Source organism: Cavia porcellus, unplaced genomic scaffold (assembly GCF_034190915.1).
Source record: "Cavia porcellus strain 051 isolate PalLab524CR breed Dunkin Hartley unplaced genomic scaffold, mCavPor4.1 scaffold_38, whole genome shotgun sequence".
Taxonomy (NCBI): domain Eukaryota; kingdom Metazoa; phylum Chordata; class Mammalia; order Rodentia; family Caviidae; genus Cavia; species Cavia porcellus.
The window spans coordinates 1,427,207-2,580,639 of NW_026947521.1; the positions used below are offsets into that span (position 1 = coordinate 1,427,207).

General features: G+C 44.6%; 3 protein-coding genes, 2 long non-coding RNA genes and 1 other non-coding gene across 13 annotated transcripts; 1 reads left to right on the plus strand and 5 right to left on the minus strand.

Moving 5' to 3' along the window:
- Nucleotides 1–2,709: 2,709 nt before the first annotated feature.
- On the minus strand, nt 2,710–37,496 carry Anxa2 (annexin A2). Its single transcript, XM_063243438.1, has 13 exons — nt 37,395–37,496; nt 27,944–28,002; nt 25,156–25,255; nt 16,094–16,188; nt 13,551–13,664; nt 10,423–10,513; nt 9,399–9,478; nt 8,118–8,177; nt 6,466–6,559; nt 5,666–5,761; nt 5,204–5,262; nt 3,973–4,095; nt 2,710–3,025 (listed from the first exon to the last, which is right to left on the minus strand). Exons 2-13 carry the CDS (start codon nt 27,989–27,991, stop codon nt 2,966–2,968), a joined length of 1,020 nt encoding a protein of 339 aa, XP_063099508.1. The 5' UTR covers nt 27,992–28,002; nt 37,395–37,496; the 3' UTR covers nt 2,710–2,965.
- Nucleotides 37,497–57,995: 20,499 nt separating this feature from the next.
- Nucleotides 57,996–95,335, minus strand: Ice2 (interactor of little elongation complex ELL subunit 2). Of its 3 annotated transcripts, none has more exons than XM_063243435.1 (16): nt 95,259–95,335; nt 94,204–94,334; nt 92,317–92,421; nt 85,362–85,623; nt 84,151–84,270; nt 82,000–82,137; nt 81,324–81,440; nt 81,000–81,159; nt 79,365–79,546; nt 76,178–77,171; nt 75,395–75,570; nt 70,568–70,697; nt 66,641–66,725; nt 65,526–65,576; nt 62,170–62,428; nt 57,996–58,601 (listed from the first exon to the last, which is right to left on the minus strand). In XM_063243435.1, exons 2-16 carry the CDS (start codon nt 94,242–94,244, stop codon nt 58,473–58,475), a joined length of 2,949 nt encoding a protein of 982 aa, XP_063099505.1. In that variant the 5' UTR covers nt 94,245–94,334; nt 95,259–95,335; the 3' UTR covers nt 57,996–58,472. The 3 variants fall into 3 exon arrangements, with proteins under 3 accessions (XP_063099505.1, XP_063099506.1, XP_063099507.1); XM_063243436.1 differs by having other exon boundaries at nt 95,191–95,305; XM_063243437.1 differs by lacking the exon at nt 95,259–95,335 and having other exon boundaries at nt 85,362–85,463; nt 94,204–94,254.
- A 34,731-nt stretch (nt 95,336–130,066) lies between these two features.
- On the minus strand, nt 130,067–778,386 carry Rora (RAR related orphan receptor A). Of its 6 annotated transcripts, none has more exons than XM_063243381.1 (11): nt 778,027–778,386; nt 296,542–296,571; nt 167,255–167,340; nt 154,987–155,128; nt 151,449–151,844; nt 145,595–145,716; nt 143,983–144,115; nt 143,290–143,397; nt 141,980–142,090; nt 140,962–141,074; nt 130,067–139,355 (listed from the first exon to the last, which is right to left on the minus strand). In XM_063243381.1, exons 1-11 carry the CDS (start codon nt 778,190–778,192, stop codon nt 139,191–139,193), a joined length of 1,572 nt encoding a protein of 523 aa, XP_063099451.1. In that variant the 5' UTR covers nt 778,193–778,386; the 3' UTR covers nt 130,067–139,190. The 6 variants fall into 6 exon arrangements, with proteins under 6 accessions (XP_063099451.1, XP_063099456.1, XP_063099452.1 ...); XM_063243386.1 differs by having other exon boundaries at nt 154,987–155,117; nt 778,027–778,172; XM_063243382.1 differs by lacking the exon at nt 778,027–778,386 and adding an exon at nt 295,143–295,224 and having other exon boundaries at nt 154,987–155,117; nt 296,542–296,566.
- On the plus strand, nt 450,746–454,345 carry LOC134474756 (uncharacterized). The gene is made up of 3 exons (XR_010045606.1): nt 450,746–450,903; nt 452,821–452,966; nt 453,607–454,345. It is a non-coding gene; the product is annotated as an uncharacterized LOC134474756 (long non-coding RNA).
- LOC111755116 (uncharacterized) lies at nt 739,785–777,990 on the minus strand. The gene is made up of 2 exons (XR_002789702.2): nt 770,245–777,990; nt 739,785–770,140 (listed from the first exon to the last, which is right to left on the minus strand). It is a non-coding gene; the product is annotated as an uncharacterized LOC111755116 (long non-coding RNA).
- Nucleotides 778,387–949,087: 170,701 nt separating the features above from the next.
- Trnak-uuu (transfer RNA lysine (anticodon UUU)) lies at nt 949,088–949,160 on the minus strand. Its single transcript has one exon. It is a non-coding gene; the product is annotated as a tRNA-Lys (tRNA).
- Between the last annotated feature and the right edge of the window lie 204,273 nt (nt 949,161–1,153,433).

Here is a 1,153,433-nt window from a genome sequence, read left to right on the forward strand (position 1 = left end):
TGATGGAAAAAGGAGGTCAAATAAACTGATGTGGGGAAGAAGCCAAAGCCATTCGTCAAAATGCAAGCAGAGGCCTAGAGATTGGAGTCATTTAAAGACTAAAAATTGATTTAAAAGATTTCTGTCCTCAAATCATTTTTCTTGCTAAATGCAGCTACTTTGTGAGCCTGGTTTTCTCTGCTTTAGCTATCTTTACTAATAATTTATACCATGGGAACTTCACATACTGGGGAAGATTTATATATAGGCATGTGGCCATAGCCCAGTAAAACAGGCAAGCCGCCACCATAGGGAAAAGCCTAACCCATCTCATACATGCTGGGGGTTACAACAGGAACAAGTCCACTGTGTATGGTTGCTTAGGTTGACCACTGCATGACTTTGGGGAAGACAGTACACACACACGGGCTATGATGTGAGGAATACAGGAAAGAAATCATGCTCTTGGTCATGGTACCATAGTGCGGTAGGTTTCCATAGCCATATCGTGCATCCATGGCCTTTTATTCTTTTTTCCCTTCAAAAAATAAAATCAACCTTTTTTGTGGTTATCATCACATGACATGTGAAAGCCTGCCTGGTGCCTTTTCTCATGCCTTCATAAAGTGGATTCCACATCTCCCAAAGGTCCTCTCTGCCCTAAGAAAGCTTGGGACAGAAGTGAGACAGGATGCACTGCCTGACCTCCTGCTCCTGCTCCTCCTCCTCCTTCAGCTGCCAGCACAACCTGGAGCTCTCTGATGGCCCATGGATTTGCTCACCTGAAGCACTGCCCCTGGCAGTGGTCGGCCAGCCCCAACAGTTTCCAGTTAGTAGGTAATTTGGGATTAAAGAGAAAGGTCCTCTTCCTTCCTCTGCAGTTCTGAACCCCACCTCAAGCCAGCAGAAGAGGCGTTTCTGGATTTGGGCATTCGTTCTAATCTGCCTTGAAGGTCACATTTGATCAAACACCCTCTTTGCATAACCTGCTCTAGAAAGATATCTCAGCGGCTTGAGAGGAGCTTCACAGCCCTCTGGGACCTGAGCCTCACTCAGTCCAAGTTCATCTAAAGTTTGCCCAAGAAGAGGTCACAACAGCAGACTGGTCAGCTGTTAGTGGAGTTGGCATGGCCAACCCTTTGCAGCTGCTGTAGCTGTTTTAACTGAACTTGAGTCCGAAGCGGGACAAGTGTCCTTTGGGTTTCCAGATGGGCCCCCACCATGCCCTCACACACTGATTTCCACTCCCAGGTGTCTCTGTGGTCTGCGGGGTTTGCACTCCACCAGCCAGATGTCTGGACTCAACCACCAACACAAAGTTCCTGAGCAGAAGGGTGGGTAGTGCAGGGCTGCAGGGGCCCCTGCTCAGTGGCCCTCGGCCTTGGCCATGCTCTCCCTGGGGAAAGCCTCAAGGGGCCAGGGTATCAGTCCATGCACAGCACCTTCCCATCTGTAAGCACGCATGCATGCTGGGCAGTCTGGTACCAGCATGTAGCAGAAATCAGGGAAACCAGGGAGAGGGGGTGCAGCACAGTCTTGGAAGCATAGAGTTGGAGACTCATGTCAGAAGCGTGGACATGCCCCTAGCCGTGGACCTAGCCTAGCAGCATCTGCAAGAGAGCTTCCTGCCCGCTTTCAGATGTCACCTTCCTGTTGTCATTGCTCCCAACCCACCCATCAGAAGGCATTGACTTCCCCTCCACACTGCCCCAGGAAAGCCACAGCCCAGGCTGGGGTTTAACTCGGTGGCACAAGCACTTGCCTGGTGAGCACGAGGTCACAAGTTCGATCCCCAGTACTAACAAAGAAAGCCACAGCCCGGTGGCTAGTCCTGAAGCAGGGGCAGGAACTGACTCCAGCTTCTAGTGTCTGTGATGCCTGCTGAACAGAACTCACCTCCCCACCCCTCGTTCTCCTTGCTTCCACCCGATTTCCATGCAGGCAGATGAGCAGGGCAGTCAGTCTGGGGCTCAAGGTCCTCCCGTCCTTTGGGAGGATGTGTAGGACTGCCCTGAGATCCCATTAAACAGAAACATTCTCCACCTGGCCTGGGAGTACAGCTCAGAAGCATGGCACCTGCCTGGCAAGCTCAAGGTTCCGAGTTCAATACTCGGTTCCAAACAAAAAAAAAAAAAATAGAAGAAACATTCTCCACCTACACAGGCAAATATACCCACTGCAAACACAGAGGACACTGAGCACCAGAAACGTGAGTGGTGGCCGGGTGTGGCCCATGCCTGTAAGGCCAGTGCTCTGGGAGGCTGAGGCAAGGAGGATCGAAAGCTTACGCTTTAGCTGGGCAACTTAACAAGATCCTGTCTCAACCACTAAAGCGTCCAGGGTTCCGAAGCTCTGGGTCCAGTACCCAGTACTTGGGGGTAGGGAGGAGGAAAGGAAGGAAAATGGGAGGAAAGAAAGAAAGGGGAGACAGGGTAGTGTGACTGAAGAACCACTCTTTTTTTTTTTTTTTGGTCTTTTTCGTTTTTTATCGGTACCAGGGATCGAACTCACGACTGTCTGCTTGCAAGGCAGGCACTTATGCCGCTGAGCTAAATCCCCAGCCCCTGAAGAAACACTGTTAACCTGGTGGAGGTTAAATGCATTGATCCCTGGACAGCTGCACCCAGAGACTGAGCTCTGTGCCCCTAGGGAAAGGGCTGCCAGCTGAACAACACAACCTCGAGCACATCTTATGCTTTCTCAGTTAAACAGAAAGTGAGGCCAGAGCAGTTGTTGTTTCTAAAGTAAAAATAGTTTATTCACGACACAGTACACAGGGGTAAAGTGTTTCACATCACAGACTTCACTTCCGACTCCTCGGAATGTTTGCTTCTTTGGCTTAAAGGAGAGGGGACAGGAAGCCGGGCACCCTAGGCGACCAGAGTAAGGGGACAGCGCTGTGGCGTCTTCTTGGGGATGGCCAGGGGTCTGTTAATTGCAAGCGGATTCTCCAGGGCGTTAATGGGGGACACGGGGAGCCCACAGCTCAGTCGTCTCCACCGCACAGGTACAGCAGCGCTTTCTGGTAGTCGCCCTTGGTGTCTTGCTGCAAGTGGCCCAAGGGGAAGACAGCATTGTATTAGGAGAAGGCCCAGCACCTCAGGTGCCTCCAGGCAGCCTCAGACACTGGGGTGGGTGGGTGGGGAGTCCCCCAGGCTGAGAGGGCAGGCTCTGTGGATCCCTGGGGGAGTGGGTGGCAAAGGTGCTAGGAGACCCCAGTCCCCGTACTGCTGTGAGGTCTTGCGGACACTCCGCTTTCCCATGACTCCGAAGGTCACATGGAAGAAAGATGGTCCATAACATGCACCCAACTAAACCCCAGGCCTCTGAAGCCACCTCTAAGTTTACCCTTGGTGACTAGAGACAGGTCCCTGGGAATGTCGAAGTCTCTTAGGGGACCAACAAGGCCTGTCTGAAGCACACTCTGCAGCCAGGCCTCCTATGCCATTCTCTCTTTCACTAAAACACAAAGGGCAGCCCATGCCTGTAATCCCAGCACTTGCCAGGCTAAGGCAGTAAGACTGTGGAGTTTGAGACCAGCCTGGGCTATAAAGTGAGTTCAAAGCCAGCCTGAACTGCACAATGAGACCCTGCCTCAAAAAGACAAAAAAAAAGCACAAGGACTACACAGATTAAAGAGATGGGAGTTGTGAATAAACACTGTCAGGCCTTTCTGAGAAGCTTTCAAGAAACAGAAGAAAAAGAGAGTATAAATTTAACAGGTTATCAACGTCTCTTCCAGAGGTCACCAATTCTAAGACAGTGAGAGGTGTGGGGAGCAACAGACGCTGGCCTGATAGCAGAGAGCGCAGGACCAGTCCCAACCAGGCTTTTGAAATTAATCCTTAGGGTCTGACGACCAGCACCTCATCCCAGGGGGTCAGAAAGCAGGAAGTCACCAGTCTGCTCTGGCTGACCATGCACCCACCCTGGGGCCCCAGGCAGGTGACCTTTAGATGGCCAGGCAGGGGCAGCCGGCTCCACGGGCCTCACCTGGATGTAGTAGTACAGGGACTTGCCATACTTCTTCTTGAACTCAGACCTGATTTTCAGCATGTCCACTTCACAGCGGGACACCATGATTCTGATCAGCACCTTATCACGCGTGCCCTTGCCCTGGAAGCCAAGTTGATGGGCCAGATTAAAGTCCTACCCATGCTATTGGTAAGAAAGCCCCTAGGAGTACACTCCCTGGCACAGGGGTGGCTCTCAAATGGGATTGAAATGATTCCCTTGAAAGAGGGAAGCATTCCAAAGGCACTGAGGTCAGCTCAGCACAAAGCCTGCTTTGCACTCCACAGATGCACAATGAGATCCTACACCAGGCCCTGCTTTAAGGTCTCAGTTTCTATTCACGGTGAGTGCTCCCAGTTCTGGGGACTTAGGAAGCACCAGCACAAGGCTCTCCGGGGCTCCACGCTGGCAGGACAGAACAGGCAGTGAGGATCCCAGAGTCTACATTTGTGGCAAGAAGCCCCAGGGGAGATGGCAGAGGCAGTGTGAGCACAGGGTGCTGCAGGGAACAGCAGCAAGGCCTGCAGGCCAGGACACGCAGGGACATTCAGGGCGTGGAAGACGGGGTGGGGTTCACCTAGGGAGAGGCGCAGGGCTGGCTCTGCAGCCGGGCAGATGCAAGCTCAGGCAGGCTAAGGCTCTGTGAGTGCCATCCATAAAGAATACCCTGACGGGGCTGGGGCTCAGCGGCATAAGCGCCTGCCTTGCAAGCAGGCAGTAGTGAGTTCGATCCCCTGGTACCGATTTAAAAAAAAAAGAATACCCTGAGAGGCCGCGGCATCTGGGCAACTTAGTGGCTAAGCAAGCCCCTGTTTAGAATTAAAAGCAGAGAAGGGCTGGGGATGGAGCCCAGGGGAAAGGCTCTGGGCTCACTCCCTAGAATTCCTCCTCAGAAAGTAAGAATCCCTGCCGGGTGCAAGGGCAGTGAGGTACACACCAGCCTCGGCAGGGCAGGCGTCCCCGGCCCTGCACTGAGCAACGCTGGCGGCATCAGGACCTCCGGCCCTCGCACTTCGCCCTCTACACCCAAAAGCATGTCCACACAGGTCAGAGGACAAGCCTGTGCCCTCCTCCTCCTCCTCCTCCTCCTTCTCCTCCTCCTCCTCTGTCACAAGGCTGCAGACTCAGATGCCAGATTCCCTGCACAAACCGCGTAACCAGGACACTTGTGAGTCAGGACACAAAACAAGGCGGTGGGGACAGGGCGCACCTTCATGGAGTCGTACAGGCGGTCAGCGAAGTACAGGGGCTTGTTCTGGATGCACTGCACTGTGGAGGGAAGAAAACACATCAGGGTCTAGTGCCATCTCCCCAATGCCAGGGACCGATGACGTCTGGGTACCCACAGACTGGATCTGAGGGAGCCCTGGGCATCTCTGAAATACTAGGACACTGTGGTTCCAACCAGGGGGCTCTGAGGGTTGCAGACAGCCAGGAACACCCGTGCTCTGCCCCCGAGGGCCCTCTCAGTCACCCCTGGACGCCCTCTGCTCCTCTTAAGCCTTTACTCAGCGTCACGTCCCTAAATTTACAGTTATGGTTACATGTCACACAGAGAAGCCGCACCACTGAGAAGGCTTCAAGCAAGAGGGCGACTACTGTCCCTCCTGCTTCTGTGTACTGTTCCCTGAAAGCCGAGGTCCATGAGGGTGCAGTGGCCAGACATGCTCACCCAGGTTCAGGAAAGCATTTTCCAGGTCTCCTTTGACCTCCTTCTTGATACTCTCCAACATGTCGTATGGGCTGTAGCTCTTGTATCTCTCAAACACTATGAAGAGGAGCAGGTAATTAGATCAGAGCCGCCAGTCAAAGCTGCAGGGATTCCCCCGTATGGTCCTGTCCCGTGATAAAAATAGATGAAGATGACTGATGACCCTGAAGGCATCACAGAGGTGAGAGGTTGCCAGGGAGACCACAGCAGGCCTCGCACCAGTCAGTCCTGGAGCCGCTGCATCGTGAACCTGTCCCAAGTGGCACCGCTTGGGCAACAGAGTATAACTGTACGTCTCCCTTGAGGGGACCCCATTCCGCCTGGATGCCGTCAGTGACAATGGAGGGCAGGGGGGGCGGACACCAGCCAAATCCTTTACTTGGACAAATATGAGGTACAGTGACCCTCAAAGATGAAGGGAAGTAGCGGGGTGTGATGGCGCAGGCCCACAATCCAGTAATCTGGGGGACGGAGGCAGGAGGATCACAAATTTGAGCCCAGTTTGGGGAACCTAACAACTCAGCAAGATGCTGTCTCAAAAATATAAAATAAGGGCGGGAGGAAGGAGAGAAAAGGAAGGGGAGGATGAGCAGGAGAAGTAAACCATGGCACTCAACGTGGAAAATATTTCGGGGAGAGGAGGGTGGGAACCAATGTCAGGGGAGAGTGAGCCGTGCCCGGCAGACCCAAGCCCCAGAGCAGACGCTGCAGGGCCACCTGAGCAGCCCCGGGTCCTGGGGCCTCCCCTGCACAGTACCTACCTTTCTGCAGGTGGCATACGCTCCGCTCGGTCATGATGCTGATCCACTTGGGAACGTCCGTTCCTTTCCTCTTCACCCCGGCATCGTAGAGATCCTGCGTGCACAGCCAACAGAGCAAGATCATGAGAACAGTCACATCCTGAGCCCACTCGCCACGCGTGCCAAGGGACAAGTGAGCGAGGACGACTGCACTGCAACACCCACTGAGTCACAAGCGCCATCCCAGAGGCATGAACAGACTGTGTGAGACTGGGGGCCCATCCGCCCCACCGGGGCCGTGCAAATCTCCTTCCCTGAGCGTGCCCAGTTGTCAGCAGGCAAAAGCACATCTGAGTGTGCTCAGCACCCCTAAGCGTGTGGCCATCTGCCACAGACAGACCAGGCTCCTGGGGAACTCAGGAAGGGACAGGGCAGGAAACACAGCCACCCGATCTCATCGCCAGCTTCTGGAAAACTTAGGAGCGGTCACACACACACACACACACACGCGCGCGCACATAAACGTGTGTATGGTGAGAGACACTACCCCAACCTCAGACAGGCTCTCAGGGCCCTGCCCTGGGGAACAAGTCGCAGACTCGGTGCCTCAGGGGCTCGCGCTCTGCTTGCCCCGAGGCAGCCTCTCCTGAACTCCTGGCTGACTTTTCTCTTTTCCTGTCCACCCCGCTCTTTGCCACACTGCTTCCTGGTGTCTCCTTCCAAATAAACTACTTGCTCCAAAAAAAGGAAAAACAACAACAACAAAAACCTAGGAGTAGTAAGTGATGCTAAGCAGGGCGAGAAGGTCAAAAGGAAGGAAGAAATCACAGCAACCTCGGCTAGGTGGGAGGGGCAAACCCCATTTTTTATACTGCATTTTCAACTCTTCTCTACCTCCTGCTGAAAGTGCCGTGTGGAATGCGCTGAGCTTTAGAACTAAACTGAATGTAAAGCAATTTGTTTTCCTGCAGCTGCTATGACCTGCTTTGAGATAACTGCTGGGCCCCCTGGACTGGACCTGAGTCCTGAGCAGACTAAATGAGCTTCGCCTCGTGTTCTTGGGGACCTTCCCTTGCACAGGTGGCACCTCAGCACCTCCTGCTGATAAGAATGGACAGGGGGGTGATTGGGATGACAGCATGTGGCTCCTGACTAGGCCACCAGGGTTCATGCCATTCCCACCCCAGACAGCTGGCTGCCGTACGGTGAGGACACTCAGGTGACTAAAGACAGACGCCAAGGTGCCCTGCCAACAGTTCCGTGGGTCCCCACAGCCCAGCAATCAAACCATCAGGGGACTAAGCCCTGGCCAATGACCTCCCAGCAACGCTGGGCCAAGCCACCTGGCCATGCCACACTGTCCAACTCCTGATTCAAGAAGTGGACAAATGTTAACCGTCTGTTGTTGGTAGTGGTGGCAGTATTTCTAGTACCAGTGGCAAAACCCAAAGGTGCTCAACGTACTGAGGTACATGTTGTTCCCAGCTGTTTCTTACATTTTCTTCTGAGACAGGGTCTTGCTGGCCTCAAAACTTGCAATCCTCCTGCCTCAGCCTCCTGAGTGATCCACCAAGTTTAGGGGTAACTTGTTACAGAGACACAGATGACTATACAAGCTCATGTACAGAGTCTGACCAGAAATAGAAACTCACTCTAAGAAGCTTGGCACTTACCCGGGCATCTTGATCAATGAGCTCATAATCAATGACAGAGGCGTCCTCTGCTCGTCTACCCTACAGGAAATGAGAAACGAAGCCCATCAGATCTGTCTCTGGGCGTCTTTTTAAAAAGGCAGCTCTTCTCTCCCCAACGCACAGAATCCACTACTTCCTTTCCTAAACAAACACCCACTCATAAATTTTCTTTTTCACTTTGAGTCTAGACAAGACAGGAAATGGTACCACCCTGCTGCTGCTCCTTGGTACTCCGGCCCCACCTGGCAGTGCCCCAATGAGTGGGGACCTGTGATTCTCTCCTGAGAGGAGAAACAAGCAGAATGGATGGTAAACAAGACTAACAAGGCAGAAGCGCCTCTCCTGCAGGGAGCAGAGTCTGCAGGAGGAGCAAGGGCCTGGGCAGGTGCTGGCTCAGGATTCCAGGCATAGCACAGGTGAGGCAGGGCAGGCTCACAGGACCTGGCTGCCCGGGGAGACTGGGGACAGCCTCGGCTGGAGTCTGGGTTGGATGCAGGGCAGTAAATGGTGAAAGCCTTGAGATGGTGGAACACAGGAGGCAGCAGCAGAGGACAGAGGAGTGAAGCACAGTGGAGACACACATGACTAGGAGGCAGAACACAAATCAGGCCTTTGACAGGGCGAGCTGCCCTCTCCCTCTCTTGAGTGTAGCCGGAACTGAGACTCTCAGGGGAGGCTCCCTTCATCGCTACAAACGTGCCCACATCAGCTGCGCCTCCCCAGGGCCCATGGCAGACAAAGGATGACATGGCCAATGCTCTCATTAGGAAGAGAGGTGAGAGACAAGCGCTCGCTCACTCCTGGTGGATCCTGCACAGCCCCACATAGAGGCACAGCGACCTTCCCCCTTCTGCACACTAACGACTGCCACACGAATCCAGGCCAGAGCTTGAGGGCACCTTGCTCCTGCCTGAACCTTAAGTCCCGTTGTCCACGCGCAGTTTCTCGGGATGAGAAATCCTATCGTGCAAAAAATGACAACTTGCAGCGATGGTGCAAACCCTGTCAGGAAGGCAGCGGGACCTTGGATGCAGGCAGAGTGGGGTTAGCTAATTCGCCCCCCAGTATAAAATGAGGGGTGTGGACTTGCCTGGGAGGAAAGAAAGGCAAGAAAGAAAGTGGGGGCTGGGGGTTTAGCTCAGCGGCATAAGTGCCTGCCTTGAAAGCAGGCAGTCATGAGTTCGATCCCCGGTACCGATTAAAAGGAAAAAGACAAAAAAAAAAAAAAGAAAGAAAGAAAGAAAGTGAGAAAGAACCAACCTTGGCAAGGGCCACCATCAGCTTGCGGAAGTCGCCGGATGTGTCAGAAATGATGTCCTTCTCGAGATCCGTCTTATACACTAGAAAACAGTGTGTATGTGAGGCTCCCAGCCTGTACAGTCGCAGCCACCCACCCACCCAGGACCAAAACGTGAGAATGGCTGGGTCGCCTTGCAAGCGTCCAAGCTTCTGAACCCCAAACTGAAGGTCAGCTCTCTAGGATGACCTGAGCCCCATGAAGGTCAGTGCTAGAGACATTGCTATCAGGGACAGATGGGTGTAAATCAAATCAGGCTCCCTCTAGTCTGAAACTGCTGGTTCCCATCCTCCTTGATTATGAGTAATCATCTTTAACGTCCACAAAGTTGCTTTGTACAATTACTAGTGTTATTCACAGATCAAGAAAATGCACCAACAGCAAGAGCCAGCACAAATGAAACACGATTTTTTTTTTTTTGTCTTTTTCCTTTTTATCACTACCGGGGATCAAACTCACGACTGCCTGCTTGCAAGGCAGGCACTTATGCCGCTGAGCTAAATCCCCAGCCCCTGAAACAAGATTTTTGAATGAATGTGTATTTCATTATTCAAAATAGTATCTACCCCGCAACGCAGTAGCAATGTAAGATGCATTTTATATTCCACCTATTGCTTCCCATACGGCTTGGCCTCTTGCAATAATTTTTCAATTATCCATAGTCTAGAATTAGGAACTTCTTATACAGAAACCAGACAGCTCCTGGTATATGGAATCCATACAAACACTGAACTCTCTACTCCCATTAGATCCTTTTCTGAAATACATTTCGTTTCCTTTCCTTTCCCTCTGATTATCCCTTTGCAGACATTCTAGTGCAACGTAACACTGAAGTCACAGGCAGGAAGGAGATGGAGGACAGGGACCAGAACCATGGCCCACTTACCCCACCCGATCAAGATGGTGTCCATCCAGGACACTGACCCCGCCACCATGACAGAATCAGACCCTGGGCTGGGAGAAGGGCTCACAGCTAGGGCTACTCACTTTCCTTGTAGACTCTGTTGATTTCCTGCAGCTCCTGGTTGGTTCTGGAGCAGATGATCTCAATGAGAGAATCCTCGTCCGTCCCCAGCCCCTGCAAACCAGGAAACAGAGACATCAGCACTCTTCCACCCCACTGGTCTCCAGCACTAACTTCCACCCACCAGGACAACTAGCAACCTGGGCTGGGTCTGTCAGAGCTCTCCTGCCCTCCGTCCTCCTGAGCATCTGGGGTATTTTTCTAGTCTTTAAAAAATCCTTCATCAGAGCATAAGATGATAAATGCAGCAATGTTTCAGTTTAACTGTGTTTTTCTGTTTTGTAAGCCTGGGGGATTGAACCCGGAGTCTTGTGTATGCTCAACAAAGCTGTGGTTTTAATTATGTATCTATTTTTAAAGGGCAAAGGGGAAGAGACATCAACAGAACACACCAAAATTCGAAGTGGTTGTTTACTGGTGGTAGGCTTATCAAATAACTTCCTCTTACGATTTTTATTTTTTCATTTCTATAATAGGCACCCCTTATTTCAACAGCTAGGAAATGATTTTCCTTAACAAACGACTCTTCTCACTAATCTAAAATAAGGGAATACAAAATATTTTATGTTGTCACAGGCAGCCAGCAAGAGAAGATTAGGGTAAGTCTTCTTACCAGAGAAAGGTACAGTTACGATAAAATTTTTAGCTCATCTTCTTTGAAATGTAAAATTGGGTTAGTGTTAAAAATTTCATTCTTGTACTCCTATTTTTGCCTGATTATTATGCACTCTTCAGGCACTTTAGGCAAGCAAAAGGAAATAATGACATGCCAAATAAACCTAGACACCAACACTTTATTAAGGAATAAGAATTCATTGAGTGATGTATTCAAATTTAATATATACACTTTTGAGCATGCCAGATAGCTTGAAAGGACTCAATGAAACATGTATTTCAAAGCTGGCTTCATGATCAAAGTCAAGATTTAATAATCAGTATTCCCTAATACTTGTCTTTCCGAATATGGAAATATCACTTTGAACTAAGTAGAATTACAACTGTTTAAAATGTAAATCAATTATAAGGTATTAATACAATAAGAAACTTATCCACATGAAAAGTATGTCAGCTATTAATTAAATTTATTAGAGTTTATATGAGCCTGAAAAAGTGGCTTCTATAAGCTAAGCTAAGCCTCAGGTTAATAAGCTAATTTTGAATTTTATTCTCAATCTAATCTTTGAGCCAAAGACTCTTCTTCCAGGATTTTTATCATGATTTGTAGAGGTTCCAGCAAAGCCAAGAATTCCCCTTTTGTTAGCAAAAAGTTCACAGAGCATTTTATAAAATGATACTGAGCATCTCTGAGTGTTTTCAGTGAGAGGTGCTCAAGGGTGACAGAAATACGGTGTAAAAGTTAACAGAGGCATTGGAAGGGACACTGTTCGACACAGGCCTGGTGGCAGAAGCTCTGTCTCCTGCTGTTCCTGCTACACCAATGTTAACACAGGAGAATCCTAATCCTGTGTCCGTCAACATGTGAAGGTGACCTTGGCCATGTCCAAAACAGCCCAAGCTTTCCACAGATTTCTCACAGTCACAACGAGGCCACTTCTCCAGTGACATACGGCAGACACTGCCCCTGGTATCGCCAGAGGTCAAAACGGGTTTTAAAAAGCACAGTTTGGTGACTGTCTCTTCTAGCCTGATGGAAGGGCTTCCAGAAGGGCACTCGACTGTGACAGCTAATGCAAGAGCTGGCACCAGAGCCAAGACAGAGCAGGGAGAGTATCCCATTAGAGAGGAGGGCAGGGACCAAAAGGCATCACCCCCCCTCCCCGCCCTGAGTCTGAACCTACATCAGCCACCAGACCCAGGAGCACGTACAAGGAGAACTACATAGAATCACAACCAAATGGACTCTTGATGAGAACATGGTCAACTGATCTGAGTGCTGATGGTCACAAGAAGCCAGAGGAACTGCCTGGGAGCAGGTCCTGAGCCGGATCATTAAACAGTGTTGACAGGCCAGCATTCTCAGTGACCACTGCAACAGCACAGCCTGCTGGGGTGGAGGTGGGGGGCTCAGAGCAAGGCTGCATACGAACAAACTGAGCAGAGCTCGGAGAAGCTGCAGAGCTGAAGGAAGAGACTCAGCAGCACAGCCTCCAGCAGCCCTGAGCCTTTGGGTTGGGGCTCTGGGACGCCCATGTGTGAAGCTGCTCTCTAGGGAAAGGATGATAACTAACTGTGATATCAGCTCAGGTGACAGGCTTACAGCCTGGTCGGCTCATAATTCAGAAACAGTGGTCTCACAGAAAATACTGAGACTCAGAGTAAAAAAAAAAAAAAAAAAATCAAGAGAAGCTGCTTCCCTCCTCCTATAGAGGCTATGTCCAGTTGGGCCGGCAGAGGGCAGCATCTGATTACTCAAAGCACTGCAGGGGCACACTGTAAAAGGTCCCCAATCTTTGCTGGAACCTACAGTCACCTATTTACATTTATGCAGCTATTATATTTAAATAACAGTTGGTACTTTCAGGCATGCATAAAATTCAGGATGCTTTCAGCTTAGACTTTTTACTAATTTACCCTATGATTTCAGTCAAAATAATTGCGGGAGAAAAATACAAATGTATGTGTTTCAAGTCTTCCAACTAAACACTGATACCACCCAGCATCTGAAATCACCCTCCGGTGCCCTATGCTGTTCCCCTGGCCCCGCTTGAAACCATAATGGAACCTGGCAGGGAGAAGGCAGAGGGGGAAAAACACCCATGGGACCCTGAGCAGAAATTGCAATCTCGGCTTCACAAAAGCTCTGAGTTTTTCTTTTTCCTTAATATCACAACATCTCTATCTTAAGGAGGAAGTGTAATCAAGGAAGTAGTTTTCCCAAATGGTATTCCAATCGCCCAGGTGGCAGCTGGTAACTGGTTTCGTGAAATTTTTGCAGTCTTTAAAAAAAGTAATTGAAATATTTTTGGTACAAATCCTGAAACTCATAGCTTTGGTTCCTTCAAAAAAGAAAAAAGAAAAAATACCAAATGAGAATTCAAGAGAACTGAAATCGGCTAATTACACTGGGAAAGCTATAATTTACAAATATTAATGGCAGGTTTGACAGCAGTAACACTGCACACGTGCTCACCTTCATGGAGGCTTTCAGCTCGGAGGCGTCATACTGAGCAGGTGTCTTCAAGAGGCCCAAAATCACTGTCTCCAGGTGGCCAGATAAGGCTGACTTCAGCGCTGGGGCGAGTTCCTTTGAGAAAACAAGCAATCACATGGAAAGCGTGGTAAGTGACCAATACCGACTCCCCCGCTGGAGTGTGAAACAGAAGCCGGCCGCTCGGGGTGCAAAGGAAGCTTGTGAGCTCTGGGCCACCCTGAGCTCTCGGGTACAAATCCTGTGTTCCCAGCATCAGACCCGGATGTCAGAAACCTAACGATCACCTCTGCACTAATAGCATCCACTGAAATCCACTCAATGCTACCCACTGCTCCAAATCTCAGAGCAGCCTCCAAGGCTAGCAGCTTTCTGTGGCAATTGCTTAACCAAATACCGAGTCCACCTGGTCACGCCAAGTCAGGGCAGGGTCGGTGAAGATGATAGGGACCCTAGGGCCCTGTGTCACCCTGGGTACACACGCTGAAAGCAGAGCTCTGAGCAGCACCCATGCAGGTGCACAGACAGCCCAAAGTGGGTGTGGCTGCTGAAGGTGTGTGTGGTCCTGGATTAAACTTTGCAGGGGGAGGGGGCCCGAGGCTGGGAGGTAGCAAGCACTCCCACTGGAATTCTTCTCTCTTTTTCTCCTCCTGTACTATGGCATCTGCGAAGTTAGCCTAAAAGTGCCTGCAAACTTAAGAGGTGATCAATAGCTTAAGAGACCGTCTTTCCGGATTGCTCATAGATTTCAAGACTATCAGAAATGACGAGGCCCTGCAAACCACCTGGAGCACTGCTTTGGCCACCAACCTTCTCCTGCTTCCCAAGGTCCTAAGCACACGCTATGCTTAGGAGCAAAGATCCCAAGAGTAACACCAGCTTCCCACAGTGGAACTGAGGCCAGGTGATGCCAAGCTCAGCCTACTTGGACACTGCCCACCACCTGTTCTTTGCTCAAACCTCCTGTTTCCTCTATGCAGGATTCCTCACAAATGTTCAACTTCCTGTTTCTTACAATACCCAGCACAGGGTTTTGCACTTAACAAAACCTCCAGAAAGGCTTGACACATACAACACAACCATTTGCTACACAGGGGACCCTGCATCTGGCATCTGCTTGAACATAGAAGAAACTGAGTCAGCCTTGCTCCTACTCCTCTCTCTTACTAGCTATGGCCAGGTCTCCAGGCTCACCCTCGGGCAGCCTTGGTCCTTGTCAACCACTCACTGAAGCCCAAAGACTTTGTTTCTAAAATTTCCTGCAGAAATGACTGCACACAGTTTATGCACCTTTCTATGACAGACGACTCTCCCAGCTCAAGGCAGAGGAGTCATCAAGAACCGGCAAGAGAGTGAGCTGTTCCTGGGCACAGCACAGCCTGCACGGTGGATGAACCCCACCGGTATTCTGGTTGCATGTTCCCTCTGCCAGGTTTTCAGACAGCTTTGTTTTCCATCTATCACATTTGAAAGCAAAGTCCTGGCAGCTTCTCCACTTGTGTGTACCCAGAGTTCCAGGACCACAGTCAGAGCTGAGCAACAGCTGTGGCAATGCTGCCCCCATAAGAGTCTGGCTCCAGGAGCTCACAGGTTCCTTGGGAAGCTGGGGAAAAGGCTCACTGCAAAAGGCGAGCCCTAGTCCAGCAGAAGAGTTCCAGTGCACGTGAAAGCAGCCAGCTGATTTTTCTATTTATGTCCTTCCCAACTGGTTAAGCGGATGGAGGAGGGAGCGATCTCAAAGTCTCATCTGCAACTTCCAGGACAGAAAGTCTCTCCCGAACCCACGCAGCTCACCTTACTAAGTGAAAGCCCTTAGTCAAATGGGAGCCATGGGAAGCCACTGCCACTATGCTGTCCAAGAATAAATCAGAAGCTTTTAATAGCAAAAAGTTAAAAATACAGCAGCACATCCTTAAAAATAAAATGCCCAACACTGCGACAAAGTCGAGTCTGAACAAGGGCTGCCTGCTCTTTATCTGTCGGTATACAAGCGAAGTGAAATGCTCACAAAGACCCTTTCCACAGGGGGCGGGTGGCTCGGCAAAGATAGCCCGGCAGGCCACGTCCACGGCCAACCCAGCCTGCTTCTGACAAACCTCTTAAGACTTCAAGTGCATTTTTCAAAGAATGAGCGTGTTGCGATCAAAACTTAGTGGAGACGACAGTCAAAAGCCCAAATTAGAAACAGCTTATCAAGAGGCAGCAGGAGTCATGAGGGTGAAATGAATTGCCACATGCAGGGTAGAGTATCCACTCAGTCCCCAGCACCCGTCCCGGGTTGTCCTGTTATTCTTTATTCTGTCTCAGCTTTGGATTCCAGCCACTGCCCTCTCTGTTTATGCAGGGTGGGAAGAACAGGGTGTTGGAATAAAGCGTGTTGTCCTCATGCAGTGCAGCTGAGGAGGACTCAGGAGGCAAACCCTGATACCCAAAGGGTGCCAGAAGGTGCTTGGTGGTGAGCACCGTGTGTTACGACCAAAGGAAGCGGCATCGGAGGAGATCACCACCCCTACAGTGGCCCGTACCTTTTTGGTCCTCCGGTGGTAGGCGAAGGCAATGTCCTGTCTCTGCGGATTGCTGCGGTTGGTCAGAATGTTGACAATGGTGACCTCGTCCACCCCTGCGGAAACACAAGTCAAGAGTGGTCACCTGGCTGCATCCGCTCGGACTCTGGGCTGGTAGAGGAGGTTTTTGCCAGAATTTTACAAACTGTAACGCGTACACTGGTTTCCAAAGGAAAACACTGAGGTGCTGAGATTTGTTCTGTTTTGCTGGCGGGCGGGCGGACAGCCACCGCGGAGGAACACCCACCCTTTGTTATTCTTCCTGAGCCTCTCCAATCTCAAGCCCAACCAGACCTTTTAAATGTTTTTATTTTAAAAACTATTTGACTCATAAATTAGTTTCTGAGATCAACAGGAGGAGGTGCATTTGCAGGGCTTTGCAGTCACACTGAGCAACACAGATTTAAGAGGATTTTAAACCAAGGTCCTCAAATTGCCATTTAACTGGGGATTTAACAGACAGTAACTGCAAAAATGAATTAATGGAGACAATTATTTATATTTACTGCAGGATTATGGATCTATAAAGCAGTTAGGTGTAATTTCTATAATTATAGAAACTGTTGTGACAAATGGGTCAGGTTTAATGTGGCAGTTGTATCTTAATAGCATAATTGATTAATAGAATCATACTTATTAAAGAGTAAATTGTTTTGTAAGGAACATAAACGTTCCACTGCTTTCAGTCTTCAATAGGCAATTTTAATAATCAATTTTATAACTTTATTAAAAAGAGTAAGTGTTTTAATCTAAATTAAATCTAAATTGGGAGTTTTGAAGTGTCACCAAAATATTTTAGTAGCTATTTTAATTGGAACATGTGTATTTACAAAGATAAGCAATGCCTTGTGGTATCTGGAAGTTTCCAATTTTATATCAGAATTGCTCCAAACGCACCATTGAACTGAAGAAAGCACAACTTTAGGGATTTAGAATGTGAAAGGTCGCTCTCTTTTGTTTAATAAAAGGAAAAGTCTCTGGCATAACTTGGCTGGTGACGCTGGGGTGGCAGAGCAGAATGTCTCAGCCCCCAAGGTCACCCGCCAGCTGCAAGTGGCTCGGCCAAAGGGGAGCCAGGGGCATCTCAGAAACAGAGAAGCCAGAAGGGCAATGCTGGGAGGCAAAGACAAGTAGTGGGCTGGCAGGAGATACCCTGACCTCTCGAGTGGGGCAGAAGGATCAAAATCACGAGGGCACAAAAATCAATAACGTTCTGAACACAAAAATCAGTAACGTTGTGCCAAACGTGCAGAGGCCACTGAAAAATATACACACTGTACAGGAAAAGAAAAACTGATTTTTTCAATAGTTGGCATTGCATCCCCATAGCGGGGACCCTGGAGGATGCTGTGTATCACAGAAAACCACTGCACTGCAGGTCCTTAGAGAAGACACTGGAAATGCACCTGCAGCCACTTCAACAACCAGAGTCACCAAAGCAGCAGTTCACTGTACTAATAACGTCTGGAAGCTCACGGTTACTGCCATGAGCACCTGTTGTAATCGTAGAGGACAAAGGTAACATGTATGACTCTCATGAGGTCTCAGTAAGAAAGAAAGAAAGAAAGAAAGAAAGAAAGAAAGAAAGAAAGAGCGAGCCAAGCATGGTGGTGCACACCTGTCATCCTAGTTAGTATTCCTGAGGCTGAGGCAAAAGGATCACTGTGAGTTTGAGGCCAGCTTGGAGTACATGGCAAGACTCTATCTCAAAACACACAATCAAAGAAAAAAAATCTATGGCTCCAAGTTTATATCAGGAAAACCACCAACTTCTTTACATATTTTTGCTTTATGACCCAATATGATCCAATACTGAAAAAGCTGACAAGCCACATCAAAATACAATTCAAACCTCAACTAACATTTCTAAAATCAACTTAGGGGAGGCTGATCTGAGCACACATTAACAACACCAACCCATGAAAAAAAAATGCTCTCTTTGAGACAAATGCAAAGTGTATATTTGGGTCAGAATGTAGTCCTTGGCCAACTGGCCCTGAAATTCCCTGGAGCATTGTTTAAAAAAATGCAGCCCAGGGCAGCTTCAGTGACAAAGGCCTATGATCCCAGCACTCTGGGAAGCAGAGGCAGGAGGCTCGCATGTTGTTGCACATCTCTACAGTCCCGGGCTCACCTGAACTCTCTGGACAACTCCCTAGGGCCGAGGACCCCGGAAGCAGCTGTCTGTGACCCCCTGGTCACTCCTCACACCAGCAGCACAGCTGGACAAGTAGGGCAAGGAAAGGAACGGCCAGGGACCTGCCCACGTTAAAGACTTTTTATGTCACTTCTGCCTGCGGCTTCTGCAAGGTGCAGGGCTGACAGTGGCTTCAGAGAAAGACACACTTTCCTTAGTCTGAGTAAGGCAGGGAAGAACTGAGCCCTCCAATCCAGCTACTCTGCTCTCTGTCACTGGGTCGGCTCCGGCCACCCTCCCTGGAGCAGAGCTAGAATCTGATCCAGTAACGAAAAGTCCCATGAAGACCCTTCCGATAGAACCAGGAAGGGGAAACACCCTGGAGCCCACACCCAGCCCAGCTGCAGGGTCAGGCAGGACCTCGGCCCCGAGTGTGGCAGTCAGGGACACAGCTGTGTCTCCTTCCATGGGGGCTTCCTGGCTTCTGAAAAGGTGTCAGAAAAGGTGTGCCGGGCTGCAGAACCCAGGACTAAAGAGGCTGCATAGGTTGTGTGCAGGTTTAAAGAAGGAACCTGCCTCTCCTGTCCCTTTCTGTCCCTCTCCTCCCAGACGGGCACTCCGGGTGAGCAAAGGCCTGCCTGGGGAAAACAATGTCCCCATTCAGGGTCCCGTGGAGGGTAGGCAAGTGCACAGTAAATTCCACCACCAGGGCTGACTTCTCCGAGTTTACGAAGACCACAAGTCATGGTTTTCCAAGACTGGCAAGGAGGAGCCAAAACACAAATGGACACCTGAAGTACAAAGCCGTCTACCAGCGTCCACTCTGCAGGGAAGACAGCTCATCCAATCAGCTGGCTACAATTATATATCTATATCTAAATCTATATTTGTATCTATATATTTTTCTCCCCACTCGGAATTGAACTCGGGACCTTGCACTTGCCAGGCAGATGCTTATGCCTCTGAGCTACATCCCCACCCTGCAACAGTATTTCTGACACTCCAGCCAGGGGGACTTAAAGATCACTACTGCTTTAAACGCCAGGCAACTCATGGCAACAGCTCCCACTAAGCAGGAGCCGTGGGTCTCTTTCACTGTCCACTGCATTTTCAAGCATCGAGAAGACCTGAAATCTAAAGTGAGCACTCCTGCAGCCTCCAGGGTCCCTGCAGGTGGACAGCCTGGTCGACACACAGCTGGGCACTCGGTGGGAACCGTGCGTCTTCACTGCCTGTGGCAGGGAACCAGCAGCTCGGGAATCGAGTGTGACGCTCAGTTGCCCAGACCCACACGCCCTGGTCTGCGTGAGCGGGTTTCCTGTGCATTGGATGCAGGGCTCCGGAGGGTCCGGCTGGAGAGGCCCAGATGAACGGCACAGGAAAACTGCCAGTTCCTCCGAAAGTCTGGCTCCAGAAATCAAATTGATTTCGCTCCCATTTGGTTCTGATTTCACCTGAGCAGCACCCCTCAGAAAGGACTGAAGGCCTCATCTATTCAGTAACCCCAAGGATACTTGAATAATCCAAGCCCCTATCTGCCTTCCACACAAAAGCATGACTGTGAAAAGCTTTAAAGGACCAGCGAGAAAACACACAGCAGAAGACTAAAATCAAACCAGACTGTAAACAAACAAAGGGACTCGTGAAAAATGCATGCAACAGCCTGGGCCCATAATCCCAGCACTCAAGAGGCTGAGACAGGAGCCTGGACTACACAGGGAAGGGAGATCCTGCACCATTTGAGCCCTGCTGCTCCATCCACCCCGTGAGATGGGAAAGAAAAGTTCTGAACAGATCCAAGACAAACCAGTTCCCCTAAGCCCTACCCATAACTCGATACTTGGCACTGTTGACACTAGATAAGAATCTGGTTTCGCCCAGGTCCTTTGCTAAAACTGAAACAGTGCTTGGATTTCCTCCAGGAAAAGTTAACACTTTCTTTGAGAAAGGAAAGCCGGGGAGGGGGCGGTGGTGACAGCTCTGCCCAGGAGGGGAAAGGCTCAGGGAATGCCTTCTGGTGCATGCCGTGGCCACCTGGTGGGGTTCAGCACCTGCACAGCCACACAAGCCCACCCCAGACAAGCACACCCCAGGCTGTGCGCACAGAGAACAGGCGCGGTGACGCAGAAGGGCCTCAGAAGAGAACCAGGTCTAACGAGAACAGAGAATAGCCTGGGTCTGGCCAGGGGGCCCTATGACACCTCTGGGCCAGGAAGAAGGGCTGGGCAGCACCCATCTCCAGCCTTGCTGGCAGGCAGGCCCTCCACCCCGGCAGGCTCTTCCAGATTTAGCTCCTTGCATCCCAATCTTAGGAGCGAGCGGAGCCCTCTCCTGCCTTCTAGCCCTCATGAGAACTCACGCTACACTCCGTGCCCTGGCTGAGCGCACAGGTGAAGAGGAAGTACCTGTCTTCTCCAGGTGTGGCGACACAGGCCTGCAAGCCCACCTCCTCTGGAGGCTGAGGCAGGAGGATCACAAATTCAAGGCTATCCCGGGCAAAACGATCTAAAGGGCTGAGGATGCGGCTCCGTGCTGCCCCACCCCCAGTTCAGTTCCCAGTGCAGGGAGAAACAGAACTGACCTGGCTCACTTGCCAGTGGGACGGACGTTAGTGTCTGGGCCGTGCTGCAAATCTTAAGCGGCTCCATTTTAAAAGCAACAGAAAGCAGTGCTAACACAGGCTGCAGCTTTCCTGCCATAGCTGTGTCTGCTTTCCCATGGCTCCCAGAACACAAAAACTGCTACAATCCGACCCGCTGCTGACAGCCTCCCCTTGCAGAGACCAAGGCTCTTCCTGTTTATTGCACTTTCCCTAACTCTGGGGTTGTGCTGCCACTAATTACAACCTATTTTCTGGAGTCTAGATTTGTCCTTTTCTAATTTAGCTGACTTTCCTCCCCAGTTATTTGGGCCCATATGGTAAACCAGCACAGCTGTGTTGTACACGCCACAGTATATATTTAACCCAAGGCCAATCTAGACCAAGAGACTCCTGCAGATTAAATCGCAGAATCCTCTTGTTAATTAGGCAATATTATTACTTTTGCATGGGCTAACTTGGTTGCTAACCAGACATGAATTAACCTAAGTTGTTACATGTACTACCTCAAGCCAGAGCTCGTGCACGGTGGCAGTGTGAGGCCCAGGTGACGCTCCAGACACACCCACACAGGCAAGGGACAAGACCACTCCAAGAGAGATCCAAACGGCAGTGGTGACAACAGATCCAAGCTCCAAGGGACTCTCCCCCTTCGGAGATGTCATCCAGGTCCTGGAAGGAGCCTTTACTGCCTGCTGCAAATGCTGTGCCCCCCCTGTGGGCCCTTGACTGCTAATTACATTTAAAATTGCACCTTCTCCAAGTCTTGCAGGCCTTAGAAAAGGTTAATGATAGCAGGGTGGAATGGCACACAGCCTGTGATCCCAGCACTCCGGAGGCTGAGGCAGGAGGATCACTGTGAGTTTGAGACCATCCTGGGCTACAAAGTGAGCCCAAGGCCAGCCTGAGCTGCATAGTGAGACTGTGTCTCAAAAAGACAGAAAAGAAAAGAAATAAAGTCCTTGCCCTTAAGGAGAGACAAATCCGGAAGCAGACAGTGACAATGTGGTGTGACAGAAGCTGCCCAGGATGGAGGGAACAAGAAGTGAGGGAAGGGCTGAGGGCCTTGCCCAGGGTCACACCTGAGTAGGGCCAGGTGCGGGGCACGAGGACAGGAACAGAGCTGGGGCCTGGTGAGAAAGACAGCCTGGAGGTGCGGCTCAGAGACTCGCCATGACCTTCATGGGCCCGCAGCACCCAGGGACTTCTCCCAGCCTGGGTGGCAGCAGGGGCAGCAGGACCTCTACCCGAGGCTGGTGTTCAACCACCCCAACCAGCTCTTTAGGCACAGACAGGGAGAGCAGACACCAGAGGGAGGGTCCAGCACTCGCAGGTGACACACGCAGTGCTCCTTTGGAGCAGGGGAGCTGCTGGGACACGGCGGACTGCTCTTTGGCCTGTGCCTCTATCAGCTTCGCATTTCCCCTTTGTTTCCCCAGAAGCCAAGCAAAGAGCAGCAGCTCGGGACCGGGGCAGGGTCTGGTGCAAAGCACCTTGGTGACGGCCGAGTCACCAGTGGTGTCGTCATCTGAAACAGCATGTGCCGAGGAGAAAGGTCAAAGTGGCAGGACCTTTCCCACCTGGGAGTTCCTTCTGTTTTTACCTTCATTATGCAGGCGAAATGGGCCGCTCTAAGAAACTCGGAAAATACAGAACACAGCAAAAGCATCAAGAAAAGCCAAAGTCAATTCTGCATAATTTTTCATTGTTTTTGTCTTTTTGAGACAGAGCCTGGCTCTGCAGTTCAGGGTGGCCTTGGGCTCATTTTGTAGCTCAGGCTGGTCCCAAACTTGTACACATAATTCTATATATTTGTTACTAACGCCCTTTCCTTTTTTTTCTCTTGAAACATGGTCTCTCGTCTGACACTGTAATTCCGCCAGCTTCGAACTTGTGCCTCAGCCTCCCAAGTGCTGGGATTACAGGCATGCGCCACCACACCCAGCTCCTAAAACAATTTTCATGTCCATGTGACATTCTTTAGACACTCTGAAGTGATTTCATCACCCTTAACTGAAGGCTATATCCAGGTTTCCACTGTCCCAGACAGGCTGACATTAACATGGATCAGGATCCTCAGCTCTTACGGATATGACATTCTTTCTTTCCAAGCATTTCCTGCAAGGATTAAATTTTTTTTTAACACAATACAGAATTAATCTAAGGGATTCATCGACCTAACTGGAGAATACAGCTGCTCTCTGAAACCACCAAAAATAAGCAACTACAAAGTGCTCCTAAGTGAAACACACCGGACACTAAGTATGCAAAAAGAACAAGAGTGGAGAGACCCAAAATCCTGGGTGACAAATGTGCAGCTATCAGATGACCACAGGGTCACAGCTGGGCAAGAGTTTTCATGCTTGGAAATAGTTTCAAGGCTCAGAAAACAGTTCTGGTCCTGACAGCTGGGCGACACATGTTCCCAGAGCCTGGCAGCACTGAGTTCCAATCTCAGCAGGATCCAGGGCCGCAGACACAGGCAGGCAGACAGACCTGAGCTGAGTCGCCCACCGGGTGAGCAGGTGGAACATTCCAGCAGCAGTGGATCTGAGGTTCTCCCAGGCCGAGGGCCCCTCATGTGCTCGTGGAGAATCACAAAGTGTCAGCTGCTTCTGACCAAACTGGAGCCCAGGAATCCCCACCTAATGTGCTTGCTCAGAATTACAGTACTTCTCTACTCCCTCAGAAAGGGCCTGGAGATATTTTTATTAACAGGAGAGCTTGGGTTGTGACCACAGGTCATTTGCGCAACCTTTACATTCCAGTGGTCTAAGAGTTCTCACGCAGGGATGAAAATACCCTTTGTCTCAGCCCATAAAAGGCACCAAGTCTGTCTCTGTCTAATGAGTCACCTGCTGAACTCTGGGACCATTCACCACGCAGACTTTGATACCACAAGCACCCAGGCACACCTACTGGCACAGAGGGTTTCAGGAGAGTTTTAGGCCAGTAGACTGCATGTATGTATGTTCCTATGTCTATAATTTTTTTGTTTTATGTCACTTGGAATTGTCACAAAGTTTCCCAGGCTATGCTCAAACTTTCAATCCCCCTGCTTCAGCCTCCCAGATGCTGGGAAGACAGGCGTGCGCTTCCAAGCTGGCGTCTGCCTGTTTTTATGGTAACGTATTCTGAGCACTGTCTGCACCAAGTGCTTCCTATTTCTTGACAACCTGGAACATTCTACAGGTGAGGAAATGGAGTCTCACAGAGCCCAGGATTTTCTTGGAGCTGGATCATTACAGAGAGGCAGAGCCAGCTAGGGTTGCTTCTCTGACATCTCCTGCTCTGATTTGATTTTCACAAGCACTCACTTTAAAAAAAAAAAAAAAAACACCAAAAGCCAAGCCTGGCGGTATATGCCTACAATCCTAGCACTCAGGAGGCTGAGACAGGAGGATCTACAGTTTGAGGCTAATCTGAGCAATCTAGCAAGACTCTGTCTCCAAATAAAAATATAATAAGCTGAGAATATGGCTTAGTGGTAGAGCAATCTGGGTTCCATCCATAATATGAGACAAATAAAGCAAAATCACCAAAAAAAAGATTTCTTAAAGGTCTGACAAAAATCCTCACAACTTATCCCCTCTGGTGGAAAGCAGAGCCACACCGGGTGGCCCACAATGTCCCCTATAAGGCTGCTTAGGGGCAGGTGCTACAAACCCTCACACTCCGTTACAACCACAGGAGATCGGGGATCTTCCTTCTCTCCTACCTGTCTCACAGCGGAAGGGAAGGCTCTGTCCAAAGGAAGAAACTGGAACTCTAAGAAAGGCCAGGATGCCCGGGGTTCAGGGTGTAGCCCAACCTCTAAGATGTTTCACTACCACCAGCCAAAGGGGCCACTACACTGCACATCTGTGAGACACGAGGACCCTGCCGAGTTTGGTTGGGTTTGGTTTTGGTTTGGTTCAGACTGGCCTTGAACACACTTTATAGCCCAAACTGGTCTCAAACTCTAAATGATCCTCCTGCCTCAGTCTCCTGAGTGCTGGGATTACAGCCACCCAAACAATTCAATCAAATGCTTTACTTGTTTTGAAAAGGACGGTGGCTCTTAGATGGCCTGGCTGCCTCCCACACATCATCCTGGAACTCAAAGGAAGCTTGAGGTCAGCCAGCCCTTCCAACCCGGGCACAGGGAGGGACCACGGATTACAAGGGAAGGGATCGCCTGTGCCGCCTCTCCTATGGCCACATGTGCCTCCAATGACCCACACAGGGGCGCTGCTGGCAGAGAGAGGACCCGAGTCCCCGCGGAGCCCGCCGCATGCTGTCACCCACCTTTGGTCTTGATGGCCGTCTCGATGTTCAGGGCATCTCGCTCGGCGTCGAAGTTGGTATAGGCTTTGACGGACCCATAGGCACTGGGGGGTGTGGAGTGCTAAAGGGGGGACACAGACAGGGTCAGAGATAGCTGGGACACCCCACCGCGCACTTCCGGTCTCCAGCAGCCCCCGAGCCATTCCTGCCCAGGTACCGAGCTTAAGGACTAAACCCTGCCCGGCCACACTTCACACAGGACACACACTACCCCATCCCACCGGCAACTATTCCGAGGCCTCCCAGCTGACATTTCTACTTGCAGTCTTCACTGTCAGTGAGAGCACAAAGAAGTGGGGAACCTGAGACCAGCCTTTGCTCAGGAAGGCTGTGACCACTGAACTGATCTAACCACAATGCAGAGTACTCTGAAAGGCGGAAGTGCCTGAAGCACAGGGATATTTTGCCAAGGGGACGGTCCTAGGCCTGAGTTCTCACATCTTTACATAGCAAATGGAAATCCCAGCTACTTGGAGGCTGAGGCAGGAGGAGCTGTAGTTCGAGAGCAGCCTGAGAAATTCAACAAGATTGTGTGTGTGTGTGTGTGTGTGTGAGAGAGAGAGAAAGAGAGAGAGAGAGAGAGAGAGAGAGATATGAGAAGGGAGAGAGATCTACCAGATAAGCACAGAAAGAACCTTCCCTGGTCTCCAGCTCTGGCCACACAGTGGCGCCAAGGTGGTCTGGGGAAGACACCAACACCCACTCTGGTCAGCCAAGCTCCTGCTTCTGTCTCCTCCGCTCTTCTTCTGCCTTGAGCACTAGCATACCTCACCCCTCTGCCTAGTGCTTGGTCCTCACGGCCTATCAGGCATCCTCTTCCTTCCATGAGGCTTCCACGGCCCTTCCTAGGTGGACAGACAAGAGCTCCGCCTGCCCGCCCGTTCAGTGAGGTCGGCTTCCCTATCAGTTCTCCTTTCCAGGGATTCAGGCTGCCTCAGTCCCCAGGCCCCAAGGGAAGGCAGGCACTGGCTTTGGTTGGCCAAGGGCAGCAAAGCTGTCCACGGTGGGGCCCCGCACTGCAGTGACCCCACCTACTCTCAGACCTCACCCTCACGCCCCATCCAGCCCAGCACCTGCGATACCCACTTTATTATTATTTGCTGTTGCTGATTTGAGATAGGGTCTCACTGTGTAGTCCAGACTGACCTTGAACTGCCTGCAGAGCCCGTGCTGAGCCTGACTGACCATGTGATCCTCTTGCCTCAGCCTCCTGAGTACTGGGATTATAGGTGGACAGCTCATCATCAGCACTTTATAGCAATGAGGTTACATGGTGCACACCTAATCTCTCAAGCATCTCCCAGGGCCTGGCAGAAATGTGCCCTCGGGGTGGCGCACACATTTCCAGACATACCGGCCAATCGGTAGCCTGGGTGACACCATCTTGACATGCAAGAGGGTGAGCAAAGCACATTTCATCTAATTTCACACCTTAAACTTTCGGGAGAATAACTTCACAGGAATGCGACGGACATCCAGGGAACTGCACAGACAAAGTGCTGTTTTGAAGCAGCTATTATGGTAGCTACAAAATGGGGTGGAAATCCAAGGAAAAGCGTCCCCCATTTTTTTAACAGCACCATCCGTTACCAATTCACGAAGGCTGGCAGTCTGGCCTGCAGCCTTACACATGCAGGCCTTTATGAGGCCACAGATCACTGTACTCCAGAACGACAGTAATCGGGTGAAAGTTTTATGTTTCTTTAAAGTATTTCTAGAAACAGATTTAAATGGACAATTGGAGCTTTTTCCTATAAAATACATTTGTTGAAAAATTACTGGGGGCAAAAGTGATCTTTGCTGCCCTTACCATGGTGGGGGGTAGGAGTTCCGTTTCTAAACATGGAGAAATGTGTCACACTGGAGTGGAGACACTCTCAGAGGGACTTGATAGCTCTCCTGTAACCTGATACTAAAAACAATCTAAAGACCAAATCCATTAGAGAAACACATTGCCTAACACTGGCAAGTATCCAGGCCTTCATAGGAGCTGACATCACTGCCAGACAGAGGGCATGAGTTTCCAGAAGACTCCAAAAAGCAAAACTAAAGCTGGGCATGGTGGCTCATTCGTGTAATCCCTGCACTCAGGAGGCTGAGGCAGGAGGATCATTGTGAGTTTGAGACCAGCCTAGGCTACAGAGTGAGCTCAAGGCCAGCCTGAACTACACAGCGAGACTCTGTCTCAAGACACACACAAAGAGACAGGAAAAAAAAAACCAAGATGTTCCAGATTCACATATTTCGTGCAAAAGACAAATTTAATTCTGGTTCCCTGACAGCCAAACCAACGTATGATAAATTACAGTAATTTCATTAAACAAAGAAACATCTTGGCTTTTTGAGAGAACAGCTTTCCCAGGTGCTAAGTATAAGTATAGGTCCTTGTCTGGAAAAACATCCTAGACACTGTGTAAAAGATTCAGAATCATTTTTTGATACAGCTGAGGCAAGTGCTAAACAAACAAAATCATATATCATCCTAACAATGATTCCCTGCACAGGATGTAATCCGAGTCATCCCGCCGTCTCTACCTATGTCCAGTGTTAACGTGAGGCCGAGGTTTTCAAGGCTGTAGCGTGGTTTTCAAGTTGAAGTCAAGGGACAGCTACAGTAACGGGGCAGAGGGAAAAACCAGTAAGGACGAAAGGCCAGGTCCATTTCCCTCTGCTGTGCAAGGAAAGAGCACGACTAGGCAGAGAGGGCCAATACGCAGAAATCACCTGAAGGGAAAATGTTTGTACTTACATCACCCTCCAGGCTGAGCTTGCACAGGATTTCGTGAACGGTGGACATTCTGACTAAAGCTGGAAGAAAAAAGCACAACAGAACGTCTTTATAAAGAGGCTTCCTTTCCCCCAAAGCTGAGATTTATTCTACTAATGTCCACTTTATGAAATGAGAGCAGCTTTTTTGGAGCAGATTCTCATGTCCCAGTAACAGACCGGGAGCAGAAGAGCCAGCCACGATCTCCCTTAGGTTGGGGTGGGCTACTGAGCTAGCCGGTCCTCCCCTGGGCAGGCCGATGTGCGAGGGCCAGAAGCACAGAGCTGAGTCTTCTGCCTGTCAAACATGTCACGACCCTGCATGTGACACCCACAAAATTCAACATCTGGAGAAGGGCAGAGAACCACAGCTGTGATCTGCAGTCAGCAGCATTTTCCTATGGCCTGTCCCTAAGCCGACCCCTGTGGCATTAGGTCCACCATCATTTCCTTAGTCCAGGGTGCTAGGAAGACGCAGAACTGGGTACAGGAAAGACGACGGCCCTCATTCTCACAGTGACTCATCCCAGAGGACGGGACGTCTGGTCTGATAAACTGCCTTTCTGGCCGGCAGCCACTTACTTTTTGCAGCCGCCACCCTGCAATGTTGAGCTGGCTCTAAGTGCCTTTCCACTGAGACAGGATGGGCCACTCTGCATCAGCACCCCGAAGCTAAGCCAACAGGACAGAGCAGTAGCCTGAGAGCCCTGCTGAGGTTTCTTTTCACTTTACATTCTCTGATCAAGGAAACGGCAGTATGGAAATTCAGCTTCCTAGTCTCTGGCCAGATTGTCTGCTTAGTCTAAACACGTTCATAGATAGTACTGATTTGTACGGAGTATCTGACATAGACATTTGCCAATTTTTTTGGCGAGGACAGGGTCTTGCCATGCAGTTCAGGCTGGCCCTAAACTCACCGCAATCCTCCTGCCTCGGCCTCCTGAGTGCTGGGGTTACAGGCCAGAGCCACCACGCCCAACGAGTCATTTGGCAGTTTATAAGATAATTTTATACTAAGCAGATTGCGGGCCCTGTGCAGGCTGGGACACGAGGGGATACAATGAGAAGATTCATCCTGGGTTTGGTTATACATGGATTTCTGCATGATTTTCATCCCGCGCTCCCTCCTCCCTTCTCGATGTTCACAGCTGTTTTGCTTTTTGGTTTTTGCTCTCTGCAGTATTAGGAACTGAGCCCAGGGCCTCCTTCATACTAGGCAAGCACTCTGGTGGTGTGCTGCATCTCCAAGCCTCTATAAATTTCCCTTTGAATCACCCAGGCCAGCCACAAGCTGGAGATCCTCGCAGACTGCCAGGATCACAGGTAGGAGCCACCACGCTGGGTTCACGGCAGTATTTTAAACCAGGCACAGAGGAAGCTGATCAGTGCAGTTCCAACTGGCCCAGTCCCACAGCTCCTGGGCGGTCCTCTGCGGCCAGAGTGTCCTGCCCGGGACTTACCACGCTGGGCAGTAAAAGTGTTGCTCTAGAAATAAGCTACGGACCACCTGGAACATGAAATACTATTCAGTGCTAAAAAGGAATGCACTATCAAGTCATGGGAAAAAAAATAAAACAACATAGTGGGCCTTTAAGTGAAAAGGCGATCGGGAAAGGCTATGGATCGATCCCAATGGGGTAACATTTCAGAAAAAGCAAAACTGTGGAGACAGTAACAAGCCAGTGGTTGCCAAGGTTCAGGGAGAGGGAGGGATGAGAAGATGGAGCACAGAGGCTATTGTAAGTGATGTAAATATATAATAAATAGTATCTCAGGCAGCGGAACCATCCCACGTGGCACTGTAAGGATAGACACATGTCACCAGACCTTTGTCACAATCCATGGAACGCACAGCACCAAGAGTGAGCCTTAATAAATCTACGGGCTCTGGACAATGGCGGCAGTGGAGTGCAGATCCACGGACTCTAACCCACATCCTTTGGCTTCCTAGGTGTCTATCGCCTGTCGGAAAAAGGCTGTGATTCGGGAACTTACTGCTGGGCTTTGCTACCAACCTATTACCCCTAACAAACACAGTCTACTCTTTAAAATGTCCTGCCCTTTAACTCAATTGTCCACTGCACTAATCGCTGGCCCCATGTGGCCAGCGGGCATCTGACATGTGGCCAGGCCAAACCAGGATGTGCTCTAAGCTCAGAGGACTGGATCTTGAAAATGGGGGCTGGAATATCTTTCACTAATGAGTTTGATAGTGATTACATATTATAACTAGGACATGTGGGGTAGGTTATAATAAATACTTTATTAAAGCTAATTTCACCTATTTGTTTTAAATTTTTTTTTTAATGTTTGCAATTGCATCTGCAGCTCACATCCCATTTCCACTGAGCAGTGCCGGTCTGCAGGGTCTCAGAGAGCCACGGTTCAATCTCATCTAAAAGGCTGCACAGCAATCAGTCGGTCCAAGCCCAAGTTTGAGATTTCTTGGCAAGACAGGGAGGTCTCCGAGATAAGGCAAGAAATCTCTGATTTCAACGTGGGCCCAGCACTATGTAGTGGTCACACCGGCAGCCTTCCCCTGAGCATCACCAACTCGGACAGGGCTGCAGCCATCTGCTTACAGGGCTGACAGAAATGCCCCAAACAGAATGGAACAAAAAAGGGCAAGCCAGGCATGATGGCGGATGCCTGTAATCCCAGCACCTCGGAGGCTGAGGCAGGAGAATCACGGAGTTCGAGACCAGGCTGGACTACACAGTGAGCTGAAGACCAGCCTGAACTGTATGGCGAGACTCTGCCTCAAAAAGACAAACAAACAAACAAACAAAAACAGGATGGCCACAGCCAGAGCTCCCTGTCCCCGTAGATCAAACTGCCTTTGAAGATGAGCGTGCAAACCCAGCCTCCTGCCCTTCGACTCAACCAAGGAGACTGGACCCAATGGTTCCTTGCCGCTCCCTGAAACGTTACCGCTCCTCCTATAGCAAACCGATCACTTCCCCCCATACCACCTGACTCTTCGGTACCTCCTTTTTATGGCAAGCTGATGCATCCCTGGAGTCTGTACCCCTGTGGCATCTGCTCCAGCAGGATGGCGACAAGATGGTCCCGTTCCACATAGCTCTCTCCTGCTTTTCAGTGCCATGTGTGGCTTTCTTCCACAGTCGGGGTGGGACCTAGGGACCTGGTCCTATCCTACCACACAGCCACATTCCAGCCCCAGGGGCACAAGGGCCCTCAGCATGACAAGGGCTCAAACTGCAAGCTCCCAGGTAGGGAGGAGTCCAGGGAGCAAGGGGTGTCTTCTACCTCAGACTCGCACTAAATCTCCCTCCCGACACACGTGAAGCTAAGGGCATCTCTGCAAGACAGGTCAGAGGTGGTGAACCCATGGCTGCAGCAGGCTCTCCGACCGATCACCCCAGGGGTCGCTCCAGCATCGGAGCACTCAGGTTTTACTGCAGGGATGGCACTTAGCAATAAATCAGTGGGTTTGGGCTGCAGTTTGGGTGCTCAGTTTCTAAAAGGCTCCCTGTCAGTGCTCCAGGTGCTGAATGAACGTTAGAAACCCTTGCGCTGCTGTTGTGTACCAGGAGCCTCTGTATCACCTATAATCATTCTGCATAGAAAGCAAAACAATGTGCTGATAACCACAGTCACTGTGGCCACTGAGCAATACCCAGGGAGCTTGCTAATACTCCCTGCACACACCTGGACCCAGAGAAACACTGGCAATTTCCTGAGATGCGATGGGAACATGTGTTCACGTTGGAAATACAACAGGGCTGTGGTTTTTCCCTTCACCAGTCCTCCCTGGGAAGGCAAAGGCGTCGTGAGCAGCACTGATGAGCTGTGAGGAGAAACAGCCAGCTCTGCTGATCCCCCAGCTTGTTAAAACCTGAGCCTAACGCAGCACCTTGACTAATGGGAACGTGTCTTGACAGTGGTATTGCAGGTTACACATACTGGGGATTTTTAAGTAGTCAATCTACAAACCCGTAAATATGCATGAGCTGGATCTGTCTGTCCTACATTTAGATCTACAAGAGACACCTACAGAACCATGAAACACAAGCTCTGCCCGTCCAGGAGACACCCAACAGGCCAGTCCAGGGTCCCAGGCAAATGAGAAGTGGAGCTGGAGCAGAACCCCAAGCCCTCAAGGCTGGGCCAGCGCCTTGTAGACCCCCACTCCTGCAGCCCTTTTTTCCTGAAGATTAAGACCCAGACAGAGCACAGGGTCAGAGGGTTAACAGTGTGACCGGCACAGGGCTCAGTGAGTCCCTGATGCCGAGGCTGGGACCCTGACTCACCAGGGAGCCCTGGTGGAGGGGGAGACAGGAGAGGGGAAGGCTGGTCGGGGTCGGGGAGCGAGAGGTCAGCTGGGAAAAGGAACCAGGTCCAGTGTGGGAGCCTAGGACGAAGTGTCTGAACTGTGGGAAGTTAAGCAAGCCTGATTGCAGCCACCCTGAAGCACCAGTGGTGAGGTGGCTGCAGCTGTTGACACCTGGGTCTCCACAGTGCGAGCTCTGGAGCCCGATTCCCCCTGAAGCCACCCTCTGCCTGCTGTTCTAAAGATGAAACATGACATCTACCCGGGCTCTCAGGGCCAGCTGCGCTATACCAGCTCCTCACCACAGGGTCAACTTCGTGCCTTCAAAACACAACAGCCCCTCCTACGCTGTTCCGGCTGAGTTCTCCATAGAACATGGAAGCAGCGGTGTGCCCCACCCAGTCCTCACCCAATGCCTGCCCTGTCTGGACTTGCAAAGGAGAAGGAGCTATCAGGTAAGCGGATCTGCAGGTGAGCGCCTCAGCTTGCTTCCCAGGAGAGCTGGAAAGCAGCCCAGGACCAGAGCAAGCCGGTCTGTTTAGGAAAATAAAAGAGGGAGACCCGGGAGAGCGCGTACCCACTTCCAACTGCTCCGAAATAACTTGCTGCAGGGTGGGGAGCGTCCACCCTAACTAACAAGGGAACGGTCTCCTCCCTGGCTTCCTGAGAAGAGACTGCTAAACACCTGACATGCAGAGTGCTACAGAGCCTGCAGTGAAACCTGCTGGGGTCTTTGGAAAGCAACTCACAGGCACCCAAATAGGACTAATTAACTTGGGGCTGTGCTTTACAAAGTGAAAAAAAACTATAGATTTTACTGCTTTACTCCAAAAAGACAGTTACAACAGAAAAGGTGCAAATGCTACAGTTTGAGCTTCTCTCCCCGAAAAAGGAAAGCAAAACAAGTCTGAAGGGAACAGCAACAGAAAAAAACAGCAAACCTGAAAAAAGTCAACAATGAAAACAAGTTTCATTGAACTGAACCATGAGGCAGCTCCAGAAGGCCTAACTGTTAATTCTTGGTCTGTCCGTCTGTCACACACACACACACTCACACACTCACTCACTCACTCTGCAACAGGGCGGGTCTGCTGAGGGGCCAGAATGAAACCCTGTGGTTGACGAGACCCACCCAGCCGCCCACCAGCAGCCAAAACTGGAGTGTTGTGGAGTTGCCACAACACTGACCCCTAACAACCACGATGAATCAGCCTGGAGGGGATGACACAAAGGAGGATTTCAAAGCCAACACCAGGTGGAGGGAAGCTGGGGCTGGAGTGCCGGGGTTCCCCTCTGGAGCCCTGACTGTCCCGCCCTGGGCAGCAGTCTGCCTGGGAATCCCAAGCCAAGAATAATGTGTGAATGGGGGGAGGAGAGTTCCCACTGTCCTCCACCCCGACCCCTAAATCATCTTTATGGAACAGAACCTCCTTGAAAGCATGAATTCTTCTCCCTGGTTTTATGGTCCTGATTAAGTCCTGAGTCACGGGGCCAAGTCAGCTCCCCAGAATCCCTGGAATTCGGCCCAATGGCCTTGATCAGATGGAGCAGGGCCCAGTGGCGCTCGCTCCAGCTTGTCTGGGTGCTGCCTCATCTCAGTCAATGTTTGTTCGCTGCCCACACCCCTGCTGCAGCCCCTGGCTCTGTCCAGAGCCACTCCCTGCCCATCTCCTGAGATGGGGCCGGAGTGGGCAGGCGCCGTGAAGTCTCGTGGCCAGAAGCTCTCAAGGTTGGGAAACGCAGGCCTGGAGCTCTGCACTTCAGCGGCAGTGTCTGACAGCCCCTATGCCTGTGCTTTCAACGGGTTCAGGGCCCACAGAGAGAAGTCCATCTCCAGGTGCAAGGTCTTACACCCCCTGGGTTTACCTGGGTTCCCTTAGACACCTGCAGGCAGCCTGCATGGAAATCGCACTGTTAACTGCTCAGCCCCACCCTGCCAAGTCACCAAGTTCCTCCCACCAACAGCACTCTGCCTCTATCTGCTGGCATCAAATGTGGTTTTAGGGTCAATCATAGCTAATGCTACCAATCTTCTCCACCCTCCATGGTCTGGGCCCTGCCACTCTATGTCAGTAAAGCATCAAGGTTGAGTGTCCAAAGGCCACAGTGTCCACCCACTGGGCCTCAGCCTCACTAGCTCCTGCCTCCCCCTCAGCAGCCTGGGCACAGTGCCAGGCTGCACCCTGGAATGGTCTTTCCGTTTTAGAAGGCTTAATTTTTTTCTTCTTCTTTTGCAACACTCTCCCCTTCCCCCATTTCCTCCCTCCTTCAGATTCACTATTTCAAAACCAAGCATGGTTTCCAGCCTCTGCCCATCTCTGGCAGCTCAGGCATGGTGTCCTTCCACCAGGATGAAAGGCAGCCCCAGCACAGGCCGGCTTTCACACTGTCTGGGGGCTTGGGTCCTGGCTCTGCCAGAAGCTAAGGCAGGAACAGGAGTATCATTAATGCCTCCCGCGGGCAGCGGGGAGGTCGGATGTGCAACCAGCCCTGGGACCTGATTCCCTTCGAGCTAAGAGTGCCAGTCTGGGTGTGGTAAGGAGACAAAGTGCAAGGACACCGTACTCTGGGTTGGGCCACTCCCTGGGTCCCCAGTGCCCACCCGCCAGCCCCTGTGGTTAGGACATAGTCCGCTCGGGTGTTCCAAGCTTACTCCCCAGCACGCCTCAACTGGGATGCCTTGGGTGCACCCTCAAAGGAGATTTGGGGGTCGTCCTACCACGAACTCCAAGAATCACAAGCAGCCACCTCCCAGCTCCTAAAGGATAACCTGTCAGGGGCACCGTTCCTGGCCAGGGGAGAAGAAAAACTACCCCCCCAGTGAATGGGCGGAAATAATTTTTTAAAGGCCTGGAATTTCCTTCCCTGTGGCCTCCAACTAGAACAGGGTGTGGCACCAGGGAGGAGCAGGATTCCCAAGTGCAAAAAAAAAAAAAAAAAAAAAAAAGGTGCATCCCCTTCCTGCTCAATGCTCACACTCAAGCCAGAAAGGCGAAGGAGGTCCCCTGGATCTAAACAAAGCTCCCCAGGGATGAGCGGAACATGACACTCAGGACACCAAGGGCAGAAACAAACAATTTGTAAAAATATATAAAGTTTTAAATCCAATCTGTAAACATATAATTGACTTATTCTGCGTGTTTCTGTCCTCAGTAGATTTAAAGTCTGAATAACAGGGGTTGTGAATGACTATGTGTGTGTGTTAGTGGGGCGGGGGTGGTTGTCTGTCTGTTCACTGCTGTAAGACGGTAGGTGCTTACTGGGTATTTCATTGGCCCACTGAGTGTCTAAAACTGTCCACTAAACCAGGCGTGGTGGCACATGCCTGTAGTCCCAGCACTCAGGAGGGCTGAGGCAGAAGGATCTTTGAGTTCGTGACCAGCCTGGGCTAAAAGTGAACTCAAGGCCAGCCTGAACTGCATAGTGAGACCCTGTCTCGAAAAGACAAACTAAACAAGTAAATAAAGGGAATGCCTTTGTGACACACCCACCCTCCCTTAATTGAAAAAGGCTTCCTCAGGCCTTCAGCCAGCTGCCTAGGCAGACTGAAGAACAAAGGCCTCGCCCTTCCTAATGCCACAGTGCTAGCCAGTTTTGAGGCCCACTGTCTTCAAAATCAATAGCAATTACAGATGAGTATCTACCTGCCAGGAAAACCACTTACATCAGAAATTAGCCAGGAAACTAACGGCTTCGGCCATGGCTGCAGGCCTAATGTCAGTCAATAGGGTACTCCAGAGCTCAGAGACACAGGGTGTCTCCGCTGAGTCTGTACCCAAGCCAGCTAGGTGGGTGACTTTTCTAGCATCCCTCACAGGCGGGTGAAGGGCACACCCTCCCCGTGCAGATGCAAAACATGCTTTTGGATAAATCCTGGAGATTGTAGACAGCACTTCAGAGAGAAGAAACCGCGAAGCAGGAAGCCTTCACACAACGGCCACAGGTTCCGCTCAGGGGCGCCTCAGCTACATCTCCCTGCTACATACCCTATTCCCGTGTCATTGCCCCTCCTTCTCTTGGTCTCACACTGCCCAAACAGATCTCGTAGGTGAATGAGGTTTCAACTCTGATCATTTTTTATAAAACGCAGCTCCGTGCTGCAGAGTATTTTGGAGCCACCAGCCCTTCCTGCTTTACTGCTGATCCAGTCCCCTCCATTGAGGCTGGGTGTGGTCTCTGCACTGCACCGAGCCCAGGGGGCAATTCTGGGTGGTGGCCACGATGTGTCAAAAGAGGGGGCCAGCCAGGGGGAGGCGCAAAAAAGAGTGCAGCTCAAAGTCACGATTTCCAATTGAAAATAATTTAATAGGAACCAGCTTCCAAGCTGACAACTAGCCAAGTGCTTCAGTGATTTCTTCTTCCCACCCACACTGTGTCTCCCACCTCTTCCTAGAAACCCCCTCTCCTCCCACCCCAGGAATTCAGGCCCCACTCTGAGACAATGCAGTTCAGTAAGTGTGTTTGGGGCTCTCAGGAAACCTAATCACCCCCTCAACACTGCTTCCGTGGAAGAGCTCATTTTGCACTGCGAACCCCCAGTCGTGGGCCCCAGATTCTGACCAGGCCTCAGACAGTCGGAGCTGCGCCCGCGTGGCCGCTGCCTTTGGGCACGCTCGGCGCCCCCAGGGCTCCAACCCGGGAACCTCAGCGCAAAAAGGAAGCCTAGGCGCTCGCGCTGGGCACAGGACGCATTTCGCAGCTTTGAATGAACGTGGGGTTGCCAATCTTCCTTGATCGCCGTCTCCGGATGGCGGGCATGGGAAACCACCCTCGCTGATAAGGAACCTCGGGGGCCCGGGCCACACCCTCCTCTGCACCCCGAGTTCCTGACCCCCCCCCCGGGCGCGCCCCCTCCCCTGGGCTGCAGGGGAGTCCCGGAGAGCTGGAGACTCCAGGTGGGGTGATAACCCGAGGTGAGCACAGAGGAACTCGACGCCCCCCGGGACGACTCAGCCCCACAATCCGGACGGACGCGGGAGGCCAACGCCCAGCACCGCAGCTCCGGCCACACCCCGCGCCCTGCAGCGCCGCCCCCGGCCCAGGCGGCTGGCCTCAACCGGCGCCCGGCCAGTACCTCGGGGGCCAGTACCTCTGGGGCGCAGGATCCTGGCCTCCGCCCGACCCCTCCCGCCCCGCTCACCTGGGCCGCACCGACCACCGCGCTGCTAGCGTCCCCAGGCCAAGCGCAGCGGCCGCCCCGGGTGGGGCTTTTATCCGCGCGCGCCCCGCCCGCCCAGCCGCGCCCCGCCCAGCCCGACCGCGTGAGTCACCGCCCCGGCCCGCGGGCACCGCGCCCTGCCGCGCCCCGCCCGCCTCCCGCGCTCCGCCTGGCCGGACCGCTTTCCCCTCCGAGTGCCACGTCGGTTCCCAGCCTGGCTTCGCCTGGCTGAGTGCGCCGGCCGAACTGCTATACGTTCCGGCTTGGTTCACTTTAAAAAACAATTTTTAAAAAAGGCTTTTAGGCGTCGCCGTCGTGGAAGAAAGAATTTTTCCAAGAAACCTCAGTGTGGGGTCCCTGAGCCGGGGCTGCCGGCCTGGCCCCCATCCCTCCGCACCCCCACCGCACGAATTTAGTTGCAGCTGGAGCTGCGCAAGGCGGCGACGCAGGGAGGCCCCGAGCCAGGCCACAGAGAGAAGAGGAGTTGAGAGCCAGGGCCCATGCGCCCTCCTTCCCAGACCCTTGCGCTCCGCGTCCCTGCGCCCTGGGCCCCCACGACCCCCGCCTCGGCTCAGCACCCGGTTTCCAGTGGGACTTTGCTTCCCGGCCCTCCTTGGGGACCGCCTGGGTTCCCCTCATCCGCCCACCCAGCGCCTGGCTGGTTTCACTGTCCCTGGCTAAGTCGCACTGCGGCTGGTGCGTGTGGCCTGCGGGGAACGCCGCGTCCGACTGCAGTCAGCACCCGCACCTCCTCGCCAGGAGGGCCGGAGGCCTTCAAGTGGGTCCTTCAAGCCCGGCCTGCCTGCCTGCCGCAACCCAGCGCCCCTTCCCCCATCGGGTTTTCCTTTCCATGTGCGCATGGATTCCCTCCGGGAGCAGACAGCAAGGCCCACAGCAGAGACGCTGTACACACTGCCCCTTAGAGAGTGCGCCCCGAATCTGCCAGGGCTGTGGGCCCGTCACTTAGCGCAACCCGGGGAGTTCTGTGTAACAGAGGGCCTCGTTTGGAAACGTCTCTGAGGGACGTGCACAGCCTTCCAACTTGAGTGCAGACGGGAGAATGGGGTACCGTCTGCTGCGGGTGACGTTTGGGGACAGAGGAGCAGCTCAGGCCACAGTGCCCCAGCCGGCCGCGTTCCACAGCTTCGTGCTCCTCGTGCTGCGGGCAGCCCTGGGCCACAGAGAAGTTTAAATTACAGTGATGTGGAGGACGGCTGAGCCACCAAGTATCCCAAAGAATTTGCTTGCTTATTGTAAGCGTGGGGTAAATCTAGGCGCACATAGAGCCGTGCGTTAGCCAGGCCGTGCCGCCTGCTACATCTGTGCTGTGCAAGCTGTGCCTGAAGGCCTGGCTGTGCGTGTTCACGCTTCACTTGCTGGACCTCGGTGTCCCTAACAGCGGCTAGGTGGCCGTGAGGAGACTCTTCAGGCGCAATGCAATGGTAGAGTTATCCCTAGAATGAGAAAACTGAACTATCTGCAGATAAGAGAATAGGAGAGCAGGCTGGGGGGCCTTAGAGATGATGTCGCTCTATTTTTGAGTTCGACCTATGAAGAAACTGGAGTGCGAATAACGCGGGAATCAAATCACAGACGGGAAGTCCTTTTTCAGTTCCTTGGAATCTCGTCCTCCAACACTGAGTGGTTCCAACACGCACCACCATCCATGTGCTCCTGGTTCTGGGTTTGGGCAGCACCTGGGGGGGCAGTGTGGCTCTGCACCCACAGTGCTGTGCTGGGAGGACGTGGGGCATCGGTCAGAGGATCCAAGGGGCTTGCTTGGGTCCTCCTCGCCCTTGGTCTCTCACGCCGCCCATCTTCCTGTGTCTGCGCCAAGGCCATAATGATGGTCACTTCCGGGACCAGAAGCTGAATTAGCACGGTGCTTAGCAGAATCAGGGCGGGCTGGATGTGCTGACCCTTGCGTTAGGCCACTGCTCTGCTCAAAGTCTGGCTTTGCCCTCTGTCCTGGGGCTGAGTCCTTTTCCCTGAGCACAGCTCCCCTATGTGTAGCGGAGTGCCTCTCACAGTTTTTAAGTTTCATGCCAGGAGAAAGGCAAAGGTCTAAAAACTTCTGCCTATATCCAGCTGTTTCTGTGTTCGAACTGACTTTACTACGAGGATCTTAAAAATGAGGTAATTTTAAAATAAATCTTGCTGAGTTTTATTCTTTGGTCCAAAATTAACATCTAATCCAGTTTTTGCAAAAATTACAACAAAAGCAGGCCAGGGATTTAGCCCAGCAGCATAAGCATCTGCCCAGCAAGTGCGAGGTCATGAGTTTGATCCCCGATACAAAGAAAAAAATTACAACAAAAGCAAAAAACCGGTTGTACAGAGGTTTAGCTCCAAGCTTCCCGTCAGGATTCCTTCTGAAACTTACCTCTTTCTCTTCTGCACATGTCATACTGCAGTGGGGCAACGCACTTAGAGACGTGTGTACATTTCCTCCTTTCTTATTCATCCACGTGCAGTAATAATGGCCCCAATCCTTGGGTGGCGACGTGCAGGTACAGAGCACGTCTTCACCCTCCTCCTGGTCCCCCCACAGCTCCCTGCTCCTTGCAGCCCTTTCCCCTTCCCGTCTGCAAACAGTTTCCATTTCTCCCTTTTGTTCTTTGTTTCATTCCTTTTCCTTTCCCTCTGCTTCCTCTTCCCTCCATCTCTTGTTCCTTCTTTCATGTGGGAAAAGGTCTCCCTGCTTTCTGTTATCTGTCATTTATTCTGCTCTTTAGTTATATGTTGGGTTTCTCATATAAGATGAACTACGTGATATTTACACTTCGGTGTCTGATTTTTTCAGTGAACATTATGGGCACAAGGTGCATTTACCCCCACCTGTCTTCTTTGTGACAGTGTTGTACTCCATTGTTTATAAAGACCACATTTCATCCATTCACCTGCTGATAAGTGTACTGGCCTTTCCCAGGATTTAGCTGTTATGTACCATGTCGCTGTAAACAGGGGTGTGGCCCTATTCCTGTAATATCATCACTTTAACCCCTTTGTGAAGATACCGAGAGGAGAACAGCTAAGTTGAATGTAATTTCTGTTTTTAGTTTTTTGAGGAATTATCATATCGATCTCCATAGTGAATATACTAGTTTACATTCCTACCAACAAGAAATTTTGTCTTTTGGGGACAAAGTCTCACTATGTAGCTCAGGCTGGCTTAGAACTTGTGACCTTCCGGCTTCCGCCTCCTAAATGCTGATGTTACAGACATGTACCACTATGTTTAGTGCACTTAACGTTCTTAGAAGCCCTGAGATGGTCTCCAAGCATCCCAACAAATCTTTCTGGACATTTTTTAAGTTTTCACAACCACACTCATGGTTAGATCATCGTCCCAAAGCAATGTCTTACTCTGAAAATCCTTCACTTGCTGGAGTTCTGATTGAGAACCAAACAGATCTCTCTTGTGTCCTTTCTTCATGTACATTTATCATATACACCTCGAAGAAGCCCAGGGGTGAATCTCCTTGGCCAGATGGGCAGGTTCCGTAGGCAGACGCTCTCCTGGCTCTCCCAGGCGCTCTACAGAGCTACTGTGGTAGTGCCCAGCGTGCTCCTCCCCAGGATGCAGCTTCGCTCCAGCTTCCCACAGCCATCCCCTCACTGCCCATCCAATATCCAACCATAGCACCCCCTGGTTACCAGCTGCCAGTAGAGTTACGCCACCAACTGCTTTAGGTCTTCCTTACAGTGACGATCCATGTGCATGTGCCAGTTTATCTCATGCTTCCATTAGGAAACAAATTGCTTGCAAATCACAGAAGCTTAAAAAAGACACCATACATTTGTTCACAAATATGCAGAAGGTGCAGTTTCCCAGGCTGGGTTATTTCTGGTCTATGTAGCCCTGGAAGAGGTAGGGGGGTCCCTTACAACAGGTAAGATGGTGGGAAGCAGAAGCTGTCTGGACAGAAGTGGGACAGTGACACTTCCTCTGCACGCGCTTGTGAAAGCAGTCACGTCGCCTAGATTCCAAGGAAGGGGTTGTCAGCAGTCAGCTTTTTCAGGCAACCTGCCACAGTCCTTAAATGGGTAGTAACAGAGCCGAGACCAGGGTATATTTTTTCTGCCTTTCAATCCATTGCTTTTAAAATTATGCCTTGTCAAATACCACCACTGCTTCAGTGAGATGCACACTGACCCCAAGCCCTCTGCATTGCAGGGTTCAGACACTCAGTGTTCCAGTTTAGATCTAAAATGTCCCCCAGAGACTCAGGCGCTGACTGGGAACTGGACCTGGAGGCTCTCTAGCTGATTTCTGTCCTAGGGGTCTGGTCAAAAGAGCTCTGTCGCTGGGGCGTGGCCTGAAAGCTTTATTGCCCTTCCTGGCTCCTCCCTTGATCTCTGCTTCCTGTGCCTCATGCTGTGTACAGGTCTCCTCCACCAGACCGCTTTGCCAGTCAGTCCTGCCTTACAGCCAGCAAACTATGGAGCAAAAACTTATAAACCATGAGCCAAAATAAACATCTCCTTTAAACTGTAGGTGTCTGGTACTGTGTCTAAGTGATGAGAAAGTAACTAAGATACATTTTGGTACCAAAGAAGTGGTTATGGGTTAAGAACTGGTGGTCAGTTTAACACCAGCTGGATTACATCAGCATGGCACTGAGCGAAGATGCTCCACCTGAGGAAAGTTGCCAGCATAAACAGGTGGAGAAGGAGAAGGAAGGTGTTGAGGCATTAATGCATTGTTCCATTGAGACCTTGTGGGTTCTCCTACGAGTTGCTGTTTGAGCCATTGATTCTCCTGGAGAAGCTCTGGTCCTCACATCAAGCATTGCTTCCTGGCTCTTGAGGGGAAAACATGCACCACTTGATCTCCAGGATGAATTCATCACATTGGCTTCCTGGCATGTACTCAACTGTGCTTATTGTCAGAGGAGCTTGGGCCCTCTGAGTCACTGAGGATGGCTGTGGTGCCTTTCAGGACAACCCTGGTCTTTGTTGTGAGTGTGACTTCTCAGCTCCAGCGTAGAACCCTCATCCCACCAGCACAGCTCCTTCACCCCACTGGCATAGACTTTCTGGCTTCCACCGCTGACCTTTGGGCCTTTCCGGCACCGATCTGTAAAAGAGACTGGTGTGAGTCCTTCTTGTGGGCTCTGGACCTCCAGTTGGACTTGCAGGAGGCAATGTCATGAGCTCTGGGTTTTTATCTGGAGGGTTGTATCTAAGAAATTAGAAGACATTTCTCTAGAACCAAAGGCTGTGGGATTTCAGATTGAAAAAGTGATGGTAAGGCCAGGGGTTTAGCTCAGCGGCGTTAAGTGCCTGCTTGGCAAACGTGAGGTCATGAGTTGGATCTCTGGCACCAAAAAACAAAACAACAACAACAAAAAAATGCACCTGCAGCAGTCATGGCATATTGGGTTCTCACAGGGATTCAGCCCCAAAACTGCAGAGACCAAGCAGCTCAGACCGAAGGAGCACAGGTCAAAAAACAGCGTTGCACTCAGGACTCAGACCTCAGTTTGTAAACACAGATCCCAGTAAAAGGAGCCAAGTCTCCCTGGAGAGGTATTTGTTGGCAGGGGTGGAGCAGAGAAAATACAGTGAGCCTCTGTGCTACCTGTTTGCCCCAAAATAAGACCTACAGGAGTATAATCAGCCCGAAAAACTCAAACTCAAAACCACTGGCCCAAACAGCCTGTCCTCGCCCCAGCCAAGCCTTCCAGAGCAGCCACGGAGCGGGACAGTAGCGAGGCAGGGGACGAGAGGGTGGGCTGACCAGGGCTGGTATTTCTCATTTCCAGTTTTCAAGGCTGATTATTGCTGGCTAGTTCTTACTTTGGGGGATCCATGGGTAAATGACTCAGGGTCACAAACCAAACCAGACGTAAAAAACAATCTGAAGAGACTGGGAAAAACCCAGAGAGATTGTGAACATCCAATCAAACACTGACAGGAACGGATTATATCGAAGGGAAGACTCTAAACTGATAGTCTAATGATGAACACTAAGGTTGGATGGCGAAAGTTCTCATTTACAGATCAACGGCAACTTATGAAAGTGTCAGGAAGGCTGTATGGCCTTTTAAAATCTCAGTTCTCTCATCTGCAGGACTAAAGATTAGAAAACATATAAAGAATGTACAGCTCACACATGTAATCTCAGCACTGATGGAGGCTGAGACAGGAGGAGTCCAAGTTTGAGCCCAGCCAGGGCAATGTAGCAAGCTCCTGTCTCCAAAAGTGAAAAGGGCTGGGGATGTAGTAACCTGGATGTAGTACTAACCCTAGGTTGATCCCCAGTACCCCCCCCCCCCCGCACACACACACACAATGGTTGGTGCCGCAAAGCAGCGGCTGCTTCATTGGTCCTGCAGAACGCACTGCAGAAGGGCAGTACATCTTTGCTGGATTCAGGGGTCCTGACCCAAACTGTGCGGAGAACTCTCAGTGTGAAGCCCATTTATTTTTATTTTTTTGTCTTTTTGAAACAAGGTGTCACTATGCAGTTCAGGCTGGCTTTCAGGTCACTTCATAGCCCAGGGTGGTCTTGAATTCACAAAGATCTTCCTAACTCCAGGTGTGAGCCACCACGCCCGGCTTGAGAAGCCACTTCTATCCAGTGCTGAGACATTTTCAGGGGACCGCCTGCAGAGGTTACACCCTTCTCAACCAGAACAGACACTCGGGCCCTGCATCTGTGCTCTGTGGCACCAGAGACACCTTCCTGAGACACAGTCCCAGCTACAGTGCCCTTCTCTTCCCAGCCTGGTCTGGCTGCCCGGTCACACCTGGCTCCTGGCTCCACACCTGCTCAGACTGCAGATCCGTCCCTGCCATCCGTGGCCCCTTCACGCATTCTTTGAGCCTCAGGTACTGTTTCATCCCACAGTGAAGGTTTTCTCTGGACCCCACAGGCGTTCTCTCCTACCTCTGTCCCCCAACGCACCTGCCTCGCCACGGATGGGCTTTATTTTCTCACTAGGCCAGAGCTCCCAGGGACAAGTACTTGGTTGTGTCCTGTGTGTGCTGCCCGGTCTGACCCTGTGGGACCATCACATTCATCTTCAGTCGCGTGACCCTGCCTTCATCCGGACTTACACTGCCGGGCCGAGGTTAAAGGGCTGACAGTATCCAGAGGATGTTCAATAGAGAGGGGAACAGTCAAGATGAAGCTTTAAAAAAACTCTTTCTACACTCAATAAAACATTTATGAAAGTATTGTCCTCTTTTCAGTAGACTGTGGCTAAGAGATACACTGCATTACAAAACCAGTGTTTTTCAGTTTATAATACACGCCTAACAAACACTTACCTGTATTTTGTGCAAAATTATGCAGAAAACACTGAAGAAACAACAGAAGCTGATAGTCTGACACTGTGACTGCCCTACATCCCCCCGCTCTCTTTTCTAGTTTTATTTTCTTTTCTTGAGACAGGGCCTTGTGGTGTAGTTGAGGCTAGCCTCAAACTCACTATGTGGTCTAGGCTGGCCTCCTGCGTCAGCCTCTGCAGTGCTGGCATTACAGGTATGTGGCACCACATCCAACCCTTCCATGTTTACTTTTAAGACAAGTCTTTCTAAATTGCCCAGGCTGACTTCAAACTTGTGATCCTCCTGCCTCAGCCTCCCGAGTGCTGGGACTGTATGTGTACACTACTCTGCCCAGCTGTTCTTAAATCTTTTAAATGGTATTTTAAATTTTTATGTAAGGAAATGCATCAGTAAGAAAGAAATTTATAAATATAGGAAAAACTATATCCTCTATTGACAAAAAAAAACTAGAATTAGAGATTTGTAAAATCTGAATTGATCTGCTTTTAATCATAATTTATGATTATATAACATAGGCTGGGCATACATCTACTGTGCATGAAAAGAAAAAGTTTGCTAAGCAAATTAATATAATCAATAAGATAACTTGTGGTACAAAGTTTATGGAAAGGGCAATTTCCTTACCCATGTAACCTCTGCAGTGTTTACATAACTTTTTATCTCATGATACCTTGATGGCTTTTTTTTTTTAAAATGTCTTTTTGAGACAGGGTCTTGCTATGCAGTTCGAGCTGGCCTTGAGCTCACTTTGTAGCCCAGGCTGGGCTCACAGTGATCACAGCTCACAGCGATCTTCCTGCCTCAGCTTCCCAAGTGCTGGGATGACAGGTGTGTACCACCATGCCCGGCATCCTGCCTGTGTCTTTGACAGTCTTCAGCCTCACACCATGAACCCCAACTCTGCTCCAGCCCAGTAAGGAGCTCCTCATGCTCCATGCTGAAGACCTGACTCTGTTGGGGTGGTCTCGTCCTCAGGTGCTCTGCTAATTGTCACAGAACTCAAGAGCCTGGCTCTGTCTTAGTGCCCTGCAAATCATGTGGACTTTAACAAATCACTGAAACTCTATGGCTCTGTTTCTCATTTGGAAAACAGAAGATTCTGACTGGAAAATAATCAAGTTGTCTTTTAGCTCCAAAATGAGATCCCTGATATGAAAGAGTAAAGGATTTAAGCATGGTGATTACGCCCATACATGTGGACACTGCGAAACAGAAATAAGTTTTATCTATTCTAATATTTCTAAGTGAAAATACTTTGAATAACCCAGATCACTTCTCAGGTAGATCAATAGATCTTAGCAAACACACTTGGATGTCTCCTTTCTCTGCATTCTTTTGTCTAAATTAGGAAGGATATTGCTTGTGTATTTGAATACATTTGACCGACCACATCCTTGGGGTCCACATCCACAGAGTTAACCAACTATGGATTGAAAACATTTGAAAATAAAATGTGTCTGCAGTGAATACACAAGGCATTTTTCCCTTGCACTATTCCTTAAACAATACAGTACAAAAACTATTTCTATAGCATTTACATTGCATTAGATGTCATAAGGAACCTAGAAATAATTTAAAATATGTGAGGCACACAAAGATATATGCAAATGCTATGCCATTTTACAGAAGGGGCAAGGAGACCAATACACACAGGATACAGAATTTATAGTATTATTTTATGATGGTCACCCAAGGAGTCAAATACAAAGAGAGTGCAGGAAATCTGTCTACAACACTAAAGACCTACGGAATCCAGCTGAGGGCCTAGATCCCATGGTAATGAGTCCTGCTGAAAACCTAGAGCCCATGACAGTGTCTCATGCAAGTCTGCTTCATAGATCTGCACTGGGGAGGCCCAAAGGTCAGTGGTGGACAGAAGAATGTCTGTGCCAGAGGGGTGAAGGATCTGTGCCAGTACGTTGAGGGTTCTGTACTGGAGCCAGGAAGCAACGCTCAAGATAAGGACCAGGCTCCCCCCAAAATACCACAGCCATCCTCAGCAACAACAAGGTCCCGAGCTCCTCCAATGGTAACAGCCAAGTTCCTATCAGGGAAGCCAGCATGACAAGCTTCTCTGGGAGAACCAACAGCTGCAGGAGAACCAAGGGCTCCAAACAACAGCAACGCTACTCTTCCTCTCCAGGTCTCCTTTGTATGCTGGCATCCATCCTCCAGTGGGCCATCCATGCTCAGCACCACGCTGATTTACTGCTGCTGGTGTTAAGTTGCCCACCAGCTACCAATCCACCTCAGGGCTCCAATTCTCCTCCCACTCTGCGGGAAGAGAATGCTGCATTTCCCAACTGTGAGGCAACAGCTGACTTCAGGATGCCGCGGAGCAGGCAGGCAGGCAGTAGCAGACCAGCAAGCAGCACAGGCGGGGCTGGCCCCTTGGAGTGGACAGGTGTATGGATGCTACAGCATCCTGGCCACTTCCTCAGACCGCAGAGCCCATGGAGAATAGGAGGAGGAGGGTGACAGAGGAGGAGGACACGGGGCAGGGGTTCTAGAAGGCAGACCTGTGGGGTGGATGGCCGCCTGTGCTCCCAGGGAGCTTACCCGCTCTGTCCTCCTCTCTCACTGTGTATGCAGGATACAGCGATGGTGTTTATTGTGGGGCAGTCGTTACACACACATAGCACATCTCCATCCTTTTTTGCCCTGCTTACACCGTTTTCCCCTGCTCCTTCAACTCCTGTTGCCCTTCTCATTTGCAAAAATTCATTTTCTTTTCTTCGTCTTCTTTTTTGGGACAGGATCTCACCACGCAGGCTGGCCTTGAACTCACAGTGACCCTCCTGTCTCAGCCTCCCAAGTGCAGGGATTACAGGCATGCACCACTACACCTGACTTTTCATTTTTTTCTTCAATTCTTTCTCTTTATTTTTTGGTACCGGTGACCAAACTCGAGATCTCATGCTTGCCAGGCAGGCGCTTATGCTGCTGAGCTAAATCCCCTGCCCCATTTTCCTACAAACGACTCGAGTTAATCTTTCCTTACGGCAGAGTGGTACTCCACTGTGTATACACACCAAGTAGTCTTTACCCGTTCTCTGGTGATGGGTTTCTAGGCCACTCCCAAGACTTAGCTATTATGAATTGTGCTGCTATAAACTCTTTTGGGAAGACACCTAGAAAGGGGATAGCTGGGCCAAATGAAATTTCCATTTTTAGCATATCTTTTGAGGACTCTCCGTGCTTTCTGGGTGGCTATCCCAGCTTACAGTCCCATCAACAGTGTAGAAGGGTTCCCACCCCCGAGTTCCCCCAGCATTCGCTGTTGTTTGATTTCTTGCCGACAGCCATTCTTTCAAGAGTAGAATGGTATTTCCATGCTGCTTGAATTCTTGTTGCTCCAGTGGCCAGTGTCAGTCTCAGCCTCTTGGCATCTGCAAATCAGATGTTACAGCCCAGACTATGTGTAATTTCCTATCTCTAGAGTGGGAAAGTCTTGCTAAAATAGTGCCTCACATTTTGTAAGACTTGGTTAAAACATGCACTGAAAGATCCCTAATCCAACTTAATTACTCAGCCAACAGAATTCTAGTTGGAACCCTGAACACTCGGTGTCTGGTTCCCTGGGGCCCTGGCGAGGCCATCAGGACTGCGCCCCCCACAATCCACAAGAAGCTCAGGGGCAGTGTGGCGTGCTCTACTCTCCCGAGCTGTGGCTTTGTTCTTTTCTCTTTCTAAAACAAAAGGCTGATTTTCTCCAAATCCTGGGGCTCCACGCCCTAATTTGGAGAGGAATTAGATGATTTCACTGGTCTTTCCCGTCTTTGGTTTCTATGATTCATCAACTATAGCAACGAGGGTGGGGTAAAAGACAACAACTCTGATATTCAGGTTGTGTGCCAGTGAAAAGGAAGGAACTAAAAAACTGTGAGGCTTGTAAGAGGATTACAGGTGGCCAGGGGACTGGTGTGTAGCCTGGTGCTGGAGCACTTGTTTAATGTGTGTGAGGCTCTAGGTTTCATTCCCAGCACTGCAAAAAGCAACAAAGAGAGAGAGAGAAAAAAAGCAAACTCACAATACTACTCTCAGAAATATTCCTAGGATATTTGCTAAAAGGATTATCAGTATCTGATGTCCCTTACTTTTCCTCTTGTCATTTGCAATGACATGAAATTGATTTTTTTTTAAGACAGTCTTGCTATACATAGCCCGGGCTGGGCTCAAACTTGTGAGTGTCCTGACTCAGCCTCTTGGGATTACAGGCACTTGCTATCCAACTCAGCAAAATTCCTTGTTTATTAAATGTTTTATAAATGTTTTTGGGAAGAAAAAATGTTTATTCTGGTACACATGGAAACCTGGTTGATTTTGGTCACCCAAGTCCCTGACTGAGAACGCACCTAGGATCCACATGGCTGTAAACAAGAAACTCCCAAGCCAAACCATCCGATTTCATAAACATTAAATGCTAGGCACCAGGGTCAGACTGCACAACGGATACACAATAAGAAACAAAACAAATAAGCAATCAGAAAAGAAACAGTAACTGCCTCGTAAGGTCTCATGTAAGTCCTGTAATTAGAATTTGACAAAAGTATCCCAAATGAAATGGAAGTGCTACAGGAGCAGAAGAGGAGAGTGACTAACGCTGCCAGGGGTAGTTAACCATTACAGAGGAAGGCAGGCAGGAAGCTGCTCTCTCTCTCTCTCTGCCAGTGAGTGCAATTACCCAGAATTTTCTGCAGTCACCACGCAGCCCCGAAACAGGAAGTGTAACGTACACCCAAGCAGTTGGCATGGGCAGGAAGCGGCAGTGTAGAGAGGTGTGACTGTTTATTTTTAAACATTACCATTCAGAACACAATCTAGGAAAGGGAACTGGTCACTAGGGATATGATTAATGCCACCATTGTGAGAATAGTTTTGGAATGCCTTTAAGTATTTCCCTCAAAGCCAACGACAAATCCTGGTCACTGTGCAGGAGTTCTGAGCCTAATGGTCACACCAAGCTGAAGCTGGTGACTAAGAGGGGAAAGGTTGGTGGAAGGTCACTGGCCACGTGTGGTTTACAGATCAGGGAGCCACCACCAAGCCCGCATCTGATAACGTCACTCTGTGAACTCAGCAGGATATAATTTCTAATTTTAAGTAAGTTTGATCATTCCAACAGCAGGTGTATGAGCCCAGCCGAGCTTTTAGAGATCCAGAGTTAGTAAATATTCTAATTCATGTAATACTCATTAAAAGTACTTCATTTAAGGGGAAGGATAAAAATGTTTCAAAATATAGTAGGCTAGCCTGGCGTGGTGGCCCATGCCTGTAATCCCAGCACTCAGGAGGCTGAGGCAGGAGGATTGCCATGAGTTTGAGACCAGCCTGGGCTACAAAGTGAGTTCAAAGTCAGCCTGAATTGCACAGAGAGACACTGTCTCAAAAAACCAAAATATAATGGGCTGAAACAGAATCTTCAACAATGACTAATGAACCTATATACCAACAAAAAGGTCTCCAGACCAATGCTCCCATGATCACGGGACAGCCAAGGCCATTGTAGTTTCCCATGAACTGAAAGGTTCTTGCCCAGGTATAAATTACTGTAAGGTTATGGTGGTGGTGTAACCTGGCAGAAGGCCAAAGCGGGAACGCCTACCACTTCCTGCTTCTTCCTCAGCCCTAACTGCAACTCCCTCTCCTGTTTGGGCACGAAGAAAACTCCAATCAGCTCCACGCACATCATCAATGCCCGCCCTAAGCACCACCCCCACTCAGAGGCTATATATATAGCCCATACCCACATTGGGCCAGAGAAAGTCAGGCCGCCAGCGGTCATGGACTGTTCTCCACGTCCTTGGAATAAAAGCTGTCTTTACTTTATATTCTCTCTCTTATATCACGCCAAAAACTCAGAAGGACTGCAACCTCGCACAGGTGTGGATTAGCGCAGGGTGGGGTGGTAAGCAGCTCACTGGTAGAGCACCTGCACAGTATGCAGAAGGTGCTCGGTTCAGTCTCCAGTAGGAAAGTCAACCAACCAATCAAACAGTGTAGATCGCCTGTAGTTCCAGGCTAAGGGGAGGTTGAACCAGGGTCACTGGAGCTCAAGAGTTTGAGGTCAGCCTGGACAACCCAGTGAGACTAAAAGTACAAATAGGGGGAAGAAGTTATCCCCGCCCCTCCTCGATATTAGCTCTAACTGGTCAGGCCCCATTTTTCCTCTCAAGGCTGCTGCGTGCACTTTGGCCATCTGAGGATTAACTTAAAATACACAGAGCAGCAGTGGGTGTCCTGGCCTGCAGGGGTTTTAGTGTGGGCAGCTGGGCTCAGCTGCTGGACTCACCTTGTTTTTCTTTCCTGCACATCAGAATACACATTTTAAAGAGGTAGGAGGCTTGCAAGTTTGAGGTCAGCCCAGGCAACTTAATGAGACTCTGTCTCAGAATAAAAAACAAAAAGAGCTGGGGGTATAGTTCAGAAGTAGAGCACCCAGATCCCTCCCCAGTGCTGCAGGGTGGAGTCACCCATGATTTGTGATTTGTGAGCAAGTTTCTGCTTCTCAGGAGGTAACTGATCTTGGGCAGTTGGAAAGCAAGCTCTCCAAAGACACTCTTTGGAAGAAATCCCCAGATTCCCTCCAGCCCTGGGCGTGGAGGGAGGACTCAGGCGGGGGCCTCAGCACCTGTTACTCACCTGGTCCACCTTGGCCTCGGGCTCGCCTGTCCCATAAGCAATGGGGCAGGCCTGTCTGGCCCAGAAGGCATAGGGCTAAGCCTCTGGCCAGGAAAAACTGATCCTGCACCCTTCAATTTAAACTAAAAGCCTCTCTGACCTCTGGCCTGAAGACCTGCTGGTTTCCATTGCGTCCCTCGCCTCTCTCATTAAAGCTGCATCCCTAGAGGCCACCTCGTTCCCTGGCCAGCCTCTGGCTGGCTACTCTCCCTCCTGTCCCCTTTGCTCCAGCCACCAGGCCTGCGCCTCGCCTCGAACTGTTCCAATGAGCCATGTTCACATCACCCCAAGTCATCAGCTGGCTCCCCTCAGCCTGAAATCCCCTTCACCTTGGACCTGAGGATGCTTCACATTAACGGTGACTACTGGCCCTTACTTACTGGGGAGCTGCTAGGAAGGGGGGACTCTCTGGGTTTAGCAAATGGCAGGGCAGTCTGCTCCAGGGCCCTGCATCCTTCCTCCCCTCCCAGCCTCCAGCAGACTCCCCAGCCGCTGGGGACCTAGTCTCCCACGGGGCTCCTCATACCTTGCAGCTGAGTTTCAGCTCCTGGGAGTTGGAAGCCTGGGCTGACAGCAAGCTCAGCACTCCGTGTATGCAAAATGACACTGTGGCCTCGGGCACCTGCTAAGTCCCCCAGGCCTGCTCCTCAGGAACATGGGAGTTTCCGGCACTAGACAGTGGCAATCAAAAGAGCCAACCTGCATTAGGACCCAACCAACCTCTTCATTAGGGTCCAGCAGGCACCCAGGCCGGAGGCCCACAGTGCATGTCCTGTGGTTTCACAGTTCCCCTCCCCTTCTACACTGAAAGGAACTCGCTGTGTAATTCTGGGACTGTGGCTAGCACTGCAGTGCCCAGGAGTGATGATTCCAGTCCAACTAGCTGGACAGCATTCCTGCCAAACATGCTCCATTACTTATGTTTCACGGAGCTAACAGTGCCACTTGCCTATCGCTGGGGCCCAAGACTGGTAAAAATAAGGCATAAAGTCCACGAGACCCACAGGGATGTAAGATACATTGCATTCCTCAGTTATATAAAAACGGTAATATTTTCATTTGATGAAACAAATAGATCTTACTCATTTAATCTAGATCCAGTTCTCAATTAAAAACCTCTTGATTCCTTATTATTGAAGATGTTTTCTGATCAGGGAATATCATGTCAGTGCTTCCTAAGGTCTCACACCTTCCCACCCCACCATTTATGTATTTATTTATTTATTTGTCTTTTTCGTTTTTATTGGTACCAGGGATCGAACTCACAACTGCCTGCTTGCAAGGCAGGCGCTTATGCCGCTGAGCTAAATCTCCAGCCCCTATGTATTTATTTTTTAAATTGACACTTTAAAATTTTACATATTTAAGCTGGCATGGTGGCACATGCCTGTAATCCCAGCATTAGGAGGCGGAGGCAGGAAGGTCACCATGACTTTGAGATCACCCCTGGTTACATAGTTCAAAGTCAGCCTGGGCTACATGGTGAAACCCTGTCTCACAAAATCAATTAACACTTTGCATATTTATCAACACAGTATTTCAATACACATATATGTTGTGCAATGTGCAAATCAGAGTGAATATAACATCTGTACCCTTAAACATTTTTTGGGGGGTGGGAAAACTCAAAATCCTTTCTTTTTCTGAAATACACAGCACATTATCACTGTCTGTCTAAACCCTGCCATACCTGAGCACCCCAGACCTCCTTCCTTCTGACCCTGCTGAGCACCTGTTTGCCAATCGTCTCTTACCCTCTGTGGGCACCTTCAGGATGCTGTAGTCAGTGCAGCTGGCTCTGGACTTGTTGCACTCTTTATTTACCTGTACTCCCCCTACCAGGTTAGGCCAAAACCCTGACAGTGAGTGGCAGGAGTTTCAGCTGGCCGGAGGCCTGCTGAGACGCCAGTGGGCAGAGCAGGGATGCCTGTGTGCTTGGCCCTGGAGAACCGGACCTGCAGAGGCCAGGCTGGAAGAGCTGAGTCAGAGCGAGTAGGAGTCTTTCCCAGCACGTCGGCAATGGGAGATAGGAACGCTGCCAGGCTGATGTGTCCTTACCAGAAGAGGCAGAGACCACATATTCAGGTCCTGACAAGTTCTAGCACCAGCTAAACTGTTTTCATACAGTGGGACAGAAACACACAATGACTGCTGAAATGTATACAAATTTATTTGTTTATTTTGGTACCAAGGATTGAAGTCATGACTGTGCGCATGCAAGGCAGGTGCTCATGCCACTGAGCTAAATCTCTGGCCCCAGAAATGTATACAAATTTATTATAGCCCGAGACACACTGCTTACCATGCCCCTTGATCTGAACATGAGTCGAGTGGTTCCTGCCACTTTCTGAAGCAGTTCTGGAGGTCCTGTCCTGGCTGCTTCCACGGCCTGAACTGACCCTAACATTTACCTTTCATGGCCGCTTTGATATTCAGCATAATTTTAAAAGCAATGGACTGAAAGGCAGAAAAAATACATCACGGTCGTAGAGCTATTTCAGGGACCACGGCAGGCTCTGCACAGATGCTGACAGCCCCTCCCTCCTGTTTGAGCTCGTGCTTGTTTCTGAGGGCAGAGGGGAGGACTGGGAACCTGTGGCTCAGTGCTCCTTACTCACCGCCTTTTAGCAACTGCTCACCCACACCAAAAGAAAGGCTGGCCAGGGGAACCCACCACTGGGCTCTATGGTGCACTCCGCCGTCTGTCGGAGGAACCCAGGTTTGGGCCTCCCTCGGAGCTTGGGGTTTGTTTGGTGGGTCAGACCCTGACTGACCTACACCTTCCACGTATCCACTCTTCTATTCCTCGAGAAGCAGCCTGGATGCTACTGTGGGAACACTCTCAGAGAGGATGGATGACCGAAACGCATCTTTGGGTTATTTCACGTCTCAGTGAGCAGCCCAACAAAGACCCTGCTCACATACTCTAAACAGGCTTTATGACAAAGCACCGCCTACCCATAGTGCACAGCAATCCTACGGAACTGCAGATGGAGCATGTCGGTAGAGAAAAGTGAAAATTAACTGTTCTCTCCCTACTCTCCACTCTAAACCCACTCTCGTGTGTTTAAAAATGTTTGTGGTGCGCACACCAGGGTCCAGGCAGAAGTGCGAATGAAACTTTCTCTGCAGTTGAAAGACATCTCAGTCCCCAGCTTTGCTGACCGGTTGGCCATGGAGAATTGGTTTCCAACCCGCATTCTATTCTTCCCCTCACATCGGTAAGTCTGCAGGTGTACGAGGCGCTGTGATGAAACCTGTTTAACTGAACTTCTACGGGTTTTCCTGGCAGCTCAATTTATGGCCCTCTTCGTATCCCACTCACTGCTGTGGTGCCGTGATCTCACCCTCCCTCTGCTGTGATTTCAATCTTTCCACACTGACCAGTGACTCCTAACTCTGCACTGGTAAGGCTTCTCGTTTGAGATCAGGACTCAAATTAACTATCCATGACACACACAGCTATTTCCACCTCTGATCTAAGGTGCTGGTAGTCATCTGGGAAAGAAGCCTCCTTTTCTTTCTACTACAAACCTAATTCTTCTATATCCCCAAAATATCGCTGGCCAGAGTGGTGGTTTAAAGATGCATTCATACATTCTTTTCATTCTTCAAGAGGGGGAGGCAGGAGGACTGCTGTGTGTCTGAGGCCAGTCTGGACTACACAGAGACCCTGTCTTACAAAAACATGATTGTGAACTTCAGTGTTTTGTTTTGTTTTGTTTGGTACCAGAGATCGAACTCACAACCTTGGGCTTCAAAGTTCTTGAGCCTCTGAGCTAAATCTCTGACTTTTTTTGTCTTTTTCCTTTTTATCAGTACCAGGGATCGAACTCACGACTGTCTGCTTGCAAGGCAGGCGCTTATGCCGCTGAGCTAAATCCCCAGCCCCAACCTCTTTTTTTTTTTTTGAGACAGGGTCTCACTGTGTAATTCAGGCTGCCTTTGAGTTCACTATGAGCCCAGGCTGGCCTCAAATATGCAGCAATTCTCCTGCCTCAGCCTTCCAAGTGCTGGGATTATGTGTGTCACCATGTATGGCCAGTAACTTGTCTGTTATAAGCAGAATATGGCAGAAGGGATGGTGTCTGACTTCCAGGTCTAGGCCGTAAGACAACAAGGTTTCCTCCTGACACGATCTCTCTCTCAAGGCCAGCTGCCAGGCTGTGGTCACCCAAGCAGACCAGTGGGGAGCCCCTTGTGCTGTGGATGGACAGCTACACCAGGCCAGGAAACCCTCCCGGAATTGGACGCTCCAATCCCACCAGATACTCATGGGACTGCAGCCCCTGCTCAGGGCTGACTGTAGTGAGAGGCCTTGGGTAGAGGCAACCAGACTCCTGGCTTGTAAAAGCTGTGAGGTAGCCAGTATTTACTGGGTTAATCAGCTAAAGTTTGGAGTAACTTAGTGCTCATCACACTGGTTAGGCAAGCTATCTAGCATTCAATCCGAAGCACAAGAAGTGATGAAAAGAAACCATCAGTGAGTGAACTTACTTTGCAATAATCACTCGTTTTCTCAAAGAGTAACTAACACCATCACTACACCGCGTCCCATGTGAGAAGTCCCGAGGCTGAGGTGACCTCCTACCATGGGCACAAGGGAGCTATCACTGCTCCCTAGGGATCCCATCAGCTACTCTTGCTGCTCTACTCAGGCTTCACCATCTTTTAACTTCTGTGACGCAGCATTCCAACTTTGCTTCCTTCCCACAATGTTCGCAGCTCCAATGTGTGCTCTAGAGCAAGCAGAGCTTTTTCAACACGTTTGATCCTATTACTCGTTTATTAAACTACACCACTGGCTTCCGCACTGCACAGACAAAATTCAGACGTTTTGGAAAGGGCTGCCTCTGTCCTCAGCTTCCTCTTCCACCTCCCATGTTCACAGCCTCGAATCTGACGGCTTTTCACCTTTCCTGTATGCATTCTGCATGGAAATCCTTATCTTTTCCTTATAACTGCCACTCGGTTTCCCCCTACTGCTGAGGACTGAGGTGCCATGCCTCTGAGGTACGTTCGCAGCCCTTTTTATTCAGAGACAAGATGTCACTACATAGTACAGGCTCTCATTGAACATATATGATGGCCTTCCTGCCTCAGCCTTCTAAGTAGCCGGGAGCTCAGGCCTGCGCCACTGGTCCCAGTTTGACTTGACTGTCTTGTATCACTGACACCAACTGCACAGATGAGTGTAGCATCTTCCAGTAGAATGTCAGCTTGCGAGGAGGGAAAAGTCTCTTCTCCACTGTGCTGTATTTATTTACACATACATACAGGGTATAGCTATAGAACAAGTACTCGACAGGCATGAGATTAGGTGCGTGTTACCTGACAGCGAGAGACACATCTGTCCTTCATTCAAGAAAGAAGTAAATAAGCAAGCATGGCAAAGCCTGAAAACAGAATGCTATGAGAAGGTGGAAGCCAGGACCTAGGGCAGGCTGCAAAGCACACGCTGTGCTCGGACATCTCATTTCCTGAATCAGACTGTTTTCCCAGATCTTTATGTAAATTACTTTCACTGCAGAGGTGTCCGTGCCAGGCTCAGCTCATCCTGATGCCTGTTTTTTTTTTTTTTAAATTAAATCTTTGCTAATACTCTCAATGTCATGTGCTTATAAATTCTGTGTGCTAAAAATCAAGGAAAAGAATACAATTAAATATATGTTGTAAACAGAGGTTTTCTAATAGAGACACAGCCTTATATGTTTTTAGGGTTTAAATGTATAACAGAGAATTTTAAAATGTCTTAGAAGATCATATATGTTGATATGTTAACATTAATGCTGATAAAAGAAAGTCAGCTGAAACAAACGAACAAACAGTATCTCTCTCTGGCTTTCAGACATCTGAAGCAGTGATTGTCCAGCTTGAATTCCAACACCTCTCTTGGCTTGTTGCCAAATGATTCTCCCCTAAAACATTCCTGGGTTATGTTACACATAAAATTTTTCAACTGTTACTTATGATATCAGAGAAGACTTTCAGGTCTAATTTTTTTTTTTTTTTTGACTTGAGACAGGGTCTTTCTATGTAGCCCAGGTTGACCTCGAATTCATGGCAGTCCTCCTGTCTCAGCCTGCAGAGGTGCTAGGATTACAGGTGTACACATCCACATCCAGTGTTGGGCCTTCTTACATTAATACAGAACCCATAATAAACTCCCAAAACAACACAAACACTGCCTTGGATTACAAAATTTGTAGTTCACACCTGACACACATATTTCTAATAGTTTCAGTGTACATGAAAAAACAGGGTCACCAGAATTGGTCTTTCTCCTAAAGGTCCAAATTAGCTACACTAACAGTAGCAGATCCCACTCCTTCTACATGTGATCTTGAAAAATCTGATTAGAAAGCTGAGGAAAAACACAGCTTATCATTGACCCTACACTCACTCATGTGTCAGCTGGAAAAGTAAAGAATCACCTTCCCCCAGTGCCTGGCTCTGTCCTCCGGTGAGTTTGCTGGCCAAACCTGTTAGACTGGTAACATTTTCCCCCTGGCAACTGAAGGTTGAAATTACTAATTTGTGACTTTTCAGAGGAAGTAAGTATTTTGTCTTTACTTTTGATGTCTGCATCATAATTTCAACAAGTTTTCAAGGTGTTACCTTTATTAATGTGCAACAATCATCACTTTAAAGTAGTATAAAAAACTCAGTGGGTCAGAGGCAAGGCTTACAACACTCATTTCCCGCAATGGCAACATTTAATCTTTAACTCAAATCACTGACACAGTACATTGTGATAAATACTCCTTTAAAAAAAACATGATTTTCCTGCTTACAATTTTTCGGGAAAGGTCTACTATAAAAATATTTCTCTTCTTTATTTCCCTGCCATGATAAAGTGAAACCAGACGGAGACTTTCCCAGACTTCAGGGAGCAGAGCACACCCCCCCCCCCCAGGACAAGCATTCCTTCTCCAGGCTTTTTTCTGGGACTCTTAAGGGCACCAAAAAGAAAAATGCTCCTCTTGCCAACTGCTCTCTTGGGCACACTTCCCTGAAACCTTTCAAAATTACACTGTTCCAACGGGTTTCTGTGAGACTTCATTTTCCATGTCACAGCCCTTAAGTTCTTTTTCTTTTATTTGAAGCCACTCCTTCATTTTCAACTTGCTGAGCAGGCAAACAGCTGCTTCTGGTTTCCACAGAAACCGGATTCCTGTGGGCCCGGGCAGGCATTTTGGGGCCAGCGACCTGAGGGCAGAGAGCACAAGAGCAGAGAAGTCACAGCCGCACTCCTCACCTAACCTGGCCACCCTGGGGAGGAGCCGCTGTGACCGCATGGACACTCCAAAGCTTTACTCTGACACAATTTCAAAATACTATAAATTTTCAGGGAAGGAGACAGAGCAGTGTAGAGAAGGGAACAGGAGAGGTACATCTCTGTGAGATTCAAAGAGGCTGAAATGCTAAGTTTGAAAGCAAGGGAAAGCCAGGCCTCTACAGTGGGGCATTTGCAATGATTCTGCTGCTGAGAGCCGAGAAAAAAGAAGAGAGCAGAAATATGAGGTCAGGGAACAAATATAAGCAGGCCAGGGAGTACAGAAGAGAAAGAAATCATATGCACACAAAAGGAGGGCAGCAGATCAGAGAGAAAAGGGAAGCAACAGGAAACCTTCAGCCATGACCGGAGACAAACCGAGGCTGAAGGGACAGGTGAGAGGAGCAACGCAGGGACGGGTGGAGGGTTACAGAGCTCCAAGGGGAGAGGGCAGTGCCGGCACCAGGGCGGAGACAGGGGACTGGGGTGCTCCCTGCGCAGCACACAGGGAGCTCAGAGGGGATGTGAGGGGACCTGGAGCTGCTGCCCCTACACAGGCAGCAGGCCTGACCAAGGCTCTGAGCCCAAACCACCTGCACTGCCTGCCCTTGTCCACTCTCTCTTCCTCGGCTGCCCCGCAACGTCTCTCCACCACAGGAGGTCTGGTTATGTAGTCCAGACTGGCCTTGCACTGTTATGCAGGCCTTGAACTCGCCATGATCCTCCTGCCTCAGCCTACAGCACAGGGATTACAACCATGCGCCACCGTGCCTGGCTAAGAAGGACACACTTGAGTGGAGATTTGAGTCTGACCCCTGTCTGAGGAGCATCTGTAACACTCAGATGGCATAAGCGCTGTGACTTTTAGGTATCTACACTACTTTCACTCTCCACTCAGCTGGCATTTCCTGTAAGTGCAGACTGACCACGGTCATCCCATCTGCTCTATCTCTGAGGAAAGCAAGCACTGTGAAGGTTTCCACTGCGAGGCCATGCATGTCGTAAACATCTATTACAAAGGTTGCAAATAAAGACGGGTGAGAGCAGACGTGCTTCAGAAAGGCTGGGAGCAGAAGGCAGGGATGGCGTTGGAGTGGTGAGACTTGGGCACCACTGCTCGGTGCAGGGGGAGCAGAAGTGGCCTGCGGGTCCCTTATGGGGCAGCGCCCTGAGCCACTGCACACAGAAGGGATCACAGGGACCAGATGCACTTGCTACACACATCTCTGTGCCTATGAAGTGTGCAGAGATTTCCGCTCTGCGCTGGTCTTCCTCACTTCCTCGCCCCACTCCCGCATGCTCGGCGCTAAGGCTAGCATCCCTCTTGGAGCTTAGGAGCTTGGCTGCAGGAGATTCGCTTCTGTGGCCTGCTGAGCAGAAGGTGGGAAGGAAGGCCACCCTGCTAAGACTAAGGAGGGCCAAATTGTGAGGATGTAAGTAGATCATCACCAAAACTTCCCACTGGCTTTCAAAAGCACATCAAACCAAGCGATAGTGATTTAAGGGTCTGCTAGAACTAATGCTGGCTGTACCACAACCTGGCCCTGCACAAACTCACTCGAGATTTGGCCCTGGACATTCTGCATCTCAGAAAACACAAATCAACAAGAACCCAATGATATACACATAATGAACTATTAAAACCTGTATTTATGAGGCCAGAGCCTGAACATAAATTTCTCCTTTCCCAAATAAAGCAGAATTAATCTATATCAATAAGGAAAGTGTATTACTCGTGTCTTTTTAAAAAACATCTTATACAAATGTATTTCCCTTTCCAATTAAAGTTGTTTAGGGCCAAAGTATTAAACTGTTCGTTTTCACTAAAAAGGATAAGCCACTCCCACATAGAATTACATGTTTCAGTAGAGAGACTATAATCAGTGTTTCTAAATTAAAAGAAAATCATTCTCCTAGAAAGAATATAGATCTCTCAAGAATAGTTCTTTCATTATTTTTAAATTACTTAAAATCTTTTCTTAGGAAGTTACTAAAATCACTATTTGCATGTTGATGAAACGGTCTAAAATGCAAACCATTAACTTCCTTTATTCTTACATTTGTCTCAACTGTTTAACCAGAGCTTCACCCTCTTGGCCAGAGTGACCCAGGAATGTGCGAGCAGCTCTATGGTGGAAGCCCTAGGCGAAATCCCTGCTGCCAAAAATAAATCCATATAAATACAGACAGACAAATGAGTGGTTCCTGGTACCAAAAACAAACAAACAAATGATAGACCCCTCCCCAGAGTACCATTAGGGTGACTAGAGTGGAGAACTGAAAACATGAAGAATTTCATTCACTGAGTTCTGAGACTCCCAGCATTTCTATTTCACACAAGGCCCTCAGGACAGCTACGGATTAATGCAGAATAAAACGGAAAAAGAAGAACAGAACACCCGAAGAGGACACACACAAGGTGCCCCGAGCACCCCCACGGAGAAGGCTGTAGAACCCAGTCAGGAGTTTGGACTCAAGGATTTTCTGACAGTGGGGGAGAAAAACCCTGACCATTTGGATTTCCTTTGTAGACAGCAAGAGTTTTCCTACAACTAAACTCAGAATGGAATTTCTTACATAATACAGAGACTGCTGACACGGTGGAGAGTATCTTTAGCCATGGCTTTACAAGTATGGCTTTTTTTTGAGACAGGGTCTCGCTATGTACCTCCGGTTGTCCTTGAACTATGGAGCCCAAGGTGGCCTCAAACTTGCAGCAATCCTGCCTCTGTGCCACAAAGTTTAAGATAAAGAAATGTGATCCAGTTGGCATTTCTGGGAAAGTTTATAAATAACATTACTTCTAATTCAATAAATATTGGGTTCGGTAATACTTATCAAAATACAATATAGTCCCTAATTCTTTTTATTTTTTGTCTTTTTCCTTTTTTATTGGTACCAGGGATCGAACTCACGACTGCCTGCTTGCAAGGCAGGGGCTTATGCCGCGGAGCTAAATCCCCAGCCCCAGTCCCTAATTCTTTAACTGTTTTTAATGTTTTGATTTTTGGTGCCAAGTATCAAAGCCATGGCCTCATGCATGCTAGGTAAGCACTCTACCTGTGAGCTACTGTATTTTTAATAAGGTCTCCCATTTACTAAAAACTAATTCTTGGCTTTAAATGTTCTAGCATCTACTAAGCTCTTTTTAACTGCATCATAATTACATATATCATATGCATTCTTTTAGAAATTAGTTCAAATATTTAGTAACATTTAAAAGAATATATGTAAATAAAAATGACTCATTTAACTATGTGGATGTATTACCCATATACCCATGGGGCAGCTAACAGAATCTTCTTTGACTGGTTCATGGACCTTACAAAAATACAAAGTTCCACTGACAAAAACATGGACTCAAAAGAACACACGGCTTTATCTACCTTTCCTGTGCACACAAGTTTATGAAAGATGCACATGGCAGATGAGGACATCAGTGTTAAATACCGTCAGTGAAACAATGAACAACAGAACATTTAGGTTTTTAGAAGCTCTTACCTTTTGTGATGATGTAGGGCTCACTGGTTTTGGGGGGAAAGTGCAAGGCACCCGTCCGTGATGGACGTGATACGGCAGCAGGAGGCTGGGGTCCAGGGGCACCCAGGGGACTGAGAGAGTGGTAGGCACGCCAGGAAGGTCGCAGTGTGTTTTGTGCAGGTTGTATGCTGTCCTTGTGACTTTTCCATCTGAGGCCTTGTAGATCAGGAGGGAAGAATCCTCTGCTGCGTGAGACAACAGGTAGGACCCCTCCTGCAGGCTAAGCACACGGGGGACCGGGACTCAGCTCGATGGCTTACTGCGCCACTTTCTACCCCGCTCTCCTTACCACTGGCTACCGGCAAATCTAAACCAGCTGTGGAATGGAATGCCACCTCTAAAACACTTTTATGAACGATACAAATAAATATTTAAGATCTAGGAAGCTTTAAAAACAATCTAAACATATGCTGTTTTTCTATACTAGTCTATCAATTTGTAATCATACAATAGAAAAACAAATACTGTGCCTAATGCTCTATCCATAAAGAGCAGATACTTACATGCCTGTAACATTTTTATTAGGCAAACAGATACAAAAGTGAATGTGACATATTTACTACATCAAGTGTTTTGTTTTTATTTTTGTTTTTTAAAGACAGGGTCTCCCTTTGTAGTCACGCTGGCCTGGAATTCATGGCGATCTTGCCTCAGCCTTTCAAATGCTGCAATTACAGGCATGCAACCACCATGCCTGGCCTACACTGAGTATTTTAACATAAAGTGGAATAAACAGTCAGGGAAACAATCACAATACAATCTGAGCTATTATGAGGATAAATAACAGTAACAACAGCTGCTAACATTTACTGCATGTTTACCATGAGCTAACCACCGTAATACCACTTCAATCCATTTTTGCATTAAGCCTATTTATAAAAACTTTCCAGGCACAGTGTTAATTACTGACTCCATATTGGAGGAAAATAAGCAAGTCAGAGGTTCTTAGTAATTTGTCCAAGACTCTGAGTATAGCTGGGCTTGGACATAAACCCAGGCAGTCAAACTCTACAAACTATCCCCTTAATCATGAGAGTCCACTGACAGAATAATTAGTTATGTCATATATCCAATCAACAATTTTCTTCCTCCTTAGAAAGCTTTAAGGATTCAATGTAGCACCATCAAGAGCTAAAGGGATATGATTAATATACTGTGCTTCCTTGGGATTACATACTTCTCCGGATCAAAGGGGCAAAGGAGAACAGTTCTTCCCGCATTATTAAAAGATTAATCATATTTTAGTTATATAGATCTGCCTACAAACCTAGGAAATTACATTTTCATTAATTTTTTAAAGCCAAAAAGTAATAGATATTGACAAAAGAGGTCCACAGAATTATTACTTTCTGGGTAATTTTTCTAATTATTTTCATATAAGAAAATAAATAATGCTTGACTTGGTAGTAGGAATAAATAATCTTTCAGAGTGAGCTTTTATCAAAGAAATGCATATATCTTACCTATCTTTACTAAAGTGAAGAAAAGCTGTGTTTACAGGTTATTTGTTTGTGGAGTCAGGTCTCACTATGCAGCCCAGGCTGGCCTTGAACTCAAAGTGATCCTCCTGCCTTGGCCTCCTGAGTGCTAGGATTACAGGTGTGTGTCACCAGCACTGGCTGGTGTTGAACTCCTAGTCTGAAGGAACCTTCCCACCTTGGCCTCCTGAGTAGCTGGCACTATGGGCATGGGATGCTGTGCCCAGCTCCCGGAGCACAGGTTTAATGGATGAAAACTGAGACACTTTGCAAAGTATCTTACAAGTACCACGTAAGTGTAAAGCACAAGAATGAACTGTAAGAAGTAGAATAATGGCCTCCTAATCTAACAGTATTTACGTAAGTCTCTAAGCTTGAGACCTGTATATATGCTGTCTCACATGTACAGGAGAATGGAGGTAGCAAATGGATTTAGGTTGTTGCCAGAGGACTTTAGAGTGGTCAGATTTTCCTGGATTATCTAGGTTGGCTGAGGAAATCACAAGATCGCTTCACTGCAGAAGAAGGAGGCAGAAGTGACTCATGGAGGTCCAGTGGTTTGATGAGAGAAGTGAACTTGCCTTTGTAATTTCTGAGGTGGAGAGCTGCAAACAAGGGAAGCAGGTGGCCTCTAGAAGCTACAAACGGCTAGGACACAGATGCCACCTGCAGCCTAGGGAAGCAGGCAGCAGGCTCATGCCCTGACTTTAATCCATTAGGACCTTGAGAGCTCAAGAGCTACAGAACTGCAAGTACCAAATCCATGCTGCCTTCCAACACTCACCTGGTGGTACTTCACATGACGGACAGAATACATAAAGTAAGAATGCTGCTGAATCTCACAGCTGAAAGGTGCTTAGGGAATGACTGCACCTGGCACTGTCATCTTGTTTATAAATAAAGAAAATGATGGCTAGTTACATAAGGCTAAGTAGAGACTCAGAACACAAACTTCGCAGATGTTAGGTGCAGACTTTGGAACTGTTTTCCACTTTGACTTTCTATAAGGGACTAAGGTAAGTTACGCAAAGCTCCTAACAATCTGGTAGATGATGAGGTGGAGAGTGCATGTTCTAAAATGTGTCCTGAACAATAACCGTGGGCTACTAGCTCTATACTGCTTTTTTATTCCAAAAACCCCACTCTAACTGTGGTACCGCATCCTGATCAGATTGAAGCTCACTCACCATGGGCACACACTGAGTGTCACCCATGGGTCTCCAGGTGCTAAGAATACACTACTTTAACAGCTCTGTCACTGTGAGTGGGTTAAGGGTTCTGAGGCACAATGTTAACCTTGGAGTACCTGCGTATGGGCTAATGGAATCACAAAGGTCTTACTCAGAAGCAGGGTGACAAAAACACAATAGGGGAGGTGATGTGATGTGGGTACAGCAATTTGAGGGACGCACTGTGAAGACAAAGGAAAAAGCTCCAAGCCCAGGAATCCACCGGGCCACCAGAAACAGAGAAGGCAGGAATTGATACTGTTCTGAGCGCCTCCAGAGGGAACCAGTCCTGATGATTCCTTGATTTCAGCCCAGTGGATTTTTGATCACCAAAACCATGGTGTAACTTGTATTGGTGTAAGCCACTAAGTGATCTGTCAACCAGCAACAGGAAACCAACGCAATAATTTTCTAGGAAAATATACTTCCAAGTTCATTAAAACCACATACTACTATACTATCTTTTTACTTAGATTTTTTACAATTTTACTTTGACAAAGTAATTCTTGCTTTTCCAGTTTTTCCTACCAACATATATTTTGTAAGTTTCTAAGAATGTTCATCTAAGAAAATAAGACATATCAATGCAAAACGTCCAAAAAATACTTACCTACTTAATTTTTTCAGAGTGTGTTGGAGGATGTGAAGTAAACTTGAAATCCTATGAAACAGAAGAAATTTAATGCAATATTAAACTAAAAAAGTTACTGTAACAATTATAGGATCTCAGCCGAAGAAATAACCTCATTAACCAATGGAAACTGCTGCAGAGTGGCAGATGGGCTAACACAAGGGACACGCTTCAAATGTGTGGGGGACAGACTAAAGGGCAATGAAATATTCTAGATGGCTCTTTAGTTCCTCTTCTAGACCTACACTTACTTCCTTTATTATCTGTCAATTTAAAATTAATTTTCATGGAGAGAGACAGAGGCAGGCACTGAGCAGAGGATGAAGAGCTTTTCTACTCACATATGTAAAAAAGGAACCGGCACAGAGAAGCAATTCTTAGAAAAAGAAGTGAACATATTAAGTACGAGCAGAGAGTAAGCCTGAGTCTGGAACTGTTAAACAACTGTTTCAAAACTGGAAATAACACAGCTACTATAAGCTCAGATGATCTCTCACTCTCTGCAGTAAGTGAAGCATTAACTCCCAGGGCTGTTCTGGCACCAGTGCAGCTGTCTGCTCTGGGCCAAGCCATTACAGTCTCGGATTCCTCATATATAAAGTGAAGGAATGTCAGACCAGCATTTCACAAGGAGTTGCGAGGCACAAGTGAGATAATATTCATAAATCACCTTTCCTTTGAGCACACAACAGTTCTGAGTGCAATAAATTCCGTTAGTTCTGATGTACAAGAATGCTGGACAGAACTGTCCACTCAGTACATCCCATCGTGAGCTGAAATCCACGCCTGCCCTGGCCTTGCCTGCTCTCACCAGGGCAGAATGCATGCGCCCAATGCGCTGAAGGCGGGAGCTACTCCAGCTTCAGTCTCCCCTGTGCTAAGCAGAAAGACTGTGACAGTAGTACTATATTCAGTTTGGAAATGGGGGAAATGAGTATGGATGGATTCCAAGCTGGGTCAGAGAAGTCTCGATAGAAGAGATGATCAAAAGCGTTAAAAGCAAATTATTTTAACTTAATATTTAGATATAAAGGAAAATTAGTGAGTACATTAACAAGTTTTTTCAATTCCTACCACAAAGCAAACTTTCTTACTTGGGTACTGGAAGCTTCTCTTTTAATTCTTCAGAGGTAATTTCTTCTAGCAGAAAAAGCTTTGAAGTAAATGCATCAATATGTCCTAAAATAAAATATCATGCTTTTAAAAAAGGCAGTCATAGTATTTAAAAAACAAAACTCCATCAAGCTATTTAGTCTCCTTAAAAGTGTTTTTCATAAATAACTGTAAAGGAATTTTATATTCCAAAAGGAGACATATTATTACCTCTTTGGAGCAAAGTAATATCTTAAAATAACAAACCATAAAAGAAATATGGAGTTATTCTAAAATGTTTTCTGAATGTAGAGAAGCTGACACATGTCCACACATACAACATAATGTCTAACACTCCAATTTAAGAATTGCAGCTATTTAGTATTAGCGTTTCCAATTTTAGAAATGTTGCATTTTTATGGGGTTATTTTAAGATTTACTTTTATTTTTATTTTATTGTGGTGCTGGGGATTAAACTCAGGACCTTGCTTGTGCTAGGCAAGTGCTCTGTCACTGAGCCACATACTCAGATTCATGCAATTTTTTTTAAGGAAATACATATTTATTATTAAAACAAGTTGCTAAAACAACAAATTTATAGACTAGATATGCTCAATACCTAAGACATACGTAGTTTTTAAAATAAAAATTAGATTATAAATATGGCTTCTTATTTTTAATTAAAGTACACAGTAAGATTCCCATGTTTAAAATCTTATTTTTGTATAAGCACGATGAGAATATAGAATTTCAGAGAAAACAAAGCAGCACGTTGTCAAAACGACCATTCTGTTTTAAAAAGTAATGTGCACATTTGAAATGAAACAGGCTGGGACACTGTGTGCAGACACACTGTGGAGTGACAAGGACACAGCCCTGAGTCCAGCACCGGTCCAGAGTCAGCCCACAGCACACTCTGCGCTCTGGTCCAAATCCCGGAGGTGGAACAAACCACTTACCAGGCCGGAATGGCATTGTTTGGGGACTTTTTTTTTTCTTAAATCTTTCTGTGGTGTTGGGGATCAAACTCAGGGCCTTGTGTATGCAAGGCAAGAATCCTACCACTGAGCCCCAGCCCCAGCCTCAGCTCATGGATTCATTTTTAAACTCCTAATATGTGGCTGACAAAACAAATTACCTAGCAAGCTGGTATCAATCATCCTGAGGGCCGATGAAAATGTGCATAATACCTCATTTTCACATCCAACCCATTTTAATTTCCTTTGCTTTATGCTCAGTGAATTTAATTAGAAACATTTTTACCAGATGCCTTCTTTTAAGACAACAAACCCATTTGTTCCCACACCCACTCAGTATTTCTTATGCCAAGTTTTAATTTCACCTCTGAGTTGCTAACACTCTTCATACGTTTCTAATAACAAAGATGTAGTTTAATGGCTTAACAACTACAGAAAGGTATTAAGTACAGTACATTGTTAGATGCTTATTAATAAGCCTTGAGGAGACTATCAGCCCTCACCTTTTAAAAGAAATTCAACAAGAAGTTTGTTATAGCACCCAGCACACACAGTCTGTGGAAAAGATAACAATTTGGAGAACACCTTATTAAGTGCCATGAGGGCCTTCCCTTGTCAAGGAGACCGCGACCTGTGCTTCTCCAGGGGAGGTGCACCTGAGACTCTCCTCAGCCTGTGGGTGGCTGAGACGCTCCGGGGATACTTCGGCTTTCTGACCACCGCCTTGAGTCGCTGGCGGTCTCTGATATTATAGCGTGCTACAGAAGTACTTGTGTCAGAGTTGGGAGTACACCATATAGCACAAAGAGAGCCTTTAATATGTACGCATTCATAAGTACATACACACACCCTGCTTTATGAAGTGCACAAACACAATTACGTGGCTGAGACCATGCCAGCGTGTTCCATAATCAGCAGGAAAACTCACTTTCCCTCAGTTATAAATTTACAGGGAAATGAAACAATAATAAGATATTTATTTAGTATACCATGGTGTACTCAACCTTTTGGCTTGCTTGAATGAAAAATAACCGTCTTGGGCCACACATAAAATATAACCAAAGCATTCTTTTCTTTTTCTCCCTCCCTTTGTTTGCCAGGGTCTCACTATGTAGCCCAGGCTGACCTTGAACTTGTGATCCTCCTGGCTCCGCCTCCCAAGAGCTAGAACTATAGATACGTGCCACCACATCCACTTACGTTTTAACATTTTACCTGATTATTTTATGAAATAGCACACGTCCAAGTTTAACAATGAGGATGTTTATAGATGGGATTAGTAACAGTGAAATGCTACGAGCAGTCATCACTGCACTGTACCGGCCATGTCACGTGAGCGCAGGGACAGCGCATACGCACTGACCCCCCCAGCTACCATGCGGCTCCCGCACAGCAACCTGCTGTCACCTGTGCACGTGACAAACACCATCAGAAGGCTGTTACTAGTTATGCAAGGGCACATGTAACTGTGGGCGGGACACGCTGGTGTCATTGGCGCATAAGAGACATAGAAAGTGAAAAGTGAAATGAAACCCTACCGGGAGGAGGTAGACAGCGCTTTCTGCTTTCCTACACAGCTCCTCGTAGGAAAGAGGTGCGTTTCTCCACCTCCCTGAATCGCTGTGCTCTTTCCTAACCCGGGATCAGCCCCAGTGGGACATCCTGTGCCCTGTCAGGAACTCTCTCCAGGGTTCCGCTAATGGAAAATGTTACGCTGGTGCCACTTCTTCATCTTCTAGGTCACAACTGCTTTTTCCCTCATTTATGTTATAAGGGAGGCTTTGCCAAGTTCCTCTGGCAGCAAATCTAGTCTCAGGCATGGAGGGTTCACCAACATTCTGTCAGGTATATTTTCTCTAACTCGACGCATGTTTGGTTCAGAGTTGATTTACAACGGTATTACTTTTTGTTTTATGGCTTTATTTTGTTGGCCGATTCCCTCTTTTGACTGTCTCTGTTATAAAATACCACATGGGTTTGTGGATCACGCTGTACGTCTGTAATTGAGGTCGTGATCAGTGGACTGAAGAGCCTGCAGAGAAAGCTCTCGATCCATTTTCTCCCTGCCTCTTTTTTTGGTCTTTCTGAAACAAATTTCACTATGCAGTTTAGGCTGCCCTTGCACTCACTTTGCAGTCCAGGCTGGCCTCAAACTCTCAGCGGCTCCCCTGCCTCAACCTAAGTGCTGGAATTATAGGCATGTGCCACCCTATCTGGCCTTACTCATCATTAATGTTCAGTCAAAACTGAAATTTGTGCTTATAAAACTGCAAAGTGAGCACTGCCTGTATGTGGTGACTACATGGAATTAATACAGAGATTAGGAATGAAGGATAGAGCACAAGTTGTGATGAGACTACTGTGGAAATTTTCTAAAAGGAATAAATTGAATGTTACAGGGCAAGTGGATAAAAATGTACTGTTATCAAGGCAAAGAGGGGAACCTGTTTAAAGCACAGCAAAGGAAATAAACAAAAACCGAGTGTGTTTCTTTTCCCTGAAAGAGAGACTATGAACTATAAAAGTGCTACTCAAAACACGGTCCCTGGAAGAGGGGATCAGCACCGCGAGGACTATGGTATGAGATGTGCACAGGCGGCAGGGCAGGAAGGCAAAGCCTCCATCCTAAGCCAGGTCTATCGGAACGGAGTTTGGGATGTGCACCCGCATAAGCCCTGCAGTGATTTTCTCACTATCATATTAAAAACAAAACAACACAGGCCTCAGGTGCTCTTAAAGTAGTGTTTAAAATGTATTCCTACCTAAAGAGTAAGAAACATCTAATTATCACTAACTCTTCTTTGCCATTTAATTCTTAAGTAGGAAGTGGTTTAACAGAAACAACACAAGCAAAACTGAAAAAAGTACACAATGAAAGTGTTTACAATTGAATTTAAATGTACGTATTTACAAGGGAATTAAAAAGGAGGACAAGACTCCTGTTACACTTACCAACATAAAATGAGCAGTTAGAATGCAATAAACTTTCAGTCCATAAGCGACAAAGTTCACTGTCAGTCAAAGCTTCAACTCCGTAACAAGCCTGATACTCCACTTTCGGCAGTACGTAAACCGGAAATTGCTGCGATGCAAGATTAGACTTTTTCAAAGCTCTGTTCATTTACCATTAACAGAAAACACATTTGCCTACATAGCTTTGCAGCTTTCAAGTAATCTTACTTCATCCTTTCATACAGAGCAGGTTTCAGACAGAATTACACTTAAACCTGATGGATACAAGAACCCTGGGTGGGCCACGCAGGTGAGAAGTAGAGAAATAAAGGAGATCCCTTGGCATTATCCCTCCCAAACAAACCCACACACCTTTCTACGTGTGTGTACACTTTATCAACAAACTCGACCGACACCGCGTCCTGGGAACATAGAAGACTGTCCAAATGTTCAAAGCTAGAACCTGGGAAGCAAAGCTTATATTAGGATAATTTTATAATAAAAATCACCTCACTGTAAATGGGAGCTAAAGAACTGAAGGACTGGAGTGTTAAGAAATTGGTTTCTAGGATATTTACTGTAGAACTGGAACAAAATTGATGAATCAATCTCTTTTCTGGATCATGAATGAATAATGAGTTAGATCTCATTTTTAACTTAAAATGTATACTGTTTCTGAAAAGTAAACAGTAAAAAAATAAGTACTTTGGGGGATTTTCTTTGATAACACTATAAAACAATCCTATCGCCAGGTTTAATTTCTATATGGATTCTACTGCCACCTCCAGGAAGTCATGGGAAATGAAGCCTTGAATATTTTATTTTGAGGGGTTTGTCTTATTGAGACAGGGTCTCACTATGCAGTTCAGGCTGGCCTTGAGCTCACTTTGTAGCCCCAGCTGGTCTCAAACTTGCAATGATTCTCCTGCTTCAGCCTCCCAAGTGCTGGGATTACAAGTGTGCACCACCACACCTAACTAGCCCTGAATATTTTCTTTTCTCAGTACTATAACATTGAAGTGAAAATTTAGTTTTTTCTTTAGTACTTTTTCTTTAGTACTGGGGAATTTAGGGCCCTCACACTAAGTTAAATCCCCAGCCCTTTAAAAAACAATTTTTTTGGAAGATTCACTAATTCACTAAGTGGCCCGAGCTGGGCTGGAACTTGTATCCTCCTGCCTCAGCCTCCTTGGAGTGCGGCTGTTACACAGGTATGCACCATCACAACCAGATAAGGTTTTTATACCATAAAAATTAAATTCAGTATTTCATTTTCTCTCTGATAGCTCCTAGTCTATTCTCTTCTGGTAAGATTTTGAATTTGTCTTCCAATTTTTCACATAAGCTCCTTAAAACTTTACATACATTCCTAAATAGGTATTTTACAGTGATCAATCCCATTAACAGTACCTCTCTTCTTCCTAACATTTAGCACCTTCCACACCCTTTTTTCTGACCCATGGTGCCAATACAAATGTTAAATGGCTGCATCTGAATTTCAGAACACAGCACTCAGAATGGTAGTTAACTGTGACAGACAGTAATGATACGGGTAACCCAAAATCATGCTGTCTAGGTTTCATAATTGCACATAAATTCCCTCATTTCAGTAAATGCCAGCTTGTCCCACTGAACCTCTTCATTTCACCCATCACTGGGCCTGGCTGCTGCCTTCATTCTCCTCTTAGATGCGGTTCTTAGCAAGCAGAGATCTGATGAGGGTGGGGCGTGAGGGAGGGAGTGAAACTCCCTATGACAGCACAGAACTGAAGCGGCAAGGGACAGCGAAGGGCAGATGGCCTTCAACATCCAAGTTACAGACTTCTACCATTTATTTATCTCTTTAGAGAAGGGTTTCATTATGCAGTTCAGGTTAGTCTTGAACTTATAACATAGCCCAGACTGGCCTGAACTCATAGGGATCCTCCTGCTTCAGCCTCCTGAGTAGTAGGACTACAGGTGTGTGCCACTAAACCCGGCTAACAAATGTCACTTTAGTCAAGTGAATGACAATGTCCTTATCAAATTATCTTGTTCAAAATAAAATCAGTATCCAAATCAAAATGGATCAAAGATCTAAATATTAAAACAGAATCACAATCTGTTAGAACATAAAACAGGTAACATTTCTGAACAAGTCCAAGGTACAGGCAAGCACTTTCTGATCAGAAGCCCAACAGCACAAAAAACAGTACCAAGAACAATACACAAGGTCCTATCAAATTAAAAAGCTCCCGCACAGCGAAGGAAGCAATGGCAGAGTGAAGAGACAACCTACAGAATGAGGAGCTAAGATGCCAGAGAATAGGTAGATACAATAAAGAACTCAGAAAAAATTACCTCCCCAATAAAGGACCCAACTGAGAAACAGCCAATGAAATGCAGAAACACTTCTCAGAAGAACAAAGGGCCAATGAGCTGAAAAATGTTCAACGCCTCCATCAGAGACATGCAATGAAAACAGCATGAAGATGCCATTGTTGGAAAAAATGGCTATCATCAAGAAATCAAATAATAACAAATGGTAGTAAAGCCGGGGACAAAAGGAACCCTTCTACATTGTTGGTAGGAATGTAAACTAGTACAATTACTACAGTAATCAGTGTGCAGATTCCTCACAAAATGAAATCTACAAATCCCGTTTGAGCCAGACATCTCCTTTCTAGGTATCCTCCTGGGAGAGCTAAAGACATGATCCCACAGTGGCACACACACCCTCATTTATAGCAGCGCTACCTGTAATCGCTGAATCTTGGACACTTCTGTATGTCCATCAACAGACAGCTGGACGGATAAAGAAAATGTGGTATGTATGTACAGCAGAGTTCTGCTCTGTCCTAAGATAAATGAGTTATTTACAGAAAAATGGATGTATCTTGAAACCAGAGTGTTAAGTGAAGTAAGTCAGACACACAAAAACCCAAACGTAAATCAGTATCCAAAATTTACCTAAGCTATTCTTTCTTAAGAGACACTGGCCATAAACAATTTCTACGCACCACAGTCAGGATGGCGAACCTTTTAGAGCCTGTAATGATACGAACAGCCCTCTGCAGCACATGTGCCATGGGATCCCCATCACTGGACCACAGGCTAAAAGAAAAATACAAAGTGGCATGGGTTCATGTGCTAAGAAATAAAGCAATGAGGCCACTGGACACGGTGGTACACATCTGTAATCTTAGCACTCAGGAAGCTGAGGCAAGGGGAATTGCCTGGCCTACACAGTGAGTTCAAGCCCAGCCTGAGCTGCATAGAGAGACTCCAGAAAAGAAGGAAGGAAGGAAAAAAGAAACAAAGAAAGGAAGCAAGGAGGTTAACTCCAATAAATGAAACAGTAAGAGTTATAGAAATAAAACCTTAAAAACACAACCTATACTATTGATACTGCATGTACTCAAAGTACTCACACCTAAGGTGATTAAGTTTATCATAGTGAGATACAGGTGAGGCAGGAAACAGTGACAAAGTATAATCTAATACAGAGAACAGCAGCACTGATCTAGCAGGAGACTAATGCCACTTGCCTAGCATGCATGAGGGCCCTGGGTTGATCTCTAGTTCTGCCCAAATAAATACAAGTGCTCCTCCATACATTTAATTCAAAACCATTTGGTTTTTAGAATTTCAAGTTTGAATTATAATGAAAAATGAATTCTGAGAACTAGGATTTTAATAATTAGTTTTAGTCAATGTTTCTTCTACTTAATAAAGGATAAAACTATTATAACCAAAAAACTCTACCAATATAAAACTCCATTTTCATCAGTTTTAAAGAAATTAGGACTACACCATTTAAATAAAAATTTCCCCTTTCTGTTAAAAAAACAAAGCAAAACTGCCCCAAGCCCCTGGAGTCCTGTGCCCACAGCACACAACCTGGACGTGGATGGTGAGGCCTGGCGTCTCCCCGCACAGTCAGGCTGTGCTGCTGTGATGAGCAGTGTGCGCAGGGCGGCCTTCTTTGCCCTGCTTGCAGTTACTCTTCACCAGGCCACAGCAGTCAGGGGGCACCCTACAGGGATCAGGGCGCGGCTGGCTCTGCTGTTGATGCACCTAATCCCCATTCCAACACATTACAAGGTGCTCGTGATGACTCTTTCAGGGCAGAGGTTTTAGACATATACCACAATTTTTTTTTTTTAAAGTGCACTATACCACTGTATACAACAAAAAATGCACTTAAGGAAAAAGTAAAGACAAAATCACTACCACTGAAGTTCTACTTTGTAAGAATTCAGTAGTGATACACAAAAATGTAAGCTCTGAAAGGGAACTTTAAATATAAACTATGACATGGAAAACTGCTGAAAGAAGCAATGACTCAAACTATACACATTTCTGTTAATCTGAGGAAAATGTTTATATCAAACTCCAAATGAAACACAGTTTAAAGATCTGATCTCTGACAATCCTGTATACACTTCAATGTCTACAAAAGGTCATCTTTCAAAACTCATACTTCTGAAACAATCCAAGAGCAGCCAGCCCCGGAGAGTGAGCAAAGGCCTCACAGGTCTGTCTGTAAATGAGTCTCGATGGAAAGACGAACTGGCACACTAAACGGAAGCTGTGCCCCGTCTGGGTCACCTACCACAGGGCCATTTTCATAAAGTGTGTACGGTGGCCGAGAAAATGTTAACAGCATATGAGACACACACAATTAAATGGCTTTTCTTACTGAAATTCATCTCAGTATTTTACAAAAATATTTAACTTGGAAATAGGAGTGACGTAACAATTTAAAATTAAACTCCATAATAATGGAAAGTGACACATTTCTTGATTACCCACTTATGCATCTTAACTCCCTGAGGAACGACTTACTCTTCGGATTTTCTTCCGTTTTTTAGATCGCGGTCTTGTCTCTATCCTCTGGACACTGCAACGTACGAGCAACAGTATGTCTTGCAGGCTGAACAACTTATAAACAAAATTTCCTTCTTTAGGAGCCAGATATTCTGATGTATCTTCAACATAGTCCTGAAGTTCATATGGCAATCCTTTAAAAATAATCCCATTTTTACTTTAAAATGCATTAGCCTTTTCTATAATACAGGATAAAACAACCTTTTTTAAAACTTCTATCAATAGTAACTTTCTACTCCTTCTAGCTACTTTTTAATGCTTGTGTTACCACCACTCCTCTTTACTTGTGCAGAGACTGCAGTGAGGAGGTTCTCTTCCTGCTAGAGATTCCCTTCACGAACTCTAGGCAAAGCATAAATTAGTGACACAGCACATCGTGTGAGCAGAGAAAGGTGTTTAAAAAGAGATTATATTCCCAATCTAGGTAGGTGTGAGAAGTACAAAAGGCAGTGCAGTGTGCAGTAGAAGTGCATTCTGGAGGAATCAGTGTTTATCATTATATTGATGCATTTCCTCTTCATCAGCTTGGCAAACTCATGACCCAGCTCACAGCTCAACAGCCCCTATACCCGCTGCACAGACACAGGACTTCTAGAGAGGATATTCTGGAAGCCGAAACACTGATCACTGATCACTAGAAAATGAAACATTAACGACTAGATGATTATAAAATAGGTTACAAGGAAGAACGAGCAAGAAAAAGCTAAAAAGAAACAGATAAAACAGTGGAAAAATACTCACGTCCTTTTGGCTTCTGAAAGGCGGAAGGCCAGCCAGATCTTGGCCAACTACTGGTATGTAAAGGAGCACAGGATTGCTCAGAAACGGGGGGCTGTTTAGGATTTTCTGAATTCCTTAGGAGTACTTCAGGTTCCTTTCTGGAAACTGGCTTTAAGAGCTCTGTCTGCATTTGTAAAATTTGTCCAACTGGGTCAAATTTTGTATATACTCGTTTGATTGGTTTTTTTAAAACACACTCTTCAGAACTGTGAGTAGCACTAGTCTGGTTTCCCACAGAACCCTTTTCTGAGGAAGAATTCGGACTTGCTGGTTTAGAACTCACATGAGAGCCTGAAACAGCTGCTTTTCCGTCACTGCTGTTTTTATACTCCGTATCAATGATTAAACAGTCCTCGTCAGTATCACTACTGCAAGGAATTCCTTTCTCCATTCCAGCTGTGTCTGCGGAACCGGGCTTTTCCTTTGAGTCGTCCCTGTCCTCTAGGACATTTAGCCTTTCGCCATCGGCACACTCCACATCTGCAGCCAGGTCACTGTCATCAGCACTTTCAACCTCCTTGGAACTTCCCACCTGTAAGATTTCAGGTGTGTTCAGGTCACTCTCTAGCATCGTAGCCTTGCTGGGCGTGGCCACCTGTTCACCATGTGGTCCAGGTCCCTGACTGTCTTTCTTTTCACGCTCTTCAGGGCCACTTTCCATACTGATGACCAGCTGCTTCTCCTTTTGCAGCTGTTCCATCAGAATCCGAGACAAACTTCTGGAATTAGCAGAGGTGCCTGTGACAGCTGGTGCCACGGGGGCATTAGCTGCTCTGGAGGCTGGGAGTGCATCTGTCACAATGGGTGCTGGGCAAGTACTTGCTGTACCAGGTGACCTGGGTGGTTCTGTAGAGGTTACCCCAAAAGTTTCAAGTTCCGTGACATCATCATCAAAATCTAGATCCAAATTTTCCAGAGTCTCGATTTTTCGGTACTCATTAACTTCACTGGATGTCTTGGAAGAAACACATTGTTAAATTGGCAGCCAAAATTTAAGGTCCTAGTGTAATGACAAGATGATAACAAACTACTAGCACTCACTCAACCTCACCTTCTTATTGAAATGTTGGTGAAAATACAAAATTTCCAAGTTGTTACAGCACAAAGAATAGTAAACTGCAAGCCACTGTACCCCGAGGAATTTACACTAACAAGGACAGTACTACCAAAGAGGAATGGAGGGCTGCACAGGCCAGCAGCAGGTTTTCATGCACACCCACTCAGCAGATTCTTGCAGAGACACTGGCGCTCACTGACCAGGACAGAAGAAGCTCTGCCGCTGCTGGGAAGCTGCTTTCTACTGCGGCTAGCGGAAGTCTCCAGGCGGCAGTGAGCTCCTCTCTTTATCTACTCGGGAAACAAGTCTTAGCCATGTCAGAGAGGGCAGATGACAACGGGCCACCCTGTACTGCGTACGGAAACAAAACTTCGCTGTCTCTTTCCAGACACAGTTTGGTCATGGAAAAAGTACTCATGACTTTCCTTTATTTAGGAATATGAGGCATGGTTGAAAACTATGGTGAATGTTTTAATTAAAAATTTGTCACAGCGAAAGCATTAATCCTCCCACCAAATATTCCCCTGCTTCAAACACACATTACTCTTTGTTCTTGCAGTTCTGGAAGTCCCCCTTGGTCAGTGTCTTTAGCTGTGCTGTCCTGGCTGCCTCAACGTCCTCAATCAATTCTGAATGTCTCCCTTTCCTGGTCACTGTGACTCTGGGGAGGGGCTGCATCTGGAGAGGAAGGTGGATGCGGACACCCTTGCACCCTTCTGTGCCGGTCACCCTTCTTTTGGTCACGCCTTGTAAAGACACTCATGAAAGGGACCTCCAGAATTGCTCTGAAAAGTGGCAAGAACAACAGATAAATGTGCCTGAAGCCAGGGGTGGGAGGAGATTGGGAGGGTTGAGAGAGAGATTAACAACTGTGTCTTTTACCATAATAAATTTTAACTTAATGTGCATGCGCGCGCGCGCACACACACACACACACACACACACACACACACACACACACGGTATATTTGGACCATCCCTTGTATTATCTATTTTGTCTGATTTGTAACTTCTGGAAGTCAAAAAAGGACTTGGTTATGAGATTTTAAATTTATGTGAATGAGTCTTTCACATATAAAATTTTATGTAATTTCCATTACAGAAAAGCAAGGTTTTATTTTTATTGGGCAGATAGATAGTGCATCTTTATTGGGTATGGGTAATGTTCTGGTGCCTTTTCATACACAATGTACTGATCAACTAAGGAAACACAGATCATCCATCATCTCGGACAGTTACCAGGTCTGTCTGTGGTGGAACTACTGAAATTCTTCTCTTCTGGTTTTCTGAATTATGAAATATAGTATTAACTATAACCCCATGCTGTGTAACAGAGTAATACTAGAACTTCTTTCTATCTGGCCCACTTTGTACCTGCTAACCCATCTCTCCCAGCCCTCCCTGGCCTCTGTTCACCAGCATTGTTTTCTACTCCTAGGAGCCCAGCACTTTTAGGTTTCACACAGAAGTAAATACATGCAGTATTCATCTTTCTAGGTCTGGCTTGTTTTACTTAACATATGATCTTTGGGCTCATCTTGGTTACTGTGAATGACAGGAGTGCCTCCTCTCCGGAGGCTGAGGAGTACCCCAACGAGCCTGTGCACAGGGTTTCTAAATGTGTACCCACATGAGGATGTCCACATCTGAGTCTGGCTCTTGCCTTTCTGAATGGCACAGACATGAGAATGCCAGTAACTCTCTGACACAGTTTTCATTTCTCCTGAATACAGACCCAGAAATGGGACTGGATGGGGTGGCAGCTCTATTTCTAATTTTCTTGAGGAGCTTACATCTTCTTTTCTGGAGTGGCTGTACCAATTTACATTTCCAGCAGCACAGCCTTGCCATTCTCTGCATCCTGACCCTTTTTATCTTTTTTGATCACATCCATTCTGACTAAGGAGAAATACTATGTGATACACAAACACATAAAAATTGAACATATTAACAGTGTACCAGGTAATGTTTCAGTACATGGACAAGTTGAAGACTAGTTTTAAACTACTAAGTTTAGAGATTTGCAATAAAATTTTACATTTCAAAAGTTAAAAGTGTTTTCCTCTAAAGAAAAAGAAAAAAATTACATACGTCCATTTCAGATATGTACTCTTCAGGTCTGTCCATAAACACTGCAGAGACTGGCACAGATGTGTTTTTGGACATCATACATTTTAATGGAATTTCATAGAAAATTTGATTTCTCTGTCTCATTGTCATTTTCTTCTGAGGAAGCGGGGAATTAATATAAATTACTTTAATTGGTTTGGAACCTTAAAATAGAAACAGAAAACAGGGGTGATTAGGATCCACCTGTTTTATTTCTTAGAAAACATGTATATGTGATAGAAGGGTCATGATGGAAAGAGACACAAGGCCAGGGAAAAGGAACACCCGCCTCATGGCTTTGGTACTCTCTGACTGGAAGATTTTAAAGTGCCTTAAAAACCTTTCAAAGTCAATTCTGCAGCAATGTTATATCTGAAAAAGTTCTAGATTTAATGTTAAATTTTACCTTCTAGTAAGGACAAGAGAACTAAACTGATAACCAAACTGTTTTCTAACAAGGTTCACTATTTATTTTCTAGGGTTTTTTCTTTTTTCTTTCTTTTTTTGGTACTGGGGATCGAACTCATAACCACACACTTGAAAGGCAGGCACTTATGCTGTTGAGCTAAATCTCCGGCCCAACAGGTTCTTGCTTTGAAGTGCAGGCTGGCCCAAAGTTGAAGTAATCCTCCTGCCTCAGCCTCCTGAGTGCTGGGATTATAGGCATGCACCATCACACCTGATTTCTGGCTTTCCTTGCTGAGTCTTACATCATTCTTACTCAGTTTGTAGGAAGTGATATTTTTGCCATAGAAAATGCAGTACCTCTAACTCTTACCTCTTTAAATTTCAGTAAACTTGTTTATTGTATTTATGTTTGTTATACTTAAGAATACTAATTCTGAAAGACAGATCAGAATGTATTTTAACTCTGATTTCCAACAACAGACGAGTAAGTCCTGGACCTCAACCATTTGAGGTTGTCTAATGAACTGCAGCATGCTTATTTCGGAGAAAGACAGAAGCAGCACCTCAGCACTTCTCATACTTCGGGCCTCAGTCATAACTACCTCTCTCTCACCTCCTCGCTGGACTGAAGGTACTACAGACCTAACACTTCATTTAGCAGTGGCTATTCTGTAGCAGCTACGTATCTGGAAATTTTGAGGTTTTTGGTTTTGTTTTGTTTTGTGTGTTTTTTGAGTCAGGGTCTTGCTATGTAGCTTAGGCTGGCCTTGAGCTCACCATGTAGCCCAAGTTAGCCTTGAACTCATGGAGATCCTCCTACCTCAGCCTCCCAAGTGTCAGGATTACGGGAGTGAGCCACCATGCCTGGCTCAAATTCTGAGTTTAAAGGTTAAATCTGCTTTCTAAGACTGAGACTTTGTATTTGACAAATACATCTATATTTAGATACCTGATGTAGTTCCAATGTTTTTTCCCCCTTTTTTGGGTACTGGGGATTGAACCTAGAGCTTTCACATTACACTCACTGCCCTCCTCAACAATCCTTTATTTTTTTGAGACCAACTGTGTTGTTAAATTGGCGAGGTAAAGGCTCAAACTTGTGAACCTCCTGCCTCAGCTTCCAGTAGTGCTGGGATTGTAAGCGTGTGCCACCACACCCAGCTCCCACATTCTTTCTAAGAGCATTATTTGATACAGTAAGTCACAAACCTGCAACAGGTATAATTTGAACACAAACTGGAATTTCCCACTGCTCCTTGTAGTCGGGTCCGTGATTATTTAATAAGGTAAACAGTGACTGGCTTGTCAGAGCTATCTGAGGGTGGTATCTTGAAACAAGCTTCTCTGCATTTGGATCTCTACTAATATCCTGAAAAACAATGGGTAACTTGTAACTTTATTATAGCCACTGAAAATTTGATAACATAATGAAAAAAAGGGAGAAAGGGAACTTTAGGTGACTTTAGAACCCTCTGGTTATATTTTTGTGAGGTACAGATCATTTAGAAAGCCTCAAACCACCATGCTACTTACATAGTGCATAGCTTCAGCTATTTGCTCTGGACTTTCCAGGGGAGACATAATACTTTTTGAGAGCTTCACTACTGCAGGCATTGAGGGGAATACTGTTTTCACAAATTTTACACTGCCCTAAACAAACAAAAAATGATTGTTAGACACTCAAGTGTAATTTATTATTCTACTAAATATAAATGTCAAGTTTAGAACCTTCCTTTAGCCAAGATGCTCATTCTTGGCTTTGCTTGTCCTCGCTAATTTTTGTTTGTTTTGTTTTTTAAAGGTCTAAGAGAAGGGTTTCATGGAAATTACCATGCCCCCTTAAATTCCATCTTCTCTTTTTAGGAAGCATAAAACTCAGGTGGGAATAGTAGAACCCCTAAAACATTCTCTTCATCATGTCATTTATGTTTGCTAATACACCTTTTTTACACAAAGAAGGCTTCCTGCTTCTATTCGGAAGCATTACAGAAAATGGGAAGATAATCAAGGAATACAGGCAGCAGTCTTATTTTTAAAAGGTCAAATATTAATATCCATAAAATGAAAGGACCGGGACACAGATTTGGGCTACGTAATTCAAAGTCATCTCATTATTGCTCAAAAATTTAAACATAAAATAATATCTATATGAAATACAGATGACATTTTAGACCAACAAAAGCTTATACTTTCACATAATAAAGCTTACCAGTGCAAGAAGGGTTTTCTCTAACTTTAATCCTGTCTCTATTCTGAATGGGAAGAACCCCATTAAGCTGTTGACTTCATGGAGAGTATAAAATTCTGGATACTTTTTTACTTGTTCAATGCAAGCTCTCAAAATTTGCTAGAAAATAAAAATTAAGGAAAATCATATTTGTACTGTATTTTACTAACAATGCATCAAAATATTTTAGTTACATATGGGACTGTGTAATTATTGATTGCAAAGTTAACTGTTGTATTATTCAAGCTTCTAACAGTTCAGGCATACTGAATATCCTTTACTTGATATAATCTTTTATTTTTCATAACAAATTTTTAACCTAATTTCCTAAAATACTGATACTTAATAATACACTAAAATTAGCACTTATTAAAATTTAAAATTAAATAGTGAAGACATATCACATTTGGTTTGCTATTTAAGAAGCTGTCAAAGAAATAAAGCCACATGAAAATTTCAACATAGTGCATTGCAATAAAAGCAATTATATAATTAGCAATAAATAAGTTTAATACTCTAAAATGATTTCTAAGCACAATGAATTAATAGTTATTTTATAAGTTATTCTAATCTACAATCTAAAAAATAAATGAGAATTTAAAACTAATTCAAATGATGAAGTACTTAGTATTCTCTTGTCTCCAGCTTTCCAAATATTAATGACTTACCAGGAAATGTAATCAGGAAGGAAGGAACACCCACAGCTACCCCAAAAGAATATACATCACTTGTAATAATATGTAAATAACTCAGAGAAGCATGGCACTGGCGAAGGAATGTTTGTAATTAAACACGCCTATAAACTATCTTCTGAGATACACAGTTTTCTTCTGTCATTATTATCCTGACCTCTTACAACCCTGACTTTTTGGATTACAAGTTTTCAGCAATAAGCACATTTATCTTTTTGTTCTGAGTTCCATATCCCTCTTTCCCTTTTTCTAATGTCTGCCCCCTGCTATCTTTAGTATTTTCTCCTTCCATTCACACTGTTCGTACTAATCCTGGTAGTCATATTTCAAAACCTTAGTCAACTAAAAACCTGTATTTGCAGGTTTTATTTGTAAGACTGCCTAAATTCCCCCCACTTACCTTCCCCTTGTATGAAAGTCATTACAAGAATCTGAACACACAAGTAAAAGCAATACAAAGGAACCCTGTAACGCCAAGACCACTCTGGTTAGGTATTTCACTAGGACACGGTTCTTGGTGAAACTGCTGATGCTGTGGTGTCTTTAACAGAATTTCTCTTAACACTGTATTGCAAGAGTCAAAAGACCACCACACAGTTTTACCCTTGTGCACATCATATGCAGTACAGCAGCAGTGCCTTCAGCTGTGGTTTCCACTTTCCACAATTTCAGTTACCTGCTGTCAATCAAGGTCTAAAAAATACTGAAAGGGAAATTCCAGAAAAAAGCAGCTCAGAAGTTTTAAATTACATCATTTTGAGAGTGTGACCGAAATCTCATGCCCCATCCTGTGTGGAATAGGATCATCCTCTGTCCAGTACCCGACCCAGCAGCCATCTCAGTTACCAGACTTACCACCACAGTATCGCAGTACTGATGCTCAAGCACAAGCGACACAGTTAGCAGTAGCCTAGGAAGGCACTGCACACAAGATGGTCGCAGGTCATCTTACACCATCATAGGACCAGCAGGGGAGGACGGTGGAGAAAGACTGTGGGAGGGACCCCACAGTCACATAACTCTGTTATCACTGTTCTCTGTCTCTGATTATTTTAAACTCTTACTGTGCCTAACTTACAAATGAAACATAATCACACGTGTGTATGTACAGGAAAAGCAGAGTGTACACAGGGCTCCTTATTACACCCCTTCCCAGGCATCCACTGAGGGGCTCAGAACACACCCTCTCTGGAAGAAAGCAGATAGCGCCAGGTAGGAGAATCATTAAAAATACAAACCACACGTGAGACTACACTGAAGTACATGATTTTCAGCCATTGGTATTTGTTTCAGTGTAAGAAGAATAAAGGGCCCTTGCGTAACCCGTGCTCCGGACTGAAAACAGGGACAGCTCCCTGGACTCTGACAGGATTGCCACACATTTTAGGAGGCGCCACTGTCTAACACTTGGCAGTTTTCAAAAATGTAATTTTTTTTTTACCTCTGTGAGAAGACGAGCATCATAAGACAGCATATCATAATCCTGTGCACAAGTCTTTGCAGAATTTTGCAAAAACTTCAGGAACTCATTAACTTCTTCATTTACATGTTTTCTCATATCCTGATTTTTAAAAAAAGTAGACATGACTTGAAATACAATATGTCATTAGAAAATGATCATTTCTCAATTAATGCCCTAATAGTTTGAACTTAATAATTAAAGCAACAAATTCAAAGCAAAAAACACAAAGACAGAACAAAGACTATCATAATAATGACGTAAGAATAAACACGTTATTAAAAACTCCAAGACTAGGATGGTAGCTTAGCAGCATAGCATGAGCCTAGCATGTATGAGGCCCTGGGTTCAATCCCCAGCACAGAAGTCAAAAAGAAAAAAAAACTTTAAAAATTCTTCAAAATAGAAAAACAGATGACTAGTACCAAAATAGACACATAGGAATTAACAAACATTTTATTTAAAAACAAAACAAAACAAGCAAACAATATGAGTAGGTAAGATACAGAAGAAATGAAAGTAGCTTATAGATATGGGAAACGCTTATTTTAATTAGTAATTACCACAAATTAAGGTAAAATAAGAAATCTCTATTTTTCTCATGTTCAATTAGAGACAAAAAAGGTACTGTCTGATATTAGAGAAAATAGTTTTAAAGAAAACTTTCATACAACTGCGATACAAATAAAGAAGTTTAAACTTTTTATAGAAAAATTTGCCCACATGGAACTACAGATCAAAGCTTTAAAAATATGCCATCTTTGATCTGGAAATTTTATTTTTAAGAATTTACCTTAAGGAAACAATAACAGATCTGAAGATTTTGCTAAAAAAAGCTTCAGCATTGCATCATTTATATAGTTGAATATTAATTACAGTCATAATTAAGCACACATTTAATAGTCTCAATAAGTTATATACAGTTCTACTGTGGGGCTGGGGATAGAGTTCAGTGGTACAGGCGCCTGCCAGACAAATACGAGGTTATGAGTTCAATCCCCAGGAACCAAAAAATAAATAAATAAAATATAGTTCTATTGTCAGTACTTGAGATGAACTGGGGAGAGACGTGCTAGCAATGAAATGTTACTTTTCCATTTCTGTAAATATGCTGCTAAGGTAATGAGACAAAATTTAAACTCTTTCCGGATTTTTAGTTATTTTTTACTGAAGCTGAAGAACAGAATACATACCAAGTACTGTAGGTATTCATTTTTATTTATTGCAACATTTTTGGAGTTTGCAGGAATCTTTCCATATTTAACCAACAAGTCCACATAACTCCTCTGCTCTCTCTGTGAGAAACGAGAGAAACGAGGATAAGGTACTCTTGGCTTTGGAAGAAGAATCATTCCAACTCTGGCTTTAACATTTTCCTTTGCTTGAGCTGCTGAACTAACTGCCGGCTCATTTTCTACAGAACTTGCTGAGGCATTCAAATTTTCCCCTACATGGCTGGAAAGAAAAAAAACAATTTACAAATACGCGCTTTTCACATGAGAGATTACTATCCTGGCACTTCATGATGCTCAATCACAAGGGAGAATACAGCATGATTAACTGAGTAAATTCCGGATTATTACCTCCCTCTGCCACCTGCATCTTGATGTATACCATTTAGTGTAGATTACGCATTCTGCAGGGAAGAACCACACTGCACGCCTACCTCTGACTACCTGACAGAGAGCAGGAGACACCCATGCTATACCACTTACTCAAACCGGAAGTTTCCCTCTTTACTGCAGAAGGAAAAATCACAGTTTCCAACTACATTCATGTTTACATTTTATTACAATGGTGTCTGTTTTTGAATGCCTAAATTCTTTAGGAAGGGGTATCAGACGCTATAGTGAACAAAAGCTAAAAAGAGCAGGAAAAGAAGAGTTGCAAACTTGAAGTTAATGAATTCACAGATGCCAGATTTCCTGGCCTCTGTTTATTTTGAGAATTAGGAAGAAAATTTCAATTGTGTGCCATATTTTATGGAAGCAGTAGTTGTTTTAGAAAAGCTGTACAACTTTCTTAGTTGTATGCAGGCTAAGCCCATGGGAATGTCCCTATGCTTTTCATGGATACAAAAGAAAAATCCTGGTGTATTTATCGTGAAACACTGCAGGAAAAGTAGTGGATAGAGAACTTGTTTCCAGACTTGTTTATGAAATTCCACCTTCAATTTTCAAAAATCACCTTACCACCATCTTCATGAAGGCATTTGACCATCTCTCTTTATTCTTGCTAGTCAGTTACTGTTTTCTACATTTTCAGTAAGATAATTGGAAATTGTACCAAAAGCTGTATTTCCTTGTACTTCCTCTACAACTGTAATCACAGTAACTATGATTTGGCTTCAAATTAAGCAACACAAACTCAGAGAAGGGAAACTAATGAGAATGACAGATACCTGCTGATTCATTCTTTATTCCTCCATTCCACTCATTAAAATACTTACTGATATGTCCACGTGGCAGCCTATGCTAAATCCTGGAGATACAACAAACATTAAGCAGAGTAACTCTCTCCCAGGATCTTAAGACAAAGTGGGTCAGACAAATAAATAAACGAGAGAGGAGAGTAAGTATGGCTATCGGTACAGTGTGATTACTATGAGCTTAGGTTTCCAAACAATGTACCACAGATGCCTGAAAAGACACCTGGAGACATCATGATTGGGAATTAAGAAGAAAGAGAAGGGAGGAGAAATACACAGAGCAGGGACTCTTAATCACCAGGGCCTTTCTCCTTTCTTTAGGGCATTGTGGAACCTACAGTCACATCTGGATTGTTACAAATGAGCAAAGAGGGTTAAGAGTATCAGGAATAAGAAATCTGGGGTGCCTATGTGCTACAGTGTCCTGCACAACTGTTAAAATAGTTCTGGCCTGTTCCGTATTCTAATCCTACAGAATTCTGTTCACCTTTATATGGTCTACGATTCTTTTATGCCATAATTTTATCCTTCTGCTCTAAATACAACCTTGGGATCTCAACTACACTTAGCACTCTCCCACTGGACCAGGCCGTTCCTCCCATTACTATAACTGCTGTGCATCATCCAGTGTAATAGCACTTAACTATTTCTATACTAAATACTCACTATAAATCATTCCTGGGGCCGAGGACTTAGCTCAATGGCTCAAGTGCTTTCTTGGTAAGTGTGAGGTCGTTAAATTCAATCCTCGGTACCAAAAAAAAAAAATCATTCCTCTTATTTCATATAGTTATGATACATTATTTTAAAAAATTAAGTCTGAGATAATTATTTGCTACTAATTTAATTTCCTTTTATTTTTTTGGTATCAGGGATCGAACTCACAACCTCAAACTTGCTAGGCAGGTACTTGTGCCACTGAGGTACATCCCTGGCCCTAAGAAGTGTCTTATTTCTTACAATTTTATTTTTTATAACAAGTGTGAGGGTTCTGACCAGGTCAGGTTGAAAATTACAAATTTAGATCTATGTCTAGACAAAGGGTGAGTTCAGCCTGATCCAAAATAAGCACTGAGTTGTTTCCTATCAACTGTATCCAACTAGGACAAGTATGGTAAAAATTCTAGAACTTAAAAACAGTATGAGAAAAACAGCCCCCCCCCCCGCCACCCAATACAGCAAAATACTCAAGCCAACTCTCTTACAGCTGAACTATGAATTACAAAATTAATCAAAAGATCTCTGCTTAGTTAATGGGAAAAGAATTGTGAAAATTAAAATTAGGATGCTCTGCCTGGCTCTGAAAATAATACAGGTGAAAAGACGTATTTTGCTACTAGGGTTTCTCCAACGACTATATAAAAATAAGCACATTTCAGGTTAACAAAATGAATATTAACTGCTGATCTTGGAAGAAATGTATTACAGCAAATTGATTTCTCACTAGAAAATGTCTTGAGAGCTATGCAAACCTAACGATATTGTGTCCGCAACTCTTAACAATACTGCTTCACAGCTGTCTCCCTGAATATGAGAACATGTCTCTCCTAGTGGCACAAACTGGCAAATTTAATTAAGCTGCTGCAGCAACAAGATGCTGACTCAGATATGCCAGAGCAGGAATGTCAAGAAACTCCAGCAGCTTAAATTGGCTCCGTTCTGCGGGAACGAGACGGCAGCGCATCAAGATTATTTCCAAGAGCACTGCTGTCAGAATCTTCATCAGCGCACACATCAGAAGCACTGACAGGGTTCTCCGTCCATGTTTACAGCGTTATACTTCATCTCAGTTGATGGTTTAAAGTTTCCTCCCTGTGTTTTGTCAACTACCCATTCTCCTTTATTTTACTGAGAGATTCTATGGAAAAAGGCAGAACCCCAAACTGTTAGTTTCCTATGCTTTAGTGTCTGATGCTTGGACAGCTTCTTTAAAAGTAGCCACTTGGAAATGAGACTTCTGGCCTCCATGTTGAATGTGCCTATGTTTCCTGAGTTTGATTTACTTTTCCACAGTGCTTGGGTTACAAATTCAGTTTCTTTCTACTTGAAGCTACTTTTCCCATTGCTTACTTAAAACTTCAGTATCTGCAGCCAAAATCTTTAATTTTAAATAAGGGAAATTGGCTATTTTTTCTTTTGTTTTTGGTACCAGGAGTCAAACTCAGGACCTCGTGCTTGCCAGGCAGGCATTGTGCCACTGGGCCACATCCACGGCCCTAGAGTGGTTATTTCTCTGAGTGCCTCATGGAGTACTTCAGTTGTTTCTTATGTAACCTTTCCAAATGTTTTATAATCAACAATTCATTTTTGATGCTTCACAGGCAAGACAAACCACATTGATCTATTTATTAGGTTAGTCATATATAAAAATACAATTTCAGCGGTCTTTTTATAAATGTGTATGGAATAGAGTAAAAGGAAAGCTTTTTATGTTGAAATTAAGAGTGAAGTCCTTTTGGCAGGACATGGTGGCACAGGCCTGTAACTGCAGCACTCAGAAAGCTGAGGCCAGTGGATCATACTAAGTTCGAGGCCAGCCTGAACTACATAGTGAGACCCTACCTCAAAAAAAAAAAGACTTTTGTGACAGGCTAAGGATTAAACAAAAGCTTGCTACTGTTAAAAGCAGTGTGGTTAAAGGTACTCATATTTTCCAACACATCAAAGAATATATAAAATGAAACATTAAAGTTAATAAAAATGTTATACTCTTCCTGGTAGTTCCACCAAGAAAAGTTATGAATTAGTTGTAATCTGAAAATCCACTCCTTACTATAACAATACTTAATAAAACGGTTAGGAAGAAAAGTCTAGAAGCAAGTATCAATTCCTTGTGCCTTTGGTTTTTTCTATATAAAAGGTAAATTATGCAAGTGAATTATTTTATGCAGTATAGAAAGCTAAGGAAAAAACAAGCAGATTCTAAGGGGAGAAGAAAGATTTTAGGAGTCTTGCACACCTAACTGCCAGCCAAATGTCCTCCATTCCCCACCTACCGTTGTGCTGTGTTTTGTTTTTTGTAGTACTGGGGACTGAATGGAAGGCTTCTGCACTGAACTTCGTCCTGAGCCCTATTTATGTATTTATTTCCTTTTGAGACAGGGTTGTGGTCTCAAACTTGCAGCTCTCCAGCTCAGTCAGCCAGAGTGACAGAGTCGTGGGTGTGCAGCACACACACTTTTTCCTCCGCCTTGCACAAGCAAGGCTACCGCCACATCTAAATTATGCCAAACAAAACTGACCCGACAACCATTAACATTTTTAAGAAGTGCAAAGATGAACAAAATCCATATTAAAATGTTTTAGTTTGAAGTGTAAGTGAAATAAAAGTTCAAAAGTGCTAAGAAGACTTTTTACACTTGCCATTTATGCCACTGAGCTGTATCCCCGGGCAAATGGACTTTTAATAAAAGGTAAAGACGTAGGGTCCCCAAATGCCAGGATACTACAATTTGATAGGTGTTCTTTGAATCTGAATAGTTATTCTTTAAATAGTACGTTTTATGAAATTATCTCTAAGAAATGATACAAATTGAAACACAGAATTATTTTTTAAATCCACAGATGTACATCTGTAAAGGATCCATCAACTTCCTAAAGCTGACAGTAGTGATGCAATTAAAATATGCTTGACTCGTGAATCTTTGTAATACCAATCTGGCAATTCTTATCAATAAAAAAACATGCACATACCTTCCACTTACAAAAATTCACCATATTTATACAAATGTGTGTATTAAAAAGCTACTATAAGAGTACAGGAATGGAAGTGAGCTAAATGAATATCAATAGGGCACTTAAAAATTACACATATACATCAACGGAATGTGAAGCAGCCACTGAACAGAATGAGGTCAACCTATATGTACTAATTTAAGAATATTACCATGATACATCAGGAGGGAGGCAAGTACAGTACAGGCTACCATACACAGTATGCTCCCTTTGTGCTATAAAAGAAGGGGCGGATTAATGTATATGTGCAGGACAACACACAGGCACCCATTATAAGCTAAATGAACTTGGCGGAAACATCCTCAATCTCTGGGGCTCACATTTAAAATGCTGGGTCAAGACTGTAAAATAAGTATTTCTTAAATATTCAAGGGAATCTGACTGATGTTCGGCCATTAGGAGAAGCCTGAAGGTAAAGATGGCAAAAGATCTGGGACCCAACATACGTAGTAAGCAGAATACTAGGAAGAAAACCAGGACAGTGAGATGGCCAGCGCCCACTGAAGGTGGACAGCAGCAAGAATGGAACTGGATTAGAGCAGATGTTCACTTAAAAGCCAGTGCAGGGAGCTCTGCAGTGAACTGTGGGGAGTGGTTGAAGCTGCAAATTGATGACACTTGGGGTGACAGAGCCCCTGAGGCAAGACACAGGAACAAGTGGCTCTGGTTCAGAGAACTGCCAAACCCCTAGACAATCCAGGCAATGGGCTGCCAGGCAAAGTGACGCCAACCTGCCAAACACATAAATAAAGGCCCGCTGGAGTTGAGCTGGTCCTTTGCTCCCATCTGGAGAGTGCGTTCCACCAGACCTTAGATTTCCTCTCTCATCTTTATCTTTCCACCATCTCCCCGTCCTTCCCTCAGAAACTTTGAGAGCTGCCAGGATATGCAGTGAATGAAGCTTTTTACTCTGTTTTTTTTTTTTTTTAAGTCCCATTCTCTCAATCTGCTTCTTGATTGAGAAGTTAAATCCACTTACACTTAAGGTAATTACTGATAGAGAAGGATTCACTATTTTGTTAAATGTTTCCTGTATGTCTTACAGCTTTTTATGCTCATTTCCTCTCAGTAAGCACACAGAAGTCTTTAAAGAATGAGGAAAGATGGAAGTCAGTGTCTAGAGTGGCATGCGGACCTCAGGGATTATTTAAAACAGGAAAACCTGAACACCTTCTACTACTGATCAAGATGACTGAAAAAGGGGGAGAACAAACATACAGGAACAAGAGGTGGTAATTGGCAAAGAGAAAACTGAGAAGGCAGGAAAAGCTGAGGAGATGGGCTTCCTGCATGGTAAAAGAAACAAGGAGGACTGTAAATGCTGAACTCCCCTAGGAGAGCTCCCGAACTCTGCATCTGCTGGGTTCCGGATGAATTCACAGTGGAGTGGAAAGTCCATCGAAAACAAAGAGCTGCTGTGACAAGCAGGTGAGCAGGAAGACACGAAAATTACTACTGAATAGTCATTTTCATACCGGAGAGGAAAAAAGCTTTGGTAATCTAGTAGTATCTATGAAAACACAAAGGACATAGACTGTATGACTACACAATTCAACTTCCAAGAATTTATCTTTAAATTGAAAAAAAAAAAACTCTCACTATTTATTTACAGAGAGAGGAATACAAACATTTTTCAATATAGAACTACATAATGAATTTTTAAAAATCTATATAATGAAATAATATATACCTACTGAGACGAGTAGAAAAAGCATTATCTATAGGGGGCATGGACAGACACAAAATACTGATTTTAATGAAAGATCAAACTTTAAAACAGGTTTATATTATTCTACTCTTTACAGAATGATCCCATTTTATGTGTGTATTAGGTTTTGCTCATGGGTGGAGAAAGATAAAGTGTTAACAGTAGTTTTCTTCTATTTTTAAAATTTCTATCATTTGAATGTACAATATAGATATAAAACTCTATCAGAGAAATAATTGCATATGAAAATACATAGCTACACGAATAAGCATATTACCTGTTAGATAAAATACACAGTTCTTTTAAACTTGGAGCCATGGAGTGTTCTTTATAGTTTTCTCGACAGAAAAATGTTTTCAAGCCGTTTTTGGGGGAGACATCCCTGTGAAAGAAGATAATTTACTTGCACCTGACAACTCAAAATCTCACACTAGACAATGGTACAGCTGTAAATTACAAACACATGCCCTCTCCCCTCTTCCCAGACAATCACTTCTTAATATATTTAATTTCATATACCATTTCTGTGACCTGGATGTTTTATTTCTTGGGCAGCTTTAAGCTCAGGCCAGTAACGAAAGCTTCCAGCTCCTATAATCACCCTAGCTTTTCTTGCAGTACCCAATTAGATAAATGTCAACAGAGATTCGTGAGATAAAAGAACCACTAAGAGTCTTCCAGAGGCAGGGCTCACCTCTGGCTGTAGGCTATGACATTAGGATCTTTGGTAACAAGAATCTGTTTCTTAATTTATTTTTCTTTCAAGCACTACTGTACCAGACCAAGAAACTGAATACCCTACTTATCTTTAATTAGGCATATGAGACAAATGGGGTGCCTTTGCTAAAATCACCTCTAAAGTGATACATGAGTTTTCATAAGACCATAATTAATCGAGACGAACATGTTCCAGCCAATGCTCCCCATGTAAGTACCCCCAAAACACTGACTGAATGAATTACAAAACTGAACACACTTGAGAATCATTCATCTAGGAAGGACCACAGTTAGAATTCTGCGAGAAACCATAGTTTCCAGGGTTATAGTCACAAGCAAAGATTCTAAGCCACATTTGGTTTCACGACACCAGGGGTACATATGTAAGAAAAGTATGCTCAACACTTGAACACAGAACTTCACAGTCCTGGCAAGGAGCACAAATGTGCCTCTTAACACCTACAAGGGAACACTCTAATCCAATACAACTTCTAGCTGACACAGTGCTCGAACGGGACATTTTTTTGTATATTCAACTAGTAAAGCTCTTATAGGTGTTTTCTCTGATTAAGGTACTAATGGTAAAATTATAATTTCCTATTTTCTATGGACCTCTGTGACCCTGGAGACTGACCCTAAGGCCTCCAGCTAGAAATGCATTATCACTGAACTACATCCTGTGCTTTTGAGATACAACTTCACCAAGTTGGTCAGGCTGACCTTGAACCCGTGGTTCCCCTGCCTCAGTCTCTGGAAAAGCTGGCATTACATGCAAGTAACGTCAAGCCCAGCTTAAACTTTCTTATTACTCTGTTATGGGCCTACATTAAATTCTAAGATGTCCACATAGCATTGTAAAACAAAATCATGGGCCTCAGGCATTATCAACCCCTTTGGGAATGAGAGGTTTTTTGCAATAAACAGGTTATTCCTGAACATACTGATTTAATGATCTTTGAGTCAGGTACCATTTTTAAAAAAATCTTTGTGACCTCTGTGTGACTTCTGTATGGCTGGCTCTGTAAATGCATGTTAAAATGATCTAACACAGAAATATGTGTCATATTAATATGCTTACAAAACCACATTACTTAACTAGTTTCTCCATCTGAGAAGTTCTCATGCACTTCTAAAATACAGAATACATTCCATACGGTTATATTATCACTTGAAATAGACTGAAATATAACAAAAGAAGTGTGCCTAATTTTAAAGATCTCTTTTACTACTTTATGAAAATGGGCAAAGTTGAAAATCCCAGCATTTCCCCCCAGATGAGACCAATGACATACTCACGACAGAATCGTAAATTAGAAGCATTCAGGGTAAATTCCAAGATCGTGAACTTTATGTTCTGTTTCTTCCAAATCTCTCTGGGCTAAAAGCTACCTTCTCCTCAACCTCCAGCCCAGGCGCAGTCCTCCTCAGTGGAAGAGACAGGACTTACCAGTTCAACTTTGGCTCACTCATGGATACATAGGAGCTCATCTTCCTGTATTTCCGCTTCAGGACACCATACAATTGTTGAAGCAGCAAAGCCTTCAAGACAGGCAAGCTCTTTCCAGCATCTACACTCAACTGAGAAAAAACAAAAGATCGCAATCAAAAGCAAGGGACTGGCTTAGACAGGTACTAACTTAGGTGACAATCTCTGCTTAACATCAACTGTCTGAGACACCTAGAATGGAATACTGTTGACAAATGAACATTCCCAAGGTTTTTGTAGCTGAACAACAAGTCCTTTTCCATTTAACCTAGGCCAGAAGCCCTGGTCTTAGGACAGTCCCTGGGGAATAGTGTTGCTTCCTCAGGGACACAGAACGGTGTCCTCACTGCTGTCATATTAGGTACTGTACTCGATGGCCAGGTGTTTGTCTTAGCTCCCCCCTGCTCCCTTCCTGCCAAAATTAATCTTGTTTCCCAATCATACACTGTTATAGGGCACATTCCGCAGACCATGCGTGGCAAACGTTCTTTGACTATGAAGAACCTTAGACCTTTCTAAGAAAACCAGTCACATCGCTGAGGCTCAGGTCCAGGCAACGTGACAGTTCGCAGGATCACTTAGAAGGACCATCAGGACTAACAAGCGGGCGGGATTTGGGGATCTGTCACTCTGGGCGGGTTGACCTAGTGGTTGGTGAGGGCAGTAACAAGATTTGGGAGCCTTGGCCCCTCTTGTGCCTGGCCCGATCCCAGTGAGTCCACTTCGACCCCGCGTAGGGCGGAGGAATGCGAATCCGGGAAGGGACGAGGCCATGTCGGGAAAGCACACCCACGGACTAGTGAGACTGCAGCAGCGCAGGCCGCAGGGCCGCCATGTTCCTCCGCCAGCTCCCCGAGTCCCCGAGCCCCCGAGCCCCGCGCCGCCGGCTCGCCAGCTTGCACGCAGGGCCTAGATCTCCCGCCGCTACATGCCTGCCCTTTTGCCCACCTTGCGCTCGGCGGCGGGGCGGCTCGGCCGCAACACCCACGCCTCACGCGCTACGCCCCAAACCTCACCCTCGCGCAGCCAGCCCGGGAAGGCCGTATTTAAAGGACGTGGACGCGCCGACTCGGCCTGCGTGATGACATCAGCGGGACGCCAGGGGGCGGGGCGTACGTTTGCCGGCGTCCTGGGGGCGCGCCGCACGCCCTGTAGGTGCTTGTGCCAGGCAGCGAGCCGGGATTCGCGTGGAAGGCCAGGAAGGCCCGGCCGTGGGGTGCCTGTCGGGTGGGCCCGGTTGTGGTACACGGGAGACTGGACGTGCGATTGACAGACTTGGAGGGTGATTTCCTAACCCCGTTTCCGCACCTTAGGCGGCGGTGATGGAGTGCGTGTTGCCAGGGTTTTGGAAACGCTCAGCACAGAATCTGACTCCCAGCAGCGCCTTACCCGGCTCCCTGTCCCATTTTATTTTATTTTTTTTTCCATTTTGTTTTTATTTTATTTTTCCAGCCCGATTTTAGATGTCACTTCCCCTAGGGTCCCTTGCCGCTCCTGTGGAACTAAGACCAGTGTTTCCAGAGGTCCCTCCCCCAAATAGGGATTGAACTCAAGGCCTTCGCCTTGAACCTCTTTTTAATTTTTATTTTGGGATGGGATCTTGCCAAGTTATTAAGTTGCCAAAGTTGGGCTCGAACTTGGAATCCTCCTGCCTTTCAGAGTGCAGAGATTACAGGCATGTGCCGCCCTGCCCAGCTTTTCCAGAGCTTTTGAACTCTGGGTCCTTTAAGACATATACATTGGATGAAACAAAGTAGAAATCTATAAACTACTTAAAGCTTACATGCTCCAGGAGAGTTTAATCTGGCCACATAATGAATGGGATGTGCACATGTGCCGGGAGGGGGAGTGATTAGGAGACAGTTCTTACCGATTCTTGGCCGTCAAGGGGTGAAAACCCTGACTTTGCAGAGTTAGTTTTTTTTAAATTAAATCAGTGGTTTTTTTTTTTTTTTATTTAAGGAGAAAAAGAAAAAACAAAACAAAAAGGATACAAGTTATACAGAATTTCAGAAAAAATAAACAGTAGGAAATCACTAGTTAATACATTACAGATTGTTATCTTAGAAATAGTTGTTCAAATTCCAAAATTAAAGCATATAAAGTGGACTTTCAAACAGTGAGACTGGAAACAGTTTTGTTCAATAATCCAACAAAACTCAGTAATATGGTTATCTTATACTCTTAAATATTTATGCAGTTATATTCTTTAGAGCACTTTCTTTTCCTTTCTTTTGTACAATGACAATTACACATTTTGAGTTTTATTACTCCCACAGTTCAGTTCTTACTACTTTTTTTTTTGAAGAGAGTAAAACCAAATGTGACATAACAGAACAGAGTCAGTCAAATCAAAAGGATGGACATAATAGATAATGTAAAAACAAAATACAAGGTGATCAACAATGGTTACCATACTGCTTCTTGCTATCCTAAAAAGAATTGCCTGTATCATCAGTTATAATAAAATTGAACAAAACAGTAAAGAATAAAACCAAAACATTGGAGACATTACAGAACTTTAAAAGAAGATAATAGTCAAACGGAATGGGCGTCATAATGAATCTTATTGTCTTCACAGTTTTTTTTTTTTTTGGGGGTCTTTTTCATTTTTATCGGTACCAGGGATCAAACTCACGAGTGCCGCTTGCAAGGCAGGTGCTTATGCTGCTGAGCTAAATCCCCAGCCCCTGCCTTCACAGTTGTTGCCTATACTTTCGAACTTGGTACTATCAAGCAAAGCAGAATAGCGGAAAATCAGTCAAAGCAAGATGGTGAGATCAGTGATTTTTATAGCTGTACTATAGTAATGTAAAAATAAATATGCTGGGTACTACAGTCCCTTTTTATCTGTTACCCATAGTCTGGATTCAGTTATCCATGGTCAACTGGGATCTAAAAATATTAAATATTCTACAAATATTAAACATTTAAAAATTTATGTCTTAAATAACCTCTACTACAATATGTGGTTATGATTATCTTTTCTGTTTTGTTTTGTTTTTAATTTCTTACTCTGCCTAATTGTAAGTTAAATTATCAGAGGTAAGTATTTAAGAAAACAATACCACGATAGACGGCTTGGTACTATTTCTGAGGCCCATTGTAAATAAGCTTCTATACTGAGAATGTATTTTTGAGTAATTTATGCCCATGGCATTTCTTCACAGTGGGTCAATAGTTTATAAAAAATGAATTTTCAGTTTTACCATAGAAATCTCGTGAGTCTCCCATTGTATACAATATGCATGTACAACTGCTGTAATGCAGAGTGGCTGGATCACAAGTTTTTGTGCCATTTCAGTGTTTTCCTTAAGGAACTGCATTTAATAGGATGATGCCTGTTCTGCCAAGTCAGCACCTTTCTTTGTAATCAAAGACAAGCTCAAGTTTTATGTTTCCAGGTTTTCCTTCAATCAATGTGCATGTATGATTTTTATAGACTGTTAATACACAAATGATTCGGTTATCAGTCTGTTTAACAAATTTCACACCAGAAGGATTTTCAGAGTTTATGATTTTGCCACATATTTGCTTGGACAGGTAAAAATTTTTGATTTGACCATACTATGCTGAAAAAATACTTTTTTGTAAAAGTTCTTGTGCTAGGGGCATACTGGAGTAATGACCGCATCTCCTCATATGTGTGGTGTATTCATCACTATCACCACTCCTATTCAATATAGTTCTAGAAATATTAGCCAGAGCAAATAAGCTATTCATTAATTTCAAAACAATAGCATAAGAACGTCCATGCATTGAAGGGGCTGCACTTTTTCTGTTTTTTTTTTTTTAAATACACATAGACTTTACATATTTACTGGAAAAAAAATAAAATTCCTAACAAAAGAATAGGAGAGCATAAGTACCTGCTTGGCAAGTATAAGGACTTAAGTTCAATTCCCAACACCAAAATAATAATAATAATAATAATAATAATAATAATACAATGAGGAATAAAAATAGTACATTGTGTGTTATTTTTAAAGTAGTTACTCAGAGTACAAAATATGAATGTAAAAAATTTTCCAAATGATATTAGCACAAATCTTTTCAATGAACTCAGAGAAGCTAGGAGTGTAACATTTATATTTTCTTTTGCCTTTTCTTCCTTTTCCCTTTTCCCCATCCTAATTTCTTTTTCACTTTGAACAATTTCTTCCCATTTCACAATATCTATTATACATTTTGGACCTTATTTACTCTTTCATATTCTCACCAGGGAGACAATATGATGTTTACACAGGTGAGTCTGGTTTATTTCATTTATGAGTATAGTTTCTAGTTGTATCCATTTACCTATAAAAGTCCCAAATTCATCCTTATTTATGACTGGGTAGTATTCTGTTCTATTAAAAAAGCTGTATCTTTTTTATCCATTCCTTGGTTGATGGGAATTTGAGTTGTTTCCAAGATTTAGTTATCACAAATTGTGCTTTTATAAACATAGATGCACATATATCTCTGTGGCATGATGTTTTTAATTTTTCTGGGAAGATACCCAGAAAAGAACAGCTGGGTTGAATGGGGCTTTTAATCCTAGTTATTTGTGGAATATCCATACTGGTTTCCAGAGTGGTTGCACTCTCCCCAACAGTGGAGAAAGGTTCCTGTTTCCCCATAGCCCCTCCAAGTACTTGTTATTGGTTGATTTCTTTTCTTTTTTTGTCTTTTTCTTTTTTATCGGTATCCACGATCGAACTCACAGTTGCCTGCTTGCAAGGCAGGCACTTAGGCCACTGAGCTAATCAACCTATTGGTTGATTTCTTGATGGTATTCCATTCTTTATGGAATGAGATGGAGTTTCAGAGTCGTTTTAATTTGCATCTCTCAAATTAGCAATGATGTTGAACATTTTTTCATTTATTTATTTTCCATTTGTATTTCTTCATCTGAGAAGTGCATATTCATCTCAGATGCCCATTTTTGGGTTGCATCTTTAAATTAGGGGGACTGATTTTTTTCAATTCTTTATGTGTTCTTTGGCTATAACTTTCCCCACTCTGTGGGTTGTCTTTTCACTGTTGGTCATTTCTTTTGATGTGCAAAAATGTTTTAATGAGATCTCATTGGTTGATTCTTTGAAATATTTTCCATGCAGTCTGGGTTTCATTTATGAACTCTCTGCCTATACCTATGTCTTTCAAGATTTCTACATATTAACACTTCCTGTAGATACAGTGTTTCTGTTTTATTTCAGATTTTTTGTTTTTGATACTAGGAAATTGAACTCAGGACCTGTGCTTGTCAGGTAGGCTCTGCGCCACTGAGTTATATCCCCGGCTCTAGTGTTTCTGTTTTAATATTTAAATTTTTGATTTTTGATTTTAGTTTTGTGCACAGTAATAGACATGGATCTAGTTTTAGTCTTCAGCATGTGGAAAGCTCGTTTTCCAGCAGCATTTATTAAAGAAGCTATCTTTCTTCCAGTGAACATATTTGGCTCCTTTGTCAAAGATAAGGTGCCTGAAAAGTCTTTGTAGTTGTGTCTGCATCTTCTAATCTGTTCACGGGTCCTCAGATCTGCTTTTTTGCCAGTACCATGCTGATTTTTATCACAGTAGCTTTGCCGAATAATTTCAAGTCAGGGATTGTGATGTCTCCTGCCTTGCCTTTGTTGTCCAGAACTGCTATTACTATTCTAGGTCTCTTCAGTTTCCAGATAAATTTTATGAATGTTTTCTGTAGTTCTGTTGGGTATGCTAATGGTATTTTGATCAGAATTGCATTAACTCTGTATTAACAATTTTGGGAATAGGGCCATTTTCACTATGTTTATTCTTCAGTAAGCAGGGGATATCTTTCTATTTTCTGATATCCTCTTCAATCTCTGTTTCCAGAGAACTCTAATTTTCAATATATAGATCTTTTACTTTCTTCGTTAGATTGATTCCTAAGTATTTCATTTTTTTGGATGCTATTGTGAAGGGTGTGGTTTCCCTACTTTTTTTCTTGATGAATTTGTTGTTTGTGCACAGGAAGGCTATTGATTTTTCACTGTTGCCTTTGTATCCAGCTATATTAACTTTTATTAGATTGAGGTAAAGACCATCTATTCCAATTTTCTGTAGGGTTAATCATGAATGAGTGCTGGACTTTGTCAAATGCTTTTTGTGTATCTATTGAGATGATCATGTGGTTTTTGTCTTTGGCTCTGTTAATGTGATGAATTGCATTTATTGATTTGCATATTTTAAACTATTCTTGCATCCCTGGAACGAATACCACTTGGTCATGGAGTATAATCTTGTTGATGATTTGCTGTATTCTGTTTGCAAGTGTTTTATTGAGGATTTTTGCATCTTTGTTCATTAGGGTGATTGGCCTGTAGTTTTCTTTTTTGGTTGGGTCCCTTCCTGGTTTTGGTAGGGTAATATTTGCTTCCAGGAATGATTTTGAAAGTATTGCTTCCTTTCAAGTTCATTAAAGAGTTTCAACATTAGTGGCATTAGTTCTTCTCTAAATTTTTTGTACAGTTGAACAGTGAATCCATCAAGACTTGGGCTTTTCTTCATTGGTAAGTTTTTAATTACATTTTCAATTTCGATGACTGCTATCAAGTTATTTAGGATTTTTATATCCTCTTGATTTGGTTTTGGCAATTCATATATGTCAAGGAATCTGTCCATTAATTCTGTGTTTTGCATCTTATATTAGAGTACAGGCTCTTGAATTTTTACTGATAATCTTCTAGATTTCTTCTGTTATGGTTTCTCCCTTTTCATTCCTAATTGCTTGAATTTGAGTCTTTTCTCTTTTTGATGAAGTTGGTTAAGTGTTTATCAATTTTATTTAATCTTTCCAAGAACCAACTCTTTGATTCATTGATTCTTTATATCATATTCTTAGTCTCAGTTGCATTAATTTCTGCTGTTATCTACCCTCACATGAGCTTTGGATTTGATTTGTTCTTCTTCTGGCAGTTTGATGGTCAATGTTAGGTTGTTTATTCGAGCTTGTTCTGTTTTTCTGATGTGAGAATTCATTGCTATACATTCACCTTGTAGGACTGCTTTCATTGTGTCCTGTAAGTTCCGGTGTGTTGTATGGGCGTCATCATTCAATTGTAGATGCTGCTTAATTTTGTCTTTGATTGCCTCTGTGATCCACCGGTTGCCCCACCCGCCCACTTCTGTTCTGCATGTCTGTGTGACAAAGCACAGTGCTGGCTCCCCTAATGCACCAATCGCTGGTGTGTGTGTCACTACCCCTGCCCTGGTGGGTCTCCGAGGATTTTTCTGCATCCATGTAAATCATGGATGTAACCGTTAGGCAAACATAATTTAGATAATTTTATCCTTTATTTGGGCTGCTTTCTTTTCAGCTATCAGTGAAAACGCAGACAGCCTGACCATAAAATCGTACTTTTGTCTATCACTGTGCTTTTTCCATTTTACTGCATTCTTGAATAGACTAATAATTATTTAGTATGTAATAAGTACCTATATTTATTGAAGATCATGGGACAGTGGCAGTGATATGGGGAAAATATAACTCCCAACCTGCTAGATGTCTGAAATGCTGAATTTATAATCTCTAAAATCAAGGAATGAATTCTTGGAACGACTGGGGGTTAGAATAGGAAGAATTTATTGAGAGAAAGAAAGCTTCTGTCTAAAAGGGACAGACAGGAGCCTGGCTGCCCACCAACCATGCTTCTGCAGAATGTTTATGGAGCAAAGCCACGTGGAGAAGTGGGACAGAAGTGTAGCCAATCAATAAGATTAGGAGTCTACTAATAATTTCTTTTATAATTCTTTTTGAGACAGGGTCTTACTATGCAGTTCAGGTTGACCTTGGACTCACTGGTAGCCCAGGCTGGCCTTGAACTTGAGTGCTGGGATTATAGACATTCACCACCATGCTTGGCTCTTTTATCTTTTCTTTCTTTTTTCTTTGAGACAGGGTTTCACTCTAGTCCAGGCTGGTCTTGAACTCACTATGTAGCCCAGGTTGGCTTTGAAATTATAACAGTCCTCCTGCCTTAGACTCCCAAGTGCTGATATTACAGGCTTATGCCAAAATGCCCAGTGTGATTTTTCTAAATTTATTCAAGGGAACCTCAGTTCTGCATATGGTACTGTCAGAGAAATGTAAGCAATTCATAATCGCCAAAAACCAAACCAAACCAAACCAGTCACATGGCATGGCATTCTTTATGGCATTGCCATATGCGTTATTCTCCAACCAATACAATCTAATATCTGGTAATGGTTCTACCCCTATGATTAATAAGTTACCTATAGAAATTTCCTTCTCAGTAATTAGTAACAGATTTCCCGCATTGCAGTTTTTTATTTTTGCTCTAAATTCACATTGTATGGCAATGTGTTTCTTCAACTATAATTTCAAGTACATTATCAGATGTGAATAATATATACAAATAAAAAGGATTCCTGAAGTTAATATTTTCCTTTATTTTATTATTTATTAGTACATGTTTGCAGTATACAGTGATCGTTCCTCATAAGGGAGTTGTACATGTACACAACACACCTTCTTTTTGTTTTTGGCCTTTTCCCTTCCCTCCAACTTTTCTTTCCCTGCCAAATCATACAAGCTCTATTTGTGTTTTTTCCTTCAATTATTTTTCTTTAAATCTCTTTTTCGTCTTTTCTTCTCCCATCTTTTGTTCCCCTTCCCTTTCAAAAAAGTTTTTCTACTTCCTAATACCTACCCTCCATTTTGCTCCTTATTTATAATAAAGTTTCTAATACAAAAGCAATGCCAATATGTAAATTCATGTGTCTGATTTATTTCACTTAAGATTATGGTCTTCAGGTGCATTCATTTACCTAAAAATGATTCAAGTTTATCTTCTTTATGGCAGAGTAGTACTCCATTGTATATAAATACCATGTTTTCTTTGTCCATTCATCTGTTGATGGCTATATGGGCTGTTCCCAAGATTTAGCGATTATATGTCATGCTGATATAAACATGGGCATGCATGTGTTATGGTTTGTATTTAGATTTTCCCCAAAGCCTCAAGCACTCATAGGTGGGGCTTTTTCAGAGTGACTGGATCTATGTTGTGTGACACTGGAATTGACTCATGGAGCAGTGTTAGGCTCACCGACACTAGGACTGAGGGTCTGAGTACTACCTGCCTTAAGAAGCTGGCTCAGATATAAGGGATAGAAAGAGCTGTGGTCATCTCTTATTGTTTTGTTGGCTTTCTGCCCACCACAAACTGTTTCTCCTCTGCAATGCCTGTCTGCCACCCCACCCTGCCTTGGAGCCAGCTGAGTATGAACTGAAACCTTTATAACTGTGAGTTAAATAAACCTCCCCCCTTTTAACTTTGAGTGTTGGGTATTTTTTCTCAGCAAGGTGAAAAGTAACCAAGATAGCGTGTGTCACTGTGGTAAAATGACTAACTCTTCTGGGGAGATGCCTGGAAGGGGATTAGCTGGGTCAAATGGAGTTTCTGATTTTAGTTTTTCCAGGAGACTCCATATGGGTTTCCATAGTGGTTGTACCAATTACACTCCACCTACAATGGAGGAGGGTTCTCCACAGCCCTGCCAGCATCTGTGATTGGTTGATTTCTTGATGATGGTGATTCTTTCTGGAGTGAGATGGAACCTCAGCATTTTAATTTGTATTTCTAGAATGGCCAGCTATGTTGAGCCTTTTTTCATGTATTTATTGGTCATTTGTGCATTATCTGAGAAGTATTTATTTCAGATACTCCTTTTTGGATCGAGTCTTTTTTTCTTTTTTCTTTTTGTCTTTTTGAGACAGAGTTCTACTATGCAGTTCAGACTGGCCTTCAGCTCACTTTGTAGCTCAGGCTGGTCTTGAACTTACAATGATCCTCCTGCCTCAGCCTCCTGAATGCTGGGATTGTCACCACAGGTATGTGTCACCCCACCCAATTTGGATTCAGTCTTTAAATCTGAGGTGTCTAATTTTTTTTGAGTTCTTTTGGTTCTTTTGGTATTGGGAATTGAACTCAGGATCTTGCACTTGGCAGGCAGGTGCTATGCCGCTGAGCTATGTCCCTAGCTTTTGAGTTCTTTATATATGCTAGATATTAGTCCTCTGAGGAGTAGCTGGCAAATTTTTTTCCCATTCTTTGGATCTTCACTCTTTTAGTGAAGAGGCAGAGTTTCCTTTGCTGCACAGAAGTGTTTTAATCCCATGCAATACCAGTTGTTGATCCTGGGTAGTAAGTAGTTCTTGTGCAACCAAGCTTTCATTCATAAAGTTTTTGCCTACCTCTATGTCTTCAGGAGTTGTACCTATTCTTTCAACAAATTAAACAGAAACCCATTTTAATGTTTAGATCTTTGATCCAGTCTGAGTGCATGGTGAGAGAGATGAGTCAGTTCAACCTTAAGTCTGTGGACAGCCCGATTTCTCATGCCATTTGTACGTTTCACAGTTCACATTTTACAGCTGTCTGCTCCTGTGCTGGACGTTTCCTACAGTGGTCGCCTGTCCTCCTTCCTCTTTTCTTCTGCATTCGTATTCACATCCCCACTGTGTTCACGGACTGCAGTGGGCACCAGTTACATTCTTCTCTCATGCGTCTTCATTTGAAGAGCAATAGATAGGTTGCAACCATTCCCTCTGACGAGAGAGAATCAGAGATTCATCTGATCAGTCATCTGTTTTCTGTGTTTGACCCTCAAATGTGAAAAAAAATTTATGAAATTGAAACACTCTTAAAATTGAAAAATCAGTAGGTTACTGTGTGTGTGTGTGTGTATGTGTGTGTGTGTGTGTGTGTATATATATATATAATAAATGAAAATAACCACCAAGGAAAAGCAAAGGAATAATAAAAATTTAAGGGTGAATGTAAAGTAACCTTGTCATGAAATAATAGTGACTATTTTTAGGGTCTCCTGTTAACAAAAGAGCCCACACAGACTAGCTACAGGACGTTAGGTGATCAGGTTAAAATAACCACATGGAAATGAGATGCATGTGTGACCACTCCATCATGAACAGGTTAAGTCCTCCAACCTATGCCATTGTTCTAATGCCTGAACACTAACATAACACCCACTAAAATATGTTAAATATGTGTATCCACCGTCCGCTTTGCCTCAGAAAGCCAAAGCAGCATGTCGGAATGAGCGTGGGAGTTTTGGAACTGAGCAGACAAGTGTATCAGCTTGTATCTCAGTTTTTCTACCTGCGGGCAGTGAGATCCTAGGCATACTGTAGGTTCTCACTGAGTCTCAGCTTCCTCATCTGTGTAATGGGTACAGCAACCCTCCCCTACAGGATTGCCATGAAGATTAGAATGTTTTAAAAAACTGCTATTTGTCTTAAGAATTTATTTTGGATTACTGGCTTCATAATATCCCTCTCTGAATTTCTTTCACTACAAATTTAAGGATTAGGGGGCAGTTCCCCATGTCTCCTCTGATCTAAAGATCTAAAGAAAATAGAGTTGGGCTTAATGTAGATTATTGTTAGTATTAATGTATAGCGACAGTTATATGAATACTGATGAATCCTTTTTCATGTAAAATACATGTATATAATATCCTTATCAATGACATTTAATCAACTGACTACATCACAATAAAAGCACCTTGAAAAGAGTAAGCATGCGGTGTGGAGTAGTTAATGTATACTTTTTACTCAAAAATGAATGAAACATTGGTGGTAGCGTGGTGAACCCAGGATGAGGATATAAAGAAGAGATGGTTCATATACAACCATATAGAAAGCGCTGGGCTGGTTATGTAGCCCTCTGGTACAAATGCCTGCCTGGCAAGCACGAGGTCATGAGTTCGATCCCCAGTACCAAAAATATAAAGGAAGTGCTATGGGGCTACAACAGGGCAGAAACTCCTTCTTGGGAAGATGTGATGGTTTGTGTCTAGATGTCCCCCTAAATCCTCCTGTGGTCACAGGGTTTTATTGGAGGTGGGGAAACTAGAGTTGACTGATTCACAGTGCAGTGCTGGGATTAAGGTAGGTGACTGCTGCATTGCCCCGCCCCCATCCCAGTAGACTGGATGTAACGTGAGGGGCAGAAGGAGGCTCGTCTTGCTTTCCTGTTTCTCTTGTCTTCCCCCACACTGTTGCCCAGTCTGCCAGACCACTTGCCCTTGGAGTGAGCCAATTAGGCACTGAGACCTCTCCAAACCGTGAGATAAACACATCTTTCCCCTTTTGTTATGGATTAAAACTTAACAGCCTCTGAATTAAATCAGCATGGTGCTGAGCATCGATGGCCCACCTGAGGAAAGCTGCCAGCAAAAAAGGAGTCTTGGCGAGGACGAGCATGGCATTGTGGGTTCTCTTTCGAGGTGGTGTTTGGAGCTGCTGGAGCTGCTGGAGCTGCTGGAGCTGCTGGTTCTCCTGGAGGAGCTTGTCATGCTGACTTCCCCAATATGAATTCGGCATTATCATTAGAGGAGCTCAGGACCTTGTCACTGAGAGTGGCTGTGGCTCACTTTGGGGGACCTCCAGGCCTTTCTTTGAAGATTGCTTCCTGGCTCCGGAGGGGAAGATGTGTGCTGTTCTGTCTCCAGGAGAAGCTTGCCACCCTGGCTTCCTGACATGTACTTGGCTGTTCTCATCGTTGGAGGAGCTCGGGACCTCATTGTCACTGGAGATGGCTGTGGTGCTTTTCAGGGCAGCCCTGGTCCTTATTTGACCATTCCTTCATGGCTCCAGTGTACAACCCTCAACCTCTGGGCATAGATCCTTCACCCCAGTAGCACAGACTGCTAGCTTCCACTGCTGACCTTTGGGCCTTCCCAGCAAAATCCGTGAAACAGACTTGCATGAGTCATTGTTGTGGGCTCTAGGCCTCCAGCTGGACATGTGGGAGGCACTGTCACGGGCTCTAGGACTTCAGCTGGACTCATGCAGGCCATTGCTGTGGGATCCAGAGCCTCAGCTGGGTTTTCTAGATCTTTAGTGTTGTGGACAGATTTCCTTTCTCATATTTACCTCTGGGTGACCATTGGAAAATATTATAAATTCTGTGTATGTAAATATTCTCCTCATAACTCCTGACTACAAGAAAAACTGGTACCAAGGGAATGGGGTTGTTGTCATTATGCTCCTGGCCATGGGGCTTAAGAGCCTTGGGGATTAATTTGGAAAGTTTTTGAGAGACTGGCCAAAATGACAGCCCCTGTATGCTGTCAACTATATTGGAGACTCTGGTCGGAACCTGGAAAATAGTCCTGATGGAAATGCTGTCGGTGAAGGTGAAGCTTAGAAGGCTTCTAATGAGAAGAACTGCATCAACTGCCTGAGTCCAGGTAGTATATTGTGTTTTGGCTGAAAATTGGTCTACATTTTGCTTGAGTTTAGAGATATTACTTGTGTGGCAGAAAAATTTCAGTGCCGTCTACTGTTGGGATGGTAGCGCAGTTACTTCTGAGAGCTTTTGACCAGATCTATGTTGGAAATTTAGAGCAAAGAGCCAATAGAGTAATTTAAAACATTTGGCAGGAAAGAAGGCTCCAGTGGAACTGTGGATTGCAAAGATGAAACGGAGGAGAACATAGTGGTTTAGAAGAACAGGAAAATGGAAAAATGAGCTGAAGTCTTTCACCTGAAAGGAGGAGTGAGTGTATTTGAATTGCAGGAGATTTTTTGGTCACCCATTGGATATTTTGCTTTTAGTACAGAAATGGGTGTATATATGTAACTGTTGTATTAATGTAAATCTGAATAGACCAAGATGTGTTAACTTCAACAAATCTGCCACTAGAGACTGTGGTTTAAGGAAATGTGTATGGTTATCAAGTTGACCAGGGGTGGATTGTTGTGGGTTAAAACTGGTGGTCAACTTAACAGCAGCTGAATTAAATCAGCATTGTGCTAAGCGTGGATGGCCCACTGAGGAAAGCTGCCAGCATAAAAGGAAACCTGGAGAGGAAGAGTGGGGTGTTGTGGGTTCTCCTAAGTATTATTGATATTTGGAGCTGTTGGTTCTCCCGGAGGAGCTTGTTATGCTGGCTTCCTCGATATGAACTCAGCCATTATCATCAGAGGAGCTCAGGGACCTTGTCACTGAGAGTGGCTGTGGTTCACTTTGGGGGAGCTCTGGACCTTACTTTTGAGCGTTGCATCCAGGCTCCCGAAGGAAAGATGTGTGCTGTTCAATCTCCTGGAGAAGTTTGTTATGCTGGCTTCCTGACATGTACTTGGCTGTTCTCATTGTCAGAGGAGCTCAGGACCTCGTTGTCACTGAGAATGGCTGCTGTACTCTTTGGGGAGCTCTAGTCCTTACCTTGAGCATTGGTTCTTGGCTCTAGTACAGATCCCTGAGCCTACCTGCACTTTGGGGCCTTCCTAGTGCAGATCCGTGAAGCCGACTTGCATGAGTCATTGCCGTGGCCTCCAGTTGGACTCGGGGAAGATATTGTGGGCTCTAGGCCTTCAACTGGACGCATGCAAGACATTGCTGTGGGGTTCAGGCCCCCTGCTGGATTCTCTAGGTCTTTAGTGTGGTGGACAGATTTCCTGCACTTTCTCATATTTAACCTTGGGTGACCATCACAAAATATTATCAATACTGTGTCCTGTACATAATTGTTCTCCTTGCAACCCCTGACTATGACACCTTTGAACTTTGGCTGTTGAGTATTTTGACTCAGCAGAGAGAAAAATAACTAAGACATATATGTACTGTGATGATCTAATGATTTTTATCCTTCATTTTGTGTATGTGATGTAATGTATACATTGATTTGCACTTTTTATGGTTCATTTGCTCTATGGTACTAAGGGCTGCCTGACCTTGGGGCCCTTCTATTGACTTATGGCCTCCGGCCTTTTTTAAAAAATTATTTTGAGACTGGAGTCACTAAATTTTCTACTCTGGACTTGAACTTGGAATCCTCCTGCCTCATCCTCTTACAGTGCTTGGATTATAGGCCTATGCCACCATGCCCAGCTTTATTTGCATCGCTTGAACCATCTTTTCATACCTGGAATGCAGCCAACTTGATCATAGCGAATAATAATTTTGATTTGGTGAAGAATTCATTTTGCTAGTACTTTGTGGAGTTTTGCACTTGTCTTCAGCAGGGATACTGCTCTGTAGTTCTTGTAGAATAGTTTGAGAAACATTAGTTTAGTTTTTCTTTAAAAGTTTGGCGGAACTCAGCAGTGAAACACCTGGTCTTGGGTTTTTCTCTCTTAGGAGAGTTTTTATTACTGATTCAATTCAAGCCTATTATTTGTTACTGGTCCTTAAAGGTTTTTTTTTAATCTTTTTGTTTTAATTTTGGTAGGTCATGGGTATCCAGAAATTTGTCCATTTTTCTTAGTTTTCAATTTATTAGCATATAGTTTTTCTTTTTTTGGTCTTTTTCCTTTTTATCGGTACCAGGAATCGAACTCAGGACTGCCTACTTGCAAGGCAGGCACTTATGCTGCTGAGCTAAATCCCCAGCCCCTAGCATATACTTTTTCATGGTAATCCATTTTAGTGACTTCTTTTTCATCTCTAATCTTATTGAGTCTTTCTTTTTTCTAGTCTAGCTAAATGTTTGTGTAGTATATCTTTTCAAGATTCATCTTGTGGGTTTTAGACTCTCACTTATTTCTACTTTGATCTTTCTTCTGTTAGTTTTGGGTTTGCTTTGCTTTTGCTCTTTATGTCTCTCAGAGACATCATCAGGTAATTTTAAGTCTATTTTTTTAATGGAGGCCGTCACTGGGATAAATATCCCCCATGTGCTGCCATTGCTGCGTCCACAAGTTTTCACTATGCTTCCATTTTTGTTCCGAGGAAAATTTTAAACATCGCTTTGGACTTCCTCAGGGGCCCACTGTTTGCTCAGATTTCAACATACATGAAGGTATGGACAGCTATTTCAAAGAAAATGAGAAACATTATGACAGCCATTGCTGACTTCCCTATTGTCTGGTCTTGAAGACCTAAAACACCTTCATCATCCTGTTCAGATCAGCTTTATACTATGCTGTTTGGTACAAATTCATTGTATGTGAAGACATGGACAACTATTTGGAAAAAAACAAGAGACGATATGATAGACAGTGAAGATCTCTGGTTGTCTTGCTTTGAAATCTGTGTCTCTTACATTGTTATCTTATGATCTGTTTTGTTATGTTTAATTTTACCCTCTTTAAAAATAAAAAATTAACATACTTCTTTTTTAATTTAAATATTTTTTACTCAGGCTCCTTGTGACAGTACAGTTTCTGAAGTGTTGACTTCTGGTTTCATTACATTGTGATCAGAAAGAATATGGAACATGATTTCAGGTTTTTGAACTTAAGACTTGTTCTGTAGCCTAATACATGGTCTAGTCTAGAGAAATTTCCTGTGTCAATAAAAAGAATGTGTATTTGCTGGCTGCTGGGTAGAATACACTCTAGCTGTTGGGTAGAATGTTCTGTAATTTTTTGTTTTTTGAGACAGGGTCTTACTGTGTAGTTTGGGCTGGCCTTGAACTCATTGTGTAGTTCAAAGTGGTCTTGAACTCACAGTGATTCTCCTGCCTCGGCTTGCAGAGTGCTGGGATTATTGTCACATCCAACAAGTCCACTTGATCTGTACTATATTTAGCTTTGATATTTATTTATTGATTTTGCTGGGGATATGGCTGACCTACTGATGGTGATAATGGAATATTGAAACTCCCTAAATTATTGTATCTATTAAATCTCCTTTCAGTCTCACAATATTCACTGATAAAATTTGATGATCTGACATTAGATGTATAAAGATTGCTAGTAATCATATGTGATCAACACTGGCAAATGTCAGCATAAAAAAGTTACAGTAAGAGACACTGCCCTCAAAATACTTCCCTTTGCTTCTAACACTTCTAGTCCATCATTTTTGTCACCTTCTGAAGCAGTGATGAAATCCTCCCATAAAATAATTATCATTATTTTATGATAAAAACATTATGATAGCTCTGTTTTTGAGATATTCAGTTACGGTGTCACTGATTTGCATCGGCTGGGCTTGAAGGTGTGGTCCTCCTGCCTCGGTCTCTCAGAGCACTAGGGTTGCAGGTGTGTGGTGGGAACTGACCCTTGACCATTCCATAGGGACCTTCGTTGGCTCTTAATGTCTTTATTCTCAATGATCTTTTCTTAACATGTGTTTTGTCGGATGTCAGTATAGCATAGCTAGTCCCGTTCACTTTCAGATTCCATTTTCTTGGATTTCACTTTCCATCCCTTCACGTCTCAGACTGTGTGTCTTGTTTTTAACCCTTTCACCAGTCTGTATCTTTTATTTGGAGAATGAAGGCCATCTACACATTACCCAGGGCTGGGGATTTAGCTCAGTGGCATAAGTGCCTGCCTGGCAAGCTCAAGGTCATGAGTTCAATCCCCAGCACAAAAACAAAAAAACTGGGACCACATCATTTCTGAAGGGTAGTGACTTACCCATCATTGTGTTGATTTTCTTGCAGTTGTTTTGAATATTCTTGCTTTGTTCTCACTTATCTTTATGCTTTGATGGTTTATAGTATTGCTAGTATTTGACTTTTTTCCATTTCTCTTTTGTGTATATATTATTCTAGTATGATTTTCACTTTCACATGCTTTCATGATATCGTTCTTTCAATTTTGCATATAGGAGTGCTTCAAGCATCTTTTGTAACACTAATATGGTGGTCATGAATTCTCTCAGCTTTAACTTTAGGGTTCTTTGTTTCTCTTTTGGTTGTAATCTTGTTTGACTTTTATTTTCTTAAAGGGCTTCTCTCCTTGCCCTCTGAGCCTGTAGGGTTTTGCTTCTAGTCTAAACGGATCGTCCTTCGATGTGACTTGGTGCTTTTTTTCTTTTTTTTTCTTTTTTTTATTTTTTTATTTAAGAGGAAAAAGAGAAAAACACAAAACAAACCAAAGCGGCGTAAGGGTACACGCAATACAGAACTACAAAACAAAACAAAACAAAACAAAACAAAACAAAAAACCATAACAGTAAGAAATTACCTGCTAGTAGATTACACACTATTTTCTTGAAAATAGTTCCTCAAATCACAGTATCAAAGAACACAAGGTGGACATTCAAACAGGGAGACTGCAAACAGCTGTGTTCAATGTTCCAAAAACATTGATAAAGTCAGCTATTTAACACCCCCAAACACACTTGCTGTTATACCGTTAGAGCTCTTTTTCTTTTTTTTTTTTCCCTCTCTTTTTTACAACAAAATTTACACATCTTGGATTTTATTACTCCTTAGTGCTTATTACTTTCTTTGGGGGGGGGGAAGAATACAGTCAAATATGGCATAACAAAGCTGTCAGTCAATACCAAGGATAGACGTAGCACATGGTGTAGAACAGAGTACAAGTTTATCAACAATGGTTATCAACGTTGTCCCTTGTTTCCTTAAAAAGAATTGTCTATCTTATTAGATATTATAAAGTTGGACAAAACAGTAGAGAACAAGACCAATAAAACTTAGGCATTGTAAACTTTACAGGACTTCCAAAGAAGACAATAGTCAAACCAGAATGGGTATCTTAGTGAATCTTATTGTCTTCAAAGTAGTTGCCTATGTCTTCAAACTTGATACTATCATATAGAATGGAACAGAGTCTAATCAGTCAAAACAAGATCGTGGGAGTACTACAGGACTTCAAAACAAGTTAATAGGAAATCGAAAAGAGTTACTATTTATATATCCTAATTTTTTTGAATTTTTTCTTTAATTAAGACAAACATAAGAAATGACTAAATATTTTTTTTTGAAACAATAAGGGGGAGATTGAGATAAAACAGGACATAACAATATAACAATAGAGGTCACAGCATGACTGTTTCAATAACCTAGTACTTCACCACCTTATAACCTGACTTAATAGTAGTTACCATAGTGTCTTTTTCCTTGAAATATTTGGGTAAAACTTCATATACTCTAGCTTCAAATATTTTCATATCAAGAAGCCCAGAATAAAGCCTTTCTAATTAATGAGTGAAAACTTTATAAGGCTTCAAGGCCACCTAATGGGGAATCATGATTACCACATATTTTTATATATTTGAATCATTACTTACATTAGGGAAACTATTCGGTATTCACACATGCGAGATTGATTTATTTCACTTATGAGTATGGTCTCAAGCTGCGCCCATTTATTGATAAATATCTCAATGTGATCCTTCTTTATAGCTGAATAATACTCCATTGTATAGAAATACCACAACTTTTTTATCCATTCCTCAGTTGATGGGCACTTGGGTTGTTTCCAAGATCTGGCGATTACAAATTGTGCTGCTATAAACATAGGTGCACATAAATCACTGTGGTATGATGCTTTCAGTTCTTCTGGGAATATGCCTAGAAGTGGAATAGCTGGAATAAATGGGATTTCCAGTCCCAACTTTTTGAGAAATCTCCAGACAGTTCTCCACAAAGGCTGTACCAGTCTACACTCCCACCAGCAGTGCAGGAGAGTTCCTTTTTCCGCACAGCCTCTCCAGCATTTGTTGTCGGTTTTCTTGATCCTGGCCATTCTTTCAGGAGTGAGATGGTATCTCAGTGTGGTTTTAATTTGCATTTCTCTAATGACCAATGATGATGAGCATTTTTTCATGTGTTTATTTGCCATTTGCATTTCTTCATCTGAGAATTGCATATTCATCTCAGATGCCCATTTTTGGATTGGATCTTTGAATTTCGGAGGTCTGAGTTTCTTTAATTCTTTGTATGTTTTAGACAAGAGGCCCTTGTCTGAGAGAGAGTTCACTAAAATCTTTTCCCAGTTTGTGGGTTTTCTTTTCACTATGCTGGAGATTTCTTTTGACATGCAGAAACTTTTTAATAAGAAGTGGTCCCAGTTATTGATTCTGGGAAGTATTTCCTGTGCGGTTTGAGTCCTGTTCATGAATTCTTTACCTACTCCTATGTCTCCAAGGTTTCTACCTATTTTGTCTTCCAATAGATTTAGTGTTTCTGTTTTAATATTCAGATCTTTGACCCATTTAGATTTTAATTTAGTACATGGTGATAGACATGGGTCTAGCTTTAGTTTTCGGCAAATGGAGAGCCAGTTTTTCCAGCACCATTTATTAAAGAGACTGTCGTTCTTCCAGTGAACCTGCTTGGCTCCTTTATCAAAAATAAGGTGGTTGAGTGTGTTCGTAGTTGTGGTTGTATCTTCTAATCTATTCCACTGATCTTCAGCTCTGTTTTGATTCCAATACCATGTTGATTTTACTACTGTTGCTTTGTAGTATAACTTCAAGTCAGGGATTGTGATGCCTCCTGCTTTGTCTTTGCTGCTTAGAATTGCCTTTGCGATTCTAGGTCTCTTCTGGTTCCAGATGAAATTTAGGAGTGATTTCTCTAGATCTATAAGGTATGTTGATGGTATTTCTATTGGGATTGCATTGAATCTGTATAACAGTTTTGGGAGAATGGCCATTTTCACAATGTTTGTTCTTCCTATCCATGAGCAAGGGATGTCTTTCCATTTTCTGAGATCATCTTCAATTTCCTTTTTCAGTGTATTATAATTTTCACTGTATAAGTCTTTCACTTCTTTCGTAAGAGTAATTCCTAAATATTTCATTTTTTTGCTTGCTAATGTGAATAGTCCAGTTTCTCTTATTTCCCTCTCTGTAATTTTGTTGTTCGTGTATAGGAATGCTATTGATTTCTGAGTATTGATTTTGTATCCAGCCACATTACTGAATTTATTTATTGTATCTAAGAGTATTTCAATGGAGTTTAGGGGGTCTTCTATGTAGAGTATCATGTCATCTGCAAACAATGATAATTTAACTTCTTCTTTTCCTATCTTTACCCCTTTTATTTCTCTTTCTTGCCTAATTGCTCTGGCTAGTACTTCCAGTACTATATTAAATAGGAGTGGTGATAAAGGACATCCTTGTCTTGTACCCGACTTTAAAGTAAAGGCTTTCAATTTTTGGCCATTTAGTATGATGCTGGCTGTTGGTTTGTCATAAATGGCCTTTATTATATTGAGGTAAAGACCATTTATTCCAATTTTCTGTAGAGTTCTTATCATGAATAAGTGTTGGACCTTATCGAAGGCTTTTTCTGCATCTATAGAGATGATCATGTGATTCTTATTTTTGGCTTTATTGATATGGTGGATTACATTTATTGATTTGCGTATGTTGAACCATCCTTGCATTCCTGGGATGAATCCCACCTGGTCATGGTGTATAATCTTCTTGATGATTTGCTGGATCCTATTTGCCAATATTTTATTGAGGATTTTTGCATCTGTGTTCATTAGGGAGATCGGTCTATAGTTCTCTTTTATAGTTGGGTCTTTCTCAGGTTTTGGTACTAGAGTAATATTTGCTTCCAGGAATGACTTAGGAAGGATTGCTTCCCTTTCAATTTCATTGAATAGTTTGAGGAGTGTCGGCATTAGGTCTTCTTTATATTTCTTGTAGAATTCTGCAGTGAATCCATCTGGGCCTGGGCTCTTCTTGGTGGGCAAGGACCCAATTACATTCTCAATTTCATTAGCAGAGATTGGGTTATTCAACAGTTTTATATCCTCTTGATCTAGCTTTGGTACTTCATATGCTTCTAAGAATCTGTCTATTTCTTCTGTGTTATCAAACTTTTGAGAGTAGAGGTTTTCGAAATAGGTGTTGATGATCTTCTGTATTTCTATTGGGTCTGTAGTGATTTCTCCTTTTTCATTTCTTATTGCATGAATTTGAGCTTTTTCTTTCCTTTTTTAAATAAGGTTGGCTAGGGGCTTATCGATTTTATTTATTCTTTCAAAGAACCAACTCTTTGATTCGTTGATTCTTTGGATTGTTTTCTTAGTCTCTATTGCATTGATTTCTGCTCTGATTTTTATAATTTCCTCTCTTCTTTTGGCTTTGGGCTTGACTTGCTCTTCTTTTTCTAGCTGTTTGAGGTGTAGCATCAAGTTATTTATTTGTATTCGTTCTGTTTTCCTGATGTGGGAACTCAGTGCAATAAATTTTCCTCTCAGAATGGCTTTCATTGCATCCCACAGATTCCGGTAAGTTGTATCTGCATTTTCATTTTCTTTTAGGTATTGTTTAATTTCTTCTTTAATTTCTTCTGTGACCCACTGATTACTCAAGAGTGTGTTATTTAGTTTCCATGTGTTTGCGGAATTTTTGCAGTATCCTTTGTCATTAATTTCTAATTTCAGAGCGCTATGATCCGATAATATGCAAGGGATGATTTCAACTCTTTTGCATTTGCTTAAATATGTTCTGTGAGCTAATATATGGTCTATTTTAGAAAATGATCCATGTACTGCTGAGAAGAATGTGTATTCTGATGTTGTTGGGTGGAACATTCTGTATATGTCTATCAAACCCATTTGTTCACAGGTGTGATTCAGTTCTGTTATTTCTTTGCTCATTTTCTGTCTGGTTGATCTGTCCCTTGGTGTCAGTGGTGTATTAAGGTCTCCTGTTACAACTGTGTTACTGATAATTTGAGTTTTCATTTCTGTTAATAATTGTTTTATATAACTGGGTGCTCTGGAGTTTGGTGCGTATATATTTAAGATAGTTATCTCTTCCTCTTGGAGTTTTCCCCTTACGAGTATGTAGTGACCTTCTTTGTCCTTTATGGTCATTGTTGGTTTAAAGTTCACGTTGTCTGCAAACAGAATGGCTACTCCTGCCTTTTTTTGGATTCCTGCTGCATGAAGAATTGTTTTCCATCCTTTGACTTTCAGTCTGTGAGTATCTTTCTGGGTTAGATGGGTTTCCTGTAAACAGCATATGGTTGGATTTTGTTTCTTGATCCATTCTGCTAGTCTGTTTCTTTTGACTGGTGCATTGAGACCATTTACATTAATGGTTATTACTGTTAAATGCTGGTTAATTGTAGGAATGTTATCTCTCTGCTGTTGCATCTTTATCTTTCGGTTCTGTTTAATTATTTGCTTTGCTTAGTGGTTTTTTCCTTTGTGTATCTAAACTGTCTTTCAATATTTTTTGCAGGGTTGGTTTGGTGTTCATGAAGTTCTTCAGCTGTTCTTTGTCATGGAAGTATCGTATTGCACCATCTATTTTGAATGATAGTTTTGCAGGATATATCAGTCTTGGTTGGAAATCATTTTGCTTTAGGATCTGGAATACTTCACTCCATGCTCTTCTTGACTTTATCGTTTGTGCTGAGAAGTCTGCTGTGATTCTGATAGGTTTTCCTTTATAAGTGATTTGTCTTTTCTCTCTGACAGCTTTTAATAATCTATTCTTGTGTTGGATTTCTGGGATGGTGACTATTATATGTCTGGGTGTAGTTTTATTTTGGTTATGACTGTTTGGAGTTCTATATGCTTCACTGATCCTGATGTCAGTTTCTGATCTCATGCTCGGGAAATTTTCAGCTATTACTTCTCTAAATATCCTCCTGACATCCTTCATGTTGTCTCCCTCTCTTTCATTAATCCCTATCATTCTTATGTTATTCTTCTTTGCATCGTCTTGCAGTTGTTGAATTGTTGTTTCCTGGTTCCTTGTTATTTCCAAAAGATCTTTCCTTTCCTGTTCACTAGCTGCAATCCTGTCTTCAAGGTCTGAAATTCTATCTTCACTTTCATTAAGGCGGTTTTTACAACTTTCAGTGGAGTTTTTTATTTCCTGTATATCTCTGTGCATCTGCATTATGTATTCTGTTTGTTTCTTATATTGCTTGTCTAGGGATTCTATCTTTTTGTTTAGTTCCTCCAATTTTTTATCTGTGTTTTCTTTAGATATATTTAGAATCTCTTTCATTTCTTTTATCATTTCTTCTTTTATCTGGGAGATTATTTCGAGTTTGAATTTCTTTAAAGCTTCCTGGAGTTGCTTGTCAATTTCAGTGGCTATTGTGTCCGATATATGAGGTGAATGGGATATATTTTCTTCTATATACATCGCTCCTAGGGTTTCTTGAGATGGGCTGGAGGTTTGAGGTTGTAATTTGGTCTTTCGTTTTGTCATTTTCCTATATTTCTGTGTTTCAAGTGTATTTGAATACAAGTTTCTGTATTTGAAAGCTTCCTCAGGATCTGTTGAAAATCCCCTTCTATGTTTGGAGCTACTGGGACTCTGGCGCCGCGCTACTCCAAGCCATTAGGCCTACAGAACCAGTGGCCCTCCTCTGCCTGCTCAGAACTCCGCAGTTCCAGACAAGCTGGGCCTCAGGGACACTGTGCGCCCACCTGCCCCTTGGAAGCTCCACAGTTCTTCAATCGCAGCCTGGTTAGGGTACTCACCACAGGCCGTAGTGCTTCAGGAACCTGTGGACCCTCCCTGGTTGCAGAGATATCCACAGTCCTCCAGACACGCAGAGAGGCCGGTGAGGGCACCCCAGATCTGCCCAGCTCCTCCTCTGCAGACCTATGGCCAGGCGCGGCAGCTAAACAGGCTGGGCTAGGCTGGTAGTGTGGGCCAGCCCACCTATCGGGAGCTCAGCAGGTCTCCAAATGAAGCCGGGAATGGGGAGGCTGATGTGGAAGCCTCAAACCCACCTCTCTCCTTCACTGCACCTGGAAGCCTGAGGGAACTCCAGCAGACTGGGCGCAGAAATCCAGAGTCCTCCAGACACGCAGAGAGGCCAGTGAGGGCACCCCAGATCTGCCCAGCTCCTCTTCTGCAGACCTATGGCCAGGCGCGGCAGCTAAACAGGCTGGGCTAGGCTGGTAGTGTGGGCCAGCCCACCTATGGGGAGCTCAGCAGGTCTCCAAATGAAGCCGGGAATGGGGAGGCTGATGTGGAAGCCTCAAACCCACCTCTCTCCTTCACTGCACCTGGAAGCCTGAGGGAACTCCAGCAGTCTGGGCGCAGAAATCCAGAGTCCTCCAGACACGCAGAGAGGCCAGTGAGGGCACCCCAGATCTGCCCAGGTGCTTTTTTTCTAAAAATTTAAGTATTCCTTGCTTGTGCTGTACTTCTGAGAGCTTGACTATAATTTGCTGTGGGGAGTTAGTCCCGCTCATGGGGTTCTTAAAGCCTCCTGTACCCAAATGTGCATATTTTTCTCAAGATTAGGGAAGGTTACTGCTATTACAGGAATATCTTAGTTCATGAATCCTTCTATTTGTGAACAATTAGGAGTGCAAGCGTTTGGCAAAATTTTGCTGCTGTTTGCTAACTCCGTAATGGGTAACAAACACAATCACAGACATCTTCCTGTTACAACTGCAAACACATCTTCCTCCAAATCGAAGACAAATTGAATTCATTGACTGAGGTACTCCTGCGTTTTGCTCAATAGGTTTTCTGAGCCCTGAACATTTATTTCTGTCCCCTTAACCTCAGATATGCTAGTGATGTCGATGTTTGCTCTTTTAGTGGCGTCCCAAAGATCTTTTCTTTTTATTTGAACTTTAATACTTTTTAAAAAAGCATCTGGCCAGAGTTCTTGAGTGTTTCCTCCTCCTTTGTTTTCCGTGTGAACATGATATTTTGAAAGATCCGTCATCCTGCTCTGATAATCTTTCTTCTGTTTCATCTGGTCCTTTGCTGAGGCTTTCGACTGAATTTTTTATTTGACTTTTTGAGCTCTTCATTTCTTAAGTTTCTGTGTAGTTCTTTTCCCAGGATCTCTCTTAGCTGAATTTCTCTTAATAGTCTGCATTGCTTTCCTAATTTAATTTCATTGCTTTTGTGTGTTCTCTTGGACCTCATTAGGCTTTTTTTTTTCATTTTTGTCTTTTTCGTTTTTTTTTTCGTTTTCGGTACCAGGGATCGAACTCAGGACTGTTTGCTTGCAAGGCCGGCGCTTATGCCGCTGAGCTAAATCCCCAGCTCCTCATTAGGCTTTTTTTTTTTTTTAAATTTTATTTAAGGAGAAAAAGAAAAAAAAAACAGAAAAAGGGTACAAGTAATACAAAATTTAAAAAATAAACAGTAAGAAATCACTAGTTAATAGGTTACATATTCTTATCTTAGAAATAGTTGTTCAAGTTACAAAATTAAAGCATATAAAGTGGACTTTCAAACAGTTCTGCTCAATGATCCAACAAAACTCAGTAATATGGTTATCAATCTTATACACTTAAACCTATATGCAGTTATAACCTTTAGAGCACTTTCTTTTCTTTTGTACAATGACAATTACACATTTTGGGTTTTATTACTCCCACAGTTCTTAATACTTTTTTTGAAGAGAGTAAAACCAAATGTGACATATCAGAACAGAGTCAGTCAAATCAAAAGGATGAACATAATAGATAATGTAAAAACAAAATACAAGGTGATCAACAATGGTTACCATACTGCCTCTTGCTATCTTAAGAAGAACTGCCTATATCATCAGTTATAATAAAATTGAACGAAACAGTAAAGAATAAAACCAAAACATTGGAGACATTACAGGACTTTAAAAGAAATAATAGTCAACCAGAATGGGCGTCATAATGAATCTTATTGTCTTCACAGTTGTTGCCTATACTTTCGAACTTGGTACTATCAAGCAAAGCAGAATAGGGAAAAATCAGTCAAAACAAGATGGTGAGGGCAATACAGGGTTTCAAATCAAGTTAATAGGAAATCAAAGTAGGTTACTATAATGTATCCTGCTATTTTTTATTTATTTTTCCCTTAATTAAAAAGATAAAAATAAAAAAGTAAATAATTAATTAGGCTTTTAAACATCATTCTTTCGAATCCATTGTCACCTCTTTTACCCATTTCCATACCTGTGGATTCTGTGACTAAAAGACTGTGACCTTTCAAGGCGTCCTATGACCTTGTGTTTTCACATTCCTTGTGTTGCTCCCTTGCACTTTGTGTGTCTGGGTGTCCGTATCTTCATGAGCTCACCGGCTGAGTGGCTTTCTTCTGTGGCCCGCGTTGCTCTATGGGCTCCTTGTTGTATGCCGCAGAGTTAATTCCCAGCTGGGCCTCCGCACTCAGTCTCCCTTAGCTGCTTGGCTGTGAGTGGTGGGTCCAGTGCAGTCCACTCTGTACTGCAGTTGGAGAGACACACGCACTGCCTTTGTGGGTTATGCAAGAGCGGGTTGATACCATCAGTTCCCACAGGTGTGGTACAGACAGCATGTGGGGTACATAGTGTCTTCTATAATGGGGGGGTTACTGCCTCTTTTGGGGAATGCGGTCTCATCAGGCACTGTTGATGTTGGCTCTGTCACATGGATGGGTCAGGCACTGGCCGCGTGAGTGAGCAGGGGCCTCAGCACTTGTCCTCAGAGAGACAGGGACGGATTGCTCTCCCCATCTTGTTCTGTCTGATTTTACTATATTCTATTTTGTTTGATAGTATCAAGTTTGAGGGTATAGGCAACTACTTTGAAGGCAATAAGATTTACTATGATGCCCATTATGGTTTGACTATTATCTTCTTTTGAAGTCCTGTAAGGTCTCCAATGTAGGTTTTATTGGTCTTGTTTTGTACTGTTTTGTTCAGTTCTATTATACGTGATGATATAGGCAACTCTTTTTAAGATAGCAAGAGGCATAATGGTAACCAGTGTTGATCACCTGGTATTCTGTTTTTGCATCATGTACTATGCCCATCCTTCTGTTCTAACCGACTCTGTTTTGTTTAGTCACATTTGGTTTTATTCCCTTCAAAAAAAAAAAAAAGTAATAAGAACTGTGGGAGTAAAAAAATCCAAAAAGTGTAATTGTTATTGTAAAAAAGAGAGGAAAGGAAGGTGGACTAAGGGATATAACTGCATGTATGTTTGAGTGTGTAGGATGGAAAACCATATTACTGAGCTTTTGTTGGATCATTGAACGGAACTGTCTGCAATCTCACTGTATGAATGTCCACTTTATATGCTTTAATTTTAAAATTTGGACAACTGTTTCTAAGATGACAATATGTAACCTACTGACTAGTGATTTCTTACTGTATTTTTTTTCCTTGAAATTCTGTATTACTTGTACCCTTTTACTGCTTTGTTTTTTTATTTCCTTTCTTTTTTCTCTTTAAAAAAATAGAATTAAAAAAAAAAGAGAGACAGGGACAGGCCAGGTGCTTCCTGTGGAGGGACAGGCAGGAGTCTCCGCTCCCCTCCCACCAAGGCCTCGTATCCCAACTTGTTGGCAGTGGGTGATGAGACGAGGTGCAGGGCAGACTGCAATGGGACCATGCAGTACCACGGCAGCAGGAGTTGTCGCGTTCCTCTTTGTTGCCAGTGTGGATGTTCCTGCCTAGGTGCGGAACCTTGGACCTCCCGCCTGGGCATGCATGGGGTAGTGGTCAGTGCCTGGCCGCCTGGCTTTTGAGCTGTGGTTCCCACTGGGGTTGGAGCAGGTCCTTCTGGACTGGCCAGATGGCTCTGGGTGGAAGTCTTTGGGGAGGAAGTGGACTACAGTGGCGCAGTGTACACACTCTAGGACCTAACCCTAAGGCTCAGCTAGAGCTCTGGCATCGCCCTGGCACATTTTTGTGGCACAAAGTAGTGGAACCAGAGCTCCTTCTCCACCTTAGTGACAGGTGCCCAGCGTGTGGGCAGGGGCGGCTGTGGCAGGCACTGCATGGTTGTTTGCCTCTGGTCACAGTGCCATCACAATCCCTGAGCTGCCTCGTCTCTGGCCTCAGAGGGCAGGTTCAGATTATAAGGTGACAGTGTATTTTGAATCCCTTCAGTGGCGACACCATTGCTCTAGGAAGTGGCACTCTCATTGCAGTGGTGCCAGGCAGGCCAGGCAGCTGCCTCTGCACCCAGAGGATGGAACACCTGTGAGTCCCAGACATAGAAGCCCGAGGGGTCTCTCTGCAGACAGCAGGTCCTTTCTCAGTGGGGCTTCTGGCCTCAGTGGCTTGGGAATTTGCAGGGGCTGATGGGAATGCCTTTTCCAAAGCGCAGACCTCAAGTGCTGATCTAGTTAATGCAGACCTGGGAGGGCTGTGGCACTTCTCAGGAGCTAGGATTCTTGGTGTCCAGGTGACTGCAGTCACTGGGACTCTCACTTTCACCCCTGCAAAGGAGAGACCGGCTCTGGCAGGGTTGGGGGGAGCTATAGGAGTCAGTAAGTTTGGGTTAAAAGAAAACATGACAACAGTAGAAATGAGACAAGAAAAATCCTGATTTTGAAATTGTACTTTTGGGAAAAACTGAAGATTCAAAACACCAGTTATGCAAGGCTTTTTCCTTTTCAGGAAACTCATTAAGGCCCCTGGGCTGTACTGGGCTCTGGGCCCACACTCCCCACCCCATCCTCCAGTAGCTGGCAGCACAGCTTGGCTCCACCTGTGTGAACGATTCCAGTCTAAAGCAGTTCACCAGGTGGGCACACGATGGACCCAGAAATACGCGTCCCCCTGGCCCGTCCTGAGGATGCTTGCGTTCCGCGCTCCCCCTCCCTGCCCCCCAGCCACTGACCATGAGGTGCTTCTGTCTGGAGGGCTCAGCTCAGTTCCCTCTGTGCACCTGCTTTAAACATCTCCCCTCTGAACCCCGTCAATCCTCTCCTGACGCATCTGGAAGTCAGAGGATCTGGACCTTACCCAGGGTTGGGGTGAGCTGAGGCTGCCCATTTGCACATTGGGGCGCTGCCTCGACCCTGCACTGCGACAGGAGGCTCTGTGTCTCTTCCTGTCCGTCAACTGAGGCATCTGGATTTACAAGGTTCCCATTTTCTTCATTTGGTATCCAGTATCCCCAGGGCCCTCAGTGTGCAGCTCTGCCCCTGCTGCCTTGCCCTTTCGTGGGGAGCACTAGGTGCCTCCACTCAGCCAGCTTGCCCCTGCCTGCCCTGGGGGTTGGAGGACGAGTAGGAATTTATCTGGTGGAGAAGTGGGGTTTTTTGCAGTGTGAAAAAGCACAGCGGTGTGAAATACTGCACTGCATGTTCTGGGGAAGGGGAAAGTAGTGCATTGCTGCGGGGAGGGGGCCAGAAGGCCGTGGGACTGCGAGGCGGGGCAGAGATGGGTCCCCCCCATTCTGGAGATGCCCAGGCTCCCTTCTTTGTGTGACAGATTCACTCAGATGTAATCTACATACTGTCATCCGGCCATTGTTAACAGTGCCATTAGTGACTTTCAGTGACAGTTTTTCAACCATCATCGCTACCCAGTTTTGGAACAATTCCATTACCCAAAAAGTTTTTTGTGCCCAGGAGCATGCCAGCCATTTCCACACTTGGCAAACTTGAATTTATAGATTTGCCATTTCTGAGCATGTCATGTAAGTGAAATAATGCATTGTGTAGTCTTTAACATCTGGATTCTTAGCATAATTTTTAAAAGAGTCGCCCATGTTACATATTAGTAGTTTGTGTGTTATTATTATTGGTGCCAGGAATCAAACTCGGGACCTTGCACTTGCAGGCAGGTTCTTGTGCCACTGCCTCAGTGCACTAGTTTGTATTATTAGTTCATTCTTTTCTGTGACTGCAAAGTAGCTCACACACACACACACACACACCTTAGTTTACCTCTTTAGCATTTGGTGGTATAGATGGTTTCCGAGGGTTGGGGATGTAGCTCAGAGGTATAAGCACCTGTCTGGCAAGCACAAGGTCCTGAGTTCTATTTTTGGTTTCCACTTTGGGCTGTTAGGAATGATGCTGTTGTATGCCCTGAGAAGCAATCTTTGTGTGAGCTTCATGGTTTTCTTTTTCTTGAGCAGATACTTAGGAGAGGAACTATTAAATATCATGGCAGATTTTCAGTTTATCTTTTTTAAGAAATTGATATGGAAGATTGGTGTGGTGGTACATTCCTGTAACTGTAGCACTCAGAAAGCTGAAGCAGGAGAATTGCTGAAAGGTCGAGGCCAGCCTGGGCTGCACAGTGAGTTCAAGGCCAGCCTGAACTACATAGTGAAATCCTGTCTCAAAAATCAAAAAACAAAAAGATTGCCATGTTGTTTCCCAAAATTATTGTATCATTTTTTCCCATGAGGATTTTTAAGAGAAGAAAGATTCAGTTTTGTATTTCTCCTAAACTAAGAAACAGACAAACCAAATAAACCCAGATGTTAAATGGGAAGCCAGTTTAATACTGAAAAAATGTACATGTCTGCACTTGATTTGAGGCTGTAAATTGTTTCACTGGACAAAAATTTTTTAAAAAACCTGAAAACCACAAGCATTGGCTGTAGGAAACTATCACAATTATTACTAGGTGTGCTTTTCTTCTCAGTAAGGCAGAAATGCACAGAATCATTCTTTCCCTTGTATTAGTACTTGGTCACTTTCCTGGCCCTCAGCTAATGAGCTTCCTCTGCTTGATTCAATGTAAACTTGGCCTTGGACAGAGTATAGCCTGGAAACTGCCTTGTTCAGTGAGTCCCTTCGTGTATTCAGTAGCCCATTGGTACTTTGAGAATGAGGATCCAGAAACAGCCCCTTTGCAGATTTCAATCTGGTAAATGATTTAGAAATTTGTGGAAATAGTGTTTTGTCAATGTTGTCAAAGAGGCTTTTTTCAGTGATAAGTGATCCTACAAGAGAGGCATGGGTCAGCATAGAGTGGCTGCAGCGTTCAGATGTTTCTAATCAGAAAATATCCTCTAAAATATATTTTGCATTATATATTACATGGTTGCTGGAAGGAAAAGAAAAGACCCAGACATCACTTCCTTCATCTGATTGCCGATCTTTTGCATGGTGTACCTGACTGTCCCACAGAAGTAGCAGAGGTAATTCTGCTAAATCAAATTTAAAAATCATTTATATTTTTTGAGAAAGTCTCTCACTACGCAATCCAGGTTAGTTTTGAACTCACTATGTATCCCAGGCTAGCCTCAGACCTGCAGCGATCCCCCTGTCTCAGCCTCAGGAGTGCTGGGATTAGAGGTGTATTCCATTACCCCTGGCCTGCATTGTTGTTATTGTTATTATTATTTTGTTTTTTTTGAGACAGGGTTTTTCACTATGCAGCTCAGGCTGGTCTTGAGCTCACTTTGTAGCCCATGCTAGACTTAAACTCACAGCAATCCTCCTGTCTCAGCCTCCTGAGTGCTGGGATTACAGGTGTATGCCACCATGTCTGACTAGATTTGTTTTTAGAGTAGGCTGTGTGTTTTACCACAGGGTAGGGAGACAGTTATAGACCTTCATAGATTGTTAGGAGACTATTACCAGAGTTAATTTGAAGTGAGACTAATATTCAAATTAATTTTGAATTCTAAACATAGCACAATTAAAAGTGATTTCTCCCTCACAAAGGAAGTCATCTTGGAATAAAAATACAGCCTGTGGCCTGGCAAGTGCGAGGTTGTTAGTTCAATCCCTGGTACCAAAGGAAAAAAAAAATACAACTTGAGAAGTCCACCAAATGGCTAAAGAACAAATGAATTTTGAGAGACAATGTATTTTATTAGAATCAGTATTTCCCTTATCAAGGAGAAGAAAGTCCAGAATCAAATTAAATGCAGTAAGAGTGGTTTAACTCTTTCCAGCATTAGAGGTAAATGACACTAGAAGAGAGCAGGCTTTTTCAGCGGGGTATGGTGGTGCACACCTGTACTTGTCAGGAAGGCCGAGGCAGGAGGGTTGAGCCCAGGCTGGGCAGCTTAGTGAATCAGAAGGATCCTGTCCCCGAAATAAAAAGGGGTAGGGGTGCAACTCAGTGCAGGGGTCCTGGGGTCAATCCCCAGTTTGGCCTCTCTCTCACCTTAAAGGAAAAGGTAGGATTTTTCTTGAGCTCACACCTGGTGATACCGTGAATGAAAGTCTCTCCTGTTCATCGCCTAGCCTGAAGCTTCTGCCACTCCCGGATCTAGGCTGCCAGGTAAGGCAGGCAGGGAACAGCAGCAGTAGAAGCCATGAGGGTGATTCTTCTGTGACCCAGGACTGTTCTTTTGACAGAATGCCTCCCCCCAACTTCTAAAGGGCACATAGTAACTGTGCATAGTTGGGGTTCCGTGTGGCACAAGGTATGGGTGTGCTTGCGTCATGATGGAATCAGGGCAACTAGGATTTCTGTCATCTGAAATATGGATCATTTTGTTTTGGAAACATTCATCACCTTCCTTTATAGCCATTTTGAAAGGCATTTTATTGTTGCTGTTAACTGTCTGCCCCCTCCCAGAGTATGTGGTGGAAACTTGGAACAGCTCTTCTGGCTGCATCCTGCTCCTTCTCCTCCTGCCATTCTCCTCCCTTGGCCCTGGTGACAGCGCTGTGCCCTCTGCTTGCAGGACATAGACATCTGTAGGTTTCACACACATGTGGGCACATGTGTATGTCTTCCTATGCCTGGCTTATCGCCTGTCACGTGAGTTTCCTCCAGCATCACACACATTGGAGCCAATGCCAGAGAAATTTCCTCCCTGCCGAGTTTCGCAGAACTTAAGCAAGGAAACATCTTTTTCTTCCTTCTTTGATGGCTTAGCGACTCTCTTGGACCGCGGCTTTGTGCACTGTGGGGTCCAGCTTCTGGTGCCGAGGTGTGGAGCCAGCTGGGTCCCTCACATCGTGGTCTGTTGTGCAAAGCCGAGGCCCCAGCATCTGACTATTTCGTCCCAGTGCACAGCAGATGTTCACTTTTGAGAGGCAGGGCCAATCTTTCCTCCTGAGAGACGTGTAGCTGTGACTGCAACAGCTGAGACATTCTCTTGGTCAGTTCTCCAGGCTTGTCTGCAGTTACTATTTTTTTCTCCCAGAGCTGATGCGTACACTTGCTCTGACATTTGTTCGTTGAGTTCATTGTAAAAATTCTAAGCCTGAGTTCGTTGTAAAAATTCTAAGAAGACCCTTTTACCACCAAGGGCCCTCCTGGACACCCAGGAAGGTAGTCCACGTTGTAGAAAAGCATTGCCATGTTCAGCAGGAGTTTTGGTGTGGATACGGTAAAGGCAGAGAGGTAATAGATTTCACATTCAGAACTCTATTTTCATTAACTGTTTCCTCAGGCACTTTGATACAGTAACTAGTTATATTATGCAGAATTTGATGCTCTATAAAGACTCCATGTGCATGATCTTAGCCTATTCTCTAAGCTGACTGCAGATACAAGATGTGAGCAGAATATTTGATTAACGAGCTGGGTGTGGTGGCTCATGCCTGTAATCCCAGCACTCAGGAGGCTGAGGCAGGAGGATCGTTGCAAGTTTGAGACCAGCCTGAGCTACAAAGTGAGGGCAAGGCCAGCCTGAACTGCATAGTGAGACCCCATCTCAAAAAGACAAAAAAAAAAAAAAATTTTTTTTTTGATTAACAAATTGCAATGAAAAATGCATTGCTATGAGCCCCCCTCATATTACCCCTCTTTGCTTTGGACACTGTTACCCCACTGTCCTTTGCACTCTCTGGAGAAGTTCTGGAGCCCTCTTTCACAAATGTCTTTTGTTGTGCAGATGTGGCTGCCTCAATGTCCTGAACAGATTCTGAGTTTTTACCTTTCACTATCACTTTGACTTTGGGAAGTTGCACAGCGCAGATCCGGTGGCTGAAGTGGATCCAAACTCATCGTAGTATTTTTGCAAGTCTTTCTGTTGAATGGCACTCAGCAGCATTTACAGTATTTTTTTTTTCTTTTAATCGGTACTGGGGATCGAACTCACGACCCCCTGCTTGCAAGGCAGGTTCTTATGCCACTGAGCTAAATCCCCAGCCCCTATTTTTTTTTTTTTATTACACCTCAAAAAGACACAAAAGAGAACTTCAGAACTGCTTCAGAAAGTGGCAAAAATGGTGGGACACGATTCCTAGGAGCACTAATGGCAATTTTACTGTAATTAAAAATTTAAACACTGTGGATTTTGGGTGCTCACTGCAAGGGCAGGATTGCAGGTTGTTTGGTACATGTGGGAAGTGCTGGGATCACTTCAAATATTCATTGGCTGTCTCCTGGTTGTAAGAGATCCTTAGGCACTGTCGTGTGTGTGTGTGTGTGTGTGTGTGTGTGTGTGTGTGTGTGTGTGTAGGAAAATGCCAACTCAGTTGCTTTTATTCTGACTTCAGAGTATTTTATGATTCCAATGTCCTTGACATTACTTTAAGAATAATTCATGACAGGGCTATTGCACTGTTAAGATGGTGTGATACTTGGCTTATGTTACATGTGTGGGTCACCTCTAAGAATTAATTTCCAGAACAGGGCAGGGCAGGCAGTGACAGTGCAGTTCAAGTCACATTTTAAAGGTCTTTGACATCATTTCTGCCATTCTAGTGCAAGCATTTCTAAGATAAGAATCAGGCAATGCGGCATGCAGTCAGGAGCAAGAAGGTCCTGCTAGTTGGCCATGACGCCTTTCTCCTGTGGGATAGAACTGGCCTCAGAATCCTCAGCTTTAGGACTGGGGATTTAGCTCAGTGGCGTAGGTGCCTGCCTTGCAAGTGTGCAATCATGAGTTTGATCCCTGGTACTGAAAAAGAAAAAAAAAAAAAGAATCCTCAGCTTTGCATTTCTAACAGCAACCACCAGTCACACTGGTAGATACTTTTTGTGTTCCTTTCTCACGCCAAATGGGTAGCTTGACCCTTATAGTACTCATTGCTCTCGGTCTTAAAATTAAAAATGAAACCAAGAGCTGGAGATGGGACTATGTAGTAGTGTACTTGCCTTGTGTGCTCAGGCCCTGGTTCCATCTCCAGCACTGGGGAAAAAAGAATATATTTTTAAAAAATGATTATATCGTAAGGGCTGGGATGTAGCTCAGTGGCAGGGAGCTAGCATAGCATACACAGGGCCTTGGGCTCAATCTGGGGTACTACCCGGCTCAGAGAAAGAAAAAAAAAAAAAAAAAAAAAAAAGCTCAGTGCTTCTCAGACTTTTAATGTGTAAAAGGGTCTGCTGTATCTTATAAAAATGGAAATTCTGATTTACTAAATATGTGGCTCCACATTTCTAGCTCCACTGAGGGTGATGCCCATGCTACAGGTTTGTGGGCCACACTTGCTCAAGGTGTACTGCTACACCATCCACTAGAAAAACTACCAAGATACAGCTAGAAAATTATGTAGTGTCACACAACCACCAAAGAAAATGAACAAAAACCAGGCAAATATTCCATTAGAAGCTGAAATTTTATTATAGGATAACAGTACATAAAGCACATCTAAAATTGATGTGTTCAATGCACTTTTAATAAAGGTAATGTAATATTAAAGGTACAGTTTCTAAGTACAATATAACAACATTCATATTAGAATGAAAATCGGAGTATTTAAAAGACAACATTAAATCTCTCTTTTTTACAGTTTGTATTTACAAAATGAATCAAAATATTTTTTTTTAAATTCAGGACTCAATAAAATAAAACAGGAGGAAAGAAGCAGACTATAGTAAAGAGTGAACTGAAAAGAAAACCCAATGTAAGTGAAAAAGTTGGGTGATTGTTTAATAAAGACCATTAGCAAAGTTTTAGTTCAATACTAATTTTTAGGATTCTTGTAAATGGCTTGCATTTTTAGTGTGGCAGAAAAGGAGTTTTTACATACTGTACACAAAACAGACAGCATTTATTTATAGGTACAGTATTACTGTTTCCAAACTTGCACGTGTATTTACAGAAGGCTGAGTTTGTCACTCACAGAGTTTTGTGAAATTTGTGTGCTCAGTCCTCAAGACCTACACACAATTAGAATCAGCATTTCATGTGATCTTTTAAATGTGGTTTTTATTCTTGGTTGTAGAAGAAAATGTTAACCCTAAGGCGTGGCATACTTTTATCAATTTGCCAAAGTAACCCAGGAAAGAAAGTTATAATTGGGGCCAGTTATAATTTAATAATTATCAGATGCTGACATGTGCTGGCAATTGGGCAGGCACAGAGATATACTCTCCACCCTGGGGCCTTGAGGGTGCTCAATGGTGCTTTAAAATCTCTTTCCAAGAGAGATGGTTCAAGAATGACATGATCTGTGTTCAGCGATTTTTTTCCCTAAACCACAGCCATTTCATTCCAAAGGGTTAACTATTAGCAGGAGCTTCCATTAACCACATAATTGCATTTATAATTAAGGTAACAGGAACTCTTCCATCAGAATGGAAAATGTCTTGAATGGGGGGTGGAATATGCAGTGCATGGGAGCCACTAATCGTGGCTTGAGAATTTATCACTTTCAGTTACAAAAAGTGCAGTTAACAGAAACATTTGCTCTATGTTTATAAACTGCTCAAAAATCTTTGCTAAAGATCTTACAAATTCAGTAATATTACAGAACAATTCTAATCAATATTTAATAAGGCGAACTACAACCTTAGTTAGATATTTGATAAGACTGATTTTTAACAATGCCAATAGATTTGGGGAGAATAAGTGAGAAGAGTTTAATTAAGCTCATTATTAAAGGACTTTAAAAGTGAAGGTGTTTCCGTCAGTTCACAGAACTGGTTGAGGTAATGTTAGACTTAGACTATCCCTTGCCCAGTTTGCCTTATGGCCCATGTTCTGCCAATGGATGTCCCCATCCTTCTCACGTTGCGTGAGTGGCAAGGCTACTCTGCTACCAAGCCACCAGGAAGGTTTTATATAATTGCTTATTATCTCAAATAGGAGTTAAGTACACAAATCTGTCTGGTGCCCAGTGATACAACTCAGTAAGAGAAAAATGTGTTACTCCACTGAATGAGAATCTTTCTTTGGGATCTTGAAGGTCTAGCCAATAATTATTTTAGCTCAGGAGACACTGTGGAAAGCCAAATGGTAGCAAACACAAAAGTCAATGCAAATTTTCATCTGTTCATATTTATAAACGCCCTATAGATGTCAAATATCCACACTAAGGAAGTAATTTTATCCTAATTAAATACACTCTAGAATAATTTATATAATGACAGTATGTATTTAAAGAGAAAAGCATGTCCCAATCCTAGCACTCTGATACAGGTGCTAGCTGGGCACAGGTAGATAATATATATATATATATATATATATATATATATATGTATATATATACAAATATATAGTTATACTCAGTGAAATTAACAAGACCCAAAGGTGGTATTGTCTAGGAATAAAAGGGATAATTTTTTTTTTTGTTCACAAAAGTAACTTATCTAGCACCACACATCAGAAAAACACAAAAATAGCACACTCTAGTTCTAAACAGCTATGTCTAAAATAGATTATATAGTAAAACCGGTATTATACAGCATATTGTGGATTTGATAAACAGATAAATATTTGCACTGAGTAGGCTGTTTATAATATAACGTTTTCTTATCTATACAGAATGAAAGCCAAAAAGTTAACTGTATAGAGATGTGCAGAACAACATTAAATATTATGACAACGGCAGGGATAAGATAAATTTGAAAGAAGAGGAAGAGAGAAAATGTTTACAGGCCATTACAAGTTCTTAAGTTAGTAGTAAATAAGGAATCAGTTGCTCAAGTTGAAGAAAGCAGTAAACAAGAGATTGCATTTACATGCAGATGTCTAAAATTTGTATTTTTTTAAGTCTATGCACAAAAGTCATTTGTTTTATTGCTTGACATTCAGTTATGGCTAGATTATTTAACCTATTTTTTTTTTTTTTTTGTACTTTGGAAACAAGAATATTGTTAAAGGTGCCATAAAAATGGACAATATTGAAAACGGTTTGCAAATAAACCACCTAACACTGCAGTTCTTTATACATATTAAAAGCCTTGTCTGGGGTTTGTCGTATGTTAAATATATTTAAACTGGGAAAATATGTTGTAGCTTGAAGCCTCCCATTGGCCCAAACATCCAATACAAAAACACATCTCCACAAAAGGAGCAACGGACAACACAGGAACATTTACAGAAGCAGCCAGCTAATGTCCTAATGTTTAAGCATTTACCACTGTCAGAGATGAGATTTCAAACCACGGTGGATAAGAAGAGAATTTTGGATTCAGGAAGATGTATACAGTACATATAGGTTTTCTTGTGAAGTCATATTCACTATATTGCTCAAGTGATTGCATATGTAAATGCAATCTGTTCAGTGATAATCAAGTTCCTGGAAATAGGATTCCTCTCCTTTAGAGTAACAATGAGTGAGAAAGGAATCGGGCATAAACACGGGAGAGAACGTCGTTCCTCTTGGAGAACAACATGATGGCATGTGTATCTCTAACTGCAAACGATCACTCCTTATCTCCCAGAGGGGTCAGAGACAAAAGTGCGGGACTGCTCACATGGCAAAACATACAAAATGTAAACAGCGACACGGATTCTCTACGAATCTATTTTAAAACATTCAAATTCACTTTCTCCACACAAGACTCCACATTATGTTGCATCACTGAAAAAAGGTGGTTTCTATTTGGATTGAATATTCTGTCACTCTTTCATAATGAAATGAATGACCGAATGTATTTATTGCTCTAAGTTCTGAGGGTGTGGTTGAACATGGAGGTGCCCACTCTCTCTCACTTGGCTCCAGGGTGTGAAGCCAGGTTTCTGGACTCTTTTCAAAATTATTTCAAGAGCCTGACAAAACCGATCACACCTACACACGCAAACAAGGAAACAGACCTGGAAAGGAAACCAATTACTTTTGGAGACACTGCCAGTCAACCTTCTCATCTCTTAAAAATCCACAGCAGTGGGAAAGCCTCTTTCATCAGCTCTGGTGGAGCCTTTTAATATGCTGATGTTCAAGGGACAATATAAAGACCTGGATTCTACACACTGTTAGCAACGGGTCAAGGTTTATTGTTGCAATTGCATTTCTGGGCACATATTTTGAGCTGTAATATAAAGTCACTTTCATGGGGTTCTACAGCAAAGTTTTATTAGCAGTGGCAGTCATGTTGTATTATATAAAAATACCAACCACGTGTGTGCGTGTGTGTGTGTGTGTGTGTGTGAGAGAGAGAGAAAGAGAGAGAGAGAGAGAGAGAGAGAGAGAGAGAGAGAGAGAGACTGAGACTATAAATGGAGGGAAACAATGAGAGAGTGGGAGGGAGATTTCTGCCATTTTTCATAATCTTTAACAAAACAAGCGAAAGTATCTTTGTCATGTAAGAGGCATGGAAAGGCTTCCCAAATTATGCTTCTCAACAATAAGAAGAACATAGGTTAAGATAGTGACTGTAGTATATTCCAGGGCTGGGTGATCAGAACCAACAATCAGACTGAGCTCCTCTGACTTTATGGAAAGTAATACATGGGAATATGTAAGCCACGGTTATTTCAGAAATGTAGATTTGTGACCCTAACAGCTGGATCAAGCAGCTGTCACACAAGTGGAGTCTGATTTGTCTTTAGACAGTGGCTCTCAAGCCAGGTATCTATAACCTACAAATGTGTCAGTAAGAACTATTAGATAAAGGGATTGTTGGTTTACTTCTAGAGGAGAACATGGTGAAAACAACAGTTAATTGCTGGCATTTAAGAAACAAAATATGTTGCATCTTTGTCCATTTCATGGCAGTGATAGGCAAGTCTTATCACTGGTTTTAAATATTTGATGTTTTAATATTTTACAGTATTTTAATTATCAGGGAAATGCGAAATGGGATCTATAAGGGCTGTACTTTGATGCTCTCTATTGGTGTATTTGTATTTTGAACACATTGCAACTTTGCACTACTCCGCAAGTTATTCAGTGTTCTTAAACACACAAAGGGAGGAGCATGTAAGTTCTGAACTTAAAATAAGACGAAAGCAGAGTTTACACACACACACACATGCACACACACGCACACGCAATTCTATACAGTTCATTTGTGCCTTGGAGGGGTAACATTACCGTTATTAATAATGATAAAAAACACAATTTGTCCCAGTAGTACTGGCCACCCTGTTTTAAGAGTTTCAGAAGATCCCTGAGCACATTTTTTCTGACTCTTAACCCCAACTCCAAAAAAAGATCGGGCTTCTATCCTTGCTAGCAAGATGGATTGTCATTCACAGTAAGTCTTATAAGGTGCTTATTTACCCTTTTTTTTTTCCACCAATCAGCACAAAGGACTGTCAGAAAATAACTTTTATTATTATTATTATTGTTATTATTATCTTAAAATAATAGCACTGGAAGGACACATGACTTAAACAATGTTTGCAACAGTGGCTTTAGGATTATTATCTGGCTGCCCCTGGACAATACAAGTAATTCGATCGACATTCCTTAGCCAAAAATAAAAGGAAAAAAAAACACCAAAACCAAAACAACAACAACAACAACAAAACGAAAACACTGTACAAATATGTATTTTTCCCTGAGGGTTCAAGGTACACCCGCAAGTGCTCTATGTACATATTGCACTGGAGAGGAATGAAGACGTGTGCAAAAAGAGCAACAGAAGCTGACACACCGCTCAGACCTTCGCACTGAGGACTCGCACGCGCTCTGCATTTGGAATGTCGGAACACAAACAGCCATTCCTTCGTCTCAGACAAAAAACACAAACCCTACTATGGCACATTCAATGAAATAAAAAGTCTCCCAAAGACAAAGATAGACAAGTTCCATCAAGAAAATAATACAAAGTTTGTTTGTTTGTATTTCTTTTTTTAGAAAATTACATTACTTTCTTTCTTTGTTTCACATTACAAAATCTTTTTTTTTTCTTTACACAAATCACATTTTATTGCAGGAATATTTCAAGTGCCATCAAATATTTATAGAAGGGTTAAAAAAATAGAAGTCTCTCTAAAGTGGTCCAGACAAGGCTTTGTATAGAATAAATCTTTTTTTCTTTCCATCTTCTAGTTTTGATTTAAGTATTTTGAATACATTTTCTTTCCCATTGACACTTAGTAGCCTAGAAGCGGTCTGACACATGCACATCACACACAAACACACACACGCACATCTTACACGCGTATACGCAGGCACGCCCGCATGCGCCTTCCTCGCCTGACCCTCCGCCCACTGCCCTGTGCTCACAGAGACCTGGGCGTCCACACCGTAAAGAACAACCAAACTTAGAAACAGTGTCGTATGTCATGTTTTCCTTATTTCAGGAAGGGTGGATTAGGATGCTGAAGACTTTTTTTTTTAAAAAAACAACTCATTCCTTTAACACAAATTAGGATGCTGTTTTTAAAAATCCATAACTAACATGGTTTGCAGACTGTCCAAAAAGCACTTTCATCTGCACTTTTGATTTCACTGTGACCGTGGCCAGTTTTTTTCACCACACGGAGACACCACTGTACAGTGGTACAGAGCTTCATACCAAGCCTTATCTTCTTTTTAAAAATTACATAAAAATGTTAGAGGAGTCAACTGAACCATGACGTGGTTCCAATCTTTAAAAGACTGTTGGACATTTAAGTTTAGGAGACTCTGATTATATGAACTATTCAGAATAACCATTCTGGTATCACCTAGTGTTTTGTGTCATCACACAGGTGGGTTTTTTTTTTTTATATATAAAGGAAGAAAATAAAAATGCAAAGGTTTTCACATCCTTTTCTAGACTCAGGATTTCTCTCAACTGTATTTGTTTAGCTTCAGATCCAAACTTAGGTCCACATAATAGTTGTTCTCTCGGGTTCTCCGAGCACATCTGTCTCTATTCTTCTGTTCCCACACTCAGGGGACTTCACTCTGAAAGTTCACCTGCTTTTCTTGCAGAAACACCTAGAAGCAGCATCATTGTTACTGTCTTGGTTCACTATAAGAGCAGTGTTACCATGTCGTCACCACGAATGAGATCAGAGGATCATTTTCGTTGTGTTTTGCATCACGCCCATGCAAAATCCTTTCTGGGAAAGGGGATTTCATTCTACGTTCAACATTACTTTCTCTCTCACCCTTGGAGAAGTTCAATTAACTCTTACTCACAAATGGACACTGGAATTAGTTTAGTTGCTCTTTAGCTAGCACCTGAGGCTGGTCATATTCAGAAAGCTTTGGTTAAAAAGAAGTTATTTATACTTTAATAAAATCACCCCCAAATTTAGTGAGTCTGAGTGACAAAAACCAAAATACCCCCTCCCTCCAGAGACCCCCCACCATTTCCCCTCAAGAAAAAGAGAAGATACAATGGACAAATAAATAACTGAACTAAGCTTGGTACTCTTTTTCAGAGCATAAATACTATGAATCTTTAAAGGAACTATGCTTACTTAAATAAAAGCTTGATTTAACCCTTCTTGCCCAAATATAAATACTATATGCTGACAATTAACGTCTCTATATAAACACATAAAATTTTATATGCCTTAAGAAATTTAAGTAAATATCTTCTATTTATGGTTAAACCCTTAAAATATCTTTTGAAAAAAAATGTGGATGTCATTTAGGCTTCATACGCACTTCTGTGTAAATAATTCCTTCTCCAAGTGCCTCAGGAAACAAGTCAGGAGGTTAGCGGGGTGCAAAGCAGATAAAGTGCTCTGAGAAACCAGGCCGAGGGGTCCAGCTTGGCCCCACAGGCCACTGTTCCTGCAGAAGATTCTAGAGCAGCCCTAGTGGCAGAGGCAGCCTCTGAATGTACAGGCTTCTTGGAAACGTCCACCTTCACAGCGTGGATGGTGTCTCTTCCTTAACATGGTCTTGGATATCAGAACATGTATCTGAACCCCATTCTGGGTGTGACTACCATCTTCTACATGCCCACGTCCCCAAAAGGTCACTTGTTTTCAAAACGTACACCCTTGTACATCAATCAGAGTGTGCCTTTGCTGTTCCCCACTGGGGCTGCTTAAAGAGCAGGAAATGAAACAAAAGTAACTCAGTCCTTCTCACCTGAACACAAAGCCAAGTAATCTTCTACACATGTAATAAAATAAATTACAATCCACAGTTTTCTAGTGAAGATAAATACAAGAGTAAAGGTTTGCAGCTAGCATCGACTTCACTTTAAAGGCCTAGTATATTTAATATTAAATAAGAGAAACTGGTTCAACATTACATACCTCCCTCGCCATCCTAGCCATCATCTACCAAATTTGGAGAGCAACATTCTAGAAGAGCGGCACATGGGGACTTGTCTAGAGTCGGATCACTCTGAGATAAAAGCTTAGGATTCCTAGATTATACCAAGAATATGAACACTCAGAGAGCGTGTCCTGTCCTCACGGGGGAGTGTGTGCTTGCTCCAGATAACATCTTTGGGTCCTACTTATCATAAAAGCTAGAGTCCAATAAATACTCTGGTTACTAACTTATTTCCAAGTTCAGACTGAATCCATGTGACTACTGAGTTGTGTAAATTGAGCCTCCCCTTCCTCCCTTCCCCTCCCCCTTCCCCTGCTGCCAAAGGTGGCATTTTTTAAAAAGCTGCTTTTTAAATTCAAAAAATGTGCATGAGGGTTTAAATACACCGCACCGATCATTCAGCTTTGTATGAAGCATAAACACATCTATCAAACGTCTCAAAAAAAGCAAAACGTAATTCAGGGAGAGTTCTATTTTGAATTTCAAATTCACATGTGGAGGATGAAAAAAATCCAACGTGTTGATTTCTAGATATGACCAGCCAGTCTTTTCCAAGTAGCTTTGTAAACAGCAGCACGAAAACCTCCCGACGTACCTTCCGAGCCTTCTCAGTTAAACTTGTATTTCTGGTGCACATGCGACACGACAGTGGACACGCTAGCATTTAATTTAAAGAAAAAGGTGCAAAATGAAAAGTGCCTTAACAATTCAACAGGAAAAGCTACACCAGTAACTACAGTTTATATTAATTAAAACAATAGATAAACAATATCTCTTTTAGTTATATATAGTCTTCATGCCCATTTACCCTGTAATATATTATAATGCTATTGTTGCTAGTGCTACGGACCCTTTTGGTGCCATCCTGCTGACTGGCAATCATCGGTGAGAAAGTAAGAGACCTCCTTCATGGAACAGAGCAAGCCGAGCATGGGGAACACCGATCGCCGCTGGGCTCTCTGGTGGAAGTGACAGACTGGTGACTCCAGGAAGGTCTGTGGGGCAGTGAGCTACAAGAAAAGGAAATCCTCCGACTTTAGTACCCTCCTTGTAAACAGGTCAGCGCTCAAGAAGTTGAGACAGAAAAAGGGTCCATATCTGTAGGCATAATGGAAATCATATGCATGAGAAAAACAAGTTCAACTTTTATTTGTTTCATGGTTTCCCCTCCTTTGCCTGACCCCGATCACCAAAAGATGTGCAGTGTGTTGGCGCTCCAGGGCTGTGCAGGGCCATAGAAAGTGTCTTGGTTAATTTTTGTTTTGTTTTCTTTTTTCATGTTTGTACTTCAGACATTCTAGAAGTGCTCAGGTGATACCTTTACCCATCGATTTGCATTGCTGGCTCAAACTCCGAAGTGAACAACTCCTTGTATAACGGAGGAAAATGAAGTCGCACAATGTCTGGGTATATTGCTTTAAACGCCATTAGCTTTTCTGTGTGTCGTCCGCATAAGGCTCTTAACGTAGACACCTTGCATATTAACTGTAAGTGAGAAAGGACACGAAGTCAGGAGGGGCTGGGCACGCGAAGGGAAAGTCCTTACAGCACGGTTTACAGTGGCTGAAGTACATTGGAAGCCACCTAGCCTTGCAGAAAGAGGACTGGTAACATTAAATGATGTCCGGTCCCGTCACGGAACGCCAGGAATACAGTGAGTGCTAGCTGGAAGGTTAGTAACTTTACCTAATGGCGAGGGAAGCAGAAGTTGGTTGGCAGCGGTGGAGTCCTAGATGAAAGCCCAAGGCTCTCACCTCCTCCTATTCCATGGTGACCCCGAATCCTGCCCTCTCCCTCTGGGGAAGCATTTTGCTGGCGGAGATGGGGGTTCCCAAAGTCCCGGCTGGTGGGGGGACTGTATTGCATCTGAGGCAGGACTGGCTCCAGTCAACCCTCGGGGCAGCCGTGCCTTCTAGCTGAGGATCTTCTCTTCTAACAAAGCCATTCTGGGTCTGAGAAATGACGGAAGCCCCTGCATGGACCGACCGTTTACTGGTTAGGGTAACTGCTCCTAAGCAGCGTACACAGAATGCTTCTGCCTAGTTATAGAGCCCTCACTAGATTTTTTTTAACCAGATCCTCTTAAGTGCTCTCTAAAATAATTTTACAGGGGTCTTGCTTTTCAGCAAGAAGACAGGTGAAGTTCTGGAAGGGTCCTCCCTTCCCATTTCCCGTCCCTGTACTACTCATTCAGTTCATTGGTGCAAAATCAAAAAAGAGCAGCTGACCACTGGTTCCCCCATTCTGACCCAACAGGAGAAAAGGAAACGGGAACACAAATACTCAAGACTAAAACCAAATATGCTGAGGACTAACACTGAACCATGTTAGCATATTTAAAACTGGCATCCTAGCTGTACTGCAAAAGGTGACTACCACAAATAAAACCTCATGCCTTCAACACAGGATAGCAATAAGAAAACACAAAAGTTATTTATAGCAGACTCATCAGTTCAATGGAAAGAGAATCACTATCTGAATATATGAGCTGGGGGCAGTGGTACACGCCTGTAATCCCAGCACTCTGGAGGCTAAAGCAGGAGGATTGCTGTTGAGTTCAAGGCCAGCCTGAACCATATAGTGAACCCTTTCCTCAAAAAATGCCAAACAAACAAACAAAAAAGCTATCCTGGTTGGTTTAGTCCTTTAAAAGGTCTCTAAATTCAGAGACTCTTTTATCCAGTGTACAACAATGCAGATTTTTTTTTTTTGGTCTTTTTCTTTATCGTGTACTGGGTATTGAACTCACAACCACACATTTGCAAGGCAGGTGCTTATGCTGCTGAGCTAAATCCCTAACCCCAACAATGAAGAGATTTAACTCTGCTTTTTGTGCAACACTGGAATAGGAAGAGAATTTCCTGAATGTATGAATGCTTTTAAAAAAAACCCCTTTACCCACAATTGCCCTGTTCATGCGGGGCACGATGTGAGCAAAAGGTGAAGAACAGAAGTCAACCTCAGTAACGGGTTTTGGTCTAACAGAATGTTTCAGAATGGAGAGGCCCGTCTTCGCGTGGCACACAGCCCTGAAAGGGCAGCTGGTGGCTTGGTCATGCGGGCCATGCCAGCAGCAGCCCCGCGCTCTCACCTTTGTTAGTATTCCGTCTTCTCGGTGGTTCTTCTGTAGGACATGCTGAAGAGCTAGCTGGATTTTCTGTTGCAGTTTTTCAATTTTTACCTTTTCCTGCAGCCATGAGCGATCTGAACATAAAAAATTACACTCTTTAGTATCACGAGTCTCACTGCTTGAACACGTGTGGGACACCCTATGCCTCTTGACTCCTAGGTACAGATTATTATGCTGCAGTGCACATTTAGAGACTCACAGGCCAGTTGCCCTGGTCTTCCAAATTTCTGAAAAATTTCAGAATTCGTCTGGAGCGGAAAAGGATTTATGGCAGTTGGAAAACAGTGTTAAGCCTGCCACTTTTACTAATACTGGAAAGAAGTCAGGATCTGCCCTTTCCAAAGGATGGACGTTTGAATTTAAGGCATTTCTCACAGAAAAGCAAATGAAACCACCATACCCCCACCAGCCTTTCCAATAACTGTATTTCTAGATGAAATACTTATATCAATCCTGCCAGCCTTTTTGGAAATATGAGAACAGCCTTATGATCCTGAGTAGCTAAAATTGTCAGCAGGAATCCAAATAACTTAAGGGTGGTTAATTTAGAATAAAGTCCCTTTGTGTGCAAAAAACATCAAATAGGAGACAGTAAATTTGCAGAAGTGATTATCAGCAGTGCTGATGGAAAACCTGGGGACTTAAGAAAAGAGAAAAGGCAGGAATTCTTTAAAAAAAGACATGTTCTCTTGGAGGCTGTGTTAAGGAGGACCATTTCTCCTGGTTTCTGGAGGTGAATTGTAGACTGGGTTTTACTGAGTTGTTATGTCTTAAGATTTTATCTGAAAGGCATGAGGTCTTTTTGAAAGAGTTTATGTGAGTGGGTGGGGTGTTCTCTGAAAAACTTTAGATTTTGCATAAAATGGCAACTGCTTTTGAGAGCCCCTCAAATATTCTAAACAGGTAAGTTATGTACCTTGCAAAAATATTTCACCTGCAGAAATTTTAGACCATTGACCTTGTTTTTCAGTTCTCTTACCTGCTGACATCAGTACAAACGCAGAAAATAATGCAATTTCATCTTCAGTCAGGTGCATAGAACATAGGCTCTTTCCAAATTCAAACACAAAGCTAATAAAGTCTTCACAACCTGCGGACAATTAAAGATAGTTAAGGATTTTGGTTACTAACACAGAAGAAGGTGAAGAGAGACCTGGGCACTGAGGATCAGAGGGGATGGCAATTCTGCTACAGGAGAACAGTTTGAAATTATAAAAATTGGTGATGACCTCTGTTGCCACCAGAACCAGTGGCCACTATCACCGGTTATACCCCCGCCACCCTCTCTCCCAGGCTCAATGCCTGCCGTGTGGTTCCCCCAGGCATGCACTGTTCCCGACGTTTCTTTGGATAGGAATCCTCCTATTTCGAAACAGCCCTTGTAGAGAGGCACAGTGTTCCTATTAGCACCCCTACTTTATGGAGGAAACGGAGACCTGGCAGAGATGAGTAATGCATCTGAGGTCACACAGGTAGAAGGTACATCCTGAGGCTCCAGCCAGGCTGCCCCACTATGGAGCCGTCTATGGGCGACAGTCTAACTGAAACGTTAAATTCACTCATTTTTGTTTTACCTTAAAGTACTAAAAATGACACATCGTGGTGGGAAAACTATTATGGCTGTTTACCGAAGTTTGGAAAACATGAAAGCTCAAAGTGTCCTAAAATAGCAATCCAGTCCCTGAAAGACTGGTTAAGTGGGGTGGCCTCTTCGCCCGTGGGTGTGCTGCAGAGGAGGGGCCCCCCTACAGTTATCCATACACAATTTCTGTCGGGCAGCTCTAAAAAATATCACTCAGCACAATTTGCATATCTCATCACTGTTCTCCATGACTATACTCCACTTTACTTAAATTCCGGGAATTCAAAGTAATTTATAAATGCCGTGCCGTGCTTTCACCCAGCTCTGCTTTATTTCCTTTGCATTAAATGTTGTTTGAGGGGTCGGGCATGGCAGGCTATGTGGTTCGCTTGCTCTTATGTACCCCATCACATCCCCTAAGTTACCGAGTATTATATTTCCTTCACACGGTTTCTTAAAATCTGGGAGGGGAAATGGAAGGACACAGACTATAAACTGCTTCAGTTACCAATGGGATAGAAAAGAAAACTCTGGATCTCTGTATGGAATACAGACAAAGAGCACTGGAGACAGTCAACTGTTCCATGAAGTAGTTTCATTCTCCAAACAACCAGTTTTCGTTTTATCCAGGCACAGCCCTCCCCCAGCCCACATCCTTCCCCAAGCCCTGACTGGAAATCAAGGAAGGTGGCGTGCGACGTCCTTACCTAAGGACTTGAAGACCTCGGGGCTGGCATACTTCCCGTCAAAGTACACGGTGTTGTTCTGCGAGTCGAAGGCACGGCACATCCTGATGAACACCACCTCTAGGGAACCTGAGCACACACAGAATGGCGTGGGTCATTCGCTCTAGGGGAGGCCTTCAGCGCAGAGCAGCCCAGGGGCCCCGGGATGCAGTACCTCTCCTGCAGTAAAGCAAAGACCCTCGCGCTAAAGCTAAGCCCTGTCTGACGAAAACAAGGATTGAGCTGCAAAGCTACAAATTATGTCCTGGATACCGCTAATCTTGCAAAGTGGAGCCTGAATTTCGAGGGAAGTATTTAATCATGTTTATCGAAAAAAAATCACACTGGAATGACTGAGTTCTGCAAGCCTCTTGCTAACAACTCAGAATTAGGAGCAGGAGGATAGAAAAAAGTACAGGTGGCAGTAACATTTGGGAATGTAGGTGTCCTTTAACTTAATCCTTTTACTGGGAGGAGAAGCAGTGCAGAGGGAATGTTTCCTGAACATGGCTTCAGAAACCTTTCAAAAGCACTGGGTTTCTGCTAAGGAAAACCTGAGCTATCATCACTGAAGGGAGAAACTGCTCTCGACACCTTCCTTACCAAGCACTTCTTTAACAAGCAGGCAAAAGCATGTTAGGACGACTCATCAGAATCCCCTTGCAAAGTGCATACCTGCTTTGAGAAGCACAATTTGATCGTTTTGACACAATTCCATAAATCCATCAATGCGTTTGGCAAACTCCACCACGTACTGTATAGCTTCTGTAATTTTGATGGCACACAGCTGCCACATCACCTCCCGCTGCTGTTAAACGGGGAAAGAGCAACATGCAGGTCACCCAGGGTCCTGGGAACAATTCATTGCACTGCCCCTGCTCTTTAAAGTCCTTTCTTTGAAAAGAGACGCACAAAGCCCAGCGGACTGAAAACTAAACAGTTGCCTTGTTATTTGTGTTGCTATGAGCCCCGCTTCCTTGTTCTGTCAGCTGCCTGCTGTCCCCCTCTTACCTTGTGGCTGGCAGAAGAGGCTAAGAACCCCTCTTAGAGCAGAAAAGCTGAGGAGTCCAGAGAGCAACGCAGCCACTGCTTTAGCCCCGGGCCACAGTGTAGCCACGTAGGGTTGTCTTGCAAACCATGATTTTTTTGCCTTGGGACATTTAATACCACTTCATGCCCTTTTAAATAAAGGGCAGTCAATACAATTTATTGTGTGTCTCCTGTGAGCTGGATGCCGTATGACACCCTTGTCTCACAGCATCTTTGTAGGAACGCTTAGCTATCATCCTGAAATGACATGGAAGTCCATGGGTATTTCACAGCTAGGAGCTGGAGGAGCCAGATTCAAATCCCAGCATCTCTGACTTACTTCTTGCTTGCTGCCTCTCTGCAGCTTGGCCACTTGGAGACAGGGGTCAGAGGCAAGGATGACACTTGGCCACCCCTCGGCCTGGGCTCTTGGTTTCCCTTCCTACACTCACTGACCAGCTAGGGAGTGACCCGGATCTGCTGCATTCAGGCTGGCTGTCTCCCCAGCCTGCTGGCATCTGAGAAACCAGGACCTGCAGCCAGGAGCCGGCATCTGGTCCTGACGCTTTCACTCCCCAGCCTCGGGCCAGGCCACACTTGTTCCCCCATATGTAACGGGAGAGAGAAGCTGAACCTCGATAATCTCTACCATCCTTTCCAAGCCTATGTTGCTGAGATTACTGGAAAAATGCATGGCATTTTCTTTTTACCAAAGGCTTGGGTTGGGTAGCCCTGAGTTTCCCATGTCCAGTTATCCCCTCCTGCTGGTGGTTCAGTGGTCAGGGCACTGCACGGGAGCGGCAGAGTCATAATGCCAGGTTCAGGTCAGGGTTATGATCATAGCTTCTGAACCGGGATTTGGCGTGTGTTACAAACGCCTTCGTTTAAACCCCTGGACACATGAAGCTGAGAATATTTTATGTCCAGTCCAGATCCTATGAGGGCAAATTCTTTTTCTTTTATGTTTCTGGAAGCTACTGGATCTATTCCCTGGTGACAAATTGAGGGGGCTATGTTTGTACTTATGACACCACAGAATTCCTTATCGTGGAAATTTCAGATGCTGGCATCTCATTGAGATGGTCAAGCCCCAGGCACACACGCTCAGCTCTGGAAGGAAGGGAGGCTTTAAATCGGAGATCTGGTGTCTGGTACGAGCCACTCACGTTCTGGTCACCCGGTGCTCTGGGATGGGTCTCCTGCCCCAGCACCCTCCCCAGTGCAGCCCGAGGCCTGAGCCGGCTGCGTTGGCTCCTACCTTGTTCTGATAGTTCTCAATCTCTTCCTGCAGAAAGGTCTGCCACGTGATCTGCTGGAGCTCTTCTCTCAAGTACTGGCAGGTTTCCAGATGCGATTTGGATATATTCTGTGCGAGGTGTTCTACGGGGGGGAAACAGGAGGAGATGGCAGACATGAGAAGCCACATTCTTCCCTGGGAGTGCAGTGGTTCCCCTGCTTAACATTTGCTTTAGGAAAGCAATAAGCAGAACACAGTGGCTGCACCAGTCCTGATGAGCTTATGCTTTAGACAGCTGTTTGCATCTGTTCTGTATCAGGGAAGGGAGGACGGAGGACAGGGGCCTTGCAAAGCCATCAGCCACACAGAGGCTCCGTGACTTCAGAGGCCACGCTGCCCTTGACCTCATTCTGTGTCTCCCTAATATCCGGGGATGAATAAATTCTGAGCTAGATATGAAGGCGAATGATTGACATCTTTGTGACATTTTTATGCTAGCCCGAAAAAGTCAGGAAAGCTTGGAGATATTATGAGGACAACTTGCATTTCTTTTGTCTCACCTGCAAACAGCAGGTAGACACTGGGAGGAACCGGGCATATTTCTAGGTGTAGGGGAGTTGGGGACCGACTCAGATCTGGACTGTCAAGGACTGTATCAGTGCTGTGATGCATGAGCTGCGATCTGAGGTGTGTTATTTAACTTCTCCTGGCCTGGGTTTCTCCATTTGTAAAATGAAGAAAATAGGACTCATTCCATAAGGCTGCTGTGGAAACGCAAGGAGGCTGACACACCATGGATTGTGAGCATACTTGAGTACGTGAAGCATCATGACATTAAAGATGATGCCGGACACATTTTCTCTGGGAATTCATAATCTGGCCAGGTGTAGACACACTGAAAACAAAGGTGTAAGGCACGGGCCAATGAAGTATGGAGATTTAAAAAAGTAATCGGTACTGTTAGGTGAGGGGGAGATCAGTGCTGACTTAGCGGAGCAGGAAGGGGCTTCTTGGTGTATGAGGACGTTTGCACTGGACCCTGGAGGATGGGCAGGCCTGGCGGGGGGGTGGGTGGTGTGGGAGGGGACCAGCTCCATGCGGGGCATGGTGGACGGAAACAAACAGGGTGATTCTGGGACAGCCGTGGATAAGCAGTGTTGTGGGTGGGTGGGAGAACAGAGAGGCTGGGCAGGGGGCCCAGTGAGAGGCAGGTTGGTAACCACGGTTACGGAAGGAGAGAGTGATGAGAGGAGGTGATGCTGTTAGGGAGGCTGAGGCAGGGATCAAAAGTTTGAGGCCATCGCGGGCTGTATAACGAAATCCCGTCTCTAAGTTTAATTTTTGTTTAAAGGGCTGGGGATGTAGCTTAGTGCTGTGTGAGCTCAACTTCCTGCACCCATGTACAGATGTGCTGAAAAGAACTGATGCAGATCCGCACTTCGGAAACCGTATCAAACACTGAGGGCACCTCGGGCACTGGATGGACACCAGGCAGCGCTGCTGAGGGCAGACATGGCGAGGCTTGCAAGGGTCTGTCTGTAAATTTGCTGCCACTTTCCTCAAACAGAAGGAGGCTTGTTTGTGTGAAAACAGAGCAGGTTTACCTAAGTGGCGTCTGAAACTAGGCTCTCCTTGGAGACACAGAAACATAATCAATCCTAATGGCCCTACTTGGCAACACAGAGATGCTAAAACAGCACGGGTAGATGGCAGAAAAAACAAAACATCAACAAAGGCACAACACTGTGGAGCAAAGAAAAAGAGAAATCTAAAGAGGAGGCAGCCAGTAAATTCTGAATCTTAGAATCAGTGATGCATATGAAGGGTCAAGACAAGGAAACAGGAGTCAGAAACCAGAAAATTAGTGCATATATAAGACACTGAACTAGCTCTGGGACCAAGTGCTCGCTACATAAGACAGTGTATGGAAATGTAAACTCTTTTTATTAATTTTTTTTTTTTGTCTTTTTGAGGCAGGGTTTTACTATGCAGTTCAGGTTGGCCTCGAACTCAATTTGTAGCCCAGCTTGGCTGTGAACTAGAGATGATCCTCCTGCCTCAGCCTTCCGAGTGGAGGGATCACCGGCATGCACCACCACGTTGGGCTCTTGTAAATTTATTTTTATTTACTTTTTGTACCAGGGATTGAACTCACGACCATGCGCTTGCAAGGCAGGCACTTATGCTGCTGAGCTAAATCCCTAGCCCATAAATTTGTTTTTTAAGGAAAAAGTGTGGCCAACTATTCACAGGCAAGAGGGCGCTGTGATTCTTCGGGGTCTGCTGCTTTTCCAGCCAGTGCAGTCAGTATCTTGGTTCACTTAATCTTAAAAAATGTTACCGAGGCTTGGGGGCATAACTCTTTGGTAGAGAGCATGCGTGGCAGGTGCAAAGCCCAAGATTCGATCCCCAAAACTAGGGGCAAAGAAACAGCTGCAACTTGTCTCTACCAAATAACCACTCTGCTTTTGCAGAGGCCAGTAGGCAGCGTGACAACGGGACACGCAATGCCCAAGCTGCACCAGTAGAGGGCAGTGGCTGCGTTCGCACCAACTGCCTTCCAGTCCAATTCCAAGTAGAGTAGATTTCAGACATTGTACAACTTTTAAACATCAGGCAAATCCTGGCTTCTGAGGTCACTGATTTCACAGTGAGAAGGAGCTCTGTTTTACATGTATTGCAAATACATGAAAACATATAGACCGTATTTCCCCTGCCTCGCTTAAGCCTCCGGACTGCAGGGCTATGGTCCTATGACTGCCTCTACTTCATTTCTAGGGAGGCCGAGCCACATGGGCTTCCGTGGCAGGCAGCAGTGCTAGGAGCTGAACACGGCCTGGCTTCCGTGTGGGCACGTGACCTTCTACAGGGTGACACAGCTCAGAGCAAGGGCAGCATCAGCACCAGGAAAGCTCACATCTCATGCTTTGCCCAGCGTATCGGCGTTAATCAGCCATTACTTGATTATCACTTTATTTTTTTGGTACCAGGGATTGAACTCATGACCTCACGCTTGCCAGGCAGGCACTTAGGCCACTATGCTAAATCCCAGGCCCATGATTAGTACTTCAAAAACAAAGAACCATAGGCTGGGGATTTAGCTCAGCCTCTGCCTAGGGAGTGCAACCCAGTAGTTCAATCCCTGGTACTAAAAAAAGAAAAAAAGAAAGAACTGTCTTGTTTATCTGGAATATACAATTCAGGCTGTAAGTGCACTTCCCAGGTATCACTGCTACCTGAGGATAGAGACGTGTTCCACTCAAGGGGAAAGGCTGTGAGTACTGCTATGGAGAGACAGAACTGGACTTCAGCTACGTGAGTTTACACTTTCCTACTGTACAGCTGATTTCATTGCCTGATGGCAAAGTTTTGTCTGCAAGAAGCTGAGAATCTTAAGGCTGCAGGGCTTAAACTGTATGGAAGTAGTGAGGAATTTTAGGTCACCCTGGGGTTAGGTCACCTTAGGCTACTTTAATTCACTGTGGAAAAGGCTCCAACGCTTTGGAAAAATTCCCAATTTAAACGAGCACAAAGCACGAGGGCCCAGGGCTGCCTGGCACTGGAGATGCCACCGCGGGAGAGGATGCTGTTTGGGGGCCAGGGGTCTGGGGGCTGGGCAAAGCATGGCACTCAGCCAGCACTGCCCCATCCGGCATTTGTGTGGTTTTAGCCAAAGTGCCAAGTTCAAAGGCAGCACGTTGGCTCAGCCCTATGGATTTATCTTGGGACTGAACATCTGACCAGCAAACAGGCTGGACCCGCAAGTATTTATGGGACAGTGGAAGCCAACTGAAGCCAGTCAGGGCATTTTTCATGGGCTCATGTCACCTTCCCCTCAATATCCTTATTCATTTGTGAAAATTTTACTTTGATTACAGGTCTGCTTAAGGCTCAGTCAACCAAGATCTCATGACACAAATGGACGGTTTTGTTCTAGTTCAAGAAAAAAAATGAAGCCTATCCCTGCTCAGCTTGGCTTCCAGTTCAGAGGTTTCTCTGTTAATCAAAAGCACAGCAACACACTTTAATGCTGTTCAGTGGTTAAAGCCTGGGCTCGAAATTTCTGCGCTGGGGGATTTAAATTTAGCCCCATAAAGAGATGCTTGTGTAGCAACTGTAAAGAACATTCAATTTGTTCTATTTGGAGAAAGATTTTTACTGGAATATAAATTTTCACTTAAAAGGTGTTTTATGAGGTCCGGAGCTGGAGAAGCCGTGTAAAGAACACAGCCATTATCCTGCGAACCAAGGGTTTCTGTGCCCCAGTCAGAACCCGCTGGCTCTCTCCATCTGAGGTCTTCATTCTCCCCTCGTGTTAACTTAGTCAGCTCCACTCCCTCTAATTGAAATATCCCCAAGGATTATAACCTTGGGTGAGGAGTCGCCAGGAAGAGCACATCAAACTCTCGCACTGCAGAGGTTCTCCTAATAATAGTGCTATATTTAAAAATCAATTAAATACAGCAGAGCATGTTCACGTATCTTCCCTGAAGTGGGAAGCTTCCCACTGTCTGGTGTTATCGATATTTCTAGGTCACAGATCCCCAGCAGCATCAGGTCCCATCAATAAAGACAGGACAGAAATTACAGGCTTTTTTTGGTTGGTATAGTGATCCTTATAGGAAACCTGTCAATTTTGTCATCAATATTCATCCTCAAAGCAGCATTTTGGCGAGCAAAGAAGACAGATACCCCTTAGTATTTACCATACACATCAAGGTTAAAAGAATATGAGGGGGTTGGGCAAATGACAGAAATGGGATTAGTGGGGTGACCAGCAGGAGGCACCACCCCAACTGGGACCATTTGGTGGCTGACATCTGCAAAGGCTGGGCTGGTGTAATCACACACACACACACACACACACACACACACACACACACCCCAGCTGAAACTCTGAGCTACACACACACACACACACACACACACACCCCAGCTGAAACTCTGAGCTTCACACACACACACACACACCCCAGCTGAAACTCTGAGTTTCACACACACACACACACACACACACACACACACACACACCCCAGCTGAACCTCTGAGCTTCCCAGTCCAGGTATAGGGAGAGGATGATGCAGGAAAGACCGGCTAAAGGTACAGAGTTACAGTCAATGGCAGAAAGTTCTGGTGTCCATTTGTGCGGTGCAGTGACTGTGCTAGCAGTACTGTATGGAGCATGTAAAAACCACTAGACAGGAGGCGTTTGAGTAGCTCTCTCTGCAAAGACGTGAACAATGTGTGCAGCAGTGGTGTGCCAACTGTGCTTGTGTGTACACATCTCGAAACAACACAATGTTCTATATAGGCAATTATGCGTCATGGAAAAAAGTTTGAATTTTAGCAATCAGTTCCAAAATTTAAAAATTCTGCACTAGGCAAAAAACAAAAATCAAAACCAAACCCATGCACCTGCCCAGTTCAGTCTGGGGGCTGTGACCTCACGTACAAAGCGATCCCTGGAGTAAGTAAAGGAAGTGAAGTAGGTGGTTAATGAGGCCGTGAGTATGTACTGCTCCCTGCAGAGCTTAAAGGCTGAATTCCTTTATCCTGTCTCAGCTGTGGTGATGAGAGGGATATGAATTTTCTGGCCACACTATGGGAAACAGTGGGCCTTCGAGAGCCAAGGAGGTGAGCCCCCAGCACTCTGGGAGGCTGAGGCAGGGAGATCAAGTGTGAGCCTAGTCTGGGCAACTTGGTGAGGCTCTGTCTCAAAATTAAAAAGAGTCGGGGATGCAGCTCAGTGCAAAGGCCTGGGTTCAAATCCTCAGTACTGCCCCAAAATTTAAAAACAGAAGAGGTCAGCTGGAATGCAGAGCGGCCCGGGCGATCAGGGTGTGCTGCACTGCTCGGCACGCGCGCACCCCCTTACCGAGCTCTGCCATGGACACGGTCGGGGAGGTCTCTCCGTTGGTGAAGGAACAGTAGGGGAAGAAGCCGGATGCTGGTGTGTAGTCACAGATGGGCTCAGGTTTGATCCCATTGATGTCCAGCCCCGACTGGTCTGGGGAGGGCTGGATGTCCAGGTAGAAGCTGCTGACCGCCGAGTCGGCCTTGCTGCCCTCGGGGGTGTGCCCGTCCATGTAGGTGCTCAGGTCCTCGTGCAGCTCCGTTAGCCCGTTGGCCGAAATGCTGTAGGTGGGCGTCAGTGGCTCGGCCTCCCCCGGCTGCTGCTGGTGGTCTCGCTGCTGCTGCTGCAGCCGGTGCTTCTGCACCTCTGCGTACAAGCTGTCTCTCTGCTTCTTCGACATCCGCCCGAACTTCACGGCTGGAAGAGAAAAGCCAAGGTGCTCACGCTCTCCTGGTCCTCTCCCACCAGCGGGAGGGCCTTCTCAGGTGGGCTTGGTCAAAAGCCTCATGGCCACAGTCAGGACCATTGCCCCTACTAAGAGCCTCACAGCCCCGCCTGGGCCACCACACCCCTCCCTGGTAGCTCAATCCCCCACCTCCACTCCCATCCCGGGCAAAGCTATGTCAGGAACAGAATGGGGACCCCGGTACCCCTGTGGCAGTCCCCTGCAATTTGCTGTTTTCGTGCTCTCAGCTGCTCCTGGGTGCACAGGGAGGGGACCCTGAGAAGTAACTTAAGGGGGACATTCCTTCTGGACTGTGCAGCTGGGCCAGACCCCCTGTCCTAGCTCAGCACGGTCTGGGGTGCAGACTCCTTGGGTACACTGAGGTAGAAGTGGTCTGGTCCCCCCTTCTGTTGGATTTTCTGTTCTGCATATTCCCATGAGGTCCTTGCTCATCAGACAGCTGCAGCTGGGCTTGTGCGGCCCAGACAGACTGGGTGAGGCTGTGTGACTCCCTGGACACAGTCTCTGCCTGTGCCTGCCCTGAGAAGTGCTCTCTTACAGTCGAGGTCCCTGGAAGCCCTCAGGAAATCCTCGGACCTATCTCTAAGCGATGGTTCTGCTGTCCTAATCTTCGAAGGCAGTGCTGTACATGATCCCTGCATCGGGGTGGATCTGTGTCCCCAGTTTTAAAGTGGAGCCATGGCCAGAGCAACTTTCCAGATCCTCCAGAATCTCCGATAATTTCTCCTGAAACAGTGGGGTGGGGTTTTGATTTCCTGCTCTGATTCTCCCACTCATGTACATCTCAGCTGGACTCACGAGGCCTCCACTGCAGGCTGTGGGTCTCCTAGTCATGGTTAAAGTTGGTCCTGATCACCAGCATGAACTCACCCTTCTCACCCTTGTCCTAGCTACCGAGCCTGGGCAGGAGAGATGGAGAAGGTGTCCAAGGCCACTGTTAGCTGGGCTGAGGAGTTCTCCCCGTCTCCTGCCAAAAGGAATGCGCTGTCCTTTTGTGCAGGGAAAACAAAGGAACAGAGAAGACTAATGGGCTGTCACTGTCTACCATTCTGGGAACAACGGTTAGATGGCATTGCTTCAGCAGCCCACGTGGACTCTGAATTTCAGGACTATGACTCTGTGAGCCTCCAAATTCTTTCCAAACCCACAAGTGATTTGCCCCCTCCTTTCTTTTCCCTCTCCTTCCTTCCTTCCTTCCTTCTTTCCTTCCTTCCCTTCTTTCTCTCTCTCTCTTTTCTGTAGTATGAGTATTGAACCCAAGGCTATTGCATACTGGGCAAGTACTGGGTTCAAATCCTCAGTACTGCCCCAAAATACACCTAGAGCTGTATAGCCCTAGACTTCTTGCTTTTTTTTCTTTAAATGGAAATCTCTTTATTATCCCAAAAAAACCTCAGACTGGTTTGATACCGAGAGGAAATCCTCCACCCACTTTCTTTGTACAGGAATTTTCCTATGTACCTAGATTAAGAAAAGGAAACGTAACTCTTTTTAGGAAAGCCTCAAAAAAGAGCATCAGATAAAGTAATTAGGACCAGAGAACTGCCTCAGATCTAGGCGGGGTGTCGAACTGTAAAAACAAGCAACGAAAATTCCAAGGAAGCAGGGAAAGAACCTGGTGAGGAGAGAACAGGAGCCGGGGACCCTGGGCTTGAAGGGGAGTTATGTCACAACACCACAGTACCGAGAATTGTTAAACCGCACTCCTCAAGTGAGCTGAAGCCAGCAACAATTCTGCCATTTAATGCTGTTTAAAAACCAGGGCGTGAATCTAACGACGACTTCAGCATTAACCTCCTAAAATGCTAGAACTTGATTTTATAAACCCATATCCCACCTAGCCCTAACCCTTTAAAAAATTAAAAATTTTTTGACACAGGATCCTGCTAAGTTATCCCGCTAGGTCTCCATCTTTTCATCCTCCTGCCTCAGCCTCTTGAGTAGCTGGGATTGTAAGTGAGCATGACCACCCCTGGCTGGTCTTAGTTCTTATTGTATGTAAAAACTCCAGAAAGTATCCTGAGGGGACTTTTGTTTTTTGAAAAGAAGGAAACCTAAGGAGATTTATACCCAGAGGTCAAATTTACTTTGCTGTAACTCTGCAGCTGTATTTGAACTTCTAACATCAACAACAAAAGTAATCTTATCATCCAGAAAATGAAATAAAAGGACCAGCTCCTGGGAAAAGGCACACACAACTTGTGACTTTAACTTCCAGGCTCAGAAGAGAGCTAGTGACTTTAACCCATAAAGAATACACCTAAGTTTGTCACTTTGGTGTCATCAGATGAACTGCGCAATTGTGTGTCTCAGGAATTTCAGAGAATGCATGCTAAGTTCTGTGATTTGAGTCTCTTACAGTGGTACCCAGGGTGGCTGTGAGGAAGTCAGCCTGTCCCCTGGTGGGTCCGTAGAGCCCAGGAACATCTGGTTATGGGCAGGCAGGCTGTCCACACAGGCCAGTTTCTTTCAAAGGCCTCTCTTAAAGATAGTAGCTGATATGTTTTAAAAATTCTTAAGACAGACTAGCTGTACATCCCGTGCAGTTTCCCTGTTTAATAGCGTCTTGGAATCTGGTAGTATTGATTATTCAGTGTATTTCAAATAGTTTTCCAGAAGGATCTGAAAATGTCTGTCACTGAACGGTAGACAGTTAGGGTCTCTAGTCCTTAAACTACAGTCTGCTAGTGAAATGAAATATTTTCACACATTCTGTGCACATGAATATGACTTTGGCCTGGGATTCAAAAGACCCAGTTAGCACCAAAGCTATTTCATCCGTCTGGCTGATAAACTGACTAGTGGAAGGCAGGTGACGGCTGGTGGGAAGTGCAGGTGTCTGGGCCCTCAGATGACTTTAACCTTCTGGCAGTTCATCCACCTGACCTATCAGTCAGAAGTGTCACAAGCTGGGGTCTCCTGGGTGTCAGCTCCCCTGTTCTGTAGCTCCCCACCAGCCACTCTGCTGCCTCTAGTGGTTTTGGGGGGACGGCAGCTCTGTGGATTCTGCAAAGCTGTGAGTTGCTGGGGGGACGGGGCCTCTCCTGGGCTAGCGGATGGGGTCTCTGCTGCGGGAGGTGTGGAGCTGCTCACCATCTCGGGACATCCCCACAGCGAGACACTTCTGCAGCCGACAGTGCTGGCAGCGGTTCCGACTGGTCCGATCAATCAGACAGTTCTTCTGGCGAGGACAGGAGTAGGTGGCGTTGCTTTGCTGACTTCTCCTGAAAAAGCCCTGTGATTCAGTTATAAAATATAGAACAGGTTAGTGTCGGTTTCACGGGCGTGACGCTGAAGGCAGTACGCTGGGCGCTGAGCGCCATTAATATTTAATGGAGAATTAAACTGGTAGCGGCAGCATCCAGGAGACCATTAATGAAATTAAAGTCACTGCTTTTTCCTCGGATAGAACTGATCCCCAGGGCCCCATCCTCCATCCCGTAAGCTGCAAAACTTTTACTTCAAAACAGGCGCTTGGGTCCAAGGCACGAGATTGACTCCTGTTTTTGGCTCTAAGGACCAAAAGTCCTGAGATTGATGGAATGATGGACAGGGGTGAGTCTTTAAGTTTTATTTAAACCAAAATATTTTAGTCTGATAAACACAAATATTCCTCTGGAACATCCAGAGTTGGGGAACACACAACCGTGCAGCAATCCTGGTGCCCTCGGGGGGCTACTGTGGGTCAGCCAGAGTCCGGGTCAGTTTGGGAACCCAGCGCTCGGGATCATGGCCTTCAAGATTAACAGAGCCACGCCGACGGTCCTTAAGTTTCTTTCGCACATGAAGCAATGCTAAGGAAGTGAGAGGGTGTAACCCAGGTTCGCAAGGAACCAGGCGTGGACCGTAAGGAACCAGGTGTGGACCGCATGAACTCTACTTTTGTTGAATAATTCTCAGCACCAAGTATTTTCAGCGCACTGATTTTCGGCATCCATTCTTTTGTAAAGCTGCAAGTTTTCCTTTTGGATATGATTCACTGGCAACCCACAGGCTTTACTATGTACTGCTTTCCCTATCATTCACTTGGAAAGTGTGTCCTTGTTTTGCACAGATTTCTTCTTTCTATGAGGCAAACCCACAAAGGGAACAGAAAGGATTTAGCACCATTGAAGCTGCAATGGTGAAGGTAGATGGCCCCAGCCGGGGGACGTGAGCGTGCAGGGGAGCATCTCGGTCCAGGGAGCCCATAATGTGTTAGGACATCCCCCTCCAAGGGGACTCTCTACAGGCCAACTTAGCAGCTGTGTCAGAATGGCTAAGTGCCTGCCTGGCAAGTATGAGGCCGTGAGTTTGATCCCTGGTACCAAAAAGAGTTGTTAGAGATATGCCCACCACCAGTAATTACCTTCTAAGGTATGCGCTTAAAATGAATATTAAAACATTACGCAGATCAGCCTACAAGGATATTCTTCACAGCATTACCCATAATATGAAAAAATTTAGAAGTATCCTCAATGTCCACCATGAGCAAGCCACGAGTCCCACAGTAAACCCCTACCGTGGAATTCAGCCCTGCTAACCAGTGGTTTTTCAGAACTGCATTACTGCTGAAGAGAGGCAATAAAAATATACTGGTGCATTTTTTAAAAGCAGCTAAAGAGCTAAGCAGTGTAGTACTTTTTAAAAAGGTACCCATATAATTTAACTCCCAAGAAACTCTGGAAAGCTGTGCCCCAAAGTGAGATGCATTATTGGTTTGGTGGGTGGGTGATCAACAAATTTTCTGTCTTCTGATTTTTCCCCTCACTATTCTAGTGGAAGGTACAGGAGATGCCTGGGAAGAGCAACCCGGTACCTCTGGCTGCTTGCGTGGGTGACGAGGAGGCCTTCATGGGCCAGGGCGGTAGCTGCCAGGTGGTGACCTCAGTCCCCAGGTCTTCGAGTTTGGGACCCCGGGGCTGGATCCTGACCTGCTGCTCTTCTCCACTCCGCTAGGCTGCTTGTGATTGAAATGTGGGTCAGGCTGGGGCTCCGGGATCTCAGGCTCCCTATTCACACTTTAAATCCATCCTCCATGGAGTCCAGCCTCCTCCACGAAGCAATCTCCTCCTTGTGGGCCGTGTGTGTGTGTGTGTGTGTGTGTGTGACTGTCCCCTGTGAACAGAAGTGAGTCTCAGAGCTGAAGAATGTACAGTGGTACGAGGATGCTGCTCCTTGGAAAGAGATCCCTGAGGTCACCTGGCCAGGTGTTCGCTGCCGTCTGGGATGCATGCTCCCTTGGGGTGGCAGGTGTTCATCTTTTGCTCTGTATGATGCCACCACGCACACTTCCCTGTGGTCACTGCAGGTGTCAGGGCCTGCTGGTTCTGTCAGCAGGTACTCAATTTTGTTGGCTTCTCAGTTCAGCCCGTTCCAGTTTGTTCAGTGGTCTAAGGTAGCACTGAGAGGCCCGCCCAGGGGTCTCTTTTCAAGAGAACCAGCACAGGGGCCGCCTAGCTGTCTCCTGACGTCACCCAGGCAGACCCACTGGCTATGGCTGCCATCTGTCTTCCTAGCTGCTTCCCACCCTTCACATCTCTTCTCAGGATCCCCTTCAGCTCCTTCATTTCTTTCAAAAGCCTGAAATCCAGAACTAGGCAAGCTCCGGGGTGTTAACAGGAGGGCCATGAACAGAGCCATGCCATAGCGCCTAGTTCCCACCTTTAATTCAACCTCACACCAACCATTAGTGAAGCTCCGGGCTGCTGGCACAGAAGTCTTCACGTGACCACCAGTCCACTCTGTTTATGCAGAAGCTCGGAGAGCACGTCAGGATGGGGATCGGAGTGAGCGCTTGTATTAATTGCATCTATTCACTCTGGGTTGTTTGTCTTTTTTTAACAGTACAGAGGGTTGAACCAAGGACCTCTGCACTGAGCTCCAGCTCTTTTTGTTTTGTTTGTTTTGAGACAGGGCCTTGCTAAGTTGCTTAGGCTGAGCTTCAACTTGAGACCCTTCTGTCTCAGCCTCCCACAGTTCTGGGATGGTAGGTATGCACCACTGCACACGATGACTTTATGCTGTATTTTTGATGTTCTCATATCAGGGTCTCACTGACTCTGAGGTATGGCCCTTCCCAGAGCTGGCTGATCCCTTTAGGGAGCAAACAGTGCCCCAGCAGACCTCCCCGAGGTGAGCCCAAGCCCAGACCTCAACACCCAGCTGCCTCCTCAGCTGGAGGGCGCTGTGCTTCCAGGGACCGTTCTCCATCACGGGCAGGTGACAGGCCAGAGCTGCACCCCAGCCCCCTGTAATGACGCCAGCCAGTCTGCTGCCCGGCTGCACACACGCACACTTCCTTCCTGGGGGCATGGCCACAGGCTCAGCCCAGGGTTTCCTGTCACCACTCTGCTCTGGATCACCTGGTATTCCCGTGTGGCTGGCCTGGGGGCTGCGTCTGGGTGTCTACGAGTGTCACATGGGGGTCTCCATATCCAGGCAGCACAGAATCTCACATTAGTGGGCACAGACAGCAGCTGCCCTTCCTGAGCCTCCAGGAGGCAGGCCCGGGGGTGGACGCGTGCAGTTTCCTCCCAGCTTCACAGCTCGCCTCTCTGTGGCAGCCCCTGGGCCAGGCCAGAAGAAACTGGAGAAGATGAGCCTTCAGATCCCAGGCTTAGAAAGCCTTTATGCTGGGATCCTCATTACTCTTCTTTGTTGTGTATCTTCTTTGTCGTGTAGTTCTACCATGCAAGGGAATAGACCCTGGATCCATGGGGTGCTGCCAGGCGTCCACTCACCTCGGTCTCAGTCCCAGGACTTGGGCACCAGCAGGGCTCTGTCACCATGGCCAGCTGGCCCACCGCACTGTCCCTGCAGGGCCTGCCCATGGAGAAGGCTGAGGGGACTGTTTGCCTGTGCTGAGCCACCTCCTTGTAAGAGGACATTTACATATGAGTCTCAGTCTGCAGGCGCACACAGACACACCTTGCTTTTCCAGCCTGGTCCACTGCTCGGTGTGCCTGGCACAGGAGCTGGAGCAGAGGCTCCTCCCGGGCGCAGAGACTAGGGTTGGGCAGGGAACTGTCGGGGGGCTCGGTGGGGCTGTCAGGCTGCAGCTGTGACAACAGAGACGGGGACAGGCAGGAAGATGACAAGTGTGCTGCTTTCTTCCCGTAAAATTTCTAATTGGTACATGTTTGCAATACACAAGGAACGTGTCCATCGCAGGTGTTGGTACCTGCACCTCCCATCTCAGTCCTTTTCACTTCCCCTCTCCCGCCACTCCTAGTTCCTCCCATCTGCAAAGCTTCCTGTTTCCTATCGTGGACTATTCTGCTCTATAAATAATTTACATTCTCATCTAAGGGTACCATGTGCCTTTACTCTTCTGAGTTTGATATATTTGGCTTAGTTTTAGGGTCTCAAGATGGATGCATTTCTTGCAGATGACTCAGACTTCTTTACGGCTGAGTGCTACTCCCCTGTGTATGTGTGTGTGTGTGTGTGCGTGCACGCTACATTTTCTGTCTCCATCTGTCCGCTGATTGACACACAGGCGACTTCTTTTTTAAGCCTTTTTAGCCCGCCTTGAGGGTGACTCGTGTGAAAGAGAAGAGACAGGCAGGCGTAGTCTGCCGGGCAAAGCACAGGCGCTGTGAGGCAGCTAGGACAGCTCCAAGGTCTGCAGGGTCACACCAATGTCTGAAAGATGAGCGGCTGAGTCTCTTGGTTTTTGTAAAAGCATGCTTCTTTTTTTTTTCCTTTTTATCAGTACCAGGGATCGAACTCACGACTGCTTGCTTGCAAGGCAGGTGCTTATGCCACTGAGCCAAATCCCCAACCCCTAAAAGCATGCTTCTTATGGTTATCAAAGTACATGGCAGGGCAGAAGGGTGCAGTTAAAGTATGGTCGGCCTGGACAGAGCCCGAGGCAGAACTTAGTGCGACAGTGGCACACTACTGCCACCTGGTGGCCGTACATGAGCACATACATGTTCCACAAAGGACCTTAGAACAAGGCGGTCACAGGAAAGTGGTACTGTCAGACCTAGAGGTCCTGAACGGGAGCGCATTGGGATCACCAGGAAGCTTTGGATTTATCACCTCTGGAGATACAGTTCAGGCTTACATATTAGTTTGAATGCCATACATTTTATGGGTCAAAAAAGAAAAATAAATTCTGGTGATTCTGTATGGTGAGTATTTTAACAAAACTCTCTTGAAGGTTGTACCTTAAGAATCAGAGATCATGGACCAGAGATATATAAAGGCTTGCCTGGCAAGCGCAAGGTCCTGGCTCAATTTCTGGTACCAAAAAAAAAAAAAAAAAAAAAAAAAAGAAAGAAAGAAAGAAAGAAAATTCTAGCTCCCTGATTATGCAGACCATGAAAGTGGAGCTTGGAATGTTGAAGGACTTGTTAAAGTCCACACAGCTGGCATCAGAACCAGGGCTCAAATGCCAATGCCTTGGTGTTAAGTCCTGGTCCCTTTCACTCAAGTACTTAACAAAACTGGTATCTGAGACTGAACTTCTGGCCACGCAGCCTCCATATCTCAGCTTTCTGCCTCAATTTCCACATCTACGAGGCTTTTCCTAACATCTCTCACTGTATTTCCTCTTACCTTTGAAGAGCCTTTCATTAGGTTTTATATCTGTCCTCACCCTCCAGGAAAAGTCTCTTCCTTAGTGCCTGGACACAGCAGCGGGGCTGGGCATTGTGCACAAGCACCTGGAGCCCAGCTCCCCAAAAGCGGGCCGAGGCCAGGGAACTCAGGAGACGGTGCAGAGCAGGCGCCAAAGCTGGCTGCTGGATTCAGCTTAGCGAATCCAGTTCTTTGATCTTACTAACCATAACTCTTACTGTTTTACCAATATTTATATTCTTGTGGTCATCTATGCCAGTTCTGTAGGAACGGTGGAAGTCCCTGGTGACGGTACCACTCATCACCTCTACTGTGGGACCAATGGGCGGCATGCGGGGTGGCATGCAGTAGCCAGGTGGTAGGGGGACCCACACCAGAGAGATCGGCAAGTGCCACAGGCCAGGGCTCAGTGTATTGCTTCGCTAAAAAGCCTGAAAAGAAGGACAGAATGGAGGTGAAGCGTGAAGGTACGGCAGGCCCAGAGCCAACACACGGTGAACAGGAGAGCTGAGGAAACGGCTCCAGTGTTTAAAAACTGTTAGCCAATTAGCAGAGCCATGCACACCAGTGCTGAGGAGGAGGCAAAGTTCCCACTGGCGACCACAGGTGTGGGTGTCAGAGCTGAGCACAAAGCAGCGTGAACACTTCTGCAGACTCACTGGTCTCAGCAGCATTTATGGCGAGGAACAGCGCACAGTTATAGTATTTAGGAATTGTCCAAATCAGTCAGTGAGACACACACCCAACGTACAGACTCCACTTTCTGGAGAACCTGTTGACAGCAGGGGACTGGACCGAGCTGGCCCTCACCGGGTCCCCCATCACCAGCTGCTTCTCTGAAAGGGTCCTTCTGACCCCTACAGGTACTCCCCCAGCACATGGTTTGGTTGGGGGCCTCACCTGTTCCCTTCTACCCACACAAGCTCCTGAGCCTTGAGCTGAGTGTTTGTCTTCCCCCATGACAGGACACATCTTCCCCCACCTCCCGTCCTGGTATCCCTCAGTGTCCCCTGCCTCCCCTCTACCCTATGGGCTACTCAAGGCAGAAAGGCCCATCTCCTGTCCACTCATCCCTGACCGAGACCCACTCTGGTAGCTTCCCCTCACCCTCCTTCTGCCAGGCCCATCTAGGTCACCACCTTACTGGACTTTTTCTGGAGTTTCCACATCTGACATCTCCTGAACTGCAACCCAATCGCCTGCCCTGTTTCCATGCTCACTCTTTCCAGGTGAGGAGTCACTAAAAATCTTTTCTTGAAATGTACAAGTCACAGTTCTGCTCAGCAATTCTCAGTGGTTCCCTACCGATGACTTCCTGTTGGCTCTCTGTCACCCACTGGTAAACCAAGCCTGAACAACTGCGTTCCAAGTTCCCTCACGAACTCTCCACCGCTCGGAAACTCTCCTTCCCGAATTCGATGGAGAAATTCATTGTCTCCCAGATCTGCTCTGAGCTGGCTGCTCTGTGTGTAACCCTAGAGCCATGAACTGAGCCCCCCACAGCCCTCACCTTGCTGCCTGTCCATCTGTCTCCCTCATGGACTGCCGTGCTTGCTTCCAAGGACTTAAAGCCAAAATACTTGTGGAATGAATACCTAGAGGGGGAAGCATGTGTAGGACACGTTGCAGACCTTATTTGTGATTTGTCACACCGTATCATTGGCAAAGCTGGTATTTTTACATCTGTTTACAAACGGGAAAGAGTGCAGAGAGGCGAAGCTGTGTGTCCAGGTCACACAGCAGGTATGCCAAGGAGCTGGGATCTGATCCCCGAGTCTTGATGCTTCTCATTCCAGAGGCCAAAGACTTTTTTCATACACTGATCAAAAGCATCAAGATAGACATGTGGGGAGGCTGGACCATGCAAACCCAAGACAGATGGCAAAAAAAGGTCGTATTTTAGTTCTGCATGCAAAAGTTCTGTATTTCAGGGGAAGGAGATGGCATTTCAAAGGGTCATAAGTATCAAGTTTCTGTCCAGGGAAACGCTTGCTAATCTTCCTGAAAGGCTTTGAAATGTACCGGGATTACCAACAGTTTGGCCCTGGGTGGGACTGCAGGTACAACTTCGAAGGTGCGTGGAGGGGTCCCCCCCAGCTGGGGCTCCTCCTCATGAAGCAAAGGCTGAAATGCTGATCCGATGTTTGGTCTTTTGACAATTTTCACTTAATGAATTGATTCCTACAGCTCATTAACATACCCACTTCCACTTCTGTATACACATATGTCTTAATTAGCTGCTCATTGGCTGTTTAATTACAAGAAAACAGCTGACAGCTGCCTTGCTGAATTCTAATGGCAGACGCATTGGAACGGCTACACATTTGCTTTTGACAACCAAGATTTATTCATAATGCTGTGATTTACTGTGAGTGCTCGTATGCCTGCCTAACTATTGTATTTTCCAAGGCAGCTACAGATTGGAAATTTGGGGGCTTGTTAAAGTGGGTATGTGTCTACCTTCATTTTGTGCAAAGAGCAGAGAATCTTGTATGAAACGGGCTGCCCAGTGTCCCAGTTTCATTTGTCTTGAGGATGCACAGAAGTACGAGGGTGAGGGAGGAGACAGCGTTGGACGAGTTGTACGCAGAAGGTCAGCTAATCTGGATAGAGCTGGACAGACGGTCATTCAGTTTTACTGAGGGTACAGAAAGGCATGCCTACCTCGATTAAGATGGGGAGGCCATAAAATTAAAATGAGGGGACACGAGAATAATCATCCCGAGAAGCAGTGAGGGAAATTCCTTACTTAGAAGACAACAGGCAGCCTTGTTTGCAAGTTAGCTGGAGCTGTGCCACACTCTCACATGAGGTCTGCAGGAAGTCCCGAAATTCAGACCTCCCAGAGGGCACTCTTGCTGGTGGGTGACACTCCTCCGTCTATGACTGTTTGCACAGACAATCCCTGATAAACGCTGACCTCGCGTGTCGGGTGTGGGGAGAACTGGATGTCTGTTTGGCCCGGGCTTTGCTGTACTTGGATTCGATCTGAGCAAACACCTGGAGAAACACGTACAGGTTCCCATTGTGACCTCAAGACCCTCTCTCACTGTCACTGCGTGGGGCCAGCTTCAATATCCAGCATGAACATATCAGTGCTGAAAAGCGGGCATAATGCATCCAGGGAGTCGTTTTCATAGTTTAAGTAAAGATATTAGAACACGTCAGGAAGTTTCTCTTTAACCTAATACAAAAAAGCTCGAGACGTTGCTTTCTTAATTTCTTTGCATGGGGAAAAAAAGGACCAATTATACACACAGGCGTCTGTGAAAAGGCCCTCTATTGTTGTGAGAAGCGAATGTTAATACAAGGAAGCCATTCACATGCTCTTTACTACCTGGAGAGGCAGCTTTTCACAGGAGCTCCTGTTTTGTGTTTTAGATGTATTAATTGATGACTAAATCCTTTGACAAGCGAATGCTGCTTTTTTTTTTTTTTTTTTTTTTGGCTTAACTGAGGCCAAAGGGCCTTAAATGTAATCAGAAACCAATTCACCAGCCCAAATGCTGCATTGTAGGTTATCATGAAAAAGTCTGAAGCGGGGTAGGTAAAAAAGCACGTGTGTCACTACACTGTGCGGGCAGGAACTGAGGCTGAGTGACAGGTCATACGTCTTCCCAAAAGGACACCTTCACTAATGACCAGGGTTTGTTAAAAACTTTCTATTTCTGTCCGCTTTGAAGGCTGACCCCTCTTTTCCTCCAGTGGCCCCCACCTCCCTCCAGAGCTGGGGGTGCATGCAGTCCCAAGCTCCTGATGCTTTCTGACCAAAACCCTTCCAGGCCTGCATTCTGATCATGCTCTTTTAAATCTCACCAGCCTGATCCCAGACTTTGCCAAAAGAAGTAGTAAAATCCATTTTGAATAAAAGCATTGCGTACTGCAGCCGTCAAACTTGAGGGAAGGCGAACTTTTCTATGCTTGTCTGTCACTGTGCCCACAGAGTGGCCCTCTGCTCCAGTCACACTGGGTTCCACACGTTTCTCAAGTACGATAAATGCCACCAAGACTGCCTGCAGCCGGGCCTCTGCCTCCCCTCTCTCCTGGGCAGGCCCTTCTTTCTGCAGCCCTGGACAGCAGCCGTGTGGACGCGCCCTAGCCATCCTCTTGCCTCAGTCCACGATCTACTCGAGATTGCACCGACTAAGGTCCAGGGCGGCTGGGGAGGTGCTCAAATTGGCCAAAGGCAGAGCAGGGATTCCAACCCAGGCAGTGTGGTGGCAGGGTTAGGGGACAGCACAGCACAAGGTGGTCACTGTCCTGGTAGCAACGGGGACCAGGAGAGCGGCGCATACAGAGGAAAAATGGCCGAAGTGCCTTCACTGCCCCACGCAGTGCTTCCCTGGGCAAATGTGTGGGAAACACACATTTCAGCGACCAAGTAGGCTTCTAGTTTCTTATGCATTCAGGTTGTTGATTTCAAAATGAAATTGAAAATATTCATAAAATGATTTCTTCAGGAAATCACAGTCACTTTTGCTCCCCCCCTCATTAGGTGTCTGTGTGATGTATCTAATTAGACATTTCCTCATGTCTCATTACACTACCACAGACATGGTTATTTATAATGATAATTCATCATGATACTAACAACTTCACCTGGTAGGAACGAGATAAATAACATGCGTGCAGAAGTCTCCTGACTTCACTACAAGTAGGAATAAAAAATGCGAGCTACGGCAGAGTGAAGCTCTAACACGGAACAGATACTCCATGCACTGCAAAGAAACAAATCCCGTTGAGCCCCACACTGGGCGCGGTCCCAATCTGTTGATGAAATCATTTATTTATCGCTCAGTGAGTTGTGCTGTTTAAAGTCAGTCAAGCGGAGGAACAGAAGCATAGATAACTGAAAACCTCCTGGGCATGGAGCCCGACAGGGCCAGGACCTGGAGGGGAATCTAGAAAAAAGGTAACTGTGGAATAGTCACTGCCCTTTGTTTCCTTATTATTTTTATTTGTTCTTGCAAGTAAACATGGAGGCAGAAAATGCATACTTTTTACACATGTAAGCACAGTGATACTCAAGTCAGCTTTTATCGACTAACATGTTATTAACCACTTTTTCATACAGAGTCACACAACCGTGGACTCAATTCCCAGATCTAACAGCTGCCACACCGACCACACCCCAAGGAACAGATAAGTAGGGGTGCGGCCTGCGCTGCTGTGTAGGAGCCCTCATGAGAAAAGCCTGTTACAGTGGGAATTTGGGTGAAGGACAGCCTCATGGACTCAAAAATCAATGGGCGACAGCTGCCAAAGGCAGTCACCTCTCAATCCTTACTTAGCTGTGAGGGAGGGAAGACTGAGCAAAAAAAAGGGGGTGACATTTATCCTTGGAAATCCAGAACCAGAGGCACTGAGGGGGATCATAGAGGTGCATAGTTCAAAGTTCCCCCTCCCTAAGGGCAGGTAATTTTTAAAAAAGGGATTAGGTATGTGCGGTGGTGTGCACAAATCCCAGGCTTCAGGGAGAAGGTGTGAGCGTGGAGCATGGGTTACATGTGTACACATTACCAACGTGTACCCGAATGTGTATCTTCGGGGGTAACAGCGAGATGAAGAATAAAAAAATAAAAATTAAATGATGAGCAGTGTGGCTGTGTTAAAGATTGCGTTAGGTTAATTTCCCCAAAGTCTCAGTAATTATTTGTATCTGTAGGTGATTTTGTATTTTATGACATTGTAATTTCTAGTTTCACTAAAGGGAAGCAACCCAAATTTGTGAATTTTATGTTATTTTGCCTCAATCGCAAAAAGCCTGAGGGCTAATTCAGGCCTGATTGTAGCAACTGGCTGTCTCTGAGGCCTCCTGCGTGTTTAAATAGCTTCTCTCCTATTTATTTTGTGCTTTTTAATCCTGTAAATTGTCTCAAGGTCCTTCCAATATAAGCAGGAGGATTTAAATCTTAATGACAGAGGCAATGCGGGTTGTGGAAGGGGTAGTCCTGAATTCTTAGGATAAACATCTTTATCTTCCCGCCCCACATTATTTCTCATTCTATTCTTGGAACAGCCTTAGAGGGTAGGAAAACTGGTGTCATACCCACTTTACAGATGGAGAAACTGGGGCACTAACCAGAAGGTTAAGACCTGCCCGGAACAGTGTGGGCAAGCAGTCACGCCAGCATTTGAACTCAGCTCTTCCAGGAAGCCTTTCCATAACTGGCCGGATATGTTAACATGCGTGGCAAACAGACACAACCAAATTCTGAGTAAACTTACTGGAACTACCTTTTTATGAACTTCGTAGCAGGGGCAGTAGAGAAGTCTAGATTTTACAAACGATAACCAGATACTTATCACTTCCATCAGTTCTGGGGCTGGAAGTGGCAAACATAAAGCACAGCTCAGATGCTTTTCTGTAGTCTCCAGCTCCTCTCAGAGAAGGAATAAAAGCACATAGCTTCTTTCACCACTCAGCAGTGCCCCCGGCACCACTGGGCTGTGCGTTTGTTCACGGAGTGACTGTCCCAAGCGTCGCCTGGACAGATGTCATTTCAGCCCATCAGCTCTTGTACTGAGTAAATTTGATACGATTGTTGTTTTTATACTTCCTATTATATTATACAAATTAACAAGAAAATACACAATTTTGGGTCATCCTGCACTGAAGTAATTGGGACTGGTAAGTAGTTCATTGTCACTTAACACCTACTACTTACGCCATCCTGTCCTTTCTCCCGCTTAAAACTCCTAAGGAATTGAAATTTAAAACGTATCAGTAAAAAATAGAAACTAGAGCTACATTGTAACATGAATGGAAACAACAACAATTGAAAAGGCTTACCTTGCAGCCTTCACACGTAATGACACCATAATGGATTCCTGATGATTTGTCTCCACAGATCTTGCATGGAATAATTTCAATTTGAGCTGCAACAGAAGCACGCAACCAGTTAATTACATTTTCTTTTAAACACCTTATAAAAGCGTTCCCTGATCAGCATTTGTATAGTGAGAACTAATAACCTGCTAAACATTATACCGCATTAACTATTCATTGCTGAACTGTGAGGGTCCCCCTAGAGCCCTGGACTGAATTATGGCTGCTCCTTATATAATAGCTTTTGGGTTATTAAAATGGGTCATTTGAGAAGGTGTTTAAGAACCCACAAGAAGACTGGAATCAGCATTTCAAAGCCTTCCAGAACTGGAGAGTTCGCAGTTTGGGGCTCAGAGCAAAGCAGATACTAAAATGTTTCCTCCGACTTCATTTTCCATCATTATTTTTAAAAGGTCATAAATCTGTCTTGGCTGAAGCTTGTAGCTGGGAGAGAAAAATACACTCCTGAAAGTCAGGTCTCCTTAGGAAAATGATCCGATTCAAAACACGGATGAGTTACATGTGATGGTAAGTTAAAGACTTCTTTACTTGTCTGTTAGAAACAAAATTAAGGTAGTTGTCATATATTGAAAAGTACTTCATTTGTATACAATCAAAATCTTTCTGCCGTAAGTTAATATCTTATTTGCACTTAAGAGAGATGAATCATGACAAGGAGGAAATGCTGCTGCTTAGTTTTCGGTGTCTGAAATTGATTTCCTGGTACATTGTGCATGTCTGTTCAGCTGGTTAACAATGCTGGAAGGTGTATCAAAATATTAACGTATATTACACCAATATTCTCAAATGCAGCAACGCACATCTCTAAGTAAACACGTTACATCTTGAGTTAAGGGTATAATAAAGCATTTCAACACTGATTTGAGGAACAGGATGATCAGGCAAAGGAAAATGTTTGGAGCACCTATAATACAGAATTTCCATGAGAGATAAAGGTCAGTAGACCTGAGGCGTGCAGGCGGGCTGGCCTCGGTCACCGTTTACCTGGAAGGTTCCATCCCGCCTTCTTTCCTTTCCACACTGTCCTCCAGGACATCACATGAGATTATTGGCTAAGCTACGCACACAACGTAACTGCAAGTGCCCACGGTGATTTATTTCCTTTTTCTACTGTTCCCGCCTGACTCTGTCATGACGCGAAGCAATGTTACATACACACCCCCACTCTTCCAAGGTAATCTCACATCCTGAGAGAATTTCCGCAGATGGTGTGCTTTGGATTTGATGGTGGTCAATACTGAGAGCACACCGGGTGGACCCTCATTAGAAACCACAGGTCCTGATAACTCCCTCCCATGGGGACCGGGACAAGTGCTCGATGACTCCTTGGGAGGACAACTATCCCAGATTCTCTTCCATCAATTATTTTTAGTGGGGCCAACGCGGTTTCTTTGCTTGTTCAGCAACTGGTTCTTTGCAGCAAATGTGCAAAATCTCGCATCCCATGGATTCTGCACCATCCAGAGCTCTCTAATGCACACCCCAATAATGGCACTAATAGGTATACTCTGGGTTATGCAACTTAGGATATTTAAGGTTGCACTTAGCAAAAACTGTCATAGGCAAGCCTGCCTCCCCATGTTAATGTCTTGCTTCGTTAGGGACTAGGAAACTAGTGTGCCATGTTTAATGGCCGCTCTAACATTTTTAACGCAGTCCAGGGAAAGATTTGAGCCACAGAGGGCCTGCAGAGCTTGGGAGGGAGAGTTTAGGCCCAGCAGGCTCCAGACTCACAGAAGCCAAGCAGCAGCTAGGAATCCTGCAGGGCGAGGTCAGCTGAGCAGTGCGGCCTGGATGCCCCTCCCCAAGTCAGTCTGTAATGACAACCAGCTTCCTCCTCCTCCCTGGCCTACAGGGAGCAGGATAATCAGGCATCTCAAAGTACTTGGTTCACCTAAGACCAACCCGGACCTGCCTCTGCCAGTTTCCAGTGCAAGCTGTGGACGCGGGAACTAGAGCTGAGCAAACCTCCTGAGGACCTTGTTCTCGGCAGGGAGAACACCCTCCTCTCCAACTTGGGCTTTTCATGAATTAGCTTCTTTCCGTCTTACCAGTGGGAACACTGAGCACATCTGGTCAGTCCTTTAGAAAAATACGAAGGCCCTGGAAAGGCCACATGGGGAGCAAGGAGGGAAAGCATGTCTGGATCATGCTGAAAATGACACGCTGCTGATTGCCCTGCTGGCTCCTAGTGGACTGGGAATTGTAAGTGGAACCAAAATGCCTGCTAATGGTTGTGGTGTCCTCCAAGTGGCAGGCAGACCCTCTGTGCCAGCACTGCGTCTCTGGCACGGCTCGTGGCCTGGTGAGATGCCGTACGGACCGGCAGTTGGATGCCCTGGCTGCAGGTCTGAGTCAGGCTTCTCTCTGTATCTTAGCATTTGGTCTTGCTTATGTCACTAAGGCCTGTCAGATCTTGAGGGTGCCAAGCTGGGAATTCACCAGGTGGACGGAACCACAGAGCTGAGGCTGGAGCTCGAGTTTGTGTTTAGCCCTGGTGGGTAACGCTGGCTCCAGAATCAGAGTAAGCTTCCCTAGGCAGGGCACGGGAAGGGACGGGAAGGTTTCTCCTGAGGCACGTTCAGGTGTACTGCTGTGTCAGACGAAACTGCCCTCCTGGCTCACCCCTCCACGGCTCCCTTGTTCACGAGTACGTGTTCTTCAGGAAGTGGCTGAAACCCACCTGCTCTACAAGCAAGCCCTCTGAGGGGGTCTCACCACTCACCCCTCCTGCCACTGCTAAACATTTGCAGATGAGAGTGGATTCATCGGGGTCTCTCCAGTAAACCCACAACGCCCAGCAGCCTTTCCCACCCTGCTCTTCCTCAATGTACAGACTCAAAGAGCGACAAATATGCAAGCCCCATGCCTTGTATATATTTTTCTTTTTTGACAAGGTCTCACTGTGCAATTCAGGCTGGCCTTGAACTCACTTCGATCCTCCTGCCTCAGCCTCTGCTGGGATCACAGACATGTGCCACCATGCCCAGCTGTTTTTCAAAAGGAAGGCATTTTAATCCCATAAATTTGAGTTTTCAGGCCCCAGGGAAAGGAGCCCTTTCCTTACCTTCCATCTCTCCAGCTTTTTATCTTCTACTGGGCAGTATTGTCTTTTGTCTCTTTTTCTGAAAGAGGGTCTCCCTGTGTAGGCTGGCCTTGAGTTCACTATGTCAGCCCATCTGGACTCTTGGCAGTCCTCCTGCCTCAGCCTCCTGAGTACTGAGATTAAAGGCATGTGCGATCACGCCTGTCTCAAAATATTTTCAACATAAATTATGAGTCCCTCCCATATAAATGCTACACATGAACTCAGCCAGCCTTTGAACGGATCTGTCTACAGCCTCACTACTGCCAGCCTCCCCAAGTACACTAATTGAGCACACGAGAAATGTGGATCCCAGCAAAGAGGGTGACTGGGTAGCGGAGTATCTGAAGCAAGATGAACCCAAATCATGACGACCTGGCTTCACAACGAACATGAGCGCCCTGAAACATGCCAGCTTTTCAGTTTTGTTACCTCCGCGACTTGGCTCTCTCAGGCACTCTCAGTAACTCAGGCAGAGTTTGTACTCCTGCAGAGGCAAAACTCTGGAGCTGGTGACCAGGGAACCCTAGAATGCAAGCCTGCTCGTTAACCAGGGTGATTGCTGAGACTGTGTGTGCTAACACAAAAAACTTGCTGTTTAATTCTAACTACAACCAAGAACATGGGCACTGCTAGTCTTAAAGACCCCATGCATTCCTCAGGGAGGTCTGGAGAGGTAGACTGGTCCACACAGCAGTGGCCATTTGTTATCCCAGATCATTAAGAAATGAAGTTGCTTAGAGAGGCAGGCTTCACTTCATTCTGGGGGTCAGGAGTGTCTTGGGAACATAATGGATCGATAATCACTCATAATATCTAGTGCATGTTTATGTTAGGGATTATCTCCAAAAACCATAAGCAGCAGACCAATGGTTACTGTTCCCTCCTCCTCAATTCCTTACTGCTGCATTTGTTTTATCTGTGTAAAAACTGCAGACCAGAGAAGCTTAACAAATTGTCAAATTTGAATAGCTAAGAAGTGGCAAGGCTGGGATTTGGGCACACTTTGTATTTTTGTTCAAAAGTTAAGGGTTTGTTGTTCTTTTGAGACAGGATCTTGCTATGTAGTACAGGCTGGCCTTGAATTCACAGTGATCCTCCTGCCTCAGCCTCCCCAGTGCTGGGCTGGATTACAGGGATGCTCACCATGCCCAGCATGTTATTTGCTTTTTAATCTCCCACCCTCCTGCACTGCCAGGTTAAACTGTTCCCATAACAAACATGATATTGCGCTTGGTACATAATCATTATTGGGGATTAGAAGACCCCATCTAAATCATTTGTTCAAACTCCACTATGTGGGAGCTGAGAGGACCTTTTCCCGAGTTTTAGCTGCCTCGTTTAAAACTGAAAATAACTGAAACTATTTTGGCTCTTTTCTTTCATTTTGCAACATTCTGGGCAGAACGTTTGACCTTCAGGTGACTGATGCCAAAGTGTAGCCACTCTTAAGGCTGGGCAAATAAATCTCTTACCCTCCCTGAGCCCCAGTTTCATCTCGGAAGATCCAGAGATCCATGTCCTAAGCGACACAGCCTGGGAGGAGCCTGGGCACACATGCACGTCACACAGTGCACAGTGAGAAACTGGTTGGTATTATCGTGGCTGATGAGGGAGCCTGCTTTATGGCCTAATGAAATTCTTCTCCAGACTTAAAGCTCTTTCCGAACCAGGGATAGAGAAAAGCTGCTTATCCTCCAAATACTGTGACAGGCGGGTCCCTTCCTGCCAGCACGCCCTCTGTCAGAGTCCTGGTACTCAAGTGACCACCACGGCACGCAGTGTCCTGCAGTGGTGGGGTGTGTGTGTGGCACTGAAATGTCTCATGGGCAGTAGTGCAATGACACCCTGCACGGTCCGATGTCACACCAGGAGCATCTCTCTAGTTCTGCTCACTAGTAACTTTGTAGATGTGGATGGGGGGGTCACTCCTGGTACGGCGGGACGTGGCCCTGATGTCCACCTTGAGACATAAGCAAGTCATCCATTTGTGGATCTTGCAGAAGCAGAAAAGAACTATGTCCTGAATTTTTTTAAAAAAAGTCCTTTTACTCTTGCTGGTGGATTTTTGCTGGCAGGTTGAGAATGAAGAGGACTTTGCACTTGCTGTGGTACAAAGGTCTGTAATGTTTGGAAAAAAATTTTCTTACAACAAGCATGTATTACTTTTGCAAGCAGGAAAACCAATAAAGATTAAAAAGGAAAACCCTAAGGCATTTGATTTTATTTTCAGTAAAATGGCTTGAGTCCTTCATGGATTAGTCACTTCATTTTATCCGTCTATGACTGCCCTGGTATTAAAGGCTTCTGCGGCGGCCTGGCCGGCTGAGGGGGTAGAGGGTCCATCTCATTTCCTGGAGCAACTTTGGGAGCTCCTGGCTTTTTCAGTTCTGTGGCCCCCAAAGGTGGCCATGTAGGCAGAGCCTGTGCAAGCAAGGGCACCCAGCCACGAGGGCAAAAGTAGGCGCTGAATCAACCTGGCTGCACAGACTGCTAAGGACCAGCCCTGACAGGAGAGCTGGCAGGGGGGCTTATTCTCATGCACTGTCCAGCTGGGCTCCGTTTGTTTTCAAACTGCCCTGCTGTAGGTGGTGACCTCAGTGTATACTGGTGGTGGAGGTCGGGGGGCGGGGGGACAGCTTTGCCTGCTCTGGGTCACCTCTGCCCATGTCCACTGTGGGAGGGCAGCCCGTTGTCATCCCGGGTGGTGGCTCAGGACATGGTGACTGTGTCCCCAGGCCCTGCAGGCTCAGTGGCCCAGCTGTACGAAGTGAACTAATCATCAGCTTGTTTTGCGGTTTCTTCTACTAAATTTATACGACGGATGACACTGGTTCCTCCCCCAGTAGTCTTTTCTTCTCTTGATTTTGAATTCTTTCATGACAGTATTTAATCTTTGTTCCACATCACTGAAACAATTAGACCCCTAATTAGAGAAGTCCTACCACTTCCGTTAGCAGTCTGGTCGTCATTTCTGGAACAAAAACAATGCCTGGTATCTGCAGAGTTTTATACAATTTTGAATGTTTTTGACCTCATCATTATTATTATTTTTGCTGGTACTGGGGATTGAACCCAGGCCTCACTGTCTACCACTGAGCTATCGTCCTGTCCTGTCCAAAAGTTTTCGAAAGAAAACTTTTGAAATAGGTTTTCACTGTTTCCTAGGCCGGCCTTTGGACTTGCAATCCTCCTGCCTCAGCCTCCACAAGTAGCTGTGATGACAGGTGTGCACCACCATGCCTGGTTCATTAGGCTGTTCTGATTTTCAGTTGCAATATCCCTGAAGGAGGCAGATGGGCCTTTGTATTGCTGTTCTACAGAGGGTTACATGGCTTCGTCTCCACATCTAGATTTCCCAGGGGTTGAGTGTAGACACAGCCACTGCAGAGATAGACTTGGTGTCTCTTTCCTTTTCTAGATTACTGGATGCCTCTAGATTTATGTTACCAGTGCTCAGGGGAAAGGACGCCAGAGGGAGGGAGTGGAGGAGTCATCTAGAGAAGGGATAGGTCCCTGCCAAGTCTCCCTCTGATGCCTGGCTCCGCGGGTGGCCCCAGGCGAGCCACTTACACCTCCACTCCCTCCACCTATAAAGTGGGAATAACTCTCACCTCCCAGGCAAGTGCCGGTCAATGTACGCTTTTTCAAGCTCTTTGAAGATGAAAACCCTGCCCAAGCAGAAGCTTTAGGAGCCTGGTGTGTATCACTATTGGCAAGAACCTGGACACTGACCCCTCACTGCCCACAGCAGGCTCTGCCACGAAGAGGAAAGAAAACACACATCATACTGGCATTCTCATTCTCAGGCTAGAGGCTGTATTCAAAAATCATTTTCAAAACGCCTCTCTGGGGCTAGGGGTATAGCTTAGTGGTGCTGCACCTGCCTGGCAAGCCTGGGGTCGTGGATTCGATCCCTGATATAAAAAAAAAACAAACCCCACAATGCCTTCCTGAGAACTGACGAGTACACAGCTGTGTGTATCTTAGTATGACCATAATTACATGCAGAAGTCACCTTCCTGTGACAGCTGTCACACATAATCGCTGAACTGAACTATCTGACCAGGAATGGAAAGTCTTGCTGTGGCATCAGGGAAATGGCACGATTTCTACTTGTTACACACAGTAAACACGCATGCTGCCCACTGACTTCTTGAGCCTCAGTATTAAGGTGATATGTGACTGGAGGGACTCGGTTAAACTGTACCCTTTACACTGTAGTCTTGAACCTGTGTCCCCGCTCCCCACTGAGTTCTGCACTTTACCTATTGTTAAGCCACCTATTGTTAAATTTTAACTTGATGGTTATTTCCTCTGAAAGTAGCTTTAGAAAATCAGTTTTCAAAAAATATTTGTAGCCAGGCATGGTGGTACAGGCACTCAGGAGGCGGAGGCAGGAGGATGGCTATGAGTTTAAGGCCAGCCTTGGCTACATAGAGAGACCTTGTCTGAAACAAAACAAAACAAAACAAAACAAGGAATTGTAAATACCTGCCAAACACAGACACACACACACTCTCTCTCTCTCTCTCTCACACACACTCTTATCTACCTACCTACCTTGAACAACTAATTCCAGACATTTGTACACTAAAATCGGGCAAAGTCAAAGGTGTGGAACTTGGACTATTTTCTATATATATATAACAGTCAGATACTTAAGAGTTAAAACATGAGGCCAGAATGTCCCAAATGAATTCAGGGAAGCCGAGCTGTGCATGTGGGAAACCTCTGAAGAGTAAGGAAGCCAGGCACATCTTCTCATGCCGCTTTCTGCGAACACACAGGTAGCTCTGACAGGGGAATGGGGTGTTAATCCTCTGTAATATGTTTCCATCCCTGCAAGATTAAGCTTTCCTGAGGGACCGACTCGCATGCCCTGATGCACATGGAGCTTTGCTAAGAGCCAAATCCCAGTGGGTGCGTTTGTCCCTGGACAGGGAAATTCTGTCCAATCAGAGGGGAAGCAGATTTTTCATGTAGAGGAACAGTGGATGTCTTTGATTTTTAGAACCAGTTCTCACTAGAATTGTCCAGCCTCACAGAATGCACAAAAATGCCTAAATGTAAAGCAACTGACTCCTGACCTTTGGGGGTAACTTACACAGTGACCAAACAAAACTGCAGCAAGAGCTCTTGATTGGGGGTGGGGGGAGGAGCGTTCTAATAGTTGCATGACTCACTTTCATTCTCAGCCAATAGGGATGGGGGTGCCGACATCAGCCATACAAGTTCCTTTCTCTTTCTGCTTCTCCAAATCGAATCTCTCTCTTACCAGTGACCCAACCAGTAAGAACCTGTGGGGTTCCTGAGAAGTCCACAGCCAAGACAAAGGTCCCTGCCATCAGGCCAGTTCTTCTCAGGTGGAATAAAGAAAGTCCCTTTGCATCTCAGGACTAACTAGCTCTTGAAGGTGTTCTAGGACCTTGGCATCAACGTAAAACCCTTTTCTTGAATCTTGCAGTGTGCAATTCATCATTTCAAAGCAGCAGGAAAAAAGAACTCATTTTGTTTACTGGTGGCGTACACTCAAGGTAAATTCCTAATGACTTCTTTTCCAACAACAGGTGTCCTTTATTTAATTCTGGATAACACTAGACGCAGAATGTCATCTGATTTACAGAACCACATCTAATCTTTTCTAGCGATCAACCTCACTCTAGAGAGCGATTCCTTTTTCCCCCCTGAGCAAGAACAAATAGACCACATTTAGGTCAAGTCTCCCTTTCCTGGGGGTTCAGAACAAGGGGGTCAGGTCGCTGCTCTCATCATTCAAAGTCTGTTTTTCACACAACAGAAAATACCTTTAAAAGCAAACCAGTTCTGGAGATCTTATCTAGTTTCTGCTTAACCAAAAACATTAGAAATACTGCCATTTCATAACACAGCCTTCCACAATCACCCCAAAAGAATTCTCACACTTAAGCCCAAGAGATAACCACTCCATTTTATGGTGTTTACATTCACACCTGCCTATGCATACCACAAACTATGCCCGTTTTACAACCTTGGTATTTCAATTCTAAAGCTCTTATTTTTTTTCATAATGGACACATATAATGCTATAAAAATGAACAGACCTGGTGAGTGGATTCCAAGACCAAATAAAAAAAACAAGACAACAAAACAAAAACAAACAAAAAGCCCCACCCTTATGACAAAGAAAGGGGTCTTTATTACAAACAGGGTATTTGTTTAAGTCTATTTGTCCTATATGAATGGGGGCCGTGTATGCTTGGCATAGAGGGGTTATAATTCACTGAATAAAGAATTCAAAACGTTGTTTTCTGCAGAGTCCTTTTTTAAAAGGCCAAAGTCTGCTGCCTAAAAAGTAAATGATTGATTGTTAATTCCGATTGCACAATTTCCATGACCTCCTAGCTATACTACCATGAAAACCTGCCCGATGATGTAAGATGCTCAGAAGTGGGTCAAAGTCACAAGAATCCAGGTTAGGTCACGGGAGTTTACCAGGCAAAGACACTCACTGTTTCTTCCCAGTAGCTTGGGTGGTTTTTAGAAGACCAGTTACTACTTTAATGAACAGACCATCGTGTCATTTAAGAAACATTCCCCTTCCAAATAAATTTTGGATTCATGGTGAAAAACTTTCCAGTTTAAGCTTTGGAAATGCATCTCTATCCCTGTGGAAGGAGCCTTATGAGACAACACATCCATCCCCCTGCGTGGTCACAGTGAGTCACGAAACCAGAAGTGCCCTGGTGCCCAGCTCAGTTTGGCCGGTGAAGAGGACACCCGGCCTGGCTCTGCAGTCCACCTCTGGGCTGCTTTCCAATTCACGAAGGGCTCCCGAGGCTTCTTTGGGCCTTAAACAAGAGATCAGAGAAGAGTGTGGTTCTGATTAAAAAGCACAAGAGAGCTATTGAGGCTTGTGAGACCCCAAAGTTGTCACACTAGTCATTTAAAATCTTGAAAGACTAGTAACCTCCTCTTAGATGGCAAATTCTACTCATTCCTCCGTTCTCAATTTCCAGCCTGTAAAAGCCAAACCATACATCTGGCAAGTTCAGAGCCTTAGATACATTATAGATATATTTCGGTCTGCAGCTCAATGATTTTTTTTTTGGTCTTTTTGAGACAGGGTTTTGCTATGCAGACCAGGCTGGCCTTGAAACCGCTCTGTAGCAATCCTCTTGCCTAGCCCTCCCATGCTGGGATTACAGGCCTGTACCACCACACCCAGCACAATGATCTTTTTCTACATTTTCTTTTACAAGGCACGTCTAAGACAATTCGTCCAGCCAGCCACAGAACGAGGAGACAAATGACACGGGTTTTTGTGATTCCTCCTCTTACTGCATGCTCTGTAAACCTGCTGGCTAAAGAAGCATTTCCACTCTTAATTATACTCCATGAGCTCAGGCAGAGCTGAGGCGGCAATATTTCCTGCTGGCTGATGCGCAGTTGTTCCTAAATTCATCCCCAGAAAGAGCTAGCTACTCTTTAGTAAGAAAGGAAAGGAAAGGCAGTGGAACCTTCCTTCGGAGATATGAAGTAGTTCTGAGAGAGTAAGGCTCTAGACCAAGGGAACAAACTGTCAGATTTATTGTAAGGCATGACATCTGAACATCCTTTCACATGGCATAATATCTAATAAATGTCCTCTCTTGCCCTACAAAAGGAAATATATATCCTGGGCATTCATCTTGAAGCTACTGACTTTTGTGTAAGTCACGCACAGACCAAAGCCAAGAACAGCCATGTAGAAAGCAAAATGAGAACACACAGCACTGCCTTTGCACCCACAGTCCAGCTGACACACGGTGACCATCCTCACACAGCCCTCAGCTAGCCCGGGTTGGTCCATGTGTGACTCTGAGCTGGAAATCAGCAGTGAATAAGTGAATCCTAACTTGCCGAGAAAGCGGACCACCGACACTCACATTTGAAAGCCTCAGAAAAGCGAGCTTCTTCAAATACACCTCACGAGCGGTGACAGCGTATTTTAGGTCAGATGGAAACGTACAGTGACCACGAGCAGCTGCCGCAGACACATGTCCTTCTCATCCCAGCTGCAGCTGGGAACAGCAGGTCCTTTTTAAAGCCAGTCACTGCTCCCACCTAGGTCATGCCACATGCACACAGTAATATAGGCACACCACGCATGCACAATTTCGTACATGCTGTGCTTGGGTGTACCCCGTGCTCACACACAACACATATGTGCCACACACACACACACACACAGGTCCAGCCGGCTGCAAGGCCCACTACCACGTGCCAAGAAGAAGCACGACCAGGTACCAACCAGGAAAAAAGAGGTGCACAATACTTGGGCACACTGCATATTGTTGTTCTAAACTCACTGCACACAAATTAGAGATGAAAGCAAAAACTATTTTTATTTGAAAAGGAAAAGAAGGGAGAGAGCACAGTACAAGTGAGTTGGTGAAACGTAGAGATTTGCTTTGCAAATTTAGGGAGCAAAGGGGTGGGTCCCTACGTTTCTCTGGACATGCTGTGTGAACTCAGCGGTGTCCTCCATGCCTGTGGCATCAACAGACGTCAGCTAGGATTACCACCGTCACCTAGCTCTTAAGGGTGGTAGCATTTTGCTGGAGTTAAGGGAACTCTCAGAAAAACTGCCAGAAGAGGGTTGGAGTCCTGATAGTGCTTTTGGGTAAGGATGGTGTTTACTGGCTAGCCCTAACGGGTACCCTAAACAGGTACAGGCACGATGGAAAGGAACCAGCGCTTTTCTCCAGGGGATGTCTGCAGCAGGGCTGGTATCTAGGAGAGGAGGCGGTGGGAAGAAAGGTCTCCCACACTCGATCCCTGGGTCAGGCTGGGGAAGACAGAGCTGCAGGGTTAGTCTACTGGGGAGGGGGGCAGGAGGTGAAAGGATGAGGTGTCTCCCTGGCAATCAGCCTGTCCATTTTTACTGCAAGCCAGGGGAGCAGGGGCCCTGACCTGTTCTCTTCTAGAGTTAGAGAGCAGGTGAGTGTCCACTGGAGCAGGAGGGCCACACAGCTGTTGTCTCTCCGCTGGCCTGATCTTAAAAACAGTATTTTCCACATCAAAGCCCTTTACATTTTTTTTTGTTGTTGTTGGTATTGGAATTGAACTCAGGACCTTGCACCTGCCAGGCAGGTGCCTGTGCCACTGCTGAGCTACCTCCCCAGCCCTCAAAGCCCTTTTCATACTCAGAGCCACACAGAAAAACACAAGGTGGAACCAGGCTAACAGGGTGGCAGCAGAAAAACACTGTTCTCGTTTCAGCAATTACATGTGCTGGCCCACAGCTTTGTTTTTATTATTTATTTCTCTCTCTTTGAAGGCACTTTTGCTTGACCTCTATAGATCTGGCAGCTGGAGTGTTAGGACCCCAAAAGGCACTGTTATGATGACCACAGCGGTCTCCGGTGTTAATAGCAAGGCCCATGTGCAAGGCCCAGGGGGACACAGAAATGACTTTGCAGGTGGGACCTGGCAGCTTCACCACAGTGTATCCTACAGACAAGGCCTTCTTCCCCATGAGATACTGGGGCGCCCTGACCTGCAGGTAGACCAGGCTGACTGCGCCCTGACACACCAATGATGGCTTTGGAGTTGTTCAGGGACTGGATGCATCACAGACAGCAATACCAAGACTCGGGGTCCAGAAAGAATTAAGGCATACAAAAAAATCATTTGAATACTGACAATACCCTTCCACATTCAAATTCTGATTGGGACAGGACTTATCTTGAGGTCTAGAAGCTTCGATTGCGTGTTTTCAAAATTGGTCACGCCTGAAACACACTCGCCAATCATCAGAGGCAGAGCAGCCCTACAAGGAGTTAACTTGCTCTTATGCAATCCTCTGTCCATGGCCACGGCCACCAAAATAAACAATGGTGTCTCTGCTGAAGCCAATGATCTGTTCCTGGAATCACCCTTTGGAGCTGTCAGACTGGAGGGGCTGTGCACTTTGCCACAAGGTTTACCACTATGGAGAGGGGCAGCAGCGCTGCCAGCAGAGGCCCTTCAGCCTGTGGCACACACAGCTCCGGAGAGAATCAGGGTAGCAGTGAGTGGCGGGGGGCGCTTCTCTGTGCTGCTCCTTTGAGGGACACTGAGCGAAGGAAGTACTTTTTCAGTGCCTGATGAGATAGCACGACCCTCTAAGAGTGACTCTATTACTTCCCTTTCTTTCCTCATTCTTGACTTTTGGCCATTGCTAATTAAGATCAAAGAATGTTTTTTTTGGGCACAGTTTCAAACATGCTTCGAGAAGCTACCCCGGAGTTCAAAGTACCAAGCAAAAACCAAAAAACAAACAAACAAATGTCCCTCGTAAGGCCTGGTGACAGGAGTGACCTTCCAGGGTTGTGGCATGTGTAAACACTGTGGCACTGTTTCTGTGAGAAACCGAAAGCCTAAATAAGGACCAAAGCAGCAAGAAAGTGTTCAAAGGGAGACAGGAACACAGGAGGGAGAGGAGGCAGGGAAGAAGGGAAAAACCGGAAACGAAGCTTTTGTAAATCAGGGGGCGAAGAAGGGCTGGCTGAAGGAGGGGGACAGAGCCGTGTGATTTTTAGACTGTATCTCCCAAGGGCTTCTTTCAAGGGGCTTCAAGGAAGACAGTAAAATACGGAAATCTAACCTCCCAAGCAGCAATGGTTTACCTTTGGCCGAAGCCATGTGAGGGCCTCACAGGACACTGGTGCGCTTGGTCCCAGCTGGTACTGCACTTGCCTGCTCTCCTGCGTGCCATCTCCACGCCTGGCGACACTGCCAGGGCCTGCTCTTCACTCAACCATGACCAAAAGACAGGAAGCAAGAAAGGACCACACAGAAGAAAACGGAAAACTCCAAGGGCCAACTAACAAACGTCCTAAACTAATGAGACAGTTTAATATTCGACGAACTTAATTTCACCTCCATTGCTGTTTGAAGTCACGTGTGACCCCGGGTGTGATGGTGCACACCTGTAATCTCAGTACTCAGGAGACTGAGGCAGGAGGATCACTGTGAGTTTAAGGCCAGGCTGGGCTACGTAGTCAACTCAAGTCCCTGGATTACAAGTGAGACCCTGTCTCAAAAAACCAAAACGTCATCTGTTGCCTGTTTATTAAGAGGGCAGTTGCCAAACCAGGGGAAATTAGTAAAAATGCGTTAGCAGCGGGCACCAGGCAGCAGGGCGTCTTCAACTGGGAGGCTAGCAGTCCCCTCTCTCCAGCGTGGTCACTGTTCCCTGTCCACAGAAAGCCAAGCAACCCCCAGGAGAAGGGCGGGGAGCCAGAAGAAAGTAAGCAGCAGTTCTAAGGAGCATCTCATCAGCTCTAAAGCATGAAACTACAAAAGCTCGGTTCTGTGTCCCCAGACACATCTACCAGGAGACAGAAAAAACAGTGATTGTTCCAAAGGCGTTCACCTAGGCACATCAGCGTCACAACTAAAACTCACACTGGGCTCCCGGCCGTGCGCCTTCCAGGAGACTCCATTCTGTGGCCACAGAATGGGTTTGCCAAGGCCGGAAGCAGGGCCTCCTGCGCAGGTGCAGTTAAAGCACTATGGTGCCCCATGACCAAACAAGGCCACCTCTTAGTGATTTCTGAACTGGCAGCTGAAGTCAGATTTCTCCAGTGATTACTGTCAGCTCCATCGCGGCCGTGAAGGTCACCCTCACCAGCCCTCTGGGGCAGGAGTTTCCCTTTTATTCTCCCTCCCTGCAGTTTCCCACATGCTCTGCTTGACAAGACAGTTTTGCAGGCTGGGGAGCAGTGACTCTGAGACACTCCAAAATGTGTGCAACCCAGGGACTGCCACACAGATAGCTGACACATGTTACATGTATGGCCGAGTTACTTCTTGGCTGTCCTGGTCAACGTCACCTGCACTCAGAGTCTTCTGTTTTATTTTACGTTATTTTTTTTGAGTCAGGGTTTCACTGTGCAGTTCAGGCTGGCCTCGAGCTGAAGTTTGTAGCCCGGGCTGGTCTCAAACTTACAACAGTCCTCCTGCCTCAGCCTCCTGAGTGCCAAGATTACAGTGTGCACAGCCACTAGCGGCTCATATCTTCTTCCAATAAGCTTGCTGGCACCAGCCTCACAAAATCAGGTCTGCTTGTTACGAAGCTCATGTTGTCCCCACTACAGAGGACTCTGCACTCCTGTCTCTGCTGACGGTGCCAATGAGATGAAAATGACACGTGTGCTACTTTATACCCTTCTATCCCTCGACTTTTTTTTTTTTTTTTTTAAATGGAAGGGCTTAGACTGGTCTCTTTACATTTTTTGGCCACCTTAACTGCTGCTTGGTTTCAAGGATCCAACTCGCTTTTCCAGGAGAAGCAAGCCCACTACAGGCAGGATTACACATTGCCGCCTGGTGGGGAGGGTGCTACTGTCATGGGTGTTTGCCCTCTCCAGCTGACTGCTCTGCAAGGGCCACGTTCACACGGAACCACACCTCCTAGAACATTTGTTAAAATAAAATCAGCCTCGTTACCTAATAATGTAAATGGCTTTGGGGAGCAGGGACTCCTGAGACTCACCTCCAACAAGGGGAGATCTGGTGGAAATTCTGATTTGACTCCCCATCCCTGCCAATGAAAATACACTTTCTGATGTCAGGCGCCGAAACAAACTTAAGTTGTTTGCTACACCCATCTCCGCACAAATTAGAAAATTACATGACGAGGAGGAGTTTCTGCAGCCTGCAGCTGGGACACAGGTTATTACTGGAAGTAGCCGTCGGCATGGTTTCTGGTTTCGCAGTAAAAGAAGACGACTTGAAAGGGCTCAGTGGTTTTGATGTTCTTCTGAAATGAAAACCTCCGTGGGTGCGTGGCAATGGGCTGTCATTAATGTCGGCCATGCGAGAACACTGTCGCCACGAGCGTGGCTGGCACTTCCCTGCAGCGACCCCGGCGTTCCACATTGGCACTGTTTAGTACTTTTCCAAGGGAGAACCTCTGGGTAGTCTGGTGTGGGGAATCAGACACACACACACACATACACACACCCTGAGTGATGAGGGGCCTGAGTTTGGTAAAATCAGCCAATAGTCTGCATGGAAGGATGTGTTCCTTTTCTGGAAACACTGCAAATTAATGAGGACAACATGTTAGAAGGCCAGAAATATAAACACTATCCAAAAAAGGTACATGGTGCTGTTTCAAAGTAATATTGTATACTCAGGAGGCTGAGGCAGGAGGATCATTGTGAGTTCAAGACCCGTCTGGGCTACAAAGAGAACACAAGGCCAACCTGAACTGCACAGTATGTCTCAGAGAAGAAACAAAAAACTGGATCCAAAAACACTGAGTAGTTTTACATGTCTCCTACTGATTTCTTGATATCCACAGTTTAAAAAGATCATAAAGTAAGAGACACTCCCACTGTCGATACAGTTATAATGGAGCATCTTTCATGTTCTGGGCCCATTTCCTGACTATACCATAAACAAACAACAAGTCATGAGGGACGCAGCCTGTTGGGCTGGGTGGAATTAGTGGAACAATTTAACGTTAAAAACAACCACAACAAAACTGCCATCTACTCTCTTGCTCTATGCAGTCAAGTTTGGACCAAAAAGAAAACACAGCTATTTTCTGAGGTAGGAAGTCGGCATTAGGAAGTGGTATTTGCTACCGTAGCACCAGGGTGTATTTTTTGTTGTTATTTTCCTCCTCCTTTTCATTGCCCGTGAATTAATTAAGAAACAAACATGGCATCAGGGAATAGATGCAATATTAAAGTGGGATTTGCTATACTTTTTCCAACACCAAGAGAGCAGGTACCGGAGTATATGAGAAAATATTTTGCAGCTTTCCAGCAGACCACAGGCATTTGCCACGCCTCCATCTGTTCGGCCTCCAGCTCCTCCTCCAGCTGTTTTTCCCCCAGTACTGGGGATTGAACTTTTGTCTCCAGTCTCTTTACATGCTGAGAGACGATTTCACGAAATGACTAAGTTTCCCAGACTGGCCTCAAACTTTGATCTTCCTGCCTCAGCCTTCCTGAGTGCTACAGGACAGGGGTGTGCCAATCCCGCCTCACTGAGTATGCCAGTCTTCACACCACTGTCTCATGGCAATGGTTTTCAAACACTAAGGTGACTTCTCATAGAAAGATCTCCCAGGGGTAGGTGGGCGGTGGCATGTGTGTATATCCTTTTTATTTCACTTATTTTCTGCACTGTTATTATAAACTTGAAGGGTATCATCAGGTCCCACCTTCTCTCATCTTTGCAATCTATAGTAATAAAATCTATCTTTTTCTGTTCGTACAGGCAGCTTTCAATCCTACTTCATTAGTGTCTGATTTTCTTCTGGCCATCAACTGAACTGCAAGGCAGTGTAGCTAGCTCCTTTTATTAAACCAAATATAAAATGATGCTTCAACATAAGTGGCCCAAAAGACAACTGTTTATATCTCAGCTGCTCTGTTAAGAGGGGAATGCACAAGACTCGGGGTTTAGGTGGAAATTTTAATGTTTTAAACTGTGTTTAACACTCATCTCAAAATACATTTCAGGCTGTAGAATTCATAAACTGTGCTTCAATAGTTCTCTTTGTCAGAGCTCACCAAAAATACGTGTTCAAAAAATGTCTGCTGTCACATCTAGAAAACACCAATGGATGTGTTAATCAGTTTGCAATCCTCCCTGTTTGGACACTAAAGAGATTACAGTTATTGTCAGCAGGCTATACAGACCGGCTTTCACTGGGAAAGAACCAGCCTTTTTGATTTTATTTTTCTCAAGGATATTCAAAAAAGATGTAAAGGGAGATATATTTTTATCATGTAAATGTAAACTCTTGAAGAGGATGAAGACGCAAGTGAAATCATGTCATCTTAATGCTTGGATAATATGAATCACCTTGAATGACTGAATTCACACCTTTAAATTACACCAAATACAACCAGACAAAACTCAGTTTTCAGTTGTGTGAAATCATGACCACACTCAAAAAGCAAGCGGTCTGCAGGAGCACGCTGGTTCTGCTGCTCCTTCTGCCAATGTAGTTTGTGCGGAGGACACGAGGTGGGGATGGCTCGCTCTTTGTCACACTGAACGAGAACCTTTACGAGAACACCAGAAGGTTGTGGATTTCGTCTCTCTTTTCATCTTTCATTGCTCTCCAAGGGCATTTCACAGGATTCCATCGGTGAAATCAACCAAGTCGTAATAGCCGTATAGGGAATACACGACACGTTGGCACATTGGCATGGGACATGTGCACGCACATTTAGGTTCAGCCTTTAGAAATTTCTGGTAAGAGTGATTCAGTGTCCCTGCCACCTGTCTCTATCATCTCTTGTCTTTTAAGCAAAAGGAGATGTATACTTGCCAGATGGCTTTACTACTCTGACCCCAATAAGGAGTGAAATACAGATAAGGGGACCCAGACCCCAGGCACGAGGGGAGGGAGTGATCTGGTCCCAGCTGAATCTTGCATCGTGGTCGGCAGATAGGGCTGTTTTAGTTAAAACCTGCTGTTTCTGTGCAAGAGATTAGGGCTGGGGTGCAGCACTGTGGTAAGAGCACTTGCCTAGGAAGTGCACGGCCATGGCTCGATCCGTAGCACCAATTGTCCCCAGGAGGGAAAGGGAGAGGATGGTAAGTAGTTTCTGCTGCTGCCTGTGACAGCACCTCCCTGGGTCAGGAACCAGGCAGAGGCACTTGCCTGGCACTGACAGCTTCTGTGTTGCTCAGTGGGTGCTGGAGAGACTGGAAGGGGCAGCAGAGGGACAGGAGAGAGAGGGAAGTCAACAGGATAAAGATTCAGCACGCATGTGTATGGGTTCCCATTATCCATCCCAACTAAATACTAACAAAAAGGGGTGGAAGAAAGGGCTGAACCAGACTTTTCAAATCATTGCCTTTCAGACCTAGGAAGACCTCTGAGATGACCCTGTCACACTCCTTGCTGCTCAGCTGTGGCACTTGAGGCTCAGACAGGTACAGGGACCATCCCGAGGTTACCATGCCAGAGTGACACTGGGTGATACCACTGTCCACAGCTGTCCTCTCTCCAGTCATCTTCCCACTGAGGTTCACCCTAGCCTCCCCATTTCCCATGCTGAGAACCAGAAGCCATTCATGAAGTCCACAAAGCAGCATGGACACGGGTGGGCCTGCCAAGACAGCCTCTGAAGCCTGGGCCACCACAGGGAGCCTGACCTTGGGGTCAAGGAACCAAGGTCATTTGAGGCTCGGGGAGGTGGTGGCGTTAGGGACAGGCAGTAAACTTTGGCCCTGGGGGCAGAATGCTAGACAGCTGGGAGTGGAAGGAGTTTTCAGGGAGAGGAAGTTCCTGAACACTGCAGGTTGGGGGTGCTGCCAAAGAGGAAGGCCACAATGAAATCAAAGTGATCACACTGACCCCACCCCCATCAGGGCCACCATGCTCTGCAGGCATATCAAGAGATTCGGAGTCTCATCTTGCCTTTTAAACTCTCACTTGTATTTGTCTGGGCATTCACAGAAAATAAAATACTAGGCAGGTACCCCTGGCCCTCTGCCCCATCAGCCCCGTCATCAGCTGTGGAGACCAGATTCATCTGTCACAGCATTTGGCACTGGTTGGAGCACGATGTGTTTAGAATGAGGGCTGCATTCCCCCCTCACCCTGTACCTCTGTACCCCTGTGCCCAGCCCAGTGCCTGACACACAGCAGCTGCTCTGAAGAAAGGCAGGGATTCGGGAACCTTCCACTTGCTTGCTCTGTTCTCTGTTCCTGCTCTCCAAGGGCGGCCCTGGCATTTCCTCCTAGCAGGGGCAAGAACCAAAACAGGTGAGTGTTCCTAACATGCCATAAAATAAAGCCCCGAACCACTGGGGTGAGGTGCTCTCAGGAACCAATTAGGACCTATGACACCAAAGATGCTCAGGGATTTCATGGGATTAAGAGAAAAGGCCAGAGACCACAGGAAGGAAAGATTCACATGGTGAGAGAGAGGCTGTAATTAGTCTTGCAACACCCACAGCCAGGCTGCTGAGTGGTCCACATATGGATTGCTATGCATGCCAAATTCTCGAGAAGTAGCCTTAACCCAGACCTGGGCCCCAGTGCAAAAGCTGCCACTGCTCAGCTCTGCACCCCTGGAACCCTGCACTGCCCCGTCTGTTTCACAGAGATAAGAGCAATGGCTTCAGGAGGCTCTGAGGCCCAGATGGAAGGAGGTGTGTGCAAGTGGGCACGGGGACCAGGAGCTCAGGGACCGGCTGACAGTGGTGGTCACTATTACTATTGTTATGTGAGCCCCTGACATTTTGATCTGATCTCAGATAATCAAATCTGATCTCAATGATCAAAGTTAATCTCCATCTGCTTTTCTGAACCAGGAATTACTGCGTTATCCTCAGATTACCGTAGGGTCACGTCAGGTGGATTTCCAGGGTGCGCTGGGGGGTGGGCAGACTGGGCTGAGCCTGGCACACCCCGCGGTGTCTGCAGAGGCAGGGGCTCCACGGTTCTGGTGTCAGACGTGGTGAGCTGCTGCAGTACCGCCGGAACTAACAGCTACTCAATGTTACGAAACACAGCAATGGAAACAGTGGCTAAGAGTTGTGTGGGCTCGGTTCTAATTCTAGCTCTGCAACCGCCCAGCGAGGGGGTCAGGACGTGGCACTCCTCAGATGCGCCACTCTGGCATAAGGATTATTTTGAGCTGATGGTGACAGAGAAACAGCAGATGCGGAAAGCTCTCTGCGCTCGCTCCTCCATCTGCCCTGAGGCAGGGCACACATCTCCCTTTGTAAAGGCCTGGGAGGAGGAGGCAGCTCATCCCTGGAGGTGGGCACGACTAACGCCAGCAGAGGCACAGCTGCAATGCCCACTACTTCTCCAGTGTCCTTGTCTTCCCACAGTCACTGCCCTGACACCAAGCCCCAAGACCATTTCCCTTAATCTTGTGCTTCTCTATGAGTTTATCATTCTTTGTTAAAATGATACCTAAGCCTCCAGGTCTCAGGTTCTTTGGGGATGCTCATCTCATTTCTCCAAAGACCTCCCATACACACGTGGAATAAAGCCTTTCCTCCTGCCATCCAGGACCCCAAACTCTGAGCACAAAGAGGGAGAGGAAAAAGCTGGTGTTTTGTGCTGTCTTTCACTGACACTACGTAACTGATTTTGAGTCAGGCATTTCTACTCTGCAAAGTCACTTCTTAAAACCCTGTGATTTGCCAGTACTGACTGTACGAAATATATAAAGAAACATATGTAGGACAAGGCCCTGGGTACAGACAGATTATTTGAAAGAAAAATAAAAGCACACAGCTATTGTACATAAGGGTAAATAGTTAAGCATTTTCTGTCTTCATTCAAAAGGCCCTTCTTTCTATCAATGAGAAATATATCTGAATAAAATTGTAATAGTTTTGGCACTTGAAAAATAAAGAGCCAATGTTTAGTACTCTCCAAGAAAGAGAAGGCCGCTGTGAATGTGGTAGCTTTGTCGTAACCAAGGCACCACTTAAAAATAGCTGGAGTTAATTACTGGGCTAAAGACCCATTGAAAGACTTATTTAGATACCAAAGCCCCCCCCCACACACACACACAGTCATGGGAAATAGGGTTTAACATGGCTTTGGAGTGCAGAAAGCAAGAACAGCAGCCGAAACAAAACACACAGTATCTCGGGACACTCGCTGGTTTGGTGAGAAAGATTCAGGATGCAAGCATCTCAGGGGAGTTCTCAGATGGGGAAAGAGAAGCCACTAGGCTTCACAGAAAGATGAGAAGGTGACACAGAGGGTCACCTGCTTGGAAAAGAGCCTCTGTTCAGCCCTGTCCCAAAGAGGGCAGAGCCCCTCACCCGCTCTCATCTCCTGCCTCTCCACTGTCACAGCGCATTTCTGCTGTGCCATCGCACAAAATGAAAACTTCCACGGAGAAGAAAAGCCTCCGTGGCTATTTTAGAGCTGCGTTATCTCCCTCAGCCTCCTGTGTCTCAGCCCTCTGTGTCCTGCGTCGACACCGGTGGAGGCCAGCGAGGAGGTGATAATCTCCGCCGTGTCCTACTTGCCAGCAAAAGTGACACCACTGCAGTTCTGAGCTCCTTGCCATACCAGGATGGTCTTTGCGCGTCAGGATCCTGGGCGCACCAGGTGGCAGCCGGGAGCAGTTTCAAGCCCACTGATTAAACGCATCTGTCTTCCCCTTACTCACCACCATGGATGAGCAAGGTTGTGAATGAGCCGAGGTTGTGCCCCTCAGAAGCTCCAGAGCCCCTGAGATCTCAAGGTGGGGCAGTGGGAGGGGGGCAAGGCCCCCTTGACGTACATTGGTTTCAAGGCGCAAATACAAATTTTAGTATAAATTGCTGCTCACAATAACGCCTTTAAACCAGCAATTATTTATACTGTACTACTCAAGGAACCCTATAATTATTCTGTAAGCGCATGCCAGCGTCTACCCTGTTTGGTAACCGCCAGCACAGCCTTGGAGAGAATCGGTGGCTGTGTTCAGATCCTGTGCCGTGCCAGGCTGGTGCCAGACTGGTGCCAGGCTGCTGCTTAGAGCCAGGGCCCACCGCGCGGTGCTGTGATGCTAAGGCAGGCCGGGCCCGAGGGGCACAGGGAAGTGGGTGCACGGTCCTGGGTGGGGGGAGAAGGTGGGCAGCGGCTGGAAGGATGCTCCCATTACATGGAATGTTTCTTCTTTTCTAAGAAATGGTGTCATCTGTTGAGCAAAATAACTTTAAGAAAACTTTTTTTAAAAAACGCTGTCGGTGGGAGTTATTTGAAGAATCATCTCTTTCTCCATTATTCTCTCTCCCTCCTGCCCAGAAGAAATTTTTTCCACTTCCGGACTCTACTCCTGATATCTGCAAGCGCGTAGGGGTGGTTTACACATCTCAGAACATCCGTCCATGTGGGTCACCTGACCTTGCTGACCTATTTTCCACCATTTCTTCCTGCTCTGCATGGACAAGTAGGGGAGTCCCTCTACCTTTCAACAAAGCGTTGGCAGCAGTGTGATTTCTCATTCTCTGTAAACACAAAAGGTTTGGGGATGTCTGGCACTTCAAGAGACTGGGGAGAACAAAAACAAAAACAAACAAAACAAAAAACCCGGGCTCATCCTGGGTGTCCGTCTATCCTTGGTATTTCATTTCCTTTCCCCTTGTAAACCCACTGAAATAGGGACAAGCAGCTCTGTGCTCCACATGCTACCCCAAGTGGAACACACACTTGGGGTACTCTTGTATCTACCCCTGGAACTGATGGTGCCTTGGATAGTTTGATAAATACTCATAGGGAGGAAGCCCCCTTTTCACCCTCCCTCCATTTCTAGAGGACCACGGCAATTATCTGAAAATCAGTTCAGTATCACTTACCCTAAGGATTTTAGGGACGTGCCTTCCCCATGCTAAGGGCCCAAGTCTTTTCTAGGTTCTCATGGGCCCTCTGCAGGGAAGATGTCACCACTGACTGCTCCCCACTATGTAAGAAAGCATGATGCAAGAGTATTCCGGGGGGCCACGATCCAAAGCCAGCATATCTTTGTTTGCAAGGGATGTGAGTGCCCTTCTGTAACCCACTGGGCACAAGTGAGGTCCCCCAGGCCGGGGGTTCAAGCTTCTCCTCTCTCTCCATCGTTTCAGGGAGGCCCATCTTTGATTCAAACTTTACATAGTCTTAAAAGCCTTGGAAGATGAAGAAACACTGCAAACTAAAACCTGACATTGTTCCTCACCTCTCTCATGCATCCAGGGTGTCCTTCCTCATCTTGCTGTCATTTTCCCTCCAGGGACATTGGTCTGTCCACCCCAATTCAATGACAAATGACAAGGAGCAGATCTGCAGGGCATGTATTTGTGCTCAGTGTATCCCCAAATTCTTGAACCCACCGAATACCACCAAAGAAAGCCAACTCCCCCTGTCTGATTTAATCCACAATCTCTGAATACGTCTTTTGCTCTAAATAACTCCTCCTATGTACTGCTCACTAGTGGAGTGATTTCCTCCTCCCTCTTCTATTCTTTCTACTTAGTACTCAGTGACTCTGTGAACTTCAAGCTGCTGTGGGGGATTTTGCATTATTTAGTCATACCTAAAGCTGACCCACTTCCTTAAATTAAGATCTAAGATGCACACAAGTCTTATGGTTATGTGGGGAACAGAGGGTAAGGGCTTAGGCATCACGAGAAGATGTGTTAGATAATGCATGTAGTTTGGCTTTCATTGGGAAGCAGCAGTAAAAAGCGAAGGCTAAGTTACAGAACTTTGTACGGTTATGTAACGAGCTATAACTTTTCTTGCTGGAGTTTATCCGGAGTCAACTGCTACTGACTCTGGGATGGGAGCCTAAGCACAGGGAATGCAATACTTGGCTGGTTAGGAACCTATTTCTTTGGGCTCAAGAGAAACATCCCACAAATGGGAAACGAATAGAAGTTAGTAACTCTCACAAAGACTACAACCAGGTACAGCTCCCTAACTTCACACAGCTTTGTGAGTATCACATACAGCAGCTGCCGAGCAATTACAGCTTTAGCAAGAAATCTGAATTTTCAAGAAGGTGGAATATTATCCTAGGAAGCACATGAAAATAAAGGAGGTTGTTACCACCAAGAGTTTCATGAAATACACCTAAAATTATGACATCTTTCTCAGAGTATTCTAAACATAATTTACTCTTTTGGGATAAAGAACTCAACATTAAGCATTATTAAACTTTCATTTGAAGACTTATGAGAAACCTACCCCCACCCTGAGTTTAAAACTCTAAGTGTTGTAACACACTCAAGGCCTTTGAAGACTTACCTGGTATTTGTCCCCACACTAAAATGGCCCTACTTTGTTGTTCTTTATACAATCTTCCCCGTTTGAGAGATGTCTGGTTTGCTAAGTAGCCAGAGATTAGACCTTCCTAGGCCCTCCCTGAACTTGAAATGAATGTTTCTGTCTTAGGGTGAGCCACATTCTTGGAACTCAACCGGATTGCTCAGCTCGGCAGAGGCCTGATGTAAAACCAGTGATGACCAGGACGCTACGGTGTAAGGGCCGTCCTGAGCTAGGTTCGTGTGCTGTACTGCATGAACTTCAGGGCTCTGCGCTGGCTTCCTAAGTTCTCAGATGGCTCCTGAGGGAAGAGGCTAAGCGGACTGAGCCATCACAGGTCTTCTGGAGCAAGGAGACCAAAAAAAAAAAGTAACCAGAAGACCACGTCCTTCAAATTACCAGAGAAAGTGTGACACCAGGTGGGCAGTCACCTCGGCTATTTCAGTGAGGGAGTGATACTTATCCTAGGTTTCTCTATGTCTACTCAGGGCCTCTAAATAGGTAAGAGGTTAAAAGTGGCAACCTGAGTTACTGTTGATTAAGCAAGGCAGATTTCATGCTCTAAGAAAAGAAAAATTCCAAAGCCAAACATGCTTAATTCATAAATTTGGCCACTGTTTTTTTTTTTTTTTTTTTTTTGGTGTGTGTGTTTTACCTTTTTCTCTTTTCTCCACTACACATGGTCAAGACATATCACTACGGTTGCCTTTTCTTAAGGACGGAACCTAAACCATAGCAAGAAGCCTGCGGAAGGTGGGAAGTTGTGATTTCAGGTCACTTTTGGACCGTCGCAGCCGGGCTCTGTCACCCGTAGCTGGCAAAGTAAGAAGTTTACAGCGCAACGCCTTGCTGTGTTCCGGACAAGGCTGTACTACGTTCAAATCTCTCTGGAGAATGTGACTCACTTCCTAAGGAGATGTAGGCTGGAAGTAATCACCCAGCCACAAGATGCAGTTCAGACCCATGCTAAATAAAACGTGTCTCTTAAAACGACACCACTGAGTTACAAGAGTACATTTCTAAATTTTTCTTTCCTTTTTGGTCTTAGGAGTGCTTTCTGAAATAGTCAAATCCACAGGATCTCTCCACGGCAGTGTGTCCGGCTGGCACCCCTGCCCCTCCTTCCTGAACGCAGGAAGCATGCTGCAGGTGCATTCTGGTTCTGCCTGTGTTGAACACCTGTATTCAAGTGGCCCTTTTTTTCTCAGGTGGCCACGTGGGCAACCTGTCCACCTTCCCTTTGCTGCAGCTGCTAGTGACATTTAACAGTAACTCTAGGCTGAATTTTTTCCCTATTTAAAAGTTACATAGGCTTACTGAACCAAATTTAGAGAAAAAACACAAAAGCATGAAGAAAAGAAATAACATTATTGCCGGGCATGGTGGCACACACCTGTAATCCTAGCACTTGGGAGGCTGAGGCAGGAAGATCGTTACAAGTTCAAGACCAGCCTGAGCTACAAAGTGTGCTCAAGGCCAGCCTGAACTGCATAGTGAGACCCTGTCACAAAAAGACAAAAAAAGAAAGAAAGAAAGAAATAACATTATCGTCACACCTAGAGATAATGAAAGCTTTAAAAACGTATATACCTACAGATGCATGCATGTATACTCCCAACACACACGGATGGTTACTCGGGGAAACGCGACCATTTCTCTAAATGGGAAAGAAATTTTGTCACTTTAATGTTGGAAAATGCAAATTAATATTCAATCATTGGGGCATAATTAAATTTTGATTGTTCACAGTAATTAAAAAAAAAGTTTAAAAACGCTTTTTAACTTTCAACCTAAGGAAAAGCTTCACGGTCGTAAACCCAGAAATCCGAGGCAGACACGGACCACGCTTTTAACCACAAGATGGCCCCCAAGGCTTTCTGGACTCCCTTCCAAAATGGAATGGACTCTGAGTTGCCAAACACTGGTCCATTTTTGAAACCAGGGGCCATTCATACAGAAGGAAAGTAAATGTCCACCCACAACTCTATTCGTTATTGGAAATTCCCCCCAAGTGAACCCAGAGCTAGTGCACGTACCAAAGCAAAACCAAAACAGGATGAGTGTTTCAATATTCAGACAAAAATCCTCATTCCTGAAACAAACCACAAATATTTGCTCAGCACCCACTGAGTGCAAGATTCGGACACCACCAATACCAGCTGTGCCAGGCAGCTGTCGTGCCTTCTCGGCCTCTCTGCCAGCAAGACGCCGGCAGCCTCCCACGTGGAGCTCCACTTCCTGCCTCCTGGCTCCGGGGCGCTCTGCTTTAGGGGTGGGGAATACGCCCCAGACTTCTGAATTAGAAGGGGTCTGGCTTCCCTTCAGCACAAAACTGAGCTCAGGAGTCTAACCAGAGACATTCCATGCAGACATCTCCGGCCGAGGGCCGGGAACACCGGGCGTTCCAGTCCTGCTGCCCATGTGAACAGATCCTGGGGGAATTTCTTTGAACCTCGGGTTCTTTGCTTGGAGCATGGTGCGCTCATCACTCCCTTACCTCCTGGGAGTCTAACAGGGAGAAGGCGCAGAGCTTGGGGGGCGAGAGGAGGACTCTCGGGGAGTCTTATCTCTCACCTCTTCCTGTGCTCTGCTAGGAGGACGGGGAAGAGGCTCCCTGAAGTTCAGCCTGTGGCTCTTCCTGTGTGGCTACATCACAGGCACTGCTTATCGCAGGACAGCTGCCCTACTTTGGTGTGGTTACTCTTCGTGGTCTCTGGGAAGTTTGTTCCAATACGGTGGGGTGCACGCCCAGCTAGCGATGGCCTACATCTGTGTGTTTTCAAGCAGTGCTTTCTGGCAAACGTGGGACTCAGTGTTGTGTGAAATGCCCCCTTCGACTGCAGGGGCCCAGGGTTGGCTTTGACCTTTTGCCTCTCATGGGTGGCCTTCTGTATGCCTCCTGACTTGAACACGATTGTCACTTCCTGTTAAGGCTCTGAATGTTATAGCCAGGCAATCAATCTATCATCTGAGACAAATGTATCCGATAACTAGTACACAGCACAGCTCTGCTGACGAGGTCAAAAGGCTTTGCAGGTTAGACACCTCAGTCTGCATCGCACTTCACACTGCTTTGTGATCATGTGTGCAACCTTGAACTTTCCGATCCTCTGTTCCCTTCCCACAATAGCTCCTACTTAGAGAGTTATTGAGAGGTAAATGTGATCACATATGTCAATTATTTAGTCCGCTGGTGCCTGGCACATAGAAAGGTTGCAATGCTTATGCGGCACCAGTGTTTGTGGTTACTGAACTCACCTTACTACGCTGCTCTTCACATTGGGGATACTGAGTGAGACCCTCCTTTGGGGCTGTTTCGACTGGCAGTGTTCACAGTTTGCAAAGAGGCACTCCCATGGTCTCATTTAGTTACTTCATTTACGAGAGAGCTGGCTAGTGGGGTTGGGGACAGCTGAAAACCATCAAACACTGTCTTAGACAGAGTATGTTTGTCTCTCGGCTTCTGCTCACAAGGGCCAGGGACCAGGGAAGCACGCAGCTCACGACAACAATGCCTCCTTGAACTTTCAGCAATCATACAGTCCGAATACCTGGGTCGTGGGAGACCAGAGGGGATCTTGGATTGAAAGTATTTTCTCAATGAAAAATAGCAAGTATTTGAAAATTATAGGAGACAATGTCGAATAGTTAAGGGATTCAACACCCTGATAACATCTGAGTGAAAGCCCTGTAACCAGTGCAAAAATAGCTCCATTATATTACATGTTTCTGCTTCACTCTCTAGGGCTTCAAGTTCAATGCCAGGGTGGGCCATGACTTCTGGTGAGCTTGCTCGCTCTACCATCTCGGCAAGGAGACCTCAGCCTCCGCATCTGCACATCAGAGCTCGAAGGACACCATTTTCATTTCACCGGGGCTGGCTGCAAGGGACAGTGAAGCTCAACCAGGTGACAGAATTAGATTTAGATAAAACTGGAACAGGCCCAGGAATCTTTCTTGGATGCTAACAGCCGCACCTGAGACACTTAACTTTTATTTTTTTAAATTTAAAACAAAATGATCAAAAGGCATACTCTTTGCAGCTACCAGTTTAAGCACTGCTGTTCCGCGCTGGTTTCAGATGGCATGAAAGGTGGCAAAAGTCGTTCCACAAATGTGCACGGTGTGCGCAGGATACAGAGTCTATTTTTATGCATCCAGGAGCAGAGGCGTTTGGAACATCTTTTTGCCCAATGAGATAAATTGCATTGTCCAATACTGTCCCATCTACAGTTCATTTATATTCAGCCTTTGAGCCTCAACCAATGTTATTCAACAGCCAGCTCGGTCTCATTTATAATGGATCTTCTCCAATTGGATCTGTTTCATGTTAATATTAGTGATGAAAGTCGTTTTTAATCGAACAGACAGTGGCCAGCAGTAACTCCTAAAACCCAGGAGCTGTCACTCAATTATTACCCACATCACCTACACAGATTGAGGAAGACCGGTAGGCTCAGGCTGTCTCAGACCTACACAGGTATTACCTGCTTTTTTCTGTCTCTTTTTAAATTAGATAATTATGATGTGACCTGAGGTAGACAGTCAGGACATCACCTCAAACAGCTACTGAGACACTTGAAGAAAATGAACTGACGTTGGATTCAGGCCAGGTACTCCACAGGTCCTAAGCATTGCTTACTTCCTGGCTAAAAAGCAGAAGTGAACTCTGATACCAGTCTCTTGCCCACCTACCCCCTTGATGTTGGTAAACTGTTAAGTAAGCATTTGGGTAACAAGATGCAAAGTTATAACCGAGGTCTATAATTAACGCATACACGCACACGCTAAAAATAGGGTACCAAGGAAAGTCTTCCCATTAGGTGGTGTGATCAAGAACTAATTGGTTAATGTCTATACAGCTCAACTATATATAAACAAACTGTATGATTACTGTAATTAGGGAGATCACAGTTCAAAATCCACTTGGAGTTCAAAGAATAGTAATTTATACATCTAAGTATAGACGCAAGTATTTTACTATGTAAAAATACTTATTTTAATGCTATTCCAAATGTTTAGCATCACTCACTGGTCAGGTGTTACTCTTTTCTCCTTGTTTTGTTTTTTGCTGTAATAGAGATTGAATCCAGGGCCTTTGTATTGAGCTATATCTTAGTATTTTAAAAAATTTTTATTTTGAGACAGGTCTCACTAAATCACTAAGGTTGCCTAGGCTGGGCTTGAACCTCTGACCCTCCTGCCTCAGCCTCCTAGAGTGCTGAGATTACAGGCATGCACCACCACTACTTTTTTCTTTAATAAAAAATCCTGAGCGATGCAAGAATTCATAATCTCTTTACTGCCTTCATGAGATTAATGTTATTTTTAAAAAATTGTTTTTGAAAGACCGGTCATAGGAAGGGAAGAAGGAGGTTTAGGTGTTACATTTGGAAAGTAGAACTGGTGGATGGTCAAGTGGAATGGGGCTGATATTTACTGAGAGCTGAGGGGATATGCAAAAGAGTTGCTGTAAGATCATAATCACATAGCACACACACCAGACTTTCTGGAGGGAGTTCAGGATGTTGACTGCTCATTTGCTTTGGGTCCTGATGAATGAATATCCCAGTTTTCCAGGCAGCAGAGGCTGGGAAGAGAGTAAGGGAAAGCCTGGCATGAACACGCCAGCTGTGTCCAAAGGGCTTTCCCTGCATCCCAAAAGAGATGAGCAAAAGCAGGAGGCTAGGATGGTGGCACCTGATCCTGTGGGCTGTGAATAGCCCACTGAGGAGTGTGGTCTGGTTTTCTAAGTCACTGAAAGTTTTCAGAGCAGGTCAGGTCTGGCCTTGGTCTCCCTGGGCCGTGCAAGGCAGCTGCCGCCATGTGGGAGGTACAGATCTGGGGATATCTCACACCAGAGCCTCGGTGGGCAGGGTCCAGGTGTCTGAGTTGAGGGTTTCACCTGCTCTGTTCAGTGTTTAACCACATCTCAGCATCGAGATGGCCCAGCCACAACTGCCCGCCAGGCTCCATGACTCTTACGAATTTAAAGACGTTTCTTTCTAATGACACCAAGGCAACTTCACAGTAAAGTTCAGATTTCCAGATTCTCATAAAAAATGAAACCAAAGACTTAGCTGCGATACAACAGTTATTGCTAATGGTGACAGCCGAGCAGAGACAAGGGTGGTGGCTCCCTCTCCAAGGGCATGTGCTGCCCAGGGACCAAGAGCTGCCTAGGTCTGCCACACTCTCTTCACCTGCCTAGGACACCAGGTATTTAGGTCGGTACCTTCTCTTCTCTTTTCCTATTTTTACTTTTTTGAAACAGGGCTTCACTTTGCAGTTCAGGCTGGCCTTGAACTCACTATGTAGCCCACGCTTCTCTTGAACTCACAGTGATCCTCCTGCCTCAGCTTCCCAGGTGCTGGCATGGGCCACCACACCGGCATGGTGCCTTCTCTTTTTGAGTTGTCCACTGGGACTAGCAGGAGCAACTCTGCCACTGCACGTAGGATGTTTCTTGCTTCTTTTGTACCAGTGCATCTGTCTGTCTGTCTATCTTTGGGCTGGATCTTGCAGAGGAGAGGAGGGCTGCGGCTAACTCCCAGGAGGCAGGTGGCCAGGGAGACCTGGGAACATGTCACCCGGTCCTGGGCCGCTCCCTGGGCACCTTGGCAGCCTTCAACGTAGTCACTCACTCAAGGGTTCCCTTCACTTCTCCTGTGGATGGGCCTCAGCCCCGATCCAAGGGTCACGGTTACAGTAACAACCCGCCCGCCGGTGGGGTTTCGCAAGTTCTCCTCGTATAAGTAAAAAAGGTGAGCTTTGAGAGGAGCAGGTGGCTGCTGAGGGGCAAAGTAATGAACTAGGTAAAAGCTGACTGAGTAGTTTTGGCATATTTCATACGGATTTCGGTTTGGCTGGTTTTGTACCAAGCCAAAAAAAAGAAAAAGAAAAAACCAAAACTGGAGATTATGCCATTTCCTGGAGTGTAACACAGACAGGCTGATGATCTAATTTACGAGAGGCCTTTCTGTGGTTATTGTCTTTTCACACCTTTTTCTCCTGGCATCCAGACGCTAATCATTTCTCTGTGGTAAGAGGTATTACATATAGGAAACTGGCTGAATTCATCAACGAAAGTGGCTTGTTCATTTTGTTCCCTTTCTCAAAAGAAACCAGAGAAAGGCTCCATTGTTAGCGGGTTCCAGTTCTCTGAATGATGCTCAGAGAACCGGTAGCAGATGATCAATATGGTAATGAAAACAGTGGGTTTTCGTCCTCACAATCGTTTGGGGATGGGTGGTAGTTAAAAGTGAAAACGAGGTAATGGCAAAGAAAAATGACAATCGGTCTCATCACTCCACAGTCCCCCAAACGGGATCGCCTAACTGTCAGGGCAGCTCAAGGGAGGAACCGGCTTGCAGGGTGACAGAGGGAAGCAGACAAGGAAGGTTTTGAGTAAAGTTAAACCTCCTGGTGACAAAGACCCTACAGAGAGCAGGGTCAGGCGGCTGAAGCTTCCTTTTATTCGTAAATCAATGGACGCTATTCAAGCCAATATGGTTTGATTGAGCAGATATTAACTATAGCCAGAGTGATGGAAATACGTCAGCAAGAGGAGAGCAAGATAAAGGAAAGAAACCCACACTGGCTAAAAAACAGAGCGGAGAACACAGAGTGACATTTAAAGACCAGATTAAAAGGATAGGAAAAACTAGAGAAAAGTAAGATGATGTGACACAACGTCCTCAGGCAGAAGGGACGCAGGGGGACAGAGCCAGCAATCCCCCTTGGACTCAGTGGAGAAAAGAGAGCAGATAATTCATCCCGTAACACTTGATAAATACTTGTTGAACAATCCAGTGTACCTGAAAAGGCCCTGTCTTTCTGCATATGAAGATGCACTGAGATTTCCCACAGTACCCTCCGGACAAATGTGTGTCCTGTGGAGATGTTTCAAGCCACAGGCTGTTTTAATGATGATTCCGAAACAGCTGTTCTTCGAGAGAAACTGCCACCAGCCTCGTCTAGGACTCCTGACACTGCGCCCTTGCAGATTCAATTAGAAATGCTCCACACAGCCGTTGGGGCACAGGACTGAGAGATAGGAGACCAGAGCTCTGACATTGGCTCTGCTGCTAAGCAGGTGACACCGGGCAGCTACCTGACCGTCTCTGTTTGTGTACTAACAGGGGTGGCTTCCCTGGGTGCCTGCCAGGACTCCCCTCTTCCTGAGCCCTGGGCAGGAAGTGCTTCCACGGCTGCTCCATGCTGCCCTGTGCGGCCCAGCCCTGGATGGATGGCAGGCAGAAGTTCTGTGTGTGTCTGTCTGTCTGTCACTTCTAAAAATGTTTACCCACCGGTATTAGCTGACCATGGCTATTTCCTGTTCTTGGTGTTTTCTTCCCTGGGCAGAGCGACAGGGAGAGTGTTTCGCTGACTCCCGTAGGGAGGCCACAGCGAACAGGGACACATTTCCTCTGTTCTTGGGGTCACGGTTGCCACCTGCGCTCACCATGCTGGGAGGTACATGCAGGTCATCTTTTCTGTTACTTTTAGCTGGGTCCCCTCTCCCATGAATATGAAAATAACTGTGCAGACCAAAGTTTCTGATACAAATCCACAGCCTCATTCCTAAAGAATTAAACGGGCCGAATATAGTACTTCTAGCACTTCTTGGTAAAGAAAATATGTCAAGTTTGTGCGGTATTCTGAGACGAATATGACCTATCAAAAATGACAGACGGATGAGGAAACCTGGACTCTGGTCCCCAGCCTCCATACAGCCTGACTGTAAGCAGACCAGACCAATTGAGTTCTGTGGTCTCCCACAGTCCTCATACTGTGTAAAATGCCCCTAGTGAGGGGACGTTACTGTGGAGTATGCCACTTCCTGGATGAAAACTGTTCCCAAGTAGGAAGATACCGAAATTCACTTGCCTGAGCATTATATCAAAACATAAATTGAACTCACAACAAGTGGAACCTCATTTAAAGTTTAAAAAGTAGCAATCCATACCAAAGGACAGGATGGGAGGGAAACTTACATAACTATTTAACTTCGGCCAGCACCAAGCCCTTCAGAGCCCAGGGGTGGAGAAGTTCACAGATCTCAGCACAATGTGCTTCTGTGCTTCAGAACCCATAGGGCTCTGCACTAGATGCCAGGGACCACCTCATCCAGGCCACAGTACCACAAGACCACGGTGGTTTGGGGATGTTTAAAATGACATAGCAACGTAGCAAGGTTGAGTAGCCTTGAATGCAGACAGTGGCTCAGTAAGTGTATGTGGGTTCATTTGCTAAACAAGATGCTGCCCTGCATGACCAGCAAAGGACAAAGATGAGAGAGGTGCTCAGACATTTAAAAATCTTGAGAACCCACCATCAAACATCATGACACCGCCTATGTTCTGCTCAACACCCGGACCTTGGGCCTCTGTAACCCTGAGACATCCAGGGAGCATAGGTGAGCGCTCCCTTTGCTGAAGTGCTGGGAACCAGAGGGGCTTCAGCCTTCTTTTTCTCCTTTCCTTCTTCCCTCTTCCCCTCCCCTCCACCCTTACCCTCTCTTTTCCTTTTGGATTTTGCAATATTTGCACAAACTTAAGAATCCTTAATCTGAAACTCTAAAATCTTCCCCAAACTCAGAATGTCCTACCCTCCTCAAAGGTTTCTGACCTCACAGCCATTGGAGAGCTCCGATTTTTCAGATTAGGACCCACAACCTGTGTGAACCCAAGGGGCTTATAAGCTCAGAGGTGTCCCACACGGCTGCACTGTCCTGCTTTTGTGGGTACCAGCAGAGGCCACACACAAAAGAGTAGAAATAAGACCTGGGATAAAACTATACCTTCAAAACCCTTACTGACAAGCCTTTTTTTTTTTTTAATCTCATTTTACCCCTGGTGTAACCCAAGGAATTCGGGGCACCATCATCCTTGGGAGGAGATGACTCAAAACATCCGGCTCCTGGATGAAGGTGCCCAGTCTTCCGCGTTTACCTCAAATACCCGAGAGGCAGCTGGCAACAAGACTTCATGATTTGGGCATAAAAGTCTTGACTAGTGTGTATTAAATTACCAAGTATATCTTTAAATAAACGTGTGCCACACCAGCTCCGATCCAAACACCAACCTTCAACGCGATAATTACCCCGCCAAGACAGGAGCACAGCCCACAGCGCATTTTCACTTTAACGAGCCTGAGTAAGTGCGGGAGTGTGGGCTGAGCTTTTTTGCTCGATAGTCAATACTTGAAAGCTGGCTCCAACCTTTAATTTAAGCATTCGCTTGTAGCCCCAACAGGGCGACAGGGGTTTGCCTATCAAAGACACACTACTCTTTTCTTTCATGGCCCTCCCGTAAGCAAGCTATTGAACCGCAGAGCGAGCGAGAAAATGTTTTCCCTCCTCCTGGCAGCGCAAAGCCAAAACATCACCATCTCCTTCATCTGTGCAACATCATAATGAAGTCCCTACGTCAATTGTAACGAGCTAACCACCGGGGCCCATTGAAGGAGTCTGTGCCAGCTGCCTGGTCTTTATCACCCCACAGTGCACACACAGCCACACCACGGTGCCGACACCCATCAGGCCAGAGCAGAGTCCTCAGCTCCATGCACAAGGGTCACAGGGGTCTTTTATTTCCCCTGAAATGATTAAGGGAAAGGAAGATGCTGAGAACATCTGGTTGTCCCTAATGATTCCATGTGCCTTAAAAAGGATCTGGCACCCCCCCCCCCCGTGTGTGTGCAGGTGAGCACCTTTCATGGGCTGCACCCTGCCTACCCGCTCTGAAGGCCTTGTTCCCATCAGCTCCTGGAAGTTGCACAGGACTTTTGGCTGTCCCCAAACCGGCCTTGCTCATCCATTGGCTGGCTTGTGAGAATGCCCACAGCCTGACCCTCTGTTGGGTATTGCTGGCTTCAAAGCTCACTAAGCCTTCCCCTCTTCCTCAAAGCTGTCCCAAGCATGGGTCTCATGAGGGCCCCTCCTGTCATGGGCACTGTTATCCAAGCCAGGATCTGCCTTCCATCATGTTTTATGTCTACTCGGGCCCTCCCTGGTCTGGCACCCAGGAGATGCTTACATGTATTTCTGTCTCAGCTGAACTGTTCAGAAAGGGCACCCAGCTGACACCAGCAAGCTGGCTTGATCTCAGAATCAGGAGCGATGTATTTTGTGACACTCTCCTGGTGCCACGGCCATTCGGACAGAACAGCAGAGGGAGGAGGAAGCCCAACCCAGGAGGCAGACTGACTCAGCCTCCAACCGTGCTGGCCCTATGATCCCGGAGAAGTGGCTCTGCCTCTCTGAGTCTCGGCTTACACTTCTGTAAAAAACGGGATGAAAGGCTCCAGTGGGTAGTAAACGTGGTAATCATTTCTCAGTGCTTGGCACCACGAAAGGAAGCGCTTTATGAACGACAGGTTCGGAACGCGTAATAATGGTTACAACAGTGGGGCCTGGACGGGGCGTAATCAGGAGCCTCTTATGTTTCACAATAAGGGACAGCCGAGTTCCCCACCCATCAGCCCCATCTGACCAGACCACATGGCAGCGCACAGGCTTGGTGACACCTGCCATGGCCCCCTAAAGCCCAAGGCGTGGCCATGGGTGTTAGGCTGGAAGAAGCCATGACTCTAACTTGAAACTCGTGCGTGTGTTGTGCACCTTTCACCGGGGTGCAAGGGGGTGACGACACTGCCTGGCTTTCCTGCACGCGAGATGTGGTGGTAAGCACCTTCTGCACGTCCTTCCTCCTGTCCGAGGTCGCTAGGAGGTGGAGATCTTTATTTTTTGCCCAGATCAGTCAGCTGGCATGCACTGTTTCTGGGAGCAAAACAGTCAGTTTGGAAAATTTTTCAAGCTCATCCTTGCTCTTACACTGACACAAACTTTCTTAAGATTTGTTAAATCCGTGTATCTCATGTCACTTGAGGGCACTGCCCAGCATGAGAGGCAAGAGCAAAGCAATAGCTCTGTCACCATCACTGTTCCCTTTCTCCTCACCTCAGAGCTCATCCCCCAGCCAGCAGGGACAAGAAGACAAACTCGAGAGTGGGTGATGGGGCCTCCTGATAGAGGAGTACCTGTGCACACACATGTGGGATGCACAAATGCCTGCCCCTGCAGGAAGGTAGGGACTCACTTTTACCCCATAAAGTGATAGAATCTAAAACAGTTGAAACCAAGCAAAATGTCTGTCGCATGCTAGTGTGAAAAGTTCTGAGTCTATTCTCTATACAGGGAATATCTTACTTAGAAAAACCCCCTACTAGAATGCTCCCCTCTTTGAGTAGCATCATATCCAAAGCACAATACACCTACAGAACCAGACACAAGCTATGATCATAAACCAGATGGATTCTTTGCTTGCTTGCTTGTTTCTGAGACAGGGTCTTGCTATGCAGTCCAGGCTGGCCTCGAACTCACGCTGTACCCCAGGTTGGCCTCGAACTCATGGCAATCTTCCTGTCTCAGCCTCTGGAGTACTGGGATTACAGGCGTGCATCACGAAGCCTGGCTAAGCCACATGAATGCTCACAGTGACCCCAGCATCACCGAGAGGAAAAGGCCTTTCTATGCTGGGATCAAAACCACTGAATAATGCAGAACAATGTATTCCAGTAGTTATTATGCTTCAGTGAGCAAAATGCTAGAAACTTAACAAAATGCTTAAGAAGTTAAAAAAAATTCTTTTTAACTTCAAAGGGGGATTAATTAACTTGCACTTTGCTTTTCCAAATTGGGAAGTTGGGAGTTTGGTGATTTCAGCGCTAAGCGCCTGGCAGTGCAGCCTCTGCTCACGCAGTACATGCACCTCAGCCTCTAGCCCTAACCGGCTGAACTGAACCATGCAAGAGCAGACAGTGGGCTCCAGGGCGCCTCCTGAGTTAGCACTGGGAGAGAGCAGGACCCTGGAGATGCAGGTCGTACCAGCCTGCACTGGCTCCCACCAACAGCTTTGTGCCAGGAAAGCAAGCAAACCCCCGGGCCTGCCCAGTTCGTGTTTAACAGTGACAAAGGTGAGGGTCCTGCTACAGAGGGCAGTGTAAGTGTCCACCTGTCAGGTGTCTACAAAGTGATTATCAAATTGAGAGCAAATGTTTGGACACTGCTTCCTGACTGCATGCTATTTTCTCCCAAGAGATTTCAGGGAAAGTTGGGCTTTCGTGCATTTAATCAGTGTAATGGAACAGATGCTGCCAAGCACAACTGGAGAGACTGAGGGCCTTATTGCCGCATGCCAGCTTCCAATAGACTCCTGGGAAGATTTCCCTGGTGGCGAAGGTTGCAGGGACCACGCGGGAAGCTTCCCATCCCTTGTCTTATGCTGGGGTCTGCCAAGGATTCCTAGCACCACACACAATAAACAGTAAAATCAGTCCCCCAAAGGGTCAGTTACTGGCCACGTCTCACAGCCACTAGGACTTGGGGGTACTCAGTGGCACCACTGTACAAACTTCCTGTCCTCTCTACAAGTCCAAATTAAGAAGAAAAATAGCACTAACTTAGTGTTTGCTAGCATAGGTTGTAGATGACCATAGATAAATTGTAAAGACCCCATCAACCACAACTTTCTGCCAGATCTCTGCTGCATGGTAGGGAGAACAAAACAAACCGAAACCAGATCATCAGCAATGGTGCCAGTGAAGATGAAAACACTGCAAAGAAAATGAAGACTGGAATATCTGTTCCTGAATTCACGTTTGAAAATGTTTTTTTTTTTTTTAAAGTGCTTTATTTAATAAAGAACTTATGGCTAATCTGATATATCTGCCTAAATTTAAAAGCCTTCTGCTGCAAACCTGTGCTCTGTCACAGAATCTTCTAGCTGTGTCTCCTGCACTACTCTGCAGCAAAAACCCTCAAAGCTTTGGGTTCTCTGTATCTTTTCCTGGTTTCAATAGATCCAAGGGAGCACTTCTGTTTATGTGAGGTCTGTATCAACAATTACCACATGAAAAGTTACAACAACTAAAAACACTTACTTGCAATTGATTTTAAAAATAACAGCAATGAGCCATCACATAACAAAATGTGAAAATAGGTATATTTAGCAAACCAAAAAAAAAGTGCCATTGTTTACATTTTTGTAAATATTTTATAACTAGCTTAACAGTCTCAGGCCTCTTTTGACATTCAATCTGCTGTGGGTTTTTTGTTGTTGTTGTTGGGTTTTTTTGCTAACATATGTGAACAAGATCCGGCCACATTCAGATATGCAGCTGGAAAAGGGAAGAGTATTTTAATAGTCTTTCCAGAAAACTTTAGAGAGTCTTTGCTACTATACTTGCACTTAACAAGTGGTAGTTTCTTAAAGCTACTTAGAATACAAAACCTAAAACTTTACCAGTGACTATTTGAAAGGTACACTCAGATACATTGGTGTATTTTGTACTTTGAATCTTTTACTCATGATTATTTTTGTAATGGCCTGCCTTGGTCACGTGGAAACTATTGCTTCATAGAGTTTTGTGGCTTCTCCAGATGTTGACATGTTTTGGTATCAGACGCGATTCCATCAAGGAATCCTGCTGATTAATATCACCACCCACATCATCTGCAAAGTTTGAAAGTATTGAGAAGCTGTCAAGCTCATGGGGTTGGTTGGATACAAGCCTTCCCCAATTCTAATTCTTGCCTGAAAGATTGAATTTATTGGCAATAAATACTGTCAGCTGTTTCCCTTCAAATGACAGGCTCACTTCCTTGTCTGTGGGAAAACTGACATGCATCCGAGCTGAGCAGTACAGCCCTTCTGTTAAGGAAAGCGGCATTCCATTTGGAAGCAGCTTTCCGATCAGCTCTCCAAGCCCAGGAGTGGCACAAAGGCTCTTCCTGAGACAGCAGCGATCCCTGCCTCAGAAAAGCCAGGGCTTGGTGCACAGCACTTCCCTTTCTGTCATCCAGGATGCTCAGAGGGCTCGTACTCAAAGGTCAGAGTTTAATAAACTCAATTTTTTTCCTTGCATCATCAAGGATATTCTTAAATGAAACTGGCACTGGCTGTCCTCCTGCCTCACTCCAGGGAGTAGTGAAAGGTGCCGCAGCTTCTGGCCCGGGCTCAGTCCCTGGCTGGTGCCTGCCAAGGGGCTGACTGCCTTACCTGCCAGTGCTTCCCATCATCAGGGGTAACGTCAGCACTCGAAAAAGGGCAAACGATGGCTGAGGGTCGTTAAGCATGTGGTCTGTGGCCAGGCCACCCTGAACACACCCAGTGCTATCTGTTATGCATGTAGTTTTTATCTCTTGGAACCCCTAAGAGGGATGGGGGTGGCCCCCTGGGTCCCTGGATCCCACTTGGAGGACCACTATGGTGAACAATATTAACTATCAAATCCACTGTCTAATCTGCTCAACGCTTTTGTCCTTGTGAGCTTCGAGCAAAGAAGATTTAAAAGGTTTATTTCTGTCTCTACTCTCCTGTCCTCTGTGCTTTCAAAACAAAACAAAATCCATTGTGGTAGTTCCACATAAACTGTGTGCACAGAACAAAGACATTTTAGTACGCTTGACTTCATCAGCATTTTCTTCCTAACAAAGAAAACTTCTCTAACATGCTGTTGCGTAGACGGTCAAACTACCATAGGTTATGGGAAAAAAGACACACACAGCCTCTCTCCCTGACCCTCTTCCTCCCGGTCCAACTAAGCCTCACAGTTCCCGTACCTTTCACTTTGGGGGTATCCTGGATGAGCTCTTGATGGTGTCCTGAGAAATAATTGGGTGTCCTAATTCAGCCACATGCAAATTAATGCTCCCTAAGGAGGCCTTATTATAATTTCCAACCCTTGATGTCTACAGAATCCCCTATAGTTCTTTAACTTCTTGCTTGCTAACTTGTTTACCTATGTACTACTTCTGTCAGCTCAGTATAGCATCAATTAGTAACACAGTTGTGTTTATTAAGTCTCCCTAGAGCTTGAGAAAGCTGTTTTGTATTTATTAATGACTGTACAGGGTACTACTATTTTTCAATAGTGCTTAAAAACAAGTAAATAACTGAAGATAAAGTATAAAAGAACCTCAGATTTCAAAGGCAAGCACAGAAAAACAATACCTACATTATTTCAGCCATTCATAATGCTTGCCTGGTTAATTTTATTTTCAACTTGGTCTAAGGATGGGGGTCAACTCTAGACTTTTCTTGTTGTACTTTTGGCATTTTGGAGTACCCGTGGTTTGAGTTAGAGAGCTGAGGCATAGGTCTAGTGATTAATTAAGAGCCGGTTTAACAGGTCTAAATTTCATTATCACATACCTGTTAAGTAATGTCTACCTGATTCAGCAGAAATCCACCCAGCAAGGTTAACTTGAAAAAGAACTTTTTTTAAAAGCAAGAATGGGGGAAAAATAAAGGCATGATGCCAAAGACTGTGGCCCCGGTTTATGTTGTCAAGCATAATTCCCAGCCAGCAACCCGAAACACCCTCAATTTGTACTCTCTCATTGTGTGAACAAGTGCTTGTTCCGTAGGAGGTGAAGTTAGGGCTGCCCACGCGAATACAGAACTCCCTGCTGACGGAAGCCAGAGAGACCGGCCTCTCCCGTGTTTAATCTTTCCTAACCAAATGTACAGTGATGGGCGGCAATTATGGGCGCTCATTTGCCCTCCTTTTATACTCCCGATCATTTGTGAAATGAAGACGCTCATCTGCAGAAATCACTTTGCATTCATGAAAAGAGCTCTGGGAGCTCCCCCCTGAGGATCTGGCTAAGAGGCAGAAACATACCTCAGTGCACTTCCTTTGTCTTTGCTTCCCCCTTTGATGTGCAAGCCACTGGTGGAGTAAGCTGTACAGCTTTGATGTTGAACTTGGAGACTTTATTGTTACCAGCCTGCCTACAAGGAGGGCTGTCAGTCACTGGTTACATCTGAACAACCCTGCTCCTTTACTGCACAGCTTTTACAAGCATCAATCCTTAAATACATGTTTTCACATTCCGGCTGATTACCACACTATCTTGGTGGGGGAGGGCTGTGCTCAGATACAAAGACAGCGCCCACATCTTCTGTAAACACCCTGCAGCATCATTAGCTGGCTGGTAACCAACCTTCTTCCACGGGAGAAGCCTGGTGCAAAACATTTCTAGCAAATGAAAACATTCTGAAAACACTCAAGCCATCTTCACAGTCAAAATGAGTAGCTGAGCCAGTATTTCTCCCAAGCAGCCATTGAAATTACACAGCAACTTCCAAGCCACTTCAAAAGGGATTCAGAACCAGGGGGCTTAGAAAAGCTGCCAAAACTTTGAAACATCTTAACTCATCTTAAACAACTTTGTTTCTCTGCAGTGGTGGAAACAAAAAGGCTTCTGTTACATGATTTTGCTGGCCACAGAGACATTGCTTTTGAAATAGATTTCTACCAAACCAATTGTTTTGTTAAACACCCAAACAGTATCATTTTTAAAAGTCGCTTACTGGTAGGGATGCAAACTTAGAGGAAGATGGTTGGTTGGTTTTTTTTTTTTTTTTTTTTTTTTTTTTGTAATGTTACCTCTATAGTCCTGTTGCTGTGTGTACACTGTGTACAATTTCTTAAATATACACAGGAAAATTGGCAGTAAGCTAATCCTTAAATATTTCTGGTGCAAAAGATAGGGCTCCAGTTTCATTTGCCAGCTTCCATCAGATTTTCTTTTTGAATTCTTTTTTTTACTTCTGGAATTGTTGAATATCATCAAACTCCCCTGGGAAATTCCACACAAAAAGGAAATAAACTTAAGGTGCTTACATCACACCACTCTGGCTTATAATGTACTGTTATCTTTCTGTATAAATGTTTCAGTGAAACTCTAGTTGTTAGAGATACCCAGTCTCAAGTGAGGAAGTAAACTGTTGTTTTTCATGCTATAGTCTAATAGTTAATTTTCCTTTGATGCACTAGCAATGTAAGAGATACATTGTTTCTGCTTGCTATAAACTGCACACACTATACTCCAAAACATTTAAAACTTTTTTTAATTTTAAAATTTCTTAGACATTGAACCCAAGGCCTTGTCACTGAGCTACCTCTACCGCCCTTTGATTACTTTTTATTTTTGGGTGTTAAGCTGTTAAATCTCCCAGGCGAGGCCCAAACTTGCACTGATGCTGGTCCAGCTTCCCAGAGTGCTGAGATTATTCTTGGGTTTTTGACCTTTAATATGTGGTCAGGAATTGAAATTACTGTGGTGTGCAATGGTTATGGCTTTTGCAGGGTTTCCATTTTTAAGTCCCACACCCTTGGTTTTAACTCAACCATCAAAACTGGGAAAAGCTTTGGGCTAAGAATTTGATAAAGTATGACTTCAATTTACCAGAACTAAGCCTGGGCATATTTATTAATATTAATGAAAACTTTTGATTTTAAGTTTAACTAGAATAAGATAATTTCTTTCTAAATTCTCACTTCCAAAATGAACTGACTGGCTAAGCAAAGCACCTATAACGCCAGGGGCTGAGACGAGGAATGAAGAGCCAGGTGGTCTCTGTTTGCTTCTCACACATCCCACACCAGAAACCAGGCCATCTTTCTGCTCTACTAGAAACAGTTTCACCAAACAGTAGAGCTGGGAAAGGTTTTGATGGCCGCCAAATCTACCCCTGTAGTGAGCAACGGGGTAACACAACTGCATGGCAGATCTGGGATGAGAACTCATGTCTTCCTGCTCTCACACACGATAAAGGGGTTTTCCACTACTCGACACCGGCTCGTTATGCGAAAGACCAGGTGACTCATGCACAAAATAAAGGCATTTAGATCTCTGAGGTCCCTCTTCCTTAGTTAGCATCTGTGCAGCTTAAAGAATTACCAACACTTGAACTCTGCCTTGGACCCCTGAAATCAGAGTCTCAACTAGCAGAGAGAGCTCTGGATTTCTAAAAATCTCTTGGCAACGTAATACGGACAGGATAAGGTACTAAGACCAGGTGACTTCTCAGCTGTTGCAGGATGATTACCAGTGTTCAGGAAAATGTTGTATTTCAAAGAAAGTTAACTTAGGCATAAAGAAGGAAAAAATCCTATCATTCGCAGGAAAACTGATGATCTGGAGACCATTGTGTTAAGCAAAAGGAACGAGTTTCAGAAAGTTAAGTATCATGTTTTCTTTTACATAAGCAACGTAAACATAAAAACAAAGGAAAAATGACAGGCTGCAGAAGGCAGACCTGCAGGAATGGAGAAGAGGATCAGGGAGAGGAGAAAAAAAGGAGAGGAGAGGCAAGTAAGGAGGAAGATAATCACAGTGTTTCATGCATGTACCCAGATACCAAAACGAGGCTCACTGTTCTGTATTACTAATATGTACCAAAAAAGAAACCTCCTTTGATTCCATTATCTGATGGTCATCTGTGAGGCCATAAGCATTTCTAAGCCTTCCCACTGTCTGCCTGTTGGCCTTGCTGTTGACACTATCCATCTGATTCATTTCTGTTCAAATATGATCTACCTCCCCACCACAGTGTACATGCACAGAGACTGCAGACTAATTTGGCCGTGGCCAGTCTTGTTCTCACTGTGGCAATCCTGGGACTGGGCACCAGCGCCTTCCAGTTTGGGAAGTGCAGGCTGTACCCTTCTAGGGGACCCAGAGAGGTTCTGCTCTTCACGAACTCTTAGCAGCCGAGAGAGACCAAGCTGCAGGAAGGAAGGGGCAGCATCCCCCATGAGACCTCCCCACCTCCAGAGGCCACGCACAGGCAGACACATGCTAGGCGTACATGCCAAGAAAGGTCATCTTGTCTGAAGGAAGTGCTGTGAGCTTTCAGGCCCCCAAAATCTTTACTGTGTTGCTAAGAAAAGCATCATGGAAAAGACGTCACTGTTCCCACTGGAGTCGGCCTGGGCTGCTATAGTAGCATCTGTAGCCTCCCCATGCTCAGTGGTCACAATATGGGAGACACCCACCGGGGTTCACAGTGGCCCTAGAATGCACGGTGTCTATACTGCAGGCAGAGACAGGATTTCCGGACAAGGCTTTCTGCTGTGAGGGAACACCGGGAGCAAGCAGGGTTACCTCTGTCTCCGCCTGAGGATCATCCCTGCTTGGGCTGCTTAAGGGAAGAGATTGGGGGAAACAGTGTGCCACCTCCTCCCAATGGCATAGGACCAGAAAAATACTACAAATGTAAATGATCTCTAAATAACAGTAGAAGCTGCTCATGCTGAGGCATTTCAGTAGACCAAAAGGAAGCAGGTATTTACCCTTATATCATTTCTGAGCCTTCCTTCTTAGTATGAGGAGTCTAAACTAAAGCAGTAGTTCACAGTCCCATCTGATCCTCCCTATCATGAGGTCGTTGTAAATGCGGGTCCCCTTGGTCTTGTTCCAGGCCATGGGAAGCAGGATGTGTGTGACTCAGAGGCTTCCTAGTTGACTCTGAAGATCTATGATCTCTGGGGATGGCTGAAGGACCAGAGATGTCCAGTGCCCAAGACAGGTTTCAGAACCTCAAGGACCACTAGCATCGGGAACACCTGGGCTGCTGCATAAATCTACATCTTCCAGGGCTTTGCCCTCTACCCAAAAGCAGACTCCAAGCTGCCTTTTTAACAGACTCTGGGGATTACAGTGGGAACATGGTTTTGGAAGCACTGTTAAGATTTTTAGAGTGAACCCACAGCTTTCTTGAAAGCGAACCGTGTACACCCATGAGTGAACATTTCAGTGGGTTGCTTTGCATGCTACAAAAGCACCTGTGTTTTAAACAACCCATGGCTCACAAGAACTGCAAACCTGTAAGCCCAAAGGTGGCAGCGTAGCCTTCCCTGGTGCAGGGAGGCTGCTGAGCATTTTAAAATGCTGATGCATGGCTGGAGACACCTGCTTGGGTGGGTGGTGTCTCAGCTCTATTAGGAAAGCATAAAGGTGGTACCAGAATTACCAAGCACCAGGCAGGGCACTTTACTATTGCCAAGACCAATGTGTTTATGCATACCCAAGACCTGAAAAGAAATAAACAAAACAAGGCGGGGGTGGGGGTGTGGAGGGGGGAGAGAGGACTCCAATAGCAGAAACATGAAAACAACGTTCGGTGAAAAAGAGAACACTAATGTGGTTCGGGGTCGGATTTCTGGGTGGTGCAGTCTGAGAAACAGCTCGCTTCGATAACTGATCTGAACCTGACCACAAGTATTCACTTGTCAACCACTGCCGTCCCTCTGTATACCAGGATTTCCTGGACTCTTTACCTTTATTTTTCACAAAAAGATTCGATTTCTTCTTTCTGGCATCAACAAGGAAGCACTGCTGTCCTTTTAAATGCTGTGACTGTGGTGGTCCTACCTTACACTAGGAGCCATCCTGAGTCATGCCAAATTCTTACACTTTTGTGCAGCATCAAAGACAAATGACATTTAAGGAAATAGATCAATACTTATTCATCTGATTCCTACACAGAAATCAGATGGTTTGAAGATTGCTTCACATTTGATAGAGCATTGAAATCTATATTCAGAGTTTGCTTTCTGTGTATCTTAAAATTTATACAAATGGACTTACTTCGGCTTCTACGGCCTTTTAAATCACAAACTCTATTCTTCTCAAAATACCTTTGCATTATGTCCTGCTTTATTTTGTAGGCAAATTATGTTAAGTGAACCAAATGATCTTCGTGTTAGAAAATCAAGGGGTAAACATTTTTTGCATGGCTGAAATTCTTTTTACTGCCAGAAAGAGCCCCATAAGTTTACTTATGTTTGCTACCAAAAAAATTTCTAGATTTAAAAAGGAAAATGCCAAATTTACTGACCAACATGACCTCTTTTTAAAAAAGATTCAAGTGTAGGGGAACAGAGTAGAGGTTGGAACTTTAAAAAAAAATACAAGGACTAATACAAAGGACATAAGAGTGTTTCAATTCACAAATGGAATCTCACAATCAGTAAGGAGACAGAATTTTATACATCAACTTTAACCTACCTTAAAAAAAATCCTTCCCAAGCAAACTTAAAAAATTCCTTATCTCCCCACAGTGACATTTTTAATAACTATGTAAAACAATGAATTACACTTTTGAATCTGATGAAAAATGCCCCTTAGCAACTGAGAAAATAATTTCAACCTTTGACCTCCACTAGCCTGATGGGAAATTCATGGGCACCATCATGGCGTTTAGTTTTCCAGGAGCAAGCAACCACTAGAGGGCAGTCTTATCTCAGAGCTGATCGTGGTTTGCAGAAAAAACATTTCATAAATACTTCCGGTGTTCCTTTAATTATTTCTTTGCAATATTGTTTATTATCCCAGATATTTATTAAGCAACACCAGATGAACTAAAAGCATTCCTAAACAGATTAAAGCTCCACTGGTCACAGATGACAACTGGTGCCACAGGGACTAGCCATGACACAGCTTCACTTACGTACAATTAAAATGTTTAAAACAAAAGGTTTTTGCTGTTGCTTTTCAGTCACTTCTTTTTCTCTAGTTTCGGGGAGCTAGGCCCTAATCCATCACATCACAATGGGAACATGAGTTCTACTTTTAGCATCACAATTTTGAAGAGGATCTAGAGAAACTGAAATGGTGGAGAGAAGAAATTGACCAAGATCACAGGAGGTCTGCACCAGGAACTCTGAGTAACACAGACAGGAATGAGATAGCAGGGATCAGGGGTTAAGAGAGGTGGCTCTGTGTGTGCGTGCGTGCGTTGTGTGTGAGATACTACTGGTCTTCAAATAACTGACAGATACTCACTTGCAAGATGGGTTAAAAGTGTTCTGCATCTCTGCCCGTGAATAAAAACCAAGGGGTTAAAAGAAGGAAGGAGAGATTTATGCCTGATATGTCGATTTTGTAATCAAAAAGCCATCTCTAATGATAAGGAGTTCTTCATTTCCAGATTTGTTCAAGTATAACCAGTTAGGATACAAGAATGTCCGGGATGCCAATGGGACATCAGTCTGAGTGACTCTTAAGGTTCCTTGTGCCCCTGAGACTCTTAAATAAGGCTTGTTTCAGAGAAACACCACCCCAATGCTGCTGTCAGACTGTAAGCACCTATACTGAGAGAGAAACGAGGGTTTGCGGATTTATTGAAGAACCTTATACTTAAGGTAATTCTCTAAAAGACAACATATTTGTCAAGAGTACATCGATAATAACGACCCTTAGCTGTCAGAAACGCAAACATGATAGCGTCCATGAGCCAAAGCGTCATGAGGTTTCCTCTCCAGGAGGGTCTGCACTATGAATGCTCCCGCTGCTTGAACACTACAGGGATACAGGGACAAGTCCATCGTAATGGTGATTGGTAACACGGGTTAGCTGCAGTTTGGGGTACCCTGTATTCCTTAGGAAACCAACACATTTCACTCAGACCCTCTCAGAACAAGCAGACCTAATGAAAATCATAGATGAAGAGAGCTAATGATAAGCAAATAAGAATAAACCCATTTGTACCAAATTGATTTTATTAAATAGTAATTTAAAGATATTAGGCTCAGCAAAGCATTACATAATTGAATCTATTTTTTCCCATATAAATGCCAGAGTTATAATTTCCACTAACAAGAGACAAAGTTACATCCAGGACATTTTCGCAGCCTCCTCTGGGGGAGGCAGGCAGCTAGTGGACATGAAGGTTCTGGTCCTCAATTCCCCTAGCATCAGCACAAACCACCCTGTGACAGGCTCACTTTGCTCAACTTGAAAAAGACATGAGATTATCAGCGCCTTTCTAGGGAGGGCTCAAGGAGATAAGCATGCGTGTAAACCAGAAAGCACAAACTAAATACAGATTACTATCATCCTTGCATTTACTTGTGAAATGCCTTGCAAACTTCAGAGGCAAGAAAATCAAAAGCCAGAAAGATGCAATCACTGTCAGACCTTGGGAAGAAACTTGACATCACTTCTAACCAGGCGAACAAAGAGTTTAAAGTTATCATTCTATCTCCTTTTAATATGACGAGTGCTAAAAGACTTCACTTAAAAAAGAAAGGCCGTAAACACAAGATTTCAAGCTCTTCTCTCAAATTGCCCACTGGATAGTGTGTACCATTACTTGGACCTCATCTCTGGGCCTAGCACTCAGGAAAACAACATGCTCTATCATGTCACATCTAATACCAACCGATACAAAGAGCTCTTCTATAAAATTGCTCTATCCATGAGCCAAATGACCCGGGCAGAAATGAGGGATCTTCAGTGGAATGACTAGCCAGGCGACAGAGACATCTTTAATCCTTCCTCAGAGGGTCAGTGTGGGAACTCGAAGATAATACCCAATGTCAAGCATACCCAACTTGCCACTGGTACGTGTACCCCCACCCCAATGTTTTTTTAAAGCAGAGAAATTAATATAGATGTTCACTCCATATACCTCATTACATTCTTTTAATTACTACTTATTAAATATACACATTAAGGTAGCCTTGGTTTCTTACTAATAAACACTGCCCATAAACACCAGGCATGCAGAATGTGTTTCTATTACAAAGGATTCCTAGATTTGTCCCACACAGGAGTTTCTGTCACTACTAAAACAACGCAAGATGTCTATTTATCAGCTTTCTTCCCCATAGATGTCCTTTGCTGATATTCTTTCCTTAGGTACCCCAGAGCAAATTATGAAGTGGTCGGGCACTACTACAGATGTTCTCTAATGATCTATTTGCTGATCTCACCCGTTTTTATTGGGATTCACCAGCTGGGAGGGAAAGATGGCAGAAAGAGGAGTCAAGAGAACTATCAAATATATTTACAAGACTACCTACTTGGTATTTTTAAAATCAAGATTTACATCATGTTTTATGTATTTGTTTTTAAAAGAACAACCTCCACTTTGATTCAGAGATTTTGTACCTGTGTAGCATTAAAGGAATGAGCACAGGATTCTCAGTTCAGACAGACAGCAGTGTGGTTTACCCAAGTGTGCTCCTGCAGAGCATTTCAGTGTCGTGACCTACACGCAGAAAATCAAAAGGCCAGTGTGAAAACCATACTTCTAAAAAATCTTGTGTTACAAAGCAAGTTCATTGTGCACAAGCACACTCAGACCTTTGGGTCTTGAAAAGAACTGACTCCTTCCCAGCCCAACACTCACTTGCCTCGGCAATAGGAGCCATTTGGGTTTTCTCATTTTCAAGATTCTGCCACCACCCTTTCTCAGCTCTACCCATCACATGGCCCTCATGGGGACAAACACAATCCCCGCTAAGGGATACCTGGAAAAACTACTTTATAAAAGGGTGCTTGAGAGGAGACGAGGGGCTGAATCCAAACTGCACATGGAAAAAGAAAAGCCAAGTTCTTCAAAATCATAAAATTGGGTGTATCATGGTTGCACATAAAAACTCATCACCAAATGGAATATTCCCAAATATGGGGACACATGTCAGGCTTTAGCCTGGCTACACTGTCAAATTCCATTTCTACAAACATAGGCAGAGCCCCCCCATCTCCCAGCAAACAGAGGCATCCTCTACAGAATAAGCGAAGGGGCCCTGCACTTCCTTGCAGGGCTCAGCAGCAGCGACATGTGGCCCAGGCACTTTTTATGATGGGCAGAACAAGTCTCCCCTGATTAGAAATGTTATCACTGCCTCTTTCCATGTGCTCAAGAAGCAGTCCAAGAGGTAGCAGAATTTTATCGTTAATTGAAACAAAAAACTGAAGAACGAGACTACAGTTGCTCAAATGAAGATTTATTTCTTCTAGGCATGAAACCACTTTAAGTCCCAAACTTACTAGACAACAAAGGCAGAGGGAGGATTTTCTCCTTTGGAGAGTTCAGAAGGTCTGATTTACTGATGTTTAAAAAACGAAAACCATAGGCCAACAGAGAATGCTTCTCTTCACATTCTCTCTCCTTCATATACCGAAAACCTGTACTCTAAAGAGTGTTTCTGTTTTGCACAAAAAAATCTAATTATACAGACTCACTCATACATAGAACCAATTTAATAGTAAAGCTGAGAGGCAATAGGGGATAGTCAATACAATTCTGGGACAAGGTTTTTTCTCTTAAACCTGATATGGAGACCTTTATCGCAAACCCGATTTCCCCCACAAACTGTTTTCATCTGTTAAAATTCTGCACTCAGGCAAGATAATCCCCTCACAACGCAGGATGTCAGGATACTGCCAGTGACATATTCCAATTGTCTAGATTCATTCTTATGCCCTTCAGCTGAGCTCAGAGAAAAACTGCATTACCAGAACTTCTGAGTTACTTTTCTCAAAACTCAACACCATGGATCTGTTCTTACGTGGCAGCCAGAGGTCTCCCCAAGACAAACTGTGGGTGACAGCTTTTGGGGAGGGGGAGATGTGTGAGACCTGTGACGCTATTGGTCAGGGATCCTAAGTCCTGGAACTTCAATTTGCAATAAATACTACAAAAGCCAAAAGCTGGATAACCAGGAAACATCCAAGTTATATTATTAAGACACAGCAGCTTCCTCGCTGTCTCTCTTCCTGAAGGGGGAAGCCGATCTGAACCGCCCCAGACGCTCACTCTCCCCAAGACCAACACAGATGACACCGAAGACAACATGGAAAAGGACTCGCACTGACACCTCCCCAGGGAGCAAAATCTGTCTTCATAATTTAGGGGGGGGGGAGGAAGAAAATGTCTTCGCGAAAACTATTTTAAGTCATTTTACACTTACAGGCTTAATAAAACAAGAATAGCATGAAAGTTTTCAGGGGGAGGAAGGCAGATTTCCTTTACGTAAGTCAGTAAGAAATTACGTCTTTTTTTTCTTTTCTTCCCACATGATTTTACGTGCTTCGGAGCAGGTACCGCGGGGAGGCTGCCTCTCTTCCACTCAAAGCTGCACGTCCTAAAATCATTAAATCGCGTTTGCCATAAGCTACAGGGAGGAAAAGGGAAATTAGCTGTGGCCACAGCGGGAGAAAAATTTCGTCTCAAGCAGCTCATCTAGAGTCCAGTACGTCTCAGCCTGTTAATAATTAATAAAAGAGATGCCATCCAATCCACAGTGAAGAGAGGCAAACGCGATGATCCGAAAGTAAACCCGGACCAGACCACGACCTAGCGGCCTTCATCCCGGATTGCGACAAAACTCCAACCTAGCAAACGTTTAACGCGCGCCGGGGTCCGCGGCAGCCGCGCGCAGGTGGGGCCCGATCCCCGGCGGCCGGGCCGGGGCTGCGCGGGCGGTTTTTCCCCTTCGCCGGCGCCCGAGCCGCCCAGGCGCTGCGGGCCGAGTTCCTCCAGGGCGGTGCGCGGTGGCGTCAGGCGCGGCTCGGCTCCTCCGGGCGGCCCGGGCGACTTCCTGCACCCCTCCGAACTTTGCTTTCCCATCGGAAACTTCCCGGGCGGCCCCGGCGCCGCCCGCTCACCTGGCAGCGCCCGCGGCGATCGCGCCCCGGTTCCCGGGCGTCCGCGGCGAGGTCGGGGCGGCTGCCCACGACTGCGCACCGCCGAGGAGGCCGGGCTGGCGTGAACTGCGCGTCCCCGGGAGGCGCCAGGCCCGGGCCGAGCTGGGCCCGGGAGACGCCGCTCCGCGCAGGCCGGCACCGGCACCCGCACCGCGGAGCCCTCCCGCCGGCCGTGCGCAAACTTTCTCGGGGAGCCCGCGGGGGTCCGCGCCCCGGGCGTGCAGCGGCGGAGCTGGGGTACGGCGTGCGCCCCTGGCCGCGGAAGGCGCAGCCCGGCGTCGGGTGCGGCGTCCCCTCCACTCCGCACGCCCCCCGGCCCGGCCCGGCCCGGTCCGGTTCGGTCCGGTCCGGTTCGGCCCCAGCCCCAGCCCCGGCGGACGCACGCTCACCTTTCATCGCTGCGATCACAAAATACATCATTCAAGCCGCGGTGCGGAGAGCGCAGGAGAGCGGATGGTCCGACCCGGAGCCCCTCGGCCGCCGCCGCGCCCCAGCCGCCGCCGCCGCAGCTGCCCGCGCGCCGAGAGCCATCCCGAGCCATAAGAGGCTCCATGTGACCGGCTGACATCACGGCCGCCGCTCTGTTTACACCGCGCCCCTCGCTTCCTCCGGGCGGGCGGGCCGGCGGGCGGGGGCGGAGGCTGAGGCAGGCGCGTCCCGCTCCGCCCCGCCTCCTGCGCAGGTGACCGCGCGCCGCGGGAGGGGGTCGGGCCCACCCGCGCCTCCGGGTCCCCGGCAGCCGCCCGGTCGCCCCCCGGCTCCGCGGACCCGGCCGCGCGCCTCCCCGCAGCCACCCAGCCCACGCGCCCCCGCGGGCCCGGGCCGCGGTGACTGTGCCAGCTCGCGGGCGGACGGGGCTCGGTGGCAGACGGGAGCGCGCAGTCACCGTATTTCCCTGGACGCCTGGGTCTGTGGCAGGGGCTGGAGAAGGGAACCCTGGGCCTGAGAGGGGGAAGCTCCTGGGGAGACCCTGCCCTGGCCCGGGACTCCACCCTCGAGGTCCAGGGGAGCCCCGGCTGGCCGAACTCTAAGGTCCTTATCCATTCCCATCCCGCGTCCAGGACCACGCGGAGCTGCAGAGGTGGGTACCGAGTGGAGGTTACCTAAGGGAGCCCCAACTGCCAGCCGATTAGAGCCACTAGAGTCTGGGACCCTCACAGCAGCGTTCTTCACAGAGAAGCTATCTACAAGTGGAAAAGACTGTGTTTTTCATACCCTGGAGACATTGCACTGTAGACAAAAAAAAAAAAAAAAAGTCTCCAAAGGTCAATTTTATGAATTTTAACTTGTAACCAAGCCTTAATAGTCTGCAAACTTTGAAGCGTGATTCTTTTTACTGGCCTTATGGGGAACGTAAATCATTACATGGTTATGGTACAGATGGAATCTCTTTAGAGTGATTTTCAGATGCACTTACCCAGAGTCTGCGTTACTTAAAATTTTGGCAAGTGGTTTTATAGTATAGAGCATAACAGGAAAATAAATAAATAACGGTTCAAAAGCTAAGTTGGCTACCGACCGCTGCTCTTTGGTGACATTTTAATAGTTCTTTCCTGTTGTTCTATGTTTCCATTTACAATTTTTTTTTCTTTTTGTTTTTATCGGTACCAGGGATCAAACTCACGACTGCCTGCTTACAAGGCAGGCGCTTATGCTGCTGAGCTAAATCCCCAGCCCTCTATTTACAATTTAAAATATGAAGTGGCTAATCATTGTTACATTCATGATGAAATACGAATTCTAGCATTTCTTTTCCCATACAACTGAGTGGCCCTTGCACCTATGTTGGGTGGTAATTTAAAACATATGTAGACAATCAGCACGGCAGAAAACAAAGATTCATCCACTCGCTGCCCTCCCACCCCCCTTTCGAGGCAAAATGAAACTTTCCAAGCATTTGCAAAGTTCTCTGATTTATAAGGTAAGAAAAGTTCATTGTCTTTTGGTCAAGCTGTGGCTATATATTATATATATATATATATACATATATATTTCCGATACATTCATCCTAATATCTTTTTTTTTAGAAATTTCCCCAAGCAAAACCACAAAAAAGAAAAAAAAAAAAAAAGGAATTAGAAACGTGAAGGCAAGACCTACCCATGTTAACTCAGCTGCCCAGCCATAGCGAAGTGGACAAAATTTTCAAATGAATCAGTCACACCTCCTGTAATGTTTACAGTTGTGAAATTAAATCACACCACGGTCCCATGATGCAAGGAGGGCTCCTAGTGAGGCCACGCCCCTCGTTACAGGTGTAGATTTGGTTCTGATTTCCCTTGTGCTAACAACTATAAGGAGGAAGGACAACACGCCCCATCCTGTTGGTCGGTCCTGGTACGATGTTCTCTCCCTTGGGTAAAGGATGAAAACGTCAGAGACTGCATGTTACAGTTAGATTCTTTCCATCCTCAATGCAGCGGAAGCTTAATACTTCCAAGCACACACAACGTGACTTTAAAACAGTATCCTGCTTTCAAAAATAATGCTTGGAACATAACCAAATCCATCAGCTCCAGCCTGCCTGTCAGCCATCTGACTCCAAGGTAAATAATCTTACATCACCTGCAGTTGGTATTTGTTTGCAGACCATTCGAATGAAATCGGTCATAGGGAAAGACATGTATGGGGACATATGGCCCTGCAATTACAACTCAGAATCAATCTTCCTATAGAAATGTCCCCAATAGAAATCTAATCTCATAATGCTTATTTGAAATATTTATACATGTATTCAACAAAGACATTTCCAGGATAACACAATACTGACCTTGCCCTTTAGAACATATTTCATTCCCCTCCTACAACTAACCTGCAGCAGAATTTTAGATATGAAGCCCTAACTTTCCTGTGGCGCTAGATGCTATTGGTAATACATGCCTCTATTACACCTCTTCAGCGTCTAACCCAGGGCATATTACTGCTCTTTTTATTAATGTGAAGCTCTCACAAAACTTTGCAAGTAAAAATGAGAGGCTGTGCTTCTAAAAACCACTTGAAATACCAATTTTCTATGGAACAGTAAGTCTCCAGCCAACCAAGTCAGCCAGGAATGAAAAGATCCACCTCTCCCCTCAGTAATACCAAACTGGAGTCGTAAATTATATATTTCAATGCAGATGTTTTAAGCCACCATATATTACAATACAACATCGCAGAAATGGGGTACAATATTGAAATACAGTCAGTCTGTAGGGATAACTGCATGGGTTTCAGGGAACAGATCATTCTGGAGTGCCTACTGTGGGGGGAAATAGAGGGAAAACCCACATGTTTTCCTTTGTACCAAGCATTCTGAAAAGAAAAGATATTGCTTACACAAAGATAATTAAACAGGACAAAAATTCTTTATTAAGAACGATGCATGTTATATAACAATCCCAACTCAAGTGTTTCTTTCAAGTAATCTCTGAAAAAGAAAAGCCCAGAGCACACTTCTAAACATCTTGGGGTCCCCCAGGGGTGGCTGCTGTGGTCCCACCTGGTGGCCCCTTATGCTGATTTCACGCTGGACCTGCCATTTTGTCAGAAGTAGAAAGATAGGGCCAGGGATTAGCTCAGCAGCATAAGCGCCAGCCTGGCAACAGCATGGTTGTGAGTTCGATCCTTGGTACAAAAAAAAAAGAAAGATATTTCTATTTTAGATTGCTCTAGAACCCCGCTAAGAAAAGCCTGGCGCCCACTGGCAGATGTCAAGACTGAAAGATTTTCCACACGTGGATGCCCTGTTCAGAGGTTAATAATGACCTTTTATAAGAGTACAGTTGGGTTGTCAGGGACACGGGGTCTGATCTTGGAGTCTGCCACCCTGAATCATATGTAACGATGCTGCTGGGGAGAATGGCAAGACAGGGAACTGACATACTTATCCCATGTGTAAGTGGCTCGTAGGACAGAGATGATTTCAAAGTTTGCTGATGCTTGTGACAAGACATTCTGGTTCCCTTTGCCATGGCCCTGTTTCTTTCTGTCTGTCTGTCTCTCTCTCGGGTGTGTGGCATCTTGCTAAGTGAATTAATTTCTAACTGAACAAGAAAGGGATTGGTGAAAGGTTAATGTGGTCATAGGCAGCTTTCTCTCACCGAGTGCTTAGCCACCCCTGTGTGTGATCTTTATGAGTTTGGACCACTCAAACTGAAAGACAGCCAGGGACCAGGCTTCTGACGGCTCCAGCAGGGTAAGACCCGATGAGTTCATTCTAAACAAGACCTCTGAGAAAGCTAAGAGAAGGCGCAAACCTCCTACACAGATCACAGGAGCTGGTGTCTTGTAAAGAATATTTATGAATGGAGTAATTCTGGTAAGACACAGAAATCAAAGGCAAGAGGGAGACCCTTATTTATGAGCATTAACGGGGAGAGGATGAGCCTATGGATATGGTCTATCTTATTTATGATTCTGAAACAAATACAGAGTTAAATGCACAGAGCCCATGAAACAGTGAAAATAAAGCGTATTTTGGTGGCAAGATACATATCCAATTTTACACATGCGTGTGCATGTTCACACACGTATTTCTCATAACCAACCACATTTACCGAGTACCTATTATATGTATCCCGCTGGAGAATCGGGCCAGAATAAGGCAGCAGCCGTGGACTGGAGGACCCTGCTAGTCAACTGACCTTTGCTCAGAAACTCTACACAGGTCGGCTCCCAGATCGAGCCATGCTCCTGAAGGAACATGGTGTCTGGCCGCCTGGTTTAAACACATCACCATAGCACTCTGCCCCCCTAGTTGACAGACAGCTGCAAATCATTAGCATAGCTATTAGTGTAATTGAATAGTGGCGATAAAAGATTTGGCGGGATGGAGCCAGTGGTGCAGGGATTCTGGGATTTCTGGAACCTAGTGTTACATACACTGACGAGGATGAGGAAATTCAGAGGACTGGCACATGTGTTGTAACCATTACAATGAGGAAAAGGGTAAAGTTCGCCAGGTGTTACAGAGGCAGCAACCTCTGCAGAATAGGTGGGCAGCAGGTGCCAGGCTGCACAAACACCTGCCATGAGAACCCGCAAACAGACGCAGGCCTGGGGCAGGAGGGGCCTTCATCCCTTCACACTGCAGGGGTGTCCTCCCCCCATGCCTAGGGCTGACAGAACAGGCCTCTCGATCGGTTTTTAATGAAGGGATTACAGGAAATACAAATGTAATCAGAGCCTGGCATCCTGGGCTCTGGTTTCACACTCGTCACCATTCGCTTTCTGTGTCACCATGGCCGAGTCCTTTTACCTCTCAGGACATCAGGCTTGTGGAATAAGGGAGTGAGAACAGCCCCTTGGGGGGCTTCTCAGGTCAGGTGTCTCAGGGCCACACCCAGGATCACATGCAATCGGCTTGGCTTTCTCTCTGCTGTGCTAGGTCTACTCACTTCTCCAGGAGCCACCTCTGCACCTCTGTGTCACTAAACTCCACAGCACCAGAGACAAAGCTGCGAGTAAAACCAGCTCTCACATCATTCAGTAACTGAGCGACCTCAGGCAAATCTCTCTCGTCACAGGTATAGGAAGAGTGGAGTCCTGCAGGGCCAATAGGAGGGTTAGATGAAACACTGTTTTAAAAGGACAGGTGGTTCCCTCTTTGAGGGATTCTAAATGGGGCTCTGGGCTCCAGCCCCGACTGGGAGATGCCCAGAGTCCCCGTCTGCCATCCAATCTCAAACCTTCATCAAGGATGTGCTGAAATCACTTTCAGATGCTAGTCTGCTAAACTTCCTCCATTTTTGGAACCCTGTGTGTATAAAGTAAGTAGTATTTATTAAGCACCTAAGTTCTGGGGATGAAAGATGAATAAAAATTAAATTATGCATAGGCTTAAGAGGCCTTGTGGTCTGCAGCCTTTGTATTCTCTCTACCTGTAAGACGGGAAGCTCCCATCCAATGAGCAATGTGGAAGCAGCTTCTATGCCCAGCTCACCATTCTGGGACGTGAGGAGGGGACAGAAAGCATGGAGGTGGCAGTCTGTCCTGCAAGGGGCCTGCAATAATGTAGTAGGAGCACAGAGCACATGTAAGAGGCAGAAAAGGCATTTCGAACCTAAGGAGCACTTGCAATGAAGCCTTACATGCAGACAGATGAGAGGAACAAGCACAAAATGTAGCTATTTCTGCTGTCTTCCCTTGAGTGCCTAGAACAGGGTACTTTGAACCAGATATATTCACAGACTGAATTTTAGGAGAAAAAAAAATCTGAGGGCAGCAAAGGGAATTGTGCCTTAGAAAATAAATCTTTTTTTTTTTTTGCAGCTTGCCTATTTCAGAGTCTTATTGTAAGAATTAATAGTTGGTTTGATGGTCATAAAGTTAAATTACACTTAATAAAACACATAGAGCAAAAGAGTTCCACATCATGGCACACTGAGGAAGAATAAAACTGGAAATGGGCATTATTTCATCAGCGTGAAAAGCTTAAGCAGAACATTTGGGGATGAACCAGATAAACCAAATGTTGTTTGATTCTGTATCTCATCCATTGCTGTTCTGAAAATTATCTGAGACAGTTCTAGTAATATACACAGTTTCTATATAGACCGTATATATATTTTTAAAGAATGATCTCAAACATATACTTCCAAATAATGGAGAAAAGATAAGCAGTCAGAGATGGTTCTCCTGAATTGTGTGTGTGTGTGTGTGTGTGTGTGTGTGTGTGTGTGTGTGTGATGCCCGATCAAGACAGCAGAGTAATGCAGGCTTCACTGGGAAACCCAAGTCTCCCAGCCAGGAGCATTCCAGGAGCAAAGGCTGACATTATTTTGCTTTCACAGAGAAAATATGTTCCTGTTCAGTCAAGCAAAGTAATCAATTATTCTACATTATGAAATACTCATTTTATAACTATTGACATTTCAGACAGTTGTGCTGCCTGCCAATAGTGGTTTTGCTGCTCACATTTAAGCTCCAGCTTATAGGATGGGATTCATCTGGGCTGACAGCGTCTGATCAGAAGTCTGTTCTCTGCTCCCAGGAGCCCTCTGTTATTTATATCCAGCCCTGCGTGTTGGCAGTGTATTGTACGCACTAAAACAAGAACAGACTTGACTATATATTTTCATTTTAATAAAAAATGCTAAAATCTTCTAAGTATGTTAGGCTTACATTTGAAAAATAATTATCACTCTTCTCTCAGATGTAACATTATTGTTGTGTTTCATAAGATAGATTAAATCAGGCACTCCATTCAGAAGTTCCAAAATTCATGCTAGATTTTCAGTAGCCAGTTTAGCTGTACGTTGCAAAAGATAATGTTGTGAAATCCAAAAGGACTTCCAATACTTATGAAGCGCGGTGGTGTTGCTGCTTCACATTCTCCCACCGTCTCTTGGGGCTTCCTCTGTGGCAGACTGACTTTCTGCTCTTGTAAGGTTCCATTCAGTTAACAGCATCCTGTGCTTTTACCGCTCTCATTTTACAGATGAGGAAATGAAGTTACGGAGAAATTCAGTGACTTGTCTAAGTGCACAAGAGCAGGTAACTGTGGAATTGTTTTTAAAAAAAAAAAGCCCGCGAAGCAAACAAACAAACAAATCCCAAATAAACTGGGTGTAGAGTAGATACTCCTGTTACGCTACATCTCTAATATTAGTTAATATTTCCTTGAATGCACCACCAGTAGGCATTTCGAAAAAAAGCATTCTGACTTCATGAATCAAAAATTGCCAGTCGAATAACACCTAGGCATGGGTACAAGAATTTTTTTTATCAGTGGCTCCTACAATAAAACAGGGTTAGCATGTGTCATTATGAATTATTGCACAATTTGGTAAATTATTTAATTACTGCTAATGAAGAAACATACTGTACATGGTTGTAATTATCCTCTTTGAAAACAATGTTGCCATGTGGACATTTAAGAAACAGTTGCTACACATTAAATTAACTCTTGAGGGGAGGTTTTTCCCTGGAGATTTTAGGGGTAGGGTAACTGATATGGAATGTTGATAGGATTGTAAGAAAGCTAGAAAATACAAAAGCCAGTATCTGCAGTTCTAAAAGATTCCAAACCAAAGAACAAATCTGTCAAAAGTGTAAAACAGCAAACTTGGGAGTTCATACTATTATTCTACAGAAAAAACACAAGATAAAGATCTCTACTATTTTCACATTTGAAAATTGTATCGCCTCCGCCCTTTATAGAAAGTTTCTGTAATATATGTCATGTAAGGTGTCATCTCATTTGCTTTAATCGCCTAACAAATGGCTTTGATAGCATAATAATCTTAAACAGACCCATTTAATTTTCAATGCACATTGAACTATTAGCTACATTTATGCAGAGACTAGAGAGAAGCATAATCTCGTGCTCTGTATGAAAGCACAGGACATGCATATCCTAAAGATGTTTTGACAACACATCTTTTGTAAAATATAAAGTAATTTTCTAAATGTCATGATACAAGGGAGAAGGAGGGACATGTTTGTGTACACAGGGTGTGCATGACTGTGGAACTGCTGACATGGTTGTTGACTTTCTTATGGAAGCTTAAGCACAATAGTCTCAGAAAGCCCAGCTTCCATTATTCTGAAGTTAGGCACGAGTATGGTAAAATCAGCTACCTTAAACTGAGATGTAATGGTAGTTTGAGCGCAAAATCCCTGCTCCCTGAAATAGAAGAGAGTTCCGGTGGCAAAGCCATCATAAGCAAGGAGTAAAAAAATGCAGAGATAAAGGCGCTCAAAAAAATCCAAGGACACAGGCCGCTCACCCATCTATGCTTGACATCTGCCTATCATTAAGTAATCACACACAAGCAAGAGGAGTGATGCTATCACAGCTTCTCTGTTGTCTTGTTTTCTCTATCATCCCAAGATCAAACTGGCATTTAACTGGATAAATCAAATCAAACAAAATTTTGTCCTCTTAGGAATAATGCATGCATTAGAATTATAGTTTGCAGGTTTTAGAACTTGTCAAAAAAAAAAAAAAAACCCAAAACAAAAACCAAAGCAATAAGAAACTATTGCCTGTCACCACATATGACTTGGGCATCACAAAACAGGAAGAAAGAAAACATGCTTTGTATGTTCAGAGCTAACACTTCTCCCTGTGTCCAGTCATGGAAATTACTGCATGGGGTTTATTCTGCACTACCAGTAATTTATCAACTAGCATTACAATAAAAACACATTGTTGCCCTCTGTTTTAATGTATTTTTTGCTGTTACTGTGGCAAACTAAAAGATACCATTCAAAATTTTTTATTAAAACATAATTCACATACAATAAAATTCACCCTTTTAAGTAAAAACAAGTCTGAATTTTGCGCAATCAACACACCTGTCCCCAATTTTTTCCTCTGTGCTCCTCTGTTGTATACTTTTCCCTTTATCCCAAACTCTGACAGATCGAGATTTCGTTTCTAGTTCTATAGTTTTACCTTCAAAATGTTGCATTTCAATGCAATAGGAATTACAGCTGCATTCTCCCACGTAGCACAATGCCTTTGACATGCACCCCAAATTGACACATCCTAGATTGATCAGCAATCTGTTCCTTTTCATTGCTCAATGATAGTCTATTTTTTTGCTCGGCTTGGTTACTCATCCCCGGGTTGAAGGATAGTTGAGTTGTTTCCATTTTCTTGGAGACTGCAAATGAAGTTTCTAGACATTCATCTACAGGTTTTTGTGTGACTCTGGTTTTATTCTCTGCGAGTCAGTCCTTAGCAATGGGCCGCTAGGTCACAAGGACAGATGTATGTATTTCACTAGAACGCAAGGCGAAGGCTTTCCAGAGCGGCCAGGGAACTTTGCATTCCTGCCAGCGACGCATCTGCGTCCCTGCTATTCCACCCCCACCAGGCCTTGACTCTGTCCCAGAGTTACCTGTCCCATTGTCAGCTCTGGCGACCTCTTTGCTACGGTGAAGTTGAACACCCTAAGGAGGTACACAGTCAACCAGCAAACACAGAATTGCTGCTCCTGGTGGAGTCACTGATCGGCACATACCCCTGTTTGATGCGCTTCTGTTTAGAGACGCCTTGTTTAACGTGTTTTGTTGACTGACTGACATGGATCTGATGGGCAATGGCCCGATTCAGGGATAGACCTGGCCTGCATTTACTCCACAACGCAGGAATGCAACACAGCTCTTCAGCAAAGCTAATGCTTGGGAGTCGTTTTAAACAGAAAAGAAATGCACAAAATGCACAAGAGTCACACTAAGCAAAGGATGGAAAGGCCACTTGTTAAAGTAGAAGGGAAAATAAAACAGCGCCACCTAGGGCTGCACCGCGGTGCTCTGCGCATGCGCTCACCAGCCACGCCGGTGCCCGGCCGATTTGAAGGGACCAATCCGCGTTAGAGTATGCAAATTTATACAAGCCGACTTCTCTTATAATGAGGATGGACGATGCCCATTTATTTTTGCCATCCTCTGATCTCAGATTAAATGTCACTGCCTTCAGGAGGTCTTGGCCAGGGCCGAAGCCTCTGTTAAGATAAGGTCTGTGTGCTGCTGGCGTTCTATTCTTTCCTTTCCTAAATCTGATTCTTCACTCTGATTTTTGTAATCATTTGTTATCTCCTCTCTCTTCTCTACTAAACTCTAGACTCTAAGGTCAGGAAACACGCTGTCTGTCTCACACTGCTAAGGCATACCAGAGTACCAGTGCGCAGGGAAGTTGGAAGGATATGTACCAAATAAGTGAATCTTCCCCAAACAGGATAAAATCATGGAAAGAGTGTTGGAAATGGAGTTGGAAAATCTGGGTTCCTATTTTAGTTCTAACGTTTCTTGGCCATGTGGGACTGGTGACAAGTCACTTACAGCCATAGGATTCAGTTTCTTCACCTAGAAAGCTGAAAAAAAAAAAAAAAAAACCCAAAACAAAAAACATCTAACTTTAAAGATATTTTTAGGACCTTAAAATTTGACAATAAAGGGGCTGGGGATTTAGGTCAGCGGCTCAAGCGCTTGCCTGGTAAGCATGAGGTCATGCGTTTCATCCCCAGTACCAAAAAAAAAAAGGGCAATAAATATGGAAACCATCAGTATCTGGCACATTGTTCATATCTAATTTATCACTGCCTTATGATGGTTTATAATTATCCAAGCAACACAGATCAGCAGTGTGAATAGTGGATTACTTCAGCCATGCAGATTAATACCAACTCTGCATGCATGATCCTATGTACTAAGAAAGTTTTTCACTTGAGAAGTGAGCATTTTCTGACTCTGTCAATCTAGCCACAGCCCTCAGAAACAGACTATGTTATCATAAGAACTGATCAATTCCATTTCAAAAATAATTGCTGAACATTTAAAAGTGATTCTTCAAGATTTTGTCTCTTTCGAACACTCCTAAAAAACAAATTTAATTGATAAGCATATCATGATTGAGCCTGAAATACTTTCTCATAAAACTTACTGTGTTCCTCAAGGAAACAAAAGCCAATTGTATTCTTCAAGGCAATAAAAACGAACAGTTTCCATAAAATTATCTAATCTCCCTGTGTGTAACTAAGGCTAACGAAATAATCTAAATGCTAAAATACAGTTGAAAGAAGCTACAAAAACAAGGCAATGGTTACTTCACTCCCAATTTATACAAGTGATTATCTTGCAAAAGTCTGATGATCAGATATGCTTAAGTGACACTATTTAAGATTGCTGGTTTTTCATAGATGCAAAGTGTGGTGAGTCACTAACAAAGCAGGCTAATAACAGGGAGGGAGTGATGTTAAGTGTTTGTATTTGGTTACAAAGCAGATCAGTAATACTATAGAATCAATAATGATTATCCTGCATGAAGCTTTCATTGTTTCTTAACTTCCATTCACAGTAAGATTTCCGGAGATGACATGTTTTAATAAAGAAAGTTCTCACAGGGAACCTCCCAACAGGTCTGAATGAAACGTACAGTTTCAAACATCATTTGCCAACAGGCGTGCTCTGACTATATACCACCGAGGCACAATGCTTCTGGTTCTTTCCAGGCGATTTTAAATGATTTTGGACAAGGGTTACTGAACAACTTGTCAGTGAGCAGGAAAATATTATGACACCACTTCTCCAGAGTTCTTCCCGGAACATGAAATATTTGGGATCTTTCTAATAGAAACAAGGCTGATTCGAAAACTAACATGTTATGCTTCACTTTAAAGCTTTCAGTTTTAACTGAGAGAATGCTTCTAACATATGGCAGCGAGGCTCTGACTCATAGCAAGCTTCAAATTCTGGCCAAGTGTCTGTTTCCTGATATTGTGTCTTAGCTGCCTGTACATCCCTGGTGGGACCCAGTAGGCATTAAATAAATGCTATTGTTGGAATGAATGAATGAATGAAAGGGTTCCTAATTATGAGTTACAAATTCTTCCATCAACAAAATAATCCCATAGGAGAGCTGCTATGTACTTGGAATTCATATCTATGAAGCACTCTATTTTCAGCTCTTTACAAATTTTCTTTTGTTATTTATGCTCAACTTGGTCTCTCTTGATTTCTTTTTAAAACCGAAGTGTGAAAAAAACATAGAAGCATCTTCCAGAACATGAAAGGCAAGTATAGTTCTTAGAAAGTTTTATTTGTATGTAGCTGGTGTGCAATAACTTTTAAAATCTTAGTTACTCCTCAGATATTTTCCTGTGGCAGACTTTGGGTGAGGCACTGAGGGAGATGTTTGAAAAAGGAAGTTAAAAGAACAGCCCTACTCTTGTTTATGGGCCAATAAGTGTCATTAAGATTAAAAGAAGGCCATCCACAGGTAAAGCAAGTGGTAACCAAAAGTAAGATGAAATCCAAATTGCTGTCAGAAGAAGTATATAATTGCTATATAACTGTTTATATTTAGAGATCTCTTACTTGAAAGTCTTCTGAAGTAGAACATGGAAGAAAACAAAAATAAACCAAAGAAGAACAAAAGCAGAGACACAAAGATCCACAGCAATACAAAGATCAACAAAGATAAGAGCAAATTCTTAGAACTACAGTTCATCATATGTGCTTGAGAGACATCCTTCTGGCATGTGCTCCCTGACTACTTTTTTTTGTATATGAGACATATTCTCATAACCTTGATAGCTGGAGGTCCGGGATACAGAAAACATTAGAAAAGAAAAAAAAAAAAAAAAAAAAAAAAAAAAAAAGCACAGCTGAAAGGAGAAGAGAATTCTCCCTCTAGGAACAAAGAGAAGCAATAAATTTAAAAGAAAGACACAAAAAGAGGCAAAGTTAAACATATGAACCGAAGGAGTACGACAATGTGAACTTTTTAACGTAGGGGCAAACAGCCAACCACGCCAAGACAGCCTTAGAGGCCGCCCTGAATTACAGCATTCTGCACACGCCATGGCAATTAATGTTTATAATGGCTTGGAATCCTTAAGAATGGATTAACCTATGGACAACAAGATATATACGAGCCTTCAAACTCACCGCCCCCCAGCCAAATACAGTAATTTAGGCACTTCCAAATTGCCAAAATATTTATAGGGATATCTCCTGTTTTGCTAATGACTGCAAATTCAGCATTTGCAAACCAATCTCAAACAATAACCCTAATTTCCGAAGGCCCTACAGTCAGGCACTGAGCTAGTGTAGTTTCGGTAAGCAATGCTTTGAAGCCTATTGCAAAAATAAAAAGCTTTCCCTCATAGGATACTTGTGTACAGACAGGTATTTCATTCAATTCTAATGTTAGCCAACAATGATAAAGTAACAATGGTTCAAACATGCTTCCCTCTCTTCTATTTAAAGCCAGCCTGCTTTTTGTAAATGTTTACTTGAGTTATGAGCATTGGGGATAAGGTTTAAATTTATGTCATTCTATTAAGATCTTTGTTGTAGTCACTGCTTTCGTAACAATGTTTAACCCACTAGAATTCTACAGAGGGACAGATGAGCAGTTAGAGTGAGTCCGAAGGGAGAAAGGTGAACGAGATAAACATAAGCACAGAATGGTTTTTTCTGTGCTGTGCAGCTGAAGTGAAAGATTTGGAAGGATGCTCTCTCTCTTTCTCTCTCTCGACAATAGTGATGCCTTCTTCATGGCTGCAACAACCAAGCTGCTCACCTGTTTCCAGGGCAGCTGCAACACACGTAGGAGAGCTGATCAGTGTGTTGGAGCCTTGGGAACCGCTACCTTCCCACCTGTCATGTGATGTGACCGCCAGGAGCTGGGAAAGGCATTGCCGAGGACGCCCTGGACCAGGAGTGTGGGCACTCTGGGCTCTCTGCCGTCTCCCTCTGCATACTGCTCATGCTCCAGAAGGTAACTGCATTGTAGCTATGCCATCTTGTGATTCTGTTACTATCATTATGTCATTGTTCATGAGGACGTAGTTAAAGGCAATGATCTGGTAGCACCGCCGAGGAAGGAAGAGGCAGGCAGGGTGCTCACTCTGCTCACATGCGGGCATCTGTGCCTGTGACACTGCAGCCTTGGGTTCAGCCAGGTTGAGGTCACTGATTCAGGGTCTAGGATTCGAACCCAAGTCTCTGCCTCTCAGTGCAGTGCGCACCGCTTGTGGCCATCCATGAGGTATTGCAAACCGGATTTCCTGTTCCTTAAGAATTTACATGTGTAGGAACTTGGGTTGGCCAGCAGAAGGGAAGAATGCCACAGGACGACTTCTGAAAGTGAGAGGTGAGGCTGTCTTCTATTTCTTTAGAAGACATTTTGTCACTAATTAGATCTTCCTTTCCATTCATATGGTTTTACACGATCGCTTCATTCTCGCCACAAGAGATGACTTACAGGATTCTTCAGCAACACACCACTGATAAATCACCAATTATGTTTTAATTAGTCAGGCCTCCTTGCAGTGCACAGAAATCAGGGCTTCCTATGTACAGCTTCAATCATGCCTGGCAGTGTGAGGATCGCTTTCCAGCCTCCAGACCTTGCAGAGTGACCGATACATACGGCATGTTTTACAGGAGAGCCCTGGGGTCCACTGTGACACTGGCCTCAGACAAGGAAGAGTATATTCTGAAACTATGTCTCTTTTTTTGGTGGCTTTGCTTTTTCATTAATTTATTTAAACATTCACAGTGCCTTCCAATATACGTTTTTATTCACTCAGATGAAAGAAGGCTTCTAAGATGAAGTCTAAAATCGATCTCTTTCCATATTTAAGGGACATTCATTTGGCCTTTCTGGGCCTCGGGCCTTTGCTTTTTGTATCTTCTGCTTGCTACGAAATATTGAATTAGTTTACAAAAGAATCATAATAGGTTCTCTTGCCTTTGAAAAGACTACCTGGCAGTAGAGCTTTTAAAATATAACACCTGAAATATTTAAGCAAAGCAGCAAAGAAAAAGGAGGAGTACAGAGGATTAAGATGTGATATGTGCATGTGTTAACTCCCTACTATGAATATATCCATTCTATATCACAAATATGTGCCCATAAAAGAATCCAAAAGAGAACCCGCCAAATTTATGGCAGGGAGGCAGAGGGAACAAAAACGTGGGAGCGCTCAGTGTGAAGTCTCAGGGGGAGACAGAGGAAGTCCAGGGAATAAAGTGCCCCAGGTGTGCCTGCCCGGCATTGTGGGCCTTTGGTCACACCTGGGAAGGGGAGCACATAGGTCTCGGTGGAAGGTCTCTAAGATGGAAGTGAGCTGACCTGCTATGCATCACTTGCAGTGGTCAGTGACAAAGCCATCTATAAACATACCAGCCGCGCCAGAAGCTGCTGTGTCTCAACCCACAGCAAGAAGACCCAAAAGAGGCTGATAAAAATGAAAGGATGTTACACTAATCCTTATCCCAGCGCCAAAGTGGCTGCCCGAGAGCGGTCTCCGCAGTGGCCGACAGAAGGCACAGATCACAAATTGTGGGCTGCCCACGGGGGCAGCCAGGGAGGGCATGGCCCGTCTTCAGAGGCTTGGCGGCCGGACTCCCTCCAATGAATAGATAACACCGTGGAAAGCAGACTGTGGGGATGAAAGCAGGAGCCAGCGAAAACAGAAGAACGGAGGGAGAGCATCAAGGGGTGAAAAATAACAAAAGTCCAGGGCTGATGTGATCAGCACCCAAACGCTAAAATTGCAGCTCCACAGAGCTGTTTGAAGCTGCTCGAGAGATGTAACACAATCTGGCATGAACAGACATCACCATCAAACAGAACAGAAGGGCCACCAAGAGGCCTGAAGGAAGGGCAGCCAGAGGGAATGGAGCCCCACAAAGAGCTCGCTTGGCAGCATCCTTTTGAACATCTCAATCATTCTGAAGTACCGTGCGAAACACACACACACACGCACACGCACGTGCACACACACACGCACACACACACTCGGGTTGCGGTCTGTGGAACATTTTGATGGGAGATGTTTGTCAAAGGTCTTAAATAACGCAAGGCAATGGCAAATCATCGGATCTTCCGCTCTGAGGACCAGGAGCGAAGAACAGACGCGGGCTGATCAAAGCCGCCTCTCATCTTTCTAGCACATCTGCAATGTCCATCTCACCAGGGGTGACCTTCTGCGTGAACTTGGAGAGAGCTGTGCTCTTTGGTTTTGTCTGGGTTGCAGTTAAATTCAGCGGGAAGCAGGCCATGGCAGGAACCACAGCACAAAGGAAATCACGATAAGGAGGTGGAAAATGTGGGACTGAGTGATAATAAGTGAGATGAAATAAATGACTGGGGGTTTTGTAAGAGACCAGCGGAATAAAAAATATGATGGGCTATCAGTTTTAAGGTTCATTTCCTATCATGGTTACTAAGTAGCAATGATGGAAACACACACAATTAAGCAACAGCACCCAGGGAGAAAGAGGGAGGAAGGGAGGGAGGGAAGGAGGGAGAGGGAAATAAAAAATGAGGAATCAGAGAGACTCTTTGGAACTATGTTCAATCCAGGGCTACCAGTCAAATCAAAACTGTGAATTTCATTCGAGTACAATGAAGACAAATTGCATAGTGGGGATAAAACAGATTTTTTAAAAGATTCACTTTTTGAAGCAAGTAACTATTGATAGGAATGGGAATGTTTCGGTTCATATAAGGTGGAAAAATCAGAAGACAAGCCAAAGTTTGTAGTACAGAAAGCGAAGAAGGCATGCCACCTAACGTTTACAGCCCAGTAACCTGAACCGAATTTCAGACAAAAGGGAAGAAGGAAAGATTTCTAAGGAGAAACAAGCAGGGGGAATTTGCATTCAGAGATAAATAAAAATTCTCTTCCCACACAATTATCTTCACCCTGCTGGGCTCGGTATTATTACATAGACAGTGGGGAATGGAAAATTCCGTTCCCTTGAACGGGCCCAATTTCTCAGATCTCCAAAGATCTCCAAGAAAGTCCACATGGCAGGGGTGACAGGAACTTTGTTTGGATTTCTTCTGTCCCTCAGTGTTGGTCAGTCATTCTCCGTCCCACCACGTTCCCGCTCTGAATCAGCGGCAGGACACGCGTGGGAGGAAAAGGTTTCCATGAGCCTTGCTTTTAACTCTGCTCAAGTCTTCTGGGCCTGGCTGCTGCTGGATTCCTGTCAATATAAAAATACACTGTTTGCATAATTCCATTCTGCGTTTTCTTTTACTTTGTGCTAGTAGCAAACAAAATCACCATCTGTCTCCACCTCCAAAGGAATCTTAAGAAAAAAAAGAAGAAGAAGAAGAGGAAGAAAAAGAAGAAGGATGGAGTCTTGTTTGCACGCATGGCCCGAGAGCCCAGAGCACCCAGTAGGTCTGCACTCAGCACCATCCAGCAGGTTGGGCGGGCTCCCCTGGAGCGCCAAGGAGAGGCAGAACTGCCTTGGGAACCGGCGCGCAGACCCGCCTTTCTGGCACAGCCACCCTCACTCTTTCATCACTGCACTCAAAGATATTACTGATGTTGGTCCTCTGGTTTTACTGCTTTTTTCCTCTCACTGGACTAACCGAGTCTACTCCGCTCGCTAGCTGCCACTTCAGAATCCCGTCACGCAGCGGAAGGCCAAAGGACATTTTCCCCTAAGTCCTTTTAACTTCCTGGCATTCCGTTTTTCAACCCTACATTAAAGGTGCTAATGTTTCATCCTACTCATACCAGCCAATGGGTGGCCTCAAGTTAGACAAGGCAGGGTTTCTGTCGGCTCTTTCCCTGTTGGGCACGGGGAGAAGGAACCCAGAAAAGTGTTCCCTCCAACCCCTTCTCTCCTTTTCCCTTGGATGTTATCACTGAAGGTCTGAGATCATTTATTAAGAAACACACGCCGGAGACTAACACACACCAGATGTCCTTGGACACCAGACACCTTGGACCACTGCTGGTCAGCAACTCTGATTCCTCCCAAGTTCTCAAAATGCTGGTTTTCTTTTCCTTCCCTCTGCTCTCACCCAGTTCCCAGCCATCCTCCAATTCATTAAAGCTGGTGTACTGATTCTGTTTCTTTGCCAGGACGAGACCTGCCAACTTGAAAAACAAAAAGGAACCTCCCTTAATTCTGGAATGTTCCTCTAAGCTTTAACTAACCCGGGGCAGAAATTGGTGGAAGTCAGCCCAGTCGAAGCCTGAATTTAGAGTCGTAATTTTTACCTCTTCTGGCAGACAGTCCCCTAGCATGTCCCCGAACTGTCATCCTTGGGGTATTTCTGGGCCCAATATGAGCCAAACCAGCAGACTGATGTGCTCGGAGCTTTGTAGAATAACCCAGAAGGTGAGAGGGCAGACCATCTGTATTTATAAGAACCTCTCTCCCCTCCCCCAACAACCCCATCCCTAGTGGTAAAGTATTTTCTGCAAACACAAAATTAATTTATACATTAAGGGCTTTGGAGCTACTAATTTCAACGAAGTTAAACTACAGAGCAGAGTAATCCCCTACGCTGTCCCTCGTGACTCCATTTGTGATTCTTCTGAAGGATTTAATGGGCAGATTTTATTTCTGTTCAGGGTGACCTCCCCGAACATCATAGGAAATGCCTCCCCCTGCCCCCGAAAAACCAAAATAACTGCAATTTTGTAGCCATTTCCTAGGGAAGAGAACTCAGTGGTATTTCACTTATCTTTAGACCACCATTCAGAAATTACTTCTTAAAATCCTGTTTTAAAACTGTAAGTTAAGGTGATCGTATTTTTCCAAAGTCAGTACAACAAAAGTGTTGCACAAGTCATTTCAATTCAATTAAGAGAAACAGGTCAGATGCTAAAATACTAGTAAATTCAATTATAAGTAATAGGTCTCCTGCTAACGTGTATCACTACAAGCACCGCTCTCATGCTACTTGAATAAATTCGCATTTGCTTCATATCTCTGTGTAAGGAGATCATAATATCATCTTGATTTCCTTTGCTTGCATTTCCTCTGGCGGCCTTAGAAGCGACATGGAAGCTAGGCCTTATTGACTTTCTGGGAACGGTGGCAAATGGAAACAAACTTTGGAGTCAGACTCAGTATTAAATCTTATCTTTTCCTTTGCCAGGTAGGCAAAAGTTTAGCCCTTCTGCACCTTGGTTTCCCTATCTGTAAATGAGGATTTCGATAGAACATCTCTGTAAACTGCCCAGGACAGTGCTGGGCACACAGTGTTGAATGAACATCTCAGCCTGATCTCTCTGAAAAATCCTACAAGTTATAACTATGTGAGAGAGCAGAGTAGTCATAAAATCTCCAGTTTGGTGTCTGGTTCTCATACTAGAATTAGGGTTGCAGGGGCAGGTGGAAAAGTGATAGTAAGGAGAAAGACCTTTTCCTTTCCTCTTACCGTTTAGGGAAGGAGCCCCTCGGAATCTGCAGAGGTCACTCCTGGGAAGATACTGGGGGCGGTAAGGTGCTACCCACCCTGGGACCTTTTACTTTCTTTTAGACAAACAAGTCATATGAATAAATGACCACACTGCATCTGTACATTAACTGCAAAAACATGAAAGTGACACGTGACAATGACGGGAAAGGAAAACTGGAAATATTGTTGGTAGGTTAGTGCTTTTTTTCTTCCTTCAAAATAATTTCCTTTATTATCACCATGAGGTTTAGATGCAGGTGAAAAAGAGGAAATTCTGGGATTGGAGATTGTGGTTAAAGTGGATGGAGCTGCTTGGCTCAGAAGGTAAATACCCCAGCAACAGACGGTAAATAGAGTTTGGGTTCATGAGCTCCTTTTCTCCCAGTGGCACTGAGGGAACGCAGCGTCAAATGGGGAGGAGAAAGGCAGGAGAGCTGCAGGGAGTGAGCATCTGCTGACCGAAGTGGACGTGGAGTAGGTGGACGGCAGCCAGGTGGGGGAGTAGATAATGGGATAAACGGGAAGTGGAGAGTTTCAGAAGGAAGATGAGCGAGCTATAAAAATGCTACTTCTTAGAAGTCTGCTTGAGCAGGGAAGAGCAATAAGGGGTGAGGGTTTTTTGGGGGGCTGCCTTTTTAAAGAGGAATCCACAGAATTCAGTAATGGGAAGGCCCTAAGAAAAGCACTCAAGAGTTTGGGAGACAGGCTGCCAGCCATCTGGCTTATAAACACACAGCTTCTGAGCTGGGGGTGTTGCTCAGTGGTAAAATGCTTTGCCTAGCAAGCATGAGGCCTGGGTTCGATCCCTAATATGGGAGCAAAAAAAAAAAATAATAAGGCGTTACCATTGCTGGTTCTGCAACCTTCATGCATGTGTGTGTGTGTGTGTGTATGTGTGTGTGTGTGTGTGCATGCATGTGTGTGCACACTGGGGGCAGCACCCTGGCACAGCAGAATCAGGTCTTCCGGACTTAACAAAGTGAGGTTCTGGCACTCCTTTGCTGTTTGTGCTGCACAGGTTCAGCCCATGGGCTGAACCTCTGGAACTCAGATTTCTCAATGAAAGACACAGGGTATTCGATATTCACTGCTATCACAAAGTTTAAGCAAAATTATACACACATACATATAAACTGCCAAGGGCAGATAATGTGCCTCTTCTTCCTACAAGGAGAGGGATGATAAGAACTTCCATTCCAAGATAATAAGAAAATCATTACAGCTCCAGGTTGTGACACCAGCCAGGCTTACAGCTCAAGAGGGTCGAGAACAGACCACCACCTCACCCCGACCATTGCCTCTGAGAATAGGGCCGGGGATTAGCTGCTGCTGCCCTCCACCTTAAGTCCTAAAGCACTCTCGAGGGACTCCTTGGGCTGAGCCGAGGGCTCAGATTCCCGTGTTTTGAATCTGTGATACCCTGTGCTTGCCATGCTTGGGGACAGAGGATTCAGCTAGAGGAGCACGGGGTGGCATCTGCCCTCTACAGAGTCCCCAAGACTGAACTGCTAAGTCCTGACTTGTTCTGAGTCTAGCTCATCTGGGAAGCTGGTAATAGGAAAGAATAACTATCTCAAACCTCACCTTGCAACATGTGTCAAGTGCGCAGGAGGGGAGGAGATCCTCCCCAGTCACTGGGGATGGGGCTCGGGGAGCTTATCGGGAGCTCCCAAGGCAGGTAACTCTGTTCTTGGCTGCAGTAGCAGCCAGGCAGGAAAAGGCTAATCATGGGATTTGAGTTTGCCCAGTACAACCTCCACTATGCAATCTCTGGTGGGCGGAGAAAGAATTCGAGCACAAGATAGCCAAGGTCCAGAGAAGCTGCTCCCTGCCAGCCCAGCTCGTAAGGAAACTGTTTATGTTTTCTGTCTGCCAAAAAATCCTCTGTACATTGCTTGAAACCTGTTTGTCCTGAACTCCTAACAATCAACACATGGCAACCAGTTCTCCAGCTCACAAATCCTCCTGCTAATGAGCAAGAGATGACTGATGGAGCCCTGCTGGCCAGCTCAGAGTTTGTGGACAGAGACTGCTCTCTCACTGTCCGCCTTCCACTCGCTGTCCACTGTGTGTGCCTGCTCTCACACAGTGGGCAGCCCTGACCACCACCCTCATGGGCCATGTGTCATTGGTGTTTAGTTCCCCCACCACGGGGCCCTGGCTCTGGGGGAAGCCAGTATACTTCTGGACAGCCCTTACAAAACTCATGGGAAGAAGATTAGAAAATGCATAAACTTTTACAAGTGTACGTTTGCCCCTGCACCCAAGCCATTCTATACTCTATTTAAGGTAAGCACGTACACATGTGTGCGTGCAGAGGGACCTGTCTGGGTGTCAACTAGAGCAAGACACATTTGAGAACCTGTGAATGGATGGTGTTAGACAATTCCATGAAAGTGTAGAGCAAATCCTGGGAGGGTGTGCGTTTCCCTAGCGTGGCTCTGTGACAAGCCCTGGGGCGGGTGTGTAATGCTAGTGCCCACAGTGCCCCGCCTGTGCCAGATGGATGGTGGCAGTGGTCGCTTGTTGAAGGACGAGCAATCTGTACTTCTGACTGCTGTTCGACTGGTATCTCTGAAAACCTCATAGAGAATATCCTTTCTTAGTGGCCTTGTAAAGCTTCGGAAAGGAAACGCGCGTCTGGAAGAGAAGTGAACATGCACCTGAGGGAGGGGAAGTCGTGAGGAATCCCAAGGGAGACAATGTTTAGGACGTTCTGACCCCAAATATGTGCTCCTCAAATAGGTCAGAACTGCATGGTGGGAATAGAATTCTTAGGTCAGAATAAATCCATTCCCCCCAATACTCTCACAATAAAAAGGATCCCAGCTCTGTCCACTGGCCAGGCCACATCCACGTTCAGCCCGACTGAGAGGCTCACAGAGTCACTGCAGGGACGTAACAAAAAGTCCCTTTGTCCTCAGACAGTGACAAGCACCTCTCTGAGTAACTCGAGGAGGTCTCAGGGAAAATAAAGAAGACGTGATGGACCTACTTTTACTGGGACGGACAGACTGCATTAGAAAACAGGACCAATGAACATTTCCATAATTTCTCAGTTCTCCCACCACCTGCCAAGAGCAGTTGTAAACTACTCAGAGGTAAAACACAGGCAGGCAATCTGACCATGCAGGAAGATTTCCACAACATACGAATTCTCCCCAGAACAAAACGGCCCATGACAACACGGGAGCCTCACTCCTTGATCTCCCTTCTCTCCTGGCATAACTTCCCACAGGCAGGGGTTATACATGTTTTGCTAGTGAGCACTGTTGGGACAGAATGTCACAGTCCCAGTGTGATCCTCGCAGAGCCCATGCAGTGCCTGCACACAGTGGGTGCTATTTTTATTGCTTAGATTTGCTGAATGAAGAAATACGTTATGCAGGGCAGGGAACCCAGTGAGTGCCATGTACTTGTCCAATAATGGAAGCAATAAAGGAGACCTGGTGCCAGCAAAAGCCGAGGCCTCTACTTTTGCCTTGGGAATTTGAGCCAAGGATGAGCTCTGTGCTGAGTGCGTAGGGGCGGCAAGGTCTGAGGGAGGAACGAAGCCAGAGGTGGAATTGTAACAGTGAATATCCATCCGTAGACTCCTGCAGAATGAACGCCTGCACAACAGCTTCCGGGCCTGTTGCGGTTTCCCAGCACGGAGGATGGGAGGATGACGACCTGTACCAATGAGCAAGGATGCACGCCCACATGCACGCCCATGCGAGCACAGGAAATCCTAAAACCCTGATGTTCTTTACAACCCAGTCTTCACTACAAGTCTAACGATGCATATATTTGCCTGAGGATGCATAGGAAGCCCCAGTCCCCAGTCCTTGACAGTAGTCGCTACACCTAAGTTTTGGTAGGTCCATGTCAGAGGTGGGGCCCAGCTGTGCTGGGGACTAGGATGCCCCTCTGTACACGGCAGGCAGCTGGGGGCGAGTCATCCTCAAATAGCTTGTTTGCTTGAGAGAAAGATGGCTATGCCCAACTCTGGTTTTGTAAAGCCACTGAGCTATAAAGAAGAGGAGGGGGCTTGTACCCAGGGCAGTTTTTGTTTATCAAAGAGGGAAAGGAGTAGGATAGGCTACAGATAAACTGTAAACGCACATTCCTTGCAGTGCTACGATGTATCTTTCTTCTGGTGGTCACTGGCCTTACCTTGGCCGGTCCTGCCCTCTGATGATCGCGTTGGTGAGGAAGAAGCAGTTGGAGACTCCAAGAATCTGGCAGGGTCATTGCCCTCAAGAACAGTGGCAGAGCAATGCGTGGGTACCGGCATTCAAGTTTCTATCAACTTTGACCAAGGCCAAGACATGGTCTCTGCTACATTCCTCTCGCTGCTGGTCCCGACCTCCCCACACAGCTCCCTGTAAACACCTGTAGTACACAGTGACACAGGTCCTTACACACACACACACACACACACACACACACACGCATGTGCACGCACACAACCATGAGGCCATACTGGCACACTGCAGTGCTTAGTAAATACATCAATATTGACTGGATTAAAGTACTTGCAAGCAGGACACTTATTTGAAGCTGTATTTGACCCTTCCCAACTTTAATTCACTATAAAAATATGTTGATACACCTGTAATCCCAGCACTCAGGAGGCTGAGGCTCAAAGGCAGCTTCAGCTACACAGTGAGTTCAAGATTAGCCTAAACTGCAAAGCAAGAACTTGTCTCAAAAAAAAACCCCACAAAAAATAAAAACCAAACACCCCCAAAACAAAAAAATAAACAAAATATGTCAACATAACTTTTGTCAGGTACTTATTTTCTAAGAACTCCATGAGAACTGGAATACCTAAGTAATACGTCCTCTCTGCTTGGGGGATAAAAAGAAAAATGATTTATTTCCTCATTTCAAGCCAGGAGAAAATAATTTTAGCTTTTCAGTATAGCCTTTTACCTTTTAAGGTTTACTTTCTCATTCCCCTAGTCACTTGGCAAATGTCATTTCCCAATGTTTTTGTGTGGTGAGAAGGGACAGTCTCTTTGGGATTTCTCCTGTCTTGTCATTTCTCCGGCTCTTGCTAATCTGCTGAGTTGGAGGCTTGTGGGCTTTTCCCTCAGTCTGTCTCAACACCTCCTGTTGACACACGCCTGGAGGTGCTCCTTAGAAAGGGCGTGGTCTTCTAAAACAAGCCAGGCGTTCTCTGCTCCAAGAAGCAGTGGAGCGTTCTCCCCCAGCAGCTGCACCAAAGGTTAAAAACGTGTTCCTGGCAAAGGCAGTCCTACTAATGCATCCTACACAGGCCACCCCTTCTTGTGGTTCCCTAAACTCTAATTGCAATCGTGTTGGACTTAAGCTGATTACCGTAATGTTTCGTAATGAAAAAGTACACTCCAGAACTCAACACTCCGTCCTGGAAGCTTTGATTTAAAGCATGATTAGGGTAATAAAACAACCTTAAAACTGACACATGCTCTTCAATAGACGATCTTGCTTTGAAGCCTGACTCTTCCAACCACTGCAGCTTGCATTTAGCTTTATGCAGTGTCAGTCTGGGCCATCATAGCTTCGCTTGATCAGCTGTGGAGTGAAATATCTCGGAACTGTAAATACGGCTATCCATGGTGACAGATATTAGAACACATTGATTATTTTGGCTGGGGGAGTTTAATCGTAATCAGGCAGGGCTGATTTTTTTATTTGCTCATTTTTATGTATTTATTCACTTTCGGCATGAGAACAAGAGGCGAGTGAAAATCTCGCTAGTTACCCTGGATCAGTAAACACATCAGCTTTCTATCTTCCTGGCTATCACAGCACCAAGGTAGATGTGCATGCCCGCTGGAGGTCTACAGACGTCACCCCCACCCCACTTTTCGGTATAATTTCTTTATCATAGTGAATCATAACAGATTACAGCATCAGGATGATCTGTCTTGGCCTCTTCGCTGGTACAGAAGTTGGCAGAACCACCAAACTGCCCCCGCTGGTAGAGCCTCTGATTTGAAGGTCTACAGCTACAGGCACTGTGCAGATGTCGGACCGAAGTCTCATAGGCATTTAGGGGCTCCAGGTTCAGGGAGCCATGGTCCCGGAAGCTGATCCTTCCTGCGTGCTTCTCATGGCTGATCTGACTTCTAAGGCCTCTGCCTCCCTTCGCAGAGGCCTTGCCTAACCACTCCTGTTCATAAAACTCTCCCCATTCTCTGACCTCCTAAAGGTCCCAGCCTTCCACATAGTCCAGATCCTTCATGAACCATTCCCCAACGCTACTCTTTTTAGGGTACACCATCTACCTTGGACTTCTCTGACGTCCCTGGGACGCTGGGACACAGGAAGTTTCAATGCACATTCATCGATCCAAGTAAGACCATCGATGAGACAACCATCAGAGGGAGAAGCAAGTGAAAAGTGGCACACAAAATAATATCAGTGAAAATAACGTAGAAAATGCAAAAGAGATGAAGTCCCCGCCAACAGAGCCAGGGAGCATCTCGTCCTGCTATGTGACTTAGATTTCCTGCGCTACAGTTCGTTCCTCTAAAAAACTGAAACAGGTTCAGAAGCGGCTTCACGGGCTGTCAGGACGATTGGAGTCCGCGGGTAAAGCAGCTCGCACAGTGCCAGGCATGCAGCGGATGCTACACAAGCATTTCTGCAGGGAAACAAGTTAAACAGCACCGCAGTGCCCACAGCATGGCTGCCCAGGAAAGGGAGAAGCCAGCGGCTGCAGCTCTGTGTTGTGGCCCTGAGACCCGCCGGGTGCGCGTGGAGCCGCTGCTGGGACGCAGGGGCTGGCAGGTGGCAGCGCTGCAGGGGAGGACAAAGGGACACAGCGCGCTGGGCGCTGCATCTCCAAGGCGCTGGGAGTTCCAGGTCCTGCCCGAGCCCGGTGAGGCTGTGGCTGCGACAAGCGCGTGGCTTTCCGGTGGCCGGGACCCTGGCGCCAGGCCTTGGCGGCCGCGAGGACACGGCACAGCTCCGCCCCGCCAGGGCGCACGGAAAGTTAACTGCCGCTAACGTGGCAGGAACGGCGCGGAGCCGGGGGGCTGCCGGGGCTGGGGTGCGGGCCGGCTGGGGAGCGTCTCATCTGTGCACGTCCCCAGCACAGCACCGACTCCTGCAGCTGTTGCAGTTTGGGGGAGAGATGGCAGAAAAAAGTTAGAGGGCGCAGTGGGGACCAGAGCAGGAAGGGTCCCAGCCTGAGACGTTCCTGAAAGGAACGCACCCTTTCACCCCCGCTGCCTGTCTTTGAGCTTTCCTCCCTCCAGGGGATTTTTAAAAAGTCCTCTTCATCAAGTGCAATTCACCAGCGGCTTGCGGCTGTCTCTCTCCTACACCCCTTGTCTCTGGGCTACCCACGCAGGCCCCACCGGGCTGAAGAAGCAGCGGCAGGGTGGGGACCCAGCCAAGGCTCAGCCGCAGGGGCGGGCGGAGCTGCAGGAGGAGCAGGAGGAGCAGGAGGAGCAGGGGAGCCAGGCCGGCAGGGGGGTCTTGCTAGAGCCCCTGCTTTGAAGAATGGCTCAGGCGGAGAGGTCAGCAGGTGAGCGAATGGCCTAATTAGGCTGAGGTGTACATTTACTGTCCCTGTCCCACACCTACTTTTTCAAGGGAGGCTTTAAAAATACAGAAGAGCCCGTGGGCTGGAGAACAGAACTGTACCAAGGCCACCTTTTCCTGCCTAGGACCACTGTCCTCCGGTAAAGGGGAGAAAGACAGTGTTCTTAGGAGATCCACGCCAGAAGAGGGGAGGGATTGGTGCCTTTCTTGCGGTATCCGTGGCATGTGTGTGCGTGTACATGTGTGAGAGGTCTATATAATAGCTATAGTGGACCGTATGTATGTATGTACATCTGGGCATACGTGTGTGTGTGTGTGTGTGTGTGTGTGTACATAAATACGGAGAGATGAGGGCGGTAAAGGACGAAGAACACAGTGTTAGCCACTGGGGATGTGGATGAAGGCAGTATGACAGTGATTCACCAGAAGTTATCAATTCTACGGACTCAAAACTTTACTACCAAAAATACTGCAAAAATTTTAAGAAATACAAAATTGTTAAAGTACAAAAATGACTACACCAGTTTTAAAAATACCAGGGTGCTAATGTAGTTTTTAAAAAATAGTGACCCTGAAAAGTATCTGCAAAAACGCTCATTTTATTATCTGGATGGAAGGATGCAGCCAGCCAGGGAGGTGCTGGGAACTTGAAGGGCGTGACATCTTCTGAGGGCCACCCCCCAGACCTAAGGTTTGCTGGCCGAGAAGGTGAGGAGAACAAGAAAGCCCACCCTGGCTGGTCTGTAAGAATCTAGAGGAAGGGGTTCTATCCTGGAATGGGCAGGCAGCTCTGCAAGGATCTGGGATCTGTCAGACAATTCTGTTGCATTTGCTTATGGTGCATTTTTTAACCTTTATGTATTTATTTATGCTGTACTGGGAAGTGAACTCAGGGCCTTTGCACTGAGCTACATCCCTGGCACCCACTCCTTGTTCCTCTTAATATTTTTTGGGACAGGGTCTTGCTAAATTGCTGTTACCAAGATTGAGCTTGAATCTGAGATTCTCCTCAAATTCAATTTGGGATTGCCAGAGTGCTGGGATCACAGGTATGGGTCCCCATGCCTAAATCCTGTGGTAAATTTTAAAAGTCAGAAAGCAAAATCTTAAAACAACAGCAGCTAATATTTACCAAGTACTTACTATAATGTAGACGTTTTGCTAACTATTTAAGAAAGCCTGTCAGGTGGGCACTCTTAATCTGCCCATTTCACAGGTAAAGCAACTAAGCCCAGTCGGTCAACAGAAGAGTCTGCACACACAGTCAGGGTATGGGCTCTTGCCCACAAAATTATGTAGCTTTTGGTTGTGGTTATGACTCTAGGGGGCTGAGAACAAAGAATTTCAAAGGACAGAGTAGGGAGGAAAGCAGTAAGATTGGCTGGAGTCACAGGATGGCAGTAACGTTTACTTTCATTTTGATGTCCAGTGTCATTTTACAATAAATTTTTTAAAAAATCCAATCTACTGGTTTGCTCTTGCCCTAGGAATTACACTCTGAGCTATGTGAAACATGGAATCTTTGTCACAAAATAAATCAAGGTGGGGCTGGGGATTTAGCTCAGCGGCATAAGTGCCTGCCTTTCAAGCAGGCAGTCGTGAATTCAATCCCGGTACGGATAAAAAGGAAAAAGACAAAAACAAAACAAAACAAAATAAATCACGGTTTCTCTGCATCTTGGTTTCATATCTGAACGTGAGATGATGTTTGCTAACATTTCCCCGCTGAAACCCTTGCTCTCCAGCTAGAACTCTGTGTTTATACGTTAGGATATGGAGGATGTGGAGGCCTGGGGTGGGGACAGGAAGGGTGGGGAGGGGTAGGATGAGGTGAGAATAAAAAACCTTCTATAAGGATAGTCTCCCACTGGGGGAATGAAATGTGAGGCCCAAGGTCAGGCTTTCTATTTATTCACTAGGTATAAGTTCCCCACTGGAAGGCAACCCCAGAGCTGAATTAGGTGCTAAGTTTTCCTCTTTCCTCCTTCCTTGTTATTTTCCTGGACCACTCTCCCTTCCTCCTTTCCTTTTGACCTTCCTGTTCTTTCTGGGCCATTGGAAACAATGTTGTGTTATACTTACACATCTTCTGGAATAGAAAAGCCCCAGACCAGAGAGAATCAAGGAATGCAAAGGTCAGAGAAGACTCTTCTGGGCTCTGCTGTTTATACACAGAAACAATGTTTCACTGGAAATGCAATCACAAAAGCTAGCACTTTAGGAGTAACCCAAGTGGCATGCTAGGAGGGGAGAGAGTCTCCTTGGTCACCTGCCTATCTGAATGCAAAGCAGAGGTTTCATTTTTTCTGTGTATTATCTGTAAAGTTCAAAGATATTTTTGACTGAGCCGAAGGAGCTAAGGTCGAATGCTGTCCAGTGCTTTGAGATCTGTCAAAGATGTCCTGTAAATACTGAGCATTACTGTGTACAGCGGCCCTTTCACTGAGGGCTTTGGAAAAATTAACCAAGAAATGGGCACGGGCATACTGACAGATGCAATCATCTCTGGAAAGACTAAAGGACCCTCTACTTGTAGGGCTTCCTAACAACCCTTGCCAAAGAACTGCTTTCTTCCTTTTGCAAAATAAAACCACCAAAGGCTTAAGCCTATTGCAATATGGAAAAGACATAATTAAACCCTTTAAAATCCAGCTCAAGTAAAAAGTGTATGCACATACCTATGAGAAGACAGAGAGGAAGAAGTGGATTTTGCAGTGTCTAATATCATTAAAAACCTACTTGCCAATTATCCCATGTATTCCACATCAAGGAATTTAATGCATACATCTGTTTACACATATGCAAAATGGGAGACGTCACAGGCTATTCACAACTGCTCTGTTTGGATTTGCAAGCCTGGATACTTCTGCTATTTCCAGGAATATCACATAGTGGTTAAAAAGAAAAAGGCAGTTCAAAATCAGCTGCTAGGGGATGATCTTTAAAGATTCAGTGATCAATGAAAGAAATCAAGAGATGCAGCAGTGTGTACTAACACACATGCATATTTGAATATATATGCCCGAATTCTTCATGCTCGTATATTTGTGGAATGGCTTTCTCCAGAAGGAAGGCTGCGTAAGACATTGCTGACTGTGGCTAAGGCATTGGACCAAGCCTTTTTATATCCTTGTTTATCTTTGGAAGATCATATCATGGATTTATGCACCCTATTCAAAAAAGTAAATAATGCTAATGTGTGCAAAGCCACTTATTAAACAACAAAGAGAAAAGAAGTACCTTGTAAAGGCGTCTGGAGATAAAAGGTAGATTCAGTGTGTCTTCTGTTTCCATGTTCCCCCTTCCTGAACATGCATTCAGTTGGCATGTTTCTGCAAGAGGCATCAGGGAAATGCCAGACATGCCCTGCCCCTGCACCACTCGGCTCCGGTTGCCGGCCTCCTGCTCCCTGATTCGCCACAGCTCCTTCTAGACAGGTCAGCCCGCTGGACTTTGAGTCAATCTTCCCCAAAGCAGGAAATCCTGAGCCCCACCACACACTATCAGTCATGTGTGAACATCCGGGACCTTCCACAGCCTAACGGCAGAGAAAATCAGGGTTACTGGACTGAAGGGATTAGGGGCCCACCGTCCTCTGCCTAACATATTTGCTGCAACTCTGACTAGGGATAATTTTGGAATTTGTTTTTTCTTTTCTTGTTTGCAAAGACCAGAGTCACCAGGTTTGGGGAAAGTTATTGTAAAATATGTATATGCAGAGCAATGTACATAGCAGAGTTCTTATGATAATTTAGTAAGAAGTAATCTCAAAAATAACATGTTTAGAACACTTTGGTGCTTAGGATTCTGGGAGGATTCTCTTATTTCAGCCCCATTACACATCTGCCAGGCCGCCATGATTAGGACCCCCATTTTATAGGGTCCTTAGGTTTGTAAAGGGGTGATGGTGGTGGCAGAGGGGGTCCATGACAGGACCTGGAGCATTTGGTCTGTATTTTGGTCTGCCTATTCATGACCTACTGGGCTCACTCACTTTGGTTCCACAAAGAGCCTTGTGACCCTCTGCCAGTGTGAGGTCTCCTCTGAACCTCTCCAGATCTCCTATTCGAATTCCCATGAGGGAGCTGGACTGAGCCTCCTTCAGTCAGTGTCACCTCCAGACCTATGAGCATGCCAGGGTCCCATCTCATTGTATTCTTGTGTGGCCGCAGGCTAATCTAATCACCCTCAGGAGTTAGGTCCTTTCCTCTGCTCATCTAGTATTTTTCGAGAACTGATTTTAAACCAGGCCGGGGTCACAGCAATCAACAGATCACCACACTCACTCGCAGTGTGCCGCCTTCTCACCCTTTCACCTGCAGCTGTGGGTGTGGCAGACACTCTGGCCTGTCGAGATCAGGGACAGTGACCCATGACCAATCATCTCTGAGCTAGTGCCTCAGCCCCTAAAGTTATTGCCCCTGTGTGTCCCTGAATCCTGGCCCTTTCCTGGTCATCCAGCCACTTCCAGAAAAATGGGCGATGGACCAGGTAGCATGGTGCTCCCAGAGCATGATGGGAGAATGTGGTGTCTGTTCAGAGGAGTCCAGGGTTGGCTGCTGTGGCAATGAAATCCTAGCCAGAAACACAGCCAGTCCTCTCTGTCTGCTGGCTCCACACCTGTGGATTCAATTAACTGCCAATTGAAAATATTTGAAAACAAATTGCATCCGTAAAGAACACATACAGACTTGTCTCTTGTCATGGTCCTCAAGCTGTACTGGCATTTTATTAAACATGATGGTAATTAGATGAAATAATAGGTATCTCAAGCAATCTGAAGATGGATTCAGTACACAGGAGAACATGCATAGGCTACACACAAACACTGCACGTTATACATAAGCAACTGGCTTTGAATTCTGGGATCCTGCGGGGAAGGGGACAGTCCTGGAGTCACCCCACTACGGGAACTGTAGTAAGGTTAGCAACTGTTCCACCATCATTGTTCAGTTTGACCCCAAAATGGGCTCCTCTGTTTCTCTTTCTCTTTTTCTCACTGAATGCTAAACTCCCTGGGAGGATTCTGAGCCATATCAAATGCCCTTTCCTAAGCTGAAATGTACATTTTCTAAGCTAGCCTTGCATAATTTTGCAAACTCCTATCAATCCTCCAAAACCCAGCTCCTGGCATCACCTTCTCAATGAATCCTTCTCTAGGTCAAGTATGTTCTTTTGACTACTTGTGTACCTATTCTCATTGTGGTCTTTACCATACTGTATTGCTAGAGCTTAGAAATGTGTTTTCTCTGTTGGAGTATAAACTTATACAAGACTGAGAACATGTCTTTAGAATTCATAGGCTTATTTTTAGTTTAAAAGAAGTATTTTAGGACAAGTTCATAACTCAGTGCCGTTTCCCCGTCCTAAGATGCTCCCTGGTTCCTGCTAGGTTTAGCTAGCATGGCTCCTTAGCCTCCTTTGGGCTATGACAGGTTCTCAGACTAGTTTTGATGATCTTGACCATGGTGAGGCACACTGGTCAGCTGTTGTAGGATGTTCCTTAGTCTTGGTTGTCTGGTGTTTTCCTCATGGTTAGCCCAGAGTTTGTTATTTCTGAACAGTGACACTGAGCTAAACCCCTAGCATAAGCCCCTAGCCGACACGAGGCACACGATTCCTGAGTACTGCACTGAACAGGGTACAGGTATTTCTTCAGCAGTTTCTGTGTAAAGGGAGGCCTGACTGATGCCCTCACGAGGTGAAGTATGAAACTTGAGCCCTGTAAAGCTCTTCCACACTGCTGAATAACAGAAGACAGAGGGCTACCAAGTGCCGTCCAGGGCACCAGCAAATGACCAGCAGCCGCTTAGCAGATGGATTCATCATGGTGAGCAGGTGAAGTTAGCAGCGTCTACCTGAAAGAAGGTTCTGGGAAGTGGGGAGGACGGCGAGGTGCTTTTCAGTTCTCTAGCACGCTGACCTCTCCCCTAACTCAGGGGCATGTGTGGAGGTCAAAGCCTGGAAGCCTTTGGCCACCCCCAGGGTCTCACATATGGCTTTTTCTCAGTTGTGAGGTCTCCGGCTGAAGGTCCCCACGGCCGACTTCCACTGTTTCAAAGAGGTTCCACCAGCCACTTTTACAGCACCTGTCTGTTTTTACTTCCTAGTTTCCTGCAACACTGGGAACAACTGCTTCTGCCCCTCTTTTCTTGTTTGTCTCTCTCACTGGTGTCTAACTCCCGGAGGCCAAGTACCACATTTAATTCGCCACGGTAGAGCGCTCAGTGCTGCTCAGGATGATTTTGTGGAACCAATGAATGAACTGCTGTTGGATGGGGTGGATAAAGCATAAGACAGTGACAAAAGATGCAATCAGCTGCTGTAAGAGACACCATAGTGGTGCAAGAGGCAACTGGGTAGGCAGATGGGATGTCGCCAGGTCACCGGACTGATTGCAGTGGTGTTAGGTCATCCCAGATGGGATGGCATAACTTGGGCAAAGGCCAGTGATGTACTAGGTGTAGGCTTCAGAGTAAATTTCCATCTTGGGATGCCCTACAAGAGTTCCTGGGACAAAAAGAGGGTTAGAAGAATGGAGGATAATAGAGGGGCGGGGTCATAAGCGTGACCTGGAAATTAAGGTGAGGATGTATCCCATGAATAACAATGACCCAGACCCTTGAAGACAAATGGCGCTTTACTGAGTCCTCCTGAATAACAAACAAAATGAAAGACTAAGATCTTGCTATGGTGTTTGGTGCTAGGAAAGGAGAATCAGAACTCAACACACAGACCACCACCCTAGTAAGCCACAGAGCTCCGAATGGCAAAGGACCCCTGCAAGGTCTCTGGTGTGACATACTACACTTTCTCCACTGTTACAAAGGGCACAGCCAGGGGATACGCCACCTACCTGGGAGAGCACACCATGGCTCCAGGTCAAAGGTGGCCAGAATGTGGAAGGGTTTCTTCCAGTTTGGGCCGGAAGTAGCCTGGTGGAACAAGGCCTGGGAAGAATAGTGCAAAAATCTCCAGTCTAGAGTGATTTAATAACTACAACCACCACCACAACTCAAGTAGCAGATCTAAACTTCGAATATTCACATAGTTACGATGCTGAACACTGAGTATTTTTTATCCAACCTAGGGAACAGCTTTCAAAGAGGGTAACAACAACCACCAGCCGGCTCCTGGGGGACACTGCTCAGCCAAGCCTCTGCTCCTGCTGACCCCTGTAGGCACAAAGCCTGTGCTGCTGGACCCCCAGAAGGGGAAGGGCTGAGTCCTGCCCACCAGATTTAACCCCGGAACCCTTGATCCCCTCTCAACCTCCTAGGAGCTAAACGGAGGCCCTGCCCAGGTGATACGCTCCCATCCCCTCACCGGCAAAGGGAGCAGCTCGTGCCCAGAAGGAAGCATGGCCTGCCACAAGGAAGCATCACCCTATGGAGAACACTTGGGCTTGGATGACATTGTGAGGGACTGGTTACCAGAATAGCTGTGAGGTCATATTTTGATTTTCATTCCCATTTATTGGAACATCTACCACCCCCCACGCCAATGTCACTTTTGCAGGAACCTCAAGGTGCTCAGGGGAAACAATGACAACAAAATAACCACTCACATCTCTTACATTTTAATGAACCTTGTTCCAGATAGCTACTCCTATCCCCCATCTCCAGCTCGTTCTTAGGACCTTATTTCCCTAATAGAAAACAGGCGTCCACTGTGCAGATGGGAAGAAGTTTTCCTACAAACATTACCAGAGAGGTCACTCATGCTCTTTGGCAGTTTTACGATGACTTCTGTTTTAGCTCAGGTAGAGAACTGTACATGCGCCAGAAAGGATGGTGAAAAGCTGGCGGCGCTTTGAACTTTGTGTTAGTTTTAACATCAGGGGTAAAAACAAAGCAAAGAGTAAGTACGCTGGCCTCGGGCCGAGTGTGGCCAAGGGCAGCCCGGCACAGGATCCTGGCTCTCTTCCCCACTCCCACCCACGGACGCTCTGCACCTGAGGTTCAGCGTAGGTGGAAGCAAATTTCTGGGCAGTACCCGAAGGGCGGCTCAGAGGTAGGCACTGGTGAATGGCAGGGCCTGCTTGTAAACACTGGTTCTCAGCTTGCAGACACGGTAAGCCCCACTGGCAGCTGAAGTTCATTCCTTGCTCACTTCTGTATCACTGAAGGTTGTTACATATTTCTAAGAACCTAGCGATCTAAACACTGCACATTTAGATGAGAAAAGTAGACCACACATAGATGACCCGAGGATTCTTTCCCGAATAGCCAAGAACGTGCAGAGGCTCCTTTAACTCCTAGTTCACTACCTGTGTATTTTCCAAAAGGCCAAAGAGCCTTGAGTATAAAATTTAAAATATTCCCAGGTAAATTTAAATTTCAAATGTGCAACAGAGACTTCTTAATATGAGCATGTTGTGACTATTGCCCAGTACAAACTTCTATTCACTGTTAACTGAGCCTGAATCCATTCGCCAGCTAGTTGATTATTCAGATTATTATTTTTGCCTTGCTTCATTCTTTTTTGACCTTTCAGAGGCTTAATTTTAGGAGCCCTATTAGAGGCTGGAGAGAAATATAACTCAAGAACATGGGTGTCCTACTTATCACTAGCTGAGGTACAAGTTTTGGTTGGGGGAAAATGTAATACTTCGGGCTACAAATGGCGATTATCTCCACTCTCTCCCTGCTATACAGACAATATTAGCTAGATGCTGATGTTTTCCAGCTTTTGGATTTTGCAGAACAATAAAATATAAAGAAGAAAAGAAAAAAACATCCCAAATTGTAAGATGAATATTCTCTTGCCAAATTTAAATTTGGCTAAAAGAAAATGTAGCTATTGTCTTTAATGACCATTAATTCATAAAAGGAAGTACCATTTCAATACCCCAAATTAGGGAAGGACCAGTCTTAGGACAAAGAATAATATTGCTGCTAGCAAGCAGCTCCCCTCCCTGGTAAGCAGAGGCAGGGTGGCCCACTGCAGCTCTTCCAGGGGGAGAACTAGCAGTGTCTCCTGAGATCCACGCCATGTTGGAACTTAGGACTCTGGGAAGCCAAGCCAGCACCTCCCCTCCCTGGTAAGTGGAGGCAGGGTGGCAGACTGGAGCCCTTCCAGGGAGAGAACTAGCAGTGTCTCCTGAGATCCACGCCATGTTGGAACTGAGGACGCTGTGAAAACAAATGACCATCCTGCCTCCCTGCTTAGCAATAGTGAACCTACTGCTACATAGCCTAGAGTCAAATATCCCACTTCCCCTATCCTCCCCCCCCCCCCGCCCATTAGCAAATGGGAACCAGAAATCTGAGCATCTCCTGGGAGGTTGACCATAGCAAATAAGGGGGACTTCCTTCCACCATTTCTTTGACAAATATTTTTATTACTGTTTTGCTCTTTTCTGATTAATAGTACTGCTCTATTCAATATTCTGTTTTGATAAGTTCTATATTTCATTTCATTTCATTTTGATATACATGACTGAAAGAACAACTATTATAAAGATAACAAAATATATTGTGATACCTATTACTGTTATCCCGGTAACCTGCTGTGAAGTTCTGTACCAATTTCACTGTACGATAGTAGTTGGCTTTATTCTGACTTGTTCAGTTGTATACTTTCAAAATAAAAAAAAAGAGTAATATTGCTTAAATGAAGTAGGTAGTTTACAATGTGTGGCCCTCATGTTTTGGGAAAGCTTCACTCAAATTTGGTGCTGGCTCTGCAAGCTGAGGATCCCAGACTGAACCTGTGAAATGACCCAGGCGCGGGCCAGTCAGAGAAACGCATGGAGGGCCTTTCAGTAAAGAAAAGACACCAGGAACAGCCGCTAGTTCGATTAATACTTCGTTTAAGAATTTTATTTTTGAGATGCATGCTGTCTGGGTGGAAGCATACCATGATGCACTGGAAACCAGCAAGGATTCCCTGAACCCTTTTCTAAATATCTTTGCAAATCCAGGCTCATCGCTGGATTCTTTGTCTCTTGCTCTCTAACATGAATGCTTCAGAAACTGCAGAACATGACACTGAAAAATAGTCCTTTTCCTGAGTGAGTTCAGAGGTCTTTGAAGGCACAGGTAATGAAGCCTCCGGGGAGCCAGCAGGATGTGCGACCCCGGTGGAGAGGACCTGGGTAGCTGACCACAGGAGGTATGGTAGGGAGCAGTGCTTTGGGAGCAAGACCCCAAGTTCAGGTTTTCTATTACTCTGTCCATCTTACATGAAGGGAAACCATGACAGGAGGATGAAGGCTTCCCTGAAGTTGCCGAGTAACGTGAGAAAGCACGACTAAAATCAGTTGTCCAACCCAAGTTTACTGGGTGGTTTCTTCTGGCCTCCTCAAGACTGAGAAGCATATATAAAGCCATTTTTATCAGGGAAATACTTCCGTAGATAGGTCCGAAATTCAATTTCATGTGATATGGAATGATACAAAGTATTATTTACCAATGATTCCTAAATATTCTTTCTTTCTCCCCATGGCTGTAAAGCTGGAAACCAAGTACCCTTTTTCAAGGGCTCTTTGAAGCAAAGAACTTACTATTCAGTGCGTGTGTACTACTGAAGGTATATGTTTATACACGTCTTCAAAATGCGAAAAATGGTCCCTAACTTTCACAAAAATCTCTGGATTACAGCATGGGGAGTAGAGCCAATTCTATAATGTTTGCTATCCTGATGGAATTGTAAAAATAATTGTAATAGTTTCTCACTCTTAGAATAGGATGCAAACATATCCATGCCCATTAAACAGTCACTTCCCCTTGGATTTTATGTCACCTAAGGTAAGTCCTCTACGTGACTCAACTGCCATGACCCGAGAAATTCGGCCCCACTTGGTCGCTTCAGATATCCGCCTTCTAAGAGAAGCAAAGCTACCATTGGAAAAAAGAAAACTTCAAAAGCCCCAGCTCTTCTGCAGTCCCGCAGCCCAGTACTTCCCTTCCCTCCAGGCCCAGGGAGTAACTGGCTTTACTTTCACCTCTGCTTTGTTGTTTGCCTTACTAATTCTGATATTTCTGATACAGTTATTTCTTCTTCTTCTTCTTTTTTCTTTTTCTTTTTCTTTTTCTTTTTCTCTTTCTTCTTCTTCTTCTTCTTCTTCTTCTTCTTCTTCTTCTTCTTCTTCTTCTTCTTCCTCATCTTCCTCTTCCTCTTCCTCCTCCTCCTCCTCCTCTTCTTGTAGGTTCAACAGAGGAGGGGCCTTTGGCTTTGATTCTAGAATATTTCACAGAAAGTCGTTTCTTGTTCCAGGTACTTGATAAACATCTCCCTAACTAATTTTCTTGCTGTTCTAGGTGATTAACATTTTGGTTAGCTAATTCTGAGCCCTTCAGATTCTGTTTACCTCCCACACAACGAATCAGCAAATGAAACCCACAGAGCCCAGCTGGCCCTCCGAGTCCCTTTAATGGGTTCTGTCACCCTGGCCTCACTGCTGCTACCGTGACTCTGCACATCTCCCGCTGCCTCGGGGCAGGAACGCATTGCAAATGCGGGTGGCCCTCAAATGCAGCCGAAGGACAGCTGTCAGGCTATGCTTAGCCCACCAATTTCTCTTCCTAACCACCAAATCTAAGGATTGTGTGCTATTTTTGCTTAGTTTTAGTGGAAAAAACATTAAACCTTAGGATGATGGTAAGCATATTGCTGAATTATATGTTGTAGTCTGACTAGAATAAGACTTTTATTTATTTGTTTATTGGAGGGGAGAAGGGAGAAAGAGGAGGAGTAAGGAATCCAAACAAAATCAGGTTTATAAAGCTATAAAGCTTTATATAGCTATAAAGCTATACTTTCCTAGTTCCTGAGTTGTAGGTATAAAAAAAAAGCAATTCTTAATAATTAAATTGTGGGCCAGTATAGGGCCGTTATAATTTTTAATAAGGTATTTCTTGCCAGAAATTTTCAAGATCCATATGCTTAGATTTTAATTTCATTTGCTTCTATTGAGTGAAAATATGTTTCCAGCCATCAGAAAGAAACGAGATTTAAGAAGGCATACTTTATTATTATTATTTTTTTACTTTTTTTTTTATTGTTACCGGGGATCAAACTCACAACCACCTGCTTGCAAGGCAGATGCTTATGACACTGAGCTAAATCCCTAGCCCTTTTTTTTCTCATTATTTATTTACTTATTTATTTTAGAAGGCACACTTTAAAAGGCTTCCCAAAGCATTCAAGTGTTCTGAGACCAAAAGTTTCTTCTACCCAAGAATGCTTCACAGCAGTGCGGAAATACCCCAGCGAGGTAGAAAGAGAAACATACTCCAAATCATTAGGATAGGTGAATGGGACAAAATACACTGTGCATTTTGTTTTCAACCAAAAACAAAAAGCAAACAAAAACACTGCCCTCTGGTCTTAGTCAAGAAACACTCAGCCTGCTCCTGAGTGGTCCTCGGCCAGGCTGCCCATGCCAGGGTGGCCTAGGAGCCTTGGACTCCTCTCTGGTAGTGGCAGTGCAGCAGTAATGCAGTCTGAACCAGAGGTGCCGCCTTCACTTCTCTGTCTGCTCATCTCTCCATGAAGCCCTGGAGGAAGTCCTCTCTGTGCGAATCTACAGAGTTCTGCCTTTTAGAAGAGTGCGGAGGAGGGTAGAGAAGCAGACCCTGTCAGTTGTGGTCAGGGATTGCAAGGACCAGGCTCCCCACAAAATACCACAGCCATCCTTAGGCACAATGAGGTCCTGAGCTCCTCAAACAATGAGAACAACTGAGTTCTTATCAGGCTGCTGGCATGACAAGCTTCTTCTGGAGATTAAACAGCACACATCGACCTCCAGAGCCAGGAAGTGATGCTCAGCATAAGGACCAGAGCTCCCCAAAAATGAACCACAGTCATTCTCAGTGACAGCAAGGTCCCGAGCTCCTTAGATCATGAAAAGAGCCAAGTTCGTATCAGGAAAGAAGCTCAGCAACCTCCTCCAGGAGAACCAATGGCAACAGGAGAACCGATACCGCCAGGAGAACCTCCAGCACTAAACTCTGGCTCTCTGATTCTCCTTTGTGTCTTGGCAGTGATCCTCAGGGGGGCCATCCACGCAGCACCACGCTGATTCAGTTCAGCTGGTGTTAAAACTGACCGCTGGTTACCAACCCACCAACTTGTCCGAGCAAGGACCCCGCTGACCGCCCCTTTCACCCACCTCCGACCAGGGTCCTCCTCTCCAGGCTGGGAAGGGTGGGGGGAGCCTTCCTATCTTAGCACTCCTGGCCAGGTGATGCTCACATTCTCGTCTTCCTGGTGGTGGGATGTGGAGAAAGAAGAGACAAGGGGAAACCACACCTCAAGGAGGGAGGAGGAGGGACAAGAAGAAAGCCTCTCCTGAGAGCCAGTGGCCAGGCTGGGTTAGGGGCATCTCATTGCCTCACTGAAAGTAGAACCCAGGCAAAGGGTGCCGGAGGAAAAAGGTGACGAGCCTTTCAGATGCTAGTTTAATTTTTCTTTTTAAAGGATTCTGAAAAAAAAAAATAATACTTGTTCACAGTTGAAAACTTGGAATTTAGCAAGAGGTAAAAAGAAATGAGCAAAATATTACCAAATCTCAGTATCACAGCCGAATGCAACTCTAGTTAGCATCTTTGGAGAGTTCATTACAGTACTCTTTCCTATATTTTCATATAGCAGGACATTCCCTACACAGAATTTCACATACTATATTTTTGTTCAGTCAGAAGTACTATCTTGTGTTTATTAATCCTTCAAATATTTTAAGAGCACTATAATTTCCCTTCATGTGACTATATAATTTTTCTTCATATGGCTATATTACAGTTTTTCTAATAGTGGACAATCACTATGTTTATAATTTAAACAACTAGAAACAATACTTCCATAAACATGATTTTTTTGCACACACATCTTGGCATTTCAAATTGTTTCCTTAGAATAATCCACTGGAAATAGAACTACTAGATCAAAAACTATCATCGTTTTTCAGGATTTTATTACCAGGAAAGTTGTATCATTTTATGTTAACATGGTCTATGAATGCTTTTCTGCAGTTCTGACTATGTCAATTCATGCCATGTAAAACTCACTGATATTTCATTAGATCCCTGGTATTTAACTTGAATTCACTAGTAAGGCTGAATGTTACTCAAGGACTAATCATTTGCATTTTCTCTTCAATGAATTGTCAGTGCATGGCCTATATATATTAAGGTTATTAATTTTGTGTGTGCCTTTACTACTTACAGATCTACATCTTCTTAGCAGTTTTCTTTTTGGTCCTGTGATTATTTATTTATGGCACTGAGGACTGAACCCAGGGCCTTCACACTGAGGTACACCCCAGTAACCCCCCACCCTTTTAAAACTTTTATTTGGAGACACAATCTTATTAAGTCATTAAGTTGCCTGGATTGGGCTTGAATTTGTGATCTTCCTGCTTCAGCCTCCCCGAGTGCTGGGATTTCAGGCATGGTACTACCATGCTGGACTCTCTGATTTTCTTTCCCAGTGTTGGTCAGTGAAACCAAGATTCTGTATGCTAGATAAGCCCTCTATCGATGATCTAAACCCAGCCCCATCCTCTGGTTTATATAAGATTTATTCCATGTAGAAAGTTTATATTTCATTATATCCCAATATACCGACTTTTTTAAAATTGTGGTTTCTTCCATTGCTTTAAAGTGTAGTATAGGAAATTTATACCCATCTAGATAAGTATGCAGAAAGATAGTCTTATAGTTAATTAATTTTCCAAAAATAGTATACCTTTAGTCCATAAAACTTAATTTGTTATGTGGTACAGAAAAACTTAGGGTTCTCCGATAAGCTAAAAGTTTCCTGGTACCTTTCACAGACTATTACCCGCCTCAGCATGTGTATTCTGTTTCTGCACGTGAGCAATTCTTTTTACATATGCAAAAATTTGCTTGGCACTTTCTTTCAAAATGGTAGTGATCTCTTTGCTGACCCTTTGAGTTTCTCCAACCTTAATCTTTCCCCCTTTTTTCCCTAGAATCCTTTTTTTAAAAAGCTATTCTTATACTGGTTTCTTTCAACTTAAAAAAGTGCTCAAGATGACATTCCAGAAAGCTGTCTAAATTTACTGGAGAAAGAACCTTTCCTTTAAAAGTTTTAGGTCTCAAGTGAAAATGATAAAGGGTTAGCTCTTGTGTCCATGAAGGGTGGGGCTCCTGCTAGGCCACAGGACATCAGAAAGGGCTTTCTTGGTTTCTTGGTATTTGTAGGAACGGTAATAGAAAGAAGAAGAATTAGGTATCATTCGGTTCATCTTAAGAAAAGATTTCCAGAGAGGAGATTGAGACGTTTAATGTTAAAGGATCCTCACTGCTTGGGCTTCAAGGGCACTGGCAAAAGTATCAACCCATGTATCTGTATTAAACAGAAACTGTCACAAAATAGAAAAGGACAGAAAGCCTGAATTTCAGTGGTCTTGTTAGAGACCTACAAAGTGCAGCCGAATAATCTTGTTTTGTTTTTAAGGGTTGTTATCAGTAAAAATTTTGGGACCATGAGATTACAGACAACTTTTTCCCTCTCATTTTTAATTGCATTTTCATTTCTTTTCTTAAATTCCATAAATTTTTCTCTTAATAGTATCTGTTAATTAACTTGTAGAATACGATATTTGAAGCTTTACTGGCAAGAAGTGGGATGTTACAACCAAAAGTGGGTTTTCAGTTTCTCCATCTCTTAAATAGACACGGCAACCAAAAAACTCCTCAAATTAGAAGTGATTTTGTAGAAATGAGACACGACATTTTTAAATCAAGTGCTTTTCCATTCAGTAAGATTTAACCAAAAATGGGGGGAAAAAGGGGTGGGGGAGCCTGCCTCTTAAAATTGCTATTTCTGAAACTGACAGTCGTTCCTTCACCATGGCTTTTTCTCCCCACCCCCTGCACGTGAAAAAGGAGATTTTTAACTAGGTACACGCCGGAAGTAATAATGATCTGTCCCGCTAAATTCCCCTTTGGTGATACAGCCAGCACTATTTTACCATCAGGAGCCCGCTCATCCATCTCTGGTTAATGGTCTCTACCTTGTGAAAGGTTCTTGCCCTGGTATAAATGACTGTAGGGTTGTGGCGCTGGTCTAACGTGGCAGAAGGCCAAAGCAGAACCCCTACCACTTCCTGCTTATTCCCCAGCTTTAATTACAACTCCCCTTCCTGTTTGCGTGCGAAGAAAACTCCAATCAGCTCCTCACACGTCATCTAGGCCCGCCCTAAGCGCCCCGCCCCCGTCAGAGGTTATATATAGAGCCCATACCCCACCAGAGCGAGCAGAGGTCGCTGAACCCTCTGTGGTGATGGACTCCTCTCCACGTCCTTGGAATAAAGGCTATTTTTTACTTTATAGTCTCTCCTTTATCGTGCGGGAAACTCTTTCACCTTGCTTCTTCTAGCTCTTCCTTAATTATCTAGCTTTTCCCATGGAGGAGGTAATTCTCTCCTGCCGACCAGTGGTACTGTGGGCCACAGTCACGGGCCATGTACTCTGCCTGCTTCAGTCTGGCTCAAGAAACGCTAAACTGTGTCTTCACCTCAAATTAAGCAGAGGGGATGGGCAGCCTTCGGGGCGGTGATTTTGTCACCCTAAGCACTTGGGAACCTGCTGCCACTTTCCCGTCCCTTCCCTCAGTGAGCAAGTTTATCTTTGCTGCGGAAATCCTCTCTGCAGACGTTGGTATCCTCTTGCACACTGCACTGCAAAGACATAAAGCCCAACTACCGTGCATGTCAATGAAATGCATAAACAAGTAACAGTCCAGTTTCGCCCTTAAATCTTTCACGCCTGTTTTCTTTTCTTAGAATAATACTTAGAATGCATCGAAGCACCCACAGCACTGGCGTCTCTTCACGTGGGGGTCCCTACAGTCTGGGAACAGGTCCCCAGCGGGTGCCCTGGAATTTGGGTGAATCTCCTCCTACTCAGGGGCTGTCAAGTCCAATGTACCTTCCCAGAGATTGTCTAGGAGATTTCTGAACACTGGAACTGTAAAAAAGATTGAGCTGGACAGATCCTTCCCACCACTTTTTCTGCTAAATATAGAGAAGTTGTCATGGGTTGCACACCAGCAGGGCAGGAGGGAGCCGGGCACCGGGCCTCCTCCAAGTGCACCGGGTCCAGCGGGCCCAGCTGATGTTGTCAGGACGGGGAAGGGGATAGGAGGACAACGGAGGAGTTCGGGTTTGGGTTTGGGTTAAAGAGGCCGACACAGTGGCATTTGCTTAAGAGCAAATCAGTAACTTGGAGGAAAAGGCAGATGGAGGGGACGGGGCCTCAGCAGTCCGTGCTCAGGGCTCCTCCTTTTCAGGCCCAGCTCAAGGAGACCACGTGAAGCTGCAAAAGTGACTCTAAGGCCTGAACAGGAGAGTCAGTTACATAACTTCGCTGAGCCCGCAGACCCCAAAACGTGAGGCGCAGGCAGAGTGCCACCAGCATCACACCAGCATCAGGGTCCCAATTGGGGTGAAGGCATGTGGTGCCCTTAAGTGCCCAGCATTTGGTGACCCCTTTCCCTTCACTGCTGTTGGGCTGGATGTCTAAGCCCCTGGACTCCTGGTGATTCCAGATCCACCCACACCAGACAGCGTTTCCCACTTCACAATACCACCACACCAACCCCTGCCCGTGATACCTCCTGGCTACCGTCCTTTTACGGTCACCTCCATGCCGGCAAATCATCATGCCGCCTTCCCCTTGTCCCCAAAAGCTCCCCTAATGCCTTTTTACTGAGTGCCCCATGAAGCCCTAACTCTCTGCCATAGCTGTCTGAGTTGCATCTGCTCTGGGCCCTGCCCATCTCTTCCCTCTCACTTAGCTGCTGTTGCTGTATCTTACTAATATGCTTCCCTAGGTATCCTGGCTGCCTTTCACTCCCAGAATGTAACCACTTTCTTTCAACCTCAGGGCCTTTGCATAGCACTTGGCACCACACATGAAATTAATTTCAGTACTGCTTGTTTACTTTCTGTTCCCCCTTGGGAATGTAACTCCTAGGAAAAAAGCTTTTTATGTTTCCATCCCAGAGTAAGCTAGGAAAAACCCTGGGTGCACAGTTGGCACTTGGGAGTTATTTAGTGAATACATTCTGAATAAATGGGTAAAATGGGGCAATAATATCTTCCTACAAGTTGGTGATATATTTAAAAATCTGACATTTCCATGTTTAAAATTCTGTGAGTTCCTTTTTTAGACTGTGATTCCTTGAGGAGTATTACCGAATCCCAGAATAATTTTAAAGAAATACAGTTGGAAATTTTTCAAATGCTTAGCATGTGGTAATCTGGATTAAATATACCAAGTCAAAATAATTCAAGTGTCAGCTCTAACAAAAAGATAAGATGACTTGAATTTTTGTAGGTATCCTTATATTTATTTTTTGGTTTTTCTATTAGGTTTTCCAAGACAGGGTCAAACTATGTGACCCAGGCCAGCCTGGAACTCACAGGGATCCTCCTGCCTCAGTTTCCCCAGTGCTGGAATGACAAGTGTGTGCCACCACACCCGACTTGGGGTAAGACCCTGCATACGCGGCAGGGAGACCCCTTCTCGGGCTGGAACTCCCCAGGGAAGGAACTCTGCAAAGCTCTTTCTGGGGAGGGGGGGCCTGGCACGCAGCTCATTGACAAATATGTGCTTCCTTTTTGAGCAGATCCCAACTGAATCTACCGGCAGGAAATGTCCTATATTTATTAACTCATGAAAAGACAGATTCTGGGCCAGTGAGAGGGACAGAACCAAAACCAATCAGGACCAGCTACGGAAGGGCAGCTTTTGGCTCTGTGAATGGCACTGGGCAGGGACTCCCAGAGCCTGGTGCTGTACCTAAGTCAAGTGATTCTTGGAAACAGAACGGGCAGATGCCATCTTGGGTGCTCCGAGTTTGGGCAGGAAATGCACAGGCTGGTAAGGTCCTTTCCCACAAGGATCCCTCTGACTGCAGGTGGGCGCCCTGAGACTCCTAGGAGGTCAGCTGTCACTAAGATCGCTTTGCACATTCTGGCCTGGCCAGCAGAGCCTCATATTTTGTGACCGGCATCATGCAGTGTGTTTTCTAATATGGAAGTGTGGAATACGATCAATCTGCTAAGGTCTCATGGCCACAAAACTCTGATTTCAAAAGTTAACCTAGGGCTGGGTGTGGTGGTGCACGCCTGTCATCCCAGCATTCGGGAGGCTGAGGCAGGAGGATCGCTGTGTGTTCCATGTCAGCCTGGGCTTGCTACACAGTGAGTTTAAGACCAGCCTGGACTACTCAGTGAGAGCCCATCTAAAACACCTCCCCACAAAAATGTTATGCTATAATTTCAAACTCGTGGCTTTGTATTCTGACCTACGGCAAGTAACTAGCGCTTCCCTACTGAAGGTTTCTAATCTGAAAGGTGACACAGGCCACTCAAGGAAGGCCAGGTGTAGGGACAGAAGATGCAGCTGCAGGGTTTGCAGGTGTCTCCTCAGTCCTTTTCGTCTTTAGCCTGCAGCTGTGCTACCTCCTGCCTCTCCTTTCTAGGAGCCTGGCTGGAGACCGTGGGCCGAGTCGGACCCTCCTCAGCCTGACCCTCTCTCTTCCCCTTGCCTCCTCTGCTTCTCATTAGAATTCCTCAGAGCCTCTGCATGCTTTGCAGGAAAATGAGCCCATTTTATTTTTGGAACCCAGAGACGGAGCCTTGAGGGGGTTATTGTGTTGCTTTTAGCAGCTAAACAAAAAGGTGTGAAATCATTTGCTGGCTGCTCTCGAATGAGAAATAAATAAATAAAAATACAGAAGGAAGGTTCAGGACAGTGTGTGGCTGGGACTTAGCCCTGTGACAGGGACTTCTGGGAGACTTATTAGTAACCCAAGCAGCTCCTGGAACGTCTGCAGTTTGTCACCTTCCCCGGAAGTTACTAGAATAGTGCAGAAGCTGCTAGGATTTATTTTTAATGATTCCTTTTGCAATACTATTTCCATGTTACCTTAAAAAAAATCTTGGAAAAGGGACAAGGACTAGTTTGAGAAAATTCTTTAAAGCTGTTAGGCACACCCAGGCATGGTGGTACATGCTTGGAATCTTAGCACCCTGGAAGGCTGAGGCAGGAGGGTCCACAAGTTGCAGCCCAGCGTGGGCAATTTGACAACTTCATGAGATCTTGTCTCAAACTTCAAAACAAAACAAAACAAAAAAAGGGAGGGGCTGGAGAGAAAACTCCATGCAGAGAACCTGACTTTAGCCTTCATTCTGAAAACAAAAATACCACAGTCCTTAGCAGCACCCCATGCAGGGAGCAGGACAGAGAACTGGATGGCTTCTGTGGACAGGTGTGAGTCGTGAACTGAGGCCTCCCAGGACTAAAGGAAGTTCTGAGCAAGGTGGCCTCTTGCAAAACTAGAGGTTTTTACCTCCCTCTGGTGACATTCTTTGGAGGCCACCTCCTGTTTGCGGGACAGAGGGCCACAGATGCATCTTGGAAGAACATATTTTGAAATGTTTATTAGCAGGGAATTTTGCTCCCAGCTGGCATCCTTGATGTGCCTGTGGGGTTTTTTTTTTTTTTCAATTAACAGGATTTTATTTAAACTGCCCAAGAACATCCTTATTTGCCAGGTTTCATGATTGTTTATGTTTCAGCCAATCTACCTGAGTCCTTTTAAAAAGTAATGAGCACTGTAGTTGGGTCCATGCCACCCGCTCCTGGTGTCTTCCTCCTTTTGAAGAGGGAAGCGGGTCTGGCAGCAGGTATGTGACCTGCTGTCCCGGCCCTGGTATCGGCTTAATCGCTCAGCAGCCTGGCTCCGTCAGCACTTAGCAGCCTGGCTTCAGGGTTCAGGGGGGCTGCCTTATTACACAGACTGAGTCTCTTTCTATTCAGCTCTCAAGGCCCAAAGTGTGGAATACTGAGATAGCGGGATGGGCCAGACCCTCTCCACGCTGTAGTTCCTGGAATTGAGCAATCAGCCCCAGACCATGATCTCGACCTCCCTGAGGGCCTGGGGTTATGCTTCCTGCCAGGAGGTGGCAAATCACAGACTGGCAAAGGGCGACGAAATCCAGCAAAACAGCAGGTTTCTTCGTGGGAAGGGACTGCCTGCTGGGGAGGATCCTATGCCACGCAGCAACTCTGAGGACACGGTGGTAGGAGGCAAGAGATGAGGGAGCCAGGCACTTTCAGGGTGAGAGAGGAGAAAGGAGAGGAGTGGGAGAAAAAATAGGAACCACAGGGTGGGCAGGAGTGGACGGAGAAGTGAGCTGGGAAGGGACCCAGGATGAAGACAGACGCACACAGGCCGGAGTGGCTGTGGAGGGTTCAGTCACTGGAGCGAGGCCCTGTGCCTTTCTCCCACCTGGGACGGGGCTCCAGGAATAAATTCAGGGCTGACTTCGAAAGTACACATTCATAGGTGCATCACCAGCTGCCCGGGACCCCAAAACCACCCGGAGAGGAGAGCAGTTCAGCGCCACCAGGGACCCTGCGAAGGCAGCTTTGGCACCTGCCCTCATGCTCCCAGATCTGGGTTCTTCTTGAGCTTTCAGGTGGCCTGAGGAAGTGCACAAAGGGACATCTCGTAGGACCGAGGGCACGGACTTCAAACTAAGGTGTGGAGCTTGGTTCATGGTTTCACACTGTAGGCTTCAGACAGTGTCATAGGGCCAGAGGCTGGAGCCTGAAGGGGTCACCTGTGGGACCTCTGTGACGGCTGGCCCAGGACTCCTTTGCTTTCTAGCTCCGGAGCTTCCACCCGCCTTTTCTGATTCTATTCCAACATCACCCTCTCCATCCTTGGCTTTCCCTGCCCACCCTAGGGTAACGTTCCTCTTCTGCACATCTCATGGGGGTGGACATCTCTATTACAGCCCCCTCAGACTTGGTCACATAGTTTTGATCCAACAAGGGAGACTTCATAGTGCCACCTCTGAATTCCCACGGCCCAGCAAAACATCTGTCACTTTAGCCACATAACACCTGGGCATGTGGGCCACAGAGGGAAACTTAAGAGTGGATGCCCTGCCTCAGAAAGGGTGACTGCCCCAGAACAGAGGTCTCCAAAATAGTGGCCCCCAAAACGGTGGCCCCCTCATGACTGCCCCGCCAATCAGGGTGTGACTTATTGCCATGTGCTTTGCCCTTGGTCCCTGCTTTGAATAAGAACTCATTGTCCCCCCTGCAGTAAAAGCAATGGAGAAGTTGTTTGTTTATTTACTTCCTGTGCCAAGACTCAGGCTGATGAGGCTGGTTGCACCAGGGGCGTGGGCCTCAGGAACTCGAGAGCTGTACCCGGCCTGGCCTGTCTGGCCCGTATGCTTGGGCAAGTCACATAGCTCCCCGGGACTCTTTCCTCACCTGGGGGTAATGACTGGCTTCCCAGGGTGGCTGCAGAGCTTAATTAAGGACTGAGAAGGAGGCAGAAAACACCAAGCGCTTTGAGCACTCCCAGATTTTCCTCTGCATTGATCTTTGAGCACAGGAAGCTGTCTGTCCTCCTAGGACGTGCTGAGGCCCTGGAAGAGTCCTCAGATGAGAAATGGAGACCCGTCCCCCACTTGCCGGTCTCTTCCTAACATGAGTCCCTTGGTGTTTACTGGGAGTGACCCTGGAGCTGTTCCTTTCATTCCAGAATGTTCTGCAGCCCTCCTTGCTAACTTTCTACGCGTGGTTTGCTAACTCTAGGCTTAGTGTTCTTGACTGTGAGGCTTTTATTTTTGTGGTTCCTTGAGGCTCCAGCTCACCGCAATGGCTTAAGCTTTGCTTTCACATCCTGTGCTTGAAACCTTATGAGCTTGTGAGGGAAGCTTAGGGTGGTGCCCCAACCCTCCTGGCTTCACGGCCCCCCTTTTCCTGGAGTGATCAGAAGCCCTTGGCAGATCTAGGCAGCACCTCCTTTGCTAGCTGTCCGCTGAGCAAATTGAGAAGATCTGCCTTTTCCCTCCTGAAGCAAGAGGGGAAGGTGGGAGAGAGGAGAACCAACCCAGACAGAGGACCAACCCTGCTGCTTACTGTCCAGGTAAGCTTTTTAATCCCAGAGGCCAACGCCGTACTGGGGACAGTCAAGGACAGGAAGTGTTCAGAAAGAGGACAGAGTGGGAGCAGGAGGCCACACACAGTGCTCGCCCTGGAGACCGGAAGACACACAGAGCATGGCCACCGTTTGCGCAAAGCCTGCCGAGTACCCTCCAGGGGCCGTGACTGAGCGGTCACCCTCTGCCCACCACCTCCAGCCTTGCAGTGCACAGACTCTCGCCCAAGGGATCAGGTGGAAGAGGAGGAGGGGAGAGGCGTCGAGGCGCTATTCTAGTTGCTGGGTCAGATGGCTACAGAGAGCACCATGGTTTTATGTGGGAGGACAGGACCCAGGCTAAAGGGCAGGACGCAAGCAGCTGTAGATGGAGGAGGAGGAGGCAGCAGCAAACGCACTTTGGACGGCATTCCAGGGTCACCTCTGGGTGTGAGGGGCCTGCAGGTGCCTTCCTGACATGGCCTGCGGATGGGACACATAACTCAAAACCTGACAGGTGACACGCCACGTTTGGCATTAATAGAGTATGATGTGGATTGTGGTTACATCCTCCTTGGATGTACTGTTAGTTCATTTATCTGAAATGTTGGGACTGGAAGTGTTTTGGGTTTCACAATTTCTTTAAATTTTGGAATACCTGCTTATACATAATGAGATATTTTGAGGGGTTAAGCTTAAACCAAACACAAAATTCATTTTTTTTTTCATCTATACCTTATGCACATACACTGGAGGTCATCTTATGCACTATTTTTAGTGTGCACACATTCTTTACTTCGACCAGTTGCAGGAAGATGGGTTTGGAATATTCCACAGTCAGCCTCTTATTGGAGCTCAAAATGCAACTCAGATTTTTGGATGAGAGACACCCCATCTGCATCATTTCTATCTTCATTTAAAACTCACATTAGGAAAATGCAAGGACAATTTTGCAACTTTTTCCTGGGATGCTCACAGATCATTTTCTTAGGAGTTGGTGGCTAAGAAAAGGTTAACAGATTTTCCCCTCCCTAAACCAAAGCATTATCGCTGGTCTCCGGCACGCCTAGGGTAAAATCTTCTGTAGAAGCTCAACTATAAAAGAAATGCTACATGCAAACAACACAGAGGTAAACATGGTGTTCTGGGAGATGCGGACATACTGACATATGTCAGTCATGATGTCTGATCTTTGGAAAACAGGCTTTCTGCACAGAGAAAGCCACATGACCGCAGCTGGGGAAGGCTGTGTATTTCTAGTGGGGCTTTCCTCGGAAGCAAAACCCACGATGGAAATAACCTTTCCTTCTCAGGTACCTTCTGCCTTTCAGGCAGCAGAGGAAAGACACTCTCAGCGATTCCTGGAGTATTTTATATCGAATAGATGGTGGAGGGAAAAACAGAGCGAGGTAATTCCAACATGCACTGCCCTGCTCAGCCACTCAGCAGGTACAAGGGTGCAAATGAGTGATAGCAACCCACTCCGAGGTCAACTCGCATCACAGCTGCACTTGGCCACGAGGCACTGGTAATCTCAGAAGCAGATCCAGCTGCCAAGTTCAGGCTGCCGTGACTCTGAACGGAGTAGAACATTCCCACTCCCAGCCAGCACCCATACCCCCCGAGGCTGCTCGGCCAGAGGCCCATCTCAGTACCTCTGTGACTCACACACACTGGCTACAACCGTGGAGCAGGTGAAGGACTTAAGTGTCACTGAGTTGGTTTCCAGTTGCTTCCAGGAAAAGAAACACCCATGCATGGCATATAAGATTGTTCCTGCTGGCACCAAGCAGTCTCCCCTATGTTCGCCAGCCCGGCAGAGGCAAGGCAGCCAGTGTGAGCTTAGCCTTAAGTGTCATCTGGCACGCTCGGAGGGACTCTGGGACCATCAGAAACCAAGGGAGATTAGAGCTCCAGAGACGGAACACAGAATAAAACACTCGACCTGTGCGTGAAGACTCTGCCAAGCACCTCGGCCCTGCCCCGCCCCCTTCTGCGTCTCCCAACTTCAGAACATTCTGTTTCAGGAGCTGTCAGTCAGCCACAGTGTTCTGCTTTTATGACACTGATACACATCTATAAGAAAGGAGGCCAAAAGGAAGGACTCACTTCCTTTGCTACCTTCTCTAAAAGATCACATCGCTCCAACCTCCCCACCCCACCCTCCTTCCTGGTCCCTGGGCATTTTCTCCCTGTGTTTTATTTATTTTTTATTTTGGAGGGGGAGGGGAGGCCATTGTTTAGGGATCAAGCACATCCATGGAAACTGAGTAAACACAGCGTGCGCCATGAGTATTCAACTAATAAATCACGCTCATTACCTTCCAGCCCCTCCGAAAGGAACCGAGTGGCCGGCTCACCTCAGTGAGGCCTCTCCTGTCTTTGCAGCTGAAGGCTCCAATGTGATTTTGTCAATTTTGCATAGTCACTTACGCTGACATTTCCTCCTTTCTCCGTGCGATCAACTCTCTGGTGTAAAAATAAATCTAGAATCTTTCTGCTTGCACATTTCAGGGTAGGCGCCCCGAGTGTCACACACCAGGGGGTGGGCACGAGTCCTTTCATCTTTTGGGTCCCAAGAGTTAGCGGAACTTTATCTCGATGATGAAATGGCCTTCAGAAGTGGGTATCACTGGGTTCAGGATGTGAAGATCATTACTGAGAAAATGTATTTTCCTTTTAGACAGAGAAACCAACAGCCGTGCACTCGGAGGCCAGAAAGAAAAAAAAAGAGTTGAGCTACCACAAAACAAACAAATATTCAGCTTCGTTGCAGGAAGCGGAGAGGATCAAACAAGCCTTTCTCTATTGAAACTGCTGGAGAACACTTGTGTTTTCCACAGCCTCAGTTCCTATTTACGCTGCTGGCTTCGGCTTTTATGGACTGACCTCAGGAAGGCATTCCAACTTCAGGTTCCTCAGAGTGGCCTCAGAAAAGGAGGCCTGAAAATCCTTTCTGGGGCCCAGCGAGGGGAAAATACTCGCATTTGAATTTCTTTCCAAAAGCTCTCTTGGTTCAAACTGCTGCTTTGCCCTTGAGGCCAGGCTATCTCAGCAACTGGGGAGAGGAATTCCACAGAGGGAGGTTAGAGTTTTCTCAGGGTACGAGTGGCCCCCTGAGCTCAAAAGCAGGAGAAAGTGAGGGTTTGTGGAGCCCTGGGAAGGTCTGCTCATGGAAGGAGTTTGGATTTGATGCAAGGCTAAATTTTCTTTTTTTTTTTTAGATAGGGTCTCACTACCCAGTTTAGGCCGGCCTCGAACTCACAACCATCCTCCTGCCTCAGCCTCCTGAGTGCTGGATTTTCAAGCCAATTATCTTCCAGGCTGAAGAAGGAAGCATGCCAACAATATTCTAGTTTTTATTTTTTAACAATGTTTTGGTTGAAATTGTTCTTCCCATTTGATGGGGTAGAAAACCAAAGCTTTACTGATTAGGTAACAAGCCCCAAATTACAGTGCAAAAGAAATACACAGAAAAGCTAAGGTTCAGACCTACGTCTTTTGGCCTCGGGGCCTGGGTTCTTCCCAGCAGGGCACACCATCTCCTGACTACAGGGGAATAACCCAGAGGAAGACAACTCCGGGGTCCTAGAGGTCTGCGGAGTAGGGTAGAGGTGAGAAACATGATTCTGGTTGTTACTGCATAGCCACCTTTTTGTGGGGATCTGTAGATGCCTTCTCTTGAGAATCCATGGGGACATGTGAGCCAAGCCCAGCATACGATGCGAGCTTACCTCAAAGACACAAGTGACAGAAAGCTGCCCTCTCCAGGTGCATCCAGTCTCAAAATCTCACCTAACCTGTCCTGAAATCCATGCGCCCGCCCGAGAGGGTGGCCCATTTTCCAGCCTGCACCGTCCTTCCCCGAGCAGAGCGCTCCAGTCTATCCCTGTTCAGCTCTCTCGGTACGTACTTGGCATGCTCTGGAGTTTGGAAAAAGAAGTTTCCTCCCTGTGATGAACTTCCCTTTATAGAAAGTCTGCAAATCTTTACGCTTTCTCTGCCATGACGTAATAGGGTTGGGTTACCCAAAATATGCACCTATTTTCTACGGTACGAACTCCATCTGCGCGCTGCCCTTCCTCAACACCAACACCTGCGTGGATGCCAGCAGATTCCAAGATGAGGGACTTTGGAATTGTTCTTGAGAATGGTAGCAGCTCTTTGCACCCTCCACCTAGCTGAATCTCCGGTACACCACGTCCACAAAGTCAACCCTCCTTTGCAGAGTTTTGAACAGCCACTTTAGTCACCTAAATCTGAGAGAGATAAATTTACAATCCACTTTAGGTTTATGCGGGGAACCATAAATATCAGGCTTGAGCCCCGAGGGCTAGAATTTCATGGGCCATTAAGCATGTCACCAGGTGGAGAGCTGTCAATAGCTGGATGTGAGTGACATGAAGATAGCCGCTGTCAGCCAGGCTTAAGACAGCTTGCCCCTGATCAGAAAGGGTGTCCTTTCTACTGTTATCATGCCTCCGGCAAGTTCTCCCCTCGCCCCTGCAAATCTTATAGCTTGTCCCCTGCTCTAGATGGCAGGTTTCCGGCAGGCAGGCTGGATGGAAGCCCTCACACCGCCACCTCGCAGCTATGAAATAACGCGTGTGTTACTATATCCACGTTGGCCCCAGTTTTCCCAACTGTAAAATTATTAAAGATAACGAACAGGCAAAGCATGGTGTAACAGGAACCAGGGAATAGAGTGTGTAGGAAGCTAGATTTCCTGCCTAGCAGACAAGCTTTCCAAAAGCCAGGATGTCTCAAGAAATGGAATGAGCTGCCTTAGGGTAAACGGAGAGCTGGGTATGGTGGTACATACTTGTCATCCTAGCACTCTGGGAGGCTGAGGCAGGAGGATGGCCTATTGAGTATGGAGTATGGCCTATGAGCAGGAGGATGGAGTATGAATCCAATTCAGTGAGACCCTGTTTCAAAACTATAAATAAATAAATAGGACAGAGGACATGGCTCAGTTTGAAGGTGTTGGGTTAAATCCCTAGTATCACCAACCAACCAGCCCTCTATACACCCGAAAAGGAGACAGACAGAAGTAAAAGCCCTCTCCCACAGGTTTTGTTCATGAACTAGACATAGGGTGCTGGCTCCAAGGAATAAATGGAATCTCAGACAGGCCAAGGCGAAGTACCCCCCCCCCCAAATTTTGAAACTCCCTAAGGCATTGATTTGCATATGTAGCCTCCCAGAAAAGCCAAGACAAATCTGATCAAAATCTGCTAAGGGAAAGAGCAAGGAGACATTATATTCTCCCATTTTCATTTTCCTTCTGAAAACAAATCCACGCCATGATTTTTCCACCTCCTCTTAATTTGTTGGGAGAGACTCATGTTTCCATTGAGTGCACAAACACATCCAGCTACTCTGAAACACTTAACATTTAACACGAACCACATGACCATAACTTTTAATTACTTTTCAGCACACAAATAGGTCTATTTTTAGCAAAATCACAATGCTCTGTGCTGCCTCCTGTTCTCTTCCCCTGCATCGTTTCCTCGTGGCACAGGCAAGGTGGTACCATCCCACCCCACCCCTCTGTCGCCCGAGACCCTGGCACCCGCCAATAAAGCCATGTCAGACTTCCAGCTCTCGCTGGTTTCCAACTGCTGGTCCTCCTCATCAGAGGTCAGCCCCGAAGAAGCCTGATCTGAACCACACTGGCTTTTTTAAAAATTGGAGATGCTGCCCTCTGGGCCTTCATTTCTACAGGTTATGAATTGTTTTGAAAGAGAATTTTTTTAGCTTGTTAGGGGAAATGACCTATGAACCATCTGACGGATCTCAAGTGATTGGGCAAAACCCGAACCCTTGCTCTGATGCCTGAGTCTGATTGGCAGTCGGCTCCCAGGTAGAAGCCACAGACTGTGTGCATGGATGCAAGCATGCCCACATGCCTGTGGGTATTTGCACACACTCTGGCCACAAAACACATCAGCGACTTACAAAGCAGTGGCTGCTGTTGGCACAAAGGAAACCTCAAGGGCAGCTTTCAGTAGAAGGGGGGGGGCTGGAAAGATGCAGAGGGGAGGGTAGAGGTGAGGTCACCCCTTCACCCTCCCGCAGAGCCCCTGTCCCTTGGAACTGTACTGCAAGCAGCCAGACTGGAAGAAGCAAAGACTTGCCCCATCCTGATCTTATTTATTTGCCCAGGCGCTGTTATCTCTGTTCCCAGAGGGGGCATGGAAGATGAGCCACCCCCTGTCGAGGTGGTACAGGCTGAGGTGGGGCTCAGGGTCGTCCTTCACAACTCCCTGGACTCTGCGAGGCAGTATCCCCTGCCCACCCCCATCCCCAGTTCAGCCTTGGTCTGCTTCCGCCTCTCCAGCCTTGTTTTAGCCATTTTGTGTCCTTTTTTGTTTTGGTCTCTGCTATTGTATTTCCAATTCTTTGCGGTCACGTTCCTTCCCTGCCAAGTTGGTTCCCTTATTTATGTAGTGTTATAATTTATGTCGCAGATCCCTTCCGGTATCCTTTTTTCACTTTTGAATTTTTAAAACTGCCAAGAGCTTTAGGGACAGTCAAAATCCCAGCAGGAGCAGGAGCTCTCCCCGGGGCTCCCACCCTTAGCAGCTGAACTTCAGATAAGGACTCGGCCTCTCGTGCTTTCCAGTGCAAGCTGCCTCTTCGGGTGGCTGGGATTTACAATGTCTATCATTTTAATCCCAGGCACTGTGGAATAAGAACTTGTTGACCGAAGTTTCTCACAGGCGAAGGACAGAGAAGTCTTTTTTTTTTTTTTTTTTTTGCCCCTTTGCAAATAAAGATTCCAATCTTGTCCTCTCGAAGCAGGGCTAATACAAGTGTTTGGATTTATACCCTAAAACATTTGACGGTAGAGCTACTTTCTGCTTTGTGGATAGCATTTTACAAGAGGAAGATTTATTTTTAGCCTGGACACAGTGTGGAGACATTTTCTCCATATTTGATTTTACAAATTTATTGCCGCCAAAACGGTATGAACTAGAATAAAACATCAAAAGCAACAAGCAGGCAAAAAAGCAAACAAGCAAACTGACAAAAGCCTAGCTCCCGTCTCCTCCAGCCTGCACAGGAGCCTAGTTCTGTGAAGTTTGAGATGACAATGGGCTGTGCCCCTACCCCTGAAGCGGGCCACAGCCTCATTTCTGGAGAATCTATCACTTTAGGCGAAAGGGATTTGGTTTATGTGATTAAGGATTCTGATGTGAGAAGATGATTGTGGATTATATTGAGGGGGACTCAATGTAATCACAGGGTCCTTACAAGAGAAAGAGAGACACAACGACAGGCCCAAGGAAACAGATTGGAGACCTGTGCGTCTGGCTTTGATGATGAAGTGAGGGCCTGGGCAGCTGCTAGGGCTGGCAAGCATGTGACAAGTATGTGACAGGATGAATGGCATTCAGAGCCAACACAAGGAGGTGACCCGAACCCCCAAAGCTTTAACCTGGTAGCTCAGTGTGGTTCTCCCTTTATCTTTTCTAGCTGCCGATTTGGATCCTACCGCTGCCAACGTGCAGGGGGAGACCTTCGGCTTCATTCCCAGCTATTGTCCCTGTCCACCTGTCACATGTCCCTGGCACGTACGTCGGTCCTGCTGTCCACGGCAACACACCTCACCCTTCTGGGCCTCGCTACTTGCTCAACTGTTTGCATGGTGTCCGAGTCTTTCCCTTCAGGGAAAGATGGAGGAAGCCATTCTCGCTGATTGGAAAATAGTTCCCTTAAGGTGCTTACCCCTTAATGGCTTTATCAGTGATTTATGGTAACTTCTCATTTGGAATTCTCTTAGATGTTCTAGAGAGGGAGAATCAATGCCTTCTCCCAAACTCGAGAAATGCAGATGATCCATTTTTGAGACACTGGAACAGGGGAAAGCTAATGAGAAAGACGGAAGTCGTTTCAGTTCTCCTAGGTCAAGCCCCAAGAGATACTTAGAAACCAGAAAGGGAGAGAACTTGGGGGTCAGTCTTTGCTGCTCGGATGAAGAAAACAGGCCACATGGGAGCGTTCTGGACTCCTGCAGCCAGGAAGCAGCCAGCTCGGACTCAGCTCAGCTCGGGCCTGTTCAGTACCCAGTCCTACATGTGAAACCATCCGAGGATGGTTCAAAAGTTTGGGGCAGGCAAAACTCAATCAACATTCATCTCGCCCCAGGGGTTTATAGTCCAACATACGAATACACAGAATTCTAAGCCAGGCAAAAGACATGCTTTCCAGAAGAGATACAGACTGAAAGGGAGTCTTCAACTCGTTTATCCCAGAGACCGTTCCCCCCTCATTTTTCTTAATAATAGTAAAAAACTTGTGAAGTGGTAAGCTGATGAGCTTCCACTTTTCTGCAAGATTCCTCGAAACCAAGTACTTGGAAGAACTTAGTTAAAGATTGCACAACACACAGCATTTGAGTATCCAATTTGAAAATATAAACACCACAGCTGACCACACAACACAAGCTGGACAGGCCCTGCTGGGCAGGTGTCTCCCTGTCTGCCCACGCAGGCCAAACCAAATGAGCCATGGAGTCCAAAAGAAAGGAAAAGGAAACGCTAAATCCATTGACCACCACCCCAGGAGGCCAAGAGACAGTCTGCTCCCATGGCTAGTGGCTGGCTTTAAAAAAAAAAATGAAAATACCACACTCAAGCTGGAAAGGAGGAAAAGCCTTGGTCTGGGGCACAACTACAGAGCAGTAGCACAGAGGATGGCTGCCCCATGGAGACTGTGCGCTAGTTGGAAGGAGGAGGAGGACAGACCACCGGGATGCAGGAGAAATATGGCGCATGGGTGTGCAGCTCCAGTGGCCTGCAGGGTCTGCAGTGTGAGCACCTAGCACCATGAGTTAGAAGTCACAGATCTCCAGGACTTCCAGGCTGGGGACTGGCTCCTGGACACACCAGAACGACCATGCATTTCCTCCTCCTCCTCCTCCTCCCTGCCGTCTCCTCCCCTGCCTCTCAGTTTGGACACCAGCTCCTCGCTGGGCTGGTCTTCAGCCTCAGATCTTCGCCCTGAGAAACCAGCCCTCTCCATGCCACTAAGGAAGCCACCAGCAGCTCTGCACAGTGGGGAAAGCTATATCTGCCTGGGCTGCACCAGGGGAAGCAGATGCTTTGGGTCTCGGATGCAGACGAGAAAGCCAGTTCTTGGGAAGCTGAGCCACTGTGGGTGGGTGGGAAGGTGGGGGCTTCACAGACGGAAACAAGGCCCTTCCCAGGCTCCGGCTGCCCCAAGAGGATTATTCGCGTGGGTTGTCAGTAGATGTGCCTTTGAAGGTATAATTTAAGAAAAAAGAAATAAAGTCTGGATTTGGTGGTGCCTGCCTGTAATCTCATCATGACTCGGGAGGCTGAGGTAGGAGGACTGCCATGAGTTCAAGTTCAGCCTGAAGTCCTGAGTGAGAGTTTGCTTCAAAACCCCAACCAACCAACCAGAGAACGGTTACAACAGTGAGTGTTTCAATCCTCAGGATAAAGTAGACCCCAATAAGAACAAAGAGCTGTATCTCTGTCTGTGTCCAGGGGCGCTCCCACCCTCACTCTGCTGCTTTCCCTGCTCTGAAATGTACCCTGCCATCTCGTCATCCACCCACAGTGGCTCCTGGAGCCTGTGAGGCGGCCTGTGGCTTCTGCCTACAGCCTTAGTAGGGTGGCTCTGTGCACTGAACTCTTCTACCTCTGACTCCTCCGAAGAGAGAAAGGAAGAAAATACAGGTGGACAGATGGACATGGGAGATCCTGTCTATCCCTATACGTTAGGAAAGCATTAAGGTCAGGGTGGGGGATCCCCAGTGGGTGGATGAAACCCGTATTTCCAGGGCATCCAACAGATCAGAGGAGACTGAATTCTGAATAGAGAGAGAAGACTCAGCTCTGGAGCCGCCCTGTGCGCTGCCCACACCCACAGGGCCGATGCCTTCTGTGGGCACAGCCTTTCTGTTCATCCTGTTTGTACAACTCTGCTTTTAGGAATCAGGAAGATGCACTTTGTGAATTCTTGCAAAAATAATTTTGTTTTCTAGTTGTAAACATTGTTTTGTAAATGCCAGCCTGACCCTCTGCTGGATGGCAGAGGTCAGCTGTCACAGACTTTGGGGGAGCTGTGACAGGAGGGCCTGGTGGTCCTCATGCAGCTTCTGGGTCATGGCCCCTCCTTTCTGTCCCTCTGTCCTTTGAGCACATTGACACAGTGCTGTTCCCTGCCCGAAAGTCCACACAAGTCAGAGCAGGAAGCAGGGGCCGCCAGCCTGCTGCAGGGCAGCAGCAGGGACAGAATTAACGACAATCACTTCTGGGACTTATCATGCAACTTGGAAATAGTGTTCAAGAAAAGAAAAGATAATTTGGGGCCACGCGACCCGGAATGAACATCTGACATGCAGTCACTGGTCTGGATTTAGAAAACTGCCAGGTTCCCGGGAGGGTAGGTTGTTAATGAGGATTTGAAAGGATGAGATTAAGGTGGCCTGCCAGACGGGAGAGGGTCCTGGTTTACAGAAGGGCTCGGGGCTGGCTTGCACAGCAGTGGCAAGGCGAGAGGGACCCATGGAGTGGAACCCGTGGCACGGCCCTCCCCCAGAGCTCTGTTCCCGGCCAGGCCCTCCGGTCTGGGCTGTCAGAATGATGTGAACATCGGAAAGATTTGATAACAGGTTCACACTCACGCTTTTCTTTGCTCCTGGAAACGGGATGGAGAGCAAACCTCTTACTTGTGTGCTGACAGTCAACGCATGACTCACACAGCAGCACACGGGTTGTGGTCGCAGGGGTTCCAGAGGTCATGGGCAGCCTCCTGCCTTTGACAGGCTTATCCTCAGCCTTGTCACCTCTTCCTCCCTTGGTGCATACTAATTAACCAGAGTGACTGAACCTCAAGTGTAAAACATAATCATCTTCTAATTCACAGGAGCCCCTTGGCCACGGCCCCTCCTTTCTGGAGGAGGTTAGGGAAAAGTAAACTTTAAAAAAATTCTTCAAGATCGTATGACTTCTCCCTGTTCTGACCTCTCCCGCCCCAGCTACATGGCATTGTGCTGCCACCAGCTCCTCCCCAGCATCCCATCCCTCTGTAGCCGCTTACCAGATAGCTTGGCCTTCCCTTCATGACTACCTCGGCCTTTACCTCCTGGGACTTTTCAAAACACAACTATCACGTCATGATGGCTGACAGTATTAAAAAAGAATTGCTTACCATTATGTAATATGCCATTCTTTATCTCAATTTCATTAATCATAAAGATATATACAATAAAAATATATATCATTAAAATATATTTATTTATCTATTTTTTCCTTTCATTTTTGGCTTCGATCAGCATCTACACAAGGTAAGAGGTGAAACTGATCTCACCCAATCCACAAACCCTTGGTGTTTTAAATATTTTCTTTCAGATGCTAATATTCCTTAGACAGAAGGATTTTGGAACACAGATAGTATTGCAGATAAGGCTGGCTTCCGTACCACTAAATATTTCATTATTTGAAATGTCTGATTCTATGAATCAGATAGACAGGGAGGGAAAAGCTCAAAACTGGAAAAATATCAAGCACCTCTCACAGTTTTTCTAAAAGGGCACATGATGTGGGTGAAGCGTTCCACGGTGATTTGGTGAAACGTTACCGCATTCCCAGGGAAAATACAGCTGATTGGTTCAAGCGCCTTTATTTCCCCTGGATAAGAGTTGACTTTTCTAGACCATCGAGCACCCAACAGTAAGCGTAGATTTTTAGTTATAGCTTTACCTGCACTTTGAGAGAGAGAGAGAGAGAGAGAGAGAGAGAGAGAGAGAGAGAGAGAGACATACACACACACCAGCTGAATGCGGTAAGAACAAAGGCTCTAACACCATCTAGGACTCAGACTTTTGGGGCGAGGAAGATGAACAGTTTCTCAGCTCCAGGCCTCTTCCAGCAACTGCTGTGACTCATCCGAGAAATCCTGTTTTATAACACCAGTCTGTGTTTTGTAACATGCACCGAAAGAAAAAATAAATAAATAAAGGCAGGGCATTTAGAAACCGAGGCAAAGCGTCACATCTGGGCGCTGCTGTCAAGGTGCCGACGTGGCGGAGGATCCGCCACTGGACCCAGAGAGAGGCGGCAGGACCCCGGCCCTGTCCTTGTCTTGGTGACCCAGGAGGGGCTTCCAACCTGATGATACAGGCCCACGGCAGGAGTGTGCACCAATTCGACTTTCTTAAGACAGAAGCATTTTCAGACTTGTGTTTTCCTGGACAGCTGCCCAGTGGCTGTGATCCATAAGGGCGTGTAATTGACAGTAATGTGAATCACTGACTGAAATTCTGGCACCAAAAAGAGTGGGGGGGAGGTCATTTTTTTTTCCAGGAAAAATAATTAAGGAGCCGATTCATCCTGTCCATTGCAAATAGCTATACTTTGCATTTCAGCTCATTAGCTACCTTTATATGTAAAAAAAGGAAAGAAAAGAAAAGTTCTTTTCCTTTGCATGTCAAGATTGAGGGTGCACAAGGCCTGCGATTGGATAGGTTGGGTCAGACAATCCGTGAAGTGATAAATAGAGGTAGGTTACTCGATACAGCATACGCCAGGCTGCTGGCCCCAGACTGAGATGCGGGTGACTCCTTTACCCATGATTTTGCCCCTTGTATCTGCTATCTGCCCAGGACTTTGTAATTATTATGGTAATACCTAGGGCAGACTGATCAAGCTGCCATTGAATTTCTTTCCCAGGGACTCAAACACAGAGTGGCCAAAGAATGGCTGGGTATTTTCCCAGGTAGAATTTGCTGGGACCACAGATGCTTTTACTCCAGGTAGAGGCTTTCTCCAACCTATTAATTCTTTTTGAAAGAGAAAGAATCATCTGCATTAACTTCACCATCAACCTGAAAGGGCCCCCTCTTTTCTAAGGCAAAGGCACAGAAACTGAACGCTGGAAAGCCACGGAAAATCTAACTCCACACAGATAAGCCCTGATCCCATCTGAACCGCAGAGGTTCCGATGTTTGTCTGCGGCTTCAGCACCACGAAACAGGAAGCCCTTGTCCAGACCTGCAAGGTGTCTGGGTCCCTGAGGGCATTTGGGCATTTTGAATTGTGAAAACCCCAGAAATACCTGAAAAATAAACAAATAAACTTAGCACTTTACAATGCTGGGGTTGTTGTGGAGGGAGGAGACATATCTTGAATCAGGAGGCAAAAGGAAACGTTTACCTCTTTGCCTCAGTAGACAAAACTCTAAGAAGAAAGTTCGAATTAATGTTACATCAGGACCTCCCATGCTTAGAAGTACAATGGAATGGAATTTTACTGAATCAGAGCAGTGTCAGGATTCGGAGGAAGGAAACTCCAGTCTGTTATGGGCTTCATCAAGAACTGTAACTGAGAAGCTTTTCCTTATATGACAATATTTGGGGATGGGACCATTAGCTCCTGGTGCCTCCCATCCTTGACAGCCACCATTAATCTCCCACTTACTTCTGGCTTTATTTACAAGCGGAAGAAAAAAAGATTAACTATGCATACAAATAGACCTTGCAAAAATATTTTGGATACTGTACCTCAATTCTGAGACATTAGCAGACTGTCAAAATCTAAAGGGTAACAAGTAATATGTATAACTAGCGCATGCTTCCCAGGCATTCTTGTTGCTGCTATGTAAATACATTTTGCATGAGCCCAAATGGTCGGAAATGTGTTATTTATTTCCGTAATTGAGAAAAATGTGTTAGCATTCTAGAATGACCATGTGTGGAAACATAAAACAGTCAATGGACTTGTACACACATATGATTAATAACGCACATGTCGAGGACCAGAAATTCTACCGAAGGACTTTATTCAATAGGGGAAAAGCATTTTTCTTTCTCCAGCTTTTGTGACTCTGGTATACAGTAATGCTGCAGCCAAGGATACACTCATATATTTTTTTATTAGCTCAAATCCTAGCTAAGCAATAAAATATGTGGCATTTTAAATAAAGAAAACATGTTTTTCACAAAAGTTCATTTTATGTTTATTTTTCCCCTGAAGTAAACACTGCAGTGAGTTATGTGGGTGCTACCCATCCAACGCTCAGGCACTGTGTCCCCCCAACTCCCAGCCCAGGGCCACAGCTGGCTACTCCAGCTCCCGGGGGAGTTGTTCCCTGAGCTTTGCCCTTAGCTAAAGGAAGCTGTCCTGCCAGAAGTTTTGTTCCTCCCTCAGTGCAGCTGCCAGCCTGGCTGGGGTGGAGTAAAAGACCCATTCCCCTTGCACTGCAAGGCCACGCCTTCTTCTGATCTCCCGCAGGGGCTACAAAAGCCTGTGGAAGCCCATGACAATGACACTAGATCCATGGGCCAGCCGGACTTCCCCTGCTTGCCTTGGTGAGGGTGCTGTATGCAAACCTCAGAACCTGCGAGCCCATTCTCTGAGGAAGTCCATCTCAGATACATACATTAATTTCAAGATAGGTTACTGGCCTGACCAGTTGAGAATAATGAATAATGAATAATGAATAATAATTTTGATGAGAATAATAAATCTTTGCTGTGTTTGGAATAAGGTCGACCTGGCTTAGCTTTGATGTTAAGGGAGTTGGTTCTAGATACTTTCCCACCTGGCACTGCAAGGTGAGCTCCCCTGACGGTGATTACACAATAGAAGAAGCTTTAGGATGAGGTTCTGGCCACACTCAGAAGGCCTGGAGGTGGCTCTGCTGTGTCCCCAGCCCTCTGCAGTTCCTCCTTCTAAGACAGATTCCGGGACAGAGTACAGGAGGACTTCTTGGTGCTGATAAAGTAATGAGCTCCAGAGAATCTGATGGAATGGGACCCAACTTAGTTATTTTGTTCACTGGAAATCTAACCTAAGAGAAACATCAATGGAATCTCAGGTGAAGTAATTTAGGGCAATAAAAGCATATTCTTCTAAATGCTACTGTCCCCGAGTGGCTCCCATAATGAAAATGAGAACATCCTCCCGTCTTTCAAATCACCCCAATTATCCGCAGGATTAGGTAACTTCCTCGAATCAGGCCATGGAAAGTTCTTTGATTTAGAGCTATCAGACAGAACTCTTTGGCGGCGGCGGGGGGGGGGGGCAGGATGGAGCATGGAGGAGGGAGACAGGGGCATGGATGTGCCGGGGACCATGCGATGGCTTTTCCTTTTCAACCTTGCAAGCCGCAGACTGGGCTCCTTCGAGACAGTTTCTATCTGCTTGCACATTGCTGTAGGAAACTGCAGCTCAAAGTGAAGATGGTTTCTCCACTGTGCATTAGAGGTTCCCACCAGAGAAAGGGACGAAGGGATGGAACGCATTACAGGGATGGTGTCTCCACCAAAAAGTGAACCCCGGAAGGCCTAGAGACCGTCTTCCTGTTCACTTCCATCCCAAACCTAGAGAGCACCCTCCTAATAGATGTGTAATGAGATAAGAATTATTGTGAAGCCTTGAAAACTAGCATTTCAATTTTACATCAAGAGCTGGACTTGACACGGGCAGGTGAAAAACATTTGTTCTCCTGTTACAAGAATTTCAAAGTGCTTTTTGACCTTGTTAGAAAAGAAAAATCAGTGTTAACATAGAATTGGTTAGGTCATTGCCTAAGGAGGCATAAAAGGCCACCAGGAAATAAATTAAAATTAAAATAGATTCTTTTATTGGGTCACATCTCATCCTCTCATTTACAAGCAAGGTTTCCACTCAAGGAATTGACACTGTAGGGGATAATTTTGCTTCTCTTGTTTTGACTCAAGAAAATGTTACAAATGGAAGTGGGGAAGATGCTGTATAAGAAAAAAGAATTCCAAGGAAAAGTACAAGAAGCCAGTTTTGTGGGGTCACTTAGGATGAGGACAGTAGTTTTGAAGTCACTGGGCCCTGGTCAGTTAAGGAAGTATACTTACAAGCCAGGCCAGACAAACAGAAAGGTCCTGTGTTCTGACCTTGAACAAATAAAATGTTATTTCTTTCTAGAATTTGTCACAAAGTTCAGTAACTCATCGGGGTGATTAGCACAGCTACTTCGGAAGCTGCTTAAGGTTTTAAGATGAGGTTTTCCTCCACACGCTGGTGAAACAGAGGCTCTTTCCCCGAGACAGAGTGCTCTATCCTCTGTCCTGGGAGAGGTCAGCCCTCCTCTTCTCTAGGAGGGAGCTGTCCGCTCGCACTGACGTGGACGCGGAGGCCAACTGAGAATGGACCTTCAGCTGTTACTCTGCAGACCCAAGCCTCTGCCTCCTAGCAAGCTTGAGCTGCTAACGAAAACAAGCGGCATTTAAGAGACTGCTCAGAAAATGAACAGGCGCTGCATTTTTCGAAAGATTTTTAAAGTATTTTTAAAACTTCGGATGAGATTCTAACTTACCTCTGGAAAAGCACTGAAGGTAACTTTAAAGCAAAGACCCTAAAACTGAGATGGAAGACAGAAGTAGCTCCTCAAATATCAACATGCCCTTTGAGTTGTGCTATCGGTGCCTAGCAGAATTCACATCTCACTATTTCAAATAATAAGTAATCATTTTTATAGCAGTTAACCACGAAAAGATTATTATTATTATCTTCTAAACGTAAGTGTCCAAACGAATGTCTGGCCATAAAATTATGTATGTGCATGTGTGTGTGTGTGTGTGTGTGTGTGTGTGCACCTAAAATCTACAGATGTTAATTGAGCACATAGTAGATAACACTCATTCTACTGGTCCCCAGGGACATAAAAATAGTTAAGAGATAGAGTGGGACAAAACTACATAAACAATAGGTATTTCATAAAATGTTTTTGTACTGCGGACTTAACCCTGTGCCGGGAGGGACAGAGGAGCTGTGGCAGTGAATTTAAGGTGGACTGGAGAGGGGCAGAAGCTGATGAAAGATGTCTCAAGAAAAACGAGGCAGAGGGGCTGTGGGGTGGAGTCTTCTGGGAACCATTACCAAGACAGCACCCTCAGTGTAGATGGTAGGAAGAGAGCAGAGGGGTGCAGACATGCTGGCCAGGCTCTCAGGGCCACATGGGGAGGTGGACACTGCTCAGGCAATGGAAGCCCACCCAGTGTGAGACAGGAGACCCTCTGAGCATGGATTCTTTCCTTTCCCTTTTGTCTATATTGCTTGAGAGGGGGTGGTGGGAACTGCTGGATTAAGGGCTTTACCTGGGGACAGAATCTAGAAAATGTAGGTGCTTTGCAAAAGTACACTTAGCTGTATACCCTGGAGGCCAGTAACACGGGTAACACGGTGTAGCGGGATTCACAGAGACATAGCATGGTGCCCGTGCCAAAGCCAGTGAGCACATCTAGACCTGACGCGGTCGTTCACAGCAAGTTCCAGCTCTGCCTGAGCGCATGAAGATTCCAGGCGCAACCAAACATGACACGCCTCCCCCCTAGAAGATTCACAGTGGTGCCTCCAATGTTTGTGCCCTGCTGAATTTACCCTGCAAAGCAAAAGCAGTGCCAAGCCACATCGCCGGCGTCTGCAGATTTACTGCCTGACAAGCCTTCAAGTGAGAAAAACATTTCAAGCTGTATCTGTCACTAACAGCTTTATACGGCTCGTTGTTTGAGAACGTGTGGCCACAGGACCCCGAGCGGGAGACAGACATCTCCACTGTTGGGGAGCCTTGTGACAATGGCTTTGTTACTCTTTATGTTAAACATACCCTCAGTTAAACCCTTGTAAGTCAAAAGGCTGAGCTGATGATATGGACAACAGAAACCTGGTCTTTCCTCCTGAAGCCCTCTCCATACTGAGAAGACTGAATTTATATGGTGTGTTGAGAGCCAGGAGTGTCACATCAATTTTTTATTATTCAATTGCTCTTTGTGACAGCACCCTTTGGCAGGAAAATGGGTGGTTTACAGATAGAAGGAATCCAGGACCAAAGCGACGACATAATTGGCAATCGTGGTTTTGATGGAGTCGGGGCTGTGCTGGCAGCCGTGTTGCCGGCCGAGGCTCTCCAGGGAAGCCTGAGTGTGTCATCTCCTCTGCAGACTCACACGTCCCCGTCCAAGGAGATCAATTCGATTCCTGAGCCCGAACGACAAGCTCAACTACCAATCATGCCTTGCACAGCGTTTCAAGAGACATAATCAACTGGAGAGGGACTCGTGTCAGCTAGACTTTGTCTCCTTAAAAATCAAGAGTCACCGTGGTAAGAGAGAAATTTTTTTTTTTAACAAGGAGGAAAAACCCTAGACAGTTGTCTCAGATTCTTCACCACTGGCTTCAAGGACAACCAGGAAAAGAGCTGCTATTTGTGGCAACTTCATTATAAAATCATTTTTAATAAGCAATTTTAACAAAGAGAGGGAACACTCTTGTGGAGGACCCTCCAGGGACCCACAGGCTGCCCAGTTAAGTTATTAGCAAGTTTCACACGAGGGACCAAACAGCTATTTCGCTGGCCTCAGGGGACAGAGTTTAGTTTTCACCTGTTCTCTAGAGGCACCCGTGTTATCCTGTCTACTAACAGCACAGACTGGTAACAATCAATTATCCCAGAGCCTCAACTTGGCGAAGGAAAGTGAATTTTCAGTTGTGTCGACCAAAAGACACAGTGTTGGAGAGACAGATAAATGAACTCACTGTACTTTATGATACTGGAGACTTTTCAGAATGTGCAGCTGATGAGAATACTTCATCTGGACCTTCGTGTTCCTGAAGGGAAACAATAGGAACCCAGTCCCTGGAAATCAAGAAAGGCCCACCAAGCAGGAGGGGGTGCTGTGGCCCCCTCCTGCCCTTATCTTTGGGGTGAAAATGTAACCATCAGTGCAATACTGTCTACTCCATGGCTCTTAGTAGTGAGTAAGATTTAGAACATGGGGTTCAAATCTTTCTAAAGCTATTTGTAGCTGAGTTCAAAGGGCTGGAGAGGCAGGTTCCCAGCGTATCACAGAGGCCTCCAGCCAATTAGCAGTGGAATGAAAGCCAGCAAGGAGAACCATTAGCCACAAAATTCAAAGTGCGTATGTATTTTTCAAGACTAGCTGCTCATTCCAGGCCTCTGATTTTAATGAAATGGCAAGAACTGGCCTTACAATTAGATCTGAAAACCCGAGGAGACAGAGAAAAAGGGGGACACTTTTTCTTTTCTGCCAGCACAGCCTTCCTCCTTTGGACTAAACCATTCCTGCTCAGTAAGCATTCTTCCTACAGTCGATCACAGGAAGAGCCAGAACAGAACCCCTGTGCAAGGAGAAGAATTTCATCAGGGTTCAGACAAGGGGATGGAAGCAGGAGACACCTGATTGTTACGATGCTGAGTGACTACAGCACGAAAACATTGTTTACAGGTTACTGCACCGGCCACACATATTCTACTGCTCCCTATTGGTTCTGAAAGCGCCCAAACCTGCTGTCTCTTCTGATGAGTCCTCTTTCCTTGGAAGTGCTCTACTCTAACCGAACCAGTTCACACCCTCATTCCCTGAGCCTTCCCCTGATCTGCTGCTCACACCCAACCCTTGGGACCCTTTCGGGTCAAAGGCAGACAGACACGGCCCACGTGCCCTTTAACCACATCAGTGTACCAGAAGTCAGCCCTACATGTCCTGCAGTATTTTCATTACTAAAGTTCCTCAAACAGATCTGTCCTTCACCTTCATACCTTCCCTCCTCACATTGCCCTCTTCTGGGACTCTGCTTCCTCTGTTTTTATTCCTTTGCACACAGACCTAAACCCAACGCAAACCCAACTCTGCACGGAAGTCAGCTTCAGGAGCCTCCAAACTTAGTTGTTTAATTCTCTATATATCACTGACAAGAAGTACACATCTTTGGGCAGTTTTCTGGCTTTTAGGGTTTTCCTTTTATTTTGGTTTAGGTTTGGAGGACACTACATTGTCCTAAACATACCATTTCTATGGGGTGCTGAACGTTACACATAAGTAATTAGGTTGTTTGATAAAAGAATGATGCATAAATTTAATATAAATATCATGATGGCAATTAAAAGCATTGGGTCAGTAGAAAACAAACTCATGACATAAGAAAAATACATGACCACTGGTGTCGGGGACACAGGTCTCCTAGAAGCACCGATGGCAGTTGAGACAGTTGTTTTTATCAAGGTCATGTTGTAGCAACAGCAACATTACAAGGAAACCAGTTCTCTGCTGAACAGTAGAGTGCTGAAAAGTAATGATCATTTTAAAGAGAGGTTGTAGAGTTGCCACCTCTTCCAGGTCAATTTTTCATGTTGTGAGAACAACATTATCCTTTCCTATCATCAGCTGTTCTTCAACTGATTTGGTGAGATAATCGTGAGGAAGGGGCCCTCAGTCAACTGTTGGAACACCTCTGCTGCATTTGGCTTTTCCCCAATCTTCGGAAGGGCAGAAGCACTCTAATGAACAGAGCTCTTCGGGTTAGAAGCAGCTTGCTCTGAGGGCTGAGTCACATTCGAGCCAGTTGCGGGATGTGGGTCTCAGTTTCCACTTATAATTTGGTACCTCTGATGTTGGTACTGGAGATACAGGGACTCTTTCTTGCGTGCACATGAAGACCAATTAATTCCCCCCCACCCAATTAACTCTTTTTTGAGTTCTGGTTCTGCCCATGGACAGCTAGGTGGGTTAACAAATTTTTTCCTTTCTTTAAATTATTAATTCTATTCCTCAGATAAGTTTTCTTCTCTGACATATGGGGCGAGTAGTACCCAAAGCTCATGAGAAAATTAAACAAGACAGTGATGTTAAGCAGTGAACACAAGGCCTGGAATAACCCGAATTTCTTGGAGGCAGCTCTGGCGCTGCTTGGGTAGCTGTGGAGAGTTCACACATTGCTATGGTCTCTGAACTAGAAGTTCTGTCAGCTTCTGGGATGGCCAGACAGTCCTCACTTTAAAGTACAACCTGATCACGTCTAAGAGTTTGTTCACCACGAAATAAATCTATCACTGCACAAGCCCCAGGTTGGCCAGTGGGGAGGAAGAATTTCAGAGCAAATCCCTAGCTCAGCACACCCCTTTGAACCTACATTCTGAAATGGAACACAAATACTTTTTACCCAAAGTCGGTTCATGAATCTGGAGTACACTGATGGAGCACATTTGAACAAACTGGATGTTCAGATGGAAACATTTAGCTAAATATTCAGCGTTCTCTCGGAGTTGAGAGATCCTCACCATGAACTTGGTTTCTGACTATGAAAATCTTCTACCTTGGGAGGACTGAAAGGGCCAAATGCTGTTGGTTTATTTTGAATGTGATGAGACAGAGAAATCCCGTTAAGCTGAGGAGGGCTGGGCTCTAGCTGCAAGGGCTGACTCTACAAGGCAATCATTTCCAGACGCTTTCAGAGGGGTTTTTACTTCCTCAGACTGGCTGAGAATCGGTGGAGAGAGATAGGAGGGCTGGTTTGCAGGACCAGGTCTAATTCTTTACCTTTTCCTTCATAGCTATAGCGTGCTCAGCCCCCAAGCAGGGGGATGGTCTCCCTCATTCCTTCTCCACTACCCTGCTCCCAGCTTCTCATGCTTCCCAGCAGGAGCCCAATCTTCTGGAACTGGAATGCTTGACATAAGTGTTCAGTGAGCCCCTGCTCCTCCTGGCTCCCTGCTGGTGCCTTTCCTAGCCTAGTCTGTGACGTTCCTGGGAGTAAACAGCCTATCAGGACATAGCAGGTCTTAGTAGACGGCTATTCGTGTAGTAGGATATCCTGCTGGATAAACTTAGCAGTGAATCTTCCAGTCAGTTGGTGAGCACCAATTTTCTGTTTTCCCCATGATGTGCCGATGAGCACTAGGGCTATGGATGAAGGCCTACCACAAAATCCTGCATGGCTTCTTCTCAGATCTGTCCTAATGAAACGCCCTGCCAGCCACTGAAACTCTAACTGCCACGAGTCACACTGTGAGTCACAAAAGTCGTCATGGCAACCTACAACCGCATCCCCAAAGCACCTTCTGGTAGCTTCGGCAAAAGGGTGCCTGAGTTTTCTAGGTCTGGGGAAATTATGTGGGGGAACTTCAAGTTGGGGACTGCTAAGGATCTACAATAAAAAAAGAATAGCCTCTTAGTGAATCTTACTGCCTTCAAAGTAGTTGCCTATACCCTCGGACCTGATACTATCCCACAGAATGGAACAGAGTCTAATCAGTCAAAACAAGATCATGGGAGCATTACAGGACTTCAAAACAAGTTAATAGGAAATCGAAAAGAGTTACTAAGATGCCCATTCTGGTTTGACTATTGTCTCCTTTGGAAGTCCTGTAATGTTTACAATGTCTAAGTTTTATTGGTCTTGTTCTCTACTGTTTTGTCCAACTTTATAATATCTAATGAGATAGACAAATCTTTTTAAGGAAACAAGAGACAACGTTGATAACTATTGTTAATAACCGTATACTCTGTTCTACATCATGTGCTAAGTCTATCCTTGGTTTTCACTGACAGCTTTGTTCTGCCATATTTGACTTTATTCTCCCCCCCACCAAAAAGTAATAAGAACTAAGGAGTAATAAAATCTAAAATGTGTAAATTTTGTTGTAAAAAGAGAGGAAGGGGAAAAAAGAGCTCTAACGGATATAACAGCAAGTGTGTATAGGGATGTTGAATAGCTGACTATATTAATGTTTTTGGATCATTGAACACAGCTGTTTGTAGTCTCTCTGTTTGAATGTCTACTTTGTATTCTTTGATACTGTGATTTGAGCAACTATTTCCAAGATGATAATATGTAATCTATTAACAGGTGATTTCTTACTGTTATGCTTTTTTTTGTAGTTCTGTATTATATGTAACCTTACACTGCTTTGTTTTGTTTTGTGTTTTTCTCTTTTTCCTCTTAAATAAAAAAAAAAAAAAGAATAGCCTCAAGGAAACGGAAAGAAAGAGAAAAAAAAATAAGGTTATTCTGGTTTTTGGTTCTCCTGAGTAAATGGCAACAGTTGTGACAAGTCGTTGGACTCATTTTGTGGTATCAACAAATGCCTAAGGAGAGGAGGTTGAGGCCTCCAAACTAATTTTCTCTAAGTCAAATTCAAAGCCAGGCTTCAGGGGTGAAAAGTGAGTACATTAACCTATTCCACTTCAAATGATTGCAATAAACACTTGCATGGATGCGAGAGATTACTTTTGAAAGAAATATTCAGATTTGTGCTAACATAGTTCCCTGATGGAGAACTCAAGTCTCTTTATAAATAATACAGTGCTTTACTTTTTTATTTTAGGTGTTACTCTGCTGCAAGCAAACATCTGAAGATGTACTGAGTTATTTTTTAATAGCTACTTACGTTAAACTTCGAATACTTTGGAAGGTTAAGAAGCATATTTTATTTTGGTATTTTTGGGGGGAAGAAATTGACGAATTGACTTGAGGTTAAACTGATATATTTTCTCAACTGCTTGCCACTGAGATATCCACACTTTTCAAACATTTATAGGTTCCTGTACATGAATGAAAGAGGCAGAGAGGGAGAGACTGGAGGGATGAAGGACAGAAATAAGACATGGACAGGAGGGAGTGGCAGTGATCTGGTGGCTCTGGGGACAATATAAGGACCTCCAGGTAAATTCTGATCTGCTTTGACGTTTTTAACTGCATGATGCTACAGTTCACAGAAGATGGAAACAGATGGAATGGTCTACTACATTTTTTACCTCTATATTTGTTCTCCTGTAATAGTTAGCAAATCCAAAACCATCTGAGTAGAATTAGATTAAGAACTCAGAAGTGAATGACCAGTTGTCCTTGGCAAATAATAAAAGCCCAAACAGCAGTGGATCCTAAGAAAAAGACATTCTCTACACGGTACTATTTCATCAGGAAAGCAACCAGAGCAAACTTGGGAAACGCCAAAGCAAAAGCAGTCTCTCAAGTGTCCAGCCAAATCTATGTGCTAGATAATCACCATGAAAATTAAATTGAAATTCTGTACCACAGTATAAAATTGATCTAATATGCCCCTACCCCACAAGTAAAAACACTGTTTCTTTTTTATGTTCACAAGCCAAAAGCCAAAAGCAACATTTCCTATCAACAACTGAAAAACACCACAAACAGATGGATTCCTTCACCAGTTTGGGAGGGGTGACATTGTACCAAGAAGTCCAATGTCCTGCTTTTCCCAAAGCCAACTACAGCTGAGACAAACACCGAAGGTACCTTTTACACAGACTTTATGTTCAGAGAGTCCCTGGAGCCTAGCAATCAGATGTCTTCCCATGAGAATTTATAGCTCAGCTAACTTAAAACATTCTTTTAAAAGAGTAATACCTGTATTTTCCAGATAGCAGGGTGGCCTAAAATATTATCAAGTGTCACAACTCCTTAGGCGCATTTTATAGTTCTTGCACCCCTGACTGCTGTACCTGCGAGCTGGCACCCTGGTCTGATAATCTCTTCTGCAACTGTACATGTTAATTTGTAAGTGGAACGATCTCTTCGTGAGGGCAGTTAGAAAACTCAGACTGAAATTGCTAATGTAGGGTGACTTCAGCGGGCCTTGATTAGGTAGTCAAGGCTTGACCAAAGTTTCCAGAAGCCTGGCTAAAAATGGAAACCTTGAGACAGTATAAAAATGAATTCATACACTTCACTGATAGTGAAACTTCTTGAAGAACAGATGTCAAGATGATTTAAGAGGAGCTGGAGTTTAATATCTTAAAAAAAAACTTAGAGGCAAGTTAGGACAGTTCAGTTTTCAAGAAAAATCCGACAGATGCTAAAGAAGAAGTCATTTGGGTGACTCATATTAGAGAAAGAACTGGTTGATTTTCTTCCTCCTCACAAGTTGTGGGCCCTGTACAGTAGTTGTTAGATCAGAGCTATGATGGGCTGTCTGCCGACTTGGGTGACAAAGACAATATCTATGTTCAGTGGTATGGAGGACTTTCACGGTCCTGGAACTTGGACAAATCAATTTCTCCTCGACACACATGAAGTTTGATGCCAGCTATCTCAGGCAGGTGATATTCTTTGCAACTTAACACTGAGCCATTTAATCATTACCCTCTTCCCCCAAATTGAAAGTATAAACATCCATGGAAAAAACCAATGTGATTTTTGACCACTTTCTGTCAATTATATATAGGGCTATAAGCCTATTGACATTAAGTTCTTACTTAATGCCTAAAAATTTTCCTACCGATCTTTAATATTAGAAAGACACTGAGAACCCATTCACTCTGCATATGTCTTGATTTTGTTTTAATGCAGGTACAGCTGCTGAGATTCTCAAAGCCCTAGCTGGAAGGCCCACCTAGTGAAATCGCCTGCTCTTGAAACATCACTTTCTCCTTGCTAGCCACCACTGTCACGCTGTTTCCTCTTCCGTGAATTAAACTCAACCAAAGGTTATTTCTACAATTGGCCAAGAAAATGATTTTCAGAGCTGACAACTCCTTGAACATCTTTATAGACTGTCTGTCCCTATCCTAGCTAACCTCTATGGCCTCTGCCTTTCGTTGTCTTATTAGTTGGGTATATTCTTCAGGTCCACTGGAGTTGTAGTGGTAGTTTTCCCACTTATCTAAGAGCCAAGCCATAATGTGAATAGTCAGCAGCTTGCCCTATAGTGGTAGGTGGCCCGGAGTCCATACCCCAAAGCACCATACACAGCAGGCACAATCATCAGCCCCTGTTTGGGAAAGACCCAGGACTGAGCTAGCAGAAAGACTGAATTACTTACCACCTCTAGAGTGGGTCCCTCCAGGCCAGGGACGAGCTCATGGGCAAGGCTGTGCAAGGGAGCGCTCTGTACCATGCCTGCCCTGCGGATATACAGAGGACTTCAGTCTCCTGCGCTGTCAATCTCTCAGTCATCATGAGCTCAATTATGCACCGACAACAGCAAGAACAACGAGAACAACAACAAAACAACCCCCAAAACGCTAAGGGTCACAGACTACCCTGACGGAGGGCCAGCTGACTGGAACTGTGCAGCGAGAGATGGAGGTACTGTCCCGAACTTGTGTCCAGTAGAGGCCGGACTTCCTTGCGTTCCTCAAGGCAGCTTCTCAGTAAATTTTATTTTATTTTTTAAATAATTTTGTTTTCTACAAATACAGAAAGACAGACAGACAAACCCAAGAGCAGATTTCAAGAATCAACCGAGGCACAAGCTAAACTACTTGGATGTAACACAGCTTTTTTTTTTTTCACCCACAATGATTCACATGAAATAAAAAGTGTAAATAAAAAATGTAATTAAGAAAACTTTGGGGACATATATACTCATTGTTCCTAATACTGGGCTAAAGTGAGCTCTGCTGCTTGCTTTGGGATGATGTCCAGATACATCTCGTAGGTATATCTGTGTACGAAAACAGTCATCAAATTCTAAAGACACATTAATGCAAAGCCAATATGACACACTGTCAAGTACAGTGAAAGTTGACTCCCTGCATCAGTGATACATTATTTCATCCTGGGGTTCAAGGCAGAGGCAAATGTGATTTCTCAGACTGCAAACCATAACCGCTCACATGAGTTTGTAAGTTTATGGTGTAGTTGAGATAAGGCAAGTGATGAAAGCAATTTAGCTTGAAAAGTGGGATGAACACAGAGCAGAAACCCAGTACACCTGTCCACCTGGATCTACCCGTTCTATCTCCTGGGGCCCTCGGAAACCATGTCCCGGTCCTGCCACAGCACCTATGTATAGTCCCAGTCAGCATCTCTGCTCTACAGACATCCTAACAAAACAGCCTCATCTGTGAACGAGTATCAAGCACAAGGAGACCAGAGTTAAAAGCAAATCAGGGTGATGTTTCCTGGAAACAAACCAACTGTCCCGAGAAGGACCTAGAGGAGAAGGGTGCTCATCAAGTAGTTGATCCTCCTGGCCAGACGACATGGAATGCTAGCATTCTTCAGAGTACGTCTAACCTCTCCGCAACACACACTCAGTACAAACAGGTGATACGGGCCACTTCCAACACGTACAGGTTGAAAATAAGACCTCTGTTGACCACGGATCAAAGCTGAAACATTAGTTTATGCTTGAAGGGTCACAGCAGCCAGACATATGCGAATTCCAACTCTTCAGAAAACTTTGGACAAAATAAAAAAGAAGGAGCATTACTTACATGTATGCGTCTTCTTCGTTACCGAAATACCTGCAAGGAAGAAAGAACGCAAAGGTAAGAGAGAGTCCTGCATGCGCTTCTTTGAATGCATACATTTCATTCAGAGCGTGCTTGGGAATCTATCATGTTCAGATGGGGAGAAGTGGTGAGATTAGTGGCAGGGACCCTAGATGGACTCCAAGGCACGCGTGACTGGGAGTGACAGGCTACAAGCATCACCCACTGGTCCGAGAGGTTCTGTGGTAAACGAGAAATAGCAGACGGTAATGCAACACAGTGAAACAGGCTGAGAGAAGCCTCACATTCTTTATTGTAAATAGGGGAGACAATCAGGTTTATGGGCAGAGTGGGGAAGATCGGAGGCACAAAAGAGCGATGCCAATCTCAGACGAGAGTCAGTTGAGCATCGGAGCAATTAATTTGGTGTGGCCATTGAGTCTGCATTAGCTTTTTAATGAAAAAGACCCTTCCTGCTCATGTGAAGCATAACTTCTAACGGCGAGGGGAAAATACAGCCACCGGATGTACCTGAGCATCTGTATGCGTCCAGGCCAGCAGGGGCATGATGGGACGCCTTTGTAAATGGCACCAAAATGCATGAGACAGAGGAGGATTCATGAATCAGTACGCTTGATGTTTCCTGGCTGACTGACGGATGACAGGTGACAAGAGCCGCTCAGAGGGAGCTGGCACCTGAGGCCAGCAGAGACAGCAGGCAGGCATGCTCCAGCACAAACCCTACAACCTTCAGTTCAGAAATGCCACATGGGCAACTCATTTTATGCTCCATTCTTCTTGGGAGATGTTTCCCCAGACAAAACAGGCCCGAAGTAATCCAACTGTTGAAAACATTTAGCCTTGTGACTATGAACTGCGGCAAACCTTGAAAAAAAAAGCTACTTTTTTCCTTTTGAGTTATTAAGAGAACTATTTAACCCTCAGTTTGAAAAGCAAAAGTTGTTGAAACGTGTGGCACCACGCTCAGACCTATTACTGAACTATGGAACATGCTGTCCAAGGAAGAAATCTGTTATGAAAATCCATGGTAGACATTAAGGAAAAAAGATTAGTTCCAAAGTTGTGGTTCGAGACCAAAATCACACACTTGTTCCCCCCACAATTTTCCAAAGGCCTTATTTAGGGAAGCTGAAATTACATAGCCCAATTCAAATCCTTCCCCCCCTTTTACTGAGGAAAAGTATATTGTTTTTCATTATGTTTGAGTTGGCTTTGCAAAATGAAGTTAGAAGTTTCTGCAACGACTTTTGAAGGTGCTGTCCCACAGCAACTAGGAATATTTTTGAAGGAACCTTCAGCATGGAAAAGCTATTTCCCCCCAATAGCAACAGTGAGTAAAATTTAAAATCGGAATACAATTTGCAACTCTAGCTCCTGACACCAATCCCAATAAATTGATACATTAGTGCTCTTTCAGCATTGTGAGAACTCAGGGTGTACTTTTCTTAGGAAATGGTGCTTTCTATAAAATCACTTTGGAGAGAAAGTGCTTAGACTATCACTCTTGATTATTCAAAACCTCCACACAATTGGATTTAACACAGCCCCAAACAGATCCATCTATATTCGCTGAGTGTGGAACTATTTTCTCCTGACATTCAGGGGCCTTATGAAAATACCACTGCTTTGACTTTTCTACTTAAATTTATTATACAGCGTGATGCAGTGTTCTCATCAAATATTTTCATGACGATTACACTGATAATAGATTTTGAAACTCTTTCCAATAAAACTGCCTGATGGTGGAGGTCACACTAGCACGCAGGGAGCTAAAACTTTTCATATCTAGCTTCGGAAGAAGGTCTGGCCCGCAATAGTGCAGACTCTCAGTCTATCAAAGGTCAGTATAAGCAACTCGAGGTTATGCTTCTATCTGGGTTTCCTGATTTTGCAGACAGTTCACAGAATTGCACAATTTATTCTGAAATTCAGATACTAATTTGTTGTTTATCTTAAATTCAGATTGTACTGCACATCTGGTATTTTATGTGACAGCCCTAACTTACACAAACGGGATGTGAATTATATTTGTTCTATACAATGAAGGCACACAGATCAATTAATATACGTTTGTAAGTAACGCTTAAGCACATATCTCTGTGATAAAAGCAGTATTTAAAAAACACACTAACTCCTAGTTATGAAGCTATAACTCTGTATTATATTTATTTTTACATAGTAATCATTTGGAAGACAGAATTTTATTTTCCCAGAAAAAAGTGAGCAAAGAAAAACAATGCACACAAAAGATAAATTTAATGGAACACTCAGAAAATTTTCTAGAACTCCCCTTTTTTTCCTTGACAAACAACCTTGATCACACTCATGGTTGGAATTTGTGCCCTCTCTTTCTCCACCGAAGCTCTAGTACTTCCTAGTAAACAACCCTATAGAAGTACAGATACTGATACACATATACATAGACGCACACAGACACACACACACACACGTACACATACTATGCATACACACACAAGCAGAAAACATACTTTTCACTTCTCAGATACTGAGAAACCATGCTTGGGGAAGTTTAATTAACGTAATAAACATTTCCTCTGTAAAGTTAATTTCGGATTGCAAAAATGCCCATGGTAAATCTTTAAAACCCTGGCATTGACAGTACTTACCTCTCAAAAAAGTAAATATCCAAGAAAGGATTTACTTCCATGAGCAAACCTCTCAAGAGCCAACTCTGTAAATAATTTAAACCTAGGTGATCCTGTCCCTGACCTCATCTGGGCTTAAGTTAAAGATGTACTAAAACAGATACTGACACACACAGGCACCACAGCCTCTCTAACTAGAAGACATATTGAGTTGAGTTGAGAATATTCTAGAAAATTCTAGAAGAAAGAGAACATCCCACTAGGACTCCTGAATTACCTACTCTTATACCTCAGTGCCTTCCCTCACAGCCGGCTGTGTGCCCTCCTTGCCACCAGGAGCTATTTTTTGCCTTCACATAGGCTATAAGCCCTCCCTTTTCTCTTTCTCATTTTTCTAGAGGTTCCAAGATTTCCTGTCTTTCTCACCAAGAATAGTGCTTAGCCTCAAGAAGATCACAGAAGTTATCCTTTCTCACATTTTCACGCTAAGTGGAAGGGGAAGACATTCAGAGAAAAATCTTCTCTAAACTTACTGCCTCCACCAGCAGCAGCAGCTGCGAATGGAGATTTCTTGGGAGAATTAAGCTTCCTAAAGACAAATCATCATAAGTAGTATGGAGGGAAATAGTCCTAATTATACACAGGAGCATAAACTGATAGATCTCTTATGGGAACTTGATTTGGAGCCTGCTCACTTTCCTATCTCTGAGGGACCTTGGGCCAGTTACCTAGCTTCTCTGGGCCTGAACTTCTTGGTTGTTAAAATTATATATAATAACCCTAAAACTCACAAGGAAAGTTAAAGTGAAATATGAGCGTTACAAACCAGAAACTGCAATAAAAATGTGAGTTATTCCCTTTGGACAGGGGTGAATGGTGTGTCCAGCATGATTTTGAGAAACTCCACTACTGCATGCTACGAAACACCATCCCGTCACCTTATACAAAATTCCTGGGCTTTACACCAACACAGAGCCCATGACAGTGTTTTTTATACCAAGCACCCTCCTAGAAAATGTCCTTGTCTATGTGATAGAAGAGAGCATGGGGCCAAGAGCCATGTTGCCCAAGTAAGCGTGCTCTATGCCAAACTATCAGCGCTATGTGGATTCTGCACTCGGGAGGCAAGGAAAGACACTGCTCCCGTGGTCCAAGGACAATGACCACCGCCACCGGAAGGACTCGAACCAAGTCTGACCACTGCGAAGGTGTTGACTCACTTTTCTGAATGGCTGAGAAGAACACCAAGCTCTTTGCTCAGAGAGTTGTGAAAGAGGTGAGGGTGTCGTAAATGCTGTCTGCAGAGAAAGAGCCTCTGTCACACTGATGCGAGGGACAGAAGAAAACCAAGTTTCCAGACACAGTCTCACCCCGAGCCCAGCATGCACTCAGTGGATGTCTTGGGCAAATCATTTAGCTTCTCTGGCCCTCGGTTTCCTCATCTGTAGAGCAGAGTCACTGAATCGTGTAATTTCATTTCTCTTCTGGTTCACCCATTGATGGCTCCTGACCTGGGTGTAAGCATCAGAGTGACACTTCTTTCTGAGTTGACAGCCTGCACAAAGCCCAACGGAGCTCCCGATCAAAGGTGCCCCCTGAAATTTTTTTCTGGCCTCTAAAAACCAACGGGAAAAGAAGGCAGTACTCATGATAGGTTAACTAAGAGATGGATTTCTTGGGTGAATGTTTTAAAATTGTCTAGACTGGAGAAAAATGGTAGCTTTTGATGGAGCTGCCAGGCTCCTTGCTGTTCTCCCAGATACAGATACAGATACAGATACAGATACAGATACAGATACAGATCACACACACACACACACACACATGCACACACGTACATACACGTACACACACGTACACACATTCATGAGGCATTTCCAGGCCATGGTTTAGAGTGACAATGGTTTTAAACTGCCAATTAAACTCCCTAAAAATCAGGCAGAGAAAGCCCCACAAACTCTACCTGGAGCAAAGTAGGGCTTCTAATACAGCAAGACTGCCTGATTCATTTTAGCCAACCAGGCTTCAAAGGAAAGCCAAGGAAATGTCATGAAAATACCACAAATTTGTCACTGTCATGCTTATCAGCAGGGAAAAGTTCCAGAGTTACAGCTATCCAGAGCAGAGCACTTTAGGAATGTAATCTGATACTTCTAATCAGTGCCAAATCTGGGGCCAATTAACTTCCTTGATGGGCTTCTTATTGTCTCTTGGCTTCTAGGCAAGTGTCTGGATATCAAGTTAATTTTAACTTTTTGTTCCTTTTTGTATAAGATGGCATCTTTCTTCCTCCCCAGATGTGGCAATTACTAAGCTAGCATCTCCGGAGACCGTGTTTCCTAGACAAGTCCTCAGCTATAAACACGTTCCTTGGCCACCTTGCCAGAATTCAGCCTGTGTCATTTCTTGTGGTTTTGTAATGAGATAACGAATGTTGAGCACAGATAGCATAATAGGCATGGATAAATTCTATGATCATCACAGAGCAAACTAACAAATGTAAACAGAGAACACCTATAAAAGGGGGCGAAGTTGTTCTCTTTTCCCCAAAATATGCCAATATTCTCCCATTACAGGTAAGTGTGGCAGGAGGGTAGGAAGAGATAGAGAGATGCTGAGTCGATTAACTTTATCTTTTAATGTCCTAACTTAGGACATTATACTCACCCTGTACATTGACGTTGTTTAGTTCCTAGCAAAGGAGGGTTTTCCAAATCTGAAGATCTTCCTAAAACTTATTCTCCCTCCCCACAAGATGCCCAAACCCTGTAACATGCCTGTTACTGAAGTGCTGAGATCTTAGGAAAATACCTTAACCTCTCTGACTGCCTTATCCATAGAGCAGGGAGAGGGATGGGGTGGAGGGGGCTCAGTAGTACAGCACTTGCCCAGAGTGCTCAAGGCCCTGGGCTCCATTCCCAGCACCAGGTCAAAAGAGGAAGGGAGAGCAGGAAAGGACCAGTACCTAGGTTACGCTAAGATTTAAGATGGTTTACAAGGGCAAAGTCACAATGCTTCTTTCTCACTGAAATGGTCTCTAACTGCATACACTTGTGAATACTTTGCACCAGAAAGCAGAAAGGTGTGCTTTTGGCAAAGAGGAGCTGTTATAAAGCGGAGAGGGACTGTCATAAAGCAGGCAGAAGATGAAGGGGGTGGGTTGGTGCTTGAGAGCTTTGGTAAGGATTTTTAGAATGAAACCTGGAACATTTAACCTCCTCCCTGCTGTATTATCAACAGGCCTGGGGCAGAGGCCACTTTGCCTCTGGGGAGCTAAAAGTCAAAAGAATAATTTATATGTAGCTGCTAAACAAATACTAGCTAAACAACAAGGCCCAGCGTTGTGTGCATTTGTGTGAGTGTGAATGGTGAATAACTTTCACAAAGCAAATGCCGGCATTTTGCGTCAGCCCCATGCAGCCTTCTCCTCCTTCCCAAGGCATCCTACAAGCTCACCCACCCCGTTCATGCAGAATCAAGAACATCCACGCAGGAGTCGGATCTGGAGCACCGCCCCAGCTGCCCGGCCAAACAGAACGCTGTTACAAAACATCGTCCTTGTCCGGGACAAAAGGACCATTAATGATAATCAGTGCATATTACTGAAAGTGCTCCAAGTAATCTCTGGACTTTGTTTCAAAAATTCTTAATGGACACTAATGCTTAGAGTTCACTCAAAAGAGAAATAAATTATGTGCCAGGGTTCAGGGACCAAGGACGACATGCAAGAGCCATCGAGGCATTAGCAATATGACGACAATCAAACATTTCATAATTGCATAAGGACCTTTAAAAATCATTTAGAAATACTAATTAGGAGTATTAATAACACTTTAATGCAAGGTCTCTTTTATGTTACAGTTGAGCCTAGGTGAGCTGTTTCCATAACGATATTTCAAGTCTTTTGCCAACTAAGGTGCTTTTTTACACTATGAGGAAAAAAAATTCCTTTTTAATTAAAAAAAATAGTGATGGGGCTGAATGAGAAGAAAAAAATCTTTCTTGTTTCTTGAATTAAAGATTTTGTGTGATTGCCCTTTATCTCAAGGGCATATTTTGTGACATCTGTACCCAGAAATACCTTTTAGTTTTAGACAAGGAGACCAGGGGCATGTCTTCTTTTAAGATATACCTTTATCTTTAAGAAAACAGCTCCAAGGACAAAGCCTCGTTCCAGATTCACCAGAACAGGCAGCACAGAGAGCCCACTCATCTATCTGAGAAAGAAATCTTGAGGCGAAACTTATTTGGAAAACATCCATCCTTACCCTCTGAGATTATTATTCAATACATTACAAGAAGTCCACACCTAAGGAGGATAATTTCTCCTGCTGCCACCAAATGCCCGATTAACACAAATGCACAGTAAGCACAGGAAGAATCCTAATTCTTGCAAAAGGATTTCCTTTTATGGAGTCCAGGTATCAAAAATGGAGTGACCCATTCGCTACTCCCTGGTTGGTTTAAATTTGACCTCGGGGTTTGGAGCAGAAGTATGAACTGATAATTATCAGTCCACACAGTGCACTCTTCTGGAATTAGGTAGTCACATCGTCTAAGTGAATAAATCAAATCAAGTAAAACTCTGCAGCTTTAACCATGCTTTCAAAGCAAAGGCTGTCCTGTAGGGCCTCTGAAATCTGTTTATGTTTGGCACCATCAGAGACAGGTGCTGACTTGCAGGATCTATAGGTGACTCACTTGAAGGCTAGAAACACAGGGCTGCAGTTGCATTTCCCAAAGTCAAAGCTACCAGAACTGGTTGGATAAGCACAACCCGAAGCTTCCGGAGTCACCGGGCTGCAAGCAAGTTGGACACTGGACATTTTGCATGTGTTACACTTCTGTACAGGCACCCTACCCATACCTTCTCTCCAGCTCACACCTTGGTCCACTGACTTTGGGCAGGGAAAGGCGGAAGAAATGTTTACTGACTGGCAGCCAAGGCGGTCTGGTTTGCTATTGATGGCAAGGCATGGACACACCAAGTCAGGGGAAGCAGGAAAGCATTCCATGGTTTACTCACCTCCACGACTGCCTGCAGAAGAGCAGGGACCCGCCAATGCAGAAATAATGGGAATTGGTCCTCCCTTTGGAGGAAACGGGCTCTGCTGTCAAAACTGGTGAAATCCAGTGGGATGGAAAAAATTAAGAAGCAGAAACGTGACTTCAACTATTCCAGAATATATTAGGCACCAAGAGTATGTAAAGAATTTTTAAAAAAATTGACATTATTACCATTTTGAACAAAAAAGATAGAAAAATTGAAGAGTACATCAGTCAACAGATCTCAGTTGCCACTGTTTATAATCTTTTCTCTGATCTCAGCATCTTAGGCAATGTGTCTGGATTGGCCATTGCTGGGCAGTTAGCAAGAAAAGGATAGTCATCAAGCAGGTATCTTGCATTATCAGAGTTTACCAAGAACTTGGTCAGTGTTCCATTCAGTACATCAACTGTTTTTCCTTAGGGGATTTGTAATCAGCAAACTCTGAATTGTAATTCCTAGCTCACTTAGCAGACATCTGTGTTTTTGGGACAGATACAACTTCACTGAGCTTCAGGTTTCTCATCCCTACAAGGAGAGGAAAATAATTTCCTCTCTCTTTCTAAGAAAACACCACTGGAAATGTAGCTGTAGGAATTAATCACTGATATACAGAAAGGTCCTTATCATAACATTGGTTATTTCAAGAAAACACCTGGGGAATCACATAAATCCCAGGTTGGCTTAGGTAAACCATGGTATGTCTATGAAATGAAACACTTTACTATCAGTAAAAGAATGAAAAATGCATCTCTGAGAAGCGCTATACCGCGATGAACAAAAAAAAAATTCCAAAAGCCCCCAAGTACAGCATACTACAATTCTGTCAAAAAATAACAGTTGGGGGAAAAAGTACATGAATTAAATTAATGAGAGTGGCTCTCTCTAGGTGGAAGAATTACAGATAATTTTCCATTTCTTTTACTGTATTTTCTAAAATGTCTATAATAAAACTATATAATGATAATTCAAATAATAAAGAAAATACTGAAATATCTACTTCATGGGGTGACTGAGGATAGAATGAAATAATGAATGGTAATATTGACTTGATACTGGTTTTTATTATGACAAAAAAATCTCTTTGTAACCCTGAGGAGACCTGATTGCCTACCAATTCTGCAAGTGCTAACTGCAGAATACTTTCGAGGGACCTGCACAGGGAGTGTGAAGTGAAGTGTGATGGCCGGACTGGCTACTTTCAGGCAGGTCTACAGTGATGTGAATCTGATTGATGGGGATTGTCCAGGTATTGGGGAAGGTCTGGACACCAGTCTTATGGCGTGCAGTGTTTCATGGAATGTTCTAGAATACAGAGAGAGACAGTCAGGGATGAGGATGACTTCTGGCTCCTGGGAAAACAAACATTCATTTGCTACCAAATGGAAGTTTGCTTGTGCCACAGATTATAGGCAGATAAGGTGGCATCACCACATGCCAGCAAGAAACTTACTGGGGACCATGGCAACCATGCAGCTTCGGGACTGTCAAAGATCATTTAAGCAAGGCAAGACAGAGCACTTCTGCCATCTGCCCCAGAAATCCCAGGACCGAGCGCCATGTCATAGATGCCTGGTGTCCTATAGCACCACAGGGTGACTAAAGTTTACAGTGACCTGCCTGTCATTTTCTGAAGAACTAGAAAAGAGTAAGCCAAAGGCTTCAAACCCAAAGCAATGATAAGGACCTGGAAATGCTAACTCCCCCTTTGTATCCATCCTGCTTGCACTGGACTAGCCCAGGACAGGGGCTTCCTTGGAAGCATCTGTGGACTCCATCACCTCAGAACAGACAGGGAAATTCTCCTCCCACAAGTCAATGCGGCCTCGGCTATAGGAGTTTTTACAAAGAACTCTCATTTATAGCTTAGAATCACCATGCTGGATCTGGAAAGGAGCTGAGGGATTGTTCCTCTCCCTGAAAAGAGTGGGGACTTGTGGGGGTTCAGGATCTGGTTCCAAGTCAGCCAGGAAACAGGGGCAGAGCAGACAGGCCAAGGCTATGTAGGCTCTGAGGCCTAGGTGTGTCCAACCTCTATTACCACACTGGGCAGATGGAGCCAGGGACAACCATGTTAGCATCATTCAAAAGCTTGTGGGAGCCAGACAGCCTGTGCCATTTATAGAGCAGGTCCCCTGCTCCAACTCCTTCCCAGGTCCTGAGTTCCGACTGCCACCCAGCTGGCCGGGTTCCCTCCCACCTCCCTCCTCCATGCCAGCCTTCTGTCTTCTCTAGCACTCCCAGTTACCCTGGCTTCCGCTGCCCTCTGCTCCTAATTCCCCCTGGCTGGACTCTCCTGTAGGTCTTCCCTGGCCTCCCTCACAGTCATTCAAATCTCTGCTCAACGGTCACCTCCCGCTCCCGCGAGGTCGCCCAGTTCTCTCATCCGGAATTGTGCTTTCTGCTGTTCTCGTAGCGGCTTTGCTTTCACAGGACCTCTCCTGACATGCTGCTGCAGGGGTGTGGCACGCCTCTGCAGTAACGCTAACTCGTCAGCAGGGACTCACAGTCCTTGGCTTTACTGCTGTACTTGTGATTCTTAGAATAGTGCTTGGCACAAGTAGCTACAAAACAAAAATAGTTGGCAGCTTAAAGTAAGTTATTGAATGAGTGAATAAATGAATGAATGGAGATGGTCTCCCCACACCATGCAGCTGGTCTTCTGATCGTGACCCCAGAACCTCTGTAAACTTACAAGGTGCGTAGGTGCTAGGAAAAGTGCTGGCCACAGTGGACGTGGAAGGACAGGTGTGCACAAGAGAAGAGGAACTAGAAGGTTCCACACAAAGAGAGAGAGGGAGAGACACACACTAACCCCAGGACCCAACGCAGAGGCCAGGCAATCAATATGAAAGTTAAAACCGCACTGTTCAGTGCTTCAGATGACATTGATTTGGTCGTTACCAGAGTCAGACACAGGGCATGTGTGCTTCATCTGTTAGAAAGCTCTTCATGATCTTGTTAATGGATTCCCTAACACAGAAGCTGTAAAGGTTATAACCCAACTTGTAAAGCTAATCTCATATTGGCTCTGGGATAATAAAGGACCTGCAGAAACATTTCCATTTCACTGTGGGCCATTGCAAGGTGCAGGACACAGTAATGTGGCAGTCAGGCCAGTGCAGAAGAGTGCTCCTCTCCCACTTCCGGGGCCTTGAGCTCACTTTGTAGCCCTGGTTGGTCTCAGACTCACAATGATCCTCCTGCCTCAGCCTCCTGAGTGCTGGGATTACAGGCATGTACCACCACGCTGGGCTCTGGATCATCCTTAATTACAATAATACAACAGCATTTCCTGACACTGTCTTCTTGACTGACACACCAGGGGCAGGACAGAAAGGGAAAATGATTTCTGCAACACACAAGGTTTACCAAACAAGACAATGAGAAAGCTTTTTTCGGGTCCTTGAGAAGGAAGCAAGGGAGGACACACATTCCTATCAAGCAGGATGCATCCTAAGAGGGGCAGTGAAATGATACAATATTAGGATTGGCTTTAAAATGTTTCACCCCAATCCAGGGGGTAAATGAAACAGGGATGGCAAATCCTTGCTAAATGTTGCATCTGGATGTCGATAGGAGCCAGTTCATCCTGCTGGTGCTCCTCCTTGTATGTATTTAAAATTTTCATAGTAAAAAAAGTTAAGCCAGAAGAGCCTGGGTGGATTAGAATTTCTGTCATCTTTACATAAGATGTGAGAGGGATTCTGCCTCTGCCTACAAAGGCAGGGCAATGGTATTTCCTCTGCAGCCAAGGGTGACACCGGAGATGTCAGTGCTTTGGGAAGCACATACAGGTACGTCATGTAAACATAATCATGTGACTCATGAAAAGAAATATTAAGCTCCCACTTAAGTCTATTTCTGATCACCATTTTGTTAACTACGATACATTTTAAGACTGCGACTTCATTTGCTGGTAGGAGTATCCTGGAATTTGTTTTGTCCCAGAGAAGAAAGTATGAAACCGCCTAGGGATGTAGTTCTGGAAATGTGTCCCTGTCCTGAAGTCATGGGTACCTCCCCCTGCAAACACCTTGATTTCCTAGCTTCTACTTCAAAAGTGACTGCTATGTGATGTAAATATTCCATATAACCCTCACCACTGCTATGAAAGGAGATAACTTATTCTCTTCCTCGCTGTTTACACAAATGAAATCTGTGCCTCAGTTTCCAAGGTAACAGAGCCAAGAAAACAAATCACTCCCCGGATGTCAGTGGTGCTAAAGTCCCATGGCTTTGTGCTCAGACCCCAGGCGCCTTTCGCCTGGCTCAGCGTCCTCCTGATTCTTTAGGTGTCCCCTCAGCAGCCACCACACTTCGTGTGACTTGCAGAAGGGTGTCTACATAGGGCTATTCAAAACGCAGGCAGATGAAGCTAGGACACTTTGAGGATTCCACTTGCAGCTAATGAAGCCAGAAGTAATGAAGGAGAGTGGAATGATGTCTAGAGCATCAATTCCAGAGCAGATTGGCCTCAGACAGCATGGATGGCTCCGAGCCCACTCCACGACCACCATGCCCCCGATGAGCCTCGGAGGTGAAGGATTCTCCCATCGCTTGAACACTGACAGAAGTCTTACTATTATTATTACATGTTATACAGAAGCCATCATTTTATATGGTTTACCAGTGACAGTCAAGCAGTGCCACAAGTGGCAGCGTCACCTTTTCTGCAAGTACTGCCTTTGCTTCCTGCTTCCTGGGGACACTCAAGGTACACAGTCTCCTGCGAGCTCGAGCTCCCTTGTGGGACAATTCATTTGACTTGCACCCCCACCACAGCCCAGGAGCCGAGTACAAGCCATGCACTGGCCTTGGGGACTCGGCCTCCTGGTTTGCACCCTGGTCATTTGATCCATCCACAGGAGCACTACTTTCTCCCCCACCTACGCTGATTTATGGAACAAAGGACATTCCAGAAGCATTAAGGTGACTTTGCTAAATCCCCTCAACCTGCCGGCTTGGATTATCTAGTGGCTTCCTAATTGCACAAGCTAAGGAACAAGAGGAAGCTGCTTTCTCTTTCGCCTTTTAGTTTAATGCCCTTCCTTCCTCTCTCTCTCCCCACCTCCCCGCACCCAGACCCAGCCACACACACCTCTGATGGCCTAAGCAGTTCCTGTTCCCCATCCTTTTAATTAGGCGGGTGCTTTTGTGGCACCATGCTGAATTCTGGCTTCGTACAATCCTCACTTTACAGTGCTGCTACTTGTTGCCTTTGGTCCATTCTCCCATGAAACACTCAGAGTACTTGTAGTTATTAATGTATCAGTATGTTCCTGCTGCCTTGAACTACCTGTGGTATATCCACGAGTGGCCCCTCAGGGGCTTGTACCACCCGACGGGACCATCCTGTGTCACCCGATGGGACAGGCACGCGTGTAGCACGGGTGGGTCAGAGCTGCCAATAACAATACCAGTAACAACCCTGCCATGAACACGTTAAACCCTTGTTCCAAAATGACTAACCACATTATTTCCGCAACAGGAGAGAACACAGAGGTGAAGCCACAGCAAAGGTAAAGCCCTGCTCTTCCTAAAATGGGTATAGCCTTAGAGTTTTACTCTCACGGGACTCAGTCCTGGTTGTTTTGTTTGTTTGTTTTTGTTTTTTTGAGACAGGGTCTCGCTGTGCAGTTCAGGCTGACCTTGAGCTCACTTTTTTGCCCAGGCTGCTCTCAAACTTGCAACGATCCTCTTGCCTCAGCCTTCCGAGTGCTGGGGCTACAGGCATGCACCACCACACCTGGCTAGTCCTGGTTTTTCTGATCAAGTTTGAAATCAATGTTAGGAGTACAAAATGGGGCTCTTTATACTGATAAAATACAATTTACAAACATTATGTATTTCCAGAGGCAGAGAATCAATGCAGGAGAGCTGGCTCCTGGGCCTCTGAAGGATTTGTACTTCAAGCAAAACTGGGGGCAACCTTGGGTGCCTGGGCTCTGAGATAAGCTGTGTGTCCTGCCCTTGGTTGGGAGTGGCTGCTACCATAAGCAGGGGAGTGACTGCTCAGCTCTAGCAAACTGAAAGCCATGTCAAATACAGGGATTGCTTTTTGTACAAATTTGAGTAATTTTGCAATACGTATCTTACCTTTGTGTATGACTTCCCTTATAGCCAGTAGGAAACACACACATAAAAATAGTTCTATATACCCAAACATATTGTTAGGAAATCCACAAGGCTTGGAAAGACACCCTGCACCCCAAGCAGCTATAGGGATGTGGTGTCCCCCACCTGGACCTTCCAGGGTGAGTCAAATATCTAACTATGCTTTTTCTAGGGTCCTGCAAGTTAAAAGTGGGCCCAGCACCATCTCCCCAGCAGTCCTTACTGCTTCAGCCTACAGAGCTGTCTGCATCTCTCTGCTCCCCACTGCGGGAGACCTCAGCCCCACACCCCCACTGCAGTGACCGTGCCTGCTCACACATGCGTGAAATCAGGCCCATGGCTTGGTAGATTCTGGGGGTTATTGTGATGCTGAGGAGACACACATTGCTAATTTTTGTACATTTTCCTCAAATTTCATAAGTTATTTTTGTTATTTCAAAAATCCAGTGCTTTATAATAAATTTATAGGGCGCCTGCGGGAATTTCCGTTCCTGTTCAGTAGTAGCTCCCTCAGAGTTTCTTGGGCACGGAAACAAAGAGTGATACCTCTGGCATCAGCAAGCCTCCCACTTGCAAAACTGTGGCAGAGAAGCATTACATGGCCCTTTAGGGACAGCGCACAGGGTGCGGGGGAGGATAGTCACCTGCAAGGTGAGGACGGCCACAGTCACTGAAGTACGGTCACCTGGGGAAGCTGGAAAGCAGTCATGAAGTTATTATGCAGCTCATTGGAGAAACTGGTGCCGAGTACGACTTCCAGGGAGCCTGACTGGCTTCATACACCAAATGTGGCCCTTTCCTGTCTGTCCAGGGCCAGCAGCAGCCACAGCCAGTGTTAAGAAGGGGGACGACCATGGGACAAGCCCCCCTGCTGCCCCTTGTGTGGACAAAGATTTAAAAATAATAAAAAGCCAAACTGAAAGCTGCTTGCTTTTGATTAATGTCAGCCATGTCAGTGACAAAATATTCCTTCCTGCAGGGCTAACTACGTCATCCAGCCCTCCATCACATGTACCACTGGGGAAAGATTTCTGGACCATTCTTAAGAAGGGGAACATCTTTTTAAGTTTAGAAAATTACAAAAAACAAAAACCACTTATTTTTTCAGTAGAGAATTAAGAATTCATATTTAGCCCTACCATGTATGGATAATCATGTCCTTCATGTCAGTTTTATACTTTTGGTTATTAAAAGCAACCACTACCCTAAATTGTTTTGTGGCAGCTGTGAGTTTTAAAGAGCATAGCCTTGAAAGTTTAACTTTTAAAAACAGTTGTTCATACATCATCCAGTTTTCCTGCAGACTGGATTTATCACTTTTTAATTCCTGGAGTAGTATATCCCCTCGTTCATTGTGAAAAGTAAATCGTGATTAATTTAGTTGGCTCAAGATGTTTTAAAATTTACATTCCTTTGTTTATTTCTAAAATCCTTGTGTGGGTTTTCTGATGTCTGCATTACCTGTTTCATTCACGGCCTCGTAAGAATTTTGCTCATTTTTGTGTTATGGCTTTCATCCTATGCTTACTAAATGATAAGAATTCTGAGTCATCATACGTTGCTTTGTCTCTTCGTATTTTTTTCCTATTTAATTTTGTTTTTAACATATGCAAATTTAAAATATCTAAGAGGCATAGGGTTCAATCAGGTAGTCTTTTACTTACGATAATGCCTTTGGCTATTCCAAAAACCTATTCGCTTGTATCTTAAAAATACTTTTATGTGTTCATTTTCTATATTTAACTTAAAAACTCACATGGAGTTTCTCTAGATATACTTGTATCTTTTGGAGGGTTAGCTGTAAATAAGTTATTTCACTCTGTTTCTTAAGATATTGAGCTGAAACAATACACCAACTCTCTGAGGTCTTCCTTTGCCCTCCTTCTAAGAGGGAGAAGCTGCTGTGTCTCGTGTCAGACCAAACCCCAGGAATATCAAAAAGGCTCACAGCCCAAGTCCTGCCCCTCACTGTCACTGTGTTTTTTAGAAAAGGAGGCCAAACCTTGACATTTACAGCACTCACTTCCTAAGCTGATTTTCACCAACGAACCTGGCCCAGTGTCCTGACTTCCCTGAGAGATGGAAACGGTGGCTAGGGAAGGGCAGTTCTGTGGCAGCAACAATGAACACTTCGTGCAGCGTCACCGGCAGGACAGAAGGTTTCACTTCTATCGCTGATAAATTTAGTATTTGCCCATAAGGCAAATGACGAGTGAATATTTTCATATCTACCAAGAGTTCTCAAAATAAGCCTGATTCTTTGTTTGTTTGTTTTGTTTCATTTTGTTCAAGGCTCTCTGTGCTTTTTACTCCTTTGCTTAGGTCAGAATGATACTGAGAGAAGTGAGGGGGCTTTGATCACAGGTCTCTAATGGGGCACCCCCGCGTTGTCTGTCCCCTCTCCCATCTGCCTTTTGTCCGAGAGGAAAGTGGGGCGGCTGCGAGACAGGAAGTGCCCCGAGGGGGGCCCATCCTGCCCAGATATGCCAAGTGTGCTCATCAGGAGAAGAAAAGGAAGTACGTATTTTCTGAAAACACAGCACAGCTCAACAACACAACACAAGAGCTTAAAAAAAAAACAGCACGGGAAGAATTGCTGAGCACTGGTTATCACATGAGATTCAAATATCAATCGATCAATCGATTCAAATTCAATAAATTGTTCCTTATCCCTTTTGCTGGGATGGCTGTCATCTGGAAGGCCATGGAGAGTGCACCTGCAGCTTAAGGTGTGAGAGGTGAGGGGAAGTCCCTGCAGGAGCACAACGGCCACACTGCGGTTTCTGTCTGACCATTCAATCCCCAACCTCTGCAATCTCCAGCACAGAGCAGGCACAGCCATGCTGGGGGGCTCCTCTATTTTGCTCTCAGAGATCCCTTCCCTCTTCCACAGTGTGGGGACCATGCTGAATTCACAATCATCTCTACTTTGTGAGTGGCCAGCAGTGGCCCAGTCAGTACACCAAGGAGAAAAGTCAGGAATCTCCTCCCTGGTGTCTTTCATCAGCTGTAAATGCCTTGCGGGGACAAGGCTGGAGTCGAGCATCCAGGAAGTTCCATAATGAAGAAAGCCACCTGGTTTCCTCGCCTTCTCAGCTCCCCAAACCTTCCACATCCTTCAAGACCACTGAGCTTCTGGGTCTCCGGCTCCTCCTCCCAGGAATCCTCTCCCCGGCTAATTTTTCCTTCACTGGACTCATTCCCATGCTGGCGGGGTGTCCATGGCGTCTGCTCAGAAAGCTGGCCATGGCCTGCTCTGCAGCCTGCTACAGTAAAGGTCATCCATGAAGGGATAGGCGAGGATCTGTCTTGTCCTGTCCTGTCCACTAGTCCAAGTGCCCCCAGCACAGGAAGGGGGCAGCTTTCCAACATCACCCAAAGGTAGTTTGCGCCCCCATTTCAACCATTCCTGTAGCTGTCATGTTGTGTCACTGTCCTCACTGTCCCCCAACTCTGGACATATCATCTCTTTCCCTTCCCTTCCCAGAGGGTTTATACCATTGTCCCTGCCAAAGATGTTACAGGGACAGTGTCTTTCACCTTTGGATCTTACGTCTCTATCCATCATAATCCCTGGAACGCAGGAGCTCCGTGGAAAACAGAGCTGGAATATTTGCTGAATGAATCAAAAGCACCTCATCTTCCTAAAAGCGCTACTGCTGAGCTTTTTCCATTCGGTCTGACGAGTGGAATGGGCCAAAGCCACACTGGACACCAGCGGACTGGAGAAGTCAGTGCAAAGTTTTCTGCAACAAGTGAGTGAGCATCTCATGGGCGAACTTCTAATCGGAGACTCAGTGTCTTAAATACTGCACACCGATGTCCTTCCTCTACCTCCCTGGTAACCATGGAGACACACACACTCACGGACTCTTGTCTGCGACCTACTCTTGCACAGCTGGCTGGGCCTGCCTGCCCTGGGTGGCATGAGCTCCAAGTGTGCCCTGTCCTGGTCTCGTCCTTGCATAGCTGGACAGCTTTTCAGTAGATAAGGATGGTGCTGCTTCCCTCTGCACCATGAAGGTGCTCAGGACGACCTCCGCTGTCTACGGGGAAGACAGATGAGGCAGCAGGACAGGGCTGCAGGGGGATCTGCAGGGCCACTTCATCAGTCTCCGCTCTCCAAAGTCACCAGATACAAGGAGACAAAGCTGCTCACGCTGCTGCAAGTCCCTGTCCCTCCTGGGAACACTCAACTGACCAAGAGCCACATTGAAAGGTGTCACCCAGGCTGATGGAGGACAAGGACAAGGGCAGTGTGAGAGTGAGGGATCGGAATGAGGAACTTCGCACTCACAGCCTTAGTCTCTGCTTCTAGGGAACAGGAAAGTCAAGGGTCCCTTCTTACAGGGCTGTGATTGGGACTTGGGGGGTGCAAACCAGTATGAGATGGGTGATGTGGGCAATCTGAAAGTTGCATCACCGTGACCATAGCTTTAGGGTCCCCTACCTTGGAACACTGCATAAATATTAACTAAAATAATGCATTGGACAGATGGATGTCATACAATAGAGCCTTAAAAAAATTAGTCCCTTAAGATTATGGAAAAGAGTTTTTTCTATGATGTTGAGTTTAAAATTCACTCTGGAAGGCTAATCCTAATCCAGTCTGCTTGGAGCAGGCCCTCTCCTTCCCTGGCCACCTTGTTTGGAGAGAGTCTCTCACCATCTTCATTCAAAATATCTGTGGCAGCCCTGCCGAATATTCCAACGCGTCCTCTCGACCTCTATCCGTAAACAGCCTTTCTCACAATGAGATGTTCCAAGTTTAGGAGCCTTGCTATTTTCAACAAAGAATTAATTGCAAAGTAATTAAGTTTAGGGCAAGGGAATAGAAGAGCCCTGTCTATCATAAAGGGACAGAATGGAGAGTGGCATAATGATGCTTCAGATTAACACATGCACACACACGCACACACAGAGTCTCTTTTCTAAAGCGCACAAATAAACCTTCCATCACTTATACTGACAAGATAAATCTAAGCTGCTTAAAGAAGCACTTAATTTTGTTCACATTAAGTCCCAGGGTTAAGGGCTTTGGCCTCTGCGTCCACACCAGCGAAGTTAAGTTTCAACCGTGGAAAGTTCTCAGAGGCCCTGTGTCAACTGACAAATCCAGCAGTGAGACGCCTTCTGGAGGCCTCGGGTGTCCTTCCCACTCAGCTACACTTCCCTTCTGGGGCACCGGGCTCCGGAGAGGCCCCCTGTACCCAGCCCGCTCCTGAGAAGCATGACAAGTTGCCATGGGTCAGCAGCAGACATGGGTGGGGGTGCTCGGCTTAGATGTGGACCGTCATAGGCAGGTTTTTCCACTGGAGCTCGGACATTTAATCTGCTTAATGGCGATTAGATCAGGGACAGAGGAGGAACCAGCTTGGAGGACAGGAGCGGAGCAGGAGGTGGAGAAACCTAGGTGGTGACTGTAGATACCTCCCCGCCACAGCCTTGCATTCAGATCAATGCCACTCACTGCCAAGCACCGCATATTTGTACCTGGAATCATATGCCTGGGAGTTGAGGGGAAAAAAGGTGTGCACTTAAAGGAAAAAGAAAAAAATTAAGACATTCTAGAGGGAAACATACTAAAATTTTAACTGATAAAATTTAAATTATATTGTTTATGTCTTTTTCAATTTAAAAAAAAAATGAGTGTCGTTTTACTTTTGGGGTGGGCGGAGTAAAACAAAGTTGGTTTTGGTTATTTGTTGAAGAAACTCTGATTCTAATGAAACGTGATTTTAAAAAAGTCTCTCCTGCCCCGAAGGAATTTCACCTTGGAATCTAGACAACAGGCTTCCAGCGGAAGAAGTTGACCAGGAGTTTAAAGGACGGAAGTAGAAGAGGAAGGGTGTCTTCAGAGCTGTTGCAGTCTGGCTTCTTACTCATGTCTGTGGTGCTTTCTGCTGGTTTCGGGTTGGAGGTGAGCTATGGGAGGGGGCCTGTCGGAGCACTTGGAGCTGCTGGCCACACCCAGCCTAAGAGCACACACGACCCACAACCCAGGTTGTCACTGGGCCAGGCCAGCAGGGTGGCTCCCTCCAGGGTGGGGACAAGGAGGTGGGGACACAAACATTAAAGACAATTGATCCCCAGGGCTCTCCTGGCCAAAGTTTTGCTGGCTGTCTTGTTCCTTCCACCTACTGTCCACAGAGGCTGGCTGGTTTTGCTCAATCCCTCAGAAGGGAGTATACCGAGTCTCACAAAATACGAGACAGGAATACAAGGTAGCCAAGAAGGCCCCACTGACAGCAAAGAGGAAATGTCACGGAAGTTGCAGGGCCCAGGGGGATGGAGAGGTCACAGACCCTGTTCCAGATGCCGACACGACACCCAGCCTTGCCACCTCTCCCCTCCCACCACATCGCCTGCCGCATTTACCTTCTGGGGCTGCATGGCACTAGTTTCAGGTCCTCACGGGGGCACCCTGGTTCACAACATCTGCATAGTGAAACAGCCTGAGTGTGACACCATGCCCTCCCCGACACCATGACTTCTAAATCACCGACACTTGCTCTGAGTTCTCCAAAAGTCACTCAACAACTAGCTTTGAGATCACAAGGGTTTTTTTTTTAATTTTTTTTTTTTTATTGTTGTATCTGTTCTTGCTTTGTGTTTGGTTCCACTTTTCTACTGGCCAGATTTTCATCTTTGTTATGGCATTTTTGTGTGAGGAAGAAGGAAGGAAGGAAGGAACGGAACAGAACACAACAGAACAAAACAGAAGAGTGAACAATTCCCTACCTACAAAGTGAAGAGACCTGGGCAGGCTATACTTTCTTGTGTCGAATTATGCAAAATGAGGCCCTACCTGTAATCCCTACATTTGGGAGGCTGAAGCAGGAGTATTGACGAGAGTTTGGGGTCAGTCTGGGCTCCATCACAAGTTCAAGGGCAGCCTGGACTGTACAGAAAGACCTTGTCTCAGAAAGAAACAACAAAAAATATTCCAAAATGTGGGTTAGGTTGACTGGTTTTATCTGAACGCTGAGCATATATTAAATTCCAGAGGAGGAATTTTGACACGACGTGGAAAATACTGGTTTGAGTTTTCCCCGAGACTTCTGTGGAGACTGGAGTTTGGATTTAAAATTTTCCACTCACAGCTTACATTATAAATTTGTGAAATATCACCACAAGTATGTTTGTAATGATGACCCTGTGATTTCTGAACAGTTGCTTAACTACAGTGTGATTTAATCAAAGGATTCGGCAGTTGCTGGGGCAAAAGACCATAAAACGAACAAAGCTAGAAATGCAGAGTTGCCTTCAGTGTGTAATTATTCTAAGGGAGTCAAGGGCGTCTTATAAAATCAGACAGAAGATGATAGTGATAGCTATTTTCATTGGTGACTAAACCCTCGAATACAAGCTTCTGGAGTCATGCTTAGAATTAGAAATCTGCCTTGCTCCCTTTAACTAGCTAACCAGACACCTCCCTTTCAAAATTACTTACAAAATTTTTTTTAAAAGAGTGTATAACTCTGTTGTATAGACTGCAAGAATGAGGAAAACTGGGAGATAATTTCTCTAATGGGAAACATAATCCATTTGCTTAATGGTCCTACAAGGAGCTAATAAGTATCATCGCTCTTAGAAATAATAATACTTTGCTTTTATGTAGAATCTTTCTCCAAGGAGTGCAAAGTATATTGCAGATCGATCTAATTAATCCTTCTGGGCTCCCCAGGTGGGAGGGAGGTGTCAGGTAGTATAAAAGCTTCCGAGTGCCACGCACCTGTCTCGGGCGAGAGACAAGAGCTATATAAAGTGTAATGAAAAGGGAACACGCCTAGTTATTTAGGTCTGCGTGACCTCAAAGCACTGAATCAACTCATTCAAAAGAAGGATCAAGCCAGTTTGCTACTGGCTGCCACAGGAGCAGAAGGACAGAAACCTTTTCACTGAGTGCCTTGCTTTCTCCCCCATTGGGCGCCTGAGTGTGGTCTTTAAGGAGACGCCAGCAAAAGCACCCTCCGTTCCTGACTCCCAGCCTGGTGGGCTCCTTAGCCCCAATGGCTCAGATAATTTAAATTTTCCACGCATGCTGGGCACCGCACCTTCCAAGTGCATATCAGTCGTGAGGGTATCGTTTTGCCCAAGTTTGGTCGCTTGAGTTTGTTTGGTGCAGGTTTCTCTGGGTGCTATTTTGTTTTTGGGGGACAGACAGTGGTAAGCAAGAAGCAGGGGGCTTGAAGAGCTGGTTTGAGTAGCTGCTGTCTACTAGAGCAATAGGAGACCCAGCAAGTCTGTTGTATCAAAGAGGGATCAAACTGGACAGAATTCAACCTCTTTCCCCACATTTTAAACATTCCCTGGGTGGAACTCAGCTTCTCAAAGTCACAAACTCTCCTCGGGGACAGAAACTGATACCGTTGGTCTCAATCAGTATGATGAAGGGGAAGAGGGTGGAACCCTAAAGTGTGAGTGAACCTCCAAATCAGAGCAGAACTTCATGTTCTTTTAGGGCAATGCTTGCTGGGCATTAGGACTCTGCTAAAATCATTTCCCAGAGAGGAAAAACCCCAAGAGAAAATTCAATCAAATTAATAAACTAGCTGCCTCTGAAGGGAATTGCATTTTTTTTTTTTTGGAGACACTGAGGTAATAAATAGTTTCTGATTCTTATTTACCTAGCCAAGGAAAAATGACCGCTTTTTTTTTTTTTTTTACTGGGGATTGAACTCATGACCTTGCACTTGCCAGTCAGGCGCTTACACCACTGAGTTAAATCCCCAGCTGGGATCACATTTTTTTTTTTTTTAAGACACGAATAATGGATGTATGTAGCATGTCTAGTGTTGGACACATACCACTCTGGAATTTATTATTCCATACTGGAACTTATTAGGTCGATCGATGGCTCCATGTGGGGCTGGAGTCTTTGCCACTAGAAAGGTGAACACCTAACACGAAGCCTTTGGAACTGGCTTGTCACAAAGGACACATCACTCATCCAGCCCCTTGTGGTGACTCTGGTCTGCTCGGGGCTCTAGCTGGCTCTTATATGAGCAAAATCCATTAACTGGAAGCACTCATGGCCTTCTCTTCTGGAAGGTACCTTGCCTTACCAGGTTAGTATTATGACTTGTGGGAAGGTGGCGTGGTCACATCTGTCACCTGATGTGGGGTTTGAGAATATAAGCAGATGTTTGCCAAATGCTTTTGTTTGTGCGCTGAACTTTTTGGGAACAGAAGTGCTCAGGAAGCAAGGTGCTACTGTGCTCAGCTGGTCCCTAAGGCCACCTCTCCTTCACTGCCAAATAACCCCCCTTGGAATATCTTCCCTTCCCCACGCCCTCCCTGCTCACAACTCTTCTCTCCTTCCGGGAACGTACTTTCCCCCCAAAAGATCTAGCCAAAGAATAATCAGCCTGGAAAATGAGAGATCAAAATGCCAGCCCCACTCAGCAGACCCTCGCCTTACCCATTTACAGAGCAGCCACCAAGCCAGAGAGCAGTGACTACAGGGAAGGCGAGGGCGGGCTGACTGGGGCTGGGGTGTCTCATCTCTCGTGTTCAAGTCATTATTTTCCAGCTAGGCCTTTGTTCTGGGGAAAACAAGGCATTTGTCTTTAGTTCTCAGCTCATCCCCTGCCACTCCCTGACCTGAGTCTCACCCCGCTGCTCCAAGGCCAGCCTCTCTGCTTCTTTAATGCTGGGGACCCACAATGAACACTTTCAGATCGGCTCCCCAACCCTGGTCATCTCCACAGCCCCTTGGCATTTAAACTTACCACGCACATGATGGCTTTGTGCTCATCGTATGCTTGAGGACCTCTGTGCAGATCTGCACCCAGCTCGCTCCTCCTGAACAAACTCTTAACTCCACAGACTGAGCTGCACCACTCTGCCTTCTGGAGGGTCAGGGGCTTCTCTCCAGGTCCTCCAGCACTCTGGCCAATAGCAGCCCTCTGAATTGTTTGTGCTGACTATCTAGCTGGTCTTTCCCTAGATATCTTCCTTCTTCTGTCTCAAATGAATATCACCAACTTCCCATCCATGTGAGAGTCGACTGTGGCTTAGCAGTGAGGCTTCTTTGTCACTTCATGCCTGTGCGAGCCCCCAGGTGGGTGGGAGAGACACTTAGGGAGAGCTGCTGTTGTATTAAGGGCTGTGAAGGAATTTTCCATAATATTTGCACAAAAATTCTTTCACTTCACTCCCCAGACTCTCCATAGAATTCTGACATCTTCCCCTGCCCTGTAGGCCCTCCCAGTTCCCTGTGCTTTCATGCTCCCTGATCCCAGGCCACCATGGCAAAAGTGTGGCTAACTCTGTTTGGTATTCAAGTGAGAATTATTTATATCTCAGAGCTCAGGCTTGTGTGTGCAGTAGAATTCTCACAAGGGGATGAATCAGGAGATCCATGTGTTACCAAGGTGAGCGGGGGTCAGGCTGCAACACACAGCAACAACGTGGGAAGGCGCCACGCTCCACGCAGCGCTTCACTCTGACCTGAGACAACATGGGCTCGCCAGGACAAGATGAGATGCGCACAGACTGTCCCGGGAAAGCTCCTGAGAGCTCAGAGCCATGGGGAGAATCATGGAGGCCTTCAAGATCCCACTGGGTTCCAGTATGCTCCTTCTGGCTGCCCCACCTCGAATCCTGTATCAGAAAGGCCAGTCGGGGCCTTTGTACAAAGGCCACTGTACAACATGTCCTGATACTTCCTCAGGGAGCTTGATCAGCTCCAGCTAAACTCGTGTCTGGTCTGACTGCATTTAAGGTTCTTTTCCTTTCAGCAGAAGAAACTGATAGTGACTATCGTTCACTGAGCTTTGACTGTGTTTCCAGTGTTTTACATATAGATCTAACTTCATTCTGGGATGCCGAGCTACGGTCAGTATCACCTGCATTTTGTTAAGAAACTCAAAGGGGGAAAATCTCATTGCTATTAAGACTGGGGAGTGAAACCCGTCTCCTTCGATCTGAAGTCTTGCTGAGTGTTCAGAAAGACTGTAGATAAAGAATCTGCCGGGGGATGTGGCCCAGGAGATGCCCAGTCCCCACCAGGGCAGGGAGAGAGAGCTGGGACCTGATGAGCAGGGCTGACCTGAGCATGTGCTCCCTCTCAGCTCCCAGGCCCCACACAAGCCCGCTCCCTGCAGAGCAGCAGGAAGATAGGGTGAATTTTTCAGAGGGCTCCTGGGGGCCTTGCAGAGGCAAAGCTCTGCCTACTGCACCAGGCCCAGCCCCAGAAGAAGGAGACAGGGCTGGGGCCACACACAGGAAAGACCGGGAGCCCCTTCATAGGCAGAGGCCCCGGGCCGACACTCCCGGCCCCATCATGTGGAGGGGAGCTGTTGTGCTGCCAGGAGACTGCAATTCCAATTCCGGGGCGCCCTCTACTCTGCTTTTCTTGGACTTCTTCAGTTGGGCTCCTCCCTGCAGCCCAATGTGGACAAGTCTATTCCAAAGCAGGATCTCCCCCTCTGACGGGCATAAAGGCGGGCATAGCTCTTTCCTCTGCACGGCCCCAACATGGCTTAGGTGTCCTCAGAGCCCCACGTGTCTCCTCCCACCTGCAATTAGCCTCGGATGCCCATCCCCCTGCCCTGCAAACCTTGGCACGTCTGGGACCATAACCCTTTCTTCCTTAACCACCACTTCTTTTTGCCCAAATAGCTGCCAGCATAGAGCAGGTAATCAATACATGTGTGCTAAATAAATGAATATATAATGAATACATGTCGAGAAGTTGCCTACGGGATTCAAAAAAGATGATTTCAGGTGGCAGTTAATTAAAGGCCAATAGTGATAAGGGGTGATAGGGGATGTGTCCACACATCAGGTACCAGAAGTGCCTCTCTGTGGAGAGCTGTCACAGGGAGATGGAGCCAGGGGAGGGCCACCTGTTTTCATGGAAGCACCCTAGCGATGGCTAATTAACTCTGCCCCACCCACCCCTTGCTCTGTCCCTTTGTGTTCTTCTTACTCTGCCTCTGCTCCCTGGGATGACTTCCTTTGGGGAAGACGCTCCCACCACTCCTCACCCTTCCAACTTTCTCCAAAGCCTGCAGTAACTCCCCTTAGCCTCTCTGACTTACTAGAAAGACCCAAAATTTCAACACCTTTATTGAAACAAATATAATAAAACAGCACGTTTCTTAGTCTTCCCACATTTCCTCTCAAGATACTATAACTTATAAGAGTAGTGGTTTCAATTCCTTTTCTGCAAAAGGACATCCCAACTCTCTTATGATGTACAGTTCTAATATACTGATTTTTTAAAAAAAGAATTGTATTCAGAAATATCAGCAACAGTCTATTTTTCTTCTCTGAATATCACAAGTGATGTTTGTTCTCTTTGAGTGGCTCAGATTTTCAGAAGGAACTCTAACCCTAAGGAGGACACACTGAAAACATGGGCGCCTTGCTGCAGGGATGCAGACCTAGAGTGTGTCACCTGGTGTCACACAGTTCAGTGTGATCTGAAGGTAGCACTGCCTTCTCTGGGCAGGACGCGTGCTCTTTGCTCTGCACAGTCCACAATCACCCTACTGCCCACAGGAGGGGAAGTCCTGTGTAAGTGGTCACGGGCGGTCAGGGTCATGTGATGGCTTATACCCATTATAATCTTTTTTTGTTTTCCTGGTGTCCTGGGGATTGAACTCAAGAAGTGTCGAGTTATATCCCATGCCTTTTAAACCATTTACTTTGAGATGTGTTCTCCCCAAGTTGGCTTCAAACTGTGTTCCTCCTGTTTCAGGTTCCCAGGTAGCTGGGATTCTGGGTGTGTACCATTGGTTAGCTCTTTTTAAAAGGCACCCGACCAGCTTAAGGTACCTAGCCTGAGAGCTGCTGTTTTGTACATTAAAGATCTACTGCTAATGGATGAGTTCCAAATTACACTTTGGCAATTCCTGCAGAGGTCTGAGGCCTTTCCTTCCAAAGGCCACAAGGACCTGCTCGGTTCCCATAGACTTCCACAGAGCCTTTCAGGACTGCAGGCCTCAGAGCTCAGGAGCCCAGCAGCCAGCAAATGGCTGGCAATCAACAGGGGTGAGAATTCCCATTTCCCTGATTTAGGAAGACTCTCTCCTCTGTGTGAGGACTTGGGTTAAATAGAACGAAAACAACAGTTTAGGTTACATTCGCCAGCAAGGCAAACATATTGTCCACTTCCTCCAGTTTTCTTCAGACCATGGCCAAGATTTTCCTGGTAATAAAAGATCACACCAAATTGTTCTAAATGATGGGGGAAGATGACAGTTATTAACGTCATCTTCTTCCGGAAGAAAACGAATGTGATAAAACCAGCAATCAACTGAAGCCAGAGAGGCTGAGAACTTGCACCTATGAGGTTCGTCCATCCTTCCTTGGGCTGGGTGGAGGAGGAAACGGCTTCTCAGCTCCTCCTGCCCTCCTCCACCCGTGAAGGACCCCACTGCACCCTGTATCTGTCTGACGGAAAGGCAGAGGGGAGATTTAATTCTGCAATTCAGATTCCGTGTTCCTGCTGTCAGCATCCCCAGGGCTCAGAGCGCACTGTGTGGATAGCTGAAGGGTTTTGTGAAACTGACTCTGAACAGTGGTGACAAAGAGGAAGCGATCCCAAAGTGAAGGACCAGTTGAAAGTCCTCTCCCCACACGTTCTAATCCCACACATTCCTCCCTAGTGAAGTCAGGGTGGGCCCTGAGGAATAGTCCCCTCAGAGCAGCTGATACGGCCCTCTCTACGCTCAGCATTCAAACTCCAGGCTGTCCCAAGTAGCTGTGACCACAAAGCAACATTAACACAGCCTCTGCCTCTCCTCCTCCCAAAGAGAGAGGGCATTTTCTTTTTTTATAGAGAGTACTTAACTTCTAAGACTCACACCATAAAGCAGAGCTTGCAATGTAGCGTAATAGTGAGCAGCTGCACGCTGCTGTTCCCTAGCCTTTTGGGCTGAGATTTCACAGAGCCGCAACAGGGAAGGTCTACAGCCACCCCAAAGGGGACAGGTACTTTCTGTGGGTAAAAGTAAGCCTTGCAGAAATCCAAGAGCAATTGAATCAGTGCTTCCTTAATTCCTTTGTAAATAATGATTTTTTTCTTTCTCATATGGAAAGCTTGAGTTTCTGAGGCATCCTAGGATGTCACCCTAGGGCTTCTACTTTTCTGGTCTGATAATATTTGGATGTGCTGTGTGACCGCCTAGAAAAACAGACCATCTAGGGAGACCATCACTGTAGTTGAAATGTGGTCTTGTTATTGTGTACAGTGAATGATGGGATCCTTAAACTGAAAGGCCAGCAGAGGCTACTGAGTGCAGGAGACAGGACTGAACATTTTTAATGAATTAGAGGGAAGGGAAGAATTGGAACTCAGTCCAAGCTACCTCTGGGATCTGGGTTGATCTGCTATATGGTTAGGAAATATCAGATCTTACAAGACTTTCTGACCCTACTTCTTCCTACAAGAGAAAAACAGCTTTAACAACTGTACAGAAATCCCATGCCTCTCTGGGAGGCAGGCTGCTGGCCATGCCCCCCAGCCTCAAATCGTTTGCACAGGGAAACCTACAGGAAGAGGAACCCAGCACACAAGGCTATGATCAGTAGGTAAAGGATCTGGAGGTGGAAGTCTGATAACGCTAAATACTGAGAATCTCCCTTCAGTGAAGAGTGTGGTGCAGCCAGCCACACAGCCTCTCCCCGCTCTTCTAACTTCTTATAAGGAACAAGTAGGTGGGAACAGAACGGCCCACAGTAACTCAGAGGTTACCTCCGAAGACCCTTGCAGGAGTCTCCTGGTCACTGCAAAGACTTTCTCTGGGACTAGCATGCGCAGAAGCAGCCTGGGCAAATAACTATAAAAACCACAATTTCATTCTTTCTTAAAATCTGCTTTCACGTAAGTTGTGCCAATTGTGCTGTGCACTGAAAAACAAAACCTAAATTGGATTTTTGGAAAAGAAATATCATGAACACGCAATTGGGATCCTTTAGCCTTCCAAGGGGTACCCAGTGGTGGTTTCCAATAAAGTCATAGGCTAGTTTTGTTCTAATCGTGGCCGTAATTACACACACGTACATAAAAACTCATTCATGGCTTTGCCGTCAAAATCCATCTAAAGTGCTTGAGGAAGGAAAGATCCATTTCCTAGTTCAAGCCACCAATCACGAAATTCACAGTTGCAGGAAATTGTGTCATTTTTTTAAAAATTCTGATTCTTCCTCTCAAGCAAATGTAGAGAATTTCCTTTACTCAGAAAGGATTTTACACCATCCTAGAACTACTCAGTCAGCATCTTTAATTATCATTCCCCAGCCTCTAGGTCACTGCTTCTCAAAGTTTAAAGTACAGATGAATTGCCGAGAGAGCTCATTAAAAATGCTAATTTTGATTCAGTAGGTCTGGGTGGGCCCTGAAATTCTGTACTGCTTTACAAGTTCCCAGGAGGTGGCAGAACTTCCAGTCCACACTGAACTTGGAATAGTAAGATTACAGACCAAACCCACCTCACATTATCCTTAATAGGGCCAGAAGTGGGCCAGGGAGCACAAAGGAGGGGACAGCAAGGCTCTAGGAGGTGAAGGGTCCTCTGTGAACCTTCCCTGGCTCCTGCTCTTATCCTTCTGAGCCAGTTTCCTTCCAGTCTTTTCTGTGTGCACCTTCAGCCGCCAACCTAAAGGGGGCAGCCTGTAGCACTGGGACAGTATACGAGCGTGGGTTCAAATTTCAGTAACCCCACTTCTAACCCAGGTGCTTCTCATCAGTGAGTCACGCTGGTAAGATGGAGCCAAGACACCCCAGCATGAGCTTGTTGCTGGGGTGAGAGAATACACAGCACCCAGCACTGTGCTTGACACACAATAGTTCAGTAAACATCTGTCTTCCCTCCTCCTTCTAGAATCTTGCCCTAAATCAGTGTTGCATGCGTGACAGACAGCAGGAGGACTGGACAAAGCTATGGGGTCTGCAATCCCTAAAACACACCAGTAAAAATCTACCTGTGACCTTGGAGGGTGGAAGGCAAGGTACAAGTTTCCTCTCTTGGAGGTAAGTTGCAAAACCCTTGTGTTGGCTGGGTGTGGTGGCACATGCCTCTAACCCCAGGATTCTAGGAAGCTGAGGCAGGAGGACTGCAAGTATGAACCCAGCTTGGGCAACTTAATGAGTCTGTCTCAAAGAAAACAAAGGGTGGAGGACACAGTGGGGTGTGGAGGCCCTGGGCTCAGTCCTCAGTGACACACACACACACACACACACAAACACAGACACAGAGTACATATGTATGTGTCACCTTTACGCTGCTTCATTGTCCTCTGTTATTATTTGTAGGTTGATATCTTTGGGCCTCTTGAAATAACACATTTTTACTGAGTTGCTGCTATATGCCAGACACAGCCTCTAAAATGCAGATAAATCCTTCCTATATGGTCAGGTTCTAGCTTAGCTGGGTTCTAGGTAAGTGAGGACATTCTGGATGATTAATCAAAATGCCACACTTTTTATTCTAACATTTGATGTTCTCTACACGGGGCCTTCATACTAGCAAAAATACCCCAATGTGATAGGACTGGAATAAGAAAGTTGAGTTTGGTATCTTAGTAAAATAAACGATAGTGTGGGTATCACTAGGTGGCTCCTATTTTTCTGCCTCCCCACTGGTCACAGATGGAAGGGACTTTCTCAGTTGTTTGCGTCTCCTCTCATCCCTGATGGAATGTTAAGGGAGTCCTCCTTGCAGAATTTGAGGTGGATGTAACGGCAGAGAAGTAGAGATGGTTACCTCAAACAAGGTGACTGCCCACTTTTAAAAACTAGTCTGAAAATAAACAAACAAACAACAAAAACTAGTTCAGCAACTTAAAGAAAAAGAAGTTAAATCTACAAATCAAATAAGTCAAATTATTTAGAAGAGGGGTTTGTGGTTCAATAGGTGTCCTTGGTTGAATCAGATTTGAAAACTAGTGATCATTTGCTAAGTTTGATTTTTTTCGATCAAAACTGCTGCCATGTTGCATTAAATAGACATTAAAAAGATAACAACTCGAGCCATAGTGGAGCAGTGAGAACTTAATACACAGAGCTCGGGTAGCAGGAATTTCTCTCTCCATCTACAACCTGACCTTCTTCTAACCCAAAGCACAGAACTTGGCAGAAGGCAGATGAGGAAGTCATTAATATGTGGAAAAGGGATCTCTCAAAGGCACAGTAAGATCATGTGCTTTCCACTGATGAAAACGAAAGAGAATTGTACAAATATTTGCCACAAGAAAAATAACACGCTCTGTTTTGGATCTGAGCACACCACAATACATTCAGGATACTGTTGTACTGAAGGAAAGCACAGATTCCAGATCCATTCTCAAACGGAAGAGGAGAGGTGCCCAAGGTCAGCCACTGACCTTCATGAGAACACAGTTGGCTGTGTATCTGCTTGCTTCTGTGTATGTGTGTGTGTGTGTGTGTGTGTGTGTGTGTGCGTGCGCACGTGTGGGACATTTTCAAGTGATGATTAACAACAGGGATTAGGCTGCACGATGATTCTATGAAACAGTTTTTCTTCTTTATTTTGGTCTTTCTTCAATCAAATAAACTGTAATTGTGAAAGCTGGCTCGGGTTTATACAGTACACAGAAATTATTAACTTTAAGTTGGCTCATGGCATTTTGGTTATAAAAAAGTATTTTTTAAAAATATGCATATTGAAGCATTCAGTACAGAGGTCACAGGATGACTGAGATTCTCATGGAAACAGTAGAGCAAAATTTAAAAAAACACTGTGTGTGTGTGTGTTTGGAGAAAGAATAGATGCACAACCCATGTAACCTGGCTGGCTGCTAATGCTGAGTGATGATGTGTCCACTAAAGGATCGCATTTGCTGTCAGCTCAGGAGTATTTTAAAAGTTAAAAAAAAAAAAACCTAACCCCAGATTAACATTTTTCTTAAAAATGCCCTCCAATAGTTTCTCCAACAATACAGACTTTCACAGTGGAGGGAATAGGTGCAAAAACCCCGAGCAATAATTAATGGCCAATCTGATGTGCATTCCATTAAGTGCAAGTAGCTGTCACAAACATCTTAATTTAAAGAGTTGGGGTTTAGGGAATCGTGGCCCTGCGAAAAGCTGCGTCCTGCTGCTGCTCACAGAACTGGTACATATCAGACCCTTAAATTTTTAAACATGGCTTTCATGTTTTTGAGAGCTGAAAAGCCTTTGAAAAGTCAGCTTGTTAGGAAATTCACCTTGCGGACTCCTACTTCAAGGATTGGGTGAGGCGCCTGGGTGCTGGCAAAACTGGAGGTGGGGGATGCGAGGGGTCCGCAGGTGAAAGAAGCACGTTGTATGCCTCAAAAACAGCATGGGGCCCGCTCTGAATGCACAGGCAGAGCTATACTACAGCAGGACCTTTCAGAGCTGCAAAACACACCCTCGCACTAGAGAGGCCTTTAGATGCTACAACCCCCATCTATTGTTCCTTTTCTAGTCTCTAACCCACCCCAACAAAAAGTGGCAACGTCTTGAAGAAGGATGAAGTGGGGGACTCAAATCCAGTCATCCCCTCTGCTCCATGTGACTATGAGCACCAGGCCAGTGACTCTGCCTTAGGCACTTCTATGACTTGCAGAGAACGTCGCACACCCGGCAAGATCCCTGGCATCCTTTCAGTGTGGTGCACCTGTGTGCACGGGCTGTGATCCTTATGAGAGCTAGCCTGACACCCTTCACTGCTACCTATCATCCCTGTATTCCTCTCTCTGGGGCTAGGTACTGCACAGGACTCCTATCTGGTTGCAAAGCTCAGGGTGAAGGGAAAGAGGAAAAAGAAAACCAACATCATGCAGGTTAACAATGTCAAAATCCAGACTCTCTAGCACAAAATAGCACCTTTTATCAACAGTGAATTTGACAGTCCCCATTAGCGGTGCTCTGTTCCACTTACCGTGTTTGCCTAAAAAAGTGAGTGTCTGGGCACTCTACGTACTGCTGGCTCTTCCACAAGCATGAGGACACCTACGTGCATGCTGAGCTTGACAAGAAACAAAGCTTGCTGCCAGCACGCAACAAGGTCTCCCGTTCATTTCTTGAATCCACCCTGGCAATATTATTATCTGGTCCAGGAATGAACAGCTCTTTACTCATAGCACCTGATTTGAATGTTTATTTTCAAAACAATATTCTCTGTTGCCCGTAAGAATGACTAATAACCAGTGGCTGTAATTTCCCAGAGATGGTGGGTCTGATCTCTACACCTTCCTTGGGCCCCACTTAGCTGTATTTCATCTGGGGGCTCACTAGGGTTTTCAAACATGGTTTAACCAAAAGCCCCAGCCTGCTCCTGTTTCAGCTGGCAGAACTTGGTGGTACTCTTCAACTTCCTACCTCTGCTCCTGCACCCAAAAGTCTCCCTGCCCACTCTCTTCCCTGCAGTACAGACCATCAGACAGACAGACAGACAGACAGGCAGGCAGGCAGGCAGGCAGAGGAGCCTGAAAGTTCAGTTCCCAACTGCAATCGACGTAACCACCTTTCCTGGGGGTAGTGCAGTCTTCATTCTGAAGGTCACGGTATGAGTCAGGGCAGAGCAGAAATGGGCCACAGGTTCTTGGGCTTGTGTTTGGAAGAGAATTCGGTCTAGCTGAGGTGGGGGCGGATGGCCTCGCTAAGCTCGATGAATAGCTGCCGGGAGGACAGGCCAAATGGACAAAGATTTTTGAATGATCAGAACACGGTGTTGGTATTTTATATACCATCCTCATGAGCGAGACCAGTCTGCTAGTACAAGTTCTGAGTCAGAAACAGACGAAAGGAAAGAGAAACCACAAATAGCCAGGCACGTCAAGGGTGAACCTTGACACTGTAGCGATGCTCTTGTATGTGAATTCTTATGCGCATCATTTGGGGATACATTTGAGAATCTTAAGGAAAATTCCTGGGAAGAAAGACGGGAGTATCCTCAAAGAAAACTTGGTACAGAACCATTTCCAAGTAGCACTACACAAGCTGTTCCTCTAGTGTCAAAAATAATGCTAGACTCTTGTTTATACTCTAGATACCCAAGGTCATTTCAAATGACCAGACACAGGAAACCATTACACATGAAGCCTTTCTACAACAGGTAAATCAAGGATCAGATGGTGTTTTTTTAAAAAATTAAAACACAAGTAAAACACTTTGCAACTTGAATACAAATTGATTCTGCCAAGGGCCATCTCTGATGAGAAGTGCCCGTCCAGCCAATAGCACCTTTGGAGACCACGCCTCACAGGCTGCTGCTCCACTGCAAAGGTTCAGCAGAGAGCAGAGTGGCGAACCTTTAGAGCTTTCAGTGCCAATGAGTGGCCTGCTGCAGCACACGTGCCAAAGGTTCGCCACCACTGCCCTATAAGGCGTACAACTGGCTCCTCTGAAATGCAACGATGTTTTCGATGAAGGATGCCTATGTTCATTAGCAAATCATGTTGTCATGGGTTTCTCTCAACAAATCTAAATGATCACAATTAATGACATCATGCCAACCTAAAGACTAACATAAGTTCACATTATCACTGTTCGCTGTTGACCTTTCCTCCCACCCTCCACTCCCTTTCCTTGCTATGTATAGTACTATTTATTTTCTGAAGTTCTGAATGTCAAGAAAATGTCTGTTATCCATACATGGTTTATCATTCACATCAGTGAATAAAATTAGCTATATGATCTGGGGTTCTAGTATTAAAAAAAAGGACTGGAAACAAAATCATCGGAAGAACCCAGCCATGGAATGTGCAGCTAAAATCAAACACCCAGTGAACGATTCCTCACCAGATTTTTATGCACTGCCCTGCTTGTTAGTGAGGAGGGCTTTCCTGCAGCTCCCACCCGCTTCTGGCTCTGTTAACCCCTCAGGGACCTGGGTCACACACACGCAACTGCCTGATATCCCCAGCGGAATTCTGCTGTTGTGAAGACTCAGAACCTTCTGCTCCTGTCACCTCCTCACCTCCTGGACGCTAGACCCTGCCCACCCCAGATTTCATCTCCATATGCTCCTCCCGTTTCAGCTGCTGCCCTGGACTCGTTTCCTTATTCGCCTGGACCTGTGCTTCCTGGCGGCTCCTTCAAGCAAGGCTGGACTCTGGTCACTCCTGGCCAGTCTCTGGCCCGTCCTGCGGTCATCTAGAAAGAATGCCAGAATAGAAGGCCACACCCTCGGTACGTGCGGAAGAATGTTTCCAATGGCAGACATGACAGTCCTCCTTGCCACTTCGCCTCTTTCCCTCTCTGTGTCTCCCAAGCAATGAGGAACCAAAGGGATTCTGCAGAGGAGCGTGCTGCACAGGGGCAAGCTACCCACCGAGCTGCACTTCTCTACAGATCTCTGCAGAGGCAAGAAAATCAGCTTTCAAGAAGTCCCAGGCTCTCCAGATTCTTGTCTCTCGGCTGCTGAGGTCTTCAAGGGCATGCAGACAGTTGAACTTCACTTTGTATTGGTAATACTGTAATAATCTATTGAAGTTTTCTTAGGACACAAAATTTCTTCCCCAAGGAAAGAAGCCAAGGAAGATAATGCAGACAGGATTCTATAAAAAGTCCAGTGACTTCACCCAAATACACGACTGAATATGTGAAGTATCTTTTTAGCAACAGTGATACCTTTGGTTTAAATAAGCATAGAAGTTGAAAAGTTATTGAAAAGAGAAGTAAAAACACTTGCTGAGATGGCTGAATGAACAGATGTGACCCAATCAAACCGTTCCCACTCCCCCTCCCTCCATTTTCTTTGAAAATTTATGGGAAACTCCATTTCTTTGAAAATTTTGAGGTCAGGAAATGGGGAGAGGGAAAGCAAGGGAAAAGAAAAGCCAGACCAGTTGAGCACTTTTTAAGTGAAATGACTTGCAAAATAATTTCCCTAAATAAAATAATTGATAGGTCATCTCAAATAATTTTCACTAGAAGTTTCTCGCCCAAACAACTTGGAGAGGAGTTCACAAGAGTTTAGCAGAACCTGACTTGAGGTTTGGGGATTTAGCTCAGCGCCATAAACACCTGCTTGGTATGAGTCTGATCCAGGCAGGATGATCCCAACAGTACGTGCCCACCTTGCAGGTGTACGTTTTCTTGGCCCCTCGAATACCATGCCAAGAAGGACAGGTATTTAGGGAGAGTGTTCTCTAGGCAAGGTGCAGCTCTGGGGGCTTGAGCTGTAAGAGGCCCAGACAAGTGCTTAATCTGGAAGGAGGACGAGAAAAGGGAAAAGGTTTTCAGTATGTTCAAGTGTGCAGGGCACCTCTGCCAGCCAGAGCCTGGATGGTCTGTCTAACTCTGGAACCTTGGACTGTGTCAAAGACAGTTTTGACGTAAAGGTGTCTGTCTGCCTCTGTGGCCTGGCAGATGTGTCACGTCTAACAACACGCCGTTTGTGTGTGCGTACACTTCCTTCCTGCCCCGGCTGTATTTTATTATTTCCACCCTTGTTTGCTATCCACCGTGGTTTATTCACTGCATTTTTATCTTGGGTCCTCTACCTATTATGATAAGCCATGTCAAATCCTCTGGGTAAGTAAACAGGTGTAAATCCTGAAAGAATAAATACCCTACTAGACAGAGAAGAAAGACGGCAGTCTGTATTACACAGAGAACTTCCACTGAGGGCTCATCTGTCAGGCACCATCCCAGACACTTTCCTAGCAAGGCTTATTTATTCTTTACAATAATCTGTTGAGAATGCCCCAGTCATTCCCCCTTGCACGGATGAGTAAAACGAAGCACTGAGCCTTATCACCAACCCTGTTAGGAAGAGATAGGGCTAGAATTTTAATCTCCCTATATTCCACCAGTGAATGGGGTTTTGTGGTTTATGCAGGTGCTCAAGCTCTGTGGGTCTCCTGGTCAGACTGGACACTTGGCTTCCTGTTCTGCCTCGAGAGCCTTCCGCTACTGCCATGCTGGACTCTTCTCACTGTGCTGCGCAGTCTTGGTCTCCTTCCACAGCCCAGGCCGACCTTCTCTCAACCCCACGATCACCCCATACATAGATCAGCAGGAGTACTGAGGCCTGGTCTTGCACCACTGAAAAAGGAGATTGGGAAGGGCAGGCCAAGCTCTACCCACTGTCAAGCTGTTAGTGCCTGGGAGGACATGTGAGCCATGGGGTGGCCTGGCTGAATGAGCATGGCTTCCCATGAGCACAGTGCCTGGAACCCTCCAGGTTCCCTCCCAGAGAGAGGCACATCCAGTTCTGCTCCCTGCTGTCAGCGCTGGCGGCCCCTTCATGATCACTCCGCCTGTGTTGGGACAGTTCTACCTGTCTAGGTGATGTTTCTAAGACCATGCAACCCTTACTCCATGAGTTGTAAAGCATGTGCAAGTGTCAGTAAGCTGAGGGGGGAAAAGCATATTATTTCCAAGGCAGAAATGTCTTCCGGATTAGTGATGATAAAATTGACTTGACTTTAGTCTAACCTCCCTGCTTGGAAGTCCCACACTCTAAACTGGAATGGGTACTTTTTATTGTCTTGTGAGTTCTTTAGTACCCCTTTCCCCATTAATCTTCGAACAACTCACTAGCACCGATGCCTTCACGCTCTCTTCTGCTTGGAGGAGACCTTTCTTATGATTTGTTTCCTATGTTCTTATCACCCAGGCTATTTGCTTGCCAATTAATCAAGTGTGAGTGAAATATTTGTGCCAAGTGATTTTACTCTTACATTGGTAAGTCACGTTTCTGATTGTTTTCTATGAAAGTTTCTTGACTCTCTCATCTGTGGGGAGTCTACTCACTCAAGGCTTGGTGTTAGGGTGATTTGGAGAAGGCCATAGAAATCCTCAAATGTTATATCCTTGAAATAAACCCATTATAAGTGTCCCAAACCAGGTCACTCATACGTGACATGGAGCAAGGAATGGAGAGCAGCCTCCAGGCAAAACTGTACAAGTCCAGGTCACAACGCCTGGTGACAAGGAGGCTCTGGGATAGACTCAAGGCTCACCTGGCTCCACTCTTATCCACGTCCCTCTCTACTGCTTCCCAGTGTCTCCTTCCCACCTCCCACCCTGCCAGGGCCAGCAGGGAGGGGTAGGGGTGAACAGGGAGCTGAGCTGGGCAGTCTAACAAGCGAATGGGAGCAGGACCCGTCGGGGCAAATGGAAATGCCTACATTCCTGGTTGTATCAGGACTGCACAACTGAGGAAAGTACACAGCTCTGAGTGGGCTCACCACAGGCCAGTGCTGGGCACTACTGCGTGCAGGGCAGTCTGCCAGAGCAGAAGGCAGCCAGGTCCTATCCCCCAGCCTCCGAAGCAGGAGTGCCAGCTGAGGGTTTCCAGGAGGGTCCCCTTTTCCTTTCACTGCTGCTGGGGTGTTGGCTTGCAGCCGCCAGCCCAGGCTGCCCCTCTGCCTTGTTCCGCACAGCCCAGCCTGCAACCACACCCCTGCGTGCTGGTCCCCGGGGTCTGCAGACGTGCTGCTGTGTCTGGGGTCTGGCGGGTGTGTGGGGAGGCGAAGGCAGACGTCAGGCAAGCAGGGGGTTAATAGCTCATAAAATAAAACCCTCTAACACAAAAATGTTATTTTAATTGTATTACATTGAGGAGCCCTGAGGGTCGTGGGGTAGATAATCAAAAAGGGACAAGGAGGAAATTAAAAAAGGGAAGAAGGCAATCAAAAAGGCCATTTAGGAGAGCCCCTTAATCCTCCATAGAAAGAACACTAATTATACTACAGAATCTCCTTATAATTAACCCTGATATAAAGTGTTTTTTGAGCAGTAATAACTTTCACATTCACAATCATTTTGATCGCCAACTCCTGTGCACGTCTCGCAAACATCAGCTCTCACAGGTTGGCTGGACCCTTTTCCCAGCGAGCCTCCAGTTTACACGGCTGTTCACAACCAGAAGGTGACTCTTTCTGCCCTCGGCTAACTCCACTGCCTGGATGAACTCAGTCCTCGCTTTCTTTCTTTTTGGTAAAAACAGCCTGAAATGCAACCATCCTTGCATCTCCTTTCTCTTCTTTGTAATAGCTTCCCTGTGCACGGTGTTAGGCTTTAATACACCTTGGAATATGTCAGGGCTGCAAAACCCACTGAATCCCCAACACAGCCACCTTAGCAAACAGAGCCCTGCTTGGTGAATACACTCCCAGGCCACCAGGCGCACATTGCTGCAATAGTTCTTAGCATTTCCAGACACAAGCAAGGATTCAGACAGACTGCTCAAATCCCATCCAAAATAAGAGCCGTGCATTCCTCTCACTGACACAGCTGATCCCTCCCGAACCCAAGCTCTGAATGCCAACTAGTAAACTTCAGGCGCAAAACAAACCAGAGAGAAAAGGCAGCTCTGGTTCTGGATTTCAGGTGTCTGGGCCTCGCTGGGAACAAAGACACAATGGCAAAGCAAGTGGGACCCATGTGAGAAGAGGCGAGGGCCCGGGACGGGTTGTTTGTGACTTTTCAATGGCTCAAGAGTGAAAAGAATCTGTCCCTGTCCTTACATGAACCGGCCGAAGCACTCATCCCACCCAGTAAGAGAAGGAGCAGGCTGTCCGGTCCCACGAGATCCCCGGGGAGATAGTCTCTATGGGCGCCTGCCTGCCAAGTGAAACCCTAGGAGGGGCACGGGGTGCTTCTGACATTCACAGTGCCTGGAAGGTATCCGTCCCTCCGGACGGCTCCGGGCCTGGCTCCACCTTCTCCCCACAGACACACAGCCGACCGTGGTGAAAGGTCTCTGCTCACAATGGGCCACATCCCCACTGCGCTCCGAGACAGGGTAGGGGGAAACTGAGGTTAACGAAATGCTGTGCCCAGTATTTTTCCTCTGTGTCCAAAGAACAAACGCCAGAGCAATCTTTGTCTATTTTCTCTGCATGCTACTGGAACTAAAACCTCTTTTCTCCTTCCCATCCGGGTGATTATTTTTTTTTATGGAGAACTTAACAAGATAAGATGCTTCCTTTCTCACGTTTTAAAACCAGAATCATACTGAGAAACAAATATTTGCCCACCATTCCACTGTATCCATTAAGGATCTGCAATGCACCCACCCACCGTGGAGCCAGGCTACGCAGAGCAGACACTGTATTGTCTTTGCTTGGTAAGGGGGAGGCCGGGCCTACTGATGATCTATGTGGTCTCATTAACATAGACCAACACAGGATATGAGTTCATTTCCACTTTAATAATACAATATCCACACTAAATAAATCACCGTCTCCTTAAACAGCTACAGACACACGATTCATTCCGATTTGGACAAGCAGATTAAAAATAAAGAACAGCTTAGATGTCTACCAATCACACTTTACACATAAGATACAAGTACAATACACAATATTCCTTGTTTAACGACCTATCTGGTTAATGACTGGTCTGACCTAACCGAGATGCACTGTATGGATTTAGGAACTGTAATTTGGACTCAGTGAGTTTACAACACGTGAACGGAAGGGACAGTGCAGTCTCATGGTGACTTCTTCTCTACTCTAGTTCTGTAATGTTTGCTGAGTGTGCTGTGCAGTACAGTTCTGTAGTTCTATGTTCTGTTGCACATTATAGTACCGTATGGAGGAGTTATGCCATTAAAGTCATCAAATTGGGGTTTCCTTTGACCATTTCTTTGTTCTGAATATTGCAGTGCACACCCTGTACACAATCCTCATTTCATGACCAATTCAATTCATGACCTAGTCGCAGGAATGAAACTGGTTCATTAACTGAGTATTTGTCCACTAAAGAGAATTTTAAAAATCTATTTTAAGTCTGCCAAACCCACTCATTAATGTACCAGTGTGTGCTGAGTACCAGTCATTCCTTATTGCCTAAAAATGAGGCAGACAAAGATGCCGCCCTTAGGAAACTTAGAGTCTAGCAGGGGAACAACTCACACACCATTAAACTACATGCCAGTGTGAAAGTACTATGAGAGGTTCAGGCTAAGAAAATCTTTAAAAATTCATGAAGTTATTACATAAATGGAAGGTCTTATTCATCTCATTTGAATTACCCCCCTTGAACAGGTAACTAGTACTTTGTTGGGATAGTCACAACTTCCTTTAGTGGGAGTTTTACTCTAGGTTTAATTGCTGTTAGCAGGACAGGAACAGGAAGCCAGCAGGAAGGGGGAGGCTCACACTGGCTCTATCCCTCCTTTCTGGTGTCCCTTGCAGTGAGCTATGGGCTCCCACATTGGGGTCCTGTCCTGTCCTCTTTACAGTTCTTATTTTTATTGTGTGCCGTTAAAATTCCATCACTAGCAAGCCCCCATAAGTACACAGTTTTAATCTGTTGATCGCCTTCCTTAGCCCAGCATTCTCACTATATTTTAACTAATGGGGTCTTCTGGGAATGAGGCCTTAACCAAAAGAAACTTTGGAGTCAGGAGTCCTGGGTTCAGGTCTCAGAATGGTCACTCACTATAGTGACCTGGAAAAACCCATTACAGGCCCAAGTCTCCAAGTCCTTCACTGTTAAATCTCAACAGTGGCATCACCCAGCCCTGTGAGTACAGGGACACAATACAAAGCTCTGTACTGTGACACAAACACATCCTCATACAACTACCACTAGGAATCTTGGTAGGCACAGAGGATCTTTTGCTGAGATCCTGGTTTTTAATTCCCCTGGGTAGGGCAGGTTTGTCCTGACCAGGAAGGGTGTCAGCAAATGGCATCTATCTATCCATCTTGGGTTGTAATCATTTATACATGTATCTGTTCATCTATTCCTATACCTGTGTATTAAACCTAAAATGCATGACGAAATCCAAGTTACACTTCATGTCATCAGTATATTCTGATGGGACAGTACATTCTGTTGAACATCTTACCGCTCTGCTTTAAGGCTAATGGCTCACAATAGATTTAGTTTTAACACACAACAGGGCTAGATTCCCTCTTTCCTGGCTCCATTTCTAGAAATGTCGCCACTAGCCCTACTTAACCACAGTGGTCCATGCTGTGCCCTATTCCTCTTTATGTTTATCTCTTGCTGTACTAGAACACATAAAACCACAAAGAGTAGTTCATGTTTAGGAAGCAGTGTTAAAAGGTAGTCCTTGATACCATTATAAATAGCCAGCATTTCTGCCTGAGGTTCTCAGTATCTTATGTTCCTTCTGCTGACTGTGGAACAGGGTCTGATGGGGAAGAAGGTAGAAAGTTTTCCTTCCTCTGTAAGGGTGGTAACTTTCCTCTGGCATTCTAGGAAGGCAACTAGAAACAATGCAGATGCCCATCAGCAGGTGAAAACACAGAGGTCATCCAGGATCTCAGTAAATGCTATGTATTCTTTTTACATCGCTAACTGAATTTTGCCGATTGTTAACATTTTATGGTCTGAATTGTTTTATAGTCTTCTGATTAATTTAAACTACTCTGTCTTTAAATCACAAAAGTGATACATCCTACCTTAAAACACACAGTAGTATACAGAATAAAAATTAGAAGGCATCTTTCACATTCCATTTCACATTTCTCTTTCTTACAAGGTGAAACTTTTTAATGTACATAATTTCTTTGAGGCTAGTTTACATACATTAAATATATACTCAGATGTGTGTGTGCATGCTCATGTATTTTTGGTACATTACTCCATGATTTATTTAACAGTATGTTACGGATTAACCTCTAGGTTAACATAGCTATACAATATTTGATGACTTTCTAATTGGGGTATGGCATTACACAGAACAGACAAAGATTCAGGACAGTCTGAATTTTAATGTTTCAACAAAATGTCAGTGAGTTCCTTTTGTGTAGAATGCTTCCTTTTATGGAGAGACCACCACTGTCTTCACTTGTTGATAACACCCTGGTGGGTGCTGAGGGCAAGCCAGGGAAGATGGACCCAGCCTAGTAGTTCTGACTCAAGAAGCACAGGATTCTGATGTGGTTTATGGAACAAGCATTGATCAGGGAGGGCGAGTGCACTCACAGGAGCAGATGGAAAGGAGAAGGGTCACACTCATAATTTCCCAACAGTGCAGCTCATCCATTGGGTGTAAATACGGCCAACCCCAAGTGTGTTCCCTAACATGTGCATTTCAGGATTATGAGACTATTTAGTTTGTCAGGTGCTTTCTGAGAACATCGTTTAAGTAGGAAAGGATTCTGAAACGGACTCAAGACAGAGACAGGCTACAAGATGAAATCAGAAAAAAACAGAACCAGTGAGGATTCCAAACTCATTGAGAATCAATCCATCACTTGCCTAGAGATGGGCTAGCTACTCAGAGCAAAAGTTAGCTTCGGGCAAAGAAAAGCAGGTTTTTAATAAAAAAGTAGATGGCAAGGACAGCAAGCACATTGAGGTGGCACCGATAATCACTGTGGGACTCCTTCCCACAGAGCTGGGAGCTGCCGGCCTCTTCTATACTCAGTACTCCAGGCAGCCACTACCACGGACTACAGTTGGTGCTCAGCGTGAAATCCAGCCTGTCATTCTGTCACCAGAGTCACTGTCTTTACTACTGCCAAGCACCACTTTGCATTTCACAAGGAGATGTGAGTTGCACAAGCTTAAAGTTGCTGTCTGGGTTCTTTTTCAGCCAAGTATCTGCAGATCGGGGAAAGGGGGCAGTACCTCTCCAAGCTGATATACCAGGATCTGTCTCTACCAGATGAGAAGCTCTGGATAAAAAAAGGCTTTGCTCCCTGGAGAGTCCAAGATAAGCACTCAACTTAGAGTGATACCAAAGCTGAAGAGAACCAGAATCAATGATAAATGGAATAGAATGCACCTGTCACAAATGTCTAGTACAGAGTTCAAGAATCTACTAAAGATGCTCTCTTAAAACATCTTGCTTGGATAGTCTAGGATTTGCATCTATCTTCTCAGTCACAGATTGTTAAGGGGACCTATTACTTAAAAACACAATATAATGGAAAACCCAGGACGCATCAACGAAAACAGATTGTGGGTAACAGAAGGAAGGCTGCGTGCCCAAATGTTGGGTTGTGTATGAGGGGAAGCTGGGTGCGAGGGCATCAGTACCTTCCAGATACCCAAAAGGCAGCCAAGTCAGGCACTCTCATCCAGCTCAGGGCAATCCAGCCTTCCCTGGGGCAATCAGGCAGCCTCCCAGGTCCCACCAAAGAATTTGCTTACATGCTTCCAGAGGCTTACATGTAGTCTGAGTGTGGAAGCTGTCCTCATTGGAAAAATTAAGGAAATCAGAAAAAGAAAAGGCCGTCTCCCAACTCCACCAGCTTAGTTAAAGTGTGTGACAGGCAGGCTGAGCTACACCTCCCAGCCTGTCTGAGACATGATACTCTCTAGAGTTCTAGCTCTTCCCGGCACATACACACCTGTGCATTTTCACACTCGTGTTCCCCCATCTGTACATACACACACTCAAGCATGTGGGCAGTCACACATGCTCACACCTCATACACTCACATACTCATATACACACTGCCTATGCACTAGGATTTACACATACATGTGCACTCCTGCATACACACACCGCTCTATTAGTCCAACAAAGGAGGCTTGACTATATTTCCCCTCTCCCATCATACTATCTCAGTCTCAGCAACAACAACAAAAAACTGCCTTCTTTTGATAGAAATCTCCTTCCTTGAAAGGGACAGGCTCCTAACCCCAGGCCCAGGGGGCTGTGGAGGGAACAAGTGTGCCCATTCTGCCATGGGCCCCTTTGTCGCTGTGACAGCATTAGCTTGTCCCTCTGGAGGAATTCTGCCTGCGAACTTTTATAAGTAGGAGACTCAATTACGCTTCTTATGAGCTCCCTAAATTTGGAAATGGAGCTAAATCAGGAAATGCATTAGTCAAAGTCCTCCTCAACCTCCTCCCCCGGTCATTTCTCAACACCTCTCCCCCCTCCAGCTTTCTAGGGTTGATTTCTCTCAGTACAACCACCAACTTAGCAACCAGAAATGGGGTGCTGTATTACAAGAGAGAAAGATAACAAGCAAGGAAGCACATGCCCAGCTTAGACATGGTGTGGGTGGTCATTGCAGGGCCATGGACAATAAGGGTTCCCCGATGGCCAGTGTACTTTATGCTGCAGAGCCATCAGCACTGTTGTGTGATTCTAAGGAAAGAACACATTTTGATATAGGAGGTCTTTGGACTTTAACCAAAATACAGATACTAATGTTGCCAATATTTGGGAATTAGAGTGGCTAGTCCCCAAAAATGAGCACTAAGGAAGAAAAGGGACCATGATCTGAAGGTTAAACTCTGTGGCCACGCCCATGGGGTGATGGCCAAGGCATGGACATCACCACGCAGATCTGCCTGGACAGCAGAATTGGACCGGAACCTGCCTAAATTTACAAAAAGTGGTAAGAAGGCTAGGAAACCAAGTCTGGCCACTGAAGCAGAGAGGAAGAGCGTTATTACAGTAGGTATAATTCAGGCCCCCCACCCCCAGGATATTTTTGAGTGTGACGACATTGACCCGCCTCACTTATGGGAACTCAGTTGTCTGTGCAGAGGTGAGAGAAGGTGTGTGTGCATGTGCATGTGTGTGTGTGCTGGGGGTTGAGAAGGAATTGAAGGAAAGAAGAGAGGACACGGGATGGGTGGGGAAGAAGGAGCATGAGATGGTAATGGAACTGCTTAGTAACCCCACTGACCTCTCGGTCCACTTCAGTGCCTGAGCCTCTCAGGCTCACGTGATTTCTGGCATATAACCACTGCTTTTACCCACCCAACATGACCCCAAAGCCATGTTCTCCAAGAGTGGTCCTTGGAGCCATGTGCTCCAAGAGTTGGTCCCTCAGCAGCACCAACATCACCCAGTGAGGTGTAAGAAAAGCAAGATTGAGCTTCTTGTGGTGACACACAGCTGCAATCCCAGGCTCTGGGAAGCTGAGGCAGGAGGATCACAAGTTTGAGCCTAACCTGGTCCCCTGAGTGATTTAGTGAGACCTTGTCTCAAAATAAAAGAATAAAAAAGAATTGGGGATATTGTTCAGTGTGAAGGACCTGAGTTCAATCCCTAAGAAAAAGAAAAGAAGTCAGACTTGGGTCTGGTCCAGTTCTACTGAATCAGAGACTTAAGGCGTGGCCCAGAAACTGTGCTTGAACAAGCTCACTTTGTGATTCTGATGCATGATAACGCTTGAGAACCACTGCCCTAAACATGGGGTAACAACTTCCTGGGGAACTTCCCTGAAAAAACAGCTGGAGAAGTAAACACAGGAATATTCTGGTTTTACACATCAGTTTTGGCATCTTGAGGGATTAGTCTGTCTTTACCTCCGAACATCGAACATCGCAAAGACAAGCTTTTGAGTGTGAGAGGCTCTGCCTGTGTGACAGTCACCAAGGTAATGGCCCATTGCTGGCCTCCTGGGACCCCTGATCTCTCCAGACACTGTGTATGTCTTCTTTCATTTTCAGATACTTGGAGAAAAGTAAGATTCTCTGAAATGGGAGAGAGACAAAGAGAGAGAGGGAGCCACACATCTTAGCAACATGCTTAGTAACAAGTCCAGTACACTCTCCCCAAAGGCCACACAGCATGGGCTGGGATGTCGCTGTAGCCACGAAGCCTCTTTGAGGTAACAGATGAGGCCAGAAACTCCTGTGACACATCTGGCAGTGGTTAACTAACCTGTGTTCCTGCGTCTCTAATACATCAGTCTGGTGTTTGCTTCTACCCTCCTTTTCTTGTTTCACTTTCTCTGCTGTGTACACTCAGGTTTGACTTACAGACGACTGTGAGCAGCACAGCTGGGTATAAAAGAGAGTTATTTAACAGTGTTATTTAAGGTGTGCCCCTTAGCCATGCAATTTACAAAAGCAAATCTCAGAGGTACAAAGCATCAGAGAGCAACACAACAGTCACTGACATCTCTTCAGAGGCAAGAAGGAAGCTGAGTCACTGAGCCTGCGATTGAAGAGAAGGCAAATATATCACAGAACAAAGACCAAGCCTCCGCCTGGGTCACAGGACATCTGCCTCAGAAATGTTCCCCAACGCAGAAAGGTTTGTTGCTTCTGATAAAAGACATCTGTGACAAGGCATACGGAACAAAGCATCGTCTGACCCCTAACTAAACATAGCTTGCTTTATAAAAGGTTGATTTTATGTAATATTGCCAAACACTATTTCTGTAGCACTTTTAAGAAGAGAAAAGCCAGCAAGTGTCATTATAGCTGTGGCAGGCATCATTCTACTCTGTACTTGGGAAAGCATGTGACCCCCACACCGTCTCTTTTTATTTTGCTACCTGTAAAGCACTGAAACAAATGCTACTTAATTAAATTAAAACCAGATGCACTACTGAGAGCCTGCCACTCTGGAACTGTGCTAGGTAGGCATCCTAAGGAGAGAAAGAAAACAAAAACAAAACCGAAAATCAAACAGGTACTACTTTCACCTCCTGAAGCGACAAGACAGAAGTTCTTTGGTGCTAAAATGTGTGTATTCAGAGAAGCCCATGGGAACTGGAATGTGGCAGGATAAAACCTTCGCGGAAGAAAGGGCTTTGCTCAGGGTGAAATTTCATAAGGTAGTCTGGCAGGAAACACAATCACGCAGTTCATTGGATTGGAGACTCAGTGCTTTCGAAAATAAATGCAATCTCTTGCTTCCATATAGGATAATATATTGGGAACGGCAGAGTGTAACCCCAGGAAGACCAAGTCTGCTCTAGAGAGAGACCCAGTGATGTGATCATCCAGGCACCAGTTAACCCTCCACCTCCAGTTCTCAACACATAGATTCAGTGCATGCGTGGGCATCATGACAGGGCGCTGCCACCACAGCCCTGGTGTTCCCTATTCTGACTACACTACTGTCCTTTTCCTCTTACGAACCACCTGAGGATCGAGCAGATTCCATCAGAGGCAAGGACCGGGCCCAGGGAGGTACTATATGGTTGTGAGGGCGGGGATTATAAAAAGAGATGACAACTCACTGCTGGCTAAGCACAGGGCCTAGATTTAGCCTTCTGGTTTTCCCTGGTCCCCAAATATCCTGAAATAGCACTTTTGGGTTGGGCTATGAGTGTTCAGAGTAGCCATCTGGCTAGTACAGGACCGGAGGCAGAGGTGAGAGCAGACTGGCATGAGAGAAGTTATTACAGAAATAAGGTCCCTCTGTCTCCCCCTCCTGCTAGCCATGATCAAAGGAGCTACAGTATTCAGTGATAACAGAGAAAGTATTCCTGCCCACGGAAAGGCTTTGCCTAGGCCAAAGTCTGTGACTTCTGGCTATAGTTTCTCAGTTCATGCACTCTGATTTGATGTTCTTGGATTTCAGTGAATTCTGATCTGATATTCACTTTCTTTCCCTTTTGAGAGATGATTGCATGGGAGGTATGGTGATTTCCAGAGACTGAGAATCTGTGTTTGGGGCGTTATGATTTGAGGGCCTGCTTTACCTTCTCCCACTAGAGCACCAGGGCCCCGGGTTGGTCACTTTGGTATCCTCCACCTCATCCAGCACCGGCACTGGCAAGGAGAGGCGTTCAACACATATGCCTGAGGATTTGAGTTCTTTGCGCTATCCCACTATGGTGGCTCAGAAGACAGTGTCTGGCACAGCCTAAAGAAGTACTGCTTCTTCCTGTTGTTCCCTTTCTTGGACCCCACCTGGGCCACTGTTCCCCAAGGGTACTTTCCAAACTGAACCCTGGCAGTGCCTGTATTCCTGAACAGCCTGCTACAATCACTGGTCAAGGGGATGCCGTTTTCACTGGAGGGAGCAGGACACCCTCACATCTATGATCCTCTCACTGCTGCATGCCTTTGTATCCCACTGCATCCCACCCTTCTGCAAAAGCAATGGTGGTCATTTCCAGGAGAGGAGGATCTAGGTGTCAGGCAGCCATTTCTGGGTTCACAGTCTGTTATGTCACCCAATAATCCCAAGACGGAGGTTCTTTAAACCAGTGAAAGGCTAATGTGTAGCCTACGTGCTTTCAGAGGGCAGCCCCTGGCCAGAAGCATGTGGACCTCAGCCCTGGCAAGGTAGAAATGCAAATTCTTGGGTCCCCTCCCAGGTCTACTGAATCAGGCATTCTGGGGATGGGCTCAGGGACCTGCTCAGAACAAGCTCTCTAGGACATCTAAAGCTCACTGATATAACAAGGCACTGTGAGGGTCAACTAAACATCTCAGATACTGATTCAGAACCACCAGCAGGTTTGACTTAGTTTCTAGTTTTTGACTGCTTATCAGGAGAAGCTATTGCCTTGCATTCTGCAGTTTTGCAAGCTTTCAACTGGAGGGGACAAGGTATGATCTTCCCAAGCTGCTGGGCTTCCAGAGGCTGGGCCTATTTGCCTTCCAAAAAACCATAGGCCAGCTCCTAAGCAATGGAGAACAGCTCCCTTCTGTGAGGACTCGTGCAGATGGAGGTGACAGCCCTTCCCTTTCACGGATTCTGAGTAATTAATAGGATAACGGTTACCAGTGCAAGTTAAGTGCATATTATTTCTGCTGGATTGGGTCATAAATAAGTAACACCACTTTGGAGACTGAATGGAGAGATGGTGGAAGAGGAAGACCTACTGGGAGGGCAGAGCGGGAGTGCGGGCTTCGTTGTCAGCTGTGCCCTCTCTCTTTTCAGTGAAGCCAGTAGCTCCTTGAGGGAGAGGCCAAGGCCACAGCGGGCTCCGCTTAGCACGTCAGCTCTTCAGAACACCGACAGAGACCTTAGAGACTGCGCTGCTCTCACAGAAACCAAAAGCAGAAGCAGCTCTTCACCGGGATGCAGGATGCGGATCCGAGGGCAGCAGGACTGTCTGCCAAAACCGTCACTCAGTCCGGCAGAGGCTGCATTGCTTCTGAGCTACCTGGGCTAATTTCTGCCCCAACCACACAATTCCAGCCCTGCTCCAAAGATCCACGGAGAGGCCCCTCGCCTGTTCCAAATAAATTTGGGGACCGGGGGCTGTCTCATACATTTTGTTGGCCTTGACACTTTTGTCTTTACAGTCCTTTCTCCCACTTACAAGCATACAACAACAACAACAAAATTTTATCGTTGCATTGGTACAGAATAAATAGAACCCAGAAAAGATTTCATTATCATATATTCATTACTAGCATACTCACTCTTCTGATTTGAAAATAAAATAGTTTAATGGGGGCCCCAAAGTACTCCCAGCCTGTAGCAGTTTCTAAGGATGCAGTAACAAAACACCACAGTCAGGGATGCTCTGATGATCATCAGACTCGGACACCGTAAGTCTAAGACCCAGTTGTCGGCTGTGCTTCCTCCAAAGGTGCTGGGGGAGGGTCGGTCCCAGGCCTCTGTCCCTGTTTCCCAAGTTTTTGTCTCGGGGCAGCATGACTTTAATCTTCCCTTCCTTCATGTCTCCCTTTTTGATAGGAACACGAGTCTCGGTGGATGAGGGGCCCAGCCTACTCTCGGATGACCTCGTTTTAATGTAACAACGAGTGCAGAACAGCCTTATTTCCAAACAGAGTCATTCTGATGTGCTGGGGATTAAGATGTCTACGTGTGCATTTTGGGGAGGCTGGCACAGGTCACCCCACACCCGGACCTTGGGACCTGTGTTTAGTGGATGGGTCATGGCTGCAAAGCCTGGTCCAAGTTTCCGGAGGGGAACTGAAAGTCTAGAGTCTTTGGTTGCATCAAAAACGAGATCAAAGCCCAGGAGGAGTGGGGAGAAGGAGGAATTCATCTCTCATTTCCTTTTTTCCTTCTTCCCCTTCCCCTTTCCTTCTTTAGTGAAGAGAACACTTTGGGAGTTATACGCACACGAAGGGAGATTCTGCATGGACTAATCTGGACCAAATGATTGCCTCCCGATATCCTGCTTCCCAGGATCCCTGCATGAGTTTCCACCCCGCCCAGGGTCCCTTCCGCCCTGGCCTGAGCAATAGAAGAACTGGAGCATGCCTTTCTCTTTGTTGAGCCTGCCTACCGAAATCAAAGGAGGGAATGGGTTCTCCCTCTTTCTTTACATTTGATTTTCACGGAGACCACCTCCTCCTCATGCTCTTTTCTTCATAAGTTTTCTTGCCCTGAAAGCAATATTCAACTTGTGCCTGGCTCCTCACCGATGACTGAAAACGGAGAGACGCATGCATTTGCCCTAGATGCCAGCATTTCTTCCTCTTTATTGGGAAAAAGACAGAGAGAGCGTGCACACGAGCGCATGAGGGACACTGGAATGGACACCTGAGATGACCACGTCCCCTCAATTTTTTTAAGTCACTGTCAGTCCATTGCGACTCAGGGCTCTGGATTCTTTCTCAGTCCATGGTTCCGTGGTTTCACTTCCGATGGATTCTATACACCTAAACAATGTGTGGGAAACCCTCCCTTGTCCCCATTCAGAAGAAAAATCTGCTCCCTCAAAAACAGCCACCATGGCAGCACAGCTGGGACTGAGGCCGTCAACTGTATCAGTCCTTTTATGCTACAGAGCTCCAGCTTGTTTGCTGGCATCCGCGGGGGCTGGTGCAAAACTCACAGGCCTGGATGTGAACTGGAGCCTGCGACATCGTTAAAGCCTCCAGTGACAATGCCAGACAGCCTGTCTCTGCGAAATGACTCTTTGGGCTGGCAGGATGAGGAAGAGTGATCACTGGAGCAATCGCCTGAACCTCAAGCTTCGTGTTTGTTGGAGGAGTAGCAGGAGCCACCCAAGAAAGGTTCTCCCAGCATGTGACAGTAAAATCATGGCAGGGGGCCTTGGGGCCCTAAGTCTCTTAGGTTTCTGTTATCTTACAAAACAGGCGACAAAAGCTGACATTGCAGTGCACATGCAGGACCGAAGGATGTATTTCTTTTAACTATTCTCCTCTTATGGGAGTCTCCATAATTCAGCTCAGGCGGGTTGGTACTAGCTGGGAGGAGCTAGCAGGATGCTAGGTAGGATTCTGCCTCCAACAAGGGGAGAGCTGATTTACCTACTCCCAGGCTCCTCAGAAGCCTTAGCTACCAGCTGTGGTATTTGAGGCTTGGCATTCAATTTACCTACATTTCCTGCATGGCTTTTAACAACTGCAAAATAGAGATCCTAGGCAGTCGGCTTGGCCAGGAGAGATGGTGTGGTTTAGAATGAACGGATGCTCCATTCTCTGGGTCAGTCTATGAGGGACATCTTGACAGAGCTCCCAATCCTTTCCAAATGCCTCTGCTGTCGAGTCAGATATAACATGGACCTGTAGCCTGTAATACAGGAAAGAAAGTGCAGCAAACCAAAGGCTTGGATTTAAACCCAAATGAAGGCTGTACAGTGCATGCGGGGCCATGGCAGGGTACACAGAGATCACCTACTGGGCACAGATGTCCTACAGCCTTCCTGGGCACAGAACGGCACAGCTCGAAGGACACCAAGGAGCCAGCTTCTGCCCCCAGGCTCATCTGTGCAGTCTCCCTGGCCTTTTCTTCACGATCCACACAAGACCCAGCAACCTTCCTTTCCCCTTCTCTCTTCCCCACTCCCGGCTTGGCCACAGCTGACCCTGGACTGCACAAACTGCCTGGGGAGTTCTCAGGCTCCTCCTCACTCAGCTTCCTTGGAGAGGCACCTGCCAAACAAAAGGTTCCCTCACAGCATTTACACAACTTCTGGAACCCATCCTCTTCCAGGAAGCCATTCTACAGTAAACAGAGAGAAGCAAAGGATTCGCAGGGCCCCAACTGTGAGTCACTGTCTCCACGTTTCTTTCTGTGTCTTCCCTGCCATCCATGCTGAATGCTGGTCCTCTTTTCAGAATTGACAATAAGTTTAATTTTCTACTGCTTATAAAAATGATGCATGCTTACAGCAAACAGTCAGAGGGGTGACCACAGAAACCTACCGAGAAATATGTATAGAAACATACGGAAGCAACAGAAGCCCCAGAAACCAGAGATGATACACTTGTTTTGTGGGGGAGCGAATGTTTTAAAAATGTATTTCCTAATTGCAAGAGCTGTATGCACACACAGCATACAATTTCTTTATCTATTCATCACGGACAGGCACTTAGATCGAGTTCCATGGTGAACGATGCTGTGGTGGGCACAGGCGTGCAGATACACAAAACCACCCACACAGCATTCTTCTCTCTCCACTGGTACTGCCCCTGAATGCAGGTAAAAACTAAACCTAGGCTAATTTCCATAGCAAAGCATAAGGAGCTATTCATTATTGGTCCTGTTGACATCCTACCAAGGAAGGGTTATTTTAAAACTCAGGTGGAGACTCTTAATTTTGATCACAAGGAAACAGGACAGAAGCAGTATTTTTACTTGCTGTGGAAGATGAGTGGAGTTCATTATAGACATGAATGAGTTCAATAACAGCAGGAAGAATCCCTTTAGTGGGAAGGCTGAGGCAAGAGGATTGCAAGTTCATGACCAGCCTAAACCACATACCGAGACCTTGTGTCAAAAACAAACCACCACCACCAAAAAAGTGAGAGTGACAAGAGAAACAAGTAAGAAACGAGTAACACAATGGCATCTGCCAGTGCTTCTGCCCATTTCCAGATGGTTCCAGTCCAGTTCTGAGCCTGGGGTTAGTCTGAGCTCTGTCAGGCACCTCTCCCACACTGCCTGCCTCAAGGTGGGCGGCCACCATCGCTAGTCTTGTCATGTGTGACCAGGAATGGAGGACAATGAAAGAAACCAGGGCTGTCTGAAGGCCTTATATCTGAGAAACAGACTCACAGGAGAGGAAAATCTGGAAGGTAAGCGACAGGTAAGATAAAGGTAAGAATCAGAGGACACGAGGTTGGAGAAGAGTTGGGGAAAATTCTTTTTTTGAAGAAGAGATGTGACTAATGGCACTGTCATATGTGATGGGTAGGGCTTCAAAAAGACGGTTGGATAACATTTTTCAGAAAATGTGCTGTGTGCTGGAGGTAGGTCTCTTCCTTCAGTAGTTTCTGAAGGAGAACAATAAAGGTTCAAATTGCTGGTAAATTCTTTCTGGAAATCAAGTGTCCTGCTGGAGACAAAGGCTGCTCTATTTCAGAATCACATGGAAACACCTTTGGTGCTTGCTGTGGCTTTGTTTCCAAGATCAGGGACCCAAATCCATGAGGCTGACCCACACGGGCATCCTGTCACAGTTAGGGAAGCGCTGAAAGGGAACCCTGGAGTTGGGTTCCCCTTCCTATGAGCTGTTCCATCCAGACAGGTCACTTAATGTCCCTGTGCTGAGTGTCCTCAAGTCAACCAGGACAACAGTAGTGACATCTTTCTGCACCATGGACTGTGGCAGAAGGGAGAGCCCACAGGAAAATGAGTGCTGGGTGAACCAGGCAGACCACCACCCAGCTGGGCTCTTCTGCAGCAGGGCCGGTCAGTGAGCCACATCCCTGCTGGGAACACGGGGGCTGGGATGCCTCCAAGATGCTTGTGCCCAGGGATGAGGGCAGCTCTTCTCTCCGGCTTCCTGGTATGTTCGTGGAGCTGGGAGCCAGACAGGAATCAGTTCAGTCCTCAGAAACCAACAGGGAACTGGACAACTTCCCTGCTCCCTGCTTCCCTCAGGGCCTCTGCTGCTGACTAAATGGAAATGCTGGAGGGCGTGATGGGCCCAGGCCAGGCCCAGCCACCGCGCCCTGAGCTGATGGTGACCTCATCCGCTGGCATCCGTCTCAATGGACAGCTCTTCTGAAAGGCCATCTTGTGACTGTCTTGGAGCACTTCATTCATGCTGGCTCAAATCTTTCCGACTTTTGGTCAAAATTAACCCTCCTCAGCCCAAAGCCCAACCCCCCTCAGCCAGACAGAGCCTGGAGGAGGAGTCACGGGGGACCTAAGGCTTTTCTGGCTGCATACTTGCTTCCAAGGGAGCTCTCTCTGCTTTCCAAGATTCCACCAGCACCTCCATCCACTGTAGAGGCTGGCGCTGGGGCCAGAAGAGACCCACAGAGATCTCTGCCAACGGCTTCCTGTCCCTCCGGGGTCTGCACTGCCTGTGGAAAGGAAGTTAGGTACATGTCGACCTGCTGCTTCAAACTGGATCCCTTCTGTGTGTTTCCAGTAGCTGAGACAGAAAAGCCTGGGTGCTCTCTCTGGTTGGACACACTGATTTTCCTAAGAGGCAGCCCAGAGGCTGGTCAACAAGGAACCAGCTTGCTTTCTTTGGCTTCAGCGTGGCCAGTTCCGCCCTCATCCCGAGCCCTGGTCCCAGCAGAAAGCAGGGATCCAAAGCAGCACCAGGCTGCTGGATTAGGACGCAGGCAACTCTTTCCACTTTCCTGGCCGCCTCCGTGCATCTGTCTTGTCGGCTGGTGTCTAAACCTCTTGAGCAATTCCAGCTGCTGCACCCTGCCCGAAGACACGGCGACATTTGGTTTCTGTTAAAGCACAACAGACCAGTGTGTTCACCTGCTTCATTTTTTCCCTCTTGCACCGGGAGGGGACAGAGGCAGCCAACCCTGTTGCTGCTGACCTGGAGATTTCCTATTCTGTTTCAGTGACTTCATGGCTTGGCCTGGTCTCTGCAGGGTCTTCCAAAGCCACTTGATTTCCTGTGTATTTCCAGCACTCAGCCAAAAAGAATGTACAGTATGAAAAAAATGTCTACTACCCTCAATTGTGGACCCTCTGGGAAAAAAAATATCTGGAGTGCTTTTAAATAAAAGAAATAATTACAACCTGCTGAGTGCCTTACGGAATCTATGAAACTCGACCTTTTCCAAAATATCATAGTATTTCCTGTGGGTTCTGCAGCCTGAGCCTTGATGGATTTAGAAGTATGCGTCCAAAACAGTTTCTCGGCTCCATTTTGTTAATCCAAAAGTAAGATCTGAAAAGCACAAATGCAGCCTCTTGGAAGCCCCAAAAGGCTACAGATTGAAAAGGGTGAGAGAATGAGAGAGCAAGAGAGCGAGAGAGTGAGAGAGAGAGGGAGAGAGAGAGAGAGAGAGAGAGAGAGAGAGAGAGAGAGAGAGAGAACTTTTTGATCTAAAACTACCCATGATCCATGATCCAGACTCCTGCCAGCCCATCCAGGGAACACCCTGAAATTGCTGAAGGAGAAATTCAAGGAGACAGAAGCTTCTCCTGAGTTTTTAGCACACAGAAGGGTCCCAGGTCTGGGCTCACTGTGCACAACCGGGTCTTGCTCAGACCTCGTGGGGACAGAAAAGAGGAAATGGTGTGGTACAGGGAGCTGAATTCTTCAACCTGCATCGAGCATCTCAAGTAGTCACAAAAATACCTTGCCCATGTTGGTTTTGGAAAAATAAGATTAGTATTTCCAGTGCATGCTTTAGGTTTTCCATGTTAGTGAAACCCAAAGAGCCGAGGACTTGCTTTGCAGGGTGTGTAAGGTGAATTCCACATCGAGCTATTCTGAATAAAATACCGAGCCCGGACTCAGGGGTTGCTCTAGCGAGGATCAGCTTTGGCTGCTTCTGCACACTGGTTACCTTTAGTTGGCACAGGCCCCACCTTCTGTCTTTGGCCCTCTCTGTCTTCAGTGGCAGGTCCCTCCATTGTAGCATCCCAGGCTGGGGATAGTTTCCCACTCACATTAAAATTTACCCATCAACCCTCAGTGTCTGTTATGGAGAGAAGTGCTGGACAGGGCCCAGCTCCTACACAACAGCACTGGTTTAGTCCTCAAGGGAGGGTAAAAAAAAAAGGTGCTGTGTATGGTTACATATACCTGTAATCCTAGCATTCTGATTGGCTCAAGCAGGAGGATCCCTACCAGAACGTTAGCCACTTACTTTAGCAAACAAAACAAAACAACCAAAAAAAAAAAAAAAAAAAAGATCTTTACCAAATTAGTGAGATTCTGTCCCAAAATAAAAGAAGGGCTGAGGATTAAGTCAATCCAAAGGCCTTGAGTTTGATCCTTAGTATTGAAAAAAGAAATAAGGAAAGAAAGAACCTGTCCTGAAAAAAAGTTCAGAATCTTTGGAATCAAAGCGAGCTAGCAAAGGAAATATTTTTAATTAGAAGGCGAGCGTGTTTTATCCTTCTTATTTACCAGCCTCACAGGAGTAGCAGAAGGTTCCGCAGGGGTGGAAGCATAAGGAAGAGCTAGCTTTGCTCTCTAGTGTAGGATTCCAGTGAGCAGAGATACAGGGGTAGGTTTATAAAAACTGCCTTCTCTGATTTAATCTTGACCCATTAGGTGAAGAAATATTTTTTTTTTTTTTTTTTTTTTTTTTTTTTTTAAAAGCTGTGCTGGGGACCAAACCCAGGGATGTGCTGCACTAAAGAGCTACATTCCCAGCCCCTAAAACTATTTTTAAACAGAAAGAAAATTGCAAACATGTCTTGATCAGCTGCCAGGGATGCTTTATAAATGTCCTATGGCTTGCAGCCCCTCCCTCATCTTAGGACTTGAAGGCATTTGGGCTGCACGAGTGACTGTGAATGAGAAAGGTGACCTGTTTGCAGGCAGTGTGCATGGTCCCTGGGGGACATGAGTGAGACACAAGAAAGGCTCAGAGCTGTACACACAAGCCAGCTCCACTGAGCTCCTGGCTGAACTGTCCAGGCCTCACCGAGAAGCCACAAATCAAGCAGGTAGAATGTTTGTTGTTTCTGCGCCTCTCCTTTAGGGAACTAATTCTGAGTACAGCAACTCAGGAAGGAAAGGGAAAAAAAAGAACGTGCCTTTGTTTCTAGAACTTGGCCTTTTGTTTTATAATTAATATAGATTCCCACCCAATGCATGAATGTTTAAAGCATCATTCATATTGCATTGCACACTTTTTAAAGTTTAAAGTGTTGCAAATAGCCAAGAGTCTGGGCTTCGTTACCAGCAAACTTGCTCACCCCATGGTCTTAATCTCTGGAAAACAGCAGTATAAATTAACCACTGGTCAACTTTGTATTTACTGCACATTCTTCACTGTTATAAAATCAGATCAAAAGAGTGGGTTTTACATCAAACCCTGGCTTAAGCATGCATAGGCTCGTCTTGGTCTGAAATGTGTATGCACACATCCTGAGGATATGTTTTATACACAAATAGATGGGGAGGGGGGGAAGTGGACTGAATTCAGTTAATAGTATAAATAGCAGAAGAGGTTGAACAATCTTATTTGGAAAATCCAAAATCTAAAATGATTGGAAATCTAAAACTTTTTGACTTGCGGACATGGCAGCGAAGAAGTTCTGGATTCTGGAGCATTTTGAACTTCAGATTAGGGATGTTCAACTGGTAAAGTCTATGAAACCATTCTAAAATCAGCAAACTTCCAAATGGAAACCACTTTTGGCCTCAAGCATTTCGAATAATGGTCACTGAGCCCATTGAAATAGGTGGAAATGTAAACTAGCATCTTCAGACAGGGGAATGGGTCCAAAGATTGAAAAAGCCATCCATCTTTGAAAGCCACATATAAATTGAGAGGTTTCTCTTCCTGATAGACAGCTTTCATGGCTTCTATGACAACTCACGGGTAGCTTGTCTGGCCCCGAATTGAGAGAGCTTCCTGGTCAACCTGTCCTGAGCTTCATTTCTGTAACTGGGCTGCTGAATTTAGGCTAAGTCTGCTGTTGGTTTGGTAATCATGTTCCTGTGAGGTTCTGTAGGAGACAATTTGGTCAAGTCCTCTTGAATACAGAACAACTGCTTCAGTGTTAGTTAAATTGAATCTTGCTTTTATGCACTGATATGTACAGAGCTGGCTAGGGTATTTCCTTCACACTTCCATTAGATATAAGCAATGTCAATAAGGCTAACTAAGGTACTGACATGCATCCTTGAGGCCAGTCTGATAGTTTCCCGTTTCCTTGCGTAGTGCTCTCTGTAAAGGATTTAGTACAGTGGGATGGCAGAGCCACTCAGGTCCAGGAATGTCAGCTGGGCACAAGCCTCAAAGTAAGAGGCCATAATTTCCCAGGACATAAAATTTTACATATCAGAATCTGAAGGAACAGCCTCGTTAAACCATACAAATGCTACCCTAACTGAGTTATGCGGATTGATCCTTCTGCGTATCATTCTCCCTGCATACCGCAAAGATGTTTTTGTCCCCACCTGGTCCGCCAGCTCAAGTAGCTCACCTAGTTCCCACCATCTTCCCTGTCATTCATCCTTGAGCCTCTTCTTTCTTTACAGCATTATAAATGCCAGGAGAGGCCTTGGATCAAGGCCTTTGTCCACACATCCTCACAGGGATTAGATTTAGGACCCTTTGGGTTGCCCACAACTTTGAATAGGTCTTGGTGTGTAGTTGCTGTGGGTTGCACTGGAGGTGACAGATTGGAATAAACTTTCTGGAATTCCAATAACATTTCTATGGGGTTACAAATATAACTTTCCAGATTGTGAGGAGGACAGGAAAAGGGATTATAATATATAATATTTGGATTACAATAAGGTAACATCTTGGTTCCCTTTTCAGGATTCCCAGGTTTCAGTTTGGTTCCTTTCCACCTCCAATCTCACCTCCATAATTTGGAGGCTGTAACAATTTCTGAATGTTAAAGGGTCTTGGCTCACACAGGCAAAAGTTCAGGCGCATGAGTGAAAGCATTTGAATTCTAGAATATTCTAAGGAAAGGAAGTTCCAATATTTCCTATTACGTAAAAGTGTCCCAGTGACTGTTAAGAACATTCCTATATGACTTTAATCAAGGTAACCATATTCCATATAATAGATACTAACTTTAGCGAACATAAAAATCACCCAGTATCCTCCACCAGGAATACACATTTCCAGTATCTTCTACCAGGAATCCTGATTTAGAAGCCGTGGGTTGCAGTATGGGATTCTGGGACTTTCTCTCCCCACAGGATTCTCTCTCAAGGGCAATTGTGAGAACTGTTGCTTGACGTTTTCACTGAACAACATCCATACATGAAGTACAAATTTTCCTAGAGATTGTTATTATTATGAAAATATTCTTCATCTTTAAAAAAGTCTGGCCTATCTCTTATAGTCTTTTTTGCACCATTAATTCTTCAAGCAAATTATTTATATAAAACATAGATGTAAAAATTAACATAGCCTGATCCTGACTGAATTGCTACAAACTGCTCTAAGGAGGGATGAAACGCAGATTAATGAGATTTCTGCAAATGCTTGTTTTTCTCCAACTAATACTCGATGGTAGTGAGTTGTGTAGTCAAATATTGAATTTTTAAAGCTCTGTTTGGAGATACAAGGCTATTTTTGTCACAGCTAAGACACAGAACACAGTTGATGATCAATTTCTTTCCTGAACTATATTTTGCAGGATAAAGTGGGTCTGGACCAGAATTTCCCAGACAGATGTGTGAGTGTCTGTTAGCGTTTGGACAGTATTTCCTTTCATCAAGGGATATTACAAAGAGAACATGTTCTATCATTTCAGGCACTGAAAGATCTAAATCTAAGTAAAGACAATGATAATGACCAGGATTAATCAAGCCCTTTCCACATGCCAAATTTTTATGTTGGTTATTTCAAATTGTCTTCACAATATGCCTTAAAGTTGGTACAATTTTCACCTCTGCTTACAGATAAAGAAAGCGAGGTTCTACAAGGTTACGTAACTTTTCCAGTATCAGAGAACCAGAATGTTGTACAGGCAAATCTCCTTCAAAGCCGGGGAGACCCAGGCTGTACCTGCACCAGTGAAAAGACTCACTCTTCTCCATGTTGTCATTGGTACCTCCCCATAGTTTCCTTGCTTTGGGGTTAAACTAGCTAGTTAAGAATTCATGCTTAAAAAAAAAAAAAGAATTCATGCTTTGAAGAGTTCATGTGGAATGAAGTAATGGACTGACAATAATGGTACACATTCTGTAGAAAAAGGAAAACAATTTGTAATTTTTGCATCACTGTATATGTGTGCTCACCACCGAACTCGGCCTTGCCACAATCTGACAACCAAACCTCAGTAAACACCTGTCCAGGGACAGGAGCAGCTCAGGCATCCATCCATCCATCCACTCTCTACAAATACCATCTTTGAGCAGAGCAGGCATCAGGCTGAGACTCAAGTCAAAGAGAAAGAGGGAGAGAAGAGCACAGAGAGCAATCAATTTTCCTCCTGTGATCATCACGGAGGAAGCACTTTCAGAAGTGAACTTTCATGTTTTACTTTAACATTTTTGTGTCTCACTCACTCAGGAAAGGAGAGTAGCATCGATGCCTACAGTAAGGGAGACATGGCTGGCACCCCCCGTCACATAGGCCATGCCCTGAGCATCTGTGTAGCTCGATCAGGCCAGCTAGGCCCACCCATAAAGCCTCAAGGGTGCAGGGCAGGGAAAGACTGGAGCCTCCTGGCCCTAGGTCGGGTACACTGCTCATCAGTGAGGTAAAGGCACCATTCTGTCCCAACGTGAGGATTTGGCTTAGGATAGGCATCTAAGGCAGGTGGTGGTCTGCTCAGAGAAGAAAAGGTGGCAAGGGCTGGACTTCAAGAGGATTTCCACGATGATGGCCTGGTAAGAGGTGCAATGAGAAGGCCTCCTCTGACCCTTGGCCGAGTCCTTTGCCTGCCTTTTGGAGTGGGCTCCCCAACCTGCCCAGGTCGCCAACTGTGTTGCCTCCTTCCACAATGGCTTTAATTCTATTGTCGTGTATTGGTTACTTATGGCTTGTAACACTAGGAGCAGTCAGCAACTGTGGCATAGGAGAAGAAAGAGTACGACAAGCAGCAAATATGTCATCATCAGCATTTAACTAAGTTTTGCTGTTATGACAACAAATAATGAAGACCAGAATGCGAATGATAACTAAGGTTTAATAGACAAGCACTGTAGCACCTGTTTATTTTATGCAAACTTACCCAACCCGTCCCATATTCTGATCAGCATTCGCTCCCCCACTTGACAGATGAGGATGTGGAGGTGCACAGACCAATGGGCCAAGGTCACTAGGCAGGGTGTGGTGGCGCTAGGATCCAGACTCCAGCTTCAGACCCTGCGTCCACGACCCTCACAGGCCAGCTCTCTCTTGTGGGATGCTGCTTCCCACATGGTCACAGCAGCAGCGGGGGACCTGAGTGTGCTGACCCCTCTTACAGACGCGGAAACTGAGGCTCTGAAAGGCTAGCTCAGCAGCTTAGGGGAAGGAGCACAGCTGAGATGCAAAAGCTGGACTCTGAGCTCCCCCAAGGCCATGCTGCAAAGGGACAGCGTGCGAGGTGCCCTGAGGTTTCTCTGACTTGCTTAAAAATAAAAGATAAGAGGAGGTGAGAAGAAGCAACAGGCATTTCAAGAAGAGCAAGGGAAGGAGTGGGGGAAGACCCCAGAAAGAATAGCAGGTCAGAGACAAATGGTGAGGACAGCACCCACACCAGCTCAGGCACGCACAGAAACCCCTGGAGGCTGGGGTGCCTCCAAGCCCCCTCCTGTCCTCCCGGAGACAGAGTGGGCTACACTGCCTGTTCTGTCCTTTCCCCTGCATTATGTGCCTGACACATACAGTAAGCAAAACGCAGGGACGGATGCGTGGCAGGAAAGTGTGGCGAAGGTTGTTTTCCGTCTCCCCATAATAGCGTTTCATTTGGTATCTAAACAAACAATCTATTTTAGTGGCTCCCCTTTGATATCTTGAATGTTCCCTTCTGTTATTTCTGGCAGTTCCCAATCCTGTGATGTGATTAGAGAGGATGATTACACTTACATAACAGCATCAAATTAATTTGCCGCTGAGAACAGCGGCGGGCAATCACAGGAGTTCGCGGGTTGCCCCGCCCCCACCGGACTCCAGTTTATTTAAGGGACATCAAGGGATTAGAGCGAAGTCGGTCAGTGGAGCACTGCTGGGGAAACGACCAAAACATCCAGTCTGACCTTGTAAACCAAAGAGGAGCACAGCAAATAATGAAAAGCACCGGTCCCAGACCCGGTGCAGGGACCAAGGGTGAATCAGCCTTCCAAACACACTTCCGGCGGCTGGAGAAAGACCCAGACTGGCCCTTTCCCTGAAGATCTGATCCGTTTTCCAGAGCTGGGTCGGGCCAGCCAAGAGTGCTGCAAACCAGAGCTTGCTGAGATATTTGGTGCATAATTTTTTTTTTTCTTTTTTCCTTTCTCCTTTAACTTCTTTTGCAAACTCAAACATTTAGAAGTTGATTTAATTTTTTAAAAATTTTATTCTAGGGGTCCTCAATGAAAACAAAATAAAGGCAAATATTGCTCCCAGTTTTCTAAAAGATATGACAATCACTCTGAAAAATGTCACCTGTGATCCTTACAACTAAAGGCTAGAGGAAATAAACAGAGGGGGTGCAGGATGCACAGAAGGGGGGTGTGTGGAGTTCCACTCACAGAGCTGAGTCTGACAGTACCCTTGGACAATCACTGAGACTTGCAGACTTGGTCTTCCTCCCTGGAAGGTAGATGTCACTGTGACTCATCTCTAGAAACAAGTGCTACTATTCCCAACCTCTGTGTTTCTGTCGCAGATCCATCCAACAAATCCCGAGCCTCGATTCTATCTCAGAGCTGTGTCGGACCATAGCTGAAGGGGTCCTGGCCCTGTGAGTTCATATCCCGCCAAGGGTCAGAAATAAAATCCATCACCTTACAAGCACAAGACCTACAACTGTACTATTGACAAGAAAAGCAGGTCCTGGTCCCGTTAAGTAACGCCAGGCTCCATCACACTCACAAATGACAAGATTAGTACTCAGACCCAGATTTTTTCAATAGAAAGCCACACAAAGAATATATATATATATATATATATAAAGTGGAAATGTAAGAAATTATTTTAGAGTATGTTCACAGGAACTGTTTATGTGTTTGCTAAAACATACATCACAAATGCACTTTTTTTGTGGACTGGGGACTGAACAAGGGCTTCCCTAGGCTACATCCTCAACCTTCTTGATTCTCCTGCCTCTGCCTCCCAGCGTGCCAGGCACACAGGTGTGCATCACCACGTCTGTCTGGAAATACACCATTTATACGGCCTTGTTACAGCAAGTGTAGTTCTTGTTTCTTTTCTTTTTTTTTTTTTTTTTGTACCGGAGATCGAACTCATGACCTCGTGCTCGCCAGGCAGGCTCTTGTGCTGCAGGCTGAGCTAATCCTCTGGCTTAGTTCTTGATTCTTTTAAAAGAAAATCTACTCCCATTGTCTCATTTGGCCCATGTAGCAGCACTGCAATACACACAGGGCGGGTATTAACATTCCCACCAGGGAGATCAGGGCCCAGTGCTGAGCCTCCTGGTACTGGTATGCAGATCTGCAGTACTGCTCAGTGCCCTTCCCAAGCTAGCTTCCCACCCCTGTCCTCCTCTTCCCTAGTTCTCACAAGAAAGGGTGGGTGGATGTCTGTAACTTGGGCTTTAGCAGATTTCTGGATGATGCCTATATTGGGGTTTTTTTTTTCATTCCAATGACAATCTATGTCTGCATAGGAAGTCATACTCAAAATACAGCCTTGCGTGGAGGAACACGGAGAATTCAGTGTGTATTCCCACCCTTAGCTCTGGTAGAAACCTGCTCTTAATAACAGTGGATCAGGTTTCCAATGTAGATTATTTCAACCCATTATTTCTGATGTGTAAGCTAAGAATCCACTGTCATTACAATCAGCAGACACATGCTGATTCCAACGTGAGCTTGGGACCCATCAAATCACCTAACTTTGTCCCTCCTGTGCTGCTCCAGGGACTCAGCTCACTATAGTCCTTCTCCCTGAAACTCTTGGTTCCTGTCTTCCACAGCCCTCCCTCACTCTTCAAAGCCAAGCCAACCTCTTCATCCTTGAGGGTCCATTTCTCTCAACAGCTCTGCCCACATGGATGTTTCTACCTGGAGCTTCTGCAGCCCATAGGAGGTCAGAGGTTTGCTGCCCAGGCACCTAGCGGGTTCCTGCCCTTGTCTTTTCTACACAGATAAGGAGGCAAAACCCAGAAATCTCAGATGACTTTTGGATGGTGCCATAGCTGGACTCTTATTTTCCTGGTTCTTGAAAGTGATACGCTTCTGCTAAGTCTCTCCCCCCACACCCGGCCAATGGCTGTGTATAGACAGATATTACCCATGGTCTACAAAGGACTCATCTTGTTATTTGCTGCCATAAACTCAGGGAGCATCCTGAAAGTGAGAGTGGTCTTTTCTCTCTCTGAATCCATAGCACGGTTCAAAGCCCAATAGGTAGACAGTGTTATTCCAGAAGTAGTTCTGCTATTCCAGAAATAGTTTGGAGACAGATGAAGGCCCTTTGTGTAAACTTTACCTTTTATCTGTAAGGCTGGCTGGTAACTAATCCTTTGCGGGTTCCCTCCCTGGTTCCTGTAGTCGTTTTTCTTTTCAACACTTGCACGACACCTCTGCAGAGGACCCGACCTCCTACTAGCCCACTCTTGTTCAGATATTTATTCATGGATCCAGCGAAGTATCTACGAGGTGTCCTTTCTGAATTGGGCATTGTCCCGCCCTCCTGCTTTTTTGTCATTTTTTTTTTGGTACTGGGAATTGAACTCAGCACTTGCCAGGCAGGTGCTGTGCCACTGAGCTATGTCCTCAACTCTGTATATCCTTTCTGGGTTCACAGACATTAAAAATTCTTTGCCTCTATCCAACAAAAGTCTTGCTGTTTGAATGTCCACTTTGTATGCTTTACTTTTGTAACTTGAACAACTATTTCTAAGAGGACAATTTGAATTTATCAACTAGTGATTTCTTACTGTTTATTTTTTTGAAATTATGTATTACTTCTACCCTTTTTCTGTTTTGATTTTTTTCTTTAAATAAAATTTAAAAATTTCTCGGCCTCATTTAACTCTTGTTCCTCTAAGTCTCTACCTTCTCCAAAAAGCAGAACCCAGTGTGCCACAAAAAGACCTCTAATAATGCCACACATTTTAGTTTCTACTTAAATAACTGAATCCACCTAACACTACATGAAAGACCTGCGTTTGAGGTCAGGGTCTGTGTCCAGGGCTCCTGGGCTCACTCTCCACGGCTGGGTGAGGAGCTGAATGGTGGGTTACCATGGTTACTGGACCCTCATGCAATTCAAAATGTTCATTTCTCGCTGTTTCATTAGTGATGTTGTCTAATCGTTTTTTTCTACCCATAATGGTTTTTTGGTAAAGGCAAATAGTAGGGTAACTCTGAAATTAAAAAAGATTTTTTTGGAAATGGTTATGGAGAGGACACATAGCAGTATTTCCACAGATATAGATTTGTCTTTGAATGTCCATAAAGGGCTGGCTCCAGGGCCCCATCCCTGTGGATTTGAAAATCCATGGAAACACAAATCCTCATGTAAGCAAATCATCTGGAGATTACGGTACTTACATTGCCTACTATGTGGAGACGCTCTGTATAGAGCACTTACGCTGCATTGCTTAGGGAACGGGGGAAGAAACAAAAGTGTACCTGTGTCCAGTATGAATGCTTTTTTTCCTGGAATATTTTTAATCCATGGTTGGTAGAGTCTGTGGGTGCAGAAACCCTGGGTATGGAAAGCCAACTGTACTTCAAAATTTTTGTTCACTGTATTTCAGAATTATGCCTCTCTCTCATATAACTCATTGAGAACTCTCTAAATTTCAAAAGTCAATGCTAATAAAAGAAAATGTGATGCTATTTATATCTAGTTTGGGCTTTTAATAATTTGCACACAGAAATGTTTATAAATAGTGGCCAGAAATCTTCTCTTTCACTTCACTGTTTAGAAGTAAAAGAAACAGAGCAAAAATAAACCTGGTTAAAAAACCAAAATGAGAAATTTCCTACTAATAGTTCTGAAAGGACATTTTTGTCTGTTTTTGCCTATTTTTGATACTAGAATACACAGTTAAATTTCAACCCACATTTTAGTATTTATTTGCTTTCCAAATTAAGCCTATTAGATGTCATTTTAGTGTATGTTTTATAAATTGTCATTTCTTACATAATTAAAGTAAATTAAATCATGTGCATCGTTTGTGAGATGGAACTCATTCCGAATTTATTATCAGAACCCATGAATATTAGTAAGTATTGCAATTATTTTTTAATAAAACTTTTAATATATACTTAACTAAAATGACATACACTTAAATTTATTAAATCACTTCATTTTGCATGGAATGAACAGATGATTAAAAAAATTTCCAAATAATACACATGACTAGTTCACGCACTGAAATATGGTTAGGAAACACTGTTTTATAATTTTTTGATCTCCCCCTGCCTTTACCGTACCACCTCAGTTCCTTTTCTTGTTCCAAGACAAACGTGTTTCTCAACACTATTAATCACGCGTTCTCTCTCCTGCACAGTCCCTTCAAATTTCCCTTTTTCCCAAATCTGTAGACTTTATGAGGTCTCCCTATATTGCACAGCCAGTCAGTCGATTCCAAGCAGCATCACAACATCTGTTCCTCAACCCTGTCTTCCCTTCAAGCTGACATTCTACACAAATTCTGGGAAGAGTATTTTCAGCCATTCCTTTTTCTCAGGTCCTTTGTACAGGCTGTTTCTTCTGCCTGGAATGCTCTTCTCTCAATTCTTTGCATAGCTGGCTGAGTGTTGTCAGTCAGGTCTTGGCTTCTCCGAGAACTGACCAGCGAAGCTAAAGGGTCCATCTAATCTCCTTCCACTTCATTTTCCTCTTCTGAGTGTCTGAATTATCTGACTTGTTTTCGATGTTTCCAAAGACAGATCATTGCCTGCTTCTCAGATGTTACTTCACATTACAAGATGGTGTCCGGCATATTGAAAACACTCATGATGAACAGATGATGATGTATATGATATGATGTATATATCATATGATGATGTATATGATATGATGTATATGTCATATGATGATGTACATGATATAATGTATATGATGTATGGTGAAATGATGAAATGGATTGAATAAATGAACAGAGGAGTAAGTGATGAAAATTTCAACCTCATTTCCGGTTTCCTTTCCCTCACTCATTCTTTCAGTCCTCAATTTCTGGAGGACTCTGCCTTTGCACTTCTTCCCTTCCATTTATTTTCATGTGCCCCTCTGGTTTATCACAATTCCAGCACCCAACCACATGAAGATGGCAGACATGGAGCACTATCTGCATGAAAGGGCAGACATGGCACCGGGGCCAATCAGGGCAAACACTTCATGTCGACCTTGGCTCATTTTCCAAGGCAGACTGGTTCTTGTGTGCACACTGCTTCACACAGGGTGTATAAACTGAGAGAGCCCCTAGCACGGGAAGGCTATCTGCTCTCTCTGACCTAAGCGCCAGTGACTTCCCATGTCTGTTTTCAGCGCTGGAATTGTGTGACCTGTTTTTCAAACCCCCTTCTAGACAGTTCCATTTGCTCACCAGTACCGTCCTCAGTCAGGGCGCATGTGCAGTAAGAGCTCTGAGCACTGATAAGCCTGTGTTCAGTGACACCACCCGCTCAGACAGCCTCTTCCAGCTATCAAAGCGAGATTCACCTATTTGTACTTCTCTTCTTTCACGGTCGCGGTGGCAACACGCCAGGCTGTGAGCACAGTACCTGTTTGTAATGAGTTACACATTTTGGCCAAGAGTTCCACAATTTCACCCTTGAGTTCCTTCAGAACCCTTGGGTGGATGCCACGGGTTCCAGTGATTTATTTATACCTCCAGTGTCATGCTAGGACATCCAGTCCATTCATTACGACTTGTTCCAAGCCTTTAGACTTCTTGGTTTTCGAATACAATTGGGGACTGGGGATTTTCCTTTTCATTTCTTTGGTAACAGCCAGTGCAAAGAATCGGCCAAGGTTCTCTCACCAAGAGTTCGGCCCAACTGAGTGAGCCCCAGTGAGGCAGTCTGCCTCATTTTCTTACTGCCACTGGCGATAGGAAAAGATTTCCTTCAGCCCATGATAGGAAGTCCCATGAAACCCTTCCCAGCTCACCTCCTACAGTGCCGCTTTGACTAACTGCAATGAAGTCCAGTCTATCACTCACGTGGATTAAGCAGCTTTCACACCCATGGCTCATTTTTTCCTCATTAAGAACCCTGAGAGACTAACAGGAGAGGCAGATAGCATATGCAAAGAAGTTGGAATTCAAGTGGCTAAGGAATTTGAATGTCATGTGATAAACGAAGCTGAATCTCGACCCAGTTTTTAGATTTACAATCTGGTGTTCCTTTCGACATAACACATCTTGACTCAGTTGAACCATCCCCACCTACCCCAGTCCAATCAACTGCTCAAACCGACTGCCATAAGGACAAATGGAAAGAACTGACTGACGTCAAGAGGTTGACTCAGCGGCCACATGCAGTTGTGTCTTCATGTAACAAAAATGCACTCTAAGAAATATTCTCCAAGGAAGGCTTCAGTTGGAGATCGCACTTGGAGTCCCCGCCCCTCCAGAGCCAGCCTGGATGATGCTGAAGGCCGAGTCTCACATCACACACACACACACACACACACACACACACACACACAGCATTGTAGACTTCAAGGCTTCAAAGTCCTCGCCGCTGGATTTTTTGCTTGAGCCTCACTGGCTTCCTACTACAGGACCCACCATTAGAACCCAGGTCGTGGTAAGGCTGGGGCCACCTCTGGCAGTGAACACATCGCCCACTGGAGAAGGCAGAACAGTTTTGAGTCAGTAGCGCCCACACTTCCCACAAGCACAGAGGAGGAGACCGAGTTGTTGGAAGGATGAAACACTGGCATTTCAGTTTTAAGATCCCATTTTGTGTGCAACCACAGTTCCAGACCTGAAAGACTGGCTGTCTCGGGTTTGCCCATAAACACAGAGAAATCTGCCTTTAATGTAATCTGACATCTTCCCCACTCTCTGATTAACCACTTCTGGGGACGCCTCAAAGGCACGTGTGCCAAAAAGTGCCCTGCAGATCTCAGCGCCTGCCAATTTTGTGCTTCTTTTTACCTAATCTTTCTCCAAATATGATCTTACCAGTTAAAACTATCCGACTGAACAGAAGAGGACTGTTTTGCCATCTTTAACCCAAAACGGGGGAGAATATCATTTGCTCTCTTATGTTCCACCAAGGAGATATAAGATGATTTATTCTATTTAACGTTTTTGGTACCAAGGTCAGTCTGATAATACTGTGGATTTACTTCTCAGTAACTCAATTTTTTTGAAAAAGAATAACTTTGGAGCGTTTTTCGGTTCCAAATTCAAAACCCAAACCTGAAAGTTTGTTTCAGTTTGGGCTTCCTTACAAGCTGAGATTTAAATTTTTTCTCACGTGGAGGGGTGAATGTGGGCTGAATGTTCTCTGGTATCTGATTGATGTGTTGCCTACCCTGAATATCTGCTCATGAAAGGAGCATTGATATGGGACAGTAAAAAGGTGCCCTTGGTCTGTTAATTTACTTGGAAATTCATTAGCTGACACTTTGGGCTGTTAGCATAGCTGGTAAATCCCAGGTCAGGGCAACTCTAGATGTGAAGAGGGTAGTTGGATTCCTGGGTGAGAATCTGAAGAGGAAGAATAAAGCCCTCTCTCCTGCAGTTTCTCCTACAGGCAGGAGCTTGTTAATAAAGTGCTCTGTGGAGCCATTGCATTGTAAGGCACTCAATGAATATTTATGGAATATTTCATCTATAAACAGCATTAAAATATAAACAGAGCCTACCAAACCATCAGAAGGCCATTTCACCTAATACATCTAGTGCTGTGAAAATGCTGGGGTTCCATCCCTGGTCAAGAGCCAAGGAATCACAAAGAGAGAAAAGTCATTTGCTTAACAAACCAGGGCCAGCCAATCACGTGGTCTGCTGGAACTTTGGCATTCTTGTTAATCAAGCCCTCCCGGTAACTAAACGATACACACATCTACACGCATAGACACACATCGTGGAGGCTGATGGTAGGAAGTTGCTGTTTCTATAGATTAAAAGTGCTTAAATATCAGAATTGGTCTAGGGTACAACCTAATTCGTGCAGCCCCGCTCCTCTGGAGAACAGGGAGGGTTGGGACCACGGCATCACTGTCTTGTATGTGGCTCCATCTAGCAAGCTGGACGGGAAGGGGAGGAGAGAGAGACCAGATAAGCCATCCCAGAGGCCAACTTCTCCCAATGCCCTGGGCAGCACCCCTGGCTCTGCAGAGACAGAGACGCAGGAGGGAGGATGTGGGCGTGGCAGGCAGTTTGCACTGGCTTCCCCCAGCCTCTTGCAGCTGCGCACTCTGGGTTGCAGAGCAATGGGTCCAATCATAGACGTGTTAGCGATTTTCAAAGGGATTAGTACACAATAAAATACGCTCAACAAGAAAACCACCCAGAATGCAATGAATCACTGATGATTCAGAAGGCACTTTAGGATTCTGCAAGTGCCTTAGGGTCAGCATTATTACAAACACCAATTACTTTATGGTAAGTGTGTGGAAGAACTAGCTCACTTGAAGTACTAGTCCAGAATGTGCTGGTCAACCCTGTTTTATAATATAAAAAAAATAACAAAAATCTTCTAGACATTTTCTGCCTTTTAGTTCTTGCCCAAAACATGGCATCTATCCTGCCCCCATCCCCAAATGGCTTCCTTATCAGCTCGGAGAAGTACCTGCTCGACAATATGCTGAGAAAGTGAAATGTAAAGCTTCATTCTCCCCTGAGCCATTTTCAGGGTAGACTTCTTTCTCTCTAGCTGTTAAGTTTTGTCATTAATTCAACTCAAGTCATGATGTGAGAGGTTTGATTCAGCAAAGGTGATGCGATTATTATTATTGTTTTTAAATCTGAGTCAGAGTCAGGCAACCTGATACCCATCGATAATGACAGCCCTCTGGGAGGCTGAAGCAGGAGGATCACAAGTTTGACCCCAGCCTGGGCAACTTAGAGACTCAGTGAGACCCCATCTTCAAAGCAAAAACGAAAAGGTTCGGGTGGTAGCTGGGTGAGAAGGTCCTGGCTCAATCTCCAGCATTCAGAAAAGGGAGGGAGGGCGGGAGACACCTTGACTTGCTTTGCTGAGACTCAGGACACACTCAGGGGGACACCGTGATATAGCCTCCTCACAGGCCATGGTGGTTGGTGAGAAAGGAAATAATCTAGTCCTTGGAAATCACGTTCTTGAGTGCTGCTGAAAACAAATTAATCTGAAAAAGCTGCAAGAATTTTATCTTAAAAAAACAGGTGTCTAATACATCTGAAAAAAATAGACAAGATTTTGTCCACTGAGTTTTGGAAAACTTTCTCACAAAAATAAAATGTCAAAAAAAAAAAAAAAAAAAAAAAACCTCACTTGGCTTTCGTTATTTTCCATGGTGATTCTTCCTTTTGGTTTTCAACAGTGAAATTCCTAGGTGAACCTTGTCAGATTTTCCAAAAGCAGAACTATACTCGCTGAGGGGCTTCCAGACCGGCTGCAGGCCCGGGGACGCCCTGCTCTGGCCTGGATTTATTAAAAACTTCCGGTTCTTCTTAATTTAAATTTCAATGGTGATAACTCAGACATGGAGATTGCCATATCAGACTCGAGCAATTACAGACGGATGTGTTGGCAGGCTTAGACCACCAGCAACTCAGAGAAATAGGGTGTGTCAAGACACCCTAGGCTGCCTGCGCATCTGAACAACTGGAACACACACACACACACACACACACACACACACACGATTGTCTCCAGGCTGCTGGTACCACTGTGTCCCATTTCGGTCAGGGAAGTCTGCACACAGCCTTAAGAACATCAATGCATTTGGCACTGCTGGGGCTTTGCAGCTACACTTTGTGACACCTACATGTTTAATGCTATCTAACTGTTGCCCTGGATTGATGTCTCCGAGAGGGACACTATGGGTGTTTCGTGAACTGTGGCTGCTTCTCTTCTGTCTCTGTTAGATATGGTCTAATGGGTTTAGAAAATGACATTCAAGATGCTGCTTTGCCAATTAAAACTTGCGCTACCTGAGCCTTGAAGAATGCAAGCATGCTTAATCGTGTGCTCAGACATTTTATTAAACTGTTTGGAGTGCTGAAAGTGTCTTAACCTTTATAGAGACTTCACACACACACACACACACACACACACACACACACACACACACACACGTTTGCAGAGAAAAAAACAATGTGGGGGGAAGCATTCAATTCTAAATGGAAGTCCTGTTTATTCCCAGATGCAGACTTTTTCAATTACCTCCACAGAGGCAGCCTACAGATGCAGGCAACCAAGTTAGAGAAAACCTGCAGCTATTTCCCCGGACCTTCGTGCCGGTGCTGTCACTGCCGATGCAGGCGACTGAGCGGGAAAACACAGCGTGTACCATCTTCAGAGGGGAGGGCTTAGCCATGAGGCACCATTGACAGCAAGAACTGAACGACATAACTAAGACTTTCCCACTGCCCTGGCTGGAAGCATGGGTGTTGGGGTAAGCTGGCATTGGAGTACGCTTCAGATCAGGGACTTCTACCAGAAATGATTCCACGGAGAAGAAGTCTCCCTCAGCATCAAGCTCCTTAGCTTTCTTTAGAAAGCTTCCTTTCCTGACGTTAAGAGGTTACACAGCTTGTTAAAACTCGACAAGACCGAAGGCAGAGGAGAGACAAGCTATGCTCCTTCCAGCCCTGCGTGAAGACCCAATCCTCGTCACCCCATCTGTCACCACTCACTCAGGGCCTCCAGGTGGCATCCACCGGAAACACAACTTCTTTGGGGGCATGGATGGGCAATACGCCAGAGTGTGGCCCCGAGTTCTCCTGCTTACTTCCAGAGGTGTATTCTCTCCACCGCACTGCCTCATCCGTGTAAGGCCCCCGTCAGCTCCCACTGGGCCTGCCCTTTGGCTTCCAGACCAGCCACATGCCTGCCAACCTCGGGAGACTTTTATTTTCTGCTTCCTCCCTTCTCTCTGCAGTGCCAATCACCGCTCTCCCCCGCCACCCCCTCCCCAAAGGCTCGGTGAGGCTGCTCCCCGTGTGATTGGCATCTCATTAATGAAGAAGGGCTGGTGTCTCTCTCATTACAGTCGCGGTGAGTGAGAGGACCTCAGAACTAATTTACTTGCTCTCACTAGGGAAGACACTTGTCTCCATCAAGAATTTAACTTTCCTGCTGCCTGTGGCAATAAAAGAACCCGTTTTGTTTTAACATTAATAAGGTGAGAGAATAGAGAATTTCCAAAAGAAATTAAGAAAGGCAAGAGGGTAGGTGTTGGCCTGTGGAAGTTTCCCTCAAGCAGGGCTGGTGGAGTTCAGCGAGGGACCTTTGATTCAGCAACATTTGGATGGCGTAAAATAGCCCAGCAGGCAAGCAACCAGCCAGCCAGAGAGTCTAGGGACAGAAGGGGGAGCCCTGGGTTCTAGTCCTGGGTCCTGAGTCCCTGCATGACCTTGGGCAAGTCTCATCTTTGTCTGGTCCTCAGTTTTACTCTCGGTAAAACAGGAGGATTAAATAAAGTGGTCTCTTAAGGTTTTCGCAGCTCTAAAATTTTTAATATTCCATAAATGAGATTCCGGACTATTTAAAACTTTTTCCCCCCTGTTTGGAGTGAGTTTTTATCTCTGGCAACAAATTAGAAATTCCTCCAGAATTAAAGAGCATGGAATGGAAATCATTTGGCTTCTCCAGCTGAAAAGGTCAACTAGATTCAGAAATGTACTCCAAGCCCGCACTGTCTGCGTGGAAACCTAATTAGAGATCATACTTCATTGGCTAAAAGGGATCAAACTTATCCAAGCTTTCATCTGGATATGTATTTTTTAAAAATTACTCTGAGCTAATTCATTTATCTTTCTACTTACAGAAAATTCCACTCATTGATAAAGCTCTGCTCTGACACTCCTGGCTCACATAAAATACCTTCCTTTCCACCCATATTATTTTATGACCAGGCCCCTTTATCACATTGTGCTTAACATGCCTTGTCATTGAAGAAGCCATAAAAAGGACATCTTTTAAAAAATGTGTTCGTCACTGAGCCGGGGAATGCCTTCTACGCCTAGTGCTGGAGGTGAGTCCTCTTCGGAGCCTATCTTCATGGAAAGGGATCAGTCTTGAGACTGTCATCGTGGAAAACTGTCACCGTGGAAGAGTGTCACATGTGTTGCCTTGATTTTGGCTATATGAGAACATTGGTGGCAAATTTCCATGTGTCTGACCAGGCACTGAGAATCAGAAATGCTTCCATTAGGGTTAAGGATGACTATCCTGGGTCGATCCTGGAATCCACTCATATCTCTAATTCCTGCGTGCATTCATGTGTGTGTGTGCGCGTGTCTGTCTGTCTGCCTGTCTGTCTGGTACACCCTATTTGGCCAACAGCAGTTTGGTTTCTCACTTTTGCTACTTCTGAGCTAAACAAGCACTCCTTCACTCCCAAGATCTGCCACCAAACCAAATGACAGATCAACACTGAATCTTGGTTTTCCCGTCACTTCCGAAGAGATTCTACTCCCTTCTGCCCGTTCCTGACTCTCACTTTGGGTTCCTGAGAGCCTGCTCCCCTCATAGTGTTTGCATGAAGCCAAAGCTAATCCTCTCTGGCTTGGTTAGGGCTTGTGCAAGATTCCCACACCCACAATCACCATGGTGTTAGAAGAGACAGCCAAGCCACCACGCCTCGGTCGTGACTTGGAGGAGAGTAGCTTTCACCTCTCTCCCGCCGATCCCGACCTTTTCCTTGACGTGGCAATTCCTTGTTTAAAAAAAAAAATGAGCAGAGGAGGATGGATGAGACCTCTAAGGAACTGAAAACAGACCACATAACTTCAAATTTCTACCCATGATTTCGTCAGGGCAGAGCACCCCAACTCTCTCTCCACCTGAACTGTGGCCCATGCACCGAGGGTCCTGCAAACCCCCTAAACACTGCCACTTCATTCACTTGGTGAGAGAGAAGAAATGGCAGAAGGAGAATCAGAGCAAAGAAAGACAGAGTCTGGGGACCAGTTTTCAGGTCATCTTTCCCTTCTTAAAAGAAGGAATCAGTCAGCAGTGTCTGTAATTTAGCAGGGTTTAATGAATGGCTTCTAAATTATTTATTACTCATAGAAAGCTGTAAATATCCCTCCCTTAAACCACTATGAAATAATCTGGGCAGGAGGCAAGAGGTTCAAACATTTGGCAGTTTTCACTGGACTGCTGTGGAAATCGGTTCTGATCTGTGAATCCCATGTCTCTCCTTCCTCGTTACCAGGATGGCGTGGGAGCTACAATCTGCCTGTGTGTGCTTCATGTGAGGTGGTCGAAAGGCATCTTAGCTTTACTAATTTGCTCTTTTTGCAGATTGATAGCTAAATAAGTGACTTGAGGATTAGTTAAAAAAAAATAAAGAAATTTAAAAAGGTATCAGCAGAATATACAAACTGGATATCCAAGAGAAAGCGTTTGAAATGCCTCAGCCTCCTTTCAAAGGGCTTCCTGCTGTCAAACCCAAACACCCAGACAGGTAGACTGCTGTGAAATATGTAGGCAATGCCTGCTGCCTGCTTTTCAGATGGCGAAGAGGCATTTAAAAGCATCAAAGTTCCCTGTATAGATGTGTGTACATTAATCCCTGTCTCTCTGATCTCTGCACTCGCCTATTGTAACTTGCTGTTTAATAGATTGCCAAACTTTGCCCTTCACAGACTGTACTTTTTTTTTCTTCCCAAGAATCTGCTTCTCTCCCAGGAGCTTCTTGCTGGGGCCGAGTTTGAAAAGTTTTCATTCCTGGGCTTAGGCGAAGGCACTGGGTCACTCTTTGAAATCCCGCACTTTTGAACACCTCACTTGTTGGCTCCCTTTTTCCTCGCCCTTGGTGTCGATGTCTGTATGTGGCGAAAGTCAGTGCCCTCCAACCACGAGGCATCGGCCAGGAGCCCGGCCCCGATACAGATCATTAACAACCACAGTCCTCGCTCTGCAAGAGCTTGTGATGCGGTGGGAGAGGAGATGGAGATCAAAGGTCGTGGCTGGCCCACAGACGTGGACTGTTCAGCCTGCTCTGTGGTTTAAATTCACACGACCGGTCAACACTCAAAAGATGGAGGATTTCACTCAGAAACCTGGCCTGCAGCCTCGCCTGGCACACTGGGAGGGGTCACTGTGCAGGGCTGCAGGTCTGCACGTCCCTTGAGAGTATGCAGCAGATGCCACCAAGCTCCTTGCTTGCTTGCTGTGGTTGCTGTGCCCGTTTACCTCTGGCCTATCAAGCTTTGGAGACTGTGACCCGTGCATGCTAAGGACACACACGAAGGAGACAGCTACGGGCAAATCTGCGTGGACTTGGCAGGTACCTTGAATGTGTTGTCTCGTTTGATTTTCCTCACGACTGTGTGGCTGGGAGTCTAATGCTCATCTCTGAGCAAGAAGGAAGGAAGGCTGGATTTCAATACCCCATCCGAAGAGTGGCAAGAGTTGGGTGTTGGAGCTAGAGCCCTTAGCTTTCAAAGCTCTGTCCTTCCCTGGGGCCCCTGTTGCGGGCAAAGCGGGCGCTCTGCAGGCATGCTTCCCCACTTCCTCCTTTATCCCTGTGGAGCCCTAGGCACACAGAATCACTCGGGTCCCCATGTCTGGGCTGCTCTACCCCTTGCAGTATCTGTGTCTTCTGCTCCCTCCCGCCTTGGGTGTTTTCTCTTCACCCTTTGATCTCTCTCATCTTGCAAGTCAGCCTTACTGGGTGAAGAGTTCAGGAACCCGAAGTCAGGTCTTCCGACCTTAGTGTGCCTGGGGTCTTCACCGTCACTGCAGTATCCCAATCATGGCACAAAGGCCACCTCTGGCCTCCTGACATCCACCTATCAGTTTCTTAACAGTTCTATAGTTTATCCCAAATGTCACTCAGGTGGGTGTCATTTCAGTCCCTGCATTCTTGCACTGAATAAATGCATCAGTGCTTTTGCAGCAGGACTCTCCTGCCCTGCACAGCTCCCTTACTCAGCTGCTGCCCTCTGGCCTGCAGAGCCTCTGCTACTCCATGGCTATGCACACTCTGCTCTGAATGCGCAGTGACTTTAAACTCAAAACACCCCAGAAACTTGCCAGACACAGAACAGGTAAGAAGACACATGCACACACGGTTGCTGGGTCACCAGGGGGCTGGAAAGCTAATCAAGAAATGAGCAGCCCGGCCGAGAGCCCATGACCCTGCAGGAAGGATGGACAGGTTGGCCCAGGTATGAGCCGAGGGCTGAGCGAAACTGTAAATCATTGGCTGGGCCTCAAATGAACTTTCAGTACTGACTCTCTGCCCCCATACTATGTCTGAAAGTGTAAAATACATTGCCCTTGCAGCTAAGCACTGAAGACTTGATTTAAACAAAATTGATATGGAACAGCCTGTGTGAAATAAAGCAACTCAAGAGGCCAGTGCTTAAAATCAGAACCCTAAACAGTAAAGCTAAGTGTGGGCGAGCTGGCAGACAGAGGGGAAGACGGGGCCAGTGAAATGGATTTTTATTTTTCCTAATGAACTCATCACCCGCAGACAATGAGAAGGGACTGACCAGGTGGGAGGGAGGAGCAGACGTTAGCAGCGGATTAATGAGGTGAGCAATGCGTATTCTTGCACAATGATGATTTCAATAACGCATCCAGAGTGGAGGTTGTGGTCCAGTTAAGGGAATCACAATCAGCAGATTTTTATTTCCCTTCTCTCATAAATCTTCATAAACGTGGAACATTGTACATGTGGTTATCTCGGAACTGGAAACAGAGAAACCTTGGTCACTGTAATCAGACGGGTGATGGCCTGTTTTGGAAGGGTGTATGGTAGAGATCATGTTTTGGAATTATGTTTCCCAGCGTGAGCAGAGAGACGAGAAAGGCTACCCATTTCCCTTAATCACAGGCTCTTAACTGTCAGATTAGAAGGAAATTAACTTCTATGATAAACATTTAAGAAAAAACACTTTTTAACTGAGTCATAGCAAAAGTCGCCGTGCCAATCACTACGTGAGATAACTGTCTCGCTAAGCCTCTAGCAAACACAGTATGAAGCAGAGACCTGCGAACTCTTTATGTCCTTTGTGTTCACCAGGCTTAGGGGTTCCCACAGGGTGGGGAACATTTAGACCGGAAATGCCTTGATGAGGTTACAGAAAGGAAGAATGAAAGAACGAACGAACCTCATCTGATTGAACCTTGGGAGCCGACATCTGTACCTATAAGCCAACATAATTACATAGTGCTCTGCAAATTTGGTTAAGCTTTAGAGGATCATTTTGAGTAATAAAATAAATCATCCTGGAAGGTTCTAGTCTCTAGGTAACAAAAGACTGCGCCGTTTTTTGGTGGATCCCTCTTTTGGGTCTGGTGGGAAGTCAGGCACTGATGTTATAAACGCTTATGCTACGGATTTGCCTCTCTGATGTCTGATGCCCATACTTGGAATCACCAAGAGGACTCCGCACGATGACTCTCAATTAGGCCACACCGGGCCCTGGACCTTCTCTGACCAGGCTGGGCTTCTCTCTTCTGATCCTGCAGTGAGCACGCATTGTCCTCCTCCGATATCTCCCACCCTTGTTTCCTACTCCTTACATTTTCCTTGCTTCTTTTATTTTTCCTGTGTGTGCTGACTCCCCGTTCCTCTTCTACTAAATTATGCTCTATTATTTCCGCAGCCTGAAGAACTCACAGCTGAAGCATTATTTCTAACCTTATTTTGTATTCCTAGCATGTGCTATAACCTGTTTTGAGTTTTATTTGCAGCTGAGTTGCTGACACAGCTCCAATTTCGTTTTCATATTTTGATTGGGTAGGAGTGTTCATTACTGTGGGTACCAGGCTGGGGAAGAAAAGTCATTTTAAAAAGGCACAATTTACACCTTCGTTAAGGGGCTTTTTGTTTCTGAATGCTGCCCATTTAAGTTTTAAAGACTAGAAATGTGCAAACAGATCCCTGTTTTTCTCAGAGGAGGAAAAAAAAAAAGATTTTAATGAAAAAATTGTAGTGGCCCAGTATGAACATCTTGTTAGGCTTTCTATGTCATGCTGTGACATCTGACACCTTGGTTTAAGTGGCTAGAGCTTTCAGGTGGGCACAGAAAGCCAAGAAGTCAGAGCTTGTATGAGGGATGTTTCCAGATCCTCACTTAGCTCTGCACTAAGCAGCTTCCTGGGAACAAGGGCTTTATTTGTGACACCCTTGAGTTGATGGTCCACATAAGCTGATATCTCATGGGAAGGTAGCTCATGCATTTCAGCACAGGGAACCTCTTAGAGGGAGCATGAAATTCCCGATGAGCTTTGCCATCGAGGACAGACCAACAGGGAGCAGGACAGGGAGGCTTTTGACCTCTGAATCTCAGGTTCCTTTCTGGAAGATTTCATTTTGGTTAAAATACAGGAGGCCTGGTTCCATTAGCATTTTTGATGAGTAACACATAGTAACATTTGTATACTCATGCACCAACCAATATTTGGGGCAGACTTGTACTGAAAAATTATTTATTCAGAATTTGGATCTAACCCTGTCTGCTGCCTCCAGGAACCTTCTGTTCGATGTGTAAGGAGACGAGCTTTGCTTTTCAGGCAGGGTTGCTTAAGGCAGGTCCCTAAACCTAGCCCTTGAGCTCAGTGAATGCATCTGTCCGGAATGCTCCAATTTCTCTAGTGAGCTCTGGTTATCTTTCCAAGGTGACGCACGCTCCTGGGTGGCACTGGCCTTCCCTTCTGCCACCTGATGGGCTTTGCAGAGTGTGGCATGGGGCCTTTCACAGCGCTGAGGCACAGGAGAGTCCCACTGATGTGCAAGGTGACTGATCCTCACTGAGCTGCTGGCTTCTGCAGCGTAGGTTCTTTCTCACGTCTGTTTTCTTGCATGGAGGGCGCAGGGCCCCCTCCACAGCGTGGGCGTGGGGAAGTCCATACACAGGCACTCAGTCATCCCTCTGATGAGCAGCTTGTCATGGGTTAGTGAACAAACAATGCAAGGCCTGGCCACACGTGGGCAGACCCTGGATCTTGCTAAAGATCAGCTACCACATCTGGGCCAAGGGCCTGGTGCCCACCAACCCCCAGGGTCATGAGGACGCATCATGTTGGAAAAAGGTAGACAACATGTGGCTGAAATGTACTGGGGAGAAGGACAAAAATATGGAATTTGAGAAATGCAAATTAAAGCAACACTGAGATTCCACCTCACCCCAGGAAGAATGGCTGTCATCAAAAACCAATCAATAACAAATGCAGGGGAAAAAAGGAACCCTTCTCCACTGTTGGTGTGAGTACAGACTGGTGTAACCACTGTGGAAATCAGTGTGGAGATTCCTTAAAAAACTAAGACTAGGGTTCCATTTGACCCAGCTATTCCCCTTCTTGGTATCTTCCTAGAAGAATTAAAAACATCAGACCACAGTGATATATGTGCACCCATGTTGATAGCAGCAGTTTGTAATAACTAAATCTTGGGAAAAAAACCAAATGCACATCCACTTACAAATAATTTCAAAAGATGTGGTTTCCTCTAACACAAAATGAAATACTACTCAGCCAAATGCCCATCAGCTGATGAATGGATAAAAAAGATGTAAGTTTTTTAATACAGTGGCGTACTACTCAGCTATAAGGGATACATTTGAGACATTCATAGCTAAATGGATGCACTTTGAGATTATACTATTAAGTGAATCACACTGGACACATGTATATAACTATTGCATTGTTTCTCTGATGTCAGAAACTGAAAGTGAAAATAAAACCCCAAATCTATAATAGATACAGTGAAATAGAAAGAAATAGATCAAAAGGAAAGGGGAGTTGGGAGATGAAGAGAAAAGAAAAATAGGAGATAAAAAGATAAAATGGAAACAAAGCTGGGTAAATAAGGAGAGGAAAAGCGTTTGAAAGGACCGGAGGGGAATGGGAGGAAAAAGGATCTATGATATATCACGTCCAGGGACAGGTTTGCTATGATGAATGTGATCGTTGTATATGTCTATACTGTACCAATGAATGTAATAAAAAGATACAGAATACACTTCCCTGAGCATACATGCATTGAATCAAATGCTTGTGCTCCTAATGGGAATTTCAAGGCTAAGGCCAGCATCAGCTCTTCAAATAATGGCCAATGAGGCGGGACTTCAAGATGGCACAGCTGGAATAGAAACTTCTCTTGCTATCTGAAGCACTCTGTCCTGGTGTTTGGGAATTTACACTGACGATCTGGCTTTAAGAAATATACAGAGAAGGAATTTCAGGGAGGAAAACCACATGGCTCAGGGTTCAACTCTCTATGAAAATTATTCCCGAATTCCTCTCTTTTCCACAATGCACTTTTACCCACGCATCCCCACACCGTGCTCCAGTGATCCTGTCATAGCCCAAGGCTTTCTGTGCAGGCTGGAGCTCGGCCAGATGTCACCTTCCCCAGTAGCCTTCTCTCTTGGCCCTCCTGGCACTGCAGAGAGATGGTGGCGTGTGTGTCTACCTGTGTGCAGGGTGAGCCACTCTGGGGGGCTGTGCCAGGGCCGCCCGATGGGTCTGGAAACTGTTCCTGTACTAGACCTGCAAGCCATCTGGGTGCTGGAATCTCGCCTCCTCACTGGTACATCCCGGCTCAATGAGCACAATCCCGTTCTTACAGTCACACTGCAGCATATTAAAATGGCTCCGATTAAGCCCTAGATTAGCACGTGCCCAGACTCTATCTTAATTGCCGATTAAGATTAATCCCTCTAGAGAGTTTTCCAGGGCGGCTTGATTACCAGGGGGTAAATTATTACATATTTTGGGTTGCAAGTTCTATTTAACTTCCTTGGGCTAAAGGGAAGACTCTGTCTTTGCCTCTAAGGAAGGGTCCTGGGTTGCTCTTTGAGGGGTTTCTTGGACTAATCATTTGCACCTGAATTTTTGGGGTGAGGGGATAAAGCCTTGCTCCAGCTTGACCAGACTCTGGAAGCTGAAACACAGCTTTTCCAGCAAGTCCTGGGCTTTAAATTTCTATGGTGATCTGGAGCCTGAAAGATACACTTAGTGCTGCCTTAAGCATTCGGAGTAATTTACTGAAGTCGTCTTTTTGGCCCCACCCCACCACAGATGTGCATATACACTCTGTTTTCTGAACCATTTGAGGATCCAGAATATACAGCACAGTCCTCTAGCCCTGAATGCTTCAGTGTGTATTTCCTAAGAGTGGAACATTCCCTTCCATAACCATCAATGTCCATTTCATACTTTTAATTAGTATCGGACCCTCACTTCCTCTACCAATCCTCCTGTGCTCTGAAACCCACTAAGTACTGCCCTGGCTGCGTGATCAAGATCTAGTTACAAACAGGAGAGAACTCGGAAAGACAAGAACTCTGTGAGGGACGTGAAGCCCAGAAAGAAGAGATCACTTGGTGGAGGTCACACAGCCATGGCCGAGACCCACCTCAGAGTCTCAACTCCTGGCCAGGCCCAGCATGGTGGTGCACGCCTATAATCCCAGCTCTTGGGAGGCTGAGGCAGGAGGACTGCTGTGAATTTGAGGCCAGTCTGGATTACATTACGAAATCCTGTCCCAAACAAACAAACAACAAACAAACAAACAAAAAAACTCCTGGCCAGGCACTGATGAGCGCACAGACTCAGGGAAGTCAGGCCTGTGTGACTCTGCAAACGCTCAGAGCCACCTGCCCAGCCAGTCTGCCACCACCCTGCCCAGCCAGAGGGTGATGCTCCCCAAATGCCAGGGGCCCCAGCCCTGAGTGTTTTTGGGTGTACTTGGCCTTGATGTGAGATTCAAGAGACTTGATGACACCAGGCACTATTTCATTGAAATACACTCGTTCTGCTGGGTTGAAAACTCTAATCACCTGTGAAATACTGCATGGCCGTTGGGGTGGCATAAATCGGGAACATTCAGAGAAGACTGTAAAGGTGGCACACAGCTGGGAGCCCCGGATGCCAGGCAGCGTCTTGGTTCTGGTGAGCTGGTACTCACAGCCCTGGAGCCTGTGGAGTTCCACGAAGGCACTTGCCTGCTTTAGACCCCAAGGGACCTGCACGTGCTGTTTCTCTAGCGAGACTCACTCTCTTCAAAGACACAGCAGAGCCTGGGGTGCACGCCAATGTCAAAGCCACCGTGCTGCACCCCCCTACTTCTGGTGATGTCTACACGTGAAAATTGGTCTATGCCCTGAAGTCACTGTGCCATGAGGCTTTTGACAGATGTCCAGCAGCACTATAGAGACTCGGTGGCCTTTCTAGGTCTCCACCAGACCTTCTTTGCAGGTGTCTTCCTCACAGCTCCTCAACAAAAGGCAAAGCCCTGTCCTGTTCCCCGGCTCACTAAGCCACCTCTCTTAGGTGTGCCCAGGAGTCTCCGTGGATGTGCCACGTCTCCAAGTATGCCACAGTCTCCACCTTCCACCAAAGCACCGAGATACGCCACAAGTCATTTGCCAGTCTCCTTTACATGTTCCCGTCTGTCCCCTCCCACGGTAACCTTGTTTTCATCCCGCTGAAGAATCGAGGACCAAAGCTTTCTCTCGGTGGAACCCACACTGCAACTGTGTCCCTTAGATTCTGTTACAAAACAACCACTGGCTTTAACTGGAAACTCGAAAATTTAGGGTAATTATAGTATCAGTTCACGACTACTCAACACATTTCCTCCACTTCCTCTGTGACTGATCTTCGGAGTCTGTTACTGTAACCTTCTCTGAAGAGACAAAGGCTGTCCTGGAACATGAGATCAGAGGGGCCCGAGCCTCCCTACAGCTCTCAGGCTTCTCACTCACGAGTCACACGGCCACCGAATTTCCTTCACTCCTCGCTCCCCTTCCCATCCTCCTCCCTACACACCCTGCCCTGGGTGTAGACCAAGGATGCGCCCAGAGCATCAGGTGGGAAAGGACTCCGAATGGGTGGGATTTCCACATTATCCTGGTCCACACTGCCTATGATGAACCTCCTGCCGAGCCCTGACGGCAGTGGTACCCCCCCCCCATGGTGCCCACTTCATTAACAGAATCCTCTCTTCAGTTGTCTGACGATGGTAATATTGCTAGAAGGAGAAAGCCGATTTTCCGATATGGAAGCCGTTTTTAAATGTGCGTGGAGGTTCTCCCCAACAGATCTGCAGTCTTCTTCACCCCATGGATACAACAATTTACACGTTCCTTTTTCTCTTTATAAAAACTAATATCGTGCTAGGCATTCTGCCAGCAGCACTTAAATTTAGTTCTGATAAAAGTCCTTCTTGGATATTTTTGGTCTAAGCTGTAAGATCTTCTTTTTTTCCCGCCTCTTCTCTTCCTCTTTCCTCTCTTATTTCCATTACTTAAGTTACACACACACACACACACACACACACACACACACGCACGCACGCACGCACGCACACACACACGGATTCATTTATGCTTACCTTGAGACACATCTAAGCCAGCATATTCCCTGGGGGAAACAACGGTCTCTTTTCCCTATTAATGAATAGTATGTTGTTGTGGATTCACGGAAGGCTTAATTTAATAAACATGGCAAGATGAATATGCTTATGGGACATCAAACCTCTTTAGGTTTACCATCCCTGACACAGAAGAACTGTCTTGTGAAGCGCCCGCCCTTTCGCAGCTGGGTTGTCATGGACTGAGGGGTGGCGGTGGGGGGTGCGGGTGGGGAGTCTCCCCCACCAGAGGCGGAGGGTAGGAGTTGAAACCCATCTGCCCATCCTCAGTGCGGGAACAGACGTCAGATCTGGGGACGTCAGCGAGGCCTGTGTGTAAACTTGTTCAGCTTCAGATTCTGTGGCTTTGTCCTTACTCGTAATTGGATGGGAACCCGAAACTTTGTCGAAGGGGAGGGCACCTTGCAGGTTGGGTTAGAACTGAGTGCAGACAGCAACTGAGATGCTGTGAGGAGCCCCCTGCTTGGTGCAAAGGGACATGCGTGGGAGCGAGCCCCTCCTGGACTCTGTGCTCCCCTTGCTCCCTGCAGCTCTCTCGATGTGAACCCCGCCTTCCCAGCAGCGCTGGGAGAAAGACCACAGTAAAAGGACAGGCTTTGTACTGAGCCAGGAAACCTGACGGCACACCTTGCAGTATGAGTTAACAGGGGCCAGCCTCGGAGATCTCCACCTTCCACGTGGCCCCTGCCTGACACTGCCCCTCTGACTGCGCCTCAAGGATTCTTCCCTTTAATACTGGATGCGCCCCGTGTTGTTCTCACTGCTACTCCTGTGGGCTCTGCAGGGGAGCTGAGTGCCACTCACACCCTGGGTTAAGGCAGAGAATGAGTCTACACTGCCGTTCCGAGTCCCAGCTCCGCTCTGTGAATGCCTCCTAGCAGGCTCCTCAGGAGAGGAAGGAACGACGACAGGGCAACTTTGGGCATTTGGAGATACCAAAGGCTGCCTGCTACAGACCGAGGGGCTGGGAGCCAGTGAGTGCCAGCAGAGAGCTGGGTGTCGGGGAGAAAAGAAAGGGCAAAGACTTCACAGCCACTTTCCCTGAAGTGCGTGTGCTTTTCTATTGCTTGCAGAAGGTGAAAAGCGAACTGAGAGATCAGAGCAAGAGTACAGATCGCCAGTCAAAAGGGTAGGAGGCCTGCAACTGAGCCAGGATGTGTGCATCTGCTAGGTCCGAGGGCCAGATGTGACTGGGGCAGTGGAGTCGCTGTGGAGTCCATGAAAGGGTCTCTGCACCAACCGCTGTCTAGATGCTGCCTCTGCACAGTGTAGCTGTGGCCTCTGGAAGTTGCAAGCCTGTCCTGAGCTCTCTGTGTATGCCCGCCAACTGCCGCCCCTCATCCTGTCCTCCGCTTCCTCCTCTCAGCTCCCACCACCTCCCTAGGCACTACAGAAATTACTCATTTCTTACATTCATGGCCACTTATCTGTCTTCTTCCCTTAGGAATATTAGCCCCTTGAAAGGCAGAGCTAGGTTTTGTGTCTTTGCAGATTTATCCCTAGTACCTAGAATGGTGCCTGCTGAATCACAGATGCTGAATCAAGGCTGACTAAATAAACGAGAGCAGGCTGTAGTCTAAGTGGTCTTCAGACTCCAAAGCACAGAAGCTCCTTTATGACAGGAGCAGAAATACAATAGAATCAAAGACTTTGTGGAGTTGAGTCTTCTCTAGCAAAGTGTAATCGAATTAGTTAAGTAAAAAACTGAACACAAAACAAAACCCAGAACATTAATTCAGGAAGGAACACAGAGACACAGAAATCACAAGGAGAGGCCTCATGGTAACATGGAAAATTTGCTGGCCTACATGTAAAAATATCCTCCTTAAAGTCCTGGCTTTGCATGAACCAGCTGTGTTGACCTTGCGAGTGACCTTGCTTATCTGTGCCTCAGTCTCTCCATCTACATTAATCTCCTCTGAATACGAACATTTAACATTCACTTCTAGTTCTAAAAAGGCGTAACCCTACTGAGTCCCACCAAGACTCTCAAAGAGCCTACTACCTAAATTTGATCATTTACGGGAGAGAAGTAAACACTGTGTCTCCTGCCCCCATGGTGGAGGCTGCAGGTGGATGGATTACCCCTTGATTTAAGCATCCTGACTCAGCAGCGCAGGTATTTACTCTAAGAGGCGAGGAGGTACTGAGAGCCCCCACGCACAGAATCCAGGCGCTCACCTCTAATAACACTTCGCAGAGCGGAGACTCCGGCAGCAATCTCACTGGTGGGGAAATGCGTAAAATACCGATAGTCAAGGCACATATTGAACTGCTGAGCAAGGAGTGTGCAAATGCTCTTTCAAATGGCTTAAAAAGCATCCCCGCAATGTAAGTAGGTTACCACTGCCTTACAAAAGCACATCTGGAGGGTCTCTCTGCTCCCTCACATCCTCGAATATTGAACCCAGAAATAAATCGACTTGCTATTTAATCCAATAGTCAATACTGGCTTCTGTTGTGGACTCCATTGACTTAAAACTCAAGCCACGGCCCCTGGTGAGGAAGATCTAATGAAGTGCACAGACCCAGTACGGATACATATCCCAGTAGTTCTCTCTTCCGTAAAAACAATGATCCCAAAATACATTTGGCACGAATGGTCAGTGCTCCAAGATCAATGCGGTTAATAATTTTTGATCTGGCTTCCTGGAAAGCTAGGTCTGGGTTTGTTATCCTGACAGTTCCGGCCTTCTCTATGAAAATCAGTTGATGGTGAATTTTTTCCTCCATGCACAAGGACCTACATTTCTTTCCCTGGCCACACATTCCCAACTCTGGGGAGCTACTCGCTCTTTCCAGGAGCTGCCTGGGCTGCACTACCACAGAGTGGGTGGAAAAGCAGACTCGTGGTCCAGCCCAGTGACCCGGCGGCAAACTGCTGTCTGTATACGACTCTCTTGCTGCTGAGTGATGACAGGATAAACTAGCTAAGCTACAAATTACACTGAGCATGCTTTAGTGCCTTATGCAAAAACCCTTCTGCTGGGCAGACCTAATGCAGGCAGAGGTGTGGAGAGCTGGATTTCCCGGGCGCCGATGGCCCCTTTAGTAGAGGACAGGAGACCCCCAGCCTTCCGGAGTTGATCGTGTTCCTTTCCAGGATGATGGCTACTCCTCCTTTCCTTTTGCCTCTGGAGCACTTAAGACTAGAACTTTCTGCAGCTTGCCCTGCCAAGGACTCAAGGGTGGTCACATTCTGGACGTTTGTAGGACTCTTATTACCTTTTCTCTCCCCTCTGGCAGTGCGACAGGCCGGCTTCCTTTGAGCTTCAGGTTTAGACCCACCCCAGAACTCAAAGTCCAAATGATAGCCACTTAATAACAACTTCTATGGAATCCTTTTCAAGTTCAAAGCAGATAGTAAACAATCATTAATTAATCCCCCCAACACTCACTCTGTGAGGTAGGAATTAGTCCCGTTTTATAGATGAGAATGTTGAGGTGGGAGCGTGAATGACTTGTTCCAAGCCCAGCTAGAGTCCGTAGGGGACGAACAATTCAGGCTCTTATGCCAGGTGAGAGCGTAGAGAGCAACTTTGCTTGTTCATAAAACTTAATGAAACACCCATCCTAGGACCAGGAGATGGAGCCCAGCTATCTCCCTGCGGGGTCAGCACCGCCTTGCCAGCTTGGCCTGGCCACTACCTCTTTGCATCTTTAGTTTTGTGGTCTTGAGGGACTGTACTCCTCCAACCCAGCTGACAAGGGGCCCAGATCAAAGGTTCCCCGAGGGCCCAGCTGCATGCCTGTGCCCGGCCAGCCCTGCTCCTCCTAACAGTCCACCCCGAATGCAGGCTTGAGTTTCAGCAGCCCAGCTCCACTGCCCACGGCACCCAAGGCTCAGCATGCAGATAGGACAGGACTGTACAGGGCATTGGTGGTAAACCTATGGCACGTGTGTTGTCTTTAACACAAACCAACGATGCAGCGTTTAAGTGCAGTGTTGGCACTTTGTGATCAACAAGTGGGGCTTCGGTTACAGTTTGGGCACTCATCTAGAAGTTCACCATTGTCGTGATTGGGGACACCCTGCTGCACAGCAGGTAGGGTCATGGGCAAGGGACCAGGTCAGTGCATTTTGTCATGTTGCATTTTATAAGCTTACTGGCTAATCTTAGCGATCCATTTCTTTTTCAAAAGCCAAGCCAGCAGTCACTTTGTGGCAAACAGTTTTGCTCAGGGTTGTCTTATCTAATGACCCCAAAATGGTTCAACCTTTTTCCAAGAATTGCCTTAAATCCGTAAAACCTAACAGCCTTCCCACTGACTGAAACATCATGGCATTGTCACCGGTGAGCCAGGAGCAATTTGCTTTGAGCCCCATAGACCCCCAAGGAAGGGGCCTCCCTTTCAAGGGTGATGACACAGACACACCCGCACCCCAAACACCCGGACATGCAATTTGCAAATCACCACCCATCCCATGAAGCAAGGGAGCAATGCTAAGGCTCGTCAGAGAACACATGTGATAGGTGTTAGGTGGGGGACAGAGAGAGGCGGGGTAGCCGAGCTGGAATGGACTCGGGATTTGAGGATGCACAGAGGCAGAAGAGTTCCTCACCCTAGGATTGGAGAGATTTAGCTTAGAAGATCTTCACTTGGGCTGCTTATCGGAACCATCTGCAGAACTTCTGAACACTCACTCCAATGTCTAATTTAGTCCTACTGAATTCGCCTCTCAAGAATTAGGGCCTAGACAGGGATTTTTTTTTTTTTAAGTTGCACTTGTAATTATTGTGTTTCCCTGAAAATAAGACCTAGTTGGGAACTAGCTTTGCAAACTCGAAATCAAAACTGCCAGTCCCAATCAGTCTGTCCTTGACAGAGTCGCCACTGGGCAAGGGAACTGTATCCAGCAGGGGATAAGAACCCGCAGAAGTGCTGCCTCAAAGCTGGCTTCCCTTGGCCTCTTAGCACGGGTCCGGTAACCTGTCTGGGCTTTTGTTTTATTTTCATGGTTGCCCTGTTCACTGGGTTCTGGTCCTAGATGGGGGGGCTCATGAGGCTGAGCAGGCTTACTTGGCTTCTCCAGGCATAAGATTGTAAGGAGAGCTGAGTCTGTGCACTGAGCTATCCAAATTTATACCTTCATGTTATTCTGCTTAAATGCACAGGAGGTATGGGGGTACACATGGGGTGCTGTTAGGCTGGCTGTGCTGCAGAAGAGGGAGAGCTGAGCACCTTCCTTTCTCCTGTGGGATCTATGCTGCTATAGAAGACAGTGAACAAAGCCTCTTAGACGGGAGGTGAGGGGTCCTCTTCTGGGACTTGCATAGCCATGCAGGCCTTTGAGTCTATACCTTGCTAACCCTAGTGCAGTGCGCATGCTAGCACTTAATTCAGTTACCTGCTAGCTGTCTGCTTGGGTTCCCAGGGCTCAGCTCTGCCAGGGCTGAGAGCCACTCATGTGACGTCACCTGGTCATCCTGGAGCTGAGTTCCCGGCCTGGCCGTGGACCACGGGAAGGGAAGCAGTTTTGCTTCGGCTCACTGAGGTTAGGCAGTGGTGGCAAATCACAGTTACACAGATCCAGGCTAAGTGCTTCCAGGAGGGGCAAAGGTGAGGAGCAGGTGTCATTAGCATAATGCTAAGAAATTGGGCCTTGAAATCTTCCAGAGGCTTACGAGGAGTCTAGAGCCCCGGGTTTCCCGTTTAGTTCTACAGTTTCACCCCATGTGTTAGGCAGATTCTGGTCAGCTGTGTGCAGGAGGCTGGTAGCAAGATGGCTCAGCCCCACTCAGGACACGAGTTCACTTGGCCTTCAAGCATGCCCTCTGGCACAGCTGTATCAAGTAGACCCATGAAGAAGGTCACATGGACATTAAGGTGCAACTTCTGCTAAGTAAGGGCACGTTCTCTGACAGTGCAACTGGGGTTTGGCTTCTGAAATCTTTAGGTGGATGCTGGGAAGCAGGATTAAGATGGAGCCTCACAGGGTCCCAAACTGTCAGAATAGCAGGGTGGACATAGGAGCACAGTGCCCACAGTGGCTTCCAGAGTGGTGTCCGCCCCTCCAGCCCAGAGAAGTGGACTTTCCCTCCTGCACCCGCTCCCAAGTGGAGCTCGAAAACATTTTTAAGTGAACCTGGGAGAAAATGTATATTCCTGCTAGCAGTAAAAAATGCATATGGAAGTGACTCTTTGTCTTAAAAAAAAAAAAGAAAAAAAACAATGCCCTGTTACCAGTCAGGCTGGGCTAACACTGATAGACTTCAGTGCTGTGGGCACTGAGTGAAATCAGCATAATTCTTCTCCAAAGAAATACGGTGATTTGTAACAAGAATCATAAAGATGTGCCTACCCTGACCCAGTAATCCTTCCCCTGGGAATTTTTACTAAAGAAATCATCTGACAGAAGCAAAAAGCTACACAAACTGTCTCTAACAATCAGCTCTAATCACACACACACATGTGTGCACACAGGCACATGCACACACCCATGCCTGCACTCAGTAACTGAGAACAGCTGAACGAGTTACAGCAGATTGGCCGCGGGATACTACACAGCTGCTAAACTCCCAAAGACACAGGGGGACAATTTAAGCTCTTCTTTCATGAGGAAGGTAGGATTTACTTGAACATGTTTCTTGATTTTCTAACATAGAAAAGAAATCACATTATAGAAAATGTACTAGGAGGCCTGTTGCATGATGATTTTCCTGTTCATGTCAACTGGGCAAAAGGGCTTTTGGACAGACAAGCATCACATCCATTATGTGCTCCGTGATGTCTTGAGACAGGTATGCACCACAGAACGGCCACATGGGGATCCTGACATGGGTGCAGGCTCACAGTCTTAACGTTTCTTTTTATAATGAGAACACTTAAGACACAGGGGGATTTTCCTATGTATTTTGGAGATGAAAAGAAAGAGCCAGAGAGGGTCACTAAGATCATGCCGGATACTAGCCAGTCTAGATCACAGGCCCTTTACTCTGTAGTCTAAGTTAGTGTCGTGGCAGCGGAACATTGCTTTGCAGGGAAATGCTCAGGTGTCCCACAGGGCTGACCGTGGAGTGGGAGAGCACAGGCTCCCCACAGGCTGTGTTAGTTCAGGTCCATTTGGGTCGTGGGAGAACTTCTGGGGCATTCTGAGAACACCACACCCAGGTTTCAGAACCCTCCAGCTTGACAACCCATCTCGAGCTCGAGGAACCCCAGGTCCCTGTGTCTGATTTCTCGGAAGGTCTAGAGAACATTCTGCATGATGACAGACCCCATCTAATGACTGGACAGACTCAATGACAGCTGGCCACACAAGGAAAATCATCCCTCCCTTACTCGTCCGCGGTTTCCACACACCAGTCAGTGGAGGTTGTGGCCAGGTCCCCAGCTTGATTTTCCCGGGTTTGTGTCCATTTGGAAAAATCAGGATAATATAATGAGTTTTTGCAAAGCCAAGTATGCACAAAGTAAAAGAATTATTACTTATTTTAAGACAACGTCCCTTCTACCTTTTTTGGCATTAAAGCTCTACCCTTTTGGGAAAAGATGTTGAACACAGACTGAGTTACTTTTTGTTCATGTTATTCCTTTGCAGAAAAGTTTTAGGGACCTTATGTGCCCCTCTCCCCATGTTAATGCAATCACATAGCTTCCATAACCATTCACCAGTTTGGCAAAAAGTCCTGGTCCTTTTGCAAAGGTTTCTGGTGCAGTTTCCACCTCCGCACCTGCCATGTCTCTGAGGAAAGGGTGGCACAGTCCCATTCTCCTTCTAGCTTTAGTGGCACACAGTGAAGTATGCATCCTGTGATAGCACCTGCCCCAGCCCACTGCCCCCAGCCCAGTGACAGCAAATCTTTCAGAGATGAGCGCCCCTACCCACTTATATATGTATGGCAAAGCACCAACACTGCAATTCAACCTGAATCCTGAGGTTTCGGCTTAGAAAACTCAATTAATATGTGAACATCTTTTGTCTTAAAAGAAAAACAACTCAGGTGTCCCAGGTTCACCCGGCACTGCCTTAGACTGTGTCCTGAAGTTGGACATAGAATCTGGGAAAATCCACCAATCAGCTGTGAAGGGAGGAGGCACTTTCTGTGTAAGTTCAAGGAGACCTACGTGCATCCTGGCTCGGTCACACAACAGCTGTGTGGCTTGAGCAGTGACGGCTCTTTTGTGTAAAGCAGAAATCTGTCCAGGCATCTGCACAGTGAAATATCTCCTGTGCTCTCTACTTGTAGCCTGGCTGGAACCTTGCGCGATGGACCCTGTGATAACAGCCACTTGTAAGTGCATTTCATTCAGTTTTTCCTTCTCATTCCCTGACCGGATGGGTCTCATTTCCCACTACAGCTCCGGGGAGAGGGGCGCACAGAGCGAAGGCTGCATCCCTCAGTCCCAGGATGCAGAGGCCAGAGGCAGCCACCTGGGCTGCTTCCATTAAAGGTGAAAAGCAAATACACGTGGTGATGTTTGCATTTACTCATGATTACTTTGTTCAACAAGATAACCTGTATCTTCTTGTACATTCATTACACAGCTTCTGAAATGATTTTTGTCTGCTCGAACACAGGAATTTTTAATGAAACAGTTTCAATGTCTGGTTTCAGGCACTTAAGAAGTAAACAGCAGTGAGCGACTTTCCTACTAGGCTTGATCCACACCAAGCTCCATCAGTGGTGGTGATGCTGTGGCACGCGTGCCGCAAATGGGCTGTCTGTATCACTCGATGCTCTGAAAGGTTCACCATCACTGATCCAGATGGTCTCTGGAAACTCCAGCAGACTCCACTCACACCAGCGACACCCCAAGAGTGCCTGAAGGCTCAACCCACGTTCCATGCAGTCTCCCAGAGACTCTGGTGATCACACCGAGAGGATCTTGCAGAGACTGCAGGAGGGAGGCTTGTGCAGGCTTGAAACTCTGGGCTTTCTTTCTGAGGTCACTGAGACAAAGAACTTTCTGCTTCCCTCTTCCAGTGGTGAATACTTAAAATCAGTGAATGGGTACATAGAGAAAGATATGAATTTTAATTTCTAGTCAGTGAGATCTAAGGAGGGGAAAGGGGAATTGTACTAGCCAGGAAAATCCCATATAGTCTATTGAACAGGTTCACTTGCAAATTCTATCACCTGGAAAGAAATGTCAGATGTTTTCTCCAGTGTGGCCCAGCAAGTTCGTGGAAGTTCTCTTGTCCATCTTTCAGCTTGCATTTCACTCTTGCCCATGTTTCTGGGCTCCAGCACAGTGGCCTTCACTCAGCCCCACAAGTATGCAATTCTTTGTCTTTGCATGGGGCCTCTGAACGTGACATCCATTTTTCCTGGTTCAGTCCTAAGAGTTTCCTCAGGGACACATTCCTGCCCTCCCTGTGACTCCCCACACCGCCCCTGTCGTTATTTTGCCTGTACTATTTGGTGACAACTTAATGAGGTCTGTCTCCCCCTGACGATGGTGAGCTCCCCAGAGCAGGCTGGTGTGCATTGCCCCTCGGAGGATAGGTAAAGTCTGTGACACACTAAATGGAGCGAAGGAATCCATGAGAGATAATAACTACATCAGCATCTTTTTCTTCCTCTTTTTGTTTTTGTTTTTTGATGACTCTCCTTGGCGAGGTGTGCTGTGGGATACTGGGGCTGGCTCTTGGGGTTGCATCAGCCGGAAGTCACCATTTCCTATCTAGACAGTGTCACTGGTGCTGACAGGAGGCGGGGCTGCAGGTGGCAGCAGGGGTCTGGGCGCTTGCCACTTTCTAGGCTGCAGGGTAGCGCCTCCATCTCCCCATCTGTCAAATGGCCTCTGACTGCTAGGTTTGGCATAAAACGAGGTAATAGAAAACTGCCTTGAAAAGATAATATCGATGACACATTGGACTTGCTCACGCTGTTCCGTGTGACCAGCTCTGGGAGTATCCTGGGCTTTACTAGGGACATGTGTGTGGGTAAAATGTCCTATGTGACCGCGGCCTGCACAGGAGTGTGGCAGGGCTGAGTGTGGCAGAGGTTGGTGGCAGCCGGCAGACAAGATTGGGGCAACCTTGTGCAGCTGGGGAGGACCCTCCTCCAGCCACCAGGGCCACCCTAGGAGGGACAGGATCTTGGGCAGCCTCCTGATACGCTTCATTTGGTGGCTTCTCTAATGAATGACTCTGGAGATTCATCTCCCCTGGGAGCGGTGGACAAGAGGAGGCCTCCCCTCGCCCTGACCCACAGGGGTCTGGACCCCGCCCTTACTCCACAGTGGCTGGGTGAGGGTGGGTGACACTTCCTTGGGGTTTTGGCTTGTGATGACCACTTAGCAATGATGGGGTGGAACCAGCTCCTTCTTCAGGGTGGGATGGATAGGGCTGAGTGAAGATACCCAAGTCCTTCAGTCCAGGGCTCTCAAAATGCAATGTCGCCTCCCTTACAAACGAGGAGCAGAGGAGCTAACACACAAACCTGAGCACGTCGTGGTGCACACGTCTCTGTGTTATCTGTCTGAGAAGGCTGCACCCTCTCCAGTGCTAACAGGGACCAGAGGGAGCCCCGGGGCATGGCATTTCCTCACATCCGTTACCCTTCATTTGTGCCAAGACAGAGGAGGGAGGGCACAAGTCTCCTCTGCTGAGGACCCCGGACAGGGGGAGAGATGGACAGTCCACACACATGGGCTAAGACGGTGTTTATTTACAAGAACTGCTTAGGAACCAAGGAACCTTGGAAGTGTTGTTATTTTGCTAATTCTGCAGTCCCCCAAGCATGGAGAAGGCCAAGCTGAATAAGATACAGAGATTTCTTCCAAGGGACTATTTCCTGATCCGTTGAAAGGCATGTAATTCAAAATTTGTAGCTGCCATTTGGCCAGCCTATCTCTGAAATAGGCAAGGTGCTCAAAGGACAAGAAATGCTGTCAGGAAAGCCAAGGAAACCATGCCAAGGACAGGAGCCCAGGAGCTCAGCGGGCCTTGGAAAGCCCACCTGGGCAGGGAGGGTGGGACGCTGTGGGGGCCCGAACCCCCTGCCCCCAAGGAGCACAGTCCAGTGGGCAGTGAGGCACACAGAAGGTTAACCATAAATTTGGAAAGTGCTATAAAGGGAAAGCACAAGGTGTCTCGAGAATATCTATCTGGGGAACTGATCTCGCCTGGGAGGAGGTGATATTTGATCCGAGATGGGACAGATGCTTCACAGTGGAGCAGGCCCAGGGGCTGGATGTGGGGGCAGGAGAGCCATGTGGGTAGAGGAAGTGCCCTGCACCTTTCTGAGATGCTCAGGGCGGAGTGTGTGTGTGTGTGCGTGTGTCCCTGGGAGTGCGCGGTCCCCAGTAAGATGGATCAGCTTGTCAGGATGGGCTTCCTCTACATCTGTACCGGGAGACACTTTCCCATGACAGGGCTCAGCATGCACCAAGTCCTGGAGAGCTGACCCTTTAGATGGAAGGCTGTGGCTCCTGGCTACTCAGGATCGATGCTGGGTGGGGTACTGCATGGCCTCTCCTCTTGCTCTTCCTTGCTTAAGAGTGAAATTCCTTTCTCCACCAGTAGCAGTTAGGTTACACCTCAAAGAAGCCGCCTCAGCAAATGCTGACGCTCACATTCTGCAGCGAGTTGGAAGCACCCAGCCCGCTCAGCCTGTGCCTCCCTCCCAGCCTCCCCAGGCAGGATGCACACAGTCATCAGCACCAGGGGCTAATGGCGTTAAGGAGGGCACCCTCTCGGTGCACTCTGTGCTCAGGCCTCCCCAGCCCAGCTTCTGAAGCTGCAGTCTTGGTCCACACAAATCTGCTGTCTGAGGGTCGGGGCCCTTCCTCGAGAAAGGCCCCATCCTGCTTAATGCCATTTCCCTCTGCCTGTCTAATTAACTCCGTCACTGTATCTGCAGTCAGATAAAATGCTCATTTCACACCACATTAATTTTTATCTGCTGAACATTAAGCAACACAAAGCTATCTATGCTTGGTTTAATTTACATACTGACAGACCTACAGAGCGTCACCCACAGTGGCTGGGAAGCAAATAAGCAGAACTGGCATCAAACAAGGCTCTTCAGAATGAAATATTGATTTGCAAGGCTGACAGTCAGGAGGGCTGGAGGGATACGGGGTTAGCAGTGAGGAGTAAAGGGTTTTTTTTTTTTTCTTCTTTTTTTCTTGAAGAACAATTATTGGTCTAATCCCCAACAGGTCTCCCGGAGGTCCGTCACAGGGGTTGGTGGGGGTCTGGGATCCCTGATGCAGCTGCCTGGAAATGGAATCTCTTCATTGTAACATGGGAAGTTGCCCCAGCCTGAAGGAAATGTGCTCAGAAGAACAAAGTGCTTTACACACACACACACACACACACACACACACACACACACACACACACAGACGCACTCTCACACACACGGCCCACATATTTCACTTCAGTAGCTCTGCTCACGCTATTTCTATAGAGAGCCTTCTGTGCCCTATTTCATGGCCAACCTCAGGTAATACCTTCAATCGGAAGACTTCCCCACCCTTCTTCCTCCAAGGTTGAACCCGGATCCCCCACCATGGGTCTCCTTTGCACAGACAACCCATCTTGCATCCGAATAATCCAGGCACCTCTCTCTCTCTCTCTCTCCCACTGGTTGTGAGCTTTTCTAGCTCTGGGGCAGCTGGAGCTTATATGAGTTGAGAGAATTTCCTTAGAAGAAAAGAATGTGAAATTATCTAACTTTGGCCAATATTGCAGATACTTAGAATAATGAGAACACAGGACATGGACCATTCTCAAGGCCTTGGAAGAACCCAGTGTGAGTCCTAACGATGAAGCTTTATCAGCTTTGAAGTGGGTCTACTTCTCACCTCCGGAGCTCAGTTCTTTGATTATAACAATTATTTGAGAAGTGGAGGAGGCATGGATTGAATGAACAAAGGAAGAGGAACTCCTTTTGGGCCTGCCATACGGAATGGGGACAGCAGAGATCTTCAGCCAGGTCACTTCCTGTAAGCATCACAGTGGCCCCGGGTGATACAACACATCCAACTGCAGTCTGAACTGACTGGCAAGACTTGTGCTTCCTTATCCAAGACCCTAAGGCCCAAGAACAAAAGGAGAGATGCCCACGCACAAAGAAGGTGGCTTCTTTCACTTTAATGGGCACTGGTGTCACAGGCCCTTGCCCGGTGCCAGATTTCTTGGCCTCAAAACCGGAGATTCTACTGTCTTAGAGCCGTGCCATGAGAGCAGAGCCTGAGAATCAGCATTTTAAGCTCAAGTGCCCACTCCCAGTTTTGCTGTGGATTTTCTGAAACCATACCCTGATACACTTGCGCCCTTGTATGTTGATGTTAAATGCAAGTGGGTTGGGGGAATTAGGTGGTATGTGGATGGGAAGTTAGTGCAAAGCTAGACTGTAGTTTCCTGGAGACTCTGGGATATGCCTTTAGTGGGAACAGTGACAGTGGCCTGAGGAAGAACAAGAACCGAGAACCCGGGGAGCAGAAAGCTGCAGACAGAAAACTCTATGCAAGCTCCCTGTGTGAGAACAAACCTTATCTTCGTACAAAAATCAATGCACAGACACAGTCCACTGAGATCTCCAGGAAGGAGAAGAACAGAGGGCTGTCTCCCATCAAAGGGCCAGAGCAGGCCTAGATTTCTGCTGTCCTAAGCATGTCCACAGACGTCCCTGGATATAAAGGCACGGGATGCCAGGCCTCCTCCTATGAGGCTCCACATGAAAAAAAACCATAGGCCCAGCCTTTGTTTCAGTCGAGCACGCTGGGGCTTGTCGGTATCAGGTTTTTTCAAGGATTACTATAGACATTTTGCTCCCAATACCAGCATAGTGCATTCTCTCCTGGGAGATTCCAGACCTTCCAAAAAGCTTCAAAAGCCAGGACTGTCTTTCGATTCTCTCTCACTTGTTTAGCAATATTTAGTACGGGGGTAGGGGTGGGGGTACACCTGGAGTTTTTGTACTGGAAAAGTCTGGCTTTTCCAGAAGTAAATGTGCAATAAACTCATTGTGGAATTAAGGCCAAGCTGAGGCCAGGCCTGGTTTGCAACCGCAGCGCTGTGTGGATTTGGGCAGGTCACTTAACTCCTGAGTCCTGTTCTTCAACTGTAGTATGGATTTATCATACTAGCACTGCCTCCCAGAGCTGAATGGTGGAGCCAGGAGTTTTGGAATCTAAATGTAAACATGAGGGGTACTGGTTTTTGGTAATATTCTACTAACTGTCTTAAAGGTACTAATTAAGATATTTGGGGGCTGGGGATTTAGCTCAGCAGCATAAGCTCCTGCCTAGCAAGTGCGCAGTCATGAGTTCAATCCCTGATAGCAAAAAAAAAAAAAGATGTTTAAAAAAATGATTCGAGGGCAAGGTAATGCAATCCAAAGCAAACAGAAATGGGGAGGGCCGTACCCTGCAAGACAGGGCCTCTACCTAGTAAATCTGTGACTCTAAGGCCCCCTTCCCCATTTCTTCTGGTCTGGAGCATTCTTCAGTTGGCTTTTGGTTCTGGACTCTGGATAACTGGAGCTGTCGGAGGAAAAAGGCAGACTTGGTAGAGGAAAAAGAAAGTTAGGCAGCTCCAAGAACAGAAAAGAGATCTTAGCTCTTGCTGGATTGAGCCGAGTCATCTGGGTACTAAAACAAAAATTTTCCTCAAAGGAGCACAACAGTATCTAGTCTCCAAAGCACCCATTTATATTATGTGTTATCAAGTCACTAGACATGCAGAGGAGTAGGATGTGACTCATATTCAAGGACAAAAAAAGAAGTCAGCAGGAACCAACCCCATTACACTGAAATGGCACAGTTAGGAGATAAGGACTTTTAAGGACCTCATATAAATATGTCCATGAAATTCAAGAAGATATATACACAATCAAGGAGCAGATGTAGGATCTGGGGGGAGAAAAATAAAGTATATGAATGAGTCAGACAGAAATCATATAGTCGAAAAGTACATGATTAAAAATTTGCCATTTGGGTTTACCAGCATATTGGAGATAGTCCGAAAGTCAATGAACTGCAAGATAGACAAATAGAAAGTATCCAGTCCTAATAACAGAGAAAAAGGAACTGAAAAAAAGTGAACAGAGCCTTGGCATGCTAAGTACCTGAGAGCATCCAGTCTGATACATGGGAAACAGCATTTCCAGGACGACAGCAGAGATAGAAGGGAAGAGACGCAGTGGGAGGAACGGATGAAGACAGCGTACAGACTGCGGAATCTCAACACATCCCAAGTCAGGGAAAAGCAAAGAAAACCAAACCCAGGCACAGCGCAATCAGGTTTCTAAACTCCAAAGATAAAGGCAAACCCCTAAAAACTGAGAGAAAACTACATGATACATCCAAAAGAAACAATAGGAACGGCACCTGATGCTGCTAACTAGAGTAGAAGACAATGCCATGATATCGTCAAAGTCCAGCCCAGAACTCTATCTTTAAAAATAGGGGCGAAGGTATTTTCAGATGAAAGCAAAGCTGAACCAGTCATGGCCAAGGAAGGTCTTTGACTGGGAGGGAAACAACACCAAACACAGCACCGACCCAGCCCTTCTGGGGGTGGGGGCCGAGGACCTGGAAACGTTTATTCAAAAGTGCGATTTTATTATTATTTGTGAAATTTTGTTTTATTTGGTATAAATTTACAAAAGGTAAGCAGTTATTAGTGTTTCCAGTGGGTGCCAGATGTACAAAATATGATCATACTTTACCTTAAGCTAAATGATGATACCTCTCTCCGGTACAGTGTAGAGGGGAGAGGAAGGAGAGAGGGAGAGGGAGAGAGAAGGGGAAGAGGGGGGGGGAGAGAAGAGAGGAGAGCTTGGTTTTGTTATCTAGCTATATGACCTTGCACAAAAGATTAACTGATCCATGTTTCTATTTCTGCATTTATAAAAGGGAAAGGTGCACTAAAACCATCTTTTTCAGTGGATTTATTTTTATTTTAAAGAGAAAAAGGATAAAAATAACGATGAAACAGAGTTTCCAAACAGGTTACTAGGAGGATTGCAATAACTAATACATTGCATATTGTGTCTTTGTAGTAGTTATTCAGAGTACAGGACACAGGCATGATATCCCGTCCAAACCATGTTAGCACAAACCTTTCTTTCCAATGAACCAAGAGAAACTAGCCATATAACTATCTTAACTAGTATATATATATTGTTTTGAAGCCCAGATTGTGGTTCTCAGACTACACTAGAGCAGCATACTAGAAACAGTCTCCATGTCATGTTTAACATTATGACTTTTTAACTCTGCTGGTGAAGACCACTGAGGCCTATTCTTTTCCTTTTTTTTTTGGCCTTTTTCCTTTTTATTGGTACCAGGGATCGAACTCACGACTGCCTGCTTGCAAGGCAGGCGCTTATGCCGCTGGGCTAAATCCCCAGCCCCCTGAGGCCTATTCTTAATACTCAGACAAATTCCCATGAAACCTGATGAGTCAATCGTGTCTCCGTGCCTGAGCCCCACTGTCATGGCACAGGTCGCCCCTTTAGGTCCCGTGCAGCGACACTCGGCCCAGTGAGGTGAGGTGCTGGCGTCAACTGTCCTCAGTCCTCTGCCAGATGCCGGTTCCCCAGTTGTCTTGACACCCTGGCAGAACTGCATTAGAGCATCCGGACTGCCTGCCGAGTGTGAAAGTTCACTGAGCAAGACCTGCCCGAGTGCAGAGGTTCCTGGGGCTGTGTCACCCGCATGGACCTGGGCCAAGCCAGCGGGACTCAAGGCTCACTGGCCACCAGATTCTGAGAAGTCGCCCGGGGGTGGCCGTGCTCAGTGCTGATGCTCCATGACATTTGAGCTGTGCAGCCTTCTCCTCCTGCCTCAATGCCTCCCTGAGCACCGCATTAAGAAAGCATGGGGAAGTTCCCGGCCTGGGTCACGGCGTACAGCCCTCAAGCGGCCAGCACAGTGCAGAGAGATGACCACGTTTAAAATATGCAGCACGGACGATGTGCATAAGCAACAGAACTTCCTTTTGAAAAATACTGCAACTCGTTACATGACTTTATGTAATGACACGAACCAAAGTTTACTAACTGAATAAAAGAACCTGACGTTATCTGTTTAGCAACAACTGTCTCCTGTTTTCCAGGGCACACAATCTTGGAGGTAGACAGGCTGAAATTCAGTTATGGTGAGCACTGCCTTATGCCTGCTGAGCTGTTCTGGCACATGTCTGATCTGCCCTGCAGACAAAGTTAGTACTGCACGGAGTCTTTCATTACACGGTAATCTACTGTCACCTACATGATCCATGATAGGTGCTAGGCAACAGTCACGAGAAACACCACTTAAAAGCAACACAAGAAGCCACACTGCAGCGTCCACTGCCATGGCCTGGGCATACCTGACTTCATGCACTCCAGAACCCACTGTCCTGTGAGGACCTGGGTCCCAGCTGCCTCTTCCAGGTAACCAGGAAAGGCAGAAAGTTCCAGGTCCTTCCTTGGCAGAAACTTTATAATCCTGCTGCCGAGCGCAGTGTACTCAACTTTTCTCTCCCAGAAAATAGTCACCGTGAATAACGCGCTGTTTAGAAACAGGTCTACTTAAAATGTCACATTAATATAATTATTTACAAATACTGGCATGCAAGGAATCAAGGTCTGACTCAAACAGAACATTTCAAAGCCCAACACCATCGCTTTAATGAATAGAGCAAAGAAATGCTGAATAATTTTCTGCTTATTTCACAGCATTCTTCACAAATCTTGTCTCCCTCCTACACACATCCAGGTTAAATTTGCCTCTTTAAGTTGCTCCAACTTCCTGGCAGAGGGCACGGAAGGCGCTACACACGCCAGTTGTGTTTCTGAATGGCTTTTAGATGGAATCAACATTGCCACCCCAGGACATTACACCTGCCTTTATGCTATTCTTTGGGGGAAGAAAAATAATAACCCTAAAGTCCTGGAGGGGAATTCTGGGTACATAATCAGTGAGCCAAAGGCTGCTTTCAGAAATCCAAACCTCCACGGATGTCACTGTTGTCTCTGGGCGCTGTCCGTGGGTTCCTGACAGCGGGACCCAATGCGTTTTGAAAACAACAACTAGAAACCACTAAGCCATTAGCCGCTGTTGTTGAATAATGGTACTTGTTATTTTGATAGTGTGGAACTGTCACTGAATTAGAATGGAAGCGAAAAGCACCCGGCTTCCTTCCCTGCTCTGTGTTGTGAAGGGCGCTTTGCCAGTGTACCTGGATCCCCGAGCTTGCCACTCCAAAGGAGCTCAGACCCCCGGTTCCCATCAAAGGGTCTCTCTAAACGATACAAAATCAATGTCTTGGCCCTTTGTAAATGTGACAATCCTGAGTCCACCCTGCATGCTAGGCAAAGGCTGCCACAAATTTTAGCATTTACGATCTACAGCCATCCAGGTACGCCTCACCTGCGATAATACCAGCTATCCCAAATCGCCACCCATGAGAGGTGTCCCAGCTCAGTGATCTGCACAGAGTCCTCAAAAGTCACCCCGGATTCAGGGGCTGGTGGTGAGGACAGAGAATTCAAAATGGCGCTCCCAGGTTGTTGTTCAGGATGGGCTGGTCCCCTCCAGCAGGCTGGCAGGGGCTCCCCCATTCATCCCTTGTTCCCCACAAAGCATGGAATGTGGATACCCCAGGAGGTAGGGGGTTGTGTGACAAGGAATTCACTCTCCCTCCTGTGGCCTAGCTCCCAAAGCTGGCTGGGCTGCAGGAGAGTACAGTTCTTTGATGGGGTTTCTATGGGGTCCCCTATGGCAGCACCTGGAGCCCATCCTGGGACGTGACACCCAAGAAAGGCTGTGAGCAGCTGTGAAGCTTCTCCCCCCACCCTTGCAAGGTGCTGGCCAGGAACAGCAGCATTCTCTCTCCTCTATGGCCCTCCGAAAAGCAAGGCACTACCGGGAGATATTCTACAGGAGGAGGTAACACAGGCACCAGGGCTGAGCAGCTACTTCAACAGACTGTGCCTCAGTTGCTTCAGCTTTGTAGGCAGGACAGTGTTACCTGATGTTTGACCCATACCCCGGGATTACTCTGGGTATCAGAAATGAGTAAAATCTATTCTTTCCATCATCATTACGTTTCCCTAACCCTTGCTTCTTCAAATTCGGGAAATACGAAGTGAATTACAGCTCTTGGGCTGAAAGGGAGTGCAGATGAGGAGGACTGGGCCGGAGGCTTGCTGGGATCTGGGATCCTTCCTAGTCTGACTCCATGTGTGGGAGGCTCGGAGCTCCGTGCCCCAGTGTGGGCAACAGAGCAGCTCTGTGGGAGGCGCAGCAGGGCTGTGATGAGCCAGCACAAGGACAAGAAGCTGGGGGTTCCTGAGCTTCCCCGGGTGCCCCCTCTCACCTGGAGGTGATCCTCATGGCTTCCCCAAATGCGAAGTCAGATGCTGAAGTGTGGGTGTGAATGTGGCCCTGTGGGTCATGGCAAGGCAGTGACCAGGCCTGTTATAAGTGTGCCACCTTTGAAAACCTGTCAACTATTTGGGAAAACAAAAGAACTCTGAAGTAAAGCCAGACAGATGTCACTTCACACCCCGTAGGAGGGCGATTTAAACAAACAAAAACAAGGAAATGTCAAGTATTGGCAAGAAGGAAGAGAAATATGGCCTTCAGATACTGCTGCGGGGATGGGAACCAGGCAGGCCATCATGGAAAACAAGATGGCGGCCTTCAGATACTGCCATGGAGATGGGAATCAGGAGGGCCATTATGGGAAACAAGATGGCAGCCTCTCAATTAACTAAGCAAGGAATTGCTCTAATCCAGTGATTCTTCTCCCAGAAGTACCTGAAGAAATGTTTAAACGAAAGCTTGTGTACATGTCTTGATCACAAACCTATTTATGATCCAGAAAAACCGAATCAACCTCAGTTCCCCATTGGGTGAAGGAATACAGGAAATGTGGTACACCCATATAGTACCACAGAAGATTAGCCACAGAAAAAGGCATAAAGCATTGATCCATATCACAACATGAATGAACCTTGAAAACATGGGAAGAAAGAGAAGCCGGTCACCTAAGGTCACACAATATAACATTACATCGAGTGAGAGAAACCCATCATCAAAGATTACCTGATATTTGATCCCATTTACATGAATAATCAGAATAGGCAAATAGAGGACAGAAAGCAGATGAGCGATTGTCGGATCCAGGAGGGAATGGGAAATGGGAAATGACTGTTTAGCAGGTGTCAGCGTTCCTTTTGTGACAATGAAAATGTTCTGGAACTAGCTAATGGTTACGGGGATGTGACTTTATGACTGGACCAGAGTGAGTTATATACATTAAAGTGTTTATGATGGTGAATTTGATGTTAATGGTTATAGCATGAAACAGCTGGACAAAGGTGGCATGGGGTGGGTGGAAGGGACCCTTTGGAAGCCACTTCTGCAGCCCTGTGTGTGCCCTTCCAGAGGGCTGAGTTTTTGGTTTAATTGAGAAATTATTCCTAACAAGTCCCAAGGAGCTACAGGTCTTTTCCTTACAAATGAGAGACAATCATATCTCATGGCAGCTCATTACACATTCTTTTGGTACTACGCGTTGTTTTAAAACCGTGAAATTAGTTCTGGCAGAGTTCACAGAAAAACACCCATGAGATGAGGCTGAATGAGTTATGTAAGACTCCTTGCACTCTTGCATGAGATGTTAACTCCTTACGGGCACCACCAAGGACATGGTGAGGGGTCTGGTGCCCCTCACGAGCAGTACCGAGAGGACAGGAAGTGGCAGGGGAAGCCAAGGTGTGGATGGGCAGCTCCAGCCCTCACCACATCCCTCCTTCTCTATGAGAGGCCACCGAGGCCCCTAGTCATGAAGGAGACCCGCCACACAAACTGGCTTAATGGAAAGTCCCCAGTCTTTCACAGGAGCCAGGCTGACTTGGGGTGTGGCTTCCCTCAGATGCAATCCGGTAGAGCGGTCAGCACCGGTGCATGGCTGCCCCGAGACTGGCTCCCGCCCAACCTGGAGGAGGACTGGTCTGAGCAGCTGGACTTGCATTCCGGTTTTAAGGAGACCCAGACTTTAAACGTTGCTGAGCTAAGCAAACTCCTAGTAAGCTCTCTGCAGAGGCGAGCGCTGAGCTGGGGATGACCCTTTCTGGGGTCTGAAAGCCACACCTGCCAAGCACCTCCGACCTTTGGTCAGCGCGGAGCACCACGGCCAGGGGTCTGAACCAGTGTCCTTATTCTAGACTTACGTGTCTGGACACAGGCCTTCAGAACATCACCACTGCCCTTGTGCTGGATCCGTGTTTATTTATTTTCTGCCTTGGTCCACAGGTGCAGAGAGGAGCGAACTGCTAACGCAAACAAATTCGGAGCCAGACAGACCCTGCCTCGAGCACCCCAGAAGATCAGTGAGCTTTATCTCAGCCATGGGGAGTGTGGTGATGGTTCCTCTTTCGCCTTCTCATCACCCCTGCCACCCAATGTTCTTGAAAACCCCATGTGTGAGAGATCAAGAGGCAGAGCGGCAGATAAGGAGAGAGAGTCGGGGAGACCACTGGCTCCACTGAGATGCACCGGAGACCGCTCGGCTCTCTGTCCCTGCTCCTCAGGGCTGCTTTCTGCTCAGAACAGCAAGGAAGACAGTGCTGGGACCCAATGGGAAACACTGCTTCTGCTTCTCCAGCCTCGGGACCGGGACTCAGATCTTGCAGGGGGATCAAAAGCACACTGATGAGATTGCTTCAATTCCTGCACCTCCTCTGCACATTGCTGTCCCCCACCTTTCCATGGGTCACTCTGAGTGGGCCAGCAAGGAAGCATTTACCGCACAGAGAGCAGCAAACACTACAAAGCAGGGCTTCTGCCATCCTTTCCTTGGCCGCCACGGCGCTCAGCCTTTGCGCGCACACCACTGACAAAGGTGTACCACAAACACTGAGTGAAGGGACGGAGGAGACACCATGAGGGCGCTGTGCGGGTCAGCCAGTTCCCACCCGCTCCGGCCCAGCAGCTGTAACTTCTCAACAACAAGACGAGAAGTCCAGGGATTCAGCGCTGAGAGGTAATGCCCGGAAGACTAATTGAAAACATGGTTTCTCTTTGGTAACCGCGTCTCTGACTCAGATCTGGTGGAAACTATCAACTTTATAAAGCCACAAGCAAGAGGCGAGGATTTCACAGTGTTTCTTCTCTCTTTTGATGTTAAAATGCAAACAGTCTTCAAGGCTGGGATGGAAGGAGGCCAGGCTCGAAGTGAGCAGTCACATACAACTCTTTGCAACCCCCAAAGGGAGAGGCTGACTTTCTCTGACTCTCATTTTCCTGGTTATAGACAGTAAAGAACACACCTGTCTACCCGACAGCGAGACTTCCCCACATACCCCACAAACTCCTACTCATCCTCCAGGATCCAGTTCACATGCCCCGTTTTCACCTCTCTTTCAGTGCACAGGTCCCTTGGTCCCTTATTCCTCTCTTGACTCTAGCATTTACTAGGTTGTGCTGCAGTTATTACTGTGGTCACAGCGTCACTCTTACAAGCACTGTGCAACCTTCTCAAGGGCAGACATCACAGGGAATCCACATTTCCAGTCATTGCTGGGGTGTGTGTCTCATGGTAGAGGATGGCTGACTGCTTATTTAAGGGTCCCACAGAAAAACTGGACATGAAGGCGTTTTAAAGCTGTAGACATCATATATAAGATATGACCGAAAAATATATTGCATGTACAGTAAATTTTAAAAAATGATCGCCATTAATCTCCCTCTGCCCATGCCTTCTCACTTTGAGCACATTTATCCCGTCATTCTTGAGCCTTTCTGAAGCTTTCTGGAAGTCCTCTTTCATGAGGATCTTCAGTGATATGGTAGCTGTCTGTATGTCAGAATCAACAAGCTCACCTCTTATGGTCATGCGACTTCTGGCTCTTCTCCAAAGTCAGAAGGACCGTAAGAGGTGAATCAGATAGCTGGGCACACACCACCATGTTCCTTATCCATCTGCCTTCCTGTGGGATGGCGCTCAGCAGCAGCTGCATTTGCCGTATATCTGATCATACGTGTTATTCATAAAGATACTCACAAAAGAAGCCTTTAAAAACTGCTACAGAAAGTGGTGAGAACAATGAAATAAACGTAAAAGGAAGGGGGTTGGATTTGGGTGGGCTGAATGGCAATGTGTCTTTTCCTGTAATAAATCTTTTGGAATTTAAACATTTACTATGTATATTGATCATACCTTGCAGGGAGAGTAAAGAGTTATTGCCAATGGCAGACCACAAAGTGGGGTGCACACCCTTGCTCTGGCTTGGGGGCAGACCCCACTGAAGCATGAAACCCGGTAACAGTGGGTGCAATAAGGAACCCTACTGGCCCAGGAGGGCAGGTCCACCAGGATCCCAGGGCCGTCTTCCTCCTCCTCTCCTCCTCTCCTCCTCCCCTCTCCCTTTCTCCTTCTTCTTGTCTGGTGTGTCCCTGAAATCTTTTTCCAGGATTCTGAGACTTCCCTGCCCACAGGGCTCCAAGGTGAAGAATATTAGATAAGGAATGAATGCTGCCTTCATTTGTTTTAACTATAATTTTTTTTAAAAGCCCATTTAAAGGACCTCGGATTTAGAGGCTGCTGAATGTGAATATGACCCAGAGGCCAGGAGCATGAAACAGCTGTCTTGAGAATGACTGTTTTTTTCCTATTGAAAACATTCTGGAAAATTGCTCTGCAGCCCGATGCCAAAAAGCAAAAAATGAAACACATAAGGCTATTTGGAGTGTCTCCTCTTTTACAGATGGCTTTAACACATAATGTTATACAGGCACGAAGCTCTCTGGCCTCCAAAGCCTCCCTGTGGCTACTGCCAGGCCTGGTGGGGCCATCACAGTGTAGCGTTCCTGAGCAGACCCTGAGCGGGCATGTGTCCCATTTCCCAGGGCCTCTGTGGTCACTCATGGGGTCGTCAGTGTCTAGATGCCCCTGTCAGGACACACACGGGGAAAGAGGGGTGATGCTTTGGAATGTGGAGGGAGGATGCAGACAGGGCACAGAATGCTGTGTGTATGGTAATCCTCATTTTATCTGACCTCACAGCCACATTGGCTGGTGGGGGATGAATGAGCGATGTCACCGAGGTGGAAAGAAGGCCAGGAGAGAAGTGCAGGCTAAGGTCTCAATGCCAGACAAGGGCTGCTGTGGCGCCAGAGCCCAGTGTGGCTTGGCCATGCCTGGGGTTGTAGTGCTGCAGAGGGGCTGCCTAAGGAGGGTCCCTGCAAGCAGAGGACTGGAGAGAGCACAGGGCTGAGTCTATATCAGGTCTGCAAAGGACAGGGCCCATGGCCTTGGGCCTCTGTTGGCCTTCTGGCCAATTTCCACCCCTGCGTATGTGGACATCAATGCTACATCAAGGGTTGATATGCAGACTGAGTGATGGAGGGTGCACAGTCCATGGTAAGAACCAAGAGAGTGGTGACCGTTAGTCCTTTATCAGTTGTGTAAGGCTGTGGCTATGCACGAATAGGTTTATTGTACATAGGTGAAGGAGGTACTAGAGTTGTGTGTGCACATATGTGGGTATACGTGATGTGTGCAGCTGTGTTGTATGTGTAGAGGGCGATTTACCTGTGTATGTTACACGTGCATTCATGGGCTCTGTATGCATGTGTCTAGTGTGTGTGCATTTGTACATCTATGCAGATGCCATGTATGTGTGTGATATATACATACATGTGACAGGTATGTGTGTGTGCACCTCATGAGCCCCGTGGCCTACTCCATTCCTTTTTACTTTTGAAATGATATTCACCTGTTGTCTACAAACCACCTTTGTCTTTTTCAGATATTTCTGTGTCTACAGAGATGACAATCTTTGCCCAGATTCAATAGGGCAGGAAATCAATTAAACTTCTCATTTTCTGCTCAGCTTCAAAAGACAAGATGCTGAGAAAAGCCTTAAGTAAAGACAGTGTATACAGGTTCCTGGAGCTTTCATTTTGGGTTCTGCATTCTGGAAAATATAAAATAGGAAGGAAAATCCTTCATGTCCTATTTAAAACCCAAATAGTTCCCCCTTCTTTAAAAAAAAAAAAACCTTTTAAAGCCGTGTTCTGTTTTCATATGGACAACCGCAACAAAAGAAAGACACCTCAATTTTTAAAAGACAGCCCTTGGGTTTTAAATGGCTACATTTAAATATTTCTTTCTCTGTTCATTTTCAAACCAGGACCATAAATCAGCCTTCTGCACACAATGGCCTGTGCCCACAGCAATTTATCACTGGGATAATGTCACCTGGCCAGATGTGCATTAATTTATGCCTCAAATCAGTGCCCCAGGTGGCTGATACCGTCCCTGTCATCTGCACATCCAAACAGTGGCTAGGCAGGACCGACGAGGCAGACCCAGGGCCCCAAAGGACACGTGAAACTCTTCACTCTCGGGGGAAGCAGACAGCAGTGGTGGCCAGAAAGAAAGCAGGAACCTGCTGTCCCTCATTCTGTCCCTGGATGTGAGCTAGTGTGGGGCACGTGGCCAGGCAGAAGAGGACCCAACAAGCAGGAGGACATGGGGATAGCAGCTCTGAGGCTCAGGAAACCACAAGGGCTGTGCTGAGCTGCAGGGATGTCTTTTCCCCTAGACATGTCACCTGGTCAGGTCACACTATCTTTCTGGGCCTCAGTTTCCCCAGCAATAAAACAAAAGCCACCCAAGATGTCCCAACACTCTTGACTCGAATGCAAGAGAAAGTGGTAGTTTATTAGTACTGCCAGCTACCTATTTTTTATTCCTTTCAGCTCTGGTGACTATAGCTATTTTTTTCCAATTAGCCTAAAATAGGTGAAATGGGGACAAGTATATTTCCAAGCCACAACATGCAGAACTGGCATTTATCTGTCTCACAGGGAACCCTGCACTTGATCTTCTCCTCTTCTGCCTCCGCTGTTCTGCGTCTCCTCTCTCTCCCCTCTTCCACGTATGTGCAGAACATACGCTCCAGAGCTAGTGTTGCCTAGTTACTCATTATGCTAGAGTTTTGTGACAGAACTATCTTACATGCTGCAGACAACCTCTGGAGGTCCACATGAATACCCTCCATTTGCAAAACGCAGAAGTCCAGGCTCAAAAAAGATAACCTACCCGAGGTCACACAGAGAATGGCAGATCTGGAACCAGAACCCTAGGACTTCGCAGCAGTTCTGGGTCCACAGCCGCTGAAGTCAGTAAGTCCTGGCCAAGGCAGTCTGATTGCTTAAGCTGTATCAGATTAAGATCAATGGTAGCCAAGAGGAACTACAAATATTTTTAAATTTCTACAAACCAGGGGCGTGACTAGGAAATTAAATATGGATGAACTTAGGCGACTGATTCCAAGACCCACACAGGAACATTAGCCTCCTTGCATTTTAGCCAGGTTTGCAAATCTGAATTGTAAATTCAGAAGTCCTTTCTCAGTCCACATCTCTTTATACACCTATGATCCACGGGCCTTAAATTTAAAGGAGTTTTCTCTTTCAACAGAAGAAAATAAAAAACCTAAAATCCAGATTTATTCAGTATAAAATATAGTCATTGACCTCTTGAAAAGTGTAGCTTTAAAAACAATTTCTACGTCGCCACAGAAATCAAGAGTCAAGGACTTCTCAGTCACCGGTTTGAAAGCGCTTGTGTTCATGGCGTGAAATCGGCGAGATTGTTTGGATCTAGGGTAATGAATCACTGCTTCCACCAGTTACTTCCCAACAGGCAGCCCCGGCTACCCAAGGCTCCTCTTGGCCCCCGCCCCCCCTGCTGTGCCCCCAGCAGTCATCCTCTGTCACCATGACACCTCTCTCCTCTAACCAAAACACCTGCCAGAGAGTGACTTCACCATACCCTGTCACTCTGACAACAGAGCAAACAAAACGCTGTCATTTAAACCATAAACACCGATCCAACCAGGCTGAGCAGGTCAGGCGGAGCCTCAGCAACAGGGCAGAGAGAAAAAGAGAAGAGGCTGTTGCCACAGCTGAGACCCAGCCGCTAATACTTGGGCAGGGGAAATGCAGGGAGACCTTGCAGAAGGCAGAGGAGTCAGGGGTCAGAAGGGTCTGTTTCAGAGTCTGGTGCTGCTGGGTACTCAGCCTTGGAGAAATTACCTTCTGGGATCTGTTTTCTGTTGTCCAGAGTAGTTAATAGAACCCACTCTGAGTCCCTCTGTAAGACCCTTAGCCCTGGTTGGCACCCAGCCCATATTGGTGGATAGGGCACTGTTTTATTAATATAGGACTGTACAGTTGGGCCGACTTCCTCGTATATTAGTGAACATTTTAGAGGAGGACAGTCTTTTTTTTTTTTGCTTTTTTGCTTTTTCTGGTACTGGGGATCGAACTCACAACCTTGCACTTGCCAGGCAGGTGCTGCTGAGCTGAGCTAAATCCCCAAAGCAGGACAGTCTTAACAAGGACGTGAAAGGGCCTTAGATTCCAGTCCTGACTTTTCCAAAGGCCCAATGAGCAAATCCTCTATCTTGGGGTCAGTTTCCAGTGCTACCAACTAAGAGTATGAATGGGTGCTATCCAGTTCTTCTATTGTATTTATGTATTTCTTCTAATTTATGTACTTCTAAGGTATCTTTTCCTTTCACTGCTCCATACCAGACTGTCAAGCCAGAGGCAGAAGTTTACATTGTAGCATTCAGGAACCTTTTTCTTTGGAGCCCCAACTCTTCTCTCTTCCAGCCTCCTCAGCCCCCCTGAAGTGGCAAGGGGTGCCAGGGAGGACAGGGTGCTCCGGAATTCACATGGAGCCTCCCTCTGGATTTCACTGCATCTGTGATAAGCATTTCAGGCTGTGACGTGCTGCTTTGAAAATTTTCTTTCAAGCAGGGAAGCCAGAAGTGTCAGAAGTCTAACCCTTCTGCTTTTGATTTCTGGGTAAGAGGGAAAACTGTGAGATTATGAAATAATCTGCAGGAGCAAGAGGCAGGACAAGCTTGGTGTCTGGCTACCGCGAGCTGAGCAGAAGCCCCCCACCCTAATCCTCTTCTGTCCACCAGCTACCTCTGGGAGCAGAGGACGTAAATGTAGGCCAGATGGGCATCCATCGGTTAACACGTCCCCTGCGTGTCCTCTGGTGGGCCGCTCTTTCGGTATGACACGGGACCTGCCATCAGTGTCACTAACGGGAACCCTGAAATCGTCTTTACTGCAGCTGCTTGCAGGGGGTGGCAGGCGTGATGAGAATCGTAACAACTTGTGGTGACTTTGGGCTCGATGGCTCTGCAGTATGTTTCACCTCCCCACTCCTCCATCCCCACCATGTGCTACAGAGCAGGCAGCATGCATATTCTTATTCCCATTTCACAGATGGAAAAAACCCATATGCTTTGTGAGGTTAAGACCAGCAAGTTAGGAGCAGAGCTGGACTGACACAGGACTTCCTTCCTGTCCACCATGTGGCGCTGGCAAGATTTCCACAATTCTGAGCACAGGTAGCAGGCAAAAGAGAAGCTCTGTGAGTCGAAGGAATATTGAAGCCCCTCCTGCCTTCTGGTTTTGATTCTGCCAGCACTGAGTCAGGATCCATGAACACACTTAACTGCTCAGTGGTGAGGTTCCTATCTATGAAAAAAGTCCTTCGACTGAATTCTGTAAATAATTCCATGCCTCCTTTGAATGACCAAATTGACTTCAGATTTAGATTGGTAAACTGCTTGTCATAGTGGCCTGGGCTGGAACAACTGGTGGCAATGTGTAGAGTTCATCCCAAATCTGTCTTTTTAAAGGTTGCATTTTATTAAAAACAAAAATAGTTAGACTCGTACACTATTTGAAGAGAGAATTTCACAAAGCTTGGTGGAGAAACCCACAGTCACTCTCCACACTTCTCAAGCCTTCAGGGAAACCTCTCTCCGACTCTTCGAGCTGATTCTTCTGGTATTTACCTCCAAGGCTCTAAGTAACAGGCTTATGTAACTCCTTCTTGACCCTTCTGTCTTAGGCTTCATCTGTTGACCTTCTACAATGGAGGACACGGTTTCTGCTTTCTCTGAAGAACTCCAACCCCTATCACATGCATGAACATTTCTTAGCCCTGGTCCTGTCAATGTGGTTCAGTCACAGTTTTGGCTAGATTTTCTGGTTGCTCCTGGCTTAATGAAACTGTAAATGCATTTCACTACTGGGGCATGGTACACATAATATGTCACATTCCTTTTCTGTACAATGCTGTGTTTTTCCTGGAGTGATTAACTCACTTTTGGCTTGCTGAATTTTCTGTCTACTTACTGGTTATTCGTCCCCAAACTCTCCCCAAGTTCTGAAAGTTCTGATGCATTCTATCACATCAGGAATTCCATCAAATTCCTCTCCTTGAAGCCATCGTCCTAGGAGCCTTCTGACCTGCCCCACCCTGTGCTGGTTTCTCTGTGGGCTGCTGCATGGCTTTCTTTGTGATTTCTTGCTTCCATGATCCTACGGACACCCTTGACTATTTTGCTGGCTTCTTTATTGCTTAGAGCCTCGGCTCTTTCTTGGTTTATGCCCGTGGTGGTGAATCTATGGCGTGTGTGCTAAAGCAGACTGTTTGTCTTACTAACTCTCTAAAAGTTTGACATGACTGATTTACACCCTCACTTTCAATGGTGTCTCCCTCTAAGATCTCTTGAGGGTGGTGTGTGACCTCAACAATCTGAAAGTGGCCTCATTCTAACTTTGGGTGTAATTAATAGTTTGGCTATAGAGAGGATTCAATACTGCAAATCAATATCCCTTAGAACTCTGAGAATATGCCGTGTGTGGCTTTCTGGTTGCCAGTGTTGCTACTGAGAAAGTCTGAAGACCAGACTGACAGTCCCTTTTTTAGCCTGCTCCTTCTCTTTGGAAAGCGAGGGTCTGCTTCTTGTCTTTGGTGTTCTGAGGTTTCCTAATAATGATCCTTGGTACAAACTAGTGTCCTCCTGTGGATCTGAGAAATGCAGTGGTCAACTTTAGCTTAGGGAGGTTCCCCTGAAATTGCTCCTGAATTATTTTATCTTTTCTGTTTCCCCATCTTGTCTCTCACTTTTCATTCCTATTTTTAGAATTTTAATTTCTTACAACTCATCATTGTTGAGCATCCCTTTAACAAGAACACTTCTCTTTTTCCATGAATCTAATCATTTCCAAACATTTTCAGTGTTTATTAAAAAGAGGGATTGTCCCTGTTCCACTCAAATTTTTCCTGTCTTCAGAAATTCGCTGCTTTAAAAAACAAGCTCTATAGTTCCTATTAGATGTTTTCTTCAAGGTCCTGGGACTCTCAGTCATCTGCTCATATTTAAGAGTGGACCATTAAAAAGCTGAGTACGGTTTCTGAGCGCAGGAGAGGATCGCTCTTGATCGCTGTTGGAATACCTGGTGAGGCGATCTTCTCAGGGAGCTCCAGCGGCAATTCCTTTAGTCTTTGAGCCCTCCTGGGCTTGTCCGATATCACTGGGAAGATTCTAGTTCCTGTCCACTGGTACCCATGTGAACAGATAAGTCCAAAGAAGAAAGCAGGGGTCTGCAGCTAGGTCTAGGAGCACATTCCTAACCCCAACTCCCACAGGGAGTCCCCAGTCCAGAAATGTCACTTCACACCATCCTGAGATTAATTCTCCAGCTCGGGGGAGTGATGAGATGGTCTCCCGCAGTAGCTCGGGGACAAAGCTGCTACTGCAAGAGACTTTAATTTCAGGCCACCTACTCCATAGGTGGAGATCACTAGCAGCATTAGTTCTCGAACCTTTATGATTCTGGGGACATTTTAGGTTTTCCTCCTTGCTGGCTTGAGAGTCAGCTTCTTTACCATCTGATAAGTCAGTGGCCTGTATTCTGTTACTTTCCAACTTCCAAAATACTATTGCCAACATATTCTCTTCCTGGTTTTTTTTTTTTGGCCTTGTAGATTACCCGTAAGAGACTCTTTACAAGTAATTTTAATGAGTTGTTGAGGAGCACGTGTGAGTATGTATTGTGCTATCTTTCTGTCTAAGCTCGTTGTATGTTTACCACAGTAAAAGTCTTTAGACCAATAATATAAAACCATTATCGAAGGAGGTATTTTAATCCACTGGAAAACTGACAATATCTTTATGTCATTTATTTGACCCCTCTCTCAATTTTCTTTTCTGCCTAGTAACATCTGTAGGTCCGGTTCTGCCCGGTGAATTTATGACTTCCAGTTTGACTGCCTAATCCACGGCGAGCACTGTTTATAACCAGACACAGAGAAAAGTACCTGAATTTCACTTACTGTCTCTTAGGCAATGAATCGCTTTTCACGTCAGGCTCTTTATGAAAGCCGCTTCCTTTGCACGTACATCATTTCAATACTGAAGAGAGATTCCAGGGAATCCCCTTCTGCTGTACAGCGTCCCCAGGCCTGCAAACTGTGAGCTCTGCCCACCTGAGCCCTGTGACTTTTATGGGTAGCAAAGATTTGAAATCTGTGTTCCTTCCCCTTCTTCAGGGCAGTGGGTCTAGAAAAGTGATGTGTTAAGGAGTTCTATTCCAGTGCTCAGTGGAACCTGCAACCTGTTGACTGAAATATAGTTTACAAAATGAGCACCTGCCCATCATTACAGCATCTGCCCATCTTCCACCTAACCTGCCACTGAAATCCCAGAATGCCTTGTGGCTCAATTTAGAGACTCTGACTGCCTAAAATAGAGAGCATACAAACCACTGTAGGACATTATATCTTCATTGTAATCATTTATTAAACCAGATCTAAAAACAACATTTAATATAATATGTTGGAGTTTACAAAATACTTTTACCCTTGTTGTCTTATTTGAGTACTATGATTCTAATCATTTTAATTTCATATTTGAGAAAAATCAAAGTTTAGAAGATTTAAGGGTTATATTCAAGATCATTCAGGTTGCTGGTGGCAATATGACCCTTTGGTTCAGGTCAATGTTGGTGGCATGTGTGTACCGTTTTTCTATTAAGACAAAAGATATTCATGTATGGGGTTTTTTTTTTTTTTCCTAAACTACAACCTCAGTATTCAGGTTTAATTGCTATGTTGGCATTTTAGGATAAATAAGTGCATTTTGGGTCACAGTTTGGAAACTCATCTCTAAAAGGTTTGTCATTACTGGTCCAGGTTTTCACAAAGAAATCTAACTTTGATTTTCCCTCTATGCCCCTTCGGTAAACACTCTTAGGTACCACTGAGTTCTATGCTGTAGGAGAACATGAGAAACTTCAGCAATATAAAGCTATTTGGAAAAAGAGGCATAGTACATTTTACATTACAATGTACAAAAATTAGGAAAAAATAAATAATTGAGAAACAAATATAGTTCTTCCCACCCAAAGGGACTATTTTGCACAACTTCTTTTTAAATGAACACTTTGCACAACATCAGGCTGTTCCTTGGGCTCAGACGGACCTTCTCTTAGTTCTCAGCCCAATAATTTCATCTTTCTGACAAGAACGTTTCCTCCTCCCCGAAGCCTTCCTCAGGTCCCCAGGTAGACTCAAACAGCCTGCCTTCTGCACGGTGTCCTGTATGTGACTCTCCTCTCCAGAGCACAGATCCTAGGCTGAGGATCCAGATTTGGGCTAGAGGCAGACAGAGTGAAGACGGATGGCTCCATTCTCTCCTTCTGGCTAGAGTTTCCAGATGGTGAGAATCAAGTCTGATTCAGCTTCTGTATTTCCAGCAGCTAGTGCTATTCCTAAATGTGTTAAAGTTTCACACAATGGAAAAATAAACAGATGCTCTAGAAGGGAGGACACAGCTTCCTAAGATGCCCAGTGCAGCCCTATAAGTGTCTTTCCCAAGCTTTGAGCCTGGAAGTTTGGAGGCAGATGCCAGCGGGGAAAAAATGTGTATAAGGGGGATGGCTGTACCAGCAGGAGCTGGAGAGCTGCTGGACATTACATTCCTGCAGCAGAACCGGAAGCCCAACAATGGTGACTCCCTCTCCCTCCATCCACGTCCGCCCTGCTCGGTTTCATGTGTCATGCATTCTGTGACGTTCTTCCAAAGGGCTGCCTTTGGCATCACCATGAACCAGCTCCTCTTGGTGACTGAAGGCTGCTGTGAGTACCCAGGATCACTTCCGGCGGAGGCGCATTTGCCAGGATCACTTCCAGTGCTTAGTCTTTCCTCCATACCCAACTGACCCTAGGCTAGGGAATGAAGGACCTAACACTCTTGAGGACTCTCACCCTGTGGGCCGACTGTCTGCAGAAGCTCTGGGCGAATCTGAATCCACATTCACAAGGGGGCAAGACGGGTTGATAAGACCAAAACCCCCAGTTTCTCTTCCCACGTTTTTGACCTTAAGAAATTCAACCAACCCAACAATGTTTCAGTTGTCTTCTCTATAAAAACGAGTCTAATGATACTTTGCCCAGCTCAGGGAGGAGCAGTGAGGCTTAATTAACCAAAGCACACTTCTCTCAGCACTTTGGATGTCCTCCATGGGCGCAGAATTATGTTATTACTTGGAATAATAATAATAGCTCCCCCTAATAATTCTGTGTTATTATTGCATTTAAGGAACTATATTAGAGGCCTTCTGGAGCTAGTTTAATACCTATAAATGTCTCTCCCTGGTAAAACAAGGGAGCACTGCCTGGTGATTATGGTTTGTCTTACATTTCAAAATGAGTCCGTTTAAACTCTCAGCAGAGTCCTTAAAACGCAGCCTGGCCAAGGGAGACCTCTTCTGATTTCAATTCGCTGGACCACTGAAAGCCCTGCAGCTAGTTTTTGACTTTTAAAAGCTGGCAACGCTGAGGGCCGAGCTTAGGAAAGTGAACAGAGAGGCGCGGGGGAGATGAGCAGACCCTTCATCGTCCTGGGCGCCTACTTACCATTTCTTTGTGGCAAGAATATTTAAGATGAAGTCTTTCAGCAATTTTGAAATGTACAGTGCCTCAATCTACCCTTATCTGGGGAAGTGACAATCCAGGACACACAAAGTGGGTGTAGAAACCTCAATGGCATGAGACCCTTTGTTACATTATATATATGTTTTTTCCTATACACATAGGTAAAAATGTAATGTTTTTTCCTATCTTAACCAAGTAATTATCAGGTGTTGTAACTGTAACTTTTGCAGTCTGAGGTAAAGCTAGTCTAAACTTAGTTTCCCTTCTTCACAATTTCCTGGGCAGACTTACTCTGAGCTGAGGCAACGCTCTTGCCTAACATGCACAAGGCCCTGGGTTCGAAGCCCAGCACTGAATGAAAAAAAAAAAAAAAAAAAGATTTCTTCTTACTTTAGATCTGAGCCATCATGGCATATGATTTGTTTTTTCTTTCTTTATTGAGAATGTTCAATTACAGGAAGCTCTTTATGGGTTCCCTTTGCATTTCAGAATTGCCAGAATCATATGTTGCAGTTTTAAAATTTTTTACATAAGTAAAGTAAATACTTGAACACAAGCAGTGTAGTACCACAGTCATTGATCTGATAACTGAGCTATCTACCAACTCATAAGAGGCATGGACGGAAGGTAACCTATACAGAGTGGATACACAGATGAAAGGGTGATTCATGTCCTTGGCAGGATAGAATGAGAGGACATTGTAGAATAATAGACTGTCAGGCAATTAAAATGTCTGCTTGTTTCTATCCTCCCTCCCTCTCTTCCTTCCTTCCTTCCTTCCTCTCTTCTTCTTTATCCTTCTCCTCTCTCCCCTGAGTCTGTCTGTGTCTGTCTGCCTGTCTGCCTGTCCACCTGTCTGTCTGTCTGTCTGTCTCTCTTGTTTCTATGTAATATTTTTGGACCTTGGTTGGCCAGGAGTAACTAAGTGCATGGAAGACAAAGCTATGGGAAGGGGGGACAGCTGTACCTTATTATTAACTAACATCACGGCTCTCAGAAATCATCACCAGATCTTTTCCTCGTCTCCATCTGGATCTTTTATTTCTTCAAATACACCAAATCCCTCTCTCCCAGCTGCCTTTGCCCACCCTGCTCTGGCCTAACATCCATTCTTTCTCTTCTGGTCTTTAGTTTTATGGGGAGCTGCTGTCACTTTCCAGGGTTGTGTGGAGGCCCCTCTCGGGTATACCCAGCATACCTGTATATGTGTCCTGCACCAAAGCACCAGGCGGAGAGCACTGAACTTGCCTGCTTCCTGCCAAGATTGCTGTGTATCTCTGCCTACAGGGGCATAAAGTGAGCCAGTCCCACACGCTGGGTTTGCACACAGTAGATACTTAATCAGCACTGTCCAAAGAGTTAAAGAATACAATTTCTTTCTGTCTCCTCTTATAGTTTATTCTCTTACACTGTGTCCAACCTTAATGTTAATCCTTCCTTACCCTCCATTACATCTAGCCCAGATGAGAAAAAAGCAGAAAAGAAAGAAATACATGCCTTCGAAGTAATATTTTGGGCAAAAGGGACCAGAAACAAGGCACAGTGAGAGAGAAGGAGGGATATTTGGGAAGAGAGCTCAGCAATGTGGTCAGGGATGTTAAGATATTGAAAATAAAGCCATCCTTAACGACATCTGCTGAGAATTTTCCCTCTAAGAGAACTGGGGCCAGAAGGAGAAACCTATTAGGATGTTTATAAACATGATTTCCTTTGTGCCTTATACTCACTCTGTGACTCCAAACCACACTTAAAAGGAAGACAAAGAAGCTCAGAGAGGTGGGTACCTTGCTCAAAACCGCTCACTCCAGTGGCAAAGCTGAGGACAGAGTCCTACCTTGCCCTTTTAGAAGGGCAGGATGGTCTTCTTTTTGGACTCAAGGGCCCTAAGAAGAAAGAGGAACTGGGCACCCAGGGAGGTGTTCAGTCGTGACACTTTGCAGAGTAGTTTCTTGCTTCTGCATGAAAAATAAAACAAAACAAAACAACAACAACAACAAATTCCTGCTTCCTTCCATCAGAAGGAAAATGGATGGAACTGATTTTCTGTGGCTCCTGGCCTGCTTCCCTACGACTGGGTACATGTCTCAGAGCCCTCTATGTGTGCAGCCCCAGCAGGAAAGCTGCTGAGTCCAGTCACAGCAATATTTTCCAGTCCAGTCTGGGCCAAGCAGACAGAACTGTGCTTATGAGCTCTACAAACCCAGCACAAGGAAGGCCAAGGGACAGATCCAGAGCCCTCTCTGCCATCCTGGGCCCTTCTTAAAGGCACTATGATGCCGATGGACAGATGCCAGCGGGGCACTTGTGGCATCAAAACAACTCGGCCTCACTGTCTGGCTCTTTGTATCTAAATTCTCCCTCTCTTTAGGGCATGAGATTAAAAACAAGACTCTTGAGCAAAGCAAGCAACAGCCCAGTCTTTGATTTATGCTATTATGGGCCTGTAGTCCTTCAGAGCAATTCCGCCCGTCCCACAATGAGGGCAAAGAGCCAGTCAACTAATAAATCCTTCAGGAAGGTTTCTGATGCTGCTGAAATTCTTCATTAAACTGTGATGCACAGGAAGGAAGGAGGATCCTCACATCACACGATTCTGAAACACATCCACAGCAGCATGGGTCCAGGCCTAGACCTCACGAGAGAGACCCAAACCCATGCTCACACGCGACTCCCACAAGCACTGAGTCTTTCCACTGCTCTTCGTTCCTGCGCTTATCTTGGGAAAGGGAAGGGAGAGAGCTAAAACCTATCTGTGGTTCAATCAGAAAATGCAAATAAGGTCAAGTCTCTTACAGGCTTGTGAGATTTCCCTGGAGAAATTTCCTCCACGTCTCTGCCACTGTTGGTGCCTTTGGAGGCTGGGGCTGGCCTGTGGAGCACAGGGGACCACACGAGCCCCTCTGTTCCCCTTCGATCTCCAGCTGTACAGGCAGGTGAATTCCACTCAGTTTCCTCAAGTTTGGGACATTCATCTAGGGAGTGAACTCAAACTCAGATATCTATGCATGAAAAGATCCCCTGTTTCTGTGTTCTGAGGGATGAGCCCACATCCAAATCCCAGGAGGGACGCCCTTAGGCAAGCCCCCCAGGGAGAAGGCACTGGAAGTGCCTACCTGTTGGTGGGAGCTAGGCTCACTCAGCCCCCACAATGCCCCAGTGTGAACCAGAAGGAGATCGCCTCCCACACAGCCTGCTTCCCACAGGCCGGCGGAAGTGTGTGTGCACGTGTGAGTAACAGTGTTGCACATCCCTCCCAGCCGGCCCTCCCCTGGGCCACAGGACTCTGAAGTCTTCCTTTCCATCTTGTCTCTGGGAAGCTAGCTGTCTGGAACAAGGTGACAAGTGACACTCTTGGTCAGGATGCAGGGCTCCACCTGCCAGCCGCCCAAAGGTGGATCAGAGAATTAACAGAATTTCTCCTGCGAAGTGTAGGCTGGAGTATGTGTTTTGAAAGTTGCCTATTAAAAAAAAAAAAAAACCCTGAGACAGATAAACACTGCTGATCAAAGCTCTAGGTCAGTAACCTGAAGTTTCAAAAGACTGGACAGTACTGGAAGCTGGCTTTCCAGCAAGGGAGAGAAGGAGGGAAGACGGCACCCTTCCTGCGGCTCTCCAATGCCAGGAAATCATAAAGGAACCAGACAGTTCCTTGGTGAATCATGTCACTGTGAGAAAGGAGCGTATGATTGAAGGCCAGAATTGGTGCGTTCATTTTCTTGTAAATGTTTTAACAATTATTTTCAAGCTAAATGTTACCCTCTTGGTCTACAGCTCTCATACTGAGAATGAAGACTGAGGGTGGGGGTGGAGGTAGCAGGTTTGTGGGTCTTACAGGAAACTTTGAGGATAAAAACACAGATTTCTCCTAAACCATGAAAACTGCAAATCTGGGGGTTCCTGCTTACAAATCAACTGAGTTTCTCTCTCCCACGGTGTCTCTCGGAGTGAGCCGCATGCTACAGTGTTAGAACTGCTTGCTAAGGTGTAGATTCCTCAGTCCTGCCCTGCAGCATTCTGGGTAGCATCCAAGCACCTGCAAGGAGGTGCTGGATGGTTAATCCCCACCCCACCCAGCTCTGCCGCACCGTGGCTGCAGGTTGTCTGAGGTTGCCCCAGTGCCAGATGTACCTTTGCCAGGTGTCACCCATTCCCTATCCCAGCTGCAGGGCCCAGGACCTCCGCCAGATTGGCCCCGCCCTACTGTTGACAGGGCCAGTTGGCTGGATAAGGGATCTACCCACGTCAGCGCCTGGGGGCTCACTGGCTGCAGCCCATGCCCTCACAGCAGCCCTCCTCTCTCCCTGCTGCTTGCCTGTCCCTTTTGGAGCACCATGGTCCTCTTTGGCGGTTGGCACTGAGGACACTATGTTAGGTCCACTCTGTGGACTGCCCACATCCTGGAGCTGGTGGCCCCCAAAGCCTTCGGTTGTCTTGAGGGTTTCCATGAAGAGAGTGACTCTCTCCTTTTTCCTCTCTCCATGCAAAAGGGTCCCCAGGCTTCCACAGGACGGTGACAGGTAAGTCATGCCTTTCATCTCTGCCCCTGAAACACACGCTCCCTCCTCTGCATTCCCCAGAGGCTTGGAGCTTGATCCTATCCACATCCTCTTCCAATAATTCGAATCCCCCTCTCCTCCCTGCCTAGGTGGTGATCTTCGCGGCGCCAAGGACCATGACTTACTCATCCCCAAAGCCCTAGCAACCAGTGTGGGCCTGAGGAGCAGGCACAAACATTTATGAGAGCTTACTGCTTGGCAGGCACTGCGCTAGGGGCAGGCTGCCACTTCATGCAATGTGTACCTCACCACTCTCTCCTCGAAACAACCCTGCAAGAGCCCCTCTTATCAGGTCCGTTTGAAGAAGAGAGGTCAGTGAAGTCCAAGGGTTTAGGTGACTTTAGCAAAGGTGGCACAGTGGCTGGGTGGTCAGGGCGTGTATGTCTCCAAAGTCCTATTAGAAGAAGTTAATCAAGGTTCCCTCAATCAGTGGAGGAGCCATGAATGAATAAATAAATGGTGGTGCCCACAGAAGCATTGCCTTTCAGAGCTGGAAACTGAGGCTGAAATGAGCGGGTGGGTGAGAGCCCTGCTGTGGACAAGCTGGACGATCACCCACTTCCCCATAAATCTAGCAAGTTCTGTGTCCTCAGTGTCTCCATCCGTGAGATAGGGGTGGTAGCAATTTATTTCATTGCTTTACAGTTAGGGGGCTTCAGTAAGATAATGTCATTCTCATAAAACAGTGCCTGGTTTATGGCAAGTGTTTATAAATCCTAGCTATTGTTATTGGTAGGAGCGTAGCACTCGGGGCTGATCATAGTCTTAGAAATCACAAACCGGAGCCTTATTTCACCAGGGAGAAAACTAGGGTTTATTTTCACATTTATTTCCAAGACTGGACTTGCTAGACTATGACTGTTTAAAAGAATAACAGCAATCTTCTATTTGGATGCCTTTGTTTGTTAAATGACACAGCCGTCCCCAAAGAGTGAGACCCCTTGTCAAGATCTCTTCTTCCCCCGAGTCCGATTAGAGGTGAACTGGGGAACAGACAGTCCAACTGTGAGAGATTTAAATTCAGCAGAAACATTCTGCGCTGGAGCTCAAGTTCAAGGCAAGCAGGTCCATCAAGATCCAGTTCTTTCATATGACAGCTGGGTAGAATTACAGACGTGCATTGCAACCAGGGATTGGTGAGGTCCACCCTGGAAGAGGCAGGCTCCCCCACTAGGCTGAGTGCTGAGCACATGAATCAGCTTCTGGGTGCAAACCACCCAGGTCTATGCACCAGCCAGCGCTCATGATGGACCCCCCTCCCCTGCTTCTCTCCCTGCACCGTCTGGCATCGGTGTTCTGTGTATTTATTTTATTCCCCCATGTGCATTAGGAGGCTTTAGAAAAACGGATGCCCAAGCTCCAGCCTCAACAAACTCTGCAAACCTCTAGGGGTGGGACCGGGCATCAGTGTGAAAGGTGTCAGAGCACTTGCCAGAATCTAAATGATATAGAGCAATTCTTTTGTGTTCTCTTATCATGCTTTACTGTCAGTTTTCTTGGCACTCAGCAAGACATGAAGGCCTAACGTCCTTTGCCTATCCTGCCATTCCATGCTGGGCTTCACCAGTGGAGACGGGGCTGTGAGGTTCCTGGCCTGGCCCAGGTAGACACAGAAGCACTATACTCTACAAATCAATAAGAACACGCATGCCAGGTGTGGCCAGGCAACACAGGTATGACTGAGTTTTTCACTTCTCAGAGTGTGCCTCTGTGGCCTTACACAGGGAAGATTGAAGAATAAATAATGCATGTTTTATATTCCCTGGAAATAAGAATGCTTAGCTCACATTGGTAGACAACTAGGAATATTTTTAGACAGGCACCAGGAAAAGGAACAGGCTAAAAAACAACAACAACAATAATAACACAGTAGATTGACAAAAAATATCAATATAATGACTTCAGCCAAAAAAATGGCTTTGCCTAAAATATTACCACTTCTCTAGGTCAAGTCCCTATATATTTATTAAATGCAGCTTGGGTGGTCACTATATGAACCAGCCCTTTGTGAGACACACTACCGGTGAAAGCGAAGTGCAGGGCCTTGAATTTATGGGGAAAACAGAGCTCATGGATATGGAGTTACAAGAAGGAGCCGAAGGTGAGCAGTGAAGCATTGTTCCCAGCACAGGTCTGCTGCCTGCTTTGTACCTAGGCCAGATCAGTGGCCCTAGCGGAGGTTCACAGGAGACCCATGGACTAGTCAGAGTGGGCGTGCACTGCCTGCTGGAGTGACGGGATTTGGGGGGGGGGGTCTTAGGAGAAGAGGAAGAGCTCTAAACCCCACCAGGCTTCAGGAAGTTAAAACAGTCACCATGCCCTTGGCCCTTGTGTGGAACGCAGCCCTAATCTCTGAAGTCAAGACAAACTGTGTTCTTGGATGCAATTTGGGGGTTCAAATGAGGAGACACAATTGTCTCTGTGAGCTATAAATACAGCCTTGCTGACAGAGGCCAACTGGCTCTTTTCACAGACATCTTCCCTTGTAAAAGAATCCTGAGGTGCCAGCAACTGGGACATCACACACAATAATAAAATCCATGTTCCCAAACTTAGCGTGCTGGGGACCGTGTGTCATGGTCCTTGAACCATACCAGCCAGATTTCAATCTCAGCTTCTGCCTGGTAATGGCTGTGCGAACCTTGGACAATTTGCATAAGTCTCCCTTTGCCTCTGTTTCCCCATCTGTCAAATGGGGCTAATGAGGAACCTCACTCGTATTGCTGCTGCTGTGAAGACTAAGTGATGCAATTTATAAGATTAGGGATGTAAGGGTTAACAGTATCTAATCTTGGGCCCATGGAATCTGCTGTTAACCTGTTTGCTTAATCAGAAGACCATGGGAAATAAATTGTATCTCTGCTAAGGGACAGGATAGCAGTTAGCTAAAGACTGTTTTGTGGAGAAGGTCACAGTAGTGACCTTGGTTGTGGAATATAAACCATCATTAATAAAGACAGTCTAAATGGGCTAGAGGGGGACTGTATAGGAACTTATGGGAACTTTCAGGGTTGTCTTGTGCTGATATCTGACACTAGCTCAGGGGATCAGAGTGCTGCATTTTAGAAGACAAAGGTTATAGAGGTCACCTTTCTTCAAAGCAGTGGACATCCCTCCTGGGAAGCTGTTACGAAGCAGAACTGGAAGACAATGTTGTGGCTGTAAGGGTGGCTTGGCAGAACTCATCACTGTTTGCAACTGTACCCTGAAACCCGCGCTAAACATCTCCATTCACATCACACCAACTCACAGGAAGTACTACTAACAGGATCATCACGTAGGGAAGCCAAGGGTAGGATAGACCTAGCTGCAAAAGATGAAGCAATTCTCTGGGAGCCGGGGTGACATTAAAAAGTACATTTGCCATTCATTAGAGACCAGCGCACTCTCAGAGTCTCATTCAGGAGGTTCTTCAGGGACTTGGTGCAAGGTGGCCTCCTTCACAAATCTCCAGGCCCACAGCCATAGGGTGTCGGACGATGGAACCGTGGCCCAGTCCACAGGCAGCAGCAGGTAGGCGAACTGCAGCCTGTGTCCACTCTGGAGTGGCAAGTGCCACACCTAAGCACACAGCGTGGCTAGCATGAAAGAGTGACAGGTGGTACTCACCAGCCCAACACCTGCAAAATTTCCTCATCTATAAAAATACATGAATTTCTGAGAGCTTTCCCACTTCTACAGTTTGAAATGAAGCTTGTTCTATGCGTGTAATTTGGATGTAACGTTTCTACTCCTTCGATAGCACAATCCACCCACCCCCACCTGACCCTTGAGTCTCCTTTATCACACTCCTGACGTTTCACACTATAGACAGCCCCATTTGACAGATGGGGAAACAGAGACAAAGGGAGAGTTATGGATACCATCTGTGCACCAAAGGGCTTCCAGGCTTCTAAGGCACCAACTCCGAGCACAATGCAAGCCTGCATTCACAATGGAGGACCAGTGGGTCAGACCATTCTTCAAACACCATAACATTGCCCAGTGTGACCTGGGATGGAAAGGAAAGAGTCTCCTACACCCAAGAGGAAGAGGCTGTGTCTCATTTAGGGCTATAAATCCCATTGTGGCCCAGAAGCCTCATATGCATGAGGACTTTTACATATTTTTAGAAAAAATAAGGAAAGAAGATAGCATGAACAAACAGGCAAGCAAGACGTGACCTTTGAGGATGCTTCCCACATTAAGCCTTGCTATCTCTTCCCTGGGGGCATCTTTGGAACCTGGGTCGCGATGCTCAAACAACCCTTTTCTCTGGAATAAACTTCCCGTGCCCCCGCTAACTTCCCGGGGCTCTGAGAGGACCCCAGGCTGTGGCTGAGGACCACGGCAGGACCCGGTGCTCAGCCCTGCACCAGTTCTAGGCTCTATGCTTTTTTTAAGCACTTGATTTAAATGAAGAAAGAAATTGGCTTATATTTTTAGCAGCTCCTGCTACTAAAACTCATTTGACAAAAGTGCCAAAGGGACAGTTAAGTCTGAGTATGATTTTTTTTTCCCATGGAGGAGGAAGAGGGTATAATTTATCTGGAAATGACTGGTACTTTCCTGGCCTGAGGACATTATTCTACCTGCTTGCTCTCTCTCGTTTTTAAAGACATTGTCTTTTTTTCACCCTTCCCATCACATTTCAAACTTTAGTATTTATTGTCCTTAGCTTTAATTCTCAAGCTCTAATACAGCCACAGAGAGGAACAGGTTTGCGTCTCCGTTCAGAAATTCCATACGCTTCCATTACATTTTGGAATTAGAGGCATCTAATTGGCTGGACGGGAGACATCCAGAGAAGCAAGTGTAATGTCAGTCAGGACTCGCAGGAGGAGAATATTAAACCCAGGCAGAAAACAACATCAATGCCACACCTATGTGTACTGACCAAGGCACCTGATTCCCAAGTGTCCTGATGCTCTCTTCCCAAATGTCTGCTATGAACTTGTCTTAATACCTATCGGGTTTCAGCGATTCCATTTGGTGGTGGTTTTGGGGGCTTAAGACACTCGTCTGTCAGAAGTCTCTGCTAATACGTATTTACGGCTACTCACAAAAATAACATGCTAACTCAATACAGTTTAACACAAATGACTTCAAAGGATAATAAGTCAATGTGTATAAATGGAGTGCTGAAGAAAATGGGAATTTTAAAGGCATGAAGGTTGGTGAAAAAATGCCAGTGCAAATAAAACCCACAACGAACCAATTTTGTGTTGTTATTTGGCAATGCAAAGTTACGGCCAGTTATGTTTCCAGAAAATAGTCTGAGAATATGTTATAGCCAGGATGTACTTGGAGGGTGTCCCTACCAGAGAGGTAAGGTCACACCTCTCAGCATCCCTAGCATCCCCAGCCCTCCCATCATCCTTTGCAGCAGTGAGACCACCAGACAGTGATTGAGCTGCTACTTTCTATGGTTTTGTTTGTTCATTTTTGTCTTGTGTTATTGGGGATTGAACCCAGGGCTTTGGCACTGAGCATCCCTGTCTCTGATTTTTATTTTTCATTTTGAAACAGATTCTTATTAAATTATTCAGTTGCCCAGGCTGGGCTTGAACTTGTGAACATTCTATCTCAGCCTCCCAGGATGATGGGATTATAGATCTGTTACTACCATACCTGGCTGCTTTCTATTTTTATAAAACAGCCAGATCTCCTCTCTCCTCATTTGCAACCCCTACTACCATGGCTGGCTTGTATTAGATGTGTAATTAACACAGTAAGAAAGGGTCCTAAACATTGCAGAGAAGACTAGTGGCAAGTGTGTTGGGCGTTTCCTGGTGGAGGGTCACTAGGGGAGGGACAGGCAGTGCTGGGGGTGGCTGGATGAGGGGGACATCAAATAAATTTGCTGAAGGGAAAGGGAGGTGGAAAAGGGAAGGAGGACTGCAGGAGGCAGTCATTGTGGCAGGAGAGAGAAGCATGTCTGAGCCTTCCCCTGACCACTTGGCTGGACAGTAGACCTGCCCCGGAGGGGGTGGGGAGGAGATGGCTCTGCAGGCCTCACTGTCAGGTCTAGGGCATTGGTGGCTCTGGGGAGGAAAGGATACAGGTGGGCGGGGACACCAAGCTGAGGGGGAGGTGACCAGGGTGGCCAGGGGCAGAGGAACCCTGCATGTGGGGTGGCTACACCCTCTGACGAGCCAGCAGAGGGAAAGGACGCACCCCCTCCCTGTCAGAGCCTGGGATGTGGCCTCAGAGAGAAAGCTCCCAGGGGCGCCGGCTGGAAACAGCCAGGATCTTTTATCACCAGCGCAGGAAGAAAATGATAAAAGCCGTGTCTTGGTTAATAGCTTCTCCAAGGACCACTGCTCTACACTTTCCTTCCCTCTCTTCTTCCAGATTCCCATTGATTTGGATTCTCTCTCATGTTCCGACAGAACAGCCCTCACTCTTCTAGTCTCTCTCTTACCTGTGGAAAGGTACAGAATTCATTTGCATTCATTATGGTCTCAGGGAAAGTCGTTCCCTTTCATCACGTAATATCCAAAGGGTTATTCATTTACTTAGATCACTGAGAGATTTCCAGGAGTCCTGCAGAGAAGACACTGGACAGCACCCTCCCTCCATTCTAGCAGAACCACACACCCCATGGGGGTGAAAGTGGGGTACAGCAGGGAGAAAGGCAAGGTGACCCCTCTGGCTTGGCATGGACCAGGCTTCCCTGGGTCCCTGCCAGGCTGGAAGCAAGAGGCGACGCCCCCGGGTGCTCTGCTGTGTCCCGGCAGCTCTCTGTACCCTGGGGCTAGCAGGATGCGACCTGATCGGTGAAACTGCAGCTCATTGGATGCGACACTGTATTACTGTCAAGGAGCAGGGGTAGGGACATGGTGGTGGTGGCCGGTTGGAGGGGTGCTTTTCAGGACCCTCAAGAGCAAACCCCCAGTCCAGCCAGGTCTGCATCCTAGAATTCAGCCAGCACAGAAGTGTGGCAGCACTGACACTGGGTAAATCTGAGGCTAACGCTAACTCTGCTCCTTCTTCCCTACACAGTATAGTGTTACAGAGCTTACCCAGCATTAACATCATGTCAGGTATTATAAATAATCAGGAGACCAGTTAAGGTGACAGGTGGAGGTGTGAGGGTTACAGACAGACACCGAATCTGAGAATTCTGATATCTGAGGGGCTGCTGGGATGATCTGCACCCCCATCTAGAAACAATGGGACTAATTTCTGTCTCTAGGGGGCTTCATTCCACTAACCAAAGGTGCTCTGGCCAGGTCTCTGGTTTGAGTTCTGCTGTCCTAGGAACCCTGCAGGAACAAGGGAGAAACCTCACAAATCTGTACATGGCGGCCTCCGACTGTGACTCCTCCAGGGTCATCTGTCAAGCTCACCAAGCTGGCCAAGACAGCATAAGGATAAAGATGGTCAGTTTGTGCATGAATCATTGCCCTTTCATGGAACAATCAGCTGAAATGGTGCAGCCTGGACGTAAGAGGCTCCTACCAGCTATAGGACTGGAGACAAGCTCTCATCTGGGTTCATCTAGTAACTCTCTCATCTGTTCATTCAATCAACACATGCTTCACTTACAACACTACAGGACAGTAAACGCTGCCTTCCGAGTTCCTTTGCTTCCCGAGCTATTGCATGCCTCTTGAGATCGGGCCCTGGTGCTCATGCAGCACTGGCTGGACACACAGCGGGAATATATCAAGTCGTCATTAAATGAATGAGTGAATAAGGTGAATGAATGGGCAAACCAATGCCAAGATATGCCATTCTGTTAGACTCCCTTGAAAGAGAGGGGTCGCATCGTTTGTTTTAGACCTTTGCAAAGAATATCTACTTCTATCAATGCTTCTATACATTTTTGTTTGCATTAAAAATAAGTGCATTTCATAATTATAAATGTAGTCTGTGTTTGTACTAAAATTCAAGGGGCAGTTGCTCTTTTAGAAAATGTGAATTCTTTGTAACTAAGATGTGTTCTGTACATGTACCAACACCCCATGATGAATGCACTCATTACATATTGTAAACATCTACTGATTAAAAAATATGAAAAATATGGATCATTTTTAAGGACAAAACAAAAAGTTGGCCATAATCCTATTCATGTTGGAAATAGCTTTAGGAATTTCCTTTTAGTCTCTTTTCTTCATCTAGAAATGTACAGAATTGGAATCACACTGGGTACGCAGTTTTAGATTCTAGCTTTTCTACTTAACATTATATGATGAGTATTTTTCTATATCACTAGATATTCTTTGAAAATGTTACACTTAATGGCTGTGTAATGTTAAATTATAGTTCTTCAGTTTCTAACTAACACAAATTTACTGTCCTGAACAATTTCCTGAATCACTGCACAATCAAAACTGTTCCAAGCTTCTGTGATGTTCTCAGTGGTAGACACAGATGGGAACCAGTCATGAAATCACAAATACTTCCTTGTTGGAGATAGAAAGGGTGGCAGCTATGGCTGCCTCTTGTCCTTTTCTCTTCCCTTCCCAAAGCTTCTAATTCTCACCAGCACATTCATGCCTTTAGAAAACTCCTGCTGTTCAAGCTGGAGGCTCCCAGGTACAAAGGAAACAGGGACAGATGTGCTGGGGAGATCTAATTAGGTGTTTTTGGTTTTTTGGGCAACTCCCTCTTGTAGAGCTAAGACAAAGCAAGGTGGCATGAAACTGTCTACCCTCATCACTTAGGGTCACACCAGCACCCACTGATCACTCTATCCCAAAATGTCAGTGTGAGAGATGATATTATCTCCCAGCAGCAGGGGTCACACAGCAATGGGTCTCAAAACTCCTTCTGGGATGCTAACTGGCCAGGTAAGTGGAAAATTTTCCCTAGAGGCTGGGTTGAAGCAGGTCCTCAAATCTGTTATAGTGAGATCTTCTAGGAGTGTACTCTAACATTTAAACATGAAACTCCAGATCCATGTATTTACCCATCCCTCTTTTGGGTGGACAAATTTAGGGAGGAAGAAGAGAAACATCCTAACCTCCTGATGAATCTTTTTTAGGTACTGTTTCATCAGATCATTTCCTAACTCATAAACTTACCATCTTGGCAACCTACTAGAAATCACAAGAGGTTCCATATCTGGCCACAATATTATGTGGCAATTAATTCTCGGGACTCCTTTGGTGCAAAGAAGGTACAAAAATGATGAGCCAATGTCAAAATATCAATGGCTAATTAATAATAATTAAAAATAAGCTAGCAGGGTTCATATTTATCTCTGCAAAATACTACTCTCAGGTGTGGCTTCTGAATTGGGAAAAGGGTCAAGCTGCAGGTAATGTAGTAGGAAATACACAGCCTGACTCTACAGAGCTGCTGTTCCTGATTCCTCATGAGTGTCTAATGTCTTTGTCTTTATTGAACACTGTTTTCTTCTACCACCAAAAACATTTCTTCTGTGTTATTGCAAGAGACAGATGGTCAGGGCCAAATATCTATGGTCATAACAAGCCAAGAATAAAGACTTTAGCTGGGGTGTGTTCACTCACAATATCTACCTGCAATAATGCTACATTTCCTAGCATCCCTTGTAGCTAGGTGTGATCATCTGACTAAATTCTCACATGGAAGTTATAAAGGTGAGTGAGGTGTGCTACTTAGAGGCAGCTCTAGAGCTAGGGTGACAATCTACTCTCCAACTCTCCAGTTTTTCAAAGGTCTTTCCTGGTTTTCACATTGAAAATCCTGTGTCCTAGAAAATCCCCTTGATCTACTTGCCTCCTTCCTCAGGCCATTTCCTGGAATGTGGAATTGGCCGCGCAGAGAGGGACAAGCCCTGGGAACAACAGAGGGAACCTGCCAGGACAGCTTGACGTAGCACCAGGACCACACCAGCTTTGACTTTCATCTGAAGATTACATCAGCTTCCACCACATCCAAGCTACTAGCACAGTTTGAGATATCCCCTAGCTAATGTATATAGCATAACTTCTTTGATGAAAAAAATACTAGGGGTGGGGAAAGATGATTCAACACAATTTAAATAAATTACATTTTTTAAAAAGAAAACAACTTGTTGCAGCAAAGTCCAAATCTCTCCCTGGTATATGTCCTTTTCCTTATCCTGCCTGCCGCTGGTCCCTGCTATTCTGTCTTCTGGTCTACCCTCGTCCTTGCTGCCCTGACTGCAGCCTGCTGGTTCCAAGATCCTCTCTGCCCGCTCGCTCCTCATTCTGCTCTCTCTTCAGCTACCTGGCCCATCAAGCCCCATCTGCTTGAGCATGGGACATCATATACACTAGGTGTTTCTTCGCAGAATCTTTGTGCCGCCTTGATCACTTGTTTAAGTCTTGTATCTCTGGGACGACTGTCCAACCCAAGGAGGTGGAGTGTTGCACAGGACACAGGTTAGGACTTGAAGATCCAGATTCAGTTGATTGCAACACTGGCAGCAAGGTGGCCTGGAGAACCGGGCTCCTTTCTACAGAGGCAGTGACTCTAACAACTCCCTTGTGTTATGGTCGGAATGAGAACCCGGAGTGCAGCCACCTACTATTAAGCACCAGGCTCGTTGTTCTGAGAATCTGTTATTTCTCAAATCCCCCACCACAGTGCCAGGAATGTGACACATGATAGCTCCATGAATCTTTGTAAATAAATGAGGACAAGAAGGTAAAAATAACAGTTCCTCAAATCGTGTGAAATTGCAGAGAATAAGGCCCTAATATGATACTCCTTTGGTGCAAAGAAGGTACAAAAATAATGAGCCAATGTCAAACTGAGAGCTCAGATCCAAGTTTTCATTTATGAGTAAAAACATAATTATCAATTAATCTACAGCCACCAAACCTGTCCACGGTGCTAGAAATCCAGCGGCTTCCTATAAACAGTGCCCTCTTCTCACTTCTCACCCTTAACTTGGGGTGCTCCACATGAACCCAGACTCAAACCACAGAGTCCCCAAATACATTTCATGTCAGCCGGGTAATAGCCAGTACTCAGTAAGCTACGGAGTTGCTATTTTCAGGTGCTTTGCAGCTTAGCAGATTACCAAGGTGATGACATTCAGCTTAAGACCGCCTATTCATGGAATGACAGATGTGGGCAACTCGGGAGGCCCCTTCAGCAAACACCAGCTGAAGGATTAAAAATCCCCTCGAAGCCCCTGGAGGAAGAACACAGGTGCAGATCTACCTGAGCATAGGCAGAAACTCACTGCATTGGAGACCTCCTGCTTATCAGGTGAGACGAAGATGCTTGTGATACTCGGACATCGGATGCAGGGAGATGCTCTGAGTCATGCCCAGCACTCCTGGTCCCCTCTCCCACGACAATGGTGGGCTTCCCCTCTGAACTCTCATCCTTGCCAGAGTCCTTGTCACCAAAAGGACTTCCCGTCCTCAGAAGAGGAGTCAGTGTGCACAGCAATCGGAGCTACAAAGCCCTGGGAGGTACCTGCACAGCTACACGTGGAGTTTCCTAGGCACAGGAGGCCTAGGCACAGGGGATCTTGTGGTGGTGGAGCCCGAATGTCCACATGCAATGGTGCGATTGGCGCTGGAAGCAGAGAAGCCTCACTCGACCCCTGTCTTCCTGGTATCTGCTCCACCTGGAGCCACAGCTCTCTGCTCCCATGGAACCAAGGGGCCCTGCAGGAGGCTGGGCTTGGTTAGAAGCTTTCGGGCTACAAGTTAATGAGAACTTTAATGAAAATGGAAAGTAGAGCCCTGGGCTCTACACCTTTACGCTGTGGTCACTTACACCTTTACGCTGACCTTTCTAATATGCTCGGGAATGAGGATATATTTTAAGGGTTAGGTTTTGGGCACAATGGTTGTCAGACAAAGTTGGTTTTCATTTTCCTGCAGCTGAAAATATGGTCTCCAAAGCACGATCGTGTAAATGTAGCCAGTGGAAAAGGGATGTCCTTCCCTAGGACAGAGGGATTCGATACCTCCCATAAAGATGCACACTGGCTCTGCATGAAGACTGAGACCAGAGGTCTCACGCCCAGAGCTCCCTGGACATCCCCACCAAACATCTCCCAAATAGACCTCTGGGCTGGACTCAAATCCTCTCGCCTAATTTACTGCCCTGCTTCTCCAGCTCAGGGGCAGGTACCACCTCTCGCCCCAGCAGGAAAGCTGGAGTCCTCTCTGCAGCCTGCCCCATAGAAGTCCACAAGCTTCTCAGCCCCTGGGTGCTCCCCAGCGAGTACCTGCATGTGGCCTTCTCACCCTGGCTGACCTGGTTCAGGCCCTCCTGCGTCTAAGGCAGAGCACAAACTGCGGCTATGAAAGCCTCTTTATTTTATTTTATTAGTACATGTCTGTAGTTTATGCAGTTTACTGTCATAATGGGAAGTGGTCACACGCACCTGTAACGGCTGGGTTTTTATCCATTTCCCCTTCCTTTCCTTGCCCCCTCCTCCTGTGGCTCCTGGTCACGTTTCTCGTGCTTGTTGATACTGCTTATTTCAGCACAGGTTAGGGCTGAGAACAATGTCCCACTGGCACCAGTCTCACCACGGTCTCCCCACCTGCACTGCCAGGGCCTCTCCAACCTCATCTTTGCCCTTTACCCAGGCTCTGGGCAGAAAGGGGTGTGGCATGTGAGAGAGGCAGATCCCCGGCTGGCAGCACCATTCTTGCCTGTCTGCCCAGAGCGCCCGCCCCCAAAACGATTCCTTTCTTGTTCTTTCGCTGTCCCTGTGTTTCCTATTTGTCAATATACCCGAACAGAAAAAGAACCTCGCTATGCGACTGGGGTGATTCCGGAGGTGGCACAAAGCCTGGCAGTGCCCCGTCCTGCACAGGCAGAGAGCTGATGACTGCAGCGGGGCGAGGGTGCAGGTGCATCCAGCAGCGGGCAGGACATGCCACCAACCTCGCCCTTCCTCGTGCACGTCAACACAGGCTTGACAGCAGGTATGACAAGTTGGACATGTGCAAAACAAGAAGCCAGAAAAGTGCCACCTCCCTCCCTGGGGAGACGCCCCTCCACCCAAGTCATGTTGCACACTGGCCTCCAGCCTGCCCTTGGCTTCTGGCTTGGCCACATGTGTGAGCACACTACTCCCCCCACCCCAGGGAGGACCCAAAGGGGGCCATGCAGCCTGCACTGTCTCCATCTGCATGGAAATCCTACAGGGCCCCCCAAATAATCTTGCATCGGATTGCTTTTCCCATGATGCCCCAAAAACATGGATACATGGAAACCTAGCCTACCAAGAGCTCACGCCCTAAGGAAGATTATGGCACAAGACCGGGAGCTGATGCTCAGCAGGGGCCTGGTGAACAGACAACGAGGCCCATGTCCTGTTAATGAAGCCCTCCTTGTCTTCACCATGGACAGATTCAGTTCTACTATCTGCACTTTCGGCCCTGATGCCCTAGCACTCTGTTCCTCCAGGGTGGGACCCTACAGCACGCCTAGGTAACGAGGCGTGTATCACCACTAGCTCACGACTAACTTCAACCTGCTGATGTGAGTCTGGCCCCTGCAGGCACAGTCCCGGATGCTCTTCTGCCTTTTCTCTCTGTACACAGGGTGCAGCAGCCCAGGCCCGGGCTTGGCCTGGGTTTTATCCTAGCCATGACGACATAACGACGAACACCCGGGACACAATGGGAAGAAAGCTATCAGGCTGTTTCTGAACCTGCAGAAGTCTGGGCTGGCCCCTGATCCCTTGGTTTGGGTGTGATGGTCAAGTGTGGAAGGGAAGCAGGTGCCAGGGACCCCCAGTATGTGCCAGCGCTGACCATGGGATCAGAACCTCAGAGTCTGGGGCTTAACCTTATAAAAGTGGTCCTGAGACACAGCCCTTACAATTTCTTTCTGGAAGTGCAGGAACATGGCAGGAGACTCACAAGCACCCTGCTCTCTGTGAAGAATGCGTGGCCAGGTGAGAGGCCCCCCTAATTCCAGCTTGCAGGCAACATGATTTAACCACCATTGGATTGAAAAGCCCAGCACCTCTGGCTCTAGTCCTTTCCTCACTAGGGAAGATTTGTACCTGGCCACTGTTCAGAGCACTCAGTCTACACATTTTTAGTGAATGCTTACATGCCAGGCACCATGGGAAAGCAGCATTTACCCTGAAGGAACACGTGGGCCAAGCCTAAAGAGTAATTATATTAATGATGATGATGGAAATAACTGTACAGATGTGGTGACTCTGAAAAGTATCTCTGTGTATTTTTCATCTCATTTATCAACTCACTCTAAAAATAAATACACTCTCAGTATCCTTTATCTGAAATTATTGGAACTGGAAGCATTTTGGATTTGGGATTCTTAAAATATTTTATCTGTCTATTATCTAACTTGGGACCCTAGTCTAAACATGAAATTCATTTATGTTCCATATACCACTTATCTATATAACTTAAAGATCATTTTATACAATAACTTAAGTGACTTCATGGTACAAAGTCTCAAGGTATGGAATGTTCTACCTGTAGCCTTAAATTGATGCTCAAGAAGTCCAGGTGCTGGAGCACCAGGGATTTGGGATAACTGGCTTAGGGGGACGCAATCTATATTCCATGCTGGGATGCTCATAGAGGTTCAGTAACTTGCTTGAAGGAACAGAGCTTATGGACAGTGGAGCCCAGATTTGCATTTGCCTGGTCTCAGAGGAACCACCCACAGCACCCACTTTCCTGGATGTGCCATTGGTGAGAGACCTGCAGAGCAAGCATGTCCCTTGCCGGAGCACCTTTCATGTGGTCTGTGAGGTGGTGGCTCTCTAGGGGACCAGAGGTCTGACTCTGCTGCAGCTGAGAGACACTCACAGGAACCGAAGGTATGGGAAGAAGAAAATAGCTCACACAGGGACAGCTGTGCCTGCCTCTGTGTCCCAAGCAGCACCTAACACTGGCATCCAGCTGGTGCTGTGACGTTTTTGCTGCTGTCCTCATTCAATGGTTGTGTTTTAATAGGTAAATGGAGAAGGCAGGTGCAGTTAGGGGACAGCAGAAGTCTCTCTGGCCGGGGAGCCATGTAAGAGACGAGCTGTGAAGCCACGAAGCGGCTGTTGGTGCTGAGGTTACTTGCAGAGCTGGAGTCTGCAGCAGCCGCTGGAACTGCTTCTGGGATGACCCCTACTCACTGCCTGAATTCAGAGTTCTGGTGGTCTATGACCCCTGTGCTGGACCTGGGGGCTGCTGTTTGGTCCTCTTGTCTAGATATCTAGGCCCCAGAAGCCTCTGAGTGGCACAGCTCTGAGAACCTTAGCTGTGGGGTCAGATGGGGGGGGGGTATCTCCTAGATCCCAGGCAAGATATGGCCCACAGCCACCTGGCTGCCATGCTCGGTACTCTGGAGACCTAACAGTCTGCACCGAGGCCCTGATAACCCATCTCTACTGTCACTTGCAGTGGCTTGGACCTGGACAAGTTGGTTCAGACTCTGCACCTGAGGGGTCCCACAGGAAGGACACAGAGTGGGGTGTGGATCGACTGCCTCCCCTAGAGGACAGGTCCTGCTCAGGGGCAGGATAAGTTCTTTCCACGATGGGTTCAACCCATGATGCCACCTCCTTCCTCGACAGCCCCGTCTCATGGAAGCCAGAGGAGTTCGGGCATTGAAAGCGAAAATTTCCGCACACTTGCCCAAGGCTGGGTGGGCTTCTCTGTCAGCACTTTTGAGGTTACCCTCCCACCGCGGCCTCTTCCTCTACCTGCACTCCTGCATTGGGCCCTCATGAAGCCCTTTTCTTGCGCTGAGTTGTCTAAATAGCCGAGCCCAAGATCTACTAGGCCCAGTGGCTGGGGTCTAATTCCCATCCCTGCCTTTCTGCAAGGAGATAGAGAAAGAAGCATCCTCACTGGGCCAGATGGTGACCCTTCCTTCTCACTCATGCCACAGGTTCCGGAGCCCTCGTGTTGAGAGGAAACACTTCTGGGTTAGTTGCTTCCACTCTGATTTCTTCAGATGAAAGAGGGAAGGCAAGCTTAGAATCCCGCACTGGATATATGAGGAAATTGGCTCCAAATGGCTCTTGGAGCGAACGACTTATCCAGAGTCATTCAGTACAAGTGGCAGGGCCCAGATAAGTGCATGAAACTCTCTCCCTTTGTCTCTGCAAATCTGCAGCTACACACACTCTGTCCTTATCCCACAGGTGGGATCAAGTCCCCACAGGCTTCTCAAGGGTCGCATGAGATACAAAAGCGACTCTTCCCTCGTGTGCTTCAGTTGTGAGCAGAGGTCAAGGACACTTATAGGACTCACAGCCTGGCCAAGCAAAGCCAGCACCAACAGGGCTCCATGACAATCAAGCATGAAAGAAAACCAAGACTGAGTCACCACCAGGGATGGACGGGCAGCTGCAACCCTTCCAGCTGAAGAGGCAAAGCTTTTGCTTCTGCCATGGTGCTGGAAAGTCTCCTCTTGGTTCTCTAGGTCTCTCATGCCAATGGTGGGCTTAAATCTTCATGCGTGCTCCAAGCTCTAAACATCTCAGGGAAAGGGAGATTCCTTCTCCAGAGTAGCCAGCCCATCCTTCCCCAGCCTTGCCCTGATATAACTGCTCTGTCCAGGGCCTGCTATAAACACAGCAGGAGTCACAGAGTCACATCTGCACACTTTCCCTTTGCCATCCCCTCTGCTAGGGATGCTCCTTCCCCTGAACTGGCAAACTTGTCACTGTCTTTGAAGAAGAAGTTGAAATGCCTGTTCCTCTTCCTAGCCCCCCTCCACCCCCCCACCCCCCCGCCCAGTCCTGCTATCTGTCTTCCTGCAGCGCTCTGCTGGTGGCACCTGCTCGGTCCTTGCTGAGTTATATCCTGGGGCTCTGTTAACATGCTTTCTCTCTGTGGCTATATCGAGAATCTCTCAAGGACAGTAGCTCAGTCATATTCATCTTTGTACCCTGAGTACTAGCTCAATTCTTGGAACACAGAGGGAACAAAAGAATTACCAGCTTAAACGAAAGAGAAAGGCATCCTTTTAAAGAAAACCTTGCTCTAAATTCCCAAGTGATAAAACCAGTGAAGACTGGGTTTTTTTAGCCAGTCCTACAGAGAAGGTCTCGACCAGGTGTTGTCCTTTACGGGTAAATGATCAAGCATCTCCTGACTGGCTGCTGCCACCAGAAAACCTCTCCAGGTGTCCCTGCACACTCGGTGTGTGCAGCACACACAGAAGCTGGAAGGAACTGGTGTTTCTTCATGGAAGGTGCAGCCGTGGAGATAAGATCACCAGGCTGCAGAGGAGGGCGAGCCACGTGACACTGTGGGTAACCCCAGGCGCAGATGACACCCTCAGCCAGGCCCCGCGGAGATCTAACCACAGCATCTTTTCATGAAACAGACATGAAAAAGTACGACTCACACAATTACAAAGAGGGTGGTTTGATGCTGTCTTGCCTCGATGGTATCAAAGCTACCAACTCCAGGACTACACCCGAGATAAGGAGGTGAGCTCTCTGCTCGGGAGAAGGCAGGAAGCCAAGGTAACTGGGCCACACATATCGAAACAGTTTGTGGCCAATGAGCCATCAAAGCAAAAGTGTCCCTGGGTGACATCAGTTGTGTAAGAAAGGAAACCAAACCTACCCTGTCTCAAAGTGAAGACTCGTGTGTGTGTGTGTGTGTGTGTGTGTGTGTGTGTGTGTGCTCCCTAAAAATTAGGGTTAACATGAAATTCACAGTTCTCAAATGCAGCTGATGCTGGAATAAAAATGAAAAGGTGAGATTAGTTGGTACTACAGAAGCCTGAAGTCCGTTTTGGGGGGCCCTGGCTGCTGTGTGAAGGTGATTGGCTGAATGACTATCGCCACATTAACCCAAGCTGAGATACCGGCACTGAGCCACCGTATCCCAGACACGGAGCCTAAATGGCACCATTATAGTATTCTGATTAGTTAGAGTTTCATTTCCCTGGGCCACAGGTTGACTTCTCTCTGAAGCTCTGCTCTCACCTGGTCCATGTTTCTTCCATCAGTCTCTATTCCTTTTATTCTCCCTAGCAATCTTCAGATGATTCTGTAAGGCCCTCAGAGCTACAGATGTGACTGTCAGGATGGGCCTGGGGGAGCAGATCTCAAATTTCACAGGCTCGAGAACACACAGTTAAACCTCCACTCTGGTGTTAGCCACTGTTCTTGGATTTTGGTTAGGTTACTTAACCTAAACCTCAGATTTCATGTCTGTGAACTGGGATCACCATTGCCCAGTTAAGTTTACCAGAGAAACATAAGTGAATTCATGTAAAGTACTCAGCACAAGCAGTACAAAGATAGATGTCACCACCAGCATTGTTAAATGCTCTGAATTTCTTAAAGAGGGCCCTGAGGTCCAGAGAGTTAAATTCACTTCTCCAGAACAAATGCATCTGATCCAACAACTATTGCTCCCATTAGAAAATGACTAAACCAGAGACAGAAGTATTCATAAATGGCCAAGTTTGGGGCAGAACTAAGAGCTATCCATTCCCAGGACAGAGCCTTACCGCAGGATATCACATTGCTGCAATGTACTGTTATTTATCAGCCTGTCCATGCATCCATGCATCCATGCATCCATCCATCCAACCATCCATTCATCCATCCAAATCTTAAGCCCTGGAAACAGGTACTTGGTACTTCCTAAGTCCCCTAAACAGTGTAGCTCTTCATAGAAACTGGGTAAAAATTTGCCAGTCTTCTGATTTAGAAGACCATTGCTGATTTTCAAAGTTACCACTGCTGCTCCCCGCCCCCTAACATTATGCTGTCCCTGTCATCCTGGATGACTGTTTCAGGAAGCACATGTGCCAACATTTAACAGAGGCAAGCATCCCATCCCTTTGGAGAATGCAGGTATCGACTGTTCCCACGCACAGGAACACTGATCTGTCACAGTGAATTTGGTACCCTAAAGCCCCAAGATCCTCACTGAATACACCTCTGTCCTTGTCCCTCCACAGCAGCATGGACAAGCGGCCTTCTGATGGGGCTTCTGGCTGTCACAGCTGTGCTGAAAGGGCTGAAGAGCCGGCCCACCGATTTCACCACTGTAGGGAAACTCAGGGCCAGCCTCTCTGCTGGAAGCTGAGTGCGTTGCCAGATCGCTGATTCTAAATAGGAACTTGTAATAAACACTGTTACTTTTATTGCTTTGTGTAGTATTGAATATGCTTCTCATAAGCCAGCCTTTATGTGAACCCCTGTGACCTAGATGTTTAATTCAAATCTTGACTTTCTGTTTCATAAGCCCTTTTAATATTACTGTAAAATCTAAGTAGATGTACATGATGTTCTTTTGGTACTAAGCTTTTGCGATTAGACTTTGTGGTTAATATCAGGGTCATAACCAGGGCTCAAGAAAATATGGGTGTAATTTGGAGGTGCCTGGGATGTACTTCTTGTCTTAGCAACTGACGCCCTCTCCTTGTCTCACGGAATGTTTCTTGTGCCTGACCTGTGCCCTTGCTTTCAGTAACAGTGTTCTAATGAGCCGGACGAATGGCTCTGTCTACAAGGAACAGAGAAAAGCCTGGCTCTGGCTAACACCCTTGGAGGAGGAAGTGTGACAGGTGAATGTTGAGGTCAATTACAGATCCATCAAGTGGACAGAGAGAGACAACTGTCTTGGCAGTTGGAGCCAGGCAAGGGTCCAATCCAGGTCTGGAATCTGGGGGAACTGAGCTCCATTAGTGCCACCAGGAGATCTATTTTCTCCCCCAAATCCACTGCCTGTGACCTGAGTGAGGGATGGCTGGTAGGGTGACTGGTGGTCTCTGTGACCCCTCATTGCCAAGAGCCTTTTCAAATGCATCCTGAACAGGCTTGGTGCTCGAGAAACAGTGTCTGGACATGTAGGGTTCAAAACTTCAGCCGCCAAGCAGAGGTGGCTACTGAGTACAGAAAATGTGGTCAGCTGAGACCGGATATGCTTTAGGTACCGCACCTACAAAGGGTGTTGGTCATGTGGCCTTAGGCAACAAGGAATGTAAAATGTCTTATTAAAAAGATTTTTAAAAAATTAAACATATGCTGAAATGAAAGCATGGGGATATATTGGGTTAAGTAAAATATTCCATTATGATTAATTTCATCTGTTTCTTTTCACTTTTAGAACTTCAGCTACTAGAACTGGAAGGACACATGTAGCTCCTGCTGTATTTCTATTAGGTAGCACCACTCTACACAATTACAAGAGTAACTGTTTCCATTTAAGTATGGATTCGCCCAAGCACACATAGCTCTGCCACCCGCTGCCTCTTCTACCACCTCCAGAGCGAATCCGTGCTCCTTCTCCAGCCGTCATGGGGGGTGCCTGCAGGGCCCCACCCTGCAGCCTTTCTATGCCAATCTCCCCTAGCACCCCGAGTGCTATGCCAGGCTCAGGACTGGTGCACGCTGGAACCCTCGTTTGGGCCACCTCTTGAAGTCATGTTCTCTGAGAGGCCTTCCATCACTTCCTGTTGTAGGCAGCATAGTGGCCCCAGAGATGCCAGCCTCACAATCCCGGGAGCCTCTGAATGTGTCACCTTTATGGTGGAAAGAAGTTTCTGGACAGGACTGAGGATCTGCAGATGGGGATGGTGACCCACTTGGGTTACCCAAGTGGGCCCATATTCTCATGAGGGTCCTTATAAGGGAAAAAGATGAAGATCGAGAGCCAGGGAAAGAGATCGAACAACAGAAGCAGAAGTAGGAGAGATGGGTGGTCAGAAGCCAAGGAATATAGGTGCCTCCAGAAGCTGGGGAAGGGAAGGACATGGATTCTGCCCCTGGTCTCCAGAAAGAATACAGCTGCCAATCCATGTTAGATCTCTGGCCTTCAGAAATACAAAGCCATAAATCTGGTATGGTTCTAAATTAAAAAAAAAAAATTGAAGTCCTTTATTACAGCAGCAATAAGAAATGATGCATCTTCCAGTCCAAGACTGGGTACCATGCAGGCCCCAACTCTTCTACTCCAACCTCCTAGGTTATTCTTTTTGTATCTTTTACTACGATCAGATAATACTTAATTAATTAACTACTGATTTTTAACAACAGTGCAAACTTCCTGAGGGCAGAAACCTCAACTACTATGCGTACTTCTAAGTACCTTACTTTTGAATCAGGACCTGACACATAGTGAAGGCTCATTTACATAACGAAGGGTTGGGTGGCCGACTAGATGACAACTGGAAATTTGAAATATTTGCTTTGCCCACTTGGATATCATTGGAGAAGTTTTGGAGACAGATATTGGAAAGAGTAATAATATACAAGGTACAGCAGGATGGTGTTGCTGAGACAAAAAGAATTTGATGATGCTCTCACAGTCATATCCAGAGCCAAGTACCAGGATGTGATAAAACAGTGGCCAGAGCGGGTGTTAAATTGTTGGGGCCAAGTGAGTAATGGTGGCCTGAGGAGTGAGCAGGCAGGTGCTGGTAAATCAGCTCTCAGAGCAACAACAGAGGCCTGATTTGTATGGTTTGCAAATTTCTGCAGTAAAGGTCCTCCCACCATGACTGATTTCAGGCTACCCTTATGATGTCTGTGAATGTGGAGTTGGAAAAAGATATTCACAAGAGGCTGCGGCTGAGAAGGTAGAATGCATCCAGAAGAGCTGATGGAGTACGGACTACCTATGGTCACATACAAAGGCGAGACTCTCTTCAAGGCTGGTGAGCTGAGACCCTGGTGTTCCTGGTAACTCCGGGGGATTGCTTGTTATTGAGATAGAGGGACAGCGCAGCTCAGCATGATGACCCCACTGCAGTGGAGACTGCTGAAAAGATGCAGAAGCAGAAGATTCGACTGCAAGGGGAAACCTGATGATTTACTAGGGGCACACTCATTTGAGCAAGCTTGGGTTTGTCCAAGAGCTGAAGCTCCCAAAGCCCAGAAGGGACAGTGAATGTGGCACCCCTGAGCTGTCCACAGGACACCCAGACCTGAGTCCAGGTGGATGTTCTCAGTTGTTCCACCTCTCACACATTTAGGACCCACACAGCATGTGGTCCATCACCAGTCCCATCCTAAGGATGAGCCACAGATGAATTCCAAACCACCCTCACAGCCACGGTTCTCAGAGGATCCATCCCTGAAAGTCCTGCCTTCATGCACGGGTCTTCCCACTAATTTGTACGCCTGGGAGATTTAATTCTGAGTAGTAAAGAGCAGTGATGGAGGCACAGCTAAGTGTGGGGAGGGTCAGATATTTTTTAACTCAAATCCTACCTCACCATTTTCCAGGTGAATGAACAGCTCACTTGATTTCTTTGGACTACCGTTCTTCTCTAAAATGGGAGTTACTATCCTCATAATACTGATGATGATGATGATGATGATGATGATGATGACGATGACAATGACAATGGTAATGACTCCTACAAGGGTTTAGGAAGATTCCACGATGCATAAGAGTCGCCCAGCATCATGCCTGCTGCACAGGAAGTGCCCAACCCATGTGCTCAAGGGTGACGATCATGGTCACAATCCTGCTTTCCACCCTCTGAGGTCTTTCCTGACAGAGGCTAAGCCAACTCCCCAGCCAGTGGCTTGTTGCCGTCCACAGTTACCTCTCTGAGCAGGGGCCCCTCCAAACCCCCTTTCCACTGCACCCCCAGCCCACACTCTCCCTGCTGGTCGCATTAAGAGCACACAGTCACTTCTGTGTGGGGCGCGATGTTTTCTTTGTTTGGGGCGCCTTTCAATCAAGCACAAGGAGAAGGCCATTATGTGCCTACGGTGACAACAATGAAAACAAGACAGCTGTCTGAAAAGCACCGAAAGCTTTATTTTGCCTAGATGGCCATTATTTTCATCCGTTCTCCCCACACACACAAAGCAGCAGAGCACAGTCCATTCAGCGTGGGGCTGAGCGAGTGGGTGTGAAGATGGGGTGCAGACAAAGGAGGTAACACACTGCTGCTGTCAGGCCTCTTGTTAAGCATTTGCCGAGGTGGACGGAGCTGCCCGCTGGCACGGCCACAAGAATCATCAGGAGGAACAGTGCGCATGCGTATATAAACATAAAACCCTCCTGGGCGCGTGACACGGTCACACCGAGCTGCGCCAGTAGAAGCTGGATTTTAAAAATCAGAGGAGCATAAAAGCACAGTGTTCTCTTAGACCATAGCACTTGGTCACCTGTCCCTTTCCACGATCTTGGGTGTCCATCTTCTGTTTTTGAAATGTTCTCTTGCCTGCCCCCCAGGAAGAAGGGATGATTTTGTTGTTGTCTTTATATTCCTCTGCTCTGGGGCCCCCAGTGGGAGCACAACAGGCAGGGGTGGGCTTGTGGGCAGCCACAGGCCTGCAGGCCAAGGAAACCTGGAGGTTCCAGCTACTTTGGGTCACAGACTAGCACATCCCAAAGGGGAAACTGAACTCCTAGGATGTGCTAGGTTGCAGACTGTCCAAATTACGTAATTTGAAGGAAAACAAAATCATCTGAATTTTCCAAAAACAAAACGCAATTTTGAATAGGGAGAGGAAAGTAAACCTCAGCATTCTGTCACTTGTCTTTTGCTAAGGACAGCCGGGCGGCTTTGGTTTATAGTTGTGTGCAGGAAGCTGTGGTGGTGGTGGGATATGGTTCTTTTTCCATAACAATTTTCTTCCCTCCAGCTTTTGACAGAAAGGTCACTCTGCCAATTAGATCTAAGTCCTGAAACCTTCCCTCTGGATCATTGGGGTTTCAAAGAAAGGAGGAAGTGTCTCCTGATAAGGTCTTTGTACCCTTAAGGCTAAGGCTTGACTGCAGAATCCCCAGAAGGTCCCCCCCTCCCCCGCCCCAGGGTCTGCCCTAGGGTCTCCTGTCCTGCACCCATATTATAGAGGATTTGCAGAGGGAGCTGAGAAACTAGCAACACCACTGTGATCATCTGTGGATCTCAGCCCTTGGTGGGCCTGGCAGAGGCTCCCTGTGTGCTGTGTGCCCCTTGCTGGGGCTTCTGTGCCATGTGCCCACCTGATATAGCCAGAAGAAAACCGTGTTTAAGAGCACCAGCACGGTGATCATGTTTCTGGGGCTAGGGTGTAGATGACACAGAGTCCTATAGCTTGGGTCTGCAAGCTTCCAGAAGTCTATCATCAAACACTCCTTGAGCCCCCTCTCTTCCCCAAGCCATGTCCCAGTGCTGGCATCTGCCTCAGCCCATGGGACTCTCCGAGGAGTGTGCACCTCCTCGATGGCTGTATGTGAGCCTCTTCCCGTATAATGATCTGGTTCTGTGCCTGGTAAATGAGGATAACCACTCCTGCCTTGGGGGTTTATTTGTGAGGCTTAAGTGGAGCTAAACATAAAGCCCCTTCCACAGGGCCTGATGCCTCATAGGTAGGTACTTATGAAATTTTCATGGTGTATTGCTCTTTGATAAGTAGTAAACAAATCTATCTAAGGAAATAAGGTGAACACGTAGGAGTAACTTGGGAACAAAGAAAGACAGTAAGTGCTAAGGAACTAAATAAAGTAAATAACAAGATCTTGAAAGAGGTTAGAGCCACGCACAGCAGGGAACAGAATGGACTGTCTAGGACAGCCTGCTGCAAACTCCTGTCTACAGAGCACACAGATCCAAGATGTACCTTGAAAAAGTGGATTCCAGGGCTGTGGTGCCATCTGTACAGAAATAAAAACATGACCAGCCACCTGGGGAAAAAAATCCAAGTCCTAAACTCATCCCATCAAACCATTATAAGAACAGAAGTACGGGCTAGACCAAGGCCCTCTTCAGGTAACAGCATCTCTCCCAACAGGTCATGAGTAATCCATGTTGTGCCTGTGGCAATTAATTGCTGGTGGCAATTAATAAAGACGCTGCCGAGATCGTCCTTTATAACGACAGCCAGATGCCATCTTTCTACTCAGCCTTGAGGGCGGGGGACAAACCAGAGGAGTCCCCACCATACCTGCTTCCAATTAAAACTACAGACACAGGCAAAGCAAAATGAATGTCACAGAAAATAAAGTGCTGCCATCCATTCCTGGCCTAAAGGTCACTGCACCGCAGCCATGGTCATTATCTCTAGCCGCAAAGGTCAGGGGGGGCGTCTGCATTGTTGGGGAGTATGTAGGCTTTCATAAGGCCTCCGGATGGCTGTTGCTCTGACACCAAAATCAGTGATAAGCTCTCAGTGGAAGACGATAATAGAGAAGCAGAGTGATTGTAACCTTTTCTGCCATCTCTCTTGTCGGCTCCATGAGGCGGTCACAAGGCATAAAACGAGAAGATTCCACATTCTACAAAAGACTACAAGACTGTCGCCTTAATGGGGAGTGTAGCAAATGGCTATACCATTGCCAACAAGACGATATCAAAGAGGAAGGAGAAAGCAGCGATTATCACGTCTCGTGCCATCACCTCAGATATGGAAATGAGTTCACAGTACCCCCGCACCGATCTTGGTACAGAATGCAAGGGTCAGCCATGTGATCACACACGAAGTCCAACACTGTGGCCCAGCAGGGGCCACTGTCCCCACCATCTAATTTGTTGTCCTTCACGACAATTTCAGCATAGAAAGAACCAGAAGATTGCTGAAATTAGAGCCGGACGGACCTGCATTCAAGCCTCAATTCTTGCCCATATTTGGTGGGCAGTATTATCTGATTTTCTAACCACCCTGGCACTGTGATTCATTTCCTTTGGAAATGGAACAATGTCCATGCCTACTGTGCAAGGTCCTCGTGAAGCTTAAACGTGAGAAAAGTCCTTTACAAATGAGGAGGGACAATACAAATATAAACACAAACCAAAATGCTATTCCTAGCTATAATAGACTACTCTGAAGTAATCTCTAGCTTCATCTATTCTGGGTGACATTTTTCCGTGTTGAAACTCCCAAGGTTAAAGAATTTTTGCTGCTTTTGATAAAGAGAATCTACAAACTGCTACACCAAACTGTTTTGGTGGGATAATCCATGAAACACTAGAACATAACCAAAGGCACATGGTAGTGCACGAATATATGGTTGATAATGCCTTTGGTGGAGGCAAAGAGGCAAGATTAGCAACCTGTAACACTTCAGCTAATATTCCTAGCAGTGGAAATACACAAACAAAACATGCCTTTGATGACCACCCCTAAATCCTGAAGCATTACAATGGGGTATCAGTCCCCTCAAGTGTGTGCTGGGAAAAAGCATTTGGTATCATTTCAGTTACTTTGTAAATGGAGCATTTGCTTTTTAAATCAGAGAAGACGGGGTATGAATGATACTTTGGTAGCTCAAAAATACTTCTCCCCTTCTTTTCCAGAAGAAAATCCGTCATAACATCAACAATATCCCAAAACTCAGAATTATTCAACCTACAAAAAAAGAGTTTTCCTTCTAAAGTTCTGTATCCTGCCCCTGGAAAATGGGTCTGGAGAGGGGGCTGCAGTTGTGGGCGTCATGACCTTGGTGATTTGGAGGTGCTGACTCAGGCTCACAGGCTGGGGCTGAGCTGGAGATCACAGCTGGCTGACCACAGCTCTTGGCATAGCTGGCTTTACCAGTCTGCAAGGAACCTGCTGGTAGACACTGGTATTTCCTAAGATGTGGGAGAAATTCGTACTTTAAAGTTTTCTGGGGAGTTGGGTATCAAAGGAATGAGATGTTCCCTGGCCTTTTATGCTGTGAATCAGCAAGAGAGAGAGGGAGACAGAGAGACAGACAGACAGAGACAGAGAGACAGAGACCGACTCAGTTTCACAGGGCGGCTTAAGCTTGCAATGGCCTTTGACAGTAAGCTGTGACTCCCCATCCAGGTCCTGCTCTTCTCTGAGGCTATAAGGTGCTTGCTGAGGAGACAGGTACCCCTCATTTCCCCTGAATGTTGGAGAGATTCCTGACCTCTACTTCCAAAGAAATCTGTGCCTGTGGGCGCCAAGCTAACCCATAGGGGGTGCTATTCAGGAGGGAACATTACAGTGGAGAAGGAAATCATTCTTGCTTACACATCCAGAAGGGAAGCAGCGTCTGCCCTCTGTATCTACAGGTGTAGCATACAAGGAATCAGCCTACTAGATAAGAAGAACATCAAATAATATTGTGCATCCACTGAGTACGTTTGGACTTTTTCCTAGTCATTAGGGTTAGGAAACATAGTCTAACGACTATTCGCACAGCATTTATATTGTATTGGGCATTAGAAATAATCCAGAGATGGTTTAAAGTGCTAGACAGGATGCGTACAGAGCTACACAAGTACTAAGCTGTTGAGTGCACGGGTCTGGACCCAAGATCCGGCGACACCGAAGGCATCACTGGATATGAATCACCTTGAACTCTCATCCACACAGCACAAGGCCCAGGCTCTTTACACCCCCGGCAGCTTACACCCAGCCAAAGGCAGCTGAGGTTGCTTTCCAGGAATCTGTCGCCGAGAGTAGGCCTACCACTTTCTAGTACATACACAAGGTCTGAGCTGACATTGAGACCCAACATGGCAGCAGGCAGGGAGCAAGAAGCCTTCAACGCTGCAGGATGACACACAGGTGTCTGCACCCAGCCACCAGCCTCAGCGGCCCAGCATTTGGAAGCGTGCTGACAGCTGCCATACAACACACGGGGCTCACCGTTAATGAAGTGCAGTGATTAGCACTGGAGAGAAGCTGGGAACGATGAACTCTGGTTTCTGAGACAAAATTACCATATCACAGGATATTCAAGCTGGGAGAAGGAGGAGGTTTTATGATCCCAGACAGCTGCCTGCAGCCCAGAGGGGAAAAGAAATCCCAGAGAAGATGGACAGGGTGATGGGATGACCTCAGGAGTGACACAGTCTGGGCAATCTACGGTTTGTGCCTTGAGTTTGGAATTCACTGATCTCAGGAATATGCTTAACTTTCCCAGGCCCTCGTCTCCTCTCTGAGGCCTGGGTTATCTGAGGGCTGCTGGGTCTACTGATGGTCACTGGTTCCTTACCAGGGAAGGCAGCAAGCTTGAGGGGAGAGCTTTGCAAACATCCAAAGTAACTGAGGCTACTCGTGTGGTTGTGAGACATGTTCTGTGGCTCCCTATGGGTCAGGGTGGGACCAAGAGAGCTCTCGTGTGTCATCAAAGACAGGGTGAGTGGAGCTCTGTGACACCCTCCAGGCCAAAGGGTCTCATTTCCAGAGAGGAAGGGGACAGCCAGGGTGGGGTTAAGCAGGGAAGACAGCAAGGACAGGAAAAACCTGGGGAAATTGAGAGATCTGTCTAGGTTTTTCACTTTGAGTTTTAGATTTGGTAAGGACACAAAATACACTGAAAAAACAAAAGTGGAGTCCCTAGTTTGGTCAGCCTAGCAGAAATGAAAGACGGGGCTGCCGGAAGTGCAGCGTGTGAAGAGGCAGGCCTGTGTGGTTTCCAGCAGGCTCCAGCGCCCTGACTTGGACAGGGTTCTCTTTGCACTGTGCCACAGGAAGCCGCTGCAGGCCTGGGATGCCCCTGTGGCTCCCCTGCCTTGGAGACCCGCTGAGCTTTCAGGGAAGCCATCATCTTTCCCTCCGAGGGCTCTGGCCCCAAGTGAGCAACCAGGTTCTCAGGCGCCTGCTCTCAGAATGACGGGAGCTTATGTCATGTTTGGTTCCCCCCTGACCTAGGCTCCGGCCTCTGCCAGGAGCACTCCCTTCGGACCTTATGTCTTTCCTCTTCCTCCTCATCCCTGAGCCCAGTGTGGGACGCCCCAGGACTCCACCTTCTACTGTCCTCTCTCTGAGGACTTGGGTGATGATGGATCTCAGCCTGCGTCTCCCTGATGAGGGTTTCCACTCTCGCCAAGGCCGAGGTCCACGGAATATGCTCTCTGGTGTCCAGGACTAGCAGAGCCCAGGACATTGCAAGATCCTCAGAACTTTAAGGTCTGGATTTACCACTTGACCAGACTCCTGGGGGACTTCTGGCCACAGTGGAGTTTAATCCTCACTGGAACAGAGTGCAGTAAGAACAGTTCATCTGTGTTTGTGGAATTTCCATGAACAACCCAGTTATTCCTGCTAGCTGTACTACTCTGCCTGGGGGGGTCACAGTTAAGGGATGGAAGAATGACAAACCCTATGCCCTCCTCTCCCCAGTAAGGCAGGACACAAGCATTCTTCAGTGCACAGCAGCCTATTTCCATGGACTCACTCCCAACTCCTACTTCTCTCCAAGAAACCACATCCGGGCCTGGAGTAGAACCGGACATGCCCAACAGCCCAGAACATTTCATCGAAATACGGCTGGCCTGAGGGGAGCTTGGCACCATCAGAAATGTCAGGAACCCTCCCCACTTGAGGTGTTGAGCTTAGTGCTACAAATGCAGTGATCCACACTGAGACCAGATAAGTCAAGTTCAGATAACCATCTAACCCTGCGCCGGGGACCGAAACCCAATCTGTGTTCTCAACCCATTTCAGACATGTTGATCACTGGTTTTCACTTGCTTCGTGACCCAGTCTAAGGGCGTACAGTCATTTCTCTCATAGCAGATGCAGAATTTGCTCATCAATGGAAAATCTTAAGTACATATGATAAGGTCAAAAGTTATGAGAAATTTAACGTCTTGGAGTCCAGGCCCAACTTCAAGCTTCCAATAAGAAAGGCTTCAGCCAAGCTTTGTGAGGAAGACAGAGTGGTTTGACCAGTGTCCAGCCTAAGCAGATGTGCATTATGCTGCACCAGTCCAAGGGTTCTTTACTAGATGATAAAGGAAAACAAAAACCAAAGTAATACTCTCTGCTCCAGCTCAGCTCTGGGTACACAAATCTGCATCCTGAGCCATAGCTCAGAGAGATATGGAGAGGCTGTTCCAGTGCAAGGACACAAAGCCCAAGTCCTCAGTCCTACCTGCCACATTCTCTAAATTGTGACATCACAATTTAGCATCACCTCCTAGCATCACCTAACTATACCATTTTCAAGAGGTCTACGGCATACTTCTGGGGAGTCTCACTGTAGAGTGGGTACCAAGACCTCACTGTGGGACTCTCTTTTGTTTCCCACAGCTGCCTTTCCCTTTTCTAGTGTTTAGTGACCATGTACTGTGTTCCAGAAACACTGCTAACCTGAGGCAGGAGATTACTGTCCTTGAGCCTCTTGGGTCCTATCGGAAAAGACAGCTATGTCCACCCACCACATGATGTGCAGAGTCCTTTGACAGTGATATACATGGTTACTATGAGGTATCTTTACCAATCCTGCTTTAACTTCCTCTGCAAAAGAGGTTCTGGCTATTACTGAAGATATCAATGATAAAACTAGATCCTAAAGCTAACCTTGGTAATGCTTATTGGATTAGACAATGTACAGAGGAATCTGCTGCAGGTCACAGTGGGCAAAATGCACCTTCTCATTAAGTAGGTTAGTGGTGGTGCTTAACATCCATCCCATAGCTCTTAAAACCAAATGTGCCTTTGGTAATGCAAATCCCACCAGAGGAGCGGATATGCTCATGGACTGACTGACTGACATCACTGGTACCTTTCAGTTTCCTTGGTGGCCTGCCACAACGCCACAGGACTTGGACGCACAGGGCTCAGATGAGGACTGTTCTGTGCCATGCTCTCTATCAAACAAAAGACAGCCGTTCGCTACTTTCAAAGCGTTAAAAATAATTTTTGAAATTCCAAGAGAGGAGGCCTCTCGCTAAGCTGACTTCTTCTTTATGTAATGTGACTCTCAGAGTCCTGGTGTGTTAGATTTTCTTCCGTTTAAGTCCCCTGCAGAAGGCTACGCCACTCAGATTTAAGGGGACCGAGGATCTGAAGGAATTCCAGGTCACTGGCCTCTTCTCAATATGTGCAACCACCCTGCCCTCAAAATAGGCCCTTAGTTTTAGGACAGAGGGAAAATAATTCCTAGAGTTCAAATGATATTCACTTGAGATGTTACCTCTGTCACTGTCCGTGACCACCACAACTTTCATTAACATCTAAGGTGACCAGCTTGGAGCGACAGGAAATGGGTACTTTGTGGATATCTCTTCTGTACAAATCTTTAACTGCCTTTAGCCCCCTCTTTAGAGTTTTTCTAACCCAGCAGACTTGCCATGATTCAAAGGCAGCCCTTGAGTTTCAATCCTCATCCCAAGGTTACCTCCCGTGGGGAATGGCATCCCTCTTCTCTGAGAAGGTCAAGACGAAAGGAAGGCGCTCAGAGAAACTCAGAACTGTTTATCTGTTAAAATTCTTAGCTTGGAGAGCTAATACACACACACACACACACACACACACACACACACACACACACACAGAAGTGAGCAAAGGAAAGTGAAACTAATATTCAGTTCAGTTAGTTGACAAGGAAATCCGTTGCACCATGGGAAGAGAGCTTAGCATGACAGCACTGGACCAGAACATCAGGCCACTGTGGTCTGTGGGGTCTGGACCCTGGTGAATGTCATTGCAGAGAAGTGCCTGAAGCAGTACAGCAGATACAGTGGAACTGGCAAACTGCATTCCCTCCTGCCCCAAGGATCACAAGGTCAGAAGCTCAAGGAAATGTGTGGAGAGTGGGAGGTATGTTTGGGGCAGAAACGAGAAGGAGATCTTGCATACGTTTTCATGCTTTTTCAGCGGAGTCATAACAGGACAGGTTCCCTTTCCAAAGCTTGCCCAGAACAGCTTTTGAAAAGGGGAACAAGAAGTAGACAAGTGTTTATAGATCCTGAGGCTGGCACCTTAATGGGAACCACAACTGTATTACAGTATCTATTTGTGTAACTGTTCAATTAGGTGTACCATAGCTGGTATAGTGATTGGAATGAGTTTTGAGTGGTGTGGTGCTTCAAGGATTTCTGGGGGGTTATTGTTATTAAGAAGCTTTCGTGTACAGGATTTCCCCTCCGTTGTCTAAAATCACAGTTCTCCCAACAGGCGTAGATGCAAACAGTTACCTTCGGTGCACAAATGGCGCCCCTTTCCTCTACCATCTTCCCGATCAGTCTGTACAGTTACTTGTATGTTTGGTATAACCTCTGAGAGTGCTGGAATTATACGGCCAATCTTTAACAATTGCGAGAACTAAGATTAAGAGAGATGAAGCGATCTGTTGACTAGGAACAAAGCGGGGGTGTCACGGTTTATATCTAGAGGTCTTGCCGAAGCCTCATGCATTCATAGGTAGGGCATTGGGGAATGACTGGACTGTTGGTGCCTGATCCTGGATCATGGATGTGTGATGTTGGGTTTACTGGTTTAGCACAGTACTGGGTGTGGTCGATGAACTTACTGGGAAGACCCGCCCTGGGTGTGGGCAGTACCAACCAGTAAACTTGTACCCTGAATGGAATAAAAAGGGGAAGAAAAAAGAAGGCTTGCTGCTTCCTGCCTGCCTGCCATGGACTGTTTCTCCTCTGCCATGCCACCCTGAAGTCATCTGACTCTGAAATCTCTATAACTGAGCCAAAATAAACCTTCCCCCCCCTTTTATTTGTGCTGTCAGTATTTTGCCCCAGCAACAAGGAAGTAGCTAAAACATGCAGCCACACCCAGTCACATTTGGATATTCCAGAAACAAAACAACCAAAATATCTATATATGCCATGATAGAGTCATCTTAATACTAATATATAAGAATCCTTTCTCACAGACATAGTTTTGGTGGTCGTAACTGAATATTTCATTTATGTTTTTGTCTGCCTTTCACTACTTGGACTTGAGTATAACTGAAGACAATATTTACATTTTGTGTTATATAAAAAACAGTGCACAGACACACCCTGATTTAAGCAAACCGTGTCTATGAACATCTATATTCATGAAACCTAACCAAGAGAAACTTTCCTTTTTCTTTGCATTAGGAAAACAAAATGGTTCTCTGCCTCAGTTTCCTCATAGATAAAACAGGCTTAATAATGATACATGATTTACAGGATGTCAGGAAGATTAAGTGAAGCAACACAGTTAAACTCCTTCACATCCTATTTGGCAGAGAATCAGCCTCAACCAATGCCAGCTGCTTTTCAGTATCACAAAAGGATGGTCAGAAGATGCTGGATGCCAACCAGGCAAAATCATCTCAGATTTTAGAGGAGGAGCACAGACGTCTAGGTGGCATGCCGGGGGTGGTGTGAGTGCTAATATTTTGAGATGATTAAAAAGAAGAAGAAAATTAATGTCAGAGCTTGAGAAGATGATTGTTGAGACAAAACAGTTGTTCTATTATAAATTAATAATGTGATTCATTTACGATATGTTATTGAGTGAAGAATGGAGCCCTCTGAAACAGTCCTTCTAAAAATCTATTATTTCCCAAGATACATTTAAGGGTGGTGTCACATTTTGAAAGGGCTGTTTTAGTGGCCCTACTTTCCCCTGGTTCTGGTGGGGACCTAGTTTCAGCCCAACTCGGCACATCTTCTTATGTTGCCATCTCTTTCCTCCCCCATTTTTTTCATAGCTGAATTATCCTGGGACCACCGGAAATGTGGTTTATTTGTCCTCAGGTTAGTGGAAGGTTCCATGTTGGTGAAAATGGGTATTTGTCTAGTTGAAGAGAAATGGAGATGAACTCTGCAGGCTGACTTACTTCATCAGTGGAAACAGGTAAGTAATTTAGGGATATTATATTATCCTCCATCCTGGCTATGGGAAATTCTGGGAAATTCATGTCCTTTAAAGAAATGCAGGAACTTACATATGATCCATTGGCAGGGGAAAAGGAATACAAGAGTGAGAATGTGCTTATCTTGATAATCTGCACGCCAGCCATCCGTGATGGACCATAGCTCCTCCATAGCCCATAGCCCCATACACAAAGGCTCTACACCCCAGGATTAAGCAACTACACATTGAAAATATCTGGGGGGAAAAAGCAGCTGTACTGAACTTGTATGAACCTATTTTTTCTTGTAATTACTCCCTACGTAATGCAGTGTAACAAGTATTTACATAGCATTTACATTAGGGTAGGTAAAATCATAAGTAATCCAAAGATGCGTTAAGTAAACGGAAGTGATGTACAGATTACAGTAATACTTCGGTTCAGGAATGCTTCTGTTCACGAACAATTCAGTTTGTGAACAGAAGCATTCGGCACAATTTTGCTTCCATTCACTAAGTCCGCCTCCACTCTTATGAGGAAATTTGATTTGGTGTGCGACCACTTGGTTTGCAACTAGAATTGTAGAACAAAATAAATTCATGGATGAAAGTACCTGGTTCCATGTTCTCTATCATCTTCTAGTTCAGGGATGAAATAGCAAGATGAAAAAGTCAGATGGAACTGTGGGGCCATGTGTAGGGCTGGCCATCCAAGGACCCGGCTCCCAGCCCAGACTGTATACCTGACTATCTGAGCCCTTTTCTTCCTTGCTTCCTCATCTGTTCAGTGGGGACGTTGGACTAGAAGATCGCCAAGATCCATTTCAGCTTGAAAATGCCATTATTCTAACATCTTCACGCTTTGATAAGGAAACGCATAATAGCCTTGGGTTTATTAATATTAACTGGGGCAAACAAGTGACATTCCTTTAGGAAAACAGAGATGTCATTTTTGCTTGGAGCCAAATTTGTCTTATGAGACCTGAGCTAAATATCAGTGATCTGCTGGTGGTTCCTCGGCAGAACCCACGAATGCTCCACGGTGCCAAGGATGTGACTTCTTCACAGATAAGTGAAACTGAGACACAGCAGAGCATCAGTGAAGGAAAATGAATTCAGTCACATCCAGCTGGCATCTTTCATCCACCCTTTCCCCACTTGATCGTTGTGCTGGGCTCAAAGACCACCCTTCTCAAGACGGTACTTTCTGGTCTCAGTCAGAGGGACAGGTGGTGCAGACTCACAGGAGAACTCATGCCCTGGATATACTTTTCATTGACAGTCTGGGGCTCAGCCTGGCTTGTGTGACTTGGCTTATGCGACTTGAGCTACAGTGAAGACTCTTTCCACCAAGCACAATGTTTTATGTATGTGGGGTTGGTAATAAAAAAAAAGGATACATACTTGGTTCTCATTCATTCCTTGCATTGAGCTCCTAAAACCCTCAGAATTTTCTAAAGCAATAACGGTGACTCATACGTGGTCCATCTCGTTGTTCCTAATTTGTACCCTTTCTTAGTAAATGAATCATCTAGGAGGAAGCTGTTCTTCCTAAGTTCCTTGAGCCATTTCAGCAAACCATCCAAACTCAGGCACTGAGGAGGGAGTGGTGGAGACCTTGTTCTTCTGGCCTGTTGATCAGATGTGCAGGCAATAACCTGGGCTTAGATGGGTTTGTGACGCAAGGGTGGTCTTGCAAAATGAGCCCTTCATCTCTGGCACTGGGGGCCACATCCAAGCATGCTATCTCCAAATAGACCATATCATAATTGAGTCAAATTGTAGAACACTCAGTTGCCAGAAAACTGAACTCAATTGTTCTGGGAGAAAATAGCCATACATCTGGTGTCAGAGGTGATGTAGCGCTTGAGGAAACTTTTCCTCTTGGTGGATAAAGATGAAAGGTTGCAGGCTACAAATTTGACCTACATTGCCTTGTTGGCCAAGTTTGTTTTAATGCTCTGCCCTTGGCTTCCAAAAACAACAACAAAAATGCTATAAGAACCTAAGTACCAGTATATCACATAGGCATTGCAGCTGAGGCGATGGATAACTGGATCTTTCCAGCTTCTCTACTTCACATGAAAATGCCACGAGAAATTTTCTTCACAATTTGATCAGGAAAGGATCTCCCATATCCCGATGATCACTGGATTAATAAGAACCATGAATTGATGGTCCTTCCCTTTTGGTGGACAGGAAGCCCACATCAAATGAACACAATGAACCGACACACTTTTATATTCCATATCATTGTGTATATTTTTAATTTTAATAGCTTTCAACTAGCCTTCCTTTGAACCTGGGTCTCTGGTCTTCACCATATTTTGCTTTTCTGGTATGTCACAAATATCCTTTTATTTTTCCACATATTTCTTAAAATAAAGTGGAATATAAATAATTACACAAATAACACTGGGCATTTCGGACTCAAAGATCTGAGAATCCTGATAGCATGCTAGAAACCAAGCAGGAAATATCTGCTGCCTGATTTCTAGGCAGATGTGCTTTGCCTTCTAAGAACCAGTGGAGGGTCGGCGCTGTTGGAGAGAGGCCCCACCGTCCCTGTCATCTGTACATAAACTAGAGGAGCGCCCAAGTTTCCCTCTAACTGCAAAATAACAGTATCTATCTTTGAAAGTGCTGTGAACAGTCAACACTGGTCCAATTCACACTAAAGTTCCTAGCAGAGTATTACATTTGAGCATTTACAAAAAGTAGCTATTATTATTAAAGGGGACTCCTGTATGGAAAGCTATTTTATCGCTTAAGCTCACTGCAAAGCTGGTGATTTTCCCATGTTAGCCAATACTCAATCATCAGAAGACTCAAGGACCTAGAGTCTCAGAGCTGCCCTATGGATACACGGAGATGGGAGCTGGGTCAGGTCATCTTTAAGCTTCATTCCAAGTCCAATGTCGTGACACTGAAAGAGCAATGAGTTGGAAACTTAATCCCCAGTGTTAGAGTGTTGAGGGGTGGCACCCGAAGATCATGAGGGCAAATCAAATGAATGCCATTATAAGAGGAGTGGGTTAACTATCATGGAGACAGTTCCTAACCACAGGGTCAGCTTAGTCTCCATCCTCTCTTGCTCTGTATGTCTGTCTCACGCACTTGCCCTACCCTCTTCTGTTGTGATATGACACAGTGAGAAGGCCCTTGCTCTCTTGAGCTTCCCAGTCTTGAGCATCATGAGAAATGGTTTCTGTTCATTATACATGACAAGTTTCTGCCCATTATACATCATCCAGTCTCAGGCATTCTATTACAGCGGCACCCAACAGACTAAGACAAGGCACCATCAGAGAGAGTGCAAGGGTATTGGGCAAAAAGAAAGAAAGCTATTATAATGTCACGTTATTAGAATCCCTCTTTTTCTTTCATGTTTAAATTTCACTTGGGACCTTATTAGATGGATATTAAAGCATTCCCCACAGTAATAAAATAGAAGGAAGAGGAGAATAGAGAAAATGTCTACAGACATCATGCCTTGATATCTGTAAGTAAACAGTCACTATCTCCGTGGCGAGCTGGACACAGGTCAGCAATCTAATTATTTCCACTAAGGCACAGACAGAAGACTTCAAACAAGGAAGCCGTCCAGCACACACACCAGATGTAATGGACATTCTAGTTTCATTACTGTCAGACTCAGACAGAATTGCTCTAGGATGCACCACTACTACTGTATGGCATTTTGATGCTGGCATCTTTCAGAAAATGTATCACGCCTAGAACAAGAGCACATAGCAGCTCTCTGTGTTTTGGCTGGGATGGTCATAAAATTGCAGGTCCCCATCGTGAGCAGGGTAACTATTTTCTCCACTGCCCTTTGTCTATGGAGCTGTCAGGTACCAGGATGGGGCTCCATTGGTAGGAATTTCCCAGTGATCCAGAGACCATGGGTACCTTCCATGGTTTTAAAGATGGATGTCCTCTTCAATCAAAATCTCTGAGGAACATACATTAGGGAGGTTGGGAGTATAGTGGTCACTTCAGGTGGTGGATGACACAGACTTCAGGAACACAGAACTAGAGAAGAAAGCTAGGGTTGACCAGGAGGGTTAGGGTTCCACTTACTACTCTGGTCCAGCTGATACTTTGTTAGGATGTGGCTGACATTCTCCTGTTTACAGTCTTTCAAAAGGTGAGTGGGCAGCCCCAGTGGCCTATCGTGTTCAGTATGTGGCTGGTCACATACTAGGTGCTATAAATATTTGTTTAGAGTTTCAAGTTGCCTCAGCTGTTCCCAGCTCATGGCTTTCTCAAAGCCCTTAACTAGGCAACTCTTGGACTTTCAGGGGAAAGAAAAGGGCAAGTGGGCAGCTACAGCTCTTTTTCTCTTTGGAAAACCATCAAATGGACAAGAAATGGCATGAGCGGCATTGGTGCCATGGGACTTTCTGGGTGTGACATTTGGGTCCTCTTCCTTTTCTCTCCTCAGATTTTTGCCTAGGCTATTTTGCCTTCCATACCTGCACCCCCAGGGTGCAGAGGCAACCTAGCAGAATGTAACACAGGACAGTGAACTCACAGCAATATGGGGGGAAATGACTGTGGGACTGGGTGCCTTCTTCGGTCACCTGCTTATTTCTTTCTGGGCTGGAGGCTAATCACAGTTGATTAGGTCAAAGAAAAGTTCTCCATGAAGTACTCTTTTTAACAATGGCATTAAAATTCAATTAGGTATCTTACCAAGCCTTCCTGGGGGGCATGATTCTGCTCAGAAGGTGGTGAGAAGGGTTGGGGATATTCTACCACTGGCTGCAACTGGCTTTAGGTACCAGGTGCTATCTACTGAGATGGTTACTGAATGGCTGTTCTGTATCAAGCAGCATGCTAAGCCCTGTGGGGTTCTGGAAAGATACATTAAACATAAGTCCTACACACAATGGGTTATAATATATGAGGCAGGACCTGTCAGGGTGCCCGTCACTTATCAAGTAAATATCACCAACTCAGACGGTGACCCTATTCTTATTTGCTGAAACCACTCAATCAGGAGAGTTGATGAGGGAAATATTGTTCCTGTATCTCAGAAGCTAGGTGAGTTTTAGACTTGATAAAAGGATCTTTATAGCCAAGCATCTTAGCACACATCTGTGATCCCAGTATTCAGGAGGCTGAGACAGGAAGATTGTTGCAAGCCCAAGAACAGTCTGGGCTACAAGGTGAAATCAAGGTCATCCTGAACTGCATAGAGAGACCCTGTCTCAAAAAAGACAAACAAAACAAAACAAAACAAAAGAAAGAAAGAAAGAAAGAAAGAAAGAAAGAAAGAAAGATATGGCTCTGTGTTTTTCAGTCTCTTCAGGCTCAAAGCCTTTAATGGAAGACCGTCTGTGTCCATATGCCCTAGTCATGTATAATTAAGGATGCTAAATGCAATGGTGTAGTCTGGATGGAATAATAGAACATGAAAAGGGCATTAAGGTAGAAAACTGGTGAAATCCAAATAAAGCCTAGCATTCAGTTAATAGTAACATATCAATGTTTATTTCCCAGTTTTGAGAAATAAATCACAGTTAAGTAAAAATTAACTTTGGAAGAAACGAGGTGAATCTTTGCAAATCTGTGATTATTCCAAAATAAATGTGTTTACCAAAACTTTACAAGGGGACTTGTGTTTTGGAAGGGAACTCAATGGTAGTGCTAGGAGGAGATCTCTAGCAGAAGGCTACTGGGCCACAGCCACTCTAAAGGGGGAGGGTGCCCTGCTCTCTGAGGCCCAGTTTTACACAAAATTAAAAATATAACCTTAGCCAGGTATGCTGTCACATGCCTACAATCCCAGCACTGTGGGAGGCTGAGGCAGGAGGATCTCAACTTCCATCAATTTAGTAACTTAGCAAGACCCTATCTCAAAATAAAAAATAAGAAAAGGGTTGAGAATGTAATTCAGTGCAAATGTCCTCTGTTCAATTATCAGACAGAAAGAGAAAGAGAGAGGCAGAGAAAGAGATATTAAGAGAGAGAGAGAGAGAGAGAAAGAAAGACAGACACACAAAGAGACATACATACAGTGATACAGGCGGACAAGGAGAGGCAGATAGAGACAGGGAGAGAGAGAGGGAAAGAAAGACAGAGATCCTTCAGCTTTCTGCCGAATGGGCATCTGCACCTGTGAAAGACTCTCCGTCTCTCCAGGGATGTCAGGCAGGACAAATGCAAACATCCTCTGAGAAGCACCCTGGCAACCCAGAGGCACAAGGAACCCACAGTCCTGAGAGAACGATCAAGCTCTGTGGGAGTCCGGGGATGTGACTGCAGCCAGACACACAGCCAGGGGTGCTCTGCTCCCCACTCCGATGGCTCATGAAAGCGGGGCACAGCAAGCAGTGGGTGTCTACAGAGGAAGTGAAAGGTGGGCAGCGTCCAGGGAGTCCTGTGCGATGGGGTGGCCCCCTGCCTAGAGGTCGCAGAGGCAGTCTGTAGGTAGACCGGGTGGCCCTGGCTGCGCTGTTAGCCATCTGTCCTTGCTACCCTTAGCCCTTCCTGTTGCCCTCCACACATCGGATCATCCTCCTGTGGCTCCCAGCACCAATAAATGCCACCGAGCCCTGGCTCCTGTGCAGGGCCCCTGCCTTAGAGATCTCCCCTGCTGTCCCACCTACCCTGGTCCCAGCTGGTCCCTACTCTGGGCTCCAGCCTCTCTAGTCCTCGGTTAAGCTGCTCATCTTGTATTCTGTCTCCCTAACGTCCTCCACGCCAGTTTGTGGTCTTCTACGGGGAAGGCTGAGTGTGTGTCCCCAAAGTCTTCACGGCTGAGCCAACTACTCAGCCCGAAGTAGGACCACAGAGTAAATGAGTAAAGGAAGAAGCGGCTGCATCCCTTCCACTGACTCCGGAAGAGCCCGATGCTCCTGAAAGCACCACAGGGCCCAGCGGTAGAGGTGACAATGCCCTTTCTACTGGAATCCATTCTAAACACATTCCTAGCAGGGCAGCAAACTCACACAGTTTGGCAATAGTGACAATATACGTGGAACGTTTTTCAGGATGACAACATTTTATATATAACTAAGTACCAGATAATGAAATTAATTAATTCACTGCTAAGATAAAGGACTCTGCGAACTGGTGGTGGTGGTGGGGCTATCACAGATATGATGCTCCTAAGTTTGTTCCGGAATATGAAATAATTTCCATGAAACAACCCCACCTTCCATTAGCTATATTAGTGCTGTTAAATCAGGACAGTAAGAGACACCTGGCAGCTGTCTGAAATACCTCCACATAAGACGTTCTGGAACAAAAAGCATGTATTGTTAGTATCAGGTTTAAAACAGCAGAGAATTCACCTTTCACACAGTAATTCATAAAAGATGGGACAAGTAAAGAGTGCAAACCAATCACTCTGTCTATCTTTTGGGGCATATTTACTCATCAGTTTTTACAAGGAACCCATCTAAAATGGGTTAAGTTACATTTTCAATGCGAAGATTAACTCTCCCAAACCATGGTATTCAGTCCAAGGGGAGAAGAAAAGCCCCTAACAACTGTTTATCTTATATCCTATATTGCCCTCTCTTTGGCGAGTGCCCAGGAAAACTGATAAAAATCTCATTTTATGCATTTGCAACTTACACAGTTTATATACTTGAACATCAGCTTTTATAGGTTTTTGTTTTGTGTACTGAAGCTAAGAGGGTACAATCGAAGAAGTTATAAACAAAAGACTCTACATGTTTGTATTATATAATACTATATTACATATACATATAATATAAAATCACTTACTATGCACTAAACTTTGTTGTAGATGCTAAGAATATACCAGTGGACAGAATAAAATCCTGTTTCCCTGATAGACTTAGATTTTGCCATAGGAGCCTGAAAACTTCTGTAAAGCACTAGGAAAATAAATGTTCTGGCTTGGTGCCTAGACTTGTATACAACACTCAGTCCCATCATTGCGATGCAAAAGAAGCCACAGAGAGTATGAACGGGAATGAGTGAGGCTGAGTTTCAATAAAACTTCATTGGTATAAAGAAGCACACAGGCCTGATTTGGCCCACAGGCCATAGTTTTGCCATCTCCTGTTCCTGTTCCTAGCTTCTGAATCACTGGAACAAATTTATGGTGTTATTGATAGAATTACGGAAATCAGGAGTTGGAAAAGGACATCTATTTATTTTCATCTTCTTCCTCATGAAGCAGCACCGTGGTTACAAGTGTGATTTGGGATCAGCCTTCCAGGGTTCAGATCCTACCTCTTTCACTTCAGGATAACAGTAACACCTCCTCCTCAGGAGGTTCTGAGGTAACTTGTGTACACACTTACTAGGACCTATGGTGCACAGGGAACGCTTAAATTCTATATATGCACGCGATCACAAACGCTGAGGCTGAGAAAGGTGACATGATATGATGACATGATAGACAGCTCCCCAGCAAGAGCTTGTGGGAGTCGGGATGGGAACCCAGGGACTGAACCTCCAAAGTCAGAGTCTTGGCTAAAACACTCACTGTTCTCCAGAGCACAGTAATTCACACAACCCATGAGTAATAAAAACTCCACCTGTGCTCACTCAGCTCCAGGACCCAGAAGATTAGGGCTGGCTCGTGATGTATAGAAAGACGCTTCAGAGAAACTCCTCAGGGCAGGTTAACTGTTGTCACTCGTGGCCCGTTATAACGTGTCCCTACTATCCCACTAATGTGCCCAATCGTTAACACTACCAGTAGGAATTCCTCGGGGGAACAAGATGGCCATTTGGAGGGTACACTGTGCAGCAGAGCCAAGGTGGATAAGAAAACTCAATTCCTCTCTGCCCCAGGAAAGCCAAGACTCCAGCAGATTTGCTGTGACCGGAAGTCCAGGATGAAGTTCAATGTTTCGGATTCTGCTTGGTGGCTTGGTCTGACCGCAGACCACCCAAGGAGCCCTTCAGAATATTACTTTTCACGATCATCATTTTCAACCTTCTGCTTGTTTCCCTGAAAGATCAAGTTCTCCCCTAAATCCTTTGATGACCACAGTTGTTCAGTGAATTTAATGTAAGTTATTCTCAGGGAAAAAGAAAATCCCAGAGCCAGGACAGCCAAGGGTTTTATGCCACCACGCCCTCTGGAAAGCCCATGGATTTCTGCTATTTCAAGTAAATCGAGCCACAACAGAATACATATTTGCTCAAGGAACTTGCAGTTAATTAATTGCTAATGTGACAGCAAAATTGGGAAGATGAATTCTCCGGGGTCAGTGCCTCCCCGCCCCCCAATGAAACCCAGTTCTTCCCGAGGCTGATGCCTTCTGGCGCCTGCCATTTGTGGTTTCTTTCAGGAAGAAGGAGGGCTAGAAGACACCACACTGTTGGAATCGGTAGAATTCTTTTGATAAATGGTTCTGCTGACTTGAAACATCTGGGTTATACTGGGCTTAACTCTGATTCTCAGCTCTTTTTTTCCCAGGCCAAAGACAATGTTCTCCTTGGAAGTCGGGACATAGCCACACTGGTGCCTGTCCACATCACTCCCTCAAACATTTTAAACCCAGTGTCATCGGATCAAGGCAACGTGGTGCAGTCAGACTTGAGTTTCCCTGTAACACTGTGTACCCTACTGGTTAAAATTTTCTTTCCTGAAGATCTGCTTTCATATCTTTTTGGAAAAGACATGAAATTCCCACTTCCAGGAAATTTTCCAAGCGAGACAACATCTAGTGCTCTGGATCCAATTTTCCATCCATTCAATAAACACACAGAAGATGGTCTCTTGCCGAAGAGTTTTCTAGGACATGATGTCATGAGGACAAGGATGTCCCCAAGGATGAGTGGGACAGAAACCTACTTATAATTCGACATGCTAAATGCTATCTCAGAGTGATTCATAATCCTGGCGGCACAGGTGAAAACCTTTGAGAAGAGAGAATGTCTCAGGACGGGTGAGAGCTCCAGGATAGTATACCAGAAAGGACCTACTATGCCCAGCAAGTGCAAAATTCAAGCAGAGATGCCAGAACTTCCCAGGGCTTCATTTGGTCTTACTAAAAACTGAACGCTCTGGGAGTTTTTCACCTGCTTCATGGTGGTATATTCATATATTTCCCATATGTCTTATTCTGCTTAGGATCTGGCACAATGCCTCACATTTTGTAAGAATTCCATGTTATTGAATGAATGAATAAATGTCTTTGTAACTTTTCTTAGTGCATTTTCTCTCTAAGAGAGAGTAAGTTCTTTGAAGACAGAAACTGGGACTGTTTTAATGTGATCCTAAGATAGCTAGATGATTTAGTCAGTGAGAAAAGAATAAAATAAGGGTTAGGACAAGGGTTCTAAGATAATTCAATGGAAGAAAATTAGTTTTTTCAAAAAATGATTTTAGGACAACTGGTATCTGCATGCAGAAAAATTAAGCTGGTCTCTTATACCTTATCCAAAAATTACTTAAAAGAATCATAGATTTAAATATAAGAACCAATACTATGAAATTTTTAGAAGAAAACATAGGGGAAAAATCATTGTAACTTTGGATTAGGCAAAGGCTTCTTAGATATGGTATCAAAAGGATGGGATAAAAGAAAAATGGATAAACTGGACTTCACCAAAATTAACTTCACATCAAAGAGTGTAATTGAGAAAGTAAAATGACAGCCTACAGACTGGAGGAATTTGTACAGATCCTGCATCATAAGACATGTGTATCAAGAATATATAAAGAACTAATTGGGTGTGGTGACCTATGTCTGTCTTTCTAGAACTCCAGGAGCCTCAGGCAATTCTTAAGGAAAAACAGCCAAATTAACAAGTGAGCAAAAGATGTAAACACATTTCTTCAAAATGCCAATAATAATATCAAAAGATGCTGTTGTAGTCAAGGATTGCAAGCAGAACAATTATATACAGGACACATAATGTGTAGTATTATTTATAATGGTCACCCAGAGAGTCAGACACAAAGAAAGTGCAGGAAATCTGTCCACACATTAAAGACCTAGAAAATCCAGCTTAGGGCCTGGATCACAGTGCAATCTCCTGCATGAGTCCAGATGAAGGCCTAGAGTCCATGACGATGCCTCCCCCCCGCATGGCCTAGAGCTCATGACAATGTTTTATGCAAATCTGTTTCACGGATCTGCTCTGGAAAAATCCCAAGGTCAACGGTGGAAGCTAGAAAGTCTATGTCAGCAGGATGAAGGGTCTATGCCACTAGGCTGAGGGATCTACACTGGAGCCAGGAAGCAATGCTCAAAGGACTAGGGCTCCCCCAAAGCAAACCACTGCCATTCTCAGTGACAAGGTCCCGAGCTCCTCCAATGATGACAGCCAAATTCATATCAGGGAAGCCAGCATGACAAGCTCCTCCATGAGAATCAACAATTTCAAAAGAACTAACATCTCCAAACTCTTCCTCTCTAGGTCTCCTTTTTACGCTGACAATAGCCCTCAGGTGGGCTATCTACACTCTGTACCACACTGATTCAGCTCAGCTGGTGTTTAAAGTGACCATCCGTTCTCAATACACCACAGATGCTCAAGTTTATTAGTAATTATTTAAATAAAAACTATGTAGACCCGGGGATTTAGCTCAGCAGCATAAGATTCTACCTGGCAAGAGCAAGGTCATGAGTTCGGTCCCCAGTACCACACACAAAAAACCAAATACGAAAAGCAAACTATATAGAGATACCATTTTACATTAAGTAGGATTAACTAAAATAAAATAATGACAAGTATTAGCAAGGGATGTCAAGAAGATAGACCCTTTATATGGTCCATTGCTGGCAAGATTGTAACCTGCAGCTGCAGCCACTTTGGAAAACAGTTTGGCAGTTCTTGAAGAAATTCAGTGGAGCTGCCACGTGATTTAATAATCCCATTCTTAGGTATGTATCCAAAATAACTGAAAGGACATGATTATACCAGAGCACATGCATGAACAGTCATAGTAGCACTGTCATAGACAGAAACAACTCAAAGGTCCATCAACTGATGAATGGATAAACCAAATGTGGCATGTCCATTCAGTGGACTCCTATGTGGCAATACCAGGGAACGAAATATTCACACGTTACAAAGTGAACAAGCCTCCCCAAACAGGCTAAAGAACCAGTCCCAAAGACCACCTATTGTCTGTATCCATTTACTATCCAGAGTAAGCACATCCACAGAGACAGAAAGAAGATAAGTGACTTTCAGGAGCTGGCACAAGGGGAGTACTTGGAGTGATTGCTAATGGATATGTAATTCCTTCAATGCTGGTGACGACCGCATAGGCTGTGAATGTGCCAATGAGCTGCACACCGAGAAGGGTGAGTTTTAGGATAGGTGTGAATTTATAAAATGGTTATTATCAACATTTCACAATCACATGAGGGAATGCCGCTGAACCTAAAGTGACAATACCCGGTGTCTGAATCTCTCTTATGCAATGCTAGCCCATGAGGACATGTTTGTGAGGCAGCCTCTATCACCTCCCTTACTGCGATCTTTCCATGGTATTTTACTTACATCTTGACTTAGAGTAGAATTCAGTGGAGTTTCTTCTTTAAAACAATAATGACAACTAGATTTTCTGCAATCCAATAAATAACCAAGTCGACTTAATGAAAATGCCAACGGGCATCCCAAGGCCTAAAATTTCATGCACAATCTGCCATCACACTCACTGAATTCCTGATGCTTGCACTGCTTCAGAAGCAAAAGTAAAATAAAGAAATAAATAAAACCCAGCAGCCCACGCAATGAAAGGCAGATTTCACTTTTATTCCTTGGAATTATGTCTGAATGTATCCATGATTTCTTCTCTTTGCAGATAATGGTAAAATTGCCCAAATCATACACCAGCGGTGCTCTAATGAGACCCGATTTGGATTCATTTCTATTCAAGGCAAACTAAACTAAACTAAAACATGTAAAACACTCTTGAGTTTGGGCTGGTGAGCTGGACGGGGAGGCGAAATCAGCATAAAAAAGATGTCCCCGTGTTAGGGTGGACAGAGGGCCTTTCTGCCCACCGCGCCTAACCAGGAAGGCAGCGAAAGCTGCAGATCCAGCGCCGCCCTGTGGGTGGCACAGGTGACTAGGAAGGACAGGAAGCTACAGAGGGGTCCCCTCGGCCCACATCCTGCACAGGCGGCGCTGCCCCCCTCCAGCAGCCAGGCCCCGGCCATCGTGAGGTCAGCCCTGGACCCTGAAAGCCTTTTCTGGCTCTTTCAGGCGAAATCTGGCTGAATCTCACTTCCTGGTGTTGATCAGGCCCCATCTGAAAAGCCAGGCCCTGCAGAAATGGCAGCTCTCAGCGGCCACATTAATGTATCAGAGCAGCCGATTGCGCTAACTTTTCCAGATGAAGGGACTCGTGGGCAGAGCTAATGTCCTGTGGCCCAGCTTGCTGCAGTGGGTTGGTGAAAGGAAACTTTCCGTTACGAGCCCTCCCTCCCAGCATGCGGCAGGAGTGACCTTCGCTGTAATCTTCAGCTTTTGTTTTGTTCACGGGGACTCCGTGGCTTCCAGACCCCAGACCACAGTGCATCTGCTTCCCAGTACAGCCCAGCCCCTTGCCCTGTGGAGCCGCCAAGGGCCCTGCTAGCCCTCAGATCCATTGCTATCACGTCAGCTGGCCAAGGCTACCTAGGTGCTCCTGCCCAAGTCCCTGAAGCCAAACTTGGCAGTTTGCTTCTGAGTTAGGAGCTTAAATTTCCTTCACCCCAAGAGGCAGCTAGGAGCAACTGCTCTTGCCTGTAGGAAGGCAGGCACAGACCCTAGACTCTGACAGCGAAGAAGAAGGATCAAAGGATTCGTGGTGCTCAGTCAGAATCTTGACTTGCTAGGTGTTAGCTGCTGGCTTTGAGAAGTTTCATTTTTATGTATGTGTCTATTTGTGTTATTGTGGATCGAGCCCAGGGCTTTTCTACTGAGTTATGTCTCCAGTCTTGTTTATTTGTTTATTTTGAGAAGGGTAAGTTTTTTTTAACCTCTCTGAACCTCAGTTTGCTCATCAATAAAGTGGGAATAATAGTCTCTATGTCACGGGAGAGGGGGAGATGATGTACTCAAAGCTTTTAGGCTATGACAGATGGCCAGTGGATGCTCAGAAATACTAGCTGTTAGTGTTATTTAAGCAAACAAATATCAAAAACCAACAAAGTGACACAGCAAACCCGGAGTTAGATAAAACCTCATTTTCATGCAACTGCACAGTTTATCTGAGTTGAAGCATTTTCCTGTACAAGCCCCTCAAACAAAAGAACGGTTTCCCTCCAAACCAAAACCAGTTTGGATGATGAATTGGTTAGATTATTGTGAGGACTCACTTGAGAAGACATGAAATGACATCAGTGGTAATCAGACCTACAAGGATATCAATAAAATCTATCTCTGAGTGACAGAATTGAGGTTTAGGGTCAGGGTTCTGGAAATTTCTCTACACTAAAAGGAAATGCTTTTACGTGTTACTTAGCAGAAGCAACAACACAAGTCCTTGTGATTGAAGACACACGTGTAAACTGCCCCCCTGGGTGTGCCATTTTAGAATACCTCTTCTCTTGAAAACAAACACAAAAGCCACCCCCATGGATGTGGGCTCATCCTTCGCATCTCTGGAAAGCAATCTATGAAATCTGTGAATGCATTTCGTGTAGGCATGTTTTGGAGAAATCCTCCACTCCTCCATCCATGGGCCTTAGAGAGGACTTGCATGAAATATTATTCCTAGAAGTACAAAGAATCTATTTAGCTTCCTTGCACACTGGGATTTTTTCCTTTTGACGCACCACATCTTAGTTTACTCTCTGGTTTGCAGGAATATTTCGGGTTCCACGGACTCCCAGCAACCAGCAGGTCTCCACCCCTTACTCTACCTGGTATTGTTCTGACAGCTTCTCTTCATTTTAACTTATCTGTGGGCTCCATAAAAATGATTTCTAGCAGGATAAACCTACTACCATTTTAGTATGGCACAGTTCATTAAATTTCAACAAGTTCATTCAATTTGACCTTTTTTTCTTTTTAAACCAACGTTAGTTTGTGGATTTGTGGAAGCGGAGAAAAGATATGAGTAAAACAGAACTGAACAATGGTCTGATTTTTATCTCTAGTGAAATTATGGTACAAAAAGATTAAATAGGAAACCAGAAATAGAAAGGTCTGCCAATGGGTTCAATTGTTTTTCCTTTTTTCTTAGAGTATTCATTTCTTCCGCTGGGAGCCATGTAGTAATCAAGAGATGGGAGGGAGGAATAAAAAGAGAATTACACTGAAATATATTCACGTACCAACTCCCCAGGATGACTGTAATCATTTTGGACAGCAAACATGTACCAATGATGAATAAAAAAGTCAGGAAGCAAACGTTGCTGTTTACTTTCTGATCCAATAACTTGGCCCCCACCTCCGACCCCTATTTGAAGCCCCAGGAGGTCCCCCTTCCCCTCCCTAGCAGGGCTTCTCCAACCCTGGAGAAGCAGTGGCCTCAGGAAACTTAGGCACCACAGTGGGAGCAAGGCCCTCCCTCGCTCTGCTCTGCTAGGACCTTTAGTGTCACCAGCCAGGTCTCCCCAGGAGGCAGCTCCCAGGGGGACCTCCATCCCTGCTGGGACCCTGGTCTTCTGAGCCTCATTGCCCCCTCTGGTCCTGAGTGTGAGGATGCCTTCCTACTGCAACTGGACCCAATGAGAGGTCAGGTCACAGCCTCCTCACAGGACCTGGAGCCCAGGCTACCCCATGTTTGCTCAGTGTTTGGACTCCCTTGAAATCCCCTCCCCCACATGGAGCAAAGGCCATCAAAACACTCGGCGAAGCTCAATACGGCCACTTAGGAAATCACGACAGGGCTCGGACTGTGAGGTCGGCCTCTCCAGCTGAGGCTCGAAGCATATTTCAAAACGCAAAATGACCACACCGTGACTTCCTGGCATTTTTCATAAACCTCTAGGTTTTCTTTTCTAACTACATAAACAAAAAAAAAAAAAAAAAAAAAAAAAAAGAAGAAGAAGAAAGAAAAAACAGGAGGAATGGGGAGAGAAAGTGCTAGAAAACAGGATGACTCATTTTCTGAACAATAGTTGCAATAAAAAGTGTCCCCGAGGCAGAGAGCCACTCAAGAAGGAAATAACACCTCGGAGCAGGGGGCCATTCAGCTGAGGACAAGCGTGCTGGAAGCTCTGCAGAATCCTCCCTTGATCACCACAGGACTGACGAGAAAGAAAGATGATAAATATGTTTATACACAAGAACCCATTCAATAATTTATTATACTCTTGGTTTACACTATAATGACTGCAAAAGAGATGTGTTTTCCTCCACGTCGCCTGTGCCCAGACCTGGCTGCGTTTGGGAACACTGTCTTCCCAGGCACGGGTTCCAGAACATCCCCACGCCAGTGTCTCAGGCAGCATCTCCTCCTTGGCTGTTCTCCTGTCCACCGAACAGCTCTTGAGTGTTCCAGTCCCTGCTGGCAGACACGCGAAGGTTTTCATTGGTTGCAGCCATTAAAACTAATTAGGCATGGAATCACAGTGTATTTTTTGGTCTAAAACAGTGCTTTGCCATCAGGGGCCACAGAACGGCGATATTTCTGAAGATGTCCTAGATTATTATAACTAAGAGTAGGGTTTGCCACTGCAATGCACAAAGCCCCTCCTACCCCGAAAAGAATTCTCTAGACTAGACACCCCTGAGGCTGAAAAACCCTGGCCTCAGGGTTACTCTGCGAGGTGAGGCCAAAGGCCAAGGAGGGACATTGGTGGTGGCATTTCCTGAAAACCACTCAGTCCCACCAATGGCACAGCCAGGCATGGGGCACTTGTCAGTGGCTCCTATGCCTGTGTGCTTGAGAAGGGCTTTATTATTTTAGCTTAGCTAAAGAACAAGAAAGCCTTGGAAGGACAGATGCCGAAATGGAATCTGTGATCACTGCTGAATGTAGGGTGATGGCTCTGATTTTTCTTCCCTGCTCTGGTATATCTGACCTGGATTTATTATTTTTAAATTTGCTGCTCTTGTAAGAAGGAAGAAGACACTGTTTCCATTTTTGAAAAGCAATATAAAACAAAACAATTGGCTTGCCTCATTGATACTTATTGCTGGAAAGAATACGGAGACGCCAAGGCGGCAGGGAGAGATGGGAAAGTGGTACCGGGGGACAGTGCTCCCGAAACCAAGAGACGACACAGGTGCACAGGCTCCCAATGTTCCCTCATTGGCTTGCTAGTGATTCTACAAGAAATTTATCCCATGGAAAGAAAATATTTCAGATATGCAGGTACTGGAATGCAAAATATCCTTTATAATAATGAAACACCAGAAATGATCTCAATACCTAACAATGTGATTAGTTTAACAAATTTTAGTTTGGTTTAGATCAGATAGATTATATTAAAAAGTTTTCATCTAGGGCTTGGGACATAGCTCAGTGGTACAGTGCTTACCTAGCTTGTACAAAACCCTGGCTTTGATCTCTAGCACTACAAAATAAAAACAATTCTGAGAAGGCAAATTAGGGAATTTATGTTGCTATTACAAATTACATTTATAACCGCACCATTATTTCAACGTTCATTTCCCCATTAGGTGGACATCCATACGTTCAGGGCCTTTTCCTTTTTGATTCCTGTTGCAGTCCTGAGATCCGAAGCACTTTTCACAGTAAGTGTGTCATAATTATTCAGCAAGTACAATGAATGTGGCTATCAAGCAATGTGATTTATCAAGGTCAAACAGCTATTCAGCATCCGTATTTTTCTGTTTATATTTCAAAGGTTCTCCACAAAGCATGTTCTATGTTTATAAAGAGGAAATAGATCAATTGTTTCAATGCCATGTAGAAAGCAAAGCAACATAATAGAATTTAAGCCATGAAAAAAAAGAAAGGATGAATGTGCAAAGGACACAGAACAGGACACGCAGAATTCAGGAAGCCCATTCCATGACATGACTGAGGGACACAGTGACACGGCTACTGTGGATTCAAAACACAGGATTATATGGGATCCCCACCCGCCCTCCCGCCCAGCAGCGCTTCTGGGTGACACTTGTTTCCTCTTAGCATCCTTCCCTGTGTCCAGCTTTCCCCGACGAGTGACACCCACAGCCACAATGGAGGGGCCACAAATCCACAGACTCATGTGGTCAGAGGCTCCGGTGGCCACAGCGCCATCGGAGGCATTGTGACAGCCGTGGAGGCTGGGGATGCTTTTCAACTGGATGTGTGTCTGCGGCTGACAGCTGGAATAAAAGAGCTGTGCTGGGCTGCTCAAAATAGAACAGAAAAAAAGTATCCCGAAGAGAGAGGGAGAGGAGAAGAGAATGAGACGGACATGAGAGGCTGGGTGCTAGAGCTGCTAAAAAGGCCGGCGCTAACCCAGACCCGTGCGTGGGACCCATGCAGCCTTTGTAGGCTTCTTTTTTCCCCTCCTGCCTTTTCACAAATGCTTCTTTGGGACTACAACCCTGAAAAATGTCATCTGTCCCTTTCCCGGAATGGTTGGATTCTTATGTCACCTAGGTTAAAATTTAAAAAGCTCAGCAATTTTATTTATTTGCTTATTTATGGTCCCCTGGTAAGGTAAGTGAAGGAATAAAATTTAAATCCACTTGTGGCTATGTAGCAATTATAAGAATCAGCAGAATGGAATAGAAAGGAAAGGAAAGGAGAGAGAGAAAGAGAAACAGACAGACAGACCGACAGACCAGACAGAGACAGTCCGTAGATCAGGAAGACCCAGCCACAGCTGCACAGGCAGAACTGGCCATCACTGCACTGAATTGGGGTTTACCTAAGCTGTCAAGGACACTCGGCCCTGACTCATGCTATTCCACCTGCTTTATCTCCCCAAAACTTTGAGGAACAACACATCCTTTCTAACAAGAGAAAAAGCCTTTTCATCCTTTAGCTAAAAACACACCTTAAGATGAAAATGGCCCCCCAAGAGCAGATGAGTCATGGATGTCTCATGGCTTTGAGCAAAGATTTTAGGGACACAGGGGAGGGGTGACTGGGGATCTGAGGATGACAGGAAGGTGACAGTCACCAAGGGATAAAAGGCCACAGTGACCCCTGTGTTCTATGCAGTTTGGCTTGTGGCTGGCCATCCATCTGATTCTTGGGCATGCATACTCTCCCTGAGTAGGTTAAGGATGGCTCTCTGTCCAGGGAGCAATGGAGCTTCTTTTCTCTGTCCTTGAATCTGGGCTGGGCAGTGAAGGTTTGACCAGCAGAGTAGTGGAAATGATACCGTGGCCCCTTGGGGAGGGCGTTAGAGGGGACCGGCAGCTCCCACCATGTTCCAGGGAGCCCTGAGCCTCCCAAGTGCGAGCAGCCTAGGGTAGCACCCTCCCACCCCGAGATGACTTAATGATCCCTGAAGTAGGAGAGACCTAGCTGAGCCTCAGACATTTGTCACCTTCGAGCCACCAGACACATGGGGAACGTCATCTTGGATCCTTTAGACCAAGCCTGGTGGCAGCTGAGCACTGACTAGCAGCTGTGATGGGTGGCACGTAAAACAGGACAACTGGCTCTACTAGCCTTCCTCATTCATAAAAATGACCGCTACAATGCAACAGTTGTGTTGTTAGCTGCAGAGTTTCAGAGTAGCTTGTTTACAGCGAGAGATGCAGGCTAGAGGTTGATGACATCTGCCTGCATCCGATAATGGTTTTGCCTCAGAAATCCACACACGTTCTCAGGCATAGATGTAGCTGTCATATGGCAGTGGCGGACCTATGGCACGCGTGCCAGGGCAGGCTGTTTGGATCATGGAACACTCGCAAAGGTTCGCTGCCACTGGTGTGAGTGTTAAAGCAGTCTGCACTGCTTTAACACTTAAAGCAACTGCAGGGACACAGCCCCTGCACACTTGCCCCGCAGTCTTGCCCTGCAGGATTCCTCTGGCAAGGTCAGCCTCTTTGGCCTCGACTTCCTTGTCTGCAAGTCAGGGATAACCTAGCTCCCTGCTAGTGGGTAAAGCAGAGAACTCAGCGTCTGAGTCCCGCGCCAGGACCTCCACCCCAGGTCTCGTCTGGCCATCCTGCCCAGCCTGCCCCCACATTTTGCTCCCAGCTAGCTTCTCTGCTGTCTTCACTAAACTTTTCCATGGAGTCAGTGCCCTCAGTTGGTCTTAGCTATGTCTCAGCCATTTCATGGGTAGATTTCCAGCAAAGGCGTCTTTAAAGGAGCCCCACCTTGAATTCAAATAGCCTTTAACAAAAAGGAGACCAGCACCCATCGAGTTCCCCAGGGGAACTGATGGCACTGTCTTACATGTAATGAACCAGTCCCTTTCTGTTGCTCAGCAGCTATTCTGTAAGTCAGGTAAGGGCAGGATAGGGTGACGGGGCTGGCACTGTTGATCCACAGTTTGCAAAGCTGGTTACTCTCCAGCTAGCTCTTATTTTCCTGGGAACAGGGTAGGTCTCAAAGGCTATATCCAGCAGCCTCTTTGCCTACAACTAAACAGAAATACACAAAAGGCTTGCACTACATCAGGTTCCTGCAGGACCTACTTTGCACTTGGGTGGCTGAAACTCCTTACAGAGTTGTCCTGCCAAGGGGCGCCCAGTGTTCAATTCCTCCTGCAAGCTTTTTCCACGCATCTGCTTTGTCAGTAGCGACACCTTTGATCTGAACCTGAGGGGGCCACAACAGTGATAAAAGAAAGGCAGTTTTCTTGTTTAAACAACTGCAAGGAGGATGAACGATTAAAAATTATTAAAAAATAACTTAAAAATGCTGTGCCTTTGTGCCATTTTGCAGGGAGTATGTCTGATAGCCGCCGCTTCTTCCTAGACAACAGGGTCCCTCTCCATGGTGGTTTGGCACCTGCCGAGCCCCTGTGGTGGACTTGGAAGACAGTAAGAATTGTAAGAATTGTAAAATCCCAGCCATTTGCGATGACCAGACGAGGCTTGCGGGTACCACACTGAAACCTAACAGCCTGCTAGGACATCGTCATCCATGACTCTCTCTTTCTCTCTCTCCTGCTTTTGGGCTATGAGATTATCTTTCTCAACAGTTTTTCTGGTTTCTGGAGGTGATTTGTTCTGCATGAGGTTATTACAAAGGAAAACTAAGACAGGTCAGAAGAAAGCTCGCTTCTTTGTCAGAGAGAGAGACAGAGGGGGGAAGGAAGAAGAGGAAGACAGGAGGAAAGGAGGGGAAGAGAGAAGAGGAAATGAAAGGAAAGGAGAGGAGGCGAGAGTATTTGAATTAAAAATATGTTTCAAGTGCCTTTCTGACAGGGATGTAAAGCATATGAGATTTGCAGACTTCTTGGTCTGCAGAGATGCCACCCTCCGTCAAATGTGAAGATGTGCTCTGACTGCCACAGTGCCACCAGTGTGCAGGCCCAGGGCCTCATAAAGGAAGCCAAACTGGGTTTCCCAGGCATAGAAGCAGATACTAGGATTAAACCCAAGGTCCTCAACCTCATGTGTCCTACATAGTACAGACGGGGGCAGAGAAGCAGGAGGGAGAGGAGGAAGTGGCCAAGAGGCAGGAACATGAAATGGGTACAGAAAGCATCTTTTCATGCATGCTGGAGGTAGCACCGAGGACATCTATCTACTTCTTTCTTTGCAAAGATTCATTCATGACTTGGATTTGGACAGGCAGAGGATAGTGAAGGTGTCTGTAAAAAATAGTGTATTCTCTTTGGCACAACACAGGGCGCTCAAAGCAGGAGACATGCTGGCATGGAGCTTCCAGCAATGGCACTTTGTTCCACCTGGACAGCCGTGTCTGACCACCTCCCCTACTCCAGGGGATGCCAGGCTGGACGGACACTGTGGCCACAGGTGGGTGAACCAGGCTCTGAGTGTCTCCAGGCCCTGGAGAAGCTCCTCCAGTGAAGCAGAAAGGTCTGTGTCCCTGTCACGGGTGTCTCATGGGGCAAAGAAGGAGGGGGGGTGGTGAAGGGCGGGCGCCTGTATGATCACCTGCAAACACGTGTGTGCACACTCACACACAAATATGCACACATGCATGCATGAATCCATGTGCATGTGTAACACACAAGTGCACGTGCATTCACACACACACACACACACACACACACACACACACACACACACACGCCGAAGGCTTCTCAGGGCAGCAGCTCATTCCTCAACTGAATGAAATCAAAGCCACAGTGGCCATTTGGGCCTCCCTGTGGCCGTCTGGGCCTCCCTGTGCATGACATTTCTGGCCTATGATGTCCTGAGCCTCATGGCTCTTCCTGCCTCCTGGTTCTGACTCCCCTCGAGATCCTCACTCCCTTTCAGAGTTCATTAGGTGCTTGTTGGAAAAATGGAGTAGTGGAGAGGAAACTGTCGCCCTGTGTGAGGTGACCCTGCCCCTTCACCAGACCTCCCCCAATGAAGGGCTGAAGGGGTACAAGGTGGGGGAGGTCCAGCAAAGACTACAGCTTCAGGGGGCAGGGAGTCCCAAGGACCCCAGATGCTCCCAGGGTAAGAGACACTGTGGACCAACAGGAACCTCAGAGGGCCTCTCCTGACCCCTCCTTGCCACCCCTGCTCCGTGTGTGTGTGTGTGTGTGTGTGTGTGTGTGTGTGTGTACGCGCATGTTCATGTATTACACACGCACATGCACACGGATTCATGCATGCATATGTGCATATGTGTACGTGAGCATGCACACGTGTGTTCACGTGTGTTTGCAGGTGCTCAGGGTTAGGGCCACCTCTTGTACCCCACAAGTCTTCTAGTTTCCCCCACCATGATCCAGGGACCAGACAGGAACCGAAAAATCTCACGATTTCCATGACATAACCTTTCACCCCAGCCCATCTGAAGCACTGAATTTACACCAGCTTTAATTCTCTACGCACACATCCCACACAGGACCCAGCACGCACCACCACTGGGAATGCAAATCACAACAACCCTTTGTGATGGCAATGGCCATAAAAATACCTTAAAAATATAAGAAGATCACTTCTAAAATCTGGGAATAACTTGTACAGAGTAAGAGGCTAAAAACAGCATTGTAATTTCCCAATATTGAAAACAGAGGAAGAAGTCTTTCGCACATGTACAGATGTTCCAGAAGGTTCCTGACTCAAAGCCTTATTACAGCCCCTGGCGGGCGCGGTCTCCCCATCGTTCCATCGTCCACACCACACTCACTGCCTTCCTGCGTAGAGACCCCGAACGGGGGAGCCTGAGGTCTTCCAGCCTCCTTCACCCCAACCTTGTTTTACACGGGGTGGGGGTGGGGGACTGGCAGCTGAGTGAGTTTTCTCACCGTTAACGGGAGCACGGCGTGTTTCTAAAATGTCTCTCGTTACACCACCATGCCAGCTCACGAGGGACAAGACTAAGTCTTCTATAAGAAGAGAGAAGTCACATGCTGTGCCCTCCTCTACCGGGCACATCACGGTCCCCACAGCTCAGCTTTGCCCTTGCCCTGGCGGTGCCGCAGTGGAGCCCGGGCACAGGACCCACGGAAGGACCTGTATGCTGGGTCAGGGGTCCACACCACTCACTGTGCTCAGGGGGCCCCCCTGGGGATCGCTCAGAGCAGCCATGGTGAGGCGTGGCCGGGGCTGTCTGTGCCATTTTAGTGCTGCCGGGATGTTAGGCCAGGGAATCTTTGGTGTCGCGGTAATCCTGGATTATAAATAATTTAGCATATTTCTTTGTAAACTACAGTCCAGAATCCTTGCAAATAAGAAAAGGATTAACTTTTTGAGAAGTACTGGCTCTTGAGACTTTTAAGTTCAAGGCAGAACAATGCTTGCCGTGGTAATTCCATCTATTTTAAGATCACAAACCCATACCAAGTTGAAACCGGAGCAGAAGATATTAATGCAGTGCTCTTTCTGAAGTGCCCAATAGTGGGACGGGAAAGCTTTCAAAGGGAATTAAGTAGACAGAGAAAGCTCCCTGTTCATGTCCAAATCACAAGGAGGCGGCTGAATAGGATTCACAGTTCTCCCTGGGAAGGACCCACACCACAGCTCACGTTCAGAACAGGGGGCAGATGTCTCGGGAAGATCAAGGACCCTGAATTCTGCTGTTAGAACCAGCTGTCTGCCCATTAGTGCCTCAAAAAGACCCTCTGCCACGAGAGCCACCATGGCCCTGTAAATGAACACATTTTCTTTTTCTAACTGGCTTCAAGCTTCTGTGAAGGAAATGGTCATTATGTAATATTTCTGCAGCACTTTGATGTAGACTTTATGTGTTTGTGCCTGTGTGTACATGCCTGTGTGTGCATGCTGTGTGTGCATGCCTGCATATACATGCATGTGCGTGCATGCATGTATGTACATGCCGATGTGTGCATGCCTGTGTGTGCATGCCTGCATATACATGCATGTGTGCATGCAGGGGGAAGGTGTGTATCAGAATCAGAGACAGAAGTCAAATGAGCACCAGAGAAAACCAACAAACTGAAAACAGAGGCAGAGGCAGAGAAGGGCATACTCAGACACTCAGCCAGCAGGGAGGCAGCAAGGCAGGGGACAGGAAGGGTAAAGAATGGGTCAAAGAAGCCACCCCTCCCAAGTCCTCCACAGTCTGGCCTCTGTCATCTTTCTAGGATCATTTTCTCCTATTTCCCATCGGGTAGGATAAATCCATCAAATTAAAGATGCAGTGTCCTCTGCGTGCTCTCTTCTAACTTCCTGCTTTTGTTCCCTCTGCTTTCTGTGCTAAAATCCTTTTTTCTCTTCTAAAAATCTCTCCTCATTTCCCGAGACATAGCTTTTGGTCACCTCTTCCTGGAAGCCTTCTCAATCACCAGACCTTCAGGCTAGGTCCATTCTACTCATGTATGCTCTGGTGATTTCTTGCTAATTTTCAAGCATCCTCCATGGCAAAGAAGTTTCACATGGAAGGTCAGGTTTGAACCTCGGAATGCTCCGGGCCACCTGGGGCACTGTGCTGGGGACGATTCTGAGGCGCTGTCTAGCACTGGCTGGAGGTGACACTGCATTCGGCTAAGGGGATCAGCTGTTTTGGGGTGTGGGCCTACCTCTGCTATTCTGGGTCCAAGCCACTGTCCCCATGAGAAAGACTAAGATGAGGTGAAAGGCAGAAATAGTTCCCTCAGGGTTATAAAGATGACTGACAGCAAAATCAGACAGCGATCCCAAGGCCTTGGGTTCCTAAGCAAATCTGCATGTCAAGTAAGATTCCCAAAGAGTCTCAGTGTGGAATACTGCAATTCCTAACACAGCCATGATTTTTCTAGTTTCATGGGGGCACAGCCATTCGGTGTGGAGACCCACTCACCCGAGGCCTGGGTCTTATGTTTTCCCTGCCTAATCCCCCCAAAGTCCCTGTCTGCATACTTCTTTCTGTTAGCCCTGCCAGTGTCTGTCACCCAAGTTAAAAATGAAGAGTTCTGGGCTGTCTCTCTCAATATGTAAATATATAATCAAAACGGACGTGCCCTCGTCTGTCTCGGGGAGGAAGAGGGCAGGAAGCCGAAGCCACTGTTCCCATTTCATCTTCCACTCCTCGCCTTGGAAGGTGAAACTCTCTGGAGAAAGGAATATACTGACCATGGCTCCATAAGATAAAATCTTCCCTTATCTTGCAGTGGAAGGAATTTTCCAGGGGTTTCAGTTTCAGGAGATGACAAGGTAGCAGGGAGGGAAGCTGGCCTCCTCCCAGGGTGACAAGGATCCGTCACATGACCGTTCTACATATTTAGGTGGAGCAGCCTATGGGAGTCTATGCCGCACTTTTCCTGAGTTAAGCAGCAAGAAACGCGAAACATTTATTTGGCCCTTTTCTCCCAGCGCCTCCACTTCCACGAGGAGCGGGCATGAAGATACAGCCCCTTAAGTTCAGCTCTGAGAGCTGGGCTACAGAGGAGCATCCAGGTGCTTCGGTCACCTGTGACATCCAGGGACTGGTTTCCTCAGGGCACCCCAGGACAGGGCTCTGTCTAAAGGCGTGAGGACGCCCGGCACTGGAAGCAAGCGGAGACCATGTTGGGATCTTTCTGAATGAAAGCCCTCTCCCAGGATGTCCCATAGCAGTGAGCAGCTGTGGCCTTTCTCTCACCTCAGCCACCTTTCCGGTGGGGTGGCTCACTTTCTTCAGGGGACAAAGCAGGGAGGAAGGGATTGGCAGGAGAACCCTGGTTTTCAGAGTCTGAAGGGTCTCTGGACACCACTCCCTTGGCCACCCTGTCTGCCCTCTTTGAGCCACAGCCTTCCCACCCCTTGAGAATCAAGCCAGCTCATTTGCAGTTGAATCTGCAAGAGGCTGGGAAGAGCACATTCCCTTGCATCTGTTTGAGTTGGGGCTCCTCCCCTCACAGGCCTCCTGAAGAAGAAGGAGGAGGAGAAGGAGGATGAGGAGGAGAAGCAGAAGCAGAAGCAGCAGCTCCTAGGAGAGAAGAAGGCAGAAGCAGTGGGCACCTTTAGTGGCTGCCTGGGCCGACAGTCTCTATTTGCTCAATGAGGGAACTAAAGAGTGTGGAATGCGAAGGACCTGCCTCAGGTCAGCAGCCTGGGAAGCGCAGTTCTCTGGATCCCAGGTCCAGGGTCCTGTTTCGCTACATGGCCCTCATGAACAAGACGCTGCACATGTCACCCGCAAGATGCCACCCACAATACTCCTAAGTCCTGTGGCTGCCCATTCTCTCCACTAGCCATGCAGGCACCCCAGCCTCTTCCTGGGCTCCATCTGGCACCTGGCTTTTCATAGGAAGCTGGCAAAGCCACTTCAGGGATCTTTTTTATTTCTTCTTTTGGCAGTGTGGGGATTGAACCCCATGCAGGGCCCCGTGCATGCTAGGTAAGCACTCTACAACTGGGCTCCACGACCATTGTTTGACTTAGTAGCTCCCTGACCGGAGCATCGGAGCAGACAGTTTCCCAAAACGCCTGCAGGATAATTTTAAGTACATTACATTGATGCTGGCCTAGAATTTTGTATACTTTCGTAAACCGTCGTCTGCCTCTCCCACCACGCCCTAAGGACAAACTGGCAGGGTTTCCTGAAAGAAAGAAGACAAGAAAGTGGGCAAAGCTGTAAATTAGGAGCTGAAACCTAACCAGGCAGATGAGGCTTCTGAAGTCACAAACCAAAGGCGGGCATGGAGTCACGAATCTGGGATTTGGACTGAGACCATGGTGCTTATCCTGGAAGAGGGGCGTGCAAATAAACACAGCACTGGCAGCCTGAGCACCGGTCACTGGGAGAGTCTGTAGAATGTGGGTCACAGGGCCCCTTCCTAGAATTTCTGGTGCAGCAATTCTGGGCCGGGACCTCAGAATCAGAATTTCCACCAAGTCCCTGGGTGGAACAAGTACTGTGGCCTGGGGACCACAATTTGACAACCACCAAGCAGGAAAGATACTTTCAAGCCTCTGCTGATGTGGAACTTAAGTAAAATCTGGAAGACAGGATGCAAGCAGGAATTCTTCAGTCCCCTCCCAAGCACAGCAGGTGGGGCAGGAAGTACAGCTGCACAGCTGCAGACAGCCAGGTGTGGCGGTGCACACCTGTGATCCCAGCCCTCTGGGAGGCTGAGGCAGGAGGATCACAAGTTCCACCCCATGCTGGGCCACAGTGACCTAGTGAGACCCCGTTTTAACAGAACAAGTAAAAAAGAAGAAAAAGAGAAACCAGGCAGGGGATGCAGCTCAGAGCAAAGGCCCTGGGTTCAATGCCTGGTGTTAGGGAAAAAACCATTAAAATCTGCCCAGATGTGAGGCCTGCAGTTCCTCCCACGGGGAGGTGAGCAGTGCAGGGCAGGCAGCCACCACGGTCACCTGCAGAGCACCAGTGCCTCTCTAAGCAAATGCAAACACGGCAAGGCTTCCCACCCCGGGTGTCTTGCTCCTCTGGGCAGGAGAAAATGTCCTTATGTAGAGAACGTACAGAGTAAATAGAAAGTAGGACTGGGTTTCCAGACTCCACTCCAAGAATGTGCTGAGGAAGCCGTGTGACACAAGAAATGAAATCCAGGTCCTCGATGCCTCGGGGGGAGCGAGGGATGGGAGATCCAAGAAAATCCAAAGGTTCCCGAGTCTCTACAGCACTCGGGTCCGAGTGAGTTGCTTGCTATTTCGGAACATATATGAAGCTCATTAACTGGCAAATATTTTTAAAAAAAAAGACAACTTAGAAGAAGGTTCTGGAGGACAAATCAGTAATTGCTCCTTTAGAGCAAACTCAAGTTGCTGAGAAAATCTCCTCTAAAGGCTCTGTCAAAACAAGTCACTTAAGGATTAGTGAGAGCTAAATCCTCCGTCAGAAAGATTTTTCTCAACAGTCGTAAATGGGTTTTAGTATCAGAAAATCTTAGAAAATATACTTCCTCCGGCCTCCACCCCCTCTCTTCGGAATGGCTCCTTCAATAGCTCTGCATCTTGAGGGGGCACAGTATTTCCTTAGGCTGAGCCTTTGCCTTGAAAAAATAAAATAGGATAAACTCTGTCATTCCTGGGAGTCACGGCTGGAAATAATCATTCAGGGCACCTGGCACAGGTTTTGGAAGTGAGTCTGTGACACAAGCGTCCAGGGCAGTCTTTCTGTCTCTCTGCAATTTCCCTGATAACCACTAACACATGGCTGTGATAAACTAGTGGTCTTATTTCAGCTTTTAACTTCTTTCCATTCTGTTCTCCTTCCTTAAGACTCACCTGCTCAATTTATCCATTTAGTGAGGGTACAAGCTTAAACTCTATCCTTAAAATGTTTAGGTGATTTTTTTTAATTAGGAAAAAAGCAAACTTTGATATTATGGAACATTTTCAGTGGCAGCCCTATGAGGACAGACTGTGATTCTATCTGTAGAAGGTCATCTTATTTACTTCCCTAAAAAAACTCACCGTGGGGACCCAGTTATATTTCTGAGCATGTCCATTCTGGTATCCATCACTGGATTATGGGGGGTCCGTCTCTGTTCATTAAGTGATTACATACAAAAGACCTCCCCTGCCTAAGCACTTAGAGACACTCTGGTGATGACCTGCCTCTCATTTTCCTCTTACATTTCACATCTCTGCCCAAATCCTTTTCTGTTACCAGTGCTCAAAGCTAACAGAAAGCCAATGGAGACCTAACACAAGACACTTCGCCTATGAATAAAGATTCACCTCATTCCAGAGCACACAGGCTACACTTCTAAAACCTCCATTTCCTCCAATCAGATCCTTTAGAAACATCCACTTTCCAGACACATGTATTTCTCCTACGGCGCACACGGCAGACCTGCTAGCCAGGTCTGATGCATCTCATAGGTGAGACAGCTCCTCAGTGTGTGTGATCCCAGGAATGATCAAAAATCCCAGCCCCCGAGCATGTCCTTACGGTCTACCTTATGTCTAAAATGTCACCACTGACAAATCCTTACGACACTGGAGATCTAGAAATATGCTTTTAATAGTAAACTATTCTGAGAAGCAACCCATTAAATCTCCTTCATTAGCAAGACTCCAGAGAATTTAGCCAGCCCTTTATTTTGGTTGCAGAGCCAAGAGAATTTAGGTTTAAGATTAAGACAGAGCTGAGCTGAAAATCGAGAGCTGTCATTTCCTAGCGCTGTGAACTTGGACGCCTCACCCTCTAAGAGGCTCTGCTTCATCGTTTATAAAAAGGTACCAGTAGTATCTACCATTACCAGAGATCAAGATCCTGGGCATCAGACTGCTGAAGAGTAAATTTTAAAAAGCAGGAAGTAGGCACTGTATTGGGCTTGACTCTCGGATAGAGGTTGATAATGCAAACTTTCTTCTCCCTGGCTACAGGCCAAAGGGAAAGCTGTCACAATAGATTTTTATGCTAAGACCTTAATGAGAAAACAGAAGCACCAGGCCCATTGGGAGGAGATCACCAGCGGGATACGCATGCGGGTCTCTCTCTGTGTTGTTATGAGGGAATGTTAGAGGGCAGGAAACAAGCATCCAATCGAGCAAAAACACCAAAAGCAGCTAGCCTGAGCAGCTTCCCACCGCCACCCCCTCATCCGCCGTAACCCCTTCTGCCCACAGTTTCACCAGTTTCACTCTGTTCTGCCCTCACTTGATTACATATCAGGCCTTACACGCCTTATCTCAAATTTGACATCTCAAGATCTGGGGCTGTGGGATTAATGAGTAATCAGAGTGCACCACATAAATCTCCACTTTGATGAAGAGCAAGTTACACGGTGGCCTCGAATCTTTTCCTTGTAGAGGGAGGTTGCATGAATCCTAAACGAACATGTAAAGGAAAGTCTGAACCAAGTTTCTTGGTGACACATCCAGAGACCAAGAATATCTATTTTGGGGGTGAGAATAAAATTTTCCATCAGTCTGATTACCACTGTTCAGGGAAGAGCCTGGGTCTGTATTCTGGGGTGACTGGATAGATGCAGTACGGCTACACACAAATTTCTGCTCCCCTAATTAAGGCACTGGGAGTCCCAAGTGGTTTATGAGTTTTATTTATGTGACATTCTCATGCAAAAGACAGTGCTTTTCATGGAAAATTTTGATGTCTTCCCAGAGATAATGCTTACTCAAGGAAATTACTAAACTCCTTCCTTCTAGGACTGTTCTGTTCCATCCAGAGTGAACACCTGTAGGGCTCGCACCTTAATTCCTTCCCTTCAATCTTCTTGAACTTCCCGTGAAACACCACAATCATGCAACTGGACACAGCTGACTGTGCCCGCAATAAGAAAAGGAAGACCTGGGGGAAGGAAAGACGCAGCGTGAGCTAGAAACAGGGCACGGGCTTCCCTTCAGCCTTGTCTTACCTGCTCCTGCCTTTATCCTGGAGGACTACACATGATGGGCCGGACCCAGGACGAAGTCAAAAAAGTGTAAGACTAGAAAGTTCTAAATTGTCAGCACCTATTGTGTGCTAGGTATCTCACAGGTATGGCTCGTCTGACAGATGCTGTAAAAGCATGGCAATATAGGATCACTCCCTCCACTTCACAGAGGAAGCAAAAGTCCTGCGGAGTCCAGCGGCACTTACTAAATCACACCACCGAGACTGATGCCTCATTCCAATGGCCCAGAGGATGGGTTGGGTCCGGATGGTGCTTAGGCTTTGGGCCTTCTGTTTACTAGAGAAACAGGCTTAGTGTTCATAAACAGGACAGGCAATAATCTGTATGACTCAGTTCTCTCAGGGCCAGCATGGGATCATAGCCATACTTTTTGGCTTTGCAACAAAAAATTGGTGGGGGGGGGGTGTGTAAGGTGGAACCTATGGCCTAGAATATGGTAGGCAAGCACCTTACCAATAGCTGTACCCCCAAATCCTTACTTTCTGGTTTTGTTTTGCTGGAAAGCATCATGGGAAGGTGACTCTAGGAGCAGCTGGTTGGAATGACAGTGGAGAGATTGTGTCCAGCACTATTTCCAGGGAGCTGATGTGGGGACAGGAGGGAGTGGGACAAAGATCTCTGGGGCTGACTGAGAGACAAGATCATAGTGGACAGTCCCTGGAATGTCTGTGAGCACCCACAAAAGACTACCTAAGGAGAATATCTGACCCTTACAGCACTGTCAACCAGCACAGGGGGCAAGGTGGTCCACACTCTACTTAGGGATCGAGGAGTGGCTTTTCATCTCTAGCCAGGCCTTGGCTAATATGCAAGCGTGTTGTGTGTGCTGGACAGTTTCCAATCTCATTTTCTCCCATTCTTCTTGAGTACCTCCTAGGTAACATCTCAGAGAAGTAAAGGCAAAGATGCCATTTTCAAAGCCCTCAACATAGACAGTGTGGAACTCAGCCTTCAGCTACATGGACACAGAAGCAGCAGATGATCACATGAAAACCCAAAGTATGTGACCCAGTATGGACACAGGAATGTCCCTGCTGTTATCTGATGGATACAGGAACGTGGAGTAGAAATGGCATGATTACTAATTTGAAGAGAGGAAAAAGGGGAAATCCAGAAGAGCAACTGGGTGAGAAGTTAGTAAGAGAAGGTAAGTAAGCCAGACAGGGAGTTTCCTGAGCACCACAGCCTGGCAGTTCTCAGCCACACTCCTCCCCTGATGGTCTCTGCACCCCAGGTCAACAGACATCTGAACCCCAACGCTAGGCCATTCACAGATGCCTCTTCCCCTCTCTCTGGGTAGGGGAGGGTAGGACGTCAGCAGGAAGCCTTTTCCACACAAGTAGCAAGCTCCTTTCCAAAACAGCTCTCCGCATTTCAACCTAAACAAACGATTAAGTAAACCCCGATTAAATAGAGCTTTACCAGGATGGAGTTCGAGTAATCTCTGAATCAACAAAATTCAGAGGATGTGTGTACAGAACATCCATTATACAAATGTCAGACCACAAAGGCAACCTCTTTTTTTTCTTTTTCTTTTTTTTTTTTTTTTTTGCACTGCTGTTAAGGACTTCCTAATCCAGCCAATACAGGAGCCCCAAGGAGGAGCTCACTCATGCTTGCTTTTATCCTGGGTGGAGCCTGGTTTACCTCATGCAAAGACCAGGTAGCACATTTTCTGCAAAGTGAGGTTAGCTGCTTGCGAAAAAGAACAAGACAGCATTTCCTCCTTTGTTTGAATAGAAGCCTCCCTGTCTGAGCTGCTTCAGTTTCCCAACTTGACTGGGAAACATCCTCATAATCACAGTATGGATGCTGTTACCTACGCTTCTTAATTTGGTTAGGCACAAGCAGCAAAGTCCAAGCGTCATTTATGGCCAAATTGTCAAATGCAAAGTTTCCGGGGAAAAGAGAGTATTAAATTCTTACTCACATATGAATTAAGTATACTCACAAGATGCCAGCATAGGAAAATACAAATAGCAGCATCAAATACAAACCAAGGGCACACCAGTTCTTGGACTGCCCCGGACAATGTAAGTTCGGAAACTGGTTTATAATTTGGCAAATGAAGACCATCGAACTCCTCCACACAGACTTCTGCATAGCTACAGTAAGATTCCGTGTACAGTATGTGGCCGGGGCACACAGCACGTGTTTAATACCATTCCTCCCTTTAGGTCTGAAAGAAACCTGTGTGTCTCCATGTATATGTACAGGTACGTGTGCGTGTGTGCGTGTGCGTATGTGTGCATATGTTCCTTTACTACTTTTATGACTCTATAAAACCAGTACTGTGCAGACACAAATACTTCTTGTCTTTAATTCCATAACACACAGTGATCATTTACCTTTCTTGCCTCTGTAACTGAGGAGCAGCCAAACATTTTTGATTTAAACTAGAAATGAAGAGAAAAATAAAAGAGAGATAATAGGAAGTAGGAAAGAAATGGGAAGGCAGGGAAGGGGATGGACAAGGGATTGCCATGTGTTTTGTACATGGGTCAACTCTACACAGGAGTGTGATCATGATGTCCTGCAAACGTGGACTGATGGAAAGAAAGAACAAAAGAAAGAAAGAAAAAACTTTCAGAATCTACTTAAGCTAAAAGAAATACCTAAGCAGCCTTATTTATTTATAATTAGACCAAAATAACAGTATTCCCAACATCTTAATAATTTTTGAAAAATAATAATCTTAAAATTTAAAGAAAAACAGCATTTTATTTTGTCATTAATAATCACAAGTACCCCGTGCCTGTGACACAGGCGCCTGTGGGAAACCCCACCGAGAGCCCTGTTCCCCTCTCCCGTGCTTTGCTGACTGTCACAAAGCACCCCTGGGACTTCACAGTCACTGCCAAACGCATGGCTCCACAGCACTAGGGACATTACCTAGAGAATGCCGGATCCCACAGGGAAACCTAGAACCCTGCAGTAATATACACCGATAATCTCAGCATTCTAGGAGGCTGAGGCAGGAGGACAGCAAGTTTGAGCCCAGTGTGGACAACATAACTTGACTGTCACAATATAAAAAGAAGTGGAGATGTAGCTCTATCAAAAGACCCTGTGTTCAATCTCCAGTACCACAATAAAAAAAGAAAGAGAGAAAGGAAAAAGAATGGGTACATTTTCCTCCACTATTTCGGCTATCTCCTGGCACCTCCCTGGTCTGCAGTAGCGTGCAGAGCATGTACCCTCTGGAAGGCTGCTCAACCATACTGGGTCAGATTTTCCTCTGTGTGTAACTGTTTCACAGAAGCAAGAAGCAGACAACACAGCAGATAAATCTGAATGACAGCAGAGCCTGCTTTCACAGAGTTCTGACTTGCTTTCCTATTTCTGGTTTGGTTTTAAAAAGTCATCTTCAGAGTGTCACAGGGCACCAGATAAACTCTGCAGTGAAGGTTCTGGGCACTGGACAGATGTTTACTTATCTTAATGGTACACTAAAGAGGATAGAGTGACCCAAAGTGTTCCAGGTAGTCCATCCCCTTAATAGGAATTAGTGACCTACGGATCAGCTTCCTGGGGCTTCAGCTGGGATCAGAAAAGGGCTCTCCGGTCTCAGGTGAGAAGAGCTCAGGACCCAGGAAGCCCGGTGCTCCTTTGAGTGTGGATTCAGACCTGGAGGAAGGTAGGGCTACCGTTCTGCTCCAACTGTGTCCTGCGCTGTTTTATAGAAGTTATGCAGCTGAAAGGTGGTGTAAAGCTGAGTGAGAAGCCCATAAGGGGAGCAGAAGAGAGGGAAGGAGCAGGAGATGCGCTGGTCTAAGGGTTTCCTAACAGAGGAAAACCCTTCATCTGTCCTGCTGTCTCTGTATTCCACATGGTGGAGGGAGGTCATTGAAACTCTGCTCCAGAGGGGAGATACTGAGCAGCCAGAGGCCACCCCAGGCTGAGGCTTCCTCCTCCTGTACAGCCGTCTGCAGGATGCTTTAAACCAGGAGACACACCAAAAGCAAGATCTAGCTGAAAATGCCCAAGTTTATTAGCTCCGAAAGGAGAATTTCTCCCAGATACAGAGAGTGTCCCTGTGACAGCAGGTTGTCTGGAAGCATTTTATGCAGGGGACATCTTCCTCTCTGCACATGGGCACACTGTCCTGACCTTTCTGGCTGATCCCCCCAGATCCAAGGTGGCACCCTAGGGAAGTCAAGTCAACAGGTGGGAAGTCCCCAGGCACCGCACTGCTCCAGGGGTGTTGGCATTCGCTGTCACTGAGGGTTCCAGGAGGGAACACAGTAGACTCTGGCCTGAGGAAGGGGCACTAAAGCTGGAGAGACGAGGTTAATAACATAGGAAGCAAGTGATGCTGGGCTCCAGACACTCCTCTGTGCATCTTTACAGTAAATCAAGTAGCAGCGTCTGTCTTCCCAGGGGCACTGTTGGCAGAGCCCAGCAGGCACCACTGTTTGTACTGCTGGACGCACGGATGGGCCCCACTGGGTGATTTGGCAAGAAGCTTTAGATGAAATGTCTTCCGGAGCCCCCCTCCCATCCCAGAGCCCTAATTCTGCCCACTTTGCATCCAGCTGCCTCGGTTTTTCTAGGCCCTGGGGCCATAACGTGGTACTGATTTTCAAGGCCCTGTTTTATTTTGAAATTCCACTGGCAAAGCCATTCCAAGCCCCCAAATGTTTCCCTAAGTTCTGCACAATGCATAGTGGCAGAGTTCGAGGGTCCCTGTTCCGAGGCGTGTGCCTTACCTGGAACCAACAGAGGTCATTGCCTCCCAGGAGCTGTCATGTTACACTCAGGGAACAACAGAAGAGGGCTGGTCCCTAAAGCTCACATAACAGAGACTTAAGTAAGGTGGTCCCGGTATAATATCTCCTCAGTGTTGACACCTCCGGGGGAAACTCTGCTATAAAATCCCCTGCTGCTCCACTGGCTTGCTAAGTGCGTAGGGGTACATTCGGTATTTACAGAGAGTGATGTATGAGGCTGCTCGTTTGCTTTGAAAAATGAAAGGTCAGTCACGACCATCTTGGGTTGTTGTGATATCCTGCTCAGAACCGGAAAGAGTGTTTGTGTGGTCATTGAGGAAGCCGCAGACGAGTGAGTGGGCACTGAAGTCCTTTAAGACATTTCAAATACATTTAAGTTACAACAATAAATCTGGAGCAGGTTGACTACTGTATCATTTGCAGGTTTGTGTTTTCCAGAAGCCTATCCTGGGTTTTACTAAGGGCATTCCCTTTATAAGGTTCCTGTTACTACGTGTGGTCCTGTATGCAGTGTTTGGAGTAGGCTAGGGTATTTTGCATGGGGGCTGTTGTGTGTGTGGGGGTGCAGACTGGAAAGGAAGCAAAAACAGAGATTTAGTGATGTGTAGACAAGCATGATGAGTAGAGGCAGAGAAAGTCAGGAGACAGGGCTGGTCAGGCAGGGCCACAGGTGCAGTCAGCGGGGCTGGATGTGCTGTGCCGTACAGCGTCCCGGTGTGCCCGGTCGGTCCCATCTTCCGGGGACAACGGGCTCTGTGTACAACGGAAAGGCCTGCTGCGCCAACTTCCAGTGTACAACAGCACAACCCACGCTCCTAAGTGAGCTCACAGGCAGATGCCCTCCTCCTCCTCCTCGCTGTTGAGCCCCGGGATGAGAGATGGGACGGGGTGGGTGGCCAGGGCTTGTCCTCACCCAAAGAAGGGGCTGAAGTCCACAAGTTTTGGGGTGGTGAGGGCCCTGGGGCCAATCACACTGCAGAGCTCAGGGGGGTCTGCAGACTCCAGCCAGAGGAGGCCCTGGCCGGTCTCCTCTGGGGAGCCAAAAGGATGCTGAGGTTGGGCAGCGCCACCTCCACTGGCAAGCAGGGTAGGGCTCCAGTCTGAATGAGACTCATTCAACCCAGGGCTGGAAGGGTTTGGAAACACCTCGGTTACATAAGCTAGCCTCCGCGCTTCTCCTCTTCTCCCTGACGTGCAGTTTTAGCGGTTATCATCTCTGATCGCAAACCATTTCCTGAAGCCACTGGACAACCCCTATCTCTTTCTGGAGGGTGGGGAGAGATGCAAATTCCTTGGTTTTCTCCTGAGCAGCTAGAGTCCCTGATTTGCATTGGTGCCTGAGTGCAAAGACTGATGATAAAAATGCATTTCTGAAAACATGTCAAAGGCAGCTCATTAGATCAACTTTTTTTCTCCTTGTGTGTGTGTGTGTGTGTGTGTGTGTGTGTGTGTGTGTGTGTGTTTTAAACAGGGACCACTGTGTTTCCTTTCAAGTGACAAGAGTTGTGACAGCTGCTCTATGAGGTATTCAATGGTTAATTAAGACATGAGTGTCATCTCCGAGTTCTTTTGTGTTTCATACAAAGCAGTTGCTAAACAGATGAAAGTAGGTCTGAGGCCAGGGGTGGCATAACTATTATTTCAATTAATAAATAGTTCTAAAAGGCAGCGAAGTGATAGAGGCCTCAGGAGCGTCTGTATCTGCCCCGGTTCTGTCAGGAAAATTAAACAGACCACTTGTGATTGCCACTGTGTAAGCGATCCCGATCCCAGGGAGCTGGGTCACCTGTGCCGAGCAGGTTAGAGCAGCCTGGTTGGTGAGGCGCCCCCTAGTGACACTTTTGTACACCCGTCCACCTCCTTTCCTTGCTGCAGAAAAGATACAGGGTTTAATTTCCCTCTCGCGCTTCCTCCACCTGCATCCTCCCCTTTATTTTCCTCCCTTTTCCACCAAAGAAGTCCTAACATGCATTTTTAGACAAATATCAGGGAAGCATTTATAAATATTTCAGAAGCGTTTCATAAATAAATAAGCAAATCTACAAAAAGACTTTTCTCTTTTAATGAGATCTCGGCTGTGGTATATGCCTTTTATTGGGGCATCATTAAAACCAGTTGGGAAGATTCTCCTACTGGACTGTCTTTTGGGGGGTTTCATAATATATGAACAAGGCTGCTATGTGTTTCCAAAACGCCTGGCTTCGCCACTGACAGATTGGGCAGCTCCGGCGCAAGGGAGTCGCTTTTACTCTCTTTAAAGTAAACACTAATCAATAGCAACTGTACTGACAAAACCCTTCTTGCCGCCTAATTGCACCACAGCTACTCATAAGACCCCAACAGAATTTTTCCCTGGATGTAACAAAATTAACTACCGAGAGCTGAGCTAGTGAATTATCATGGTCTCTCTATTCAACTGTGATTAACACCACCCTCCAACGACCACACATACCATTAAAGTACCATTTGTAAGTGTAATTTTCGAACAGGGTCTGAAGGTCACACCCACATCAATCTTTTCAACACACACACACACACACACACACACACACACACACACACATCTGCCCAGGCAATCAAAGCAGCACGGAGGTGGTTGTAACCTTTAGAGGAAATCTCTTCCACTCTTGATATCTTGATTGTAGTTTCTTTTATGCAGCTTAATACCCTCTGAGGTCTCTTTGGCCATGCTAGAAGTAGCCAGACTGGACCAGGAGCAAGCAAATGATTCAGGATGTTTTAGTAAGCAAATCTAATATCCCCACTTGGGCCAATCCAGCCATGAGAGAGGCAGACGCAGGAATCTTACCAACAGCTTAGGATGCATACTATAGCCTTTGGGGTTAATAATAACTAATATTTTTATTGCATTTAGGGTTTTTTTAAAGACTTGAATCTCTGTTTTTCTAATTTACTATTACTGTTGGCAACCACAGTGACAGTAATAGCTATTCATCGGGTACCTAGGCCAAGACAAGAGCATTAGGTACATATTTTATAATTTAATTTTCACTACAGCTTTGAAAATCAAGCACATTGAGGCTCCTGGAGAGACGAAGTGACCCTCAGGGCTCTGAGCGGCTGCAGTGGGGTAGCATCAGAGTGGAAATCCAGTGTTCTGACTCTGAAGCTCATTCTGGGAGATACCCCTGTCACCACCATCTCCATGGTCGCAGTCAGCTTGGACATCTCCCCACGACCACCCATGTCAGCATTGTCCACCTTTGACACACAGCAAACAAGCTTCAGAGAGGGATGGCCATTTGCTCAGTGCTGCCCAGCACGCAGGAGTTGGGAAGCGGGTAGGAGACGAGGGAGAGAAAGAGAGTAGCGAGGGGCTGAGTGAATCTTCCTCAAGCACTGCTGAGAAAGCAAAGTGCAAGAAAGATGAGCAAGAACCAGGTGATCAACCAGGGTCAGACACTCGCTGGGTGACCTTGAGACTTTGACCTCCTCTCTCTGGGCTCCACACTTTCAACCACGACAGCAAGTCAGACTGGAAGATCTCCCAGATTCCCTTCCACATTAAACACCCTATGCTCTAAAATTACTAATTCTTTGAGCTACACGAGGTCATCTGTGGAAATCTAACGCAGCACTATTTTTTCAGAACTCAGCCCATCATGATCTTGTTAGAACCCACACAATGCATCTTCCCCATCAAATGGGGTCTCCTTGCAGGCTGGGGATACCCCTGCAGGAATTCTCAGCCCCTCAGAGGCCAGGAGCTACATGTGGCACGTACTCACTCCATGGACGTCACACCTGTCACATGGCAAGACCACCAGCATGGCAGAGGTGAGAGAGCGTTCCTAAGGCAGGTGGTTTCAGGTCAGACTTGGGGCATTGTCACCTTCCTGCAGCAGACCCTGTGGGCAGACACCTAATTCCTGGCTCTACCTTTCCATGCAGAAGGATGGAATTCCCCAGGCTCCTTCGATTTGAGCCAGTGATGCTCCTGATTTGGGGTGCTCGGGCCCAGTCCCCGGGGGTGCTCTGTGGGGGTGTGTGGGGTGGATGAGTGAGTGGGGAAGTCCCTTCATGCACAGAGGTCTTGGCATCACACCGTTTTCCATTTAAGCATGCTTTTCCTTGATTCACAAATGAACCTAGAGAAACAAAGATCTACTAATCAAAATGGCATGCAAATAGCCAAGCCTCTTTCCTCTCAGAAAATGCCCTATTTTTCCCCTTCCACGGTACTAATGTTTTACAAATGGAAGGCACCTCTGGAGAGACAGGATAATACCAAATTTTAAAATCTGTAGAAAATGAATACAGGAGTAGGCTGCACTATTAGTACTGCTAAAAATAAGCTTTGGGGAAGCTACAATAAATGGAAAATCCAGAAGCGTCAACTCTTTTTGAAAATGCTACTGAAAAAGTCCTGTCTGTGTGGGAGCCATTTTCTCCAGAGCCCAGCAATAATACTTCGGAGTCGAAACTCATCTCTGCAGTTCCTATCGCCTCCCCTATCCTTGACCCGGAATGCAGGCTGAATATTGAGCTTAATGCCCCCCAGAAAGCCTGTTTCTGCAAACTGGGTATTGCACTGCCAGATGCTAACAACTGGGGCAACTGTGTCCGGTTTGCCTCTTGGTGCAATGAAGATGGGAATTATTTTGCCTTTTTTGGGGGCACAGAGCTCTCAGTTTACCACGGACAAACAACGGAGTGCCAGAAAGAAAGGAGGTCTCCTGAAACTCAAGGCTGCAACGTTCCTGTGCCCCGACAGTCTGCCTTCCCTTCCTGAGAGTCTCCTCAGTACGGTTTCTGTCTGGATATCCCCCCAAAGTCTTATACAGTCATGGGGGAGTGGACTTTTCCAAAGTAGCTGAATTTAGACTGTGTGATTGACTTGTGGTTTATTGCTGGGATTAAAGGTGCTGGGATTTAGGATGGGTGACTGCTGGATCAGTCTACTGAATGGATTGGCACCAACCCAATTTTAGCGGTCTGGGGCAGAAAGAGACTTGTCTCTCTTTTGCTCTTGCTTTTGCTATCTTTTGCCACTGTGAACAATTGCTTCTGTGCCATGCCAGCCTGCCTTGGAGTCAGCAATTATGGGCTGAAGCCCTCCACAAACTGTGAGCTAAGTAAACCTCTTCCCCTTTAATTTTGGGTGTCAGGCATTTTGTTTCAGAAATGAGAGAAAAGTAACTAAGACCCCTTTCATGGTAACCGTGGGGACAGACAGGATGGGGATCTTCCCAAAAGACCCATCTGCACGCGGGCTGAAGCAGGTCCCTGGAAGCTGCTGGAGTCATCGATAGTCTTCCTGAACTGCAGAAACGATTGCAAGTGCATCCCCAGGGAGGCGTCCATAGCTCAGATACATAGAGATCAGGACAGCTGCTCAGAGCCCACTCCGACAGCACACCACAGGCTTGCAGCTGAGTCGCTGTGAGCCTTTGGGGAACTTCTAGGTTTAATAGAAAAATAAGAAACATGATGCTCAGTCACAGATCCCAGGGGTCATGCTGTGAAGACTAGTAGCTCCTGAGCACCTCGGTGGGCTAGCGTGAGCAGCGAGCTCAGGACCCAAACTTATCCCTTGCCTTTCCCTTTTCTTTCTCACACCTAGACTTTATTGAAATATGCAATCTTCATGCATATAAATACGGAAGATGATGTGTTAAGGTATAATCTATAGGAAGTAGTCACAGAATATTGGGAGAAGAAGCATTTATGAAGTAGTCCATTCAATTCATCATAGAACCCAAGATCTTCACACTGAGCTATATTCCTAGCCTTTTTAAAAAAATTTTTGAGACAAGGGCTCACTAAGTTGCCAAGTTGCCTGATCTGAGTTTGAATTTTGGACCCTCCTGCCTCAGCCTCTCAGTGTGCTGGGATTACAGGTGAGTGCCATCATGCTCTGCTTCCTCTTGCTCCATAGGTGGGGAAACAGAGGAACAGAAGGTAGAAAGCTCTGAACAGGATTTGGGGACAGAATCCCAGCTTGGACTTCTGTATTCCGAGTCTTCTGGAGGGACAGTGGCTTCCGATAGAGCAGACGTGGGAGACCAAGATATAGATGCCTCCCACTCATTTGGTAAGCTTACCTGGAATGTGCCATTATTTTATTTCCTTCTTTATTTCATTTTGGGCTTCTGTGCCTCTTAAGGCAGTGAGCCTTTCACCGCAGAGGTGATGCAGAAATCTACTGACCAAGTCAGCCTGAGAGCCCCTGCTTTCTGTGGAAAAATCTATACGTGCCCTTCAGCCTCATAATTGAGTTGCAAAGGGGAAAAATAAAATTGTTTCCTAGCTGTGTGGAGCCATTCCTCCCAACACGCCAATAACGAGCAAGCGGTGTTTTTGTCCATAGGACGTCCAGCTTCGGAGTTGGATCCATGAGGCTAAACAGGGCGAGGTTATTACCAACAAACGATTACACTCCAGGCTGTATCGAGCAGAGTGCGGTATGTGAACTCCTGAGACTAATTGGGAGGCTTTGGAAATGTCAGTGTGGATGTTCCCCGTCTGCATTCCCTGAATCACGGCAGAAACTAACGCCGAATCTTAAACATGCTGGCTTCCAGAAGACTCTGTGTTTTCATCCGATGTGAATATTCACCCCAGAGAGGCCTCTTAGCTCCTGGATCGTTCCATCGGGTAGGTAGGTAAGCGCCATTTGCAGTAGTACTTCAAACAGCCCTTGGGAGCTCAGAGAAACAGTCTTATTTTAGGGCTGAGGAGGCTGCAACTCTGGGGGTTCATCTAAATTCACTCAGCTAGAAAGCAACGAGGAAGGGACAGACAGAGAATGTCCAGTTCTGTTTCCAGTCTTCTCTCAAAGGAATCACACTGCTGCTTTGGGGTTCATGCAAAATGCTCTTTACGGCTAAAAGGACGACACTGTCCTAATTACCTTCATCCCTATGCCAACACTCATCCCGGTTTTCGGGAGTCCCTGCTCCTCTCCGGGACATAAATATCTTTATGAGTCTCTGGCTCTTTTGATGACTGCAGCCAGCTCCTCTCTGGCGGCCACGTCTGATTTGCTGACGGATGGACGGATGGATGGAATGGTGGAACCAGTCCTGCAGTGCACGCCCTCTGCTCCCATCACACTGACTGGATCTTTCCTCACTCTCGGCTGGGTGATTTTATTGGCAGACAACAGATGCCTTCCTGTTGTGATTTCTAAGTTCCTAGGGGAAAACCCCTCTTCTTCCATTCCATTTGATCCCTCCCCTTAAGGTTTTAAATCCATCGAATGGGGATTTAAAAACATCATTCCACAGTGAGAGACAGATTTAAAGGGTGGATATATTAAGTAATCGATTGGGGACATGGACTCCTTCACTAATGAACAAGTAAAATTCTGAGCAGTTCTTGCTAGGAGCAAAGGATCCAGGAGAAAGCAAAGGGCATCAGATAACTGACTGGAGAGAAGGTCACAGGTTTGGAGAAGGGGAAGGACCACTTATCAGGGATCCTGTGGACAGTCATTTATTTTTTGTAAGGCAGTGTCTGCAAAACCTAGGCTTGGGGAAATGGTTTGAAGATCTGTTAACACATTTGGTTTCACATTTTTTAGTGCAGCTTTATTGAAGCATAATTTACATACCACAGAATCCACACTTTACAAGTCAATTTATAGAATGCTGCAACCCTTACTACAATTAAGTACTAGGAACAAGTTCAGCACAAAGAAATACTTTGCAAAAGTAACGCTGTCTGCCCATACTCTGTCAGGTTTATTTCTCCTTATCTCAGCCTACATCAAGCTCCACTGTCCCGGGGCAGGGGTGGGGGTGGGGCTCCTCCTAGCCCCAGCCTCTGAGCAAGTGCATGCAGGGGTTTGGGGGGTGAGCTCAGAGCTCAGCCATCCAGTTCTCAAACTCAAGGTGGGACCCTTGCCATTGACACGGAAGTCCACTGCCACTCCCACAACCTTTTGGAAAGTTACTGAGAGCGCTTGGCCACACCTCCAATTCCAGAGCCAGTGGAGCAAGCATGTGATCCACCCTCCACTCCAGCCTCCTACACCCACCTCTCCCTGGAAAGCCTGAAGGAAGCTGGCCAACATCCGGGCATTCCATCAACTGCTAGGTCTCCCTCTCACTTCGCCCTTTCTTAGATACGGTGGGCACAGCACCCCTCCAACCCCAGCTGTCTGTCCCTCCCCAATCATTCACCTCTCCTTGGTCTTTGTGTTTCATCAGCATTAACTAGAAAGCAGAAAGGTGACCCTACTTTAAGGCGAACACTGGGAGAAAGGTGGCTGTGCTTGGCTATTTGTTAGCGGCAGATGTGGGTAAAGAATGGCCATGAACAAATATTTGGTTGAGTGTAGAACCTACTTAAACACCAGAGCTTTCCTGGTTAGGGTCAAAGTAACAGTTGTGGAGTTCGACTCAATTAAAGGAGGTCTGGACAAAAGATATTCATGCCCTCACAGGATGCTGGTTTCTCTGGAGAAGTGCCTTTCTTCCTCTGTCTTTCCATCCAGGGTACCAGGAGTCAAAACAATGGACCATTCTTTCTTTCCATCCTCCCTCCTATGAGTGCAGGCTGGGAGTAGATACAATTCGGCTTTAGGTCTGTGCCCTTCCCACATGGTGAGTTTTGTAGGTAAAGGGCCACTCTGCTCTGACAGTAACTCTAGTGGCTAATAATGTGTTTGGCACATGGGAGATAGTCAGCAGATGACCTGCGTGGGAGAAGGAGGGCATGGCTCTTTCTTCATTCCACTGAAAAATGACATAGCCAGGGAAACACGTGTGATAGTGAGTTACCAAGAGTGCCAGATGGGTGGGAAGCGTAAGGAAGGGGCCTTCCCAAAGTCCCTGTGTGCTGAGAAGGTCAGGAGGTGCAGGATCCTAACAAAAGAGAACACAGGTACTAACTGGACAACCACCCTGGCTGGGAATGAGGCAATCGGTCCTTCTAACAGGCATCTACTGTGAGACCTGCTTCCATGGCAAGAGGTACAAAGGTGTGCTTCCCATTTGTGGGTTTTCAGATTGGCTTTGCAGCGTTAGTTTTGTCCTTCACGCCCATTACTGTATCTCACTGCTCAACACACTACCCAGTACACAGAAGTGATGTGGATGAATATTTCATAGTCTAGCTGACTTCTTTCCCATCAAGTGTGTGTGCATGTGTGCATTTTCTCCATTCTAAAACCACAGAAGTCCTAGAATGCATTTTTCCTTGGACATTTCATTCAAACAAGAAGCAATCTGTAAATATGATTAACAAATGAAAGGTAAATCCACAGAACTAAGGCCTGAGAGTTCCACCGTTTAGAAAATCGAAGTGGTGAAGACTCAAAATCTCTAGTAATCTCAGATGATTATTCCCCTTCTGAAGGACCTCAGAAATGTTCAGGGACCTTGGACTTGGGAGCCACCACAAGCTTGAGTGCAGGGGAGAAAAGGAACAAATGTTTCTTGGTCCTTGCTCTGCGTTGGGTACTGGGTACTCCATCTCTCACTGTGGTTCTCCAAGCCAAAGCAGATGTGAGCGATTGTCACCTTCACAGAGGAAGGGGGGCAGGGCAGAGAGACTGGCCCCCCACAAGGCCTCCCAGCTACTAAGCGGCCATGTAGACATTACACAAAGAGCTGTCTGACTCCAGAGGAGCAGCTCTCTCCAGGCCCCGGCTTTCCTCTGGATCTGGAGTCCCAGCAAGGCTGAGGCAGCCATTCCTCTGACCAGCTCTCACAAGTGTGAGCTGGAAGTGGCACGCACACCTCCTTCTGAGCTGCTGCAGTCTGGTGTACAAGCCCTGGAAGCCCTTTACCTGTGACAGGCCTGGCTCCAACCTGGTCACCTCACCCCAAGCCAGGCAGCAGAAGCCCCCACAGGAAGTGCCCCAGCTGTGTGACTTACTCTGTGGGGCCTGAGAGGCTGCACAGGGAGATCTCTTTGCTATCACACAAATGCTTGAGGCTCAGCCTTTGCTGCCAAGAGGAGCCTTCCAGAAGCAGCCTTTCCCCCAGGTCTACTCAGCACAGACCACAGGCCTCGAGAGTCTCTCTGTGCCTCCCTTCACTAGCACTGAAGATGTAGCTGGCCATGCTCAGGAGGCCTGGGTTCTGGCTCCTGCTTTACCTTGCTAGGGTGTGGGGGTCTGCAGGGTGGGAAGTCCTTAGGCAAATTGTGCTTTCTCCCTACACTCAGTTTCTTCTTTGTAAACTGGGACAATCTGGCAGGCCGGGTCAAAGCATGGCTCTTCCTCTGGGGTTCGAGCCCTGGACTCCTGCTGTGCCTCACAAGAGAGCTACTGGCAAACAGATCTAGCAGCGCTTGGAATGAGGTTAGTGCGACTGAAGAACTGACATTTAAATTTTATATAATCTTAATTAATTTAGATTAAATTTAAACAGCCCATATGGCAGGTAGCTCCTCCATGGGATCTCGAGGCAGGGTGACTTTGGCTCAGGGTGGATCAGGGTGGGAGTCTAGCTTGTACACAGGGGAGTCTGAATACTTCCTGCCACTCTTCAGCTCTGCCTCCAGTCTGAGAACGCGTACCCGCTCAGGGTCCTCTAGTGAGGACTGTCTTTCTTCCTCTGTCTTCCGGTCCTGGGTACTATAAGCTCAAACAACAGATGATTCCTCTTTCCCCTTTCCGTTTACCCTTCCCACAGGTCTGCCTGGAGGCCCAGCACTTGCAGCGCTGTCCTGTACCCAGGAGGGGTCCATGCAGAGCTGGGATGCAGCTCGGGGGCAGAGCTTTTGCCTGGCACGTACAAGGGCCCAGGCTGGATCTCTGGTACTGAGCAGAAGGGGTGTTCCATGCAACAGTGCCGGAGGAGGGCAGGTTCGCTCTGATGGACCCGTGGTTTCATTCGCCAGCATGTTTAACCTAAGACTGGGTGGAAGGAAAGAGAGGTTTACAAATCACTGGGTGAGGCACTGTCGGGGGAGGTGAGGAGGAGTCCCAGAGTGGAAAGGTAGTTTTGCCTACTTTACATGTTTCCCAGGGCTGTGCCAAGGGGTAGCATTACACAAGATGTAGTTAGATACTGAGATTCCCACCGCTACGGTGCACCTGCATTGTGTAATCCTCCGAGCTCATAAAAGAGATCTGCCAGGCCAGGGAACACACAGGAGACATTGCCACTGAGAGTCACGCTTCTCTGGAGACAAAGGAAGGGTCCTGATACACAGCACAGACGGCGGGTGTTTAAATCTTAAAGATTTATTACAGGGCTTGGGATTTAGCTCAGCGGCCTGAGTGTCTGTCTGGCAAGTAAGAGGTTGTGAGTTCAATACCTGGTACCAAAAACAAGATCATTATAATAAAAGACACACAGTCAAACAGACCCCCCTCACTCACACACACTTATCCCACCCTTTCTGAAACAGTGCTGGGAGTTCTCTTTCCTGAGCATCTTCACAAGGATGTTCCAAAGTACAGCCAGTGCTGCTAGTGAGCGCCAGCCAACAGAAAGGCAGGTTCAGGAAAGCACGCAGTTATCCTCACCCGCCTTATTTACCAGATCGGGCACTGTGTGATTCTAGCTGTACCCCAAAGTCAAAAGGACTGTAAAAGGCACATGTTCTGAATTCAGGACATTAACTCAGTGAAAGCAACACAACTCTCACAGGAGAGGACTTCTGTCACTGCTTCAGAAAGCCCCAAGAAAGATGGGATGAGTGTTGTTGGAGCCAGGGGATATCCTGGGGAGAACCGAGAGCAATGTGCCTTTGGGATAACGAATTTTTAAAATTTAAACACTCACTGCATTTTTTGATCACACCTCATTGTACGACAAAGGTACCAAAGTCTGAGATGTCAAGATGTCACTTTCCATGCTATTTAGCTGATCATTTGAATGAGAATAAAAACAGACTCCCCCCCAGACTAAAAGACAAAACCACCGAAGAGGAAGTCCTCAACTCCCATCGCCTCCAAATATGCCAACTCTGAATATTCAAACCAGCATCGGCTTCATAAATAGCTTCCTCCTCATCCAACCCCTGCAGATAGCATCAGAATCACCCAGAGATGGTTCAAATGTCCCAGTCCCCAGGCCGGGTACCTCCTACGACTAAATAAAACACAGTATGTGTGGTAGCTAAGCAGGATTTTCTAAAGCCCGTCAAGCTGATTCTGTTGTGTAGCTGAGCTACAAAAACAACTTCTCGGAGGCAGCGATCTGGGTAGAAACTCAGGCATGAACTGCATCGTGAGCCCTGATCTATATTCTACACCCAAGGTTTAATCAGATCGAGTGGCTGTTTCGCTTAGCACACAGTGCTTATTGCAAAGAGAATATTTCTCAACCAACATCCTCTTTAATAAAATCTAATTTGGGCCAGTTCTACATTGTTAGTGTTGACAGGGAAATTCCCCATCGAATCAGCACAAGGAGGAGGTAATGCTTTAAAATGAAACATTGAACAAGTATTAAACCGGCTTCGGGAGCCCAAATCCCTCCAGAGGTGCTGCCGGAGAACTTCTGCATGCTGCCACCTGGTGGGGTCTGGCCCCAACTTCACCACGTTCAGTCCTTGGGCTCTGTCCCCTCCCCCAGACGCATGTAATTTAGGAAAATGTCATGCATTTTCAATCCAATTTACCCGTGCCTTCCACATTGATCAGACTTCCTTCTCCCTTTTCCTCCCATCTGGTTAATGTAATTATTGCTTTCAGATGGCAAAGCCATTTTATGTAATAGCTTTGTTTGTTACTATGGTTACAAGTTTAGTAGCACTTTGGAATATAAATCTATCCTTGCAGAAAGTAGCTTTCTATTTGTCAAGGTGCAGCTCTGACGCACATCAAAAAGCAAGCACAGGAGCAGGGTTACTTTTCTGTCCTAAGGAAAGTGGTCTTTCTCAGCTTATTCATACTGGAAGATTCTCCCAGTCCGGACTAGACATTGCTGGGAAATTGCTGGGAGTTGTTCCTCTGGTTCCTCTTGGAATTACCCTGCCTCAGTGAAGCACCCAAGAGACACCGAGATGGCAAGAAAGGTACAGGAAGCTGCGGTGACCAGGCCAGAGCCCTCAAACTGCCTCACTGGAGTTTGCACTGGGCAGTTGATTCCGGATGATCGGCCAGGCCTGAGAACAAAATCTCCAAGGAGCTAGGCAATCCCTTGCTGTCATGCAGCTGAAGCATTACCCCTCACTTCCTGGGGGAAATGGACTCATGATCTCCCTTCCGAAGTGGCAGCAGCTCAGCGTTGGATCCACACTGTCACCCTCCAGTGACAGAGTACCAGTGCTTTGGCTTTGGCAACATCTCACATCCGGCTGAACCAGACTCAGCACTCAGAGTACGGAAGCCGCGCTGCCCTGGAGCCCAGGCTTTCCTCCCAAGTGTAGCCAAGGACAGCTAATGCCAAGCTGTTCCCATCGCGCTTCCGGGAATGCCACCTCGGCTGACCCCCAAGAGTCAGGCATGGCCACCACCTGGCAGTACTCCCACTTCACAGGCAGGGGAAACTGAGGCTCAGAGGGATCACAGCCCCGCAAAGTCACGCCACTACCATGTGGACACCATCTCTCTTCCACTCTGAGTTCTACTTCCATTTTTGGGCACCCTGGCTGCCCACTTAACAGAGCCTTGCTTTCCAGAATCAAATAGCGATCGAGAGAAAGGGGGGGGGGGGATGAATAAAAACCACGCAAGTAGTATCTGTGCTGTCACTACAACCTGATTCAAACTGAGTCACCTTCTTCTCTCTTTAAGAGAAAGTGACAGTTTCATAGCTGAGTGGTAGTGGCTACTAACGAAGTAGCCATGCCGCTCAGATGCCCCGTGGCAGAGCAGGTACCTGTGTATTTATGCCCCTTCCCGTGGCACGAGAACTTGCAGTTACATCATCTCATGATAATTAGGATCAGAATTGCCACACAGAAACTAGGTACTTGGGCTGCGTGATCACCAAGAACCGGCCACCTTGGAATTACCCACTGCTAACACCATTAGCTGTGGCCTTTGAAGAAAAAGTTGTTATGTAAGGGACTTTATTTCTCATCCCTACTTGATGGAAAAGCAGGTACCCTGGAGGGATCAGGTATGTGTTTTTCTTCTTCTGGCAGGCACAGAGGGTGCCGTGCAAGTCTGTCCTGTTTCTGGGCGTGTCTGGGTGCCCTAGTGACAGGGAGGGGACACAAAGAGATGCGTGAGTGTTAGCAAAGGGCCACAGACCCTGAGGGGCACCTGGCCCGTCTCCAGGGCTGCTGAGTCCTGGCAACATCGGGGATTACTAACTTGCTGAGCACACAGTGGAGAGGCCCAGAGTGCCTGGAAGCCTGCAGGATGTCTGTCCTCTGCTGGAACATGCACTGCAGAACGGAGGGTGAAGAGGAGGCAGAGCTGCGGCTCCTGCCGTGCACACTGGCCCTGCCCCGTCCCCAACCTCCAAAGCTGGTCTCAAGGCTCGTTTGCTTGGTGACGGCGACCCACGCCTTCCTCCTTGCCCTTCAGTGGACTGTCCTGCGCTGGGCTGCTCTGCATTTCACCGAGCAGAGAGCGAGGAACCCATAGGATGAGGTGCGTGAGGCAGGCGGAGTACGGGAGTCACCAGCTCTCAGGACTGCAGGGGCCCTGGTTTAACAGAGGAGAACTCTGGGGCCCAGAGGGGCTGCATGTATGACCCAAAGCCATGGCAGATCAGCCGTGGAGCCATCACTGAGGGGGCATGGGCTGCCTCTGAGGAATTCTCTAGAACGCCGCTCCTCCTGGAGGGAGCAGCTGCGTGTGTGCTCTAACACACACTGTGGCCTGTGAGAGTGCTTCTTCCACGAAGGCTGGTCTGGGAACACAGATGGTTTGCCTGTTTAATGCCACTCTATGCAAAGACCCTCACACTAAAGCCACTCCATGGCTTCACATTTGGTCCTCCTGACCTGTTAAGTCCCTATGGGAGGATGATGACAACTCCACACAACCCCCTCTCCTCCGCGCTCAAGGCTGAGAGCGAGACACTTCCTCAGGCATGAGTTTTCACTGCTGTGTTCTCTTCCTCTCCCCTCTGCTTGGTACCGGCTTTTAATTTACAAAAATTAGCTTTGACCTTTGGTAGTTGTGTTTTTAGTATGAAATTTAAGATGAAGGTGGGGGTATCAATCAATCAATAAACAAAACACATGCAGTGATAATCACAAGGTTCAGAATCAAGCATGCAGGGAAGAAAACTGTGACGCATCTATAGTGGAGTTCAGAAGTACCATGCACCCTCCAGAGCTTCCCATGGATGAAGAGGAAGGGGAGGAAGTGGTGTGTTTATAGTGACAAGCAGCAGAAGCCTGAAGAGGCCAGTTCCCCCAGGGGCCCAGGCCAGCCTCACTACAGTCCAACCAGGAGATACAAAGGGAGGGAAAAGCCCTTCTGGAGGCTCTGGAGTTGTGCGATTTGGAACAGAGCTATAACAACTTGGCACACGCTTGATAAACAGAAATGAAAAGCACCTGACATTTCCTAGAAAGCAACAGTGTACCTAATCATACATCCTCCGGCCCTTGGTCAGCCATCTCCATTGTTTTTCTGGTTAACTTTTTTTTCTAGTATTTCTCTAAGGTTGATTTCATCACCCTTAGTCTTACAGAGAAGGAAGCAGAGGATCAGAACTAAGGAATGGTTTCAAGATCACAAAAGTAAACCTCTACCTACTGGCATTTGAAGCCCACATTATTTCCCTTCCATTATTCCCCATCCTCAGACGATCCCTGTCACCCAGCACTGTCACTGGTAGGCTATGCATTTCAGATTTTTACTAGGCCCATGGCAGTGGTGGTGAACCTAGGGAAGGAGCACTACAGCGGCTGTGTGTATCACTGGAAGCTCTAAAAGATTCCCATCACTGGCCTATGGTTTCTGAGTTCTAACAGCGCCCCGACTGGGGGTCCGAAAGGACAGAACAGGGCTGCAAAGATGAAAGACGAGGGGTTCCCACCTCGCCCAGGGCAGAAGCCCAGTCTGGTGGCTCACAGTAAAGGCGGCCTTAGGGATGGGACTGCAATGACTCCAATGATACAGTAATAGACAACTGTCAAGTCGGATCTTATTGAACATTTTAAAGAGAAAACTTTGTTCTTTTGCTAATGGTTGAAACAAGAGTATTTTTGTTTCTCTGTGTCGTATGATTTTTGAGGCCCTGAAAGACATACTAACTGGGTAAAGCCGGAGAGGCAGTGCTCTGCAAATCAGGACTTTCCTTGCATTTTGCTCATTTCCAGGAAGATTCACGAACCCCGGAAAAACTGGCTGTGTAATGGCCTTCGCCAACCCTGGATTGCAACATGTTGGCCCAAATCACCACCTGGATTCTACCCCAGAGCCTTCTGATTACCTCCCAGGAATCAGCCACATAAAGCAGTTAATGTCTTGTTTCCTTTTTAGCAATAAATGGGTGACATAATAGAAAAAAGAGACCCAAGCTTCTGGTTCACTTATGCCAACCTTAAACCCCTGCAATTTCATACCTAGAGACACACCCATCAGGAATCCATACTTAGATCCAAGGATGTATATAAGAATGTTCAGTAATGCCAGCACTCTGCAAGGCTGAGGCAGGAGCATTGTAAGTTTGAGCTCAGACGGGACAACTTAATGACAAACTGAAAACATTCTTTAAAAGAGGTGGGAATATAGCTCAGTGTGAAGGCCCTGGGTTTAATCTCAGTTCCACGCTCCAAAAATGCTCACGGAATCACCACTTCTGATAGACTTTAAGTAGCAATCCCCTTTCAAATCCATCCAGACACGGCAGATAATTTGTAACATGTGTCTATGGGCAGGAGCCTACAGGCAATTTGTAACATGTGTCTATCAAAGTGTAGGCTATAGCCATACAAGAGAAAGCTCTGTTGAAGGCATAAATAGAGATGAATTTCACACACACAACATTAGGCAAAAATAGTCATACTTAAGAGAGTACGCACAAAGTGATTGTAGCTAAGTGATGCTCAAAATGTCTATAAAGCTCATGTCTAGTGCTTCAAGTCAAGTCGGACAGTGTTACTTCTGAGGGGGGCAGCAGCGAGCAGTGAGGGGTGGCTTGGTGCCTGTTCCATCTCTTGATGTTGGTGTAGGTTATGTGAGGGATTCACAGAAACAATTCCTCTGGCTGCACAAATAGGATTTGTGTGCATCCCAGTGTATTCTGTCATACTTAAATAAGATGTTTAAAAAGACTTTGGTTCCCATCTCTGGCACATAGAGTGACTTCTAGAATTCCCTTCTTTGCACTGCATCTTCCTCATCTGGGAAATCTGTGCACTAGAATCCTAGAGGGAGGATCTCATAAAATGCAGCACAGAAACAACCCAGCCTTGAACCAGACACAGGGTAATTAATAGTCATCCACTATTTAAAGTTCTAAAAATTTTAATGGAAGTATTGAATATACAGAGAATGAAATGTACTAGGGAAACAAACAGCTTTGGACCCATCACCCAGCTTTAATGCTTGGCAAGCTATGGCTAATTTTGCTTGCGTTTATATCTGCCTCCGTCATTAAAAAAATAAACTCACACTTTAGAGATATACACTTGAGGAACAACTGTTTGACAAGGAAAAGGTCAGTGGCTGGTAGGAGTTAGGGGATGGGAGAAAAAGAGCAGGATGTGCAGAATTTTCGGGGCTCTGAAACTACTCTGCGTGATACTGTAACGGTGAACATTTAAGGTTGTGCAAACCCCTATCATGCATAGAATCAGGAGGGATCCCTGATGTAAATTACGGATTTGGGGTGAGCATCATGTGTCACTGCAGGCTCCTGCAGGAACTAATGTGCGACTCTGGCGGCAGGTGACAACGGTGGACGGGAGGAGCAGGATATACCCAGAAAGCTCTATCCTGTCTGCTCAGTGTTGCAGCGAACCTACAACTGCTCTAAAACAAAGTCTACTAAAAAAATACAAACACAATAGCCTCATCACTAAATATTATCACCACTGCTCTCCTGATCACGCTTTGCTGATTGACTCATAAATCTCTTTTTACCACTGGCTTGCAAGCAAGACACAAATTATAGTTCGCTCCATTCAAGACACAAAGGTACATTTTTAAAAGTCATTTGATCTCTTGACAAGCCACGGGCAAAGGGCAGGGCAGCTAGCCCATCCTCTGGCTGCCAACCACACCACGCTTTGTGGAGAAGGAGCCTGCCCTGTCTTGAGGGCTCTCCCCAATCCCCCAGAGCATCCACCTCTGACTGCTCAGGACTGTGGACAGCTGCCGTCACCATTGGCACCACCCACACCAGATCTGGCCCAGTGAAGGGCGGCACTCCTGGGCCCCAAGGCTGTGGACACACGCAGGACAGCAGCCATCGCCATCCCGTGATGGAAAGCAGGAGTCAGTTGGGCACAGGCAGGAAGGAAGACCAAGTGCGCGGTGTATGAGGGAGCCAGTACCTACCGCCATTCAAATCAGATCTCAGTGCAGGCGCAGTGGGCAGAGCCCTGAGCTTCCTGCTCCACATCCCCAGCCTCACCAGAAGTAGCTGACATCCTCATCCTCATCCTGCACCCTGCCTGGGTCCTCTGATGCACGGGGGACCCCAGCCCCAGATCCAGTTCACCTCCTGCAGATGCTCTGGGGGAGGCACTTGCGAACATGGGAGAGGAGACCCTCAGGATGGGCTACCCTGTCCTCCTGTACCCCCACTTCTCTGCAGCACCCAGAAAGAAATGAATGAGCCTCAGTGAACAGAGGCTGGAAGATGTCTGGGCAGCGGCTTGGGGCAAGCCACTGACTCCCAGCAGCTTCGGGGCTGGGCGTTGTCGTGTGAAAAGGGCCTCGGACTCTACAGTGTACACATCTCACCGACCACCCTGACCCAATGATGCACCTCCCATCCTAAACAGCTAACTGCTTAAACTAGGTACTGAGGCTTTTCAGAGCGTGCTGCAACAATGCACTTGGTTCTGCTGGTTGCCCTGGACCTTCTGAGTGTTGCCATTCCCCGATGTATCACAGTGGCCACACACCACGTAGAAGAGCCACAGCGAACCCTCCCATCTCAGTCCCCAGTGGCACGCCAAGCCACGTGCTAGGTGCGAATCTACCAAGTCCTGTCAGAGCTGTCAGGCGCCGGACTCCAGAGTTTCCTGTGGCCCCTGTCCCTCAGTGAGCAGTGACTGGCCACCAGGGCCTGTGTACAAGGTGCTGCATTGCAGAAATGAGCACGGGTGGAGATGAGCACAGGAGAGGTGGACGCAGGAGGTGTCAGCCTCCCGGAAACTGAAGCACGTGAAACCCTCCTCAGTCCGGCTCCCACAACCCACAGGGACCCCTTCCAGAAAGGGTCCTGGGCCCTTGGCTGGCTGCCTCCTCTCCGTCTCCTTCAGGGAGCTGAAGACTTTGTCTCAGGCTCGGGGCACATTTGCCACCTTATCACTCTCTGTGCATGAAGCGCATCAAGGAAGAAAGTGACTAGAATTACCTCACACTATGATCCTGCCTAGTTTGGCACCGTGGACAAATCGCTCACCCTCTGCACCTTCACATTTCCCATTAATTAGGAAAAGCGTGAACACACATTAAAGGTAATGACCGAGCCACTCGTACAGGGATGGCACAGAGACAGAAGCAGCCAGGCAATGGGGTGAGAGCGCTCTGGAACTCTGGTGACGGTCGCCACGTGAGGGGGACCCCTGGTGAAAAGATGGGTTGCCACATTCGTTCAAGGGTTCAAAGGTCTGTATCATTTTCTGAGAGAGCCCCTCCCACCCTACCTCATCTGGGACAACTGAGCACCCCTGCGGCACCTTGTGAAACCTGTCAGCACCTCCAGGCTGACACGCCTCCCAGTTCAGAGGCAATCACCCTTGTCCCATCCATCTTCTCTAAGTAGGATCAAATTCCAAGCGGGCGACCCAAACATTCCCACATGAAAAGCTAGAGGAGGAGGATGGCGGGCCAGCCGAGAGACGTCAAGTTTCACATGCTGTGAAAAGCCACAGAGCTGTCTCCCCCACACCTCCTGATCCCACAAAACCAACCACACCCTGTCCTCTGCTGGGTGGCTCTCTGTGGAGGGAGGTCAAGGCGTCTCCAGAGACGCCACTCCCAGAGAGCTTCTCAACTCCAGGAAGCACCTCATAGGAGACACTGGACGCAACCAGCAAAGAGGGCACTTTGACTCTCCAGGGCTCAGTTTCCCCGTTAGAAATGTAAGATGGTCCCCACGACTGTCATGATTCCGCCTTGCTCAAAATGCCACAGCCAGTGAGTTCTTGCTGGTGTTCATAGCACCGTCCCTGTGATAACTCAGGTTCTGTCCAGTAACTGGACAGTGCAAAAGCAATAGGAACTCAGCACCTGCCCCACACAGGAACAGCAGGTACCATTTCTGTGAGTTCTTCTGGTGAGTATCCTTCATCTTGTGAGCAAAATTTGTGACTCAGAAATGAGAATAAAGATTTAGCTGGGCATGGTGGCTCATGCCTGTAATCCTAGCACTCAGGAAGGCTGAGGCAGGAGGGTTGTTGCTAGTTTAAGACCAGCCTGGGCTACAAAGTGAGCTCAAGGCCAGCCTGAACTGCATAGAGAGACTATCTCAAAAAGAAATAAAAATTCAATAAAATTTTGTAGAACCAAAGAATGAGTAAACGGATCACTAATGCATACCTGAATGAAGTCATGCTGCCCTTGCTTTATGTATGGGCTCTTCCCACAGGACAGAGTTTTCTGGAAGGCTAGACCAAGGGGGACACACCTGGCCCTTCTGCAACATGTCTGAAGTACTGTTCACATACTGCTACACATTCCCTTTCTGTCAAGCAACAGACTCTGAGGGAGGCCCAGGAAGTCCCTCATTTAAGGAATAACTTAACCCTGAAGTCCTGCAGGTTAGTTAGCTACTGGAAGCACAACCAAAATTCTCAACGGAAAGTGTGCGGAGCCAGCACTAAACCACGCTGAGTATGGACCTGAGGCTCGCTCGGCAGGAGCTTGGGAAATACTATTTCCCAAATGAACACTAATGGAATAACCAGACCTGGGAATGTTAAACCGAGATGAAGGAAGTGAAAAAAAAAAAACTGCTCTGTTTTTTTAAAAGCATTTTTAGAAATGAGAAGACATCAAGATCATCCAGTCCAACTCCCTCATCTTATAAGGGAAGAATCTAGAGCTCAGGGAGATCCTGACGTCTCCTCAGAGACCCATGGCAGGTTCACAGAAGAACTAGGATGGTGCCCGAGGTCCTTCAGATGGTGTCCAGGATGCCACGCTCGTGTCCTAGGCATGCCAAATGCAACGCAAGGCTGGCTATTATGGCCAGACCTTGGAGCACAGCTGCTGGACCAGCTACTAGATGGTGCAGAGGCTGGGTGCGAGGAGCACAGCTGGTCATGCCCAAAGAGGTTTGCCCACACCTCCAGGGGTTTGCTTGAAGAGCACCTCTAGTCAAAGAGGGGACACATTTGAGCCCCTCCTCCTTCCCACCTTTTGTCTTCTCCAAGAGCTGGGTACACTGGAAAAGCATTGTACAATGCCCCTGCCAGGTCTACAAGGCCCCTTCTCGGTTCAATTAATGAGCCATAAATAACCCAATGAAGGTGTCAGCAAGGTGGGTAATTCATCATCCGGTGTCAGGGGCCAAGCCTTGCAATGAACACACTCATTCACAGGCCGGTGCAGTGTGTGAAGATTTATTCCTGGCCAGGTTCTTCCTCCTCCTACCGCCCCCGTCCCCAGATTTATCTTCCCTAGGAGTCCTCACAGGTGTGATGATTTGACAAATCAGCTACAGAGTCTGGTATTCATCAGTGCCGTGCTTGGTCAGGATGGAGGCAGCATGAGATACATTTATTTTCCAGGGAAGGAACTTGTGCTTCAAACACGCCTGAGGAAAGCCGCATGGGGTTCTTCCCGTCCTCCCAGTTTCATGTACGGGAAGAGGGAGAGGTGTAGGCCTTTCTCTGGGTTTCCCTACTGGAGGAGGAGCAGCCAGGACAAGCCAAGGTGGTGGCCTCAGACGTTGGGATGGACACTCCAGTGACAGTCTCTTGGAAACACTGTGGAAAATCTTATGCTGGAGTAGAAATGGCCACGAAGGATCTGAGGTGGTCAGAATCTCTGCTCTGCTGTCCAACTTTGGCCTCCCTGGGAGCACTGGTTTCACAAGTGTGAATGTGTGTGACAGCCCTTGGGAGCACTTGTGAAGCCACAGATTTTCAGGGCTCTACACTCTGAAAACCTGTGTTTCTGATGTGGTGGGGAGAGGCACCCAGGAACCTGTATTTTCACCAGGCTTATCAGATCCCTTTGCTTTGTGACACAACCTCAGGCCTGAGCCCTGCTGTGGACCCATGGAAACGTTCTGATGATGTCAATACCTGGGCCACCAGTCACCCACGGCTCCTGAGTACTTGGAGTGTGGCCGGTATGAGAGATGTGAGGTGGCCATGTAGCCAGGGAGTACCACACCGGACTGCATAGCTCCGTATAATTAATCCTGTCACGCTATAATTTTTGCAGAGCATGAGCAAAGTAAAAACTCACCATGGAGACCTGAAATACCAGTCCCCTCCCACTTCCCTTTATTTTGCCAGCTAATAAACATCACAAGCCCCTGGGCACACCCTATTTGATCATTTTGAACAGGAGGAGGAAGGTATAGACTCCTACCTCCATTCCCAAGGTCAGTACAGGTGAGGACCTGGAGGGTCCAATACCTTCAAAACCTTCCAAGTGGAGCATTGTGGGTCATCTTTGAGACTAGGACACCATCCTCCTCACTTAGGACCCAGTCCCTCATCTCTTCCCTCCCCACTACAGGGAGAGGAAATAAGTACATAAGTGACCCAACCCCAGGCAGTCCTGCTAGGAGACTTGGGAGTGACTTGTGAGCTGTCTTGTCACCTTGACATGCTGAATTGATTAAAGATGCTAACCTTTCATACTCATTTTGACTTTGGAGAAGAATCCCAGGTCACACAGTGCCAGATTCTCTGAGTAAGGTGGAGGAGAACCCACCATCGTGTTTCACAAACCCGTCTTTCTGTTGGGTGGCTCTTAGCAGGAGCAGCCTTTGCCATGTATATTTTTAAATCACACCTTGTAAGGATATGAAAGAAGACTTCCAGAACTGCTTCAGAAAGTGTCAAGAATGATAGGCTAAGCACGAACAAAGTGAGCAGAGGAATCAGGAGGGGAATGAATGGCAAGGTGTCTTTTGCTGGAATAAATTTTATTTAAACATTTGTCATGTATTTTGGCCACCCTTTATTGCACATGTTTATTTGAAAGGGCCAGGAAAAAGATACCATAGCAGAATGAACAAACAGTCAAGAGTCAGAGGAGGAGCTCCCCGTCCCAGAGAAGATCCCACCTAGGAGGGTGCAGAAAGGCTTCCAGGCCTACGAACAGGGCTGGGCAGGCCCAAGCAAGTGGGAGGCAGGGGGTGGCCATGGCAGGAGGGTTGGCACAGAGGCCCCATCCCAGAAAGAAAAAGGCACCCACAGGCCTCCGCTGGACTCAGAGCCTGAGCCCTTGTCCCCACTCGCACCTCTGGCTCCTTGGGAAAGCACCACCTCAGCTCCTAGCTACAAGGGGAAGCCCTACAGTGCTGCCAACCTCCCAGACTCCAGGAGCCTTTCAAGTCTCTGATATCTGCTCCTCCTTTCTGCTCATCAAGTGGCCTCATTTTGCCTCTAGAAAATAGGAGTGGGTATCAAAACTGTGTGCCTGGTTCTAAGACGTCCTGTTCCATCTTGCATGGGATGAAGGGCTTCTCCTTGCATGTGGGGAATTCTTTGACAGAGCTCCTCAGTCACCAATCACCAGCCTCAAAGAGGACCTCATCAACACACAGGAGAAGGGACATTACCATCTTTCTCTCCAAGTTCTCCTGCCTCATGATTGTAACTGCATGGAACCCCAAGTTCTCCAGCTAAATATTCATTTGCTCCAAATCAGCTCAATATTTGGTAAAAGGTGAAAGACTTACATGATCTGAAGAGAAACCAGAGTATGAGTGACTCAGTATTTGGGACTTGTGTAAAGCCACTATGATGGCTTGAAACTACCACTGTACACAAGTGAGACAGCTTCTGGAAACTAGAGTCTGGAGCGGACCTATGAAGCTCACTCCAGCCCAGAATTCTCAAGGTGATCTCTAGAAATAGATTGAATCGAAAGGCATTCCCCAAACCCAGAGATCCAACTGTACCAGGGGAGGCACCACTTCTATCTGGAATAACATAGCAGTGCTGGCGTCTTTGAGTTCGTGCTGAAAGCCATGGTCTTCCTGGCTGGATGCATTCGAAGACATGTGACATTTCCAGGATAATGAATGAGAGGGGAGAGCTGAGAAGGCAGAGCTGCTCGAGAGGCAGTAGGTAAGGGTATAAGAAACAGAGCTGCTGTGAGCAGCCTGGGACTGGATTCCATTTTCACTGGAACCTTCAGGCAAGTGGCAGGTAGGGGAAGGCAGATTCTCATAAATTCTTGTTCAGCTGAGATCAGGGCTAGGTCACTCTCGACCTTCTGAAGGAACAACCATTAAGAACTAACAATCCTTTCAGATACCAACCATTCATTCACAGTTCATAGGTGCAGATTCATAGGTAGGAACACTGAGACCTCCCTAAGATCAAATAACTAACAGATACATAAAAGTTGTTTCATCTGTTTTAGCGTCACCACCTAGTGTCAAGTTTCTCCAAGCACAGGAAGGAAACCAGTCCCATGCAACAGCCTGAGATATGCAACTTGCGTTTGCCTGGGGCAAGGACACGGTGGGAAGGGCAGCTCCCTTCAGATCTAGCATGCTCCCCACCATGTGTCGGGGTGGGTAACTGGTTGGGAAACCTCCCAGGAAACCACAGCTCCTGCAAGTGACTCAGTAGGTGGTTCCAACTCACCTGAGTCAGAACCAAGCCCATGGCCCTGCCCCGCACCAAGACTCCCTGGTGTTGCCGAGCCATGCCGGGTTTGGCTGGAGTGTGATGCTGAGGGCCCCTGGTGTTCATTCACCCCAACAGGGACAAATGTTCTTTCTGAGAAGTGATGGTGGGGTGCGGGCCAGGAAGAAAGGCTGCTGAATTTACTGTGTAACTGTCTCTCTTGCCTCTCAGTTCTGGAGTGTTTGGAAGGCTTTCTCCACCAAGAAAACTGCCCCTTGAAAGTTCCATCATTCTTCCTACTCGAGACTCTCTGGAGGCTGCTGGAACTTCCCTTGAACTTGTAGACAGATGATGCTTAACTCCAGTACCACTTCCCATGGCTGTGACCCTGAGCAAGTCACCTACTATGGACAGTGAGGGCCACCCATCCCAAGTCCATCATCAGCCCAGCTGTTCTCTAATGCTGCAGTGATCACATCATTTTACCCCATAGCCTCCACGGGCTCCCCCCAGACCATACCCCAGCCCCCAACCTCACACTCCAATTCCAATCTCATTTTTAAGCCCCAGCTTCCTCCATTAGATGGCGGTGGTCCATCTTCTAGGCAAATGGATGTTCACTCACTTTGGCCTCAGTGCTCCTTCAAGCTTCCCCTCCCCTGTGCTCTAGTGCTTCCCTTTACTGGAGATGGACTTTCTCTGCCTCTTGAAATTCTGCTCAGTGTTCCAGGCTGAGATGAAATGCTCTCCCTTCCCAGCGGCCTCCCCAGCTCGTCTCACGTGGACCTCCTCTGATCTTCAGGCCATACCTTCCAGCAGACATGTAACACTCTGCTCTGAATGGCCAGCATCTGTGTGAGTGACTGCTCTGTCCTCCTGGAGGCCGTTCCTTAAAGGAACAGCTTTTCCTATGGGAAAGGGCAGAGGCATCCTGGGAGCCATGGGACATCCTCAGGCAGATTCCCCCAATTCAGATACAACATCTGCTTTGGAAGGGTCCAGAGACAGTGGGGCTCCCTCCTTTCTCTGTGTGATGAGAAGTGTGTGGAGTCTTCTGGCTGACGGTTGCTCTGAAAAGAGACCTCCTCACAGCAACACCGGCTCCAGCTCCACACCAGCTCCACAGGGGTGGGTCACAGTGGCCTCTCGGTAGGGAGCCAGGTGGAGACTTGTGATTTGGTTTTGCTGTACTTGCCAGGCAGCTGAGAGCTCTGTTAACAAGGCTCCTGCTTCCATGCGACGAGCTAACAAGCCCACGTGCCCGTCCCACGCTGGCCTGATGGAGACCACGCGGAGTCAGAGACAGAAGCTACTGCTGCCGAAGGGCTCCTTCCCACGGGCTGAACTAGCAAAGTTTGAAAATTGGCAAAGAATGGAGTCCCTTGGAGGCCCTTGTTAAAACTCAGCTTGCTGGGGAGGACCTGATTAGCAGAGAATCTGATTAGCAGCTCTGGGACAGGGTCCAAGAATCTGCATTTCCAACAAATTCCGGGGCTATGCCAACATTCTTGCCCAAGGACCCTACTTCGAGAACCATGGCATCAGACTACCCCCAGAAATGCAGATGAAAGAAGTTGGGAGAGGCATGCGTGATCACCGCCCTTCCCCGAGGCTCTGCTCCATTCCAATCTGTCCCTTCCTCTCCACAGAGACCAAGCCTATGTTGCTGGCTCCATGGCCTGTGCCTTGCCTACAAAACAGAATTCAAATTCCACAGCCATGCTTACATGAACTAAGCCTTAACTGAGTGCTAGGCACTGTGCTAAGTCCTTTACAGATTATTACCTCATTTAATTTACATCATTCTATGCAGTAGGTATTACTGTTACCCTCCTTTTACAAATAATGTTCCCCACAGGGAGCCCTGGGAAATATTTTCTGAATGAATGAATGCAGGGAGGCTCTTAAGCATTCACAGTACATACTGCAGAGGGCTGTTTCTGTGCCAAAGGAAGCCGACACAAAGTGAAGGACTGGCTGGCCAACCTGTTGTTTGTTCCTGTGTGACACCAAATAATCCATTCACCCGCCATTGGCTGGGTACCCTGGCTTTTGGAGACCTGTCCTCCCTGGGAGGAAAGCCAGGGTTAGTCTCTCACAAAGGGTAGCTTAATAATAACCAGATACTGGAGGGCAGCAGAAAGGAACACGCTGATCTCACACAACCCAAGGAAAACGAATCACTGAAGCTCACAGTGCTCCCGTTACCAACAAGTGCCCCTGTTGAGCCTGAGGTTTCTTAATATTTTATTTTAAAAATAGAACATGGATATGTCTTTCCTGATTATCACCACCAAACGCGCCAGCCCAACATCCACAGATGCATACAACGCTAATGCAGTGCCAGTGCTCACCCAGCAGCAGAAATGAGGTCAGCTCTGAGAGTCTAAAAATGGACAGGCCTCGCTCTATAACTTATTCATGTTTCCCGCCTTTTGCTCAGCCAGCCTTGAGGCCCAAAGTGAGAAACACATCACACATAAAGTTACCCTGGTACGGATAAATAAAACATCACACTCAAACTGGTAGCTGCATTGCCCACTGCTTCAGAGGGGTGGACTCCACCTACTGGACGCTGCCCACATGATCAGCAAAGCACAACCCAAGGAGACAGGGCATGCGCTCATCCCAAGATGTGTGTCCTCCCCCGAAGTCACTCAGCTTTGCTCCTTCTGGGGAATGCTGCTATTGGTCATGGGTGGAAGACAAGCATCACAAAGGAAATTGAACCCAAGGCTATGGAGTTGGGGAAAGTCAGGCTGACAACATGGGATTCATTTTCTGGGTCACCTCGAAGGGTTCCCCATGCAACTGGCCCTGCTGGTGTTGTAGTTACAAGCCTCCAGATCCACATGGAAATACCAGCCCTGACAGAGTCCATACTCAGGACTCAGCAAAGTCCCTGGATAAGTTACCAGCAGAGAAACAGTCACGCCAGCTCCTCAGGCTGTCTGATGATGCTGTAGGGAGAGCTTCTGGGTACACTGAAGTCCCATTCTGCTGCAGCAGTGTTAGTCCCCTGGCTCCTCCTCCCTAGCTTCCCACCAGCTGCTCATAAACTCCCCTTCTTCCGGGAACCAAGTAGGTTACTCTTGTCTTAGTCTCAGCGTGGCTTCCTACCAGACGACCCACCACGGCTCTGATCAAGTGATCTGGTATGAGAAGCAACATGGGGTTGGTTTCCAGAAACTGCCCAGATGGAAAGGCAGAGGGCATCTTCCACACCTGTCAGGCCTTCAGGCTCTGACCCTACCCCTCTGCCCCCAGCAGATACAAAGGGGAGATGTTTGCTTTGGCATTTACTCTGTCATCCTTACAACCAGCAGCACCCCAAATGCAGATCACCACAGCTCTGGCCCCCAGAACAAATGTGTCCATGACCCCATGAAGGCGGAGCCAAGAAACTAGTTCTCATTCTCACACTCCATCTTTTCCTTGCGCAAGGAATTAAATGCCTGAAGTCAGAAAAGCAGGCAGTGAATACTGATGAGTACAGACGGGGCTAGGGAAGGCAGAGGATCTTAGGGTGCCACAGACTACATTTCTGAAACCACGCAGACAAAGTCACGTGAACATATCCAAAGCACTGCTGACATAAGGTAGGCTGCTTTCTGTTGGAACGTCTCATAACGTCTCTATTTGCACAACCGTATGAGGAATGTGCTATTCTAACCCATCTGAGGGCAAGAAAACTGAGGCAAATGGCTGGCAGGAGGCAAAGTTGGGATCAGAGCACATGAAGACTGACCCCAGAACTCAGACCACCCTCCTCTGCTACATGACGTTTTACTGAGCCCGTTGAGAACATCAGGCCCAGCACTGGCCCCCATCCAGCTGGAAGGTGGAGGGATCTAAGCAGGGGATATCCTGCCCCACTGAAGCCCTCGGCTCCCATGATCGCAGATTTCCTGAAATGGGGTGTGACGAGTGGGTTCGAAGTCTTGACCATTTTGTTACCTGTGTACTGGGAACGGGAGATGTGTGATTGCTCCTTATTGCCCCTTGTCCTGGCTGATACCTCCAGTGCTTCAAACTCCCATCCACACTTCGGGGTCTGGCAACACCCACAGGCAGCCAGGTGCGGCTGCGAACATTCTCAACCAGAACCCCTGGGTCCAAGCTTCTGCTCCAGCCAGCATTACTATTTGCATGACCTTGAGCGAGTCACCCAGCCACTCTGACCATCTGGGATATTACCAGCCAGGTGGGGAAGATGCTGTCTGTGGGCCCTGAGTTCCATGAACCTGCATGCTTCAGAGGTTCACCAGAAGGACCACTGAGGACCCCATATGTGAACATAAGTGTCAGTAAAGGAGATCATAGCTAACATTTCTAGATTTCTGATTATGTGCCAGGAACCCCAGGGAGGACAATACTACTGCCGTTTGCAGGAAACAGAAAGATGAACCTAGCCTTTCGTAGCACATACTCCCACGACAGAGCTGACAGTGCCCCCGAAGGAGTGGAATTGGTTCTGGGGACAAATAAATCTGACCGTTTTCATGTACAAAGCACAGATACACACACTTATATAAGTATACAGTGGAATTAAAATGTCACAAGAAAGCCAATGTCTAAAAAGTTTCCTTTAGAAGCAGTAAAGGTAGCAAATTTGAGTTTACCGCATGTTTACCTGACAGTTAATAAGCCATGCAGGGTTGGGACGCGGGCACAGTACAGATGGTCCCGCCGGGAAGTCAAGGGCCGAAAATTCAAATACCTTCACAGCGTGTTTCCACAGAGGGAGTCCTCTGCCCAGTCAGAGCGGTGACACACCCTTAATGCCCTTTACCCTGGGTCCACTTTTGCAAGTTAGGGACGGGAAAAACTCAGGTTAACGTTTTTGATGAGATACTTGGAAAAATAAAAACAGTAATTGGAACATTCAAAACAAAAATACAGATCTGCTGGGTCCTGTCCGTAGAGGTGCAGGTGGCTTCTTTTAGTTATTGAAAAGACAACTCCGTGGCTCTCCGCCCTCAATCTGTGGGTGATAGGAAGAGGCGGAGCCACGTCCAGTCTGCTCAGTAACCTCGCTTCCTCGCAGTATGCTTTCAGAGACTGAAGAAGTTGAGCCCCTCCAGCAAGGGCTTGGTCAAACTTCTGTGCTCAGGACACTGTGGCTTGGTTCGTTTTAATTTGCTGTTTCCTGTTTTTGTCTTCGATTCTCTGTGACCCCCTGGCCTCTCATCTCATGAAACCCACGTTGACCTCTCCCCTCATTTCCTATTCTGCCTTAGAGATTCTCTCTGAGAGACTTCCTGGCATCCCCTTAGAGGGTTCATTTATTCACTCAGGGATGCATTTATTCATTTTATTATACTCAACAAATCACTTCCCTTGCTCCCACCATGAGCTAGGAATGTCCTCCCCCGACGCTGGGAACGGAATACAGCAGGTGCTGTACCACTGAGCTACATCCCAGGCCTGTTATTTTTTGGGAGAACAGGAGGATTGCAAGTTCCAGGTCTGCCTGGGCAACTTGGCCAAGCGTAATTCAACATGTAGCCCTGGGTCTCTGGTGTAAGAGGCCCAACTGTTGGGGCCACGATTTTTCCCTAAATTCCCCATGGATGAAGGAGGCTGAAGACAGGGAACATAGGCCTCAGAGGCTGCTTGGGAGGTGACTGCTGACGGAAGTGTGGCCTGGACGCCGACGCAGATGTAGCCTGGTAGCATGAGACCAGGCTGGTCCCGAGGTGGCTGCTGTCATCAATCCGCTCGCTGCAGCGGCCATAAGTGTTCATTTACCATCACACGACCTGGAGCCATCATCTATTACGCCTCTCACCAGCGGGAGCCACGCCAGCTGGAGCACGGGCGGCCGTGTCGCCCCATCAGTCACTGCTCTCTTTCTCAACCTTTTGTTCCCGGCTCATTATGGTGAATTATAACAAGGACAGTGCATTTTTCAGGAGAGTGGGTCCTGTTAGGCCTCGGCGCTAACTCTTCCCAGCTTGGTCCAGAGCCTGCACAGTGTTACAACAGGGACAGTGTCACACACTGGGCTTCCGCGCTTCCTCCTCTCAGGGCTCCCTGAGGCTGTAACCAGAGAAGGCGCATTTTCCACAGGCGGGAGAGGGAAACCGTGCTACTCTGCTTCTTATAAATATTGGACACTGCATTTGGGGCACTCTGTCGTGTCCCTGAAGGCCTGCAGTGGAGGTGGAGGACAAGATAGTGCACTGAATAGGTCAACAGTTGGCCTTGGGCCCAGCCTTACTCTTCAGGACAAATAGGTCCCTTCCAGCGGCACACGTGTGAGGGTGGGAGCCCAGTCCTCCACCGCCTCAGCATCTGGTGGAAATATTTCTCTATGATAAGAGATGCGAAACTGCCTTGTACTGTGTGCCGAAGGCCACAAAAATGTAGAGGCTGGGTCAAGGGATTCAGAGACGAGAGAAATCAAAGATTAAAAGCTGACAGCTGTGATGATTCCTGATTGGTCCAAACTAGAAGCAGTCCCGTGAACTTTGGTGAATGGATAAACATGCTGCACCTGCGGCCCTACTATGCAACACTGGACAGCAGCCGAAAGAAGTCAAGTAATTATACATGCCATGACACAGATGAACCTTAAAATCGTTATGCTAAGTGAAAGACACTGAGTGCAAGAGATGGTATCTTGTGTGATTTCATTGATACAAACTTCCAGAACTGACAAAATGCAGCGACAGTCGCAGATCTGTGGTTGCCAGAGGCCAGGGGGGCAGGAGGAAGGAATCGAGAGCAAAAGGGCTCAAGGGAGCTTTTGGGGGTGAGGAAACTGTTCTATATATTGACTTTGGAGGTTGTGGTATGATCCCACGCAATTGCCCGAATTCATCAAACTGTATGCTTGCAATTCGTGGATTTTACTGCATGTAAGTAATACTCTAATAAATGGAAACAGCAAAAGAAAAAAGAATTCTTGACTAGGGCGGATGGCCTTGACTTTTCCTGCTATGCGACAGAAGCCCTCTGAGGGAGAATTGGGATCGTGCAGGAAAACAAGTGGTCCTCATACCATAGGTAAGTCAGCCTTGCGTGTCTGAACTTGCAGGGACTGAATGTAGAGGGGGAGGCTGCTCCATGTGTAACCACTGGTCCAGGGGGCTCTGTCAGCTACAGCTGGGCTTTCAAGTTCATTCAAGCTGGATCTAAAAGTCTCCAATCACAGTGCAACTGTAGGGAAGTGGTTTCACTTCCTTCAATCTCAGCATCTTGGTCTTTATAATAGAAGGGTTGGGCCAACTGGTTTGAAAGCTTTGAAATGATACTGTCATGCAGCCCCTTGCTCTATGTTCTTAATGAGACAGTATCTTACAATTCTCTTTAATTCTTGTGGCCCCACGCCAAATCTTGCTGGTTGCAACATCAGCCTGCTATCTGGTGGGTGTGGGGTGGTAGTTTCAGATACTTGAAGGAAGTGACAGATTCCGGGCTGACTGTGGATCCTCAGTGAGTCACCCTTGGGGGACTTTTCCACTGGACACAGGAGCTGGGTTCTAGCCTGATTCCACTCAAGGATGCTTTCTGAAGCTCTTGGGTGAGTTAGCTATGTTATTTTTAGCTCTGTGGTGAGTGTTCACTTGGTATTCTAAGAAAACTTTCAGATTTTAAGATTGGGAATTTTTGATCTTGCTTTTTTATGTGATTATGAGTCATTCCACACATTAGCGTCAGCAACCGAAGACCTCCCTCTCACCACCAACACAGTTTTTTCACATCTGCAAAGATCCTGGAGGTAAAGGACGGTTTTAACTATGTGCCTTTGAAAAGACTTGTGAACCAGATACTGGTGACAGGCACAGCCATCAGAATCAAGAAATGGTTTCAAAAAGCAGAGCTGTCACAAAGATAGTCACTGATCTATGTGTCCCCCACGAGTATGATAAGCAGGTGTCCTATGCATAAAACCTGCAAAGGTGTCAAGCCAACCTTGTCTTTCTAAACAGTCGAGTGCAACTCTTCCCATAACATCTTGGAAAGACTGCTATTTATATTTTGAAGGCATGAAATATTTTTTTAATGTAATGGATCTAGATGAAAAATAAAGAATCAGCAAAATCCATAGGTTTTTGTTGTTATTAGCTTGTTTTCAGCTTTGGTTTTAGTTTTGTTGGCAGTGAGATTTGATCCCAAGGCCTTCCACTAAGCTACATCCTCAACCCCTTTTTAATTTTTTTCCTTTGAGAGAGGGTCTTCTTAGTCTCTAATTTGCTCAGGCTGGGTTTAAACTTGTGATCCTCCTGCCTCAGCCTCCCACAGTGCTGCCATTATAGACATGGCCACCATGCCCAGCTAAAATCCACGATCATCAAAAGTATCTAGTTATGGATCTCCTAAATAATGGCCAGAAATTGCACAGAGTAGCTCTTTTAAACCTCATACCTCACGGTAGAAACTGAGTCTTGGTAAGTTCATGCCTCATGGCCACAGCCAGGGCTGCAGAGCCTGTGAACGTCTTGACACGCTCAGGGCTGGCCAAATCCCAAATCAGTGCTCTTCCCTCTGTGTGCTGTCAAATCGGAGAGGTGGGCTTTTGTTACATTTCTTTTCACAATGCTAATCATGAATGTATGCGAGCTGTTCTGCCATCAATAGGAAAGTGTGTGTTTTGGTTCTCCTGACTTACACTTTGCTTCACATTAAGGACCGAGCCTCAGGCACACATTCCCAGGAGCAGCAACATGGGGCCAGTCTGTATCACTTAGCAGAATGTTCCTGTTAGCACAATACTTTGTTACAACACTGTGTGTGCACAAACTCAAGCTTGTATTTCTCCTTAACCTGGTTCGCCCTGTCCTCCTTTGAAAGACCCACTGTTTCATCTTTAGGTTTATGTTGCACAAGTGATTGCAATACAAGGTTTGGGGTTGAGGCTGGGGAGACGCAGGAAGCCAAGCTTTCACACAACTCCATGCTGGCCCTTGCCGCGCTCACCCATTCTGGAGCAAACAAGACTAATCACATTATCAAGCCCTCAGAGCCCTGTTAGAATTGAAATAGCAGCTCACCCAAGGTCAAATTTATTAGATTTTCTTTTGTACCGTTATAGCATGGTTGAATAACAACTTCCTATTTTTAGCATGCATTCATTCTCCATAGGAATTGCTTTACCTGAATCAAGGGAGCCAAGGTGGGACAACTGGATCCGTCTTTGCTGGCATCATATCCTACATCAAGTCCAAGCAGCTACCCCTTTGTCCCAAAAATAAGACTGGGTCTTAAAATAATTTCTGTGCCAAAGATGCAAGAAGATTTCTTTTCAGGGAATGTCTTTTTTTTTTTTTTCATGTATAACAATTTACCTTTGTTCGTGTATAACAATCTGCGTTTATTCGTTTATTCAGTCTACATTTATTCATCTAGTCATGTACAAAAATCTGCACTCATGCACGTGTGCAAGTCGACATTTACTCAACTACGGTCACGTCATTTTCTTCTGGAACGCAGTCATCACTTTCCAAACCCAAATTCTAGCTTAAGTTTCCGGTGACCCCATTTCCTGTAGGACCATCAGGTCCCATCCTTCATGCCCAGCAACAGTGCTTCTTGTCCATGACACCTGCTCGTACTGTATCATCACAGCGATCGATGAATTAAATTATTCCAAATGGGCCCACTTGGGTATTTACAGATACATAATTATAATTTGTATTGCTATTTAAGTAATAGTGTCAATAATATTATTTATTTACATTTAATTATATACTAACGTTATTATTTTAAACTTCGGTATGTCCACTCTGTGGCTGCAGACTTACTAAATGCATCTGTCTTAACTGGGGCTCATTTCTAGGCTAGGGTTTTTATTACGAGAATCCTGAAAATGCACACAAGGGCTTATTTTCTGGTGAGGTCTTCTTTTCGGGGAAATACGGTACATGCAGCAGCACCTTCTGACTTTGACGTGATCATCCCTTCAGATAGGGTTTATACTGTGATGCTGCCAGAAACCAGGGTGCGGAAGGAGACGGGCAGGTTCTGCAGGGTATTTTAAAAGCGTTTGGCCAGGTTTAGCATGTAGCTCCTTATGTTTCTTGTCTTTTTCTTTTTTTCCCTGCACATTTAAAGTTAGCTCAGAAAGGTCGATAGTGGTTCTATTCAATCTGCTTCTGACTCCCAGAGTCACTCTTCTGAGAGTGGCAATCATCACAGTCATCCTTGAAAAAGAATGCATAGGAACTGCTTGATCAGGGGTCTGCAGGAACTATGTTCTCAGTGTGCAGTGCTAGCTGGGTTTACAGGATGCATCAGTGGGTCAGTGACTCAGTTCAGTGGAGCCCTCCCGTGACCTGTTCCCCAAGTTCACCAAGGACTGCAGGGTGACCCTCAGCCAGTGACTGTCAAGTGTGGGTGGCCAGCTCCGAGGGGAGCAGACAAGGGGGTCTGGGACATGAGCATACACAAAGCCCTCCACTGGCTGAAGGAAGCATGAAATAGAGGCCTTTGCTACCGCAGTGCAGCCGTTCACTGCTCTGAAGAGAAGCCACATAGACATGCATGAAGGTCATCAGTTTCCATGGCCTGGAAAGCTGTGACATGTGCCACACAGGAGCCCACCTAGCCCTGAGGCTGTGCAAGGGTGACTGATGCGGCCTGAAGTGGACTGGTGACCTCAGTATTATCTAAAAGCCTCCAACAGATTCTCATGTTATTATTCCATTCTCAGCTAGAGCTGGAGTGTGGACCTTACCAGCAGTACTCAGTACAGAATTTGGGACTGGGGACTCTGCAGGGATCACCTTCATGGGCAGAGTGGCAGGTGGGGAAAAATAAGCTGGGGATTTGTGCAGAGTGGGCAGCATGGCTGTCATGGTTCATGTCAGTGGTCCCCAAGCCTCATGCAATTATGGACTCGACCAAATCTAGTGTTTGTGATTGGTTCATTGTCTAGTGCTCAGATTGGTAGTGTGAGTCCTATGCCTGCCCAGGGGTGGAGCCAGGATGTGATGTAATGGCAGGAAGAAGGTGTGTCTCTCTCTTGCGTGGATTTCTGCCTATTGTTTATGGCTACCATGAACTGTGGCTCTGCCATGGCACCCTGCCTTAGAGCCAACTGAGTATGGATTGAAACCTCCAAGAACTGTAAGAAATAAACCTTTCCTTCTCTAACTTTGGGCATCAGGTATTTTATCTCATCGACCAGTAAAAAGTAACTAAGACAATGGCCCAAAACTCCTGCCTGGTAAGTTCTGTCTGTATTCCCAGAGGGCAGGAAACTGCGACCAATAATCATCCCTGCAGGAGCCTAGAAATATGTCAGAAAGGAACATCACTTAAGACTGCTCCCTGCCCCCCATGGCCCAGTACACTGCAGGCCAGCATGGACTCAACCCCACAGATGGTGACCCTGCTAAGCGATGAGGTGGCAGTGGACTGGCTTAACAGGAAAGGCAAGAAGGTGAGTACCGATGACAGCCCCCAAATCTAGCATCTTGGGGCCACAGAGACAACCCCCAAAACTCAAACTCAAAAGCACATCCACTCCATAGGCCATGGGGATGCAGGAGCACTCATTATTCCTTTTCTGAAAAATTGTCATTAGTACGTGTTTGTAGGAACTAATAATATACTCACAGTGGAGAGTTGATACAGGCATGGAATACGTCCTCCTGCTTTCTTTGTTCCCTTCTCTTCCCTTCCATTCTCTCTCCCTCTAGCTCTTTGTCCCCTTCCCTTTTGTAAAAGATCTACCTGGGGGAGAGATGGTGCTTCACCCTGGGAGAAGGATCCCAGGGTTCTGGGGACAGAGCAGGACACTGGCTTCTTGAATAGAGGGGGCGGTGCCAATGGTCCAGCAGGTTTGGTTGGCTCACAGCCTGCAGACAGTGGCCGAGTTCTGGTCACAAAATGCTGGGCCACAGGGGCCACTGGGGATCAGAAGGAGTGGGACAGGATGAGGTCCTCTAGGCTAAAGCCATGCCTGCTAGGAGAAATAAGCCTTCTTGCCAACAGGAGAACACTGGCTCTTCATCCAGATTCTCTCCTCTCAATCTCCCTCCTCCCAGGTACAGAGCTATGCTCCGTCCAGAAGCAGCATTAGAAAGAAGGGAACTCTGAGAAAACAGTATTTTGGAGAGGGAAACATTTAGGTCAGAAAAGGGCATTTCCTTGGCAAACCTAAAGCAGTTCACACCAGGGTGCACACTTGTAGATTACAGGGCATGTCACGAGGCCTGGAAGCACGAGGCCACCTCTATTCGTTTTGAAAACCAGGATCACGTCACGCCATCAATGGGGCCAGAAGAGCCCGGGACAAGAGAGATCCCAGTTGTCCTGTGTCCCATGCAACTGGATGGGTACAACTGCAGGAATGTAAAAACAAAACACAGCAAACAACAAAAGCCATTTTCCTCCATTCACAGGCAGCACGGCAGAGCAGAGGAGGTCCTGGCTGCTTTCCCACCTGTGGCCTCCGCAGGGCCAGGAGATAATAGGCTGCAGTGGCAGTAGAAAGGGCACAGGGCCTCTGAGGGCGCCAGAGTGGCCTCAGTTCCACGCTTATGCGGGCAGCGCGACCCCATGGCCACCAGCTCCCTACACATCAGGGACACACCGCTGATCACAACAGCCAAGGTGTCACCAGTGACAGCCAAGCGGCTGAAAACGTGCCTTCACTCTACCTTCAGATGCAAGTATGAGGCTCCATCCATTGCAAAAAAAGAATCCAATTTTTCCCTTCCCACTCCAAAATGCCAATGTTTACAATGAGGTATAGGAGCTACTGCTGGAAGGCAAAACACTCCTCCTGGTTCATTTCCCAGGCGGTCAACAAATAGTAACTAAAAATAGATGAGGTTCCTAGCTACAGCTGGCATCTGTCAGAGATAAACAACAGCAAACAGCAATAAGCACATAATTTATGGCAGACAGTTCTACCTCAGCCACTGCAGTTCATTCTTAGGCCGTCCTGTGGCAACCATGATGTATCCTATTTTAAAGATAGGAAGAGCAAGGCTGAGAGAGTACATATGGCATGGTCACGATAGTACACATATTAACAGATAGCAGCAGGACACAGACTTGGAGCTTTCTATTATTCTAGCCTCAGATTCTTCCCCCTCTTCCCAAATATCCCCTATGTGGAATATGGTCCTGGTCTCTGCTTCCTAGGAGCCACAAAACCCAAACTCACTGCAGAACTGGAGACAGGAAGCTGGGCGTAGGCTCTCCTGGTTTCAAAGGCTACATGCACAAAGGGGAGATGCCATTGAAGGCTGGATTATCAGGGTTGCTCCAGAGATGAGAGAGGTGAACAGGTCAAGGTAAATGGGAAGTGGACAGGCCCAGAGCGGAGGTACACGCTCAGCAATGATGGGACAGGAAATACGCGGGCTTCCTCTCCAAGCCGCCTGGGAGCAAAAGGAGACAGGACACCACTGTGGTGTCCTGTCTTCTATTCTCTGTCATCTCCAGAGGCCCGTGGCCAGGCCAGGAGTTCGGTGGCTCCCAATAGCATCCTGGCGCCAAGCCACTGCCCTCCCTGCTGAGGACCCATGATGCCCAAGAAGCCACCAGCCCGTGTGACTGCCAGGCCTGCCGTCTCATCTCCTACTGTTCAGACTGAAATGGCTGGGAGATGCCAGCCCGCATGGTGCTCGGCTTCTCAAGTCTGGCTATGGAACAGCACCGCGTCTCAGAGATACAACTTCTTCTTAGAGAGCTAGAAGGGAAAACTCGGCAGGAAAACACCTCAACTGTCCACAGAGCATGCCCCCTTGTCTGTCTGTGTCTGGTGTAACTACCCAGGAGGACACCGTGCCTCCCTGGGTGTGACCAGCGCAACTGTTCGGGCAGGGACACAGCCCGTAGTACCTCGAGCTCCCCTGCCATGGGGAGCTGTTTGTGGAACCTGCGTCTGAACTCTGTGGCCGATGGCCTGCTGCAGGACATGGAGACTGGATGGAAGGGACATTAATCACCCATCGCCTTATCATCTGGCATCTTGTGTGTGTGTGTGTGTGTGTGTGTGCCCCAGGTCCCCTGGGGGATGCTAGAAACAGCATTAACACACGCCCACTCATCTTCAGAGTGCTTCACTCTGACTTGGATCTTTATCTGCACTTGGTTTATGAGTGAAATCAAATGGTAAAGTCCCTGTTTCGCACCATCTGTGATGTGTCACAAACACTGGTTTTGCAAAAGAGATGAGAAGGATCTTTTAAGATGATGGAAATGTTCAGGATGATTTCAGTGTCTGTAGGTGGAGGCTAAACCACAGGGGTCTCTGGACATTTTCAAAGAGGACACTCTTAAGCGTAAGAGTGGGGTTTCAATCCTCCTTCTAGGTATGTGGTGAAAGTGAGAGCTTTTGCTTTAGGGAGCTGTTTGGGAGGACAGTCCTGGTGTTCCCACTGATGATCCGGGAGTCACCTTGGTAGGTTTCTATAGGATTTCATAGAAGTGACAAGGGATTGCTGCCAATGACTTCAAGAGGAGACCTCGTAACACTTGAGACTGGAGGTGAAGTGTCCCTTGGGTGAACTCACACAAGGGCCAGGAAAGACTCGCTACCCCTGAGCATCTCAAACCCCCCCACCCCGGGTCTCATCCAGCTCTCATCACATCAGGAGCAGGACAACAAGCTAAATCAAGGCAGGGCCACTTGATTTGTCCCACCTTGCAGCCATCCAGTAATGACAGATTTGAGCTAAATAATTATAAACAGAGCCGTGCATTTTTCTCTGGTTATCTCTTGCTTGTTGGTTATACTGTCGGTGCCCAATAAATGCCAGGAGTTATGCTGCCGCCAGACATCTACCTAGACACAGACTTTATGACTTTAAAATCCCTGGTTCTCACTCTAGTACAAATATTTTCAAAACCGTGCTAAATATTCTTGTGAATTTGACATAATAACAAGAACATGCATTTACATACTGACAGAGTTTAGAAATTGTTTTTCACAAAGTGACTACTGCTGTGTGCTGCTGGTGAAGAAACCCAGACGTGGCCAGCGTATGTGTCCTGCTCAAAGGTCACAGAGTCAGGACAGAGCAGAGGGAGGGATGCGACCCCATCACAAGCTGACTTCCCCCCAACCCTTTGGGAGGTGAAGACGGCAGTACAAGCCTGGGCAACTTAGGAAGACTCTATCTCTACCTCAAGATAAGAAACTAAAAACAAGGGCTGGGGGGAGGGTGGCTTCGGGTACAGCTTCTCTGAGTTTAATCTACAATACAAAAACAAAACAAAACAAGCAAAGCAACATACACAAAAGAGAATTCCAACTTCAAAGCCTGACGGTCCCATTGCCTCTCTGATTCTTTGCTGGAGCTTTCTAACCAGTTTTCAGTTTATTCGTTTTGTTTATTCCACTGGAAAATGAAGGACAGTTTACAGACGTAGACTCTCCAGAGAGGTCAGGTGATGTCTGCCATTGCAATAATGATACACAAAGCTCTTAAGCAGGATGATGTATTATTGAAAACAGAAAATAATAACACTGTAATTGCTGGCACCATTTTAAGCAAAATTGTTTTACCTGGTTTCCTTTCCTTTCTTGTTGGATAATTTCACTAGCAAATCTGTAACAAAAAGCAGCAGAGAAAGCAGATTCTCTTCCTGGCAATTTAATAGCATTATATTCCGTGATGAATAGAATTATTTCTCCAATTTTGACCATGACTTCCCCGTCCTATAAACTTAATAAATACTTGTTCAGTGGAATTATTATTAGAATAGCTTGTTATTTTTTTCCACTAGGCAATAATAACTTTCATTTGTATAATGCTTTAAAGCTCACAAAAAGCACATTCTTCATATGTTACCATTGAATTCTCACAGCAAATCCAAAATGTGGATATTAATTTCTTCATTTTACAAATCAGGAAGCAGAGGGTCCCAGCCATGTCAGATAATTTACCCAAGATCAAATTTGCTCAGACTGGTGATATGCTGGGAAACAGTGGTGTATGGTGTGATTGAAGAGTGTGATGCACCTTTAAGTATTTTTAAAGATTTACTACAGTCAAAGACTTACTGCCATTAATGCCTCTCAAAATACTTCCCTGCACTTCCCAGCTTTTCTTGTCAATTTCTGAAGGCATGAGTGTCTTTGGTTATGCTACTGTGGTTACCATGATGTCCTGAATTGATATAAAATGTGTACTTTCGTGGTCATTTTGTCTTGGGGGAAGAGCCAGAAGCTACAGGGTACCAGATCTGGTGAACAGGGTGCACCAGGACACACTACCCCAGTCTCATAGGCATGTCTTTCTGTGGAACGGCATGCAGTAGTGGAATTCACCGAACTGCTTGGTTATCATGTTTTATACAGCCACTCACAAAAGAGGACTCCAGAACTGCTTCTGAAAGTGGAAAGAATGGTGGGATAAGTGTGTGCAAATGTGTTCAAAGTGAGAGTTCAAAGTATCTGGGGGGCATTCGTGACAATGTGCCTTTTGCTGCAATAATTTTTTAAGAATTTTAAATATCCACTGTAGACTCTGACCACACTTTGTAACTTAGAATACTGCTCTTTCAAGGGAGGAAGCCCAGCGGAGGGGTTCCGAGCAGGAGCCTTGAACTCAGAGTCCTCAGAGTCCTCAGATTCAAGCCATGCCTTTGCTGTGGCCATGCACGAGTTATGCAAACATGCTGTGCCTCAGTTTTCTCATCCGGGACACAACAGTGGGAGCAGTGGCTCTCCAGGTATGTGCGAGCTTGCTAGGAGAACTTGTTCGCAATGTTCAGCATCTACGGAGTACTCATTTAAGGACTTGATAAACAGTAGCTCTTGTTATGATGCACATTTCTGCTGGCCTGGGAAAAGTATCTCAGGAGGACTCGTGGTCTTTCAAGTATGGAAAAAATGTGGTATGTACAGGTTCCAGCCCCCTGCCCTGAACAGAATCACTGTATCCTGAAAACATGCACTGATTAAAATAAAAATTACAAAAATACTGCAGACCTATCTAGTCTGCCGTCAATGGCAGATGAGTCTGTGCTTAGGGGTGTGGTCCAAGGCCTGGGAGTCCCAAGTGGGGGTCGTTATCCCTCCCTCCATCAGCTCTGAGATCAAGGGTCTGAGCTGCTTCTCGTGGCCAGTCCTGCATGTGGAATGGGAGCAGTTCCAGCCCCAGGAGTCTCACATGCTTCGGGTTGGACACAGCAGTAAGTGAGATCTGACGGCGAGCACCTTCCACAAACTCGTTCATCCCAGCCTGGGGGCAGGGAGCCTCCCGGGGCAGGCAACACACTCAGCGGCAGTGGCAATGCCAACCTGCACCAGGACGGCGGGCGGGGGAGAGCACGGCGCGGTGCGGGTGGTGGTGGTGAGAAGTGTCTGAACCGGGCTGTGATTCAGGGGAGGCATCATCTTGATGCGCCTGGTATGGAAATAGACTGTGGGGGCTACAAGAGAGCTTCCAAACTGTGAACTCAGCCCACACTTTCAGTGCAGAGAAAAGACTAACATCCTCTCGACATCCACATTCAGGAACTCTGCCAGGAAAGGCAGGTGAGGACTCCATTGTGCCTGTCAGGGCTCCTCTACACCGAAGAACCAGCGTGCAAAGGAAGCTCTTTGGGCTCCGTTTCCATCAGCTTTGCACACCACGCATCTTCCTGGCTACAGGGGCCCGGGTGGGGTCCACGGCATTTATTTTTGTAGGGACTTACTGAAGACCTCCTATGCAATGGTCATCACGCCTGACAAATGGAGGGAAAGGACACTTTGCTAAGGGGCTGAAGGGGCTGCAGTTGAGCGAGGCCGACAGACTGGGTGCGCACTGCTGCAGAGTCAGTTGCTGCAGCTGAGAAACAGGTGAACAGTGCTAAAATAGAGAAAGATCCCTTCTCCCAGCTGGAGGGTAGAAGGAAGTTTCCTGGGGGAGGTGACACCTGACCTTAGGCTTACAGTGTCAGAGTGTGGGACAGAGGGAATGGCACAAAAGGGAGAGTGAAAAGAAGGCAAAACTGATTGCAAAACAACCAGTTACCCCAGCAGACTGCCACATTTTCCTCCCAAAGGCAAATACTTGGTCCTCAGATATAACCGCTTTATGTCCCTGTTTTTCACAATTTACCCTATAAGAAGCTCTGTAAACCTATATAAGACCCAAGTGATCTATGAAATACGTTTGATCTCAGAATCCTCACCTTCCCCCTACCCAGGATACCTTGGCAAGGCAGGAATGAGTGAAGGAATTTGATTCAGTGTCTCCTTTGAACTCATTCATCTACTTTATTTCTCCAATTGCAGAAATACATTATTCAGCAACCTGGCTATGGGAACATGCAAATCTAAAGTCTGCGCTAGAATTTTGGTGGGCAGAGGCTCCTATCTCATTACAGAAGATGTTTGATATAAATATTAATTTTCCTAAATGGTGATGGCAGAGGTTCTATACAAAGGCTGTTCAGAGAGGATTAAACACCAGGCTCAAATTGCCTGAGCCTTCGTGCGCAGAGAGAATCAAATTCCATTTCATCTTGATAAGAAGCTGCCCTAGAGAATCACTCTGGATTTAGCAGGCTAATGTGGTTCACTGCCTCCTTCTCACAACATATGATTCTAAAGTATGACTTATGGCCAGACTGCTTTGGCTAGAGGGAGAGACAGAGAGAGAGACAGAGAGAGAGAGAGAGAGAGAGAGAGAGAGAGAGAGAGAGAGAGAGAGAGAGAGACAGAGAGAGAGAGAGAGACAGAGAGAGAGAGACAGAGAGAGAGAGACAGAGAGAGAGAGAGAGAGAGAGAGAGAGAGACAGAGAGAGAGAGAGAGAGAGAGAGAGACAGAGAGAGAGAGAGGGAGAGAGAGAGAGAGAGAGAACCGGATTTCTACCACATTCCCCACGAGGTAAATCCTGCCCCACCCCTACTTCCAGAAGCCAATGACTGCACTACTTCCTAGTACAAGGAGGGCACACCCCATCCTCCCATCTACCCTGGGAGGCTGCAACCCCATCCCCACTTTACAGAAATGGAAACTGAGACCCAGAAGAATTAACCATCTTATTCAAGGACACGTAATTAAGATTGAACAATAGTTGATGCAACGAATAAATGAGATAAAACTGATGTCAGTGAAAAGCCCACAGGGGTGGTTACTACTGAGTAACAGCGATAGTGAAGAATAGCTGCTGTCATTAAGAAAAACGTCCTGTCCACAAAATGTGTTATTTGCAAAGTGGCCTTCTGGATTGCTGGTCAGGTTAGACGCGGTCGTGAGCTGAGTGTGTAGCACTTGCATAGCAGCGTGGCTCGGACACGTTTTCAGGTGGGTGGCAAAGTGGTCCTCAGAGATGCAATGGCTCTGGCTCTTTTGGACAAGATAGGCCAGGGCTAGCACATGGGAACGCTTCAAACGCCAAGTAAGTCTACAAACTGACACGCCTATTAAAGTGGCACTTGCTGAAAGATCCCTATGGATATACTCCAGGGTTAATTAGGTGTGGAATTTTGGAAACTTCCAAAATCAAGACTACTGACTTACACAGAGCGCCATTCCTTTTAGGCACTTCTGTTAAGGAAGAAGAGAAATTACATTCCTTTTCCTTTACATCTACCGGACAGAGGACATGTATCAGATAGTTCCCGGCTGTGTGCCTTTGTGTAACGGAATAGCAAACAGGAATACCGACATGGAGAGGCTAAACAAAATATGTACTGAAAAGCAATCATCTCCTGAAACATTCAGACAGTCATGTATGCCTAATATGAATTCTGGAACTTCGAAGCAAAGGCTCAGGAGATGTGGGCTGCAGTCCTGGTTCAACTGTGAACTTGATCTGTAAATATTAGACCAAAGCGATGTCCCTAAAACTCCACAGAAGTCAACCACTGCCAACAGGCTTAAAATAAAAAAGGGCTCTTCATAAAAGTAAAGCCCAACATATACACACACACACACATTCACACACTTACACTCACACACTCACACATGCACCTGCACACACATAGAAAAATCTCCCATAAATACGAGCCGGGCTTATATCTCTTGCTCAGAGAGTCACAATGCTAACGTAGCACACTGAAGAATGAAATTCCTGGCTGACCTGTTAGTATCCTTGAAGCCATCGGTTCCACATTTAGTGGACCATGAAATGTCACACCTTTCAATGGCTTGGCGGACTGGTAAAACGCACTTTATAAAACACTGGATTAATGGTCCCAAACACTCTGCTGCTGCTGCTGGATTTCACGGTGCTCACAGAAAGGCCTCTTTTTATTCTGTACAGACTTGCACAGGTAAAACCACATCCATGAAAACATCTCAATTCTTCTCCCACCCAGCTTCACCACCTACCCCTTTCCCACTGCCAGACTTTGGGTGAGTTTGGGGGTTCACTACATGAGCGCAGTCACCTTCCACAGTTTGTACAATGAAGAAAGATGATTAAAACTTTCCCTGGAAGCCCCAAAGTCCATGGCTACAGGCCTTTCTGTGGAGTGAGCAAAACATCACCTGAAAGCAGTGTTTGAGGTTCCGGCTGCTTCCTAGCCTACAGAGCCATGCAGCTTCCCCTCCCTCTCACTGCTAGCAAGGCTGGATTAGTTCAGCTGTCTGATCCTACTCCAAAATGACGCGACTCCACCGAGACGTGTTGAAAGAAGATCTTTGGCTTTAACATAAAATCATTAGCTCAGGGCTGACGCCTTTAACAAGCATGTTGCTCTAAAGAAATTCCTGTGGCAGAGACAACTGCCAGGAACCAATGAGCCGGTCCTCTTTACCTGTCTTGAAACCTGCCCTGCCATTGGGTAACCCTTTGGGAAGTCGCCATGGCTCTGTAAGTTTCCACCAGTTTGGGTTACACATTTGTCCATCCGATTAAACATAAAATCCCTGCTCAGAAAAGAGGCTGATGCCTTGGCCCACCTCAAGGGCTGATGAGCTCCCTGCCTAGCTGATCTGATGAGGGGGACAGGAACTGGAGATTTATATCTCCCGGAAGGACACACTGCTGACACACCAGTTTTCCCTTCAAAGCACTTCTACCACTTTTCAGCTTAGCACATGATTTTTCCCCTTATAAAACAGTTCCTTCTGTCCTCCTGCACCAAGTCCATACTCCTCTGGATGGCTCTCCGGCCCCAAAAGCTTGATTACTGAACTCCACCTGGATCTCACCACCTTCCCTCACTTCAGCCCATTCTGCTCCTCTTCCCTCTGCATCACCACCTTACCGGACCCTCCAGCTGTGTGCTCCACAGGAATTACTTCAGGTCACCTCAAGGACACTCATGAAGGGACACCATCCTTATCCGTGCCATTTTCCCATTGGGGAAACAGAGACAAAGAGGATCAGTGACTTTCCCAGGGTCACACAGTGAGGAAAGAGGAGAGCTGGGCTGTAAGCTCTGGACAGTTGCACCTGACTCCAGAGTCTTCAGTCTTAGGGGCCAGTAGGTAGGGACTTGATTCATCTTCTCCTAAACTGGTCACTTCGTCAACACTGAGCATAAATGCCACATCCTTGGAGCTCTAAATACCAACCTCTCCCCCTGTAGCTCCGTTTGCTACACTCCCCACATCCTCCATGTTTGTCTCATTTTGGGTCAAGATAATGTTTGTGTTGCAGATTCTGACTGGACTGTGAGACTGTGTGTCAAGGACATCTGCGTCTCTGATAAAGTCCTGCCTGGTAAGAGAGATGAGGGGAGCACTCAATCCGCAAGGAAAGCTGTTCACAAGATGAATTCTCTGATGGCCACTGACCTTCCCATAACCTAACCTCGGATGCCAAGATCCACAAGAAAGCTAAGGAGAAGAAAATGTTTCTTGCCCAATGATCACCACAGAGACTTCAAAGGCGACTGCTGACCACAGCAAGCTAGTTCGTGCTGTCATGAGGAATGATCTGAGCTGCGGTGCTGGCCCAGGGTGTGAACGGGCAGGTGCCTCTTTACTCCCGAGAGACTTCCCAGGACATGAATGGGCCAAAGGGGAGAAGGAAGAAGCCATTAGGGTCTTAATGGTTTAATTCCCGGATATATGTGGTCAAGCTGTCCTGGTTCCAGGAGTGCTGCCGGCCAAAGCCAAAGCCAGTGCAGACTGACCGGATGGCAGGGAACCAGACACAGGCAGTAGTGCGGATGGTAACCGATGCAAGTCTGCACCAGGCAGGCATTCCCTGGGGCCGTGGCCCAAGAGCAGAAAATGATGCATGGACCCAGTTGAAGACATGCACATATAAGGTCTGCAAAGAGCCCCAGGGAAGGCGCTGGTGTTGGGGTTCTCTGGCCCTGTGAGGCTCCTCAGGCTGACTCAGCACTCCCTCTGTGTCCCAGGCCCACGAGGCTCTGCCTTCCCTGGGCCTCTGCTCTTCTGGAAGTGCTTCAGGTAGGGATTCTTCTTTAATGCCTTCAGTTCTCGTAGTTGAAAGCATTACATTCCTAGTGCCTCCACCCAGTGGCTGCAGAGGTCCAGCATTTCCTGTCCTCCCTAGAAGATGGCTTGGTGGCAGGAGAATAAGCCTATTTCTTCTGCCCTTCTTATGCTTTTTACCCTAATGCCACCTTTAATTCTTCCTTCCCATCCCTGCTTTCTAACTACAGGAAACAAGTGGTACGTGGGATGGGTAGAAATAGTTCTTCTGCTTCAGCGTTGCTGTCAGCACCAGGGTCTAAGACAGCTGTCGGGAGGATGGCGCCTCCCAGGCCCACCAACACATTTCCTGGTCACACAGGAAAGTCACAGACCAAGGGTGGATTGCCTGCAAGCACCTGGAATCTCACCTGGTGGTGGGAGACAGGGCCCACACCCTGCACCTGCCTCTGCTTCTCTAGCCAGCCTAGGCACCCTGGAAGACCGTTTCAACAAGCACTGTGCCTTAAACACCCAACAGCCTGCACATGTCACCCTGACTGGATGTGGGAGGTGACAGTGCCTGATCATCATAGGCCCTGCACAAAGGCCTCACTGAAAGGAGCTGACAGCACCCCGGGAAAAATCTAAGACATCCCCAGAAGAACTGGTAGTGACAGGTGAAGGCCAAGGAAATGGTGATGGAAGGTAGGAGCAAGTTCAAAGGGAAGTAAATGGTTACTGAAAATCAGAAAGACGGTCTGGAGTTGGGGTGACCTGGGATCTTGAGGAGTAGGCTTGGTTTTAAAGGGTGGGAGGAGAGGATTCCTCCAAGGAGAGCAGTTTGAGGAAGGGCACAGAACCACCCTGTGACCTCACTTCTGGGACATGTATGTTAGGCACTGCCAATATTATCTCACCTAATTCTCAAAGTAGGAGGCATCCCTGATGATAGAAGAAACTGAAGCTTTCAGAAGGCAGACCACTGGCTCCCAAATTGAGTCCTCGGCAGGTGAGACCAGCTCTGATCCTGAAGTCTGCCCTTAACTGCTCTGTGCTTGTCTGATTCAGATGCTGAAGGTACAGGAGAGTCCATCTCAGAGCCAGGGCAGGGCAATGGGTCACAAGATGCTGTCCTCCAAGTAGAGTTCTTGTCCATCACCACAGTCCTGAGTGAGGATGGTGGCAGGTCGGGTGGGGGAGTATCAGGGGCAGCTGTTGAGGGAGCCACATTAAAGGGAGGTTAAGAGGGTGGCATTGCTTTTCCTTGGGTCCAAGAAGGAGGCTGGGTTTCTCTGGGCTGGGTCCTGGAGTGGTCAAGCAGCTGGCAGAGAGACTGCAGGGCTGTGTGAGGTTTCTCCTGTTCCTCAGGGCCCTGTCCAGGTGAAGTTTATGACACCGACTTCCCAGCTGCCTGGGGGGCCCTTTCTGAGCACTGCGTCCCTGCCGACAGCTGGCTGTGTTCTGCAGGCTACAGACCCCTGCAGGAATGGACCAGGTTGGCTCTTGTATGTGCACATTCTGGTGAGATGCAGATGTGGCCCCTGGTTAGCAGGAGCTCTGAGCTGCACCAAGATCCCTGGGTGGGGCTCTCTGGATGGGACATTCAGGTGACCATTCTCCAAATTATTACGGCCGCTTAACTTAGGAATGGAGAGTCAGGACAAGTCAGGCGAGGTGATCACCTACTGTGTGCAGGCAGCAGCTTGTCTCCACTTGCAGGAGCCAACACGTTCACCACCACCTCACTTCAGACAGCGGGGAAACCTACAGCCCAGAAAGCCTGGGGAACTCTCCCATGCTGGCACAGAGGTGGTGCAGCACAGCCTGGTTTCAACACAGAGCTTGCTGCGACTCCATCCCCGAGAGCTCTCCCCACTCTGTGAGTGGCTTTCTGGAGCTGGCTGAGCCAGGATGCCCACATCAAAGACTTGTGGGTTCCGGACAAAGTGGACAGCCACGGGCCAGCCATCTGGGGAGAACAAGGAGGCAAGTGGGGCCAGACATCTGCCCAGCACAGTGGTCTGAGCAGCGGGTCAGGCAGTTGTACATGGGAACCAGGAGAGACAAGAAAGCACACAGGTTCCTAGCCCAGGCACTGTACTCCTCACAGTAGACACAGGCGTGTCGGCTCTGCAGGAAAAGACACAGCGCCCAGTGGCACCGAGGAACCTGGCCTCAGACACACAGAGTCACCCACTGGGGAAGGCCATGACAAAGGGCTGTGAGTGCACAGAGTCCTGCCTGAATGTTTTGCAAAGCACACATCGTAAAAGCTACATTGGAGCACAGCACAGTAATAACATCGTGGGGGTGTCCCTTGGGCCTCAGGCAAAGCTATTCTTCCTCCCTGGGTGCCTACAGCAGACATAGGCTGGACACTAGCTCTAAAGCAGGCATGGATGAGATTCCCGGGATGCCGGGAGAACTACACGACTGGTCCTCTAAGTGGCCATTTCCATTTTCAGAGGCCAGAGCAGTAGTGATGAGCCCAGGAGAGGACGTGTTGATGGGGACGCTCCCCTGACCATCTGTCTCTTACAGGCGACATGGGCAGCCAGCCTCACTTCTGTGAGGTCTTGCTAGGCTCCGAGGGGACAGGCAGGATACATAGTTTAATGCCAGGGGCCCGTGACATGAAGGAACAAGAGCTGTGGTCTTACAGAGTGGAAAGAAAGGAGCTTCTGTACTAAGGAAGAAAGTGACCAGAGCCTTTCCCGAGGATCTCACACTCCTTCTGGACCAGCAGTGGGAGTGGCATGTGCTAGCCTTGAGTCCTAAGACAACTCCCTGATCCTAGGAGCCCCAGGGACGTGCTCTGCGCTCCATCTGACTTCTCATCTCTGAGCTCAGGTCCCGCCCTTTCTTCCCAGCTTAACTTTTCAACACCCTGTCATCCAGCATCCCAGGGACAGAACAGGAATGACGGCATCTTGCCTTCTCAGTCCTGCTGTTCCTCTGGGCACCTGGGCCGTCACTGGTCGGGGCACAAGCCCAAATGGAGAATTAGCAATGGTCTCTGCCCACTGGGCTTAAAAGTCTAAAGCCAGCATTAAGGAAATGCCAAGTGTGTAATTACACAGGACCAAGAGCTTTACACTGGAAGAACTTAATATATCTGAGCAAAGGAGGAGCAGCCTAAACTGAAGCTTTCTTGCTTCTTTGTAAAACAAGAGAGTTGTGTCTTGATTTTTCTGATTTCTTTTTTAGCTATTTTTACCCCTTGAGCACTGGCTTCTTTTCTTTTTCCCTCTCTGAAACACGAATTATGCCATCCTCCCTCTCTGCTCCAATGTAAACCAACCACCTATCTCAGACCTCTTTTCTTCCAACCATCTACACATTAGCATTCACTCAGTATGTACTACTGTAGTCTCCAGGGTTGCCAACATGAAGTAGCCCAGACTGGCAGGTGTAAACAGCAGAAATTACTGCCTTGAGCTCGGGAGGCTAGAAGTCCTAGCTCAGAGGCTCAGCAGCTGGTTACTTCTAGAAGGATCTTTGGCTTGTAGACCTTCATCTCTGCCTCTGTCCTCACACTGTCTTTCCCCCGTACCCGTCTATGAATGTGTGCACATCCTCAGGACATCAGCCAAGATGGATGAGCATACGCCCTAACCACTTCACTTCAACTTCAATACCCACTTAAAGGTCCTCTCTAAACACGGTCACACACAATGATACAAGAGGTTAGGACTTGATGAAAGGTATTTTTGAGGGGGACACAGTTCCCTGTGATATTCCATAGAGATGGTTTTATGAGTAGTTTCTATAAGATGAGTCTTATCTCCCCAAGTACTTTATTAGATCTACCAATGTTATCCTTTCTATTTTCACAAAACTTAATGGTTACTTTATTTAAATGTTTACCAAATTATAAGCACCCCAAAAAGCGATTTTACCTTCTTGAACTACTGCTCATACCAAAAAAGTACCAAGCACACGGCAGGAATGTATTAAATACTAGATGAACGAAGAAATGAAACAACCAGAGAGATGGGATGACATCTGTCTGTCCTTCCAGAGACCTCCTGACCTTCACAGAGCACAGTGACCTGGCTTTCACTCCCACGGAAAATGCACCCACATTACTGGTAAACCGGGTATATTCTAAATGTGTTGTGTCAGCCACAGAAGTAAACACACTACAGCAATCCACAGGCAGTTCAAAATACTCTTTGAATGTGACCGAACAGCATTCTGATGATAAAGTTTAGTCAAAGAAGTCAGCTCAGGTCAGCATCAACTCTCACAGTCAAACCCAATCTGGGAAACTTGTTACTGAGGTTTGAACTCTCTACGGATGACGCTTCCTCGGGGTCAACAACCCTGTGTTGTACTCTCCTGCCATCTCGGCAGTTACCCTGGAGAGACCCTACAGCAGTGGTGGCAGACCTAAGGCACGCGTGCTACAACAGGCTGTTTGTATCATTGAAAGCTCTAAAGGTTCACCATCACTGCCCTATAGGAAGGCATCCTATAAAATGATTATCCATAGATCCAATTTGGGCCAAATTCACATTTCAATAGGACATAAATATGGATTTTGAATAATAGCAGAACCAGAAGTTAATCTCTCAAGACGCCCATTACTTAAGATCTTTGCGGTGTGTCTACATCTTGAGAATTTTGAACAACAGCACTGATCTAAAGATGCACCCGTACCTATGCATGGACAAATGTAGTGATATTTACATGCACATATTGGTACATGTATGTTTTAATGTATTATGTGTTCTTTTAAGCATCTACTTATCAACTCTACTCCTAAATATTACCAAGTGAGAGAGCAAAGGGAATTAGGAGTCAGCATACACAAAATGCAACTCCAGCCATCAGAGCTGGGAGAGGCAGTCAGAGGATCCAAGGCTTGGCTATGTCTGCCCATTAGGACGTGGTCCTCTCTCCTTCCAAATGACCGAAAGCCTGTAATTTGTCTTTGCTGCTTTGGCCCAGGAGCACAGAAAGACCCCGCTCACGTCTCCCTTCTGAAAGCTCAGCCATCCAAGTGCCATAGGAAACAGACTTTGGCATTTTTAGCTGCTCACAGACCGGTTCATCCATAAAAGTTTAATTTTCTAAAAATATTCAGTGAGGTGCTTCTCCTGAATGAGATGGCTTCTGGTTCATCAGCATATTTATGTGAGTAAATAGAAGGAAGATGGGTAAGTCAGGAATCTAATCAGCTATCATGCAGTCCATCTGGTTTAATTAGCGAGCCCAGCAGCTCGCAGGCACCTTTTAGTAAAAGGCTATAGCTCCAGCTCCCATAAAGCAGGGTGCTTCTCCATGCGCTTTCTAGCACTTGACGCCTCCCCTGCCTCTGCAGAGTCTCTTATCAAATTCCCATCAGAGAACAAACTTGAAACACATCCGTGTGTGCCTCTTAAGGGCATGCAAATGAAAGAAAGCGTAGCTTAGAAGAATATCACTGAACACCACAGTGGGTCTCTCAATTCGTTTGCAAAGCATCAATTAAGTATCACTGGTACTGTATGCCAGCGATTGTGTGAACGAGACAGGGACTGACCCTGGCTGGGAGACAAGTACATCAGCGGACAATTTCTAAACCCCGAGATGCATGCTCAAATAGGGAAGTTGGTGCGAGGTGGGCGCCCAGATGGGTCTGAGTTGTCCCTGGAAGCATAACTGGGTGCAAATGTGGACAAACAAGGAAGGAGAAAAGTAGGAGGCCAGCAGCTCGTAAAGTAAGCGTGCACCAAGACCAAGTGGAGGGCTGAAATAATGTAAGATGCCTGGACCCCACCTTCAGATTTTATGATCCTGGTCAGATATGGAGCCAGAGAATAAGCACTTCTAAACAAGTTTCCCATTGATTCTAACCCTCCTGGGTTCAGAGGCCATATTTTGAGAACAGGCAAATGGTTCCAATCCAGGCGCAGACTAGAGTCATCTGGGAGCTTTTGTAGTTAGCGATGCTTGGGTTTCTTCCCTAGAGATCAGGCTTTTCATTGGTTTTATGTGCAAAGGAGACAGCAGGGATTTTGTTTGCATGCTTGCATTTTAAGAACCTCACATTTACTGAAAAATATGCATACGCTGTATAAATGTTTAAAAAACCAGAACTTTCTGAGAGTAATTTATTAATTTGATGTTTGATTACTCCACGATTGTATTTTCTTAGAAACAAAAATACTTGCCAATGTAACTGCAATACAACCCTCACAACCAGAAACTCACATTAGAACACGATGGCTTACATCATGCACTAGAACATTAAGTTTTACTAAATGTACCCATAATGTTCTTTGGAGCAAAAGATAGAGCTCAGAATTATAAACTGCCTTGATTCTTAAGTCTTACTCACCCTGAAACAGTTCCTCAGGCCCCCTAACTTTCAGAACCTCAAAACTTCTGCAGATTATTGGGTCTGTTACTTTAAAATATGTCTCTCATTAGGATTTTTCTCTTGTTCTCTTGTGGTTCAATTCAGGTGCAGTGTCTTTCACGGCACTTCTGCAGCAGTGACATGGTGTCTTCCTCCTGTCCCTCACGCAGTGGCTTTCTGGTTGTTGGTTGTCCCTGTTTACTATACCTTGGTCACTTCATTACCTAGGTGACTATTGGACTTCTCCACTATAAATGTGGTCATTTTCTTTTTGTAATTCATTCCTTCTCTGTATGTGTGGTGTCTGTGGGAGTGCTTTGAAAATTAATGTAAATGTCCTGCTGTCATCAAACTTAATCCTTGGGGGATCTAAATCAGGTAAACTCACAGTTGCTTACTTTGCTTAGTAGGCTATAATCTGTTACTATCACTACTGATTAGAGGCCTTCAATCTGGCTCTGATTCCTGGTCTTCTTTTTCTTTTTAAACTCTCTAGGTGATTCTACTGGGCAGTCAGGACTGAGAAATACTTCTCTGGATGGAGCGAAACACTATACTCAAAGGAGTGGGGGACACACAGAACCCTCTGGAATTGCAAGGTTTTCCCTACAGTGGGCAGATGGGAGGCAGTGCAATATCGAGAGATGCAGTCTTCAGGGCTCATTGGAGCCCAGGCTACCTCGTCATCATGATCTCCCATGACAGCCTCTCCTTGTGCACTCAGCTGTGACTGCACCAGCATGGTGTCGCTGCCTTGCAGTTAGATGTGTGTTCTTTAGGGCGAGGGGGCTGAGCACAGCTCTAACACTTCCTAGCTCTACAACTGTGTGCTGCTGGCTTTCTGTGAGGGACTAAATGCTTGGTCCTGGAACTTGAACACCCAGTGTGGTAACAGGGCCTCTCAGGAAGTAATTAAGTTGAAAGGAGGTTCTATGGGTGGGGCCCTGATCCAATAGGATTAGTGCCCTAAGAAGAGACATCACAGAGTTCTCCCTCTCCCACTTTCCACCAACCTACAAAGGTCATGTGGGCACAAAGCTAGAGTGCACAAGCCAGGGTGAGTGGCCTCAAATTAAACTGATCTGACTGGCACCTTAATCTTGAGCTTCCTGGCCTCTAGAATAGAAGGAAATAAATTCCTTTAGTTTAAGCTACCTACTTGATGGCATTTGCTATGGGAACCCATGTAGACTGAAGTTTCACTTATCTGATCTGTTTTCTCCTTGCAAAATGGATACCACTAGTCTTACTAGTGGTCTGGTGACTTTTAAATGAGAACAAAATATCAAAGGCCCAGCAAGATGCCTGGTTCTTAGAAAATGCTTTGCAGTATCAGTGTTCTGTTGCTACCTTATTTCGATGGCTCGATTTGTCCTCAAACATGCCCTGCACAGTCCCACTCCTCTGCCTTTGTTCACCATCAGTTCAGTTCCATAAATATTATTGAAGCGAGTTCTTCTTGACGAGACCCTTGGGGACACAGACCGAAGAAGGCTTTGCTTCCGGCCCGAAGCCAAGAGAGAAGATGCTGCCCACTGCTGGCCTGAGCACCGCCACTGCAAGCACCACTGTTGGTGAGAAAAGGAGGGATTCACAAGCAGAAACAGGAAGTTGATTTGGAACCTGTTTCCCAGCATTGGGCTGCTGAGAAAAATGAATGAATGGTAGGATTTGATCCAATACCCTGCCACGCTCCCCCTTGGTTTTCTTATATTCATATGGTAATCCAGTCTTCTCCCCAGCTTACCAATAATTAGCTGGGGCTCTCCAAACTAATATGGGCCTTCTTTTTCCCTTTGACAATCAGAGAGTTTTGTTTTGGCCTTCTCTGTGTTGGGTTTCAGGTATCAGATAATGACAGTCTATTGTGAAAGCAAGTTTTAAAGCAGTTAAACAAAAATGGAAGGAGTTTGCTCTGCTCTGCTGAAATTCAGACACTTGGAGAGGAACTGAAAAATTCCTGAGCCACACGTAGTCCTGGCCTAAAGTGGGGATTCAACTGACTCATGCAGGAAAAAAGTACTGTCATCATTTTTACACATCCTTTGGGGCATAAAGAGAGAAGTAATGTCTTCTTTTCTGGAGAAGAGTTGGTCTAGAACAAGGGAGTCAAAATGAGTTTGGTGAAGACAAACGCTGGAGGCATTTCACCCCAAAGTCCATATGCAAATGTTCAAAGGGACCTCTTGCCAGGTGTTAGAGGAAATCTAGAATCAGCCTGGATGTTTTCCTGGAAATGGCCCTCTCCCAACCTCCTCTAACTGGCCATTTGTGTTTCCATTACTGACTTCCTCTTGGATTTGGAGTTTCTGAGTCTGTTTTCTACTAGGAGGTAAATTCCCCATCTGCCAGGTCCTTGCTGGCGTCCCCAGGAACCCTCCCAGTCTTGAGGTCTCTAACCACCAGGGCTGGGAGTCTCTGGGCACACAGAGGGCACAGCAGATGCCTAACATTTCACCAGAGATCCAGACACAGGGTGCTCTTCCCTTCCTGCTTCCTGTCCACTGTGATTTTTCTTAACACCCTTGCGATTCTTTTCCTCGTTCCACTGTAGTCCCTACACATTTGCTCCTTCCCTTTACCATTCCTGACCTCCAAAGTAGCCTATTTATAGCTCTGAGCTCCTTCATCTTTCCTTAAAGCATTTCTGCAAGCCTCTTAAAAGCTCTTCCACAAACATGAAATGGTGGATTAGAGACCCGGAGGAGGCATCCACCAGGAAGTCACGCTCACCCCCTCATGGCCAGGAAGAACATTTGGGAAAAATGAGAAGGTTCTTTTAATTTACTGGCAGAATTTGCTCACATGGGACCCGGGGGAGGGCGTAGAGCTCCTGACTCCAGCCTTCCCTCCGCTGGGCAGCCTGGGCTGGGGTAGTTTCCAAACCGGGTCCCCTGGTATCTGGAGGTCCTTTAGCCCTCTGGTCCTCCGGGCCAAGGATGAAGACAAGATGCACAGGAGGGAAGAGTGGGTGGAGGTTTTCATTCATGCTTCAGACGCGGAAACTCCCCTTTCGTCGGCCTTACAAATTACGCTCCTCTAAAAGATTCCATAGGCAATAAAAATGTTTTCACTGCTCAAATATTTTGCAAGTCAATGGAAGAATGGGAAAAATATAGTCAGCGAGACCAGCTGAATGGTGGCAAATTTTTCCTGTAAGGGTTGATTGGCTTTGCATATTGGAAACAGCCAAAAGCCACTTGGAACCAAGCCTGGTAAAAAAGATATCTGAGCATGGGAATAATAGTATCACTGGACGGTGAAACAATGACCACAGCAGTGGGATGAAAAATAGGCCGTGGCTATAAGAATAGTGTGTGTGTGTGTTTCACTGCCTTAAAATCAATGTCTAGTATTTCCCTTGTGAGTCTTTGGGGGATAAAAAGCCACGTAGTATTCACACCAATGCTTCCTGGATGTGTGACCCCAAGACAGTCACTTCACCTCTCTCAGCTTAGTTTTGTCATCCATAAAATGGGAGCAATAAGGATATTACTTAAATGTAGCAAGGCACAGGCATCCCACAGCACAAGGTCCAGAACAGAGAAGTCTCTAATGTTTGTCATGCTTACTGCTGTGACAACTATTAGGATCCTCAGTCCTCTGACTGTAGGATACGCTAGCATCCGGACCAAAATATAATCCCCTCAGGAATCCTGATGAATTCCCTCATGAATCCTGAATCCCTACTTTGACACACACACACACACACACACACACACACACACACGCTATTCAGTGAATCGTGAGAAATCTGGGGCTAGAAAAGGAAGTGAAGGCAGTGTGGGCAGCGTTGCACAAGGAGGACGCAGAGTCCTACCTACCTGGGTGGCTGGGAACACTGAAAACAGAGGAAGAAGGGCAGATCCAGCAAGGAGAGGCTGCAGGGCGCCAGCCCCTCGGGAAGCCGCATTCTCTCCTCAGGCAGTGAGACTCACAGCCTGCTGTTGCTTCTCTGTGGGGCCCGGCTGTGTGAGTGAGCAGGGTTTAAATGTCTGTGTCCCAATTCAGGAGCCGCTGACTCTTCCCTGCCACCTGCCCAATTTCCCTGCCGCCCGGCAGGCTCAGTCTGAGCAGAAAGGTCTGCGAGGGTCGAGCCGGGTGGCTGGAAGGCCTTTGCCCACCGCAGCGAGAAGGCTCTGATTTTTGTGTGCAGCCTCAAAGTGTAGCCTGCAGTAGTTGTCCCGGCTCACCTTCTACTAAAAATGTTCACTCTGAAACCTGGAACGGACGGTGACCTCTGACAGCCAGCGCGTCCCAGCTGTTAACATTATGTGGCTTACAAAAGACACTGCCCTCCAGACCCTTGTAGCTGGGCGCGGGGAGGAGGTGAGGCTGTCAGGGCTGGGCCTGGAGAAGAATAGAGGGAAAAGTCACCTTGGCGCACAGGGTCCAGGCACTGCTGGCAGCCCTAGTGGGCCTCCTGCAATCACTGGCTCTGTAACCAGAGACCGGGCAAAGGAGCTGCTGCCTCGGGCCTGGCCAATTAGGCCCTGCCATCGGGCTGCAGAGACGCAGGCGGAGGCCCTGTTAGCAATTAGCTTGCAGAGGAGGATAACTTCATACGGGGAACTTTAGATGGAGATTATTTTTAGCACACTGTCACCTATGTGCTTGGGCCAAGCCTTTTGTACACCTGACTCACAGGGCACTGCATCTCAAGGTCCTTTAATTGACTAATTAATCAGCACGCCGCTCCGCGAGGCTCTCGGGGAAGGCGCCAGGTGAGGATGGCTCGTCTGGAGCAGGGCTGTGGTCACCTGGGATGACTGATGGACGCCCAGCCCGCACTGCCCCTGCAGCATGGGAACAGGAGCATGGGCTCGCCATCATTAATCCCGAATCCTCTCATGAGCGTGGGTTATGTTGCTGTCTTCCAGCTGTTAGGAATCAGGATGTGGCATGCGGATTCCAGGTCTGGAGCTGAACCCCCAGCAGCACTCTCTGCCAGCACCCCTGGATTAGAGCCTTTTCACTTCTTAAGGGGCTCGAGTATCCATTGGGAAAAGTCCAGTCCAAACCATCTCTACCCTATGCTGTTCCAGTGAGGGGTTCGAAGTCTGGAGGGCCACTTCTTGGGGTGGAATGGAATTCACTCCAGGTTGAAGCCCCCAGAGAAACCAAATGATGCAATAATCTCTTCCGTGGCTTCCTCCCTCTAAAGACCTCATTCATTCCACGTGCCAAGCTTCCTGCTGGCACCAAGCCCTGTGTAGTGGGGAACATGGACAGAGAAATCCCAAACAAGGCCCCAGGAGCCCAGGGGTGAGCAGCAGAAGCATGTGATAAGTGCCAGCCGGCAGGGTTCCAGCCTGCACCCCAGCTGGGAGAGAGAGGCACGTTTTCCTGAGGGAGGGTCTGCAGCTAGTTTGACAATGGTCAGGCCTGAGACAGTGTGGAAGTGGCCACTGTATACATTGAAAAGAGGGTAAGAGAGGCTGGCAGTCTGGGCAAGGGCACACAGAACTGTCTGGCTAGACTTGGTGATCAGTGTGGGCTGGAGAGGAGCAGCCCCAGGGAAGGAACAGCGCAAGGCCACAGAGAGCCACGCGGGATAATCCCCAAGCCTTCACCAGGGGGAGTGGGGGACGGATGATAGGCTGCCCCCAAGGGAAGACATGCCAAGGGGCTCACATCTCCCTTTCTGGCTCAGTGGAAAGAGGAAAATGCCCTGCGGGCTCCAAAGAAGCCACAGCATGGAGCAGGCTCCAAGATGAGGGGTCTGGCAGGAGCACTCAGGCCTGAACGGTTAGTGTCACAAGGGTCAGGGAGGCCTGCAGACGCTTTACCAGCGAGGGGGAAGAGACAGTGGGCACACCCAGCCCCGGGCTCCTCCTCCCACCAAGCAGCCCTGACAAGTTCCTTCCCAGCGTTCTAAATCCCTGAACCACCGTGACATCTTCTCAGATTTGTCAAGCAAGGCGTGGGCTCTTACAGACCTGGAAGGAGTCCATTTCTGGGGTGCCACACTCAGAGACAGACGAAGGTGACCCCAGAACTCAGGATGAAGAGCACCAAAACTCATGTTTGCCATGAGTGTGTAATCTGGGTCACCTTCCGGGAGACTCCCTCTCCTTCCAGGCTATGCTGGGCCTGGGGCACTTCTTTCTCATCTGGGGAGCGAGGTTAATAATCCACACAATGAATGACAGAGGAAGAGTGAGAGGGAAACCGTGCAGAATAACTGATGCAGGTCCGGGGTGGGCACAGAACACGGCAGCCCCAGTGGTCTCGCCTGATTCTTAACTGCGGGCCACCTGTCCCCTCTGTTCAGAGTCACCGCCTCTACTGGTGCACAGGCTCCCCCATGTGCTCACACACGATCCAGTTTCAATGCAGCCAACTGAGGATCCGTGGGCTGTCAGCTTTTCTGGTGCCTGTCCCGGGGCTCCAGGGGCCCACAAGACATCCCCTCCCCATCCTGCAGCCCAGGAAGGATGCAGGCAAGTGCTTCCTCCTTACAGTACTTTCTGGATGCTAACCGCTCATTACCCACAGCCCAGCCCCGAGAGGCAGACAGAGGATGTCATCTCACTTATGAGGCACGAGGCATGGCCAGTGGGTGCTTTGCGCTGGCAGGAGGGGACTTAGAACCCGCGGCGTCACACACAGCCCTGTAGGACACTGCCTCAACCCTCTGGATGCTCACCCAGCAATTCTGAAACATTTTCCTAAGAAGAGTCCCTCCTTCTCGCACCAACTGAAACGGGAGCTAAGTACACCATCGGCCCACAAGGTAAAGGACCAGTGCCCACCGTAGGGCAGCGGGGAGACTGCCAGAGTCTTGACCCTTTCTGTGCTGCAGTGTCCTCTCTGTAAAGCAGTGAGGTCAGATGATTCTGCAGTAACTCCTGGCAACTAGGAACAGACCGCACGTCTTAGAGCCAGGCTCCTTCTCACGCACCCACAGGCTGGGATGCACCCCAGCTGAGCTGTGAACCAGGCGGTTGCTCAGGCTCAACATTGAGCTGTTCTCAGAACTGGCTGGGAGTGAGGAGACAACAACAAAAACCCAAGAAGCCAAACAAACAACAACAACAACAAATGAGACGACGGAGCCACCAGTGATGAAATTGTAACGCTATCATCCCAGAGTCCCAATGCACAATGATGTAAAGTTTTGAACTTAAAAGTTATATATATGTAGCTGGAGGTACAGGAGGGCAGGGTAGTAAATGCGATTTAGTGTTTTTAGTTTATACAGGCAAGAACCTGTGTTCTGTAGCCTTGAGAAGAACAACGAGTATCAGCCGTCAGCCTACCAAAACATCCTGTTAATACGTTAAAACCAAATTATACATACATATATATTCATTTAAAATATTTTCCTATTAGTAGAAGTTTTGTTACTTACTGTGCACCATCTTAACCATCTTGAACTGCACCGTTCAAGAGTTTGCCATGTGTCCACGATTTTGTGTGACCATCAAGACTGATTCCAGAACGCGACTGTTTAATTTTAAAGTAAATGCCAGAGCTGTTGGCAAGCAGTTCCAGCTTTCCTCTCCTCCCCTCACCTCCCTAATATATTTTCTGTCCTTTCAGACTCTTCATATAAATGGAACCATGCAACATGGGCCATTTTGTACCTGGCTTCTTTATAATAGCATATCTTGAAGATTCACATACACTAAAGCACATAACAATGTCTCACTCTTTTTTACAACCAAATAATATTCCATACATCAACTGTTGTGTATCCATTCTTCAGCTGATAGACTTTGATTTGATTCCACTTTCTTGTGATTATGCCCATGAATATAGGTAAAGTCATTTCAATCCCAGACTTTCTTTGTTGAAATTTGGTTGATTGCTAAGTCAATATATTGATCTGTTACTAATCTGTTCACATATTACATTTCTTGAGTCAGTTTTGATAGTTGATATGTTTACTGAAATTTGCTCCTCCCATGTCAGTTATCCAGTTTGTTGACTCACCATCAGTCATTACATTCTCATAACCCTCCAATTTTTTAAAATGTACGTATGTCTCCTAGTGACACTGTCTTATTTTCTCTTAGAATTTCTTAATTTCTCCTTCAGTTTTGAAGGATTGTCTTATCAGGTATAAAAGTCTGGTTGGACAGCATTTTTATTTCAGCATTTTGACTAGCATCCTATTGCCTTTGATCTCCATAGTTGTCATGAAAGTCAGCTATTAGTTCTTCTGAGGAACTCATGTCTTAACTCATTTTTTGATGCTTTCAAGGGATTGTCTTTGGTTTTCAGCAGTTTAATGATGATGACTCAGTGTGGATCTCTGAGTTTTTCTCACTTGTACATTGGTATTGCTCATCAAATGTGACATGTTTTACCATTATTTCTTTCACCAATCTTTCTTTCTCTTTCTCTTCTTTTAGAACTCTATGAAAACAGTGGTTCACAAATTTAACTTTGGGGAAATTTATTCTGGGGAAGATAGGGCTGCCATCATATTTGTGTGGGGAAGATGGCTGCCGTCATGTTTGTGTAGGGAAGATGGCTGCCTTCATGTTGGTGTGGGGAAGATGGCTGCAGTCATGTTAGTCACCCAATGCAGAGTTTGCAAATGGAGGCAAAATTTTGCCAAACACCTCTGTTTACAAACTGAATTATTCATGAACAGACGTATTACTGTATATTGATAAACTAATGATCTCTGTTTTCTTAGGCTTTGTTCATTTTTCTTCAGTCTTTTTTCTTCTTGTTCTTTGTCTGTATAATCTTTATTTCAAGTTTGCCATTTCTTTCTTTAGTTTGCTTAATGTGGCTATTGGGCCCTTTAATGAATTTTTATTTCAGCCTGTGTATTTTTCAACTCCATAGTTTCTATATAGTTTCTTTTCATAATTTCTAACTCTTTATTAACACTTGGGGACATAATAGCAAGATATTTTAACTCTTTAGACATGATTTCCTTAAGTTTCTTAAACATAATTAAAATACCGTAGTACCTCAGCTCATGAATGCTTTTGTTTGTAAACATTTTGGTTTGCAAATGGAAGCCTTTGGCAGAATTTTGTCTTTGTTCATGAAACTCTGCATCAGGTGATGAACATGACCACAGCCATCTTTCCCCCAAGAACACAAACACAGCCACTTTTCCCAGAATCACAGAACAAATTAAAGACTGTTTAGTAAACCAAACATTTTGGATCCTGGGACATAGTTGCTTGACTTTTTTTCCTTAGTATGGTCTATAAATATGCCTTTTATGTGACATATTTTTGTTGGAAACTAGATATTTTTAATACTATGTGACATCTCTGGACATCAGATTATTCCTTTTCTCTAGGGTGTGCTGTTGTTGTATCTTGTTGTACTTGTAACTTGTTTACTGACTTCTGGGAACTACTCCCCTAAAATCTTTAGGCCTTGCTATTTATAGCCACTAAAACCGCTGCTTGGTTAGCTTAATGGTAAGGTAATATTAGACAGAGATTTTCTTTAAGACCTTGAACCTACCAAAGGATTCTGTACACTAAGTGAGGCACAGCTTTAACTCTCTGCCAAGTGTTTACTCCTCTGCACAAACCTCATGGTTGGGCATGGCCTGGTAACCATCCGGTGGTCAGAGAGTGAGACCTTGCTTGGATATTTTCTGAGTATGTGGACAGCCCTAGTCACATGACTGGTCTCGTGGGCTATGCAGAAGCTTCTCAAAGAATATATAGAAGCTTCTCAAAGCACCTATCCTGCACAGTAGATTATTCCATAGCCTTTCTCCAAAACTTTTTTGATTCATCTGTAGTTTGGTACAAATGTTTCCTATTGCTTCAGGTATCAGAGATGAAAACATTAGCCTACATGTGTTTTAGATGATGCTCCCTGGGAAACCCCTTAGCAACAGGTGAGTTTTTAGGAGAGAGGGAGCATCCTTGAGACAGATGCCAGACAGATCAAACAGCCACTGTTTGTGAGTACAGTCCAGATTGCTCCTTGGATAACAGTGCTGGGAAAGAACGCTGCCTGTCGATTTCAAGGTAGTCACTGAACTGAGGACAAGAGGTCAGGATCTGGGTAAGTTATGACATCACCAAGTTTGTATTATGAATTGGCTGAGGTTTTTATTTGTTTTTAATAAATGCTCCAGGATTACCTTACGCCTTGGCTTAGATTCAAAGAGTTGTTTCTGATAATTTCTGTTACTTTTATGGAAGGATAGATTTTGGAATTCCTACTCCACTATTTTCTGGTTGTTTTATTTCTCCCCTATCATTAAGGTGAAGCATCTATTATCTTCTGGGTCCTATGTGAAGTGTGCTAACTTTATGGTCCTTGAAGATGCTTAGAAAGAAGGCAGTAAGGAATGGGAATTTCTGGGAAAGAAAGAGAATTCCTAATTTTCTATTTGTATGTTACACAGCTAAATTATTACCCTGATGTATTTCTATTCTCTTTGTTCCCTACTGGAATACACTGGGGACATTTAAAAAAAACCACCATTGTTCATGTGACAGCAGGAAAAGAATGAGAACATGCTCAAGTTTGGAGTTACCCATACACTATTCTCTTTTCTGATTTAATTTATATGAAAACACAGCATCTTAATTGAACGAGATAATAAAAAAGATGATATTTTTTAGATTTAAAAAGTTATAGCCTCTTTAAAAAAAAGAGTTAAACAACCAAGTATTGAGTATAATACTAATAAAAGTTGAAGAAGCATGAGGTCTAGGTATACTTTTGTTATTTAAAAAAATAACCGTAATAAAACAGTTGGCTGCTATTACCAACAATTACTTTTACTAGGGGAAAAATTGGTGTCATCATTATTATCATCAGCAGCATCACTGTAATGACTGCTGACTGTTAGTTACTTAGGCGTCTCACTGTGGGATGTGGAGGAATGTGAACACAGAAGTATATACTACCTTTTGTCCATCAGCACTTTAAAGAATAGAGAAAATAAGACATGCAAAGGTACTGAGGTACTGCAATGTAACAAGCAGTGCTGCCACAGCCCCGGCCACGGAACACAGCTGCTTTGCAAGCTTGCATTACTGGTCAGAGAAAAAGGTACAAAAATTGGGAGCATTTACAAACTGACAGTACTTTCACAATGGGGACATCTCTTCCGACATCAGTATTTTTTGCCAACTGAGTTTGATGATAATAATAAGTAATAAATCTGGGCCTGTATCATACATAATTTTTTTTCTTATTTTATTTTTCTGATAATTCATGTTGACTGTTTTTCAAGATAAAACATGCAATAAATTTAAGGTGAAGTAGAGGAAGAGTCCTTCACTACAGATAGTCTGAGAAGGCTGAGTTGAGATAACCTATGCCACTTGGTTTGTGAAGTGAAAGCTTGGGGTAACGTTTGCTATTTGGATTCGGGAACAGAGAAAGATCACTCTGCAGTAGAGTGGCTGGTTGGGCATGATTTACCACCCAGACAAGGGCTCCACATGGCTATAATAATAGGTGAAGAAGGGAGGAGAATCCCAAGATCAAATTTCCCGAAACTGGGAAGTGAAACGTGTGTGGATTACCCTAAGGTTTATGGTCTGGTCTGAATATAGTAATCTCTTACAATTATGATGAGTGAGATTAGAAGTGTAAATCTGAAAGTCTTTTAATTTCTTCCTATACTTTCATGTTCTTTAAGGGATATAGAACCTACACAGCATGATCAGCAATATCTTTGAGCAAAAGAGAAAATGCGCATTGTCTTCTCATTTTTAAAACCAGGAGGAAAAACTTCCTCCTATTTAAGGGAAAGAAGAGCTAAATTAAAGTGTTTGGCGCTGTGAGTGGTCAGACTATCTGATCTGAATGGAGAAAAATGAAATCTTGCCTAAGCGTTAGCACGTATATTTTCAAAAGCCACCCTTCTGTCGGGAAGTGAGCGAAGGTCTGTTTTTCCATACATGAGAAATGAGTCTTATGCCAAGGCTAGGCAAAGAGCTCAGCTTGAAATGTTTTATTTAAATAAAGGAGTTCTTCAAAATGAAGTGTTTAAGTCAAGCTTCAAATTAAAAGCTCTTCAGTATTAAAACTCTGGGGCCTGGAAAGCACCATGACTAATGCAAGTCAAATCACCCTACAGGGATATAGAGTCTCAGATTCTGGGAACCCAAGGTTTCCTGGAGGTCTCATAGCAAGACAAAAGTACATGGGGCCATAGATAGAGTGCCCTGGGTCAGTAGAGAAAGGCAGTGGGCCCACCTCACTCTGATCCACTGCATTCCCCTTTGAAGTATTCCATTACTAACATCATCCATAGCACACAATCGGCCTTGAGGTACTTGCTCGTCAAGTTCCTGGACAACTTGAGGCGACCTCTGCATCACTGGAAAAATCCTCAGTGACCACAGCAAGTAGCGACAAAGAAGGACGCTGGCTGGTCGGGAACTGGTTGATCGTCCCTGGTCACTGAAGCTTCAGACACGGGCTTCTTGCTGACCGAAGGCTGCAGGGGCAGGATGAAGGCTTCCGTTCAGGTTCCCATCACCCAGATGCACAAACCCCCAGCCTTTGAAAGGCTTAGATCATAAAGCACATCTCACGCGGCGACTGTTGTCATTCATCTGCGTCTGTCTCTAACTGCAGCTCCAACTATCTCAAAGCTGGCTGCATGGAGGTCTGGCTGAGCCAGCAGGATTGCATAAGCACTGACCAATTTCCAGTTTTCCCTGAAATATCTGTCCTGGCTCAGTTGAAGGGGACAGAGAACAGCTTAAAATCACTGAGACTTTGATTTAGCACAATCCTCAGACCAGGTGATTAAAGCCTTTTGGATTCAGCCGGTCCTGGTGTTTGCAAATGCCAAATGCTTTTTTTTTTTTAAAAGAAGGCTAAAGTAGCCTCTCCACGGAAACCTGTAATCACATCAAAAGGGATAGGATGATGCCGGCAGCATGCTGCGGTCAGCTGGGGCAACGGCTTGTTCAGAGCAGATTTCAATACGAAAGATGCAGGGTTGTGGTGCCCCATTATTTCCTCCCACTCCGCATGGACAGTGGCTCCTGACCGTTGTTGGCAATGTCATTCTCACCTCTGTGCTTCCGCTCCAGCTGCTCCTCTGTGCCTGGAAGATGATCCACCCAGTTGTCCAAGACACACTTACAATCTGCGTACAGCAGCTCATTCTGCAAGGTCCAGCTCAAACTCTGCCACTAAAAACAGTTGTGAGTGGTGGGAAAATGTGGTCTTCAAGGCTGTCCAGTGCAGAGGTGGGTGAATGAGCTAAACTCTCTGAGCCACAGATTCTCCATCATAAAAAATGTTGGCTCATCATGAGAAATAGAGGAAAAAATGCTTGGAAATAATAGATGTTATAATGTTTATTATTACGGCCACCTACTTACACCTTTTTCCCATGAGTACCAAAAGCCTAAGACTTGGAGCCACATTCTTTAGGATCTCTATGATCTGCACACTATTTTAGGGGTTCTTGAGTTGTTCCCACCAGAATCCTGGAGGGCGGTGAAGTCACCCTGTGTCTTTAAACCAGCATTCACTTACACTGAGTGTCCACATTGTGATAGGGACTCCAAGGAGATTGAGGAGATTGCTATTGCCCAGGACTACGGGGTGCTTGCCACAGCCACACATCAGAGAACTCGCACTCTGCAGGTCCTCTTTACATGCAGGCCCTCAAATGCAATCAATCACTGGTCAATACATTAGCTGGATTCTGCTCCGAGCCCTAGTGAATGACCTGTTTCTCTTCAAGGCATCTGGTCTCCTAGTCCCTGAGGTGGGCTCATCCCTACCTGCTTGGCTTCCACTCTTGCCAGTGTGTTGAGCACCAGCATGAAGCTGTACAACTCTAAGGACCATTTTTCACAGATCATCTGAGCAGTAAGGGTAGGAAGAGAGCAAACAGAACCTCCGAGAAGGTCGAGTGATGCTGGAAGGAGAGTTGGGAGAGGGAGGATTCACAAGGCAAGTGACGGATCACCTCTTTCTAGACACCGGAAGAAATATTCATTCCTTTTGGGGTGTCAAATCAGAAGCACGTGTGGCTGCAATCAGTCATAGCACGTAAATAGCAGGGGAGTTCACAGTTGATGCTTCTGGAAATGAACAGATCACCTCGGAGGTCAGAAGGCAATTACCTTTATTTGGCCCAGGAAATGCCTATTTTTCAACCAGTGAGTGTACTCTTTGGGGACTTTTGTTGTTCTGTTGTTTTGCTGCCATTGGAAAGAATATATAAAAGTCACAGCCAAAGGCAGAATACTCTCCTCGCTGACAAACGGCCCGTCCACCATGGTGAATCCTCTGTCGCTGAACTATTAAAATTATGGCTTCGTGCTTTCTGGGCGAACACCTGCTCTGGATGAAGAGCTCCAGTCCACAGAGTGACCTCCATCCATCCCCCTCCTGCAAAGCCCCGTATGCGTCAAGGCTCCCCGGGACCTCACCAAGGAACATGGCACAGCTCAGCCCTTACATCCTGAGGGCTGGGGCGACCTCTTAACTCCAGGTGCCCAGGAACTGCTACCTGTAACCTTCCTGACCACTGCCCCGCACCGTTCAGTTAAAAATAACATCCACTCACTCATGTTTCTCTTCTCAGCATGGGAAGCAGGGATCATCCGCAAAGGAAGAGGATAATAATGGGGGTAAAGGCAGAATAAAACAAACAAGGAGAGCACAAACTGTTCTTTTGGATGAACTAACAGAGGTTAGTAGTATAGCTCTGTATCCTGTATATACATACACATACATAGATGTACACCTATGAACACAATCTTTTCCCTTCTTCCTTCTCTCCTTTCCCTTGTCCTGGTTGTTCTTTCCTTTTGAGCACTTTCTTTCCCTTTCATTATCACAGTATCTGCTATACGTTTTGGGTCTTGTTACTCTTCCGGGTTTTTGGTTTCTGTTAACACTAGGGAAACAACATGATATTTACAACGTGACTTTGACTTATCTCACTTATGAGTGCGGTCTGAAGTTGGCTCCATTGTGTGATCATTCTGTTTTCATGCCTAAATCTTGTAACCTGAACAACCACTTCTAGGATGACAATACGAAATATATTAGTGCTAATTTCCTACTACTTTTTTTTTGAAATTTTGCAGCATTTCGATCATTTCTTACCTGTTTGCTTTTTGAAAATAAAAAAATGTTAAAATGCTTAGAAATTTTTAAAAAGTTAGAATAAAGAGAGGCAAGGGTATTTTTGGAGTGCCCGCTGTGTACACATCTCCTTGATTTAATCTTAGTAACTCTCAGGCAAAGGCATTCTGATTCCATGTGATTTTCACGGAGGTGAAACTCACTAAGCTCAGATTTAGCCATTGTAAAGTGCACGATTAAGTGGCACTGAGGGCACTCGTGTGATCACGCAACTACCACTTCTTTCCAGCTCCAAAATATTTTTATCATCCCAGGAAAACACCCTGCCTTCACTCTATGCTCCCCTTACCTCCTGCTAGCCATTAATCTGCTTTCTTCCGGTATGGATTTGCAGTATCCTGACATCACACTGAGTTAACTTCGGTGTATGGCTTCTTCTTTCATCTAACATGTTATTTTGAAGCTGGACTACGAGTTCCTCGTAGCAAATTTTGAAGCATGCAACACTTTACTGCCTTTAGGGTTGAAAAACGGTCTATTGTACCTAGAAATCACAGGCAACAGTGATTCCATTTATTCAGCAGTGAACACTTGAATCACTTCTACTTTAGGGCTATACTAAATAGTGCTGCTGTGGACATCCACCACAAGTTCCCGTGTAACACAGGTTTTCCTTTTTCTTGGGTTCATTGCTAGCAATGTAACTTCTGCTTTAATATGTAGAAACGGAAGCCAAGAGAGGGTAGGGACCTGACAAGGGTCATTTAGCCAGCATTTGAACCCAGGCCACAGAGCCCACAGTCCCATGGTCCTTCCACAGCACCTAGAGTTCCTTTGGCTAAAAATTCACCGAATAACTATTTCTGTAAAAGACTGCTAACTCCTAACCTCAACTCAAACACCCGGAGGTCACATGATTAATGGCTCTAATTTGAACTCATGGATCTGGTAGTTTCATTTGACTCCCGCTGAGATCTGAGCACTTTGTTTCCCAGGCAAATCAATAGCAACAGACTTTATCTTGTTGGATCAAATATAACTTTTCTTTTAAAAAGCTCCAATTATGCCTTAATGCAGAGTTTATGTACTCAGAAGGCTTAATGAGATAATAAATGAAATTTTAATTTGACAATTACTAGTATAAAAGTGTTAGGATACTTTGGAATTAGGAGGGCCTGTGTGTGATTTTCCTTTTTTTTATTAGCCATTGTTTTAAGATACAATTATACTTGGCTCACATTATCACAGGCCAGTAACTCAATCATTGAGAAGTTGAAGCTGGGCAAAGCTCTAGGTCTGAGTTCCTCGTAGCAAATTGTGAAAAAAAAAAGTAACATAGAATCAGAAGTCCAACACAATAATACGAAATGGTATAATTCCTTCACTTCAATTATTCCTGGATAAGAAAAGGCTGATTAAACAGCTAATACCTTCATCCTGCGAATGTGCCAAGAAGGGAAACAGGCGAGAGTGAATTCTAGAGGAACTTGGGGTGCTTCAGAACGAGGCACAGATATCTGCAAGTGTGTGGAGGTACATGTATCCAAGTGTGAAGATGCTTCCCCACACACCCACCTCCTGTGCCCACCACCTGCGCCTGCAGCAGGGGCGAGTTTTTGAGCTCACAAAAAACGCAGTGACTTTTATTACTTTAATATGTGCTTCCTCCCTGAGGCTGCTTACAAAGGAGTTCAACGGGCTCTCAAGACATGATGCAGGCTGCATCAAATCAGAAACTTCAGATCTGCTTAGCTAAAGCAGGAGACCAATCCCCAAGTAAAACCGTTCTTCGTGTTACCAAATCGCAGGCGATTCCTACTATCACATTTATTAAGACATAAAATGACTGCCAAATTAGCAAGAGCCCCAGCTTACTCATTTTCATTGGCTCTTTAATCTTATTCTCCATCTTCCTTTTAGTGGTCTCTGCATTTTCATGCACAGGAAGAAAGACCATAAGGGCTGAAGAGTTGGGTATTTTTGTTTGTTTTTGTTATTTTTTTTTTCCTAGAAGCGAAGCAGTTCCGAGTCCCTGGCCACAACAAAAGGCCTCCGGACCAGATTTTGCATCTTTGTGGTGCTGTTCGATTGGATCATGGCTCAGTTCTTAATCAGAAATGAATGTGGAGCTTATTGTAAACTGGATGCTTACTGCAAAATGTAAATTTTTTAAAAAATGGAAAATTCCAGTCCCTGTTGAAAAAGCAAGAATTACCCATAGAATATAAAACTAAGCTTTCCTCTCAGAGCAACGGAGAAGAGGGTAGAACCTCATGGATCGGGGATTTCCGGCCCAGGATAGGGGAAAAATGTCAAAATGTAGAAATCGTTAAATGAATGACTGATGCAAACCTCACAGACAGAACATGTAAGGTGGGATGTATTTGAAATCTATAGGCTCGGTGCTAGGAGTATTCAAGAAGGTGACAAGCCTGCGACTAGAGAAGACAAGAAGGGGTACTCTGGGCCATTTCAGACATGCAAACCTTAACAACTGCTACATGTCACAAGTCCCGAAAGGGCGAAGAGTTTCTACATCCCAATAACACCACGCCTACGAGCTTTCTTAACAAAAATGACTCAAAAGATGAAAGAGTGAAGAGTAATGATGTTTTTAAAATAAACACAATTCGTAACGGCAAAAAAGCTTGAAGCGCTTTAAATATCTAACAGTAAGAAATAAACTTGTGGTAAGAGGGTAAACAAAATCACCTTTAGGTATAAACAGCAGCAGATGTGAATGGTGTCAAGTGAAGAAGAGCAGGGTTAGAATGTCCCAGGTACTATAACTGCTTTTAAACACGATCAGATTAGTGAACAGTAAAGTTTCAAATACAGGAGAACAAGGTTCTGCTGGGGGAAATGAGACAGAGTTAATCTGCAGTTTTGGGACCAAAGGAGGGGAGGAAACATTGAGGATTTGATGGAAACAGATTCTGAAGAGCTGCATGTGCATTTCTGATTAAAAACTGAGCTTTGATCAAGCCACCCTGAGCGCCAGGCAGGAGCTAACTGTGATCCTGAGGCCTTTTGTTATGGCCAGAAGCTCTGAGTATCTCAGCTTCTAGGAAAAAGGCACCAGCGTCCTTTCGGTTTGAGGACATCTAATTTAATGAAATACACATTCCTATGCAAGAAAATACAGAGGCTGCTGAACACAGAATGGGGAAAAGACTAAGCAAACAGCCTGCCTCCAAATGCTTGCAAACAGAGGCTCTACCAAAAGGCCTGATCTGAAACCATCGATTCCAGAACAAATTGGTCAACCCTCTGCATGTACATACTGTGCAAAAACCTTTTTTAATTGAAAAGTACGATGGCACCCTCATGCTTATGGATTCACATAGCCCACACTCTGCAGATGAAACTATAAACTGAGGAACACAACATAACTGTCCAGGAACAACCCAGGTGCTAGGAGAAACCTGTTTTCAGCAATCCTCGCTTACACCTCTATCTGACCTCCAACCTTATCTCCCACCCAATAATCTATCTCAGTCAGCTCGAGGGCAGTGATGGTGAACCTTTTAGAGACCAATGCCAAACTGCGACCCAAAACCCACCTCTTTTTCACAAAGTGCCAACACTGCAATGAAACCTGAATACTGAAGTTTTAGCTTGGAAAAAAAAACCAACTCCACATTAACATCGTTTGTCTAGGAAAAAACTCACAGTAACACACAAGCCATTGGTTCACTGCTACTGCATTCTATGTGCAGGAAAAAGAGGACATTTATCCATGGCAGAGTTAAAGTCACTGCAATCCTCTGGTCCCCTGAAGTGCTGCAAGACACTTGTGCCATGTGTCAGTAGTTCATCTAAATGTTCTCAGTTTCAAGTATCATACTTCTTTCTTGCCATAGACGACAAAGGAAGGGGATACTATTCCTAGGATGCTGGGGCACATCCAATCTGATTGTTAAACACACTTCTCATTCTGAAATAACTCGGAAAGACAGCAGGGAGCTACCACATGGCGTTCACCCGATGGTCACATCAGTGTAACCATAGCACATTTCTTAAAGTAAAGAAATCAGCATTAGCACAGTACTAGTAACTGCAGCCTTTACTCTATTTTCATGTTCATTTCCATGAATGCCCTTTTGCTTTCCAAGGTCTCATCTAGAATCCCACATGGCACATAATTAATTAAATCTCATGCCCCCCCCCCCAGTCGTGACAGTTTTTCAGCATTTGCTTGTCTTTCACAACTCTGACCCTGAGGGTTTGCCTGATGTCCTACGATGACTTGGATAAGGTTATAAATTTTGAAGAAAAACATCTCATGGGTAAAGTAGCCTTTAGTACTGTAAGGAATATCTAGGACTAACAAGACAATAGTGTTGATGTGATCTTTCATCCCCTGTGTAAAACAGAATGTGCTGAGTCTAGCTTGTCCAGTTTTAATTTCAGTTAGTGTTGCAGATTTAACAAATAAAAGCAAGAGGTGTAGCCAAGCACGGTGGCACACTCCTATAATTCCGGCTACTCAGGAGGCTGAGGCAGGAGGGCACCAAGTTCAAGGCCAGCCTGGGCAACTTAGCAAGACCCTGTCTCAAAACAATAAAAAAGGCTGGGGATAAAATCAGTAGTAGAGTGCCTCTGGGCTCAAGCCCCAGTACTGCCAAAAATAAGCAAACGAAAAAGCACACATGCAAAATGGGACACAATTATACTGAAAAGCTACCAATTTTTTTAAAATCTAAAGTTCAAAGTCAACTGGGATGCCTGTATCTCACCTGGCAGTGGTGCCCTGGGAAGTTAATTCCCAGTGAAAGCCACAAATGTCGCCTGAGCTGCTCATCTTGTTCATGAGACCCTCTCATCACACTTTCTGCAGGAATCCCTTCCTCCAAGACTACAACACACCCGAGAATCACATTTGATACTTACGCCAGCCAGCGATCCTAGAGCCGTGGCAGCTACCATTGCCACCTTTCAACTCAGGAGGTCCGGGGTGAAGTTCTACCATTTGCACTCCTAAAAGTTCCTGGGACAGACTAATGTCCGTGGTCTGGGGACCACATTCAGAAGTTTTGGCATTCACAGAAAGAGAGAGATCGTGCAGATAAAAGGCCGACCCCACCCGCATATATTACAAATTTGCCTTTATAGCTCATGGAGACACAATACACAGTTCAGACAGGCAGCTCAGACAGACACAATAAATATCCAGTGAATGGGGAACAAAGGAAAGTCTAGACCGGATTTTCTATTCCTTGTGGGCAGGAATCTGTTGCCCCCAGTTGAGCTAAGAATCAGGCCTAGACTTAGATGGGACCACTCCTTCCTGCTGCCAGAGTCACTGGGAAAGTCCGAGTTTATCTCCACACACAGCTGCTGGTCTGTTCTTAGCCTGCATTCCATAGTCTGAATTTGGACACCATGGAGTGTGTTGGGGAGCCACGCCACAGGTTGTAGAACCAGAGGAGGTGACAGTGTGTCTGAAATCAAAAGGCACAGTTTCATGGGAAATAATACTGGAGATGCGAAGGCAGTCAAATGTCCAGTTATGACGAACAAAGAAATCTAGGTTGGACTGGTTTGAGTACTTAACTCATACTGACAGCACTGTGATAAAGGAGAAGTCTTTCATGGGTCCAAAACAGAACACAACACCTTTCTGTGCTTTGGCAGAAACAATGGGTCCCTAAAACAGAGCTGTCCGACGTCTGTGCATCCCAACAAGGTGTGGGTCCACTTGGAAGTGGAGGCAGGAGATTTGGCGCAGCTCCTTCTCAATGGTTTCCTCTTCTGCGTGTGAATTACGTAACAATGTAGGTAGCTGCTGGCTCCCTAACCCCGTTACAGGAACCTCAACTCTTATTAGCGGTAACTCTCCCAAGTTGGAAAGGCACACTGCAGGCCTCTGGAAAACCTCTAAATCTGTGCCACGGACCATATCCTGAGGATTTTACAGTATCGAGCACTTTGAACCTAGAATCTCACTAATCTTCACATTATTGTGAAGAAACCATTAATTCGCCTCTCGTACACACTGACTGACTAAATAACTCCCGAGTCTAGGAATTACCTTTGATGTTACAGACTTGCTGTTACATCAGCCCATTTAGTTCTCACTCAACCCAGTCTAATTCTTTTTTCTAGGCACCTAATTTCAGCATTTTTCAAACCACCAAGAAGAATATTTGGTATTCTTAAACAGATACCTACAAATAGTGCACTGGTAGGTGTGTACAGAGATAGCCAAGGGCACAGGTCCCTGTATAACAAAATAAATACTGATGAACATTTTCTCCCTACAATATTCCCTTAGACACACAACTTTCAAAAGGAAATAAAATACAGTCTCTGTCTTACAAAAAATTCTAAAACCCTTGAAGGGGAAACAAAGCCTCTGAGTTACCTTCATTTGATGTAATCCCACCAGAACCGCTTGGTAACACCGTGAGTCAACCAGGAAATCAATGAGAGGGCAGATGAAAAGCCAATGTTTTGTCCAAGTTTAGGCTGGATAAACAGGTTTGTGTCTCAAATTCTCCTTTGGGGCAGAGAGGTCACTAAACATGCATATCTAACTCGTGTGGCATTTGCAGATCTCAAAACAAAGAGAAACCACCGATCTGGGTGGGGAAGCCCAATGCACCCACTCCACGCTTCCCTGTCATGTTCCAAGGAGGTCAGGGTGATCACACACAAAAATGTAGGTTTATACCGTGAATCCCCCCAAATGCAGGAGTGCAACTAAGATATCCCGTGAGCAGCGTCCTTTGAAAGGACTGTCACTTAGTCTGCTTCCTGCAGCTAAGACAGAGTAGCATGGCCCAGTAATGAATATTTAGCTCAGGGTTCTGGAGGTGGGAGGCGCAGGGTGGAGGGGCCACACCCAGCAAGGGCCTTGGTTCTGCATGACACCAAGAGGGAAGGGCCACAGGCCACAGACAGCACGAGGAGGGGACCAAACTCATCCCGTTAGCAGGAACCCACTTCTGAGCTAATGCCATTCATTCATTTACTACTCTTAAAGGTCTCAGCTCCAACACTGCTCTCTCTGGGATGCTTTTTCCAACACAGGCTATTTTGGGGACACATTCAGTGCTCAGCAGACCGAATAAATCTAGCTGGCTGTTTGTGCAAGTAAATCAGTATCTCCTTTCTCGAACGGAATTAATCTGTTCTCTGTCTTTTGACAACCAACTCGTGAGCCCTAGGATGAGGGATTCTGGGCCCGTGGGTCTTGTCTTGTGCCCATCTGTTTCTCTCTTGCCTCTTTTGGTTTTCACTCATTGTGTCCTTTCAGGGAGATCCGATGACAAAGAACCTCACGCTCCTGCCGAACGTCCGCAGCAAGGCAGCCCAGGAATGAGGCAATGGGACATGAAATCACAGAAGGCCAGGAACGGGAGCCAAGTGCTAGAGAGACCTGGGGGTGAGGCTGGGAGCAGAACGAAGAGATCCCGGCAGGGGTCTAACCTGGGCTCCTTCACGCCATAGTCCACTGCAACCACAGGCCTGATGAGCTCTCAGGGCTCCTTGAGCAATCCATCCCCGGCACCCCTTTGAAGACCCTTCCTTCTAACAAGTGTGGTTATTCCATGGTGGCACTGGGGTGTCAAGGACCAGAGGCTTTCAAAGGGAGAGAAAGAGGAGCAAGCCAGGAAGTGGGGTAACAAAGGCCTAATAATCGCGGAGGAGTGTCTCCCTCCAGACAGGTCACTGGGAGGATGCCAAAGGCTCTCGCCACATAAAGGAAAAGATTGTTATAAAAAGATTTGTAAAAAAGGAAGAAGCAGAAAGCAGCATGGCACTGGAGCCTCGGAGGGGTGGGGCAGAGAATAGGGAAATGAATAAGAATAATGATGACTGGAAAGCTTTTTTTTCTGGGTCTCTGCTTTCCTTTCTGCAGATGCTCAGCTGAGCCCGTGCAGCTGGCGCCCTGACAAATGTGGGAAAATCAGCCAATTTGAGCTGGTTGTTAGCAGGCCTGCCGCTCAGACGCAGAGAAATGCGGGGCTCTCAGGTGTGGCTGTGGACCGTCCCACATGCTCCTGAGACTTTCTTGGCCTGGTGACCTCTTGGCCTGCAGGAGGGAACCTCCCTTCTACTTCTGGGCTCTGTGATCTCGTAGAGGTGACCTTGAAGAGGGACCTTCCCCTAGCTGCCCTTCCTCCCTCTACCCAGAAAGCTCTTTTTCCTTCCATCACATGGGGATTCTCTTGGTCACTTCCTGAAAAGCCTGACAGGGAGCAGGAAGGGGAGGGCGGACGTGATCACCCCCTTAGGACTCCTGCCCCCCCATGACAGCCTGGCTCTAATGGCCCAACTCCAGGCGCCCTAGAGAGCCCGATGTGCACATGGAATCACAGAGTCTGTCAACACCTTCGCACACTGTCCTGGGGTTTCCCACAAATCAGCAAGGGCTTCTCAGTACATTTTCACTAACACAAGATAGTATGCCACACAGAGTTATTCACACATCACTGTGTCCACACGCGGGGTCTGGATGTGAAAACAGTCCACACCTGGCCACTGACTTCAAGAGAAGTAATTAACATGCTGAGTCAAGGTCAAGGTGAAGAGAAAGTTCCCCATTTATCAAAGCATTCCATCTTTCCAGGATCTATGTGTATATGCCTTTTGGTAATGGAAATTTTTAAAAACCACAGGGAATTAAGATATTAAAATAAGTGCTTCTATAAGGGAAGATTCTAGAGGGATGGTAATGTTCTATATCTTGTTTTAATTCATGGTGGTATGGGTGTATATACAACTGCCAAAGCTCATTCTTCCAACACTTACGATACGATCTTTGCATTGGGTCACATGTCAATTATACTGGAGTAAAAATGAAGGGCTTACGTTCCAGCAACACTGAGGTCTACACCAGCACATGGGCATCCAGCCGCAGCTAATGTAAGTAGAAATGGGGTACACACTAGCGGCTTCGCAAACAGAGTAGTTTCAAAGCAACCGAAGGTCATTCCTCGATTGTCCTCAAATACATTTTAGCAACCAAGAAGATCAGAATAGGTCAGGAAGTTTGCTGGCGAGGAGGAGATAACACACATACACTCACAGAGCAGATTTGGGGTTTGCTTGGTGGTTTATTTTTTCATCTGAAAGTCAAACATGTTAGGTACTTGAAAAGGTTGCTCCCCAAATCCCATATATGAGGATCCCCAGACTTGGTTGAATATTTGGAGAAGAGGGCAACGCCATTTGTTCAAACTACACTGATTTGCAGATGCGACAAGCAAGTTTGTTTGATTCAGAAAAAGAATGATGGAAATAAGGAGATAAAAAGGAATTCCATTATATGAACTAATGTCCTTGTCAAACCAATACAAAAATTTAGGCTCAGAGAAGGAAACCAGTTTGTCTGCAAACACACAGCTAGTCTCTGCCAAACATGAGTCCAGTCTCTTTCTAGTCTTTCATAATTCTTGTTTTAAATGACATCTTCTGCTACTATTTTAAAGCAGGTTTAATATTTATAGCCATTATCAATTTCCTAGAAAGCAGTATTTTTAGGAAGTAACATGAAAAACATCTTCAGTGAAATGTTTCTCCCTAAGAATGATTGCTTCTCAAGTGTTTCTCTTCTTAAGAAATACTCATTGATAATTTCTGCTTAACAATCATGGTTATGAAAAACTACTTTTTGATTCTTGTCATTGCATCCTTCCATTCCCCATAACAGAAGATTCTTGGAGGACATTTTGTTGCCCCAAACTCACATTTTCTTTCATTTGGACCTCAGTGTCTCCATCGACTTTGTCCAGGAACTGGGCAAGACATCCCTCTCTCTTTAGGAACTGTCAGAGACCAGGTAAAGGGCATGGTGCCCTGGAAACCGTTCCCTATACTTCCTCAGGGTCAGCTGCCAGTTTACGTCTCTAGCATAGGCTCACAAAGAGCGTGAGCCTCTGCACACAGATGCCTAGCGACACTGGTACCCTACTCACTCTGGGTACTGCCCCAAGGCAGAGGTGGTGAGAGCCAAAGGGCATGGCACAGATGAGCTTCCAGAACCCCAGGAGAAATCTGAAACCCCCACTTGGGCTCACTTGCTTTTAGCCGATGCCCTTTCACTGTGGATGCTCTCATAGCTTCTTCTGAAGGACAAAGATGGGGTGACACTCTTGCAAGTCCTACATGTCTCCCTGAGAGGAGCCTGGCCACCTGCCCAGACTCCTGCACACTGGGAAAGGACATCTCTGCATCCCAAGAGACCTGGGTCAATGCTCCCCCTACAGAGCATTGACCAGGGTCCTGACACTGCTGTGGTGGGTCCACAGAGCTATTTGAAGATGGGGTTCTTGAAGGGACGGGGAGCTCACTACTGCCACAGGTCACCTCCAGTGGGCAGCTCAAACTCTTCCAGAACTTCTGCTGAATTCTGTCTCCTGATAGGTTAAATTCATGGACATGAGCTCACCTTTGAGGACCAATAAAATAACTCCCACCCGCATTTCACAAGGAGGAATGTCCTTACTACTTCAGGGCAGCCCGTTGTCTGTCAGACATGCCCTCATACAGGTACCACCCGCCTATGTGCTCATGGTTAAGTCACTGCTGTCCCCCACCCCGCCTGCCGCGGGCTTAGCGAGACTCCCCTCCAGCTCCCTGTCCATGTGTGGGGCTCGTTTGCCCATGCATGTGGGCAAGAGGGAAGGAAAGGATTTTGCTGCTAGGTTCTTCTCCTTCTGTCCTGCCAGCTTCAAAGCAGCCCCTGCTCTTTTTGAAGACAGGGCCAGGAAAGCTGGCTTTCAGCCATTGAGCAGTGGATCAGATTCTGGGGGCCAATGCTAAACAGACATCCGTTACAAGAAAATGAAAAGCAGCTGAATCTCACACAAACTCTCCATCTCGACCCCTGCCCCCCACCCAAGGCTTCCACACAAAACTCCCCCTAGACTTGCTGCTGCTGGCGGGAAGTGTTTAGAGCAGATCAACAGCTGGAAAGGCAAACTTTTTTTCGTGTTAACATTTCACAGTTCAAATCACTTACCAGATGTAAAATTATAGGATATACTTAGCATTTAGATTTTTTTCCAAAAAATTATTAGCTAAAGAAGATTTTTTTGGGGGGAAAATGCATTCGATGGTTAGTACTTCTTGATGATGAATAGCAAGACTTTTTTTAGAATATTCATAATACTAAATAAAAATAATTTCTTTACTAAGTCATACTTTAATCTTGTGGCTTGTGTCAGTTTGCCTGGAACATACACCTATATCTGTATCTATATCTATACCTATACCTGTATCAGTGCCTATAGCTGTATTTATAATTGTATCTATATCTATATCTCCACTTTAAAGCCTGGGAAGAGAGTGTCCTGCTTACCAACCATGACTGAAAATGATATCAGATCCAAGAGAGCATGTCACAGTCAAAACTGTGTCACCTTGGTGTGGGAATGGTGAAGTCAAGGGATCATAGCTCAAAGTGCCAAGAACCTCGCCTAGGGAGAGGATTCTGGAAGCCAGGAGAGGCAACGGCCAGGCTCCACTCTTCAAGTGGGGTAAAGTGAGTTGGAAAAGAAGAAAGCAGAAGCCACTAACTAGATGGAAGATGGATCTGGTGGGGAAGGAGCAGCAGATCAGAAGGAAAGAAAAAGGGCGATTCTATGACTACTTTTGAGGACATGACCGACTTTGGTAAGAGGCCTGAGGCAGGGACAATTCAGGTGGGCATTCTGGGGACTGTCCTGATAAGCCCGGGACTGTGGAGGCCCAGGTGGACACAGAGACATCTAGGTGAGCACCTCATCCTCTGTATACCTCGGTTTCCTCATTTGCAATGTTCGAAGGAAATAGAAGGTGACTTCCAAGCTCGATGATTTTTAAATTAGAACTTAAAATTAAAAGCCAAATCTCTAGCCACTGAGAAAGCTAACAAAAGCTTTAAGCAGGCCACTGAGGCTGTGGGTCCCTTAACCTTCATGATGGCAGAACACCTCTCTCCCAGTTTTCTCCAGGGTGCTCTCCAAAGCCTGACTCCAGCCTGCCTTGTCACGGGGTCACAGTCCCATCTCTGTGGCCATCACTACCAGGTTGGAGAGGACCCTTGTGATCCGTGGTGCAGCAGAGGAAAGGCTGCCTTTGAAAAATGACGCACAAACCCCCCTGGGAGGGGAAGAGCGTGTATCAGGATCCTCACTGATCACTCAAGGTGGATGGAGCTCAGCTCCCTGCGCAGGAACATCAGCCCCAGAACAGTATGGTTGCCCAAGACCCAGGTGCAAGAGGCAGGTAGATCACCTGAGCTGAAATCTTATAGCAGAAAGAGAGAAGCCAGCACTGTGGCGGTCTAATTCATTAGCAAATGATTTTGCTTTTACAGTCGCACCGTGACATGGCATTATTTTCTCCACGGTGGTATGCGGACAGCCTAAAGTTCAGAGGTAATGACAGAGGTAACGACAGCCTGGCCACGGTCCCCAGAGTGGAGAGGAGAGACTCTTACCACTATGGCTGGACTTCTTACTCTCCCAAATACTGTGGGATTCCAGGGGATGAAGTCAAGGTGAGAGTTTGCTCTCTGTAGAAACAAAGGCAAGGTGGAGAGGACTTGGTAGCGTGAAACAGGTCAAAAACAAATCCAAAGAATGGGACAGGGAATTACTGGTGAGGCATTTCTAGGTGGTGAAGGAAGAAAAAAAAGAGCAGAATGAGCAGACAGACTGCCCTGCCAGGCCTGGGTAAGAGTCAGGGGCAAGGGCGCAGAGCTGAGCTGAGCAGGAGAATGCAGTCAACACAGGTGCCAACAGAGGAGCGGGCAGCTGGGGGCCAACAGCTACCCCTAAGCAGCTTTCTCTGAGGAACCGAGGGGCTGTGTGTGAGCGTGATGTGTGTGTGTGTGTGTGTGTGTGTGTGTGTGTGAGTGTGTGTGTGTGTGTGTGAGCGTGTGTGTGTGTGTGTGTGTGTGTGTGTGTGTGTGTGTGTAGGTAGGGAGGTCAGCCGGCTTCATCCTCATCACTTATGTTTCTTTTTTGGTGCTGGGGATGGAACCCAGGGCCTCGGGCATGTTACCAGGTGCTGGACCACTGGGCCTCACCCCGGCTCCTCCATCTTGCCTTTGAATTGGAGCTGTAGGAGGAAGCAGAAGCCTGGCCCACCCTACACTGCGGCCTGCATCTCCCCAGCAGGAGCTCATCACAGGAAGGCTTCCAGCACTGTGCTACCTGGAAGGTCTGCATCCCTCTCTGCTTCACAGGCCATCAACCTTCACTGTCAGTGACTGTCTCCCAGAGGTAGGGAGTCAGCGTGCTGGAACTGTACCCCGGGGGCCAGTGAGCCACACTGAAGTAACCCAGAAGCAAGGTGGGAGGGAAAAAACAACACCTTACCGTGATATCAGTCCTATTTCTTCCACAAGGGGAGCTTCTTTTTGTTTAAGTTAACAATAAACTCATTATATTAACTCAATTCAATAGAAACAGCAGGGGAATTTCTACTAATTTAATCGTGGGCTTTGAGGAGGAGCCTTGCTCAGGGCTAAAACAATGCCATACAGAGATTAAAGGGCTTGTAGCATATTGACAAAATACCTTCGAGTTTCTGCATGCAGCCTATCCTAACTCAGGCACCAGTCAGCCTGCTTCTGCCTTCCTCCAGCACCATCTCAGCAGTGCGCTAATCTCCGCCGGCAAATCATTTTCATGAATGATTCTGCATTTGGGTTTACACTCTGCAAAGTGATCCTTTTCAGCCATGGAACTAATGCTCCAGTTTGAAGAGGAGTTATTAGATGCACCCAGGCAAGGAATATAAATAACTTAAACTTCCCAATGTCACAAAACTGGCTTTCCTGAAACCACTGAAAATACAAGGACATAACTAACTGTCTAGCAACCTATGGATGCATGCAACCATTAGGATGGGCTTTATAATATGTCACCCACAAAGAAAAAAAATACTGTTCCTGATTGTTAGGCATTAGAAGAAAATGTCTGTACCTTGAGGGACAGCAGAGACTATAGAATCTGCTGATCTGGTGGTTTGAAATCTGGGGATTCCAAATTCACACACACACACACACACACACACACACACACACACACACACGCTAGAGACCCAACAATGCTTTTTGTCCCCAGCTGGCAAAGAAGAATGAACAAACTCATTAATTAGGATCCCGCTGATGTCTGTATTGAATGGCTATGAATGAGGTCCACTGGAGGGTTCCAGCTGGGAGATGCAAACTTTGGAAATTCAAAGACAATCCAGATTTATCTTTGGCGCCTTCAAATGTTTGCTGCAGTTTTACTGACCAAGCGGGCTCTGTGTCCACACGGTGAGGCGTGGGGGTGTTTATCTGACTAAGTGAGCTTCCAAGTTTACTTCACCTTCTTTAACTACCAAATGCAAAGCAAGTCCAGGTAGAGGGGGTGGGAGCACCGAACCAGTTTCCAGGGAGGAACTGTCTTTGCACCATCCTGCTTCAAGAGGAAGACAGAAATGGCTGCAGTGCGAGGAGAGGAACCAGGCTCCAGCTCTGGCTGAGGCCCATGAGGCTGAGCACACCCCCCCCCCCACCGTGGGAGGGATGGGCCAGGGAGAACTGCCTGGCCCAGCCGTTAGACAAACAGCAGGGAGCTTGTGTCATGCATTTCAAATTCCAGAGCGAAAGGAACTTGGACAAGACCAGTTCTGGACTCTTTGCAAAGTGAGAAAAATCTTCTCAACCTGTCAGTTTGCAAACATGGTTTTCAGGTTTGGAACAGTTTGTTTATTATTTGAATTTTTTGTTTGGCATTTGTTTTCTGTATTGACAGAACTTACTTCTTGTCATCAAAAGATATAACTTGAAAGAGGAAGAGAGACAGCAAGGGAGAGAGGGAGGAGAGACACTCCAAACCTAGAATACAAATAACACAGCAAAAAGGAGCCTCTTATAGGATTCTTTAATCTGAAAATAGTCTTTTGTTCTCATCTAAAAATAAGCCTGTGACCTTCCACATTCTCCTGGCCATATGTATTTCTGGAACATCCGGAGTCCCTAAGCAAGTGGGAAGAAGGAGGGCTGAGCACTGTCTGTCCGAGCCCCTGGAGTTAGGAAGTACATCTGTCAGAGAAGCAGCAGAGAAGCAGCAGGTGGATTCGAAGGGAAGCACTCCATGGAGACCGGGAGGGCACTCCGAACCCCGGCTTCCTGTCACTTACTGATCAAAGCTCTTTCGCATACATACTCACTCGAGGAAAGCTGAGCTTTAATTTTATGCCTCCTACAGAAAAGAGAAATGGATACAGACGTGGGTTTGGGAGTAAATAACACTAAGTAACAGAAGAACAGGCACCTGCACATATTCTCACTGTTAGATTTTTTTGTAAGTCTAAAGAAATAAGAAAGCATAGCAAACCTCACTTATAATCAAAGGAAAGGCGAACTCAGATGTGTGCACATTGAAAAATTTGCCCAATTAGCAGCAATGAAAAAAGGAAGATGATACCAGTGTCGATGCAGGTTTATGCAAACAGGCTCGTTTGTGTCTACTCAGAGTTGGAATATAAACCACTAGAGTACAGCCAAGCGAGACGCTGTCTCAAAATGAAAAGGAGCTGGAGATGCAGCTCAGTGCGAAGGCCGGGGGTTTAATCCCCAGTACCACACATACACAAACACACTCGAGACAGGAAACATGCTGCAAAGGCCTGAAATGTGTGGATTCCAGTGCACCTGTTGTGCAGCAGTGTGCTGTCCAACTGAGTGGCAGGATGTTCACCACAGCGTTGTTTAGAATTGCAGACTGCTGCAAACAAGCTGGTGGACTGGCCTGATTATCTGTGCTGCACTGTGACTTAAAGCCATGCAGACAGCAGCCCCTAATTAATGACATGGATAGGTACTTAGACATGTTAATTATCAAAATAAAAAATCTCAGTGATAGCTGTCAACCTGCCCATCCCACTGAGGCTGCGTTCTAAGCATTTAGGTTAAATGCTCTTGCATTATTTCATTTAATGTTTGCGACAACCTCATGAAGGTTTTCCTGTTCTTATAGCCTTTGCACAGATAAAGCAACTGGAATGTGGGGAAATGGGCACTGAAAGCAGTGGTGGGGTGGTCTAAACCACACAAAACTATTCTCTCTGGCCTGAGTACAAGTGTACGCATGTTCCTGTAAACACGTCCCTCCAGTTGGATGTACGCACTCTAATAGGCTGGCTATGTCTCAGTGGCCAGCTTAGAGATGATTTTTTATTTATTGCTTTGTGCTTTTTCATGTCCCTCATGGTTTCTATAATGTCCATATACTTTTTTTTTGGAACTAAGAACAAATGCAATTAATATCTTTTGAGATGACTATTGTTTTGACTCACTGGAATTCAATAAAGTGAACAGGAGGAGGAGGTAGCTCTTGGACATTTTCTCCTGGGTGGACACGGGAGTCAGGTACAGATGCTTGCTGACCTTGTGTATAGGAAAAGCTCACTTCATTGTAAAGCACCGTGAAGACAGAAGCAACAAGGCCTAGAGATCAACCCCATACAATAGTTTCTCAATAAATGCTGTTTCCCCTTTGTTGTTGGTTGTTTTCCTGTCATTGGGATAAAATGCCCTACATCCACCGCTTATAAGAGATGTTTGTTCTGGCTCACAGTTTCATGCACAGCTTTAGTCTGGCTGGCTCCAAGGAAGAAACGATGAAAAGGGAGCACAGAGAAAGAAAGGTGCTCAACCCATGGCATCCAGGAAGCAGAGAGGGAAGGGAAGAGCTGACTAGAAGAAGACACCCTGGGGCTGGGGATTTAGCTCAGCAGCATAAGCACCTGCCTTGCAAGCAGGCAGTTGTGAGTTCGATCCCCGGTACCGATAAAAAGGAAAAAAAAAAAAAAAAAAAAAAAGACACCCTTCCAGGTCCCACCACTGGTGATCCACACCCAACCAGCCCTGCTGCCCAGAACAGCACAGTCCACTATGAACTCATCAGCAGTGAAACCCCTGAGGAATACAGCACCTGATGATCCAAAATCAGTTTCCACACATGAGACTACTGGGGAACGCTTTAGATCTAACCCATAACACTGGAACACTCGGGAATGGTGTTCTGTAGGCCCTGGGTTACACCTGATTCCCATGGTGTGAAGGAAGCCAGCTAACACAAAGTCACAGGGCAACACAATCTGCCTCACCAGTGCCCACTAGAGGCCACGGGTTGTCTCCTCTACACCAAGCCGCACCCTCTCTGAATTCCCATCTTGACTTGGAGTTTGTTTCTCTGTTACAGCAATCTTCAAGCTAGAAAATCCGCAATCTTGAAGTGTCAACTAAAAATTTTCCTTGAAGTACATGAGCACAGATAACTTTAAAGAAATTTATTTCCAGAATCTCATTTTCCCTATTATTCTATCATAAAATTGAGAATGCTAAAAATATGTATATGTTTAAGAAGGTCTTATAAATGTCCTGTCATTGTCCATCTACTTTACAGCAGAAAGGCAGGACTCCTACCTACGGCCTGCCTCAGATCTAGAACCATCACTGGATGCTCCAGAAAAAACAATTTGGTATATGCGTTAAAAGATAGTTACAACTCATTTGTTCAAAAGATATTTATTGAGCAATGCCTCTCTCCATAAACAAAACAAAATAAAACAACAATAACAACCAAAAAACCCCTGCCCTCATCTAGTTACATTGTAGTCAGATTCTAGGTAAAATTCAAATTCAGAATTTGAATTTAAATTCATCACAAGGATACATATTACCATATTGAAAAAAGGAAATCACATTTCTAACACAAAATAAATTTGAGTTGGTTGGTTGATTAAATATTGAGACAATTAGGGCATATTTTCTATGCCCTCAATGAACTAAATCTGCAGATCCAAGGTTTGATGAATATGCATTTAAAGAATACGTATGATAAAAGCATTTTTGTTGTAATTATAGAAAAGTATAGATAAGATGTACTGAAATTGCCAGTATCTCTAAATTACTAAGACTAAGTTGATACAAGCTAAGAAGCATCTTACCAGGTAGCAGAAGACCTAACACATTTAGCATCTTGTGATGTTGGCATTGTTTGCAATACAGTTTTTTTTTTATGTACACTCAGAAAGTAGATGACTCTAATGAGTAGCTGGCAAATGCTTTTGAAAACCAGATGTCCTCTAATTCTTTGCTTCCTGTAAAGTCCAAGGAGGACCTCATATCTTTCCTAATTGGTAGATCACTAAACCTTGCTGCTGCTGTTTGGTTGTTTGGCACAGAATTCAGAAGTTCAAAGACAAAAATGATACTTACCGTTATTTATATCAAACAAACCAAACTTTGGAACAGAACTCATATTGACTCGTTAGCAGTAAATAATATTCATTCAGGGTAAATAAACTAATGAGAAATAAGACCCCAACTATCTTATTAAGCAATATTTCTAATAACTTTGTACTTCTATGCTTATTTATTAAAATGTTTAATGCATTTGTTTCCATTAACTTTGTGTTAAACATTGTCATAATGCTATGTTAATCTAGAAAATTTTTTTTTTTACTTAGAGTTTATGCTACTAAGATTTTCACCTATCTATCTATCTATTTTTGGTACTGGGAATTGAACTCATGACCTCATGCTTGCCAGGCAGGTGCTGTGCCATTGAGCTGTATCTCTGGCCTTGTAATAAGATTCTTAAGATTTAAACTTTTACACATATTTTATTGCAAAGGATTATGACATCATGGTCAATAAAGTCTTTTTAAGCACAAAATATACAATAGTGGGATAAAATTCAATAGGAAAAATACAAGAATATGAATTTAAAGCAAAGATGCAAATTTTTTTAGTGATAGAGTGCTTGCCTGTATATTTTTTAAAAAATGAATGATGATGAAAATTTACTCAAAATACTATTTAGACTTCACTGGATACATTTCAACAGTGACAGAAGAGCTTTATTTCTGAATGACAGTATTTATAATATGGCAAAAATCATAATCTTTGCTTTATAAAAACCAGTGGAGCTTATAATTTGAAATTTTAAATGTCAAATTTTAGATAAATGTGTAAGGCGGCATAAAGGCTTTCCAAATGCTTGTTGAGGGAAAAGGTAAAATTTTTAAAAAAGAAGTAAAAGTCCCTGTCTGTTACATGTTGTGGCTATTTTTCTTTCACACAGTCGAAAAGAACAATATTTACTTTATTGGGCTTAAGGGGATAAAGGAAAATATTTAGTTTAGATCTCCTGGGAGGAGCTTGGCCCCATTCCACCTGTACCCATCAGCCAGGTGTCAGGAGGGTCCCAGGAAAACAGGTGGTGGCCCAGGGAGAGGAATAGGGTAAGCGAGGTCAGCTTTGGTTAGGGGCAGGTCTGAGGATGGGTGATTCCCTGATGGATGGAATAGTTCTGACTCACATAAGGAAACAGGAAAATCCCCCTGAGGCCAGCATCACAGTTATAGCTTGGTAATTTATGCTACCATTTGCAAGAAGGGAAGACATTTTATGGGAAAAATGAGCGTGCAGTGGACTTGTCCATCCACTTGACCAACCACCTTCGGAGGCTTCTGCTTGATTTCGTGAGCCAAAAGTTCTACAACTCAGCACAGCGCATTGTGCAGAAACCTGCATGCACCTGCTCACATGCAAACAATCAGACAGACCTGGAAATAAATGAGGTGGAAAAATGATGGGAGACATGTGCTTCCCTCCTCTCTGTTAACTCTGACCAAGGGCAACTGCAGGAATGGGCAGCACCCAGGAACACAACTAGAAAACCGAGGGGCACATGGGAAAAACCAAGACCTGCCACGACTCCTTTGGAAGGGGCTGGGTTTCCTTCTCTTTAAAGTGGAGTTCGAAACAGACACTTGGCCTGCTGTTGCACAGGACTGCTACAAGTGGCCAGCTGGATTACGGCTCTGAAGGAACGGTGGAGGCCATGAGTGACGCATCCCTTTGAGGATGAATGGCTTTCTAAGGCCAGCGCGTTTAGGAGGACCTTTCCTCTCTTCTTCATTCGTTCTGTGTTGTGATGCTGTTCTTCTTGCCCCGAGAGCAGCCCATTGGGTGGAAGGGTGGGGATGGAGGCCATTCACCTAAGCCATTAACACACAGCAACAGCACACACCTCAATAAAGACTTGGGGCTTGCAGCCCCGCTATCCCTGCAGTGGAAGGAGGAGGCATGCTCTGGTTCACCTCCTGCAGTCTCCCCCAAACTCACACAGGGGTTTGATTCCCATGCTGAATGTCGGTGGTATAGCGGGGGTAGAACTTAACTGAAATCTGATGTTTATGGGTGGCAGCTTTGGAAAGCAATTAGGTTTCTATAGTATCACTGGGGAGGAGGCCCTTTGGTTGAATCTTGTTGGCTTCCTAAGAAGAGGAACAGAGACCAGACATACAGACACACTTTCCTGTTTCCAACCCTGTGGCCTAGAGGTTCAGTAGATGCGCTAAGGAATCTCTTTTCTTTATGAAGTTAGCCTGCCCCGGTTACTTTGTGATAATCATGAAAAGCTAACTAATACAAGCCACAATGCTGGGCATAGTCTTTCTTGTTCTTCAGCCGCTGTGCTTGGTCACTTGCACCAAGCTGAAAGGTGTCTTGACTGATTCTCCTCACATAGGAAAGAACAACAGGTAAATCGGTGTTTATTCATATGCCACAAGCTCAAGAGTCACCCCTGATTTTAAATCAGGTGGACAGTCTTCACAAAGCTGATAGCAGCAGAAACATGGGATTGGTCCTGACCATGTTTATACCTTACAAATCTTGAACTACAATCCAGGGCATCAAGATTGCTTAATGCTAAACCTAACTTCTATCGGCAATGCCAAGGTTCACCCTGAGGGAGATCATGGTTAGCCCGACAGTACTGACCTAGACAGCTGACACATACAGATCCTAACTCATTAATTTGCTAACTAATGCTCTTTGCTTCAGACAAGGGCTTTGGCAGAAATGAAGCCCCAAGTGAGGTGTGTATCTGTACTGATTTAGTGGCAGCTTTCAAAAAACATAAATAAACAAAATTTTAAGATTGGGTCTTAAAATTCTCCGAACCTGGAAATGAAAAGCACAACTAACAAACAGCGGTGTCGCCTCTCAGTCTCTGTCCTTCCACCCCCGACTGTACTGCTTCATTTTTAACATATGGTTAACTGCTACTTTTTATTAAACTCATACTGAGCCAGAGAGGAGTAATCGTCCCACATATGCTTTGGGTTATATACTAACTATTCCCTGTCAGATGGCCAGTTAAGAAGAAAAGACACTGGAAGAAAAGAATTAAATGTAAATCTGGCTTATGAAGATCTCTGGCTCTGGCGTGGAAACACTTCTATTTGACAGACTTTGGGATAATTGTACATAGCACACTGTTCGGGGCACACTGGAGACTGGACTGAATGAAAACCACAGCATACGAGCTCTGCGTCCAGCCTAGCTCTGGTCCCTGAAGTACCGTACGAACACTCCCTCTAAGCGTCTCTCTTTAAGATGGCACATGTCCTAGAGCCTGTTCTCAGTGCATAAGGTTCTGGTGAAAATCTGCGGCCTGGTGACATCAGGATTTATCTCAAGGAGCTGCTGGTAACTCGGGCTGGCAGGGGTGTCCTGTGACTTTGGAGCCCGGAGATGAGGACTATTAGCCAGGGACCCAGATGAATTCGCCCGCTGAGCTTCCTGCTTCCTGCCCGGTCCGCTGCCTCTCTGCAGCTGTTTTTCTAAGACACGTAGGGCCCAGCACCTTTTTTTATCATCTTGTCACAGAAACGCATTCTTAGACCTACAGGATTATTTATATATGATATAAAAGGAATGTGATGAAGGCCACAGGGCAAGGGCAAGGGCAAGGTCGTGCAGGCAAGGTAGAGGTAGGATCTGAACTCAGGTCTCCTGATTCCAAATCCAGCTCTCTTTTCTGCCTACTCATTTCCACACACCTCTGCCTTTTGGTCCTTTCTTTCTTTCCTAACCCCATTTTATATTTTTCCCCTCCTCACCACACTATCTATTCTTCACAATTTTTCCTTACCTCTTCCTTTATTGCATTACTCAATCTGTTTATCTCCTCTCCACAGACCACAACAGGTCCTGAATTCTAAGAGCTGGACAGAAATTTGGAAGGGCTTCCTGTTGATGACAACCTGACACTAATGATGTTAAGACCATGACTACACGGACGGCCAAAGATTTACATTTGTTGTGTGTTTTTTAATGCTAAATCTTACCCACTTTAGACATGTGTCAGAAGAGTGGTTTGAAATAAAACTGTGCGCAGGAAGAAACGTGGTATTTCATTTTATTTTCTCAAGGGAGATATTGGGAAAGCATTCTCATTGAAAGTATACTTGCAAAAGCTTTCCTACACATAAAAAAGAATAGTAAAAAAAGTATTAGCTACTCAACACTGACAAAGCACGCTGAATTACTCCAGCCATTGTTGAATACCTGGCATTTCCTAGGGTCACTTGAGCTATTTTGATTTACAAGGGTTTAACCCCAAGCAGGGTAGGTTTAACCAAGCTTGCTACAAGTGCCCACTTAAGGATTCTCTCTGCAAACAGGAGGAAGCGTTCTTCAGCTAGAGTTCATGCCACAAGGCTTGCCAGAAATGATGTATGCCCTCGCAGAAGGCCTGTGCTTGCTTTTCCCAAGCTTCCCTCGGTTTCCATCTCTATCAAGGAGACCAGAGCTGCAGGGTCCCCTGCTGCCGCCCCTGTGGGTGGCACATCACCCAAGCCTCCTGCTAGCAGAGAGCCTCCATTCCCCAGAGCCGGCTGGAAGGACGTCTGTACAAACAGGTCACAGAAAGCATGCGTTTCATGCTCCATCCCTGCTGTTCTTACTGTGAGCTTTTGTGCCTCAGTGTACCTGTCTCTCACGGTGACAGGAACAGCTCCTAGTTCACAGGATGGAAAGGTGGGAGTGATTCAAAAACAGCACCACACACATGTGCTGCAAAATGATATTAGGTACACAGCTGATGGTGCTGATATTGATGGCTTCCCCCTCCACTGCTGTCAGACACTCTGGTGACAGCTTTCCAACCGACTTCTAAGTCCCAGGATGCTAACTTGTTACTCCTGCCTTGTCACCCCCAGTCTCGTCATAGTTTACATGAAGAACATCCTGCCAAAGCCTCACGTGCTCACAGGTGGGGCTTGAGGAAGGCGCCTGGGTCATGGCACGCTGTACTTGTTGGTGGAGCCATCCATGGGTGCCCTGAGTGGCTGGCTGGAAAAGGTGGTCACTGGGGGTGTGACCCAGAAATGTTTATTGCCCTCCCTGGCTCCATCCTTCTCCTTCTGCCTCCTGGGCACCATGATGCGAGCAGCTTTCATACACCCAGGCCCTGGTACAACGCTCTTTCTGACTGAAACTACTACACCATGAGTTCAAATACCTCTCTCTGGCTTTAAGCTGTGGATGCCGGGTATTGTGTCCCAGTGAGGAGAAAGTGACTGAGACTCTACCCTTTGCTAGCTAAAAATCAGTTCAAACAACATAATGGGATAAATGAATTCTTAAGCTGCCTTCTGTTTTTTCTCTCCTAGATACAAGAATGCTGTTGCTAAAATTAAATTCACAAGTCTCAGGAAAATTCTTTAATTCTTTGGACATTTCAGGCTAGCAGAGCTGTTTTTTGACCAGATACCCCCCTCGCATGCCTGGAAAACATCATTCCATGACACCAGGTTGCCATCTAACTTCTTGATTCAATTGCTCTGAATTTAATTTCCATTGTAGACAAAAGGCTTCATGGGATGACAAATTGGCCTGAAATCTTTCTGGTGATATAACTTCAATTTAGCGCACCGGGCACCAAACTATGACCCACAGAAACAGACTTCTATGTCCAGAGTTGTTCTGGACAGATACTCAATTTCCTCACCATGGGAATAATAATAGGCGCTCACATTACTACAGTCTGTGAGCCAGCTCTGCCCACCACTTCTTGAAAACAGCACTGCCCTGGGTCACTTGTGCCTATTTGTTTATGATCATGTGTGGTTGTTTCCATGCCCTGTGATGGCGGAGGAGCCCAAATGGCACACTGAGCCCTACGTTCTAACAACCCAGTCTTTCCTGGAAAAAGTTCGCCACCTCATGCCCAAGAAGACTGTTGGGAAAAACCACTGCGACAAGGGATCTGAATGTATTGGGTAAACTGCAAGAGTTCATGTAAAGGAGGCTGGGGATTTAGCTCAGTGGCATAAGCGCCTGTGTTGCAAGCAGACAGTCCTGAGTTTGATCCCTGGTACCGATAAAAAGGAAAAAGACAAAAAAAAAAAAAAGAGTTCATGTAAAACGTCAATCTTTCTTGCTGCCTTTTAGATGTTTCTGGGCCACTCATGTGTCCCTCACCCCAGAGCTGCACCTCTCCTATCTTAAAACCCAAACACCTCAAGCCTTTTCCAATCGGGCCACTTGCAAATCCTCTGCCTGCCTGGTTTGATGGGGGGGGGGGTATTTCTGGACTTGCTTCAGTTTCTCTGATTCATTTTTCTTTTAAATTGTAATTCATATATAGAAAAATGGAAAGGTTATTATCTGCTTCTCAAGTGGAATCTAAGTTACTCAGCAAAGAACTGCGTTGGTTTTCTAAGCAACAATCCTGTGCCGAAGGGCTCTTGGTCAAGTGGAAAAGATGCTGCCTCTAATCAGTTAAATCACTCAGCAACTGGACACAGGACATGTGGCTGAATGATGCTACCTCTCTCAACCTCAGTTTCCGCTGAGTGAAAACCAAACATGTTGTATGGAGCTTAGAGACAAACCCAGGTTATAAGAGTGAGTGTGTAAGGCAGTGAACCAGGCAGCAAGAGGCCTGGTTCACAGACAAGGTCATGGGTGTCACTTCCTTGTGTCATTGACTGAGACACTTTCCTACCGGGATCTTGTCCAGGCAGTTCTAAATCTGTGAGCCTACACGTTGGGCCCAACTATCCTACTTTACATGGGTCCCTATTGAACTTCAACTTGCTTTGATTTATTGAGGTCACTTTGACTTCTATTCCTGTCTTCTGAGGAGTTAGAACTTATGCCTTTCTGAATTTGTGTTCCGTGAACCTCATTTTCAGAGGATAAAAGAACAAGAGAAAACATAGGTTAACTAGGGTCATAAGGCCAGGTGTCCCAGGCAAAATTAAGTGTCTATTTGACACAATTATTCAAAGTCCAATATGACAAAATCTTTTGGCTATACCTACCTAAGATTTAAGAAGCAAATTATGTTTTCCTGTCAATTTTTCACTCCATCCACTGGGGACAGACCAGGCCAAGAGGGTAGAAGACAAATGGGCGGTCAAAGCCAGCAACACGGTTAGGCAAAAAGTGGTCTGTGACTTTTCCTTTAGAAAGCTCACTGATTTTTAAATGATTCTGCCTCACTGAGGTTTGTTTTCAGATTTTTTTAAATTGAAGGCATTTTATCTGCTAAAACCTTATTTTTTTTTTTGCCTATTCTATTTTCTACATTTTCTTCCAGCATCTTTGATTTTCAACATTTACAGCAAACACCGGATCTACTCTGCTTGGCCTAAAGCTTGTTAAACTACCCGCAAAACAAGATATAAGCACCTCATTAATTACAGTCATCAAGAGAATTAGTGTGCCTATCGATAAATATTAAAGCTGCAAATTCTGTCTCTGAAGAATGGATTCACCAAGCACAGGTACTGGATGCCTCTGTGCTCAAGAGAAATCTCAATCATAGGAGACAAGGAAATCCCTAGCGGCAGATTCTATTTTAATCCAAGGATTTGGGGAGGGACCTTCCTGCCAACTAAGGATTAGCTTTTTTTCCCTGAGAGTCTTGCAACTTTGAAAGTCAGCTATAAATGTATATCAAAATGTAAAATGCCTAAATCAGCACTGTAGGAATCATTTAAAATGTACTGACAAAGCTGCTCTTGTAAGTTGAGATATTAATTCAACAATTTTTAAAGTTAAGAAACACTGGCTACATTGAAGTGCACACACACACACACACACACACACACACACAAATGTGTGGAAGACAGACTTCTGCTCAACTGCAGTTTCTAACTATTCAGTGACCACAACAGTGATGCAAAAGGTTCATGTTAATTGAAGTCTGTGAGGACTGGGGGTGCTCACCTGCACCCAGTGCAGCTCTGCAAGGTCTGTCCTGCTAGTCTTCCCATTTGCCTCACCTGCAGACTGATGCTTAATGAGCCTGAGTAACTTGCCATGGATTGCAGAAGTCAGTTTTGACAGATCGACTGTGTACGTGGGAAAAGAAGACGGAGCATTTGTAGAGAGTTCTTCAAATGGCACGCGAGACCTCTATGCCCGTGAACGGGCCACTCTGCCCCTGGGCTCCAGAACTGGACTATGGGACACAAGACAAAGGAGGGAGTGGTCTGCTGGACCCCTGGCCCTCAGAAGCCGCCTGAGGGTGCGCTGTTGGTATAATGCATGCAGTTGATGCAGAGTGGCCAAGGTTGAGAGGGACATGTCTGTGCACCTGAGCAGTGAGCAGGAACCAGCGGGGGTGAGAGGGGTCAGGAAAGAAGAGACCAGGCTTTGAGAGAGACTGCAAGCAGGCCAACCAGGAAGAGAGCTGGCCAGGTTCAGGGCTCACTGTTTTCTTCCTTCAGCACCATAATGCAGGGCGAGTACCCGCTCTCCCTGAATAAGACCTACCTCTACCTATAACATAATCAGCCTTGAAAACCAGAGATCAAAAACACCAGCCCCATCAGCCCGTCCCTGCCTTCTCTGCCTTACAGAGCAGCCACGGAGCGGGAGAACTGTGATGGCAAGGACGGGCTGATGGGGGCTGAGTGTTTTCATTGCTCATTTCCAAGGCTGATGATGTTGCAGTTAGGTCTTATTTTCAGGGAAACAAGGTATTTAACCTCCCTAGGTTGCAGTGTTCTCGTCTCCAGGACGGCACCAACAGTCGCACCAATCTTCATGCTATTTTGGGAGAATGAGCTGACGCATAATCAGGAAACCCCTGACCACTTACTTGGCTTTCAGGACACTCGCCACTTCATCGCTGTTCTTGTGGTTCTTAAAATAGAACAGCAACTCCCCCAAATCACCCAAATCACTATGGAACCCTGATCTCCCAGGCTACACAGGTGACACACCAACAAAGGCTTCCGTGGTGCCATGGTTCTGGGAAATGCCAGCATGGGGTAAGTTAAACAAGTTTTTTTTTTTTACTCTTTGCCCATCGCTCTCCAAGAAGAGGAAAAAAGGTGGAGAGATTCCCAGGAGTGCTCAGCGAGGACCGTTCTTAAAGAACATGTTCTACAAAACAGGCTTTGGTTCCGGGGACCACGGAAATGTCTACACGTCCCCAGCTCCGCCTGGCGCTGCTCGATGTTGAGGAGGGACACCCCAGAGAGATTTGGGGAGCTGTAGGTGCACAAGAATGGCTGAGGGTGGCAGAGGTCACAGCACAAGGCAGGAAACAGCTCATTCTGAGGAACTGGTGGGTGAGTCCCCTGGTAAAAGCTCATTTTAAAAGTCAAATGGCCCAGATAAACCTGAGACTCATTAAGTGAGACCTGGAAATAAGGTTGCCCCATATAGATTCATCCCAAATCCATATGAATGGGGAAAAAAATGAATGAACTCTCTTATTCCAGGGCTATCCCCTCGACTGTGAACTGGCTCATAAAAATCACAGCCTCCTTCCCACTGATTACCATTGCTGTTGATATTAGAAACAGCATCAATAAGAGGATCGGTGCAGTGATTCCTTTCCAGGTTGGCTATATCAAACACAGGAGACTTTTCGATTCCCACAGGCTTATTTGTTGGTTTAACCTTAAGAGCTCCAATGAAATAAACATGGCACATGTAAACGAATTTCAAATGTAAGAGAGACAACAGAATCCAGGACAGGCTTTGTGCAGACCTGGATTTTCACATGCTTATTCAAAATATTTGCTGTCAACGATACTTGGTTAAAGTGATTGTTACATACGGCATGGCTAACTTTTTTATGGAAATGAAATGCAAATATATGCAATGTTATCTTTAATGCAGATGTAGCAGAAAGTATTAAGATATGCTGAGAGCCTAATTAGGTCCTACATCAAAAACTATATATAAACTTGACTCCGATGTCTCAAGAACACAAATTGAGTCTAGAAATCCCAGTTTGCAAGCTTAAAAAAAAGATGTACATATTTTAAACCACAGTTCCTTTCTTCTCTCTTCTCTAAGACTGAGCACTTAAAAGGAAGATCTTGGATATTTCAGGTCTGGGAGGGGGTATGGAGTGGGTGGGAAATGAACAAGTTTCTTTCTAGCAAAAACCAGGAAGCCAGAAAAAAAAAAAAAATCAGCCACAAGCCCCCTCACCCAAAGCAAAACAAAGCTGTCTTGTGCTTTCTGTCTTCGTATTAAAAACGATGACTTGCCAGAAAGCATATTTTTGCATTTATTTCCATTTCTAACCTTCCTGGAGACAAACACATGTGCATTCCTTCCTAATTGGTGTTACGGTAAAACCTTACCAATTCCAGTTCCACTAATTTCCTCTGTTGGCCATTCAGCTAGGAAGAGGGTTTGTGAGGATGTTTACATTTACCTATGGGGCAAAGAGGGTTTTCAAACCAATAAATATCGTAAAGAGTACTGTAATGTACCTACAGAGTGGAATACGCCCTTTTATAGCACTTAAAAGCATTGCTTATCAAGAAAACCAGTAAAACAATTCAACTGCCTTTTCTGTTTATTACGACCCTCCCTGAAGAAATCTCCTATGTAACGTTTTGCCAACACATTATATTTTACTGGAGAATGGTAGAAAAGTGATAAAATGGAACATTTTCATAATTGTCCATATTCGAAGATTTTCACAAACTCAGAGAACTTTGCTTTGTGGCTCCTCCCGAGACCAGAGGGGGTTCAAGGTCACCAGGACCTGGGCCTCTGGCTCCACCTGTGACTTGCTCCTTGCCGCCAAGAGTCTCCATGGGCTTATTCGCTTACGGGGATTCTCTTTCCCCATTAACATGAGGATGGATGCTTTGGGAGTCAAAAAGAGGGCAGGAAGCAGGCAGAAACCAAGTGTAAAGTACAGAAAGAGCTTTACAAAGTCTCCAAGTTACAAGGATGTGTATGCATGTATAGGTAGTAAATATATGTACCACAGGCATAAGCATATCCTTCCATGTGTGTATACTGAGCTTGTATCACACAACCATATAGACATCAAAGGTGCAATTAAAACAGTGTTTTATTAAAAAGATTATTACAGTAGAAAAGCACACTGCAATTAGTTCACTTCAAAATCTCCCCTCATTTCAAACACACCTACCCCATCATTCTTGTGTTTTCTCATGTGCAAGAGAGTACAAACACTCTTTCCTGATTGTTTGTATTTGCCCTGTTGTGGCTGCCTTCACGTCTTGAGTGGATTCAAAATTCCAGTCATGGTCATTCCGACTTTGGGAAAGGACCAGAAGTTGCATGGTGGCAGACCCAGTGAACAAGGTGAATGTGGACACACTGTGATGTTTTTACAAGCTCGTTTTTCTGCTGGATGGCACTGGACACTAAGCACTCACTGTATTTTTGAGCACATCTTATAAAGACACTCAGAAAAGATTTCAGAAAGTGGCAGGAACAATGGAATAAGTGTATTTCAAGTAGGAGGGGTATTTTGAGTCGATATGAAGGGCAGCGTATTTGTTTCCGTAATTTTTTTACAGTGTAAACTTGATTTATTTTTTACAATGCAAATATCACTGTGTGCCTTGATCATACCACACGCTTAGTACACATGGATGAGTACAGCTGTACATGTGACTACATGGGTCTCAGAGTAAATACACGCTTGTAATGTACACATGATTTCACATGTATACGATGAGGGACTTGTACACAGAATCACGACATCTGCTCATACAGACACGTTGCACGTGCACATATTCCTAACCAGTTCACCTGTGTTCAGAGCAAGCCAGGCTAAATGAAATGATCAAGACAAAATGTAGACCGGTGTTCAGGCTGGAGGGCTGTGAGCAAACAGAGCTTATCCACTCTGTTCTCCTGAGTTCCTTCCATCTTATCTAACACACCCTCTGAGCGGCAGGATCTCTTCAGTTCTGCTAAGATCCCCAAACGCTCTTCACATCTCCAAAGCTCTCTAACACAAAAGGACCCAGTTGCTGCAAGGCACAAGGACTGCACTGGCTTCGCAGCTCCCCAGAACATGCCCAGCGGAATACGTTACACACGGCTCCGGCGCGGCTCTCTGAAATTGATATTGCCGGCATCGCTCGCCCCAAATTTCTAACACTGTCGCGATAACCCCATTTGTTCTCAGGCTCTGCTTCCCAGGTTTTAAAGTGACAGAACCTTCCCCATGTTTGTCCTTCATCCTGCCCTTTCTTTAAAGAAGAAACAGCATCCTCCCCTGGTTCCTTCTCCATTCCGGGTGGTGACTCCTGCTGATGCCTGTCACTTAGCGAGAGGAGAGTGAATGAGGCTGTCAGCTGACCCTTAGCCCCAGCGGACAGTGGAGGAGGTGGGTGGCACTGAGTCTGGTGCAGGTAGGGGCTGCTTCTCCAGGTCAGAAGCAGGAGAGGGGTTCTGGGTGAGAACAGTTAGGGAAGTGGGAGAAGCTCAGTGATCTTTCTGTCCTGGCCTCCCCTGCACACATCTCAAGCAACTACAAGTCTCTCACAATCTGCTCTTCAAGGTCACACACCATGCTTCTCTTCTCCCCAACTGTGCACTGTCCTTCTAAACAATTCCCAAGGGCTGTCCACCTACCTTCTGCAAAAGCCTGACAAGCCCTGTGTAGCACGGCTCATTCCTTGTTCCCTTCCTCATGTTTCCTGCTGTCACCGCTGGCATTCTCTCTGAGTAACCTGCTTCCTCTGCCCACCTCCCCTTTGCATATCCTTCAACACCACTTGTGGGCATCAGCTGTCAAAGGGATAGAGAGCTCGTCTCCAGAGCTGCAGATTCGCAGTGCCCGGTATGTGCTGGGCATTATCACAAGGCACCCCTCTGCAGAGCACCAGTGAACCCAGATTCCATACGTGTCTTCCCTCCCACCTAACCGGGCTAGCAAAGTCAGGGTTCTGCAAGGGTTTTTTTTCCTGGTACTGGGAATAAAACTCATGACCTCATGCCTGCCAGGCAGCCACGTAGGCCACTAGCTAAATCCTTGGTGATTCTGCAAGTTTAAAACATCTTGCAGTTGTCTTTTGTCTTCTCTCTGCTCCTGTCTCCTGCCCACTTCTAAGAGGCACCTCTGTGCCTCTCTGTCCCACAATCCAGCTTAGGCCTTCCTACAGGGAAGCCAGGATAAAAAGGCCTTTTCTGTCTCAGCACCCATCCACAATCTGAGAAAGGTGAATCAGGATTGGAATTCAGAATCGTTGCTCCTTCAAGAACTCTCTTCGGGGTTAAACACAATCTCTTTCAGGCCCAATGTTTCTATCTGTTAAGAATAAGATAACTTTCTTATACTTTTTGAAAATAATACAGAGCTATTGTTACGACTATCTAGATCCCCCCTTCCAATCCAGATGCTCCCCAAACCTTTGTCCTTGCTGATGCCAACCCAGAGTATCGACGAAAGGCCCTTCACACTTGGATTCCGTACGTTCCCCAGGGATGGTAATGAGATTCTGGAGACTGCTCTAATCCATCACAGAGCGGGAAGCCAGAATTTCCTCCCTAAAGCATAACGCAAACCACATTACTCCCAAACTAGGGAAGCCCTAAGGGCTCCATATCATGTACTGAGGACATTCCAGGCTCCCTCACCTGGCTTCTCTCCTGCTTCAATAGTAACCGACCTGCTGTGAAATGAGGTTATTTCTGCTGTCCATTGGTTATGATGCAGCCAGTGGTAATCATCAGAACCTCAGCCCATAGTGCCCTGGACAGCTAAGCATTTATTTATCTGGTTGTTTAGCGTAACGTGACCTCTGGGGACAGACAGCGTTGACACTGCCTCAGTGGTTTCCCCTGGTCAGGGCCCGAGTCATGGTTAGTAATGCTCTTGGTCTTTCCCTGGGGTTGGCAAACTGACAGCAGCGGCTACTGCAAGTTTCTCCTGCATCCCAGGTCCGGGAAGGGGGAAACGGGAGATGAAGGCACTTGTAGGCCCTTCCCTGAGGACTCCTCCTGTGTCCACTGGCCAGATGGACGCAAGGGAGGCTGAGAGTACCTGGTATTTTTCACACTCTCCAGCAAGGGAGAAGGGAGTGCTGTGAATCCTGAATAACCAGTAACTGCAGTTCTCTAAATATCCTGTAGGTATCTCTGCCTACATTTGGGAGTCCCGCGTTAAGCATGTGTCTATTGAGATACCGGCAGCCAATGTTTAGGCAATGCATGCTAGAGGGGACTCGGTACCTGACACACTATCTGGGTCCTGACTTTTATCTTCACAGTCACTCTGAGGTCAGAGTTTGACATCGTGACCTCCCAGGTGAGGCCAGTGAGGCAGAAAGGGATTCAAACACACCGGCAGCCTGGCTGTGCACCCAGAATCCATGGCCACCACTCACACCTGTCTCACAAGGACAGCACACACGCAAGCTCTTCCACATCGTGTGTGGTCTCCTGTGCAGAGACACCTTTTCCTTCTTTACCCTCTCCGCTGAATCTCAGAGGCTGGGACAACTGAATCAGCCAAAGAGGGTATGCCTGGGGTGGCCGGAAGCACGATTCCTCCTCATACCAGGAAAACTCTCCTGGACCAATCAGGAGGTGTGGACGTGTTACGGCTTTCACCCACAGGAGAGCTCTGGAGGACACACCCCACCGTGTGTGACTAGTGTGGAGAGGCGTGTGGGCAGAGGCTACACACGCATGGTGTGTGCCTCCCTCCTGTGCTTCATGAGGTGCTTTGTTCTGTTCAGGGAAATGGCCTGGCTCCCGTGGCTCAGGGCCGAGCTGAGGGAGTGGGTTGGATCTGCCTAGTCAAGGGACCCTGAGGCAGCATCTGGGAAAAGTACAGACAGTATCTGCATCAGAGTAACTGTATTCAAACACCCCTTGCTAACTAGCAGGTCAACCTACTTTACCATGCTGTTGACTCAGTTTCCCTATCTGTAAAGCTATGACAGAAAAGGAATGAGCCTACAGGGTGGTGGGAACCACTTGAGTGAGGCAATGCATGTAAAAATGCTTGACCCAGAAAGGCTCAAAAGTTCAGTGGACATTAAGTAACACACATACTCAATGGTGTGTGCTAGCTCAGCTGTATGAATGGCATTGTGTGTGGCAAGGGTGTTACTTGCTAAGACCCTTAGGAAGAGAAGGCTGGAGCCTCCAGGCTCTATCTGACAGGCGTCTCATTTCCCATTGCCCTTATACACAGCTCAAATGTCAAGGTATCATTTTTGTTGCTGGGTCAGAGCTGTCCATGGTGCCCACACAGGCATATGTTGTGTTGTGTTGATAGGACAACTGCTACGGATTCAGCAAGGCATACGCATACACAACTCAGCTAGAGCACACCGTCTCCCAAAGCCTTAGTGACCAGGAGAACAAACGTCAAAGTAAAATGTATGGGGTTCAGGACAAACAATCGGGAGGTAGGGTCCAGAGCCCCATGTGACAGACAGGACATATTGCGGTGCTGACCTTACACCCCTGTACACTCATCATGGCAAAGAACATACAGGTTTAAATGAAATGGCCTGGGGATGGTTAACTGGTTAACTCCATCCTATACCTACCCATACCTATATGTTTAAGGTCCTGCTGGTTAGCAAAGGGAAGAGAAAATGACTTGTTGAGCATAACTAAGATCAAGCTCACAACCTTGACTTTGGCCCCTCAGGAAAAAGCAGCAGAGACGCAAGAGTCTTTCGGGTGGGAACCGATGTTGAAGAAGGGAGAAGACCAGATGTTTGGCTTCTGTGGGCCTGTGGATAGGTGGAGAGCCTCAGAACCCTCCAAGATGGTGAGCCTGCCACTTTGGTTCAGAGCCCTGGATTCTTCTAAGTAAATAAGAGGTCCCCCGGTGCAGACATGGAAACGAACAGCTCTATGGAAGGTGCATCTTCATCCACTGCAAGTCTGACTCCTCCCACTTCATGATTTTGCACAGGATGAGCGAGCTCTTCACACTACCTGCATCAGGAGGTAACTCCCAGAGGCTCAAGAAAACATAAAAGAATCCAATTTGTGGGCAATAATAGGTGCCCTCAGGATACCCTCTGGCCTATTTTGAGCAGCTTCAATTCAGAGTGCCCAGTTCGACGCACTAGTGAACCATTAACACATTCCCACTGGCTTGAACCACCAGTGGCGCATGCGTGACTGTCTCATTTGGCAGCTTGTACCCCATGATGGGACAGTCCCATGCTGTTCGATGGGACACTTATGCATGTACCACCAGTGGTTTAAAGCCACATAGGTCCAAGACATACAAATTATGGCATCATGTCCAAAGAGTCTATGGGGTAAAGAGTATGACAAAACAAAACAAAAAATTCACCAACATTGGGGGTTGGTGACTTGCCTGGCACTGGATGAGGTGCACAGCATGCTTACGCTTCTTTAGTATGCATAGGCCTCAGGAAATGGCGGTGGTAACCCCATGGGAACGTGTCTACAAATCCGATGCCAAGGACAGCGCAGAGCCGGGAAATAAAAGTCAGTATTTTTTTTTTTTTTTGTCTTTTTGAAACAGGGTCTCGCTATGCAGTTCAAGGTGGGCTTGAGCTCACTTTGTAGCCCAGGCTGGTATCAAAATTGCAATGATCCTCCTGCCTCAGCCTCTCAAATGCTGGGATTACAGACATGAGCCACCATGCCTGGCTTTAAAAAATCATACAAGTCATATTCATGGGGGAAGCAGAAATTTGCTGGAACTCTTTATCTGTGGCTCAGGTTTAGTTTGTTTGGTGAGCTTGTCTGGGAATGAGGCAAGGCATCCCACCGTTAGGTCCCCACAAGTCTCAGTCCAGGCCCGGGTTATAAGTCTAACGAGTCAAGCATTCAGGATTTGGATTGACACCTCTGATTCTGAAGTACTTTCACAATAAAACAGCAAACCCATGTCAGGTTCTAGGATGTCCTGAAATGTTCTAGCTATTCTGATGGCACAGCAGTAGAGCTTGGGACAACACTTAATTCCTTTCTGGACTTCTCCAGCCATAAACTACAACTGTGTGTGTGTGTGTGTGTGTGTGTGTGTGTGTGTGTGTGTGTGTGTGTACCTAAAGCTGCAAATGCCCTCCTGGAGGGCCTCTGGGCAGCCAGGCCACGGCCTGTTGATGGGCTGCTGGGCCCAATTCCCAGAACCTGGCTGAGGGTCCCTGATACCTTCTGGAGTCCTCCCTTTGGAGTCATGGGTGACCCCTGATCCTCTCCGAGCACAACTGAGCTTGAGTCCTTACCATAAACTGTCAGTCTTTCCCTACTTCTGTAGGGCAAAACATAGCTCACATGGCCTTGGTGACCAGGGGTAGAGGGTGATGCAAGGGGAACACAGGACATCTTGGTGCCGTGGGGTAAAGACACAGGTGTATAAAAGGCCCCCAGGGAGAGCATTTCAACTCCAAAGAGTCACCAGAAATAATTCCGAGTTTAAAAGATGGGAGATCTTGTCTAGTATAAATCAAATTTATTAAAGTCGAGGAGAAATGTAGAAAATTACATGAGGAAAAAAGTTTGGAAAGAAAGGGCTCCCCTCCCCCATTACCTTTCAGCACACAAGCATCAGCGGCACGGATTGGGGTGTCCTTTGTGCCAAGCCTGCATTCTTTTGGGGCCCACGGTAATGTTCTAGCCGTGTATTTGAATTAACCAGACCAGAGGATAAAACTTTCAAATTAAACACATTCCTAAAGGATTTCAGGCTCATTGTGTATGCACCAAGGAAACATAACATCCTAAAAATAATACATATACCGAGAGAAGCACATTTCCACGAACATTAAAGTGGAATATGAATTATGACCCAGCTCGTGGGAATAGACATCTGATTACATGCAAAATGGAGCTTTTGTAAATAACATCAGTCTTTCTGAGCTACCACAATTATTATCAACCATTTAATTTTACTTGCTAGCAAGTCATCCATCATTGTTAAAACTGTCTGCTTTTGTTTTTGCTCCTCTGATTCATAAGGCTCCGGATCTTATAAAGTTCACCATTCAAGCTACGTGGATTCCTAACCCAGCAGTGAAGGAGTTCACGAGATTATTAGATTCACCAAAGCATATGCTGCATTGTGTATCTGCTATTTCAGGCTGTCGGCTGCTGCTGAATTGCTGGAAGCAGCACAATTACAATGGTAGCCATTCTGCTGGCTTGCTATACAAAGGAATCACAAAAATGTGTTTCAACTTTTGATATTTGGGCACTCGAGAGCAGAGAGACTTTTAAGGAAATCCAGTATACCTCACTTCCCTTTCTCCTTGTCCCCTAGTATCTGACACTATTCCATGAAAGACATCCACAATTCTGTGTCATGTTTAATATGCCTGCATTATAAACAATGGAATTTGCCACTTGCTGGCTTCCTAAGTTCTGTTTCATCACAAAGAAATGGAAATGCTTATCAACAGACTTGGACTGTTTCAGGGGGCACCCATTCAACGTGTCCATAGTCTGTTCCCATCCTGAGTCCTGGAATCCAGACACCAAAAGTACTCATGGTGGATACTTCCTGTGTCATTTGTTCTTGGAGCAGTTGTAGGTGACACATGAGAACAATGCCTTCCCTAACCTACCAGGATATGTGATCCCATAGAGTGGGCTGAATTTTCTTTCCCTGGAGATTATAATGCAGTGGAAATTTTTAAAGTTTTTTTATTGGTTCCTAGAGGTCCTGGAGTTTTAGCTACCTTAGAAGAGAGCTCAAAAACCTCTGGTCTGCAGAAAAAGGTTGTTGAATTTCCCTATATACCTTCAACGCCATTTATTCTAATAAGTGAGTTGGATTTGGTTGAAGAGTAAAAGCCCATTTGTCTTTTCTACTGCAGTAGGCGCCACATGTGGGCAAGAGTTCACTATTAACCATTAATATCTATTTCTGTGCTCTGACAGTATTGGCTGTTCACTGAAATGAAGAAAAGAATACTTGGGTATGAGTATGAGTTTCTATTTCTAATGAACACTTTAATGTTTTAACACTTAATTTCTAGTGTCAACTGGGAGGGGTAGCAAAAACTTTATATGGAAACCATTCATGTGCAGGTAAAAAGGCAGAAGAAATTAAAGGGGAGGTAGCTTTGTATGACTGTTTTGTACCTGCTCTATAGTAGGTATTGGCTTGGGACTTTGCTTTGCTTCATTTGATCTCCAATTACACTACTGACATTGATGTGCTTATGCTTATTTTAGAAATTAGAAAATGGGGCTCAAGTAAAATAAGCAACACATTCAACTAGAAACTGGCAAAATGTACACCCACCTAGAACACAGTTCCATCTAGGCCCAGAGCCTGGGCTATTTCCTCTGTACTGTTAAAATAAAGTGATTTTTTTGTTTTCTTTTTAATTCAGGCATCATCTCCATTGTATTTTTCTACCTTTACTCTATTGATTTTAAATTTCCCAGTTAAAAAGTATTTTAGTTACTTTTCACATCACTGAGACACAATGCTTAATACCTGTACCTTAAAGGAGGAGAGGTTTATTTTGATGTACAGTTTACCGAGGTTTCAGTCCACGGTTAGCAGGTCACAAGGCAGGGCAGCATGGCAGAGGGGCACTGCAGAGGAAAAATAGCTCATGGCATAGTAGTGAAAAGCAGAGAGAGAAGAGAAGAGAAGAGAAGGGAAAGAGGAAGAGGAAGAGAAACAGGGAGACAGAGAGAGAGAGAGAGAGAGAGAGAGAGAGAGAGCGCACTCAAGACAAAAGGGGGAGATACATTCCTCCAGGACATGTGCTCAGGAGCCTACCTCCTCCCACAGCATGTTTAGCTATAAACTCATCAGTGGGATAATCCACTGAGTATCACAGCCCCACGACTGAGCATAGGAGTCTTTGGGGGGACATGGAGATATAAACTATAACAAAAGGAGACCCGAGATTTGCCGAAGTGAACACACAGTACCTAACATGGTGGAAGTTAACACGATCTGGAGTTAGAAAACCAACAGAACCAAGGCAACATGACCTTCTCCCTCAAAGCCTCAGTGTACTCATATGTAAATGTCAACAGCTTGTGACGATAAATTTTGACCATGAACTTGATGGGCTTGAGACACCCATATATTAGTAAAGTGCACTTCCGGGTATGTCTAGATGGCTCCTGGGGTCCTTTCCTGGCTATTTCTTCTCTATCTCGTCCTTGTTCACTTTGCTGCCTGGATATCACGAGATGTGCAGCTTTCCTCTGTCACAACCTTCCTCCCAGTGATGCCCCTGCCTTGGAGTCAGCTGACCATGGACTGAAACCTCAGAAACTGTGAGCCAAAATAAACCCCTCTGTCTGTAAGTTGTAGATGTCTGTTATTGCATTCCAGACACAGAAAGCTGGCCAATACACAGGTAAGATCTGTCTCACAAGTGAATGGCAGACTCAAATGATCTTACAAGCCCAAAGCTCATAGCATAGTGTCCAGCCTGCAGGAAACTCTCTGAGAAGGGAAACTAACTCATCAGAGCAAGTCACTTGTTTAAAATAAAGAGGTCTCTATTATGCTTCTGTGAACACACACACATTATTATTTAGCACATCAAGGAGTGTCTAAGGACAAAGGGGGGACACTGGAGGGTCTTAGGCAGGCAAGGCATGGTGGAGGAGGACATGATACAATCCCATTTGTACTGTGCAGCATATCATTCTGGCTACAGTAATGAGATAGGAGGGCCAGAAGGCTTATGGACAGGCCAGCTAGGAGGCTATGGTAGTGCAAGTCCAGCTGGAGGTGACAAGGATGGACAGGATTGGAAAGATGTTGGGTCCACAGGACAAGATGATGGGCTGGATGTGAAAGGAAAGAAAAGATTGAACTGTCTTTGGAACAAGACAATTGTTGGCCTAGTATGGGCAGAAGATTCTATAGAGAGCCACGTTATCAGTAGAGGTGACAGTGCTGGGTTTTGGGGGAGGTATTCAGGAGGCACTTTCTTCTACAATTTCTGAGTGGAGGGGCCTGGGCTTGAGCTGTCCATTTGTGACTCACTCAGACATAGAGAAATGGGAGCACGGGTATACAGAAGCTCACTGCATTGAGAAGGCAATGGCTGGGAAGGAAATTTGAGAAACACTGCCATTTTGTAGCCTGATATCTCATAAGTGGAACCTAATCATAAGACAGCCCCTAATCAAGGGCCATTCGCGAAATAACTGGCCCATGTTGTCACTTGAGTTAAAGTCACAAAAGTCAAGGAAGGATAGGAAACCATCCCACACTAAAGGGAACAGAGGGACGTGACGACAGAATGTAAGATGTGATTCTGGCCTGGGACCATCTGATGCAAAGAAAAAGACTGGGACAACGGGGCCAAGTTGAATGGAGTCAAAGGACCAGAAGGATGCGAAGCGAAGACTCCTGACCCTGAGGGTTGTACCAGAAATACATGGGATTGTGGCTAAAGTATTTCAGGAGACGGAGCAAGAGGCTGGCTTTGCCAAGATGCTTCAGAAGCCAATGAAGTTCTTGGAAGCAATCTTGTTACCCTTCTATACACCAGAGGGCAGGACCCATCGAAAAGGGAGAAGAGATTCTAGACCAAGACAGAGCGCAGGGCTGGAGAAGGAAGAGCAGAGTGGCAGCACAGGAAGTCTGACACGGGATCTGAAGCAGTTGTTATGTTCCGGAGGGGAATGAGTCACAGTGGAGTGGGACCAACAGGCTGAGTCAGGATCCGATGAAGGGTACAACCAAGGCACAGAATTAAATCACATGCAGACTTTCAACACCTACAGACTCCCCAGGCACCAATTCTCTATGACAAATGCTATCATTATATACACTAAAATGTACCAAAAAATAACAACCCCAGATTCTTTAAATATATCCAAATTAATAAACAAGTTTATTTCTAGTAATGGGTAATATTCATGTTTAGTGGCTCATCCTCACCAAGGTGAGTTTAAAAAAAAAAAAACTAAAATAACAATTACGAAAGTATCAGAGAAATATAGTTTAAAACTCACAAAACTGTTTGATGTGATAGATATAACCACATTGGAGCATCCCAAATCCCCAAATTCAAAATCCTCCAAACCCCAAATTTTTTGAAAAATCCTACATGTGACCTCAAGGAACAGGTCACAGTCAAAATGCAAGCACACTAAAAATATACCAAGTTGCCTCCAGGGTATGTGTAAAAGTATATATAAAACGTAAATGAATTCTGTGTTTAGACTTGGTTCCTAGTTCTAAGACATCTCATTATGCATATGCAAATATTCTTTAAAAAACTCAAACCAAAATGCTTCTGTTTTCAAGCATTTTAGATAAGAGCTAGTCATATATACACATATATTTCATTATAATCTTAAAAAGAAAGTTTATTTAAAATATTATCACCCAAGTATTTACTTCAAGAGCAGTACCGTAGGCACAAGTAACTGTTTAATATACAGCTTCTGAACTAAACTGAAGTTATTTACAAATTCTTAGCCCCTTGGCAATATTTGAGCAATGGAAAAGCATAAGAAAAACAATTACGTAAAATATTAAATTTAAAGTGTTACTAGATAGCTGGAATTGAGCTATTATGTAAAGAAAAACTCTATCAAACAAGGCAAAAGATATTTCTAAGTGTACAAGGGGTGAACGAAATACATGGTGTTTAAAGTTTTAAAAAATGCACTGGAGTAAAAACACATTGCCTTTAATCCCTCTGGAAAGTGTCCCTCACTTTGCACACACTCTTCCCATTGCTCCTGCTACTTCTGAAGCAGCTCTGGAAGTCCTCTTTCATGAGTGTCTGTATGAGGTGTTGTTCAAAACACAGTGAAGGCTGCAGCCGAGGACCATCCAACTAAAAGGCAGGCTTGGTGAGGACATCACTGTGTGTCCTCATCTGCTGGATTCACCAAGATCTGGCACCACTGAACTTCTGGCTCTCCCGTAAAGTCAAACGACCACAAAGGTAAACATTTTGAATCTGTTTATAGAGCACTGAGGAAGCCATGTTAGCAACACTAGAGACCCATGACAGGATTTCCACGACTGCTTCACAAAGTGGCGAGGACGGCGGGTAAGTGTGATCCGAGCAAGGGAAAAGGTTTTGCAAGGGGGTGGAGGGGTTGGTAGCAACAATAATTGTTTTAAAAATTTAAACACTTAATAGTTTTTCAAACTCATACTTCATAATTTATTTTCTCCTTTAAATCTTTCAGATGCTTTTATTTTATACAACTTCACGTAGGTTTGACAATCCTCAAAAAAAGAAAGCGTCTCCAATTTATCTGTTTTTTTTTCCCCCCTGGACTACACCAAATATGGATATACATTTAGTCTGGTTTTAACTCAGATGCATATTGAAACTGACACTTGGTTTAGCTGCAACCGGTTTCCTGGAATACTGTCATTAAAGTCTTAAAATATAATATGGTTGTGTGCATTTCCAGATTTGCATGTATGAGGCAGTTAAAGATTGTTTTAGCAATTCCTGGTGGGGAAGAGAGGGTTAGAAGTCTATCTACTGACTGTTAGTAATGTTAATCATGTACTGTTAAATGGAAAAAAATATATAAAACTTTACCTCCACACAGAGAGAAAATCCCTCCGCATGCATGTTTATATGCACCTGTGTCTGCAGGGAGAAAGACGGGAAAGGTGAGTCTGTTAATCCTGCTCTGTCATGATGAACCGAGGGAAAGGATGAGGGCAGAACAATACAACTGCTTAGAGACCCTTCCCCTGCATAAGATTCCATGCAGATGTTCCCATGTAAAACACAAAGATGTTTGTAACTTTGTTTTCAGTAGTCCTCACTTCCCTTTTCAAGAGATGGAGGCTGTTTTCCCCTCCTATTTATCTTGCCAAGGTGGTCACTTTATCACTGTCTCTCAAACAGTGTCTTTTTGTGTCACGGGAAATGCACAGTCGAAAGGACGTACTTGAGGTAATCTACGTGCGTCAAGTTTGCCATATGCACCGTCCATGGAGAACGCTCCAGTTAATCGACTGGTTAGCAAATTACAGGCAGAGTGCTTGAAACCATGCAGAATTACAAAGAAAACCCATCAAAGTAAGCTCACGTCACATTTCAACCAATTGTGGTTACCACATTTATGGTTCATAAAGTAAGCTACAAGATGTGGCCCAAACAAAATGGAAACCAAGGAATGCAGAACTGAGAATGAAAGCTACCATTACACACACACACACACACACACACACACACACACACACACACACATACACACACACAGAGAGACAGAAAAAGAGAGGGAGAGAGAGAGAGAGAGAGAGAGAGACAGACAGACAGACAGACAGACAGACAACTGGGGAAATAATTCCTTAGTGCTTTTTCATGCATGAGGAGTCCGTGTGAAATCTGGCCAAGCTTGCAACCTTGAAAGTCAACTGGAGGAAGGGAAAATAAAAAGTTGGCTTTCAAGAAAACCGCAGCCCCCATGCAGTAAAACCAAGAATTTTACCTATATTTGGTAAACAGCATAGATCAAAATATGCTTGTTTTCGTTTTGCAGGTGACAACCATAAGGATATAACAACACATTCAGATTAGACCAAGTGTGGATTTTGAAACATTGCAATCACAGCTAAAAAATAAAAAAAGGAAAAGTGGCAGTAGCCAAGTTTAACAAACAGAAATTTTCTAACACAGCCTAAACAACTACCTATGCCTGGCCCAGCTTCCCCAAGGGTAATCTTCACACAAGATCTGTCAACTGGAGATCACATTTCCCACTGACGACCACAGAGCAACACAAAGGATCCTTCTGCACAAGGTCACTGCAGCAACAAGGGACAACCGCTACACAGGGGATCGCTTCTTTCTTGCGTCCCTCTCTATATTGCGTATCTATATTATGATGAGAGTTGTCAGCCATTGGCTGCCTATAACAGGTCAGGCACTTTGCCAGGGGCTTTGTTCCCTGTTTAGTTCTTCAAACAATGCTGCCACGTGGGCATCAGCTTTTCTGTGTGATGGAGGAAGAAACAGATTCAGATCTGCAGTTTTCTCTGTGTCACCCACTTGCCCAAACTGAGGGCAATCAGATTCTAACCATTTCTGCTCTGTCCCAAAGGAACCTGTGGTTGAGCCCCCAGGCTGGAAGGGAGCTGGGCTGCAGCCTGTGGGTATGACAGCAGACAGAGAAAAGACAGTCATCCTTGAGGTGGGAGCTTCCCCCAAGCCCCACTTTCCTTCCATTCAAATGCTCCTTCCCTCTGAGATTAGTTAGAGAAGGCTGCATCTGCCCAAGAAGCTGCCCAGCTCCGTTCTCACTTGCAAGCAAAACGCATGAGCACCAAATCTGTAGCTTTATGCTGAGAAAACAAAGTGGGGCCCTCGGACCCTCCCACTGTTTTCCTTCAGCAACTCCACCAGCAATCCAGTGGCAAGAAGGGCGATTCTAGCTAATCACTCCAGGTAAACAAGACACCCAGGTCTTCAGATTTTATTAATTTAACAGTAGGTCTTTTCCAAGTAGTATGTGCTTAAGGTGCTGAATAATCTGGTCACCACCAAATTACTGAGCATATGAAATGTGTCTAGTCTGAGTTGAGATGTACTGGGACTATATAGATATATAGTTATAAATATATATAATATATATTTATGGATATATATATATATATATATATATACTGGACCAGGGATTAAGCTCAGTGGTACAGTGTCTGCCTGGCAGATGCAAGGTCCTGAGTTTGATTCCTGATACAATATATGTATATTTATACACACATATATAAAATTATATATTATATATTTATATTTAAGTATATTTATATATGTTTATATAACATAGAGTTCATCTGAAGAAAATTTGAAGTATCTTAATGATGACTTTAGTGGTTACATGTTGAAGTAAAAATATTTTGGATAAATTATATCAACTAAAATATATTGTCAAAAGTGATTTCACCTATTTCTTTTTGCTTTTCAAAATGCTGTTTCTAGAACACGTAAAGTGACATATGGTATTTATCTTACAGTTCTGTTGGACAGTCCTGGTCTGGAATAAAGGCTTGCCAATGCTATTTAAAGATTGCAAAAGTTCTCTATCACATACAGGTTGTTTTTGTTTTGATTTAATCCTAGAAAGAAGAATTTTATTAAATTTGCAGCTGTGTGAAATGCTTGGTAGCCTGAAACTTAGAGGGAAAAGAGAGACAGCAGGCAGGATTAAAGGAAGAGTGAGAGAAGAAAAAAGGAGTGTCGAGCATTCTCTTAAAAACGTGGTTCGTCAGTGGCAGAGAGTGATTTTCACAAGAATGTCAGCAGCATGTCAGAATCAAATTTCTTCCTCATAAACAGTACTGAGTCCAATACAGTATCCTCACAGGCTATTCCTGGGCCTTGGCTGAAAGCTATTGACTCTGCAATTGTTTAGCTGATGACTTGTGAATTATCATTATAGCTCATTGTTGTTCCCTCTTTAAAAAAACTGATATCCATCTAAAAAATTACAGCTGACATATTTATGTGATATTTATAGTCTGGGGAGAAAATCCTAGGGAGAAGCCAGTAGGAAGGGTGATTTACCAATTTCTAACTCTTAAAGTTTAAATTTACTTGGGACTCAACATCCAAAGGACATTCTGAATCGTATGGATTCTGATACTATGTGCATATAATTGCAACTATTGGTCATGATCAAAGAAAAGACATTGCCCCTTTTTAAGACCGGATGGGGGAGGATCCCAGTTGAGCCAACTAAAAACGTTCTAGGCCAGAAAAATCTACTCAAGGAAGTAGTGTTACATACTTGAAGGATTTTCTGAAGTCAGCCAAGAAAAATAAAGTAAAATCTAGGCGGAAAGGCTGGAGTCTCAGTTTCTGGAGTCTGTACTTCCTGGTGATATACAAACAAAAGTTAAATTCAGAAAAATTCAACTCTGAAGTTAGCATCGCCTGGAAAACAATAGAAAATATTTAACTATGTGCATATGTTTGTACACAAACAGAAATAGACATAAACAGACCTTAATTAGCGTTGTAGACTTTAATTATCTTTGTACAGTAATTGGGAACGGTTTTGTTCTGATTTATTCCATAACGCTTACTGTGTACGGTTAACAACTAATTTTTCCCCCTCACAGCCCATAATAGAAGGCTTTTACTGCATACTTTATTGCATCTGCTTCTCATTTAATGACCATTGTTCTGGTCTGTCACAGCGAACAGCTACACAACTTCCCAAATCTGCAAGATTAAGCAAATATTTTGACAATGCATAGATTTTTTTCTTTTCCTTTTTTTTATTTAAATGGAACAAACACAGAGATTTTTTTTTAACTCACCCACATAATGTTAGGGGAGTTCTTAATCTAAAAGAATATGAAGAGCTAAGTACAGTTAAGCAGACTTCACAGGGTGGAATCTGATTTTCTGTCCCAGTTTACTTGGGAGTCCTAAGAACGTCATCTATGTGAGGGTCCCGACGAGCTTCCCCCAACTGCAGGGAGGCCACAGCACTGGGTGTCTCTTCATCAAGGATGAGCTCCTGGAGTTAACACAGAGGCTTTCTGTTCACCTTGCAAAAGCCGGGGAAGGAACCGAGTGACAGCTGCCTGAACCGCTACGAAGCGGCTTGCAAAGGTGGCTGTGCCACACGCAGAGCTGTGACCCCACCGATGGCACAGGGGCCAGGGTCATGCCTTTCCCTGTAGAAGGCCGGAGAATGCACAAGAACAGACGCCTTTCTAAGGTATCAAGGAGAGCAAGGAAGGTTGGGTAATGGGAGAAAGGAGGGATCAACTCACAAAGAAGCATTCACTTATTCTACAAGTAGTTTCCTGGTTGCAGGTGGAAGATCAACAGCTCAGTAAACCTGGGGGTGAAAGAGGCCGGGGCAGTGGTGGCCTGTGAGAGACGCTGGGGTCATCAGTGGGAGGAGGGACAGGGGCTGAGCAGGGTGTGGTGGTGCACACCTGAAATCCCCGCGCTCAGGTGGCTGACACAGGCGATCCCCAAGAGTTCGAGGTCAGCATAGGCTACTTAGCAAGACCCTGTCTCAAAACACACAAAGTTTTTGTGTTAACCCGAGGCCACAGAAACACAAATCCTAACGCCTTGACTTTAATGTAGATGCCTCAAGAAGTGTGTCTCCCAGCTCAGAGACTTTGAAAGTTGTGGGATATAAGTCATTGTTTCTTCTACTCTCAAAACAAGGCAAACCTCAGCAAAACCGACTTCTAACACACACGACAGCGGTGGGCAGATCATCCGGCCTCAGCCCAAGGAACCCGTAAAGGTCTTGGGAGAAAACAATTAACACAATTCTAGGTCATTTTGACATCAGAGATTCAGAAATTAGACTTTAAAACATTTTTTCATTAAGAGGCAACAGGATAGTTGGTCTCAGAATGGTATCTGGGGCTCGCCTGGAAGGGTTCTAGCTCCGGCCCTAACACTCCCTAGCTGGGAGGCCTCAGGGAAAGTGCTTAGCCGCTCTGTGCTTCAGGCTCCTTACCTTCATAACTGGACCACGGTGTAAGAGTTGGAAAACATGTAAAGTACTCAGTACAGCACTAGGCTTGTGGTAAACGCTCAAACATTAGCACAGAGGTTAGAGGTTACCAACAGCAGGTTTCTCCAAAAAGTGTTTTCAATTAATGAACCAGATTCCAGGGGATGGGAAGCTGACCAGATTCCAACTGCACCACTGAATGAATGCGGCCACACTTATGACTGAATCCTTAGTGGGCATCCTCCGCCACCATCCCTGCGGGGTCAGCGCTGGTCCAGGAGCTCTCCAGACAAGTCAGACAGCATGATGCTCCTATGGTACCATCTCTCCCAGCACCTTCCTAGGCACAGACACCGCTGGAGACAGAGCAGGAGGACTACTTCTGCCTCACTCTGCAGAAATCCCATCAAGCACAAGCCTGGGATAGATGACCTTTCGGGGAAACCTGGTTAACTCAATGCAACAAGCACTTACTGACCCCCTGTGAGGTGTCAGGAGCTCCAGTGGACACTGAGGATAGCAAAAGAAATGAGAAAATGACCCATGTCCAAGGAGGCCATAATCCAGAAAGAAAACGGGTATCAGGCACTTTGAGGCAAGGTCACTGGAGATGAGGGCCACCATGGAAGAGGGACAAAAGCCACAGAACTGCAGGGTGCTGGTAGGTAGCTGTGATGGGGCAGTTAGGGGAGGCGTCCCTGAAGAGCAGCCAGCCCAAGCCGGAGGGAGATCAATACAGCAGGCCTATGGAATGGTCTCATGACTATTTCATCCTCAGAAATGGCTTGGAGAAGGATGGAGGGATGTCCCTGTCTCTGCATTAACACAAAAGTGCTTCAGATTTGATTAAATGTTACTGATCATATTATAAAAAAACCATAAAGAACCAAAAGAATCTTGCTTTTATTTTGCAGAAGCAAATCTCCAGAGGGACAACAAAATAAAAACAGCGAATTGCCGAACGCGTCTCAGACTAAGCGGCAGGAGCAGGAGGCCACGCAGGCCCCCGACCAACGGTGATAGCAGCAACACAACCGCGGGCGTTTGCTCTTCCTTCCAGCACAGAGCTGCTTCCTTCTACCTGAGGCCAATCACTTCTAATTTCTTTAGACCAGCTCAGGAAACAAGTATTGATCACAATCAGCCATTGCTTCCCAAACACCTGCTCCAGCAGGTATAGTCTCCATGGAAACCCTCCAATAGGACCAATCTGAATTCAATTTCAGAAGTAATGAGAGCAGATAATTTTACACTCAATCAATCACTGTCAGCCGCTGTTATCAGCCAATCAGTCATCCTGTCAGCCAGTCACACTCTCAACAAACTTCTCCTGTGGCGTGGCCGGAGGACAGTGTTTTGACATCCAGAAGCCACAGGATCAAATCGGCTTGTCTGTGCTGGCAAAACCCCAAACACAGCCATGCATCGTGCTTGCAAAGGCAGTAAACCGAGAGGACGTCCAGGCAGCGGTGTCTATAATTACTAAGGCACTGAGAGAAGGCCTTTTGATCCAAAGGCACCATTTAATCCCTTCATTTAACAAACAAGACATAGAAGACCAGAGAGGTGAAGACACTTGCCCAAAGTTACACAGCAAACTGGTGCGGAAACCAAGGCTAAAATCCAGATTTTCTCCCACTTCTACGTTTGTCCATGGGGTGCTGCTGCTTACGCACGCCCTTATTTCTTGAGGCTGGAGGATTAAGATACTTGAAGTTAAATTGCAATTCTGCATGGAAGGCCCAGAGCCCTGTGGAAATTCACAGAGTACTTTAGGCGTTGTGTTTTGGGACCAATGTTAACCTCTTGCCATTTGGAGTTAGTCAGTTCCTCCTTAACCAAGCACAACTTCTGGTTTCTTTCCTCTCCCTCCTCCTCCTTTTTCTGGGAGGCCGGATACTGGAGAACAAATTCAGGGCTACACTCAGGGTCTTTGTGTGGAGCTACATCCAGAGCCCTATTTTGAGGCAATCACTGAGCGGCTCAGGTTAATCTTGTGATCCTCCTGCCTCAGTTTCCAACAATGCTGGAATCCACTGTGATACTTTGCTACAACTTCTGATTTCTAACGGGGGAAAAAGATCTCCAAATAGTAGGAGGCTAAGAAGTCCTTGACACAAAGTGACATTTTTGGTAAGTGTAGGGCAGGATTATTAAAAAATACGTACACTGGATTTTGCTAAAGATGCATGAGAGCCAGAATTAAAAGTTGAGGGAAAAACTTGTATCTGCCAAAAAACATCTGGCCTCTCTGGACAACCTCAAACATGAGAACAGTCACTTGGGGATCTGAAGAGTCTAAACGGTATCTGGTTCAGTTTTTAACTACCGCCCAGGTTTAGTTCTGGATATTTCCACCCTGAATGTTCTCTGCATCCTTCTGTGTTTCCTCTAACAGCAGCTTGGCCAGCTCCTTTTAGTTATTGCTTTTGTGGTGCATTTCTGCTTTGCCCAGTTCTCAGAGAGCGTTTTCAGAGGCTGATGCTCTCATCCTTGCTTAGTGAAAATACCAAGCAGCCTGGTGATTCTCCGCACCTCAAGGCGCAGGAGCAGCTTAGCGCTCCTGCCTAAGTCCTCCCTCGGCAGGTGAGGTGGACCCAGGATCCACCTTTTTTGCCCCAGAGTCGAGGGATTCTGATGAGCTTTCTCCATCAACAGCCTTTGGAAAACACTGGCAACTAACACTATTTGGTTACAGGGTTTGGGTCATTTTTGATAGTGATTTCTAGTTACATTTCTCCCCATCCACTTTCAACTTCATAAATATTGTCTGTACCTGTGTTGCAAAATCGCCACTGCAGTAGCTGTGATCACATCTCTTACATGTGTCAGATGGTGTTTTATCAGCCTTACACTGGCTTCACCTAAACAGGCAGGTAGACACCGGGGCACCTCATCTGTTTCATTCAAGTTCATCTGAATAAGTGAGATGGCAAAGCTGAACGGGAACCTAGGCCCGCCCTGGACATGGGATGGACAGCTCGCAGCAGGAGATGGCTGGGCAGCTGCGGCAGAAGACAGTTGCTTCCGGCCTCTCCTCTCCTGAGGGCCTCTGCTAAGCCAGCGGAGCTCGACCTTCCTGAGTAGTCTCGCAAACTACTCAGCTCAGGCTTGGTTTCTGTGTCGCTAACACAGATCCTTGCCAGCTACTTTCTCCTTTGGTCCATTTCTACTTTTACGCTTGTGTTTCAGGACACCTGGTGAGTCATGACTGATGCATACCATGCCAGGGACGCTGCGTGGACACCAAGTGAACCCCAGACTTTACAGGGACAGGCATAGTTCTTTATGCCACTGTGCCCTGGGAATGCGACACAACACTCGGCAAAAAGGTATCTGTGGAATCAAAAGAAAAGGAAATACACAAAAAGCAAGCAAACAAACAAACAAAAAACAAATGAAAGGACTGCTGAATGACAGATAGGTAAAATCCCCCAGCTGGATCTCTGTGAATGAATAAAGCCCCTGCAAAAATCTACAGTTTATGGTGATAACCAACCACTGCGGATTTTCCCAAAGGTTGCTCTTCTCAATGAAACTTTTGGCGAGGTGTTGTTAACTCCACGGAAGCCCAAAGCAAACTCAATGTTTTAGGCTATGTGGTACCCACTACCACACAGGTCTTTCTTGGTAGGCTTAACCTCATCTCTGTCTTGTGGTGACTTAAACAGAAATAGAAGCCAAAACAACTCAAGGACATGGGTGAGTGGAGGGGGAGGAGAGATCTGGAAGAGGGACAGGGAAAGAAAGGAAACCTATCCCGAGGCTCATCAAGACACAACTCAACAGACTCCCCTCCCCTGACACCTGGGGAAATTAAGACAATGTCTAAAAATTCTCTTTGCTGCTCCTGTGACAAACACCGCTCCCCGAAGAGTTTAGTTATCTCACTGGTGGGGTCACAGTGATGTCAAAGAGTGCAGCTTCCGTATTTCCACAAAAAAGAGAGGAGCTTAGCAAGCAATGAAAGACGGGGACAGGAAGGAGGGCAGGGGGAGGCTGGAATGCACAGCGGTCTCAGAAGCACCCTCGGAAGGGCAGGTGTTGTACTGGGGTCTGCTCGCTGCATCTCCTCAGTGGGGAAATTAGGATGCTGATTCCACGGATGAGGGAAGTGGGGCTCAGAGCGGCCTGTGGCCACAGCCAAACAGCTGAAGAACAGTTAAGTCTGGGACCAAAGTACAGGAATAGCAAATATTGACTAAAGGCTTCCTGCCACCACCATTAGCAGGTGTTAACTATTAACGGCTGCATTCTCATTTCAGCTTAGGACTTAGACACTTCTAATCCCGATGAACACACACACACACACACACACACACACACACACACACACACACACAGAGGTTCACAAGCCAGCACAAGGAGTCTGGCAGAGTCCCAGAGCCGGCTGGCAACAGCCGATCAGCTTCGTAGCCGCTTCCCTTCACACACAGCCCCACGCCAGGAGAGGATGCTGGCTGTTGTTTTCCAGGATCCAACCCTGCTTTATGCTTCTGAGGGAAACCAAAAAGGTGAACCACAAGAACAGCCTATTGGATTCTTTCTCCAGTACTATAAATCATTTTTCAAAAAATGGTTTCCCCCGCTGCACCATGAGGTCATCATTAAAGTGACCGTAACATTTGCTGTCCTAACCAAGAGCCCTGGGGCAGGAGGGAGGGTGTTGTCAGTCATCACAGAAAAAGATACTCCAGCAAAGCCAAGGTGCCCGGGCCCCACTGGCTTTGCGTGTACACACACATGCACACACACATCGCACTCACAGACACACACAGGTGTCACACAGTCCCTGTCAGAGGCATCCCAGCAAGACCAGCTGGACCACAGATGCGAAACTAAGTCCTCCACCTCCAAGCGAACCCACTCTCCCCTCCCCCTTCCTGGCACCACTTAACAAGCTTCCCTGAGCCTGTGTTCTCCCCAAAGGCCTTGTGTAATTGGTCAGTCACCAGAGATCAATTTGCATCCCTCTGGCTGAGCAGACAGTGATAACTCAATAGTGGCAGATGCTGTGAGGGGCCCATCGAGGTCCCCTCACCTCAGCCTGCTTCTCTGGGAACAGAGGGCCACATCTGCTACTTTACTGACCTCGAGTTTGCTGGCCTGGTGGAATCTAAACTTGTTTCCAAGTTTTCTCAAGGGCCATCTTCTCTTTGGAGACTCAAGAGATCTGAGTGCCCCTTCCAAAGCAGTGCCCAAAGCAGGCACTGGTAAGGAAATGGGACTGGACAAGAGCACGGCCACATGACCCCCACCCGGGGGCTCTTCATCTGGGGGCTCACAGTGAGACACGGGAGATGGGGCCAGGCAATGGGCAGTGACCACAAGGATGGTGATAGGCCACACTTACTACCAGATGGCGGGTAGAAACACCATTCTCTTTCTAGAGACAAGGAAACTAAGGTTGAGCAAAGTCCAAAACCTCTGCCTGAAGTCCAGCCTCGGCAGTGCGACCCTGTGGGCTGGCTGTCTGGATACATGAACTGACCCCAAGGACAACTGTGTGGCAGATGGGGCTGGCAGGTCCGCGTGGTCCTCCCCTCTTGGCAGGGCAGTCAGGACTCCAGCTCAGGCTGCTCTTTCTCCTCCAGAAAATCCTCACTTGTCAAGAATTTTGTGGAAATGAAGTCAGCATTCAAGACGCTACATAAACTAGGAAGTGCTACATAAACATTAAGTGCTGTCACCACACAGGCCTTTAACCGCTACCTTAGGATGTATTCTACTCTGACAGAGCAATTTAATTCCAAGACAGCAGGCACAGAGTCGGGCAAATGCCAGCGGACCATGGAACTGTGCCATGGCCTGGGTTGATGCTTGTCGTAAACCTCGGGCAGTGTCTGTGCCACTCTCACTGCTATGTCCATAAAAATAAGGTAGCTTTTAAAATACCAATAGTAGCTTTGAGAAGGGAGGGTGGGAGGTGAGGAAGCAAGTGTTTTACTGCTTTAAGTGTGCCCAAATCCTCCATCCTGGTCCCTTTCCGTGGGTATGGTGAGCAGGGCGTGACACTGGTTCCCTGCACCCCACTCTCATCTCCAAGGCGCACAAGAAGCCTGGAGCATCCAGAGAATAAGCCAAGATGCACAAGTCAGAGCCTGCTTCCTGAGCCGGGCTATACTCAAGCAATTTGGAGGCAGCAGCGAATCTGAAGGAAGTCACCAAACTGGGCCCTGGCATCTCCTGCTGGCCCACCTGCAGGGTTTAAAGAAATTCCACATGAGTGAAACAGGAGCAGATAGAAAAAAAATCTGACAGACGCAAAAGCAGCTGGCTTCCTCTGGTAGGAAGAAAGCATCCTTCAGTCCCAGAATTTTTACTGCATTTATTTACAGGTGTGTGTGAAGTCCATTGGTATCAGGTGCTGGTCTTGGAAGATAGGCCCTGTAGCTGGACTACCAGCCCCTTGCTGGGGTCTTCTAATCCTTTCCCACTCACCGCCCTGAGTCACCAGCCAACGGGCAGCACCTGGACCTCACTGTGGAATGCGGTACCACGTGGAAGGTGGCAGTCCTCATGGAAAAGCATACTGACACCAGACTGGAAGACAATGTCAATGCCAATGTCGCAATCATCTGTGTGCTGACTGCATGTGGAAATGATAGTGTTTCAGACATACTAGTTTAAATTAAAAAATGCCTTCAAATGAATTGCACCCCATTCATGGTTTTTTTTAAATCATGGCCCACATAAACTGAAAACCCCGTATGTGGCTGTGACCTGGGGTTCATGCCATGCTCCCCTGGACAGCACTGATCTAGACTTTCCCCAGGTAAGATGCACTGCAAGACCAAAGCCTCAGTCTCCAGGGCAGCATGTGGGGGTGCAGGACCTACCGACTCAGAATCTGCATGTTCGTGGGACGCTCAGGAGGTGTGCCCCAAAGTCCTAGCGACCCAGCCCTCAGGTCAGAGGCACACCCTGGCACACAGGAGGCATGCAAGAAGTATTTGTGGAATGGATAAATGAATTATGGCTAAAAAGTAGCTGTATATGGGACCCTAGGGGGAAAGGCAAGCCCTGTCCCTGGCTTTGTCTGTAGCTCATTAATATTGATGGGCTCCTCAGATTAATCACCTCTCATCTAAGCAGGCCCGCAGAATCAGGCCTTGGGAGAAGTATGTGCGGGAAGGGGTGCTGGAGCAGGTGAGAAATTCAGGATCCTGTGTCCTGTGTGCCTTCCCAGAACACAGACTCAGAACCTGGGTTGCAAGGTTAAGAGGCCAAGGTGCATGTGATAGGCCCTCTCAGTTATCATGGCTGCATAAAGGCTGAGACAAGATGGGAAAAGGGAGGTGATACTTCAGGCAGAACTGTGTTTTCAGGGATTGCAAATATCCAGCTGGTCTTGGGAAGCAGCGGGAGTAGACCAGAGTACACACAGTGCAATGCAGCCCAGACAGCAGAGAACAGGGCCAGGCCCGGCCGGGGCCCAAGGACAGGCTGGCCTGAAGCACACTGCAGGATCCAGCGAGCCCAGGCTCTGACAGGAAACTGGGCTGGATCCCAACTCTCCATTGCACCCCTTTCTAGCCCTAAAATCCCCCATACTCAGAGGGAAATCTGACCACTTCAACCCTAAAAGCACATAAAGCTGACTTTGATTTCTCAAATCAGAAGCGAATGCTTAAGGGCAGGGATGTCTTGGCTTGTAGAGAACAGTCCTAGCTACTAACTCATTGCCTGGCCCTCAGTCCTAGATACGCACAACTTCAGGCCAGGGAACAATAGCTGGGGGGGGGGGAGTGGTGGAGAGGGGGGCAGTAGAAGAGAGAGCAGAGCTGGAAGCCAGGGAATGATGAGAAAGTGGAATAGAGAGAAGTGTGGGGGCCCTGAAAGTCTTGCCAGAAGCTGGATGTGTACAGGAGATGGAGAATATGTCTTAAATAGATTACCTTTCAATTAGCATGAGGAAGAACAGGAGGAAGAGGAGGCGGAGAAGGGTGAAGGCAAGAGGGAGGAGGAGAAGGAGGCTATGCACAGCAGAAGGAGCTGAAAAAACAATGGTCCTTATGCAAGCTCAACTTCCTGCACCCCATCCTGGTAAAACGCTGTCACCTTGCTCTTAGCTCTGACAAGTGTCCTAGGAGACAGGCCCTCAGGAGAGGCTGGGGAGGGAGGCAGCCAGCCAGTCTCCTTCATGAGAGGAGAGTGGGCTGGGGCATAGGGGACCCTGTGTCACAGCCAGAGCAGCTCTGTAGTGACAGAGGACTGGATGCAAGATGCTCCCTGGACCCCAAAGCAGCAGGGGACCTGTGCCAGGTGTTGCTCAATATTTTCAAGAAAATCAACAAAGCCCAGCTGGATGGGGGGCGAGGAACTACGCAGCAGGGCCCAGTGCTGAGCTGAAGACAGAGGCCGGAATTGCCGCTGCCAGATGCATTCCAAAGGGCTGTCCACGGAGGGGAGGACAGCCTCTTCTGGTGCAAGCTGGAGACCAAGTGTTCCAGACTGTGAGGCTGCCTGGAGGGAAACCAAGGACTCTCGGAGGAATTCATCCCTCTGCCAAGCAGCAGTCTCAGCAAGCACAATTGATATTTGCAAGCTCAAGGTCATTCTTGGAGGGTGCTGCTCAAGGTGATGGCCTGGGTCTCCCCACCACTGGGGTAGGAGGATGTGCTCACATCCGGTGACAGATGTGCTCACATTCAGTGGCTCCAGCCAACACTTGGTTCAACTCTCTTCTCCTTTGACAACTAGCCAGGCCATAGCACCTCTGCTGGGATGCACTGAACAATTGGCTCTCTCTATGTGGGAAGGCCTGGGGTCTCTCGCAGCACGCACCCTGCCCTGGGTGCCCTGGGGTCTTCTGTAATGTCCCAGTGAGCTGTTCTGACCACACTCCTGCCCAGCACGCACAGACTTGGACTTTCTCCTCCCCTCCCACAAGGCCTGGGAGCTTCGTGAGGTTTACCAGGAGACAGATTCACATCCCCTGACTTCTGAAGAATTTTAATAGGAAGCCTTCATTCTATACTTGCATCACTCATTCTGTATTCACATTTTTCCTGAAGAGGAAAACAACAGGGCTTAGGTTTTTGCAAGAAAAAAAAAGTCAGAGCACAGAAGTGCCTCTAGAGGGCTTGGTAATAGCAGCCTTGATGTGGCCTCCACCTTCTCAAGGGGCAAATGGAACCTCTCCTTGGAGTGTCTCTTGCCTTGCTCTCAAGAAATAGAAATAAATCAGAATGAGGATGTTGACAATAGTTTAAAAAAGGCAAAAAAGATTAAAAAAAAAAAAAAAAAGAAAGAAAAGAAAATCCGGAGGCCTCTGTCTCCTCCTCCAGATCTGGACCATCCTCATCAAGATATTTGTTCCCACAGTGATAAAATGAAGGACTCTGAAACTCCCCAGGCAGCAGAAGTGATTCATGTGTTTATTTAAGTAGGCAGTTTGAGATGACTTTGGGTAAAGCACACGCATCTAATAGTGTCTCATACTAAAGACTGTATCAAGAATCACCTCCTAGGGTGGGAGGTGTGGCTCAGTGGTCAGTGCTCACCTGTCCTATGTGGAGGGCCTGAGTTCTATGCCCAGCAGTGCATGCGTGCATGCACACGTGTGTGTGCGCGCACACACACACACACACACACACACACACACATACACACGGCTTCGTCCTCTCACAAACAATCACATGCCTTCTTCCCTTTCCATTCTAATTAAAACTAAACATCGAGGACACTGTAAAGTATCCTTGCCGTGTTGCTGGTTAAGTTTGCACAGGTCTGCTTGGTGTGTTCCCATCCATGAGTCTTGGATAACTCACTCCCAGGTCATCCAGGGTCACTTGCCCAGCACCCACTTTATCCCAGGATATGGGAACCAAACACATAGCCATGGGTTAGCCAGGATTCAGGGACCCCAGTCAGCCAGGCCACAGAGGAGGAGGGGACAAAGCAGGATCTCTGCACTCTGTGAAGACACTTGAACTCTGCTCTAAATCTCCTTTGGACCCATTTCTTAACTCTTCTTTTAGGGCCTCTGTCTGGGAACCCACAACCTTCACAGCCCTCAGCACTTGTCCGTTTCTGGCTGGACAGGATCTATCTGCAGCCTTCTAGGGCCAGACATGCTCAGCATGGAAGGAGGCCTGGCCAGCAGGCCCGGCAGGACCTAATCTCGTGCCCCTGTGGTCCCAGCTGGGTAGGAAGCTCAGGCGTGTGAGGCTACGGCCCCTGGTTCATGGTCTCCATGCTTTAAAAAAGCTATCTAAGTAGCCACTTTTGAGTCAGGCCCCTAGGCCTTCCTCCCCATGTGAGTACCTTGTGCACCAACCCCACATTGGGGCAAGTTGCCTGGACCCAAACTCCTGGGAACTGAGCACTTCAGGAAACCATGGAGCACTCTTTCACAACTGTCTTGTTGTTATCAAAATCAAGTACAAGTTTCCAGTCATAAAAAGCATGAAAGGCTGGTGCTGCAGCCAAGGAGACAGACTATGAAGCTATAGGGTGCTACAATCTCTCACTTGCGCAGGAACAGGACCCAGAGACCCCCCAGGTAGACATGTCCTCCCCTATCTTCCTCCCATCTGCACCCACTGCACAGGCGCCTGCTGCTGGTGGGGTGTTACACGCTGCTGGTGGACAACACGCAATTACCCAAGTCAGTTGTCACACAAGTCCCTGGCCTCCAACAACAATTTCATGCTTGTGTGTGCCCTACCATTGGCAAATAGGATAGGTTTGATCTCAGCCAATCAACATCTAAAAATTCAGTATGTTGCACTGGCAAAGCGGAGAGTACTGGTCTACAAAATGTATGTTCGTTAGTCAACCTGCAATAAAAATGCTCACAGCCAAGAGTCCTCATCACCATTCTGTCCATGGCTGCTTCACACTCCCTTGTGGAGATCGGCAGCGACACAAAAGACACCACACAGTCACTCTCTCGCCCACTACAGAACGCACGAGCCACCTGCCTGGGGAACGCAGGTACCCATGCATCTACCAGGGGGCTAAGCATGCAGCTCACCAGCAGCACACACGACACATGGGCAATGCCCTGAGTTGGATCCCAGTACTAATGACAGAAATAATTAATAAGGATGATGGATAGGTTTCTTCTAATACATTTTTCCTTTTAAATGCTAATTGCTGCTATGTTAATCCATGTACTGATGATGGCTGGGCTGTGCTGTGACACACAGTACACACTGATAATATCCTCTCCCCCTGCTGGGATTCTCCCCTGCCTCTCCCCTGCCTCACCCTCTCACCCACTCTCCTCAACCTCCCTTCCATGTCCTACTCATTCTGCTTCTACTTGCAGGTCATTTTTTTCCAGTTTCCACATATGAAAGACACATAGGCAACATATGTCTTTCTGCGTCTGACTAATTTCACTTTACATAGTGCCCTCCATTTCCCTGGAAATGACAAGATTTCATTTTTTAAAAAATGCCTAACAGTTGATTGTGTTCTTATATCATGTATTCTTTATCCATCCATCCATGATGGGCACCACAACTAATTCATGTTTGGGAGCTGGTAAGGCTGCAGTAAACACGGGTATGCAGCTGTCTCTTTTGTAGGCTTCGTTTTCTTTAGATATACACAGAGCCAGGAGTGATAGTCCCGGGTGGGATGTAGACCTATGAGACTCCGGAAGGACCATTTCCCGGGGTGTTTACTTAGGACAGTTGGCATTTTAACTAGCTTATTGCTTTTGGTTAATACTTGAGTTCTTTATATATTCTGGATATTATCCATCAGAAGAAAGGCTAGGACAGACTTTCTTTTATTGTGCAAATTGTCTCTTTACTGCTTTCTTTGCCATGCAGAAGCTCTTTAATTTGGGGTAATCCTATGTGTCAGTTCTTGCTATTGTTTCCTGAGTTACTCAGGAAGTTACTGCTCGTGTCAGTATCTTGAAGTTTTTCCCTACTGTTTTCTTTTAGTGGTTTTAAAATCTTAGATCTTAGATTCAGATCTGTGACCCATTTTGAGTTGGTTTTTGTACAGGGTTACGGTGTTAAGCTCCATTGTTCTCCATGTGGATACCCAAATCTCCCTGGACAAAGAGGCTGACCTTACTTCAATGTATGGTTTTAGCCCCTTTATTAAGAGTCAGTTGCTGAAGATACAGGGATTTATTTCTTGGCCTACTCTTCTGTTCCTCTGGCCTCTGTGTCTAGAGTTATACCAGGACTGTGCTGGTTTTGTTCCTATGGCTCTGTAATATGGTTTGAAACTGGCTACTGTGACCCTGCCAGCATTATTCTTTTCAGGACTGCTTTGGCCATCCAGGCTCTTTTATGATTTTATATGAATTTTAGGATTGTTTCTTCTACTTCTGTAAAGAATGTCATGGACATTTTGATGGCAGTTTTGTAGATCTCTCTGAGTGGTGTGGCTATTTAAACATTATCAATCATCCCAAACAATGGGATGTCTTTCCATGTTGTCCACCTTCTTCACTTTTTAGTTTAGTTTTTGTAATTTTCATTGTAAAGGTCTTTCAAATCGTCAGTTTTCTTTGTTTATGGCTACTGTGAATAGGTTTGTTTTCCTGATTTTTTTCTCAGTGAGTTCACTATTGATACTTTGGTCATGAGTTTAATTCTTTTCATAATTTTAGTCGTAAACCAAATTGAAACTCAAATCATATTCAATATTGAGCTCAATGAGGAAACTTGATTCAGCTCTCATCCAATCGGATTTGTGACCAGAATTGAATCTTGGAAAGAATTAAATTCAGAATATATAGAAAAGCTACTGATTTTTGTGTTTATTTTTGCCTCCTATCTCTTTACCGAATTCGTTCACTGGTTCTAATAGTCTCAGGTTTTCTATGCGCAGAATCATATCGTCTGAAGATAGGGATAGTTTGACTCTCTTCTTTCCTAACCTGTGTGTCTTTCATCTTTTACTTTTGCCTAATGGCTCTGTTGGAAATTTCTAGCACTACTGAGAAACTTTCCATGGTGAGCAGAATTTTGTAATAATTCTCTTAAAGTATCTCAGCAATCATGTGTAAAGACATTGTGCCATTATATCTTGCCTCTGGCTCCAGGGAGCTCACAATTCAGTCTGGAGGTGCACAGAGAAGAAGAGAACAGGCAGCCCAGGTTGCTGCGTGCTACTTGACGCTTGATGTAGAAGGGCAACGCAGCAGAGTAGAAAAACTCAGGACTTCAGAAGAGTAAAACAGATGGGACGTAGGCAGAAAGAATTGGAGTTAAATCTTAGTGGTGACACTTTATCCTGTGATGACAGTAAGATCTACTTTTCCATGATCTCTTCCTTGTACCCTGCACCGTTCCATTTGTATTACATGAAAAATTTCTTTGTATGCTTATCACAAGGAAATACATACTATTATTATCCCAACTTACAGGTGAGGAAACTGAGTCTTAGGCTGATTAACTATCAAAATAAAGCACATATTAAATAAGCAGCAAACAAGGACCAAAACAAGTACATTACACAGGTGAATACTATGTTGGGGAGGGGGCTCACCCTTAGGGGCATCACTTAGGCTCTGCATTTCACAGAGGTGACAGCGTACCCTGTTGCAACAATGTTCCAGAAGCAGTGGAAAAAGCTAAGCTCTAGCATGTCAGGTACTTCAGGTGGTAAGAAGACTGCTCTGAGGTGATTAAGGTAAGATATCAGAAAGGAGTGAGAAAGCAGTCAAGGTACACTGGAAGTGATATTGCTATATCCTCAATTTAGAAGGAATCAGGAAGATTTGGAAAAATTATATATATATATATATATATATATATATATATATCCTCAATTTAGAAGGAATCAGGAAGGTTTGGAAAAAAATTTATATATATATATATATATATATATATATATATATATATGCATAAGCTAGGGGCTGGTGAAGGCGGAGCAGAGACAAACAAGCCCCTGGTGGGGCGCACTGGCTATGCACTAGAAAGCCTGGTCCAAACAGCAGCAGCCTGAGTGGATGGCCCATGGCATGGAGGTGCTTGCAATGCCAGAACCTAGTGCACAGCTTCTCTCTCCCATAGGGTCAATCGTGTGATACTCTGCTAAGGGACGCCTCCATCGATCAGAATGACCCAGGGTAGCGAGCATCTTCCAGATGGGAATCCCATCAGGCGTATCATCAAACATCCCACGGCAGTCACAAAGTGAGGCTCTGCTGAATAATACACCAGGGCAGCTATGCCACCTAGTGATGCTTGCATGTACTATTCTCATCCCACAGACAGCAGGAGAGGTTTTGGGGGGACTTGGCTGTCACTATTTCTGCCTAGCATTTCTATGTGCAAGGGTCTTAAGGCATTCTTAGGTTTGAAACATTTCATGGGGTTTCACTGACCATTCCCGGTAAGCATAGGAAGACAAGAGTAACTCACACCAATAAGGAGTAACCCAACTCTACAGCACTAATTACCAACACTACAAAGCAGACAGCTCTGTTCCAGGCTTGCAGCATAGACGGGAGATGCACCTTTGCCCATATCTTATTGTGACTGCGATAAGAAGTTTTCTCTGCTGTACAGCTTGGAAGTGTTCTGCATGCAGCATCTGCTGCTTGCTAAACTGAACAGAAATGCTACCATCTGCAGTCAAAAAGAGAAAACCTAGACTGCCGGGTGAGGATATGTGCACCGCCAAGCACGGCCAGTGGGAGGTGCTAACCATGAGTACTCAGCAGGTGTAGCTCAGGTATACACAGTGACATGTTCCATTGATGACAGCACGGTTGTGAAGAGAAATGTCTTTTAAGCTTCTCACAAGGTAGAGCAGAAACTGCGTTACCAAATCATGCTAAATGCTCCCCCCACCCTTTCTTCATTTCAGATTCCTCGGAAGACAGCTCAGCCGAACAGTTAGAATTCTAGGAGTCAGGTTGGCAAAGCCGTTTGCATAATGCTTTTCATCCTTGGGAGTGCAGTCACTGCAGCTGCACCATGAACACTGCCAGGGCTTCTGCTGTCCTCCCATGCTAATATAATGAGTTATGACTCGATGTTTTCCTAAGGAAGGAAAACATCAGTCTAGGAGAGAAATGGAGGGTGAATGACATTTATCAGATTGCAGTTTCTGAAAATGGATTTGCTTCACTAGATCAAAGACAGTCTGCTTCCACACATCATCACCACATCTGTGGGAAACATTCCAGATCCTCCGAGCGTGCCTTTTGAGACTGGGCTGTTGGTTTCCTCACTGATTGTTTCTAATCCAGAGCACAGAGTACTTCTATGCATTCTTGGCTATCTTCACATAGTTTATTAAGAAGACCAAAGCAAAAGAAGGTGCACAAAAAGCCCACTAGGAAGGGGAGAGGCTAAGAGGAGGCAGCATGCATGGTTGCTGTGTGTACAGCACGTACCATGATTTAGTTGTGCAAGGGTCCAGCCTGTACCCCATTTACCTAGCTGTGGACTTGATACAGGACCTCAGAAGTCACACTGTCCACCTTGCCTCCTATCAGAGATGAAAGACATATCTTTTCCTGATCCTTTAAAAGTGCCTCTGGGAGTAAACTCTAGCATAATATAAATAAAATGTCCTAAGGGAGAGAGAATTTCTATATTCACAGTCCTGAATTTATTTTAATAATTAAAGTTTTGGCCCAGTACCTCACCCCTGCATTTGTCCTTGTAACAACCAATCCCTTGGCCCCAAATCACTTGATTTTCACCCAAAGCCAATAGTCTTACTTCCCCATATTTGAAGATGCTCATCACAAAGTACTGTTACTGTTTGCATACAGCTGTCAGCTGTGAAAACATTTTTTAAACACAAAAATCTGGCTCCCTCCACCATTTCCCTGAGGCTGCACGGTGGCCCAACAACTCAAGGCAAAGGTCCTGGGTTCCCTGTGCTCACTCTCTGTCCTCGGTCCAGATGTCATCAGGCCTCACCAAGGTGACCTCCCCCCCACGCCAGGCAGCAGAGGAAGTGCGCAGGACAAGTCACTGTGGACACAGTGCTGTGACAGACACCATACCATGCAGCCCTGATTGGGTCACATGGTGGATGCTGAAAGGATGCTCCTGATTCCCTGGCTACTGCTGGCTCTGCACCTGGAGTCCCAGAGAGAAAAGCAGAGCCCCCACAACGAAGCTGGGGACATGCAGTCTCCAAGAATTCCTCAGAAAAATAAAATTCTTGCATTGGCCTATTCAAAAAGTGACAGAGAGACAACACAGCTGAAGGTTATTTTTGAAGCCAGAGAACAGTGCAAAGAGTACTGAAAAGCACTCAGCCTTTCCTGGTCCTTTATTACTCCCAAGGTGCCATTTGTACCCATGGTCCTCCTCCTCAGGGAAGGCTTCCTCTACAAAATTCAATACTTAAAGAAAAGGGGAAATGGGGGAAAATTTATTTTCATCTTTTATGGAAGGCCAATTATTTTCTTTTATTTATAAAGAGTCCTTTCAAAATGCAATAGACAAACAGACTACATGACATTTTTATGCCAAAGCTGTCGGGCAGTAGGTGTGACTTGGAAAGCTCCGGTGTGTCCCAAGCAAACTACTTGGATTGAGCATGAAGGAGAAAAAGGAAAAAGAAAAGCCAAGCAAAGAGAGGGTGATGAATAAATGTAAAGGTTTACAGATGGGTTTAGTCAGCATCTTCACGGCAAGTTGTTGCTTTTACACGTATGCAGCTTCCCCCAAAGACAAGAGGAAACAAACTGTAATGGAACAAAAGGAAGAGGGTAGGAAGCTAAGTCCAGGGAAAGAGCTTCATTTCCCAGACAAATCTGCCATGGAGCCAAGGGAAAGAGCTAGCATGGCCACAGTCTACTTCTGGAGTGTCAAACGACATCCAGTGATTTTCCTCATGGAGGAGGAAGTCAGAAGACAGCAGGGATAATACGGGTGGGGATTAGAGCTCACAGCCTTGATAGCTCTCATCCTCCCTGGGGAACTGGGAATACTGGGCCTTCTCTTTCAGTCTCCAAGCAAGAATCACCATCGGCTAAAGAGCTCTGGGGAGACTATTTTATTACACTTTCTATCACTAAGCACATTATTTTAAACACTATCTACCTTTAGGGAGCAGGCTAAGTGGCACCACCAAACAAGCCATTGTTTATGGGGGGCTGTTCTTATGAAGCAAGGCCCCTCTCTTTCTTTCATGGATATAGAACACAGTCATGTACTTACTTGGGCTCAACCCCAGGTGGCTAGAGATGCATAAACACCATCCTTCTGCTTCTGTTCCCCAAACTTCCTCTTTATGAGTCATTAGTCTGAATTCACTCTTAGTGGAGTGATGCCTGACATCAACACACTCCATGGGTTGGTTTCTGTTCAGCTTCTCCCTCATCCTTTATTATACCCTATTCATGACTTAGGTGTGTCTTCCCCAAGCTAGCAGACCTGAGTGAGGACACATATTTACCTTGCAGCTTAGGCATACAGAGCACTTGAAGCCATTCAGCAGAAAATGGCATCTCTTCCGGAAAGAAATGGTGTCTCTTCCAGAAAGAAATGGCAACTCTTCCAGAAAAAAAGAACAACAATGAAAAAAGAGACTTGTTTGTTTTCACTGCTACCTCGCTGTGAAGGCTGGGTAGGTACACAGATTCTTACAGAGTTTCTAGTGTGCAGTTACCTTGCTGGGCCATTACTAAGCTCACTTCAAAATTCCAACCGGTTTTTAAAAGTAATATTTTAAAAAAGTACACAGGGAGATGGGTATGGTTCTCCTGAATTTTTATCACCAGTCAAAATTTCCACCCTATATTTTTAGAACCATTTCAATGAAACTGCAGAATGGCACCACTAATATCTATAAGCAACAAGCAGAATCACGAAACTTTCAGAAATGTTTTCAGAAAAAGTGGCTTTAAATAATTAACTGGTGCAGCACTCTATTTCCATTCTCCGCCTGGCAGAGCAAATGCCTCTTGACAGGTAGAGTTCCTCTGTGTGAGGCTGCAACTCCCTTTTGTTCAAGGTAACAGAGTTATTCTTGAAAAGCAGACTTTAATTAAGCACAGTGTCTTAGAAAACCATGATGTTTATAAGCCATAAGTAACCCAAACATTCAATTAATTATCAACTCCAATGCATAAAAATTCCCAGACTACTTCTATTTTATAGACAGAGAAAGGGCTGGGTTAAAGAGAACAGAACAAGAAAATTAAAAACTAGAAAATAACAGTGTCATGGGTAGACAACAATTTTAAAATGTGTACTATTAATTGGCTGATTCCTCCATTAGGTATTCTTACAAGGATTATCTCATTTGACCAGCTCCTAAATCCTCAGAGATTGACACTTGGCGTCACTAATCATGACTGATAAGCTAACTTGACTGAGTAAAAAATGCTTAGTAGGTTTAGAAAAGCACTCTTTTGGGTGTGTCTGTGGGGTGTTTAGCGATGACTGGCACTGGGGTCACCAAACTGAGTAGAGTAAGATTCCCCTGCCGATGATGGGTAGCACCATGAAACACATTTGCAACCTGGGTGGAATGAAAGGGAAACAGGCAGGAAGTTGGGGAACTTTTTTTGAAAGCTCCATTCTGCTGAAGTGGTTGCATCTTTTGCTGCCCCCAACTGTGAACATCAAACTCCAGTATCTTGAGCCCTGCAAAGCACATTCACACCAGCAGCCCTCCTGGAGCTTTGGGTCTCCAATCTCAGATTGGTACTGCATCTTTGATCCTTCTGTTCTGTGGCTCCCAGCATCTTGGACTGAGCACCCGATGGATCCTCCGCTTCCCTACCACACCGATGGCCCTTCTGGACCTGCCCACCTCTGATCCTATACTCCTACCTAATAAATCTTCTAGGATAATTATTTATACATCTTTTATTGGTTTTGTTCCTCTGGAGAACCCAAACCACACAGCATCCTCATCCTAAACGAAGAAACTCAGGCTGGAAGAGGTTAAGTATCTTGGCCAAAAGACAAAGCTCTTAAGCAGAAAAGCTATAATTCTTACAGGAGTCTCTCTGAACCTGACTTTCCCTCCACTATGGATGATGTTTCTCAAACTGAAAAGTAAAAAGCGACTATTTGAAAATATCTGACCCATCCAAGAAGACAAAAAACAGGATTATTCAGAGGCATGGAATTAACCATATTTTGGGTAAATATGTGTTTTCCAGCCATTGGATCAACCTCGATGTGATTCAAACTGGCTTTTACGAAAGCCAAAGATACCAGATGGACCATCTTTCAATCTGGTGTTTTTGTCATCTAAACACAGTCCTAGGAATCAAAACAAATAGGAACACAAAAACCATTTTTTAAAAACTATGGGCAACCTCTAGTCTAGAATTAAATCACACAATGACAAATAGTTATTGAAACTAGTTCCAGAGCAGACAGAACCTATTTTAATGAAATAAAAGGCAGACACCTATCCAGTTCCACTCTGCAAAGAGATACCAATCATGACCTCTGTCGAGCAGAGATGAAAATACCCCAATGTGGGCTTCTGAAAGGACTTGGCCTATCCAACCTTCCCACCTGCCATCCCTCTTGGTCCCTGACAATTTTTAAAATATGGGCAGGAAAAGGCAATGCCTTTAATGATCTACTTCTGACAAGATTTGAAATTAACCTTTTCGTGAGTCTTCCTGTTCAATGAAAAACAACAGAACTGGCGGTGATGTGACATTTTTGGTAGGTGAGTGCATCAGAAACGTCTGCCTTCAACTACCTCTCTCAACACCCAAGGGTGCTCCAGGCTGCCCGGGATCCTCAGGCTGGACCAACTCAGGAGGAGGTAGGAGGAGCTCTCTGGATAGTCTGCATTCATTAAGTGAAAGTATTCCAACACGCTTCTAATTCAATTGTGTGCACTTCATTATGCCCAGCTCTTTAATATGCAAGTATAAAAGAGAAACACAGGATAAAAGACAGAGAATATTATTTCTGACTGTCAAGCATCTGAATGCAGAAAGATTCCAGCATTTGACTTCTCGCCCCTCTCCTTGCACGTGATTGTTCTGCTAGCATTTCCCAGGATAATCGCACTTAGGATTTTTGGTTGGGAAGCCAGGTGCTTCTGCATTTCTTTAGATGTCATGAAACATTTTTAAGCTGAAAGCACATGGAATTTGGAGTTAGTCATCAAAATAATAACAAAAGTAACAACAAAAGCTTCTGTTCACACTCAGACGCCATCCTCTCTTGCAATGGCTTCAGAGGAGGCCTGGGCACCAGTAGAAGCTTCTCCATAAATTAGCAAACTGAGGGAGAAGAAGAAGATGCCAATAAAAATGTTGGCCTTTGTACAAAGGCCATCAGAATCCATCATTCATCCTTCAGGGTGTGCCTAGCTTTACCAAAGAGCAGAAACACAGCTAATCAGATAGCCAGGGACTCTAGAGTCTCCTAATCCCCCTCCTCATTCTGGAAGCCATCCTTGTGGTGGGAAAACTCTGCTGGTGGTGGACCACTATGGATAGGAAGGCTGGCCAACAAGGGCTGCAGTGTTTAGAAGGAGCACCAGCGCCAGATTCAGCTCCTGGGGTTCTTGTATCATTGACATGAGCCCGGCTGGTTACTGACTGTTCTACTGCAGTTTCTAGACTGCAGCAGTCAGGGAGGCACCATGAAAACAGGCGACTCCGATTGTGCTGCCAGGGAACAGTGGATGTACTGCAGGGAAAAGAGGAAGAGCAACAGAGATGGCCATGGTTCTGAAGTTTATCCTGGAAGCTGGGGTAGCTTCTAGGTGCCTCTAAGGACCCCAGGTACACACTAGGGAGGAGGACAGGCTGTATAGAACCTTGCTACTAGGCTTGGCGTGGATGGGAAAGTCCTCGCTGAGGCAAACCGATCAGCTTAGGAAACAAGGAAGACCAAAGCCTGGCCAAAGAAAGGCCTTGAGCTAGGCTTGGCAGGAGAAAGCAAAGGAAGTAACTGCAGGCATGTCGGAATAGTTACAGACTAACTCGGTATCATCGGGTGAGTTGGGGAAGAAGGGAAATCATGGCTTTGCATCGGTTACTGCAAAGGTAAGGCTGACAGTATGAACAGAGTCTGGGAACTCACTGGTGAAATGGGGGCTCTGTTTCTACATCTGAGACTCTGCATCTCTTAGCCAGATAAAACACCCTGTGTTAAAATTGGTCAGTCCTGCCAATTCCACTGTAAAGCCTGCATCTTATTTGCCTTTGTTTTGCCCTCATGATAAGAGGTGATCAATACACACTTGTTCTACAAGTCAGGTTCAATTGAGGGAGAGATCAGAATTGAAAAATAAAGTGAAATTGTGGAGACCAAGCATTTCTACAAGCACAACTAGTGTGAAATTTGGGGCAAAGAGACCATTTCTTCACTATCCACCACTAACATCACCAGCCAGCCAATAATAGACAACTGGTCTGCATCTTATTTCCTAACATTTCTCAGCTGCAACCTCCCTTTCCAATGGGCAGATGAACAGGGCAGCTCTCAGGAAAGATCCTTCTACACAGAGCAGAGAAGATGAGAAAGCCAGGGACTGAACCCCAAGGGATGCCTCTGTGTTGCTAGCAAGAGGAGAAAGAGGAATATAATTCCCAGTTGTTTTAACAGAGTCAGTACAACCAAGATTCTTGCTGACTGAATGAAACACACAAAGCATAGCCCATCTGAGCCATCTGCAAGTGATCTTAGTTAGAAGATGTTCACTGCTTACCTTGGAGTGATGTTTATTCAACTGGAGATAATGGTATTTAATTGTCAGTCTTTGAAAGATAGCTCACTTTATGTTCCTTGCTTACCAAAGAGCTATTTAAACATGCTCACTTACTTATTACAAGGTCATTAAGAAATTGAGAAAGTTCCTGGAGGAAGAGAGATTGGTAGAAATCTTCTGTTTTACACCATACAAAGTCCTCTCTGAGATACACTATCGCAACTTGTATCACAGAATCTTTCTTCCCACTAAGAAATTAGAGTCCAGGATTTCCTGCTATTTATGGACTCCAATAAAACATTCTTCTTCTCAGTTTTCTTTATTAGTCTGGTCTCTAGGTATGCATCAGCTTCAAAGCTAGGACAAGGACAGGTGGGGTCAACGAGAAAAAATTTAAGTAGATTCAAAGCTTCAGCGTGAGCAGCCAGAAATGATAATAAAAAGGAGGGGGGCTTTGGTTATTTTTGATAATAAAATAATCCAGAAACTGTAAAAGACAGATTGAAATATCAGTTCCACAGAAGAGGAAGAGGAGGAAGAAGAGGAGAAGTGGGGAGGAGGTGGGAGCTAATGACCTCTCACAGTAAGTGTACTCAACTATCAGGTCCCTGGAAGAGGAAAGGTTCCATCTACACAAGCTCATTCCCCGAGTGCAGGATGTGGTCCCAGGTCCCTGTAAACACCTGGTGCATAGACTGCAAGCACACTCCTTGCAGGGAGTGACAGATTTCCCATCTCACAGGTTGCTGCTGCACCTGGCACAGCCATGCACGAAGGTGAGCCCCCGATGAGCACAGCCCAGTGCCCTGGCGCCCAGGCTCCTGCTTCACACACTGCTCTTGGCTCACTTCCCTAACCCTCCTCATTCTGTTCAGCTCAAGTTAATGCACAGCGGGAGCTGGCTTCTCCTTGGCCTCATCCTAGGTGGTTGTCATGGCAACATCCCCAGGAGCAGGCACTTGGACTCGGTCTTCCCCATTATACCTCAGGGCAGGAAGGAGCACAGTGACCTCCCCACCCTGTGGATGCCAGCAGGGGAGCAGGGAAGAGATCCCAGCCATCCTTGGTATCACTCTTCCAGTCCTGACCATCAGCTGCTCAGGGCAAATGGGGTCCCTCCATGGGGTTTCCATCCCCTAGCACTGAGGAGCATGCTGGAAAGGCAGCTGGGGATGTCAGTGGGCAGACCACCGCATTCTTCTTATCCAATCAAAACCAGTGGCTGGAGTCCGGCATCAGGGACAAGGTAAGATGCTGCATCTGAATCGGAAAGCAAGTAGCCCCAAGGTCCTTCCAAAGGAGGGGCTGCCATCCTGGCATCCCCAAACCTGCAACACTGGAGGCCCTGCCATCGCAGGGAGTGGTGCGGCCAGTGTGTGTGCTGGCTTGGGGCACGGGTAGCCCAGTGGGGGATGGTGTGAAAGTACACATAAGCTCTAGCCTCAGTCTAAAACATAATTCCCACATTGGATTTTTACAACATTCCTTGGCACCAGCCCAAAGTGCTTGATGGTTTATTTATCCCTAGGTATATTAAAAATAATCTAGACTTACATAGTCTTTCTAATTGCAAGGGCTAAAAGGAAATTCAAGTGTACTGTGTTGGTTACAGGGCTCCCAGCGTCTGCAAAGGCAGAGGGTGTTCAGCATCACAGTCAGCACCTTGCTGATAGTAAACACTCAGTCAATGCTAACGAGAGGGCAAGCCAGCATCTACACTCAGGGGAGGGCGGGAGGAGTGTGGCAGTAGACAAAGGTGTGGCATGGCTGAGACCATTTCTTCTCAGGGGAGCAGAGCGGGAAGTCTAGGGCAGCATCTGCATGCTCTGTGTGGGTTCTCCTGCATGCTGAGGGTACAGCTGAGACTATGGCTCACAGCGTGTGCATGTCTTAGTTACCTTCCTCTAATTGCTGAGACAAAACTCTCAGTGCCCAAAGTTCAAGGGTCAAAGGTGTATTTGGCTCACAGTTTGTAGAGGTTTCAGTTGGTAGTTGGCTGGCTCCGAGGCAGATTGGCATGGCAGAAGGGTATCGGAGAGGAGAAACAGTTCATGACAGGCAGACAGCAGAAGCCACAAGCCACTAAGCCTCTTTCCCTTTATTTCACTCAGGCTATATACCCTTAGGGCAGGTAGCACTGATACCTACAGTGAGGTACCTTTGATCTCACCGGCAACCACCCCAAACTCATCCCTGGACTGATTTAGCAATCACACATCCTTGATCCCAGCATCACACACTCTAGATCCAGCTACCTCTACCACTGCATGAGGCTTTGGGGGACATGCAGACACAAGCCATGATACATGCCTGTGTGTGCTTATACTTGTGTGCACATGCACACATGTTGGTAGTACAGGGGGTAAAGAACGATGATTCCCAGGTTAGAGGTGCTCCTCACCCACAGGCCTCCCTGGCCTGCAGGATGTAGCTGTTTACACCAGTCTGGCCTCTCAAAGCCCACAAACAAACACGTACACCCCACTAATGGCACTGCCGGCAACACAGCCTCCCCTCAGAGACACACTGATTTCAGTGTCTTCACCTCCAGGAGCTTCTGAGGTTCCTAAAACTACAGGCTCCACAGAAAACAGGGCTACCCCCTTTTAGCAAAAGCTCCTGGTAGGGAAAGAAACAAAGAGAAAAGAGCAGCCCCTGCCAGGTGGGAACGTGGTAAAGAATAAAAATATAACTGATAGAGCAAAAAGTGACCCAGAACCCTACGTAGAGTAAATGCTTACTGTACACAGCAGCAGGGTTGAGGATAAAATATCACCCTGGAATCTGATTAGCCTGACTGAAATCTGTTGGTCTCCTACTGGCCAGCTGTAGGTCCTTGGAAGCATTCTTGAAAATGTCTAAAGCCTTAGTCTTCTTGTCTTTAAAATGGGGCTATTTCATGGGGCAAAACTGAAGGCAAATGTGAGTAAGGTGGCTATATATAGCCTGACTCAAGCTGTGTTCTTGAGGAATATTAAAATATGTCCAGAATAAAAATACTCAATGAAAGCTTTTTGACGTAAAAAAAAACTCACGTCCAATTTCTTGTGAAAATGGTGAAAAAAAAGAGCCAGTGTTGCTCATATTAGAGCAAGAGCACATCTGGATTTACTACAGGAAACAGGAAAAACACTGGGAGACCTGAACTCAAATTCCAGTCCTACGCTGCCTTTCTGTGAGCCTGGCACACATCTCGCCCTGCAGCAACTGAAGCCCACGAGCCCTGTCGTACACTGGACAGTGACTCCGTCCCTTCCAGCACTGAGATTCTGAAGTCAATCTCCAGGGCAGCTGCGGTGACAAAAGTCAACACGAAATATTTTACAGACCATAATTAGAGGGCTGTGCTATGCAATTAGACCTCCATGCCTGGCGGCGAGAGGCGGGACGCACTTACAACCTGATGCCAAGGGAAAGACTCCAGCCCGTAGCCCACGGTTGAGAACAACTGTGATTAACTAGAGTTACAGTTTCTACCCCAAAAGTTTGTCCAAGGAATTTTAGTCTGTTCCTTCTCGGTGCCAAATATTTGAAGAGTTCTTTCTTAGTTTTGGAATACAAAGGCACATTCACATCACCCAGCCTGACTGACTCTGTGAGACTGGGGTGCCGCATGCCCTTCTACCTGGGCTGTCAGGCAGGTACGCCCCAGGGTACTCAGGGAACCTGTGAAAATCGCTGAGCCTGCCGCTCCTGGTGGGTCCTGCAGGGGGTGGGTGCCTGGGCTCCTGCTGCTTTTCACACTCCCCAGTGCCTCTTGTGACATGGCCCACCTTGTGGGGAAAGCAATTCTCCATGCTTCAATGTGGAGACCTTGATGGAGCCCACACAGGTGGCCGAGACACCTTCGTCCCCGGAATGGAGGCTGTGCTTCTCCTCTCCTCCATCAGGTGGCAAGGACAGCTACTGCCCATCCCCGCCTTCCTGGCACAGAAGTGGATTTCTGGAATTTGGATGATGTAAGCTGACCAGCTGGGAAGCAGCAGTGTTCCCCACGTCCCCTGTGCCACCCTGGCTCCTCCTATCTAGTGCTGCTTCCTCTCCAGTTCTGGGCTACTCGATTTCCCCCAGAAAAGCCTACAGAGACTCATTCAGTGATTTCAGTACACTAAGCATGGCAAATATGATTCCAATGAGGGGGGAACAATAGACGGAAGGGTCTGGGTTGCTTCACCAAATAACTGTCACATTAGAATTCAAAACAAAACTCCAGGCTGGATGTGGTGGTGCATTCTTATAACCCTAACTACTTGGAAGGCTGAAGCAGGATGGTGGCAAGTTTGAGGCCAGTCTGAGCAACTCAGTGACTTCCTGTTTCAAAATTTTAAAAAAAGAGGGAAAGGAAAAATAAAAAGGAGCTGGAGATGGAGCTTAGCAGGAGAGCGCTCCTGAGCTCATCCTCTGGCACTGTTGGGTCAGATTGCGCCATCAGGCAGGGGCTGCACCTGGGCATCCCTGGACATTGCAGCCCTGCCCACCTAGCCCGGCGTCCTTCCGGCCCTGAGTGGACTCCCACTCACTGGCTGTGGATGCCCATGGCTCTCTCTCTGTGTCCACCCTGCATGATGCTTCCATTTGTCCGATCTCTCATGGGTTTCAATGCTTCTGTCCCACCCCCACTGGCTCCATGAGGACAACCAGGATTCACACGGGAAAGGCTCTCGGGCAATCTCTCTGGGATAAGTGTGTGGGTTTGGAGGGTCAAAGTGCATGCTGGAGCCAATGAGAGAGCATGGGGCAGCACTGGACCCCTGGATAACTCAACCCCTGATGGGATGCTTATCTTGCCTGCTGCCTGCCATTGAACTTGAGGAATTTTACAGCAGGCCAGCTTTGGTGTAAACCTGGGAGGGAAAGGGCTTCGCAGAGCACAAGAATGTTACATCAAGACCTCGTTCCCATGGACATTTCCTTCAGGCAAGATGCTGCTTCTGTCTTGCTGGTCTGATACTTTTTTATACTGCAGTGACTTCTCTGTTCTACATGAGAAGCACAGAATTTCCTTTACTGCCATGTGGTCCATCTTTCGGAAGAAAGCCCAGGACTCGCTATACGCTCACTGGCTGTGCCCTGTGTGAGGGAAGGCTTGGCCCTCTGACTTAGGCCACCCTGCCTGAGCAAGCCTCCAATGTCTCATGCAGGTGCAGGTGTGACCAGACCTGAGGCACTCCTCCACACCCCAAGTCCAACTTCAGCTCCCTGTTCTCACCCCTTGTTCACCTGTTGCACAGAGGTGGTGGCTGACAGGCACTGGAGACTGGAACTAGACAAGACAAGGTGACAAACTCACTACCGAATCATGCTCCAGAGCAAAACACTGAAGAATATTCAGTTTCACCATAAAATTTAAATTTCACAGATGGACTTGTTTTTTAAAGAGTAAATAATGATGAAGACCTAAATACTCTAAAATTTGTGCAACAGTGAGAAGAAAAATGGACACCCCTTCCAAATACAAGGCATTCTTTTAAAAAGCACCTCACACACCCATTAGACACATGTACCATGATTCCATGAGGCCTTTGGTCTTCATTCTGGACCAAACCATGTTTTGGCCCAAGCCTTTGGAGAAATAAATGCCTGCAATGATTTATAAATCTCCATAGTGAGCTGTCACCTGTAACTGGTGGCTCATCTCCAAGTGCAATTCACACCCCAGACCCCCACACAGAATTTGTTTGTACGCGTGCAACCTTTCTTCTTTTTCTTCCTCCTCCTCCTCTTCCTCTTCATTATCTTCTTTTTGGCACATTTGACCCTTAATGCAGAAATAATTATTGTATCTCTAATCACTGTTTCCTGTCTCTGATACAGTCTCCACCCACGAGAGTGTTTCCGCTGATACCATGCTCACTAACAATTTTAGTGGGAGGAAGTATCTGGAAAAATTCACTATGTCAATTGCATTTCTTTGTCAAACTCTTATGATGATAGTCCAATTGCTCCACAGTCTTTGACATCTTAGATTTGACTGCAGGAAACTGAGCTGCTCTGTACATGGAAATCTACCCTGGCAAGGCGGGGCAGGTGGCTGCAGAGTGGCCCTGTCAATCTGAGCCATCCACTCAGGGAAAAGCAGGATCATGCTGCCCCTTTCAGGGGTCTCAGCCACAGCAAATGACCGTGTTCACAGGTACAGGCAGCCCTGCTCGCCTTTGGCTTACTCAGTTCAAGATCTCAGTGTATCACCCAATAAAAAAAGCAAAAATTACCCAGGGCACATGAGTGGTTAAGCCCATTCCTGCATCCTGTAAGATACAGAAACAAGGACTCTCCAGCTTAGCTTGATAAGGAAGTCCCATGGAATGGAGTATATAAGCCCTTCCCCTGACAGTATATAAACCCTAAGCATACTGTACATAACTCAGGATCAGTCTTTTTTTTCTTTCCTTCTTTCTAATCATGCACCTTAATTGCAACAATATTGACACTCAAAATCTTTTTGCCCCTGAAGTTTAAAGCACAGCTATGAACTGCAAGAAGCCAACAGCTTGTATTGCTTACTTAAGCGCATGCCATTGGTAATTAAAAATAAAAGATTAATCTAGTTGTGAAACAAACATTTGCAGTTACTTATATAAAACCTAAATTTGTAGCTGTGTACCCTTAAAAAACAAACTAGATGACTGCCACCAATAAAAAGAACTTAAAGGGTAAAACGATCGTTTCCTTAAAAGCTACACTAGCCAAGAAAAAAGTTTTGCAAAGTGAAACTGGGTGGAGGAAGTAAAAAGTGGGGAGTTACAGCATCCCAAAGGAGAGAAAAGCAAAAAGAAATTTCAGAAAGGAAAACAAATTAGTTTAGCAAAGTCACAATGAGCGAGAGTAGACAAAAATACAGGCAAAGGCGGCAGCATCCAGGGAAAGAGAAAGGGGCGAGTGGAAACAGCTGGAATTGTTCAGCTGTGTCAACATTCGGCTGTTTCACAGATTGACTAGCAAAGTGTCATCTGAAACCAATTACATTCCCAAAACCCCACGGACCCAGTTCATAACATTGATTAATCCACATTGTGAAAAAGTCCCCAAGCAAAACTAGAACAGCTGTCGGCCCTTGGAGCTCAAAAAACAGCAACTGCTTAAGGGAAAGAAAAGAAGAAGAAGAAGATGATGATGATGAAGAAGAAGAGGAAGAAGAAAAGGCCCTCGTGAAATGTTAGGGAGTTTTCAGAAGGTGTGCCTACTGAAATAGAAGAGAGATTTAAAATGACTCCAACCCATGTTTGCTGGGCCACAACTGTCTATAATTAGAAGAGCAGTGTCATATTAAAATAAACCCGGCATCCATTCCCAAAGTCAGCACGCAACTGGTTCCAAGTCTGTAATACCCGGTATCTTTTTGCTCCTTTCTGGGAATGACACCAAGATTCTATTTTTTAAATATGTTTATTTTTTTTTTCTTTTCTTGTTATTTTAAATGCATTCATCTATCCCCTTTGGGCCAATAAAAATGTAGTTAGATCTTTTCTTTAAAAATCTTTCTTTATATTATAGTTCACAGAGGTCAAAGTATCCACAATGCCGTTGATTAGCAACCATCTAACTTTTGGCTGGGTCCAACGCAGAAATGGTGTCACTCTCTGGATGTGCAAGGTGACCTGTCCAGAAAGTCTGTAGGATGTTCACCACACCTATGTGCCCCCAACGGATCCATACACTTGATATCTTCTTCTCCAAAAGCCTCTGATTCTCAGCAACAAAACTCATGCCAAAAGCCTTAACTTTGCCTCCAAACCTGTAGCCACTAGAAATCCAGCCACCTGGCATGGCCAAAGACACCCTATTGTAATATTTATGACCATGGAAGTGTCCCCAAGAAGTCTCTCTTCCTGGCTGGAAATCATGGCTGTGAGGCTGCAGGAGTTGTAAGAGACCCTGGTTGGTTAGATATGTTTTTCCAAAGAAATAAAATATCTTGTGTGGTTATTCATTTGCCCATCCATTCAGCAGTTCCTGAATGACTACATCAAGCATCAAACTGTACCCAGGAAAAGCAACGCATGCATAATATCCAATAGTTTCACATGATGAGTTATGTGGATAAGTAAACTAGAGCTCAGGAAGGGTTTTATTGATCTTCCCAGGGCTACATAACTAATAGGTCCTACAGTTTCTACCCAAAATCAGAGCTATCTTATACTTAATTCTGTGCTCTTTCAAAGAAATACATTGCTACATTATGGTTTCATAAGCTAATTGGAAAACTCAAAAGCATGCAAAATATAGTTTCTACTGGGAAATTTATTGGGAGTTTCAAAAAAATGGGTAAAATTGGACTTTAAGAACATAAGTGGTTTATATATCCAGATTCCATTGTACTTTTGCTCCCTCTTCTGTAAATATCCCCTAAGTAATCTGTGGTCTCTCCGGTCGAGACACCACTCTGTAACTCTGAATTTTATGAACTGAGGTATGTCTCTGAAATAGTGATTCCATTTACTTATGTATACATGTGTCTCGGGGCCTGAGCCAATATTATCAGCACAAGGTCATTTCTCTCTTTAACTCAAAGCACTCAGAGAAATACAAAAATACAAACCTGGATTCACCTCCGGACTTAAAGACACAAAACACAGCCCACAATTCAGGGTGCTACACCAAACGGATACAGGCTTATTGTGTGGATTTCAGAAACGGAAGATTCAAGTTCACAATAACATGTTCTCTCAGATATAAAGAGAAAGTAGTAAGGACCTGCCCATGCTTTACAGGAGGGAACAGTTGCACTAGTTTTGAAAAGTGTGAGTGTATGTGAGTGTGAGTGTGTAAACTGAGGATGTTAGAACAGTAATCCGAAACAGCAACAGAGTCGCTAGACTGCTTCTCTAATGCATACTTCTATTTTTTCACTCTGGAGGATATTTATAATTATTATTTTTTAAATGCTCATGATATCACAGATAAATAACACCAATTGCTCCCAACAGAACTCTAACTACCGTATGTGTTTAGAGGATCCAATTACTGTTTCTACATGGACAGGATTATAAATGAAGGGAAGAGCAGAAGAAATTATATGTTACTGAAAGATAGCCAAGACATTTCCAATTCTTTCCGCTCGTGAAAATACACCATTACCTGTGTCGTGCTGCCTTCTCTCGGTGCTCTCAGCAGAGACTGGCACTGATAAGCCAGAAGAAGCGCAATACTGTCTATGTTTCTTATTTTTAGAACACAGGAAAATATCCAGAGTAATAGAGCAGAAGTGCTCACATTTCCATATTCCAAGCTACTGTAAGTCACGGGAGTGCAAAGGTTGTACCTCTCACTGCTAAAGGGAGACATCACTTGCCCCAAGAACTGTGTATGCCTATAATTTTCAAATAAATCTATCCTAAAAGGTCCACATTTGACCCCCCCAAAAAACCTAAAAGAACCCAAATGAAGTTCTGCATAAGTTAGATTCTTTTCTCTGTATATTGTAACAAAAAGTTCATATAAACTACATTTTAGAAAATCAAAACAATTCTTACTTTAGAAAGTCTAACACGACTCCCAGAAAAATGTTTTTCGTGCACTAATGGGGATATATAAAAAATCATATGAGCCTCACACTAAGGACTGAAGGAATTAGTATTAGTCTACCTTACTGGCTCTAATGTTATTCTGAGAATTCATTAAATGAACTTCATTTACAAAAACACTCCGCACAGGCCATGGGCTATACTGAAAGCCCTGGAATAACGTTGAATGTTCAAAGCCAGCCTCCCACTCCACTGGAGTTCCAGGAAATGTGAATTCCATGGCAGGACTCAAGGTAGCTCTTCAGCAAAGGAAGACTCTGGGAAGGGACAGCTCCTATCCATTCCTCAATGCCATCATAGACATCCTTTCTTAATTCACTGCAGGAGGTAAGCTGGGAAACCGCAAGCAACGCGTGTCCACTCTGAAGTACAGCTGAGCGAGGCCCTGCCAAGACTCTCTCCTCCCTCGTGTCTGTGGTACAAACAGTTCCTCAAGCAGTTTCTTGGGTTCAGATGCTAAAGGACTTGTGTGGCTATGAAGAAGGGAAGGCAGAGAGGAAGTGTATTATTTGTCACAAGCTCCAGTTTGTCATAAAACCCCTGTTGACCACGTAAGGGCCCACTAAAAGTATGCATCTCAAAAGCACAGTCTTGGAGATGGGCATGACACTGGTGGTCACCTACTAGCACTGCTGTTGCTTAGTGGCATGAACTGCCTGGGAACAGCACCAGTGCTTTCACCACGAGGCGGTGACTTGCCTGGACCCTGGACTGTGGTCTAGAGCAGGGTGGTGAACCTAGGCATGCATGCTGCAGTGGGATGTTTGTATCACTGAAAGCTCTAAAAGGTTCGCCATGAGTGGCCTAAAAGATAAAGGAAAAAGCACTTGTGCAGAGCGGAGAAAACCCCACAATGGAAATCCTCATCTCAGGTTACTGAGTGGCCAACCTAGATAGGAATGCACGGTGGTATTCTCAAGATAACTCCTATGTCGATGTGTTATGCTTCACTCACCTTTAGACTGGAACAGGCAATGCCACAGTATACCTACTTTGAAAAAGGTGGAGTTTTCTAGTGTTATTCAACTCCACCCTATTTTCCCATCACCAATGCCAAGCTCTTTCAAATTCATTGCCAAAGTCCAAAACGGCATTCCTTGGTATCATGCTCCATTGTGTTCCTTTGTGTCCCAAAATACCAAGCAGTCCCGTTTGAAAAACCAATGAGATAGTAGGGATAAGATCCTGTTTCCTGGCTTCTTATCACCAAGGTTTTGCCTTAGCATTAAAAGCTGAGCTGACCCGTAAAACATGGAGTGACACGAGGTTCCAATGGTCACAGGAACAATGCCAACTGCAGAATGGAGCCATGGCCCGAACCCACAAGGGTGTGCTGGTTCTTACCATGGATGAACAAAAAAGCTCCACCAGGACCTCCAGGACCAACACACTTTAACCTTACTTCTCCTTGAGGAAGTGGAAGGATAAGCTTGTGAGTTTAAATGCAGCCTTAGCTGCAGTACTGGATATATTTCTGCTACACTGCAAGCCTCAAGAACAAGAGACCAAAGAATGACAGGAGAGGTATCCATGAGAGGAGCCAGTGGGAGATGAAAACCCTCCACGTGCCACCCACAGAGGAACTGCATAACCCAGACAGGTACAGGGCACCTCCTCTGTCCGGAATTCAACCCTGCAGTAGCCACAGATCCACAGAGCGATATGAAAAAGCGGCAGATGTATGATACGGGCATGCACTCTGCTATCTCAGAAAGTAACCTCTGCTTCTTAACTGGCCTCCCGCCACACATCTGCAAACAGGCTTAATGAGCCTTTTGGCTAGAAACTCTGTTATTCACCCTGAAACTGATCCTTGTATTAAAGGGCTGGTGAGAAAGCAGATTGTGTCTGCCAATCTCTTCTAATGTATCAAAATAACCCTCTTTCCCCCTGGGAATGGATAAAAATTCTCATTATTTTACTGAACTGTACCCAGGAGAAAGCAACATGAAAGTAACAGACTTCTGGAAATGCCTCTCCATGTCCAGTTCCATTGCTCTGGCGCTTAGGTGGGGTCAAGGTCACGATTCCCAAACTGTGAGTTATGACAAGTACACAGGACCGTCAAAGGGTCTTGTAACATTTCCAAGGTAACACAGCCATGTTTACTGTCTGAGGCACAGACTACTTACTACTAAGTTCTTCGAGACTAAGTACTAACACATGAAACTGGTAGATATTTCTCGTGGTCAAAGGGGACTCTGGAAAAGTAACCTAGACACAAAGTCTTCGTAGTTTGGGCATCATAGGAATTTGGAGCACAAATCTCTCTCCATCGTATCTCATGATCCCATGTCAACAAACAGAGTGTCCCAGTCCTCCCAGCTCTTCTTGGAGGAAGCTGCTGGAGGAGACTTACAGATTCTGCCACTGTAGTGCATGTCACTCCAGGCTTGGAACAGTAGATGGTTGTGCGGAGTCCGAGTGAGATGTCTTGGGACGCTCCTTCACCACGCATGTGCATGGCAGAGCACAAGGCCTGGTGAGTACTACGTGGTGATGGTTAGGGTTAACATCCCCAGTCAGATTTAGTCAATGACTTAAGCAATGGAATTGGTCTAAACCTATAATTGTCTCAATTTTACCCTGAGAGCAAATCTTTGCCAAAAACCAAGGAGCTCAACAAAATTTTGTCTAAATTGCACTATGTAATGAAGGATGACAAACTGGGGTCTTCTGGCCTCAGGGTTCCTGGGTACATTTGCACACTGCATAAGCCAGACCAGCACATAGGAGGCAGCTTCTCAAGTCACCTAATACGCAGCCTGGAACACCCAGCCCAGTATCCCAGAGCCCCATCTCAGGAACAGAACACCACCACCAAGTCCCCCACCAGCAGTCATTACTGAGAGGCTGTTGGCCTTATGCACCCACCAAGGTAGAAATGGGGGCCAGCCAGCAACAAGACAATAGGTCAGATTCAGCTACAGCAGGAGGGGGCTGCAGGGTCCCGCTCAGAGCAGGTACGATGGAGGACAGGCATTTCTCCTATTCTTGTCTTGATGTCCTCACACACTGGCCTTGGGCATCGTGGGGGCGCCAGCTGCCCTTGCATGGGCTGATTGAGAAAATTGATGCAGAGTCAGCCCCCAGGTTGGAGATGGATGGCATGACTCAGCCTTCTATTCTATCACTCCTTGCTAGGAAGGCCCTGCTGTGTGTGTGTGTGTGTGTGTGTGTGTGTGTGTGTGTGTGTGTGTGTGTGTACAAAGGCATCGGCTTCATCAGTCAAGGGTTCTCATCCCACAGGGTTGTAGTTCGTGTTATTGGAAGTGTGTCTTTGGCCAGGGTCTCTCTGAGTGCAGAAGGGTTGGTGTAGGTCCGAGCACAATCCCAGCCCATACTTCGATCCCCTCTGAGCAGAATGTCCTAGGAAACAGATGGGGTGGATATAATTATCTCAGTGTATGACATGGGAAAACTCAGGTCCGGCTGAGTTTAATGAGGTTAATGGGTTTTCCCAGAGTCCCAAAGCTACAAGAGCAGTTATGAGCCACGGCCGGAGCCTTCCATGTCTACACCTCTCACTGCACCTCAGCTGCTGGGAGCTTGCACAAGAATCAGTGCCGTCAAAGCAAGAACTGTCCCACATCACACCAACCCTATGTGGCTTGGCAAAATGAGCTCCCCAAGCTGCCAGATAGCCCGAAGGCACCTAAAGAAGGGAAGTCACTGTGCTGCCACACTCCTGGTGCAGTAGAAGGCAGTGCCTATGCTTGTCAGCACCTCCAGAAAGCTCAGTCCCTTCACCACTAGCCTTGGGGTTGCCCTTGGTCTCTCTCCTCTTTGCAGAAGGAATTCAGGGAAACACGAAAGGTCCCATGGTGACACAGACCAGGGATACTCCCGCAGGAGCATCCATCATAACTCCTAGAAGGCTGGGTCCTCAAACTGCAAGGGACAGTGTCGACCAATGTGCATTTCTCACGTGTTCAGGTGACACAGAGGCTGCAGGTTCAGGGACCTTACTGGTAGAATCACAGCTACACAGCGATGTCTCTTCCCAAGGCCTCGCTGCCTTGTCCACTTGAAGCAGAAGCACTTACTGAGCAAACATAGGGAGGGCAGCCTCAATCAGCCCAGGACAATATTCAAGCCACTTTTAATCAGCCCTGTCTTAGACCTGGCGGCATGAGTGAGATAAAAGTCCCTGTTCTCTAGGAACACAGAAGCCGAAGATAGACACAATGCATATGGATGTGCAGAGACAGATAAGGCTGCCACGTTCCGAGCACAATAAATCCCACCGAATAAAACAAAAGGCTTACAATAAAGACTGCCAGGTTCCCTGGGAGGTCCCTGAGGTTCCCACTTTTTAATTTGCAGTGATACCATCACCCTGCCACGGAGCACTGCACAGATGTTACAGCTATATTTAGACGCAGTCCTGGAGTGGGATGGGGCTGTGGCAACCCAGCAGTGTGTAAGCCCTGCCATCCAGTGGCTCTGATGGGCAGGCGTGGCTGTGGCTGACTTGGGGTAGTGAGGACTCGCGCAAGTGTTCAGCTAAGCAGAGGCATTGCCAGGATCGTGATCATTTTTCACTCTACCCCTCCCTTCCCCATTCCGAGCAAAAAGCCTTTAATTGCTTCTTGAACTGCACACAAGTGGGCCGTTGACTGGGACTGTAATTCAGCACACAGGAGCGAGGAAAACACCAATCTTGTGGCAGCAACACCTTCAGTGGAGAACACGGTGTGGTGAGATCAGTGGGCACAGGACATGGTTTAGGGCAGGGATGGAAAGCTGCTGAGAACAAAGGTAAGCACCAGGCCAGCTGCTGAAAGCACCTTTAAATCGCTCAGGGGTGTTTATCAGGGAGGGGAGACAGAGGATGGCGTGAGTGAGAGGAAGGGAAGGGAGGAGGAGCAGGCTTCATTTTGGAGCAGACCACATTACAGATGCCTGAGCAGACTTGGGTTCAGAAAGAAGTCCTCAGCCAGGCATGGTGGCACACAATGTATTCCTAGCACACGGGAAGCTAAGGCAGGAAGACTGCAGTGAGCTTGAAGCCCGGCTCCATAAAAAGACCCCGTCTCAAAAAAAGAAAAGAAAAAGACTAAGGAGACTCAAGGATTCTGGAGTCGGTCTTATGCCATGTATCATCTTGCTACATCCATGCAATAAAGGTGCATGCAGTAAACTATGGCACCTTGTGAATTCTGAACTGTGCTCCTCCATCTAGATTGTGCACTGGGCAAAGCTTGAAAAGGTTATAAGTAGAAACTGGCCCTTATCGCCTAGCTCCCCTGCCACTCACCCCAAACCACAGCCGCCTCCATGGAAGAGACCTTGGCCACAGGGACGAGGGTGCAGATGCCCACCACTGAGCCACCTCTTGCCAATGATGAGTCTTTGAGCCATCTCCTCCATACCCACCTAGGAAAGACACAGGCCATCTGAGGACAAGAAAGTCTTCTTTTGAGAAGTGAACCTTTTTACTTGCTTGAGCTGTTAGATCTCAGAAATATAAAGAAATGCCCAGCTTCGCTAAGCCTCCCTTCCCAGTTCACCTAGAAGGATCTCTTCTGCTCTTAGATGTCTGCACCAGCCTACACAGTAGCTCTTCTACTTCTGGGACCTCACACAGCTCTGCCCTCCACTCTGCTTGTTCCATATCCCCTGCAGTGTGGGGTGGGGTGAGCTCCCCCACTTCCATCCTCTGTCTCCATGAAGTGGCTATGCTGTGTCCTCCAGAACGCAGACCTCCAGAATGCAGAATGCAAATGAAGGCTCAGGACGACAGCAAGCACTCATGTCCTGGTGAAAGCCGCCGGACTCTGCTTTCTAGTTTAGCAACAGCTGAGTAATAAAGGCGCTGCCTGAGGGAAGCACGTACTGTGTGCTAAGCCCATGCACAGGACACTTTCATGCAGCCCCAATAATGGCCCCACTACATAGATACTATGATGATCCCTGCTTTACAGGGAAGAAGTAAGATTGTGGAAGTCAAGGGGATGGTGGCAAAGTCAGACTTTCAAGCTGCAGCTGTCAGACTTCAGCATCCAGACTCTTATACTCTGACTTGGGCCAAAAATTGCACACATCCAGGACACATCTTACACGGGGACAGCACGAACAGGGATGCAGTCTTGTACCATCTGTCTTACGGAACCCAGGGCAATGAGTGTTCTTCCTATGCTATCTGCAAACTTCACAACAATCTATGAGGTAAGACCCTCTATCCTCATGTAACAGAAAACTTGACATCCATAAGACTGAATAATTCACTAGGTTTCTCCCATAGCAGGTACAGGTGGTTAAACGAGAAAGTCCATGTGCTCCCCTCATAGTGTCTTTCTCATTCCATTTGCATAGTATCTGACCCTATTAACAAATTACAGGCTTATTACCATCCTTCCTCTAGTTACTTTTAAAAAAGCTAATTCTAATCCAGGCCTATTAGAGGACCATAAGCTTAAAGATCTTGTGTACTCCAAGCATCAAAAAAGATGCCACCAATTCATTTAACCATGGTCATAAAATTCCCATATAAAAGGTAATCACCATAAGAAAAACACCAATAAAATACAAATGCATAATGTTGATATTATTAATGGATCAATTAGGGAGATTTAAGCGACTTATTTTAGAGCTTAAAATAAGATTAGAGCTTAGATCTAATCTTAGCGGCACTGAATCTTAGTGGTAGTTCTGTATTGTTCATCTAGTTCATAAAACCTTTCCTAGGACAACGGCTGGCTTTATTTCCCAGGGGGCAGCACACACTCTTTGCGAGCAATCACAAGCCCGCGGGTATAACCAAGTGCCAGACGAGGCTCTCCAAGGTCCCAACAGTGGTTATACAACGGTTCATCTCCTGCTGACTGACCTAACTGGTTTCAGAATTACGTAAAGAAAATGCCGAGTTCCAACATTATTGCTGAATTCCTTCTAAATGCCTGTGCAAAACGATGGACAGGGGAAGCAGAGCTTTGCAAGCACATATTTGTTAAGAACACATGACGTGCCCTGCTCTGCCTGGACACCAGTCAGTCAGCAGTATGAGCCTGGTTCTCACTCTCAGGGCACTGGTTTGCTCCGGCTGACCCCAATACTTCAGAGTGATGGCAGTGAAAACTCACTTTTGACTCAGACCTCCTTAGGAACTGGATCTGTTGCAACTGAGCGCAAGTTGCTTAAATCCTTAAGGGCTCAGTTTCCGTATTTGTGAGCAAATATTATTACAGTGGGTGAGGAGCAGTGAGTGAATTGTGCATTTCAGGGGCACGGCATGTGGGATGGAATAGTATAGCCCAGTGTCCAGCACGCAGCTGACCAGATGGGAGATGATGGGCTGGGGCCATTTCTGGGGCAGCTCAGGAAGAAGCTGTGAGTCTGGCCAGTCGCTCTCTGCAGAGCCTCTCTCCGTTGTTCAGGGGGCTCTGGAGCGGACACTGTAACTCTTCTTTCCGTGCTCCCAAACCCACTGCAAATTTCACCTGGTAACCTGCATTTCAATCTGCAATCTACTCTAAACCCCCATTCACATTTCTTCCTGCAACTGCAATCTCTTCATGAGAACCCCTAGGTGTTTTTTTGTTTGTTTGTTTTTTGGTTTTTTGTCTTTTTCATTTTTATCGGTACCAGGGATCGAACTCACGACTGCCTGCTTGCAAAGCAGGCGCTTATGCTGCTGAGCTAAATCCCCAGCCCCCGAGAACCTCTAGGTTTACACTTTGCACCTGCCACTTACCTTTGGAAGCCCCTCATTGCCCAGCTATACCCCTGCCAGAGTGTGAGAACCACCCAGGCAAGACTTTGTCTCAGAGGACCTTCCAAGTTCAGAGATGGACAGCAGCAGGTGTTCCGTAGCCATTTGGTTAGCAAACGAATGGATGATGCAAGCAGATACCGCACCTAACCCTAGGCAAGTCTGCCTGTGAGAAAGGCCCTGCTCAAGCACAGCTTCAACTTCTGCCACTCCACCTCATGCCCAGTGTCAGGAGATCTCTGGGAAAGCAGCAGGCTGGCTGCAGCATCCTCAGTGGCTTGTCCCACTCATGGTGGGGACAGAGGCCATCATGTGGCTGGCTACCTCTCTCCCAGGAAGATAGCAATGCTAAACACGGATGTGAAGGTGGACCCAATTCAGATGTTTACACCAACAGCCGGCAAAAATAAAGGTGGAAAGAATTCAGGTCCGTTCACCCATTAGTAGCATCATCTGCTTGCTCTCCTGGGAGCTGTTTCAGGTTTTGGTTCCAGCCCCACCCTGACATAAAGAGACAGGGCTGGGACCGCAGCACCTGGAATCACAAACATTTTGCCCGCTTGTCCTCCGATCCACTGTCGGGCCAGTGGCTTTCACTGTGGGTGGGCAGACATCCCACGCAGGAAAAAAGCACAAATGCAAACAGTCACAGGGCTGACAAATTCTCCCATCTTCAAAGCCCCTTGTGCTGCCCCACCGTCCATGCATATTTCTGTAAGCACCATGGAGAGTCACATCTGTTCCCTCTGGCTTGCCTGGGAATCAAAGCAGTGCCCCCATGAGACGTGTTCTAAAGGCCCGAGGGCACCAGGCCATTTCATCTGGACTCCCTTGGAGGGCCGCCTTGGTGACAGGAGGACCCCTGAAAGGCTCCCTTCATCTGTTCCTCAGGGCCTTCAATACAGGAGTACACATCACGTTTCGGGATTTATATTTGGAAGAGGGAAATGATCTAGATACATCCTACAAAGAAGGCAGAAGGGTGAGCTATTTTTGAAATTGTTTACAAGCTTGGGACTAACTAGTACATGTTCTTTTTCAAACGGTTGATGCAAATTACCTCATGAGGGTCATTGTTTCTCTGTGTGTGCCGTATCGTTCCTCCCTTACCTTTTGCTTTTAAAGAAAACTGTAAGAGGTGCTTAAAAATCTACTTCATGTTATAGTAACCAAGATTCACGATCATTACGTAGATAGAATTAGCCCTCAGGATAATGACAGGAAGTCCAGAAAACTGGGTGACCGTAGACCCAGATTTAGGGTTTCAGGTTTACCATGGGATAATGCACAGTCACCTCCCAGGTTCGCTGCAACCACTATGAGTAGCAAACTCGGGCCAAGCACTGCCCTTCCTGGCAGTGACTGAGGTCTTTCCGGGTCCTCGTCAAGGCCGAGGCACAGAGTTACATCAATAGAGTTTTGAAATGTTCAGCCATGTGCAGAAGTAAATTTCCACCAATTATTTCTGTAGGGTTACCCTGGCAAGGGCCTTCCAGGATTCTAGAAGAAATAAAATACAAGTAACCTGTTTTCACAGTTGAAAGCTGAAACACAGGATCAGAAAGGGCGGTCATGAGAAGCAGCTTAGAAGGCATCTAATTCCGGCCCACCCTGACCTGTGAGAAGGAAAGGGAGAGGACAAGGTGCCAAGATGAACCCCCAGAGCACACAGAGGATACCCAAGTAGGCTGAGTGAGAACCTTCTTCTCTACTTTCCACAGAAGCCAGCCTCTGAGTGAGCCTGGCAGCGGAGGACTGCATCTCCTGTTTCCTGCAGGATCTCTCTCAAACCTCTACCCCAGGCAGGCAGGAGGGATGGGATGCTGCCCCCTCCTGCCCCAGGACATCTGCATGGCACCTGGATAAAATTCCAGGCAGAACCCAAAGATTCAAATAGAGATTAAGAAATACACAATTTCTAGTTCCAGCAGGTATCACAGAAAAGAAGAGACTGGTTCCTTTAGGTCCCGGGGTACCAGGCGGTACCCTCCATACCCACTCGCTTCTGGAAATGGGCTAATTCACTTTTCAGTCCCTCCAAATCTGAGGCTGGAAGCCTGTGTCCAAAAGCCTCCCATGTTTCATAAAATCCTTTGATGCAAGAAAAGTCTAATTTAAACAGACCCAAATGAGCCCAGCACACCCTGTGGCCCACAGCACATGTGCAGCAGTGTGTGCTCCTCTGGGCAAGGGTCCAGAGCTCTCTGGTGCTGACGGGGAACACCAGGCCGGGAGGGAAAAGCTCCCGGGGCTAAAATTGTACCACCACTTGTCCCTCCTCGGGACAGTTCCACTCAGGAAAACAGAGCAGGCTTGGCCTCATCTGTGAGACAAGGAGAAGCCAGGAATACACAAGCCTCTCCTGCTGACCGCGTCTAACCACGCAAAGAGAATAGGAGGGAAAATATGAGTCATTTCTATCAGCTTCAAGCAGTCTCAGATCTCCATGCATGGAACCCCTGGGGCAGTTTCTGCCTCCACCTGGCTTGACCAATATTTAAGGCCCAGGCCTCGGCTGGGGGAGGTGGGCAGAGGCTCCTGATGCTACAGATCCTTTCCGCACTGCCAACCCAGAGGAGGTAGGGCTGACGGGGCAGTCTCACTGTCACCTGCTCATCTATGTCACTTCCTGCCCAGCCTTTCCAGGCAGGCGTGGTTGATACATTGTATCAACTTGAGAAGTTTAAAAGTTTAACTAAGAGACACAGCAGGAAGCCAGGATCCTTGCTTTGTAAATATCCTCATCCTGTGCAATAGGAGGGCACAGAGGTGGTCTGAGTGGTACACCTGTCCTGGGGGACAGCAGGTGGCCTGCACACACTATAAAGGAGGAAAAAGGCTTTTCCCTGTTCCAGTGAGCTGAATAAACTTTTCCTTGCTTCATTTTGGGTGTTGGGCGTTTTGTCCCAGCAACAAGACAAAAGTAACCAAGATAGAAGTCAAACCAATCACTTCCTCTCTCTACATCAGAACATTCTGGGTTCATTGAAAAAGCACCAGATTCTTCTGGATTCCAATAGCCATGCTTGCAAGAAGCTGGCCAACTGGACCTTCGCTCAAAACATCAAGAAAAGAAAAATCACATGCATGCACAAAACGCCTTGATGCTGGTACACTGAAAGGCAGAGAGAGTGAGCCCACCTCATCCTCCCTCTGGGAGAAGCAAACTACTTGTTCACTGAAGTCTCTGGTCTAAGTTCTAGGACCACCACAGGAGATGTAGCTTCACCTGACCTTGTCAGAGCACCTCAACATAGTGAGAAACACCCAGCACATTCTTTTGGGACCGCCAATCTTCTCTGAAGCTGAGGAACATCTCTGTGCAAGTGCGACTCTCTCTCTCGTTTCTTACATTTCCAGCATGCTTTTGCCAGTTTGAGCTGTCTTGGCAGAATCTCCACAAGTGCTCAGGAACAGATGCCTGGAGGAGAGGATGCTACAATTCTGAGACAGAGCAACGCACAGAGCTAGGGAAGCAGCTGCTCTGCTCCAGTCACTGTGTAGACAACTTCGCCCAAAGTGTTTAGGCAACAGATCATTCTGGAACCTATACCACCTATTCAAAATGCAGGCCCTTCTCGATCCACCCATCCTCTTCATTCCCTTCCTGTGCAGTTTGTTTTCTGCTGTGAGTTTTAGCAATCTGTCTACGCTGTGTGTGCACGTGTGTGTGTGTTATCTGTGTTTCCCTCTCCAGCCTAGATGAATGATCCCCAAGTGAGTCTTAATCCTCAGCTGTAATCCCTGTGATTGCATGGACATGATAAGGGGGAGCCTGTCCTCCCCCTCCCTAGCCCCTAAGCTCAGCCAACGAGGAAGATGAACAGCAGGGTTATGGGGCTCATAAATGGAGACAGGCTACCTGGGGCAGGAGGAGAACTAGTGACAAGCAGCCCTCCGCTCTCTCTGCTGATCCCTGCAAAAGCAGATATTGGTCCTGAGCCATCATCACTCCTGACCTTCCCACCCCCCCCGGCCACGGTCCACCTCAATGATAATGTTACTAACACAGCTCTGGTTTGACAATCAGAAAGCCAGGTCCCTATCCCTGACTAGTGGTTTCATAGAGTGCAAGTCACCCGTACTCTCCGACCCTCATTTCCACAGTCCTAAAAAGCAGACTGGGCAGATGCAGCTGGATGGTGAATGAAGATAGAATTCTGAACTTCACTGTGTATATAACTATCGTGAGAGCCAGCTAAGGAAGAGTTCTGGTCCAGTACTGAGACTGCAGAGCCTGAAAATGCACATTGCTACCAAGACCCCTGGCAACACTGACGCTGAAGCTCTGAGGACCTCACTTTGAGAACCACTGGCCCAAGGACTCTTGCATCCCTATACATCCCTGGGGCAGCACCTGCCCAGTCAGAACCAAAAGCCACAAGGCTCCATCCTGTCTCCTGCCTGCTTATAACAAAGCGAAGCAACAAAGGTACAGGTGAGCCAACAATACCGTTACCTCAGAAGTGTCTGAAACTACAAGACAGACAACTCAAATAGCAAAGCAGGAAGAAGTTTCATAAGTGCACTAGCCCAGTATGCTATCCTGGGCCCAGTTTTCCAGTTGCCTGAGTCACATGGAACAGTGCAATGTGAGTTCCGCAGTCACGGCACTAAAGAGCAGACAGAACGTCTCCAAAGTACAGGAGGAGGAGGAGGAAGAAGAAAAAGAGGAAAAGAAGGAGGAGGAGGAAGAGAAGAAAAAGGAGAAAGAGGGGCTGGGGATTTAGCTCAGCGGCATAAGCGCTTGCCTTTCAAGCAGGCAGTCGTGAGTTCGATCCCTGGTACTGATAAAAACGAAAAAAGACAAAAAGAAAAAGAAAAAGAAAAAGGAGAAAGAGAAGGAAAAGGAAGAGGAGAAAGAGGAAGAAGAAAAGGAGAAGAGGATGAGGAGAGAGAGGAGGATGAAGTATTATCATGTATATCCTGAGATATTTACCTGACACCTAGTTGTATAATCCTTTTAGGACTACAGAACCAGAATCCTCCTTGCCATTCAGTAGTTGGACTAAGATCGTTAAATACTTGAGAATTCCTGCATAGCTCCAGTCTCACAGAGCAACATAGACTGCATAAGACAAAGAAAGCACTAGACTGGGATGCAAGTTTATCTCAAAAAGGATTCTGATTCTAAGTTCTTGCTTCCGGTAACTGAAATACAAGCCCATTTAAACTACAACACACTCAAATTCGAAAGCTCATGCTACAACATAGTATTGAAAGGAACTTTGAGAATCCGGGGGATGTTAATAGGGCAGTGGATTCCTATTTGAAAATGTGTGCTGCAGCGAGCCACTGTTACTAGGAGCATTATCCTTGTGAGATGAACCAAAGTCAAATAAATATTAAGAACCATTTGCACGAGGATAAATAACCACACTTTCATTTAACATTTTATCTTTCAATTTAAAATTCAGTTTGGCCACTGTGGAAAATATCAGGTGGATAAGGAGTCCATTCTCAAAAGTTCTAAAAGGAATGCTTTTTGCCTAAATATCTGTATTTGTTTGAGTCAGGGTTAGCCTGTGACCTGTGGCTCTACGAAGTTTTATTAGAACATAGTGACACCCATCTGTAGAGTGTCCCTGGAACTTGCCCCTGCAGAAGTTCAGTGCTGCCACAGAAAGCAGACGGTTTACAAACAGTTCCCACATACACCAGTTACAAACCAGTTCGATCAAAAGCCTATGTGCCAGTGTCAGAACCCCCTCCTCCTCCTCCATGGCCCTCAGGAGTGCCTCTGCTTTGGATTTCACTCAGCTGTTTAACAAACTTTTGAGGACCTATGCTAACTGAAGCGCCACAATCAATTTAAGCACTGAAAATTATATGTATCCCACATCCACCAAAAAATGAATGCAGGCACACACTAATCATTAATTTCTGCATGCGATCTGAGTCTCGTAAAAACAACATATGAGAAAGAAGGCAAATGAGGGCCCAAAAAGCCATAAGTCTACAGTTGGCAGATAAAGTGCCATCCCAGATAATCACATCCCATTGTCACTAATGTTAATATATGTCAGGAACTGTCAAGCGCCGCGCACCAGAGGTTAGCTTTACTGCTTGTATGCAGATGTTTGTAATCCTGAATCTCTGCCATAACCCTGTGGGAATGGCATTTTTTATGCTCTCTGCAGTGAATTTATGACCAGGGAGCCATAAATGTTATAGTTTTTCAAACCTTTTGCTTGAGAAGATTGTCACAGTGTTTGAAAAGTGGAGAGACACAGATGTCTCCTGCCAGCAAGCCATTCTAGACCAGCTCCAGGAGTTGTCATTGGTGTTATCAAAGCCACACAGGTTTGAAATTGGACTGCTATCTTGGTTACTTTTCTCCCATTGTTGAGACAAATATCCGAAGCCAAAATTAGGGAAGGAAATTAGGTTTCTTTATCTTATAGTTTTGGGGGTTTCAGTCTTGGCTGGTTCCAAGGTGGGATGGCATGGAGGGGCAGCCATTTGTGGCCACTGCAAACAGCCAGCCTAAGCAGAGCAAAAAGAGGAAAGACACACCTTATTCCCACCCTTACACTGTATGCCAGCTCCACTCCTGGGTGGGTGCAGCACTCACACCACCAATCCCAGCACCAGACAACAAACCAATCACAAATGTCAGTCTCAGCCATGTCCATGATCGCATGAGGCTTGGGGTGGCCATCTGAACACAAACCATAACAACTACCAACTTGGCTTAGCTCAGATCTGCAGTCACTGGGGCTTCAGGATGCCAGGTTCTGGGCCAGTCACAGAGACAAGGCCCTTGACCTCAAGGTATCAGCAGCTTGGCCAGATTGACTGATGGGCGTACATATACTATGACATGATTAGTGCTAAAATCGAGCCAGTGACCAGACCTATCAAAATAGGAAGAAGCCAAGAGCCTGTGGAAGTTGGCTTATAGAAGCCTGAGCCTAAACAAGTCTTTAAAGACCGGTACAAAACACACAAACAAAATAAGATGAAGTGTGTACATGTCTATATGCATCTGTGTGTTTATCTCTCTGCATGTCCATGTGTTGTTCACGTAAAAAAGGCATACACACCGCCATGGTTCCAAGAAGCAGGATGATTTGCTCCATGGGGCACAAGTACTTCAGAACTGGTTCTGTGTAAAATGGAAGGAGTCAGGGAACACACAACAATACAGTGCAGAAAGCCCATAGGCTTGGAACGGGACTCCATCAGGGTTAGGGTTAGGGTTAGCCTGTTGGAAGTAGGACTATGATAACTTGATAAACCCCACAAGCCCCAGAGGCTTTATAGCTATATGGCCCTAGAGAGTCAACTGAGGGTGGAAGGCAAGATGGACACGGGTGGCACTGGCTGGCTCCTGAGAGCAAAATGGGCTTTAAAAAACTAGTAAATTAATAACAAAGCCATTAGGAAGGGATCACACCCATTGTGCCCGGAAGGTAATACCTTTTTTCTTCTTTAAAGAATTCTATCTATAGATCCTTCCATCAGCACTCAGTAATGATGGAAAGGCTCATTTACCTCAAACCTCCCCAGTCTCCCATGTTCCTGGGTCTTCACCACGCAGGTGAAAGAGACACAGCCAAGTAGATGCTGAGCTGGGAGCACGACTGATGCTGTTCCAAATGCTTGTGCTGTGAGACCTTCTTTCCATACCCCAACAAGCTCTGTGCTGCTCATGGGGGCTCCAGAGCCATGGGGCAGACTTTCCCTGGAAGGCTCACAAAAGTCACTTCTGATGTGCTAGAGGCTACAAGATGACTCAAAGTTTCCTTACAGAGATGCAAATCAGCACTGCAGGGGTAACAAAAGGAATTCACTTAGAATTTTTCTCTTACTGGAGCTTTCCCAGCTTCTCTTTCATGGAATAAAAACTCTCTAATGATTATGTGTAAATCCCCAAATTCTGGGGGGCAAGGGAGTCAAAGACTGGTGGCTACCATTCTCTGAGACTTTTCTTTCTTTCTTTTTTTCCTTTTTTGTTTTTTGATCAAACTGGGAATCAAACTCAGGACTTTACACTTACCAGGCAGGTGCTTGTGCCTCTGAGCTGTATCTCTGGCCCGACCTGCCTTAATTCTGTATGAGAGAGGATTCCTAGAAGCATAGAGACACTGCTAACTTGGGAAACCATCCTGTGGTTTTTCTTATCGCTTTTTCTTGCATAAACCAAACATCTATGTACATGTACACACACTTTGATGTATACACACGTATGTGTACACACACAGAAAAAGAAACCATCACATCTTCAGGGTTGAGATCTACATCTTTAAGTAGAAAGAATGTCTCACCACTACTGGACTCACAGGCTATTCTTAAGAATCACTTCTAAGGTATCTGGTTACTAGTCTCTGAGACCTATGAAGATCATTCCAACATAGCCACACTTGGGCAGGATCCTTTAAAGGTCTCAGAGCCTCCGTTCTTTTTTGCAGAGGGAAGACCCACTCAGCTGCAGCAAAAGTCATCAGAGCACTGTGTCCCCATGCAGCCTACCCGGCAGTGACACACAGGAGGACCACGCAGACTTCTGGAGACCATCCTTCTAGTTGTGCCCTTGGTAACCACAGCTCTCCAAAGATGGATGTGAAGCCTTCGCCGTTACGTACCAGAGTGGATAACAGAAGGCTGTAAGAGCTTTTCCCAGGAAGGGTGAAGGAGAAAGAGCCCCTGACTAGGAGCCCTTCCCTGGGTTGGGAGTTAACCCTCTCCCCAGCTGCAGGCCTCAGGAGACCTCCCAGTTTTAAATCTGCTCCCTTAGAGGTCTGGATAAACCAGATGAAGCTAAAGCTTCTTTCCTCATGCTCAGATTGTGCTATTATACTAAGTGAAAACAACCTCTCAGACCTTACGTGCCTTATGAATAAGCCAGTTGCCGGCACTGTGTCATCTGAAGCTCCTAAAACAATATGCTCCAGCCTCCTGAAAATCTTGTCACCTAGTGATTTCTGGATCAAGGAACCACAGCGGTGAACATGTACTCATTGCGAAACCCAGGAATGTGTGGCCGTTCACTCATTACCAGTCCTTTAGTCATGACACACAGTGAGTTACCCAGTAAGTCAGCCAGAGGTTAAGGGCAGAACAGGTCATAAATCTCCAGCCCTGGAAGATGACAGCAGCTACAATTCATATACAATGAGATGACTGTGGTGCTCTAGACAAGATGAGGCAAGAGACAAGCTATTTAGTTAATGAGAACCCCAAATCTCCCTCTGGGAAACAGATATCAGTAATCTGCTGCTGTTACTCACCCCTGCTTGACACATCTGGCCATCCCCAAAGCCCTCCCCCACCCAAATCCCCCAATCAAGCACACAGTCATCTGTGAGCCTCAATAAAGCAGAAAGCTTCATGGTATTTTTCTGCCCCTGCTATTACCTAAAACAGTCCACTGTTCCACTTACACAGGCTTTTCTGCGGCAGATTCACAAGGTAACATCTGCTTCAGAAACAGATGTTTATGCCACAATTTTCTTCTGCTCATTAATGCTTTTCCGGTTAACATCTAACTATCTCACTCATTAGTTCTTAATAATACTTTTTGTATCCAAGCCATGCCAACTACGCGCTCTTTAGAGCTCTGTATTATTGTTGCTTCTGTTGCTGTTGAATTGCGCTGCTGAATAAAGGGAAAGTAAAAATAATCCCCTCGAAGAAGGCTGCTGGGTGTCAGAGCGCTATCTTTGTGAACGGAACAAGCTGAAATCAATTAAAAGTGTGTGTTCGGAGAATGCATCTCAGCTGTTTAATTGTGCCACCTCCGCTTTTGGGCCAAAGTTTGACTCCCCGCCAAACTGTTACCAAAATGGGTGGGTGCCCATCAGCACTTTCACCCTGCTACTGCGAAAGCCCAAGTCCAGTGCCTGTCAAGAAGGAGCCGGCGCACTCTGCAGGTGGTGAAGAGAGACTCCCACTTTGTGGGGGGCTGGCTATGGGGGTCCAGAAAAGGACATGACAGCACCCTCTGAGGTAAGGGTCCTTATCCCAATAAGGTACCACCTGGCTTCTTTTGGCAGAAAGACCTAAAATATATGAACCACACTGGCCTGCTACTTGTTGGGCCCGGACAAGAGCAATTTCACATGACAGTAAATTCAGGAAATAAGAAGTCAACACCCGCTGATGGGTGTCGAACGGTGCCCAGGACTGCTGAGTTCATTTCTAGCCACTCCTTATTTGAAACCTAAGTATGGATCCAATCAAAAAGATAAAGCAAGGTTCAGCTTCCCTTGATTTGGCCCACAAGGACATATGCCGTGTCTTTTAAATACTTTGAAACACTTTTCAAAGACACTTCAAATACATGCTGGTGGCCCAAGACGGGTTTTAATGTTTTCAGAAGCCAACAGCATCATCACACAATTGAACGAGTCAGAAATAAATAAAGCTGAAGTTGGTCTGTGTGATTAGGGAATAAAACCAGTCCTCCGGGGAACTTGGGCCAACACAATGTATTGCTTGGAATAAGGAGAAAGAATGCTTAATAAATCATCAACAATAGTTTCCATGGTTATGATAAATGTACAGTTACCTTTATTGTTCAGCTTTGTATGGCCATTCCCACAGGGAAGAAATCACCCAGGATCTTGGTGATAAGCAAATGCAAAATTCTTTAACTTAAAGGCTGAAAAACTGTCCAAAACATGCAATAAAACTGAGACTCAGACTTGATCAGGTAAACATTTAGTCTCTAGAACTCTTGGTTGCCAACATTTTTCAACCTCAATAAAATGCATTATAGCTCTGTAATATGCTGCTCTTTTTATAGTAGTCTCTCCCTTTTTTGCCTAAGTGACTGCTTTTCAGCAAAATTACTTGGCAAACACTGCTTTATCAAGTATAAATCAGATATGCTACTACTGTGGAATCGAAACCCACAAAGAATATGCCCCATAACACTACATAAAAATGAAAAATAGAAATACTACATTATTGCTGCCAAAAGAAATGGAAATATATGAATGAAGATGATAGCTGGATGCATCTTCTATGAGATTCCATTTAAATAACATTCCCCATTTACTTAAATCTCCACGAGCTGACGAGCTTATACACTGTAACATGAAACAAAAGCATGCTTTTAAAGAAATTAAAGTAGTATGAACTGCCCTGCACACACACACACACTGATAAGTACAAACCACAGTCAAAACCTCATTCCCCTTCCGTTTGGAGATACCATCTGGGGTAGAAGCAGTGGGTCAAAGGAATTCAGGCTGGAGACCTGGGGGTTCTCCATGCCCCTCTCTCTAGATGAACCCCAGGTGAATTAGCATGGGGGCGGCCTTGGCAGACCAAAGTCATAACATCTCACTTCCCCGCCCTCTTATTTATATGCCTCCAGACACACTCGCCTGCCCTCTCCTCTATGGGTTGCCAGAATTTCTATCTCACTTCCCTGGATTTCTCTTCTGAAGTTTTCTTCTGGTTAGATGGATGGCGAATTGCTTGGCCTGTGACTGAGGTCACCATACTTGGCTATCCCACAGAGAGATAAAAGGAACATCAACAACAAGAGGGCAACATTCTGCCATCCATGGGATTTTTCTTAAATTCCACATAGAAATACTACTTTCCCTTCTCAGGATGGGTTCCTTCCAGTACAAACACACTAGACACCATGAAAGGCTACCTTGTATTCAAGATTCCCCATGAAAGAGCCATGGCCAGTGCTAAGGGCCACCAGGCACTCACCTAAGAAGGGTGCCAGCCTAATGGCCAGGCCAAGCCCAGCATGGGTCATTCCTTCCTGGACTACAGGTGTGGTCGAGTGAAGTGACGGCCAGGGAGTGGCTGAGGTTTTTATCTCTGCGTTTGGGGGTCCCTTTGGACAGCAGGAAGATGAAGAAGTATTTTGACACTTTTGGACCCTTACAACATAAACCTGTTTACTGAAAAAATACTTTTAAAAACAACCTAAAAAAAACCAAGTCTTTTAAAAGGTTTGCTTCACAGGAAGAGTTTTTGATAACATGTCCTAATAATTGTAAAGGAAGTCACATACACAACCAGTAATAAAAAGACGATACAACAGACAAGGTCAGTGGCTTGCTGGCGTGAGGGATCCCGGCGGCTCTGTAAATGTCATCTTAGTTGGGGGTGGTCCCCGGTGACAGATGCATTTTGCAATTCACAAAGAATGAGAGAAGACAGGGCCAAGGTTGTGCAAGGATACAAAATCTAAAAGTTACATAAACTAGCAGAGCCTTAAAAAAAAAAAAAAAAAAAAAAAAAAAAAAAAAAAAAACCTTTTTTTAAAACAGCAAAATCGTATGCTAAATCCTGTAGGCCAATCAGGTAACAAACATGGATGATGCTTAAGATGCTATGTTAGGAACTTGGAGACAATTAGGGCCCAGTATTTTCTGTCTGCTCTGGTAGTCCAGACAGGCTCTGAACAAATATTCAGGAACTTCCTGATTTTCGAAGTCAGGAGCTCTTCCACCCTGCCCATCTGTCACACCAAAGACTTTGAATGATGGCACATGACCAATCAGTCTAGAATGATACTTTGTGCTGTTTACCTTATAATTATTACAATTAATTATAATTACATATACGTGTATAATTATATACGATTACAATTAATTACAATCATCAGTCACAGACAAGAGGGAACATTCCAGAAGTTCATCCCCAGGTGGGAGAAGGGAGACGAGCGAAAGGCGGCTCCTCTCAGCAAGTCTCTGATTCTTGACTTGCCCTTGAGCAAGGTCCTTGTGAGGATGGTACTCGTGCAACCCTGAAGCCTCTAAGGGGCACTGGGGAGTAGCTGTGTATCCCACAGCCCCTTAGGAGAGTCAGCCTTCTTAGGAAATCTCAAAATGAGTTCTATTCTACATCTGGGGCTCCAGGGTGAGTGTACAAACCCAGGCGGTGCAGGGTAAATCCAGGGACATTTTGTTCTTCACCACAGACTGACAAGCTCATCTGGCAGCAGTAATTCAGTCCCCAGGAAAGTGCTGAATCTCACAGACGAGTGAAACGCAGGCTAAGATAGCCAGATAGTACTAGAAGCCATTTGAGAGATGCATAGTTCAATACCAAAAATATATTTTTTTCCTTGACAAAATAGTCCCACTAAGTTTCTCCCCTAACAAAGTCCCTGTGAGACAAGTTTTAATACCTATTTCAGAGACAGGGAAACTGAGGCACACAGGCTTTGATGGATGAGGGGAGAGCTCAGCCCTCCCAGCACATGGGTGCTGCTGAGAGGCTCACACAAAGAACCGCCACGATCAGCAATCAGCCTCTGCGGGCCTAAGTGGTTCAGTCCTGTCCCATCCCAGAATACCTGGATAAATACACACTGGGGAGACCTGACAAACAAGCTTACCTGAAGAGTTTAACCCACAGTTGCTTTGTGTTCACAGCACTTAGGCCCTGGTCTGTTATTTCCTTGATGGCAATACTGTTAAGCACATCACAGGAAAACTTCCCTGACAATTTATTCTTGCAAACCCTTTTCCAAGAATAAAACTTAAAGTAACTCGCCATACAAACCATGCCATCCAAACAGGCTTGCCCATTCTTTTTCTTTCCCTGATTCCTTTTTAAATGAGTTTGACACTCTGAAGGTTGCCAGCCTGACATCCTTGGGGACCAGTGCTACCTGTTTCTGTGCAGACTACACAGTGATGCTGGATCAGGTAAGAGGGAGCAGAGGGTGGGTGGGGAGGTGGCGAGAATGACATGAGCCCAGGGACCTGGCTACCAGGAGCCAGAGCCTGTGCTGCCTGCCAGCTCGGCTCCAGAACTGGCCTCTTAGAGAGGCTTCTTTGAAACAGCATGGGACTCATTTCTAAAACAGCTCATTGCGATTTGGGAATATGCACCAATTTCTGGTATATTGGCATTAAATGCAGTCAAGTAAGAATCTCATGAAAAGCTCCAAGTTCTTTCTTACAAATTCTTTAATATAGCAAAGGAAGATAGAAAAGTCTTCTGTGATTTGGTCCTGCTTTTCTGCATCTGGCCCTTACCCACTTGTACATCATCTGTCCCCTCTCTGACGAGCTCTTTGACCTCACAGGGAGGCCTCATTGATCTGTGATATACACAACTATGGAAGACCAGGTAGGACACAGCCAAAAACGTGCGTCCTTAAAAATGAAGCATTGGCTCTTAGATTGATCCAGCAAGATATACCACTAAGAGTGCTACACGGATGCATACAGAGTACAAGGTCATACAGCAAGCAGTGGCAAGAAACTGGAAATGATTTAAACAGTCATCAGTTGACGAATGTGCAAATCATAGGCCCAGGTCCTAGAAGACGATCCAGCTGTTACTAACATCCAGCCAGTCTACATGTTCTGACGTGGACAAAGACAAAAGGAATATCAGGTGAAACTCTGGAATGACTGACACACAAGGACTTCATGGCAATGCTCACCTCTGAAGAAGGGGCAACTGTGGGGGCAGAATGAGTGGATGAAGTTGTTATGTGTTTTGTTAAGTGTGTTTTCAAAGGATGCATTGTGTCTGTCGTTTTAAAAAGTGGATAGAAATATCCTTCCTTTTGATGGAACTGAGCCCTCAAAGCTGCCAGCTTAACAACCCCCACGACCCAATGTATGAAATGAAATGATCTCTCATGGACCCATGCAGTTCCTAGAAGACTAAACACAAATAAAATAAACCAGTTTATGAGTGTTCAGCTTTCATTTCCCATTGCACTCTCAGAACAGCTTCTCTCTGGTACAATGCACAGGAGAACCCTTCTCAGCTGGGCTGTGATCTGGATCTGAGTTGTTTCAACTTAATAAACAGGTACTGGGTGCCTTTCTTAGAGGGCGCACGGACAGAGCAATAGATTCACACACACTCACACACACATATAGTGAGTAACATGAAGTCTCTCTACCGGGGGAGACCAACACAAAATAATATCACAATACACAATGGGAGAAGCACTAGAAAAAAGACAAAGCCAACAAGAGGGAGACAGGCTCCTGAATGAGAAGACGATGGAAAACACGGTACAAGAAGGGAGATTAGAATAGAGGCCACAGACAGGAGTCAGACTAAGGAGCAGAACTGCAAGCAGAAGGAGAGATTAGTGGCTCTGGTCTGCTTTTCTTGCATGCTGGAGTGGTGGTGAAATATCTAGGGTAGACTTCAATAGGATTTCCACCTGCAAAGCAAAAGAAGGTGCAGAACAAACTTTTCCCCAAAGGTAAGCCAAGGCCTCATAGTTTCTAGGAGCCTGTTTCTGGAATCTTCCAGCCTTCCTCCTTCCGCTCTTCCTGCGGAACACTTCCAAAGGTGCAGGGCAGTAATTCCCTCGTAGGCAACCTATGCTTCAGCCACCGGTGCCCACACCGCAGGACTGTCCACTGCCACTTCCTGTCAGACTCCACCAAAGCAGGGACTCTGTCTCCTGTCCTCTTCCCCTCAGTACCTAGCACATAGTAGGAGATCAGTTACTATCTTTGGAATAAATATGTGGCTTAAATAAAGCTCTCAACTACTGCAGGAAAGAGTTGAACTGCAGAATCTTGTCCTGGAGAATTCATGTGTATGTTTTTAAATTTTCAAATAATCTATCTAAGCTCTGCATCACTTTTTCTGCCCTACCACAAGGATTAGCATTACGATTTTCCTGCATACCATCAGCTCTTATGCACAAGGTACCGCTGTAGTTTTGGAATCCAAGATTGCTTCAGCCCACACAAAAAGCCTTGGTGCTTGGTGCTTCACACCAACTTCACAGTTGAAAAAACTGATACCACAGGCAACGAATTATTAGTAATTACAGAGTCAGTAACCACAGGGATTAAGACTGGAACCCAGGTCTTCTGCCTGATACGTGGGCCCAGGAAAGAATTGCTATTCCTTGTCTTGACAGCAAGCTATAAAGGGCTTCTATGTGTTTCTTATCTGCCAAGGAATGTGGGGTGATCTGAGGGAAACCTTGCCTACAAACAGGAAATACGAAGCAGTCTTTGACAATTACTCTTCATTTGCTTTGCTTTAAAGCACACTTCTCTTGATTACTGTTATTGGAATGTCTAAACTTTTTAAAATAATAAGTACTACTTAGGAGCAATTGTTACTTTAACTGTGAATTAAGATCATAAGTCTTTTGTTTAAAATGCAATTGTGTGTTCTGCAGAACACTTCCAAAGGTGCAGGGCGGTAATTCCCTCGTAGGCAACCTATCCTTCAGTGAAATTTTTCATTTGCAAATTAGGTTCATTTATGGCAGAAAATGAAAAGTCATCAGCAGACACACCAAGAAACGGGCCATTCTTTACCTAGAAGGAGCAATTAGCTGAACTATCTGTGGGGAAATTTTATCGCTCGTGTACTGCTAATTTTACAAAGGTATCCAAGAATCTCTCTGCAAACCTTAAAAATGCACCTGATTACAGTTCATCCTGGTGGCTGTTCACAGCTGCATGTTTACTCACACTGGCAGGGGAGGAACGACTTCTGGCGGTGGCAGTGGTGGTATTTGAGTGTAGGGTGTTGGTGACAGCTGCCAGCCAAGCGTCATGGCAGCACACACAGATAAATAACAGGGACAGATCTCCTTGGCCAGAGCAATGCTCTCATATTCCTGGGACCAAAGGCTCCTGAATCCCTGCAGCAAGCCCATCTTCAGGAACAACACAGAGGAGACCCAGCCTGCAAGCTCCTGTCCCAGAGTCTCCTGACCACGATACAAGGATGCCTCACTGTGGAAGCAGTTTTGGCCAAGGCGGCTTGTACACTGAATCCATCTGTTCACTCTCATGGGCCCCGAGGATCAGACAGCATAGCCACCTTCACCTGGAGCATCCACTGCATGCAGCCGATGGTGGCTGGGACCCACCTGGGTTTCCTTTTGCTGCTTTGGCCTCTCTGGAGCTGTCTGGGAATCTGGTCTTGCCACCTGCATAGCACCAGCAGGGTTCAGGATGCGTGTTAGCCATATTGTAAGGTGGGGCCTTCCCAAAACACCTTGCCCCAAAGGGGGCAAGGAAGAGGCTGCAGAGAGGGCTCTGTGGGCACAGGGCCGGCTGAAGACCTCAAAACAAGGACACCAGGACAGAAGGGAGTGACAGCGTGCACAGACAGCTTGGGCCCCGATACCACCCACCACCTCAACACTGCAGACGGTTCGCTCAGCAGCCCCCACCCGCTCCTTGGCTATACTTTATATTAAAAATTAGCAGGACATGGCAGTGCAGGCTGCAATCCCGGCACGCTGGGAGGCTGAGCAAATTCAAGCCCAGCCCAGGAAACTTAGTAATTTAGTGAGACCCTGTTAAAATTAAAATTAAAAATTAAATTATAAATTAAAAAATAAAAGAGCCGAGGATGTAGCCCTGGGTTCAATCTTCACTGTCACTAACAGAAAATCCCCCATCGCCCTCTCCGCTGTTCTGACAGAGAGTAGGTGGGTATAGGAACAGTCACCTACGCAGAACTGGGCCTGCTCATTCTCCCTGGGTGACAGATGAGCAGGAGGGACTGAGCAAGGGCAGTGGGCAGGTGACCTGGTCACGAGGCACTGGCTTTGGTATGTTCAAAAACGTCCCCTCTCCCTGGCATTATGCCTGTATGTTCATGGGTATGTTCATGATTTTTGCTGAATTTTAAAAATTAAATGAGAACTGTAGGTATTCCTTGGTGAGACTGCACCTACAACACAGAATTCAGCAATGCAGCTCTAGTTCACAGCTGCCCAGGGCACACATCAGACAGGTTATTTTGTACAGATTGGTCTACAAACACAGATGACCCCGCAAATGTGGCTTCTGATCATCTCCTAAAAAGCAGTCAGTATTGACTTCCACTAACTTCTCAGTGGTAGAGGTGGGGAGAGGTTTTTAAAAACCTTATCCTCTCCATTTAATTTTATAGATTGATTAATTAAGATGCCAGGGGAGTAAGTGAGGCTCACACTTAACATCACCCTCCTCAGAACAGTTCCAGGGTACCGCACCGCTGGTCAGATTAACCCTAACCCTAACCCTAACCCTAACCCTAACCCTAGCCCTGTCGGTTCTTATCTATAAAACATTGCTTGTTACTTATGTCGAAACTATCGCACACTCCTACCAAAAAGTATTTTTATCAACATTACGTACCATGTTCAGCTCTGGCCATTTTTATTTCCGGCACGTTGGATTCCTTCTATCTTTAGAGGCAACTCTTTAGGAAACTCTTTTAAAAGCTGTGTCTTGAGAAATGAAGTTAATGGGCCAGAACTGGTTTATCATGAAATACTCATCAACTCAGGAAATAAAGTTCAAACCTTTCTACCCTGAGGTGGGCAAAACCTGACGGCCGTACGCTCTTGGAGTCGGACCGTAAAGGTCATCTTTCTAGTGGCGAAGACAGCTCTGGAAATAGCAGACATGGGCTCACTACTATTATCTTTGTCATACATAATTTAAAAAGAAGGAAACAAGTTTGATACTAAACCTAATAAAATTAAAAGTCATTTTAAATGATAGGAACAGAATTCGAATGACCCAGAAATTACCTTCTACCCACTCCTCCCACCAGCATCAACTAAGAAGTGGCCCTTTTTAAAAATATCTTCCACAGTGACCACCGCATTTTGAAAAGTGGAAGAACGGGGCTCAGCATGCAAGAAGCCCATCCTTCTCCCCTCCAGGGCCACCTGTAGCTACAAAAGCAGTCATTCGCTTGGAGGCGTGTGTTTCCCAGAGATGGCACGGGACAGAGACACAACCCTGCTCTGTGGCCCTGCACCTTACCATTCCGATCCGCCGCCCACACAGCCCCTCCTGTTAGGATCAAATGATCACAGCTTATCCTGTGCCCCTGCAGTTTAGGCGAATGTCCTTCAGGGAAGACTTGGCATGGAAGATCCTGTCCTGGTAAGTCACGCCTACTGGCTTTCAAGTCAGAACAGTGGTGCCTTAGTTTGCAAACTTGATTCTTTCCACGATTGTGGCCACACACTGAGCTGAACAAGGAGAGGATCAAATTCAATGGTTAGGTTCAACGCTGACCTCATGGGGAAAACTGATTCTGTCCTCATCCAGTTCGGTTTGCGGCCAGAATGGTCACTGGGAGAGCTGAGTTTGTGAAGTGAGGCACCTCTCACTGCCCAGAGACCTGGCACAGGTCTACCATAACACTCCTTCTTGTGCGCGGAATATTCGGTTCGTAATGATAGAAATGTGCCTTATTCCTGGCTTATCTCTATGAACCATCCATTAAATGTTTGTAGAATGAATACATTAAGTAAATAATGAATAATCGTTTAAGCCCTACTATGGGAAACACTGTGACGGCAACCTGTAAATTTTATTCATTCATTCATTCATTCATTCATTTGTTCATTCCTTTATCAACCCACATTTAAAGTATACCAGGAGCATCATGATGAACTAAACAGAGACAGCTCCATCTTTTAAGATACTTACATTTAATGTAAAAGTCAGACAATGAAGAGGTAATCCCACAGCTGAACAGCCAACTGAAAATTCCAATAGCGTGAATGGAAGGAAAGTAAAGGGAATGCCGGCCTGCAGAGGAAATCATTTGTTCTGAGATTAGAGGGGTCTCTAGGGATTAGCTAGGGAGAGAACAAAAAGGCGGACTTTTCCAAGCAGTAGAATTGCAGGTGCAAAGGCCCTGTGCTTGAGAAAAGCCAGTGCTTGAGATACTGAAGAAACAAATGCATCAGTGGGTCTAGAATTCAGCAATGGGAATGCCAAGCAGCAGTGACTGTGGCAATCTCTCCAAAATCTAAATTATCTTTTCCCCGAGTCTTCCATCAACAGCTTTCCTTTAATAGAAGAAATCAGAATTATGGGTGCTTTACTGACCCTGGGGGTGAGTTTTTAATTTTGTCCTCAGGATGAACAAAAGCCACTGAAGCAGGGCAGCGACAGAACCCGCAGCAGAACCATTTCCAGATGCCGCCGGTCTGCGTGCTCAGCTGCAGGGCAGGAGCAGGCCATAGCAGAGGCAGAGGTGAAGGCAGAGCCGTGCTGACAGGACCGACGCGAGGCACTGAGGCAGAGCCTGGACCAGGGGAGGGCCAAAGGATGGGACTGGTCTCCATGCTGTGAGTTGTACCCAGGAACCAAGCAGGACCACTGTCTCCTCCCCAGCATGCATCTGGGTGGGGGCTTTGGAGGAAAAAGCACCATGCCAGGCCCTGGGCTGCTGTCTGGTCCCCAGCCTCGGTGCAGGCTGCATCTCTACCTCTCACCTGCACCCAGGTCCTCTTGAGGCCCCATGGCAGGCAGACACACTCCACCTAGCCCAGTGCCTCCTCACCATGCAGACTGCACAAGCTCAGCTTGCAGAGGACAGAGGACAGGCCCTCTGTGGTCACGCACACAGCGGAATCTAATCTTCCCCCTTCCCTGAGCGGCCTGTAAACATCCTTCCTTTAAGATAGCAAAATAAAAGCCGGCTTCCCACTGTGAGCTCTGGCCTCGGCTGCCTGGCTGTCAGAGCCAGAGCCACCACTGGGGACCTCGGCCTCCTCGCTCCTTACCCGCGCTGTATTCCCTCTGCCCAGCTCCTCTGACATCCAAGGTTCCTCTGAAAACATCCTTTGATATCCGGTTTCTCCTCTCTGTGGTTTCTACTGTCCAAAGCACATTTTTGTTTTCTTGCTGGAGCCTGGATCCAAATTCTCCCCCTGTGTCCCCATGACTTCCTGCCTCTGCTCACCATGTGCCCCCCAGGCCACTGTGCTGGGTCCCTGTCCTTGCCATGAGCTGGCCTGCGCCTCTCCAGCACCACCGCCCTCAGGGCGTGATGCACCCACACCTTCTTCCTCCTTCCTTACACAAGGCTTCCCACTGCCTCTTCCTGCTCAGGCACCCTTTTCCCTACACTGCAGGGCTTTACAGAACCAGATGCCTCCCAGATAATGGACTGGATGCTTTTCTAGGAGGAACAGCAGAGGCCTTTCAGAGCCCGTGAGAGGCTTCAGCCTCTATTTAAGTCATTCTCTCCTGGGAATGTAAACATCCATTAATTTTGAATGCTGGACAGAGATTATCTTGTGACTCCTCCCCGCGGGGTAGAGATGCCCCCAAGCACCTGTGAACATCCGGCTCCCTTGCCTGCCGAATCCTGCAGGGGTCAGCAGTGAGCTCACAGCCCCAGGGAGGGCACAGCGTTGGGTGAGGGGGACAGAGTGGCACCAAGGTTGGCAGCACCCCAGGGAAGGAGGCAAGGAGCAGGAGCCAGGGCTGTGGCCCAATCAACTTTTGGGAACAAAGAGCTTCCTGGGGAGGGTGGGTGACCCAGTTCTCTTCTCCTGTCCCTGGCAATGTAAGGGCTCAGAGTGGAATGATCGCCACATTCCAGGGGTGACCCACAAGCCCAGGGCTGCTCCAGGGGACCCTGGGCGGGGCGGTGCCCCAAGCAGAGCCTCTGCTCTCAAGTGAATTTGCAATCCAAACACCCCAGATGTCTCACGGGTGTCCACCTCTTGCTCCTGTTGGGCCCTGAGAATGCTGTGGGTGCCACAGACCCCTGGGGACCACCATGGCCGGATGCACAAGTGCAAAATGTCCAGCTCCAGGGTTCCCCAAGATCTTCACGGTGTCCTGGCAACCTGTACCCAGCACAGAGCCTGGGCCAGGACGTTACCATGGTGGCAAAGGACCTCATGAAGGAGAACAGCGGGTCATTGCCACGCAGAGGATGGGCCTTCCCTGCTGCCAGCACCTCCTGCGCTATGGAGCCACAGGGCAAAGAAGCAACTCAGGGCCCCAGGGAAGCAGGGAACGGACTCCCCTTCCTTAATCTCACACTACACCAATCACAGAATCAGTCGCCAGTGTATTCAGTTCCCCAAGAAATGATGAAAGCCCGGATGGCCAAAGACAAGGCTCCCGGGAAGAAAGATGAGTCTCAGATTAGCAAGGCTGCATCTCAGCCCACCTGCCTGCTCCTTCACTCAGCAGACAGTGCCACTCTCACGGTCAGCTACGCACGGCACGGCCTTCGGTTCCTGCCATCCCATCCCTTCACCTTCACGCTACACAGACAGGTCATCGGGGGACAAGGGAAAGGAACAAACCCACCAAATGACTTCTATTAACATTAGCCCCCCTGCTGGTAGGTCCCATCGGTTTCCACAGGACACCAACTCGGACAAGTCTGTTCACACCCTTTGCCTTTCCAGGTTGCACCGACAGCCTGCAAACATAATAGGAGACGGTGTCCCCTGAGTTCTGGCTTTTCTCTAGAAATACAGGCGGCATCAGGATTCGGTCAGCAGCAGTTCTCCTATTTACCTTCACAGGCACTTCTCTACAGCCCGACCTCAGCCCATAGGATACAGACTAACCCCTTTCAGTGGCCCACAAGGTCCTCCCAGCTTTCCCCACTTTGCTTTTCACTCTGCTCAGCGCTGCTGAAGGTCATCTTCTCCAGTACTTCCTCCTGCCACAGGCCTTTTCACACACGGTTCCTCTACACGAAATCTTCTTCTCATGTAGTTCACCCTTACTTGCCTCTTGGCATTTCTCCTCAAAAGCTCTCCCTGCCAACTTGGGAGGCTTTCACCTTACACAGCCATTCTGAAGCACATTCCAGAGTTGGGAGGGATACACAGTACCTGAAATTTAACCAAGGTACATCTTGTCCACTAAAGGAAAACACTTCACGAGAGCCAAAACAATGCACGATTTGCTCCAACACAGAATGTGGCATGTAACACATGTTTAGTAAGTATGCTTCATCTCCTAGTTAATAATTTTACCATGTCGGGGCTAGGGATTTAGCTCAGTGGCATAAGCACCTGCCTTGCAAGCAGGCGGTCGTGAGTTCGATTCCTGGTACCGATAAATAAATAAATAAATAAAATTTTTACCACATCAGTCATTTAGTTAAAAAAAAAAAAAAAATTCCAGGTGATTCCTATGAACTTTCTAAGTGTGAAGCCTTCCAGGGTTAGCTGTCATGTCACCCAACCTCAGAAACCCAAGAATCCTCATCAAGACCTCCAGGAAGGCACTGTCTGATGCCCCACTCTTGGTCACTCTCTGCCATCACTTTTGCTCACTCCAGGGCCACCATGTGGGGACGCAGATGCCCAGTACCAGGCAAAACACAACTCAGGACACGATCACCGAAATCCTCTTGGTTTCTCTCCTTCAAAATGGAAAAATATCCAGGAGGCCATGATAAGCATTGAGGATTGGTGATGTACTAAAAGGACCAAGAAGCCCAGCACGTGAAAGAAGCTCTCGGTAGGCACTGCTCTCTTACTCCCCAAGTTAGATCATCCCCAAGTATGCCTAAAAGATCACGTGCTATGGAAGCAGTTCGGGCCAAGTTTATGTATGGGTTTAGTTGCTGGAAACATCAAGATTACCTCGACACGAGGGCAAGGTGACACTTTAACAGGTGTGTGGGTTTGTTCCAGGGGCGTCCTGCAGACCGTGGAGGTGGGTCCCCTCTCACCAAGAGCAAAGCAGTCTCCAGGTAGAGACCTGTTCAAGTCCCCCTGCCTCTGTCAAGGCTTAGCATCCTGTCTCTGTCACAGTACTCAGTGAAAGTGTTTAAGAGCACTCCTCTTAGGCGACACTCCCAGGTGGCACACACAGCGCAGCTGGAGAGAGAACTGCCCTGACCAGGTAGGACAGCACAGAGCCCATTTCCCAGCTGGGCCCTCAGACTAAGCTCAGAGGACTAAAGAATCAAATGAATTATTCATTTATTTAGTTATCATCTCCGAAGTAGCTACCAAACACAGGACAATGAATTAACCAACCAAAATACTCCTCCTCAGGCCTTGTAACTCTCTAGCTGGGATTTTCCTTGGAATCCAGTCAGATCCCGCTCGCCCACTGAGGCCTCACCCTGGAAGCCCTCCTTTGTCCTTCTGCACCTTCTTCCGCATCCAGCTTAGGACAAAGGCTTCCTATTTGTCATCTCATATTTGCATGGGCCATCCTGCCGGACAGATCATCCTTCGAGCCACAATTGTCTTCTCTTTTTCTCCATCTAGTTGTAAATGCTAAGATGCCAAGGGCCCTTGAGTCTTCTGTGGCAGGCTTACAACAAATGCGTTTTTATTCAAGTCAAAGTAGACTTTTTCCAAGAGCATCTTAAGCAGCGAGCAGGGTTAGCACGGAAAGCAACCTTTGGGGAAGGCGCACTTGTGGGCCCTCCCCTCGGGCCCATCCTGGTCCTAATACAGAAAAAGAAGATGCGTCCTGAAGCCCTGGCTCCCTTCTATAAGCCTCTCCCTCAGCATGGTCATGGAGCAGGCAACGTCTGCCCATCCTGGCTCTGGCTGCCTGCCTTGCTTGCGTGGGTGTGTATTTGCCTTTTTCCGAAACCTGGGAAGTAATTACTTGCTGTCTCCAGTGGGCTGGAATCACCCCTGCTCTGCTTGCTCCTAACACACCCATCAACCAAAATCTAAACACACAGCAGACTGCAGTGGAAAACGCAGGCGTTTTTGCATGACTGCCTATTCAAACAAATCCACCACAGCCTCAAAATGCAAGGAAGACCCTTTACGAATGTAAAAGTTTACAGATGACAGGAGGCACCTGTGCCAATATGAACAATCTGTAGCGCTGTTGTTGTTTTTGTTTGTTTTTTAAAGAAGTCCATTATTTTCTGTTCCATAAAAATGCCTTTGTTCTTTTGCCCTGACAAAGTAAATTATTCCTCACCTTGGGCAAGTTTGTAGGAACGTGAGAAAATTATATTAAATCAGACATCCTTGAGATCAAAATAGATAGGAACAGGAGTTCTCTTGCTTAAAATAGTTCTTCAAAGAGAAGGCAGAAGAGCTTAAGGGAAGAAAAAGTTGTCAAGCACCCTCCAGCACTCTGGAAGCACCCAAGACCTAGGAACTATTGATATGTTAATTAACATTTACTTTCATCTGGGATAGGTGTTGGCTGGTCGGGCCCCTCTGCCCTGTGGCACTTGGAGCCTCTGGACTAGAATTTCATTTGTTAAAAGACATTGGAAAATGCTTGCTTCCTTTCCTCTTTTTCAGAGTGGCTCCCCCTCCATTTCTGCAAATGCAGTAAGACTTCCCTCCAACTTGCAAAGCTCATCACCAAATCCCAGAGAGAAAATGCAATCCACCGAATAAATCCACTGGCCAGATGAGGAATTAGCCACCTTGGACAAGAAGAGAAAGTCAGATTTTTAATCAGTGAGTCTTCAAAAATCCAACATTGACCAGCTGCCAGAGCAGAAACCTCTGTGAAATTTAAAATGTGTACAGAACTAAATGCTTTCCAGTAACCTTCCCATAATCTAGTTCAATATTTCAAAGCTCTCACTGCCTGAGATTCTTCCTTGTACCCAAAAGAAATTCCCATGGGACATGGGACATGGGTGGCCTCTGCTTCAGTTCCAGCAGAGGCTCTCCAGGGGCTTGTTCTTCTTCCTTGAAAGACCCCTTGAACTTGCTGTGGTCTGGAACCAACCAGGAAAGAAGGTCCTGCAAAACAGGCTGCTTAAACATCAGGACTTGCATCTAAGCAGACAGTGAAGGTGAGTCTGAACTCAGTGAAGGCTATTTGGTCTTATTAATTCATGTTTTTTCTCCTTTTTAGAAGCTAATTCCATAGGGGACTGATGTTATCATTCACAGACTTATTTTCTTCTAGAACTCCGAGGTTGGCACACTGCAACCTTGGGTCAGAATGCCCATTTTTATAAACAAAGCTTTAGTGGAAAGAAGATCAGCCCATTTGTGGATATATTTTCTATAGTTCCTCTCTTGCCACAAGCAGCAGACAGAAAAAAGACTAATTGCTTGCAAATCCTATTTGGTCTGGTTATTTACACAGACAAAAATATACCTAAAAAGTCTGTAGATTTTTGTTAGTACTAAAACATTACCAAAAAAAAAAATGTTCAAATGTACACTATCAAAAATACTAGTCTAAGGCCCAAAGGGAACACTCTGGCTGTCTTACACGCTGAGGCCAACTGTTCTATGATTGAGCAGTGATTATTATGAAGGCCCTAAAGAGCCATAATCACCTCATAATGCGATCTAATTTGCCAACATCATTTAGGACTTGGTCTCTCCATGTCATCTGACACGCCCGGCCAGAAAAGTTCCAGCCATGCCAAAGCCACCTGTAAAAATCACTAAACAGCAGCAGCTCCATAGAGTAAGTAATACCTTGGGCAGACACAGACACGCCCTTGGGTGTGTGGTTATGTAATGAAAACCTGAAGTACACTAGGACAGGCTTCTTCTGAGTCACTTGGGGTTTGGGCAGTGGTGAGCACATTCACTACACTAAATATTTGATGCATGCACAAAGTTTACTTCTCACAAAAGCCTCGAGTGGTGGGGTAGGGGCTCTATCCTTAAAATGTTTCAGGCCCTGGGTTTGCTCTCCAGCACCAAAACCAAACCAAAACGAAGAGCTACCCCACTGCGGGGTTTGTCCTAAAAGTAGGCAAAATGGCATGTGAATATCCAAAATCCAGTGGTTTCCATCTCTTAATACCTCAGGGCCTTTATTAATGTGTGGCTCAACCAGCAAACCTTCTTCCTGCCCTTCTCGCTTTCAATTGAATAAGGACCCTTTGGCAATGGGATAACTAAATCTAATCTGATTATTTAGTAAGCATTTATCAATGCTGATTTGCCTCAGCTGTATTAGAAATTAGAAAGTATATACATACATATATGAATGAGATACTTTTTGGCTACAGTACATGCAATGTAGAATGCTCTTATGAACGCATGAACCCTAAAAGACTACCCACAGTTCACATCCCCGCTTTCTTGCATCCTTGCTGTGTGACCTTGGAGGTGTTCCTGAGCCGCCCCATTTCACACTCCCATATGTAAACCTGAAGCGATGACAGCCTGTAAGAAAGTCGTTACACAGTACCAGAGGCTGCCGCAGGGTAAGTACTCAGGCGCACCTGAGACAGATTTATTATTATTATATTCATTTAATTGTCTGATTGGAAAAGTAAGAGACCATTTGTAAATAACACTGCACTGCATTTCCTAATCTGATGCAATGGTACTTGAGCTGTGGAGGGCTGATTGCTGGAGACCAGAAGGTAACATCCTCAAACCTCAAAACTTCCTTTAGGTGGTTACAGAGGAGGAGGCTGCGGCTGGCGGGGGGGGGGGGCGGGTGCTTTCTCTTCTGTTGAGGCAAAAGTAGGGAATGAAGAGAGGAGCCACGTTTGTAAGGCTCTGGATCCTTTCCCAACGGGCAAGAATGGATCAGAGCATATTCCTCAAGGATTAAGGGGAAATTCTCTCTCATTTTTCTTTGCATCCTTCCTTCCTTCTTTCCGACCTTCCCTTCCCTTCCAAACAGGCTCTCAGTAAGTGGTCCATCCACACTGGCTTTGAACTTGAGATCATTCTGCATCCACCTCCTGAGGAGCTGGAATTATAGGTGTACTCCACTGAGCCTGTCCAAGGTGTCTGTCTCATCTAACAATGATTTCTTTGTCATCTACTGTTGATTCTGAAGGTGACACTGAAATTACCCCTTTACCTCTATAAATTCCAACATGTCTGCATCAGAGCTGCTCTTGTTGAGTTCTTATATATTTAAGTACTGTATTTAAACTCTTCCTCCTGCTAATTAACAATTAAGTTCAGAAGTTCTTACTCTCACTCAAGCATAAGGTACATGTCTTCTTACGAGTTTCGTGTTACTCAAGATGTTATCAAGTTTGCCCATATGCATGTGAGCTACCCACCTTATCTCCACTTAGCTATGGGGCACAGAAAACTTTAAAAAGGGGGCAGGGAGAATTGGGTCTCAATATGCAATGCAAATGAGTGAAATTTCTAAAGGGCACGGATTAAAGATCTTAATCTCTTCAGCATGCCATTCATTAAGAAACCTCAACCTCAGCATTGAGAAAATGCTCTGCAGTTGGATCATTCAATCATTCACTCAACACAACTAATTCTTCCAGCCCTCTACCTGGCAGGACTCTGCCAGCTGTGGAAGGCTGGCTCCCCTGAATGAGATGCCCACCTGGGAAACCCTGCCAGTGTCGATAGGGTGCTGTGCCTAGCACTACTCAGTCTACACATGTCAGACCCACCCTGGGCCTCAAACTGGGCATTGCCAGACTGGGGTTGAGAAGGACAGAGAGACCCAGGAGCAACCTTTAAACCGTTTACATATGCTCGATAGAATGTTTCCAGGTCTGTCAGTTCTAACCAGGAAAAAGTGGAGCTCAGCCATACAGTTCGCAATGGCTGACCTACAGGAGCAGCCTTGATGCTCAAGAAGAGAGAAATGGATAAAGAAAATGTTCACAATGGGGTGTAAGTCAGCTATAAAGAAGAGTAATTCAAGCCAATGTAGAAAAACGGGCAGAACTTGGGACCATAATGTTAAGTGAAATAATTCACACCTAAGGTTAATGCTCACATGACTTCTCTTATGTGAGAAAGACAAAATATTAATGAAAAGAAAAAAACAGGTAAGACACAGGAGAGAGACTTTTCGGCAGTAGGGGAGGGCCACAGGAAGGGGACACGAGGAGGGGGAAGAGACGAAAGGACCAAGCCGTGATCTGTCTGTGTACCAGCTTCCTGCCACGGATGTATTTGAATATACACCAATGCAATGTTTTAAAAGTGTGGCTTGCCTTTCAAATTGCCCTCCTCTTAAACTGTACTCATAGAAGCACTGATCCACAGTGCACCAGGGCTGGGGGAGGAACAGGTGGTTGACCATGAATCCGGGGGCTTTACCGGGGACAGGTAAAGCAGCCTAGGCCATGCAGGCAGGCGGTCAGGGAGGTCCTAAGGCTCGGCCTCCCCAGCCTTGGGAGCAAAGCAGGAAGCGACGGCCTGGGTGGGAGACAGAACAGGGCACACAGGCTTTGTCCAGGCCCCTCTGTGTTTAACTCTCTGGAAAGCCAGCTCCGAGGACAGATGCAGTAGTTCCTGCTGTGCGCTTCAGACTCATGAAATACAGGCGCCCCAACCAGTAAGCATGGCAAGCAGCACCTGCTCTGAAGTAAACGTGTTGTGATTGGTGAGCACATCTTGCACTCAGGCCCAGCAGCCACCAGAGCAGTGGGGACAGCAGAGTGATGGAGGCCCAGATGACGGGAGTCAGAGGAGCACGGTGCTTCCAAAGGCAGATGGACGCAGCCTCAGACCACACGGGAGGTTTTTAGCCTACACACAAAACATCCCCTGGCTCAGCAGGACAACACTGTGGGAAATGGCGTCACTCACAGGGCCGAGGTCACGACACCGGAGGAGAAAAACAAACCGGACCCAAGGCTGAGGGGACAGGGCTGAAGGGCAGCCAGCTGTCCTAACAGGCTCTCCAGCACCTGTGGCCATTCCCAGGTGTCTGCTTTGAAGACAAGGCCTCGATCAGGTGTTGTTGGGCCTGTTTTTTAAAAAAATCTCCCTTGCACGCGCGCGCGCACATACACACACACACACACACACACACACACACTCACACACTCCCGCCTTTTCCCCAGGAAGGCACAGTTGGCCTGGCCTGCCTACAAATTTGTGAGGCACTTTAGCAACTTTCAAGATGTCAAGTGCCATAAAATCAAAGTCCCTGTTATTGTGGTAAATTGGCCTCTGTCGCCAAAGCAAAACTAGTGACAGCGTGAACCATGGTAGCCACGAATAGCTGTTCTCGGAGGGCCAAAATCATGATTTTCAGTGTTTTTCCATCTGAAATAGGGGAACATTTTTCACTCGAGCCTGAAAAACTGTTTCCTGAAGCTGAATTCCTACGCCAGCAATATGGTCTCCACAGAAGCCCTTAAAACAGAAATGTCACTCCGCAGAGTTCTTATTTCAGCCAACAAAGCTTTAAGTTTAGACTTCACTGCGAATCTGAAAATGTGGCTTGCCACAGAGGCGGCGGGAGAGACTGTTCTCCTCAGACTCTGGGAGACGGATGTCACCGCCTGGCCTATTCAGTGTCATCCTTGCCTCTTCCCAAAACCCAAGTGAACTCAGAAGAAAGTGACAAATGGGTGGAACTGAAGCTTTATCGCCTGGCTGGCCTAGATGGCAGAATACACGTAGCCCTCAGGTAAGTCTCACCTTTACAAAGATAGATGGGTGGGGCCACAGGTAATTTACCCCATTCCCATCTGTTATGGGTATATGGGGGTCAACTTAACAGAGCTGAATTAAATCAGCATGGTGCTGAGCGTGGATGGCCCACCTGAGGAAAGCTGCCAGCATAAAAGGAGACCTCGAGAGGAAGAGTGGAGCGTTGTGGGTTTCTCTAAGTGTCATTGTTTGAGGCTGTTGGTTCTGCTGGAAGAACTTGTCATGCTGGCTTCCCTGATATGATATGGGATTTGGCCATTATCACTGGAAGAGCTTGGGACCATGTCACTGAGAATGGCTGGGTTTCACTTTAGGGAAGCTTTGCTCCTTATGTTGACCATTGCATCCTGGCTCTAGAGGGGAAGATGTGTGCTGTTCAATCTCCAGGAGAAGCTTGTCATGCTGGCTTCATGATATGAACTCAGCTGTTCTCATCATCCGAGGAGCTCGGGACCTCAATGTCTCTGAGGTTGGCTGTGGTGCTTTTCAGGGGAGCCCTGGTTCCTATTTTGAGCATTGCTTTCTTGACTCTAGTGCAGAACTCTCAACCTACCAGCACAGCTCCTTCACCCTGCTTGCATGGACTTTCTAGTTTCCACTGCTGACCTCTGGGCCTTTTCAGCACAGAACCATGCAATAGACATACACGAGTCATTGTCAGCTCTAGGCCCCCAGTGGGACTCGCTGGAGGCATGGTCACGGGCTCTAGGTCTTCAGCTGAATCCATGCAGGACATTTCCTAGGTCCTTAGTGTTGTGGACCGATTCTCTAGACTTTCTTGTATTTAACTCTGGGTGATCTTCATAAAATAATACTATAAATTCTGTGTCCTCTATGTCATTGTTCTCCTTGCAACCCCCAACTACAACACTATTTCCCTGGGTGAGAAAACCTGTAACGACAAGGTCTTTGGCAGAGCAACGCACTTCTGTGAGGTCTGAAAGCTCACACTTCACTAGTGTTTCTTCACTACATTCCATACTAACTAACCATAGGCATTAATGCTTACTTCTGTTGCACAGCGGAAATCACCAGCCCTGTGCCACAGGCTTTGCAGGACAAGACTTTTTAAAGTGAAAATTCTGGGGCTGAATTACACCTGCTAAGCGGTTTGGTAAGATGCTAGGCTCTGACGCTCCTCAGATGAAACTGGCTGTCTTGCTTAATTGACTTTTCAGCATGGACAGTTTGTCTGTTATCCCTGCACCTTGTGCATGCCGTGTGGGCTGGTCCCAGCAGGATTATCCCTTCTGATGTAAAGTCCTGGCCAGTGTCTTTCCAAGCTGACATGCTCAGGACAATCCTACGGTCCCCATGTGTTAGATCTTAGCCCAGATCTTATGAGGACCCTTCTATGACATTAAAATATTATGTAGAATCCCATATCATTAAGGTTATGATTTGGGCCCACTAAAAACTCCTACAAACTACCTAAAAATATTCACAAATCCAAAAAGCTGCTATATTATTAGAAAAACAGCAGTACAAAACTCAGCATCCATGCAGTAGGTGAGCACTGTTCGGTGGTAAGAAAACCATGACTCCCTCTCCCCTGGTGAAGACTCTGAGAATTGCAGGAGCCCAGTACCCTTGGAATTTGGGGTCTGGTCCAAGAAGGACACTGTCCTCTTTCATATCTTCAGCATACGGGGGAAGGTGGCTTCTGAGTCTTTTACGTTGGCTCCTTCTCTTTCCTGGGAGGTGCTCCACCATGAAGGCTTTGGAATGGATACGTCAGTGCAATGCAAATACAAGCTGCATTCAAGGGCACCATTTAAAGTGAAAACCCACAGGAGATCTCCTGGTAAACCACGGGCTTTAAAAGGAGGCTGGCTGACTTGAAAGACAGGACACTTGATCCTGGGCATGCCAAGCCACACGGCCTGCTTCTGACCATGGAATTTCCAAAACAGACTCCCTCCAACAAACCCAGGAGCGCATTTTTGTGGCTTCAGAGTGAAGTGAGATTTCTTTTTATTAGAGAGCAATGGCATGACTAAATGGACTCCTTTTCTATCCTACGGTGCCAGGTTCAGACAGACCACCTTCCCCAGCATGGCATGGAAGAGAAATGCCTCTGGGAAGGTGCTGCAGGCTCTGGGAGACTCCAGATGGCCCCAAAGATCTTTGGGGAGGAAGAAGTAATTTCAGTACACAACTCTTCCCAAGCCTGAAGGTCCTCGACATCACAAGCACCAGAAACAAACAATCCAGTAATTACAAGGAAGAGACAAGAGACAAGAAGCCATGAACTCTTGTCTGTATATTATTAGAAAGCTTGGAAGGGTGAGCCCCAGGGAACCCTGTGATGAGTTTGGACTGGCAGAGACCAATGTTGGGGGGCAGAGATGAGAGGGTGAGCCACAGGCAGAGGACAAGATTGACAGGATATTTCATGTAACATGTATGTGAAAAACAAAGACCAAAAAACAACCATCTTTCTTGATGGCAAGTGCTTACTTTAGCAATGATGGGGAAGCTGACTGGGAAGGCAGAGACGATAGTTAGAGAAGTGTGGAACAGATGCTGTGCCAGTGAGCAAGCCCTGGTGCCCAACTGTGGGCCGGTCTTATGGTACAGGGGCTGGCTATGTGCTCCCCTGGCCTGACGTAGGAAGTACAATTACCCTGGAAAAAGAGGACAGCAGCAGCTGGAGGACTCTGCGTCTCCTCTTCTCCTGGAGCCCTCAGCCATAACCACTTTAACTGGCAACCCCACTCCTGGACCAAGTAGCCACTCCTCTGAGATGAACCAATTGCATAAGGTGATGAAACTCAGCCACTTCCTAGCTCACAGCAAACCCCACTGAAGTGCGAGCTGGTCAACACCAGGAAAGGGCAGAACGTGAACTGTGCCCATGCTACGGAGGAGCCTAGGGGCTACTGTGGTTTCCCAGGCCTACAGAGCAGGACTCTGAGCTGCTGCTGAGCTCTGTTCTGGCTCCGCCTCAAGCTCTGGATGAAGCTCATAGGGTTGGATTTTATTTTCTTTTATTTTTTGCATTTCTTGAGCTTCAGAGTCTGCATTTGTAAACAGAAAAGATAGAACTAAATGGCTCCTAGGTCCCTGCGAGCGCTAACTTATTGTGTGATCAATGCTTCTAAAATTGCAATGTGTCCAGGTGGGAAAGTTCATTTACCCCCTATCTGGCTTCTGCTCACTTAAGGGAGTGATTTCTTTCCTCCGAGGCTCTCATCTTGCCCATTATTCAGAGTGAGCTGCCTCCTGGTGTGCTGTCAAAATACATCAGCTTCAAAGACAAACACACACCTTTCCGTCTGAGTCCAGGATAGTTTACTGTATAATTTATGATAATGTTAAGTCTGTTGCTCATAAATGTTAATGGCACCACTAGTTTTTTTCATAGATGGGTAATTCTCAGAAAAGCAGCTGGATGTTAAAAGTTACATTTTTTTTTTTACAACACAAACTGCCTCAGCGAACAAATCCGATTAAAACAAAACAAAATTCTACTGGGTGGCAGGCACAAAAATTCCATTCATGATAATAAGTAAATCCACAACAAAACCATTCAAAGACTTGGGTCGCATAACTGTCCATTTACCATGATTTGTTTAAGCTTATATTCATAGATTTTTCTCCACCGTACTGTGTAGATATAAGGAATTCTTTATCTTAATCTGGGTTCTTTGTATGCCTAAGGATGGCTGAATTTGTTGTACATTAGTATAAATATAATATGCCCAGATACCTTCCAAAGTAAATTCTTTCTTGCTAAAAATATTTTGCCATCAAATACTCAATCTCTTCTCATTGACAGAAACTGCAAACTGATTTGGAGTAGAAACGCCACCACTTCCATCCATTCTCCTCTAGGAGGTTGTTCTGACTGCTAAACATCCTTGAGGAATTCTCTCCCACACAATAGGAAGCTGGGTTTTGAGATCACCGCACTCTTGCAGTCCCTGCCAGGCAAAAGGAAATGGGTGCATAATTCCAGGACAGCTGTGGTCTTGGGCTTCTAAAATTCCAGACTTTCCATTATGGAGTACTGCATTCACCACAGCAAGAATGTATGTACTCTATAAATATTTGATGGTGTATAATATGATAACAGTAAAGGTAGGATTTTTAAAGTCCACAATGAAACAGCCAGAAAAAACACGCAAAAGATTTAGGTTAAATGCCTTCAAATTATTTGGCCTGGAGATCCCTGGTTTTTAGTCCTTGTTTTATTTTATAACTCTACCACGTTGCCCATTTATCCTTTCACTCATTCTTCTACTCAACAGAGACATCCTGAGTTTGGTGGCAACGCACTGCAGTGGGCACTGGATCTACAGAAAGGCTAGGATAAGGTTTCTAGCCTCAAAAGTCCCATTATCTAGAGGAAAGACATACAGACAGATAATCCTGCAGCAGTGGCAGCACGCATGTTATGGTGTGTTTTTTTTTTTAAGACAAAACATATTAACGCAGAGTTGTTTTTTCTGAACTAAAACTTCAGTTTCAGAAGGTTTAATTGCAGTGTTGGCACTTTACAATAAATAAGTGGGTTTTGAGCTGCAGTGTGGCACTGGTTCTCTAAAAGGTTTGCCATCACTGTCTGCCGGTGTGCTGGGTGCAATACTAAAGATATGCAAGTGTTAGGAATGAAGAAGGCTCAGGTGTAGGGGGTCAGGGTTTCAAGTTTTCTTAAAGAAGGTCCTGTCTAGGTGAGCTTGAGTTCCCCTGTCTCACCTTCTTAGTTATTTTCTCATTGCTGGGACAAAATACCCAATATTTATAAGTTAAAGGAAGAAAGGTTTACTTTAGTTCACAGTTTGTAAAGGCTTCAATCCATAGCTGGCTGGCTCCAGGCATGGCAGCCGGGCAGAGGCATGGAAGAGAATAAACAATTCATGGCATAGCAGATGGGAAGACACAATCCTTTCTTTCCCTTTTTATTCCATCTGTGCTACCAGCCTATTGGCTGGTGATACCCACACCCAGGAAGGGTCTTCTTTCTACAGTCAATTCATCGTTGACACCCAAAACTATGCTAAACCAATCAGTGGGCTGATCCAGTATCACACATTGATGATCTAGTATCACATCTGTTATGGTTTGTGTCTAGATATCCCCTCCCCCAAAAGTCTCATGTGATCATAGTGGGATTTTTTTGGATGTAGCTGATTCTAGAGTATGTACTTGATTCATAGTGCAATGTTGGGATTAAGGGTGGATAACTGCTGGATCAGTTCATTGATTGGATTGGCACCATCTTGATCCTAGTAGATTGGATACAACCTAAGGGACCGACAGCGGATTGTCTACTCTCTGTTATTGCTTTTGCTGTCTTCTGCTGCCATGTGCCACTCTGCCTCAAAGTGAGTGAACTATGGACTGAAACCTTTACAAACTAGGAGCTAAATAAACCTTTCCTCCTCTAACTTTGGGCAACAAGAAAGGTAATTAAGACAACATCCATGATCTAGTACGACACACCACTGATCCAGTCACTCCCCAAAGCCCTACCTATGCATGCATGGGGCTGTGGGAGGACATCTAAATGTGAACCATAACAGCTTCGCAGACCTGAGGCTACTCTTAGCTTAAGCCTGAGTGAAGATCCACAGAGAAGCTGCACTGGGATTATTTCTTACAGCACGAATTGGAAAGGCAGATCGTCATGAGTGACTTCTTGAGTGTCTCTGACTATTGAAGAAAACACATATCATGACTTGGAGGGTTTTTTAAAAACCTAATTTCAGGGACGGCCACCAGTTTCTCGGAAGGAGGAAGCCAGATTCTATCAGGTCTGGGATTACCAGGCCTCAGTGAAAGCGGGACCTTTCACCCCCTCCCACCCTGGACCCAGCACAGCTCTCTGTGTCACAGGAAGCAAAGGGCAGTAGGACTGAGGATGGGCACTGAGCCTGACTGGCCAGCTCCACCTGTGTATACACAGGGCATCAGCCCAGTGTGTGGACAGCTGGTGACACCCAGGCTCTGTACCCAAGAAGCTCTGTGTCCTGAGTGGGAGACACACATGTATCTGCTCGCTACTGAGGGTACAGGAGCAAGGTGGGGGGCACCAGGCAAGGAAGGACATGGACACAGGGGAGAGCACACAGGTGAGGGCACTGTGGGGAGGAGGAAACACCAGGGTCAGGTGCAGCAGCCATCTACCTGGGTCATGGTCCTCTGCCCGGGCTGCCCATTACAATCATCTGGAGAAAAGCACACGGGTGGCTGATGCTCTTTGCTTTGAGGTGGGCAGTGGTTACACAGATGTATTCTAAGCCCAGATTTATGAAACCATACACTTAAGATTTGCATAATTTACTGCTTCAAGGCATATCTCAAAGAAACTGATGTTCTATACTCATTCCAGCCCCCATCATGGACCCTCAAGTCTGAAGCCATTATGTACCCATTGCTGGCATCAGCTTCCCAGAGAAGAATTTTTTTTTTAAAAACCCTCAATTAAAGGATACATCTCTTCTTAGCAGGAAATAAAGACTTACATTCCACTCTCTCTTAGGGAGAAATTCATAAAAATAAATAAAATGAACTGAGTGGCCTGAGTGCTCTTCAGAAAACAAAAGCACTGTCCCTTCATTGTTAACGCTAAACAGGAAAACACACCAAGGCAGAGCAATTCTTGGGCTCAGAGAAGTTGCTGTCTTGTCACGGGCATCCGCTGGTAGGCAGGAGAACAGGGCTGGGTCCTGGGTTTCTCCTGAGAGAGCCAGGCACAGTTTCTGAAGGGAATCATTAAGGATCATCCAGGGACTGTGGGAGCTCATTCCTACTCTGACGCAGACTCTAACAACCTCTCAAGGAGGGAGCTCTGGCTGCTTCACAAACCAACTCGGCAAACCAGAAAGTCTGCAGTCAGCAATGATTAAATTGCTCCCAGAAACTCTCGGCCAGTTGCATGTCTCTTTCTTTGGGGTCTCATCTCTGCAATTCATTTTAGCTTCCGTCTGCACCAGCATCTCCTATCTGTCATGCTGAGGGCAAGAAGAAGTGCCCTCCTCCAAAACTCTGGGCATCACTGAGGCTGCCTGCAATCTAGACTTCCAAAGAGCCATATTCTTCATGAGCAGGTAACGAAGCTCCTAGGAACAGGAGAAACTGCACAAAAGCAGAAAACGACAATTCACAACCCATAACCATTTGAGTGATGGCATTAAGGAAATCCTCAAGGCCGTAAGCAATGTAGCTGCCAAAAGAAAAAAAAAATGACTTCTTATAAAAAGACCCAAGTAGAAGTTATTAAAAGGAACCATATACATACTGCAAGTTATAAAAATTATTACAGCATTAAAAGTGATAATAGCATAATGTCGTCTAGTGTGTATGAAATCCCGGACAATATAAGATGGGTTGTTTAAGCATAAGGCTAATACTGCCTAGAAACACCAGGGAAATAAGAACCGTGCAGTAAGAGGACAAACCTTCACTTGGTATTTCTGGATCACCTCTCTTGCTGTTTGCGAGAGAGTCAACAGTATTTCCAGATTGCATCTCAGCACTTCTGGGGACCCAGAGAACTTTCTTAAGGCAGGCTCGCTGTCAGAGCTGGAAAGTTTGGGAAGACATTATTTCGTGCGGTTCCTTCTCTCTGTTCTATTTCTACACCCTCACAGTGGGCAAAGGAGCCGGTTCTTTCACTGTGGGGGAGACTGGGAGGGAGGAACAGCATTTCAGGAAGGGCAGTTTGGGAAAACTAAACACCCAGGATCTTTTCTTAGAATCCAGGAGCAAGAAGCAGAGCTAGGACGCATTTGGAACCCTTACCTCCAACCGCGCACCCCCACCCCCATGTTAAAGAAGAAATCAGGCCCAAAGTACTTTAATGATTTGCAGGAGGTTCTAGTGAATTCATGGCAGCACCGACAGAGCCACATGTCTTTTTTATATGTGGCTGTGTAATGTTGAAAGCTCTTTCCCAAATACGATCTCATAAATATCCTATCAAAACCATCCTCTTTGTAGATGAAAAAGCTGGAGCTGAGCAAAGAGGTGATTTGTTTTTGTTTTTGTTTTCTCCTCCCAAATTTACACAGTGAGGAAGAGAAAGAGCTTGAAGCCAAGTATCTCAGATCTTTCCCTGGTATTTGAAATGTGACCACAAGCCAGGTAGGTGGCCAGCAGGCAAAAACCTCCCTTCCTGTACCAGGCTTCATTAGTCCTGATCTGCCCCAAACTGCTGCACTGCCCGGCTCTCTGCCCGCCCCTCTGAGAGGACATTTCCCTTTCCCTGTGCATTACGGAGGGAAATGTATTCAGGCAGCTTCAGGCACACGCTGTATGGGGGAAAATTGAGACAAAAAGACTAAGGCTGTTGGGGGCCAAGGCAAGAAGCTGCGTTACAGAGGGACTTCACTTTCCTATTCAATTGCACATTTCTCCCCATAAGAAAATTAGCCTTTAATGTAACCTCAATTTCAACCTTGTTGGTTTATCGCCTGAAGCCCATTAAAGAGCTATTTCCCAGGGCCAGGAACTTATGATTGGAGGTCATGAGGCTGGGATTTTAATGGACTCATGATGAAACTTCTTTCTCGGGGCGTCACCCTCCTGTCACAACTCCGCCCTGTGCTTAGATGGGCGGGTGGGTGAGCAGGGGTATGGTGCATCGTGGGTCCTACATGGGTAGTGAGGATTCTTCTTCATCTACCAAGGGCTGATTTGGATGTCAATGTGGGAGTGGCTAGGGGAGGGGAACGGAGTTTTCACTGACTCACAGAACAACATTATGTCAAAACACAGCAGCTCTAGCCTGCAAATATGCCACCCAACACAACCAAAGCGCAGGTACTACCTTGTCTTCTGCTCTCTCCTCTTACCCTCGGCCACATCTGGTACCTCAACCACTTCTAGGTGTCCATAGAGAGCCTAAAAGAATTTCCTAGGGCCTAAGACCAATGATTCCCTCAAAACTCCCCCCTTAAACTATCTGCAGAATGAGAATGTTCCAGCCCATTGGTTAGGATCCGTATTAAAAGCAATGGGCTTGTCTTGTAAAAATACTGGTGCTTGGACTTCCCAGTCCTCCGCAGATTCTGATATCATTGGTGTGGGGCACAGCCAGGGGTGCGGGGTTTTTCACTGCTCCCTCCACCTCCCTCTGTGAGTCTAAAGGCAGAACTTTGAGAAGCTTTATGGAAGCCCAGGCTGGACTTCTCAGCATGATCTGAGCCAAAATACCTTCCAGCACCCCCAAGTCCCTCCCCACGGAGGAAGAGGGAAGAGTGTGAATAGCCCTCCCACTCCTTATATTCCAGAGGTCAGGTTTTCCAGGATCCTGACACTCCAGGTCAAATGCTGGTAAGAGATGGCAACAGTCCACTTCAGCCTGCTCCCCAGGCACGAGGTGTCTGCTTATTCCACCAATGACACACTTATCAGGTCTTGGCTCATTGGTCTGGGCAATCAGCACCAGGCCTGCCGGAGGGCTGCTCACCCTGCAGCACCCGGCACCGCCCCAGCTCGCAGCTTCCCTCGGAAGCAGATTTCCCTGGCTGCCGCTACCTCTCAACCCATCATGCAGCGGGCACTGCCACCATTTGGGTATCAGCATTTTCCCTTTAAGCCATTCCCTTATCAGGGCTCAGAGATAATGCAGACACTAGGAAAATACTATTTTTATATTCTGGTGAGTACAGCTTATAATAATACATGCTGCTAGGTTTTGTTTCCTATATATTTGGATCCTGGCTGTAGTCTACCTCCAGGCAGAAACAAAATGGATGCAGATGGAGGCGGCAAGGGAGGGGCTGACCTGTATCTGGGGCCACTCAGCACCCCTTGTCCTGGGTGGGTAGCAGAGTGTGCGTGGGGTCCTCTTCACAGCTCTGGCTTCTCATAATCAAGCTCAGGAAGATCCAGAGCACAGCAGCAGCCAGAGAATTTCCAGAACAGAATAATCTTGTGTTTCTGACACAGGTAATTCCTTAAAAGAAATGTCCTGTCTGTAGTTATTCAACCTTGTAACTTCCCTCCTTGAGGCCCCCCCCAACAAAAACATTTCCCTAATTCCTTTACTTTTTAAATCCCATCTGGGAGCTGTAACTCCTCTATCCTAACCCAGGCACCACCTCCAAGGAGGCTTGTAATTCTGAAGAGGCCTGAACCCCTCCCTAAGCCTCAGTTTCCCCATCTGATAAGAGGCTCTCTCACTACTCTCACGATTGTGCCCACACTCTGCATCTTATTTCCAGCAGCTATCCCCCAGCAGGTGTTAACATTACCTTTCTTTACACACCTACCACTGTCCACTCTGCACAATGAGAAAAGAAATGGGTGTTTTGGGGTGGAGACTATCAGATTTTTTTTAGTTTAAAATCTGGTGGCATTGTCAACCCTTCCTATCACTGTAGCAATAAAAAAAAACTATGAAATGTAAAATATCTCTTTTCATCCATTAAATGTCATATTTTACATGTAGTAACATTAATATTCATATCAAAAGCCAATTATCTCATTACTGCAAAAAGTACATCTTGTGAGGTCAGAAGAGATAAGGGTACTACAGAACCTGCCATTGGATGCCCTGTACATATTTATAGAAGCAGATGGAATTTTAGTATTATCTTTGGTATTTCAGATACAGAGATACGATTGCGCTGAGTGTAGTCATGCTTACACCTGTAATCCCTGTACTCTAGGACACTGAAGCAGAAGAATCTCAAGTTAAAGCCCAGCATGGATAACTTAGTGATTTTGCAAGACCCTCTCTCAACATTTAAAAAATAACCCAAAATAAAAAATTATAAAAGAAAGAAAGGATCTGAAGATGTAGCTCACTGCAAAGGTTCTGGAGTCAATACCCAGCACCACAAAAGTTACAGAATGGAGGACTGTGGCTACTGTTTCCCTGCTAAGGAGCTAGGTTCTTTATTGGTATTGTTAGATTGCAAAATATTGTTAAATTGCAAGATACACTGTCATTCTAACGATAGCGTGGCCGCCTTCCGGCAAGTGGGCACAGACTCTACTAATTTTGTTAAATTCACGCTTACTCCTATTACGTCAGATCATTCTGAATTATTAGTTCAGGTGAATGTCTTATGATTTGACTTGATCCCAAATATTCCCATTTGTGAAGATTAGGTTACAGAAATAACTTTATTCCACAATTTCAATTATTTTTATATGAATAGATTCATTCTTTAAAAATTGATAGTGTTTCCAATTCTTTTGTTTAATACCATTTCAATTTTTTTCCTGTCCTGTCAGTTCTGAATCAGAACTGCCAACACAGAGGAACCTAAGATCCCAATTTTCCATCAAAGCCCTGATAGCAAATGTTTCTGATGTAAATAAAATCAGCTCCATGAGCACATTCTGAAAAATTAATGAGCTAAAAAGCAGTAAAAAAAAAAAAAAAAACTGTCATATTTACTGTGGGCAATAACGGAATAACCACAGGAACTGGGGCACAGGATCCAGAAAAGCAGAATCTCATATTGGGGACTGTCCTGTAACACCACCGACACAAATATTAGTGCTGTGATCTCTCTGAAATATCATATTACATGAAATTATAGCCCCACAGCTATGTAATGAGTGCTGGGAAGACTTCTGGTCACTCTTCTTGGAAAGTGCCTCTTCAGAGGTCATAAGGAATTAACCTTGGCTCATATTAGGACCCTCGAGTCAACAGCCAGGACTGGTGTCTCCATATCCGCTGAGCAATAGAGGCCCTTGAATATATCTCTGTCTGCTTTGCTAAGGCGCCACTGGCCTACGAATTGAATCCAAGTATAGTGGACAAGGCAATGTTCTGTTGCACGCATACATACATCGTAAATGATTACATCAAGCTAGTGAGTGCATCAGTCACCTGACACATCCTTTCCTTGGGATGAAGTTATTAAAATCTACCCTTAGCAATTTTCAACTTTACAGTATCCTGTCGACTCTAGCCGTCACAGTGTGCATGCAGTAGGTACCCAAAACACATGCATCCTAACCAAACTTTAGCCAGAGAATCTCCAAATAACCTTAGTGTTCCCAACACAAGTAATTCCTTCAAGAGCATCTCAGAATTCTCATCTTTTTTTTTCTTTCATAGCCAATATAGGGGGGCAGAGAAGAGTGCAGAATAAGAAAATAGTAATAGAAGAATCATAATAAATGAATGGCAAATGCATTTTTAGCCTCCTATGATAGACCCCAGGACAGTGCTCATGTCTTACTCTGGTTAATCATCCTAACCTGTTCCTATAGACACTTGAAAGTCATTTCTATCCCCAGTTTACAGACTGAATAGCTAAGCCTCGACACCATAGAGCAACATGCCAAGAGACCATAGGCCCTTGCAAGAGCCCCACCCCATCCAGCCTGGGCTGTGCTCCCTTTCCCCCGGTGAACCACAAAGCCAGATAGAACATCCAAGAGTACAGCACTTCGGATGTTAAGTCAATAAACGAAGGCAAACAACGCTGCATGCATTTTATTCTTCCAATATATTTTTGGCAGAGAACAAATTGCCCTGGGATCCGGACTGTATAATTTCATTTGGAGCATTGTCCTTCCGGTAGCAGCGAACCGAAACACGCACACACACTAAAATCAGATTGCAATTAAAATCCAATTATAAATATATTACTATACGAGACACCTACCCAGGACAACACAGCAGGGGACCTTCTCTGAAAGGCAGCTCAGTGTCACAGCCACCCAGCAGCTTTCATGTGGACTTCTGGCTGTGCCCTCTGACCCTGGGTGCCTGCCACAGGATGCTCCACAGCCTCCCTCTGTGGAGGGCTTGGCCTGATGGCAGAGGAGCTCTAATAACACTATTACACGTTTACAAGTGAGGAACATTAAATCTTCGTGCAGATTATTAAACACAGCATTTAAACTGCTGGGAGTCAAGAGATGACATTAGCATGAGATCAGGACAAAGAGAGTCACCAAAACAAAAAAACAATACCAATTTCATGTATGGCCTTTATAGCTTTTAGGCCCTGTGTTCAAACAACATGTCATTTGTCTGTCTTGAAAAGTTTACCCAAAGTTAGCCAAAGAAATGGGCAGTCTTTCCCTATGCCCAAAGTTTTTTTTTTTCTTACAGTATGATCTACAAACCAAATTAATAGCAATTTCAAGTATGCTGCATGCCTGATGGTCCAGGAATTTCCTCCCTGTTGCCTTCTAGGGGGTCTGCACTTGCTGGCATTTAAGTTGATTTTCTCTAATTGGACAGGACATTTCAACTACAGAACACAGGCTTCCAATATTCCCAACAGTTGTCCTTAAGCTCATTCGTCATCAAGAATGCAGGCCATCCAGTCAGATCACCAGCCCGGCTCGGTCCCTGTCCAAGCCTCTGGCGCGGATGCAGGCCTTGGGCTGGCTCTCAACATTTCTAATTTATGAAAATGTCAAAAGGCCAGGCACTGGCCCCTCACCACTTCTTTTTTAGTGGTCTGGCATGGACAGAGTCCACACTGTCTGCATCCTCTTCTTACACCTATAGGACAGGTGCTAATTAATCCACCTAATTATGCAGCCAGTGGAAAAGGCTTACCCATAGGATTCTAAATTTGGAGGAAGAAAAAAATGGGATGGAGAGAGGGAAAGAAAATGATTTTGGTTTCACACTGAAACATAATTTCAGGAGTCAGCTTACTTGTCATTTCTACTTAAGTTGAATTGACTTGAATGTTTCCCTTATAACACAGTGCTATATGTGTGAGCGTGTGTGTGTGTGTGTGTGTGTGTGTGTGTGTGTGTGCATGTGTGTACGTGTGCTTCCCTCGAGGAGTATATTGAAAAGTGCTTTTAAAAAACGGTAAACTGACCTGAGAATTATTAGCTTATCTTTACTTTTTTAATTAAAAAAATAAAAAAGCAAGGAAAAAAACCCACACAAGATGCAAACTTAAGATTAGTCACATGCGGTGTGCAAAACCCCAAGGGGTGCCATCACTTCAGCAGCTTCCTACTGGGGGTTACCACTCACAAGATCGGGGCTGGGCTCCCGGGGAATCCACACAAATGAAGAGAACGACAGATACCATGGCGCAGCCCTGGAGGCTGCCCATTATGGCACCTAATTCAGGGATGTGGGGAGACAGAAAGCCTAGGCTGTGCCATCGTTTCTGTCACATAGATTCCCTTGGTCTATCCAGATCTACAGAAGCTTCTCTGCTGCCAGGGACACATATGGATGCCTTGATGCCTGTCATCCAGGGAACAAGAACTACCTCTGAATTCCCTCCAGGGGAGTAAAAGCAGATCACAAGGGATCTCTTCTCTCACAGCACTATCCAACATTGGGAATGCATCCTGAGAGAAAGAGGTCAATGGATCCATGGAGTCGATCTGCTCAGGCATCTTAGGGCCCCAGAAGAGAGCGAAGCTACTGATTTACACAGTGCCCACCTTGACCCCGTTCCTGTCCACAAATGCCCCCAATACTTTACAAAGTAGTAACTTAGTGAATTTAAATCATTGAAAATATTTTTCTAAAAAAAACAATAATTTAAGAATTCACATGTCTGGTTAATACTAAATGACTTTTCAGCTGGGCAGAAAAATCCAATCTGCATTTGGCAGTTTTACAAATCATTATGGAAATACTCTTCGGCTAATGGCTGTTTCAAGATATCTTCCTGACTTGTAGATATAGTCCTTTGAGTAGAAGGTAACTCCAAAGGCTAAAAAATTTGGGCACCATTGATGATTTCAAAGAACAACAACAACAACAACAAAAGACCTGATGATTTTAAAAGGTGATGTTTCCTAGAAAAGGTTAAGTTAAAGAACCCAGAGACCAAAGGCCACATACTGTACAGATCCACCTAAATGAAATATCTAAGTTTGGCAAGTACATAGAGAGAGGAGATGGTACATTTTTAAATGATGAATTTCACATTATATGTATTTTACAGTCTAAAAAGTGTTACAATGTTGTAGATGGTGGAACTCAAAGCTTGAGTTCTAATGAAAGACAGATAAGTCAAAGGATCAAAAGTTCTGTGTACTCATTAAACCTGCCAGCGTTTCACAAGAGATTAAAGAGAAATACAACGCATCAAACTAACCTGGGGCCTCCGCTTCTACTCCCAAGAGCTATCTGCGGCTGAAAGAGATGCAGTCCCGAGAACACTGCAACAGGGAAGGAAATCATCACCTTTCCCTGTTTCCTTGGCTATGAGTTCTCAGTCCAAGTCAAAGTAGGTGACCCACCCAGGCAGCCACAAATTCCTTCCAGGGAACACTTCCCAACGTGCTCCATTTCTGAGAGCATTTCCAAACAGCAGGAAGTTGAAAGAGTACTGTAAGATTACTGCTCCCAAATTATAACCTCCCAAATGCTCTGTACTATTACAACTGGGTATGTCTTCCTTATCCAGAAGGGGAAAAAGAAAAGAAGGGACTGAGAAAACCAAAAAGGAACACAGAGAAGAATACATGACAGCATCCATCCAAAACCGACTAGTCCTCACTGCCTAAGAAGTATCTGAAGAGGTACAATAACATCAGTGATGATAATCATGGTAAAATAATTCACCAGTTACAGCTCCAGAGAATGAAGGTGGCTAACACCTGCTCTGGAAGGGGCCAGGTAAAGGTGCCTCTCTGATTACTGATGATGGAGATACCTGCTCTGTGTGATCTCGCAGCTGGGAGATGCTCTAAATCTACAACATGCTTATTGCACAGTCTGAAAAACAGGAGGAGAGAGAGGCCCGGAAGGTAAAGATCTGAAAGCACAACAGGTATGACGGGTTTTAAAGATTTTGCTTCCGTGAGAAATGAAGAAGCAGCTGAATGCTTTGTGAACGCTCTGCAGTTAGCAGCACGAGATGTCCTGGCAGTGGGGTGCTTGGTTAGGGGCTTCAAATTCGGCTTTCACAGACCTGGGTGGAAATTGTGTTTTGCCATCTAACAGCTAGAAGTACTCTGAGTGTGCAGTTTAATCTCTTTCTGCCTTGATTCCTTCACTCATAAAATGGAGATAAGAATAGCTAGCCATAAAGTTATTAAGAGGATTAAATGAGGAAAATATAGGTAAAGGGTTTAGCATAGTACCTGGAGCATAACAACTTACTGTGTGATTGCTGTTGGTGGCATTACTGCTGTTAAAATCCACCCTGGGATGGGTTTTCCCTCTGAATTTCCTTCAGCTTTTCTGTATGTTTAGAAACATATCTAATAAAATGTTAGGAAACACAAATGGAAGAAAAGACGGCTGAAAAAAATCAATGAAGAAAAAAAAGGCTGGCATGTGTCCTTACAACTAGGCTTGAAACTCAGCTTGGTTTTACAAACAGCTCCCCGGTAACTGGTAAGCCCAGGTCTCCTCACTCCTAATGCTGCACACATACCAGGACCATGAGCACATGTATGTCGTTTAGAGTATTACTCAGCCTTCTGTGACACACAGTGAGGCAAACTCAGGAGCAGGCCTTCTTGACCAGCACACACACTCAATGAACCACTGGACCATGCTGACATCACTAATGTTCCCAAACCTCTGCTTTTCCTGGGGCCCATTTCATTAACTCCCCAGGTAGGCTGATCCTGCTTATCACTTAGCAAAAATAAATAAATGCCATCTGCATTTTCTCTATTAGAAATAAACAAATCAGTGTTGTGAGAGTGAATCACCTGTAGAAAGTAAACCTATATTCTTTGCTGAAAGAGACTTCTGGCAGACTAAAGGAGCACTTGCTAAGGGCAGAGTGATTCCGTATTTCTAAGGGGAGAGGGCCCTTTGGCCATTGGCTGGAAAGCTCCAGAAACAGGGGTTCAACACTCCTGCTATGCTCCATACAAACTTGCTATACTACTTACAGTGGGTTAAACAAGGCTCTGAGCACGAAAGTCAACATGGCAACAGCTCAGCTGATCTGGAGCTGGGGATCCCCACTCAGCAAGGGCAGGGGACGGGTGAGAGCTGCTTCTGTGTCACCCAGACAACTCAGTCCTCCTTTGGGGTTGAATGCCACCTCTAGTAAAGAGGGAAAACTCCTTTTGGAAAGTGAGCTGGTGTGGCCCTGTGACCCGGAGGACGACCAGGGCAGCAGGCATCTGGGTGGAGTTGTGCTTCCCATGGCTTCCCTCAATTTCTCCTCCCCACCCTCCCTCTCACTTTGAAAAACAGAAATCAGATTTTCATTCAGGTCTTTAAAAACAAAGGCATTTGCTCTCTGATCTGTCTATTCATGGTATAAAATGGAAAGAGAAATTCAATGAAATGCATAATTCAGAGTGGTTTATAGAAACCATTCCATTCTGGAAAAATAAATTCAATTCATCTTAATTCCCCCAAAAGTATAACCACATTAAGTGCTAGTGTATACACATGTCAATGAGAAAATTATTAATTTTTTTATGTCTTCATGGATGGTTTAATGATTGATAGTCCACGACCTCCATCATCCAGCAAAATGAAGTCCGTTTAGCAAAACGTCCTCTTTGTGAGATGGTCACTGCTACTGCAGAAATGTTTTTCCACAGTGAAGACCACATAATCATCCTTGCCCGTATTTCCCTGGCATTGAATATCCCAGTTCTAACTTTTTCCTTTCCAATTTTGTTTTAATTAGCAATCTCATGATACTCTAATAAGTAATGTCAAAAGATGACTAATGAAAATGTAAATTTCAATGCACTATAATTACGACTCAAAAAAATCTGAAGCACACTAATTCTGGGCTGTTCTTCAGCAATTATAAACATAAATAGAATTTCCTCCGGCTTCTGGATCTAGTCTAAGTCTGCAGTAACTGTTGTCAAAAATGCAAACAACAGAAAGAACAAACACTGAGTTACCTACTGGGCTATAAATAAGATCACTCCCACTTCCTGCAGGGAAAAGCAACCCAGGGTCCAGGGCCACTGTTTGTGTGGTGCATTTATATGACTGACCGTATAAATGCATACTTTTTCACTGTTGACACTTTTATAAAGAACTTGCAGAATAAATCCTGCCATATTTCTCTTTGTATTAAAGTGGAACACTCTATGGTTGTGAAATCTGACAGCTAATAAAAATAGCCTGCTTTTTATTTGATTCATTGAAGGATGGCAACACAATAGTTTAAAATAACTAAGTACGCTTCAAAAGGTAAATGCTGCAAAAACAAAACTGTAAACACTGGAAAATGCATAAGGAAACAAACCTTTGTTAACTGGAACAAAAGAACAAAAGTTGTTCTGTTAAAAATTTCCTTTAAAAATAGGAAACATTTTCTGAGTTATGAATGTATGTGAGAAATGAAATCAACCTGATAATATACATGTTTCTGCCTGGTGACTGCTAACAACTTCTGGGGCGTAAAGAGAAAGTAGCTCTTGACACCTTTCTGAGCTTTCTAACCCTGGGATAGGTACAAATTTGCATGCAGGACTGTCACAGCACTTAGGATAATGATTGTAATACCAGTAAAATAAATTTAACTTACTCAAACAGCAGGTTTACATAGCCAGCCGACTGTGAAAGCAAAATAAACGGAACCAAAAAGAAGCTAAAAGCATCTAAAGATGCTTTTAGAAGAAATCCAGAGAGAACGAGTGCCAGTGCTGAGTGGTCAGAGGCCAGCAGTCAGGGGCCAGGGAGGGACAGGCACCAGAATAGGCGGCCACAGGGCCAGGGAGTGGGCAGGTGCTCCCAAGGCATGACCACATAAGCAGGTACTGCAAACTTTCTTCTCCACTCCTCTGCAGCCCAAGGCAAGCCAGGCCACTGCCTTACCCTTACTGACACCTACCATTCCTCTTACTGCGTCCTCAGGTGCAATGGAAATAAATCTCCAGCTGCACCAAAATACCCTTAAATTCCCCCATGAGAAGGCAAAGCCTCATGAACTTCTTGCCAAAAAGCAACTCATAAGCAAGGCTATGTCTTAACAGCACAGTCTGGTTTCTTTTAGGATATGGCCACAGACACAGGTACACCACTGATTGCTAGAATCACAGTTTACTAAGGGGACACCTCTGGGGTTTCTCAGCATCAGGCCTCTTATTTGGCTCCCACAATGAGTAGCCTGATTTAGGCATCTGACTCCAAGGACTTCCAAGATCCTCCAGAAAGTTCCTGAAGCCTGAGAATTAGCTTGGCCAGGCCACTCTGAGTGGATTTTTAGGGCTCATTGATGATTGATAGGGTTAACACTCCCTGTAACATTTCTCCACCAGTTTGGTTTGGAAGAGCTCCCTTGTTATATAAGCACATCTAGGCTAGTATTAGCAAAGAGCACGGATTCTGCAGTGCAGAGCTGAAAGCCAGCCCCCACGACATTCATTCTGCACCTCGATCCCTCGCTACAAGGCCAAGGGATATATATGGCAGCACCTTGCCAGCTCCCTAAGGCAGGAGCAAAAGGATGCATGTGAGGCACTTGGGCAAGAGCCGGAAAGAGTAGAAACTCCGTAAGGACTGGTCTTTATGATTAATCCATAAGAAATCTAGCAAAACTTTCTCATTTTCAACCCCCGGGGTTGGATTAATACAAAACTGTGCAATCACCCAAGTTTGATTTATAAAAATGTAAATGTGCTCATAAGATCTCATTTCAGATAACAAAATACACTGCCTAAATTTCAACCTTCAGACTTTCTCTGACTGTCCTTGACTCAACAAATGAAACAGGTGTGGGCACATCCGGAGACTTTCCAGAGGTGGTGGGCTTTCAGGAGGGGCGGGACCGTCTGAAACTGACCCTCCCACTCTCCAATCCTGTTCTGCCTACAAATTGCAGGCCCTTCCCGCAGGCCACAGGCCCAAGAGAATATGGGCAATGTTATTTTTCCGCAGGAAAATAAAGTTCAAAATTTAAGCAATTATTTGGTTGATTAGGAAATGTATATTAAAAAGTGTTCTTCTTTTTGTCTTAACTACTTGTTCAACCAAAGGGAATGTGTATTTGTTTTTAGGTCTCTGTATATAATTATTCCACTGCTTCCTTGGCTTTGGTTAGCACACAGGAAAGCCAACACTCGTGGTTCATAATTAGCTTCCTTTTGAGATGCGATAGCTTCAGAAAGCAAACCAAGGACACCAGAGTTAGTACTCAGACCAGAAATGATAAATTCATGAGGAGGTATGTAATTTATGAACCATAGTTCCTCAAATACAGGAAAAATGCATGAAATGAGCCAAATATGATTTCATTCAATTTTGATACAAACTGATTATCAAGGAATTTAAAAATTACTATTTTATTTCCTTTTACTGTGAGACAAACTATACCAAGAAGTCACTGTTTCCTTCTTAAGGCAGAACTGAATATCCCTGCTATTTGTTTGTTCGTTTTTGTTGTTGATTGTTTTGTCTGGTTTTGGTCATGGAACCCAGCTACATTTCCAGCTGTTTTTATTTTTTACTTTGTAAATATTACCTAGGCTAGGCTCAAACTTGCAACAGCCCTGCCTCTGCTTCCCAGAGTGCTGAGCTGTGGGTATGTACCACCACACTGGCTCGCTTGCAGGACATTTCTTATCTATTTTCCAGATAAAATCAAGAATTCTGAAGAAATACAAAAAGTACTGTCTCACCACTTTTTCCCTAACAGTAACGAGTTCTTTTCTTCTTCTTTATATTGTTTTGTTTCTGGCAAAGTGCTACTTAAATATCTGCTTTAACAAAACTTTTGTTTTGTTATCTGTTTGCGTCATAACCTTAGAGGAATAATGTGATATATTCCACTTACTGCATGCAAGTGCCGACACAACCTACCAATAAAGCCTATTTTACTCCCCAGAGTGTTAGAATAATATCTAAGTGTGAGAGTTTTTCTCACACTTTGATGTTATTTTCACATTTGTAACGTCAGAGACTTATATTCCCACATTTACAAAAATACAATTACCACCAAATTTTAGAGCCACATAGCTACAAAATTCCTGTACATTTCTATCCTTATTCACAGGTACCTTCTTCGCATGGCACCTGGAAAGCAGAGACCGGGCCCATGAGAACTGTGGGTATGAACCGAGGATGAGTGGAAAGGGAGAACTGAGCCCACTGGGACAGCCAGTGAATACCCAGCAACATGGTACCAGTACCGTGACAAGCCACACCAGTACCACCATCTCAGAAGGGAGCACACAGTCAACTAAACGAGCACCAGTGAGGACCTGACCCAGCGGGCACCACTCTGCCACTTCTGAAACATATGCAAACTTCTGCCAGATGTACACAGGAACTGGAGTGAAGAAGAGAGAAACTCAAACCCGAAAGGGAAAGAGAAAACTTCCCGTGACTCCAAAGTTCGAGAGACAAGGTTACCAAATGCCCAAGTAGCATCTGTTTTGAATATTTTTGTTCATCAATTGTCTTGCTTTTCGGATTGATTGTGATTTAAGTTTAGAGTATGCAGAATTTATTTTACACTATTTTTGAAAAAGTATAGACTATTTCCTGGACACAAAAACAGAGAAATTATAGCACTCATCGCCTCCCTCACTTTCTGGATTTGACATTTTAATGGCAGTGAAGTTCATATTTGAAAACATGTGTAGCCAGTATGAAACGTGTGGAGTCCCATCTACAGTTAGTATCACCAGCTAAAAGGAAATTCTTTAAATACTTCCTTCGCTCCGAGTGTGATATGTATCTTTTCTCACTAGAAGACTACATTCTAAGGAGAGAGAACACAGGGACACACTGTCACTTCAAGACAGAATTGAGGAAGTAAAGGGATTTTGTTTCTTATAAACAAACAAACAAAAAAAAAAGGGCACGCACTCTACCAGGTGCGTACTTCCACTCCAGAGTAGAAAGTCTTAGTGTAATTCAGAATGAGGCCTCATGAGCCAAACCAGGGCCAGCAGCGAGGATGCTGCGCTTAACCTCAAGGACAGTAAAGACACATCACCATGGTAGCATGTGAAAAACTTTGTCCACAGTTCTTCCGTACCAAGGATACCATCTCCTCCTACAGTCTACGCTGTGAAGATGAGGCGTATGATGATCAGGGCTGAGTCCAAAGTCAAGACGGCCTCAGCTTCTTATGTGATATTTCCTGAGGTGTGCCCATCTGATTACTAATGGCTGGAGACCACAGCTGGCAGGATTCAAACACAGAAGGCTGAGGAGAAGAGCAGTGTTTTCTTTGGATCAAGACGAACATGACCAGTATTGCCAAATACAACTGAAAAGTAAGAAACCAACAACACCTAGCTCCGTTTACTCCCAAGTTAGTTCCGGAACACCACATGCTCCAGCTTGTTTCATTCCTCTGCATGTTCTTCAAATGAAAAGCAAGAGACCAACCAAATGCACCTCATCCTTCAGTCTGCGGTTTGTGCACACATAGAGAAAAGAGCAGCAGCAGCAACTCTAGGTCTAACTTCCAAAGCTCTGTTTTATCTGGAGCCCCAAATAGCCCAGAGTTGGAGCCTGTAGTTCACCTACTTTCTGCATTTTTTAACATTACTTCTTTCATTTTTATAGTGCTGGGGATTTGAACCCAGGGGCTTCTGCATGCTAGGCAGCTACTCTAGCACTATGCTATATCTCCAGCCTTCCTAAACAAGTTTATTTTGTGACAGAGTCTTGCTAAATTGCCTAAGTTGGCCCGGAACTTGCCATCTTCCTACTTCAGCCACTAGAGCACCTGGGATTATAGGTGTGTACTACTCTGCCTGGTTGGAATATTAATTTCCTTAGAGGAACGAACCTCAAGATATTTCCTGCAAAATTAACACACTGCACACATTCATCCTTTGCAATCTGTCCTTTCCCTGCGTTGTGTGGCTCATAGCCTGATTGAGCCTGCAGTTAAAAGTGGCATTAGACTGGGGGTTTAGCTCGTGGCGAAAGTGCCTGCTTGGCAAACATGAAGTTGTGAGTTCAATCTCCGGTACCAAAGAAAAAGATAAATAAATAAAAGTGGTATTAGCCTGTGGCGGCAAATCCCAACCTATGCCACCACCGTAGGCTTCCCAAGCCTGTTCTCTGAAGCCACCAGATGCATCTTTTCCCAGTGCTCAGAACAGAACTAAGCTGCATTTAATATTTTTAAATTTCAGATGTGTGCTTAGATGCGTGCCACTCTTGCTGAACAATCCATTTGCATTACATTACATTAACACAGTAATGGATAGCTATAAAATTACACATTTCGGGCATTAAATTTAATGATGAAATAATAGGCAATAACGGGTTACCAATTCTGACATAAACATCACACGATCAGTAAATCCACTCAACAATAATAACTCTAAGCATCCCATTTGCTGGGCAACAATCTTGAAAGAGGAGCATATAAAGTGGAAAGTTACTGTCCATCAGGACAACATAATTACCCCGGAAAGAGACACAAGGAGCTGTTACTCTGAAGCAGACGGTTACAATGGACTTCTCCATGACTTATTTATGTTGAGTCATTCGGGAGAATTTAATCCAGTACCACCTCTATTTTGACATGCTCTTTCTGTACCATTCATTTTTATGGGGAAAAATGCTAGCGCTCATGCATGGAATAAGATCAGGACAAAGGTGGCAAGTTCTTGGTAATCCAAGAAAGTGAGAAACATATGTATTTGGTACTTAAGATTCATTTGGGTTTTTAAATCAAACAACATGATTTATTTTTACTTGTTATTTTTTCTTCTCTCTAATTATCTATGTGCATGAGACACTTTTTTAAAAAGAAGTGCTTTAAAAAAGTGACTCACACAGACGTGGGATGGCACTGGATAGCTCTGTGGCTGCTGAGGGGTGTATGAACAGAACTCTTGGAGAGCGACTTCATAGACTTGGAAAAATGCCGTGGCTGGACCATTCTGAAGAAGCTCAGGGTGCGGGCGTGCCTGCTTCAAGCACAAATCTTTAGAAATCCTGGGATAGCGTGTATGAGCTTTAAGACTGTAAGAAACCCGAGTCCCTTCAGATGCTTACACGAAACTGTAACCACCAGCTAAAGAGGGCAAGCCACAGACGGTGCAGCTCACACCAAGGGTACAGAGGGTCTTCTCCTGAATGCACTTGGTGAGCATCTGTGCCCCTGAGCACCGTAGGATGTATACGGTACTTAGAGGACAGGACTGGTCTCAGGCAAAAAAACAAATAAATGCTGGGTGAAATAATTTTGAAAGCTTTAAAAAAAATAGAAAATAAATTTCCCCACCTCTAACATGCTAATACATATTAAGAAGCAACAAGAAGGAAAGACAGCAGGTAGGTGAGCCGCAAACTGAACTGAGCACAGCAATGTTTTCCAACGGCATATCTAAATTACCTTGCCAGTAAGCAGTGTTCCACGGAACACAGTTTGGGAAACACATGTCTAGCATAACAGATAAGAAGCAGCAGCACATCTTGCCTGGGAAGAGCCAGCAATTAGTTTAGTTTCTTAGAAAACAAAAATAAGATCCCAAAGAAATAAAAGAACAAAAACTGATTTTCAGTTTATTCATTAAAATCAGCCTGGGACAAAAAAAAAAAAAAAAAAAGGTCTTCGCCTGTCACCTTTTGGATAACTTAACAGAAAGCTTTCTGATCCACAAGTGAGAAGAAGAGATAATGACATCACACCAGAGGCCACCCATGCTGGCAGCACCATGATCCCCTGATGCCCTGAGGGTCTGAATTCCCACTGCAGGAGCAGGGCCCTCTGCAGCACCACTGAGTTCGGCAGGGAGACCCTCAGGGAAACCTCTTGCTCCCCATCCTTTTAATGGACCCAGAGACTAACCCACAGAACAGGAGTCATCTGCTGTCCTGCCTGAGCCGCTGACATCAGGGTAGCAAGAACACAGCAGGCCTAGGAGCAGATGGGCGGAAAGGACCTATAAGTACACCGACAAGAAAAACATAAAGAGATGTTCCAAAAATGCTTTCAGTTTTATTTTCTCAAAACCCTAGCCCCTTGGCGAGGTTTCCTTTAAAACTGCAGTTGAAGAAATGGGACAGGAAGGAATTGTTACCTGACTGGAAGCGCCTGCCACGCCGGAGAGGTTCTGCTGCACGCTGGAGGCCATCTCCTGGCACTTCTCAGACTTCGTTTGCATGTTCTCAGTCGCAGTGCTATAAATGTCACCCCCGGCACGCACATGCATTCACAGTACACTCAATGTACAACGCCGAACTTATTTTTTGAGAGCGAAACATTTTTTCCTCAACATATCAATCGTCTCATTTTACCAGGGTCTGCTGCCTTCCAAAAATGCAAAGGCGAAGAAGAAAGGTCAGGCTGGATTCACTTGCTTTACAGTTGGGCAGAGGGCCAAGCACAGTACCCAACATTCCAGCGAGACCATGACTCCTTTTAATACCTTTGGGTAGAGGTGTTTGTTTTTAAAGTAGGCTCAGGAATAATCCTTCCCGGCAGAGGGCATCATAGAGAAAAGTCTACTCACCCGGAAAGGTCCAGGTGAAAAGCCATCTCCTTCAACAAATATTCTATGATATCCAACCCACAGCCGCCCCATAATGCTTCTGTGCTTGAAGTCCCAAAACGTGCCTTGGTCCAAAGCAGCGGAAACAGGAGAGACAGTTCCCATGGTGGACGGAGAGATGAGGAAGGCCCAACCCAGGGAGGGAGGTGGGCACACGGAGGACTACGGGAGGGCCCCATAATCTTAGCAAGGAATCACCAAGGGGTTAGGAGCAGAAAGCTCAGCTCAATTTTAGCAGGCCCAGCCTTCTGCCCAAGCTTCCCCACGGGTGCTCCAAGGGTAGTGGGTGGGGGGAGAAAGTCCTGTATATTCATATTCGGGGAATATTTTTAGCCTTATGTTTTTGACGTGTGAGCTGCCAGCATAAAATACACCAAACACCTTCCTAAACTCCCTCTAACCAAATAAATAAATGAAAAGAGAAGTTGCTGAAAACCTTGACAAGCAGCTTGTCAAGAAAAGCTGTTTTTCACACAAGAAACCTCCTTCAGAACCCTAAATCCTACCGACTTCCAGTCTATTTGCAGTACCCTTCTCTGTTAGTATGGCAACTGAAAAGTGTAAATTGGACACCCCGAAAAAATCCCCTTTATTTTTAAAGCTAAAGCTGATCAAGGAGTTCTTTCTGCATTTCTAAACACTGGGTTCTTACTTGAGAGATATAGTTACAGACTTTGAAAGGGGTGCGGATTGACTTCTGGGGTTACTGCCACATCCCCAGGTTTCTCCTATGTGTCGAGTTTTTCAATTTACTCCCACTGCTACTGGGAATAAAATTTTTATAATCAAAGTGTGGAATTGACACCAAATTTGAGAGGAAGAGCTTATCAAAACAATTGGTGACTCGAGTGATTTTAACAGACATTCTTATGTAATCTTACGCCCTGCTGGCACGGCCTAACACCTCGAGGACCAGCACCAGGAGAAACCCAGAGAGGAAAACAGAATCTGAAAACACGAAAAGATCCAATTTAATGCCACTGGCCAGCACAAGAAAGAAGAAAAAAAGGAAAACAGAAAAATACATTTTAAAAAACATTTTTTTTTAGAAGTATATTGGAGGGAAAACCTGAGAAAGGATTTGAAAAAGGAGCCAAGACCTCCCCAGCTACAAGACAGCGGAGGCTGAATCAACAATATCATGACTTGATTTCCTAGGGACGGGACTGAGCCAACCCACAAGACCACCGTTAGAGATGTGGCTACGCTGGGCACAGGCAAGGGTCCTGTGGGCCTGCCCGGAAGGGTGCTTCCTGCGGCAGTGGGTGGGGGTTATCACATCTCCCTGCAAAACACACAGCCTAGGCCCTGGCACACAGCTGCTGCCCAGGGTAGGGCGTGGAAGGGAAAACATCCCGAAAGCTACACAACCGGGTGTGGCCGGCCAGGGCCCAGGCTAAGTGGGAAGGAGAAGAAACAGGAGACTGAACCTGGGGCTGCCGCTAGCTAAATAAGGTCCAAAGCAGAGAGCAGGAGGAAATAAGACAGTATTGGCCCTTCTCACATTCCGCCACATCACAGCCACACTGAAGGTTCAGAACTCCAGGTTGTGTACTCTCTTTCCCTGAAAATAAGACCTGACTGGAAAACAATGACCCTTAAAAGCTTGAAATGAAAAATCCCAGGCCCCATCAGCCCACCCGCGCCTCACCCTCACCTGCCGCCACTGTTCTCTGGCTAGGCGGCTGCTCTGGAAGGTGGGTAAGCGAGGGCAGGCTGATTGGGGCTGGCAATTTTGATCTCTGGTTTTCAAGGCTGATCTTATTTCCAGGGAAACATGGTGTAATACTGGCAATCTGTAAAATTGCTGCTGTTGTCGTTAGCTTAAATATCTCCCAGGTTTTTTTTCGGATTCGCAGAGGGACTCAGCTGGCTCCCTGGGCCACCTGTCTTGTCTTAGCCCAGGCAGGCGCCTTCCTCCGCTCCCCTGGAATTGATGTGCCAGTTTTCCCTTCTCAGCTTCAGACAGATCTGATCCTGACAGTGAGTACCTGTAACCCTCTGAATATCCTCCTCTAACACACATTTAGGGAAAAACGGACAAAAACACCAGCAACCAGTTGCTCTGTGCTGGTTCACACTAAAATGCTTCAATATGCATTTAGAAAAGAAAGCTTCCAAGGTTTTTTGCTTTAATAGCTGTAACACTGATTCCAAAACAGACAAAAAATAACCAAAAAATGAAAATCTAGATCAATCTAACTTACAAATAATGACATAAAAATATTAACTCAAACATTAACAAACAGAAACCACTCAGTAAAATAATAAAATAACATCCCACTCAAAGAGGACTGATACAGATATACCAGGATGAAGAACAGAAATTTGTAGTATCAAAAAGTTAAAAGAAAACAACCATATAATCATGTCTACAGATGCTAAGAAAAGCACTTGATACAAATCCAAATCCAGTCTATTCATAAGCTTTTAATAAAATAGGGACTCTATGAATATTTTTAATGCAGAAAAGAGATATAAATATATCTTAATTTAAACACTCAAATAGGCTTAGTGATAACACATAATAAGCATTCTTATTAAAACTAGAATGGTCACTACCAATATTTTATAATTTAATATTTTCCAGTTAGTACTAATTAATTAGATGAAGGTCATAAATAATCAGACTAGAAAAGAGACAAAATTATTACATTTGTAGGTGGTGCACATACCAAAAAAACAAAGAGAATCAACTGCAAATGATAGGAAATATTAAGAAAAAATAAGGTTGATAATTATACAATTGATATATAGAAACAGCTCTTTTAAAACCAATTAAACATATGGAAGATCACATTTAGAAGAGCAGAATGGACATATTATTTCTAATAATTAAGTTTAAGTAACGTAAAATTCATAAAAAACAATTTAAAAACCTACAGAGAGGCATAAAGGATGACTAATGGAAAGATATACCTTGTTCTTAAACTCATTGTAAAGATGCTATTTTCCCTATATTGTGTTATAAATTTAATGTGATCCCAATAAAAATGCCAATAAGAATTCTCTGAAAGTTGAAAAGTTCATTCTAAAATGCACATGAAAAATTAACCTGTGAGAATTGCCTGAGAAATTCTGAAATAGGGGTTATTAGCCCTACTAGATATTAAAATGTACTGTAAAGCAAAGATAATTGGAGTAGTTTCTTACCAGCAAATCAAAGGCCAGAAGAAGTAGGGCAGAATTCTTTCAAAAATAGATATATTGCACATGGAAACTTATGATATAATAAAACTGGCATTTCAGATGTGGAAGAGTCTATGGCCATCCCACCCTGAATGTGCCCAATCTCATCAGATGTGGAAAAAGATGAAATACCTAATAAACACGTTGGTGTACTTGGCCGGTTACTGTGGGGGAGCCAATAATGTTGGCTCCATTCTTAGGTTTTACATCAAAATAAATCCCAGATGGCTCCAAAATTTAAATGCAAAAAAAAAATCTTAGGAGAAAAAAAGGAAACATTAAAAAATAACAAACGGAGCATAAGAAAGCCTCCACTAGGTAAGAGATAAAAAAAGTCATAAATCAAAAGATAAAAGGAAAAAAACTGATAAATTTGCATTAGCATTTGAAATTCCTGAAAGGCAAGGAATACCAGCAACAAAGTAAAAAGCAAAAGACAGAAAGGCAAAAAACTATTTGCAACTCAGATGTTACACAACTCGCTAAGTTTTTCAAAAAAAGAAGACTTTCAAAGCTCTAAGAAGAGGACAACAACCCTGTATAAAAAGGAGGAGGATCCATGTGTCCTCTGCAGGGCTCTCAGGAGAGCAGCTGGCCGTGGGGACCAGCAGGCAGGCTTGCTGGGTGTCATCAGGAGGAGCACCCATAGGAGGGGGAAGACACAGGACTGTACAAAGGAGACCAGGCCAAGATGTCACCGGTTTCTTGGCTGCTCTGCAGAGTTGGGACCAGTAGAGTTGTCCCCGCCTGGTAACAATGGGCTGAGTCTCTAGTCCCACACTGACTAGTGCTCAGTGAGTGTGGGATATCTGTGGACAGTGGAGAGGTTTTGGCTAGAGGGCTGTCTTCAGCTGCCGTAACCCCAGTAGCGGGTTGAAGGGTGAGTCTCTGTTACTACCACACACAACAGCTGCAGGAGAGAGGGCCTGCGTCTTGATGAGGGGACAGGAAGGGGCAACTTTCAAGAGAAAAGGAAGTGGCTAGGTAGTGGATGATGCTCACCCCACTCACAACTGACAGCACATAAATGAGAAGTCTCATTCGTCCCGTTAACCAGACAAAGGTAAAGGGCAGCCAACCCAGAGCAGTTAACACTGACACTGATGAACTCCCTGGAGAAGAGTGTGACGCTCTGAGGTCTCCCTGGGGACAAACTGGCATATCCCCCTAAGTTGAATGTGTGTATGTCCCTTGCCTCAGCACTTTCACATCTAGGAATTATTCCCACAGACACAGTCATGTGGACACTGGAGATGTGTGCTCAGGTTATGACCGCTGGTTCCTCTGTGGAAGGACATCCAGAAGTGAGAGGAAGACAAGAGCTTTGGGCTTCAGTCTGCCTTTTTACACTGGCTGACCTTTTAAATCCTGTGTATGTGTTATTTTTCTTTAAATAATGGTCAAAAGAAAGTCCAAACATGAAATTGAAATGCTAGCTACACCTGTACCCTAAGCCTAAGAGAAGCCTAAGAGAACCCCTTCTTGTTTCCACCCTGAAAAGCTAAATGACCTCCTACACTGTCCTAAACTCGGTTTCCTAAACATACTCCTATCCACGAGGAATCACACGCATTTAACTTCTACACAGCAAACCACACGAATCCCAGCAATTCTAAACACTTTTATAATGGAAACTGAGATACTCCTATTTGTCTATTATGCAGACAGACATTTTAAAATGTAGTATTTAATTTAATCCTAACAACTTCTGAATTATCTCTTATTGCCAATTGAGAAATATGGAAATGGAACACATGAAAGTTACATGGGCAGTTCTTGGTAACACAAATGAAAGTGACCAACTGTCCTTGTGTAAATGCTTCTTACAAATCTGCCTCCCAGACTACTTTTCCTTTGATGTCCAAAACCATTTATGAGCAACCATTGGTAAATTACAATACAGGTGCCATAATCTCTATCTTAAAGAAGAAAAGACTAAGAAATGGTACCAAGTATCTTTCTCTAGCTAAGAGAGCAAAATACACCAGAAATTTGATCCTCATCTTCCTATTATCTCCTTTTGAGAGCACTTCAATCTACATATAAACACTTTATGCAAAGAGATTTCAAAATAGGCGGGGTCTCTTTAGAATACCAGTGTTCTTTAGATTTCCCCCAAAACGGTTAAGGCAAAATTCTCAGCCTAGGGAGGAGATAGAGGTCCAGCTCCACTGTTTTCTTTTAATCAGTAAAGTGAAGACTGTATCCATATAATGGAAGTGAGGGTTGGGTTAACTATTTGAATCTGTGGAGAGAAAGAAGCCCCATAAGACATTTGGAGACATTTGGAGAAGCACAAGGGCAAGAAGCAAAGGATGCTTCTCTCAAATGTCAAGACAACTTCCTGGATTACCCAATCACAGTACGGGGGTACTGAGTGAGTTCTGGAATATCCCATGGCATGGATTCCCAAATGCAAACATCCCGGGCTCCTCTTGAGCCTATGGCAGAAGTCTTTTAAAATACTCTAATCATAAGAAATCAGAATAGGTAGACAGTTGATTTAACAAAATACATCCAAGGATTTTTCACTGAGAGAGCTCTGGTGTAACCCAGAGGAGGTGGCCATGGCTTCCGCCCCGCTGACACTGTGTACTGTTCCATGCAGATCTTTTGCTTCTTGTAAATCACCTAGAGCGGCCTACCAGACAGATAGGCATAACTCTCTACAACTTGTTGCACCTCAGAAATGCCCCTGCCAAAGAAAACTTAATAACTGCCACTTTAAAACTGCAAGAAAAGGAAGTGAATTGGCATATACCTCTCTTCTCCCAAAACACACAGGGCAACTTTCCTCCCTACTTCAGAAAAGGGATTCAGTTCAGCAACAGTTAAAGACTAATTTCTTATGCTTTCTGTGCATTTACATAATTGATTCGCTAGATAATGCACTCTGCTTCCTTATTTAATAAACATGTTAATGATTTCAGACAATTACTCAAAACTGCCTACAAGTGTCTGCCTAAGAAAAGCAACAAAAAAATAATTAAAATGAAAATACACACCAAAAGGCACATCCTTCATATCACATTACACAAGATATTAAGTCAATATGTCACCCTGTCACCAGTCTCTTGCTACCTGCTGTTATACATTTATTCAAATTCTAATGTATTAGCTGAGGCTGAGACACTGGTTAGACGCCCAAGCGGGCAAACACGCAGAGCGAGAGAATAAACCTGGTGCTTTGTCAGGGTTCAGGCAGTAAACTAGCAGCAGCAAAGGAGGGAGGGACAATAAAGCCAGGGACAGGAACAGAAGGCTGCAGCAGAAGCTATCACAAGAGAACCCCCTCTGGGCTATTCGTGGTGGGGGGCAATCGCTGGGGAACTGAATGGCTTCCATTTCCTCCACCACCCCAGAGCTGGCTGGAGAGCCCCAGGCCGGCCAGAGGCACAGGAAGTCCCATGTGGACAGATGCCTCCTGCGTCCTGGACCTTTGAGGGCTGTCTTATTTTATTCCACAGAACTGTCTCACGAGTCAAGCAGAAGCTATGGCTTTAATTCCACAGATCTGTGCACATTCTCAGACCCAAGAGAATAATGAGGCCAGGTGGGGCCCTGAAGCTGGGCAGTGTGCACTGTGGCTCCCCTAGGGTGCCTGGCCAGTCTTATGGAGCCTGGCTCCTCACCTCCTGCCGCAAGCCCAGACTCTGGAGCACAGCAAGTCCCTACCACGCTACCCAGCCCTCCAGGAAGCAGAGGGAAGGCAGGGTGATGGGGCAAGGTGACACTGAAGAAGGAGAATAGAAGTTTCCAGCCCTGCTAGAAGCAGGCTCACTCTGGTCAGCAAGGCTGGTTCCACCGGTGCCTGAAGACAGAAAGGCAGAGCTGTCTGAAGAGGACTGGGCTTTGTACCAGTCACTTCTGCTGAAAGAGACAGAGGAGGAAGGGCAAGGAACCAGGAGGCTTTCTTCACCTTGGAAACTCTTTTTCCATTTTAAACCGAAGCATCCTAGGTGGAGGTACTGTGGTCTCGGAGCTAGCACAGGACTCACACATCAGTAAGTGCACACGCATGCCTGTCTATACCTCTGCTTGCATGCATGCGTGCATGCACATGAGTGATGTTCAGGGTGATGACCCCACCCTGGGCATCCCTGTGTCTGCTCATGCTGATCACAGCCTTGGAAGAAGTGGGCACAAACAAGGACAGGTCATTCAGTGTCATCTCAAGAAGCACGCATTTTACCAACATGGCTATGGAGAGCAGCCAGGGACCTTAAACACAAGGGGGCAGGACCTGATCTGTTTCCCAGATTGGCTTCTGCGTGCTGGATACCATGGGTCAGGGCCGAAAGCGGTAGCCATGTGGACTGTCCGGAGGCTGGCGCCTGCGCTGGATTCTGCGTTCTCAGCATCCGTGGCACAGCGGACTAGTGGGGCAGCACACAGCGAGACCTTGCATCTAGGTCAGGGCATCACCATTAGAAAGTCTCTCCCCAGTCTCTGTGACACAGCAGGGCAGGAAGGACAAGGACCTGGTCCCATGCAAGACCTAATAAATAAAGTAAACTATACCCTTTCCCCGCAAAGGAAAGAACAACATAAACAGGGTGGGGAGGAACTGCTTAAGGATTCTCACAGCAGTCCTACAGTTTCATAACCAATCCTCTCTGCTCAGAAAGTGAAAAAGATAATGCCTGGCCAAATGTTCAATATTATAAAGAAGTCCTTAGAAATGTACTCAGGAGTGAACTTAAAATAATAATGGGATGACACAATCTAGTTCAAGAGCAAAGGCAGCCAAATGATTTCTTACATGAGCAAAAGAAAAAAAGGCTGTGCAGGTAGCTTTGGGAAGGTAAGGAGAAGGGCTGAACTCACCGTGCCAGTGTGCCAAGCACAGGGGCTACAGGGCAGGGGCCACATGGCCCCTGGTCAGCTCCAGGGACTTCACATCGGGCAGCTGGCTCTGTGGGCCTTGAGAATGCCTCCAAGGAAGGAAGAGAAGCTGCATCCGGGGTTCCAAATGCTGAGGGGTGGCTTCCATAAGCAGACACAACCCAGACATCAGAGATTTCACACGATCCCCATTGATGCTCCTGAGCTTTCGCTACAGAAGAGGCTCCAGCTTCAGGAGGGACACAGCTGTCCTCAAGCCGCCATATTGTCCATGTGAGTGATGGCCCATGCGAGGGGTCCCCAGAAAAGTCTCCTCCTATGCATCACTGTGTTCAGCCTTGACAGGAGCGGTCCTTCTTGTCCCTATTCTTCAGAGAAACTTTCTCTTGGAGCCTGGATGCCCCACAGCTTCCTGCCTTCCTGCAGAGACCTCCTCACACAAGGTTCTCCCACCACCCTACTAGACAAAAAGTCAGTCCAACTGCCAGGAAGAGCCCATGTTCCCTAAATCAGCTCCCTTTTATTTATTCATTGCCTTTCCTACAGTCCTCCAGAGAGGATTTAAAGTTTACAACAAAGGGCAGATAAGCCATAAATCAGGACTGAGGAGAAGAGGAAGCAAACATCTGGCCTCGTAATGATGAATATAACCGTTGAGATTCTGTATGAACACCAGCCAGGAGCTTCCAGGCAGCCACAACAAAAGGGAAAGCATTATGAAAGAACTGTTACCTGTTTCTAATTAAACAACAAAACATCCCCACGCCCCAGAGCAGAAAGACTTTTTAGAGCAGTTAGCAAGTGTTGACTTGGGAAGACCAAATCCTTGGATAACAGCTCCCATTTCTCCTCTTTGATATCCATGGGACTTCCCACTGTGTTCTGCTGCCTTTGTTGTCTTAATTATTGGAGGGAAGAACAGATAGTGGACTAGAAATCAACAATTCTGCGGTGATGCCAACCTCTTAAGCTCTGCCATGACTCCCCAGGGACCTGTAAGCAAATAAACTCAGCTTTCGAGAGGGAAGCAGAAAGCCCAGTACAGCCTTTTCCAATTCGAATGTTATTTGTTTTTAAACACCACAGATGTTTAAAGAGTTTAGAAATATTGCATATGGTAAGAGCCCTTTATAGGTAAAGAAACGGGATTATCTACCTGCTAGTTACTCTTAAGTCTGCATAGCAGAAAGCAATGCTTTTAGAGATCTCCAATGACCAACAGTGTTCAGAGACACTTTACCATGGTTCTTAGAAGCAGAAAAAAAATGCACTGTTTGAAAATCACAGGTGAAACTTTTAGGGCACCCACCTGATTCATCCTCTTTGGCCTTCTAAAGCCCCACATTAATTGGCAGTATCTAAAACAGTGTGCACAATTTAAAAAGAATTATCACAGAGCCATCATTTCCACTCGGATGAATGGACAAAGGGAACGTGTACCTACAAAACAGGCTCATCGGTTTGGTCTAGCTTTGATGACCTTGTTCGGCCCTCCTCATGCTAACATGATTATGTCTAACCACCTTAATTTAAAGCCATAGTCAAAAGAAAACATCCCTAATGAAACACAATTTCAAATTGGAGTTAAATCTGTCTCCTAGACCAAAATATACAAAAACGTTCTAGCTTATATTTTTAAACTTCATGTGACTTATTTAAAGATTCAAGGTTTTCACTGAAATGAGGCATAAATGACTAAACTTTCATGTAGGCTAAACAAGAGCTCAGGCAGAATTCTAGCAGGGCATTTGGATTCCTGTCAATACTCTTTATTGCAAGATATGAACATGCATCTGACCCAGGGAAACCACACATTTCTGTGGCCCTGTTGAAGGACAGTGGTCTGAAAAGCATGCATTTATAGCAAAACTACCGTTTCTCCACTTGTAAGTAGCTATCTGTAATCACTATATTGCTTCTGCTACCCTTTTCAGCTTCCTTTTTTTCTTACATTAAGCTAAATAGAACTAAACCTTCTCTACAGAGCTTTGAGGGACCTAGGAGGAAGGAACTCAGCGGAAGACATGCTGGCATGCTCGGCGTTATCCAGGGTGGCAGTTTGGCTGCCTCAGTGCTATAACCCCCTACCCACTGTCCACAGAAGACACCACCCAACAGGTCATGGCATGCTGTTACTTTCAGCCCAAACATGGCCTTAGATTTCTCTGTAACACAGCACTACAGAGAGATGACACCAAGTGACAGCACATGAATGGAAAGCTTTGTATTCCATATTATGCCATCCATGCCTGATAAGGAATGACACCAAACTCTAAACTGGGTAAGATACACAACAGTTAAGCTGTAGAGCCAGGACCCACCTGGACTCCACACTCTTCACCTGGTGCTCTTCCACTGGACTCCAGGCACGGCACTGCGCAGCCAATAATCAATTTAGCTGAGGGAGCACACGGGCCTCCTCCTTCTGCTCTTCAATGGCTTCTCCTTTTCATCTCAGCTCTTCATCACTATCACATCACAATATTTAAATACCAAATGAAGTTCAACAGGCAAATAAGACTGCGAAATCCCATTGCTAGACTCGAAACTACCAGAGCATCCTGCTATGACACAGCTCATGAGTACAGACCCAGTGTCCCCCAAGTTAGGTCCCATAGGCTAGGTGCCAGACACCAGGCCTGACTGCAGCCAGTGACCTGCAACGCTGCATATTCCCTTCTCTGGGCACCACTGGCATTATCTGTTAAGCAACAAGTTCCAAATATCTGATCTCTAACACTCTTTTTGAGGATGAACCTAGCAAACACTTACATCAAATTCAGCAGCTGTTTATTAAATGCCTACCACAGAAGAGCACTCTGATACACACAAAGCAATCTGCCCTCCAGGCCTGCGTTCACCACTGGCAGGTGCTTGGTCTCGCCAGGGGCCAAAGCGTATCTCACACAGGGTCCCCTGTGCTTCAGGGCTGAGTAAAAGGGTTATGCATCTTTCCCACCAGGAGAGCAGCTAGGAGGAACTCCAGCGCCATTTCACAGTTCATAGTGCAATAGCTTCCCTCCTTTCTATGCAAACTAAAAATAAAACACACACATAAAAACATTCTCTCTCTCTCTCTGCACGTCCCCCATCTCTTCTGCCCAAATAGCCTGTTGGACAATGATAAAGCAGGAAAGACAGTGGGAAAAAGTAAATGCTATAACATATTCTAAGTGGACATTTTCCCAAAGTCAGCACTTAAAGTGCACACTCTTCAAAGTTTCTCCAATTCTGAACTTGGAGAAATGACTGAGCTGCTGTCCAATTCTCAGAGATAAGAAGCTCCTGTATGAAGTGGCTGCCTGCAGTTCCAATGGAGAGGAACTCATGTCAATCCATGTGTGGAAAGGGGTCATTACAGGCCCAATGCTTTCTTCCACACCAATCACATGAGTGAGCAAAAGTCTACTATTTATGTAAGTTAAAATGTACTTATGAAAAAAGCCATTCTATTGTGTTTTATTCATTCATTCACTCAAAAAGTATTTACTGAAACCTCTTATATGCTAAATGGTATTCTAGGTGCCCAGGCATTTACTATCCAAAACAGAACTCACATTTATATAGAAATAAAACCAGGAAGGCGGATTTTTGGGACATTTATCTACAGACATCTATCCATATATATACAAAGGTGTTTAAAAGGTAACTATTTCATGCCAGCCTATATGGGTTAAGATGGAAGAGAGTCAAGAACATAAGAGCCAAGAACTGTCAAATAAGTAAAAAAGCAAGCAAGCAACTCACAGAGGAAGAGGCACAGATAAAGCACTGTGTGGGCAGAGGGGTGACGGAGCTAGGGGAAGACAGAAGTCACAGCTAGTGGCCTTTGAAGGGTAAGACTGGACCAGGTTGACCAAGGGAGAAAAAGTATCCTGGCACAGTCATCGGAAGACGTCATGAGACGATTGGGAGCCCCACAAGTACCCCAGGCCCAGGAGCACAGGATGGGCCTTGGGAAGATTCTAGAAAACACATGGAGCCCCCAAGGACTGTGTCTCAATGCCATGGCCAGGAGCTTGCCCTCTACCCTGGAAATGCCATGAGCATGCCCCTTACCCACTCCTCATTTAAATGAGCTTACACTGTGTTTATCCCACAATGCTTTGATCTTCTGCGAGCCCCTCAGGAGCCAGGAAAATGTTGCTAATCATTACCAGAGAGGAAGTGGGGACAACTGGCACAGCCTGGATGGAGCACAATGTGCTTGGGGAGACACTTTCTCCCTCTCAGCCTCTTCATCCAGTGAGCAGCTGCTAACCCACTAGCAGTGCCAGAAACACAGTGGGTCTGACGGCTGTTAATGGGCTTTATTACCTTGTTGAATACCTCAAACGCCAGTTACTAATTACAGGGCATCCACTTGAATGTTTGGCTTTATAATTTTTGTTAACTGACTTGCATGAGGGGATTTGCCCAAGACATGCTCTAAATTTTCTTCCAGCTCTAAAATTCCGTTGACTCCTCTCTATAGCTCCACGCGTCGGTAATGACCTTGCAGATTCTGCATTGTGGGTTTCATGCATGGGTTCCCTCTTCAATTGCTAAGAACCCTCAGGAGCAAAGTGTTAAGCAAGGGCACACAATGACAGGCAGGCCCGGGCTAGAGCAGAACGCAATGTTATCACTTCTGCTCAAAGGCATCCATCGATCCTGTCCCCAGCACACAGTTCCAAGGCCGACCCACTTCTAGCCCCTTAGACACCTCGCTCACAAGGCCTACTGGCTGGAAGCAGGGGTTCTGTTTGATGGGTGGGGTTCCAAGCTTGCTACTCCACCCCAAATCCTTTCTTCAGGGTCCCTCAGCCTTCAATACCAAGGCATTAATTCACCCTGGTCTCAGCCCCAAATTACAAGGCATCTCCGCAGAGGCCACAGCCCATTTGGAAGGCACTGTTCTCCACCAACGACAATACTCTGGTGTTTCTGAATGCTGTTTTTCCTCTTAACAATTCCTATTTATGAGATGGAAAGGGATACCAAGGGGAAAGTACAGACAAGCAAGACCCACAAGTAAAAATGACTTGATACATATCCACACCAAACTTCCCCAAGACACTAAGCAACTGCTAACAGGCAGGTTTTGGGGACCCTTGGACCCCTAAGACTCCTGGGGCCCTGGATTTCAAGGTGAAAAATGTAATCGCTAAGGCATGGCAAGCCACAGTGCTCCATGAGCAACTGTGTCCCTGGGCAAGAGGGCCAGGGAAGACCTCTGCACTGACTCCTAGTGACTCCAGGGGACCCATACCAATGGGCATGGGTCACTGCGGCTCAGAAGAACAGTGCAGAATTTAAGGCTGCCAAATAATGAAGCTTTTCTTCATAAGTTAGAGGACAGCCACCTTCATCCTATCGTAAAGGCCCTCTAACTGCATTGCATCTGGATGTATTTCTTCAAGTGGGGAAGAAAACAGAGCTGGAGTCAGGGCACCTGTTAAGTCTACGCCTCACGGGTGTGGAAATGTCACTGATGGTGTTGGTTGTGGCAGAAATGAGGCCAGTGATGGCTCTGCCTCTGCACTGTGACAGGGAGGTCAGTAGGGCAAAGGTGTGTTTGGGTACAGTAGTGATTGGAAAGTATTATTACTTCACAGACTTATGGGATCAGAAGAAATATGTCTTCTTCAGGCAGAGAAATCTTAAAGGGTAAATCCAGCCAAATCCAACTCCAGCAAAGGCATGGAGAGTGTTTCCAAACTGAGAAGAAAAAAAAGAGACCGTCAAAGAACAAAAGCTAGAAAGGTTGCTCAGTTTCCCTTCTTCGAAAGGATCTTGGCTATTTGGGGCTCTGTGGCCTCCAGCATGAGCAAGGATTCTAGAAGATTCCTTGGGCAACTGGGCGAGAGTGCCTGTTCAAATGGGAAAGCTTCAACAAAACACACTTGCGCGATGCTTCACAAACTGTCTCATCTTCAGCTGCAAGGGGAAAAAAATTCATAGTTTCCTCCAATAACATTAATTATCCAACCACAGCAGAAACTTGACAAAGGCAGATGATGTGTTTAGAAACAGCAAAGGGTGAATCACTGGGCCCAGATCCAAGGATCCAGACACCTCGAGACAGCAGTGCTTTTTCTTCAGCATACTCGAGGTGGAGGGGGACAGCTGTGCTCTCACCGCGCCAAAGCAGGTACCGACGATGACGATGGTGTATTCTCTGCCCGTGTTCTAGAAAACAGGATGGATTTTACAGAGAATGATGCCCCTGGTGTTTCTGAACCCAACCAACAGGGTGTTAAACCAGCTGCAACCACTTACCCTCTGCACTCATGACTTTTCTGGAAGATAGTCCCTGAAATGTTTGCAGAAAGGGAAAAAAGGGATCATGAGCTGCTCAAAAGCCAAAGGACTGTTTCTACTCCTTATTGGGTGAGGAGCCAGGTCCTTGTCATTTCTCTTTCTTTTTTAAAGAGTGTGAAGCAGAGGGAAAGCAGGGATAGCAAAAGGGTGAGTGTCAGAAGAGATATATTAAGATATTTAGAAACTGGTTCCAGTTACCATTCTTAGGATAATTCTAGAGCTGTTAAGTTTGTTTTGTGTTTTTGCAAAGAGTCTAATACCACTTCCTACTTTTGCGGAAAAGGCATTGCCAGAGATGACAGGGGCCTTGAGCTGTGCCTTGCAAGCAGAAAGGAAGAAACAAAGAGAAGTTCCCTTTTCCCTCCTGGAGGCCAGCACCCCCTACAGTACATGAGTCATAAAATAGCCCTAGCAAGAACCCAGCTCCAGCTCCTCTCTATCATTGTCCCCAGAGACTGGAGAGATGGCGCCAGAGAACAGCCCAGCAGGAATCCGTGGGAGTGAAAAGCAAACAGGAAGTCTGAGACCCTAGGAGGGAGAGGCAGTGGGTTGGGAAGGAGGAGCGCGTTGGTAGGTAGCCCTGGCATTCTCCAAGCCATCATTTAGGTTAGGGAGCTGAGATGCTGCCAAGGCCTGGGATGATAAAGACTCTCAGCACCAGCTTCTACTTCCGACTAGCCATATTACAGATGATGCTGAATCCGAGGTGAAGACAAGGGGATACATTTGTCAGGACCACACTTGCATGGCTTAGTACCAGCTCCTATCAAGGATATGCTCTTGAAAAGGGGTCTCCCGGATAAGAAATATGGGCAGTGCAGACTCAGCTCCACACCATTTATCTTTTGTAAGGAACGACGAGAAGGATGTTTCCTACTAAGGAATCTATATTGCCACAGCCTCCAGTTCCTTCTAAATCACCCAAACAATAGTTTGATCAATATGATCTCAAGGCAAAGTATAATTTATCCTTTTCCAAGTGTTAGAAAACTGAAAAGCCCCACATGGTATGTGTAGTAAATCTTAAAGAGAATATTTAATTAAGCAAGCACCTGGCATCTGGAACTCCATACGTGTTTATGCGATACAGGACCAAAATCAATATTTTAGCCAAATGGGACTACATGTTACCCTCTGAAACCTTAGGTTCTGACACTTTCTAGGCAAATAAAAATAGCTCCTCTGGCATACAGATATGCAATACCATGAATGAGAGAGATTTCGATCCATGACAGTGCCAGCACCGAGCGTGGCAACAAGAGCTCTGTGACCCACACTGGACAGAGAGGTTAGCAACTCTGTGCTCCATTGGTAACCGGAATAAGAAAAAGGCCTTTTAATTATAAGGAGCTAATTGTGTAAACTCAGAGATATCATCAAGATGCAACCGGAACATGAAGTCAAAATTATTATACGGGGCCAGGTGGTTGTGCTGCACAAACATAGGACACTTTATTCTCACAGCACTTTGTCACCAGTTATGATTATCACCCCAGTGTTTGCCAGTAACCAAGGTTTAAGGGACTCCTCTCCTCCAGGTGCTAGTGTTACATGCAGCTGAGTTTGTTAGAAATATTATAGGCAGGGTTGGGGGTTTAGCCCAGCGGCATAAGCACCTGCCTTGCAAGCAGGTGGTCGTGAGTTCGATCCCTGGTTCTGATTAAAAAAAAAGAAAGAAAGAAAGAAATATTATAGACAGTGAGACAGGGTGAGGTCCTCAAAGGAACCCCTGTAGAAGCCTAGGTACCTTGCAACTGTAGGGGGCGGGGAGGACACAGACACCTCCTGCTGTAGGCCAGGCCTCCAGACAAAAGATCAAACAAATGCATCCATATCCTAAGGACTAAATAGTTCCGTATCACCCTGAAGAAGCCAAGAGTCACCATTCCATCTCCCTAGGGAAGAGTCAAGGCTCTCTAAAAATACATCCTTTTTATGTGACTTGCTTCCCCATTTGTCCCTAATGTAATCAATTTTACCTGAACTATTAATCTTATTGGCTAACCATAGTTCTGTCCCACCTTACGCCCATCTGCCTTGCGAGTTCCCAGTTTCCCCACCTTGAACCCAACTCACCCCGTGATTTTACTCTATAAAAGTCCCTGGAAAAGACAGAGTCCTTGGCAACCCACTTAGACCCCTTCTGTCTCTCTCAGACTGAAGCTTTCCTTCTCTCTATAAATATATTCTGGTCTTAACCTCCGTTGTTCCTAAAATTCATTCTTTGATTTTGGAGAACACGAACTCTTACCAGACATAGTAGGTTGGGAGTTTCATCCCCCTACATCACTAGGTGCTATAAAAGGAACTGAATATACACAAATGATGTGATTTAAAAAAAAAAAAAAAAACCTTCATGTATAATTTGACACCAAACTCTTCCATTAGTACACGTTTTAAAAGGCACCTGATATCCTTTACATGCAGCCTACTGAACAGCCCTGGCTTAGGGACTGCAGAAAACACAGAGCTGCAGAGTGCTGTGGTGTCAGGTCTTTGAAGCATGTGTGCATTGCTCAGCTAGGGCCAAACCCCAACACAAGAGAGCAGGGAAAGCCACGGTTTGATTCACAGGAGGATTTGCCAAGTCCAGCCCCAGCTGCACACTGCACTGCGGGAAATCTTACCAAGCTCCCTTCCCGAAGAGTCAGCCGTGACCAGTATCCCAAACAGCGTGTTGACCACATGTCCAACTCAGACGCCAAGTCCTTGTCCTCAGAGCGTGGGACAAGCAATTCCACCCTGGCAGATGTGGTCCCCAGGGTGCTGGACGTGACAGTGGGCAAATGTGTGATGATCTGACTTGGCTTAAGTGAAGGCCTGACAACCTCTTTCTCCTCCTCCCTGCAAGTTCACAGCTACTGGAGATCAGCCAGGAGGCGTGGTGAGGCCTGGGCCCCCAACTTTCTAGACCCACTAAGGGCTGGGTGATCTGCAGCATGCAGATCTTTTCCTCCTCCTCCAGACCAGCTCGTGTTGGTCCACAGCACATTATTTTTAACCCGCTGTTGTTGTCTAAATGGCTACTTACCTCATTACCTTTTCGGCAACAGACTCTGCCTTTATTGACTGAACAATTTTTAAGTTCTTAATAAAAGCCAGTCACTCTCCTAATTTCATCCCCAATATAGGCTTATTTATTTCTCATCCAACCTTCTGACATAGAGTTAGATTTCTCAGTTTGTAGATACCAGAACTGACATCCAAAGAGACTAAGAAAGAGTTTCTGGTTAGGATTGTCGGGCACAATGTCACATACACTGAGGAATATTTGAAGAAAGCCTGTGTACTTCTGCCAATAAAGGGACTCCATAGCTTTTGGAGGGTGAGCCATTCTCAGCACAGGCTGTGTGGTTTGAAGGCTAGAGGCAGCATGGAATGGAGAGGCGGGAAAGAAAAGATGATGCTAAGATTTCACTTTCTGCCTCAACTCCTCTAGCCGAGGGCACAGGGTACCAAAGGAAGCTCGGGTGCAGATGCAGAGGATATTTCCTCAGATCCAACTGCAGTCATCCAGGATCTTCTGACCTCGGTAAACCGCAAGCTCAGAGCGACATATAGAGACACCTAGACAGCCAGCCCTGGACACAGCTAGGTACACGTAAACACGTACGTACATCAAGGCTTCTAATTCGAGGAGCTCTTACCTTGTTAACTGGAATAGAACGCGCTCTCACAGATCCTCCTACATGAGATGAAAGGGGTAAATGCCCATATCCCCAGTCCCATTTATCAGCATCTTTGAATGAAATGCGACACCCTAAGACAGCTTCCTGGTCCTAAGGAACTAACTTTGTGTTTCTATTCACCATCTCCCTGGCAGAATATCATTAAGGCATCATTTATCTACCAGATAAAATTTCACCCTGAAATTACATATCTCTCTTTTTTTCCTTTCTAACCAGTTTATCACCTACAACTATTCCTTTCTTCAGTCAGAAGCCACTGTCAAAAACTGATGGTGATTGCATGTTAATTTCACCACAGATACCTGATCTGAATTCTAAGTAATTAGCAGATCGGGTAACCTGTGAGATGCTGATCTTTTTTTATAACCACAAAAAAGCTTGTCACAGAGGATATTTTAGTTCAAGAACATTTCCAATCAGGAAACTTAACATTGTGTTCCAAAATACCACACTGTATCACACTCATGCATTTAGGTGGCACACCAACAGTGGGGAACACTGAAGGTTTGCAGGCATCACACCGCATTGGGAATGCACCAGAGTGATGCTGTGGACATCATGTATTTTACCAGTTTAGGTAGCTTTCCATTGTGAACAAAAGTCATTTGCCTGTCCAAGTTAGGATTTGTATGTGTATTAAGAATCCTCATTTGGTGAAGATCTGATGGTATAAGACACCATTACTAAATAGTAAATCATTAAATAGCAAACCACTAAATAGCAAACCACTAAATAGTAAACCACTGTGTAATAGACACTAAGGTAGATGGTCATTCAATACAGTCTCATCTCTAATCAACAACTGTGTGGCCTCAGTATCTGTCTATGAATTGGAAACACTTATACATACCTACAGCAAAGGTTCTTAGGAAGAGCAAATTAAATGAGGTCAGAGTGCCACAGAAAAGTAAATCAGTGCAACACATAAAAGCCCTCCCAGTCAGACAGCTGTCACTAACCCACAGCATGAACGACTTGGCTCGCATAAACCAGTGGCAACGGCAAAAAGGCATAAACTTACCTCTGATCACCAGTGAGAATAAAGCAGCCTCCTGTGCACAGATATTATCTCACTGGGTCTTTAGCTTAAGGTAAAATATGTAAAGTAACTATGAAGTGAGAAAGATAACTTTTTTATAATTTACAAGTCCATGTCACATCGCACATTTTCTACAACAATGTTGTTTTAATGCTGAACCACATTTAACACTGTAGAATCTTATTATTGAGGTTTAATATTCAGTAAGTAAATGTATTCTTATTAGTATTTCAAGTAAGTGTAAAATCTCTTGGAAAACAGCAATGTACAAATGTGAGAAGGTGGGGGAAAAGATCTGTTTGATGAATGAAGAGGCAGGGATGATGTGATAGGAGGTAAGAGCAGGGCACAAGAATTACACAGGAATAAAGGCCAAGGGGAGAGGGTCAGAATTGTGTGGTCTCTTAGTGCTACCACAAGAAAAAAAGGTAGCTTGCGAGTGGGCATCCCAGGTGGTCATAAAGAGAATGGTCTTCATTCCTTCATTAAATCTCATCAATAATTGGTTCAATGAGTGAAGATTTGCACTGCAAATCTGGGAAGGCCAGAAGGAGGAATGCAATCTAATAAGCCCATGTTGCACTGATCTGGTGGGATCAGTTCCATGGCAAATCAACAACACTTCCAGGGGAGCCTCGGGGTGGGTGTTCTGGTGCATTTGCAGGGAAGGCAGGGGCAAAAGTAAGTAGGGGGCAACTTGTTACACAGAAGCCAGATACAGAAAACATGAAGAAACTGAATTGTTCTGCTGAAGTAGGAGGAAGAGAGATGATGCTAGGAGTTGAAAGGACCATGGATCCCATGTCAATCCCCAGCCCCCCAGGGGTTCCAAGAAACAGAAAGCCACTGTTCTTGGGGACTGTCCTGAATTTTATGAGAGCCAAATGGTGACATGACTGGGAAGCTGGCAGCAGCAACCATGACGCAGGGCTCAGCAGTGTTCAGGGAGCACGGTACAGAGGAAGAGTTTGGATTTTCACTCTGACACATCTGTATTCAAATGCTGGCGCTGCCCTCTTCCAGTTACACACACCTGGCCCGGAGCAGACTCTTCCCGAGCTCAGCATCAGGCCCTCTACAATGGGGACAAATGCCACTCATTTCAGACTCGCTGTGATGATTTAATGAGGTAACAATGTACACACATCCCCAGAGCGTGAGCTCCATCGCCATCCATTTTTTTTTCTTTCCTATCTCTTCTCAATGTTTCCTTATCGTGTCTGCTCTTATCTCTGCTATTGGTCAGGACTCACATAAGTATAAAAACAGAATCTCAAAAAAAAAAAAAAAGTCCTTATGTATTATTTGAATTTTTAAACATCAGGCAGCTTAGATTGTGGACAGAATAAATAATTTGAAGTTGCTAATTACAGGCAATTGTGTCTCACAGTCAATGTGAACTTCAAATCTGCTAGTCCAAAAACATATTTGTGTTTCCACCTACAAAGCTATCCAGAAAAACAAACTCAAGAGACCTAAAAATACAGTGATACTTTGTGGTAACTGTTAAATAAATGATCACATAACCACTGTGGACTATATGGATATTCACTACAAATATTTTTGAACTATTTATAATCATATGAGAAATGTATAATTTCCATTTGATACCAAAGATGGAATCCAAGTATGTACAAATTGAAATATATATATATATATATATGTGTGTGTATAAATGTTAAACATTACATATATATAGATATATATACACATTTGTTAAAAGCGATCATTTTCTAGGATATTTTTAATGTTTTCTATCCCCAAATCAACATATTTTGTCTATAATCAGAAAGGGATTAAAGGTGCCCTTAAAAATTAGTTCGTAGTATACAAGGTACGACAGAAAATTTAGTGTATGCCTAAACTTAAAAAATTAGTAGTAGGAAAAGCCACATGGCCAGGAATTCTCCCTGCAATGCTCCCTCTTGCCTTGAACACACCCATCCCGTCACACTGGCCGCTTTCTGAAGCAGGTGCTTGAAGTCTTCTTTCATGAGTGTCTTCAGTGATGGTGTCGTAGCTGCCTCATGTCCAGAACTGACCCGAGGTGCTTATCCTCCATGGTCATTTGGACTTTAGGGAAGAGCTGGAAGTCATGTTGCATCAAGTCTCATGAGTAAACTGAGTGAGGACCTACTGTGATGGATTTACAAGCCTGCCTTTCAGCTGATGGCGCTCAGCAGTGGCATTCACTGTATTTTGGGTCACACCTCATTAAAGAAATGAAAGAGGACTTCAAGAACTCCTTCGCCAAGTGGTGAGAACAACAGGCCTATGGGAAGCGAGGGGGAGATTAAAGACAATGTCTTCTATCCTAACAAACTTTTTAATTTAAACATTGATCCCTTGTAGTAGTGGCACGGCTCCCATACACTTCAATGAATTCATTTTGCTTTCCCCCATCATGTATATTTAGGTAGAAGTACCCTGGATCACCTTTAGTTCCACAGAAAGGTGTGTGTCATGACCCTCAGGGCCAGTCCCCAGTCCTAGATCATTACAGTGTGACAGTTCCCAGCAGCAGATTTTCACATAGCATGGACTGGCAGATTTAAAAAGCACAGCAACACGACCAGCCATGTCATGCTGTGTTTACAGAGGTGAGTCGTGGCCAGTCAGGTCACATACACTCCCAACCACCAAGGGGTGTGTCCAGGTGGATATGCTGAGTGCTAATGGTCCCCAAAGCACCCCACCCTGAGTCACATGGAGTGCTCTCTGTGAAGGGCTCTGCCAGCCTTGACAGTCTCAGCAATACATGGGTCTCACTTGCTGCCCTGATCTCTCAACATGATTGTTAACGAATTAACAGAATCCAGATCTGGATCACCTAAACTAGCTAGCTGCCTCCTTTCCTGGCTAAGGAATGTGAGGTAGAAGAAAGCTTCTAAGGTTCAACCCGTGATCCCTCTGGTTGTCCGTTAAAGAACATGGCCTGTAAGTGACTTCTCTAGACATACCAGCCAATCCTCCTGCGCTATCTATAAGCCTCATCGCCCAGCTTCCTAACCGAGTGTTCTATTACCAGCTGCTAGGTCCTTGCAAGTCTTTGAGATAAAACCAGAAACAAGGCCACAATCGTTGGCAGAGCACAGAATGGATGTGTGCTCCATCTAATAGGGTCAGGGCAGGTCTTTGTAGTCATGTGTCTGCACACAGCACAGCAACTCACCAAGGTGTGCAGACCTGACAGAGAATGGGTGATAAGTTAACAAATACATGCACCGACATCACAGCCTGTAAGAGGCAACAGAAACACACAGTGACGCAGTCTGATGGTTTTTCCTCCATTTCAGTGGAGTGCAACCAAAATTCTACCTACTATTTTCAAGTTAATGATCTGTCTATTTCCGCATGTACTTGAGTGCATACACATCTGCATACCACACGTGTTTGTGTGAGGGCCCCAAACCTCAGCAGGCTACCTATGAATGAAACAGCCAACGGGCTTGGGCCCAGCAGAGAAAAATCAAGAGGAGTTTTCCAGGAGACACCAGCTGGCCACGGCAGGTAACATCGCAAGAGCAGTGTCACAACAGGAGGGAGAAGATACACACACCTGTTCAGAGGCAAACAGCATCCACAGGCCTGAAACTCCTCCTGCAATTCCGTTCCATATGACACATGGGAGGCTTTGGAAGCTGGCAAATCAGACAGAGCAAGAAAGCAGCACCAAAAACCAAGGCATGGCTAGGAGCATCATCTTCAAACAGAAATACTTCCACGTGCCCACCTCTATTTGGGGAGGTAGAAATGTTGAGGGAAGAGATCAGAAATTGGAACTGGGTATGTGTAAATGAGGCACACAGGGCACCTGAAAGTCACAGAGAGAAACCACAGCTTCTCCATGGGGCTTATCCTGGGACATCTGGTGACACCTCACCTCCAGAGCACACTGCAGCTCTCTGCTGACATTCACGAAGGACCACAGCGAGCTCTCTACCATCATTTTTTTCCCCCAAAAGGAGCTGTTACTTTCATGACTCATGTGGAGAAGTTGAGCTTAGTTACAATGAAATGATCTGCTCCAAGTATCACAGCAAGCAGGTGATGGAGAGATCTGGTCCAATGTATCAGATTCCTGAGGCTGGGCTCAATAAACTGCCTGCGAATCAAAACAGCACTAAACTAAACAAGATCTTACAGTCAGAGATTTCATCCCTGTAGGGCATGGGCATTTTTGGGTCAAGGAACAGCCAACAGGTCAGCCTGGTGGCTCTGTGCAATCATTCTCATCCCCCAAATGCTTGGAGCTGGTATTTCTGATTCTACAGTCCCCCAGAAATAAGACCTAATTGGAAAATAAGCCTGAGTGTAATTTTTTTCAGGATCCTCATAATATAAGCTAAAAACAAGCCCCAGTTAAGACTGCCAGATAAGCTGCATTTAGTACATCGCTTGTAATCCAGATGAGTGTATTGAATTATAAAATAATAATAGTTAAAAATTATTAACATTAATACTTAAAATAATGTAAATTATAATTGTTTGTAAATACACAAGCGACTGCCTTTGGACAAGCGGTAAACACCTCTGTAAACCAATGAGCTCCAGCCTTATTGCTCAGTGACCAATCAGAGTACCGACACTGCATGGTTCCGGCTACTACGAGTCTTCATCATTCAGTATGTTGTGGGCCTGTAACAGATGTACTCAATGTGCTTCTGTGAAACAAAGAAACATTGTCTGACTCTTGGTCCCTGTAATTTTTCGTGGTTTTTCTATGGACCACTGTTCCCAATTGTCACCATTTTTGTTGCCACTGGTATCTCCTAAGTCTTCGATTAAAGGAACCTGATTTAAGGGAAACTCTGTGAAGCCCAACCTGCATGAGGTCCTGACCACGGCACAAAATTACCGACAACCATGTCGCCAATGCATGACAAGCCCGAGACATGGTCAGGAAGTACTTGTTTAATAAAAGCTTGGAGTCAATGGTTCTACAGCAGGGGTGGTGAACCCATGGTATGTGTGTTGCTTTTCTTTTAAAAGGAAAGATGTTTATGAGTTGTTTTTTCCTAAACCACAGCCTCAGCATGGAGGTTTAGTTGAAGTATTGGCACGCAGCGAGAAACACATGGGTTTTAGGCTGCAGTCTGGGCACTCGGTCTCTAAAAGGTTCACCATCACTGTTCCACAGGAACAGAGTCGCAAGAAATTCAGGCCAGAATCCAGGATTAGAGAGCTATGACGATGTTCCAGAAGAAGACGACATGGCTGTGTTTGCATAAATGTAGATTTTTTTTACACACAAATAAATATAGTTTTTATACATAAATAAATGTAATTGCTAGACATGAAAAAATTGGATGGCCTCTGAAAATAAGCCCTATTGTGTCTTTTGCAGCACAGTGTTACCTTAGGGAAATCTGGCATGTATAAACAGGTACTTTTCCTAACTTTGTGTGCAATGTTGCACCACAACTCTAAAGACACTAGGAACTTCTGTGCCCTTTTCTGGTCCTCAAACCCTTGAATTCTCAGCAGTTTTGGGGAGGCAGATAACTCTCCGGGATGTGAGTCCACTGTGCTTCAGCCTCATTGGGGAGACTAGCGCTGTGATTTAAAGAAAACTTGAGGGTCAGCAGAGCGCTGAGGGTCAGCAGAAGCTAAAACAGAAAGTAAATGCTTTTCCTGCTTCATCAGGTGTTGCTGGATTTACTAACAAAAGCAACACAATCTTAAGAGATCCTGCTTCAACGACAAGATGAACAGGGGGTAGAACTGGGGTGTCTCTGAACTCCCTACCCCACTTGCTCTTGCTAGGCTGGCACCGTGACCTGAATGAGCTTGCGTGGGCAAGCCCTGTCCCTTGAGCACTTAATTCCATTTCTCCACCCGGTGTAGTTATCACAAATTCTGAACTAGTGAGACTTAAATTAACACTTCCTTCTGCAACAGATTTGTGGGTTAGATAGACAGTTCCTGTCACAGGCGAAAGAGATCTGGAAGCTGAGAGAACAATTTTTGGAAACTCAGGAGAGAAACAGAGACATATTGGAAAAATACAATTGTTCCAAATGACTGCAGGGTGCTCTCCAAGAAGTACCGAAAAAAATTTCAAGTGCCCATGAAAACCTGAGAATCCGGCGCTGCTGATTACACACGCATGTGAAAATATCCCACAGCACTCCACGAATGTGTGCTATTTTTAAGTGTCAATGTAAAAAAAAAAAAAAAAAAAAAAAGACGAAGAAGTCCATGGACTTGACAGCACAGAATCTTTTCAGCCACAAGGACCTTCACCCATCTTGGGCTGTCCTGGTGTTTCCACCCCACTCAGAGTCCCAGCACACACAGCACCATGTTCCCCACCTTCTGGTCCCTTCTGCACCGGCAGACAGTCCTCTATGTCAGTGCCATGCCCGGAGAGCTGGTTGTGGGTGTAACTGGCGGCCACATGCTGAAACGACAGCCCTGTCTCCCTCTCCGCCGCACCCTGGCCCTCCAGTTCCAGAGCCTTCCTCTCCGAAGTCAAGCCCTTCAGCCAACTCTTTCCTCTCGCTCAGCTGTCTTAGCACTGAAGAGGTCAACGTGGAAATATAGGCTCTCTTTTCTCATCATCTCTACAATCATCATCTTCGGCCCACAGCCACCCCACCACCCTTCGTGTCTCGGAGCCCAGCTCATTCCCCTCTTGAGACAAGTCCTCCCTGAATGACAAAAGAGCATGAAGACAAAGAAGCTGTATCTGCCAGATGTCTCAAATGGGCTTCGGTGACAAAAATCACAGAATGAGAAGCACTCAACACTTCTCTTCAAATTTCAGCCCTCGCTCTAATGATATCGCTCCAGGCTGGGGAATCAGCAGAAACAAGAGTTTGGTAAAAATCACTGTTTGAGTGGGTCTCAGCAATTATATCTCTTAACTTTAACCTATAAGGGTTATTAAGAAAAATTCTTCCCCTGCATCACAAGTCTTGAACCTACTGAGTTTCTCAACTTCTGACTGTGTATCACGGAAGATGTAAATTTTTTCTTTCTCTTACCTGCATGGTTTGAACAGTTTTGTTACCCAAAGGAGAGTCCTCATTATAAAGACATCAAGGTTTTTTATTCATGTATTTATAAACCTACAGAGCTTTGGAGAATATGGATAGCTCGACAAGGACTTTGAATTTTGATGAAGAAATTCTTCAACCTAAATCCTTTACATCTGCAGTTTGCCCACAGAACCATTAGGTGGTGAGATTGTGGTACCACTCAGGGCCAGTCACATTGGCTACAGGCTGTGCCCCATACTTTCTGTACTAAAAAAGCAACCCTACTAGCCTGGTGTGGTAGCATATACCTGTGATCCCAACATGGGAGGCTGAGGCAGGAGGATGGAAAGTTCAAACCCAGCCTGGTTCCACCATCCTGTCGGGGCTAGATACTTTATCATCTGTGGGACTCCACATCAGATCTTTAATGGGATGTTCAGGGCCTTCCACAGGGCCTGCCAGCCCCACTATGCACACTGCTATGTCCCCACCACCTGCAGTACCCATCCTGTGTCCTCACTGTTGTCCAGGTTTCTTGCACAATTACAGCAAAGACACAGTGCTGACATTTTCTGTTTCCAGTGTCTGCTCTACCCTGCAGACATTCCCAGATACCATTTATGTTCACTCGTCTTTTTGGGGGGGCACTCTGAACCACATGGTAACTGTCACTCAGACAAACGCCACCAAAGGAACGTACAAGCCCGGAGTAACATTAGTAGTCACCAGAAGAGCTAAGCATTGTTTCTTGTAGACAACTTGTAAACTACAGGTCAGCAGAAGGAATTTTAAAAATACCCCAACTTCAAGCCCTGGAGGTAGCAAGCTACCTGATGGCATCATACATTGATCCTGCTATTTCTTGGATCCATAAGTGTCTGTGTGTTAATAAAAGCCGGATGGCATAACCGCCTTGCCCACTAACTAGCTCTTGAACGTCTTTCCAGGTCATTAGATAACACATGAGCCATGTCATGGCCGCCAGGACTCAGCGTGGCCTACAGGAAGCTGTGATGGCTCTCAGCCTCAGTCTTGGTCCTAGCAGGACCAGCTGTGTTTGGCCAAGTTACTGAACCTCTCAAAACACCGGTCTACAAAACAGTGTCATGTTTACCTCCCTAAAACTGACAGCCAAAAGAGGTAATTTATGTGACTGGGTCAGCTTTGAATCTGCCTGGAATCAACCTCCCAAATATTATTCCTTTCTTCCCACTCACTCACCAGGCTTTTTTTCTTTTTTAAATCAGTGCTATGGATTGAACACAGGGCCTCATACATGCCTGGCACAGCTCACCAAGGAGGCGCTGGTAACCCTGGCCACTGCTAACCCTCCCAGCGCTCGGTGCTCCCCAGGCCCCAGCCTACCCCATCACCTCAGAGGAAACCGAAACTGCTGTTTTCTTCTTGCCAGGGCCTAGGAAGGCTCAAAGGCAGGCTGGACCCCTGCTCCCCATGTCACAGCCCAGGCTGGCTGCCCGCAGGCATTTGCTGCCTTAGGCGTCTGCAGGACTGAACTCGGCCTTAGCCTCCCTGGGCCTTTACCAAAACCTTCCAGCTTTTCCCTCGTGCGGCTCACACACAGCTTCAAAGACAGCCTGGGCTTCTTTCAGCCCTAGTTGGACTTTGATGTTCAAAACATTCAGCGTGGAGCTCGGCTCTTGAGGCCTTGACCAGGACTTTTGCTGGGCCCCCTCCACCGATCCCCAGGGCTCCTCCCCTGGCGGCTGCTCTGCCTTCCCCTTTCAGACCCCAGCCCCTAAGGCAGATGAGGCTCTGCCATTGGGAGGGAGCTTCCGGCCACCTTCCCCAGCTCGTGCATTTCTTCCCACAAACTACAAACACCACGGCTTCAGGGAGCACAGTTCTCCAGCCTGAGAGTCCTTGCTTGGCCTCCATGTTTCTCAGTTAATGTTGAAGGCATGAGAGGTTATTTCTTGTGGTTTCATTTTCCTTGCTGTGGGATCTCCACTGGCTCTCTGGACGAGGCTGTACCAGGCAGGGCTGACCCAGATGGAGTTGGACGGGGTGGGGCTGGATACATGGGGTGGTAGTTCACGGAGCTTTGGTGGAAAGGGAGGTGCTGCAGAGAACTGTGCCGGCAGAGCTGGACTGGATGGCCCTGGACTGCATGGGGTGGTACTGCGGGAGCGGGACCGGCTGGGGCTGGACTGGATGGAATCGTGCTGAGTAGAGCTGTGTCAGATGGAGCTGTGCTGGGGGGAGTTGCATCAGAGAGAGCGTCACTGGATGCCAGTGTCACTTCCTGTTCTCTTTAATATCTGCTTTCCTTTCACCCACCTCAGCAGAGACAGCCAGTGCACATCAATGGCACACAGCACTCAGATCATTTGACTCTGTGACCACATCCAACGACCCTGGCCAGCAGCCTAGGGTGGCCCTTGCTGCCAACCTTGCCACACAAGTACCACTGAAAAGATGGGTCCACAATTCAAGTCACCTACTCTTCCTGGAGGGGCAGTGTGTGAAGTGTCATTCTGTGTCTCAGCTCTGAACTCACAAGTGAGTGTGATTTCCTGACTCACAACTTCCTAGCCACGTGACAGCAGGTGACCTGCATTGCCTTCGTGACCCTACTTCCACATCTGTCCTATGGGTGCAGTGAAAGACACCTGGTCTGGGTTCTTAATGCTGCAGTAATAAACTACAAACACGCTTGGTGGCTTTATTGACAAAAATCTGTTACTCCACCACTCTGAACATCAGAAGACTCAAGTCACAGAGTTGGCAGACTCAAGTTCCTCCTGGGGCTTTAGGGAGGAATTCGTTCTCTTGCTTAGCCCAGTTTTTAAGAGCCGCCTAGGCTGTCTGTAGGCCTTTCTTCCATCCTCAGAGCCAGCAGGGCAGCATCTTCCTCTTCCTCTTTCTCTTTCCTTGTCCTCCACTCTTGTCACCAAATCGCCATCTCTCACTCTTGAATCTCCCGACACAGTCCTATAAAGACTGCTGATCACTGCAGACTCACCCCTGAGTTCCTAATTTAATCACATGTGTAAAGTACTTTGCCACCTAAGGTAACATATTCACAGGTCCTGGGTATTAGGATGTGGATACCTTCAGGGGCTCATTACTGTGCCTACCACACGGTATCATAAAATATGAAGAAGAGAATGTATGTAGTCCTCAGGGCAATGCCTTACACAGGATAAGTGCTCCAAATATGTGAGTCATTATTACATCAATACACACATACCAGCACTAACAGGAGTAAAAAATTGATTCTAACTTACATAATGCACAACCATTTGGTGCAAATTTTGGTGAAAGCAACAGGAACTTTTCTTGGGGCCAGACAGTGCACAAAGACATCTTTTTTGACAGTTTATCTTTACCTTTCAATTTTAAAAAATGAGTTTTACTGGATGCCCACTAGATACAGATACTTTTCATTTCTCTAACAGTCCTGACCAGTAGAATTAATAGATCTATGTTACAGGCAAAGGCAATAAGATTTGAGTTCCATAATATGCTCTGGTCATTCCATCTGTGACCAACTAAAGTGTACTGGTTAGCTTTCCTGTGGCTGGGACAAAACACCTGACACCTACAACTGAAGGGAGGAGAGGTTTGTTTTGGTTCATGGTGCCAGAGGGTTCAGTCCATGGTGGGGGGGGGTGGCTTTAAGACAAAGGCATGATGTGGAAGAGCACGGTGGGACCAAGCTGCTCAACTCATGGCAGCCAGGAAGCAGAGCCCAGGGAAACCCTCCAACGATGAGCCCACAGGGATCCCTCACCTCTACTGGGGCCACACCTCCTAACAGCTCCCTCTGCTACGAATATCCAATGAGCAGTACTTCGTGTCCCCTCCCTCCAGGATCCAATCCCTTCTACCCAAGTCTCAATCCAATCAAGCAGATGACTCAGTAACTGGTACAACAAGTACCCATCTCAGAAGCCTATCCTTTTTGCAAGCATTAGGACTTGGTTAGCTGGTGGGTTACAGGCCTCATGGTAACCAGAAGTACCCCACCGCCCAGCACCAGCACAACTTTCCAGGGCAGCAAACAGCCTCATGTTTCTGCAGTGGCCACTATAGCTCTATGCCCACCCTGGTCACAGAGAAAGAGGGCGATGGGATCCCTGTTGTGCAGTGGCAGGAGAGCCCAGCGAGGGGAAATACATGGACCAGAGGCTCCCGATGCTGAGCCAGGATCTGCTGTAGCAGACTGCTGTGTAGGGCCTACATGTGCTTTCTGTGAATCCCCAGCAGTGATGCTGCTTCTGATCCTGCTCTGGTCCAAGACTTGGAGAACCACCAATCTGGGGTCCTCCACAAGGAAATCCGCTGGAGGAAAACGAAGTGCTCAGATGTGTGGCCTGACAGTCTCTCTGTTTCTGCATCCCCACAGAGCACCAGTGACTGACTCTACCCAGCAGAGTGGACAGTGAGTACACAGAACCGACCTCGGCTTTAGAAGAGAAGACTTTGTTGCCCCTGCACCCCAGTCCCTCCAATTCCGCCATGCAACAGAATACAACTCGAGACCCAGCACGGCACCTCTGGGAATGAGGCTGCAGAGGGAGGCAGCCCTTCTTTTCAAAGGACAGAGGTATCTCCGCCTCCCAACCTTGACTCCTCACTCCCAGCTCAAAGTCTCTGCTTGCCAGGGTTCAAGCTTTCCAGCATGCTCTGCTGGTGTTATTCAGACGTGACCCCACGGGATGAAGGGCACGCCTATTAGCATATTTTGGAACAGCTGTTGATGGACATTTTAAGTTTTGCTCAGGGGAACAGTTGCAGTGAGGAGCATTTTATGAGAACAATACATATTGTAGACATCTGAATATATTTCCATGAGAAAATAAGGAGGAAAGAGACAAAAACATGGTATAGTGTGCTTCCACAGCAGATGAATATTTAATACGCTGGGGGTTTATCTTTAAGAGGAAAAAAAATACCCTTTGCAATTTTACATGCCTCCTACAATAGCAATCCATATGCAAAATGACAAACACTACAGCCACCCATATAAATACCATGTATTTCATTATTCCTTCTTAAGGAGGCACAGGGACCAGCTGCTACATGAAGTATCATGAAAACATAAATTAGGGGTTATAAATAGCACAGTGAAAACACGAGGCCATCTAAAACCAGTTAGCTTAACAGGGGCTGCCACAAGTCTGAGGCACTCTGGAGGCACCCCAGGGACATACAGGGATGCGCCCCGGTGGGAGGATGACCAGCAGAGCTGTGGGAGGAGGCTCTGGCAGCCAGGTTCCAGGTGGAAGCTGTGGATTTCTCAGGGCCCCGGAGGAGTGGAGGAGTCATTCTGCTTCCCCACTGACCCTTGCCACCCCAAGAGGGACCAATTCGCAGAGTACTTATCGCCACTATTTTTAACTTCTTGGTAATATAACCCAGGGCGGTGGGAAAAGCGCCCAGAGTAAATACACATACTCATCTGATGCTTCTCTTGGCCGGTGATTTTCTATTATTTTCTGTTAGAACTATTTCCAGCATAAATCACACTCTGCGGGCAGAGCTTAAGTCAGAGGGTCCTCCAAGAAGCACAGAGCCCAGACTGGGGAAGGGGCAGAGTTAAGGAAAGGCAGGGCTATGCTCCCAACTTTAGGACCAGGTCCTCTGAGGCTTCCTAGGTTTTCACCTTCAAGCCTTTTCTGCTGTGCCTCTTCCTGACTACTGCTACCTAAAAGAACTACATGAAGCTGTACGGTCGTTTTTTCACCAGAAGCTCAATATTAACGCTTTCAAAGCACCTCGTCTCCAGCAGGCACTGGAATCTTTGCTCAGCCCACAGAGCTAGGAGTTACTCTTACTCTCATTTTGCAAAGCAGGAAGGCAGAGCATACAGGTGGAGGAATTTACTTGCTTACAACACTGCACTAGAGGAAGCAGAAGGCGTCTAAGCTCAGACCTGTCTCCAAAGCCCTCCGTCCATGTAGTTCCAGATGAAAGAAAGTACTCAGCAAACTGGGTAGAGACTGGGTAAAGATAAATGCACAACTTGCATTAGATTTTTCAAGATACCTAAAATAGCTGCAGGAGACCCACTCGGGTCGTCATGGACCATGAGCTGCCCTCGCCTCTCAGAAGGAGCCGGTGACCTGCAGCCACCTGAACAGCATCTGCCATGGGAACCTTGCAGAACTGCACAAAAATAGCTCGTCGAGAAAAGTGTCTGCTGCTCTGGGATTTGAAGTCAACTGAAGGCAAAGCACCAAGTGCCATTCAAGGTTCTTGTGAAACCGGCCCTCATGCTCCATTCAGGTTCCTCTTCCAGAACTCCATTACGCACATGGAGGCTGAACGAGGAAATAAGGGCCTGGGAATTGGTCTTCAGCAGCATTTCCCAGCAGAACTTCACTGGCAGGAAGTTTGGGAAGCATTTCCGTCCTGCTCACAACTGTGCATGGACAAGATAACGCTCATCTCTCATCCCATCTCACTGTTTGCTGACCATGTTACCTAGCGTGTGTGCTGCCCATCTTCAGGTGCAGGTGGGTCAGCTCGGTGACACTTCCTCTGGGAAAGCCGACCTGCTGTCTTCTGCCAGGATCTGGCAGGTCGCATGGCTCCAAGCATTCAGCTCACTGCCTTCTATCCTGGGGAGCTGCTTCTGTGTCTCAACTGCAGGCAGTGAGCTCTTTAAGAATCCCAACCCTCCTCTCCAGCTCTTAGCCAAGGCAGTGGTCATAGAAGGATCTTAATGGGGATTAGCAGGTTTAATTTGTTATTGGCAACCAGGAGGAGCCACTGTCCTGGAAATAGGCTTCTCCCTCTCAGGGAAGCTGATGCTACTGGCAAGGAGGAGGAAAAAGAGGGGGAGGGGGAGAGGGAGAGGGCACACACACAAAGCGCAATCCAGAATTTACAAGGCACAAGCGGTGCTTGGGAGCGAGTCTGTTAATTACAGTGATCAAAACCTACTGTCTCGCAGACAAAATGTTTTCAAGTCTGCATTTGTCATAGGGTCAGCAGCTCTCACACCTGAAATGCGGCAGGTGCCTCCTGAGCCTGAGTCCACCTTTCCAGCTGCCCTGCCGTCCAACTGCATGTTCCCACCAGGCACCTGCTCCTGGTTCCCAACAAGTGTTTCCTGCGTACCTACTCCACTCCAGGGCCTAAGTCTCTACTGCCTGCACATCTCGTCTTCACGGCAGCCCACCAAGGTGATCTTGTCACTGTGTGCTAGATGAGGAAACTAGCTCAGAGAGGTTAACTAACTTGCCCACAGTGAGCACAGCTGGCATTTGAAAAATCTGCCTGCTACAAAGCCCACATTCTTAGCTGCTCTAATTTTTAATAATCCTAATGATTTTACAAGTGTTCAATTAATGATATCAAAATACAGATGGAAAAAGGAAAGGGCAAGGTGCAGGCTGGAAAACACTTATGTGGAGGATGCAAATTTGCATGGCTAGGAAGTCCTCCCACAAGCCCCAGGTGAAGGTCCTGGGGTGGGGACAGCACCTCTAAACTGAGGAAGGCCTGGGGACTGTGTCCCTGGTTCTGAAAAGTCTGAGCAGAAAGTATACTGGGTGCCAGCCTGTGACTCAGGGAGCACAGGTGTCAGGTAAGCACAAGGCCTCCAAGGTGTCACAGATCAAAAGACCAAGGAGACCTGGACAACTGAAGATTGGGTGTTGGGTGTTTGCCAGATCCCGCAGCAAATAAGCAGTGGGTACATCCCTCTTGTGAATCAGACCTCCCTTTTTTTGTTTGTCTGTTTGTTTTCATTATTTTGGTGAGGAGGGGATAGTGGGAATCAAACTCAGAACTTTGCGCTTGCCATGCAGGCACTGTGCTGCTGACCTAAGTCCCCAGGCCTGGTTTTCATTTTTTGATCATGTAAGAAAATAGGATCATTACAGGATCATGATTGCTAAAAAGTCTCCTCTCTCACCCTAACCCCAGGACACCCCCCCCCCCAAGCCACCAATATCAATGGTATGATGTGTACATAATCATACTACTTCTCAAATTCACACATGTACTCACACACATATGTACACATTCCTCCTTTAACAAAACTGGAAGACATACACACTTTTTGTTCTTTGAAACTTTTATCACTTAACAGGCACCAGACACATTCCCAGCTAACCAGGTCAGGTGCTTTCTTATTAAATGCTGCCCTTCCTGCCACGGACAGGAGCTTCGACAGTGCATTCCAGCATTCTCTGGATGGCAGCCCGTCACCTGCCTGATGCCCTCCCACCCTTTGAGTAACGGGCTCGTCAATGCTGGGATGGCTTCTCTCTCACATGGACCAAAACAAAAGCTTAGTCTCCCAAAGGAGATGGCCCAGGGGCAACTCGGTTTTCCAAGTGTGTCCTGTCTCCTATACAGAGATCTCCAGGCCCCTCAGTGAACCAGTCGACACCTGTGCTATATTTGAATGGCTTGGTTAAAACCAGGCAGCTAAGCTGTGTGAACCTGGGCAGAGCCTGCTCCACTTGTAAAACTGGGAAAATAATAGGACTTATTTTATAAATTTGTGTAGCTAAAAAAATAAAAGAGATAATGCATCTTATGTACCTCACATATTATCTGGGACACAGGATCATTTACTGAAAGTGGCCACTGTAATTCTTGTTCCTGAAATTATGGTTGGCATTCAGACACCATGAGAAGAATTACAGAACTTATGATATCAATATCCATGCCTGACCTCTTATTAATAGGATACCAGGCTCTCAAACATTGGCACACACCTATAATCCCAGCACCCAGGAGGCTGAGGCAGGAGGATCACTGTGAGATCGAGGCCAGTCTGAGCTACATAATAAGACCTTGCCTCAAAAGACAAAAAGAAAAAAGGAAAAAAAGAAAGAAAAACACTGATAGACATAGACATAAGTTTTTCAGCCCAGATGTTTTACATCTGGGCATATGTTTGTAATCTGTGCAGTCTCCACACACCAGATTTTGTTTTGAAAGAGGAACTTTATAAATCATTGCATTATTACTACAAATCAGTGAGTCCAAGACCAATTTGTGGTTGCACACATGTTCACAACTATGTGAAAAATACTGCTGTCAGCATCCAGGTCCATCCCACCCCTCAAGCGCTCTCCCACTGCGGTGGGCAGTCTGGAGCGGCAAAGCTGTGCCTGGGGAGGGGCCACCATGCAGACATTTTTTTAAAAAATAGAACAAAAAAAAGCAGGGGAGAAATGAGGGAAGAAAGGAAAAGGAAAAAAAAGAAAGAAAGACCCGGAGGTGGGGATTCTTCCTTCCATTTTCCTATTCTTCACCGTTAGGAAAGGCTCCAGGATTCCATTGCAAAACGTGTTTCCAATACCCTGGTTTGCTGGGAATGATATTTTACCACACAGAGCAACGAGCAAGTGTGTGTTTTTCAGTACCTTTTGACTCTAAATCCACTCAGCTATCAATCTGGGTTATTACTTTAAAAGTTAGATACATCCTAAATTTCCTAAAGTGACGCAAAATACCGAATCCCAGGCCAAAAGAAGTCCCAAACCAACCAATAGAAGGCAAAGCAAATTGAATACTGAAGCTCTCAAGTGGAGTTACAGGCTTCCAAGAAAATCAAGTCTTTCTTTTCTTTTCTCTTAACTCTTAAAACATTTTAAATATACTGCCTTCAATGCTCCAAAATACAATCTGAAAAGTGACCAAATACTATTTTATGCCCTGAAGATTACACGTAAATATATCCATCTAGAATATTCACTCTCATTCATTTCATGGGTATTGGAAAGTTGAGAGTCCTCGTCTATTAAAAGGCTGCTCAAACCTCAGATGGAAAGCTTTTTGATATTTGGATTAATTTAACTCTAAAATACACAACATGGCTCCGAAATGCTGCTTAAAAATAAAAGATACTCCAAATGCAGAAAGTACAAAAGATAATAACGATTTTGTCAGAAATGAACAGCTTGTGAATTAGTTAAAAGTAATACAGAAAACAATCTTTCATGTAAGTGATAAACAAAACCCATCAGGAGACACCTAGGAGAGACAGAGGCAGCTCATCGATGGCACCACCCCAGAAGGGTTGACCTATGAGGCTGCACGCTTTCAAAATATCTTGGGATGGGATGGAAATATTCTGATAAAAACATCTGCTTTCAACTTGACCCTTCCTCGTCTGCATACATTCCCTCCCATGCAGTACAGAGGAAGCCTAACACAAGCAATCTCTTTTCTCATGCAGATTTGAACCCTAAATAAGCCTAGTCCCCAGCTAGGACTAATCATGGGAGTGTCACACACACCAGAGGTCCCTGGGCCATGGCACCACCTCCTGGCTGTTTTGCATGGCTTCTCTGGAGAAAGCCAGAGTGTCCTATACCACAGCATTTCCCACAAGTGCGGTCCCTGGGTCCCCAGGACTCTTTCAGGGCACCCATGAGGTCAGAACTATTTTCATAATAATAGCTATCGCACGAAGCCGCATTTCCCAGAGGCAGCACGATGTGTGATATCACAACAGATTGAACGCGGAATCCAGCTGTCTTCTATTAAGCCACACAGAAAAGGGGTTTGCAAAATGCCACTCTTCTAAACTGTTTTTGTTTTGGAAAATAGTTATTTTTTTCATTACAATATGTTATTTATGCTAGGATATAATGGGTTTATTATTTTAAAATAAACATTTTTAAATTGTTCTCCATCTTCAGTCCTAAGATGACAAATATCAATAAATGCAACTCATAAATAAGAGCTCTTTAAGATCCTCAATAATTTTTAAGACTTTAAATGGGTCCTGAGACTGAGAAACTTGACAACCAATGGTTTAGCACACTGCTTGACACACAACAGACATCCAGTACACACGCGGTGAATGCCGCGGGAGAGGGTGTGCACGCCAGGGAAAGCAGCTCTCTGGGAGGCTGAGGCAGGAGAATGGCAAGTTTGAATTCAGCCTGGGCAATTTAATGACTCCTGTCTGAAAATAAAACTGTAAAGGGCTGGAGATGTCACTTGATGGGAATGCCCTGGTTCAGTCCCCATACCATCATCAGTAACAATAACAACAACAAATGTGAAGTAAATGGACAGATGGCACCGTTACAGGGCTTTAACGAGGATTGTGAAATGTGTGAGGGACTCTCCACTTCATAAATGGACACATCCAGTAAAGACCCTTGGGTGACTATCTTTAGGTCCCCTGTATCTACTTCCACACTAAAAAAATAAATAATCAAGATGCTAAGATAGTTAGGCCACAAAGCAACAATTACTACATTAAAAATGGGTTAAAGCTAGGCAAGCATCCAGCTAAGCTCTGGTGCAGATCCGTTCTAATCATCAAACAACATCCTCTCTCCACCTTGTCACCTCTTATTTCTCATTTCAGAGGAGGAACATCTATGAGTTCAGACGCCACGCCCTCCTAACGGCTTCCACAAGGCTGCATACCCAGGCTATTAAACTGTGCGGCACCCGACCCAGCTTCTCATCCTCCGCCTGCTTTCCTCCTGGTAACATCTTACTGCAAAGCTCCCCAGACAGCACCTCCTCCACCAAGCTCTCCCTGATTCTTCCCTCCTTCTGCCCACCTCTGCACCCCTTGTGCTGGCCTATGACAGATGGGGCATTCTGCTGAGTAGTCAGTAGTTTCACTTGTGGACGTCATTTGCTTTCAGGGTAGCCAGTGACCAGCAAACATGTCCGAAGGATAATGATTCAGTACTGCCGTGACTAAGAAAAAAGGGCAGGCTGCTTGGAGTCCCCTCCTGAAAACCTATCACCTGGAAGAGCCTTTAGCTCCTTTCCTCCTCTGAAAGGATACAAATTGCACATGTTACAGGCAAGGACTTCAAACGATAAATTAAACCAAGGTGAAAAGCTCGTGAGGCAAAAAGCTTACTAACACCAAATAGAGTCAATTAGCAGAAAGGACCTGAGAAAGGGACAGCATGACAATCTGGAATGCTTATGAACAGTCAAAGAAGACTGCAAATTCACTGCTCCAAAATCACTCAGACTTTGTTGCCAGGCCCATCGGCAAAGAACAAGTATTTTCATTAGGCTAGCAGAGGAAGGATTTGTAGGGCTAAGGATTAACTTTGGCAAAGAAATGGGTAAAGTCAGTCACTTCCATGTGCGGCTTAAAAATATGGCCATGGGGTAAGAATTAAGATGTTACTCAGAATCTAACTTGGTGACGATGTCTGCATACCCCTAGAGAGAGAAATACCAGAAGCACATCAGGGAAACTCCGAGCTTGGGTAACTAAAAGCAATCTAATCTTATGAAAAGCCACAGAGAGGGAAGGTCTTGAAGCATAAAGAGCTTGTCCATCCTTACAACCATCCCGTATAATTGGATGTGTGTCCTTTTGTTAGACTTTGAAGATAGCAATTTAGTTCTCATTCATTAGAGTGATTTCAAATCACCCTATCAGATGTCTCAATTACCAAAGACTCCAAGGTCATATAACACCCAGGCGCCCTTCCTATCTGTTTTCTTCATCCTATTATAATTCCATTTTCTTCATTAGGAGCAGACTTATAATTCATGGGAAAATATCCCACAGAACCACAGAATGCCGGAGTTGGACGTCACCCCAGGAAGTGACTGACCGAGCCTCTCCATCTGAGGGAAACTGAGACCCTCCACCCGACCCCATGACTCAAACCCTTTGCCTGTGGCCACAGTGCTCAGGGCTATCAGGACCAGAGCAGTCTCCAGTCTTCCTTTCTCCAGCTCACTGTTTCTGTAATACCAAAGCAAAGCAGTGCAGGCACTCACTGGGAAATACGTGTTTGGACAAATGGCCAGCCCTGAGCACCATTTCTTCTCAATATAAATAAAAGAAATGCTTTGTGCATGCACTGTCGCCCTGGGAACATCCTCAGTGCAGTGTGTGAGTGTGTGTGTGTGTGTGCGCGTGTGTGTGTGTGTGTGTGTGTGTGTGTGTGTGTGTTATTCCCTGGAGCCAACTGCAGGAAGACGGACTATCGCATCACGGGAAGACAGCAGCCCTGCGCCTGGGAGCAGATGGTTCCAGAAAGCCAGGCACAGGCAAGAAAAGTGGCCCCTGCACCAGTTTAAGGGGGATCAGGATATTTTTTCCCAGCCTCGATGTGTCTCAGTGATTAGGAAAAGGAAAAGCAGAGACTCTGGAGGGGAGAAGTCAGTCAGGTGCCACTTTAACCAGAAGACAGAGGCGCCTATCCCCAGAAATAGGACAGACCAGGATGTGCTGATATGAAGAGTGGCCAAGGGCAGGCGCTTCACACCTGGGCAGCATTCTGTCCACACTTAAAGGCCCCCATTTAACCATGAGAATTACTAGGAAACGGGGTGCTCCTCTAGGTTCCCGGCTCATGTTCTTCACAAGGGTCCAGATCATGAAAAAACAGGGAAAACCAAAGAGCTGTCATGGGTTGGAGGAGACAAGCAGACGCACAACTACACGCGGCGTGGACTCCTGGGGTGGACTCCAGAACAGACAGAGGGCCTTGGCGGGAGGCTGGATGGAAATCAACCGAGTCTAGTTTAGGAAGTGGCTTTGTGGTAATGGTGGTTTCTGAGTTTTAATGACCGATCTGTGGTGATGGCAGGATATTAGCTTTGGAGAAAGCTGAGTGAGGCAGCTATGCAATTGTTCATCCTGCCTAAAAAAATTTTTTTGGTTTTTTCCAGACAAGGTTTTGCTATGCAGTCTCACTTTGGAGCCCAGGCTTGCCTTGAACTCAAGGCAATCTTCCTGCCTCAGCCTCTGAAGTGCTGGGGTTACAGATGTGCACCACCACGCCCTGGCTTAACATTACTTCAGAATTTAAAAAGTGGCTCACTGGCAGGCAGGAGCCAATGCAGAAGCCTTTCTTTCCTCTCCGACCCTCAGAATCACTCTGTATTCCTTTTTTTCAAAAGCAGTTTTCAGAAGCTCCCCTCTTTACTCCTTTATTCTGATTATTTGTATCCCTAGCTTCAAAAAAAAAAAAAATGGTAAAGCTTTCCAGGAAGAAAGCAGGGGGAAGCTTTATGACAGTGACGAGAGCCCAGGGCAGGGTTTTATCACAAAATAAATGCTCAATTTAAAAAACCCAACTCTGTCAAATAGAGGAAAGCGTCATACTCAACGGTCCACTTCACTCTTTTCATGCCTGGCCCTCCTGCAACCATTTCAGGCCTTGTCCCCCCTTGTGCAGCTTAGGAAGGACAGGGTGTGGGAGTGTCCTCATGTTCCCAGGGTTAAAAGACAAGGACCCTCTCCTCACCTGGGGCACTGTCTCAAGCATCGGAGCTGAAGCCCACACCCGCGTGTTTGGAGCTCCCGAGGCAAGGCCCCTGTTTCCCGCAGAGGAGGCGCCATGCCCATCTGCACTGCACCCCACCTGTCCCCCGAGCCTGCCAGCGAACACATGCAGGTTGTCTGCAGCCACATCTCCCTCCGCAGTGCGCGACCCAGCATGCTGCCCACATGCACCACACACTCAGCACTGAGAAGCAGAAGCTGTTCACACTTCCTGGGGCCCCTCCCGAAACTGGGAAAAGGTTCGAGGGTCTTCTGATGTCACCTCCTCCAAGAAGCCTGCTCCAGGCACCTCTTAGACAAGTCTGCTCCTCCACAAAAGCAACCACTTCCTGCTCAGAGGTACCTGTGTGCCCAGGAGGTGAGTCTAACACTCGCTTTTAGTGACCTCTCTACACGTCCACCCCGACTACACCAGGGGCTCCGCGAGCGCAGTCACTGAGCTCTCTTCACCACGCACCCCTTGACCCTGGGAGGACACTGCTGAGCCCACGAAGACTGCTTCCCAGTCTCTGCTTCCTTCACCAAGGCCCTTGCTGTGGTGGCAGATACGACGTGGAACACACAGTCATCACCTAAGCCCCGTGAGCCACACCACAAACTGTTCCTCGGGTCCTCTGCAAGCCCTTAGGTCTGGTGGCAACTTGCAGTAAAGGAAGGCTCAGCATACTGACAAAGCACGAAGTGATTATCTGCTGACAGTCTGATTGCACTGAGCTCTGCAGCGAACTTATGATATTTAGCCTCCAGACTTGTGGATCCAATCTCTTTCTTCCCCGCTGTGAGCACAAATGCTCCAGAAAGGACAGGAAATGAACTCACGCGGCCATGCCAGTAGGAGCTCCAGTGACACCCACTCCGGTGATACCACTCGAGCCTTGAAATCTTCCTGAAGTCTCATTAGAAACTTCGTCCCAGCCACCTGGTGGGAGCAGGTGTCCTCCATTGCCCTCGACATTTGCCAAGACTTACAGTGGGTCCTGAATCTGTGGTTATTCCATTCCTGTCCTGCTGGTCACCCAAACGAGAAACCTTAGCCTCTCGTCGCTGACCTCTTCCCAATGCCACACCTTTCACTTGTAAACTCCTACTCCAGCTCTGATGCCACACTGGTTAACCTCCCCAGAGAAAACAACTGCATTATTTAGTATTTAATGTAACCACTCCCTCTGAGAAGGCAGAGACTTGCCTACTTATAAATGGCCTGCAGAGCACAATTTTGTCACTGAATCTCATTATTTAACTCTCATCGCTAAGTTTTCACGTGCGCATGTCTTGTATCTTTGACTAGACTACACAGTCAGCCTGGCTCATGTCACCCAGCCCAGTGTCCTGAAAGCTCAAGTCCTCTAAATCATGTGAGGGACTTCATCCTCCTGTACCAGCAGATGAAGGCTGCAGGATGATCCCACTGATCCTCCAATCCCAGTCACATCAGAAGCAGCTGGGAAGCTTGTTAAAAACCTAGATGGCAGCTGGGCGTGGCAATGCACACACCTGGAATCCCAGCACTCTGGGAGATGGAGGCAAAAGGATTCCAAGTTTGAGCCCTGCCTGGGCAACTTACTGAGGTCCTATTTCATGATAAAAAGGCCCGAGGGGAAGCTTCCTTGAAGGCTTGGGTTCAAATCCTAGTATTGCAAAAATGAGACAAAAGAAAAGCCAGATGCTCAGCTTGCCACCTGCAGAATCTGACTCAAAAGGCCTGGGAAGGGCCCCAGAAAAACCTGTTCTCCAGGAGGTGTCCCCTCCCTTCAGTTCACTGTGGGGTCCCCAAACACAGGAAGCTGTGGGTGCGCTGAGCTCCTGTGATTCTTTGCCCTTGAGAGCCTTCCTCTGGGGTGAGAGGTCACAGGGGAGGTCAGAGCTCACCAAAGGAGAGGAAGCTTGGAGTCCTAGTGGCTTCTCAGGGGACAGACTCCCACCTTGAGGGACAGCTGAGCGGTGACTGCATCTGGACAGCACCAAGTCTACTTATCTGCTCTCTCTGAAATGCCAGCAAGTCTGAAAGGCACTTTGTCCAATTAGAAGTGTGGAGAAATATTCATCCTGTCCCTGACAAAGATGAAGTGCTTCTTTCAAAGGCAGTGGTGGCAGCCTGCCAGCTTTAAGAAGTCCAACGGTTTCACATCGAGCCAGCAGTTATTAATTAGTTTTATTAGTGGCAGGTCCTTAATGCAAAATGACAGAGGAAGAGAGCGAATATCCCCATCACTACTAAAATACAAACTGTCCCAATTTAGGTTGTGCTGTCCCCAACATCTGTGGGCAACTCGCCAGGCCCAAGTAGGGAACGGTGGCAGTGGCCAAGTGCCTTTGTGCAGAGTTCCGGACTATTAATGGCCTGACAGAGACTCGGATACTTACCTCAGGTAGCTCTGGAGGGAAAAATCCACCAATTTTAATTATCAAGGAGGAAGAGCCTCCAAAGTGCTGGCAGGAGATCTCTGGGAAAAACAGGAGTCAGAGGAGGGGGACAGAGGTACAGTTCACTCCGACTCAGGAGGCCTCTGTCTGAGGCAGCTGCCTTCGGGGCACTGTGCGGGGCTGCTTTGCTAAGAATTAGTCTTACACTGTCAACCTGGTTCTTATGACCATTAATCACATTTGTATTTATAAGCACTAAGACAGGATAATCAAATCTCATGCTTCAAAGCATATGTTTATCACCACAGGCATAAAAAGGAAGGGAAAAAACTTTACAAGCCAGCACTGTTGGCAGGAACTGTGGTTTATCTGGTTGCTTCGCTGGAAGCACCCTACAGACTCTGGAGGACATTTCGGGAGGAAGAAGACAGAACTGCCCTATGTGCCACCCTGTTAGCATTTCTGCTTCTCTCCTGCTAGGCTTCAGGTGGGAATTTAAACCAGGTCTCCCAACATCTGCTCCATAGCACACTCCTTGAATCAATCAGCTTGATTTACTAGGACACGATATCCAACACTTACAAGTTTAAGAAGAGGAAGTTTAATTTGGCTTACGATTTCAGGGGGTCCAGTCCATGGTGAGCTGGCTCTCAGGCAGGAACATCACTGGGGAAGGGTGTCATGGAGCAGAGATGCTCAAGTCATGGTAGACGGGAAGCAGAGCAGAGCAACAGCACCGTGGAGAAGGGGCCAGAGACCAGATGTAGACCTGAGAGCACAGCACCATGGCCCTCCCAGACAAAACCATGGGTGGCCCAATCAGGATGGCAATTAGTCAGGCTTACCTGTCATACCCCTGAGGTCCTTGCCTCAGATCTACAGGATCTTCTTTTATTTTTGTGATACATTTCCCACCATGTCTTTTCTTTTAGCATCTTGGATATTCCCTGTGGTTCCCCTGTCAAATATCTTATAACCACACATACACACATACCAGGATGCACAGGCTTTGAGGAGATTCCCCATCTGAAGCACCCAAGAGCCACCTTTCTCTAGTGTAGAAAAGGCATGGAAATTATTTCTGTAGGAGGCCTGGGAGAAGACGTTTGAGTCTTTGTAGGCCCTCTGGTCTCTATGAGAGCGTTTGAGTCTTTGTAGGCCCTCTGGTCTCTGTGAGAGCGTTTGAGTCTTTGAGGGCCCTCTGGTCTCTGTGAGAGCTGCTCCCCTCTGCAACTCCAGGTGTGCAAAAATGGGTGTGGCTGTGTTCCAATAGCATTTTATATATAACAACAGGCACTGACAAAGCTGGGTTTGACAAGAGGGCAGCAGTGGCCCAATCAGGGACCAGGTACAAATGAGATCTGGGCAGGGCAGCTGCATGGGGAATTTCGAACATTCTGCTGAAAGGAGCACTTGCCTTCTCTGCAGCAGCATGGTTGACTAGGGTCTTCGCTGCAATTATGTCCACCACTTGTTTTGACAGTCCCATTTCACACTGTCTGAATAGCAAAACATGAGAAATAATCAGGAATAAACAGAGCTGCAGGATCAAAATCTCTCAAAGCACAAGGTCCATGATGGGGAGAAGGCAGGTGATGGAGGAGCCTGCTGCTTCCTGGTTTCCTCTGCAGCAAAGGAGGGTGTCTCGTATGCCATGTGTTCTCCAGGGTATTTGTGCAAGAAGCGCTTAATGAAGCAGGACATCACTCCTGACCCTTGAGTGGCCAGGTCAGTGGGGAAGGCCTTGGCATCTTTCTCAACAGGAAGAGCTAGGGCTGGGTAGCTAGGGCTGGCACAGTGCCTGCTTGACAAGCATGAGGTCATGAATTCGATTCCCAGCACCAGAAAGAAAGAAAGAGCTGATACTGTACTTGCTGAGAAAGGCAAAACTGTGCAAGCCCATCAGAACCAAAGGCACTACCAATCCAGTCCCAGACTTTCTAGAACAGAAAGAAGAAATACACAGCATTGCAGGAGGAAAGCAGAGCAAGGGGAATCCAGGCCTCAGGGCTGTGTCTTCTCAGCCTCTGGATTTGCAGTGCTCAATGAATGCAGAGGCCTATGCTGCTTCTTAACTTAATGCCTTTTCACATGCACGTGAGACGTTATAAAAGATGTTTAAATGAGGATGGGACGAGCTTTGCCTTTGCGGGGTTCATTGTATAATGAAAGAGAAAATGAAGGCCCAGAGTCGTAAGCAATAGGCAGCCTCCACTCACAGACTCCTGGGGGCTCGCTTGGCCTCCATGGACCTGTTTCACAGTGGGTCTTCTCCAGCCTGCGTTTCTGCTTTCCCAGATTTCAGAAGCTCGGCAGCAGATGACTTAAAGGATGGCAGGCGAAAGGACCTGCTACGGTGTAGACCTAGAGTATACCCCCAAAGTCCACTGACCCGTTAGTAGGGAAATACACTGTCAGGAGGTGGGGCGTGGGCAGGAGAGGAAGATCACTGGGGTGTTACCTGGAAGGGGACACCTCACTCCCTGGCTCCTCTCTTCTCTCTTTGCTTCCTGGCTGCCACTCACAGAAACACTTTCTCTGCCCGGCTCCTCTGCTATTCTGCACCACTGTCAGCTGACTATGGACTGAAACCGGGAGCCAGAATAAACCTCTCCTCCTTTAAGCTGCAGGTGGTGGACACTGGGTCTCAGTGACAATTCAGGGGAGGAAGAGAGGGGCCAGGTAGGCCAGAACAATGTCATCATTCCAGCAAAAAGGAAGGCTGCAACCTTAGAGGCCCTGGACCCGGGAGGCAGACTGCCTCTCCATCACAACTCCAGCAGTCTCCAAAATGGAACAGAAGCACCTACATTACTGATTGGGGTAAATAAATCAGTAATTCTATTCTATAGGAAACATGGTGATGTTCAATAAAAGGAACAGGTAAGATTTTTATCCATTGGCTTGAAGTGAAGCTCATAATACCTTTTTGAAGTTTATCTGTCCCTTAAACCCCAAAACCCCTACTGAAGCTGATTATCACACATGACAATGAAAAAAGGCTTTATCAATTAGTATTTGGCCCAAAAAAATCAGAGTGTCTTGCTTTAAGAACATCAGTGTACTCAGATCTAAAATTAAGAAACACACACAAAAACAGGTGGACCTTATCTCTTTATGAAAGGTGTATTCCCATTGACCAAAGAGGCACCAATAGGTATTATAAAACTGTTTTACATGATACATGGTGTATGATGCCACATGGAAAACTAAACTGAAGTGAACTTTACACAATCATCTTTTGTATAAGGTCAGGCCTACTCTTAAATATCAAGGATGCCTTACTAAGAAATAGTCATGAGAGATAGGTCACATAAGAAATTCAAGCAGGAGGCCCCATGTTACCTAATGAGCATATTAAAGAACGTATGTTGTGTAGTTTTATGCATAATAGGTACAAACTATAAATATTTTGTTTGTATATATGAATCCTATCTACCCACTGGCTTCCCCTAAAACAATTCTGATTGATTTTCAATAGCTCATAAGTTAAGGTTCTTAGTCTTTCAGCTGAGAAATTAATGATCTATAAACAAGGACTAAATGCAGTCAGGAGAAATTTCCCATGTCTGGGTTTTAAAGGCAAAAGCAGTGCTGTGTCTTGGAAAGAACACCTTCTTCAGAGTGGAAAGGACCTGTGTGGAAATGCTGGCTCTACGGCTGTGGCTTTGGGCAAAGCTCTGAACCTCTGTTTCTTCATCTAAAAATAGGAACAGTGCTTTCCTTGCATCAGCTGCAGCAAGATGAAAACACAATATGCAAAGCTTCTAGTGTGACTCTGCCTGCTCGGGGATTGCTACCTGTATCATCACGGTGTGAACTGATTTCTTTTTTTTTTTTTTTTTTTTTTAAAGAAAAGCAAATTGATGTTGCTATCTTCTTACAGCAAAACCAAACAAAAATCACTTCTGATCAGGGCACATGAAGTGGTCAAGAGGGAAAGTGTGACAGGAAGATATCATCCCGGGTAAGTGTCCTGAAGTACCATGAGGACAGCTACTGGATTTCTTTGATTGTATTCTAAACATTTTAGTCAAACCAGTGCTTTGCAGGTAAACACAGTGTCAGCTTTTAAAATACTCACCACTCTCCATCCTGTCCTCCCACGGGGTTGAAACAGGGTCTGTTTATCTGGTCTCATTCTGCAAACAGTGAAGGAGTCAAGTGGGACTCCTGCATCCATGGCACCCAAAGAAACTCCCAGGAACCCAAAGTATGACTCTGCCCACTACAGCATCTTCAGTGAGGCCCCAGATGCTGATGGGTTCCTGACCATTTTGCTCTCCCTTATTCTGCAAGCTTGAACTGCTCTGAAAACGGGTGGGAACAGCAATATTTAAAACTCAGGTCTTTAGAGTGCTACAGGTCTGAATGCCAAATGCTACTGCCATTCAAGCTTTGCTCTCTCTGCAAAGGCTGCCTGGAATGAAGATTACAGCTGCAGACCAGGCTCGGTCTCAGTCTTGTTTAATGGTGCACAAGATCCATAGGTTGATAACCAAGGGATGTGTGCAGCACTGGAGGGTTAGCTCTCCACAGAGCATGAAGCGTGCAAACGGAGGTCACGTCCCCACACAGCACCCATAACCAGCAGGCTGCTATTTAAGTAAGCGCCAACCTGCGGTTTCAGCAATTGTGATTTATTGAGAAGGGTGGTGTGAATAATGTGGAGAACTTGACCACTGGCCTTTAATTCCTCTCATTTAGACAGGCTGCTCTTCACCATAAAATAGTCATTCCGGGAATTAATGTGCTTTACTTTAAAAGTGACATGTTGTACTGGTTTCTGCTTAAAGGCAAATTAGTTTGGATTGCCTGTTTCCCAACCAAGCTGCAAGGGACCCCTCCCCACCGCTCCACCTAGGGTTGAGGGAAAAATCGATGATCAGTAAAAGATGGCCAACTCAGAAACTCTCTGTGACTCCCTGGGTCCAGCTCTTCCTCAAGTTTTATCTTCCCCTAAATATTTCCAGTTCCATGAGCCTTCTTATTATCATGTTTCCTTACAACACTGCTTACCCCAATACCCCATTCAACCCAGGATGCATCTGCTACAGGAGGAGGAGCACATGCTCAGTAACTAGAGGACTCTACAACTCAGCCTGAGGCCTTGTGTCATCCACCTGGAAAGACCCCAAACATTGGCATCTACCGTGATACGTCAGGACCTTCATTTCCCTGAGATCCCACGCCTGTGAGGCAGGGGGTCCACCTGCTGCTTCTCCTGGTTATCCCTGGAGAGTGATTTATGGGATGAACAAGTGATGCCTGCATCCTGCGGCTAGGGCACACTCCAACTGCCATGCTCCTCCCCGATAATGACACGTGGTCACTGAGCAGAGAGACTCAGATGTGCCCCATTCTGCAACTCGGGTTATCTGAGGGTTGGAGCAAGTTCTTCACACCCCAGCGTCTGCAACTGCAAATCTAAAAAAGAGCTAACACCTGCCTCGAAGGGTTGTTGTAAGGTCAGACCAACCAGGTAGCAGTGGCTGTGTCTGGCAGGTACGAAAATGTCTGCAAAGTCTAGTTGTTGCTATTACTATTACCTTTCAGCACCTCAGCATGAAACCCTCCATAGCTCTCTAGCAGTAAGTAAACAACAGCCAAGCCCAAACACAGCAGAGCCACTAGGACCCTCCCCAGCCACCTCCCAGTATGAACCATCTACCACACACACATCCTTCTGTTCATCCCTGGACATATTATTCCAGTTCTTACCTCTTATGCTTTCATTCTTGTCATGCTGATATAGTCTTGTCTTCATCTCAGTTCAGCCTATCTCCACTCTATTCGCTCATAAAGCAACGAGATATTTTTAGAACCATGCGTTCCACAAGCACAGGATGAGCCCCAGGCTGGCCATTAGTGAGCCGTATCCCACTGCCCCTTCTCCAGCTCCAGTTACCAGTGTGGAGTAAGGATGGGGGGGTCTTGTGACTCAGCCTGGACCAGTGAGTTCGTGGTTATGGATTCACACAGTAAAAGTCATACTTTTCTTAGAGACAAACTACCAGTGAACAGAAGAAATGGGCCAACTCAGAAACCCTCTGACTCCCTGGATCCAGCTCTTCCTGAAGGTTTATCTTCCCCTAAATATTTCCAGTTCCATGAGCCCATTTATTATCATTTTTCCTTACAATGCCTTAAATCTGGTTCTTCTCATATGACCCTCCAAAGAACCATGACCAGTGCCACTAATGACAGCAGTTCCACGGCACTGAAGAACCGTGACACTGCCTGCTGTACGCACAGGTTGTCTTTACATTTTTCACTTTTGCCAAGGTGGACTCTGAGACCTAAGCCAGGCTTGGCCATTCTCCCAAGACCATCCTAACAGTGGTGGTGGCCAAGTGCAGTGTTGAGCACCACGACTCCTAGCTCGATGTTCCATTTCCACCACGTGCCGCCCTGAGACCCTGACCCCAGCAGGTGGCCCTCGGACACCCAAGATGAGTTGCCGCTACTACAGTGCCCCTCTCCCCAGAAGTCACTTAGCTGGCAGTGGCTCCACAGCGCTTCCCTACAGCCCTGGGGAACGTGCTATGACAAACTCTTCCAGCCGCTCTTCACTCGCTCTCCAGCGAGGCCAAGGCCACGGTAACGAATGACCACCGAGAAGCGCCCGAGTCCTCTGTGACTCCAGGAGTGCGCTAATGAAATTGCTTCACGTTCTGGAGCAGAAGCAAAGCTGCATGCCTTTGAGAGACACGCAGCCTCTTGCCTTTCCCTGTTCAGAGAGAAAAGGAGTCAAGGGGCTGGGGAATAGGAAAAGCAAGCCAACGCGCACGTTTAATATTGACTTAAAACGTGGAGTTCCATCTCTCTTAGACCAGGGGAGGCAGCATTCCCCCACAGTGGTGACCACTCGGATAGGACATCTTTGCTTGTTTTCTTGCAGTTTATATTTTTAAATGCAGCACTGCACATTCCATGTGTGGTTCAAAGGGTTTCCTGAATATTATGTCATTATGACTCAAGGTTTGGAGGTCACCGAATAGTAGCCGTATTTGTAAAAGCACAGATAGAGCCATACTGCCCAGGTTTATATTCCATTATACATTTTCCAACGAGGTGACCTTAAGCAAATTAATTAACCTCTTTCAACCACACTCTGTACTTCTGTAATACAGGGATAATGACAATACCGCTCTCGTGGAAGTGCGGTGAGAATTAAGACAATGGAATGAAATGATTAGCACAGCACCAGGTGAAGAAGCAAAGGCTGCCGCTGTTGCTAATCACAGTAATATCATTCGTGCTATTTCAAAGTTGCCAATTATGATTTCTGGTAAGATGGTGAGGCCTTTAGCATCTACAGAGGTTTACAGGCAGCTTTGCCCTATCACTAAATGGCCCCGGGATGCTTTATTTTTTAATGCTTTCTGCAACTCTTAATGGTAAGATGTCAGGCTATCAGCCGTACTGCTGTCATCCTGGATGTTATTTACATTTTGCTTCCAATTTACACTGGAGCTTCTCTTGCAGGAGTTATCATTAAACAAGAGGTATGCTCCTAAGTACTGCAGTAACTCTCTTGGCCACTAGAGGTCCACTCCTGAAGTGTGGGCTGAGACTACACTGGGCTGGCCAGAAGTCTGTAGGCTGGTCCAGAGCTCAGTTTTAAGGAATCAAATTATACAAGATAATGCAAGCTTTTCCTCAATTTCTAACCTCCTTTATAATCTCACTGTTTATCACATGCAAACCATCAATTTCAATCCGATACATATGCTGACATTTCCCAAGCAAATGCTGGGCTGTTGGTTGCTCTACCTGTGTGCCTTTACACACAGTAACTGCTCCACTGGGAGCCTCCCCACCACAGCCCCGATGGTCTTTATACCCACCTAAATTCCCTTCGCCCCTCACAACTGGTCAGGAGTTACCTCTGTGAGAAAATTCCCAGTCATCTCTTGCCTCCTCTGAACTCATGGAACTTTTCGCGTCTCTCATTCACTAGCCAAGGGCCATTTCTGCATTACTTATTTTGTTCCTTTACTTAAGTCCCCACTTCTGATGCAGGAAAAGGAAGTCCTGACCATTTATCTCATGTGGGTCAGCTACAAAGCTGGTCGCTTCATAATCTTGATCAATAAGCCTATTAAAGAGAACTTTCCATTCCTCTTATAGAAATGGAGGCTTAAAGAAATAAAACCACCTGGTCAAGGCTGTTGTAAACCAACAGCCACCATTTAAATCCAGATCTAACTCCCAAGGCCATGCTCTTTGGCTCCATTAGTTCACATCTACTCAACACTGCCTGAAGTATAATGCTACCTTGGTTTATCAGTTTAATTTGTTTTAAGTTTGGGAAAGATGGCTGCGTTTGTGTTTGTGTGAGAAGGCTGCGGATGTGGCGTTTGTGAACAGAAGCAAAATTGTGCCAAATGTTTTTATTTGCAAACCAAATTGTTTGCAAACAGAAGCATTTGTGAACTGAGGTATTAGCAGCCACTCAAAAATATTTAGAGGCTCCTTGAATGGCTAAGGAGCAGTCTCTGTTGTGTGTTGAAGTCTCAGGCTATCAACCAAAGGGGAGCCCACATCCATGGCCCTCAGATTCCAGGTCTCCATGCGGCCAGCCCTCCACCCCTCCTCAGTTCCCCCAACAAGTCAGGGCTGCTTATGGATGGGAACATACTCTCCTCCAGCATGCCAGTGGCTCTGAGAGTCCTCTGCTGAGCCTCCCCAACCCCTGCCAGCCTGCAATGCTCAAAATACATTCTCAGATGGAAACTGGGGAGATGGGAGTCATAAGCGATGTTTAAAGTCACCACTAAAGAGGACAAAAAGAATAAAGCACTCATTTCCCCTAGGGTAGCTCTGCGATGCCAGCAACTCTAGAATTCAGCTGGCCGGAATATTATGAAATATGCTGCAAAACAACTGGATTTCATTTCAAACAGCATAAATTAACAAATCGCCCATGTGCACACAGCATCTGCTAACCTAATAATTAAGATATTAAAAAAGTCACCTAATGGCACCAAAGTCAGGATAATGAGATAATTAGTACAGTGTTTTCAAAAACGGTAAAGACACAGGATCCAGTCACACACATAGCACCCCAAACACAGGCTGCTTCCTCCTGGCCCCTGTGCACCATGTTTGGATTAGCACGGTGTGAAAAGCAGCCACCGCTGTTATGTAACTAAACCCAGCACATACAGTTGTCAGTCCGGGTAAATTTAACTCTGCAGGTTGAAGGCAGAGCTGGCTTGCCAGAGCAGAATTCAGAAAACAGGAAAAATTTAAAGACACATTTCCTCGCAGACCAAAGGGAACACTGTTAGGGAGCCACCGAGGGCACAGCCAGCTCTGGGAGCCCGGTCCCTGCTGGGGCATCAGCCCCAGAACAGCCAGACTGAGGACAATGAATAGCGACAGGCCCTCGGCTGTTCAATTACAAAACCGTCTGCAACTCTCTCTCCCTGCGTGGCAATAAAGGTGCTTCTTGGGTCTGACACAGCTCAGAAGAAGAGGTGCTGAAACTGGGAACCAGGGGAGGCTTTAATAACAGGGTGCTTTGCAGCGAGAACAAAGCAGATCCCATCTCCAGGCTGGGCCCTGGCACAGAGGAGCTTGCCAGGAATGTGACCGTGGCCTGAGTGCCAGGCACTGCCTCTCTCAGCCTGGGGGGTCTGGAGGGGGTCTTCCTCACTGCATCTTGACCTTGTCAGCAGCAAAAGAAGAGTATTAACTCCTGCAGTCTCTTCTCAGAGAGTCAGCAGGTGCCACCATGAGGCCATCCACTAGGAAACATCAACATGTCAGACAGCATCACTCCAGCGTCCACATCTGCAATCCTAGGCCAGCAGCACTCAGCACAAAGAAGGCGGGACAGATGCGGCAGAGTCAGTAGATGCCAGGAGCCTCTGACTTAGACAATGTTGCTCCAGGCACATGGCAAAGACTTATAGTGCAGGCTTTCACCCAGGCAGGGCTCCTGAGAGACGCCCAGGGAGCTCAAGGTGCAGGGTTGGTCTTGTTTCCATGAGTCCCACCTGGTAGGAGGTACCTGCACTCTGTAAGGCCGACAGTACATCTAGAGATGTTCAAAAACCCAGAGCATTTGGAGATCCTCTGCTCCAATTTGTAAATGCAACAGGGCTGGACAAGGAAGAAGCAAGTAAGGGGCTCACCTTAGGTACAGAACCCAAGAGGATGTGAACACCAAGATAAATAACATGCCAGTGCAATGCTGCAAAAATCAATGTGAACGTGAGAGACTATCTCTAGGAAAAGCAAAACACTAAAAACTTAAATAAAGAGAGCAACAGCCTAGAGATAGCCAGGTACAAGACCCTGGCATAACATCCTGGACATTTCAATCTAGTGCCACAGCTGGGGGCACAGGAGCACCGATGACATCTGTACATTCTCCTCTTTGTCTTGACCACACCTGTGTGTGCAGAACACCCTGAGCATGGGCAGCTGGGATGTGTGGCCACGGCTGCAAGATTGGGCTGGTGGGATCCGCCCATAGGAGGGGGTTCATATTCATCTCCTAAGAGGAGGCTCACCAGACATTCCCAAGACTGAGAAAAAATCTGTGCCCCGGAAGGAAACGGTCTACTAGAAGTGTTTCGTTCTAAAGGAATATTTAAAATAACTACTATGGAAGTAGTGAGAAAGCTTTGGCCCACATTGTATTGTCCTCAAAATAGAAAAAACACTTTCTATATTGGTGTCACATACGTGTATTTTCTGTCAGTGCGGTCCTGATGACACTACCCTTAGCTCACGAACCTTACATGGCTCCCCACTGCCTACAGACTGTAGCTTGGCAGGAGAGTCTTCCACTCTGCACTAGTCCGTGGGACTCCTTTACTTGCCTTCCTTCTTTGCCCCTTTGCAAGCCCCTGCCTGCAAGATCCTCTGCTCCAATCTGTAAATGCAACAGGGCTGGACAAGGAGTCTCCCGGACTAGGGAAGCCCTCTCTCACCTCCCTGAACCATCGCTCCTTTCCTAAATCTCATAGGCTGTTCCAACCTCAAGTCTCAAACCGCCCTCTCGGTGAAGCCTTGGAGCTCTATTAGGTGCTGAATTATTAGACAAATTAAAGTCAGCAAGCTATGGCCTCAAGCAGCTTTGGCATTTTAGCATGAAATTAACCAAAATGCTTATCAACCCCACCCCAAAGTTCCACTGTCAAAGCATACAGACTCCTCCTCTGCCTTTAGAAGCAGAGCCAATAGGGTAAGGAAAGAAAAGAGGAGAAAAGGAAAATGCAAAGCTCCTGTCCCCTAGGGACTGCTCCTGGCACAAAGCAGGGATCCCTAAACCAATATGCAGGCACTTCCCACTTCAGGGGGACAGGAAGTCAGTCCAGCGGCCCCAGGAGTCACAAACATGGACAGGATAATGTTCCCTGGATCCTGCAAACCGCACAGAGAAATGCCCACAGCTCTCCACATGAGCTGGGGAGAGAAAAATCCATTTTGACCCAGAGCTTAACTGAAGTCCCCAGCTCTCCCACATCCATGCCACCTGCTCTGTGATTGGCTTTCACTGCCGAGGGCCCTGCTGCTCAGAAGCCCGATTTTCCCGAGCAGAGCAATTCAAAACCATCTTAGTCACACAGATAGAAGGTGAAAGTATATTCCAAGCAAACTACTGGACTGAGGTCGAGTTTATCAAACCAATTACAGCGAGATGTTATGGGGAGGGGGAGAGAATGTAATCACATATGACAGGGATTATCCAAACTGCTTACACAGGAAATCAGGAAACTGATAACAGGCTGACAACAGCCTGTACCTGATGGGGGAACTGCAAGCTTAGACTGCCCAGGCTGGTGAAACGGAAATTACAACACAGAGCTAGGGGCACTGCTCAGGGCTCCTGGGCACCTGGGCACTGTGGCACAGGGTGAGGACGGCTTGGGACAGACGCAGAAAGGGGGCCACCTCCTCTGAAAACAATCCCCCTTGGGAACTCTGGGTGCAGGGTGCCAGGCTTCCTTACACTGTCCAGAAACATCTGAATGGACCCTCTCTGAGGATGCTAAGCATGAGTGCAGTGAGTCGGGGTTCAGCCAGGAGCACCCTAAGAGAGCAAGAAGAGGCATGCAGAAAAAGCTGCCCGCAGGGCGCAGACTCCAACACAACACAGCCCAGCCAGGGGAGCCAGTGCAGAAAGTCCTCTGCTCACTTCCGAGCCCACTGGCTTTGGGAGGAGCAGCTGCGGGGCCTCTCAGCTCCAGGGATGTGGATGTGTACACTGGCTGGGAAGGCCTCTCTCCTCTCTGGACCAAGGAGTCAGCTAGGGTGTGTCAAGGCACACAGAGGGGTCACATTGCACCCCAAATAAAAGAGCCATACACGAACTTCCTGGAACACGGAGTCACTTCAGGAGACACCTAGTGAATCACTGGCAACAGGAAACCAAAATAGAGGCCCTAAATAAAGCGAGCGACCCGGAAAAGGACATAAATACCCACATTTTAAAGGAGAGGCGTCTCGGGCCTCTCTGTACACCTCGGGCTTTGTTTCTTTCATACAATGCGGCACCGGAAACACCCTCACAAGGTTAGCCCAGGCCTGCAACAGAGGTGATCTACAGCAAGTTCAATGCCATCTTTTAGCAGTTGCTGCACTTAATTGAGTGGAAAAAGCTGTCAATCTAAAGCCCCAATCCCAAGGTAAATTCACTCTGAACTAACCATCTGCCAGGGCTTCTCCCAGGGTAGTCAGCACTTACCATCCAGAGGCCTGGATTCACTTCCTCATAATTAGATCATTCCTGAATTAAATTGACGGTCCCAGGGAAAAAAAAAATGCAAAGTGTGTTTTGAGACCAGAAAGCAGAAGCTGACTTGTTTTAACAAATGCAAGAGACCACATATTTTTTCACAGTGATAAGGTGGCACAATAAATGATTTTTCTAAATTAGGCTTCACAACAAGTATTATCTTCCACACCACCCTCAGAGTTTATATTTGGATTTTCATTTGCAAAGTTGAGACATTTCTTGGAAGCATCATAGAAAAACCCAAGGGTGGGTGATCGCTGTTTATAAACCCAGGGGCGTAAACAGGGTTGGACAAGATTGACCCATCTTATCCAATGGTGTGAATGTCCAAGTCCCCACGCATCTGCTGTCACTTCTGGGAGCCTGTTGCTCATTCAAAAACAAAAAGCAAGATTTCAGGCAAATTTTTTTTTGCATTCCCAGGGTAGCCACACTTACCATAACACCTGGGAGATACAGGTCAAATAGTCCACAAAGGGACAAACGGACAGGGCCCTGAAAGCAATGCAACCATCCTGTAGGCAAAAGTAGACGAAGAAATGAAAAAGAAATCCTGCAGTTTCCCTGTAAACAGTAACGGGGCGGGAGGGGGGGTAATCTCTCATCAGATTGCGTCTCTGGGGCACTTTAACTACACAGGGTTCCTCAAACACTTCACATTAACTCTAATTTTTTCCCGGAAATAGCTCTGAACTAAGATGTTCAGTAATATCTCCATGTTGTTCCTCAGGAGCCTGCACACCATTTGGTTTACCAGTGTATGTCTGAGGAGACACAGACACAGAGTCCAACAGAACACTGTTCCCACTGGGTCTACATAACGCAACCCAAAATAGAATGTGCCCCGTCCATTTCGGCCTGATCCTGATTAGATATTCCGATGCCTGCTTTTCCATGGATGGAATGTTAGAAGCAAGATAAAAGAAGACAGAAATAGAGAGATAACCACCAGGTCCTCACACCCTGACAGGCTAAATAAAACCTACTATTAGGGCCTATGTAATATTTATGCATGCAATATAATATTTCTACCTCTAGAACTTTGAATATTTCTCAGACTTGCTTGATCTGAATAGTCACCTGGAGCATTTAATAAAAACTTACAGTTTTTAGGCCCTTTTAAAAAAAACTGAAAGTCAAGTCTGGGGTAGGTTCAATAACCTATGCTGTTCTTTCTTTGCATGTGTTTAAGTGTAACAGGGACACAGAGAGAGAAAAAAAAAGATTTTCCATCCTTTCCAGTCCCCTTTCCCAACTTTAAAACATCTGCCTCCCTTTTCATACTGTTTCTCCTCTATTAACTGATTCTTCTACACAAACTTACCAGAGGCCAAAACCGCAAAACTCTCAAAGGCCAGAAGCAAAGCAAAAAAGAATCAGAAAAAATGAGCAGATCACAGAAAGATGGCCTGAGGTAGGAGAAGTCACCTCCCCAACACAGCCCGTGGGTGGGGGTGGCCTGGAGACAGACACCTCCAGGGAGGGAGAGGTAACCATGGAGTGTCCCTAGCTAGAATAAGAACAGAGACACTGAGGAGGACAGGATCGATGGGCAAAGCCCTCTTTTCTGAACGAAAGCCCAGAAAAACATGACCCCACCCCCAAGGAAGAAAAAGGAGAAGTTGCCACGCACTTGGAATTCTAGGTAGAATAAACAAAAAACTAAAACCAGGCTCAAATGAGAAAGTCAAATTCTGAACCTATGGATAGGCAGATGCCTTTGAATTCTGCATTTGTACTTCCCCTGTGTCCCAGGAGAGGTACACAGCCCAGGCCACACAGGACAGCCAGGTTGGGGGATCTGGCAAAGAGGAGTTTGTCATCAAAAACTGCAATCCACCTAAGAAGCAGATCCACTAAACACAAGACACCAGCAATGAAAATTAACCTGACATCATAGGACAGGATGGAAGGTTCACAAAAGAGGGAGTGTAAAATTATTGAAGAAGTTTTTAAAAAGACACAGAAAACATAAAGATGTTAGTAAAAAAATGATAGCAAACAAAACAGAGGAAAAGAAAAACATTTTCCAGTAAAAACAAATATAGTCTTTAAAATTAAAGATGCAAAGAACACAACATAGAAGAAGAATACATTTGGCAGGTTTCCATGTATACGAAATTCAATATAACGCAAGGAAGGGGATTTCAGGGAGCAGTAGATGTTCACTAACGATGTGGGTGATGGCTGCTTGAGCAGACTGTCACGTAAAAGCCTTATTACTTCTCAGCACGTATATTAAACCATCATTTAAAAAATCCAATAAGCAGTTTACACAGTAGATTAGACAGAGGCCAAAGTGGCTCAAAGAAAAGACTGAGGAAATTGCTCAGAGCACTGGACATAAAAAAACAGAAATAAAAGCAAGAAGGAGAAATTAAATAGAAGATAAAATGGGAAGTGCTCTTGTACGCCAACAGGAGTTCCAGAAAAAGGGACCGAGTTAAAAAAAAAAAAAAAAAAAAAGAATGTCTAAGAATATTCCAGAGTTAAAGGCAAACAAGTTACAGTGATGAAGAAGCATATCCAGGCCTAAACATATCCCAGTGACCCTGCACAATGCCAAAGGAAGAGAGAACCTTAAAAGCCGCCAGGAAGACAAATTACAAGTAAAACAGCAATGATGTGACTGACAGTAAACTTACCATCCACAAGTCAGATGCCGCCTACTGGTCAAAGGCCCTCACCAAGCCACTGGCTGCAGAGAATGAGTTTTGTGCAAAATGACTGCAGAGGGAATGTACTTTCCCACAATGATTTCTGGTGTCCCATGCATCCTGCACTGATTTTGTCCGTGGGCTTCTGTTGCGCACCTTCTGTGTACTACCCTGAGCAACAGACTCCTTTGCTTTCACAGAACTTGGCACTCTGAACTCAGAGGAGGTACAAGCGGTGGGCCAGGAAAACTCGGGCGCTTTAGAGGACAAGGGAAGAATGTGGACTGGCAGGAGTGAGGTCTAGGGCAGCAGGTCCCCGCTGAGAGTCCCAGATGGCCAGGCTCAGCATGAGAGGACCCCCCCCGGGGGGGCTGAAGTATCTGTACCCTGCTGTGTCTTGGGGGTTCAGGGTAGGGCGAGGCATGCAGGAGATGCTGCCGAGGCGGGTGCTCAGATGGAGGGAAGGCAGGTGGAGTGGAGAAAGCACAGCATGTCTGGGGACCCCAGTTCAGAGCAGATGGAGGACAGAGCATGATGGGGACAGGGAAGATGAACCAGGGTGCAAGAAAGGGCTGAGTGACACCATCAGAATGGGTCTTATGTTCTCAGAGCAACTGGCATCTGATGCAGGGTGTTAAGCTAGGAAGTGATGTATGAGATTTAGGTTTCCAGAAATCCCTTGGATGCTAGCCTCAGTGTCAGAGGTAAGGACACAGTTCTGATACAGAAGAAAATGTGTGATCATGCTGATAGACAGAGCCTTGGTCCACGCTTAGCTTTTCATCTGCAAAATGGAGATCAAATTCTTAGCCCCTGTGAGAAGGCAGAGATGACTAGAAAGTCCGAGCCCTGTGTGTCCAGTACCTGGGGCAGAGTAAGTAATCGGTAAATGAGAGCCCAGGCCTGTCACGAGCTCCTGTCAAATCACTGCCCAAACCCCAAGGGAACTACAGACAATATTTAACTTCATCTTTGTAACCTCATCCCCTTAGGCAGCAGCTCCAAAGCACAAGAGCTGAACTGTGGGTTTGGAAGGGAGTAAAGAGAGAGGAAGGGAAGCAGCCAGGAAGGGGAGGAGGAGGGAGGAGAAAGGGGAAGAGCTGGGGACTCTTTATTTGTGTGTCGAGGGCCCCCAGCAGTGGTGTAGGCACCACCATGAACACCAGCATGGTCCTATGGGAAGTATTTATTCATCAGCTACTTACAGGACAGGAGGGGAGGGTGTGTTGTCCTGCCAAGGGCTGTGCTAGGATGCTGGAGGAACACAAGGCTCAACTGCTGCTCCCCTGTCTTTCAAGAACTTGCAGCTCAGACTGAGGCTCCTACATAAACGGTCCCCAGGGAGATGAGCTGTGACCCCAGGACCAGTCCAAACGAGAAAGGTGAGCGCCCTCCCTCTACCTCCACCACCCAGCTGTGGGAGAGAAAGGGGGAGAATGTGCTCACCCAGAGCAGCCCGGCAGCACAGTGACACTTCTGCCCCCAGCCACCAGAGCTCAGGCTCCACTCAAGGAAGGTCTGCTGTCTACTGAAGACCAGCCAGCTCATCTGCCTGGACAGAACCCCTGCCACGTGGATGCGACCAAGGCAAGGTTTCCCCAGGCCCCAGGAGGCAGGGCATGCTGCCGCTACACCTCGCTTCCACTGCTGGGAACAGCCACCAGTCTAACTTATAAATTCCCAAAGATATTACTGCCGCTGTTTATAATTAGCATGCTAAATAAAACTGAAGCAAGCTGCTGGCTTTGATAGGCCTGGTCCTGGTAAGCAGTTGGAGAAGGTAAGCGTATGTGTGAATCTCTAGACACGTGTACATATGCACATGGGTGCACACATACACACGCTACCTGCTGAGCCCCACCTTCCTGAAATGGGAAACAGAATGTGCTCACAAAACACACCTATTCGAAGGGCATGAAAGAGGCAAACAGAGGACCTCGCTCCTTCAGTCTGAGGGACACATGAGCCAGCGTGGATTCCAGGGAAGGGGACAGCCCCAGGACAGCTGAAGACAGAGCCCTGTTACAGATGACCCACGTCTCCAGAGCTAAGCTCCGAGCTGCAGAGCCCTGTGAGAAGCGTCAGAATACCGCGCTGCCACCCTCCATTAGCTAGCATCTCACCAGATGGAAACGCACATCCATCTTCACTCCCAGCACGAAAAGAGCAGCAAACACTAACACAGGAGCGTCAGCTAGTGCATGGCTTCTCTTTTAAAAAAAGAAATTAATAAATGAAGAAGCAGAGTTAGCTCAGTCCTCCTCTCAGTCTAGCCACCTTCCCTTCACCATTTTTAGCAGCTGTTGTGACCCCCAGCGGAAAAGCAAAGCATACAACTCTTTCCCTGGTTTTGTTGTTCGTGACAATTTAGATGACTGTCAGGGAACAGGGAATATAACGTTACTCAATCAAAGTAAAAGTCGGGGTGCTTAACTCTCTGACTTCAATACAACACCACCCAATAGCAAAACAAATGCACAAAGCAAGCAGGCTTTCACAGGCATGGACGGGGTCCAGTTGCTCACTGGCCATTGCCACTTAGACCTGAAATGTCCTCGAAAGTCTCACATATTCTGAGCTGGGTCTTTGGAAGGTGACTGGATCATGGAGGATGGAGGGTGTGTACTTACCAGGGGTTCATCCACTGGCAAATTCACATGCTGTAGGGGAGATAGAGCCTAACTAAAAGGTGAGCTCACTGGGAGTGGGACCTGGAAGGGTGAATTCTTGTCTCCACCCCTCCTGTCTTTCTGCTTCCTGGCCGCCATGGGTTGAATGGCTTTACTCAGCTGGCCACTGCCACCATACTATTTCTGCCTTGGAGCCACAGATCACAAACTGAATCCTCTGAAACCATGAACCAAAATAAACCTCTCCTCCTTCAAGTTGCAAGCGTCAGATGTTTCATCCCAGTGACAACAAAGAAACTAAGATAGAGAGGGAAGCCACACACTCCTGCCCACTGCAACATACCCCTGAGAAGCACCACAGCTAGTACTACCATACCTACTGGTGGCTACTGCAGAGTTACCCAGTCACATTCTCTGGGACCCAACCCGCTCAGTGCACTCACTGGAAGATTGTCAGTAGTTTAAAACACCAAGCTCTAGCCTTTTCTGCAAGGGAAGACCTCAAATAAAAGTCCCATACGTCTCTAAGAGAGACATATTCCCTTCAGGTGTAGAGAGTAAATGACTCTTAGGTACAAGAGGAAAAGGAGCCCATCAGCTGGATGGACAAACAAGATCAATCTGTCCATCCAATGGAATATTGCCAAGCAATAAAAAGATACAGATTGAGCATCTCTAATCTGGAAATCTAAAATTTTTGGATTAAGCATACTCAACCATTAAAGTCTATGTAAATACTGCAAAATTTAAAAAAAAAAAAAAAACTCTGACACATGTAACATTTTTGGTCCCAAGCACTTCCAATAAGGGATACTCAACCTGTGTTGACTTGTGCTACAAACAGGATGCTGGGTGAAAGAAGCCAGACACAAAAGACTTCATTTTACGTAATTCTATTTAAGTAAAGTACCCATCAAAGTAAATGGAGATTAATAGTTGTCTTAGGTTATGGGGAATAAGGGAATGTGACAGACAGGGATGTTTGTGGGGTGATGATGGTGATAGTTGTAGAACTCCATAACTTTACTAAATTGCACTCTTAAGACAGGTGACTTGAATGGTTATAAACGATGTCTCAGTAATAATTTTCTGATTCTTTTTAAAACACTGGGCCTTAGTCATGGGGTCATAGAACATAGTCTCGGGTTATATATGGAGTGTGGCTTGGGTAGTGACTGTTCTATGGAGAAAGTAAGCCCTCTAGTATGAAAGCTATTATTTGCTCAAAACCACTTTTTAATTAACAATCACGGTGGGATCAGAACTCAGGCCTCTTGGTTATATGTCTTATGTACCCTTCTTAGTTGTCATTATTTGGTTTTATGTAAACCATGGGTGTTAACCATATAGATAATAAAATATAAAAATAAAATACATATACAAATATATATGCCTAAAGCCAAGACCAACAAGTTTTTGGAGTATATGTAATTCATGATTATAGTTATTCTCTGCTTGCTATATCACTTGTACACTTCATTTTCTTATTTTCTCAATAGTAGTTTTGAGGTGAAATCCATGACTTTTTATCAGCTTAAGACTGAAACTTTCTTTCCTTGCACTAAAGAATCAGAGATGAGTGTTTTAAACGCTGAATCAACTCTTAAGACTCCAGGTTTCAAAACACCCAACAGCAAACAACCTGATTCAGCCCTAGCCACATGGGCCTGACTTTCTAATAGAAATGTAAAATAGATCTTTATTCCCAACGAAATTAAAATGGGATTCAATTATGCAGAATATGAAGGAACTTGTTGTTGAACTACCAAAAAAAAAAAAAGCCCACACTCTCATTTAAAACAGTGACACCACAGACTTAATTATGATTTAAAACTGCACAGGAAGAAGAGGATAGAGTACACCCAGAAAGAAAGGGGAGAAGGGGCTCTGTCTAAGCAAACAATTGAGCCAGTTGAGGATTTTTAGTAACACATTTGGAGGCAATCTGGACATCCTGAAAGTTATTAGAATGCTTGGAGCATTGTCCAAGCTATGGGCTGAGGTTTGTGGCTCCCCAAATGTCTATGTTAAAGCACTGACCCCCAGTGGGATGGTAGCCTATGGGGGATAATCAGGTTTCAGATGAGGTTTGAAAGTGGAGCCCCCACCAGAGCCCAGCCAGTGCTACATAAGAAGAAGAGAATCAGCTTGCTTCCTGTCTCTGCAGTGTGAGGGGACGGGGAGTAGGTGACATCCCTAAGCCATTAAGAGAGTCCTCACCTGGGATGTGACTTCCCACTCTCCAGAACTGTGAGAAAATAAATTGTCCAAGATCCCCCTCCCAGTGCCTGGGATTTTTCTCACAGCAACCCAAGCTGATGCAGGCAACCAAACTTGTCCCAGTTCAGTCGCCCTCTGTGCAACCCACAGCAGTGATCAAGGTTAGGCGGTCGCCACTTCAGGAGCTCCTGAGGTTAGCTACTGGCAGTGCTGAAGGATGTGAGGAAGTACTCGGCCTCCCTAGATCTGCATCTTGCAAAGGGCTCTTGTTGCAGTGACTTACTTATACATTTACAGTCTAGCTCCCAACGCTTTCGCCTTGGCATCAAGTGAAAATTAAAATAGAACTGCATATTTAGCTCAACTTGCACAAGTCCCTAACTTCCTAAAATGTACTTCAGCCTCAAAAATGATGCGTCGCTCCAAACTGCTTCCCTCCTCAGTCATCTGTCTACATAGGGGCCAGCTGGACAGATGCTCCCCTCCTGCGGGGGTTCCCCCAAAGGCAGGTGTCTCTTCCTCTAACACACAGGGAGAGTGTGCAGCCAGCAAAGGAAGAAGGGCGCTCAGAAGCCAGACACAGCAGTGACCTCACATGCAGGAAGGCTCCAAACCAAACAGGCATGAGAACTTTTCTAGTCGGTTGATCCTCCTTTGACAAAACCCAACGCGCTTTCCCTATGCCACCCAAAGTACTCCAAAGGATGCCTCAGCTGGTACCTAAAGTGGAAAGAAAAATTCCAAAAACCAAAGGCAGTACTTGTGGGCATGGAGTCTTGATTGGAAGCCCTGAACCAGATGATCTGAGGTAGGAGACAAAGATTCTGCTTCAAATCACAGAAGTTATTCCCATACCACAGAATGTCAGTCTTCTGTGTTATCAATTTGTACTCACGCCTGAATTTTATCTGACATCTCAGTTTATCTATTCTGTAGAAGGAAAATGGCAGAAACAGGAATGATGGAACTATGCCAAGGTGGGCTAAAGCTATGAACATCTTTTTCTTAAAAGAATGTGTGTGTTATATGCTTTGAAATATATATAACCTTAGCGAAAGCTTGAGTCAAAGAGGGAAAATGTTCCTTAAATTTCACTACTCTATGGCTGACTTGTCCAACTTACATCCCCCTATAGATCGTTGGCCAACACAGGGCTCTTTTAAAGCATAACCTGAGCTAACCTGCCCCACCAAGGGCTGTAGCTCCCTCCCAGCATCTCAGCACGGGAAGGCTCTGGCTGGCCTCCTCTGGCTCTTTGGACGGTGGCCAAGGGAGCAGAGTCAAGCTGGAGCGCTCCCCAAGGTGGTTCTCAGGTAACCCGCTGGTTAGATTTCATCTTGTGTGGGTTCAGCTTTGCCTAGCAAGGCAGAGGAGGTGCTTGGTCCAGGTCTAGAATGATTTCTGTTTAGGTTTCTTCAGGACCTGGCTATAAACAGCCCGAAGAATGGTTCTGCTGTCCCGACGGGCACCTTTCAATGGAGACAAAAGTAGGACACTCGCTTAACAAAAGGGGACTGTTTGGCCACCAACGTCCTGAGCAGGGTCTGAGTGTCCAACTGGAAGGGCTTTCTGCAAAGTTCAAAAGACAGAGAAGAAAACAACAGCAAGAAAAGAAGCATCCCAGAATCACCCACTCCAGACCTCCCTTCCCGCAAAAGTGCCAACGGATCAAATATAAACCTCTTTGAAGAAAGCTCCAGCCGGGGCTCAGGGCTCAGGTATTAGAAGACCCTGGCATCGCAACCCCCCTGCCCTGCTGTCAGAGCCGACACACACACACAGAACGTCGCCCTCCTGTATGCCCGGTTTCCCCCACATCATAAAAACAAGCTTTCCCTTTAATCTGCTTACCAGAGTGTGGGCGAAGGCTTCTAATTTCCCAGCACAGAGATAAAAGAATAACACATAGAACACATTAGTGGAATATTGACAGGAAGGACATTTAGGGAGAGCTCAGGGAAAACAATTGAGAGCTCAGGAGGACCAGGCAGGCCCCTCCTCCTCCGGGCCACTGGAGTGAAAAATAAGATCAGGTCCCCCTAAGGACACCGCATACTTCCCTGTCCCTCCCCAGCCTGCACATTACCAACTTCCTGCCAAGACTTCCCGAGGGTGCTGCGGAGGTGAAAGCGCGGGAGAAGCACAGCACCAGGGACACACCACATCAGTGCCTCGGTGACCACACCACAGTCACCTCCAACGCCCCTGCTTTTTCTTCTCCTAGTCAACTTAAAAAAAATCCTGCAGTCGGTTTCCCATGGCCAGATCCGTCCTTTGAAGGTCTTCTGCCCTTCTCAGGCCTCTCTTTCAACTTTGCCCCCACAAAACCTTCCTCCCAGAGCGGTGCACAGACCTCTCCAAAGCCACTATTCATCCCATCTCCAGCCTGGAGGTTCTGCCAAGCGGGAGGGAGAGTCCCCTCAGAGATGGGATAAATCAATGCCAGCCTGTGAAGAAATTAAAAGGAAGAAAAGGCAGCAGCAGCTCTCCACTCAGCCACGGAACGTAGGGAAGGGATCACTTCCAAAACACACTGAGCTCCAGTCCCACCTGGGGCAGCAGTGTGCAGGAACCCAGCTCTGGGCTCTACAAAGTCCCTGTAGGATGTCCAGGTCCCAGTCTACTCTTGTTTGTTTGTGCAATATTGGGATTGAATCCGGCGCCTTGGTACTTTTTAATGTTTTTAATTGCATTTTCAAGATAACATCTTATCAAGTAGCTAAATTACACAGGGTGGGCTCAAACTTGCAATCCTCCTGCCTCAGCCTCCCAGAGTACTAGGATTCTCACAGGTATGCACCACTATGCCCAGCTCACAATCCTGCCTTTTGTTTTTCAAAGACACTTTGTCTCTCCTGCTCCCTTTATCCCATTCAATTTCAGAGCCAAATGTAATTGGATCTTAGATTTATTTTCTACTGATATCACTTCGAAATCCATGAAGATGGTCTCATGTGTTAAAGCTTCAGTCTCCCAAATTCCCCATCAGAAGTGCTGCTCAGAGCTTGGACTGTCTCTGAACCAGCCCTCCTGAGCGCAAGCCCTTGCTAAATGTTATTCCCTTGCGTCATTCCACAAGTAATAGAGTCACAGCTTCCTGCCAAACTCACACTTCCAAAAGCACCTCCAGATCAGCACACCCCAAACTGAACCCACACCTTCTCCCCTCCAATACGTCCGCCACCAAACTGTCTGGGCTCCTTAGCTGGTACCTTACTCTGGGGCTGACTACAATCACTTCCGCCCGCATATACTTCGGATCCCACTCTTCGGAAGTTCTCCCTCAGAAACCACCTCTTACCCTCCACTCCAATTTTTATTACTGCAATCTTGCTCCAGAATTATCTCCATGGTCCCCTAACCTGGCTTCTCGTCTGCACAGACAATGCTCCACGCCTGACCCCATGCACTCAGACATTAGTAGCTTACCACAAAAAGAAATCACGTGTTTTTCACTTGCACAAAATTTTGCTGTGAGAAAAGGTCCAAAATGCTCAGCTGGGGACTCACCTGCTCTGCCCAGCCTCAACTCACAGTTCTTGCGGAGGCCCAAACTGAGCAAACCAGAAGGCATCATCAACGCTCAGCCTGCAAATGGCTGCACCCGCCGTTGCCTAGATGATCTCCCCAGTTTTTCAAAGCCTGGGTAACCAGGATACCTCATGCTTCCCCTTGAATTGTTTCTCCTCCACCCCACCCCCATGCATATATTTTTTTCTTAGTATCCGTTACAGCCCTGCACTTTTCAAATTAATGTACCGCTGCTGCCTGTCAGTTCCCTTAATTCAGCTGTGTCCCTCCACTGACCAACACAGGGCCCAGCACACAGTAAGTGCTTAAGAAACACGTGACAAATTGTCCCAAGCAGATGATGTATTATACCCGCTTTAAACAGCTGGGGCTTTCGAAGAATATTAGATTCTTCTTGTCTCGTTCCGGTTTTCTCTCCACTGGCTCATCTTTCACATATTGATTCTGAACAGCAGCGTCACAAGCATCCTGAGGGCATTCGCTGACCGCTCAAGCAGGAGGCAGGGAGCTCGGAAGGCACAGGGGCGATAACCCACAACCCTGCCCTCAAGGAATGGAGACCAAGGCGAAGACAAGCAGAGCTGAAGCAGCAAAACACAAATTCAATAAGGACTGTAACGAATGAGAGAGAAAAGCAGAGTGTGTTTGCTACTAAGAAAATCATAACAGAAAAGACCAATTAATAAGGCGATGTTGTCAAACGCTGTGGTAATTTTCATTATAACATTTTATTAGGCACAATATGATATTGATATTTTTTCATTGAGGATTACAATAAATTTCCCCACTAAATACATTCTTAATCCAGATGCCAGGCAATGATGCTGCCTTCCCTCCCCTTAAATCCTCATGGAGTTTAAAATCAACAGCGCTGATTTCAAATACAGGATGCACACAGTTATTTATAAAGCAAATCTGCTTTCAATATTGGGGCCATCAGAGCAAGTACTGTACATAAAAATTAAATGTGTTCTAACCTACACACACACACACACACACACACACACACACACACACACAAATCTCAATACTCTGTCCAAGATCTTTGTGGGTTCCAGATGGCCAGACGATGGGGATTGCAATGTCATGGAAGCAAAGTGCAGGGGGAAGGGCAGGAGAGGACAAAGGGCCACCAGAACAAGTCCAGTTTAGACTTTAGATGCCGCCATAACAGAGCATGAAGGAGGGGCTGGAGGCAGCCATCCAGGATACACACAGACCAGGAAAGTTCTCAACACCAGCATCCTCCTGGGTTGGGCACTGCTTAAAGAGTAAGAATATATCTCTGTCTACTGCAGGAGAAGTTGTTCCACTAACATCTTTCCTTACAAGATGAATGACCAACATTTCCCGGACCCTCTGTGTGTCTTCTCCAACTTGAGAATCTCCACAAATGGAGGTTTCCAGGCTCAGTAATGAGGTTGGTGAGAAAGTCTGGTTTCTAACCATGCCAGAGATGTCACTACTGCCTGGCCCTCCACCATGGATCATCTGTCCCCAAGCAGGAGACTCATCTTGCTGCAAGGCCACATGAGCCAAGCCAACATTGTGTGATCATGCAGCTACTTCTCAATCTGCCTGTGTGACACATATATATCCATGTATATAAGTGTGCATGTGCCATAAATATATATATATATATATATATATATTCACTGCATTGTCATTTCCTGATTGTTCAGTATTACCAAACTGGGGCTTCTACTCTTAGCTACAGTCTATCTCTTGAAGATCAGCTACTCAAAATCTGTATAAGTGTGTGTGAGTGCGTGTGACCCACACTATCACAATACAAATTAAGCGAAATAGATGCTTAATGGTATAATTCGCTCTTCAATGGCACTATTATTACAACATCACTCTATTTTCATTACCCATGCATATCAGAATTAACTTCCAACATGTTTGAGTGAGGAAATAAAACCACCTAATCACACTACCAATTAATTCTGTAAAAGTCATGCCATATATCAAAACTAAAATATGTTTGCAGCATCCCACAAAGACAAGATTCCACTCTTGGTTCAATTCCTCTTGCTTACTATGCCTCTATTTCTTCTCCACTTTGACCTATCGTAGTGCAATTACAAGCAAAATCAATAAAAGACCCTTAGCAGGTTTAATTGATCCTCGAAGAAAGGATATTATAATCCATCAGCACTCCCTCACCTCGCGCTAACATTATTTTCCAGCGTCTACGAAATACCATTGTGGTACCAATAAACCACTCTTTCTCACGCTGCTCTCTCATCAGCTCAAATACTGTAACAGCACAGCAATTTCAAACAGGTTGTGAGTCTCGGAGAGCACTGCTTGCAAAGTGCATGTAAATTATTAGATTACATTACAAGTGAAAGACTCAGCAGTGGGCCACCATAGTGGAGCATTAATGTAGAACAAGTTGAATGGAAACCTCATAGACAGGCTTCTCCAATGGGATTTTTTGGCAGGAAAGAGAAAGCGAGTAAAGGAGAAGGGAGGGCAAGGAATGATGAGATGCTGTGAAATGAGGCACCAAAGAGCACCGAGCATGGTGGGAAGGAAGGAGCTACCCCAGCCCCCACGCTGGGGAGGGGGCCAGCCAGCCAGGCTCCAGGAACGGAGGAGATGGTAGGCAGGGAGCAGCTAGGCACAAGCCCACCTCCTGCTCACTGAAGATACGAGAGGTAACCTCAGAAAGGCCCAACACATGGTGGGTGGGGCTGAACTTTAGGGATCTGTCCTAGCTTGGCAGGACCCAGCCCGCAGTGACGGAACTGAGATGAGGCTGGATCCCATCCCAGGACTGGAACTGGCAGCAAAAGGAACAGCGTCAGAACCTCCATGGATGCCCAGAGACGTTCATTTGTTTCACAGAGCAGCCAATCACAGTCAGAGAGGACACTCCCAGCAAAGAAGAATGAAGACTCAAGGGAGAGATGGGGAGGTGGCTGCTCTGTGTGTGCCTCGTGGTTACCACCACTGCTGCAGCCACATGCGCTGTGTGCAAGGCGCTTCCCAGGCATCAGGGCAGGAGGCTGCATTTCCACCATGCCCAGTTCGCAGGTGAGGACAGAAACCAAGGGATCCATGAACTTACCTAAGGTCACACAGCATTCCCAGCAGTTTGTCGCAGCCAGCAGAACGTCCTCTGTCTCCCAGCATGTCCCAATATGCGTGGTTCAAGAATGGAGCAAGCCTGAGCTTATGAGAGGCAGAAATGGGAATCCATGAGGCAGAAGCAGTCAAGAGTGGCCGGGTGGGAAATGAAGATGCAGGCGCAGGTGTAAGCCATTGGAAATGCGCCCAAAGCGCCACACAGGGCCGAGCTCCACAGGACAGTGTGGGATAGGTAACCTGCAGAGCACGTGAGTGCCTGCCTTATTCAAGGCACTGCACAGGGTGAAAACGTGAGCTGTGGTGTTTGCCCAGCAGAGGCCAGGCTCGTACCCAGCAAATGGCACTGTAAGGCAGCACGGAAGCAAGAGGCAGAAGAAGAGAGTTCCTTGGTGTTGAGGCAGGTACATGTGACCGACAACTGCCAAAGCCGGAAGTCTTGGGACATCTAGAGGGAGAGAAGATCTCATCCAGGGCTGGATGAGTGGGAGGATTTCCAACAAGCAAAGTGAGAGGGCAACTCACAGTAGGAACTGGACAGGGAGGGACAGGAGGGAGAGAACGATGCAGGCACATGCAGAGGCTCCACATGCTTACAAACTACACTACAACCCAACACTACTTCAACAGTGTTGGGTTGGAGGTGACCGGACACAGGTTACTCTGAGAAACACCACCGGGCCAGGAGGCTAGGAACCAGACTGCTCCTGTTTGCTCCTTCACCCCTCAAAGGCCAGAACAGTACCGGGCACAGAGAAAATGCTTCCTACACACTGGACAAGTAAAAGACCTCCTTGGGCTCGAACACAGTGACATCCACACTAAACACACAGGGGAAGGATCTCCACAGTCTAGGGCACATGCACACCTAAAGTAACAGGATCATAATAAGCATGTGCAATACTGAATAATTATAAGGATGTACGTTTTTCGGTCCTCCCTTGCCTCCTCCTTGAAACCGTAATGAGTGACACCTGGAGCTCTGTGGAAACTCGATTCCCTGGTCCTTCCCACTTCGAAGCCCTGAGCCTGGGAGGGCTGCACCTGCAGTTTCCAAATATGGGAGGGACAGTTCCTAAGTGTGGTGGGTCTTGGCCCATATTTTAAATCTTAGAGCAAAAATGACCGTGTAGCACAGGCAAAAGGTAAATGTTTTATATGAAAGTATTATGTGAAAATTTTATTTTTTTCTGTGCATGTATGTGTATACATGTATTGGTTCATAACATAGTTTTTTTTTCTCATTGTAGATCACAGTATAAGTGTTTCAAAGCTATCTCTGTAAAGGGTCATGAATTCACAAGCAGGACTTGTTTTTACCATTCAAGCTGAATGACCCTTGTTTGCTGGACAAGAGTGAGTATCCCAATGTTACAGGTCTTTCTGGGCTGTCCATCTTGTTCAGACAGTGTCAATCTGAACACTGTCCATCTTGAAACATGTAGAAAAGTCTATGGGACACATTAAATTAAGAAATAGTTCCTTTGAAGCAACCCCAATGTAACAACACACCATCAATTCTTTTGAAAAGCAATTTATTTTTTTCTAATTATAAAATTACATACATAATGCAGGCAGCTCAGAAAATCCAGAAAACACAAAGAAAAAGAAACAAACAGAAACCTAGCATCCACACATGACCACTTTATTATTACATCATTTTAGAATATGTGGATCCAAGTTAACTTATTGGTAGAATTCTATTTCACATACACACACACACTACAGTTTGGTACAAAAATGATGTGATCCTCTGCAAGCTGCAATAAATGCTGGAACTTTTCACCAGGCAGGAGATCATGACGTGTCCTCTGTAAAGAAATACTTTTCTACTGTCACCAGGTTTTTAGTGGCAGACTCTATCTCCGGTCTGCCCAATGAAGGCATAGCTTTGCTGGGGAGAAACACACGCTCTTGGGGCCCTTGGCTATGTCCAGCTGCATGGAGACTATTTGATTCCTACTAAATCCAAATAGGAGGTACTTTTACTGTGCTTTACAATGACTTACTGACATGGCTATACCTCACTAGCTACTTTCTAATTAATAATAAAAATGTCTACTGGGATTAAAAAAACAGTAACGAGCACAGACAATGTTCTACTTTTGACAAATAGCCAAAATGGCACACTTGCTTTCATACATATGTATGCCCTGGCACTGGATTAACTCGTGTTCTCATCTTCACGGCCTCAGGGGCGTTTCCTGAAAGCGTGAACTTGATCCTGTATGCTTTTGGAATTTCTGAGGATCCTGCCCAAGCACACAAGTAGAAAGAACACTTAATGAGAAAGTAGGAGACCTGGGGTCTGGTTGTCACCCTTCCTGGGAATATGATTTCCATATCTCACTAGGTTTCTATGAGCATCAGCTCAAACGGGTACCAGGCTAGAGAATGTGGTGCATAGCGTCCCTTCCAGCTCTAACATATCCTACTCCTAAATAGGACCAGTGGCAGCATCGGGAGTAGGCGACACATATTTGACTCACACTCTCAAGCACAGGTTTATGAAAGGCAGGCCTCAGAACATTCGAGAGCCCTTTGGGTACAGGTCAGTTCTTCTCCGGATTCTTGGAGGCTCCCTGTGCTTCCAGAAGGTCTCAGAACCTCACTAACCTCAGGCTGCCATCTCTCATATCGTGAGACCCGATGCCTTTGGGGTAAACAGCCTGGTCCACAGAAGCTGCCGGTTTCCAGCTTGCAGCACACATGTTTATCCGCTGGGCAGTGGTGGTGACATAGAGCTCTAGCAATTTCACACCTGTCATCATCAGTCAGCTAATCAGATCACTAAGAGAGGGGTCATTCTGGATTATCAAATTATTTCATCTGCCTCTGCTTCCCCAATGCTTCATTACCTGGACAATTGAGAGTTACGGGCAACCCACCCTCCTAGCTGTCTGTCTCTTCAGATGTAATGACCCTGTCACACGAATGTTCCTGGGAGGACACACGCTGTATGTCACGTGGCCTTTCATCATCCACTGGTTTTATAACTGGAAAGTGAAAATGAAAAGCAATGCATTTTATGTGAGAGGTTTGAGGCTAGCTAAATATACACATTTCCTCTGTGATTGGATGGTGAAAATCCATTAATTTCCACAGTTACTCCTCCCCATGACTGGCGTTCGTTACACGGGATGACATAAGCCTTCTAGCTTCCAGAAGGGCAGAATCACATGTGGTTGCTTTCTCTCTCTCTTTGTCCATTTCTCCAGACTTCTTTAAAATGAACTGGAAGAGTCAATAAAATCCTCAGCAATTCCCCAGGCACCCTGGGAAGCAGATCACGGTGCCCTTCAGACCTGCTCGGGCTGTTTCTCCAAGTATTCCCTTACCTGCCTTTGTCAATTGGCATTCTCGACAAGTTCGTCAAAACTTCTCAGTGTCAAGGTTCCTCTTTTGACTGCCCTTGTTAAAGATAATTTAAAATTAGAAAGTCACATTCCCAGCCATTTCACAGTCAATGCTAATTTCATTTTCTTTTGCACAAACATCTCTCTTTCCCTCTAGAGAGTCCCTGCCTTCATCCAGCCTCGGGTTGGCAGCCCCAACAGACATTCTTAACACCTCTACACATTGCTCTGTTCCCACTCGGCACCTTCCTTATCTCTCTCCCAAGTACCTTGCCCAGTGAGATACACTTGAGCTTGGGGTTCTCCCTCCACGTCAGAGAGAAATGTCTGTGTCTACAGATTGGAAAGTCACCTTCCGGAGAAAAGCATCCTATAGGCAGTCAATTAATCAGGACAAGACAGGGAACATTACGTTGGGCACAGCTTGGGATCTCGATATAGACATTTATGTTAGGGACATCAAAAGGATTTCTCCCACAATCCCTAAAATTCATACTTATGCCTCTTGTTTGGCTATAACTAATTCCCCACCTAACAACACAGTGGTTAGTAGTCTAGAATTCTTTAGACAGTGATTACCATATTTTATTATAGATTCTAGCAGTGCTCTCTCATTCTTTCCCCTTTTTGGGAAATTTCATCTCTATTCTTTGCAACCTGCCTGTTTATTATTGGTATTATTCTTTGCTTATAAAGTAAGTCAAGTGATTTTCTATTCTATTATTTTTAGTTCCATGTCTGGTTTGACACAATGATTTTAAGCCTGTCTCTCTCCCCCACCCCTTAAGCAGACTCAAACGTTCCCATTCCTCTCACGTGCTCAATCCCATCAAGTTTCAGAGTCTCATCTATATACAATTTTATTTCTCCTCACTTCTGGCGCACACGCCTACCACTTACGTACAGCAACTTCGCTACTCATATTTCATACACTTCATCAGTATTCTGCCCAATCCTCCCCCAAAGTAAGCTAGGTATTTTTAACAGGGCACTGCTTCTTTAGTTGACTTGAGGACCCCATACTAAGTGGGGACCTTCCCTGTACCCTGGAAGGCTTCATCTGTTACAAGGTGGGTATGATGCAGAAACTTCCTAATTATTTCAGAAAACTTTAAAGATAGAGTTCACAATCAAAATGTCAACACCCAATAATATGAGGATGCTTCAAGGCTGGGGGGTTACACATTCTCTGTACTGTAATGTTTTTTCACTGTTCCCAAACTCTGGTGGAATTCCAGGGAAACACCCCTAGTATAGAACCAACCTCACTCGGGGGCAGCCTGGAGTCCCCCATGCTTCACAGCCGGCAGAACCTGTACCCAGCATCAGTGGGCCCTGCAAAGGCCTCCCAAGAGGGCCCCAGTTCTGGGGCCAGAGAATCACGAGGAAACCACGGCACCGTACCATCATTAATGAGCCACCGTGTGTAATGTGGTAAGGCAATATGCAGTAACGGGTCACATAAAGCCATCAAAATTTCTAAGGAAAAAAAAGGACTCCTTCTCCCAACACAAGGGGATGGGTACTTGTGGTATCTCTTAGCACGAGCATGTAGGAGCTGGAGCAAAGGGCCAGCCAGCCTACACCATGAACTCTGCCACATTTATCCCTATGCCATTCCCATTCTTCTTATATTTCCCTTTTCTAAAGATTTATTTGGGCAATCTCCTTGATGTCTACCCCAAAATAATAATGATAATAATAACAGGTTGTCAGAACCCCCAAACCAAACTGCCAACACAACGCCCTCTGAGTGCTGACAAGATAATCAGAGATGAGCGTCAAATCCGGGAGGCAGCTGGAAGGGCGGGACCCTCTGCCCTATCTCGGTGGTCCCAGGGAAGCTGTCCATGCACAAGGCTGAGCTTAGACACTGAGCTGCTGCCCCAAATCCAAATGCGCCATGTTGATATTTTGGCAGCTCTTTGTTCTAACCCCAGAGCTTCCTCATTTTCAGGATTAGGAGCCTCACACCAAGAAAGACTTCAACATACATGAAGAAGACGTAAACCTGGCAAGACTATCTACCATACCTACCACTAGAGAGGGGGGAGATTATATCGTGTTACAGTAAGAAAGTAAATACATGACTTATGTGAACATCACAGCCTTCCTCAGTATCTAAAAACAATTTTGCATCTTCTACAAGAGAAAGAATAAGAGAACTGTAGATGCTGGGTGAAAATTTTCTATGAAATAAAAGCCTCAATTAAATAGAACCTACTGAGTTTTCTGAACTGCTACTTGTAACTTAGAAAACAAGGGAGGAAAGGAAGAAAACATGCTTCTGCTACGGATTTAGCATAAAAGAAAAGAGAATACAGTTTCCAAACTGAGATCAAGACAGATTTAGTCTGGCCTCTGACACTTTCTCCATTCATGGTCTGTAACTTACAATCGGAATTCCTCAAGGCAGCGACACTAGAGCCCTGTAAGACGCTCAAACCCTAAGGAAAGATCGATTATATTCTCAGTGCACTTCTGAGGGTAGAAAAGGGGATCAGCACATTTAAAAAGCATATTTAATAAGGAAAAGATCAAAAAATATTTTGAGTTAATCTACACTAATCAGAAAAATCAATTCATCAGTAACGCACTGGTATTCTTGAAGAAAAATCATGGTTTACAGCATGTTAATCAACACTTAAGTGTTGATGATCAGGAGATGGCTTTTTCTTTTGAAGCATTAATTCAAAAATGATAGTTTTATTTTTTAACAAACAGCCTAAAAGGATGAGTTAAAAAAAATTTGAACAATTCGGTTCCAAACCAACACCTTCATTAATTAGATTTTCAAAAAACCATGGAAAAGATGAAAGAGAGGAAGGGAAAAGAGAGAAGACACAAATTCTGAGTCAGGAAGACAATCCTCCTATGCAGAAGGGTGTCTTCCATTCTAGGTTTCTGATCACTGTAATGATTAGGAACCTTCCTTGCTTTGGAAGAATTTACTGCTAATCTGGGAAGAATTTTTTGCTAATCTGGGAGGAATAGTCCAGGGGTCTCCTCCAGGGAGCTGATAAAAGCTTCAAAGTCCCTGCACAACATCTCATGGAAAAACAGAGGGCAACCAGTAGGGGACATCATATTGCAAGATATATATATACATATATATTCATATTCCATATCTCTGTATGTATTCCATATATATATAAACATTTCATATCTTCCATATATTTTATATATATTTATCTCCCATATGCATGTGTGTGTGTATTGCTCTACACAAGGCAAGCCACAATACAACTTTTTCACTAGACCCCTAGAGTAGAGTGATAGATTCTGTTTCCTCAGACACAGAAGTCCACACAGAAACCAAAAAAGAGCACAACTTGCCAAGTGGACCAAGAGGATGAGGGGGGAACGCAGGATCCCCCATAAAATGTGGCCTATGCTTTCAGAGTCTCTCCCATCCGAACACGATTTTCAGTAAGGCGCAGTTCAGCCTGTCATCCCACTTCACTCCTCAAGCTCCTAAATGCAGAAGTGGCAGAGTCATGAAAACACACTTTGACTCAGAAGTGACAATGGACAGCCCACTGGCCTTGGGGAGCCACAGCGGGGACTGCACCCACCCGTGCAGCCCGAAACACACAAGCAGCAAGGTCTCAGGTGACCAGGCTTCAGCTGGGCTCCCAGCTGCTTCAGCTGCAGAGACAGAGGCACTGTCTAAAAATCCAGGACTCCTCACACTGCTTTTGGAAAATTCTAGCAGGTGACGAACATAAAAAAAGGTCTGCTCTAAATGTTTTAGTCACTCAGGGCTTGAATTCTAGATTAATAATTCAATTCCTTTTACGAAAGAAGGAAAAGCAACAGAAAAGTTTATCATATCTATCATGTAATGCATTTTCTAAATTTATTCTATTACATTTTTAAAGGGTATAATTATAAATGTTTTTATGAGCAATTTACCAGAAAATTAAAGTCCTTGGGTTTAAAAAAATCATCATTTCATCTCTCTGGCAAAAGATTTCCCCCAGCCAGTAGCATTTTCAAACTACAGAGAGCTATGTCCACACTAGAAACGTGCATCTGAGAATTCATTTCTAGAAAGGGCACTACACTGCCAGGTAGAGAACCTACTAGAAAGGCAGTCAGGGGAGACCGAAGGGCAGAAAGGAGGGAGCACACTTTCAAAGTCAAGGAGTTGTAAGGGTCCAGACGTCCCCAGGGCTAGAAATATACTGCAGGCCCCATTAACTGCTTCTAAGTCAATCTAAACTGAGCTTGTGCAGGCTCCCTTCCCAGCCCAGCTGAGCTTTTCAGAGTTAATCCCACCTCTAGGTTTCGATTTTTCCCCTTAGGTTGGCCTGCCTAAAAGCCTTCCCCCTTCCACACCAGCACTGCTATCCCACCGGCTGGTGCCCACCCCTGAGACAGTAAATTTAGAGCAGTAAAGTACGTGAGCTTCTGGCATGCAAAGCAAAACAAGACCTGGAAAAGGGTTTTTAACAACAGTTATGTCACAACACTCATGGCTCCCTCAAGTCCCAGAAAACCTTGTTAAATTAAAGATTCGTTGTGGGTTTTTGGTTTTTTCCACTTCATTTTTACTTCATGTATTTCCTTCCTTTTTCCTGTCTTTCTCTCACACCCCTTTCATTGTTCCAGAATGATGGGACCAAAAGACATCAACCATCATTAATAAGACCAAGCCAAAGGGTTTCCTGACCACTGCTACGGTTCCCTGCAGCTGTGGGCATGGGGAAAGCCATCTCTCAGATCACCAAGTCACCCATCTGATTTCGGGTGCTCTGGGCATTAAAGGTATACAGTCCCTTCATACCTGGACTCTCAGGAGGGAAGGAGGAATCCAACAATATCCTCAAAGCTATCTAGGCAATGTCTTATGAGGTCACCTCAATGTCATGAGAATTCAGACCACAATCTTGGTGAATTTCAAATGCTGGCTAATGGGAGGCTAACCTGGGACCCTCTGAAAGGAGTATTCCAAATCACGACACTTTCCTTTTCGCCCAATGCCAAGAACTCCATTCAACCCTCTTTGAGGTGGAAAATGCTAATTATAAGTTGGTGATGCTTGCTTTTCCTTCCCAGTCATAAGCCTTTATGTTTTAAGTATTTAAGAGGCGTAATCACCTCGTGTGTAGGTTAATTTCTTTACGATATTGTAATTTATGCAACATTAATACTGGATGCCAGCTCCAATTTTCTTACTGCTTACACTCTGGAAGCCGACTTGCATATTCTGCCAACTCCATTACATCATCTGAAAACCCAAACATTTCCTATTTTCAAATCACTCTCAACTATCAGGCATACTTACACATTCTCTCTTCTCTCCCTTGCTGGATCTCTCTCTCGCACACCACACACACACACACACACACACACACACACACACACAAAGACTGGTACCCCTGAGAGCAGACGCTACATCTGAGGTCGAAGTCTGCAAAGACACCTAATTTCTGGAAGCTATTCTACTGCTGTGTTAGCTAAAGGATGCTTCCATCTCTGACCTTCCTTTTTCCATTCAGACTGTTACATAACCCGTGCCTGCGTGCAGGATGTGAGTTGAGTGTTTGGGCCCTACCTCCCCCTCCCATTCAATCTCCTAAGAGCAAGGGACAGGGGTTTGCTCCAAGAATGAGTGGGGATGGTGCTCCAGGGGGCCAGGGGAAATGGGTCAGGAGGTCAGCTGTGCGAGATGCGCCTGGCTATTTGTCCCTCCCCCCTTCTCACGGAGCTTATGGGGCTGGTGGGACTGAATGCCCCGGCGTTATATAATTTGCAGGAACAGCAAGTTAAGGATTTGCCAGTCGGTTCTGCAGCCTGCCACCCCTATCTCTCGCAAGAACACCTTCTGGCAAGAATGACACCTGAAGGCTCTAATAACACACGGAAGGGGAGGGGCTAAGAAAGAAGGGGTATCAGCACAAACCAGAAATCAGTGTGGCTTCCCATATACTACGCTGCCCTTTCTTTAATAAAAACAAAAAAGCCACAGAAACACATGAAGGGGATTTTCTCCAGTGTTTCTGATTAACCCTGTTACATAACCCTCTCGCATTCCAAATCCACCGTCTCAGGGTCTAAATATACTCTTTGCAGTCCAAAGCTCTCCACACGCGAACTCACCCAGCCGGCGGCAGGTCTGGCCCCCAGCCCTCTCCCCTCTGCGTGGCGTCCCGGCCCGTGCTGCCCCCCTCCCACGCCAAGCGCGGTTCGCTGTGGTCACTCTTCAGAAATCGCCTTTAATTAAATGTTTTTCGCGTGTGTCATCCTGATGGCTTTTACTGTACTCGAATTCCGTGAATGGGAAAGCGCCCGGACTGGGGGTGTGGCCAAGGTGGGGAGAGGGGGGGTACTGTAAAACAGCCAGCACAGGATCAGCCATATTCCTACCTCCAACTATGCCCGCGGGGAGATGGGGAGCGGCTCCCGGCCCGGCCTCCCCAGCCTCCCCCCCGCCCGCCGCCGAACGCCCGTGCCCAGAGGAGGGTCGCGCGGGCCGGTGTGCGGCCTGGGTGAAGAGCGCCCGCTCTCCGGCTCCCGCGAGCCAGCGTCCTCCTTCCGAGTGCCCGGCGTGATTTATACATTATTTACAACAGTAATTAAAGCGGTAGCTTCCGCTTCTTCTTTGCAAACTCCAGGCGCATTCAAATAATCCCCCACCCCCGGCGTGGGGAACAAAACCCACAGCAGGTTCCCACACCTTTAAGGGAGTAAGCTCTCCCGACAGCTTACTTTACCTAGGAAAACGCCAGAAGCCACGGATCCCCTCCCTCCTGCAACACACACACATACACACACACACACCAGAATGAAGTGTACAAATCGCCCAGGGAGGGAAAATCACTCCAACTGTCCAACCATCATTCGACTCGCCCTGACCCATCCCCAGATTCTCCCAGACTCGCCGGGAACCTCCAAGGGGGGAGAGAGGAGCATTCCCCGGGCAGAACTAAGTTTGGGTGCCCAAGGAGCTTTCTATTGGTGACCGTCTGCTTGGGTGGCTGCTGCCTCCCAGACTCGTGGGGCGCCCGGGCGCACACGCCCCCCGCCAGCCGTGGCGCGAGGCTTGCAGCCCTGGCTCTAAACTTGCGCAGCGCACAACTTGGCGAGCACCTCGCGCGCCTGCACCCCACTCGCTGCCTCGGGCCTCTCCCCCAGCCCGACACCCTTCGCCACGCTCCGGAGGAGGTGCCCGGGTCGCCCCCAGGCTCCAGCGGCGCTCCCTCTCCATACCCCGGCTCCCCACGTCGCTCCGCCATCCGCGCCCCCCTCCCCAAGCTCTAGGAACACACACACACTCCGGCTCCGCAGCAGCGGCCGAAACTGACAAGAAGCGAAAGGTGGAGGAGGAGGGTGGACACGAAAGAGATTTTTGTTTTCCTTTTAAAAGGACACTGCCGCTTTAAAAGTTTCTTTCCCGGGCCCCCACTGCCCAAAGCTCCGTGTTTTGGGGGAGCGAATTTAATGTGGGCAGCGCGGCTCTTCTCCTGTCTTTGCAAAAATAAAAAAAAATGAAAAAATTTAAAAAATCAAAGCCAGGGGTCGCGTCCGCCGGCTGTCAACCCCGCCGCCGCCTCCCCGCCCCCTCCTCCCAGGAGCCCAGCACGGGCTGCAAAAGTTTGCAACATTTCTGGGGGGCGACGGGGGGAGGGGCGGGAGCGGCGGACCAGGGGCGCCGCCGCAGGAGGCTCGCGCGCGCCCCGGGACCCCGCGCCCCGGGCGCCGCCCCCGGCCGCCCCCCGCCCCGCCGCCCCCTCCCCAGCCCCGCTCGCCGCCTCCTACCTCGGCTGGCGCCGGAATAGCTCTGTCTGCGCCCGGGCGCGGGCGGCTCGCTCTTGCGGCCGGATTCCGGGTGCAGCGGGGTCTCCCTGGAGCCCGCGGCCGCGTCCGCGCCGCTGCTGCCCGGCTCGCTGGCGGCGGGATCGGGGGCTGCCGGAGCTGACTCCATGTTTTTCCCAATGTAGAGATCGCTGGAGATGGCGAGCTCCGAGACTCCCTCTATCTTCTGTTTTCAGAGCGACTCTATGGTACCAAAAAAAAAAAAAAAAAAAAAAAAGGGAGAAGGAGCCCGGCGAGGGCAGGAGGAGAGCGGGCGGCGGCGGGCGAGCGCGAGGGAGCGCGCGGCGCGCCGGGGGACGGCGGTGTGCGCCCCGTGCGGGTGGCGGCGGCTCTGGCCACAGGCAGCGCTAGCGAGAGCCGTGCAGCCGGCCCCCACACCCACACTCCCCACCCTCCAGACCCCAGACCGCCAGCCGCCGACTGGCTGCCGATTTTGGGAGGTGGGGAAAAGAGGGGGAAGAAGGGGGGAGCGCCTCCTGCGCCCTAGTCCTCCCCTGGGCTCGGCCCAGGGACAGAAATGAAAATCGGAGGACGGTGGTGTGTCTACTTTTGAGACTCTCTCGGGAGCAGAACTCGCCCCATCCGCAGCCAGCCTGGGAGGAGACAAACCCGGGAACACGCGTGGAGGAATCGTAGGTAGCTCCCCGCCTGCCCTGCCCTACCCAGGACTGCCAGGAGACAGGAGGAATTGGAAGCCCTAGAATTGAGCAGGATGGGGGACGTGGCACTTTTTACTCTGGATGGGACGGCCAGTAGGTTTCCAATCTTGGTTAGACAGCCTGGTCTGAGACAGACTGTGGGAGCCTAGAATTGCCATGGACAGCCAGTTTCTGGCGTGGATGAAAGAGGTCGTTCTGAGCTCGTTTGCTGTTTCCTCGGAGAACGATCCAGAAACTATTTGGCAGAGCACTTGCTACCGAAGAAAACTTTGGCCTCTTTGGTCGGTGACTATCTAAACTAGATGAAATAAGCCACACATTGGCTGCTGACTGACGATTCCCACTGGCACTTTTGCAATTAAATGCACGGTCTCATCCATACAAGATAAGATGTTGGAGAGGTATTAATAATACCTCGATGATAAATTCAGATAATTAACAGCTCCTTGTGAGTTGTGTCCTGGTAGGCACCACTGTCACCCTGCTCTCACCAAAACACTCCCATACAAACTTAAAGAAACCCAAGAAAACCTGAGGATTACATTAATGTCTTCACCCCAGAACTTCAGTATGAAGGAGACCCAGCAGCTGGAAGATATTCGAAGGGTAGTAGCCTGATCCCTGCCTGGCCTGTCAACCCATCATTTCCTTTTGCCTGCGAAGACACTGAAGAAATCAGTCCATTTTTAACACACACCCCCACCTTCCTTTCAGAAAACTTGAAAATTTTGACAATAAAGAATATTATTACATACCAGAAGGTGGCATAAATATGAGTGTCTAAGGGAGTCTGGTGGGGGAGACAAGTGTGAAACCTGTTTTCACTAACCTCCTGCTTTGGAAAAAATGCTTTTAAAAATAAAGGGTGGGGGCAGGACCCAGTTAGGTAAGGGGAATCTCCATGTGCTAAATTTCCCACAGGATTCAGATGAATATCACTTATCTTGATCTGACTGCAAATCCACAGTCTTCTCACCCTGGTCTGTGCGTTATTCAGCAAACTTGTGATCTACTCTTCAGGGTGATGCAAATGCGATGTGAACAGTTCTGATACCTTAATCCGGTCTCTGCAAGGATCCCTGGTTTTTGCCTGTCTGTTGGCGCCTACACACAATGCCATGATTGTCTCTGCTGTCCCAAATCAGATGTGTGGGCTTCCCTGCATATCAAAGCTGAGATTTCCAACCCAGCCTTCACATCATTTGCCTGTTAATAATGTTCTTGATGCAGTTGACCCTCGTTGATCCACTTGACTTTTCTAAGTAAACAAGGACTTCAAAGTGTGTGGTTTAATAAACAGCTTCCTCTGGGAGAGCGAGCATCTCAAAAGTCATGGACTGCCCCATGTTTATTTTGGAATATTAGAAAATACTTTTATATTAAGTTTCACCAATAATTCTATTTGGGATGCAAGTAGCTGGAAAAGTATCCCCGGAAACCTGTTAACATATTTTTTGGTTAAATCTGTTCCCCTGGGTGCTCAGTTGGTTGTCTTAGTCTTCTTTAACTAAGGTGGGATTTGGCCCCTCTCAATAGATTTTCCAGGAAAATGGCCCTTGTGACCTTAAGCAATTAAGAGAGACCATACACCCCTCAGAGAGACAGCCCAGCCCCCTAACAACCATTTCACCTAACTAAGAAGATTACTGCTTTCCCAGTTTAAAACAATGGGGAATGTGACTGCTTTCCCCAAGGGAAAAATAAAAGTGAGTTAGATACATTGCTTGAGTGTCAATCATTGTTACGGAAGTGTAAATTACCTGGATTGCCTAAGTGTTTGGAATCTGAAAAGCACAGTGATTAGGTTTACATTTCTTTCCTCCCCTCATGCTCCTTTCCTGATTACCAATTAAAACTTTCCAAATTTCCAAATATTTGGAGAGACGGGAGCCTTCCTTACATTTTCCTCCTTGACTGTGTGTGCTTACAAATGGTTATTTTACTTTGTACCACTGACTCTTCTGACAGGCGAAGGTTTAGAAGAGCTGTGCTTTGTAGAAGAAATAAGCCTAAATCCAGGGTTGTTTCTTTGTGTTTGCCATTCTTCCTACTCTCCCTACCCACCATTCTCCCACTCTACACTAACCGACTCTCTCCCCTCTGCCTGGTTCTCCCTCTCCTTACATCTTACCAGGCTGTATAAATTGTACTTTATGCCATCTGTCCTTCCTTCCTGCATGCATTCGGTTCCAGACATTACCGTGTACCCAGACCATGGAGGTAACCTTCCAAGCAACTGGCCTTCTGTCCCGTAACCTCTCTACTCCATTCCAGAGAGCACTGCCAAGTTAATTACCCTGAACTACAGTGCTGTTTCCCACCATGTCACTCCCCTGCTTGCAAGACTTTAATGGCTCCCCATTGCCCGTCCAATTAACCACTAACTAGTCAACAAGGTATTCAAGGCTCTACCTCACTTATCACTGTCCTCCTATACCAAGGATGGCAAGTGGATCTCATGGGGGAGGTGGAGACTCCTGAGGTTGGTTGCAAAGAAGTGCACTGAGATTGATTAATGCTGTCTCCCTTGGGTGGCGGGCAGGAAGTAATGACTCTCAGGCCAGTTCAGTTTGCCAGAGCGCTTTCCACCCTTACATAATCTTACATAACCTCCACAATGCACAAGATCTCTACAATGCAGGCCACACTCCACTGCTTCCCCCTCCTCCCCTCACTCCACCCGTCCCTTCCTCCTCCATCAGTCTCTTCACATGAATGCCCTTGCCACCTTAGTGCCCTCACTGTCTTCCCGGTATACTGAAAACTACCTTTCTTTCAGGGTTCCTTCAATATGATGACTCCTCTGTGACGCCTTCCATGATTCACTCCAAATCAAATACAGTATTTGAACTGAGTGCTTTGTATCCATCCCTCCTAAGGAACTGATATGTCTCATCGACATTGTGGTGCACCTGCATTAGCATTTCCTGGGGGAAAATATATATCCTACAAACAGGGATTGTGCCCTTGCACACAGTAGGCACTCATTAGAGTTAGTGGATTTGTGGAATGCAAAGGATGAACTAATCATGAAGTATGTCCACACGGTGATTCCATTATACAGCAAGAATGAAAACCTGAGCACTGCAACTTTCAATCACTTGAAATAAGCTTTTCCTTTCTGGGATAAAAGATTAGTTGACATGTATGGGCTGTTAAAATTTATATATGCAAAAAAGTTGACAGTTATTTTCTTGCGTTTCTTGGAGAGAGAAGAAAAATGATGGAAATACATAGCAGAATTTCCTTGGGAGCGGGGAGCTTTCTGTAACACGCATAAGAACAAAGAAGACAGAAAATTAAAACTGAGCGCCTGGACAACAAGGTTCCTTATTTAAAGCAAAACAAAACAAAAGACGAAAACAACCCACAGAGTAGCTGAAGCTGGGCCATATGCTGAAAGAGAAGAAACTAACCGGAAGACAATGCTGCCCTGCTCTTGGGCATGGCAGGGGCTTCTTCCAACTGCAGAGTTTGTACTCAGGATGGCCGCCCACCGCCCACCCAGGAGAACCAGGGTCAGAAGAACCTTTTGTCAACCGCGCGGAGGCAGCAAGAAGCTGAGGTGCTCCTGCATGGGAACAGGGGAGTCAAGTTTGCTAGACAGAGAGAGGGAAAGAGGAAGGCGGAAGCAGGTAGTGCCCAGCTCACTGCATAGACGAGGACCCCAAAATCCAGACAGGTGACTTGCCTCAAGCCACCTAATTCATCAGCTTCATTAATTTTATATTGGTTGCATGTTGAATAGCCACGGCTTGAGTCTATGAGGGCAAATGAAGCACTTACACAGAAGATACATTTAATTTGTTATTTTGTGTCTCATTCACTTCCATAGTTTTGTATAATGCACCTTAAGAAAGGTCTTTTTTATGTGTGCCATCTGGCATTGAAAGTTATATACATACATAAAAACTCAAAGGACCTTCTAATGATTTCTGAGGACCATATAAAGGTCTCTTTCAAGGGGCAAGGTGTTTTCTGCCATATAGTTTGGGAAAGAGGTATCTGAGGTTGATAAGAGCCAGACATCAACTTCATCTATCTTTTTTTTTTTTTTTTTTTCTGAGACATGGTCTCAGCCTGTAGCCCAGGCTGGCCTTGAACTCATGAAAATCCTCCTGCTTCAGCCTCCTGAGTGCTGGGATTACAGGCCTGCCCCACTACAACCAGAAATTTTATCTCTTTTTAACTCTTTCAAAATTTACCCACTAGAAAATTTTAAATTCCTACATCATTTACATTATATAGATGTAATTTCCAGGGTCAGAATGGAATGTCTCTGGCAGACAGTAGGTGTGTAATTGTTAGGATTCAGCGAGAGGCATCCTGGGACAAAGCTTAACAAAATCCTGGAAGGGTCTTGAGGCTATAATGTTAAATGAGATACATCAGACACAGGAGATAAAATGTTGCATTGTTTCTCTGATATGTAAAACCCAAAATATAATTTAAAGAGCAGACTAAAGGAGAGATGACAGGGAGAGACATTTTGGAGCAGAGGCAGGGAAAAGCAGTAGAAGGAAGAAAGAGAGTGGGATAAAAAATGATCAAGATACTAGCTAGATGATAGATAGATAGATAGATAGATAGATACTAGTTCCCCAAGACAAATGTATTACTATGCATCAAAAACATGCTCTAATAAAATAAATTTTTAGAAAACCTTCATTGTGTTTCTGGTCCTTGTAAGGACACCAGAGCTGCATGCTGATAACAGAGGAAGACATACGCCTATAGGAAGAAGGTAAGATGTTCACAGCAAGACTATCTGGCATTATATATCTTTCCTAAAATCACTCAGAGATGAAACATCAACCGCCCTGGGACGGGCGTCTCTCCCTCTGGGTATGTGACAGGAAGGGCCTTCCTGGGCAGCTGCTGCTCCCCTTGACAGCTTCTGTAAGGAGAACTGGAGATTTGGAGAAGTACATCTGGCAATGGATGGACTGTCTTTGTACCTCTGCCAAAGATCAGCTGGTAATAGATACGTATGTACCTATTTTCTATTCTGTTTCATTGGTCCATTTGTTTGTTCTTTTGCAGACACCATACTGTCTGGATCACTGTAGCCTGGAACTGGATTTTTAATTTTATTTAATTGCCATTAAATTGATGTTAAATAGCCCCATGAGGCTAATGGTGACTGCACCTGACAATGCAGGCTGTTTGTGTTTTATTCTTTTGAACTTCTGAGCTACTCTTTTACAGAAATTCACTCAGAGATTTTAGCTTCTATAAATATTTATTTTGTTTTTAAAAATACATGAAAGACACTGTAGGGGATTTTAAGATGAAGCAGGTAGATCATACATCCTCTATAAAGGCCTAAGACAAGGCCAGTAGTGCGGCACCTTAAGATCTCAGACAGTATCTGCCCTGGAATGAGTTCAGGTCAATGGCCTCAAAAGAAGCCAGTGTTTGCTGTTAGAGAAACCAGGAAAGCATCCTCCTCAGAAAGGAGGCATTTTATGCATTGTTTTTTCTGCACTCGAGACTAAAGATTCGACTCCGGGAAGCAGATATAGGGACATGGGAAGGTTTTGCAAAGATAGCTGACATTGCTGCTCCATTTTATTCCTGAGGTGGACCTATTGTTAGTATTATACACAAACACCTTCCATTAAGGAAATACATAGCAAACTTCCCTTTTCTAAGGCAACATCCCAGAGAGAAACTATCTCATGCATGCAGACTGTATGAGCCCAGACGTGTGATTCTCCCAGTGTGGTCCCAGGCCAGCAGCATCAGCGTGATCAGGGGTGCTGGTTGTAGTGCAGATCTCCAGGATTTGAAAACTTTCCCAGTGAGGTCTTGCAATGAGCCACCTTGGCAATTTTGATGTGTGCTCAAGTTTGAAAACACTGTCTCAGATTCAAGACGTCCAACTCATGAGCGCACATATATGGACCCTGTGGATTCTAAAAGGGTTCTTTTTAAGATGGTAATAGCCACGTCCTCACGATTTATGACTACAGTATGACACAGAATTCCAGCTCCATGTAAGAACTTAGAGTAAGTCTACATGTCTCACCATTTGGGTGGTAGTTACATAGAGAAGGATTTTTATGGGTGTTTCTCTTTTTGAAAAACTGGGATTAAAAATTAAAAACATTTCTAAAAAAGAAGAGCCCCCATCACAGTAGCCTGGGGCGCTGATGATTCAGAATGCTGGCACTACATTTAGGTAGAGGCCTTGTGTGAAGCTGAGTAAGAAATCAGCGGAAATATTTTCTGCTTAACAGATCAGAGGGGTGACAAAGACAGCAGCACTGTTCCAAAAAGCCACATCATGGTAGATATTATGGGTCAGACTTTCCTGTAGAGGAACTTCTGACTTGTGATCCTCTAATGCCACCAAAAGTGTTCATTTCCCTAACCTGTTCTTGGACACTCATTAACATTTTAATTCCATTTTAGGCAGGTAATGCATGAACAATACAGCCAAACAAACCACCTGAAATCACTCTGCTTATTGGTATGAGCACCTCTGTTTCACTGTTTTATTTGTGGGTGAGCTAGAGTTATGAAGCTCAGCTCCAGGTGCTGGTTGGGGTTAGTTCTGCTCTAGCTGCTCCCCATTCTCCTAAGGACAGTGACCGATAGAGCAGTGCTCAACTCTGACCCAAAAGCAGATGCCCAAGAGAGAAAGGCGATCCACAGAGATCAGGTTTATGCACCCATCCCATTACCAATATCTTATTGGTCAAAATAAGTCAAGTCAAAACAATCCGAAGTCAAGGGCTGGGAAAGTGTTTTCTCTCCTCCCCAAAAGACCCCAGCAAGGATGGGAGTGGGTGCAACTACTCTGGGGGAGTAAAGACTAGAAACTAATAGTTTGATCACCTGGTGTCTCATCTCTAGATCAGAGAATTGCAAGCTTGGCTAATGCTGTCGCCATCTGGGGAGCTTTAAAAGGTGCTCATGCCTGGGTTGCACCCCCAGAAATTCTGTGTAATTTGTTTTCAGAGCAGCCCAGGCTGGGCATAGTAAAGGCTCCCCAGGTGATTCTAATGAGCAGGCAAGCCTGAGAATCACTGTTGTTTAACCGACTGCTACAGACTGAATAAACAGAACTTTGACCAGTACTGTGGGGAGGACCTTTTCCCATGCATTTTTGGAACTCATCGTCTTTTAAGACCCTTTACAATTAAAGGACCTTGCTGTATCAGATGCTCCCTCCAGTGAGCAGTGGCAGGTCAAATTCATAAACAGGCATCACCAGAGATTCTCTTAGTGCTGAATTCTAATGAATTGCTGGTGATTCAGTTTGTTACTTATCTATCCGTAATGCAAGAACACTTGTGTGGGTGCTAATTGTCAGTGGTCTCCATGTCTGGAGAAGCAGTGTTTAGGAGTAGAGAATTCTGCTGCCTCCTCTGAAGGTAGGACCTGCTCTCTGAAGACCCTGGGTATCTACCCAGAAAATGCATTTAATTTATTATTTTGTGTCTCATTCACTTCCATAGTTTTGTATAATGCACCTTAAGAAAGGTCTTTTTTGTGTGTGCCATCTGGCATTGAAAGTTATATACATACATAGAAACTCAAAGGACCTTCTAATGATTTCTGAGGACCATATAAAGGTCTCTTTTAAGGGACAAGGTGTTTTTTGCCATATAGTTTGGAAAAGAGATATCTGAGGTTGATAAGAGCAGGATCCTCATCCTTTGTAAACTATGCTTTTCAACAGAGTTTCTGCCACTCTGGGTCTCTGCATATTTTTAGCCCTAAAACTCTCATGTCATTTATGCCACCATTAATTTTATTTCACAGTTTTCTGTTTGTCTCTTGTGAAATCTCTTAGCACAATGTGAATAAAAAATATGTTACATCACATCCCCTTTTATAATTTTTTCTGTATTGAGAAAAATATTTTAAGAAAGAACCAGTCTACATTATAGAAAATCCTTCCTGCTTCTTGAGACATCTTCTAGATGTACTGATCAACCTACGAGTTCCCAATATGTTATCTGGCTTACAGATCCACTCATTTGTTGAAAAAAGAAGATAAATCATCAGTTTGCACATTACTTCTCCCCTTAATTGATGGCTGGCTGTCAGGATGCTTGAGATTTTTGAATAACCAAATTATTAATTTTTGGATGAAATTCCATAATGCTGTGGCTAATTATCAGTGCATATGTAGGATCTGGGGTCGGGGGAGCTCTGTGTAGAGCAATAAAAATATTGCTAGGAAGAAAAAATATACATCCGCCGCGTACGTGAGTCACTGGGAACATATTGGACGCATTTATCAGAGTGGGAAGCGCGGCAGAGTCAATAGCATTTCAGTGTGACACCTATTTCACATCCAAAAGTAAGATCCACAAATATTTTCTTCTCGGGGATATGCTGTCATAATAACGGAAATAAATCCCTGGGTCTGGCCGGCCATTTGTTCACATGACATGACCAAAAAGGAGGCCTGGATGGATTGTTACTCATCAACCACCTTTCTGTGGCAGAGGCCACGGGCAGGAGTCCTAGCATGGCTGCCAGAAAGCTGTGTGACTTTGGAGAGGTTGCTCAACATCTCTGGATTTCCCTTCCTTTGCAGGATAGATTAGATGATTTCCAAGGGCCCTAGGCAATTCCGCTGCATGGCCTAAAAGAGACTTGGCACCACAAAAGACAGCGTCGGAGGGAGTTGGGTACACTTGGATGTTCCACGTGGAAGATGTTACGGGAGGAATACTGGGCTGCTAAGAAAGGCCATTAGAAAGTAAGTAACACTGTGAACTCGTTACAGGCAGTCTTTCAGTGACAGGAGGAAATGAGTGAGTCCAGCAGGGACCTCCCCAAAGTTATTTGCAAGATCCAAGTGAAGGTGGGCCTGGGCCCCGAGTCCCCCAGGTACCCTGTTCCACTGTATTGGTCTAAGGTGACAGCCCCAGAGGCACCGGCTGTTCTCACCACTGCTGGCAGAACTGTTCCTAAATCATCATTGCCTCAATGTAAGCAAAGGGATCTTTGGGCATAGATGCAGGCCACAGTAGGGGACACAGAAGCACCCCAGCGAACGGAACATGCAGGCGGCCAGTCTTTGAGACTGGTTGGCAGCCACACAGAAAACCAGGTGGGTGCACAAGGCCAGTTATGAGCCTTGGTCTTAATGCTGGGCTGGACTGGGGTGCAGCTGGTCACACTGACTGCTGCACTTGGGCACCCGAGACCATGACTCCTGGCCTCAGAGTCTACACACCTTGAACCTCAGGAAGGTTGTTGACTGACACCTTCAAGTGAGCGCCTCAGGGCTGAGAACTACTTCACAAGGTCGCTGTTTACACAGAAAGTCAGCCCAATCTGTTATGTTTGATAGTATCAAGTCTGAGAGTATAGGCAACTACTCTGAAGACGATAAGATTCACTAGGGTACCTGATCTGGTTTGACTATTATCTACTTTGGAAGTCCTATAATGTCTCCAATGTTTTGTTTTTATTGACATTGTTCAGTTCTGTACTGCTATGTTTAATTTTACTATGCCTGGTGATATAGACATTCTTTTGAAGATAACAAGCGACATCATGGTAACCATTGTAGATCACCTTGTATTGTGGTTTTAATCATGTGCTATGTCCATCCTTTTGTTTGGAATGACCCTGTTTTGTGTCCTTTCTCATTTGGTTTTGTTCTTTTCAAAATAAAAGTTTTAAAAAAGAAAGAAAGAAAGAAGCTCAGCCCCAAGTGAGGTAGAGTTCACTTCTAGAGTAAATAGTCAGCGAAGGCAGCCCTCCATCTAGGTCTGTTTCATTCTGTTGTCCGTGTTTACAACATACACTCCACTGCCAACAGTAATAAAATGAAAACTAAAACCAAAGTTGAATCTCGGACAAAGGGAAAGAAAGAAGGAAATGAAAAAGAGGGTAGATTAGTGGAAAGAGCAAAGAACTGAGAAGCCTTTGTCTGAGTCCTGGGCTGTCACATACCCCGCCAAGATTGTATATGAACAGCTCCTACCCGTCCATCTTTCTGGGGTGCAGACCTGTCCTCCGCATGTTCCACGTGTGCCCCACATGCCTGTGCAGGGAGGTGGCTCCTATTGTCACTTCCGTATCAGGAAGAAGACACGGAGAAGACCAAGCTCTTACAACTCTCAGTGGTAGGGTGATGTGACAACCACCCTCCCTCCAGTTCCAGAGCCACATGGGCCCTGCCTGAGACCACTGCACTCCTGCTGGGCCTGGGCAGAGCTCATGAATAAATCAATGCCTTCCTGGACACCAGATTCCTTGTCGACCAGACAAGTCCCTCCCAAAGCATTAATGCTGGCCCCAGCTGTGTAAAACAGTGGGACTAGGAAGGATGTATGGTTAAGAAGGACAGGAAGACAGACAGGGACAAGGACAAAGGAGAAGAGAAGAAGTAGTGGACAGAAAAGTGGCATATTTCCCTCCCCACAGCAGGCAGCTGCTGCTCCCTGAAGTTTCCTTCTATATAAGAGCCCTGCCCCACTGTGATCAGCAGGAGGGGTGTGTGTGTGTGTGTGTGTGTGTGTGTGTGTGTGTGTGTGTGGTGTACAGGGGATCCATACTAGGGCTTTAACATTGAGCTACTTCCTCAGCCCCTTTTAAATTTTTTAAAAAATTGCTGACTTGCCCAGGGTAGACTCAAGCTTGCTATTCTCCTGTCTCACCCTCCCAGAGTACTGGCATTAGAGGCATGCACCACTCTACCTGCCTAAGCAGGATCCTCACAAAGCAGGGGGCCTTGGCCTTCCCGGAGTCTTAAAGGAAAATGCAAGTTCAAGCCTTGTGTTCTGCAGATAGAAATTTTGAAAAGGTTCAAGTTTGGCTCTGCTCCTGGTGAGACCAGGAGCTCTTTGAATCCTAGTGAGACCTTGCTTTTCTTAGAGCCATTCCTCAGCCCTTGATGGTGGGTTTATGACCCCAGAGCTCTGCTTTCTGGAGCTGCTCCTGCTGCCCTTGGAAGTGTTTATGGTGTGCTTGTCTGGGCAGAAGCAACACAGGCACAGAAGTCCGTGATCTCCAGAGGGACGGAGTGCAGTGCGTGTGCCCCCCCATCCCGTGTTGCACGACCACCTGCTCATTTAGCTGTGCCATGATGTGGTCATTCCTCCACCTGTAGCTCTTTTCAGAGCCCTATGAAAGTAAAGGTAATCGTATTTACCATTTATGTGTGGCAAGTGCGTGCCAGAGATTTGGCCAGAGCCTGGGATAAGGATGTGATGAGCTCAGCTTAGATTAGTCTTTGTAAAAGAAGTTGCTGCCACGGCAGGTGGAGGCATGGTGTGAGAATGTGACAGGACACACACAAGAACTGGGCACTGGTTTGAGTACCTTCATCAAAGCCCTTATCTGTCAAAATCTATGCACTCACAAGTCATGCTATGGTCCAAGTAAGGGTTTTAAATTAAGGCCTTAAATTCAGAGGGCCCCTTCTGATAGTCTCAGTGGATCTTTCTCCATGGGAGACTCCGCCAGGCTGGGTTCCACTTTAAGGGAAAGAAAAGCCAGCTCAAAATGGGCTAAACAATTTGGTAACTTGGTCATAACCAAAAAGATCCTAAAGAAAGCTGGACCTGGAGCTGGCTAACATCACACCACGATGAGACCCATAGGGGCCTCTTCCTCTCGCTCTCTATGTCCTCTGAATGTGGGTTGGGCCTTGTGCTACCTTCCCTTTGGTGACAAGACGGCTGCAGCTGCTCTAGATACCATGTCCTGCAGAAAAGGGCCACCTGGTGCTGACATTTTTGTAAGAGAGAAAAATAATTCTTCGAGACTGCTGAATAAACATTCGTTTTTGTCTTTTGATCAGAACTGAATCATAAACCCAGTCTTGCACCAAACAAGACTGCGTTAAAATCATGCAATAATATTTTATGTACATTAAAGTACTCACCCCTGTAGTATACCATACTAGTAATTTCTTTAATATAAGAGTGGTTTTCAAACTGAATAAGGGTCAGAGGTATTTAGGAATCCTTCAATTTTGCTGGGTCCCAGAGTTTACCTTACAGGAGGTCTGAATGGAGGACAGATCAGTCCCCAGTTGTGTGGGGACATACAGAGTTCCCTGCTAGGGACTTGTGGGTTTCTGGAGTGTGAGAACCATATATGCCATCTTTATATCTATAATCTCTTTTTTGGTTTATTTGTATTTATTTATTTTTAAAATTCTATTTTAAAGAGAATAAAACCAAACCAAACAAAGCAGAATAAGCCTAATCAGAACAGAACAATGAAAGATGTACAGGACTTCAGAACAAAATAATAAGAAATCAACCTATTAAAAGAAATAATGAAAGCATATTTTGAAGAGAATAAAACCAAACAAAATAAAGCAGAATACAGCCAATCAAAACAGTGAAAGTAATACAAGACTTCAAAACAGGATAACAGGAAATCAACAATGGCTACCATAATGCCTCTTGTTATCTTCAAAATTGCTGTCCATATCATCAGACATCATAAAACAAAACATTGAATAAAACAAAGCAATAAAATGGAACAAAATGAAATAGTGAGAACAATATTGGATTTCAAAAACAAGACAGAAGGAAATCCCCCATAGTTGCTGCACTGCCTATGGTTATTCTCTTAATAGATGCTCAGACTACCGGCTTTAGCCTGCAAAGTCAATCAAGCAATATATGCATTAAATTGTTTTGGTACCTCAGTTGCCATCAACTCAGCCTGTCTTCCAAATCAGCAGGTTGCTTATGGGGGGGGGTGTTCTTGTCCCCCAGCCTGCACACCTGTTGGTTCAATAGCACAGTGAATTGGCTTCTTGTTTCTCCTCCCAGGATCAGCACGCTCCTGCTGACTTTTGGGAAGAGTAAATTGGCTTGTTTCTCCTTGGGGCCCTGCATGCTTGCATTGGTTCACAAGAAGGGCCATTTTACTTATTTAAAACAAATCTCACTGTGCAGTTCAGGCTGGCCTTGAACTCACTTTGTAGCCCAGGCTGGCCTCAAACTTGCAGCAATCCTCCTGCCTCAGCCTCCCAAGTGCTGGAATTAAAGGTGTGCACCACCATGCTGGGCTTCTCTCTGCCTCTCACTTCAGCTCCTGGCACACAGAGTAGATAGCAAGCGACAAGAGCAGCTCATGTTTCTTCCCTGTTCAGTACCTTAAGCCTTTTCTGCACTGTTGGAATCAATCCGCAGTGTAACATACATCAAAAAAGAGGGGTGGTGAGTGTCCCTCCTCCACAGAGGGGAAAGTGACGGGTAGACATAGAAGCACCCTAAGTGATGGATCCCTGATTTAAACTCAGATCCATCCAAGCCAAGAACACATGGGATTAACCAAAGTTTAATCTTGGAGACAGTGGTTGCTACTGTTCTTTGAATGAGCGAACACATGAATGTAAGAGTATAAAGAAGAAAAAATAAAACATGTTCACACAGATGAAGTAAGAGAGAAGTCACGGGCCGGGGGACATTTCCCAGGGTTGTGGCTCAGGAAGAGCCCTTGACGGAAGGATCCCAGGCCAGAAGTGGCCACCAGCACAGCAGGCCTCCCCAGGGAAAATGCCCACAGGAGATGGCCCTAATGTGGGGCAGAAGCTCATACCTTCCCCCCTGGCTAGCTGAACTCCGGAGTCACCCATCACAGCCGCCTACTGTGAGATGCAACGGGGACACAAGAGCCACTGGGAGGCCCTGCTGTGCCTATCCTCCACCTCAGCTGTCCTGCAAGGCCGGGAGAACTGCGAGCAGGCCTCCCTTACCGTGCAGGGGCCTCCGCACACATGCGCACGCCTGCTCTCAGCCACGAGGGTGCCATTTGGTAAATCACTGCTGCAAGGCGGCGAATGGTACCCTGGTGGCCTCACAGATTTCTCGTATCCCTAAAAGTGTTTAATTTACCTTGGGGGGCAGTTTTCACCCTGGGAAAATCTGGTTAAATGTATAAATGAATCTTCTAACCAGCCAAGATTGAAGATATAATAAAATCATAAAGCCAGAAGGCCATCTCTGGATGAGACAGGTCCACCTCCTCCCTAATGAGGCTCCCGACCACCTCACCCAGGGGTGGACATCCCTGTGGCCTCAGGAAGGACGCTCCAGAATGCCACACCACCCTTTGACCTTTGGGTTATTTCTGCTCCTTTAACTTAAAGCCCTTCGGCAGTAGCTTGGGTTCATTTCAGTCACTTCTGCCCCCGGTGGAGAGGGAGGATAGATGATCCGAAGTATCCTCTGAGTCAGACTTTCTTAAGCTGGATGACAGTCATTAAGATCCCAGTGGGGTCTAAAGTGTTGGGGTGAAGGCCCAGTTCAATGCTATTCCTTCCCTTCCACCATGTGAGAGAACTGCACCACGAATCCCCGGGCTGGGCTTGGAGTAGTGTCTCCATCCCGAGCGACTTCAGATGCCGTAGCGGCCATCCTCCGCCGGATGCTGAGAACTCTCAGTGACACGCTAGCGCTTCGCTGACGGTAACGTTCGCTGCAGGTCAGCCGTGGGCTCCTGCTTCTCACAGCCTCCTTTTATACTCTGCTGGCCACTGGGCCAGCGGAAATCTCACGTGGGCTCTTACAGTCGCCCCTGGGGTCGAGGCTTGTCACTGGTGTTCACACTGTATGGACCACAGCCAGTCCTACAGCCTCACCTCACTCAAGGTGGCTGGAAGGACAAGTCCAACAGCTCTCCCGAAGGCAGCATGGCCACTTCTTGCTAGATGACACCAGAGGTGTCCATGGGCTCTTCTGTGGGAACTGCTTTGCCAAGATGTTTTCCACCAAGTACCTGGGAGGGCCTGGAGAAAGTCCAGTGAGGCTGTGAGTGTGTCTCTACAACAGGAAAATGACAGTGGTTCTCTTTTTCAATATTCTGTGCAAAATTAATATATGTTATCTCATGTGCTAGCACCATGTTCAAGGGGCACCTGGGGGAAAGCAGGCTTCAGGGCAAAAGGGCCAGAGCTTGTGAGGTGTCAGGTCCTAACCCGCAGGCTGAGAGAGCAAAACTAACAGGAAACTGTCCCTGATATATGACTAAAGACATCAGGGTCCACAGAGAGGGCGGTCAAGTTAATAAAGCCACTGTACGGCATCCTACTCTAATGGTTAAGGCACAGATGTTGGGATCAGAAAGGCCTGAATGTGCATTCCGGTTCTCCTACTCGAGGGTCCTCCACGTGGACTGCAATCACGGTGGCCTTCTGCACAGGACTCACGAGAGCCACAGCGGAAAATCTGTGGGAAATGTGCTTATGATAGCAGTGCAGGCTGCAGACATCATGTTCTCTTTACAGCAGCCCCCAAGGGGGTCACCGTCTGAAGCACCATGTGCAGGTTCCTGGAGAAAGCACCTCCTGCCTCTTTGCGTTTGAAAGGTGAATGCATAGCAGTTGGCCAGGGAAAGAAGGATGTTAAAAACTTCTCATCCAGCTGGGCATGGTGACACACATCTGTAGTTCCAGCATTCTAGGAGGCCAAGGCAGACAGTGATAGTTTTAAGTCCAGCCTGGCAAATCAGTGACTTTATGAGACTCTGACTCAGTATCACAAAACAAGCAAACAAACAAACCCTTATCAATAAAGGTCCAGGGCCTCAGTTCAGGGTCTAAACTCAGAACCAGGGCACAGCGGGATTGACACTCTTGCTTCCCCCGGCATGTGACCAGCTCTCCAAGCCTCGGTTTCTGGCCCTCTTCCCGGCTGACCCGTTAGGGTTCTCACTTCAAGCCGCAAACTAGAGGCCGTAAAGGGGAGCTCGGTTTCTGTAAGAAGCGGAGGTGTATGAAGTGGGTGCTTTCTGTCTACACTGCGTCTACACCAGGGCCCCCGACTTGCAATGGCCTGCAGAGAGGCTCGAGGCTCCTGTTCCATGCACTGTAAGGACAGGAGCAGAGCGGGCCCCTGGCTGCAGTGGAGGATAAGGGAAAGGAGCAGAGCGGGGTTCGTTTTTGGTTATAAGTGGCAGGCTCCTTGGTATCAAAGAGAGGTAATTGACTTACGGCTCCCACTAAACTTAAGAGGCTTTCGTTTGTGCCAGATGAAAATTAAGTAATTAGCAAGGAATGTTCACTTCCAACATCCTCGGCCAACTGCCTATTCCTCCATAAAGATGGGCCCTGGGGGAATGGAGAAGGATATAACAGCAATTAAACAGGAGCACAAACCTTGCAGAGAACTGTCGCGGCAGGGTCACAGCTGTGCTGGGATCTTTTCTAGGCTGTTCACCGTGCTCCTTCGTATGTGCTCCTGAGAGAAGGGCAGCCATACCAAGGTGGGCAACCCCAGGGTGATTCATTCTTTCTTTCTTTCTTTTTCTTTCTTTCTTCCTTTCTTCCTTTCTTCTTTCTTTCTTTTCTTTTTGAGGCACGGTCTTGCTCTGTAATTTAGGCTGGCCTTAAATTCACTATGTAGCCCAGGCTAGCGCTAAACTCATAGTGATCCTCCTGCCTCAGCCTCCTGAGTGCTGGGATTATAGGCATGCATGCACCACCATGCTTCTGGCTGCCATTCTTAAAAAATATAATTCAAAGAGAAGAATTTCTACAGAGCTCCCTGTGAAAGACAATTGTGACAGAAAACACAACTGAGAAGTTGCCATGTTTTGCCTTCAAAGTCATAGACAAGGCCAAAACCAAAAGACAGGACAGTAACACTTTGGTTTGCAAGCATAATTCATTCTGTAAACATGATTGGGACCCAAAGCATTTAGGTATCAAAGTGAATTTTCCCATAAGAAATAATGGAAACTCAGATGATTCGCCCCACAACTCAAAAATGTTCATATAAAAATGTTTACGACACTGTAACCAATACAAAATTATAAATGCTGTACAAATATAAATAAATAAAATATAAAGACAAATAAACAAGTTAACCTGCGTTTGCCTTTGAAAACCTCCCTATCTGGTGTGAGCAGATGAGAGAGGAGGTCACTGTGTAAGCACCCCTTTCCCTGTCACTAAGGAATCACTGCTGTTTATTGGCTCAGTCAAGTCTTTTCTTTTTCTTGCAGCTGTAACAAGGAACCTATCCAATGACATTTGCTCTTACTTGAGGGACCTGCCTGCACTGCTACAGCCTTGCTGAGATGAGACTTCTTTACAAATCAGTTCCCACATTGTCCGCAACTCACTGATCTCATTTGAAGTGAGGGATGCCTCTGTCTTTCTCTCCTTCTCTGCGGAAAGATCTCCCCTATAACAATGGGGAGGAGCAGGGAGGAGGGAGAGGCACGGACCATTGGCTCAGGTGTGGTCATGTGACATTTAGTGCCACCACTTCACTGCAGGACATTGCCCAGTTATCAAGTTAAAATGTATTAGAAACCTTTGCTTGTCCTGTGGAACATTCGCAGAACAAGTTACTTGCAATCCAAGATTTTGCTGTATATCACATTACCTATAAATGGAAATATATGCCTTGTACAAACATTTATTATCTGCTGTGTTCTAAGTTCAGTGTCAAGTCTTGTGAATATAATAATGAATCATAAGCCGTCCCTGGGTTCTAAATAATTCAGGGTCAAACTCCACTCTAAGTAACAGAAATCCAATCCACAACAATTCGTTATGCCAGTTAGAAGTCAGTTGTGTTGTGGGGTTGCCATCTCCAAGGATGCTACCGTTTCATTGGTCTGGTCTCTTAACTTGATGCCATACAATCCAATATGATTGCTTTAGCTCCAGCCATTGTATCCACATCTAGCGAGCAACAACGAAGTAAGAAAGACCATGCCCTTTCCCTTTAAGGATATTTCACAAAATCTAGGTATTTTCTACCTTCCAGGAAGGCTAATTGTTCTGAGTGGTCATGCACCCAGCTAAGAATTGAGAGCTCTGTTACTAAGGAGGAAAGCAAGAACTGATATTGAAGGATAATTAACAGCTTTGCTACAGGATTAAAAAGCTCACTGTTCTGCTTTTCTCTATTGTCTTATTTATAAGCAAATCACTGAAGTAGCACCACTCTACTCCAAGAGGGAGAAAAAGCCCTGGGCGCAAGTGCGTTACAGGAAAAATTGGTCTTGATTTTCTCCTTGCAGATTAATAATAGCTGAAGGTCTTGTATAAAAACCAGGACAAGAAAATACAAAACTATCACAAAAATTTAAAAGATATGCCTCTAGGAGATAATTGTTTAACCTCATGGAGGAAAATAAACCTAGATTTTTATCTCAGGATGTATACAAAGATGCAGTCCATAAAAATTAAATGTTTAAGTTTTAATCAAAGCCACGAACACATTGTGGAATAAATTTAGGATTTTACATGTTGGATACTGTGCTTCAGAAGACCCTAAAGAGATCACACACACACATATACATATAGATACATGACACACTGTTCTGAGATAGCATATTAGAAAATGTATTTCCTAATGAGCAAGAACAAACAAATACAAAATATATATCAAATCCAAAATCCATGAAATAAAATTTATATTTTGTATTACAAGGTAATCAGTCTGTCAGCATAAGACAAAGACGAATCCCAAATTGAAAAATGGCAAAAGCAACTTAAAAGACAGTTGTATTTAATTTACAGGAACAAAATTCAGGCAAAAACAACAAAGAGAATAAAAGAGAAAAGTCATAAAGAGAGCAGTCAGACCACTTGCTGTCCCGTGGAACAAGCCCAAGCTCCAGGTTGCAAAAGAGATGAGAGCCTGGGGAACTGTCTCTGTCTCTGCACTTCAAGGACAACAGAAGAGGTCCCCAGCGCCATTTGGACCACAGAACCCGAGCTTTTAGCTTTAAATGTGGACTTAAAAATTGAAACATCATATACAGAGTTTCTTTACCCAGAGCTGGGGGTCAGCTGGAAAGGCAGAACCCCTCACTCACAGCTGGTGGGAAACAGGAGTTGACAGCAACTTTCTTGAAGATCATCTGGCACGGAGGGAAGCCCAGCAGTAAGGTGTTCGAGAACCCAGCTCGTTCCCCAAGCAGTAGGATGGGTCATTGGCAGAGTCTGGCAACAACTTGGTGAAGTTTTTAGTGATAAACCTGCTGGGTAGCCATAGTTAATTTTTTAAAATTGCATATCTCGATGGAGATGTGGATGGGTAACCAAGTCAGATTTTTTTCATGAATTTGAAGGAGAAAAGTTGAGAGCAATTCCATCAACATATGGTTGAAGTCTGAGCTTAGTTATGAGTTTCTGTGAACCTAATTAAAGTGTTAATGACCGTACACATGGATATATTTTTTGAACTCAGGACCTTGCACTTGCCAGACAGGTGCTGTGCTGCTGAGCTATAATCCTAGCCTTAGTACATCTATTCTAAAATGTCGGTTAGGCACCACTAGACTTGTGTCATCATTGTGAGTCAGCTGTCTTCGGGTAATCATTTCCTGGTTTACTGGTTAAAATTGTTCTTCTCATGTCTAATGTATATGACTGTTGTTTGAGAGCGTTGCATCTGTTCTTGGTACTACCCTCTTCTACTCTTAATGAACTGAAAGGGTCAATAATCAGCAATCACTGCCTGAAGTACATGAGAGGTGATAAAATAGCAGGATTCACAATAGTGTGTCCAACGTGAGCAGTGAGTTGTTGCAGTACAAAGAGAAAATATGAATCCCTTTGTGCAGGGCACACGTATTTACAAATGCCCTGCCTTTCCCACACAGCCAGAAAAAAAAAAAAAAGGGAAAAAATGAGTGGGAGGAACTGTCATGAATCCAGGAACTAGATTTTGTTGCGCTAACCAGTCTTGGACTCTCAATTCTAAGTGTTCTGATACAAAACTGCCGAATCATGGTATAAAACCATCAAATAGACACAAGAAGCCTCTGCACACAGAGAGACATCTCTGCTAAATAAATTTATACTTCCCATTATAAACACAAATGTTTTCCAGCATGAAATTGATCAACATTGTTGCTAAAGGCAAGGGAAGGGTGAAAAGCTTGGGAGCAGTTTTTCAAAGTCAAGCCCTATAAAACAGCAGGGCTGCCACTCCTGACACGTTTAGGACATGCTCTCCAGTGTAGGAATGTGACCCGTAGAGGGAGGGCAGCCACTGAGGGAACCTCTATCCAGCGAGGCTGCTGCTTCCCGCACGGTGTGGACAGCAAGCCCTCTCCACGGCCAGGCTTCCTGTGAGGAAACTGGGGACGTGGCTTGATACCCACATGACGAAGGGGAAGGGCTGGGGACACTTGCTGTGGGTCACGGAGTGAAGCACAGGAGTCTGGGTGCTGACACCAGGTGAAGGTGTGGACTTTGGGCAAGGTGCTTTGTGATCAGCATGGACGGAGCAGCCACCTGCTACACGCACACTGAGACGCCTGATCTGAGCTGGTGGTCATGGACTGGTATATCCCAGAGGGCCGCTGTGAGCCCCAGCGCTGAGGGAAATAAACGAGCCAGCCACGGGCAGGGGTGCATACACGACTTCAATTCTACGCAAGCGCAGCCTGCTAAGAACAAACAGGCCTGCACTGAAGTTTTAAAAAGCAAAAGCAAAAGTAGCCAAAGCAACACTGAAGCAGAAGAATCACATTGGCAGACTAACTCTGCCTGAACTGAAAGCGAACCCTAAACTGTCAGTAATCACAACAGCGTGGCACTGGCAGGAGTATGGAGATGAAGAAGCAACCTGGCAGCGTAGGAAGAGTCCCACACTTACAACACTGCCAGTGAGACTCTTTAGCTAAGGTTCACTACAATAAAGCACGTTAACATGTAAAGCACGTTAGCATACTGCCAGAGTGATGCCACCACTGCCCAACCTAGGCCACCCCCAGGATTCCAAAACAAACCCTGCAACTACCGTGCTTCCCCCAGAATAAGACCTAGCCACAGAACAATCAACCCACCTTCATCTTAGCTGTCACCACCTTCTCTTGCTGGGTGGCGCCTTTGTCCCGTAGTTAAGGTGAGGATGAGCTGGTTGGGGCCAACAATTTTGATCTTTAATTTTCAAGGCTCATTATCTTGATGTTAGGTCTTATGTTCAGGTAAACAGGTGTTAGTATTGATTTCCTCATTCCCTTTATCCACATCTTCTAGCAGTCACCAACCTAGTTTCTAATCTCTGAAGGTTTTGCTATTGTACACTTTTTGTACAATATGTGGACTCTTGTGTCTGGCTTTTTTAAGCTGGCATTTGATGTTTTCATGTATCAGTATTTCTTCTCTCCTTCTTGATGACTGAATAATATTCCTCTCTGTGGCTATATGATATTTGGTTAGTTTATCCATCCAGTGATGGGCACCTGAGTGATTTTACACGATGTGTGTGCTATGGGTAGGGTTCCATGAGCACTGTGTACCTGTGTTCATGCCGACATATGTTTTCAGTCCTTTTGGGTGTATCACTAGAGGAGGAAATGCTGGGTCTTATGATAACTCTAAATTAAACTTCTTGTTTTTTGGTTTTTTTTTTTTTTTTTTTTTTTTTGTCTTTTTCGTTTTTATCGGTACCAGGGATCGAACTCACGACTGCCTGCTTGCAAGGCAGGCGCTTATGCCGCTGAGCTAAATCCCCAGCCCCTTAAATTAAACTTCTTCAGGAGCTGCCAACTCTTTGCCACAGTAGTTGAACATTATGTATCCCCAACAGCAATGTATAAAGATTCTAAGTATCCTGATATTGTTAAAATTATTATTTTCCACTTAAAAGTATTACTGTAGTGGGCGGGAAGCAGTGCTGTATTGTGGTTTTGATATACACACCTCTGACAGTTAAGAACATCAAGTCTTTTCATGAACCTACTGACCAATTTTGTCAATTTTTTTAAAAAAATGAACTTTTGACTTGGTTTATTTTCTCTGTTGCTTTTCTTTGTATGTTTTCTTCATCCCTAATCCTATCTTATTACTTCCTCTTGCTTTTGGGCTACTTAATCGACTACTTCCTGAAGCTGGAAGGTTAGTAATTCAAGATTTTTATTAACATATATTTTATATCTATAAATGTCCCTCTGAGCACAGCTACATAAGTTTGGTGCTGTGCTTTTGTTTTCATGGATCTCAAAGGTTTCCTCATTTTCCTGATGGCTTCTTCTCTGATCCGTGGGTTATCTGAAATTGCACTGTTTGGTTTCCACACACTTGCTAATCCTCCCAGCTCCCGTTCCCTGGCTTTCTGGATGCCTCCTGCCCGCCTCCTCTTTCACATTCGTTGTTGTGGTACTGGGGACTGACTCCAGGTCCGTCACACTGAGCTGCATCTCCAGCCCATTTTCATTGTTTATTTTGAGACAGGGTCTTTCCAAGTTTCTAAATTGCCTAAGCTAGGCTCCAACTGTGATCTTCCTGCCTCAGTTTCCCAGAGTACCGGGATTACAGGTGTGCACCACCATGAATCTTTTTTAAAAAAAAATAACTTCTAATTTTGTTCCATTTCTGTTGGAGAACATATTCTATGTGATTTCATCAAATTAAATCTATTGGTACTAGAAATAGTCTACTTGGAAAAATGTTTCTGTAAATTACAGAAAAATGTACAAAGTTTCCCCAAATGGTGATGGAACAAGCGTAAATCCACGTGGAAAAGAAAGGAGCCTCTTTCTCCCTAAAACACACACAAAAGTTAGTTCAACGTGGAACACAATAAGCCCAATGTGAAAGCACAAACCCTCAAACTTAAAATAGAAAATATGGCTATATTATTGTGAATTGGAAGTAGAGAAAATTTTCTTAGAGGAGCCACAGTTTGCAAGAACCATGAAAAAACCTGATATGCAGGTATTAAAATTCATCAAATCAAAAATTCCTATTCATCAATCGACACTTAAGAAAATGAATAGACAGGCCATGGACTAGGAAAAGATTTATAAAGTACATCTGGCAGAAAAGCACTTTTCAGGATCTGTAATGAACTTCTACAATCCAATAATAAAAAGTGAACTCATTCGACATAAAACGAGTGATTATAATCTTCACTCACATATTTTACACAGGAAAATGTTAAGAAGCCTCAGGTGCCCATGAAGATGTGCTCAGCATCATCAAGTGAGGCTGTGAGGGCGCAGCACCACCTACCCAAGGGAACGTCTTGAGTCAGAGGAGAGGAAGCCCACAACTCCTGGAGCACTGAAATGACAGAAACCGTCCTACGTTGCTGACGGTCTGCGAAGCTCATCAGCCGTCTTGGTGAAAGCCAGCAGGTTCTGTTCTGTTTTGTTTTGTTTTAATCGAAGTATATATACACTGACCTTATGACTTAGAGATCTGAGCCATGGGTATTTACTCAAGAAAAGAGGAAAGATATAGCCCCAAAAAGACCGGCGCGAGAATGTCGGCTGCAGCCTTCCTCACCAAATCCCAGACTGGAAACGGCTTAGGAGCCCCTGAACAGAAGGACTGAGTAAACCGTGTGTGCGGAGGCGGCGGAGAGCAGCGCAGCAGGCGTGCGCGTGGACCACGGATGCAGCCAGGGGTGGAGATGGCTTAAGGCATCATGCTAAGTAAAACGGGGCCTCACCCCCCAAAAAAGTGTGTAAGGAAATGTTATCTTGAATTTTCTAAGTTGGAATGCTTGTGATTTTACATTAAGCTTATTACCTGGCACTTTGAATTAACTTTTGCATATATGTTGGAGAGGTAGACATTTCCTTCTTCTCCATATGGACCTGTAATTGTTCTCTCACCATTGGCCGAAAGACTGCTTCTCTCCTGCATTGCTGTGCTGCCACTTGTCAAAAATTAATTATCTATGGAACACTCCATCCAACAATAGCAGAGAATATGCTTTTAGTTTTTCTAATACAAAATCCTATTTTCTAGGGCGACCATTTCTTATACTCTACAGTTTCACTTATGGGAAGCTCTAGAATAACACAACTAATGTGAATTCAAGAAAAATGCAGAATGTGCTTGCTTCTAGAAGACAGGCATGGAGTCTGTTTGGGAAGATGAATGGTTGAAGTCCTTTTGAGTTTATTTTTCTGTATATTCTTAGGACATTGAGTGACAGAGATGTATAGATTTGTCAAAACACATAGACTAGCACTCTTAAAATTTGCTCATTCATTGTAATTAAAATTTACTTTTAATAGAGAACTAAAAAGTTTTGAATTCTATTGACACATACCTTGAAATGTCTAAAAATTATGAATTTATAGGTCAATATATAGATAAATGGAGAGATATGATAAAGAAATAAAATGTTAACTGGAGAGTCTAGATAGTACATGAATAGAATCCTTTCAATTTTGTGTATGCTTAAATATTTTCATATAGTACATTAAAATGTTTGATAAAAAGAAATATAAAGATGACTTTCTTAATTCTTTTACTGAACGCTTCCTTAGTTTTAGGTGCTTGATCATGCGGAATTTCTTAGTGATAGTTTAAGTCTTTTGAATCAGATTAACTTATTATTTCAGCGTTTTACAAAAAGTTTTTAAGTGTCAGGATGTTAGGATGTCCTACACAGACCAAAGTATGTTACAAATAACACAGTCACCAGCTGACGTTTTCCATAACTTGATTTTTGACAATTATCAACAAATGAGAAAAATAAGGCTGTGCAGAAATACTTTCCAACATCAAATGCGTTGAGCGAAATTGGCAGCTATTTGCTGCTATCTCTTAAATTGAAGTATTTCATATTCAGCCTTCCAGCTTCAGCCTGCGACGTGCTGGTGCACTCCCCAACTTAGCATCTGACTGAAGGGTGGCAGTGATCCTCTATGAAAACTCTCTTCATAATTTCTATGTCCACCATCAACCCAAACCTGATTGTCGGAGCCCCCAAAACCTTGCCGCCCTTGCTGACAACCTGTGACTGCAAACCTGAATTTTCTAATACAGTGAATATGAAGGCAAAGAGAGAAATTGACTGGGTGCAGAGCAGAGCCGATGGCTCAAGTCATCTGTCAGATATTAATATAGTCTTAGCTGAGGTTCCCTAGAAAAGAGAGCCTGAGGCAAAGGATTAGCTGTGAACATTTTATTGGGAGGTATAATCCTGGGGAATTAAGAGGAAGGGAAAGGGGAATTGACTGAGGGAAGGGCAGAGATCAAATACAAGGAAGGCATGAGATGGTTAAATTCCACACCAGGTAGTGTCAGCGGCTCCTCCTTAGGGATGCGTCACCATCAAGACTGTACAAGCAGGAGAGAGGTTGACAGTGTGTCTTTCAGAGTCCTTTTTGCCTCTCCCTTTCCTGAGTTTCTTTGCTGGCCATCATCTCCTGTGTCATGTCACGCAGGCCCTCCCGGTAGCAGAGGAGAAGTCAGACTCCAGGATGCCACCAGGGCAGGCACAGAGACATGCGGTCCTCTCCCCCTCAGCTGACACCGCTCAGAGGGGCTCCTTAGGTGTGGACACGGCCGCAAAGCTTCCGAATCTCGGGCACGGAGCAGGCTTGGCCAGGAGGTACGTCAGGGGCCTTGGCAACTGACACTGAGGGCACACACGCAGGTTCCAGAGGAGCCCCGGATAGATGGGTTAGCAACAGGCTGCCAACAACACAGACGTCATATAACATTGACAGTGTACAACTATCATTGATGCTTGAGTGTAAGACACTGGTACTTTCCCAAGCTATTCTGATGCTTCTTTAGAAACTTAACTTAGAATTGTGTTTATGCATGAAGAATAGCTGTTAAATAGTACTTAACGGTCACAAACTGAAGAAATGTAACTATCAACTGAAATCCTCATTGTTTCACATGGAAACATTCTTAAGTCATGTAATACATCATGTTGGGGCTATCACAAGGCAGTTTTTCCATTTTTTTTAGTATTGTATAATTGCTTTAAGAGAAATAAAGTCAATGATACGGTATTAACCAAAGTACTAAAATAAGCCTGTCAGTACTCTCTAATATTACAAAAATCAGGATCCATTCTGATATGTCCAGGGGTGAATTTATTTTTAGGCATCTGGAGTAAAATACAAAGTTTTTTTTCCATCCGATGGCTAAAGTCTTTAATTTTTCAGGATCTCAGCAAACATCCTTTCCACAATGCACTTCTACTGTCCCATCTGTTCTTTATTTCTTGAAATACATACTCATACACATCTCAATCTGTTATCTGTGACTCCTAAATTCTTTTCCAGTTTCCTTCTTGGAATCTATTCCACAATCCAGGTGAATTCTTCAACATTCTCATCCTACTCATTAATTTTCTCTTCAACTGTGTCAGTCAGTGTGGTGTTTATTCTCCCTTGTGAGTTTTTCCCTTTCAGAGTTACATTTTTCATTTTCAGAAACTCTAAGTGATTCTCATAACAATCCTCTGTAATTTATTTTCAGAGGATTGTGGCTACTCCCTGTATCTCTAATCTTAGATATGTTTATTTTGAAATCTTTTCAAGAATCCTTTATTGTATCGATTTCCTTGAGATGACTCTTTTGGTTGAGAAGGTGTTTTTCCTACCTCTGCTTTCCTCAACACTGGTGCAGGACCTGCAAGCTCATTCTTATGGGAGACTCGTTATGATCGCTGTCTGCACCCAACCTGGTCAAGGTAGATGGTGTGGTTGCTTTCACCTCACGACAGGATCCTCAGTTCAGAAGCAAGTTCACTGCTGAGACAAAAACATCTGACACCCAAAGTTAAAGGAGGAAAGATTTACTTTAGCTCACAGTTTGTGGAGATTTCAGTCCACTGTTGGCTGGCTCCAATGCACAGTAGCGTGGCAGAGGAGAAGCCATTCATGGCAGGCAGAAGGCAGCAAAGCAGTCAAGTGGTGAGTGACAAACAGCCCCCTTCCTGCCCCTTTTATTAGGGCAAGTAGCACTCTCACCCAAGGGGAGCCTTCCCATTATCCACTCCCAGAACCACACCAGTGGACTAGCTTAGTAATCACATACTCCTGATTCCAGTGTGAACTCTAGACCCAGCCAGCTCTAGATCTAGATTACATCAGGCTTTTTACAGGGATATCCAGATATGAGCCATAACACAGGTCTTAAAGCAGGAGTACTCAAGCTCTTGTTCTATGAAGCTGTTTATATAGTTTTTTCCAGTCCCAAACCTAGGACCTTTGCACTAAGTTACCCCTAGAGCCTTTTGACCTTTAATTTTGACATAGGCTCACTAAGTTTCCCAGGGTGGACTCAAAATTGCAGTCTTCCTGTCCCAGCCTCCCTGAGTACTGGAAGTACAGGCACGCGCCACTCCACCTGGGCATAACACCGTATCTTTAATTGTCCAGTCATCCAGCTCAGTACCACCCATAGATTCAGGCAGGGCCCTAGACTCATTTCAGCCTCCATTCATGGGGGAGTTTCACCCTAGAACTCTTACATAAGGGGCGAATAAAACCTTTTGTCCCCAGGGGTGGGGTGCTTGATCTCTTTCTCTTAGGGTAAAGTGAGGGGTACATTTTTCTGCTTCTAATTTGAAATCTGGGAGGACTAAGATTTCTGGTCCCATTGCTTTTGCATGTTTTTGCTCTTCAAAAATGTTTAAGTAATATTTTTAAAAAACATGTTGATCCCATAATGTTAAGTGAAATAAATCTGGGTCTACAAACTCAAACACCATGTGGTTTCTCTTATAAAGAAACCTAAAATACAAACAAAGAACAAAATAACAAAATAAAAGATAACAGGAAGCAGGAAAACAGATTTTGTTCCAATGGGAAAGGAAAGAGGAGGCTGAGGAAGGGGAAGAAAATAAAGAATTAAAATGTGCCAACCCCCACAAAGAATGTGATTATTGTGTCACGCAAATACGTGCCAGTAGAAAATAAAAACTGAAAAATTATCTCAATAGAAATATATTATTACTCACTCTTTGAATTTGGAGTGTAGTACACATGTGCAAAGGTCTACTCACATTTGAACATCTTAAGTGACATTCAAAACAATAGTGTAGAGTCATTTTTCAAATTTGAAACATGTTGGCTTACTGTACGTATAATTTTTATTAAATCTTTTCAAAGACATATACTTTTTCAATAAAAAGTCAACTTTTAAGTATTAAGCTCAAAGGAAATTACTAAGGCAAGTCCTAAGCAATATCCTTTGGGAAATTCATTATAGCATTACTTATGTGCAAACAAATGACCCAAAGTGGAGGTGGAGTTAAATAACTTATGCTACATGCTTGCAAAGAATTTTCAGTTATTAAATATGACTATGTAGACATATTTTTGCTGTTAAGTGAAAAGCTTCCACAGTAGCTCATTCAGGCTACCATATGTATATAATTAGTAGCTGGATGCACATGATAAAATATTCATAATAATAGCCTTATGACGCCACGAGCAAGTGATTTAAAATTTTTCATGTTTTCACTTTCCTGTGTGTCTTTTGTTTTTAGTTAACTCTTGTCTCTCATTAGGCATCGCGTTCTCTAACTTGCTGCTTCTGTATCCGATCAGCCATAGTAAGTTACTTTCATTTTATCATGAGATAATCTGAAAGACACCTGAGATGATGTGTGCCCCCCAAGCTGCAGGTAGAAAGTGAGTGAAGAAGCCCACTTTGCAAAAACGGATGAGGGTGAACGTGTTGTGTGTTTACCTGCAGGCCTAAGATGAGAAGAGTGAGCCAAAGAGGGGTCAGAGGATGCGGACATCATATGTTCTGTTAGGGCAGCAGAAAGCAGGAAAAATGACAGAAAGGAGGAGAAAGAAAGAATAAGATAACTTGCATTGCTTACAGCAGAGTCTAATGATTTAAATTACAAGGAAAGGAGAAAAGCAAGACAGTGTAAAAGTCTTAATATACTATAACACATAATCCCTTTGAAGTACTTCAAATAAACTCAGTAAATACAACATAATATACCCAATCGTTACAAATAAGATGATATGACAAACCATTTACAGTTACAAATGTGAATAGACTTGTATAGTAAAAAAAGTTTTTCATTCCTGCGTATAGAGTAAGGGCAAAGAGATCCTGTTCAAAAATTGATACACTTAAAATTATGAGGCTCAAACAGTTTGACAAAAATAAAAAGACGTATCAGGTAAATAGAAATTGTAAGCTATCAGAGGTTGCAATCTTGATACCGAAATACTCTTCAAGGTGAAAAGTATTATATGAGGAAGGACAATTTACAACGTTAAAGCGATATTCTACAGTGAAGATTCAACATGGTTTGCTATAACAAAAAGTATTGGAGGAGGAATCATCAGAAATACCAATGATTAAAAACTTTAAAGCAGCCCATTCAGGATGAAATGGGTTAAGTGAATAAAATACACATATAACACAAAATGTCAAACTACATAACTGTGGCATAAATCTTTTAGAGATAAGTGTGTATAATGTTACACTCTAACAATAAAGAATATGCTTCCTTCTCAAGTGTATATAAAAATTTCACCTAAAATAATATCATACTAAAGCAAAAAGTAAGTTCTGTAAGATAGAAATATTACAAACAGCAGTCACTGATTACAATGATTCAATTAGAAATTAAAGACTATTCCCCAAATTCTCTTTAATCACAAATTAAACTACTATTTGGTTAAAAGTAAAATACAAGCAGGCAAAAACCTAAATCCTAAAAAAGAACAGCACTAAAACACTATATATAAGAACAGAGGATATAGTTAAAGCAGTGGTCAAAGGAAATTTCACAACCCTAAACATCTATATTGATAAAAATTAAAACAGTGAAAGTAAATAGATTAAGTACACAATGGTAAGAGTTTTTGATATAAAAACAACATAAACCAAAATATAAGAAAGGAAGTCGTACTGATGAAAGCTATAATGAATGAGATAGAGAAAGAAAATCAGTAGGTCAAATAAGAAAAACAAATAATTCTGGTTTTTTAAAAATTCAATAAATAATTTCCAGATCATCTAGTAAATTAAAAAAGGAGAGAATTCAGACATCTATAAATGACAGGCTAACTCTGATAAAAGGAATATGCTTTAAAATGGTCACAAATCGACCATCTCCATGCAAACAAATGTGAAAAATGAGAGGAAATATTGAACATATTAAGCAAATGTGGCTGAAAACCCTGAACTGCACAGTCATACCAAGCTTAAACAGATGAATAGCCAAAAAAGTAAGGAAGAAATAAAAAAGACATCAAAGAGATGTCCCCCAAAAAGCAGCGGGCTCAGATTATTTTCAGAGGAAGTTCTATCTTCTCTCTTAAGAGGCTGGATATTCCCAAAGCCCCACACATTATTTCAAATTAGAGAAAATGAAGAATATTTTCCAGTGTTTTTATGAAATGAGCATAACATCAGTGGGATGAGGGTTCTACGCTGGAGCCGAGAAGTCATGCTCACAACAAAGACCAGGGCTGTCCTGAAAAGCACCACAGCCATCCTCAGCGACACAGAGGCCTCGAGCTCCTCCGATGACAAGCACAGTCGGGTACATGCCAGGAAGCCAGCGTGATGAGTTCATCCTGGAGACCAAGAGGCACACATCTTTCTCTCTGGAGCCAGGAAGCCATGCTCGATGTGAGGACCAGAGCTCCTCCAGGAGAACCAACAGCTCAAAAAGCAACTCGTAGGAGAACCCACAATGCCTCAACACCTCAATGCCTCAATGCCTCAACGCAGTAGCTTCTCCTTCTCCACGTCTCTATTAATGCTGGTAAGTTTCCTCAGGTGGGACATCTATGCTCAGCGCCATGCTGATGTAATCCAGCTGGCATTATATTGACCACCAGTTTTTAATCCATAACAACATCTAAACAAGATAAAGATAACAGAAAGTTACAGGTGATAACATTTGTAAATATTAATTTAAAAATCTTAAATATCTGCAAAATAGTCTACTTCACATTAGGAAAGTTACACATAAATCACTGATTGGGTTATCTATCAGCAATGCAAAGATGGCTCAATATTAGAACATCTATCAGTATACTGTAATTTGAGGCTGGGTTTAGCTCAGAGGCATAAGTGCCTGCCCCACAAGTGCGAGGTCACCAGTTCAATCCCTAGTATCAAAAAAACATATATATATATATATATATATATATATATATATATATACACACACATATACATATACATATATATATACACACACACACACTGTAATTCATCATATTAATAGCTTTAAGGAGAAATGTATATGATTATCTCTATAGATTTTTTAAAAAAATAAATAAAACCCAACATTTATTCCAAAAAGACTCTTGAGAAAATCTCAATGAGCAGATAGTACCCTAATGTATGGAGATGCATATAAAATCAGTGCTGCTCACAATCCTGAAAGATATAATCCTGAATGGTTAAATCTCAGATATTTAAATCATGGAAGACCAAAATATTTTAAATCTAAAATCATAAAAGTCACATTCCTAAAATTTCAAAATTTAGAATGTTAGAATCCTAAAAACCAATGTCCTGAAAAGTCTCAGAAGTTCCATGGGGCGGTGGGGGGCTGGGGGTGGGGGTAGAAAGCTGAATTCTGGGGAAGGAATCGGTAACATCAAATGGAAACAACGGAAACTTCAGTTTAAAAATGCATCATTTATCTGCATTGGCATTCTTTCTAGCTGATGAAATTCCAGGAGCTTTTAATGAATTAAAGCCACATTTGCCTGAAGATGTTACTGACTGGCTGAGAAATTGATATGCGCCTGGGTAGAATAAAAGATGCTTATGCGATAGTGTTGATGTTTGATCATCAGTATTATTGCTGCCAAATCTGTGGTCTATGTATGAGAACTGAGTTTTCAATACGCGAAGCAAGATAGAATGTGGCATAGTGGAGGGGAAAATTCAGTAGGGAATGCTAAGGCGGTGTATACAAGATCACAGAAGAAATTAAAAAAGAGTGGTGTCATGTAGAAAATGATGTAAATACATTCTCCGAGGAAAGCTGTACCCTAAAAGGAAAAAAGCAGCTACTCATCATGAAGGAAGGCATCAAAATACAGTTAGTGAACGTGGGAGTTGCTCAGCTCTTACAGACTTCCTCCATGACATTGCCCCAAGTCCCCTGGTGATACTGCATGTTTTTTCATATGTAGAATGTAGTTTTTTTAGTGCTTTTGGTGTGTATGTGTTTTCTCTGTTTTTTAGTTTTTTTCTCCTACTACTGTAAGTTGTCAGCATTATTTTTATAATATAGTATGCTCTGTATTTCATCTTTGCACCATTTCCAATACTATACATTTTGTATTTTTTAAAGAGAATCATAATTTGTTCCACAAATGTTTTTTGCAGAACTGATTCTATGATAATCTTGTGCATGTGTACACTGTTTAAGCTTTCTCATGAAATGAAGAGGTGTCCTCTACACATCCCCATTCGTGAAAGAACATTTCTTCATATACTAGGTGGAGCTCCATGGTGATCTTTGATAAATAGCATCTATATTTCACAGGACTGCAGTTCCAAAGCTAAGGCTTTTATTGTCTGTTTTATTGTGCAGAATGTCTTATGAAATATCTCCTTGAGATTTAAGCTACTTCTATAATAACACGGAAATAATTATTTATACAATAATATTAAGCAAAAATTCTAACTAGGTTAGAACTAAAAATGCACTTTTTAAAATAATGAAAATGATACATACTGAGGGTATGCATACAGATAAGAATAAGTGTCTTGTGGCAGCAGTGTGGTTTTAGGTAATTATATTCCTGACTTGAATAGGGAAATCTGCACATCACATAACTTTTGAGGAAGTAGCCAGAATATTGCTGATTCATTCTTGTAGTGCTCAGAACTTAGCAACCTGGAAACCTTGGGCAATTGATGTGAGATTTTCTAATTGAAAATAGAAGGCTTAATTCTATCTAAAATCATGAGCGCAGAGTATCACTCAGGAGGATCTTGGGTTTCTTGGATAGCCTGCCAGTTCCCCATCAGACACATGAAATTATCTGTGGTTACCAAGGACCTTAGCAGCTACCCACCCCCCAACATTTCCTAGGTCTGGAGAAAGAATATAAATGGAAGCCCACATACTTATCTATAACTACTGGAACAATCATTTCCGACACACTTAAGTTGAATGTATGTTGACAAGTAATGACAGAACTTAAAAATGTGAAAATTTATGCATTTTATAGAAAATAAGAAATCTATTGAAGATAGTTTCATTCCTGGATATATGTAGATGAACTTTCAAAGGTCTTTCCATGTTTGGAAGAGTAAGAAAGTACTAAAACATTTATTTTATAAATTGTTATATATCTGTAAAGTTTATTTTTTATAATCTACCCAGAATCATTATACATAATATGCATGCATTATACGTGTATATTATTCATTATGTATAATCGAAATTTAAATTTAAATTATGTTTTCTGATGGTAGTGATGTGAAAGATAAAAAATAAATTTATATTCAGTCATACAAAACTGGAACACATTGAACAAAAATATGAATAAGGTAAGTGTAAAAATGGAATCCAAACAAGTTTCCCCTCAAGTGGGTCTCAGGTGGCAGTGCCTGAGTCCCTCGGCACCCCAACCTGAGTTCCTGGGCCACCAGGGCTGTGGCCCTCTCCTTTCTGGCCCGGAGCCCCAGGGAACTCTGGGATTGCGCTGCAGCCTGGCTATGAGTTCTCCATCAGCTGTCTTCGAAGTGTTTCTTACCAGCCCCAGAAAAGCATGAAATCAGCTTAGCAGAGGGAAATAAACAGATGGACAGAGTCATTTATTTTGAGGGGAACTCTGTGCTGTCTGAATTAAAGTAATGAGCACTTTAGGATGCAGTGAATCTGTTTCTGCATTTCATTTGAGTAATTCAGGATGTAAACAGAGTCCCACGGCAGATGAGCAGGACCAGTATCTCTAGAGTCTGAATATTCTAATAAAGGACTGGGGAGGGAATGTGTTCTCCCACAGGATGTAAGCAGATTAATCATGGTCACGATGCTGTTAACAACAGTACCTTCTTATTGAACATGCTTACCTGCAAGTCCCATGTAAGGTGACATATTATTGGTATATATTACTTTTAGGGCTTAGAAGCTCTCTGTAAACCTCTTCTTAGAGGTGAGAAACTGAGTCTCAAAAGCTTGGCTCTCATAGGTGGTGCTGCCTGGAACCCAAAGCCCTAGGGTCTAAAGCTCTTTGCTCTTTCGTGGCTCCACGGACTGAGGTAGCTCTGCTGCCATCCATTCCACACTTTAGCACAACTGCTGTGCTTTTATTTGAATTTGATTGCTTTGTTTCTGACACTTGGTTGCTAAAGTAATAAGCAAGGCAGAGTCCATACCCCAGCCCCAGCTCCAACAGCACTAAACTTCGCTTTCTCCATACCCCAAAGGGAGGACAACACCCCCTCCCTGCCAAGTCTGGTGAAGGAGAAAGCATTGCCAGGACAAAAGAATAATAATTATGTGATAAGCTATTTGCATGGTAGTAATTACAGTATAGCACAGTATAGGATATTGTAATGCAGTAGAGTGAATAGATTAGCATAAAGAATAACACGGTAAACAGTGTTCTCGGCGTACTAACATTAAGTTGCTGGAGAGTGAATTGTTTTAAAAATACATATTTTAAAAACAGCTTCATTTATCAGATAGCAGTACTTGTGACTGAGTCACCCTGCAAGAACGTGTGTGCTCAGCACGGCCACGCTGCACAGTAAGAACACAATCAGGAGTAGGAGTTAAGAGAAGGGCTCATCTTCTCCCAAGAGCAAGTCTATTAGTCTCCTCGTCTTTGTGACTGTCCTTGGGCTCCCATCACATCATGGGGACTAGTTATCAGGTCTGCTGCACAGGCTACGGGTTCCGTCATCATTTCAGCTGATGGTAGGAAGAAAATGGGGCATTATGTGGTGATGTTAAGTCCACTATCACCGGGGAGCTCACTCCCAATAGGCACCTCTATCCCTGCAGCCTCGCACAGTACTGGGCAAAGCAGGCACTGGAGTACTGTTTGCTAAATTAATTGACTATCTGATGATAAAACTCTCCACATCTATCAAGTAGGTTATTAAAGTGCATTCATTCATTCACCCATTCATTTATGGTACTGGGGATTGAATCCAGGGCCTTTGTATGGAGCTATACTTTCTTTTGGAGACAGGCTCTTGCTAAGTCACTCTGTTGCCCAGGCTCACTTCTGATCCTCCTGCCTCAGCCTCCCAGAATGCTGGAATTATATTTGTGCACCACCAGGTCTGGCTTTGAAGTGAATTTATTGACCCAAGGAGGTATTAAATAGTGGCATTCAATATTGATCACGTAGAAAGCATAATACTGTATTCTTTTTATAAAGAAACATATTTAAGTGCAGAGAAACATACACTGCATGTACATGGATAGAAAAACACCTAGGTAGTTGGATGAAATGGTGAGAGTAATTATCTATTTGGGCATTTGGACATGTTTACATTTTATTTTGTCATCTTTACCTTATTTTAAATTTTATCCATGTATGATTTCTAATAAAATGTATGGTAGTAGAGGGAAAAACATCCGCCTTTCCCTCATCGATGTCGTACATTCCCATTAGCCTGTATGCCTGGCAGTGGAGGCGTGTGGCTTCATCATAACCTGTTGCAGCATCATTGCTGATATCCCCAAAAATTCAGCAGCGAGACGAGGGGGACTTTCTATTCAGTAGTGAGCGGGTAGTCCTGCACCGGAGCTTGGTACTTGGCTCTTCCTGTCTGCCTGGGAGTGGGTGCTCAGCAGCTGTGGTCTCAGAGTCCTGCCCAGGGTGAGGTCTCAGTAATAGGAACTGTGTTTCCAGACTCGCACTGGTGTGGCTATTTGGTGATCACTGCCTTCTGGAGAGAAGCCGGTGAGCAGGGTGGCGCGGTGAGGAGACTCAGCACAGAGAGACTTAGGACTAACTAGTTAGGGGACATGAGTGAGGATGATTTCTATGTTTGTGAACCTACATCCTCTCTTTTATAATGAGAGGATCAGGGCATGTGATTTCCAGATTCTTTCCTGGAATATTTTGGGATCCTCTTCCTGCCATGGTGTTCCCTTGAGGTCTGATTCCTTAACGCAGAAACTCAGAACTGACGATTGTAAATATAGGTAGCTGCCTCCACCCACAGTCACTGTCTCTAGGATCCGAAAGGTCCAGGAAGCGGGCATTCTGGGATCCATCCTGGGCTCTGGATGGAAACTCCTGATGCGAAATGATGCTCAAGGTAAACTGCTACAAGGGAAAAGAGAACATGAAGTAAATGTTGATAGAGGTTCACTTAGGGAGGAGGAATGATGGAGCTACCAGTGCAAGGGGGGTTTGGAAGCTGATTTCCCGCAACCTGATCTGTCCTACTTTAACAGGGGCATGTTCAGACCCCAGGGATGATGGGTAAGAGGGGCATCACACAACTTCCCCGAGACTTTCCTGTGGGCAATGAATAAGCTAGCACACACACAGCGCCTAGCACAGGGCTGGCCACTAGAAGGTACCAGCCATTGGCGGCTGTGATTATGGAAGCTGGTAGTGTGATTTATTCTCTTCTTTTCACTTCATTCCGGCTTTCTTGCTATCCACTTTCAGTGCTCCCCCTGCCCCATTATAATCCTGCATCTAACACTTTCCTCTTTGGGACCCACTTTTTGTCCCAAAGACAGCATTACTCTTGCACACGAGGGGCGTCCAAATGGTTAACCCAAGTGGAAACTATACAGTGTCAATATTTAGAGTGGTCTTGTTTGACCGAGGCTGGTTCTTCCCTCCTAGAGTAATTACACTCTGTTTGGATTCTCGGTTTTCATAAAAGAAACTTGGCTGGCTAGCTATTACATATACCAAATGAAGCCGAAGCTTGTGTAAATGTTGAATAATGAATTAAAATGAAATTGCTGCTTGCAACTGGCCTTCCATGATTTACTGTGGGTTTGTAGGCAGCAATTGCTGTATCTACTGCATCAGGGCTGCCACACTGCAACAGACTCTTCACAGTCCTCTTTGGCTGAACGGTGGACACTGTCACAGAGACAAGCAGGGCTCTTCCTTCGGGAATCCCCCTTCCTGTGCATCTAGGCTGTGCAGGACTGGACTTGGGGACCAGCTGCCTCATGGAGACAGGGTCTTCAGAGTTGGTTGCCCAGATGGGAAAGGACCTAGGGATACACTCAAAGCTTTTCTAGTATTTAGCACAGAAACATTCAAACATACATTTGGGGAGGGACTGGTAACTTTACTCTGAGAGCCTCTAAGGTTGCCATATCTTGAAATTTGATTCTCTTCAATAAGAGTCATCCAATCTCCACTGTGGGTGGGTAGGGTTGCAGGATTTGCAAATACAAGGACAGGACGCCCAGGTAAACTGCGTTTCAGGTAAATGACAAGTAATTTTTAGTATGAGCATGCCTCCTGTGAGGCTCATATCCGAGGTGTACTTGGTTTTATGATCTGAAATTCATCCTTACTTTGTAGTAGTGCTGGAATCAGAAACCAGGGCTCTGCCTGTTCTATGCAGGTGCTTTATCACCCTGCTACACTCCCTCTTGAAATTCATACTTAACTGGTAATCCTGGATTTTATACAGCAGACCTAGTGATAAGAGACTTGCATGCTCCTGTAATTGCTTAGCATTTTATCAAAAACTGAGACAATGCGAGGGTCGGAAAGGCTTTCTGGAGGGAGATTCTGGAGCTGGGTTTTTCAAAGTTGACTCACAGTGTGATTTGTAAGCTGGTAACACCAGTACCACCGGGGTGCTGCCTGGAAATGCAGAACCTCAGGCCCCATCCAAGCCCAGGGACTTAGAGTCTGTACTTTAGCAAGATCTCCCTGGGGTTCCTGTGGACAAAGATGGTTGAGAAGCCCTGGTGTTGGTGGAAAAGAACTAGGAGCATATTAATGTGCTTTGCTACAGTAACTTTTCACTGTATCTATAACTTTTCACTATATCTATATATCCTATAATATTATTTTATAAACCTTAGATGTACATATTATTTGTTTATATAGAGAGAAATGTGCAGATATCCAGCCCTTTGTTCAATCCTTTATTACACATGACCCTAATACCATCTCACATATCTTACAGTTTTGCACAGATATTCCCTCCTTCATAGGTAGCCAGGGGCCCTGCATCACTCTTGCTTAGGAGGAGTCGTACTCTGTGGAATGGTCCCAATAGGAAGACGTACAGTGTGGTTGCAACACTACAGGAGGAGTTTTGTGTACTTTGGCTCCACCCACCACGTGCAGAAGTCTATGGTGTTTTATGTGGCAATTCTGCATTTCACAAATGAGGAGACTAACGACTGGGTGTTGGGGTGACTTGTAAATTTTAAAGGTGGGATTCCAACTCATGAATGTCTGATCCCCCAAAGCCTGTGCTTTTTGTCCATTCTCTTTAATTAAGTGGTGGCTGAAATATTTAAAAATGTTTTAGAAACATTTTGGAAAGTTCAGGTTAAACAACATGTTTCAGCTATCTAAATGTTTTAGGAAGCAGGTTTTGTTCTGTGCTCAGGTTTGGTTTTCTGAGTTGGGCAGTATTCTCTTGCCAATGGCCTCGATGTCACATTTTTGTGTGTGTTTATAAAGCTTGGTCTCATCGTTGGCCTAAACTTGTCTTAATTTCAACCCCTCTGCTTCTTCCTCGCTCTCCCCCAAAGACTTCTCCACACCCCCCACAGAAGTGTTCAGCCCCTTCTCCTCTTCCCAATTCTCTGTTCTTATTAATTCTGACTGTGGTACTCCCCTACCTCACCCCCACTGTGGAATCTTAAAACAACACTGAAATGTCACACATTAGTTCAGTTTAGAGAGAGAGATTTCCCGAATGTCCCATATCCCCTAAATTCAGCTTCCCTCTTATCCCCCAGTAATTTCTTAAGACACATCGGAAATATAAGTTGGGTGGGTGTGGTCTGTGCCACTAGTACGCTGTATCAACTTGTTGTTCATCCCATATGTATCTTCCCCAGGAGATGAGAAATCCCACTAGATGGAGAACACTGAATAGTATCGTTACCACAGCATGCAAATCCCATCTGTATGGAGGCTGGAGTATTTCTGGGAACCAGAGGGTAAAGGCCAACCCTGAAGAACCTAGAATTGTAGTTGATTTTTACTTCCGTGCATCTTCCCATAATTCCTACCACAGTGCCTTCAAAGTAAAAGATGTTTAATCACCTTTATACATATTAACTGACTACTACTTGGCATTAGGTGGACTATTTCAATCTTTTTTAAAACTTTTTTTTTAAATTATAATTATTTTTTTTTATCGGTACCAAGGATCGAACTCGCAACCTCCTGCTTGCAAGGCAGGTGCTTATGCCACTGAGCTAAATCCCCAGCCCCGATTATTTCAATCTTAATAGCTGTAATATTTTTAGGGAAACTGTATAAATTATTGCATAGTTTATAATAACACATTATCAGTGAGTAATCTCTTTAGAATCTAGAAACAACAGGAGCAAGAACAATCTACATGTAGATAACAAAATTTCTATCGTCAGATGTGCAGGGTGCGCAGGTCTTTAGGAACAAACAGGAAGTGCAGGTGATACACTGCACACCTTAGACTTCTAGGCTGCAGTTTTTGTTTGGACATTCTCCGCAGGCCTTTAATAGTTCCCCCATACCTTAAGGATACACAATTAAATCCAATAAGCAAGGTAACTATGGTAATGAAAACATCGCTGAAAATTTTGGTGGACATATGGATTGGTGTCCTGGTTGCAAAATAGAAAGCTGTCACACAGACAATTATGGCTTCTTTAATGTCTCAGTGGAGCCACTAGAATACTCCTTCCTTCCTTTCTTCATTCATTCACTCGCCAAATACTCAGTGATTGAATTATATGTGGGAGGCACCTTGCTCTATACAGGCAGTTATGCTTAAACACAGTATATGCATTTCCTAAAAGCTTTCATTCTGAAAAATCATGTACTTAAAAATAACAAGACTTCAAGGAAAGAAAATATTAGGACAAATTAGTCGAAGGCTAAGCCATGTTGGAATCAGAGTATGAATACGAGTAACAAAAAATAATGATGGTTCTACAAGAAATATTAACATAGCTAAAAAGATCCATTATGTTTCTAAGAGAATAGTATAGTGAATATTTACTAAATGCAGTGCATGTTTATTAAGTCGATTTTTAAAGGTGAAGGTTGCACGGTCAGTGTGGGTGTGAAGTGTGAAGGAGGGTGGAGATGGGGCCATGGCGATGGAGGACCACATCCACAGCACTTGTAAAACAGAACTTGGAGACGCACTCAAGAGGAAAGCTCAGGTTTTCCCAAAAATAGACCCCAAGGTCAAGGTTTCAGGACAAGTAATTCGGTGGGACCTGATCCCAGGAAGCACCATGAGGGCGAAAAGATTTAAAGTTCCCTCACCACAGTGAGTACCAGCAATAAACAGACGACCACTGTGGGCACCAGGGACTCTGCTCCTGTGGGATCCTGTGAGGTGATAGGTCACCCTTAGGCACACATGCCTTGGCATTTCCTGTTCTGTGCACAGGCTGAGCAATGTTACCTGGAGCCTAGTGAACACCCTTGGTCAGAGAGATGGAGCAAGTGACAGGTCCTGGAATCTTCTGCTGGTGACCTCAGGAGAGGTCACTGGAGTATCCAGGTGGGAAACCTACACGGTCTCTTAGTGGGGACTTGGCAATGGTGCACAGGGAACAATGGGCCCTGTGTTGGTCACTGTGTTCGTCTGCATCAGTTGTTGTGGGGTGGGGGGACAAAACAGTAGAGTGTCAGAAATCCACAGACTGCTTACGGACTAATGAGACTTCCACATCGTGCTGACCCTGTGTCCTTATTTATGAACCGGGGATGAGAATAATTTGCATTCCAGAATTCACGTGTTGTAAAAGAACTGGGGTTCCACCTTCAATAAAATACTGAAGAGCTCCTGGCTGTGAGAAACTTTCAGACCATTGAAAGGAATATTTTAGAGCTCAGTGAAGTGAAAGGTAAGGCAGAGACGTTAGAGGAGTATCTTGCACCCCAGAGGGACAGCAGGGATTAGAGGAGCCAGCGAGACACTGAGGCTGAGTCCTCAAGGGTGAGCAACAGGGCAATGCTAGGAGATGGGAGAGAAGCCTGGGGGAAGGGACTACATGAGGTTCTGGGGCAAAGCACTGTGGTGGAGAAGCCATTGCCCCAAGCCCTGCGGGTCTCTCAAGAGCCCTGGACTGAAGAGGCTTTCATGTAAGAAAACAGAAAAGACCAAGACTCGGGATATTCAGGTCCTCAGAGAAAACCCTGAAGTTGTAAGATGGGGCCCTGCTGGGTCCTTGCATCATGCAGCGTCTACCTGGTTGCAAGTAGATAAATAATGCATGCCAATCCCTTCTGTCTCTGGGATCAGTGTCCTGCCTTGACCTTGCTTATCAGAGCTGGTAGGAGACTGAGGTCCTCCTTACCACATGTGGTCATTACATTTCCCATGGCGTTTTTCACGAGAGGCCCGGGCTGCTTCCCTGGCCATCCTCCAGGTAAGTAATTATCTTGCCTCCTGTTCTAACTCCTCTGTGGTTTTTGTTGTAGTAAAGAGCGCTCTCCTTCCTTCCCATGTGATGGGCTGCTGGTGCCGAAAGGTTTCATTCCAGAAATCTGTTACCTTCTGCCCGGAGCTTGGCTGGCATTCAGAGTGGAAAAGGATGTTTGAGGACATCTTGGCTTGGTCTATACTTACTGAGAAAAGTAGACTATTGGACTAATTTCTTGATCAATTGCGCATCAAATGTAGTTTTGCCCCATATATATGATCTCGTAAATATGTATATATATATGTGTGTGTGTGTGTACATACATATATGATCTCGTAAATATGTATATATATATGTGTGTGTGTGTACATACATATATGATCTCGTAAATATGTATATATATGTGTGTGGGTGTGTGTGTGTACATACATATATATATGCCTGAACTGTTCAGGAAAAAGAAAAAGTTTCCAGTTCAAAATTACTGACATAAAATCTATATCCTTTCACTCATCATAAGAGCATGCTGTTTTGGCAAAGTGGCTGGTAATCATGATGGTCAAATTTTCTGAAATGACAGTCTCTGAGATGAGCCGGCACTGGAAAATCAATCTGTCTAAAGGTTCAATATCCCTTATCTAACTGCTCAGGGCCAAAAGTATTTGGGATTTAGACTTTTGGGATTTGTGACTATTTGAATACATATACATATAGTGATATCTTTGGGATGGGACTCAACTCTGAATGTGAAATATATGTATGTCTCAAATTGACATTAGACAATCTTACATTTTAATTTTATGCAGTATTTTTTACCATGCATCATATGAGGCCAGGTGTATAGTTAGTTCTTTATTTGTGGTGTTAGACTGGCACTGAAGTATTCAGATTTTTTTCAGATATCTCATCTGCATGCTTAGCAGGTATCTATGTACCTGTTATCATTACATCTATAATCCTCTGCCTTCTGTACTTTGCACCTTAGCACACAGCTGTCAGAAGAGAACCCTAGTGCTGATGCTCCTGGCCTCAGTCAGTCAGGGAATGACCTCTGGAGAATCCACAGTTTCACAGTCATGGGAAATGGGTGGTATCAAAATGCATAACGATAGCAGTTCTTCTTTGGCCTCTTTTCACTTCCAATAGCATGTAATGAAGCATAGTAAGACCATTTCTGAAAACAAGCATAAGTTTAAATTCTAGCATGGCTGGAGTGGGGACAGCCACACCCAGGCCTCTCTCCATGAGTCCGAGCCATTCATGGACTGCAGTGGTAGAGAACCAGGCCTCACCAGGAGGTGACCCCCACCTGGAAACTGTATCATTTCCATTGTTTTGTTGGGTTGGTTTTATTCTCTTTTGTTTTGTTTGATTATGTTAAATCTGATGGCAGGAGCAGCTATTTAAAAGTTAGCAAGGCATATTATAGCAACCATTTTGGATTTACTATTACTTTATTTTTGAAGTCCTTTATTGCATTCATTGTTTTGTTTTAATTGTTTCTATTCCATTCTTTTCTGTTTGATTTTTACTATGTCCAAAGGTATCTGCTGCTATTTGGAAGACAACAAAAGGCACTGTGATAACTATGGCTGATTTCATAAGGTTTTGAAGTCTTGTATCACTTCTGCTAGTTTATTTTGATAGGTTTTATTCTGTTTCATTTTCTTTTGTTTTATCCTCTTTAAAATAAAATAAAATTTAAAAAAATAAACAAATTCTAGCATCATCGACTCTGTGACCCTGAGTAAACTAGTGAACCTTACAAATCCATGTCTTTTTTTTAATCTATAAAATGCAGTGATAATGTTGGTAACCATGATTGAGTTATCGAGTACTTTAATAGACTGAGATGCTGAAGTCCAAGTGCACAGTGTACGGTGCATGATCCCCTGTGTGAGAATTTGTGTTCAGTACTGTAAGAAAAGTCACCTATTTTTCTTGGGAAAAGCCTAGTACTGCTCTCAGGTTGTCCCCTAGTGTGCAGAGAAGAGCCAGTCTCTGTGGGACTAAATCAGTAAATTAAATACCCCTGTGACATCAGCACTATGCTCCCTAGTGTTTGGAGCACAGTGCTATTCAAGTAGAGTCAGTCTATAGCTAGAAAGATGCCCAAATTCCCACCAGTTCCTTTCCATAAAGTAGGCTATGGCCAGAGAATTTTAACAATTAGTTAGGTGTCTCAAACTCAGGTTTCTAAGTTATAAAGCTAGAATTATAATAACTTCACTAATGATAGTCATAATAGATGTTAGCTTTTGACTGTGTCACATGTGCCACTCTCTAGGGTGTTTTATGTACATATTTAATTTAATCCCTCAAGATTATCTTATACTTAAATACAGTCTAGACATATTCAAGTCTCAGAATAAGTTTTATGCATCCACTTATCTGTTTCCCAAACACGGAGACTGAGGCTCAGCAGGTTTTCTGCCCATGGTTATGCAACTAATAGGTGACAGATGGCCAGACCTAGAACCATCGCTACAAGAACTCCTGGACCCACACCCACCCTTTATTGGTGACTTGATCTCAGCACAGTGACAACACATGTGACATGCCATGAACTTGATTTTGGTTTTGAAGTGTTGCCTTATTCAACTTATAACTTTTTCTGCAAAACGAAACCATAAAAGATTTTGCACTGTTTCACATTGGTATGTTTCAGTATCATTGTAAAATACTTTATGAATATCAGGGAAATGAAATTATTCCCCCCCCCAGTGGAGAGGCTGATGTGTTTGTCAAGTTTGGGAGGTACTGATGCAGAGACTTGTCTTTCATCTGTTTGATCTCAGATAGACAAGATTTATAACCACAGAGAGCAAGGTGAGAACTCACTGGGATGGGATGGAGAAGGAGGGATTTGAACATTTGGAAAACTGTAGAATTCAGAATGTGAGTGCCACCTACCACCTAGGCATTTCACTTTTTTAACATAATTTTTTGATCACCTTTATGTCTTTTATCATTCAACACAGCTGCAAGACTCAGCAATAAATATGTACAAAGTCACTGGAGCATCCCCCAGCATGTCGGGACCATTTCTTACCTTACTTAGAACGACGACGTTCCTTACTCTGCCCTCTTATAGGGCCAAATTGTTTATGGACCCCAGTGTCCACAAGAAGTCTCCTTTTTCTTACAAATCATCACATACTGCATTTGGATTGAAGGCAAAAATATACTGTGAAGAGAAGCTTCCAGGTCTACCTACATCGTTTTCAAGGTCTAATTCATACATCATTCAGTTCATTCATCTAAGGTGGAAAGCCCAAGTTCAGTTTGTTCACAGAGTTATGCAGCCATTACCACAATCAATTTTAGAACTTTCATCACCTGAAAAAGAAGCCTCAGAACTATCATTTCTACGTCTCACTGTTATCATTCTCTTTTAACCACAGCGTCCCAGCCCCAGCCAATCACCTATCCACTTCCTGCCTCTATATGTTTACCTAGTCTAGACATTTTTCTTATATTCCTTCTATCCAACTGTAACTATGAATCTTCTAACCAACAGCTCCTCGTCTGCTCTCTCCCAACCTTCCTGGTCTCTGGTAACTGCTATTCTATTCTTTATTAAAGTCAATTGCGGGGGGGGGGGATCCTATATATGAGTGAGATTATATGCTATTTGCCTTTCTGTGCTTGGCTTGTTTGACTTACCGCTCTCGTCCCAAGCTCACCCAGTGGTGAAAGTGGGCAGCCTTGTTTTGCTCTAGATCTTAGAAGAGAAGTTCTCAAGTTTTACCAGTTCATCATGATGCTCGATGTGGGCTTGTCACACAAGTCTTTATTGTGTTGAACTTAATTCCTTTTACATAAAACTTTCAAGAGTTTTCCTTACTATAAAGAGATGTTGAGTTTTGACTTTTTTTTTTAAACTACTGAAAAGTTTCCATGACTTTGTCCCTCATTCTGTACTTACAGACTACTTTTTCTCACCTGGGGAGCTAGAAGAGTGTCCTTCACCCTGAATGGCTCCAAGAGAACTTCCTTAAAAAATGGGAAGTTTGGTCAAAATAGGGGAAACTGTTCAAGTAGAATAGGTCTTGCCTCCAGTCATAAAATAAGATACCGATAACTAGAGGTGAGGGAGAAGCCTCCTTTACTAGGGAGGTGCCAGCTACAACAGAATGAACGACTACAATACACTGAAGATCTCCCCAAGCTGGGCTGACAGAGCAGAGGTGCTAATGTGAGAGAGTGAACTGAAACCAGACCCACAAGCTGGAAGGCTGAGGAGTTCAGCTGTGAAATGATGGGGAGGAGCCATTGCGTATCTTTGGGCAGGAGATTGGGATGAAATAGATGGCATTTTCACCAAGGAAGGGAATGACTAGAAGAAGAGGCAAGGTTCTGACTGCAAAGAGCGCTGGTTGGGTTTACTGGACTGGAGCAGGTGGTGACAACCTTCCTCCACTCCCCAGGCAATGGAGGTTCTGGCATTCCCACAAAGGGTTCACTTACAGACAGCAGTGAACCCAAATTGGGTATGGCGAGGGCCTCAGCTTGCCTGATGGCTTCCCACATTTTGGCTAAATTCATAAATATAATGGGGAGTTTTTAAAATTGCTCCCTTTTCCTGCTGGCAGAGCTTGTGCCTATGATATCCTGCTGGGACCCCAAAACCACACTGTGTCTCCACAAGTGCATTTTTGACAATACTGGGCAATAGCCTGTTCCAATAGACTCTGCCCAGGAGAGCTACTGCAATCAACTTTCCTGCTTTGGTTTCTATCATAAAGAACTTGTTCAAAGGACTCATGTGGAGAATTCAATTTATATCATCCAAACAGGTGAAATTCAAAGTTTACCTCACTAGCTCCCGGGGCTGGGAACAGTCACCATGTTTACCTTTCCTGTTTTGTGGTTTCAAGGGCAAATGAATTAAAATGCATATGTTACAGTTAAAAAAAAAGCATTCATAACAAACGTCAGAGAAAAGTAGCAATTAGTTAATGTTTTATTTAAGATCGTCTATCAGGGGCAATTGTTCATTCTGAGTAAGAGATTTTTGCCCAATATTAAAAGCTTAAGTGTCTACCAATAACTGAAAATATGTTTGAATTTGCTTGAATTCTACTCTAGGGAGCAATACCCTGACAATATTTTCTGACAAATACCTCAAATTATGGAAGGGGTCTAAAGCTAAATACATTAACTTTCCAACAAATATAAAGCTCCTCTATACATTGTGCTATGGATTCTTTGCTGTATATTGATCTGTTCATAATTTTTAGGGCTCTGTTCTCTTTAGAGCACTATGCTTGTAGCTGCTGGAAAGCTAAAATGTAGTTTTTACCTACTAACTAGTAGTTTTGACACTTCCCTTTGATCCTATAGATAACCAGTCATTAACAATGACAACAAAAGTAACAGTAACAACAAGAGTAATAATTACATGTTTAAAGATACTTTTTTGCGGTACTTACACTTTACTTTTAGAAATGTAAGACCTTTCTCTAATGTAATTTGATCTTTTAATCTTCCACTTAATAGTCAAGGAGACTCTTTGAAATAAGAGGTAGGAAGAAAAAAGACAGGACTAGTGGCAGTAAACAAAGGAAAAGATATTTAGCCCAGGGAGATTCAATGACTTCATCAAAGTCACAAAATTAGTGACAGAACTAGAATAAGAAATGACCTTCCAAACACATAATAAAGTTCTCTATCTCTATTTACCTCTGGCATCTTATTATCTCCCATGTACTGCAGCAAAAGCAGTCTTGAATGCTGAGGGGATTTGGATATAAGACTGTTCTTCTAGGCTGGTTTAGCAAATTTTGTAAATTTCATGAAATTTTTGACTTTACAGCACAAATTCATATGGGTGCATTGTCTAAGCTTTGACATCAACTTCCCATTCCAAACCAAAAAAAAATTATGAATGGATGCTAAAAATTAAAAAAACAAAACAAAAAAACAATGTGTAACTGAAGATGAAAGCTAGAAACAGAAATGTCCAGCTGCTAGGAATGGGGAACTGAAGAGAGCTGCAGGGTGCCGTGGGAGGGGAGTGGGATGCCTGGTGGAAAGGGTTGGGACTCAGGTGCTGGCACTGCACAGCTGGTGGGTCACTGTCCCGAGAGCCTCTGATGGGCAGTGTGAGCAATGACATGGTGGCAGAGTGGTACGAATCATCTGGGACTATACATGACAACTTAATTGCCCAAGAAGGAACTGGGATCCCGAGCTTGGTCTGTCACGGGTTGGTGGAGGCCAAGTGCACATTGCTTGGCACACAGGCCCGACTTTAAGTTCAGCTGAGGACCCCTCTTCCCTGAAATCCTAACTAAGATCCTACAGTGCTACAATTTTAAGGCACTCACCAGAAGAATAAAGAACATAGTCTTCTAGCCAGGAGATGGAAAATTAGGAGAGAAAAGAATCCTACAAAAAAACTCAAAACTATTTAATACAAAAGCAAAAAAAAAGAAAAAATGACAAAAAAATGTAAAGCAGGTGAATAAAAGCTATATGATATGGTAGTATAACAAAGTGAAATGTATAAATGGTCAAAATTAAATGGTCATATTAGCAGAAAAAAATAAGAATTATGTCCATCTAAAATCTAAGGACACTAAGAGATTAAAAATCAGAAAAATAAGAATGAACAATTGTAAATAAATATGCTACATTTTTATATATGCACAAAAATATACATATATATAAAATACTAAGAAAAGTTGGATACTGTTATTAAAAACTGACAAGAAATACCTTTTAAGAGCAAAAATATTATTAGAGACAAAAACATTATCTAAATAATAATTAAAAATTTCACTAGAAAGCTACAATTCTATATTTGAACACTAAAAATTAAAAATTTGCATAATTATATCAAGACCTAAACCCTTGATAGATTCAATATGTAACTAACTATAAGGTTGTCTTTGCAGGTCAGAATTTAGTGAGGATATAAAATATCTGAACAATATGAAATGTAATGGATAGAAATAGAACTTGTACACAATTGGAGAATATAAATTCTTCTCAAGCATGTACAAATCATTTAAGAAAATTGACCATGAAGCATGTCTTATAAATCAAGGCCACAAAAGTCTCAATACATTCCCAAGAAATTTTAGCGTTCAAATTACATCTCTGAATAATGTACAAATAGCAAGAATCATTGTGAGAAAGAAAATATACAAAAATGACAACCAAAACTCCTATCTTTAAATAACTCATACATCATGGAATAAAACATAGTGTACAACTGAAACATTTAAAGCCAAATATGAATGGGACCTTGATATGTAAATTAGCATGTACCCAAAACTGTGTACTTTAAGTGCTTCTCTTAAGAAAAATTGAAAAAAAGCAATAAGCCAAGAATCCTCCTCAGCAAAATTAGAAAACAGAGAGAAATAAAATAATGTGACTTCCATTTTTATCTATGATGGAAAAAATGGTGTGATGCCACTCTTGCCACTAAGAGGAACTGTATGCCCTGAATAAAGTCCAGAACAGAGCTGCTGGAAGGCATCAGAGGTCCATCACAGTGAGCAGGACTCCAGAGTGCACGTTAGAGAGAAGTCGAGCCCACGGAAATCAGTGCCGCTGAGACCTCTCTGGGAGAGAGCTGCAGACTGTAGAAGTGAGAAGTTAGAGTTGGGGTGATGGGAGGCTGCTTAGGTGGGAGAAGAGCTGGGATCTCCTAGAGGCAGGAACGGCAGAGAAGTGAGGCTGAAATTCAAGCTTAGTTTTCCTTAGAGCTGTTTGTGAACTCCTAAGCTGCCCAAGCACGGGATAAATAAGTGCACAACACAAGACACCAAAAAAAAAACAAAAACAAAAACAAAAACAAAAACAAGCAAAAGCAGTGACTGTCAGGCTAGAGAGCTTGGGAAAGGCTTCGGATGGAGACAAAGAGATGGGTGCAGAGTGCCTACCCAAAGCGACAGGCCCTGGTGAACACTCAGGCTTCTATTAAAGACACCAGAAGGCTGCACTCTAGGAATCAGAGCTGTGTAAAAGCAAATTGAAAACAGAGACCCTGAAATCCAGACTGGCCTGCATGGATCTACCTCCCACAAGTCTGCTTGGTAGGAAGTTAGCGTCAGTCAGCGGCTTCACCCTGTTTGAACTGTCACATGCAAGGTCCAACATATGATAGAAAACTGCCACCCCAGTCTGGAGATAGAACCAAACGACCAAAACCCAGGTAAAGCTAAAGCAGGCAACAAAAATGGTTTGTCAAGTAGTCACAAGATGATTGTATATGCCAGAAAGGAGAGGAAAAAATGGAGCATTTCATCAGAGGATGCATCACAGAATTTATAAGGAATCAACAGGAAACTTAGAAGTGAAAGTTTTATAACTGTTATTACTTGCTAGGTTAGTGTAATAGTGTTTTAGACACAATAGAAGTATTAGTGAACTGTAAGATAGGCTTGCAAAACCAATTTCACAGGCATTCAACATACAAAAGTAAAACCAACTACATCTGTTTGCATCTGTACAACTAGAAAATATGTTCCTGACAATGATAAAAATATCCAGCAGGAACTCTAAAATATAGGTAGCTGACCTTTATAGAGAAATCTGCAAAGACCTAAGAAGGTCTCTATGTTTATGGATTACCCAAAACCACCCCAAACTTAAAAATATGTATTGAAACACCCGAGATCTTGTTCAAATGCAGATTTCTATTCAGTTAACCTGAGGTGAACCTTGAGCGTTAGCATTTTAACATGTTCCCAGGGCTTCTGGTTCATAAAATAACTTTGAGAATTAAGCATTTAGAAGATCCAGTTGGGTGTGGTGGGACACATGTGTAATTCTAACACTAGGAGGCAGAGGCAAGAAGTTTCCAAGTTTGAGCCCAGCTTGGACACCTTAGCAATTCAGTGAGAACTTGTCTCAAAATTTAAAAAAAAAAAAAAAAGAATGTAAAGGCATAAATTTAGCTCAGTATAAAGAGCTTGGGTTCAATCCCCAATGCTGCAAAAAGGAAAAAAAAAAAAAAAAAAAAAAAAAAAAAAAAAAGGAGGGGATAGTTTAGAAGACTCAAACGTATTCAAATTCTATAAAATTACACTAATATTTCGATGCAGGTCTAATAAAATTTGACAAATTATTTGGCAGAGCTAGACAAGCTGGCCCTAAATGTGTGGCATTGTGTCACAGTGGCCGAGGCATCTCTGAAAAAGAACCACATTGAGTAAAGCTTATCCTATCAACTCTTAAATCCTCCTATAAAACTCTAGTAAATTAAAAGGTGTGGAATTGTCAGAGAAGACAGATGAATCAATAGAAAAGGAGAAAAAGCAAGAAATGAACATGTACAGAGATGCAGACTTCAAGCATGGAAGAAGAGGTTGAGGTGAGCAGTTAGGGAAAAAAGAAAATTTAACAGAAGTTACTGGTGCAATCCATTCATATGCGAAAGTAAAAATAAAATTGAAAACACGTCTCGTGCTATATTGAAAATACTCCCCAAAGTAGACTTATCTACTAAGTTTAAATTGTCAAGTTTCTTTTAAATTAAATGAAGCTAAAAAATACTTCCAGGACTCAAAGTGTTGAAGGATTTCTTTTCCCTAAGCTAATAGATTAAGAGCTTTGTTTTTAGGAAGGTGAAAACTTCTGTAACCCTAAAGTCACTAATTAAAAAAAAAGTGAAAGCTAATTCTCAGGCCAAGGAAGACATTTTCTGCACATACTGCTGGGGATTAATTAGCATCCTGCTAATTTTAATACGCCCGTAAGTCAAGAAGAAGAGGAATTTGAACAATAAAAGAAGCAAGAGGGAAAAGCTCAGATGGGAGAAATGAAAGCCTGAAAAGACGGTACATCTTCCTGTGGAACTAGACAGAGCACAGATGAAGATGACGAGGTAACAGGACTCCAAACCAGTGTGTGGCGGACAGGAAAACGCCGACTAAGGAAGGGAGCATGAAACCATCCTGACAGCGAGCTGGGGGTGAATCACTCGGAAGTTGGGAGAGCAGCCGGACAAAAATCTATTGCCAGCACAGGCTTTCATTATCCCATAAGTCTTTTCTTAGATTTTTTTTTTCCTGAAAGATTCTCGCACCTGCGTGGAAGATGGACTGCAGAGGGAAGCTGACGGCAGCATTTTGATAACTGCGAAACAATAAGGAGACCCCTAAATATGTAGAGGCGGGAGAATACATAATGAAATCATATAAAAGTCACGCCATGGAATAAAATATGGAATTGAAAATAACAAACTAGAGATCTACGTACTAATATAGCTAATAAAATTTTAATTGAAAAATGAAAATGGTACGGACATAGTGGTAGTATCATTTTATATGCACACAAAGCAACACTGCATATTATTTGGAGGAATATATGTAGATATAGGGGCCCCAAACCACCACATTCAGCAGCATGTACCTCTGGAGGTAGGAAAGGAGGTAATTACAAATTCAAAGAAATACATAGGGACTTCGGAAGCATTTAGAATATTTTACTTGTTGAGCTATTTAATGGCTACGCACATATCCATTATACTATTCTATATTTTTATATGTCTAAAATAATTTTTTACACAGCAACTTTTAAGTGGTCCAGAACTGATAAACAGGGAGGGTGATCTTAGAAGCAATGGCTTTACTGCTAAATGAGATGACTGCCACAATGCAGGTACCACAGAGGACAACTCTGGTGCATAAACTAACAGCAAAAATACAGAAAGCACATCAGGAAATCCACCCCTGTACTAGAGACCTACAGACAGGATAAATGAAAGAATTTACAGTTGAGAAACTAAAGAAAACAGAGTGGTTTCCTAAGGGCTTCAAAATAAGTATGATTTTTAAAATGTTCAAAAAGAGAAAGGTATCTACTGATCTTATAATCTTAGAAGTCACTGTGTAAACAGAATAAGAAGACTTGGAAATAAATGTGCACTCTGTGAGTGAAACAGATTGCTGTTATAATCACAAGATTCAGCAGAACGAGCCGAAGAAGACCAAAGCAAAAATCCTAAACTGGAGGAAGGATCTAAGGGTGGAACTTAGAGGTCTGCACACATGCATGGTAAGCAAGAATCAATGAGAGACGAAACAGACAGACAGAGAGACTTCAGTGTTACATGTGGGTGTGGAGGCAGAGCATGGCATGCAAGGATGTTGGAGAATTTTCTAGAAAGACATGAGTTTTCAGATTGAAAGGGCACATACTTATTTTGAAGCTAAGGCTTTGAGAAACATGAATTGCTTTCTTGCAATGGGGAGTAGTTCAGATAGAAGTAGAATATCCAGTTTTCCTTGTCTTGTCTAAGTAAATGCAGATATTTACTAGCTTTAGAATTATTAGATACATACTAAGTTAGATACGGGTCTTACAAATTTAAGGATGATTGCCTGAGGAATTAGAAAAGAAATTTATGCCTCATGAACTAGTAACTCGCTCAAAGGTCATTGAGGAACTCAGATCAACAGAAGGCAGGAAACTAAGGAGGAGGAACAGGAGCTTGGGGAGAAGAGAGGATGGGGCAGGAGCAGCAAGGAGAAGACAGAGGGTAGGGAAGAAGATCCAAATGAGATGCTGGCAGTAACCCAAATATGCTAATGGAATGATCTGTTTGTGAGGGTGAGTTTTGGTGAGAGCCCCCAGTTACTCAAATACCAGCCTAGAGCTTGCTGGCCAAGTGTTTTATGGCTGTGATTAAGCCCATCATCAGTTGATTTGAGGCAAAGGAGATGCCCTGGATGATCTCAGAGGGGCTGGTGTAGATGGAAGGCAGGAAACCCTAATCCGGAGGGCAAAGCTGAGGTTTTCAAAGAAAGAGGGAATTTGGGCTAAGGACTGTATATGGACACCCTCATTTCAAATCGTTTGGGTAAATATCCAGAAATGTGATTGCCAGATAGCTGGTTTTTCCATTTTATTTTTTATTTCTATTTTTTGTGTTTTGAGGGAACATAAAGGTTATTCTTTGAGTTGTGAGGACAAGCAAATATTTCAAAGGAAAGGTGACATCTGTGTTTAGCCTTGAAAAATGATAAGAATTTGGCTACAGATGTATCAAGAAGGAAAAAAACTACCTTCTGAATGCTGATGCTAATAGTTGACAATTGTTTATAGCGTCCCGAGTGCCAGGCAGCCTGCCAAGTGTTTTACATACTTAAATCATGTTGTCTTCACCACTCACACGTCAGCTTCCCATCTCCAAGAGGAGCTCAGAGACATTCTGTGCCTTGCTCAGTGCATTGGCATGGATGGGCTGTTGGAAGCCCAGCAACTCTCCTGCCAAGGGAGCACAAAGGCTGTGCCGTTCCCCTGGGGCTCAGAGCTTATTGTGGGAGTGGGAGGAGACACCTAGTGACCTGGGGGGGAACCAGCTGTGGGCACCTTGGAAAGCCAGGCTAACTGATTTAGACATATTCACAAAAGCCCTAGAAAATTACAAACACAGGTCTGTGGTCAGAACTGTTATGTTTAGTGTTTGAATTTGTTTGAAAATTGGGGGTTGAGACAGAGCACCTAGGTATTAGGCACGGGAAAACCAGTAACCCCAGCACAGGTAAGAGCTAAGTGCTTCTGAGTGAGAATGAGGAAGGAGGAGGGGGGCTGCGGAGGGATTATGTAAGGTGGACAATCTGACATTTGGCAGCTGGCTGGAGTGGATGGAGAGGTTGTTCAGGCAGTCTTAGAAGTGAGGTCCATGGTGGAAATGGAGGAGGAACAGGAGTCCATTTCAAAAGTTAAGAGACTTCAGCTCCAGGAACTTCAGATAAGGGATTCTGGGAGTGCTTCCAGGTGACAGGTGACAACATAGAGGACCAGAACTGCAGTGAGAAGGAGAGCTGTAGAGAAACCCTGAAGAGGTGAGCTTACTTTGGGTGAGATTTATAAAATCTTCTTCTTCTTAAAGGAGTTTCTAACCTTTGAAGAGTTCTCAGACTGGATAAACCAATAATGTCTCTCATTAGGAAATTCAGACACCACTGAACCAATATTTTTCATTCTTTCAGGATTTACATTAAAAGTGGCATAGAGATATTTGGACTCAAGCTTAAAGGAATGGCCACAGAGGCATTTATACTCTTGCTAGAAAACGCCATGACTAGTCCATTCTAAACTTGGCCATGGTTTCAATTTACAAACAGGAGACTAACGTATTCTTCTTAGTACTTGATGACCTTTAAAACCACCAGCTGACCTTCTCCTGAACGAAATGGTTTGCAAATTTCTGTATTTTGCAGTCAACTTCCCTATCTAATATTCTTAAGTAAAATCTTAGATTTGGGGAAAGCAAACAAAATTTTAGAAATGCGAAAAGTAATAAAAGTAGCAATAGCAATAGCAGCATTTCCTAAAATTAGTATCTTATTGGGTTCACTTGGAAGCCTTTTAAAAATTGGTTTATTTCTAAAGTTTTGGCAGTCTTTGGAATGGGCTATCTGAAGGCTTTTCACTTTTCTGTTCCCAAACTCACTTACTTTGAAACATATGAGTTAGTTGAGGTATTATATTTGGAAGGAAAAAACCAGATGATTCCCTTATTTATCAGCAACTTCCTAAATAGTAACATTTAGCTTCTTTGCTTAGAACATGCCTCTAAGTGTATCCTAGAAGAGATAACTCTACACCCCTCAAATGGCTTCATATGGGCCCTTGAACTTATATGCAAACTGTTGGTTGAGTATATACATTCTTCCGGAAGAAGAGAGAGCCTACAGGGTGTTCTGTTGAGACACAAAACCTGGGACATTATCTCCTGGGATCCTTTAAGATCCAGCGTCTACCGTACCAAGGTGCAGCCACTGTTGTCTGTGCTAGACTAGAGCGAGTTGTGCTAGACTAGAAGGTGCTCGACTGGCACTGAAGAGATATGTATTCTAACATTGAATTTACATTAACTTCACTTACCCACCCTCCTCGGGCCTCAGTGTGCTAATCAGATGGTGTCAGACGGTATGTTCTGGTTGGGTACAGCAGACCAGCTGGAAGGAGACTATGACAAAGGAGTAAATCTACCTGAAATACAGAAAAGCACCCCAAGGAAGCCAGCTATCACCCACTGCTCGCTGCCTTGCGTTGTGCTCTTGGTTGCCTGGTCTCGTCTGCTCCTTGAATTCTGAATTCTCTTTTCTTCCTTGCTTTTTAGGCACTGGAGTAGAGAGAGAGAAAAAGAAAGGATGCCAGATAGGTGAGGTTCACTTCAAGAACTGGCGCCTAGACAAGAACGATTAACGCTTTGCTCCTGGAGAGCTGTTGACAGTTCTTCAAGGCCTTCAAACGGACTGCCATACCTCTTCATCCCAGTAGACCTAGGAAGAAGTCACCACACTTTTTATTTGGAAACCAAGCCCAGAGAGATCAAGAGTTCAAGACTCCTGGAGTGATATGGGTGGTGCTAGAGGCAGAAGCCATGTCTTCTAACATGGGTGCCAGGCCCTTGGGATCTCTCAGGTGGCAGGTGTTAGTGGATCACACCAAGAGCAAGCATGCCTCTGCAGAATGAAGCATCCTCTCTCCCTGTACAAGGATCCAGGAAGAACTGTCTGTCTTTCTCTGCACCCGTCTTCAGTGGGGCAATGACCTTGCAGCTGAATCTTTCTCTGGCTGCTGACTCTGCTCTTTCCCCTTCAACTTGATTCATTTGGGCCCCAGTGGGCCCGTCTTGGGGAAAGGCCCATCTGGGAGTGTTCAATACTCTCCCCTGTCAAGCAGGAGAAAGAGCTGCCCTTGCAGAATGAAGAAACTTCCTTGGGGCTCTGGCCAGAAGTCAATTTGCAATTCTGAGAGCAGCACTTGATCTGGTCTCTGACAAGGTGCCTGCTGCATATTACTGAACAAATGTTCCTGTGTGGCTTTCTGTTCTTGCATGTGGCAATGGATTCTCCAGGCCAGTCTGCTGCTGAGGTCTTCCATCAGCCCTTCAATGTACAGGCCTCTCATATGCACTTATGGAGACTTACCGTGGGCTAAGTAGTGTCCTGGGAACTGAAACACAGAAGTGGAAGGGCCTGCTTTAGTACCAGCAGGGAGCAATGACAAAGGCTGTTGGAGATGGCTGTGCTCAGTGGTCAGTGGCTCCGGGCAGAAAGGTCTAGGGCTTAAGATATTAAATCTAGTGAAAAGATGATCCGCATCATCTGTCTTCAGACAACAAGATACCACCATGTACCTGTTAGAATGTCCAAAGTCCAGAACTCAGGTGTCATCAAATTCTGGTAAAAATTGAAGAACACCAGAAAGTCTTACTTATTGCTGGTGAGAATGCAAAATGGCACAGCCACTTCAGAAGACAGTTTGTTGGTTTGTTACAAAACTAAACTATATTCTTGCTTTGCAATTCAACAATCATAGACCTTGCTTGATATTTACTGAAAGGAGGTGAAGCCCAGGTCTACACAAAAGCCTGTACACTGATTTCCATGGTAGCTTTAATTATAACTGCTAAGACTTGGAAGCAACCTAGATGCCCTTTCTTGGTAAAAGGATAAAGTACAGAGCATCCAGACAGTGGAGTATTATTTACTACTAAAAAGAAATGAGCTAGTAACAAATGGGAAGACATGGAGACATCTTAAACACTTATTTCTACGTGAAAGATGCCAATCTGAGCAAGTTATACTTGGTATGATTCCACTTCTTGACATTCTTGTTGCATAGTGCTGCACTATGCACACAGTAAAAAGATCAATGGATGCAGGGGTAAGGCTCAGGGAGATAAGTAAGTAGGGCACAGAGGATTTTTAGGTAGTGAAACTGTTCTTATGATACGTACACACATGCCATTCTACATTTGCCAAAGCTCATACAGTGTACAACAACAAGCGTGAGCCCTATGGTGAGCAACACACTGTGGGCAACGGTGCGTGTGGATGTGGGTTCACTCAGTCATCTGAAAGGTAGACCATGGGGGTTCTAGGCTGTAGGGGTGGGAAGCATGGGGATATTTATGTTTTGTTTGTTTAATTTTGCAGTAAGCCCAATATTTCTTTACAAAAAGGAAAGAAAGAAAGAGAGAAAGAAAGAAGAAAGAAAGAGAGAAAGAAAGAAGAAAGAAAGAATGAAAGAAAGAAAGAAAGAAAGGAAAGAAAAAAGAAAGAAAGAAAGAAAGAAAGAAAGAAAGAAAGAAAGAAAGAAAGAAATCAAGCGAGAGGCAAGTGGCCTGTCTGTCTTCTTCCCTGCTAGGTTTTTAGCCTCAAGCTTAGTAGGATGCTCAATAAAGACATTCTTTATTGAATGTCTGAGTTAATGTCTGATTAAAGAAGAGGTTTCCTAGAGAATGTGGGATTTGAGGAAACCCAATGATAATGATGACTACTGGCTCCCAGCCAAAGATAATTCAATAAAGCACAAAAGCATGGAGAAGAATGAACTGCTTAGGGATCTTCAGATCACTCACTGGGCCTGGAGCCTTGATTTTTGGGAGAAAAGAAAAAGAATAAGGAAACACATATTGACAGAGAAGGAACCTGAAGCTCAAGGAAGTTAGGTGACTCAACAAAGTTTATACATGATCAAATCTATCCTCTTTCTGTGTGTAGATCTTGTGCCAAGCACCCTTATTTCATTTAATCCATATGGAAAACTTCAAGACAGTTTTGTTTTCTCATCTGATAGAAATAATAGGGGTTAGGGAAGTTAAATAAGTTTTCTGTGTCTTCCTATTCAAGGTGGTAGAAAAGACAGATATAACCTCACCTATTTCCTAAGATACAAATAATAAATAAAACATTTTTTTAAAAAGAAAAAAATCACATCAAGACTGTAAAATAAGGAGGTAAATCTTGATGATCACTACAAGTGATTATAAGAAATGTGTGAAAGACAGCACTGGGATCCAGACTGAACAATGATTCTTTTTGAGAGCTCTTTGCAGAAGGTTGGGAGTATCACTAAGAGGGCTGTGGCCCAGGACAGGGGTACCCTGAGCAGGACCCCAGGGATGACGGGACCAGCAGGCACTCTCCTTTTCTCTGGGTGGGTAGGAGCACGCACTGGGGGCACTGGGTCAGAGACAGGCAGCATAAGGCATCTCAGGGCAAGCAGAGCTCTCTCCTCTCATCAATCAGCCGTAGAAGCTCTGCACCTGGGGTGTACACACTTCCACCATCACTGCGGGGAGTCCAATCTAGAATTGAACCCTCAATGGCAAATCCTAACTCTCTGCCTGCCCAAACAATCTGAACACACAGACATGCCCAAGATCCAACAAGGAATCCAGCCCACAGATGGGCCTCCAGTTAGGAACTTTAAGAGGGAAAAAGCTACTTGCTCACAATCATCCTAACTTGTTTCCACAAATTTAATCAGCAGCAAATGCTTTGAGTCTCTGGCCTCGGTCTCAAAAGTGACTTCTCTTTTCACTGTGCCAAAGCTTATCCTAACCATAAGGTATTGTTTGTTGTATTCTTTGGACCCACATTTCAGCACCAGAGCAAACCCCTGAGGGCTATATGAAAAGCGGTACCAGTTTGGTTTGGCTGTTGCTGCTGACCCACCAGGCATGGAACACACATGCAACACAAATTCAACAAGCATCTTATATGGCTACACAGAATCCTGGGGCGGGGAGCAGGTGGTGTGGAGGACAGGAAGGAGCACAGCTTTGTCCAGGCTGGCCATCGTGAGCCCAAAGAATGGGTGTTAACAAGTGTAGAAGCAAAAGGATACAAGAAAATAGCTAGCTTGGGTATCAGGAGGAGCTAAAGTCATAAGTAAGGCCTTGAAAGAACTATACTTGCAGAGGGAGGAGGGATAAGGAAAAAGGGCCATGTTGAGTGCATCAGCAGCAGCTGAAGGTAAATTATACCTTTCACATGAAGCACCAGGCCATGGCCCCTGTGCTGGGTTAGACGGTTTCCCTTAAAAATTCATGTCCATGCCAGATAGCTAAGATAACTGCTCACCTAATTCTATTAGTTCATGGGGAAAGAGCAGTTAGTGTTCATACTGTTTGATCAATTTTGCATGCCTATATCTGGTACTCTGAGCATCTCTTTTGAAGACAACAATATGCAATGTAACAACCATTGTTAAATTTCTGCATTGAATGTTTCAAATCCATGCTGCTATTATTTGGGGGTTTTGTTGTTGTTATTTCTCTTGTTTGTTTTTGATTTTTTTTTCTGTTTTTTTTTTTCCTTTCTCTTTTTTATTTATTTATTTATTTATTTTTGGTCTTTTTCATTTTTATCGGTACCGGGGATCGAACTCACGACTGCCTGCTTGCAAGACAGGTGCTTATGCCGCTGAGCTAAACCTCCAGCCCCTCCTTTCTCTTTATAATTAAAAAAAATTCCTGCCCAATCGCAAGCCTTACAGAATTCATTGGGAAGTGAAGGTGGGACTCTGGAGAAGGCTCTTGTAGCAGTGTCAGGCAGGGCAGCAGCAGGACAGAAAGCTTGACACCCCCAGCTGTGAAAAGGATGTGGCTGGTATCAGATTCCTAACACTCATGGACCAGGGTGGCCCTAACAGATTCCTGCAAATGGGGAGGTTTCAAACACCAAATACTCATCTCTCACAGTCCTGGAATCTGAAATCAAGATGTCAGCAAGGCCACACTCCCTCTGGAGGCTCCAGGGAAGACCCCTTTCCTGTCCCTCCCAGCTCCGCAGCAGCTGAAGCCCTTGGTGCTCCTTTGTTTATCACTGTCTCACGCAGCCTCTGCCTGCTAAAACACAGTCTTCTTCTTGCAGGACTGCAGTCCTTGGATTTAAGGCCTCCCTAATCCAGTACCGCCTCATCTTCATGGAACCAAAGGTGCATACAAGTTCCTTACTTCCGCATGAGGTCACTCTCTGATGAATTCTGTATGGCTCTAGGTGGACATGGATTTTTCACGGGATGCCATCCAGCACAGTGAAAGGCACTTAGGCTGGCACTTTGTATAGAAGGTACAATTTACAAAGCAGCTACCAAGGAAGGCCCTGCTTCTGGACACAGCCATAGATCACCCTAACTCAAAGACAGCTACCCCCAGTGTGATGTTAACCCCTCCTGGAACACACTCCCTAACAGCAGATTCGCTTGGCCCTCGTCCAGAGATCACCTGGAAATGCACAAACAAGCGGTCCTTCCCCAGCCTTTTCATGTTTATTAACTGCATGTTTGTGGGCAACACAAGTGTTAGCCTCCTCAAACCATTTGCTGCTGCAGACAAGGTACCGCTTTGCCTCCTGTTTCTATTTTAAAGCTGCGCACGCATCCCTAAGAAGGGGGGGGATGTTATGTAATACCTACCATTTTTGTCAAAACCTCATCTCACCCTATTGCCTGATACGGGAGGAAGTTGCTGGTGTGAAATTTGCTGCTTTTTTTTTTTTTTTTTTTTTTTTTTTTAGGTGAAGAGCATACTCAGATGGATTTCATACCTCACATTCATAAGCAAGTCCATTTTTAAAAGGCGGTGAGTGCTGTGCTAATGAAAGATGAAATTCACATCCATCTCCCATATAGCACCCCAGCAGTGCTTGCACAGATATAGCTGAAAACTCTGCCTTTGCCTTTATCAGTATTTTAAAGAGGTGCCCTCCAGGGAAGTGTGCAGAATGATCAACAGAAACATCTAAAGGGAGGCGACAACCAGGAATATTCCCCTTATAATACTGAAGTGTTAGAGCATTTCGAACTGCCAATGGGACTCTTTTAGTTTATAAGTTAGAGCTAGGCAGTTCCAGGGGGCTTCAGGAAAGGAAAAAAATTACTTCAGTAAAATATATTCTTTACTAGAGTCAGGGCCATTGAGAGATGAGGTGGGCTAGCCCAAAGACAGAACAGGCAGGACTAGGAATCCAGCTGGAGCTATGGATTGGGCAGAGCAGACCCAGTGGGCAGGGTGGGCACGGGTGCCATAGCAGAAGGTGGGAAGCACAAACAGATAGGAGTTTGAGGCTGCTCTGAATTTAGTAGCCTGGCTTGGACAGAGTGTCAAGAGGATGCACATTCCTGTTAGATGAAAGTCCAGAGTGAGACTTCTCTGTCCAGTTCAGAGTATCCCACAAAGCATGGGAGGTGGGAAGCTGACTGGGGTCCAAAAGGGGAGGAAAGCCAGTATTAACTAGGTCTGGCATTGGCTCTTGGGATGCTGGTCATGGGTAAACTGCAGGCTCCAGGAGAAGACATCGAGTCAGCTGCTAAGTTCAGAAGACATTCCAGCCCGGGTTTGGGAAGTGGGTGGGGAAGAGTCTTGAGAGCCACTTTGTATACTGAAAAATCTATGGGAAGGATTGGTGTCCTCTAAAATTCATGTCTGCTGCAACCTCAGAAAAAGATCTCATTCAGAAACAGTGTCTTTGTAGATATAATAAGCTGAGGCCATCCAGCAGCAGAGCAGGCCTTCTAGCCAAGGACTCGTGTCCCTATAAACAGACACCCAGGAAAGAAGGCCACCCATGGGCAGAGGCAGAAGGACGTCAGTCTTAGTTACTTTCTCATTTCTGGGACAAAATATTTGATGTCCCAAGTTAAAAAAAGAGAGATTCATTTTAGCTCACAGGGTTTTAGAGGCTTTGGTCCGTTGTCACTGGCTTCAAGGCAGGATGGCATAGCAGAGGGCATGGCAGAGGAGAAAGAGTCCATGGCAGGGTAGCAGGAAGCAGAGAGCAAAGAACAGGGGAGGGAAGGAAACAGACCTATTAAGCAACATCCGCAGTGATCCACTTCCTCCAACCAGGCTTTACCTCCCAATATCACACGGAGGTTTCAAACCACCAGTGGGCTGGTCCAAGGATGATCATGTCCCTGGGATTCAATCACCTCCCAAAAGCTCCACTTATGAGTGAATGAGGCTTTGGGGAAACATCTAGATATAAACAATAACAACATCTGAGAGAAACAAGGTAGAGAAACATGAGGAGATCCACGTGAACATTTGCATGGACCTACAATTAGGCTGTGTGCTGGAATTAAAATCTGCAAAGCAGAGAGGAATGAAAACCATTGTAGACCTGAATGTCAACAGGTAGATGCTGAAGATTCTGGAATATGAGTTACAGAGCTTGGACTTTATTCACTGGCACGGGGAAGGCATGGAGTTCTTTTTTGTTTTGCTTTTTGAGACAGGGTCTCACTACATAGTTCAGGCTGGCCTTGAATTCACTCTGTAACCCAGGCTGACCTGGAACTCACGGTGATCTTGCCTCAGCCTCCCAAATGCTGGGATTATAGGCGTGTGCCACTATGCCCAGAAGACATGAGGTTTTGAGCGGGGAGTAGTGTGGTCAAATTTGTGAAGTATGGACTGGAGCAAGGCTGGAGCAGAGGCAAGAAGAGGAGCTTGTTGCCATGGGTGGGGTGAGAGATGCTGCCCCACTGAGCCAGAGCAGTGAATGGAACAGGGAGAGTGGTTTGATTTAGCTCCCTGTCATGGATCAGCCTTTGTGACTATGGCAATGACTTCATTTTCTGAGAATCAGTTCTCTTATAGGTAGAGTGGGGAGATAATATACCAGGCAGTAGGGTGGCTCAGGGGTTCAATTAGATCCCCAATGGACCAGGGCCTTTCAGCTTCTTCAGCCCACTGGTGCAGCCATTGCAGAGTTTCCATAATACTGATGAGATGATCCACATGTAAAGACAGTTGAGCTAGAGAAATACACAAACACTGACGTTTCCTACACTGGTTCAGGAAGTAGAAGAGTGATTTTGAAGACCCAGGTTTTAGGCACTTCTATGCTCTTTCTAAAATATGCAATTATGTTCTCTGCACACATAATTTTATCCATTGTAAAAACTAACATATCACTGTCACATTTACTGCGGGATACTGGCAGAATTGGCTTTACCTAGCAGGTGTGTTCCTAAAATTTTGACTTGTAAATTGATTTTAAGATAAGTTAAATTGTACTTAGCTCACACCAGGAGGATGAATTTCAAGGGATACTCTGATTGTAACTTCTTTAACAAAATTAATAATCATTCTTAATTTTTTGGCGAGGTTAGGTATGAAATTCTACATGTGGAAGCTGGATGGTAGTGATCTATATAAAATATTCTTGGATATATTTTAATGTATAAAAATTTCAAAATATCATCTATTCAAGTGCGTCAGGCCAAGTCTCTCTCTCAGCCTGTTGCTGCGTGGTAGAGCTTTTCAATATCCACCCATTGTAATTTAAGACATTCTCCCAACAAACATGCCAAATTAGCATCTCCATTAATCTTCTTCATACTTGACAAAGATCTAGTCTCAACCCTTCCATTACTGACTTGAGATCAATTCCCCCTTCCAATGTGATCCTCCATGAGACAATAAATTATAAACTTTCTATTTAGCATCAAGTCAGCATCTAATTGCATTTTGATTTGTTTCTTGATGTGCTGCAGGAGTGCTGAGAATTGGACATGGAGAGTCAAATGAGTCATATTTGCTTAATTATAACTTATAATTGTAAAACATAACAGCATTAATACAACAAGTGAGCCAAATCAATGCTGAAAAGGTTCACACAGGAAATGTTTCTAGAAATCTAGATTCATAATAACTACCATGTATGAAGCATCTACTAAGCTCTGGCAACAGTACTTATTGTTTTATTTTTAACCCTCTCTAACCCCCAACAAATATCATTTTTCATTTTGCAGATAGGAATTTAGAGTCACTTGCTAGGACCCAGTCTAGCTGATGTGTGAATCCTGAACTAGTGTTACCATAAGTCAGGTCCTCTTGGAGACCTGGGTTCCTCACTTATTACAGAAGAGTTTGTTCTCTGAACCTCTGAGACCCCTTCTGCTTCCTGACATTTTCAATGAAGTTTTAAGAAGGGCTTGAGCTACTTTTAAAAAGCCTGGCATGCCACCATATTGCCCTATAGTCAATGAAATCCGGCTCGAAATCCAAGAATAGCTACACCTCTACTTCAGTCCCAAGAGCCATTTCACTTACTGAAATACTTACCACACTACCATCCAATTACTATGTAAAACACCTTGGGATACCATTAATACAAAAGGTTATATATTCTAAAACCCAAATGTCATTTTGTATTAGACATTTTCTTAAGGGCTACTTATCTCAGGATGAATTCCAAGAATGAGTGCTTAATAATTATTTTGCATTTAAACAACCTACTTATGAATTCCAGGGATACACTGTGTCACAGTAAGGCTCCTGCAGGATACTGCAATTATTCAAAATGCTAGTGGATGAACTGCTACAGTATTGCTGCCTGACAAAATGACACATTTGTATTAGATCGCTCATAGGTCACCAAGCAAAATTCTTCCTCCCTCTACCTCCAGCTTCACCCCAGAAAACAGGGCTGTGCTTCCTAACCCACCAGGAAGTGATACAAAACTCACCAGGAAGGATATTTTAGAAGCTAAGGTATTTTTTTACATAGATTCCTCATGAATTTGACTTGAAAGCCAACTCAGCCACAAAAATTTGGAGTTTAAACCTATATAGATTTGCAAAGTTTGCCTTTAAAATAATATGCCACAATTTGAAAGAAGCAAGGGTTTGAATTAAAACATTTGCATTTATTATTGAGTGCAAATTTATGTGGCTATGTGTGTATATGAATGCGTACGTGTGTGTGTGCGTGTGTAGGGTCAGGATGGAAAAAATATCCAGTTAACCTCTTATGAACACATAACTAAGCTCCACACAGATTTAATAAGTAACCACTTGATGATGAACATTTAGCAGTCTCATTAAATCATAATTTAAAAGATGGCTTTTTTGGGCCCCAAACAAATAAAACTGTTAAATTCTAATAAGGATTTTTGGAACAGCTGTTTTGTGCTACAGAATGTGTAATGACCTTATAATTGTATTAGATGTGGCATGGAAATGTTTATGTTTCTCTTCTAATCTGAAATGTGCTCAATACCAAGCCAAAGCACAGGGACTCCTTATGAATTCCAAAGGCTTAAGGCTGCCTTTCCAGTGCTAGTGCACGAAGCACAGAGGGGCTGGACTGCTCTGGAAAAGTCCTAGGGAGATGGTGGACGGGGCTGGATCAGACCAAAGCAGCACATCAGTATCTACCTGACAGGACCTGCTTCCATGCAGCCATAGTGCCCTGTGTTTCCTTCACCTTGAACATCTCAACCCAAGCCAGCACCTCTGGACCTTCGAAAAACCTGCTTTCTGATCACAGCTTGCAGGTTGGGAGGGGCTTAAAGTCCTCAGGGCTAAACTTGCCTCAGAATTTCCTTTAGCAAGAGAGTTACATAGCGTTTCCTTGCCCCCCAGATCTGCCACCCAATGCCGAGCCAGGCCCCAGAGGCTGACCTATGTGAGCTCAGTTCACTGGCTGCAGGGCCTCTCGGCCTTTCTCCCAGGCCAATGGGAGCCCCGCAGGAGGGAACAGGTGAATCTCAGCCAACTGCCAGTTCCGTGGTTGGGGTTAGCATTATGTTCACCCTCTATGGAAGGCCTTCCCTCTCGTTGGCAGGCCCTGTCCAAGAGCCTTCTGCCTAAGGAATGTGGTAACTGCTACCTTCTCTGGTCCCTTCCCACCTAAGAGTGATAGGAGTTTAGGTATTAGCAGCTGCAGGATGCTGCTTACAGGGACACGTCAGTAAAACACTTCTCAAAAATAGAAAGTAAAACAAAGCTAGACATGTAATATCTGCAGATATCTGTGATGATTTTTAAGTTGCCCCCACCACAGCAATTTCAAACTCTCCTTGTGATGTCCTCCAGACATACCTGGGAAGGATTTTCCACCACTGAGCACCTCAGGCTCCTCAGACCGTCCACGCCTCTGAGAATCTTCTCAACGCACCTGCACAGGTCTGTGCTGACTGCCCACTCTGCCCCTGCCACCTGTTTCCTGCCAGGATCCCGAGTGACCCAGCCTTCTCCTGAGAAGGTCGGCCTGCCTGCTTCTCCACTTGCAGTGATGCAGAGACATCTGCAAAGCAGCACTGTTTCTCCTGGGCCAACTACAGCTGCTAGACATTCTTCCGTGGTTAACAGGAGGGCGGTTTCCACTGCATCCTCCTCTGGGGTCTAAGGCTGCCCCAGACTCTTCCTGAAAGTGCAAATGTTTCAGCCCTCTCTCTCCCCCATTGGGGGTCTGCTTAGATGGGACCCAGGGCACTATAAGGGGATCACTACCGTCAGGGAGCCTAAGGGCAGACCCAGCTGCCCTGAGAAATCATTCCTGCCCAAGTCTCCAATGTTCTGGACTCTGTCAGGAGGGGACTGTGCTCTCTTGGAGGAGGTCTCCTGCTCTGACATGTCCTTCCTCTCTCCCCCGACGTCTGTCCAAGTCAAGTGAATGTTTGCAGCTAATCTACCCCAACAAGAGAACTTCATGGCTTATCAGGCAAAGAGCATGATGCCCTGGGATGGCTCAGCCAACAGAGATCAAAAACACTAATTTCCTTCCCTGGGGGTGATCCTGCCCACATTATCACCATTACTGTATCAGGTGCAGTCCACAAAGAGTGACTTTCTTACAACCTTGATTCAGTCAGGGTGCCTGCCAGAAAGCATATTCAGTATTGCTTATATGACCCAAGAGTCTGATAAGGGAGCTATTTATTCATGTAAACGTGTCATTAGGACTCAGACACCCACTGGGAGCAGCGCAGCACTCCCAGACCAGCAACGTGGTGGGCATTACTGTCCTGCTCACTGATGGGAAAGGTAAGGGAACAACAGCGTCCCAAAACCTCAGAGTTCGAGCTACAGTCCCGATGGGATGCATCTGGGGGTATTGTAAGGGGCTCCTCCCACTTCTCAAATGGTGTGAGATGGAGTGGCAGTAATAACACCCCAGTCCTTCCCTCCATCTGTTAGTCATCCTCCAGTGGGAGCTAAAGGGCTAGTGAGCCCAAGGGTACAGCCTGCACCGCAGCCACCTTAGTAGGCAGGAGCAGGTGTGGATATGCATGGGGGCTGCTCAGGGACAGCACCTCCTCAGGAAGTAAAGCAGCCAGACTCGGAGCCAAGGAAAGCAGAGGCCCAGCTCATGCCTTCTTAAAGGTTCACCAGGGAGGCTGGCAGGGAGGAAAGTATCTCTGCTTACTCCCTATTTTCTCTTCCCTAAGCCCTCAGAGATGCTACAATCATGGAAATCAGGACACAAGTTAACCTTTCAAAGGTAACCAGAGTTCCATCTGGGGCCAGTTCACCATGACCTTACACTGACGAAATCACTTCCCCTGTGGGCCCTGCCACGTGTTCACCTCTGGACACCACACCTGCGTGCTGTCTCTCCTGGCAGCCAGTTGCGGTCCTGCAAGCCGCCACTCTGCCTTCCTGAAGCTTCTTCTGCCTCACTGTGCTTCTGCCTTTCTGGTCCCCCTCAGAGGACGTCTGGATCCCATCCTGAAGCATAACCCTCTCCTGTGCCTGTTTGAGAGAAGGCAATTCCTGGAGAAGTCTTTGTCTTCTTACATGTATGGGGACACACAAAGGGACACTTTTGGAGGAGTTTTAGGTCTATGTGCCCAAAGGACAATGCTCTATATTTAAAAACTTCCAATATTGCTGAGAGCAAATATCAACCCTTCACACAGACTCAATTCATCTACAAAGGTAGCAAGAAGCTGAACACACACTTACTGTATTATTTTAACTTCTCAAAGCGTCTTCTTGCAATGGCAAGGCAGCCTTCCATTTTTTCTAAGAAAGGTCCCCTAGAAAACTTCCTGGGAACTTTGAACACACCCACCGCCATAAGCAAGCTCTACTGTGTTCTTCAAAATACTTTATGAAACAACCAGAAGATACATTTTCCTTAGAATGTAGAACAAAAAAGTTGCCATGTCCTGACCATGCATCATTCTTCCTTTTATGAAAGGTATCCATCTCCTCTTTCACCCTGACTGTGGGAAATTACAACTGATTTATTCCTGGACCAGCTGTAGCAGCTCTTTCTACATTAGGCCTTTTGGTACAATCTTCTAACCTCATCTGAACTGTCACATAGTAATTGCATCCTTGATTCTTTCCAGGTTTCTTTTTTTTGCGGGAAGAGGCAAGAGGATCAAACTCACGACCTTGTGCTTGCCAGTCAGGTGCTTGGGCCACTGAGCTAAATCCTCGACACTGATTCTTTTCATAAGCTAGCTATATTAATAATTAGCTCTGTGTCCAGTAAGTTAAATTGATTTTTTTGTCACTACAACAATACTTCAAGGCCTGTTACATGACTATTCTTTAGGGGTTTTCAAATGACATTCAGAAAGGTGAACTCGTTTGGCCCAAGTTACCCTACTTGCTAAGAGTGGTCTCTACAGACAACATGGAAAGTAGAAAACAATGACCTCTGGAGTCTGTTCGTTTTATATCCTGGTTCATTCCAAGCTCATGTGACCTTGGGCAAATCCCTTGCCTGCTCGCCTGCAGACTTCCGGCTCGGAAGTAGAGGTCACACTCATACCTACTTCATGGGCCTCTGAATAGTAAAGATGAGATGATCCATGAAAACACTCAGCAAAACAAGACCTGACACTTGGTAGGAACCCAGTAAGTGTCAATTGTCATTATGAGTAATACCCAATTTTAGACTTTACTTTTCAGAAAGCTAGCATTCTCTCTACACCACGCTGCCTTTCAGGTTATAAAAGTATCATAACCACACACTGCATCTTAAAAATTTCTTCCTTTCTGAATGGGTAATTTTCTTCCCAGCCCCCACATCCACTTGCGATCTAGCAAACTCTTGGGTTATACAATATAATTAGAAAAGGCTGCTGGCCAGGAGTGGGTTTTGGTCACATACAGACGCTGCCAAAGAATGGACTGCATCAGCACCCAGGGGAGCGCTCCATCTTCTCTGACATCTCCCGACAGGTGCTCCTGCCTCACACCAGCACGCCCTCCCGGGCTGATGCCCTCCGCCCTTCTGGCAGCTGCTGTCCCCTGTGTCTCACGCCAGGGTCTGCAGCTTCCTGGAAGACACCCCAGGTCAGGGCTTGCAGATAAAGAAACAGGCTCTTTGGGCAGGCCGTTCCCTTCCGGGGGGGTGCTGTTTTCTTGTTTATAAATAAAAGAGTGGGTGGTGGTGAAAATATGCACCATGATTTCCAAATGCCGACCCCCAAACCAGTGTGACTCCACCCAGAGAAAACTGGCTAAAAGTCTTCCAGACTGAGCTACCTCCTCCGTCTTTGGGCATGTCCAGCTGTCCGACAGCGTTCTAGGGAAGGTCACTAGGTTACCTGGAAAGACTGAGCAAATCCAAGGAGCCTCTTTTGCACACTGTTGACTCTAGGCAAAAGGCAGTTAAGGGACAAGGCATGTATTTGTTTGAAAGTGAGAGGAGGAAAATTAAAACAATCGTAACACGAAAGGTCGCATTTTCCAGAGTATTGCCTCATACATTATCTTTTATTCCTATGACAAACTCTAAGTAGAGTCACTAACATCTTCATTTACCAAAGCTCTATACGAGCTGCCTAGGACCCCAGAGATAATCCTCTGCAGAGTTAAGACCTCCATTCAGAGATCAAACTCTGGGGTACTCGGATGGTGCCAGTGCCTCCAGTAGCTCAGCCCCTAATTCAGTTTTCCACAGTTGCTTGCTTCATTTCTAGAACAGTCTACAGATGTGACAATCACAAAGTTTGGAGTAGCTAGCCACATTCAGTGGCAGAAACGATGGAGGTGGCTGGAAGCAGGACGCTGTCATAACCACCTGGTTGCAGCATTGTAGCCTGGACTTACACAGGGGTTACTTTCTGGGGTTCTGCCCATGAAATCGCATCAGATGCTCTGAGGTTTGGGGTTGTGTCTCACTTCGCAGTGACTGAATTTTGTGTCTCTGCAGGTTTTGTCACTCAGGCACCTGAGACTGCCCAGTAGCATGTTTCTTGCTGGCAGTGAGTCATCAGCCCATCAACCTTGAAGTTCCGTGGGGACTTTCCCAAGAGGCTCCCCAGTATAACTCCATGGTCTTCAAGATTGTAGCATGAGCCAGAATCAACTAGAAGTCCTGTTACAGCATCGACTCTAGTCTCTACCCTGAGGTCCTGACTCAGCAGATGGGCGTGAGGATGGAGAGTCTGCATCCTAACGAGCCCCTAGAGGATGCTAAACGTTGCTGGCTGGGGACCACTCTGGGAACCATTAACATGGAGGTGCAGCCAGTGAGCTCCAGCATTGCTAAGACTCTAGGGCAACCTTACCTTAGCTTCTTGGGCCAATTACCAGACTTGCTCTGTCCAGGTCTCCCTTCTTCTCTCTGCTTCCTGGTCACCGTGGCGTGCACTGCAGTCCTCTGTTAGGCCCCTCTGCCATGCAGTCACTGCCTTGGAGCCAGTTGACCAACAATTATAAATGCAGGCCAAAGGAAACCTCTCTTCCTTTAAGCTGGGTATCAGATACTATGCCTCAGTGATGACAGAGTCACTCAGGGCAGGGGTGCATTCCCTCACTGCTGACTAGATCCACTGAGACCCAGCCTCCTCCTGGCTGCTCCCAACTTCCATTCCTCCCACATTTGAGAAGGCAGCGAGTTGATTCCCTCCATCCCACTCTGATCATTGTGAAACAGGGGCCTTGAGTTCATAGCACACTCCAGCATCTTTTGTGACCTGAGCTTGGCTTTGGACTTTCAGCTTGTGTCACCAGCACCTCCTTCTCCCCACTGCCCACTGTCGATCTCCCAAAGAGAGAAGAAAACTTCTCATGTGTGGCTATCCTCTTGGGGGGCAATGTTTAGGAAGGAGGCAAAATGAGCAGCTCCCGGCAGCACTCAGGCCTCCTGAGAAAGTTCCCAGCTTGCCACCCTCTCCTGCAGGTCTGAGAGCATTTGCTCGAGATCCTTCTCCCTGCACCCAGCTGCCCATGGATGAGCAGGGTCCTCACCCTCTGCTCAGTCCCACTGGGCATGTAGGTATCAGCAGGTACTGTGGAATGAGCTACAAGGCACTGTGAGTCCCAAGCAGGCTCTGTGCACAGCCTGGAGCTCCCCAGTGCTTTCTTCCCCCACTCATCCAGAGTTCCTGGGTGCCCTACAGCAGAGGGTGCTGGCTCTCCTCTCTGGTGCCTCAGCCTGTCTCGAGGAGACAAGGGAGAGTAGGCATGGAGGCACACTGATGTGATCCCAGCACTCAGGGAGACGGAGGCAGGAGGATCTCAGGTTTGAGTTCAGCCTGGGCAATTTAGAGACTTAGCAAGTCCCTGTCTCGACAGTAACAAGTTTAAAAAGGGGGTAGGGATACAACTCAACAAAAGTCCTGAGTTCAAGCCCCAGTATTTAGTTCAAGCCAAAAAATGTACAAAAAAGATGACCCTCTCTTGTTTCTCCAACCATTTATTCCCGCTGCATAGTGGATTTTTCTATCCTGTCACCTATTTCTAATAGAAAGCTCTGCTTCCAGTACACCTGATGTCTTCCTCCCCACGTCACGATCACATCTCTTTTCCACTTTAATTTAAAGTTAGTTTCCCCAAAAGCGAGACCTGTAGAACCCCAGTCCCCATGCCCTTCAGAAGTGAGGCGTGGCAGCCAATCCTGCTTGTCACCTGCCTCTCATGCCAACTTTTCTGCCAAACTTGTTTTCAAACTATACTCAAGCTCGCCGTATCTCTTAGTTTGTAGTGCCATCTCTTGCATCCCAAATGAAGGCGTGGGCTTCTCCCCCAGAGAGCACACTGGAATCAAGTCTGGAAATCGCACCTCCAAGCCCTCACATGCACACATGGTACTGACCACAGGGCCAGGTCCAATGCCGCTGATTGGGTCCAGTAACCTCAGTAACCACCTTCCCCTTACTGATGTTTAGAAAACCTTAAGATCCAGCCATGAGCCCAGAGATACTGTGCTGTGCATCAGGATGTTTGGGAAGATTCTGTCACCGCTTTAAGCCTCTCTCCTTGTCAGAAAGGGACCAGGACATGGTGCTTATGCTAACATGTGCTTCGGAAAGGAACAAGTGAATTAATGTTTGTGTAAAGCCTTGCGCAAATACTCGGCACTTCCTACACACCCCTCTCTTATTCTTAGGGGTGCCTGACTCCTTCCTCTGAGGTTTATTCTCCAGCCAGGACAGGGAGGTGCTTTTACCCATTTTGCGCCATGACTGGTTGCCCTGCTTCCATGGAGGGAAACATATCCAAGTTAGTGTCACGTTAATCACAGGCCAGCTGGGAGTAGGCTATTTACACTTGTGTCATTTCCTCCAAGATTCGATTACTGTAATTGCCTATTGACTATGTGCTCGGCCAGCCTCCATGCCAGCCCAGCTGTCAGGGTCGGGTGGTGGGCAGCAATGCCACAGCGGAAGTGGCAGCTACCAGTATGAGTGCAAAGCCAATTAGGCTCCCTCTCCCCACACACCACACACACACACACACACGCACGCACGCACGCACGCACGCGCACACACACAGAGGCACGCACACACATAGGCACACACACTGCAATAGGATGCCGGTCCTCAGATCCCTCCTTCTACCTTTCCTTTATTGTTGTATTTCTGACCTCTCACATTGCGTCCCTGGCCAAGGATACCTGTCTGGGCTCTAACCATGGATGTTTGTGGTCAGATCCTGCCCAATTCAATTGTCTAAGGTTATACAGAGTCCCCTTTAAAGATATTTACTTTCATTTGGAATTGTCTGATGCTCTCACTGTATATTTTTTTTTCAGATTTCAGCTTTCTACTTATCTCATGCTGCTTTAAATTGATTTTTATGAATCGTTTGGCCTCTCCACTGATTTTTCCATTTTCTTTCATTAGTGTTTTCTTGAGGTGGGGGAGGGGGACGGTGGCCCCTGACTGCTTCCTCAGTTGCTTAAGTCACAGGCAATGGGACTTCACCTTCTTGGAGGAGCAGGATGCAGGTTCCATTTGCTTCTGTATATAAAATGATTGGAGAGAGGACCTACGCGTGAGCTTCATTTCTGCAATTTTAGGCAGGGAGCACTGGTGCGGCATTCCTGCTGGGACCTCCACCTGAGCACTGCCACGTTGTCCCATCACTTCGTTATCCTCCAGACCTGAATTTGGTCTAAATCACAGCCATCTGCAGTGATTGCCCTGGACAAATCTTTTCAGTCATCTCGTCCTCAAATGAAAAGCACTTCCTCACTGCTCTTTGGATGGAGGATAATGAGCTGCTGTTTCCACAAGGTTACTTACATGACGAGACAGGAGGACTGCATGGGAAGACCCAGGCGGCTCTGGCTGAGCACTGCTAGAGGAGAGAGTGGTCAGCGTGTTCTTTCTCCTTTTTAGCCCCAGAAAATTAATATGGCTCTCTGTGCCTGTAAAAGACTCAACTCGTCCTATTCCTCTGGGGTTTGGAGCAGTGGTTTTCTTTCTGAACAACCACCAGCATCCCGGGGAGGTTGGTTAGAGTACAGAACCCTGGGCCCACCCCAGACTCGGTGATCAGCAAGACTGAGTCACAGCCCGATGGTCTGCGCCTCTCACAGTTCCCCAGGTGAAGCTGCTGCCCCAGTGTAGATACTGCACCTCGAGAACCACTGGTGGCTGCGAGGCCAGCAGGGAATCGTGACACGAACACCTTCGCCTGCTTCCTCCCATTTCAACTCTGTCTTCCACTGCTACCATGTACTTGCCACTCGCTCCATTTCTCACTTAGCAAATCTAACTTGCCCAGCCTCTGCATGCCTGGGATATCAACTTCCTTGCAGTTCTTGAAAGTCGTAAAGCTACCTACTTCCTTGTTTCTGTTATGGAAAGCAGCAGATCCTGAAAAGCAGTAGATAGATCTCATCAATGGGAAAATTCTTCCCTGTAAGAAGCTGCCCACTCCCACTCAGTATCAGGATGTGAATGGCAGTCCAGGGCAGGGGTGGGGAACACAGGAGGAACTGGGCAGTTTTCAGGGTGGGGGTGGGGAGAAAGAGCCCAGCACTGGACTTAGAGGGTATCAATTCTTTGGTCCTGAGCAAGTCATGAATGGCCATGTACCTTTGCCTCCATCTCTTCATCTGTAACATGGACCAGCTTACATCGCAGCTCTTCTAGCCTTAAAATGCTATGAACATTCTTTATATCGCAATAGCAGCTCTTATTTTAAAAGATCCCCAAAACAATGCCTTCCCAGGCACCTTCAGGTTGATGACCTTAGATCTGGGTTGATTCTCCAGGGTGAATAAGGTCACCTCTCTGGGGGAAGGGAGTGCAGAGTAGGGTCAGCTCCTGAGGAGAGTGCTCCGGGAGACGAGCAGACACTGGTAGAGAAGTGTCACGGCTTAGATCTAAAACTGTCCCGTGTGTTCTGCAGCAGGGCTTTCGGAAGGTGTCTGGACCATGGTGATGCTGTCTGTACTCATTATTGGATTAATTCACTGATGAGGGGACGGCTGAATGCGTGGTTTGGAGTTGGCCTCGTTGGGGGAGTTGGGTCCCGGGAACATAGCCTGGGAGGGTGTGTTCTCGCCCCTAGGTCCTCTCCGACCCACCCGTCTCTCATTTTGCTGACCCCCACTGGGCACGCAGCTTTCCTCTGCCGTGCCTTTTCTTCACACCACTTCTTCCTCAGAGCTAGCCAACCAGGAACCTACTGAGGCTGAAACCCACAATCAACTTTTCTTCCTTTAAATTGCAACTGTTGGGTATTTTGTCCCAGTGACAGGAAAGCGAATAATACATAAAGTGAGTTTACATCCATCCCAGGCCTTGTCCTGCCCAGGCCCATGTCGGACTCAGTTTTCCCAAGGCTAACAACTTCAGTAAATGTTATTATGTTTTTTGGGAGCGTGGGGGGTCAGGGAGGAGCCTCCATATATGGTCACAAGGTACAAGATTTTGGAAGCTTCTCCTAATTTGGGCTTCAGGAAGTGCTATGTTACTGCTTACATGGAAGCAAGACTCCGACTCAGGCCCTGGCCCTGCTGTCTGTCCAGCAGCCATACCGCGTTCTCCTCCCCTCCCATGCAAGCAGCATCTCCCAGCTCTACCTTCCTCCTCTTCTGAACGTGCTCCTCCTTCCCGGGTCCTCCGACTCTTAGCAGAATCCTCTTAGCTAAGCTTGGAAACACACATTTGTCTTTGACTTCTACTTCTCTCTTCTCCTACTTCTTTTTTTTTGGGGGGGGACATTTTTTGTGAATCCACGTCTGCAGCACATAATGTTCACACCCCTTGTGTGGAGCTGGTGCATAGACACATCTTAATTCCTCTTTTCATGGCCTTTCTTTCCTCTCTCTCCATCTCTTGATCCCTTTCCTACTTGAGAAACATTTATCTCCTGTCTTCCTATGATCTATCTTTTATTTTACCCTTTATTTATATTTTGAGTTTTTCATAAGAGAAACTATGTGATACAGTAGTAAGCTTGTGTATCAGATTTCTTTCACTTAGCATTATATTTGACAGAGCTTGTCTGTTTCTGGATAATTTCTCCCTTTCCTGCTCTCATTACACGGCCACTGTCCTGCGTAGGTCTCTGTGATGTCTTGGCTAGAATTGTGTAGCTGGCCTTATTTTAACACTCTTCCCTTAACTGTCTGCCCTCCAGAAGCCAACCCCGAGATGAAGATTTATGAATGAGCAACACAGAACAGTCTCCTTTTATCTGTGGTTTTGTTTCTGTGGTTTCAGATATCCAGAGTCAACCACAGTCTGGAGGTATTAAATGAAAAATTCCAGAAATAATTCAGAAATTTTAAATCATGCACCATTCCAAGGGTTACTTGCACTCAAGTGTTCTGTTAGGGAGACAGTCGATCTGATAAGTGGGAGGGCTACTAAGCTCTTAAGGGGAGAGTCACACTTATAGTGTGGACACGACAGAGACAGACAAGGGATGATTCACGCCTCAGGCAGAGTGGAATGAGTGGCAAAAGTGCTACCCTGCTCAGAACAGGCTTTCCAGAGGTGGAGAAAATCAGCATCGCCCAACACTGCCTCACAACGTGTGCATCCTTCACCTCAGTTCGCATGCCCTGCAGGACTCTAGCATCTTGCATCATCACAAGAGGGAGGCTGAGAACAACACGGTGAGACATTTCGAGTCTACTTTATAGAACTTTTATGAGAGCAATTATGACTTGTTGTTAATTTCTCACTGTGCCTAACTTACAAATTAAACTTTACCATAGGTACGAGCATAGAGGGAAAATATGGTATATGTCCAAGATTTCCTGGGGACGTGTCCCCTACAGATAAGTAGGCACAGGGCGGGGGGTGTCCTGTGCTAGGAGAATGGACGAAGGGAGTGCAAGAAACAAGACCTGCAAGGAGCAGAAGCAACAAGGACATGAGCATCTGTCTGCGGAGAATCCCAGCATCAGCCTGGTCCCTGGGACCCTCAGAGTCCCTGCTGACCAGAGGTCGGGGAGCAGGGCTTTCCTTTCTGCGCACTGTCCGTCACTGGCTAAGGGCCGCCCCAAGGGATGTCAACTCCCAATATTCTCAGCACCCTGCTTGTTTTGTCAAAGTGTCTCCTATTGCCCAAAGGCGGGAGCCCAAATAAAATCACGGTTGTGGGCTCTTAGAAGCGAAGCATACAAAATCTAGGGAGTGAAGGGAGGGGGTGCACAGAGAAACAGCAGACAGGTTCTGAGGAGATCCGGGCATTAGAAAGAGCACTGACATTGTCTACTCCACTCACCCCACAGTGAGGCTGGCTCAGCTCTGCCTCAGTACTGCCTAGCAACCGCTCAGGCCTCCCGAAACCCTCTAAGCTGCTCCACTGTACAAACTGCAAGTAGTTTAACACCAATGACTTCTTTTTCTTCATAAATTTTACATTTTTGTCCAATTGGTTTATGTTCCATCTTACAGATGGAAAAGATCCAGCCTCTGTATCTTCCCCACTCTATTGTCTCTCTGCCTGGCATGGCCTATAATCCACATCTGAAAAGCTTCCTCACCCTCCAAAGACCAGGAAGACTTCTGATCACCCCAGAAAATGAGGCTTTCCCTTTTCCGTGATTGTCCTCTACACGTGTTAACAGCAGTTCTGAAGCGTGGCGAATACCATCCTTCTTTGCATCATTCTGATACCAACTATAGTGCCCAGTGCTGGGAACATAAACGATGGTATTCATGCTGGCTGAGTAGGTGGTCCTACCATATGACACCTTGCTGCGTCAGATCTGGTGAGGGAGCGTAAAACTCTGAGTCACCCTGACCTGAAACAATGCTTTCTTTCAAGGAAGAAATAGAAATAGCTTGAGAAAACCCCTTCATTTGTGTAGCATATCCAACACTCAAGGATATTTTTTTTCTTTTTGGTACCAGGGATCAAACTCACAGCCTCGTACTTGCCAGCCAGGCAAGGACAGCTATGTCCTTGGCCCCTACTTGAGGGTAGTTTATGATCCTAAATGTGAGAGGCTTTCCAATCAGAAATAGTGTTAAAATGGCATTTAAAGACTTGGACTCTTGGACTCACACTGCCACTTTGTAGAAAGCTGGCTAACTATTGGCAGGTCCTCTTTGTCATAAATTAGTGCTACAGGAGAGTAAGATGAGGGCTAGGAGTCTTTACGGTTTCACCAGGACCTTTTAAATGTTAGCCACTGTGTTCAGCAATGGAGGGAAGACAGATTTCACAGTTCCTTGACCACAAAACCCTTGTAAGCTGCCTGGTCCCCCTTCTCCCGATAAATATCATAAGCTACCATGAAAGAGAACCCACTCTGGTGATGAGATTTCCTTCCTGCCTGTGTCTTTCGCTCCTTAGCCCTAAAGGGGTCTTTGATAGAAAAGCATTGAAGATGTCTCCTTCCTTGTCTAAATCTGTAATTGTTTTGAGACCTCAAAATTGCCTTCTAAGTTTCTCCCACAAGACACATATTCAAAGACAAGCAGAGGAATCAAAAACCACGCCAACTAGAGGCCTACAGGCTGCTAGGTACACTCAGTGACCATCTGATGGGATCACACACACCCACTCATCAGCATGTGACTTAAATTAATGCTGGTGCATAATGAAGATTCTTTCCCCAGTGCATCACTGGGCTCCCACCTGCACAGATGAAGCTGACCCGTGGAGTCGGCAAGCGGTGCTGGTCCACGGACCAACCAACTTCATCACAGCCTCATTAGTCCTCTGGATTCCTAATCTCACACTCTTGTGATTGATTCTGAGCTGTTAAATGCTCCCTTCTGTTCACTCATTAAGCACTTAGCAGTGCCAGCGGCTGAACGGTCTTCTAGGTTCCCAGCTCTCACTAGAAGTCTGTGCACTGGAGATGCTTCTGGTTGTGTCATCTGTGTCATCTCAAGGTGCTAGGATGAGTTCAGGGCCCTGTGTCTCGCAGCCTGGTCACTTGACCCTCCGTGGCCGCTGTAGCACATGCTTCTCTTTTGTTTGCACCTTGCATAGAAAATTCTTTGATCTGTAAAACAGAAAGGCAAAGTTTTTCCCCTTTACTGTTGCCTTGACTGTGTTTTCTTTGGGCCTGTGATCAGGGCCTCACATGAAGATTTCAATGAAAGTCAGTGGGAGAAAACTCTGAAAGAAGCTTGGGTTCTTTTTGTTTAGATTTTCACGGGAGCATTGGCAATTGGATGGAAAAGCCATGAACAAAGTCAAATCCACAGCACACACAATGCAGCACAGGGAGAGGTACTGGAATACTTTTCAGGAGGGTTGTCTTCTTGCTCCCTCCCTCTGTCTCTTTTTCTAAGGAGGAGGGAGTATGCCCACAAGTCTGAAACCAGCCTGGGCTACATACTGAGTTCAAGGCCAGCCTGGATTATGTAGTGAGACCTCTGTCTCAAAGCAAACAAAAGGCGATGTTTTGCGGAACCTTTAAGGCCAACTTCAAGATCTGTGTCACTGGGAGATTTTCCTCTTATAGGCATCACTCTTAGGGCTAGTCACTCAAGTCTGGGAATCGTGTATCTTAAACAGCAGGATAACTGCAATGCTATTTCTTAATACTCTGCATCACTCCATTTAGGACCTTACCTCAGCAGAAGCTGCTGATGAAGGACTGTTTTGTGCACTAATTATCTCATGTGACTACTACTTGTCTTTTCCGATTAAATACCTCTAAGACATAGCAGGGCAGCACATTTTATTAATCCCAAAATATCCTGCAAAGCGCTAGGTAATCATAGCAGCCAATGTTCATTGAATATTTGCCATGCGTTTGGCCTTGTCCTGAGCATTTTGCAGATACCAACTCATTAAATTGTCACAATGACCCTAGTGTGGTATCTACTAATCCCGTCCCCATTTTATAAGGAGAAAACTGAGGCTCAGAGAGGTTCAGTGAATTGTCCAAGTCCTCAGGGTTAGGATGCGGGAGAGGGAGAGTTCTGATGCAGGTTGCCCATGCCTTGATGACTTTTATTCTAATGGTCTGTGCTAGGTAATCTTTAAACGCTTTAATTCCTGCTAACGGATTGATTTTTGTCTTAAAGAGGAAAAAAATTAACACTAAAACCAAGCATCCTTTGTACAGACAGGGAGCCCATGCTTAGCTGAGAGTATTATTAATTTCCTGTAACTTGGATTGGATCTGAACATTGAATAGAAAAATTTCATCCTTCTCAGCCTGCCCTTGGGCTTTTATGAAAACCAACAGGAAGCACAGAGTCTGATCAAGGCTTCCAACTGGGTGCCTCCTCATCTGAAGGTGAAGTGGAAACCGGGCAAATGTCCAAATGCTTTACCAAACCAGCTAATGCTCCTGGAGGCTCCCTAGAAACCGTTTAGGGGCTCACAAAGCCCAGAGAGCACAGGGAAACCCGGGCTGCTCATTAAAAGAGGAAACAGGAAATAAGCATCAAAGAACAAGCTCTTTGGACGATGTGTTCATGTTACATACATGAATCATCTCTGAATCGGAGGGACAAAGACTGTTCTTTGCTTCCAGGCTTGTTATGTCTGGGCTGCATCCAAAGGGGGAATGTGGTGTTTGTTAAGGCTGCCCTTTGAAAAGCTCCCCATGTCTCCCCGAGAAATGGATGCCAGCCGCAGAGTCTGTGGAGACGGTAATGAGCAGTCCCTTGCGGAACGCAAGGATAAATTTCCCCCATCATCTATTTGTATGTTTGTAAATGAGTCATGAGGTCAATTTGGGACAGGGAGGTTTTGTGCCACAGTTTGGACAGATGTTCAGAGCCTCTGGAAAGCACAGCCGTCTGGTCCAAGTGGTGGCTCTCGCCAAAAGAACTAAGTGTTCAAAGGAGAGGTGTCACCAGGGATACTCAGAGGGGCCTGCTGATTAGAAGGGAATTGGAGGGTAGGCTTTCTTCCAACCATGTTCACACTTGTAGAACCAGTAGCTTTTGCTAGCTGCAAATATGCAGTATCAAAAGACGTTCATGCAGCTTGCAAATATTTCAATAATGCAGTTGTCAATTTCTCTTTTGCTTATGTACGAAATGGTTACATTTTTCTTCTCTTAAATTAGTTGAAATACATTTTTTGAGCCAGTTACTAAGGTATCTGAGCTCTGCTTTCCACGGTGATATGATTTTGTCCTTTTGATAGCAGGTACAGAGCTAGGACTCTATGGGATGGGGGGTTCCTTTGTTATGGAGTATACAGCCCATATGATATTGGATGGGAAATGGTTCACTGTAAAATTTCTGAGCCACTACATTTGCCACATCTAATGCCGACCCACAGTATTCATCAGGGTATTGATGTGTCTGCCCAAGAGGTAATAGTACATACTACCGTGTTGCTGGTACTGATGATATTTCAGATTTCTGCTACTCTAAATTACATTAGAATGCATGTGTTTTACATAGTTCTTTGTACACATTTGTTGTTTTGTTCATAAAAATATAAGACCTGGGTTGTAAAGTACACACATTTCAATTTTACTAGGTATTTTCAAATTGCATGTAAAGGAGCAAACCAGTTACACAGTTACCCTCAGTTTCGAGAGTCTCCTCTTCCCTTCATCTTTGCTGACATTTGGTATTGTCAGGCCTCCTTCACATTTGCCAGTCATAGTGGTAGGACATGGTATCTATTTGTCCTGTTTTGTGTTGCTCTGATTACCAGCAAGACTAAACATTGCAGCAGTATTTTTTTATGTGAGATTCTGCATCTTTGGAATGTGTTATTTTTCTTGCCAATTTCCATTGTTAGCTTGATTAGTCTTATTATTGCTAAGTCTTTATAGATTCTGGATATCATTCATTTTAAGTTATATGCACATGAATTGCAAGCAGTATCTCCCAGCCTGGGGTTGTTTTCTTCATTTTCTTTATTGGATCTATTTTGTAATAGAATTAAAAGTTTTTAAGCATGACCACATTTATCAATGTATTGTGACCTGAGTCTTGTTTAACAAATATTTATTTACCCCAGGTCATAATGATATTCTCGTATTTCTTCTTGTGGAAGACAAAATTTAATTTTGCAGGCTTACCTCTTTAGCCCACCTGGTTTATATACGGAGTGGGGTAGGGATCAGATGTTCTCTTTTCCCATCTAAATAATCAGTTTTGCCCACGACTTCTATTTTTGAACAGTGAATTTGTTGCTCCCTGATCTGCATGCCACCTCTCTTACATGATGGTTTTCCATTTTTGATCATTCTATTTCTGCACTATTTGTATCACTGTTCTATCTTCCTTTCAGCCAGCAGATGCATGATCTTTCTTAATATCTTAATATCTTAATATCAGCAGATGCATGATCTTTCTTTAGAAAACATCTCACCATTTGACAGGGCAAGTAGCACTCTCCGTCTACCTGTTCTCCTTTCCAAAGTTACATTGGCTACTTCGGGCCCCTTGCTCTTCTACACTTTAACTTTAGGCTGAGCTTGACAATGTCTAGAAATTTTCCCGGGATTTTGACTATCATTGAATTTATAGATTAATAGTAACTGACAAATATTTAATTTTTAGTTTCCCAACAAATTTACATGGTACAGTATGATTTTCTACTGATTCATAAAATCATTTATGTTCTTCAGTAATGCCTTGGCTTTTTCTCTAAAGCAATGATACATATTTGTTGATTTTAGCACCAATTACTTTAGAGAAATGTTGTTACTGTGAATAAAATTTTTATTTTTACTTCATTTTAGAATACATAAAAATATTGCTGTGGTAAAATTATACCTATGCTGATCTTTCATGCTAATTATGGAAGATTTTTCAAATTTTATGGACCTTTTGAATAAACAATCATAAATATATACATTTTAAATTTTATTTAAAGAAAGACTAAACAAAACAGAAAATAGGTAGAAATAATACATATGTTCAGAGAAAAAAATAAACAGTAAGAAATCATTAGTTGATGTTTACATATTTTTATTTTACAAATAGTTGTTCAAGATACAAAAATGGAACATGTAAAGTGGGAATCCAATTCAATTCAGAACTATAAACAGTTCTGTTCAACTATCCAACAAAAACTTGTAACATGGTTTTAATTCCTATCACTTAAACATACATGCAATTATCCATATCTTCATTTATGTTTAGATTAAACAAACTAAAGCAGGTTAAAGTCAAAGAATAATAGTATTGCTGGATTTCACATCATGACACTCTGTGATCAGCACTGGGTACTGTAGTGTCTTTTTAAAAAAAACTTAATTTAAAGAAAGACTAAACAAAACAGAAAATGGGTAGAAATAATACATATTTTCAAAGAAAAAATAAACAGTAAGAAATCACCAGTTGATGATTACAGATTGACAAATAGTTATTCAAGATACTAAACTGGAGCATATAAAGTGAGGATTCAAACAATGAGACTGAAACCATTTCTGTTCAACTATCCAACAAAAACTTAGAAATATGGTTATCAATCCTCTACACTTAAACACACATGCAGTTATCCATATCTTCAATTATGTTGAGATTGAATAAACACAAGCAGGCTAATATCACTCTGAGCAAAGAATAATGCTATTGCTGGGTTTCACATTACGACACTCCAGGATCAGCACAGGGTATTTTAGTGTCTCTTTTTCTTCAAAGTACCTGTTCATTTCATCATGTGTCATAAGATCAGTTCTCATAAACTGTTTATAGATTCTATACATGCATGAGTCTTAACATGTATTTCTATCCTTTCTATAGTAGAGGGAAAAACAAAACAAAGCAAGACAAAACATATTCCTATAAACACATGAAACAAAATAAACATATAAGACTATTGTACAAAGAGTTCTACCGTGGTTCCTGTGTTGTCTCTTGTTATCTCCAATAGACTTGGCTATATCATCAGACATGGTATAATTGGATATATCAGTATATAACAGTATTAATAAAAACACAACTTTGTATATAGTATATAGAACTTCAAAAACCAGCAGTTATCAAACCAGAATATGCATCATGAAATCTTGTCATCTTCAGTGTAGTTGCCTATACTCTCAGACTTGATACTATCAATCGTATCAGTTTTGAATAAAATCTTCTCTGCCTCATTTCTGTTATGCTCCTTTTTTGCCATCAGTTTTCTGTTTGTCTTCTTCATTCTGTTTTCTGCTCCATTCACTGAGGCCTCTCTGCCACTGTTCCTGGAATCCTAGTACTTTTCTCTCTCTAGAATGCCCTGCAGTATTCTCTGTAGAATTGGATTGTTGGTTGCTAATTTCTCAAGTTCTTCTTTGTCTTGGAAGCATCTTGTTTCTCCATTAATGTCTAGAGACAGTTTATTAGGGTATATCAATCTGGGATGGAGATTATTTTCTTTCAGGGCTTGGAATATTTTGATCCAGGCTCTTCTTGACTTGATGGTTTGTGTCGAGAAATCTGACATTATTTTGATGGGCCTTCCTTTATTATAGGTTATCTGTTTCTTGTCTCTAACAGCTTTTAATAGCCTGTTCTTATATTGAATTTCTGGGATCTTGATTATTATATGCCTAGGGGTAGCTCTGTTTTGGTTGTAGGTGGCTGGAGTTCTGTATGCCCCATATATCAGAATATCATTTCTTTTTCCTATGTTTGGGAATTTTTCCTTAATTATTTCTGTGAATAACCTTTGTAGTTCCTTTGTTTGTAGCCCAGCTTCTTCATTCACATTCTTTATTCTCAAATTATAGATCTTTTTGTCGTCTTCTAGCCTTTGTATTATTACTGCTTGTTTCCTTGTTATTTTTAAAAGTTTTCCCTTTCATACTCCCACATTACAAAATTGTCCTCCAGGTTGGATAATCTATCCTTAGTTTGTTTCAAGCTGATTTGCCATCTTTCTATAGAGTTTTTAATTTCATGGTGATCTCTTCATGTATTCTATATTTTTGTTATATTCTTTATCAAATGGTTCTCTCCTTTGTTTGAGTTCTTCCCTTCTTCTGTCTGTGTCTGTTTGAGGGGTGCTTAGTATCTCTTTTATTAATCTTCTTATATTTTGCTTTATTTGGCTAAATATTTCATTTTTGAACTCATCTATGAGGTCCCGAAGATATCTCTTTATGTCCACTGGCGCTGTGTCTGATATTGCATGTTTGCTGTTCTCATTCTCCTTTGAATTTACCTGTCCTGGGTCAATGTTCTCAGGGTTGGGACCTGGTGAATTTTTGTTGTTGCTTCCTCTTCCCATCTTTTTTGTTTCTTCCAGGAGGCCCCAGTTTCTTTCTTTGTTGGTTACAATTCTTCTGAAGTGCACTGGCTAGATGACCCTTCTCACTGCCGTCTGCTAGTCCATTATAAATTAATATATTCCTCCTCTCTTGCTCTTATACTTTTAAAAATCTTAATGTAATGGCTAGAATCTTAGAAAGGTTGACAGCGTCTTAGATACTTCTACTATTGCTGAAACAAAATACCTGACACCCAAAGTTAAGGGAGGAAAGGTTTATTTAGTTCACAATTTTTAGAGGTTTCAGTGCCTAAATCAGCTGGTCCCAATGAAGGGTGGCATAGAAGACAAACAGTTCTGGATGGGTAGAACATAGCAAAACAACTGGGGATAATCACAGTTCTTTCTTTTTCTGGGTGTGGGGGGTTGAGACAGAGTCTTGCTATGTAGTTCAGACTGGTCTTGAACTTACTTTGTAGTCCAGGCTGGACCTGAACTCCTGGTCATCCTCCTGCCTCAGCCTCCCAAGTGCTGAGTTTACAGGTGTGTGCCACCATGCTCAGCTGACCACAGCTCTTTCTATCCCTTACAACTTGCTTTTTTCTGTACTTGCCAGGCAGGTGCTTATGCCGCTGAGCTAAATCTCCAGCCCTTATCCCTTATGTCTTATCTGGGCAACTTAGGGCACTCACATTCTTAGTCCCTGTAACCTAGCACTGCTCCATGAATCAGTCCCAGTGCCACACACTCTAGACTCAGCCCCCCTGAAAGAACCACGTAGGTCTGCGTGAGGCTTTGGGGGATGTAGACACAGCTATCACAATCCTTATGTTTATCCTTATGTTTTCCAGCTTAATGGGATTACTTCTAAGGTTTCTTCACAGGTATCATTCATGATTTAGGTTTTGAATTGACAGCAGAGTAAGGACGTTATCTCCAAAACTTAGTTTTCTAAGAGCCTATTTCCTGAGTAAACATTGAGTTTTACCAAATGTAAATCATTTATCTAAATGTACCAAAATGGCCATGTTCCTCTCTTTGTTACTTCAATAATCAATACTTTAACTTTATTTATTTCTTAGTTTCAGGGATTCAACATGTTTGGATAGAATATTGTGAAGATACTATGATATAAGAAGTACTAGTATTTTGTTCAAGATTTGTATATCTGAATTCATAATTGAGATTTTTCCATAAATTCATTTTTATATATAATCTACCTTGTAAAACAAATGGTAAGATTTCCTTAATATTTTTGCCTCTCGGACTCACTTTTAAATTATTCTTTTTAAATAAAAAATTTAATATACATACTTAGAAAAATTAAAGTTTCTCATAGGTTTACCACTAAAAGCAAATAATATTCCCTTTGCCTCTAACATCCCCATTTCTACTACTTTTCTCTCCCAAAGGGCAAACTTCTTAGCTGTGCTTTTTTTTTAGTTATTGTTGTTTTGTTTTGTAGTACTGAGGACCAAACCCAAGGTTCTGCACTTGCTGGACAAGCATTCTACCATGGAATTGTACTTCTTCATTTTGAGATGGGTCTCCATAGGATGCTCAGGCTGGTGTTGAGTCCCTCCTGCCTCGGCTTCCTAAGTATCTGGGATTACAGGCAGGTGCCAGGCTGTTTGGCCTTAACCGATTATTTTGGCTTCTATGTCAGGATCACTGGTAATGGTGCTTGAATTGCCCTTGAGTCTGCAGTCCTAGGAATGCCTTGGTTCCCTCACAGTCCTCTAGCCACCGCCTTGCTTCAGTCATCTGGTCATTCTGGATACACACGACCACATGAGCGTTTTCTTAGGAAGACTTCGTAAGTGTGGCTCAAAACTGAGGAAGCTTTCTCTTATACATTGCTTGTTTTTGCTTAAGGCAAATGTACTTTTATTTGCTTTGTGTCTTTGTTCAGTTTTTATATTTCATCACTCACTCAAACCTAAGCCAAACTCATCACTGACTGCCCAAAAATTTTCTTTTCAGAACAATTAGATACAACAGGGACTCCAAAAATAGAGACTTGAGACCAGCTAGAAGGATTCTGGCTTCTCTCTCCCCTTGGTGGACAGCAGCCTTGTGGGATTTCCCTTCCCTCACCAGGAAGTGCCCTTTGTTCCTTCCTTGGGGTGCCTTCTCTCTGCCCCATGCCTTAAACTATTGCATGACAAGACTGTGCAATGCTAATTTGATTGACGCTAAAGTTTTAGATTGGAAATAAATATTCTTTTAGGATTTGAAAGAAAAACACTGCTCAGCTTCCTATTTTACAAGGTGAGGAGGCCGAGGACATTCTGACAAATAATCTTTCTTACATCACCTGATTTTCCTCTTCCAACATTACATATTTTTCTCTTGAAATATTGTATTTTGCCATCCCACAGAAATGTGTGTGGTACAAACATACTCATATCCATTTTTCTGGGATTATGGTAAACATTTTTCAAACTGGAAGCCGATTCACTGTTTCTGGGAAATTTTCTTGAATTATTTTGATTATTTGTTTTGGCGTCTTTTTATTATTCTTTCACTGTAGAATTTTCAGATGTTTGACCCCTTAGACTAGCCACATAGTTTTATTTTTTTCTTCTGTGTTTTCTCTCTTTCAAGGAAATTTCCCTTACTTATCATTGAAAACCCCTCTGCATTGTTTTGTTTCCTCTGTTTAATTTTCAAAAAGCAGTGGCGGTGGTTCTTGTTCTTTGAGTGGCCTTTTTAATAGCACACTGTTCTTGTCTCACGGTTGGACTGTCTTCTAAGCACTCTCCTAGGAGCATACTGATGACAATATTTTGCAAGTTTTTTCCTCCTGGTTTAATCTCTATGACTTCTAAATTGCTATTTCTGTTTATTTTGTTCTTTAACTTACCTTTTAGAAGCTGTCCCTAGATGTCTTATGTCTTAGTTATTATCTTGTTTTGGTGTTTAGATCTTTCCTCTTGGGTAATTCAATTCTGGAGGACTGACATTTTCCACTCACCCCTTTCTGGTAACCCTGTCATTGTTTAGAAGGTATCTGAGTCACTTTCTCATTACTGGGATTCAATATCCAACATCCATAACTTCAAAAGGAGAGGGTTATTCTGCATATGGCTTTGGCCAGTAGCTGGCTTGGTCCAAGTTAGATGGCATGGGAACAGCAGAGGAAAGTTAACCGGATCATGGCAGCCAAGCAGCAGGTAGAGAAGGGAGGAGCCAGGGGAGGCAGGTACAGTCTACCAGGTCACACCCAGTGATCCCTCTTTTCCGTTCAGATCGTGCCTCCTCACAGTACATTGGCTGCACTGCTTCCTAACCCAACCGCCTTTCAAAGGCCCTGCTTAGGAGCACGTGAGGCTTGGCGGACACTCAGATGTAAATCACAGCAGGAGGAGACTGGGCAGGGCTGGGCACTGGAGTTCTGGGCATTTCCTCAGTTTTGGTGCATTACCCCACCCTCAACTCTGCTGACTTCCTCCAAATCAGAGACTCTGATGTTTTTTAGCCTTTGTCTGGGGTGAAGGGAGGAAGGTACTGGGCTGAAGGAGGGTGGGAGGACCCTGAAGAGCTGAATGCTTCTCAGACTTCCCAGCCAATGCCTCTTCACACCAGCTTCCTGAGGGGATGGACAATTCCTCAGTCTTTTAGTGACTCTGTGGAGTCAGATGAGTTTCTGGCAACTTCCTTTATGTGCTTATGTGTTTTGTCGGTCTCCTAAATCCTTGGTGCTTCATTCATATGCTTTCCAGTTTCTGGGATTCTGCTGTTTTCTGATTATCCCCGTATTTGTCTCCAGGTAACTTCTGACATTAACTTCATTTCGTTCTGACCATTCTTTTCTTAGACATAGCCATATTTTATTATTTTAATGTATCAACAGGTTTGTTTCAAGTTATTTCCTAATTATAAATAATGTGGCAATCTTTTCATTTTGACTTGATTATAAGCTTGCTAAAGTCTTCCCCCTTTTACCTTGATTGTTTGTCCAGAATAACTATTGCACTTCACTTTTGTAGACTGTGATGCCGGTGGGGAGCTGCTAAGTCATTCAGTGTCATCATAGCTGCTGTCCTTTGCAGATGAACTCACCATTCGTGCCGCAGCACTTGAGTTTTTCCCTGATCACTAATGTGCTATAACCTGCAGTCAACTGGAGACTTACTGAAGAAGGATGATGATGATGACTGAGATTGAAAAAGAGATTACTAGGAAAGTCTTAATCTTCTAAAGTGGCATCTCCCTCAGTGTAGCATTTCCCCAACTGTGACCCAGTAAGGTTAAGGATCCTTGGTTAAATCAATGCGGTAAATATGGTTAGACTAACTTAAAAAGGCTCCTTAACCTAGAACTCCACAGAGCTTTTAATATGGTTTTATGCATGGTGTAGCATTTTTCAAACATTTTTCCAGTAAGTGCTTTTGCTAAATGGAGCACATATTTTTTATTTTATGGAAAGCAGGTAAAACAAAATTTTATAATAACATATTAGGAGAATAACAACTGTTAACACATTACATGTTGTTATCTTTAAAGTAATTGCTTGAGGTACAAGATATAAAAATTTCTCCAATTGATATTAACACAAACTTTTCTTTTTAATGAACTAAGAAACTAATAATAGGTCTGACTTGCCTTTTCCCCGTTTCCTACTGTCTTTTCCCCTGTCACCCATCCTAGTTTCTTTTTCCTTTTGAACAATTGCTTACCATGTCACAAGAGCTATTGTACATTTGAGAACTTATTTACTCTTTTGTTTCTCATACCAGAGAGACAATACGATGTATGGGGCATATTTTTATGTCCCTTATGTTTACCTCAGATATAACGAACTTTTGTTTAGAGAGTTCCAAGATTTATTCAGGATTTCTAAATTTTGGTTTTAAGATTTTTGGTGGTTGTTTTTCCTGTGTTTTTAAAAAAAATCGATTCAGTCCACAAATGAAGACAACTATGAAATGTTCAATGGAATATTTCCTAATCAGCAAAGAATGGAAGCCTAGACCAGTTCTTGTCTTATACCCATGTGTTTTTGGACTGAACACAGGACTATGTATCCAGTAACCAGGCACTGAATAATGTAGATTGGTGATGGGGTCAAGAGACATGGGGGACAGGTGTCAAGGAGGATCTAAGGGCCCAGGCTCTGGTGAGGAGAGCTTAAAAGAAGACCAAGTCTTGCGAGGAAGATGCACAAAGAAGGAACAGACTAAGGTCTTCATCTTTACCCCATGAGCCTCATGTTACTGTCTGGTAAAAAGCAAGAACGCCTGAGGTGTGTGTGGTACGGACAGTGTAATTGTTTCTGTTTAGGTTACACCTCCAAGTTCTCATGCACTCAGAGGTGGAGCTTTTGGAAGGCGGTTGGTCCATGGGGTGCTATACCCATCACTGGATTCATCTGCTACTGAGTCCCACAGCTGGGTGTGCTGTCAAGGGTGGAGGCATCTCCCTCTCTAGCTCCTCTCTTCTCTATTTCCTGGCCACCATTACTTGACAGTGCTCCTCTGCTAAGCCTCTCTGCCTTGCTGCTGCAGACAGCAACACTGAGACAAAATAAGCCTCTCTTCCTTTTTTCGTTTTTATCGGTACCAGGGATCGAACTCACGACTTCCTACTTGCAAGGCAGGCGCTTATGCCGCTGAGCTAAATCCCCAGCCCCAAGCCTCTCTTCCTTTAAGGTGCTGGTGCTTGGCATTGTGTCTCAGTGTTGAAAAAATCACTAAGACAGTGACAAAAGTCAGGATTCAGAGTGTCACTCAAATAAGGGATGCAGGGGCCATTATTACTGGGCCATGGCAAACAAACCAGGATGGCTGGACCAGTTTAAGTGGCAGGCACTGAGTCAAGTATTAATTAACACAAACCAAACCTGAAATAGTTCTATTCCAGGTGGAACTCAGGTCCTGAAAGCAAGCCGAGTGATTTGCAGAAGGTACACAGTGATTTGCAAAGCTGTGGAGAGCACAGTTCTTGGACTCCTTGTCCAACCTTCTTGCTCGTCTTTCATCTTGCTTTCTTTTCACACTCATTTAGCATCTACAGGGCAAATGAACTCCCTCAGATATACTAACATCGTCCTCTTGAGAGCCACTGACTGTCAGCTGTCAAGTTGCTAAGACAAAGGCATTGCAATCAAGGTCCAGAGTCGCCACCTCCAGCAGAAATCTATGGTGATGTAGATGTATGCCCTAGGATTCTCACACATGACCTTCATCAACAGAAGGGCAGTATACTTGTAAAGTCTAGAGTTACTTATATATAATGGAGACCAAATGTGGCATGGAATGCATAAATAAACATCTCCTCCCTGGGTTAACTGCTGTGTGGACTGTAATAGCCAGACTGCAAGAACCCACAGCACCCTGCTGGAAAGCTGGTATGCAGGGATGCTTCCAGTAATGAGGCCTGAGGCGATTGTCCTTGGTGGTGCACACAGCTGGCTGATTCTGTTTTAATGACTCTGATAGCTGGACAAGCATGAGCTCTAGAGGAATGATTTTTGGCCCCAACTGGGCCACCTGGGCTTTGCAATCTCTTGGGCACCTCAGCTTTGCAATCTTGGTTAGCACAGGGGCTTCTGAGATCTGGATTTCTCACAATCCTAGACACTAGCCAAGATTTCCTGAAGCTCTCCACTCACATCAGCAGCCTCCAAATAGATCTCCCTGGGAGGCCATCCCACCCCCTCTCATTGGTACTTCCTGTCCTATAATCCCCAGAATGCTTCTGTTCTTTCAATTCAAGCCTCAACTCTAGCCTTGACCTCCACGAAGCCCCTCTAGCCACTTCCATGTTTCTGGTGAGCACTCTGCACCCTTTAAATCATTAGTCTGACAAAGCAGACTTGAAAGAAAAAGTATTGATCACTTTTGGCAAAGCACTTTGAAATAGTTCTGTTGCTATTGCAGGGAGAGAGGGAGGAAGCCACAGGGTCACTTTGCATGTTCAGTTGTAGCTGGCTAATTAGAAATAACTTTCTTCTCCCTCTGATTGCTTGTTCTTTAGGTCACACCATTCTTACCACCCCTACTTGTTTTTCTTTTACAAAATATGAAAACAATACAGCAATCAAAATCCAAGTAATTTTTTTAGAAACTACCCGGAGTACCCTGGGGTCTCACGCCAGTAGTTCCTTTATCTTTCAAATTATTTCATATATTTCTAAACCACACATATCGTATTTTACATGGTAATATCCATGGTATAAGAATAATTCTGTATTATTTTTATTTGATACTGTATCTTAACATTTTTCTTCACATGTTTTTCTTAACGTTTATGGTCACTTGATATTCCATAAAGTTGGTACCACAATGACGTTATTTCTGTCGGTGTCCACATGCTTTTATGACCCATCATCCAACTGACCTTCCCTGTGTTAGCTCCCCAAAATTAAGGCAGATGGTGCAGCCTCCTGCTGTCTCCTAAGAGAATCTATCCCGTTCCTGGTCCATACTGGACAGAGGCAATAGATTGGAAGGGGCACCTAAGAGGCAGCCTAACGTGTGGCCTGTGAAAATGGAAAGTACTCATCTAACTTCTTTCAGAATTTTTGCTATTGGGACACTGGAGGCCATTGGCAGCCAGAGAGGCCTGAGGATAGAAGGCTGTCTGTGGAGCACAGTCAGGAGGTAGCTTGTGGGATAAAGTTAGGAGGAAATGGTAGTAATACAGTGGAGTGAACAGTCCCTCAAAGCAGGAAAAGGGTGGTCCACAGAGAAGAAGGGCAGATCCCCATGTTGAAGGCCTACAACCCATGTCAATGCCCTCCACATGTCCACCTGGAGGCCTAGAGCCCACGATAATGTCTCATGCAAGTTTGTTTCATGGAACTATGCTGGGAGGGCCCCAAAGCTTGGCAGCAGAAGCTAAAAAGTCTGTGCCAGAGGGATGAAAGATCTGTGCCAGTTGATTGAGGATTCTGCACTGGAACCAGGAAGCAACACTCAAAATAAGGACCAGGGCTCCCCAAAGTGAACCACAGCCATTCTCAGCAACAAGGTCCTGAGCTCCTCTAATGAGAACAGCCAAGTTCGCATCAAGAAAGAAGCTCCACAGACTCCTCCAGGAGAATCTGTGGCAACAGGAGAACCAATAGCACTGCTTTCTCTTCAGTCCTCCCTTTTAGTCTTGACAACAATCCTCAGGCGGGCCTTCCATACTTAGCACCACACTGACTCAGTTCAACTGGCATTACAAGCTGACCACCAGTTATCAATCTACCACAGCCAGTGATGGCGAACCTTTTAGAGCTTTCAATGGTGACAAACAGCCCATGTGCTATAGATTTGTTACCACTATTGCCTGCACTACTTCCCATTTCTTCACTTTTCCTGCGTTGGCATCTACTTGTTATCTTTTGCTGTCTTATTTTTCCCTCCAAGAGACACCTGAGTAAACTCTGTTCCTTCCAACCCGAAGATCACCAAATCAAGGAGCCTAACAATGAAATATCAATAAAGAAAAAAATTCCTCAGTGATCCCCCATGGAGGCTGCCTTGAAATCACATCTCCAGCATGTATGAGGTTTGGTAAGAAAAGCTAAAAGGGCGCACTGCCTACCTTTCCAGGCAGACAAGGAAGCCAATTAAGGATTGAGGCATTGTGTGCCTTTTGCCTTCAAGGTCAGGACTTCACTCACTAGAATCTTGGCAAAGCCTTACAGTCTGGAGAGAATAAGAAATCATCCAGTCAATGACAGACTTCTGAGCAGATGGTTAGTAAGTCAAGGCCCTGATGTGAAATAGTGAAGCCTTTTAGCACAGGAAGATACGGGTGAAATATGAGGAAGTTAATCCTGCAGGTTAGACTCCAGAGAGCCACTGGTCACTGTCCGTAAGGAAAAAGACCATTCACTGTGAGATGAGATCCTAATTGTAAAGAGCAGAACCATAAAACCAGTTTAGAGTCCCTATGAGTGGGATAGAAGGGGATATTTATATTTACATGAGTTTCTACACCAGAGGCTGTATATTTTGGCAAATGGAATATCTTCCAGATGGGAGTCAAGGGAAGGACACCCTACCTCAGGATTGGTATTTTTGGAGTGGGTAAAGTCCTGATGACAATAGTTGGTTCTTTATGTATCAACAGTACAGCAAGAGACGGGACTATAATAAGCACAGAATGGGAAGAACACAGAACTGAAGGGCTGTGATCAAACACCAAGTCTCTGAATGTCAGCTGTAGAGTGTGGATCCATTGACTTCCCTTTCTCTACCTCTCCAATGGGAATGATAATTCTTGCTCTTTAGGGTGGGCTACTTGGACCCAGGTGCTTTTCCCCTGGAGTAGAACCAAGGAAGAAGGCCCTGGCTAACTATTGTAGGAGAGATACGAGACAGATGCCCATGCCAGGAGGTCCCACACTTTCAGAGGCAGTGCCTGGAGGACACTGGCACCCTGTCTTTGGGTGTGCACACCCCTAGGGTGACTAGAGATGTCCTTCAATTCCCAGGATTCATTAGGTAAACTCTGCAGCCATATGTATGTTTTCATCTCCTTGAAGGGGAGGCATTTCAACACATGGTATTTCATTCCATCTTCTCAGCTTCCTTGGGGATGTATTATTATTTCTATAGAATGGATGACAGACCCGAAGCTAACCAAACTGAGAGGTGACAGAACTGACATAGAGAGGTGAAGCACATTGCAAGTCTGCATGACAAGGGGGTGGTGGAGCTGAGATCTGAAAACTCACCAGCATCCAGGGCCTTTGCTCTTCTACAAGCTCATCAAGACCCTACTCGTGCACTGGACATGAGGCTCAGCTCCAGCAGCCAACGCAGGCTGCCAGGACTGCCTCACTCTCCGTGTGACCTACTTCTCAAACACCACAGTGCACACGAACCACCCATGGGGCTCTCGTTATGCTGCAGGCTCTGCTCTGGCAGGTCTGTGTGGCGTAAGACCCACAGGGCTCCAAGGGATGTCCATGCTGTAGGTTTCTGGCCATGCTCTGAGAATCACAGCCCTGGCTGTCCTCCGTTAGTTCCAGTTATTCACTGCACTGTGACTAGAACCTCTAGAACCTCAGTACCTCCCAGCTCCCTCTAAGCTGTTAGTGACCAGATCTGTGAAGTAGACCCAAGCAGCTCTTAATGAAATTAAAACCAGACTGACATCTCTAATACTCTCCAGCTGTTATCCAGTATGTGCCATTAGGGTAATTGTGTGGGAGAACTGAGAGTTAAGCTAAAACAATAATCTAGCCAGGGTCTATTTAAAGCTACTTGATTAGCAAGGTAAGGAGATGTAGGGTGGAAATCATGGGTAAGGACGGCAGTGACAACAGCAATTGTAGCTACCAGCTATAATTCCTCAGATGCCTTTTATACTTTAAGTTGTATGTACATTTTCGGGGCAATTTTTATAACATTTCAGTAATGTGCACATTATTACAGAGTTTTAGCTATTCATAGTCTGTTTTCATTGGGAAAGGAGTCTAAGGCAACATCTCAGAATAGCTTACATAAGGTGACTGAACACAGGTTCACAAGTGGATTCAAAATACTACCTCCAGGTACAGACACTGTAGAACCAGGCAGCTGGCTCTCAGTGGGCACACAGGCACCGCACACCTGCTGAGTGAGGTGAGGAACATTTCATTTTCAACTTCCAAGCAGTCAATGGGGTGAAGTGGAAGGAAGGTGGCCAGTGGAACATTTCACAATAATCATGCAATGAAAACTAACCAAGCACATTTTAAAGAAGGCAAAGCATTGTTCACACGTGGATCATGCAGAGACCTCCCGGAGCCTTTCCTACAGAGTTTAACACAGTTTGCTGTAATGAATGGTTTTTCTGAGAGTGGCACTAATAGTCTAGGGATGGCTCCATGGGGTTATGCTCACAAGGATCCCTATGTCAGGTGATGCAGAAAAACAAGCATTGTGCAGAAATGCAGTTCTTCTGAGCAGACATGAGAGAGTCTAGTAGCTACCACCTGATCGCTCCGGCCTCACTTAGAGCTGCATCCTGGGTAACTTGGAGAAACCGAAAGGCTGTGTGTCCATTAAGCAGCCTCTCTCCTTGTCAGCCCTTAGTTCCATTTTCCTGAGTGCAGCTTTTGAAGATGCTAAGTAGCAGTGAGTTAGAGATGGTTCAGCAGCAGGGAGCTGTGCTTGAGCAGAGACCCAAATGAGTTTGCTGAGAACTGGGTACGGCTGCTTAACAAGGACACGACCTGAGTAAAACCCCTCTGAGCCGCACTCTCAGAGGGCTGAGATTCAGGGAGACATTCTGGAAAGGAACAGGACTCTCGTCTAAAATTGCTTTCCAGATAACTGAATGCTTAAAATTTTTAAATTGTACTTCATTTGGCAAGAATGAGTTTTAGCAGGAAAAAAATTAAAGGCCATTGTAACTAATCTTCACCATGGCTAAAACGAAAATCTTTAAGAAACAGAATACTTATGTCTGAGCAATGTTTTTTTTTCTAGAAAAATTATTTGCAAAACATGTGCCATTCATCCATTCATTTATTTTTGAGTCCACATGTATTTGAGACATCTGCCACGTACAGGCATAGTCGTAGAAACAAAACAGAATCGGTCCCCAGCTGTAGGCATGAGGCCACATAAAAGATGACAGTTATCACATAGCCACCTTATCACACAAAACCCTCCATGCCTATGTATTAAGATCCCCCAATGTTTTCAGCAACTCAATATGAATTTGATGTCCACCATCTGTTGGACACCAGAGAAGGGATATGATGATAGCACACAAATAAACACAAGGGGTGACTGAAAAATACTAAGCATGTTTAAATTAGAGAAAACCTTACTATAATAAAAAACACATTGCCAAGAACAATGACATGTGTTTAAAGTAATAGAAAATACTTTGAAGGAAGGATTAATGACAATATTTCTTTTATAAAAAGTAATAAATACTTTTTATAGATTTTTAAAAATATTCACTTCAGTTTTTGGTCATGCCTCATTGATCAAATGTTTATGACAATTTCTGTCAAATAGAAAATATTATAATGTTTCCTCATCCACCTTATTCATTGGATCTAGCACCATGAGACTTCCGGCTCTTCCCAAAAGTCAAAATGACATTGAAGGCAAACATTTTGAATCAACTCAGGATGCCGTTAAGGCAGCCATGATAGTGCAACTGATGATATTCACAAGACAGAACTTCCAGATCTGCTTCAGAAAGTCACAAGCATTGTAATGGGATGTAGCTCAGTGGCACAGTGCCTGCCTGGCAAGCGTGAGGTCATGTGTTCAATTCTCAGTACCAAAGCAGCAAGTGTGAGGGTTGTGTTTGAAGCAAACAGCATATTTTGAGGTATTAATGGCAATATATGTTTCTCTACATTACATTTTTAAAAATTAAATGTTCACTGTGTGCGTTGATCACACCTCATACATTAATTATAAAAGTCTAGCACTAGGGGGGTGGGGATTTAGCTCAGCGGCATAAGCACCTGCCTTACAGACCGCCTAAACAGGCGGTCGTGAGTTCGATCCCTGGTACCGATTTAAAAAAAAAAAAGTCAAGCACTAACAGGAAAATAGCTGAGCTCTCCATGAGAAGGAATGCAAGGCAATGGACTGGGAGGGTGTAAAAGGAGTGGCTGGGCTGGCGTCCCCACAGAAGCGCTGTTCAAATGTGACCTACAGGGTAAGAAGCTCTAACTGCAGGCACCAGTGGGAAAGCACTCTGTGTGCAAAGCCTCTGGTGCCAGAAGGAGCATGAGAATTAGAAGACAATGCCTAAATGGGCATGTCTTACAGGTCTTACAGGGTTGGTCATTTGCCATGCAGTGACATGTGGAAATGAGAAAAATATTTAACTTCAGAACAATTGTCTATTGCTCTCCCTGTTTGCAATAATCATCTCCCACGGTCACTGGGCTCTCCTCCTTTGATGTATCAGCTGCACCACCATGTGAAAGACACATGGCTTTCTATTCTCTGTGGTGGGACCCACACATTCTATACATCCAAAATCGACAGGAGATTGTTCAGAAACACATTAAATACAAGGGGTTACTCTAGAGTTCAGTAGATTATGCAGTTTTTCTGAGGTCTTATATACCATTAAGGAGAAGCTCCAGGATCTGAGACACCCATTTACATACAGCTAAACCTTTTCTTCCACATAATATAGGGTATTAGACTTGGAAGGGATGCACGAGTCAACTCTGGGCCAACCTGCAACTAAATGCAGTATTTTAACTTGGTCTTAGGAGAAGGAAAGAAGTCCAGAGCTGCACTCCTATCCCTGTCCTGGAATACCAGCCTTCAGGGTCATCCACAGGTTTTCCTGGCTAATGTGCAGCCTGATTGTACCAAATGCCACCCAGCAAAAGCAATGGCATTATTGTGTAACACACTGTCTCCACATCTACCTCCTCTGAAGGAAGCGAGGCCCAGCAAGGTACTTTCTGCTTGTGCATTCCTGACTAGGAATGTCCTGACTAGGCCAGCGGTTCTGGTTCTGCTCCGGGGCCTGTCTGGATCTCAGCAGCCTCCATTATGGCCCACCCCTTTCACGCCCTCCGCCTCTTTCCTCTCCCTTTTACTCGGTTCGGGCAAGTTCTGCCTTCTCTGAGCTGAGGTCTGAGCTGCTCTTGGGATGTAAGAAATGGACCAGTGCTGTCTGGTTCACTTTAAATTCAAGGTCCCTGGTCTCAAATGGGCACTCAGAACTGCCCAGCAGGCTTTTGATTTTTCACTTGTTCCCATACGTTCCTATTCTCCAAGACTACTTCCTATCTTCTCTTCTCTCCGGAAACCTTCCACATCCCTGGCTGTACTCTCAGATGATGACTTTTCATTTCGTGGATAAAATTGAAAATCATCTTCCCTTCACCAAAGCTGCAGTCTCCGTCGGGGCCCATTTTCTCTGCTCTGGCTGAACCGGAGACAGCACTCTCTCCAGCCTATCAGCACCCAACCTCTCTACACACACCACGGGCCTCCTCCACTCAGACACTGCCTTATGTTTGTTATTTTTTCTTTTCTACAGGATCAGCTCTTTTTGTCTCACTGTATCAGTCTAACCAATAAACAAACACGTTTCACCACCACACAAATTAAAAGAAAAGAAAACAAAACCAGAAACCTATAGTGGCCTCACATCTCTCCATGTTGCACTCTCTTCTTGAGTTCATAGTCCAAACTCTCAAAAGTAGAGTTGTCTGCAAACCGGCTTCCTATTTCCTCCTAACCTCTCTTCGGCCTTGCTCTGGCTCCCTTAGATCCCTGATGCTTTTCCTGGGAATGTGAAAGCAAAAAGTTCTGAAAGCTTTCAGGAGGTCAAATCAAATGGCAAATTTTCAGCTTTCATCTTATCTAGGAACCCAAGAGCAGCCACCTTTCCCTTCCTTAAACTCACTCTTCCAGTTCCCAAGATACCTGTTCTTCCTCTGACAACTCAATCCAAATGTTCTCAGGACTCCTCTAAGGCTTAGCCTTTTACTTTCCCTGGACATCTCATCCAATCAACTGGTTTATTTTTAAATTGATTTTAATTATTATCATTGAAGAATTAGCAGAGTAAAAAAAGGCTAATACTACTATTAAATGTCTACTACTATTATCCTTTACACATTGAAAATACTGAGTTTACACAGAATCATTTTCTTCTCTAGCACCTAGTCCTTTTCCTTTTCTTGGTTTACAACTTTATTTTGCTGAAGGACACCCTGAGGTAGCTTTGTGAGAAAGGCTATATCCATTTGAGTATTTGTAAGTCCCTGATTATGAACATTTGAGTTGCAGACTTTCACAGACACTAATGGACTTCACATTCCGAACATTATTAGATGCAAACAAATCCCAGAAGTAGCTCGTGTGTCTGCTGGATATTAGTACAGTTATGCTGCCATATGATTACTGTACAATATAGTAATATATATCAGGGAATTACTGTATTTTTGAGTGGGGTGTTTGGTTTAATATGCTTCACATCATATATTGTGTCAGATGTGTGTGAGACTCACTTTGCTGGACTCACAAAGGAATCTGACTCACCAAGTTTCTCTTGGAACAGAACTCGTTTCTAAGTCATCCCTCATCTTCTCAGTCCATAATTTATCTAAAATATAACTCCGTGTTAAAAATCCAATCACTTAGGATTTTGAAATGCCATTCCATTTTCTTCTAATTTTCACAATTACTTTTTAAATTTTTTTTCATTTTATAGAGATTAAGAGAAAACAAGACATAACCAAGCAGATCAGAACAGAACAATGTAAGCAACACAGTATTTCTTTAGAAGACAACCTGTAATTAAAGTAACTACCACAATGTTTCTTTCTTTGAAACAGTTGAGTATAACTTCATATACAAGAGTATCAAATATAACAAAATAGTATAAAACATTCAAAAGAATGAGAGTATTACAGGGCATTCAGAACCAAATAACAGATTACAAACAATGGCTACTATATTATCTCATTTTCCATAGAAAATTTATTTATACTTTCACACGTAATATAATCCAATAAGGTACAGCATGATACAGCCAATGGAAACAGAAGAGCAAAAGCATGGTAGGACTTCAGAGTAAGATGATATTATATCAGTACTGGTTATTATAATGACTTGTTTCCCTCAAATTAGCTGTTCATACCATCACAGATAATAAAATCAAAAAACCAAGACAAACCCATTACAACTAACGAATAAGATCATTATAAGGCTTCAAAGCAATGTAATGGGGAATCATGATTACCATAAACTCTTATGTACTCTTACTATTTCTTACACTAGGGAGACTATACAGTATTTATACATCTGAATTTGATTTATTTCGTTTATGAGTATGGTCTCAAGTTGCAACCATTTATTAGTAAATATCACAATGTGATCATTCTTTATAGCTGAGTAGTACTCCTTGTATAAAAATACCCCAACTTTTTTTTATCTATTCCTCAGTTGATGGACACTTAGATTATTACCAAGATCTGACTATTACAAATTGTACTGCTATAAACATGGGTGCACATATACCACAGTGGTATGATGTTTTCAATTCTTCTGGGAATATGCCCAGAAGTGGAATAGCTGGGTTGAATGGGACTTCCAATCCCAGCTTTTTGAAGAATCTCCAGACTGACCTCCACAGTGGATGCACCAGTCTACACTCCCACCAACAGTGCAGGAGAGTTCCTTTTCCCTCACAGCCTCTCCAGTTGTTGGTAGTTTTCTTGAGCCTGGCCATTCTTTCTGGAGTGAGATAGAATCTCAGTGTTGTTTTAATTTGCATTTCTCTAATGACTAACAATAATGAACATTTTTTCATGTATTTATTTGCCATTTGTATTTCTTCATCTGAGAAGTGTGTATTCATCTCAGATGTCCATTTTTGGATTGGGTCCTTAAGTTTCAGGGATCTGATTTTTTAAAATTCTTTGTACGTTTTAGACAGAAGTCCTTTGTCTGAGGGACAGTTCACTTAAGATTTTCCCCCAGTTTGTGGGTTTTCTTTTCACTATGCTGGAGATTTCTTTTGACATGCAGAAACTTTTTAATAAGACATGATCCCAGTTATTCATTCTGGAAAGTATTTCCCTTGTGGTTTGATTCCTGTTCATGAATTCTCTACTTACCCCCATGTCTTCAAGATGTTCACCTACTTTGTCTTCCAACAGATTTAGTGTTTCTGTTTTAATATTCAGATCTTTGATCCATTTAGATTTTATTTTAGTATAAGGTGATAGGCATGGATCTAGTTTTAGTTTTCAGCATATGGAAAGCCAGTTTTTCCACTACCATTTATTAAAGAGACTGTCATTTTTCCAGTGAACATGTTTGGTCCCTTTATCAAAGATAAGGTGGTTGAGTGTGTTTGTATTTGTGGTTGTATCTTCTAATCTATTCCATTGATCTTTTTTTCAGTGAACATGTTTGGCCCCTTTATCAAAGATAAGGTGGTTGAGTGTGTTTGTAGTTGTGGTTGTATCCTCTAATCTATTCCATTGATCTTCAAATTTGTTTTTATTCCAGTACCATGTTGATTTTTTACAGTAGCTTTGCAATATAATTTTAAGCCAGGGATTGTGATGCCTCCTGCTTTGCCTGTACTGCTTAGAATTGCCTTTGCTATTCCAGGTCTCTTCTGTTTTCAGATAAATTTTAGGAGTGATTTCTCTAGGTCTATGAGGTATGTTGATGATATTTTCATTGAGATTGCATTGAATCTGTATAACAATTTTGGGATAATGGCCATTTTCACAATATTTATTCTCCCTATCCATGAACAAAGGATGTCTTTCCATTTTCTGAGATTACCTTTGATTTCTTTTTTCAGGGTATTATAATTTTCCCTGTATAGATCTTTTTACTTCTTTCATGAGATTAATTCCTAAGTATTTCATTTTTTTGGATGCTAGTGTGAAGGGTGTGGCTTCTCTTATTTCTCTCTCCATAATTTTGTTGTTAGTATATAGAAATGCTATTGATTTTTGAGCATTGATTTTGTATCCAGCTACATTGCTGAATTTATTTATTATATCTAGGAGTCTTTCAATGGAGTTTTGGGGATCTCCTATGTAGAGTATCATGTCATCTCTAAATAATGATAATTTAGCTTCCTATTTTCCTATCTTTAAACCTTTTATTTCTCTTTCTTGTCTAATTGCTCTGGCTAGTATTTCCAGCACTATATTGAATAGGAGCGGTGATAAGGGACATCCTTGTCTTGTGCCTAATTTTAAGGGAAAGGCCTTCAGTTTTTGGCCATTTAATATGATGCTGGCTGTTAGTTTGTCATAGATGGCCTTTATCATATTGAGGTAAAGACCATCTATTCCAATTTTCTGTAAGGTTCTTATCAAGAATGAGTATTGGACCTTATCAAAAGCTTTTTATGCATCTATAGAAATGATTATGTGATTCTTACTTCTGGCTTTATTGATATGGTGGATTACATTTACTGATTTATGTATGTTGGACCATCCTGCATGCCTGGGATGAATCCCACTTGGTCTTGATGTATAATTTTCTTGATGATTTGTTGCATCATGTTTGCCAATATTTTATTGAGGATTTTTGCATCTGTGTTCATTAGGGAGACTGGCCTGTAGTTCTCTTTTTTAGTTGGGTCTTTCTCAGGTTTTGGTACTAGAGTTATATTTACTTCCAGGAATGACTTAGGAATAATTGCCTCCCTTTTGATTTCATTGAAGAGTTTGAGGAGTGTCTGCGTTAAGTCTTTTTGTATTTCTTGTAAAATTCTGCAGTGAATCCATCTGGGCCTGGGCTCTTCTTTGTAGGTAAGGACTTAATTACATTTCAATTTCATTGATAGAAATTGGGTTATTCAGCAGTTTTACATCTTGATCTAGCTTTGGTACTTCATATGCTTCGAGGAATCTGTCCATTTCTTCTGTGTTATTGAACCTATGAGAGTAGAGGTTTTTGAAATAGGTGTTAATGATCTTCTGTATTTCCACAGAGTCTGTAGTGATTTCACCTTTTGTGTTCCTTATTGCATGAATTTGAGCTTTTTCTTTCCTTTTTAAAATTAGGTTGGCTAGGGGCTTATCAATTTTATTTATTCTTTCAAAGAACCAACTCTTTGATTCATTGGATTGTTTTCTTAGTCTTTATTGCATTAAGCTCTAATTTTTATAATTTCCTCTCTTCTTTTGGCTTTGGGCTTGACTTGCTCTTCTTTTTCTAGATGTTGGAGGTGTGGCATCAGGTTGTTTATTTGTATTCATTCTGTTTTCCTGATGTGGGAACTCAGTGCAATCAATTTTCCTCTGAAGACTGCTTTCATTGCATCCCACAGATTCTGTAAATTGTATTTTTGTTTGCTTGTAGGTATGGTTTAATTTCTTCTTTAATTTCCCCTATGACCCACTGATTGCTCAAGAGTGTATTATTCAATTTCCATGTGTTTGTGGGTTTTTTTGCAGTTTCTTTTATCATTAATTTCTAGTTTCACGGTGCTATGATCTGATAAAATGCATGGGATAATTTCAACTCTTTTGCATTTATTTAAATATGTTCTGTGGGTTAGTATGTGGTCTATTTTAGAGAATGTCCCATGTACCACTGAGAAGAATGTATATTCTGATGTTGTTGGATAGAACACTCTATAGATGGCTATCAAGTCCATTTGTTCACAGGTGTGATTCAGTTCTGTTATTTCTTTTCTGATTTTCTGTCTGGTTGATCTGTTCCATGGTGTCAATGGTGTGTTAAGGTCTCCTGGTATAATTGTGTTATTGTTAATTTAATTTTTCATTTCTATTAATACTTGCTTTGTATAATTGGGTGCTCTGGAATTTGGTGCATATATATTTAAGATTGTTATCTCTTCCTCTTAAAGTTTTCCCCTAACCAGTATGTAATGACCTTCTTTATTTCTTAGGATCATTCTTGGTTTGAAGTTCACATTGCCTGCAAACAGAACAGCTACCCCCACTTTTGGGGGGGGGTTCCTGTTGCATGTATTGTTTTCCATCCTTTGACTTTCAGTCTGTGAGTTTCCTGTTGGGTTAGATGGGTTTCTTGTAGACAGCATTCGTTGGATGTTGTTTCTGGATCCATTCTGCTAGTCTGTTTCTTTTAATTGGTGAATTGCGACCATTTACATTAATGGTTGTAACTGTTACATGTTAGTTTATTGTTGACTTGTTATCTTTTTGCTGTTGCATCTTTATCTTTCCATTCTGTTTAATTGTCTGCTTTATTTAGTGGTTTTTTCCTATGTGTATAGAAATTGTCTTTCAGTATTCTTTGCAGGGTTGGTTTGGTGATCATGAAGTCCTTCAGCTATTCTTTGTCATGGAAGTATCTTATTTCTCCATCAATTTTGAAGGACAGTTTTGCAGGGTACATCAGTCTAGGTTGGAAATCATTTTCCTTTAGGATCTGAAATACTTGACTCCATGCTTTTCTTGACTTCATTTCTTTTCTTTCTTTCTTCTTCTTTTTTTTTTTTTTTTTTTTTTTTTTTTTGGTCTTTTTCATTTTTATCGGTACCAGGGATCAAACTCATGACTGCCTGCTTGCAAGGCAGGTGCTTATGCCGCTGAGCTAAATCCCCAGCCCCTTTGACTTCATTTCTTGTGTTGAGAAGTCTGCTGTGATTCTGATAGGCTTTCCTTTATAGGTGATCTGTCTCTTGTCTCTAACAGCTTTTAATATTTTATTTTTATGTCATATTTCTGGGATGGTGATTATTATATTTCTGGGTGAAGTTTTGTTTTGGTTATGGCTATTTGGAGTTCTATATTGTTCACTAATCCTAATATCAGTTTCCATTCTCATATTTGGGAAATTTTCAGCTATTACTTCTGCAAATAGTCTCTTAATATCATTTGTGTTGCCCCCTTCTTTTTGATTTATCTCTATCAGTCTTATATTGTTTTTCTCATCTTGCAGCTGTTGGATTGTTATTTCCTGATTCCTTGTTATTTTTAAGAGATCTTTTCTTTCCTTTTCACTAGCTGCAGTCTTATCTTCAAGATCTGAAATTCTATCTTCACTTTCGTTGAGGCAGTTTTGACAACTTTCAATGGAATTTTTGATTTCCCGTGTATCTCTTGAATCTGCTTTATGTGTTCTGTTTGTTTCTTATATTGTTCATCTAGGGATTCTAGCTTTTTGTTTTGTTCCTCTATTTTTTAACAGTATCTTCTTTAGATGTGTTCAGCATCTCTTTTGTTATTTTTATCATTTTTTCTTTTATCTGGGAGATTATTTCTAGTTTGAATTCCTTTAACACTTCCTGAAGTTGCTTCTTTATTTCAGTTACTATTATTTCAGGTATTTTGGGCATATGGCATATATTTTCTTTTTTTTTTTTTATTTAAGAGGAAAAAGAGAAAAACACAAAACAAACCAAAGCGGTGTAAGGGTACACGTAATACAGAACTACAAACAAAACAAAACAAAACAAAAAAAAAAAAAACAAAACAAACAAACAAACAAAAAAACATAACAGTTAGAAATCACCTGTTAGTAGATTACATATTATCATCTTGAAAATAGTTCCTCAAATCACAGTATCAAAGAATACAAGGTGGACATTCAAACAGGGAGACTGCAAACAGCTGTGTTCAATGATCCAAAAACATTGATATAGTCAGCTATTTAACACCCCTAAACACACTTGCTGTTATATCCGTTAGAGCTCTTTTTCTTTTTTTTTCTTTTCCCTCTCTTTTTTACAAAAAAATTTACACATTTTGGATTTTATTACTCCTTAGTGCTTATTACTTTTTTGGGGGGGGGGGAGAATACAGTCAAATATGGCAAAACAAAGCTGTCAGTCAATACCAAGGATAGACATAGCACATGGTGTAGAACAGAGTACAAGTTTATCAACAATGGTTATCAACGTTGTCCCTTGTTTCCTTAAAAAGAATTGTCTATCTCATTAGATATTATAAAGTTGGACAAAACAGTAGAGAACAAGACCAATAAAACTTAGGCATTGTAAACATTACAGGACTTCCAAAGAAGACAATAGTCAAACCAGAATGGGTATCTTAGTGAATCTTATTGTCTTCAAAGTAGTTGCCTATGTCTTCAAACTTGATACTATCATATAGAATGGAACAGAGTCTAATCAGTCAAAACAAGATCGTGGGAGTATTACAGGACTTCAAAACAAGTTAATAGGAAATCAAAAAGAGTTACTATTTATATATCCTAATTTTTTGAATTTTTTCTTTAATTAAGACAAACATAAGAAATGACTAAATAATTTTTTTAAAACAATAAGGGGGAGATTGAGATAAAACAGGACATAACAATATAACAATAGAGGTCACAGCATGACTGTTTCAACAACCTAGTACTTCACCACCATATAACCTGACTTAATAGTAGTTACCATAGTGTCTTTTTCCTTGAAATATTTGGATAAAACTTCATATACTCTAGCTTCAAATATTTTCATATCAAGAAGCCCAGAATAAAGCCTTTCTAATTAATGAGTGAAAACTTTATAAGGTTTCAAGGCCACCTAATGGGGAATCATGATTACCACATATTTTTATATATTTGAATCATTACTTACATTAGGGAAACTATTCGGTATTCACGCATGTGAGATTGATTTATTTCACTTATGAGTATGGTCTCAAGCTGCGCCCATTTATTGATAAATATCTCAATGTGATCCTTCTTTATAGCTGAATAATACTCCATTGTATAGAAATACCACAACTTTTTTATCCACTCCTCAGTTGATGGACACTTGGGTTGTTTCCAAGATCTGGTGATTACAAATTGTGCTGCTATAAACATAGGTGCACATATATCACTGTGGTATGATGCTTTCAGTTCTTCTGGGAATATGCCTAGAAGTGGAATAGCTGGAATAAATGGGATTTCCAGTCCCAACTTTTTGAGAAATCTCCAGACAGATCTCCACAAAGGCTGTACCAGTCTACACTCCCACCAGCAGTGCAGGAGAGTTCCTTTTTCCCCACAGCCTCTCCAGCATTTGTTGTCGGTTTTCTTGATCCTGGCCATTCTTTCAGGAGTGAGATGATATCTCAGTGTGGTTTTAATTTGCATTTCTCTAATGACCAATGATGATGAGCATTTTTTCATGTATTTATTTGCCATTTGCATTTCTTCATCTGAGAATTGCGTATTCATCTCAGATGCCCATTTTTGGATTGGATCTTTGAATTTCGGAGGTCTGAGTTTTTTTAATTCTTTATATGTTTTAGACAAGAGGCCCTTGTCTGAGAGAGAGTTCACTAAAATCTTTTCCCAGTTTGTGGGTTTTCTTTTCACTATGCTGGAGATTTCTTTTGACATGCAGAAACTTTTTAATAAGAAGTGGTCCCAGTTATTGATTCTGGGAAGTATTTCCCGTGCGGTTTGAGTCCTGTTCATGAATTCTTTACCTACTCCTATGTCTCCAAGGTTTCTACCTATTTTGTCTTCCAATAGATTTAGTGTTTCTGTTTTAATATTCAGATCTTTGACCCATTTAGATTTTAATTTAGTACATGGTGATAGACATGGGTCTAGCTTTAGTTTTCGGCAAATGGAGAGCCAGTTTTTCCAGCACCATTTATTAAAGAGACTGTCGTTCTTCCAGTGAACCTGCTTGGCTCCTTTATCAAAGATAAGGTGGTTGAGTGTGTTCGTAGTTGTGGTTGTATCTTCTAATCTATTCCACTGATCTTCGGCTCTGTTTTGATTCCAATACCATGTTGATTTTACTACTGTTGCTTTGTAGTATAACTTCAAGTCAGGGATTGTGATGCCTCCTGCTTTGTCTTTGCTGCTTAGAATTGCCTTTGCGATTCTAGGTCTCTTCTGGTTCCAGATGAAATTTAGGAGTGATTTCTCTAGATCTATAAGGTATGTTGATGGTATTTCTATTGGGATTGCATTGAATCTGTATAAGAGTTTTGGGAGAATGGCCATTTTCACAATGTTTGTTCTTCCTATCCATGAGCAAGGGATGTCTTTCCATTTTCTGAGATCATCTTCAATTTCCTTTTTCAGTGTATTATAATTTTCACTGTATAAGTCTTTCATTTCTTTCGTAAGAGTAATTCCTAAATATTTCATTTTTTTGCTTGCTAATGTGAATAGTCCAGTTTCTCTTATTTCCCTCTCTGTGATTTTGTTGTTCGTGTATTTGATTTCTGAGTATTGATTTTGTATCCAGCCACATTACTGAATTTATTTATTGTATCTAAGAGTATTTCAATGGAGTTTAGGGGGTCTTCTATGTAGAGTATCATGTCATCTGCAAACAATGATAATTTAACTTCTTCTTTTCCTATCATTACCCCTTTTATTTCTCTTTCTTGCCTAATTGCTCTGGCTAGTACTTCCAGTACTATATTAAATAGGAGTGGTGATAAAGGACATCCTTGTCTTGTGCCCGATTTTAAAGTAAAGGCTTTCAATTTTTGGCCATTTAGTATGATGCTGGCTGTTGGTTTGTCATAAATGGCCTTTATTATATTGAGGTAAAGACCATTTATTCCAATTTTCTGTAAAGTTCTTATCATGAATAAGTGTTGGACCTTATCGAAGGCTTTTTCTGCATCTATAGAAATGATCATATGATTCTTATTTTTGGCTTTATTGATATGGTGGATTACATTTATTGATTTGCATATGTTGAACCATCCTTGCATTCCTGGGATGAATCCCACTTGGTCATGGTGTATAATCTTCTTGATGATTTGCTGGATCCTATTTGCCAATATTTTATTGAGGATTTTTGCATCTGTGTTCATTAGGGAGATCGGTCTATAGTTCTCTTTTATAGTTGGGTCTTTCTCAGGTTTTGGTACTAGAGTAATATTTGCTTCCAGGAATGACTTAGGAAGGATTGCTTCCCTTTCAATTTCATTGAATAGTTTGAGGAGTGTTGGCATTAGGTCTTCTTTATATTTCTTGTAGAATTCTGCAGTGAATCCATCTGGGCCTGGGCTCTTCTTGGTGGGTAAGGCCTTAATTACATTTTCAAGTTCATTAACAGAGATTGGGTTATTCAACAGTTTTATATCCTCTCGATCTAGCTTTGGTACTTCATATGCTTCTAAGAATCTGTCTATTTCTTCTGTGTTATCAAACTTTTGAGAGTAGAGGTTTTCGAAATAGGTGTTGATGATCCTCTGTATTTCTATTGGGTCTGTAGTGATTTCTCCTTTTTCATTTCTTATTGCATGAATTTGAGCTTTTTCTTCCCTTTTTTAAAATAAGGTTGGCTAGGGGCTTATCGATTTTATTTATTCTTTCAAAGAACCAACTCTTTGATTCGTTGATTCTTTGGATTGTTTTCTTAGTCTCTATTGCATTGATTTCTGCTCTGATTTTTATAATTTCCTCTCTTCTTTTGGCTTTGGGCTTGACTTGCTCTTCTTTTTCAAGCTGTTTGAGGTGTAGCATCAAGTTATTTATTTGTATTCGTTCTGTTTTCCTGATGTGGGAATTCAGTGCAATAAATTTTCCTCTCAGAACGGCTTTCATTGCATCCCACAGATTCCGGTAAGTTGTATCTGCATTTTCATTTTCTTTTAGGTATTATTTAATTTCTTCTTTAATTTCTTCTGTGACCCACTGATTACTCAAGAGTGTGTTATTTAGTTTCCATGTGTTTGCGGAATTTTTGCAGTATCTTTTGTCATTAATTTCTAATTTCAGAGCGCTATGATCCGATAATATGCAAGGGATGATTTCAACTCTTTTGCATTTGCTTAAATATGTTCTGTGAGCTAATATATGGTCTATTTTAGAAAATGATCCATGTACTGCTGAGAAGAATGTGTATTCTGATGTTGTTGGGTGGAACATTCTGTATATGTCTATCAAACCCATTTGTTCACAGGTGTGATTCAGTTCTGTTATTTCTTTGCTCATTTTCTGTCTGGTTGATCTGTCCCTTGGTGTCAGTGGTGTATTAAGGTCTCCTGTTACAATTGTGTTACTGATAATTTGAGTTTTCATTTCTGTTAATAATTGTTTTATATAACTGGGTGCTCTGGAGTTTGGTGCGTATATATTTAAGATAGTTATCTCTTCCTCTTGGAGTTTTCCCCTTACGAGTATATAGTGACCTTCTTTGTCCTTTATGGTCATTGTTGGTTTAAAGTTCACGTTGTCTGCAAACAGAATGGCTACTCCTGCCTTTTTTTTGGATTCCTGCTGCATGAAGAATTGTTTTCCATCCTTTGACTTTCAGTCTGTGAGTATCCTTCTGGGTTAGATGGGTTTCCTGTAAACAGCATATGGTTGGATTTTGTTTCTTGATCCATTCTGCTAGTCTGTTTCTTTTGATTGGTGCATTGAGACCATTTACATTAATGGTTATTACTGTTAAATGCTGGTTAATTGTAGGAATGTTATCTCTCTGCTGTTGCATCTTTATCTTTCTGTTCTGTTTAATTATTTGCTTTGCTTAGTGGTTTTTTCCTTTGTGTATCTAAACTGTCTTTCAATATTTTTTGCAGGGTTGGTTTGGTGTTCATGAAGTTCTTCAGCTGTTCTTTGTCATGGAAGTATCGTATTGCACCATCTATTTTGAATGATAGTTTTGCAGGATATATCAGTCTTGGTTGGAAATCATTTTGCTTTAGGATCTGGAATACTTCACTCCATGATCTTCTTGACTTTATCGTTTGTGCTGAGAAGTCTGCTGTGATTCTGATAGGTTTTCCTTTATAAGTGATCTGTCTTTTCTCTCTGACAGCTTTTAATAATCTATTCTTGTGTTGGATTTCTGGGATGGTGATTATTATATGTCTGGGTGTAGTTTTATTTTGGTTATGACTGTTTGGAGTTCTATATGCTTCACTGATCCTGATGTCAGTTTCTGATCTCATGCTTGGGAAATTTTCAGCTATTACTTCTCTAAATATCCTCCTGACATCCTTCATGTTGTCTCCCTCTCTTTCATTAATCCCTATCATTCTTATGTTATTCTTTTTGCATCGTCTTGCAGTTGTTGAATTGTTGTTTCCTGATTCCTTGTTATTTTCAAAAGATCTTTCCTTTCCTGTTCACTAGCTGAAATCCTGTCTTCAAGGTCTGAAATTCTATCTTCACTTTCATTAAGGCAGTTTTTACAACTTTCAGTGGAGTTTTTTATTTCCTGTATATCTCTGTGCATCTGCATTATGATGTATTCTGTTTGTTTCTTATATTGCTCGTCTAGGGATTCTATCTTTTTGTTTAGTTCCTCCATTTTTTTATCTGTGTTTTCTTTAGATATATTTAGAATCTCTTTCATTTCTTTTATCATTTCTTCTTTTATCTGGGAGATTATTTCGAGTTTGAATTTCTTTAAAGCTTCCTGGAGTTGCTTGTCAATTTCAGTGGCTATTGTGTCCGATATATGAGGTGGATGGGATATATTTTCTTCTATATACATCGCTCCTAGGGTTTCTTGAGATGGGCTGGAGGTTTGAGGTTGTAATTTGTTCTTTCGTTTTGTCATTTTCCTATATTTCTGTGTTTCAAGTGTTATTTGAAAGTTTCCTCAGGATCTGTTGAAAATCCCCTTCTATGTTTGGAGCTACTGAGACTCTGGCACCGCGCTACCCCAAGCCATTGGGCCTACAGAACCAGTGGCCCTCCTCTGCCTGCTCAGAACTCCGCAGTTCCAGACAAGCTGGGCCTCAGGGACACTGTGCGCCCACCTGCCCCTTGGAAGCTCCACAGTTCTTCATTCGCAGCCGGGTTAGGGTACTCACCACAGGCCGCAGTGCTTCAGGAACCTGTGGACCCTCCCTGGTTGCAGAGATATCCACAGTCCTCCAGACACATGGAGAGGCCGATGCAGGCACCCCAAATCTGCCCAGCTCCTCCTCTGCAGACCAATGGCCAGGCGCGGCAGCTAAACAGGCTGGGCTAGGCTGGTAGTGTGAGCCCGCCCACCCGTCGGTAGCTCAGCAATTTTCCAAGTGTAACCAGAATGGGGAGGCTGATGTGGAAGCCTCAAACCCACCTCTCCCCTTCACTGCACCTGGAAGCCTGGGGGAACTCCAGCAGTCTGGGCGGAGATATCCAGAGTCCTCCAGACACGCAGAGAGGCCGGTGAGGGGACCCCAGATCTGCCCAGCTCCTCCTCTGCAGACCTATGGCCAGGCATATATTTTCTTCTATGTACATGGTTCCTAGGCTTTCTTAGGATGGGCTGGATGTTTGAGATTGCAGTTTGGTCTTTCATTTTGTCAATTTCCTATATTTCTGTGTTTCAAGTGTTGTTACAAAGCTTTCCCTGGGCGTGTTGGAAATTGTCTCCTATGTCCTGGGCTCCTGGGACTCCTCTGGTAGTGTAGTTCCCTCCTTGGGCAGCAAGGCCCCTGGATTAAAAGAAGGTTACCAGGTGCAGCTCAGGCAGGCCTAGAGCCTCCTCAGGCTGCACAGCTCCCCCCTCCGGCAGCAAAGCTCCCCAGATCAAAAGAAGGCCATCAGGCACGGTCCAGGCAGGTCCAAATCCTGCCAAGCCCAATCTAGTGTGGCCACAAGCTGGGTGGGTCCCCAACTGCCCAGAGCAAGGATCTCAAACTCTCCCAGGGATCGGATGTTGTGAGGCATCCACCTCCTTGGGTGGCCAAGCTCCCTGGGCTGAAAGAAGGTCACCTGCACTGCCTAGGCAGGCCTCAAACCTCCTCCGCAATGCAGCTCCCTCCTCTGGGCAGTGGCGGCGGCGCTCCGGGACTGAGAGAAAGTCACCGCCAAGGCCCAAGTAGGCCTCCACAGCGCAGCTCCCTCCTCAAGAGGGCGGTGGCAGCAGCAGTGCTCTCTGGACCTTTCACAATTACTTTTGAGAATTCAATACTATCCCATCCGGAAGCTTTCATGTTCTTTTGTTTTGGGGTCTGAAACCTATAATGAACATGCTACATTGAGAGTCCTTTTTAATTCACTGTGCTAGGCATGAAAAGGTCCCTTTTGAACTGGAGAAATACATTCTTTAATTTGGGAAATTTTTATGAAATCAAATTGGTGGGATGTTTAGTTTCTTGTATCAATACCTAATTATCTTGTTTCTTTCTTATTATCTATCCTTTGTTATTGTTCTATAATCTGTGAAATTGCCCTGTTTCATCTTTAAGTTTTCATTAGTTTTAAAAATGTGATTGTCACATTGTAAAAAAAAAAATTCTTTTTCATTCTGTTCCTTTTCTATAGCTTTTTATCTTTGCTTGATGGCTATCATGTCATCAAAACCATTCAAATAATAATTTTTTTCACTTGATTTTGAGTTTGTGTCCTTGTCCTCTGTTTCTCCCATTTGATTGTTTGTTTTAATCTTCTTTTTCATTTTAGAGATACTCCTAAAATGTCTTTTTAAATTGTAATTAAAAGGCAATTAATAAGAGCTGATTGCAAGCCTTGTGAGATCAGTGGGATCTATCAGTTGGCATATTTTATTTTACATTTTATCAGCCAAACCTGTGGGCAGCTTCTTCTTCTTCTTCTTCTTCTTCTTCTTCTTCTTCTTCTTCTTCTTCTGCTTCTGCTTCTGCTTCTGCTTCTGCTTCTGCTTCTGCTTCTGCTTCTGCTTCTGCTTCTGCTTCTGCTGTTGCTGCTGCTGCTGCTGCTTCTGTTTCTGTTTCTCCTTGTTCTTCTCCTCCTCCTCCTCATCCTCCTTCTCTTTTTTCTTCCTTCTCCTCCTCCTCCACTTCTTCTTCCTTCTCCTCCTCCTCTCCTTCTTCCTCCTCCTCCTTCTTTCAGTTATAGAAAGCTATCAAGAACTTTGCATCTCAGGGACTTTGACGTTTAGATCTTTCTGAAATGCAGCACCATATATGCCACACACACACACACACACACACACACACACACCTTACTCCTTAGGTCCCTGCTTCTGAGTCACTTTTCCAGTCTGCTCGTCCTACCTCAGTAACACAGCCCTCACTGTTCTTGCGATTTCCTTCCTCTGAAATGAGCACCACAGCTTAATTTGTGTAACAGAAGGATTTACATAGTGTGTCATTTAGTACTTTCTCAGCTGTTTCCTATTGTCTAACATTTTTACTTTCTTCAATGATTTGTTCTTCAGGCTTTGCATTTGAACATGACGGCTTCAATTAATACTTATCCAGCTAGTAAATGAATAGATGGATATGTGGGTGAAAGGATGAATAGAAATTCTATACTTTTAATCAATCTCACTGCTGTCTTTGTAACCTTAGACAAATCAATTAACCTCCTAAGTTTTCTTTTAGCCTCTTCAGACTTGGAGTAACAGTACTTATTCTATCAATAGAGGTATTTATAAAGCACAAGTGAAATAATATAGATATGAAAGTATTGAATAAAAAGTTTTATAGAAACTTAAGAGATTATAATGGCAGAACATGACCATCCGAACCTTTTAAAATGTTTCCCTCTTTTCCTGTTGAAATCTTAATTTATTCAGAGGTCTTACCTTGGTAGTACCTTCTAAGTGGTGCTCTTGTTAAGAGTTCTGTTTAGAACCAAATTAACTAAACTCTCAGATGTGATTCAACTCAGACATGCCTTATAATCTTACTCCTAAGCAAATAACATCAAAAGATTCTATTTTCTGTTAGAGTTCAATGAAGAAAACTGGCAATGTCAATTTATATTTTCTACTTTCAGTTATAAGAAAAGAGAATAGAAATTTCTATTTATGAATGAAAATTAAATCACCCCTATACTTACATATAATCATCTTTTAAAGTTTTCCCCAAACAAACCAAAAAAAAAAAAAAACTTTTCCTGATAAGTGTAAGGTCAAACTAGAATGTTCATTGCTAATAGAAATGTAAATTGTTGCAATCCTTTTAGAAAGCACTTTACAAATACATATAACATGCTTTAAAATATTACTACCATTGCTATCAAAATTGCCCTTTTGGAAAACTATCTTAAGAAATAGTCCAAAATACTTTTTTAAAAAATTATGCAGTATATAAAAATGATTATTTCAAGTACTTAAACACATAAATTACAACTACATAAAACTATAATAATACATCCCATATTAAGTATAATTGATGCATATATTTGGCAGAACATTAGACAGCCAAAAGAATCAAGATTATAAAATTTATGTAGCAACAGGGAGAAAAGTTCATCACACAAATCCTAATTCCAAATTGCATGAATACCATTCCTTTTAATTTAAAACTTTGAATGTATCAAAGTGCATCCCATTTAAATAGTGAAATAAGAAAGGAATTGTTTTTCCAGAACTACTTAGGATTGGCTAATTGGTGAATTTCTTGGTGCATTTGAACTTCAGGAAAAGGATATAAAGAAAAAGGACTTATCAGCCTCGCGAACAGGACTGTAGCTCATGGGTTTGTATCTCTGTCTCTTGGAATTATTAGATACATTGGGTCCTTAGATTATTCCAAGAACCCAGTACCTTTCAGGAGGGCCACTTTCACAGAAGTGTTGTCACATCACTGTGCTTCAACGCGATGACATTTGTGAAAAGAGCAAGCCTCAGGATCCTGGTGGTCCCAGTGCTTGTAGCCAGTGAGTACACTTTGAGAACCACTGTTCTCAGTCTGAGCACCCACTCTTCTGGCTTCTTGGTCTCCCGTAGGCTACTGACCTTCCCACTGTGGCCTGCTTGAAAGCTAGTCTCAGAAGCCATTGCTACTTACTAAATTCACGAGGTGACAAGTAATAATTACAACTGACTAATAATAAATAATAGACAATAACAAAAAGCCAAGGATGTTTGTCACACATGTAGATATACAGAAAATGGTGTTCTTTCACTTGAACCCAGTGCAAGGCTCATTCTTACCCACTGAGGCATGTGATTCTTCTGTGTCTCAATTTCTGGGAAGAGCGTACTGAATTACCCTTTATCTTGACTCCCCTTCAGGTATTCAAGATTCCTTCTGTTGCTATCCCCGCTTTTCTCCCAGGTTCCTCAGAAGGGTGACTGAGCAGGGGCTGAATGAGAAGACACCTATGTCTGCACACGTGGTACTGTGATGGTGTGAGCACAGCGACTGAGCACACTGCCGTGTGAAACCTGAAATCCTCAGGAGGTGATGGCCGAGCTCATGCAGACAGGGGCAGGGACCTTTCTGCTGTCCTTGGTGGTTCTCTGCCATGATTCTTTCCACCATGTCTTCCTGCTTGGTTTCTCACAGTGGGAGTTCAGGCTGGTGCCACAGGCTGGTGTTGGGCAGACTGTGATCCTGCCACCGTTCCTCATCACAGCTTGCCCTGGGTCCTCCCGGTCCTCCTGCTCCTTCCTGTGATGCCCTGGGCTTGTGTTCTCTGAGGAGCCCACACCTTAGACAATCGGGAGAAGTCTTGCCAAAGCCTGATTGCTCTCTCTAGTTTCTCATCTACACCCATTCAACATATTTATGACTCTTGACCACTTTTTGTGTCTTAGAATGGCAAAAGCTTTCATTCATTCAACACGCATGTTGAACAATTTATATGCCAAGCACTGTGCTAAGACTTGGAAAGGCAGCTATATTCAATGCACAATGTTTTATTTAGGTAACGCCTTGCATTTTACAGAAGTCTGAGTATATTAGCATTGGAAATCCAGCCATTGAAAATATTGATGGGTTTTTTTTTTTTTTTTTTTTTGTATGTGACTGCATCAAAGACAAATAACTACAATGATCACTACTGGCACAAGGCTAGCCCTGCTTGGTAAAAAAGAATGCCTAAGTAGTGTGATTTGGGGGATTCCTTCCTAAATTGCACACCTTCTTTGCTTTGCTGCTTTGGCAGAGAGAATATAAATATAAGAAGCTTCAGCTCATATGAATACAGATCCTGTTTTTCATTGCAGTTGTTCAAAGAAATAGGACAGAGGTCAAAACAGCTTGGATGTGGGAAGGAAGTTTGAGGGTGGCATCGAGAAACCTCTGCACATAAGTGACAGCTCCAGAGAATAAGCATAACAAAGGATTTCTTGAAAATTCCTAGCCAGCTAGGGAGCGCTGGGTCTCTGGCAGGAGATGAGGGTGAAGACACAAACCACTGAAACTCTAAAGCTGAGCATCACTTATATGAATCTTGATAAGACATTTAATGCTACAACAGCCCACAGGTCCAGTTACATATTCCCTCTCACCCCTTGGCCTGAGCACTGTTTCGCTCAGTATTTCAAAGTGAATTTCAATTCACTATTTCAAAACTTTAGTGTAACTAAGTAGTTTCCAGACCAAAAATTATGAATATCTGGAAAGCTCAGGGTATCAGCAGAGAAGTTGGCAGTTGGGTTTGTAATTATCAACATTCCAAAATACCTTTCTAAACACAATGGCAAAAGGCTTGGACCACAAAACTAATGTTCACAAGATCTCACTAGATAAAACTTAATATTCTAGGCACTCAAAATTATAATTTTAAGAGCAAGCAACAAGCTGGATTTTTAGCAACATTTATGCTAAAATTATGTGTAAATGTTTAATAAATATAGAGCTCTCATAAATCAATAATAAAATAACACCCCAAAATGAAAAAGTACATTAATCAGAGTAATGCTTACAGTTGGGAAAGCAAAATCTTCAGCAATCTTAGTATAGTGAACATGACTTCTTATTGTCTCTCTCTCTGTCTCTCTCTCTGTCTCTCTCTCTGTCTCTCTCTCTCTCTCTCTCTCTCTCTCTCTCTCTCTCTCTCTCTCTCTCTCTCTCTGTCTCTCCTTTTTTTCCAGTACTGGGAATCGAACTCAGGACCTCATGCTTGCCAGGCAGGTGCCATGCCGTGTCACTGAGTTATACCCCTGGCCCCTGACTTCTCATTCTTGTAAAACCTAACATAAGTGCTGTGGTCTGAAGGCTGTGTCTCTCTACAGTTCTTATGTCGAAATCTAATCTCCAGTGTGTAGGTATGAGAGATGTAGCTTTTGGGAAGTGATTAGGGTATGAGGGTAGATCCCTTATGAGTGGCATTGTCCCTTTTTCCCCTCCTCCATGAATATACATAGAGAAGGACCACCTGTGAGGAACAGGGCTTCACTAGACACTGTGATCTGCCGGTAGCTTGATCTGGGGCTTCCAGTATCCAGAACTGTAAGCAATGACTTTCTTCTGTTAATACATGAGCCAGTCTCAGATATTTTTGCTACAGTAGCCCAAATGCACTGAAATAATAAGTGAGTAGTTCTCATACACGGGAGCATTTTCTCCCTATAAAGATTCAGGGACCCAATTTCTCCCAATGGTAACTACTATTTTCAATGTGTAGTTTCCAAAATTGTTGACTTTTCCATCACTACAGGAGCCAACTGATATGCATGTGTGTGTGTGTGTGTGTGTGTGTGTGTGTGTGTGTGTGTGTGTGTCTGCTTATCTAGAAACACATAAACTGTTATATAAAACATGTAAGTCTACTGGTCTCCATCTAAACTGAGACTCCAAAGCCATGGGTGTGAGATGTGAGAACACCATGTTAGATTGGCAGGAAGGGTTTCAGTCTTGCCAATTAATCTTTTCCTACCTTCAGATTATAAGAAGAATCTGAAGTTAGAGACAGCAAGAGAATTTATTTAGACAGAGTTATTCGTGTTCAATGAGTCTCTGGCCTCCCTTCCTCCTTTTTAAGCCTAGGGAAAAATTTCAATGACACCACTTGGAGAACTTAGGATCCATCCCCTGGAGAGTGTGTGACTTATTCCCGAGGAGTCTGGAGAGAAGAGCTGGGGAATCAGCCAGCAGAACTGGACCAGGGGCTGAAACTTGGGAAGTGACTTCTGTCACAGCTCAGAACTTTGTGTTCCTTGTGGGCCAGATTTGAAGGCCAATACCAGGGAAGGCTGGTAGGCCAAAGTGTCTTACACTCTAAGAAGTGCTCCTTGGAGGGATACAAAAGCCTCAGTGAAGCAGGCTGGAGATGTACTTCCAGGGGCTTACAGGGTCAGAAACGCATCTTCAGTGACCAGCCAGAAGGAAGGCATCTATTGCATGAAAAGAATTATAAATGAGAAACTTCCAGCAGTAAACTGGGGTGGGGGAATCTCCAAAGGATTGATAAAAATACTCTGGGAGGGAAAGAACAAGCTCAAAGGTTTACCAGGTCCCCATAGCACCAAGGTCAGTTCATCACAGCATCAGTCAAGTAAAACTCCTCCTGTGTCCCTTTCTTTTCCTCCTTACCCATGCCGTAGGGTCAGAAACCAGTGGAAAAGTGAGAGAAGTTGAAGGGCTGGATGAGGGTAGAGGAGATGCACCCTTTCTCTTGGCAGCCAGGTGCCCAACTGGGGTCAACGTGAAGGGCAGGGACGGGGCAGAGCTCTATCTCCAAACAGAGGTTGATACTTAGACTATTACTCTGGGCCGAGCAATAGTTACTGGATGAAACTGGTCTATGGCTCAGTGACTGAAGGTCTTCTTACTGTTTTAAGTGACCTGTTTTTACATGAATTGCAAGACTGTATGTGTGACTTTACCACACACAAAAAAACCTTTTTTAAAATAATGACTGCATGGAAGTTAAGTATAACCTCTAGATAGTGGGATTATGGCCAAATCATCCTTCTTTTTTTTATATACGTGTGTGTGTACCTATGTCTTTCAAAGCTCCCACATCATGCACTGAGTTTACCATACAGTAAGTGTCATGTCCAGGCCGCGCAGTAGGCGATGCATCATACAACATTATAAAATATTCAGGTACCTTCTCTACCACAACATGACCATGTCCTCAATACCTAACCTCGACCCCACTGAGTGTGAGAGCTATTGTCATCTATGAATATTGAAACGGACATTCAGTCCATTCACAGTACATAGCCATCTGTGTCTTAAAGTGTCACACTTATGGGAACTGAGTAATCTCAGAGAATCCATCTCTACCCTTTTGCCCTCCAACATCTGTCTATTACTTCTCTATTTCCCAGTTCTCTGAATCCTCATTAAATTTAGCTGTCTTAAAAGAGGAAATATTTGGCATACCCCTTCAAATGCAAAATTCTTGGAGGCTGCTGTCTCCCTTACATAAATCTCTTTTCCCTCTGGGTTCCCATGGTGAAAGAATCGGTACTGACCATGTGTGGCCTTGTGCAGAGAGATGGCTGACCCTCCCAAAACATGAGCCCCATTTTCCTAATGAGATGAAAGTTTCTTGAAGCTGGAGAATGCCTGTCATCCTTCCAAAAGACTTGAGCCCTAACAACCTATTATCAGGCACTGTTAGATAGAGACTGCAGTGGGCTTGGGAAGGGGACGTGCCTTTTCATTTCCGTCTGTCTGACACCAGGAGTAACTCAGGAGGTTTCCTAGAGTTAGATGACTATTTTCCTCACTGTCTGGTTTTTCTTCTGTCAATAAATTTATCTGGTGGCCTGCCTGTGAAGACTTTTGCCTTCAGTGATCCATGTTCCAGGTAAGGCTCAAGAGAAGGAATAAAGAAAATGAGCACTAACAATTACTGTAAACCATATAAATCTGTTATTTGATCTGGCTGGAAGTTGTTAGTGGATTATTTACCTATGCTAGCTCTACTTCTCAAATAAGAGATTACGAGGTAGTATCTATTTTTATTATTAACCTTAACTACCTTTTATTGAGCACTGTCTTTGTATTTTATTAATCATTTTATAAGTTTGTTTTAATTAATTCTCAGAATACTATTAAAATACAGAGTTATTTACTGCTAACTGCAGATTAGGGAGCAGAGATTAAATGACATTTCTAGGACCAATTTGCTGGTTTTCATTCCTAATGCAAAGATTGATATGCAAAAGTTAGTAAGAGCTTTGTGTAATATCCTAAATCTGGAAAGAATCTGAATGTTCAGTCATAGAATGTGGTAGATATTTTATGGTGTATGTATCGGGTGGAATACTACTTAGCATTAGAAGGTAGGAATGACTAAGATATTCAACAGTAGGGATTTTTGGGGGGAACCTTAAAAACTTACATTGATGAAAGATATCACACACAAAAGACCACTCACTGTATGCTTTTATATTTATGAAATGTCAAGGCAAGGCAGAACTTGGGAAGCAAAATCTGACTAGTGGTTCTAAATACTGGAGATGTAAGTGAGAATATACTACGAAGAGAAAAGAAATATGTTGGGTTAATGGAACGATTCTAAAGCTGGATAATGCTGGTTTCATAGCTGTTTATCTACTAACAGTTATCAAACAGGGAACTGTGCGGAATCGAAACTTCATAAGACTGTTAAAAATGAATATGGAAGGTGTGATCAAACATACAGTGTGTTGGGATTTTTAAAACACCACAGTAACGGCACAGTGCCATTACTTCCCCTCACACTATCCCCTCCTCACTTGGAACACACATCCCCTCATTCTTGCCACTTTCCAGAGCAGTTTTGGCAGTTCTCTTTCGTGAGTGTCTCTACAAGATGTGATCCAGAATCTGGCGAACGCTGCTGCCCAGTGCCACGCAGCAGAAAGGCCAGCTTGGGAAATCACTATGGGGATCCCATCCACGGCACTTACCACGTGCCTTCTGGCTCTTCCTTAAATGACCACGAAAGATAGCATTTTGCATCGATTTAGGATGTGAAGGCAGCCCCAACAGCGCACCTAAGGACTTAGCACTCAGAAAGTGCTTAGAAAACGGGGTAAGTGTGTTTGAAGCAAGGGAAAGCATTCTGAGGAGGATCAGTGGCCATGTGTCTTTCACTATAACAAATTTTAAAACTTAAACATTCACTCTGCCTTCCACCCCCACCTTGGTGTACGTACTGTTGAAAAGCACATTGGTCCACTCACAATACCATCATTTCTATCCTCCAAACCTGCCTGTGCCCCCTGCCAGCCCATCCTTGTGTGTTCTTTCCCCTGTTTTGTCTTTTCTAACTATTATATAAATGAAATCATGTAGTATTTTCCCTTTGTATCTAACTTTGTGTCTGTCATGCAGCGTATTTTTGAGATTATATGTGTGTAATTATTGCATGTATCAGTTGTTAATTCCATATTTCATTGTATGGATATAATTTGTTTATTCATTGACCTATTGATGAAAATTCATGTTACTTCCAGTTTGGAGCTATTACAAACAACGATACTATGAATATTCATTTAGAAGCCTAAATACTACCTTTTCACTTTATTGATTTTCTCTGTTATTTGTTTTCTATGTCAATTACTCCTCCTGCTAATTTTATCATTTACTTTCTTCTACTTAGCTTGGATTTAATTTACTTTTAATTTCTAGCTTAAGGAAGAAAATTGTATCACTAATTATTTACCTTTCTTCAGTTATAATATATCCATCAAAATCTATAACTTTGCTTTTACATATTGTATTTTCATCATACTTCAAGTCTGATTTCCTTCATTATGTCTTCTTTAACCCATGGTATATTTAAAAGTGTTATTTTAAAAAGACCAAAAAAAAAAAAAAAATGGGGCTGGGGATTTAGCTCAGCGGCATAAGCACCTGCCTTGCAAGTTTGTGGTCGTGAGTTTGATCCCTGGTACCGATAAAAATGAAAAAGACAAAAAAAAAGGTGTTATTTTATTTCCTAATATTTGAGCATTATTATACAGATTATTGACTCTCATTTAATATCCTTACCATCAGAAGACATTTTATTTGTTATTCGCACCCTTTAAATATATTGAATTTATTTTATGGCCTACCATAAAGGGAACCCATATGAAGATATCCTTGAGGAACATGCCCTGTTATATAACCAAAAAGCTATACTGTAAGCCTGGCTTACCATCCATAAAGGGGCCAATGGACATTTTCCAGGGTGATTTATAGACGGAGAAGAGAAGAGTAATCAGATTTCTAGAAAATAAGAGACATTTGCACTGAATTGATACGATGCCTGGAAATCCTAAATGCCATTAGACAGCTCCAGTCCATTTAAAGGCTTCTAAAGGCCAGGACTCCAGGGTGTTTTAGTCTGTCTCACAGTGGGTCCAGTGATTTCTAGTCACAAAACTGATAATGGACATGAAAATATATGAAGCTGGAAAAATCTGCACCTTGGCTCTATTGGCCATATAACAAGAGCTACAGTGATGATAACAGCCAAGAGAGCAAGGAAAAAGCAACACTTCCACCCTGAGGGACAGCAGACTATTTTTTTTTAAAAACTTTTTATCGGTACCAGGGATTGAACTCACGACTGCCTGCTTGCAAGGCAGGTGCTTATACCGCTGAGCTAAATCCCCAGGCCTGGGACAACAGATGTTAGTGTTACTGTGGTAGACTGAACACTGATGGTCACCTTAAACACCAGCTGAACTGAAGCAGCAAGGTGCTGGGCATGGATGGCCCACCTGAGGACTGCTGCCAGCATGATAAGGAGACCAGAGAGGAACAGTAGTGTTGTGGGTTTTCCTAAGTGGTGTTATTTGGAGCTGTTGGTTGTCTTGCAGGAGCCTGTCATGCTGGCTTCCCTGATATGAACTCAGCTGTTATCATCAGAGGAGCTTAAGACCTTGTCGCTGAGAATGACTACATGTCACTTTGTGGGAGCTCTTCTCCTTACTTTGGGCATCACTTCCTGGCTCCAGAGGGGAAGATGTGTGCTGTTCAATCTCCAAAAGAAGCTTGTCAAGCTGGCTTCCTGACATATACTTGGCTGTTCTCACTGTCAGAGAAGCTCAGGACCTTGCTGTCACTGAGAATGGCTGCGGTACTTTTAGGAGGAGCCTTGATCCTTATTTTGAGTGTCACATCCTGGTTCCAGTCCAGAGCCCTCAAACCACTAGCACAGATCCTTTACCACACTGGCAGAGACTTTCTAGCTTCCACTGCCAACCTTGGGGCCTTCTCAGCACAGATCTGTGAAAAAGACTTGCATGAGTCTTGTTGTGGGCTCTCAGCCTCCAGTTGGACTCATAGAGGGCAATGTCATGGGATTCAGACCCTCAGCTTGATTCTTTAGGTCTTTAGTGGGTGGGCAGATTTCCTGCATTTTTTGTATTTGACTCTGGATGACTATAATAAAATAATACTTTAAATTATGTGTCCTGTATTGTCTTGTTTTCCTTGTGTTATGGAGTAAGAACTGATGGTCAATTTAATGCCAGCTGAATTAAATCAACATGGTGCTGAGCATGGATGTTCCACCTGAGGAAAGTTGCCAGCATAAACAGAGATATAGAGAAGAAGAGAGGCATTGTGGGTTCTCCTACATGTTTCTGTTTGAGCCGTTAGTTCTCCTGGAGGAGCTCGTCATTACTAGCTTTCTGAGAATGACTATGGTTCACTTTAGAGGAACTCTGGTCCTTACGTCGAGCATCACTTCCTGGCTCTGGACGGCAAGACATGTCCACTTAATCTCCAGGAGCAACTCATCATGCTGGCTTTCTGGCATGTATTTAGCTGTTCTTATCACTGGAGGAGCTCAGGAGCTCCATGTTACTGAGAATGGCTATGGTACTTTTCAGGACAGCCCTGGAATTTATTTTGAGTGTGACTTCTTGGCTCCAGTGTAGAACCCTCCACCTACCAGCACAGCTCCTTCACCCCGCTGGCATAGACTTTCTAGCCTCCACCACTGACTTTTGGGCCTTCCCAGTGCAGATTCATACAAGAGGTTGGCGCGAGTCCTTCTCATGGGTTCTAGACCCACAAGTTGTACTTGTGGGAGGCACTGTCATGAGCTCTGGGTCTTCATCTGGACTCGTGCAGGACATTGCTGTGGGATTCAGGCCCTTGGCTCAATATCCTATGTCTTTAGTGTTGTGGATAGATTTCCTACACTTCCTTATGTTAACTCTGGGTGACCATCATAAATAATATTATAAATTCTGTGTCCTGATTCTAATTGTTCTCTGCACAACCCCTGACTACAACACCTTATAATGCTTGATGACAGCAGTTACCCTCAAGGAAGGTGAAAGATGTAGGAATCATGATTCCTAACACATCCTCACTCAGTTTACAGAAGACACAGATGCTGGAGAATGACCATGAATTACCAGACTTAAGCTGGTGAATGTGATGCCTTTTTCTGTGGTAATAGTTGAATTTCTTTCTTAGTCAACTCTGTCCTTACTGGATGAGCTAAAAAAGTAGCCATGGTGACACAGATGGCTTAGGCATGGTCTTCTACTCATGAAGTACAACCTGGCTCTTACTATGACAAGAATTCCCAACCTGATAAAACCCTGCTAAGCTTCTGTTATGGCATAATTCCCTAGGTAATCAGCAAGACTCAAGTGACAGGTTATTACTCCTGAATACTTCTTTCATCCTGGAAGACGCAGAGATATATTCTCACTAGAATAGACACTAAGTATGAATAAGGGCTTGCCTTTCTGAGCTGCAGTATTTCTGCTAGAACCATTACCCACTGGTGTGGGAGCACCTCACTCACTGTCATAATATTGCACCCTGCTTATTAGCATCTGTGCAAGGCTCACACTTTACAGCAAACAGTGCATGCTGGGCTCATGCTCATGATCTGAGCATGCTCCTCAACCACTTCACTCAAGAGTGTATGGGCTGGTTGAAAATGCAAAGACTTTTAAAGCTCAGATACTGTGCAGCTGGGTAGCAAAAAGCTTGCAAGTCTGGGATAATATGTACTTGAATATAGTTTAGTCTCTAAATAAAAAAAAATGTATGATGGTGTGTTTCCCATAGACAAGATTCACGGGATTGTGACAAGGAATGGGAATGGCAGGGACTTCTCTGCTATTATCTTTAGTGACCCAGTAATAAACATCCTCCTTTTTCCTTTCTTCCCTTCCTTCTATATCCCCACTGCCACACCGGCCATCTCTGTATCCCTCTGTCACTCCATTCCTCCCTCTCCTTTCCTTTCCTTTCTTTCTTCCTTGTAGTGCTGGGGCTTGAACTCAGTTCATCAAGCATACTAGGCAACTTTCTGACCATTAAGCTACATAACTGGCCCCTACAACTCTGTGATCTAGAGGTTTTATAGTTCAAAAGGAGAAAGTTTCCCCCATGGGGCAGAGCAAATGGTCCTCAGAGTGGCCATTTGAGGATCCTCAGTCCAATGGATCAATAGGCAGAAAAGGGGATCACTGTGTTGACTGGAGTAATTGAACCTAACTACTAAGGGGAAAGTGGTTTGCTACTACACATCGAGGGAAATGAGGAATATATCAGAAATGTAAGAACTCCCACTGGGTAAGTCTTCACCCTGCTGTGCTACAATGAAACCAAGGGGAAAATGCACACTGATATAGGAAGAACTATGACAAAGATGTTTCAGGAAGGAAAGTGTGTGTCACACTGCCAGCCAAAGAGACACAACCTGCCATGTGACCTGTTGATCATAAAAGCAGTATGGTATGGGTATTAAGAAAAAGCAGTTATAAACCACAGCTACACCCCATCTGACCAGAGGCAGACGCAGACATGAAGAGTGGAGATGTGAGCAGTTCTTTCTTATTTTGATGTAAATATATATACTGTTCTTTTCTCTGAAACTCCTTTCATCTAACAGGATATGTTAACATTTAAGCTTCTATCTCAACACTTAAATTATAGGGTTATTAAACAAGAAATATGACATAAGTAATCACATCAGCAAAGATGGATAAAGAGTTGTTTTATATTTCTTTGGTGAATAGGGTGTGGTAGACCTAGTAATGGGTGTATATATCTTAATACCTGGAATTTTGTGAGTATGTTGGGTTATACAGCAAAGGGGAATTACAACTGCCAATGGAATTAAATTTGTTAATCAGCTGACCCTAAAATAGGAAGAATACCCTGGATTATCCATGCCCTAGCATAGTTAGAGCGGGTAGAAAAGGGAGGACAAGAGAGATGGCCACACGAGAAGGACTTGGGAACATGATGCAGGCTTCAAAGATGAAAACAGGCCAAGTCGATGGGACGAGCGACATGGGCAGCACCTAGAAGGAAGTAGGGAAGTGGGTTCTTCCCTGGGCGTCCAGGAGGCACACTGACTATGATTTTAGTCCCATGAGAGAGCTCTCGAGTTTTGGACCCCTGCAACAGTAACATTTGAGTCATTTAAAGTCATGAAGTGTGTGACAATTCTTAGAGGAAACTACACTGGTAGGGGAACCAGCATGCTTTTGTAACAGCACCAGAACATGGATCTCTTGTTTATCCTCATTTGCTGGGGGCAGCAGCTAGGCCAACAAAGCCTCCAGGTCCCCCATCCTCCTTCAGCTTCTTCATGTTCTGGCTCAGGCGGGTGTTCAGAGCTGTGGCAGAGAGCACCATGTTCTCCTAAGGTGCCTGCATCAGCAGGGTTGGGGTTGGCTGCGCCAGAGATCACGGTGGGTTTGCCTGTCCTCATGGAGCTCAGCTTGTTCACATGGACTCCAGTTTCATTTTCACCCGCTTGCATCTTCCTTCCTTCCCACCACAGATCAACATCTGATACACAGCCTTTAGTCAACTATTTAATGATTCCATAAAGTCAGAGTATTACAATAAACCCTCTGCTGTATCTGGCTCTCCTAGTGTTCTTTTCTTCTGCTTGGATTCTGACGTAGTTAGTTGTGTCTTTAAGCTCCTTTTATTACTGTTGTTAAAGTTTTTCCAGTGTCTTCATGGGCCTGGAGCAGAAATTGCCATGCAGACATTATGACGCCTCACTCTGTGACTCTATTGTTGACTTTATAATTTTCCCAATATATTCCTTTTATTTAGAGGAGAAACCTCTACTTGATCATAGATTCACCTATCTCTGAGCTTGTTAGTCCCACTCTGTGCCCCAAAATTCCTAAACAAAAGCAGCAAAGGACAGCAAAACCAATACTTGTGTCTTGGTCTTTTCTCAAATGCTACCAGACATGGGAAAATCTGTTCACAGCTGCAGCAGAAACTTGACTCCAGCTGCCACCCTGTATCTCTCTAGAGCTCTCTCTCCTTGCAGGCCTGCTGTTCCTCTTTTGAGATTAGTTCTGTGCCCTCTTCACGAGGACCTCAGTGAGAATAAGGGTCACTGTACCTGCATACAACCTCAAAGCCCCAAAGAAAGACAAAGGCTACCACGGCTCCAACCCAGGGCAGGAGGAGCTGCCCAGCACCGTAAGTAAGTTATGGTTACTTCTCACTCCTTTGCCACTACTTCATCTGCTGTGACCTTGAAGAGCGTCCCTCCCACTCACACCTGAAGCTCCCTGGAGCCTTGAACCTTGCCTTCCTTTATTACACATCTTCTTGCACCTCTACTCCAGGAAAACAGAATGGGAGAAAGGGACAGTTTTCATCTCCACTGAACAAGAATCCTAATTCTAGTGATTTGGCTTCTAAATCCCAACTGCCTTCATGAAAATAACACTGAAGTCCCTGAGGCAAATACACACCTTGGTCACCTTCGTGACTGTTGATAACTACCTAGCATATAATGTATTCCTAATATTAAGCACAAGTCAGATTGAGAAAAGTGTAGATGTTTTACACATAAATTGGTCAATGTAGGTATGGTACTCAACGCAGTTTCTGAACGATGACCTAAGTTGACCCATGTTCCCAGTGATCCCTGTGCTTGCCCTTCCAGAGTCTCCAACCTCTCTTGCAGGTCATAGCTATAAGACAGTAGACCCTGGGCCAGTGGTTGATTTAGCTCAAAGACTATGTAATTCTCTCACCCTTGCCTCTTAATTATGCACCACAATTTTTCGTAAGAAACTCTAGATAGGTTAAGTACACCCCACATACAAGTTACCATGGCAATTGGTCAAGAAAACATGAAGCATGGTTTTATTATTGCTACTAATCAGTGTATTACTTTGGACATGCTGGCTTATTCCACTGGGCCTCAGTTTCCTCAATTGTAAAGTCATTAGACTTAAAACATCCTAGCACTAATAGCTGTTTATTATCTAAATAATATGGAAAAACATTAAGCCAGGGATGAGATCTTCAACTACCAGAACAGTTCCCTATTAGGATAGAAATAGCTAAAGGCAACCCTATTTGTGACACATCTCTGAAAGAATACACACACATGCACATGTAAAAACAGAATCACATCTGCCTTAGTCTATAGTAGGAAGGTAAATCTGGCTATTTTTCAACATTAATCAATAAACTAAATAAAGAGAAAAAGAGGAGCAGTGCATATATATACTTATCAAAAGTTTCATCCACAGAGCTGATTATAAGGGCGTTAACCGTGAGCAAAATAACCATGGCTCCTAGTATGAGGAGGTTATATTCTCACAGAAGATGTTGATACGGTAATCACACTGTGAGGTAATTGCAGGTTGTGGTAAGTTCTAGGAAGGTAATACATCAAAAGAGAGAGGACTGGGCCATTTGACCTGAGGCTGGGGGAAGGTCCCTGAGGTTTAGCTATCGCAGAATGTGGGAAGTTGGACACACAAGCTTGAGGCACAGATGAGAGGACTGGGCTGGAAGTAGAAATCAAGAGGTGTTGTGCCTGCTTAACAACTGAAACCTAAGGTGAGGACAGGGTCTCCTGGGGAGAAGAGGCAATGAGATCAAAAGGAAGGCTGGGGACAAACCTGACCAAGAAGGCACATTCAGAAGTTAAGGAAAAGGAATTTAAGAATGAGTGACCAGAGTGACCAGAGAGAGAGGTGCATAAGAAGCAGGAGGGTAGAGTATGGTGTGGAAGGTGGTGTGAAGGCTGCTGCCGGCCAGGGAAGAGGACATGGTCAGGGTCATTGGATTTAATGACAAGAGGTGCTCAGGAGACCCAGCGAGACCTATTCATGTGGAGAGCATCATCGAGTAAGGGCAGGGCGAATACACAGATGAGTGAGTGGATGAATTCTTTTAAGTGGCCTGATAGTACGTCTGCAACTGTAGGTCACAGACACAGGAGGAAGACAGAGGTGGGGAGGCTGTCAGCTCCTCCTCCTTGTGCATTCATTTCCCACTCTGACATCTCTGGGGGTCACTGACCTACTGAGTCAGCTATGCACCATCACTCCCACATTCATTCAATCAATACCAGGTACAAGATGCTACACCATCCTTAAAAGAGCCCGCCATCTTCTTGAGTTCAGCACCCATCAGTATGAACCACTTTTGGAGGTGAGTAGAGAGATGAGTAGGAAGTGTCTGCTTCCTGCATTTAGCAGTGGAGTCTACTGGATGATATGGTGTGATAAAAGAAATGCTGAATATTTAAATTCTTTTAAATTATTATTGCGGTAAAAGACACATTGCTGTTAATCCTCTTGAAATACTCAGCCTCCCTTTGAACACACTTAGCCCACAGTTCCTGCCACTCTCCGAAGCAGTTCTAGAAGTTTGTTTTCAGCGTGTCTTCAGCTGCGCTGTGGTGGCTGCCTTACCATGTCTTGAGTCGATTCAAAATGTGCACACTTCCTGAGCATTCCTGCACTGTGGAAGAGCCAGGAGTTAATGCACTGCCAGACATGGTGCATGAGGCAGAGGAGGATGCACGCCAAGATGCTTTCCCAAGCCAGCCTTCTGCTGGATGCCACTCAGCAGCAGCATTCTCTGTATTCTGGATCACATCTATAAAGAAACTCATGAAAGAGAACTTCCAAAACTGCTCCAGAAAGGGGGCAAACATGGTGAGATAAATGTATTCAACATGAGGGGAGTACTTCAAGGGTGATTAATGGCAATGTGCCTTTCACTGTAAGAAGTTTTTTAAAAAGTGTCAAGCATTACCATGTATTTCGATCACACTGCACGATGGCAAAAATAGCATATGCTGTACAGCATCTTCAGATTGCCTTATTCTTGCCCTAGTATCATCAATGGTAGTAACTGCTGATTACTACAAGTGTAACTTCTAATTTGTAGATCAAAGAGAACCAAGTCTAGCATTTTGCTTTTCCCTATTCCTTCTGGGAAGGGGATTATGGAGCAGTATTGGAAGGCCAGGGTGATTAAACTTTGGTAGTGTGTTAGTTACCTATTGCTACATAATGCATTATCAGAAACTTAAACAATGCTTATTATAACCCCATTGTCTCTATGAGTTGGGAATCCAGAAAGGTCTCTGGTTCCTCTACTTGAGTGTCTCTGTCACAAGGTGATGGTGTGAAGCTGTGGTCTTATCTGAAAGCACCACCAGAAAAGATTGCTTCCAAACCTATGTGACTGTCGACAGAATTTAGCTCCATAGGTGCTGCCAGATTGGCATGTCCACTAGTTCCCAACTGGACATAGCCAGAGGTTTTCTTTAGTTCCTTACTACATGGGCCTTTAGGAGGTGGTAGTGTGCTTAGTCAAAAGCATACAATCCAAGAGGCAACAACTTGGGATGCTAGCAGAGTCTGCTAGCAGAATGGCCAAGTCAATGGGACGAGGGATATGGACAGCACCTCGAAGGAGGTAGGGAAGTGGGTTCTTCCCTAGGGCGTCCAGGAGGCAGAATCTGCTAGCAGAATGAAGTCTGCCAACAGAATAAAGTCACTCTTATGTAATCTAGTCTACTATTTGGAAGTGAACCCCGAGGCCCCACTAAACTCTGAGGAAAGAGGGATCACAAGCACCAAGAGGCCAGCATCATTAGTGGGTGTCTGAGAGATGCCTAGTACAGGTATCTGAAATCACCATGAATTTCCAGATAAGCTCCACTCAAGCTTTTCTCTCCAGGTACTGGTGTGAACTGGAGTTTGCCGGCTATTGCCGGCTAAGCCCTGCTTGATTTTTCTGATCAGGTGAGTGGCAGATGTCCTCATTACAAGAAGCTGTCAGTTCCAGTCATCTGTAGGGGCTGGACATTGTCTTAATATGCATGATCCCCTCTGTTTGGTGACACTGATCACCATAGGGACAAGACAGGAGTGACTTGTCCTTGTGTCGTGCCCACTCTTTGGGCTTAGATCCCTAGCTGGGTCACATTAGACATGAGCTAGTTCTGTGTCATGGAGTTATTTTCTGAAATCCTGAGCCATCCTTGGAGTTAAACGACTATTTCAAATTCTCGTGAGTTTCTGAGACCTGCTTAGCATACACTCTGGCTAAGAAACCTCTATCTTGGACCTCAGATCCTTCTTCACAGCTTCATTGAGATGTAATTCACATCTCATAAAATTCATCTTTATAGTGTAGAATTTGGTGGCTAGTAATACATTCACTACAACAACCTTCACTACAATCAACTGGAGAATTGATACTCAAGTATCCCCAAAGAAAGCCTGAACATTAGTAGCCACTTCCCAAACCCCAAACCCTAGACAACCACTAATCTCTTTAAGTCTCTATAGATTTTCACATTCTGGACATTTCAAATAAATAGTATACCATAATAAATGGTCTCCTATGTCTGGTTTCTCAAATACGTATTTGAGGAACTTTCCACAGACACCGTGATTCCTAGTTCTGCCCCTCCTTAGACTCCTCTCCATGACAGTAAGATGACAGGAGTGAAGGTGACATGCCCATCTGGAGCCCGAGCCTCCTTGAGAGACGGTGACCCAGGTACTGGAGACACCAGAACTCCTTGGATCAAGGGGACCTCTTGGATCCTTTAGATTACGGCCCCGAGGGCAGACCGCACAGTCTGAAAGCACTCCCAACATCCTGAAGGATGACCACCAGGACAAAGCTGTCTGGGGGACAGGAGAACTGTTGTGCATGGACAGGCAGGCAGGGAGCAAGTGTGGTGCTCATGAAAGTGGGAGGCCAGGGTTGGGGAGCACAGGTCACGACTGAGTTGGGCTCTGAGACTGGCCCTCTACAATGCCACGTGGTGAGGATATGAAGATCCCAAATTCATCCTAGACTTCCAGGTTGTTATGAAGATTATATTTTTAAAAATAGGATGGAGTTTAGTTTTCAAAAAGTCATCAGATACGGAGGATGTGGCCTCTATTTGTTCTCTTGCTCTGACCCACACATGTTAGGGCAGGGATGGAATGTGCTCCTACCACATATGATCCATGTGCTAGAAACTCAGTGATTACAGACTGGGGCTCAGCCAGGCCACTGAGACCCAAGGCTGGGGGCAGTGACCTATATGCATGAGCCAGGAGAGGTTATCAGGTAAAGGCCAAGGCTCTGGACAGAGCAAGGCTATCTAGATTTTAAGTCGAGTCTCTGGCCACTTATTGGCCAGAGAACCGGTTTAAGTTTTTTAAAATTCCGTAGGCTTGTCCCTGTGAAATGAGAATAATTATACTATCTTCCTCAGGGGAGTGCTGTGAATTTTAAATGGGTTAGTACCTTTAGGGCACTCAGGATAGAGCCTAACCAGGGGGAAACATTCAGTGTCTGATTATTAGGAGACTCACTGGGCACCAAAGAAAGTGGGTGTCTCTTTCAGCAGAGATCTACCCCCAGGTCATTCCAAGGTCACCAAAACCTGTATGGAAACAGACACATTCCAACAGTTAAAGTGCTTTCTGTTTGCTTGGCTTTTCTTAGGAGAAGAACATTTCCAGTAAATGCCAACAGGCCTTGATTTCGTATTCGGAATTCTCTAGAATTTGATGAGGACCCTCTGAGAACAGCTCATTCTTGAGAAGGGGACTTTAGAAAAGGGTTGGAAATGCTAAAATCTGACCCAATCTCCAAATGAAAAATAACAGCTTTAAGGGAAACCAGAGACAGCTCCCTGTATTTCTTTTGCTCTGGAAATGCACTGTGATGAATAAGGCCCCAGGGCTGGTGTATGCAAACTTCCTCTGTGCTCATGGAGATAATTGAATCCCCTATAATGATGGGCCTGGAAAAATAATGTAAAAAAGACCCAGAAAGACAAGGCTCAGACACTCCGGATTGGCCTAGCTTGGCTTCTAGCCTACAGTACCTACAATTATTCTGCAGTGATTTTTATTTATCTATTTATTGCTCCCACTAGGCAGAGAGAGAAAGGGAGAGAGAGAAAAGAAAGAGGGAAAATGTGGTCATAATTCAGCCTTCATAGTTAGGCAGCAAGCTCGAAATTGAAAAAGTTATTCAAATGGATAATGAAATGGAGCTGAGTTTCTAATGTCTTCTTCCCCAAGCAAATGGCATAAATTGTGGCACTTTGCAAATGGCTTACACATTGTTGGGGATGAGATTATATAAGAGTCAGCTCAGTGGTGCTGCAGGAAGGCTGACTGGTGGACATGTGTACTTGTGCAAAAGGACAAATGAAGTGTCTGCTTTTGGCCTTGAGATGGTCATTGTCAGCTGCCAGGTTAGAGCGAGGGCCCTGTCTATGCTGCTCAGATCTTCACTGGTGAGACTGTAAGACCTGTCCCACAGTGCTGTAGCCTTAGACTAAATGTACTAAACAGAGTCAACAATCAGTGTAAGATCTTGAGTATTGCTTGGGCTAAAGGAGAGGGTGAGATTAGGGTACATTTGCAAATCCCAGTGGTTAGGGACTGAGGGCGTACCACATCTCTCCCCTCATCTGTTATGAGGGTCAGCCCCAAATGAGGAAGTGTCAGTAGACACATGGAGATCACTTCTATGGCATGTTCCACTTATAGTCCCCAACAAAATTCCATGTGAGTTTTGTAGTAACAAGGACTTTCATATTCCACTTTTCAGGGAAGAATGCACTTCATATTACCATTTTATAGGTCTCAAATAACTAAAGTACAGTTGTCACCAGAGGGGGTCCAAAGAGGTTCCCTGAAGAGGAGACAGTGACCTCAGATCACTTCTCCACAGAGTTGTTCATCAATTTCTCACAGAAAAAGAATTTCAGGATTTGTCAATTATTAAGAAACATAGACAATTTTGTTATGCGGATTTAAAGAAGTATATACTCAGAAAAAAATAGTGTTGGCAGCACCCAGGAGAGAGACATCCTTTGGTCTGGACCTAGGAATACACACACACACACACACACACACACACACACACACACACATATACATATCTATATGTATAACCATATATGTGTGTGTGTATATATATATATGTATATATATATCCATATATATATGTATATATATATATCCAATATATATATATGTATATATATATCCAATATATATATATGTATATATATATATATATATATATCCAATATATATAGTGATAGAGGCATCCTTTAAAGTGGGTGACCTAAGATGTTGTCTAAAAATAATCTTTAAATTCCTTGACTCTGTTTCTTCATCTTAAATTCAGATTGCTGCTCTTTACCTTACCAACTAGATTAATTCATGAACTTAGGGTGTCTTTAAGGGATTTGGGTATGATGGGCTGGGAAGAACCCCTCAAAAGCCTGGGGAATAAAGATATGAATACAGATATGGATAACCTTGGTTAACTTTGATCAAGCCTTAGACCTATCGTTTCCTTTCCTCTTTTCCACCAGTCTTTATTTCTTCTATCTTATCTCACAAAGAAGTATGGTTAATTAGGCCATGGAGCAGAGGCGTGAGCCCATGTCCCTTTCATCATTAGGATCTTGACACTCAGCTTTTGAAACCCGACATCTCTCCATCTACACCAGCCCTGTCACACAGAGCTTGCTGTGATGGTTGGAGGGCACCATGCTCCATGCTATCCAATACGGTAGCCACTAACTGCAGGTGGCTAATGGGCACTGGAAAAGTAGCTAGTGTGACTAGAGACCTGAACTATTGCATTTAAATGCAGCAAATTTAAGTTTAAAAATCACATATGGCTAGTAGCTATTGTTGAAGGCAAAGAGAGAGTAAAAAGGTCTTCATCTATACAATGGTCAGGAAAATTAGTCCTGTTCCAGGTCTTATGCTATTTCCTCTTTGTCTCCTCTTACAGTGATTAAAGCATAAACTTCCAGGTCAAGCAGACTATTTCACAAACTCTCCAGTGAAATGACGTATTCATAAGAAAGACAGAATTTTTAAGATTATTCTTTTGAAAATAGCTTAGAAATCTGAGAAAACTCAGGTTAGGTGTTTCATTTATATCTATGGTACTATATTAGTATAGAACTGAAAAAAAGAAACAAAATATAGGGAAAAAACTGGAAGAGGAAATACAATCATTTGTTTAATTTTTCCTAGCAGTATCTTTCTGGTGTAAAGCTATGGAGTAATTGTAAATTTTCTCTAGACACAAGGCTAGTAAAAAGTCTTGCAAGCACAGGATTCCCACCAGGGCAGTCATGGCCACAGCCACAAAGGAAACCACAGGACAGGAACTTGAAGATAAATGTCATATCTGAGACACAAACATACAGCATAACTCAGAAAACCCCAGTTGAGAGAAAAAGGCTTGCCTTTTTGAAGCAGGTAAAGCAAATAGTGAGTAAAAACTCAGAAATCTGGAATCTAAGAACTGGAAATAAAGTTGGAGATGCTACCAGATGTTCATGGTCAGGATGTAGAGGAAGGACAAGGATCAGTGGACATCAATGCTGCAAGGCAAGTCCTGTGAGACCAGCCTCTGGTGGCTGAGGTGCTAACCTCAGAGCTGGAAGCCACAGCATTAAGCTTGGCATGTTGGTCAGGATGCTTGAGGTTAAGTAAAAGAATCCCTAGGGGATGTGTTTTTTGAAAATAACAGAATTTACTATTTCATATGATGATAAAACCAGACATAGAGTGAGTTCAGTGCTTGATTGCTTTTATCTAATTGAATTCTCAGGTGAATTTTATGAGGGAATTCATTCATGGACATGAAAAGTGGTGGCATTGGCAGGTGAAATTCCTTGCCCAAAGCCATATAGCAGTGCCAAGGTTGTACCCATAAAGCCTTGGGCAGTGGAACTAAATGCTTCATGGTGCTGAGGTTTGTCTTATATAAAGGAGTTAAGCACTGTAGACAGCACGAGAACGGCTATGGGGTGTAATTTCCATTTTATGAAATTCATAATTTACCACACCGAGAGGTATTGCAGATGGTATCCAAATCTCACGGCAGATCAAACTGCTAAAGAGTGCCTTGGCTCAACACTAAGAGCTGCGTATCAGAACCGCTAGGCGTCATTCCATGGCTCTTGCCCCAGTGAAAGAACAGTAAAGCAGCCGACCAAATCCACGCACGCAGTGATGCTTGGAGAATACCCTGATGTTGGTCTCCCCTCAACCCCTACACACCCATCGGCTGCTGTTTTGTGAAAGTTAAGAGCCAGTAAGGGCCAACCCATGGATGCCAAGCAAGGGGAGAAGGCAGAACCAGCCAGGATCTGCAGCCAGCGGGGTTGGGCTCCCCCCGAGAAACTGACTTGTAGTTGTTCAATGATAAAGGGAGTCTTGGCTGAATCTAGAAAGATGGCCTCAAGTGCTGAGCCCTCTACCCTCCATCTCCATTAAAGTCCCCAATCAGATATTTTTTATCAAAATGTAGCCCATAAATAGGAAAAATAATGAACCAATTCATGCCTGCATGAGAGGGACTTAAAAAAGTGTGCAGCTTGTATATAACCCAATAAAAGGTACTATTTTGGTCAAGAGAACTTCCATATTGGAAGATCTAAGATACTCAATAGACAGATCTAAGCTTAGTTTAGCAAATATTAGGTGTTACTGTTTTTCAGAAGATAATTATCTCCTGTTATCATTTCTGTTGCCAATGAGACATAACACTAAAAAATTGATCAGTATTCAACCTAAAATGTTACAGACTTTGGAATGGAAAAAAAAAACCTGACAAATATGAACTAAGTTGACAAAAATAATTTCAAACATGATTAAAGTCATTCTGTTTTATATCCTGCACAGCAGGTGGGAAATCCTTGAGGAGAATTAGGGAAAGGTTTAGGGAAAGCAGATTAATGGGGAAAGATTAAATGTATTTCAAAAGCAGTACAAAACATATTTTAAATGACAGTCCTTCCCCGGGCAATGATGAAAGGTACTTGGGCACATGCAAAATTCAAGCATCTGGCTTAAACGGACATCACGCGGTCATCAATGCAAATGTGCATAACCCTGTGTGCATAAACCCTGGCATAAACTTGTGGCATAAAACCATGCACACAGAAGACCCTTGGGAAGGACAAATGCAACTGCTGACTTGTATTATTTCCTTTTTGATCTTTTTATCTAATTACGTGATACAGAAAGGCATTCATATAAAAGATACAAACAATATAAAAGTATATAAAGCAAAATGTGAAGGTCGTCTTGAATGCCCCTTGCTCCGCACGAGTGCCTCCTTCCCCATGGGTCTACTTCCCACTGAGTTAACTAATCCTAACCACGGCACCCAGGCAGTGGATCCACTTTCTGTTCTTCTCTTTACATACAGACCTGCAAGCACTTAGATTTTGGTGTTTGTGCCATAAATATAGACAACACTGGAAATATTGTTCCAGTACTTGGTTTTCTTTGTATACTAGTATTTATTACAGCCATTTTCATATTAGTGCATAATATATACATATATATATATATATATATATATATATATATTTCTAAAAATGTTGAGCAGCATTTCATACCATGGATGCTTCATAACCTATTTACTTAATTGTCCTTTTGATGATACTTGGTATCTGTGCAATGCTTGATTATAATAAGTGCCCTAAAGAAGTTTTGCTCGCCAATTTCCCAAGAGAAATCAGAAAAAGCATCATATCTAGGGCTCATTTAAAACTCACTCATTACTATCATTTAGGAGTAGGGCCTAAAACAAACCAATTTTATTAATGCCAATTTTGCCCCTCTGTGCTAAAGCCAGAGAGCCACTTGCTGTGGTCCTTCAGATAACATGGGATCACAGAAGACTGACTTTTCCTGAGGAACTGGAGGTGAAACTGGGATCTGAAAAACAAACAGGAGCAAACTAGACCAAAAAGAAGAGAGAAGGGCATCCTAAGATTTTGCAGAGAGAGAATTATGGGATGCTTTTCACATACCTGATCAGCGGTGAAGACACATCGGGTTCACCTTTGCATCACCACATTCTCTAACCCTCCTTCACAGCACAGCTGCAGTTAGTATTTTATCTTCTCCTAGGTCACATGCGTTGTCTTATGTTTATTTCACAGTCTGATTAGAATCTGAATGCATGCTGTGGGCTGCATGCTCTATGGAGACAAGGCCTATACCTGTGTTTTTCTCACTATAGAATCCTCTTTTCCCTCCACACCACTCGACAGATGTGAGTACTAAGTGAATGGAGAGGTAGGAAAGCTATCTCACTTTTGTAAATGGGAAGACTAAGGCCAAGAGATGATTAATGAGCTTCTTATGATCCACAAAGAGCCAGCACCAGGTCTCATATCCAGGTGTCTATAAGTGCAATTTTTTCCCATGAAGGTAACGCCAGAGAGGGCACAACACAGACAGAGCAGGGCACAGATGCGAGGTGTCTGGAGGGTGTCAAGTCTAGGGAGGGGATGAGGCCTCTAGAAATACAAGAGGAAGCTAGAGAAAATCAGAAAGAAGACAGGACTGCAGATGAGTCATGAGCCACATAGAAAGGGGGTTCCCAGTGGGAGCTGAGCGGCAGACTGGGTGCAGGTGAGCAGTGAGCAGAAGCGGGGACGGCAAGGACACAAGAGCAGGACTGGAGGGCCAGGATGACAGGATTTGGAATCCGACTCTGGTCCATGAGCGCTTGTCTTCAGAAGAGACACCTCCTCACATAAGCACCAGTAACGATGCCTGTGTCTGACTGGTGCCCAGGAGGTGCCAAACACCGAACATGTTGTTCTCCTCTTACTTTTTGGTACCAAGCTTCACACTCATGACCTCACGCTTGCCACGCAGGCACATATGCTGCAGAACTAAATCCTCAGCCCCTATAAGTACTGTTTCACTGCCTCTCTAAGTGGTCCACTGAGGAGGTATCAACCTTCGAACCACAACTTGTCTGTCTCTCCTGCTTGTTTCCAACGTTCTAATTATTAAGTATGTGACATTTTTCTCACTTTCCGGTTTCTCTCATTGCTCATGGTCCTTTTGTCTCCTGGTTTCCCCATCATCATTTTCCCAGCCAGGGGTTTGGGACCTCCTGATACCTCCTCGAAGCCCCACCAGACCAGCCTGCCAATCCCCAGCCTCTGCTCCTTGGCTACTCACCACTGAGGTGTCAATGACTGGTGGATTCCTACTTCTCCCTCAGACGACACTGTTAACATAGGGTTTTTATACAGAAATAGGTAAGATATTCTTTTGACTGAGTAAATGAATCTCTAGTGATACCACTGCAGGCAAAGATGCAAGATACGTGTGAAGACAAAAAGGGACTTAGTAGACACTTGAAACTACATCCACACTGTGGCCTCCACTAATTCAACCCTCTGGAAAACGGAGTCCTTCCAGGTCCTCTGGGCCCCTCCCTGCTCCTTCTCTACAACTTGTGTCAAAACTCCACAACTCCACATGGCCCGTGGGCAGACAGGAACAATTTTCTTCAGATACAGAGAGCAGATCTTTCCACTGTCGACTCTGCTTTTCTGCACCCACGGGACCCCTAGGAAATGAGAAAGCTGAGTGGTCCCCAGGGGATGGTAAATTAGGACAGTTGCTTAGTTCTCTTTCCTACTGGGGAATGACTGGGATAATTGAGAGAGAGATGGTGGATGGGACTCTCTTCCTGCACTTCTGCTGTATACACTGTCTAAGAACCGTCAGAGGTCTTCTGATTTGAAGTTCACTGGGGGTACCGGAGGGGTTGGCATGTGACACAGTTAGCTTTTCCCCACCCATAGCTCAGCTCTCCAGAGTTCCGTGAATGCTTTGGGGTTGTTCCCTAGGGCCCATTCCCTTCCCTAGTGAAGACACTTGTTGTGCATGTTTGTAGCGCATAATGTTTACACTCCTTGTGGGGAGCTGGTGCATGGACACTCTTAATCTCCTTTTTGCCCACTTTTCCTCCCTCCTCCCTCCATCTCTTGATCCTCTTTCTATCTGAGAAATATATAGCTCCCTGCTTCCTAATTATCCATCTTTTATTTGACTATTTGTACTTTAGGCTTCTCATATAGAAGAAATCGTGTGACATTTAAGTTTGTGTGTCTAATTTATTCCAGTGAAGACCTTTTTACTACCCCATATATTGGGATGCCTATCTGTTCTGTCCTGTTACCTCGATCTTAAGCTTTAGCCCAAGTCCCATGAGCATTTCATGGAACTGTCTACTTGGCTTTTGATTTTGATTTAACTCAGAGATACTGACTTTTGAGTCATTTTCATTTCTATTCTCTATAGATGCAATGACCAGATTCATTGTATTCTTATGTACATTTCAGGGATCTAGGATTCCCCTTCTCTGGGATAAGTCTGACATGCCTGCAAGCTGTTTTGTATCGCACTGCCATCCCATCAAAAGTTACAATGAGAGCGCCTCTTAAGCCACTGTCACCTGGGTAATTTTTGATCACTCTCTGCTCTTAAACTAATGAAAACCCAGAACTCATTTCCCAGGCTACAGGATGAGAATGGGAATTTTGTGCATGGAGCCTCCTAAGTTCTTGGCATAAAGCTGAATGCCATATAACAAAAAGTATCTAGTAGTAATCAAACTAAAAAACTGAGCCATCAGACTGGCCATGGTGCAAGTCAGCACAACTCAGCCTAGGGAGAGAATTCAGGTCCTACACAATGGAACCTGAAGGTAGCTTATCCAAGATGGCAGACTGAAGACAAATCTTGGACTATGAAAAGGGATTTCCAACCCTCTTTTTTATGGTGCCTACAGCCTCAGTCATAAATGTGTAGAGAGCTGAGTGAAGTGCCCAAATTGTTATTAACTGACATGTGGTTGAGTCATTTGTTGTGGTTTTTCAACTCTGCATCACATCACAAAAGATTGCATTAGGTACAATAGGATGTGAATCTATCAGTTAACTATTACTGTATAATAAATCCACTTCATCTGGATTCATTTAAGACAAATGTATACATATATAAGAAATAGGAACTGGGCTTGTCTTGATGGCTCTTCACCCTGGCTGGACTTATTCATGGACCTTGGAATGATGCACAGAAATGATGGACTCTCTCATCTCAATGAGGGCAGCTTATACCATTTCCACCCTATATGTCTTATCCTCTGCTCAGATTATCCAATGAGCTGTCTTCTTACAGTGAGGGCAAATAGCAAGAACAGAAACAGTCTCCTGAGACCTAGTCCAGGAAGTTGCAGAATGATACAATCTGCCTCAGTCTATTGGCCAAAGCATAACTCATGACCAAAGCCAAGTCTACAGAAAAGGTGATATATCACAGTAGGAAGCCACTGTAGAGACATATGATAAAGAATCTTGACACATGAGGGAGAAACAGTTTAAGGTGATGACTCAGTCTACACAATGTACTAGATACCCATCTTAGAGCTTTATGTCCTTGGCATGCATAATCATTATCTGTATAATGAGTGGACATTATTACCCTTGGTATAGACAGAACAAATATCTGTAGAAGTCAATAAGAAAGCAAATCAATTAAATGGCAAATAGATTTCAACCCAGTTTTTTTCCAGTTCTAAATTTGAGATCTTTTTGTGTGGGATCGAAATTCATCAAATTACCCTCCCTCACTTCAGTTAATTTTTAATGAGGACATACATACAAACACATTATACTTGATAAGTACTTTAGCTCTTCAGTAAATAAAATGAAAAACAACCTTAGTTCCCTTGCTTGTACTTCTTATTTGCCAACAATCTCCATGGGTCTGTTAAAAAATTTTCTGCCACTTGTTCTTTACCCTTATAATACTCTAAAATTTCAACAACTTGGAGTGAGGTTTTCCTATCATTTATACATACACATATAGAGTTGGTATTCAACTCACCATAGCATGCATCTTATTAGTAAGGCAATTCTCTCACAGCATGAAAACATCCTATTACTTAAAACAGAAATCTCCAGTATCCTAGCATTAAGATCAGCAAGTAGCTATCAAGCATCCCTTTAAAGATTTTCAGAAGGTTCCCTGAAAGATTCATGCCATATCGGTCCTATGGCATGTGTGATGATTGTAGCAGACCTAGTAGAAAGATAGTATAAATCATCATGTTAGAGCCTCAGAGGGTTTATTCCCATAGACAACCTAGTTTTCCTCTTATTCAGAATTAAATAATGCATATTCTCAAGATTATTCTCCGGTATCATTGTTAGAAAGAGGCCAGCCACATCCACAATGGTTTAGCAGATATCTGAGAAGCAACAAGATGCGTCTTTGTGACATCCCATCAAGTCAAGAGACTGCAAAGATTCTGCTGGACAGGATCCTTGCTAGTCTGTCTGTCAGCTATTCCCAGGTGAGTCCCAAACCCATCTACCTGTTACCATGAATCTCATCTCTCTTCTTTCCATTACCCCATGTACAAGCCTGAGGCCGAGACAGACTCACCCCACTTTTGATCAAGGGAAGACTGTTTACATAATGACAGCCTGTGGATGACTTCTGAAAAAAAGAAGTATGAGGAGCCAAGAGACTTAGAATCTGGCTCTAGCCTGACTTCCATCAGTGAGACTCTGAACATATTACCTTCCCTTCTGTGTCATAGTTTTGTCATCTTCCACATTTGAGAAGAGGTAACACATTAGGTCCAGACACTCAAGGGCTCCCCAATCACACTACTGCTAAGAGCTGGGAGTTCTGAGTATGTGACTCAACTCTTTGAGCCTGTATTTTCTCATTCATTAATAGAGACAATGTCTCCCACTTCTCCAGAAGGCTGAGAAATGCTGATAGTCAAAAACTATTAATTTGAACCTTCAGTTTGTTCTCTACTGTTTGCAGTTCCAAAAATAGGAGTATTGAAAATCTGAGCAATTTTTTTAATTCTATGAGCTATGTTCTTGTTATGGCTTATGCCTAGATGTTCCCCCAAGTCTCATATGGTCATAGGTGGAGCTGTTTCCAAGATGGCTGGATCTAAAGCATGTGGTGCTGGAACTGATTTATGGTACAGTGCTAGGCTCAAGGTCACTAGGATTAAGGGTCTGAGTGCCACCAAGCCGAAGTAGCCTGGATAAGACATAAGGGACAGAAAAAGCTGTGGCCATCCTTGGTGTTTTGCTACCTTCGGCCTGCCATGAACTGTTTCTCTTCTGTGATGCCTGTCTGCAACTCCACCCAATTATGTATAAGCCAGCCAATTATGTACTAAAACCTCTACAAACTGTAAGCTAAATAAACCTTTCCTCCTTTAACTCTGGACGTTGTATGTTTTGTCTCAGTAATAAGAAAATTAACTAGGAAAGTTCTCCTACTAGGTCACAGATAATAACACCATTCTTGTGAAGACTTTGCTCACCATCTTCCATTCTATAAAGCTGATGAATGACTGATACTCTTGTTGGAGACTTACAGCTAGAAAGTAGTCTCAAACCAATGGCAAGAGATAATGGAAATTTTTTCAGTTCCTTGATCCCTCTATGGGCTCTTTGTGTACTTACATTATCACAAAATTACAATGAGATCATGGTAGATTTCACAATAGTGAAACAAAAAGCATTGAGCCAGGGTGATTTACAAGCAACAAAGATTACATTTGGAGAAAAAAGTTTGACCCTTATTTTTTCCTTATTTATTAATATTCCTATGAGTTTTACTGGAAAAGATTATCCTTTAATTTAATTCTGAAAGATAAAATACATTTAGATCTAGAATGGATTTGGTTTTCCTGACTTTTGTCATGTGAATTCCAGTGGTCAGGGAAGCTGGCTGGGATACACACAAGCAAATAAAAAGCACCGTCTTCATGGCGGTTGTGTCAAGTAGTTTCCCTGAACACTGTGCAGCCTCCTTTGGATTAATCAGTCCAGGAAAGTATTGATCAGTGGTCTCCAATACAGAGCAGACTATGGTTTCATTTACAGAAAGAATTTATATATATTGTCATGTTGGATTTTTAAATCTATAGAGCAATGGTGATGGGAAGGAAACAATCATGTATTAAGATCTTACAACTAGTTACTGGTCAATACATAATTGTTCATACTATTAACAGTTAGTCATGCTAATAATGCCACAAAGGCCTTCACTTCATTCCATGATCTTTGATGACTTCTACTTTCATTATCTCATGTAGTTATTCCATGACATAGGTTGTTACCCTCATCAGAGGTTAAAACTCTCTGAGATTATCCAGTTGATAAATCTTTGGTGTTTTCTCTAACACCAAATATGTAAGGCTGTGAAAGAAAGCATTTAAGTTCAGGGAATCCTAATATCAGATACAGAGTAGTAAATCCTGGTGATGAAAATTGGGTCTTTGAATGCCAAAATTGTTTATTTAAGTATACCACAGCTTAGCATACAATACTCTGACAAAGGACACCGCAATGTGTTTGCTGGAAGAACAACAATTAATGTGGGTGGTAAGAAGATGAACATGTATTACAGCCAAAAATATTCAGGTCAATCATCTTATGTCCCCATGTGAGGTAGCAATTAGAGATAAATATATCACGACTTCTCTCATGAAGAGAGATCTTTAAGGTGACAATGGAAAAATAAATTCAGGAGGCCCAGCCACATGACATTGTCAATTTCCAACCAAGTTTCAATCTACAATAGTTACAATTGCATATGCTTCAAATTTTTAAAAAGTCAATATAGTTATGAACATCTACAGTAGCTATTTGCTCCTAAAAACCCCACTCAAACAAGGCAAATCAGCTGTTTTAGGAGATATAAATCAACATTGAATGGAAAACAGGAACGGAAACAGTAATTCCAAAATTTCAGAGGCTAAAAAGCAGATGGATGAGTGGTCATTCAGTGATTAGGTGCGGTAAAGTCACATGTAAAATGAAATGAGGAAATCTAAGGCCCAAGCCAAGTTGCATGGTAAAATCTCCAAAGGCTAAGTAGCCATCAGACCAGGACTGCTGGACCCAGCAGCCAGCCCTTGGGTGGTAACGTCCACCAGACAGGAACTGACACACTCTGGGAGGAGTCCTCCCTTGCCTCATGTTCCCAGGGAATTTCTCTTTCCCCATCTTATCAGAAATTTGGAAGCTTATTCTGTGGAGAGGATAAAGATGTGGTTGTGGAATGGGCAGGCATAGCTCATGGCAGTGGGTGGCTCCCTGCATACTTGAACAGAGAACAGCCTCACTTTACGCTCAGCTTCCAGAATGCTGGAGACCAGACTTCGCTGTCCAGGTAAGGTGTGGGAGGAGTCATCCCTGGAGTGCATGTGTCAAGCCAGAGATACAAAGACACAAAACATCCACAGACGAGGCTCCCCTAAGTGGCTCACCCACAAAATGCTATGGTGAACCTCAAATTCAATCAACTTCCTTGCCCCAAATTTATGAAAAAATAAGGACTGTCTAACATCTGAAGACAGCCTCTACCACAGAGGGGGAAAAAAAACCCTGAAAATTATACAGGGAAAACAGACAACAAATATACAATCAACCATGAATAGCACTCTCAGAAATAAGAGAAGATAAACTCTATGAAACAATAAACAGGAGAACACCAGGAAAAGGAAATTAGAACAAGTACACACACACACACACATACACACACACACACACACACACCACTTATGAAGACTAAAAACACAACTGCAGGACTGAATATGTCAACAGAAGCATCTGTTTTTAACTTTTATTTCTTAGAATCTGAACAGAATCTCCCTATGTTGTCCAGAGTGGCCTCAAACTTTCAATCCTTCCGCCTCAGCCTCCCAAGTAGATGAGATTCAGGCATGTACCATTGCATTCAGGTAACAAAACCATATTTTGAAAGATGTTTTAGAGCCAGAGAATCAAATGATGTGTTTCTACAATAAAAAAGTAGTAGTTACAGACAGGAGAGAAGAAATCTAGGAGATGAAATAATCAATAAAACAATTCAAGACAATTTCCTAGAGTGGAGAGATGAGTTTACACATCGAAAGGCCCACTGTGTGTGTAGTAGGAAAAAAGATTTCTCTTCATGGACACTATTGTGAGATTATAGAGCATTTGGCTCCAGAAAAAGACCCTACAAACTGCCAATGAAAATGAACAGTTATATGCAAAGAAAGTGAAGAATAATTATTTTGCCTTTATTTTACACACGGTAGCCGTATGTATTTGTGGGGTATAAGTATGATATGTGTACATTGTATAACAATCACATCAAGGTATTTCCCATATCCATCACCTTATGCATTTACCATTTTTTTGCAATGAGGTCATTTTAATTCTCTCTTATATTTTGAAATAGTCAATACAATATTTTTGACAATGGCTGCCACACCATACGACAGAATGCAGGAACTTGTTCCTTTTCCACAACAGTATTGTGAGGCCTCTTGACCAATCTCTCCCCACCTTCTGTTTTCTCTTCCCTTGGCTGCCAACCTTGGGTATCCACTATACTACTCCCTATACTCCCTATTTCTGTTCCCTATGTGGCAACTTCTTTAGATTTTACATATCATTGAGATAAGATCATAATTTATAAAAAGCATTCTAGAAACTGGAGGGCCTAGAACCAAATCCTAGAGCAAACCAATGGGAATTCCTGGCAAGGCACTGTTCTAGGGAGTGCTTGCTGAGGAGAAGAAGATGAAGATATTCAAGGTCCCCAGTGAAAAATGGTGGAAAGGAGAAATTTCTCCACATGGTTGACTGTATAGAAAATTGAGCCAAAAAGCTCTTGTGGGAAAAAAACAGCAGTATATGTAGGCTTAGTAATAACATATGGGAAAAAAACAGACAGAGGCAGACAGACACAGAAGAATCCAGTTCCAAAAAGACAAAAGAGAAGGAAGAAAACAAACAGTCATCAACATATAAATCTGGAAACAAAATTTGCATAGGAATACTTGGTAATAAATGAATACTATTTTTTTTTTTTGTCTTTTTCGTTTTTATCGGTACCAGGGATCAAACTCACGACTGCCTGCTTGCAAGGCAGGCGCCTATGCGGCTGAGCTAAATCCCCAGCCCCTATAAATGAATACTATTTTATCCAAATACGATAGACACAAACAAGGAAGTAGAGAGGAAGGAGCAAAAACCTCATCCATCATCATAGAAAGGTAGAAGATTATACTTAAAATTCATTAATCTGAGGAGACCAATATGTGCCTGTTACTTAGAAATACATGTGCCTAAATGCCAGAAGAAAACTCTGCAAGACTCACTGCCTCACTGCCTCAAGAGGGAGATTGGAGAGAGTGCTGAGCAGGTGGGTGGGGAATCATTAGAAACGGTTATGAGCCTTTTAGAACTATTTGATTTTTAAACTGTGGTAGCATATCAGTTTGATAAATATTAATTTTAAAATTCAAGTTCAGCAAGCATGATGACACTGGCTGTTTGTAAACAAAATTTCCCCCAGTTTTGACAGAGGCCTTAGGATTGCCAACACTTTTGAAGTACACAGAATCTGGAAAGCAGAGGAGTAAGTAGTTTCTGCAGCCACAGGAATGCATCATTTAAATAAATTCATCTTAAAAAGTTCAAAGCTTTGACCTTCCATGGTTAATCATGAAAAACAAATGGTCAGCATGTCATCCTAGCTTAACCACAGCAAGCACTTAGGCTGTAGAACATCACACATGAGACAGAAAATGTCTATAAATGACAATTATTAGTAGATGAGCTCAAGCAAACAATGCTAAACTATTTCTTATTTCCCTTCGCTGGGCTCTAAATCTTCATTACTTTCTAAAGCGATCTTGGTGTCTGTGGGACTCTGTTGACAAATCGTTTCATATCCTCTGGGTGGATCTTGGAACATCTCTTTCTGATTCCAAGGAGAACAATGCTCTTGGCAGGAAGGCGTGCTTAGTCCGGCTTCATTTCTTAGCTGTGTGGCTGTTCCTCCCTCAAGGGCTCCCACTCAGGGCCAACTCTGGATGGGCAGTGTGTGATGTAATTCTTATTTTCGCATCTGATCACTTACGGGAGCTCTTCGTCCTTTCACTTGCAGTCCTGCCAGGTTATCTGCTGTCCGTCCACCTGCCTGTAAGGAGGGCTGCTTAGAAGTGCCCGGCCTATGGACACTGTCCCTGCCACCCTCACCTCGGCCCCAGCTCTGCAGTCCCCCCCATGGCCCTACTGCGCTGGGGTTTCTTCTGCCCATCTGCCACAGATAGTCTCAGTTTTTGTCTCTCATTCTCTTTCGTACCCTGCCAAATACTGATAACATTTTCTTAGATTTTCATTGGGTCCTCTAACTAATTCTTCATGCTCATGAAAAGGTCACCACTGATGTCATTGCTTCTATTATCATATTTACATGGTCAATGTTGTCTTTTGCTATTCCTGCCAGCTCTGATTTGTAGTTGTTTTTTGTTTTGCTCTTCCTTTCTATCACAGATCTAAAATGAGATTATTTCTGCTGCCTTTAGGGAGACTGCACAGGGGTTCATGTCTTTTTTCTGTTTCTCTTGGTGTTCTGTTCTGCTTTGGAGTTGTAACACTAGTTTGTTTCAAATATTTCCTTCTCTCTTCACCAGAATGGACTCATTGCTTTTGAATCTTTAAATTCTGACTTCTGGTTGGTGCATTTTTCATTTTGAGTTGTCTGTGGGAAGTCCATTCTCTAAGACAGTGGTGGCAAACCTATGGCATACATGCCACAGTGGGTTCTTCGTATTATAGAAGCACTAACGGGTTCACCATCACTGCTCTAAGACTTTGCCAAGATCTGGAGTCAGGCGAGGAAACCTAGAAGAATCAAATGCTAGGGGTTGAGAAAGTGCCCACACTACTGGGGAACCAGGAAGCCAGTGGCCAATGCAAAAGCCAAAGTCCTGCAAAAGCTAAGTTCGAAGCCAAAGCTTCCAACACAGACCAGGCTCCCTGCAGCCACTCTGATGGCACTCATTTCTCCTCTCTCCAGCAGGTCAGCTCCAAGTCCTTCTCCTGGAAGAGCTTCCCTTCCTAGGGGTCTGCAGTTAACACAAGTAAATGGTAATAATCCTGTTTTCAGTCAGTGTGACCAGAATACGTACACTTAATAGAGTAAAACCAAGTCTCCTTTGCTTAACGGTTTGTAAATTCAAAGAAGATTTATATATGCTGCTGATGGCATTAGTTCGTGTATTCATTAAACATTTATTAAGCATCTTCTAAGGCCCAGGTGCTATACACTGGCCTATCCTTTTGGGTTATAATTCAGCAGTACATATTTAGATTTATTACTCTTTTCATACATTTTGTACCAGTAATCTGACTTCTGGGAATTTGTCCGAAGGTAATAACTCAGAAGGAAAAAATAAGCACTATGTAAAATATATTTAAGCAGTATTGTTTATAGTGGTAAGAAAATCTTAATACCCAGAGACAAGGGAATTAAGATAATGTATATGCATCCCATGAACATTAGGTACTTAGTGACAATAATAAACAGTCAAAACTAAAAATGACTACATAAAAATGTCAGAAACAAACATTCTATGAATGTATGACTGCAACTATGTAAAAACATGTATGTGTGAAAAGTTGTAGAAAATGAAAAATGTGAATACTGATATACCTGAGCAGTTATGTTACATTCTTATTTCCCTTCTTTAAATATTGTGAAGTTGTCTTAATAGTAAGTAGAAGAAGTGACAGAGTTCTAAAATAAAAATCTTTTAAATCCAAAAGTGTCGTGCCACTTTTGCAGCACATGGTAATGTGCCCTGAATGAGGGACTCAGGTCTCTTTGATAATGGTTTGGTTATGGACGCAAACATTTCTGCCTAAGATGTCAAGGGAAAAGTTATTCTCAGAAACCAGCAGCGGTCGCCTGTATCATTCACTGTTCAGGGACATGAGCTCTCTGGACTGACGTTGTTCTTGTCCTAATTCAAGTTCATTGGTTTCTACAAATCCTTCACCACTTCATGGAGCTTGCAAACCCATCTGGTGCTTTCAAAACCTTGAATTCCTGGGAGGTCATTCGAGGTGATGGATAATTCAGATCCAACTGACATGAAATCTTACTCTGATTGAGTCTCCAGATGATAATGAACAGATCACTCTGTATTTCTGAGTCTCTGGCTCCTCTGCTGTAGGATAGAAGCAATGCTGTACCTTGTTCAGGGGACCAAAATGACGGGATCTCCAAAGATTCTGTACTGCACTGCTTCTTTGTAGAGGGTGCGAGAAATACCAAGTCCCTATTTTGAGGTTGAAAATCAAGTTGGGCTCCATGCACCATGCCACACAAGAAGGATGGTACCTGGTGCTTCTGCCAGTAGCCTCTTGCTCAACTGGCACTGGCAATGAACGTTGCGGAGTAAGGCCTCAGGTGGCAGAGTGGGTTGCGTCCTAATCACAAATTTCTGGCAAGTCCTATTGACCGCTTATTTTGCCATTACAAAGGCACTATGTGTTGATCAGATAAAGCTTGGAAAGGCACCAGAGATGGAAATCATTCCCCAAAAGGCTCCCCACTTTCAGGAATGGGTGTGAACATGGCCGCATTATCTCTTCCTAGGCACACACAGGTTTGGGCAGGGGTTTACACACAATTGTAATTATGCCTCACATAAAAATTTTACATCCTGAATTTTTCATTTAAATGCAGCAAATAAGCTGTTTTCCTGCCATTTCATGGTTTCCAGGGCCATCATTTCTAATGGCTGCAGAACATTGTTGTTTGGAAATCATACAGGCAACATGAGGGCATGTGTGATTCCTATGCCAGAAAACCTTTTACACAAACATTTCATTCCTAGGATTACTTTTCTGTTTTCCAGGTAGCTCCATTTTGCAAAACCAAATGCATTCAGGAACATAACAGTCTCTCTAGAAATGGCGAGGAAAGAAGAAAGTGATATTATGGTTCAGATTGAAAAATATCCCTTAAAAGCCTCATGTTTTAGAGGGTGACTGGGTCACGAAGGTAGTATGCTCATCGGTGATTTCCTCAATGGATCAGTTCAGGAGCCGAGGGCATGGTTAGGAGGTGGGGCCTGGCTGGAGGTCACTGGGGCATCAGGCAGAAGGGTTTATTCTGGGCCCTGGCTCCTCCCTTCTCTCACTACTCCTTGGCTACCAAGGGCTGAGCACTTCTCCTCACTAAGCCTTTCCATCTTGCATGTAGCCGGCCATGGGTTTTACCAATGAGCCAAAATAAAAACCTCTTCTCTGAGCTGTGGGTATTTGGCCAAATGCCCAGGGGCAGGCAAATGATTAGGATAAGTGGATTAATGAACACAGAGAGAAAGACCGAAAAATCAAAGGAGAAATAAAAAGAGAGGAAGGACATACGCGAGAGAAAGGAGAATGAGGATGAAATAGGTGAAAAAGATCAAAGAGGAAGAGAAAGAAAAAGTGAGGAGGCAGAAGAAGTTTGGAGGAGAAGGAGGAAAGTACCTGACGTCTTCAGGTAAGATAGAGGTCCCTTTGTCACATGGCAGGTGCTTTCTGTCGAAGACTCGGAGCCCCCAGACCCCTGTCTACTGACTGCTTCCAACACACTGCCAGCCTCTGTTCCCTCTGTGGCCATTCATATTTAATATTCTGGCCTCTGGACTTTGGGTCACTTATTAATTCTGTGTTTTGAATCACAAATACCTGTACCTGACATCCTCCTTTCTGAAGACTTCTCATCACTAGCTACCCAGGTGAGGTCTTGACTGATTCCTTGGGCTTCAAAGGGAAGCTTCCCTGGAATTGTTCCTCCAGAGATTTCCTTCCCTTCCGCTTTGACTCGGCATCCTTGGCTGGCACCATCTCTCTCTATCTAGTGCTGTATTTTGCTCCTGTTGCCATAATCAGATATCAAGACTTGTGGTCCATTAGCCACATGCTGGAGTTTTCACATCCCCGATGGGGTTCTGGGCCCATGTGTTTGTGCCTGTTTGGGGGCAAGCATGGTTTCTGGAAGACTCTGAAAGCTCTGACGCTGCTGCCAGTTATCAACGCTGCTGAACGAGAAGCTGCTGAATGAGGAAGCAGAGCCTGGCTCTTCCCCAGACCGCCCTGGGGACCATCTGCATTTCGTGAGTCTGGGACCTGCCATTGCCCACAGGATGACTGTGAACATCAGAGGCACTGGCAGGGCCTCCAGAAAGGCTGGAGCAGGATGTGCACAGCTTGTCTGCAAGCCCCCTCCGCCTCACGCCCCTGTCCCCGGAAACCAAAAGTTGTATCATGCAGCCTTGGCAGGAAGAGCCTGCAGTCAGAGGCTCCACAGAGCCTAATGGGGCTCAGACCTGGCAAGCAAGCTGATCTCCTTCTGCACTCCTCACAGTGGGACAGGATGGGACAGGCTTGGTCAAAGAGCTGTTTAGTACTCTGTGATTTGAGTTAGTAAAATGCTCTCAGAGTCAGTGTCCTTGTCAGTAAAATGGGGACAAGAGTCCCTGTGCTGCCTCCCTTGCTAAGTCCTTAGAACTGTGAAGGGGATAATGCAGGTTAAAGTACATGGTAAATTACAGGACCTTCACCAGTCAGAGGAGAGGAAGAGGGTGTGGTAACAGTAAAAAATACTTTGGAGTCAGAAACCCTACAGGCAAATAACACCTCTGCTTTTGGAAACTTGAGTTCATTCACTAGTTTCCTCCTGTGATATATGGGGCTAACGAAGTCCTCCTGCCTATTTATGCAGAGATTAAATGACATAATGGCAGAAAAATCAGGAAGTGCTTTAAACTGGATGTCACCATGCGATCAATATCGCTGTCAGGGCACTATGAGCAGAAGCGTGACTCCCAGGGACATTATGGAGTGAACATTTGTTTTGTGTGCCTCCCACATTCACACCCCGGTGTGCAGGATTGGGAGGTGAGGCCTTCGAGGGATTGGGTTAGATGAGATCGGAGGTGAGGGTCTTCGGATGGGATTGGTAAGAGACACAGGGGGCTGGCTTGCTCCCTCATTTCCATGGAGGACACAGCAAAAAGGCAGTATCTACAACCAGGGAGAGGCCTTCCCTGACCCAGCTGTGGTGGCACCATGACCATGGACTTCCAGCCCCTGGAACTGTAAGAAACAGAGTTCAGTAGTTTAAGCTACTCTGTCTACAGTGTTTTGCTCTGGCTACCTGAGCAGACTAAGAAATTCAGTGTTAAACCAACAGCATATCTCTTTCCCTGCCTTAGAGGTAGGGCATAGCCACATTTTCCTCCTGCCACGGCTCCCCCAAGATAGAGACCAGGGCCAGTGGTGATCAAAACTCGGTGATCAAGACAAAGAGGTGAATGCAATACCAAGGACAACTTAATGCAAGACAAAACAACAACAAATCCAGATGGAATAAGATACCACAAAGACACCACAAAGCCAAAGAGAATTCAGAGTACAAAAAGCTACATCAGCCCTAGAGACAGGAAAAAAATTAGTGACAGATATTACTGTTACAGTAATATCTTGTCCATTGTGGATTTTTCCGCATACATTTTGAATTCTAAAGTATCACACTAACTTATGACTGACCTAGATCATGGAGTCTGAAATCCTCTGAGGTTTCAGATCCAAGACAAGAGCATGATCTATTTAACCGTGGCTGTGGCCCTACCATCACCCAAGGTACTTCAATTTATGGCTCTGACTGCCCCATAACCTTGTTCCTTTCTCCTCATTCACTATCAAAATTTATAGTCTGTTCTCTACTTTTTTCTAAGTCCTGTTCCATTAATCTCCAATGAAAATTAATTATTGGACAAAAGATTTACTCTCCCCTCAGAAATTAGCAATTGAGGTAGAATAAGCAACCTAAAAACATGAGAACTAAAGCCAAAAGAATGAATTTCTCAGGGTGGAAGGTTAATTTTTTATTCAACAGATACTTGTTAAACATCTAGCAGTTGTGCGTCTTGTGCTGGTCACGGAGGACACAGGGATGAAAAGACAGCATTGCTAGTCAGAAGGGCTCACAGCCTGGCAAGTGCTATCGGCAGCTAAGTTAGGGAGAAATTAGTTGGCAGGCAGGGACAGGCCCTTGAGGAAGTCAGCGCAGAGGGCGAGCACACATCAGGACTGTGACTGGAGGTGCATATGGAGAAGCCAAGGCTGGAGATTACAGTCACAATGGCCAGACCTGCATGCTTGCCTAAGGGATGAACAGAAATTTGAGTTATACTGCAATTAGTCTATTAAGTCCAATATGATCCAATACCTGGAGGGGCAACCAGAATACCTGGACCATCCCTTCCCCAAAATGTTCCTATAAAATAAAAAGAAGTCATACATAAGCCAAGGTTAATACTGCCAGCCCCACTTCCCTACTGGATCAATATTAGCTAAGTGGCTATACTTGGTTACAGTCTGACCCACGTTATGCCCACACTGTGACTTTGCTGTATAAATTACTCCTGACAAAGGGCCCTGGTGGCAACCCACGCAGGACTCCTCCTGTGTCTCAGGAGTGATGCCTATTTCTCCAACAAATCTCCCCACTCTTAATCTCCTTTTTCCTATGGAATTCATTCTTCAATTTCAGGGGACATAAACTGGGCGCATCAGACATCTAGTAGTGTTTCTTCTGTGTCACAAGGAAGTCGCGTAATTGTGCCACTGTGAAGGGCACTCCAAGGCCGCTGTGGGTGGAGGGGAGAGGAAAGCAGCTCTCATGTCTTTCCTCTGGAAGCAGGGAAGTCTTCAGGATGAAGAGATGCTTGAACTCTCAGAAAAGTGTTAACAGCTTTATTCTGATTCTACTTCATATCTGCTCATTGTAGAAAAATCAGAAATGAGAAAGCATAAAAAAGATGAAAGGATGTATTGTCATGCCAGGCACGGTTGATATTTAGGTTAATGTCTGGCCAGTTTATAGCCATATCTGTGTTTGTAATATCCACAAATGTACACTTACAAATAAGATATGTTCAAAATGACTAAGTGCTAAAATCTCCTTTAACTTACCTGACCTTTCTCCAGAGCCCTGATTCCAAGACATGGAATTAGAGAGAGAAAAAAGTAAACAAAAAGATTACCATTTGCACTAAAATAATACTGCCTTAAAATAGCTTCCTGTTATGATAAATATTCAGTCAATTCAAAGTTCAAACACCCTCCTGTTACTTTTTCTTTCCTTTTAAGTTGTCTCCCCTGCCTGTGCCTTCTGTGGCACCAGGTACAGGAGTTAAGTACTCCTAAGGGCCAGCGGGGTCTGTCCTTTCCTGAATGTCATCACATGTCCTCCTTGGTCACCGGAGATCTGCCCTGATGCCCAGTGAGCAGCCCCTGAGTCTGTCCGGTCTGGGGGAGCTGATGGCACCACCACCAGGGGCATAGACCTTGCTATTGCTCAAGCAGCTGTTCCCTGGGCTTCATAACGGCTCACTGGTCCCATGAGCACTGCTGTGGTCCCCAACCTAACCATGAGGTGACATCTCTGTCACCAGCTAGTTTTATGGCAGGAGATGAGTTTGGGAAGATGGACAAGGACTAGACCAGGCAGGCTTCACATAGTAGCAGAGGAATTTGGATTTTCCTCTCAATGCAATGGGAAGCCATGAAAAGTTTTAAGCAGATGGTGGATATGATGCAGTTCTCGAGATTACAAGATCATACTCATTGCTGATGGAAGGGGAGGGACATGTGTGGGGGCTGGGAACAAGGGAGGGAGCTACTGCATAGTCCAGGCCATTTATGATGGTGGCGAAGGGCAGATGGTGGCCCTGGAGATTAATGGTCAGTGTCAGACTTTGAAACTCGAGGGGTTGGTGATGATGGTACAGAAGGAACAAATGGTAAGGTTTAGGAGCACAAAAGGTAGGATGTCCTGTGTGCTGCTAGTGAGCTGGAAGACCCTGGGTTGGGACAGGTTTGGGCAGGGTAGGATCAGCAGTGGTATGCTGTGCGGTCGGGATGGGGGGTGGTCACAGAAGGAGGGTGAGCCCAGGCCCCAGAGTGCCCCCTGGCTTCCCAGGAAGGCAGGACGTCTCTCCTCTTTTCCCTCACAGTCCTCAGCCTGGATTCCTCTTGATCCACTCATTCTGCTGAATTGCAAGACTTTTAAAGGAATCTGCCTCTGTCTAGTCTGAGAATGAGCTGAGCTTATCCTGGTGTTTCCTCCCTAGCTAGCCCACAGTCTGGCCAAACCTAAGTTTCCAGTAAACATTCAAAGACTTTAAAAGACTCATCATGAGAGAGAGTTCAAGGAGACACGCATGAAGGTCAGTCTGGGCTACGTACCAGGCAGGAAGTGCATGGACAGGTACCCCTGTTAACAGAGGCCCAGGAGGTGTGGGTGACCCCATCTGCAGCCCTTCACCCCAGAACAAAGGAGGATCCTGTGAGAACTTGCTTCTCCACTTATTGGCATATGTGGGTGATTTGGAGGTAGAAGGGAAAGAGCTGGGATGCTTTCTGCCGGCAAGCAGGACCTTTGGAGTTGAGAACCCTCTCTTTCAGCCCTCCTGATGATCAAGGAACTAAGTCCTTATTAAATGCCACTCTGTTTGAAATACACAAGGGATTTCTGTGTCTTGTTTTCAGCCCTAACCGATAATACCATTTCCTAAACTTCAGGCAGCAAGGGGAAGGCGATGAAGCATTTAACACTGCAAAATTCTCATCTCTTCCTCTGGCTGCCCACGTGACCTTTCAGGCACACAGCCTAGGAGGTTCTTCACTTTCGGCTGGTTCCCTCAAATGGACAACCACGAAAGGTATGAGGCTGGGTAATGTATGCTGATGTAAGTAAGGGTCAGATAGGAACAAGCAGGGACTCGGAGATGAAGGTGAATAAGACAGCAAGCAATTCTGTGTGGGACATTCTGTGCAGGCCTCCAAATTAAATGGAAATGGTAGAGAGTAATGAAGGTTCAGAGCAGGATTGTGAAATGGCTCCTGGCAGCAGCTTCAACGTGTTCTGCTCTCTGTCATGATGCCATTGTGTCTGGGACTTATAAATTTTGTTTGTACCAGATTTATTGTATTTTTTTAAACTACAGAATTCCACAAGATGAGCCTGAGGTTCTCTGTTGAAGGGATAGCAGCAGGCGAGGGAAAGATCCATATTGGCATATCGTGGGCCTAGACGATACCTACTGACATGGCAGTGATTAACACAGTTCCCACGACCCAGCTAGAAGCTTCCATCTTGTCTTTCTCCTGCCTCTGCGGTGTAAACCATCCACTCTCCGACCAGACCGTCTCCTTGCTGCCACCCTCCCGCTCTGTCTCCTGAGGCTGGAAGGGCTTCCTCTTTGCTTTTTCCTAATCCACACAGAGCACTTATGGATCAAAGTCGACTGTGTCTCCAGTCTCATGGCATTCTTGGCCTCTTCCACTTGACTGGCGGGTCTCACTCTCTGCCTTACTGGGCAACATCATGAGCTTGTACACTGCATTGTATCAATCAGTTCATTACCAAAATGCCTGGAGCCTGCAGCTAAGAGGAGAGTTACTTTGGCTCACAGTTTCAGGGGATTCAATCCATGGTAAGTTGGCTCCAAGGCAAAAAAGGTATTGGAGTCACAGCCTGGCAGCTGGAAGCGCTCACATTATGCAGACCAGGACGCAGCGAGGGAAAGGAGCAGCCAAGGATAAAAACACACCCTTCCAGGACCCCAGTGACCTACCTCTTCTGCCCAGACTCTCACTCTGAACAGCACGTTTCAGAGTGAGAGTCTGGTCAGAACTCAACAATGATTTAGTCCCCTGATGAGTATAGCACCCCCACAATCCTATCACCTTCCAAATTTTCACTTTGGAACACAGGAGACTTTAGGGGAACATTTTATATCTAAAATATAATATGCAGCCTTTCAAGTTTCCACTTGCCAAGTTATGGATCTAGCTGAGCTTCCTGGATCTAGCTTCCTATCATGGATCTAGCTGAGCAGTGCTCTACAATGCCTCCTGGGAGGGGGAAGCTAGCTCACCCGCAAACTACTTTATAGCTGTGCACTGCACTCTTTAGAAGGATTCTTCTTGGTCCTATCTACCTGCATGGACACAGGGATGGAGCTTAAATGGTTTCTCCCAGAACACACGGCTTCTAGTTTGCCAAGCCAGGAATCCAGTGAACTGTTTCACTCTGGGATCTTGGTATTTTCTTTCTGTAACTCTCAAGCCTCAGCACACTTTTCACAAGGAAAGACAGAGCTCATGGTCAGCAGTTGAGGCCTTTTATGTTGGTGCCCACCTGTACTGGTGATGCCCTCTACATTCTAGTTACTTGTTAAGTATAATCTGGCTAACCAGAATTATAAGACAGTTGCTTTATGGTTGTAGACTATATTAATTTTTTAAAGATATGCTCACATTTGCTAATTTAGATAGAAATGCTGTTATAAAACTCCTGATTACATAGATTTTCAACAAAGAAGCTCATAAGCAGCATTGAAGGAAAATGAATTTCCCAAAGTCACATAATAAGAAATCTTGGTCTCTAATAAAGTATTTGTTTTATATATTGAAGTATTAGCCATAAATGCCACAAAGAGTTATTGAAGTATGAGGTATAAAGTAGGAAAATTATTGGAGATATATTATGCAATATTCAGGAATTGAATTAGTTTCCTATTTCTGCTGTAACAGATTATCAAAAATACAGTGATTTAAAACAACACAAATGTATCAGCTTACAGTTCTGGAGGTGAGAAGTGCAACACGGCTTTTACTGGGTTAAAATCAAATTGTTGGCAGGCCTGTATCCCTTCTGGAAGCTCTGGAAAAGAATTTAAGTGTCCCTGCCTCTAGGATAACCTGCACTTTGGCTGGCGATCCCTTCTTCAGCCACCAAAGCCAATAGGCAAGAACCTTTCAGGCTGACTCCATAACTGCCCTTGTGATCACCCTGGATCCATCTGGACAGCTGAAGCTACTCCCCCACCTCCAGAGGTAGACACTAATAATACCTGCAAGGCTCTTTTATGACATACAGTAACATCGACACAGGTTCTAGGACTTAGGGTACAAAGTCCTTGTAGGGAAGGTGGAGACTCTTACTCAGTTTTCTACAGGAATTATTAATAATTTTGGTAAATACTGTGAGAGTACAGCGATTATGCTTTTTAAATGACCTCATTTGTTACACACGCTTACTGAAGTACTTACGGCGGAATAGCAGGATATCTGACAGCTACTTTAAACATTCTGGAAAAACAAGATGGATGAACCTTATAGGCAAAATGGTAACTTCTGAAACTGGGTGTTCAGTATATGAAATATTTTACTATTCTTTCACTTTTATGTATACTTGAAAGTTTCCATCATATCTTTTTAAACTAGTAAGTCCCCAATTTATGAATGTGCTTCATTCCAGGACAATTGTTTGTAAACTGGATTTGTTTATAAGCCAACAATGTGAGTCTTACACAGTACACCTGTTCATATATTGGTGACTGTATAGATATTATTGTTTCCTTGCAAATCCCTTCCCAGAAGTTACTGCCATGCTGAAATGGATGTTTTCACCCCTTTCTATAAGTTTAGTATGAGTATACATTATGACTACACACACATCCTAAATAACATATACTTGCTTTGTACACATTAAAAATTATAAATTTTTTATTTTTTATTGTCCTTAGGCACATTTTAGATCTATGTAATGATCATATCCATCAGAGGGAATTTGTACTCATACATGATATATTTTGGTTCCTTTTTTCCTAATCCCATCTTCTCTCTGTGGTCCATCTTCTTCTTCCTATTTACAAAGCTTTGTTTCCATTTTATCCTTTTCAAAATTCATTTCTTTCCTTTTCTCTTATTTCCTTCCCTCATTCCCCCCTTAATTCTTCTTTCCTTTTGAACAATTTCTTTCCATTTCACAAAATCTATCATACATTTTGGTCCTTACGCTTTTAGTTTTTCTCACAACAGGAAGACAATGTGATTTATAACTCATGTGTGTGGGATTCATTTCACTGCAGAGTATGTCCTCAAGTTGCATTCATCTACCTAGAGATGCCTAAAATTTGTCCTTCTTGATGGCGGAGTAGTACTCCATTATATTAAAAAAATCCCACTTTTTCTTTATCTATTCTTTGGTTGATGGGCATTTGAGTTCTTTCTAAGATTTAGCTATTACAGACTGTGTTGCTATAAACAGAAGTGTACACATTTTCCAAATTTATATAAATAGTATCATTCCGCATGTTACAATACAATTTTTAAGATTTTTTTCATGTTGATACAGGGATGATTATAGCTCATTTGTTAAAGGTAATATATATTATCCAGTGCTTTGGCACTCTCTCAACCCGTTACGTACGCTGATGTGAATTAAAGTTGCTTTTAACTTTTGATTACTACAAACAGTGCTGTTGTGAACCTTCTAAGTATCTCCTGGGTCTGTGTGTGAACCCCCCCCCTGTGATATGAAGCGGTGGAACTGCTAGTCTGTAAGGCACAGCATTCTTCGTCTTTTCTCCATCTTGCTAAATATTTGCTAATGAGGAGGCTCCAGTGTATGCTCCTTTGTAGCATATGGGATTTCCCACTTAGATGCATTCTTATTCACACTTTCTTTTAAGGCTTTAAAATTTTCACCAAGCATATAAATATGAAACAGTACCTTTCTGTTGTAATTTGTAGTTCCCTGGTTAGCTATCAAAGTTGAGTGATCGTCACTTGTTTAGTATTCTTCCGTTTTTCTCTTTCATTAGTTCTTCACTAAAGTCTGTCCAGTGTAAAGCCTATCTCATCTATAGCACTTTATATTTTAATATTTTTTATTTCTAACATTGTATTTTAATTTTTTAACATTAAAAAATTGAATTGCTATCCATCTGCAATGCAGAAAAATGCATCCACTGTAGCAAACTGGTATGTTGTATATACAGATCACATCTTGATCCTTTTTACTTCTTCTTTCTCTGCATTCCATCCCACCTCCCCACCCCCAGATTCGCTTTTTATCTCCACAAAGTCTTTCTCCCCATTTCATATCATCCATCTTTTCTTTTTGCTCTTTAAATTAGTTACAGTTTGGGTTTCTCATACAGGAGAAACCATGATATTTGACTTTCTATATCCGAAGATTATATTTTTAGACTTTTATTTCTCTTGGGCATTATAAACATCTTTATTTCCATGTTTTGGCTATTGTTTTCCAGAGTAATATATTTTGATTGCTGGCTGTAAGTTTTGTGGTTTACTTCTTACATGTTTTTGTTAGCATTTGAATATGAGAGTGTAGCTTACTTGGAATGGGGACTATTTGGTCTGTGTGTTGTGACCTCCTTTTTCTCCTATGGACATCCATTGTGCTAGTGTATTTTTTCTTACATTCTTAGCTTCTCTGTTTAGACCTAGGTCTTAATGTGCATTGTAGGGATCCTTTACCCAGGTGAACCTGAGATCATTGGAACTCTAATCATGGACGTTGGAGGGGTTCTTGGGTCAAATCCCATTTATAAGTAACATCTATGCCCTTACGTCTCTTGACATTGTGCCTTGCTGACCGTGGAAAGTTCTGGGTGGTGGTCAATGACAGTATCTTCAGACTCCTATCATGCACAGGGGCTCCACCCGCCACAGGTTTCAAGAAAAGAGCTTGACTTTGGTTCCTTAGTTCTGGGAAAGGCTGGCTGGCCCTTCCTGGCTGGGCTTAGCACCACTCTGTTTATCTCTTTGATTTTCTCTTCTGTTTTTAGTGTACAGAAATGTGTGCTCAATCTTTTAAAACTCATTTTATGAATTTAATTTCTTGGTTTTTAAATTATTCCTGTTACTGATATGTCTCTAGAGTGGGAAGAATGCCTCGAGGGTGAACGTCTGGAGTCCCTGGGATTAGAGACACAGGCTACTGGGCTCGGGGTGTAACTTTCTATGTCCTTGGAACTTTCTTACACAGTTGTTTTCAAGGTCAAGTGAGACAAGTTGTATAGATGACTGAAGTCATATTTTTGAAGTTATGATTCTCTTATGTTTAGCACTGAAAGACACAGAGATGTACACCTACTTGATTTCCATTTGACAGTGTCTCTGTCTGTCTGTCTATTGATCTGTCTGCTTATCTGGGCACATATCTGGGTATAACATGGATTTATATTTCTATTTGAAAGTACTTACCCTTTTCCTGGATTTTTTTTATTCTTCATGTTCTGAAATTACACAAGAATGAAGATATTCGGGGTCTTTTCCATTCTTCCTTACTGACATCCGGTGAAGCCTTTCATTCTGAAGATTTCGATCTCTCTACTACTGAAAAAGGAAGCCTCAGACTCCTTTTTTATTCCTGCTCCCCTTTGTCTTCCTTTTCCTCTCCCTCCCTCTTCCTCTTTTTCTTTTTTATCTCTGTTCTCGCTTTTGATGGATGCTGGTTCTTCTTGATTATTTTTTGTGTCTTTTTCTCACATTTTTCACCTTTTTCTCACATTTTTAATCTTTTAAAGTTTTATGCTTAGGGAAAACTCCTCAATAGTTTCTAGCAGTTCCTTAAAATGAATGTGTTAGCAAGCATACATCTTTTTTTCTTTCCATGAGTTCTTTCTTGTTCTTTTATTCCCTTCTACAGTGGACATGCTTGTTTATGGTTCTATATAATAGCAATGCTAAGGCTACTGACATTTTAAAAGGTTTGCTTCTCTTTCTTAGATGCCCTCCCTGCTTCGTGGGTGATTTGCAGTGAGTGCTAACCACATTGCTGTGGATTGTGTCTGCTCTCTGGTGGTTCTAAGCGCATCTGTGTTTATATGTGAAACACAACTCAGATATAGGAGCCCCAGCTTCCCTGGAGGCTTCTGATGGACCAGCTGGCTCTGTCCTGGATGCGCTTCGGACTGTACAAAGGCCAGTCTCTGGCAGCCTGTCCAGCACGGGGCCCCCCTTCCCTGGTCTATCATCCAACATGATTCCTTCCACCTCCCACCCTCAAGAGATTAATCCAAATTTCTGCAACAGACACATGTCCCCTTTCCCACTTTCATACAGCTTGTGAGAAACAATATGGTCCACTTTACACTTTCTAAACCTGGTGGGCTTAAGAGGCAGGGAGCGGCTGGCCTATCAAGAGTGTGCTCAACTCACCCTCTTAAAGCAGAACACCAGCTGAACATCAACTCACATTTTAAGAAAACTATTCTGCTGCTGTGGAAGGGGCAGTGGCTATGTCTGTTTTAAGAGCAAGGTGATGGGGCCAGATCCAAATGGAGCATGTGAGAGGCAAGGAGGAGAAGGTGCGAAGGGTTGCTTTGAAGGCACATATGACAGAGGCCTCCTTCCTCCTGGATGTTTCTGGACTTGCTCTAGAAAGGCTACAGGGAACGCAGGGGCTGTCCTTTTCATGGAACACCTTCTTAGGAAGGTGACGGGGAAAGAGAGATTGTAACAACGAACCTGGAAAGTAGCACAGAGGAGAATGTGAATTCTGTGACTCAGATATAGACAACCCCATAGCCTCAGCATCTACATCTATCAAAGAAACCTGCTAACTCCTTTTTCTGTTGCATGACAGGGCCCTTTCAGCCACTCTGAGAAAAGTGCAATTATAGCACAATTGCATAGGTACAAGCAGAGTAGCCCGCAAGTGAGAGCTGGCTCCAATCAAGCTGGCTGGTCTCTCCACACTCCTGGGGCCCACATGATCTCTCTCCTGAGTGTTTTCACTCTGGATATCCCTTACAGCTCTGCCTTATGGTAGCAATTTGTAGGAGCTGGTCTAATTGGATTACTTACTACTATCATCCCTCCCAGCAGGCCACTGGTTGCTGATAAGTGATCAACAGGCCATTCTTAAGTCAAACAACCACTCTGACTTAGTCAGGGGCCTCTTCTGTGTAAACAAGAGCACAGCCCTACTGCCCTGGCCACAGGGACCAGGAGGGAAGATGAAAAGGGACCCAGCAGGCAGAAGGACCATGGCTAATGAGTCCAACACATGTCTGAAGGAGTTGATGTCAATAGTAAATAAAACAAGACAGGTAGACTATGGAGTGGGTAATAGATTCAGACTGCACCTCACTTCATTAAGAAACAAACAAACGGACCAAAATCTCACTTGCATTACACAAAAAGAGTGCTCAATAATTGTTTGTCTCCCTGGGTTCCCCTATTATGGGGTATCCTAATTAGCAAAATTAGCGTAATTGTGGATATGAAAGTAGGCTTTGAAATGCACCTAGAGAAAAAGACTAGAGAAATAAAAGAGTCTAGAAATTTGGGAGAAATTACGTGTTTTCTTGGTTTTGTTGCTTTGTGAAGATCTCTGCTGTAGATTTGGTAGGTTGAACTAATTATGCCCAATACAGGTCTTCTTTCCTTTATTTTTCTTAAAAAGCTAAGTCAAAACATGACTTGTATTTTCAGAACAATAACTGCTCATTATTCATTTCTAAACCTGTATGCTTAAAAATGTAAATGGAAACAAACCTATTTTACTGTCATTTAATTAATAAAGGTAGAATTCTCAGTTTTTCCACCATATGTATCTTTTTCTTCGGGTGCAAGGTAGGTGCTATTTTCTGTGTTCCTTTTTAACTTTTAATAAGCTTCCTTTCTGTAAAGTGTGGGTAATCTAAAAGAGTAGCTAAAACATATTTTCAAAAGGAAACAGTCCTTAATGGAAAAAAGATCCAGAGGAAGGAGGAAAAAAGAAAGCTACCTTGACACGGCCCCATAAATTTAACAATCCATATGTGACAGAAAGCAGAGGAAAGGAACAGGCTCAGGCTTCCTGCTTGAGCATCATGTCACCAGTTTGTCCTAAATGCCTCATTAACGCTTGGACTTTTCTCGGAAATGAGAGGCTCACGGGGAGAGGGAACACAGACTGGGGCCCCACGATCTGGAAGTGGAACCCAGCACTTCCTAGACCAGCTGGGACACTAAAGGGCGTTGCGCCTCTCTCACTCCGTCTGATGAACACATGGGTTTGTATCAGGGCCAAACACCGCTGATTGGAAATCTGTGAACATTTCACGGCACTGATGCAGGTAACAAAATGCTAATCCTTTCTTCTACTTACTTTCAGTACTTTTCTTGCATTATATTGCCAGAAAGCCTCAGGCTGCAGGTGAGATGTCTTTAACACCTTTCTAGGGTCTTACTAATTTTCCTTTTTTTTTAATAGAGCAAAGTTTGAAATAAGGGCCTTTGGCAGGTGATGGTATCCACTAGAATGCAGAATTCACTCTCTTCCCCTCTACCTCCTGTGGTGTTTGATTGTTAAGATCACCTAATTGTGGCAAGTGATACTCCTAATTCAGTTACAGAAATAATGCAAGATTTTATTTCAAAGTAAACTGAGTTTTGGTTTTGAAAGGATGCCTGGTTAACACAGCTGCTCATGCACAGGTAAATGGAAACGTCTGGAACAACCAAGTGTGTTAGTCAGCTTCCTGTCACTCTAACAACATACCAGACATAATCAACTTATAAAGACACAAGGTTTGTTTTGGCTTATCTCGGAGATCCCAGCTCATACAGGCATCATGGCAAAAATACGTAGGCATGGGGGCAGAACTATTCACCTAATGGTTGAGCAGGAAAGAGAGATAAGGAGGTTGGGATCCCACTATCTTTACCCTCGAGCACATGACCCGGGTGATCTGCAGACCTCTCGCCAGGACCCACCACCCTACAAGGCTCTATGACTTTCCAAGAGCACCACAGGTGGGACCAAGCCTGTTAACACACAGGCCTTTGGGGGAACGTTCCAGACACAAACTGTGGCATCCAGCAACATAGCTGAAGGGAGACAGCCTTGGTCCTGATGATTTCCATGCATTCTTGAAGTGCTGGAGATGAGTATTCTCACTGTCTATCCGCTGATCGTTCTGTCTACTGATAACACAAGTGCTTTTCAGAGAGAAATAAAACACCTACTCTGCCTTCCTTATATGACACTCCTCTGCTTCTGTGGTGTTTGTAACAAACACAGGAAGAACCTGCAATCTGTGACACTGGGACTGGACTGAAAAGGAGAAATTACTTCTTAAAGTGTTTCAAGATTTTTAAAAAAAAAATTCTGTATTATTTCTACCCTTTTTTCTGTTTTGCTTGTTTTCACTTAATAAAAAAAAAATTTAACAATGTTAAGGAAAAAAAAGAGAGTTTGGGACTGGGTATTTAGCTCAATGGCATAAGTGCCTGCCTGGCAAGCACTAGGTAATGAGTTCAATCCCTGGTACCAAAAAAAAAAAAAAAAAAAAAAAAGAGTTTCAGGATGGATATAGACTCCTTGTGAAACATGACAAATTGAATGCACATATTCATTTTAGCTCTCTCCCTCTTTCACTGTCTCAAACATAGCTAAAAGGGCACAAGGCAATAAAACAGTTAAGGCCACAAGGACAGAGAGGTTGGGCCAGAAGACAGCACTGAACCAGAGGTCATGCCAAAACATCTTGGAAGGTAGAAACTGGTGGGTCAGGGACTGTGCGGAGCAGTGTATGCACACCCAGCAGCAGGCGAGGAGTCAGCTCATGCAGGCCTTGGCACCTGGGAATGGTGCAAGAGCTGGTGACCCCAAGCTCCTCAGAAGGCAGCAGAATGGCTGCAATTTCTTGACTTTGGCAGGACAGACCATTGAAGCTTCCTACTTCTTTGTATTGGTGACAGTTGGTGTTGCAGCAGTTTAAGCATGAGTCTTGGCTTCTACTCATAGGACACCAAAAAAGCCTCTAGGTACTACTAATCATTCAGGGTGAAAATTTTCTCCAGTTGAGAACCACGCATCCAAAGACCCTCACTCCTCCCTGAGCCCATGCAGCCAAATCTATTGCTTTCCACCTTACAAAGAGCAGGGGTTCACTGTGTGGAGACATGAGCCCAGAGGAGCTTCAAGCCTGGGGACAGACACAGTCAGGGGTCAAAGACTGCCTGAAAAGCCCAGGGTTAAGCAAAGTCTATGGATGGGACTCAGCCCTATTCCCTGCTCAGCTACTAGGATACTGCTAGCTTGCAGACTGCTACCCAGGAGAAGATGGATGAAGCTTCTCTAAAAATCTGCCAGAGAGAAGGCATTCCCACAAGGGCACCACCACAAAACAGCCAGGTCCTGACTAATCTCCCCATGAGGGTCCCCAGTCAACAAGCTGTAGCTACATACATGCACACATGCGTATACAAAGACACACAGAAATACACACACACACACACACACACACAGTGTCTAATGAGTTTTTGAATACATCATTCTTAAGTACACATTGACAGCCAACAAGTATCTGTCAGATTTTGTGATGACAACAAACAAATCCCAAATCGCAGTGGCATATGGTGGCATTCATTTCCTGCCCACTTGTTGGCCCACTGGCTGGGGCTCAGCTTTGGTTGGGCTATGCTTCAGGTGGGCTCACTCCCAAGCAGAAGGATCTAAATTGCCTTATTGCAAGAGCCCTCCATTCCCTGAGTACTCAGGCAGGGCAATGAATTTCAAAAATTCACCAAGGCACCTACATTTTTAGACTGCTAGCACATAGAGACGATCCTAAGAGGTTTGAAGGCTGTGGAACAAAAAGGTATGAAGTACAATAACATGAGTGCTTGGCCAGCAATATTATAAACTAGAAGAGAAGGAAATAGGATCTTCAAAATTCTGAGGGACAAGAAAGATGAGCCTGGAATTTGTATCTACCGAAGGTATCAACCTAAGCATAGAATTACTATTTTCAGGAATGGAAAAGCATCAAAAAGATACTTTATACGATCCTTTCTTAGAAGGTTACTTGTGTATGAGCTCCACCAAGATAAAGGAGTAAACCAACAAAGCAGATTCAGAATCCAGGGTGGGCAAGAAGACGCTTCTCCTGGCACTGGTGGACACCATGCCTGACTGACAGCTGGTACCTATGCGGCAGAGGAGAAGGGAAGAGGGCTCAAGATAACAAGAAAAAGAGAAACACCAGCTGAGGCTACCCAGTGGTTTCTTATGTGCTCAGAGGGAATCTGGTCTAAGCCCCGGTCAAGACGGGCCTGGGTCTTCCTCCTCTCGGCTCCTCTTCATTGTGGGAAGTGTCTCTGGAATCAAGGGGATGCTGACAGGCAGTCTCCACATTCTTTACTTGCTGTGGTTCATACTGTAGATACTTGGGGCACTGAATTTTCTTTCTGGGATATTTGTAACTCTCTTCATCCTGTTGAGGGTGAACTGTGCCAAACAGTGCCCCGGGTGACTTTGTGTATGGGGGCGTGAACAGAGGCCAGGACCTAGGTTGGTGGTGGTAGGGGCTTCTTAGCCCTGGGTAGGCACAGGACAGAGACTGCAGGCTGCGGGCCCATTACCATCATCCGCAGCCCCTTGCTTTTTGTCCAGACCACTGAGGAGTCAGGGAGCTTCTAACTAAAGCCTCACCTTCCACTCTTAAATTCACTGGAGAGTGTAAGAGAGTGAACAAGGCTGGCGGAAGTGGGAGGTGTGGGCATGGTGTAGGGGAGCTAGGAACCAGGGCACCGGGGAGACAACGTGGGTAGGTGTGAAGCAGGTAGTATGAGGAAAACCTTACAGCCACGGAACTCACCAGCTGGCTCTCAAGGGGTCATGAATGGTGGGAAGCTGCACAGGTGGTGAGCGGGGAAGCGGGGAAGGAAAAAAGGGAACGTGGTGTTTACCCTGAGCACTCCCCAGCCCCGAAGGGGACCTGCAGGGCCCTAGCTAAAGCCCTGCAGCAGTGGAGAAGTCCTTTGTCCTCCTTCCTCCTCCCTGGGCAGGGCACCTCACTACTCTAGGACAGAGAACAAAGTAAAGTTTGAATTTGCACTGCTGTTCACTTACATGTCATAAACTAGTTATTTACACATATTTTGTTTTGGTTTTATATACTTTTCAAGGAATCATGGGATCACAGTAAATGACACAATCGTCTAGGAGCATTAACCATACATTATCACAAAAATGTAGCCTTCCATTTCTACTCTTGCCCTGAGCCAGGAAAGGAGTTAGTCCCTCCTGTTGGGGGAATGGGGACTACTTAGTGATCAGATTAGAGAAAGTTAAAGGCAGCTATTAATTTCAAGAAAAATACAAAGGCGAGTATAAAATGAAGTACAATCATAGTAAAATACTTGGTTAGACCATAAAACACACATACATACCACACGCAACTATCTACCTATCTATCTACCTTTAACTCCATTTGTGAGACTTAATGTTACTCTGTTTATAATAGAGATTGAATATTACTTTTTTCAAATCTATGATTTAAAATGCCAGGATATCTGGCCTTGCACATCAGGTGGGGGTTGGTGGTGATTGTTTGTTAAATCCTCATCTTGTGTGGTGTGGTATATCAACAGAAATGTTTCTGATAAATGATGTACAGATAGCATGTGCATATAATTTAGGAATATACAGTAAATTTTAGAAACAGCTAAGTACTGAAAGTGGCTGTGTCTGAATGTGAGCACAGAGGGCTAGGTTCTGATGATTTTAGCTCTACTTGTCTTTTTGAACTACATGCATATTTCACACTGATACTAATAATTTTTTAGTAAATAAAGGCTGTGGAATGGTAGTTAAAAGATGGAATGAGGGGTGAATACAGGCAAAAATATATATGTATAAAAGGAAAAGCATGATACAGTTAATGTATCTGGATGGGATGAAGAAGATACAACATGGTAGAAAGGTGGGGTATGTGCTAGGAAAATTCAGAGAAGTGGAAAATCATGGGGTGTGCTTTTCAAAAAATAAACTGACAATTTTTTAAAAATAACTGACATATTTACCATCTACAAATGGCGGGCACAATATTAAGAATTTTCTATACATTAATTCCTACGGCAATTTCCTGGAGAAGCTATCATTAGTCTCATTAGAGAAAACCTAAAAGTATAATTGGAATAGTGAGGCACTGTAATACATGGGGCTGGATGAGATTCCCCAGTGTAAATCTGACTTTCGGATTCACAAGCTGTGGAACCTGCGGTGCTCACTTCGTCTCCCTGGGATTCTGGTTTTCCTGTGCAAAATAAGGATGCAGGTGCAAATAAGGATTATTGTGGTTATACCATTTTATTATAAAGAGGCTGTGCCCGAACAGGGACTTGAACCCTGGACCCTCAGATTAAAAGTCTGATGCTCTACCAACTGAGCTACCTGGGCTCCTGACTATTGTATCATTCTATTTCATAGGAATATTGTGAAGAATTTATAAGCACCTATGTGTAAAGCATCTATAAAATCACTTAATGTATCCCAAGTGCTATTATTGCAAAAGATGTTCAACCCATCAAGGATGAAAATAATGGGTAGATACTGCCCCAAACTCAGGTTTCTCCTTTCATCTGGCCTCTCTGGGCTGAAAGCATTGAGCACTCTTATGAAGTCACATAACTAGTGATTAATTAGGGATGCCAGAAGAGGAGCTCCAGTCCATGTTTTAGCATGTTTGTCCTTTTTCTGGGCAATCCATAGCCATGCTTAGCTGACGGATCACATGGTAGAGGGGATAGACACAAATGCAGAAACATCAACACTAGGAAATAGGAAGAGGAGGAGAGAAGAGGTGAGTGAAAGAATTACACAAGATGATGTGGAGTCGGATAGAGAGGGAAGTGTGATCTATTAGATGAAAATAAGAAGGCTGTGCAGGTAGGAGAGGGTAGGAGACTGTTATTAAGAGAGAGATAATACTGAGCAAGTGTGAAGAAGTAGGACATTATGATTGGCAGAAATGTACTAAGTACGGATGGTCTCAGGAGAGACACTTTCGTCAGTCTTTCACGTAGCTTATTTAACTCTTGGCGTGCCAACAGAAAGATCCAAGCTGGACTCTCAGAACATTCTAGTTTAGAAAGTGCTGCTTTTCTGTGTTTCATGCATACTCCTTTTCCATACTGTGATCAATTTTGCATTTTGCGACTATTTACTCTCTGCATTCTAGACTGTGAGGAAAGCTCTGGGGAGACAGAGACTCCATCAATGTTGTACACGTAAACACATGTAAGAAGGGAGCATTTTGGTCACTGGAGCATTTCTTTTTAGGGATGTCTCCTTTCCAGTGTACACAAGACACTGGGATCCAGGCAGCTGCAGTGACTTGCCCAAGGCCACACGAAGTCAGTGGCAGAGGTGGGGCCAGAACGCAGTGACACCTAGGCCAGTTTCAAGGTCTGCAGTAACACCACCCAAAAAGTGACGCTTGAATGGTGAACAAGGCTGTGTAGTTCAGGATGCATCCTGTGAGAACAGGTTCCCAAGAAAAAGTCATTCTCACCTTTGGAGGTCCCAGCTGGTGGTGGCACAGGCTGAGAGATGAGAAAAATCCAGTCCTCCTGCATGGAAAATCGTGCAAACAACCAGCTGGTAGAGAACAGCTTCAAGATAAAGTGTCATCTCTCACGATCAGGCTTTAAGTGTTACTACCTGCATTATCTTCACTCTTCATGTCAAAGAAGGGCACACATAACACAGGACATAGAAAATATTAAGTGACAGAAAGCATGAAACTTCACATGCCAAACGTTGCCTTTCACTCATCTTACTTATTTCTTTGTTTTGTACTGGGAGTCAAACTTGGGACCTCATGCTTGCCAGGCAGGCACTTATGCCACTGAGCTATACTCTGACCTGCTATTATGGAGTTGAAGGTGCTCTCATTTATACTGTAGAAAAGAAGCACAGAGAGGTTAAAAAAAAAAAAAACCAAAAAACCAATTCACTGACTCGACTAAAAGTGGAGTCAGGATTTGAACTCAAGACCTGTGACTGTACTTCATAGTCTTTTCCATTGCGTTTTCCATTGTGTTCCATTGCGTTTTTGTGGGACAGTTGTTTACACTGTCCCACACATGTCACACAGCAACATGATTGCCTCCTGTCAGCCTAAAAAGAATGCAAGATCGTTCACCTAAAGACAGTAACTAAAATTTATCTTAAACCTTGAACAGTTTACAAAGGCTTTTTCATATGCAATCTTTCATCTTATATTCACTTGAAGATACAAAGGAGAGTATTTCCATGAAGCCCTGAGAAGTCACAAAAATGTCCAGGTCACCTTGCTGTGACCCATTTGCAGTTCTCACGTAAACCTCATCTGCCTGGAACCCCAGCCTTGAGTTCCAAGCACCAGCATTTTTCTGAAATTCTGTGAGAATACTGTTCAAGTGATGTCATCTCTTGCTAAAATCTTGCAGTTGGTTTGGACCTTGGAAGCACATGAAAAACTGAAGGTACACAGTCAAACTGACCTATTCCACAAATCTCAGATCAATCAGAATTTTCTTCTTCTAAAAATATATGATAATCATAATAATGTCTAGGAAAGTGGCCCTGATTAATTTTAAAACATTAAAATGCCAACAAAGATTCATTCTATTATATTTAAGATTATTTAATGTTATCACTGAAATGAATAATACCTTGCTAAATTGGTACAGTTCTCACCGGAATCTCACAAGAAGATGGACATATTCTATCACTATCCCCACTTAACAAAAGAGGATACTTTGGGGCATTTGGAAAGATTACAGCTTACTTACGGTGGGTGGACCTGAGGATTCACCCACATCACCACCTCCGAACACCTGAGTTGAAATTCCTTTACAACCTGAAGGGTAGCCTACCATTGTATGTGCTTTCAAAGAAAAAGTAGACTCTGGAAATATTCCACATACAATACATAGGTACCTTAACTGCTACTGCCTGACTCTTCCGTAAGACCTCTACAAACTTCCGGGGAAAAGATGTTGTATTCCTGGGTGGGAATTTCTGCCCTTCCTGTGGAGGGACATGTTTGGAGGCACCTGTGATTCAAAAGTGTCTGGGAGGACCTGCTCTGTGCAAAAGCACCCACAGCAGAGAAGGGTCTGAAAGCTGGGGAAGTGTCTGCACACAACTCAGCAAGTGCACATGCAGCTTGGGGAGGAACTCATGCAGATATTAATGCAAAGACATTTAAAACAAAACACAGAGGCACCTAAAACTGCAGCAAACTTGGTGAAAACAAATGGCAACACCTCCTCCAAACTGGGCTTCAATATGGCATGGCTCAGAATGGCAGGGGCACACCTCAGAGCCCGTGCTGTCCCTTGCCCCCTCACTGACAGAGTCCAGGAGCAGGAATGAAGCAACAAGTTGTTGGTCTGGGGATGCACTGCCCAGTTAGCCAACTGGCCCTAGGGTGTCTTCTCTGCATGTGGACACCTGTCCTTTCCCTGAGAGTGGATCAGCATGCCTCCTGGGTTCACCCTGGTCTCTCCTCAAGGCAGAATGTTACATTCTGTCCTTCGGGCTCTACCTCACCACACCTCAAGCAACCACTTCCTCAGGGACCACTGAGACCAACATCTTTTCCACCCCACAATGAACCACAAAGTAACTGCCACAAGCCCCATCTTAAGGCAGTGCAGCCTCAGTGGAGGGCGGGGTGAAGTGAGCAGCACTCACAGGGAATTAAGCTAATGCTCAGCTAAGCAGGACACTCAGTGGATTGAGGGAAGCTTTCTACTCAAAGTTTTCTAGAATGCTATTTCTTACCTAATTATAAACAACTGATTTCAACTGTACCTGCTCTCATTCATGCTGAAATGGGAGAGACTCCATCTTTACTGTGTCAGAGTAGAGAAAGGAGGCGTTGACTCAATGCGATGGCCATGGGTTTGGAAACCAACATTTCCCCGCTGGCCACACAGCTGAGACCCAGAATGGATGGCTGGATGCCTGTCTCCTCTGTAAGAGGTTGTCAACTGTACCAGGATGGAGAGCTGGGTGCACAGTAGGCCACTGTATCTCTAAGGCCTCTGAGGCAGGAATAAATACGTAGTGCATTCAATGATTTTGCTTAATGAATGTATGAGTGAATGAATCAGTCAAGAGCCTCACAGAAAGATAACATCATCGAGCCTTCCACTGTGAATCCTAAATACAGAGGTTGGGGGTGGGCGCAGGTGCCTGTGGTCCCAGCTACTAGGGAGGCAGAGATGAGAGAGTCACTGGAGTCCAAGTGTTCAAGGCAAGCGTGGGCAACAGATCAAGATGCTGTCTCCAAAAATTAAATAAATATAAACAAATTACATATGGAGCCACGATTTACAGTGTTCACCATGGATTAGCCATTGTGCCAACACCTAAAATTTCATGCAGGAGGATTATTGCTTATGCTTACAGATGAAGAAATTCTTGATTTATTGGCACTGGGAATTGAACTCAGAACCTTGTGCCTGCCAGGCAGGTGCTGTGCCACTAGGCTATATCCCTGGCCCCAAGATGAAGAATTAATATTCAGAGAACTAAGACTCAGATAGCTGATTTTGGCAAGACCGCCATTCAAACTAAATTCTGGCTGATCCCAAAGGCAGGGGAGAGGTGAAAGGGAAAAGTGATTTCTGGTGAGGAAGACACATGGACAACTGTGTGGTTATAAATTCAGAGTATTCTGAGGTGGACAACATAGGACAAAGAGGCTATGTGGGAATGCTCAGTATCCATGACTAGATCTACAGTTACTCTGGGATTTCCCTTGGAAATAAACTTTTTATAAATAAATCCTAGGTATACAGCCTGCCAGACTCTGCGAAAAGCAGAAGAAATAGAGAAGAAAATTTCCAGCACTTCAATGTTCCTATCAGCTGGGTTCGAATGAATGAAATTTCACTGTGAAAAAAAAATGTCCTAACTGGGTGCCTTCTTACTTGAAATACTTTTATGTTTATTTAAATTATATATATAGCAAGGGAGCATTCATATACCCCTTCCACAATTTCATAATGTTAATATCACGCATAAGTATTGCACAAGGACCAAAAATATTAAGTTAATTGGTACAATATGACTAACTCCATAGTTCATTTGCATTTCACCAATATTACCACTAATATTTTTTCGATGCAGGATTTAACACGGCATTGGATTGTTCTGCCTTCTAAACCTCTTCCCTTGCCTTTTGTGACCTTGCCACTTTTACAGAATACTGGACAGTTACTTTGTCCTTAACTCAGCTGGGTTTAGTGTCCAATCATAATTAGACTGGGCTTATATGTTTTGCACAAGATGCACCACATCTTACGTCTCGGCAAGGGTAGCAGCCTACATCCCAGGAGGGTGCATGTAAGGTCAACCCAACTTTGATTATTGGCAAACGTGGAGTCTGCTGGGGTTTGCTAAAGCAAAATTCACCTTCTCCCCTTTGTAGCAAATACATTGGGAGAATGTATTTCTTCTAGGCAGAGCAAATATCCTGTCTTTCCTCACACTTTTGTTCACTGATTTTAGCATTCACTGGTGGTTCTTGCCTGCAACACTCGTGTAATATTCTGTTGATTTTATAATTGCCACATTCCTCTGATTAATTAGAATTCTGTGAGGAAAAGTGCCCCCATTCTTATTTACCTATTTATATCATTTATTTTTTTCTATGGCTAGCATCCAATACTATTACTGTATTAGGAAAATCTCAATAAAATAAATACCTCGTCATGGCCTAATTTCTGCAGGACCATGTATCAGCTAAGAACCACTTGAACCATTACCCGTTTTGTTGTTTAATTAGTTCTGGGTTTGGCCATAGAGAACCCCTGACCACTTCTGCTATGTCCCCGTGCTTTTCTGCTTGTTTGCACATTTCATATTTTGTAGTATCACAGATGTTCCAGGTTCATCTTGTATTTTTAATGCTCTAACACTGAGTCCAACCATCTGTCCAGAGGCTTATAGTCTTTTATGGGAAAGTGGTACTTTGAAACCAAGATTTGGGATGAGAAATGCTTGTTGCTTCAAGGAAGGAGCCATTTCTTCTAAGCTCCTCCACTGTACACAAGTAGGAGATTCCTATGTGTATTATCCCTTGCATACCACATCTATAACGACTTCTGCATGCTTCATTGGAGGTGTGTACAGAACAAGGCCGTGAATTCACTCCAACACCTCCAACGCAACCAACTTCACCGTCTCCTCATTCTTAATGAATGCTTACTTTGCAGAACATTTTCTACTTCTCCTTCTATCTAAACACTGTGACACATCACCAGAACTCAGATGTTCTGCTCTGTTGGGTGAGCTAAGAAGCATTTTCTAAGTCAGACAAGAGCAAACCTATCTCTAAATTTGAACTGATTGGTGTATGTCACCCATAACTAACACAAAGGAACACTAGCCAGCAGCACTCTGGCAACTTTAATGGCATGCAGAAGCAAAATATTAACTGCTTGAAACTGGAAAGAGACCTTCCTCAGCCTTCTCACACAGACCCTGACACAGGAAGTACAGTTCTAGAACCACCCTTCCTGCAGGGAGAAGGCAAGAGCCAGAGTCCCAGTCTTACTCACTTAGGGCCCTGTGGCCAAGGCCAGCCTAAAGCAGGTTTTCAGACTCTCGTAGCAGGCAAATTTAGCCTCGCTAGATTATAAATGAGCTTCCACAGGAAAGCTGAAGCACTTTTCCAAAGCACATACAGGTGTGCTTCCAGAGGAAGGAGATGCTCACTTGGAAAACTGTTAAGAGGCACAAAGGAGGGGGAAAGTGAAGGGGAAGTAAAGTCTACCAGCATAATGCACAAACAAGAGAAGACCCCAATAAAACAAATGCCTTGTCATGGCATGACTTCTTTAGGACCATGTATTACATACTTCCGTCTTCCTGGGCGCACACAGAAACAAAATATTCCTTTTAATATAAAGCAGAATGTGCACACTTCAGTGGGAGGTATTTTTATATTTGGAATATGACCAAATGAGGAATATTTTTAATTTAACTTTCAGTGAATCCCTGATATGTGTCAGGTACCATGGCAGGTGCTAGACAGATAAAGGTGAATAATTAGTAAGAGTAAATAGAAAGAGCCAGTTAGCAGTTAATGAGTTAGATCCTATATAATTTAATAGTATTAGTGATAATGACAAAAGTTGAGACCTGGAGCTTAACTATTATCTCATGTTCCGTTGTTGCCAGCTTTTTGTTTCCTAATTTGCTGGGATAATATATCCCTTTCAATTTCTCTGGGAAAATGCATACTTGTATGCTACCTTCTGCCCAAAAAAATGTTCTCGGGCTCTCCCTCACCCTAGCTCCAGCCTCTCAACAGACTAATTTTGCAAAACTTTCTCTAGGTCCCCAGCAAGCTTCCTGCCGTGATCCCAATTACAGACGCCTCACTGTCTATGTCGCTGATGGGAATGCAAAACGAGCCCCTTGCATTAAACACTGAAAAAAAAAATAAACTGACCTAAAATTTTTCTTTAATGCATTCAGTATCTCTCTGTCTCCCAAGGGTTGGTGAGTGTTGTGGTAAGATGTGGGACACAGACACGAGAGGAGTTGGGGGAAGGAGAAGAGCTCAGAAAAGGCAACATCAAGTGTAGATTTGCTCATATAAAAGTGACAACTCTAATCAGCTGGTCAGCCTGGGGTCCAGCAAGACTCAAGATATCCTGCCATGTATACATCTTTATTCTTTAGGCCAGCCCACATCCTGCAAAGTCTCACACAAGGGGAAACATTCATCACTGACAATGCTATTTTGCAAGCACTTTTTTTGAGGCTTAAAAAAAGAAAAAGCAAAATTTAATGTATGTATCAGTGAAAACTGTTTATGAGGCAGAAGATTGCGTCCTGAATGAGCTTCCTGACACATTTATCACTTCATTCCAAAGCTGGGTGGGAAAGGGCGACCTTCCCCTGACAGCTGATGCCAGGTAAAAAGGATGAAGAAGGTGTCAGAAATGTTATGAATCTTCTGCACGCAGTTATAATAGTGAAAATGATCATGATTCTTTCCTCCGTCCCCATTCATAAATCTCCATCAGCATGTAGAGATAACACTGACAATCTATTGTCGCCTTTCAGCAGAAGGTACCATTATGGCAGTTTAACTTAGAACCCAGAAGTGGTACCTGTAATTACAAGGCTTCCCTGTCCGTTATGCACTGATAAGATGTTGAAGAGCGTGGGAGAGAAATGGAGAAAACAAGAAGGGAGTTGGGGGTGGAGGGAAGGGGAAGTCTTCTTGCCCTAACTGAATGATGGTAGCAAATCACTTAATATTTCTGTGAACTACTTTTCCCTGTCAAATAAAAATAATAACAGTAGCTTTGCCGAAGTCACAGGAGAAATGCAAAGAGAAAAAACAAAGTAAGAGATGTAAAACCACTTTGAAAAGTTGAAAGCATTATGCTAATACGATATTACTATTCATATTATTGTGCTTTTGTGGTGGAAAATGTTCAAAAGGGAAGGATCCAACTAATTAGCAGTAAATGTGTAGCTTGGAAAAGATATCATGTGGGCGACAGCAGGCTGGGGAGAGGAGTTCACACTTGTATTGGCAGAGCTAAAATTCGACATGAGTTCAGTCTTATGCACTGCCAAGCTGATAGTATGTGCTCAATAAATATTTATTGACTGCATGTTTACCTTTAGTGCATTGTGTAATAGTTTTTATAAGTGTCTCCCTTACCAAACTCCTTAAAACAGGAATTATAGCTGTATATGGTGGCATATGTCTGTGATCCCAGCGAATCAGGAGCCTGAAGCAGGAGGATCACAAGTTGGAAGCCACTGTAGGCAACTTAGTGAGACCCTGCCTCAAAATAAAATAAAAATGCTGGCGATATGGCTCCAGGACATAGCTCCACTGGCCTGGCATGCATGAGGTCCAGGATTGAATCCCCATTAGACCAAAAAAGAAAAGGCAGAATTATACTTAATTTATCACAGTTTCTCTATATGAACCATTGTGCTTTTCACAAATCTGGTATTCAATAATTATTTCTCGAATAAATGAAATAATAAGACAATGGTAAACTGTCTCCATAAGTAGGGTGAGTTAGTTGAACTGATTATTAAAAACGAAAGACTTAAGACCCAGTTGGAAGACATACAATCTGCCTTCAAGACTAACTATAACACTGCAATAATAAAGGCAATATGATTGCGTTCATCTCTTCAACAAATACATTCATGGAATAGAATATGGAGACTAGAGACAAACTCTCCTAGCCAAAAAAAATTTGACAAGGGGCTGAAACAATTCCAGGAGGATCGAAAATATTTTTTTAACTGGTGCTAGGATAAGTGGTGTTTAGGAAATCTGAACCTCAACTCAATTCCTGCCTCACCTATATGACATCAGGGTCTCACCATAGAGCTAAAACTCTAAGACTTGTAGAAGAAAGCAAACAGGAATATCTTTATGACCATGGTGGTAGCAAAGATTTCACTGAGAGGTCACTGAGACATTTAAATACGAAAAATATAACTTGGATGTCATAAAATAAAAATCTCCTGCTCATCAAAAGACACGATTATGAACATAAACCAAAAAATCTCAGGTCAGGCCAGGGGAAGATATTAACACATACAGCTGCTCTTCAGGTATTTCCTGTTTCAATTCTTCCTTCACAGGTAAGCGCCATGGAAGAGGAAGAGCATTATTTATCCAACCATTCCCAAGCCTCTAGATTTTGCGCCAAGAATTCTCTCTGGTTGCTCTCTTCCTGTCCATTACCATTGTTGCTGTATTTTTGCCACAGATGTTTAAGCCTCTTCCAACAGTTAGTACTAATGCTCTTTCCTTAAGAAATGCAGAGTGTAGTGGGGATGAGAAGATGCCCAGTGGAAGATGGAGAATACTGGTCGTAGAGTGAGCCAGCTTCCAGCAGGTAAGTAGTCTTTCTCACACATCACTCTGCTCCTTCCAATGAAGGCACTTACTGTTTGCACATTACCTGTGCTTTGCTTTGGTCTGTCTCCCCTGCCTTGGCTCATTTTCATGCTTCTGCTTTTGCTTTATGTCCTTTGGAGTAAGTACACTAATCTTCAAGCCATGTGATCATCCCTGCCAATTCTATTTTGCCAGCCTCTCCAACTGCAGGCATATTTTGAGGTTTTGACTTCTGAACAATGAAGGGTGCTGTCATGCAGCTGTGATCAGAATAAAGAGCCCAGAGACCTCACACTGACAATGGTTCCTGCAGATGGAATCCCAGTAGCTCCCTCTCCTTGCTGAAGGTGGGGTCCACGGCCAGAGTTCTACCCTGCAGTATGGTCATCCGCCCTGACACATCAGAGAAAAGAGCGCACTGGAACCTCTCTGAGCACAGACCATCATGGAAGGCATGTTGAATTCAGCTGTCTCTGAATGTGACAGGGTTTGTGGAGATAACAAATAATCGCTGAGGTCTTGAACTGTTTGAATAATGAAATGAGACTTTTTTCTTCTATACTTCATTTATAATCTAATATACAATGTTGTGCTTTTTGCTTAATGTTTTGTTAAAAGATAATATTTTATTATAAGGGATTAGGCTTTTTCAATTAATATGCATTTACAATAGATCTCAACATTTTTTAAGGTAATTTTGGGTACTGCAGCTAACACAGCTCTGAGGTTAGAATGACTGTGAGTAAAAGTGTTGATTAATTTACCTCAAATGTGTCATCAGTGTAGCTATTCCAGAAATCAAGGTAACCTTGCATTTAAACTCAATAGTCTGCTCTAAGTATATTAACCTTAAGATTAGGTAAAAGCCAGGAGCAGAATCCCTCAGTAGCTACCACAAATTTATCATCTTTCCTCATGTCAGTATGTAGCATGGACTTTGTCCACGCAGAGAATTCTCAACTAGGCAAGCTCTATACATGTAGGACTTTTTTTCTTTTTTAAAAAAGTATTTGGTCAAGAATAGCCTTTTCCTTAAAGTGTTCCATGTGTGTTCCAGCAGGTATCTTGGGGTGCTGCCTCCAAGAATAAGGAAAACTCTAAGCAGAGGTCTGGGTCTTCCTACCCATATCCAGAAAAGTTCTGTGTTCATTTTATTTCTTCTAACACATTGAAGTACTTCAAGTTATTTGAAATCAGAGTTGTGTTGTTTTCAAGAACACGTTGACCCAGGCTAACCTGGAAATCTGCATCCTGGAAAAACTCACCTGGTCCATAACACCAAGAAACACAGAGAGGCTGTATTATTGATTTTTAAAGGTTTGACTTGCAGAGTTTTCAAGCAAGAAAGGGAAAATCTTGGAACCTCAAATCTAAGAGGGAATGGAATTAAGAATGAGATTCACACTGAAGCTCTGGCCACTTTCCTGGCTTTTTCTGGTCCCTGGGACTTAGTGGGATCAGATGACCTGAGACAAGACTGAGCACTGTGCACGCTATAGAGCAGAAATTTAGACTCCCAGATGGAGTTAACAGCACTGAGGGGAGCCCAACTTCAGTGACAAGGGTGAGCTGGAAAACAGTGGCCTGGGATGTGAGAAGAAACTGCTAACTTGCACGTGAACTCTTGCAAGTGGGAAGAAAATCTCTCTCAAGAATTGTGGACACAGATCCATGTTCACATTCAGTTCAGGCTTATTATTATGTTACTTAGGAAATGTAGAAAGTCTCAAGTCACAAATATTAACTGATAATGGCCAAAGAACAAAAGTTTGAAAGTCTCCTGGGTACCAGGAAGACTTGCCTAGACTATGCAATAGGCTTGCTTAAAATATATAAAGGGATAAAAAGGAATTTTAAAATATGATCCAAGAACAATATATTACAAAAAATACCAAAACATCTTGAAAAACAAAATTTCTGGTACTTAAAAAAATCATTTAATTCTTAAAATTTGTAACTAAGTGGATGAATTTAAGAAGACGATAGGGTTAAAGAGAGAATAAGTGAACTGGAAAATAGTACAAAAGAAATTGTTGTGTAGTCTATCATAAAGCAGAGCAAAATGACAATATGATAGAGTAACTGAAGGAAATATAGATTGAAAGAGAAAGTCTAGGAAATATCTAATCAAAATTCCAGAAGAAGACACTAGAGAGATTAGAAGGAACTATTTACGTAATAATAAGAGATTTCAGAATTGATGAAAAACTCAAATTCTCAGATCAAGAAACTATAACAATTCCAAGATAAAAAAAGAAATCTATACCTAGACAAAATAAAAGGATAAAAAGGTAACTAAAACATTAAAAACAACTTCAACAAGATTACCTTCAAATAAACAATTGTGCTCAAAAATTGATTATTTACCATAACATGAAAATCAAATAATAATATTTAAACTCTGAGAATAGCTACCTAGCCACAGGAAAGCTGTCTGTCTATGTCAAAGATAAATAAAAACATTTCCAGGTTAAGGCTTTGGAGTCTACCAACAACAGATCTCTGCTAAATGGAAATCTGAGCATTTATTTTAGGAAAAGAAAATATGATTCTAGAAAGGAAATATATCCAAAAAAGAGTAAGAAAGGAATAACTTCCAGAGCTGAATCTATTTTAATTGTAAGAGATAATTTTGGGATGAGAGAGAAGAAAAATAAAGTTTCTGCTCTCTGGGTTTCACAGTATCTCACTACAAATGAAATCTCTGTAGTATCAAAGCTTCCAAAAACAAAGAGAGACTGGTGTTAACAAGTAAATTCCAACCATGCCCCTAGTTCACCCTGCACTCACAAATGGCCTGTATGGAGTTCTTGCACATTTCCTAATGTGTTTTTGCCCATGCTTTCTCATCTTCTCAGAGTGGTGTGCAAACCAAGGAAATCCCACAGTACAGCATGATTTCTGCCTTCAGTGTTGTTAGAAACCACAAGTTTCAAAGTTATGCTGAAGGCTGGGGAGATGTTCAAGAGCAACGCAGAGCCTTACACTGAGGACACCATTCTTTCCATCTCTTCCATTGGGTGAATTCAGCCTATTGGAGTAAAAGAAACTTCCTTGAAAGATGGAAATAGTATGCAATAAATAAAAACTCACCATGAGGAGAACTGTCCATTGAAATTGGTACTTTTTTTGGGAAACTGCTTCCATATCTATGGTTAAGGGTGTCAGTCCAGTCAATTGTTGTATTGGCCAGTCAGCCCAGTTTGGGGCAAGTTGTTTCTTGTTCTGGTCAGTTTCAGGGAAAACCCTAAGAATGGCAGGCAGGATTCTTAAACAAAGCTCAGAACAACCAGTGTCTGGATTTTGGAAGGAAACTTATTACAATAGGATGGCTATCCATGCATAGGAGTGGGTGCATCTATTCTTCTTCTGTGGACAAACACCTGTCTGCATCAGCCCTTTCCCCCTTACCTGTATGTAAGAAGGCAGGCCACTCAGATGACTGCTGCTTAGCATCCTGCCAGCACTAACTGAGGAGCAGCCTCCCTCACCTTATGTCATAGACCCAGGCCTGCTCTCTGTTTTGCTGTCTTCTGTAGAATGCAGATGGTGAATAAGTAGATGTAGGTCTTGTTGGTCTGTTTCCACACAGCCCCAAACACAGAGGCTCTCTCCTCCATTTTTTAGTAATGATTCAGGACAGACACTGGTAAGATCCAAGATTTCAATGTGTGCTTTACAAAATCATGAGGGCCTCTTAGATTTTAAATCCAAGCTATTTGCTCTTTAGATCATTATGAGATCTCTGCACTGGGTTCTTAGGTGCTCTTGCAAGCTAAAAGCAAACAAGTCCTTTGTCTTGTGTTTGCTTGCTGTTCCTATGTATTTCTCTCTTGAGAGATAGTAATAATTGCTAACGTTAAATGAGTGCTTAATCCTTGCTAAGGATGGTTTTCAGTGCTTAATGTGAATTAATGTTATTATAATAATCTATGAGGTAGTACCAACATAGTTTCTTTTTATAGATGAAGAAAGTAAAGAATAAGGATTAAATAACTTGTTCAAAGTTACAGAGGTAAAGAATAAACCTAAGAGTTGAATTGAAAACATTTACTCCTATCCAGTACATTTCTACAGGAATGACAGGAGTAGACAACAGACCAGGTTCTGTCATTCTTGGGACCCCAAGAGCTAGTGCCATAAGTATTGTCCAGGTCCCCTCTCAGCATTATTGAGGGAGGGGCACAGGGAGCCTGTGTATCCAGTGGCATGGGCTTCCCAGAGCCCTGCTTCCAGCACAGTGTCACCACTGTTTCTGCCATGGCTTCATATCCTACCTGTTTCTTACTTATCAGCCATGTCACTATGGATAAATCACTTAAGAATTTCAAACCTCAGTTTCCTGATTTAACATGGCCAGTCATTTTTGTTCAAAAAGCACTGAGTGTGTAGCATGGGTCATTACTATTCTAAGTGCTAGAGAAGAAGCACAACTTCCAGGATTCTCTTCCTAGCAAGAAGAAAGAAAACATATAAAATAACTAATTATATAGCACGTTAGAAGGTGTGAAGCACAGTGGGGAAAAATAAGTGTGGTGGATGAGTTTAGACCGTGCTGCCTCCATGAAATATAAAAATACTACAGCAATATAGTTTACTTTATCCCCTGAATCCTTTCTGCTGCTGCTAGTATATAACATATCATCACTAAGCACAAGCCATTATATTGTTAAAATTTTCCCTTCAAATACCATATCTTTTAAATAACTGCATCTTTTAAAATATATATACAATTTTATTATTCACTTTATATTTACCATTCGTGGTGTTCTTTTCTGCCTATTCAAATTCCATTCTATTGATGTTTCTATTTAGAAGAACTTTCTTTAGCATTTGTTATGGGGTAAATATATATATATGCATATCTTTTTTATTAGAAGTCAGTGTCACTTGTAATGTTGTCCATTTATTTGTAATGCTGTTTTACTCTTTCAGTTTGAGATTTTTCTGTTTCCTTTTCCTTTTAGTAGTGTTATTTTGATGAGCCTTGGTGTATTTTCTTTGTATATATCCTGAGGTTCAAAGTTTATTAGATCTGAAAATACTATTTTTTGTTTTGTTGTTATTTTTATTGTTTATCGGAGGTTTGTTTTATCAAATTTTGAAAAACAAGTCTTCTGTTTCCTCTGGGACTCTGCTTACATGTGTATTTTACTGCCTGACTTAGTCTTACAGAGTGGTTATGCATTACTCACTGTATTTCAGTAGCTTTCATCAGTGCTTTAAATTAGGTAATTTCTGTTGATCCATCCTCATGTTCACTGATGTGTGTTTTGAGGTCCATCTTAGAAAAGTTACATATTGTACATTTTAGAATTTCAGTTTCACTCCTGTATAGTTATAGTCTTCCAGGTTTCTAACCTGTTCATTCATTATGAATGTATAGCTTGCATTAATTCCTTAAAATATAGATATGATAGCAGCTTTAAGGACTTGTCTGCCAATATCAATATTTGACAATACCGGCTGTCACCGTTTATTGCTTCTTTTTCTTTAATTGAGTGTCATTTATCTTTTTTTTCTCAGGAATTTAGTCATATTTTATTGAACAATGGATCTTGTGGCAACGCACTGCAGAGAATCTCCACACTAATATCTTAGGATAAAGATTATGGATTTAAACACCAATCTCTATCTTTTTGGCAATGGAGGAACCTGATATTCCCCTTCAGTTCCTTAGCTTCCATGTTCTGCTTCTACTAAAGCCATGGAATTGCTCTGGAACATACACACAGTTCCACAGTTACTCATTGGTTGGAAGAGTTTAAACTCTTATTTTTGAGGTTCAGTGCTTCTGCAGTACCCTCCTTTCTGGTATATCTCCTCTCTTTGACTTTCAAGTCCCTTTGCAGCCCCAAGGTCTGTCCACTAGTGTCTCGGTTGAGTAAATCCTACCTGTGACTGTGTCTAGTTCTGGCTCTCGTAGCACAGGGCTCCTTTACGTAAAGAGCCACATCCATGTGCACATGACACAATTCCTGCCTTTTCAGGATTGCCTTCCCTTCAGTTTCTTTCTATGTCTCTTTTGCTCTGTAGTATTTCCAAAACATTTTGGATGTGCAAGTTGTCATTTGTAGGAGAGATAGTTCAGTTAAGTTTTCTTCTATAATCAAGCCTAGGAATTCTGTTCTGAATATGTTAGAGATGATGTATTTATCAATCATGGAGGTAAAATATGGAGTAGGTAGGTAAGTATTAGACAGGGGAATTTAGGGTAGCAATATGGACTAGGCCTGCACAGGGATGGACATCAGCATGGAGATACATTCACAGCCTTAGACTGAGGCAGTCGCCCAAGGAGAAGTAGGACTGAGACAGGGGTCTCAAAGGTCAGAAGACCTGGAAGAAGAGTCGACCAAGGAGACTTAGATGAAGAGGTAAATGTGGGATAAGAAAACCATGAAATTGTGGTGGCCTGGAGTCCAAGCAGAAATGTCTTATTAGAAGAAGGGAATAATCGATTGTGTCAAATTCCGCTGATAGGGCAAGGAGGATAAGAAGGAACCTTGATGCTGGATTTGTCCCTGCAGAGGTCATGGCTGACCTTGGTAGGAACAGTTTTAGTAGTGTGCTGGGGGTCAAAGCCGGACGGGAGTGAATCATAAAAGCAACTGCCTACTTCACAAAAATTATTGGGAGGGTTTATATGACCAATCATAAATTATCTTAATATATAAAAAGCTCATAAAATTAATAAGGAAATCAAGAGTTATTGTTCAATGAATGCAGAGCTTCAGTTTGGGATGATGAATAAGTTCTAGAGAGATATAATGCTGATGGCAGTGCAACAATAGGAATGTAGTTGATACCGGCAGGTTTTATACTTAAAAATGGTCAACATAATAAATTTCATTATATATATAATTATAGTCACAATTAAAACAATAAGTGGTAACTCATTATAAAAAATGGGCAAAAGAAAAATACACAGAAAATACTTAGACATGGATACTAAACATAGGAGTCCTACTTAATAAATTAATAAACAAATTAAATAAATTTAGTTTAAAATTGTCTTTTTACCTATCAGACTGGTCACACTAAAAATAAAATATGGAAGAATAGACTCCATTCATTACTAGTGGAATGCAAAATGGAAAATGTTTAGAACAATTTAGCAATGCCTATCAATTTAAAAGGAATTTGCCATTTCATCTAGTTACTCCATATAGTTATGAATATATATATTTCTCTATAATATTTTCATACAGATATGCAATGACAATTATACAGATGTTCTTTACCACAGCGCTTCAAGTTGTCATGTACTAGATAATTTAATTATGCTATAAATAGTAGAGCTTATGATTGTTGTAAAACACTTTAAAAGAAGGAGGCCAATTAACCTGATCAGCTAGAAAGTATTACAGCCATGTATAAACTATGCATAATGTACTAGTATACTGGTTACATATATGGATATAAATTCCTGAGTATAAATATGCACCAACACATGAATACACACAATATTAAGATACTTCTGGAAGGATATGGGGAGGAATTACTACAACTTTATCTCTAGCTAGCGCACATAGATGATTGTGGGTCTGAAGTATGAGTGAGACTCACTGCTTATTACGAGTCTTTGATCCAGTTGCCTGAAAAAAATTTGTAGTAACTAGCCATGTGATTCTTTCATAAATATTTGAAAACAATTTGTAGAAATGTAAAGACATAGGAAAAGAATACACATCATAGTGCAGAGCTTGATGAATTTTCACATACTGGCATCACCTTATGTCACATTCCGGAAGCCCGCCTTACACCCTGTTCCATGTAATGCCACCCAAGGGACTATCCTTGCATTTTAATGGAATAGTCAGATGTGTTTCTTTTAATGCTTAGCATTATTTACCACCTGTATCAGTCTCTAAAACTTAACAATAGACTTTAAATGTTTTTGATTTCCTATCTCTTCTTCATCTTTCATAAGACGTTACTTGGGAGTTAAATTCAAGAATATTGCTACTACTTTTAAAACCAGCAAGTCAGATGTCCTTCAATATGTGATGGAGTTGTACTCAATTAAACCATAAAGAATTGAAAACATTGCAAATGGAGGGTTGGGAGTGTAGTTCAGTGGTAGAGTGGTTGCCTAGCGTATACAGGATTCCGTGCTGCATCTCCAAAGAGAAAACGCTGCAGTTGAAAGTGCACCCAACACCCTAGCCTGACAACACAGTGCACCAGCTGTCTACCCTTGATTATGTGGTTGTCTAGGAGCAGGAAGGGGTGTCCAGCATTTTCAGATAGTAGCACACTGCATATGGCTGGCCTGGGAAAAGCTGAAAAGTCCAAATTCTAAGTCTAGTTTCTACTATAAAGAGTGCCACTCTTGCACTCTGTATACATCCAACTATATATAATTGCACCCAACCATAAATTGAACAATCACAGATCAAATCATGTCCTGGTTGCCTAGTTCGCTCTTGTGTCTCAGTTCCTTCTGGGGAGTCTATAGAACCGTTTGGCATGCTGGTTAGCTGCTCACCATCTCATCTCCCTTCCCATGCTGTGCACATTTTCTACCAATAATCTAAGCCTCACCTATGGCAACAGGGTTTGAAAGTAACTGAGTTGCTCTTGCCTGGGCTGTCTTGGAATCAGGGGCAGGCTTTGCCAGGTAGAGGAGCTCCCAAGTCAGCAAAAGTCTACCATTATGATGCAAATGGCAGGAAAGGCAACTACATCTGGCCTCCAGAGACAAGAAGGGTGATTTTTCTAGTGCAAGTCTCCACTCAATATCATGCTCATTGGTCCATAATTAGTATTCACACTCATTTCACTGTCGTACGCAATTTCCATTTTATGAATATGGTAGAGTTTAATTTTCTATTTGCTGCTTAGAAACATTTGGGTTGTTTCAGGCATTTTTTGTTTTGTTTTGTTTTCTAATTACAAAAAGAATGTTGCTTTCAAACATATTTCCTAGTGCATATGGACAAGGGGTTCTCTCGGATGCTAAACATTCATTCCAAGTCTTAGAAAATTAAACCACAATATTATAGGAGTAGGATCATAAAGCAGACAGAAATTAAATTATCCACTCAAGAAATATCTAATGTCATCATCATCAGTATCATTCTTAAATCCTACAAAAGCAACTGAAGTAGAATCCAGACTCCACGACTGCCTTGGTACAAGGGAGGAAACATGTTTCTCATACTTACTTTAGGAAAATTTCATTCCCTTCTCTTTAAGACAATCAAGAGATTTCTGGTGTGATCTTTTGGACTAATCTTGAGTGACCTCCTCTAGAGAGGACTCAGTGCCCTCCATCACACTCAACAACTAACTGTGAGTCACCTGTGCTCAGCGTAAGAGGCATTTGAACAGGATGCAAATAGTGCTTTAGCACATATGGAGAAATTTTTAGGTCGTTGGATTTTATGACGCATCTTCTAGAATGTTAAAGAGAAGAAATGCTTTCCTTTCCTCCCCTCTTCCCCTCCCTTTTCCTCTTTCCTTTCCTTTCTTTATTTTCCCTTCTCTTCTTCCCACCCTCCCATTTTTCCTTTCTCCTTTCTTTCCTCCCTCTTTATTAGAAAATGCCGCTACATAGCTGTCTTCCACAGATTCCCCATGCAGTCCTGAGAGCATTCTGAAGCTCTGGGCTCATCTGCATTTCTAATAGAAGAGGGGCAAGATGTCCACAAGCTGAATCCTAGTACAAGTTGGGCTTGGGAAAATGCTTCAGGCAATAGTATTTTTTCAATTCTGTACTGGGAAAAACCTAAAATGTACCTAGCCCAACACTCTGAGCCCCGAGGCACTTGAAGCAAAATGTAATCCATATGTTTCTGATTCATTTTATTCACCTCAAAGGCTCTTCAGAGTGGAGTTTCACTGCTAAGAAGTCTTCGAACTGTTCAACTTTCCTCCTTCTCCACAATAAGGAGAACTCATCTACTGAACCCATTTCCCAAAAGGCTACTCAGCATTTGGAACTCATATTTTTGAGGGTTCTGTCTATAACTGAATGTATGCTGTATCCTTAAAAAATATCTGTCCTTTTCTTAAAGGTAGAAGGTCTATAGCATTGTCATAAGAAGTTGCAAAAGGAGGCAGAAAGATTAAGTAACAATTTTATTTTTAAAGATCCAGAGGTTTTTAGGGCTAGAACAGAGTTGAAATTCTGTAAGTTAACTTATTTCAATTTCTCATTCATTTTCTATGGGATTAGAGTTAACATTTTCCTATTATATGAAAATTGTTTTCCTCCCTTCTTTCTCTTTCTTCTTCCTTCTTTTCTTCCTTCCTTCCTCCCTCCTCTCCATCCTTTCTCTTTTCCTGGGACACCAAAATGTGCCAATCATACATGGTAGGCTGAAAATAATTTGGTACACTGTTTGAGCATGTCACAGATCCGATCATTTTTTTCACCACTCTCTTAATTGGAAAATGTAGTCTTTGTCCACATGGTAAAGTATAAGGGTGTACATAGAACACAGCAGATCCTCAAACTATTGTGGCTGTCCACGGAAGTGAACAGAAATAGCACAGGAGATATAAGGAAGCCTTGTGATGGGATTTGAATTTAAGCAGGAATCTGGCAAATATTTTTAGAGGACCCACACTCTGTGAGTGGGATTGCTAAGTGCTAATCCCAGAGCAGAAACTGCTTGCTTTTGGCTTATTTTATATAATCCGTTATCCATATTGCATTTTATGAATCTCTTTGCATTTGTCTTTTTACTTAACAAAGAGTAGCCAGGAGAAAGCATTTAACTCTGCCTTCTGATAATGTACATGCACAAGCAGTTAGAACATGCTGAGTAAATGAACTAGTCATTTCACACTGCAAGTCCATTTAGTCAAATAACTAGTTAATTCTGTTGGCATGCTTGAGTGTCCTTAAAACTGAATGGAGTTTCAGGTGAATTCAAGCCTGTCAAGTTAACCAAACTAGTTACGGCTTAAATAAAATAATTCTTCTAGGGAGCACTGGCCTTGAATTTTTTTGAATTGACAAAACTTTTATTACAGGTCTGGATCTTCACGTTACTCAAGTCTAATAGTTTTCCATTCTATCTGGAGCCATTATGACATATGGTAAATGAAATGCAATTTTCCCTAGTAGCTTGTGAAAAAAGCCTAAAAATAGCTTCTACTTCACCTGCAAAACTTTGCCACCACTTTTTCCCTTATAAAGAAGAAACTAGTCAATAAAGAATAGGGCAGAAGAACTATGGGGGAGAGAAAAGTCAAAGAGCAATGCTCCTGATTGCCCTGCAGTGGAGTGATCCATTTCCACTACCAGTCGCTTTTCAGAAAACAGTATCTAGAACACAGTATCTTCCTGCTACCAGGCACTGTGTTCTAATGTGCAAAGAGTGTGTGCCACTTTTGCAATGTACTCAATTTACTGAGACAAAAATTGTTGAGAAAATACTGCTTCCTATACAATATTGTCTTTTATTATATAAATAAGGCATATATAGTTTGACAATAGCTGATTACTTCAGATAACCAAGGTAATATAGAAATACTTTGCAATATTCTTTGAAAAATGCATGTAGGCTGTTAGGTGTTGTTCCACTGGAATGGCAGACGTTTCCTTCCATGTAGCCGAAAGACGGACTCAATTCATACCCATTGTTCACATACAGCACCCCATTCCCACTCTGCACTATTCCCATTGCATACTCTGGCTCATAGAGCAGGATTAGGTTTCTTGTTAAAGACTTCAAGGCTCAATGTCCCCCTCCTAGCCCCCTCTCCCTCCAAAGGACCCTGCCCCACCGGTGGGCTCTCTGCCTGGACGTTAGTGATATTTATCAATAAATGGGCGCAGCTTGAGACCATACTCATAAGTGAAATAAATCAATCTCGCATGTATGAATACCGAATAGTTTCCCTAATGTAAGTAATGATTCAAATATATAAAAATATGTGGCAATCATGATTCCCCATTATGTGGCCTTGAAGCCTTATAAAAATTTCACTTATTAATTAGAAAGGCTTTATTCTGGGCTTCTTGATATGGAAATATTTGAAGCTATAGTATATGAAGTTTTATCCAAATATTTCAAGGAAAAAGACAGACACTATGGTAACTACTGTTCTTTAAAAAAATTATTTAGTTATTTCTTATGTTTATTTTAATTAAGGGAAAAATTTTAAAAATTAGGATATATAATAGTAACTCTTTTCGATTTCCTATTAACTTGTTTTGAAGTCCTGTAATACTCCCACGATCTTGTTTTGACTGATTAGACTCTGTTCCATTCTGTGCGATAGTATCAAGTCTGAGGGTATAGGCAACTACTTTGAAGGCAATAAGATTCACAAAGATGCTCATTCTGGTTTGACTATTGTCTCCTTTGGAAGTCCTGTAATGTTTACAATGCCTAAGTTTTATTGGTCTTGTTCTCTACTGTTTTGTCCAACTTTACAATATCTAATGAGATAGACAAATCTTTTTAAGGAAACAAGAGACAACGTTGATAACCATTGTTGATAACCTTGTACTCTCTTCTACATCATGTGCTATGTCTATCCTTGGTTTTGACTGACAGCTTTGTTTTGCCATATTTGACTTTATTCTCCCCCCCCCCAAAAAAAGTAATAAGAACTAAGGAGTAATAAAATCCAATATGTGTAAATTTTGTTGTAAAAAAGAGAGGAAGGGAAAAAAAAAGTGCTCTAACGGATATAACAGCAAGTGTGTATAGGGCTGTTAAATAGCTGACTATATTAATGTTTTTGGATCATTGAACACAGCTGTTTGCAGTCTCTCTGTTTGAATGTCTACTTTGTATTCTTTGATACTGTGATGTGAGCAACTATTTCCAAGATGATAATATGTAATCTATTAACAGGTGATTTCTTACTGTTATGTTTTTTTTTTTTTTTGGTAGTTCTGTATTATGTGTAACCTTACACTGCTTTGTTTTGTTTTGTGTTTTTCTCTTTTTCCTCTTAAATTAAAAAAAAAAACATACTGTACGTGGTGGGCCTCACTCTCAGTCCTTGGCTGTTCTTATCTCCTCCATCTGATCTCTTTTTCCTCTTTCCTTTTCTCACATGACTCTTAGCCATCTTTAAGATCTTCATGTTCTCGTCACAAAGCTGGAGAACTTTTATTGTCCTTGAAGTCTACAAACTTCTCTACTTCATTATATTTCAGCTTTTTCTGCTTTTGCTTCTCATCTCCTGAGGCCATGCTGGCTCTTATTATTAGACACCATTCCACCTCTTTCTACCCGTTTCCTTCCTCCTATACTGAAAATTCATGGGGCAAAGAATCTACATCGTATGTTTTGAGAAAATGCATGGTAACAAGCTTCAGTACTTACCATCTATGGTCATCATTAATACCAGATATATGAAAAATATACTGTTGTACAGATCCATATAAATGGAAATTTTATTCATTCTCACAATCACTTTTTGAAAAAATCAAGATAAAATTATTTCCATTTCACATAGGAATATAAATCTGAAAAACGTGTGATTGGCCCAGTTTCAAATGTTGTCAGGAAAAAAAAAGCTGTTTTTCTTTTGGATGAGTGGTTAGGAAGGATTAGAAAAAATCAGAATTCATTGTAACTTCAAGATAAATTTCACAAAAAGAAACTATTAAAAAGTAACCAATTGATAAACTGAAAGAGTAAATAAGATCCAAAAGGTACAACAGATAGAAAGGGCAAGTAACTACTCAAAAGGAAAGAATAACTGTGTTGGGAAAAGAAAAAAGATGGAAGGGGAAAATATATATGTATTTACACTCACAAGACAGCTATGATAGGTGCACTACTCATGCTATTAGTTCATTGAAAGGAACAGTTAGGGCTTATATTGTTTGGCCAGTTTGTATCTGATAATCTGAGCAATTATTTTGAAGACAGCAATATGTGATATCATAACCATTGTTAATTTCCTATCATCTTGTTTAGAAATTTTATATCATTTTATTGTTTTTATTTTCTTTAAAAGAAAAAAGTCATGAAATGAAGATGCACATCTTTCTAATTGCAAGCTACTATCCTTCACTAACCATGTGATCTCTGCTACCAAAGCATTTCCATACATGATATCATCTAGCCCCCATAAAGTTCTTGGAAAGTAGATATTGTTACCCTCTCTTTATAGACGAGAAAACTGAGGCTCACAAATTCTAAGTAGTTTGCTGATAATCACAGGCAGCAGTCTAGAACATGTAACCATAGGCAACCACTGTTCCAGGTCACTGAATCAAAAGGAAAAGGAAGACAAAGCTTTACAATTAATCAAGTAGTATATCTATTCAGAACCAGTACAGATACTCACAAAATGATAAATAGGTTCTTAACCTACCTTGGTTAAAGATTTCTTGATTATATTTTTGTTTATTTGTTATGCCTTACTCATTAATTCCAATTGATTTATAAATCTATTTGTGTTACACTCTCCCATCCTAAAAAAGAATGGAGAAAAAAAGATTAATATTGGCTCACCTCCCTGGTAAGCAGCCGTGATGTGAGCACCCCAGGGGGAGAACCAGCCAGCATCTCCCGAGATCCATGCCATGTTGGAACTTAAGGCGCTGGGAAACAAAGCAACCCGCTCGCCTCCCTGGTAAGTCTACCAGCACATGGGCTGAGAATCAAACACCCCCCCCCCCCATTAGCAAATAGGAGCCAGAGGTCTGGGCATCTCTTGAGAGGCTGACTGTATGCAATATAGCAAATATGGGGGATTTCCTTCTACCATCTCTTTGAAGACAAATAATGTTATCATTGTTTTGCTTTGTTCTGATTAACTGTATTGCTCTATTCATATTCTGTTTTGATAAGTTCTGTAATGTTCTGTATTTGGTTTGATTTTACTATACTTGATTGAAATGACAACTATTGTGAAGATAACAAGATATACTATGGTACCTATTACTGTTATCCCAGTAACCTGCTGTGACGTTCTGTACCAATTTCACTGCATTGTCTCAATTGCCTTTATTCTGTTGTATTTTACTACTTTCAAAATAAAAAAAGAATGGAATAAGACTTTTGTTTCCAACTACAACAGTATATAACATAGGTAAATCCTACAATGAAAGAAAACAAAGAGCTACAGCTGATTAACCAGTTGTGAAAATAAGACAGAATCATTAAGAAAAACTTTATGGGTCCAAAAGATTTTTAAAAAGATAAAGAAAAAGAAGGAGAAGAAGGAGAAGGAGGAGGAGGAGGAGGAGGAGGAGGAGGAGGAGGAGGAGGAGACATTAACAATAAATGAGACAAATAGGAAGCAAATAGTAAGATAAACATAAACAGAGTGATAACTTTATTAAATTTAAATGCTCCAAACAATCCAACTAAAAGATAGAGACTGCTAGATAGGCTTAAAAGCAACTACTTGAGGTCTAAAGAAATTTACTTTAAATATGAGAATAAAGTTTAAAAGGCAAAAATGACAAAAAGGATATGAGACAGTTTTCATGTTTTCCTTATTTTTTTTCTGCTTAGTTTCCCATTCCAGCATTTTGCTCTGCTTTACAGTCATGCAGCATACAGGACTAATAAATAATTCAAAACATATCCAGACCCTTTGTTTAGTTATTAAATGACCTACCACTCCTCAGAAACAATGAAGAAATGCCTCACTGGCTATATGCTGCTTAACCACCTAAACAGTACTGATTGTCCTTCTAGGCCAGTGAAATAAGGAAAGAAATATTTAATAAATGCATCTTATTTTTAAATTTAAACAAATCATTTTGAATAAAAAATATTCATTTTACTGTAAAAAAAGTTTTTGAGCACAAATAACAAATTTAAATACTCCATTATCTTACCACACATAAAACAACCACTTAAAATATTTCAGATATTTCTCCATTACCAAAATCAAATATATAAATTTTATATAAAATGGACCCAGGCTCTTTTTTCCATCCAGAAATACTTATAAATATCTTTTCATGTCAATACAGCTTCTGCAAGAAATTCAGTGACCATGTTCCCTTCTGCTGTAGAAGTTACTAAAATAGTAACTATAGCCAACATATGTTGACCATTGACTATGTGCCATGTACAGTGCCGAGAGGTTTTCATTATTAATTTGGTCACTCTTAAGCAGTGTGTAATTGTTTGTAAAACAATACTTTTGCATTGCCAATAGGCCAACTTTTCACTCTAAACATATATACTAAAGTTTTCTTTGGCATTGACTTGGCATGTATGCTACTGTCTTGTTAATTTCTCATTACTAAGACAAAATGCCCAACGTCCACAATTTAAAGGAAAAAGGCTTTATCTGGGTTCACAGTTTTTAGAGGTTTCCATTCATAGCCAACTGGCTGCAAGGCAGAAAGGGCACGGGGGGAGTGCCTGGGTTGCTCACATCTTGGCAGCCAGGAAGCAGAGGGAGAAGAGAAGAATCAAAGAGGAATAACTATCTTTCCAGATCGTTCCTCCAGTGACTTGCCTCCTAATAGCACATTTAGCTTGAACTCACTCAGGGACTGATTGATGAGAATAGTGTCCCCAAGGTCCAATCACCTTCTAAAAGTCCAGACTTTAGAGGCCATGGGAGTCACTCTGATCTAAACTATAAGACTCATGTGAATAAGTGTAATTGGTGTTTAAAAAAAAAGACACATCTTTATGCAAAATGCAGTCAGTCCATTACGGTGAGTCACTAAAGTCTTAACAGTTCAGCAGTGCTGAAGAGTCAAAGTTTAAAGTCCCTTCTGAGACTCAAGGAAAAATCTTAGCTGTGAGCCACTGTAAAAATAAAAAGGGTAATTAAATGCTGCCAACATAAAATGTTCTAGGGAAAACATTTACATTCAAAAAGGGAGGAATGGGGGTAGAAATCAATGGGAGCAAATCAAGACTGAAACCAAGCAGAGCAAACATTACAGTTCCATGTCCAGCACCCAGAGAAAGATGTGTTAAGATGTCAATTACAAGTGGCTTGGACAACTGCACCCCTAAGGCATTGCTGATTACAGCCCTCATGGCCTGTACCTTGGGGTGCCTCCACTGATACTTATGGCTTTCCTCAATGGATAATTTACACTCCTACTTTTCCTACTTCCTTGGGTTTCTGATGCAATTTTGGAATTATTCTCGCAGCGTCAAGCACTGCCTTTACAAGGTCACACTGCTTGGCTTTCCAAGCCTTCTGAACTCTGGATAGAGATCTTCCTTACCTCACAATTCTTGCATTCTGCATACCCATGCAACCAGCACCACATGGAAATGCTAACTTCTGCTGCCAGCTCAAGCAGTAGCCAAGTCCCCTTGCACCATGACTGCAGAGGCTTCTGAGTGTCTGCATGGCTGAGAGCTGTAACTGAATGCCAGAGAAACAGTTCTCTAAATAGTCCTTTTTGGGCAGAATGCCCTGTGGTTCTCTTATCAAAACAAAATCATTTACTTTTGTACCTTTAAGCTTACAAAATTCGAGATCCTGCTGATTCCTGAATGCCCTCCGGGCATCTTTCATAGCATCCTGATGTGAAGTACTTGCCTGCTTTTTAATGCTCATCCTTTCATCAATCTTGTTTTTCTTGCCCCAACTTGCAGTCTCTTCTTTCTGGTGAGACTGACAACTTTTCAAATGGTCTTTTGCTCCTATTACCTTAAATCTGGCTGAAAACAGACAGCAGCATCTATGTCACAGGCTGAATATTGAACAATCTGGAAGTTTTTTCTGGCAGAGTAATTAGTCTGCCATCTTTAATCCCACAGAGTCTCAGGACGTGGGTAAAATGTCCACACATTTTTTGCCAGACTATGGCACCCATGGCCTCTAGCCCAATTTCCAATTTAGCTTCATTCCAGCTGAAACCTCCTAAGCCTGGCTCATCTGTACCACCTGCATTTCTTTCTGCATTCTGGTCTTCTTTACTCTGACTAGATTATCCCACCAAGGCTGGCATATGGCTTTCTAGGTCGACACCAACCTTGGCTGACAGCACTTACTTGTCATCTCCAAGCCTTTCCAAACTCCTCCCACAGGTCACAGGGGACATCTCAGTGATGGTCAGGCACATTCACAGCAACCCACTTCTCTGGTAACAACTTCTCTGGTATGAAAATCATTTTTAGGTTACTCTCTTGTCACTGGGACAAAATACCCAGCAAGCACAATTTAAAAGAAGAGAGGTTTATTTGATTTCCAGGTTGTTTGAGGTTTCAGTCCATAGTTGGCTGGCTTCAAGGCAGAAATGGCATGTTGGAAGAGCCTCTGTTAAGGAAACTGCTCACGTTATAGTAGCCTAGAAGCAGAGACAAAAGGAAAGAGCTACAAAGGAGATATACCCTCCAGTTACTCTTCTCCAACCAGGCCCCACCTCCTAACAGCATGTTTACATCTGAGCTCATCTGTGGATACACTAATAAGTACAGCACATTCATTGTCCAATCACCTTCCAAAGACCCAACACTTCTAAACCCACAAATCCTTGGGGAGGCATTCTAGACCTAAACCACAAATGCCATTCCTCCTCTCTATGCTGTTACTTCCTCTTCCTGTTTTACAGTCACGCCCAATACAATACTCCACTTGGTGGGTCTATCCACAACAGCGTTCAAGTACAATTAAAGTAAAGTTTTACACACTGGTGCAAATTTTGCAGCACTCTGGTGAATGTTTTGAGGACTGCAGCAGTGCACTGCCTACTTCCCCCAGATGAGCTACTTCATGGCAGTAGTTGGTGTCCAAGTTTTTGCTGCTGTGAGCAATGCTGTGATGAACATCTTTACGGGTGCATTAGGAAACTGTATCATGATCAGGCCAGGACCTGTCTGATGCCTGATGTTCTCACTCACTCTCAAAACCTGAACCAGGCACCAAGATACTCACTAGTCCAGTGGTGTGTTGCAATGAGCTCCTACAACTTGCTAGAGTTGATTGTGTGCACCTCCGTACAGCTAGACATTCAGTGACATCTCATTGAAATCAGTCCAAATGGGAATATTTACACCACGGAAATCAGCAAACACTACAAATCAGACAGATTCCCAACCTTCACCCCTAGCACACTTTCTTAAACATTTACCAGCATGGCCCTGGGCTCTGTGATGAGTTAATACAGGCACCCTGTATGCAGAGCCACACACTGACTCAGTCTGCTTGAGTCCTAATCAATATAGAATTGTCTACAAGCCAAGAAGTCTGCAACACAGCCATGCCGAATATGTAGTGCAGGCCAAGGTCACACAGCCAGGAAGTGGTGGAGCTGAAATTCCAACCCTGGCAGCTTCCCTCCAAGGCTATGTTCCTCGGCTCCACCTCACCATTTCCAGAAAGGCTAGAATCTGGGTCAGCCCCCTAACTTTATTACTTCACTATCTAGGTGACCGAACAAGTTATTACCTTCTCTACTCTCAGCACCCTGCATCGGCTAAGAAGAGGCAAGCATAGTACCCGTTTTATTGTGACAGTGTGAGAATTATGTGAAATGATGAATCCAGAGAAATTAGCACAAGGTCTGGTGCACATAAAGTGCTAACAAATATTAATTATGATTAATGTTTTGTTGAAGCACCCAATGTGATAAACTGGTGTTCTTTATCTAACATTTACTTCCTTTTTATCTCACAATATTCTTTTAAGGTTAGTAATATGTGACAGTTTGGGATTTTTGAAAAGTTTTAAAATTTCACTGAGCACAGGAATTGTTTTTAAAAGTTAATACATATTCAGCATAAAAGTTTTAGTTCTTTTATGGAACAATTATTTGTCAGTTTATTTAGTTGATCAAGTACTCATAAAATTACTAAGTGAATTCACAGGATGCTACGGGTATCTGGAGAAGTGATTTCCTTTTGCAAAGTTACCACACTCTGATTTGAACACCTTAATTTTGGCAATCATTAGAAATCTAGTCATTGTCCCTTACACACCCATGGCCCCCTTAGATTCTTATCTATAAAGGAGCCTATGCTTTGAGTGTAATGTTATCACTTGAAGAAACACAGCTTGATAAATGGAAACATAAATTTCAGCACAGAATCTACATCTACCAAATTAATTTAAAATGAATTTAATATCCTCTAGAAGTTTTCTGTCAAATGACAGTATGAAAGAAATTTTGGGGTCATGACTATCTATAAAACAAATAGGAATATACTGGAAAGAACATTATGTGACATATGGTACCCCCAATATATATTAACTTTGTGAATAACCAATCAGTCTGAGCATTATGATACACACATGCTCATATAGATCTGATATTCAACATGTGGTCACACAAGACGTAAATGTTTAGATGAAAAATTTACTACAGTAAAAGGCACACTGCCCTTAGTCCTTCTCAAAACACTCCCCTTTGCTTCCAAAACACTCATCCTATCATTTTTGTCACTTTTTGAAACACAAGCCTTCTTTTATGAGTGTCTTTAGTTGTGTTTTCCTGGCTGTCTTGATGTTCTGAATTGATTCAGAGAATTTACCTTTCAGGGCCATTTTGACTTTGCAGAAGAGCCAGATCCTTTTAAAAAGGTGGATGAGGACATACTACAATGTTCTTTATTCAATAAAAATTGCCAAAAAATGTAAACTGCTTCAGAAAGTGTGAAAAAGGAGGGGATAAATGTGTTTGATGAAAGGAGAGTGTTTTGAGGGGGATTAACGGCAGTGTTTATTATTTTAATAATTTTTAATGATCACACCCCATATATGATATACATACAGATATGTCACACAGTAAAATCCATAAAATCTAACCTAAGATACAAATGGTAATGTGGATCACCTCTGTATTTTTTCTGTTTCATGGGAACAAACTTTTTCAGAAAGTGTCTTGTACTTTTCTGTAGCTACCTGGCAGCCATAACACTAAATACAAAGGAACAGGATGTTGGTCCTCGAGGGCTTTCTTGGGGAGGCAGCAGTGACCGTCAGTGGCGTCCCTCCACTGCAGATGATGACACCGAGGCAGCCATGAGCATGACTCACCTGAATCCAGGCTGCGTTGGGAAAGTCCACAAATATCTTCAGCATCTGAAATTCCTTTATTATTTTAGTTTCCTGGCTTTGGGGTTTCATGGGATTCCCACTGGTAGCTTGGTGAAACATGAAGACAGCTTGCAGTTTCCCGTACATGAACCACTGAGTCCAGTGTCTCCCAATTGCTAGTCCACCTTGTCCCCCAGGTTGAAAGTGCCATCACCCACAGAGTCCAGCCAGAAAGCAGGTAGCCAGAAACAGGTTTTCTATCTCCCATAGAGCCTGGTGACAGCCCATTTTCTATAGGGATCAAACCTGACAGGGCAAGAGCATGAAGCAAAAGTCCCAACCTCCCAACCTACTGTGGAGGTCCAGCAGCACAGACACCAGAGTTCGCAGACTCTCTCCCTTCCCGCTCTCTCTTCCTGGGGGCTCGAACTCCTGAAGGAAAGAAGTGGAAAGGCTGCTGGCCAGGCCAGGCCAGTTCAGTCAGGACACAGGGAAAGAAAGGCTCCTACCCTGACTCTGCCATTGCTGGCCAGATAAAGATGTTCTTTATTCATCTTTCTGGGCTTCTATTCCCTCAGATATACAGAAAGATGAGCTCAAGGACTTTCCTGGTACTTTTTAGCATTAAGAAGAAAAAGAAAGAATCTTATGACTTATGGAGTGTTTATCAGGTGCTGGCAATACACTAACTTCTCCAAATCCGTTACAAGTTCCCATTTTGTTTTTAACTAGCCAGGTCTATGGAGACCGTCCCTGCTCTACACAAGAGAAAACTGAGGCTTAAAAATGGTAAGGACTTTGATCATCTGTAGAAAGGTGACAAAGCCAGGTCTCAGCTCCTGACGTTTCTGCAGCTTATGACAATATCCTGAAGCATGGTCAGATCCATGAGAATCTTTGGAACCCACCTTAAATATCCCTCTTACAGCTCTCTCTTCCTGTGTCCATTGGTACCAAGAATCCAGCCTCCTACTGTGTTTAATGGCAAATGTCCACATCCACAAAGAAGCCACAGAGCTTTCCCCGTCATTGAATTCGCACAAGCAAGCATCTGTGGAGCCCGGATGTCTGTGACTCACCCATCAGCTCCGGAACCTTTTTCAGAACATACTGATATCTTGTCAGGAATGGCCTATGGCTTCAGAGAAAATGCAAAGCTCTGGACCTCTGCTAAGCTCACAAACCCAAACAAAACCCAACTGCTTACATGGAGGATGGCTAATAACTTTGTTCTGGATTCTGTAAAATCAGAGATGACTCTCCCTCTGCTTCTCCAGGCTTAATGAATGACAAATTAAAGGGTGCCAAACGTGCTCCTAGCAAGGAGGGGCTGCAGGAGACTGATTTCTGATCTAATAGCCTTAGGATTTTCTCTGACATGGTTAAGCCCGAGACAGTCCATTTAGAGGAAAAGCAGTTAAAGGAAATCTGATAAAAATCTTCCATTACTGCTAAGGCATCCGATGCTTTAGGAGGCAGAGCAGTGAGTAAGGAGAATGTGTACTTGGGTTTCTGTGGAACCCTGGCATGACTCCCAATTCTTCCGCTGAATAACCATGTGACCTTAGGTGACTTATTTGACCTCTCTGAACCCTAATTTCTTCACGTAGAAAACTAAGATGATAATATTTACTACAGAGGATTACAGATGTAATGAATCTGGTCCTTTATAGTAAGGACTTCATGTGTTGGTCATCTCCAAATTCCACAAATTTTGAGAATTTTATAATCAAAAAAGACTTACAATATTGAGCTCTGACCCCTGACATTACAGATCATGAAGGTGAAATACAGGGAATTAAAATCCAAAGCCAGGCAATTATTTACTGGCATTCTAGTCCATTCTGTTTGTAATCACCTTGACATTTTTCAAATAATGCATCCAGAGATATACTTATCCATGGAGCAGAACACTTTATGCTGCAGTGTGGAGAGTTGTGTTAAGAACTGTGAAGGATCAAACATAAAGAAGAGTGTTAGGCACTATGAGCAAAAGGTGCCAGGGCCCTGCTGGGCATGGTGCTTTGAGTTTTCAGTTTCAGGAAGGACACATGTGGTTCATGACATCGAGGGGAGTTGCCATCAGTTTTGGAACCATTCATTCACCTGGAGCAAACTGAAGGCCATGCATGGAGGCCAATCTGAGCATAAGTACACTGTTTCAACCTGGAAATAGGAGGAAATAAATGAGTAAACACTGGGGGGTGAGGTGCTGGAAGCTTCTGAGGTTGCTCATCCTGGAAGGATTCTCTTGCTAGAAAGAGCTGTCAAGAAGCAAGTCACTCTTGGCCCCTGCTTGGCTGGGGGTCCCCTTACCAAAGCTTTGGTTACCTCTTCTGTTTAACAGCTAAATTTGTCTCCATGTCGCATGTTGTTGCGAGGGTCACACAGATGCTAAAAACCATGCACCTAGCACAGTCTGGCACATGCCATGTGCTGGGCTCTTACTGCATTCTCAACTATACACTGAGTTTTTTGCATAAAAATCACTGTGGGGTTGGCACCAGGGTCGAATTAGGAATTTGCATTAAGCACCATACCAGTCACACAGTCAGAGCATGGCAGGGCAAGGACTTGATTTCAGACATCTGCGACTCCAGTTCCTTAGCCAGTGCAGCCATGGAGGTAGGCATATAGCACAGCCACTATCTTTTATCAGTCCTTGATACGATTTTAAAATTGATTCTCCAGCCAACTCATATTTACTGAGCACCTCTTATGGGTACAATGCTGGGGTAGGTGCTGCGGGAGAAGCAAAAAGATTGGAAACATCATCCTTGATGCTTAAAGTCAAAGAGCTAAGAGCTCCCTGGGGCCCTGGGCAGTGACCCCTGAGCCCCTTCCTCACCTGCCTTCCAGATACCCACCACCCACTGCCACGGAGTCCCTGCAGCTGGCCAGGAGCCCATCCTCAAGTCCAAGGCTCTGGCTAATAGAGAAGGAGTCTACCTGTCTACCTATCTGTGGAGCTGAGTCTGCAGTAGACAACATGTCCCATGCGCAACTCTGAATGGTCCATCACCTGCTTACTGACACCAGATTCTCCCCTCTGCACAGAACTTCCACACCTGCTGCCTCTGCCTGGAGCTGTGGACTCCAGCTTCCCTGCGGCTGGTCTGAGGGTAGGCAGGATCTTGCTTGCTCTTTACTATAGCCTCCCAGCAATGCTCTACCACAAAACTGGTCTTTTTAATTTCATTTTCCTTAAATCATAGAAATTTATTGTCTGGCAGTTCTTTTTAAGGATTAATTTTAAATTAAATACAAATTGTATATATTTTGAAAACTGTATAAATTATAAAATGGCTCAATGGAACTAATTAGTACTGTCTCATACACCTTTATGTGGTAACCACATTTAAACTGTACACTCTTAGTAATCTTCAAGTATATACACACTCTATGTAATACATATTATTATTAAGTGTGGTCACTATTGTACAATAAAGATCCTGAACTTACTCTGTCCAATAGGAATGGGTCCTGTGGCCAACACTGCCCATCCCTTCCCTGCCTCCTAGTCCCTGCCATCCATTATTTTCCTTTCTATTTTTATGAGTTTAATTATTTTTAATTCCACATATAGGTGAGATCATATGGTTTTATAGAAATGTCCTTTTTTAAGCATGTATATTTTAAGCACTACAACTCCTTAATGCAGTGCCTTCTCATTTCAACTCCCAGTTTCTCTTTACCATCTTTCTTTCATCATTCTTGGATACTGGTGACCTCGGTAATCTATTATCTATTTTTCCTTCTAACCTCAAGGTCCTATTCCCACAGTCTCAGGCTATCCATGGTTATGTCACCTAAAGAAGCTCAATTTCAAGCATCCTACCTTGACAGCACCCCTCCGTCTACCCAGCCCAGGACTCTGATGTGCCCACTGTAAACACTACTTACTGCCCTGAGCCTCTGATCTACTGCTCTAACTATTTTCCATTGTTCACTATTTCTCTCATGCTGTTACCCAGCTTTGATGTCATGACCCACCGCTCATTTACATTTTACAGTAAAATACCTTTACTTACTAAAATACCACTTACCTTTTACTATTCTCTACTTTTATTTACTGAAAAAATTTCACCTCTGGTTAAATTCAGCTTTCCCCCCCTGCATACCTGTACCCGAGAAATGAATAAGGCTAAAGGAAAACAGGCTGACTGGTTGCACTTCAAAGGCAGACCACAATCTCACACATTTCCCTAGTTAATTCACTGTCTCTTTCCTGAATAATTATTTTACACTTCTTCCAGTTTCCTTATACTTCATGACCCCACCCCATCCTTGGACTAAGCTGATGACCTCACCCTTTCTGTCAGAGTGAGGGGCACTCTATCAGTGAGAATGTCTATTTCCCCTGCTTTTAAGTTCAGATGTCCCACAGAGCCCCAGGTCCTGTGCCTGCATGTCAGGCTGAAGATTTTGCTTCTGCCGTTGCTTATTGAGTTCTAGACATCAAAAATGAATTCCCCTGGATTATCCTCACAGGCAAATCAACGCTCCCCACTTGGAACCCTCAACACAACCAAGTCCCACTGAGTCCAAATTCCCTGTACATACAGCTTTCTCTGTAGCAAAACTCTGCAAGGACGCCCTGCGATCACCATCTCCCTTCACCCTCTCAAGCTAGGCCTTGGGTTCATTCCCACTGGCCTTTGTCCCACACTCTTTGACCCCCTCATCCAATCTGATCGTGACTTCTTGGAGCTCTAGCTGTGTTCTTCGAACACTGTTAAGGATTATCCTGGTGGAAATACTCTGGGAAACCCACTCTTCTGATTTTTCTCCTACCTTATTAGCTGCTCTTTCTATTTATTTAGCTAAATGATCATTTTCTTCCTGACTTCTGACTATCAAGATGTCCTAGTCCTGAGAATCAAAGCTCCTTCCCTCTCTGTGCCCTACCCCTGGGGTACTGGTACTTGACTCTAGTTGTCTAATTTTTGATACCACCATTTATGGTACTCCATACTATATACTGATAGTTCTCAGATTTACAGATTAAGACTGTTACATAGACTTCAAATTTCAAGCTTGTATATACAACAGCCCTAATAGCCACGACATTAAAATCTCGTCTCTTGATCTGATTTCCCAACCTTTAACCTCTTCCTTCCTTAATCATCTCCAGTTCAGTCATCAGTAGCCCCAGTCATCCAGGCCCTCAGAACCAAAGTCTGACATGTCCCTAATACCTCCCTGAGGTATTACACCTTTCCCAACACACAGATGCAGCCCACCTGCAGGTCTTATAGGTTCTGTTTTCAGAAATATTCCCTAAATCCAAATTCTGTTTCTAGGATTACAGGACACAGAGTTCCAGATGCAACCTATCCTTAAAAACAATAAAAATTTTGATTTAAATATTTTTAAAACTATTTTTTGCAAGTATTAAAACTAAAACTAAAATCTATGGAAAGGTGAGAATTTGGATAATCTAGTAATGAGGTACTTGTGCTCTGGGAGTATTACAAATGATACCAAAAGTCCTGGGAAGCATGAGCTTTAATTTTCACAGCCTATGCCTCCATGCGAAGAGATTCCCAGCAAGCCTCCTCTGTGAAGTGCAGGCCCTTCTTTAAAGAAAGGGAGTCCTGGAGCCAAATCCCCACCTCCAAGGATTAACCAACAGCAAGAAAAGCTGCATTAATACTGAACAAACTACGATAAAAACATTTCCCATTAAGCTGTCTCTGTGAGTTGACCCTAAAATGTATTTGCAGTCCAAATTCACTTTGCATATAGGGAAGGTTCGAAATTATTAAGTTGTAAATTTGACTGAAAGACTATATGGGTAATAGGTGTCCCCAGACACCTGGCAAAGGTAAATACAAATTCTCTAGGGATAAACTGACTTTTATTGTAAGCTCCAAAGAAGTCTCACAAATAATTTCTAAGAAAAGTGATCATGCAGCAGATCAATGATAAGAAACAACAGACAGCAGAAACAGACCCACAGAGACTTTGAATGCTGGAATTGTCATACAGAGAATTAATGCAGCCAGGGTTAGTATGTTTTACATCTCTATAAAATCTCTTTCTCTCTCTACATGCATACATATATATTTATATATACATGTATTCATTTATATATACATATTTACATGTATATTTACACAGATGTGTATATAAATTATCTTGAACAAGAAAGAACAAAATTATACCTCTAAAAATACAAAATAGTAACTGAAAATAAATATTTAATTAAATGGTTAAGTAGCACATTAGAAACTGTTGAAAAATAGCTATATTTTTATTAAAAGAAATAATTCAGAACGAAGCACAGAGAGCAAATGTAAAGTACAAAAATAAGTGTAAGGAAAACTGAAGATAGTGAAAGAAAACCTGACACTCAGCTCAACGAATCCCAAAAATAAGAGACAGAAAAACAGAAAGAGACAGTGGAGGAAAGCATTAGTTGTGAAATCTTAAGACATGATAAAAACCACTGATCTATAGCTGCCAGATGCCTAATCAATCAATCAATCAGTCAATCTGCATTTTGACAGCAATGTGAGATGTAGAAAACCAAGCTCAAAGAAAAGATTTTAACAGCATAGAGGAAAAGATAGATTCCCTTTAAAGAACAAGAACAACACTAACAGTGGATTTTTCAACATCAGCAATAGAGACAGAAAACCATGGGATATTCCGTGTGTTGAGCAAAAAATAACTTCAATATATAATTTATCATACCCAACAAAAATAGCTGTTAAAAAGGAAGATGAAGATATTTTAGACACTCAAAAACTGAGCTATTTCACCCCCATCAAACCAAAGGAAACGCTAAAAGCTTTATCTGCAGGGAAAATGCTCACTGACAAAGTTCTGTGCTCTAAGAGGACAGGAGAAGCAAAGTCTGCAGTGGCTGTTCATGGTAGTCTAGGCACATTACGCGCCAGAGACGACCTTGCATGCCTTCACCTTTCGTTCCAGCAGGCAGTCAGGCTACATGTTGCAGGGTGCTCACAGTTAGCTCGGAACGCTGGAATTTGAGCACAGTGATATGGGCCACTTCTGCGATAAGGTGATAATGAGGCAGGCATGCTTCTTCCACATGCTTTCCCCACTGGCCAGCTTAATGGAGAATGTTCAGAATTAAAGGAGAATGGAGCCACAGGAAGGAGAGCCTTCATCCCCGGATGCCCCATGAGTGCCTGCCCTGCCGAAAACATCGCTGACTGCAGCTTCAGAAAGGGATAAACTTTTAGAGTAAATCCCAAGTTCCAGGATTAAGTTGTTCTAAACATGTAAGTATAGGATGACTGGGAATAAAAGAATGAAAAATGAAACAATAGGCAAATTCTAGACAAAGATGGTTAGCAAAACTACACTCACACCTGGACAAATGGACCCCGATAAAAGAGGTGGCAACAATAATCATTATCCAAAAGCAATGCAATACATAATAATTGTTACAGATATTAAATAAGATACAGGATTATGAATAATTTGGGTAAAATAGGTGGATTACTAGAAAAATGTACATTCAAAGTGATTTAAAGTAATTCTTGCATCCTTATAAATAAAAAAGCAAAGCAGTAGTCTCACTCTCCTTATTCCTGTTTCAACATATTAGTGAAAGTACGACAAGTAGTCAGAAGAGAAACAAAAGGACAGCCAAACCAAAAAGAAGTAGAATTATCTCTGTTTGAAGATGAGACAGTCTTACGCATACAGAACACTTCCAAAGATTCTAAAATGTACGGTCAAAAGTAACACACGAACTCAAAATATTTGTGGGATATAAAGCCCACATATAAAACTCAGCAGCATTTCTACATATAAATAACAGTTGGAAAAGAAAGAAATAATCTCATTTATTCTTATGATGTTTCATAAAAATAAATAAATGTAATCCAGAAGGTAAAACATTTATACACTGAGCACTATATAATACTTATGAAAAAATTAGAGAAGACCCAAGAGATGCATTTTGTTAATGAATTGTAAAAATATTGTTAAAATGTCCATTTTACCCAAACCCATACACAGATTAAAGGCACAGCTTATCAGAATTCCAATGACATTCTTTACACAAATAGAAAAAAATCCTAAAATTCACATATAACTACAACATAAACCTAATAGCTATAGTAATACCAAGAAAGAGAGACAAAGTTGGAAATATTGCACTTTCTTATTTAAAATTATATTGGAAAGTCATAGTCATCTAAACAGTATGATATTGGCACACCATCAGAAACACAGAGTTATGGAACATAATAGAGTCCAAAACTAAACCAAATACATACAGTTGAATAATTTTTGACAAGGGCCCAGAGGGACACAATGCAAAGGACAAACTTGAGTAAACGAAGACGGAATATTAGCATGCCCAAGAGTGATGGTGAACCATTACAATATACAAGAAAGTTAACTAGAAATGGATAAAGAGCTAAAGTAAGACCTAGAACCATAAAACTTCCAGAAGAGAGCAGAGAAGCTTCTTGACATTGCCATGAGCAGTGATATTTTTGGACATCATACCAAAAGTGCAGGCTACAGAGGCAAAAATAAAGAACAGGGATTACACCAAACTAAAAAGCTTCTACATGGAAAAAGAATCATTAACAAAATGAAAAGACAGGCTACAGAGTGGGGAAAGTTAGTTGCAAATTAAGTATCTGATAAGAATTTAATAACCCCAAATTATAAAGAACTCATAACTCAATAGCAGAAAAATAAATAACTCAGTTTTGAAAGACCTGAATAGATGTCTCAGTGCCACTAACTGTAAGTTAAATCCACTTTTAGATATAACTTCACATCCACTAGATGACTGTTATCAAAACACATGAGATAGAAACGCTATGAAAACAACATAAGCATGCACCGAAGGATGAAGGAATAAAGAGAGCACGGAATGGTCGATGCAGACAGTGTATCATTCAGCCCTAACCACGAAAGAGTCTGGCCACTCGCCACCACAAAGATGGACCTGGAGGACACTATGTTAAGTGGAATCAGCCAGAAACAGAAACAAAAATTTCACTTATATATGGATTCTTAAGAAAGAAAGAAAGAAAAGAAAAGAAAAGAAAAGAAAAACATAATCAAATATACAAAGAAAATAAGACAGTGGTTACTGGGAGCAGGAATTAGAGAAGAAAATGGTGAGATGTAGGTTAAAGGTTCAAAGTAATTCAGAATTAGGGTGAATAATTCTAGATATTTATGTGAGGACTGCAGTTAACAAAATTGTACCCCACTAGGGAATTTTGTTAAACAAGTAGATTTTGTTTCTATCATTAAAATGTGCCTATGTGAGAGTACAGATCTGTTCATCTGTTTCTCTGTAGAAACTGTTTTACAGCCTGTGTGTATCCTGTAACGTCATGTCATGAATCTCAAATACACACAACAAAAAAATTTTTTTAAAGTAAAGCACCGGTCAAAATTTTTCTACAAAGAAAACTTCAGACCCTGTTTCTCCACTGGCACTTTTAAAGATATACAAGCAAAAGATCCTTTCAACTTTACACAGTCTCTTCTGAATAATGAAAAGAGAGAGAATACTCCCCAGATTTTATTGTAAAAAAAAAACCAAAACCTATCATAACTTTGCTACCAAATTTGAAAAGGGAAATTCAAGAAAAGAGTATTACAGGGCATCTCATTCATATAACATTGATGCAAAAGCCCTAAATAAAATTAGCCAACCAAGCGAAGAAATTTACAGAAACTGCATACATCATGACCAAGTAGTATTCATTTCAGTAATGCAAGACTGATTTATATTAGAGTAAATATTAAATTTATGTTACTACCATGTTAACAGATTAAAGCAGGGAAACATGTGCTTGCCTCCATAGAAGAAGAGAGAGCATTTGATCAAATTCAACACTTATTCACAGTTAGAAGCATTATTAGCATTTTAGATGCATATATGAGCCGTAAGCACAATCACGCAACGTAAAAAGCCAATGGTAGCTGGCAGAGCTAACTCGGGGCTCATCTGTGTTTTAGGACAGATTTAGGACTGTCCATATTTGGACTCTTAGGCCATAAAGGCATGTTCTTCTCAAGGTGACAGCAGAAGCAAAGAAAGAATCAGTACAAACACAGAACACTTCTCAAGGGCGCTCCTGCTGCTGGCACAGTCTGCATATAAACTCGACTGTTTTAATTACGAGTTGTACTTTTGTGAGGAGACGCACAGATGCTTGCATTGCACCTTAAGTCATTAGTTCTCAACCTTGGCTGACATTGAAAACAAGTGGGGAAATATATAAGGTCCCGATGCCCAGGCCACTTTGGACCAATCCATCAGAACCCCGGCGGGGAGGGCTGAGCCACCGGTACATTTTAAAGTTTCCCACATGCTTCCAAGGTAGAGTTCAAGTAACAGGCTCTGCTTTAAGTAAAACCAAGCCTCCAGCATCAGTGGCTTAGTAGAGATATTCATTTCTTGAGCCCTTTCTGGACCAATTAAACCAAGTCTTTAGGGGTGGAGCGTGGGCACTGCTATTTTTCAAAGCTCTCCAGAAGACTCCTGAGTGCCGCCAGCACTGAGAACCATGCTATCCCCCCCCCCCACACACACACACACACTCGTCAATGCCAACACCTACTGGTGATTTCCTTTAACAGGGATTGAATTCTAAGCTATCAGAACAGCCCCTTGAAGGGGTGCATCAGCTCTGTCTAGCTAAGAGAAATGTGTTTGATGTTTCTGAATAGATATGTGCCTTAAGGTTAAAAAAAGCAGCTCAAACGAATAAATATTCCAGTTTTTGGTAAATTGTGGGTGGTCCTAGGACCACCCAACTCTGTAATGGACTCCAGTGACATCCAGGATTCTTTTTTCAGATATAAGGTATGTATATATCTTTTTTCCAACCCTCAAACACAGCCCCGTCCTATGAACCACATAACACCTCTCCCATTCTCACAGCTGGGGAAGGGGAGGGCAAGGTGGTGATAACAGAAGGCAACATCACACCAAATATTAGAACAGTCCCGCCAGCCCAGCCGTACCTGAGAAGTGCGGATCACACTCACAGAGAGCTGGGGAGCAAGTTGCACTCCCTGGCACCTCTTGGCAGGCATGGAACTTGGAAATGACTTAGCAGAATATGAAGCCCAGAAGGCCAACGCAGGAGTCATATGAGGACCCTATAAAGACCACGACTTTGAGAACTCTTCTGCTGTGTGTCCAAGTCCCTACAATGTAAGTGCAGATGGACCTCTGCTAACAGTCTTACAGCCTGGCTGCCTCAGGATGTCTACTCTGGCAAGCCCATCTGCAAGTGTTATCTCAGGCAAGATACAGCTACAGTTTAGCATGAGCTTGCAGCGATCCCGAGAGGTGAGGCAGGGACTCAGGGTCACGTAACTCGGAGGGATACAGGCAGGACTGCCATGCCCATCTCCCCTCTCAGGACCCATGCTTTCTGCTCTATTGTATCAGGAATACTTGGCAGCAGCAGGTACCTGACATCAAATGAGACCTTGGTGGGGAGTGGACTGCACCACACTTGACTGGGAAGAGGGGTGGGAGCATCCTCCTCCTTCTCCTTCTCCTCCTCCTCCTCCTCCTCCTCCTCCTCCCCCTCTCCCTCTCCCTCCTCCTCCTCCTGTAGCAATTTCAGGTTCAATTTCCTTCCTTCCTTTTTTGATTTCTTTCTTTTGCTTTAAAATATCATGTACATAGACTTGGTGAACTTGTCTCAACAGAAAAATTAACACAAAAACTGCTTCAGAAGTAAATTGTATATCTCAGGTGCTCTGTGGACACAGGGCCCATCGCTGACAGATTACTGACCACAGAATTTGAACACACTCCTGATGTCCTGTGTCATATGGAGCAAGAATCTCTCCCTAGGCTTCTGAGTTTCCACATGAGAACAGCCAGTCTCGCATTCAGGTGCTTTAAGTGTAAGGGTCGCCATTTACAAATTTGGAAAGGTTTGTCCTTAGAGCTTGGTTCTGCTCGTGGTGCTCTTATCATGACCACCCTTAGGAGGCAGGAGCTTGGGACTTGGACACACACTGCCACCTCCATTCTCCAGGCTTGTTTCTGACCTTCTGTCAAACCCTCCTTTTTCTCCTAATAGTTGTCAGACTTCCCACATCCCAACAGCAACAACTTCTCCTAACTCATTCTCCTCTTCCAGTCGTTTTCCAGCTCCCATGTCCTCCTCTGTGGTCAGCATCCTTGGGTGGCTGTCCATCATCTATGGCTGAAATCACTTGCTCCGTAACACAAGATGTAAGGCTTTCTGCAGTCCTTTTAACTTCATTCCTCACTATGCATTTCACACTCCCGCAACATGATTCTCCTGTTGGTCCCTAGCATACATGTGCACACTGTGTTCCTGCCTCCCGAACCCTCTGCTGTAAGTGTCACTGACCTTCACAATGCCCTACTGTCTTATTCACTTGGGCCACTTTCATTTGCCCTGCAAGATTCAGCTCAGATACTGCCTTCTCCAGGAAGCACTTGGAAAGCTCTCTCTACCCCACACCGCAGTAAGGTGTGACACCACTCAGTCAGTTCTGTCTTTGCCACTGGGCTGCAGAGTACAAGGTCTTTTCTCAGGATTCTCAGCCTCTGAACATCTGATGAAGGAGATCCTCCATTCCATGGTGCCAACAATACTTGGAAGGCTTAGAGATAAGTTCAGAAGGCAGCTTGGGAGCCCCGCACGCATTTAAATGGCAGACTTTGGAGGCAAATGTAGTCTCTCTCTTGGCCCAGTTGCATGGGTTAGCAGCTGCTATCTGGGTTGCCTACTGACAATCATGAAGTTTGCACAGATATTGTGGGAAAAACACGGTATCTGCCACTGGGACAAAGGTCCTGTCCTTGACATTTTGGACATAAAGGAAAACAATCTAACATACATGGTTCACGTAGATCATCTAACAGTACACACAAGGCACTGTGATTTTTTGGTCTTGTTTTTATTTCTGTTCATACTGAGCTGACTTATTACTCATTACTGATTTGATGTAATTGATAGTGTACCAGATCTTGGAGACTTTATCTAACTGGCTGAAATCAATATTTTTAAAGCAATGGATCAGGAAGTTAGGGTGGTGGGCCTAAAATGCAAACTCTGACAAACCATCACTTAAATGTCCTGATCCAAACTTGTCTCCCTTTAAGCTGGAGCTATTGTTCCCCAGGGTCACACCTGGAAACTATTACAAATATGGTGGCACTGAAAAACACATTTTGCTAGACAACAGCCTGCTCAGAAGGCTTCTACTGCATCTCAGAGTCTGCCTAGGACCTTGCCTTCATCTTCTCAGGATCAGGATGCTTAGATTCTTCTTCTGACCCCTCCTACATCCTGTTCATGGACCCTTACCACCCACTGGCTTCCCCCCGCTGAGAACACAGCCAGGCTGGGCATGGTTGGAACTGTACCCACATCTACACCCGATTTCAGGGGAGAGGACTCTGCTGGCTCCAAGCCTCTTCCCCCCAGATTGAGACCAGCCACAGAGAAAGATGGCAACTTTGACTGAAAACTGGCCAAGTGCTAAGGATAGTGAAAGGCTATGCTGAACACAGGCTCATACGGAGGCCACTGAGCCTCCTTCCAGGGCTCTGCTGTTTGCTTCCCATTGCAAGGGCCATGTCACACCTCAATACAAAAACTGCCCCAGGCCTTTGAAGCTGGACCAAGCTAACCTTTTTTCTAAGGAAAGTAAAAAAGGAGAGTGAAAAGTATGGATAGAGAAAAAAAGGAGGGAACGAAGAAGAAAGGAGAATATAAAGGAAGGAAGGAGGAAGGACATAAGGAAAGGAAGGAGAAAAAAGGGAAAGAAGAGAGGATAAAAAGGAGGGAGAGGAGGAAGAAAGAATGGATCAGACGAGGGAAAGAAAAGGAACAAGGGAAGAGGGATGGAGCAGCAAAACTGACCAACATGGTACAGAAAGTTAGAATCCTGAGATACCAGTGCACAAGGCTTGCTAAACAGGCGGGGTGAAACAATTGGGCATTGCCACGGGGAGTCGCAGGAAGGAGAGTGTACGTGGGAGGTCTGTAAGGACAGAAGCCCACTCTCCAAGCAAGGCTGCCTTTTCCTATCTCGGGCTACCCGAGAGCACTAGGCCAGGCTCACTTCCCAGATGCCTGACCTGAGGGCTCGCCAGCATCCAGGCTGGCACAGCAATCTCAAGAATCATGGGTCAGATGCTAGCAAGAACAAGACTGTGACAGGCCACCAATGAGGTGTCATGAATGAGGCAGTCATAAAAAAGGGAGGGTGGCCCTCCTTTAATGTCCCAGGAGTATGGTTTAGGACTGATTTTTAGACAACCTTCTGCAAGGTGATCAGTTGCAACTAATTGCTTATTGTATATTTCTCTCCATGCTTTCATATCCCATGTTTGTCTGTCTCCTCGATTCTATTTTCAGACAAAGGGGGCTTAAGCAAAAAATTCTCAACATATTCATGAATATTTTAGCATGTATTTTGTGTACACATTTAATATTCTCTCCAGGGCATGCAGAGCAAGGAAGCAATAAGAGAAAGCTAGACCACAGCTCCGTGCTGGTTGCCCAACAGAAGAAGGGGCTGAGTCCCCAAGCCAACAAAGCTAGAGGAAGAGCACAGGCTTCTGTTCAGAGGCAGAGAGACAAAGCATGCTGGGGTCAGAGGGAGGAAGGAAAGGGAATGATCCGGGGCATCACCTGAGTCATCGAAGGGTGGCACGTTTCTCCACAGACACACGCGTTCATTCCAGATGAATTCCATGCCAGCTCTGACCGCAGATGTATACTGCAGTCTGTGGCATATAAAGTTGACTAAGGCACAGTCATCACTGCAAGGGGCTCATACTCCAGAGAGATGATGCCCAGGAGTCAGAAACCCAAGACAGCACGCTCAGATGCTAGGGAGACCCATAATGAGGGGTGAAAGCCGCAGGAGTATAGGCTGTAATGAAAGAAGTTTTCCTAAGGGGGCTGCACTCGAGCCAAGGTTGACAGATGAGCTGGCTTTAGACAGAAGCCTGCCCGCAGGGAACAGCCATCACAGAGGTCCTGAGGGAGGAGCAGCTGAGGCAGTCACCACCTGGGTGGCTCTGTATAGCTGGAGTGAGTGCATGGGAAGAGGCAAGAAGCAGGCTGCAGGGTAGAGCTCCAAGCACAGGCACCGGGGAGAGGCCTGGACGCGAGCTTCACCACAGGCCAGTGGATGTAGAGCACTTGACATGGCTTTGCATTTCAGAAAGATCATCCTGGTAATGGGGAGGATGCGTGGGAGGAGTGATTGCACATGACCACAGGGGTGCAGGATGGATGTGAGGGCTGGACAGATGCAGCAGGAAGAGGGTAAGGGATAGAGGACAGGGCCGGATGGAGGCACAGCTGAGGGCTCAGGGGAAGGACAACGGCTGAGGAAGTGCTGTCCTGGGAGCTGTTAGTCCTTCCTCCCAGAAGTTCCTGCAGGTAAGGCAGCTTAAAACCAGTCAGGAGCTGGATGACCTGGGAACAGCTGTGCCGCTGCCACTCACCAGCAATGCAACTCTTATTTAGATGTTTAGTGCATCTGCCTCTGCTCCTATCAAAGGGGAAGGAGTAATGGAAATTCTGCTTGAGATATTAATGAACCTTTTAACATATTCCCCTGGCTTGAACCACCAGTGGTGTATGCATGACTGTCCCATCCGGTGGCTTACAGTCCATGATTGGACAGTCCCATGCCATGTGATGAGACAGTCATACATGCTGGTGGTGCAGAGTCACCCAGCAGCGAGACGTACAAACTACAGCCCAGGCATGCACAGCTTAAAGACTTAGAATGGAGTCCAGCACAAAGTAAGTGCTGTGTGTGTTTAATAAAATAGTGTTTGCTCAAACCTGTGACCTGAGGAAGAGAGGCCAGAGGACATGAGGTGGAGGTGAGGCTGTTTTCTGACTGCAGTGCAGTATGGCTGTTACAGTTTATATCTAGATGTCTCCTCAAAGCCTTGTGCATTCATAGGTAGTTTCTGAAAGTGGCTGGAGAATGGGTGTGTAATAATGGATTAGCCCACTGATTGGTTTAACATGGGTTTGGACGTGGATAATAGGAAGGCTCACACTTTCTATTGGCTGGGTGGAAAAAAAAAAAGAAAGGAAAGGAAAGGAAAAGAAAAGAAAATAACAGAAAGGCTCACTGCTTGCTGCCTCCTACCTATCCTGCCATGGACTATTTCTCTTCTGCCATGTCTCTGTGCCATGCTACCCTGCCTTGGAACCAGCTAACTCTGGGCTGAAACATCTACAAATTATAAATTAAACAAAAAACCTTTGCTCCTTGTAGGTGTCAGGTAATTTGTCCTAGCAATAAAAAGTAACTAAGGCAGTAGTCTACACTGGTGTGACTTAGTGTATAGCCCAACAGCTGTCACTGGTCCTAGGAGCCTTAATGTTAGGTGTTGGTGACAAGTTAACAAACTGAGGGAGAGAACAATGGACCAGTCTTTGCACCAACTTGACATCAATGCTATTACCAAAGCGAGTGAGAGTTTTGAATTTTACAACCAGATGGATGGGAAATATCCAGGCATAACGGCCACTCTGCAAAGACAGCTTAGTGGAGAACCATGCTGTTCAAGATCTGTTTCACATAAAACTCTCCAAGGGAGATTATTATAATGTCCCCACACCAGTTACGTGGGAATCTCTGGGAGAGCTTCAACCTTTCATATTCTTTAATGCTCCCTAAGTGATACTAATATGCAGCACACTAGAGAACCAGTGGTCTAGACTAGGGCTTTTCAAATTTTAATGTGCAAAGAAGTCACTCGAGATCCTGTTAAAATATAGATTTGGATTTATTAGTTCTAGGGGCAGGGCCTCAAAATCTGCATTCTCACAAACTTCCCAGGAGGATGGTCCACAACCCACATTTTGAATAAAATCCAGGTGACATACGAAACACACTTATCTAGCCAACTTGTGGGCATTCATATAACAATGTAGGATTTGAGCTGCAAAACAAACCTGGAATACAGGCACTGGAGAAGAGGCATCAAAGCACTGAGACAGGTGGAAAGCAGTAAGAGGGGAGACAAGGACCTCAACCCAGGTGCTCTTCCAGGGCTCACAGCCACGTCGCTCCTCTGTCAGGTCACAGGCAAGGCTATTTCCAGTCCAGATTTTCTGCTTCCATTTGCTGTGTTTCCTTCCTTACCCGCTACTCCCACTCCCATTACAGGCACTGGTTTTCCAATCAAATAACTTCTAGACAGTTATATCATTTTCTCAGCTGAACTATAGAAAAAAGAAAACTTACCCACAAACAAACTTAACCCAAACAACTCTTTGTATACATCTCTGTCATCCATCTGGCTTTTATTGGTTTCTTTAGGAATAAAAACAACCAAAGAGAAACAGAAGAAGAAACGTTGGATTTGAGTATGACCAGAAAACATGGTGAATGCTTAAATTCTAAAACATGTATTAGAGTAAAGGAACACATTATCATTTATTCCCCTCAATATACTCCTTTTTGCTTATCTAGTAGTTCTTGCCACTTTCTGAAGCATCATGAAGTCTTCTTTTCTGATTGCCTTTACTTGGGTCCCTGTGGCTGCCTTCATGTTCTGAATTGCTTAAAGCATTTACATTGTCATTTTGACTTTGGAGAAGATTCAGAAGTCACACAGTCCCAGACCTTGTGGGTAATATGGACGAGAACACACAGCAATGGTGTTATGAGCCACAGGGCTACATTCCCTGCAATTTACATCATACCTTGTGGAGACCCTCATGAGAGAAGACTTCCAGAACTGCTTTGGAAAGTGCCAGGATAGTTGGGATGTATTCAAAGTGAGGAGTATTTTGAGGAAGATTCATGGCAATGTGTCTTTGACTATAATAAGATCTTTCATTTAAATATTCACCATATATATGGATCATATCTCAAAAATTAACCTAAAGAGATTGTATCTTCTGAGTTAATGCACTTCCCCTTTACAGAACATTCGTGTCTTAGACAGTAACAATTTAAAGAATACCTCCAATTGACATCTTAGACATAGGCCAGGCGAAAGAAGGTGCAGCCCCTGGAAGTAGCTCCTGACAGTTCTAGTCATTGAGCCCCCTGTGTTTGCAAAGCCCAGAACTTGCAGCTGAAGCAAAGAAAGCGCTGGGTGTGATGGGTAGGGACACTCGGTAGAATCACTGCTTTCAGAGTACTTCACTACCTTGTGATGCTCCATGTCCCTGTTCCCTGGCCGGACAGGCAGTCCCTGTCCCTCCTTCCAGAGCACTATGCACATGTCCTTGTGTTGCATTAAGGACTTTTCACCAACCACTAAGTCTGTCCTGCGACTCATGCAGCCTGCATTCTTAGCAGCTGGACACACAACAGAGACAGCGCTCGATTCACTCACACATGTGTCTGTGAACACACACATTCCTGTTTTCCATATGGCATGACCTAAAACACAGATGAGCCCTTAAACTGAAGAACAGGTGTGACATGCAAGTTAGATAAGGTATGGAGGTCCCCAAGGCGATGTCAGGCTCTGGTCACAGGAAGGGGAAAGCTGAAAAGCTGGGACATGGGGTGGAAAGAAAAGACAAATGGACCCAAGCAAGGAGCACAAAGGGGACTCTGATGCATGAGGCACTGGGTTGGAACACAGATCTCAGAGGACACTGATGGGGGAAGCTTCAGAGGTGAGGGATCTGGACCAGGACAGACTTCCATGTCTCCAGTCACCATGAGCAAGCTGAAGGACATACCTGTGTCCGGGAATTTGGCTGCACAGGATTGGGGAGTTGCCAATTCCCCAATCTAGCTCTGTCTTAATAGTGTTACAGAGTGTTTTATGTTAATTAAATGTCTACAGTAGGCATGTGCCAAGAGCTGCATAGGGACAAGAGGACAATGGCGCTGACTGCAGGGACTGTTCCCAGGTGCCTGTAGACCAAAGTGGGAGAGGCAGAAAAGCCTGCCTCTGGACCCCTGGAGGAGACAGCTCTTGCTGCAGAGAGCTGAGTGGTAGGTCTGTTCTCCTGCTACAAGGAAGCACAAAGGAGACTAGTCTTCCTCTGCCTCCTCCTCCGCCACCTCTTTCTACTTAGCTTCCTCCTCCTCCTCTACCGTTTCCTTCTCTTCCACCACCAAGTCTCCCCCCCCACCTCCTCCTTTTGTTCCTCTTTTGTTCTCCTCCTCCTCCTTTTCCATCCTCTCTATCCTCATTATACCTCACTGACCTCCTGGTTCTCATTAGAAACTGAGTCTGGCAGAAATTAAAATCAGAGAATATGGTAGGAAAGGACTGAGACTGGTGTCCTGTGTAGTAAAAATAGTAAATGTTTTAACAGCGAAGCCATGATTTGGGCTTCTATCTTCCCAGCATCCAATTACACAAGTGGTTGCTAACATGTTAGGAGCATTTACCACTGGCCAGGCCCATGCTGGGGCTTCTACAAACATTGCCCCTACAAAGAACACTTGCGGCCTGGCCTCTGCAGTGGGCGAGGGGAAGGTGAGGGAAAGGCCTTCCTTCACAGAGCAAGCAGCTCTTGCTTTCTCATCCTTCTGCTACTCCTCCTCCTCCTCCTCCCACCTCCCATGCATCTGCAGGCTGGATCTGCTCAGCACCAGAGAGAGGTGTGTCACCTGCCACTTCTCGAAGCATCTTTCAGAGCTCCGCCTCAGCAGCCCAAAGTTGCAGCCTTGTCCAAACTGTCAAAGCCATCTGCCTGCAGACTGCATGGCAGAAAGACCATCTGTCAGCCTCTGACCCATGCCTTCTCATCTCCCAGACTCCTCGGGCAGGCTCTGCACTCACAGAGAGCCTTGGAGATCTCTGCTCTGCAGCCCGTCTCCCCAACCTGACTGACAACTCCTAGCAACTGGAAGAGGGGTACAGAAGGCCAGGCAAGCTGAGACCCCAGGCTCACTACAGGGACACACACAGAACCAACACAGTTCCTCTCAATTAGATCATTCTCTTCTAGCAAGAAAATCATTCTTTCCTGTAAGGTTTGATGTAACACGAATACCCACTATTTTCTTCAGGGAACATATCCCAGGAATGAGATCATCCTAATTCCCTCCATCAGGTTACTAGACACAAAAACCAGGCAGTATTATGGGATTATGCAAAATCATTGTTCATGCTCCTTACCTATAACCACACAGCCCCAGAGCTCTCAGTCCTGAGTGCACCATGTAACCCCGAAGATGGCGGGGGGAGGCGGGCACTTGGCAAATTCTATCAATGCTTAGGGACCACTACAGCCAGTCAAATTCAGATCTCTGAAATAAGAACTGGTATGTAAACAGCAGTTCCCAGAAGACCCAAACATAAAGCACGAAGTGAGAATCAGGAGCAGCCATGGAGTTGGAGAATCCAGCACAGTGGGTGGATACCAGCAGAGGGAGGGGGCTCCTTGTTATTTCACAGGGCCAGGGATGGCTCTGTGAGGAGCAGCAGCAGGTACAACAGGCCCAGGGTGAGAGCAAATGGGGTGCTTCAGAGGAGCAAGAGTACAACGCACATAAAAATAATGAAGAAGAATGGATGATAGCTAATGACTGATGAGGAGAATCCACATACCAATGTCCAGATTTTCTTCTAAATCTACTAGGAAGACACTAAAGTATTGTAAATAACAGAAAAATAGTGTCTGGTTTCATTTTTAAAAAGATTGTCTTGGCTCTTACATGGAGAATGGATTGGAAGAGATGGCACAGAGCAAGCAGGGAGACAGGCTGGAGCATCTTGCAGTGTGAAGAAGGTGACCAGGGTGGGCTGGGGCCAGCATGCTGCCCCACAATAAAGGACTCAGACGTGGTCAGTGAGGATGAGGACAAAAATTCAACACGCTGTGGGGAGTGGAAGAGCAAAAGCCTGGTCCCCAGTGGTGTGGCAGGGCAGCTGAACCAACACAGACAGATGTCTACCCGGGACTGCTTATCTGAGAAAAGCAAACCCGTGTTAAGGCCGCCAACCTCAGTCTGGGTTTCTGTTACTCACAGCTAATGCCTTGTCAAGAGATATTTTGTGTCAGGCACTGGTCCCAGGAAGATGCAGAAATGAAAAATATTGCTTTCCTGATCTGTCCTCAAATTTGAGCTTGTTTGAAGGAGCAAATACTCCATTCCCAAAAGTTCCAAAAATGATAGAAATATTCCAGGGTTTGACTGAAGCGGGAATGGGCTGGTCCCATTTGGAGAGGGACAAGAATCAAGTGCAGCAGGCTGCTTTGATGAAATCTGACTCTCAGGAGCCTGGCAATCAGGGCCTGAGCACAAAAGCTGATAGAGGTAAACTTACAGGGAGGGAATTACAGCTCCAAGAGTCACCAGAGGGGTCCAAAGCATTTGGTCCAGGTACTGTGCAGGAGTGTGCTCCAAGATCAGGCTTCTTTGCTTTGACAGGACATTGAAAACTCAGAGAGGGTGACAGGCAAGGAGCAGAGCACAGGCTGCACCTGGGCGGCAGGGTGACCCTGTTCCTGGTCTCCGGTGCTGTCCTGAGCCAGTGTGTTCCCATGGATTCCTAACAAGCTCTGGCTATGGGAGAAAACAGCAGAGGTGAGGGTGCCACAACAGGGCCAGGAACAAAGACATTAGTGGGCCAGAGCTCCCACAGGCTCCCCCTCCCACCCCGTGGCTCTGCTCAGCAGTCCCTCACCAGGAGCTGGAGGCTGGACGGCAGAGGACAGGAAGGCTCAGCTGCGTGGGAAAATGACGTCCCAAGTTTGAATCCTAGGCGTAATGTTTTTCAAAACCATGCTTTGATGAATGTTAGAGAATAGCTAGAGTAAGACAGTTATGGTGTACCTGAAATAGTCTCCTGGAAAATAAGCAGCCTATGAACTAGGGATGAAAAACGCCAACCCAAAAAGCCCATCCCTGCCTCACTGCTGTCACTGTTCTGCTCTGGGCTGCTCTGACGGGGAGGTAAGAGAAGGACAGGCTGGTCAGGCTGCTGCTTTTGATCTCAGTTTTCAAGGCTGATGATTTTCCAGTGAGGTCTTTTATGAGGGGAGAGGATAGGCCTAAGAGCTCACTCTTTAGTATTACCTGAAGGCCACGGTGGCTCAAGTTACAAACACTGATTTATGTCCTTCTTATATGGCATATTTAAATTTACTTTTGGCTTCAGTAAACTGTACTTAGTTTTATTTTTGATTGACATGCAGTTATACACATTTAGGGATATAATGTGACATTCTGATGTATCATGCTTTGTGTAATGATCAAGCCAGGTAATTATTGCATTTTTCACATTAGAAATTCATCATTTCTTTTTGCTGAAGAAATTCAGTGCTCCTTTAAGCCAATTTGGAATATACATTATTATGTTTTGGGTTTTTAAAAAATTTTTTTGGTCTTTTTGAGATAGGGTTTCACTATGCAGTTTGACCATGAACTCACTTGGTAGCCCATGTTGATCCTACACTCACAGCAATCCTCTTGCCTCAGCCTCCCCAGTGCTGGGATTACGTGTGCACCACAACCCCTGGTATTAAATATATATTACTGTTAACCATAGTCACCTCACTGTGTAATAGAAGACTGGAACTTATTTTTGTGTGTGTCAGCTAAGGCTTGCCTTTTCTATCTGATATATCATCATTTATTTTATATATATTTTAAAATGTACACATTTTGGGATAGTAAGTACGGTGACAGGACTGATGTTTACGGTGTTGACATTTAATTCTGATTGACTAGATTCATTAAAAATATTTTTGAAACTGAAGATAATATTCTTTTAGATTAAAAACTCTCATTTCACCATGAAAATATCTTTCTCTTAGAAAAAAGAAAATAACATTTTATTTTGAAGGATAACATTTTAAAACACACAAAATAGCATTTAAGATTTACAGCACTATGTATATATAGTGACAACAAATTTTGTTATTTTCACTTCCTTGATTTTTATCATCAAGAGAAAATAATGTTTATAAAGTTTTTTCAATCATCACAGTAAAGGAAAACATTTTGGGTATTTTGGAATATATTTTGAAACAATATTAAGGTACTTTTTTCTGATCTATAAGTTAGACATTTTGAAGCAATGTTTAATGTCACTGACCTTACTGCCTGATGACGAACAGCCATTACAATTTAAATCTCATGTATATTGCAAAATTTTTTCACTAGAGTGAATAGATTTTGATAAACTGCAATTCAGTGACCATATTATTAAGGAAACAAGTTTATGGGAAAAGCAAAAATAGCCTTAAAACCTGAAATACAAATATTGTGAGGAGAATGACCTCTCACCATCAGGAGGAAGACAGAAGTAAAGCAAAACGAATCCACCATTTCCATAGTATAGAAGCACACAGCTTACTAATAAAAAGTTACATGTTCCTAGACCACAGGGTAAATCTTAACAAATTTCACTGAGGTTATGTTAAGTGGAGAATATATTTCTACCAAAGTGCAATAGAATTGTAAATCAGTAACAAAAGAATAGCTGTTCCCCTTTAAGAGCTTTAAAAATAACCTCTGTCTTGCGCCATAATTAATTGGCAAAAGAAACAACAAAACATCTACGACTGAAAAACAGTGAAAGCCCTCCCAAAAAACACTTTAGGAGAAGTACAACTTCTGGACAATGCACCCTGCAAAGGCGTATCCTCAGTGCTTATATTAGAAAAAAATTTTAGTGACCCTAAGTATTCAGTTCAAGACGTTGAATAAGAAATGGAATAAGAAAAACACTGAAATGCAGAGAAAAGAAGGGCAAATAATAAATGGTAAAAATTAATGAAACAGAGAACAAAACAAAGACAGAGACTAACACATCTCAAACAAATTTTGGTTGGTTTATTCACTCAACAAACCTCTCTTGACTGACTCAAGCACTGAGGATTCAGTAGTTATCTAAATAGGTAAAAGTTTGCTCTTAAAGAAATTATCTTCTACCTGGGGACTGACAATGAATGAGATGAGCAATCGTGATTATGAAGTAAGGACAGAACTCAAGGATTTGGGTAGACAAATTATGAAGGCTACAAGGTTAAATCTCAGTGCTGATGCCTGAGGGAGAGGGGAGAGAAGGCAGGCAGGCTCCATGCCATGACATCTACAGAAAAGCAGCACAAAGAGGCCAGGCGATGTCACCAGGGACATAGAGGCTGCGTGAGCCCCAGGAAGCAGGACCCCAGGGCCTCTGGAGGGCGCAGGCCCTGCTGACACCTTCATGTGGCCTGTTTGGCCTGCAGCACTGTAAACTTGGATTGTTTTAGACCAAGGAGTTTGGAGGAATTGGCTATAGTAGCCTCAGGAAAGGAACACATGGATAATTCCCCAACATCATAAAAAATAAAAACTGTTCTAAATAATAGAAAAAAAGGAGAAAGTTGGGAACTCGTTTTATGACCTGAATACAACCCCCAGAGCACATAGGTTAAATTAATTTATAAAAATAGTTACATGTATATCAAATAAAATGATACAAAATATAAGAATCCTGAATATAATTATATATGTACATATGTGTGTGTGTGTGTGTATGTATTCCTGTATATAGGGAGAGCACCAAACTACACATAAGGAATTACCTTTGAAATGCAAAGGTGGCTTAACAGAATAGCAACTATTAATCTCCATTAGCAAATAACTACCTTAACAGAAAAGCCACCTATAAAATGTAGAATAACTATATGATAAAGTTCTTAGAAAACTAACAATGCAAGGAAAATGTCGTGACTTTTTTTTAAGTATCAAAAACCTAGGAGAAATATATTTTGAGGTGAGATCTAAGGCCAAGAATAAGATGTGGCTGGCTGGCCACAGCCTGGGAGGGAGGGGCCGAGGTTACAATGGCCCACTTTGTCTGGCTGCCTCCCCTGCCCTCTCCTGATGGATGTGCTTCCTTGTGAGTTTGAACAGAGAGCAATTCTTCATTAAACCACTTGCATAAGAAATCACATCTCAATCCTTCGCAAGCTAGACCCACCCAAGACATCAAATACATTTTGCGTCAGGTTCCCCAGCTAAGTTACAACTCAGACAAGAATGTTCCCAGTCACCACTGCCTAATAGTGAATATACCCAGCTCTAGTCAGCCAGTCACAAAATCACCGGAGCACACGGGAGAAAGGAGTTGGCTGATGTAAGGAACTGGATTTTCCCATATTCTTGAGTTGTTCTTACTTTCTGTGTTACCAGCCTTCACTGAGATCCTATGTCACATAATGTCACAGAATCTGATCTCTAAATTCCTTCTGCTCTTAAACACTGGGATTCCATAGTACTGGGTTATATGCTGTCTTTCAACTCCAGAATTGGAACAGACCCAAGGTATGGTCCAACCCATTCGTTTTATTTTCAGATGAGGAAGTAGAGAGAGAAAAAGGAAATGATTAGCCTAATACAGAATTCCCCACATTCTAACCACAGAGCCACGAAGGAAGGGACATAAAAGATGCGTGCAAATGATATTTTGACTGGTACAGATTTTTGACACAAAACAGAGTTCTTCCTTCATTTATAGAATGGAGAATTGGGTAAGCATGACATGAATAACTATCACATACTGAACATTTTCTCTTTCCCAGGCACCTGGTGCCTCCCAACCCTATGATCTAGGTTTCATTAGTCAGCAATTTTATGATGAGTCCAGTTGATGGCAAATCCTCCAATCAAGGAGCTCCAGCCCTTCACAACAGAGCTATTGGTTCTCAAACAACAGTTTGCACAAAACTCATCTGGCAATTCTGTTCAGAATGCAGATTCTGAGCTCCTGCCTCAAAGGTTTGGACTCTGTCCACTTAAGATGGGATTCAGAAAGGATTACTGCTGTACACTAGCAAAAAGAGCTTTGTTATGTTTGTGTTATGCCTAAGTTATATGACCAAAGTTCCTGCCATACTGTTCTGTATGCGTCTTTTTTTTTTTCCTGGGTGACCTAATTGATATGTTAATCAATGTTCCCCTCTGTAAAGAATTGTAAATCCCTGGGAACCTGACATAATTGATATGTTAACCATTGCCCCCCTCTACAAATAACAGATGTTGTCTAAAATTGAGTGCTGGAATGAGTTGACAAAGGATTGTTAATTACTGCTAGACTTCTCTGTCCTCTGCTAAGGGAAACAAAGGTCTTCCTCATTCCTTAGTAGATTTCCTGATCCAGGCCCATATTTGTAACCTGTGCTTTCTACAAAAAGCCTGGAAAGTTTTGAGGGAGACACACAGCTTTTTTTTTTTTTTTTTTTTGTCTTTTTCATTTTTATCGGTACCAGGGATTGAACTCACGACTGCCTGCTTGCAAGGCAGGTGCTTATGCCGCTGAGATAAATCCCCAGCCCAAGACACACAGCTTTTGCAAACTCCAACTGCACTGTGTCACTGGACCCAGCATAAAATAAATCAGTGCTGCTTTTTTAAAAAAAACTTGTCTTGCCCCATTTTTGGACTCGAGATTGGGGGCTCTGGGGGCTCGTTTGTGAATTACAAGAATCACAGAAAAAAACAAAAGGTGATTAACATGCAAGTGTCCTAGCCCCACCCCACGAGGAACACAGAATCTTGCTTTGGTACTCTGCTTATTGGAATGGTACATGGCTTTTCCATGTTCAGAACAGAAAAGGAAGGATGATGTAATCCTTCAGAGCAGCTAACAACAGTAGCCAATCCATCTGAACTTGAGCTCTATCTTTTAGGAATCACTACAGCATAAGGCAGAAAAATTTCACAATAACTTTGCAGCGTAGCGTTGAATTCCTCAATCAGGATTAGTTTTAGAAAACTTTAGCTACACATTTAGTGTGTGCAGTTACCTGAGTATAAGTGTTATTGCAATTATAAACACAACAAATATAATATTTTCAGAGTTGATTGGGGATATTAGCCATCTAGTTCAACATCACTATTTTATAAATAAGATATTATTTGCTTGGCTATAACACAGAGTTTCTTGTAGTGATAAAACCAAGAACTTATTTCTCATCCCTGTTCATTTTGTGCTTTCATTACATATGGCTCCTTATAAAAATATTTTTAGTACATGGTTCTAAAAGTCTTGCTAACATACAAACTTTTAGTGAAATGAAACCACCGAAAAAAAATCAATGTATTATGTGTTTGCAGTTTCTTTAATTCTGAATTTTCTTTCCATTTTAATTAAGTCCCTGGGAGAAAACACTTGGGTTACTTCTAGGCCCAGTGAGGAAAACAGTTTTCATATATAAACACATGAGCTGCAATTTCTTTATTGAGGTGCAGACAGCTTCACCAGGAAAATCTCTGAGTAGAAATTATACCTATATTCGCCTAGAATCCTAGGATTCAGCAATGATAACCTATTCTGGAGCTGCAAGGTGACCCCTACATTCTCAGGAAGAGCACACAAGTCAATGAAGCATAATGTACTCAGCCTCTGTAAAGCTTGGTTGATGACACCTCCCAAGTCTTGGGTTCTCAACCATTCTGTGAAGTGAGACATGTACCATGGAACCTAGACAGAGAGGAGACCAATGCAGAGGCCAGCAAAAACCATGACATAGTCACAAGAAATGCCTTCAGATGGTCAATCACCTTTGAAGACGTTGACCACACAAAGTTAAGCTTCTCTGTTCTTTCATGTCTCTTTCCAATGCTTTGGAAATGCTCTGCCCTGATCTGTGTCTATAAGTCTAAGTCCAAGCATTAATGGTGAACAAAACTGTGCCATCTATAAGAGCTGAATCCTGTCTCTCACAGCAAGAGTGGAGGCAGAAGAGCAGAGGAGGATGAAGAGTAAATCACAGCGCTTAAACAGATGGTGACGGGCCAGGTACCCAGGGACAGACAGATTACTAAGAAAGTTAGACATGGTAATTTCAATTCTGAGTCATGGTGGTGATTTATTTTTAAGTTCCAGCATACTCTGGACATCTGATAGTCAAAATACAATCATTTGGAACATTTAAAATCTAAACAAAGAATGTAAAACAAAACTAGAGAAAAAAATATCTTGTTCTTATTTCCTATCTTTAGATTCCAAGATCCTCAAGGATTTTTCCAAAAACAATAGATTTCATGGCAGGGACTTACAAAGGGCGCTGAGCAGCAGATGTCTGAAAAGGCCGGTCTCGTCTCATGCCAATGACGAGAATTTTCTAACTTAGGGCTTGATCAGTGGGAGGATGTTGGGAGCCGCAGCCCCGAGCCCGGTCGCCTCACTTGGCGGACGTGAGGCCTGTAGTAAAGAGTGAGGCCTGAGGTAGATTACCCCTCCCATCGAATATGTTAGTTTCCTGCTTACCGCGTGAACAACCCGCTCAACAATATAGTCTGCCTGGCAACTGATGATGTTAGCCAATCAGCTTGCCTTGCTTACTTTAACATGATTGGACACTGTACCCGTATATATACCGGTGCCACCCCTGGGCGGAAGAAGAAGCCAGATAGAAGCCCGGAAGTAGAAGCCCAAAAGGAGCCGCGGAGAGCGGACCGGTAGAGGCTTTGGGGCAGACTGAAGCACAAAAGGAGCCGCGGGGAGCGGACCAGAGGAGGCTTCAGCTGGGAGAACCCAGGGCAGGCTGTACGGAGAAGGAAAATAAAAAGAAAAGGTTGTCCACTACCAGACTTTGTCGTGTGTCCTTCCTGCCGGCCGGGAGCGGACATCGACATTTGGAGGCCCGCCCGGGGACTGATCACCCCCGCGACGTGGAAGTGAACAACGCTCCAGTACAGAGCTGCGAGACAGGTGAGTTGGGGATAAGCCTGGGCTCTGGGTGGCGCGCACCTACAGGGCTTTTAGACTCCCCTCAGGCTCACGCGTAAGTGGCGGATTCCTTGGGCCTCACGCGGTGAGTAACATATTAAAAGATGGGAAACATGTTAGGTAGCAACACTAAGAGCGAGGGTGGTTGTGGAGAAAGCTCTCAAGAGCTTACAAAAGTACGCAGGGTATCTGAGCAGGCCCAGTCAGGGAGCTCCCGAGAGGTGTCTGTCAAGGGGAACAAGGATGCTAAGGAGGAGGACGGGGCTCTAGCCTCGGAGTCGTCTGACTCCGAGGACGAGGGAAAGTTGAATGGCAAGGAGGCCAAAGAGACCAGCTGTCAGGAGCCTAAATCGCTCAATAAGGAGTCGCAGGGTTCTTTTCCAGCGTTGCCCCGCGAATTGCGCTCTGCTCAACCTGGTCTGCGGAGGAGTAGAGAGCTCCTGAGCGCTCCCCGGCGCGAGAGGGAGGCGAAGCCTTCCGCCCCACCTTGGGGGCCGTTTCCGGAGGCGATCCCTCGCCGCGGGGCGGCCGCCCGGGAGCTCCCTTCCTCTTCGCCAGAACAGGAAGTGATGCACGGGCCCCCATTTTCCGCCCAATCACGGCCGCTGTCTTATGCTCCGCCGCCGGCAGGTCGGTATTTTTACAGGCGGCTTTGGCAGGGGGGACGCTTGTCTCATGAGGTACATCCACCTGGGATAGATAGTGGCCCCTACGAGATATTTCCTGTACAAGTAGCTATGGGCCAGGGACGCAATGTATGGGAGCCTTTTGAGATAAAGCAGATTAGAGAACTTAAAAATGCAGTTACAACCTTTGGGCCGACTGCGCCTTACACCATTGCCATGCTGGAGAATCTGTCTTCTGGGCCCCTCACCCCCGCGGACTGGATTCAGCTGGCAAAGGCCTGTCTGCCCTCGGGCAGTTACCTGGATTGGCGAGCCTGGTATGCAGAGTTCTCTGCCGAGCAGGCTGAGAAAAACGCCAATCGAGGAAACCGGGGGTGGAACAAGGAAATGCTTATGGGAGAAGGTCGGCACGCTGATGACCAGACCCAGTTCCCCGGCGCTGTCTATGAGCAAATCAATGCCATAGGACTCCGCGCCTGGAAGCAAGTAAGTGGTGCTGGAACAGCCTCCTTGTGTCTTTCAAAAATAATTCAGGGTACCACAGAGCCATTTGTTGACTTTGTGGCCCGAATGCAAGATGCTGCCGATAAGATATTTTCTGATCCGGGAGTGGCTCAACCGCTGGTAAGACAGCTGATTTTTGAGCAATGTACAAAGGAGTGCAAGGCAGCGATAGCTCCTCATAAGAACAAGGACCTCAATGCCTGGATTAGGATATGCAGAGAGATAGGGGGGCCGCTCTCCAACTCGGGAGTGGCTGCTCTCCTGGCCGCGGCTGTACAGCAGAGGGGACCTCGCGGGTTAGAAGGGGAATGTAAGGCTAAAGGGTGTTTTGCCTGCGGGGAGCCAGGACACATTAAACGTCACTGCCCAAACAATGCAGATGCTAGGCCTCGTCCTAGGAATGAAGAACCATATGTTTGTGGGCGATGCAAGAAGGGATCACACAAAGCTGAGGAGTGTAGGTCGGTCTTTGATGCTCAGGGCAACCGTATTTGTGGACAAGATGCTAGAGAGCCAAAAAACGGCCAGAGGGGGCCCCCTTCGAAGGCGGGCCCCCGCCCCAGAGACAGGACAGCTCAGGGTGGCAGCCTTCAACAAGGGCCACCCCTGGGTCAGCAGGTGTGGACCTCAGTGTCGCCTCAGGACTTATATTAGTGCCTGATATGGGTGTTCAAGTGGTTGAAACCACCTTTAAGGGACCGTTACCCGAAAATTCCGTGGGTCTGGTGATCGGGAGATCCTCCACGGCCCTTCGGGGTCTCACAGTAGTCCCGGGGGTCATAGACTCAGACTACACAGGACATATTAAAATTATGGTTCAATCTCTTGTGGGTACTATGGTAATTAATAAAGGAGACAAGATAGCGCAGCTCTTGCTGCTCCCCAGTCTCCACAAGAGATTTCCCTCAAAGCAGAAAATTAGAGAAAGTCAAGGTTTCGGTTCCTCAGGGGAAGTCTTTGAGGGACTCCATATGACACTTGATAAAAGGCCCATGCTCTCACTTAAGGTCAATGGCAAGAATATAACAGGGCTCCTAGACACAGGAGCTGACCGTTCCATTATCTCCAGAAAGGATTGGCCTTCCAACTGGCCCACCAACACTGCAGATAACACGCTGCAGGGCCTGGGGATGGTGTCAGCTCCTCAGGTTAGTGCTTCAACCCTGCTCTGGTGCGATGAGGAGGGTCATCAGGGCCATTTCCAACCGTTTGTGTTGCAGTTGCCAGTGTCTCTATGGGGAAGGGACATCCTCACTCAGATGGATGTCACGCTTACGTCAAACTGCTCCCCCCAGGCTAAGGATATACTCAGGAACCAGGGATATACCCCCGGCAAAGGCTTGGGCAATGCCCTACAGGGTCGGACATCCCCAATACCAGTAGAGAACAAAAAAGGTAGGCAAGGATTGGGTTTTTCTTAGGGGCCGCTGAAGAAGCTCTCCTACCCACTTCGATCAAAATCACCTGGAGATCAAATGATCCGGTTTGGGTACCTCAGTGGCCCCTGCCTAAGGAGAAGCTATTAGCCTTGTCAAAAATAGTCAGTACACAACTTAGATTAGGACACATTAACATTGTCTCCGATTCTAGGTATGTGGTCAATGCTATGCAAATGCTTGAGACTGCCGGTTTAATTAGATCCACTTCCACAGTGGCTGGACTGTTCCTGTCTATCCAGACATTGCTTCAGAACAGGCACCATAAGGTCTTCACCACCCACATAAGAGCACATACATCCCTGCCAGGGCCTATGGCACAGGGGAATGCGGCTGCTGACACTGCCACTCGCCCGTTATGGATTTTTACCTTACTAACACCAATCGAGCGAGCCCGTGCCTTCCATGATAAATTTCATGTTAATGCCAGGACACTAGCAAACCATTTCCATGTTTCTAGAGCAGATGCACGAGATATCGTGCGACTATGTGACTCCTGTGCCACATACAAACCTGCCATACCGATGGGAGTAAACCCTCGAGGTTTGATCCCTGGTGATGTTTGGCAGATGGACATCACACATATACAGGAGTTTGGGACTCTTAAATATGTTCATGTTTCCACAGACACCTGTTCTCACGTCATATTTACAACAGCAGAAACAGGTGAAAAAGTGTCTAATGTGATCAATCATTGCCTGGCGGCTTGGGCCGCATGGGGCAAACCAAAAATATTAAAAACTGATAATGGACCAGCCTATATAGGCAAAGCCTTCAATGAGTTCTGCAAAATGATGGAGGTTCAATTAAAACATGGTATCCCATACAATCCCCAAGGTCAAGGAATCATTGAGAGGGCTCATAGAAGCCTCAAAGAAATTTTACAAAAACAAAAAGGGGGAGTAGGCCAAGGCCTGGCCCCAAAGGCACGATTATCCATGGCACTATTCACACACAATTTTTTAAATTTAAATAATGATAATCGCTCCCCAGCTGTGGAGCACTGCAACCCTTCCCCCAACCATAAAGGGTGGGTGAAGTGGAAAGATGTCCTGACAGGACAATGGATGGGCCCGGATCCAGTGGTCAGCTGGAACCGAGGCGCGGTTTGTGTTTTCCCACAGGAACCGGGACGAGAACCACTGTGGATACCGGAGAGACTGACACGGGCAACAAAGCCCTCGACTGAAGATCAGACCTGCCCTACTGGAGATCCATCACAGACCAACCAACAAGATGAATAGAAATAGCGGTAGCCCGAAATGGACAAGAAGATCCTCAGGCATATGCATGGCTCGCTCGCCTAGCCTACGACCGAGTCTAGGGACGGTGAGCTTCCCACACTCCTCCTCTAAAAAATTATGATATAGCAGGGTAGATGAGTCAATGACGGGTAAGAGCGTGCCTCCCCAGCATGACTCGACCTAAGCCAGGCCCTACCCCATCCTGCACGTAAGCCGCTGGACTGTTAGATGCTGCCCAGGTCTAAATTTCTCTCTGAGGGGATTTCTTTACGGAGAGGAAATGAATGCAAGCTTGTGTGCATCCAGGTTCCGTCCAGTTTGTGCCTGGCCCTAGAAAAAGGACGAGGGCCTCAGGGCCTTGGCAGACCATGGGACGGCCGACCAGGGTCTAAGCCAAGGACCTACGGTGGGCCTACGCATAGGGCATAAGCCTCTGCACCCAGTCCAGGAAGGGCTACGATGCGCACATTCATAAAAAATAAAAAAGGGGGAGATGTTGGGAGCCGCAGCCCCGAGCCCGGTCGCCTCACTTGGCGGACGTGAGGCCTGTAGTAAAGAGTGAGGCCTGAGGTAGATTACCCCTCCCATCGAATATGTTAGTTTCCTGCTTACCGCGTAAACAACCCGCTCAACAATATAGTCTGCCTGGCAACTGATGATGTTAGCCAATCAGCTTGCCTTGCTTACTTTAACATGATTGGACACTGTACCCGTATATATACCGGTGCCACCCCTGGGCGGAAGAAGAAGCCAGATAGAAGCCCGGAAGTAGAAGCCCAAAAGGAGCCGCGGAGAGCGGACCGGTAGAGGCTTTGGGGCAGGCTGAAGCACAAAAGGAGCCGCGGGGAGCGGACCAAAGGAGGCTTCAGCTGGGAGAACCCAGGGCAGGCTGTACAGAGAAGGAAAATAAAAAGAAAAGGTTGTCCACTACCAGACTTTGTCGTGTGTCCTTCCTGCCGGCCGGGAGCGGACATCGACAGGAGGAGACTGAGGTCTTCGGCCAGTTACCTCCTGCCTTAGATGCAGACCTTGAGGGTCGGTTCTTCTGGTTTCATCTTCAAAGTAAGACCGAAGAAAAAAACAAAAACAGGATAGCTGGGTTGTCAAGAAAGAAAGATTCAATTGCATCTGTGTTAAGACACATGAAGTGATGTCAGAGTAAGATCAGCTCAGCTCTCCTCCACCTTTCTACCCCGTCCCAGAACACCCCACCGTGGAACCGTCCCAAACGCCTGACTCAGCTTCCCTCTCCGCTCCTCCGTCCCTTGGCATTCAGATACCGCCCGAGTGGGCAGAGGCTAACGTCCATCTCTATCTACTTTCACTTTGCCTCCACAATAAAGCAGCAGTAAAGCTGCTAGAAACCAAGAGGATTGCACCATGCTTAATTAAAGATGTCACAAGGTAGGTTTACATTCCAACCCTGAAAGACCCTTCCCACTCCAGACTATGGGTTGGCAAACTGCTCCCCACAGGCCAAAAACTCTTTTTGTACATACAGTTTTATTGGAACACAGTCATACACACTCATTCATACACTGTCTCCGACTGTTTTCATGGACTCTCTGAGGCCAGAGGTATTTCTTTTCTTTCACAGACAAAGTTTTCTAACTTTGCCCTATGTCTCAAGCCACTTCTTCAGCCTTTTTTGTTTGCCCTCTCTAAGGCCACCATACTCTAAAGCCAGACTGACGATTCTCCAAATATCGTTGTCCTTTCAGGTCTCTGTGGAACACATCACTTACTCTTCCTTGCAAGCCTGACTCACACTGGTCAATTTCCTTTTATTCATGAAGACTTAACTGAAACATTCTCTTCTCTGTGAAGCCTTCTCTGACTTCCCCAACACAGACTGGCCTCTCTCTTCTCTGTTCTGTCTTAGTTCTTTACACATCTTCTCTTACAGCATTTATCATATCACATCTTACTCGTCAGGGTTCCTCCTTAGCTTGAGATTTCTTCGGGAATACCTGTCCGCATCCTTATGTGCCATGTATGTCTCATAGAAGACCTTACTTACCTATGCATCCACTGTGTGTGATCAATGAATGAATGATTTGCAGATTGTGCATATGGAATTGCCATAGTGCTCGTGGTATGCTAGATTATATTTTACTAATTTAATTAATTAGTTGTCTAATAAGAAAATGTACTTTGTTTCCTCACACAGAAAAATAAAAGCAGCATGTAGACTATGTTTACCTGTAAAGAACAGTATATTCTTATGAATAAGCAATCAAACAATAATGTAGATGCCTATAAAACACCACCTATTTAGTTACCTCTCTTTCTCTGTTTTAAGGTAAGAAAGAAAAATTGCCAGAGCCAGTGTTAATTAAGGCTGTATGTTGGCATCAATTTCCTTTTCCTTAATGAAAATCCAATTCACCAAATGGCGATTTATGGACTAGAATCTTAAATTCCATTTTCAGACAATGTACACAAATCCCTCCATGGTCCTTCTGTAAACCTCTTTATTGATAAATCAACACATTTAATATTGAGTCAATCAGAGGCCAAAGGCACTGGTGAACACCCACTTTTCAAAGTCACCAAAGAGCTGCTGGGAAAAGTAGAAGCAAACTTGTGCTATCACTCAGCCCACTTATCTTTCAAGGAAACCGTTTCCCAGCATTTCTCAGCATTGAACCAGGTGCATTTCTGAAAGTTCAAAATAGTAATAATGATTATTATTATTTAATAGGGTAGAACAAGTACTAGAATAAAATGTTCAATTCATGCCACTGAGAGTGATTTGTCTGGTACCCACTGCATATGGAAATGACTGTGTTCATATTTTGAATGAGTACCACGAGCCTTATAGTTTCTTGAAAAGCTAAGGTATGTAGAGACATAATTAGAAGCAAAATATTAAGAGTTCCACAGGTCCCTGGTGGAAAAGCACTGCTGAAGTGTGGACGGGACAATGGTCGCCTCACTTGATCCATGGGCTGTCGTGGTCAGACAGAGCTTTCCTCAGGTGCTACATAGAGGTGGGGCACTGGGCATGACTGCTCTTCTCTCTTCACCTGTGCCAGGCCATAGCCCAGTTTCTAGGGCGGCAGATTGGCATGAGGCTAACAGGTTGAAAATCAAATTCACATCCTGAGGTTGTTGGAAATTAATCAAATGAGACTCTGAAGACCTGACCTTGAGCCAATTTTCTACAATCATTTCTGAACTTTCATGTTATCATCTGAAAAATGAAAAGGATACTAATGCACCAATTGCCAAGATGAATTAACAAGTAAAAGATGAAAAGTCAATCCAGAAAACTAGAAGAAACATAGATCAAATTATTTAAAAATGTCTTTTTCTTGGAAAAAGTACTTCTCAACATGAACTCAAAGAAGAAACCAAAGAGAAAATGACCAGGCGATCCTCCATCAAGGGTTTAAAATTTTTTCTCAATCAGCACTGGGTGAATGGTGTGAGACCAAGAGCTGAGTGTGTATGATGGGGACCCAGAGAGCCTAACATATCTAAAATCCATAACTATAAAAACAAACTGAGGAAACTGGAACTATTCCAGCATTAATGATGAGTATGCTTACCACCCTTTTCAAAACAGAAAAAATGGACATACACATACAACATTATCAAAACCACAAGCAGATCATTCACAAAAGAAACAAAAATACCTAGTAAATAAATAAAAAGCACATTTTACCACTGAGCAAGGAGGCAAATTTAAGAAAAGATACTGTTCCCTTATTATAATGATCCTCAGACTTGGCTACATGTGGCACTCTGTCTTGGTTACTTTTCTTTTGTTGCTGTGACAAAACACCTGACACCCAAAATTAGGGAAGGAGAGATTTATTTAGCTCACTGTTTGTGGAGGGAGGTTTCCGTCCATAATCAGCTGGCTCCAAGGCAGGGTGGTGTGGCTGAGGGGCAATACTTCAAGAGAGCAGCCAGCAAAAGCAGCCAGAGCAAAACGGGACAGGAGCAAGCCTTTCTTCCTCCCTTACACTGTACACAGGTCACCTCCCACCCAGAGGGGCGCACTCACACACTTCTCTGTCCTCTTGCACAGGAAGAGCATATTTACCTAGTAAGAACCCTGGCTCCCCACTGTGTCGCTCAGGTAAACTTCTAAACTGCTCCAGTTGACACAATGGACCAACCATAACATACTCCTTTGAGTACTCTTGAAAAACACACGTATCCAGGCTCCATCTCTCAAGGAGTCTGACACAGGAGATCAGAAGCAGAAGTGAGAACTTGTTTGACAATTTCAAAAAAACATGGACTCATACTGAAAGCACTTGTCCTTTCCTTAATCTCTAAGTGGGTTCCATGCCTAGCACCATCATTTGATCCTTTAAGCTCCAAATTCCTGAGTTTCTAATTTTGACATAACTGTTATATTTATTTGTAGAGACATCTTTAGAAATATCTGTTCTGGACACATAAATAGAGTTTTGGACTTAAAATTTATTATCAGCTTTACTTTTTTAATACTTTGTAGGTAATTCTCTATTGTTCCTGGTGGTATTTTTTGTTTTGTTTTGTTTGCAGTAAGAATTGAAGGTAAAGTTGATTTACAAGCAACATTTTTATTTCACTGATGTTCTGATCTTCTGCTGAATAACCTCTTACTCCCTGATTTTCCCTTTCTTTTTACATGTTTTCTTTATTTTCTTTCTTTCTTTTTTTTTGTACTGGGAATTGAACTCATGACTCATAATTTCCAGGCAGGCACTGTGCCCCTGTGCTACTGTGCTATATCCCTGGCATCTACATATTTTCTGAGTGCTTTAAAATTTACATGTGTCTTTACAGCACTGACTCAGTATCTTAGCAGTATTAGAGTTGTGCTTTGGTGACTTCAGTTGCAGAACCGAACTTAGGGCCTTTGCACATGCTGAGAACCTGTTCTCCTACCAGACTCTATCCTACCCACATGAGGATTGATACATTTGGATTTCTTTGTAGCCATTTCTTGTTTTGATTAGCTCCTTTGGCATACTTGCCCTCATCTTGATAGTCAGAGACAGGAGAAACAGTTTCCAAGCTGTTAACATTATTAATTGAATGCAAAGATTGTGTGTTTTCTTCTGTAAGACTTAAAAGCAGTTTTTAGCTTTAAAAAGTGACTCTTCATTTAAGCTGACAAGTGTCCAGTGCTGACCATCACAATGGTCATACTGACCATCAACATTTATGTGCTGGGTAACAGAGCAGAACACAGCCCAACTTTCATTTATCAGCTTAAAAACTGTGGATCAGGTCCTTGCACAGCTCTGCATATAGACTGTGAATCATTTATAGAGTGTCTCTTCAACAGTTGGCAAAACAAGGTTGATTAGCCCTGAAGTTACAAAATCTTTCTCATTCCCTTCAAACTGAAGACACCAGGATTAGAGACTTGCAGAGACATTCAAGTCCAATGGGCCCCCAGAAATCTCCAGCAGTCACTCTACACCTATAGTCACCTTGGATTCCAGCAGAGCTACAGAACCTTGAGATGCCCCAAGTGGAAATAATCATCTCATGGAGACCAAATTGCACCCTCAAGCTAATAAGGACTTCTCCCAGGGCCATCTTCCACTCCACGACTGAGACAGTGACCAGGCAGACATGACCAATGTCAGCTCACCCATAAGGCTGGTTTCATTTTTTCATGAACGGGCCAGTACAACCCTCTCCATGATAGCTGTGTTTCCTTCAGCTCCTCAAGCTCAAGTCCTTCCCTGTTCTCTCTTACTTTCTAACTTAGTCTGATAAATCTTCCTGTGTCTCTCCACTACTGTGTTCTGAAATACTTGTCCTGTGATGATGCAAGCTGAGGTCCTCATCTTCTCTCTGGGGAACCTGGTCCAGGGACAGTCTTTTTATTTTGTGTTAGAACAGTCTGCTCTTGTTTTGTGGAAGCCATACTCTCTGTATTTTTTTTTTTTTTTTGAGGAAAACAAGAGAAAAATGTATTACAGGGTTTTTAAATGTTCATCATCTTTAAGGGTAATCTCCTGCAAGTCATTAGAAAAAGTATCTCTTTATTTTATACTTACTATATGTTTAAGCATAGATCTACATCCAGATATCTATGTCTTCTCCTATTTTTTTTTTTTTTTTTTGTCTTTTTCGTTTTTTATCGGTACCAGGGATCGAACTCACGACTGCCTGCTTGCAAGGCAGGCACTTATGCCGCTGAGCTAAATCCCCAGCCCCATCTTCTCCTATTGTAATATACATATATACGTATACTCCCACCTCTCCCTTTCTTCTTCTTCCTCTTGCTTCCTGCCTCCCTTATTTTCTTACAGTACTTCTGTACTGTATTCTTCTGCATGTATTCTGAATGTATTCTTCATGCACCCTTAAAGACTAAAACATTCTCCAGCATCACTCTCTTGGTGAAGAAAAGTGGATGTCCTTAGACCTCCTAGACCTCCACTGCCCACTTGGGGACCCTCTTCCTCCACATGATATGCTGCAGTGCCCTCGCTCAGTATCCCATGGACAGCTTTGCTCTCATCTGGCTCTGCTGGGCTGAGCCTTGATCTGGTATTTGCTTTTTTGACATGACATGGAGATCAGTCACAGTTTGAAATCACACATACTGTGCATAAATCTCCTTCTGTCTTTTCTCCTATCTGAGCTATTTTTCCTGAGACAGATAAGAGCCATCACTTTATGGTGAATTGCGAGATTTGAGTTACAGAGACTGAACACATGCAAGCAAAACCTGATGATGTGGGTAGAATGCTGGGATCAGAAGACTGGTGAAGCAAGTGGCCCTCGCTCTCTCGCAGGGCATGGTGCTGGTTAATCCTAGACAGTGGAGCTGAATGCTGCCCTCCAAGGCAATGAGTGGCTCCTAGTCACAGAATGGGACGTGGTTCATGATGTGTATCCCTACAACGCACTTTCAATCCTTTTCCACCAACCATTCAATGTAGATTCCCCAATCGTGGCAGACTTAGTTGATAATACTATCACCAGTTTCTATCTTTTTATGTATTTTTTAAAAAGCATTTTAATAGAATATGGGAGCAGGCTTAGTGGGCACATAAAATCTACCACCGTAACAGCTCAGGAGAAGAGTCCTAAGTACTTTTTCAAAATCTCCCATTCAGGATCTACATGATCAGAGTTTAAAAGCCTATAAAGAATAAAGACAGAAAATGGGCTAATTGAAGGTGGTACAAGGGAATTAAAAACCCTAATTTTACAAAAATGTAGGCACTTTATTTTATTGTACCCCCCTGAAGGTAGGCAGAATGTAATTGGGGAATAACTCCCGTTAACAAACGATGATCACTGAGACACTTTAAATTGGGTTAGAAACTTGGAAATATACTACAGAATGGATTGTGTAAATACAAGATCCCAGTATACTCACAGAATTACAAACCCATGTTTGCTTGATTAGCGTCTGTATCATGTGTGTACACGTATAATCTATACACAAACTGCAACACACCCGAGCTATGAGATAAACAGAGTAGTGCCCAGGAGGAGGTGTGGGTTGGAGTTCCATCTGCAAGGGAAAGAGTCCGGGGCCTGCTGGGCCTCAGTAGAACCCAACCGCAGTGGTGAAGGCTGGAGAAGGACACCCTGAGTGCGGAGGGGATGGCAGCCACAGCCAGGTCCCTGCACACAGGACTGAGGTAGAGCGGATGAAAGGAAAGCTCAAGGTCAAAAGCATATAGTGAGCTGGGGCGGAACTACAGATTTCTTTCTTCACACAGGCACACACTTGAGGTAGGAAGTTTTTTTTAAAAAAGAAACCCATGTTGTGCTCCAGGAATGGGATGATGGGATACTAAGGGAAAACAAATTTGTTTGACATAGACCCACACTTTCCAAGGTGACTTGGGAAAGGACAGCCTTGGTTGTCAGGGGCAGAATTGTACGTTGTCGTGATGGCCAGGCCACTTTTTGTTGCAGACTTTCTGATGCTGATGACTGCACAGGACATGATAAGTGTCCTCTCCACCTTTTGCTTCTTGGGTTTGTAAATATTTATATGAAATTGGCTGTGGAATTCTGTGCTCCCTTGTTGTCATGCTTTTGTAAGGTGCTGATTCTCAGCCGTGACTTCAATAGAGGAGAAGGGAGGAATTAGATAAGGAAACACAACAGAAAATAGAACACAAAAGAAGGAATACATCCCTTTTATAAATTACCTCAAATGAACCTTCAAGGAAGCCTTGGCAAAATCTTGGTAGCAAATGATCCTACCTTAAAACGTCAGGACCTACATCATTCATTACTGAATACTTCTCAAGATCTCGAAGGAGTCTTCAGACACACAGTGAGTGTTGTCCATCTGGTTGCCATGACAAGATTGAGGGTTAATTCCTTTTAATGTCCTTTGGTCTCACCAGAGAAAAGTACAGTTTATAACTACTACTTAACAAAGGGCAGATTCAATAGCAGGCACTTTATAGGATGGCTTCTGTGGCCAGAGTCTCTACAGTGGTACACTAGCCATAAGTGACTGTGTCATGCCACCATGCCACCCAACTTCCGGCCAACCAACCATGAGTGCATTTCCTACTTTCCTTGCCTCTTCATCTTCCTCTCCCCATCCCTGGGGATGACTCTGAGCTCAGCCTGCCTCTTGGACGCAGCACTCCAAGTTCTCTCCCACTAAAAGGAACATGGTCTCCTTGCTCCCTCCAACTTAGTTTTCTCTAACTCTCTGAAGGACCTTCAAGGATCTTCATGCTTTCCCAGTTCTCTGCTTCTGGCGATCTCCCTTGTGCTGACAGGGGGGTGGGAGCCCTCTGTCCTCCGTGGGAAGTGTGTTCCAGGAGACTGATCTTGGGCACAATGGGCACAAGTCTGTTCTTGTAGGATGAGTTAAACTAGATGCTCTGTGGAGGGTAGTGGTATTAATTTTGGTCACGGAAAGGTTTCAAATGTAACTGTGCAATGCTATAGCAGGGATAGCTACTTACATTATGATGCAGTTAATAAACACTGCCAGAACCTCAATGGCTATCAATGCTTCAGAGATATTTCTATGTGTATTTTACTGACCAAAGCAAAGTCTCATGGCCACTCCTGAGTTAAGCAGCAGGAAGAAATATAGTCTGCCCCTATAAAGGAGCACAAGCCCTACCCCAAAGTTTTGTGCCGGTGAGGCAGGGAGGGACGAGAGTCACTGAATTGTTGGACACTGAACGTGGCATTATAGAGCCATGAAAGTGCCAGTTAGCCGGTGTTGGCCAGGTAACTTGTGAGTTCACTCTAATCCCAGAGATTCTGCCGTGCTCGAGGGTTCTCCAGTCTTTCGGTGGGAGGCAGTAACACTGTGATACATTGAGGCAGAGGGTGAAGGCTTGGCACCCTGGAGTGAGGAATGTTCCTGCAGCAAACTGCAGCTTCTCACTGGTTCCATCCCTGTGGACAGTGCACAATCAAATGCCCAACACAGTGTGAACTATGTATGCAATGTAGAAGTATTTAAGTGTCACACTGAAAAGGTAAAAGAAAGCCAAAGATAACCCTCATTTTAATATATTTTAACCCAGTGAAATTAAAATATCATCCTTTTAACTATGAATCAATATAAAAAGTACTAATAAGATATGTGACAACCTTTAAATTATTCTAAATCTTTGAAATCTATATTTTTCAGCAGGAGCACATCTAATATGGAGTACACTGTGCATTCTAAGTGCTCAACAGTCACAGGTGGCCATGGGCCCCTGTGTCAGACCGTGTAAATTCAGTGGGAGACAGTGAGGCTCTAAAATTACAAAGACCCAGATCAGGGGACCTGGTGTAGGGGTGGTGCTCCTCAGCAACTGGTGTGGGACAGAGGAAGCAAGAATAAAGATGGTTTTATTTGTACAACTATTAAGGCAGGGATGCAGTGAAGGAGATAAGCTGTAGACTGAGTCCAGACAGATCCTGACTATGTGACCTAAATAGCAATCTCTTCTTTTTTGTCTTTTTCCTTTTTATCGGTACCAGGGATCAAACTCACAACTGCCTGCTTGCAAGGCAGGTGCTTATGCCACTGAGCTAAATCCCCAGCCCTAAATAGCGATCTCTTGCATAGATACTTCAGTTCCTTTAGTCATGGTTTTCTTACCTATTAAAAGGAGAATCTGACTCCCTCTGAACGATCTGTCTGAGGATTGTTGACAGCATACACTGTCATAATTAGTAATGATAAAATTCATGTTGATTCTTTGTGGAGAGAGTAACACAGGAGAGGGAAAGGGCAGCCGTGATGGCAGCAGCTGCGCTGACTGGAGTTCAGGATCAGGTCTCAGTGTCACTTGGCTGGTGCAGACCTCTGGTCCGTGCTGCTCTCCTTCTTTGTTGTCCCCACAGTTCTTGCTAAGTCACTATCTTGCTCTTGCACCTTTCAGTTCAGCCCTTCCCATCTATTGTACTCTCCTCTTCAGTTATTCTAGGGAGAAAGGCTTTAAACTTCACATTCAGAAGAATATGGAAAAGCATTTGGTTCACAAATGAAAATTAGCTTGGATGGATTCAAGATGGTTCCCTCAGATCGCACTACTGCTTCTGGAAGCTCAACGGAAGCTTACCAGGGAGTGTAGTTTTGAGACAAGCAAGCCACTTTGTGTCTGACCTAATTCAGCGCACTGTGCAGACACTGAAGGCAGGTGCTCCTAACAGTGCACTTCCAGCATCAACCTCAGCAGGCCTAGAGAGAGCCAGGGGGACACATCCCCTACTTAATGGGTTGGGGAAGAGAGAGGACTGGGTGTTAAACACAGCCAAAAGTCCCAGCCAGCTCCTCTTCTTTTGCTCTTTCTTAAGAAATCCTTCCCTCAAGCCTCTCCACAGCCAGCTAGACCTCAAGCTCTTTAGAATATGAGCCTCCTGGGACTGAGCACTCACTGACTTGAAAACTGCTATCAGCACCTTCCCTGGGATCAAACAAGACACAATACAGATTACACCTCTCCAATGCCAAGCTTGAAAAGACTCACAATACACTCATTTCCTAGGACAATGAGTGTCTCCAAGTCGATCATTAGTCCTGTAGCAACACAGAGAAAGAGCTACATCCTCTGGCCAGCCAAGAAGCCCTGTTTTCTTAGCAGTTGGCACCATCACCCCAGAAGGGGATAAGCAACCATTGGAATTTCAAATGGCGCATTTCCCAGAAATGCATTTTTCTTTTCTGAGAACAGCAAAGATTGGCTGGCCTACGTGAGGCACCTGGGGTAATATCCTGGCACCCAATACACAGCAAAAATATCACCCATGTGGTTCATAATAGGGATCACTTATAATTCCAATGTGTCATCTATTGGGTAGAAAAACACAGTTTTTTAGAAGTAAATAACTAACCATCATTCTCTTAGAAATCAAGAATGTATACAATTGAGACAGTTTCCCCACTCTATTTGATCTTGTTATTTTACATGAGTAAAAAAACAAATGAATCTTTTATGAACTTCACTTTCATCATGAATAATGTTGTATATGACATTTAAACATACTCTTAATTATTTACTACATTTTCTTCTGCTAATTTCTGGGCACTTAAAAATAAAGTGAAAATTTTTTTTCAAAAGGAGTTGATTTTGCATAAACATACCTTTCAGCATTTCTATGCAATCTATTCATTTCAAGGACATTCCCCGTATAGGATCCAAATTCTCCGTTTCCTTTGCACTGCAGTTTAATGAAACTCCAGCATTTTTCTTGCTCCAAAAATGCCAAATGTAGTTAAGAATGCCTTGATAATATGCTATTGCTAAAAACTATTTATATTCATAGATTCCTGACAGTTTACTGCTTTTTGACATGGTATCTCTCATTCTGGAGCTTTGGCCAATACGTGTATAAATATTATATGTATATTTATGTTACATAATTAACACATAGAAGTATTTTACTGTGCTTTTGTTTCCAATTGCTACCAAACATATCCATATTTTGAGAAATACAAATATGTAAAGCACTTGTTATCAGGGTACCATTCTAGATATACATCTATAAATCATCTTTAAGTGGTTATGAATATTTCAGAAGCTAGGAATAATGTGTAGGAAAGCAGGATGCCCTAAATTTCAACCAATGTCAGTTTCACATTTTACTGCCTCTGTTTGAAATAACTCATTACCATTGAGGATGAAATTAAAAGATCAACAGAATTAGCGGCTTGCATGAAGTCAAGGTGAGCGCACGTGTGTGGATACCTGTGTCCGTATACTGTAAATGTCCATATGCTTCCTGTTGGGAGGGACTGAAAATACACCAGGGAGAGATTATCCCATTTCAATTTATGCTCTTTCCAAAAGCAAATACATGGCTTATCTCTCCTTCATTAAAAGTGGGGCCAGACAGGGTGAGTATAGCTACCAAGGCAGACAGGGAGAAGTTCTAGTCTGGCCCTGGTGACCAGGAGAAAGGCAGCTAAGTCCATGGCCCAACATCACAAAGTCTCCTGAGACATTGTGTAACTTTGTCAGTGGGTGGTTTATTCATAGAATCTTTCCCTGCTGGCCAGAAAATGAGTGAGTGATCCTCAGGTAAGCACAGCTAAATGCTTATTTTATATCGCATTCAGGAAGCACAAGATGAAAGCTCTCCCCAACCTGGGATTCAGCTGAGAGCAAGGGTTTGTCTGTGGATGGCCACAGCATAACATTGCTGGCCTCGTTTTTAAAAGATAACACACCATAATGCTGTGCTCATTTCTGCACCAGCAAGTATGCGAACAGACTACAAAGAGAGAATGAATTAAAATGCTGTTAATTACGCTTGAGGCTATGACATTCCTTCCCAAGTAATTATGAGAGGGAGAAGCATCCCCAGTGTTCTTGGTTCCTGAGAGTTTACATGGAGAGTGGGGGGCTGGGGGATGGTAGCACACTGAGCTCATCTCTCAAGTTCTTGGTTTTCCTAGACCCCCATCAAGCCTGGAGCTACTGCCCAGTATTCCCAAGGGTGTCTGCATGTCTTCAGGGCCACAGATTCACTGTCAAGAAAGGAGTTGAGCCAGAAGGTGCTTATGGTAATGGAAATAACCCATTTCAACCTGTTACAACTGATTAGAATAGAGGAATATAGAGAAATTTTATCTTTACAAAGGGAGCTACAGAAGCCCAAGGTCACACGGCTGATTACTACAAGAACTTTCAATTGTGTTTCCATCCTGTGCAAGCTCTTCACTCGTCCACCAAGCAAAAACAAAAAGGAGAAAACAAGGGTATAACCACAGAGTGAGCGCTGAGCCCTAGGAGCTAAAGGGACTGCATTTCATCTTGAACAAATCTGTCACCTTCAAAGTGTCCCTTGACCCCTTGCCCCAGTTACCGAGGGAGAGAAATGCCGGGCACTGCTGCAATAGGAAATGTGACTGGTCTGGTACACTGTCTTTGGCAAATGGATTACAGGAAACACTGCTACTTTCTGGTGTTGTTTCAGCAGTGTTTGGGGACAGTCTGGAGTGCGGGGACAGACCTTGGCAGATTACACGTGTATCAGAGTTCAGAGGTTTATTTGTTCTTGTGGAGATTCCAAATACTCTTGAATGTGGCACAGAAAATGAATTAAGAGGGAACAGGGCAGCTACAGGTACCTGGAGACGTGAGGAGACTTAACAAGGTGTCTGTTTAGATGAAAGGACCTCAAACTCCATTAGCAGTATCCTTGGGAAACACACACACAAGCATGCGTGGGACATCCTGAAATGGCTGTCACTGGAGCAATTCACGCCAAAGACTTTCCCCCTAATTGAAATTAATGATGCTTCTGGCAGCCAAGATTGAGCCCTGGGACCTCCCACCAACACAAACAACAAGCAAGATTCAGTGCTTAGCAGGGGACTTTGGTTTCTACCTGGTTTTTGGTTTTTAGAGTCTCTGCATTTTCATGTCAGTGTATCTTCTCTGAGAAATCAAATTTAGCTCTAAGCCTGTCTGCATGAGATTACACAGGTCCATCCCATAGGAAAACTGGGAAATTCTCAGAATGTATATGTGGTAAGCTTCAAAGTTTCCAGTTCAGGAACTATGTTGTTGTTTTTCAAAATTTTTGCAACTGCCACGTGCAAGAGACAAGTTTGGAAGATGTATTTTTGTTTGCATAAAGCAACAAAGAAATTTAGAGCCAAAAATGGTCTTAGAGATAAGTCTTGATCACAGCTGAAATCTGATTTTGTTTTGTTTTGTGTTTTGGTTTATTCACCAGATCTCTTTCCTCTAGCACTATCAGCACATTGGATCCGGTAAAGAAAAAATACTAAGGCTTGAGGAAACTTCATCTCATTGGTCTGGGGTGCAACCTGACTCTAATATGTGGCAATGCTTAAGAAACACTGCTCTAACAGATTTTTAACATATGCATTCATCCATACACATGCACCCACACATGTGCACACAGACACACACATATGCAAAATTGTTGTTGCCATCTTAAGGCAACAACAACCAGACCAACTTGAATGTAAGACTTTGTTTAGATACTAAAATATTAACCATCTTAGATGGTTTTGTGGAGACAAAAATAAACACCTGTAATGGTGTCTGACCTGGTGATTTCCATTCCTCTTTCCCTATCTAGCTACTTCTCAGTGATCTTACTATAGACTGAGTCTCTTTCTTCCTGGGAAAATTCACATCTTAGGGTCATTCAATGAGGACGGGGGTCTGGGGATATCAAGGACTTCCTGAGATGAGACTTAACATCGTGGTATTGGGTGTCACCTGCCCTGGCTGGCTAATGAAAAGGAGTATGCAGCGTACCCAACCTGTCCTGACATCTTCCCACTAGCCAGACAACCAGGTCAAGAAGGCTTCCCCTATTAAACAGCTAATACACTGCCCCGAATAAGCAGAGGAATTTCTGTATTATTTATCCTTACCCAGATTCAGAGCTCTGCCCAAGGCTAGTTCGGAACTTATGAGCAGACGGTGGCCTTGAAGTTCCAATCCAATACAGTATTTTATTTGAAAGCGAGAGGGAAATGAGGCCAAGAGATCATAGTTATTGACGTTAGAGGCGGGTGGAGAGGACAACTGACCCATTGACCAGAGAAACCCTCAGAGGCCTCTCCTCCCAACCCCCACCAACCACGTCTTTCAGGGTTCAAGCACAGCTCTGTTCTCGAACATTGTTTTCTCCAGACAGACTCTGTTTTGCTGTAGTAGTTGAATCTTGGGTAACTGCATGGGGTGCTGCTATGATTCTAGGTGGCCAAATGGGGGCACTGTTTCAGCCTATACCTCCTCTCTCCCAGGAGGAGCTGAAATCAGATGGTGAAGGACACTGGGGAATTATATATTTCACACGTATGGTGTGGACATTAAAAAAAAAAAAAGGCTGGGAACGATTGATTTAAACCAAGAGTGATTAACATTCTGGCACAAATTAGTAGATCAGATGCTAGAAAAAGCCCTGAGGACAAGGGCAGGGAGAGGAGAGATGTGGTGGAGAGGAAGTGGGACAGTGAGACACAGGATGGGAGGAGGCGAGGACAGAAGAGGGGGTCCGTAGTACCAGAGGGTCTCAGCTCAGCGGGACCGAGGTGAGGATGTGGGAAGGACAGGGCCCTATGCTTCTCCCCTCCAGAGCCCAGCAGGGAAAGTCTAAGTCTCCCCTGGTTTACCTGGTTTGTCTTCGTTGGAGTAAGCCTGGTTGGAAATGAAAACTCTCTGGCTTTGCTTTTGTTTTCCCTTTTGCCACATTAATAGCAGTTGTTTGCCATGTCCCAGGCTGAAAACATATGACACTGCATCTATGAGATGGGGCCACGAGCATCCCTGTTTTTAAAGCAGAGACCAGAGAGGTTCATTTGCCAAAGGTTACACAGTTGTAAGTAACTGAGCTAGGACTACAAACCCAATCAGTCAAGTATTGCTGTCTCTGTCTGTCTCTGTTTCTGTCTCTCTCTCTCTCTCTTTCTCTCTCCAGTATGATATATATAGTATGAAATGATAAAATCAGCATCATTGCATATCCATCACCTCAGACATTTATTTCTGTCCTGGAAACATTCACAATCTTCCTTACATTTAACTGTTTTCAACCATGTGCTAGAATATTCAAAGTCCTTCCTGAAGACAAGTTTCCGCTCATCTTTATCAGTCTCAGGAGGGCCTGTGACAGCACATCTCAGCGAAGCGAGGTGACGCCCGCTGTGCTGTCCACTCTAAGCTACCAGGTCATGTGTTTATGAGGCCTCTACTGAGCCATGAAGAGGAATGGGTGGGTTTCAGGGCCATGACCGTTCTCACACTGAACTGGAAAGATGGCAGCAAGCTGGGACCGGGACCTCTGTGTGCGGGCACTGGTGGTATCTATGGGAATGGGAGTGTTGTCACCTCAAGAGGAAGGGGCTGAGAGTGAAGGACACAAGGGGACTGACGGGTCTAGAGTTTGGCATTGTGGCCTTCTAGTCTGAGCAGGACTGGGACAAAGGTAAAAGGCGTTGCTCTTAGGGGCCCCTAACAGCGACACCTTTTTCCAGGCCAACACATAGGACCTCTTCCCCTAAAACGAGGTCTGAAATGTTTCTCTTGGAAAAAACGGAAGGGTTTGCAGTCTGAGGACAGACCGCAGGTGCTGAGGGCAGGCCGTGGGTCTGGAGGACAGGGCTGTAGGCACTGAGGACCAGCTGTGGGTACTGAATGGTTTTCCGCGTCACACACTTCTTACAAAGAGACCCACATCTGCCTTGATTTTAAAAGTACAATAATTTAAAAAGAAAAAAATATTTTAAAAATAAATTTTAATTTAAAAAGAAAAAAATAAAAGACATAAATTCATCTGCTTATGTCAAAAGTTCCATCTGCTTATGTCAAAAGCTCCACCTGTTTGATCTGATTTCCCCCATGTGAAGCTTCCAGAATGGCTCAGGCTTGAATCGCTCTCTACCTGGTGCTTCAGGTAACCCTTTAACGGAAAGACCAGAAACTCTGTGTACACCCAGCAGGATGACACCCAGCCCCTGGGGACTGAGGCTGGACTTGAATGCTCTGTGGGCACAGGATACTGCCTGTCTTGCTTGCTGCTGGTACCCATACCAGGGCCAGGCATAAAGTCCTGAAGCAGGTGATTATGATCCAGAAGGATGAAGTTATCTCTCCGAGTTACTCCACATGCGTATCTGTCATCTTGTGCTGCCTAACGAATTGCCACACATTTATTACAGATCCTTCCTATGTTATTCCACAGTTTCTGTGGGTGATAAACACATGCTCAGGACAGGCATACAGCTCAGGGGGAGAGCATGTGCATAAGGTCAGGGTCCTGCACAAGGGTGCCAGTATGGTGTCAGCCCGCTCTCCTAGGGAAGCACCCTCTTCTTGGCCTTTACTTTCTTGTCAGCATGAGTGAATGTTATTTCTGTGCTTTGGTTCAGAAGTCACTTTTAGGTCTTTGCCCCAAAGCCATCTCCAAAATGTGGTCACCTTCCATCTAGCATCTGGCCGCCACAATGGCAAGAAATACTTCACTTAGTGTTCATAGTAAGACTCATCGCAACAGAGGAGTGGATATGAACACCAGGATTGTGTTCTACAGGCCATTACAGAGCCTGTGAGGGACATTGAGGCAGAAGAGCAACATGGAGACAGCAGAGCTTTGGGGAAATGACTTCATGGGCAGCCTGCTCTGGGCCGGTGACATCAACAAGAAGTTTCTCCTCTGCCTCTGCCTCTCGAGACCATAGCTTTTCAGCTACCTACCTTTCCCCTGCTATGGGGAAAGCCCGTATGAAGTGAGAAGTTAGAAACTTAGTTCCGATTCTTCAAGGAAATGGTGCAGTTTAATAGAAAAGCCAGGGCTTCACACTGAACCCGGAATTCCAGGCATGGCTTGGGCTCTGGGAGGCCGCGTGACCTCAGCTAAGTGTCTTCCTATCTCTGAGTGTAACTTTCTACTTCTGTAAAGAGAGGGGGTTGGGCTAGATGCCAAGTCTATGATCTCATTATGCTTATTTCTAATCCACAGCTTGGACATTTTGATATATAGTATAATCAGGGATAAGAAAAGACTTTGTTCTCAGAATAAGGAAATTTCACTATTTCTAATTACTAACCACTATCTACTATTCTCAAAATTCCCTGACCAGTGGTCAAGAGAAACTGTTGACGTCTACGGCCCCACATTACAGGTGAGGTGATTTATTGATCTCGATACCTTCCTTCATTACTTGTTTTCTCCTTCAGAAAAAGCCCAGAAATCTGCACCCAGCCTCTTTAAAGAGTCTCAGAAGGTAGATCAGTGTCCCTTGTTCCTGTATTTGTGACACTGTCATCAAAAGTAAGTGATCATAAGCCAGACTCATCTCTGAGACCAGCAGACACACAACGGAATGCAATGTCACAGGATATCCAAATGATATGACAGAAAGCAACAAAGATTCCCTAGTAAGAATATTCCAGAAGACCTACTGGTGCTGCCTGGCCCTGTGTTCAGCTTCTCTCTTGTCCTCCCTTCCACTATCCTGTCCTGTCCTGCACATTTGGTGACTCCGAGAGAGACTGCATCTAGTTCTTCACCACAGAATATAAATGAAGCACTTGTGACGCGTGTTATGGTCAGCTTGCAAGACACACTGCCATGTCTGATCTCACATGTGTGATCTCACATGTGCCCACTTCCGCAGCCTGCTCCCCTGTCTCCCCTTTCCCCAAGCATACAAACACAGACATCTTCCTCCTCCCGAAAGGGTAGATGATTTCCTTTCTGAAGCTTCAGAGGACTATGTTGTGTTCTGTCAGACTGAAATGATGAGTTTAGAAGTCCGAACAGAGCGGAGGAGGCAGGATGATCCATCTTTTTCAACATCAGCAGCCACAAAGTGTGACTGTGCTCAGAAGTTCTCAGGTCTGACGCCCTGACTCATGGGCATCTCTATTAGGGTGGTGACATGTCACAGCTCTCCTGTGGAACCAGAGCAGCAATTGCTCGGTCCTGCAGGCAGGTACGTGTCTGATCACACAGGAGCATGTCCCTGAATGTGACAGAGTCACCTGGCAGCTTTACCTTTCCTTCTGTTTTCTAAACTAACCTGTGCTTTCTTTAATATCAAACCTACCCAGCCTCTCTCCCCAAAATCCTTGAGACACATAATCCTAAGCTCTGTATTCACAAACACACAAGCATACTTAAATTTCCTCAAACATGATTTCAGAACAACAAGTAATTCACTAAATAGAGCTTCATCGAGTGTAGTTCAAAACCGCAAGTCACTTAATGATGACTAGGGCTTTTGCCGAGGTTTTCTTAACAAGCAGATGATACCTGCACAGGAACTGGTGACAGACAGGGACCGAGTACATCTGTCATCCCAGTCTGAGTCTTACCATCTGTGAAGTAGATGGGCAGTAACAGAGAACTGACTGTGGTCAGAGGCTGCTGGCCAATTTGTTTCGTGCAAAGTTTACATGAGCATTTGCTTAGTTTATCTAAGCCACATGTAAAGCAGTGACAGTGGTGCTCAGATGCACTGGGGGGGCAAGGAAGGCAACACTGGAGGGCTGAATTCAGGGATGGGGGACAAACGCAACGGTCCTCCTAACAGTAACGGAGAAACATTCAGAAGCAATCATTTCTTTTTGTTGATTTTTATTTTGAAAAAAAAATTTAAAAACACAGAATTTCAAAACAATAGATTGATGATGATTTAATATATAGTGTATTATTAACTTAAAGGTAGTTGCTCAGATTACAACATAAAGACATGAGAAATTGAACAATGTAAGCACATACCGTTCTTTTTGATGAACTAACAGACATTAGTAGCACAGTTTATTCTGTCATACATATATATATAGATACACACACGTATTCTTGTTTTTTTTTCCTTTCTGCCATTCTAGTTACACTTTTCTTTTGAGCAGTTTCTTCCCCTTTTGCTTTCACAATATCTGTTATGCATTTTGGATCTTATTTATTCTTTTCATTTTTTACACAAGGGAAACAATATGATATTTACACATGTAAGTCTCAATTTATTTCACTTATGAGTAGCACCTGAAATTGCATCCATTTATCTAAAAAAGCCTCAAGTTTATCTTTGTAGCTAAATAGTACTCCGCTGTATAAAGTCACATCTTTTTTTATCCACTCCTCAGTTGAGGGGCATTTCAGTTGTTTCTAAAATTTGGCTATTACAAATTGTGCCTTTACAAACATGAGTGCACATATATCGCTGTGGTATGATGTTTACAGTTCTTCTGGGAAAATACCCACAAGAGGAATAGCTGAGTTAAATATGACCTTCAGTTCTGGCTTTCTGAGGAATCCCCACACTGATGTCCAGAGCGGGTGCACCAGTCTGCACACCCATCAACAGTGGAGAAGGGTTCCTTTTTTCCCATAGCCCCTTGGGTATTTCTTGATAATAGACACTCTTCTTGCTATGAGATGGAATCAGAGTGTTGTTTTAATTTACATTTCTCAAGTGATCAATGATGTTGGATGTTTTTACATATATTTATTTGCCATTTTTATTTCTTCATCTGAGAAATGGGTATTCATCTCAGATGCCCATTTTTGGACTGGGTCTTTGAATTTGGAGGGCCTGATTTTTTTCAATTCTTTATATATTCTAGATAGAAGCCCTTTGTCTGAGGTACAGTTGTCTACTATCTTTTTTCCAATCCATGGGTTGTATTTTCACTCTGCTGGTGATTTCTTTTGATGTGCAAAAACATTTTAATATGGTGAGATCCTAGTTGTTGATTATTTGAAGTATCAAAAGCAATCCTTTCTAATGGGCTTCCAAGATCATCTATCAGGACTGTGAGGAGGAGAAGACATTATGACTTCTTTTGAAGGAAATTATTTGTATTGGTTATGGATTAACTCGTGCCCCACCCCCCAGTCTGTATGCTACACTATTCAATAACCTGTGGGCAAGCAAGTCACCTGGAGGGAGGAGTTGGCTCAGTACAGTGAGGCCAGGTGTCCACAGATGGTCTCCATGCCAGCATGCCGAAATGAGTTAGTGCATGTGCAGTTAGGCACACATGCCAACATTACCTAGTTCTAAACAAATGGACAAACGTCTACAGAGGACTTACATTCTACTTTGTAAAATGTATAAAAGATGCTTTTAGCAGCAAGATGGTCTCAGATACTCCACTACTTTTCATAGAGGCTGGACTTTCTGACTCATAGCATGCAAGCAGCATGGATCCTGTTTACTCTGGCCCCTCCTGCTTCAAGTCCACGGGCCACTGAGTACCACTCCAGTGAGGGATGCATAAGCCATGTGTGCATGTCATAGATGAAAACTCCTGCATGAAGGAAACCCAGATGGGAGTGCTCAGAAAGCTGCCCAACTGGTAACCCAGGAGAAAACATCTTTATAACACTGTCATACAACCCAGTCTGATCTCCACACTAAAGGGAGCCCAGATCTGTGTTTTAAGACTTTTTATTGTGCATTCTTAAAAATACAGTCCAGAATGAAAGCTGTCAGAGCCTCTGATTACCAGACATGGAGAAAAATAAGAGACCCATGAAGAACTGTCTCACAGAAGATATTATGTACTAATGAAGTATAAATGAAAAATAAGACAACATCTGAACTTTTTCTACTCTGAGAATAAACAAACCCTTTACGATATGAAAAATGGTGACATAACAAGGTATACCAAGAGGCCAGCTAAAAAAACCGGACATGCTAAAAGACTGAAGCATAGATTTAAATCTACTATATAAATCCTGATGAGATTATATATTATACCTTTAAATATTATCAAATAATGATAGTATATTGAAACATTTATATATAAATACAGAAGTAGGGAAATAAAATTGGGTCTGGGGTATGTGCAGCTCTGGCAAAGGGCTTCGCTAACTTGTACAAGACCCTGGATTTGATCTCCCATTCTGCAAAAGAAAGAAAACTGGGAATGTGTGCTGAGTTTCTCTCACATTGAGGGATATGCATTCAAAAGCATATTGATCTTCCTTACTCTAGAGACAGCAGTGGTATGATGTGCTAGGACTTGGAAGGGCTCCAGGATGGGAAAGACATTGATATAAAGTTCTTTTCTAATAAGAGCAAATGTAAACCCTCCTTAGGAGTGCCTACCTACATCATGATGTTTTTGGTTATAGAACACTCTTTGTCTCCAAGAAGAGGATAGAAGTCATTTCTAATCCCTTGATGACTACTTGAATTAGATTCCATGGACTAAAAAGATTTAAACTTCCTTCAGCTCTCTGGGGGCTGCTCTCCCCAGGGCATTTGCCTTTACATGGGACTGAGTCAGTCATTTGGCACGCTGAGCAATGTCAAGCCTCCAATCCTGTGGAGATATTTAAGATTGTGGATTTCTCCCCAGATTTCTTCCATTTCAAATTTGTTGAATCACTTTCAAATTAGCATCTGGGCAAACACTGAGAAAAAGTGAGTCACAAAAGAGGAGGGTTTGGTGTCTGTCAGAGAATGCTGTGGTTAGCAGCAAGGGTGCAGCTCCACCGTGGCCCCCAGATGAAAGTCGTACTGTCTGTTCCTTGGCCCACTGTCACACACATACACGACGTAGCTCCTCCTATTCCCTCTTGCTCTGCCAGGCTCTGTCAGCAGCCCTGACAGCTCCTCATCAGGGCATTGAGCAACTGCTCCTGTTAGGAGCTCCTGGGCATCTGTTTTCACCATAGCTTGGTGCAAAGACACCAATGAGATGGCAAAGGAGGTCACAACCAGGAAGTAGCCCTGCTGCTTGCTCAGCTGCAAAAGCAGCTTCATGTCTTCACTCTTCAGGTGCCCGGGGAGTAGCAACCCTTATTTCACACCCAACAAGTGGGCGGGACACAGGTCTTCAAGTCCTGAAAGTCTGCACATGGCTCATCTTTTGCTCAGGATGTAACCTAGGACTAATTACACTGCCTCTCCCTCCTCGGATTCTTCATCTGTTTACCTGAGCTGATGCTTTTATGAAAATTTCTTGAGGCAAACACATGGCATATGTTTGGTGCTCGTTCCATAAACTCTATTTATTCTCTTTTCTTGTATCTTATAGAGCACAAAGGAAGATTGATAAACACAGGAAAGTTCTTTCTAGTCTTTATAGCTATGATAATTTTTATTTCATTGTTATTATTTAGCATGTGCTATTTCTTATCCCAAGCTTTCTCTGAGGCTCTGAGTCTCAAGTGCTGCCTCCTCACAGGACCCATCATTTCCAGCATACCTAAAATGGTGTATTCAGCGGTACTCACTACAGAAACAGATATTATATAAGATATATCAAGTGTGGATGACTATGAAAGGGCTGTCTGCACACTGGAGAGCTGAAGGAGCCAGTCAAAATGTAAAGGCCTGAATTTCACTGTAATGTCCCACATGAATCTGTATCGGGAAGCAGAATAGCCTGTGTTGGAAGCCAGGAGGTAGATGTCAAAAGCGAAGACAAAGACTGGAGCTACTTGGAAGAAACAGAATCAAACTCTCCATCTTTTCCTTTTCTATTCCATTCAGGCCATCAGCCTGTCAGTCGGTGCCACTCACACTCAGGAGGGTCTTTCATCTTCAGTAAATTCCTTCAGTCACACCCATAACCATGCTAGGCCAATCAGCTGGGCGTTTCTTACTCAGGTGGATACAAGAGTTAACTATCACAGAGCGGGAGTCACAGAGGTAGAAAACATTCATTAGTAAATAGGCAAACTCTGACCATTCATCTGGGTTGGAAAAAAAGCAACTGTCAAGAAGGCATTGAATGCTCTACATTTTATTAGTTAGGGGAATGACCTGCGAGGGAAAAATGGGGCAAAGCCAGGAGAGCTTGGAGAGTTGTTACACTGCCCTGGAGGTGGAACTACCATTGAGAGGCTAGAGGGAGGGAAGGAGAGGTAGTCCTGCAGAAGTACCCTAGACCACCATGCAGGGTGTAAAGGTAAGGCGAAGCCATTGAGGCATCCTTCAGCCCAGGTAGCTAGGGAAGGAGTCCTGTGTGTCCCAATAAGGACTGGCATTGTCCTTGCCATGCTCCACCAGTAGCCTTGGTCCATAAAAGACTGCCTCTGCACAAATGCAGCGGTGGGTTTCCAAGTGCCACACCTGGGTTCTCTCTCACTCAAATAATTGAGCAATAACTTTCAGGGTCACTTAGTAAAAAGGATCAGCTCTGGACTCTGCCTTGGACTCCACAGCCTCATTTCTCTGTAATGGAGGGCAGAGGAAACTGAAATTGTCTCCAGTTCAGCCAGGTGCAGAGGGAATACTAGATACCTGTGAATCACATCTGAAGTTGAAACACACTGTGACTGGCACTGCACCCTTCTGCCCAAATCTCTCACACCCCAGTAAATAAAAGACCTCCCTCAAGGTGCTAGGACTGCTTGCAGAAGTGCTCTTAGCTGTCAGCCCTCCTGGGGTTGGCTTGGCTGAAGCAGCTATCTGGCCAAAGGATACATTTGCTCCACTTTGAGTGACCAGTCAACATAAGGGATTGAAGACCCAGTTCCTTGCTCCAATTCAGGATGACATTAGAGGACCGGCCCAGGTCCAGATCTCCCCATTGGGTCCTCTGGAGCTTTCCTGAAACTCATCACAGCTCAGCATCTTCCTCTGTGCAGTTCTTATGCCTTCTCTTTCCCACAGCTGGCCCCCAGGAGCGCTTTCTGCTCACAAACCCTACATGCACATCCCAGCTCAGGGCCAGCTGTCCAGGGACCCGCTCTTGGATGTGGGTCTTTATTTCATTGGTAATACCAATGGACTCTGTTCCAAAAAATAGTTAATTCAGATCAAGAAAACATGGCTATTAGTATTGCTTTGGAAACGGGCTTGTGGCTGACACATAGATAGCTGATCATGCAGATGATGAGGGAGATGGGAAGGCTTTTAAAATACAGGCCCTCTTCCTCTGTAGGACTCCCCAGTAGTAGGCCCTGGGACCATCCCTTCAGCTGTTCCCACCTGCAGCCTATTTGAAAATCATGGCTCTAGACTAGTGATGGCGAACCTTCTAAAGCTTTCAATGGCACACATGCCACAGATTCACCATCACTGTCCTTGACCTCCTTGACATCTAGACCTTTTGTCAAGAACTCATGGTACCTGCCCCAACTGACTCTCGTATTGTTCCAAGAGAAATGTGACAGTTATTAATAAGTTCAAAATGGATCACTTAAGTTTCTTCTTGGCTCCAGAAGCAAAGTGTCTCTGGGCACATTTCCAGGGTGTTAGTTCTGTCCTCTAACAGATCTTTGGGTTCAGCCAACAACTGATGTGTGATCCACGCCTAGGCATTCTAATACCCCCTTGACACTGCACTAGACTTAGAGGACAAGCACAATCTTTTAGGCACCAAAGAGGCCGGGGTGCTTATAACTATAGGCTCAGCATTGCCAGCCAAATGTGCTGAGGAAGACAAAATTCATGCGCATGTTCCTGGGTACTTCGACAGGCTAGGAAGGCCTTGTCGGACTGTGTAAATGTGCACCTGCCCCTGGAAGTCTGCTTGGCACATGGTTAAATCTTAAGAGCCTTCTTAGTCTCCAAACAAAGGCTTGCTTTTTGGGGGAAGACTGGTGAATGGTGGCTTATAAATGCCTTTCAGTGTTCACTGCCATTTGGAATAACTCTTTCTCAACATGACTGTGGCCCACCCTCCAGTACCATCCCTGTACTACATCTTTAGCTGATGTTCAACAGCATATAATCCTTATCTTGGGAACTAGTAAGTGAATCCTTTCCAAAGGAGATGCTGAAGGCCTTTGGGGTTAAATTTCCAATGGTGGACTCTCGGTCACTTGAGAGAGAGAGAGACAAAGTGATACTGTGAACACATCACATCTTCCAAGTTCATCTTCAAGTCACACAGAAGATCCTGCCTCCTTCTAAATCTGCAGTGACCCAAGGAGGGTGGGAGGGTATGTAGGTGTGGCCACAAGAAGGCTAGTGCTGTACTCTATACTACAAAGACAAAAATATATGTACAACACTCATATAGGCCAGTGAGGTTCATTCTCCTTCTCATTCTGAATTGGGGGTGGGTTTCATTAGCAGATCATCTGAGGCAAAAAATTTATGTCAATTCTCTGAATCATGTCTTATAACAAAATAGTGGCCCTATTGCCTTCATCCTGCATCCAGTAAAACTCTCCCAACTCCACTGCCAATATGCTACTTCCACAGAGTGCTGGGTTCCTACCAGTTTAACATCTCTGATTAATCATGAAGAGATTTATTAAGGTAGAAAATAATGCCATCAAGTCTGGGTCCCAGATACTTGATTGTGCTGATTTTTGTGTGCCTCTGCCAAGTTTCACAGTGGTTAGATTCCCCTAATCCCTCAGTAATTATTAGAGTTGTCTAGGAAAAAAAAACCCACCCCATTCTTTTGATGAGAATGATTGTTTGGTATTCCTGTTTATTTATTCACTTGTAATGAGCAGGAGACACTTGGTGAGCGTGCTCTGTTCCTCTATCAGATTCCTTTATGCATAAATTATTTGAGGATGAGATTTATGCTCAAAGAATAATGAGGTAAACAGGAGCAAAGGGAATAATTTAAAAGCAATTCATAATAAGGAAGTGATCACATACATCCAGAAAATTCAGAGAACCCCATACTGTTGCTTAGCTCTGTTTTGAAGTCAGGTCAAAGGAAAATTTAATCCCAGGGACCAATTCTGCAATAAAACACCAAAATGCTTTCTCTTATTTTAAGCATGTCATAACTTAAATTCCGAAAGAAAGCTAATATGTACATTCGTTAAGATTCTTTTGACTTACTTTTATTTTCTAAATTAATGTTAATTTGTGTGTGCATATGTTTCCTAAAAGTCTCTTCCTGGAGAAAGAGTTCATCATTCATCCAAACTATGTTTGGTTTGCCAAATATCTTAAAACAACCTACGAAACCTTAAAGAAAGCCAGGCTTGGAATGTAACTCACATGCAAATACTTTGAACCAAGCTGAAAAATATTAAATTGTGAAAAAAATTAGTGGCTCAAATTGCAAACAAACATGTAATATACTAATATTTTGTCCCTAAAGTCAGACCTTAACCCTATAACTTGGTTACTAATCTGAGGACATCAGGGAAATGAGATAGAAATAAAACATCTGACTATTCATTAGAAATTTCACATGATTTCTCACAATATTTCAATGGATATAATGTAGAAATATATTGAGTTAATCAATGGCAACCTAAAAAATGTTTTGGCCATATTGCAGCCATTTTTTTCCCACTGTGTTGTATCTGAAACAGATTAATAAAATCTGTGAATAATAAACTAAGCAAAAGTTTTGTAAATTTCAGCCATCATAGTCACCACTAGACAATTCTACCTGATGTTCCTGCAAGTCACCAAAAATTCAACTGGGCCAAAGTTGAATTTCTCATCTCTACTCTACCTTCCAATTATCTCACCTTCTTAATGCTTCATAACAAGAAGCTTCATGTAGGTTCCAAATCCAGAGCTTAATCATCCCAAAGTGACTGATCAAATATCTAGCTGATCATCCAACTCTGTTGATTGTCCTTAATGTGTGTCCTATGGTAGGTAGCTGTCAGAATTAGAATGAACATCACTGTAGCAGAGTAGAGTACCATCCTTGAGTCAAAAAAAGCTAAGACCAGCTTCCACAGAGAGAGGGGAGATTTAGAGGGTGTTGTCAATGTCAACCTGAGGTCACGTGAACAAAATTGCAGTGCTTAGAAGGGGAGACAGGGTAGCTTTCTTGCAGTTTTACATGCTCAAATCATAATGAAGTTCAGTTCTTGGTGGCAGATTTTCATGTGAAAGTAGACATAATTGGACTCAAGGCAGATGACAGAATGTTGAAGGGACTCAAACCAGTGTCACATTAGGGATGTTCTCAGGAATGAGATGTTTTCCCTTGGAGGACTTCTCTCAGGACCAAAGCTTTGGTACTGTTGCAGAGTGCTACATAGACAGCAGGTCCCTACGCCCTACACAGCGCTGGACTGGCCTGGTAGGAATATCCTGGAATAATTCTATAGATTCTCTGCTCCTACTCCCATTTAGGCACATTGGAAGAAAAACTCTGCAAGTTCCCTAGGTAATTTTGACATACAGCTAGAAAACCAGTCATCAATCAGAAGGCAGGCCTTCTGAGCATGCAGTCAAGAACCATGGCTGGGAAACAGGTTATTTTGGACTACATAGAAGGTACATTTTAAAACACAGAGCAGCCAGAGATTTGACGGGCTACCTTTGGAGAAAGGGAGGGTATGATGAACCCCCAGGATGCAGATGAGGCTGCAAGAACATGCAGCAGGCATGGAATCACAGAGGTCGAAACAAGATGAGTAGTGGGACTCCATGATTCTCAAAATGCTATGGTATTTGTCAAAGGGAACAAAGGCCTATAGGTACAGAGCACATTTAAAGACATCCACATTATGTTATATCAGATCCTATCTAGGGTACGAAATACCTGTTTGTAGCAGAGGTGGCCAGCACCTGTCCATGTCCCCTGAGACTTAGTGCATGGTGGCCTGATGTCCATTCATATCTCCTCACCCACAGTTCCCCTGCTTACACACCCAGCAGGTCAGACATGCAAGAGTCTCACCAGCACTGTACCTCAGCAATCCTGGACTGGTGACCAGCAGGAGCTGGTGCATACATGCAGACCTCAGCCCTTCAGGTAGCACCACTCTGAGGACCATGTTTCCACTGGCTCCCCAAGTTCCCGGCTGGGGCTGAGCTCCATTCCTGAGGTAAGCTATCTTCCTTTCCCTAACCCTCCTTCCTACTGTCCAATTCACTATTCAAGTACATGTATGCAGATCTTTGTCTTAGGGTCTGTGACCAGGGAAAGGTAGAATACGACACCAACCAAGTATTGCGAACGAAACAGCAAATAATTACCTACCTCACTACATCAAAGTTTGAGGAGATCAGGATTGAAAAAGCATCTAATTTTCAAAAAATCAAATTTGACAGCACCTGAAGTGTGGGGTGAGGCACAGTTAACTTAGGAGATTCCAGGGCCACTAGCCACTGGGGGCTATCATGCATTGATCTTAAGATAGCTCTCCTGGTCCCACCAGTCATCAGCTGTCCTCCACATTTGGCAGTTCCAATACTACTTATAACTCCTCCAATACACCTCCCATTTTAGAAGTCACAGCTACGGCTTTTTCTATTTGCCATTGTCCTAGCAATTTCTATTTCTCCTTTAAAGCACATGCAAGCTGGCCTCTCTTCCATTCCCTTGGATTAGTGGAGGCATCCAACATTCTGATTATTTCTGTATCCTAGTGTTGAATGGTACAATTAGTAATCAGCTGGTTATTTAGTATCAAAATAGAAGCAAGCTAAACTGGAGGCCAAAGACTTCTACCCTGGCTCTCTTGCACCCTCAGATAGGGAACATCCCAGAGCAGGAGAGTTTTTCACGAAAATTGATTTATATGTTGAGTTAGCATATAATCATTAAGCAAGTATGCAGAACCTAAAGCAGAGTTCTCTAAAAGAGGAACACATTATCCTGTAATTTAACATAACTATAATAAGAAAAGTAAAACGTTTATGCTATGATCTTAATTGAGAAGAGCAAGACACAAAATTTTGGATGAAGTATAAATTTAAAAATTGGTGGATCTTGAGTATGGGATGCTGCTGATGGCTTTTCTGCTTCTCTCTACTTTGTGTTTCCTAAGTTTTCAATAATGAGCAGAAAACAATAATGACACCCTTTTCACCCATATGAAATGATTTCCCATAAATCAATCATCATGGAAGAAATCATATAAGTAATTAAAGAATTATCTACAAAACATGTCAGAGGCCATAGGCTTTTAGTGTTGACATCATATTATTCTACTGCCACATGGTTTGCTCCAGAGCACAGGAAAAAATGAAAAGCAATTTTGATTTTTAACGAAGGAAGAATGACCCCCAAGCCCAAAGTTTGTACAACTACACACACCTTTCCTTACCTGTAGATCAGCGATACTAGATACATACAAAAAATATTAAGTGAAATACAACTCAGTAACAATCAAACTTAATATCATCTAAAGGAGTTATCTTCTACAATTGGACAGACATCCCACGAATGGGTGACTTAGTATTAGAGAACTGTAATGTCACTATAATGAATAGCATCATCAAGACAAAGGGAAAAAATTCCAATAAATAATGAATTAATAATAATCAAAATCTAAAAAGTATATTTAATAAAGCCAATATTGTAAAGATTATTAAATGATTTTAACTACCACACTTAGCCATATAGAATGTTGATTATGAGTAATGTGACCTGATTCTTCTGACCAAAGTCTAAACCCCAGGTATACCATTTTTTTGACTGTGAAACTTTCAGTAAATTAATCTTTTTGCTCTATTACTGCCTGTAAAATGGGCATAATAATTTCTCATTTCATAGGGTTGCTGTGAGTTATCATTAAAGTGACTCTCATTAACTGCTTAGTACAATGCTTGGAACTTTGTAAAAATCCAGTATTATAGTAACATCTGCACACCAGATGCATGATGATAATACATAATAACGTAATAACTGTAAATCGATTTACCTCAAAATTTACTTGTAGATATTATTTTCCTCTAAATGCCAAATACTATGTCTGAGATTCAACAGTAAAGCATCTTCTCCTAGGTGATTCTAACACATACCAAAGGTTGAGAGTCACTAAATTTAAGCCATTCTTATAAAGCAGACACTGTAAGATTGTAAAATATCATGATGCTTTTGACTATTGTTCCAAATATTTGGGCAATGAAATAGTCATGAAACAAATGAGAAAAGCGTAGTTATAGATGTAATGGATAAATTTGTTATTTTCCAGTAGTCTTTCATTTAACAGAAAAATCAAAACATTCAAATCCAGGCCTCTTAGAAACAAGAATAGAGTTCAGAATGGTGGTCAGATGCGAGATGAACATGAAGAAACAATTTTTTAAAATCTATTTAGACTATTGCTATGGTTTATATTTCAATGTTCCTCCAAAGCTTCATAGGTAAGGGTTTTGGGAGATGGCTGGATCTAGGGTGTGTGATAATGGATTCAGGGTATGTTTTACTGGGCTAGTCCACTGACTGTTTTAGCATAGTTCTGGGTGTGGATTATAGGAACGTCCACTCTGGGTCTGGGATCAATCAATAGGCACATAGCCTAGATAGAATAAAAGTGACAGGAAGGCTTACTGCTTTCCACCTGTGCTGCAATGGACTGTTTCTCTTCTATGATTCCCCTCTGCCATGCCACCCTGCCTAGGAGCCAGCCACGTATAGACTAAGACCTTTATAAATTTTGAACTTAAAGTTTTTGTCCTTTAAATTGTGGGTTTCAGATATCTTGTCCTAGCAATGGAAAAGTAACTTTGACAACTATGTAACAGGAAAAATCCCATCCATGACAGCACTAAACATACAAAGTATCTGGAAACAGATTTATGAGAAATGTAATATATAGGAAAGGAGAGTAATATAGTTTACTGGGTGATACAAAGATGAACTGAATAAATGGAGAGTTGGGCAGGCTGAGTATAGAAATTTGAAGCATAAAAACCCACTCAGTATAGGTCTCGTGCAATCCCAGTAAAAAAAAACACTAGTGGATGTGTGTGTGTGTGTGTGTGTGTGTGAAATGACTTAGGCTCTGAACACTAGCTGTGTGCATATGAAGAACTTGCAGCCTGGTGTAACTTATCCCAGATCACTTCCTCATGCTGCTCAGTGAAAGTCCCAATACCACACAACATGGGGACCTCCCCTCCTTTAATTCCTATAATCACCATGCCTTTGGCAATCACCATGCAATTTTGGGACACTCTTCCTTACACTGCATTTTTAATTTACCTTGTTGGATCTTTAATTATTCACTTGCAAATAGGTTGTAAACTCTATGCGATCCAGAGCCAGGTTTATATATCTTTGAACAAAATACTTAATGCATGATGGTCACAAACCTACATGGAACTGGGTGTGATACAGCAATAGAAAACTCCAAACCTGTCATTGGCTGACCGATTTTTGTAAAAAAATATATATAATTAGCTAAGGGCCACCAAAACAATGTAAAATATAAACACCAAGCATAGCTTCAGGACAGCATGAGCTTTCTCTTAGCTGGAGCAACAACTGCTGCATATTATGTTGGCCAAGGCATCCACTCATTCCTAAAATATGCTGGAGCTGATACAGAGCTGAGGTCAACTCAATAGTTCAAGAGGATTCTTGCAAAATAGGGGTGACAAATTAGAAGAGATACATGTCTATTTAAGAGCAGTCCCTGACCTATGAATCCAAAGGGATGAATGAATTCCCTAAGCTTCCAAGCAAAATATTTCAGAAGCATCCTCTGAGCAGGCCTGGCAGATTCTCAAAGTAGAGTGGCTGCAAATTACTCACTTGATATTTTAAGCATATTTTGTGTGCTTAAATTTGTAAAATTTTGTAAAAGTTGAGGAGAAGATACTGTTAGTTGGAAAGTATACGTGGGAAACATAAGTATTAAGTCAGTATGTGTACAGTTTCCAAGAACTATGAGTAAGCAAACCACTTCTTGACTTCAACTGGATGTCAGTTTTACCTAAATATATGCAGAGGATATTAATACTGTACTTGTGTTTACTTTAACAACCTCCAAGCCTGTGTGAAAATCAGCTTCACAGCCAAACAAAGTGACAAAAATGACAACTCCAAGAACATAGAAACCACTTTGCAAGTTTTGCTTGCATATTCTGTATCATCTCCAGAAAAGAAATCTACACTTCTGCTTTGAATATCTACCCACTTTTCAAGACTCTGTTCAAGATGCTGGGAAAGGGGTCTTCCCACAACACCTAAGTCATAAAAACCTCTTGTGTCCCACCTACTGCCAAGAAGTGAGTAAACTTCATCATAAATCAGGGCTCCCAATATCTCAGCAGAACCATGAAATTTCAGGGCACAGAGTCAAATCCCCATGTCTTGCCTGTGACTGACCACTTTCACTGTGGCAAATGACCAGGTGATGATGACCACAAGGTTAGTCAGCCAGATCCATGGTACTCCCAGAGCCCCATAAAGTTTTGGCAGACCATGACATGGGTATTTAAGACATGGCCTATATATTTTAACAGAATTTACAATACACATGAGAAAAAATTCTCACAACACAAAAATTAAATACAACAAAAAAGTCAGGTGTGGTGGCACACGCCTGTAATCCCAGCACTCAGGAGCTGAGGCAGGAGGATCGCCATGTGTTTGAGGCCAGCCTGGGCTACATAGTGAGTTTAAGGCTAGACTCAACTACATAGTGAGATTCTGTTTCAAAATAAATACATACATGCATACAAATAAAATCTGTCAAGAGTATATGATATTTATTAGACTGTTTTTAGATACATGGTACAAACATAGAGGGAACTCGGAAAGCAGGGTTGGTGCTGTGTTGGGGTCATTATGAGAGGCTTTTGGGACAACACAGCCTAAACCAGGAGTCACTTAATGATGTACTCTGCTTTTCTATCTTTCACAAACAGAACTTGCGTGTTCTTGAAACTGCCACGTGATCCTTCTAGCTTCTATTTTTCTCTCCTATAAAATGGGCATTGCAATAGCAGCTACCTTGACAATTAAGTCAGGAAATTAATGAGGAGCACTATCTGGTATAAAATAAAGGCTCATTTAAATGTTACCCCCCCCCAGTTGAACAACTTGATCTTGAAAGATTTTTTTTTGAAATTTTTTTTATTTAAGTAGCAAAGAAAAAAAAAACAGTGAAAGGGTACAAGTTATACAGATTTACAGAAGAAAAAAATGAACAGTAGGAAATCATTAGTTAATGGATTACATATTGCCATCTTAGAAATAATTGTTCAAGTCACAAAATTAAAGCTTGTAGAGTGGACATTCCAACAATGATACTGCAAACAGTTCTGTTCAATGATCCAATAAAACTCTGTGATATCATTTTCTATCTTATACACTTAAATATACATGCAGTTATATCATTTAGAGCACTTTCTTTTCCTCTCTTTTGTACAATGACTATTACACATTTTGGGTTTCATTGCTCCCACGGTTCTTATTGCTTTTTTGGAAGAGAGTAAAACCAAATGAGACATAACAGAACAGAATCGGTCAAGTCAAAAGGGTGGACATAATAGATAATATAAAAACATAATACAAGGTGATCAACAATGGTTACCATAATGCCTCCCACTATCTCTAATAGAATTGCCTATATCATTAGTTATAATACAATTGAACAAAACAGTAAAGAACAAAACCGACAAAACCAAAACATTGGAGACATTGTAGGTCTTCAAAAGTAGATAAAAGTCAACGAGAATGGGCGTTATAATGAATCTCATCATCTTCACAGCTGATGCCTAAACTTTCGACCCTGATACTATCCAGCAAAACAGAATAGGGGAACATCAGTCAAAAACAAGATGGTGAGAGTAATACAGGGCTTCAAATCGAGATAATAGAAAGTCAAAGTGGGTTACTATATTATATCCTGCTATTTTTTTCCCTTTAATTAAATGGATAAAAATAAAAAAGTAAATAATGGAGTGGAGATTGAGAAAAAAGAGGGCATAACAGCGAAACAGCGCAGATCAAAACATAACCATTTAAGCAGAATAGTGTTTCACCACCAGATAATTCCAACCCAAAAGTAATTACCATATTGACTCTTTCCTTGAAGTCCTTGAGTACAACTTCGTATACTGTAGCATTAAGTATATCGAAACAATGTAAAACGATTTAAGAGAATGACAGCATTACAGAGTATTTATAATCGACTAACAGAAAATGAACAATGGTTTCTGTATAATCTCCTTGTCTTTAAAAGGTTTTTGCTTATACTATCGTACATAATAAAATCCAATAAGATACAACCTGTTTAGACCATTGAAGACAGAAGAACAAAAGCTAGATGAGACTTCAAAACAAGATGGTACTAAATCAGTATTGCCTATTAAGATGTCATTTTCTCCAAAATAGCTGTTCCTATCATCCAATCTTCTCTGTCTCATTTCTGTTGAGCTCTTTTTCTGTCAGTAGCTGTCAGTTTGTCTTCTTCATTTTGTTCTCTGCTCCATTCGTTGTGGCCTCCCCGCCACTATTTCTGGGTTCTTTGTATTTTTCTTTTTTTAGAATATCCTGCAATACTTTCTGTAGGGTTGAATTGGTGGCTGCAAATTCCCCCAGTTCCTCTTTATCCTGGAAGCACCTCGTTTTTCCATCAATTTCCAGGGACAGTTGTGCAGGATATCTCAATCTTGGCTGGAGATTATTATCTTTCAAAGCTTGAATTATTTCCCCCCATGCTCTTTGTGATTTGATGGTTTGTGCAGAGAAATCTGCTGTAATTCTGATGGGTGTTCCCTTGTAAGTGGTCTGTTTCTTGTCTCTTACAGCTTTTAATATTCTGTTCTTGTATTGAATTTCTGGAATTTTTATTATTATATGCCTGGGTGTTTCTCTGTTAGGGTTGTAGGTAGCTGGGGTCCTGTATGCCTCATACATCTGAGTATCTTTACCTTTTGCTAAATTAGGAAAATTCTCCTGGATTATTTCTGTGAGTAGCTTTTGTAGTTCACTTGTTTGTGTCCCTACTTCTTCTTTTATGTTCTTAATCCTTAAGTTATGGCTCCTCTTATCATCTTCTTGTCTTTGTATTATTGCTGTTTGTTTCTTTGTTATTTTTAAGAAGTTTTTCATTTCATTCTCCCATATTACAAGTCTGCCCTCCAGTTCAGATAGTCTGTCCTTAGTTTCTTTCAAGCTGTTATGCCAGTCTTAGATAGACTTCTTAATTTCTTGATAGTCCCTTTGAACCTGCTTCACGTACTCTATGCTTTCTCTGTTTTCTCCATCAAACAATTCTCCCCTCTTTTTTTGTTCTTCCATTCCACCATCTGTTTTTTCCTGGGTGGTGCTTAGCATTTCTCTAACTATTCTGCATACTTCTAGCTTCAGGTCATTGATAACTTCATTCCTGAATTGGTCTATGAGGCTCTCTATATGGCGCTTAATGTCTATTGGTGCAGTGTCCGCTATTGCCTGTTTCTCAGAATTGGGGGCCGAGGAGCCTTTCTTGTTGCTTCCCTTCCCCATATTTTCTGTTCCTTATATATATGCAAGCTTACATAGGAGGCCGAGCTTCCCTGCCTGTCAGCCACAGCCTGATCAAATTGCGCTGGTTAGTTGTTCCCGCTCACCGCTGCGCACCAGGGAGTTGCGGAGGAGGCAGCCTACGCGGGAGTCAGTCGCTCCTCCGGGCCACCGTCAGGCTCTGGGATCTGGGTTAGGCCAGCCTACCAAGTCCGCCCGCAGCGTCACGCAGGCCAGGCACTTTTCACCAATCCCGTCCGAGAGGGGAATGTGTGGCTGGAGTCGCCACCGTGCCCTGCTCTTACAGGACTGCCCGAGCCCAGAAAGTCCTCTGCTGGAGTCAAACTGTGGTAGAGTGTCAGTTTCTCTCACTCACCTCACCACAAGTCAGTGTACGCCTCCTTGTCCGTCCTGTTTTCGACTCCGTTCGCAGACTCCCGTTCCCAGAGCTTCTGCGCGTCTCTCCTTGCCGAGCCGCTGTGGAGGCAGCCAGCCGCCGAGCGGCGGGAAACCCAAATCGCGGTTTCCAATGGCGCGGGGTCCAGCCTCCACACCGAGTCTTTTCTGTTCCTATTTTAGCGCCAGGACTGCATTCCAAGTTGGTTTCTCTCAGCCCAGTTCATTCCTGAGTCAGCAGAGCATATCTCTACCGGCCCATGTCTCCTTAGTCTGCATCATTGCTGACTTCTGAGCCGAGCCTTTCAGAGAGCCTCCGGTAGTTGCTGTTATCTGTCCGCCATGTTCTCCCGGAAGTCGATCTTGAAAGATTGTTTGAAGTTGATCAAAGAAGTATAGATAATGCAACTCAGATGAAACTTGGTTGGAAAGACCAGTAGGTCTTAAAGCCAGTAGGTGCTTCCTTACATTACTTGTCTGATTATTCATAACACGCCTCCCAAATGAGGAGGAATTCTGGTGAACAGGTACACCTACTTAACCTTCTTTTCGGAATCTGACTCAGAAAACTATGTATCTTTGTTTCCTGATTTTTCACTGAACATATTTTTCACTGAACATATTCCCCAGCAGGAAAGACATCACTGAATTTTCATGAAGTCAGACCTAAGAGTCACTCTGACACTCAAAAGAATTGCATCCCTAACACATCACTGAGAAAGAGTTTTTCAATTAAAGCAAACCCTTAGCCAATCTAAATGTTTGAATGGTGCACATGATAGGCTATCCACTTCCCAATCCTAACCCTGTTCTTACATCACCCATTTCCACCCCCAATTTTTACTGTATTTTTTTCAGTTTCATATTATGCCACAAATAATGAGCTGAAATCTGGCTCCATGGATCAGATGTACTGGCATTATAGAGCCACGGCCAATAAACAGAGAATAACTCACTCAAGAAACACTGAAGCCAAGAAAGGGTAATAAATGGGCCAGTTCACTATAGTCCATAATGATTCCCAAATTCTACATTTCCACATATGATTCCATGATTATAGCTACAGATTCAGGGCTTTAAGGCAAGTTCTTCCCTTCCAGGTGCAAGCACAGTTGTTTAATTGGTGTTTGGGACATAGAAGGAAGGAGTTTATTAGTTTCCTGCACAGTGGCCTCCCAAAATCCAGCTGCAAACTCTAGAGTCTCTCACAAAACAACTTCACACCTAAGAATATAGACTCAAGGAATGATTTAGAGGAAAAAATAAAAAGCTAACTGTTGAATAGCAACGTTCAGCAAAGTAAGGAAAGGACCAGCCATGATATCCTTTGGCTCTGGGTTTCTGAAGGACAATTTTGGCTGTAGCACCAGATTGCCAGGTTGGCAGAAGGTCCCAGCAAGTGCTGTGACTTTGCCTTCAGGGTAAAACCTGTCACACTTCTTCTCACACACCATGGAGTAAGAGGCATGTTAAAGTATCTACAATCAACATGAAACTCAGGTTTTATAATCACTTCTTTGCCACATGGCCCACTTTTCCCCCTTGTGCTTGGGGATTTCAAGGTATTAAGGAGAGGCAATAAAGAGTCAGGCCCCGATACATCTGGCCATCTATGCAGAAGAGAGGCTCTCGGACAAGTTCAAAACTCTCCAGCACAAGTTCTTACAGGTCACCTTGCAGCAGAAGACTCGGAGTAAGTATGTTCTTTTTTCATCAGGGGATGCAATTTTTAATCCACGCAAGTACTGATGGTGGTTTAATTTTGAGAAGGAACAGCTAGGTCAAGGTCAAGCCAATTCTGATTTCTTCCATTTCTCACTCTGCTTGGTCCAACACAGTGTCTCACCCACAGAATGGTGACCCTTCTTCTCTGTCTCGTGCTCCAGCAGCCTCTAGTTATTTGTGACCCTTTCACACCAATAGAGTTACCTGAGAGACAGGTGACTCTTTGAAGTTAGTGTGTAAAAGCTCCACAGGACCCCATGGCTAGGGAATAAAAGCTGAAGTCATGGAGGGAAAGACTCTATGCTCTAATCACTCTTCATCCCCCTTATCTCTCATTTGCTCCACCCACAGTGATGTTGGACCAGCCAGTTGGAACTACCGCTTCTGGGAGATTCTGGATTCTTTAATACTTCTGAGCTTTTGTAGATTGCACAACTCCTATTTCTGTTAGATAATTATTACCTTTTTTCCCCCCAAAAAACACTTCCTCTGGGAAGTGAAGCCTCTTCTATTTTATAGAAGGTTGGTTTCTTCTTCCTTAATATTCTGAGCTCCTTGTCCTCCAGTTCTGCAACACAGCAGTCAACAGACTGGCAAGTTCCATGAAGGCCAGGGCCAGGTTGTGATGGCAGCAATCCCTTCTATATCTCTGTAACCATGTACCAGACACACTGTCACTGACCTGGCAAACAGTGAATGAGAGAATGAGCCTTGTGGCCCATGGGGACCCTAGATAAGCAACTTCATTTTTTCTGTGTTTACACTCATTTGTTTCACCTTGCTCCCATCATGTTCTCAGAGATTTGTGCTCTGATGGTGGGCATCCAGCCTGCCAACCAGACTCGGGGTGTCTGTTCTCAATGAATCCTAGCACTCAGGCACTGAGTTGTCCCCCTCCCCAAGCTATCTGGAATACAGCTTGGGAAGACATGGGTCAGATTTGCATCATGGACTGGTAGACAGTGAATGCTCGCCAAGGAGGAGGTCAGATCGAGGCCATGTAAGAACAATCCAATGTAGGATCAAGACACACTTTTCAGCTTCAGTATATGTTTGAGTAGAAAAAAGTCTCCTCTGCCCCTAGGGAGCTCTGCTTTGTAGCCTCTGAAAATGGCCTTTTACTCTAGAAATACTTATCTGGTTCCCTGCTCATTTAGGGGGAACCCACAAATTCACTCTTGCTGTGATAATCTCATATCAGACTGGTCTCTCTGTGCCCTCACCTCCCCAGCATCCATTTCACCAGTTAGCAATACTCAATTCCCTACGTGTTTGATCTTGCTTTCCCGTCTGAGTAGGTACCAAACTGGGTACATCGTTTTTAGATCTTAAAGTTGGCATCCCAATGCCAATCACAGCAAGTGGTCAGCAATTCTTGTTAAAACAGTATGTTGAGGACTAATGAGTTTCGAGGATTTGAGTGTGTTTGTGCACATGTATGTTAACATAAGAACTAGATTTTCTCTAATTTAAAAAAAAAAAAAAAAACTAGAACCAGGATGCTCTAGGAAGGGCCCTGGTCACACGAAGGAAAATGCATTGCTGAACCATCTGAGAGTGAAAATATAAAGGTTCTAGAAGATGTGGAAGGAAAAAGCAGACCTGGAAGACAAAGCCAGGCCCAAAAGTGGACTCTGTGAGTAGAAAGTGTGAAGATTTGTGTTTATTTCTGAGGACAAAGGGTATAGGAAAGGAAAACAAGGCCCGACTTACACGGCCCATGCCAGGAGCCCAGGGTGGGAGGGATAGGCTCTTGAAGCTGGGTCCCCTCAGAGCTGCTCTCCTTCTCCTCCCAGATGCCTTACATCTATTTCTATGCAAAGGCCCCAGGCAAAGGATCTGTTCATGTGATTGCACCCTGGTGGGAGCGGACCACAGAATGGATGGCTGAATGGGGACTGACAGAGGCCAGAGCTGGATTGGCACATGTGAGAAATGAACTGGGGAAGTTCACCTGAATAGGAGCTTAGAGGCAGAGTGTGGGAACGCCACAAGCTGCCTCCTCCTAGCCTCCTGCACCTGAGAGGATGAAGTCACTACTACCAGTTGGATGAAGTGTAAACAAACTTCAGAGAGCAGGACAATGAAACTTGCATTGCATATGGCTCATGGCTGTGACTTTCAAGCCTCATGTGAGGACATCATGTTGCCAGCAAAGGAGGTGACTTGGCCAAGGTCATTCAGCCATCTAGCGGAGGACCTGGGGCCAGCATGATTCCATCTGCTACTCTGTGTATCACCTCTGTCCTTAAATTGACCATGGGGCCTAGAAACAGGGTCTGCCCAAGACTGTGGCATTTGCTGGATTCATAATTGGAGAAATTTAGGTTACTGTACATGCCAGCAAGGGCCATTGTTTAACTGAAAGCTGGGATCACATCTGTGTTGATTGGCCATGCAAGAGAGCCATCTGTCATTTGGGGGAATCCTAAGGGGATCTGGCATGGGTAGACAAGGTCCTGGAAATGGGTAGGACTAGGACTGCTGCTAGTTGCCTCCAGGCCCCTGTCATCAGAGCCTCTTCACCTTGTGCTGCCTTTTCCTGTCTGTCCCCAGGAGCACAGAACCAGCTCCTCGGGCAGCTTCCCACAGGCAGTGATCACGTTTGCAAGAATTCCCTCCTCCTGTCTCAGCAGCTGACCCACAGGAGGCATCATAACAGAGGATCTCTGGGAGCTGGCCTCCTGGGTCCCTGAACTATTCACTTAGGCATCCAAGTAGTCTACTGGAGCCTGAATTCACTCAGTCTTTTCTCTCTGGGGCTTCTTCCTGTCACTGACATCACCCTGCAATACAGGCTGGCATAATGAAGCTGAGATGGACCAAGCAAGGGCATCCACATGTCAAGGTGGCCACCAACTTAGCTATTAGCTCACAGCACCCAGGTTTGAGCAAGCAAAGCCTGCCCCCCAAACAGCAAGAGAACCTGAGAGGTTGCAGGCAGTTGTCCCCTTGGGGACTGGAAGAACAGTCCCAGAAGAGGGAAAGGGGAATGGGAAAAGCCACACAAACACAGCAGCCTGCTTTTTTCTCTTTCAGCCATGACTCTAAACATTTGATAACAACATCAAGACCACAAATTTCTTTATCCCTGCTATTGTGTGGGACGATGGCTTTAAGAAAGAGAGGTTAAGGAGATTTAGTCAAGGTCAGCCAGCAAATCAGTAAGTCCTAGAAACAATTCAGTCTCTGTGCTCTTTTCCAACACTGCCCTTCCCTGGTTTCCACCGCTGTTTAAAGAGAAAGCTGTGCAGCAAAACATGAAATGTCCTGGGTCTGTTCTCATCAGAATGCAGACAAATGCTAGAAACCATTTCCATTTCTGACTGGATAGAAATAACTTTTAGGCTTTTTCTTTTTTCAGGATGGATGGAGTGGAGGATTGCAACGGTAAAGCTTCCAAAGTGGGCACAAGGGGAGTGTTTTTGGAACCAGGCATTCTGCTCGGGGGGACTTACTGTCCTGAGGAACAGGACTCTGATTGACTCTGATTAACTCTGATTGACCTAGGTGGTCAGCGACCTAGAGCACGGCAGGTTTAGTCTGGGGAGAGTGCAGAAAGTACTGTCTCTGGAGTCTAACAGCCACCACTCTTTATCTCAGTGTCTCCTCCTTCTCCTCATTCCATATCCTCTTCCTAGTTTTTCCCTTCTCCTTAGTATTTATCACTATTTATCATACTATATATTTTACTTATATACCACTATATAAAATGTTGACTTCATTTGCTCCGTATCTCTTCCCAGCTAAGCTATGTGATGGCAGACATGTTTCTTGTTTTCATCACTGTTTCATCTGCAAGATGTAGAACAGTGACTGGCCCAGGGAAGTACACGTGTAGGATGTATTAATAAATGAGTAAAAGAGAAAAAATTAAGATGATAAATAATGAAATACTTTTACAGGATCTACTGTATGCAAACTACTGGTAGACAATTTAAATTCCATTTCCATTTTTGACCGGATAGAAATAACTTTTAGGCTTTTAGGTCTAATCTACAAGCATTCCCTTACGTTGGTCTGCTTAGGCCGCTGTAACAAAATACAACAGACTAGGCGTCTTGAGCAACAGAAACGTATTTTCCCACAGCTCTGGAAGCCGGAAGTCCCAGATCAAGGTGTCAGTAGACGTGGTTTCTGGGGGGGGGGGGCATCTTTTCTTGGCTGGCCAGCCAGCACCCTCTCTCCCACTATCCTGACATGGTTGTCCTCAATAAGTGACAGCTCTTGTGTGTCCAGTGTCTTCTGAACAGGACAGTTGTCAGAATGGGTTAGGACCCACCCTAGGGGAGTCATTTTACTTACTCTCCACTTTAAAGATCCTGTTTCCAAATATAGTCACAGCCTCTTTGAATTAATGAGGTTCCTGAGGGTTAGGACTCTGAGGACTAGAGGGACATCATTCAGCCTGTAACAGCCATTACAAGGAGTATGATGTGTGAGAAAAGTAAGTAAAAGAAACCATACACGCACACGCGCGCACACACACACACACACACACACACACACACACACACAATCATTGTCAGGCAGAAAGAACATGTTAAGATAAGTAATAGGAGGCACAACTACAAAACAGAAAATAAACCACTCCAGTATGGTCAGTTTTCAATAGTTCTTTTTTAGATCTTGAGAAATTGTTTATTACTCTGAGCCTCGTCTTTTATCTGGATGATGGGAATAATAGAACTGATAAGACAATCAACTGGATGCTTTATGCCACTTGCTAGCAGCATGGCACGGACAGTTTAGTAAATGCTGTTCTCCTACTCTTTCCTTGTCTTTGAAAATATTCTGTTTGGTTTGAGCACCACATTTTAACAAAAGCATTGACAACTTTGAGAAGAATGTCATTTTTAAATGGTTCATCCCTCTTCCTCAAAAACCAGTAGAATTTTTCCTGATTATGAAGTAATGTACACCTATATTAAAAAATTCAAACAATAGAGAAATGAGGTAGAAAGCAAAAGAAATCCAATACCTAAAACCTTCCTGAACAGATGGTAACCACTGTTACAGCTTGGCATATAGCTTGTAACCTTCTTCTCTATTTTTATATAAATATATAATTTGCTTTTCATATAAAAAGTAAAGTGATTCATAATGGGAGTCTCTCCATATCAATCAGTAGGATGCAACCTGTTCACATGTACAGTTGCATCGCATTACACTGGGGAAGAGGAGGGCACCTGAGAAGGTGCCTGCAAACTCTGAGCTAATTTCTTTTCTCTGAAACCACTCAGACTATCCAAAAGGCTGTGGCAGCAAGGAGCATGTGCCAGTCATTGAGTTATTGTGTTTCAGCTCTAAATCCACGCTCTCAATTCAGCTGGAAGTGCAGGAATCCCCACCACAGGCCTCCTTTCTGCTTTGCCATGAGGCTGAATCCAGTTTGTTCTTTCTCCCAAAACTTGCAAAAACAGCCTCACTGCCGAAGAGATACCCCCCGCCCCTTTTGGCATTCCGGATCTAGGACCCTTGGGCGGACCCTCTCCTCTTTGAGCTCTGAGTCTAACTCTTTTTTTTTTTTTTTTAATCGGTACCCGGGATCCAACTTGCGGCCCTCTGCTTGTAAGTCAGGTGCTTAGGCTGCTGAGCTAAATCCCCGGCCCCCTCAGCACCCATTCTTAAAGATCCAAGTTGTGGCTCCTCAGTGCTCTCCACGCAGGCTTTCAGGATTTAGCAGAACCAGCCCTATGGAAATCAGCTGGTGTCATCAGTAATGCTAGTCTTAGCACTCACTGCAATTGCTGCTGACTGTGATCTTTTAGTGTCCTTCCGCCTTTTGGGTTTCTCAGTTTATACTGCATTCTTCTTATTCAAATAGCTGGTAGCTATGAGTACGGTGCCTTCCTTCATGGAGCAGCACAGGGCTCCAGCATTCTGCCAAGCACTTAGGAGAATGGCAGCTCTGAGCATTACCAGTGAGGGGAGGGGGAAAAGATCGTTAAGAAAGGCTCAAACAGACTCCAGGAGCCTCCATATAGAAATAAGGTAGAGCACAAGCTGCCTATGCTACTGATTTAATATGCAACCATCATTTTTCAGCAATGAGGTCTGCCATTAGTGAAAAGACTTTGAAGAATCACCAAGATGCATATTGAAAGTTAACCCTAAGGGGTTGCGTTTGAGCCAAGACTTGCAGATCTTGAACATTTAATCTTCATTTGAGTTCATTTTATCATTTCTTAAAGTCTTTTACTTATTTTGGCTTAATCATTTATCACGCTCCTTTTCCCATAGATTTGTGGATTGGGACACCTTTTCTTTAAAATATAGTGCTCAACCCAACAAGCCATGAATATTCCCTCTCCACTTTATAAAGCTAATTAAATTCTCTTTCCTACTATAGTATTGATTCTTCCTGCCAGCTTTTCCTTTAAAATATCCTTCACACTCATCTTTTCCTGCTCATTTTGGCAGCCACAACTTTAATTTGGATTCTTTCTTTACTGTCTGGTCTGCTACAAGAACCTTTCCTTTAGTCTGCTGACCTCCAGCTGCTTCTGATTCCAGTTCACTGTCTGAGTCACTACTGGATTGGTTTGTTTTACTCAATAAATCCTCTGCTCAGAACTCTTTACAGGTTACTCACTGCCTACAGATTCAACTTCCTTCACATAATATTCACGTTGCCCTCCATCACACCTTCAGAGACTAACCTCCAGCCACTCACTTTTCTGAATCTATTATTCCAATCAAATAGGTTTTATATTTTCCTAAAATTGGAACTTAGCTTTTCTTGCCTACAAACCCTGGCTTATTTCATTGCTGCCACCAAGAATGCCCTGCTTATTCCTAACCTTACCCAAATATTAGGAAAAGGTCCCATTTAATGCCATTTTCCAAGTAATCCTTCCTGACCAATCTAGTAAGCTCACCTTTCCTTTCCTTGAATTCTCACATCCCTTGAGGTTTCTGTCCCTTCATAATGTGGGTGACTACTGTTTACTGACAACATATCTTTGGCAGGTACTCAATAGATGCTTGATTATCACTAATCTTCTCTACTACCCTTCATCTTGCTCTGGATGAAAAATTGAGAGTCAGCGCTGTTAAAGTTTTCCTGATATCGCATTGCTTTCTGAAAGTGAAGTCAAGAGTGTAGACCTCCAGCTCTGTCACGTTGTCACCTCCTGACCAGCAAGTCCAAAGTCCTGGCTTAGTCCACATTCTGTCACCGACTGGCAATCAAATCTTACAGGATAGCTTCGCTCTACAGACCTGATTTTTTTATCTTCAAGGCCTCTAAGAGTAAGGTCACAGAGGCTCATAAATCTCATTATGCTCTTCCAGATGAGAAAAAGCCTCAGATATGCAGATTGGTGTTTTTATTGGCCCTTTAAATCTCAGGAAGAAGAAAATGTGGTTGGGTAAGGACATTGGCATGACTGCTCCTTGCAGGATGTGCAAAGGCATCTTGTCTTATTGAATTAGGCATCCGTCTTTACGTATTTTGAAACACTGAACATTTTACAGGAAAGGATTATCCAGAGAGTTTCCATTGTAAACCTGCCATAGACTCCCAGATGAACAATAGCTACAGGGAGCTCCCTTTTCCTCGCACAGTAGAGGGGTTTTCTTTAGCACAGTGTGGGCCCCATGGAAGAACAGACACATGCCTGGTTTTAGGTCAGAGATTCTGTTTAATAGCAGCCACAGCAACCTGGACCCGATGGCACGGAGAGTGCTCGCTGCTCAGAGCTATTCATCTTCTGCTTGAGCACCCACTCAGAACCCTGGATTTTACAGAGTGATGCTACATAGCCCTGCAAAGCACTGGACACCCCTGAAAAGGAAATCAACACTCAGGCCAAGATGTTGCAGTCTCAAAGTCATGGTTAAATCGATTCTTCAACGTTTCCACACTGACTTTAGTTGTAGAAATGACATGGGCTTCAGCAAAGTAAATTCACACCTGGATCTTGTTGCCCATCTCAGAGTTTTAGTTTCTTTTTTAAATGAAGTGCACACCTCTCACCTTACTGCATCATTTTTCCACCTACAGCAAAGGTTGAATGGGAAGTGCCTACTCCACAGTTGACACTCAGCAAAGATGAGCATCTCTTCCCATGGGATCTCAAGTATTTAACCAAGTGCCAGCAACTAAACAACATTTCTGAATTCAAACGGGCCTGGTTTCAGATGGCGTTATAAGAAAAAGGCCATGGGAACAGTATCTATCCCACTTCCACATTTTCTCCTCATTTGAATATCCCATTTGTGAATCTTGCAAGAAAAGAAAGAAATTACGCATTGTTTAGGAGATTTCATGCTTTCCTCTCCATCCTGCTTCTAGAAGGAAATCCTAAAAGAGTCGGCACAGCACTTCTCTCCCGTGCCACTGCCAATCCTGGGAAGCTGAGCTCCTAGCACGCTTTTAAGTGCTCGCGTGACTAATAAAGTGTGACACGGCTGAGATTTGCTAGCCTTCTCTTCAGGGCGTACATTCTAGCTGACAAAATATGGCTAAATTTAGCTGCCTTTAGACAACAAGCGTCTTCCTAACAAAAGGGGTTTCAAAGGCAACAATGAGCTGAGACATGTCCCTGTCCTAACACAGATTTGCTCAGAGCCCTGCGGGCACTCGGCCCTCACAAACACCCGAGTGCTGCTGGGCATTGTCAAGCTGGGTCTATAGTGACCAGGGCAGGTGCTTCTTTCATGGCCTCTGGGTTCTAAGAGTTCTCACCAACACGGAAGGAAGGTATCCAGACAGTGACAGGTCAAGCAGGGACAATAATTCAGTAGCGGAGGCTTCCATGGCACTGACTGCTGGCTGCTCTCTGCTCTAACCACTGTGTCTGCCTGCTTCTAACTGTAACACACTCTGTTTGGTCAGAAAATATGTGTTTCAATTGTAAATTTAATACAATAAAAGACATACTGCCATTGAGCCCACTCAGGTTCCCCCAGCCCCCAGGGATTACAGGGCCACCACCATGTGGCTCCTCCTCACCCAGGAGATGGTGATAACTTCCTGCTTCGGAGAATCAAAGCAGAGAGCTCCTGGCTGATCTCTGCCTGCTGTCACTTATCCAGCCAGTCCTTCCTTACATGGCTGTCAAAAGCACCTGGTCCTGTGTTCAACCCTCTCAACCACAACCTGTTTCAAATCCTTTATCTTGAGCTGTCTCTGTCCTCCTGACTTACCTCTGATACACTTACTTACAGTAACAAGTGACCTATTAAAGATTCCTTCTGTGCTGCAGCTATGCCAAGAGCCATGTCATTCAATCCTTGCCATAACAATGTAACCTTCTAATTTTATCGATGAACACAGAGAATTAATTAGTCAAGGTGGCTTTCCTGGATTCCCCTAGTTAGTAAATGATAAGCTAAGAGGGAGCCCGGGTTATGACCCCAGAATTTCTATTCACAGCCACACTACAAACCCTTCCCCTTTACTTTAAGGTCACAGTCTACCTCAGAAAGAAAAGTCACGACTAAGTCATCATCATTCCAGGACAAGCTGACGTGGCAAAGGAAAGAGGGAAACTGAGGATTCCGAGGGGGGAGGCTGTAGGAATCACTGTGCCTGGGTTCTCACTCTGCCTTCCTTCTGTCCCTGCTAACACTCTCCCAGCACGGGGAGCTTCCACACTCGCACCCTCCCTCCTCCTCGTGTCCTGTCTCTGCACAAGAGGGATTACTGCCCTCATCGCATGGCGAGACCAGCTGAGACATGTCTGCAGAGCCTTCCTCTCTGGGTCGTCCAGTGGCAGCCCCCTGGGGACTGCTTTCTTCCTTCTGCTGCCCAACAGTCCCTGCTTCCCTCTCAGCTGATGTATCAGTCCACTCTGCACTAGGATGGGCTGAGCACATGTTTCCACCCCCCAGAGTGGTTTGGAAATGGTAGTTGTCACTCAGTGGTCCTTTAACTGTCACATACCTTGGAGGTGCCCCTTGCTTTCTCATGGGATCTCCAGCAGAATGCTGAACACCAGAATTCGTTATACCCAGCTCCTCCTCCAAGTCCCACTTGCTGATGCCTCATCTGCTCCATACCCTTCTATCCTTGGTGGCCAACCATGGCTCTGAATCATGGAAGTGCTTGGTTAGCCCTGGGGTCCTTCACCTGACACATGACTATGGTCTGGTCAACACAAATTGCATCTGGGTCCAGACTGACAGGTTACTCTGATGACTCTCCAAGGCCTGAATGTCCCCTCCCAGAAACATCTCCAGGACTCCCAAGATAGACAACCCTCAGCCCTAACCATCTGCCAGACAGGCCTGGAGTTTCTCATTGCTAGCACAGTGACCCCATTCATGGTAGAGATCCAGGTAGGGCCCACAGGATCAAAAGAGAATATCCACAACTTGGGAAAGGTCACAGAAATGAAAGATTCACTGAAATTAGGAGGATACAGTATTAGCTGTCATATGAGTAGGCTGATGAGGATGAGGATGGTCCACATACATGTAAGAAGATGTTTGTCTGACTGATGAGAAAATTCAGACAAAGCAGGTTTGACAGGATCCAAAAGAAAGAAGAAAGATGCATGAAAGAGGCTGGAAGTAGAGACCACATGGGGCTTTATGAACCTGAAAGGCAAACCCAGGGAAGCAATTGTCCGGGGGTAAGTGTCAAGAAAATGCTTTGTAGGCAAAGGAGGGACACAGGAGGGGACAGGAGAGGAGACAGCCGGCTCTCAGAAGATGGAATATAAAATAGGGAAATAGGTCAAAAGTTTAGGAAACAGATTAAAAGGGAACAGGGAAGAATAAAAGAAGAAGAAAGATGATACAAAAGAATGGGAAAAGACAACCACAAATTCCACCAAGAATTAAAAATGGCCAGGAAGATCACTGAAAAATCCTGCATAAATATAAAATGAGCTATATGCATTTTGGGAGATCACTATCACTGTTCTACTCTTTCTGCCTTGCTAGAAACACACTTCATAGTCATATGATGCTTTGGTCAATCTGCATTAGAGAGGCATCAATAATAAACAATCACAGATCTCCTTGACTTACAATAACACAGGTTTGTTTCTTGCTCAAACTGTAGGTCCATCGTGGGTCGTCAGGGTCTCTGCTTCTAGTGTCCCTGCTTAGGGACCTAGGCTGAGAGAAGCTCCATCTCCCTGTGTTCCACAAGGGCTGAGCCAGAAAAAGAGCATGGAAAACCCCTTTTTGGTGAGGCTGTAGCTTCCACCTAGGAGTGAAGCATGTCTTGTCCACTTCCATGTCACAGACCATTACCACATCACCTGGCTGCAGTTCATCAAAGGAAAGGGACTGTAATCCTACTATGCATCTAAAAGAGCAAAATATATTTGACTGATAGGACGAATGTGGTAAATTCCCAAGTTCTCCATTGCTAACACAGGCTGTTCTTAACCAGAACTCACAGAGCTGGGTCACAGGGCGAAGCCAGAAGGACAGCCTCAACACCTTGCCTTGCTTTCTGAATTTACTGGCCGGGAAGCTGAGTCTCGAAGACTGCAGGTGACTTGTTTGGGACCACACCCCGGTGGAACAGCCTGACACCTGATGATTCCCACTTCCTACACCACCTCTGCCATACCAGGCACTTCTCACAGCTGAGTAAGTATCGACTTATTTGAACTACTCGATTAATCTCATCCTGGAACAGGCTTTTAATTATGACTACAAGAAAAGAAAGAGTATCTTGCCAAATGCTGTAATGCTGCCAAGTTCCTTGTACCTCCAATAATGAATCCCAACCATATAAATAAATAGAAGGCAATTAGGAGTTTGAAATAAGAATCTGGGTAGGATTAGAGAGAAATGTTTGATGATACACATTATCACTTCTGCAAAACATAGAATTATTCTTGGCCATTAGAAGAGATATACATAACCACATATGCATATATATATATATATATGTACATATTTGCATCTATGTAGAATATTTCCAAAAAGGCACCCAAGAAAGTAGTAATAGTGGAAAGAGATCTGTAAGAAAAAAAAAGACACATTTTCCCATATGCTGTATTGTACTTTTTGGAATTCTCTGCTCTGTGTGCATGACTGTTTTAATAAAAATAATTAATAAAACAATAAAAGATTTTTAAAAAGTAATAGATGTTAAAAATGCTTAATGGAAATCTGTAGTATCTTTTAGAGTAATATGAAGTAGAACAAGACCAGCAGAGAGCTTAAAATGGAAGCAGCCGACGGCACTTACCAGAAGGCAACACATTTTTTAGTAAGTTGCAATATATTTTTATGTCAGACAAGCATAATTTAAATATCATTAGGCTGGAGTAGTCAAGATCTGGGTTCAAGCCCCCCAAATGCATTGAGGTCTTTTGCAGTCATTCTGGGGAAGGGGGAATCACTGAAGCCTCTCTGTGAGGTTCACATTTCCTCCCTGTGAACAGCCCCGGGCATGGGCTTCCTCTCTTCAGGTCTGCTTGTGTGCTGCTCCTGAGGTTTTGTTAAAGAGCTAGTACAGCCAGGAGAAGGACCAAGGGCCATGAAAACACACACAGCCTGCTTTGTATTCTGTACCACCTGTCAACAAACTGTGAAAATCTCCAGCAAATTACTTCACCTCCTTCCATTTTGGTAAGGTTGGGTAGTGTCTACCTGTAGAATGACCGCAGAGATTAACTAGTTCCCAGCGCCTCATGGCACTCAGAAATGTTTACTTTCCTTCTGAAACCATCTCCATGAACCAACTGAGAAGATACTATAGCAGATGAGGACAGAAAAGACCCACTTCTAGAATCTGGTTCTCTCCTTTGAGTGTGTTGTAAACAAGGAGGAAACAGGCCCAGATGGAAGGGCCACCCTTCTGATAACTAGTATCCTCTATCCCTAGCACAACTAATGATTGCCCTAATCAGTGTGCTACTATAGTGTTTGTCTCTCCATAGAACAAGCATTGTACCACATTCTTAGCATTGGTACCTAGCACTGTACAATGCTGTCTAACAACAATGGTAATCATACAGTTTAAAAAGCACTTTCACACACCCTCCCCTTAAACCTCCAGGAACTGCTCATCTACTTATTCAGTCATCTACTGCATAAAAATCTATTTGAGTATCTTCTACATGCCTGGCAGTACCCTAGACCAGACATAGGTTGATAAATAAGAATTATAGTGACTACTCTCAGAAATCTTGAAACTTAAGCAGAAGAAATATATAACTATTCACTCAAATAAGTGACAAATCAGAACTTTACCAAGTATTCTCCAGGCCAAGATGGTATGTGGCAGGAAGGGAAGGCACAATGCTATAGGGGAATAGAAAGACTTCAAAGTAGGAAAGGCACAGCCTGAAGTGACTAGAGGGTGACTCTGCAGGAGTAGCAGGAGTGAGGGCAGTGGAGATGCCCTCAGGCAACAGAGGCATTCCTGTTTGCCAGGGCTGAACACTGACAGCTAAACTGACAGGGAACGTCGCTGAGTAATAGTCCAGCTATGAGCAGGCGGGAAGAAGTGGTGGGTCTGGAAGATGCTCGTATTATCTGTGCTTCCTGAATTTCATGTAGAAAGCCTAAGGGGTTCCTGGTCTGGGGCCCCTTGGCTCTGAAAGAGAGAGAAGAGAGGAGGAAAAGGAGGACTGGATTCACCAGCCTTATTTCCAACATGGCAAGAGCTAGGCCACACAATGTTTGGGGAAAGAGGGTGACTCAGGCCTTACTTTAGCAAGAAAACCATGGGCTCAATACTTTCTTTGGTATCCACATTTTCTCAGTTCTATCTCCAATCCATAGGCCTCTACACTATTACTACTGATGAGCTTTGGAAATTGTCCCAGCTCCAAAAACCAGACCATAAAACTAAGGGGATCTACAACCATGGGGACATGTGGGACTCCCCACAGATCCAAGACTACTGGAAACCCAGTCAACATTTTTTGTTTGTTGGCAAAAATTTTTTTTCTATATTGGGCAGGTTGGCCTTGAATTGCTGGATTCAAGTGATTCTCCTGTCTTAGCCCCTTTTCCAGCTGGGACCACATATGTTTAGCACCCCTGGCTGCTGTCAACATTTAACCAACACTGTACGGGAGAAAGCGTGGAAGGCCTTGAGTTAGCTACAAGAGTTAGCTATCGAAACAAACAATGGTTTTCAGCTTTGGTCATTGGTCTTGATTAAAAAACAAAACAGAGTTCTGCCCAAAGCCAACTAAATCAGAACCTCTGAGTTCACCAGAAACAGAGGAGGAGCCCAGAGACAGGGGAGGACCCCATCATGGAGAGAGTACACCTAGGCCCAGGCCTCACCAGCTGGTTATGAGTGCTGTGTCTGGAAGATTAGGCTGAAGCTCACATTTCTCAGACCCGAAAGCAAGAGGCGAGACCAGACGTCACCCCAGCCCTTCCAGCTCTAGCAACGTGTGAAGAGTCCTGGTCTCTATGAAGCAGAGAAATTTAAAGAAACACAAATAAAGACAAACAGAACAGTGCTCTCAGGATGAATATCCTATAGGCTTTTGAGCCTTAGAAGCTTCTGTAATGCCCCTCCACCCCTGCCCCCCACTTCCCTCTGCTCTGGGAACACAGCTCATGATCTCTTCAGGAGCACAACTTCACGGCCAAGGAAGAAGAACAGAGGCTAGGGATCTATCACAATGTGCCCACCAGGTCTTCGAGAGCCCGTAGCTACCTGGAAAAAAGCAGGATGATGGCACTGTCACTTCCATCCCCAGATCTTCTTCCCATCTTAGCAATGTCATTCTCCTTATTTTTTACCATCTCTTTTATTGTTCTTCTAGATTAGTTATACTTTGGATTTCTCACGTAACAGAAACCATGTGATATTTGACTTCCCTGTCTGATGTATTTAACTTAGCATTAAGGCTCAAGATGCATCTATTTCCCAGCAAATGACTCAAGTTTGTTCTTGTTTATAGCAGAGTAGTACTCCATTGTGTACAAATATCACCTTTCCTTTACCCATTCATCTGTTCATGGAGATACAGGTTACTTCCAAGATTTAGCTATTATGCATTGTACCGCTATCAACATGGGTATCCATGTGTCACCGTGATACTCTTTAACTCTTTTGGAAAGACACACAGAAGAAATACAGCTGGGTCCGCTAGGATCTCTAGTTTAGTTTTCTGAGGAATCTCCATACTGATTGCTGTAGTAATACTAGGTTACAGTCCCACTAACAATGTAAAACAGCTTTTTCACCAAAGAAAGCATTTTTTATGCATTTTTTATTCTTATGAGTATTTGCTGCTTCTGGGCTTCATGATGACAGCAGTTCTTTCTGCAGTAAGGAGGAAGCTCATTGTTGTTTTGATTTGCCTTTCTCTCTTGGCAAAGGATGCCAAGCACTTCTTCAGGTACCCACTGACCATCTGCACTTCATCTGAGAAGAATATATTTACTCCAACTGCCCATTTTTGAGTGGATTTTTATGGAAGGGTCCAATTTTTTAATTTCTTTATATTCTCTAGATATTAGTCCATGGAATAGCTGGTAAATTACTTTCCCATTTGGTAGGTTGTTTCTTCACTCTGGTGGTTATCTCCTTTGCTGTACAGCTTTTAACTTGATATAATCCCATTTGCTGATTGTTAGTGTTATTTCCTGGGCATCTGGAGTTCTGTTCAGAGAGTCCTTGCCTACATCTATGTCTGCAAGAGTTTTCTCTACAAAGTAGGACCTCCACTCTGTGGCCTGCGCCTCCTCTTCCCCCATACCTGACCAGGGCTACGTGTGCCCTGCAGAGCATTTCACTGTTTTCCAAACTGCCACAGCTGCATACAGTGCTGGGAATTTTTGCATACCAGATCCAAAGCCTGGAATGATGATCTTTCTCTTCTAGCAAACTCTTAGATACTTCTGAGAAACATGCTCACACTCTCATCTCCTATAAGGAGGACTCTGGGCACATTTTACATCTCCCACAAGCTCCCTTTCCCATGCCAGTCCACCCTATACACTCCCATGGCACTACTTCCCTCCATGGCTCATTTTCCTCATGCAAAGCCACCCTACTCTGGACCATGAACAATCCGGGCAGATAATTTCTCTGTGTTCGTTCTTGTTTCCCATCAGCACCTGATGTTGAATACAGTCTGCAGTTAATGAATTTCTTTGAGTCATACCTGCTTTTCCAGGTGCTGTCCCATATGAGGGTTTGAAGTCCCATTGGAAGTAACAGAAAATCCTGCCTGGAGGAGCTGGAGAGCAGGTGCTTCTGGACAGATACCTGGCTGTCCTCACAGGGCCCACCCAGGTACTTCATCTGTTTACGGACTTTGAGTAGTGACAATGAGAAGCAGGAAATCAAGTTCAGTATTGATAAGCAAGTCAGATGGAACTAAAACAAGGAGACAGTCTTTCATTTTGCCCTTCTCCTGGAAATGAGCCTCTTTCAACGAACATTCCAGAGTGCTCACTATGTGCCAGATACTGTGGTAGGCATCAGAGCCTCCCCAGGTCATGACCTAAAAGGTGCTCATGGTTTAAAAGAGCAGGAAAAAATTATCCTTTCTTTTTAAAAAATACACATTTGTGTACATGTTATAATTTTATAAAATATTGGGTTTCACTGTAGCGTTTTCATACATGCATATAATGTATTTTTATCATACTTTCGTGGTCTTCCCTTAACCCCTTTCCTCCCTCCCACTTATACCCTCTCTTATCCAGTATTCTCCCTTCTAAGAAGTTACCTGTTCTCATTCCTCTGCCCAGTTTGGCTTAATAACTGACCACAGTGGCTGAAGGAAGATCCATCCACAATGGGCTACCTGCAAGGCAATTTGAGTAGCGGTCCAGGAAAAGGGGGGCTTCCCTGGATACAGTGCCCAGCACAGATCAGCGGTTGGCCTGGGACATGGAGCGCCTGTCCCACGCTAACACAGAGTCCACAGGGAAGTTCCCCTCTGCAATGGGGCACCCTAAGCCCACAGTACGAGGCTGCCCAAACATGCTCTGGAGCTGCAGAGCATGACCAGAATGTGCCAGTTTCAGAGCCCTGCCTCAGTTGTGCCTAGATCATCAGCCATACCTGAAATATCAGTTAGAAAAAGACCCTCTGCTTCTCCTGATGGTTTGTCCTATTACTCCACTGGCAAATATCCCAGTGGTTTCTGAACTTAGGATTTTTCTACTTTGGAAGAAATGCTCCAAGTGTGCAGAGCACAGGGACAGATGGACTGTCCCCCCACCTGCCACCCTCTTGCCATCAAGTGGGAGAAAAATCAGCTTCTAGCATGCATCCCCTATGCATCTGAAAGGCAGTATTCACACTTGGTATCCAGGGTGGCCTTTGGGAAGGTCACCATCTGCTCCTACAGCTATTCTCCTTTTCTAAATCTCCTGTTAATACAGGGCCAAATATCCCAGGTTGGCCCCACCTAGCCCAGGATTGAGCAAGACCCTTGTGATACTGAGAGCATTGCGTGAACTTTGGGCTTGATCTCCATTTTGTTTTAAAGCCCAAATTCCATCTATTACATTCCTTAATAGAAAGGCTCCATTGGCCAGAAGGGGATAATAAATTTTATAAATAACCTAATTAATCGCAACAGCAAACAATTAAGCTGGTGGGGACAATCAGCATCCTATCTTCCTTTTGGAGGGAGGTTTCATGAAGTACAAAATGCTCTTGTGGAATTTATTACTGATGCTATTGTTGATGTTGCTTAAACTTCTTAGCCCCTAGAGATTGACATTAACTGGGCTAATTCACAGTGAAATAAAGCTGATTTGAAATATAGCTCTCTGGAAAGTTTGTACTAGGAAAGTTTCCCAAGTCGGTTTTATTCAGTGTGTGCAATGTTTTTCTAGGAGGAGGTGCTATTGTTTGCAGACTTCCAGGGCACGATTTTGAGCACCTATTTCTAAGGTGCACACCTTGGAGTCCGGTGTGAATTTCTTTATAATTTCTGTTTCCCAATGCACAAAGCCAGACTCGGGGATTCTGAGGCCACTTTCCCCACAGCCACACCATGCAGTACAGCCTCACTCTCTACTTAAAGAACTAGAAACCTCAGAGGTCTCCTAAACCTGAATCTTCTGCCCTTTTCTACCTCTCCTTCTTTTCCAGTAACGTACTTCCCTGGTAACGTACTGTTGGTGACCTTAAGCCCAAGAAGATGTTGTGTAAAAATAATCCTACCCAAATATCAGCTAATAAGGAGCACTCCAGAAGAATAGGAATGTTTAATATCTGAGAGAATGAATACTTAATGATTAGAAATAAATATGGTGTAATGAACTAATTAAAATCAGACCAACAGGTATTTCCTTATTGACATAGTTTATTTCAATTGCATGAACTGGATTTGTCTCAGTTACTTTTTACTGGTCACTGAGACAAAATACCTGACAACCAAAGTTGGGAAAGGAAAAGTTTATTTCTTACAATTTTTGGAGGTTTCAGTCCATACTCAGTTGGCTCCAAGACAGGGTGGCATGGTAGGACCGCAGTTTATGACAACTGCAAACAGCAAGGCAGAAACCCGCAAGAGAGAGATAGACACACCTTCTTCCTCCCATTACATTGTAAGCTGGCTCTATCCCTAGGTCGGTGTAGCACTGACATCATCAATCCAAGCGCTAGACAATAAACCAATCACAAATGCATAATGCAAATGCATGCGGCCTGGGGGCCACCCACATAAACCATGACAGGGTTCTAGGCATGCATATAATAAAAATTGTGCTTATAATGATAATGATTACCACTTATTGGCCACCAATTTTATACATTATCTCTTTGAGCCCTTAAAATGATTTGGTGAAATACAGAGCCTTACCTCTAAGGCATAGAATGCTTCCTACTGATCTCATTATACATTTTGCCTTTTTCTTCAAACAGAAACTTGACGTCTGCTAGGTATGTTTTTGCCTTGTTGGGTAAGTACTTTTGTCAAATATTGTTACTTGAAATTATGACTCTATCACCAAGTTCTAGCTGAAGAAATGTAAGCAGTATAGTCTTAGAGCCTCCTGGGAGTTTCTTTAAGGAAAGGGACATGCCTTGCTTTTTTTCCTTCCCCTTTTCTGCCTTACAGAATATGGAAATGCGAGTTTAGCCTCAGCTGCCATTTTGTACCAGGACATTAATGGTTGATCAGAGTTGTAAGGACACAGATTCCCTGAACATTCTGAGGAGCAACTGTGCCACTGGTGAACCAACTACTCTTATATCTCTTTGTGGTGGAAAAAAAATATAACTTTGGCCTGTCCATAATATGCAACAGAAACCTAATCTTAAGTAATATAATTTCACTCTGCAATGAAAATAGGGCAAAACATAGCAGCTATGATGCTATGCATATAGCATAAACCCATATTGTTTTTCTTAGGGCATAGCAGGAATACATTGCCAGGTCCCCAGCTGTTGGACAAAAAGAACAGTAGTGGAAGTGCTATGTTCCACTCTTAGGCCAAGCAATAGACCCCCACACTATCCTCCACGTTTTGTGTCCCCATGCCAGGAATCACTCATGCTGAAGATGGGGTGTCAGCACAGAAGGACCCTAAGCTCCTGAACACAAGCTCCTGCCATGCCCTACAGAATCACATAGTAGAAAACTGTACCATGGTGACAGCACTGAGGCCATATGGTGATCGCTACGACTGGTGCTGATTGTCCTAAAGAAACTCACTCAGCTATTGTGTAGAGGAGTAGGACTTTGATGTCCGTGCTGTGTGACTCCCAACATACTTGGGCCCCCTCCTCACAGGAACTCACAGTGTGTCAGGGAGAAGAATGGGCATGTCGTTGGGGGTCTGTGGAGTGTTTGTGTATCACAGCATAAGTTTATATAGTACACAGGACAGAGGATGTACAAGTCAATTCTAAAAGCAAAAGAATGTGCATGCCAAAAGTGGAAAAGGGTGGCATTCAGCTAAGAGTTTCAGGACACGAAGGAGCCAAAGACAAAGCCTTTGCTCTCAGCACTTACAACCAGGCCTCAAAAGCAGACCTGTGGCAAACAAAACAGGCATGATGGAGGGAGGCAGTGCCATGTGCATTTGGAGAAAGACCAAGTATCCCAGAGCTTGGGAGCTAAGTGAGACCCAGAGTGGGCAGGGAGCTTCATGAAGGAAATGACTCCAAGTCATGCTCAAGAAGGATATGGCATTGGCATGGGCACAGGGAAAGGACAGGAGGGACACAGCAAGAAGAAAGATCATGATGAGTCTGCTCATTTCACAAAGGTGAGAAACACAGGCCTGCGCAGTGTGGAGGGAGCCTGTCTGAAACTCGCCACAAATAAATCAAAGCTCCATCCTCAAAGAGGCATGTTGTAGAAGGAATGAGGATGTCTTTGGGTCAGTATCTCCATGGAATAAAAAATGCTTTCCCAGGCATGTGCAAAGCACAAGCACCATGGAAGCACTGGGGCTGGTCAGGCATAGATGATGCCATGGGGCCTGCAGGCAGCACAGGACCTCTCCAGGCAGGGAAGGCACAGGCTGGAAAACTACCTCAAGCTCTGGAAACACCCTTAGAAGAATAGCAAGAAAGCAGTGTTTTAAAGAGCACGGGACAAGTGGCAGGCCCAGAGGGAGTCCAGGCAGGGCTGGAGTCATGGGAAGGGAGGGCAGGTAAAGAGGCAGAGGCTATGGGGAAGATGATGAAAACCTAGGCAGCCAAGAGTGGCTATGGAACACAATAGTCAGACAATGCCCACAGCATAGGTAAGAGCTATGCAGGTAAGGTCTGGAAGTGGCTTGGAATCAGACCTCACTGTTTTCAGAAATGGGTTAGGAGATGCAGTGGCAAGGTGGCTTAGGAATCTGGTTGGAAAAGCGTCTGTCGAGTTAGCACAGAAGGCTTCTTTCTTCTCAGATCTCAGATAGCCATGGCAAAGTATAAAGCTGGGAATGGCAGAAGCAGAGACAGAGGGAAGGGAGATGAGAAACAGATGGGGACAGTTGGACAATGGTTAGGAGATCTAAGAATGGAGAGGACTAAAGGGAGGATGCATCTAGGGAAGGTTTTCATGCCCCAGCTGATTTCTCCTCCTTGTCTTCCAAAACCACTGAATCCCTTTGTCCAACACAATTTTCCTGGTATATTTATGAGCTGGTGTCTTAGTTACTTTGTGCTCGTCGCTGAGACAAAATACCTGATGCCCAAGTTGGGAAAGGAAAAGTTTATTTCTTACAGTTTTTGGAGGTTTCAGTCCACACTCAGTTGGCTCCAAGACAGGCAGGCATGGCTGGGCTGCAGTTCATGGCAGCCGCCAACAGCAAACTCGAACCAGCAAAGAGAAAAACACACCTTTTTCCTGCCATTACATCACATCCTGACTCCACCCCTATGTGGGTGGAGCACTGACACAATCAACCCAAGCACTAGACAATGAACAAATATCAAATGCACAATTCAAACTCATGAGGGCTGGGGGACAAAGACATAAACCATGACAGCTGGCTATGGGTCAGAAATAAAAGATTGATAAATGGGACATTATTAAAATTTAAAAAGATCTGCTATATAAAATCACTTTTAGAATAAGTAAGCCACACACTAGGGGAAAATACTGACCATACACATAGCTAATAGAGGACTTCTACTTACAATATACAAAGAAGACTAAAAATTCAATAATAACTATAAAATATCTGATTAAAAATGGGCAAAAGATGTGAACAGATGCTTCAGCACAGAAGAATCGTAAATGAAAAGCAAGCAAAGAAAAATATATTTAACTGAATTAGCCTCTGGGGACACACAAATTAAAACTATGACACAGAGTACCACATACTACTAGTCTAATGGCTCAAATTAAAAAAATGCTGGTAAGGATGACACATATATTGCTAGTGGCACTTTGGAAACCAGTTGGTAGTTTGTATGTAGTTAAACATATTTACTATATGATCAGCATCATTGTCCCTAGATATTTGTGCCTACATAAAATCTATTTGCAAAAGTTGGTGTTCATAATCATCCGAAACTAGAAGCAATCCAAAAAGTTCACCAACTGGCAAACAAATATACCAATTATGCAACATCCACTCATACAAAGACTCCTCAATAATAAAAAGGAACCAATTATGGACATACATAGCAACATAAATAAATCTTGGCATTTTGCTAAATAATAAAACTCATATTCAAAGGTCTGAATTAATGTGTGAATTCATTTATATGACATCCAGGACGTGACAAAACTATTGGGAAAAAGACTACATCAGTGATTGCCAGGGGCTGAGACTGGGAGGGACTGACCACAAAGAAGTTAGAGGGACCTTTCGGGGGTTGCAGAAATGCTAGATCTTAATGGTGACAGTAGCTGTGTGGCTGTTACTACACATGCCAAAATTCATAGACCTGTTTACCTAATAAGGTAAAAATCCATGTAATCAGACTTAGGGACCATGACTTCCATGGCAGAAATAAGCACCAGCACAAAAAGCACCAGAGAGGTGCTGTCTCCTTCAGGGTAGTGACAGTGCTTGCAGCTATGTCCCTGTACATGTGATCAGTGCTTCTTCTCGAGTGGCCGCTGACTTTCCTGAGGTGTGGCTTTGAATGAAGTGTAGCAGAGATCCTGGAATAGGCTTTCTAAGCCATGGGGCCATCACATCATGCCCACCAAGGAGGGACAGGGCCCTGCATCCTGGAGGAGGAAAGTCTAAGGGACTCACATGGAAGCTGCATTTTGACACATGCTCACTGTTCTTGCCCACGTTGTACAACAAAAGTCAATAGAACCAGTAAAAACCCCTCAGAAGCTCCATTTACATTTTACACAGAAGTAAGAAATTGTCCCTTGCTCATACCTAATTATATTGTTTTAGAATCTGGGGCAACCTGGGAAGTTTAGCCACATTGTGGCTCCTTCACTGAGGTGAGCTTCTATCGCACTCAGCTAAAGAAGAAATGAGCTATCTTTACCTAACAAAGCAGGAATCTGAACCTCTAGCTTCCCTCTTGCCAGCTCCTCAAGGAAGAGAATCCCTTGGGGATGGGGACATCAGATAGGACTTGTGCAGTTCTGAAAGCCATGAGCATCAAAGGCCTTTGTGCGGAACCAGGCCTGGAAGGGACTCCAGGGGAGGTCGCCTCTAACACAAAGCGTGTCATGCTGCTTGGAGGAGCCTCAGCAAACACTCCAAAGGCATCCAAGGGAAACATTTTACAAATTGAAGTGTGATTTCCCAGAGGGGACCATTTCTTCATCTCATTTGATTATCCATGAGGTTTTAAGCACCATAGTTTAAAGGGGTTTCCCTAGAATAAATTTTTGAATCAAATGGCTATGAAATCCCGAAGGGCCCCCCACTGCTTTACTTTGGTAGCACACCATGAGCAACTGGAATTAAAATGGAACCACAGATGATAATCTATGCAAAGATAAACCCAGCTGAAAGGTAAAAATAAATGGGAACAAATCAGCCACACAGTAGAACACTTGCAGCTCCAGGAAAATATCAATTAAAAGTATTAGCTGCAAATATTTCCTAAGGAACTCATATTGAAATTGCCTGCTGTGTCTCTCTTACTATTTACCTAGGGGTTTTAATTTGTACCTAATGCAAAATGCTTTTCTTCATAATTTTGGCTTTCCATTTGCCTTATTCCTCTCTAGGCAGAATAATGACTGGATATTTTTAAACATATGACTGTTTTGACAACTTAGAATAAAATATGCGAGTTACCACTTTGTCACTAAGGAAGCCTGTAATTTGGTATGTTGGTACTCAGCTACCTTCAATGACAATTCAGCTTAGCTGAGCATCAGCCATGTGTCAGACATGGTACCAGGAACCGTGGTTAGAAAGAGGAACAAAGACACAGGCCTGCTTTAAGGTCCTGAAGGAAGTAAAAGATGCAAACAAAGCGTAAGGCATCATAATAGGTAACACAGCAAAGAGCGTGCTTATGGGGCAGGAATCTAGAAAGGGAGATGTCTCTGTCTGTCTGTCTGTCTGTCTGTCTGTCTGTCTCTCTCTCTCTCTGTCTCTGTCTCTCTGAGTTTGCTAACACTGGAGATAGAACCCAGAATCTTTATGTTGAGCTACATCCCCAACTCTTTTTAAATTTTGAGACAGGGTCTCTCTAAGCCACTAAGTTGCTAGCCTGGACTCAAACTTGTGATCTGCTTGCCTCAGCCTCCCAGAGTACTGGGATTATAGGCATGCACTGCTGTGCCTGACTCATGAAAGGTCTTTGGAGCTGTGCTGAGCCATCAGCCGAAGACTGGCCAGTAACTCCCCAGGTGAACAAAGACAGAAAGGCTTCCTGGGCAGAGGAAAGAGCACGTGGGAAGGGTGGGAAATGATAAGAGCATGGAGTATTTCAGGATCCACAAATACTCATGTAGTAGTGGGCCATCAGGTGCAAAGTGGCAGAGGTGAGAGAGAAGCAAGCAGAACCGGATCACAAAGAATGACATCTGCCATGTCAAAGGGTTCAGACTTCACCTGGAAATGATGGAGCATTACCCAGAAGTGATAGAGGCATCACCCGGAAGTGATGGGGGCACCAGGTCGGGAATTCTACACCAAGGGCAGACATAATCACATTTCTCTGCTAGAAGGAGACTTGTGAGCAAAAGTGAGGTCATTGAAATGAAGTCTATGGCAGAGGAAGTAGAAGAAGATTCATTGAAGAGATATCAAAAAACTAAACCAGTCCCTACGGTAGTGTAGAGAAAGGAAGACTAAATGTAAGATGCATCCTAAGTTTCTCAGCTAGGAAGCCAGGTGGTTAATAGTGGCAGTCCGGGAAATGGAAAGTACAAAAGAGTGTTAAGGGGCAAAGGTAGGTGCTATGATCTGAGTATTTGCATCCCCCAACATTCACATGCTCAAACTGAATCCCATGGGGGTGGTTATGATGGCATTAGGAGGCAGGCCTTTTGGAAAGTATCTGGGCCATGGGCTCAGAGCCCTCATAAATGTGATCAGTACCGTTATAAAAGTGGCCCAGGGAGCATGTTTGTCCCTTTCTCCCATATGAGGACTCAGCAAGAAAAAGTCACCATCTGTGAGGAACAACCTCTGCCCAGATACCACATTTGCTGTCACTCTGACCTTGGAATTCCAGCCCCCAAATTATAAGGAAATACATTTCTATTATTTATCAGTTAGTCTAAGATATCTTGTTATAGTAGTTCTAACAAGCAAACAATCACTCAATTTTGGTCAAATTATTTCTATTTTGGTGAAGAAGCACGGGAAGTAGTTCTCCAGAAGTACTAGAGTGAAACACCAACCAAAGAGAAGAAAAGCCTTCTAAAGCAGACCCGGGAAGACTGTCAGCATTGGGACACAGAGGAAGTGACCCCAGCAAGGGTGCTAGTGACAGGAACAACCAATTGCAATGAGCCGAAACTAGGGGTCTTCAGACTATTCTTCACAGGTAAAGGGCCCTTCGCTGAAACTCAGCCTCACCCAAGGCCCAGAAAGGAAGACACAAGTTGAGTTGCTTTTCCCCAATGGAACTTAAGGCTGGGCCCACTCTTTAGACAGCAGAGTATCTCCTCGAAACCTCAGGACTATGTGACACTGAGGGCAAGGGAGCACTAATAACCTTCAACAGCAGAAGATGTGAGGCCTAGATCTCTCCCCAAATTGGGAAAGAAAATAGAAACAACATATGGTCCTTAGGGCATTACAAACATGTGTGACAGTTCTGTTAAGTCTGGGTCTGGGTCTGTCTCCAACCCAGAGAATAGACTGTAAGCATGTGAGGTTTCCTCCTTGGCCCCACTGGAGAAGCTGTGCCAGTTAGGGAGCCGATTAGTCACACCATCTAGTGGTAGCTAAGGGAGCCCCAAGCTCCTGGTCTCTGACAGTGTCACTCATTCCCTTCTCATTTCCCTGGAACTGTGCCTGGAACTGAGAGCCAGCCTGAGGCCTCCAGAATTGGTGGCTCCAGCCCAATTCTCTGAGGGTAGGAGCCATGTCTTTGGATTTCTGTAGCACAGTGCTGGGCTCCCTGGAGGAGTTCACCAAACCCTGGGCCTTCTCCTAGGGACAGGGACCTTCTGACCAGATAGCCCATCTGCACTTACTCAGTATTAACCAGATAAAATAGCTCTTTACACCAAAGCAGAAGGCACTGAAGAAATGCTGAGACATCTGTCTGTCAGAGGGCAAAGCCACTGAGGGAAAGTTTAGAAGGGGTCTTTACCAGTGCACTGTGGAAGGCCAGCCTTCCCTGGTTCAATGGCTCCAAACAAATCTTGTGGGAATACCTATGCCAGGGCCAACTCAGAATGGGAGATGCTCTCAAAGCAAGCAGAGACCTGGCTGGAGATACAGGCCAGTCAATGGCACTCCCAGTCCTTCCATGGCATGCAGGTTCTTGCTGCCAAAATGTCCTAGCAGGTGTCAGTCACAACACCAAAGTTCTTGACAATAGGTGGCAATTGTGAGAGATGTATTACTCAGTAAGCTCAAGGGCGGTTCTTCAGCAGACACTGGAAAAGGAAGAAGAGCAGGCAAGCAATTTGCCTGTTACTTTATCTTGCTTTTCTGGAAGAGATTAACTTTTGGCTTGCAGCAGCACCCTTCAGCTCTACGTTTTCTGCAAGAGACGCGAGAGACTTCTGCTTTGGTGCACTGCTTATTGCAGCCTGGCCCCATCCAGAGAGTCTCCCTTTTGCATCTCTCTGTGCTTTTACCCATCTGCAGGGTGAATGTGGGGATGGACCCTTTGTCTCACATAGAATCCCCCATTTGCCTAAGTAGTCTTGACATAGACTAGAGGGACCAAAGACTGGGTAAGTACATAGCCCAATTTTCTATCCAAAGAAATCTAATTCTTTCTCCACTAGAGATGAAATCAGAGGGAATTTAAGCAGGGTAAAATTATTCAAGTGCAATTTGGCTGAGAAGTTCCACTCTCAATGTTCCTGGTATTCTGTGTGGATTTTGAGGATGAGACATAAGACAGAGACTAACTAAAGATTGCCCAACTTTGGAAAGTCCTGGCAAATAACTCAGATGAGTTGGTGTCCTCCTAATGCTGCTCTGGAATCTGCTGAATGGAACAGAATGCCCTACAGGATTCTAGGAGTTTCTACATCTGCAACACAAACACAAGGATTTTTCTCAGTAATCTGCCTTGACTCAGTGGGAGATGGTTTTTAAGGGTGATGTCTTTGGGGGACTGTTAATGTTGAAGCATCTCACAAAAAAAAAAAAAACCTACTCCTGTTCACAGGGAGAAAGAGAAGAAGGTATACACTGACAAAGATAGAAGAGATGAAGAGCAGAAAATGGAGCTACTCAAAGTGACCAAATTGTCAGGCACGTCACTGTAGACCTGTGATCCCAGCACTCTTGGGGGCTGAGGCAGGAGGATCACAAGTTCAAGCCCAATCTGGGTGGCTTTACATTTTAATCAAGACCCTGTTTCAAAAATAAAAAATACATAAGGGCTGGAGATGGAGCTCAATGTGAAGGCTCTGGGTTCAGTCAAAGGTAGAAAAAGGAAAGCAGAGGAGAACAGAGGAGAGGAAGGAAAAGAAAGGATGGGAGGGAAGGGGCCAAATACAGAAAACTGAAGATGCAAAAGGGGAGGATACGATGAATCTTTTAAGAAATTAATGTCTGTTTGCTTTTAATGACTATCCAATTTAAAACACTATTTTTAAATCAAGTTTCATATAAGCAAGGAGCCTACTCCATATTCATCGACCCATGTAGTATGAGAGTCCATATTCTGCATGCACAGTTGGTCTGAGTCCCCCTCACCAGCACCCAGCCCTGGTCTCAAGCACAGCTGTCCCCAGCATTTGTAATGCTCCATGGCTAGACAACAGGGTGGCTGAGGGAGGCACTGATTGCAGTCCCTCTGGGACATGCATGACTATGCTCAAAGTTCCTTTTCCATGTGGAAGTTAAATGATCTTTCTTGCTCTCGCAGGAAGGGGCCACCTGTGCAGTCGTGCTGTTGGCAATTTCTAAGCTGTCCAGGTTGGGCTGGGCAGCCTATGGGGGCTGGGCTGGGCCGCTGGTTACCAGAGCTCCCTGGATCTGCACATCTCCCTCCTAGCAGAGGAGGGAAGAGTCCAACCTCACAGGGCTTTCACCCCACTGTGTCCTCTCCCTTTGGTGTGAACAAGACCTCCTGTGAAATTTCAACAGGAGGGTGAAATGTGGGATATGTGGACCCAGGGACAAAGAAGTGCCCAAATAAACCCTCAGTTTAAAAATCTATCTGGACTGGGGCTGGGGATTTAGCTCAGCGGCATAAGCGCCTGCCTTGCAAGCAGGCAGTTGTGAGTTCGATCCCTGGTACCGATTAAAAAAAAAGAAAAAAACAAACAAAAAAAAATCTATGCGGACAGTGAACAGCAGCATGCATACCTCCCTCCCCATGCACAGGGTGGGTGCTTGGTCTGCCACTCTGCAGCAAACTGTCTTCAACGTTGCTGCTCTTCCTTCTGCAGTTTTCTCCTTGGGAGAAGGAAAAGCTGGGATCCGAGCCCAGGACAGAAAGGAACAGAGAGAAGTTCCACAGATTCTCCAGGGGTGACTGCTGCAGAGGGCTCCAGCTCAGCCCGGCTCTTGGCCTGCTCTCCCCAAAACGCTGCTTTGACTGAGATCCTGGTCATCAAAATGATCCTGCCAACCTGCAGGTGTCTCCTTGATACAATGCAGTGACTCCAGAACCCAGAGTTGCAAGGCAGCAGACCACAGCTGGGAAGAAAGTAGGCCAGGCTGAGTTCCAATCTTCACTCAATCACACATTAGCTGTAATCTTTGCCTATTTTTTGCCTCAGTTTCCCAATCTGCAAATTGGGCAGATGATTCTAAAATGGTACTGACATCATAGGGAGGTTGTGAAGATTCAGATATTTATAAAGTTCAGGTACCTATAAAGATCTTAGAACCACAAGTTTGTCATGTTCAAACCACTTGACTTTCTCATACAAAGGACTACCAAAAATTCTGCAAGACACATTCCCAAGAAAATTAAAATCTTCAAGGAGAAAGGAGATAGGCACATTTCTGTGTTCAATTGTGGGTCCAAAGTGGCACATGCTGTGAGAAAAGTGTGCAAAAGTCCTAGGAGCGTTTGTCATATCTTCCAAAGTCTTGGAGCAGCTCTGGGTGCACCTTGGGACTGGGTCTTAGGAAGAGAAAGAAACAGTACATGGAGTTATAAAAATTGTGGGCATCCCACAAGAAGAGCAAGACAATGCAGAGGAGTGTCTAAGCTTAGTATGCGAGAAGAAAAGTAGTTTGGTTGTTTAGTGCAGGGAAAGTTTTAAAAAATACCTATGTTTCTCCCCAACCCTTGCTCCTAATATCTGACTCAACTGATCTCCAGCAGAGTGTGAACCTCAGTAAGGTGCTGGCCAGAGTCAGAAACCTGAGGCTTTGAGGGCTGCATGGAGGGAGGAAGGGAGGGATCCAGGAAGCCACTCTGGCTCAGGCTTAGGGACCATAACACCGAGAGGGGCTGTGTGGTGAGACTCAGAACCACAGTGGAAGACGCAGAGAACAGGACTCTCTGATATTCCTTGCTATTGCACAAGATTTCCATGAGAGCCATTTGTAGGTGCTGTTGCTGCCTGGGGACCCAGAGTGCTGGGCCTGGACTCTGCATCCTTGCAAGTTCTTGTTCTGAACCTGCTTCTCAGTCTCCTCGCAACTCCTGCCCTCTTGAATCCTAAATTTCTTTTCCAGAATTCCTCAGTCCATGCTGAACTCTGCTAGATCTGTCCCCTATTTACCTGCTCTGAATCCTCCATGCACCTGAGGCAGCCCATTCATCTCTCCTCTGCCCCCATCTTCCACACCGGAGTTTTAGATTTTTCTAAACAGCTACTGCCCTGTGACTGATTCCCACCCTCCTTCTGCATATTCTCTAGGGCCATCTTATCCAGCATCCCAGGGTCCACTCTGTGGTTGCACAGATGACCTCTATTCCAACAAAGGCAGGCTCGAAACCCACCTCTTTCTTGGGACCCAACCAGATCTCTTGGATCCATGAGCTTTGCTTCCCTCTATTAATATACACATATGCATATGTGTACCCATATGTATAATAATTTATTCCAGCTCATAACGAAGTACCTGTTACGCTTGGAATGCAAAGCATCACTCTCAGATTAAAGAGGCTCATTTGAATGAAATAGAAGGATGTCCTGTCTTTAAGACATAAGAAACTTTCTTTGATTTCATTTTCCTTGGTCCCATCTATCCTAACACTGCTTAGCAAACGAAGCTCTGCAGAAGGGAAGCAGCAGCAACGGCCTCGCTGACATCCTCAAAGAACAGAGGAACATTTTTAGCACAGGCTCCGCCACACACGTTTTTCTACCGCCTAGACAAAATGACATGTACTGCACGAAAATGACACCTGCCATCTATTCTTAAGTACATCACAAAATACAGCAATTTCCTATGTAAGTCTCTAACAGAGGAACAACATGGAGGCAGGCTCGGCGTTCCTTTGTGTCCAGTCTGCCCACATGTCCACACCCCCGTCCCCGCGCCAGATGCTGCACGAGGGACAGAAGTGGCAGACCCTTTCTGCACTCACCCAAGCCCACTGCTTTTAAACTGCTATTTTTTCCCTTATTTTAAAATTATCTAAAGACCAATTGGTTCCAGGCAGCTCTTTCTGTATATTAATTTTTAATTGGAGAAATAGCAATTAGATGGCTGCATTGATTGCTAGTTTCCGTAATCTTTTTTAATTTGAGATAACAATCTATTCAAAAAATGAGTTTGTCCCTAAAATATCTTTTCTTAATGGCAATAATAACCGAAGTTATATACAAAACCAGCAGAGCAGCCCACAGGGAAAGGACCTAAATTATACATGGAATATTCTGCACCTGGCTTGTCAGAGACAACAAAAACTTTACATGACTGCCCTATGGAAATGGTCAATTTCATGTGTTACTTTTATTAATATCATTTTGAAGCAACCAGATAATCTTCAAAAAGATTTTCGAGGCACGAGTCCTGCTGCTCCGTAGAAATTCAGGACATGTACCATAATAAAATTGTCCCTTAACCCCTTGCTGTGGGCACTGGACAAAGAGAGATGATGATGGAGAAAGAGGAACGAAAGGAAGAGACTTTCCACATGGGAGGAACTCTCCTGGAAAGCAAATTCAGTAGATAGACCAGCACTTCTCAAGTCTTCCCCAGCTGTTCCATGGAATAAGGAAGCCTGAAGTCCCCAAGGGAGTATGCAAAAGTCACCCACCTCTGGCCACTTCTGAAGAGTCAGGTGGAAGCTCCATGCCACCTCTCACTCGCAGAAATGAGAGGGGATGAGGCTCAGTGAGAGAGTCCAGGAGATCAGCTGCCAGCCCACCTGAACCAGGACAGCTTACTATCCTCCTCTCCATGCCAAGGCAGGCCAGCACCCTCCCCAGGTGAGGGCCTTCCCAAGAAGAGGGGCCATGAGTGGGTGGGAAGGGAAAGGGCGCTTCCAAGAGCAGGAACGCAAGTGTCACTGTGTGCACCGAGTGTGCTTAGTCCTTCTGCCCACGTTTTCCAGATAGAGAAACCGCTCTCTCCCCAGGCTTGTGTGAGAAATCAGGAAGAAGTTGGGAGTGCACACAGGGAGAACGACGCCCACGGGAAGCCTCCACAGAACGGGCTTGCCTCCAGAGAGGAGAGAGAAGGGTCTGGAGAGGGACCCGAGAGTGACTAGCTCCCGCACAGCATTTTGTTTTTCTGCCTCATAGTCTATCTTAAGCCTTTATGAGATGTTGTATTATGGTCCCTAAGACTTGTTGTGAAGGACTGTGGCTAAATTCTCTGAGAAACTTGATAGCGGAGACTCTGAAGTTGAGCAACTCTGGGCTTGAGTTCTGCCTTTTTCATTTGGACAAGTTTTCTGTTTCCATATCTGAAAAATGAGAATAATGGTTCTCCTCATTTAATAGGGCACAGGAAAAAGACCAGAAAAGGGAGCTCCTAGGACAGACTATGGTATACAAGCACTCAATAAAGATCCCCATCTACTGACAGTCTGTGGTGAGAAGTTCCAAGAGCAGAGATGAAGAGGAGGCATGAGAAGAAAGTAAAGTAAACACGCGGCTGGCTACTCAAGAATTTCTGACCTGGGGACAGTGCTGCAACCAGCTTACTTGCAACATATGGTGTGGCCACAAATTGTGAAAGCAGCGCCGGAAGCCGAGTGATTGTGAGGTTAGCACTCCTGCCTCGTCCTGTGGAGTCTGCATCCACACGTGTCTGGAGACGCCATCGAGGTGCTGTCCACCTGAGACCAAAGCTCACAGTGAGGAAGAACACTGACGCAGAATTCACCTGAGGATGGATCAGGAATCACTTGGAATATGATACAGTTTCATACTAAGGAGAATTACATCAGAAACTCATTTCCCATAGGAAGTGACCAAGTCCAAGACATAGCTTAAATAATGGGATGGATAATAATAACAGCTTCTATTTATTCCATAATGACTACAGTGCTGACAACTTCGCCTACATCGTGTGTCATTTAAAAACCAACAGAGGTACATAAGCTAGGGCCAGAGGGGGTTGGGTGCTGGGTTGAGTTCTCTAGAGGGATACTGAGGCAGGTTTGTGGGTGAGGTGCACCCAAACGAACAAACAGTGTGGGGAACGCAGAAGGAAACAGGACTGGTTGAGCGGGAGATGAACTACAGTGTGCCATCACGAAGGACTCGGATGCTCCCCTAGGCAGCTAGGAAGCAAGGATGTCCCCTCAGAGCCATCCCCAGCTAAGGCAAGGGGCCCAGGACTTCATAGCCCGGACTGACCAGGCATTAAACACTGGCTGCTCCCCGAGGACAGATTTGGCTATGAACTCCCACCAGCCAATGCTCTCAGCTAAGAGAAAGGAGGTCTGGGAGAAGCACCACAGGATCCACTATGGGAAGTGAGAAAATAACAGGCACTGGACACTTCTATATCCCAGGTGCCATGTAGGCCACTTGCTTTATGACACGGAATTCTGCTATGCAGGCATCAGTGACTCAGTCCAAATTGCAGAGAGATTTCAACATCCCCTCTTGCCTCTGACTAGTGCCAGGTGATCTGGTGATGTCCAAGGGGACACCTGGGGATGTCTAAGAGGTATGGTTGCTCATTAATGGGAGGCTGGGGGTTGCCACATAGCAGATGCTAGGGAAGCTGCAACCTATCCTACAGTGCATCGGGCAGTCCCCCTCCCCATCAAAGCGCTATCCAGCCCCACAGGTCCACAGTGCTCATGATTTAAAAAAAACAAAAAACAAACAAAAAAAAAAACCCTAGTCCGGCCCTTAGGAAAACTCACCACAGGGCCATAAGAAACACTGAAAGAGAATTGAAGCCCATAACTGAGCCTTTTAATTTTTTCTTCTCTTGGTTGCTCTGGAGTCTGTGAGACACTTGAATTTTTCAAGTGGAGGATCCATGTGGTTGGCATTAGAATATGCATCTTGGGCTGCTTACTTACTGGTGATCCTTCAGCAGGAAGGGCCAGTAGGCATCAGAAGAAAGAGGTCTGGGGTGGGGGAGATGGGTGGATCCATCTTGCCACAAGGGGAGGAAGATGTTCCATAAGAAGGGACCTTCATCATCTCCCTAAGGCCCAGCCTGTTTACCAGCCTGTGGTGCTGTTGGGAGATGCTAGAACCTTAAGGAGAGGGTGCCTTCTGGGAGGAAGTCAGATACTTGATGGGGCGTGCCCTTGAAGGGAATATGAGAACACTGTACCCCTTTCCTTCCCTATCTGTCTACCTCCTCCTCTCTTTTCTCTTCTCTCTCTCTCACTCTCACTCTCACTTTCTTTTTCCTTCCTTGTTGCCATGAGGTGAGGGCTTTGCTCTATCCCATGATACAGCCACAATATTCTGCCTTTCTACAGGCCCCAAAGTAATGATACCAGCCAGCCATGGACTGAAACCTCTGAAGCTGTGAGCTAAACAAACCTCTCCTCAAGCTGATGGGGAGCCCAGCCTCCATCAGTATCATCATGTTACAGGTTTTAAAAGACTAAGTAATCTGGCCATGGTCACAGACCAGGGAGGCTGAAATTTATAACAGTTTTTCTGGCTAACAAAATTGCATTCATGTCGTTGGGGGACAAACAATTGCTTTGAAATTGACTTAAGAGAAGGACTATTGTCTTCCTAAATATTCCTTGATATCCCAAGACAGGAGCTAGATTGGAGAAACCATGGGCTGAATGCTGGCTTGTAAGCTTTCTGTTCTTTTCTTATTTGAAGTATAAGAACTCTAAGCTTTTCAACTTCTAAGGGAAGGCCAGAAATGAAAGACAGGCGGGTGATTTATAGGAAGTGATCATGCGGGTCTTTCTCCTTGCAGCCATCATTTCAGCCTGCAATAAAAGTGACTGAGCTGACACCCTCTACTTCCTGAATAACCAGAAGGCCTAACTGCTCGGACTCTCCCACATAAAACTCTCCGCTAATGGACCTGTCAATTTCTTAAAGTGAGCAGTTTTTCATAACACTGCATACATCCAAAAAATAATAAAATTAAAAAGAACACAGCATTTAACATGAAAATAGAAGCATCACTTATTGAGTATGAGTGCCAAGTAGTAGAAAAAGAAACTGATGGTGTCCCAATGCTTGATGACAGAAAACAGAAAGATCAGGAAAGTGGGGAGGGGATTCTTTATCTGCTATTCAGGGCTCCTAATTTTAGCAAGTTAAAAAAAACAACAGACACTCATTAAGTATTAAACTTAAACATAAAAAGCTTTAAACTCTTCTAAGAACAATCTAGCATCCTTACTATGATAGATTTTCTAGCCTCAATTTAGATTCCCAGAGATCACATTCATGTCCCATAAAACATTACTGAGCAAATATATAGTAATAGATTACATAAATATCTATGCTGTATTAAATTTTCAGTTACATACTGCATTTTGAGCCATTTTAATTCATGAAATTATTTACAAGTTTACAGACATCATGGAATGAACTGACGAGTGTGTTATGCAAATGTTTTTCCAAATATGGAAGATATAAGAATAGAACACATATAATGATCAGTGTATAATTATAAAGAACATTCTAGAGCTATATTAATGGCAACCATTCACAAGATATTTGCACATTTTCAATGATGCCATTAATTCTCTATCAGTGTATTTATGAAGTTCATCCTCTTATACATTGTTTTAACATCATTTACCTCACGATTAAAGTCTGCTAGAATCTAATTGACAGGTTAAACCCAGATAGCAAGTAAAACTTGAGAATGTCAAAGTTAACTTCAATATAAGAGGTTCGTATCCTGTTTTAGAGACAGTCTAACATAATAAGCAAGCATTAGAGTTTAGGTCACTCTGCTATGACCAAAGTAAGTGACCTTGGGTAACCCCTGAACTTTGCCACATCTGTCTCCTGTGTGGAAATGGATAGAACAGTCTCTGCCTTACCAACCTCTTAGGACTTGTATGAGGACAAGTGAGATAGTGATGTGAAAATACTGTGCCCACCGAATAAACAAGGATATCACTGTGTGAAACAGAATTACATTGTTGGAGAATATTCCATTGACAAAGACATAGTGATCAAGTGCAAAGACATTCCTCGGTGGGAAGGTATTTTGGTTCTACGTGCCTAGGGCTATTATAAGGTTATGAACATATTTGGAATGCTGCAAAGCACTACTGGAATAGTATATAATAATAATGATGGCAAGGACAATATACCAAGGGATTATTATCAAATCATAATGGCAAGAAAAAATCCAGGGCATCCTGTTAAATTTGAATTTCAGATAAACAATTTTTTTCACTAAAAATATGCCCCTAGTATAAAACATACTTACACTGAAAAAATCATTCACTGCTCACCTAATGTTCTAGTTTAACTGGAAATCTCTGTTTGTTTTTGAGGGAGTGGTTGGCTAATCTAGTAATTCTAAGAGAGACTTTCTGAGGTCTTTACCCACTTTTCCAGGCACAATGAATCAACCTGATCACTTACAGTATTTATTCCTTGCCTCTCATCTGGTCGTCTCCAATATTAATGGTTTACAGGGGTCTTTTCTGTCCACTCCATTTGGGTCTCCTGCAAGGATCCTCACTATTCCACATCATTAGAACAGTAGCATTATTCTTCAGTATATTCAATTATGAATTTGACTTTCCAACCTAAAAGGATATTAACTAAAGGCAGTGAGTTTTTAAGTGTAAATTTCCAACATCTGATTCAATGCTTGCCATGTAACATGTACTCTGGAAATGTCCCATAAAGTGAAGCTCATAGCCTTTTTCCCACTCTGTGTTCTCCCTTTGGGAAACCCTGCATGTCTCAAAGGATCAAGAAAGACTGGCAAGTCAACCATCCACATCTTCTAATGGACATCGAGATCCGTGCTTTGTGGCACACAACCGACTGTCGCCACTTGGGTTCCCAAGAGTATCTCAAAGGCATTATGTCCCAGAATTGACGAATCGTCTTCTCAAAGCTGTTTCTTTCTTATCCTATAACCTGTAAACCAGGCCAGAAAAGCAAGAGTCCTTCTATGCTGCTTCCTCTCGTTTCCCTCCCTCATCATAAAGGCCTTTCATGAAAACTTTGGAGGAACTTTTCAAGGGAAACTTCTGATCCAGTTGGTTTGGCCTGGGGCCAACAAATGGGTACTTTTTAAAAAGCTTTCCATTTGATTCAGTGGTATTTATAAACCAATGTCCTATAAAACAGCAAAAGTCCTAGCAACAGCTTCTCTGTGTAGGATTCCTATTTCCATCTAAAGCACAAAAATACCCCCATCTATTTTGTATTCATTATTTTTAGAGCCTTATTAGCTTTTGACCTGAAATATTATTTTCATTTGTAAATGTGGGATTTATAAAGTATGATTTGTATCCTCAGGTATGATTTGAGATAACTACTACTTTCCTCATATTTCAAAATATTTTTCATTGTATAATGCAAATTCTTCCAATAATTTCAATATTTAAGATGTCATAAGTAACACTAATTTGATAAAATATTTATTTAATTACAAATTTTCTCACCTAGACTCTAAAATCAGTGCTAATTAGAAACAAAAGAGAGAAAAAATCAAGTTACAGATGGTTTTAAATTATTTGGAAAAAAAGAGGGGCTGAGAGAAGAATAGTGGCTGAGAAAGGGAGATTGATTCAGACAGTTTGTCACTTAGGGACTTACCCCAATGTACCCACAGTCTTGCTTGAAATAAGCCCAGAATCTAGCTTAACTGTAAATATCCAACAAACACTCTCAATTTGCTACCCTTTCACACTGCAAGCCATTTACTTCCTATCCGACATCCACTCGTACAGAAATGGCAACTCTAAAAAATCTTACAGTCAGTGAAAAAAAATGTTTTTTCTAAACTTTTTAAATAAATGGCTTGCCCAGGGGTAAGACCTTTTATACCATTTTAGCCAAGAGCAAATTTCCCTAGACAAATTGGCTGGCTGCTTCTTGAATTCCTCTCAGCTGAAACTGAGGCATTATTACTGATATTATCTGGCCATGCTTACTTTTTTTAATCCACATATTTTGTTTCACTGGAAGAAAATTAGATTATATTAGGTTGTATACAACACAGAGCTTCAAAACATTCACCCTGTCAAAATAATTTCTTAATTAGTTGTACAACATACTTTTTTTTCTAAGACAGAACTTGTCAGACACATACTCTGCAGTGGGGAGCTTAAGTGAATTCATTCTCAAAATTTTAATAAGACTACATTTTGGCTTTATGCATGGAGGGGGAGGAAAGTAATTGTCTGGCAATTCTTTGCTTCCTGAGGGATCCACTTCTGGGGGAAAACAAGTTTCAGTGAATTTCTATAAAAACATTCCTTATATTTTGTTAAGAAAATAGGAAACACATTAGGTTATTATATGCTGGTTTGTAATAAGACATGGAATAAGATATTAGGCGAAAAATGAAACCTTTCTTTTCAAAAACTAATGTCCATCCATGAATTCCTACAAAATGAACTGATTAAATACAAGAAGCAATTAAAGAACATGCCATTCTGGACTGTGATACAGTTTTAAAACTTTTTACCATACAATCTGTAAGTATTTAAAAGGACATTGCTTTATCCATTTAAATTTATGTTAGGCATAACATTTCAAAATGTTTTCAGTTTAGAAAACAGAAAACTTGAGTTTCCAGCCCTGTTTATTCCTGGCATTTCTGAGTGAAATATCTTTTTTGTTTTTCAATCTGTGAAAGATTCACAACTCTTATGAGAAGCGAATGTTGTCAAAACTGTGACCATGCTTTGCAGATCCAAAAACAGTGTATACAGTTGCCATTTACCTAGTTAGTGCCCACTCTGGGTCAAGTAGTATATCAGATGCCGGATACTTAATTCTTATAAACAGCAGACCTACGAAATCTTACACATATCTTTTAAATGAGAAAAAAGTCCAAAAGAGAAAAGTGTATGTTCTGAATAATCTTATAAGAAGGAGCAGAAGCAAGAGTTGAACCTGCATCCAGGAAATTCAGGTCTGCCACTGCCAGTTTCTCCAACTCTTCTGCACCTGCCTCTACAGTTATGGCCTGGTCTTTGGCAGAGGGCAGGGGAAAGAGCCTGGGACGAAGGCCTTGAAAGAAGTCATCAGCATGTCACACTCTTCAAATGCAATCTTTGGAGTGACGCCAACCCCCGGCATGAGGACCTAACTGGAACTGGAAACTCAGCTCAGCCACTCATCCTCGATTCAAAGGGAAAATTGCAAAATGGGTGCCTTGGTATTCAGGTCTGTGGCTTCAGAAGCTATTGATGCCAGACTTCAAAGCAGGCAGTTCTTCCCCTCACTATGACCAAGATAGTCATAGTGCACCTCACCTGTCAATGCAACTCTTCATTATGGCCAGTCAACACAAGTCATTATTTTGAAGACTAATTAGATGTAAGAAGCCAATTCAAGAACATGTAATTCTGTATTACAACATTGGCTTTCTTAAAACAACAGCATGTTTATCCATTTTGCAAACTGTCTCAAGAAAGGCAAGAGAATTTCCAGAGCAGAATCTTTATACCAGGACAGCAGGCCTAGGAGGTAACAGATGTAGTGGAGGAACACCGGGCTTTAGATAAGAGTGCTGATGTTCTAGCTCTGCTAGTGGGTCTTCCACCCTGCTGGACTGAGTCTAGAAGCCACAGGAAGGTTTAGGTTAGGGGAGCCACGGGGGCATGCTTGCTGTTAAATGTTTTCCTTATGAAAGAAATGCACTGAAATTCTTTACTTGGTCACTTCCTGAGGGTTAACTTATTCTGCTATATCCATACTAATATGGACTCTTGCAAACCTGTGAGGAGAATGACCCATAAATACACTATATTATAGTACTTTATTTAACTATGAATTGGCTTGCAATTTGGTATGCAAAATAGCATGTTAATGCCACAATCTCTTACCTCCAGTCTCTCCTCTCTAAGCATTGATCCAACTTAGATCCCCAAAGAGCTTGTAGGCAGTAACTAGATGCCCAAACTGCTGCCTAATCCATAGTCACCAGTTATGGTCAAGTTGACATATCCATAAACAACTGTTGGCCACTTTCTTGTCCCATTTTGGATGCTAAATATTTGCTCCCTACACAAATATTTAGTGAGCCCCCAACCTGGGCATTCTGTTTGAACAGTCTCTACAGATAGCTATGTACAAGGTACAGATGTGGTCTGCAGAGAACAGAGCTAAGAGCGATGGTGGGTTAGTTAAGCAATTGGTTTCTCGTGACAGGACTCAGAGAGCCCATAAGGCCATGGAGCACCATGGATGCTAGGAACATGCACAGTGCAAGATGAAGCACACCAAAGTGACACTGTGTGACCAGCCCCCAAGCTCCCATCAAACATCTTGAGTTCCCCCATCAAAAGCAATTCCATGAAGCTGAGAAAGTAGATGCTCCTACTGACTATTTTGGCTTCTGTCTTCACTGGAAGTTAAAGAATTTACTAGGTAGAGAGACACACCATGCTTGACCCCTACACCGGGAATACAAAGCTGATGGGGATAGAACTCCTGCCCTTTAGACAGCGTCACCCCTGTTCCTCTCTGTGTGCACCACCTTCCACTTCGTGGGCATTTAGGGTGTGTATCTACACAGTGTCTGTCTCACAGGTTCTCACAGCCAACTATGAGAAAGCAAAAAATCAATACAGGAATCAAGGGGTCTCCCTTGCTATCTTGGCTTATCAGCACTCACCTACTCTACCATAGCCCCAGTCAAATCCCACAGGATACACAAAGCCTTTCCGAACACATCCACAGGGACCTTTCTATTGTTCAAGGTATAGCTCTTCATGTGGAAGTTCCATATGGTCTTTAAGGCACATACTCTGAAATTGCACCTTTTGTATACATTTGTATACAAATTTCCAAATTTTCTGAGGTAAAAACTGTTTCTGATCTACTTTTACATCTGACAACACTTAATATGTATGTATTCAGTGGTCAATGCACACTAGAAGAATGAACAAGTGGGTGGGTGGATGAACAAAACTACAACTCACTCAAGGCCTTCCAACTTCTCTCACTCATCCCTTCCTTCCTCATCCTAGTACACATATTTTTATAAACATTATTTCTGCACATTTTTTCTTGCTGTGCAAGCAATATATTCTTTGGAGAAAGGAAAATAATACTAAAAGAATAAACTCATCTGTAATGCCATCATCCAGAATATAGACACTGCCACCTTCTTACCCAAGTAAGTAATTTCCAGTGTTTGTGTGTGTGTGTGTGTGTGTGTGTGTGTGTATTCTGGATTGAAATAAAATTTCTATCTTGTTATACTAAAGTTTTACATTTCAGTATTATGGTAAGAATGTCCACACAGAGAATTTTCAGAATGAATTAACCCAAGTTATAAGAGCAGGCTATCCTTGAAGATTCTTAAATTAATTTGGAAAATGTGCTCAAATCCATCCATTAATTTCATGACCTACTGAGGTAATTCTTTCTTCAGATCTCAGGAATTCCTTCATCTGTAAAATGCAGCAGGAAGACCGTAAGACTCAGGTCCCCTCACCTGTAATGTGACATGACAATTCCATTACATATAAGGAAATGGCCTGGGCTATTTCCTGACTCATCCATGAGAAAACTGAGACTCAAAAGGGAAAGCTTGTGCTATTAGTTGTTTTTTTTTTTTTTTTGCAAAAATCTTTTTTGGTATGTGTCTTGTACAGAGTAAGTACTTTGAAGATAGTGAATTATATACCTTGTAATAACTATTTTTATTTGGTTATAAAATTGTTTCATTTCTTCAAAAATAAGAATTTAAAAAGGGGAAGTTATTAGTAGAGTTGAGTTTCAAAGTAATACTGTCCAACTTCAAGTCGGCCCATTTTTCTCAGCATTGGGGTACTTTGCAAACAGAGTCAAATTAAGGTGGAGCCATGTTTAACTGCTGAAAATGGAGAAAGATATGAGAGAGGATTTCTGCAGCTGAAACAGATTCCAGGTCACCAGCAGTGGATGCTTCCCAACACTGGGAAGATGGTAGTTCCAGAAAACAAGTGGGTTATAGTCTCTTTTCTTCAGGACAAAGCAGCTTAGATTCTCGCTGAGAAGACAGACTTGCCCCAAAATACTGGCAAATGCTATTTATGGCGATTCACTAGTTGAGAGCCAATAAGCATCACAAGACAGGGCCAAGGCAAGCTGTCGAGGCCAGGTGGAAAAGGTAAGGCCAGTGACTATTGGGAAAGTCAAGATGCTTAAAGCCAGGAGAGAGCAGGTGGGATGCCAAAGCAGAGTAGGGGCTCAAGGCAGGGCCATGACCAGGTGTAGGGGACTGGAATAGCCAACAGAAGACATCAGAGTCCCAGCCCAACAAACAAAGAGATGAGTTTCTTAACCAGTCTGGAGTCCAAAGTCAATGGGCAAAGTACATTGGAGACATTATTTGGGGCCAAAGTGCTGGCATTCCTTTTCAAAACTCTGTATCCCTGAGATTCTTACTGATGCTTATCTTCAGAGCATGACATCCAACTCCACAGCACCCTCAATCCCAGGTCATACCTCGGCCCTGGAGAAGTAGGGGAATTTAGGCCAGCTGGTTTTGGATGACAGATGTCACTGTTCAGAGAAAAAAGCACGTGTGGCCAAAGTGTGCACAGCCATCACTCAGGTTCAACTAACAGACTTGAAAAGGTCTCTGGGGCCACGATAAGACACAGATTCAAAATCTCAGGTTTTCTTTTGTAAAACAGCACATTGGTTAACCTCTAAATTAAAGTTTCTAAACACATTTCAAATATGTCACCAAAATATTGGGATCAGGAAACCAGATCTATAGTAATTTTTTCTGTGGAACTCATTTTCATTTCATTCTATATAAAATATGAATGGATTAAAGTATCTCAAATTTCAACTTTAAGAGAATTTTTAATTTAAAATAACTTTTAGATACAAAGAAGTTACAGAGCTACTACAAAGGATTCCTGTAGGTTGTTTATCAGTTTCCCCTGATATCAGTATATTATGTAAACACAATCTTTTTGTTAAAACTAAGAAACTAACATGGTACATCATTATTAACTAAGACAATTAACTAAAACAAACTGGTTCACTTTTTACCGAATTTTATGTTTACTCCTGTGGTGAACTGAAAACTGATGGTCAGCTTAAACATCACTTGAACTGAATCAGTGTGGAGCTCAGTGTAGCTGGCCCACCTGAGGAGTGCTGCCAGTATACAAAGGAGACTGAGAGGAAGAGTTGTTCGGTGCTGTTGGTGCTCCTGTTGCCACGGGTTCTCCTGGAGGAGCTCGTCGAGCTTCTTTCCCAATATGAACTTGGCTGCTTTCATCTCCAGAGGAGCTCAGACATCATTGTTGCTGAAATGGCTGAGGTTCATTTGTGGGGAGCTTTGGTCCTTATAATGAGCATTGCTTCTTGGCTCCAGAAGGGAAGATGTGTGCTGCTCAATCTCCCCGAGAAGCTTGTCATGCTGGCTTCCTGATAGGAACTTGGCTGTTATCATCAGAGGAGCTTTGGATCTCACCATCACTCAAGGATGGCTATGGTACTTTTCAGGGAAGCCTTGGTCCTTACTTTGAGCATTGCTTCCTGGCTCCAGTACAGAACCTTCAACCTACTGGCACAGATCTTTTATCTGCTGGCATAGACTTTCTAACTTCCACTGCTGACCTTAGGGCTTTCCCAGCACAGATCCATGAAACAGACTTCCATGAGTCATTCTTTGGGCTCTAGGCCTCCAGCTGGACTCATGGAGGGCACTGTCATGGGCTCTAAGTTTTCAGCTGAACTCATGCAGGTTATTGCCATGGGATCTAGGCCCTCTGCTGAATTAGTGTGTGGACAGATATCCTGCACTTTTTTGTATTTGACTCCTTGGGTGACCATCATAAACAATAGTATAAATTATGTGTCCTGTATTGTCTTGCTCTCCTTGCAAACCCCTGACCACAGCAACTCCCAAATATTGCTTTAAAATTTCATCTATTGCTAAATTTTTATTTTTTGGTGTTGATTGAATTTACATCCTTGTATACCAGGCACATATTCTATCACTGAGCTATATTCCCAGCATCTGACAAAAATTTTAGGAGCCACTTGAGTCGGAAAAGGAGTCTAGCAGTAAAGTATTCATACTTCAGGAACACGTGCAAGACATTATGAGATGGAAAAAAATGTCAAAGTTTCCATATTGAAGAGTAATAGACAAAGTTTTCATATTGAAGAGTAATAGTATAAGAAATAAGAGTGTGGAGTGGTTTTGTATTTTACTCAAATGACTCTAACGTTCTGGCTCCACATGCAAAGTTTCTCAGAATCTTAAAGTAGAGTAAGAAATATTTCCTCCTGACCTGCTAACACTCATAGTACGCATACAGTAGTTGGTGAATCATTCTTGTCAACTTAGCTGTTTTTGTTTGGTTCATATTTTCATTCTGACTAAGGGTTCAGCTGGGGCTAAAATAATGCACTTTGCTACAGGGGACTTCATTTAAATGCTCTTACTGACCAGGCATGGTGGCAGAGTCCTGTCATAAGCACTCTGGGAGGCTGAGGGAGAATGACCACAAGTTCAAGCCCATCCCAGGCAATTTAGCAACACAACAAAATCCTATCCTAAAATAAAAATCTCTTTAAAAGGCTTGAGTTGAGATGTAGCACAGTGTAAAGGCCTTGGGTTCAATCCCCATTACCAAAGGAGAAAAAACTAATGCTCACTGGAGTTTCAAGATAATCACCATGAGACAGGTGACCTCATGTTTTTAATAAATTTCACATTATCCTCCTTCCTGATGTTCTCTTTCACCCCAATATGTGGGGAATTAAGTACTGATAATTCTGAATGGAATTCTTTTAAAGTGATGCCATTTTTAGCACAAATGAGTTAAAATATAAAGATTGACATAATAATTTTCTGAAGGATTTGGAAGGCCTTTGATTAACATGAAGCCCTGCCTTCCTCACCCCCTAAATGTATGAGGCACTATATTAATGATTTTACAAATCTTAGCTCTCTATTCCTCCCAGTTCCCATCATTAGTCCTACTGTACCAATGAGGAGACAGAATTAGGAAGATAACTTGCCCAGTAGTCTCAACCATGGCAAACGGAATCTGTTTTCCACCTTCCTAACATCTGTGTCACACAGGCCCAGGCTCTGGGAGGTCTGCAGTCAAGATTAAACTGTGTGAGACAGGTAGTGAGACATTCACTAGTGCTATCCACAGGAAACATGTAGACCTAGTCAGCTTTCCTTTGCCTTGACAAGATACTTGAAGTGAGCAACTCTGTGAGGAAGAAATGTTTATTTGGACTCAAATTTCAAAGGTTCTGGCCATGGTCACCTGACCCTGTTGCTTTGAGCCTGTGGTAGTCCAGTACATCATGGCAGGAGTACATGGCAATGGAGGCCCATTCACTTCATGGTGGCCAGGAAATGAAGACAGGAAGGATGACTTTGGTCCTAATATCTCCTTCAATCTCACACCTAGGGGACCTTCCTTCCTCCCACTAGGCCCAAGCTCTTGCAAGTTCCACAGCCTCCCAATAACACCTCAAGCTGGCGACCAAACCTTCAACACTCGGGCCTTCAGAGGACGTTCTAGATTTGAATGGTAGTTGTATGAATATACAACCACATACAACTATTTACATAGCAGTAATAGATTTATTATGGCTACTTGGTGATACCAGAGGCAAGAACTATCCATTATCCAACTGACCTATAATTATGCCACTTAACTAATGTTTCCAGTTTCCTCAGGGATAGCACCAAGCTCATCATAACCAACTGTGATGAAGAAAGACAAAGAGCATGCTGGCACCAGGGAAAGTGGGAGACATTTTCTAGCTTTTAAGAATCTGGGCAATAACATCCAATGTTTTAGAAAAGGCAGACAATATTCCAGGGCCGGGGGTGGGGAAAGGGTAAAAGCAAAGAGTCTTTCCAACATTTCTTATTCAAAGAACCTGTAATTTTTGGAGACACGCTACTCTTCTTCTTCCAATCCATCTTTTTTTAACTGAAAATTTTTAAATAAATACATCTGGACAGTTTACAAAGTCCTCAGAGGCTAAAAAACTAGCTATAACAAGTACTGTATTTGACACAGTTTTCTTCAGGCTAAGTTACTTCATTCAAGGTTTTAATGTTTAAATAAACTGCTGCCCAAACCAATAATCTACCAAATCATTCACTCAGGAGAGGTCTTCAATTCTTCTGCCCCATTTAAGGCTGATTTGTGTGGCGAATGAGTGCCTTTCATTACGTTTCCAAGGTCTGCTCAAAGTAGACCTAAAGTATAGAGAGTAGATTTTTGGTGAAGAAACAAAGCCAAACTTCTTCATATCGTGCCATGAGCAGTAATTAGTACAAGTAGGAGAATGTGAATTTCCAGAATATGGCAGGCAGACATGAGGGGAACTTCTCAGTGGGCAGTCACACAAACACTTAAGAGCTGGCTGCATTAACTCCATTCACATTCCAGTTTTTCCAGTTGCTTAATGTGAGACGAGCTAAGTTGCTTAGTTTCTCAGTACTCACTTCACTATTTACAGCCCAGAGAAAGCACTAGAACACTTACTGTGGAAGATGGCTCTATTCTTGATATATAAATCATCCTTTAACATGGAAGTTCCTGACCCTTAACCATATCTCAGCCAAGCCTATTGAGATGCCTCAGGGTACAATGTGGTCCCCTCAAAGAAGCTCTGCCAGTCACTTCCTTCCTGCAGTCCCTAGACATCCCCAAGTGCAAAACGGCACTCTAACAAAACCAGAATCAGTATCATTAAATAAACAATGAGCTCACAAAATGTACAAGAGTAGTAGAAGGGTCGTTTATTAAGAAATAAACAGGGACTGGAGGTTGGTTCAATAGTACAGTACATGCCCGGTAAGCTCAAGGCCTTGAGTTCCATCCAGCTACCACCAAAGGAGAAGGGTAAACATATTTCTTAGGATGACAAGATGTGCTGTTTTATGTGGGGATTAATAATAGCCTCTTCAGCAGGATGACATTAGAGCAGAGACCTAGAACAAGTGAAGAATCAATGTAAGCAGAGGCAAATGCAAGTTCCAAAGATCTAAAGAGGTAGCCTAGGAGTTCATATCCTGTGAGCAAGGTGCCAGGAAAGGCAGGGAGAGTTGGAACAGAGAGAAAGGCAAGGCCTGGCCATCTATGGCTTGTGGGCTACGGTAAGGCAGAATTTTACAGTGAGACCCACTGGAAGGCTTTAAGCAAAGGGCTGGCTTCTCTGTGATTTAGAAGGCTATGCTGGTTTCTGGCAAAGAAGAACCACTGGGGCTCATAGCCAGAAGGAGACAGAGGAACTAGGCAGAAAGTGAGTCATCTGGGACTCATATGTGACTACATGGTGACACACTAATGGTTACTTAGCCATGGTGGCAATGGTGGAGATAGAAAAAAGGGATAGATTCAGCTTATATTCAAAGAGAAAGGCAAAGGATTTGGTGATTCACTGGTGTGTGTGTGTGTGTGTGTGTGTGTGTGTGTGTGTGTGTGTATAAAGGGATGAGAGAAAGGAAAACATTTGCAGCCCTCAGTAGAGCTGCTAAGAAGTCTCCCTGAATTATCTCTATTTTCATCACCAATATCTGTCTGCCATTATTTTCACAAAGGAATAATAGTGTTGAATCATTTCATGGGCTGAATGCATACTAGTGAAACTATACTGCTACCATGAGAGTTTGGCTATATGCATTCACTAGCTAAAGAATCCTCTACTCAACATAGATCCCTGTCTACCAGGTGTTGGGTACTGTCCTAGGTGCTGAAATGGCTGCAATTAAAATAGACCCTCTCTCTGCATAGATACATAACTCAAAACTGAACCTTAGGGAAAGTTAATCCAGACCAGAGCATTGGTGCTGGCTGAAACCATTAAAGGTAGAAACGCCAAGAATCCTTTACATACACTTCCCTGAATTCACTGGCTTGGCACATTCTGCCATCTTTTCCCTGATGAATGGAAAATTCTGCTCATTTTAATTCTCAGTGAATTCCTGGGGGCAGGGGAATCCTGGTTTTCCCCTACCCACTGTCAGATGGAGTCCACTCACTATGCTTTGTGATCCACTCCACTGTGGCACCTGAGCATCTCTATGGCAATTATTGGTTCATCTTTCTGTTCTTCTTCACAGACTGTAAACATCATCACAGGTACCATGTGTTGGTTTTTGTGCTTAGAGTGCCAAAAACATGGCCTCATGTATCAAAATAACTTCATAAATGTATGTTGAAAAAAATGAATGAATCAAACCAACTGATCAGATGTCATTGCCAGATATTCCCTCCTTTAATTCCATAGTTGATTCCTACAAGCTACAAACTATAATTTATAACTCTGAAACATCTGTGTCATCTAGGACAGAACAACTATTTTATATTTAGTGCTTGAATTTCCACCCAGGTAACACCTTAAGTCTTCATCTTTTCAGAATTTATAAAAGATAGGACTCAGAGAAAAATTTTGAGTCCTCACTATTCCTTGAATGAGACTCAAGTGCTAGTATTATCTAAGTTTCAGAATCTGGAAAGAAACTTTTATTTTTCACTACCCATAGGCATGAAAATATTTTTGCAACACCTTAAAAAATTTAAAAGGATTCATGTGAAGTCATAAAATTCAGACCTCACATAAACCAAGTTATCCCTGAAGAAGAGTAGCTTTGTGGTATTAATTATTAGAAGATTATCCAAAAATATATTTAAATCTAGGCTTTCAGGTGCTATGATTTATTTATTAAGTCTAAATATCAATGAAGAATTAAAGAACATTAAGGGTCTTTAATATGAAATGTGATATTGAACATAAAATCAGACACTGGGGATTCCTGGAAAGATTTCAATTTGAAGACACATATCTGACTGTCTTCCACTATTAATTCTCACATGACAGATTGAAAGTAAAAATAAACAAAATCTTGTATACAATTATAAACTGAGAAAAGAGAACATCAGAAACCTCAGAGATGTTTTGATTCTCCGCAGTCATGATTTTAGGAGTCAGCAAACTGCATTGTGTTTTAGTAAGGAAATTTGATGGCAGTATAAACATGCCTATTTACTTGTGTGGTATTTATATCTTATCTCCTCACCAAAACAGTAGACAGGAACTATTTCACCAGAGATCACACTTTTTGTGACACTTCAAACATTTAGTGTCTGAGCTTTATATTAAACGTCTGGAGACCCTGAAAAATTCCTACACCACCTGCCTGTGATGAAACAACACACTGATGAAGGAAGATAGAGACTCCCACCAGGGAAGGATGAGGGATGGAACCGAGGGTAGACAGGAGACGGTCAGGAGCACATGGCTCCCACGATTGCTAAAGCCAGTCCAATGAGGGACACCTCAGGGGTGTGAGACCTGACCCACTTTCGGTACTGTGGACTTCACTGCCACAAACCGGGCACAGTACCAGCACACTTGCCTTTCACAAACAGTCATTAATTTTTCGGCCTAGAATCACAGCCTCCTGACACAGCAGCTCTGACACTGGCAACTTCTCTACGCCCCCAGGCTACTTCAAATACACACTGGCAAAGGAGAAATCGAGATCTGAAAGAGAACACACAGAGAATTCAAGAAGACCCACCTGGCTCAGCAATCACAGGACTCCTGTGGGACCAACAGAACTCACTAGGAATGAGCAAACGTTCTGTATTCACAGTGAGGATCCACAGTGAGAAATCACAGCCAATACCTTCTATGAAAATGACTGCACAAGAAAAAGAGAAACTTTCTACTTATGTTCTCAAAATATTTTAAGTGGCCATCCTATTTACAAAACTAGAACAGATAGTCACAAGAAGTGGAGGAAACCCCACAGTAAAGTGCAGATACCATGGTGAAATTAAAAACTTCATCCAAGGCAGTAATAGTCATATGTCAAGGAAACGTGGCATCTCAAATATGAAGACCCTGAAGCGCCCAAGTTTTCCTGCATGTTGTAATCACTTGGGGGAAATTTAAATACTCCTAATACTCATATTCCAACCTTCAAGGTATGGATTTAATCAGACTGTGTCTGACACAGGATTTGACAAATTTCAAAGATCCCCAGATGAGTCTAATCTGTAAACAACTTGCAAACATTTACAATATACAATATATGGGATGGCCATTCCAAAAGAATATTAACATGCAAACAGAAGAGCAAAAGTAGAAGAAAATTCATTTGAGACCTAGAAAAGTGTGTGTCTGAATATCAAAGGAGCTCACTCATATTTGCATATAACAAAAGAGACCTGCTCTCAGGTGTGGCCCTATAAATTGCTAAACTTTAAGGACAAAGAAAATATAATAGGAAAATCCAGTCAGGAAAAGGCTGGGATAATGTACAAACACACAAAGACAAGGAGCAATGTCTACAGTGTTGACCATAGATAGTAATTGATAAACAGTAGTCTGAGCACAATAACCAAGTTCTCATTCATAGGCAGAGATAACTAACAACAGTACCTGAAAATGTATACAGTACTATCAGAATCAAAAGAAAATTAGCAAGAGAGAATTGAGAAAGAATGGGGAAACTCATCCCCTGTGACAAGCATGTTTTACTTAGCACAATGTCTTATAAGTTCATCCATAGTAGGGCCTGTTTCAGTTTCCTTCCTGTTGAAAGCTGAGTAAAATTTCATTGTATGATATGCCACTTGTAGTAGGCACCTGGTAAAATTCATGGAGAGGGAATGTGGGACGGTGGTTACCAGGAGCTGATGGAACAAAGTTGTGGGGAGTTAGTGCTTAGTGAGTACACAGTTCCAATTTTCCAAGATGGAAAGTCATGCAGATGAACAGTGGAAATGGTTATACAATATGAATGTATTTAATTGACTGGAAGTATACATTTTAAAATCATTAAAATAGCAAATTTTACATTATGTGTGTTTCACCACAACTTCATTTTCTGCGCTACAAATAGAACCCAGGGGCACTGGACCACTTTTTATATTTTATTTGGAGACAGGGTCTGGTTGAGTTGACCAGATAGCCCTTGATTATTTGATCTTCTTGTCTCAGCCCTGCTCTGTGATGGGATTACACCACACATAGCTACACTTCAAAATAAATTTTAAAAAAGCAGAACAGGGAAGGTTTGATACCAGTGTCTTGCTAGTGAGTGATACAATCACCAAATCCACATTCTCAAATGCAGTTGCTCATTAGAATCTCTGGGAAGTTTCTAAGAGTTCCATGGCCTGGTTGTTATGCCCAGATATACTGACTTAATTGGTCTAGTGTGGGTTCCCCTAAAGTATTTTTAAGTGGGTCCCCAGGTGATTCTAACATGCAGCTATGACTGAGAATTACTATACTAAAACACAGTTAATTAAATAATTATCACTAATAAAAATTATTGAAAAGAGATGTAAAATGAAAATAATTTAATAACAATCTGGCTTTATGCTTCTATACTATATTTACTCTTTACATGAATGAAAAACAATTAATTTAATGTGTTACTGTGCAGCCTGAGCAGCTCTGCCCGGGGGAAGGTCTCAAAGGCCCCACAGCAACAGCCTGCAGGGCACATGTGCACATCCCTACGGTGATAAAAACATCTGCCCATGCCCCAAGTGGGCTCACAGCCAAGTGGAACTTGGAAAGCAGCAGAACTCAGGAGAGACACAGTGAATCTCCTCACACCATTTGCACTTTTATCTGAGCTCACCTAGATGTGTAATGGCAATAGTATCCCATATACTTGTCACCCTTGAGTAACACTTCAACTCCTGCTGGATGTTTCTGATGAGAGGGATGTGGGTAGGGGCAAAAGCACAGAAGAGATGGAAAAGACAGATGTCATCCATGGAACTCAGACATTTTTAGCTAAAGCAAATCAAGAAAGATAAAGAGAAGAAAACTAACATGAACTTACTTTTCTGTTGTCAATTTTGAAAACTTACGATGATAAAAATTTATTTAGCTAATATAACCAAGTGAAAGCATAAACAAGTGTTATGGTATACATTTAAATGTCCCCCCAAAACCTCTTGTGTTTGGAAGAGGAATTATGACTAAATTATGGGGTTATTGTACTCCTCAGTGGATTCACGCATGTATGAAGTCAGAGCTACACGTGCTATTAGAAGGTAGGCCTGGTTGAAGACAGGTCATGGGACATGGCCCAGAGGTAGGTTTTTTTCTCACTGGCTCTTCCCTTACTCCCCCCTCCTCTGTCACAGGGTGGTCAGATGCTCTCTTCTATGCCATGACTTTTCTTTGCCTTGGAGCCAGCGACCACGCACTAAAGCCTCTGAAACTGTGAGCCAAAATAAATTTCTCCTCTTTTAAGTTGAAGGAGTTGAATATTTTGTCATGAAAGAAAGAAAATGACTAATATAACTAGAGTGTCTCAATTTATGTGCCACTGACACATTTGGTCAGAAACATCTTTGTTTAGGGAGTTGTCCAATGCATGCGTCTCTGGCCACTGGGTAACAGTAATGCCACCTTTGCTGGGTATGGCAACTAAAAATGTTCCTAGACATTACCAAGTAACCCCTGACTGATGACCACTAGGGAAAACTAAATTTTAGATTCTTTGGGGAAAACCAGAAATTTAATTTTCATTAAGTTTGTATAAAATGCAAGATGCAACTAAAAATACAGCCAATGTTTACATTTTTAGAAATTTATTACAGTAAAACATATTGTCACAAATCCCCCTCAAAATCCCTCTCTTTCATGTCTCCACAAGACATGTCAAAAAATACTGTGAATTCTAAAGCTGAGGGCATCAAACAGAAAGGCAGGCTCATAAAAACATTATGATGTGACCTCATCCACCTTACTTAACAGATCTGGCAGCATAACTTCTGGCTCTTCCACAAATTTGAACTGATCACAAAAGGTCAACATTTGCAGTCAGTTCAGGACATAGAGGTAGCCACAACAACAAAACTAAAGACACTCATGAAAAAATATTTCCAGAACTTCTTCAGAAAGTATCAAGAACGATTGAGTAATTATGCTCAAAATGAGCAGAATTATTTTGAGGGGGATTAACAGCAATGTGTCTTTTACTGTAAGAATTTTTATTGAACATCCATCATGTTTCAAATCACACCTCATGTGATCTTGTATTTTTATATTTCATTGTCAACCTTGTTAATTACAGGTAAAAAGTTGACTTAAATATATTTTGGAATAATGTAAAGGTAACTAGTAATAGAAAAGAAATTTTATAGCATCGAAATCGCTTGGGTTAGAAAAAGAGAAAAGAAACCAAAGGTCAAGTTACATAAAACATTTTTTAATAGTTAAAATAATGTAAGAAGAGATAAGCCTAACTAGTGAAAGTAAATATGAATGTATAAACTTCCATTGGGAAACACTAAAATCCAAATTAAGATTAATACCACAAATTTAACTGTTGAAAATAAGGAATTTTAGAAGGGCTGTGAAATATATGTGGATAGTTCCTTATTTACAATAGTTCAAATTATTTTTTTTTACTTTATGACAGTACAAAAGCCTATCCATATAACCATCCTGTACTTTTCTTGAAAGAAAAGTATTGTATAAATTATATGAGATATTCGACACTTTATATAAAGTAGACTGTGGGTTAGAAGATTTTGCCTGACTAGAGGTTGACATAAACTTTCTGAGTTTGTTCAAGGTGGGTTAGGGTAAGCTCTGGTGTTTGGTAGTTTGGGTATATTACATGCCTTTTTTAGTGGTTTTAGAATGGTTTAAATGAGACATAACACCATCATAACTTAAGGAGCATTTGCATTTGGCAAAAGCAAACCAAACAAAGCAGGAACAGCACTGTCATTGTAGTAAGACAAACTTGAAAAAATTTAAAGGTTTATCAACCCACGAGGTTTATTTTATAAATTCAAAATAGTCTTAAACTCAGAAGACAGTAATGAGCTATTGTTCCTTTCTTCCTTATTCATTGCTATAATTCCTAACTTACGTTCCTTGAAGGCAGCAGCCGTATTTTATTTATTTTGTATTCACAGTGCCAATGTGTCTGCCAAGGATATCACTCTCATTTATAAATGCTGGATAAGTGAATGTGTTTACATGATCCATGGACCCTTATGAAGTTAAGTGATTCATGGCAGTGGGCTTGTATTTCCTTGTCTATAAAATGAGGAGTCTCAGCTCTCCTACCTCTACACTGTGATATTTTTATCTCCTTTTTTTTAGTGTCAGTGCCTACATTTTGTTTCAAAATTAGCACTACAATTATGGGACATGCCGACATTAAGGATCTCTCACGTTAAGCAGTTTATATTGAGAACGACTTATTAATTTGGAATGCTATAAGGCCCATGCTCAGCCAAACTATAAGGCAGGGTTGCTATGAGAACATTCATGTCAGACAGGATCACATTCTGACAGTTCTGCTCAGCCCTGCATCTCCACAGAGAATGTTGCCTTGAGATGTGGATGAGGCTTTATGCTCTTTCACATTGGCGACATGGTTTCATTTCTCATCCTTGAGCCTGGCTCATAGTAGGTGCTCAGTAATGGGTATTAGTCATGAATTAAGCAAAGTCCCCACCATGTCCTGCATAGGACCCTCAGAGCACAACTCCTTCTGTCCAGAATTTTCAGTGGCTTTGAAGGGCACATTTTAAAGACAGAACCTAGGCTTGAGGCAAGAGGATTGTGAGTGTGTGGATAGTTATAACTATCTGTCACACAATCTGTCACTTCAGCTAAAGTCATGGCACAGAGGACATCAAGGGAAGTGGAATGAGGCTCATCCCCAGCAATAACTGAAGTATACCTCGCCTGCCCCCATCCTGCCTGTTCCCTTCTCCTCCAAATCAAATACTGCAAAACAAAAATACCAGTCTAACAAGGTCTTATTTAATGTTTCAGACTGCCTCAAATCCATATTGATCAAGTTTCAATTTGAAGCTGGAGCCTGAAGCAATAGGTGAGATCAATATGAGGCTTTCATTCAAATTTCTCATCTGCTGAAATACAAAACAACAAAAAAAAAAACTACACAAAAGGAGATTCTAAAGCCACAGAAAACAGTAGGCCAATAAGAAAGTCAAATTTTTAAAAAGCTGCTTTTAAAAAGACATAACCAAGTTTTTATGCTTGTGATACTTCTAAACATTTTTTAAAAGAGGAGTTTTTAGGTAATAAAAATAATCACCAAGATTTCCCTTACTGATTCTGTTGCAAAGTTTAACTTGTGTGTTTCTGTACATTTTTTGTTTTCTTCTTAGTGCAACACTAAAAATACCTTTTGTAGATGCTAAATATAACTTTTTACATTTCTTCAACTGGTAAGTGCACTGGCTGTGCCTAGCACTACACAAAGAACTAAGAAGGATCTCAAAGAAACATATGACCTTCAGTCTATTGTTTAGGAATAGACAATTAAGTGTGGAAATTGAAATGCATACATAATAGTTGAAATGGAAAAAGAAGCAGTATTAAAAGCCTACATAACTGACCCAAATAAAAGAACTCAGAATAACAGTGTAGGAAAAGTTTAAACTTAAACACTGAGATATAAAAACAGACATCTACCATTTACAGTGTCCTTAAGCAAATTACAACCTCTGTGTATGTGTTTCCTCATTTGTAAAACAAGAAATGTGATACATCCACTGAGGGAGGGTATTAGGAACAGACACCACCATCAGGAATACAGTCAGTTGCTAGAGTTCGAGGAGGGAGACCTAGTCTATTTATATGAACCAAAAGACCAAGTGGAGGCAATATGACTTAAACAATAGCAAATAATGGTGAGGCAGAGAGTAGGTGGGCTTGGGAAAGCTATTTAACTTTTCTGGGTCTCAGTTTCCTCAGTAAGATAAGGACATGTGTTGTTTTCAACAGATGGCCTGATTACTGCTTTGAAACAATGGACCCCAGAATTTTGTGGCTTAAAATACCATTTATTTTGCTCACTAGCTGTTGTCTGGGTGGCAATCAATGCAGACAACTGTCTATTCCACTCAGCAGTGCAGGGGTGGCTTGAACCCCGGGGCCTGGAATCACCAGAAGTCCTCCCACTCCCATCTTTAGTGGTTAATGTTGGTGGGATCTTAGCAGAAGCTGACAGCTGGACCAACTTCCCATCGTCTCTCCATGTGGTCCCATGCTTTCTCATCTCTGGTGGCTGGACTACACAGGTAACAGCATCCTTTTTTATGACCTAACCTCAGGAGTTACAGAGTCTCATTTCCCCACACTCTATTTGTCAGCAGGCACAGAAGGAAAAGGAAATGACTTCCCCTCTGAGTGGGGCATGATAAGGATCCAGAGGAATAGGTAATACTAGAAACCCTAAGCTAGTTGTTTCTGGAAACTACCATTTTCCATACCTAGTATACTTCCTAAAATGTTTATAATTATTTGTAGTAGTAGTAGAAAGGAGAAGTTTGTCACAGACCATTCAGGAAACACGCATTTATTATGGGCATAAATACACTAAGAGTCCTCACCACTTAGAATCTCACAAATAATTATAACAGAGTATGTTAACTTATAGCACAGAGACCATGAAAAGCTTTGGAGCTAAGAGGAGTATAAAGTTCCTGGGACATGGGGGAAGATTTAGGGAGAAGGTGTCTATCATAGGTTTCACAAGCAGATCCAAGTTTTGTGAGGCCTGAAACTTCCACGTATTGAGGCTCTTCTCTAAGAAAAAATATAGGCAGTTGCAAATGGAAGATCAGGCAGGTATCTACAAAGGGGTGGGTGAGCAGGAGCTCCACACATAGGCTGAAAGCATCACACAAAACTGGCTCGGATTGAGTCTGAGTCAGAGAAGAAGTAAAAGCCAGACAGCTCTGACAGATCCAGACAAAGGGCGGGGTACAGACGGCAGACCTCAAAAAGGTCAAAGAGCTCAAAATAGGGAAGGGGATGGGATAATAAAAGGCTAGGCTACATCACTGGTCACACGATAATAGTAGAAAATAAAAACTTATGTACAGTCAAGGTGGGTTTGGGCAACCTGGAATGGCATGGGTGGAGTTGTGATTTTATATTATGAGCAACTTAAACCCACTGGAAGATTGTGAGTGTGAGAATGGAATGATTTAGGAAGTTTAGTAGTAGAAAGGATGTTAGTAGGAAAGATGCTTGTCAAAATACCAGATCAGATAATTGGCATTTATCATTTTTTTCTGCTAAACATGTAACTGGATCATGTGTAACAGTTACAGATTAAAAAATCAAATGTTTTAAAATATGAAATTAGATATATTTTCAGCACATTTGTCTTTGGGAAATTGTTGTGTGATTACTCATGTTTATGAACAGTCTTTACAAACTAAGACTACACTTAAAATTTCAAGTGAAGAAATAGGATATGGAATTATGTGCTTGTAAGTATTATGCTTTAACCATATGTACTTATGTATTTAAGTACACAAGAAAATACTATAAGATACTCTATAATAATTCTTTTGATTGATTAGCATACAGTAAATATTTTTATTTGTTTTTGCATATTGTCAATAATACGCATGTACTGATTCAGTAATTATGCAAAAATATTTAAATTATTATGCTCATTTTTCAAGGTCTACAATAGCAGCAGCTAAGAAGACTTCCCCTGATGCCCACCCCTTCTCCTCCCTCTCAGCACCCAAGATCAAAGACACATGGTTCTGTCTTCAAACCTTTTGCTTCACAGTCATCTTAGGCACACTAGCATTTCTCTGGTTCTCCACAAGCACATAAGCCCCAGGACAGAACAATACATGGAGATCTGTTTCATGCCTTGAACATTGGTGGTGATAGATGGTTATAGAGTATGTTGGTAAGTGTACAGGGTCTGAGTAAGTTCTTCAACTGTTAGTGAGACTAACAGTTTCATAACAAAGAAATACAGACCAATTTCCAGGGAACAGTGACTATTCAGTTTAAGTGACAACAACAATATGAAGGGTTTTGGCACCTGCCATCCTATTTGGTCCCTCCTGGAGCTCCATGAGGGCAGCTACTCTCAATCTCTGCTACTGGATTACTTGTGAAGTGATGAGAAGTCCACCTCATAATACCATGACAAAATTCAATGAAACTGTCCATCCAAAGTGCTTATGTGCCTGGCACTGAATAGATGAGTAAGTGGTCATTGTTTGCTTCCTGTGATTTGTTCAAAGTCACAGAACTCAGCTGCCAAAGTACTGTACTAATACAATCTTTTTAGCCCCCTATCTTTCTTCTCTAGGCCACAATAGCTAGCCTGGAGAACAACTGTCTCCCAAGGATTCCTGCTGCCACTCTTGACGAGCAGCTGAGGAGTGTGAGAAGCCTGCTTTGGGCTTTTTAATCCAACGATGCGTTCACTTTTCCAGTGACCCTGATCATCATTACAGTCCAGAAAAGACAATTAGACAATTTTAAAACTGAAAAATATGATCATATACTTAGTAACATCAGCCCACAAACTTTTCAGTAACAGACACAATTCTTCCTAGAATGAATGTTTCTCTTGAGGCCATTACCATAATGGTCAGGGCATTCACTTACCAAATGCAGACCACATAGTGTACCAGGTAATCTGTACAGATTAGCTCCATTTATTTATTGCTAAAAAGTATGAGGTATACATTTCCATCCCCATTTTTTCCACAGGTACTCGTTTTGGTTCAGAGAGGTTACACTATGCAGAGCTTTTGAGGAATGGCAATAAATGGCAGAGCTAGGTCTGTCAACAAACATATATAGTGGTGAAAGAACAAATACGGGTTGAGAGGAAACAACTCTGACCTTTGTGTCCTGCTAGATTTGGAACATCTTCACAGATGGGTGAAAAGTTTCCAACAAAACTTACATGTATTTATTCAGTTCTTACAAGAGGGTGGAAAGCAGTATCACAAACCCTAAGGCTCATTATCCCTCCCAATTTAGTTGAAACTTAGTTCCTCTGTGGGGCTCCCAGGGGAAGGATGAGGATGTGTACCACCAGCCTTTCTTGTCTGCAGACCAGGTCCTGTGCTCTCCTGCCATAGAAGAAGTTACTGCAGGCACAGCAGCCAAGGCAAAAGGACATACTGAGAATGAACCGTGAGCTGAGGGGACAGGGCAGGAGCTGTGTGTCTCTCAGCCTCCCCTCCTTGCTGCAAACTCAGGCTGGGGCAACGGGAACAAGAGTGGGGACTGCACAGGGAGAGAACAAGTCCATGACATCCAGGGCCTGGGCTTGGCTGGTGGAGGTGGCAGTCCCCTTTCTTTCAAGAGGTACCAGGCAAAATAATCGCACCACTCCAGAAAGCTGAAGTTTGGTTTTTCTCCTTTGTGCAAGCTGCGGTACTGTGTGTACCACCTGCCAAAGGCCAGCTGCCAGCCCCTTTGGGAGCCATTGCTTCCCAGCAGCTCAGGGTGGAGGGAGATGGAGCAGCCCTTTCTTTTTTCTTGCAGGAGAGCATTTTGTTCCTTCGGCTGTCAGGAAGCTTTTGTACAGACAGGTCTTTATTCCCAGGGTGGAAGAACTGGAGACAAGCATTAGACATTTGCCAATTCTTGATCACTTTCCTCACCCATTATACTTTGTTCCCTTGAAATTTGTTTAGACTATGTCTTTTTCCTGAAAGGCTTTGAGACTTGGTTCAAAATGAGTTTTATCCACAGCCAGGATATAAAATAGGAACAGAAAAGAGGAAACTCTGGGAAAGAAGAACAGTAAATATTTTAAATATAAAGATAGCAAAGCTACTAAGACGAGACTCAGATTTTTACCTGCTCAGGCAGGAAAAGGAAGATGGTGTTATATAACTGTTATCCCAAGCACCAGAAAGCGATTTGACTGTCAAGTGACCTTTTGGAGCATTTCATTATATTTGCTTTAACATCTTCCAGGGTACAGGCATTATGGTTGCAGTACATAGAGGAGGATTCTGCAGCTCTAATAAGCCATCTGTATGAACTTTAGAGAAGATTCCACATTTTTTCTATGGGGAATCTTGGCCCAGAAATAAAAAGAGGTATTTAATCTTCTGTTCAGGATCCTCAGTCTTTCTACAAGGATCCACTCTACCTCCTTTTTAGTCGGCTGTTATAGCCAACGCTACCAAACTTAACTGATGGCACATGATATACTACATGTTTGATAAGAAAAAGGGCTTTAAACTTCTCACTACTCTAGATCTCTCAAGTTAGTGGAGGAAAGCACTATTCAAGTGTTGGGCAAAGGGTGTGGTGATCTAAAAAACTTCTAGTCTACCTTATTCCAAATGCACACAATCTTGCATCAGAGTTAAGTCAGATCAGCTGGGTTGTGCAAGGTAAGACAGTAATGAATATGTGCTCCTAATGGCCACCTAGGTCCATCTCTGAATTGCTTAAATACTTAAATTCTCTTTACTCCTGCATTTTCCCCTACTGTGAATCTATCATTCTGTGATGAGGGGTAAGCAAAAAACAATAGCCAACCAAATCGATCACTGTTTCTCCCTGCAGATATTCAGGCAGCCCTCTGCCAGAGAATCCTTCAGAGAAACGTGACTGTGATCCCAGCAGCAGGCCGCCTTCTCCTGATGAGCTACTGTTTCCCATAATGTGAACACAGTGTGGTAGATCAGGTATGATTATCATCGTAGAGTCAGTTGATTCTGCTGTTTACAGGGTCAGTAAGAGCGGAAAGGCTTCACTATAATGATGAATAGGTAAGTCTCAACTTTGAGGTCTAGGAAAGTCTAGTGGACTTCACGCTCTGCCTCACCTTTTAAAATGGATTTCCTTTTGAATTTTTAATTTTCCAACATTTTCTTTACTCCATTATGCTGTCTAGTTATTTCTAGAACACGGTGGAATATAATAAGCACACTTACTTAAAACAAAAAAGAGGAAGCCATTAATTCCTCAAGAGAGATGAGAATTTTTCCTCTGAAAGACTAACAAAACAGAAACAAGATTTACAAGCCATTAAATAGTGCAATATTTTTATAACAAGCACAGACACTGAATTTGTTTGCCTTTTTTTCTTTGTAAAATAAGCTTGGATAACAAAGTTCTGGGAAATTTCTCATTGCTCATGCACAGCAAAATAGATAAATCATGATCCATTCACACAAAGAAATATGCAATAATAATAATGAATGATTTTGTGTTAGTCAGCTTTCCAGAGCTGTGACCTAATACTTGAGAACAACTTAGAGAAGGAAAGGTTTATTTTGGCTCATGATTTCAGAGATTTCAGTCCATGGTTATTAGCACCATCCTTTCTGGGCCTGTGGTGAGTGAAAATATCGTGGCAGAAGGATGTAGTAGCAGCCAGAAAGTAAACAGAAACAAAGAGCTGGAGAAGAGGGTATAAAATATAGTCCCCAAATTCAGACCTACACCCTATCTCCCATGTTTCCAATGACACAATCAAATTATAAATACACCAAGGGGACTAATCCACAGATGACATTAGAGCCCTTGTGATCCAGTCACTTCCCAAGTCCCACTACTGAACAATGATGCATGTAGGACCAAGCTTTCAACCAAGGCGCTTTTAGAGGAAATCCTGGTTCCAAACCCTAATAGATTTATAATGACATAAAACAATACAGAGAAATCTCACAATCACAGTGTTGAGTTAGAGAAGACAGACACAAAGAATACACATGGGTGATTCCATTTGCTGAAAATTTAAAGTGTGGCAGAGCATCTGCAACAGTTGCGATCAGAACACATGCTTCTCTTGGTAGCAGAAGTTCCTGCAGACAGCATAAAAGGTAGCAAAAAAAGGAGATGCTACTGCAGATTTGGTGGCTGGTTTTGGGCATATTTACCTCATGAAAAATCAAACTGAACACAACAATTTGAGTACTTAGCATTATATATTTGACTTCTTAGTAAGAAATCTCACTATGGGGCTGGGGATTTAGCTCAGCGGCATAAGCGCCTGCCTTGCAAGCAGGCAGTCGTGAGTTCAATCCCTGGTACCGATAAAAAGAGAAAGACAAAAAAAGAAAAGAAATCTCACTATAGGATCTTACATGTAGTCCTGGCTGGTTTTGAACTTAAGATTCTCCTATCTGTCTTACAAGTACATGGATTATGTCCAGCAAAATAAAGTTCAAAAAATAAAACAAAAGGATGAAGTTCTATAGTAGTAGCAATATGACAAGTCTCATCCATAGAATTGGCCATACTTCTGACTTAAATTTGAGCTTCTGTCTTTGAAGAGCTGAATAACTAAAAATTTACTTCAAAATCATTTCTGGCTTCCCTGAATTGGGCATGGTCAGGCACCATATGATCAGTGATCAACATAATAATAATATCAATAATATGAAGGTTTGTCATTTGAATGTGTTGCCATTTCCAAGGATAAGATTATATTCTAGATCTATAATGAGAAAAAACTTCTTACATGACAGGTTAAATATTATCAGTCAGTTGTTATATGGTATCTATTTATTATTGGAAGAGTAAAATGGTATAATGATTAATGGCACGCAAAGTTTTTTGTACCCAAAACAACTTTGACTTTTAGATGCTTTATACATAAATAGAAAAAGTTGACAACACAAAAACTAAGATTTTCTGATTAACTTACATTCTTTTTGAGCCAAGGAATTATTTAAATATAGAAATTTAAATAACAACATGAGGCAGAATAATAGATTCAATTGTATTATAATTCTCATCCTTGAAGAATTCTTTAGTGTATTAGCATTCATTCCATTTAAAAATCTCTAAAGAGTGTGTTTAAATTGTTGTTATTTAATTTCATTTAGGCCAAGAGTCTTGCAGAAAAAATCTTATTTGGGAATTCTGCACATCTTGTAAGGATAAATTAAAAGCAAAATGTCAAATTCACTATATCAAAATTTCACGAGGAGGAAAAAAAATCCAAAATTACATATAATAATATTCACAATAAATCATCTTTGATCCAGAAAAATGTAAACTAAAAAGAATATGAAGAAGAGAGGACACCATTAGATGCTAATAAGGAAACTAAATGCATTTTATTCTCACTAAATTTCAAAACTGATGAGACAATTTTAAGAAGACAATCTCAAATTCCTCCCATCCCAAGTAAACTCAACTTTAAATTAAAAGGCTTGCTAACATGATGTTATGTCATACATCACCAGGTATATAACATTTCTAATATTTCAAGATGGAAGACTTTGGACAGGCTGACTGAGCCTCCCCAGAGCCTTCACACTTGCTATCTGCTCTGTCTGATCACTTTTCCCCAGGGCTTCATGCCACCAGCACGTTGTTCTCACCCAGGAATTGAACCAAAGTCTCTTGTCCAGAAATGATTCCCTCTGCCCAACCTTGTGAAAGCAGAAATATACCGAACCCAGGATCTCTTTCATCCAGGCTCAGCATTCCAGTCTGCTCTGCCCGTCTGAGGACTTGTTACTACCTGAGACTACTATGTTTCCTCCACAATAGATAAGTAGGCAGGTAGGTAGGAGTACATAGGTAGACAGACAGACAGATAGACAGATAAACAGACTGATATTTCTATACACTTAATGCTTAAATTTTAAAATATGTAAAGCACTAATGCAGAGCACATCAACAAAAGCTAGCATCCTTGCTGACCTTATCTCCTCTATGTATTTTGAGCACCCTGTTTTCTGTCTAAAAATGCCCCCTTGCTTTCTGTCACCTTTTCTAATGAGTAAGTTCCTCCTCACCAGTTTATCTATTTAAGGAAGTACCCCCTACCCCACTAGCAATGCCATTTGCTCCTCATGTGCTCCATCCCTTGAATATAGCACCCTGGCCTGTAACTATTTCCTGAAGCATAACTTTAAGAGCTCTGGATATGTAGATACTTTATGTATTTTGTTCACCATTAAATCCTCAGTACCTTCAACAACCCCTGGCATTCTCAGTAGACACTACACAAGTATTTCTACCATGATCCCTTTCAGATCATCAATGTAAAGTACTTGGCAATGGGCCACCCTGTTTTTGCTCAATAAATGCTAGCTACCATCAGTAATTCATGCTACTCTGATTAGTGTCTGCCTCGCTGAACATGTGGAAATATGATCAGTCTTTTAAGATGACACTTTTATGGTCATGTAATACCTCCCTTATTACCTGCACCAAGTCCTGCCCATCTCACAGACCCTAATTGCCTTCTACAGATCACACGGGATCCTCCCTCTTCTGAACGACACTGACCTGCATTGTCAGGGACCTTCACTGGAGATGCCAAGCCCTCTTTATACTATGAGCTTGCTGAGGCTCTGTATGTTACCTCCTTCCATGATGCCGAGTGGTTAATGCTTAGATCCATCTACTTAATATGTCATGTGCCACCCCAAATCTCCTTGCTTTCAATATACCTTGCTGCACTCCACCCCATCTACCCCTTTATTGGTACCTCAACTCCTTCACTTCCTTGCAGAATTCTGCCAATAATTTACTTGATTCCATCTTTAGGACTTGAGTCAATTCAATCCACTTTAAATTCACAAACATGTATTAAGATCCCACTCTTGAAGCATGAAGAGTATCCCAGGTGACTAAGACAAAGTTCTTATGCTTGAGGAGCCCAGGGAAACAGAAAATACCTTTGCTACCACTCATATTTACTTCATCTTTTAAGAATTCCGTAAAGGAATGCCACTTCTAGGAAGTTCTCTCCAAGGACACCAATGCCTGACTTGAATATTCCTTTATTCCGCAACTGAATAGGTTTTGCACTGCACAGAGCATGTGCCAGTCCATCTTGATTGTCAGTTTGACTCAATTAAAAGATGCCTGGAGATTGGATTGGACTGGATTATGAGGGCAGTAAGGTCATCAAGAGGTTATCACATTGATGACTTCATAACTAAATGGGCTATAAGGAAATGGGGCCTAGATGGAGAAAGTAGTCATGGGGGTATACCTTTGGGATTCTCTTTGGTCCTTTGCACCTTAACTTCTGGATCTTTCCAACCCACTCTGTTTCCTGGCTACCATGAGTTGACCATCATTCCCTCACCAGGCCTTTCCACCATGATGCTTCTGCCTGGCAATAGTTGACCATAGATTGAAACTTCTGAAACCATGAGTCAAAATAAATTACATATGTCAGGCTTTTTATCCTAACAACAGCAAGGTGCCCCACACAGGGGGAGCACAGGTGGGCTCTATATTTGTACCTAGTGCCTTAGGTAAAGGGACTTGCCTGGGATCTTGGAGCCCTGTAAGTATGACCAGCATCTGCATCTCTCAGGAGGTGAATGTGTGCAGTAGTTACTCTTTGTCACTAAGGTACCTGAGCAACTTATATTTCATTATTCTGACAGGCTGATATTTCAAGGCTTGGAGTTTCCCTGTAGGTCCTGGCTTGCTACACCCAAAGTTTTGCTCTGCTAAAGAAGACTAGCCACTGCTTCCAAAAATGTACCAGTAAGAGGACAAACAAATAGGATTTCCTCCTCGTTCAATTCTCCTAACAACTGTAGGAGGCAGGTTCTACTATCTTCACCTTACACAGGAGGAAATGAATGCACAGGGTTTGTGTAACTTGCCCAGAATCTAGCTTCTGGGGCTGATCCAATCTCAACTGCCCAGATACTGTGATTCCAGAGTCTGTGCTCTTAGTAATGGCATTTACATCAGCTAACAAATAAGTGGTGCTATTGTTCCCATAATTAAAAATCTATATTCTCTACTTTAAAGAATTTTGCAAAGATGGCCTTCTCTATTTTTCAATTTTAAAATATCTGATGCTAGGAAAGAAGCATTGTTTATTACAGGTGATGCTACAGGGAAAACAGGGGCATCCCTGTGTGATGATCAGGACCCTGAAAAATGACACATAGGGCTCAGAATTTCCATTGGACTACTTACTAAAAGTTTATGCCCCATCATAAAATACTAATCCCAAAGCACAATTTTGCCCCCAAATACTCACTTTTGTTTAAATTTCAATTTAACTAAAACAGTTACAATTCCAGTTTTTCATGCTGTGCCCTCTCTACTCTACCTCTCCACCCCAAAACTGTTATGCAAATCCACGTTACTTTTTCATTATGAATTGTGAACCTATTGTTTCCCTGGAATTGAGGAGAGTATTTATTCAAATCTGAACTGAAGCTACAGCTAAAGAGCCACTGAAAATAGTTCCCCCAGACGCAGTGATGTTCCTAACCCATTATAGTCTCCCCAAAGGAGTCCCCATGGCCCAGTTCTGTCTTCCAGGGGTGTGGGTGGGGTAAGGGTGGGGGTTCTGCACATAATATGCTGATGCCGCACTAACCAGACAGCAGGCACCCTGTAATGACACCTTTGGCGACACAGAAAATGACTGTGTTCCAAGGACAGGCTGTAATGAGAGAGGAGGCTATATAGAGCCGCGGGCGGCACTGCTTCCAATCTAACAGCACAACTGGGGGCAGGGACCGTGTGTGTCTGTTTTCAAAATAATAAATACTGCTATGATGCTTCTGTTTATGGCTGTCAACAAGAGAATAAATCCAGAAGAGCCACCCAGCACCAGAAGACTTCTCATGTCCCTGCAAGGAGCAGCCTGATCGATTCATGAGTTTTTGGTAACTGATAAATTTTCTACTAGATTTACAAATTCCCTCTTCTTTACCTGAATCTTTACCTGAATCTAGTTCTTTACCTGAGAAGAGGGAATTTGTAAAGAACTAGATTCAGGTAAAGATTCAGGTAAAGAACTAGATCTGTTTTAGTCTCACTTTCCTTATCTTAAAATGGATATAAATCGTAATAGCTAATTCACACATTATTGTGATGCACAGATAGACATAGGTATATATAACTTTTATGGCCTCTGAACTGAACTACATTCCCAACCCATTTTTTAAAATATTTATTTTGAGACAAGATCCTGCTAAATTGACCACACAGGGCTTGAATCCTCCTACCTCAGCTTCCCAGAGTTGTGGGATTACAAGAATATGCTACTTTTTCTTGGATTATATATAACATTTTGATGGATAAGTATATAAGAAAAGGACAAAATTAATGTATAGAACCCCTGACTTATTAAAAAATAAATTTTACCTCAATCAGCTGATTTTGTTTGAACAGCAGGAAATCCTAAACTTTCCTGTACTTTATGAAGGCAAGACCCATTCATTCTAAAGTGAGAGCTCAAAGTTAAAAAGCACTACTCTGTGATCCTTTATAGAAGGCTGACACTCAGCTGATTTGTCAAGAATCCTTCCACATATGTATCCACCGTGGGTGCTCTTAATGAATGTCAGTTTTTAAAAATCAGCGACACTGACATCACTCCATGAAGCAAAGACTGATGGCCCAACTTACAAATTCCCCAATGCCTATATTAGCAAGAAGGATTCCATTCACTGGCCTTGTTCTGCTGTCAAATTCTGGGGGACTCACATTTCAAGCAATACAACTGATCTCTTTATATTAAACTATCTTCCTTTTGCCAGTCAGATTTTTTTTTTGCAGGAGAATATTATCAACTAAGTGGATCAGAAAATGTGAGTTTAAGTCTTGCTTCCTGGGTGAAATGATAGCAAAATGAATGTTATTCCCTAGGTAAATGATATATTCCAAGGGTCATACACTACATGTTAAAGACGTTTCTGAAAGAACCTTCCCATCCAAAGAAGAGGGAAATATAAAATTACAAGGAATTCCTTTCTAGAAGGGGATAGTGGGTATAATTTTGCCCTTATCACATCAACAATGACTTCCTACCTCAGTGTGGCTTCCCTGTTGGTACTGTTTAATCATCAATCATACTGAATTATCAGGGTGCAGGTAAAATATTGTTCTGAATCAAAACTACTCTGTTTACCAGCTTACTATGCAGGTATTTCTAAATTCTAAATTAAAATCCCCACATGCCTACTACAGCCTCTATAAAGTCTAAGCTGATACCTCAGCCTCATGCCACCACACAAGGGCCTTGTCCACAGCATGCCATTCCCTGGTGATGCCAATCACAAACACTGACCCCTCTTTTGGTATCATAAATGTTCACTCTAAGCTCCCTTAAAATACACAGCTAGATGCCAAAACTTGCTTTGTGATTTCAAAGCAAAAGCAGCCCAAGACAAATTTGCTCAAAGTCTTGCATCTACTCAGGGACAGCAGTAAAGACTGGATCCCAGTTCCCTTGACATGTGGTTGGAAAGCTAAGCAATGGTTACTCTTTTGTGGTAGCTGCTGTGATGGTTTCCTCGTTGTGTCAATTTGAGTAAGAAATGGCAGACTGTTTGGATAACACAGTTCTGGGCAGGGCTGAACTGATTCACTGATCAGGGATGTGTGATCACTGTATCAGTCCACTGATTGGTGTGACACAGTTCTGAGTGTGGATAAATGGGAAGACCTGCCCTGGGGTGTGAATGCTGCCTGTCCTAAGGGCATGGAGACTAGATAGAATATAAGGGACAGGAAGAGGGCTGCTGTTGTCACTTGTTGCTTGCTGTTTCTTCACGTCTTTGCTGCTTTGCTGCCTTCTGTTGCCATGAACCGTTTCCCCTCTGCCATGCCACCCTGCCTTGGAGACAGCCAACTATGGACTGAAACCTCTCAAACTGTGAGCTAAACAAACCTTTTTTTAATCCTGTTTTGCCAGTGTCAGTTATCTGAGACAATCTTAATTATCAGGTATCTTCTTCAAAGATACCTGATACTGATGAGGTGGGGAAAGAGGAAGGTCCAGAGCTCCAGGAGCTGATCTTAGAAACCTACGGTCCCTGATATCCAGAGTCAGTTCTACATATTATGATGCCAAAATCCTATTTTGAGCAACTTCCAAAACCATAGAACTTTTCACTTATTTTTCCTCTAAGTGGCTTAATATTCATGTGATAAGAGATGTTTGGGATAATAAATAATTATACAAAATCAGATTGCTAGATTAAAATCACCAAAGTTTCTTTTTTGGCTAAGCAATGCTAAGGGCACTGTTTCTTTCCACTGAGACTTTCTAATAAATAAAGGCTGAAAAGATACAACTAATCCTAAAAGAGAGTCTACTGTGTTTAAACACTTTGAGATTATAGGGAAATCTTAGGGGGTTGTCTTTTAACACAAGACAGGGGACAAAGTTTTCATTCCATGTGGCAGATCTTCGAGAAGCATCCCTGTATGTTTCTATCCTGGTTTCATAAAGCTTTGGTTTTAATGTCTGGCCACAGAGATGCTACTGGAAAGACAAATATATCAGATATACTGTGAAACTTACAGTAACTGTGATGGTGAATCTTGACTACCAATTTGATTAGCTTGAAAATGCTTAGGAAATTAATTAAGCCTACTTGGGTGGGTCATGTGTGATCTTGAGAACCAGATCTGGTCCTGGGCTCCTTCCTCTGTTCTCTGCTTACCAGATGCCATGAGTTGAGCATGTCTTCTTCACTGTGCCCTTGTGCCATGATGTTCCCGCCTCAGATTCAGCTGAATGCAGACTGAAACCGTGAGCCAAAGTAAGCCTCTCCTCCTTTCAAGTGTGGGTATCAGGGATTTTGTTCTAGCAACATGAAAGCTGACTAGTACAGCAAACACATGCTATTTTGATGTGGAAATTAGTAAGCAATTACTAAGTGTCAGACATTAATTTAGCTGTTATGCCTGTCTGTTCAAGAACGTTCTGTTTTATAATCTAGTCAAATCTAGCTCACCACTGAAAAACACTCAACAGTATTCACCCCACTGTGGAAAAATAGTCAACAGTGTTCATATAGGAAGAATTAAAATAACCTTGAGAAGGCAGACTTTTTCACTTATCAATGAACTTATACATTGGAGATCATAGTGTTCTGTAAGGTAATTATTTCTGAAGGCATATAATCTATCATGTGTGGATTTATCCTCTCTAAGGAAGGGGACAAAGCTATCCTCTGCTTCAGGACAACAATGCAACACATGGCTTTGGTATGATCAAGGAGAACAAGGGTGAGCTTTGAAGGTCATATCTTTTTAGGGAACATCAGATTCTATGTCTACCTCCTTTCTTGGGGCAAGAGCAGATCAAGATACAGGTAGGACAAGAAAAACAGATTCATATTCCACACAAGCAGAGAGTCACACACCCAGGATGGCATCAGGGGCTGGGATTTGAATGCGAGTTCTAGATTTAAATAATAACAAGTGAACATCTTAAGAAAATCTGTACAATGTAGTTTTTCTGTGGAAGCAGTAATGTGTGGTCATGAAGAGATCATGCATTAGTCCCAACCAGCCTGTGTGTGAGCTCCAGCACCACACATTTGCAGCTAGGCAGCCTGTGACAAATGACCAGAGCACTCGCAGGCTCATTTTACAGATGAGATTTTAATCTAAATGAGAGGAACAGTCACAGCACTCAACTAAAGGGGTTATTGCGAGAATCAACGTACCCAAAGTGCTGCCCAATGCATGCAACACAGTAAACACAAGCACTGGACCTGTGGGAGACACAGGAACTAGTCATGGCCAGGACAACTGAAAGTCCTGTAATACTGGAAGAGTTCTCAATACCTGTTCTGTGAACTTGATCTGACTGCATTTGCACAGACTCATTGTTTCTTTCTGACCATGGATGATACTGAACCATTCGCTTGTTAAGGTTTTATTGCACACACGAATACTCAGAGTTACTATCCTGAAGGGAAAGAAGAGTACCTAAGAGAGAGAATATTCAGCCCTTCAACAGAGACAGGCACACCTCTGCTGCTGGAAGGAGAGCAGCAAAAGACAAAAACAGATCTCACAGGAAGAAATCAGACAGCCACCTGGAGAAAGGGATGTTTACCTGGGACACTGAAAGATGAACAGAACATTCACAGGTGGACACAGGGTAGAAAGAAAGAAATTCTATCACTCCCATTTGGTGGAGGAAATGGCCAGAGGTGGGCAGAACAGGGTCTGCTGAGAGTCCAGCAAGGGTTGCAGTGCATTGGAGGACACAGAGGGTGGAAAAGAGTGCTCTAGAAGGCAGGGAACACAGGGAAGGTTCACAGTTCGGGAACTGGAGGCTAGGTGGATACAGAATCTACGACCCCTGCCAGCAGCCAAGTAGGGTGGAAACAGAGGCAAGACCACCACAGTGGCACTACAATGGCACCAGCAAGTGAAATCTCTGGGGCACCACAAGAGGAGAAGTCAAATACAGAGTTAAACACTCAGAAGGAAACATGTCTTGGCTTTTTCCCCCCGTTTTGTTTCAGAGGTTGCAGGGGTTGCACTCAGGGACTCTAGCTTACAGTTAGAGGATAAAAACCTGGAGGACTTTTGTTTGTTTTTATGTAATGAAAAAGGGAGGCTTAAATATATTTTAGGCTGGAAGGAAGGATCTGGAAGGGGCAAGAGAAGGGACAAGAACCTAGAGCAGACCTACCTTCCCTAACAACATACAGCACTTTATCCTAGCTGTCGAAGCTTCCCTATTTTGAAGAGTTTTAATTCTACAAGATGAAGGATTGCTTCTTCAAACACAGGATGGAGAGGGGAAATACGAGCTATTCTGTGGTGAAAGGGGAAGCATCTCTGTGGCCTTGAGCAGTAACAGCACTGGGCATCAATCTGCCTAGATTACAGGGACTAGAAGTTGCAGGAGGAATCTGAGACACCTGGAGAAGGCTTGGATTGTTCACCATGGAGAACATATACCAGGAAGCTGGAGATGAGTTTATGGAGCCAGAAGACAGCTGAGGGGACAGAGCCCCCTGGCATTCAATGGCTCTCATTTCCATTGCTTTTACTCAGATGGAAGTTTGCAAAAGAGTGGAGGATGTCACTGCTAGTGAGAGGGAGAAGGGAGCAAGGAATTTTACTAGGGAAAGGAAACGCAGATGCGCACTGGATTTTGACCAGAAAGGAGAAGAGGAGAGGTAATAAGGTGGGAAAACAGGGAGGCATCAAGGGACTGCTGGTTTCCATGACCATGACTGGCTGACCTCTCATAAGTGAGAGCAAAGAGAGAGGTAGAAACAAATCAGACACACGAGCTGAATGTCATACAGTTTCTCTTATATGAGAAATGCAAGTTAGAAATAAAGACAAAAATAGAAGATAACAGGAAGACAGGAGTTAAAATGTGTTACGTACAGGAACAAACTCCAAACAAGGAATTTGACAAAAATCAAGTAAGTATCTTGTCAGTGTAATACGATGATGAGTCTTCCAAAGGCAGGTGCAACATACCCTTTTCTTTCATGACGCTAAAGTATGTAATGGAATGAAAGTTTATCATCAATGATAAGTGCTCATTTATGAACTGAAATTCAGTGAAATCACAGTGCCTGCCTCCTTGAAGCATCATTCTCCTCTTACAACTACCAGGGATTCTGCTATCATTGTCCAGCCTCCTGCCATCATCACTAAGCCCCACCCACAACACTGAGGACATGTGGACAGATCTGTATGAAAACCCTTACTAGCTTTAATCTATTTGGAGACTAGAAAGAGGCAATTTACTGTTGAACATGGATTTTAGAAACCAAGAGCCCTGGGTTCTAGTCTGAGCTCAGCCTCTTAGTAGCCACACAACCTATTATAGGTTATTTAGTTCCGAGGTCCAACCTGTCAAAAAAAAGTGTAATTCTCATGAGATTTCACATAAAGCTTCTTACTTAGTAAGCTGCAAGTAACAGTGGTGGCTATTTAGGAACATATCCTGGAGGACACATGCTGCCTAAAAGACTTCAGCAAAAGTCAACAGAGCTCTGGCATTAAAAAATGACACACTGTAGCTCTGTAGATAGTAATGCCTCTTTGCATCAGTCTTCTCATCTGAAACAAGAATTCTTACTTCAGAGAACTCTTAGGTTGATTCAGCAAGTTAATATTTACAAACTGCTCAGAGCCAGGCCAGTACAGTAAGCACCACTTAGGTATTTGTAAGAGCTCAGTGATGAACATTTCTGAGGACCACCTGTTATTTGCAAAATTAACTGCAGGAAAATTCTTTGAATCTGACCATGTTAAGAACCAATGTGTATGAAGCAGCTAGCAAAGGCCAAAATCCAGTTCTGGCCCTGACTACACATGTGGGTTGGATCCCAGCACACAAGGAAACCTTGGAAAGTTGCTCCCAGGCAGTAAGAGCATTCTCTGCTTCTGAAATCACCGGAGGACACATGGTAGTCCCATGGGAGTCCCCACGGGCCCAATTGGCCCATGTCCAGTGAACTCCAAGTGGCTAGCAGTTGCCAGCAGATTGCCTCAGGAGCCAAAAGTGGGCCAGGTGATTCCCAGTGCATGGGGGAAACTTTGAAACATCACTCAAAACCTGGAAATACGGAAAATGACAAACAAAAGAGGAAAATGCAATCTCAAATTTCCAGCCCAACCCAAGCAAGTGTAGGAGACATGGACACAAAAGAAAATATAAATCATACAGGTGAAATTCCTGAAATGATATCAACTGAAGTAACGAAACAACTCTGGGAAGCTATAAAAGAACTCAAATCAGAAATAATATCTCAGGTAAAAGAAGCAATGATAAATGTAATGAAAGAAATGCAATACACATCTAAAGAAGACATAGTTAAAAAATTAGAGGAACAATGCAAAAAGATGGAAACTTTGGATGAATAATATAAGAAAGAAACAATGCAAGAAGCAGATTCAGAATATACAGGAAATCAAAAATTCCATCAAAAGTTGGCAAAACTATCCCAATGAAAGTGAAGTTAGGATTTCAGACCTCAAAGACATGATTGCAGCTAGTGAACAGGAAAGGAAAGATCTTTTAAAAATAACAAGGAACCAGGAAATAACAATTCAACAACTGCAAGATGATGTAAAGGAAAACAACATAAGATTGATAGGTATAAATGAAAAGGAAGGAGACAACACAAATGGTATCAAGAAACTATTTACAGAAGTAATGGCTGAAAATTTCCCAAACATGAGAATGGAAACTGATATACAGATCAGTGAAGCATATAGAACCCCAAATAGCCATAACCAAAATAAAACTACACCCAGACATATAATAATCACCATCCCAGAAATCCAACATAACAGAATATTAAAAGCTGTTAGAGAGAGAAGACAGATCACCTGTAAAGCAAAACCTATCAGAATCACAGCAGGCTTCTCAACACAAACAGTGAAGTCAAGAAGGGTATGGAGTGAAGTATTTCAGATCCTAAAGGAAAATCGTTTCCAACCCAGACTGATGTACCCTGCAAAACTGTCCTTCAAAATGGATGGAGAAATAAGATACTTCCATGACAAAGAACAGCTGAAGAACTTCATGATCACCAAGCCAATTCTGCAAAGAATACTGAAAGACAGTTTAGATACACATAGGAAAAAAACCACTAAGTAAACAATTAAACAGAGAGGAAGGATAAAGAATCAACAGCAGAAAATAACATGTCAAAAGTAAACCAAACTCCCACATCAGTTATAACCATTAATGTAAATGGCCTCAATTCACCAATTAAAAGAAGCAGAATGGATCAAGAAACAATACCCAACCATATGCTGTATACAGGAAACCAATCTAACCCAAAAGAAAACTCATAGAATGAAAGTAAAAGGATGGAAAACAATATGGCATGCAACAGGATTCCCCCCCCCCCCGCCAAAAAAAATGACAGGGATAGCTATTCTGTTTGCAGACAACGTGAACTTCAAACCAAGAATGATGCAGAGAAATAAAGAAGGCTAGGTAAGGGAAAACTTCAAGAGGAAGAGATAATAATTTTAAATATCTATGCACCAAATTTGGGAGCAACCAGATATACAAAACAAATATTAACATAAATGAAAAAATCAAATAAGCAATAACACAAATATACCAGGAGACCTTAACATGCCATTGACACAAAGGGACAGATCAACCAGACAGAAAATCAGCAAAGAAATAACAGAGCTGAATCACAGTGTGACAAAATGGACTTAGTAGATGAATACAGAGTGTTCATCAGAATAAACATTTTTCTCAGCAGCACATGGAATGTTCTCTAAAATAAACCATATGCTAGCCCACAGAACATGCTTAACTAAATGCAAAAGAACTGAAATTACTCCATGCTTGTTATCAGATCACACTGCCATGAAACTAGAAATTAATGACAAAAGAAACTGCAAAAAACACACCAACACATGGAAATTGAATAATACAGTCCTGAGCAATCAGTGGGCCACAGAAGAAATTAAGGAAGAATATTAAACATTATTTAAATAATGTTTAAATATTAAACAATATTTAAAGACAAATAAAAATACAAATACATCTTACCAGAACCTGTGGGATGCAATGAAAGCAGTGAACTCCCACATCAGGAAAAACGGAACAAACACAAATAAACAACCTGATGCTACACCTCAAACATCTAGAAAAGAAGAGCAAGTCAAGTCCAAAGCCAAAAGAAGAGAGGAAATTATAAAGGTCAGAGCAAAAATAAATGCAGTAGAGACTAAGAAAACAATATAAAGAATTAATGAATCAAAAAGTTGGTTCTTTGAAAGAATAAATAAAATTGACAGGCTTCTAGCCAACCTTATTTAAAAAACAAAAGAAAAAGCTCAAATTCATGCAATAAGGAATGAAAAGGGTGAAATACAGAAGATCACTGACACCTATTTTAAAAACCTCTACTCTCATAGGCTTGATAACACAGAAGAAATGGATAGTTTCCCAGAAACATATGAAGTACCAAAGTTGGGTCAAGAAGATGTAAAACTGCTGAATTGAAATTGGATAATTTCAATTAACGAAATTGAAAATGTGATTAAATCCCTACAAACAAAGAAAAGCCCAGGTCCAGATGGATTCACTGTGGAATTCTACAAGAAATTCAAAGAAGATTTAATGCCGACACTCCTCAAAAACTCTTCAATGAAACTGAAAGGGAAACAATCCTCCCTAACTCATTCCTAGAGGCAAACATTAATACCAAAACCTGAGAAAGAACCAACTAAAAAAGAGAACTATAGGCCAAAGTTTTATTGAGAATTTTTGCATCAATGTTCAAATGAAGGGTGATATGATAGCTTGTTTTTAAAATTAAATTAATCCTTGATAAGAGTTGCTTGATGCAAAAATTCTCAATAAAACTTTGGCAAACAGAATGCAACAAATCATCAAGAAGATTATACATCATAACCAAGTGAGATTCATCCCAGGCATGCAGGATTGTTCAACATACATAAATCAATAAATTAATCCACCACATCAATAAAACCAAAAGTAAGAATCATAAGATCATTTCTATAGATGCAGAAAAAGCTTTTGATAAGGTCCAACATTCACTTATGATAAGAACCTTGCAGAAAATTGGAATAGATGGTCTTTACCTCAATATAATAAAGGCCATCTATGACAAACCAACAGCCAGCATCATATTAAATGACCAGAAACTGAAAGCCTTTACCCTAAAATCAGGAACAAGACAAGAATGTCCATTATTACCACCCCTATTCAATACAGTGCTGGAAACATTAGCCAGAGCAATTAGACAAGAGAGAGAAATAAGAGGAGTAAGGATAGGAAAAGAAGAAGTTAAATTATCATTATTTGCAGATGACATGACCCCCAAAACTCCATAGAAAGACTTCTAGGGATAATAAATAAATTCAGCAATGTAGCTGGATACAAAGTCAATACTCAAAAATCAATAGCATTTCTATACACTAACAATAAAACCACTGAGAGAGAAACAAGAGAAGTCACACTTAACAATAGCATCCAAGAAAATGAAATACTTGGGAATTACTCTGACAAAAGAAGCAAAAGATCTATTCAGGGAAAATTATAATACCCTGAAAAAAGAAATTGAAGAGGACCTCAGAAAATGGAAAGACATCCCTTATTCATGGATAGGAAACAAATATTGTGAAAATGGCCATTCTCCCAAAATTGTTATACAGATTTAATGCAATCCCAATCAAAATGCCACTAGAATACCTAACAGATCTAGAGAAATCACCCCTAAAATTCATCTGGAACCAGAAGAGACCTAGAATACCAAAGGCTATTGTAAGCCACAAAGGCAAGGCAGGAGGCATCACAATCCCTGACTTGAACTTATACTACAAAGCTACTGTAATAAAATCAGCATGGTACTGGAATAAAACAGACCTAAAGATCAATGGAATAGAAGATACAAGTACAACTACAAATACACTCAGCCACCTTATCTTAGATAAAGGGGCGAAATACATCCACTGCAAGAAAGATAGTATCTTCAATAAATGGTGGTGGAAAAACTGGCTCTTCATATGCCAAAAACTAAAACTAGACCCATGCCTATCACCATGTACTAAAGTCTAAATGGGTCAAAGATCTAAAATTAAAACAGAAACACTAAATTTGTTGGAAGAGAAAGTAGGTAGAAATCTTGAAGACATAGAGCTAAGCAAAGAATTCATGAACAAGAATCAAACTGCACATGAAATACTTCACAGAATCAACAACTGGGATCGTGCGTGTCCTATTAAAGAGTTTTTGCATGTCGAAATAAATCTCCTGCATAGTGAAAAGAAAACCCACAAATTGGCAGAAAATCTTAGTGAACAGTCCCTCAGACAAAGGACTTCTGTCCAGACATATAAAGAATTTAAAAAATCAGATCCCCAAAATTCAAAGACCCAATCCAAAAATGGGCATCTGACATGAATACATAGTTCTCACATGAAGAAATACAAATGGCAAATAAATACATGAAAAAATGTTCAGCATCATTGGTCATTAGAGAAATTAAAACAGCACTGAGATTCTGTCTTACTGTAGAAAGAATGGCCAGGATAAAGAAAACTACCAACAACAAATACTGGAGAGGCTGTGGGGAAAAAGGAACTCTTCTGCACTGTTAGTGGGAGTGTAGACTGGTACAATTACTGTGGAGGTCAGTATGGAGGTTTCTCAAAAAACTGAGATTGGAGATCCCATTTTACCCAGCTATTCCACTTCTAGGCATATTCCTAGAAGAACTGAAAACATCATACCACAGTGATATATGTGTGCCCACAATTTGTAATAGCCAGATCTGAGAAACAGCCTAAATTCCCATCAACTGAGGAATGGATAAAAAAGATGTGGCATTTTTATACAATGGAGTAAAATTCTGCTATTAAAAATTATCACACTGAGATATTCATAAGTAAATACTCATAAGTGAAATAAATCAAATTCACATGTGAAAATACTGTATAGTCTCCCTAGTGTAAGAAATGGTAAGAGTACGTCAGATACAAAAAACTCAATAAACACAGTAAAAGGACAAGAATCTTCTTAAAGGGGAAAGAATAATATCTCGGGGCAAATGGGGAAAAAGAAAAAAGAAGGGAAAAGAAAAAATATAAAATTATATAAACATAATGCAGCTAAGATGATTGTGCTACAAATTCTGTAAGTTCTTGGAACAAAATAGATAACATTCATAGGATTGGAACAATTGTGCATATTATTGTATGGTAATCTGAGAAACTCTTGAAGATCATTATGTAAAATAACAACCCTAGTTACGCTCATACCACCATGTTTTGAAGGCCTATATTGTCAGTGTTCCGGGCTCTTTGCTATTGTTGTTTGCGTCTTTTTTGTTTCATGTTTTTCTAGGAATTTGTTTTGTTTTGTTTGTTTTTCCCTCTAATACAGAAAGAATAGGCATACATGTAGAAACTCATGCATGCGTAGAACTTCTAAACAGTTTATGAGAATTGATTATATAATGCATAATGAAATGAACAGCTACTTTGAAGAAAAGGAGATACTAAGGTACCCAGTGCTGATTCCGTAGCATCATGATGTGAAATCCAGCAATACTATTATTCTTTGTTCAGAGTGATTTTAGTCTGTTTTGTTTTGTTTAATTTCAACATACGTGAAAGTATGGACAGCTATTTTGAAGAGAATGAGAGACATTTTGGCAGCCATTGTTGACTTCCTTATTGTCTGGTCTTGAAGACCTAAAATGTCTTCATAATCCTGTTCTGATCAGTTTTATACTATTTTTTGTATGAATGCATTGTATATGAAGATATGGACAACTATTTGGAAGAAAACAAGAGACAATGTGATAGTGAAAATCTCTGTTTGTCTTGCTTTGAAATCTGTGTCTCTTACATTTTTTTCTTATGATCTGTTTTGTTCTGTTTAATTTTACTCTCTTTAAAATAAAAATTATTTTTAAAAAAGGAACCAATGTGTGGCTGTCACTCTGCAAGACCTGTAAAATCCAAGCTCCAGAATGATCCAAACAGACTGTGATTCCTGTTACCTGGATATCATGGTCAATAGCAAAATCACAAGTCTTCTTATTACTTCCTTCCAGTTCCTGGAAGGAATCATTTTAGTTCTTCTCCTAACTCGATAGCTATATAATCTCTCCCGTTGCTGGAATGCAATACCTGAGACCCACAACTTAAAGGAGAGGTTTAGGGCTCATGGTTTCAGGAAGTTCAGCACCTGGTTGGCTGGTTCCAACACAAAAACATCACAGTGGAAGAGTGTGATAGGGAAAGGTGCTCAGTTCATGGCAGCCAGGAAGCACAGCAGGGGAGCTGCACCAGAGAAGAAAGGGCAAAGGACCTAGTATAGATCCCCGGGTCACACTTGTATAATCTCCCCCACCTACTACATCTGGAAGTGTGCTTTACTGATCCTCTAGGAAGTTCCCAATTCAATAAACCCACCTTAACCATCACAATGACATACAGTTCTCAAGTCCATCTATTGGTAGTAACTTGTCCTACTGTGGTAGTAACTATTGAAGTAACTTGTCCTACTGTGGTGGCGGACACTTATAATTTAAAGGTTATAGTTCCAACAAAGATGATCAGCTCTACATTTGAAGCTTCTACTATTTTTCCAATTTAAGTACAGACACAGGTCATAGGTAGAATATAGCTACAAATCTCTGGAAACTTTAAACCTATTTCTGAATTCTTCTAGTTGCATAACACTGGCCAATGTACATAGCCTTTCTGGACCCCAGATTCCAATTTTATGAAATGGGGTGATGATTTTGATAACTAGACTTAAAGAATTCTTGAGAGGTATATATAAGCTACTGTGTTCAACAATAACTCATAGATATAAATTACTACCATAAGCATTTGCAACATTACAACTTGTGTATAGAAAATGGGGCATTTGGTTTTTATTAAAATAATAAAAGCCCAACACAGTGAGGAAAGAGGGCCACCTTGGCCACTCCAATGGCAGGATGGTAAAGTATACAGAGATATTCCTGGCTCACATCTCCCCAGTCATTCTTTCTTACTCCACTCAGAGAGAGAGAGGAGGAGATGCCTTGTATAGCTAAATCAGCTCAGTGACCCACCACAGCTTATCTTTGGCTGACAAATCCCATTGCTGGGTCAGCCTCAGAGCTGACGAGTAACACAGCAGAACAGGGTCAGGAAGAGAAAACAATCTGAAGATAAAAGTGAAAAAGAAGGCTGACTTTTTTTTATCTCTAAGAGAAAAACTGAGCAAGCTAGTTTTAACAAAATTGCCAGATCGGCCCACTTCAAGAAGCACTGCTTCCATTCCCATATCTTGAGCATGCTTCCATTTCATGCCTTTGTTCTTCCTGGATTTTTTGCCTCCCAAAACCGAACTTCCCAATAGGGAGGCCAAACACAAGATGAGAATATTTGCAAAGCAGAGACAGTGTCATACAGTGCCATGGGGACAATCTTCAGCAGGCTGGTAGAATAGGTAGTTCCAGTCTGTTCCTCTCCAGAAACAGAAATAAGAACAATACGAGAGCCAAAATACCTCAGATCCCAGAATCTAGCTAAGAAGATGAAGCACCTCAGAAGATACTGAAATGGTCAAGAAGAGCAATTTCACTTTACCTGCAACAGCCCATTCCCTAAACTGGTACAACTCGGGCCAGGAAACAACCCCAGCTTGTGACTGCTTCCCCTTTAGGATATCCCCAACACTCCAGTGTTTTGGGGAGCTGTCCAGGAAAATGGTGTCTGTCTTACCACACTTGAAACTCTGAAGCAATCAACAAGTTTGGATACATGGGGGCTCCTGAGCATACAGAATAATAGGGGACAGTTTACTGTGGCTGACATGACTTGGCACAATCTAGAGAAAGCCTAATATGAGGTTTCTCCCTCAGGAATGGGGAAGGAATGGTGCACATAAAGAACTGTGGTCTGTCTCTTCTGTCTTAGGGTCCACGTGGGGAGCTGGCAAACTTTGGATGCCTATAGCCTGCTAAGAACATGAGAGAGCTAGGTAACTTTCTACTTTTAGAATTATAAACTTTGCAGTGCCCCAAAAGACACCAAGAAAGAGAGCGAGAAAGACTGATCAGTCACTCTGAGAAATTGGATCCACAATTCCAAGGAAGTCATACAAGATTCAGAAGCCCCACAAAACTGGAAAGTTTGTAAAGCTAGTAAAGGTCCTTTCCTGTATGGTACATGTCCATGAAGGCCAGAGAGATGACTTTTCCCACAAATGTATAGATGTTATGACATGTACAGCAGGGAACATGGCCCAAAGAAAGGAACAAAATAAATCAGCAGAAACTTCTCCTAAAGAAGCACAGATCTATGAATTATTTGGAACAGAATTCAAAATAGCCATGATAAAGATGTTCTATGAGGTCAAAAAAATTATGGGATAAACAAATTAAAATATCAGCAAGGAAATAGAAAGTACAAAGAAGAATCAAACAGAAATGTGGAACATAAAAATGTAACAATTAAATTGCAAAGTTTTCAATAATTTCAGTAATTTCAATAACTGACTTCAAATAAGCAAAAAAATAATAAATTAATTCAATGACAAGTCATTTGAAATTATTTAGTCACAGGAATAAAAAAAGCAGTAAAAAGAAGCAAAGAACACTTTGGAACTTATGGACCAACATAAAGTGGATCAATGTATGAATTATGGAGTCTTAGAAAAAGGAAAGACAGGAGACAATGAGCTTCAGCAAAGAGATAAGAGTCATAAATCTCTCAAGTATAGGTAAAGAAATTAATATTCAGATTCAAGAAGCTAACTGAATGCAGATTAGAATAAATCCACATTAAGATATGTGGTACACAAAGTATCAAAAGTCAAAGACAGAGAGACATGACCCCTCATATGGAGGAGCACGTCTCTGAGACTACTCTGGAGATTTTTCAGCAGAAACTTTGCAGGCTAAAAGGGAGAAGAATGATATACTCAAAATATTGAAAGAAAATGCTAGCCAAACACATGATACCTGACAAAACTATCATTCAAAAAATAAAGTAGAAATAAATATTTTCCCGGATTAAAAAAAAGTAAGGACGTTTATAAATTTGAGTAAGACTAGTACTAGACTTGCTTTATAAGAATGCTAAAGTGAATCCTACACAGTGAAGTGAAAAGATGCTAAATACTAACATGGTCATCTAAAAGTACAAAGTTTGCAGGTGAAGATAACTATACGGATGATTACTTCTATGGCCATTTGTAATGATGGTATGAAAATCATTTTAATTCTGGTATGGAATTTAAAAGATGAAAGTATCAAAATGTTAGTACAAAAATGTTAATGTTCAATATAAAAATATACTTGTGACATAAATAATATAAATTATCTGAACAGAGAGAAGTAAAACAGTTGGGTATTCATACGTAATTAAAGTTAAGTTGTTACAAGCTTAAAATTGATTGTTATAAGGTGATTTATGTAAGCTTTACAATAACCAGAACAAAAATACCTATACTTAAAACACAGGGAAAAAATGAGAAATTAATCAAAGAATGTCCCTACCCCCCATCTAAAAAAAAAAAAATCAATGAAACACAAATTAAGAAAAGGAAGGAAAGGTAGCAGGAGGGGACAAGTTATAATTAAAAAACAAGTTAAAATTAACAATTCCCCTGTCGACCATTACTTTAAATGTTAATGGATTGAACTACCCAATCAAAAGACATTAAACTGGATGACTGGATATAAACAAAGATCTAAATATATACTATGAGAGACTGTTCTAGGTTTAAGGATACACATAGACTGAAAATGAAATGATTAAAAAAGATTCTCTATACAAATGATAACCAAAAGACAGCAGGAATAGCCATTATTACATTAGAAAAATTATACTTTAAGTCAAAATCTACCAAAAGAGACAAAGGATATTAAAAATTAAAACACAAAGGTCCAATTCAATAGGATAATGTAACAAGTATAGGTATGTATGTACTCAATATCTGGGCAGTCAATGAAGCAAATACTATCAGAATTGAAAGAAGAAATTGACAACAATATGATAACAGTAGGAAATTTCTATATCCCACTTTCAAAAATGGGCCGAATATGAAGAATGAAGATCAATAAGGAAGGGGCTGGGGATTTAGCTCAGTGGCATAAATGCCTGCCTTGCAAGTGTGTGGTCGTGAGTTCAATCCCTGGTACCGATAAAAACGAAAAAGACAAAAAAAAAAAAAAAAGATCAATAAGGAAATAGAACTTGAACAGCACTATAGATCAAATGGACCCAACTAGTAGTTACAAATCACCGAATAAATGCTTAAGTACAAACAGAACTTTCCCTATGGTAAATCATAGGATAAGTCATACCATATGTAAGCTGGTTGAAATCATAAAAATATATGTTCTAACCACTATAAAACTAAACCAGAAATTAATGAAAGAAGGAAAACAGGTATACTGACAAATATGTAGAAATTAAAAAGACATTCTGAGACAACCAGTGAATCAAATCATTAAAGGGAATCCATAGAATACTTTTAAACAAATGAAAATGCAATGTATCAAAACTTAGGAGACACAGAAAAAGCAATAGTAAGAGGGACGTTTGTAGAAATAAACACTGTCTTAGTCCCTTTGAAGTGCCAGAACAAAATAGGAAACAATTGACTTATATATCACAAGATTTTATCTTTTGCAGTTCTAGAGATTACGATTTTGAATCAAAGTACTAGCCAGTTTGGTGGCTGGTGAGGACTTGATTCTTGGTTCATAAACAGCTTTCTTAGTTTTTGTTTCTTGCTTTCTTCTGTACCCTCACATGGTGGAAGGATCTGGGGGAGCTCTCTAGGATCTCTTTCAAAAGGGCTCTACTATGGCTCAGGAGTGATCTGGTTGCCCTTCAAGTGTCCAGTGAAATTAAAGACTGGTTCCCCAGAGTGACATTGTTGGAAGGTGATGTGCCTTTGTGGAGAGGGTGTGTTTGTGAAGCTCTTAGGTCACTAAGGGTATAAGACACTTCATGTGCAACCCCTTGTTAGTTTTCATATGACCCTCTGAATTGTCAAAAAAACCGTTATGAAATAAGCGACCTCTCCCCACATATTCTCTTTCTCTGTTCCTGTTGCCTGCTTGCCCCAAAACATGTTCCTGTCATTGCTATCCATCATGATGTGATACCACCAAGAATTGATCCTGGGTAGGTCCATGCTTTTGGGCCTCCAATGCATCCCTTGGGCATCCATATGAGGTAGATAGGCCAAGACCTGATGGCCTCACTGGTGAGTTTCACAAACATTTAGATATAGAGTAATGCCAGTCCTTCTCAAACTTTTCCAAAACTAGGAGAATCACTCCCAAAGTTATATATGAAGCCAATATCATCTGCATATCAAAGTCAGAAAAGAACACATATGAAAAGAAAATTGTAAACAAATATTCTTAATGAAAACTGATGCAAAAATTCACACTAAAATGCTAGCAAATTGATTTCAATGGCTATTGAAAAGCATCACATAAACAGAAATGATCTGATATGCAAGAATGGTATACCACACAGAAATCAGTGTTATATACATTAACAGAGCAAAGGAGAAAAGTCATATGATGCTAATAGATGAGAAAAAGCATTTGAGAAAATTTAATACTCTTTCATGATTAAAAAAAAAAGGTTCTAAAAGACTAAGAAAAGAAAGAAATTATTCAATACAGTATGTGTTACAGATGAAAAGTGCAGTTAACATCATACTTAACATTGAAAAACTGAACATCTTTCCTCTAACACTGGGAACAAGGTCATTTCCATCACACATAGCAGTGCAAATTATACTCAGAGAAAACTGGCAAGAAAAAGAAATACATGACCATCTGATAAGAAAAAAGTAAAATTATCTGTGTTCAGAAATGCCATGATCTTACATGTAGGAAGTCCTAAAGACTGCACAAAAATACTGACGAGAACTAAAACAAATTCAGCAAAGTTGCAGGAAACAGTATAGCATACAAAAATCACCTTAATAGCAAGCAATCCAAAAAGGAAATGAAGAAAACAATACATTTACAATAACATCTGCTATGGTTTATACCTAAAATGTTCTCCCAATGTCTCAAATGCTCAGAAGTCAGGCCTTCAGAAGATGATTGCCGTATGGGGTCACAAACCACACCAATGAATCACTCTATCATCACTGAATGGGCCTCTGGGAGGCAAGTCCCATGTAGAAGAACTAAGCCACTGAGATCGTCCCTGTGAAGGGTATGTTTTGTCCAGCTCTTTCCCTGGCTTTTCTTCCTGGCTGCCATGGCAGCTGTCCTCCATCATGCCCTTCACCATGATGTGTGTGCCGCAAACATAGCTGGCCATGGACTGGAACCTCTGAAACTGTGAGCCAAATAAACCTTTTCTCCTTCCATTTGTGTATGTCAGGTTTTTTGGTCCAGCAAGAGAAAGATAACTAAACACAGCATCAAAAAAAAATTGTATTTAGAAGTAATTTAACCAAAGAGGTAAAATACTTATATGCTAAGGCCTATAAAATATTATTGGAAGAAGTTAAATTTATGCTAATTTGATTTCATGTGATAAGTAGAGAATAAGTATGAATATGAAGAAAACTATAGAAGAAAAAACAAACTGACATCTCGAAGCCATGGACTGGAAGAATGTGTGTTTTTGAAGCATTCATACTACTCAAAGTGATCTATAGTTTATATGCAATCCCTATCAGAATCCCAAGAGGATAAGTTCAAGGGCCTGGAAAAGGGATATGGGAAAAGGAATGTATAAGAAGGGTGGATAAAAATGATCACTGTATTACACATGTGTGTATGTGTATAAGTGTGTATTAAAATATCACAAGGAATTCCATTAATTTAACAATTAATATGAGATGATGACTTTGCTAGATGTGGGAGTGTACACTTGTAATCCCAGCACTTAGAGGCTGAGACACAAGGATATCCATGAGTTTGAGGCCAGCCCAGGCCCTATAGCAAGTCCCTGTTTCAAAAAATATATATTATTTATAAATTCCAATAACATTTTTATAAAGGAAGAAGAAATGACCCAAAAAATTCATATTTATATCCAGAACAATCAAAACAAATTTAAGAAAAAAGAAGAAAGCTGGTGGTCTTATGCTTGCTGATTTTAAAACATACATTGGTACCTTGGCTCAAGAACTTAATTCTTTCCCCAAAGCAACCAATCATGGAAAGAATTAAGTTTGTGAACCAAGGCACTACTGAATACAAATCTTCAGTAATCATACACAGATGTATAAACCAATGGGACAGAACAGAGAGCCTGTAATTGAACTTAAATTGACAAACACATGTTCAACTAATCTGTGAAAAAGAGGCCAAGAATATACAGTGGGAAAAAGGTGTTTCTTCAAGAAATGGTATTAGACAACTGAATATCCATATGCAAAAGGATGAAACTGAACCCTTATCTTACATATATTCAAAATGAATTAAAGACTTATCTACCTGAAAAATAAAACCTACAAGAAAATAGAAGAAGAAAGTTTCACCAATATCGATCTGTCTGTGACCTCTTGGATATGATACCAAAAGTACAGGTAACAGAAGGAGAAAGAGACAGGTGGCATTTTGTCAAATTAAAAAGGCTCCTCATTGCTCAGCAAAGGAAATAATCGACAGATGAACAGACATATACAAAGATGTAAATCTTAGAAAATCACATTTGATAAAAGAAATTAATATCCAAAACATAAAATGAATTCCTACAACCCAACAGATAAAAACAAATAACAGTCAGCCAAAATATCTACAAGGCTGGCCATGGTAGTGTATGCTTGTAATACTAGCTACCTGAAAGGCTGAGGGAGAAAGATCAAAAGTCCAAAGCCAGCGTAGATAGTTTAGCAAAAACATGCCTCAAAATTTAAAAAAAAAAAATTTAAAGGGTTGGGGACGTAGCACATTTAAAGTCCTGGATTCAGTTCGTAGTACTAACCCCCCCACCACCATCACCAGCACACATAAAAAACATAAAAGATTTAAGCTGAGCATGGTGGCACACACTTGTAATCCCAGGACTTGGGAGGCTGAGGCAGGAGGATTGCCATAAATTCAAGGGCAGCCTGGGCTACACAGTGAATTCAAGATCAGCCTGAATTATGCAGTAAGACCCTGTCTTGAAACAAAACAAAACAATAATAATTGTTATGGATTAAAACCTGGTGATCAATTTAACACCAGCTGAATTAAATCAGCATGGTGCTATGTGTAGATGGCTCACCTGAGAAAAGTTGTCAGCATAAATAGAGACATGAGGAAGAGCTAAGCACTGTGGTTTTCTCTAAGTGTTGCTGTTTCAAGCCATTGGTTCTCCTGGAGGAGTTTGTCATGGCTAGCTTCCCCTTTGGGAATTCGGCCATTATCATCAGAGGACCTTGGGATCTTATTGGTGAGAATGGCTGTGGTTCACTTTGTGGGAGCTCTGGGAAGATGTGTGCTGTTTAATCTCCAGGAGAAGCTTGTCACGCTGGCTTCCTGGAATGTTCTCAACTGTTATCATCATCGGAGGAGCTTGGGACTCTCCTGCAGTACTTTTCAGGACAGTCCCGGTCCTTATTATGAGCATGACTTTTCAGCTCCAGTGTAGAACCCTCAGCCTACTGGCACAGCTCCTTCATCTCACTGGCACAGACTTTCTGGTTTCTACCACTGACCTTTGGGCCTTCCCAGCAGATCCATAAAATAGATTTACATGAGTCCTTGTCGTGGGCTCTAGACTCGTGGAAGGCATTGTCATGGGCTCTAGGTCTTCCGCTGGACTCATGCAGGGCACTGCTATGGGATCCAGGCCGCTGGCTGAATATTCTGAGTCTTTAGTGTTGCAGACAGATTTCCTGCACTCTTTGTGTTTAACTCTGGGTGACCATCACCAAATAATATTATAAATTTTGTGTCCTGATTGTAATTGTTCTCCTCAAAACCCAACTACAACAATAATCATACAAAAGATTTAAGTAGATATTTCTTCAGGGAAGACAAGTGGCCAATTAATTTATGAAAATATATTTAACACCACCAACCAAGGAAGTACGAACCAAATCAGTAGTGACATATTGTCCCATACCTGTTATGATAGTCATTATTAGGAAAAATGCAGGCAGGGTTTTTGGCAAGAACGTGGATGAACTGGAACTCCTCCACATTGTTATGCACTGCTGATGGTAATTTAAAATGGTGCTATGGGAAACAGCTGGAGGCTCCTCAAAAAATTAAAAATAGACTTCATGTTATCTAGCAATCCCACTTCTGGGTATTTATTCAAAAGAACTAAAATTAGGATTTCAGAGTTATTAGCATCTTCATGTGTTTTACAGAACTGCTCACCATAGCTAAGAGAGGGAGACAACCAAATGCCCATCCATGGGTGAGTGGATAAAGGAAATGTAGTTTATGCACATAGCATAACATTATACAGTAATAAAAAAGAAGGAAATCATTTTATGTGCTACCACATGGGTCAATCTGGATGATATTATTCTAGGTGAAATAAACCAGAAGAACAAATACTGCATGATTCCACTTACATGAAATGTACCTAAAGTCAAACTCACAGAAACAGATACGGGGGGGGGGGAGGTATTTTGCCCTTAAAAGAGAGATCAGTTGAGATTTGAAACTCTACTATGTGGAGTTTCAGGTATGCAAGATGAAAAAGTCCTAGACATATCACACAATGTTTTCCTTGTAGTTAACAGGCCACACTTAAGATTTTTCAAGAGGGGCAGACCTCTTTTTTTTTTTATTATGACAAGACCCCCCCACAAAACTAAGTATGAGTTGCTTTTACTATGCTATTATTCCATAGCATTACATATGTCTTTGGTCTCTTTTTTTTTTTTTTTTTTTTTTACACCAGATACTGAAAGCAATGGAACCCTTTATTTTCAGTGTGCCTGGCTTCCCAGTTCTGAGAGCTACTGCTCTGGCTGCCTCCAACTTGGCTGTAGACCCACTGGTCCCTCCAGGCTGTAATCCAGATTGCTGAAGCTGTTAATTCAAGGCTCTCAGAATGTTAGTGACTACCTAGCTTTCCAACAAGAGTACCACCCACAAAACATACTTGTATCTTAACCAAAGACCTCAAGAGCATAGACACACAGGCAAAAGCAACGGAGAATCCCAGGTACCTTGACCAGTCAGAAAAGTACATCTTTGCAGGGAGAAGTCTTTATGACCCTTTCCCATCTTCCTGCATTAGCAGCTATGGTTAATCCTGGAGTCTGACTTTGTATACTATTTTCATCTCCAACAACAAGCCCGGAAATATGGCCAATAGGAAGGGTGAGGGAAAAGCAGTATTTGGAGTGCTATACTTCCACTTGATCTTCAGTTATCCACAGTAAGTAACCCTAGGCACCTCTCCTACTGTGCTGTTAGTTTATTTTCCTTCCACAGTCCGTACTCAAATATATAATTTTTCCTTTTCTTGGTTTGTAAATGGCTCAGTCGCTAGGGACAAAAAGCACAGTGATTACTAATGGGAGATGCCACCAAGATTCCAGCTATGAACAGGAGAAATCCACAATGACCCATCATCTAAATGTCAATGCAAACACCATGCCATTCAGAGGGAAGTAAAGAGGCCCGTGCTAGCAGACAGCCAGAATATATTACCAATTGCATATTTAGCTCCATAACTCACAAATCTCTGCAAGGAATTTAGGGGCTTCTCGCTTGATTAAATAGCCTATGATGGAGGATTCAGTTGTTCCCCACAATAGTTGCATACAAATGATAGATTCGCATGGACTATGGCACGGAGAGCCCTTAGGGGGCTGTACATTTTTAAGTAATTCTGCCATTGTTTTTGCATAGTAATTGGAAATGTACATCCTATTGGGATGTGATTCTTATTAGAAGAGAAGGTAACTGCTCTGGGCTACAGGATCCTATTCATTTAGGGTCACCAGGACCTAAAAGCAGAGGGATTTATACTCCAAAATTGGGGTCTGCATTAGATACCAGCAATCTCCTGCCTGCATTTAAAGCTGAGTCTTGGTCTCTATTTTCCTTTGCCTCTTTTTGCAACTTCCTACTATTTATTTAGCCTGATTCTGCTTTGTGAATAAGTGACTCCCTAATGACTGAGTAGTAACTAGAGTTAAATTAGTCATGTAAAAGCAGCAAATTAGTAAATGGCACCAAAGTTACCAGAGAGAGGATATAGTACCTGATGCGTTTAATATACTATTATCCTCTAGAAGTTGGGAACTGTCCCACCCATAAGACACTGAAGCTGGTAGGGAGACTTACTCTTGGGGCTTCTCAGATATTTGTGTAAAAGCTGGCCTAGGTCAAGGTTACAGAACAAAGATGACAACTCCACAGCAAGGTCAAATCACTAATCCCTTCTAACAGAAAAGTAAGAGGAAAAGCAGCCCCATAGAAATGGAAGGCTCCTACCCCTACCCAGACTTCCTGGATCAGAGCCTGCATATTCATGAGATTCCCCGGTGGTTTTTATGCAGCTTGATGCTTGAGAAGCAGGGTCTCAGGTCTGAAAAGTCAGCATCCATAACCCAGAGACCCTGCTGGCCCTGGTCAGCCTCACATTTGGTAGTGTCTGGACAAGTGCCCGGCACACAGTAGGTTTTCATGTAACTGTGAAGTGAAAGGGACAGCAAGGAAAAAGAGAAAGAAAAAATGACATGTCAATAGAAAGGAGAGTTTACAGCATCAGAAAAGGAGAAAAGGAGGAGAAAGCAAATTCCAAAGTATAAAATAAAAATCAAATGCAGCAGCCAGAAATCATCCAAGGAATTGCATCTGGCTGGCGGTGATGGGCTGTGGCCCCACCTACTGGCCAGAGTTGCTGGCTGTCCTCCGAGTCTGTGACCTTTATTCCCAAATCTGTCTGTCCCATTCTTTGCAGGGATGCTTGACCCCCTATCTTGCTCTACCAGACCTGGAGCCCCAGTTATCTCTCCCATACAGCACCATCAGGTTACTTTGAAGGTGAAGCCTAAACAGGACAATGTCGACTTTCTACAAGGTCTTTAGCATTCCAACCTCTTGGTTTAAAAGAATAGGTCAATGATGATTTATAATTGAGTCTTCTGGAGCCTCCGGTGACCATAGCTTAGCTTTGCAGCCAGAGAAGAGAAACTTAGGACTCTAAATATTAAGGAAGATAATATGTATCACTATCTGGATGGATTGAAAAACAGTCTTTGTTCTTCTCTCCCTTCTCATCTGGTCTTGTGAGTAAAGTGTAGCCACACATACAAAAGCCGCAAAACATGAGGCTGGGGTCTATGAGGGAGACAGTATATCTGTTTAGCATTTCTAGGTTTTCCTTAACACAGGAAAAATAAAAGAGAATAGTCTGGATCCAAAATAGATTTGACAAAAGTTCTATTATTTTCCAGGACTTCTTAACTGGATTGCTGTAGGAAATCAGCAGCGGAGTAGCTGGGCTGTAGGAAGATGTTTGTGATAAAATAACTGCTGTTGTTTCCTGGGATCATGTGGGCAGTCAGCTGGGCACTTTCTGTGTGTATTTCATGCAAACCTCACAACAACTCGATGCAATAGAATCTCTAGTATCACCATTTTACACAGGAAAAAACGGAGGCACAGAGTGTTGAGTGAGGTGCCATAGGTCACACAACTGGTAAACAACTTGCCAAGGGTCACACAGCTGATACACACAGGATGGAACATACAAAGCCCAAACCAGGTATGTGTGACTGAAGCCAGTGCTCCTAACCGTCTACTACTCAGCATCTCTCTTACGTTTCCTTAATGAAGAGAAATGGAGATGTAGAAATGAGAAGTCAGAAAACGAAAGTGCAGGAGATGGCAAAATACCCTTCATGCACAGAACTCATACACACTGCATAATGAGAAAAGGCTTTGGAGGAGGAGGATAGTGTTAGAAACTATTTGTAAGGTTGAATTCATCTTTTCTGGTTATTCAGAGACTATTTTTTGAACTTTAATAGTTACTTAGCAAATGAATCTCAGTGACCCAAGGAAACAAAATGCTAGGGGTTTTTTACATTTTTTTTTTATTTTAAAGAGAATAAAACAAAACAAAGGAAAGCAAAACAGAACACAACAAAGCAAAGCAGAGTAAAACAATGCAAATAATACAAGATTTCAGAAAAAGACAGCAGGAAATCAACAGTGGCTACCTTAATGTCTCTTGTTTTCTTCAAGATAGTTGTCCATACCTTCACACACAATAAGTTAATATACATCAAAATAGTACAGAAGCAATCAAAATACAAGAATGAGAGTCTTAAGATCTTTCAAGACCAGACACTAGAAATCAATAATGGCTACCATAATGTCTCTTGTTTTCTTCAAAATAGCTATCTATATCTTCATACATATTGGAATCAAATAATTGAAAACAGATTAAAAACAATCAAAACCAAGAATACAAGCATTATTGACTTTTGAATCAAAGTGACAGGAAATCATCAATGGCTACCATGGTGTTTCATAAGAAAATGTTTTTAAGGAAGAAAAAATGTATAGTTTTCCTCTATTAGGCTCAGAAACCACCACTGATTTGAGAAGAGGATGGTCTCTAAAACCCAGCAGGACAAGACAGTAAGACTCAATACTATTTTTCCACAGCTGGTTAAGCCTGGACAATAATTAGTTTAACTCCAGGTAAAATAGAATCACCATTTCTCAGGTGGTGTCAAGCTCACAAAGGAAAAGATTCCCCTCTGCCTAGTTTTGCTAACCTCTCTGACTTCATTTCCATAGCTGGGTTGAGGTATATCTCTTCCTGCAATATAGTTTAATAATTTTAAAAAACACCCTAGAAGCTAAAAGTGGCATATAAAGATTTGCAATGCATATAATTGTATTATGATTGGAGCCTCCAAAATAAGTCATGGCATTTATGTATTCATACACTACATGCTCAGTGGTCCCCTGGGAAAGTTTAAATTAAGATATAAGACAGATCCCAGCATCTTATGCACTCAATTACCACTGATTAACACATAGCTTTTACACAATACTTCCTTCCCCATATTCTGACGTTGACTCTGGACATTTTTACAAAAAATGTGTCTCCTCAGTCTCATGCCACTTTTGGAAAGCCTACATTAGTATTAATATTATAACATATCCTTCAATTTTACTTTTAGCTCATTTCCAACAAGGAAGACCTGGTAAGTTAATGGGGGAAAACATCAAAAGGAAGCTCACAATTCATGTAAATATAAATTAAAATCCTCTTTGCTTTATTAGAATTTCCATCCTAAAAACATATACATAATTCATGATGGGGGATAAAGGGAGATTATTAGCTGTAGGGTTGGGGACTAACTTTTTTAATAGTGCAGAATGCCATGAAAGCAGATACGTTTTTCTAATGAGTCAAAAGAGTAAGAAAGAAACTTCAAGATGCAATGTCAGTTTGATCTTTCACATTTATATCTTCGGAAATAGGGAAAATAAAAGAGATGTCTATCCTGTATATTTTCTCAAATGACCACTCACATAATGACCATTCACTTAATGAACCAAAAGCATTTGAAACTTTGAAGAAATCTTGTTTTTGCAAGGTGATGCTTTTCAAAATGTATGCAGCAGATATTCACATCCATAAGCTTATCTTTCCACAAGGAAAAACAAAACAAAACAAAAAAAAACAGGCTGGACTCAGAGATGGCCAGGCTGCTACTCCTTGCACTTTCACCAAGGTCAAGATTCACCCAGACCTTGACCCAAAGGGAAGCAGCCACTGCAGGAGCAGGCCCTCGATTCTCCGGGACCCAAGTGCAAACTTAATGAGTCCTCTCCTCTACCGCGTGCCCCAGACGGCTGGGAATCAGAGCGCACCTGCTGCACCCCCTTCAGATCACGTTGCTGTTATGAAAAATAGTTTGCTATTTTGGAACCCCCTGGCAGCCAGAGTGAATCGCCCAGGGCCCCAAGCTCGTTTATCTTGTGTCAGAAGCAAAGCCAAATGAGCGCCACCTCGCCCAGCACCTGAAGAATGGGAGGAAGCTCTGAGAGAGTAAAAATAACCGAGGGGGGGCCCTGCAGTAAGTAGGGCTGCTAGCAACCCACTCTGACTTTCTAGAGCAGCGCACCTGACAAATGGATGCGCCAAGCCTCTGCAAAACAGAGGACTTTCTGGAACTAAGGTCAGGATGCAGGGGCTCTGCCTGCCTGGGCAAGCAGTGGTTCTGATAGGGGACAACTGGACTTGCCATGCAGGCCACTCTCCCCTGGCTTGCTTGGCTTAGACTGGGGCAATCAGACGGTGACCATTCCCAAGACACCCCGCCATTCGACCACATCTTCCTGCCTGCTTCAACAAAGGCTGGAGCTAAGAGGATGTGGCTGAGGCTGAACTAAAATGGCTTTTCTCTCCTAAAGGTCAAGGGATGGAAGGGAAAAGAGAGAGTATTGGTTCCATGAGGAAAGCATCTGGCAGTCAGGGCTGTGCTAGAATTTAAAGATGCATAGGACTCAGACTGGTGACAAAATGCTAATGGCACTGACACAAGGGAAAAGGAAGATCAGCTAGGCAGGAGAATATCCACACTGTGCTAAGCGAGCCACTGCAGTGGGTGGGGTGCCCTCCTGTCACACCAACTGCATTAGTCTCTGGCATGCAGCAATCCACATGTATGCTTTACTGGTTCTCCAGGTGTTTCTTTGTGCCTGGTTGGTTTGAGATGCAGGCTGAGGACAGAGGACCTGTTCAGAAGGAGAGAAATGTGGCCCTGGGAAGACCCATGCTCTGCAGATGCTCAGGCTATTCGGGGACACAGGTATAAATCCTCTGCTCCAATCCTGCTTTGTTCCTTCCTGTCCTAATAACCATCATCCCAGAGAAGCCAGGCTAATGAGGAAAACCATTCCATGAAAATTTAAAGTATCACTTAACAAGAAGGCAGGATTTTTTGTTCATTCCAAATCCTGTGGCATTAGTAAGTTTATGGTGAACATGAAAAAATATTTGGAATTTTATACCCAAATTCTAGCCTAAGGTTATCATGAGTCAGACCCAGAAGTTAACGAGTATGTGATTTTCTTTAAAATGCATCTCTTTTCAAAATAAAAGCAAATCATAAAAAAAACTTCATGATTTCTTTACAATAATTAAATCAGGTACATTCTTTTAAAATGGTAATGAATTGTAGCACATGAAGAATGTGCAGGTCCAGGGAATGTTATGAGAGCAAAAAATTAGCCTTAACTATGGTCTCGTCTGCCTGACTAGATTAATGAGGACCACCCCAACTCGCCCTGTACCCTCTCACTCACCAAATGATCTCTCCTAAGAATTCTAGAACAACGATCTCAACATTTTGAGCAGAATTGTACTTTCATGGGCAGGAACTGGTCACCAGAAGAAAGATTTATCTGAATGTGTTTAGAACAATAATCATTTGGAAATCACTTAATTTCTGTTTTAGTTTCCTGATGTATTAGAACTAAAACAAAAAATAACTACCAGAAGGCTGTCAGTTTATTTAAATGCCTTAATGACATAAGTAAAATGGTTTAAATAGTGCCTGACACACTTTATTTTGATTCTCACATCAACCCTAGAAAACCAGAACCATCACCATTTCCATTTTATACATGCAAAAAAGAGGATTAGTGAGATGCAGCAACTTGCTAGTGATTGTAGCACAGTGTTCATATGCAAAGATCATGCCTTTAACCAACTGCCCCATTGATATCATCAGGCCACACTTTTGCAAGAGAAAACCAGACACTTGAACTGGAACATAAGTCCACCTAGAAATGTACAGACACAGTGTGTGCTAGTAAAGACAACACTGTTCTCAGGGGGAGTCAGGCACCCGTGTGGAGAGAGCTCGTTGGCTGATGATGGTTAACATCTTTGATAACTGCCTAAAAAGCTACCCAAGGCTCCTTGGAGATCTCTCTCCAATATTAAGCTGCTTGACTACATTCTTTCTATTATCTGATCAGACCATTTAACTCCTGGAAGCTCTGCCAGATAGCACCAGCTGAGACAATTTATTATTCAAAACTGTTACGGCATTTTTATGATGTCACCCTCTCACGGGATTGGTTCTGGACTATAAGCCTAGAGGAAAGTCTCTTCTAATCAGCATCTAATTCTACTGTCTTCCATAGGACATCTGCCATATTCCTGGTACTTTCTGTGCTACACTGCACATTTTGTATGCCTCTGCTTCAAGCCACCTCCATGTGAATTTTCCCTGTCACTCATGGTCTTTCTATTAAAATTCGGCCAATCTTCCCAGACCTGACAGGAGACCCACTTCTTTTGTCTTTCCAGAATGTTCCACCATACCCCGTACTATAGTCTTTTATTCTTTAAATATAAACTATTTTAGAGTAGGGTCATCAAATCTACACCCATGCTGCAGGAGGCTGCTAGCAATTCATGGGCAGTAAAGGGAAAGACAAAAGACATTTGCCATCTCTGTCTGAGGGGCTGAAAAGCTTATTTGACAAGTATTTATTGTCAATTTACTTATTTATGACCAACTTCTTTGCATCCCCTCCACCAGCAGCCATGGAACACAAATGTTGCTAATTGGTTCACAGCAATGGAACTCACATTCTGTCTTAAAGGCAAGTCAAAAATTCCAGAAAAGTTAAAAATAACTGAAATAAGACAACAAATAGACCAGGAGCACACGGTGAGGGAATTCCTTTAGACAATGGGAAAGGATATAGTAAAGATAGTCTCGAGCTTATTTCCCAACAGGAAATAGTACAAAAAAGAGAAGAGCCTTCAGGGAAGTCCCATCCTATTGGTATCTAATGCAATGGTAAAAGTTTAGCCGAATAATTACTATAGTCCTTTCATCTGAGATGCCTTCAATCTGTGGCCCAAAGGATTAAATATCAAATAGTATCTGTGGGATGGATTTTTTTTGCAAAATTTGGGAGTGTAAACCATTTTGGCTGTACATCTACTCTAATAAATGGATGTTGGTGGTACTGGTGCCTTCTAAAAATTCACCATGAGATGTTAAAACCTTGAACCAAGTAAGTTATTGGGTAGACTATTGTGAAGACTTATCAGGAATTCACTTCTAAGGAACCAGAATTCACCTGATCTTTTTCTGTCTATAGGTTGACCTCTAGGAAAGACATTATAATCCACCTTTATTGAGTGCTGTCTGGGCAATGATACTATTATTTCATTTAATCTTCACAAGCATCTATACATAGTATTATTCCCATTTTGCAGATGATGAACCTGCAACTTTAAGAAATTGAATAATTAATTAACTGGTATATTGTAGAATCATGATTCACATCCAAATCTCTAGCTCCAGAGACTAAACACTTGTCTGTTATAATGAATGAGAAGTACCTAAAACAATATATTCTTATAAGTTAACAACCAACACCATTTATTAAGAATTTATTACATGTTGGGTATCATACCATGTACTATCTATAGTCTTTTATTCTTGCAACTCTATAAAGGAGGGATTATCTTCATTTTCAGCAAATGGGAAACACAGGTCTAAGAGATAAATGATTTGCCAATAAAAGATGCTTTTTGAATTTATAGCTAGATGATTTTCAAAGTCTCAATATTTAATATAGCCTCAAGAAATCACCTCCTTGGGCCTGGGATTTAGCTTATCATTGTAAACACCTGACTGGCAAGCACAAGGTCATGAGTTTGATCCCCAGTACCAAAAAGACACACACACACACACACACACACACACACACGCATACACACACACACACACACACACACACACACGCATACACACACACACACACACACACACACACACACACAGAGAGAGAGAGAGAGAGAGAGAGAGAGAGAGAGAGAAATCACTTACTTAGTAAATCTCAGTTTTTCTCATCTTTTGAGAAAGAATTCTACCATATACATACACAGTCAGTCACCATAAGGATTAAATTGGAAAAATGAATGCTAACAAAACGCATAGGATAGAATGAGTGGTAAGTAAAAGTTATGGAATCATGAAGTTAGAGGTTGGAGAAAGGGAATACCTCTGAGAAGAAAAAAAAATAGTAGAAATTACAGAGGCAGTCACAAAGTACAACTGGTCTACCAAGAACACAAAAACCTGAAGTCACAAATATATGACTTTTGGCTTCCTTGACAAGCAGCACATGGTCCTGAAATTATCCAGGTGGGGAAAACAAACACAGAAAAACAAAGCTTAGAGAGTCTCAAAACCTTGAAATGGAAAACAAAGCTCAGCCAAAAATAATAAGAAATGATGTTAGGCTCATTAACACCAGAATTTAATAATTTTCTACAATTCCAGATTCATATTCCAACATTTCTAGTGAGAGTCATTTACAGTAATTAAATAGTAAGGTAACATTAAGATTACATAGACTAGAAATAAACATTATTTTCAGTGAGTGGCCCAAATCTCTTACATTTGAAAGGTATAGGAAGCCATTAAGATCTTAGGACATGAAGCCCCTTGTTAGCTTTAAGAAAAATCTGCTCAAAGTCAGCAGAAATAGAAAATTTACCATCTGTTTGTTTGTCTTCTGACGTGATTATTTCAGTCCAATTCCAAATAAAAGTTGTTTCCAATAAAATTATTTATAGAGTATCTCAAAATTATTCTTATTTCAGAATAAATAAAACAAAGGAAAATGTTATTCAGCAAAATTTAGTCCATTAGTTTCAAAGACCATATCCTATCTTTCTGCAAGTAACGCAATCTAGGGACAATAACAATCCTTGGTTTTGGGGACCAAGGACATATAATTAGGCACCCCAACTTTTCCAAATGACCATCGCTGAAGAAATCAGATGCATAGAGAATAATGTAAATGTAGACAAAGAGCTAGAGTAAATCACTTAAGGCAGACTCTTAATCCTAGTTCAGTTCTAGAGTATTCCTCTTGAGTCAAATGTGCATAACAAATTCCAAGTACTGTTGCAATGGAAAGGTACTATGTTTTAGTAACCAAAGCAAAGACACTTCTCTAAAATGAAGAATTTCCTAGATTCATATGGATTACCAAAGCTGAATCAAGAAGATGTAAAAATCCTAAATAAGCCAATATCAATAGATGAAATTGAAGATGTATTTAAAAACCTATCAACAAAGAAAAGCTCAGATCCTGACAGATTAACGGCTGAACTCTACAAGAATTTAGAGAATTTTAACTCTTTAATGAAATTTCAAACTCTTTAATGAAATTAAAAGGGAAGCAATACTTCTAAATTCATTCCTGGAAGCATGCATTACTCTGATACCAAAACTGGAGAAGGATCCAACTAAGAAAGAGAACTACAGGCCAGTTTCTCTAATGAACATAGATACAAAAATCCTCAATAAAATACCGGCAAACAGAATACAGCAAGTCATCGAGAAGATTATACACCATGATCAAGGGGGATTCATCCTAGGGTTGCAGGGATGATTCAACATATGTAAATCCATAAATGTAATACACCATATTAACAGAACAAAAGACAAAAATCACATGATCACCTCAGTAGAGGAAAAAAAAAAAAAGCCTTTGACAAAGTCCAGCACCTATTCAAGATAAAAACTCCATAGAAAATTGGAATAGATGGTCTTTATCTCAATCTGATAAAAACCATCTATGACAAGCCAACAATCAACATCGCACTAAATGGACAAAAACTGAAAACTATCTCTTTAAAATCAGGAACAAACAAGGATGTCCACTGTCTCCACTCTTTTTCAAAATAGTCCTGGAGACTTTAGCTGGATCAATTAGATGAGAGCAAAACTTAAAAAGAATAAAGATAGGAAAGGAAGAAGTTAAACTATCATCATTGCAGATGACACTGACACTTGGCATAGATTATGCCAAAAACTCTATCAAAAGACCACTAAATTTAATAAGAAAATTCAGTAACATAGCTGGATTAAAAAGTCTACACTTATCAATAGCCTTCCTATACACAAATAACAAATTCACTGAGAGAGAAATTAGAGGAAACAACACCTTTCACAATAGCATCCAAAAAAATGAAATACCTAAGAATCAATCTAACAATGGAAGTAAAGACTTCTACATTGAAAATGAAAGTACTCTGAAAAAGGAGACTGACGAGGATATTAGAAAATGGAGCAATATCCCATGCTTTGGGGTAGGAAGAACCAATATAATGGAAATGGCTAAACTTCCAAAACTTTTACACAGACTGAATGCAATCCCAATCAAAATCCCAATAGCATATCTCACAGAAATAGAGAAGACAAATCCTAAAATTCATCTGGAACCAGAAGAGACCTAGAATAGCAAAGGCAATCCTGGGCAACAAAGGCAAGACAGGAGGCATCACAATCCCTGTCTTGAAATTATACTACAGAGCGACTGTAATGAAAATAGCATGGTACTGGCAAAAAATAAATAAATAAACAGACTCAAAGGTCAGTGGAACAGATGAAAATGCAGAAACAACTCCAGGCACACCAAGTCACCTGATCTTTGACAAAGGTGCCAAACACATTCACTGGAAAGAAGATAGCCTCTTTAATAAATGGTGCTGGAAAAACTGGCTCTACATATACTGAAGATTAAAAATAGACCTATATCTTTCACCATGCACTAAGATAAAATCAAAATGTATCAAAGATCTTAAGATTAAACATTAAATCTGCTAGAAAACAGAGTAAGTAAAATTCTTGAAGACACTGGTGTAAGCAAACGCTTTATCAGCAAAACCCCAATTGCATAGGAACTAACACAAAGAATCAACAAGTGGGATCTTACCCTACTGAAAAGCTTTTGTACAGTAAGTGGAACCATCAATAGAGTGAAGAGACAACCTCCAATGTGGGAGAAACCATTTGCCAGCTGTACCTCAAAGGATTACTATCAAGAATGTATAAAGAACTCAAAACTATCAGTCTTCCCAGATTTAAAAACCCAATCCAAAAATGGGCATCTGAGATAAATACACACTTCTCAGATGAAGAAATACTAACAGCAAATAAATACATGAAAAACTGTTCAAAAAATAAAATTTTATGTGTATCTTCCAGGCTTTCAGATTACCTGGAGGATTTCACGGGATTACAGATAACAAGTTTCAGTCTCAGAAACCCCTCATTGCCCTATATTAAATATAACACCTTGCACATGAATTAACAAGGTAGTTGAGGATCTCAACCCTGAGGTAGCACTGACCTTTCTGATCAGAATTAAACAACAACAACAAAAAAACTCCTACTTTATCAGGGCAGGCTAATGAATATCTACTTCTAGAAACACTGCTGAACACAGTGTTTGTTTGGTTGTCTGTTTCACAGAGAGGATCTGTGGATACACTTGTGCTTTTGTCTGTTAACATGGGCCTGCGTGGAATTCTTTGCAAGCGTTTCATTACTAGATCCTAACAAAAGCCAAGGGCAGCCTACAACTCACAGATATTTTTTCGTTTGCTTGCTTGCTTTTTTCCCCCTCCTGTATAATTTCAGGACCATGTGCTGCTCAGGAAGGAAGCTGCAGGTCAGGTCTTTGCGGTTCCTATATATCAGATGTACTTTGTGATTTCATCTGTGATTTCTACTTCTTTCTCTGGTGTTTTGTTTTGTTTTTGTCCTTTCCTCACACTGGCCTGTGGTCACTCTTCCATCATGGCACACTAAGCTTCTTTTTAACTAGCATCAAGTGGTTTCCTCGGGGATATTCATTCAGAATAAGTTTGTGTCTGATACTGAAGGACCCGAGGTAGGTAAACACTGTTGTTTCATCTTTGACTGTACTTTGATTTCATACTTCAGACATTCATGAAAGGTTTATTTATAGTCAAGCCTTTTGTTTTGAGAAGAAATAAAAAGTTATGCAAGTAAAATTTTATCTTTACTTATTCTGACTAATGCTGTTCCACATCAGCCCTCTGCCAAAGTATCCTGTCATTTGGTAGGTTCCTTAGGGGAGAAGCATTAGAACACTACTCTCTGAGTCTGTGTGTGTCTGTAACACTCTGCCGTATCTCTATACTTGAACATCAGTCTGAGTATAAGCTTCCTTACTCATGTATGTCCTTGAGTATTCTAAATAGGTGTCTTCATTTTTTTCAGGTTAAATCACTGTTTTCTCAAGAAGAGGAATAATAATCTGATATTTTTCTCTTGTGGGCATAAGTATCATTGTGCATTCAAAGAAGGCTTTTATTTTATTTTCAAGCCAGGTAGCTAACTGGATTGATTTTTCCCTGATCTTTTATTTTAGGAAACTTCATTAAATTATAGGTTTTAATATTAATTCTGTTTCAGATTTTGGTTTATTCTTTAGGAGTCCCTTTTATACATGCATTAGATCTTTACTCTCTAATCTATATATCACTTTCCCTGAAGTATATTTGATCTTCCTTAATTTCTCTTTGACTAAAACTTTTACAGTTTTTAATCTATTCCTCATCAGAAATTTCTGTGGTACTGATACACTCTTGTGTGTTGTCACCTGTAGTCTTCATTTCTGAAATAATATTTTTACTGAGTTTAGACAGATACTTCTTCAAACATTCCCTTTCTCTTATCTTTTCTCAAAACATATCATTTCTGAATTTCTCCAAGCATATTTATGCTCTTTCATAGCTTTCATTATTTTCTTATATTTGTACTAGAATATTAGTTTACAATTTTCATCTATTTTGTAAGCACATTCTGGTTTCTCGTGTATCCTAAGGATGTTGCTTTGGTCTTTGTGTTTCTTTCCTTATAATAATTTTGCACAGTACTTTATCACAATCCATTACTGCTGCTTATTCTAAATGGTATGCTTTTTTTTTTAGTAGACAGGAAACAAAGACAGACCAGGACACAATTTTTAGATTCTAGGCCGCCTTTCAATTTCAAAAAGACCTATCTCCCCACTTTGTATTATGTCTCTTTTATTTTGCTCTTTATTTTTATTTTGGTCTCTCAAATAAGACGAATCATGCTTTTGCTGACCAATGACTGGCAGGGAAATATAGGCATATTTTCAAAAATAAAAATGTTGGAAAGGCAAAAGAGAAAAGAATTCTTAGGTTCTATATTTGCTGAAGCTCCCTTTCCTGTCATTTTTGATAAGTGTTCAAACACATAAATGATCAACTTCTTTGTATCTATTGATCTTGATCTTCTCATCCTCTTCTTCCTTTTCTTTTCTTTGGCCCTAATTTGCCTGACCTAAATAATTTTGATTCTACTCAAGGAAGTTCTTCCTCGTTATGGGAATTATTTTGCAAGGGAGATAGGGGCAGCTGGTACCAACAACATATAGATCCCAGACTTCGCTGCTGTATTCACTTTAACCATGAATGCGCTCCTGCTATGCTCACTCCCAGACTTGTCTATTCTCCTTAGATTTGCCTGCTGATTTGCCAGTATCTATTGCTGTTGGGGGGTTGTTACTCAGTGGACCCAAAGTCGTCCCTTTTTCCCCATTTGCTTCCTCTTTTCTATGCTAGTCTGGTTAAACACTGGTCAGTTTTTGCCACTTAAGGTGGATAGTTTTGTTGTAGGTAGGTTTTTAGTTTTGCTGTCCTAGTCATTCTGACTTATTGAGGGGTGGAAAATTCCAGAGATTTAGAAACTATGTCACTTCCACTGCCATCTCCAGAGTCGTCTCAATACCATTTTAAGTAATGTCAAAAAGTAAATCTGGGGATACAATAATTAATTTCAAAAATATAACAAAACTACTAACATATGCAACACTGGATTAATCACCTTCCAGAAAAGTATGCTAAGAAAAATAAGGCTAACACAAAAAGCATACACTTTAAGGTTCCTTTTATATAAAGCTGGAAAACTCAGTATGTGATGGTAGAAGTCAGAATTATTTACGTAGTGGGATAACTAATAAGAAAGGGAATGAAAGAATTTCTGGGGAGATAAAGAAAACATTCTATAACCTGCTCTTGAAGGGAGGAAATTTGATCCAGGTCTTTTCCAATTCACTTTGCAATCAGCATCGTTGA

Coding starts and splice junctions, on each gene's coding strand:
- Ice2 (XM_063243435.1), bottom strand. CDS start 94,244: ATGAGCTCCTATGTATCCATGAGTGAGCCAAAGTTGAACTG. Junction 81,160..81,323: donor TAGCTGAAGCTATGCACTAT/GTAAGTAGCATG, acceptor ATTGTTTTTCAG/GATATTAGTAGAGATCCAAA. Junction 58,602..62,169: donor GCCCTACATCATCACAAAAG/GTAAGAGCTTCT, acceptor CTCTGCCCTCAG/GTCGCTGGCCCCAAAATGCC.
- Anxa2 (XM_063243438.1), bottom strand. CDS start 27,991: ATGTCCACCGTTCACGAAATCCTGTGCAAGCTCAGCCTGGAGGGTGAT. Junction 8,178..9,398: donor TGATGGTGGCCCTTGCCAAG/GTTGGTTCTTTC, acceptor CATTTCCTGTAG/GGTAGACGAGCAGAGGACGC. Junction 6,560..8,117: donor TCATTGATCAAGATGCCCGG/GTAAGTGCCAAG, acceptor CTGTGCACGCAG/GATCTCTACGATGCCGGGGT.
- Rora (XM_063243381.1), bottom strand. CDS start 778,192: ATGGAGTCAGCTCCGGCAGCCCCCGATCCCGCCGCCAGCGAGCCGGGC. Junction 296,572..778,026: donor CTATTCCGGCGCCAGCCGAG/GTAGGAGGCGGC, acceptor TCTTCCTTGCAG/GTATTTCGGTAACGAAGAAG. Junction 141,075..141,979: donor GTTTGTACTGATGTCAGCAG/GTAAGAGAACTG, acceptor TTTTATGTTCAG/ATCGCTCATGGCTGCAGGAA.